This window comes from Dromaius novaehollandiae, chromosome 18, assembly GCF_036370855.1.
Source record: "Dromaius novaehollandiae isolate bDroNov1 chromosome 18, bDroNov1.hap1, whole genome shotgun sequence".
Lineage (NCBI taxonomy): Eukaryota > Metazoa > Chordata > Aves > Casuariiformes > Dromaiidae > Dromaius > Dromaius novaehollandiae.
In genome coordinates this window covers 15,922,803-16,767,706 of record NC_088115.1, presented here as the reverse complement: position 1 = coordinate 16,767,706, position 844,904 = coordinate 15,922,803, and the positions used below count along the sequence as shown (strand labels likewise).

The 844,904-nt window shown below is 57.7% G+C and overlaps 49 protein-coding genes and 2 long non-coding RNA genes across 131 annotated transcripts; 27 read left to right on the top strand and 24 right to left on the bottom strand.

The window, feature by feature from the left end:
- Positions 1-1,084: 1,084 nt before the first annotated feature.
- Positions 1,085-9,423, top strand: RFNG (RFNG O-fucosylpeptide 3-beta-N-acetylglucosaminyltransferase). The gene is made up of 8 exons (XM_026113106.2): positions 1,085-1,809; positions 2,646-2,694; positions 3,149-3,251; positions 3,644-3,797; positions 4,781-4,866; positions 4,953-5,118; positions 6,508-6,593; positions 6,819-9,423. The coding sequence occupies exons 1-8, from the start codon at positions 1,435-1,437 to the stop codon at positions 6,883-6,885; spliced, it is 1,086 nt and encodes a 361-aa protein (XP_025968891.2). The 5' UTR covers positions 1,085-1,434; the 3' UTR covers positions 6,886-9,423.
- An 855-nt stretch (positions 9,424-10,278) lies between these two features.
- DCXR (dicarbonyl and L-xylulose reductase) lies at positions 10,279-14,084 on the top strand. The gene is made up of 8 exons (XM_064522948.1): positions 10,279-10,429; positions 10,509-10,606; positions 11,004-11,158; positions 12,385-12,427; positions 12,714-12,813; positions 12,979-13,043; positions 13,150-13,267; positions 13,784-14,084. Exons 1-8 carry the CDS (start codon positions 10,372-10,374, stop codon positions 13,885-13,887), a joined length of 741 nt encoding a protein of 246 aa, XP_064379018.1. The 5' UTR covers positions 10,279-10,371; the 3' UTR covers positions 13,888-14,084.
- On the bottom strand, positions 14,077-19,325 carry RAC3 (Rac family small GTPase 3). Its single transcript, XM_064522950.1, has 6 exons — positions 19,183-19,325; positions 17,089-17,160; positions 16,696-16,813; positions 15,985-16,047; positions 15,330-15,489; positions 14,077-15,195 (listed from the first exon to the last, which is right to left on the bottom strand). The coding sequence occupies exons 1-6, from the start codon at positions 19,215-19,217 to the stop codon at positions 15,065-15,067; spliced, it is 579 nt and encodes a 192-aa protein (XP_064379020.1). The 5' UTR covers positions 19,218-19,325; the 3' UTR covers positions 14,077-15,064.
- A 1,282-nt stretch (positions 19,326-20,607) lies between these two features.
- Positions 20,608-35,195, bottom strand: LRRC45 (leucine rich repeat containing 45). Of its 3 annotated transcripts, none has more exons than XM_026113108.2 (17): positions 35,113-35,195; positions 31,372-31,433; positions 30,404-30,474; positions 29,894-30,072; positions 29,033-29,161; positions 28,317-28,465; positions 27,678-27,736; positions 27,476-27,553; positions 26,475-26,610; positions 26,086-26,163; positions 25,794-25,905; positions 25,546-25,616; positions 24,554-24,646; positions 23,862-23,954; positions 22,732-22,905; positions 22,493-22,640; positions 20,608-22,078 (listed from the first exon to the last, which is right to left on the bottom strand). In XM_026113108.2, exons 1-17 carry the CDS (start codon positions 35,117-35,119, stop codon positions 21,882-21,884), a joined length of 1,836 nt encoding a protein of 611 aa, XP_025968893.1. In that variant the 5' UTR covers positions 35,120-35,195; the 3' UTR covers positions 20,608-21,881. The 3 variants fall into 3 exon arrangements, with proteins under 3 accessions (XP_025968893.1, XP_064379011.1, XP_064379012.1); XM_064522941.1 differs by lacking the exon at positions 35,113-35,195 and adding an exon at positions 32,255-32,792; XM_064522942.1 differs by lacking the exon at positions 35,113-35,195 and adding an exon at positions 32,255-32,788 and having other exon boundaries at positions 28,317-28,429.
- On the bottom strand, positions 33,908-92,061 carry ASPSCR1 (ASPSCR1 tether for SLC2A4, UBX domain containing). 5 transcript variants are annotated; one of them, XM_064522943.1, is made up of 16 exons: positions 91,897-92,061; positions 91,770-91,825; positions 90,318-90,432; positions 84,189-84,289; positions 72,462-72,519; positions 71,528-71,601; positions 70,359-70,797; positions 61,798-61,937; positions 58,257-58,338; positions 57,291-57,357; positions 56,266-56,328; positions 55,896-55,948; positions 40,499-40,550; positions 39,701-39,770; positions 39,175-39,359; positions 33,908-37,907 (listed from the first exon to the last, which is right to left on the bottom strand). In XM_064522943.1, the coding sequence occupies exons 1-16, from the start codon at positions 91,993-91,995 to the stop codon at positions 37,894-37,896; spliced, it is 1,668 nt and encodes a 555-aa protein (XP_064379013.1). In that variant the 5' UTR covers positions 91,996-92,061; the 3' UTR covers positions 33,908-37,893. The 5 variants fall into 5 exon arrangements, with proteins under 5 accessions (XP_064379013.1, XP_064379015.1, XP_064379014.1 ...); XM_064522945.1 differs by lacking the exon at positions 91,770-91,825 and having other exon boundaries at positions 91,897-91,965; XM_064522944.1 differs by lacking the exons at positions 91,770-91,825; positions 91,897-92,061 and adding an exon at positions 91,067-91,263.
- A 111-nt stretch (positions 92,062-92,172) lies between these two features.
- Positions 92,173-96,459, top strand: LOC112990973 (uncharacterized). The gene is made up of 2 exons (XR_003261199.2): positions 92,173-93,054; positions 94,557-96,459. It is a non-coding gene; the product is annotated as an uncharacterized LOC112990973 (long non-coding RNA).
- Positions 96,460-98,845: 2,386 nt separating this feature from the next.
- Positions 98,846-108,258, top strand: NOTUM (notum, palmitoleoyl-protein carboxylesterase). The gene is made up of 11 exons (XM_064522940.1): positions 98,846-99,463; positions 99,918-99,970; positions 100,767-100,862; positions 102,009-102,069; positions 102,968-103,026; positions 104,572-104,674; positions 105,436-105,627; positions 105,976-106,076; positions 106,175-106,322; positions 106,946-106,993; positions 107,103-108,258. Exons 1-11 carry the CDS (start codon positions 98,952-98,954, stop codon positions 107,407-107,409), a joined length of 1,680 nt encoding a protein of 559 aa, XP_064379010.1. The 5' UTR covers positions 98,846-98,951; the 3' UTR covers positions 107,410-108,258.
- A 4,608-nt stretch (positions 108,259-112,866) lies between these two features.
- MYADML2 (myeloid associated differentiation marker like 2) lies at positions 112,867-116,611 on the top strand. Its single transcript, XM_026113107.2, has one exon. It carries the CDS (start codon positions 113,595-113,597, stop codon positions 114,501-114,503), a length of 909 nt encoding a protein of 302 aa, XP_025968892.2. The 5' UTR covers positions 112,867-113,594; the 3' UTR covers positions 114,504-116,611.
- A 2,923-nt stretch (positions 116,612-119,534) lies between these two features.
- Positions 119,535-124,860, top strand: PYCR1 (pyrroline-5-carboxylate reductase 1). 2 transcript variants are annotated; one of them, XM_026113125.2, is made up of 7 exons: positions 119,535-119,732; positions 119,805-119,875; positions 119,965-120,144; positions 120,843-121,064; positions 121,585-121,677; positions 122,084-122,247; positions 122,356-124,860. In XM_026113125.2, exons 1-7 carry the CDS (start codon positions 119,666-119,668, stop codon positions 122,513-122,515), a joined length of 957 nt encoding a protein of 318 aa, XP_025968910.2. In that variant the 5' UTR covers positions 119,535-119,665; the 3' UTR covers positions 122,516-124,860. The 2 variants fall into 2 exon arrangements, with proteins under 2 accessions (XP_025968910.2, XP_025968911.1); XM_026113126.2 differs by having other exon boundaries at positions 119,545-119,732; positions 119,791-119,875.
- A 1,987-nt stretch (positions 124,861-126,847) lies between these two features.
- On the top strand, positions 126,848-136,625 carry MAFG (MAF bZIP transcription factor G). Of its 4 annotated transcripts, none has more exons than XM_064522936.1 (4): positions 126,848-127,024; positions 131,861-131,922; positions 132,004-132,399; positions 133,013-136,625. In XM_064522936.1, the coding sequence occupies exons 2-4, from the start codon at positions 131,887-131,889 to the stop codon at positions 133,100-133,102; spliced, it is 522 nt and encodes a 173-aa protein (XP_064379006.1). In that variant the 5' UTR covers positions 126,848-127,024; positions 131,861-131,886; the 3' UTR covers positions 133,103-136,625. The 4 variants fall into 4 exon arrangements, with proteins under 4 accessions (XP_064379006.1, XP_064379009.1, XP_064379008.1 ...); XM_064522938.1 differs by lacking the exon at positions 126,848-127,024 and adding an exon at positions 127,643-131,727; XM_064522939.1 differs by having other exon boundaries at positions 126,860-127,024; positions 132,004-136,625.
- A 98-nt stretch (positions 136,626-136,723) lies between these two features.
- SIRT7 (sirtuin 7) lies at positions 136,724-140,905 on the top strand. The gene is made up of 10 exons (XM_064522935.1): positions 136,724-136,886; positions 136,965-137,102; positions 137,626-137,730; positions 138,715-138,785; positions 138,940-139,012; positions 139,495-139,593; positions 140,081-140,317; positions 140,403-140,476; positions 140,562-140,642; positions 140,887-140,905. Exons 1-9 carry the CDS (start codon positions 136,791-136,793, stop codon positions 140,566-140,568), a joined length of 900 nt encoding a protein of 299 aa, XP_064379005.1. The 5' UTR covers positions 136,724-136,790; the 3' UTR covers positions 140,569-140,642; positions 140,887-140,905.
- A 545-nt stretch (positions 140,906-141,450) lies between these two features.
- Positions 141,451-152,992, top strand: PCYT2 (phosphate cytidylyltransferase 2, ethanolamine). 2 transcript variants are annotated; one of them, XM_064522933.1, is made up of 13 exons: positions 141,451-141,623; positions 142,157-142,245; positions 142,939-143,100; positions 145,204-145,270; positions 145,774-145,858; positions 146,781-146,825; positions 148,225-148,363; positions 148,997-149,079; positions 149,296-149,373; positions 149,972-150,037; positions 150,302-150,367; positions 150,873-150,961; positions 151,683-152,992. In XM_064522933.1, the coding sequence occupies exons 1-13, from the start codon at positions 141,466-141,468 to the stop codon at positions 151,771-151,773; spliced, it is 1,218 nt and encodes a 405-aa protein (XP_064379003.1). In that variant the 5' UTR covers positions 141,451-141,465; the 3' UTR covers positions 151,774-152,992. The 2 variants fall into 2 exon arrangements, with proteins under 2 accessions (XP_064379003.1, XP_064379004.1); XM_064522934.1 differs by lacking the exons at positions 141,451-141,623; positions 142,157-142,245 and adding an exon at positions 142,265-142,396.
- A 3,353-nt stretch (positions 152,993-156,345) lies between these two features.
- On the bottom strand, positions 156,346-157,325 carry NPB (neuropeptide B). 2 transcript variants are annotated; one of them, XM_064522932.1, is made up of 2 exons: positions 156,897-157,325; positions 156,346-156,535 (listed from the first exon to the last, which is right to left on the bottom strand). In XM_064522932.1, exons 1-2 carry the CDS (start codon positions 157,194-157,196, stop codon positions 156,407-156,409), a joined length of 429 nt encoding a protein of 142 aa, XP_064379002.1. In that variant the 5' UTR covers positions 157,197-157,325; the 3' UTR covers positions 156,346-156,406. The 2 variants fall into 2 exon arrangements, with proteins under 2 accessions (XP_064379002.1, XP_025968908.2); XM_026113123.2 differs by having other exon boundaries at positions 156,984-157,325.
- Positions 157,326-157,920: 595 nt separating this feature from the next.
- Positions 157,921-163,363, top strand: ALYREF (Aly/REF export factor). Its single transcript, XM_064522929.1, has 6 exons — positions 157,921-158,451; positions 158,747-158,878; positions 161,388-161,535; positions 161,625-161,688; positions 161,861-162,041; positions 163,075-163,363. Exons 1-6 carry the CDS (start codon positions 157,948-157,950, stop codon positions 163,087-163,089), a joined length of 1,044 nt encoding a protein of 347 aa, XP_064378999.1. The 5' UTR covers positions 157,921-157,947; the 3' UTR covers positions 163,090-163,363.
- Positions 163,364-163,510: 147 nt separating this feature from the next.
- Positions 163,511-174,258, top strand: ARHGDIA (Rho GDP dissociation inhibitor alpha). 2 transcript variants are annotated; one of them, XM_064522930.1, is made up of 6 exons: positions 163,511-163,654; positions 170,389-170,598; positions 171,016-171,099; positions 171,685-171,761; positions 171,948-172,011; positions 172,503-174,258. In XM_064522930.1, exons 2-6 carry the CDS (start codon positions 170,409-170,411, stop codon positions 172,700-172,702), a joined length of 615 nt encoding a protein of 204 aa, XP_064379000.1. In that variant the 5' UTR covers positions 163,511-163,654; positions 170,389-170,408; the 3' UTR covers positions 172,703-174,258. The 2 variants fall into 2 exon arrangements, with proteins under 2 accessions (XP_064379000.1, XP_064379001.1); XM_064522931.1 differs by lacking the exon at positions 163,511-163,654 and adding an exon at positions 164,057-164,193.
- Positions 174,259-180,069: 5,811 nt separating this feature from the next.
- Positions 180,070-190,011, top strand: P4HB (prolyl 4-hydroxylase subunit beta). Its single transcript, XM_064522928.1, has 11 exons — positions 180,070-180,313; positions 180,621-180,827; positions 181,718-181,851; positions 182,071-182,208; positions 185,363-185,467; positions 185,788-185,913; positions 186,357-186,557; positions 187,249-187,369; positions 187,555-187,736; positions 188,184-188,270; positions 188,943-190,011. The coding sequence occupies exons 1-11, from the start codon at positions 180,160-180,162 to the stop codon at positions 189,027-189,029; spliced, it is 1,542 nt and encodes a 513-aa protein (XP_064378998.1). The 5' UTR covers positions 180,070-180,159; the 3' UTR covers positions 189,030-190,011.
- Positions 190,012-192,865: 2,854 nt separating this feature from the next.
- PPP1R27 (protein phosphatase 1 regulatory subunit 27) lies at positions 192,866-194,843 on the top strand. Its single transcript, XM_064522445.1, has 3 exons — positions 192,866-193,043; positions 194,160-194,310; positions 194,664-194,843. The coding sequence occupies exons 1-3, from the start codon at positions 192,866-192,868 to the stop codon at positions 194,785-194,787; spliced, it is 453 nt and encodes a 150-aa protein (XP_064378515.1). The 3' UTR covers positions 194,788-194,843.
- Positions 194,844-195,257: 414 nt separating this feature from the next.
- Positions 195,258-197,631, top strand: MCRIP1 (MAPK regulated corepressor interacting protein 1). The gene is made up of 5 exons (XM_064522926.1): positions 195,258-195,339; positions 195,426-195,468; positions 195,540-195,658; positions 195,795-195,893; positions 196,067-197,631. The coding sequence occupies exons 2-5, from the start codon at positions 195,461-195,463 to the stop codon at positions 196,129-196,131; spliced, it is 291 nt and encodes a 96-aa protein (XP_064378996.1). The 5' UTR covers positions 195,258-195,339; positions 195,426-195,460; the 3' UTR covers positions 196,132-197,631.
- A 6,146-nt stretch (positions 197,632-203,777) lies between these two features.
- GCGR (glucagon receptor) lies at positions 203,778-214,865 on the bottom strand. 3 transcript variants are annotated; one of them, XM_064522924.1, is made up of 14 exons: positions 214,711-214,865; positions 208,986-209,146; positions 208,034-208,130; positions 207,839-207,946; positions 207,363-207,484; positions 207,172-207,278; positions 206,765-206,918; positions 206,533-206,692; positions 206,400-206,460; positions 206,188-206,257; positions 206,028-206,116; positions 204,907-205,045; positions 204,771-204,812; positions 203,778-204,704 (listed from the first exon to the last, which is right to left on the bottom strand). In XM_064522924.1, exons 2-14 carry the CDS (start codon positions 209,034-209,036, stop codon positions 204,405-204,407), a joined length of 1,500 nt encoding a protein of 499 aa, XP_064378994.1. In that variant the 5' UTR covers positions 209,037-209,146; positions 214,711-214,865; the 3' UTR covers positions 203,778-204,404. The 3 variants fall into 3 exon arrangements, with proteins under 3 accessions (XP_064378994.1, XP_064378993.1, XP_064378995.1); XM_064522923.1 differs by lacking the exon at positions 214,711-214,865 and adding an exon at positions 213,958-214,106; XM_064522925.1 differs by lacking the exon at positions 214,711-214,865 and adding an exon at positions 213,958-214,106 and having other exon boundaries at positions 203,778-204,698.
- Positions 214,866-216,397: 1,532 nt separating this feature from the next.
- SLC25A10 (solute carrier family 25 member 10) lies at positions 216,398-224,563 on the bottom strand. Of its 5 annotated transcripts, none has more exons than XM_064522922.1 (11): positions 224,413-224,563; positions 221,322-221,441; positions 220,993-221,107; positions 220,862-220,910; positions 220,373-220,414; positions 219,980-220,023; positions 219,379-219,449; positions 219,189-219,281; positions 218,844-218,921; positions 218,684-218,740; positions 217,501-217,842 (listed from the first exon to the last, which is right to left on the bottom strand). In XM_064522922.1, exons 1-11 carry the CDS (start codon positions 224,500-224,502, stop codon positions 217,741-217,743), a joined length of 861 nt encoding a protein of 286 aa, XP_064378992.1. In that variant the 5' UTR covers positions 224,503-224,563; the 3' UTR covers positions 217,501-217,740. The 5 variants fall into 5 exon arrangements, with proteins under 5 accessions (XP_064378988.1, XP_064378992.1, XP_064378991.1 ...); XM_064522921.1 differs by lacking the exon at positions 224,413-224,563 and adding an exon at positions 222,547-222,979; XM_064522919.1 differs by lacking the exon at positions 217,501-217,842 and adding an exon at positions 218,048-218,191 and having other exon boundaries at positions 224,413-224,549.
- Positions 224,564-225,172: 609 nt separating this feature from the next.
- MRPL12 (mitochondrial ribosomal protein L12) lies at positions 225,173-228,998 on the bottom strand. The gene is made up of 4 exons (XM_064522917.1): positions 228,628-228,998; positions 228,482-228,562; positions 228,198-228,332; positions 225,173-225,532 (listed from the first exon to the last, which is right to left on the bottom strand). The coding sequence occupies exons 1-4, from the start codon at positions 228,895-228,897 to the stop codon at positions 225,416-225,418; spliced, it is 603 nt and encodes a 200-aa protein (XP_064378987.1). The 5' UTR covers positions 228,898-228,998; the 3' UTR covers positions 225,173-225,415.
- Positions 228,999-229,378: 380 nt separating this feature from the next.
- Positions 229,379-240,515, bottom strand: HGS (hepatocyte growth factor-regulated tyrosine kinase substrate). The gene is made up of 21 exons (XM_064522914.1): positions 240,385-240,515; positions 239,728-239,812; positions 239,242-239,317; positions 238,610-238,702; positions 236,517-236,640; positions 235,497-235,549; positions 234,814-234,882; positions 234,484-234,608; positions 234,149-234,227; positions 233,964-234,062; positions 233,436-233,531; positions 232,992-233,030; positions 232,760-232,903; positions 232,377-232,590; positions 231,987-232,159; positions 231,681-231,821; positions 231,430-231,607; positions 231,217-231,350; positions 230,729-230,845; positions 230,367-230,462; positions 229,379-230,288 (listed from the first exon to the last, which is right to left on the bottom strand). Exons 1-21 carry the CDS (start codon positions 240,419-240,421, stop codon positions 230,181-230,183), a joined length of 2,280 nt encoding a protein of 759 aa, XP_064378984.1. The 5' UTR covers positions 240,422-240,515; the 3' UTR covers positions 229,379-230,180.
- A 2-nt stretch (positions 240,516-240,517) lies between these two features.
- ARL16 (ADP ribosylation factor like GTPase 16) lies at positions 240,518-242,446 on the top strand. Its single transcript, XM_064522915.1, has 5 exons — positions 240,518-240,647; positions 241,143-241,200; positions 241,305-241,418; positions 241,693-241,808; positions 242,062-242,446. The coding sequence occupies exons 1-5, from the start codon at positions 240,568-240,570 to the stop codon at positions 242,237-242,239; spliced, it is 546 nt and encodes a 181-aa protein (XP_064378985.1). The 5' UTR covers positions 240,518-240,567; the 3' UTR covers positions 242,240-242,446.
- A 523-nt stretch (positions 242,447-242,969) lies between these two features.
- Positions 242,970-254,264, bottom strand: TMC6 (transmembrane channel like 6). Of its 8 annotated transcripts, XM_064522906.1 has the most exons (21): positions 253,315-253,850; positions 252,912-253,036; positions 252,610-252,723; positions 252,385-252,543; positions 252,172-252,277; positions 252,001-252,097; positions 251,231-251,485; positions 250,820-251,001; positions 250,604-250,748; positions 250,171-250,326; positions 249,817-249,992; positions 249,640-249,721; positions 249,443-249,540; positions 249,231-249,326; positions 248,593-248,668; positions 248,202-248,335; positions 247,567-247,743; positions 247,329-247,407; positions 246,820-246,898; positions 243,510-243,544; positions 243,101-243,200 (listed from the first exon to the last, which is right to left on the bottom strand). In XM_064522906.1, the coding sequence occupies exons 1-19, from the start codon at positions 253,368-253,370 to the stop codon at positions 246,827-246,829; spliced, it is 2,385 nt and encodes a 794-aa protein (XP_064378976.1). In that variant the 5' UTR covers positions 253,371-253,850; the 3' UTR covers positions 243,101-243,200; positions 243,510-243,544; positions 246,820-246,826. The 8 variants fall into 8 exon arrangements, with proteins under 8 accessions (XP_064378979.1, XP_064378976.1, XP_064378980.1 ...); XM_064522909.1 differs by lacking the exon at positions 243,510-243,544 and having other exon boundaries at positions 242,970-243,200; XM_064522910.1 differs by lacking the exons at positions 243,101-243,200; positions 243,510-243,544 and adding an exon at positions 243,818-243,940.
- A 2,191-nt stretch (positions 254,265-256,455) lies between these two features.
- On the top strand, positions 256,456-259,479 carry SYNGR2 (synaptogyrin 2). Its single transcript, XM_064522916.1, is given in 6 exon segments — positions 256,456-256,587; positions 256,589-256,631; positions 257,182-257,427; positions 257,782-257,921; positions 258,113-258,193; positions 258,196-259,479. Coding segments are annotated over 6 exon segments (684 nt in total). The 5' UTR covers positions 256,456-256,530; the 3' UTR covers positions 258,313-259,479.
- Positions 259,480-259,838: 359 nt separating this feature from the next.
- On the bottom strand, positions 259,839-263,239 carry TK1 (thymidine kinase 1). Its single transcript, XM_064522905.1, has 7 exons — positions 263,083-263,239; positions 262,540-262,571; positions 262,354-262,467; positions 262,180-262,273; positions 261,782-261,871; positions 261,584-261,703; positions 259,839-261,458 (listed from the first exon to the last, which is right to left on the bottom strand). The coding sequence occupies exons 1-7, from the start codon at positions 263,146-263,148 to the stop codon at positions 261,300-261,302; spliced, it is 675 nt and encodes a 224-aa protein (XP_064378975.1). The 5' UTR covers positions 263,149-263,239; the 3' UTR covers positions 259,839-261,299.
- Positions 263,240-263,386: 147 nt separating this feature from the next.
- Positions 263,387-267,701, top strand: AFMID (arylformamidase). 9 transcript variants are annotated; one of them, XM_064522900.1, is made up of 11 exons: positions 263,388-263,694; positions 263,900-263,990; positions 264,164-264,268; positions 264,349-264,397; positions 264,597-264,682; positions 264,756-264,828; positions 265,166-265,329; positions 265,933-266,011; positions 266,284-266,464; positions 266,983-267,122; positions 267,276-267,404. In XM_064522900.1, exons 1-11 carry the CDS (start codon positions 263,665-263,667, stop codon positions 267,277-267,279), a joined length of 1,002 nt encoding a protein of 333 aa, XP_064378970.1. In that variant the 5' UTR covers positions 263,388-263,664; the 3' UTR covers positions 267,280-267,404. The 9 variants fall into 9 exon arrangements, with proteins under 9 accessions (XP_064378974.1, XP_064378970.1, XP_064378966.1 ...); XM_064522896.1 differs by having other exon boundaries at positions 263,390-263,694; positions 266,983-267,028; positions 267,276-267,701; XM_064522901.1 differs by having other exon boundaries at positions 263,391-263,694; positions 266,983-267,087; positions 267,276-267,452.
- Positions 267,702-268,349: 648 nt separating this feature from the next.
- On the bottom strand, positions 268,350-273,048 carry LOC112991615 (uncharacterized). Its single transcript, XM_064522895.1, has 7 exons — positions 272,718-273,048; positions 272,327-272,410; positions 271,345-271,433; positions 270,717-270,902; positions 270,390-270,527; positions 270,022-270,214; positions 268,350-269,486 (listed from the first exon to the last, which is right to left on the bottom strand). Exons 1-7 carry the CDS (start codon positions 273,016-273,018, stop codon positions 269,149-269,151), a joined length of 1,329 nt encoding a protein of 442 aa, XP_064378965.1. The 5' UTR covers positions 273,019-273,048; the 3' UTR covers positions 268,350-269,148.
- A 16,386-nt stretch (positions 273,049-289,434) lies between these two features.
- SOCS3 (suppressor of cytokine signaling 3) lies at positions 289,435-292,531 on the bottom strand. Its single transcript, XM_064522894.1, has 2 exons — positions 292,282-292,531; positions 289,435-291,311 (listed from the first exon to the last, which is right to left on the bottom strand). The coding sequence occupies exons 1-2, from the start codon at positions 292,529-292,531 to the stop codon at positions 290,620-290,622; spliced, it is 942 nt and encodes a 313-aa protein (XP_064378964.1). The 3' UTR covers positions 289,435-290,619.
- On the top strand, positions 292,445-319,896 carry PGS1 (phosphatidylglycerophosphate synthase 1). Of its 9 annotated transcripts, none has more exons than XR_010392210.1 (12): positions 293,791-293,978; positions 298,749-298,938; positions 300,568-300,645; positions 301,755-301,854; positions 302,571-302,760; positions 303,049-303,227; positions 304,196-304,729; positions 309,163-309,311; positions 311,931-312,073; positions 314,158-318,166; positions 318,399-318,449; positions 318,569-319,896. XR_010392210.1 is itself a non-coding variant. In XM_064522893.1 (10 exons), the coding sequence occupies exons 1-9, from the start codon at positions 292,530-292,532 to the stop codon at positions 312,048-312,050; spliced, it is 1,563 nt and encodes a 520-aa protein (XP_064378963.1). In that variant the 5' UTR covers positions 292,445-292,529; the 3' UTR covers positions 312,051-312,073; positions 314,158-319,896. The 9 variants fall into 9 exon arrangements, 2 of the variants coding, with proteins under 2 accessions (XP_064378963.1, XP_064378962.1); XR_010392208.1 differs by having other exon boundaries at positions 318,538-319,896; XR_010392207.1 differs by having other exon boundaries at positions 318,524-319,896.
- Positions 314,035-352,463, bottom strand: DNAH17 (dynein axonemal heavy chain 17). Its single transcript, XM_064522891.1, has 80 exons — positions 352,122-352,463; positions 351,843-352,042; positions 351,581-351,767; positions 351,395-351,494; positions 351,235-351,320; positions 351,015-351,140; positions 350,567-350,722; positions 350,411-350,497; positions 350,112-350,279; positions 349,759-349,875; positions 348,723-348,982; positions 348,410-348,605; positions 347,977-348,123; positions 347,483-347,591; positions 347,164-347,267; positions 346,913-347,053; positions 346,358-346,501; positions 345,922-346,104; positions 345,525-345,779; positions 345,237-345,406; positions 344,712-344,934; positions 344,501-344,617; positions 344,277-344,363; positions 343,784-343,936; positions 342,713-342,961; positions 342,435-342,557; positions 341,833-342,180; positions 341,660-341,751; positions 341,346-341,472; positions 340,980-341,132; positions 340,428-340,553; positions 339,924-340,031; positions 339,650-339,781; positions 338,842-339,002; positions 338,599-338,755; positions 338,079-338,183; positions 337,642-337,799; positions 336,792-336,930; positions 336,060-336,287; positions 335,710-335,847; positions 335,243-335,375; positions 334,796-334,923; positions 334,533-334,681; positions 334,142-334,424; positions 333,875-334,048; positions 332,945-333,152; positions 332,702-332,867; positions 331,894-331,996; positions 331,652-331,799; positions 331,213-331,304; positions 330,895-331,056; positions 330,626-330,790; positions 330,304-330,495; positions 329,548-329,814; positions 328,900-329,061; positions 328,032-328,265; positions 327,724-327,888; positions 327,506-327,601; positions 327,198-327,415; positions 326,759-326,966; positions 326,332-326,447; positions 325,852-326,044; positions 325,535-325,770; positions 325,324-325,446; positions 324,394-324,598; positions 323,731-323,895; positions 323,444-323,584; positions 323,127-323,297; positions 322,808-322,930; positions 322,153-322,346; positions 321,793-321,941; positions 321,493-321,620; positions 320,351-320,578; positions 319,551-319,742; positions 318,589-318,768; positions 318,032-318,214; positions 316,680-316,862; positions 316,276-316,419; positions 315,513-315,738; positions 314,035-314,339 (listed from the first exon to the last, which is right to left on the bottom strand). Exons 1-80 carry the CDS (start codon positions 352,461-352,463, stop codon positions 314,092-314,094), a joined length of 13,383 nt encoding a protein of 4,460 aa, XP_064378961.1. The 3' UTR covers positions 314,035-314,091.
- Positions 352,464-353,653: 1,190 nt separating this feature from the next.
- CYTH1 (cytohesin 1) lies at positions 353,654-373,447 on the bottom strand. Of its 7 annotated transcripts, none has more exons than XM_064522888.1 (13): positions 373,326-373,447; positions 363,037-363,119; positions 361,449-361,513; positions 360,569-360,635; positions 360,230-360,348; positions 359,696-359,776; positions 359,128-359,240; positions 358,909-359,057; positions 358,699-358,811; positions 355,831-355,909; positions 355,542-355,613; positions 355,139-355,293; positions 353,654-354,928 (listed from the first exon to the last, which is right to left on the bottom strand). In XM_064522888.1, the coding sequence occupies exons 1-13, from the start codon at positions 373,345-373,347 to the stop codon at positions 354,850-354,852; spliced, it is 1,197 nt and encodes a 398-aa protein (XP_064378958.1). In that variant the 5' UTR covers positions 373,348-373,447; the 3' UTR covers positions 353,654-354,849. The 7 variants fall into 7 exon arrangements, with proteins under 7 accessions (XP_064378958.1, XP_064378954.1, XP_064378956.1 ...); XM_064522884.1 differs by lacking the exon at positions 373,326-373,447 and adding an exon at positions 372,096-372,399 and having other exon boundaries at positions 355,831-355,907; positions 358,700-358,811; XM_064522886.1 differs by lacking the exon at positions 373,326-373,447 and adding an exon at positions 369,649-369,736 and having other exon boundaries at positions 355,831-355,907; positions 358,700-358,811.
- Positions 373,448-374,745: 1,298 nt separating this feature from the next.
- On the bottom strand, positions 374,746-385,773 carry USP36 (ubiquitin specific peptidase 36). The gene is made up of 20 exons (XM_064522883.1): positions 385,667-385,773; positions 385,161-385,401; positions 384,878-385,081; positions 383,945-384,055; positions 383,530-383,632; positions 382,667-382,734; positions 382,107-382,177; positions 381,583-381,665; positions 381,132-381,243; positions 380,686-380,826; positions 380,265-380,365; positions 379,808-379,943; positions 378,865-379,560; positions 377,985-378,115; positions 376,687-377,205; positions 376,168-376,334; positions 375,528-375,680; positions 375,166-375,281; positions 374,939-375,072; positions 374,746-374,864 (listed from the first exon to the last, which is right to left on the bottom strand). The coding sequence occupies exons 1-19, from the start codon at positions 385,667-385,669 to the stop codon at positions 374,941-374,943; spliced, it is 3,288 nt and encodes a 1,095-aa protein (XP_064378953.1). The 5' UTR covers positions 385,670-385,773; the 3' UTR covers positions 374,746-374,864; positions 374,939-374,940.
- A 2,199-nt stretch (positions 385,774-387,972) lies between these two features.
- TIMP2 (TIMP metallopeptidase inhibitor 2) lies at positions 387,973-398,973 on the bottom strand. The gene is made up of 5 exons (XM_064522881.1): positions 398,559-398,973; positions 390,758-390,858; positions 390,543-390,651; positions 390,212-390,336; positions 387,973-390,045 (listed from the first exon to the last, which is right to left on the bottom strand). Exons 1-5 carry the CDS (start codon positions 398,683-398,685, stop codon positions 389,845-389,847), a joined length of 663 nt encoding a protein of 220 aa, XP_064378951.1. The 5' UTR covers positions 398,686-398,973; the 3' UTR covers positions 387,973-389,844.
- A 5,886-nt stretch (positions 398,974-404,859) lies between these two features.
- CANT1 (calcium activated nucleotidase 1) lies at positions 404,860-409,317 on the bottom strand. Of its 2 annotated transcripts, none has more exons than XM_026114259.2 (4): positions 409,161-409,317; positions 406,429-407,068; positions 405,928-406,131; positions 404,860-405,407 (listed from the first exon to the last, which is right to left on the bottom strand). In XM_026114259.2, the coding sequence occupies exons 2-4, from the start codon at positions 407,045-407,047 to the stop codon at positions 405,037-405,039; spliced, it is 1,194 nt and encodes a 397-aa protein (XP_025970044.2). In that variant the 5' UTR covers positions 407,048-407,068; positions 409,161-409,317; the 3' UTR covers positions 404,860-405,036. The 2 variants fall into 2 exon arrangements, with proteins under 2 accessions (XP_025970044.2, XP_025970045.2); XM_026114260.2 differs by lacking the exon at positions 409,161-409,317 and adding an exon at positions 407,574-407,709.
- A 634-nt stretch (positions 409,318-409,951) lies between these two features.
- Positions 409,952-417,156, top strand: C1QTNF1 (C1q and TNF related 1). The gene is made up of 5 exons (XM_026114258.2): positions 409,952-410,232; positions 410,951-411,111; positions 414,706-414,856; positions 414,974-415,116; positions 415,665-417,156. Exons 1-5 carry the CDS (start codon positions 409,967-409,969, stop codon positions 416,213-416,215), a joined length of 1,272 nt encoding a protein of 423 aa, XP_025970043.2. The 5' UTR covers positions 409,952-409,966; the 3' UTR covers positions 416,216-417,156.
- A 5,009-nt stretch (positions 417,157-422,165) lies between these two features.
- On the top strand, positions 422,166-426,389 carry ENGASE (endo-beta-N-acetylglucosaminidase). Its single transcript, XM_064522868.1, has 14 exons — positions 422,166-422,344; positions 422,485-422,561; positions 422,668-422,869; positions 423,164-423,312; positions 423,388-423,545; positions 423,651-423,799; positions 423,897-424,062; positions 424,158-424,261; positions 424,370-424,478; positions 424,567-424,739; positions 424,873-425,027; positions 425,112-425,214; positions 425,308-425,422; positions 425,502-426,389. The coding sequence occupies exons 1-14, from the start codon at positions 422,208-422,210 to the stop codon at positions 425,880-425,882; spliced, it is 2,178 nt and encodes a 725-aa protein (XP_064378938.1). The 5' UTR covers positions 422,166-422,207; the 3' UTR covers positions 425,883-426,389.
- On the bottom strand, positions 426,295-606,239 carry RBFOX3 (RNA binding fox-1 homolog 3). Of its 9 annotated transcripts, none has more exons than XM_064522871.1 (16): positions 605,709-606,220; positions 536,575-536,691; positions 514,817-514,940; positions 495,383-495,429; positions 456,544-456,588; positions 434,313-434,564; positions 433,697-433,834; positions 433,504-433,557; positions 432,360-432,452; positions 431,285-431,345; positions 430,901-430,954; positions 430,238-430,370; positions 429,688-429,727; positions 428,811-428,872; positions 428,561-428,639; positions 426,295-427,280 (listed from the first exon to the last, which is right to left on the bottom strand). In XM_064522871.1, the coding sequence occupies exons 1-16, from the start codon at positions 606,135-606,137 to the stop codon at positions 427,278-427,280; spliced, it is 1,731 nt and encodes a 576-aa protein (XP_064378941.1). In that variant the 5' UTR covers positions 606,138-606,220; the 3' UTR covers positions 426,295-427,277. The 9 variants fall into 9 exon arrangements, with proteins under 9 accessions (XP_064378941.1, XP_064378947.1, XP_064378940.1 ...); XM_064522870.1 differs by lacking the exon at positions 426,295-427,280 and adding an exon at positions 427,287-427,956 and having other exon boundaries at positions 433,697-433,831; positions 605,709-606,223; XM_064522869.1 differs by lacking the exon at positions 426,295-427,280 and adding an exon at positions 427,287-427,956 and having other exon boundaries at positions 605,709-606,221.
- ENPP7 (ectonucleotide pyrophosphatase/phosphodiesterase 7) lies at positions 589,872-595,873 on the top strand. Of its 2 annotated transcripts, none has more exons than XM_064522444.1 (6): positions 589,872-590,116; positions 591,348-591,493; positions 592,366-592,986; positions 593,608-593,821; positions 594,804-594,909; positions 595,508-595,873. In XM_064522444.1, exons 1-5 carry the CDS (start codon positions 589,876-589,878, stop codon positions 594,890-594,892), a joined length of 1,311 nt encoding a protein of 436 aa, XP_064378514.1. In that variant the 5' UTR covers positions 589,872-589,875; the 3' UTR covers positions 594,893-594,909; positions 595,508-595,873. The 2 variants fall into 2 exon arrangements, with proteins under 2 accessions (XP_064378514.1, XP_025970054.2); XM_026114269.2 differs by having other exon boundaries at positions 595,505-595,873.
- Positions 605,326-615,469, top strand: CBX2 (chromobox 2). 2 transcript variants are annotated; one of them, XM_064522879.1, is made up of 5 exons: positions 605,326-605,590; positions 605,694-605,737; positions 606,282-606,347; positions 608,678-608,747; positions 609,223-615,469. In XM_064522879.1, exons 1-5 carry the CDS (start codon positions 605,519-605,521, stop codon positions 610,570-610,572), a joined length of 1,602 nt encoding a protein of 533 aa, XP_064378949.1. In that variant the 5' UTR covers positions 605,326-605,518; the 3' UTR covers positions 610,573-615,469. The 2 variants fall into 2 exon arrangements, with proteins under 2 accessions (XP_064378949.1, XP_064378950.1); XM_064522880.1 differs by lacking the exons at positions 605,326-605,590; positions 605,694-605,737; positions 606,282-606,347; positions 608,678-608,747 and adding an exon at positions 609,032-609,112.
- Positions 615,470-617,110: 1,641 nt separating this feature from the next.
- CBX8 (chromobox 8) lies at positions 617,111-621,737 on the bottom strand. Of its 2 annotated transcripts, none has more exons than XM_064522866.1 (5): positions 621,570-621,737; positions 621,050-621,093; positions 620,799-620,864; positions 620,634-620,724; positions 617,111-620,415 (listed from the first exon to the last, which is right to left on the bottom strand). In XM_064522866.1, the coding sequence occupies exons 1-5, from the start codon at positions 621,636-621,638 to the stop codon at positions 619,576-619,578; spliced, it is 1,110 nt and encodes a 369-aa protein (XP_064378936.1). In that variant the 5' UTR covers positions 621,639-621,737; the 3' UTR covers positions 617,111-619,575. The 2 variants fall into 2 exon arrangements, with proteins under 2 accessions (XP_064378936.1, XP_064378937.1); XM_064522867.1 differs by having other exon boundaries at positions 620,634-620,700; positions 621,570-621,736.
- Positions 621,738-642,971: 21,234 nt separating this feature from the next.
- CBX4 (chromobox 4) lies at positions 642,972-647,843 on the bottom strand. The gene is made up of 5 exons (XM_064522865.1): positions 647,618-647,843; positions 647,454-647,497; positions 646,584-646,649; positions 645,715-645,781; positions 642,972-645,150 (listed from the first exon to the last, which is right to left on the bottom strand). The coding sequence occupies exons 1-5, from the start codon at positions 647,684-647,686 to the stop codon at positions 643,816-643,818; spliced, it is 1,581 nt and encodes a 526-aa protein (XP_064378935.1). The 5' UTR covers positions 647,687-647,843; the 3' UTR covers positions 642,972-643,815.
- Positions 647,844-662,763: 14,920 nt separating this feature from the next.
- TBC1D16 (TBC1 domain family member 16) lies at positions 662,764-709,542 on the bottom strand. Of its 8 annotated transcripts, XM_064522857.1 has the most exons (18): positions 709,420-709,541; positions 701,551-701,786; positions 699,888-700,518; positions 685,859-686,056; positions 684,863-685,010; positions 683,608-683,775; positions 682,761-682,909; positions 681,814-681,948; positions 680,426-680,612; positions 679,094-679,273; positions 677,926-678,072; positions 673,443-677,158; positions 671,567-671,686; positions 670,993-671,143; positions 668,070-668,211; positions 667,186-667,293; positions 665,187-665,454; positions 662,764-663,279 (listed from the first exon to the last, which is right to left on the bottom strand). In XM_064522857.1, exons 2-12 carry the CDS (start codon positions 701,726-701,728, stop codon positions 676,913-676,915), a joined length of 2,367 nt encoding a protein of 788 aa, XP_064378927.1. In that variant the 5' UTR covers positions 701,729-701,786; positions 709,420-709,541; the 3' UTR covers positions 662,764-663,279; positions 665,187-665,454; positions 667,186-667,293; positions 668,070-668,211; positions 670,993-671,143; positions 671,567-671,686; positions 673,443-676,912. The 8 variants fall into 8 exon arrangements, with proteins under 8 accessions (XP_064378927.1, XP_064378926.1, XP_064378925.1 ...); XM_064522856.1 differs by having other exon boundaries at positions 670,993-671,686; XM_064522855.1 differs by lacking the exons at positions 670,993-671,143; positions 671,567-671,686.
- On the top strand, positions 709,529-724,779 carry CCDC40 (coiled-coil domain 40 molecular ruler complex subunit). 2 transcript variants are annotated; one of them, XM_064522853.1, is made up of 19 exons: positions 709,529-709,755; positions 710,427-710,558; positions 710,961-711,132; positions 711,511-711,701; positions 712,220-712,303; positions 712,388-712,607; positions 713,479-713,636; positions 714,495-714,617; positions 715,641-715,762; positions 716,500-716,743; positions 716,852-717,034; positions 718,355-718,600; positions 719,380-719,593; positions 720,130-720,299; positions 720,681-720,772; positions 721,487-721,607; positions 722,289-722,477; positions 723,300-723,458; positions 724,406-724,779. In XM_064522853.1, the coding sequence occupies exons 1-19, from the start codon at positions 709,744-709,746 to the stop codon at positions 724,676-724,678; spliced, it is 3,105 nt and encodes a 1,034-aa protein (XP_064378923.1). In that variant the 5' UTR covers positions 709,529-709,743; the 3' UTR covers positions 724,679-724,779. The 2 variants fall into 2 exon arrangements, with proteins under 2 accessions (XP_064378923.1, XP_025968752.2); XM_026112967.2 differs by lacking the exon at positions 709,529-709,755 and adding an exon at positions 709,819-710,085.
- Positions 714,614-724,411, bottom strand: LOC135330276 (uncharacterized). Its single transcript, XR_010392202.1, has 2 exons — positions 724,316-724,411; positions 714,614-722,447 (listed from the first exon to the last, which is right to left on the bottom strand). It is a non-coding gene; the product is annotated as an uncharacterized LOC135330276 (long non-coding RNA).
- Positions 724,780-724,881: 102 nt separating the features above from the next.
- Positions 724,882-735,022, top strand: GAA (alpha glucosidase). Its single transcript, XM_064522854.1, has 19 exons — positions 724,882-725,373; positions 725,461-725,606; positions 726,109-726,274; positions 726,602-726,698; positions 726,783-726,902; positions 727,293-727,411; positions 727,614-727,745; positions 728,512-728,622; positions 729,576-729,689; positions 729,824-729,908; positions 730,406-730,523; positions 731,350-731,483; positions 731,925-732,076; positions 732,237-732,385; positions 732,504-732,645; positions 732,940-733,038; positions 733,295-733,459; positions 733,569-733,721; positions 734,282-735,022. Exons 1-19 carry the CDS (start codon positions 724,966-724,968, stop codon positions 734,339-734,341), a joined length of 2,670 nt encoding a protein of 889 aa, XP_064378924.1. The 5' UTR covers positions 724,882-724,965; the 3' UTR covers positions 734,342-735,022.
- Positions 735,023-735,920: 898 nt separating this feature from the next.
- Positions 735,921-740,157, bottom strand: SGSH (N-sulfoglucosamine sulfohydrolase). Its single transcript, XM_026112977.2, has 8 exons — positions 739,923-740,157; positions 739,420-739,580; positions 739,141-739,246; positions 738,442-738,592; positions 737,953-738,109; positions 737,684-737,765; positions 737,381-737,584; positions 735,921-736,906 (listed from the first exon to the last, which is right to left on the bottom strand). The coding sequence occupies exons 1-8, from the start codon at positions 740,017-740,019 to the stop codon at positions 736,347-736,349; spliced, it is 1,518 nt and encodes a 505-aa protein (XP_025968762.2). The 5' UTR covers positions 740,020-740,157; the 3' UTR covers positions 735,921-736,346.
- SLC26A11 (solute carrier family 26 member 11) lies at positions 740,133-749,000 on the top strand. 6 transcript variants are annotated; one of them, XM_026112970.2, is made up of 15 exons: positions 740,133-740,659; positions 741,007-741,199; positions 741,385-741,470; positions 742,385-742,464; positions 743,320-743,462; positions 743,785-743,960; positions 744,200-744,272; positions 744,664-744,714; positions 745,358-745,418; positions 745,747-745,802; positions 745,942-746,082; positions 746,630-746,757; positions 747,185-747,284; positions 747,880-748,013; positions 748,512-749,000. In XM_026112970.2, exons 1-15 carry the CDS (start codon positions 740,159-740,161, stop codon positions 748,635-748,637), a joined length of 2,049 nt encoding a protein of 682 aa, XP_025968755.2. In that variant the 5' UTR covers positions 740,133-740,158; the 3' UTR covers positions 748,638-749,000. The 6 variants fall into 6 exon arrangements, 4 of the variants coding, with proteins under 4 accessions (XP_025968755.2, XP_025968754.2, XP_064378934.1 ...); XM_026112969.2 differs by having other exon boundaries at positions 747,877-748,013; XM_064522864.1 differs by having other exon boundaries at positions 743,320-743,611; positions 745,658-745,802; positions 745,942-746,075.
- Positions 749,001-749,887: 887 nt separating this feature from the next.
- Positions 749,888-806,951, top strand: RNF213 (ring finger protein 213). Of its 3 annotated transcripts, none has more exons than XM_064522848.1 (67): positions 749,888-750,061; positions 751,476-751,612; positions 753,293-753,501; positions 754,697-755,368; positions 756,051-756,235; positions 756,865-757,023; positions 757,301-757,494; positions 757,750-758,027; positions 759,251-759,519; positions 761,022-761,210; positions 761,761-761,959; positions 762,621-762,676; positions 763,002-763,155; positions 763,666-763,821; positions 764,524-764,622; positions 765,450-765,572; positions 765,984-766,167; positions 766,818-766,991; positions 767,253-767,411; positions 767,713-768,299; positions 769,071-769,236; positions 769,833-770,050; positions 770,608-770,748; positions 771,003-771,164; positions 771,627-772,767; positions 774,600-774,793; positions 774,981-775,133; positions 775,695-779,288; positions 780,359-780,495; positions 780,830-780,925; positions 781,388-781,506; positions 781,825-781,947; positions 782,767-782,846; positions 783,682-783,829; positions 784,263-784,398; positions 784,844-785,032; positions 785,478-785,614; positions 786,052-786,206; positions 786,576-786,788; positions 787,204-787,382; positions 788,211-788,331; positions 788,443-788,543; positions 788,812-788,991; positions 789,537-789,700; positions 789,796-789,898; positions 790,649-790,763; positions 791,655-791,865; positions 793,053-793,243; positions 793,642-793,770; positions 794,447-794,557; positions 794,802-795,044; positions 795,694-795,775; positions 796,412-796,446; positions 796,979-797,073; positions 797,820-797,979; positions 798,444-798,624; positions 799,456-799,550; positions 800,212-800,463; positions 801,833-801,965; positions 802,569-802,652; positions 803,010-803,190; positions 803,319-803,520; positions 803,683-803,760; positions 804,082-804,279; positions 805,263-805,352; positions 805,449-805,627; positions 806,180-806,951. In XM_064522848.1, the coding sequence occupies exons 2-67, from the start codon at positions 751,504-751,506 to the stop codon at positions 806,331-806,333; spliced, it is 15,504 nt and encodes a 5,167-aa protein (XP_064378918.1). In that variant the 5' UTR covers positions 749,888-750,061; positions 751,476-751,503; the 3' UTR covers positions 806,334-806,951. The 3 variants fall into 3 exon arrangements, with proteins under 3 accessions (XP_064378918.1, XP_025968747.2, XP_064378919.1); XM_026112962.2 differs by lacking the exon at positions 749,888-750,061 and adding an exon at positions 750,906-751,083; XM_064522849.1 differs by lacking the exons at positions 749,888-750,061; positions 802,569-802,652; positions 803,010-803,190; ... (4 more) ...; positions 805,449-805,627; positions 806,180-806,951 and adding exons at positions 750,906-751,083; positions 802,127-802,552.
- A 21-nt stretch (positions 806,952-806,972) lies between these two features.
- Positions 806,973-820,416, top strand: ENDOV (endonuclease V). 5 transcript variants are annotated; one of them, XM_064522851.1, is made up of 10 exons: positions 806,973-807,112; positions 807,837-808,008; positions 809,189-809,323; positions 809,776-809,815; positions 810,166-810,278; positions 810,385-810,453; positions 811,107-811,235; positions 814,441-814,563; positions 818,399-818,475; positions 819,572-820,416. In XM_064522851.1, exons 1-10 carry the CDS (start codon positions 807,069-807,071, stop codon positions 819,600-819,602), a joined length of 933 nt encoding a protein of 310 aa, XP_064378921.1. In that variant the 5' UTR covers positions 806,973-807,068; the 3' UTR covers positions 819,603-820,416. The 5 variants fall into 5 exon arrangements, 4 of the variants coding, with proteins under 4 accessions (XP_064378921.1, XP_064378920.1, XP_025968745.2 ...); XM_064522850.1 differs by lacking the exon at positions 806,973-807,112 and adding an exon at positions 807,127-807,278; XR_010392199.1 differs by lacking the exons at positions 806,973-807,112; positions 814,441-814,563 and adding an exon at positions 807,127-807,278 and having other exon boundaries at positions 811,163-811,235.
- Positions 820,417-832,744: 12,328 nt separating this feature from the next.
- On the bottom strand, positions 832,745-836,266 carry NPTX1 (neuronal pentraxin 1). 2 transcript variants are annotated; one of them, XM_064522847.1, is made up of 5 exons: positions 835,696-836,266; positions 835,408-835,612; positions 834,853-835,097; positions 834,598-834,777; positions 832,745-834,517 (listed from the first exon to the last, which is right to left on the bottom strand). In XM_064522847.1, exons 1-5 carry the CDS (start codon positions 836,155-836,157, stop codon positions 834,296-834,298), a joined length of 1,314 nt encoding a protein of 437 aa, XP_064378917.1. In that variant the 5' UTR covers positions 836,158-836,266; the 3' UTR covers positions 832,745-834,295. The 2 variants fall into 2 exon arrangements, with proteins under 2 accessions (XP_064378917.1, XP_064378916.1); XM_064522846.1 differs by having other exon boundaries at positions 835,408-835,615; positions 835,696-836,265.
- Between the last annotated feature and the right edge of the window lie 8,638 nt (positions 836,267-844,904).

Below are 844,904 nucleotides of genomic sequence, written 5' to 3'. Positions count from 1 at the left end.
ATTTGCCTGCCACAGAAAAATCTGATCTATGAGTTAGACTCCTTAGGATCCAATGTTACAGAAACCAACAATAACTCCAGCTGGTGAAACAGAATGATTTGTGTCCTGCCATCCTGGTAGGCTGCACTGTGCATTTCTTCCTAAACTCCCAGATGAGGAAAAGCAGGAGTGGGTTGAAAGACTCACTAGGAGATACAAATTGAGACATTTTCAAGCTAGCTATTTGTTTTGGAAAGGAGGTAAAAGGTTTACTTAAAAACTACTCACAAAGCAAATAAAATAATGCTCACTCCCCAAGACTCTGAGTCCCGAGGAGTGCCCTGTTTGAAGGTACCTCATAAAGCATCGTACAAGCTGACAAGCTGGCACTCAAGCTGAAGTCTCCTGCTGTACTCGGGAGGAAGAGATCTGACCTACTGCTGCAGGGGGTGCAGCACAGATCTGCCACTGACGAAGAAGCTGAGGTGGGTGCTGAACTATCCCTCATCCTGTCCTGACTTTCTGCACCCCCTCGCCCTGATACCGAACTTGCTGGCTGCTAAAGGGAAGAAAGACAGTTAACTCGCAAAGGGGCCAGCTGCGTGGCTACGCAGGCTTCAGGCTCGGCAGAGCAACCGCCCTCGGGCTTCTGCCGCTGTACCTCTGCCGCGCCTCCTCTCCGCACCCGCTTCACTGCGCCCTCCTCTGCCACCCCGGCTCCCGCCACGGCGCACACAGAGCGGAAAACAGCCCGGCGGCCGCTGCGCGCGCTCGCCACAAACGGCGGCGGCGGCGCTACAGACGGGCCCCGGGACTACGCGGCCGCTGCGGGGGCAGCGGGGCCGGCGGCGGGCGGCTCACCACGCCGCGGCGCAGCGCAGCGCAGCGACGGCCGCGGGCCGCCGGGAAGGCCGCGCCGCGCGGAGGCCGGGCCGCCGCCGCCCCACGAGGGGACGCGGCGCGGGGACGCGGCGGGCGCGGCGGCGCGCGGGGGCGGCGGCCCCGTACCTGCAAGTTAAAGACCTGGACGGGCAGCGGCATCCTTCCCCTCGCACCGCCGCTTCCGGCCGACCTCCGAGCGTCGACCTCCGGCCCCACTTCCGCTTCCGGCCGCGCGCCGCCGCCAGACCGCATCCGACAGGTGAAGCCCTTAAAGGGCCCGCGGCCCGCTGCTGCCCCCCTGCGCCGGCGGGCCGGGCCGGGCCGGGGCCGCGCCGCATCGCCGCCCGCGGGGCCCGGCCGCGACCCGCCTTCGCCTTTCCCCCCGGCCCGGCCCCCGCGGGCAGCGCGGCCGGGCTCCCCTCCCCTCCCCTCCCCTCCCCTCCCCTCCGCCCGCCCCAGCGGCGGCGGGGCCCGGCGCGCCGCGACCGCTGCCGGGGGCCGCCCGCCGCCGCCGCCCGCCCGCGGAGCCATGTGGCGGCGGCGCCGCGCGGCGGGGGCCGGCGGGGCTGCAGCATGAGCGGCCCCTGCCTGGGGCTGCGCAGGGCCTGCGTGCTGCTCTCCGTGACCGCAGCCGCCCTGCTGCTGCTGCTGCTGCCGCGGGCGCGGCCCCCCGCGGCGCCCCGCCGCCGCCCGCCGCCCGCCGCCGCGCCCGGCCCGTCGCCGCCCGCCGCGGGGCCGCGGGGCGGCGGCAGCGGGGCGGCCGGGCGCCGCGGGGGTCAGTGGCGGGGGCGCCTGGCCCGCTCCCCGCCGGCGCCGCGGGGGGGCGGCCCCGCCGGAGAGGGCCTGGAGCTGGAGGACATCTTCATCGCGGTGAAGACGACGAGGAAGTACCACAGGTCGCGGCTGGACTTGCTGCTCCAGACGTGGATCTCCCGGGCCAGGGGGCAGGTGAGGCCCCGCGGAGCCGCGGCAGCGGCCGGGGCGCGTCCCCCCGCCCTCCCCCGCTGCCCCCGCTTCTGCACCCAGTGCTTCCCTGCGTGCGTTGAGGGCGTCTTTCCTTGCGCGGCTGAGGAAAACGAGCTCGTCTAAATAGTTCGTCTGAACGTGTATCTGGAAAAAAACTCTTGCTATTTGGGATCGCTGGTCCTGTCAGAAACTGTTTGCTGGATCTTGTATGAGAGGAAAACACTAAATGATAATGGGAGATCTCCAGCGCTGATAAGCCAAAGCCAGTATTTTGGGTGAAATAGTTTGGTGATCGAGTTTTCTGTAGGAAAAACACAAAATCGGTTCCCTTGTTTGGGATTTTCATTGCATTTAAGCATATTAACGCAATCCTGTCCAGCAGTTGGGGCAGGATGCTGTTACCACCTGACGCTTTCCACCCTGACTTTCTCTTCTTCTAACTCGCTTAATAGTTGTGGAATGACTCCTAGCCAGAGAATGGAGATGGAGCTGCAGAGGGAGATATTGCCAAAACCACTGTCTTTCCTAATTGGAAAATAGTTATCTGTACCCTGAGAGAAGGAGAGTAAAATCTTGGATGCTTTGCTGGAATGGCTTTGTTTGCTTTGGTTTGCAGGGCAGAATCTTGTCAAATAAGGCAAAAGCTTAAATTTCTGTCTGTGTCCCCCCCCCCCCCCCCCAGTTCCCCTCCGAAACAAATTAATGAGATTAAAATACTCATAATTCTGACTTGGAATGGAGCAAAGTTCAAAATAGCTTTTGAAATCCTCAGAAAGAGAAACACCTTTTCACTACTACCTTTTTTGTGTCTCCCACAGACATTTATATTCACCGACTGGGAGGATCGGGAACTACGCCTAAAAGCAGGTGAGCTTTGTCACTTAGATGCCTGCTGTTCCCCAGAAGGCCTTATTTCATGCTGTGCAAGCAATTGGGGAAGTGAAGGTGAAAGCTTTCAGAGGAGAAAATGCTGTTTTTATTTACCACCTGGACAGGAGCTTCCTGAATGCTGTTCACCAGGTTCACCTTTGCACCTGTTTCCTTTCTGTTAGTAAGCTTCAGTCTATGTAGTCAAGTTACATTAAGCATTTTCTTTGTGTGCTGTCTCACGGTACTAGTTATGTGCCCTGCAGTTTAAACATGTTTTCATGTACTTAGCAGTTGCATGTCATATGCACAGCCCCCGAGCCTTGCCTGACTCTTAGTTTACTCTGCATGTGACGTGCACTTCAACATAGACTTCTAGTGCCAAATGTGCACTTTGTCTTTTTTTGGACTACACATACATCCCAAACCTGAGAGGCTGACCTTTATTTCTTAGGAGATCACATGATCAACACCAACTGCTCTGCTGTCCACACCCGGCAAGCTCTCTGCTGCAAGATGTCTGTGGAATATGATAAATTCCTAGAATCTGGGCAAAAGTAGGTAAAACACATTGTTCTGTTTTTTCTGTTTTATTTCTTACAGTTCTGTCTTCACAGGAAACGTCAGGATTCTTCTCTGCTCCAGTAATGAAGGTAGCATTAGCTAAAATCTGGAGATAAGCATAGGGAACAAAGCACAGCAGGAAGCAGTGTTTATAAACAAGTGTCATCTGAAAGGCAACAAGGATGATAACCTAGAAGGGGTTATTTGTTTCAGCTTCTTTCCAGAATTAGGATCTGCCGGTGTTTTCAGTTTCCAGACTCTGTTATACAGGACAGTGGGAAATGCTTTCTGTTCCAAGCCTGAAAGACTAAGACTCAGCTCTAAACCTGTAACTCAGCTCTTTGACACTGCTCCATAGTAACTTTCTTCTTTGTTTTGTTTGAAGATGGTTTTGCCATGTGGACGATGATAACTATGTGAATCCACGGACTCTCCTGCGTCTCTTATCTGCCTTCTCGCACAGCCAGGATGTTTATGTTGGGCGACCAAGCCTGGATCACCCCATTGAAGCAGCTGACCATGTTCAAAGTGATGGATCAGTAAGCAAGCTTTGCAATTAGGCTGAGAGACATCCTGACCTTTCAAGCTTTTAAAAACCTTGACAGTTCATAGGATCCCCTATAAAAACAGCTGACTTAATCTGCAAGCAATTAATCTGTACTGGTCACTGTCAGAGACAGTGTACTGCGTTAAAGGGACCTTTGCTCTGATCTCATATGTGCTGCTTATGTACAATAGAGTTGTCTCCTGGGTGGATGTCTCTTTCTCTCTCTTTACTCATGTATGCTTGTGCTCTCCCTCACACTGATGTGAGGAGGCCCACTCTCCCTTGTTTCGACTCTTTCTTTTCCTTTAGCAGTGTGTTTTTAGGAGAGCAGTATCACCTTGGTATCATCTTGAACCAACCTCAGATGGGTGACAAAGGCATGCTGGTCATTTTAAGGCATTTCCAATACTGAGTGGTCACTGGGTTTCCAGGAAGTGGAAGCAAACATATCTCAGTCAGAAGCTAAAGGACAAGTTCTTACCAGGTCCCCTATACTGACAGGCCTAAAGATAAATCCAGTGTCCAAAAAGTCAGTTATAAAGCAGTTTGTTAGGGAAAGCTCTGCACAACAAAATAGTCTCCTTGGACTTGGAGCCAAGCAGCTAACAGAGTGCCTTTGATTTCCAAAGGAAGACTGAGCTGGCTGTGACCTTTGGCTAGAATAACCAGGGGCACAGCTGGAGTTGGGTAGGAGTGGGACTACAGTTTCCCATTTTCATGTCTGCTCCATCAGTTGTGCTAACTCGATAGTCACCTGGTGTCAGTTCCAGAATGGAGTTTCCTTTGAGAGAACAGCCAGCTGGGCTTCCAACAGCCTACAAAAATAGGGTTAATATGTAGTCTTGTTCTGATTCAAGTGCAGTACCTGATATCCTGCAGGGACTCAAGTTCCCCTCCCTGCCCAGCCAGATGGGGAAAAGCTGATGATCAGTAACTCGTTCGTACATGTTTGTTTTTCTTGCTGCTCTTCGGAAGACAACTGTGAAATTCTGGTTTGCCACCGGTGGAGCAGGGTTCTGTATCAGCAGAGGTCTTGCCCTGAAGATGAGTCCCTGGGCCAGGTAAACACTGCTCATAGCTGAGCTTCACTGATACATGTTTGGTACTATTTAAAGTGTATTTGATTATGTCTCCTATACTCTTACAGCCTAGGTAATTTCATCAGTACTGCAGAAAGAGTGCGTCTTCCCGATGACTGCACTATTGGCTACATCATCGAAGGGCTACTGGAGGTGAAGCTGCTGCACAGCCCGTTATTCCATTCACATCTGGAAAATCTGCAGAGACTACAAGGCGAGTCTGTGCTGCAACAGGTAGGGTTAAGCTTCATGTCCCGTCCTTATAATTATACCTCTCTCTGATTGGAAAGAATGCTCTCTATAGACATAGCACTTTCAGCAAAGAAGGATGTCTCCGTAGTTGCTCAGAGCTATGTCCTGTCTGACTCCTTTGTTCAGGTAACTAGCACACTCCTTCCCTAGCCAATTAGGTCACAGAGCTGTCCCTTCCTTTGGTCATTTCTGCTACATTTAGAAGGAGACAGGGAGAACTGTGTGTCAGCTATTCTTTACTTTTTGGGAGCTATAGCAGCAGCTGGTGTAGAAAGAGGCAACATTTACAGTTTGCCTGTTATGTGAGAAAGTACTTGCATCTTCACCTAACAAAGCCTCAGTCTTAATTCATGCCATTTAAGAGTATTTGTATTGCATCTGTAGCATGTACCACCTCAATAACTAGGATATAGTTCAATGTTTGATCATATTTAGAATGACTTGTCTAGATCTCAAGAAAAGCTTCTCAAGAAACTTAATCAGTGTTTTTTGGAGAAAAATCAGACTTTTAATTGCTCAGATACCTTTTCACTAACAGACAGTAGATGGAGCTATAAGGCTATCCAGAAGCTTTGTCTGATGGTCATTTATTGGCATCATGAACGAATGAGTGACGTCGTCCCTATGTACTTATGTTTTCCTGGCAATTTTATTATGCAGCAGAAATGTACGTTTGGGGCCAAATTCCTGCATGATGTAACCTCCCTCACGTTAGTGAAGTTACTGTAGGCCAAATACGACTTTTTGTTGATGATCGCTTTTTCTCTAAGACTGTAATAGCTAATCCAAAATCTGGGAGATCTACAATTCAACAGAAAACAGAAGTTTTATACCTTGCACCTGCAGACTTCTTAATACAGTGTTTCTTTGGAAGAATAGCACTGAATTGGAATTCCAGAGTTCTGAATTTTGTTGCCAGGTTTGTCATACGGTAGTCATTAGCATGCCATTTAACATCCCAGTGTTTCTGTTTTCCCTCAATGCTAAGACACTACTACTCGCAGACTTCAGAAAACATCTGGTGAGGATGAACATATGGATTTTTTTAGTTAAGGTATAGATACTTGCAGGATCAGTGCTACTGTGAAGCTTACAAATGTAGCTGCCGTTATCCTTCAGGGTAATGCAACTTTCAGCTCTTCTGTTTATTTTCCCAGATCTCCTTTGGATGAGCAGTGGTTTACTAGATAGATACCATTCAATGCCAATACGGCTTATGTCAAAACAACTCACTACCTTTCAAATGTAGCCTACCATTCAGATCAGGCAAGATCTCTGGAGTCTTTCTTCATACCTCAGTAATAATCCTACCTTCCCCCCTCAGTTATTCTGTTTGTGTTACAATTTCTCAATATTTATTTGCCTTTCCAGGTAACCCTAAGTTATGGGGACCCTGAGAACAAACACAATGTTGTGAGTGTGGGAGGAGTGTTTGGCCTGCAGCAAGATCCAACCCGGTGAGTGTCCACTTCCAGAACAAGATCTCCCTGCCCTGTTTATGTTTATCAACTGCAAGATGATCAAATCCACTGATGGGGTTATTTTCTCATGCTAGCTCTTATCAGTGTGCCAAAGACAGGTAGAGCCACTTCCTCAGCTCTATTACAGCTGCACGTTCAATGCTAATATGTTCCTAGTGTGGAGAATTGCAGTCTCATATTGTTTCTTTCTTTTGTTCACAGATTTAAATCTGTCCACTGTCTTCTCTATCCTGACACTATTTGGTGCCCCACTAAGAAGATATCTTAATCTTTGACCAATTGTTGGCACTTGTATCTTACCTACTTGCTTGAGACAGGAGTTGTGATGAATTTCTTTTTGTCCCCCTCTGGGGGGGGGGACGGGACAGACAGAAATACCTACAAAGGAGGGAGACGGACTGTATTTACAAAAGCAAGACTTTGATCAGAAAATGATGGCAAGAAGGTGTGGTTTGTTCACCTGCTGCCTGGGACATTTCAGAGAAAATCTTTTTTCTACTCCTTGCTCTTTGGTCCCTGTATCTATCGTGTGAATCTGTACACAGATACACATACTTAGAATGACAGCATTGTTACTACTGTTATGGGCTTTTAGAGGCAGTTGTCTTAAAGCTGGAGTGTTGTAGCAGACTGTAGTCCCCATGGTGACGAGAGGTGTAGGGGAAGAATTTTCACTCGTCTTTCTTGGGAACAGAATTATGTAAGAGCTTCTGTGGCCTGATGTATTAAATTGTCTCTGCCTGTGGGCCAGAACAGGGTCTGTTTGTAAACACCAGGAATCCTAGGATTGCTGGGGTAAACAAGGCTGAAAGCCTTTGCCATGGAGAAACCCTGTGTAAGAGTAAGCTGGCTCAGGACCACATAGGAATTGCTTACAGTGCGTGTTCCCCCCAGTCCGTGAATGTACCTCCCATGGAGGTGATGTCAGACTTGGCTCTCTTACCAGGTGAATCGTAGTGGCGGTTGATTATGATGGTGGTCTGCCGGGTCCAAAGGTGGCTTAGACTATTCCCTTGATATTTGACACTGAAGAAATATTTGTCAGACTAGATGTTAATCATTTCTTCTGCTTTGCCCACAGCAGGTTATCTGAGCTAGGGCATGCTCATTGGTTGATTTAAAAACTGTTTTTGAAGTCCTGCTGTATCCTTTGCTGTCTGTGAGGGAAGAGGAACGCTACATAGCTGTAATGCCCTGAGGAAATCTTTTAATGATGCATGATTTGAGGACCTCTAATTGTATGACTGTGGTTCCCCCACTTCAGCTTCTTAAGTAAATATTTTGAGGTCTAAGTCTGTGTTTACTTTTACTCTACATTTTAATGTTTCAATAAATAGTTCATGCAATCAATAAAAGGAGGCTGCACACTTGCACAAAAACAGAAGTTGAATGCTGCTGCTGCTTTTTAATTTAAGTTTTTTGTTTTGAAAGTGGAAGAAAGGGGGCTCCATATGTTTACTTTTCTATTAGCTTGAACTTGGCCATGTGCGCTCCCTACCTGACATGGTGAAGAAGTGCATTAAGTTACTTTGCTAAACCACCGTTTATTCTCACAGACTTTTCAGAAAATACTTGCTGGTTACTAGCCTTAAGGTCTGAGGCAAAATTAAGGGAAGAACAACAGAATTGTATTGTTAATCACAGTTCCAGGTTGTACAGCTAAAATGTCAACCTAGCAGGTTTCAGGTTTCTAAAGTGCTGTGCCCTACCTGTACTGTGGGCTTCAGATAGTCGCTTAACTTCCTGCCACTTGAAAAGTGAGATAATATAGGTCCTGCAGTGTATTCAAGTGTGAAGCTTAGCAGAAGTGTCAGCCTTGTAGAAGATACTGTTCCCTGCACTCAGTATTTATACCTTCATTAACATGAACCTTTTAGCATTTAACTGGGCACATTCTCCTCCCTGTGTGGTTTTAGTTAATTCCACTGAGGAGTAAACAAACTGACTCCTACTTGCTACAATCCTGCAGCCAACTCTTAAATTTCTTCTCTCCTTCATCCCTAGTAAGGCAGTGCAAACACCATTCTTTGACCATGAGAATGACTGGTTCACTGCAGCACTTTTATTCCCCTGTCAAAGTCCAGCTAGCACAGTGACTGTTTCATAACAGGTACATGTGCAACACTGACACCTGTTACAGAGGATAGAGTGCGACTTGTGGAATAGTTGGCTGTGGGATGTTCTACCTCTCCATTAGGTCTTCTTCTCACTAGAACTGAGGTGTCCTGTGGTTTTATAATTTGTTATTAATAGCCGTGGAGATTTCTGGTATCCATATAAATACCATTGCTTTTTAAAACATTTGTTAGGTTCTTGTTTTCAGCCTCCTACGACAGAAAGCTGTAAAGCTTCATGAGCTCTTAAGTTTATCCCCAGATGGATTTTGAACTCTTCTGTTGGAGCTTCTCTTCCACTGAGAGCAGCCTCTTGTCAGATCCTGCAGACAGTATGGAACAAGCAGTAATCATTGCTGCAAACTGCAGTTCAAAACCAATACCACTTCATGCTGATGGCAGCAAAATTGAATTGTAGACGTTTCACACACTGCGTATTCACTAATCATCCTAAATTGAGTATGCTGCCTATTTGGCATACCTACTGCTCACAGGGTGTTTATTAAGCTGAAAAAGGACCACATTCTTTGGCATGGCAATACAGAGCCGTTCAATGTGTTCAAGCTTCTTTTAAGACTTCTAAGTGTTGACAGTACAGTAGGCTTTATGGATATATCAAGATGGAGCTTTCAATTAAACTGATGTCTCATACAGAAATGATTCTATAAAATAAATATTTACATATGTGAAAAGCTGTGTTTTCTGTTGTGTTTCTTTACCATAAACAGACCATAAGACCTGTACTGCAGAAAACTGAAGCCTCTGTCAGACTTTGTGACAAGTATACTTGGGTGTGCATAAGAAGGAATATGGGTGAGAAGAAGCCTTGCAGCTGATTATGATACTAAAGTGGAATAAGGAATAAATTAACTGTTGTAAATCTATCTCAGCACGTATTAAACATGCCACAGCAGCTCTGAGAAGCCTCAGAAAGCAATAGCTGAATCGCACAGTATTACAAGCAGAGCTCTGCATCTATCACTGAAGTGTGTTAATAGGCTGCACAGTTGTCCTTGCTGCTCTGCTGCTGCACAATGCCAGCGCTGCAAAGCAGGAGAGAGCTGGAGCTGCCTCGCTGTCACCAGAACTAAGTTATGATGCAGTAGCTTATCACTTTTGACCTCTTAACTATTTCTAGTCTGTTTGCTTCTGTTGTATCTTGGAGCACGCTGCAGGGGTGCTGCATGAGAAATCCTGTGCCCCTAATGCCTCAGGCGTGTGGATCCTGCATTCACGCAGCTGATTTTCTAGGCATTGACAATTAGTCTAGGGCAGTTTGCAAGCTTCATCAGCAACTTCCAGTTACCAGAGGAGGCGGATCCTGGCACTGTCCCACAAAAGGCCTGTTTTCCTGGGGCCTCTCACTACGGTGCTTCACTGAGAACCAGAGCCGGAAAAAGTGAGCTCCGAGCGCCTGTCTGCTGCTGGGGGGGCCGGAGGCGGCCTCTGCTGCCCCTCTCTGGGGACGGGGCTGCAGCTCCGCCGGGCCCCGGTGCCGCAGGCTCGGCCGCTCCCGGGGCGCGGGCCGCGCTCTCACCCCCGGCCGGGGGCACCGGGGCGGGGGGCGGATCCCGCCGGGCTGCCCCGGACCCCGCCCCGGGCGCTGCCAGGCGCCGCCCCGGCCGCAGTCCGCGCGCAGCATGGAGCCGCAGCTCGGCTTCCGCGGCCGCCGGGCCCTGGTGACTGGGGCCGGCAAAGGTGACCGGGCCGGGGGTCGGGGTCCGGGTCCGGGTCCGGGCCGGGGGTCGGGTCCGGGGCTGACGCCGTCTCCCCGCAGGGATCGGGCGCGCCGTGGCCGTGGCGCTGAGCAGGGCTGGGGCCCGCGTGACCGCGCTGAGCCGCACCGCGGCCGACCTGGAGAGCCTCGCGCAGGAGGTACCGGCGGCGCCCGGGCCCCCGACACCCCCGGGCGGGACACCCTCTGCCCCCCCCCCAACACCCCCGGGGCGGGACACCCTCTGCCCCCCCCCCGACACCCCCGGGGCGGGACACCCTCGGCGCCCCCCCCCCCGACACCCCCGGGGCGGGACACCCTCTGCCTCCCCCCGACACCCCCGGGGCGGGACACCCTCTGCCTCCCCCCGACACCCCCGGGGCGGGACACCCTCTGCCCCCCCCCAGTCCCGGGGCGGGACACTCTCTGCCCCGCCCCCAGCCCCGGGGCGGGACACCCTCTGCGTGCCCCCGACACCCCCGGGGCGGGACACCCTCTGCCCCCCCCCCCCCGACACCCCCGGGGCGGGACACCCTCTGCCCACCCCCCCCGCTGCAGTGCCCCGGCATCGAGCCCCTGTGCCTGGACCTGGCCGACTGGGAGGCCACGGAGGCGGCGCTGGGCCCGGCGGGGCCCTTCGAGCTGCTGGTGAACAACGCGGCCGTGGCGCTGCTGCAGCCCTTCCTGGAGGTGACCCGCGAGGCCCTGGACCGGTGAGTGCGGCCGGAGCGGTGCCCGGCCCTCCGCCCTGCCTCGCACCAGTGGCGGAGACACGTTCTGTGCTGATCTTCAGCAAAACAGTGAACGTAAAATTTGTGGCAACACTTTCCAGAAACTGGTACCTGTTATGAGGGGAAAGTACTGCTGAGTAGGCACCAGTGCCTCACACACACTTTTGGAGTGCCTGTAATATTCCGTTTCCCAGTGGTTTATTGATTATTACTGGGTTTGACTGCTTTTCTTTTCTATACTTCAAGTAATTACCTTTCACCCTGTTTTTAAATATCAGAAAGCAGCTAAGTGAAGCACTGGGCCTATTTCATGCTGCCACTGAGCAGCCAGAACCTTGCAGCTACACCTCTGACAGGGCAGGGCCCCTCGAGCCAACCTGGGTGGAAGAGAAGAGTGCCTTTTGCTGTTAGCTCTTCCAGGCTAGCACTGACCCAGTCCCTCCTCTATTGAAACACAATTGTTGATAAAACAATTCAGCTAGAGAAGACAAAGATAGGTAAAGATACATAAAACAGTGTGGAAAACTAAAATCACTTATTTTCTTCAACAACAAAAGGTCATTTGTAAAAATATCCCCAGTTGGGTGTGAGCTTTATGTTACGGGATATGGTGAATCTGAGAAGATGGATCATGCTTTATCCCTTCATTAAAAATGGCAAATGTGTGGCTATATTAAAGAATTGCTTGATTTGTAGCTAGATTATAAAATCCACAGGTTCTGTTTAGATCATTGCGTAGAACAGGCTGGTGACGACCTGACTAAGGAAGAATTATATGGCAAATACATGAAATGCTGTTTCTACACATCGTATAGCAGATTTATTTGTTGCTTTAAAGACTGGCGAAGGCTTGGTTGGCCTAAGAGGAGGCACTGACTCAGGCCCAGGCCTCTCTGTTTAAATTTTAATGAGGGTACTAGATTAGTCTGCCAAAGAACAGAGTTCTGCTAGAAATAGTGTGAGGAAGCAGACTGCACCTCTCCCTCTGCACAGGGGAAGAGGCCACTAAATAGCTTACTTCTAATGATTGGTTATTGCTGAAAGTGCGTGTAATCGTTCTTACTTGCCAGTCGGCCTGGCATTTCTAGCTGTTTCACCCAGTGTTTCGAAGGTGCTAGCAGCACTTGTCCTCTCTTGCCTCCCAAAGCAATTCCTGTCTAGCCTGGGCTGCAACTGCTCTGTAACTTTCTGATTTGATTTATTTATAGGTCTCTTGATGTGAATCTTCGAGCTGTGCTTCATGTTTCCCAGGTGAGAAGGAATTATGACTGCAGTTATCTCAGTGAGCAGTAGCGACTAAGCTGTTCAGCAGAGTGGAGATAAGTCTGTAATTCAAAGTTAAACCTGACAATTTGTGCATATTGTCCCTTCTCCTCTCTCTCTCTGCCCTCTCCCCATTTTAGAAAGCGTAAGGCTGCTAGGACTATTTCTCCTTGATGTTTTTGGCTTTCTTGGCTGCTGTAATATCCCAGGAAGATTCCCACTGAACAGAATGGTGATTTCTCCCTCTCTGATTCTGGCATCCCTTTGCTTCCAGATTGTTGCTCGGCAGATGATTGCACAAGGGGTGCCAGGTGCAATTGTAAATGTCTCTAGCCAGGCATCTCAGCGTGCTTTGCGGGATCATGCCGTCTACTGTAAGTGTGTGTAGTTTTAACACTGCCTCTCTCATCTTTGACGAGCTGGAGACTCACAGCCACCCAGGTGCTGGCTGCCAGTTCTGGGCAGAGTGAAACACCTCTGTGTGATCCAGACTAAGTGCTATACACTTAAATGCCTCTTGTTTTTCCTTCCTACTGAAGGTTGTACAAAAAGTGCTTTGGATATGCTGAGCAAGGTAATGGCAATGGAGCTGGGACCCCACAAGGTAGGATTCTTTCTGAGAGAAAGAACAGCGTGGAAGCTGAACAAGCATGAGTAGTTCCTCTCAGAGCAGTCTGGTTACACGGTGTGTTTATTGTTCTTGGTCCCAGATTAGGGTGAACACTGTGAACCCCACAGTAGTTATGACTGACATGGGGAGAATTAACTGGAGTGACCCTCAGAAATCTGCTGCCATGATTAATCGGATTCCGCTGGGAAAGTTTGCAGGTCAGTGGTGTAGACTTGTTACCAGGCTAGGCTCTCTGTCATAGCCAGGCTTTCCCCCTAATTGACACCACAGCCATAGGTAGCTTGCTTATTATGTGGGCAAAGTCACAACTCTGCTGAGTGGCTGTAGCTGAATTCATGAATCACTTAATGAGGACAGGCAAGACTCAACCTTCTCTCTCCTATTCTAGAACCCTCTCAGTTTAGGACAAGTGGAATGTACTTACTCTACTATTCATATATATGATTGAGTGGCAGGGGGGAAGTGCATAGGTGCTTGCTGTGAACTAAGTATCTATCGTGTGATTGCAACAAGGACTTTTGGATGTCCAGCTCTTATTCAGCCTGCCCAGCTCTCATCCAGGCTGCCCTGTATCAAACCAAGTACAGCCAGGAGGCAGAGATTCTTCCTTGCTTCAAATACATTTAGAGGCCAAAACATACCTTTTGGGATGCTTTCTTTTTCTAGTACCATTTCAGGGGTGCATCAGATGTTCTCTGTGTGTTTGATTCCAGAGGTGGATGATGTCGTGAACAGCATTCTCTTCCTGCTCAGTGACAAGAGTGCTATGACAACTGGCAGCTCATTGATGGTTGATGGGGGATTTCTTGTCTCCTAAGATGACAAATGCATTTCACACCTGGCCTTAATTTTCATACTAATACTGCATAGATGTAAACTGGATGGAAAACAGTAAGTGGCACAGACCCCATGTTGCAGGAGAAGAGGGGCAGCAGGGCTGGAACCTGTATGAGAAGTGAGGCAGAAAATTACCCCTAGGAGGCTTCTATATAATAAAGCTCACATACGCTGTCATGGAGAATGTTTATTGCACCAAATAAGGTTTTATCTTTTCACTCTACATGATGATTAGAAACTGGACCTGTCTTTGTTCCAACCCTCTTCCCCCCCCACCCCACAACCCTTTGGAAGCTCTCCCTGTTCCATCCAAATCCATAGAGTCCACCTTCACTTTCAGTGGGAAGGGAAGGGAGAAGCTAGCAGACTCCTCATTGCTTCCTTCACTGTCTTTAGTAGAAAAAAACAAAACAGAGGCAACAACCTCAGCCCTGCTCTGCAGAGACTGGATTGTGGGGGGGAGGCCCTGCTAAAGACTGATGAGGAGGGAGCAGCACCATGCTGTCCTACGGTGTGCACACATTAAAGGCAAATACATCGACTGCACAGGGCTGTTTCACTCACTGAGTTTGGTTAGTACCCAGTAAAGCACCTAATGATTAGTTCTTCAGCCTTGCATCTCTCATTTATTTTTGACCCCTTCAAGAGCTGGTTTTGATTCCTGTAACAGTCTCAGGCACATATCTGCTAGAGCACCGATTTGTTAGCCACAGCAGGCCGGGCAAGGAGACCCTACTGCTCTCCTAGCTGCTCTTATCATTCAACACCATTTATGTCGGCTCCTTTCCCTCTCCCACAAGGATCTTCACCAGCTGTTTCACCCTGCAGGTATAAAACAGGTGTTTCCAACACAGGATGGATGTCTCAGCTCTTTCAGCTTGGAGTTCAGGAGAGTCACAACAGCCTATTGCCCCAAGGAGCTACCTTGCCTTCCCCACTGTACCTCCCCTGGGGGCTCCACAGCCCCCCAGCTAGTCTCCTGCCCCCACTGCCCCTTCACATCAACACTGACGTTAAATCAAAGAGACATTTAAAAAACACTGACTTCGTACATGATGAAGGGCCCTACACATCCCAGCCCCCTCCAGAAACACTCAGCTAATACGCAATCTGGTGGAGGACAACAACATGCTGAGCCAGCACCTAGGCCACAGCCCTCAGAACACGGTGCACTTTTTGCCAGGCTTCTTCACAGGTGGTGGGCAGAGCACAGCCCGGATGGCTTCATCAAACACCGTCTTCAAGCCCCGCTGCGTCAAGGCAGAGCACTCGAGGTACTTTACCGACCCTAGGGGAAAGAGAGCTCCAGCTCAACCACTCCAGTCCTACCAGGTAATAGTGTCCCTTACCCAGTCCAAAAAAAAGAAAAAAAAACACCCCACACCTCAACCCCGTGGGGATTTGCCAGCACATTCAACTCACCAATCTCCCGAGCCATGGCCAAGCCTTGGGGGTAGGTGATAGGGGCCAGTTTCTTATCACGTAGCCTTTCAATGGTGTCTTTATCATCCCTCAAGTCCAGCTTGGTACCCACCAGAATGATGGGTGTATTTGGGCAATGGTGTCGGACCTCAGGGTACCACTGAAACAGGGAGGCCAGATGAGAACAGTAGCTAAGGCAGCAGATGCAACTACACAGATGCTTTTACTATTAGGAGCAAGGTTTTTAGTAATATCTGACATGCTGGCAACACCTGAACAGGATACTTCTGCCTACGGTTCTGAATATGCTCTGCAGAAAGAGACCGGTGTAGATGTAATAATGAAGGCAGAGAGACAGGGAATCATGACAGACGGTATCAGTCAGCTCGGCACACACTGATTCCCTTAACTCCATTTTAGCTTCTAGGACATCCCATCCCTTATTTTCTTTAAGACTCAGATTCTAAAAGGCAAAGACTTAGCCAAAGAATTCATTAATACAAGTAGACCCCCTCTCAAACCCTACAGACTATGAACTTCACTCTCAAAAAATGAGTGCTAGAGATTATGGCATTGTAAGTGTGGTGCTGAGTGAGCCATGGGACTTCACCGGTTCCTCCCTTCCACTGCTTCCCCTGGCAGGAAAACACATTACCTTCGCTCTGACATTCTCAAAGGAGGCTGGACTCACAAGGGAGAAGCAGATCAAGAAAACATCCTGTGTGGAAACGAGAGTCAGTCATGTGGAAAGGAACAGCCAGAGATAATGGAGGGAGGGTAGAGAGGGTACCATACAGAGGACAACCTCCTCTCACCAGTGAAGACTGTGGCTGTCATAAAATGTTCCCCATTAAGGGGACGAAAGTAATTCACAGAGAGAAGAGATGGACTTTGGGTGCATGACTTCATCTTGATGCACAATACTGGGCTCTACCTGTTAAGAGCCTGTGGCCACAAATAGCTTAACTGTGGTATGCTCTTCACACCTGACGGTGAGCGTAGCAACCACCACAGGCAGGGAGACACTACCAGTGCAGCCCAATAGCGAGCTGTGCCTTTGAGAGAAAAATGGGAACACAGAGCGTTGTCTGGCTGCATAATAGCCCCACTACATTCCTTGCACCAGACCCTGCCAATGGCACGTGTCACTGTTCAAACACCATTACAATGCAGGGACTAGAATGGGATGACCTGTTGGGAGAATTTCAGCTGTGATCCTCCTTAAACAATCAGAATTTTGGCTGCAGCTGCAGGAACTTAGACTTTCCTTAAAGGAAAGAAGCCTGCTTTACAATCCGGCTGTCCTTGGGAGCTGCCCTGTCCCGAACAGGGAACAGTTACAAGTCAGTCCAAGCCCCGCACTCACCGTTTGTGGATAAGAAAGAGGCCGCAGTCGGTCATAGTCCTCTTGCCCCGCTGTATCCCAGAGGCCTAGGTTCACTGGCTTTCCATCTACCATGACATTGGCAGAATAGTTATCAAACCTGCCAACGAAGAATCCACATCAGTGACAATCTTGTTATGAGCCACATGTGACTTATGAAATCCATGGGGGTGGTGAATCAGGAGGGGACGCTGTGGAACACACTTCCAGTGTGTGTGCGGGGGTACTCTGCCCTCCACACACACAGCCATACCACTGGCATCGTCCCCACACATGCAGTTCACAGCCTGAGCGGGGACAGCCCTCTCTCCACCTACTTTTACACACATACACATACTGAGCAAAGAGTGACTCAAGCCCAGGGCCACTACTCACACAGTGGGGATGTATTCTCCAGGAAAGGCATTCGTGGTGTAACTGATCAGCAAGCAGGTCTTCCCTACAGCTCTGCAGAGAATGAGAGTGACAAGCATAAAGAAGGGTACAGCAGGAAGCAATGAGGCAGGAAAACTCACCCCTTCCCTTACCCCCAAAAGGGATTAGGCAAAAAGTTAACGTGTGAGGACACAGATCTGTAGCAGGCTGGAATTCTCTGTGTGTCAGGGACTGGGCCTGAACTCACCATGTGCACCTTGCCTGAGCACACACCTGACCCTGCTCTCTTCCACTCCTTTCCCCCCCCCCGCCTTCAGCCACCGCAAAGAACCAGGCAAAACATCTCTGTGCCAGTAACCAAAAGAGGGGGGATAAACTGGGGTTCTGTGCTGGGCTCGCTGTTGCTCGACACATCCAAAATAATCTAGCAAAATAGGTAAACAGTGACGTAAAAAAGTTAGTAATAACTCAGCATTATGCAAGTTCCTCAGATATAGGAATTCAATGACAATAAACATAAAGGGAAAAACAGGGACACATAAACAAAAATGAACTTAAATTGAGTACTATAACTTTGGAAAGAGATTTTTGGCATCAGTGTAGATCACTAAAAATATCATCCCAGGATTTGCTGAAGGTGGGTGGGATTGGCGGATCCAGTGGTGGCAGCTGGCATGGGTTGGACCTGGCTGACAATGGAGTTCACATATGAACTTCAGTTAACCCTATAGGATAAGGGAGCAGCTTAGTTATAAGAATAAAGGAGTAGCATGAGTATAAAAAAACCCTACTTATCACTGTGAAAGTTGTGAACTGTGGAGAAGTTTCCAGAGGAGCAGACTGTGAGCACCAGCAACAGGGACAGCTGGCTGTTAGGTGCCTGAGTGCATCTGAACGGGCCAGTTGAGAATCAGGTATTCTCTACCCAATTCTGTAACTGAAGTAACAAGGGGAGAAATGCCAGGGGACCCCACGGTCCTGCAGCAGGACTACACACAGCACAGCTGGAACCACTGCACTAATAATTCATCTATATTTTCCCCTGGATTGTGTACCCTCTCCTGCAGAAAAGGGCAGTTGTGTAAGGAACCACTGTGCTGATCTGCCCAGCTTTTCCCCTGGACCATGTCCTCTCTCCCACAGAACAGGGAAGTCACGTAATTCATAAGAGTTGCATGTATCTGTGATTAAAGCGTTTTGGTAGCCAAGTTCATTCAGTCTCCGCACTGCTAATTTGGTCTCTAACTCTGATACCAGTATGCAAACCTTTAGCTGAAGTCCTTGCTGCAGTGACTGGAAAAGCAAACAGAATATTAGGAAATACTAGGAAGCAGGTACAGGACAAGATGGAAAAAGTTACTAAGCACAGTAAGTGCACAGTGCATGCCCGCATCCTGAACACAGATGTGCTCCCAGAAAGAGTCATGAGAAAAAGCCTGCAGAAAACAGCGAGAAGGATGACAAGAGGCACATGGTCAGGTCAGAAACGGCAGCATACTTCACCTCGGGACAGACAACAAAAGGAGGTTCGAGAGAAGCCCGTGAACCTCCTGATTTTGGGGGAGGTCACTGTGACAAATCATCCTTGTACGATGAGAAATAAGGGAACAGATTCAAAGCCCCAGAAAAGAAGGTATTTGCTTTCCGTGCACTGCAGCATCTGACTTCGAAGCTCCCTCGCGTTAACGGCTGAGGACCGAGCTCATAAGCTAACGGGGGGCCGGGGCGCACTCAGGGGCACCTGATGCTCCCGCCGGCCGGGGGGGGCCCGGGGCCGGGGCCGCTTGGCCTGGCCTGGCCTGGCCGCCCTGCAGCCGGCGGCCCCGGAGCGCCGCGCCCGCCGCCGGGCCGCTCGCAGGAGGAGGAGGAGGAGGAGGAGGAAGGGGGGGCGGCCGCGGCCCCGGCGAGAGCCCGCCCCGCCGCCGCGCTCCGGCCAGGCCCGCCCGCCCGCCGCAGGCCGCGCCCGGGGCCGCGCCTCCCCGCCGCGGGGCCGCTCGGCCGGGCCGCGCCGCGCCGCCCTCAGCGCCGCTGCGAACGGGGCCGCGGCGGCAGGCGAGGCCGCGCCGCCTTTGTCCGCGCCGCCGCCGCACTCACCCGTCGCCCACCACCACACACTTGATCGCCTGCATCTGCCCGCGATGGCGGCGCCTCCGCGACTCCGCCGCAGTGACGGACCCGGCGCCGGGCGGGGCGGGGCGGGGCCGCGCCGAGACCAGCCGAGCCCTGCGGCGGGGGCGGGGCCCGTGCGTGCAGCCCCGCCCCCGCGGGGGCCCGCTCCGCCCGGGGGGGGGGGCGTTCCGTGGTGGGGGGCCGCTCTCTCCGGGGGGGGGGGGGGGGGCCGCTCCGTGGTGGGGGCCCGCTCCGCCCGGGGGGGGTGGGGGCCGCTCCGTGGGGGGGGGGCCGCTCTCTCCGGGGGGGGGGGGCCGCTCCGTGGGAGGGGGGGGGGCGTTCCGTGGGGGGGGGCCGCTCCGTGGTGGGGGCCCGCTCCGCCCGGGGGGGGGGGGGGGGCCGCTCCGTGGTGGGGGCCCGCTCCGCCCGGGGGGGGTGGGGGCCGCTCCGTGGGGGGGGGGCCGCTCTCTCCGGGGGGGGGGGGCCGCTCCGTGGGGGGGGGGGGGGCGTTCCGTGGGGGGGGGCCGCTCCGTGGGGGGGCCCCGCCCGGCCGGGCCCGGCTCGGCCGCCAGGGATGCCGCCGGGAGGCCTCTCCCCCGCCCCGGGCCACGCGGCCGGCCAGGCGCCCTCGGCGGGGCCCGCACGGGCACTCGAGGGCTCCCCCCTCCCCCCCGGGCCACCCGCAGCCCTCACGGCCGGTGCCACGGCCGGTGCCACGGCCGACAAGAAGCGCCGGACCAGCACAGAGCGGGCTCATCCTGCCCCCTTGCATCCTTCCCTCCAAATCCTCCATTGCTCCAGCCACTGCTTCCTCCCGCAGCAGCTGAGGAACAAACCCTCAGGGAAGGGCGAGTTACGTGTATGCTGCCTCTTCAAAGAGAGCCATAGGTGCTGCTTAGAAACTCGAAGAGGTGTCCACGCACCGTATGACCACTTCCCTCCAGGGTGAAGAAGATGTAAAATCGGGTTGCATTGTGGCTTGTATCATGCAGCCACACTGCACGTTTCACCATCCAGCTCCCTGCAGAAGTTTCATCCTATCCTGCTGAGGAGCAAAGATGCAGCAGTAGGAATCCTACATAAAGATAACATTTCGATTTTTCCATGTTACCAAATACTCTGCCAAGAACAGCGATACTCATGTGGAGGGACTGTCTCTGTGTAACAGGCTTTTCTTTTCCCTCCTCTGCTGGTCTACAGAGGTGCCTAGGATCCAAAGATTACCTGCCTATCAGCACAGGCTCCCACCTCTCCATCGGTAAAAAAGGAGAAGGCACTATTGCACTGGGTGACAGCGAAATACTGCAGAAAGTGTCACTGAGACACAACTCTTGGCTTTGCTTTTACATTGGTTCAGAGCCCAAGTCTGTATACTTACATAGCTAATTCACCTCACGTAGCTTTTCACTGTTCAGTTATGGCAAAATGCAAAAGTTTTTTATTAAAAAAGCAGTGCAAAACCCAGTATTTAAAACAGATCATGAACACAAAGCAGGCACCACACACAGAAAGAAAGGCTTCGTTTTTCAGTTGCCTTTTAAATTACGTATTAAAAGTTCATTTCCCCCCACAGACTCAGTGCAGAAAGGGAGAGAAGGCTCTCACATTGGACTCCTGACAGAGTTCTCCCCTTTCTCTGGTTCGGACCCCTCACATCTCCTCCCCCTTTTCCATGTTACTCGATGGACTTCTGTTGCCAGGAAAAGGAAGCAACATCCTTTCTTTTGCGCTGTGACGAGCATCTCCCCAGTGGTGGGTCAGAACTATCGTACCTCTCCAGCCCAAGGCCCAGAAAGTAGCGCTCAGTTCCAGGATCCTGAGAAGCCAGCAGGACAGTTTTACATTTGTCACAGTGGAATAAAATCCCGCTGTATTTTGACCATAAGGATTCCGGCCAAGGGCTGCAGTTCACAGTGATGAAGAACAGAAACTGACCCTGTTTTAATGTTGGTTGATGTTGTAAAAGCTTGAATCATGGCCAAAACTCAGCCGTCCCAAAGGATATGGATAGCCACTGCATGGTCCATCTCAGCATAGCTGTTTCTGTGTGTAATGAGTGCATCTCTGCTGCCATCACTACTGCCAGGCCCAAAAAGAGGCAGGGTAGAAGAGCCAAAGGGAGGCAAATCTGCCTGAGCCTTGTCAGCGGCTGCTTGCATCTGTAGCGCTGGGTATAAAAGCGCAGGTGGCTAAGACCCAGTGTTTCCAGCAGCTTCTGGACCCCATGTACATGGCTTAGGGCGAAGTAATAGGCTCCCATCTACAGGGAGCTATAAAAAGTGCTTCTGCCTGTCATTTACAAGATTTCATTGTGAACAGCCCTGGCATCCGAACAAGTGCTTCGGAATGACCACTTCCCAGGGAACACGCAGCACCACTAATAATGACTAGGTGCACTGACAGACTGGTACCACACAAAAGGACATTGAAACTGCTTCGAATGCTGTAGCAGTGCAGGGGAAGGGCTCCACACCATGAACTCAGACCCACCTGCCTCTACCCCAGTCTTGGATGGTTGCTTCCATCAGTCCTTTATGCTGTCAGTAGCAGGATTTCTCAAGAGCAAGAGAGGATTTTCTTATGTTTGCAATCCTTCATGCCACCCCACTTAGACAAAACTCTCCCACTTAAGAACGAGCTGTACCTGAGCTGCTTACCCTATGTGGATTCTTTAGGCCATACTCTCATTTCCTAGGACTGAGGGGTCCCAAGGGGGAGCCCTGCACATATGCCATGATGGCATTCTGCAAGAAGCTTGCTCGCTGGGCCTCTTCTTCCCTTATTCTGGAGATCTCAGCCTCTTTCATTCTCAGCTTCTCCAGCAGCATGGAGATTTCACCTTCTTTGTCCAGTAGTGCCTCTCGGTGATTACTTGACAGGGCTGGGAAAGAAGAACAGCATTACTACAGGAAATTAGGGTATTCCTGGAGCAAACAGGAACAATATGCTGTACAATTTGCAAGGAGCCTTTAGCTGCATGAGACAATGAGAGAGGTTTCGCACAGACACAATGTTACACTTCACTGTGCAGGAAATCTAGGTATTTTACTTGCTGTGCAGATTGAGGCAGTTAAATTCTGAATCTTGGTCTCCTCTGTAAAATGAAGATAAGAATTCCTGCAAGCTCAAATATCAGGATTAATTTATGGGTGTATGCACAGGAAGGAAGCACTGCTGTCACTACCTACAAGCATAAATCAGCCCCAGGCCTGAGTGCCTGGGGGCAGGAGTGCCCAGCACTACCATTTGATAAGCATGAAAGGATAACTATGCATAGTCCTGCCACATCCATCACCTTTCAGCTGTCTCTCCAGGGCTGCGATCTTCTCTTTAAGTCCTTCTTGTGCTGTGCGTTCAGCCTGCAGGTGTCCAATCTGCTCCTGTAACTCCACTTTTACTTTATTCACTTCTGTCACCTTCTCCTGTTCCTTACTGTTCAGGTCCTGGCACACAAGCACAAATCCATGAATAAGCAAACATCAACGATTTGCTCTGCTCCAGTGATAAGCATATCTCTGCTCCAGTCCAAATTACCTGCTGAAGTTCCTCTATCTGCCTTCTGAGTCTATCAACATGCAGGCTCAACTGACTAGCCTTGGCTTGGGCCTCACCAACCACTTGTTTTTGCTTAAGGCAACAGTTCTGAGCTTCATCCCGTGACTCGGTCATCAGCCGCAGCTTTTCTTCCAGGTGTTCTAGTCGTTGTTGCTGTAAGACACAAAGGAAAAAGAAGAGAGATCTGTTCCCTCCCATTCCTGCAAAAGGATTCTCTCCTCCTTGTCCGCAACAGCACAGTGCCCCGTTGTTGGAGGCAACTGGCAGCGAAGAACAAGCAAAGGCTTAGCCCTAAAAGATATGGCACATTCTCCCTTGAATTCAGGAGAGAATCTAAGCTGCTTTCTGTTGCCAGGGAAAACATTCTGATGGAGATGCTGCAAAGCCCAGCTCACTCACTGAAAAACAGAGGCACTTCCTCCAGTAGAACACCAATGCCACCTCTAGTGTTTATGCTTAATGCTACACCATCATTTCATCCCTATCCTGAAAGGCTATGAAACACTGTTGTACGCAGCTAAATAACTGCTGTGTCCCACCAAAGACACGTGCCAGCTTGTATGTATTTGTAACCCTGTATATCCTTTTTTTGTGATGTTATGTATGAGGAAAAATTCTAATAGAGCTCTTGATCTATTTTCTTCATCCCCTTTTCTCTTTCCCACGGTGCTGACTTTATTGCCATTCCCATGAACTTCAATTCTACAGTGACATTTCTTACCCAGCAGCAATAGCCATCTGGGGAAATTCTTCCAAGTCCAGAGAAACAGAAGCAGCACATGAAAGCTTCTGATAAACAGAAGGATCCACCCGACTGCTAGCTTCAAAAGTTGGCAGCTTAAATGAAACCTGCTACAACAATATCCGCATCAATTCTGTTATTACTGGAAAGCACTGAGCAAGTGAGGATAGTGCTTAGATTTTGGACACAATTCAGGCTTTTCAAAGCAGGCTTTTCAGAGCTTCTTCCTTCAGAAATGAGGCTATTTGCAGGACAGTGAAATCCAGAGGTGGGAGTTACACATCAGTTACCTGAGACAAATGTGTAAGCCAGACAGCCAAATCCACTCCTTCCTGTACAGGCAGGACCCACAGATGGGTATTCTTACCTCCTCCAGCCGTGCCTGATTCCGGACTTTTATTAACTCCTCCTCTGCCTGGCCTCGCTCGCTAAGTGCAGCTGCTTTGACTTGGCTCAGCTCCTGCCAAAAACATGTAAAAGATCATTTCAGATAGTGAAGCTGCATCACTGCAACACTGACCAGAAAACAGCAGCAGCTTCCAATTGCAGGCTACAAAGTGACACAGCTGTTTCTCACTCAGGGGCAGCGGTGAGGTGAGAAGCATCCCAAATTACATACCTTTTCTCTCCTTGAGACTGCCAATTAAACTCAATGAAAGTTTCATTTATAGGTAGGAAAGTAATGTGTGAAGCTTTCCAAAGACAGGGGAATGGAAAAGGGCAGCACTGGATCTAGCTGGGGGAACAGATAAGGAGAAACATGCTACACAACACACATGGGGGGACCACATAGGAAACCTGCAGAATCAAATCACGGTAAGAATTTAACTACGGTCAATGGAAACTTCATTTCTGCTCAAACAGAATCTACAAGTCCAACTTTTATCTGGGAAACTGAATGCTCCAGTTGCTATCTCTTGTTCTTCCCCACAGCACAGAGAAGTCTTTCCATAGGTCTGCATCAGAATAATCCATATAACTCTCCTGTTAAAATACTGACAGCCTGCTTCTGCCACTGCTACCTGAGCATTCCAGGGCACCTGGAGCATCCACTCTCACCTCCTCCAGAGCTATCCTGACGGCCTCCAGCCTCTGGATCCTCTCTTGCATAGAACGTTCACTGGCCTCAATGTGCTGTGTCATACAATCCACCTGCAGAACAGCAGAAACCATTTAAGCAAGTGCCAGAAAACCATGGATCTCTAGGCATAATATAACACGGTCATTCCGCATGAGAAAGAGCATTCTCTTGTTGACCCAGCTACCACCAAAAAAACTCGCTTACTTCTCCCACAGAGCTCCACTAGGAAGCTGTAATATAGGTAGAATCAGCCCTCTAGAAACTGGAACTTTAGACAGAAATCCCTTCCAGTCCAAGAGGAAAGAGACAAAGTTTGAGCCCTCACCTTCAAGCTGCACAAAACAGCAGGAAGAGATTCATTTCTATTTGTAATGGGGCAGAAATCTTCCTGGTGAATGTCTTTTCTTACAAGATTTCCAAACCTTTAGAGAAATCTATTGAGTTAATTTTATTTTTGAGAGATTCCATACCTCAATAAACACTCCGAAGTTGATCACAGCCTCTTACCCTATCCACATTCAGACAGAATCCCCCGATATACCACAGAGAAGGTACTAGCAAGTTGAGCCCCCTAACAGAGGGCATACACATCACGCATCATTCCATTTGCTCCAGCGATGCATCTTTTATTTCAGTGAGCATAACAAGACTGCATATTCATAGTTACCACTACGTGTAACAAGAGTGACATAAGGACAAGGCTCTTTTGTGGGATCATGTACCGCTCTGGCCCACGCGCTTGCAAGCTACAAAGTCTTGCTAGCTGGCAGAACATCTTGCAATCTTTTCAGCTAGGCTCTGCTTGTAAAAATGGACTTTTATTCCCACACTAAATCTAAGCCTACCAATTTTAAAACTTTTTAAGAGCATCTGGCAGCAAAGAATGGCCTCCAGAGAATAAACTGAGGTTTCCATATCTCAGGGCCAAAAAGAAGCTAATCTCAGGAGGCTGCGGAAACCCCGTTCTTACCTCTTTTAACCGAAGGGATTCCACGTCTTCAAGGCTTTGTTTAAATCTTCTCTTCTCCACTTCTAAGCGTTCTGCAGATTAAAGGCAGGCAGATCACAACTAGTCTTCCTAGTCATTTCTGTTACATAGACTATGTTGGATCACAAACCTTTCCACCCCTTCTCTTTGGCTGTCTCTCACCGTTGACTCCTGGACAGTAACCCCACCCCACAGGTGCGCCCAAGAGATGTCTCTGCTCCTCCACTCACCCTCAGCCTGCACAGCCCGAAGCTTCAACTCTGCTGTTGTGTTGGTCAAGTCTTGTTTTACCTGGAAGAGCTGATCCTGTTGGACTTTGCACTTCTTCTCCAACTCATCCACCTACAACGAGGTTACCAACATAGAAGAGAAAATCTGAGTTTTTCCTCCTATTAGCAGACCAAGTTGGCTGTACAGAACAATCAGCAGAGACACAAACAGGGGTCAAAGCGGAAGACATACAGAAAGCAGAGGTAATTAGTGCCCAAGTCCCACCTCTCAGCCTTGGGCTTGCTTTCCTACCTGGTTTCTTAGAAGCAGGTTCTTCTCACTGGCAGCAGACAACTCTCGGAAAAGTTTGCCTTCCCGATCAGCACCTTCCTGCAAACAGAACCAAAACTGAGAAGAACCTGTCACTCACTCACCGGAGTTCCTGTACTGCCAATCCACCCCATCCAACGCCACACCCAACTAAATCTGACCCAAGTCACAAACACCACGGCTTCTCTCTGTACCTAACGCTCACCTATCTAATTTACACAAGAATTTTTGTCGTGCCAGCCACAGTTAACCCACTAGTGGTAAAAATCATGCTTGCCTATCCCACCCTGCATCCTCCAAATCCACAAAAAACAGTTATGATGTGACTTGGAACTCAACTCTCAAACCTAACCAGGACTTATCCAGCCCACCTGTTTCTGCTGCTGGAGCTCCTTAAGGTGGTGCTCAGCCATGCTAGTTTGTTCCTGTTTCATAGCGCTGAGCAGCTCTCCCAAGCTGTGCACCTTCTGCTCAGACAGAGCCAGGGCGGCTTCAGTCATCTGCAGCCTACACAGAGAGACATTTTCCAAAGAGTTCTTTCCAGAGGGACACTTCCAATGAGCTCTCCACACCACATGGTACAAGACATTAACACACAGTTGGCAGTAGATTAAATCAGGATGGCTAAAAGATGTATTTTTTGCCTCTGGGAAAAGGAACTTGACAACCTTTGCACCCAGCAGCCTCTGCAAACAGTGACCTGGGACTTTTCAGAGCTTGGTGCCCTGCTGTCTCATCCCTGTGCTGTTTTCCCTGCCTGGACCCCTCTAGGATTTGCTCACTCTCGCAGGAGAACAAACCTGGTTATGTTATACCACTGCAAAGTTATTTAAAATTAGGGATAGAATTTTAAACACAGGTATCAGAAGTGACTTGCTTACTCTCTACATGAGGGATATATCCACGCTGAAGCACGGCACAAAGAAACTACTTTGAGTTGACAGAATTGAACTAACCGGGCTTGCCTGTGTTTGAAGTCCAGCCACAGCCACATGCACGTGGCTCAATGCAGTCTAACACTACTTTTGGGCAGTTCCAGCTCACTGGAGGTGACCACAATAGACTCCTTCCAGGCTGCAAATTGTGCAAGGAACGTGCCTGCAGTCCACCCCCCCAGTTCTTTTTCTCTCTTCACCCTTTATCATTCACATGCTCTTACACCGATGCACTCAATTTTTATTTAAGAACAAGCAAAATGTTTACTGTGGAAAAGCCAAAGGCCTGATCTGACCACAGTTTCTGGACATTACTACAGAACTAAGTGAAATACTAAGCCAGCCACTCTACAATATTATTCCCTTTCTTAACAGCTGAGCTCAGCACTGCCTATAGCACAGAACAGTGAGAAGGCTAGAGTTTTCCCCCTCCATACTTGGCTTTCAATGAATTCATAATAGAGTGCTGCTCATCCAGTGCTTCCTGCAGCTGGCTGACTCGTGCCGCAGACATCCTGCATTTGGGAAAGACAAAAGACAAAAAAAAAAGGGGGGGGGGAGGGTTAATATTCTGCTGGTAGATGGAGAGGGCCCAATCCTGCTACCGGAGAGCAGAAAGTGCCCAGAAATTCAACTCACCTGCTGCTTCTGGCTATTTCTTCTTTCTGTCTGTCTATAGTGTCCATCAAATCCAAGAACTGTGAACAGGACAAGCATCAGTGAGAAAATGAACAGCATCAGCTTGAAGCATTTACATTTCACATCTTTATCTTCCTAATGACAGCTGAAAATAAGTCAAGACACTCCTGTGAAAGAAACCAAACTGGAGGCTAAACAGGTCCACTACAGGTCTGATTAAGGTCATCAACCACAGGTTCACTACAGGTCTGAATAAGGTCATCAACCACAGAGACTCCACACCGTTACGTGTCAGAAGTAAAAAAGACTCATATTTATAACTTTATCACTTGGAAAAATATCAGAACAGTTGCAAAAGAAGTGGTGGAAGCATGAATGCGGGTGAAAAATCACCAAATTTGCGCAGAATCCAGAACAAATATGTTTGGCAGGACATGTCTCCACAACATGTGTCATGGATTTGATTCCTGGGCAACCTAGCTCAGAGGAAGGACCTAATATACTTAATAATGCTGAGTGCCTTCTAAAAGATGCGCATGCAAATTCAGGTGCACAACAGTCCTTCATGAGGACACCAGCAGATACCATAGGATTCCAGCTGTACCATTTGAACTGCCAACATATGAGGAAATTGCTGACCTGCTTGGCCTTCTCATTCTTCAGACTCAGAACCTCCTTGCTGAGCACTTGGGTTCGACTGCGGGTCTCACTGAGAATTGTCTGACGGTCTTGGTTGTGATCCAAAGCTTGCTCTGATGCAGAGAGAGCAGGACAGCATGCATATGTTTCTATAGCAACAGAATAGCAAGCATTGCTATAGGAGACAGAGCTTTAGGAGACAGAATGACACCTGGCTATCAGAAGCACCAGGATAGTAGCCTCTCTCAGACTGGCCTGTGTACAGAGACCACTCTCACCTTAAGGACATAATGGAGGGAACCAAAGAGAGCAGCATACACTGACTAATCAACACCCCAACTACATGAGAACGGTTCAGCTCCACTGCAAGTAGGACAACAACAAAGGACATGCTACATTAATCAATTCTAAACTGACCGTTGGCTACTCAGAGGCAAACTAGAGCCCCAAGTTTTCCCATGTTCACATGGCATAGCAGTCTTTAATTCAATCCAAATTATTCCTTCCTCTTGCTGGTAAAAGTGACATCTCCTACCTAACCAGCCCTCATTACAGGGCAGGAGGAAGCTATGCAGGGCAGCACTGTGTACATGCTGTTGAGATAGGGAGCGGAGGAGGGATGGCTCCCTTTTGGAGCAGTAAATGCCCAAGGTCCCTCAAGTGCCGGGGTGGGAGCGGAGTTACTGATTCTTTCCCATGCAACAAGTACTGCTTACCCACAGCCTTCAGGATGTCACTGGGAACATTGTTCCCAGCCAGCTCCAGCCTCTTCAGGGTCTTGTTGCTGTGCAGGCAGTTCAGCAAAGCTCGGCCACCCAAAAGCCCAATATTATTCCAGCGCAAATCTACACAGAAAGCAAACTTTCATCCTGGTAGTCATTCAACATCCCCTGAAAGATACACGGCTCAGGAGAAATCCTCCTCCTCACACATCCGCAGGCATGGCTAACTAATCCCAGAAGGGCTCAGCACAAACACAGGTGAATGCTATGTCCCCTTTCAAGATGAACGAGAGGGGGAAAAATGACTGACAAAGCCGGAATGGAGAGGATGAATCTTAAGCGCAGGTATGTGCAGGAAGCTGTCCCAGCTTGCCAGGCAAGCAAGTCACACCCCTCACATCTTCACCGTGTGAGCCCTCCTTCCACAAACCCATGCATGGCAAAGAACCAGCACCAAGAGCACCAGTTTTCCCACAGAAAATTCTGCCAAGATTCCTCACTAAGGACAAAGCAAGTGTAAAGTAAGTCTCAGAGCCTGGCATGAGGCATGCCAACAGGATTCATGAATGGGGATGAACCCATTCCCTCCTCCACTAAGAACTGTTCTGCTCCAAGCACATAATCTTCATCTGCAGGTTTGACCCCAGAGATGCCAGTTACAGTTCCCACCCGTCAAAGGCCATAGGGCTGTGACCTCTGTTCCGTGCACAAAGTCTGCAAAATGGGAAATGGGACTGGGAAACAGGAATGACAACACTGAGCTGTTTGCAGAGATCAAGGCAGGCTGCAATCAACCTGAACATATATGTACATTTTTGTATGTGTTTGCGGGTGGACAAAATTAGTCACTCTTACCTAGCTCCTGCAGGCTGGCATTTCGTTTCAGTGCCATGGCCAGCTCTCCTGCCCCTTGATGGTTGATCTGGTTATTGCGCAGGTCTAGCCGCTGGAGAAAGCTGTTTGCTCCCAGTCCCTGGCAGAAAAAGGAGAAGCCCTCCTCCCACAAGCCCAGGCTGTTCCATTCCAAGATTAAGCTAGGGAAAAATCAGAAAGGATTTGAGTTTGTTCTATAACCTGGCAGTTTTAAGAGCCTGAATAATATCTGGATGGGACACGGTACCTATTCAGATACCCAGCTGCCCCAGCAGAGACTCAGTTTCAGAGAGAAGGGTGCTGCTAAGGCCCTGCATCCTCAGAAAGGGCACCACCAGTTCTCACTCCTTCACTTGACCCATCTCTCACAAGAAAGGGCATCACCTGACATTCCTCCTGCCCAAGGAAAAACACCTTCACCCCTTAACCCTTTCCAATTTTGTGCTCCATCTAACAGGAAAAATAGAAAGAGACGTAGGTGCAATTTTTTACCTCCTGATGGATTTGTTCTGCCTAAGAAGTTTTCCCAAAGCCTCCGCTCCTATGATTCGCAGGTTATTTCCCTGAAACAAAAGTGCTGGGCGATCAGTGAGTTATGCCCTGTCCCAATCCAGCTAGCACATCAAACAGCACCAGGTATAGTTCAGCTGTAATGCTGATTTCTGCCTGTCAAAGATGGTCTGAACAGCATGTTTCACATGTCAATGAGCTTTCCGGGAAGCAAACCTCCCAAGAGGAATGGTGGATACATACACCATTAGTCTTACGAGACATCATGACTAAGAACATTTGACTGGGCTCACAAAAATCACAGAACAGCAAAGGATCAGTATGGCCCATGACAGGATAGAAAATGCTGATTCTAGATGAGCGGAACCATTTTAACATGCTTCATTAAGAGGGCCTTGGCTAACACCAATGCAGATGAGAAAGAAAGATCTGATGCAGTTTATTACTGTAGATACAAAGGAACAGCTACGGCCTACAGGAATACAGATTAGAAAGGCCCTCGAATAGCAAAGCGATGACCATGTATGGAAGTGCATGCCTAGTTGCAAGCCCCAGGCTAGCAGAAAGACACTAGAAAACGCAATGAACTCTACAGAAGAGCAAGTCAAGCAACTAGTAAGTCAGTGATTAATAGAGAAACTCAAAGAAAAGCCTACATATGCCTTATCTGACCAAGCAGCAACTGACAAAAAATATGCAGCAGTAACTCTCCAGCAAAACAAAAGAGCTGAAAAAACCCAGAGACAGATAAGGTGCCAAGTAATTTTTGGGCAGCTGTAACATGGTGGATAGGAGGAAAGGACCAAGTCACTCAAGAACTGGAAATTTACCGGACTACACATGCTGCAGAACAATCCTGCACCAGGATCTTCTACTTCTAACTCCCATTAAACTTGTGCTCCTACTCCCTTCCCTCCTTCTTTGTTCTGCTTAAGCTTACTCTAACTCACCTTCAAATCCAAAAATTTGACTGTGGTGTTGGAGCAAAGCCCATGCAACAGAAGTTTGACACCTGGATAGAAAAAAAAAAGAAGGCTGTTTACTTCACACACTATGACAAAGCATCTCAAGGAACAGCCAGTGCTGCTGCAAAGTGCAAGTCTGAAGCCTCAGGGGGGGAGATTACATATTCCTAGAAAAAGAGGAGCCTAGATAGAGAACTGCATCTTATCCTACATACTTTCTTAACACAACCATGAAAACAGCCCAGGCCCAGACAGACAACATAGACAAGATGCTCACTGGCTTACTTAATCTCCGTTCATACAGCAGGGACTGAACAGAGAATCACCCTGTTACGTCCTACAGAATCCTGATGCAATGTGGGCTGGAATTAATGATCTAGTGATCAGAATTAGCAGATCATCATTCTAATCCTCACAGCCTGTAACAGCAGCCACCACCAACCCCTTCTGGTCACGACTGCACAAACAGCCAACATGCCCTCGAAGGCAGAGGAAAAACACCCCCGGCAGCAAAAGGATTCACGACCAGCTCCGAACTGTGCTGTCGTCTCGCCGTCAAGATCACACAAACTCATGTGGCTGGAATGAGAAGCGGTTCCTCCCTATCTGTCGTCTCTGCTAGCAGGTGATTCCTGGATACCAGCAGTGACACTTTTTATTGCTATCGGCCCCCACGGGGCGCGAGGGGGACGCGCGGGGGTCAAGGTGAGGTGCCTGTGACGGGGCCTTGCAACGGGCCGGCGGGCGCGGGGCCCGGCTGCCGAGGGCGGCCCCGGCCAACGGGACGGGCGCGGCCCCGGCGGCCCGCCAGGCCCCGCCGCGGGGGAGGCCCCGGCGCCCACCGGGCCGCGCCGCGCCGCGCGCCCACCTTCCTCGCTGAGGCCGCAGTCGCCGAGCGCCACCTCGGCGAAGGGCGCGGCGCCGGGCAGCAGCCGCCCCAGCGCGCCGCACGTCTCCAGCGAGAGGCTCTGCGCCGCCAGGTCCAGGCGGCCGCGCCCCGGCGCCGCGCCGGGCTCCCGCAGCCGCCGCAGCACGGCCTCCTGCGGCGCCGCGCCGCCCGCCTCGCACAGCCGCGCGTAGGCCCGCCGGAACTCCTCCATGGCGGCCGCCGGCGGAAGGACGCGCCGCCGCCTCCAACTACAGCTCCCGGCGCGCCCCGCGGCGGAGCCCGCGCACTTCCGGGCAGGGGCGCGGCGGGAAGGCGCCATGGAGGAGCGGGACGGCGGCGCCGGCGGCTTCAGGAAGGTGCGGCCGGGCCGGGGCAGTGCGGCGCGGCGCGGCCCCGGCTCCCCCCCACCCACTCTTGTTCTCTCCCTGCAGGAGACCGTGGACCGGCTGCTCCGCCTCCACTTCCGGGACGGGCGGACGCGAGGTAGCGGGGCGGGCCGGGCCGGGCGGGCCGGGTCTGCCCCTCCGCGCCCGCCCTCCACGAGCGCTCTGTCGTTGCAGTGAACGGCGACGCGCTGCTGCTGACGGCGGAGCTGCTGAAGGTGTTCGTCCGCGGTGAGCCCGCGCCCCGCGGCGGCAGGAGGGGCCGCTCGCCGGGTTCCCCCCTCGGCCGAGCCGCGGCCGCGCTCCCCGGGTGCCGGCGCCGGGCGTAGCGCTGCGGCACCGCCGCCTCCAGGGAGCCGGACGCTTTTATCTCGTGGGGTCGCGTCTTCCCCCCAGGCGCTGACACCGCCGCACGGCCCCGCGTACCACTCTCCTCTCGCTTGCGTTCCAGAAGCAGCCGCGCGGGCAGCACGGCAGGCTCGGGCAGAGGACCTGGAGAGGGTGGATATCGAACATGTGGAGAAAGTGCTGCCACAGCTGGTATGTAAAACACAGTTCAGACTCTCCAGTCAACAGGATAAGGATGTGGACTGAAGCAGCTTAATCCCCTTCCTTTTGGGAGATGTTTGGCTAGTCAGTAATGTCCTTATGGGGCTGCTGGGGACCCAGCAGATGTGTTGACTGGCTTGCTCCATTTGGAAACTAAAGCAGCTGCTGCTCTCTTCTTACAGCTTCTAGATTTCTAGAGACTCAGTGAAGCAAATGTGACACACCAGCTGCTAGCAGAAGACCCTGATCTGACAGTGAACATCTGGATTGTTATCCTCGGAGTTTAGCTCTAGGAAGAACAGCATCACTTTCTTCCTTCTCTGCCATGTTGTTTCTGTTTCCTCTCTCCTTCACCAAGCATGACAAAGCCCTGGGCAACTACACTGTCAGATGCTATTTCTGAGAGGAAGCTGCCACATTTGTTTTGGTAGATTAAGTGGGTAACAGGTTTCCATCTTGCTGCCTTATTCCTCCAACAGTAGCTTGTACTCCACAGCATGGGTGAAGTGCTGTTGCTTTCTCAGCTTTTGTGAGAAACAGCTGCTGCTTCACTAAGATGCAAGGCAAGACTTAATGGCTGGAAGCGTCATTCTAACTGCAGGCTCTCACCACCTCAGCAGGCAACTGTGGCAGAAACTTTAGGTCCAGCTCCAAGCCTGTCTAATGAATGGTTTGTTAACAGAAGCTCAGTTACAGACTCTTGCCAAAAGCAGGTATCTGATCTTTATTTTATAAATAAACAGTGTCTGTTCATCAATACCTTCCAGTATTTCTTCAGGGCTGCGACATCAAAGAATGCTTGGAACCTTTTAACTATTTGATATTCTCCTCAGAAGCTGCTTCCCTCTGCTCTAAATTTGTTCTCACAAAGAAACATCAATAAATCAAAGCCAAGTCTCCTTCCCTTTTGCAGGCTCTTTGCTGCAATTAATCATCAAAAGTCAAGTTGCTTCAAAGACTTGCAGTTCCCCCCCCCCCCCCCCCCCCCACACACACCCTCTTTTCTAAATCTTTGTAGGACGAAAGGAAAAAGGACAGAATAACAAACAGCATGTGTGAGAATCCCACATCATGGGACAGGCTGGCCCCTCAGCCAGTGGGGTGGGGGAACTGTGAAACAAGAAACCTTACACATGTAGGCAGGAACCACACAACTGAACTGGCTTTGTTAGAAAATACACAGCTTGCTACAGGAAAAGCAGCTGACACCAGCGTGTCTTAAAGATTGCATGTTGTGTGTTGCTAGCTATTTGAAGTCTTTATGATTAGTAATAGTTTTGTTTTTTTCTTCTCCAATTGATAACTGTAGTAGGCAAAGGCTCAGTAGGTCACTGTACTCTTTCAGCCAAGAGCTATCAAAGTCCTTAGTCAGGGCACCAGCCCCTTGGAAACTTCAACTAAAACCACAATTTAATGTACATTCTGCTTGGTGACAGTACCAGCTTAAGCAGTCCCCCATCCCTCTACACTGCAGCATGTTTGTCAAGACAACTGTGCAGTTGTACAATGAAACCAATGAAAGAACAAACCAAGTTCAGCATTCAGCCCCACAACCATAGTGGTATAATTGGCAGTAGCAAAAAATACAGGTAGTACTATCTCTGAATGCCCAACTACAACCCAAGGGATGAGTTCAGCTACTGTAGCAGAAGTAAGATTGAAGCAAATCCAGCTTATCACATATCTGTGTATATAGTTCGGTGGCAGGGTAGTAATCCTTGTAGCAGCTTCCTTAGTGAGAAGCCTGCAGTTTTAAATATCAGGGCATCTTCCCTCTCTTTTCAAAGAATCCACTCCTTTCTCGCCTTATCCAGCTTTCAAATTCTCACCCTCCCCATCCCTTCTGTCTCCTAGTGACACAGCTCAGTCAATGCTGCTGCCCTAAAAAGGCATGAGTTCACTTACCTGACATACTTGGTCCACACACCAGCTTTCTTGCCTGAAGGTGACTGCAGATGTAAATGTTAGTGGTAGAGTGCTATTTTAACAGCAGCAGTTAAAACTAACTCTTCTTTGCATAGGGGAAGGGGAATAAGACCTCTGGTGTAGCTGTCAAAGGTACCAATTTTCCATCCTACTGAAACAGGAGTAGCTTACAGTGGGTTTGATGCTTTACTGTGTTACGCAAGGGACACGCCTGGGCAGAACTGACTTACGCAAAACACACAACAGTATGAAGTTGGCTGCAGAACTCAGAGGCAAGATGTTACCTCTTCACCAGAAACATCATCCCACCAGCCCAGCCCATTAGAGTATAATTGGAGAAACCGGTTGTATCTTGATTTTAAAATCGTTAGAAAGTTCAATCTGGGGATCCAATTAAACCCAACATTTTTCCTGCAGCTGCTGCTCATATCCAGCCACAGCTAAAAAGAAACTGTGCCAAAATTTATTAGTGTCTCTCTGCTGGGTGGAGTCACACCTAACTGCTTCTGTAAGCAGCAGTTAGGTCCTGAGGGACCAGACGTTAGTCTCCTCTCCTCAGCCCTGTACTTAACCAGTGAAATTGCTCCAGTAATAATGTTATTGTTATTTGTGTCCCTAAATTTTTCCTTCTGTTTGCTCATACCAGGTCTTTGCAGGTAGTTATGGCGCTAGTTCTCTATCACCACTGTTGGAATCAGAATAGCTAAGCCAATCAGTAGTATTTGATGTTGCCTGGGGTCTTCAAAGAACAAGACTAATACATCTGAAGGTGTAGAACAACTTCCTACCAACCAGACTACTACTTTTTATTCTAACCCAGTATATCAAGCAGCACTAGTGGGAGTATATAATCACTTATCATCAGCTCTGGCTATTTCTTGGCCACAAATACATCCTGCACAAATTCAGCAAAGCAGTCCTAACCACAGTCTACTTCTGGCTTCCCTGAGATAAATAAGCCTGACATAGCACCTGAACCAAGATGCAGATAGTACTCTGGAGGGTAGGCTTAGCCAACACTTAATCCACTGAGGTAATAAGCTTTAAGCATTCCTTTAATCTTCTTCATTTTGCTATAGTATGTCTTTCATAGACAGTCTGTCACGTTCCAGGAAGGCTTGATTTCCATAGAAAGGATTATTTAGAGCAGCAGCTGTACACAGTGCTCTTGCATTCTCCACTGCCAGTGCCTGCACACATTCCCTGTCTGTTCATGTTTGGGTGTCATGTAAGAAATCAATCATGTTTTTTTGCTACAGCATTCTGTTCCCTCCACTTTGAGTCTGAGTTTCCTTTTTCTTCTTCCACCTTTCTTTCATGCCTCCCCCTCCCTCTGAGTTTCTTCAAAGCATCTGGGAACATTTGGAAGTAATTAGACCTGAAGGGAAATGCTGGCCGGGCTGCGAGACAATGACAAGTGCCAGGAACCCTGAGTGCCCTTTCTAGCCACTTTGAAGTTCATTCAGATGGTACAAAGCTCTGTTTTACTTTGTTTAAAAAAAATGGGGGGAAGGAATGAGGCATGACAGGCCCAATGAACAGAGAGCAGGTTCCTGTGAACTGACACAAAAATAGCATTGGGGAAGGAAAGCATTATCAGAGACTGACAAAAAGGCCTCCTATGGCTGCTCTGCTTTATTACATCTACAAATTGTGCAGGTGCACACATAGTTTAGGGAAAAAGTGTCTACATGGGGAAAACAGAAAACAAATTCTAAGTCTTATTATCATAACATGGAACCCTAATTGTCCAATATGAATCACTGATTCATGGAGGAGACTTCAAATAAAATACAGCACCACAGCCACTGTGGCACTGTAGAGCTCATCTCTAGGGCAGACACAGTCCTAAACAATAACATTCATCTCCGTACATCTCAAGAGACAGAGATCTGGACTAGTGCTCCCCTCCCTACACTAATTGCACTGCAGAAAACCACTGCTCTGCTGTGGAAACACTCAGACCACAGAAGAAGTCAGTAAGATGGAAAGTCACACGAACAGACCCTTTCACTGGATGTTTTCTACTTATTAGAACAGTAATTAATAATGTTAATTATGTGTAATGAAAACAAAACACAGAGCTTGAGGCATAAAAAACTCCACGTGCATTCTGTTAACAGGTACCTGTGTTCTTTTTTAACAAGATTCTGTCAAATGAAAGTAGGTAAGTGCAGCAAACCAAGAGGTTCACAGGAAAAGCCTACTTAAACTGTTATGAATGACCTAAATGTGCCTTCTTCCCCCACTTTCCAGCAATCTATGCCCAGAATTACAGGAGCACTAACCCTAACCAGCAAAAATCAAAGAGAATTCTTGTTTTAGGCAGCACTTAACTTCAGGTAAAACTGAATCAAATTGTATCTTGTTGCTAGAATTCAGGCAGCTAGACTATCTCAAGTTATCTCTGAAGGTAGAACCAGGAAGATTTGAATTTCAAAATATGGAAAGAAGCAAAGTTCTTGACAGAGAGTAACTAGGAAATATTTCCCCTCAATTCTCTATTCATATTATCTGCATGCAAGAAATCTTAACTTTAACCTCTGACCCTGCTTCTGTAGTCAGGAGGACCACAAGGCAGGCCTCCCACTCTTCCAAAAGGTGAAATTGGCAGTTCAAATAACAATTTTCTATTTATAACTCATGTTCATATAGATTAGGTCTCTCCAGTGCCACCAACAGTTTCTTACAAATTCGGAAGTACTTCATCAGGAAAGAAGCACAGCTGACTGATACACTAATCCAGCAGCTGAGAATGTTTCATCTCTTCCCACCTACAACACAAACATAAGAACATTAAAACACTTAAAACAATCTGCACTGCACAGTTTCTAAACAACAGTCTCTTTGCTGAGGGTCCTATACACCACTGTGGTTAGACAAGAGTTAGGTAGCATCTAGGAGCAGTTCTTAGTGAGATGGAATGGTGAATGCAACACAAGTTTCAGAGCAGGGAACTTCATCATACAGAGGCATGCTATTAACCTTTCATATCAGCTATTCATGAGGAAGCCAACTAGGTAGGTAAGAATTTTTTTTATCCAAATACTCTTTACTGGAGAAAGAAAGTTGTCTATTCATAGGTGGAATGCTTCAAACGTACTGCCTTTACTGTTTCCCAAATGATCTGCATCAGTATCCCAGAGCTAGCCTAAAGCAGATCAGTCAGCAGGGAACCAGACCAACCCACTGACTGCAGCATTCCAGCAATCATTTCACACCTTATGCTACACTTGCTGGAGCTGATGGCCCTACAGTGTTCTCCAAGAATCTAGTATTACAATTCTCATTCAAGAAGTTAACATTTGCCATTGTTAGCCATGAAATTCCAGATAATACTTCCTACTTCCACTGCTGTTTAGGGGGTTGATTTGGCTTTTTTCTTCTTTACCACTGCATCAAAAATTGATTACTGACAATCATTTAATTTTGGAATCCTTTTTCTAGTTGCTTCTTATTTTGTGCAAGTTCTTATGTAAGAATATATATGAACTATGGGTTTTGAGACTGAAAACAAGGCTGCAGTTTTCTGATCAGGATAAACCAAGAACAAACTGCAACTTGGTTGCAATCTTAATTATGGAAAATTACTACTGTTTTGCAGTAAAGATTAAAAATAACAAGATCAACTCAAAAATCACGGGAAAGGAAAATACTAATATAGACTACACCAGCAAAACAAAACAGAACAAAAAAAATGATGAGGTTTAATAGATGACAAGGGCCCTTCATAGGTAGAGCATCAAGCCCGTTAGTATTCGAACTGCACTGGCATAATTGGGACTCCAGAACATTAAATGATTGCAAACATATGGATTAGATGTCAGACTCAACACTGCACAGAACCAGTATTCAGATACTTTTCCAATTAAGGATGAGTTTCAAGTCACAAACTGATTCGTGATTGACAAGCATTCAACTCCATGCCCTGCAAGCCTCTTGGTGACACCTAAGTCTCAACATCCAACATGTATGGCACAGGGGAGCCTGCCTTCCTGGGGAGTTCACTAGAAGGAGCTCTCCTCCGATCTCATACGATACCTGGCAGCTTCAGCCATTTGGGTATCTTCCCAGGGGCCCGAGTCATCAGCTGCGGAGCTTCACGTACTCTTGCTGGTTCTGGTTGCTCAGTCTTTTTGTCACTTCCCCTTTCAGGTTCAGCTAGGGATGGAACTGTTGATTCTAAAGATGATGAAGCAGAAGGAACTACTGATTTGCACAAACATCTGGGGAAAAAATAAGCAACAAGAATTAAACTTCATTTTTTCATAACAGGCCCCATATACCACCATCTCTGCACTTTCAAAGTCAGATTGAAAAGGCTCTTCCTTCTCATGATAAAGGCCCTAGGATTTACTTGATTTAGTCACTGAAATCCTACTCCACAAAGGACTCACAAAACTATAAAGCCAAGTACGTTTGTGAACCATGACTGTATGAAGGAGAAATTCAAGCCCTAGTACCTTCAGATCATGTTTCTTCTCATGAGCCTTCCTCACAGGCTCATTTCATGCTTTCCCTCCCTGAAATATTCACTTATTTGCAATTCTAGTCAGTCCCAACATACCTGGCTATTAATAAATCAGCTGCAGAAGGGGAAACTGCAGAGTGCAGCAGGTCCGACTTCAGGTAACAATCTGTTTAAAATGAAACTTAATGAAATCTGAAGACTTGTTTGGTAAGATAAAGACATCAGTCACCACAGAATCAGGTAGCTCTAGGCTTAGCAAATGCCTACGATATACTTTAGCAAATCTCCATCATCTTCCACCAACTGACAAACAGGATGCTTTTAAATTATGCCAGTTTCTTTAACAACTCAGGGTGCCTACTTCATCATTCGAAACTCAAGATCTTGACATTTTATTTCGGTGGTCACTGCATCTCAATCTATTCTATGAAGTTTTCTTTACTCTCTGAGAGAAATAGTGATTCTGAGCATAAACCAGAGGTGTTAGAGAATCAGAGATTCATATCTGTTCTCCCATCTCCAGCTAGTCCACTACAGCAGAAGGTCTGTAAAGACATTTCATAGTCACTTGTCTAGTTAACATTTTGAACAATGGCATTTCCTTCTAGCGAGTTGTTTCTCTACCATTCCCATAGTAGATACTGTCTATTTTGTAGCCTAACACATCTCACAAGAAAGGTACTAGCTTTATGTTTGAGATTGAGCTAACTAGTGTCAAATCCAGTTTCACCAGGACCAAGCTAGCTTTCAGCAATTCAGAACAGAAATACTTATCAGCATTCTCAGGGTCTGCTCTATCTTTTGTTAGAAGAAATCCGAGGGAAAGAATGCAATTCTTCTGGGTCTACTGTAGCAGCTGTGTAGCCAGCTGAAGAAGAGAGGAAGCTCACTCACCCCTGCACTCCTCAGATCCAAAATGAATGACAGCAGCTGGAAAGAGTTTAGCCTGCAGCAAAGGGAAAAAAGAAGAGATCATTGGTTGTAGATGCTTCCACAGTCAGCTGTGGACATCGGAGACAAATTAGACAGCTATGGACAAATTCACAGGGCTTAAGATCAGGTCACTGAACCATCTATAATTCAGAAAAGTCTAAACCTTTCCAGAGCACAGGGCTTGCCGATTAAGATGAGGCACAACAGTATGAAGAATTCCACTACGCAGATGATGAAACCTGCACAACAAGTGCTCGCTGTGCTGATGACCTGTCATTGCTTCTCCTCTGCCCCCTGTGTCTGAGGCCATTTTATTTCACCCACATTCTGCAGTGCTGAGCAAATAATGTGGGTATGTTTAAGCATCTTCCAAAACCACAGTGGATGATAGTAAGAGAAGAAAAATCCAGCTATGCCCTCAGGAGTCTATTCCAGATTTTCCTATTACATTTATATCCTGTTTCTATTTGGAATTTGTCTGGTTTCAACGGCTTTCCAGGATGCAGCTTATCCTTTTGAAAGTCCAGTCTGAATTCCTAGTTCCTATTTGTCTAAATAATTGCTGTATCCAAACATATTTTTCAGCACTTTAGCTCATCATGTGATCTAGATAACTGGAGGACTGCCTTTTTGATGCCAGTATTCATCATTCTGATGATCTTTATTTCATCTGCAAATGTTATCAATTATGACTTTATATATTTACCTTCAAATAAGATAAAAATAATGAACAGCATGTGCCCAGAATTAATCCCAGTAGAACACTAGCTGCTTGTGTTTTTTGATAATTCCCCATTGACTGTTATTTGCGATGTCAATTAGCTGAATCTTAATTCATTTAGTGTGTGCTTTAATTATATCGTGTAGCACACTCAAAAAAAAAATATATATATATACACACACACACACACATCTCATGAAGCACTGAATCAAATGAAAGCACATTACAGGCAACTAGATTTCTTGGTCGATTCCATGATCTTGTAAGTACTGACGCCATGTAGAAAGACCTATGATAAAAGGATAGTGCCCCAGTGACCACATCAGTGGAAAGGTGCAAGACACTGCCTATCTCACTGGGAATGGCTCCAGAAATAACGCACCACAGCACAGAGGTACAAGGTACCTCTTATCTTCTTCCCTACCTCCTCAGTGCTCCACAACAATAAGCAACTTCTGGTCAAATGTGCACACACAAAAAGTTGACTTGAAGTCACAGGAAATGAAGTAAAATCCTTATCTATTGAATAAATATTACTTAAGGAAAAATGGAGTCTCAGAAATGCTATGCAGCCCTAAATAAAAAAAGAAAGCAGGGAGGCAAGCATTAAAGGAAACTGGCAAATGTTGTAATTTAGCTGTAATTCAAATATAACAAAGATCTTTCAGACTTTGATAACTAATGCTTGTGAAGCCAATAATAAGAAAGAAAAGCCACAGCTGATGATGTGTAGGGAAGAAAATTCAGACAGCTAAAATACAATTCAAGGATTAAAACAGCAGAAAGTTGCAGTAACAAATTTAGATAAAGGAAGTCACTAAAATAACTGGTTGGTCCATTAGACAGAGATTAAGGAATCTAATTAAAAAAGAGAATTTAAATGACTTATTTGGATCAATTTTATCATTAGGGAAACTGGGAGAAGAGTAACTTTGCTCTCAAACTTTTCCTTCAAGAGAGATGCAGTAGTTTCAGGGCACAGTTTCTTGTCAAGTAGCCTTGTCAATAAAGACGGCTTAACAGGTTACCATACCCCACTCATTTCTATCCCACAATGCAAAGCCCACCGAGTTGTGCAGATGTATTTTTTTGTGGAGCTATTCACTAAACAGATCTGGTTTCCCTCCCCCCGCCTTTTTTTTTGATGGGAGACCTTTTTCTGTTAAGCATGGATTATTACATTTATTTATTTTATAATTTGGCCTGATAAGCAACTGTTTCATCTCAGCTGCAACAAACTACAGTGTGGGGTAAGACTGAGTGGCTAAAAAGGCCAAAAGATCTTATAACACTATTGCCACTACAGAACCACGGACAAGTTGAGGCTGGAAAGGTCCTCTGGAGGTTGCCTAGTCCAAACCCCATTCAGAGCAGGGTCAGCTAGAGCTAGTTGCTCAGGACTACATCCAGTTGAGTTTTGAATATCTCTAAGGATGGAGACTCCATAACCTGCCCATGCAACCTGTTCCATTGTTTGACCACCCTCACAAGAAAAAAAAGCTTTTCCTCACATTTAAATGGGATTTCCTGCATTTCAAGTTTGTGTCCATTTCCTCTCATCCTGTCACTGGGTACCACTGAGAAAAGAATAGGTCTGTCTTCCCTTCTCCCTCCCATCAGGTATTTATATACATTGATAAGATCCCCTCGAATCTTCTCTTCTCCAGGCTGAACAATCCCAGCTCTCTCAGCCTCTCCCCATATATCAGATGCACCAATCCCTTAAACATATTTGGCCCTTCACTGGACACCAGAGCAACCGTAAAGTAAAACTGCATGCACTCACAGCTGCAGTAGTTTAACTGAGGAGTGGCAAAAGCAACTGCAGATAAGCCAGGAGGGTAAGTACCTATAAAACTTGCTCTGCCACTACAGTGATCATAGTATGGCACCACACCCTCAAAGAAACTGAAGCAGCAGAAAAACTGGTGCTGGAGCTAAGTGATAAATTAAAAAGCACTAAATCACCAAGTCCAGATGGTACATCCAAGTGTTCTCAAGGAACTGCAGAGTAAGAGATTCAAAATTATTAAGCTTCTCATTAAAAATAGACACTGCTGCAAGCACAGGCTTGTATTTTAAAAACAGTTTGAAGGTGATATGCAGAAGATTAATATGATATGGTCTAACCAGCATGGATTCTGAAAGAAAAATATCAAACTTATTACTGGAATTCTTTTAACATGTCAATATAATACCACACAAAGCAGAACTAGCTGATTTTTTTTTTTTAAAGTTTTCAGAGGACCTTACGCAAAGAGACTAGTAAGGAAGCCAAATCATCATGGTGTTAAAGGTAAGTATTGTCACAGGTCAGAACTGTAAGGGAGACAGAAAATGTTGTTCAATGGTCTATATTTATCCTGGCAAAACAATAATACTAGATTTTTGTTCTTGAACAAACAAAAAGAACCCCACCCCTCTTCAGAACATCAATATATACGTGAGCATTTTGCAGGGCAGGCTGCCTGCTCTTGAGTTTTCTTAAACCTCTGTTGCCACCATCAGCACAGTCAAGATACTGGAGCAGATGGGCTTTGAACCTGATCCAGCAAAGCAATTACCAGAACAGTAGAGCACTACTAAACTCAAAGGAACCACTGGGGAGTCTGTGGATTGGTACCCAGTACAGAGACTAATAAAACCGTATTAACTGGTGGCAAAACAAAACAGTTTCACCTATCTTCCTAACTATACACTTCAAATGAGTATGTGATATTCCAACTTTTTGGACATTAATCCAAAGAGTGTAGGAGACTTTCACATACAGAATGGCCTGCATCATGCTACGGTGAAGCAGGAGAGAGAGCCATCAGTCTGCTCCAAGTCTCAGTTCCTGCCTAACTGGCCAGCAATTTTCACATCCTTGAACTGACATCTTAGCAGCAGAAATCATTATTTATTAAGTCTTTTAACATTTCCTTCCCCAAGCAACAGGGCCTAAGGTTGCCTGCTCTAGTCAAAGACAGCTCTACATAAACTTTTTTAATTAAAAAGTGCCAGACACGGTTTAGAAACCCCAGTGAAAACTCCTGCAAGACCTTTGATGTTTCCGCTGCATTCGTCTGAAGGGATCCCTCTATTTAGGAAATGGGTGGCTTAAAAAGGAGCCACTCCACGCCCCCTCCCCAAACACACATACACTCAGGCCCCTTTACACACAACATCCTTTTCATGCCAGCTGCAAGTTGGAAAATGAGGGTTTTGTAGGTGTTAGTGTTGGAATTTTTTAATAACCTCCCCTCTCTCTTTTTCCCCTCCCGCCCAATTATCTTGGTAAATAATTAACATTCTGAAGGAGATAACTAAGCACAGCATCTCGGAGCTCAAAGCCCTTTTAGTACAAAGCCCTGCCCTTTTCTCTTCATTTCCCTGTTGCCGCTGTTAAAACTTCCTTGTCAATCAAGGTCTGGGCACGCACATCAAAGCTTCATGTGGGAATGGCCCCAAGGGGTCAGAGAAAATTCATGGCAGGGCCTGTGTGAGGCACAAACAGAAAAAGAGGGAGAAACACACAGACCGAGAGCAAGACAGATACACTCAGCCACACAAACACATACGCAGAATGTGCCCCGATATAAAGCTCTACCCTATTTACTCACAAGTTGACAAATAACCATACTTCTACGTTTCAGACTCCACCTCCACAACCACTTCCCACTACTGGCAAAACATCAGTCCAAATACTTCAGTCCACAACCTTTTAATTGAAAGAAACTTAAAGGAACTAGAGAGCAGCTCACAAGTATACAGAATGTAACCTCCTTCCCATGGCTCATTCCCTCCATCCCTATCCTTTCCTAGGGCTCAGCCAAGGCATAGGCCCTTCCTTCAAAGTTTACATCCAGTAAGCTTTTCTTCAATTCGGATCAAATATTGGCTCATTTGTGCAATCTGTTGTCTCATTTCCTGTTTACAGAATTCTCAGGTTATCATTCCAATTTCAGCATTTATTGAGGGTTCAGGACAGAAGAGAGATACACCTCAGCTGATCCATCCCAGGAATTCTCCAGCCAACCACTGGCAGGACGCACACTGTCTGAGATCTTTTTGTAATATAAAAATATTTAAATCAACACGAACTTCACATGAAAAGGAAAACCAAGTGGAATAACCCCACTGGCCAAAGAATGTCTTGGCATAAAGATGAGAAGGCTTTAGTATCTGCACAGTCCAGGAAAACATACAACTCTGAAGTTGGAGCCTTTAGTATTCTCTAGTAGTGCTAAGTATGCAAGAATCAAATATTGGGAAGAATATTATCTGAAAACCGTATTTTCAAGTCAGCTGCTACTTCTTCATTTGCAGTCATTCTAATGCATGTACTGCTGTCCCTAGAAGAAGAATCATGAAGTTCTGAATACTTGCTGTAGAGGATTCTTAAAGGACAAGAGTATCTGTGAATCAAAAGATATTTAGAAACCTCTTACAGTCACACCGAGTCTGCCAGATTGGCCAGAGAACTGCAGCAAGCCATTTGAAACGTATGTTCAGAAAACTCCAATCAGTTACACGCAAAGAATTACTACAATATGAATGAGTTGACTGCTAGTTGCTATACTCAAACATTGAGCATCTCTCTTCCTTGCTGCTTTGATTTCCAGCCCTGAGTACAATGCCATTCTGACTGGGAAAATGGATACTATTAACTCATTGCACTGAAACATTCAAATCACACTGTGCAAGGTATATTTCCAAGATATAGTCAGATTATTATTTTTATTGCAACAGCACCTAGAAATCCAATTGAAAATGGTGTCCCATTGTGCAATTATGTGTATGTAATAAGGAGCAACCTGCAATATAAATAAAATCAATGACAAGTGTGAGAAAATACTATTTTGTTTTGTTTTACAGATGAAGAACTGAGACCTAAAGATATTAAATAACTTGCTCAAGGTCATACAGGAAGACAGTAGCAGAAATGAGAAATAAGTACAAGTTTCCAGAGTCCCGTCCCAGACCTTAATCACAGGATAGTTTTCTTCTGAGGAGATCAGAAAGTTGCTGATGAGGCAAGACGTGGAGGAAGCCAATGCCCTGCTTACTGTCTTCCCCATTCAAGGGATACCATTCCAAACAACCAATTCCACAGGTTTTAAAAAGATTTCCATAACAGAGCTTCATCACTTTGGTTACAGTTAAACCAGTTTAAATGAAAGCCTCCCATTTTGGGCCCCCAGTCTGAAGACCTGCCTGTTACTCATAAAGCCGCATTTAGTTTGAAACTGCATAGCTATGTAACTCAAGGTTTTATTTCAGACACTCAGAGTGAAGTTACTCAGACACCATCGTGGTGAGCGTGGTTTATGACAGCAGGGCATCCTGGTTGTAGAGTGGTATATTGGGTCTACTGGGTCTTGCATTCCATGATAAAAATATCTATATTAGAACAACATTTTCCTCTGAGTCCAGCTGTGACTCACAAAAGAAACATTTCTGCTTTGTTTTACTGCATGTTTTAGTAACTTGTTCTCCAGAGCACAGAAAAGATTTCAGGCAGTACGCTCCCCAGGTTAATGTCACGATACTTCCTCCTTCACTAGGCATCTCCAGACATACATATCAAAAAAAACCTAGAACAGAATATTGCAAAATATGTACATTATTACCATGCAGTTACTCTGTTCACTGACAGAATGATGCTTTTAGATCAGTCAGAGACTGCTGTCTAAGGGGGAACTTGCAGCTGCTGGAATGAGAAGCATTCTTTCCGTTACATGATCTGAAAAGATTAGTGCCACAGGTCTGCTGTTAGTTTGACGTTAAAAGATGAATAAGAAAATAAGCACTTCAAAGGAACATGCTCACGGATGGAGAAACTCAAGCTACCAACATGAAATACTGCATAGTACACACACTCCAAACACATAAACTAGCACTTGGAAAATTCAACCGGAAAGCCGGTGGATCAAAAGCTTCTGCAACAAGACTGCAAAGCATCTCTGAAACAGAAATAAACACTACAGTCATAGTGAAAGGGAACAAACTGACTAAGTGGCTCTTGTTTACAACCTGAGAACAAAGCTTCTCAATGTGGACTGCAAGGGCTGAAGAAGATGGATATTCTGCAGCTAATACAGAGGGAATCTGATCCAACTAGAACAGAGGACCTTTAAAGGATTCATAAGGTTAAAGGTAAGATTTGAAAGCACTATTTTGAGAAGGCTAGTTAAGAACGAATCTAGCTATGAAGAACATTCACCGACTCCGTGAGCTGAGGTCAGAAAGATTTGGCCCCCAAAATTAACAGCAGCAGAGAGAGAACATTTTTGGCAGAATTTCTACTCTAAATTCAGTCATACAAGGAAGGCCCTCACCCTGATCAAAATACCTAGCCTTACTCAAAAGTCGACATAAGCAGCAAGTACTTACAACTCTTAGGAGTACAGTCAACAGGACTGGCAAGACAAATAGGAGGTAAGACTGCTACCAAAACCCGGTCAGGTAAAAAAAATCCTGAACGGGTAAGTAAAGGACTAAGACTCAACACACAGGAAGCTGAATGACATGTTCTGGGCTGGATGAATGCGGACGAATTCCACTATTAACTGTAATTTTCTTTGTTAGTGAGTGGAATAATTGCAAGGCCTGCCACTAGAAATACCTCCAAAGGACTGACTCTGATGAAGTAATTTTTTCTGAAATTGGATTCTGACCCTTGCCAAGAGCAGAGATGGCTTCACACTGCCCAAGTCACAGTCTGCTTCACTGAACAAAAATGCCAGATGCGTGGCCCAAAATGGCATTAACAAAAAGGATATGGAAACAGAACACAAGGCAAAGAAAGGAACAAACAGCTCCTCTGGATTCCTGCCCCACAGTAGATGCCAGAGGAAACACTCAGTGCATTCTAAGATCTGATTAGAAAATCTAAATATTTATGTGGAAGTTTGTGGATTCCTTTAGCTCCTCTGAAGACAAACAACGGCCTCCTGCCCCCTTTGCTCCCTTGACTTTTCCAGTGGCTGGTATTCCTAGCCTCTACTAACTATTTCCTAGCATTAATTCAGCAATCAATGACTGTCTCCACTAAAGCCCCAGATCTGAACTACATGATCATGTACATGTTTCTGAGAGAAGAAAGAAGGGGAAAAGCAGCTCTAAGAAGCTCAGCTAACCTAGAAAAGCACAAACAAGTAACTAGAGCTATAAGGAACCCTAGGCCAACCGCTACAACAGGGAAGCCGGCATTTGATCGGTTCTGGAGAGCAGAACATTATAAAACAATTCAAGGGACATGAGGATAAGACAGCCAGCAAAAATAGCAATAACAAAATATCAAAGCAATGCCTTGAAGTCTCTATGGGTTCCAAAAACTCCATGTTGCTGCCAATCTGTGTGCTCACTATACTGTAAATACACACATATTTCAGGACAATTCACTTCAGACATAGTTCTTTCAGCCTCTGTTTCTTGGCAAACGCGTTGACAATATTTGTCTTTTTTCCTGGTTTTTCTTGCAGTGTAAAGGTTCCTCCTTCACTGTAAGCTATCAGATTTAACAAATGTGGTTCCAGCAATCTTATCAGCTTGGCTGAAGGGAGAGGGTGGAGAGAGAGCAGAAGTGTTGACAATATGGTACTCCACCATCTGCAATGACTCCCATTATTGGCTTCAGCACAAATTTCAGTCATTTATAAATATCCAAACACTGAAATATGCTCACATTGCTTCAGACACCATTTACTTCTTCTTATATACAGCACTAAGGCAGCCTGAGGAGTGGAAGGGTAACCTACTGCTAGCATAATACCTGGAAACCATCACAGACAGACACACGCCACAGAAACCTAAGTGCAACTCCACGATTCACGCTTGACCTTGGACAAGTGATTCCCACCACCCAGTTCCCAGTTAGGCAACAAAAGAGTAACTCTATCCTCTACCCTAGTAGAGGGTGAGGTTGTGATACGTTCATGTATCATGCAGTCTTCATGACAATAAGCTCCTAAAACATACAGGCTAGCAGGGGTCAATGTCCAGAACACGCTGTGTTTGGGATAAAGCGGGCTCTGCCTCTGACAGTCTCAACAACTAGCCTAAGTTTCTAGCAACCCATTCTAAAGTTCATCAAGATAATTCCCACATCCTCAGAGGACGCTGTTAGAGTTCCCTGTGTACCAATGCATTTCTCAAAGAAAAGGAGAAAACAGAAGGCAGTTAAGTAGTTCATAACTAAACTGAAGGGAATAAGTAGTTGGATGCTTATCTGCAGCAGTCCTACCTAAAAGTAGTAAAAATAATCCATTTATGCTTAGACATGATAGCATCACACATTTGGAAAAGACACAAGGCAACCTAGAAAACCAAGAATGGGCTATGGAGAAGCCATAAGCCACCCTCTACTCCTTCATTCTTTGGTCTTCTTAACTATTTCTTATTTTCTATTTCTCAAGAGTTTGAGCACCATGACTGGGAAACATTCATCTAAGAAGTCCCTGAGAACAAAAGGAGAATAAAGCACATAAAAAAATGCAAAAGTATTTATGGAATAGGCTAATTGGACAAAATCTCATGTTTGAAAATAAGGAACCCTAAGGCTGCGACAACTTCAATTGTAGCTCTCGGCTATCACTGAGATGACCAGATTTTGGTGCAGTTTTCCTCATGATTGCCTTTGCTTCCTCTGGAAGTCACATTACTCCTGATGTGAATATACACTCCGGAGGTGTTCTAAGAAAGGATTCTATTTTGGTATGTTATTGTCTGCTCAGATAAGACGTCTATGAAAGAGTGAACAGCCAGGTAATATGACAGTTAATTATTAAAAAAAATCCAGGGCAGTACACATGTTTTGGAAGATCCATTTTGAACAAAAACACAGATTTTGAAAGTCATCTAAAAAAACGCCTCATTAAAATGAAGTGTCAGATTACAGGCACGCACCTTTGCTAGGGAGTTGCATTAGGTGCAAAGCATCCTAAGAGGCTATTGCTAACATCACTGACACAGAACACCTGGAGAGAAAGCTGTGAAATTTGGAGGTTACACGATACAACCCAACAAATTTAAAGAGCAGTACTATTGATCAAGACAACCTCCCCTCATCATTCTTTCACAAAATCTCCAAGAAACAGATGCTATAAAACCTAAAAAATTAGCTGTCCAATTACTTTACCCAAGCCCCCTTTCCCTATAAAGTCTAGAAGAACCCCACACTACTTCATTAGTGTACACATTCCAGTGTAACAAAACACAGTATAATTCCAGAACGATCTCTCATACTAAGGAGATGCTAAGTAAAAATACTGCAGAGTCCCCTAAGCACAAAAGCTCCTCTTCTCCAGGCCCAAAAGCCACACATTTTGCAAGTTACCCTAACCTTCCATCTTCAGAAAGCAGCTCTGTCTTTTCATCTCTTCCCTTCCAAACACTGGAAATGGAAAAGTGGCTCTGACTCCAGCACAAAAGACGATACTAGAGAATGAGAGCTAGCGAGAAGTGGAGGCAAATCCTGCCCCCAGCGCTGCCTCACCTGGCCCAATACCAGAAATAACACCTCTGCTGCTCCTTTTCTGTGCCAGTTTCATTTTTACCAGGAGCACTGAGGCTTAGGCAAAGCAGCCTGATTAGTAACAGCCGCCTATAAAAAGGGCATCCAACAATAACAGAGTTGCCAGGGACATGAAAGCCAGAGCAACTTCCGCACCCGTTTCTTTCCAGAGAAGAAAGCCCCCTTCAGCCCCTGCCAAGCACTCTGATCTCCAGCAGCCGGGAAAGTCTATCCGAGCAGAAGACGTTACGGCATGGAGCCTTCGCTGACTCAAAGCAAGAGTTACAGATGAAAGAAGATTTATACTGGTAACAGGGAGCAAAGTGTTACCCAGAATCAGCCAATCTAAACTGGGACAAGGCACCAGCCTAGTCCGTTAGAGCACCGTAGTCTCCAGCAAGCAGCACGGGTAATTGGAATGGTATGACAAGTTCTCAGCAGGAATCGTTTTTTTCCCTGTTTGATGCTTCATCCAAATAAAATGTTTATAAACACACAGAATCATTCCTGCCACAACCAGACCGTGGCCTGAAAGGGCTGAAGAGCTCCAGGCATGGGACACAGGCGACACGGCCACTGGCATCAAAAATAGTTCTTCCAATCTGCAAATCCATTTTATATAAGGGCTACTTTACATACAGCTGCATTAAACAGCTTCAAGGCTTTAATGCACATGCCAGGATGCCCCTCCCCGACTCACATTCCTGGCAGCAGGGAAACTCTGTTGCCTCAAAATCACTTTAAAGACAGAGGAACCCAAATCCCATCCAAGCACACATCTCCTCATGCTCCCTCTTTTCGCTTCATTTTAATCCTTCCAAGTCACCTCAGCTCCTCACAGCCTTTTCCCTTCTCATACCTCACCACGAACATACATGAATTTCTTTCCCCTCAAACAAATCACTTCCACTGCTGCTTCGCACCAATCCAGTGCCACGTTGCTTTGCTTATTGCTAAACCTCTGCACCGCCCTCCCCTCATTTGAGTAGTGTTGCTAGCCCAAAGCATTCAGGTCAAATCATGCACTCACTTCCAGTTCCCTAGAGCGGCTGTAAGTGGAGGCTAAAGCCTCCCTTGAGTAGAAATTGATTAAAAACAAAACCAAACAAATTCTTTGTTTAAACAGGAAAAAAAAACTTCACTAGAAAAACATGCTGGCCTGCTCCTTTCACCATCAACTCATTTTTGCAAATAAGCTGTGACGAACTAGATGGGCTTTCCTAATTTGGGGGATAAGCTTTTGAAAACAAGAGCTAGAGGCATTCCGAAATGTCGCACTGAACATGCATGATAAATTCTAGAAAGTTAAATATCTATAGCTGCATACACATTTCCCACCACCTGAGGTTGCTGCACCAGCTGGTCTAACAGGACAAGCTACACTACAAACAAACTTGGCAAAATTTCTACATTCAACTGCTGAAGCAGAAAGATTACAAAACTTGCAGCAAGGTTCTGTCAGCCTCTGAACTCATTATAAACTTTAGCAACATCCAGCAGAAAAAGTTTCTCAGGTCTACTGGTATAACCATATCGGCAAAATCTCCTAGGGTGAGGGTGACAAAGTCATGAGCAAAAACATATTTTCATGATGTTGCTGATGCACATCCTCTTCCAGCTAAAACTGTACCGCCAAGAAACTTACTTTCTTCAGCCCATCACTACTGCCCTTTGCAAGATACTAACAAGCACTTGCATGCATCATCAGTACCTAATCTGCTTCAGTCAAGAGACCCAAGCCTGTAAATGTCTGCTATTTAAACTATTTATATTAATCTAACTCATTTAACCTGAAACAGACAGCAGTCCACACGACAGACGTGAGAACAGGAGGGACAGCAGCCTCTTCAGGTGACTCAGTTGTCAGTGGAAGACATGTAACCATTGCCGAAACTACTCAGGTGAAAGTTCCCTTAAAATGACATAAAAATGTCCACGTTAGGGCTCTCAGCAGAAACATCTCCAGATTAGAAAGATCATTCCTTAAAATAATCAATTTGTAGGAGAATTTTCAGCTTTAGACTGCCATATTTTTAATAGTCTCAGTTTTGTACTCTGTTATGGCTTTGCATCTTTGTCATGTTATGTAACAAGCAAATCTCCAGAAAGAACAAACATACTCCTTGACATTAGAAAAGACCAGGTTCTTCATTAAGTTGTGATTCATAAAGCAGTCTAAAAGAGACTGGGCTCTAAGGCACCTCAAAATCTTTAAGGAGAACTAAATTTAGTACAACAATGTCTCAAGAAGCTGCTGTAAGGGATGAATTCCAAATTAAATGTCACAACTGGGAAACTGGGAAATTGCTACCCATGTAACAAGCACTGGTAACATGCCTGGCACTGAACTAAATAAAACAAAATTTCTGCCACAAAGCTTCTGATCCAAAGACAGCGAAGAAATTATTATTTCTGTGGTGTTTCACTGAACGAGTAACGTTTCAGAAGAGATCCAGAGAAACAACTGAGGTGTGCTGGAAAAGAGAAAATAAAGGAACAGTATTGTTGGGGGGCCGGGGAGAGAAGACACACAAAGGATTTTGAAATTTATTCAGAAGATGGACCAAAGCTAACGTCAGAGACAGCAAAAGAAGCTGGATAAATAGGAGGCAGATATGGGCCAGATATTAGGATGCTGCAGCATTCAAGGTTGCTGAAAAGGCACAGGACCCTCCTTTTTTGTGGAATGAGTACGGTATGCAAAGGGTTTAGAAGCTAACTAAAAAAGAAGAGAATGGTCAAAGGAGATTTCAAGATGATAAGGAGAGAAAATATCCTGTCTGCTCAGGTGCCTAACAGTGACAGAAAATGATGGAAGAAACTAGCGTCAGAAAAGTAAGCACTTAGAGCTCAAAGGAGCAACAAAATATCCAAGAGAAAATGAACTGCAAATGAGAAAAAAAGTTAGTAGCAGAGAGAGATTTTGAGTCTTCAGCATCTAAGAAGTGCTTAACAAAACAAAATAAAAGCCCATCTTAAAAAAAAAAAAAAAAACAAACCCAAATTGTGCCAAAATTGGAAGTCCATTGGATACTAGAGGGAAATGTGGCATGGAAAAAAAAAAATCGCACAGAGACACTGAAAAAGAGCAGCATATTTTGTAAGGACACAAGAGAAGTCAGAAAGCTGGGACAGGAAATCTGGGAAAGCATCCCAGACGGATCTTAGAAAAAGACAGAAAAACACCCATCTTATCCAGGAAACAGCTGTTGGTGAGAACAGTAGAGAAACCGCACTTTGGAAAGGTGAAAAAGGTTTCCAATAAACATGTGAGGAAACACGCATCACGGAGCTGTAGGTGAGAGATGTGATCAGACATGACAGCTTAGGAAGAAGAGAAAAGCAGAGAGTAGAGTGCGTGTGTGCTAGTCGCAGCGACAAGGCTGCTCCCTGGCCTCAGAACAGCTAACAAGTGCAGAACACTTCTTATCACCCGGTGATCCTGCGAATGTTTTTCAAATGTATCAATAGCAATGCAATCATAGCCAGTTTCCTTTCCCTGGGATTTCTCAGAAATCTGAAGACAATTTTGTCTTTTGCAGTTCCCCTCACAGTAACCATGTGAGACAGTGTTTTGGGCGGTAGATGTGGGAGAGCTGGCACAAATCAGAGGAAGCTGGGAGGACCTGCCTTCATGCCTGAGTGGCAAAATCTCCTGATTCAAAGACACAAAGACACTGGTATTTTGGTTATCAATTAAAATATATAAAAAGGCTTTAAAGAGAAAAACCACTGGTCTGGCTCCTCTCCCCCACCCAGGATGGCATTAAGTCTTACCAACACACAGTGTCCCTTTCCCATCAGGTGGAAGAAAGGCTACCGTGCACGCTGCACGTGCAAACAGAAGTAACGCTCAAGCGGAGAGCAGGAAGGCTGATAGAAATAGCAGTCTGCAGGCTGTGCAGCTGGGTGGAGGCCAAAAGCTACTGCACAGCCATTCCTGAACCACAAATCCAAACAGGGCTGTGATCTCTGAGATGCTCAGGACTCTCTAGGAAGCCATACCTGTCACAGGCAGAGTGACAGTAAGAAGAGGAACTTGGACATCAATAAAACCAACCCCTAGACTTCACATTCTGTCAAAAAATTCTTAACAGGGTATTGGGAAGGGGAGAGACTTCCGAGTGTGAACATGAGGACCCAAATTATTTGACTCCCTGAACATGCAATGGCCTAAGAGCAGCTGCGCTTGTATCTCTTCTGCATGGCTTGGCCAGGAAGTTGTGGAATTTGGAAAGCTCCATTACAAAGAACTTCAGAGGCACTCTAATCCCTTCCTAATTCAGTATGCTGTCTGAAAGGTCCCTTTCTCTCTCTGTTTCTCCACTCTGCTCCTTCTCGTCCCTCAGAGGCACCAATCAAAAACTCTCACTACAACCTGCTTGACCCTTCGCTCTGCAAGTGATCTTCAGTGCATCACTCTACAAATGTTCATGACATTCTGAATGACTCCCCATATTAAATATGGTGAGTTTGGGGCAAAATCACTTGCAAAATCACTCAGCCAGTCTCTTCTTAGCACATGTGTGATTTCTGCAGCCAGCAGTCTCTGGTCAGAGACTTCAACACCATTTTATTTGACATTTGCAAATAACCTCGAAGAATTAAATTTCAGCCTTTGAGAAAAATTACAACACAGAAAATACATGTTCTACAATGTACGAGCTAGCTTAAAATAAACTCTCATACAATGATTACCAAAAAGGTCAGATTTTTGTCTAATATGGTATCTAGATGACTGCTTTTAACTTCTACAGCAGAAGCTATCCAAAATCAGTATCACGTCTCCTACTATACCGGGCCAACTACAAATACAGCAAACTCATTTACACAGGTCATTGTATGTAAGCTTAAAGGTTACATACAATGCAGGCTCCACAGGGCACAGAGTCTATGCACACAACAATACGAACCCCCCACCTCCACTGTCATGAAACTACATATTGCTGCACAAGGTGGACCTCTTCTGGTGAAGAGCTTGTGCTCTGAAACACCTGGTTTCATTAGTCTTGGCTAAGCAGAAATCTACAGGGATCATGACATTACACAGCTTCTTTTAAAAGCAACTAAGGCACGTTGGGGTGGGTGGAAGAAGCAACATGTCAGAGAGAGAATGACAGAGCACACGTGAAAGTCCTTACCTCAAAGAGCGTCAAACTTTCATCATTCAAGATGACTCTGGGAGGTGCAACAACTGAAGTTAAAAAACAAGTTACAAAACAGGACCACCCAGTAACCAAAACAATAAATACAGCAGGCATGGGAGGGATTGCTGCCCTTCAAAAGGGGGATACATTCTCACTGCCCACATGTGCTTCGTATTAGGCAGAAGCATAATGTGGCCGAGTGACCAGGGTTACCCCTTCTTTCCACTCTGAGGCTGTATTTGAAAAAGAAATCCCTCCCCAGGTCATATCTCATGGCATCACAAGATCCCATACGCATCAGAGCAATCACAGCTAGGAACAGGCTTTGTAAAGGAGGGCCAAATATTACCAACGGTGCACTCACACAAGTAGAATGGCAAATCTGCATCTGCGAGGTGGCTTCTTACAAAGTCTCTCAAAGTGCCAACTGTAAAAAAAGGAGGGGAGAAAGGTTTCCTGGATGACATTTGTTTCTTCAGATGCTGGGACAAAGGGCTAGCCCAAACCTGCAGAGCTGTCCTTTGCAATGTGTGCAGGTTGTCCTTTCCTTGAATGAACACTACAGCTATCACTATTACAACTATCTTGCAGAAAAGAAACCTACCTATTCTGGTCCCTTGGCAAAATATAAGGATCCCAGTGAAATTCTTCCTTGCAGATCTTGCAGCTGTTATTGGATTTGCTGAGACGAGCTAGCTGAGACTCTGGTCACTAGTTATTAGTTCTTGTTTTACATAAAAGTGTCAAAAAATGTGTGGGTAACCATCATTGCCAGCTCATAAGGAGAGGATCTAGATTAGCAACAGTGAGAGCTACTTGATATATGGTCTGACTCACTATCTTCTGTGAACTGATGGCTGAAGAACATTCAACCCCTGCTACTGTGATTATAGTAGGGAAGGCTGCCACCCTCCCCACGACCCCCTCTCCCCCCCTTTTTTTTATTTATTTTTTTTTATTTTTTTAATCTTTAAAATAAAGGAAGTGTTCAACCTCATCTCCTGCCCCACCAAGCCTCCTCTTACGGAGTCTGTCTGAAACAAGCTGTAATTCAGTGATGTACCGTTTGAACACAAATAATGGGATATCAAGTAGGACAGTTTCCTAAGCACAAATATTTTGCCATCATGCAGTCTGACATAGCCTCCCTCAAGTAGTCTTGGAAATAAATTCCCCTTAATCTTAAGGTATTACCTCAGACTCTTTTCTCATCTAGTTCAGGGGCCCTACAAGGATGGCATAGCTAGCTATTCCTGCTTCTTCAGGGTAGTATTACTCCCCTGGGCAGCAGAAAGATCTGTCCAGAGCCACTCTCTTTTGTCGTGCCAATAACCAGTGATGAGAGATGTTAGCTGCAGCCACAGAGACTAAAGTAGAAATTGGTCTTACCAGTTTCACCAGGACGGAAGAACCCTTGTAGAACATGACGGTCTGGGAAGTGTACTCTCAACACCACCTAGTCAGAAGCAAAGCACATTAGGTCAATTGCATACAGCTGTTCTGTGAGGCTTGCCCTTGTTTTAGAATTTATAGCAAGTTTCTTACAAATGGGGAGATCTGAGCTATTCTACTCTACAGGCTACAGGTTTCCATTACTGTGCAGCTCCTCAGAGAACATGGACTGCCTGACTTCCAAAGACAGTAAGAGAGCTGACCTACAAAAACAGTATCATGTACAATGCAGCAGCACATATTCAGAGAGTAGAAGTTCCCTGTGCTAAGTGACACTCAGATGAAGTAGAAAGTCACCCTAGGTTCCAAACATGGACAAGTAGAGACAACAAATCAGCATCTTGGAGTGTCCACAGTAGTATGAAGCCTCCCAGTCACACAGTCCCTATGCCATATATATGCTGAAATAGCTAGTACCATTCTATTTCCAGTGGCCATCAGTTAGCACCTAACTTGGAAACTTCATCTTTTATTTCTTTGCAGTAAAGCATCAAAGACAAGAACTGCATTAGGATCATATTTACAGAGTAAGATCTCTCCAGTCCGTAATATCTTATCATTTAACATGTAATGAGATACTATTAAAACTAAGAGTCCATACAGGAGAAGTAGATAGGAAAGCTCAATCATATAGACTGATGTGGGCATAACATAAGTGTTTTGAGTCATCTGGAAGGAAATAAAAGGAGCTTTTCTACCTGCTGCCCAACCACATCATTACAGGCCAGCTGATTTTATATGGTATAACTGTTATGTGGGTCCTACCAACTGTTAACAGGGACAGGAACATGAAAAGCCTTCCTATAAGCAGTTCAAGATCACGTTGGTCACATTTGGTTCCCAAAGCTACTTAAGCCACAAATTTGGACTAGACAGAGGGATTGGAGAAAGAGAAAAGGCTACCTTCGGGTAACGTTCTAACTTTTCCTTCAGCTGAGCCTCCCTCAAAGATTTTGTCATCAGTGGAGCTTCTTCCAGGCGTTTCCTAGATACATGGGAAGAAGACAAGCTGTCACTTCTGCCACTCTAAGATATACTTTTATTAAGAGAATGAAAGGCCCAAGCAGGACAGATGACAACTGCTCAACAGTTCCATATATCCCTCACTGCATGTTCCCTACCTGCTGTGCTTTCTACCCAAAATCTCAGAACTTCCACTACTCTCCTCCCAGGTCATGTTTTCCTTTAACAGCTAAGATTTGCAAACCTCCAGTCTGTATACAAGCAGTGTGTACGTATGCATATATGCATGCATGCATGCATACATGCAATTACCTGAAAGTTCAGACTCATGTTTTTTCAGATGCCTTCCTTGCCCCCAAATCCCACCCTCCCTCTGCAGTTTCCCCAGCCTGGTACCAGCACTATATACTCAAATTCTCTAAAGTATGCAGGCTTTGGAACAAATCTTATTTTAAAAGAAAAAGAAAACAGACAATGGATAAAATGCAACTGAGGAGTTACTGAAGGTATCCCACTAATCTGGTACGTTTCTTCATAAGGCAATTCATTTTCTAGGCAAAGGCAAAACAGCTCTAATCTATGTAAAATCAGAAAAGCATTTTTTTATCCACATGAAAAATCATCAATTTAGCTACAGAAGATAGGGATTGTTTAAAGACTTTTAAGGCAAGGAGGAAACACAATAAAGTGAAGAAAAAGCAATTGTGCTAAAAGCAGAGCCATGAGGACTGGAGCAAGGTTGCAAGTGCAGCTTCTTTAGAATCCCTGTTGGGGATTCTAAAATAAACTTTGTAGGAAAACTTACTGTGTCTAATGAACTTTGCTTATGATACAAATTTAAGAGGCACTTGCAAGATAGAAAAATATCAACATTTTACTTAGAAAGTGAATGATTCTGTAAACTGAAGTAACAACGCAGGATAGAACATATCACTGGGTGTGAAGTTTTGCATTTAAGTACAAACAGAGTTTCTACTATAAGGTAAAAGCTCATGAACTGGAAACCTGAGAAAAACCTAAGCATAGAAACTGATCATAAGGCAGCTTATGAAATGCCAGCATGATGAGATCTTGGAAAGAAGTATTTACAGTCCAGGCTGTATGAAGCAAAATACTTCATACAGATAGGGAATATTAGTGCCTTGTACATGGATTTAGTGAGCATCACCTACAATACTGTATAAAATTATTTTTACCCTGTACAAGAAAAGTACATCTACTACTGAAGTAGGTGCCAAGATTGCTACTAAGATGATCAGGGGAACGTTTTCCGAGATTATATGCGAAAAGCTGGATTTATGAATCTGATAAAACAGAGACTGAAGCGGGACACGATTACTCCAGGGAGGGAAAAGAGCTACTGAAGCTGAAAAACAATGTTGGCATAAGAACTAATGGGTATTAATTAGCACGAAGGAAACAAAACAGGAATGAGGCATTTCAGACAATGAATGAAGCAAGGTTGTGGACTGGTCTTTTTAAAAGGAGTAGCAAGCGCAAAAAAATCTAACTGTATTTAAGATGACACAGTAAATTCAGAAAAATAACTATCTGTTTTCCTGTAAGTAAAGAACTAAGCTTAGATCTAGCAGATACCTTTCAATTCCATGTTCGGTTTCAGTCCCTTTCCCTTATTTCAGCATTCTGAATAATTCTTAATTCCGAATAACCTATTTATCAAGCTAGATTTTGGCGAAACATCTGATCAAACCATTGCAATTTCATACTATTATTTACAAGTTAATCTTCTTGTGTCTGTGCAGTTTGAAGGAGGACCTCTTTCTATTTTTGAGAATCATCAAGGTATCTCAGGAACAGGTGCTGAACAAAACAACTCCAGGCTTCCTTCACCAGCGGTACCCAGAACACTCAGCTGGCACACCACATTTCAAAATGATCTGAAAGTGCCAATTAAAAATTTTAAAAGTGAACAGCAAACTAACCTGTTCCATTCCTTCTTTGTGAACCAAGTTTCTGATTCATATCAATTCTCTGCTCTTCATGAAACTGGAATTAAATTCTAACCACATTTAAAATACTGCATTGTGTGCAGCTAGTTCTTGGTAAGATTCACCAGCTGAGATCAGCAGCCAACTGATACCAGTCTCTTGTGGAACTTGCCTTTATTTTTATCCCTGACCATGGGAGGAAAAAGGGTTACAAGCATCAGCAAATTTGGAAATGAGGTCCTTTTTGAGGGGGGTATATTCCAGTAACCCCCGACCAAATGACCATACATTTGTACCACTAACTACTCCAGACCCACAAGTGGCAGAGCAATTTTCAAGCCAATCTGTGTACTCATGTGGATTTCAGAGGCTGGGGCGGGGGGGCGGGCAGGGGGAAGGGGGGAAAGTCGACTCTAAGTAGAAAGTTCTACTCAGACTTGGCTATAGTATAATACTGTCCCACAGTTTCACAGAATACTTGTAATGTTTAAAGGAATATTATTACCTACTCAAAACTAAATACATTCACAAAATTAATTCATTAAGGAACGTACAGATGGCAAAATGTTGTTGCGATGGGGAGGTTACCTTAACCTGAGTTTTTAGTTCAGAACAGGAATAAGAGTACAATAAAGCCATGAGTATTTGACTGCAAACTACTTGAACAGCAAAATGTGCAGTTAGCCCAGTTCCCTATACTTCCTTCTCCCCTTTGGGAGCACCCCAAACATCCTCATGTCTTGATTTCTGATTTAGATTTTGCATTATTTCCATTTCGATAATGTCTCAATGTTGGCCTTTTATGATTAGGTTAAATAAAAGGTAATTCCATTACTTAAAACACAAGGCTTTTCTTACTGCCTGAAAATGCTACTATTGAAGTCAGCAGGAATTATTCCTCTGGAACTGGATCGTTGTGTTCATATATTTGCCTATCACACGTTACAAATTCTAGACGTTTTGTTTCTAACAATCAACATTAAGTCAGACCAAAATGCAGAGAGTAGGAGCTCACCACCGCTTTGGGCCTCTAAGAAATAAAGGCACGTTAATTATAAAGTTAGTGGCTTCTCTTTCAGAGGAAGGGAGAAGGAAAGAAAGAAAGAGATAGGGTGTTAAGTGTCTACAAATAACTCCCTGAAATGCAGAAGACGGGCACGAACCTTTCTTTTATTCCTTCCTTAGTGAGGGCCCAACTAGTGTGAGCTTCTCAGGAAAACTTATCACCACGCAAGCATCACAAATAATTCATGATAAAATTTTCAACATCCAAGTGAGCCCATTATCCCATGACACAAATAAGTCAACTGATTCATACAAAAACATAGGTCCTGGTACAGAAGCATGACCTGGCCCTTGTGCTCAGTTGGCATAAAAGGTAGAGATTTCCAGTTCTGGTCATTAATCCCACACCCATTAACTCATCTACAGCCCTTCCCCCAGAAATCACAGTCACCTATAGGAGTATAGCATGACTCTCCTCAACAAAAGGATATGGAGCATTCTCAGTTGCTGTCAGAAAGGAAACTTGCCTCTCGCTCTGCAGCTGCGCCAAACGTTTCCGTACGTCATCCACTGTGACTTCAAAAAACTCATCAGGAAGGTCTTCTGGGCCAGCAGGAAGCGGTTCTAGTAGGTCTAGATGACATACAAGTGGCTCTCGTTCTAAAAACTACAGAATAAAAGTGAGCTCAGGTTAGTCTTAAATGCACTCTTTTGCTAATGCTAGAAGGTTCTGGACAAAAAGCAGGACAGCATTTGCAAACTGAAATGCAATCACGTGGTATGGAATTTATCTCATTAAGAACAGACATAGACTATATAGAAGTTGTCAACATGGAAACTAGTCACTCTTTATAGTTGATGGAGCTTGGGGTGCAATTCCTCCCAAAAAGCAGTAGGAGCCTATATTCTGACAGATGAATCACACAGCTAATGGAGTTAGCTACTCTGAACTGTCTATACAGGAAGCCCAGGATAAAAAGCTCAGCAGTCATCTAACGTAAGGAGAGACGACTCCTTTCCAGGGAGTACCTGTGGGATCTCTTCACTTATATCACAAAGACATTTTGCAGTTGAACCATAACTCTAGCTAGTTAGAAGCTTGTTACAAGCACTCAGAAGTGACTCCTATCCCAAAGTCATCATCTACTTCTCTCTACCCTACTCCAAAGCTCTCAGTATATAAGCGTTTCCTTATCCTACAGGCAGCACACAACTAATACAGGTACTACTATATGTACAATAGCCTATAAACTGCCCTTTCAAGTTGTTCATCTGCCACGTACCCCTGGCTCTCATCACACCCTCTGTTCTCTTTGCTTCACATTATCTTACCACAGAACCAGCTGCAGTAGTTCCCAGCCAGGGCTGATTCCGTATCTTCTTACTTGAGAGCATTCTTCTTACTCTAGAGAGTAATCCTTTGGTTTGCTAAATTAATTTTTGGCCTGCTGAGTGCTTGGAACTGCCTTACTGTGGAGTTTCATTGTACATGTTTAAATTTTTTAACATGGCTTCTGGTATGTATCATCTCTCATCCAGTAAAGAAAGCTCCCTTGGACAGTGAAAACCTTTTTGTTTTGCCCTTATAAGCTACTTAGCACTCAAGTCAGCCTTAGCTGCAGGCGGAGTTCAGGAACCTCCTTGGAAGAATCCCATGGAATCCAGCCCTGGAGGGAAGAGGGGTCCAAGAGAGCTCCTTGATATTCAAGGATCTGCTCCAAGCTCAATAATGGCCATCCCAACAAGCAGTAAATCCAGCAAAGGCAGCATACAACAGGCGGAAACAGGGACAGGTGACCCAGGAGGAATATACAGACACTGTCCAAAAGTGCAGGGTTGGGGTTAGGAAAGCTAAAGACCATCTGGAGTTGAATCTGGCAAGGGACACGAAGGACAACAAGAAAGGCTTCTACAGGTACATAAGCAGCAAAAGAAAGGCTACGGAAAATGTAGGCTGGCTGCTAAATGGGGCAGTGACAGAAGACACAGAAAAGGCAGAGGTATTGAATGCCTTCTTTGCTTCAGTCTTTACTGGTAAGACCGGCCTGCAGGAATCCCAAGCTCCTGAGACCAAAGGGGAAGTCTGGAGCAAGGAAGACTTTCCCTTGGTGGAGACTATGTTAGGGAACACTTAAACTGGACATACACAAGTCCATGGAACCTAAGGAGGTCCCGTCCCCCACCAAGTGCTGAGGGAGCTGAGATGGCCGATTTCATTACAGCGCCATTGTTGATTATCTTTGAAAGTTCACAGTGATCATGAGAGGTTTTGAGGACAGGAAGAAAGCAAATGTCACCCCTATCCTCAAGAAGGGCAAGAAGGAGGGTCTGGGGAACCACAGGCCAGCCAGCCTCATCTCAGTCCCTAGGAAGGTGATGGAGCAGCTAATCCGGGAAACCATTTCCAGACACATGAAGGACAAGAAGGTGATCAGGAGTAGCCAACAAAGGGGAAATCGCATTTAACCAACCTGACAGCCTTCTACAACGAGATGACTGGCTTAGTGGATGAGGGGAGAGCAATGGATGTTGTTTATCTCAACTTTAGTAAGGGTTTTGACACCATCTCCCAAAACATCCTCACAGACAAGGTGATAAAGTATGGGCTAGATGAGTGGACAATGAGGTAGACTGAGGACTGGCTGAACTGCCGGGCTCAGAGGGTTGTGACCTGTGGTGTGAAGTCCAGCTAGAGGTCAGTCACTAGTGGTATCCCCCAGTGCTTGATACTGGGTCCAATACTGTTTAATCTCTTCGTTAATGACCTGGATGATGGGACTGAACGCACCCTCAGCAAGTCTGCAGATGATACAAAACTGGGGGGAGTGGCTGATACACCAGATAGTGGTGCTGCCATTCAGAGGGACCTCAGCAGGCTGGAGAAACGGGCAGAGAGGAACCTCATGAAGTTAGACGAAGGGAAGAGCCTCCCCTGCACTTGGGGAGGAATAACCCCATGCACCACCACAGGCTGGGGGTCAAAGCTACAAAAGAGCTTTGCAGAAAAAGACCTGGGGGTCCTGGTGGACAACGAGCTGAACATGAGCAAAGAATGCTCCCTCATGGCAAAGGCAGCCAATGGCATCCTGGGCTGCATTAGGAAGAATGCTGCCAGCAAGTCGAGGAACGTGATCCTTCCCCCTCTACTCAGCACTGGTGAGGCCGCATCTGGAGTGCTGTGTCCAATTCTAGGCTCCCCAGTACAAGACAGACATGGATCTTCTGGAGTGAGTCCAGCAAAGGGCCACAAAGATGATTAAGGAACTGGACCACCTTTCATACGAGGAGAGGCTGAGAGAGCTGGGACTGTTCAGCCTGGGGAAGAGAAGGCTCAGGGGGAACCTTATCAATATGTATAAATATCTGATGGGAGGACATAAAGCAAACCGAGACAGCCTCTTCTCAGTGGTGCCCAGTGACAGTTTGAAAGGCAATGGACACAAACTGAAACACAGGAAATTCTATCTAAACAAAAGAAAACACTTCATTGTGAGGGTGGTTGAACAAGGGAACAAGTTGCCCAGAGAGGTTGTGGAGTCTCCATCCTTGGAGATACTCAAAACCTGACTGGATATGGTCCTGGGCAACCTGTTCTAGCTGACTCTGCTTTGAGCAGGAAGATTGGACCAGATGCTCTCCAGAGGTCCCTTCCAACCTCAACTGTTCTGTGATTCAAAAGGAGGCAGCTGCTAGAAGAGAAGTTCCCTGTATATGTTAGCTGAAATAAAGGTACTTATTACATTTACTGGCATTACCCATTTCTTCTCTCATTCCCTCATATACCCCTTCCAATCCAAAGGAATGCTTGAGTGTCCTTCTCTCTCCTTTACATCCATTCTCCCTTCCCCCAGGCACAGGCCCCTTGGGAACAGGAGTCTCCCTCAATTGTCAGAAGAGACAACACAAATTACAAGGCAATGTTCACTCTATTTGTGGGCACTAAAGGGTAATTTGAGAAATTAAAAGAGCGAGGTTGTGTGGGTGGGACCCTTGGCTACTTTTAGAAAGTTGAGTGGAGTCAACTCTAACTAGAGGGTGAAGGAGCCTGATTGCAGCTTTCCCTGGGCTCAGGGGGGAAGAATGTCCAGAGCTGCAGAACTCCCTGAGCTGTGTGTGCAAAGAAGCGATCCTGAGCATGCAGAGCTACCCTCTGGGAAAGAGCCTCTTGCACAACAGCCCTAACTGCTGTGGGCAGCTGGTCTGACAGAGCAATGTCAGAGGCCAGAGAATCAGTCGGTCCTCCCCAATAATGTACTTCAATCTCCTCAAAGAGATTTAAATTTCATTTCACTCTGAACACACCTTTGTTGAATACCAAGCTACTGAAGACAGACTTCTTCCAGAGAAAAAGACTGAGCAGACATGCCCTACGGCATGTTGTGAAAGGTGCTGGAATACAATGGAGAGAATTCCAATGCCTGCATTAGCAAATCCTAAATTTATCATTTAATTACTGGCTCCAGCAAGCACTTCAGCTAATCATAACAGTAGCAGGATTCCACAGGAAAACAGTCAGTCACTGGCCAAACCAGGGTAGTGGCTAAAGACTTTAGCCAAGACATCAGAAATCACAGGATACTGGAAGGCAGCCATATAACCCAGTCGTAAGCATTCACCTCTCCTCCCCGCTGCCTGTTGACTGTCTGGGCTATTATATGTTAGAACTATTATACAAGTGTTGCTGTCCAGATGTCTCCATTCAGACAAATGGGTCTTCACTGCAAACTGGCAATCAGGAACTGCCCCCTCTAAAGCCGTTCTCCAGCCTATCAGAACTACGTAAGTGCTGTGAAACAACGCCTACTGCTTCCCAGACATAAATGCCCTGTTCTTGACATCCATCTTACATCCAGCCAAGATGTCTCTGTTTAATTCTCTGGTACATACCTGTGCTGGCCCTTTACAGGCACACAGCTACCCTCTGGCTTCTAAGTCTATACCTTTATGTCTCTCTTTCCCCAGCCAGCACTGAATGCTGAATATCTTAACTTCCAAACATATAGAACTAAAACACATTACTTAGCTACTACTTAAAAATGAAAAGCCATACTTTTCTGTACATAGGAAAGAGCAGCGGATCTGAGTATGTCTAACGGGATCACAAAAAAAGAAAAGAAGAAAAAAAAAGAGTAAGAATTCCCTAACATTAAATTTTCAGCTAAACCCCCAATAAGGGATTCAGAGCTCTAGAGAGAGCTGTAATGAGTGAGTTTATGGAACATAATCCAGGGGGTTTAAGCTTGTTTTTCAGAGTTTCTGCAACTCAATTCCAGAACTGCACCACAGGTTCTGATCTGAGAAGAGCAGCACAAGTTGTCTATACAGGCACTGCTTAGCTATCAAAAAGATGCAGTCATTTTGCCTCAGAGAATACAAAGCCTGACACATCACTGTACCTCTTCAGGCACATATTTCACACCTGGTGGAATCAACTGTGCTGCTCACCTTCTTTCAGGCATAAGGAACACTCTTGAGACAGAAGGAGGTATCCATTTCTGTTGTTCCACCAATTCTCTATTTCCCCAAAGTCCAGCAATCATCCTCTTGCTGTTTCTTTATCCACTGCCATTTACTCACTGAGGTATTCTGATAGGGCTTCTCCCAGTCTGAGCACTGTCAACACGGCCTTATTTTAACGTGTCACCAATGATCTTAAAGCACAGACAGAGTCCGAAAACCACCTTCCCACAGCAATTCACAAAAAGGAATCTGCTAGATGTACCATCTCTTTCCCAGTCCACTTCACAGCTGGTATTTTCTGCAATTGTGCAAAGATAAGTATCGCTATTAACACTAAGTGGCCGCAATAAGGTAGTTCCTATCTTCCATTATATAACTCGGGAGAAAAGAAAGCTATACATCTTTCAGGAGCCAAAGACACTGCATTATGGTGTGTCACCTTCCCAAAATATCAATTCTTCAAAGTCTCTACTTCTACCAAAGTTGAGATGTTAAGCACTTCTCACCAGCAGGCTGAAGCCATCTATTCACAGCAATGTCTTCTAGGCAGTCTATGTAATTCCAGTCCAAACAATAAAGCCAGGTGTCAGGAAGAATGCAATTCACTCTAAGGTCACTACTGCCGCTCTCTGTAAGCAGGTAAGTTGAGAAAAACCTGTCTTTATCTTTTAGCAAAGTAGTGGCCCACTGTGCTTTCCACAGCAGTAAGCTCTCCCTGGAGACCCACCTCCTCCCCACCACCTCAGGGAGCTCTGATCTCCTGGGGAATCTGGTGTAAAGTTACCTTCTAATAATTAGTGTTCTGACATCAAAGTCAGCATGCAGCTGTCTGTAAACCATCTTCAGCCCAAGAAACGAACGGACGCCGGCACAGATTTTATCCAGTCTCTCTCTTCAATTCCAAAAACCACACACAGGCAAGGCATTAATGGGAAGATTCTTTTAGAAAAATGGACCTTTGATGTTTAAAAATAATTTGTTTTGTTTTGGGTTTTTTCCTCAGGACTGAAGAGGGACAAAAAGCAGATGCCATGTGGCTAGCCCTGCTCTTATGTTGCTGCTGAGAGTGAGAAGAGTGGAGGATGGCAGGAATGGAGGAGGGAACAAAATGTAATCAATCAGCAGCAAAAGCACCAGAGATCAAAGGGCTTGAAAGCAGCAGTCAAAAATCACATGCTGTTTAACACAAGGGCAAAACCCCCTCAACAGAATCTGCAGCTGCTTCCAAAGTTGCTCTCAAACTGGAAGGGGGGCTGGCTCCAGAAGTGCCTCTAGGTGGTCTGAACCGGACTGCAATCCTGAGAAAGACGCTGGATCCTAAGAGTCCCTAGGCCACCACTGTTCAGCTCTATGCTCATCAGCACAGCTTCGCATACAGCTATAGCCAGTAAAACGATGAAAGCAGTTCAGGAGAAGTGAAGACAACAGGACTGCTGAAGAGCAACACCAAGCCCTCTCACTCTTCTTTCCTTCCTCTTCAGACACAATTGAGCTCCCCCTTTCCAAATCCCTCATAGATGAGAACATGACTGAAGTGAGCAACACATTAGGCTGGACACATTGCCCAGTCTACTGCTTAGCTCACTCTATACTCAGAGTCTTTTCCCAAAGTTTAGAAAACATTGATTAGATGGACCCCAATGTGTCTCAAACATACTCAAATATTCACCACTGGGTTGGCAAGGCCTCTTTCTGCTATATTTGTAACTGCTCCAGAGTCCTTCCAAGGTCTGGCTTCTGTTCCTAAACAATTCAGAAATCCACCAAGAACCAACCGCAGCCACAGAGAAGTCAACCAAGGTAGAGTCGCTGCATCTGTGTGAGAGCATACACACATCCTTGTTAAGTTCCTACTGGATCAAGCTCCCTTTGAACCTCAGACATCCTCTCTTCCTACTTACGGCTCTCCATTGTTTAATCCCTTGGCTGGATCAGAACCAAAGTGAAGCAAAGAACTCCCAACTGTGGGAGGTATTAAACAGCGGGAAACAATGAAGGAGATCTCTCAGCATTAAAGCCAGCCCTAGTGATGATGTGTGCAGTGAGTGAGGGGGCAAGGAAAAAAGTTGATCCTGGAGAATCTGGGACATAAAATCTCTGACAAACAGTAATGTGTCTACATTAAGTTATGAATTCAATGTCTCTTGTACTTCATTTTAGGTTACTTGCCAGACATATCCCACCTTGCTCAAAGCACTGAATTTCATATAGCTGCCTTGCAGAAAGCATGCTTGGTAGCATTCAAAGACCATCCTCTGCTGGCATCACAGCACTATAGAGCCATCAGTTCTGTTATTTCTGTGTGGGCTAAACCATCTTTAATTCAGAGATATCAACAAAGCTGGTGAATGTAGAGCTTCTCTTTCTGGGAGCAGGATTAAAGGGAGGTAGACTTTATTTAAAGAGTAAGGTATTTAGAATAGGACAGAAAACACTTTTAGATGCAAGCCAAAATAGAGAGGGAAGAGACAGAAGATTTCTGCATAATCTGCAATGCTAAGAAAATTCAGACTCAGAGAGGGGACAGGATTAGACTGAAGGGAAGAGAAGAGGTTCAGACCTCTTTTTGCAAAGACCTAACTCTCTGGTACTTGGCAAGAGTGATGCAACTGTAGCTGAAAAATTCCTTTTCTATATCTGTACCCCTTGTATTCTACCACACTGTCTCCAAAAGAATTAAACTAGAAGTCAAAGCGAAGACAGCCAGAAGAAACTCTGAGGAAGTAAATGTTAACTAGTCATCAGCATGGGACACTGTTTTTAGGACAGCTCGAATATGGAGTTCTGTGTTCCATAGAAAGGCTCAGACAAGAAATCTGAGCACGCTCTGCAGCCTCAGAGTTAGAAACTGTGACCATCATCTGCTCAGATCCTGCTGTCTTAGAAGTATGTGGTAGGCATGAGATCAAGTTGCAACAAACCTGTTAAGACCACTTCTGCTCCTAGGACATAATCTTACATCCAGCTAGAAAGGCTTTCTCTTTCTGTACGTAGAACTCTACCAAGCCTTTATCTCCTAGATCATGCAGAAAGTCAGTCAGTCACAAAAAGCAGTAACCATGTTCAGAGTATTAGAAAACCCAAGTCTAGCCAAATTCTGTTCATCTTTAGCAAAACTACACAGTAAATAGCAGTTAGATAAAGCTAAGCACCCAGGTGACAAAGGGGGCATTTGGTAATGAAATTTAGCTCTGCATGGAATCTGAGGCACAGAAATTGAGGCTCTTCTGGATTGCACTTTTAAGGTAGTTGTGTTGCCTCCAGCTGAACCATTCAAAGATACCTCAAGTTTCAAAGCTTTGCTTGCCTCTGGACAGCATGCGAATTCTTAAATTTCCACCCCTCATCTTTTCTATAGTAAGCAGTCTAAAATGCAATACTTTCTTACTGAACTCATCAGAACTGTATGTACCTAACCCTACATCAGAAACCAAAGTTAAGCACAGAACTCCCCCAACTGTAGGAGGTATTAAACAGCGGGAAACAATGAAGGAAACTGTATGTACCTAACCCTAAATTACAGGGCGGGGGGAGATCTTAAATGCTGAAACATCTTTCTCTTCTTAGGCGCTCAGCCTAGGGCAAGGCAGGATGAAAAAACTCTCACTGCAAATAAATTTTCCCTTACCTGCTCTTGCTCCTTTAGCAGTTCTTGGCTGTTCTTAGACTTCTTTGGCTTAGAAGGGCCTCCAGGGCTGGAGGAAGATATTGGCAGCTTTGAAGATGGCATGTCTAATCCAGGAGATGCTGCAGCCACAGGAGAGTCCCCCAGACGCTGTCCGTCTCCAGAAAAAGGGACAAATGGGGCAGACTCGTGCTCTGAGGGAGCCCGCAGCTCCTCCAAGCTGGCATGGGATTCTCCAATGAAGTCTTGCTTGTTTGTGCAGCTGTGTACAGACAAGGCCACATCACTGCGGTCCAAGTCCTCTGGGAATGTGTGTGTTTGAGTAAGGGGCACATCTACTGCTTCTTCAGTGGAGCCTGCCCTCACTGTCAGCTCATTACATTGGGCCATGGCATCCACAGCCTTCTCCTGACCAGACGGACTGCATTTCTTCATGACAACCCTTAAAGCAGATACAAAAAGGAATAAAATCAAGATCATTTATCCTAAGAACACTGCCCTCCCCTTTCCCAACATGGCCATGAAACAAAGGAGACAGCTGGACTCAAATATACCCCTAAATTCAATCTGCTTCTTCCAGTCATTCACAAAGAACAAGTTCTAGTTGCTCTGAAGTTTCTGAAGGGGAGGAAAAGGACAGGAACTATCCTCTCCACAGGAGACAAATTGCCTTCCAAGAAGAAACAGCAGTCAGCTGTAAAGCACACATTCTAATCACCCTCACCTCCTGTATATATTGCAAAGAACTCACTAGAAGATCACAGAAAGGCTGTCATTGTCCCCCACCTCACCCTCCCAACCAGTCAGCAAGAGGCACTGCAGGGATTGAGAATTTAATGCCTGAAATTCAAAGCAGGCAAGAATGAAGTGGTAGATTCTGTTCTCTCAGTCAGAGAGACTAACTTTGAATTGTCTGTTTCACTCGCAGGAAAGAAAACAAACTAAACAAGCCCCTTTAATCTGCGTACGACTGGTCAGTGCCAGCATCTGCAGCTGTGGGAAGCACATCTGGGCAGCAGTCTCAGATAAACAGGCAAATACAATAATTACTGAATGTCGCGATGTTTGTCTTTTTGAACTTCAATGCATTTTTGGGTACTTCAAACAAAACATTCACCACTAGAGTAAAAAGTAAAAGAAAAATAAAGTGCCCAAACTTTGCTCCTCCCAACCTGATGATGGCACTGCCCCCAGTCAGGCCAAGTGACTTCAGTGTCGTCTTCCCTAGGGCATCTTTTCCTGGTATCTGCAACAAAAACAGAGGAAACACTTCATGACAACTGCCTACCTAAGAGAGCAGTTAAAGAGCTCTTTCTAGAAAGAAGCTTGCATCAAAACAAGCACCACGCAACATCAGAAAGAGCTCACAGGTACTCCTCCTGCACTTGGAAACGAGACTTGAATCCGTTTGTATCCACCTGTACTGCTTTACCATTTCACTACTTAGTAAAAGATTCTGATGGAAAACGACCCACACATATTTCCATTCCATATGTACATCCAAGTATGATCCAAGCTCAGCAAAAGATTATTTCTATATTAGAAGTTAAATTACAGGCAACATTTCTGAGCTGAAAGACAACTGATTTCATTATATACACCTCCCATCTGCTCGTCACGACCTGTTCCAGAATAAAGATGACCTGTCCGCAGAGGTCAGTGGGAAGTGAAAGGGACGCTAGGGAGAGCAAATTCCATAATATGCACATACAAAATATTAAAAACATTAATAGCAAAAGATCAAAACACAGAGAAAAGCAAATATTTATTAAAATGAAACCACTGTTTTGACTCTGGAGCTTTAAAAGAAGTTGGAAAGAAAAACACAAACAGGTCATTGAGCTCATTTTATGGGCCCAGAGGTCTAAACGGCCCAGGGTTGCGTTCCAAGAGAGCTTTTTTCCATACAGACATGTCAAGCTTTGAAAAGACCAAAGTTTTTCTATTTCCCCTCTCAAGAAAGTTCAGAAGAAACATTTTCCAGGTTGGAAAATGAAGCCGAATGCTGAGTGTTGGTGGTTTTTGTTGTTGGTTTTTTTTTTTCTTTTTTTTTGATGAGGGGGAACAGAAGGAGAAGAGACAGCTAAGAAGAGCTGGGTGACTTACCTCATCTCGCATGTAAATACAGACTGGGGAGAATTCACCATGCTGTTCCATAAACTCCCTGCAATAAAAAGCAAAATAACCTGCAGCATCTGTAGAGCAATCTATCCCCTCTAAAACCACTGTAAAGAAATAGTAAAAAGTGAAATTAGCTGGTTACACTCTCCGCCCTGTTTCTCCAGCAACAATCCTTAGACAGTTCACAAAATCAATATTGGACATTAGGTAGAGAATTTGCTCCAACACATCCAGTGTTCCTTAAACACAGCCTCTGAAAAAAGTCCAAAAACAAAGGAGAAAATTCTTCAAGTCAAATTCTGAAATAAGCTGATCTTACTAGATAAATTTGAGAACATCATTGTTACTGTGCCTCAGTACTCGATGTCTAACATGACATAATACTACTTGATTTTTTTAACCTTTTATCTAAGTTAATTAGGTTTATTACAGTTTAGACTATATTTTCTTTGGGCAAAGGCCAGTTTCTTTCTATGTATACAGAGCACCTAATAGAATGAAGTACTGCTCTAAAGCAGAAAATCTGAGGACAAGGAATTTGCCTGTTTTAGTAACAAACTGATTAAAGAAAGAAAGAAAGAAAACAGCAAATCCTTTTAGATTATGGAGACCAGGGACAAAACAAAGCCAAAGAAAAGGCTGCTGCAGGAGACAGTGAAGAAAAAGCTGCAGCTAAGAATTTCAGTGAGGTAGGACACATATCAGTAATGATGCGAGCTGATGACAGGCCATCTGCAGAGGAAGACTTAAAAAGTGAAGGATTCATAGCATAGGGAAGGGGGGAAAATGGCTTGGAACTACAAAGAAAAATCTTTAAAATATGCTACTCTTCCTATTTTTCTCAAGATACCCAATTCTGAAGCACTGAAGAAACTTTATCACATATTCACCTGATCAAACAGAGAAGATGGACAGGAAAAAGACAATCACTGTGTCACCGCAGGTCTCAGTTCTCATCTGTTCAAGATTATTCACTCGTTCAGTAGTGCCCACTCTACGCAGAGCCACATGTGTTCCCGCACCCCCCACACACACACTGTGAGGGCATATATGGGAAAGCAGTACAGGCTTATTTTCATTTTCCTCAATAATTCCTCAATATTTCCTCAATATTTCCTCAATATCAGAGAGCAGTTATTCTATATCAACTTGGAGTTAAAAAAGCTTCTCTAAATTCTAATCAGATAGCTGCCACACATTTTCTGCGTCTTTCATTACCAAAAAAGCCAGTACTGGTAACATTGGTAAGTCACAGACCAGAATTTTGGTCACAGAGCTAGTAATAGTCCCTTAGTACCTACCTCTGGACTTGGCACAAAGTCTAGTTCCAACAGTCTCAGTATTCAAGTTAAGAAAGAATCATCACAGATGCTAACCTTTAGCACTGCACTTGGCTTAGCCTCAGTATGCGCTTAAGAAGGTACAGTCTACCACTCTGATTTGGGCCGAGCGATCAGGTTTAGTTTATGAATCTTTCCTTCTACTCCAGGGAAGGATGGTTCGATGCTGTAATTCACTTCTGAGATGATGTTCCGATCTGCCCTACCCTGAGGTATCTCCCAGCTTCAGAGAAGGGGATTCAGTTTGTGCCGAGAATATTTACAGAACTGACAGATCAAAGAGACGCAAGTTCTTTTTCTCATTGCCAGTCAAGAAGCTGTGAAGCAGATTCTCCCACTTACTGGTTGGCATATAGGACTAGCAAAAAAAGTTTCCCTTTGGAATCAGCATTCTTCTGAATCTGATTGTCCCCTTCAAGAGCAAACAAACAATAACAAGTGTTGATGGTAGATTACTCTGTGGGGGAAAAATCTGCACACCAAGTAGCGATCCAGCACAGAATACTCATCCAGACAAATAAAGGTAACAATTATATACATTCATCTAAGGTTAAAAACATACACACACACACACACCACCACCACCACCAAGCCTGCATACGACTTGAACCCTGGAGATTTGATGCAATTGGCAATCAGAAAGGCAAAGAAGCATTACAGTAAACTCAAGTAATTAAAATTAAATGGGATAAAATAAGAAAATGCCAAGCGTTAAAAATAAATTCTTTATTATCTGCTTCTCTAAACAGTAGATTGTTATGGATGGAGACCACCAAACTCCACTCTGCTGCCAAAGACAGCAAGAGAAAACTGAACGCAAGCAGGATCATTCTGTCTTGAGTACCATCAGAAAGCAAAGTATGATAAAAAGGGCACAGACTTATCCCCACCAAATACTGCAAATCAACATATTCTGGACATGCACCATGTGCCTGTGTAACCAGAGTAGAGTTCTAAGGACAGACAAATAGTATAGTTAGAACTTCAGGGAGAATGAAAAGGAATATGATAAACATAATTTCAAAAAGGAGCAAATGTGGAAAACCCTCCAACACAATGTTCTTAATGAAAAAATGGAGCAACATTTTTAGCAATACACCTCAAATGTTTGTAGAAAGGTAAAAAGCCTTCAAGAAATAAGCAGTACTTTACACTGAACTACTGAAATCTGCGAGAGAAGTAGATTCAACAACAGGAGAAAGAATCTCTTTCATGTTGGTCTCCCTTTCAATGATCAGAGTGAAACTCAAATTGAAATCAGCTGAGAATGTGGTGAAACATGAGCAGATGAAGAATAGATTGCTTCTCCCCCTCAAGCACATGAATGCCAAAAGGTGACCAGGAGAACACTGTCCATCCTGGGGACAATTGCGGTTAGGAGAGATGGCTAGTTGAATTCTCAAAATCCTTTTTTCAAAAGCTTTAGATTCAGACTGTCAGCCTAACTCAGCAGGGGAAACTACAAAACAAAAGGTGAAACAGTTGCCCGAGGATATTCCCCATCAACACGGTGAGAACTCACGAGACTTATCCTTCTTCGTAACACTGCGGTGTTCAGCAGTTATTGTTAACACATTCTGTGCGGAGCTCTGTATCATTTCAGTTACGACCAGAACATCCCTTAGTAACGAGCTAGTATATACCATCTGCACTGCAACAGCTGTTCTATCATCAAAAGCAAAACAGCTGAAATTCTTCCTCACTGCAAAATCCCTTGATCTTAGTACTCTCTGTAGTCCAGCCTCTGAAAAGACTGGCTTTCCCCATGCCTCACACCAGCAGGAAACAATCACCCATCACCTGCTACTTTAACAGAAACTCTTTGCTGCAAATCAGCTAATGAAATCCACCTGATGGCCTAGTAAAGGGATACATCCTTACTCTGCTCCTGAGGCCTCTGACAAAAGAGGCAGAAGCCAGTTCCTGAAGGCAACTTGACATTTTATGCTCTATTACCCCTGTGTTGGCTACTAAATTCAAGCAGAGCTTTGCAAGGGGCTTACTTAGAGGGTTATGTAAACACTCACGCTTAACAGTCTCTTCAGTTATTCAATTCTAGTCCTTGCAGTGAACTTTACAGGAAAAAGCAAAGCCTTCAGGACCCTGGCAGCTTGAAAAAAACTGCAGTATTTTTCTCTGGAAACAAGTTTCTTTAAAAATCTGTTACAGAAAAATATTTCCACTTCAACAGTTTCTCTGCATTGTTCATAATTCTGCAGCAGCAGTCGTAGCCACACATTCCCCTAAACACATTTGTAAAACATTTCTCAACTTGGTGTCCAAGTGCCACAAAATTTAAGTATGAACTCAGACTGTTTACATCTAATATATTCCTTGTACCTCTAAACTGTACTTTCAGGGACTCACTCTCCATCTTTTCTTTTAATTTGTGGATGTCATACCTGGGGAGGGAACAGGAAAAGATTATAAGAAAAGGATTTAATGACAGTGATCAAGGCTAGGTTCATTCCAACTCTTACTGGAAAGGAGTTTAATGAACAGAGTTCCATTACTCAAAACACTCTCCCTTCAGTATCATGTGATTTAAACATAAGTGTTCTCAGGTACAACATTCCCAGACACAAAGCTACTTCTGGGGCTTATGGGAGTATCGCTTAAGTGGTAGCCAAAATCCATTCAGGCAAGTGAGTGTCCGATTCTGAAGTGACCACACACATCACATAGCATAGCTGTGCTGTGGCCACACTGACTACTGCTGTTAGTAAGGCTTCTATTTCATAGCAGGTAGTCACAAAAAGTCATGCAACAAACCCAACCCAGAGGTGATTATTGTAACAATCATTATGGAAAGACTACCTTAAGACAGGGAAAAAATTTCTGTCCAGGTAAGAATGAAAGAAAATAGTCCTCAGCACCATGGCAATCTGCTTGCACAGTAGTAGACAAAAGTCTGCATACCCAAACGCACCGTACTACTTTCCAGTGCAGTGGCTCCAGTAATCTTACATATCATCATAATGTCCAATCAAAGCTGCCTGACATCATATACATGTGTTAATATCATCTTATGTAGTCTTTCTATAATGTGATTTGGATCACATCACAGATTAGCAGTTTAGAAGACTATCTATCTACATATATATACACACACATTTATATACAATCAGTGTTTTACATCACATTTAACATAAGTCTATTTAGCCCAGTAGAAAGTGACAAAACAAACTGAGCAGGGAAGGAGTCAACCAGCCTACAGAGCAGAAACAGAAGGGAAATAGCCAGGAAGTTCCAGGAAGATTCATCAAGGATATTTACATTTAGACTCAAAACCCAGTTTCAAAGAAACGTGAGGTAGGTGGAACCAGAAGTCATTCAGAACTGAGGCAGACACCTGGAAAACTATGATACTCAAATCCTTGAGTAATACTTAAGAGCAAGAACACATCAAAGAGTTCCAGATGGAGGGATGTGGGGGAGCAAACCTGTTAAGCACAGACTAGAATTTAGATCCCTATTTGTTTTAATTGTAGCAGTCTATCTTCAATCCTGATCTCAAAGTTAAAACCTAAGCCTTTCTAAATAAAGCATGCAATAGCACAGTGATATGGGACAAGGCGAGTCAGAACAAAACTGACAAGCTCCAGTTGCTGTTCTTCCACAGAGATAACAAATCCAAACAGAGCAACATGTAAAACCAGTCTTGAGGGATGGGTCTGATTCGGCAAAGTCAGGGGCTGAGAACTACTTCCAGACTAGCTGCAACAGGTCACAATGGGATTACTCAGGTATACTCAGGTAGCAGTTTTTGGAACACACTTCTTTCAACTAACACACCAAATCCCCTCCTACAGAACGTAAATGGCAGACACACCCACAGCATCCTAATTCATACATTCAAGCTTCAGATTATGAAAAACAATTATCTTCCTAACTCAGTATCAACAACCAAAAAAAGAACTAGAGCGACTCTGCCGTGACTTGGGGTTCTGCAATCAGTTATTCACTGTCAAGGACAGAAAGCTGTATACGGCGCTCTGCGGGAATCAAGAGATCAAGTCCCTAGAACAGAATGGAGTTTGTTGAAAGACTGCTGGGCAAACGAAGGACAGATGGAAAGAAAATACTGGAAATGCAAATCTCATGGCCGAGATAGAGCAGCACAGATAACAACAGCTAAGCAAGAGAAGGTGAGGAATAAAAACTAAACAGGAATGGAAGAAGTGGGAGAGTTGTGTTAGTTACCATCAAAACTGAGATCCATGAAAGGATCTGACAGGTGGATATGAAGAACTGTCATTAGTATGACAATGTCTGCCAAAGGTATCATCTGCAAGATACTGGAGCAGATGAACAGCTATCTGCACCAGTGTGACTATTCTTACATGACCCCTTGTCTGCTGTTACTCAGACACTGAAGTAGCTGAAAGTGCTGCCAAAACCAGATGGAAAGCTGGTTCCATTATCCCAGGCATTCTCCCACACATCAAGAAGACCCTACTTGCAGTTGTGTTTATAAATCCTGCAGCTGCTAGCCTATTCAAAATAATGCCAGCAAAATATCAGCAAACAAGACAAATCTCTGGTTAACACAAACCTCTGAGTTACTTCGGTCTCAAGAAGCACTTAACAGCTGTCACTTAGCCTGTTTCTAATCCGGGGAGGTGAGGGGGGTCTTAAAAAGACTCCTAAAAGACTCACCTGCAGTACTACTCTCATATGCTTTCAGGAAGAGGTGATCAGGAGATCAAACAGAAAAGAAGCAAGAGTTCAATAACGAGTGGGCTTTGCTTACGTTCTAGCAAGAAAGGCAAACCTCTGCTCACATTCTGTAAAGGTCTAGATGTTTTCTACTCCAAGGGAAGGTCCAAAAACAAGATACATAACAGAATTCTTCGGTCAATTCTCACCACAGGTCCCCCTCCCTCTAAGCAGTTATCTTTGACTGTCTCTGAGCTTTCAAAGTCACTGGCCTTTCCTGATTTTCCTAATCTTGTTTACTTGGCCACTTTCAGGGAGTTGTCGTTCCCCTCTCTTCCACTCTCAGGAGCAAAATGTGCCCCCTCACACTCAGTCTTTGGCTCCTCACTTTATACTAAGATCTCAAAATGACAGCATCTCCTGGAGAAGTTGTAGCAATCAGCCTAATGCTAATGTGAACATTTTCTCTCTCAACCATTAAAACTGTCCCTTTCCACCTACTTTTGTATCTTGGCTGCTCTGACATCACCTCTTGGCTGTCTCTTCCTCATCTGAAACTAAGTATGAGTAAATTCGTGATATCTATCCTCACTCAAACCCTCTCCTCCTTTATCATTATTACATTCAAAGTTTCATTATTTATGAAAAATAATTAACTTTCTAATTCATTCTAAATGATCAACAACCAAAAAAATCTGTTTTACAAGGCCTGCAAATTTTTTATTTTTTACTCCCTTCCCCTTTACATTTCCAACTCACTCCTCAATTTTTCCAAAATTCATGCTTTTCCCTCTACATCTACAGGCCTATCACTTACTCATCCTCACTGCAGCTTGACTAGATAGTGTCTTCTCTAGATTCCCGCACAAATACATTCCACTCTCCTCAAAACATGATGTTCTTCTGCCTTGTCCACCCCATCTAGCATTTCATTACTAAACTTACTTTGCTTACGTGGTTCAATCACAGAACTTACTTTCAACTCCATTCACTGTCTTCAAGTTTAAGCTTATCATCATCTCGAAAACCCGTCTCTCCAAATTCGTCCTTAGTCAAATATGACACAGTTACTGCCCCTTCCACTCTGCTTATTCTTTTACTTTGTCCATCTACATGTTAAGATTCTCAATATCCTGTGTTCTCACGCAGTGTCCCAAGCACAGTACAGTCCCTCCTAGCCATCCCATTCGTGGCATACATTACAGTTCTTTGCCCTTTAAAAACAAGTATTCAAAACTTGCAGTCCCTTTGAAAAATCACATGATTGAACCAGAAACAGACCCCTGTAGAGCAGAAACAGGAGTCAAATCAGAAAACTGTTACATAAGTATATCAAAATATAAAGGAAGGAAATCAAGACACTTGCAGGTAGGAGAAAGCTTTCTATTTACAGGGTTCCAGCATTTTGTTGTGGTAAGCTGGAAAAGATCACTCAGAATTAGGGAGTTTCCTACTGGGCACAAGCTACTGCAAAGCACTTTGAAGAAAAAGCAAAGGAGGACTCAGAGACAAATAGCACAGAAAACAACCCCTTGAAAACCAAGCTATACAATGAATGCTCATTGTTTTAGAGTTTCTGGGTTAGGAACCCAGAACCAACAACCAACCAACCTTATACAAAAATGAAATGTCTGAAATGTTGTTTTATGCAAACTGTCATGGAGCATGGAACACGCTCCAGTGCTGGATTAGGCAAGCCCATGTGGATCTCGTGCCTCAGACCGAGGCTCCTGCCTCCCACAGTCATTTTGCAGCAGTAACTCAGTAAGTTCTAAAGGCCCACACTTGATGAGGAAAGGTAGAAAAAAAATCTTGTGTCCCGACTGGAAGCTTGGAACAAAACAGCACCTAAGACTACCATTAGCACACCATAGCAGCCTGTGTATGCTCGGACTTTTCCAGACAATTCAGGACAGCTAGTCATCCCTACCTTACTGCTAGCATTGATGCTTCCAAGCAGCACTGGCTATATCCTCACAGAAATCCTTCTGCATCTGGGGAAGTAACATCTGATACATTCTCAAAAGGAAAACTACATAAAAGTGCACAAAACAAAGGACTGCTGAGGCAAGGAAGAAATGGTACTGACTGTTTATAGCTTGCAGTTCTTCTCTGGAAACACAGAAAGGGGCAAAAACAGCAAGAGGAACAAAAGCTTAAACCTCAAGTTGCCTGTCTATCACAAAAGGTGAATGATCACCATTTAGGAAGACAGAAGCTGAAGCACAATGGAACACACATCCTCAAACAGACCCATAAGAGGGCAAACTAATTTGACTTACATAACCTCACTTCATTCACCTTTCCAAAACTTCTTTCTACTTCAATCCAAGGAACAATATGAAGAACCCTCTAAAAACATGTGGAAAAATACCTGAACATAGTGAACAATACCACAAAAATAGCAGAGAGTCATAGTCATTGCCAAAATTGTCTTCAGTTGTCCAGACTGCAATCACTGTCTATGTGAAACAGTCTCTAAAGTGACTGAAGCTGCAAGACAGGCAAGAGTGTGAAACAGAAAAGCAACAGTGCTCCCATGCCTGATGCTAAAAGGGTGTACATCGCTTGTGCCCTCAACCAGTCCCTGCAGAACAGACTCAAAGCAAAGATCCCCAAGAGACTTGTTTTATTTTTTCTCTTGGAAGCCAGCAGGCTCCTCCTCCAGCTGCTGCTAATCCATTACATGCATTCACTGAGGCAAGCACACACATCAAACACAATGTCATTTCTTTGATGTGCTGTTCTTCAGAAGGGGAACGGCAGGCAGATTAGATTCCTTCATGTAGTGATCTGACAGGGCCTGTAAACATCTTGTGCAAGGACTGCCGCACGCTGAGAGGAGGAGCAGCCTGGAATAGCTTCCAGACCTTCTTCAGACCCAATTAGCCAAGATGGACGCTGGAGACCCAGGGGAAATTCCAGTGGATTTAGCATACTTCCCCTCACGCACTTACAGCAGCTGAGCATTCCAGGAAAATGTCTCCGACTGGAAAGTCCAAGGAAGGATTCAGCAAAAGTCAACAACTAGTTGACTAGTTAGTCAGCTAAGTCAGTACACACCAGAAAGCAGCACAACTCATGAAATTTATATTGATGGCTATATAGATCCAGCTCACTATATGATTAAGTCACCCCCAGCATCTTTGCCACTTGTTGAATTTACTAAATCTGCAAATACCATCCAAATATCTGAACTCAGCTTCCAGAGGGCAGAAAAGAACAGCTGTATCTTATGAACTGAAGCTAATAATGCTTAGCACTCTGTGGCAGTTAAATTCTTCAAAGAGCGGTATGTACTTTAATTAGTAGTGTTACAATAACCTGTAACAAATAAAAACACTCCAAAGGAGCAAAATTATATAAGAAAGCTCAAATTTTCAACTAAGGAAATACTAACTAATGTGTGAGAAAGCCACATAAGGGCTATTTATCACTATCTGCAACTACCCCCCTACCAGTCTAGCAGTTCCCAAACTGCAACAGGCACTTCTCCCATAGGGCAAAGAATGTTGCAAGGTACAACAGGGGCCTTAAAAACATCCAGAAAAATTACACCTGGCTTTTATCTCCCCATTCCCCTCTTGCCTCCTCCTTTCCTCTTTCCCACCTCAAAAAAAAAAAAAAAAAAATCCTTACTCTCTAGTGTTTACATGAAGACTGTCCTTTTTGACTTAAGAGTAAATGCTATAGAATAGACCTGGTCCCCAACCATTAAGGAAATGAAGAAAAGAGGAGAATGAATAAGAAACACATTTATATAGTTCTAGGGTCACTAGACTACCTCAGGCATTTCCTCAGATTACGTTTTGATGGATGATACAAAACACTGAGTAGCAATACTGACATAAGCCATTTCTACCCATCATGCTGCTTCCCTCTTTTGTACCATCGTTTCAGATACACTGCACTTTTCACAACTGTCTATGAGAGACAAATGTGAACTGGATGAGGAAACTGATCTGCCTGAGAGATAGCACAGAGGAAAAATACTACTTTTCAGCTGAATCAGCTACTTGAGCCAATTCCCCCACAAAGCTACACAACTACTGCCACCAGCACAGAGAAGGGAGGCAAGGAGAGTTAGAAAGGAGGGCTAGAAGCAAGCAGTAACTGTTCAATCCACTGCTGCCACCTAAAGTTGCTTCTGACCTGCCTCCCACCCCTGTCTCCCTCCCTTGGGCCAGCACTCGAACCAGCCGGTGGGCTAAGCTGGCAGAAAACTAACGGCCCACCAGCGGAAGGCTGGAAGATTTAGCTCCTCTGTCCTGGAAACAGCTCCAGGCACACAACTCAACTCAGCTGTGCTACCCCGACTTAAGGAGGTACTTTTAGCCAGTTCAACCCCACCCAGCGCTTGGCCACCTATGCTTTTAGGCTACTTCAACTGCAGTGTAGAACAAGCAACTTTAAACTTCAGTGAAAGTAATTTATGCTAGTACGTATTAGTCTTCAGTGTGGGCTAAAACATACTTGTAACTGGTCAGTTACTCATGGCTCAGCTGCCAGGTGAGGACCCATCATTTTGCATCTTGTAACTGTATCCTAAAAGGTTGGGCTTATCTGAGGGCTATCACCAGGAAGATCACTCATTTCATAGTTTTTTTAATACCACAGCCTTGGAGACTTCAGAAGTTCTGACACAGAAGGCTACAGTCACTTCAGATGCGTATTTAAGTGTTTTCAGAAATTAACAAAAATAGTTCCTAGCTGCACAACACTGTGGCACAGTATCTGTACAGTGAAGTAAGAGCTTCAAATGCAAAAGAAGCAAAAAGTTCTTCTGTCAAATTAGAAATAGCCTGGAGCAACTGGCAGAAGGTGAGAAATGTAAGAGCTAGAAACACAAGCTAGAAAGACAGGATTGAAAAGACATTTTATCGTGAAATAGGTAAATGCAAACACAATAGAAAAAGTTGAAAATCTGTTCAGAATAGAATGGCTGTCACAGCTTAAAGACTCTGTCTTTCAAGCCACACAAAAAAAAAAAGTCTTTGGAGAAGAGTTTATTCGTTTGACACTTCAAAATACAGCATTTTTAAGTAAAAACAAAAGACAGAAGGAATCACTGAATGTGGACTGGACTCAAATAAGAAGACTTCTAACCCACGTACATATTTAATAAATGTAAACCCAGGTAGAACATGAGACCAAGAATAGACTAGAAGTTCTTCTATTTAAATAGGATCTAATCAGCCATTTGAATATACCACATTAACCTCCTGAGAGCTTCAGATTTCCTTGAAGAACCTACACAAATCCCAGCCGCAAAAGCCATAGTACCTCGATTAAAAAAGAACCCCCTCCACCACATGGAGCTGCCGAGCTGAAATGCAGAGCAGAGCAGGTGATCAAGTTGATCTAGACTAGTTTCTCATCTCTGGCAGTACAACGCACTTCAAAGAAGTTTGTGCAAAAGACAGGTGCAGTAATATATCTGGGTATAGTTTCTTCCTAGCCTCAGCAGTTTCTTAACAGTTTATGCCCTGAAGCAGGAGGGCTACTCCAGGATCTAAAAATAATAATGAAACTATGGAGTGTCAAATTTGAAAGAGCAAGGGAAGATAAGTGTGTGTGTTGTAAAGGGAAAAATACAGTCAAATAAAGGCCAATTCTACAAATCTGCAGGTTTTAACTGGATCACTCTAATGACAACTAGCTGCTGTCATGCAGGAATACATCCAAACAAGTATTTTTTCCTTGCATTGCTCACCTGGTCTCTGCAAAATGGTTGAGAAGCTCCCACAAAGTCTGTTGACAAAGAAAGGTGTCCTGTAAACGGGAGCCATCATCTAAATGTAATGCAATCCGAACCTATAGGGAAAATACACTGAATTAACCTGAAAATTGAAGGAAACTTTCTCACAACAGCCTTTTCTTCAAATATTTCAACTATCTCTAGAACCTGTTATCCATACAGATGAGACTTCCTCCTCAACACTTGCTGCAGATGATTACATTAGTTTAGAAATGCTGAAGGGTATTCAATATATGGTTTTAGAAATTGGTATTTACAATAATTCTATTCTAACATGAATGTAAATGCTAACATTTTTAATTCTATAGTGAAGAGCTTCATTTGGGCAGTTCGTTAGCATTTCAGTCTTCTCTCACATCACTGAAGATTTAATATGACTGTATGACTTCAGTTAATAAGACTTACAAAGTTGCTTTCTGAGTCTAAAACCCCTTTAGCACTGCAAAAAATTACCACTTCGGCAATCTCACATGAGACGTCTTCCTCTCATCTGGACAATCCATAATATATTCTCAGGCAGCAGGAATGCATTGCATGATACTGGGTAGAAATATTTATGGGCACATCAGACAACATTTTTAAAACTTCTATATTGCCAGACCTAAAGTTACATAGCTAAATAAATATAATATGAGGATAATATGAGGATTAGAACTCAAATCTCCTAACTCCAGACTCCTACTCATATTTGTACTGAACTACAATGCAGATTGCACCATAAAATACAGAGCTTAATCTCTAGATTAAATCAGCCCACAAGGGAGAAACAAAAAAATCACAGTTGGATTTTAGTTCTTGAAAATAAAGACTCTTCTTCATAGTTATCGATGAAGTAAAAATATACATACAATCCAATGAGCTGTTAATTCTGCTTTCACAACAGAGCATGTATTTGGGGAAACATCTAAGAGGTCAAACTAGGAAAATAGTCTATAGATTAAATCATGGTCACATCTGACCCAATTCTGAGCAATACTGCAGTTCAAAACTATTTACTCTGCAATGTTAGCGCTACTTTGTGTCAATCTAATGCCTCAGGATTTAACTCAGAACTCTGCTGTGCCTCATACCGTACAAACATACCATGTCTATTCTAAGAGCTTACAATTTGAGTAAACTAGACGTAGAAATTGAGACAAATTACTGGAAGAGCTCACTGTTGTTACTAACTCTGTCTATAGAAACAGCAGGACAAACAAGTCTCGCTGTAACTCAAACGTCCACCAGCCTGCCCAGTATAGCTATCCAAGGACATCTCCACACTCTAGACTCCATTTCTCTGTGAATTATCTCAAAGAATTCTGGAGGACATCCATTTGACTACAATTTTTTTTTTTTTTAAAGACAAAGTATATTCTTGGCTTCCATATAATCCTAAGTGAGAAGAAAAAAAGAGGCCCTTATAAAGAAATCTTCCCTTGATTCAGAAGACAGAGAAAAGAAGAATCACACTATGTTTTCCAAATAATACGATGCTGGTGGAGACCAAAAAGCATCTCTACAAGCACGATAAAGCTGATCTTCCTTTCCATAATCGTATAAATTCACAGTCAAAGAGAAATCACAAATTCATAGAAATTTTGAGCATGAGGTGTGGCTAGATATCCTCAAAGGGCCTGCAGAATTTAAAACTTTAGCTTCAAGAAAAAGAAGAGAGACGAGCATAGAAGAGCACATTTCTGAGTCTCTGGACAGACTGGAAGCAAGCATATCCACCAGTTATTGAGTCAGAAGATGCAGAGGAAGAAGAGAAAGGACTCAGGCCAAAGCCTATGGAGCTTCCAAAGAAAATAAGCAGGAATTCGGAGGATCTTTTGGACAAGCAATTGGAAAAAATCAAATGAGAACAGGAGAGGACACACTCTTTAAGTCAAAAGAGGACACGGTCACAGAAAGGCAGTCACAAGTATTAAAAGCAGCTGACAGACTGACAGGGGAATAAGGCTACAGTACTCATCCTGCATCTTGGCTTTAAAAAAGTCATTGGGAACTGTGAAGAGAACAGTTTCAGTGCAAGTGTCAGATTCATCCTGCAAAAAAAGTCCAAGGCAAAATTTGAAGACTACAGATAATGGGTGTAGGAAGCACATTTGGTAAACTTAAGATGAAAGAGCTGAAGGGGGCAAATGGCAACACAGGTAGATTTTCTAAGACTTCTGCGGGTTTTTTACCCCAATTTTCTGCTAGTTGCTCATTTGTCAACATAGCAAAACAAAGAAGCGGGGAGAAAACTTAATCGCCACAATAGTTTTGCGTTTAGTTCAGGATAAAATGAATGCTGGGATCATTAACTCCTCTCTAGGAGTCAGTTCCACAATGTGAGATCTGCTTTTCTGAACATTCACTCACTCTTTCAGCACTTTTCAGCTTATGCACTGTTCTAGCAGGATGTGCGAAAGGTGGTCACACTCTCTAAGGAAGAGAATAAAATCTCATGTAACATATCTCAGTTTCAGAGGACACTGATTAAAATGTCAGATCTTGACCTGAACTACATTCAGAGAAAGATCAATGCAGGAATCCCAAGTAACAGGTTCACACCTTGGGTCTTCACAAGCAATTGAGATGTTCTGTTTTACACTAGCTGAAACTTTATAGCAAGGGATTTCACAGCTATATAGAATGAATTTCAATAACCCAGACAGGAGGTCATGAACTCATTGATGCAGCTGCATAAACTAAAATACCAACACGGAGCTCTGCAGACTAAGCACTGATTTGGGAAAGAACTTCCCTGAGGCAGAACAAACAGCATACTTGCCCATCTACACAGAGAAACAATGAACATGGTTCAAATCTATCCTTTTTATTTAAGATTTTGAAGACCTAACTATTACTGAGTCCAAAACGACTACATGTGCAACTTGCAGCTCTCTAATACTTCCTAACTACCAAATTTTAACACGCAGTTTAAGAGTAAAACAAAATCTCAAAAATAATTCCTGGCTTTCAATTACCATGTTCTTAAACACCTGCAGACAGCATTAGAATAGAAGGCAAGGGACAGCTGCCTGTTCTAATAAGCTTTTCTCAATCTGGAGAGTTAAAATTCACATTCATGAGCAGGTGCTCATGCAGTTTCTACACATTCTTCTGAGAATTGAGGAAAAAATCCAAAAACAAACACACTGAGGACAGTCCTGAAGAACTTTAAACTCCTACTGACTCCAAAGGAAAAATCTAGCACCTGGCCAAGAAAGGGAGAATGGCAAAGCACTTCAAGCTGTAATCCTTACTTTTTAGAGAACATTCAGCCTTCTTTCTCAAAATGACTACTGCTTTAAGTATGCCAAATTAGCTCACCTGGCTAAAAAAAAGTAAACAAAAGTACCCATCACATAGTATCTAGTGTTTCTAGTCAACTGCGGTTTTCTGAAGTCCCCAAAATCAGCTTTATTCAGGAGTCTGGGAAGGACATAAGACTAGGACACCAACAGGAGTTTTCTTCCAATTTGAGTTTTCATATGACACTATCAACAACCTCAGGGCAAAATTTATGTTTTTGAAGAGAGATATATGAAAAAATAGACACCACACACTCCAGCAATCTACAGTGATTGCCTTGGTGGCCTGTGTTTGTCATCTACCTCAGCTCCTGCATTCACAGGACTGCAAACTGTGATCCGCTGGAGCCAGCAATTTTTTTGCGTGAAGGAAACAGTGGCACCACCAGCAACTAGCCAACAGAACTAAGTAGTTTCATCCCATCACTAACATGACCTCCTGTTTTTTCGATGCTGAAGACAAGCCTTAGATTATTCTCAGCTACAGCAGAGTGATGACAGCTGACATCACATTCTATAAGAATCCAGCCCAGAAATTCAGACTGCCAGTTGCATCAGTTTTTGGGCAACAGTTCAAAGCTAAGCTTGTCACGAAAATCATATTCAGTCAATTAGAAAATAAAAGTCTTTTTAAAAATCCCCGGCTCTATATAAAATATTACAGAGACCAGAGCCAATTATTTTCTAAGTTTACAAACATATAAGCAAAAGGCTAATGGCTTTATCACTAGAACTGTACTGATGGTGCCCCCAGATCACCTGCCATTGCAAGGGGAATTTGTTCAACTTTTCACTAAAGACATGTCTTACAGGAATCAAGGATTTTTACAGGCAGAGGCAAATCCAAAAACATTCTGTTTTAAAAATATCAGATCTGCTGAACAAATCAATGATTTATCAACATCTGTATTCTATCTCCTACTACCAAATGCTCCACAGGAAAGCACATCTATTTCCATGCACACTGTCTCAATAGAGGAGCTGATAACAAAAGGCACAGAAGCACATTCACCCCAACGCCACCACAACCAGCCTGTGTGATCGTGTCCACAGCTTGACTGCCCTTACATTACAGCATAACTCTAGTGTCAATTCTAGTAATGGAGTTATCCAGCTGTTTTAAACTTCCTGCAGTATTTGACATTAATTCCCTGTGGCAGGGAATTCTTTCAGTCAATTGTACCTTGTACAAAGGATTTTCTTGCATTGGCCATAAAATTCTTCCAAGTAAGATCTCTGTTCTGAGTTTATGGGGCAGCAACTCTGTTCAAACTGCACCCTTGACAAGCATATCTGCTTTTTTTTTTTTTTTACTCTTTACCCACAGTCCAAGGGAAGCCTCACTCCTGTAGTCTCTTCTGCTGAAACACAACGGAACAGTAACAACTTAAACTTTCATTAGCTCTTCTCTTCTGCAACCTAAGTAGTGACTCCAAGTTACGGCCTCTCTCATATACACAGTCCTTCTCACGCTTTCTGATATACTGGGTACATCATCTTTAAAAAAAAAAGTCGCTGTTTTCCTTCAGTATGACATCCCTCAAACTGGATGTAAATATCAGATAAAGTCATCACTGTATCATTCTGACAGAACTGCTTCCCTCTGGAACAGAAACTCAATGCCATCATAACCCTTTGTAACTAAAAATCATAGCAGATGCTACCAGCCTGTGGTATGTTTCTTCTTAATTAAATACATCATTCGGAGCTCAAACTTCCTTCTGCCACAAAGTCAAAAAGAAAACATTAGTGCGCAAAACAAAGCACAAGGAGGTTTTACAGAGAGAAACAGGGACAGCAAGGATCCTAAAAGCTGCACAGCACACCCACAATGAACGAGAGCAGAGGTTCCAAAACCTTCTTGCAGCATGAAGAAGTTCACATTTCAGCATCTGTATAAGTTAATGTTTGTGCTATAAGGTTAAGGCAACTGCCTGTAACAAAACAAGACTAACACAATTCAGAAGGCAGATGTATGGGATTAGCGTTAGCAGACCTGAAAACTTTCCCCAAATTTGAGAAACCCTGTATTAGGCAAGTCAGTAAGAAGAGCGATTGCTGTTAGTGACAGACAAATCTTCATTTGCAGACTGCTTAAACAAGATCATACATCATTATCATCACACAAAATGAAGTGTTTATGCTCATTAACAGCTATGCACTGTTTTAAAAGTTATGCCTCCAGCTACTATAATGACATGCACAAAAAGATTTTTAAATCTCATAAGAATAAACGTGACAAAAATTCTTACAGAACAAAGCATCCATAAGTACTTTCCAAATTGTACTGAAATGGCATATTCAACCACTGCTAAACACAGCATACCTCAGAAAAAAAAACTCTAAAGCTGTATGAACACATTGTGAACAGCAATGCTGGGAAAGAAGCAAAAGAGAAGCCTGTAACAGTTTGGTATTTGAGTTAAACCTTATAGAGGCAGACTATTATAACTGAAATAAAAATTAGGAAAGAGAACTAAATTAATAACTCAGCTGCTGAGCAAAGTCATCAGTGATCTTTAGGGTCTTACATACTTATGATTATTAGTTTCTCACCTGCCCAAAAGATCCCCCTATCCTCTAGCACAAAGCTGCAAAATCCCCCACTGTATGGCCTGTAAGCAAGGACTTCAGCTACTGAATTACTCCAAACTGTTTTCCACCCCCAACTATTCTTTGGGTGGTCTTCCACTCAAGCACTGGCCAAGAGTAATCACGCTCCGATCATTATACCTCACAAGATCATATGCAGCATGACTGAAAAGTGAATAAATGAGGTTTTGTTGTGGAATGGACATACCATGTTTCCCATTCCCACTCTGTTACAAGAGACTGGCACCATCTCCAGCTTGGCATTGTTGGGCAGCTTGGCAAATCTCCACTGCAGAGAGAGATCCAACATACTCCTCTGAAACCTGAAAGGAGAACAAACCCACTGAAGACACCAGGAACCATCGCATGCTCCGGAGCTAGCGAATCCTCCACGGGTGACTAGAAGCCACGGAGTAGGAGTCTGCAACGTACAACTGGTGATTCAGAAAACAGGCATCAAAAAAACTGATTCTGCATACCAAAACCCTACAGTTTATGGAGGTCGCAGATTTTATGAATGGCCACATATATGCCTCTCCTCAGACTTTAAGAGACAAACAACAACTCAATACACATTCATGTTTTGTGTTCAGTGCTAAAATAAAAGAAACTTTTTTACTTCAGTCAAATGAGTAACTTCTCGATTACTATGCTGTAATAGTCAAAACACCAGGTAAGAGAGGGAAAGGGTCTTATCAAACTGTGAACTAGAAGTGTGTGTGTACGGAGGGGCATCTTCATGGAAGTTACACGGGATCTCAGCATCCATCCCAAAAGTGAAGGGAATTTTGGGTGGGAAAATCTCCACAGAGTAATTTAAACAAAATTAATCTGAACCATATGGATACCTCTTCCTAGTGAGGACCATACAAATAATTTCCTCATGTACCACCACTTAATACCCACACGGCTACAAGTAAAGGTGCAAACAAAGACTAATCCCAGTCGGTAGCTTACGGACTGTTCAGGTTCCCCTAGGACCCTCCGCAGCCAAGGCGCACCGGTGCCAAGGGGCTCCCACCACCGGGTGCCCCCCCGCCAACGGTGTCGGGAGGGGGCTCCGGCAGCCGCGGCAGGGCGGGAGGAGGCGCGGAGCCGCGGGGGGACCAAAGAGAAAAGGCTGCGAGCGGCTCCCCGCCGGGAAGGGCCGCAGGCCGCGCCGCCCGCCCGCTGGGAGACTGCTCGGCGCCGGGGGGGGCCGCGGAGGGGGGGAGGGAGCCGGGCCCCCCCAGACGGTGGGGGAGGAGGGAGCCGGGCCCCCCCAGACGGTGGGGGGGGAGGGAGCCGGGCTCCCCCAGACGGTGGGGGGGGAGGGAGCCGGCCCCCCCCCGGAGGGAGCCGGGCCCCCCCAGACGGTGGGGGAGGAGGGAGCCGGGCCCCCCAGACGGTGGGGGAGAAGGGAGCCGCGGCCCCCTCCAGAGGGAGGGGGGAGCCGGGCCCCCCAGACGGTGGGGGGGGAGGGAGCCGGGCCACCCCCGGAGGGAGGGGACCGGGGGGGGGCAGGCCCTGGCGGGGGGAGTGACCAGGCCGCGGGCCCGGGGCGCGCGCTGCCCTGACGAGGCGGCCGGCGGCTCCGCAGCGCCGGGCCCGGCCGGGCAGGGCCTCTCGCACGCGGCGCGGCGGCAGCGCCCGCCAGAGCGACCCCAGCAGCGAGACTCACTTGAGGCCGTACTCGTCGGGGCTGGCGCCCTGCTTCCTGCAGACCTCCTCGAGGATCTGCCGAGAGAACCGAGCCATCAGCGGCCGCCGCGGGCCGCCCCTGCCGCCCGCCCCGGCCCCGCACCCACCTGCAGCAGCGCCGTGCCGGGCCCCACCCGCACCGTGACCCGCCGCCCGCTGGGGGCCAGCACCGACACCGCGGAGCCCCCCCCGCCCGCCGCCGCCATCTTCCCGCCCGCCCGCCGCAGCGCGGCCCTGCGCGGCCGGGGCGGAGCTGGGCCGCGGGCCGCCCCCTGCCGCCAGACCGCCCCGCCGCGCCGCGCCGCGCCGCCGCCCGGGCACCGGGGCCGTCGGCCCCCGCCCGCCCGCCACGGCCCGGCACGGCACGGCACGGCCCGGCACGGCACGGCACGGCCCGGCACGGCCGCCGCGGGGGGCTGCGGCTGAGGCGGGGTGCGGCGGCCGTTGCGGCACGCGGCCCCGCGAGACGGCTCCGGGGCGGCGGCGCTGCACGGGGAGCCGGAGCCCCCAAGCCGGGCCGGGCCGGGCCCGCGGCCCCCGGCGCCGAGCGTGGCCCCGCGCAGAACCGCGGAGAGGGGCAGCGCGCCAAGCGCCGGGCGGGCCCGGGCGTGCGGCCGCGGCTCGGTCTGGGTCTGGGTCTGGGGGCGGCGCGCTTTGCCGGCGGAGGCAGGGCGGGAGGGACCCTCCGGGCTCCCGGTGTCCTCGGGGAGACGCGGGCGCTGCGGCCCGGGCCGCCGGAGCGGCGGTGCCGCATCCCCTCGCTCTGCCGACGGGCTCCAAAGCGGAACCTGAAGTAATTATCCTTTCTCTGCCATTAACGTTTCCCGTAGCTACTGACAGTGCGTCGTATTTTCCTTTCCGGTGCTGGGATCAGTCGCCCAGCCTCCGCTAACATCACGGACCTCCTGCGGTGTTTGGCCTTCGCCCGGGGACGCGGGACGCGGTTCGGGCAGGCCCGGCCCGGCCCGGGAAGGCGCTGGCGCTGCTGCTGGCGCTGGCGCGCGGCCCCGGCGTCCTCCCGAGCCGGAGGGGCGCGTGTGGGGGCGGCACGGCCGCGTGCCGAGTGCGCGGCAGGAAAGCTGCGCGTTGGAGCTCTCGACCCTTTAGCAAGTGGCGATGGCAGAGCGACCAATGGCTGGAAACGCCTGTGCGTGCGATGAAGATACTGCTTGGCAAAACGCGTTTCAGGGAGAAGAGGAGAGCATCTGACTGCGCTGCCCTTGTCGGATGGGTCTCTGAACAGTGTCGCAACCAGGACACTGGTGGTAAGACACAGGGAGTGTGCCGCTGCCTATGAAAGAGGATTCTTGTGACCCCCCAAAAAAAGTTATTTCCTTTGGAGCCTTTCTCCTCACTCTCAGCACCACCTTTTTAGCGTTGAAGGCATTCTCAAGAGATTCAACTACAGTCTGTTTTGTTTGTGTTTTGTTTGCTCCTATCATAAAGAACTTTTAGTTCTGGTAACCACTGGAATTTATTTAGCTTAAGTTGTTACCACACTCCAAATATTTCCTCTACTTTTCCTATATTTATCATATATGTTAAGCTTAAGTCCCCACCACCACCCACCAGCTCCCACAAAAATGTCTGCTTTGCTTGGCTTATGAAGGAAAAAGATCCTTTTAAGGAAAGAGACTTTTGTTATAGATAACACTTTTTTTTTCACTGTATCAGCAGTATGAAAGAAGGGAGAATAAGAGAATGGGAAATTGGATGATGGAGGGACATCCCCTCGCTTATGCACGTAGCCTCCTAAGTCCACACCACATTATTACTACTCAGTAAGATGCACTAATGCTAATATAGGACATCCTAGTGTACAATATGTTGTTTAAAAGTAATGCTTAAAAATGTCTGTACAGACATGGTTTTGGATTTGCACTTTTCTATTCTGTTGGGAAGTATCATTGACATATTGCTTATACAGCTACAGTGTTCAGGGTACTGGAATCCTGGCCTGTGTCTGCGACTCCTAGATATATTAAAGAGGTTTAAGCTGATATATTTTACATCAGAGCTGGGATGGACAGGGAGTGTGCATGTGGCCAGTTATCACAGAAAAGCTGGCAACTGGTTAGTCCACATCAGCTGAATGACTTTCCGTAATATGTCAATATCCCGTAAGTTTTCTGTATGCTTTTTTTTTTAACTGTTTTAACTAAGCAACTACAGAACTTTCTGAGTATAATCATTATAGTTATATATGGAGGTATTACCACCATCCTTCTTTTACTTGTAATTTCTCAGCTTATACGCCAAAAAACTTTGCTCGTACTCTGAAATACAGCACTGCGTAACGCAGTTATGAACTGCAGTCCTTTCAAGGATCCCCCTTTCCAGGAGAGAGGACCACATCTTAGAACTGTGCCTAAACCATAGCAGGCTCGTAACAGTTCTGTCTGGTCAGGACACTCTGCCTGACTGGCTGGGAACAGCAGCAGAACAAGAGGATATGCAGTTACATTTCTCCCAGTATAAGGTTCCAGTTGTCAGCTCTCTGCACCCTCCGGGCTTCTGGAATCAGAGATTGCATCTTTACATCTAATAAAGCTGATGGATTTTTATTATATGAATTTACCCAGCTGTGTTTTGAACCCATCTAAGCTTTTGGCACACACAGGATGCCGGGCAATGGGTGCCACAGTTTGTGTTCTAAGACAGATGTACTTAAGTGTGTTTGTTTTGGAACATCCTCCTCAAATATCTTGGATAATTTATTTGGTATCACAGTTTTATTACAATTAATAATCATTCTCTGTTACCACAGGTCTATGGACATATTTCCTATAATTTCCGACCATTCAAATTGCCTTCTGCTGTAAAATCTGATCTGAAGAGGCATGAGGACTTAAGGGTAAGATTGTCCTGAAAGTTTCCACACGCCCACAAAAGGTGCAACAAATATCTGTGACTTGCAAATTCACTTCAGTCTTTAAAACAGGGCAAGAGACCAAAACTCTGCAGGTATCTAATGTGGAGTGAAGATCTCCCATCCTTCCACCAATTAATATCTTAATAGAAGGAAGCAAAAGAAGAAACAGTATTAGAAGGATTAAAATGTTAACATCAGTGATTACTTAGCTGCTGAGGTGGAGCAGTCATTCAATTTTAAAAGATACATTTTGGTTTAGATGGAACCCAGAAGTTTGGTCTCATTTCTGTATAGGAGGGTGGCCCTTATTTGATGTCAGAAGCATGCAGCTGTTTCTGTTTTGCATTTGAAAGTGACATATCCTTTAAAGAAATGTTGCTCCTGTTAAAAAGACACCAATGTAATTTGAGCTGAACATTTCTAAGTTGCAGGAGTAGAGAGATGAATCTAGTTTTTAATGGCATGTCATAATCAGAAAGTTGCATGGAGGTTAAGGGTCACATTTCATATCCAGAGCCACTTCTACTCTCAAATATTTATCTGAAATTAGAAGCATCAGGAAAGAAGGAAGGGGGAGGGAACTACAACCTGGAGCCCATTAAAATACTACAGAGAAAGAGGAACTCATTAGGGAATAGCTGAAAATTTCTTTAACAATTCAGATTTTTGCCACTGGCAGGATCAAGAGGATGCCTACAAATCTACTGGGTGAGTCTCAGCAAAACAGTGCCTCTATCATACTCTCAAAACTGTTTTTGAAAACACTAGGGACCCTTTGTGTTTTTTTTTTGTGATTACAGTGATGAAACTATAGAACAACCTTTCTCTTAAAACAGCTTTTAGGCAGCTAGTGGTGCTTTGCATTAGATAAATATTCTCAGCATTATGCATGTTTGCACTCAGTTACCTATCTACACAGAGAACAGTACATTCATTTGCTTCTTGATAAAGCATGGAAAAGCCCATCTTTTTTTCAAAAGGATAGGAAAGTGATTGTGAACATTTAGAAATATGCTGCAACCAATTTCAAAATATCACACAGGAAAATAATTATTTATCACAGTAATGACACTTCTGAAACGTATTTCCTCCTGTGTACTTGTACCAATGTTATGTGCTACTGATTATGCTGAGTCCCGGGAACATCCAGGAGGGAGGTTCCTAGTATAGCGTCACACAGCACTTCACATCCGTGACAAGAGTATAAATGGGCCATGTTGTCCTGTCTGTTGGGCTTCTCTTACCCCACCCCCTGCTGCACAAGGTCAGAAGAGACGGTGGGAAAGTAGTGTCACTATGCAAAAACAGGACTTTATCCGTTGGTGAATGGCCTTCTGTCAGGTAACTTACGCACACCCCAGCTTTTGGTTAATATAAAATCAACAGAAATGTGCCAGGGAACTTTGAGCCAGGGCTGCAGAGCTGCTTAAATCAGGTGCGAGAACCGGCTGCCAAGGGGAAACGTAGCTGTGACACGAGTCCATGCACAGGACTCCAGGTATCCTCGCCGTTTCTGACACCGAAACACTAAGGCAGCAAGTCTTGGAGCTACCTTGGTCTTGGCAGGGTACTCGGGAATTTCAAAACTGGCTTATTTGCTATTGTACAACATGCTCTAATATACTTTAACATACTGAATTACATTAGAACATACTGGAATATAATGTACAGCCTAATTCATTTTGATAGGTATTAAATTGAAACAGCATCTCCCTTTACACTACTCCCAAAAATTACAAATGTCTAGCTGGCCTCCTACATGCCTTACTTATACTGAAATAAAAATGCCGAATCTTCAGTTTCTGAAGCAGGAGTCCAGTTCTTTCACAGCTTTCTCTGAGCTTCCTTCCATACTGAGTCCAATCTATTCAGTGTAGGATGGCTCTTATGAAAACATTAAAACTTAGTGAAGCTTTCATGCTGACAGGCAATATTTCAAAATGCTCTGAAACAGCTGTGCACTCTGTTCTCTCAGAATTCAATAAATCAAAGAGTTAAACTGAAGCAAATTTAAACCTCTAGAAAAAAGCAGTCTCCCATGCCATACCCTTACACAGCCTTACACTTTTCTGCTAGCCCCCTAACTCCGTCATGATGGAGGTAATGTGAATGTTTTCCTGGGCTTTGGAAGGATGCCATCAGAAACCCTTCTGATGTATCTGAATTAAGAAAAATATGAAAGCTGAAGGGAGCTCAGCAAAGCCAAACTAGGTATAATTTAAGCTTCATTGCTTCACCTCTTTGGACAAAGGCTCAAAGATCTGCAACGTTAACATGCATTCCTTTTCATGCTAAGGTTCTTCTTCACATTCGGTTACCCCTTAATGCACTGGGTGGTACAGTGTAGTTACAGAGTGCGTAATGCCACACCTCCCCAAAGAGAAGGTGCGTGAAAACCAAGAAGAACACAAAACTATCAGTGTTAGGAATGGCAGTCTTTTCTCAAAAGAACTAGGATTAAGTTTAGCAGTCTCTTCGGACTAATTATCTGGAGGTATCTTGTGGTATATGACCGCTGGAGTTGTGAATGCCGGCTCCTCCAGTGATCTTAGAGTGTTCTTGGGGACCTACAGCTTCATCTGTTCAGACTTTGTACAAACTAACCAGCTTCCAGCCGCACCTCTGCTCAGGCAGCCGGGTGAGCTCTTCAATTGCTGTAACTAGTCCTAGTGATCAACTCCTTATACCTATCATGGCAGTGAGGAAGGGATGTTAAAGGCAGTGTAGGAAAAGATATGATGATACAGAACTGTGCTGCCCCCCCCCCCCCCAATATCAGTGGGTGGCTTTTGTATGTGTGTGGTATGTGTAGGCTTTTCCTACCTTAAAGATACTATTGGTACTATCAGCATTTAAATTAAAGGAAAACAAAACATTTGGAGGCAAAAATCTGACTGAGGACAGAGCTAAGACTGCGAGTACGTTAGAGTAACTGCAGGATTAAAACACATGACGAGCACATTGCAAAACCATGTGCTGTGTAAGTAGGAAATTCAGAGCTGAGGATACACTTAAAGTCCAAATGCACTAAGGTAGAAAATGTACTTACAGCAGCGGAACAGCCTTAATTCTTGCCCTACAGAAGAAACACTATTTTGAGATTATACTATTTTCACCTATTTGATCCCAGATGGATTAAATTGCCTGTCAAAGACATGGACTGTTTCCCTGTTCCTCTCGAGGGCTGTTTAGGTGCATTGGCTGTCCAATGGAAACAAAGTTGGGCAACGTTTTCTCCGAATTTCCTGGGTTTGTAATGCTGGGTTTTGAGATAACTGCAACATCCTGTGGTCTCACACATGACATGCATTCTAGTAACAGATCCTTAACGTAGCTTTTGTCCGGGATTCTTTGGTTACTGGTTGTCACTACTGGAAATGTCCTAACGCTAGAGAATAACCAGGGAAGCTACAGGAGGATAAGACTAACGGTTTGAGAACAGCCCCAAGGACTCCCCGGAAACACGAACTTCGGCTGGGTCTCGCAGGAGGGGGGGGGGGCGGCGGGCACAGAGCCGGGGTTGGCCCGGTCCGGCCGGGTCCCTGCTCCCCCCCCGCAGCGCCCCGGCTCCTCCACAAGTGCTGGTGAAGGAGCCTTTCCTCACCGCCACTGTAACTGCGGTCACGGCCGTGTAATTCCCCTGTGCTCCCCGGGCAGCAGTACGCGGCTCCCGGCCCGGAGCATCCCGCTGCCGCCCCCGGCTCTTCGCGGCCGGACGCAGCGGCACCACCGGGGAGAGCGGGGCGGCGCCAGCCGGGTGCCGGGGAGGAGCAGCGCGGGGGCAGCAGCGGGGTGCCGGGGAGGAGCACGGCCGGGGCGCGGGGGCAGCAGCGGGCACCGCCGGGGGGGGAGCACCGCAGGGAGGAGCCGCCGTCGGGGCCGGGGGGCCGCAGCGCCCGCGGGCCCAGAGGCGCCGCCGTCGGGGCCGGCACGTGCGGGGCCTCGCGCCCGGGCGGCGCCGTCGGGGCGGCGGCGGGGCCCGACCGCCGCGGCGCTGCCGGGGCCGGGGCCGTGGCCGCGCGGAGCGGAGCAGAGCGGCCGCCACGTGCCCCGCCGCCCCGCGGGCCGCCCCGGCGGGGCGCCGCCGCTGCTCGCCCCGGCGGCGGCGGCGGCGGCGGCGGTGCCCGGGCGCGGCGCGGCGCGGCGCGGCGCAGACCCCCCGCTCCCTCCGCCTCGCGCCGAGGGGGCGGAGGGCAGGGCAGGGCGGGGGCTGGCCGGCTGCTGCCCCACGCGGCGCCCGGGCTGGCGGCGCCCCCGGCGCGCTCCCCGCGCACTGCGTGCCCCTCTGTCATGCTCGCCGCCTGGGAGCGGGCGGCGGGCTGCTGCGCCGGGAGCCGCGCCGCCGAGCCGCCGCCCGCGGCACCGCCCGCGGCGCCCGCCGCCGACCCCCGGCCCGGGCGGCGCGGCGGGGCGCGGCGGGGCGCGGGCGGCGCTGCCTGCCGCCGGGGGCCGGCTGCCGCCGCGGCGAGCGGCGGGTGGCGGCGGGCGGCGATGGGCGCGGCGGCCGTGCAGCTGCTGCTGCTGCTGGGGCTGCTGCACGCCGGGCCGGGCGGCGAGGGCAGGAAGGGCTGGCGGCGGCGCGGCGCGGCGGCCCGCGAGCGCGGCGAGGCGGCGGCGGCGCCGGCCGAGAGCTTCCCGCTGGACTTCACGGCCGTGGAGGGCAACATGGACAGCTTCATGGCGCAGATCAAGAGCCTGGCGCAGTCGCTGTACCCCTGCTCGGCGCAGGCGCTGCCCCACGACCTGCGCCTCCACCTCCTGCACAACGCCTCGGTCACCTGCAACGACGGCAGCCCGGCCGGGTGAGTCCGCGCCGCGCCCCCGCCGCCTCGGTGCGCCGCGCCCCGGACCCGGCCCGGCGCGGCCCCGCGCCGCCGCCGCCGCCGGCGAGCCCAGCCCGGCCCGGCCCGGCCCGACCCAGCCCGACCCAGCCCGGCGCGGCGCGGCCCGGGCCGCCGTGCGCTCCCGCGGGCCCGGCGCGGCGGCGCCACCGCGCGGCGGCCCGCGGCGCAGCCGCGACAGGTGCAGCGAGCGCCTCCCGCGCGGCGCGGCCCCAGGCGCTGGCGCTGGTGCTGGCGACGGCGGGGCCGCCGCCCCCGCCCGCCTGCCTGCCTGCCCGCCTGCCTCGCTTCCGCCGGGCCCGGCGCTTTGACCAAATATTTCGCGGATGCCCCGACGCTGCGGCGAGGCGGCATCAAAGCGCTGCGGCCGGGCCCGGCGCCCCGCTCACGCCGCCTCCTGTTTGTTTGTCCTCAGCTACTACCTCAAGGAGTCCAAGGGCAGCCGGCGGTGGCTGCTCTTCCTGGAAGGTGAGCCGCAGGCGCCGCCGGCCCGCGCGGCGGGGGGAGGCCGCGGAGGGGGAAGGTGCCCCGGCGGCTCCCTTCAAAGGCGGCGGCGTGTGTGCGCTGGCTGCCTTCCCTCCACATCCCCTCTCCCGCCTCGCGCCCGGGGGACGGAGCCGTGCGCCCCGCTCCTGCGATGCCACCGCCGCCGCCTCGCCCCAGACACCGCCCTGGGCACCGTCCCCATCTTGTCCCGGCCACTGGCCCCACCGCCTCGCCCCAGACACTGTCCCCGCCTCGCCCCGGGCATCATCCTGTCTCACCCCAGGCATCATCCCCACCGCCTCGCCCCAGGCGCCATCCCCATCTTGCCCCGGGCGCCATCCCCACCGCCTCGCCCCAGACACTGCCCCAGGCGCCGTCCCCATCTTGTCCCAGGCATCATCCCCACTGCCTCGCCCCAGACACTGCCCCAGGCGCCATCCCCATCTTGTCCCGGGCACCATCCCCACTGCCTCGCCCCAGGCACTGCCCCAGGTGCCGTCCCCATCTTGTGCCGGGCGCCGTCCCCGCCATCTCACCCCAGACACTGTCCCCAACTCGCCCCGGGCATCATCCGGTCTCGCCCCAGGCATCATCCCCACTGCCTCGCCCCAGGCACCATCCCCGCCTCGCCCCGGGCACCGTCCCGTCCCCCCCAGGCGCCGTCCCCCCCACCTCGCCCCAGGCGCTGTCCCCGCGGCTGGGCCCTGCCCGCGGCGCCCGGCTGCCCGCTCTGGCCCAGGCGACGCAGAGCGGCAGCCGACAGGTCTCCTCCCGCCAGGAGGGTGGTACTGCTTCAACCGGGAGAACTGCGACACCCGCTTCGACACCATGCGGCGGCTCATGAGCTCCAAGGAGTGGCCGGTAACCAGAGTCGGTGAGTTCGGGCTCTGCCTGCCGGGCGCCAGCACGCCGGGGCCCCGCCGGAGGCATCTGTCATCGGCATCCTCGCGAGCGCGCGGTCGTGGCCATGTACCAGCCCCTGCTCAGACACTAGCACCGTGTCTAGGCACAGACAGACTGTCGTTCCTGCGTGAATAGGTGAAAACAGATATGTTTCTCCGCTGTCTTGGAAGGTCATAAAAGCACAGATGTACTCATGTGCTCGGATGTATGGTTTTGGCTGGTAAGATGATACTACTTTTCTGAACCATGGCCAATATACTTTCTTTATTTTAAATGTATGCACATACAGAAAAGTCTCTCGGGAGTTTTATGGAGTTGGGTTTTTGTTTTTTGTTTTTTTTAAAGAAAGTTTGTGGTTCTCAGTCCTGTGAGAAGTGTTCTTAGACCTCTTAGTCTGTTTGTAAGGACATATATACCTGCTTACACAACGCACTGGATTTCTTTCTTTGCCTACGGTAGGACTGGCCCTATAGACATCGAGAAAAATCAGATGAATTGTCTGGGCCTCTTACCTGGAGTTGCCTTGTTCCCTGTTCTTCCCGTTCACAGCTACATAATGTCGCTTAAGCGACTGCAGAGATTGCCTGTGTGAAAGCATACATTTGGTAGATATGTAAAAGTATTTTTAGCTTTTTTTAATGTAATGCATAAGGTGGAATTAACACCCTGGGTACCCACAGTCCAGACTACAAGGCTCCGGAGTCAGCACAGAAATGTGGAGCCTCTCTCTTCTCTCTTGCTGCTTATGCTCAGGGCTTGTCGTGTATCAAGACCTCTGTCATTCACACAAATCCTGTAATCGCATGTACTACAGCTCACCTGCTAGGATTTGCTGTTTGGGGAAGTGTGCGCTTCTCGACAGGTGTCACAGCTTCTTTTCTGTACTACAAGGGTCTTCTTGACAGCCTTCATCTCTAGCATGAATTAAAATCTGAAAGTCACATCTATCAAAGGGCAAATTTAGAAATGTTCCTTGCTCTTCCTCTTTCTTACCAATGGTTTTCATTATGAATGTTTATTTTCTGTATGGTCTGTATCCCGCATTGGGCTGACAGGGCTGCTTTCAAACCACAGACCGGCAGGTGTACATTTTTAATTTCTGTGTGTTCATCTGCAGGAACTGGGATCCTGTCATCACAACCAGAAGAAAATCCCCACTGGTGGAACGCAAACATGGTGTAAGAACAGACAAATAAGGGGAATAGCTTTATGTTCAAACAGCATGTCCTGCCTTTTAGGCCAGCAAGAATGCTACAGAGATGGATATGACTAATGCCTGCAAGGGGAAAGCATGCATTTCCTGATTTGTTCTAGTTTAGCTATGTAACAAGTTGTGATGGCAAGGTCTGGAGAAACTTAAGTCTAGTCTGCTTGGAGTGATGTGGTGATTTAATGAAAAACTGGGGACAGCTTAGAGAGTTTTCTCAAATAAGTGAAGTGGCAAATACTGTTGTGGGTGGTGGGTTGATAGTGTGTCTTACATTTGCCAATTTGAAAGGAACATGGAGCAGCTCTTCCAGTTCAGAGAAGAGAAATGGGAAAGATACCAGTTTATGTAAGTATCTGTATAGCAGGGAATAGCAGCAGACATGGATGTTAATTTGCATCCCACAAGCTGGAGACTAAAATGGGAAGATAACTGTATTCCTGCATAAACCTCCAGTGGCAGCACTCGACATTTACGCTGCATGGACGAGGTCTCCTCGTTTCACATGTGGAAAACCAAGGCGCAGAGAGTTGCCCTGTGGCAGGCCACCCACCATAGCAGTGGGACAGCCAAGACCAAAATTTGGACCCTCTGTTTTATCTACTGAGCTTGATACTTCAGTTAGATCAATAAAAGACACATTGTTTGTTGATTTAACTCACTAAGACTACTAGTGTTCAGAAGAAAACCCAAGACAGTTACAATCGTCACCTTGTTGCACAGGTAGGTATGCAGGTGTTTAACTGGAGAAGAAATTCTTTCCTTTTCCCCTCAGCCAGAGTTTAATTTTCTTCCAGTTACTTGACCCTGTCCTCACCCCTCTTTGGATGTCAAAGGAACATCAGTTCTCACACAATTCTCTTTTGCAGATTCATCCCTTATTGCTCAAGTGATGTTTGGAGCGGTGCCTCTTCCAAGTCTGAGAAAAGTGAGTGTTGCTGATGGGCTGTTGCTGCCACAGACATCACACATTAAAGGATATGGCCAGACTTCTGTGAAATTATGTGAATGAGGAATGGGCTTTTTCTTGCTAAAGGACAGGAAAGAATATCAAGCAACTTCCAGATAAAACATCCTGATCTCTTTAGCCCAGCCTGTTTTGACATAGTTCAGAGCCACTACTTGCAGAGATGTTACAGTGATGCAGTATGCAAGGATTAGAGGTACTGAATTCCTTTTAGATGAATCTCCAGGATCCAGCACACAGCAAATTAATTGTTGTAGCTGAGGAGCCATGGTTTGTTGCATGCGACTTTGGCTTTGCTGATCTGAGAGGCAAGTGAAGTGAATTTAGTTTCAAGCTTGTGTCAGGAAGATACTTGGTCTTTGAAGAGAGCCATTGTGCGTCGGGCTAAAGCTGTCTGCAGATTGCCCTGGAAGACAAAGAATAGTTCATCATAATACATGTTTGTTTCGCATAAGCTGTCGTTTTGACAATAACATATCTCTGAGAGTCTGCTTAAAGGAGTCCTCTCCTGGATTAAGCTAAATTTCATGCAGATGAGTTGTTCTACCTCATGTAGTTCATTGGGTTTCCCAGGTTAAGCAGGATTGGTATTTGGATGCAGTACTATCTAGAGAATCACCAGGGGCTTAGTTCTCCTCTCATTTGTTCATGACGAGTTTTCTTTGACCAGAGTGGAATTACTCCTGATGTACACTGGTGCGAATGGAAGAAGTAGGCCTAAGATGCTTTGTGATGTGGCACTGAAAAGTCAGAAGGTCGAATGCTTTTCTCTGAGTAGGTCTTTGAACCATGGCCTTAGAGCCAACCACTTTGTTACTCAATGTCTCTTTCCACTGAACTCTTAAACTGAGAAATTGATCGCTTGTGGATGCCAAAAATATACTTTCTGTCATAGTAAGAGTTAGCAAGAGGTCGGCAGCAGCACTGGGTCTTTTAATTTCATAGCCTCTTATGGTGGTTGCTGTGATGCAGTTACACTTCAGCAAAGATGGTTGCTTTTTGGTGGTGCGAAGGAAGTTGTGGTCTATATAAATGTAACATGTTTTGAAATATCGCATGACTGAATTGGCTTTATGGACTGGAATAAAAAGGGATGCAGTAAGTTGGAACTGAGGTTCCAATTTATAGGAAGGTATGAATATTCCTCATATATAGAGAAAGGTCCCAGCACCTTGTTAAGATAAATAAGAGCATATGCTCTTATTTTCCTTCTCTAAGTTTATCAGTTCTTAAGCACTGTTGTAGGAAGGTGTGCTTGTGTTACTGTATATTGGAGGGGGGTTTTTTTTCCACTACAAACAGTCCCTCTGTATTCAGGTTCTTTCAGGGAAGCAAGTTTTATGTTAGGGGGAGTATGTCTTATTAGAACTGATTGATATAGGTGGGGAAAATGGGCCTGCTTTTAGCCGTGTGATCCCTTCAAAAGGTTCTTAAGCATTTATGGAGAGGAGCAAAGACTTAGCCTGCACAGCAGACAGCTTGTTGACACTGAGCTCTCTTTTCCAGATGAATATGCCTTCATGGGAGCACTGATCATTCAGGAGGTTATAAAGGAGCTGGTGGGAAAAGGTCTTAACACTGCAAAAGTGTTGCTGCTAGCAGGAAGCAGGTAGGTATCTACAAGATTTCCTGTGACAAGAACAGGAGGCTTCCACAGTAGAAAGCAGTTCTTAGGGAAAAGGTCTCATCAAATCCTGAAAACTTTCTTCTAGAAGTGTAGTAACATTAACACAGCAAACCCTGTATCTGTTCTCAGTTTCCTCCTATGGGTGATACAACAGGGGTGACATAGGAGTAGTTCCTCAGCTTCTGGTCCAAGTACATTTGAGAGGCAATAATAATGGAGTAAAAGCTTCGCTGGAGACGGGGGTGTGTTCATTCTGCCCTGCATTAACAACACTGGCTCCTGTGGTTCCGCACTGTGAAACATGTGCCTCTTATGAATAGATTCAAGGTATTTGAATTGAAAGCTCAGACTTGCCTGACAGAGGTGCTCTGAATCATGTTATGTTGCACAGAGCTGTGGTACACTCAGCATGGGCTATGTAAGGGTGTAATACGGAAGTTGCAGAGGGTGAATTGGTCTCACTTCAGATTCTTCCAATTTTTGAGCACCCAGAATTCTTGCAAATACGTCAAAAAGAACAAGAACAGGATTTGGTCACTGAGGTATGAGATTGTTACTCAGCACTGACTTTATTTCTCAGTATTTTGCAAAGCAAGGAAATGACTTGGTGACCGCTGACTGTATTGTCCTGTGGACTGATGGAGTTGCTTAGAGTGCTGTTGCTGTGAGAGGGCCTGCACTCTAGCTAGCCACATAACAGCTGTGTCTGCTTCGTGACTGCAGTATTAACATTGCCGTTGCAGCGCTGGAGGGACAGGGGTGCTCCTGAATGTGGATCGAGTGGCAGAGCAGCTGGAGGAGATGGGTTATCATGGGATTCAGGTTCGAGGCTTGGCAGACTCTGGCTGGTTCCTGGATAATAAACAGTATCGCAGAACTGACTGTATAGATACCATAACGTGTGCGCCGACAGAAGCCATCAAGAGAGGAATAAGGTACAATCAGATACTCTAAACTACCCTTTTGTAAGACATTAGAGTGAGGAGGAGATGCCCTCCTTCTCTTTCTTCCTGCATCTTGGTATGTAAAAAGTACTTATCATCTATGTTAGTGACTTCTTGGATGATTTTATTGGAAAAGAAAATCATTTAAAATATAGACATGCAAAAGCATATGTGTAATTGCAGATACCCTAAAATGCATTGATAGGACATGGCAGCCAAAGAAAAGCTCTGCTATTAATAAGTTGGAACTATAACCAGAACAGAAATAGACTAGGATGTGGAAGGACAGTTGTTAGGATGAAGGTCATAACGCCATCTTATTACTGCTTTATCTTCTAGGTATTGGAATGGTATTGTTCCTGAGCGCTGTAAACTGCGGTTTAAAGAGGGAGAGGAATGGAATTGCTTTTTTGGATACAAGATTTACCCCACTCTTCGGTGTAAGTATGAGAGAAGAGTTTTAAAATGGATTCTAGGGTTTTCTCTCTATTTGCAACTAACTACAGGTATTTCTTTTCCGATTCTTTTGTCTTTCTAGGTCCAGTCTTCATTGTTCAATGGCTCTTTGATGAGGCCCAGCTTACTGTAGACAATGTACACCTAACTGGCCAGCCCGTTCAGGAGGGGCAGTGGCTCTACATCCAGAACCTGGGTAGGGAGCTGAGAAACACCTTGAAGGATGTAACGTAAGTCTTTCACTGAGAAAAGCTGGCGTCTTTACTTCCAAGAGAAGTCCTTTATCCAGTATTCTGGTAGCATTTCTCAGAGCTCTGCAGAAACCAGCGTCATAAATTTGGTAACCATATTTAGTCTGCATCAAGAATCTTGCCCTTTTCATTTTTGAATAAGTGCAAAATAAGTTCCCGGTTAGCAATTGTCAGGAATCCATTATTATCCATAAGAACGTGTTTTTTCCTTTCCAGCCTCCAAGGTGAGGTCTGAGACTCCTTGCCATTCGTTGCATGGCTATGAACCTGACAGGGTGCATTGAAAGGTGCTGATTGTAAAACAACCAGATAGTTGATGAGACAACAGAGGAGGAATCATTACTGTGTCTTACTTGCTTCATGCAAGAACAGCTATTCACAAGTCCCTGTTGCACAAGTGCACTGTTAGGCAGGGTGGAACCCCTTTGCCTTCGGGTACTTTCCAGTCCGGTTGCGTTTTGCACCATGACAGCCATTGCTGTTTCTAAATCTCTTGCCAGGGGCAGCAAAACTTCCACTTTCTAGCTAGTCAGGAAGGTTTTATTTAACAGAAGTTACTTTGTCCTTCCAAGAGCTGATCCATGTTTCTTTTTCCCCTTTAGCGCTAGCTTTGCTCCTGCTTGCTTGTCTCACGAGATCATTACACGCAAGTGAGTGCTTTTGCAGATTCTGTGAAAGGCCAACAGGGGAACAGCGGGGGAACTGGCCATTCTGACAACCTGACCTCTCTGATGCGATCTGTATGGTTTGTCTTTTCAGTCACTGGACAGACATCCAGGTGAAGGGGACTTCATTACCCCGTGCCCTGCACTGTTGGGATCGGAGCCTACATGAGAGCAACAAAAATGGGAAAACCCCTCTAAAAGGTTGCCCAATTCATCTGATTGACAGTTGTCCGTGGCCCCACTGCAACCCCTCGTGCCCAACCATCAGGGACCAATTCACAGGGCAAGAGATGAATGTGATCCAGTTCCTCATGCACATGGGTTTTGACGTTCAGAAGATGGCACAGCAACAGGGCCTGGAGCCCAGTAAACTTCTGGGAATGCTCAGCAGTGGTAACTAGGAAGGGATCTTCTGAGGGGCGGAGAGATTAGATCAGGCGGAGGAGACTAAGCCCTTCTCCCAGACTCTCTGATCTTCCTCACGTTCATGCAGGCAGGTGCGCGCCCACATCCATGCAGGCTCAAACCCGTACACACCCACATGCTCCCACAATCTTGCACACTTAGGATGTGTCAAGAAAAGAGCAATTTCTTGCTTACGCTGTTTGACTGGAACTCGTTACCTCCACACTCCAGGGCTCAGTTTTGACCATTCGCATCCTCTTCCTGCGTTACACAAAGCAGTCTGATGCAGGGAGTAGCAAAGCCATAAATAGCAGCAGTGGAACCTTCCCCAGATTCTTCCTTTGCCATCATTTTTTTTACATCATAGACTTGATACAAGTGGTGAAAAAAGCAAGCACTGGATTTCTTTCAACCAACTAGAAGTGAAGGAATGATTACATGACTTCCTGGAGGTCAGTGTCTCACGATGTGTCATAACGTACAAACCAAGGACACGTGCTAGGGGTGGACACTCTTGTACTCAATTTACTTTTGTATTATTTTATAAAATGACTTTTTATTACTTTTTTAAATAAGCAAGAAATATAAAATAAATGATATTGTTTTGTAACATATTTTTTTTTAAATAATGAAGAAACCTCTTGCTACTTTGGCAATATGGACATATTTATTTTAATATGTAAAATGCTATTTATAAGGGCTGACCAGAGAACCATTCATATGTCTTTGTAAAGTTGTATATGCTGCTCATTTGGAAGGGTTTCCTTATGATCACTTGTGTCTGGGAAAGGGCTGAGGGTGGTATTGACATTTTATAATAATTAGACTTCTGTGTTCCCCTTGCAGTTTGTTTTGTCATTGTTTCTCTAACGAAAAGGTTGTAATGTGAGGTCTAAGTACAGAGATTCTCACCCGACCAGCACCTTCGGCTTCGGGATCGTGATCTGTCAGGTATTCTGGGGCATTGCATTTTAAGATGCAGAGAGGTATCTATTTTTACAGCAAAGGCGATTATTCTAATGAGAGAAACGTTTGGTTTGACCAGACTGTCTGGCCTGTCTTAAAACGGGAAACATTTGGAACATAAAAGGTAGAGAACACAAGACAAGAACCAACATATTTCTTGTTTTGTAATCATTTGCAAACACACCCACCTCAGGGAACATACAGAATCCCCTTTGTTTTTAATGGGAGGAGAACAGGGGAGGAAACAGGAACGGGTGGCTGAGGCTGGAGAAAGTGAGAGACCATCGCTTTGGGTGAGAAAGCGCGAAGACAGTTGCACTAAAAGCCTTACGTGGTAATGCACTGCAGCCAGCGTGGTCAAACCTGTACAAGTAGCAGTAATTTATATCCACTCTGCAGAAGTTCTTAACACCTACTTTGCATTTACCTGCACTTGTGTAAATGGCTACACAACACGTAGGCAGCTGAAAATCAGGGCCTATTTTCTGAACAAATCCAAGCACTTCCAAGAGAGGTCTTGCCAGGTTAAAATGGTAATGCTATTTGTAAGATCCCTTGTCGTAAATGAATAAAAACAAAAACAAACACCCCCCCTACTATACAGTTACTTTTGATGGACTTCAGCAATCAGTAGTTACTTAGGCAGTACCACACAGGCAATTAGCATTTCAGCTGTGCAAGGTGGGGTTTAGGACCCGTTTAAGATAAAATGTAGCTAAAGAGAAAATGAATGGTGCTGCAAGCAGAATTGAGATGCGGGAGTTTCCCTCTGATTAATCTAGGGACTGCTAATATCCTTTCTATTTTAATGACCTTGGTATAAAAGTAAGATTGTTCTAACTGAATATTTCATGCCACAAAGTTGAGAGGCTTCCTCACTACTGAGAAGGTTTGGAAAAGCATACAGGAAAATTGGATTCCTTTGAGGGCTGGAGTCAATGGAGCGAATCAGTGCAAAGTGCTGGGACTTGAGTGGTAGCCAGAACTCCTGCTGTTCACTAGGAGTTTATCGGTGGGATGCATCAAGGGAAACTACTGTCCGTATCAGTTGTTCACAGGATGACTATACGCAATATCATGCATCTGCAGATAAGGCAAGTGCCCCACTCTGTGTCCGGTGATGTATTTCTACAGGGAAGCGGGAAAGTATAAATGCCACTGTAGACATTTGGAACGCTATCTGCAGGGGTGATTACCTGTATTTCTAAAAGGTTAATTCATCTTAGAACAGGTGAAGAATGTTGAGGGGGGATATGAGACATCCTATTTTCCTTGCTAACAGGGAAAAAAAATCCCTGGAGATCAGGAATCACACTTTTAGCTTAGTGTGGCTCTGCAAAAGGTGCAATAGGGAGCAAGGCTGTCTCAGAGATGTTTTTAAGGGGGGACCTTGATAAATTTATTAGAAAGATTATATAATGTGGCTGTGAGTAGTAGGTGGAAACTGGAATCTGTAACCGAGGAGGTAATTTCCAGTTCTGTATTTCTTCTTGTACTTGTGCAATAAATACAAATTTCCCAAGCCTTTGTAAATCTGGCACTTCTAAGTTCATCTGCTGTGACATTTGCTATATGGAAACTAATGGCAAAAAAAGGAAGACTGAAAGTACTGGGCACCGTGTGCGTGTGCTCTCAGATCTTATGACTAGACGACATGCTTTCCTTCATAAACTGCCATCATTGAAAAATTGTTTCTGAAAACATAATGTGATCGGGCCCAAATTAAAATGCAACTAAGAAGTCGAAAGTTGATAGCAGAATGTGTGTTCCTGCACGACGTGGCCACAGTTCCGGACACCGGCGTCTGGCACGTCAGCGGTTTCGGTCGTGAGCCGGCGGGTAGAGCCCGCACCTCCACTTGCTGCGGGAACGACTGCTCGTACGCAGGGCCCTGTTGGAGAAACTCGCCCTTATCTGGATGAGCAGTGACCACTTCCAAGCCCTCATGGAGAGGAAAAGCAGATCCCAGCCGGCCGTGTGCTCGGAGCCCAGCGGTGGCCCGGAGCGCGGCGCAGGCGATGACGCCTGCCAGCCACCCCGCAGAGCGCGGCACGGCCCCGCTGCCGTGGGGAAAGGCACCCCATTCCCGCGAACGGCGACGGGGTGGGGGGGCAGCACCACCGCTACGGGAATGCTGCAAGAGGGCGGCAGCAACGCGGGGCCAGCGCTGCCCTGCCTCGGTTTTGCAGCCCTGCTTCAGCCAGGGAGCAGCGGATCGAGCCCGGGCCCAGCGCTGGCCCTTGCAGCGCCTTCTGCGTGGCAACGCAGCTCGAGCGTGGAGCCCGGGCTAAAAATCGGGACAGTTTAGTGGCTGCGGTCTTCTCTGCGTCAACCAACGTCTCACTTCGTAAGACGCACCGACCGTTTTGGAGCCACTGGTCCGATGTACAGGTATGTGTGCCTCTTAGCAAGCATCTTAATTGCAAAGCTGCCGTGTCATTCCCCAGCAGAGGTCCGTGGCGCTGGGGCTCTTTTCAGAGCGAACCTGCAGTTGTGCAGGCAGCACCGTTCCCCGTCCGGTACAACAAACTCTCAAAGGAACAATGCAACAAACTGATGCGGTGGGGAGCGAGAAGCTGTGGGTTTCTAATGCAGGACCTTCTATCTCATATTTGCTTACAAATTTTTAAAGTGAAAAGAAAATTCAAGTGCTTCTGAAGTGCATTTGTGTGATGCTGGGAATCAGACTGCTGGCAGCATCCAGAGGCCCTGGGGCAGCGGGGGGGCAGAGACCCGCACATTCAAACCCAAATGCTGCCGCAGAAGGCAGCGGTCCGTATGGTGCGCGGGTCCTGTCTGCCGCTCGCAGCAGGACCATTGCCCTCTGCCGGCACCGTCCCGCGGAGCCGAGGCCTCTCCCGCGCGGCACCGGTTCTCGCGGGAGCCGGGCGGCAGGACCAGGTCAGGTCTGAGCACAGGCGTCAGTGACCGACCGCGGTCACCGCGCGCAGGCGTCCGGCGAGGCCCGCAGTCACCAGCCTGCGGCACCGGGGCCCGGCAAGCAGCTCTCCTCGGGGGTGCCTTGGCCTGGGCCATCTCCTGGCTCTGCACCCGCAGCTGCCTTGGTCCTTTTTCGAGACAAACGACGAGTCCGGAGGGTTCCTCCGGTCACAGGGAAGGCGATGCAGCGAGCTGCAGCATAGGCAGTAACACAGTGCGCTATAAACTGAAACGTGTTCTTTCCTGCGACGGGGGGGGGGGGGGTCAGTACAGTCACTTGACTGTCATATAATAAAGATTTGAGTAAACGGTTCTCACTGGCCCCACACAGCCGGCGTGGGACAGTTGCAGCCAAATGTTATGATATGGGGGGGGGGGGTGCAGTATAGAGGAGCTTTTGCTGGGGCTTAAAGAAGAAAAACGATGAGTGTGAGCTCAGCTGTGTTTAGGTGCAACAGAGCATCGCTGACGGCACGCACAGGAACAGCATACCAGTCCCCCAGAGAGGCTGATGAAGGGTCCACCGGCACCCTTCCTCTGCCTCCTGGCACGGCCTCTCCATTTTACAGGACATGTCACAATATGGACAGTAACACACACTGTAAGCCAAGTCTGGAAAATTTCTGCTAGAACTGAAGGATTAACATCACAGAGAGTCAGGAAGGGCGAGGGTTCAGGGTAGCAGCATGTGTCAGTCCATTGCTGGGTCTCATATTTGCACATTAACATATGAATAAGAAACAATGATACTGAGCAATTAATATTGCTACCAAGTATGAACTTGATTATAATTCCCATGGTAAATCTAGGGACTCCTGTAGCTCCTGCTTTGGGAAGTTACAGACTTTATCAGCACAGCTGATGGCTGTTTTGAACCATTCAGGACATTTTTATTGGTGAGGGCTGGGCTGGTTCCCTGCACCTGTGGGGAGCTCCTGGATGAGCCCCATTTCCTTGCACCGGGACTAGCGTGGTGAGAGCTTGTCTGCAGGTGGGGGGTTAGCAATGTGCGCTTATGCTTTGCTTTAAGAATAAGAAAAGAGAAATGACTAAAGAGGTAAGTGAGGAACTTTTTTTTTCTAAGTTGCATTTTTCATTTTTCCCAATCTGAAACTACAGTAGAAATTTTATTCAGGTCTTTTAAAGTTAAAATTAAGAGACTTTTGAGTAGAGACTGTGTTTGGGAAAAGTGTATACCAAAAATGACTATTTGAGAAAGCTTTGATCTAATGAGGAACAAGGGTTTGACCCTACATATTGAAATCTGTATTCTAAAGCAGAACTAAGAATATCAAAGCAATTCTTTGTGGGCGATTCCATTTATTTCTGGCATTCAAAGATACAAGAATAACTCCTTCATATACAAGCAAAACAGGGACAGGGAGGCGTGCAAGGAGACAGAGTGACAACTATTTCTCAAAAATCTTCACAGTCGCGTGCTTCACTAATGCCCAAAGCACAGCAGGGCTTTTAATAGCAGGTAAATATATTACTGCTCCCAATCAAATGGCGCAAAGTGTTGTGGCCTCTGGTTTAAATCCTTCCTAAGCGTCTGTGATGCTTCCAGGCTTGTGCAGCAGCTCGGGGCCGTGGGCTCTGCAGGACTGAGCCCCGCTTCTGCAGCGTGGCTGGATCAGAGCCCGCTTCTGCAAGCAGCCTCTGCGCTGTGCGTTGGCTGCAGGGAGAACAGCGGTGCTCAGGGGACCTGAGCGTTTGCAGGGGAACAGCAGCATGATAACCTGGAGCTGACGGAGCTGGCCAGTTCGGCGTAACTAACACCCGCGCCGGGGAGCTGCGGGGGGCAGGACTCGTTCCATTCCAGCACTATTAATATAACGCCTATTTATACGTCTAGGTTCCTGCAAACGCCAGAGCAGAGAGCTACAGCTGCAGAGCTAAAATGGAATAAATGTCAGCCTCCAGGCAGACGCTGCCCCTTTTAGCCACCATGTGGGAAAGGAGACAGTGAAAGGACGGAGAAAGGGGTGATTTTTCAGACCTCGGCAAGTGGAGCGAGCTGGTCATGGCGCCCTGAGAACGCAGCCGGCAGGCAGAGCCCGTCAGTAACCTCCCTGCAGCAGGCGAGCCCGTGCTGAGAGGCTGCCGGCAGCGCACATTCAGCGTCACACGCAGCACCGAGTGATACCAGCAGAGACGAGCACGGATTAAAGCTGCTGCTCTACCATCTGATATCAGGTGTGACTCAGGACAAAGCAGCAAAAGCCTGAAAGGAAGTTTTCAGAGTTGCAGGTGCGTTGTCTGCTGGACTGGAAAGATGATGGAGAGCGCAGGAGGACCGTATCTGAACACGGCTGCCGTGACATCCCCGGTGGGAATTGCTCGTTTACTGCAGATGACATTTGGATGCACCACGTTCAGCCTGGTAGCCCACCAAGGGGGATTCAGCGCGGCCTATGGCACTTTCTGCATGTTTGTCTGGACCTTCTGTTTCGCCATCACCGTCTTTATCATAGCCTGTGAGTTCACACACCTGCATAGCTGCCTGCGCATTTCCTGGGGGAACTTCACCGCTGCCTTCGCCATGCTGGCCACGCTCATGTCCGTCACAGCCGCAGTGATCTACCCGCTCTACTTCGTCCAGCTTGGCTGTTATCCCATCGGCTGTGAGGTGAGGGATTTTCGCATAGCAGCCAGCGTCTTTGCGGGCCTCCTGTTCGTCGCGTATGCCGTGGAGGTGTTCTTAACCCGGGCAAAGCCAGGACAAGTCACCAGCTACATGGCCACGGTCTCTGGCCTCCTGAAAATCGTGCAGGCCTTCGTGGCCTGCATCATCTTCGGGGCGCTGGTGAACGACAGCCAGTATGGCAAGTACGTGGCAACGCAGTGGTGCGTGGCCGTCTTCAGCTTCTGCTTCGTGATGACGGTGGTGGTGGTGGCCTTCAGCGTTACCGGTAAGACGGCCACGCTGTGGTTTCCCTTCGAGCGCTCCGTGGTGGTTTACACCTTCGTGGCCGTCCTGCTGTACGTGAGCGCGGCGGTCGTCTGGCCGGTGTTCTGCTTCGACAGCAAGTACGGCTCCCCGCGGCGCCCCGCGCTCTGCGCCAAGGGCAGGTGCCCCTGGGACAGCCAGCTGGTGATCGCCATCTTCACCTACGTGAACCTGCTGCTCTACGTCGTGGACCTGGCCTACTCGCAGCGCATCCGCTTCGTCTCCCACCTGTAAACCCAGTCTGCCGCCGCGGAGCCACCCGAGCTCCGTGAACAAAAGCAACCAGGGACGCAGCAAGAGTGGGGCTGTGGTGAAGGGGGACGTTGACCAGGCGCTCGAGTAAGAAACGCGAACCAAACTTGAAGGTTAAGACTGGACCAACAAACGAACAACCTGCAGTGTGGGGAGGCTGCAGACAATCCTGGAAAAATAACCCACCTCCCCGATCATTCAACATCTGCTTCAGCCACCCGGTGCCGAGCAAAGACATTACGCAGTTCAAAGTGCGCAAAATGGCCTTTTATCTCCAGAAGGCAGACAGGCTCGCCACAGTAGCGGGTCTGTAGGCTACTGGATTACTGAGCCAAATATTAAGGAAAGACATGAAGGATTTCGAAACTGTTACCAACACTGAACTATAATCAAGTGATTACCGAGGAAGTGGGAAAACTAAAAGCTGCATCAAGGAACATCGGTTCTAGGGATGAAAAATGATCCTTCACAGTTTGGGTTAGTTTGTACTATGTGGTGAGACATGACATGCTTGCAATGTGTGAATTTCTAGTCAGGATGTTTCTGAGAAGAACATCATAGCTGTAATATTATTTTGAAGATTAACAGTTCTTCTTCTTCCTCTCCTTCTCCTTCGTCGCTCAGCACAGAGAAAGAAAATCCTCAAGCATGTACCTTGGTGGGAAGTATGGGATATTCCTGTTCAGCAAACACTGAGTCGTTACAGAAATTAAATTTTGCAAAATCGGGCTTCTACTGCCAAGAAACAGGCCACAGAATGGAACCGAACTGCAAAATAATCACGTGTCATTTGAAATCTTCACTCAAGCAGGACCTGAAGGTAGCCTGGCACGTGCTCTTTCTCAGTTCATATGCCACTGTTTCTCTATACTGATGTCAAGATTTTTTTTTTTTTCTGGAAGTTTGAAGTGAATATGAGCTCTGGTGGGGAGGAGGGAAGGGGATGCAAAGATTAATTGATCTCACAGCTCTGTATAAAAGACCAAACTTGCCAGGAAAAAAGCTTGCATATAATGGTAACCAATTGAGAGCACCGCCTCAGACCAGATCAGGTTCTAGTTTTCCCGAGTATTTTGCGTCACCAACCAGCTGCATTTCTCTGACCCATCCCTGACAAAACACCCACTTTGAAGTCCTACATAGCATGGCTCAGATTTCAAGCTTAATAGGAAAAACTGCTCTTCATTTCTGATCCAGCAAGAAACCAAAGCAGTCTGAGTATTTGTGCAGAAAGCATGCAGACTGGATAGGTTTAATTAAAGTCTAGAAGTAGCTGATTGTCAGAAGCAAGATTTATTTTTTAACCAATCAAAAATAAAGCTGAATGGCAGACTTACTGCATCTCTAGAGACTTGTATACTTTCATCTCGTCCTCCACAGAGCTTGTATTTCAGCAGACATAGCCCTTCTGCCAGAAAGCACAGCTCCATTATTTTTCATTTCATGAAGCCTGAATGCAGCCCTAAAAAAGTATATAGCCAAGACCTCTGACTACCGTTCTTTGTAGCAGAGTCACTCAGGAAAAAGGAAGGAAATGTATCTCTCATCATGGCTTCCTGTGGGGTTTGAAAAGCAGCGGAAAAATATGTTGGGACAGATGGCTTTAGATAGTTCTGCTGCATCTCTAAAAGCTGCTTCTAACCCAGAGAGCGAATTGTTAGCCCATGAGACAGGGCAAGAATCACTATCTATAATAAAAGGAATGCACAAAACACCCTTCCAAGAGATCTTTCTCTTCCACAAGTTCCCATTAAGGGCAGGAAATTTGGAAGATAATGGTCCAGCAAGAGGCTGGCCAGCTTGTTCTAGGGTAGGTATAAAACTGGGTACTAGAGAGCTTTATTTCTCACACCCCCAAGCCCAAACATATTAAGGGACTGTATAAATAAAAAAATTCTAGGTTTGGAAGAGAAATTAATTTGTATTAGAGTAGGCATTGTACAAATAGAGTTGTTGCATACTAAAGAAACTTTGAACATTTATGATTTATCCTTTTTTAAACTTGTCAACCTGGATAAATTAAGCTGTGTAACACTTTGAAATTATTTATTTTTTTGTTGAGTGTTAAAAATAAAATAAGTGACTGTGAATCGTCATGGTTTGTGTTACAAAATTCAAATCTAAAAAAGGAATATTGCTTTAAGAAAGCATCTTCCTGGGGACTCCGCAGTGGCTATAAAGGGGCTGATGGAGTCCAGGGAGAGGGATGTCAGTGACAGGTGCCCAGCAGGCAGGGGCTGCTTGTCACCAGAGATGACACTGCCAAATCTTATGTGCAGTAAAGCCAGTTGGAAAGCTCCTCAGCTGGTTAACACTCTTTTTAGCTATGTATTTGCTTGCTTTTTGCTGTGATGCTTTTGCAGGGAACAGGAGTAATTAGCGGGAATATGACAATCTGCACCTGTTGATGCAAATTATACAGTACTAAGGACACAAAGAAAGACCCAACAGAAACAGGTAACTGGGAGACAATTACAGTAAGATTCAGTGCCTTAACAATAACAAGGAAATAGAAATTAACATGGAAATCATGATACTGCTGACTGGAGGAGTGGAAAGAAAAATCATTGCCAAGAACAGCGTGTTCAGATTTAGCTTTCTCATCTGCCAGCCAAAGACTGAGCAAAAAATGTTAGCATGGTCAAAATGGCAAAAGAAGATTGTGTGGACAACAATCCACTCTTTTGGAAAAAAAAAAAAAATCTAAACCTCATGCTTGAGTGGTTAAAACATTCTCTAACCATTGGAAACTATGAGATTACACAATCTAGGGCAGAGAACATCCGATATCTGCTTAATATGATTTTAAGAATCAATCCTGTTATGATCCAGTTAACTTAAAAAGCCCTTTATTTACAGAGCTCCTCTTTCCTCTGAATTAATAAATCAGGGTCAAGTAACTTTTCTGCCATAAACTAGGCTTCCTGAAACATGAATCATTCACAATTTTTTTGATATGCTAATGTCAGAATGTACCTAAATTCACTTAGAACCATGGGTTTGTATTTGCAGTCAGCCTATAAAGGTCCTACTGTATCCCAAACAAATGTAAAAAATTAAAAAAAAAAAACTTTTTTTTTTTTTTTTGGTCCTTTCTGAAGAACACTGGGATTCGGTATCCTGCAAAGACAATGTTTTGGAACATTCATCCTTGGGAGAAAGATGGAGATTTATTTCTATCAATAAAGGAACAAGAAAAAAATCCAAAGAGGAGGAGAAAAAGCAGTGTGGTAAGACTACATTATAAGGAGGAAAAACACTGTCTGGTTACGTATTTCAAAGTGTTTTGGTCTCTTACAGTCCATTACTGCGGAGCTTTCCTTTGAGTCAATCCGTAACAACAGGGGTGCATTTCCCTGAAGCCGGCATCATGGCTCTGGCCGCAGATGGGACTGAACACGTCTTCAAGTTCCTACATTTATATTTCTCCTTTATGATAGCTGGGGCACTTGTTGCAGGTGTCTGTTAATCCTGCTAATATAACTTTTCTGTTTATTGCATTATAAAATTTCCATCCTGGTTCAAGCGTAGGAAAATCTCTTCCTTCAGGAGTCTACAGGTAATTCCAAGAAAGTGAGAAAACCATCATTCCAGAATCAAAGACTGCATGAGTCATTCTCCATCAAAACAAGAATCTGTATGGGCAGGAAAACAGAGGTTTAGGTCTCCCTCTTTCTCAGAGGCAGAACCAGTTCATCAACCTGTTTCCTGGCCACCCACCTCCAACAGTAAGGCTGGGCAAAGAGAGAAGGAAGGAGAAAAGGGCAACAGTAACAGGATAAAAGGAACACTGAAAAGCAAATACAAAAGACAGAAAAAAGAAAAAAAAAACAAATGGGGATTAAGCGAGTCTTTTCTCACACCTGCTGTGCCCATTAAATCCTCACCGCTGTGTGAAAGATTCAGTCATTCCTGACATATACCACACACATTCCTCCTGGAGAAAAAACTCAGCAGTAGCGAAATTCCAGAGCTGAATCAGACAAAAGGAGGTAGAAACATCTGTGGAATGTCTGGAATCAGCAGCTGGAAAAGGCCCCTCTGGAACCAATTCTTCCCAGCAGTGACCCCGGGTCTGCCGGGAGGCGCAAGGACGCCTGCAGCCCCAGAGCCACCTTGTCTCAGGTCCCGCATCCGAAGGGCCGCGCTGGCTGAGGCTGTTGGCATGGACTTCTCTGCGCAAAATGTCTATTACACTGACAGAAAACAGAATTAGGTGCTGGAAAGCAGGGACACGTGCAGAGAGGTGCTGCATCCCTCCGCGTCTCCTCCTCTGCCCAGGTGCACCGTGCCGCGCGGCTGCACCGCGGGAGCAACTGCAGGAGCCAGGAACCGAAGCTGCTCGGCTGCTGCGGTGCTGGCGCTACCCCTTGGGCCGGGGCTGCCTTGGCAACGCCATCGCTACGCCTAAAGCTCAGTGCCCTGTGCCTGCACTTCGCAGCCTTCTGCCACAGCGGCTCCAGGCGAGGCCGTCACTTGTTCCGTCTGGGACGGCTCTGCCCCGAGGGGACACCCCAGGCAAGCAGGACCCACGCGCACGCGGGTGCCCTTAGACTGCAAAGAGCTACATAAACACCAGCACCCGTGTGCCTGCGCTGCGGGGAACGTGCCCTGCAGCGGTGGGACACGGGGGGGCTCGCAGGGGAGGGCGCCGGGCCCCACCGCCTTCGGCAGCCGCGGCGGCGCCGAACCTTCCAGAACGGCGCCCGCCGGACTACAGCTCCCGGCAGGCACCGCGGCGCCGCGCCGCCAGGCGTGCGGGGGAAGAGCGTCGCCTAGTGGAGCGACGGTTGCCTGGACAGGAGCGGGCCGCCAGCGGGCTGACCCCGGGCGGCCTCCGTAGGCAGCGAATGATGCAACACCAAACACAGGTTGCTCCAATAGGTAACGAGGGCTGGGTCGGGGCCCCCGCCCCTCTTCCCTGAGTGGTGGAGCGCCCAGCGCGGCCCCGCCCTGCCGCTCGCCGATTGGCTGGGCTCCGGCGGCCCGCCCCCTGCCACGCGTCGGCGCCGCCGCCTGCTCGGTGCGCGGCCACGTGGGCGGCGGCGCGGCTGCGGGCGGGCTCCGGGGGGCCGCGCCGCACCCGCACCCGGACCCGCATCCGGACCCGCACCCGCGCCGCATCGCCCCCGACCAGCGGCGCCATGAGCGTGGGGTTCATCGGGGCCGGGCAGCTCGCCTTCGCCCTGGCCCGGGGCTTCACGGCGGCAGGTGGGCGCGGGGCGCGGGGCGGCCGGGGGCTGAGCGGGGCTGAGCGGGGCTGAGCCAGGCTGTCGCCCGCAGGGGTCCTGGCGGCGCACAAGATCACCGCGAGCTCCCCGGACACCGAGCTGCCCACCGTGAGCGGGCTGCGGGTGAGTGCGGCAGTCGGGCGGGCGGACACCGCGGGCCGGGGCCGGGGGGCCGGGGCGGCACCGTTCCCGCTTCTCCCCGACCCTTGCAGAAGATGGGCGTGAACTTCACGGTGAGCAACAAGGACACGGTGAAGAGCAGCGACGTCCTCTTCCTGGCCGTGAAGCCCCCCATCATCCCCTTCATCCTGGACGAGGTCGGCCCCGACATCGAGGCCCGCCACATCGTGGTCTCCTGCGCGGCTGGCGTCACCATCAACTCCATCGAGAAGGTGAGGCGCGGCGCGGGCCACCACCAGCCGCCTCTCGCGACGGGGCCTCTGCCCTTGCAGAGCCAGGCCATAGCAGACAGCAGGCCTGGGGGATGTCCCCTGCAGCGCAGCACCGTGCTGGAGCCGGCCTTGTGCCCACCCGCCTCAGCCGCCGGGTGCTGGCGCAGCGTCCGCTTCTGGGGCAGACGTTCCTTGTGCTTCCCAGCAAGACTAAATCTGTGCTGCAGCCCGCTGGCTTCTTTGGGCCACCTTTCCCTGTCCTCATCAGAATAAGCTAAAATAGTCTTTTTGTCAACGCTCTTACTATGTGAAATGCTGTAGTATCTTTCTCTCAGCAGAGGTGGGTCATCTCCCCTGAGTTCCTGCACATTTTGTGCTAAGTGTCTGCAGGAGCTGTATGTGGAGACTTGCAAGCTGGGTGGGAGCTAGGTGTTGCAGGTTTCACTCCCAGTAGCAGCTCTTCCCAGCTCTCCGTTTGGTGGTACTTTTACAGACTTTATATTTAAAATTTGTCCACTTTGGCTCAAAGCAGGAAGGATACAGAAGTCTCTCTGTTGCCTCTGCTTGCATTACTCTTGTCCCTTGGGAGTTCCTTCCTAAGCAGCCTGTTTGGTATGCCACATATACGTTAAAGCTCTTTTTTCTTTTTTCCCTCTGTTCCTCCTTTCTTTCTATCTCTAATTATTTTCTACCCTAAGAAACTCTCTACCTTCTGCCCCACACCAAAAGTGATCAGGTGCATGACCAACACCCCTGTGATTGTCCGGGAAGGTGCGACAGTCTATGCCACTGGGACTCATGCAGATGTGGAGGATGGGAAGCTCTTGGAACAACTGATGGCCAGTGTAGGCTTCTGCACCGAAGTGGAAGAGGACCTGATAGATGCTGTAACGGGGCTCAGTGGCAGTGGCCCTGCGTATGTATGTGCTGCTTCCTCAACTTGGGACAATCATGGGGAGAGACGTAGGCTTTGCATGCAGTGAAAGTCTGTGCCACTTCAGCTTGTGATCTCTTGTTTTTCTTATCACTTATATTTGCAATGGGACACATAATCCAGGGATCCAGTTTATAACAGTTTGGGTCAACAATGAAAGTCCATTAACCATCACATGAGTCTGAAGTCCATAGCCAGTGTGCAGTGTCCACGTGTCTGTGTTGCAAAACCTGGACCTGTTGTTACTGTGACCCAGAAACTCAATTTCTCCCATTCCCCCCAGCTTATCTGGAACTGGTGGGAGGGAAGCCTGGTACGGTACTCATGCAGTGAAGGGGAGCAGTCTCATCTGAGAACTGGGTAGACTGGAGGTGACTTTTGTCAAGTTCTTGTAAGCAGTAGAAGTCATACTGTGATCCTAGAGCCTGGAGTCTCTCTTTCCTAAGAACATTAGCCCTGGAGTAGAGAATAACTTTCAGTCATTTTCTCTCTCTGTGTGGTCTCAGGCATTCACTGCCCTGGATGCTCTGGCAGATGGAGGAGTGAAAATGGGACTTCCCCGCAGGCTCGCGGTTCGGCTTGGAGCCCAGGCCTTGCTGGTCAGTATTTCCTCTTCCAAACCACACAGTCTGTGCATGCTCACTGCAGAGTATTCTGTATAGCATGGTTTAAAATGATCTCAGTCCTTGTACTGAATCTACTTAAAAAATGTGTTTCATTTGAATGGACACAAGTTCCTGGTGAGGGAATAGGGGAAGTGTTCGCAAATACCTGCTGGTGCTGATGGTGTTGTGGGAGCCTGGGCTGGGAGAACCATGACTCCCCTGCGGGCTTTTTCAGCTCGGGAGGGTGCTCTGGCAGCCTGCTAACGGCTGTGAGGCAGGAGACCAGTTTTGCCTGCTGTGAGTATTTAGGTGCTGCTCTACGCAGTGGAGAATGGGAGCATTTGGCAGTAGAGTGCCTCAGTCAGAGTTTTTGGCAGCTGTTTTCTCTTCCTCGCTACAGGGTGCTGCCAAAATGCTGTTGGAGTCTGAGCAGCACCCGGGTCAGCTGAAGGACAATGTCTGCTCGCCGGGGGGGGCCACCATCCATGCCCTGCACTTTCTGGAGAGCGGCGGCTTTCGCTCACTGCTCATCAATGCTGTGGAGGCTTCATGCATCCGGACAAGGTGGGCACCTAGGAAGTCCTGAGGAGGCTACAAAACTTGTGCCCCCCACCTTCTGCATCTCTTCCTTTTGCTGTGACTAACTCTCTGTTTCCCCCCACTGCCTTGCAGGGAGCTGCAGCATTTGGCAGACCAAGAGAAGATCTCCCCAGCAGCCATAAAGAAGACTTTGTTGGATAAGGTCAAGCTAGAGTCTCCTTCTCTGTCTCTGGCATCCACTAGCAAAGTCAGTCTGTTCACCAGTAAGAGCCCCAGCAGCAAGAAGAACTGACCGGACTACTGTAGTCTGCCTGTGCTGATCATCAGCCTCCTATATGCCCTTTCTTCTTTGTCTAAGGAAAAACTCTCGCTCTGAATGGTTGTGTCCCCCATACCTAGCTCTCAGCTTGCAGGAGCTGTGGGGCAGCATGAGGCTGTAGGAGAGGGTCTTTAACCTCTAGTGGGATTGGTGAAAATTGTCCCTAGTATTGCTGTTTTCTGTTGGGCAGGGGTGATATCATCACCAGAGCTTTATCTAGGGCATCATTTGGCCAGAGGCCCTGGGTAGCCCTAGAGCTCTGGCAGTGTTTTTTGTGTCCCTTGTGGATATGGCTTCTATTGGTATTTCTGATAGGTTTCAGAATGCTTTTTGGTCTCAATGGTTTGAACCAGGCTGGATCCCTCTTGCCTCAGCATGTGCTGTCAGAGCTTGTCTCCTGTCACTGTCTGTGTTAGCTAGAACAGATAATACTGCAGAAACGCAGTGCTCTGCACTCCATTAGAGGCTGGGCTCTAATGCACCTCTCAAAAGGGATTAAAGTGCCTCTGCTCTGTTTCCCATCTGCCTTGATTTGACAGCCCAGTGATGTGAACTCCTGGCCTTCAAGCACCCTGAGTACTTGAACCACACTCCATCTGTCTCTGCCAGCTACTCCTTCTCCCTGCTCCACATAGTTTGGGAACCGTGGCCTGCTCTCATTGTCCCTCCTTTGCTGCTGGCCTTCTTGGGTGTTTGGGCAGGTGGAGGGCTAGCAAGTTCTCCCTCTTCCTTCTGTTTCTGGCACCCTTGAGCTCTCCACAAGCAGAATCTGCTCCCACGCACCCATGGGTATGCTTCAGTGGTCGCTGTGCTCCCTGATGCTCTCCTTGCTCTTTGCACTACTCCTGGGGCAGCAAGGAGCAGAGCTGAGATCAGAGAAAGCCCTCTTCTGCACTGCTCCCTTAGGTTCAAGTGGGCTTTGTCTGGTTGGATTCGGTACCCAGGTGCTGGGCTACTGGGTGGCAGCAGAACTCTCCTTGTCTCCTTTCCTTGAATCAGGCTGTGTCTCCTTGGTCTGTGGTGTTGACATCCACTGCCAGGGGCTACTCTGCTTCAGCTCCTGCGGTTTATATATGCTGTGACGGGCTGGTTGTCCCTTCCAGACAGTACTCTTCCTCAACAGGGCCCTGGGCTGGGCTGATGACTTCCTGCACAACAGCCTCAGTATCCCTTTGTGTTGGCACAGTTAGGTTTCTTTGGTATTTTCTAGCCCACTTCTGATTGTTTTTTCTTTCTGTTCTTTTGAAGATATCACACCGCTAAGGCTGAAAACTAGTTGGGGATGCTTCATGCAGTTGCATTCCTAGTCCTTTAGTATACAAGACTGAAGGGAAACACTGAATCATCTGATCTGGCTTGTGGCTCAAATGTTGTCCCATCTCACCTAGCTTGTCTTGCATGAGATCCAGGAGGAAAATGGTTCAGTCCCTGCTTGATACAAAAGAGGTTAAGGGAGTACTCATGAGTGCCTGGTGCCTGTGTAACAACAGGGAATTGTTTGGTCAAACATGTCCAGATGACTATACCCTTGCAGAGGAGGAAGACCCTTGCTGCTCCCATCTGGAGAGCTTCTCAAGTCTGACTCAAATTTGTGAGCAAGAAACAGCAGAGAAAAATGGGGTCTGAAAACAGTGGTTTCTTCTGCCCATCAAACTCCAGTGTTTCTGAGGGGAGAAATCTGGCCAGGCTTGTGGTAGCAGCAGGCTGAGGGGGAAACCCTGCTTGACCCTTCCCAGCAACTGGATGGATTACAGCCCATCACTTAGAAACGCAGTTATTCAGGCATGGTCTTGGGAACCATCTCAAGAACAGCAGCAAAGACAAGGCTTCATCTGCTGCTTTATATGACTTTTTTTTATAGCAAATATCCTTGCTTGGCTTCCTTGCCTCTACTCTTCTCTCAGACCCTGAGTGCTATACTGAGCCAGAAAATGGTACAAAGCATGCAGGCCGACCCCACTGCTTTTAGCGGCAGCAGTGGAAGCAGCAGACTGGATGGGATGGAAGGGATTCGGGTGGATAAATGTATCATACTGTATTCTACCTGGGGATATACTGGGGGGGGGGGGGGGGGGGGGTTTGCTGGTAAAAGGAAGACATTTAAGCTGGGCTTATTGTCTGTCTCCTCAGGTATCCTGGGTAACTTGGTGATACAGGAAAAGCATTTAGGTAACAGTGCAGAGGCTGCCAAAGGTGCTAATAATGGAAGAGCTTTCTCGGTGTTAGGCTTTGGGCTGGTAGCAGGGCATGACCCTATAGGCATTAGAGATGGTTCCTCCTCTTCCCTCTTTCCATAATAAACTGCTTCTCTGACTGAGGCCTGTGGCTGGTCCCAGCTGTTTGGACTGGGGGGTCTCTTGGTTCTGGCTGGTGCCAGCGGATCCTCGCTGTCCCCAGTGAGTGTGTTCGGGGTGTGCTGCACTCCTGTCTCCGAGGCTCGTTTGGCCGCGGGACCGGAAGGTATCAGTTTTTCCTTGTCACCTATGGTTCCTGAGCAACAACATAGGAGTTATTTTAGGGCTCTATGCTACCAGTATTCAGGGGTTTAATGAGAATGGAAGGAAAAAAGCCTTCTGGCTGAAATCAGACTGAGGATTTTGTGTTAATTTCTGTCGTACCGTCCTGAACCTCTAGGCTTTCCAGCAGTTCTGCTACTGCATGCAAGAGTCAATGGGAAGCAAGTGGGTGCCACACGTTCCTCTCCTTCGCTGCTCGAGTGCTGCGAAAACCCTGCCAAGCTGTAAGTCAGATGGCTTAAATATTGCCTGATACAGAATGAAAGGGGCATTGCAGAAAGCACTTCCACACAGCTGGTACTGTGGAACACCGTAAAAGGAAGCACAGCTGAGCTTGTGCCGCTCTAGAGGGATGTGCGGGCTGCCCCAGTGCGGCCCAAGGGCACTGTTGTGCAGGAGCTAGAGCTGGACTTGCTAGACGCTTGCAGGCCTGTAGCTTAGCTGGTCACCACAGAAGGGAAAAAGGCCATCAAAGCCTATAAAAGGACTCTGCGCGGCTCAAGTTCATCGGCAGCTCCGCTGTCCTCTGCCATGCATGCAGGGGACATATGAATTTCCAGGGCCCAGATTTTTTCCTCCTAAGGATTATGCTTTCTCTGTAGTGTTGCCTTAATTCCTGTACGCCCAGTTTCACTGCTGCACCTTCCATTTGTCCCTTGTCCTTCCTCTGCTGCGCCCATCTGGTGCGCTCTGCTGGGCAGAGGCTCCGCTTTGCTTGTAGTGCAGCAGTAAATGCAGTAGGCACGGATATTGCTGTGTTACGGACAGAGTTACAGCAGGATAGACAGAGGCATGCCTGGATCAAGCCAGGCATGACCGGGGAGAGCACCATTTCACAGCCAGAGCCAGCCCCCTTTGTACACTTCTCAGCTGAGACTTGCTTCAGCCCTCGCTGATGCCTCGGAGAGCAGCTGCAAAGCCCTCTTCCTTAAGTCAGCATTTTCAGGGGAGACCTTGCTGCTCCCTGCAGTTTCAGCAGCTCTGAGAAACTCCAGATGCAGCAAAGATGAGCTGCTGAAACGGAGCTCGGCGGGCGGGAGCTCCCGGAGGGGAGCGTGCGGGAGCCGCCGGTGGAGCGGGAGCGGGAGCGGGGGGCGACGCTCTCCTCTCTGCGGAGAAGCAGAGTTAAAGCGCTGAACGTGGGGCGCGTGCCAGCCCCTGCAGAGGCCTTCACGTGCCCCAGGGGTCTGGCAGGTGCCACTGCGGCAGCGGCCCCAGACCCGCGGGCCAGAGGGGAGCCGAGCGTGCGGGGCTCCCCGCGGGGCTCCTTGTCAGCGGGAGCGGGACCCAGCGTCCGGGGGAGGCCGTAGCGCCCGCCGCCCCTGCCAGGCCGCAGCACCGGGCAGCCGCCCGCGGTGCGCCAGGCCGAGGAGCCGGGACAGCCCGCCTCTTGCTCTTCCCTCGGCTGATGTCGCCGGACAGATAGCTCCAGCGCCGCTCGGGCGTCCGGGGCTGCGGGGGGAGACGGGAGGCCGCGTGCACCGCACAGCCGCGAAGCCCGGGCGGCCCGGTCCGTTCCCGCGGCTCGGGCGCGGCGTCGGCTCCTTCCCCGGGGGGCGCGGGGAGAAGCGCGACCGGCGCCGGCGGGGCGGCCCCGGCGGGACTGCGGGTCGGGTCGGGTCGGGCCGGGTCACCTGGCGGAACCTGGAGCCGATCCCGGTCGGGCCGTCGCGGCCCGGGACGGCGCCATGGGGACGCCCCGCCCGCCCCGTCGCGCCTCGCCTCGCCTTTAAGGCGCGGCCCGTCCCCCGCCCCCTCGCGGTCGCCTCCGACACGAGCGCGCCTCCCCCTTAAGGCTCGGGCGGCCGCGCCGGGCGCTTCATGAATGGAGCCACGTGACCCAAACATCACGTGACGCGTCCGTGAGCGGCGGCGGCGGCGGCGGCTCGCGGCGTCCCGGTCCCTCCCAGCGCCACCTCCCGCCCGGCCCCGGCCCCGGCTCCGGCCCCGGCGGCACCGCGAGGAGGTGAGCGCGGCCGGGCGGCGGGCGGCGGGAGCGGCCCGGCACCGGGCGGGGCGGGGCGGCGGGCCGGTCCCCGGGGGCGGGCCGGGCCGGGGCCCCGCGCCGCGGGGCTGCCGCTGACTCATGGCGGGGGGCGCCGGGGCCGCGGCCGCCGCCGCCGCCCCGGGCTCGCGGCCCGCCCGGCCCGGCCCCGCCGCGAGGCCGCGCAACAGGTGCGCGGGGCCAGCGGGCCTGCGGGCCCGGCCCGCCCCGGCCTCGGCCCCGGCGCCCCCTCCCGCCCCGCCCCGGCGGCCGGGGGTGTCGCCGCTGCCCGCCGCGCGCGGCCTCGCCTCGCCTCGCCTCGCCTCGCCCCACGCGGCCCCCGGGCGGCGGCGGCGCCGCGCTCCCCCGCTCCCCCGCCCCTTCTCGGGCTCCCTCCGGGCGCTGCCCCGCGGCTCGGCCCGGCCCGGCCCAGGGAGGAGCCCGTGTCCCGCGGGCCGGGCCGGGCGGTCCCGTCGGTGCCGCGCTCGGGGCAGCTGCGCGGGCCCAGGCGGCCGGGCAGCCCGCGGCAGCGTGGCCCCGGGTTCCCGCCCGCGTGCCCCGGGCCCCCAGACCCCCCGCGGGCGCGAGGAGGGGGCCGGAGCTGGGGCCGGGGCCGGTGGCCTGGGCCAGGCTGCCCGCGCGGCGCCGGGGGCTGCTCCGGAGCTCGGGAGTCCCCCCGCTCGCGGGGGCAGAGCGCCTCGAGGCTGCGGGACCCGGGCGTCGGGGGGCTTCTTGCTGCCCTCTGACCCAGGCGTGCGCTGGCGGGGAAGGTTCCTGCTTCTTAGAGCCGGGGATGGCTCCTGCCTCTGACTGTCCGGAATTAGGGATGTTTGAGTGCACAGCAGCGTGGCTAGAGGAAGGCGCTGCCAGGACAGGGGAAGGGATCCCTGAGAACGGGCTGCTTCGTTATCCGTGTAACCGAAGTTAGAGCTGGACGTGTGGGCAGGTTCTTTGAATAATTACCGTGAAAGTGTTCAGGATGCAAGTTCACCCCGGACTCCCAAGGGAAAAACGGGGATGCCCTGGAGACAGACTGTCCTGACTCTGTGTGTAATCAGGGAAAATAACGGATTTGTTTGGATTTCCGGGACAACTGTGTCAACTCGCTCAAAACCTGCGCGGGCAGAGAGCGCTTTCCTGCCGCGCGCCCGGGAGCTGCCAGCAAGCCGTGCTCCGCTCCGCTTCGTGCCGCGGAGCCTCTCGTAGCGCGCGGCGCCTTCCCCCGCCTCCGCGTCCCGGCGGACGGGCCTCCTCCCCGGAGCCTCTCCGGGCTGCCCTGCGCCGGGGCGGTGACGTCACCGTGTTTACACGGGGCTCCGGCGGTTCTGCGAACCAGGAATGTGGGGAATGGGGCCTGCGCCGAATCGTGCGCGCTGCCGTCAGCTCTGCCGTGCTGCTCCTGGGCTGAGGAGGGAATTGGCTGTGCTTGTGCTGAGTTCAGGCCTTTCGAGCTCTGGGGAAATGTGTTGAGGCTGCATTTTCTTCATTGCAGTCGTCGCATTTGGCACTTTTCAGTGTGATCTTTCTTCGGGAAGCTATCGAAAGCTGAGAATCAGCAGTCTGGAGAGTTAGACCCAGCTTGGTCTCTGTCTTGACGCCAATTCTCTGGGTGTCCTCTGAGCGAGCTGCCAAATAGTTCAATCTCTGATCCTTTGAGCAAGGCCAGAAAATAGCCAGCAACTTGTGTCCAGGTCGTTCTTCCCATTCTACCGCTGGACTTGTGTGCTGGTTTGCCTCCATCCCTGATCCCTTTGGAAAGGGGGCTGGGGGCAAGGAGAGGTGAGATGCCCAGGTGCTGTCAGCCAGGGTCTTGCTGCAGCGTTGGAGGCTGTTCTGGGAGGCTTGCGCTGGACTGAGGACGGGGCTGGACGTTGGGCCAAAAGCTGGATTCTTCAGGCCGAAAAATGCCTGACTCTTAAAATACAAAAAAGGTTGAATTACTGTTGTCGGGGACTGGGACCAGTCTCTTCTCTCGTCCACTGGTCCGTTGTTGCCTCCGTCCCCGTTTGGCTTCTTGCAGTGCGTTGGATGTCTCCCAGCTACCGACTCCTCCTGGTTCCCGTCTGCCCCGGCTCTTCCAAAAGCAGCGGCTGGGTCTGGAAGCAGTTTGGGTGTGGGTTTGGGAAGTGCTTCGTTAGAAGGCCTCTTCCTGGCAGCCTCCTTCATTCAGACAACCCGGGGGTTTTGCTGAGCAGGTTTGGCCCAAAATTTGAACATCCAGTTTCCTTCCCCCACGTTAACCTGTTCCTGGGGATTTTCTTCCGCGGGTTTCTGTAGCTGTAGCAGCGGTGGTGGTGCCACGGCGCCTTTGTGAGGTCCCGGCTCTGCGAGCGCTGCTGCTGCTCGCGCGCCGTCCGCCCCGCGGAGATCCCCTCCCGGGGCTGCCTGGCGCTGCGGCCTTGTTTGTTTGTTCCCGGCTCCGCTGCGATGAGGGAAGTTTGGGTGCTTGCCAGGCAGCTGAGCGCTGGTTAAAGCCACAAGGCGAGCAAACTTCTCTGGTCCCCGACCGTTCCTGCCCTCTGCTCCCTGCGCTCAGCAGGGGACGGTGCGGAGAGGTGCTGCTGGGGTGACGTTGGTCTCCCCAGTTAATCCTTTTCTCCTACCCCTTTTCCAGCAGCCATGTTGTTTGCCAAGTAGGAACTGAGGAAAGAAATGCAAGGGTATGAGAAAAAGGGAAAAAATGGTTTTTATGAAGCAATGGCACGTGTGCCGCCCGTCCTGTGCTAGCCTGCTGTCTTGCAGCTAGCCTCCCTGGCCGGCAAAGTGACCTTTTTGCACCGGCACTGTCAGGTTGTAGCAGACACCTCACTGGAAGGAGCATCGTCCTCTGGGTATAAATAGCCTGCCTCCCAGCAGGCTCCGAGCTTCGGGAACGTCAGAATTTTACCTGTCTGCTAGGTGTCCTGGAGAACGCTAACCCCTTTCACCTCTAACAGACGGTGGTAGGTGCATTGCAGAGAGCCTGAGCCACAGCTGCCGGAAGAGCATAATTTCCTATTTGCTGACTTGCGTGTGTGGTCCTTGGCTATAGCCCTCTATCCGTGCCGCTTGCATTTAGCGAGCAAAGTAGTGGCTGCGTGGGTGTGACTGCAAGGTGGGCAAAAGAGGGCTGGATACTGGTGGAAAGAGAGACTCAAGGCTCGTAAGGGGTTAAACAGGACGGGTTTAATAAAGGACCTACGCTGCAGACTGCACGGGGAGCCCCGGGAAGCGCGCGGGGGGTCACCGATGGGAGGCTGCCGGAGGCACCGGTCGGACACACGGGTCGGACGCCCAGGCGGGACTCACGGGCAGGACTCGGCTCGTTGTCCCTAAGGACCCCTTAAATCTGCTAGCACTGTTTCCTTGTCTCAGCTGTGCTAACCTTGAGCAGCTCCTGCCGGGCAGCAGCTAGATGCTGTAGGCGAGGGAGTGTCCATGCCTGGCCCTGAGGGGCAGCTGGTCAGGGTGTGGTCTCACGCGCTGGGCCTGCTGCCCTGTGCTCTGCCAGTCACTGGCTCCGCGACAGTCTTCCGCGGGTGTTCCCGCTACGGCGGGAGAACTCATTTTTGTTGTTGACTGTTTGGCGCCGAGGAGACCGCAAGTGTGAAGGTGCTTGTGGGCTGGATGCGGACAGGAATCCTGGCATTGCCTAAGGAAGCCTGCAGTTCTGGTCGTTTGAGACACTGTTTTGTCTGTTGAATGACATTGGAGAGGATTCAATTCATTGGGCTGCAGAGTAACATCCTGACCTAAAGCCTGCAGGGAGGAGGCATCTGGAGACAGAGGCAGGGTTTGGGTGTGATTCACTGCAAAACAGGCCTGGGAATTGCTCTCCTCGGTTCTGAAATGCTGTCCTCCCTGGCAGCGAAGGGGTCTGCTCTCCTCTGCTTTGGCCTCCCTTAATCTTTGTTTTCTTAGGCGGCAAAGCTTGGCTCTGAAGATAAGGGAGGGGAAAAAGTGATTCTGTGCCCTGGTATTGCCAGAGACTGGTAGGGGCTTTCTCTTTTCAAGAGATCTGAGTGGGAGAGGCGAGGGCTGCCGAGGTGTCGGCCCGAATTTGTGACGGGAATGCAGCGTGCCTGATGCCTGTGCTGCGGGGTCAGGTCGTCCTTCTGCTCCTGCCGGGAGGGTTGGGTCAGAACTTCGACTTTACCCTGAGCGTGCTGGCGTTCTGGGCAGGCAGGAAGAGTCTGGACGGGAACGAGCCAGCAGCGGTGTCTGCTGTCCGCAGGGTGCTCAGCGCGGTGCGGTGCGGAGGCGGAGGCTTCCCCCGCGCAGCTCGCCCTGGGTCACGTCTTCTAAACCGCACCGGTTTGGGTCCCGGGGAGCGTCTGGGATCCGGTCGGACTTTCCCCGGGGTTCCCGGTCCCGGGCTATGCCCGGGCACTTCAGAGGGGGCGTGGGAGCGGCCGGGCTCGCTGCGCTTGGGAGCCGCGGGGATGAGGCCGGGAGCCGGAGGCCCCGAGGCCGCCGACCTGCTGAGTCAGCGTGACTGGCTCGGAGCAGCCGTGCGCTGGACCGAGCCTGCTGCCTGCCAGGCTATTTTTAAAAACGTGGCTTCCGTGTATTCTGACTCCTCCCAGTGTTTTAATTTCCCCCACCCCAAGCGAAAAGCAGCGTTGCCACAAGTCTCCGTGGGAATAGGGGTGTGGAAGGACGGATGAGCGGCAGCAGCTCCTGCTCAAGGACAGAGCCGGCTGCCCGTGCGTCTGCCTCGGCCGGGCGCTGCCTGGGGCGGCCGCGGGGATGTGCGCTGGCGAAGGGCACCGCTGCCGGGCTCGGCTCCACCTCGAGGAGCCGCTCTGACCTTCCTCCCTCTCCTTCCCTCCCCTCCAGGAGCTGACTGACGCGGCTGTCGTGTTATGACGACCCCCAACAAAGGAAACAAGGCCTTGAAGGTAAAGGGCGGAGGGAAGGGGCGCGGGCAGCGGAGCTGCGCCTGCTCCAGCCTTCAGGAATCCCTGTGTTCGTCCCTCCAGGTGAAGCGGGAGCCAGGCGAGAATGGGACCAGCTTGACAGACGAGGAGCTGGTGACCATGTCTGTGCGGGAGCTGAACCAGCATCTACGGGGCCTGTCGAAGGAGGAGATCATCCAGCTGAAGCAGCGTCGGCGCACGCTGAAGAACCGGGGCTACGCAGCCAGCTGCAGGGTCAAGCGCGTAACCCAGAAGGAGGAACTGGAGAAGCAGAAGGCAGAGCTGCAGCAGGAGGTGGAGAAGCTGGCCTCCGAGAACGCCAGCATGAAAATGGAACTCGATGCTCTCCGCTCCAAATACGAGGCGCTCCAGAACTTCGCCAGAACCGTGGCCCGGAGCCCCGTGACCCCCGTGCGGGGGCCGCTCACCTCCAGCATGGGGCCCCTCGTCCCTGGCAAGGTTGCTACTACTAGTGTCATCACAATAGTGAAATCCAAAACGGACGCCCGGTCTTAGTGAAGCGAGTGTTGCCTGAGCTTGTCTGTGCAGGGCAATTAGGCACAAAACCAGCCTGGAATCCCCAAAGCACAAACCCTCCCCACATGGGTCCGGGTTCCTTCCACTTGGCCCAGGACTGGCCTGCTGATCACTCCGGTTTTATTTTGTTGTGTTCAGATCGATGTGAGCAGTGGTGATGCGTCCCTTGTCCCGTGCAGACAGTACCTCCCGCCCAGGGGTCTGCAGCCCTCCAGTGCCCGTGGGACAGACCGCGAGACCTGGCGCTCCAGCCAAGGAGGGTCTGTGCAGCGTGGCCGAAGCCGTGGCGCGTGAGCCCGTCGCGCTTCTCGGTGGGGAAGGGCTCGGGGAGGCGGATCTAGAGGGAGGCTTTCTTCCTGGAGGTTGGGAACCCTAATTTCTAGTCACCTCCCAAAGGCTTTATTTCATTACACTTCCAGGTGGTGTATCTCGGTGCCTGCATGCCGGGTGCCTGAACCTGCTGCTTTTTGTCTCATTTGGTACCAGTAGTTGCAGTTGGGGTGTTCTGTGTAATCGATTTTGTATTCGTTTCTAGGTGTGCCTCTGTGCCCTAGCAGTGGGTTTCCTTCAGACTTCCTCGGCGTTAACCGTGCAAGCTAGCAGTGGTGGAAAGGAGATGCCGTAGTGCCCTGCTGCCTCTGCTCCAGCGGCGGGGAAGGAGCCAGGACAGGGCCCTTGCGTGGGGCCCGGCACCCCGGGGGAGGGAGGGAAGGTACCGTGTTGACTGCAGGCCGGTTTTGTGCCTAATGTGTTGCACTGAACAAGACCAAAATCACTAGTTGTTCCCGTGTTTGGAGGATATCAAGTGTCTCTAGTGTGATGGTTTACACAACCAGTTTATGTGGTTAAAGAGCCCTTTATTTAAAGAGAGAAACATCATTTTAAGAGTTATTAAATTATCTAAGTTTAAAAGTAAAATCAGACAGAAGAGAGAGCGTATTTATAGTCAGCTTTTTTTATCTGAGAGGGCGAGAATATTTGACCATATATATGGGGAAATATTCTCAGAGACTTTGCTAGTTAAAAGTTAATAAATAAATAATTTTAAAGTTTCTCATGAACCTCCCGCAAACTGTTTGTGGCTCTGAGGTTAGTTTTTATAAAGAGTTATCAGACTTTATTTATAAAACTTAGAAAAAGACAAAAAAAGAGGCAAGTCCTGTTTGATATCTTTTTGCAATTGTACCAAAAGTGACTTATTCTCGACCTTGCTGGCTTCCGTTGCATCCCCTTGTGTTGCGCTGTCTGTGCTCTCTGAGCTCTCGCGTGGCGCTGTAACGTGGTGGTGCCAGTGGCTGCCTTTGCCATGTGGTGTCGTTTTCATGCTTCCGTTGTTTTCCCTGGGTTCAATCAAGAGACGGACTTGGGAGCTCTCCTAAGTCTCCAGAGGGTTTCTGGCATTCAGGCAAAGTTGCTGTTTTCCATAAAGACCAAAATGAATGGCTAGTGCAACTGAGTAGTCAGGCCTGTCCAGAAAATGGTTTTTTTTCTGCACAGGCACGTTGCAGGAAGTCTGTTTCCCTGCCTGGATGTTGCAGCTATTCCTTTTGCACAAACAGCTTAAGCCTCTTGTAACCAGCCAACATTGGGTAACTCGGTTACCTGAAGGGGGAAGAATATTGCCAGCAGAACTGCTCTCTCACTCCTCCAACAAAGCTGGTAGAGTTGATGCAAGGGAGAATTTTCTGAGTTTAGGAGGAGACTGATGGGATTTAACTCTGGGTTCAGTTGTGGTCAGAACTTGTGTTGCTCCTGTGGCTCCTCTGACAAGAGAGGCAAGTCTGCCTGCCTATTTGGGCAGCTCTGGACCTGCACCAGTCCTGAAACTGGAGTCTCTTGTGCTGAGTGTCTGCATATTACTGAAAATTAAGCTGTGGCATGGTTGCTTTCTTTCCTGGTGCAGCTTCTGGCTGTGTGTGTTGGAGAGTGCTTAGACTACAGCTGTGTGACACAGCTGAGAAGCTATTAGTGGTCGGGCTCCATTTCCACAAACACTTTGAACCCCCTCCTCCTCCACCTCCCCAAAGGTTTGAGCTCATTACTGAGTTGTTTTAGAGAAGCAGGACATGGGGCTGAAGTCCATGTGATGATTTCTTGTCTGCTGAAGGTCTCGAGCACCGGGGACAGATAAGGATGGCACAAGTGAAGCTGCAGTCTTGTGGGGGAGGCATGGTTTGCCATGCTCGATGTTTTTTGGTGATGTGGTTGTTGCATAGCTGAACTTACACTGCTCTTCTCTGGGCAAAGGAGTTCACTAGTGGCTGAGAAGGTAAACCTGATGAAAGGCACAGCGTGGCAGGAGGAGGAGTAGGTGATCAGTGGGGATTTCCTGCTGGAAGGGGAGGTCTTCACTGATTGTGAGTGTTGGGAGAAGTGTTTGGGTTGCTTTTCCCAGTGGATTTCCTGAACGAGGAGAGCATCAGAGTGTCTCCTCCAGGCTTCCCCCTTCCAGCTTGTGGGTTCCCTCCTCTCTGAGCTGAGGCGTTCGACATGCTGCTTCCCAGCCATTCGCCAGACGGGCGAGGCACTGAGCAGCGCTCGGCACAGCTTTCTGGGCCCTGACACCTGGGAATTACGGATCTTTGTCTTCCAGCTGCTCACGTGGTGCCTGGAAGGGATGGGAAGTTCCAAAGCGCAGAATCCTCCGGTTGGCCGTGGGCGTAAATCCCAACGCTGTCCCTGCGGAGCTGGCCTGAATCGGTAACCCCTCGAGAGCGCCGTTCCGATTCCACCCAGTGCTCCGACCGCGGCGGGGGGGCCGCTGCCGAGGTTTGTGCGGGACAGGCTGGGGCTGAGCGGCAGGTGCTGGAGACTTGGGTGTGAGGAGGGCCCCGCAGCAGTGCGGGCTCTGGCGGGCAAGTCCGACAGCTGTGGTGAACTCGCTTCCGTTGTACCGTGCACCAAAGGGCCCGGTCCTTTTCTGCCTCCCGGACGACGACCGCTTTGCCGTAAGTGGCTGCGCCGCTCTAGAGCGAGGCCGTGAGCCGGGAGGACAGACGGAGCGGACGGTGGCACTGACCACCAGACGTCAGCTCGGCCGTTCTCCGTCCGTCTGCTGTGCCCGCTCGTTCGTGGTCCCAGCTTGCTTGGAGTGTGTTCAGTGAGGACGTCGTGTCCCGGAGGAGACGTGGTGCAAAGCCAGTGCCGCGGGTGCTTGTGTGAGGAACGGGCTCCGCTGGGTGCCGGGCTGCTTTTCGCTTGGGTTCAGGCTCTGTCTGGCCGCAGGTGAGATGTTTCCCTGCTCGTGAAGCGCTCTGTCTTGGGGATGCCGGGGGGGACCCAGTCCCCTGCAAGCTCTGCTCCCCCATGCTAGTGTGTAGTTCTTGGTTTTGTTCTCAGTGGAGTATTGGAATCCGACTAATGTATTTCTGCCGTGTCCAGGGACTCCCGTCGTGCTCAAGGGGACCCCGTCCCCGCGCCAGCCGGTCCGCGCGCCTGCGCGGGGCGATCCCTGCCCCAACCCGCCGCTCTGATCTCTCGTGTATAGCGTTCCGGAGTGTGACAGTTCTTGTTCCTAAGGTGCTGTTCGTTTGGTTTCCTGCTGTGAAGGGTGTTGTGTTTCCTTTCCCCTTTCCTGGTACCTTTCTGACGCAGCGGTTGGGGGGGGCTCTGCTCCCAGCCTGGCTGCAAAGCAAACCCACGGAGTGTGCCCCCCCGGCGCACGGGGGTTTGTGTATGTTGTGGTGAATTGTGTACAGTTATCTCCTGGATTATGCAACCTTGGTGGGCATCGCCCTCGGGCTGCAGCACGGGGGCTGCTGCGGGTGCCCGCGGCCGGGCCGGCGTCCCGCGGGGCCTGGCTCGGCCGCTGTCCCCCCGCGCAGGCGGCCTGCAGCCCCGCAGCCCCGGCGCAGCGGAGGGGGTGTTGGCGCCCGCGTCGCCCGCTCGGAGCAGCTCGGCCCGGGCGGCGGGGCGGGGAGGGAGGCCGGGGCGCCGGGCGACGCCGCCGGGCCGCGAGGGGAGCTGCCCCGCCCGCAGCAGCGGCGCCCCGCGGCCCGCCCCGGCCCCCCCCTATTTATTGCTAAGTTATTGTCGCTGCCGGGCGCCGGGGCGGCCCGCCGGGCGTTATTTATTTCTGTACATAGTGTATGTTTGTCGATATGAGCTTTCTTTATTTTGTATATGACCAATAAACATCTTTTAAAGAGGCCCGGCCTGGCGCTTCCTGGGGCGGGGCGGGGCGGGGGGGGGGGGGAGGCTCCCGCCGCGCCACGGAAGGGGCGGTGGCGCCGGAAGGCTTTGGGCCGCTCTCGCCGCAGGGCGGAAGTGCTGGCGGCCGGTGGCGGAAGCGGAAGCGGGGCACTTCCGGGGCGATGGCGGCCGGCGGCAGCCTGAGCCGCTCGGAGCGGAAGGCGGCGGCGCGCGCGGAGCTGCTTCAGCAGGAGGAGCAGCTGGACCGGCGGAGGCAGGTGCGCCGCGCCCCGCGCCGCCGGGCCGGGCCGCGCCGCCGCCGCCCGCGCCCCGTGACGGCCTGCGTGTGCCGGCAGGTGTCCCGCATCTGGCGGAAGCCGCCGGCGGAGCGGAGCCCCGAGGAGTGCCAGGTGCTGAGCGAGAGCGACGACGTCGTCCGCGAGCTGGAGCGGCGCCGCAAGCGGCGGGAGCGCCTGCGCCGGCGGCAGGAGGAGGTAGGCGGCGCGCGGCGGCGGCCCCGGCGGCGGCCTCGGCCCCCCCCTCCCCCCCGGCGGCTGCCGTGTCGCCCGCCGCGGCGCCGGGTCGCGGCCGGGGAGAGGCGCCGGGCGCGGGCCGGGGCCGCCAGGCGGCTGCCGCGGCGGCTCGGGGCCGGGGTGAGGCGCCACGTTACCCCGGCGGCAGCGAGGTCCCGGCCTCCTCCCTCTGCCCTTCTCGTGGCTGCCGCACTTGTACGTTTTCCAAAACGCGTTTACTTTCGAGCGTGTGCTGTGCGGCCGCGTCTCTTTGGGGATGGATCTGTGCGTGTTGCTATCCAGAAGACTTTCCCCTGATCTTTCGCAGATAACGTGGACAACACCCACGTTCCTTAATTTAGAAACAGCTTCAGACAACGTTTATGCGCAGCTTTTTCTGTAGGCTAGGCTAATACTGAAACTTCTAGGGAGCTATCTGTTTTTTCGGTTTCAGCGATACACGGTACCTCAGAATCACGTGAACTTGCTCAGTTGTGTTTTCTAGGTGTGCGACGAACCAGAGGAGTTAAAGAGAAAGGCTACTGAGCTGGCTGCCGCTGTCCGGAGTGCCAAGCACCTTGTTATCTACACAGGAGCAGGGATCAGTACGGTAGGATTCTTTGGGGGTGAGTGGCTGGAGCTTTGGGAGCTCCTTCAGGAGTATTGCAATGTTGAATGGATTTTTTTCCTAGTTCCTAAATGGTCATCTGATGTATGCTATGAGCCTGGGATGCTATATTCAAACTGTTAAACTGCAACCCATGGTTAAGACATTTGCTAGTTTGCGTCTTGGGGTTGTACCTGTTGCCCAGAAGATTTTAAGGCTGTATAAGCTGTATGATAGCGGGAAGAACGCACTTAAACAAGAGGATCGCTAGTCTTACTTCATTCCAATCTTTCTTCAACTACTTTTGGTGTGAAGCCTAAACCAAGTTAGCTAATTAATGCTATGTCAATGGACAAATAGAAATAGCTATTATTAATTAAAAATTATGAATGATGTTTAAAAAATGGCTGTTTTCTGTGGCGCCTGTTGTGAGACTGGAATTCTGGTGCTGCCTCTTGTAATGTGTCATATGCCATCTTTCCCTGAACTCTGAGACAGGAACATCATCTTTTTTTTTTCCTTAGTCTCTGCTGATTTGGAGCACGATTCTGGGCAGGGTGTATGAGTGCTAATGTCATAAACGTGTTTGCTAAAGAACATTGTGTACAAGCTACCAGAAGTCACCGAGTCTAGTGAAAATAAGGAAAGGTTCAAGAACTGAGTTTTGTATAGAGAAATTAAAAGCACTGAGGAAAAGAGAGAGAATTCTGGGGGGATTTCATAATGATAAAGTTGGATAAAATAAATACTGGAGGTGAAGATGCTAGGGCTGTAAGATAAGAAAAGAGGTAAAACATACAAAAAGATGGTTACCCTGCGATGAGGGAACCACTGCTCTGGAAAGCTTGGAGTGAACGAAAAAGTACCAGTGACTGAGGTACCCGGTTGTCCTCATTGAGACAAGGTTGATGTGTTTGTAAGACTGAGGTTGGACAAAAGGTATGAACCTTTGCGTCAGGCCTTGTTTCATCTCTCCTGATAACACAGGCAGCTTCAATCCCAGACTACAGAGGCCCTAATGGCATATGGACATTACTGCAGAAGGGCAGGAGCATCAGGTATGGAGGTGACTTTACCACACTTCTTTCCTCTTTCCTGGAGCGACAGTTCTGCAGCCTCTCAGGAGACAAATTCTGAGCTGTCAAGCACAAAGCTGAAACTGAAAGAGAGATTAATAACAGTTCCTACTCTTCCCCCCCGCTTTCTTGCCAGGACTACAGATCTGAGTGAGGCAGAGCCCACACTCACCCATATGAGCATTGCCTGCCTACACAAGCACAATCTGGTAAGATTTTTCAGTATCCCACTTGTGCTCCCCTGCCCTGGTCTGAATGAAATGAAACCCAACACAGAAAAAAGCTTTCCACGAGATTACCTAATCATTGTTCTTACTCAGGTGGCTACACGCCCATACAGGAAAAAGCACTTGTGCTCCTATACAACTGAGTCTTATTAGACTGGCTCCAGGCTGTAGCTCTGGCAGTTTTCCCCCTGGTGCCTTTTCTACAATACTTTGTATTTGCCTCCTAGTGAGGCTGGTTTGGGGGCACAGCCACAAGATCATCCAGACCTAGTAGAGCTATATTCAGTGGTAGGAGTCTTTTCACTTAGCTTTCATAAATCTCTTTTCTCTGTGCTGTTCTTCTGTTGGTTCTGCTCTGATGTACTGGGCTAAGTGCTGTATATTGAGATGTACCTGTCACCCTCATTTGAGTAGTACTTGCACAGTTCTGTTGTGTGTTAGCTCAGTGTTTTATTCTCTTCAAGGTGCAGCATGTGGTGTCTCAAAACTGTGATGGGCTGCACTTGCGGAGTGGGTTACCCCGAACAGCAATATCTGAGCTCCATGGAAACATGTATATAGAGGTGAGTAGCCAGAGCAGGATAAATTTATTGTTTAGTGGCCTCACAAGGAGATAAAGCAAGCTATTTATCTCTCTCCCTAGCTCAAGAAGAATTAGTAACATGGCTAGTCTCTGTTTAGTTCCCTTCTTCTTCAGATCATCTTTTTTTCCAGGTGAATTAGTTAGCAAGCTCCAAAACAGCACTCTGTACAATTCAGTAGCTTTTTCTCTGTATTTGCAAGAGGCTTCCGCTTCTGACAACTCTTGTTCAGACCTTTCCTGAAATCCCTCCTATAGTATAGCCAACCTGCTTCCTGTAACTTCACTTGATAGTTGAGCTTTTTAAAAACTTTTCCCAGTTAGCATCTGATCCATGATGATCCTTTCTACTGCTTTCAATTTATTGTCCTTAAAAAGTGTTTTTCCTCTGAGAGGAGTAACTAGCTCCTGGCCTTCAAATGGCTAGATGCTAAGGAAGTAACATTTTTTTTTCTTTTTTCCTGTACCAGGTCTGCACTTCCTGTACACCCAACAGAGAGTATGTGCGAGTATTTGATGTGACAGAACGCACAGCCCTGCACAGGCATCATACTGGCAGGATGTGCCACAAGTGTGGGGCACAGTTGAGAGACACAATCGTCCACTTTGGGGAGAAGGGGACGTTGAGACAGCCCCTGAACTGGGAAGCAGCAACAGAAGCTGCAAGCAAAGCAGATGTGATTCTTTGTCTGGGTTCCAGCTTAAAGGTAACTTTAGAGACTCGGTGAAGATTGTTAGCAGCATTCCCTCTTGGTGAGACACCTTGGTGCTGAGCAGTCTCCTCCCAAACAGACAACTATAAACTCTGGTGTCAGGATTCGCCCACCAACTGTGATAGTCTCTCTTCCTCCCTCTTTCCCCTCCTGGTAATACATTCCTTTTCCTCTCGCTGATAACGGTTCATAGTTACATTTGCCTTTGGCTATACTGATGATCTCTATTTTGTGGCAGGTTTTGAAAAAATATCCACGCCTTTGGTGCATGAGCAAGCCACCAACTCGTCGTCCAAAATTATATATTGTGAACCTCCAGGTGAGAGCCTTTTCTGAACTGGGTCTGAAGGTTTGGTCAAAAGCGGTTTTGGTGTGTGCTATACGGGCGACCGCTGAGGCTGCCTGCCCCGGAGAGCGTGGGGCCCAGGGTGTGGGCCAGAGGCCGGGCAGCAGCTCCCTGTCCAGGCCTGCGGGGACGGCCCAGCAGCAGCGCGGGGCGGCCAGGCCAGGCCGGGCCGCGCCTGGGGATCCCCGCAGCGGCGGGTTTCGTGTTGCCCCTCCAGTGGACCCCGAAGGACGACCTGGCCGCCCTGAAGCTGCACGGCAGGTGCGACGACGTCATGAGGCTGCTGATGGAGGAGCTCGGGCTGGAGATCCCGAGCTACGACCGGTGAGTGAGGGGGGCGGCCGGCCGTGGGGCGGCGGCCGTGCCGTGGGGTGGCCGTGGGGCGGCGGCCGTGCCGTGGGGTGGCCGTGGGGCGGCCGTGCCACGGTGCGGCCGGGCCGCGCTGTGCTGACCCCCCCGTCTCCGGCAGGGCGCGGGACCCCATCTTCGCGCTGGCGGAGCCGCTGCGCCCCGGCGAGGAAGGCACCCACTCGCGGAAGCCGGTGGCCCCCCCGCGCGGCGCGGATCCGCCGTCGGCCGCGGCGCCGCGGGAGGAGCCGCCGCCCGCCCGGCCCGGGGGCTGGCTGGGCCGCGGCTGCAGCAAGGGCGCCCGGCGCAGGAAGAGCAACTGACGGCGGCGGCGGGGCCCGGCGCGGGATGGCGGCGGGGCGCCCGGGGGCGGCGCCGCCGCGGTGACGCGGGGCCCGGGATGGCGGCGGGGCCCGGGGGCGGGGCCGCGGCGGTGACGCGCCCCGGGATGGCGGCGGGGCGGGGCGGGGCGCGGGCGGGGGCGGGGCGCGGCGGCACCGCCGCTGACAGCGGCGCGGCCATGCTGCGGAACGGCGCGGCGGCGGGCGGCGGGGCGGCGGCGGGCGGCGCGGGGCACCGGCCCGTGCGCGTCTGGTGCGACGGATGGTGAGTGGCGGCGCGGCCGGCAATAAACGGAGTTCGCTGAGCTGCCGCCTCCGGCTCGTCTGTGACCGCCGCGGCGGGGCGCGGGCCGGGCCGGGCCGGGGAGCCCCGGGGAGCCGCGGCCGTCCCGGGTGCCCTTCCCCGGCGGCGGCGGGGACCGGGATCCGCCCGGGGCTGAAACGGCCCCGCCGCTCTGCTGCTGCACCGCGGTGGGGGGAGACCGCCCAGCCCCTGCCGGTGGCGCTGGAGCCGGCAACGCTGGAGCCCCGTGCCGGTGCCGCCGGTGCCCTTTGGCTCCCGGAGCCGTGGTGCGACCGGGGCTGCGCTCGGGCGCTGGGTCCCCTTCCCGGAACAAGTTCATCGCGGCGTGACGGCGCGCGGCCCTGGTTCCCCCGATTAACTAGCCGTAAACACGTTAGTCACCGCTGGCAGTAACAGATAGCGGCGAGACCTTCGGCTCCGCGGGGACGTCGCCCGCGAGGCCGCGGCAGCCTGCTTCCCCGCGCCCCGGCTCACGCGGGCCTTTGCCTTTCCAGCTATGACATGGTGCACTATGGCCACTCAAACCAGCTGCGCCAGGCTCGGGCCATGGGAGATTATCTGATTGTTGGAGTCCACACGGACGGTAAGAGGTTTTCTCAGCTTTTCACCTCACGCTACCTCTAGAATCACCCAGCAACGTTAGCCCTGGGGCAGCGAAGATCCTGGTACAGAGCAGATTCCTTTCCACATCTCAAGGAGCAGCAACTGCCAAAAGAAAAGTGTATCTTCCCTGGGTAAGGGAGTGGAGTTATCCTTTTCGCTCTTTCCTCAGTGCTGCATAGATAGTGCAGAGTTTGCAAGGTTCTTTGCAGGGGTGATGTGTATTATGAAAAGAATTCAATCAGTTAAAAATCCATGCTGTTATCCTGGCGCAAACTGCAGAAGTGATATCCCAAATCACATTTCAGTGTGGAGAAAACGTGTTTCAAGCCCATGTGAAAGTACGCGTACTGGGAATTTGTTCTTGCATATGAAGATGGATTTCAGATTGATTTTATTTTTGGTGCATATTTGCTAACATGAACCAAGTGTAGCACGAAGATACTGATAAAAAGGGAATTTCCTCTTTGGGGACTGCCAGGAAGCCCAGGTGATCTCCTCCCTAAGACACATCTGGTTACAAGGAGTCACCATTTTCTTTTGTCTTCAAAGTTAATTCCAGGGCCGTCCTTCCAGTGAAGCTCACCTGCCTGTGAACCGAGTAAGGCTCCTGTGGGTGAAAGTGCCCATAGCTGTGGTGTGTATTTCTAATTGAGATTTTCTGTTTCTCACCCAGAGGAGATTGCCAAGCACAAGGGCCCCCCTGTCTTTACGCAGGAGGAGAGGTACAAAATGGTGCAAGCCATCAAGTGGGTGGATGAGATTGCACCAGGAGCTCCCTACGTCACCACACTGGAAACCTTGGACAAATATAACTGTGACTTCTGCGTGCACGGTGGTGAGTGGTGTTCTGAGGTGACACGTGTATTGCCGCAGCGCCTCTGGGCCTTGCGTGCGCTTGCTTCTCTTGCTGCGCGCCAAGGAGTGTTCTGGCTGGCGCTGACGATCAGCAGATGCCTCATTTGCACAGACTTCTGTCTTGCCAACACCTGCGCTGGTCAGGGCAGCTACTGCTGCTTGGTATTCTGGGGAAGTGTGTTTGCACGACAGGCACGGTAAGCGTGGTCAGCTCAGCTCCCCTGGTTTCAGGCATCCCTTTTGGTTACAAAGATGAGGTGTGTTGTCTGACAGCTATCCTGAGATTGCCACTGGCACAAGCAAGGATTTGTAAATAGTTATTTAACAGTGGAAAACAGCGTTATAAAGGCAAGAGTACAGAAATACAATCGTGTTTATATCTACTTATCCTGAGATGAGATCAGATATGAAGGGCTTCTTTCTCTTTCTCCAGCTGATAAGCTGGATAAGTGCTTAGCTGACTGTGTGGTCTGAGGCCTAGTTCTTATATGAACATCTTTCAGTTTACAGTCACTGAAGAGAAACTGTTCTGAGGAAACATTCTTGTTTTCCTACCCTGTCCCTTTCCCTGGGCTGCTTCTTGGGTTCATTCAGCTTCAGCCCCTTCTCTCTACCCCGCTGAAGGTACTTTGTTAATTTAATTAGGAGTAGTCTTTGTGCTCGTCTCACTTCTCTTCATTTGATCCCAGCTCCCTGCTAGCAATAGTTCAAGTATTTCATTAAATATTATATATTAATACACATTAAGTCATTACTCTTCCATAAGATAGAAGTGCTTTTTCACCTGACAGGATGGTTATCAAATTCCTTGTTAACTTTCAATGTGTTTTTTTAATGTATTGGAACATTATCCCTAAATATAATGCCTGTAACTTGCTATTACGCGTTTTGCTTTTTTATGGAATTAACACTTGGAGCCGCATTACCATTGCTTGTTTGAGACCAGACGTGATGGTAATTGCCTGCACTGAAAGTGTGTTTTTGGTACCTGACCCTGTACTAGTCTCAAAGAGATTATGACAACAGAGAAGCCCTGGTGGCCTTCGCTCCAGTTTTCCTGCACTTATCCCCTCTGCCAAAACATTCAGTACTTCTACGTGGATGATAATCCTAGATGCTGCAGCTTTGCCAGGCCATGTTTGTGCAAAAGAAAGGTTTTGAAATAGCTGAGCTTAACTGGGAAAAGATGACAGATAGCAAATCCAGTGTTTCTGCCTCTCTCTTGGCACATAGAGCAGTACTAGCAATATGTTCTCCCCACCTGCCTTCGCTGTGTACCCTGAGGTAAAGGTGTGGAATTTTAGAAGGACTTAACAGCTTTTTCTGAGCATGCCACAGCAATTATGTAAGAGTGAGTACTAGTGAGTTTCCAGTGCCTGCACTGTGTACTGGGTGTTTTGCCAGGTGGAAGCCTACTTAGGTTTTCACTTGTGAATATTTGAAACTATTGCTAAAGTCAGGTGAGAGGTGTTTTTGTAGGATGAGTTAGGAACCATGCCCAAGTAAGAACCAGAACTAACTTTGTAGTACGAGCATAGTCTTACGATGAAACAAAGCCCGCTCTGTTTAGCTTATTGGTAACTTCAAAAGGTCTACTGACGTCGTTACAGAAGTGCCATCGCTGAAGGAAAGCACTAGGTATTGAAGGATCGTTTAACTAATTGGGAAAGTTGTAGCATAAGCTAATGGCTGAAACCAGTGCTAGCGAAAATAAGGTTAAGTTACTTTTCAACACTGAGGTTAATGGTAGCTGTTTGTTGCCACTCAGACAATAATTCAGTCACGTCTGCCGTTGGACTCGCTGCAGAGGCAGCCAGATCAGATTTTCTGGACTATCTAAAAGATGGTGGACTAGATGGGCTAATGGTGTTTAGCATCCAGGAATATGCTTTTCTCCACAGTCAGGGAAGTTTTGCAAACCCCTGGCACTTCCATGGGATGCGAGATGTTGGCTGGGATTCAGATTGCGGGAGTTCTTGTCTGGCATGCTTGCTGGGCATACTCAGCTATCGCCGTACTTCCAAGGTAGCCTTTGTGCAGGACGGTGTGTGGATGTGATTCTGAGGCTTTTCCTTCTCTGCAGATGATATCACACTAACGATAGATGGCAAGGATACCTATGAAGAAGTGAAGACAGCTGGACGATACAGGTAACCCGTTTCCACTTTAATTTCTTGTCCTGTTTTGAGCAGAGTTTCTGGGAGTTCCTGCCCTGACAGGACCTCAGATGAAGCACAGCTGTCTTCAGGTCACACTTCCATTTGCTGTAATGTATTAGAGCTTTAGCTGCTCTCGCAGTTTTGGCTTCTGGGAAGCGTTGCAGGCTGGCAGTTGACCGGCAGGGCCTTCCTGTCCCTGGCATATGGCAGTTCTCATCTTGAAGCCTCATTGGGAGTTAGCTCTGTTGGGAAGGCTGCGCAAGGCAGGTTTTCCTCATATGACCTGCTCCTGCGGGGTGAAAAAGATGCAGAGGATCAGCAAACAAATATTATATTCTATATGGAGAGATGAGAGTGGGAAGATTTTTTTTCTCAGGCCATTCCCTGGGTTGGATTTATCAGATTTCTCAGACGTTCCTGTGGTAATGGGGGCAAGGAAAAGGCATACGCTCCTACCACAGCTTCTGCTTTATCCCTTGCTTATCTCCCTGCAGGGAATGCAAACGCACGCAGGGTGTGTCCACTACTGACCTGGTTGGCCGCATGCTGCTCATGACTAAGGCTCACCACAGCAACATAGTGAGTCAGAGGGCTGTGGGTGGTGGGAGTGTGGAGCCTAGGACATAATCCAGCTCTTCCCTTTTGCTGTCCCAAATGGCAGCGGTGCTTCTAGGTCTGGGTGTGTGGAGAACTGGCAAGCTGATTATGGGCAGTGGCAGCAGAATCCTCTGCTTACATTTGCTTAAGCCTGACCGAGATTACAGTGTAGATCCCATGCTGCTTTGGCAGGGAGTGGGGAAATAAAAGCTCTGATCTCTGATAATTGCTGTGGGCTTCAGGAATGTTATGGGAAAGCCTGTGGCTTCTCTGAGAGTGAAATTGCATAGTGCAGCCACATTGATCTAGTCCCTCACTTCTGTCAGAATAGAAAAGTCCCGTTCTTACCACTGAGATGCATTTTTTTGCTTACTACTGGCTCTGAGTCTCATCAGACCCTTCTTGAGTCTGCTCAGCTAACTACACAGTAGAAAGCTGATCTAACCAAAGAAAAAAGAAAGTCATTTTCTGCTGGATTAATGAGTTGAATTGACTCGGTATACAATCCAGTGAACTGCTTGTGTGAAGGAGTGGGTCTGCAGAGAGATCTGAGCCCGTCTCCAGTGGCGTGTCCTTGGAGGAGGGAGGGACATTGCCTTCTTAGTGGCCTGCCTCGTTGAGGAGGGACGTAGGTGCGCAACGCTATCAGCTCTGCAGGTTGGGCAAGAACCACTGTCCCTGTGCGGTGCCAGACTGGGATCAAATGAGGGCAGGTTCCATCTAACTAATGCTGAGACGTGACTGTGGTTTAGATATTAACTAGCTTATCAGCATTTAGTGTCAGGTATCAATGGTGTCCAGCCTGAGCAGGGACTTCCCAGCACTTCTGCCACACGCAAACATATTTTTGGCTGATTGAGCTATGCGTGTACTTAAACATTTTCATTCTTTGCTCTCCCTGCAGGATGAGGACCTAGACTATCGAAAACACACTGACAACTTTGGGAAGGTAATTTTGTGAGTTCCGGGTTTGAGTGTCTGGTTGTTCCACTCCTGGCGTGAGAAGGATTCCAGATGTGCTTTCTGGCCTGTATTGCAGGCTTGGCTTTTTCACACTTAGTAGTAACCTCAGTAAATCTCTGCCACCCCTGTAAAGTAGCTACTGCAGTCAGTGAAATAGGTGGGGCTGCACAGGGCCAGCACACTGGTGGAGTGAACTCTGTTTTAGTGGCACCACAGACCTGCTGCACCCATTGAGCCTTTGCAGTTTCTCTGGCTTGCCTATAAATTGTTTTTTTCGCCACTTTCCTTGGGATCCAGCTCCCTGCTCTTCCAGCCCAGGGACAGCCTCTGTGGATACTCCTTTTAGTGCTGTGCGTTGAGTCTGGGCGGTGTTTATGCAGCAGGCACGTGACTAGCATGCAGTTCTGCACAGAATTCACATGCCTGGTCTTCAAATAGCAGAGCACTCTTACTGGGGTTCTCTGCAGTTGTGTTCAGCCCACGTCTTGGGCTGCCTCTGAAGAGCTATTGGACTCTTTCTTTCCCTGGGCGTCCCTGTTTAACAAGACCCTGGACCTACAGCTTGAGCAAGTTCTTCACTCACTTGGGTTTTCCTGGTCTTGCAGACCAGGCTGAATCGTCCTCTTTGGTCTCTTACATGTTAGATTATTTTCAGCAGGCTCTAAGGGGTCTGTTGCACTAACGTGCCTGTTTTCTGGTTCTTGGATGTGAGGAAACATGTCTGGGCACCAAGTACTCTGGAAGACTCCTGTCAGCTGAGTCCCCCTTCTATATACTGCTATTTGTGTGGCATGTCCTGCTGTTAGCTGAATTGTCTTTAGTCTCTTAAGTCTTTTAGAGCTGCTAACGTCAGGAGGACAAAGCAGATGCCGGAGCAGGTGACTCAGTGGCTGTTTCCAAAATTGCCACGCGGCGGAGCTAAAACTCTGTCTGCTGTTGCACCCGTGCTGGGGCTGGGATCGGCTCACTCTTGAGCTCTGGGCGATCTCCTTCCAGTGATCAGCTTAGCGTGGATTTGTGCAGGTGAATGGGTAGGCAGCCCTACAGCTCAAAGAGCGCATATTCCTAGGAGGATGTGGGTAGGTTGTGCGTTGTCTACTGGTTCAGTTAGTAAGCCCTGCCTCTCCTGGAAGTCCTAGACTGTCCTGTAGCCTTCTCAGCATCTTCTTACCTGCCTGCTTAGCAGATGATTAGATTGTCTGACAAAGTGAAAAGGGGTGTTTGTGAGATTGCTCAAATATTTAGTGCCAGGAACGTAGGAAGTGCAAGCTGCTAAGAGTTGTGATTCTTTCTAGCAAGTTAAGGTATAGCCCTGCCTACAGGTTTATTCTGGGGGATGTGTGTGCGTTGTCCCAATTGCCTCCTGAAACCTGCTGTTTTCCTAGGGGCCAAAAGGTCGCAGTCCCTGGACTGGAGTCTCACAGTTCCTGCAGACATCTCAGAAGATAATCCAGTTTGCATCTGGGAAGGAACCACAGCCAGGAGACACTATAATCTACGTGGCTGGAGCCTTTGACCTGTTCCGTATCCTTGACTGTTTTGTCAAGAGAGTAGTGCTGGTCTGCTTGTCCGATATTCTCATGCTTTTAGGCACTGGATTAGGATATTTGCCTCTTCTTTTTTTTTTCTGTAGGTGTGTATGTGAGGGAGGAGGCAGGAGTTCTTACTGGCAGTTTCTTAGCCAGTAACAGGATGCTGAGAAAAGAGCTACAGGTCCTCCGTAGAGAGGATTTCTGGCTGTTGGAGGACTTCAGGAGAGAAAATGGTTGGATGCTCTAAGATCATACTCTAATCCCTCTTGAGGACTGGCTGTCACAGATCAAGTGACTGCTGTTTAGAAAGTGCAGGGCTTTCGGAGTAGACGCTTCCTCCCCAAGACAGTCTTTGAGGCATTGTGCCAGAGCGCCTGAAATGGGTAGAAATTTTGGACAAAGGCAGCACTGAAACTATGTAAGCTGAAGCTAAAAAGATGACTGACTTTTGCCCAGAACCTGTGGAACCAGAGGAGGAAGGAAGCAACCGTTTCTAGCACACAGGCAGCAAGAGATATAAAAATAAAACCTTGGGTTTCCTGTCTCCCACTGTGGTTTCCCAGTGCATTTGTTTCCTTCTCCCTCACTCTCCCTTTCAGCTTCAGTTCCTTAAACAGGTCTGCAGATATTGGGCATGTGGATTTCCTGGAGAAGGTTCACCAGCTGGCAGAAAGACCCTACATCATTGCTGGGCTGCACTTTGACCAGGTCTGAATGTGACATTGCCAAAGTGTTGGCTCCCGTGGCCACATTACCTCACTGACAGAGCAGTCTGGCATCTCCTCTTTCTGAAATAAGCATGCTGTGCTCTAGAAGCCAAGGAGAGGGATGTATTGGCCAACACAGGATTGCAGTGTTGGGAGAAAGGGAGGTGGAAGGGGTTGCTTTGTGTCCCTTCTAATGGTGGCTGGTGCTTTGCCGTAGGAAGTAAACCGTTACAAAGGGAAGAACTATCCCATCATGAACATCCACGAAAGAACACTCAGCGTCTTAGCCTGTAGGGTAAGTGTCTACAACTCTGTCACTCCTGCACTCTTCCGGAAATTGCCTGGGAGTTGGTGTTGTCCACTTAGTAGCCAACAGTCTTGCACGAGTTCTTTAATGTGCACTGAGAAGGCCAAGTCAGACTGATCACTTTGGCTACCAGAGGTCCTGGTTGCTCCTGTGAGGAGTCGCTGGGCTCATCCTGGCTAACCTGAGGTGTGGAACCCTTTCGCCTCTCTTCCACTGGCGACAAAAAGGCAGAATTCTTTGCAGAGTGCTGCTCTGCACTACGTTAAAGACAACTGTGTTCCTGCAGAAAGGTATCCACCTTTTTGCACCAGGGGAGAAAATTCCTGGCAAACAAATGTAGGGATCCCCAGAAATGATTGCCCTGAGCAATTAATCTTTGGATTTGCTGTGTACACATTACCAGAAGGTGTATTTTGTAGTGGAAGAAAAAGGTGCTGTGTGACAAGTACTGGAAGGTAAACTCGCTTTCCAGTTCCCTTATTTGAGTTCCTAAATCCATAACCAGATGAGCTGCTCAAGTATGTTTAGGAGACAGACTGGGTTCTGTTTTTGTGAATCTGGACACTTTACCTGGTTTCTCTTCTAGTACGTCTCAGAAGTGGTGATTGGAGCTCCCTATGCCGTCACTTCTGATCTGCTGGATCACTTCAAGGTGAGAGTCTCTGTATATAGATAGATGTTCATGAAGGTGTTGGTCATTGATGTGCTGAGGGAGCTGAGGTGGTGCAGGAAAACACAGGGGTGTAGAAGAGAGATTGTCCTGCTCGGCATGATTACAGGGAGCTTGGGTCGTGTCACCAAGCCTAGTACATGAGGGTTGGCTTTGCTGATCTCCAGTGAGGGCAGTGGTGGGGAAAGTTCCTTTCATCTTTCGAAGGGAACATGATAATGTCAGTGACTTTGTGCACCCTTCTAGGTAACGCTTGTGTGCCATGGGATGACTGAGGTGGTGCCAGACAAGGATGGTTCTGATCCGTATGAGGTAAGCTGCCAGCTGCTCTCATCTATGCTTCCTGCTCTCTGCCTTTGTCCCCGTCTGTGTTAGATACAGCATGTCTTTGGTCATGTTCCCGAGCTGAGAATCAGTACTGCAGTGGATGCTATCCAAGCAAGTCCTTGGCAGGTGATTCTGTTTTTCACCCTTCCCCGAGGTAGATACTTGGAGCAGAGCCTCTAAATTGTTCACAGCGGCTCCATTCTATTAGTCACTGTTTTGTTTTGCCTGTTTCTAATGCCTTCATGGCAGAGTGAGAAATCCTCTAATCTTTACTCTGTGCCAGCCCTAGGCAGCCTTGCTCAGTTTCCATATATGTGAAGCTCTGCTTTTGGCAGTGATTTATTCTGCTTCCTAGGAGATCACTTTGTGTCGTGCCTGGCTGGGTGCCCACAGGACCTGCCGTGACTTCTGCTCAGCTTTCTTTTACTGAGCTGTAAATCCAGAGGTCCTGCATGTTTTTCCCAGCTGAGCCCACTGTGTTTTTTCCCAGGAACCGAAGAGACGTGGTATTTTCCAGCTGGTGGACAGTGGCAGCAATCTCACCACAGACTTGATTGTGCAAAGAATCATCAAGAACAGGTTGGCTTTTTTCATCTCCCGGTTCTGTCACGTGCTGTTCAGTGTAGCTTGTCTGAGGACTAATTAACAGGATCGAACAGGAAGGAAAAGAGTTGCCTAAAGGCATAGAAGAGAGGGAATCGGGGGACAGGTCCTCCTTCTTCCACAGCTTTGTTTTGAAACTTTGGGCGGGCTGCTTAGATGTGGATTTACTGGCCTATACAGGAAAAGGAATAGCTATGCTGTACTGTGTCAGAATGTCCTTCACTGCATGTATTTTATTATTTTTCCTCCCTCTTTATTGACGATAAAATTTCCTTGCTATATTCTTGGGGATGCAGCATTCCGTTACACTCAGAGCTTTGCTCTTTTAGGCCTGAGACCTTCACCTTCAGTGACTTTGGCTCAGGCCAGTTGTAAAATTGAATTTGATATTGCAGCACTAAGTGGCCTGTCCCAAGATGGACTAAGCATAGTATAGCAACATCTTCTGCAGAGGGGGAAATAAGCAGTGTTTGTACAGTGTGGGAATCTCTGACTTCTGGAGTGATCATAGCAGTCATGGAATTGGGCTGAGTGCCGGCTCTAGAAGAGACGTGTGGGGGTTAATGGTGAGGTTTCTGAAATACTCTTGGAACAAAGCAGCATGGGAGAAGGCAGTTGCTCCCCTGTTCTGGGCTGGTTGTAGTCTCCTAGAGATATAGATGGATGAGAATCTCATGCAGTTTCCTGATTCTTGCAGGCTGGAGTTTGAAGCTAGGAACCAGAAGAAGGAAGCAAAAGAGCTGGCTGTGTTGGAGGCCATGAAGAAACTGGAAGAAGAGAAGCACTAGGCCAGCAGGGAACTGATGTATGGGTTGCAAAATGCTGCAGCCTCACCTCCTCTGGAGGAGCAAAGAGCTTTTCCAGAGAGGACCCCAGAACAAGGACACTGCTGCTGTCATGCACAGGATATTATCCCACCCTCGTCTGTCCTAGCTCTTGCACTGATTATACAGACGGAACGAGTTGGGATCCTGCTGCCTAGTTTTTCCTCCATTAATCAGCCCCTGTTCCCTTTCCCAAGAGGAGATTTGACAAAAGAGAAAATGGTTTTAATTCTAACTAATGTTTTAATATGTTGATGTGCTTTTACCTTCTGCCATTTCTGGCTTTTAGTAGATGGGAAGTGGAGCAGCTCCCCAGGCCCCCTCTGCCCCGTTCCAGGTTCTGCTGTCCTGGCTGGAGTCTGCGTTTCAGAACAGCCCTTCAGTTCGTGGCGTGGGCTGCTTTACAGACTGGAGAGAACCACCTTCCCGGGGAAAAGGACGCAGCACTCACGGTTCCCCTTGTGAGCTGTTGGTTAGGGATGTTAGGCTGTCAGTGTGACTGCCGCTGGAGATGCTGACTGTGTCCTGTGCTATAAGATTCCCTGTGCTGACTCTTCTCTGCTGCTGCATCTGCACAAATACCAGACACAAAGCTGCTTCTGGTTTAACTGGATAAAGCCTTTCTCCAGCTGTGACTGTGCATCATTTGTTTCCCCCAGTAACCGGCAGCAGCTCAGCATCTGCTGAGGGTGAGTGGCTAGCAGCAAGGGACCCGCAGTGCTCGTGCTTTCCCTGGTGAGTAGAGGAATTTCTCTGCGTGAGGAGTGGGAACGTTGCGGCGGGGAGTTGCCAAAGGCTCTGCCGGTCGCACGACACGCAGGAGACCCAGTTCTACATGTAGACCGTGCTCAGACCTCTGCTGGCTGTTGCTGCCGGAGTTCACGTTGTGTCTCGTAGGTGTCACCTAAGGGAGTTACCTTGTGAGCTGCAATTCCGTGTCTCTTTTCTTAAGGTTGAAATGCAGCGTGTTCACCTCCTCTGGGAAGCGACAGGGCCCGAGGAGGATGGGTCTGGGAGAAGTTAGGTGCTGGGCTGAGCCCTCTTCTGCCTCTTACATTCCAGGGTGCCGTGCGGGGTGTCTCGGGCCGCTCCCTGCACTGTGCTGTACAGTCCTTCCAAGCTGGTTCTTTTCTTTCCTCTCTGTTGTACACTTCTGTTGCTGATCACTAATAAAATGTTAGAGTCATGTGTCCGTCTCTCTGGGCCTTGAGTCCAGGCAGCAGAAAGCTGCCAGGCCTTTGGATGGAACCGTCTTCAAAAGAAGCTTTTCCCTAGGAGCGCTAGCTAGAATTCAGTGAGAGTTCACTGGAGGTATGAAAACAAAGTATTTGCCCTTGGGCAGACCAGCCTCAGCTCTGGGAGAATGTTAAATTTGTTCTGGCACAGGGGTTAGAGATCACTGTGGAGCCAGAAGCCATTTGTTTTTTTCCTGTGAGGAGGTTTTTGCTGAATTCAGTGAAGAGTTGAGCTAGACAGTGCGAGGGGACCTTTGCTAGGCCGTGTTTTGGGGTTTTATGCTTGCTGTGCTCTAAAGCTGCAGCAGAATTTGCATGGCAGTCACACGAACCAGGGCAGGGAGGGAGCTGGGAGGTGGTTGAACGCTTCTGCTGTGAAGTCCGTCTGCTGTGACGCCGGGAGGTGTGGGCAAGCGAACCTCGCGGGTCTGTTCTGCCCCGGGCGGCTCTGGCGTGGCGGTGGCCTGTGCCGATCTGTCGCGGAGCTCGGGCGGAGAGCTCACGTCTGTGTAGCTGCTCATCCCAGACCCGGTGCTCTCGTACTGGCATTTCGGTAACGAGTGACCAGGTGTTATCTGCAGCCAAGACACCCAGCTGTGCGGGAACAGTCCCAGCCCGGGCACAGGGCGGGGGGGGGCTGGAGAACTTGAAAAGCCTCCTTTCCACCCCGAAACGTAGCTGGAGCCCCCTCGGGTGCCTCTGAAGGACTGGCAGACCCGTCGCGGTGCTGAGCGTCGGTGACCAGGGGCGCGAGCTTGTCCCAGGCTGCCCCGAGCTGCGCCTGCAGCTTCAGGCGCCTCGCGGCCCCGCGGCTGCCGTGGGACAAGGGGGCCCGGGGAAAGGCCAGCGGTCCTCGCGCCAGGCGCCGGGCTCCCTCCCAGCAGCTGCGGGGCTCCGGGCTCCCCCCTCCCGGGGCGCCGACGGGCCGCGCGTGGCTCAGAGGAGCGGGGAGAGGGCTCGGGCCGCGCCCGGACGCCCAGCGCTGCTTTGCGGAGAGCCTCTCCCCGCGCCTCTGTGCCCGGAGCAGCGGAGGGGCAGCGCCAGGGAAGCGGGCGAGTGACCGGCTGCTGCTGCTGAGCTCGGGGAGAGGGGAGACGCGTCTACCGCCTGCCTTGCCCGGCCAGCTGGCCGCGGGCTCCTGGCTGCCCTGGGAAGCCTCTGGCCGGGCCTCCTGCCGCAGCGGTGATGCTCCCCGGTCCGGGGCAGCAAAGCCTCCCTGCCGGGGGGCCGCGCGTCCCTGCTCGGGCTGGTGCCCCCTCGGCTCCCGCAGCACCGTCCGTCCCCTGCCAGGCTTTGCCCCGGGGCTGGGGAAGTGGCTCCTCGCCCCCGAGAAGAGCAGCAGCTCCCCGCGCTGCCCGGCCCCAGCGGGAGTCTGGGGGCAGCGCAGGGCCCCTCTCCCATGGGAAAAAGGAGAGACGGCAAACGAGTTTGTAATTAAAAACAAACGACTCGTCTGCAGTGACAAATCCGCCCCGGGCTGAGCATTTCCATGCAAAGGAGCTGCCTCTGGGCCGCAAACAGGTACAGTTGTTATGAAAAAACTGACAAAACCGTTTAATTTTTGCTCTCACAGCACTCGGGTGCCTGCGCGCTGGTGTCACTTGTTTGCCTGGAAACTTCAGCCTCACTTGATCAGACGGAGCAGTTCTGCCTGGTGAAGCGGCTGTTCCTTGTGGCCTCATTGCGGTTTCTGAGCAGAAATCTTTTGCGTTTGACGTTGCTCGCTCCAAGTGCCTCTGGGCCCTTCTCCTTCCACACTTGCGTTCGCTGACATCCTGTGAGTCCCAAGGGGCAAAAATGAGCACAGTAAAGCAGGAGAAAAGCTCATGAATTTCAAGTTTGTGACTTTGTTTTCTGTGTTTGTGGTGGTTTTTTTTTTTTCTTCTCCCCAGCTGCAGAAGATCTGGTCTCTGGCTCCTGAGCTGATGCCTCAGCAGCCTCCCTTGCGCTGCGCCTTTCTCCGATGTGCTGGAAGCAACGGGCTCCTTGGCTCTTGCCAGAGCACCCGGGTGCTGGGGCAGCCGTAGCCCGTGCCGCTCGCCCCGGCTGCAGCCCCGCCGCCCCGGGGAGAGGGTGACGCAGGTGAGCAGCCCCAAACCCGGCTCCTCGCGGCGCGGCTCCCTGCACGCGGCCCCAAGGGACGCAGCAGCGGAGCCTCTCGCCCCGCGGGGCAGCTCCAGGAGGGACACGCGGGTGGAAAGGACCCCGGCGTGGAGCCGGTGCCTTGCGGCCGATGGCAGAAGGAGCTCGTGCAGCGCTCGGCCCTGGAGGCCGCTCCTGTCGCCGCGGCCGGGCGGGGACGAGCCAAGCGCTGCAGCGGTGTCGGAGGTACCCGGGACCAGGGAAACGGGGCTGTGCTCGGTGGCTGCCGGATTTGCATGGGAAGGTCACCTCAGAGGGAACGGGAACCGGGGCCAGCGGTTGGGGCTGCCGGCCAGGAAGGCACCGCTGCGGGGGCAGGAGGCGAGCCGTGGCAGCGACGTGCTGGTCATGGCCAGCATGTGATTTCTTTTCCGCAGGGGGCTTGGAGCAGCCGCGGGTACCCAGCAGGCACCGTCCGCTCACGCGGGTCCCCGGCCCTCCAGGGCTCCGCGCTGGGGCTGGCGTTAGGCAGGGCACCAGGCAGCCCCTGCGCCTGGGGACACGGGGGTGGCCGGGGCCACCACGGGCGACACGGCCTCCTCCAGCCGCCCTGTCGTGCTCCGTCGGCAGCCGAGCGCTGCCGCCTGCCCTCGCGTTCGGCTCCGGGGCCCTGGGCGAGACGCCTGGTGCCCGGCCCCGGGTCCGGCCCTGCCGCCGCTCTGGGGCCAGCCCCAGGCTCGCTCGGCCTGCCCAGGCAGCCGGCCTCCGCGCGCGACCAGCCACAGCGAGGGGACTCGGCAGCCACAGGGGCAACGTGCAGCCCCTGCAGCGGCTCTGCTTGCTGGTGCCTGCGGCAGCGGGTGCGAGCTGTGTTCGGTGCTGGGGCACGCCGGACTCGGCCCCCCAGGGCCAGGAGGGCCGTTTCCCAGGTGCTGCACCAGCCCCGCGTGTCCGTCTCACTGGGAGGCTCCTGGGCTGTGCCAGCGCCCTGGCCGGCGCAGTCCCGGGCTCCTCCCAGCACGGAGCCACGGCTCCTCCTGGCTCCATCCCTAAAGCTCCCGCCGCTCCAGAGGCGGCACAGCCGCAGGCTGGTGCTGCTCCACGTGGGTCCCGGTGCGGCGGGTCCCCCTGACCCCCAGGCGCTCCCCCTCCCCACGGCTGTCCCGGGGCGGCTCCCCCCACCCCATCCCAAACGCCACCACAAAGACACAGAGACGGATCCAGTCCAGGTGCGTTTATTGTCGGAGCTGCCGTCCTGGCGGGGTTGCGTTGGTGCCGGCTCACGTGTCCGGGCACTCCGTGGGGTCCAGGGACATGGTCACGTCCGCCTTGCACTGGAGGGCGCCCGGCACTCCAGGCAGCGCCTGGCAGCTCTGCAGCTCCGGGGACACATCTGTCACGCACGGCACCTGCGGGAGAGACCGTCAGCGGCAGGACCGGCACCCCCGGGGAGCATGGCGCTGCGGGGGCCAGGGCGCCCTCCGTGCCCCAGGGCCTTGCGGGCGGTGCCCCCACTCCTGGTGCTCGCCGGGGCTCGGAGCGCGGCGGGGGCACCCAGGGAGCCTGCGGTGCTCCCGGTCCCTGTACGTACCTGCGCCTCGGAGCCCTGTCGGAGGAGCCGGGGTGCCCCAGCCCCCGCCACGGCCCAGAGCCTCGCTGGGATGCGGGGAGCCCCGGGGCTCCCTGTGCTCCGCGGGCAGACGACTCGGCTCCTGCTGCTCGCTAAGGCGTGGAGCCCCCCGGGGCCCCGCTGCCGGTTCCAGTACTCACCGTGGCGCAGAGCCCTGGGGAGGGCCTGGGGAGCCGCCCTGCCGCGGCGCCGGCCGTGCCTGATCCCGGGGGCGGCCGGGTACTCACCGCAGCGCGTGGCCGCAGGCGGGGGCCGTGCTGGGCAGCGCCGTCAGCATCGTCGCGGTGGATGCCGGGCGAGCGGCGGAGGCCGGAGAGCAGCCCCGAGGCTCTGCCCACCGAGTAGTAGCTGGGTCCGGCCGCCTGCCGGTACCAGGCCGCCGCGGGGCGGCACAGCAGGGCCAGGGCCAGCGCCAGCTCCAGCCAGCGGGCAGCACGCATGGTGCCGGCGGGACCGCGCTGGTGCCGGGGCAGCCGCCGCTGCCGCCTTTATAGGCAGGTGGGGGGGCGCCAAGCCCACCTCGGCTGCGCCGCCCCGCCGCGCCGCGGAGCCCGCCCCCGGGCCGCATCACCCGGGGAAGGAGCTGCTCGCCCCGGCCCCGGCCCCGCTCGCTGCTGCGTCCTGGCACCTGCCCCAGCGACGGCCCCCGGCAGCCGGGGGCAAGCTCGGAGCGGGTCCCGGCCGTGGGGAACCGGGTCCGGCTGCCGCCCCGCGCCCCCTCCCTCCCCCGCCGCGGGGACCAGCGGCTCTGCCCACGGCCCGGGCAGCCCCGGGGCACGGAAGCAGACGGGACACCGGGACAAGCGGATCACGGCAACGAGTTTATTGACAGCGGTGCGGGCGGGGACGTCGCCGCCGGCGGACGAGCGGCCGGCGCCGGGCAGCGCCCTCCCCTCGGGGGACCGGGCCGGACTGGACCGGGCCCCCCGCGGCGGCGCCGTCACTCGCGGAACTTCCACTCCTGGCGGCACATGGGGCAGTGCTGCTGGACCTGCTGCGAGTTGAGCCACTTGAGGATGCAGTGCATGTGGAAGCAGTGCGAGCACTGTCCCCACACCAGCGGGCAGTCGTCGCCGGGCACCTTGCCTAGGAGCGGACACCGCGTCACGGCCCGGCCCGGCCCGGCCCGGCCCGCCGCGCCCCCCGCGCCCCGCCGCGCACTCACAGTCGGGGCAGCAGCCGTTGAAGGCCATGCGGCAGATGCCGCAGTTCTCGTCGTTGGCCACCCAGAGCCAGGAGGCGACGCCGTTCCAGCCCCGGATCCGCACCCGCATCGCCGCCCCGCCGCCCGCCCCGCTCGCCGGAAGTCCCGCCCCTGCCCCCACGGAGCCGCCGCCGCCCCATAAGGCCCCGCGCGCGAGCGCGCGCGCGGCTGCCGCGCCTTCGCCGCCAGTCCCGCCCCTTCCGCTTCCGGCGTCGGCGCAGCGCGGCCGGAAGTGCAGGCCCCGGAGTGGAGCCGCCATCATGGCCGACAAGATGGACATGTCCCTGGACGATATCATTAAGCTCAACCGGAGCCAGCGGGGTGCCGGCCGGGGCGGCCGGGGGGGCCGGGGCCGGGGAGGCGCCACCCGCGGTGGCGGGCCCGGCCGGGGCGCCGTGGGAGCCGGGCGAGCGGGCGGCGGCGGCCCCGTGCGGAACCGGCCGGTGATGGCCCGGGGCGGCGGCAGGAACCGGCCCGCGCCCTACAGCCGGGTACGGAGCGGGGCCGCGGCGGCGGCGCAGTCGCTCGCGGGGCCGGGGGCAGCGGGCGGAGGCGGCGAGCCGGGCCGGGCCGGGCCGGGCCGGGCTGGGGAGGCAACGGCGGAGGCGCGGCGGAGCGGTCGGCGCCGGGCCGAGCCGGGCCGGGCCGGGCCGGGCTGGGGGCGGTGGCGGGCAGCGGCCGTGGCGGGCCCGCTCCGCGGCCCTTTGTTCGCGCCGGCGGCAATGGGGCGCGTGGTGGGCGGAGGGAGCCCCGGGCTCGGTTAGCGAGGTGCTGGTCTCGTTGCAGCCGAAGCAGCTCCCCGAGAAGTGGCAGCACGATCTGTTCGACAGCGGCTTCGGGGCGGGTGCCGGCGTGGAGACTGGCGGGAAGCTCCTTGTCTCCAATCTCGACTTCGGTGTCTCGGATGCTGACATCCAGGTGAGCAGCCCCGACTGCCCCATTGTGCCCGGGGCCGCCGTTCACAGGGGGTTTCATTCATAGCATCTGCATCGGGTGCTTCATGTCAATGCTGTAGCCCTTGAGGCCCCCCTCTTCTCTGTGGTCTGGGGGGGTGCTCTCCAGATCCTCTAACTCTCGGTTTGTGATTGCCATATGTGTTTCTTGTGTAGCTGTTTCAATGTTGTGAAGAAGACTGCGATTCAGGAAAGCTGCTGGCTGCTTCTGAGTGCAGCTAATCGTGTTGTAAATGACTGCAAGAATGTTTGTGTGGGGAAAATGCTGTTGTTTGGCTGAATCCTTCTGTGACTTGAGAGCTTAGTATAAACTCTGTAAACATTTAAAATCTGCGTATGTCCTCATGAATTCACTAACTATACTATGGGTACATCAATTTGCTTTGTTTTTATAGGACTTGTTTACATAGTTTCTTTGTTCTAAAATCACGTTCTATTAAATGTAAATGTGTTCCTATAGGAGCATCAATCAGTGAAATTAGGAAGGCTTATTTGTGAGGGGGAACGTTCCCACTTATGCTGTAATATATACAGTTACCTTATTTCTTATGGTAGTTGAATTTTTTAGCTGAGTTACCATGTCATGGTTTTATCACCTGTTTCAGCTCTGCTTTGGTTAAAAATCTGCCAAATACTTCAGGTCAGGTGTATGGTATGATTTGTCTTTGTGGCTGAATTGATCACAACAGGGATTGAAATTGGTGCACCCACCTGGCTATAAGGGTACCATAATGTATGTGCAGTAAACCGTACAGCCACCAACACTTGCAAATGTGAGGTGCGTCCCCACTAGAGGGCTTTCCTAGCTTGGTTACATTGCAAAACACTTCAAGTTGGCTTTTGGTCCTAATGTCCCTCACCAGGAGATAAATGCTTTTTCCTCTGTTAATTCATTTCAGTTACCCTATATGTTAATGTCTGGAGAATGGAGAGTGAGTGTTTTTTTTCAGGTCACCTAGTTAACATTTGATTGGGTGATGCACTTAAAGCCACTTCTTTTTCCTATTTGAAGTTAGCTTTGGTTGAAGTAAGTTTCTTGTTTGCTGTAGTCAGGCCCTCGTGTATAAGATGTGAGTCTGTAAAGTCGCCTCAGTTCAACTAGTTCTTGTGCTGTGTGTGGTAGTTAAGGTGTGTCTTCCCACTGTTGGTTTGGACTGTAGGTGCTGATGAAGTTCCACGTGTGTTTTATTTAGCAGCAAAGCTGACATAATATGTTTGCACCTAATTGTTACTACCTATCTCATAATTTAGCACTTCCTAAATCGTGCTGGTTGGTTTCCGTGTTTCTATGCTGATCATGTCATTAATTAAGGTACAGCGCAGCCCCAAGTTGTATTGGCAGGAATGGGTGACTGGAAGGAACCTAAACAAGCTTTGCTCTTGGAGGAAACGTATATAGCGTTGTACCCTGACTTTTCACTGCTGCTCATGGAGAACCAGGGTTTTCTGTAGCACGGTGAGAGAGGCTGTTTCTGAAGACATCGTTGAGCAGCTCTTCGTGTGCGCTGTGCTGCTTTATATTCCAGACGGCTCACGTGGAGTGCTGTGTTAACATGCATGTCAGTTAAATGAATACAAGGTAGAAGCAGGCATGCAGTCTTGCCTGGAGTGCTGCTTGCTTTGGAAGTGAAAGAATATTTTTGGTGCTCTTTTCAAATACTTGGATAGTAGTAGTTCCTGGAGACAGTTGGAATAATCTTCAGGCTTTGCAGTGGATAATGTAAAAGGTGGCAGGCAGTCTCCCTTTGGACATCTGACAATTCTGGTGTAGATTTTGAGCTTTCAAGGCACTAGCTGTAGTGGAAACTCACAAAGCTGTGAGATGTCCCTAGCTGATTTACTTAAAGTAGCACCCACAAAACAAAATTAGTGGCTCTGTTGCTGCCTCTTCTCATTTCCACTCTTGAAGACAGTGACAAGAGGCGTACTTCAGTAGAGGAGGACTCCTAATCTCAGTTTTGGGGATATATTCTTAAGCTCCAAAATGACTGGATTGTTTTTTTAATTTGCAACTCGTCTAGCAAAGTTTTTTTTTAAAAGAAGCCCAGCACATAGAAACTATGATCACCTTGTGAATCACTGCGTTCATAGAAATAAAGATCATTCCTCCTCTGTGAAACGAATTATTTTTAAATAATGGCCCTGTACATTCAGTCTCGGCACAAAGACATGCAGCTTCCCTGGGAGAAGCAGCAGGTCAACATCCCCTGAGCTTGCTCCACCGGCTGTACACACACACCCTGTCAGTGCTGAATAAGTCTCGCTTGCTCTTGCTGCATGTAGCTGCTTCCTGAAGTTCTTCTAATGGACTTATGTTTCCCTCTTTCATAGATTCTTTTTCTGAATTGTGATTGATGTTTTAAAAGCACCTGTACTTGCTGAAAGCTGGTTTATATAGGAAATGGCCAGTGCTTTGTCTTGGCTGTTTAGCATTAGCAGCACGGATTGCTCACTCTTCTCCTTCTGTTTCTCAGGAACTCTTTGCAGAGTTTGGGACCTTGAAGAAGGCAGCAGTGCACTATGACAGATCTGGCCGCAGTCTAGGGACAGCAGACGTGCATTTTGAAAGAAAGGCAGACGCTCTGAAAGCTATGAAGCAGTACAATGGAGTCCCCTTGGACGGTGAGTCTGCTTGGCCGCTTCTTGTGGTGACTGGAGGATTCCAGTCCCCACGTCCCCCCACGTGGACTTACTGGCTTCTCTTCTTCTAGGGCGCCCCATGAACATTCAGCTGGTTACATCACAGATAGACACACAGAGGAGACCAGCACAGAGGTGAGATGCTGCACTGCCACATGAGTTGCTGTGCCCGGTCAGCATGGGCAGCGAATTTGCGTAGCCTCTCTCTGTATAGGAAGCATGGATCCATCTTCCATTCTGCAAACTTCTGAGTGGCTGTTTGGGTTAACCAGAATGCACTATAACAGTTGCTTTTTAAAAATCACAGTGTAAACAGAGGTGGCATGACCAGAAACCGTGGTGGTACAGGAGGATTTGGTGGTGGAGGTGGCAACAGGCGAGGTAGTCGTGGTGGGAGCAGAGGGAGAGGCAGAGGAGCTGGAAGAACTTCCAAACAGCAACTCTCTGCAGAAGAACTAGATGCACAGCTGGATGCTTACAATGCCAGGGTAAGTGCTGCTCACACTCGTGGAACGTGCACCCTGCTCAGCCTGGAGCTGGGGAATGTTAACAGGGATCACTTCTCAGATCATTGGACTGAAATGGCAGGAGAGGGATCACTTCTCAGATCATTGGACTGAAATAGCCTTGCTCTGAAGCTGAGCAATGCCTTGTTTCTGCAGTTAACTTTCCAAAACACTTTATCAACTGCTGTTCCTTGCTCATCATCGAGAAATAGCCACTTTTCCAGCTTCCCCAGACTGTCTAGGACCCATGTAGGTGGAGTCCTTTGTAGCTGAAATAGCTGTCTATGAACAATAGCTGCATAACAAAACAACAGTGATAATAGGCTGGATAAATGAAAAACAAAAATAAAAACCATATGCGAAATAATGACATTGGATGCTAATAGAGAAATGGTCAGTGATGTTGTTCATGGAATACAAGTCCATGAAGTGTAAGAGCTGAATGAACTGTAAGATGAATGAAATGTAAGAGCTTCATTCAAAACTGGCTCAGGTGTCTTTGTGCCACAGCAAGGTTAATTTGTTGACAGGGCATCAAGGTTATGTGTATCGTAATCTGAATCTTGCTCGTCTCTGTAGGTGTGGGGTAAAATTGAGGTAGCAGCATGGGAGAAGCCAGAAAAATTGGTATGGACCTGTGCTGTGTTTTAGAACAGTCTTTGGAATTAGTGATGTATAAATATTAAAAAAAACAACAGCAAAGACTTGGAGGAATAGGAAGTGTAGTGTAGGGGGCCCATAGTCTTTTCTAAGCATGTCAAAGTGCAGTAGTTTAGCTCTGATCAAAAAGTTTCACCTAGTAAGTCTTTTGGTGCTTTAAACAAATTTGAATTTTAATCTGTGCATCTCTGTTGAGTAAAGCCAGTGATCTGCAGTAGTCTGAGCAGAGCGCTCTCTAGAGTAGAAGCCAGCGGATCCTATGCCCAAGACGCGAAGCTCCGTGTCCGACGCGAGCGCGGTTCTCGCGGCTGTGCGCGACCGGCCGACGCCTGACGGCGCTGTTCTTGCCTTGCAGATGGACACCAGCTAAAGCAGCGAGAGGCGGCGCATGGAAACGGACTCCAGACATCTCATTCCATGCTCTCCGGAGGGAGGGGTGTGCGACTGTGGCTACTAATATCAAGGATGGAATTTGTTTTACTTTTATGTTTTGGAATAGGTTTTAAACTCATGTAAAGGTTTTTTTTAATTCTGAAGCAGACCTGTTTTGTACCGAGTTATTTTTGGGATAAATTTTACTGGTTGCCTGTTGGGCCGAGGTGGCTTTTTCACCTTTGCCATAATAAAATAGAAACGTGTCTAGAGCTGTGCGCGCCTGCTTCGTGTCGCGGCGGGGCCGGGCCGCGCCGGCCTCCGTCCATCCGCCCGCCGGGCCCGCGGCGCTCTGCCCCGCGCCCCGGCTCTATGGCCCGCTCCGCCATCGCGCGGCTCGCCCCGCGGCCAATCAGCGCGCCGGGCAGCGGCCGGAAGTGAGGCGCCGCGCTCGGTGGCTTATAGCGGGAAGTGACGGGCGTGTCCCGGAAGTGCGGGGGTGCGCGGGCGGCGGGGCGGATCCCGGCGGCGGTGTCAGCGCGGCGCGGAGAGGAGCAGGGCCGGTAGGGCGGGGCGGCGGCGGGCGCGGGCGGCGGGCCGCGGGCGGGGCGGGGAGAGCGCGGGCCGCGGCTCTGCGCCGCCGCGGGAGCCGGGCCCCGGCGCCCTTCGGCAGCCGCCCTCGGGGGCGGGAGCGCCGCTGTCCTCGCGGGCCGCGCTCCGGGCGCGGAGGGTTTCCAGGCTCCGGGAGCGCGGGCGCCTCCGCTCGGCCCGCGCTTCCCGCGGGGGCGGCGGGACGGCGGCCCTCGGCCCTGTCGCCGGTCTGCGCCGTGCCGGGGCCGCGGGCCGGCGGTGGGAATGGCCGGCGGGTCCCGCTGGCCCGGCAGGGAGGTGGGAGGTGCCCGCGCTCCCGTTTGTCCCCAGATGGATTCTCCCTAAATGGCTTCTAGTTTTGAAATGGGGAACCTGGACGTGACTTCCTCAGGGCGACCTCCTTCCTCGTAGAGCGACCGAAGAGCCCGTTTCCCCGTAGCGCTGCAGGCGGGGAGCGTCTTAGGGCAGCTGGGGAACGTGGATGAGGACTGCGGCTGGGTTCTTGTGCACGGTATCCGATCTCTTTGTTCCCTTCTCAATAAAAGCCCATGCTGGAAGGATGGTGATGTCCTCCCTCGCTCAGTAGGCTCTTCGCAACAAGTCCGAAAGTTGTAACTTCCTTTTCGTAAAATGAGAAGTAGTCTTGATTTCACTAAGCAACTGCATTGTTCTTGAGGGTTTCAGGTCTTGTCCCAAATGCTTTATTACTCTGTTTTCCCCAGGGCTCTTCCAGTGCAGCTATTCTTGTACCGGAATGGCTGAGCAGAGCCTGTTCCGTTGTAGTCTTCAAGCAAGGAAGCAAGTGGCAATTTTTACAACTTGATCACGCCGCTGACGGTGTCTGTGGCTATATTGCTGTTGCGTTGACAGATGGTTGCAGCCAGACTGCAGCATGCTTACCCGTGGTAACTTGTTTGCATTCTGCATGTAGGACTGCAAGAGTTTTTGGAAGTTTTTAAGTTATGAGGGTGTATGGAATCATCTGCTAGTTTCTTTGGTTTTGCTGTTGCAGGATAATATATTATCTGAACTGCAATCTAGTGCTAGGAGGTATGCAGAAAAAAAATGCATATCCAAACTGCAAAGTACCTGAAAGGCAGCAGGCTGTTGCAGAGTTCTTCATTCCAGAGCTTCGAGCTAATGGTGAGGGTTTGTCCCCAGATGAGATTAGAATTTGCTGGGATGCTCTTACAGAGTGACTTGGTGCAGCGGCATTATCTGAACTTCTCCCTACCTCCGAATTCCTGTGGGTATTGTTGTCAGAGGGCAGGACACAGCTTCTGGGAAGTGTTGGTGAGTCATTATTTCCTTTTTTGCCAGTTGATGTACCCTCCCTCCTGTACTGCTGCCATAGGAACAGAGCGGAGCCCAATTTATTTCTGATCCAGCCTCTCAAGCTGTCATTATGCATGTGGCGCAGCAGTGCCACTTGAACTGGTTTAAGCAGTTTTTGCTCCCTGTTTTTGCAGCATAACAGCTTTTGCAGCTGCATAGTGAACCGCATCAGTGAACTGATCTGTCGAGAAACTAACCTCGCAGAAATGGTTACGAACTGAATCAGTTGCCAGCTGAGTTCGCTGTGTGGCCGTACAAGCTTTCGCTTGCACAACAGGGAAGAAGGAAGGGTGGGGACTGCTTGAATTGGCACTGCTATGTGGCCATGGCTGCACTGTAGCCTGAGGGACATCCCAAACCTATCAGCTCATTTGAAGGACTCTGGCTAACTTTGATTTCATTAGTGCCTTGGGATCTTGACCCTGGGGTATGGAGAAGTCACTATTTACCATTGCCCACCTGAAAACAGACACAGGATTATATTTCTAGCAGTTTTTCCAGCTGGCAGAAGGTGGGGCTCTTGTATTCAGTGCTGCTAGCTCCTTGCTATTGCACTGTGCAAATACCAAGAGAATCCAGGAGAAACTGCTGACTTAAGGGAGCAGTGAAGGCTGCTGAGTAAGAATTCTGTGGTGGGAAGTGATTCAGTCTTCTGCTGTCTTCTGCAGGCTTGTGAGATCTCCAAAGATCCGAGAAGCATCTAGGGCTGTCCTGGAGCCTGTTCATTGTAATTTGCTTTCAGGCTGAGGGCAGGTTAGGCGTCCCCTTCCCCATCGGCGGCTAGCGCAGTTCCCAGCAGGTACGAGTTCGGAGTAGTGGGCCTCCCAGGAGCTGCAGAGGTGCCAGCTCTAACGTGCTATGAGTCAGTTGTGTTTTAAGAGTTAGAGAGCCATTGATATGGAAGGGAATGTGAACAGGGTACGTGAGCATCTCCTCAGTCTCAAAAGGGGCTGAAGAGGAATTCCCTCCTAAGGATCTCAGAGCGATGCCTTAGGTTTGAATTCTTGAATCAACAGAAGTTACCCACATCCAACTGCAGGTCAGCAGTGTATCAGAGTGGCTTTGGTTAAGAAGGAGCTGAGCCCTTTGAAGGAACTGAGATTGTGGGTGCCATCACCTTAGTTATTGCCTCTGCTGCAGCAAACTCTCTACGCGTCAGTGCTGCGTTCTTGCTGCAGGTCGCAGCAGTGTGCAGGTGGGATACACGAGTGCAGTTCTCTCCTGGGAGCCGAGATACAATTGAATCCTTTGAGTTTGTTTTGTCTGATGGCTGGTCTTTCATGCACCTGGAAAAGCTCTGTTTTACTAATTCTGAGCTGTAAGAAATGCTTTGTCTTAGAAGCCTGAAGGGGCGAGGTCGAGGAGCTTGGAAAAGTTTTATGCTATTGGGAGTCTCCTTCCTTTCTGGCTCAGTGTTTGGAGAAGTAGCCAAGGAACTGTGACCCGGGGTTATGAAACGCAGTACTCTGTGCTGGGAGGAGGCTGCCTGTTGGAGTCCGGCTCCCAGCTGGGTGTATTGCAGTACGTCTCTTGACCTTGCATCCGGCCAGGGTCACGCAAGCTGCTTCTCCTGAGCTTGGCAGCAGCGTGGTTTCAGCGCAACCTGAGAATGATGTTGCTCTCCTTACTGTTGCGCTTGGAAAAGCTTGTTGCAAGAGCTGAAGTAATATTTTTCCAGTGCTTCCTTAGAGACCCTGCCCTGGCCAGAGCTGCTGGTTGTAACATCTCTTGCCTTTTCAGGTGACTTTGGTTTAGTTTGAAGAGCTAGTTTCTGTCTTTTGTGGACTTCCATGGTTTTTAAGATCATGTGGGGACTGGGGTGGTTCTTAATTAATCTGTACAAGTCATGATGGTTTCTTTAGCTTTTGGTCATAGAATTAAGGTTAGAGGCAAAGGGAAACAACTGAGAAGCTGTTTTCTTCTGTGCCATCTAAGTCATGGTTGTTGCTAAAAATCCGTTTGCGGGGAGGGTTACTGTAATGGAGCTGATGAAGTTTGGGTGCTGGTGATGTGTGGGAGAAAACTGTTGCCCCATCTGTTACATCTCGAGGTAGGTATACAGCGAGTGGCAGCTCTGGGCTTGAGTGAGACAACTAATATGTTTCTTAACTCTGATCAGGGCAGGATACCTGAGCCTGGAAATCAGCTGCTGTTCTTCAGTAATGTTTAAAACCTAAGGCTGCTTCTGTGCAGAGCACAGCTGTCTTCCAGGCCTGACCCTGCTGTTGGGGCGAGCTGTACAGTGGTCTGGAGCTGCTCTGTTTAACTTGGAGTGTCAGTCATCAGCCGTTCGCACAGTAACGGCTCTGGCGACCTGTGGTTGTTACAGGAGAGGCCGTCTGGCCGACTCCTGTTGGTTATCACTCACAAGTGACACTCGGAGCAGGAAGGTTGTTAGTTGTCTCTGCTTAGTCTGAAAACTGAAGGACAATACAGAATAAGCAGCTGTGAACGCTAGTGTAGTGCTGCGGAGGGATTCCCAGCACTGTCTGTGTTGTGTAGATACTGGCGGATCATCCGCCATGTGTTCAGCTCTGGGGAGGTGAATTTGGAGCACTGCATCTGTTTTTTATATGCATCCTTTTTAAAAGGGCTCAGTCGTAGAGAGTTTGGGAGTCAACAGAAGTCAGTGACTTGAGCCTTCTATTCTTTCAGGCTCTCACTGAAAGTCAGTCGCTTCTGTTTCCTGAAAGCTACAGGTGTTGGAGGAGTTCTTCAGTGTATGGAGAGAGAACAAGCTGTAGCATTTGGCAGGTGAAATCTAGCTTGGATGCAAGGCAAAGGACTGTAACAGGAAGACGAAGTGTTAGAACGGATGCTTGAGCGAATGCGTGCCCTCCACCTCTGGGAGTCTTCAAGGCTGGAGGCTTTTCTAGAGACTAGTCCAAAGCAAGTGACTGGGTTTGATATGGGCATACCAACATGAATTCTAATCATCTGTTGCATATATGACATCACCTTAAGTGACCTTTTGAATATAAATTTCTATGTTACTCAGTGCAAGGGTTTGGAATTGGACAGTCCTGTGCAGAAAAGCCAGCTGCTTGCTGTAAAGTGTACAGGTCGATGCAGGTGGTTGTTGGGTGTTAAAAGTGCAGAGGGGTAATGGGAAGAGCTCCTCTGCACAGACATGTTTGCACCCCCCCAGGGCCAAAGTCCTTTTAAATAACCCCAAGTGTGCTGTATCTTTTTTCTTTTTTCCTTGTCTGGTGATACAGTCTTGGTCAAAGGGCACAAACTGAAACACAGGAAATTCCACCTGAGCACAAGAAAACACTTTACTGTGAGGGCGGTTGAACACTGGAACAGGTTGTGTGGGCAGGTTGTGGAGTCTCCGTCCTTAGAGATACTGAAAACCCGACGGGACGCGGTCCTGGGCACCCTGCTCCAGCTAACCCCGCTTGAGCAGGGGGTTCGACCAGATGATCTCCAGAGGTCTCTTCCAGCCACAACTGTTCTGTGATGCTGTCAAGCTTTAATACCCAGAAACACCAATTACATCCATTACGAGTGTCCTGCCCTCAGCACATTGGAAGAGGCATGTCACCGTCCCCAGGGAACGCAGGGCCAGCCCAGGACAAGTCAGAAAACCTGTGCTCCAGGTCTGGCGGTGGGTGAGAAGTGGGGCCCCCTTTGTGGGGCCTGACTGCACCGACACTTCAGCGCTGGCTCCCTGGGAGTTGACGCCAGTGCTTAACCCAAAAATCTTGGCAGATGGAGTGGTCAGGTTTTTTTTCCTTTTGAATATTTCCTGGTAGGTCTGCTGTAGTCTTCTCTTCTAGTGGAGATGTGCAAAGCTTCACTTTCCAGGGTAGAATTTGTCTCCTTTGTCTTGTTCACCAACAAAACGTTCATAAAACTTATGGCTAAAAATATTAGTGCAGTCCAGATGGCACCTCCACCCTTCTGCTATTACAACTGTTGCTGGGCTCAAACTGGAGATGGAGTCAGACTGGCTCCAGTGTCTGCATAACTTGCCTTGCGTCACTGTAAAATGTGCTCTATAAACTGTGTGTGATTAGTGTCAGCCCTAAGATTTTTCTTTCCTCCTCTGGGTGGCACATTGAACAGAAAAGGAATAATTGAACTGTGTTTTATTACGTCAGTTAGTTCAAAGGTGATGGTTAGCTGCTTTAGTGCGACCCGTGTGACAGGCTTTAGTTGTTGACCTGGCTTTTCTTTAACGTGTTGTCATTTCTAGATGTATCTTTGCATTTTGTGGAAGTGTGTCTAGATCATAAGCTTGTATTAAGTGTATTGCATGTGTGTTGTTTGTGTAGTGAATGTTGTAGTCTTTGCTTTATTTGGAAGCTGGATGCAAGAACAGAGAATGCAGTTTTGCAGTCTGCTCTGAGCTGTGTATGCTAGCGCAAAATTTGAGGTAGGAATATTGAACAGGATATGGGAATGCCAGGAAATGGTAGAAATATCTTTTGTGAAAGATGTTGCTTGTACAAAAAGCCTTTCAAAAGCTGTCATCATCAAAGGAGTTTTTGAAGTCTGCGGAGCAGTCCGAGTTAGTATTTGCCGTAGGATCACCCTTGGGACAGTGCGCCCAGTGGAACATGAAGAGTTATTCAGGAATAACCATTGGCTTTAACCGGGGTTTTTAATGGGGTGTTGGCATCACCTTTCACCAGCCCTTCGTATGCAGCTGCTTTTTTCTTTGTAAGAGTGCATCTGGGGACTTGAGCAGCTGAGCCAAACTACACAACCGTTTTTAATCCATTAGCTGTGTTTCAGTGGCCTTGTGTGACACAGATCTTTGGAAAGGTCTGAGCATGAGTTCAGCTGAGCCAGGTGCTTCATTCCACTCCTCAGGGGCATCCAGCCCAGAGAAGATTGATCTGACTGAATTACAAGCTATAAGCTGCCAGACTGTAGCAGAGGCTTCTGGGGTTTGGGCCAGTGGTGGGGCAGACGCCTATCCTTACCTGGAATCGTGTGTTGTAGAGAAGCAGAACTGAACCGGATTTATTCTGGGCTCAGGTCTGTTATGAGTGAAAGCTTCAACCCGTTGTCTTGGTGGAGGGGAGTGTTTCTCTCTGGCTCAGGATGTTTACCTGTTCTAGGTTATGAACAAAGCACGGGGGTTGAATTTTTCCTACCCTCTTGCATGGGCCTGGATGGGCTGAGTAGGAGACCTGATGTGCTGGACTTTGCATGGGCAGTGGGGTGGGGGCCCTTGGCAGGCACGTGCTCCTCGGGGCCCCTCGGGGACGGCCCATGAAGGCCCAAGTGTGAGAGGGAGCCTGTGGGGCTGGGGTGCAGCAGTCCTGGGGATGCCAGTTTGTGCAAGAGCCGTGCTGCTGGGAGGAGGCCCGCGCTTTGGAGTGGGTAGATGCAGTTACACTTCTCCTCCCCACTTCAGTGTAACTCGCGTGCGTGGAGATGGCAGAGCAGGAGCCGACAGCGGAGCAGCTGGCCCAGATTGCGGCTGAGAATGAGGAGGATGAACACTCAGTCAACTATAAGCCACCTGCCCAGAAGAGCATTCAGGAGATCCAGGAGCTGGACAAGGATGATGAGAGTCTGCGCAAGTACAAGGAGGCGCTGCTCGGCGCTGTCACTGTGACTGCAGGTGAGCCCTCGCACACGGCTGAGCCTCACGAGAGCCACAGCTCCAGCTGTGACCTCCAGCTTTATCGCTGCTCCTGTCAGGGAGCTGTTCTCTTCCCAGCTCTCTGCATGTGGGCATGAGCGCAGCCCGGAGCTTAAAGGCACATGTCTGTGCTCCCCCAGTGCTGAATCTGGCCCTAAGAATAAAGCGCTGGGATTTGGGCGGGGGGAGCTGCATCCTCTTTCTGTCTAGAGGGAGCTGTTCTGGGAGGGACTGTGCTGGACATAATGCAAGGGGGAGCCCAGACCTCTGCCGAGGTGAATGTTGTCCTCACTGGTTTCTTTGCTTTTTCAAAAACTGCCCTGGAAGGAAAAGTGAGGAGTTGCGTGGGTTGGCACTGGGGATGGGTGTTTAATAGCCTTTTTGTTTGTCTCCTAGATCCTAATGCTCCAAATGTGGTGGTGACCAAACTAACTTTGGTTTGTGCTACTGCTCCTGGCCCTCTGGAGCTGGACTTGACAGGTGAGCTAGGGAGCAACACCAGCCCTCCTTGCAGGTCAGAGCTGACTTGATGCAGAGTCCTTGGGAAGGTCCCGCGAGAGCACCGATGGGGGTGGCAGGCAAGCTCTCCTGTGTGTCAGAAGTACAGGGAAAGGTGCCCAGGCCACCAAAGGATTCCAGTACTGCGAGCCTCGTGGCTGGTGCGGTACCCTCCACCGCAGCAAAAAGGCCTTTCTGCTTCCACTGGGTCGCCTGGCCCTAGTTTTGCAGCTGCGTCAGCTGCCAGCTGGGGGAGCCAGCTGTCCTCCAGCGGCAGCTCGGAGATGGTGACAGCCTTGGAGCAAACGTTTACAAAGGGGCATCCTTGCGTTAACTGCGTTGCTGTGTGGTGGTGTAGTCCTTTCGTACAGTATCATCTGCCTCAGGTAGCTCGGGAAAGGTAGCGGGGGGAGTCCTGACTTGCAAAAATGGAAGGATGAACTTTGTGTGTGGCACTGGCAGTAAGGGTCCAGTCCGGTTCCCTGCTATTGCAGATGCCGTTGTAATGACCCCTTGCAAGTTGAATCCGACCACTGGACTCTGAGCAACCCTCTCCCTTCTTTTCAGGTGACCTGGAGAGCTACAAAAAGCAGGCGTTTGTGCTGAAGGAGGGTGTGGAATACCGGATAAAAATCTCCTTTAGGGTAAGAATTCAGATCTGAAAACTGAAGAACCAATGAACTTTGGAACACCAGATTGTTGCAATCCCAGCACAGGGAATGCCTGAGCCCCCCAAACTATGGTGTGAGGAAGGAAATTGTCTCCTACTGTGGGTGGGGCTGCGTATAGGATCCCTCTGTTTTCTACAGTCTTTGCTTGTCTCCCTGCAGGTGAACAGGGAGATTGTGTCAGGGTTGAAGTATATTCAGCACACGTTCCGAAAAGGAGTGAAAAGTAAGTGCTTCCACTATGACTCAAGTACTGCTTTGTGGGGGGGCTTTTTCCTATTCTGCTATGGGTACTTGCCCCTGGTGCCCCAGCAGTTCCTCATGGGAGGAGACAGTCTTTAGCTGGAAGCGTGCTGGTCATGCCTCTGCCTTGAGCCTGTGGAAATGTGAAGGCTCTTCTGGGTCTGCTGTGATGTGACAGCCTGCGGTCCTGGTTGCATCTGCACCTCTGGGCTTGGTGTGTAGTCACTGCTGGAGCTCAGGAGTGAACAGATCACTTCTGCGTGGACAGCAGTGCCAGTGTGGGAGCATTGCCTCCTGCCGAAGGAACGGTTTCTGGAATGAGTGAAGCTGTTAATGTAGGGAACATGGTGGTTCGCACAGCTTCTGTGTGTTTTTGTGGATTGTTGTAGCAGTAACAGACCTTTCATATTGTTTAGCCTTGCCTCAAATGCAGGGGAGGATCTTACACAGTTTCCATCCACCTCTTTCTTCTAGTTGACAAGACTGAATACATGGTTGGGAGCTACGGCCCCCGAGCAGAAGAGTACGAGTTTCTGACCCCCATGGAAGAAGCTCCTAAGGGCATGCTGGCCCGGGGCAGCTACAACATCAAATCCAAATTCACAGACGATGATAAGACTGACCACCTGTCCTGGGAGTGGAACCTGACCATTAAGAAGGATTGGAAGGACTAGCCCTTCCCAAGGCCAATCCCCAGAGAGCACGAATCAGACAGTGGCTACCGTAGAAACCCCTCCCTGTACCAAAGTGCTGACATTGGAACCCTCTTCCCTTTCACTGCCCCCCACCCCCCATTTTAAGTTGTCCAGAGAGCTCAGTTTTGTAATGTGCCCCCTCCCCAGAGAATCACTGAATAGAACTGACCAAACCATGCTGTCTGCATCTGACCTCCAGCTGCCCATCCCAGGGCCGTGATGTCCCAGCACAGAGGTGGGAGCGCTCGCTCCTTTGCCCAGCCCTTTGCTGCTTCTCACCTTCCTTTATTCTGGTAGGTGCTGAAGGGGAGAGACTCCTGTATTCTGTGTAGGAAGCAGAGCAGAGGATGTTCTTAACTTTCCTGTGCACAGCTCAGGGTAGCTATTGCCTCCAAGTGGCTGAGGAACTTTGATGCCAGGCAGCCGTTGAATCTGTTGGCTAAAATCATGTCTGGCCTGCCCCTTCCATCCAGTCAGTGTCCTGGGTACACTGGCAACTTCATTTGTGGATGTTCCCTGTAACCATGATGCCTTAATGTGTAACATGAATCCTCTAGGGAGGGGGCCCTGCCCTTGTTACACTTTTTAAATGCCCCTCACCTGCCCCGTGTCTGTTGGCATGGCACTCATCTCGGTCACGCCCCTCATGGGTTATTAGGAATGATTCACAGCTCCCCGCTTCGCTGCTGGTCCATTCTTCACCCAAGACTGGACATCTCCAACGGGGAGGGTGGTGTGCCATCCTGGGTGACACCCAGCCCCTTCCCCCAGCCATCCCTCCAGTGTCCAGAGAGCTGGCCTGGCAGAACCCCTGGCCCTGTTACGTGGAGCTCTGAACTCTCTGGGCAGCCCCAGCGCCTCCGAGGCACGGAGCGGGTTGCAAGGCAGGTAGGTGCAGGAGTCACCAGTGTTGCCATCACCTCAGACTTCTCGTTGCAGCCTAAGTAGCTGCAAAGCACTGAAATACCAGGGCAGCACTTGCCCTCCTCGCTCTTTTGGGCTGAGGATGGACTAGTTTGTTTCTGCAGCTGTTCTCTTGATGTGATCAACAAAGAGCTTGCAATGGACAAATATTCAAGAGCAGTTAATGCCTTATGTATCTGTTCTGCCTTTTAAAATCTGTGCCTGGCCTGTCAGTATTTATTGCCTTGACACTAGACTCCCTCCTCCCCTGTGCCCAGACTCCCGCAGCACTCCAGCCTGCCACCCCCAAGGCCGCACTGACATGGCAGTGAGGGGCGAAGCAGCCCTCTGGGGCCTGTGACCCCCTGGTGACTGGGCAAGTACGTTCCAGCTCCGCAGCCCCTTTATTCGGATCCTCCCACACTGAGGTTGTACTAGAACTGGGACCAAGTACATGTGGTTTTCTCGTAGCTACGTCTCTGCCTCTAACTCTTCCTTGCCCTGCCCCTAGAGAGATTTTTGTTAATTTGATTTGGTGCATATTGTCTGTAAATCCTAGACCCGGGTTAACAGGTTTGGAATCATCGTCTGCTTCTCCTTTTATGACAGTTAAATAAAAACTTTCAACTGACTGTCTGCTGTCCGTTCTGGTTCTGTTCTGGGTCTTCAGCAGGAGATGCCTGCACCGCTATCCAGCAAGTGATCTCTGCAAGCACCTGGGGTGGGGAGAGGACCAGAATCCCTGCGTTGCTGTGTAGTGCAATAGGACGTCTGGGAAAGTCATTGCCAGAGGGGAGAGGGGCGAGAGGCCTCTGCTGCCGCGTGCCCTTCGCTGCTCCTGAGGATTTGCATGCTAAGAGGTAGCCTTTGCTGTTCACTCCCTTCCGTAAGGCCTGCAGTGAAGTGCAGCAATGTGTGAGGGCTGAGAAGGGAATGGAGGAGAGAAAATGGTGGGTCTCTGAGAGAATACAGTTGGGGTGATCTGCCAGCTATATGCAGGTGGATTCTGAGCGTTAGCCCACTTATATCATGCCTGCTCTGGCATGCAAGCACAAAATGAGATTGCTCTGCAGTTGAGAGCAATAAGAAAGGCAATAGGAGGCAGGACGGAATTTAGGAGAGGTGATGTGTGATAAGAGCCCACGGATGTTTACAAAGCACGCGGCATATTTGTTTTAAGGATAAGAAACTTAACTGTAGCCGCGGAAATTCTTTAAAGAATCTGTGGATGTGGAGACGCTGTAGAGAGGAGATGGTTAAACCCTGCTCCCAGACTAAAAGACTTGCAACAGCCACTACCCTGCAAGGGCACTCCGAACCTTGAATACAAGAGGAAACCTAGTGCTAATAGCAAAGGCTCCCTTTCTCCTTCTCAGTCCCAGGAAAGCTGCTGCACTTACCAGATGCTGCAGCTAAAGGAAATGGTGTGACTTGCAGAAACCACAGGAAAGCACGAGGGCTTAAGTGAAATGTGGGAGCTGCCTCCACACACAGGTGAGGAGCAGTTGGAGAAGTGCCATCAGCCCCTATCTCGCCTACTCCCAGAAGGTGCATTTTCGCTTGTGTTGCTCCCTGTTCTAAGCTGTGCCGTGCTGGTATGTTCCTGTGTCCCTCCTGTGGTGTGGGGATGTGAAAGGCAGCGCGAGAGCACAGACTCTGAGCAGGAATCACCCTCTGTCCTGTCAGTTAGTGGCAAGCCCAGAGGTGCTGATAAAGGAACAAAAGCCCTCCTCGTTCTGGGTCCTAACAGTCAATCTGTGGGCAGTTGGCGTCAGGGTTAGATCCTGTCTGATGCAATCTTCAACTCTTTGGCAAGTCTTTCCAAATTCTGGACGTTGGTATTTCTGTTAGATCATTCCTGTGATGGCGGCAGTGACTGGGTGCAATGCCTGGGGAGGGGCATGGAGGAGGACTACTGTGACCTGCTGCAGCTCGAGCGACTTAGGAGCTACAGTGCTGATTTGCCCCACATGTTCTCTCCAGAACGTGGTACCAGCTCCAGGATAACTGGCTCGGCTCGTGTCCGATTCACCTTCTGCTTTTTTGCAGCGACTGCTGTCCTGCGAGTGGTTCTGCTGCTCCTCTGCTGGGCTGCAGGGAACAAATTCCCCGGTGAGGATGGCAGTAATGCCCCAAACATGCAGCTGTGGTGGAAGCTCTGCCTTGGCCAACAGACCCACAACTCTGCCCCCCCTTTGTCCTGCTGTTCCCGAGATGGCTGTGAGGGCATGGCTCTCCCTCCTAGCAGCCAAGCCAGCGGCTGCTCACAGGCACAAGCAGTCCAAGGTACGCACAGCTTCGTCCGTGGAATGAGCAGGACACTGGTTGGGTGGATCCATTTCTCACTACTTGTCATTTCCAAGCAGAAGCCTCATCCCTTTCCAGGAGATATGCTTCGTAAACCCAGGATTCGGATTTGCGTAACAGTGATCTGGGCTGCTTTTCTAGTTAGGTGGCTGTTTAGAGCAGCTGAATAATGGCTCGATCCCTTTGACACAGCAGCTGCCTCGAAAAGCAGAACTGCAGCTCAAGTGTGGCAGGGTTTCAGGACTGTCTGTTCAAAAGGCAGCTTGGAAGAGTCGAGGCTGAAAAAAAGGGGAGAGTTTGTTAGTGAACACGTCAGTAGTGCTTGAGAGCCCTCGTTATGGGCCTGGACCTACTGTGGAAGTGGCCCCTGAGCATGGAGTTCAAGTGATGCTCTGCTGCAGTTTATAGTCCCATCAGGGAGTGAGACATCTGAGGAAACACACTGTGTCCACACATGGAAGGCAGTGCCCTACTGCTCTTTTTTTTTTGTAGACATTGCAGCACAGCGCTATTTAAAGGGGTGTGAAGAAAGCAAAAGAATCATAGCTCTGTTCTTAGAGCACCAGAAGGGTGAAGGAGAGGAGAAAGTTTTGAGCTGAACCCTATTAAGTGCATGACAGTCTAGTAGCAAGAGCTAGCTGAAGATGGGAGCTGATGTCTTGATAGTGAACAAGGCATTGACATGCTGATGAGGCTTATTTGCTCTGACTGGGGAGGGGAGGATGACAGCTGTCAACTTAAAAAAGAAGTCGAAAAAAAAATCAGTGAGGGCAGGGAGAACAGGTATTTGTAGTAGCACCATGAAGTGAAATGAGCAAGACAGACTGCATTTGCCAGGGGCTGACAGTGCAGAAGAGGCAGGTACAAGGTGACAAATCTTGACTGTGGAAGACGTGAAGCTTGGATGCGAGGTGGGGAGAAAAGTGCACAGGTCAAAGCAACGCTCAGGATAAAGGTCTGAGAGGTGGGACATTCGGCTTGTGAAAGCCAGCGTGGCTGCTGCTGATGGTCCCAGAACCCTTGTCATTTTTTTCCCAGCTCTGTTACTCTTCTGCCCACCCTGACAGGGAGACTCATGCCTTTTCCCTGGCTTTGTCCGGACTGGGAACCTAAATTTACCAGTGTCGGTGAAGCATGGAGAGTTGGAGGTGGAGCTCTTGACTTCGAAGTGACCAGCTCTCGCTAAAGACCTGGTACCACAGGTCACAACAGGATGTCTGTGCCGCTCAGAAAACACTCTAAAGTGGGATGCTTCTTCCTTCTTCTCCTAACCTCAGGCCAACCCTTGGAAATGTGTGTGGAGAAACCAAACAAACGCTACTAGTTCTCCCTTACCCTCTTGCTATCCAGGCCTGGATTTCCAAGCCAGTTATGAAGTATCTATGTACTTGCCCCGCTCTAACTCTTCTCTAGGTTCTGCTTGTGGCACCTGTACCAGATGGATCCTTGGTGCAGCCCAGAATAGCGCTTTTTATGTTCACCATCTCTTTCTGCTTCAGATTATGGAGAAAATTGTGGCAAAGTTTACCTCAAACCACCTGAGAAGCTGTAATGACCCTGAACAGCTAAAAAACCTTGGCAGGCAAAAGGATGCTGCATTCAGCAGTGTAGATGCACCCTTGTGCAGAGATCCCTGGCTAGCACCAAAAAAAAAAAAAAAAAAAAGAGGGAGCGCCACATCGCCAGCAAGACCTTAGCCAGCACAGTCTGCCTTGCCTGAGCCCTTGAGCAAGTACAGCACGTAGCGCGGCACGGCAGACGGGCCCCAGCCACTCAGCTGACGTGTGGCAACTGAGCTGAGGCAGAAGGGCAGCTCACTGCCCGGAGCCCCACAAACCTGCTGGCAATGTTAAAGCCATTTCCCCTCGATGCTGGTTAGACCTGCCTCTGCCAAGATGTCAGATAAAGGTTTTCTGGCAAGAACTGCCTTGATTCAGAGTCTGGTCCTTTCAGCAAAGAGCATCGCTGCACTTGCAGAGCGCCCCAGCAGGGTAATGACCTGTTTTTACTCTGGGCGATGGCTCTCAAACACTCTCTTGCCTGTGGGGCATAGTCGGCCTTCAAGAGGCCCAAGCATTGAAGCAGGATCTCTTCTCCAGCAGCGACCGATTCCCCCTGCCAGCAGTCGGACGTGCCTGTGCGTGCACAGCCCTGTGCAGCTGTGTTCAGCACACGGCAGCTGCACAATTGCTGCTTTGCTCAGGGTGTCTCCTTCATCTCAAATCTCAGCCGGACTCGTTTCCCTACCGTCCGGCAGGTCTGAGAGAAGAATCCAGTTCTGTGCTCAGTGAACGCTTCTGAAGGGACAACTGCTCCTCACAAAACAAAGAAAAGGTCACGTTATCCACAGAGGCCTAGCGAGGCACCGTGTTCTGAATGCTGCTGGTGCCTTGTGACCCGGCCTCGGCAGGGGGGAAGCAGGAGGAGAGCGAAGAGCAGCAGATCTGTTTTGCCAGCAGTCGCTGTGCTGGCGAATTGGCAGGGTGCGGCAGGGGAGCCTGGAGACTCCTGTACAGCCTGTACAGCCTGCCCCAGCTCAGGCCCTTATCAGCCTGGCAGCCAGCGTGTACAGGAGATGCCCCTAGCAACCCCGCTGATAGCCTGGCCGCTGGCAGCGCAAACACCGTAGCTGAAAGCCAGCTGCTTTCTCCCCAGGGGACCAGAGCCTCCCCTAACCGCCGAGGCGGGAGCTCTTGGAGGAGCTGCAACCTGACCCCTGACTCCTGTTGCATCAGGGAGATGCGAGAGTGAACCAAAGCAAGATGCAGGACGGGATTTTGTGTTTTTTTTTTTCCCTTGCCACAGGACTCATTTTTCATGGGTGACCTAGCAGACATTTTACAGAGCAACTTGCTCTAACCAGAACCTTCTCACGCAGGCTTTCTCTTGAGGGCTAGCGGGAGCGGAGTGCTGCACCTGGCAAGGCTCCCCACACACTGCCCTCCGGTGCACTGCCGCGTGACCGTGTTCTCCGTAGTGGGGAGCTTGTGCTTGGGCCCTTCTGAGATTCACTGCAAGGCTTCACTGATCCCTGGTCGCTGCTTTTAGTTTTGCTCGTTGGCTGCAGCAAGATGAAGTAAGTCTCCTTTAGCTGCGCCCACGCTGCAAAACCGCTCTGCGGAGCTACGAGCACGGCTGACGCCAAATGGGACAACGGCCTTGCTCTAGAGCAGGGGGATGGGACACGGCTGTGCGGTGGCGGCGAGGGCAGACGACCGAGCAGCTCAACCGTGATGACACTGCAGTCGCTGAACACGACGACTCCTGCCACTGGCAGCTCGTGTCCTTTTTCCCTGCTGCCAAGCGTCGCCGAACCCTGCTGCTCCCAGCAACGGGCAGGGAGCCAACATCACCCTCGGGCCAGCGGCACCGGCCCCTGCCTCACACTGGCCGCCCCTCAGGAGCAACGTGGCGGGGGCCCGGGGCCCTGCCGCATCCTGGCAGAGCCCCGGGGGAGCTGCTGCGGGGGCCGGCCGCCGCCACGGCACCGGGTAGGGTCTCGGCGGTGCCGTGGCGGCGCCATGGCGGCGGGGGTGTCAGGGCGGTGTCACGGTGGCGGTGGTGTGACAGTGGTGGTGGCACGGTGGCATCACGGCGGTGCCGCGGTGGCGGCCGCCCCGGCCAGCGGGGCTGGACTTCGCCCCGGCCTTGGCCCGCGGCGCCGCGCGGTGACGCGCCCGCGGTCACGTGCCCCAGGACGGTGCCTCCAGCGGGGACGTGCTGCCCCGCGCGCCGCCGGAAGCCCGCCTCCCCTTCCGGGTCGGTCACGCGGCGCTCGACGCGGCCCAGTCAGAATCCACCACGCAGGACTGCCGGCGCGGGCCGGGCGCATGCGCGCTGCCGCCCCCGCGGGGCCGCCCCAGTGCCACGTTCGAGAGCCGGCGGCCGCCGAATGGGCCGAGCGGCGCCCGGAAGGCGGTGCCGGCCTATCGCAGGCGACGCGGCGGAGGAAGGGCCCAGTCCCGGGGCACAGGAAAGGAGCGAGGCCCTTAGCCAACCAGCAGCGGCGGAGAGGGGGCGTGCCTAACTCGCCAGCGAATAGGAACCAGGGAGCGGCCCGGGCGCTGGGCCGGGCCAATGGCAGGCGGCGGCGACGCCAGGGCGGCGCGGCCAATGGGGCGCGGCGGCGGCGGGGAGGAGGCGGGTTTATAAGGGGGAGGCGGGCGCGGCGCGGCCCCTAGGCCCGACCCGCCGCCGCCGCTGCCGCTCGTGCCGCCGCCGCCATCATGAGGGTGCTGCGCGCGCTCGTGCCGCTGCTCTGCCTGCTGCCGCTCGGCCGCGCGCAGGCCGAGCCCGAGGAGGAGGACGGCGTCCTCGTGCTGCGCGCCGCCTCCTTCGAGCAGGCGCTGGCGGCCCACCGCTACCTGCTGGTGGAGTTCTGTGAGTCCCGCAGGGCCCGCCGGCGTCCGGGGGGAGGCCGGGCCCTGGTGGGGCCGGGGCGGCCGTGGGGGGGTGGCCCTTGCCCGGGGGGGCGGGCGGTGGCCGCGTCCTGGGGCCCGGGCGCGGCTGGGGCCTGGGCTCAGCCGGGGACCGGGAGGGCGTCGCTGAGGGGCGAGGCCGCGCCTGGGGAGTCACGTCCCGGGAGGGGTGGGGGCCCCGCCGGAGCGGAGGGCCTCGGGGTGCTCGGTGAGCGCTGAGGGCCGCGGCGGGGGGGGCCCGGCCCGTGCTGACGGCCGCTGTCCCGCAGACGCCCCGTGGTGCGGGCACTGCAAAGCCCTGGCGCCCGAGTACGTGAAGGCGGCGGCAAAGCTGAAGGAGGAGGGCTCCGAGATCCGGCTGGCCAAGGTGGACGCCACGGAGGAGTCGGAGCTGGCGCAGCAGTTCGGCGTGCGCGGCTACCCCACCATCAAGTTCTTCAAGAACGGGGACAAGGCCGCTCCCAAGGAGTACACCGGTGAGCGTGGGTCGCGGCCGGTCCCGGCGCGGGGAGCAGCAGCGTGGTAGCCGCGTCCTTGCACCTAGCCCAGTGCTCCTACGTGGCTGCTGCCGCTCTGACTGCGCGGCTGGACAAGGTCCACCGCGAAAGCGAGGCTGCTGCTGGCGCCCTGGGAGGCAACTTCTGCCTTAGCCAGGAAACGTCAGGGGCAGCAGGATGTGCAGCACAGGTACTTTAACGTGGGGATTGTAGGTGTGCGTTTTTAACTCTATTTCCTTAGCGTGATGAGGAGCTCTGCTGCATGGTGCAGTGAGGAAAATGTTAAGGATCAAGTCTGAGCTGAACAGACTTCCTAACCTAAAGCTGGGGAAATTCATATTAGAGCTAAAGCAGATGAAATAGTATTTGTGTAGGAAAGCAACGCAGTTCAATTGCTTTGTTGCTGCTTGACTTTACTGAAGCAACGTAGCACCGAGAGTTGAGGAAGAGTGCTTGGGCAGTTGTGTATAGTAGCCAAAAGAAACCTTAAGACCAAGGTGGTCTTATCAAGACCAAAACTGAACACATAACAAAATCTTGCTGAACTGAGCCACAGTGTGCTGGACTCCTACAGACAAGATGCAGAGTACTGATTTTGAAAGGAGAAGGTGATGTATTTACATGAAAATTTTCAATATCTTGGAGGAGTGTTGCATTGTTGATAATGCCGATCAAAGTTTAAGAATGTTAATGTTTACGGGTCAGCGTAGGTACACTAGGAGTGAAAGGAAAAGAGTTGCACAAATGATGTCCTGATTCTTCCTGACCTCTAGGCTAGCTGCTGAACAGTCTCTCAAAATTCAAAATGTTTTTCCTGCTGAAGTTTAAGAACACAAAAGTGAATCAGTGTTCTTATCTTTCTGGTGTAGCTGGCAGAGAAGCAGATGATATTGTCAGCTGGCTGAAGAAACGCACTGGTCCAGCTGCAACTACTCTGACAGATGCTGCTGCTGCAGAGACATTAGTGGATTCCAGTGAAGTGGTTGTGATCGGCTTCTTTAAGGTAGAGTTTGCTTACATCTGATAGGCTATTGTATATGTTTTGTGTCTTTTCTGCTTTCTGCCCAATGGGAACCTGACAGCTGGGGAGGCCTCTTCATAAGTTGTGAAACACTTACTGTCCTGCCTTACTTGATCTTCAGGTTCTCTGGCTGGTAAACCCCGCAAACTTTTTGCTTCGGCTTGACGTATCCCAAGTGAAACACCTTTCTTTATTCTCCAGGATTTGGCAGCAGATGCTGCCAAGGAGTTTTTGCTGGCGGCAGAATCCATTGATGACATTCCTTTCGGGATCTCGTCCAGTGCTGATGTCTTCTCAAAGTACGAGCTTAGCAAAGATGGAGTTGTCCTCTTCAAGAAGGTATGGGTTGATGTGAAGTGTGAGCACCAGATTAAGCTTGTGTTTTCTGCCTGTTCTTACCTTTTCTCTAATCAGAGAGCTAGGTTTGAATGAGGTCAACGATCCGCTACTGTATGAAACTATAAAAGATTCTGTGCAGTCAAACTAGTAATTTCCACCCTCAGAGCCTGGGGGGAGGGAGAGGAGCGGAGCCCACGGTCTCTTTGCAGGGCGCGGCCCCGCTGCAGAGCCCGGTGTTCCTCTGCAGGGGCCCTCAGTCAGCAGAGGGCAGCATTGTTGGTCTCCTGGCCCATCTCTGCTCCCAGAGCCGCCTGGATTTTGGATCCAAAGTATTACTTCAGTCTTGCTTTCCTGTTTCTCAAATATCTGTCTGCGGTGCAGATGGTCAGTGTGATCTTTGAAATATTTATCACCATAACTAATGAGGTTTCCTTTGCCCCTTATCAAACTTTGAAGGTCTTAAACAGAACAGCAGCCAAGTTCTTGCTGGCTTCCCATGATGTTCTGTTTGCTTGTGACTTAGCAAAGTTGCTTTAAAAGTACCTGGTGTTAACCTCTGTTGCAGTCAGTTGGTGGCTGTGCCCGAGAGGCATGCGTGTTCGATGTCTCTTCAAATTGCTGTGAGTTCCACTGCATAGTGATTACAGCGAGGTTTATAAGAGGATTTGCAGTTTCAGCTGGGTAGGTTGGGGCAGTTGTGTTACATGTAAAGGGGTGCTGGTGATCCACAGAATCAAATAAATTTACTGATGCCTTTTACTTATTAAAATCCTCATTATCAGATGAAGTTCTAGGTTTGGGAAGATAAGCAGTAGCATCAAGTCTGAAGAACCTCTTATATGGGGAGCAGTAAGGCAGGACAGAAAGCTGCTTTGGGTTTGGACTGATTAAACTTGTAAGTACAAAGGTCAGTCTGACCTATCTGACCTAAGACAAGCTACAGGGTTTCATGATTTCTTACCTCATTCTCTTCATTCAGCTAAAATAGCTTATTTTATTCCACTACTCCTCTGAAATTGTAGCTTAGTTTTTATGATGTTAGGAGTTTGTATCCTGAAATTAATTCAGAGGTTCCTCAGACCAGATTAACTAAGGGTGCAAGTTAGATTCTCTGGCTAAGAACTTCCAAATGCTAGGATCTCCCAACTGGAATAGTGTGTGGGGGGAGACAGGCAGCAAGCTAAACAATATTTTGTTATTGAGTCACTTACTACCTGTACTTTGTTCTCCAGCATGTATAGCTGTGCTTATGTAATCTCTTCATATACTCTCCTCATGGTTAATGCTAAGTTGAAATAACTGTTTGCAGGGATTTTCTTGCCTTTTATTCTTGTCCTTTGACAAATGCTCAAGTCTAAAATGAAATGTTCCTCTAGAACTGGCATTCTCTTTGCTGGCAGCTGTGGGGAGTGCTACTGTCAGATTTGGAGTTGGGCACCATACTCAACTGCTTTGAAGTAGCTAGGTTACAGCTAGGACTTCCAGCACTGATAAATTGACCCTGTTTTTTATTTGTACATTATATGTATACTTTTATATGTTTAATTCTCTGCAGTGTGTTCCACAGTCTCAGATGCCTAAGGGACAAAAAAGGACTTTGATTTCATTTGATGTACTATCTTCTAACACAAGTTCTTTTGAGCTTTGTTGCTATTTTCTCCACTTATGAAGAACTGAGGCAATGGCATGACCATTCCGTAATAGTAAAGAAATTCTCAAACCATTTTCCATAATTTTAGTCAGCTTGAGCATATCTGGAATTAAAAGCAGTTCTGTTCCTGGCAACCTCTATGTTAAAAATGTATTGGGAGAGGAAGAACCTTGGCTGGAAAAGCAGTTCATGAGCTGAAGATGGGCCGTAAGGTGCTGTGGAAGTAACCTGCTCTATGGGAGAAAGACGACAGGATGCCTTCCAGCCTTTGAACATCACTCCTTGTTCTTGTCTCAATGCTATGTCGTGGTAGTGGCATGAGAGCTCTAAAAATATGTCCAGTCTCCCCCAAACCAAGGTGAAAATGGGCAGTAATGGTGATCAAATATGGGTGCATAAGAACCAGTCTGCTGTTTATTTTACCAGCAGTTATATGTCTCTGGAATTTGGCTCAGCTTCCTGCAGCTAGTCAGGCGTACATTGAGAATGTTTGTTGGCTAGTCATTCTTGCCTCATTCTTTGTGCGAGTTGTCCAGACTTGCACAGACCCTGAAACAACCATTTTGAAGGCATTAAGGAGGTGGTCAGCACTCTTTAAAGTATTTATAAAGTTCTTTTCCAAAGTTAAATGTTTTGCTCAGCTTTTCAGCTGAGATTGATATGCTTTTTCTAACTCAGGGTTATTTGAGCTCACTATCTTGCCTCTGCCAGTAACTCCAGCATTGCACTGCCATGGGACCGTGGTGGTATCCTGCACATCCTCTCTTTAACCTTGATGGTCCTCTGCTGCTTTTCCCTTTCCAGGCTACCAGAGATGGTTCTGAGAATTCTGGTCAGTGATACAGGTGTTGCCCTAATATGTTAAAAGGGATTTGGCATCTGTAACAAATGTGCGTGTTAAACATGTGCTGTTGCCTCTCTAACAATAGAGGCTGAAACAACCCCACAGAGCTGAGTAAATTGCTGTTTACTTTCGCTGCATGGTGTGGACTTTGCTGTCAGGCTTCTTTGGTAGTACTGTCTGGTTTATGCGTGTGCCTCTGTGCTGACACTGCTGATTCCTGCTAGGCAGAAAGCTGCCCATATTCTGGTACTAACTGGCACTTGTGGTAGCTTCTTGCTGGTCTACCTAATGCCATCTACGATTTTGTAAGGCAGCTATTAAATTAGCCCTCCTTGGTAAGCCAATTAGCAAATGGTTTCATGATCATGCAGATCAATGCAAAGATCTAGGTTGAATGTCTGTCTTGTTGCTGCTCACCTTTTGCTGTTCAGGGTGATTTAGGACCTTGCTTGCGTGGAAGATGAGTACGTTGATCCAGATTGTATGTGAAAATGTGCTGACCTTGTTGAGAGATGGAAGTCTGTTCTGAATACGTGCAGCTGGGATCCATCAAGGCAGTGATTCTAGTGCGAATGTATCTTGAAAGAAATTCTATGGAATATAGAAGGGTAACATGTTCTAATGCAAGAATATAATTTGAGATGACCTTGTTTTTGCAGTTTGATGAAGGCCGTAACAACTTTGAAGGGGATCTCACGAAAGAGAACTTACTGAACTTCATCAAGTCTAACCAATTGCCTCTGGTCATAGAGTTCACCGAACAGGTAGGTCTTTAGATATTTGGTCAGCTCTCTTTCTATAGCCATGGTATGATTACAGCTTAGTTTAAAAACGTAGTTTGTGTGGTCTCGTTTTGTCTTGGAGCAGTTTGGGGTTATGGAGGGGTCTAATAACTATGTAGGTTACATTAGAGCTATATTGCGTAAGGGAAGAACACCGGGAAAAAGGATGCATAAGTTTGGTGTTCAAAGCAGTCCTGTGCTGTTGGAGACTTCTGTGGTCTAGTCAAAATGGCGGAACCCTGCTGGCCTTGCCACTGCGATTACTTCTCTTCCAAAAATAAAGTTTATTTTCTATTCCTCAGACTGCTCCTAAAATCTTTGGAGGAGAGATTAAGACTCATATTCTGCTGTTCTTACCAAAAAGTGTGTCTGATTATCAAGAGAAACTGGACAACTTCAAGACTGCAGCTGGAAGCTTCAAAGGGAAGGTGAGATGGATTTCTTGGATTAAGAATTCAGTGACCACCTCCTGCAGACTGCCTGCCTTATAGCTACTTTACCGCTGTGGAGGAAGAGTGGAAGCTCCAGCTCTCTCTACTTGTGTTTCTTGATAATAGGTGGCTGCGTCACTTACTGGCTTGAACAGTTACGCAAGCCAGTATGTACGGAAAAGCAGTCAACTCTGACTTTCCTTCTTGTGAGTGTAAATCTGACTGTGCTGTAATCAGCATTAGTGCCAGGTCTGCTTGCATGCTGCTTCAACCATTGCGGTGCCAGCATTTGTACTCTGACAAGGTGCCCTTTTAGTGGGCTTGGAGAAGGAAGGGTCGGGGCAGTTTAGCTGCTATCTATGCAGGTGTTCTTGCAAAAGTATCATTAGCCCAAAGGTACTTGTCTTCACCATACTGCTTTTGATTTTTTTCCTCCAAAGATCCTGTTCATATTCATAGATAGCGATCACAGTGACAACCAGAGGATTTTGGAATTTTTTGGCCTAAAGAAGGAAGAATGTCCTGCTGTACGTTTGATCACACTGGAGGAAGAAATGACCAAATACAAACCTGAATCAGATGACCTCACAGCAGATAAGATCAAAGAGTTCTGTAATAAGTTCCTGGAGGGCAAGATAAAGGTAATGAAGATGAATGTTGGTGATATTCCTACTTCCTACTGGTTAAGCAAACATTTAATTCCTCACAGTTTTTTTGTTTTTTTGTGTGTAATATGCAAGTCATCTGGAGCAAATCCTTCCAGCTACCTTGCAGAATACCTGTTGGGCTTTGTGCTGAGAAACAAAGGGCAAAACCACTGGGGCATGAAGGCTGTAGGGAAGCAGTTATATACTGGTACCTGAGTATAGCCAGAGTGTGCACTTTCTGCTGCTTAGGGGAACTGTGCTGTTTATCCAGCTGTTCCTTCTGTTAGTAAGCTGTGGAAGGTGTTTAACTTTTGTGTGGCAGAGAGAGCTTAACAGCCTTCAGCTCTAACCTCCTGGAGGTAGCTGTGTGTAACTGTAGTCCAGTAGTGGCTGTTTAGCTAAACTCAGTCATGTGGGAATGACATAGTCAGCAATTAATGTTTCCTTCCTGCAGAGCTAAATTGCAGTTCTCTCCACAAGAGCATCTGTTGTTCAGGCTTGTTCAGGGTGGGGAATAGACTTTCTGTAAGAGAAAGAGGAGGCAACTGATTCATCTGATTGCTTATAGCCTATGATTGAGACGCTCAGATTGAATAAACTGGTGTTTTCTTGGATGTGTAACTGCTTGTATATTCCAAGCAGCTCTATAGCAAACTGGATCTTTAAATTTGACTTCTTATTCCAGCCCCACCTGATGAGCCAGGATCTTCCTGAAGACTGGGACAGCCAGCCTGTAAAAGTCCTAGTTGGGAAGAATTTTGAAGATGTTGTTTTTGATGAGAATAAGAATGTCTTTGTAGAGTTCTGTAAGTATCTTTCAACAGCTGGTTCCAAGTAACTGGCATGAAAGGGGTGCCAAGAAACTTGGAGGGCTACAGTTAGGGAGAAAGCATCTTCTGATGGAATCCAAGCCACCAAGGGAATGCATCAGTTGAAAAGATTAGCATGTGAACTAGATTGTTTGGTGCTAGCTCTGTTTTTTAATTAACAGATGCCCCCTGGTGTGGTCACTGTAAGCAGCTCGCTCCTATCTGGGACAAGCTTGGAGAGACCTACAAGGACCATGAGAACATTGTCATTGCCAAGATGGACTCAACAGCCAATGAAGTAGAGGCAGTGAAAATCCACAGCTTCCCCACACTCAAGTTCTTCCCTGCAGGCTCTGGCAGAAATGTAAGGCAGCTGGCCTCTATATAGTTCATATAACAAGGGAGCACTAGAAATGTTTAGTGGTCTGCTTTTGTTCTCTGTTTCGGAAAAAGGCTTGTGGGAGGGCTCTCCATTTTGTAGGGATGGAACACGTCAGAACAAGTCTACAGAACATCTGAGACCCTTTTGGGGGGCTGGGTTGTAGGAAAGTTTGGGGGGAAGTGGGAATGGGGGAAAAGAGGGAAGTATAGCAGAGGACAGTGTGCTCATCTGCAGGCTATTCTCTCCTCGCAGTGATCTCTGAAGTCTAGTGGCTGAGCTGTTTTCCTTCGTCTCATATGGGTGAAGGTGAATTTTTAAATTCCCTTTTGCTTGGCATGTTAACTGTTGCTCAGAAAGAGAATTCTCCTCTCCAGGGGTGTGGTTCCCTATGTGCCCATAACCATTATCTTGATGTTTTCTCCTGTGTAGGTAATTGACTATAACGGGGAGCGGACACTAGAAGGCTTCAAAAAATTCTTGGAGAGTGGAGGTCAGGATGGCGCGGCTGCTGATGATGTGAGTAATGTGAACTAATACAGCGCTTTGGGCAGGGAGAATGTGGAGCGTGGGCTGGATCTGCTGCAGCATATGAATTCTAAGTGCTAAATAAGATCCTGAGCTTTGTGGTGGGAAAGGATATTGGTGGCGAATAAAAGTGTAGTCACATCATAAACTGTGACCTGTCTGTTCAGTTGTGCCTTGCTAGCTGCTGGCCTGTAATGGACTCTATTTAGAACACTTGGGTTGGGTGTGAAATAATGGCCACTTGGGAGTCATAAACACAAGTGCATGGAAACCACTGGTACTGCAGCCTCTAAACCCTGCACAAGCTGTCTCTCTGGTTGTCATGCAAACTGCTGAAGCAGTTAGGGCTTGCTCTTTTTTTTTTGAGAACTCTTGCCCAACACCTGGAACTTCAGCAATATGATGAACATTACCATGCGGAACATTTAGTTGGAAGTTCCTCCCCTGTCTGGAGGGAGAGGGTGTTACAGGTGCAGGTATTGGCTTCAGGGGTTTCTGGTCTTCAATTTTTCTCAAATATGGAGCTCTTGATTGAAGCCTCTGGATTGTTTGCTAACATGGCAGCAGAGGACACAGTAGATGGATCAGAGAAACTGTTCTGTGCTTAGTTTTGGATCTGCTTAAGGTGACAGAAACCAGCAGTTATCTTTATATTCTATACAGGATCTGGAGGACCTGGAGACAGATGAAGAAACGGACCTTGAGGAAGCTGATGATGATGACCAGAAAATCCAGAAAGATGAATTGTAAAGAGAAGACTGATCTGCATCACCCAAAAATCAGACACTAAACTGGCTGCTGTTATGCAGTCCAGTGAGTCCAGAAACCCATTAAGATTTAAAGCAGAAGGCGAGTGACTGGAAATCCAGGGATTGGCTTTTAAAGTAACACTTCACCCTCACTTGTCTGTACGCTTGACTGTCTTTTCTTTCTTTTCAGTTTTGAGAAGGGATCTGTCACTAGGTAGCCATCCCAGCCAGCTGGGCTCATCTTTTTTTTATTGTGATGTACTTTTTTGTACATGGCTTTTGTTTCAAGTATTCTGTTCTTCTGGGTAGAAGCAGGTTGTGAAGTGGTAGCATGAGTTTAATTGCGCAGCGTTTTGGAGCCTTGCCACTAACATCTTCCATGAAAGCTTTTTCCTTTTTTCTTTTAAATCTAAAGATCGTAGTTTATTTCTCCACCTGGCAGAGTCCTCAGTTGTCTCAGCTGTTCTTCCCTGGAGTCAGCCTTCAGTGTATGTAGGGGAGAGAGGCAGTTGGCTGATTGCATCATTCTGGTGAAAGATGGATATGAAGATGCTTCTCTACATGCTGGCCAGATCGTTTTCCCTCTGCTTTAAGACATTTGGAGATGACTATTCCAAATACCTGGAAGGGCGGAATACTGTGCACTGGCTGTGGCAGGCTCTGGAGGGTGGAGATGATGGCTGGCTCACCAGCTTAGACAAGACCTAGCTGTGTTGCCACCCCTTTGATCAAATGCAAAACTGTTTTGCAATCACTTTCCATGCATTATTTTGAATGGGTTGACCAGGCCAGTCAGGGTGGTGCGGGAGGGCCTGATAAAACATGGCAAACAGGACACTTAAGATTACTGGGTTTTGGGGAGGAACTTGAACTTTGGGGAGTGCCTCAAAAGCCTGAGCAGAATCAGGCTGGTTCTTAGCATTCCGCTACAATAACATTGGAGCTGAATTTGTTGGCCAAATAAAGTTGAGATTTTAATACTATTATGTCTCTTTGCCTTTTTCAAAACAGAGCTAATATTATTTGGACTCGATCTTAAAGCGGATCAGGATTCTAGGATGATTCTCAGAGGATTCTGCCAAAATGTTGGAAGAGATCATCAGCTTTTCACTAAGCTTGCGCTAAATACCATGTTTTGAGAGAAACTAGAATTTCTAAACACTTCCAGTTCTGCAGATGGCTTTGTGATGCCTTTAATACAAATGTTTTTAGGTTGTCTCTCCAGTCTATAAAGGAAAACAATCTAATGTCCAGACTAAATCAGTTTGTGCAGGCAGACAACTAACAGCTCTGTTAGCAGCAAGACAACACAGGCTTGGGCTTTGAAAATAAGCAGCTCTGGTTGCCAGCTGGCTTAAGGTGATAGGACCTCATTGCTCTGAAGCAGTTAACCAAGGAATTGGCATTCAGGGAAACCTGGGACTGTCTGCAGCTCTGCTGTTCAGGCTCACATGATGCAGTGAGCTATACTGCTATTTCCAAACTGGTCACTTACTGTTGAAAATATTTTTGTAAGGAAATATGCTATAAATGTCACATGGGGAGGGGATAGTGAACCTGGAGGCCAGTTCAGGAGGCTACTGACTCCTGTCACCTGATGTGTGTGCACTGGAGTTGTAGAATAAAGGCTCATTCAACATTTGGCTGCAATGCCAGCTCCTACCTTCTGCTGTGGTTCTCCCTGGAAATAGAGGGGGAGAGTCCTAAGTTGGTGTGCACAAACATTCAGAATAGAAGTAGCGACCTGTACTGAACGGGATATCACTGAGCCATGGGATCAGTGAACAGTGTTAACTGCTGCCTGTTCTGTTAGTAATTAGTCATGTTCTCTACGCTGACTCTTACCTGTGGCTAGATGGAGAAGGATCTTTGAAGATAAATCCTTCCAGGGCTACAACTTCATGTCTAAAGGTGGGCGGTAGACTTGCTTCTAGTGCAGCCCAATTGTCAATGCCATACCTGAACAGAACAGGCAGTCCTAGCAGCATCTGCTCCTGAATTGGGGCTGATGACTGGTACCTGCTTCTGAGTAAGAAAAGCTGCTTTGGTTTTGGAGTGGAGAGGAGGGAGGGCTGTTCTTAAGAAATTCCACTGGAAGGCTCTTGGCTAGGAATCGACTCAAAAAGCTCCATTTTTGTGGAGCCAGTTAAAAAGTGTAAACCAGGCTAAGCTCTGTGATTGTCCTCTGGTAACAGTCTGGGACCTGGCATGCTCAGTTTGGGGGGGGGGGGGGGGGGGCTTTTCCTCATGTACGAAGGCTGCTCCAGCAGAGTAGGACTCTGTCAGAGTCATCCTCTGTATACAGCTAATTGCTGTTCCAGGGAAACTGTCCAAAGGAGTTCTCTCTCCATAACAGTGTTCAGCTTCCCATCGCATGGTATTCTGTATGTCTGAAGTATGGCTGAGTGAAGATGCTCAGCAAAACATCAAGCAATTTGCTAGAACATGAACAAATGCAGTTCTCAGGTGTTGTGAACTGATTCCTACCTGTCAGCCTTATCCCTGGCAGGAGTTCAGTAGGGTAAGTTGTAAAGTGGCAGAATGACTTTTCTGTGACTCTGTCTTTCCTCACAGGGTGGGGGGTCGTCGTCTTGGTTGAACGGGCTGCAATAGTATGAAGTAGAGCACGCTATGTTCACTTATCTGAAATGACCAAACCTATGATGGGGGAGAAAGGATGGAGGAGCAGTTGTTGCTTGAACCCTTGGCTGTTGGCTGGTGTGAAAGACTCCTCAGTGAGCAGACAGCCCATTTCAGCCCTTTGACAACTAGAGCTGGGCAGTAACGAATGGAGGACCTATCTGGTGGTGGTGCTGTCCCTTGGGTATTCTTCTGAAGCTGTTCTGCAGAAGCCTACCCTCATGCAGTAGTTGCACTTGGAGCCTTAGAGTTCAAAGTTTTAAGCAGGACTACAGCACTGAACCCCATAGCCTGGCGTTTTACTCTTCTGTCCGTCTGCATCGCTGATGATATCCGACAGGCTGGCGGTGTGCTCTGTGCTTCGCTGTACTCCTGTCTTGCAGTCGTGCTGGGCGGCATGGCTCATTCTGCTCCCTTTCAGGTCATCTGATGCAACTGCCGGAGAGTGACTTAGCTCTGAATGTATTTGGCACCATAGCTCTGACATGTTTGTTACTCTGGCTAATCAGCATGTGGTGGCTGGTTCCCCTCACTGGGCGATAAAGGGGTTGTGTCTTTTCCCGGTTTGGTGGGGGGAGACAGCACTTGCTGCTGGGAAGTCCTGTTTCCAGGCCCTTGGGCTCCTCTGAAGGGCTATCCATGCACAAGCAACATCAGATTTGACCCTTGGATGGGCACATCAACAGGTGGGTGGTAAGATGAGACACCAACTTCTGCCCAAAAGTGGGAGGCTGCAGGCCTGGGCGGCTCAATTACAAAGTATCATGGCAAATAGCATGAGCTGCATGTCCTCAAAATAGCCCGCAGGAGCCTATATAACGAGATGCCCCTGGAGAACCATCAGTCCTGGGCCAAGAGCCTGCGAGTGAACCGTGTGTGCCCAGCGCCATCTCCCGCGTGCCGCATGGGAGTGTGCTGAGAGCCTGGGGGACTCGGTGCTTCCCGTTTGCCTGAGGAGGGACAGGCAGCTGGCGGAAAGGACCCACGCTTCAGAACAGGCGGAGCAGCAGAGGCGCAGGTTCCATCGCACCTGACTTAATGAAGAGCTGACCTGAAAAGTTCAAGGGGAGAAAGCAGTGCTTCGAGGCCAGCAAGTGGAAGGGCTGAGGGTTGCCCAGCTCCGGCTGTTCTTGCAGCCTGCCCCCACATGCCCCTGCCCTTCCTCCTCTTTCCCAGTGACTCAATGCTGCTGTCAGCATGAAGGACTATTATCCAGTCTCAATGCCTCGGTACGCCAGGAGATGGAGAGCCTCTCGCACTGTCCACTTTCCCAATGATGTCGTCTTTCAGGACCACATCAGGCAGGGGGACCTGGAACAGGTGGGCAGATTTATACGCACCAGGAAGGTCACTTTGGACACCATCTACCCTTCCGGTGAGTGCTCTTGGGGTTGGCAGCGCTGAAATCCATGTGGCAGCGTGGCTTGGCTGGGCTGCAAGGGAGAAGATGGAGAATGGTGAGGCTGGGCACAGACCGTGGGCCGCCCCTGGCAGGGTGACAGGCTGAAATCAAGCTGTTTTCCTGCCTAGTGAGGTGTACCACCCCCAGGTATTGCCAGGTAGGGCCCGGAGAGCCCTGTGTCAGTGCCCCAGCATCTCCCCCTACCAACGTGGCCAGCGTTTGCTGCAGGAAAGGGGGAAGCTCACCATCTGGGTCCCCTCAAAGCATGACGTTGCACCTACAGTATGGTGTGACCTAGAAAAGCAGCAGGCAAAAAAGATAATGATAAAGAAAGCATAGGCTAATAGCTAGAGGACTGGACAACACAGGGGGACTCTGGTTTTCTGTCTTGGTTTGGAGAGGAGTGGGGAGAAGCCAAGTTCTGGGTTTCATGCCTGGCTCTGTCGGTTTCCCACAAACGCTGTTCTCCCTCTCGTGCACGCATGGATCTGCAGACTTGCAGAATAAATGCTGGAGAAGAAGGCGTTGCAGCATGTTTGCACCCAGCTTCACTAGAAACTGCTCAGGGAATGCCTCGATCCACACTGGCTGGTGCGAGCCCAGATCCGTCTCTTTCCTGTGCTGTGGCCTCAGCTTCTGCTGTCACGCGGCCGTGGAGATGTTGTCTCAGAGGACCGTGGGCTCCCTCCTGGCTGTACTGATTGCTTCATTGCTGGCTCTGTGGGGAACTTGCATAACTGGGACAGAGCAGGACCTGTGAGACACGTCGGGGGGTGCTCTGGGGGCCTGGCAGGGGCTCGGGGCAGGCTCCGGTGTGGCTCCCCCTCCCAACGGCTCTGCCTCACCGGGCAGGGGCGATGGGGCTGCTCCTTCTGAAATGGGGCATTTACACTGCAAAAGGGGCACCGAGTCCTGTGGTGGATCCTTTCACTTCCCCAAAGAGAGAGCCCTCGTCCCTTCCCCTAACCGTCTTCTCCCTCTAAGGGGGGTCTGCTGGCACCCCTCTCTGGGGCGCGGGCAAGGTGCAGGCAGGCTCGCGGCGCCAGGGGCTGCTGCCCAGTGCAGGGCTGACGAGCCCCCTCTCCCCAGGCATGGCCGCCCTCCACGAAGCCGTGCTCACGGGGAACCTCGACTGCGTCAAGCTCCTGGTGAAGTACGGCGCCGACATCCACCAGAGAGACGAGAACGGCTGGACGCCCCTGCACATGGCCTGCAGCGACGGCTACGCGGACATAGCCAGGTGAGGAGCCCCCCGCCGGGGCGGACGCCGGGGCGGCCGTGGAGCCGCGCCGTGGTGCCGGGTCGGCTGCGGGCCCTGCTCCATGGCGCCGGGGCGGCTGCGGGGCTGGCCAGGCCCTGCTCCACAGTGCCGGGTCGGCTGCGGGCCCTGCTCCATGGCACCGAGGCAGCTGCGGGGCTGGCCAGGCCCTGCTCCATGGCGCCGGGGCGGCTGCGGGCCCTGCTCCATGGCGCCGGGGCGGCTGCGGGCCCCGCTCCCGCACGGTGCCCGTGGGGCGTCCTGCCCGCGGGTCGGGGCGAGGCGGGGACGTGGAGGGGCCCCGGCGCCGGCCCTCACGGCCCCGCTCCTGGCAGGTACCTCATCTCCCTCGGGGCCAGCCCGGAGGCCACCAACGACGCCGGGGAGAAGCCCGCGGACCTCGTGGACCCCGAGTACAAGGAGCTGGTGCAGCTCTTCGAGGCCGCCACCATGGACTGAGGCCGGGCGGGGGGTCGCAGGGAGCAGCGGGCCTCGCTCCGGGCCTCCGAGCAGCGGCGGCGGGGCCACGCCACCCACCGCGGGGCGGCAGCGGCGGCGCCTGGGCTGGGCCCGGGCCGGCGGCACCCGGGGGAGAGGCGGGGGGCGGCTCCGCGGCGCCTCTCGGGGGCCGCTTTGTACTTTTCCAATAAAGCACCTTGGATTCGGCCTGTGCGGTCCCTGTGCGGCGGGGGGGGCCGGGCCGGGCCGGGGGAACGGGGCGAGACCGGGGCCGGGGCGGGGGAAACCGGGGCAGGGGCGGGGGGGGGACCGGGGCGGGGCGGGGCCGAGGTGAGAACTGGGGCGGGGCCAGAGGCCTCCGGGGGCGGGGCCAGAGGCCTCCGGGGGCGTGGCCAAGGCGGGCGTGGCCGGCGGCAGCGGAGCCGGAGCCAGCGGCGGCCGAGGCGACGCGGGGGGCGGGGCCAGGCCCGGCGCGGGGGCGGGGCGGCGCCTGCGCGCGGCGGCGCTTCCGTCGCGGCCTGGCGGCGAGCGGAGGCGGGAGCCGGGGCCCAGGTGAGGGGCGCGCGTTGCCATGGCGACGGGCGGGGGGCGGCCCGCGGCCTAGCCCCGGCCTCGCCGCTCCCTCTTCTCCCTTGCAGCCGCGCCGCGCCGCCGTCTCACGGACGACGCCATCATGGCCAGGTGAGCCCAGCCCCGGGCCCCCCGGCTCCCCCCGGGGGACCTGCCGGCTCAGCCCCGCGCTTCGCTTGCAGCTCCCCCGTGTCCCGCGTGGTCTACAACGGCAAGCGGAGCGGCGGCCCGCGCTCCCCGGGCACCGGCAGCGAGATCTTCACGCCGGCCCACGAGGAAAACGTGCGCTTCATCTACGAGGGTGAGTGCTGGGGGGGGGAGAGGCCGCGGGGCCGGGCCGCGACCGGCGAGGGGGCCCCCTCGCCGGTCGCGGCCCGGCCCCGCGGCCCAGGCGGCGTCCCGAGGCGAGCCCCCCCCCCTCACCGGTGTCCCCGCAGCCTGGCAGTGCGTGGAGCGCGACCTGCGCAGCCAGATGGGCTCGGAGCGCGGCCTGGTCGAGGAGTACGTGGAGAAGATGCCGAACCCCAGCCTCAAAGGTGAGTGTGGGCGTGAGGGGCGCCCCCCCATCTTCTTCCCCCCCCATCTATCTTCTTCCCCCCCCATCTATCTTCTTCCCATCCCCTGGCTGGAAGGGGACAGCAGGCAGCGTCCCCCGGGGCCCTGCGGCGCAGGTCTCTGCCAGCAAAACGTCTCCTTGTCTTCCCTGCAGCGTTTAAACCCGTCGACTTGGGGGATCTGAAGAGGAGGAACACACAGGATGCCAAGAAGTCCTAAGGCAGGTTGTCCCTGCGGATTTGGCTGGTCTCCTAAGGTCCTCAAGCAGATTTAATTTGAGATTTTTTTTGTGTTGATTTTTCCTCCTCTGGTCTGTACTCTGCCCGTGGGAGAGCTGGTCGGCTTTGGGGCTGGCTCTGAAGCTGCCCGAATTGAAAGATGCATAGAGGCTCACTGAGGATGCCCAGAGCCTGTTGTAATGGATTCCTGTCCCTCGCCCATAGCTTTCTCTGGCCTCAAGCTGTCCTTCCCCACTCCATGCTGGCCTCACAAATCACTCGCTCTCCTTCCATCTCTGTCCCTGGTGAGTCAAGTGCTGAGGCGTGCTGGGGCCTGGTGCATGGCAGGGAAAGCAGAGCAGCTGTGTCTGTCGGCAGAGACAGAACTAGTTTTCTGCTCCCTTCTGTGTACCAAGGATCCACAGTGGCTGGAGTGGGCCAAGGAGAGAAGGAAGGAGAGTGGGTTCCTTCTCTGTGCCTCGGGACGCAGAGGCAGCCCCAGGCCAACACCAGGTAGTACAGCAATCCTTTCTGCGGCTGACTGCTGGGCAGGTGACACTGCGCCTGTTCCTTGCTCCCTTGTGGGAGACTTAATTGGTACCTGGGCTGCTAATGCTTGGGACTAGTCAGTGCTGCCAAAGCTCTTGGGTCCATATCAGAGGCCAGATTTTCCTTGTGCTTAGATTGGGCCAGATCCCCGTGGTGCTGGAGACGGAGCTGCTCCTCTCTCCCTGCAGATGGAGAGAGATGGGGTGTCAGCACTGGCCCCAGCCCCAAGCATCTGAGAGATGCTCAGAGGTGGAGCACTGGGCTGTTTTTGGCTTCCCCCCTGGCCTGGGCGCTCTGGCAGCTCCACGAGAGATAGCAGCACTGGGTTGGTTAGTGCTGACTCTGTGAAAAGAAGCTTGTTTGCACCTTTGCCTGAGCAACGTCTTGGTGTTTTAGTGCTAACACCTTTTTCCAAATGTGCCCTCTTCTTGCTCCCCTGAAACACATTTGGAGTAGGAGGACGGGAAGGGATGATCCCTTTAAAGAGACCTGGCCTCCGCAGCTGGCAGAAACGTCGCTGCGTGGAGGCCGTGCCGATCCAGTCTAACTCATCCCGGGGTTGGCTTTCTTGGGACCCTCATTCCTGGCAAGGCTCAGGGGCCTTCTGCGTGATCGCTTCTGAGAAAGGGAGGGTGACGGTACCATCCTCCCGCCCTTGTGAACGGAACAGCCGGTGCCGGCCATGGGGCGGCTTTGTGGCCCCAGAAGACCGTGGGGGAGCTGGAGGAGCAGCCGCCTGCCTGCGTGTGCTCCAAGAGCTCGCAGGGAGCGAGGGGCTGCCAGGGCCTTGCCCAGCACCAAGGAGTGGGTTTGCGGTGTGTGCACGGTGCAGGGGGGAGTTGTGGTTGCTGTTACCTTTCCTTTGTTGAGTCATTGAGCTGTTATTGTTCCTTTTTTTTTCTGTTGTCTGTCACTTGAGGAGTGTTGTAAATAAAAGCTGGTGTCCTTTTGAGTTTGCCTCTATGTGAATCTGCCTGCTTCTAGGTTACCTGCCACAACGTGTGCTCTCTGGCTGCCTCTGCGGGATACGGGGCTGATTTGTCTGCTGTTCCCTCGCTGGGGTTGTATCCAGGGGAAGGAGCAACGTCCAGGGAACTGCCTGGCTCGCTCTTGACTCTGCGGGCGTGCTGATGCCTCTGTCGGGGTCTCTGAAGGCCCGGGTAGACGGTTATCTCGGCTGCGTCGCCGCTGCAGGCGCAGGGCCCTGCCCAGAGGGCAGGATTCTGCCGGATTTTCCCTTAGTTTCTGCACTGTCTATGCCTTGCACTTGTATGTGCACGCCGCTCTCTCGGGGTTGACCTGTGTGTGCCTACAGCCTCTTCAATTCAGTGCCCTTGTTCTTCCCTTTTTTAGAGTTCTAGATTCTCCTATTTTGTTGTTTAAATCATCTGCTTTCTATTTTAGACTTAAGTGCTGAGAATAAATGTCAGGGCTTTGTGGGTACCTTTTCAGGCCTGACCAAATCCCAAGAAGTAATGCAGAGAGCAAAGGCCACCTCTTTTTTTTTTTTTTTTTTTTTTCTTTTTCCCAGAAGGGATCTTGTCCTTGCACTTGCTCTGGGCTCTTAATTTCACTCCAGGCATCCACTGCCTGGCACTGACTGCCAGCAGCACAATGCCCTTGGCCTCTGGCCGCCCTCCTGCAAGCCAGCATCCTAGGAGCTGTCGCTGGACCAAAGATTTAAATGTTGAGGTTATTAATACACTCGTATCCTTTTCCCTCCCTTGCTTTAATGGCATTTAAACTATACTTAGCATTGGCAGAATACCTCCTCAAGTGCACCTCTTTACGCTTTGCCATGACCCTGTTTATCTCTTATCACCAAAATGTTCTGGGGGAGCACGTGCTGGGGCATGCGCTGCCCCCGTTGTGCCCCCAGCACAGGGGCACGTTGCCTCCACTGGGTCCCAGTTGACTGTCGGAGGAGGCCTGGGTCTGCTTTGCTACCCCTCACGTCGTGGCACGCGCTGCACCGCAGGCGCTCTGGGTAGTGCCCTCCTTGGGGAACAGGAGGAGAAGAATAACGCTTTTAGCTGTTACGGCCTACCTCCTTCAACATTTTCTGCAAGATGGGGCTTTTCTTGCAGCGTGTTGGGTTCGCTCGCTAACAGCAATGCTTTCAGGCTTTTCGCAGGCGCTGCACAGAGGGGCCGGGGACGAGGTCCGCGCGGTGCGTCCTGGAGCGCAGCACTGGAGCAGGGCTGTTCTCACGCTGGAAGCCCGGGACACGCAGAGCTCTGTTGTCCTCGGTCCCCGCGTCTTGGGTGGGTGGGAGAGGGCTCTCCCAGGGCTGCCCGTGCTGGGGAAGGCCGTCTGCCTCACAGGGCAGGCGAGAGCGTGCCGCTCCGAGGCGGCGCCTGCGCTGCTACTGTCGGGGCTTCGCTGCCCCGGCTGCGCTGGCCGTAGCACGGGGATAGGCTGCAGCTGCGTTTTTTTCCCGTTCTGGTGGCGTGGATTTGAGAGCCTGAGCCCGAGGCTTGCAGCCGGCAGCCGCTAGGTGTAGCGTTTGTGCGTGCTGGTGGCTGCTGCGTGGGTCTGCCCGCAGAAACCCGAGCGGCCGAGCGCCTCGGCCGTAGCCAGCCGGACCGCGGAAACCGAGGTGTCCAAGCGCCTCGGCTGTAGCCAGCCCGCTTCTGCCCCTGCGCCGAGCGCTGCTGCCCGACAGCGGGTCCGGCCGGGCTGGTGTCCCGGCCCGTGCCCTGTGCGTTCCCCGGCCCGACGGCGCTCCAGGGCCGGGCACCAGCCCCGGCAGCCCTCGCTGTCCTCCGGCCCCAGGCTCCGGCACGGCGTGGCCCCGTGTGCCGCGGGGCCGGGAGGCGGCACTGCGGGTCCCCAGGCATGCACATGTGCACGTGCATGCATGTTTGCACTCACACGTGCACGCACATGCACACACACGCACACGTGTGCGCCCGCGCAGAGCTGTGTGCCTGCTGCGGGAAGCCGCGGCCGTGCCGGCAGCTCCGTCTCAGGGCCGCGCTGGATGGAGGCTGCGACGGTCCCCGAACCGAGCCGGCTGCGGGGAGGGGAGCACCCACAGGTCACCCGCGCCTGACTCCTGCCTCGGTCTTGTTTTTGTGTTGGTTTGGGTGCTGCAAAGCTGGAGGCAATCCAGTAACTCACGTCCTAATGAAAGAGCATACAAAAATCATTTTATAAATTCAAGATTTTTATAAAGACAAATAGTGGACCACAGGGGTCAATGCAGTGAAAAAGCACAAAAGACGTGGAAATGCATCTGGTGGAGGGGTGGGGCGGGAAGCCCCCGCTGAAGGGGTGAAGCCGGAGGCCATTGAAATCAGACTGTTTACCTATAAAAAACAAACTTAGCAATGGTTTATTTTCACTATGAGTGGGATATGGTTTTTATCATTAGATTAAATTGTAGGAGGAAGAGAGGTATGTGTTGTATCATTGAATTAAGTAGTGGGAAGAGAGAACAGTAACGGACAGAATCTACTTAGGAGACCAATTTGCAGTCTACAATTACCTTGATAAAGTAGGAGTATTACTGCAAGACGGAGCGGGCGAGGCGGCCGCGTCTGCGGGGACCCGGGGGAGACGCCGGTCCTCACCCCCGAGGAGGAGGCCAGGCTTCAGGTATTGATCAGCTATTGATGGGTTATTATTTCTTCCTCACTTTCTAACTTCATTTCCAGTTCTATAATTAATTGCTTTGTCCTTTGCTACAGTAAACTCGACTTAAAGCAACAAAAAAAGAAGTTTCGAGGCCTGTTTATTTACGCGGGTCTGGGGGTGGCCTGACCAGCGCTGGCTGCTCCGTTCCTCACGGAGAGGAGAACAAAGGTGTCAGGAGAAGGGCGCGTCTCCCTGCCGCGGCCCGGCGTTCCCAGCAGCCTGGCGTCCGTGGGAGATGCGCGTCTCTGGCGTGACGCCGGCCCGGCCGAGCCCTTGGTAATCCCCAGCCGGGGTCTGTGGCCAAGCCCGGCCGAGGCTGCAGCAGCTCGCTGGGGTCAGGAGCGGCGGTGGGGATGAAGGCGGGTGGCCCTTCTGGGGCTGGGGCGGCCCTTGGCTGCGCGGGGCAGCCGGATCGCCGCGACCGGGGCTGGAGCCGCTCCTGACGGCCGGGCTGTTCTCTGGGGCTGCGCAGCCTGGCACTAAATGTCCCCGTCCGGTTTCTGTTGCCATGGGAACCTGTGGGCGATGCAGGACTAATCACAGTCCCTTTGTTCTGCGAATAAATGTTAATGGCTCGGTCTCATCCCTTTGTGGTCAGAGAGCACAGGAGCGAGCAGGCTGGGCTTGGCCCCGCTGCCTGGCGTGGGCGTGCGGCCTCTGCTGCCAGCGCCGGCGTCTGGGCTGGGGTGCCACCGGCCTCCTGTCCCGGGTGCCACCGGCCTCCTGTCCCGGGTGCCACTGGCCTCCTGTCCCGGGTGCCACCGGCCTCCTGTCCCGGGTGCCACCAGCCTCCTGTCCCGGGTGCCACCGGCCTCCTGTCCCGGGTGCCACCAGCCTCCTGTCCCGGGTGCCACCGGCCTCCTGTCCCGGGTGCCACCGGCCTCCTGTCCCGGGTGCCACCAGCCTCCTGTCCCGGGTGCCACCGGCCTCCTGTCCCGGGTGCCACCGGCCTCCCGGCTCAGGTGCCACCGGCCTCCCGGCTCGGGTACCACCGGCATCCCGGCTCGGGTACCACCAGTACCCCCAGCTCGGGTAGCACCAATGTCCCAGCCCAGGTACCACCAGCATCCCAGCTCGGGTACCACCAGCATCCCAGCTCAGGTGCCACCAGCATCCCGGCTCGGGTACCACCAGTACCCCCCTGCTCTGCTACCGCCTAGGTCCCAGCTTGGGTACCACCGGTGTCCAGGCTCAGGTGCCACCAATGTCCCGGCTTAGCTGCCACCAATGTCCTGGCACCGGTACCTCCAGCATCCCGGCTCGAGTACTGCCATCAGCCTCGCTCAGGCGCTGCCCGTGTCCCACCTTGGGTACATCAGCATCCCAGCTCGAGCACCTGCACTGTCCCAGCTCCGGCACCGCCAGTGACAGCGGGCGTCACTAGCATCCCGGCTCGGGCACTGCCAGCCTCCCGGCTCGGGTGCCACCCGCCCAGAGCCAGCGCCCCGAGTCGGGGTGGAGCAGGCTTTGCCAGCGCTGGCTCGGGGGTCCTGCCCCAGCCTGGGGCACGGTGGCACGGGGTGGGGGCTGCGCTGTGGGGCACGGGCTATGGGGCAGGGCTGCGCTGTGGGGCTGAACCATGTCTGGATCTGGCTGGAGGCTTTGTCCTGGTGGCCACTACGAGGTATATGTAAATATTTATAAATATAAATAAATAAATACATATAGTTAAAAAAAAGTGTGTAAAGTGAGTGAGTGTGTGTGTGTGCGCACATGTATATACATATACATATATATACACACACACATATATATATATAGATATATAAAAAAAGTGTGTTTGTGGTTTATATATATATATATATATATATATATATATAAAAGTGTGTGTGTGTGTGTGTGTGTGTGAGAGAGAGAGAGAGAGAGAGAGAGAGAGAGAGAGAGAGAGAGGGAGAGGGAGAGGGAGAGGGAGAGGGACAGGGAGAAAGTGAACGTGTATGGCCATCTGTATGTCTGTCTCCATGGCCATCCCCGTGTCTGTATAGACAGAGAGGCATGTGTATACACGTGTGCGTGCGTGCGTGCGTGTGTGTGTATATATGCACGTCCATCTCCATGTATGTGTCTGTCTGTGTATATACGTGTAGGGCTGTGTGTCTGTGCACACGTGTGTGTATCTATGTGTGCGTTTCCCTGTGTGTCCATCTCCACGTCTGTCCGTGCATGTGTGTGCATATATACATATATACATATATGCATGTGTGTGTATGTGCGTGTGCGCAAATACACGTGTGTGCATGGCCGTGTGTGTGCATACACGTGTGCGTAGGTCCATGCACATGTGTGTCCATGCACACGTGTGCATGTCTGCGTGCACACATACACGCGTGTGGCGGTGTCGGGCTGCGCCGAGCTGTTGCGTGGTGACGCTGGGACACGTGTGACCCCCCCCCCCCGGGCCGCGTGGCCCCTTGCAGCCCCGGTTGCCCGCGCCGGCCCCGTGCTGCAGCCGGGCTTTGCTCCAGTGCTGCTGGCACCACGGCCAGGGCAGGGCCACCCAGGCCATGTCACCCCCCCCCCCCCCCGCAGTGTCCCCAGCCCCGGGGCGACGGTGGCAGCTGTGCCCCCCTCCCGCGACGTCCCCGTGCAGCCCCGCGTGGGCGTGGGAATCAGTGGCCCCCGGGGAGCCCGCCAGCCCCACGGCTGGGCAGCGTCTGCTGCTGTGGGGTGTTTGGGGCTCGGGGGCTGCCGTGGGGCCTCCGTGGGGCTGAGTGCCCCAGCATGGGGGGGGGGGCACTGCCGTGGGGTGCACAGTGGGGCAGGCAGCAGGGCCATGGGGCACGCCCTGCGGTATGCCGTGGGGCACACAGAGGGGCAGCGGGACCTGCAGCAGGGCTGTGGGCTGTGCCGTGGGGCGTGCCGTGGGGGTGCACCGTGGGGCAGGCAGTGAAGCAGTGGGGTGCACCGTGGGGCAGGCAGCAGGGCGGTGGGGCACGCTGTGGGGCAGTGGGACATGCAGCAGGGCGGTGGGGCAGGCTGTGGGGCAGTGGGACATGCAGCAGGGCGGTGGGGCACGCTGTGGGGCAGTGGGACATGCAGCAGGGCGGTGGGGCAGGCTGTGGGGCAGTGGGACATGCAGCAGGGCGGTGGGGCACGCTGTGGGGCAGTGGGACATGCAGCAGGGCGGTGGGGCACGCTGTGGGGCAGTGGGACATGCAGCAGGGCGGTGGGGCAGGCTGTGGGGCAGTGGGACATGCAGCAGGGCGGTGGGGCAGGCTGTGGGGCAGTGGGACATGCAGCAGGGCGGTGGGGCACGCTGTGGGGCAGTGGGACATGCAGCAGGGCAGTGGGGCAGGCTGTGGGGTGCACTGTGGGGCGTAGTGTGGGGCTGGCTCCAGTGGGGCCCAAGCAGTTCAGCTGCTCCCCCCCAGCCCGGCCCCCTCCCGTGGGGCTCTGGCCCCAGGGCACCGTCTGGGCCCCACGGTCGCCCGTCCCCGAGAGAGAGGCGCACGCGGCCCGGCCCTGCAGCCCGGCACGGGCCCACACCTCTTCGCACGGTCACGACATAAATTACACCGCCGCGCAAAGGGGCTGCACCGCCCCAGGGCAGCACCGCGGCCCGGCCCCACACCGGCCCCACACCGGCCCCGGCCCCCTCCCCAGGCATGCCGCGCTCCCGCCACCCCACGCAGGTCCGGCGTCCCGTGCACGTGCACCATCCTGCAGCGCCGCCGTCCCGCGCACGTCCGTCGTCCTGTGCACAGCCATCGTCCCACACGTCCGTCATCCCGTGCACGTCCGTCATCCCACACGTCCACCATCTCGTGCACGTCCATCGTCCCGTGCACGTCCGTCATCCCGCATGTCCACCATGCCGTGCACGTCCATGGTCCCACACGTCCGTCGTCCCGTGCACGACCGTCATCCTGTGCACGTCCACCGCCCCGTGCACCTCCATCCGCGTGCCCCTCCTTGTCCCGTGCACGTCCACCGTCCCCCACCTCCGCCGTCCCGCGCGTGTCCCCACCGCGCAGCACCCCCGCCCGCACAGGGCCCCGCTGGGCACGGAGGAGGAGGAGGAGGAGGAGGAGGAGGAGGAGGAGGACGGGGAGGAAGCAGGCGCCGTCGCAGCCCGCCGGGTCGGGCTCAGAAGTTGCTCTCCGCCGTGGTCTCGGGGAAGTCGTAGCAGAGGTGCCGGCCGCCCGGGGCCAGGGGCTCGGCCGGGGCGCCGCGGCCGGGGCGCTGGGGGCGGGGGGCGGCGGGGCGGGGGGCGGGGGGGCTGCGCCCCAGCCCGTTGCCGCAGCCGCTCACCAGCTTGTGCTTCTCCCCGGCGGCGCCGGCGCCGTTGCGGGGGCCGGGCGCGAGGCTGCAGGTGTGCCGGCACTCCTCCGCCAGGTCCTTCCCCAGCTTCCAGCGCTGCCACCGCTTCAGCAGCTCCGCCTGCACCTGCGCACGGCCCCGGTGAGCCCCGGCGGCCCCGCGCCGCCGCCCCGCGCCCGCGCCCGCGCTCACCTCCTTGTTGACGAAGCAGTAGAGCACGGCCACCAGCATCCCCTGCGGAGAGCGGCCGTGAGGCGCCCGGCACCGGAGGCGCCGGCACGCGGAGGAGCCGGCACGGGGGCCGGCCCGGCGCTGGGGCCCCGCTCACCTGGAAGGAGCTGAGGAAGAGGTCGAAGAAGAGCTTGACGTAGCGCAGGGTGCCCTGGGCGTGCTCGTCCGTGACGAAGGCGAACACTACCTCGTGGATGCCCAGCAGCGGGATCAGCGTCAGCGTCGACTTGGCCAGGCTGCCGGGAGAGGGCCGTCAGCGCACGCCGTGTGCGCCGTGCACCACGCACACCCACGCACCGTGCACCACGCACACCCACGCACCGTGCACCACGCACACCCGAGCACCGTGCACCACGCACACCCACGCACACCCACGCACCACGCAAACCTGAGCACCATGCACCACGCACACCCACGCACCGTGCACCACACACACCTGAGCACCACGCACCACGCACACCCATGCACTGTGCACCACGCACACCCATGCACTGTGCACCACGCACACCCATGCACCACGCAAACCTGAGCACCATGCACCACGCACACCCACGCACCGTGCACCACGCACACCTGAGCACCACGCACCACGCACACCTGAGCACCATGCACCACGCACACCCACGCACCGTGCACCACGCACACCTGAGCACCACGCACACCCACGCACTGTGCACCACGCACACCTGAGCACCACGCACCACGCAAACCTGAGCACCATGCACCACGCACACCCACGCACCGTGCACCACACACACCCACGCACCGTGCACCACGCACACCTGAGCACCACGCACCACGCACACCTGAGCACCATGCACCACGCACACCCACGCACCGTGCACCATGCACACCTGAGCACCACGCACACCCACGCACCATGCACACCTGAGCACCATGCACACCATGCACCACGCACACCTGAGCACCGTGCACCATGCACACCCACACACCGTGCACACCATGCACCACGCACACCCATGCACCGTGCACCATGCACACCTGAGCACCACGCACATCCACGCACCATGCACAGCCGTGCATCATGCACATCCATGCACCCCACACACCCATGCGCTGTGCACCACGCACACCCATGCACCACGCACAGCTGTGCACCCCCACGCACCACACACACACGCACACACATGCACACACATGCACACACATGCATACGCACACGCACACGCACACACACCCCAGTGCACAGCCACGCACCGGAACTTGTAGTCGGTGTAGCGCATCTGGTGTGCCCGGAGCTTGGAGACGAGGATCTGGATGATGCGGATGAAGATGAAGAAGTTGATCTGGAAGGGAGCGGGGCGGTGAGCAGGCGGGCGGGGCGGGCCAGCCGTCTGCGCGGGGCGGCGGGACTCACCAGGATGGCCAGGAACACGGGGAAGCGGAGGATCCACCAGAAGCCCATGTTGTTGTTGGTGCTCCAGCACCTGCGGGGCAGAGGGGCTGGGACCGCCCGGCCGGGGCGGCACAGGGCTGCACAGCGCCGGGCCGGGCTGGCGCCGGTCGGGCTGGGGGTGCACGGCGCCCCTGCACCCCGCGCCCACCCCGGCCCCGCGGCCCCCTACTCACTGGATGTTCTCAAAGAGGAATTTGACGACGACCCAGGGGACGAGGAAGAGCACGGGGGCGCCTGGGGGGGCAGCGAGGGCGGTGAGGTGCCGGCGGCCCCCCCCCCCCCCCCGGCACCGGGCGCCGCACTCACCCCAGCCGATGCACAGGTAGAGGGTGAAGTAGCTGCGCTCGGAGAAGACGGCCACCACGAGGAGGTTGTGCAGGTAGATGCCCTCCACCAGCAGCCAGCAGTAGTTGGCCACGATGCCGTACTGCATGAAGACGGTGGCGGCCCGGCAGCCGGCCGCGGCCTGCGCGGGGCAGGGTCAGGCCCCGGCGGTGCCCGTCCCGTCCCGTCCCGTCCCGTCCCGTGCCCGGCTCACCTCGTCGCTCAGCCAGATGCCCACGTTGTAGTCGTCGACCTTGTCGCTGTAGTGCGTCTTGAGCAGGGCGTCGATGACCAGCACGGAGACGCCCTTCAGGATGAAGGAGGCGAAGAGGTTCATGTGGATGTAGTTCCTCATGCAGTGCAGCTTGCTGCGGGGAGGGACCGCCGTGAGCCCTGGCCGCCCCGTCCTGGCCGCCCCGTCCTGCCCAGCCCCGGCTGCCCCGTCCTGGCCACCCCGTCCTGCCCAGCCCTGGCCGCCCCGTCCGTCCTGGCCGCCCCGTCCTGCCCAGCCCTGGCCGCCCCGTCCTGGCCGCCCCAGCCCATCCACCCCACCCCGTCCGCCCCGTCCCGCCCGGCCCCATCCGCCCCGTCCCGGCCCCCCCGTCCCGGCCCCGTCGGCACCTGAAGCCCAGCAGCACGGCCAGGGCGAGGATCAGGGCGCACAGCGACACCGAGTAGCCCACCGTGTACATGACCTTGAAGCTGCCGTAGGTCCTGGCGAACCTCTCCTGGGGCGAGCGCGCGCGTGAGGGGCCGGGAGCCCGTCCGGACCCGCCCCAGGGGCCGCCGGGTCCCCCCTCGCCCCGGCCCACCTGCGCCGCCAGGTCCTCGGCGTCGATCTGGCACTGCGTGGCATTGCGCAGCGACTGCCCGCTGGGGCCCGTCACCCACTGCCCGTCCGGCCCGCAGGTCTTGAAGACGTGCCGGTGCTTCACTGCCGGCGGAGCGGAGCGGAGCGGCCCGGCCCCGGCGGTCACCACCCGGCCGTGGGCGCCGAGTGCCGCGCAGAGACGACCGCCTGAGCAGCACACACGCGCGTGCACCCCCCCCACACACACACACGCTTGTGCATGCACACGTGTGCACCAGCCATGCACACGCCTGTGCATAGGCACGTGTGCACCAGCCATGCACGTGCATGCACACCTCACACTTGTGCATGCACACGTGTACCCTTGCACACGCTTGTGCATGCACACACGTGCACCCCCCCCATGCTTGTACATGTGCACACACACCCCGTGCACACGCAGACGGGGACCCCGGTGCCCGGCCCAGCCTGCGTTACCTTTGCGGTACCAGGGCAGGAACCAGGGGCAGGAGACGTTGACCGTGGTGTTGGGCAGCGCGTCGGGCCAGCAGGAGAACTTGTCGAACGTCCGGTTACAGACGAGCTCTGCGGGGAGCGGCCCGGTGAGGCTGCGCGGTGGCACCGGCGCCGCACGTCTCCCCGCGTCCCGGGCAGCCCGGTCACCGAGCTCACCGGTGGGCGCCGGCAGCCGGCTCATGTTGCGGTGGCACTCCTCGCTGTAGGCCTTCCAGCTCTCGAAGAGGAAATCCGTGATCTGGGCGGCGGGGCCCTGGGGGCACCACGGAGCGTCACCCCGCGCCCGGCCCGCCGTGGGGACAGGGCTGGGCGGGGGCTGCACCGTGCCGCGCAGCGCTGTGCCATGCCGTGCCGTGCCGCACTGCACTGTGCTGTGCCACGCTGCACCGTGCCTTGCTGTGCAGCACTGTGCTCTGCCATGCTGCTCCACGCCACGCCATGCCGTGCTGCACCGTGCCATGCTGCACTGCACCATGCTGCACCGTGCCGTGTTGTGCCGTGCCATGCTGCACTGTGCCATGCTGCACTGTGCCATGCTGCACCGCACCATGCTGCACCGTGCCGTGTTGTGCCGCGCCATGCTACACCGTGCCGTGTTGTGCCATGCCATGCTGCACTGCACCATGCTGCACCGTGCCGTGTTGTGCCGCGCCATGCTACACCGTGCCGTGTTGTGCCATGCCATGCTGCACTGCACCATGCTGCACCGTGCCGTGTTGTGCCGCGCCATGCTGCACCGTGCCGTGTTGTGCCGCGCCATGCTGCACTGTGCCATGCTGCACTGTGCCGTGTTGTGCCGTGCCATGCTGCACTGTGCCATGCTGCACCGTGCCGTGTCACACCGTGCCATGCTGCACCGTGCCATGCTGCACTGCACCATGCTGCACCGTGCCGTGTTGTGCCGTGCCATGCTGCACCGTGCCGTGTTGCACTGCAGCACGCTGCACCGCGCCGTGGGGCTGGCAGGGCGCAGGCAGGGGAGCAGCCGCTGTGCAGCGCGGCGCAGCACGGCGAGGGGCTGCAGCGGGCAGGGGCGGCTCAGTGCCCGCCCGGCCCTGCGCCAGGCGATCCGGAGCAGGGCAGAGGGCCCGGGAGGGTCCGGCCTTACCTGGCAGCGGAGCAGCAGCAGCAGGAGGCCGAGGAGGCTCGGCAGGGACATCCCTCCGCAGGGCTGCGACCCGCATGGGGGGCGGCGCGGGGCGCTGGCTTCCTACGGGCCCGGGGCCGCTCCTCCGCCCCAGCAGCGCGGACACCGGCGTGCGGGTGACCCTGCGCGAGAGGCGGCTGCTGGGGACGCCGGCGGGTCTGTCCCAGCAGCCTCCCGCGGACGCGGCCCCAGGCGAAGCCCCGGCCTCCCCGCCGGGCCCGGCAGCGCGGTGACCCCCACGCGGGGCAGCCGGTGCTTCCCGCCGGGACCCGCTCGGCCCCGGACTGCCGCGGCCCCGGCGGCACTCGCTCCCGCGCAGACCCGGCTCACGCGGAGCCCTAATTCCCTGCATCCTGCCCTAAGCCGGTTACGGGGCTCCTGAGGGGGATTTGGGCTCTGCTGACAAGGGGGCCATTCTCCAGGCGCCCCACGGAGCGGCGCGGCACGGCACGCCCCCCCCGGCACGGCTGGCATTCCCCCCGGCCCGCCACGCTCCCAGGGCTCGCCGCGCTGCCCTGTGCCTATTTTTATCCCTGGGAAAGTCGTCTCCGCTCGGAGCCGCTCGCCGTGCCGCCAGCGGCTGCCAGGGAGACTCGTTAATCGGCGCGGGCTCTGCGGCTGCGGCTGGACCTGCCGGCTGCGCGCCTTGTGCGGACACGGGGAATCCTCTCCCAGGACGGACCTTGCTGGCCAGGCTCTGGGAGCCGGGGCCCGCGGCTCCGGTGGGCGTCTGCCCGGCCACCTGCCCGTGCCGGCATCCCTGGACCTGCCACCACACCAGCCCCACACCGGCATCCCCCTCTGCATCACCCCACCAGCCCCACATCAGCATCCCTGGACCCACAGCCGCGCCAGCCCCACACCAGCATCCCCATCTGCAGCATCACCCCACCAGCCCCACACCAGCATCCCTGGATCCACCATCACACCAGCCCCACGCCGGCATCCCCATCTGCATCACCCCGCCAGCCCCACGCCGGCATCCCCATCTGCAGCATCACCCCACCAGCCCCACACCAGCATCCCCATCTGCAGCATCACCCCACCAGCCCCACATCAGCATCCCTGGATCCACCATCACACCAGCCCCACGCCGGCATCCCCATCCGTGCCAGCCCCACTCCGGCATCCCCGTCGGCACTGGCGCAGCACCGCCAGCAGCACTGGCCCTGCCGGAAGCCCCCCGCGCCCGGCCCTGCCCCGAGCATCCTCTGCGCCGGGAGGAGCCACCGCTCGCTACCAGCCCCTCCGCGGCCAGAGGCAGCTCTGGGGCAGAGGTGTCGCTATTTTTAGCTGCCTGCAGTGGGATTTCGGGGCGGGGAGGCCTCTGCCCTAGACACCCCCCCCGGCTGGCAGCCGCCGCGGCCAAGCTGGGCAGACTGCACTGGGTGAGGGGTGCTGGCACCCGGGCAGTCACGCTCCTCGCCCCCCGGGACCCCGCCGGGCCCTTTGCCCCAGCTCGGCCATGGCCCCCTCCCCGCCGCGCGCCCGGAGCTCCCACGGCACCGCGGCACGGCCCGAGCTCTGTGTCCCCCGGCCGCGGGCTGGCTCCCGTGCACGGCCGCGGTGCCGAGACCCTGGCGCGCGTGCGTCTGCCGGGGACGAGGCACCTGGGGGGACTTTTGCCCCGCGCCGGCATTGGGCAACGTGGCACGTCCCCGCAGCGTGGCTCCGCGGCTGCTGACCCCGCGGGGGCCGGGCTGCACGCCGCCGGCACGGCGAGCGGGGCCGCGCTGCAGAGCGGGAGCCGGCGCCTGCGCGGGGGGACGGGGGGCCTCGCAGCCGTGCGCGCGGTGGCACCGGCGTTGCACCAAGCCACGGGAGCGGCTTTTCCCGGGCGCACGTCCCACCTCCCCGCACAGCCGAGGGAGCCCTGGCTCTGCCCCGGTGCAGCCCGGTGGCCGGCGGAGCCGCGTGCCCCGGCGGGGGGGAGCTGGCGGTCCCCCGCGGGGTTTCCGAGCGCGGCGGCCTGTCACCACCCCCGGCCCCTCCGGGCTCCCATCACATGCGCGAGACGACAGGCTCCGCGTCTGGGACCGTGGTGGCTCTTCGCTGCATGGATCAACGGCCTGGAGAAGCCTCTGTGGGGACGGTCGTGGGCATCTGCAACGTGACCTGGTGGCAGCCCTGCGTGAGCGGCCTGGGAGGCGGCGGTGCGGCCGCCCCGCGGTGCTGCCCCATGCCCGGCAGTGCCGCCCCACACCCGGCAGTGCTGCCCCACGCCCGGCAGTGCAGCCGCCCCACGGTGCTGCCCCACGCCCGGCAGTGCTGCCCCACACCCGGCAGTGCCACCCCACGTCCGGCAGTGCCGCCCCACGCCCGGCAGTGCAGCCGCCCCGCGGTGCTGCCCCATGCCCAGCAGCGCGGCCCCACGCCCGGCAGTGCCACCCCACGCCCGGCAGTGCAGCCGCCCCACGGTGCTGCCCCACGCCCAGCAGTGCTGCCCCACGCCCGGCAGTGCCGCCCCACGCCCGGCAGTGCAGCCGCCCCACGGTGCTGCCCCACGCCCAGCAGTGCTGTCCCATGTCCGGCAGTGCCGCCCCACGCCCGGCAGTGCAGCCGCCCCGCGGTGCTGCCCCACGCCCGGCAGTGCTGCCCCACGCCCGGCAGTGCCGCCGCCCCGGCAGCGCGGCCCCTTGCTCGGGAGGTGGCAGCGGGGGCTGCCGCTCCCCAGACGCCGGGACCGGCCCCCGGCGCGCTACCGCAGCGCTGTGCAGGGCTGGCTTGGCGCTGAGCTGGGAGCCGGGCGCCAGCACAGCAGGGGCCTCGGCGTTTGGCAGGGGAGGGGGCGGCGGAGGCTGGCGCTGGGGAGATGCCAGCACCGGCCCGGCGCTGCGGAGGCTTTGCGCTGCCCAGCTCAGACGGCGGCGAGGACGGGCCGCGGCCCGAGGGGGCCACGCGGGGCCGGCGGCTCTTCCCTGCGCCTGGCTGTGCCGGCCCCGGCCCCAGCTCCCTGCCTGGGAGCCTCCTGGAGCCGCAAAGTGCCGGTGGGGACCGCAGCACCGCGGCAGCCGAGCTGCACGGCGCGCCGTGTGCTATGAGACCGCAGCCGAGCTGCGCGGCTGGAGACGCTGAGCAGCGGCACACGAGCCAGCGGCACCGGCGGTGTCGGACCCGGTGTCGCTCCAGACCGAGAAATCCCGGAGCAGCGCTGACAGCGTTTTCATCAGCGGCGATGCGGGGTGCGGACAGACAGCAACAGCCCGGCGCCGGCGGGACAAACACCCTCCCCGTCACCCCCGGCCCGGGGCAGGTGTGCGGGCTGCAAGCGCAGCCGCGCGGCCCGGGAGCGGTGAACAACGCTGCTGCCCAGCAAGCCCCGGGGGAGGGACGCCGGGGCCCACAGCGGTCCGGACCTGCCGGGGGAAACGGGCTTTTCTCGTCCATCACGTCGCACGAGCCGGGAGGTGACAACCGGCGCAAGGCGGGAGGATGGCACGTTAGAGACACAGCGGGTGACACGTGTGGTCGGATGTCACCGGGGAGGCCCAGGACTGGGGACGCCTAGGGAAAGGTCGGCGCAGGCAGGCGGGCGAACACGTGCGCCTGCCCCGGGAGCGCGGTGCCTGCCGCCGCGGCCACCCCGGAGCTGGGGACCGAGCCCGCCGGGGCCGAGCCCCGAGCCCGTCCTGCCAGGCCGCCGCCGAGCTCCCCAGACCCCCGGGCGGCGCGGACGGGCCCCGGAGTGCTCGGCCCTCGGCGAGGCGCAGGAGCCCCGGCCGGGCGGGACGTGCTGGGGACACGGGGGGACGGAGCGGGGCCCCCGTCCCCCTCTCCCGCCCCGGCCGGGCTGGTCCCTGCTGCTGCGGCTGCCCGGCGTGGCGGGGCGCGCGGAGCAGTGCTGCAGGCGGTGCCTGCTCTCAGCCCTGCACTGCCGATCAGGGCTTGCGGTCGCATTTTTTCATTAACTATTTTTAATCCATATTTTGCCTCTTCTCTGCTCAGCCTTTTTTCTTTTTCCCTCTCCAGGCGACAGAACACAAAACCCCTGCGCCGCAGTGCGCGGCGGGGATTGGCGGGGAGGCGAGGAGCGCGCAGCTGGGGCGGCACTAATGCGGCGAGCAGGGGTACCGCAGGCCCCAGAGCTGCTCAGGCACACGTAAAGCCACAGCGCCCGCGGGGGCAGCCGCTCAGCTCAGCTCGGCGCCGGGCAAGGCAGACGCGCGGCACGGTGGGCCCGGCGCGGCATGGGGCGGCCGCGAACGCCCCGTCCTCTGCCCTGGGCGCCCCCGGGGCCGGAGGGGAGCCGGGCGCGAAGCCGGGATGCCACCGCCACCGCCGCCGCCGCCGCGTGCCCGGCCGGTCCCGGCCTCCCGCGAGGGGCAGCGGGGCCGGCGCGCGGTGCCAGGCAGCGGCGATCTCCCGGCAGCGCCCTGGGGATGCGCGTGCAGCGCGAGGGCGGCGAGGTCACATACCCGACATGTCCTGCTCAAACAGAGCCGTTTACCAACAGCGTGTTGACACAGCCGAGCTGGGGGCAGAGGCGCAAAGGGCACTGGCGGCGGCCGGGGGCCGGGAGGGCTGCGGAGGGCCCCCGCGGGCATCGCCCGCCCGCGCCGCGGGGAGCCGCTCGCGGGGCCCGAGCCCGCCGGTGCCGCCCGCCCGCGCCGCCACCGAGCCGCGGCCCCGGCAGCGGAGCCCTTCCCGGGGCCGGGGGGGCCGCGGGGGGCGGGGAGCGGGGCCGCGGGGAGCAGCCGAGCCCGGCGGCGGCCGCCCGGGACGGGGCGCGGGGCCGGGACGGGGGAGCGGCCGCGCCGGGGCGCCGAGCGGCGCCGCAGCCGCTGCCCCGGGACCCCCCGGCTCCCGCCGCCGTCCCGGCGGCTCCCAGCCGCGCCCGGCCCCGGCCCCCCGCCCCGGCCGCCCGCCCCTCGCGGGACGGGGAGCCCCGAGACCACGGGGACGGGCGCTGCGCCTCCCCCCCCCGCGCCGGTACCTGTCGGGGCTGGGCTGGCGGCGGCTCCCGGGCGCATCTCGGTGCAGGCGGGCGCGGGCACCGGCACCGGCACCGGCGCGCTCGGCCGCTCCGGCGAAAACTTTTGGCGGAGCCGCGGTAGCGGCGGCGGTGGCGGCTCGGGGGGAGGGACCGGCGCGGGGGGAGGGACCGCGGGCGAGGAGCCGCTGCCCCGGCCCCGCTCCGCCCGCCGGCACGGGGGGGCGCCGCGCCCGGCCGCAGCCGCTGCCCGCTCCGCCGGCCCCGGTGCTCGGCGCTGCGCGGGGCTCCGCGCTCCCGGGCGGCCGCGCATCACGGCCGAGCGCACCTGCAGGCGACGGCAGCGCCGGGGCAGGGACACGGAGAGGGACACGGGCAGGGACACGGGCAGGGACACGGGGACCGGCCCTGCTCGCCGGCGGCGAAGCCCCGGTGCCCCGAGGCAGAGGGGCGCGGGCTGCCTGCGCCTCCCGGGAAGCTGCCGGCGCAGCCCCTCGCTCGGCGCAGCGGGGCTCCGGGCACGGGCAGAGCGGGGGCCCCGCTCCAGCCGCGGACGCTGGGGCCTGCGGGGCCGCACGGCTCCGGTGCGCTTCCCGGGGGGCTTCTTGGCACCGTGCCCCGCAGCCCCGGCCGGTTCCCCAGCTCTCGCGGGATGCGAAGGCCCTGCCACCTCCGAGCTCTGGTCCTGCCCGTGCCGGGAACCAGCAGCTGCTGCCCAGGGGACCAGGGCTCAACCCCCCCGGCACCCGGACCAACCTCTGCAGTGCAGCCGGGAGCTGCCTGGACCCTCTCGTTCCGGCCTCTGCTGGCGGCGACGGCTGTTGGCCACGCGCTGTCCTGGTGGAGCGTGTTCATGTTCAGGTAAACACATCCTGCGGCAGCCGCAAACACCCTCCGCGTCCCCCGAGCCGCCGGATCTGGGGCTGGAGCTGGGCCTGGGCAGAGCCCCCGGCCGAGGGGGACGGACAGCGTCGACCCGCTGCCCTGCGCTGCCGGTGGGGCATAAACATGTTTACCTTGGACCGGCGGCCGCGGCAGCCGCGCAGGCGGCGGGAGCCCGGAGACGCGGAGCGTCCTCCCACCTGGAGCCCAGCCAGCCCCCAGGCCTCGCCGCCGGGCATCCCCCGGCCCCGGCCCCGGCCCCGCTGCCCTCGCCGGGAGCCCCTGCGGGTGCAGAGAGACCCAACCGGGCCCCCGCGGCGGCTCGCCGGTGCCTCAGCAGCGGCCGGGGGCGGCGTGGGGACAGGACCGGCGACGGGCCCCCGTGCCCCCCAGCGCCCAAGGGGGCTGCGGAGGAGGGAGGCCTGGCAGCCCCCAGCCCCGCTCGGGGCGGTGCAGGTGGGGGGTCTCGATCCGCACCGGGGCCGGGGCTCTGCAAGCTGCCCGGGGGGCAGGCGGAGGCCTGGCCCTGCCCTGGGGGCAGGAGGAGACCGGGGGGGAGGGGGGGGGCGGGGGGGGGGCTGGCTATGGCAAGCGCAAACACTCTGGTAACGGGCTGTTGACAGACCTAAGGCCTCTTATTTTCCGATGCTCAGAGATAAGCGCTCCCGCGCTCATACAGCCGCCGGACGCTCGGGGCTGCGTCTGGCACACGCTGTCCTGCCGGCCTGGCCGTGCCGCGGCTCAGCCTGCCGCGGGGGGACGTGGGACGAGGGTGCGGGAGTGCCGGGAGCGCGGGGCTGGCGCAGCCGGCGGGGCCCAGCCCTGGCCGGAGCATCCCCGCTGCGGCGGGGCGCTGAGGGTGGCACAGGCCCTAGCGGGGCTTCGTAGCCCTGGAGAGGTGCCGCTTGCCTGGGATCGGCCCCGCGGGGCTCTGTCACCCTCCTGCTCAGCGCAGCCCTTTGCGCCTGCTGCAGAGCAGCGCCGGGGCCGGGGGGGCCAGACACTGTGCCCGGCCAGAGCCTCGCAGCCCCCGCAGCTCACCAGGAACCAGGGCCAGGTTTGCCCCGCGCTCACCTGCCCCGCAGCACTCACGCAGGGCCAGGCACAGGAACAAAGCAGCGATGCCAGCCAGCATCATTAGACTTCGTTAAGGTGATGAGCTTTCACTTCTCTGCCTGTCCCAGGCTGGCTCCGTTCCACCTGCCGGAGCCCAATTAGCGTCACAGCCGGGACAGCGCTCCAGCAAAGAGGCAGAGGCGGGCAGACACCGCCGGCACGGCTCTGCCCAGGAACTCCTCCCGCGGCTGAGGCCGGGCACAGCCCAGGCAGGACCCCAGCCCACGGCTCCCCGCAGCGCGGGGCCAGGAGGTGCCGGGCGCCCGGGCTCTTGCGGCTGGGACGGGGGCACCGGCCGGGAGGAGGACGTCCCTGCCAGAGGCACTGGCCAAGCGGGAGGGAGCCTTGCCCTGACCCGCTGCTCCCGGCCTGGGGGAGCTCAGCCCCGAGCCCTCCTGCCGCGCGTCCCTCCCCTCCCGGCCCAGCAGCACGCCAGGCCCCGGGCTGGTTCCACTGTTGTTTATTATATATTAAGGTCACAGATATTCCAGTTCTTTGATCCCTCGGGGCTGCAATGCACAGGGTTGCACGTGGCAGAGGGGCTGGTGCCCGCAGCCCCGTGTGCAGGGCAGGGCAGTGTGGGGCGAGGGCGGCCGCGAGGCAGCGGCGGGGAGGAGGCACGGGAAGCGCTCGGGGCTGGCGAGGCCGCAGAGGGCAGAGGGCCGCCGGACGACACTTGCACCACGGCCGGGTCCGAGCACGGCTCAGCGCGCTGCACGGGGACCCCGGAGCGCGCCAACCCAGCCCTCCAGCCAGGGCCGGCCCCGCGCCGCAGCACCTTGCCTGCGCCGTCCGTCCCCGCGGCGAGCACAGGCGAGGCTGGGCCAAACCTCCCCGCTCTTTCGCAGCCGCCCAAGGTGCTTCTGAGCGACCTCGGCACTGCCTCAGCTCCGGCCGAGGCGCCCCGGATCTGCTACCTGCAGCCGGCTCGAGGCGGGGGCCGGGGGCAGCTGCTGGCCTTACCCCGGGCTAGGGCAGGCCACGCGAGGCAGCCCCGGCCCGCGCCCGCCAGCAGGGCAGGAGGGCCGAGCGGCAGCCCCCGCCCCTTGGGTCCGCTCCCGGAGGGTCATCACCGGCGTGAGGCACGATCCCTGCAGCGCCCAGCGGCCGCGGGCGCTGGCGAGTTTTGGCGAGCGAGGGGAGGGGCGAGGGGAGGCCGGGGAAGCAGAGCGGCGCATGAGGGGAGGCACCTGCCAAGCGGCGCCGGGGCCAGCGGAGGGGCGCAAGAAGCGGGGCCGGCGGTGCTGAAAGGGGGCAGCGCCTTGGTGCCCGGGACCTGCGTCTCCCTTTGCTGTTGGCAGGAGAGGCTGGGAGCAAGTGAGCCCTGCGCGCGCTGCAGGAGCCTGGCTGCGGCACGGTCACAAGTAAAACTGGCCCCCAACCAGCCCCCGTCGCCTCGAGACTCGGCGACCAGGCGGAGAGGCAGGAGGCCGATTCCTCCCTTCCCCGCAGGAGTCCTGCTCCGGGGGGGCCGTGAGGGGCAGAAACGGGGGCCCCTTGCTGCGTCAGCCTCTCCAAGCCTGCACAGGAACCACGCGGGGAAGAGAGCACACAACCGGGGTGCAGGACGAACAAGGGGCCTGAGAACAGCCCACCGGTAACCGATATGAGAACGGGGGAGAGAGAGGAAAGGGGACCCTGAGACCGGCTGGCCCCAGGCCCTGGCGAGGCGTGGGAGCGGGATGGAGGGGCGGGGGCAGCCCGGCCCCAGGCAACGGAGAGCTCTGGCATCTGCGTGCTCGTCCCCGGAGAGGCCCGCGGGGCGAGGCAGGGTCCCATCCCTCCCACTCAGGTGATCACTTTGATCCCAAAATATTTGCGCAGCTGTTCCAGGAAGACAAAGGTGAGGACGGTGTGAGGAATGAGCCGGATGGCCGCAGGAACGAAGCCCTGGAACGGGACAGCGAGAACGGAGGGAGAGTCAGCCCGCGCCCGGCCTCGGGCTTGGCGCCCGGCAGCCCAGCCCCTGGGAGCAGCAGGAGCTCGCATGCGCTGGGGGCAGCTGGCCGGACATGCAGCACAAGCTCCGAGGAGCCAGGGCCTCAGGGGCAGGCGGAGACTGCCCGAGTGGTGAGAGAGGCACCGCAGCCGCGGCTGTGCACACAGATCTCAGCATCATGCATTAACCCCGCTGCCCCCAAACACATCAGTGTTGCCGTCACCACTACGCAGGCCCAGAGTCTCAGTAGAAGCCTCTGTCAGGTCCCACAGCCCTGTTTCAGGAGGGGGATGGCGCTGCCTGGGGAAGATGAGCAGACAGGCTGTAACAGGGAAAATGCCTGACTGGCAGCATCAGGAAGAAACTCTGGATTTGAAACGCTATTTCAGGGGCCCTCCCGGCAGCGAGGCTGAACACACTGGGGCCCCGTATGCCGGCGCTTGGCACAGACCGGTGGCTGCAATAGTCAGTAAAATCCAACAAATGCTGGAGCACCACTGCAAATACCTGCATTCCCGTCGGGGAACCCAAAGAGCGCAACGCTGCAGCTGCTGTGAGCCTGGACCCAGGCCATGAGTCCGGGAGAGGCCAAGGCTTGCAGCACACCAGGGCCAAGCCAGGGACCAGCGGATGAAGGACTGACGCAGGAAGCCGCCAGACCCCAGGCAGCAGAGTCCAGGAGCAGAGCTCCTGCCCCAGAACTGCTCTGAATCCTAACCTCTGCCCCCAGGCTGGCCCGGCCTCCCCACACTCCCTCCTGCCACCTCAGCCTAGGCGTCCCCACCTAGGTACCTTGTAGAAGGCCAGAGGTCCAAGCTTGGCAGTTTCCATGGCACAGTGAGAAACGCCCTAGAATAAAAAGCACAGGGATGAGCGAGGTGCCAGGTGGCAGAGGCCAGCGCACGAAGGGGACAGGACCAGCAACGGTGACCTCGGCAGGACGGCAACTCACCCGATACTCGCCCTGGGAGTTCATGAGGCGGGTCTTGAGCACGTCCAAGGGCTGGCACAGGAACGTGGCACATCCGCCCTGGAGAGAGTCAACAGGAGGTCACCAGCTCCGGCCCACAGAGGAGACCCGGCGGCTGGTACTGGTATGACCCGCGTGACGAGGCAGAGGCCAGGTCCAGAGCCTAGCCTGAGACCAGTCCCACGCAGGGAGCCTCTGTGCCCTGCCCCGCTTCATCGGAGCCCGAGATGCAGCATGCAACTCCGGCAGCCCCAGTCTGGGGCCCTGAACCCAGCTGCGGACAAGCCCAGGCCCGGCTCTGCGCACCCTCCGCCCAGCCCTGCTCACAGCGATGAAGCTGGCCAGGAAGTGAGTGAAGATGTTGTCTGACAGCAACCCGGTGGCGAGAACCAGCTGCTTGGCCTGGTCATAGCAGGAGAGCTGCAGAGACACAGGGTGTTGGTGGCATACCCCTTCCCCTTCCTAAGCCAGGTACTCCCCCTCCCAGGGCACCTCCTGCCCAGCGGAGCTGCCCTACCTGTCCAACGGTGACTAGGGCCCCTCGACTGGATGCCATCGTAGCCCCTGAGAATAGCTTCTTCAAGCCCTCTGTGGACAGACAGGGATCAGCACAGTCCTGGGACATTAACCACGCTCCCCTCCAGCAAGGAGGCTCCTTCCCTGCATGGTCTGTGTCCCAGACTTCTCAGACAACCGTGCTCACAACGTACCAAAATAGCAAACATGCCGCACTTGCAGGAAAGGAGAATCCGTGAGGAAAGCCCTATCCCCTCCCTGCTGTCATTCATTCCCTTTGCCACCTGCTCCAGCCTCTTGCTCTTTTTAGTAGCTGCTCCTGGCAGGTACCCCCTTTCCACCAGAGGAGAGGGCGGGCTGCCGTGCCCTGCCTGGCCTGCCACTAGCCAGGCACTGCTGAGATGCTGGGCCCTGCTTCCTCTGTCCCCGCGGGCAGCGCGGCCATCCCCCGCCCCCTCGCCCCGCCTCGCTCCAGAGGACACCCACGACGGTCCCCAGCGGGAGCTCCCTCAGCCACTGCTGCGGTTTCCCGGCGTCAGCGAGGACACCACAGACCGCCCCCCCCCCCCAACCCCCCCCCCCCCCCGCTGGCACGGCCTCACCTTCCCGGAGCACGCGGTACATGCCATCCAGGGCATGGGAATAGCTGCGAGGAGCGAGAAGGGGCAAGATGTCAGTCAGGGTCTGAAACTCCGAAGCATCCCAGCCTGCCAGCCCCGCTGCTGAGCCCAGCGCGGAGCACCGCAGCCCGGGCAGCCGCGCAGCCAGGGCCCCGGCAGCTGCCCGCAGCAGCCTCCCGCGCACCCCACGGACACGGCCCCACGGCCCCACAGTGCCCCAGCCCCGGCGAGGGGCAGCCCCACGGCCCCAAAGGCTCCCGCACGCCGAGCACCCCTGGGGCCTGGGATCCGAGCCGTCCACCTACCCCGGGCCCTGCCGCCCCGGGCAGGCCCCGGCGCCCCACCAGGCACCCTGCTCACGGCCTCGCCACTCACTTCCGCCTCAGGTGCGCCGGCTGCTTCACGTCGTTCTGCATCCTGAAAGGCAGAGAGCCGCGGGGCGGTGAGGCGGGCAGGGAGACCGGGCGCACAGGCCTCTCCTCTGACCCCGCCACGAGACCCTGGGCAGGGCCCCGCTCCCGCGCTCAGAGCGGCACAGAACAGGCCCAGCGCAGAGACTGGGTTGACCGTTTCCAAGCGGCACAGCCCTGCGCCGGCACGGAAAGCCTGCCTCCCGCCCCACGTCCTTCGGGAGAGCAAGGCATGGGGCTGGGGCTGCGGCTCCGGGCCGCCCTAGGGAAAGGCAGCAGCAGTGCTGGTCCTCGCAGGTGCTGGGTTATGGGGCTCCCTGGGTTACGAGGCGCCATCGGCCCGGTCAGGCGAGAAGTCAGGAATACGAGGGACTTTCCCACCATCCCAGCTGCTGCCTTGCGACAGCCACAGACCTCCCTCGCCAGGAGCGCTGGGGACACGGGCGGAACTGACCTGACGTTCACCATGTCTGCTGGGGTCCCCACAAAGCCGCCAGTGCAACCTGCGACCAACAGAGAGCTGGGGTCAGGGGGCCGCTCCGGCCCGCAGGGGCTCAGGGTTGAGGGACCCTCTTCCTCGCTCACCTCCCACTGCACCCAGCAGCACTTTCTGGTAGAAGGGGGGAGGCCCCTGATTGCCCCGGCCCAAGTGGTCCCTCGCAGTCTCATAGATGGCAAAGCGGGTCAAGGAATACGTCATCTGGAGGACGGCAAATGAGCCACGGCGTCACGCTGGGGCGCCTGCGTCCCGAGGCCACCGCCTCTCAGGGCAGCCCGTCTGCTCCAGCCGAGCCTGCAGCTCAGCTGCTCCCGCCCGGGGCTCAGAAACGGGCAGAGGAGCCGCGGGGGGGGCAAGCGGCTGCGCAGGAGGCTCTTCGCTGGCCTCGGGGGGACCGGGGGTCGGCCGCGCTCACCTGCCGGCACAGCGAGGCGCTGAGCCCGTTGTAGAGGGCCAGGAAGCCGTCGGTGCGGATCACACGCAGCGCCATCCCCGTCATGCGCATCCTCACCTCCTGCTGCGTCTGCAGGTGGACCTGGGGCAGAGTCCCGCAGCGTCACCGCGCGAGCCCAGCACGCTCGAGCTCAGCCCGCGTCCGCAGCGCTGCGCGGGGACGGGAGCGCACGGGACGCAAGCCCTCCTCAACCGCAGCCCAGCACAGCAGGGATGGCAATTTTAAGTGCTTTTCGGGGGTAATTCATTAGCGCTCATGCAGAAGGTTCCCTGCAAACAGCAACAGCTCCAGGCTTCCTGCACCTAAGCAGCAGCTGGAGACCTGCCCAGCGCAGCCCAGCCTCAGAGACTTGGGGGCTGGCCAGGACGAGCGTCGAGGCTCCTGCGCAAGGTCCCCCCACGCTGCCTGCCCAGCTCCGGGGGTCTCGATGGCACATCCCGGGATGAAGCAGTGCCTCTTGCTCCAGAAAAAGCCCTGAACTATACCAGGGAGGGGGGGATCCAGGTGTCTGCGTGAGGGAGCAGCCAGGGCAGGCTTGATCAGAGGGAGCATAACAGGACTTTCAAATCTGCCACGTGAAACAGCAGCCTCTCCAGCCGGGCCTGCCCAGCCCACAGAGAGCAGAGGCAGAAAGAGGACCTCGCAGCCCTGCTGCCTAGCGCTGAACCGTTCCTTCCCACGGCTAGACACACAGGCCAGGAGTTCCCCGCCCCAGCCAGGGCCGCGCAGCGCGTTTCCCACCGCTAAAGGCGGAAGCGAGAGCAGGCCTGCCCCGGGGAGCCGCGCGGGGACGGAGCCCTGTCACACGGGAGCCCACGTCAGCCCGGGCCCGAGCACGGCCTGAGCACGTCCGCCCGGCTCCACGCTGCGAGGATCAAATGTGGGTCAAAGGAGATAGAATTAAAGTGAGTGCAGGGCCGCTGGCCGGGGACCAGGCTTGGCTCCTGTTACAGAGCAGGCACGGGGAAGCAGCGCTGGAGCAGCCGGGGCGTGGGACACGCAGCAGCGCAGCGGGGACACGGCCGCTGTCCCTCTGCAGGGCGCGCAGCAAGCGGCGGGCGGGCAGGGAAGGGGCCCTGGCCCCCGACCACGGCGGGTTTCCGGCGGCAGGGAGCAGAGCTCGCGGCACGCCGGGGAGCCGGGCCAGCGGAGCACGGGGAGCCGGGCAGGCGGCGTGGACCCACACCTGCAAACCTCTGCCGCGCTCGGCGCGGGGCTGCGAGACGGGCAGGCTGCGGCCTGGGGAGGGGCCGGCCCCGCGGTGCCAGCTCAGAGGTTCCCACAGGGGCGGGCGCACGGTCCGGCCCAGGCCTGCGCGGCCGTCCCCGCCAGGGACCAAAGTCCAGGAGCACGGCGGAGCACGGCGGAGTGCCCTTGGCCCCTGCCCTTGCCCCCGCAGCTCCCCTGGTGCTGCTCCGCGCTCGGGAAGCTGCGGTCCAAAGGGGCGCCCGGGCTCGCTATTCGGGCGCGAGCCCGTTGGCAGAACCCGCAGGCCGACCACGGCTGCTCACGGCCTCCGGGCCACGCAGGGGCTCCGTGTCTGCGGGGACGGAGCCCGAAAGCCAGGCTGGCCCAGGTGGAGGAAGGCCCGGGGACACGTGCCAGGCTCCTTCCCCCTCCGAGCTCCTCTCCAGGGCACCCTGCACGAGCTGCCATGGCCGCCGGCGGGCAGACCGGGCCCGGCACGGCCGCAGGGCGAGCGCCCGGCTGCCGGAGCCCGGCTCCGTCGCGCCCGGCACACCGCGGCCTCTCCGCGCCACGGGAAGGGGCCGCCGGGCCCCGGCGAGCCGGTCGCAGCCCCGGGGGGCAGGCGGTGGCCCGGGCTCTGCGCCCGCTCACGGGACCAGCGCGCTGGGCGGGCGGCCGCTTGGCCGGGCTGCGGCGGTGCCGGGCGGTGCTGGCACTCGCCCCGCGGCCGCGTGGGCTGCGCAGCGTCCTGCACGGTGGCGCCAGGCTGCTGCGGGCGCGTCCAGCACCCCAGGGCCCGCGCTGCCGCCGCGGACCCGGCCCGGCGCCGGGGTGAGGCTGGCTGGGGGCGCCCGGCCCGGCCCCCCGCTCCACCCCACACCGAGCTGCTCCCCCCACATCCCCCAGCCCCACACCGAGCTGCTCCCCACGTCCCCCAGCCCCACACCACGTCTCCCAGCCCCACACCGAGCTGCTCCCCACATCCCCCAGCCCCACACCACATCCCCCAGCCCCACACCGAGCTGCTCCCCACGTCCCCCACCCCCACACCGAGCTGCTCCCCACGTCCCCCAGCCCCACACCACATCCCCCAGCCCCACACAGAGCTGCTCCCCACGTCCCCAGCCCCACATCACGTCCCCCAGCCCCACACCGAGCTGCTCCCCACGTCCCCCAGCCCCACACCACATCCCCCAGCCCCACACCGAGCTGCTCCCCACGTCCCCCAGCCCCACACCACATCCCCCAGCCCCACACCGAGCTGCTCCCCACGTCCCCCAGCCCCACACCACGTCCCCCAGCCCCACACCGAGCTGCTCCCGTGTCCCCCAGCCCCACACCTAGCTGCTCCCCACGTCCCCCAGCCCCACACCACATCCCCCAGCCCCACACCGAGCTGCTCCCCACGTCCCCCAGCCCCACACTGAGTGCTCCCCACATCCCCCGGCCCCACACTGAGCTGCTCCCCACATCCCTCAGCCCCACACCGAGCTGCTCCCCACGTCCCCAGCCCCACATCACGTCCCCCAGCCCCACACCGAGCTGCTCCCCACGTCCCCCAGCCCCACACCACATCCCCCAGCCCCACACCGAGCTGCTCCCCACGTCCCCCAGCCCCACACCACGTCCCCCAGCCCCACACTGAGCTGCTCCCCACGTCCCCCAGCCCCACACCACGTCCCCCAGCCCCACACCTAGCTGCTCCCGTGTCCCCCAGCCCCACACCGAGCTGCTCCCCACACCACGCCCCCCAGCCCCACACCGAGCTGCTCCCCACACCACATCCCCCAGCCCCACACCGAGCTGCTCCCCACGTCCCCCAGCCCCACGCCCAGCTGCCCCCACGCCGCGGCCCCCGCCCCACCTTGAGCAGGTCCAGCGGGTGGGTGCAGCAGGCGGCGCCGCACGACGCCAGACCCCCGAAGTACCAGCGCGACACGCGCCGCTCCGCCATGGGCGCCGCTCTGTGCCGCGCCGCGCCGCGCTCGCCGGGCCCCGCCCGCCCGCCCGCCCGCTTAAACGGGCAACGCCCCCAAGCCGCGGCGGGGCCCACCGCCACCGGTCCCCGCCGGCCGCGCCCGGGGACACCGCGCTTCGTCCGAGCCGGCTAAAGGCAGCGCGGACCCGGGCACGGTGCTGCGGGCAGGGGCCGGCTCTGCGGGGCGGCGCGCCGGGACACGCAGCCCCGCCGCCTCCCCGGGCCTCGGCGGCTCGGCCTGCGCCCGCTCGGCTGTGAATCATTCACCACGGCCGGGCTCGAGGTCACCGCACCGGGCGGGAGGCCACGGCAGCCCGGCAAATCCGGCTGTGCTCAAGGCACCGACGCAGCGGCGCGGCCGGGGCCCGAGGGGCAGGAGGAGGAGGAGGAGGAGGGGGCTTCCCAGCCGCACGCGCTCCAGACGCGGGTTACGGACCGGGCTGCTGCGTGGCGCAGAGACGGGACACGGGGCGCAGAGACGGGACGCGGGCGGCGTGCAGCACGCACGGTTTGACCGAGTGACGCGCGCTGAGGCGGCCTCCTGCACCACCTCTCCGCCGGCTGCACCTGGGTACGCTGGCGCCCGCGAGCGGGATCTGGAGGAGGATTCGGGCAGGCTGATCCGTTACAGATTAGTGGCTCTACAGGCTTTTACCCACTTGACATTTATGAGCGTAGAGTTCATTGTGATGCTGGAACTAGACAGCAGCCCCTCCGAACCGCACATCATTCTTGCGCTGGACCGCTTGACGGGAGCGTTCCCGCCAGAGCCACAGGACGCTCTCACGCGCGGAAACGCCCAGAACCTCGGTACGGGCAGGGGCCGGTGCCCCGGGCAGGCAGCCGTGGGCTGCCGTTGCGCCAGTCCCTCTGCGACGAGACGGGGTGTCTACTCCAGAACCACAGTCCCTCCTGCTGCCTCCAGCGCCGCTTTGATCTTCTCCGCTTCCTCTTTGGACACATTAGCCTTGATCTCCTGCGGAAGGGACTCCACCAGCTTCTTTGCCTGCAGGAGGGACAAAGTATGAGAGCTGTAAGCTAGCTTTCACTAACCAGATTAACAGATTTGAAGCCATTATCCTGACCTCTGCACAAACAGACCAGAGACGGGCGTAATGCTCTAAAGCCCACGACTTCTCCTGGAACCGTGGCACATCCCGTTGGGACACGTCTAAACCTGACTCCAGTGACGGCTCATCCGCTACAGCTCTAGAAGACCTTCTGCAGTGAGTAGCTGCCTGTGAACGCCTCTTGCAGGGACACGACCGCACTGTGCTCCTGGAGGTACAACCCGAGCCTGACGAGGCGCAGGGGACGCGCACAGAGCTACCAGACAGCAGTCCGCTAATGCAGCCACGGGCCTGTGCTGGGTTGACTTTCTGCAGCGTGAATGTTCTGGTTCACATATTTCTGCCAGCAGGGAGTTGTCTCAAGTTTTGTACACAGCTATGCTAGGAAAGTGAGCGAATCTGCTACTCCAGGCAAAAAAAAGTTCCAGTGCAGGCTATGCTTGACAACACAACTTGTCAGGACTTTATACATAAAACATATTGATACCACAATGTAGTACAATATTTGACTCAGTCTGAGAAGTACTATAACTGGCTCAAAGGAACTTCCTATGCTACTACTGTTTAAAAAAAAAAAAGAAGGCATGAGGCATGGGAGGACAATCTCTTGCTGCAGAGTGCTTTGCTCTTACACCAAGCAGCAGCAGCAAAGCATGAAAAAACACATTTGTTCTGCTCCTTAAAAACAAAGCCCAGAGAAAGAGGTTTTTAAGTTGGAGAGCAGCTGTCAGCTATCTACCATGTGGCACTGTAGCTATTTAGGACAGTAGCATTAGTAACTACTAGATTGACCACTGCTGACAGAAAATGCTAGTACCAGGAAAAGCTACCCCGTTCCAACGTGCTGGGATGAGGACAGGCAACACGCACAAAGGGATCTGTCCCTAATGCTTAGCCCCTGTTCTAAAGCAACCTCAGTCAAAGGAAGCAGCTGGTAACAACTCCCCAAAGCATTAAGTTCAGGGACTCTGACCCAGCTGGACCTGCACCGTAACAGCCACTAGGAGAGATGGGAACTGGTTCCAAATCCCGGCCTGAGCATGAAAGAATCCCAGTCCGAGACAGGTGAGGAAATGAGATAAATGTGTGCTGAACAGGCTTTCAGAGGTGCAAACAGACTCGAGTCTAGCTCGTCAGTTCTGCAGAATCAACCTGTTAAAATCACATTAAGATTTCTATCAGCATGCAATATCTGCAGATTTTACCAGCGATACTTTTTTTCAGATCACTAATGACAACCTTACAACTGAAAGATTCTCCCTAAATCTCATTTAAAGACACCTCAATTGGATGATAACTAACTGCTATGGATAGAACTAACTTTTAGTAGCAGTTTGTTTTGTGTGTGTTTTTAAACAGCGCCACATGGGGTAAGTCACACTTTACAAAAGTTTGTTGGCAATAATATGCATCTACCAAACGTGTCACTACATCCAAGTCATAAACAGTTTGTTTGACAGGTTTCACCTAGTAAGTCATGTTGATCTAGCATTAGTTCTCCAGACAGCTTTTAATTATCCATTGATTGGCCCCCATTACATGATGTTGTTTTTTTAATATTTGCTTGGGACTGATAATAGATCAACAACTGACAGACCAACCACGTCAACAGTTAGTTCATTATCCCAGCTGCCCTTTAAGAATGACACTCATGCTTATGCCACCAGTTTCTCTGTTATTCAGTTCTTTCCTTTATAATGTTCCATTAAGAATGGTTCAGAGGATTTTCTGCAAATCCTTCTGACGTTCTGGGTTGTAAATTAAAGCAGATTTTACAATTCTTAACATTTCTTTCTTGAAGTTGTGTAAGTAGAAAATACTACTATTCTCCCTAAGGTATGAAAGTATAATCCAATCCAGAACTGAAGCACGTTAAATGCTTCCACAAGGACAGCTACATCACTTGTGCTTTACACTGAGCCTACGATATCGTTACCCAAGGGCACGAGCATAGACACTGCATCAAAGTGTAGAAGGCCTGTCTCTTCCGAGGAAAAAGAGAAAGCAACACCTACAAAAAGAAGAGCTGAGAAGGACTGGAAACATGATTCGGAAGATACGGGTGAATTAAGAGGAACGTATCTAAATTCAGAAAGGCATTGTCCTTGAATAAGCAAAAACTTCAGAGAAAAGGCAGGCCAAATCCAGCTGTAGCGAGGAATCTTGGGTACCCTTGAAGCCAGCAGAAAAGCTCAGAGCAGCTCTTTTCCTCGGGATCGCTGGACTGGCATGGAGGACTTGGCAGTCTTTGCTCTGAGCCTCCTTTTCCACCTCACCAGGTCTGCTGCGGCCCAGGAGTCAGTCAGAGCACAGCTGGGAAGAAACAGCCCTCTCGAAAGAAGGCCGAACAGACAGACGCGAGCGATGCCTGCCGCACGTCTCATCCTTATTTCTGAAGCACCGAGGCGTGCGCACAGCCCCAGGTGGACCGTAGCTCTCAAGACAGAGAAAACCAAGCTTTCTTTTGAACGTGCAAATGGGGAGAGTGGCCTGAAACGCACATCAGACCCCAGCTGGGGACGACGAGAGAGGCTGGGTGACTTGACGGCAGCCCCAGGGCGACGCAGCCGGACCCGCAGTCCCAGGCCGCCCGCTCCTCACCTGCACGAGGTTCACGCCTGGCACAAAGTTCTTCACCTCCTTGATCAGCTTCACCTTGTCAGCGGCTTTCAGCTCCGTCAGCCGGACGGTGAAATGCGTCTTCTCCTCCTTGACGGGCACCGGCTCCTCCTCCTCCTGGAAGCGGCCGGGGCTCAGCGAGGGCACCGGCCCTGCCCGGCCCCACCGCATCCCCCCGCCCCGCACGCGAGGCCCCGGGGGGAGGCCCCGGCGCCCCCCCCCCCCGCCCCGGAGGGCCCCGCCCCGCCCCGCGGCCGCCCCGGTACCTGCGGAGCCGCCTGGGCGGGCAGGAGGGCGCCGGCCGCCCCCGCCGGCATCACCGCCACGTCCGGGATCTTCAGCGTCTCCTGCGGGAAGAGCGACATCAGCGCCCCGCGGGCCGGGCCGGGCCGCGCCGCCCCCGCGCACCCACCTTGAGGAGCTCGTTGAGGTCGGAGACCTCCAGCAGCGTGAGCGCGGCGATGTCCCGCACCAGCTGCCGCACCTTGGGCGAGTACTGCTTGGCGGCCGTGTCCAGCGGCGCCCCGGCCAGCGCCTCCGAGCGCCGCGGGCGGCCCGTGCCCAGCGCCCGCAGCGCGCCCCGCCGGCAGCGGCAGGCCCCGACCCCGACCCCGGCCCCGGCCCCGGCCCAGGCCCAGGCCCAGGCGCGGGCGGGCGGCAGCGCGCGGGCGGCGGGCAGCATGGCGGCGCCGGCCGAGCACGCGGGCGGCGGCCGCAGAGGACACCGCGGCGCTCTGCCCTCCGCACTCTATGCTCCCGGCTGCGCTCAGGCGCCCCCCCCCCCCCGCCGCTCTAGGCGCCTCACCTCGATGGTACTGGCGGCGGACTGCCGCTCGGCCAGACGCCAGAAGGAAGGAAGGAAGGGAGGGAGGAGGCGGCGCTCTAACCGCCAGGTCCTCCAGGACTCGCTGGTCCGGGGGGACGCGGGGCCGGGCCGGGCCGGGCAGCCCGGGGGGCGCCGGCGCTGGGGACGGGGGTGGTGGGGGGCTCAGCCCGGGCAGGAGGCTGCTGCCGGCCCGGCCTCCCGGGGCCCAGCTCCCCCACGACCCGGCTCCCCCAGGACCCCCACCCAGGGGGTTCCCAGCCCACCCCACACCCAGGGCTGCAGCAGGATCCAGCCCCCCCCGACCCCCCCAGCTCCCGGCACACACCAAGGCCACAGCTCTATCCGTACACTTTATTATCACCATTTGCATTTGGTCTCCTCCAACACTACGATGAGAGCTGAGCGGTGAAAGCAGGGAGGGCCCAGGCTGCTGTGCGGGGTGGGGGGGAAGCAGCTGTGCCCCCATGCCCAGGCTCCGGCAGAGCGGGAGGGCCAGGGGGTCGTACACAGGGCCCGGGTTCCTAGGGGCAGGGAAGGGGCAGTGAGGGGGTGCAGAAGGGGGGCGCAGGCCGGGCTTCTGCAGAGTTCAGGGCTCAGCGTAGGGTACCGCAGGGCTGCTGCCACGAAGGCCGGGGCAAAGGCGGTGCTAGGACAAGCACGTGGTGCCCAACGCAGCACAAAGCGGGGTCAGGTGTCTTGCTAGTGTTACTCACCTTCCTCACGTCCTCCAGCTCCTGGCAGAGGACAGCCAGGCCAGGAAGGGGCTCAGCACATCCATGGCCACAGTCCTGCCTACACAAGCTTTGAGGGATCTGCATCCCCTCTCGCCCTAGGCTGTGTCCTGCGGGCCCAGCTCCCAGCCTGTTCCTGACCTGGCCCAGGGGCTGCACAGCTTCCAGGACATAGTGTTTTAGCCAGGGTGAGGCAGGAAAGCAGCCAGAGGGAGCTGGGGTGAAAGGCTGCTCTCCTGCTGGTGGGTCCCCAGAGCCCATGCTAGGACGCTGTTGTCCCTTGTCCCCTAGAGCAGGGGCATACCCGAGGAGGAGCTGAGGGGACAGAAATGACTAGTTGAAGTACAGAAGTGATTCCGGATGAACAATAGTGTTGCACTGGATCCCCCCCACTCCCTTCTGCAGAGATCAGTCGAACGAGATGAGCTGGGCTTCTCCGCTGCCCTGTGTCGGCTGCACTTGGGCCGGCGCCTGCTGGGGCTGTTGCTGCTGGGGGGGCCCCCCAGCAGGTGCCATCTGGAACAGACGGGACAGCTCTGGTAGCAGGCGTGCCCCTCCCGGGGGCCTGGCCTCCCCGGGGCAGGCAGCACTCACCTGCTGATACATGGGCTGCTGTCCAGGCAGGTAGGACTGCTGCGGCGGCAGGCTGCTCAGCGCTGCTTCCTGACCTGGCAGGGTGGACATGAGGCCCTGGCAGGGGGGAGACCATGGCAGTCAGACCAGCTAGCAGAGACTCGCAGCACTGCGGCAGAGAGGGCCCAGAGCAGGCAGTTCCCCCAGCCTCTTGCACGGGCAAACCTGCTGATGGCCCTTCCCATCCCTAAGTGCCAGCAGCAAAGGCCCAGCAAGGCTCTACTGGCTGGAGACCAGCCCCGACGGCAGCCAGTACCTCCCCCTCCCAGTGCCAAGACCCCGGGAGCAGCTGCCAAGTGGCCCGCGGGGCCGCGGGTGCTCACCTGCATGCTGTACGGCTGGTACCCCATGGAAACCGACTGGCTGCCCATGTAGCCCATGGTGCCCGACTGGGGTGTCTGGGAGATGGCGGGAATACTCTGCGACTGCGATGCTGCGTTCTGGGGAGGAGATGCTGGTGAAAGGCGGCACGGGGCAGCTACGGCTGCTCTCAAACACCCCAGGAGCACCAGGACCAGCAGGGTCTCCCACTCCCCAGAAGCCAGGACATATCTTCCCTCCACCCAGCGGGGAGCCCAAGTCTGGGACTGACCCCTTCCACTCCCACAGGGAAAGCAGCAGCAGCACATACAGCAATCTGGGACCAACTAGCATCTTTCCTCTTGTGCTCAGAGAACCCACGAACTTAAGTCACCGAGACAGGATCACCTGCGCCTGCCTTCCCTGCAGACCCTCCTCCCACCGCAGTCTGTCTCAGCTGGTTGCAAGAGGCTCTGCTGCAGCGGGGGGCACGGAGGCTGCATTCACTTGCCTGGTAGCCCTGCGTTGGAGTTGGCTGGTAGGACGAGTAGGCCGGGGTCGTGGTGGGCACCGCCTGCCCCTGCTGAGCCACCTGCCCACTGCCTGCCCCCGGTGGGTACATATAAGCATTCACCATGCTGGGATCTGGAGCAGAAAGGGCACAGAGTGACACAACCACACTGTGCTCAGCCTCCACCCGCATCAGATCAGCTTGTTCACTTACCTGTCCCTGCGACAGGCATTGCTGTGTAAGGCCCTGTGCCCCCCTGCGCTGCCTGGTTCATGTACACACTGTGCATGGGAGAGCCCTCCACTGAGCCGGCTGGGCTGAAGGTGCCAGGGAAGCTGCTGGGCCCAGAGGGTTGGTAGATCACCCCACTGGCTGCTGGCATCGCCTGGAGCTGTTAAGAGAAGCAAGCTTTAGGCCATGCTCCCAGGGAGCTGGCAGGAGGGTCTCCGGCACAGCAGCCATACTTGGGCATAAGGCAGCGAGAAGGCTGGCATCTGGGCTCTCATCTGGATGGTCTGCTTCTGCTGTTCCAGGCGCATCTGCCTCTCCTTCTCCTGCTCCTGCAGCCGCTGGATGGCCAACTGACGCTGCATCTCCAGGTACTCCTGCAAGGACAGTGCCGTCACAGTCAGAGCCCAGGACACAGCAGCATCCGCTCCGGCCAGGTCAGCCCATCCTTGCCAACACTGGGCTGGCCCAAGGTGCAGGCAGGGCCTGCTGCCTGCTGTGGCCCTGGCCCTGGATCCCCCAGAAACGCCTCGCTGCCTCACCTGCTTCTTCTGTCTCATGATCTCCAGCTTCTGGGCCAGCTGGATCTGGCGCTGGCGCTCTGCCTCTTCTGCTGCACGGCGCAGCTTCTCCCGGTGTTCCTCCCGCAGCGCGTTCAGAGCCCCACGCGCATCCCGTATTTGGGCCAGTTTGTCCTGCAGGCCTTCATAGTACACTGGGGAGGAAAATACAGTCTCAGGGACCCTTCCAGGGCAGGGCACATGGGCTGGGCACTGACCATCCCTGCGCACTGCACTGGCTTCTCCCCAGACAGGCTGTGTCATGGGAATGCCAAACACTGGCTCTGGGGGAAGCCCCAGCAGCCACCTGCTCCTCCCCAGGACGCTGTCCCCGAGCCCACGGCAGGGCAGCGTTTCCCAGCTCCCACGTACGCCTGCGCTCATCCAGCTGGTTGAGCAGCTCCAGCAGCTGCGGGTGCATGTTGTTAATGGACTGAAACAGGGAGAGTACTGCAGAGTCATTGGTGATGCTGCGACCACGCATATGGTTGCTCTTCATGCGGTTGACAAAGGTGGTGACTGCGTTCTGCAGGGCCTTCAGGAACTGCTCGTGGTTCTCTTCAGACTCGCCGTTCTGGTACTGCTGCTGGAGCAACAGGGCAGCCAGTCAGCCTCAGCTCTCCCATGCCAAGAGCCAGCAGCACGCCTGTGGAACTGCGTGACCGGGCTAAAGGAAGGAGTCAGGCACTTCGCAGGCCCCTCTCCCCAGGGCCCCAGCTGCCAGGGGCAAGACACGGGCCCAGGCTCCCTCTTACCTCAACAACGCCGAGCGGGGTGGGGTGGGCTTCCCCAGGCTGAGCCGGGGGCTCTGTAAGGGACAGAGGTGCCGATGGGGTGGGGCTCTTGCGAGCTTCCTCTTGTTTCTTCTCCCAGTAGTTGCGGTTCAGGTATCGAGCCAGCTGCCACAAAAGGAATCAGAGATAATGAGCACCACAGCCCAGCCGGGAGCAAGCCTGTGCCATGCACTAGCAGGGCCTGGGTCCTTACCTCAGGGTCAATGTCCTCAGCCAGCGGCGCAGATGAATTCTGGAAAGAGACAAATGGGGGAAAAAAACCCAAGTCCAAGCAAAACAGAGAATCAGAACTCCCACAGAGATCTGTTCAGACCTGGGCACGCACAATCACAAGGGCCGGGCAGCAACAGGAGAGAACGGAAGGGAATGGCCAACTCCTTCAGTCAGACACATGCTGCGGCTACTAGAAGCAGCAACCTGAGCCACGTAGCAGCAGGGGAGGCACCTAAATGCTGGCTGAATGTGCACCTTCTTGCTGAAAGCACTGTAGTGCTGAAGAAGAGCAATGGATTGAATGGGGCAAAGCTTTTCTCTTGGAAAAGGGATTAAATCCGACCTAAGCAGGGCTAACTTGGGCTAGGGAACTGGCCTGTTAAGTGTCCAGCCACTCCATGTGCAGGGGCTGCTGTGTACGTACCACAGGCGGGGAGTACAGCGTGCTGACGGGGGGGGCTGATGATGTCACAGGTGTGGGCTCAGCCTTCGGATACATGGAGTAGGTGGTTTTCTGCCTCTGCAGGAGAAGAAAAACAAAACCCCCAAACAGTTCAGGGACTGGCCAAACTCCTCCAGCTGAACCAGCCTACTATCACTTGGACACAGCAGGTGGGTGAAGCTCCTACCGCTGGCCAGGCACGGTCAGCAGAACCAGCCTCACGATGTGTCCAATTCGTGCAGGCTAACGGGTTACAGGGCTTGCAGCCTGTTCCCAGGATTTGGTCCTCACTGTTCTGAGGAAGGACACCGAGCTGCATCCCACACCCACAGACTCAACTAGACCTGCAACACGGCACGTGCCTGGCCCCACTTTCACATCATCCCACAGACCCCAAGACCTGCTCACACAAGGACATGCCTAGAGATTGTTATTGCACAGCTAGGAGACGCCCAGCACATCTGGGCTCTACAGCAACAACCATCCCCAGCTGCCAAGCAGGGCACGAACCATTCTCTCCTTCTCTTCGGCCTCTGACTGAGACAAGGCAATAGCTAGCTGGAGCTCTTCCTCCTCTTGCAGAGCTGTCTCATCACGCTTTGGAGGCAGCTGCAAGCAGAAAGAGGAGAAGGGGCCACTAAAGGAATCAATAAGCAGGACAGAATCACTGAGTCACCTACAGGGCAGCTACTCACCTGGGACTGCTGAGAAAGAGGGCTGGTCAGGTACTCAGGGGGCAGTTCAGAGGTGGCAGCGGCTTTGCCTTCGGCTTTCCTGTAGCCAGAAAGATGCAACAGTGCAGAATGAGGACTGTGCGAGCCTCACAGGCTCCTTCCATAGCACTGGAGCCCCAGCTCCACGCAGCCCTACAGCTGTAACCCCTGTTCCCAGGAAGGAAAGGAACCCAGTCCAGTGTGCACAGCTTCGGAAACCCTTGCTCTGTTCTTCGGAAAGGTGGCCCCACACCCAGTTTCTCCCCTCACAGTCCCAGCTGTTGCAGGCAAAGTAACGTGCCACAAAGGGTACTGACTTGTTGAGATGCTCATAACAGGGTTCACAGACTCTCACTTCCTTCTCAATCCCAAACTTGGGAATGGTGGAATACTTGGAGGAGCATTTGCCACAGAAGATCTGCCCACAGGCCCGGCAGTGATGCTGCAAAGGATGGGAGACATCAGTGTGGCAGTGAGACACTTCTTCACCGTTAGATGACATCACTCAAACACTCCTGGCACCTCCCCGCCAGAGCCCAGGGAACGTGGTCTAGCCCGGCCATGCTTCCACGCAGGCTCAGGGAGTTCTGCGGGTCCTGGGGAGCTGTGCAGGACAAGGGAACCCGGGGGGCAGGAGTGGCACCCACCTTCCGCGTCACAACACCAAACTGCACTCGACATCTGTGACACTCCTCAGCATCCACCCAGTCCGGAGCCTGCCAAGGTTAAGGAAACTTGAGTAAGGAAGGGTACAAGGCCTCAAGGACAGAGCCTTCAGAGAACCTTTCAGAAGCTCCTGTGGCTAACCAAGGCTCCTTCATGAATGGGGAGGCAGGAAGCATTTGCAGCTCACCAGCAAATGCTCTTCCTTGCAAATTTTCAGCTCTCATGTTACTAGAGACAGTGACGCTTTTCCAGTCAGCAAGAGATTTTCTAGGAACACGCCTGTACAGCCACCAGTTTAACAATACCCTGATATCATGTTCAGACTGCCACGCTGCTGGAAAGCCACTGAGCAGGCCCTTTCTACAGGGCACTTAGCAAGATGAGACTAACTCCCTTTCCTGATCAAATTCCACTCAGGAAAATGGGCTCTATTTCCATCAATTCTCCCTCCCTCTGGTACTTTTAGGCAGGAAGGAGAATCCTTCCTAAGTTGCTGTACGTCATCCCATAATTGACCACATGCTAGCTGGGAGATATGCACCCAGCAAGACCTCTAATCACAGTGAAATGGAGGAATGCAAGGACTGAAAGTTTAGTAGCAAAAGGGCCACAACAACAAGGTTTGTTCCACAGCGCCAGCACCTTCCCCATCAGCAGAGCTTACCCTTTCTGCAGCAAACATGGCATCGCTCTCTTTGAACTCTGGGAACACGTGACCTGTGAGAGAAGCGACAGTATTCCACTGTGAAGGTGCTCCGGGAGGTCGTGGTGCCGGGACTTAACCTAGTGTTGCAGCTCCCCACCCCACACATCAGATCCAGCTCAGCATTTCTACACCATGCCCATAAGCTTATTGTGATACAAGGGAACAGCAGCTTTCCTCCTGCAGGAAGCCAGGGCTTGCACAGCACTCTCTGCTGTCTCTGGAGCCCTGTGCTCTCAGACGTGCTCTTGAACACGCATTAGAACTCTGCTGGTTTCCCTCATCTACCTGTAACAGGCATCAGGCCCCTCTCAGTAAGGCGCATTTCCCCAGGCCTCAAGCTCAGCATGGGGAAGGCAGCACACTGCATGGCAAGGCATGTTGTTGCTACATGTGCTCGGGGTGGGACTGGGGACTCCAGGTTTTGCCACCCGCTGGGGAAGTTCCAAATGCTTCTAGCACAGAAAGACAGAGGCAGAAACACATCCCTTCCTTCACGGGAGAACACTGCCATCCCCGGGACAAGAAAGTGTGCAACTGACACTCCTCTGTCAGGAAGCAGGAACCACATGTTCCCCAACAACGAAGTAGTAACGGAAGCAGGGAGAAGAAGGGAATACCCCACTGTAAGCCCTTCCCAGAGGACAGGCTCTTTGTTGCCTCTTTCCAGTAGAACATTCCCAGCTCCTGCTGTCCAGGTTTGCTGCCAACCCTCAACCCCTAGCGGGGCTGGAGGCCCAGAGCAAGGTAGCCCCCTAATCCTGAAACAGAGACAAGAGGGTTGTCCTCTCTCAGCAGTGAGATTCAGTCACCCCAAGAGATTTATTTGGTATCAGGAACTAAGAAAAAGCCCAGTATTATATGCCCAGATTTCATGAACGCCTCTCTGGGTCCCAGCACCCATTCCTTCTCCTGTAAAGCTCCTCCTGAGCAGAGCTGCTTGGCCAACGCCCACCCTCGCTTCGTCCACAGAGTCCTCACCTTCAACCTTCATGATCTGATAGGTGTCCTGCACCACCTTGTACTTGGGCTCGTTGCGGAAGGCATGAGCCCAGGCCTGGATAAGGTACAGGATCTTACTGCGGACACTTGTCTCCACTTGCCTCTGCACAGAAGAGGGGAGGGAAAAAAAAAATCTGAGAAAAAGACCCTGAAACCCAAAGGATGATGCAGGTCACCCAGAAGATGAGCCAGAAATAGTGCTCATGGAAGGCGACTTCAGAGTACTCATACAAGGTAAGAGCTTTCAGAAAGCTGCAAGCAGGTCAGTTCAGCAAAAAAGACTACATACTCCTTCAGCTTCCCCACCTCCCCCTCCAGCACAAACAAGAGAACGTCCTTCAGAGCAGCACACACCAACTGAAAAGAGCTTTGGGGAAATGTCCCTAGAGACTTTAACAGTTGTTCCCCAAGGCAGGCATGACCACTAGCCCGGCCAGCATCTTTGTTCACCTCCTCACAAGAGGAAACTGCAAGAGCTACAGCTACCCAGCTGGGCAGAAAAGCACGATCTGCCTCACCCAGGTTCTGACAGGGCACCTCAGACTCACGGCTGGAGGGTGCTGGTGCCAAGCAGTCAGCAGCTCCAGCTCAAGCATGCCTGTCCAGGAACATCCAAAGCTACCTCAGGATATGATGCAATAAAAACAGCTGGGAAGTTTGCCCTTTGGAAGCAGGGATACCTGTATCACAGTTCAGGAAACAGGAGGAAACTTGGCAAGCCTGTTCCCATTCCAGCCAGCCTCCAAGAGCAGCCCTGTCATCAGCTGATCTAGTCATCATGTATTCACATGACCGGCTGCTCCAGAAACCCCAGGAAGTGGGGAAGCATTGTCAAGCTCCTATTTCAGCTCAGAGCTCAGCCCACACAAGTAGTACGACTTAGCGATGATTCCTGGAGCTCCAAGTTTCTAGAAGATTTGGCAAAATCCTGCTTTCCACAAATGTCACTGACCTGAATGCCATCAGAACTAAAATCATTTTACCAGCAGTTATGAGTTCAAAAGCAGTAAAGCTCCAACTGTAGGAGCAGAATGGATCTGGGACAGTTATGAGACTACTAAGGCAGATAAGGACTGGAGAGAATCACAGAATATCTTGATCTGTTACTATCTCATCTCCTCACTGCTTGGAGTGACTGCACCATTATACCTGGCCTTCACACCGCAGCACTACTCCTGTTCCAACAGGAGATACTCGGTGAGGGCTGAGTAAGCCCATGACAGAAGATGACAGAAGAGAGACACCCTGCTACAGTATGTGAGATGATAGGATTAGCAGAGCTCACTCAACAAATACCTGGGTCACCCGGTTGCCTGTTTCTGACAGAAGCCAGAGACGGCAAGAAAGGAACAGTACTACTCCAACATGCTCCTGTCAGTGCGTTACTGTTCTAGGTGCTGGGAACCAAAGACAGAATTTCTTACTCCCACTTCGCCGGTGAAAGTCTCGAGCCCTAGGACATAAGGGGCTCCTGCAGGCATGATGCTATACCAAACCGATCAGTGAAACCATGCAAGTGAAAACAGACAGGTCTACATCTTCCAAAGTTCCTCAAACAATTCCACAGGCCAGTGAAATGCGCATAATAAAGAGGAAGCTTCTATCAGTTTTCACTTTGTTGCTTACCTTTGCTGGGTTTCTCATACTGTACTATAGGGAGGGAATTCACCTCTTGCTGCTCAAACCCTTGGTCACACACATGCAAATGACATCTCTGTTTTCCTTTGCTGTCTCTGGTCAAGTAAAGCATCGTACCCAGAAGTGTTTGCCATGAAATGGCCTAGTCCTTTCCAGCATATCCCTGCCCCAGTTCATGGTATAGCCAAACATTATCTTTGCTTTCATGATAACCTCTCTGCCTATCATGCATTCTTCTCAGTTCCCTACATTTATCCCTTCACATTAAACAATATAGATTGCTCTTTCCTGAAAAGCATTATGAAACATGCAGTTCACACCTATCTGTTCCTTCTAGCACAGAGGGAATGAAATACAGGACATGTACGTTTACTCCTTTCATTACTTCTCTTAAAACCTCATTCAAAAAACAAAGGAAAATAAGATACTTTTACCTTGAGTATTTCTTTCAGTTCTTCCATAGTCTGTTTATTGGCTACCTCATCGTGGACCGTTTGGCCACAGTTTTTAACCACAGACTCCATGACCTGCAAGGGCAAAGGACAATATTAGCCTGCCACTTTCTTCCTTCTCCACGGCCTATGGTGCATAAACAAAAAGAGCGGAGTCTCAGCACACACTACAGCTTACTGCAGCCAGTACATTAACAAGGGGGCACTATTTAAGTGACAATTCAAATCCTTAAGGTAGTGGTAGTCAAGCCAGAGAAATCCACACCATCACTCTGGACAGTAATCTACACTCCAGTGTCACGGTGGCCTTTGTACCACGCAGGCAGACACCCCCTCCCGCCCCCCCAGGACAGCATCTCGAGTACTAACAGCTCTCTGTTACTAGCTTTGATACGGAGCTAAAGAACGAAGCAACTAATCTGCCAGTCAGGCACAAAACCTCTGAAGTCGAGGCAGGAGAAGGCAAACTCCGAGTCATGACGGACACTCCCAGGGCAGGGCAGAGAGAAGGCTGCGCAGACTGCACAACCCAGAAGGCAGGCTTATAAAAGATATGAAATTCTCTGGCCCATGAGCAGGGCCCCTACAGTGCTAGAGTTTTGAGCTGAAGTTACCTCCAACGCGTAGAGTGCCACGTGGGGATTCTTGTCATTGACTTTCTTCTTGATAGCATTGACTGCATATTTTGCTCTGGATAAAGGAAAAAGAGTAAAAGCTCTCATGCAAGCAAGAATCTGCAAGAAGATTCCAGCTGCTACTGATAAACCACTAACCAAAACTGACAACCCCCCAACTGATAACCCCCCAACCAAAGAAATGGTATAGTTAGTTCACAGTATGCACTGTTCCCCCAAGGTAATTTGGAAAGAGAAGGAACAGACACATTCAAGCTTGAGTTTCTCTCAGGATTTCAGGCCCAACATAACTTGCAGCTCCGAAGATTAGGAGGCGTACCTCAAAGCACCAAGGTACGTTGCCTTTCTATCACTTTTCTAAGACAGGACAACAAGCTGTGTTCTGCTGCACTTTGACGAGTCCAAGAAGGTGGCAGACGAGGAGACCAGTGCTTATAGCACAGCAAACAGCGAAAGAGCACTTACTGGGTGTCTCCTTGACGAATCATATCGCAGATCTGAAGGATGGATTCCCAGTCTGTCTCCAGCAGCAGCTGGCTAGTAGCTTTATCTGCAAAGAATTGCAATATCCATTAGGCTGCTGTAAGCTGTCACGCTCATCTCGGCCCTGCTCCACAGCGGCTGACGGATTTGCAGGAAAGCTGGATCAGAAACGGCTCCTGGGACGTTGGTTACGGTAACCCAGACTCGAGCCACGCTTCGTGCCCGGTGCATTCCCCGAGGTGCTGCCGCTCGATGCGGAGCTACCTGCTCGCCCAGACAGGCGCCCCGGCCGCGGCCTGCCGGCTTCCGCGCCAACCCGCGAGGGCCTCCAACGCGGGCAGCCGGCGCCGGCACCGGCACCGGCGCGGCGGACAGGGCTGCCGGGCCCCGCGGAGCAGCCGGCCCCAGCCCCGCGCCCCCCGGCTCGCACCGGGCCCGGCCCCCGGGGCTCTGAGCGCCGCGGCCCACGGCGGGGGAGCTGCTTCCCCGTTGGCGACCGCGGCCCAGACGGGCCGGGCCGGGGCTCCGGTCCCGGCGCGGCGGACAGGCCCGGGCGGGCGAGCGGCCGCCGAGCGCGGACGGGAGGCGAGGGGTGCCTGCCCGCCCCGCGCGGTGACGGCGGTGGCCCCGCGCCGCTACCTAGGAGCCGCTCGAAGGTGCCGCCGCCGCGCCCCATGGCGTCCCCCAGCCCGCCGGCCCGCTCCGCCTCCAGCCTCCGCGGCGCGCTTCCACTTCCTCTTCCGGCTTCCCGCTTCCGGCTTCCGGCTCCCGGCCCCCGTCGGCGGGGCGGGCCTTCCGGGGCGGGCGGGGCGGGGCGGGGGCATGGCGGGCGCGCGTCCCCCGTGCCTGCTGCTGGGAGCGGCGGGCGTCGGCAAGAGCCTGCTGGTGAAGCGGCTCCAGAATATCCCGGGGGCGGCCGGTGCATCTGGAGTGTCTAGAGCTTGGGGGCCCGGGGGGGCCCGGGCTGTGGGGTGCGGGGGCTGCGGGGTGTCCGGGGTGCCGGGGGTGTCCGGGGTGCCGGGGGTGTCCGGGCTGCGGGGGCTGCCGGGTGCCAGGGCTGCAGGGTGCGGGGACTGTGGGGTGTCCAGGGTGTCTGGGGTGCGGGGGCTGCGGGGTGCTCGGGGGTGTCTGGGCTGTGGGATGTCCAGGGTGCCAGGGCTGCAGGGTGCGGGGGCGACGGGGTGTCCGGGGTGCGGGGGCTGCCAGGTGGCCGGGAGTGTCCGGGGCGCAGGGGCTGCCGGGTGTCCAGGGTGCTGGGGGTGGCCGGGGTGCAGGGTGTGGGGTGTCCAGGATGCCTGGGGGGGAGGGGTGCAGGGTGCCCAGGGTGTCCCGCAGGTGCCATCGCTGTAGGCGCGCTGCCGCCTGCCCTTCCGGCTGGTCCTTAACCTGCCGGCACAGCTGAGCTCCAAGGAGGGGGCCAAGGGCCTGGGCGAGCCCCCGGCCACGCTGCCGACGGTACGGGTCAGCCGGCGGGGGCGGCTTGCCGGCCGGGGCTCGGCCGGGCCCGGAGCTGGCTGTCGGCAGGGAGGCAGCCGGCGCGGTGTCTCCTAACCCTGCAGGTGGGCACAAATCTGACGGACCTGCTGCTGCAGAGGAAGATCACGATCCGGGAGCTGGGGGGCTGCATGGGCCCCATCTGGCCCAGTTATTATGGAGACTGCAGTGCCGTCCTGGTGAGTGGGGCCCCCCCTGCACCGAGTCGCGACCCAGTGGGAAGGACCCATCCAAGGGGGGGGTGGGAGTGCTGGGGAAGGGGGACCTTGTGCCTGGGGGCTCCAGGCTGGGCCCTGCTTTGCTGTGGGGGTTCATACCCTTGGTTTTGCCCTGCGTTACGATTTGCTCCTCTCTATGCTCTGATTTGGCCCTGGCCTGGTGTGAGGGTCTTCCAGCCGCTGCAGCATCCTCAGCTGCCTCTCTCACGAGCACTTTTGCCTTTTGTTCCTCCAGTTCATGATTGATGCTGCCAATCCCACCCAGGTTGCCTCGTCCTGCATTCAGCTGCTGTCCCTCCTCTCTGCAGAGCAGCTCGCCTCCGTGTCTGTGCTGATCCTCTTCAACAAGATGTAAGGAGAGGCATCTGCCCGAAGGTGCTGGGTGGGGGGCAGCCACAGCCAGAGCATCGAGGGCCTGTCATGGCTCCTGTGTCATTTCCAGACAGGGGACGCCCAAGGAAACCCGGCATGCTCTGGAGGGTGGCAGCCTTGCTTTGCCGCACTCCCTTCAGGCCGGTTGGGCAGCAAAGGGGAATCACGAGCAGTGGGTTAACGCAGCCTCCCTTTTTTCCTCCCTCTCCCCTGCCCTCGTTCCTGGCTGCAGTGATCTGCCCTGCTACATGTCGCTGGTGGAGATGAAGTCGCTGTTCCGCATGCAGGACATTGTCTCCTGCGCAACGCAATCCATCACGATGGTGGAGACCAGCGCCCGCGACGGCACCGGCCTGCCTGACGTCCTGCAGTGGCTTCAGGCCACCCTCAGAGATCCCAGCTGCCCCTGAGCTGTGCCCGTCTCGGGGCGTCTGGGCCGGGGAAGGGATCTGTGGCAGGCCACGCTTAGCCAGCCACCCAGATGGGGCTCCAGGGACTGAAGGAGGTGGCGGGAACAGCTGCCCGCACGGAGCTGTGGGTTGGGCTGAGGGCAGTGACCTGGGCTGATGGTAGGAAGAAGCTCTTTGAGATGTCACAGTAAAACTATGGAGCCTCAAGACTTCCTTCTCATTGTCCAGACTGGCAGTTGTCCTGTGACTGGGTGGAAAGCCCTGCCTTTCGTGGGAAGGAACAAGCAGGAATCTTGGAGGCCAGTCTCTCCTTCCCACGACAGCCCAGCCTTAGCCCCCTCTAAGGCAGAGCTCTGCCTTCAAGCTCTTCTGCCAGGAGTGCGGCAGTGCTCCTGGACTCCCTTCTGCGGGGTTTGGGGGCAGGTGGAGCAGTCAGGCCCTGCCCTGTTCTTGTTTCAGGGCTGGAGTGGACTGTCCATTTCACCCGTCTGCCCCAGATTCTGGAGTCCATCTGCAAGCAAAACCCTGCTGAGGGTTTGCTGCCTGTGAGCAAAAGCCCATGGCCAGTCGTTTAAAGAAAAGAACACAGCTCTTGTCTCCAGATGTAGGGCTGTATCTTGCCTAATTTCCATAACACACGAGTAGGAAGACAGGTTTTGTATCTGTGTAAAAATGAAAGGTAAGGGCTTCACAGAGGCACAGGCTCTGCTGCAAATCAGTAGGTGCATGATGAAAAACTATGTAAGCATGTTTACACAGATTAAAAGCAGCAGGAGTCCCATGTACCGGAGTCCAACAAGTGCAAATGAGTGTCCCCAGCACTGCACTGCTTGCAGAGACGTGGGACGCAGGCTCCCTTGTGCTGGTGATGGTTTGACGGCGTACCCTCAGCTGCCCTCTCGTCGTCTGCTTCCCCGTCCGCAAGTGGCTCCTGGATCGCTCCTCCTGCTCCGCCATCACCCTGCGAGAGCCGGGAGAAGCGGGTGTCCGTGGTGCCGGGGGAGCCCCGTGCTCGGGCAGGTCTGGGCCGGGGTCTCCCTGCCGGCACGGACCCGTCCCGCCGCCCTCGCCGGCGCCGGGGCAGCGTCTTCCCGGCCTCCCGCGGGGCTCTCGGGGCAGGGACGGGAGACGGCGCGAGGAGGGGACGCGGCCCGTCCCGCAGGCACGGCGCCCTGCGGCTGCGCTCCCCACGTCGGGCTACGCCGGGAGCGGCTGGAGACCCCGCTCCGGGCAGGCGGGATTCCCCGCAGGAGGCGGTGGCCGTCCTTACCTCGGCGGGTCCCTGTGCGCGGCGTGGCCCGGGACCTGCGGGGAGCAGAGCAGGGACAGACGGTGCGGCGTGGAGCGCGGGAGGAGCGGCCCCCGGCCCGCAGCGCGGCTCCGTCCCGCGGGAGCTGGGGCGCGGAAGCACCGGTGCCGCCTGCCCGGAGGCTCCCGGCATCCCGCGCCCCGCGGCTGGCGTCCGGCAGCACCCGCAACCCCGGCACCGCCAGCAGCCGCTGGCCGGGATGGTCCGGAGCGGGAACATCCCCCCGTGCCCCGGAGAGGGGCCGGCCCCCCTCACCGGCTCTCGGGTCAGGGGGCCCATCGGGGACTCGGAGCGCGGTACCGCAGCGGCTGCGTCCCGGTCCGCACGGGCTCGAGGGAAACAGCCAGCAAATCCCCGCTGTGCCGGGAGGGCGGGAAGCCGGGGTCACCGCTCTGCAGGAGGAGCCCCGACATGCGGTGGAGGCGGCCGGCTGCGCATCCCCGTCCCGGGGACAGGACGCGCGGGACGGCCGCTTGCCCCGGGGCTCATCCACCTGCTCCGGCAGCCGGGGTCCGGGGACGTTTCCTGTCCCCAGGGCCCGTCCGCCCGCGGAGGCCGCCTTGGCACGGCCTTGGCACGGCCGGGGCGGGTGCCATGCAGCGAGGGTGGGATCGCCAAGGCCGGGGCCCCCGGGGAGGTGCACGGCCCTCGGGAGGGACCGTCCGGCCGCACCGCTCTCGCGGCACCCGCTGCCGCCCCCGCGGCTCGCCGGAGCCCCCGGTGCGGATGAAGATACCTCCAGTAACAGGACTCACCCGGCAGAGGTGAGGAAGCCTGAAGCCCGCCCCGCCTGCAGTTCTCCAGCCACCGCGTCCGAAGCCTACGGCATTTAACGAAGACGCCCGGTTCCCGGACTGCCGGCAGCGCGGCACCGCCGCAGCCCAGCCCCGGGGCTACCAGCCTCGCCCGGGCGAGCTCCCACCTCAAGGTGCCCCCGGGACGCGAAAGGCCCCCCGGCCCCGGCGCTCCTGCCCTCCCCTGCCCGAAGGGTCCCCGGGAAGCGCAGGAGACCTTCGCTGGCGGCCGGCGCCTTCCGCCCTCGGCTGGGGCCAGCGGCACCCGCGGGCGAGTGTCGGGGTGCGGGAGGCAGGAGCTGGGCCGGGCAGCCGCCGCGCTCCCTCCGTCACTTTGGTTTCTCCGTAAACGAAACTTGGCCCCGCGCCACCCGGGGAGGTGACTCCGCACCCCACTGCGCCACCCGGGGGGGGTGACTCCGCACCCCACCGCGCCATCCGGGGAGGGGTGACTCCGCGCCCCACCGCGCCACCCGGGGGGGGTGACTCCGCGCCCCACTGCGCCACCCGGGGAGGGTGACTCCGCGCCCCACCGCGCCACCCGGGGGGGGTGACTCCGCGCCCCACCGCGCCACCCGGGGGGGGTGACTCCGCGCCCCACTGCGCCACCCGGGCAGGTGACTCCGCACCCCACTGCGCCACCCGGGCAGGTGACTCCGCACCCCACCGCGCCATCCGGGGAGCGATGCCGAGCGGCCCCGCGGAGAGAGCGGCAGGTTTGCCAGGGCCCCCGAGGCCCCGCCGGCGCCCCAGACACGGGCGAGGGGCCAGGCTGCCCGCGCCCCCGACGGCGGGACGGCGCCGCCCCCGGACCGAGACCACGTCTGGGCGCTCCGACGGCTTCACGTGCCTGGAGCGAGGCGGGTTCAGCTCTGCTGCTTGTAAGGAACCTTATCGGTTTGCGTTAAGTCACTTCTGAAGCTCTTGTTCTGCAGCCGGAGTCCCGGGGGACGAGCGTCGCGCGCGGGACGTGGGCGGAACACAGCACGCGGGGAGCAGCGCGCCTGAGACACGGGCGGGGCGGGCTCGGCTGCCCCCCGGCCCGGCCCTGCCCGGCTCGTTCCCTTCCGGTCCCGGATCCCGGCCCTGGTCCCGGTCCGTACCTCCGCTCGCTGACCCAGCAGAGCACCGGCGACATCGCCACAGCCCCCAGCGCCGCCGTCCTGCAGCGCAGCGGAGCCCGGAGCAGCCCAGCCGCCCGCTCCCGGGCCGCCCCGTCCGCTCGTGTCGCAGCTGCGCCCGCCCCGCCCCACCCCGCCCCGACGGCCCCGCGATGGGCGGCGACCGGGCGCCGCAAAACACTGGCAAAACAGGAAGGCGGCCCCGATAACCGGCCCCGGCCCCGATAACCGGCCCCGGGGCGGTCGCGGCTCCCCGGCCCGGCTGCGGGAGCGCAGCCCCCCGCCGCCTGCCCCGACGGGGCGGCCCGCACCGCCCGCCCGCGCCGCAGCCCGGGGGCGCCGGCCCTGCCCGCCCCGCCGACCGGCCACGCTCTGCGGCAGAGGTGCACGTTTAATGGGCCCTTTCGGCCTGCAGCCAGGGGAGCGGGTGCTGGTCCCAAATCAAAGCCTTCCGCTTTCTCGACGGCGCGGGGGGGTTTCCAGCCTGTCCTGCAGTTTCGGCCGGAACGGCCCGCGTGCGGGGAAGGCGCCTGCCCCGGCCTCGCCCCGTGCGACGCAGAGCTGGTGCCAGGCAGGGGACAGAGCGGCGTCAGCGCCGGGGACGTCCCCGCACGGGGCCTCGCTGCTGCCGGGCGTCACGAATACCCCGCAAGCGCCCCGCAAACCTCCCGTCCCGGCTCCTGAAGGGCTCGAATGTCCCATCCCGGTTCCTGAAGGGCTCCTGAAGGCGGCCCGGAGGCCGTTCCCGGCTGGATGGGGGGTGGCAACTCTCTGCCGGCACCAACCGCGCGCAGAGCAAGGGCTGCCCGCGTGAGCCGGCCGTGCAGCGCTGCGCCCCAGCACCGGCGTAGCTGGGCCCGGCCCCAGTCCTGCCGTGCCGGCTGCGCCAGGCTCCATCCGTGCCAGGCTCCGTCCGTGCCGGAGTGCGGTGCGAGCTGTCCCTCCCTGCGCCGCAGCAGCTCCGCAGAGGTGGAAACGGTGCCTGCACCTGCCGGAGGGGCTCCCGGCCGCTGCGAGCCGGCGGAGGGGATGCTCCCCCGCGTCCCACAGCCCTGGGGCGCCCAGTGCCGTGCTGCAGTCCAGGGAGACCGGATCCAGCCCCTGGCTGTGAGCGGAGCCCTGTTCGACACCTTCCTGGGGACTCCGTGGCGTTAAGAGGAGAGGGGGGCCTGGAGCAGGGCCCTGCGTCCCCGGAGCTGCCGCCCGGCCCCGCGAGCAGAGCGAGGGGAAACGCCGCCTCGGCCCCGGCTTCCCCCGGACGAGCCCCCGCCACAGCCCCGGCTCCTGGCCGCCCCGGGGCCGGCACGGGCCGCCCGCGTCTCCCCAGCTCCGAGCCCGGGGCTCCCCGCGCCTCACCTGGCGCTCAGCTGCGTCTCTCTCTCTGCTCGTAAACGGAGTGAAGCTTCTGAATGAGAAACGCCTTGTCTTCTCCCTCCTGCAAGGGCAGAGACCTCGCGGTGAGCGGGCGCACGGCTGCGCTCCGGCAGCGCTCAGGCAGCAGCGCTGGCAGACGGGGCGCGAAGCCGAACCCGGCCGTGCCCTGGGCGCGGAGCCGAGGCGCGGAGCCGCAGGGACCGCAGGCGTGTGGCACCGGAGCAGCAGCAGGGACCGCGGGCGTGCGGGACCGGAGCAGCAGCAGGGACCGCGGGCACGAGGGACCGGAGCAGCAGCGGGGACCGCGGGCACGAGGGACCGGAGCAGCAGCAGGGACCATGGGCACGAGGGACCGGAGCAGCAGCAGGGACCATGGGCACGAGGGACCGGAGCAGCAGCAGGGACCGCGGGCACGAGGGACCGGAGCAGCAGCAGGGACCGCGGGCACGAGGGACCGGAGCCGCGCGGGGCGGCAGGCGGAGCTCACTCACGTTGGCGATCTGCTCCTTCAGCAGGCGGATGATCCTCCGCTGGCCCTTCACCACCTGGATGTTGAAGTAGATCACGGCTCTGCAAGGACGGGCTCGAGTGGGACGGGGGATCCCGCGCTCCTGGCCCCAGGCTGGGGCGACACCCCAGCTCCAGCCCCTGCTCAGGGCGGCGGCAGTGGCAGCGGGACCCCCCAAAACGTGGGCCCAGGCTTCGGCCTCGGCTCTGGTCCCTACTCACAGCAGGCCGCCAGACACGAGGAAGAGGAAGAAGGTGTTCTCCACCAGGTACTGGTGGATCCAGGTGAACCAGGTGATGTTCGGGTTGGACTTCTCCAGCAGGTTCACCCAGGTCTTCCCTGACTCGTAGATGGTTTCCATCCCCTGGAAGGGACCACAGCTCTCCGACGGCTTCACCCTGAGCGGACGGAGCGCAGGAGTCAGCGGGCGCCGCTCTGCACGGGCGACGGTCGGGCTCTGCGCGTCCCACGCAGCCGCCGCCCCTAACTCGGGCACGGCTCCGACCCACATTTCCAGGCCTGCGCGGTCCAAGCCCGGCTCTGCTCCAGGCCAGTCCCCAGCAGCTGGACCAAGGGGTCCCCACCCCCGAGCCCTGCAGGCGGGAACATCTGGACACGGCTCAGCAGCTGGGAGAAGCGGGCAGAGCCCAACTGCTGCTGCGCCTCGTGCAACGGCCAGCGTTTTGCTGCTGGGGAGAGCTTTTCTCCACCTGGGAGAGAGCTTCACGGCCGGGTGGTGGGTGCGATGCGCTCCGGAGCAGGCACTGTGTCCCCACGTCCCCTCTGCCCATGCCCAGCTGCCCCCGGCAGCGCTGCCGTGCCGTGCCGTGCCGTGCCGTGCCCCAGCGGTACTCACGACCAGACGGTGTAGGAGAGGAAGATGGCCGCGCCCAGGAAGGACGGGAAGCACAGCAGGGTGATGAAGACGGTGCTCATGTGAGACGCCTGCCAGGGCTTGCTGGGGGACTGGCAGTTCTGCATCAGGCTGGTCTGCAGACGAGGAGCAGCGTGTCGCTGCTGCCGCTGCCTGGAGGTGACCCCAGGCGTGGGGCAGGACGGCCGCCCCCCACGCCGCCTCCCGCCCCATCCGGAGGGAGCTGCGCCGGCTCGGGGCTGCCCCTTCCCCAGCAGCGCCCCTTCCCCCGGCGCAGAGGGGGCTGCTGGCCGCACGGTGCAGCGCTGCTGTGGCACGCTGTGCCGGGGGCCGGGGGGCCGCCGGGAGCCGCGGGGCGTGCGGGGCAGCACACCTTTTTGATGTAGAACAGCAGCAGCAGCTTCACGATCTGCACAGCCGGCAGGAGCGGCGAGAAGAGGACGCCCAGCCTGGGGGAGAGGGAGGAAGAGGCGTTTGCCCCGGGCCCTGAGCGAACGGCGGTCAAGGCGCCGGGGCGGCCGCACGGCAACGCGGCGCAGGCAGGGTTCGTGCGGCCGGGAGCGAGCGCAGGACGCCCGGCGCCCGGCCTGGCTGCGTGACCTGCGTTCGGTGGCTCATCCCGCTGAACGGGGCCCGGCGGCTGCCGAGATCTCCCCGACCCGGGGGGTCTCTAGCTCTGTGCCCCCGGAGGCCTGCGAGCACCGTGCTGCCGCGTGCATCGCAGCCGGCTCCCTCCTTCCCCCGGGCCCCGGGGGACCGGCTGGGCGGGTGGCATGGGGCGGCAGCGGGACGCTCTGCTGCCCGAGGCTTTGCCCCCCCGCGAAGCCAGGGCTCCCCGGTGCGTGGCGTCGGCTGAGCGCTGCGACCCAGCTCTGCCGAGCTGCCGGCGTCCCCTGTCCTTCCCCGCGGCACCGGGTGTCCCCAGGGTCCCGCTCGGGGTCCCGCGCCTCTGCGGCAGCCCCTTCGCCGGCGCGCGGAGCAGCGAGCCGCCCCGGGCCGGGGACATCGCACCAGGTCAGGGTCTGCCCGTAGATCAGCTCCAGCACGTTGCGGGCGATATCGAACTCGGGCCTCTGCCGCCTTTTCAGCCTCTTCTCCAAGACCAGCCTGGGAGAGGGAGGGAGCTCTGCTCCGGCGGGGCTGCCGGCGGGAGGATGCGCCCGGGGCAGAGCCGTCCCCGCCGGGAGAGCTGGGGGCCCTGCCGTGCGGGGGGGCCGCGTTACCTCCAGAGCAGCTCCCCAAAGACGGTGTCCAGCAGCGTGAATATGAAGTCCATCACCACGAAGCGGTACAGGTCCTGCCCCACGCAGGTCTCCCAGCACTGCGGGGCAAGCGGAGGTGTCGGGGGCGGGTGCCGAGGGCTCCCGCCGCCCCGCAGAGCCGGGTGCCCGCCGCCCCGCGCCCGCCGCCCCGCGCTGACCGCCTCCGACGAGCAGACGCCGCCGCGGCTGAGCCACTGGTAGCAGAGCAGCCCCAGCACCACCATCTTCAGCAGCAGGTTCCTGCGGAGCGGAGCGGAGCGGGAGCCCCGGGGCTGGGGCGGCCCCGCAGCCTCTCCCCGGGCAGGGCCCGCAGCGCGGGGGCCGGGGGCTCCTACCTGCAGACGGCCACGTAGACCTCCCGCACGGGCGAGTCCCACTCCTCCCAGGCGGCCAGCACGTTGTAGAGGTGGGGCACGGCCGCGTGCATGAGCGCCACGAGCAGCGGCAGCGCCAGCGGGACGGCTTCGCGCCGCCACGCGCTGCCCGCCCGGGCCTGGGCGCCCTGCTGCACCTGGGGAGCGGCGCCGGCTGAGCGCGAGGCTCCCGTGGGCGCCCGCGCCGAGGAAGGGGCTCAGCCCCGGCGCCCCGCGGGCGCAAATACCGCTGGCGCGGCGGTGCGGGGGCTGCCCGGAGGGACGTCCCTGCTCCCTCCCGCCCAGGCAAAGCCGGGGAGCCGGGGCGATGCTCACCGCGTGCAGGTGCCCCGAGAAGTAGTGTACGGCCACCACGCAGCCCAGCACGGTGCCCAGGGAGAGGCCCCAGGCCAGGAGGTGGACGGCGACGCGCTCCAGCTGCCGGCGGGGGCTCCGGGGGCGGCAGCGCGACCGCCGCTCCGCCAGCAGCTCCTGCGGGACACCGGCGTCAGCCCGGCAGCCTGGGGCGCTGCGGGGAGGCGCCCGGGCAGCACGTCCGGAGCAAGCTGCATCCCGCGGCACGGCGGTGAGACCCGGGGCTGACGGGCAAAGCGGTGGCGCAGGGCCGGGGCCGGGGCCGGGGCCGGGGTTGGGGTGCGCCCGCAGCTGCAGGGGTGGCCGGTGCGGTGTGCGGGCGCGGGGTGCTGAGCGGGGGCTGCAGAGGCGCCCGCGACGCCTTCGCCCCCCGCCGCAGGGCTGCAGCTCTCACCTTCAGCTGGGTGCGGATGTTCTCGGACTGCAGCTTCGCCCAGCGCCTCCGGACCACCTTGAAGTCCCAGGCGCAGAAGACCTTGATGGCCAGGTCCCCCGCGGGGCCGCCCACGCGGTAGCTCTCCCCGAAGGAGCGGGACATGCTGCGGCGAGGGGGCCGGTGTCAGGGGCCGGGCAGCGGAGGGGAAGGCGGGCGGCAGCGCTGCCAACTCACCTGTAGACCAGGAGGATGCAGGTGAGGAAGAAGGAGACGCCGACGGTGAACACGTAGGCCAGCGGCATGTTGTAGGGCAGCGGCGGGGCCGCGGCGCTGCAGTTGGGGCGGGCGGCACAGGGCTCGTTGAGGGTGCCGTTGCTGTAGTAGCCGTAGTACAGCAGCGAGTGCGTGAAGTAGCCCTGGGGAAAGCACAGGCTGGGGCTGTGCACCATCCCGTGGGAAAGCGCAGGCTGGGGCTGTGCACCATCCCGTGGGAGCTCGCAGCTCCCTGCCCGGCCGTGCCGCCCCGCGGGGGGAAGCCCGGACCTGCAGGGCCCCGGGTGCCTTGGCGAGTCCCGGGCAGGGCCGGGGGCACCGCTGCCAGCCCAGCGAGCCCACGGCAGGCACCGGCGGGCCGGCAGGGCTTACCGCTCCGGTGAGGAGCTCGAGGCCGGTGAAGGGCCTGCGGCTGGCCGGGGCGGGGGGATAGGCAGCCTGCAGGGCCACCACGAAGACCAGGAGGAGGAGGAACAAGACGACGTTGAACATGAGGAGCGTCTTGAGGAAGAGGAAGTAGGAGAGGACGCTGGAGCCGAAGCGGCTGCCGATCTGCTTCAGGGAGCGGTGCCAGGGCTGCGCGGCGGGGAGCAGGGAGAGCAGCCCGTACCACAGGCCCCGGCAGCCCTGCGGGAAGAGAGGCGGAGGGAGCACGCCGGGGCGGCGGGTGCCCACGGCCCCCCATCGCCTGCCTGCGCCCTATGTCCCCCCATGGCCTGCCCTGTCCTGCATCCCTGCATCGCCTGCCCGAGCCCCGTGTCCCCCCATGGCCTGCCCCATCCTGCGTCCCCCCATGGCCTGCCCTGTCCTGCGTCCCCGCATCGCCTGCCCGAGCCCCGTGTCCCCCCATGGCCTGCCCCATCCTGTGTCCCCCCATGGCCTGCCCCATCCTGTGTCCCCCCATGGCCTGCCCTGCCCTGCGTCCCCGCATTGCCTGCCCGAGCCCCGTGTCCCCCCATGGCCTGCCCCATCCTGTGTCCCCCCATGGCCTGCCGCGTTGCCCCATCGCCTGCCCACATCCCTCGGTGCCCCATCGCCTGCCCATGTCCCGAGACACCCCATCGCCTGCCCCCGCCCCCCAGTGCCCCCCCACCCCCCGCCCCAGCCCTGCCCGGGGCCGGCAGCCCCGCGCGCTGACTCACGAGCATGACGTGGTACTCGAGGCGGCTGCAGGGCGAGAAGGGGGCCCCGCGCCGGGCGCCTTCCCCCGGGGAGCCCCTCTGCCCCATCAGCTCCTGCCTGCCGGCAGAGACGGCGTCACGGGGGCCGGGCAGCGGGGACCGCGGCCGGGCGGGCAGCGGGGGGGGACCCACCTGAGGGTGCGCTTCTCCGCCAGGCAGAGGGGCACCGAGAGCAGCACGTGGCCGCGCTGGGCGGGCGAGAGGCTCAGCAGCTCCTTCACCAGCAGACTCCGCTTCTCTGGGGGCACAGGGTGGGCTGGGGCGGCCGGCGGGCCCTTCCCGAGCGAGCCCGGGCACGCGGCGGGGACACCGCCAGCACCGCGCGCCCCGGCCCCGGGCCCTCACCTTGCAGCGTGGCGGCGGCGGGGTCGGTGTCCGGGCGGTGCTGCCGCAGGCTGGGCCGTGCCGCGCGGCTGAGCTGCTGCAGGGGCGGGCGGCTGCCGCGGCGCCGCAGCCGGGCCGTGCGGTTGCAGTACTGGGAGATGATGGCCCCGCGGCTGCGCCCTGCGGCGGGAGCACGGGCTCAGCGGCCGCCCCGCTCCCGGCCGGGCCGGCGCGGGCTGCACTCACCGATGGTGCGGCTGGGCATGCTGGCGAGGACGCGCAGCGTGGCCGCGGAGTACCCGGCGCGCTCCTGGTCCTGCTCGGGCGCCGGCCAGCCCGCGGGCCAGGGCTCCGGGGGCTCTGCGGAGAGGGCAGGACGCGGAGCGGTGAGGGCCGGCGCTCCCGGCTCCAGGCACGCTCCTCCGCGTCCTGCGGGCTGGTCGCGCTGCCGGCAGCGGGGGCACGGCTCGGCCCCAAGGCGCCCCGCAGCCCCCCGCCCGCCCGCCCCCCCCGCGGGCTGCAGCCACGGCCGCGACAGCAGCGCTTACCTCTGCCCCCCGCCTGCACCTGCAGCTCCAGGGCTGCGGCCGCCTCCGCCAAGCTGCTCTGCTCCTGGATGAGCTGGCGGAAGGAGGTGTGCAGGGCTCCCTCGTTGCAGGGGCTCGGCTCCTGCCTGCGGGGACACGGCCCGGCGGCCGGCGGCCTGGCTCAGGCGCAGCTCAGCACCGCGGCCCTGGCAGGGCTCAGCTCCCGCGGCCTCCGTCCGGCTTCCATCCGCGGCCGGGGACAGAGCTGCGCAGAAGCCCCCGAGTCCGGCCCAGAGCCGAGCTGCGCTGCCCCACGGCTGCGGGGACGGTGCGCGGCCTCCCCCGGGCCGCAGGGCCGCGAGCTCGCGAGGGCAGGGCTGGGACGCGGCTCGGGCGCGGGGAGCGGGGCAGAGCGGGCGCTTACCCGTCGCTCTCGGCATCCTCGGAGACCTGGAGGGTGACGGCGGGCGGCCGGGACATCCTGCGGGCTCCGCGCAGCCGCCGGGCCCGGGCCGAGCGTGTCCGCGCCGCCTCCCACGCGCGCCCTGCGCAGCCGAGCAGACGGCCCTGAGCCCGGCCCCGCGCTGCCGGCGCTACCGGCGCCCCGACGCCCACGGCTCGGCTCGGCGCGCGGGGCCCCGCCTGCCCTCGGGGCCGGAGCCCGCCGGGTGCCCGGGGGAGCCGGGCAGGCGGGAGCGCGGGGGCCCGGAGCCCGGCCCGGGGGGCGTCGGGGCCCCCGGCGCGGCGCGGCGGAGCGCGCAGGCTGCGGCGGGCAGGCAGGAAGGGAGGAGGGGGAGGGAGGAGGGAGGAAGGCGGCTCGGCGAGGGCTCCGCAGCGAAGCGCTGCCAGCGCCGCGGGGGGACGCGCCTCGCCTCGCCGCGCCGGGTGCCGACGGGAGCGGAGTCCGGGCGCAGCGCGGTGCCGGGCGCCGAGCCGCCCGCCCGCCCCCGGCGCCTCCCCGCGCCTCCGGCCTCCTCGGCCCCGCGAGGGCAGCGGGAGGGCGGCGGAGGAAGCGTCGCACCGAGCCCTCCTGCCGCGCGATGCCGGGCGGCGGGAAGGGGTTAAGCGCGGGGGCCCGGCCCGGCCCGGCCCGACGGGACCCCCCACCCGATCCCGGGGCCCGGCCCGGGCTGCCCCCGCCGGCCCGGCAGCGCCCCCGCCCCGCGGCGCCGGGAGCGCGGACACGTCCGGGCCCGCAGCCGCCCCGTGCGGCGGCGGGGGGGAGCGCGGCCCCGGCCCGGCCCCCCGCCCCGGCGGTGGGAAAAGCCCCGCGCAGCGCCCGCGCCTCCCGCTCCCGCTCACCGGTCCGGTCGCGGCGGCGGCGCCCGGCCTCTCCCGCGGCACAAGGCACGTCGGGAGCGGCGGCGGCGGGCGTTCACCGGCCATCCCCGCCCCCGCCGGGCCCGCGGCGAGGCGCGCGGGGGAGGGGGCAGCCCCGACGGGGCGCCCGGCCCAGGGGCCCCGCCACGGCCTCCTGCCAGCCCCGCGGAGCAGCCGCCCCACGGGGACCCGCGCTGCCCCACGGCACGCAGGGCCGGCGGCGAAGCAGGGCGCAGGGCAGGGGGCTCGGGCAGCCCCAGGGGCCTCGGGGGCGCGAGCGGGGCCCCCTGCGCCCCGGTTGGGTGCCCAGGGCCCCGCGGCCACTGCTCGTGACCGCGGCTGCCTGTAGGGAGGCAGCAGCCCCTTGGTGTGGAGCGCTGCGGGGCCGGCACGTCCCCTGCGCGGGAGAGCGCAGCAGACCCTGCGCCCTGCATGGCCTGCACCCAGCATGGCCTGCACCCCCATGGCCTGCACCCCACAGCCTGCACCCCCATGGCCTGCACCTCGCATGGCCTGCACCTCGCATGGCCTGCACCCCCCATGGCCTGCACCTCGCATGGCCTGCACCCCCCACGGCCTGCACCTGCAAGCCTGGATTTGCCTGCACCTCACAGGGCCGTGCGGGGTGCAGGCCATGCGGGTGCAGGCCGTGGGGTGCAGGCCGTGGGGGTGAAGGCCATGTGGGGGGCAGGCCATGCGGGGGGCAGGCCGTGGGGGGCAGGCCGTGGGGGTGAAGGCCATGTGGGGGGCAGGCCATGGGGGGGCAGGCCGTGGGGGGGGCAGGCCGTGCAGTGCAGTGCAGGCCGTGGGGGGGCAGGCCATGGGGGGGGCAGGCCGTGGGGGGGCAGGCCATGGGGGGGCAGGCCGTGGGGGGCAGGCCGTGCAGTGCAGTGCAGGCCGTGGGGGGGCAGGCCGTGGGGTGCAGGCCATGTGGGGGGCAGGCCATGGGGGGGCAGGCCATGGGGGGGCAGGCCGTGGGGGGGGGCAGGCCGTGGGGGGGCAGGCCATGGGGGGGCAGGCCGTGGGGGGCGCAGGCCGTGGGGGGCAGGCCGTGGGGGGGCAGGCCGTGGGGGGGGCAGGCCGTGCAGTGCAGTGCAGGCCGTGGGGGGGCAGGCCGTGGGGTGCAGGCCATGTGGGGGGCAGGCCGTGGGGGGTGCAGGCCGTGGGGGGCAGGCCGTGGGGGGGGCAGGCCGTGGGGGGCAGGCCGTGCAGTGCAGTGCAGGCCGTGGGGGGGGCAGGCCATGTGGGGGGCAGGCCGTGCAGTGCAGTGCAGGCCGTGCAGTGCAGTGCAGGCCGTGGGGGGGCAGGCCGTGGGGGGGGCAGGCCGTGGGTGGGGCAGGCCATGTGGGGGGCAGGCCGTGGGGGGGCAGGCCGTGCAGTGCAGTGCAGGCCGTGGGGGGGCAGGCCATGTGGGGGGCAGGCCGTGGGGGGGGCAGGCCATGTGGGGGGCAGGCCGTGGGGGGGCAGGCCGTGGGGTGCAGTGCAGGCCATGGGGGGGCAGGCCGTGGGGGGGGCAGGCCGTGCAGTGCAGTGCAGGCCATGGGGGGGCAGGCCGTGGGGGGCAGGCCGTGGGGGGGGCAGGCCATGTGGGGGGCAGGCCGTGGGGGGGCAGGCCGTGGGGGGGCAGGCCATGTGGGGGGCAGGCCGTGGGGGGGCAGGCCGTGGGGTGCAGTGCAGGCCATGTGGGGGGCAGGCCGTGGGGTGGGCAAGCCATGGGGGGGCAGGCCGTGGGGGGGGCAGGCCGTGGGGGGCAGGCCATGTGGGGGGCAGGCCGTGGGGGGGCAGGCCATGGGGTGGGCAAGCCATGGGGGGGCAGGCCGTGGGGGGCAGGCCATGTGGGGGGCAGGCCATGTGGGGTGCAGGCCGTGGGGGGCAGGCCGTGGGGGGGGCAGGCCGTGGGGGGGGCAGGCCATGGGGGGCAGTGCAGGCCGTGGGGGGCAGGCCGTGGGGTGCAGTGCAGGCCGTGGGGGGCAGGTCATGTGGGGGGCAGGCCGTGGGGGGCAGGTCATGTGGGGGGCAGGCCGTGGGGGGCAGGCCGTGGGGGGGGCAGGCCATGTGGGGGGGGCAGGCCGTGGGGGGGCAGGCCGTGCAGTGCAGTGCAGGCCGTGGGCTGCCGTCGGCGGGCGGCTCCGGGGCCTGCCGGGCTGGGGAGGGGGCTCCCGCGGGCGGCGGGGCCGGTGGGGCCCGGCCGGGCTGGGGGCCGGGGCCGGGGGGGGGGTGGGGGGGGCGACCCGGGGGGGCGGGGCCCGGGCGGCGGCACCGCCCTCGCGGCTGGCGGGCGGGGCGGCGTCTCGCGCGCAGCGGCGGCACCGGCACCACCATGGAGGGCGGCGGCGGCGGCGCCTACGGGGCGGCCAAGGCCGGCGGCGCCTTCGACCTTGGGCCGCTTCGTGCAGCAGCCGCAGGTGGCGGCGCGGATCGCCCAGCGCGGTGAGTCCCGGCCCGGCCCGTCGTGCCCGGTGGCGGCGGCCGGGGCCGAGGCCTGCGCGGCGGCGGCGCGGGCCGTGCCGGGCCAGGCCGGCCCCCCCCCCCCCCCCCCCCCCCCGGCCCTGTGTGTCGTCGTCCCCCCTCCCCGGGGCCCCCGCTCCCCCGGGGCCATGTTCCCCCCCCCCCGGGACCGTGTGTCCCCCCCCCGGGGCCTTGTCCCCCCCCCGGGTCCCCACTCCACCGGGGCCATGTTCCCCCCCCCCCCCCAGTGCCCCGTGTCTCCCCCGGTTCGCCCCCTTTTCCGGGACCGTGTGTTTCCCCCTGGGGCCCTCTTTAACCCCCAGTGCCCCGTGTCCCCCCCCCCCCCCCCCCCCGGTTCGCCACCTCGGGGCCGTTTCCCCCCCCCCCCCCCCCCCGGTGCTGGGCCCTGGCTGCCGCCTGGCCCCAGGGCTCTCGGCCAAGCCCGCCTGGGCCCCGCGGCTGGGGCGGCCCCGGGAGGGGGTCAGTGGCCGCCGGTGCGGCCCGCCGCGACGCCCGTCCTGCCTCCCACAGCTCTTCTCGCTCATCGTGTTCTGCTGCCTCATCGGCGAGGGCTACACCAACGTGTCCACCTCGTCCGAGCTCTTCTGCATCTTCAACCGCAACGAGGACGCCTGCCGCTACGGCATCGGCGTCGGCATCCTCGCCTTCCTGGCCTGCATCTTCTTCTTCATGGTGGACGTCTACTTCCCCCAGATCAGCAACGCCACCGACCGCAAGTACCTGGTGGTGGCCGACCTCGGCTTCTCAGGTAGCGCAGCGCAGCAGGCGGCCCCGGGGCAGGGCCGGGCCGGCGGACAATGGCCGCCCTGTCCCCTCCCGGGTGACGGGTGACGTGGCCGCGGTGCCTGGTGAAGGGAGCCGCTCTGATCTGCTGGTGCGGTGCCCGCGAGCCACGTGCTGCCGGGCACCATGGCGCCTGCGAGCCACGTGCTGCCGGGCACCGTCCTGCCCGGAGAGAGTCCCGGTGGCCGTGGGAGGCTGATGAGCGGGGCCTGGCCTGCCGGGCCGCAGCAGCGATGCGGGGCCGTGCTGCGACGGGCGGGGGACCTGCCCGGGGCCCGCAAAGAGCAGACCCTGCCCCTCACGCGCGCTTCCTCCCCAGGGCTCTGGACCTTCCTCTGGTTCATTGGCTTCTGCTTCTTGACCAACCAGTGGGCCTGGACGCCAGCGACGGATGTGCACGTTGGGGCTGACTCTGCCCGAGCTGCCATCACCTTCAGCTTCTTCTCCATCTTCTCGTGGGTGAGCCGTGCTCCCGTGCAGCGTGGGCGCCCGGCCCTGCCCTGCTTGGGAGGGGACGCGGACGGGCTCTGCAGGCCTTGCAGCCCGGGCCGGGCCCTGTCGCCGCGACCGCGTGTGGCCCCGGTGTCCTGGGGGCTGGTGCTGGCCTCTGCCTGGGCGCCTGGCGCTGACGGCCCCTCTCCTCTCCCTAGGGGCTCCTGATCGCCTTTGCTTACAAGAGGTACAAGATGGGGGTAGAGGACTTTGCTCAGAGCTACGTCGACCCCACCCCGGGGGGGTGTCAGCTCCCTACTCCAGCTACCCGAACATCAGCCACGACAGCTACCAGCAGCCGCCCTTCACCCACGCGGCGGACGCCTCGGAGGGCTACCAGCCGCCGCCGGTGTACTGAGCCCCGTGCCGGGCAGTCCTGTGGGGACGGCTGTACAAGTGCAATTTTCTTTCGTGGGGTGGGAAGGGAGGGACCTGCAACTTGAATGGGGAAGGCGGGGAGCAGGAGGGTGGGTGGTGGCTGCTTTGTGTGAAGGCCACCAGGCCTTGGTGCTGGCATGTAGAAGGAGGGGCTGCCTGGTCCTCGTGGAGCTGTAGGCTTTCCGGCTGGGAATGGGAGCGTAGCGTGTAGCGGTGATGTGCGAGTGCTGAGTGCAGGCCTGCCGCGTGCAGTGACCCCTCCCTGGGAGGACAGCGCGTGCAGGCTCCGTGCTGCGCTGCCTTCCTGGCCCCACGGCGGCTGAGCTCCTTTCCTTTCCGTTGCGCCGCTGGGGAAGCGGTTGTGGGAGGAAGCAGTGGTGTGTGGTTTTCAATCCTCCCAGGCCTAGCCCCCGGTTCTGGCTTTGGCTCTGCCGTTGTGACTGCTGCCCTGACCTGTCCTAACACTGTTGCCTTTGCCAGTCCTGCTGGCTTTGATTCCCTAAAGTGCCACTTTTCACTTCTTCAGTGAGTGTCTTAATCCCCAGCACAGCTGGACAGTGCAGTCCAGCTCCTGCCTGCCTTTGAGCTCTCGTGCCTTCGTCCCTTCCCCTCAGCTGCTGCTGGGTGAGCTTGATGCCAAAGCCTTGTGTATATAAACTTCCTTGTGCCATGCCTCCCCCCGCAGCCTGCACTCGGACTGCTGGCGCTCACCTGAAGGGGTTTGGGATCTCTGGAAGCAGCGAGCTCTGGGCTCTTACAGCAGGGCCGTGGCCCCAGGCTTGCCCACAGCTCCGGCTGCTGCTGAGGAAGGTCCTCGCGGAGCACCTCCACTGCTGCCTCAGTCCGCAGCGGCGCCTGCCTTCCTCCCTTGCCTCCCGCTGGGCATGGCGTGTCCAGAGAAGCCCGGCTGTAGTCCTGAGCAAAACTGCTCAGCAGCTCGTTCTCTGCACAGGCTTTGAGAGCTTTGAGTTGTGCCTCTGCACTTGGGCTCTGCAGGCTGGCTTGTCTCAGGTTGTATTTTTCTGCTGCACCTGTTCTGAAGCTGTCCCCAGCAGCAGTGTGAGGTATGTGAACTGTAGCTGCTGGGGCTGACATTCAAGTATTCCTTTGTTTGTCACTGTAGAGATGAAATAAACTTTTTCACTTAGCCACCATGGGCCTTTCTTCACTGAGGAAGCAAAGCTGGGTTCCTCTCCTCTCTCCCCCCCGAGGGATGGGACAGGAATTTCCAGGGGGGAAGCTGCGCAGAGCACTGCTCTGATCAGCTCTGCTGCTCCACAAACAGCACACTCATGCTAGTGCCTATTTTTAGCAAGTGTTCCCTACTGCTCCTTATGGATACTGTTTAATAGAGGATTTGCGTAGCCAGCTCGCAAACACCACCCATGTGACCAGCCTTCCAGCACATGCTGCTGCTTGTGTGAAAGATCAGCCCGCGGTGTTTGCACAGCCTGTTAAGTGAGAGCAAGCCTTTGTCAGAGCAGTCGGATACAGAACACACACAGGTAATTTCATTAAGTTATTTATTAACCTAAAACACTAGCTGTACTACCTTCCCCCCCGTCCCCAAGGGAAAAGCCTAGGCCTGGCAGTGAAGTGCTTGTGAATACTACAGCTGTAATGACTTCAAGTAATGCAGGTGTAGGCAGTTTTCTTTCACGCAGCTCTTAAAACATTCTAGACAGGTGCACCTTCCTAGCTAGAGTATTTAGGTAAACAAAATACTTGTGATAGCACAATATTTGAGCATGGAGATTTGACCAAAGCAGCCTGAACAGAACCAGGAACTATTGTGTGAAGCCTGTGGACTCTGACCTACAGGAAAGGCACTTTTGCAAGGAGTAAAAGACTTCTAGAAGCTAAGTGAAGCAAAAGGGAAGAGGATGCTTCAGCCAAGATATAGTAGAGGAAGCAGCAGGTAGAGGAATTCTTTGAAGGCTCAGGAGGGAGCAAGAGACGTGACTATAATCAAGAACCATCCACTCGAAGTAGACACCCTTTCCCAAGTAGCTGGATTTTCATAGTAACAGTCGCCTAGTCTTATACGGGTCGAGTCCTGAGCCTCCAAGCCCTTCACAGGTAGCTAAGCGTTGTGAAGTGGCAGCACCAAGCTTGGACTTGAGCAAAAAATCGTGATGTTGGAGAGGTGACTTCCTGAAGTGAAGTTTTGCTCTTCCAACAGGAGTCTGTCTTTGTAGGTAGACTACTACTAGATGCAGAGGCATTTCTGAGTTCAAGCCTAAAAAGAGGTCAGAACTCAGGCTGTCAAGTTGAGCCTTTTCTTTCCTCCATTCTGTTTTAATAAAAACTTACAGCAAGTGAGTGTAATGGCAAGCTGACAGGCCATGCACAATTGCTAAGAGGCTGCTGTAAGTAGGGCCAGGGCACTGATACGTATTTCAGTTGAAAAGTTGTGCCACAGCTCTGTGTAAAGGAAAGGCGTATCTCCTCAAACTATGTTAAAAAGGAAGTGGGTTTCAGATACTAAATTACTGTACATTGTCTTAGGGAACCTGGACTTTAGCAACAATACACAAGAAATTAAGAAACAATCCTGCTCACATGCAAGTATAGGGACTTCTACCAGTCAGTGGCCAGTCTGAACACAGTCTAGGAGAACAGACTAGAAGTATTGCAAACGATTAATGCCCTGCAGCCTGGCTTGGTGTGATGGAGTTTTCCAGTACCTGCTTGTGTGGCTGTATCAACAATTGCACCTGTCTCTCTTCAGTGTTCTGAGAAAGGGACTCACTTTTAGTCAGGCTTCTGTTTCAGCTCCCCCCAGCATTAGATCCAGTTGATCATCCTCTTTCTTGGCACGTGGTGCAGAGAAGCGGCGGCTTGGTTTGGCAGGTAGAGCTGAGACACTTGACTTCTGCTAAAAGTAGGGGAAGACAGAGGTCAAGTCTGGAAGTTGCAGCCTTTAGTTTCCCCCATTCATTTTGTTCCTGTGTTGGAGTCCAGCAGTCAAGAAGCAAAGATCTTTCGGGAGGCAGCCACGTCCAGTTGCTTTGCTCCCATGGGCACGTTCTCTTTGTTTTCTGACCCAGGTTGGTGAGGCCTCTTCCGGAAGTAGCAGGAACGGCAGACGGAATGATACTTGTCTGCTCCTCCAATCACTTCAACCTGGCGAGAAAGATTGGGAGAGTCACCCTGCCGAGCTCAGTTCACCTAAGGAGGTTGCTTTTCCTAGAGGAGCAGGGCCAGCAAGATGAGGCTATTGAACTGCTTTGTGTTCTGGGGGAACTCACCTCCCGCTCTGCTCCCAGCCTTTTTGTGTAGGAGGCTTCGCGGTAACACTCCATGCACACAGCATTTAGCTTCACCACGCTCTCTGCCAGTGGGACCAGGTTCAGGATGCTTCCAAAAGCCTGTGCCAAGACAGGGGCAGTTCTGTTGGTTGGATTCTATGAGCTTCTTAATACAGCAGCTAAAGGAAAGTATTTTACCTTTCTCTGGAAGGTCCCATCAAGAGCAGCAACAATGACAGTCTTGCCAGCATTGGCCATCATCTCACAGAACTCCACGATGTCTGGGAACTAGAAGAGGTACAGAAATAGCTTCAGCGGGGAGAAGGGACAGCGCTTAGCTGAGGATCCAGCAGTGTATGCCCAGGCAGTAGCGCAGGGCACCGGAGAACTAGAACAACGTGTCCTACCCAGGAGATGGACTCCAGCCCCACTGTCCTCACTTGCAGGGACTAAGGGAAGGGTTTGACCTCGGGAACGCAGTCCAGCAGGACCAAGCTGTTCCAGGGATATTCCCCCCACCCAAGAGGGTTCAGACCTTTTTCGGCAGGGGGGTGCCCTGCAGAGCACCCCAGGACCTGCCCTGGCCCTGCACTTACAAACTGGCCCTCGTCAATGCCGATGACTGCCGAGTTGAGCGCCTCCTGGTACACGTCCTTGAGGAGACAGGCGGGGAGCGCCTCCATGGTGTTCCTGCCGAGGACAGGAGGTGAGCCGGGCAGGCTGGCCGCCCAGGCCCACGGGAGCCGGTTCTTCCCGCCCGGGGGCCTCACCTGTCGTGCGTGGAGACGCCGGAGGTGCAGTAGCGCGTGTCCTTGGCGTACTTCACCAGCAGGCACTGGTACTGAGCGAGCTGGAACCGCCGTACTCGCCGCATGAGCTCCGTGCTGCGAAAGACCGCTGTCAGCGGGTCCTGGGCACCCGCCGGCTCCCTGCCCTCCCACCCGACCTGGCCCTACCTCTTCCCAGAGAACATGGGTCCGAAGATCACCTGCGGGCAGAACCACCAGGGTCAGTGCGTGAGAGCGGCCCGGCACAGGCACCGCTGCCACCCGTCCGCTCCCGGCCCGGCAACCTGCCCGCGCAGTCCCCGTGTCCTGCCGGGTGCTGACCCCACCCTGCGGCCCCTGATACCCCGCCTGCTCCCGGCCCGGCCTCACCAGCGCCCCGCAGCCCCGGCATCCCACCCGCTCCCCTTCCAGCTCCACCGTCAACCTGCCCAGCCCCGGTGTCACCCCCGCAGCCCCGGCATCCTGTCCGGCACCGCCTGAGCCCCGTCCCCACGCCCTGAGCATCCCGCCGGCACCGGCACCGGCCTGGGCCTGCCATCCCCCCTCGGCCCGGTATCGCCTCACGCAGCCCCCGCAGCCCCCCCGCCGGCACCGGCACCGGCGCCGCCATCCCCCCTCGGCCCGGTATCGCCCCCCGCAGCCCCCCTGCCGGTCCCCATCGGCCCGGTACCGCCCCCCGCAGCCCCCCCCGCCGGCACCGGCGCGGCGCACCTGGATCTGCCCGCGCGGGCGGCTGGGCGAGCCGGGGTGGACGCCGGGCACCGTCAGGCAGTTCATGGCTCCGCTCCGCTGCCGGGCCGCCGCCGCGCGCGCCGCTCCGCCGGGCCGCCGCGCGCCCGCCAATCCGCGGAGCCGCCGCTCCCCCGCGCCGCGCGCCCGCCAATCCGCGGGGCCGCCGCTGCCCCGCCCCGCCGCACCCGCCAATCCGCGGAGAGGCGGGAAAATTCTTATTTCCCTCCGCCCGCAGCGCTCTGCCCTCCTGTGGCCGGCTCGGAGCCCGCCGTGTTCCCGGCGTGCCCCGCGCGCGCGCCCGCCCGCCCGCCCTGCGCGCTGGGGACTCCCTTGCGCCAGCGCCCTGCAGCCGCGCGCGCCTCCTGGCGGCGCGGCCCAGGCGGCGCGGCCCGGGTGGGCCCCCGCAGCGGGTCGCCCTGCCCCCGGTGCCCCGACACCGCCCCGCGCGGCGGCCCCTGCCCCGGTGCCCTCGGCCCGGCCCCCCGGGCGGCCAATGGGAGCGCGGCCGCCGCGGGCGCTGACCGGGGCCGCCGCGGGGCCGAGCGGGAGCAGGCCCGAAGCATGGGGAGGTGGCAGGACATGTCCAGGGAGGTACGGCGGCCGGGGAGGGGGGACCTACGGCGGCCGAGGAGGGGGCTACGGCGGCCGTAAGGGCGGGCAGGGTCTGCCTCGGCTGAGCCGGGCCGGTCCCATCGCCGCGGGGTGGACGCCACAGCCTTGCCCGGCCCCGGGCGCCCCGGGCTGCCGCAGGGCCGAGCCCCCGCCCCGCCCGCCCTCAGCGCCCGCGTGCCCGCAGGAGCTGGAGGAGCAGTACTCCCCCAGCCGCTGGTCCCCCCGCCTCGGCCCGGACGCCGTGGTCGAGGCCCACGTGGAGGCGGTGACGGCAGGTGAGGAGCGGAGCCGCCCGCCGAGGGGAGGGCTCCCGCCTGCCGGGCGCTGGCCGGTGGCAGCCCTCGGGTGCTGGTGGTGGCTCTCGTCGGAGTTGTGGAGCCCCCGGGCCCTGCGGGCAGAGCGCGAGGTGGCGTCTGGTGTGTGCTGACCCTCCCTGTGTCCCCCGCAGGAACCCAGAGGGCCCGGGCCTCCACGCAGACCCTGCTGCACGTCCCCTATGGGGATGGCAATGGGGAGAAGCTTGACATTTATCTGCCCGCGGACCGTTCTGGAGGTAGGTGATGGGCAGGGTGGCAGCAGGGAGGGGTGGGCAGGGGCTGGGCCAGCCTCCTAACCCTGTGTTGTGCCTTGCAGCTTTCCCAGTCCTTGTCTACATCCATGGGGGATACTGGCAGCACTTAAGGTGAGGCAGACCTTTTGTGGGGGGAACCCTTGGGAGGGGAGCTACCAGGCCTGCCTTCACCATCCCCTTTCTCAGGAGAGCAGCATTAATTGCCCTGGGTATTCTGGATCTGATCAAAGCTGCAGGGCCTGGCCAGGCCCACTCCAGCCAGCCCAAGGAGAACGCCTGCCCCGCAGCTGACCTGTGTTTCCTCCTCCAGTAAGGATGCATCGGGTTTTGCAGCCCCTGCGCTGGTGTCACAGGGCGTCGCAGTAGTGGCTGTGGGTTACAACATAGCTCCCAAAGGTAGGTGGTTTCCAGGGGCAGCTGTGACTCCCCTTGCAGACCCAGGGCCCCGCTGACTGTGCTCTCTGCCTAGGCCACATGGATGAAATGGTGGCCCAGGTGCGGCGCAGCCTCGCCTTCCTGGTGCAGCAGTACTCCCGGATCAGGTGGGCAGCGCACAGCTCTGCAGCGTGTCCGGTTTCCCCCCACTCCCTGCATCAGCAGCCTCCACGGCCGCTGCCTGGCCTTCAAGACAGACTGTGCCTGTGTCATTCCCTGGGGTGGTTTCGTGTACAGAGGTGTCTGTGGCAGCCGCAGGGTGGGGTGAACAAGCCTGGAGGTGTCATAAAGGTGTTAATGCCTGGGGCTGAGCAATGCACCAGGCCTGTTTCTGTGCTCCTCCCTTGTTGGGTGAGGGATCAGCCAACGGACCGGAAGGTGCGTCTGAGCTGCTGTGTTGGGCTGCAGCCCTTGGGAGTTTTCTGCCGCCTCTACTCTGAACAGGATGTCCCCAGGCAGGATGTGCTGCGCTGTCCCTTCCTACACTCGCTCATGGCTCCTTCTCCCTAGCGGTGTTTACCTGTGTGGACATTCAGCGGGGGCTCACCTCGCAGCCATGGTGTTGTCAACAGACTGGGCAGAGTACGGAGTGACACCTGACATCAGAGGTAGTGCCTGGCCCTGCAGAGACCCCCCCTGCTCCCCTGTGCTCCAGAAAGCTGGTGCTCGGGGTGAGGATGCTGCCCCGGGCATCGACTCCTTTCCCGATGCAGCTGCGTGACTCTGGGCTGCTGAGACACAAGGGCAGTGGGGCACTGCTCCATCAGCTCCTTCTCTGCAGCAGAGCTGTGCCTGGCCACGTGCATGCCCACTGGCACAGAGGGGTCTGTGGGAGTGACTCACCTTGCACAGGGGGCTGAAGGAGAGCTGGTGAATTGCTCCTCAAATGTGTCAGTCTTTCTGCTGACTATTCAGGGTGCCAAAGCTGGCCAGCTCTGCAGCGTGTAAAGCTGTGTGAGATGACTCGCCTCAGCTGACTGCAGCCCACAGATGCTGGGAATACAAGAATCTGGGCTCCTAGGACCGGGTGTCTGTGTGGGTGCAAGTGTCCGGTGTCCATCAGGCAGCTCAGCAGCGCCACCAAGGGCTGAGGCCTCCCTCTGCGCCTTGGGAGACGGGACGTGGGCGCGGAGAGGAGCGTTCCCGCAGGCAGAGCTGTTGGAGTGGCTGAACAGGGGGCTGCTCCCACCCGCAGGCGTCTCTGCTTCCAGGAGCTGTGCTGGTGAGTGGGGTGTATGACCTGGAGCCCGTTCTGCACACCTACGTGAACGACGCGCTGAACATGAGCCGGTGAGTCCGGACGCTCTAGTGACCGCGACGGGGAAAGGGCATGGGCAGCTGGCACGCGGGCGTGCCTTTGGCCAGCACAGCCTGCGGCACACGGCAGCCCGCCTGCACCCTGCTCTGCCTGCGTTCGCACAGCCTGCCTGCGCAGAAGTGACCACGCACCGCGCGCCTGCAGCCTCTGTTCCTGACCCGCGCAGGCCCTGCAGCCTCTGTCGTACTCGTGCACACAACCAGGGACATGAGCGCTCTGCAGATGAACACCCTCCTCTCAGCAGGTCTGAGAGGCGTGCTGGCTGTCACTGCGGTGTCTCCTTCCCCAGGGAAGTCGCCCAGAGGAACAGCCCCATGCTCTGCGTCACCGGAGCAGTGCCCGCAGCTGGGGCCTGCGAAGTGCTTGTGGCCGTGGCCCAGCACGACTCCCCGGAGTTCCGCCGGCAGTCCCGGGAATACTTCCAGGTGAGCTCCGGCAGCGCCTCTGCCTCCCCGCACCCGGCTCCGCGGGGGCAGCCGCGCAAACCTGCCCTGCTCTGCCCTGCCTTCGTCCCGCAGGCCTCTGTGAGCTGTACAAGATAAGCAGGCTCTGGCTTTGAGAGCTCTGGGCTGGCAACACAGCAGCAAAGGGCAGAGAGCTGGGCTGGCTACAGAGCAGCGACTCTCCTGCCTGTGGTGCGCAGCTGCCTTCTCTGGATGAGCAAGTACAGGCTCCCACTTTGGGAAGGAGTCCTGCTTGCTGCCGGGCCCAGCTCTGGTGAGGCTAAACTGGGATGAAGAGCTCGTATGTCATAACAGAGTAGTATTTCTCCTGCTGTGGTGATGGCTCTTGTCTCAAGATGACTGTGGGCGTCTCTCTGCTCGGGGAGGATGCTAGTCCCTGCTGAGCAGCTGCTCTTGCTGCACGCTGCCTGGGGCCTGGCGTACAGGAGGGGAGGGAACCTGATCAGTGTCCCCTCCTGCCAGCGCTGGTCTCTTTGCAGGCCCTGCGTTTGGCTGGCTGGACCGTCTCGCTGTTGGACCTTGCTGGTGTGGATCACTTTGACATCATCGAGAAGTTATCGCAGGACAGTTATGTCCTGACTCAGGTCTTGACCACAAGGCCGGGAGGAGGGCAGCGGTGGTGTGTGCCTCCCCTGCGCAGTGGGGGGGGGTGCGGGGCTGCTGCTTTGGGTCTGGTCATCATCTGTGGAGGGCTTGGAGAGAGGGGTGGTTCCCTCCGATGCGGAGGAGCAGGGGCCAGGCACTACTCACAGGGTTTGGTTCTTCATTCCAGGTGATTCTGAACATGATTTCAAGAGCTTGATTGCACGTTGGGAGCAAACCGGAGATGAGAGGCACCCTGCTCATGGCCTACGCAGCCTGCGGGGTCTCCTCCTGCAGCGCAGGGTGTGGTCGCTGTCTCTGAACACCTCTGCCTGTGCTGCCTGGGACGGACGTGCCTCTCCCACTCCTCCCAGTGTGCAGCCAGGCAGGGGGCTGCTTGCAGTGGGAAAGCCCCAGTTATGACCAGTACTCTCACGTGTGCTGACACTTGTTTTCTGCAGTGTTTCTGTGCTTTGGGAGTGTTGCCTGTCCTTGCAGCAGGGCTGGCAGGCAGGCCTGCAGTGGGTCTGTCTGGAAGACTAGATGATGAAATTGGTCCCCTCAGCTTCCTTTAAATGGCTTATTGCAAATGTAAAAATAAATAGGAATAACTGCTGCCTGCGTATAAATCATCTTCCTGGGGATACAGTGTTGTGCTAAGCCATTGAGTACAGACTTAAACTGATGCATAAATAATCCTCTCTCTCACCTTGGAGCTCTGGTGCCCTGCAGCTGGGCTCCTTGGGGCTGGCAGCAGCGAGCACGCCGTGCTCCGAGGAGGGCCCAGCTCTGTGCGCGCAGGCGCAGTACAGGGAGTCTCTGGCCCAGAAGTGACAGGCTCGGCCGTTGCAGGTGTGGAAGCCCGGAGAGGCGGCCTGAGGCTGCTGGAGAGGGACTGTGCTGGACTGGGGTAACAGGCCGCTGGGATGAGGGGTGAGGGGAGAGTGTTCAGGAGCTGCGGGAAGGCTGGTCGGCCAGCTGGAACGCTGGCCTGGACCGGGGCCGGGCAAAGCTGTGTGGCTGAGGGAACAGGCTTTGGGGGCAGCTGGGCCCCTCTGGAGAGGCCTGGCTGTGGCCAGGCTGGGCTCAGGCACCTGTGAGAGTCCCCGTCAGAGGTCGGTTTCGGTGCTGCTCTGCAGCGGCCCTGGTCCTGTGGCTGTGAGGCACTTGTATGTCCTCAGGAACGCCTGTCCCTTAACGGACTACTGGGCTGTGATGGTGTCCCTGCTGCATAGTCAGGGGAGAGGCACCCCTGGAGACAACGTCCTGCACAGCCGCAGCACTGCCACAACTTTATTTAGATCTCAAGTGTCTCATTACAACAGCAAGAGCTGAGCTGAGAGCGCTGGGCTGCAGAGACCACTTCCTGCCCTGCCATTTTTGCGTAGCACAACCCAAAGGCCCCTGATTTGGACTGTTTTCTCTCTGGCTTTGTGGTATGTGCTGCCCCACACTGCATGGCTGTGAGCAAGCTGCCCAGCTGGGCCCTGAGCATCGTCAGGATCTTTCTTCCTGCTGCAGCTTGTATAGACACGTCCAGGGCACGTGTGTTTGAGAAGTGTGTGGCCTTGGGAGTGGTGGCCCTGCTTTTGGGCAGCGTCTCCAGCGACTGGGTTACAGGAACAGCACAGAGCTGTGTGGGCTAACGGCTAGAGGATGCTCTGATCATGTGTTTGCTGGGCTGAGTAGTGAGGTAGGGAAGCTGCCTTGGAGTGGTCTGGTGGCGAGATGTGGACGCCCCTCTGTCCCTCAAGGCACATCTGCAATCGGCTCCCTCCCACAGAGATGCAGAGCTCCCATCTGGCAGGGTGAGCTGTGCTCTTGGCAGGGTTGGACTCTCGCGCTGGTTTGCAGGGCTGCGGGCGGGAGCGGTTACTGTGCTGCAGCCTGTCAGGGACACGCCTGGAGCGTGTTCTGGCTGGTCCCCGCCCCTCTGCTGCTGCCTGCCAGGAGGATGGGGATGGGACGGGACATTCGCCCCAGCCTGCAAACTTGCCTGCAGCGGCCGAGCAGGGTCAGCTGCGGGGCTGGGGCCAGGAAGACGCGTGTTCCCGCATCTCAGCTCAGTCCCCCCCTGTGCTCCAGGGACCAGTGCCCAGCCCTAGGGCCAGCTTCTCCTGGCACTTCCTGGCCACAAAGTCCAGCTTGTTCTTTGCGAGCTCAGTGTCACGGGCGGAGATGTTCCAGTGCCAGACTGCACGCAGAGAGCGTGCTGACCAGGGGAAGAGCAGCACGCTGACAGCATGGCCCGTCTCGGCCACCTCCTCCTCGCTGACTGCCTGCATGCGCTCGCACAGCTCTGCGGGAGATGGCCAGTCCCCCTTCACTCCCACCAGCACGATGTTCGTCTCCACAGCTGTGAGGTTGACGGAGCAGAGGGGCGAGTTCAGCTCCTGGATGCCTGGGGGAGGCACGGGCCGTCAGGCTGGGAGTCTGGCACCAGAATTCCCAGCACAGGAGGCTGCAGTGTTGCCCAGGCAGTGCCCCAGCTCCTGGGCTACCAGAGAGGCCGTTTGCCCTTCTCTGCTGAGCAGCACCAGGGTTATTGTCGGCACCATGCGGGGAAAGGCACTGCATTGCCCCTGGAGGTCATCCAGCCAGGCAGGAACCCCAGGTGGATTCTCATCTGGCTGGAGATCAGCACTACAGCTGAGGCAACGTGCTGTTATCCCCCAGCAGTCAAGATCCACATCAGCCCTCTGGGGCAGGACCGCACTGGAAGGTGTGGTGTGAGCCCAGCCCAGGGCTGGGAGAAGGGAGAGGGCTGGGCCTACCGCAGAGCAGAGCTGCTCGGGGCATGAAGCAGTCCTGCTCCCTGGGCGTCCGCCTAACAGGCAGGGCAGGGCCCAGCCCTGCGGCAGCGCGTGGAGACCTGCTTCGTGGAGTTCTGCAGGAGGCACCCGCACGTCCCAGGGCACCGAGGGGCCCTGAGATACCTTGCGCGAAGCGGCGGGCGTTGTCGTGGTCCCTGCGCAGCGTTGTCTCCGCGTGCTCCAGCCCGACGCGGGCAGCCGCTGCCAGCACGCCTGCCTGTCGCATCCCCCCTCCCAGCAGCTTCCGCACGCGCCAGGCCTCGGCCACGAAATCCCTGCGTCCGGCAAGCACCGCTCCAGCCGGGGCGCCCAGGCCCTGCGGAGCCAAGAAGAGGTGATCCTGAGCTGCCTCGGGGGGCTGCCTGCAGCCCCCCCAGGGACTCCGCCCGGTCTCGGCTGGCGAGCTGGGCGCGCACCCCCGTGCACCATGCCCCTGAGCAAGGGCAGCCCCCCAGCTTGCGCTGTGTCCAGGCTGCCCCGTGTCAGTACACCTTGGAGAAGCACAGGGACACGGAGTCACAGTGCTGGGTGATCTGTGCTGGCTCCACGCCCTGGGCCACCGCCGCGTTCATGAGTCGTGCTCCGTCCATGTGCACCCGCAGCCCGTAGCGGTCAGCAAGCAGGCGGACCTGGGAGGGGGCAGAGGGGCTGCTGGGGACGGCCGGACGGACAGAGCCTGCAGGAGCTGCCAGCGCCGGTGCCAGCTGCGCTCCGAGCTGCTCGGCAAGGGCTCGTGCGTCCTGCTGCGCCGTCCCGCAGAGCCGGCCTGCCTGCGCCGGGGCAGGGCCGGCCAAGAGCCGCCGGCACGCGGGTCCTACCTGCTGGAGGTAGGGGAGGGGCAGCGCCCGGCCCCCTGCGGAGCTGTGCGTGTTCTCCAGGCAGATGAGCTCGGGCCGGGGGTGGTAGCGGCTGCCGTGGGCCTCGCGGATGGTCAGCTCCAGCTGGCCCAGGTCGAAGGTGCCGTCCGGCAGGTCTGGCAGTGCCTGGAAATGGACCCCAGCGACCTGCGCCCAGGGCAGCGCAGGGAGCAGAGCGGATGAGGGACGACGGCAGTGCATGGGGGGCCCAGCCCCTCTCCCCCTCGTACCCCCGCTCTTCCCCTGTTCTGAGCATGATCAGACCCCGCTTCTGCCCCAGGCTGTGGCTCGGTGTTCTGCGGGGATCCAGGTGATCCCTCGTGCACCAGGGAGGGAGCTCCCCCCCGCCCCGTCCCCGCAGCCAGAGGAGGGCAGCAGCACGCTGCAGTCCTGTCCCTCCAGCCGGACCTGCGCAGCCCACGCCTGCCCCAGGGGCTCGGGGCCTGGGGCAGCGCGGGGCAGCCCGGCGCCGCCTTCTCCTCCCTCGGGCCCGGGCTGCGGGGTGGGCACCCCCCGCCTTGCTGCCCCCAAGGAGGAGGTCCGCGGCACCGGCCAGAGACCGGCGAGCCAGGCAGCACCCGGCGCCTACCTGAGCGACCGCGCCGTGCTCGTAGACGTGCAGGTGGGCCTCCCTCCCCAGCAGCAGCTGGGCCCCTCGGCGCTGGCAGTGGCACATCACTGGGACAGGGGAGGAGCAGTGAGGCTGGGGCGCGTGGGGCAGCACTGCCAGCGTGCAGCGGGGCCGTGCGGGGGGAGCAGGCGGGGACTCGGCCGCGGTGCCACCAACGTGCTGCGTGAGCGCCAGCAGCTCGCAGGGCTCCGCTGCGCGAAGGCTGAGCACTTGACATGTGCCACATCCTTCCTCCGCTGCGGTCCCTCTCCAGGGCAGGGCTGGCTCCTGCGTGACGCAGGGACGTCCGCTCCGTCCCCTGGAGCTGGTCCGAGCTGGACCACGTCTCCGTTTCGCCGCGGCCCGCCAACGGCGGCTGCAGCTAGGCGAGGTAACGGGCAGAGCGCGGCGATGGGGAGGGCACCGTCTCCTCCCTGCCTCGTGCCTGCACGTGGCCAGGGCTGGCGCCGAGCCCACCTTCCCGTGCAGCGCGGACCCTTGCTCACTGCGGAGGGCACAAAGGTGACCCGGGTAAAGGTCGGCGGAGCAGTTCTGCCCGAGGCTGAGCGCGGGGCTCCCTCCCATCCAACGGGAGGCACTTGCTCAGCAGCAGCATGAAGCAGGAGACCAGCTCCCGGGTCTGCATGTTGTGCTGCACTGCTAAAGACGGCGCCCAGGAAGGGGCGAGGAAATGCACCCGGGTCCGAAAAGAGAGGGCTGAGCTGCCTGTTTCTAACAGCTTTCCCCTGCAGCCATTTGGGCATGACAAACCTGCAGCTTTCTGAGCAGAAGTGGGGCTTCTACTCCGCATCCTGGAGAGGGGCGGGCAGCGAGGGGCTTCCCCTGCCCCCGGTACCCCCCGGGCCGGGGTGTAAACTGACCCGCGCAGCGTGCGGCTCGCTGCTCCTGGGTCGCTGGGGCAGGGGAGCCGGGCAGGGCCGCGCCGAGCCCCGGCACTCACCCGCGATGAGGTTCGCCATCGTGGCTGTCGGCACAAACAGAGCGTCCTCCATCCCCACGACCCTTGCGGCCAGACGCTGCAGCTCTGCGGGGAAGAACGGCGCAGGGGATGCCGCCCGGCTGGGAGGGACTCGGCCGGCCCTGGGGGGGCCGAGGGATGGCGGGGGGCAGCAGGGATCTGCGCCGTGGCCCGCAGCCCGCCCGCGCCCCGGGTCCCGCACGCCTGCCCCCTCCCCACCGCGGAGCAGGCTGCTCGGGCCGCTCTGTGCCCGCCGCCCTCGCCCGGAGCGCCGGCCGCCCCCGCGGGGCCGGGTCGGCCCGGTCGCCCCCCCGGGGGAGCGTGGCGGCGGCGGGGCAAGCGAGGGGCCGCGGGGGGCTCCCGCCGCGCTCACCGTTGACCGTGGGGTCCTCGCCGTAGTCGTCGTCCCCCACGGCGGCGCGGGCCATGGCCCGCCGCATCCCGGCGCTCGGCCGCGTCACCGTGTCGCTGCGCAGGTCCAGCACGCGCACCGGCACCGGCACCGGCACCGGGCCGGGGCGCGCAGGGCCGCCGGGGGGGCCCCGCCGCCCGCCGGCAGCGCCCGCGCCCGCCGGGTGCCGCTCGGCGCCGCGCCGCAGCCCCCGCCCCGGCCCCGGCCCCGCTCCGGGCCGCGCACCGCGCAGCGCAGCCCCCGCGCCGCGGGCCGCCAGCATCGCCGCCGCCGCCGCCGGGCCCCCGCCGCCCCGCCCGCCGCAAGGCCTCCCGGGGCGCGTAGTCCGCCGCCGGGCTCCGCCTGCCGCCGCCGCCGCCGGCCCCGCGCCTTCCCCGGCCGTGCGCGCCCGCGGTGCTCCCCCCCCCGAGAGCCCCCGCCCGGCTCCCCCCGCGGTGCCCCCTCCCCGGGATCTCCCGTCGGTGCGTCCCCGCGTGCCCCCCACCCGGCTCCCCCCCGGGAGCCCCCAGCCGTGCTGCCCTGCGCGGCTCCCCCCTCCCTGCCACCGCCCCCTGCCCACCCCCCGGCCCTGCCCCTGCTCGGCGGGAGGCCCCGCGCGTGGCTGTGGGGCTGCGGGCGCCCCGGGTCCCCCCAGCAGCCCTGGGTGCCTCGGCCAGGCGCCCGGGGGTGGGGGCGCGTGTGCCCGGGGGGCGCAGGACCTGCAGCGACAGCCCCCCGCGGCCCCCAGCCGCCCCCGCGAGCTGCTGGCTGGGAACCGGGTGCCCGGCACCGCAGGGGCCTCTCCAGACCCCCGTCCCGGGGCGCCGGGCCGCGAGCGTGACGCCTGCACGTGCAGCATCGTGCGCGTGGCGACGGCTCCCGCCCGCTGCTCCCGCTGCTGACGGAAAGCGGGGCCGACCCTCGCTGCTGGGAACCTGCTCCCGCTGCTGGCTGCCGCCGGCCCTGGGAACGGCTGACGGCAGAGCCGGGGCGCCGCGGGAAAGCGCCGCAGCAGCGCTGGGGGCAGCTCCGGGCAGCCCGCCGCTCCCAGCACTTTCTCCCGGCGCGAGGCCTCGGCACCTGCCCCTCGCAGGCCGGCAAACGCCCGCGGCGGGAGGCGGCGCATCCGAGCTGGACCCGGCGTGGCGCGGAGGGGTGGCTGGGCCGCGGGACCCCCTGGCCCGCCCCGGTTGCTGGCCCTGGTCCGCGGGACGCCTCTCCTCCCCACGCGCCATCCCGCCGCGGTGCCCGTGCATGCGGGCTCCCGCCGGCCTGGTCCAGCCGCCGGCCACGTGGCCCCCGTCGTGCTGCCGCCCTTCTCCCCCCCACTGCACGCGGCCACCGGCAACCTGCCCCACGGCGCAGCCCCCGTCCCCGGCGGCAGCTCTGCCCGGCCCCGGTGCCCGTCCGTGGCTGGGAGACGCCGGCAGGGTCCTGCTTGTGGCAGGCGCTGCCGTGGGGCCGTGCCGTCACAGGGCTCCCGTCCGCCTGCCGCTGCAGCCCCTCTGCCAGCGCCGCAGCCCTTCCCAGAGATGTTTCTCACACGTGGGGCCACATGTTAACAGTTTTTCTTTATTTACTGCCTCCATTTCCTCTTTGTTCCAGGAACTTGTCCTCCAACTTCAAGCTGCTCATGATTAGGCAAAAAGGCCTCTAATCTCCCCGATCTGATTTACCGTCACTGAGAGCAGACGCTTCCCGTTACTGGCCCTGGACCTGGGAGCGTGGCCGGCCGCGCTGCTGGCTCCCCGCGCTCTCCTCTCCTCTCCTCTCCTCTCCTCTCCTCTCCTCTCCTCTCCTCTCCTCTCCTCTCCTCTCCTCTCCTCTCCTCTCCTCTCCTCTCCTCCCGCCCCGGCGCCCGCGCTGCCTCCCTGGTGGCTCCCTCGGCCAGACAGCGCCGGGCACCGGCGGGCATGGGGCAGGTGAGGGGCTGGTGCTGCCCCGTCCCGTCCCATCCTGTCCCGCACCGGGGCCGGCTCCCGCGCACCCCGCGGAGGGGCCGCTTGGCCCGAGCACCCCACGGCCGCGACGTCCCGGCGGTGGCGTCGGGCCGGTCCGGGGTGCCGGTGCCCGGCGGTGCTGCACGTGCTACCGCGCTCGGGGCCCCGTCGCCGCCGGCCGAGACGGTGCCGCCGGCCGAGACGGTGCCGCCGAGGTGCCCGGCTCCCGCGGCTAAAATTAGCGGCTCAGCCCGGGCGCGCGGAGCGGAGCCGCGTCCCGCTGGGGAGATCGGGTTTCCCTCCGGCCCTCCCCGGCGCAGGAGCTGGCAGCGGCGCGGGGCGATTCCCGGAGCTGGGCCGGACCCCCCTGCCTCCGGCCCCCTCCAGCCGCGGCGCCTCGCGCCCGGGCATCGCCGCCTCCGCCGGGGCACGGCCTCGGCCGCCCGGGGCTCCGCTCCTGCCGGTGCTGGGGCCGGAGGCAGTGCCGGGAGAGGGGCTGAGCCGGCTGCCCGGGGCCATGGGGGACGCGTGGCCGGGGACATGGGGGAAGCGTGGCCAGGGGGGACGCGTGGCCGGGGTGCAGGCAGGGGGCTGGGGAGCAGCTCGGCCTCTGGAGCATCGGGAGCCGCTGCTGCTGGCCCGCTCCCCACAGAGCTGATGGGGACCGGGGCTCTCGGGGGGCTCGTGGCGACCCTGCTGCAAAGCCGGGGGGTCCCCGCTTGCTCCTCTCTTCCCTGTAAAGGCTCCGTACGGGGAAGGGCTGGACGAGGTGCGGGGCTGCTCCCGCCGGGCACTCGTGCAGCGAAGGGGCTTGAAGTGGGGCCAGCAGTGAGCCTGGGTGCAGCGAGGCTGGGGGTAATGCTGGGGGGGCCTGGCTGCGCTGGGGGGGGCCTGGCTGCGCTGGGGGTCTGCCTGCACTGGAGGTCCTGGCTGTGCTGGGGGGGCCTGGCTGCGCTGGGGGTCTGCCTGCACTGGAGGTCCTGGCTGCACTGGGGGGGTCTGGCTGCATTGGGGGGCCTGGCTGCATTGGGGGGCCTGGCTGTGCTGGGGGGAGCCTGGCTGCGTTGGGGGGGTCTGTCTGCATTGGGGGGCCTGGCTGTGCTGGAGGTCTGGCTGTGCTGGGGTCCTGGCTGCACCGGGGGTCCTGGCTGTGCTGGGGGTCTGCACCGTCGTCGCTGGGGCAGCGTAAGGGGCTCTGCTGGAGCGCGGACCAGCTGTGTGGGGGCCGTGGGCCTGGCCGTGGGGGGCCATGGGGCTGTGGCCGGCCGCGGTGCTGGGCAGTGACTCCGACGTGCTCGTCACGCGCTTGGCTCGGGGGTGTTTTCGCCCGGCTGCCTTGGCCCCGTGGCCTTGCTGTTTGCTCGGGGGGGGGGAGGGGGCGGGGGGGGGGCTCGTCCCGCGGGCTGGGGCCAGCCCGGAGGACCCCACTTGGCCCGGGCTGGGGCCGAGCAAACATCCATCATCCCGGCGCGGTAGGAGCCGTGGAGCCAAGCGATTTCCTACTCTGTCGGGAACCGTGGAGCGAAGCCTGGAAGCTCCGGGACGTGCCGGGCTCCTGGCTCGGGCCGCCCGGGGCACGGCCAGCCCTGCCGCGTGCCGGGGGCTGTACCGGGGGCTGTGCAGCTGCCCCGCCGGCCCCGCGAATCCCGGCGGCCGAGGGACGGTGCTGCCCGGCCGTGCCCATCGCCGCGTGCACGGGAGGTGTCCCCTGCGCCAGCCGGGCAGGGTGCCGGGGTGCCGCCCGCGCTGTGCCGCCGGGTCGCCCGGCCCGTGGGGGTGTGTGCCAGCAGCTCCGCACGCGCAGGTCCGGCGGTGCATCGGCCCGCAGCAAACGCGCCGGTCGCTGCCGGGACGCCGCGGAGCCCCTGGCCGCACCGCCGTGCCGGGTGCCGTGCCGGGGCTGCACGGGGCGGTGGGGGGACCGGGAGCGGGCTGCCAGCGGCCCTCCGCGCTTCGCCTTGGACCCGCCGTTCCCGCAGGCAGCGGGGCAGCTGGGATCGCGGCCAGAGGCCCGGGCAGCGCTGCAGCCGCAGGCCCCGTCCCCCCGGCTGGCCCGCGGGAAGGGGCGCGTGCCGGGCGGCGCGGTGCTGCATTGCTGCGTGGTGCCCCGCCTCGAGGGGCCGCGGCCCCGGGCGGCAGCGCGGCGGTCCCGCCTCGGGCGCCCACCCCAACCTGCCGCTGCCGGGGCTGCTCTGGTGACCCCTCCCTCCGCCGGCAACAACTTTTCCAGTAAAACCACTGCAGAAATCCCTGCTTCCCGACAGGCCCGCCCCTTGGCCGCCGTGGGGGGGTGGGGGCCAGCTGTGCGCGCTTAACCCTTCCCCGCCGGGCGCCGGGGCGCAGGTGGGAGCTGCGCAGCCCGCGGGGGCCGGCGCCCTGCAGCCGGCACGTGCGGCACGGTGCAGCACTGCGCTCCCCGGGCGAGGAGGAGCCGCCGCCGCGGGGGCCCTGTGCCAGCTGCCGGCACGGCGGTGACGGTGCCCTGTGTCCCCGGGGCGGTGGCCGTGCCCAGGGTGCCCGGCATCCCATGGCAGTGGCCGTGCCGTGGGCACGGGGACCCGCTGTGCACGGGGGATCTCGCGGACCCCGACTCCGGGACTGCCCGTGCGCGGCGGGTGCCCGGCAGCGGTCCGGCAGGGATGGAGCACGCCGGCGGTGGACGCGTGGCTGCGTCACGGGACGGGGTCACTGCACGCGGGGTCCCGGTCCGGTCCGGGAGTCCGCGGCCCGTGGGGAAAGGGGTTCCCGTGCCCGGGCGTAGCTGCGGCTGAGGTGGCAGGGCTGCGCCCCGCCGGAGTGCCGGACGCTATCCCGACGCCCAGGGAGCGGGCGGAGAGCCCGGGAGCGGGACGCCAGCCGGCCCGGGCTGCACGGTGCCCGGCGGGACGTCCCCGGCCGAGCGGGACGATGCGCTGGGCCGGGAGGCGGCGGGAGCCGGTGGCTGTGGCACCCCGCACCGGTGGCTGCGGCACCCCGAGCCGGTGGCTGCGGCACCCTGAGCCGTGCATGCTGCGGGTCCGAGCCGGGGCCTCAGCCGGCCCTGCCACCGCTGCGGGATCCCGGCGAGAGCAGCGGGCGCTGGCATGACCCGGCTCGCGGGGAGGCCGGGGAGGCTGAGCCATGCGGCTCGGGGAGGAAGAGGAGCGAGGAGGCCCCGCAGGCGGGCCGGGAGGAAGGAGGCAAACGCCGTGGCGTTGGCTGCGGCGAGGCGCGAAGGCCGGGCAGAGCCGGCGGCGGCCGAGCCGCGGGAGCGGGTGTCCGCCGGGAGCCGTGGGGTCCGGCCGGCCGAGCCCTGCCTGCCGCCAGCCCCGGCCCCGCGCTGGCTGCCGCGCCGGCCGAGCCGGGGCTGAGCTAAGTGCTGCAACTGTTTTCTCTGTGGCCCGAGATGAATAATTGAGAGGTCTTTGAGGAGAATTAATTAGCCCGTTTATTGGCAGTAAATGCTTTTCTCCAGATGATGAAGTAGATCCGGAGCCACACGCGGGGGCAGACGGATGCAGGGCGCGGAGGCTGCGCCGGGCTCGCTGGTGCCGGGGGCTGGCGGTGCCCATGGCCCGTCCCGGCGCGGGGCACCCGGCTCCCATGGCCCCTGCGCTGCCGGGGCTCGCGGCTCCCGCAGCCGGGGAATTCCTGCGTGGGAATCCGGCCATGGGCGGGAGGCGAGGGCACGCGGAGCAGGCAGGGCTGTGCGGGAGCAGGCAGGGCTGCATGGGAGCAGGCAGGGCTGCACAGGGAGCGGATAGGGCTGCACAGGAGCAGGCAGGGCTGTGCAGGAGCAGGCAGGGCTGCATGAGGAGCGGATAGGGCTGCACAGGAGCAGGCAGGGCTGTGCAGGAGCAGGCAGGGCTGCATGAGGAGCGGATAGGGCTGCACAGGAGCAGGCAGGGCTGCACAGGAGCAGGCAGGGCTCCTGCCCTCCAGCCCCGCACAAATCGCCTTTCCATCTGCTCCCCACAGGGCAGGCCGGCATGCCTGGCTCTGGCAGAGCGCTGCCCCATGGCACAGTGGGGCTCCAGAGCCTCTGTGGTGCCCAAAGCCCTTGGCCGAGCAGCGCTGCCCGTCTCAGCCAGCCCATCCATCACCCGTTCCTGGTGTCCCTGTGTCCCCAGTGGTCACTAGCGCAGCCACGGTGGTGCAAGGGGGGAAGACCCTGGTGCCGCAGCCTGGGGGCCGGCTGCTCTGTCCCCGCGGTCCTCTGCTCCCGCCTGGCTCGCAGCCTATCCCGGGGCTCCCTCCCTGTGCCAGCCCAGCTGTGTCCCCTTGCATTTGTTCGCTGTGGCTGTCACGGTGGTGCCAGCCCGGGGCTCGTGGCCTGCACCTCCTCCTCCTCCCCTGGGTGTGAGGGGAAGGGCCGTGCATGGCCAGAAATGCTTAAACAAGGATTTCCTTGTTGCTGCATGAGCTGTTTGCCTTGCTCCCAGGCCAGCCGTTAATGAGGTTTGGCAGGAGGTGCTGGCAGCCCCAGCCATTGGATTTCTATAAATCAACCTGGTGCTAATGCACGGGGCTTGCAGCCCGTGGGCCGCTCGGTGCTGGGGCGGAGCTGCTGGGCCGCTGCGCCTGGGAATTGCAGTGCACGGCGGGTCGGCTCTGGGATGGAGCTGCTGTGTGCTGGGAATTGCAGTGCACGGCGGGTCGGCGCTGGGACGGAGCTGCTGTGTGCTGGGAATTGCAGTGCACGGCGGGTCGGCTCTGGGATGGAGCTGCTGTGTGCTGGGAATTGCAGTGCATGGCGGGTCGGCTCTGGGATGGAGCTGCTGTGTGCTGGGAATTGCAGTGCACGGCGGGTCGGCTCTGGGATGGAGCTGCTGCGTGCTGGGAATTGCAGTGCATGGCGGGTCGGCTCTGGGATGGAGCTGCTGTGTGCTGGGAATTGCAGTGCACGGCGGGTCGGCTCTGGGACGGAGCTGCTGTGTGCTGGGAATTGCAGCGCACGGCGGGTCGGCTCTGGGACGGAGCTGCTGCGTGCTGGGAATTGCAGTGCATGGCGGGTCGGCTCTGGGATGGAGCTGCTGTGTGCTGGGAATTGCAGTGCATGGCGGGTCGGCTCTGGGATGGAGCTGCTGTGTGCTGGGAATTGCAGCGCACGGCGGGTCGGCTCTGGGACGGAGCTGCTGCGTGCTGGGAATTGCAGTGCACGGCGGGTCAGCTCTGGGACGGAGCTGCTGTGTGCTGGGAATTGCAGTGCACGGCGGGTCGGCTCTGGGATGGAGCTGCCGTGCCGCCGTGCACTGGGACCGCAGCCTGTGGGCTGGGGCTGCTCTGCGGCACGGAGGGCGGACGTGGCGTTGATGCTGTCTGCAGTCTTGGGGCGGCTGGAGGAGCTGCTCCCCGATGTTGGGTTTAGCAGCCGCAGCCCCCACGGCGCGGAGCATCCTGGAAAGGGAGAGGGGCGGGGGCAGCCGTGTGTTTCCAGGAATGGCAGAAAGTGTAAAGCAAAATAAAGCAGCTCCCACAGCCTGGCCAAGCCTGTCGCGCCCTGATCCACCCTGGCCTCCCACCTCCCTCCCCCAGGCCCCGGAGAGGCGGCGCGGTGCAGCACGGCCGGGGCAGCCCCGGCGCGGCGGGAGGCTGCTGTGCCCCGTGGGCAGCCTGGCCATGCCTGTGCCTGTGCCGGTGCCGGTGCCGGCGACGGTGCTGCAGCAGGGAGAGCCGTGGGCCCCCGCACCCTTCCCGTGCGTGCCGTGCCGTGCCGCGCTGTGTCCCCCTGCCCCCAGGGCCCTCTGCCCGCGTCGGGCATGCAAAGCAGGGCAGGCAAATGACCCAGCCCTCCGGGAAGCAGCAGCTCAGCTGCGGCTGGTGGCCCATGACAGCGGCAGCTGGCCGCTGCCGGGAAGCAGTGCCGTGGTCACAGGCGCCTGCACGTGGCCCCTCTGCACCCAAGCTGCTGCTGCAGCCGGCTGCACGGAGAGCGTGGCCGAGCAGCTGCAACGCCTGCAGCTGGGGCAGGGCGCCCTCCCGCCGGCTCTCGTCCCCGCAGCCGTCCCCAGCCCCGGGGCTCGTCCCCTCTGCGAGGGACCCCCTGCCCCATGCTCTCCGCCCCGCTCATCCGCCGGGCGGTGGGAGCCCAGGCCCCGGCTGCCTCGGGCATCCGCGCGGCGCAGGGCTGCACGGACGGTCCTTTCCCTGCCGGACGGGACTCCGTCCGCGTCGCGCCCTGCCGGGGTCCCGCTGGTGCTGCCGTGCCCGGCCGGAGCGCCGGAGCCACGGGCAGGCCTGGGGCACCCGGGGCCGAGCCGCAGGCAGGCTTTGCTGGAGCAATTTGCATCGAAAAGGGCCTTCTCGGAAGTCGGCTTTCGGCTCGTGTTTTGCTCTCCGCAGCCCTTTGTCCAGGAAAGGAGGCGCCAGGAAGCGGGACCTGTTATCTCTGGTTTCCCGCAGCGATGCGCTCGGCTCTCGCGCGCGGGGCTGCCGGGGGCCGAGGGCAGCTGCGGCTGTTTGCTCCCTTCGCCTGCGGTTTGTTTTGCTCGGGGAGCCGGAGCAGCCGCGGGGCCACGCGCTGTGCTCGCCGCGTGGTGCAGCTGCCGCAGCCGCAGCCCGGGCTGGGGCTCACTTTCACTCACGCAGGGCCGCGGCTGGGGTGCGTCTGAGCCGGCCGGCTGCGACCGGGGCCTCCCTTTCCCGGCACAGACCGAGGAGAGCCCCCGTGCCGGGCGGCTGCCGGGCCGGGCGCGGGGATGCTGCGAGCCGCCTCCTGCCCCGGCGCATCCCTGCTCGCCGGGTCCCTGCCTGGCGCCGGCCCTGGCTCCCGCCCGCGTCCCAGCCCGGCGAGGCGCGGAAGGGCGCTCTGCAGCTCCGGGCTCGGCAGCGCTTGCACGGGATCCTGCAGCCCCGGCAGCCAGCGCCGGGACGTCGGGCCGGGGCGGGGGCACGCATCGATGCGCCTGGGGGATGCATCCATCTGCCGCTGGCTCCTTCCCCACCGGCCGGCTGCCGGGAGCCGTGGCCCGGCCGGCACAGGCGCCTGGGCTGCGCTCGGTGGTTACGGGAAGGCGCAGGAGAAATGCACCGGTTCTGCAGAGGGCTGGTCGCCTGCCCCGCTAGAGGAAGAGCCGCCGGCCCAGAGGTGACGTTTCAGTTCCTGCTCCGAACATGCTCCCCCCCTTATCAATAAACCCCTCTGCTCTTGCTCTGAAACCACGCTGCTGCAGCGGGGGGCAAACAGAAACCCCAGCCCTGTCCCTGCCTGGGGGGCACATCGCGGGGGCTGCTCCCCTCCGCCGCGTGGGGCCAGCGCCAGCCCCGGGGGACGATGCCGGAGTGGGACGGTGCCGGGCGGCACCGGGGCTCCCCAGGGCGCTGGGACCGCGGGATGAGCCGGGCGAGGGCAGAGCTGGGCTCTGCTGCACGGGGGCACCTGCCCCACGCCAGGACGCCGGGCTCACCGTGGCCCCGGCCGACTGCGGCTGCCCCCGGGCCCCCTCCCCACGTGGGCAGGGGCGTCCCCGCCTCGCATCCCCGCACGGGGGACCTCGGGGGCTCCCTGCGTGCCGGCGCCTGGGCCTGGGAGCAGAAAGCTCCGGCACGGCGGTTGTGCAAGGCGGAGGGACGCGCTCCCGCCGCGGCTCCGCGTGCACCCGGGCAGGGCACGAGCAGCCTGACTTCTCTCCGGCCGTTTCGAAATTCCACCGCTCTTACAGAAAAGCCCCTGGGCAGAATTCCTGCAACGTGGTGATTCACCCGCCAAGCTGGAAGCAGTGACTTCGCCGTCTCCAGTAAACCCTCTGCAGCGGAGCAGAGGAAGGGGCAGCGAGCGCAGCTGCGCCCCGCTTACCGCCAGAAGCAGACCCGGGGCGAGGGGGCTGGCATTGCCCCGGGGTGCCCGGCTGCGGCAGCGTGCCCGCGGGTGCTGGGTGACCCCAGCCGAGCTCAAGGGCTGGGTCGGGTGAGGGGCCTCGCTGCCGGCGCTCGGACGGCGGGTGCAGGCTGCCGGGCAGAGCAGGCGTGGGAGCCGGGCAGAGCATCAGCCCCCGCGTGCTGGTCCCGCCTGGGAGCCGGGCAGAGCATCGGCCCCCGCGTGCTGGTCCCGCCTGGGAGCCGGGCAGAGCATCGGCCCCCGCGTGCTGGTCCCGCCTGGGCTGCACGTGCCGCCCGGGCTCCCTGCGCCCGGCTCCCGCCCAGAGCCCCCGCGCTGGCGCGCGCCCAGGCCAGGTGCCTTGGGGGACCCTTCCCCGCCGGGGAGGACGCGCGGGACGGCCCTTTCCAGGAAGCGTGCGCGAGGGCAGCCAGGCTGCGGAGTTCCCGACAGCAGCTCTGGTTTTAATAACAGCAAATCAATGGATGCCCGATTCCAGCCAGAGCAAAAACCCTCGCAGCTTTCCTCCCCGGGCTTCCCGGGCAGGCGGAGGGAGAGCGCGGACCCCGAACGTTGCATTTGTGATGGTCCGAGTGCCGGCACCACCCCGGCCGCGGCTCTGCCGGCTGCGGTGGCGCGGGGCGGCCGCGGGACTGCCGTGCCGCGGGGACCCGGCCGTGCCGCCGGCGGGCAGCCGTGCAGGTGCTGCCGCGGGGCGCTGCTCCGCCGCCGGGCATCCCCAGCTGCTCCCAGCTGCTGGCCTTCCTCCAGCCCGGGCTGTGATTCAGCCCCTCCTTCCCCGCGGGGCTTGCACAAACCTTGCTGCTCTCTTTGTGCTTGTTTTGAGAACAGATTAGTCATGGTTCTTAGCTGGCTTCCAGCAAACAGCACAACAGCACCATGGAAAAACGAGAACAGCGGAGTGATGACTCAGCAGGGCTCGCGCTGCCGTCCCGCGGTGCCGGCTGCCCCCCGCTCCCCCGCAGACCACCCCGCCGAGGGGCGCGGGCAGGCGGAGGCTGGGGGACGGCGGCTGGGCTGGGCGCCGGTGCCCGGGCTGCCCGGCATGGAGACCCCGCGGGCAGCCTCTTCCCTACCGCGGGGCGCGGAGGGGCCGCCGGGTCCCAGGGCAGCGGGAGAGCCCCGCTCCCGGGATGGCACGGAGCAGCGGGAGAGCCCTGATCCTGGGACGGGCTCCGCGGGGAGCTCCGGGCCGCTCGGTGCCGGCACCTGCACCGGGGCGGCGGCAGGAACTCCCGGGCGGGCCTTACCGTTCCTCCTACCTCGCCGCCCAGCCCTTTATTGCCCGGCCTTGGCCGGCTGCCCGGAGCCGGGCGCCCTGCCAGGCCGCTGTGCCAGGTGGCTTATCGCGATCCCACGGCGCTGGACACCAACTGGTGTCGGCTGCCAAGGATGAACAATGTAATTGCTGGAATTACAGTAAAGTGCTCCCATTCCCACTCGCGCAGGGCTGAGACGGGGCCCTCGGGTCCTTCCAGGGAACATCTGCTCCAGCTGTGCCCGCCGCGCTCTGCCCTCGCCCCGGCGGCAGCGCAGGGATGCTGCTGCCCACGCTGCTCCGTGCCGGGGCCGGCACCGCCGCCTGCCCGGGGCGCGGAGGCTTTGCACCTGCAGCCACCCAGCCTGCTGCCTCCCCTCCTCCCCGGTGCCGGGGAGCTGCAGCCTGGCTGTCTCCCAAGCCGGGGCGGCTGGGCTGAGCTGAGCCGCGCCGGGCGCAGCTTTGGCTGCTCGTCGGTCCCCTCCGGCCGGGGGGGCAGGGCGGCACCGGGAGCGAGGTCCCACGTCCGTCAGCGCCGGCGGCGGGAGCCCCGACCCGGCCGCGCGTGCGGCATCGCCGGAGCCTGCCCCCGCGCCGGGGAAGAGGCCAGGGCTGGCGCGAGGGCCCGGGGACGCTCCCGGCTGGGGTTTGGCACCTGCCCACGGCGCTGCTCTGCCAGGGTCGTCCGAGGACGCTGCGCCGAGCCGGCCGAGCACGCCGAGGCAGCCGGCAGCCCGCTGCCGGAGCGCTGGCAGGACCTCCCGCGCCGGGCTGCCCGCGCGCCTGTGCCGGGGCCCGGCAGTGACCGCGGCCGCCGGGGCCGGAGGCTCCCTGGGTGCGCGGGTGGGAGGCACGCGCCCGGGGCCGGGGAGCCAGAGCACGAGCGGGACACGCGGGGCCAAGGCGGCTGGCCGGGACGGGCCCGTCTCCCCGTGCCGCAGCCCCTCGCGCGGGGGCCGAGGAGGGACGTGCGGGCGGTGCACGGTGCGGGCGGCACGGCTCTGCGGCACTGCGCTGCTGCTCCTCGTCCTCGGCCTGGTCGGCCGGGCCGGGCCGGTGACGGGGAGCCTGCGGCTCCCATTGCCACAGCAACGCGGCTTTGTTTGAAACCTCCATCCGAAATGTCAAGACTCTCCTCAGGCTCCAGCGGCTGCTGCTGGGATGAAAACTTCCTCGGTTGCTGTGGAGACGGAGCAGGAGGGTTTTTTCCATTCCAAACATCTGCCTCTGCGAGCAGCTGCGAGCGCTCGGCCCGGGGCGGGCGGGGGGCAGCGGCCGCCGTGCCCTGGCCGCGCTGCCGGGATGCTCCGCTCCCCGCGCCGCAGGGCTGCCGCGGGCATCCGGGATGTGTGGGGCGCGTGGGGCGGCCGGGACGCGTGGGGCGCGTGGGGTGCATGGGGTGTGTGGGGCACATGGGTGGCCAGGGCGTGGGGTGCTCGGGCTGTGCAGGCTGCAGGGGTGCACGGGCAGCGCGGGGGGTTGCAGCACCGGGGCTTGTGCAAAGGCCGGAGCGGCCGTTTCGCCGGCCTGGCTGAGCCGGGAAAAGCATCCGCGTTTCCCCGCTGCCGCGGTGCCGGCCCTCCTGCCGGCCTCTCCCGCCGCCTCTCCGGTTTCAGGCCGGCTCCAGGATGCCGGGCGGGGGGCGGTGACCTCCTGGAAGCGCCTGGGCCGCGCGAGCCTGGGCTGATGGAAGGAGTGAGGAATCCGCAGCTGCCGGCTGCCCGCGCCAGCTCGCGCGGGTCCCGCCGGGACGGAGCAACACAGCGGTTCCTATGGAGACGCGCACGGGCCTCCCCGCTCGCTGCATCCCCGGAGACACCCGGCCCCGGCGCGCGGGGTCCCCGTGCACACGGGGGGCCGAGCCGGGGGGCGGGGGGGGCGCGGGGCAGCCCCGGCGGTGCTGGTACCGGCTCGCTCTCGCCGGCAGCCGGGCGCCCGCGGCCGTGCCACGGGGCCGAGCAGGCGCTTCCCGGCACCGCGTGCGCCGGGGAGCAGATGTCTCCGATCCCTGTTCCCAACCGTCGCCGCGGCCCCGGCCCCCGCGGAGGAATTGCCACGTAAGGAGCAGGTGGTGCCGTTTACAGTAACTCCCCGGCTGCCGCACGGCCCTTTCCTGCATCCTACTGGGAAGCGCCGCGGTGGACGTGGGAACGTCCTGCGCTGCGGAGCTGCGTGCGGCGCGGGAGGAAGCGCGCCGAGGGGGGGCCGGGGGCCGGGGGCTCGCCCCGGGGGGCTCCGCGTCCCGGCCGGTGCTCCCGGCGCTGCTGCTTCCCCGGCGGCTCCTGAACCGCCCGGCACCGGGGCGCGAGGAGAGGAGAGGGGCTGGCGGGCGCCCGGCCCGGGCGGGCGGCCCCATGGGGCAGGGGGCTCCGGCGGGGACAGTCCCCTCCGGCAAGGGGCCGGGGCGTCCGCTGCACGCCGGGGCGGAGGCAGGCACAGGTTGCGCTCAGCCGCCCACTCCCCGCAGCTCCACGGGCCTCGCCGGGGCCGGGGCGCCTGCACGGGGCCGGGGTGCCTGCACGGGGCCGGGGCGCCTGCACGGGGCCGGGGCGCCTGCACGGGGCCGGGGTGCCTGCACGGGGCCGGGGCGCCTGCACGGGGCCGCGGTGCCCGCCGGGGCCCTCCCCACTGCCCGCCGGGGCGGCCGCGCTGGAACAATCGCAGGCTGCAGTTGTTTCCTGTTTTCGGGTCTGCCGGTGCTGGTATCTACCGCAGCCCTCGCTTCCCGCCACCCCTGACCCGCGGGGTTGGGGTTCGCCGGCCCGGCGGACACTTCCTTCTGGTGCCAGGAACCGGCCGCTGCGGGAAGCGTCCACGGGCGGCCCACGTGGCCGGAGGCTGCCGCGCGGGCCGGGCTGGCGGGGGGGGTCCCCGGGACCCCAGGACCGTGGGACAGCGGCTCGTCCCCCTTGACAGCGGGTCTCACGCGGCTGCGTTGGCGTCGCCTGGCTCCGCATGGCCAACGTCTCGCCGTGCAGGCGCCGGGGGACGGGCTGAGCTTACAGCTGCAGTGAGTTCTGCCAGTTCTCAGCCTGCGGTTGCGGTCCGCAGCGCGTCGGCAGAGGTGAGCGGTGCCAGGAGGCCAGTTCTCCTTTCTCCTCCTGGATCTTGTCAGCAGAAGCAATAATGCCCAGCGCAACTTCCTGACATCGCGTACCCCCACGATCAGCCCCCGCGCTCGCCGCAGGAAGCGCATTGACTAAGAGCGAGGGCCGTCTGGGGCCGGTTCCCAGGCCCGGGCGGCCACGAGGGCCGTGCACCTCCCGCACGGCTCCGGCTCGTTCCCGGGGCGCTGGGCTGCGGGGAGGCTGCGGGGACAAGGACGCAGCCCCAGCAGTGGGGGAGTGCGGCGAAGGGGCCGTTCCCGGGGCGCTGGGCTGTGGGGACGAGGACGCAGGCGAGTGCAGCGCGGGTGCGGTGATGGTGACGGGGCTGCCAGCCCGGGGCAGAGCACAAACAAGGGCTGCAGCAGAGCCGGCAAACGAGAGCCAAAATCCTCCACACCCCAAAGCCCCCACACCTGGGGGAGCAGCCACGGACGGCCCCGGGGCAGCAGCTGGCTGCTGGGTCGCCTTAAAAAGCCCAGGGCAGGGCTGGAGCCTGGTTTGCCTGTCCCGGCTGTGCTGGGATCGGGGTCGTCGGTGCTCGGGAGCTCAGCGAGGTGCTGCTGGTGCCTGCCGGGCGCAGGAGGGAGAGCTCGCGCTGCGGGACCCCGGCACGGAGGGGAGCCGCGGGTCTGATCCCCCCCGCGCGGGTCTGATCCCCCGGCGCGAGCCTTCCCGTCCAGGAAATCACCGCGCCGGCGAGCTCGGCCCCGCTGCGGGAGCAGAAGTGAGGCGGAGGGGAACTGGCTGTCCGTGACACACTCGCTCAGCCGCTTACGTAACGCGGGGCCAAGTCCGCTCGGCTTTTCTGGGGAAGGCGAGAGGTTTGTGAAAGCTTCGGCAGGGATTTGCCCGCTGGCCGGCGCGTCACAGCTGCCGCGAGGTTGGGTGTATTCCAAGAAACTGGTGGCACTCGCAGAGCTTCCCGGACTCTCCGAGTCAGCAGCGGATTGCAGCACTGAGCCGCGGCCTGAAGCAAGAGGGAAGAGGCCCCTGCGCGGAGGCGAGGACGCGCTGGGGCCCGTTCTGGGAAGCCGCGAAGCCGGGGCAGTTCCCGGGGGGAGCGCGGGCCGCGGGGTCTGTCCGGGCACCGGGCGGGGATGGTGCCTCCCTCCCACAGAGCGGCCTCCCCGGGTGCCGTGAGCCCTCTCTCCCCGCCGAGGGGGTCCTGGCGCTGCTCAGCCCCCCGGATCCCGCTGTGCCCTTCCCGGGGGGCTGCCCTCCGCCCCAGGTGAACCCCCATCCTCCGGGGACCCCACGCACTTGTGTGCACCGCGGCGCTGCTGCTGCGTCCTCCACCTCCGGGGCCCGGGGAGGGCAGGGACCGAGGTGCAGCCGGTCCCCGCGAGCCGGGATGCGCCCGTCCCTCCCCGGGCCGGCTGCGGGGCCGGTGCCTCCCCGCCGGAGCAGCTCCGCGGCGCGGTGCCACGGGGGTGTGGCGGCCCGGGCGCCTTGCCGTGGGGCTGTGCCTCGGCCGGGCCTGGCGGGGGGCCACCCGCGCGCCTGGACATTCCTCGCATAGCTCCGGCGGGCGCCTGGGCAGGCCGCGCCGCGCTTCCTGGCAGCCCACGGGAGAGCACCGAAATAGCTGCCGGGGCCGGCGCCTTCGCCGTGCCCCCGCTCCGGGGCGATCCCCGGGGGAGGCCCTGGCACGGGGGGGGCGGCCGGGGGCACCGCCGCTGCCCGGGGCGCAGGCGCTTTCCCGCGGGAGCCGTTCCCTGTGCCTGCCCTCCGGGGAGCGCGGCTCTCCGGCCCGGAGCACGGCTCTACGGGTCCGTTCCCACGGGATGCCCGGGCCTCCGCCTCACCGCTCAGCCCCCTCCCGGGGGGGGGGAGCCCGCCGGCCCTCGCTGCTGCTCGGGTGTTTCCCGGCGCTTGGCACCGCTCGCTGCTGTGTTTTCGGAGCTGCTCACGCCATCGCACCCCTTCTCTGCCTGCCCCTCCCAAGCGCGGGGTGGGAGAGGCTCGGCAGCAGGACGGGCTCACTGCGGAGCACATGGCACCGCTGCATGGACGCGGCTCCCGGGGTGGGAAGGGCTCGGCAGCAGGACGGGCTCACTGCGGAGCACATGGCACCGCTGCATGGACGCGGCTCCCGGGGTGGGAGAGGCTCGGCAGCAGGACGGGCTCGCCCCGGAGCACATGGCACCGCTGCACGGACGCGGCTCCCGGGGTGGGAGAGGCTCGGCAGCAGGACGGGCTCACTGCGGAGCACATGGCACCGCTGCATGGACGCGGCTCCTGGGGTGGGAAGGGCTCGGCAGCAGGACGGGCTCGCCCCGGAGCACCCCGCACGGACGCGGCTCCCGCAGGCAGGAGCAGGCCTTGGCGCGGGGCTCTGCGTCCGGCCCGGAGCCGGCGGCGATCGACGTCCCGCGCTCAGACATACCCGAGCGATGGAGCGGCACGCACGGCCGGGCGGTGAGTCACCAGCCGGCAGGAATCACCGGCGCGACGAGCGGCTCCGGACGCCAGCGCTCGCGTGACGTGAGCGCGATCCCGCTCCGGCGGCGGGGGGAGCGACCGGGGGGGGGGAGCGCCGTCGTGCTGGGGGCGGGGGTGGAAACAAACCAGATGGGGGTTCATTAAAAAATAGTGCTCTTTATTATAAATTATGGAAACATTTCCTTTCTGAATATAAATATAAATATGTGCAAAGTTTCATCTGAGTTTCGTTTTGGTTGAACTTTTCAAGCATGGTTTTGCTCAGCCCTCGAGGCTGGAGGTGAAGATGGAATCTTTATAAAAGACAGTGATTCATGTAGGCCTGTAAACATCCCTTTTGGTTAAAAAAAGAAAAAAAAAGCAGAAAAACCCAACTGCTTCTCCAGGCGGGCAGAGGAGCGCTGGCGAGGCGGTGCGTCCCCGGGGATGCTCCCGTCGCTGCGTTCCCGCGGGCGGCCCGAAGCGCCAGGGTCCCGGCCGCCGGCAGGGACAGGGTCGGCGTCCGCTGGGAGAGGCGGGGGCGACGCTCGGGAATGACGGTCCAGCAGCGACGTCGCCCGCGTGGTCGCGCGGGACTCGCTGGCGTCGGGACTCGCTGTTTCCCCTCCGGATTCGCGGCTCGTTGCCGGGAGCGTTACCCGGCGTCACCGAGTGTGCAGTAACCCAGAGCGCGGGACAGGGAGAATTTTAAGGCTTAGTCCCCTGGAAAACGGCAGCGAGGGGGAGAAAGGCAGCGACCGCCGAGTCCGGGGCCTGGTGCGAAAGGAGCTTCCACCCACAAGGAGGCAGCAAGAGGTAAATTACGGTACAGGCAAAAAACACTTTCCCCTTAAAACGGAGGAAAAGCGGTCAGGCACTAGCTGGATTCCAGTGCTTTTTATTCTCTGGCGGCAGAAGAGGGCTGTCGCCAGCGCAACGCCGGGCTGGGGCGGGTGGGAGCACGCCTCGCCGTGCTGCTCCGCGGCCGCCCGGCCCCTGGGGTGCCGCTGCGGGTGCCCTGCCGTCCCCAGCCGCGGCGGGGCGGCCACCGGGCCGGGCGCGCTGTAACATCCACGGTCCGGCCCTAGCGGTCTCCTTCCCCCGCGCAGAGCGGGCGTCGCGCCTCCTCGGGGAGCCCCCCCGGCGCAGGCAGCGCCCCGGGGTCCCCGCGGCTCTCCGTCCCTCCGTCCGTCCGTCCCTCCGTCCGTCCATCCATCCGTCCATCCGCCTCCTCGCTCCTCCCGGAGGGAGAGGCTCCTGGCGCCCTGCGAGTTCCCGCTCCGGTGGGCGGTTGTGCCTGTCCCCCGCCCTTGTGCTTGTCGTGTGACCCCCCCGCGGCCCCTTAGAGGGGGGCGTCGTACTGGTCCAGGAACTCCTTGATGGGCGCCGGCAGCTGGGTCAGCTTCTCGTAGGAGTCCAGGTGCCCGTTGACGGTCTTGCGGCAGAGGTGCTGCAGGGAGGACACGCTGGAGGAGAGCGGGCGGCTGAGCACCAGCGGGATCTTCTCGCCGCCCGAGTAGATGTAGTAGGCGCGCCTGGGGTGCAGGGCGGCCCCCGGCTGCTCGGGCACGGCGCGGGGGGCGGGGGGCATGTAGTGGTGCACCAGCTTGAGCACGCAGTCGAAGCGGGGCACGGGCTGGCTGCTGCGCGGGTCGCTCTGCAGCGAGAAGCTGCCGCCCTCGCACTGGATGCGCAGGTTCTTGGTGCCCGACTCCGTCTTGACGCTGAGCGTGAAGAAGTGCCGCTGGTCGGAGCTGTCGCGGATGAGGAAGGTGCCGGCGGGCTCGGCGCTCAGCAGCAGGTTGGCCTCGCCGCCCGTCACCGTGCTCCAGTAGAAGCCGCTCTCCTGCAGCTTGCGCACGGTGTTCACCACCAGCTGGTACTCGCTCTTGGAGCTGAACGTCTTCAGGCGCAGGCTGGTGTCCAGGGGACGGCTCATCCCGGCGGGGAGCTTGCTGTGGGTGACCATGGCGCAGGGAGCCAGCTTCGCGCGCGGGCTGCTGCTGCCGGCGGCAGCGGCTGCTACACCATCACCTGCGGCAGAGACGGACGGCGCTGAGCACCGCGGGGCACCGGCGCCGCGACTCCGCGTCCCCCCCCGGGGGCACCCGGTACGTGGGACGCTGCCATCCCCGTGTCCTCCCCGGGGGCATCCGATACGCGGGGCACCGCCATCCCCGTATTCCCCCCCCGGGGCACTGCGGCCCCCCCGGGGGCACCCAGTACGTGGGACGCTGCCATCACCGTGTCCTCCCCGGGGGCAGCCGGTACTTGGGACGCTGCCATCCCCGTATTCCCCCCCCGGGGCACTGCGGCCCCCCTGGGGACACCCGGTACTTGGGACACTGCCATCACCGTGGCCCCCCCCCCCCGGGGGCACCCGGTACTTGGGACACTGCCATCACCGTGTCCTCCCCGGGGGCATCCGATACTCAGGGACACCGCGGCCCCGTGTCCCCCCCCGGGGGCACCGCGGCCCCCCCGGGGACACCCGGTACTTGGGGCACTGCGGCCCCGTGTCCCTCCGGAGACACCCGGTACTCAGGGACACCGCGGCCCCCTATCCCCCCCGGTCCCCGGGGCACCGCCATCCCCGTGTCCCCCCCCCGAGGGCCCCCGGTACTCAGGGCACCGCGGCCCCATGCCCCCCCCCGGGGGCCCCCGGTACTTGGGGCATTGCCATCTCCGTGTCCCCCCCCCGGGGACACCCGGTACTTGGGGCAGCGCCATCCCCGTGTCCCCCTCGGGGACACTGTGGCCCCGGGGCATCGCCATCTCCTTGCCCCCCCCGGGGACACCCGGTCCCCAGGGCACCGCCATCCCCGTGTCCCCCTCGGGGTCCCCCGGTACTCGGGGCACCGCCATCCCCGTGTCCCCCTCCCCCCCGGGGGCACCCGGTACTTGGGGCACCGCCATCCCCGTGTCCCCCCCGGGGCCCCACGTCCCCCCGTCCCGTCCCGCCCGTCCCGTCCGGCCGCCGGCGGCGCCGGGCCGTGCGCGGTACCTGGGGCGCGGAGCCGGGGCCGGCGGCGGGGCGCGGGCTCGGTGCGCGGCGGCGGAGCTGCCGGGGCGGCCCGGGGAGGCCTCTTATAGCGGGCGCAGAGCCCGCCCTCGGGTTCCTGGAACTGCGCGGCTTCTTGTAACGCTCCCGGCGCCCTCCCGCGCCCCGCCCGGCTCGGCCCGGCTCGGCTCGCCGCCAGGCACCGCCGGCCCATTCCGGGCAGCGCGGCCGCCCCCTCCCGCTCCTCATTCATGCGCTTTCCTTCTAAGAAGAGGTGAGTCCCCGGCCAGCCCGGGGGCCGCGGCCCCCGCCCGCCCCGCCCGGCCCCGCGACGGCGCGGCCCCGCCGCGGGCTGCTCCGAGCACCCGGGGGCTGCGGGGGGGCTGCGGGGGGGCGGCCGGCCCCGGGAGTCCGCGCCGCCCCGCAGCTTATTTCAAGTACGAACATCGCGGGCGGCTGCGGGGAGGAGAAGCGCCCTCGGCTCGGACGGCCGGGAGCAGCGGGGGCCGCTCCGCCCTCGCCTCCCGGGGCTCTGAGGACCACGGCGGGGCGCCCGCGGGCGAGGACCGGGCGCGCAGCCCGGCGCGGAGCGGAGCGAGGGGCCCCGGGGCCGCTGCGGTGCTCCGTGCGGTTGCCGCCCGTCCGCGGCGGAGCAGCCCGGGCCCCGCTGGCGCGGCGGCCGCGTCCCCGGGGGTTCCCGCCTCTGCCCGCTCCGCCCCGGGCCCGGCGGGGATGCGCTGCGGCGGCGGGGCCGCGGGGAGGGCCGGAGCCTCCGTCCCCGCCGGGTTCCTCCCCTGCCCGGGCTCGGGGGCAGCCTGCGCGTTCCCGCTTGGCAATTGTCGGTTTTGACCTCGAAAACAAACCAGGCTTTGTCAGGGGATTTTATTTTCAATAGTTTAATTTGCCCTGGAGGAGCCGCCGCCGCTGCCGGCCGGGAATAAACAGGAGCGGCGCGGTTCTGGGAAGTGAGGCCGCGGCGAGGCAGCTGCTCCGAAATGCAAACGAGCGCTGGAGCCCGGCCTGCGGCGGGAGGGGCGGGACGGAGCCGGCGGGGGGCGGGGGCGGCCGCCAGGGCCAGGGAAGCCGGCCCCAGCCCCGGGCGGCGGGGGCAGGGCTCTGCGGCCGCGGGGGGGGAACTCGGGGGGCGGCGACAGAAGGGCTCTGGGGCCGGGGGGGACCCGGGGAACCCGGGGGGGGGAGCGGCAGCAGGACTCTGGGGTCGGGGGGCTCCCGGGGGGCGGCAGCAGGGCTCTGCGGGTTGGGGGCCCCGGGTCCGGGCGCTCCCCGCTGTGGTCCCCGCGGGAGGGGGCTCCCCTCCCCCGCCAAGGCGAGCGGGGCCGGGCGGGTCCCGGCGGAGGGAGCGGGCACCGGGAGCGCGGGGGGCACCGGGGCCCGCGGGGGAGGACGGGGGGGCTCAGGGCGCCGGGGGGGGGACTCAGGGCGCCGGGCCCAGCCGACCCCGGAGCCGGCCCGGCAGCGGGGCCCGGGCGCGGGGCGGAAGCGGAAGCGGCGGCCGGGCGCGTCGCCATGGCAGCGGCCGGAAGCGGAAGGCGCGTGGGGCTGATGGCGGCGGCAGCGGGGGGCGCGGCGCTGTGGCGGCGGCTGGCGGCGCTGGTGCCGCCGGGGCGGCCGGGCCTGGCCGCGCTGCTCGGCCGCCTCTCGGACCGCCTGTCCTGCCGCCGCGACCGCCGCTCGCGCAGGTGAGGCGGGGCGGGGCGGGGCGCTGCGCGCGGCGGGGCGGGCTGGGGCGGGGCGGGGCGGGCTGGGCCGGGCGCCGCCCCCGAGCTCCGCGCCGCGGGTGCCCGCGTGGGACGGGCCCGGCCCTGCCCGGCGGTGCTGGGGGCAGCGGGAGGCTCTGCTGCCTGGCGGGGTCGCCTTGCGCTCTCGCGGCCCCGCCGCTTCGCTCGTGCGTGATAAAACTTATTAAAACGCTTCGCGCTGTGGTCGGTGGCTTCCCTCCGGGAACGCTGCCCTCTCGGCCCGTTTCGCGCTAGATGAGTTCCCAGATGTTGTTCCCGTTGCTGTTTTCCACAGTGAATCAGCTGCTGGAAGAACCGTTGCAGTCCTTAACCTTAATTTAGGCCGTAAGTCCGCTTTAGCTGCCCGCTTTGCCCTTAGGACAAGAGCGAGTGCTTTTTTCCTCCTGTTTTTGCTTTACTTTATTCCTGCTGTCTTTCACATGCTAAACTATATTAATTATTTTGTAAGGAGAGCTTCCCACCTCAGTTATTGTGTGTAACGATCAGTCTCTGGGCAGGTTTCGATGTTCCACCTGACCCGTTTGAGCTGTGGGGGAGATTCCTCTGCTCCCCACCCAAAACTAACGAGAACAGGTGTCGGTCTGGGCCTCTGCTATGGCTAGATCCTGCTGGAGACAGACGAACGAAGAGGAGGGCCACACACCTCAGCAGCAGCCACAGTTACGCTGGAGTCGCTGAACTATCACGCTGCATGCAGAGGGTGGGTTTCGCCATCGTTTTAAGTGAATCCGAGTGGGCTGCTCGGGGAAGGAGCGCTCCTTTGTTCTCCCTGCAGCTTGTTCCCGACATCTCCTTCGAGCGGCTGTGCAGTGAGCAGGATCCAGAAACCGACCTGTCTGAGAACTATCCAAACTCGCCCTTTCCTGCCACCCTCTTCCTCGGGGAGTGGGGGGAGTAATCCCCAGGGAAGGGGAGGAAGCCGTTAGCTCGGGGGAGGTAGATTTGCTCTTTTTGCTACCAGAGTGGTTTTATGCTATGTTGAAGGGAATGTACAACCGCAACCTCAGACTGTGGTTCCTCTAGTCTGTCTTTCCACAACCACTCTTCCTTAAGCAGCTTCTCCCCTCTCCTTATTTTTGCTGCTGTGCTGTTCCTTCAGTTCTGCTGATGCAGCTGCTTTTCAGGGGCTTTGCAGTCAGGAGTATAATCCATGCAAAAACCGAACCATTAAAAATAGAGGTGTTCACACATATCTGTAGAACTGTGACTAAACCAAATGCTTTGAAGAAGTCTAAATGGAAAAAGGTCTTTTCCTCCAGTCTTTGGGCATCACTGATGTTTTTATTGTTCTTAATAAGAGAGCACTGGAAGGATTCTGTGTTTTGTTTTGGATAGTGCGGTATCTAATGGAAGCATCTACATGAGTTGATGTTAGTTTTGCAATGGTGGCGTGTCTGGTATCCTGGCATGTCTTTACTCTCCTTTTCTTGTGGATAGCAGATGTGCAGTGGTCTTGCTAGGCGTTGTCCTAGAGCTTTTTGTTAGCCAGTGTTCTGCTATATTTTCTTGGTAAATCAAGGAAGTTGTTTTCGAACTTCTCCGTTTGCTTCGTCGCTGTTCTTTACCGTAGATGAATTACTAGACTGAGCCCTGGAAAGAATAAACTGAATTCAAAGACGAGCAGTTTGCAGATCCCCTGTGTGGTGACCGATGCGTGGGTGAAAGGACAGAGCTGGATCCTGCAGTTTCACTTCACCTCTCTTGCTGCAGATGAGGTTTTACAGTGAAGTGGAGTGTTTCGGCTCCCTCATGAGTATGTGTACCAAAACCACAATTCTTAAAAATAGAACACAAAAAAAATCCCTCGTTTATATTTAGGCTCAGATTTTTATTCAGAAAAGATTTGAGGTGGTTCCTCTTAGTTCTGTTTTCTCTTTCAGGTTAACTCGATGATGTGGAATATGTGGGAAGGGTTTCCCCTGCACCACCACTTTCTGGTTCTCTGAAAGCTGGTTTGCTGAAGTATGGAATTTTGATAATTTCTTCATAATGTTACTTGGTTTCTGATTACTGTGCGTGTGCAGTTGAAAGGATTGCAATATACCTAGGTAGTCGCTTGAGCTATTTTCAGTCACCTGTGGGTAGAAGTTGTTACTTCAGAAGATCATTACTGTGTCATCGTTACTGTTGGCTAGTGCAAAATATTGATATATTTGAAAAATATAAAGTTATTAGGCTTTCCATGCTTAATAAATTTTAAAATTTCAGTATTGGCTTAAAAGATGAAAGAGCATAGCTATACTCTGTATCTTGGAGGCAGTAAAAAAATCCAGAAAGCGTAATTAGTGCATAATAATACATGCATAGAATTAATACGAAGACTCTAACCAAACAGTGCTGGTAACACAGATCAGTTTTGCTCCTTTGGCAGCACTGGGAAAGGCCTCCCTGAAGAGTGTGTTGATCCATAAATCTAATGTTAGGTTGTGTAGAGTGAGAATGTAGTTCAACCTACTGCTTTCATACTCTTCACCAGAAAATGGCTTCTTGGAATCTTAAAAATGTTTTTGGGAAGTGGATTCTAGGCCACTGTATTGGCTTCCAGAAGTATAATTGGCCAGGTTTGACCGATGGAATAATAAGGAAAATGTTTATCCTCTCTTGCTGTTTGTTTATTGTCATATAATGCATAAAACTTGCTATTATTAACTCAGTGACAATAATTCCCGAGAACATAGTTTATAATCTGGTTTTGTTATAGTCCTGGCTTTGTAATTGCACTGCAAGCCATGTGGTTTTTTTGTTTTTTAAATAAGATATTTTTGAATGATAATCTGAAGTCATGTAGCTCTGTCTTCCTTGCTCTTTGTCTGCTGTGCTCACTTGAATGATAATAGGCAGTTTAATCTGATGGTGGGTCTCTGCTCCCAATATCTGGCTTGTGTCTTGAGATAGAAATTCAGCAAAGAAGTGTGAAGGTCCTGCTTGAGTTCTGATAAGAGGCACTTGAATGAGATCAAAAAAAATTTCTCTTAGGTGTCTGTTTTGAAAAAATGCTTAGGGAAGTACTTTATTTTTATTTATTTATTTATTATTTATTTATTTATTTTAACATCTTCTGTGAAATATTTCCCTTGTTTTTAACAACCTGTATTGGTAAGCTACCTAGCTTATGGTTGTCAAGTTAGAGCCTAGTCCACGTGATCTGTTGAAAAACCCCATCCTAGGAATTCTTGCACAAACTGACTCATTTTTTTGTTGCGATGAATAGGCTGTGACAAACTAGTGGATTTTCCGGGAAATGCAACTGCGAACTGTCTGGCTTCTGCGTAAGGGTATTCGGAAACCTTGTGAAGATCCAGTGTTTTATCATGAAGCAAATGAGTGAAATCATCTTCCTGGAATCTGTGGTCATTTGGGCTTTGGATTGTGGTAAAACCTAAAAGTTCCTCGTAACAAATTCTGGTAAAAGTCATAATCCAGTTCCTTCTTGGTATGTGGTCGTGGCAGAATACATCAGGATGGATCGCAAGATGGTTGCCTTCTGGCCCTGAGGGACCTGGCATTCCTCAGGGATGAGACCAGCTACCTTGGTTCTGTCCTGATAGAAGTCTGACTCCAGTGAGTAGGATTTGCCGACTAGAATGGTTTTTTTCTCAGGTTTGGGGGATATAGTTCAGTCACTCGCTCTTTGATTCCTGGATCTCATGGGACTTGCTGCTGCTAATTGTGCTGAAATGTGGTTTTGTCATGTGGACCAACTCCTACCAGTGGTTGTATGACTTGATGGTTTTACACTCATGCTAAGCCTCCAGAGAAGAAACGATGCCATTTATTTCTTGTCATCCCCCTAAGCATGACTCTTAGCAGAAAGTTGCTTTCTTCCCCAAATGACTTCAAAGCAGTTAAATTTGTTCTGAAATTTCCTTTTAAAGAATGAGCTTCCGGATGTTACACTTACAGTTACTTTGTAGTTTGTGAGAGAAATCTTGACCACCTTCTTTTGGTGCTTGTGCAGAAATGTGAGAGTGGCATAGTTGTAGAGCACTATCTGATGTTTCTAAGTCATGATTCTTGGCTCTTATACCTGTTGAAATGTGCTTTATCCTTTGGTATAATGACTTAATTGCTTTTGCTAGGACTTGCATTCAGGCACTTTTTACATTCTGGATTTTCTTCTGGATAAGTTTTAGAGGTTGAGTTTTTTGTTGTTGTTTCATTAAGGCACTTTTAGAGTTGCGTGATTTTCTTTTTTTTTTTTTTAATGTCTTACTTGAAATACAAACAACTATCTTTAGCCCAGCTGAAGGCTAAATTAGAAATGAAAGTGGCTGTTGGCCATGGCAAAGCTGATGCATGTGCGATAAAGACAGAATTAGGAAGTGAACGGTCACAGGAATAGCTGATACAACAGCAACATCATCAAACATCTGATTAGCGGTTGTTTGGAAGAGTTAACATTCTGTGTTTGTTCAACTTCTAGCTTGTTTCCTCTCCTTTTTTCCTGTTCTGTTGAAAGAATTGTCCCCCCAACCTGTAGGGGAAGAAGCTAATGATGTGAGATTGGTTCTCCCACCTTTTGCTTGTGGTTTCCTATTTCTAGGTTTGGCTTTGGAGATTCTGCAGGGAGTATTGAAGGGGAAAGGCATTCTTGCCATCGCAGATCCTTACAGTGTATCGGCGCTGGTTGGACTTGCTTTTTCACATACGCAGAGTTTGTGGGAAGCTAAGGCTCCGTCACATAGCGTTCCTCAATCTTTCTTTTCACAGATCACCATGGCTGCTTCTAGCCCCATTGCTCACCCCTCCTGTTCCTGTGATCACAGCCCCCCCTTGTTCCCTTTATCCAGAAGGAGCACACAGGTTCCAGTGGATCAGAAATCTGGTTCCAGAATTCGGGATCTCCAGCTCTCACGTGAAGGTCCTTTTGTCCCCAGCTGAATTCTACAAACTCTTGAAGGTGAGTTGTGTGTCTCAAGCGTGGATGCTTTCCAGGGGTTGGTGGTTGCAGTGGCTATGAAGAATCATAGACAAGTTGGTAGGAATGGATGCCTGGAGGTCACTAGTCCAACCTTCTGCTTCACGCAGGTTTGCTGTTGACAACAGAGCAAGTCAGCCAGGCTTTGCCTAGCTGAGTTTTGAAAACCTCTAAGAATGGGGATTCCACCTTTCTGGGCCACGTGTTCCAGTGCTGCTCCACCTTACTAGTTTAAAAATTCTTCCTGATGTCAAACCTGAATTTCCCAAAGCACAGTTTGTGGCTGCTGCTCAGCTGTAACTACCAAGAAGAGTTTGGCTCTGCCATCTCTGTAACTGCTCTTCAGGTAGTTGTAGGCTGCTATCAGATCACTTCTCAGCCTCCTCTGTGATAGGCTGAACAAGCACAGCTCCCTCAACCTGCCCAAAAGGTCTTCTAGGTCATTACAGTATGAATTCTGTAATATTGCATCTCTTACGTATGTAGCAGGCCTGAGGTAAGAATTTTTGTTTAGCTCAGTTGCTTGACTCTTTACATAATGTGTATTTAAAGAAAGTTCAAGTACTTCTGAAACATGATCTTAGATTGCTACAGTGAGCTGACAGAGAACAAGACTTGGGCGGGCCATGAAGGCAGCAGGAGTTTAATACTAGCTGCCACTCTGTGGTGTGTGTGCTGAGCAAAGGTGAAAGGAGGAGAGAACTCTGTTAACAAAGGTCTCCTTTCACCTGCAGGAGGAACAAGGGAGGAAGCAAATGCTTGGGTACAAAGCCTTGACTTCAAGGGGAGAAGGTTGGGATTTCACTTCGTTGTCAGCTAATGCATCGTTTGTTAAGCAGCAACAGATCTTGAGGAAGGCGTTAACTTCTTGTTCAGAATCAAAACTTTAGGATAGTGGAATCACAAAATGATTTTAGATTGGGAAGGACCTTTGGAGGTCACTTGGTCTAATCCCCCACTCAGAGCAGGGCCATCTTTGAATTTTGATCCATCTCGGTTCTGATTAGTTCACAGGATGAACTACAAAGGATTAAAGCAGTTACAGAATGAAAAATAGATCGTTGGGATTGCCGGTATGATATTGATACAATTCCAAAGCTGCAGTTAGTACTGTTAAACCCAAGAACAGTAACATTGTACTAGTTGCAAGGAATTCTTTTCTCAATTTTCCAGAAAGCTTTGATTTATTCCTTGATTCTAGACATAACAGTGGCGCTGATGTTGCTCTGTGAAGACCTATATGTATTATTATCTTTGCTATCGGAGTGTTAGCATTTCCTTGTGCCTTTCCTGGCACCTCCTACGTGGGTGCCTAGGGGCTGAAGGGGCAAAGTGGCTCTGCTGTTGCTGGACTGGCAGAGTCTGTATCCGGCACCTCCCTTGGTCTTCCCTCTGAATGGGGCTATATGGGTCGTGGGTGCACAGAAGCGTCAGTCTCTTGTCTTCTGCTCTTATGAACTGAATAAGGCTCAAGGCAAGGGAGACAGTTCTGATTTGGCTAAAGTGATTCTCTTCAGGGGAGCCTGCAAGGTTTTCTATGGATTGATTCATTAGCTCCTAGTGGTTGCAGAGACCAAGGCTGAACCTGAATTTGCTTTCTGCTGCTTCTAGGTGCAGATAAAAACAGCCAAACAGCGAGTAGTGATGGCCTCACTATACCTGGGAACAGGGTTCCTCGAACAGGAGCTGGTGAGTGTGGAAAGGGTTTGGGAAGACAAAAAAGTGAATACAGAAAATACCTACCTTTGCAAAAAACATCCCGTTCCTGCAGGTACAAGAGGTGAATGTGAGATGCAATTTGTGAGCTTGTAATGTCTTTAACACTTTCATATATGGATTCACTTGTTTTGACTTTCTTCTCTCCTTGAGAGTTTTTTTTGTGGTTCCTGGCTGCATTCATGCACTTGTACTTGGGGCTTGGTGTGAAGTAGGGGGAGGAATTTGAAAGGGAGGCGTATGGAATTTTTATTATAAGCTTAGTACGAAACTATGGAACTACTGAACGTTTTCACAGGAGAATGAGCCTCGGTCCTCCAGACTGTTAGAAGTTACTGGCATAGTGTTCAAAGAGTTTTTGCAGGACTGTGGCAACGCTGATAATTTTGTTTTATTCTGGAATTTTTCTTGAACATGATTAAAGTTGTAGTATGCAATGCTGTTGTTTGTCCTGCAAATACTGTATGCAGATGCAGTACTAGCTCTTTGCATTTAAGACAGAGGTCAGTTTTGCTTCATTTTGTTTACCTTTTTTGTTTCCTGTCTTTCCTTCTAGAAATAAAAGCGTAAGTCTGACCTTGGCCAAATTCTGATGTTAGAATGCAAATTCCACCGCAGGGTAAAGGTGGACAGAGTTCTGCACAGCGTTTTGTGCCTGGCTTTGCCTGGGCTTGTACACAAGATTTAAATTTGCATGTCGCAAACAGCCTTATAGTTCAGGAATAAAATTACCTCTGCATCATTTGTGAACTCCTACCAAGCTTTTTGTTTGGTAATGGAAATGTGTGATTTTGGGATGATGCTGGGATTTTTTTTCTGCTAAAATTAATTGCTGTTCAGAGGCTTGAAGATTGCTATGCACATATATAAAATTAATGCCCTTTTATTTATTGCTTTAGACTGATAGAATAGGATGCCAGTCCAAAAGATGCAAAGCCTAAACTAGCACCTTTCTGTGTGACTAGGAAAGATTTATGCTGGGGTATGGAAATATTCATGGCCACTGGCCATCTGTTTCTGAACACTTTCCTTGTAAGGCTTTATTTGCTTTTTCTTTAATGAATAGTACAATCTCTCTGCAGGTGGATTGCTTAGAGGAAGCACTGAAGAAATCACTGCAAGCAAAAGGATCTTCTGTCCTCAGAGTTTCCATTCTTCTTGACTTCACCAGAGGATCTCGGGGTAGATATTATAAGTAGTTTTGCTTACTTCAGAGGCTTGTTTTTACGGTCAGACTGGATATATTGTCTTTTTCGGGGAGAGGCCATCTTGGCTGATTGGATCTGCAGGTTTAAATCACATTCCTTTCAAAACCTGGCCCTTTTCATACCAGTGATTACATCTCCCTCCCCGCCCCCCCCCCCCCCCCCCCCCCCCAAAATCTTCAAGCTGAGCAGCATTTCTTCAGAAAATAGGTGGTTGCAGCCAGAAGATCACTGGGCCCAACTCTGCTGTTTTGCTTGTGCTTTCCTGCTTGCTCAGTTCTCTTGCCAGTGCATTTGCCCTTACCGGTCATTCACTTTTATGTTTTCTTTTTTTAAAGAAAGGTGGAAATTGGTGGAAGTAGCAGTACACTTAATCTGAAACTTTTGTGGTGACTCTTTGTAGCACATGTTACTAGTACTATGTGTGACCTGCTTAAGCAGCTTGAATGGTGTCAGTCCTGCCCAGTAATCATTTCTAAAGCCCATTCATCAGTGAACTTGGGGTTCTGGGTGTAGATTGTAATAGTGACATAAGTGCAAATGAAAACAATAAAAAAAAAAGTGTTAAGTACCAGCAAATGAGACAGGAGCTGATTCTGAAACCAGCTTCTAGCTGAGGAGCTGTTTTTCCATGTCGTAACATATCCCATGTCTAGTGTGATCCTGTGAATGAAACCCCACTCTGTCTCCCAGGCAGGAAGAATTCTCGAACAATGCTAATTCCACTGCTGCAGCGATTTCCCAACCAAGTCCGTGTATCCCTCTTCCACACTCCAAACCTGCGTGGACTACTCAGGCTTCTGATTCCAGAGCGTTTTAATGAGACCATTGGGCTGCAGCACATCAAGGTCTATCTGTTTGATGATAATGTGATCCTGAGTGGGTAAGTCTCGCCTCTTTAGGCTTTTCTGTGATTCATTTACCTGAGGTTTTGATGCAAGATATGCATGCTACTGATGTTGTCTGATCTTCATTGTTTGCATCTGGTCTTACCATAGCGATCCTATCAGTGATTCTGGTAAGTGTTCTGATGTCAGGATTCAAAAGGAAGTGGCCAGTTTGTACTTCAGTCTTGTGTGAGGAGTGATACCTGTAAAATAGGCTGGGGCTCTCAGGATCATGTGCCTACACTCTGTTCTGGAACTCAGCTCTCTTCTTCTCTCTCTCCTAGTGCAAACCTGAGTGACTTGTACTTCACCAATCGTCAGGACCGCTATGTTCTCCTGCGGGACTCTCCTGAGATTGCAGACTTCTTTGCGGAACTAGTGGATGCGATCGGAGATGTGTCTCTGCAATTACAGCAAGACGATACAGTCCAGATGATGGAGGGGATGGTGCATCCATACCAAGGTGGGAGGGAGTCTGCTTATCTGGTCGGGTGATACAATCCAGAGGAATACAGGAATGACAACAGGGGTGTTCTTCGGGATAACGTGAACTCCCTCCATTTTTGAGCTGCTGAGTGCTTGACTATTGTTTACAGACTGTGGTGAGATCCATTTCTGTGCCATCCACTATTAAAAACAAGATTACTTGAGTTTTGAGACTGAATCTGTCAGAATCTTCCTAGCACAGTGGCTGTCACCAGGTAATCTGGTGGAAAATGCAAAATGTAGAAGTTCCTCCATAACCATCTCATTGCTGCTTCTTATTTCTGCTACTTACAACCTTAAATGAGAACTTACATACTTTGCAAGGTTCTTATCTATTTTTTAGTTATTGAGGTCTATAATTCTAGATGTTCTGTGTGTACATGTTCTGAAAGTTTCATGAATATACTGGTATTTCTGGTAATTATTATTTTGTAGTTGAGTCTATTCTGGGAATTCAAATGAATATTGAATAAGGAAGACTGAGAACAGGTGTTAAGGCGAGCAGAGCAGGGGATCTCTTTGTCAAGTTGATTGCATCATAATAGGTTTTTGTCCTGGCCTTATGCACTGCTGTGTGATATAAGCTTACACGGAGGGCAATAGTTTATTTTGTACATTCCAGTTCATTCTTGAAATGTGAAGTTTTCAAGAGCTGCCGTTTCACCTTGGCCCTGGTCTTATCCTTTTCAGTGGATTTTTGAAGCTGCTACTAGTCAAGTTTCTTACCCCTCTCAAAGTTGGATGATGTTCCTCTGTCATGTAGCTTTGTTAACTTTTGAAACGTGACCTTTTGAGACTTAGGAAAGAAAGTGGTGTGATCTTTGTACTAGCTCCTTTTTATTCTGATATCGGTGTCCTGTTGGTAGTTTTTCCTGCTGTGTGATAAGTGATGCGTAGCTCTGTACTTCTAGGTCTTGAAAACAATCCCTTGTGATTCTCCTGCAGGAGACAAGATGGCTTACTGTGAGAGAGCAAATCAGAGAGTCATGGAAGTGATCAACTCTGCTAGGACACGTCAAGAACTCCTTCATTCAAAGACTTTCCACAGCAGCCAGGAAGGCAGCCCCTTGTTATCCCAGCAAGACTCTCAAGCATCCAGGGATCTAAAACCAGAACCTGACACCTGGATTTATCCCTTAATCCAAATGAAACCCTTTGGGATTCAAACAGATGAGATGATCACAGAGACACTGCTGACGGAGGCTGAACGGGGTGCCAGGATATATCTTACCACTGGCTACTTCAACCTGACACAAGCTTACATGGACCTCATTCTAGGCACTAGGGCTGAGTATCGGATTCTTCTGGCCTCACCAGAGGTGAATGGTTTTTTTGGTGCCAAAGGGATGGCAGGTTCCATTCCTGCTGCCTATGTTTACATTGAACATCAATTTTACAGTGAGGTCTGCTGCCTTCGCCAGCAGGAGCGGGTTCAGCTGCAGGAGTACTCCAGGACTGGGTGGACTTTCCATGCTAAAGGTAAGATGGCCATTTCCCAAGAGGGCTTGTTTGCAAAGTGTTTGAGGTTTACACGTATTTGGATTGTGAAACTCGTGAGGGGAGGGCTGGGTGCCGAGTCTAGACTTAACCTCCAAAATATTCATCCAAGATTCAAAGCACCTTGCTTGCATAGATTTGGAAGATTTGTATCACTCAGGGGACAACCATGCGAAGTGAGCTCTTGCCTCTGGATTCCTGATTGAAATATAATCCCAGGGATTATATGAAGATAGTCCCTATGGTGGCAGTAAGACACTGTCAACTAACAGTTCTGAAATACATCAGTTTGGAAAGCATCTGAGGAAAGGCTGATCTCCCTTCTGGCTTGAGATGGCCTCATCTTGTGCTATATTATGCAAGGTGTTTTAACCAAATTGCTTTATCCCTCTCCTCAATGCTGGGAAAAGGAAATGCCTCTTGATGTGAAAGAAAAGGTGGCATCTGGTTGGATTTATGACAGCAATAGCAGCTGTGATTCAGTTTCTCAGTTTCCGGTATTCCTCTTGCTAGTTTACTCAACAAGAAGTGACAACTATCTAAGAATACGAAAGAGACCCTAGTGCAGGATCTGCAGCAGAAGCACGAATCCAAAGGAGTTAGCTAGTATTGACTCCCCAGTGGTCCCGGACACCTGGTTCTCCTGTCAGTAGGCCTTAGTGTGGATGACCCAGGTGTTAAGGGATTTGTACCAGCTTCTGCTTACAGTATTCAGGAAAGGTCAGCATCGTGAATAAATGCACTCATGTGCCTTCTGAGAGGTGGAGACAGCTGGAGGGGAAATTGTCTTCTGTAGAAGACCCCAGACTCTTTCTTGCTTAACTTCCACAAACCCAACACTGCCTTGTCCTAGGCATGAGTCTGTTCCCCTGACTGGTCGTTGCTCGTTATGTGTCTCCTTTTTCCTTCCGTATAACTCAGTCCTCGCTCTTCCTACTTTATACCTAATAATAAACATTTGATTGCTTGATCATTGGCTTTAATAATGGGAATAGTTTAGGAAGTCAACTTTTTTTTTAAAGAAAAGAAAGTAAATAATGAAGTCTGATGCATGTGATGTTGAGCTCACAGCTTTATAAATATTCAGATTCTTATGGTCCTCACCATAACAGTGGAGCACCTCACAAAATGTGAGCATGGGCTGAGCAGAGACTTCTCTGCCCTGTTCCACAGCATCTTCTGTTATGCTGCTCTGCTGAAAGCAGAACTGTCCCCTGTGCAACTTCCTGTGATGGCTCACTGGTCCCCTAGGACAATGTGTCAACTCTGTCACTGTGTGCCATACCCCATCTGGCACTAATTAACATGCATATTTCTACAACTGGCTTTGCAATGTGCTGAGGGGCATTTTCATTGTTTGCAGCATGTGTCTGATTAGAACAGTGGAAGGATGCGACCCCTGAGCCAGCACAGGCCTGTTCCAGAGGCCACGGCCTGTAGTTCTTCTAAGTTTGTTTGTTTAAGGATATTAACTGTTAATGATTGTGGGAATGCCTCTATTTACCCTGCTTCCTGCAGGATTTTTCAGAAGAAGGTTCAGAGGTGATAAGGAGAGAAAGCTGCTGAGCAGGCCTTCCCTTGACTAAAGAAAATAAGTGTTATTAGCTTGCCTGTAACTACAGACCTTTCTAAGCAGCGCTGTGCCTCTACGGCAGTGATGTCGGTAACTCTGGTGCAGTAAATCCTTATCTCGGTGCAGAGGCACCTCTAAGGAGGAGCCTGCCTGGCTGGGAAGTGGTGTGTGATTTGTGTTCCAGGAAGTACGCGCTCAAGTGTTCTGCGGTTTGCAGGTTCCTCCTCTTGCTGGGCACTGGTGACTCGGAGCGGGAATTTGTGGTTTGGCATGGATTGGGCTAGGAAAGCACGGGCTCCTTTCCCAAGGTACCAAAGCTCACCTGGTAATCAGTCCCTTCTGGGCAGGCTGTGCCTTCTGGTGGAAAGGCTTTGGACTCTGTCCACTACGTGGTGGCCTCTCTTAGAGGAATACGGGACTCTCCCGGAGTTCAGCAGTTCCAGTGCTTGGTGGAGGGACAGCGTGTTAGATGTTCACTGTCCTGTTTCCATTTCCTCCTCCGAGTGCTGGGGGGATCAACTTCTGGCTCCCTTCTCTGGCATGTTCTGCCCTTTGGCAGATGTTTGATTCATCCGACTTCCTTTTACAGAAGTCTTGCAGTGTGTGAGACAGAGGATAGGGTAGAAGGGGAAAAAGGAGGAAACCTTGGAGACAGATGAAGGGTAATTGTACGTGGAGTCTGGCTCCTGGAAGAGGATGTGAGATCCTTAGCAGCAGATAGTGTATGTTACTACTTCCTTCTCAGGCTAAGACAGAAGACACCCTTTAGTCTCCTATACAGTCTAGCTGACTAATACTAAATGCTGAGGTGCTCTGACCGCTGTATCGTAACCCCTTTCAGCTCCTCTTTAAAAACATCTTGGGATCTCACGCGCAGCTTCCAGCAGCGTGTCTTCCTGCCAGGGCTGTGACTATTCCCAGCCTTGCCCGGTGCAGTTGTAGCAGTGCAGTTCAGAGCGCCGCAAGACCCGGGGCGAGTGCGGTAGGCGATGCAGACCTCTGTGAGGAGAGAGACTTTCCTAGGCTTGACGTTATGAAGCACACCCGCAGGAGCGCAGATCGGCCTGTCTGCTGCCGCGTGTCAGGGCGCGATGGTTGTGGGGGCCATAGGCATATCCTTTAGGATTAGGGACCCTTCCGTGCAAGTGTCAGGTGACAAAATGCCAGGCAGGTGTCTGTTTGCTCTGAGATAAACCTGCGTTATTGCTATTGAATGGTGACTGGGAAACTGCACTTCCCCTTTCTGGAAAGGTGAGTCACTGTTTGAGCAAATCCTTCCAGGTGGCCGGAAAGCTGAAAGCACCGTGAAGACTTTAGGGTGCCTCCTGGGTGCGCAGAAAGAGTGAGGAAGCATAGTCCCCTTCGTGGCTGCCCCGCGGAGCTCTGGCCAGCTTCGAGAGCCCAGTCGCGGTTGGGTTTGGCCGCCGGGCAGGCTGTCGTAGTTGGTCACGCTTGCTGGTAGGAACTGCTGAATCTCTGCAACACGCAGAGGCTTTTTTGTGGCTCTCGGAGCTCCCTGTGTTGGCATTCCTGCCCTTCTGTGGGTGGGGTGAGCCTGTGGGACAGCCTTTCATTTGGCTAATCTATGGGCAGTGCCAGCTGTGAGGCAGAAGGTGCAGCTGAACGTGGCCCCGAAGCTGCTGACTGCGGCGATGTGGGGGTGGGGAGGAGGTTACAGGAACAAGCGGTGAATCGGCAGCTTCTTACTCAAGGCATTCTTGGAACTGCTTTGGGGTTGAGTTAGGAAACCTGCTTCTATTTTAGGGACTAGGTGTTTTTTATGCTGCAGTTTCTTTGTTGTAGCCTGTGTGTGACTTGCAGCAGGGATCAGCCATCTGTTGGGGACCTGCCCAGCGCTGTTCTGAGCGCTCGTGTCGCGTTGAACATCGAGCAAACGATTCCTGGCGCCGCGCAGGGGCGGGAATGGCCGTGCAGGTTCTCCCCAGCTCTAGCTCTGGCTCTCCTGCGGCGTCCCGAGCTGTGCTTTCCTGCCCCGTTACAGCGATGTGCTCGCGAACAGTAGGATGTTTCCATCTCAGGCTTGAAAACCGGTCCTAGCTGTATCACACGTGCTCTTGCCTTGGTGCTGGCAGTTCTGGGACTTGTGAATTGCTGTGGTGAGTGGAGTTGGGAGTCTCATGTCCTACATCGTGCTACAATAATAAATAGCAGCAGTTTGAATTCATCTTCTGGAGGCTTCGCAGGAAGTGAGTGGGTGTAGTAATTTGTACTTCTCTTACTAGTGTGTGTTTCATGTCAATTCACCTGTCAGAGCAGGGAGATGCCTCCCCGTGTCACTGCTTTATGGCCTTTTGGGAAAGGGGTTAGTCACTGTGCCACTACATTGCTTCCAGTTCTGGAACTGGCTGGTTCAGTCCTCACTGCTCTGGTGCTCTGTTGCTTGGTGTCGGTTCTCCCTGACTGGCTGCAGAGTACCCCAAAACTATTTGTCTTATTTCAGTGTTTCTGAGATGTCCTGGTGCAAAATGACCTCTAACTTGATGATGATGACGACTCATTCTGAATTATTTTTGGGGACCTCTGTGCAGTGTACGTGCTTAAAAATGTGTCTCCTAGGGTGGTGCTGAGCACCCTGTTAAGAGCACAGAAGCTTGGACAGTGCCAGCTGTGCAAGTGTCCCCAAGGTTCATACCGCAAGACATGTGAGACTGTCCCCAAGGAAGTGTGTTGCTGACAGCTTGCTTTGTCTCATGATTGTTTACAGTTACTGTAAATCTAACATGTTTAATTCATTTCTTCTAACTTAAAGCAATTGTTTGAGGCTACCCCAGTCATTTCCTTTGTCTGCCACGCTTCCTTTCTTCTCCCATTTTTCCTGCAGGCCTCTGGCTGTACCTGGCAGGAAGCAATCTTCCCTGCCTAACTCTGATCGGCTCTCCTAATTTCGGATATCGATCCGTTCATCGTGACCTGGAAGCTCAGGTTGCAATAGTGACAGAAAATAAAGCTTTGCAGCAGCAACTCCATCAGGTAGGTGGCTGATAAGGTGGGGATAACATGAATGTTGTGCTTCGTGGTCACATAAGGAATGGTGATGATGCAGCTGCGATAAAAACCTACAGCTGCAATAATTCAAAACCTTCTTGAGCATAGGAAGTCTCAAGGAGCTGTCAGTTAAGTGACTATTGATGAGCTGCCTGCTGCAAGTGCCTGTTTCTGGGAAATGGAGGCCATAACGGGAAAGAACATGTGTCCCCAGTGAACTCAAGTATTGGGAGTACTCAGGCACTGGATGCTGAGAGAGACACAGCGTTCAGAAAGGATCTGCCGACTGTCCTCTGCTTTACCGATCACATAGCACGTTCTTAGCCTTATCCCCAGTATTTGGGCATTGCCAGGGTAGCACCAAGTTCTGGGATAATGAGATCAGGCTCTTTGAATTGCTGATCTTAGACTTCTGGGTCACTTTGTATCTCATGCATTTGGGAAATCTTTTGTAGGAACGTAAATGCCAATCGGTTAGCTTTTTGGTGACGTGCCCATAGGCTGTGGCAGCGAACAAGGGGCAGAGGATCTCAGTGTAGTTTCTACAGTCAGAGGATTTCTGGGCTGGTCAGATTCCTCATGAAGTTACATGCTGTAGCTGCTAATCTTGACTACACATATTTTTCAGTGGTTTAATGTTACAGCATTCCAGTTTATCTGTTTTTATTATTTATTATTTGGACTGTTCAGCACTTTTGCTGCTTCTCTAAATCCTGACTGGTTCTCTAGCTGTCTTAACTCTGAATCTTTGGCAATGGACGTTGTCCCAAGTAATTTCTGATATAGTACTCTGATACAAAGCAAATTGGTTTGATGTTTATGCCTGTGATTAAGAACCTGAAAAAATGTATTGTGTTAAACTGAGACCTGGCATAAGAAGGCACGGTTGTCTTCAGGATCAATGGGAATTGCCCTATTGCATCAGGGCTCTTCCACTGAATGAGTCAGACCATATCTTATCCAAAACAATTCTATTACTGGAAATGTTGCTTGAATATTTCAATTCATATCTTGCCTCTACTTGTTTCTAATGGAAGGGGAGAATCAATGAAAATATGACGAAGGAATTTTGTCAAACAGTACTGGAGTGATCTAAATGAAAGGACTTTAAACTATTGCCATTTGCTGGAAGCTGACTTTGAGATTGCCTATCTGTTTACTATTCTGTGATCTTTGTTTAGAAGACTTAATTTTATGCCAAGGTGATAAAGCCTCTAACAGAGTGGTATGTTTCCTTCTCAGTGCATGTTAGAACTCCATTCAGCAGTCTAGCTGAAATGTCTTTTTCAGCCATGTGAACAGATTAAATATTTAGTTTTTCCGGTGCTCAGTTTACAAAGCAACATGACATATAAGAGTATATTCTGAGCTTTTATTTTTCATTTCTTTTTTGAGCCTTTAAGCTTTTGGCCTTCTCAATAATAACTGAACTTTCAATTTTTCAGATAATGTGAAACAGCCATTTCTTCATACTAAACTTGTACACTGCCATGGAATCCCTTTGCCTACAAGATGTCCAGTTCCATTTTAAAAATGTTTGTAAGGTTTGGGGAAAGTTTTCAGTGGTCTGGATATGTTTGGCTGCTTAACTGAATGAACTGAATATTTTGTTAAAATCACTGAACTTCAGTCCAGATAACTTTCTGGAAGTTATTCACAGCAGTATTGATCATAGCTGTTGAAACATTTTGGATTTCTAAAATTAGACTGATTTGACACACAAATATCTTCCTTCTGGTCTTGGTTCATCTTTTTGGTGTTCCTTTCCAGTGCTTGGTTCCTGCTTCCCTCTTCCACCCTGAATTTTAAAAGTGCAGAGTTATGTTCTATTATTTTTGACAGCTTAGCTAAGGAAGGAAAGTTTAAGAACAGACTTACAGTAGATGGTCTGGTCCTTGTTTGCCTGTGTTGCTAGAAACCTGACTAGATTTGCTAAGGAAAACCACTTCTACCTTTGATCAAACAGCTGCTTTCACGTGCTGTGCGAACGCGTATTATCATTATGATGGTTCATTTCCTACTTCAGCAGTAATTGTATATATACTGAAGAAGCCTAAGTGTTTCTGGTAATTTAGTTGAAATCATGACTGCATATTCATTTGAAAACAGAGCGCTTGAGCTATGTCTAGAAAGAGCTGCGTAAACCAATCTCTTGAGATTAAGATAAGGTTTCCTTTGCTGGCAATTACAGCTAGGGATTTAGGATTTTTCTGAAACTGAAGTTTAGCTCTGTAATAGCTGGAGAGCAGAAAAAAGCAAAATCTTCCGCCTTCGCACTTTGTAGAGTTTAAATTGCTGGATTCTTGGGGTTCAGTTAGCGCAGTGAGAGTTATCAAAAGGTGTGGAGGTAGCCGTAGGCAGGTCTGAAGGACAGGTCCTGTACTAACGAACGCCTTGGTGGTTTGGTTGCTCTTCGAGTTGCACTGCATGGAATGAGACTCGTATGTTCAGAATTGTGGGAGAAATGATCCATCCTTCTGGCAGGACCTATGGCCAGTTTTATCTGAAAATTGCCTCTTCTTAAAGATTCTTAAAAATTATATTGGAAAAAAGGTGAATCTAGGTCTTAGGATTTACTGGGATAATATTTCTTTCCATGTGTAGGAGCAGGAGCAGCTTTACCTCTGCTCAGGTGTAGTCTCATCATCAACATTTGAGCAGCCAAATCGTTACGTGAAACTGTGGGTGAAGCTGGTAACACCTCTGATTAAGAATTTCTTTTGAAAGAAGAAACGCTGCTGATTTGGGTGAGTGTTTTTGTCACTTTGGGGGGAGTTTAAGTAGAGATGACTGCATTCTATTAGTGCAGTGCCCTTTTCTGTGATGTGGAATAAATAGATGATGGAAAAAGATGCTGAAAAAACAAGCATCGCTTTCTTTTCTCTACTGGGGAGCCTGTTACTTTAACTAGAATCATTGCTCGAGGGCTGTATTGGTCTTAGTCTACTAACGTTTCTGGAAAGGACAATGAAAGAGAACAGATATAAGGGTATTTCCCATGCATAGAAATAAAACTTCCACTTTTGAAATGTCCTTTTCAAAATGTTGTAGAAAGTGTCAGTGTATATTTTATCATGGAACAGCTGATGGAAAACATTGTGAAAGTATTTGAAATGCTTTGCTGTCTTCCACCTGATATGTGATGGGAAGTGAGCATGAGGGACACAAGAGGGAAATCTTAACAATATTTGCTATGCAAGAAGGATAGACCTCATCATTCGATAATGTATTTAGAAAAGTACTTTGCTTTGCCTTGTAAATGTTGGCTAATAGGGGCAGTTGTTCCTGCTTTTCTGCTTTGTATAGTGCCCTCAATTTGCCTGGCTGTTCAGCTGCCTAGGAACTGGAGTCCCTCTGAGCTTCATGGAATCGCTCTCACATTTTGTCTGTGCTGTGCAAATCGTGCATTCAGTTAGCACCGAAGTGTGTGCTCTTGGTGCTGAATGTTCACACGTCGGTTTTATTTACATAAGTATGACCTCCCTCTCTGGAGTCATATATCTGGCTACTTCATGCCGGGATGTGTTATGAGTGTCTCTTACCAGTCATGGGGAGGGCATTAGGGAACTCTCAGTGCTAATGTGATTTTTATATGCTACTAGCTGAAAGTGGGAAGTTCAAGCTATAATGCGTGTCCTGAGCTGTGCAAACAAGGTGGTTGGGAGGCTGAGTAGAAATGTGTTAGAGCACAAGTTTTGGCTACCTATGAGTTTTACTGTTGGAATATGTGTAATATGTTTTGATCTTTTATTGTCAGCAATTGGGATTTCTGGTACTTGAAAAGGCTAAAGGTAAGTGTAGGGCCTGATGGCAATTCATTCTAAATGTTACTACTTTAGAAAGAAACAAGCAGCTCTACTTGCTTCTGCTTGTGTGTTTTGGTTGTTTTTCTTTTTATTAGCAGAAGCTACCACTAGCAGTCAGGGCAGTTTTGTGCAATTGTCTGTTTTAGAACTGATTGTTCAGATGTTTTATGGTACGGGAGGATTTTTGAGAATTATTTTCTGCAAAAGGGGCAGGCATTGGCTTCCATATGGTGGCCAGAGCAGCTCTGATCTCCCTAGTAGATGGTACTGCTGATTTAAAAAGGAAAAAAAAAGTCCTGTGAATGAAAGGGTAGAGTAGATTTTAAACACAGAAGAAGAAAGAATCACACTTCAGAGATTTACCTGCTCACAGCTGACTTTCGTATGAAAACTGATGAGGAAAAAGCTTTGTCTCTGTGGGAGAAAGGTGGGGGCTGCAAGGTTCATAAAACTGACCTTGCATCCGTTTCCCTCAAATAGAGGTGCTGGTTATACAGGACTTCTCTGGGTTGTTCAGGTTGACCTGTGGGTGAACTGGACCAAATCTGTCCCCTTCCTTGTTCTGTCTGGTGTAAATGGATAAATGTTTCTGTGCAGGAATATTTAGTGCACACGCCTTGATGAATTTCTGCTCACAATTAGCACCGAGTGATCAAATAAGTAGCTGTGAAAAGACACAGAGCTCTGAGAAGGAAAGGAATCCAGATGGTTGCATACGAATGTTCCATTTGGCTTCCTTTAGCAGTCTGGCTCTTAACCAGCACTTTATCATAAACCACCAATTGAAAAACAGTATCCGTCATGAGAAACTCCATGTACTGTAAGAGTACTCCCCAACTGATCAGCAGTTCCAGCACTGTTTTTATTGATACTTCGCTAAAATAGTTCTGGGACAAACAAACTTGGTCCAAGTAACACAACTTTATTTTTTTGGCAAGTAAAAGCATAGTCATTAAAGTCTAGATCTGTAAGAGTAGAGCAACAGCAGCAAGAATCCACTTAGCTGGCTTTTCTTTTGTCTTCAGGTTAAAGGTCCAGACATAGGTGGGACCTCGCATCCTTGTCTTATAGACAGGACATTCATAGATGTTCTTGCTGTCCATGCGGTCAACAGGGATGGCTCTGATGAAGATGACTGGCATCATAGGCGTCAACTCCTTCAACCGAGCATCTGCGATAACACCAGAAGGGACGTCCCATCGAGCGCCTGCAATGTTATGAAATTGTCAGGGTACCAGTTACCCAACTGCTCTTTTACTCGGAGGGGGCTGTTTTCAGTAGCTGCTAAAGGGTGGGGAGGAGTTTTTCTGTAGCAGTTGAGGGATGAAATGTATAAGCTGGGTAGCCATGGCGACCCTTTAGGGTACTCTTTAGGGCTAACGTGTTATCATCTCACTGTGACTCATGAATGCATTTTGCCTTACTAAGTGTGGGATGTCTAAATAAATGCTGCTCCTGCTCCTCCCTCCAGCCCAGATATTCATGGAAGTTGCATAGCCGAAAGTAGAACTCGGCCACAGTGGGAAGTGCGGTAAGCTATCCTATGTGGTCTCTGCTCTTACTTACTTTAATTGGACCCTCCTGGTGCTCTATCTCATTCCCCCTCATTTTTTAGCAGCAATTATTTTGGGTTTTAAGTTTCCTGATTTATCTTATCCACACATCAAATAAAAGTGTTGTTCCATGTAGTTTCAGAGTTCATGTAGCTTCAAACAACCCAGTCCTCAGGTTCGTATTTTGCAGTCTGAATTTTGAAAAAACACTTTCTGGTTTGTGAAACTCTGCTTGTAAACTGGATGGGTGCTGCCCTCAGGTGGCGTGTCTGATGCTGGTACGGAATAAAGGCAGCTCCCACCTGACGGGGGATCTGAATGGTGCCCATAGTGGAATCTGGGCAGCAAGTAAGTAGTCTTTGTGCTACACAGTGCATGGTAGCAGTTTAAATGAAGGCACACCCAAACATCTGCACAGAAGAAATAGACTCTGAGCTGCAGGGGAAAGCCTGCCCTGTTGAAATATGCAGTATGTTGTCAGATTCAGACTTCCCAGTTCATTTAAATTGTAGCTGATGTAGAGTTTAGCGAAGAAGAAACTAGGGGAAAGGGAGATACCAAAGCAGACATGTTTTTGCATGAAAACAAGCCGATTCAGAAACAAGAGAAAAGCTTAAATCAGTGCTTTGCTAAGGATAAGAATTAATAAATTAGGAGTCTCATAGTTTGAAAACTGGTCTCACTGCTTGGAGCTTTTGCAAATTCTGTACAAATCCCAGTTTAAAAAGTTGGTGGGTATTAATGCTTGCTCCATTTGCAAGAATTTTTAAGGCTGAACTGGACTTTGTCTGTGCCTGAAACATCTCATGAAAGATTCAACCTTTTACCTTCCATGAATAATCCATGTACATATGAGCCTTCTCTGGGTGGAGCTGTCATATCCTCACGGTTTTTCTTGGTCACTTCCACAGAAAGACACATCTTGTCCAGTGGCCATTCATTTTTTCTAGCCATAGACTGCATGATAGCAGTGAGAAAAGACTGAGGATTAAAGAATCCTGCTAGCCACACCGTTGCAGGCAGCACAAAGTCCGTTGTCCAGACTTCTAGTTCCTGCAAAATAAAATGGCAAAGCGCTTTGGAGCAAAGCATGGTCTTTGGGCAATGGAACGTGGCTTTGAAATATGAAGTAACAAAGAGCTATTGTTTCACTGTGCCTAATATACAGGCTTTGGAAAAGCTTCCAGATGGGCAGACTAGGGTAGGTGTAGTTTGTGATGAGTATCAGGCTCCACTACAACAATGGAACTTCAACTGTTAATTTGGATTGCTGTAAATACTGCTATTTATTTTTTAACAAAGCCGTGCTTTAAATACATGGCTTTATTATGTCTTTTCTTCTGAGACATTTAAAGTTATGATTAGGTTATCTAATGTTCTTTTGAAATGGTGATTTACTCTAATGGTGAACCCTTCTTTTCAGACTTCTGCTTTCATTCTTGGGATAACAGGCCATTTCAGGTACTTCAACCTGCTTAAGTTAACGTTGAAAAATAAAACAGTTAACCCCTCTGTACACTGATGGGGTGATTCCTGGTCATCTGTGGCATCTCCTTGCTCCCTAAGCTTTAACTTAAAAAATCTGCTCACCCTAATCCGGAGCAGCAAGTCTGCATACCAGGCTCCTAAGCCAAGAAGAGATGGATAGGCAAAGTGTGTCCAGGATTCGGGTACGTTGTCGTAGAAGAGAGCATTCGCCAGCTCTTCCATATCTGATGTAATAGTTAGCTCTCCCTTTAAAAGAGAAAAGGCTGGGTGGTTTTATCTGAAGAAGGCAGGAGTGATGGAAGGACTCAGTCTCGCCTCCACTCTAAAGCACAGGACTTATGTTATCTGACTGTACCTAGCATGGTGGAAGTTGTGAGAGAGAGAGAGCAATGGTAACCAAGCAGTTTGTACAGCACGGGTTTGAAACTAAAGCAAAAGTCATTGGCAAATCATGAGAAATTACTTGGTAGGGAGAGGAGCTTTCTAACCAGCTACCTAACATGTACCTTTAGTCCCAAATGTAATTCTTTCAAAGAGCGCCTGATTTCATGGGTTAAGATGTTCATTCTTTCACATTCCTGGAAGGCAACCACGACATATGGTGTCTTATCCACTGCCTTTGCCATGATCTCTGCTATATTGAATGGCTCTGGTAGCTTCTCGATGATCTCGTCTAGGACTGACTTCACCTGGAAAAAACACCCCATAAAACTGCTCTTAGATAAGGAACAATACTGTGAGTTAACAGTTAAGTTGGTAAGATTTTTTTTTTCCCTGCCTTCTTTCTTTCCTGTGTTTCCTCCTTTGCTACTAATACTCTGTTCTTTTACTAAGTGCTCTTGGATCTTAAAAAGCTGTAGCTCTGTTGATAGCCAGGAGGATAGGGACTGAGGCCAAAGAGGATGTGGAATTCAAGTGTAAAATGCAAGGAGTCAGGAGGAAGATTTTTTTTTTTTTTAAACCATCTGTATTTTTAGTAGTTGTCATCATGAATGGAAATTACTAAGCCTGTGCCATCTGGCTGAAGATGCAGCATGTGAGCCACATTTTGCTACTGGCACATCTCTACCCCCTCCGAGAGTAATCATTTTGAACACTGCTGCTTTTGTGACTGTACTGTGTGTCCAGATCAAGTAAACACAGTGAAAGAGGTTGGGCAGCATTTCAGTCCCACTTTCTCTGTACGCTTATAGGTTTCTCTGAGATGCTGGAAGAGAGCAGCTGATGGTCTTATGATCTGCATGAGTAGCTGCCTGCCTGGTACCTAGGTTGATGCGAGACCAAGGAAGAGGGGAGACATTACAGACAGGGCAGGGAAAGGGAAAGAAATAAGCAGGCAAACGTCTGCATTACTTTCTCTACCCTCGTTATAGCCCTCTGGGATAAGGTAGTACTTCTGCCTTTTCGGCCTCTGTAGAACAGTGAAATGTTTGCTAGTGTTTGATTATATTAATGAAAACAGATTGGGAAAGTTACTAAAATGGAAAACAGAGCCTGGTGACAGAGACATCAAGTGCAAATATACTTAAATAAAAATTCCTTGACAGGAGTGTCCAGCTGAGCACCTGCCTGTTGGCAGCTGAGACTGCAGACATGATGCAGTGTTTCTCACAAGCTGTGAGCTAACAAATCCCCCCTTTCTCTAGGCTGACAACTTGTATCATGTACCATGCTAGAATTACAACTCTCTACTTTTCTGCGCTGAGAAGAAATCAAGTCAGGTCACAGAAATAAATCAATTCTCTGTCATATTCTCTTGTGCATTAGGTGTGGACCTGTGTCTTATCCTCCCCAGCTAGCCATCTCGAGGCTGCTGAAGTTTCATAGTTCACTGTGAAGAAGTAGAAACATTGCTTGCCTTTTCCTCTCGGGAGACGCCCGAGGCTCCTCCAGTATCTGATTCTTTGGGCTGCATTTCTAAAACTGTCCGAAAAAGCTTGTCTGAAGTGATGGTCAGGAAGCCAATTTCTGCATTGGGGTGAAGGCCATACAGGTACGGGCTCTCTGGTGGCAAGTTCTCATCAATGTATTCATGGTAACCCTAAGCACAGGACAGATATTGACAGTAATTTAGCAGATACTTACACAGGGTAGCTAGTTTTGCTTCTGCCTTGAAAATACTTCATAGCTTTTCTAGTGGTGGTGTTTCATAGCTAGCTGATCTTGTTTATTAAAGGTATTTTTACTCATGTCTTACCTCAGTTTTTTTTTCCTTACCATCCCAGCCACAGGAATTATTTTCCAGTGATTCTGCATGTTGCCACTGGACTGAAAAGGTACCACCTTTTTCCTGCACTCCCTCTCGGTTTGCATGAGGGAACTCTGACTAACATATACTAATCCAGAGTAGTGGTTTTTCCACAGCGAACTGTAATGTTAATTACCACATCCTCAGATGAGCGAGACCTTTCTTACCTTGTAATCCAAGTTGGGAGGGATCAAAAACCCTGGAGCTAAGTACGTTTCACCTTCCAGCATCTCTACGCGGATGTATTCGGTCAGGTAAGTCCGACATAACCGGCGATCCCAGTCGTCTGTGATATGTCCACCATACATGATTTCACCAAAGAGGTACCGGAGATCGTCCCATGGAACCTAGCAGGAGACAGACGCTCGCTATAAGGTCTCTGTAGACTGTGTGGCTCCCAAAAATGTGGCCCCGTGCAGCAAGTACCAGGCAGTTTCACGTGTTGCTGTAGAACTGTGGGGCCAGAAAACAATTTCTCCCAGGTTTTCCTGCCCAGTAGCCATCTGATTCAGGACCTGCTGAAGCATGGTGACAGAAGCAAGTGGTGTGTGTGGGTGTGTGCGTGCGTGCGTGCGTACGTATATATAGGGGGACGGGGAAAAGACAGAGGTCTTGTCTGTTACAGTTTCTCTTATGTTTGCCCGCAGATTTCACTTTGTCCCTCTATAAGCACAGCCATTCGTACTTCTGATCCCTTTTCATCCCATTTTTATTCAGGTCGCTGTTGAGCGTGTACGTAAGACCATGGGTAAGCAGCACCCTCCCCTGCGAGTAGAGCAGCCAGTCATAGTCATTGCACCTTCATTCTTGGTGCGGCTTTGCCTTTCAGGTGGACAGTCATGTTTAAAATGGAAAAGCACTGAGGAATGAGTCAGGCCTGAGCCAGAGCAGACAGTCCTGAGCCTCATGCTTTCCATGCAGCTCACATAGTGCTAAGGACTGTGTGCATCTCTTCACATGCTAAAGTTTGCAGTCAGCTCCCTGGGGAGATGGAGAGGAAGAATTTTGCTGGCAAAGCAATGTTTCCTTAAAAGGAGGAGTATGTGCGGTAAACTGATCAATTTTAAAAAATGTTGATTGTCATAATGGGGGTCATGCTGATGAATGGTTGTTTTGTAAGTATCCTTACCTTTGGGTTAGCCTCCAGGTAATTATACAGTACGTTAATTGATATGGTCAGGTCACCATTATTGAAGGGGTAAGATCTGTTCCATCCTTGTGCTCCAAATTTGCGCCGTTCAGCCACCACTGCGTGGAAGTAACAGAGTGCAAACAAGATGCATTTGAACTCGATTTCTCTGCTGCACATCTCCAAAGTGTCCTGTAGTGGAATAAAAACGAGAGTGGGTTTGCATGCAGGAGCGAATGTCACATTGTCCATCTGTCTATTAAAGAAAACTAACGGTAATGGGAAGGTAACATGTAATGCCAAAGCAGAACTGAACATCATTTATTAAAAAATGCATAAAATTCTATTTTTAAGGAGTTGGTGGTTAATTTCTGTGCTCCGTTGTTTATAGTAAAATAGGAATGCGCATGCACTTATAGCTCTGACCCTAGAGCCTGGTCGTTCAGGGCAGCAAGCGAGAGAGTCTTTAGCTTCAACCCTGTGACAGATACTAGCGATGCAGGAGGAGGTCCCCATTTTAGTAATCCTCAGAGTTCTGCTTATCCCTGAGAGCACGTCACGACAAATCGGAGTGCTTAGCCTGTCCGGGAGAATTACTGGCGCCGCATGCGCTGGCTTACGGCATAGCATCTGCCATCTGTAATAGCGGCCCAAGAGAAAGTCGGTCAGTCGGAACAGAACTCTACAGCAGGTGCGGATTAGAAGCACTGGTACAAAAATGCATGAAAAGAAACACATTCTGTAACACAACAAGTGCACCAGCTGATAAAAGCCAAAGCTGGCTGGTGCTGTCTGGATACCTGTGTAAAGAGGTCCAGTGCTTTGTGCAGGTTGGCGTACATGCCAGTTGGTGGCTCATTGGTGATTTTAATAGCATTTTCCAGCAATCCTTGAGGAATGATGTGTGTTTCTGGGCTGGGGGCTGGCTCAGCACTCATAAAGACCCTGTAATCTGCGTGACTGCCAGTGCTGTATCGCTCAACCTTTTTATCCAGTGTGCTCAGCCACCTTGCAACCAGATGGATATTCTGCAACAGAAAACTCCACTGTATTTTTTGCTTCTAAATTTTAATCTCAGTGCGGCATATTCCTCCTTAATTTTTGGTGTGGCCTGCTGTGATAGCAGATGCACTATTTTATATTGCTCAGGCTGGCAATTCCACATTAATCATTTTTGTTTCGTTAGCATGGTATGTGGTATACGGAAAAAAAAAATATGCTTTTGGTGAGCCATTCAAATAGAAAGGCTCAAGCTCAATTAAAGCTTATCAACCAAAAGCCTAGTCAGTCTCCACCTGCCTGGATTCTTTTGCATTGAGATTAATGGATGTTTAGGGCCACAAATAATTGTGCAGTCTAACCACAAGAACAGTATCAGCCGTAATTTCTGTTTGAATGGATTTTCTCTCTCTCCCTCCTCTCTCCTTCCCTTCCTTCCCTGCCCAAGGCTCCAAGTCCTGACTTAAAGGCGGAGGGACCCCCTATTCTCCGGGGCTGCCTTTACGGGTGTCAGCACGACAACCTGGGGGTGCAACCGCGCTTCTCCAGGCCATCCAGTCCTATACTAACAGAGATGCTGTGTGTTTTTAATGCCATTTCATGGCAGCTGAATCGTGCTGCTCTCCAGCAGGCCGTCTGGCCCCGAGGTCCCTTCCCAGGGCTCCCAGCTCCCCGGTAAGCGAGGGTCAGGCCAGATGCAGCGCACTCAGGCCGAGCACTAAGCAGAGCCCTGCGAGGCTCCGTGAGGGCCGGGCAGGGGGGATGCAGCAGCTGCTGATGCTCAGCACGTACCAGCCATCGCAAATAGCACGTTAATGGGATTTGGGATGGTTCGTGAATGCTGCAGGTCTGTGTGCAGCCAGGGAGCTGCACGATGGCAGCAGATGGAGCTGAAGCCCTGGGGTGCTCTGGGGACTGTCGTGATGCAGCAGCCCTCAGATACCTGCAGAATGACCCAGTGCCCTTGCGCAGAGGCCACATCCAGGGCGTTTTCTGCCACGATCTCTTGGCCTTGCCCCAGCGACACGTTGTGGATTTTCCCATTGTCGATGGTGAAGTTCAGCTTTCTTCCTGGGAAGGGGAGGGAAAAAGCGATGGTATAAGATGCCTTTTTTATTAGTAGTAATAGGAAAAACGGGGTTGTGCAGCTCCTGTTTTTACTGATGAAACAAACAGCAAAAAAAGGCTTTATGAAGTGAGATCTAACGATGCTGGTCTGAGAAAGGGGGGGGTATCACTTTACCTAGGGCTTCCACATCTTTCAGCGGGTCAACCCCAGGCGAGAGAATGAAGAATATTGCTGTGGATGGGCTGCTCTCTTCGTATGACTTAGAAAATTCAATGCTTCTTCCTTCCACAAACTTACTTCCCATCTTCTCTTCCACAAAGTTTCTAAGGAGAAATAACATTGCATGTGTTAGCTGGGAGCACATGGATCCAGCTGATCAGGGGACCCGGCGGGAATGCCGCTGCGAGCAGGGGTTTGTTAGGAAAGGTGCCGCTGCCTGCGGCGGGACAGGGGCCGGGATGGCTGGAGGGAGGTTTCCTCCCGCCGGCTGTGCTCGGCGCTGCCGGACGGTTCCCGCGGGAGGGCACGGGGCACCTGACGGCGTAGGTCATCCTGTCCGGCCGCATGCAGCGCAGCATGCACAGCTTCTGCAGGGCCGTTTTGTTCTTCCACTCCTTCGGGAACACTTCCTTCTCGGGCGCCTCGGACTCCACAAATCTTTTCCATCGCTTTGCTGAACCTTCGATGTCGCTGTCCAAGTTCTTGAACTCGTCCATTTCCGAGAGGACCTTCGGAGCCGGCACAAAGAGACTGCGTCACCCACCAGGCTCTGCCGGCTCTCGGCGGCCCCAGGACTGTTGGGGGCACTTCGCTGTCCCTGCAGCCGGGGACGTGCCACTGTGGTGCTTGCCACCGAACCAGAGCGAGCGGGGACCCCCCAGCCCGCCGGGTGCCGGGGACCGAGAAGGCACCTGCAGGGATGGTCTCAAACCACAAGAAAACAGACTTTGCCATTGGCATCGCTTTTTCTGGCTAGAAAAGCCCTTTTCCTGGTTTATCCCTTGCACCTGCGCCATGCACAAAACGCAGGGGACGGGGACGGTGCCGGTGCTGGGGCACGTCTAGGCGAGCGGCTGCCCCGACACCTCCGTCGCCGCGCGTTTCGCGCCGGGCGTCTGGGCAGGGACGGTCCCCTCCCGCTCTCGCCGTCCCTCCCGGCGGCACCGCGGGAAGCTCGACCCCGACGGACCTTGATGCCGCCCCAGCCCTGGGCCTGCAGGAAATCCACGGGGGACGCCAGGCCGGCCCGGAACGGGAAGCGCAGGAGGAAGTCCAGCTCCGCCGGGTTCAGCTCCTTCTTCACCGTCAGCACCTGCCGAGGCGGGAGCGCGGCGTCGCGGCTGCCCGGGGCGGGGGCAGCCCCGGTGACACCAGCCCACGTGCCCGTGCGAGCCACGTCCCCGGACGGGGAGCTACCACGCAGCCCTTAGTGCCACGGCAATACGAGACCCACGTGCATAAAATAGCAGCGCTTCGCAGCAGCAGCCCCAAACGTCCGTCCGCGTTACCTGGAAGGCAACCTGGGCCAGGAAGATGAGCTTGTCCCTCTCGAAGAGCCCCCGCGCCGTGTACGTGACGACCGAGTAGGTGATCTCGTCCGTCAGGTTGACGACCCGCTGCCGGACGTCGTCGGCGGGGCTCGCGCGCTGGATCGCCTTCTCGAAGACCGCGTTGAAGGCCTGCGGGACGAGCCGGCGGCGGCAGCTCAGCGCCTGCCTTTCCGAGCGCTCGACCAAAGCCGAAAGGCGGAAACGCCGCAGCGCCGAGCTCCCGCAAAGACCTGCCCTGCCCCGTAAACCCCATTAGCTCCTGGTTTCGTGTTTACCTTCAGGGAGAACTGGTAGATGGGGTTGATTTTGTTGAGGTCGCTCAGGATGAAGTAGAGCAGCGACGCTCTTTCTGCTGCTGGCCTGTAGTTTTCTCTTGCGACGTTTATCTGAACTTCGGTGACTTTGGCTTCTTTCACCTCAAGACACGCAAAGGGGGGGGGACACATTATCACAGCATCTTTGCAGGTGCTGGACCAGCCCCTAACCTTCCGTTACTGCCCTCGAAAGCCCCGGGCACCCCGGCGCGGTCCGGAGAGCTCAGCGCCGTGGGCAGCGTCCTTACTTTTTCCTCAATTTCCATGGCCGTGCGCTTCGTTGTTTCCAGGTTCTCCACCAGCGCCGTGTCTCCCAGAAAATCCCCCGACGCAGCAGACAGCCGGGCAAGCAGCGAGTCCTCCAGCTCCTTCAGATGGATCTTGAATTCATTCTGGCTTTTTGTGAGATTTGCCTGTAATGCACATGGGCGAGAGACGTGAGTCATTCGAGAGCCGGCGAGGTAAAACTTCTGGCGTCAGCGGCAGTGATTTATGCCGGGAGCTCCCTAATGAGCAGCAGGCAATAAACTGTGGCGCAGCAGCAGTCCTGCTGGCTTTATCTTCCTTGCTATTGATATAAATCCTGCCCTTATAAACACAGCACAATAATGCATTTGTTGGCTGAGCTATGGGTCACTGAAGAAACCCAACTGAAACGTTTCGTGATGTCGCGGAGGTGCTGGTGCTGGTGCAGGGAGGAGCTCGGCGCCCTGCCGGGGGTTGCCGCTGCCCCACGGGCTCCGCGGCAGGAGCGTCGCTTCGCTGCACGGCTGTAGAAGCGCCCGCTGCGGACGGCAGGGTCTCGTCGGGGCTCGCTCGGGTTTCCGCGGACAGATCCCCTCGCGGAGGCACCGCGGGGCGCCCGGCTGAAAGCCAGCCCGGGGCAGAGCCGCCGCGCGCCGGGTCGGTACCTTCAGGGTCTCCAGGTCCGGGCGCTCCTTGGCCACCACGGCCGCCAGCAGCTGCTCCTCCAGCCCGTCCCTGGTCACCAGGAAGTTGATCAAGGTGCACCGCGCCTGCACCTCGGGCTTGTAGTGCGGGTTGAAGCATTTGGTGTGCAGGATCAGGCGGAAGCGCGGGTGGTACTCCACTTCTTTGTCGCCTATCTTAATGTAGCTGCATAGTTAATCAGACAAATTGATTTCCCTAAGTGTCAAGTCGTTCGGCAGTAGCTCGTCACAGACAGCACCCCTCAACCCACGTGCTGTTTCTGGACGTTCAGGATTTGTTTCTCCGCTCAGCAAGCAAAAGGCATCGCAAGGGAGCAACGGCCGCGGCGGGGCCGAGAAGCGGGAGGCGTCTGCGATCGGCTGCCCCGGAGCTCCTGGGCTCAGGGCGCTCGTGGACACGGGGCGGCGGGACAAGGGGCACGGCCGCAGGAGCCGGGACGGCCGAGCAGCAGCTCCTCCGGTCTCATGGGCTGGCTCCCGGCCCCGTGGGGTCTCCGGACCCCGGGATGCGGCGGGAGAGGGGCCGGGAGCACCGGCACGGCAGCGGGAGCAGGGGATGGCCACGGCCCCGTGGCTGGAGGTGCTTCTGCTCTGCTAAGGAACATCCTCCCTGCTGACCGTGCTTTATCCTGCAGCTGCACCCGGGAGCGCGGGCATCTTCAATCGCTAAGGGAACCGGGCCAGAACGGTCCAAAAAGTCAGATCTAGACGTGTCCCCGTGCGGGAAACACCACAAGGAAAGTGAGGGGACGTGGCCGGGGCTCGTGTGAACGGGGTGGGGGGCAGCACCGGCCCGAGCTGCTGCCGCACCAAGGCAGAAGTTGGCGTCTGAGGGGCGCAGCGGGGGCTCAGGGCAGGACGTGCCCGGCGGCAGGGCACGCGCGCGCTCACCGTCCCTTCCTGACGGTGTTCCTGCCCAGCAGGTGATCCAGCACCGGCTCCACGGTCTCGCCCATGTTCTCGATGAGCAGCGTGTGCCCCTCGGAGACCGCCTGCTCGATGGTGTCCAGGTAGCTGCAGCGGGAGGGCAGGGGTGGGCATGGGGGCACGATGGGGCCCCGACGAGGGGCGCGGGCGGCGGGGGAAGGGGCGGCCGACCCACTTGCTCTGCCCCAGCCGGATGGCCGTCAGCTCCTCCCCGTATCTGTTCTTGATCCACTTGACGCCCTGGAGCTGGGCGTCCACGACGAGGGGCCAGCGCTCGGTGTTGCAGAGGATGGCGGCGTTCTCGGCGGACGTGCGGTCGCTGGGCAGCCCCTGGTTGCTCCAGGCGGCCGCCTCGGCGGCGTCGGTGAGCAGGCTCAGCGGGTCCAGCCCCGGGGCGATGGGGATGGGCACCTGCCGCGGAGGGGACGCCGCGGTGGAGGTGCCGTCGGGACGGTCCCCGCCGCCCCCGCCTCTCCGGCCGCCGCCGCTCACCTTCAGCCCGCCGAGGAAGGGGATCCAGCGCTTGTCCATCAGCTCGGCGCGGTACTTCTTGGTGAAGTAGCCCACGTAGGACACGAAGGCGGAGGTCAGCAGCACGTCCCCGCACAGCGTTTTCTCCTGCGCCTGGAAGGTCTCCACGGACTGGGCCCAGCGGACGTTCTCGGAGGCCAGTCCCCCGACGAGCCTGGGGGTTTGGGGGACACGGTGCTGCTGCCGGTCCAGGCATCCCGGCCGGCAGCTCGGCGCTGCACCGTCCCCCCGCCGGGGCCGCCTCTCGCGGGGTCGGGCCCAGTTCTACTTTGTGGATACTTTTGATTTGGAGGGTGGGGGGCGGTCTGGCTTTTCCATGGATCTGTGTGTCCTTTGAAGCACCTTCCCACCACGAGGCAATCCGAGGGAACAGCCGATGATCTCAGCTGGTTTCCGCCCCTGGCAGCCCTGGCGCTTTTGGAGCCAATGTTTGCACGATACCTGTTTGCTAACGTGATGACTCTGTTCGTGGCATCAGCCTCTTGCTGACATTTGATTTTTTCAGCTGTAGCTTTCTCAAATTCCGCAGTGAGAGTTGCCAAATTGGCATTCAGATCCTTTGAAAGACAACACATTTACGGTTACCTCCTACACATACAGAATGCGATTGCAGTAAGTTTGCAAGCCTGGAGAAAGCTTTGCAGACACTCATGAGTCTGCAGGCTCTGGTGTGAAGACGCAACTCTTCCACCTGGGCTCCAGGCTACACAGACGATAAGAACCTTCCTAATTCGTTTCTGGCTCCTTTCTGTGACCCAGGACCACATTGTCTGCTCTGCAGCCATGGCGGACGCCGGCCAATGCAAACAGCTGCTGGCTCCCGCGCAGGCTCTGCCTGGGGACGGCCCGGGAGGGAGCACACACTTACCGCGATTTTGTGCTTAATGCGACTGAGTTTGTCTTGCGCCTCCGCCAGCTCCGCGTTAGCCTCCTCCAGCGCCTGCCTCTTGGGCGCGACGTCGCAGTAGACCTCGTAGAAGCGAACGATGTTCAGACACCAGGAGCACAGACCTGCCGCAGCCGTCGACTTCGACAGTATCGACTCGGGATCAAAATTTGGGTCTGACTGGTAGGGTCTGGAGAGGGAGAACACGCCACTGCGTTACCCGGTGCCCGGCCCCGCTCCCCACGGGGCTTGGAGCACCCCTGGGCGATATACTTCGCACATGCAATATTCAACTCTTTCTGTAGCGACCTGGAGACTTAAAAGACAGCGTGGAGGCTCCTCCCGTGCTTTGGCCGATCCCTCCGTGGTGGCTCTGCGCTCGGGGGAAGACCCCGCCTGGGAGGAGCCGGCTGTTACTCACTTGAAGGCTTTGAGGCATGCTTCGGGGATGTGCTCCTTGTCGAACTTCTTTAAGGCATCCAGGAAGGCGTCTACTTTTCCCATCATGATTTTTGCTGCCTTCCAGCTTTTATCCTTCGGTATCTTGCCCCCCGGCGCTGTCAGGATCATCACGGCTGCCGTGACGTTCACCACCGCTTGCGGGGGGGACCCGAAGGACTTCAGCTCCGTCAGGTTGTTCTGGGACGGGACGAGACGGTCGGTGCACGTCGCCCGGCGCGGGGCTGGGCTGCTGCGACTGGGGACCCCCGAAGACCCCCCGCCTTCTACCTTGTTGAGGGTGTCGAGGGCCGCCCGGGCGGCGACGAGCGCGGGCTCCGCTTTGGCCAGGTCGGTCTCGCAGGCGCGCTGCTTCTCCGCCACGTTCTGGGGCGGCGAGGGGGAGGCCGGGGTGAGCGTCGGCGCGCGGCACGGCTCCCGCCCGGCAGAGCCGCCCTGGGAGGCAGCGCGGCCGGAGCAGCCGCCCGGGAGCGGCGGGCGCCGCGTACCGTGTTGATGACCTGGACCTTCAGCTCCTCCTCGTCGGCCGTGGCCTTCTCCTGGCTGACTTTCTCCGTTTCGACGCCCACCACGTGGATCAGTTTATCCGCGTCCTCGTTCTTCTGCTGCAGCTCTGCCTCCTGGGTTGCCAGTTTGGCCTTCAGGTCGTCCACCTGAGCGGCAGCAGGCGCGGGCGCAGGCGGGACGAGCAAAGTGAAATACCGGTGCGACCCGTCCCTGCCGGCCGCCGCCTGCCCACGCCGTCACGGAGCCGGAGGCCGGGCGCTGGCGAGCCCTCGGTGGGGAGAGCACGCACCTGGGACGCCGTGCTCTGCAGCTTCGCCAGGCCGTTCTCCAGCCGGTCGATCTTTGCAACGAGTTCTTGCCTTTTTTTGGACAGCAGATTTTGGTAAAGCTTTATCTGCTCCAGAAAGGTTTTTGGCGTGGTGTAATTGTAGCGTCGCTCCATGGCCAGGTAGGTCTTGGACATCTCGTTAACGCTCGTGTGGACGAAGGACATGAACTGGCTGATGGAGACCTTGACCTCCGGCTGCATTGGGAACACAAACCACCCTGTGACTGAAAACTGAGGCAGCGCAAATATTAAATGTAAAAACCGAGCTTTTGTGTAACGTTAGTTACACATTTAACTGTAGAAGCTGGAAGGCAAAGCACCGCTGTTATATTAAATAGCACAACTCATCACTGGGAAATGTAGGTCATCACAACACTAACAGCGTTAGTTCTCATGTCTTTCTTGGGTTTCCCGCAGACTTTAATCTTCCAGGCAAACCTGTGCTGCACCAGAGAGGAGCTTTTGTGTTTTAAGCACGTGATGTTTCTGGGCTGTTATTTGCATTGTTTTAAGGACGAAGGAGAATGTAGAGGACAGGTTTGTCCTGCGTGCACCGCGTGAGGCCCCAGTCTTTGTTTGCTTTGATCGGGAGGCAGCTGTGGCTCGCCCAGGTCCCTGTCCCCGTGCTCACAGCCCCGGCTCGCCCCGGCTCCCCGTCCCCACGCTCGCTGCAATGACACAGAAGTGCTGGACACGTCCCGGGGCGCTGGTTTCCCCGTCCCCTCCAGCCCCTCAGGGACCGGAGCGGTGCACGAGCCCCGCAGGCGCAGTGTGCCCAGCGTGCCCAGCTCACCAGCCCGCGCGTCCGCCCGTGCCCGCGGCCGCTCACCTCGATGCCCCCCGTCTCCTCCAGGAACCGGCTGCTGACGGAGACGAGCGCGTCCTCCGGCCACTCGTGGAACCAGTCGATGGCGGTGCAGCTCACCACGGCCGGGAACCGCCGGGCGCGCACCCGCAGCGTGCAGCCCACGGGCGAGAAGCAGAGGATCACCTGGGCCGGAGCGCGCCGGTGAGCACGGCGGGATGGACCCGGCGTGGTGCCCACCACGTCCCCGGCACCCGGGAGGGTCGCCGCGGGCTCTGCGTCCTCCCCTCCGTGAGGACCCAGGATGCACCTCCCGCCCGGCGCATCCCCTCCGCGGCGCGTGGGAGAGGCTCTGCAACCACACGCCCCCGCAGCACCCCACTTTCCCCAGCGGTCCCGGGCCCCCCCCGCCTTGGCGGCTGCAGCCGGAGCCGCGGTGCCGCGCCGGCGTCCTCGTGGCCGCGTTGCAGGCTGTTTGCCCGCCCGCCCTCCGCTTCGAGGGAGGCCAACGCGAGGGCGTCAACAGCCGCAGCCCTGAGCTGCCCGGCATCCTTCGAAAACGCTTTTCAGTCGGACTCATTAGCACAATGCTGCGCGCACTGTTTGCACACAGGTTTTGGGTTAAGCGAGCCAGAAGCACTCACAAGACACCCCTTTTGGGTGAGCCCCTACCTTTAACTGTCGCCTGACTTTTTCTATAAACAGTTTCCAGCAGTTTTCCCGCGAGTCTTGCAGCCCAAGGAACTTCACTTGTGGCCTCATGGAATTCATAATGTTTTCCAGGTCATCATCCTGAAAAAGCCCCGGTATCTCTCCAGACGCCAGGAAGTCGTTGATGAGGACGAGGAAGGGTTCTTCGGCAACCTGGGAGTCGGTCATCAGGAAGACGGTGGGGGTGTTCTTCACGGCGGCCTTGATGTACTGGGAGGCCAGGTCCAGCTGCACGGGAGAGACACCACCAACCCCCCTCAGCCCCTCAGGCCGAGCGGCTCTCCGGAGCGGCCGATCTGGCTCAGGCATCGGGGAATACAACGAGAGTGGCTGAGCGGGACGGGCAGGGCCGGGCTGGCGTCTGCCTTTTCTCTGCCGGGTGACGTTGCACATGAGACCGTGGCAACCCCCCCCCGGCAAAGGTGCTGGTGCTCCTGCACGGACCTGCCCTCGCGGAGGGGATGGACTGGGGACAGGCGGCTCCTGCCCGTCCCCGAGCTGGAGAAGCCCTGCTCGAGGGCGTTTGGGGACATGGCACGGTACGTGAACACGGAGGGACCGGAGGAGAGCGCAGAGCCTCCGCACCCGCCTCGGACCCGGGGCTCGCTGAGCAGAGCACGAGCAGGAGGCTTTTGGCTCCACTTACGCGGTTCGCCCAATCCCTCCGTGCGAGCAGGCTGAGCTGCCCCGGGAGACGGGGGGAAAAGCTGCTCTAACCTTAAGGTCGGGGATGCCATATCCCTTCTTCAGCGTGATCTGAAACACGTCCAGGGCGCTAATGTAAGCTGCCAGCCGTGAAAGGCTTTGCTTCCCGCTGCCTCCGACTCCCACCAGCAGCGCGTTCCCTCGGGGAGACTCTAAGATCCGACTAATTCTGCAAATATGGGACACGGCGTCTTCAAACAGCACCTAAAGAAAACGAGAGGGAAGGGTTTAGCATTTCACAGCAGGAAAAGCTGAGCGAGGGCGGCGTTGCAAAGCCCGTCCGTCCACGCGGTGCGAGTGCTGCCCGGCCGCGGACCGGCTCGCGGGGTCTCACCAGATTCATCGCCGCGTTGACCTCGTTGTAGCTGTCCAGGGCCTCCCCCAGCAGCTTGTGCAGAGATGGCCAGCTGGGCACCGGCAGGTACTTGGGCTCCCCGATGCCCTGGGCGAAGTGGCAGTAGATGTTGGGCTTGGCGAACATCTGGTCTTCCCTGAGATCCTGGGGAGAGGCGAAGCGAGCCGGTGCGGCAGTCCCCGGCCTCACGCGCCCCGAAACGCAGCCCTCCGGCCCGCAGCCCTCTGTCGTTTACCGGCACAACTTACATCGAAGAATTTTTTGCAGGTGGCGGCTAGAATGCGCCCGAAGCTCTCCTGGTCCTTGTCGTCGACCAGCTTGTCCCCGTACACCCGGCCGGCTTCGTGCAGCCAGAGGCGCACCAGGTCCAGGGGACCGCGGAGGCACTCGGGGGTGGAGAACAGCAGCCCCTGGCAAACACACGAGCCCGTCAGGCCGCCGACGTTTATTGCACCGCTGCTCAGAGCGGAGTTAAAGCGTTGGCTCTGGGAAAAGGTCATGGTGCATCTCAAGGACACGGTACACTGTGAGGACGTGGTGCAAAGGAAAGACAGGCACCCCGGTACCTGGAAAATGTTGGAGAGGTCGCGGAGGTTGAAGAGGTAGTGGAACTTGATGGCGGTGGGCAGGAAGGTGGAGGTGACCTTCTGGTGCAGGGCTGCTCGCGGGAGACGGGGGGTGAGCGGGGAGGCCGGGCGCAGAGACCGCCGCGCTCGGTGCGGGGTGCCTGCGCCTCGCTCTGCCCGTTCCCCTCTGCACTGCGGCAGACAGAACCGAGTCTGAAATTTTAGTTTGACCGTGCCCAGGTGCACCGTGCTGCAGTTTGTAAATCGGAGGAAATGAGGAATTGGGGGTTTATTTGTGCAGCGCAGTGACTTGAGCTGCTGCACGGAGCTTTCTGGGGCGGTGACGGTTGGGCACGGCTTCGGTTCGCACCGTGCTGGCCGTGTGCGGGTGCCGAAAGCCGGCGCTGGCTGCCTTCCACCCCCGCGCGCCGGGGCTCACCCAGGGCGGCCGCGACCAGCTGCGCCTGCAGCCTCTGGACGGCCGGCGGCATCTTGCGCTGCGCCAGGTGCTGGGCGAGGATGGTGCTGTAGATGGTCAGGAGCGCTTCGTGGCCGGGAAAGCTCACCGCGAAGACGCAGAAGTGACGCTGCGGCAAAGAGCCACGCTCAGCTGCCGGCTGCCGCTTGCCGGAGCCGACGGCGCGGTGCTGCCCGGCTCCCCCACGCCTCGTCCCCGCGTACCTGCAGCCTCGAGTCGATGGTGAAGGACCCGGCGGTGGGGTTCATGCAAGCCACGTACTGACAGTTGTGAACGTCCTTCAGGGTCAGCTTGTTCCTGTCGTACCTGCGCCGGGCAGAGGGACAGGCTGTGCACGGGGCCGCGTCCCCCCAGACAGGCTTTAACCTCAGTAAAGGGGGGACGTCCCGTGTCCCAGGTGCTTGAGGAGCCCGGTGCTGCTCCGGGCCACGCTCGCAGCACACGGACCATCCCGTCCCCACGGCCAGACCGGACCCACACTGCTCGCTGCGGCCGACGGGACTTGTGGGGCTCTTCCTCCCTCCAAGGAAAGCCCTGTGTCGTCCCCGCCGCGCTCCGTGGTGCCGCCTCTGCCCGGAGCAGAACCCCCTCGGCAGGGCTTCCCCGGCCAAGCCCCGGCGCCGGGGCCAGGGCTGTTTGCTTTGGACTGATCCGCGGGTTTGGGAACCGCGAGGAGAGTTTCCCCGTTTCTGTGCCAGAGCCTTTCCCAGCAGCTCCTGGAAGGAGTCAGCTGGAGCGAGAGGGGAGGATGGCTGCAGCCCAGACCCGCTGTTCCCGGCACTTTTCCGCCGGAGGCAGCAGGGGCAGGGACACGGCCCCGGTGCCGTGGGGACAGCAGAGGCACCAGTGTGTGTGCGCCGGGCCACGTCGCCTCTGCCGGAGCTCGCGGCCACGGACGGGCTCCGCGCTGATGCCCCCGGCCCGGGAACCGGCCCCACCGCGCGTGCCGAGCTGGGGCTCCGGGGACGCGGCCCCGCGCCGGGGACGGTGCTGCCGCTGCCGTGCACCTACCAGTGCCCGTGGTCCACGTGCTGCCGGATGAGCGTGTGCGGGGCCACGGTGCCGTACTTGTCCACCTCCGGCATGTTCATGTCGTCGATGAAGTAGATGAGCCGCCGGGTGCCGGGGGGGCCGTAGTTCCTCCCCGACTTCTTCTCCAGGGGCTTCTCGAGAATGGCTGCGGCGGAGGAGAGCGGGTGGAGCGGAGGGAAGCGCGGCGGCGGGGGCCGGCAGCAGAGCCCGGCCAGCCCTTACCCTGGAGCATGGCGGAGGTGGTGTAGAAGTTGAAGGGCACGGACTGCACCAGGTAGTCGTCCGTGCTGAGCTGCTCCAGCTTGTCCCCCATCATGACCGACTTCCCCGTCCCCGCGTTCCCCACCAGCATCACCGGCCACTGCTTCTCCATCAGCAGGTCCATGAAGTAGCGGATCCGGACGGTCTCGGTCGTGTGCACCATGGAAGCCTGGGGGGGATTTTGGTGTCAAACCTGAGAGGACGCGTCTCCTGCTGCAACGGGGGTGCGGCAGAGGCAGCGTCCGTCATTAGAGCAGCTGGTGACATGCCCGAGGCCTGGTCTCGTTTTGCAACTATAGCAGTTGGTTTAATGAAAGGTATCATCTCCACGTGCAAATCTGGTCCCTCTCTAACACAAACGGTCTCAGATGCCGGGATATTCGAAATGCTTTCCAACCAAAAATAAGAGCTGCCAGAGAACCATGTTATTAAAACAAAACAAAGCAACTCCTGAAACTTTCTTCCCATGTCTCTATTTAGCAAACACAGAGACAGGCACTTCCCCCTTCCCTTGACATCTTCACTAAAGCCCCCCCTTCCTAGAATGGCATTTGAAAAGACATATGCAAATAATATTCTAAAGTATGTCTTGCATCCAGGCAATAATTATAGTTAGCTCATGAGAATCTGTGAAGCCACATGTTCATCTGAAATTAAAAAGGAAGAGCTACGACTTGCAGCTCTCACTGAGTTTGTGTCAAATAAAGCAAAACCACAGGCAGCCGTGGGGTTTGCCTGACGCCATCGGCCCGCACGCTTCCCGGTGGCAGACGCGGCCCCAGTGCCTGCCCTGTTCTGGATACCTGTCCTTGCCCATAGCTGCTTGGGGGAAGACCATTCGTTAATGAATAAATTAAAAAAATGTAAATAAAGACAGCTTGCGGGAAATACCTGTAAAGGCACTTCTGGATCAAGTTCAAATTTTGGCACCTTTTCAGTCCAGGGCATGAATTTCTTAGTTTCTGGGTCGATGTAATAGTCAAAAATCGTCCCCTGAGAAGGGAACTTGATGGTTTTGAACTCGTTCACCCACCACTTGCTGAACTCCACGCGGTAATCCACGAGCTGGAGGGAGCGGAGGGGCAGAGCGTGGGTGCGCGGCCGTGGCCGTGGCCGTGGAGCATCCGCGGAGCCCCGGGCGGTGGGGACGGGACCCACCTGGTCGTGGAACAGGGCCCCCCCGAAGGCCCAGGCGCAGGCGAACGCGAAGTAGAGCTCGTAGAGCTCCCGCGGGGAGTCCGGCGGCGTGTGCTCGGGCGTCAGCAGGCACTCCAGCAGGTACAGCGTGGTCTGGACCACCGTGATCTCGGGCACCGGCGTGATTTTTTTGAACCCGCACTTGAGCTTGTCCAGGCACGTGGGCAGGTACTTGTCGAACAGAATCATTAAATTGGCCTTCTCGGACTGCACCGTCCTCTTCTCGATCCAGCTGGTGACGACGCTGCCAAGGGCATGGAGGGGGATGCAGGTCAGGGCGCTGGCGGATGCTCGCCCTGGTCCCGGTCCCGGTCCTGGTCCCGGTCCCGGTCCCGGCACGGCGCGGACTCACGGGTTCCAGCCCAGGTCGGCGGGGTTGATGTAGAGGATCCCCGCACGGGACACGGTTGCCGGCGTGGCGGTGCGCAGGTGGCTGATCTCGAAGAGCAGCCGCATGCTGGGGTTGAGGGGGATGCGCTCGTTGCTGGCCAAGGTGAGGACCTGGGCGGGGGGGGGATGCGGCACGTCGGGGCGCTGCGGCCTCGGGGACGTCTGCCGGGGCAGCCGACCACAGCGCGGGAGCCAGCCCAGCTCTGCGGGTGGGACGGCACTGACCTTATTGTCATCCATGACCGTGTTCAGGGACTCGATCCACATGGGGTCAATGTCTCCGTCGAGGATGATCCACTTGGGCCCCTTATGGGGGATGTTGGCCAGGTCGCGCATCGTGGAGGAGAACAGACCTGCCCCGGGCAGAGACACGTGTTTTTTTTCCTTTCCGACCCTTTCTGCCCACGGCGCGTTCGTCAGGAGGAACGCACGGCACTGGGGCTTCCCCAAGCGCATTTGTCCTCCCTTCTCTTCCCCTCCTCATGCTCTATTAAAAAGCCACAAGGAAAGGTCTTTTCTGCCATGGCATCAAAGACGCAGCATTTACAGAGAGGCATTTCACAAGAACATTAGCTTATGCGCCAGCCACTTGCTGAAGCTTTTCATGTGCCAGTTCCTACACGGTACGGCCGACCTTTCATGCGGCCGCGTGCCCAAGCCGGGGCATCTCACCGTCCTTCCACTCGCGAGTCGACGGGTGAATAATCCCAAACAGCTCGTCGCAGGTTACAGCTTTCGGGTCCAGATCCACAGCGACCGGCTTCCGCTTCATGGTCTGGTAAGTCCTGTTGAGGGATTTCAGCACCTGCAGGGAGGGCGGGACGGTGCTGCTGAGCCTCTGGTCCTGCAAGGGCGGTTGCAGCCAGCCAGCGCGGCCCCGCTCCCGCCACCCCCCGGCATCGGGGCCTGGAGAGCTGCCGGGGATGCTCCGGCTGCCCCCGTTCCCGGCCGGCTCGTGGGTGCGCGATGAGCCCGGGAGCCCCATGCCAGCGTCACCAGTGCCACCAGCTCCGTTCCTCAGGCACGGGGAGGTCGCCTGCCCCAGGTGCCGGCACGACCCGCAGAGCGGCACGGGGACGCCCCAGCCCTGCTGCCGCCCCGCCAACGCCGCCAGGTCTCGGGGCTCGACCCAGCCCTACCTGGGACTTGCCGCAGCCGGCGTTGCCGATGACGAACACCGAGTGCCTGACTTGCAGCAGCTCCTCCAGCTGCACCACCTTCAGCACGAAGCTCTCCTCCGCCTGCAGCTTCAGCTCCAGCACGGACTGCTTGATGACCTGCCGGGGAGAGCGGGCGCTGGGCGGGCGGGAGACGGCCGCCACGGCCTCGGCGAGCACCGCAGAGACGAGCGGGGCCGAACGGACCGGCCGCCGGGCAGCTGCCTCTGCCCCAGCCTGGTTCCTGGTCCAAGTATCTCCACCCCAGCCTCTCCCCGCTGCTCAGAGGTGCACGGCACGCGAAGACCCAAGAGTCCTCCCCGCGCTCGCACCTTCTCGAAGTTCAGGTCCCGCTGCCTGGGGACGTCCAGAGCCGGGAAAAGGTCCCCAATCAGCCCCATGAACACGGGCAAGTCGTCCGTCACGATCTTGGGGATGTTGAAGTCTCGTAAAGCTCTCATCAGGACTTGGTCCTCAGCGCGGCTGGGGTCCCCTCTCTTCAGGGAGCCTGCTACCACCAGCACGGACTTGATGGCCCGCAAACCCCAGTCGTAATGGTCCTGGCAAACAGGCAGCGAAATACTGGAGTTTCATTTTGGTGCAAGAGAACTGTTTTAAACAAAAGTACAGAAACAGACCCCCCACTATTGCCCCAAACCCAGGTTGTCAACACAGCCCCCAGCAGACTCATCTTAAAATGAGCTTATTTACAAGACAAACCCTATTCAGCCAAGAGATGAATGGCAGTCTGTCTTGTTTCCTGGGACGCACATTTTTGCTTGCTTGTAAATCACTTATGCTGAGATGAATAACATCTGGATGCTCTCATCTTAGTAGGCTATATTCTGTTCTATTTTTGAATGCCTTTATTTCTTCCAGAAGGCAGAAATATGCCATATGATGCACCAGCATGGGGGTGGAATTTGTCCAGCCATAGACCCTGAGCTACGCAGAACGCAAGCCAACATGTCACTACCAGCTGAGAGGTTTTCAAACTATCTATCAAGTTCTAAATTCAGATTAACTCTTTCATCTTCAAGAACCATGGAATAGTGTTAAGTTACCTGTTTGGACAGTAGCTCTTTGCACAGTGTATACAGAGTAATAAACTTTCTTGCTAGAAGCTTAGCGTCAATAAAACCTTCTGCAACGAGCATGATTTCGCAGATAAGTTCAAAATCTGGGACGACCATGGCGCAGGGTCTGGAGAGGAGCAGTGAAGGGTTAGCAGGGCCTGCACACACGCACCCATGTGCCCCCTCGCCCTCCCGCAGCCGGGTAAGAATCTGCATCTGGGTTTTCAATGCAAATCCTTCAGTACTCCTATTGCATCAGACAATATTTTAGGCTAAATGGGATCTCCGGAGGTGTCTTGCATGGAGCAACCTCCTGCTCCAAGTGGGGTGCATTTTGAAGGCAGATCAGGTCACCCTGAGCCTTTTCCAGTTGCGTGTTGAGCTCCTCCAAGGTCAGAGATCCCACAGCCTGTCTGGGCAACCCCTTCCAGTGCTTGACCACCTCAGTGGGGAATATTTTTTTTCCTTATTCTCAATTGGATTTTTCTTTTGCTGCAGCTTGTTCCAGGTGTCTCTGGTCCTTTCACAGGGCACCTCCAAGGAGAGCCTGGCTCTGGCCTCTCTGCAGACCCCCGTTAGGCAGCTGAGGATGGCGATGAGACGCCTGGAGCATCCTTGGCTGCAGGCGGAGCAGAGGCTCCCGCAGCCTCTGGCCATCCCGGCGCTTTGAGCACGACCGTCTCCGGGTGCCAAGGTCTTTCTTAGGCCAGCGCTGCCGGTGCATGCAAAGATCCTCATGTGCATGAGCGAAGGCTCAGGTCATGTTATGGGACAGAGCACATGAGCAAAATACTGCAAAGATTGCTAATTAAACTGCGACTCATCTGCCCACAGGTACCTGAACAGAGCTTTTAAATTCTCAGGCAGTTCTGTCCGTCCCGCGTAGCCAGGGTTCATCGTGATGAACAGCCCGACCGACGGTATCAGAGCTATCGTCTCTCCAAGAAAACTGAACTGCTTCTTTTTGGCACGAATTGCATCTTGAATGCATTTCACCTGGGCAGGCGAGCAGAGGCGTTAGCGCGGACGTTCCCGCAGCGCGCTGCTCCCGGCCCCTCGGCTCGACCGCCCGGACCGGCACCTCCCCGCCACTTCCCTCCTACCACCACAGAGGGGTAACAGCTGCAGACCGGCCCTCCGCGGGTCGGGTTTTAACCTGAAACAGCACCTGGCGATGGGTACGAGGACCAGGGCAGTCAGGGTGGGAGGGCTGACGGGCACGGCTGTATCCCCGGTTCCCACGCGCAGACTAGCTGCCTGCTGGCAAACGCCCACCTGCACAGCGATCACGGACAGCACCTCCACCGAAATGCGGTTGAATTCGTCGAAGCAGCCCCAGGCGCCGGTCTGGGAGAGCCCCTTGTAGATGTTGCCGCAGGACTGCGGAGCGAAGCGCGGGGACACGCTTTAGACACGCGAAACTTTGACACCGGGGCTGCGAGACGGGAGTTTGCTAGAAAAGCTCAATTGCTAGGAACGGCTCTTGCTTTTACGCTTTTCCCCGAGGGAAAGGCAGGGAGCGCCAGGGCCACCCCAGACGCACATGGGGACGGTGCCGGGAGCCGCAGCTGCACCCGGACGGAGCCAGCGCCGGTCCCTCGCCGGCGGGCGGACAGGCAGAGGCGACATCCCACCCGCCGGCGCGGTTAACGGCAGCAGCTTCCAGGCCCGATTTCGGTGCACGCAGCCTAACGTGGGAGCGGGGGCAAACGGCAGCGGTGCCTCCGCCGGGGGGTTTCCCCGGTCCTGGCAGCCCCCCCGTTTCTCCCCCCGGCGCCGCCGTCCCCGGCTCTACCTTGTAGTCCATCTGCTCGGAGCAGTTGAAGACGTACACCATCATGCCCACGGCGCGGCCCAGGTCCTTGGTGGTCTCCGTCTTCCCGGTGCCGGCGGGGCCGGCGGGGGCCCCCCCCATGACGAGGTGCAGGGACTGCGTCAGGGTGATGTAGCACCTGCGGCGCGGGGCCGGGATCAGCAGGTGCAGGGGGGGTCCGCGCCGGCCCCGGCGGGGGGAGCGGCAGCGGGAGCCGAGCCCTACCGGTCGGTCAGCGGGGTGATGACCAGCCGCGGGGAGTTGCCCAGGTACTCGTAGGAGTACTGCAGCTGCGCGTCGCAGATGTTGGCGTAGCAGTGCCGCCGCGCCTCGTCCCAGCGGTGCCGCAGCTGCGCCTGCCACGTGAACGCCTGCGCGCTCTCCACCTGCAGAGCCAGGCGCTGAGAGCCGGCGGGGACCCCGGCGGGCACCGCGCTCCCCAAAACGCCTGGGTGCTGTTTGCAGCTCCCCGTGTGCAGGAAGCGCGCAGACGGGTCAAAACGCAGCGCTCGCACGGGCCCAGCCCGCCGCTGCCTCCTGGTCGGCTCCCGCCAGCACGTCCACCCGCGCCAGCTCCCACCGAGCGGGGCAGGAACCGGGGAAGCTGCTCCTCCACCTGGCTTTGCCTCGATCTCAAAAACACATTTTTTTCCCCAAACCAAGGTGGTGCCTTGATCCACAATCCCACCATAGGCAGCATTAGGTAGCAAACCACTGCTGTGACTCCATCAGGACCTTTCTATGAATTATCTGTCCTAATGCAGTGAGCAACGGGGTCTCGGACAAAGGCCAGTTCATCCCCATCGCCTTCCCAGACCTTTGCATTTGTGGCGTGAACGAGGCACAGGGCAGTCTCACGTGAACCCCTGCCGCGTTACCTCCCTGGCTCCCGTTTATCCCTATTTCCACATTTCATTGCCTTGTTCACACTTCATAAGATTCAGATACTTTGAAAATAATAAAATAACAGGAAGAACTTTCCTCAGAAGTGCCAAGAAGCAAAGCAATGAAAATAAGATGTTGTAACTCCTACCTTTGCAAGGATCATTTTGGCCACGACGTCCCTGGCATGTACATCTATGGTGCAGATTGTCATGATCTTCATTCTGTCTCCTGCTGTTAAGTTTCCAAGGAGTAGTGAAATCAGTGCATTCAGCTGATTAATCTGAAGCAGGAAAGAAATGATTAACACAGAAAAATGACTTTACACTTTGCCTAGCTTTCTGTGAACCGCTCCCAGACCGAGTCTGATAAGAGCAGAGAGGGGCCTGCAGCATGGCTGCAAGGCAGAACCACGGGATGCAAACCTGCTTTTTGTTATAATCTTTAATTGCATTTTCATATCCTTCCTCCAGTCTTGAAAAGGCAATGCCAACTTCTGTAGTCCACCAGATCTGGGTGCATGTCAGAGCAATCTGCAAGGAATTGCATGGAGAAAATGTGGCTGAGGTCTGGTGCCTGCAGCTCCCCGTTCTCTGTGCTCCCCCAGCTCAGGCTGCAGCAGGTAACCTGAATTTCATGGTGCTTAATCACTAATGCTGCTCTGAGCCAGAATTTTAAAGGGACCAGACCTTAGCGGTTCAGCATTAATGTGCCGCATCTGGTTTCCCACGCACTGAGGCACGCTGCAGTCTGCACAGGGAGCACCCGGCACCCCCCGGTACGGGGTACCGATTTCCCCGTTATGGGGACATTTTCTCTGGGGTGACCACGATACGAGCAGCATCCCTGGGTTTCCGCGCCGCGTCCGCGTCTGCCTGGGCGCTGCCCCGTCCGGCTCGCCCGGCCCGCCGTCCCCGCCGTCCCCGCACCTGCGCCGGGTAGTCGAACACCCACTGCTCCCGCGGTTTCTCCTCGTAGGTCACCACGGCCTCGGGGATGAGGTGCCGCAGCGTGGAGCACATCCTCTCCAGCACGCGGTTTAGCCAGACCTCCACCTGGGGACAGCCACACCCAGAGACCTTGGTGTTTTACGGCAGTTTTCTGTCCCGGTTGCGGACGCGCCAGCTCTTCCCCGCGCTAAGTGAAATGCCGCGTGAAAGCCCTCGGCGCACAGCCCCACAGCACGCTTCAAACTGGGGTTTACAGCACGCGGCGTGCGGGCGAACAGCAGAGGGAGGCAGGCCGTGCTGCGGCCGCCTGGGTGCCCGTAAGGCTGCACAGCTTTCGTATTACCCCTATACCGCTGCGGCTGTGTTGCACAGCTGCAATGTGGATCCCATCCCTGGGTCTTTTTGGCTGAAAGGCCCCATGGTCACATTTTCAAGCTGCTGCCAGACTGTTATGACACAGCAAGCAAAAGACTCGTCTCCGGCCTTAAACCGCAACGCGCGCTGCTCCCCGCAAGCGCAAGCGCTGCTGACCTGGCCGGACAGGTCGCACTCTCCGTCCAGAGCCACGTGCTCCTCCTCCTTGCTGAACATCCCCCGGCCGATCCGCAGGGGCTTGCTGTCCGGACCCGTTTTGAACTCCAGTTTAGCAAGACTATCGAAGAGCTTCGAGAGATGCCGGGACACCTGAAAACGGGCGTGACAGCAGGGTCGGGAGCTGCTGGGTCAGGGTGAAGGGGTATTTTGCAGTTTTGATTACGCCCCTTTCACACTGTTGCACCCCTGATGACCAGTGTACAGAAATGCAAACATGAAACATGTTTTAAAACTGCCATAATGAAGTTAGTTAGCACATAAGAGACAAAGGACTTGCCTCCATGCTTCACGTCCAAACCCTACCTCGACGGGCTCGTTTCCATTAGATAAGATGTCAAGCAGGTCTGCGGAAGAGACAAAGTAGAATCTGGGAAAAGCCAAGCGTTTCGTCTCTAGGTATTCGGCCAAAGCCTTCTCGCAAAGCGCCAATCTAATAGAAAACAAGCAAGAAAAGCTGCCGTTAAAAAAAATCGTTATTGTTTTACTCCTTGCAGAGTAATTGTCACCTTGAGGAAGATGTCGCTTTGGCTGCTTGGGAAATTAAGCTCTTCTTTTGGCCTTCGAACAGGCAGTGGCAGTTTCCCCATGATGCTTCCTGGGGATGACTCAAACCTCACCTTTTCTGCAAGGCTTCTAACTTGTCATAGAGACCGGGTTTATTTGTTGCTTCAATTACATTGGGAGTTTTCACTGCATCTGCCATTAATTCCTGCAAGAGGAAAAATGTTTCAGTTAAATCAAAACCACCAGCGAGTTCTCGAGGGGGTCCAGGAAGGGGCAGGCTACTCACTTTGAAATCTTTATCTATAGAGTCGAAACGCTTGGAGTCTTCCGGCAGCTGACTGCGGATGTCCTCGGAGCCGATGAAGATGCTCTCGAGGTGACTCCATGTTCGCTGCACCTTGAACCAGATGCTTATGACGGAGTCAGTGGTAGACAGCTTCTGCTGCCAGCTTGACACCTCCTGAAGGAAGAAAGCCAGGTACTTGGAAGTCATCAGGTTCTGCAGCTGCACTTGGTTGTCTTCCAGCGTCTCGATGAGAGCTTCGTCTGACTTGAGAAGCACGGTGCCCGTCCTGGTGTGGGGCTCATGCTCGAACTGCATCGTCGACCAGGTAACGTCCAGGGCCTTCAGCACCTGCGGGCAGAGCACGAGCAGAAAGGAGCTGACCTTTGCGGCTATCGAGGGGGCACGATCTTGCAGAAGCCCCTCTGGAAAGGCAAGACGAGCAATACGAGCGGCTCTCCGGAGCACGTGCTCTGCAGGTGCCAGCCCGTGCACGGCCTTCAGCCCCCCGAGCAGAAGCACAAGAGCTGAGAGTCGCGGAGCAGTCCAGAGCACGGGCTCATCTGCAGCAATGGCGGGTGCAAACCGCGCCGCGTTTGCTGTACCTTCTCCATGCCCGACTCCTTCACGGCTTTGTCCACGATGCCGCGAACCTCATCCTCAAACCTGTGCAGGTTCAGCTGCAGCAGATCGGCGAGGGTCGTGTTCTCGGACATGACGAAGTTCACCTGGGGCAGAAGTGGCATGGTCGGGGGCACTGACCCCCCCACGGAGAGAGAGGCACCCGACGGCTCCCCAGACCAGCGCTCTCATCAGCAGCTACATTTAAAGAGCCTGGGGGCCGGGCGTGCGGTGGGGCGGGAGCAGTGCAGGGCCAGAGCACCTTGGCTGCCTGCATGAGCTCGTGCCAGTGCCGGTCCCTGATGGCCGGGTTCTGCAGCTCGTTCACCGCGCGCAGGGACGTGATCATGTTCTTCACGCTGTTGTCCAGTCCTGTGAACGCGTCCCAGCTTCTCATCTCCTTATCCAAGCTGCGAATGTCTTTAGCAAACTTCTTAGAATCGATATCCATCTGCTCAACATTAATATCCTTCCATCTGGTCGTCTTCCAGTCGTCAATGCTGGTGTTAACCTGCATTTGGGGGTACCTTTCCTCAGGCCGTAAAATCACCGGCAGCACTTATCAGCGCTCCTCCCCTGCACAAAGAGCTGCACAACTCCTGCCAGCGCTCCCGGTGCACCCGCCACGCCAGAAGCACCCGCGTTACCCAGCACCAGCACACCCGGTGCACCCACTGTGCCAAAAACACCCGCGCTACCCAGCACCAGCACACCCGGTGCACCCATCGTGCCAAAAACACCCGCGCTACCCAGCACCGGCACACCCGGTGCCCCCGCCACGCCAGAAACACCTGCGCTACCCAGCACCGGTGCACTCGGTGCACCCGCCACACCAAACGCCTACACGACGCAGTGCACCCGCCACGCCAAACACACCTACGCTGCCCAGCTCCGGTGCACCCGCTGCACCCGCCACGCCAAACACACCTACGCTGCCCAGCTCCGGTGCACCCGCTGCACCCGCCACGCCAAACACACGTGTGCTACCCAGCTGGCAACTTATTAAACGCTCATCTCTTAGGGCGAGGAGGCTCTCAGAGGAGCTATAACGCCTTTGCATCTCAGCTGACCCGCGGTGCCCACGCCTGCCGGCAGCGGCTTGCTTTCCAGCCGAGGCTTGGAGGCAGCGTGGGTTGCCCTGCCCCGGCCGGGAGCCCCGTGCAGCTGTGGCCTGCAGCAGACGGCTACCGGCAGTCACCAATCTGCCGGCACAGGGTTGTTTTCCGCAGTAACGGGGATTTCGAAGCCCTGAGGACCGGCACCGCATGCCACCTCCCCGTGCTCCTGCCTCCCGCTCTCCCCGCTGGGCTGGCTCGCCGACCCCGGCACGTACCAGGACGATCATGTCCCAGAGCTCCTTGAGCAAACGCACTTCCCTGTGGCAGGCTTTGAGCTGCTTGTAGTCGGGGACAGACACCTCGAACAGCCCCGCCGACGTGGACAGCGCTGCCATGTCGCTCTCCAGGGCGGCGATGCTCTTCTGTTGCTGGATAGGGAAAAAGAGGGAGCCTCAGCTGCGGCGAGCCGGGGCGGGAAGCGCATCCCAGGCGCACTGCCGGCAACCGTGTGCCGGGAACGTGCCTCCCACCCCGGGACGGCTCCGTCCTTTGGCGTTTGCTGCAGCGCAGCAGGGGACGGGGAAAGCCACCGCTGCGGGGCCAGGTCCCCACGGAGCGCTGGTCGCCCTTCTCAGCTGCCCCCCGTGCTGGGGGGACGGACCCCGCCGGGCGCAGACCCTCAGCCAGCAGCGCGGCACCGCGGCGGTGCTGCCCTCCCCGGGGGTCGGCCGGGCCCGGCCCTCTCCCAGGCGTCCCCGCCTCCGTCACCTTGTTCAAGGACTTGTAGGGGTCTGGGTCGGTGTAGGAGAAGGGCGCCTCTTCCCGGAACGTCTCCCTGAATCCCTGCTGCCGGACCTGCGAGGGAGGAGAGCGGCTGGTGGGGAGGCAGCCGCAAGGAGAGCGCGAGGCTCTGCTGAGGCCGAGGAGCCTCGGCGGAGAGCAGACGGGCTCCTCCTGCCACCCCGGCCCCTTCCCGGGCCCAAACGGGGCACCTCGAACTGCTGGCATTTCCTGCGGAGGATGTTGACCTCGTTGGCTTGCAGAGGCGCCACGTTCTGCTTCACCTGGAGGGAGAGCTTCTTGGTGGCGTTCCACCGCTCGGGGAGGTCCTGCGGCGGGGACAGCGGTCAGCACTGGGCACGTCACACGGCCGCCGGCCGCCGGGACCGCGCACGGCCCCAGCCCGCGCCCAGCACCACCCACGTGCAGCTGCTGGTGGGTTTCCTCGGGCATCTCCTCGCCATACGTCTTCAGCAGCGCGATTGTTTCCTTCAGGGGCTCAAACATGCTGTCGGTAGTCGCCTGCCTGTCTCGGACCCTCATCAAGTGCCCCATCACCTCCACCAGCCCGTCGTAATCTCCCTCTCTGAGAGGTTTAGTCAAGCCAGCATTTGCTTCTTTCATGAAATTTTCTAGCTCCTGGAGACTGCAAGACAGAGGAGCGGGGAGTTCATGTGAGCAGGCATCAGCGCGAAGGGAGGAGAGTCCAAGCCTGGTTGCTAACAGCAGCCCCTATGAACGCTAGAGAAACGGCCGGCAGAAGCTGGCGCGCGGGGGCTGGCTCTGCTGAGTACCTCTCTGCAGGGGTTGGAGAGGGCCCTCCTCCCAGACCCCCGCCCTGAAGATCTCAAGGCCCGAGACCACCTGCTCTGACCCGGTCCTTCGCTGCCCCGAGTGCAGAGCCGCCTTTACACTCCCAGCGCAACGCTGTGGCGGGAGCCGCTCTACCTGGTGGCGACGTGGCTGCCGAGGTGCCGCTTGAGCACGAGGCTCCAGCGCTTGACGATGTTGAGGAGCGCCTGCTTGAAGGGGCGGCAGTCGCCCTGCAGCCAGCCGTCAAAGACCTTGGTGTTCTCGAGTCTGGACACCTCCTCATACAGCTTCTCGTAGGAGTCGATCTGGGGACCGGAGCTGGTAACTGCCCCGGGCACCCCAGTGCTCCCTGCTTCCCTCCCGGGCTGCGTGTCCCCGTCCCCGTCCCCGGGGCCTGCCCCGCTCTGCCCAAGGGTCCCTCACCTGCTGCTGGAACTGCCCAAGAGTTGGGGGCACGTGGGGCAGGTACTCCTCCGCGTGCAACTCCAGCTCGTCGGGGGTGAGGGCACGGCCGAAGGTGAGGAACCGCTGCAGGAACTCCTGGGGGTCGTCCAGCCACAGGTGGGAATACGTCTCGAAGGAGGCCTCGTACTCGCTCGCTTGCTTCATGACGCTGACCACCAGCAACACCACCTCCTCCCGCATCTCGCTGAGGTCTGCCATGTCTTCCAGGTCGGTCTGCAGGGACGGGCAGAGGTCTTGGAGATCAGGTGCGAAGGGGACCCAGGGCATCCTCCACCTGCCAGCACACCCGCAGCATCCTCCACCCGGCGCTGGACCCGGGGCATCTGGGGAGAGGCCGACCCGTAGAGAGACGGACCTTGTAGTTCAGCTTTCCCTCCACCAGCCGAGGGATGAATTTCGCAGATGTGTAGATGTCCTTGAGGAGGTTTTCCACCAGCTCGAAGAAACCGTTGTCCTCTCCCATCTCCATCGGCGGGCGGTGCCTCACTCGGTCATCGTACAGCTCCAGGTGCGCCTCGAACAAGGGGGCCACGCTGACCTGAAACACAACCTGCGTGGCTGCCGTCCCCAGCCCGCCCCGGTCCCCTGTCCCACGCTCCAGCACAGCGGGGACCCCGGCATCGCGCCGGCGTTTTCTTCCCGGGGATTGTGCAGGGGCCACCGAGATGGGCAGGTTTAGCGACTCATTAAGTGTCAGCAGAAACCGGACGGTTTGTCCCCTGTGCAGCTAACAAATGTACTGGCCCATGCCTAAGCACAGGCAAATAGTCACAAGATAAACCTCAACGTACATCAGGGACCATGTTGCTGAGCAGGAACTGTAAAGATTTGTGAATAAGCTTGAAGAATCCATCTAATATTATTTCATCTATATATTCTACGTAGTTCAGCCATTGCTCTGATGACTTATCAGCCTTAAACAGCTCTGCATTTTCCTGCAAGCAGAAAAAAAAGTATGCTAACAGTTATTGATAATATCAAGCATATTACCCATTCCTGTCCAACACTCTGCAAATGAGTCCTCTCCCAGGGCAAGCCAGGGGTTTCTCCTGCGCGACCATTACACAGGCCCTTCTCTTCGTGTCAGCTGTGCGACAGCCCGTGGTCGCAGCCAAAGATCTCTGGGCAGCGAGGTCCTGCAATCCATGTACCGTATTCCACGACCTTTTACAGGAGTTTTGGCTCGGTAGAGACTAGCGGATTGTACCCCACACCTGAGCCCAGCACTCACCATTACAAACCACATGAAAACGCTGGTTTTCACAGTACTGCAGCGTGTAAGTGCTATGTACAATCTTCTCTTAAAACAGTTCTGATTGATTAAAGCATCATGGGATGTTTCTCACCATCACCATGTTCTGAATCTTTTCGCCTACATCCCTAATTGCAGCATAGCGCTTGTTTAGGTGATTCGTCTTCCCATCCAGGTCCAGGAGTGCGGTCTCCTTGTTGTCCTTCCTTTCGAACAAGGGGCTGGCTGAGCACTCCTGCAAGGAAAAGAAGACAATGCTTTTTTTCTGCACTTGGAAAAGAGCGATTCCCAGGAGGAAGCTCACCAAGAAGCGCATTTTTAGAGTGACTCGCAAATGTTTGTTACCTCCATAAGGTGGGTGATATTTTCCACGTTTAACTTTGCTTTCTGGATTCTGGTCTCTAAATTATACAAGATATCTCTCATCTCTTGAATGTACTCCATGACACCTGCGCAGAAAATTTACGTATAAGTTTCAGACAGATGACCTTCAAGCCAGGGAGCCTAAATCCCAGCAAGGAGAACGCAGAGACTTCAGGGCTATCTGCCACGGCAGGGACACGCTGCCGCCCCGAGACCCGGTCCACCTGCACACACCTGGGCAGCGGAAATCGGCATTCTGGGTGCAACCACTGCGCCAAGCGCAGGCGGGACCCTCGCGTACCTTCGTGGTGCCAGAACAAGGTCTGCTCTGCCTTCTGCAGCTGGCCGTCTACGGTGTCCAGCTCCCCGGCGACCAGCGGGAGCTCCACCGACAGCACCGTCAGCCGGATCTGGGGAGCAAAAGCCGCCCCGGTCGGTCCTGGGGGACAGGGAGGGCACCGCGCTCCGGCCTTTGAGACACGCGCTTTTGGTCGCTGGTTTTGCAGAGGAGTCGGGTCCCTGCTCCACCCCTGCAGCGCGAGGAGGGCGCGAGGATGCCGCTGTCGCAGCAGAAGTCGCATCTAGCAACGGGCGCTCGCACAGCCACCGCGACGGGCAGCGCCCTGGCGTGCCGGGGACGTGCCTGGGGCGTTCAAACCACCCCGGACCTGTTTTGCAATATCCCCTTTCTTCAAGGGGCTCCCCAGGGAGTCCGAGCCGGGCTTTCGGCAGGGCAAGCGCTCCGGGCGCTGGAGAGTTGCTGCTTTTCCAGGCTGCCCCCGCCGTGGAACCTGCCTTGTTGTACCAGCCGACGACGAGGTCCAGATTGTCCACGAACTTCCGGAACATCTCGTTCTGAGCAAAGAGGCTCATCGCACTGCCCGGAATATCCCTCCGATTCTGGAAGTTCAAGTACTTGACTTCCCGTAGAACTGCAACGAGCTGCGAGACACGACGACCGGAAATGACTTGTTAATAAAAATCGAAGCATTTCATAAAAGCCTTGTTAAAAAAGGCAGATTTACATTCCGGTGAATTATTGTCAGCCCTGCCCAAAGCACAGCTGCAAACCAGCATGCAAATGTATTTGGGTAATTGAAGGTTTTGCCTCAAGAAAAGCATCAAAAATAAAGGGGGAGCTGGGCTCAGGCAGCATCTGCTGCAGACGTGGACCTCCCATCCAGCAGCTCCTCTGCACAGGGCTGCGTGAAAGTGCCTGAGCACCAACCTCTCTGCTGAAGTTCACGCTGATGAGGGACGACTCAGGGTCTCTCAGTAGCAAGGGCTGCTCCAGGTTAAACCGGCAATCCTGGTCAGCTCTGCTTCTCCACTCCGCGTAGGTCTTCTCGCGGTACCCTTGCAGCAGCTCCAGCATCTCGTCGTACTTCCCGGACACCAGCTGAGCCTCAGCGCCGGCCATGACGCTGTCCGAGCCGTAATAAATACGTTAATAAACGAACGCGGCCGGGGCCGAGCCCCGCCGTGGGGCAGAGCCGCACAGGGCTGTCTGCCGCGGGCCGGCGCGGCTGAGCCTCGCTTACGGGTGGTCGATGGCGAACAGGTCCCTCCTGGGCCCCTCCAGCCGCTCCTGGAGCTCCAGGGCCCATTTCAGCCGCCCGGCCACAGGCGGCATGTTTTTGTGGAGGGGCGGGATCCCCCCCGCGGACGCGACCTGGGCGTCGAACATTATCTTTGCGTTGTCCAGCTCAGTGTTAAACATTCCCAGCAGGGCCGAGTAATAGGGGGAAACCTCTGCCTTTATCAGAGGTCGTTCCAGCAGCGAAGAAAACATGTGCACCAACTAAAGAAGAAAGAAATGTGTTAATTTTTTATACTTCAAAGTATAATAAGTACAATAAGTATAACAAAATGATATTGCTGATGGGCATTCCCAAACACAGGGGTACACTGTGCCTAGCTGCAGAAAGTACCCGTCTGTCTCCTCTGCTTAAGCAACGCAACCTTTCAGGAGTTTTAAATTCCAGAGGGGTTGGCTCAGGGAGTTGGTGAGTTTTCTTTTTTCTCCCAGAAGCTCATTTCTGCCTCGGCCGCTTTTGTTCGGTGGATCCTCCCGCGTGGTAGTGAATATAAAATTGATGAGAAACTCCAAAATTTTATTTTTTAATAATTTTTTTTAATTTTTTTTAATGGATTTATTTTTTAAATGGGAGAAAACACAAGATCTTCAGCATTTCCCATGGAAGAGCTTTCTTGGAATTTAAAAATCATTGAACCATTAGCCTTTAGGAAGTAAAAACATTTTGGGTTTTTTTTGTCAATTACTTTTGTTTCTGGCAGAAAACTTTTTCATGGACCCATCTGCAACAAGCTCCAGTATTTACATCCTCGGGCTGCATCTTTCTGGGACTCCCATCTCGTCCCTCTGCTTTAACCTGCTGGGTCTCAGACCAGGACTCGCACAGTGAGGCATTTGGCCTCTTTAGCAGCTTTTGGCCACCGTTCGTGTGTTTGACCTCTGTGCAAATCCGCCTGTTTCAGCCGGTTATCGCTGGCCTGACCTGACCTCACCGGCCGCCTGTGCCGGGAGGGGACGCGTGGAGCCGCGGGCGCGTGTACCTTGACAGCGGATGCCATGCTGTTGCAGTCGTTGAACCCTTGGCAAAAGATGGTCGTCAGGCGCCTATCCAAATCCTGAATTTTGGTCTGGAACTCTGCAAAATCTTTATTGAATTGCTGTCAACAAGAACAAACTGATTTGAGCAGTGGTAGCTTCTGCGTTTTATTCCCACATCCTTCCAGAAAGGCACTCATTTAATCTCAAAGACACTGAGATGCTGCGATTTTTTTTTCTAACGCGAGGGCACTTGTTGCCATGGTGACAATTCTGCATGCAGGTCTGCTGGCCTGGTCTGGCAAGCAATTTTTTTCATTTAGCAAATGAACACGTTTTCACACCAGCAGTGGCTCACCTCTTCTGCAGGATCTAGGGGATCGTATTTGCAATCGGCAAAGCCCCTGATGAGTTCGGAGACCTCCTCGTGGATCTGGAGGACCTGGCTGCCGAAGATGTTTCCCCTCACGCCTCCCAGCTCCACCTTCTCCAGCTTCAGGAACTCGATGGCCGTCTCGTACAGCTCCTGGCCAGCGGAAACCCCCGTCGCGTGCGGCTCCTCCAAGCCGCCGGCTCCCCGGTGCTCCGGGCTGCCGGCACCGCTCCCTCCCGCAGCCGGGGCCGCGGCGGGGCGCGGGCGAAGCGCTCCGCCGTCACCTCGATGGTCTTCAGCCGGCGCAGGAAGGTGTCCAGCCTCCGGAAGGCGAGCGACGGGGGGAACTGCCAGGGCTGCGGCTCCTCGCCCTCCTGCAGCGGGGGGGCCGTCAGGGAGCCGAGCAGCCCCCCCGGCCCCGCGGTCCCCCCGCAGCCTACCGCGAACAACGCGGGCATCGGCTCGGAGCAGCAAGCGCCGTAGGACCGCAGGAGGCTCTCGACGGTGGCGATGCTCAGTCTGATCCCTCCCAAGGTCTCCTCTGCGTCTCCCTGCAAGCCTTTCATCACCTCCTCGGGGCCCAGGAAGTTGCGGGTCTGGAAAAGACCGGTGGAGCCGCGGGGCCTCGGGCGGGCGGCCGCCGTCCCCACCTGCTCCCGGGCGGCTCCCCGCGACCCACCTCTGCCCCACGCCCTCTCCAGCCCCACGTGGTCCCGCGATTAAGGGGTGTCGCTCAGGCACCTCAGCTTCTCCCTCCCCGACCCGCGTCCTGCTCGGACGGCCGGAGGAGGTCGCGGGAAGGGGGGGAAGCTGAGGCTGAGGAGGCGGAGGCCGAGGAGCCGGCCCGTCCCCAGCCCCTCCGCGCCCCGCGCCCGGCCCGGGCGGTACCATCTCGATGAGGAGGTTGCAGATCTCCCGCAGGATGACGATGGCTCTGGCGGGCGTGTTGTAGTGCCGGGAGCGAGCCCCCGCCAGGCACAGCGCGCCGAGCACCCGGGCGATGCAGGGCTGCAGCTGGGGAGCGGCGCCCCGTCAGCACCCGCCCCGGGGGCTCCTGCTCGGCCCGGGAGGGCAGGCGGTGCCGGCCGCTTCGCCCCGCGCGGCTCACCTGGGCGTAGTCCGTTTGCTCCATCTCCTCCAGCAGGACCTGCAGCGGTCGCAGGTGGAGGCAGATGTCGCGGGCTTCCTCCAGACCTGGGGCAGAGCAGCAGCTCAGCGTCGGCTGCCGGGAGGCTGCCCACGCCGGGGAGGCAGGCACCGGGCCGTACCCGCAGCCACGTCGCTGAACACGGTCTCCAGAGCAGGCAGGTAGCAGCTGTCGGCTTTCCGCAGGATCTCGGCGATGGCGGAGACGCGGGGCGAGAGCAGCTGGGGGGACGGCGGCGGCTCAGCGCCGGGTCAGGGGGGTGGCGGGGCCCCGGGGGGGCCGGGGGGCCGGGGGCCGGGGCCGGTACCTGCTCGTTGATGCACTGCAGGTTGTCCAGCCGCACGCGCCAGAACTCGAACTCGGCCCGCGGCAGCGGGTGCAGCCCCTCCAGCAGCGGCTGCGCCGAGTCCTTGCTCAGCACGTCCCCGATCTGGTGGGACCAGTCGATGACGGTGGTCTCGATGGCGCGCAGCAGGGAGCTGTCGGCGGCCGGGCTGCAGGGCGGCGGGGTCACGCTGCGGCGCGGGGCCGGGCCTCGCGGCACCCCGGCACACGGCAGCACCCGCGGCACCCACCTGCGCAGCGCGGCGCTGGAGCCGGCCGGGCTGTCCAGGTGCTCGGGCAGCGGCAGCAGCGGCTGCCCCCTGACCTTCCCCCCCATCACGAACATCTCGTCCTTCAGCCGCTGGGCTCGCCGCGCCACGTCCTCGGCCACCACCCGCGGCCACCCCGCCGCGTTCCGCTCGCTCAGGAGCAGCGGGTGGACCACCTGCGGGAGGGGGTCCGTCGGGGCGCCCGCCCGGGCGGGGGGCACCGCGGGGCCAGGGGCACGCCGCCCCCCGACCCACCTCCTCCACCACGGCGATGAGCTGCTCCACCGGCGCGGGGCTGAGGTCGCCCACCAGCAGCGCGGCCGCGCAGTTCTCGCGGGTGATGTTCTCCCGCTTCCGCTTGACGAAGTAGACGCCTTTGCCCCTGAGGGCGGGCGGGAAGCGGGTGGCGGGCAGCAGCTGCCCGGCGGGGCTCGGCGCCAGCACCAGCTCCAGCGCGTCCGGCTGCTCGAAGAACTCGGTCAGGGCGGCCGCCGCCTCCTCGCTGCCCACGAACTTGGGCCACTTGTCCGGCTTCAGCCGCAGCAGCGCCGTGGCGAAGCTCTCCATGAAGTCGTGCCGCTTGTCCGGCGTCGCCATCCTGCCCGCGCCGCGCCGGGATGGGATGGGATGGGGCGGGATGGGATGGGGCGGCTGCGCTCCGGGGGCGCGCGCTGCCGGGTGGGAAGGGGCGGAGGCGTCGCTCAGCCAGGGACGACCGCTCCAGACCCCGGCGCCGGCTGCGCCCTCCTCGCTGCCCGGCCCCATCTCCACCCCTTCTGCACGCTGCAGCCTCGGAGGGAGCCGGCTGGAGCATCCCTGCCCAGCCCCATCGCCCCCCAGCCTGCCCCAGCCCTGCAGGCCCCATTGCCCCCAGCCCCATTGCCCCAGCCTGCCCCAGCTTCCCCTGCCCCATTGCCCCCAGCCCCATTGCCCCAGCCTGCCCCAGCTTCCCCTGCCCCATTGCCCCCAGTCTGCCCCAGCCCTGCAGGCCCCATTGCCCCCAGTCTGCCCCAGCTTCGCCTGCCCCATTGCCCCCAGCCCCACTGCCCCCAGCCTGCCCCATTGCCCCCAGCCCCATTGCCCCAGCCTGCCCCATTACCCCCCTGCCCCGTGGTCTCCAGTCCCATCACCCCCTGCCAGCCTGCTCCATCCCATCCTGCCCCATCGCCCCACCACACCTGCCCCATCACCCCCAACCCCGTTAACCCCAACCTCGTTAGCCCCAGGCCCTTGGCTCCCAGCCCCGACAGGCACCAACCACCGTCCGCAGCCCAACTGCAGCCAACTGCCGCAGAACCGCGGTGCAACTGCCGCAGAACCGCGGTGCAACTGCCGCAGAACTGCCGTGCAACTGCCGCGGCGGGGCCAGAGCTCCGGCCCCCGCCTCCCGCCCAGGCTCGGCGTCGCTGCGCCCCTCGTGCCGGGTGGGCGGCCGCGTCCCCTCCCCGCACCCCACCGCCCCGGCGCGACGCGGGATCGCCTCTGTGTTGATGCCCTAGGGCCCGGCCCATGCCAGGTCCGGTGCCCGCTCCCCGGGCACGGAGGGGCGAGGAAGGGCCCTTGGGGCGCGTGGGGCCGGCTCCCACATCCCTCCCTGGGGCACCCTGTGGTCCAGCACCCCTCAGACGAGGGCCGGGATGGGGATGGGGGCTGGCCGCGGCCCCTGCCCCCCAGGCGGGCGCCCCACTGCTCCCTCGCACCGGTGCAAGGGGCACCGCTGGGTGCTTCCAGCCCGCGCCGCCCTGCCCTGCCCGCACCCCACGCAGAGACCACACGAGCGCCAAGGCTGAGCGCAGGGTCGGTGTTTATTTGCTGCAGATCCTCAGTACTGGTTTACAAGGCCGTGGCAAAAAAAAAAAAAAAAAGTTAGAATCAGAATAAAAAATTCCTGCCACACCGCCGCCCTCCCGGAGAGAGGTCTCTGCACGGAGCAATGCCGACGTACAAAATAATCTAAAAGGAGAAAACTATACAGAAATATTTACACCTCTGATAAATAGACTAATACTGATCCAGGCGCCTCTCTCCGGGCCTGTGCGCGGCGGCGGGGGAGCAGGACGAGACGCGGGTGTTGGCACAGGCGGCGGCATCCCGCCGCCGGCCCCGGGGGCTCGTGCTGCAGGCGAGACGGCGGCCGCCCCGGCCCCGGGGATCCCCACCGTGGGAAGCGCGCCCAAGCCCGGCGGCAGCCGGCCAGGCCCTCACTGGGTGCTGCCCCTTGGACCCCGCGGCCGGGCCGGGACGCGGCGGTGCCCGGGGCCATGCCGGTGCCCGCCGTGGCGGTGACAAGCTCTGGTCCCGACCCCCGGGGCTGTGCCGCTCGGTGCGTCCCCCGGCGCGGGGAGGGAGCCCGGGACAGACCTGGCCCTCTACAACGAGGGCCGGGAGCGGTGCCTGCGCGGGGCTGTTTCCCAGCCACCCCCCGAAACCGCCGGGTGCCTGGAGCCGGGACGGGGTGCCCAAGTGCCCCAGGACCACGTGCTCCACGGGGCTCCCCGCACTGCCTCCGGCCCCCGGAGCGCGTCTGCCTCCCGCATGGCACCGCCCCGGGCATCCGGAGCGGGAAGGATGTCGACCGTGCCCCTGCCGGCTCCAGCATCGCCCGCGGGGCCGAGCGAGGCGGGGGGACAGCGCTCGCCCGCGGCCTCTCCCGTGCTGCAGCCAAACGCCGTGCAGAGCGGGCGAGCACCGGGGCTCCCTGCACGCCGGGACGGCCCGGCCCCAGCCCCGCTCGCACCCGCGGGGAGGCTGCTCTGCCCGCAGATGAGGTCCTGGGGACGAGGCAGTCCCGGCCCGGGGGCCAGACCCACCGAGACGCCCGTGCCCCCACCCGCCCCCATGGTAAAGAAACTGCGAAGCTGAAGCTAGGTCCTGGGCGAGGGGCCTGGCTGCAGAGCGGCCCCAGCCCCGCAGCGGGCTCGCTCCGTCTCCGGACGCCCGCGCTGCCCGGGACGCGCCGGTCTGGCAGGGCCAGCGAAGGCTGCTAGTGTCTCTTGGTGGAGGACACCTTCTTCTTCCGGGCAGCCAGCATCTCGTAGAAAGGGTCCCTGCTGATCGCTGCCCTGGCAGAGGGAACGAGGGCCGCCTTAGCCGCGCAGCCGGCAGGTCCTTCTGCCCCCCCGGGAACGGAGAGCCAGCTCCCCCCACCGCCCGCGGGGCACCCCGGCCCAGGGGAGCGCTGCCCTCCCCAGCGTGCGCGGGGCGGCAGCCAGGGCCCCTCCGCTCCCCGCCAGCCCCGTGCCCGGCCGTGGGCTCCCCGGGGCAGCACTCACTTGATGCACTTGATCCACTCCTCCTTCTCCTCGGGGGTGGGCGCGGAGATGCGGTACACCGTGTGGTTCCCTTCCACCACCCGCCCGTCCGCCTCCGTCTTGCAGGCCTTGATCACCTGGTCCTTGTTGTCGGGGATGTAGAGCTCGAAGCAGTTCTGCGGAGGGAGGAGACGGCTCAGAGACGGCCGCTGCCCTTCCCAAAGGGAGCCCGGGAGGGACGAGGCGCGAGCACGGGGGCTGCGGGTGCCCCCAACGCCTGGACGGGGATGGACCGTCGCCCGGAGCACCCCGGTACCCCGGCGGGATGCTGAGGCAGGCGGCCCTGGCCGGAGTCCTCCTCCCGGGCGCCGGGAGCTGCGGCACCCTCTTCTCCGCCACCCCCGGGGACCCCCCCAGGGCTCACCGGCTTCTTGGAGTCCTCCACCTCGCGGATGCTCAGGTTCTCCAGGGGGATGATGCCCCGCGGCTCTTTATCCTGAGGGGGCCGAGCAGAGAAGGGGTTCAGCGGCAGAAGCCCCCTCCCCGACCACCCCCGTGCACGGCCCCCCAGCGCTGCCCGGCCCCCGCGGTCCGCATCCCGCATCCCGCGTCCCTGCGGCCACCGGCACCCAGGGGGACCGCGGCCCACGCCGGTGCTCAGCACCCCAGGCGCGGGCAGGATGCGGCGTCCCTCCGGCCGCGGGGCCACTGACCGTGGTGTACTCGAAGTAGTAGAGGCAGTTGTCGGTCAGGATGAACCAGCGTCGCTTCCACGTCTTCACCCTGCCGCCTGGGAGCAAAGGGAGGCGGGTCGGCGCGGCCCCGGCGCCGGCGGGGGAACGCGGCACATGGAGGCTACGGCAGCGCTGGAGCCCGCGGCACGGACACACGGACACACAAGCACCCGGGCGGGCGCCGCGGCGGCAGCAGCAGCAGCAGGCAGCACAAACCACGGCGACAGGCCACGAGCGAGAGCGGAAAGCAGACGGATGAGGATGGAGGCGGAGGATGGCGAGGGCAGGGCCGGCCGGCGCCGAGCGGCTTCCGCGGAAAGCGCCGGGTCCCCGGGGGCCAGCGCGCCCCGAGCAAACGCGTCGGCGCGGTCACGGGGTTCGCGGCGAGGGAGCGCGGGGCTTTCCGGGGCGCAGCGCCTGCTCCGGCACCCCCGGCCCCGGGGCGTGCGGGTGCTCGGTTTGAGGAAGTTACGCAGCCTCCCCCCCCACCCAAAGGGAGAAGCCGGCTGCTCTCCAGGGCCGCGGCATCGCCGGACCCCGCTCCGGCATCCTGGGGCGCCGCGAGCACGGGAGAGCCCGGCTCCCCCCCGGCACGCTGCGGCTCGGCGTGGGAGCAGGCGGCAGCAGGGACACGCGGCGGCACCGCGGGTGCGCTGGGGGACGGGCTCATGTCCCCAGCCCAGCCTGGCTGCGGCAAAGGCAGACCCCCCCCCCCAAAGACCCCTGCCTGCTCCTCGCCCCCTTAACCCGGCTGGAGCTGGACCCCCAGCCCTCACCCCCGTGCCAGCGTTTCCCAGGAGAAAAAGGCCCTGTGCCCCCCCGGAGCCAAGCAGCCCTTCCCACCCAAACCCCGGTGTGACCCTCCCCAGCCCCGTGGTGCTGTCCCCCCACCCAGCTCGCGCCTGGCACCCCCGGGCCCCGGCCGGGAAGGGCCGTGGGGCGCCCGGCTGCACAGGCGGCTCAGGGCGGGGGGGCTCCAGGGGCTCTGGGGCCCCCTCTCCCACGGGCCGTGCTGGCCTGGCCCCGGGGGGGCGGGGGGAGCGCTGCCGAGCAGCTCCTCTGGCCCCTCCAGGCACGTGGCGCCCGGGCTGGGGGCCCTTCCCGAGGACACCCCAAACACCCCCCCGGGCGCCGTCCCCCCGCAGCGCCGGGGCGAAGGGCCGAGCCCCCGCGGGGCCAAGCACGGAGGCGGCTGCCCCGGACTCGTCCCCCCGGCCCGGGAGCGTTCTGGGGGCCGGGGCAGTGGAGGGGGCGGCGGAGGGGGGGCCCCGGGGAGCGCTCGGCGCCGATGAGGCCCCCGGCCAGCGTCCCTGTCCTGGGCGGCTGCGGGGAGCGGGTGCCCCCGGGGCAGGCGAGGTCCCGGGGCGGTGCGGGGCGGTGCGGTGGGTTAGCAGCAGCAGCAATGAGACTAATCACCAGCAATTAAAAACGAAAAGGAAAGAAATCAAGGAAGCCCCAGCGGCGTGAGCGGAGCGGGGAGAGGGGTACGTACCTCCTGGAGTTGGGGGAAGGAAAGGAAGAGCCAAAATCATGGAAACATACAAATGAGGGAGAAAAGAAAATTAAAAAAAAAGGAAAAAAAAAAAAAAGGAAACCCCAAAGAACTCGCCCCCCCTCGCCCCGCGCGGGCCAGCAGGGCGGGACGGCAGCGGGGAGCCGCGAGGGGCGGCCGGAGCAGGGGCACCGCCGCGGCCTGGCTCGCTGTGGCTCTGCGGGACCGGCCCCCCCGCCGGGGTGGGGGCCCTCCCCGGGGGGGCCGGAGGAGGGCAGGGAGGCCCGGGGCTCCCGACCGCGGAGCCCTTTGCGGGACGCGCGCCCCCCTGGCCGCCCCGTTAGCGGGGCTGGAGGCGAGGCAGCCGCGGGCGCAGGGATGCTCCGACGTCCCCTCCGACCTCCCAGCTGCAAGCGGCCCCGGCACGGGCGGGAGGTGACCTGCCCTCGCACCGGTCCCTTCTGCCACGTGCTGGGCAGCGGGGCAGGGCTCTGCTCCAGCCAGAGCACGCGGAGGCCTAAGGCCCCTCTCCCGCCCCGGGGGGGTGGCGATACAGCAGAAACACCCCCCAGTTAGCGGACGGCGGGCCAAGGCCGGCGAGAGCCCCGGGGAAAGGGGCTGCTGGAACTGGCTCCTGCCAGCACCCGCCTGCCTCCCCGTCCTCGCTCAACCCAGGCGGAAAGTTCCCTAACAGCTGCCGAGATGAGAAGCCGCAGGAGCCAAGGCGCGGGGCACGGCTCGTGGTCTGCGAGCGCCGGGGTCTGCGGTGGGGCCGCGGGGATGCCATGCACGCTGCCTGCACGTGGAGCCGGGATGCGGGGTGGTAATGCTGTGGGAAGGTGCGGCGGGGACCGGTCTGCGGCATGGAGGGGGACGCACGCAGCCTGGGCAGCTCGCCGTTCGCTCCCCGGGGCCCGCTCCGACAGGACGCGGCCTGGCCGTGACGTGGTGGCGCGAAGGGCCTCGCGGTCTCTGTGCTCGGACACCAGGCCCCGGTACCAGCTCTGCGCCCCAGCACTCGCCCGTCCTACGGCGGGCAGCGCAGGCAGAATCTCCCGGGAAGCCTGCCTGGCCCCACCGCGGGGCCCCGCCAGCCGCGGCTCCGGTCCTGCCGACGAGCCCGGGGAGACGGAGGGCTGCTGGGCGTACGGACACCTTCCCCGCGAGCTGAGCCCGTGTCTGCAGCCCCCGCCCCCCCGCAGAGCCGCACTCCGGAGCTGGGCCGGGCGGCGAGGTGCAGGCAGCCCGGCGCCGGGTCCTGCTTCCAGGCAGGTGGCTTGCGCCCACGGCCCAGCTCCATCCCCAGCGGAGAGCTTGTCCTCCCCGGGCCGCATCCTCTCCTCCGCCAGCACTCACCTAGCTTCAGGAGCCAGCCCTCCCGGTCGGGGTTGAAGAAGGTGTGGGTGAGGTCATTGCCGTCATCCTCGGGGATTTTGAAGGGTTCGTTCTTGATGCTTTCATAGAGATTCTGATAGAGACACATGGTGTCACCTCTGCCCCTCGGGAGCCCTGCGAAAGGCCGGCTCTGCACCCCAGTCCCTGGCCCCCTGCGCCCCATCCCTCACCCTGAGCAGCTCCTCAGGTAGGTCCCCCCCGTCGTTGATGCCTCGGTTCATGGCAATGAAGCGCTCCGCCGTGGGCTTGTCCTTGACGTTGGGGTTGTGCAGGCTGGTGTTCAGCATGATGATGGCGAAGGAGAGCACGTAGCAGGTGTCTGCAGGGACAGCGGGGAAGTCAGCGGCAGTGCCGGACCGCTGGGGGAGGGCGCCGGGGCAGCCTCTCACCTGTGGACTGGAAGACCCCGGGGTTGCACTGGCAGTACCGCTGGGCGAACGCCTCCATCATCCGGTCGATCTTCTGAGCCTCCCCAGGCAGCCGGAAGCTCCACAGGAACTGCCTGCGAACAGCGAGGTGTCCCCTGCTTTAGGGACTCCAGACCCACGCGCCCGCCGGCCCTGCGCACGCCGCTACGTCCCACCGCAAGCCCTTCGCCTGCCCCCCCAGCCGGGTGCGGGCAGCGCCCCGTGGGGCACGGCGCAGCCCCAGCCCCAGCCCCAGCCCCTGCCCCTGCCCCTGCCCCTGCCCCAGCCCCAGCCCCAGCCCCTGCCCCAGCCCCTGCCCCTGCCCCTGCCCCAGCCCCAGCCCCAGCCCCTGCCCCAGCCCCAGCCCCTGCCCCTGCCCCTGCCCCTGCCCCTGCCCCTGCCCCAGCCCCAGCCCCTGCCCCTGCCCCTGCCCCAGCCCCTGCCCCTGCCCCTGCCCCTGCCCCTGCCCCTGCCCCAGCCCCAGCCCCTGCCCCAGCCCCAGCCCCTGCCCCAGCCCCAGCCCCTGCCCCTGCCCCTGCCCCTCGCTCACCGCAGGGCCTGCACGAGGTTGAGGTCGGTGAACTCGTGCAGCTCCACGAAGGCATGCAGAACTTGGATGTTGAACTCATCCCTGCGGGAACAAAGCCAGGGCACGAGGGATGCCTCATCAGCCAGTCCTGTGACTGCCGAGCTGCACGAGGGCCCCATCTCCCCCTGCCCTGTCCCAGACTCTGCTTGTTCGCGGGTGGGAAACCTACAGCTTTGCCCCAGCCCTGGTCCTGGGCTGGTTTGCGTGCACATGCCTTCCGCAAGCGCCGGCTACAGACCAGAGAGCCCACCAGCCAGCCCTGGCACTCAGCAAGGGGCTGGCACGAAAGGCTTGTGCCACAGCAGGCCAGCGGCCCCGTGTCCTGCTCGGGACCTGCAGCCAGGCCCCACCGGCTCATAGGACGTGCCTGCGACCCTGTGCCTGCGCTCAGCCGGCAGGGCTGCCCAGGGAGCTCGAAAAGCTGCTGCGTCTCATCTGTCGCGTTGTGACCCTGACGCCGGGACACCCGGGAGACCCGTTCCCGGCCCAGCGTACCTCTCGCCCAGGTAGTCGCCGATGGCCGTCTTGTTGAGGCCCTCCCCCTTGTAGAGGAACTGAGCGATATCCTCGCACGTGTTCTTCAGCAGGTCGTTCTCGATCAGGAACTGGATGCCCTGGAGCAGTGCAAGAGGTGCTGCTCACCCACCAACCCACTCCCCGCTTCCCCAGGCGCTGGCTCTGCCCCCAGCTCAGGGAGACGGCTAGGCGCCCCGAGCACGAAGCAAGCGGAGCCCCAGCAGCGCCCCATCCCCAGACGGGCCGACGAACGCCTTTTCCACGTGGCCCTGTTTGCAGCCTGGTCCTCCACCGCTGCCCGGCACACCCCAGCAGTACCTTCTTGGGATCCATGTTGAACTTCTTCCTGCCCATCGCCACCTGCTTGTTCCTCTGCATGTTTTTCCTGCGAGGCACAAAACAGCTCTGGGTGCCGAGGAAAGACCTGGCTTCCAGCTGCTCCCGCACCCCTCGGGCAGAAGGTCAGTGTGGACGTGAGAGCGCACCGAGCTCCTCCAGCCGGCCCTGACCCCCAGCACCGAAGCCGGGCACAAGCTGCCGCACGGAGGGCAGCACACTCCCCCCACGTCAAGCTGCCGCGCGGAGGGCAGCACACTCCGCCCCACGTCAAGCTGCTGCGTGGAGGGCAGCACACTCCGCCCCACGTTTCTGTCCAGCTCCGCAGCAGCACGGCGCTGCCGCCAGCCTGCTGGGCCCCAGAGCAAAGCTGCCGCCGAGCCGAGCCCAGGCCAGGCCGGGGGTGACCACGTGCAGAGAGCATCCCCACGGGACCCTCTGCGTGGGGAGAGGCCGGGCAGGCCCCGGCAGCGCTCTGGGGAGAGCAGCCTTTATGCCCCAGTGGGGCCAGCGTGAGGGTGACTGGGAGAGACGCTGCGAGTCGGCTCCCATCGGCTGTCAGGGCCCCTAATCCCACGCCGGCACCAGCTCAGAATAACAAAGTCAGACAGTCTCTGTGGCCAGACAGGGGCTGAGGCTTGGAAAAACAGACCTAGAGCAGCCATTCAGGCTGGGATCCTGTTGCCGCACCAAGGAATTAAGAGTGCCTGGGAACGCCACCCGCACCGGCACGCGTGGGACGGGCTGCGCCGCGGGCAGGCCGGTGCCCAGGGCGGCCTCGCTGCAGGGGAAGGTGCTTGGCGGAGGCCCCGGTCTGCCAGGGACCGGTGCTGCGGCGGTCCTGTGACGGCAGAGGACTCACCTCTCCTCCGTGGACCCCAGGTTCTCGATCTCATTCGTCACTTCTGCTATCTCATCTTTCAGCCGCTGAGGGAAGAGACATGAGCTGAGACAAGAGGTGCCTCCCCTTGCAAACCCGCCCGGTTCTGGGCAGTGAGGGGCCCAGGAGCTCCCCTCCCTCCCACATCCAAGAGCAGGCAGGATATCCCCACGGATCGGGACTCGACGGAGGCAGGAATGAGCCCAAGGGCGCCCAGCAATGAGACCCGGGGATCTGAAGGTCAGGCATCCCAGCTCCGAGCCAGTATCCTGTGGCCATTCCCCATCCAGAGGCCCAGACGGACCCTCCTCCCCCTGCCCCGAGCACTGCCCTGCGGCTGAACCGGCTCCTGGGGCATTTGGCACGAGGGAGCTGGCTGCACCCATTGCTAATCCCCCCGCAGCACCACCGCGCAGGAAGGAAGGGATTCGGAGGTTAACAGAATTACCTCCTAATCCCTTTAGATCATGCCCAGCATATGGCAGTAATTAGCCTCTGCTGCCTTAATCACGGGCATGATGGACGAGTGTCCCAGATGAGCGCTGACCCCGCAGTCATTTGCCAGGGCAACGGCCTGGCCCAGAACCGCGGCCCCTGCCCGTGCCAGGGAGGGGACGGCCCGGGAGACGCCAACGCCTCGGGGCAAGGCGCGGGGAGGTGCCAAGCCCAGGGCTCCGCAGGGCACAGGGAAGAGCCGCTGCCCTCTCTGCCCTGCAGGACAGGCTGGGGCCTACGTCCCCCGCAGGGACCCTCTCCCCAGCCTGCCAGGGCCTTGCAGCAGAGAGCCACCGCCACGAGGAAGCAGGGGGACAGATCGCGGGCTCCCTGCAGCAGCTGCTGGAGTCCCCCCACGGGCCCAGCTCTCCCTGCCCCGCATTTCCAGCAGCTCCAATTTTCTGCCCCAGAAATTCCGGGAGAGCCTCCGTGGGCCGCGAGGAGCGGCAGCGCCGGCAGGGCAGGGGGACGGGAGCACAGGCGGGAGCGACAGCCGACCCGCGCCCCTGCTGCAGGCCCGCTCCCGCAAGGGCTCCGCGGGTCTCCGGCACCCCGTGCCAAGCGGGGCCGGACACTTCCAGCTGCTTCGGGCGGGAATGGGACCAGCGGCCCCATGCTCCCCCCGAGGCCCCGCTCCAGAGGCCGAGCACCAAAAGCCGGGCTGGGGTGGCCCCGCAGCAGCAAAGCAGGGGGGTCCCCGCAGCTCCGGTCCTCCGGGCCAGCACATCCTCGGTCTGGGCCGGGCAGGGAGGCCCCAAGGGTCCCACCGAGCAGCCAGCCCCACAACCACCCCTTCCCCATCGCTCCTGCGGAAGCGGCAACGCGGCCGGGACAGGCAGGACAGCCCCGAGCCAGGCAGCCTCTTCCCCCGGCAGGGCAGGGAACGGCTCGCGGGGCCCCTGAGCGGTTTCTCACCCTCCCCCTTCCCAAGAGCCACGTAAAAGACCCCGAACAGGGCTGCGCATGGTCCTGCGCGGCGACACGTGCTGCCTCCCACGGAGATAACCCCGCGCGGGAGGCTGCCGAGGCAGGGGCCACGTCCAAGGAGGCACCGCCCCGGCCCTCGGCGCCGTACCTGTATGTCAGCCAGCAGCTCCTGCTTGCGGCGACGGATGTTCTCCAGCTCCTGGCACTCCTCCGGGGTCAGGTCACTGGGCACTGGGAGGAGACAGGGCCAGGTTAGCACACGCGGCCTGGAGAAACCGTCCCCGGTCACGGCCGGGCCAGCGCCAGGCTCCCCGTCCGCGTCCACGCGCCGCCCTCTGCTCTCAGCAGAGCTGCTGGGTCGCCGGAGGACGGGGGCCGCCGGGGGCCCCTTCCAGCCCCGCACGGCAGCGCAGGGGGTGCCGATGCCCCCGCCGGCGCGCGAGGAATGCAACGGCCACACGCATTCCTACCGCCGAGCAGCGAGCGGCCGCGGCGGGGGAGCGGGCTCCGGCCTGGCGCTGCCGGAGCCCTGCTGATTCAGCCGGCCGCGACCGGGGCGCAGGGACGGGCGCGGGATCGGGCGAGCCCAGCCCCGCCGGCAGCTCTCCCCCACGCGCACCCCCCCCTCGGCAGGGCGGCGTGATGCAGCCCCCGGGGACCTGCTCCAGCCCTCCGGCAGCGCAGCGCTGCAGAAGGCAGCACCAGGGCGGGGGGGGCGGGGGGGCCCCGGCCCTGGCAGAGAGCAGCCGGCAGCCCCGAGGGGCAGCAGTGGGAGTCCGGCACGGGCGGTCTCGAGGAGGGCGGCGAGCTCCGCACACAACAAGGGCCCATTGTACCACGGCCGGACAGAAAAGCCAAACAACAGGGCTGCAGCTTCATGCTGTGCTGCGGCTTTCACACTGGGGCAGGAGCCTGAGCTGGGGCAGGACCCCGAGCTGGGGCTGGGTAGAAGCCCGGGGCAGGGGCAGGAGCCTGCAGCTGGGGCAGGAGCAGGACCCCAAGCTGGAGCTGGGCAAGAGCCTGGGCCCTGGGCTGGGGCTGGGCAGGAGCCAGAGGCAGAAGCAGGACCCTGAGCTGGGGCAGAAGCAGGAGCTCAGGGCAGGAGCCCGGGCTGGGGCCAGGCAGGAGCCAGGGCAGGAGCAGGACCCTGAGCTGGGGCTGGGGCAGAAGCCTGGGGATGGGGAAGGGGCTCAGTGCAGGACCCTGAGCTGGGGCTGGGGCAGAAGCCTGGGCTGGGCAGGAGCCAGGCCCAGCACTGGGGCTGGGCTGGAGCCTGGGCCCTGGGCTGGGGCCGGGCAGGAGCCAGGGCAGGAGCCAGAGGCAGAAGCAGGACCCCACGCTGGGGCTGGGCAGGAGCAGAAGCCCAGGGCAGGAGCAGGAGCCTGGGCTGGGGCTGGGCAGGGGCAGGGGCCTGCAGCTGGGGCAGGAGCCCGGGCCCTGGGCTGGGGCCGGGCAGGAGCCAGGGCAGGAGCAGGAACCCGAGCTGGGGCCGGGCAGGGGCAGGAGCCCGGGCTGGGGCGAGGCAGGCGCCGGGCCCCGGGGCTGCACCGCCCGCGCACGGAGGCGGCAGCGCCCGCAGCCACCGCCCCCGCGGCGGCTCCGCTCCCAGCCCAGGCCCGGGCCCGGCCCCCGGCGCCCGCCCCGTCGCAGGACCGCGCTCCGCCCCGGCCGCCCCCGCCGCGCCCCCCGCCCGCACTCACCGGCCCGGAGGGAGCCCCGCGCCCCGCAGAGCGGCGCTGCCCGGCGGCTGCGCCCCGCCCGCCCCGGCCCGGCCCGGCCCGCTCCGCCCCTCCCACCGCCCCGGCCCGGCCCGGCCCGGCCCTCCCCGGCCCGGCCACCGCGCCGCTGCAGCGAGCCTCGCCGGGCGGGGGGCGGCTCCGGGGCATCGCCCCTGCTAAGGCCGACGGCCCCCCGGGGGGAAGCGACCCCCGGGGGAAGGACCACGGCCCCCGGGCGCCGGGAGGTGGACGGAGGAGGCCGGCAGCCTCCCGCCACGCCGCGCACAGTCCTGCCTTTTCCCGTGTACTGCCTCACCGCGGCCCGGCGCACCGCGCAGTTAACCGCCCGGCAGCCCGGCTCCGGCAGCAGCCGCAGCCCGCGCAGTCGCGCCGCGCTGGGCCATCGCCCCTCCGCGCCGGGGCGAGCTCCGGAGGGGACCGGCTCCGCGCCGCCCGAGCAGCCCTCCTGCACAGCTGCCGCCCTCCGAATTCATCCTCCTCGACCGCAGGCGACGGAGCCGAACGCGCCCTTCCGGACAAAGCTCGCCCGCATCTGCGCGGCGACATTAATACCACCCTGCGGCTGTGCGCGCGGCGAGGCGCCTCTCTCCCCCGCCGACACGTCATCCTGGAGGGCCAGACCCGGGGCTGGCAGGCAGCACGCGCCGGCCGGCCTCCTCCGCTCCCAGCTCGCGAGCTCCGCAGCTCGCGGGAGAGATTCCTGGTGTTCTCCGGCACGTGACCCCTCACTCCGCGCCGTTAAATAGCATCCCATCGCCGTTAATTCCTGTCCCCAAGGTCACCCCGGTGCTCCTGCAGCTTTCCCAGCCTTGTCAACAGACTACGCCTCCCAGCTCTGTCATCGGGTTTCATGAGCTCACTCGCACCCCACACCAAGGTCGTTCGCCAAAACGCAAGGTCCCTCCAGGCAGCAACGTGAGAAGAACCCGGCGGAGGCTTCCCCACGGCCCGGCCCTTCCTGGCCCTCCCGCGACACGGGTGGGCACGTCTGCCCCTGCGTCCTCGCCACCCACCGGGGCCAAACACCCCGAGCTTCACCCGGTGCAGCGTGAGCCACCAACCTCCCTGCTCCGGGCTGTGGGACAGGGGTCGGGCAGGTCTCCGACGACCCACGGTCTCCTCCGTCCGAACGCTTTTTCTTTGCTCCGTCAAGGCCCCAGGTGCCGTCACAGCCCCAACAACAGGTCTCTAGGCCGCGGCTCCCCACCTCTGCCCGCTCTGCTCTCCCCACTCGCTGGCAGCGGGCGCGGACTCACCCGAAGCGCTTCCCCCGGGCGCCGATCCCGAGCCTCTCCCGAGCCTCTCCCGCCCGGGATGCAGAAGCCCTGTCCCCCTCCCAGATGTACTTGTATCCAGCTGACCCACGTCCTTTCGGACCAGCGCTGTCCCTAACCCAGCACCATTCCTCCCCGAGCTGCTTCCCTCCTCGTTCAGGGTCACATGCCTCCGGGGCAGTTTTGATCACAAACACCGAATCTCCGCACTCAGCACTGTTTCCTCGCTGTGCTCGGGGTTTCTGAGCAGCTTCCTCCTTCACAGCAGGCCCCCGCGCAAAGGTCATTGTCACCCTGGAGCTTGCGACACGATCCCTCCCGACTCGGCCGGAGCACTTCCCAATATCTCCGGCATCAGACGCTAGGAAGTATGAATCAGACCCCCAAGTCACGGGACCAGCTTAAAAGTTACTTAACCTTAAAATACCGGGGGCATTGTCCGACTTACTGACGCGCCCAAGTCGCTTCCCGGCGTTCCTTCCCGCCACCGGGAGCGGGACCGCTTCCCGGCCGAGCGCAGCCCCCTTCCCGGGTGCCGGCCCCGCGCACCGCTCCCCGCCGCGGCCGGGCCCGGCGGCACGACCAGGCTCGCTCCCGCACGGCTGGGCTTAACTACATGGGAGCTGCCAGACGCGAGAGACCCTACGCCCCGAGCCGCCGCGTGTCCCGGGTGGAAGGGAGCCGCCTCCCCTCGCGCGCCTCGAGACCCCGGGGCGGCCGGGGCCCCGCCGCCGCCCGAGCCGCGCTCGCAGAGCCCTGGTGACGCGGGCGCAGCCGTGTCGGCGCGGCGGAGAGGAAGAGAAACCCCCGACGCAGCGCTTTGCTCGGGGAGGGGAGGAGGGTGTCAGCCCTCCCCGGCAGCCGCAGGGCGCCTGCTCCCCGCGGTGCCGAGCCCAGCGGAGACGCGCCCGGGGCCGGCTCGCGGCAGAAGGGCAGGGGAGGGGGAGACAGGCTGCCCCGCTGCAGCCTGCCCCGAGGGCTGGGGCAGCGACCGGCTGGGCTGCGGGGAGGGGGCTGCTGCGCAGCGGCAACGGCTGCACCGAGCAGGGTGCCGGGCCCCAGCCCACGCGCCGGGCTGCACGCCGGCCGGAGGCTTCCCTGCACAAGCGCACGGGTTTTGGGCTGTGCACCGCCGCCCCGTCCTCCACTCGCTGGGGATGGGGAGTCGCTGCATCGGGCCCCAGGCCGAGCGCCTGCGCCTGCCCACGGGCACGCGGGGGGGGAGCCAGGGCCGCGCCGGCTCCCCGGGACGTCAGAGATGGCCAAAGCCCGGCCCCCCCCCGGCAAGTGCCGGGCGCTCCCCACCCCAAGCCACCAGAGCCACCCATGCCGGTGACACCCAGACCGCAGCACGCAAGGGGCCGGCCCTGCCCGCCTCCACCTCGCCCCGTCCCTCGGGGCCGGACTCACCGCTGCCCTCCACCCTGAGGACCATCCTGGCCACTCCGGCGGGCTGCGGCCCCGACGTCCGAATCCGCGGCACCCGCCTGCCCAGGGCTCCAGGACGGGCTGCTCTTGGGGCACCTGCCCTCCCCGGTGCTTCCCGGAGTGAGTCAGGGCCGCGCGGGGCCAATGAGCTCCGGGGCCGAGTCGGGCGTCACCCCGGCCTCGCCGGAGCCTGCAGCCGGCATCTCCGGCATCGGCACCACCCTGTTCCTGCCGCCGCCGCAAGCCGGGGCCCGCCAGCGCCTTAACTCCTCTGCTCCCGGCCGGCGCCCGCAGCCCCACGGCCGGGCTCCCCTCCCGGTCCTGCGCCCGGGGCTGCAGGGAGCAGAGGAGACGCGTCAGCTCCGACCCCTCCGGATGCAGCGGGGTCCCTGCCTCCCGCGGCCTCACCGAGCAGGCAGCCGGCGGGAGCCAGCGCGGCCCGGCCCTTCCTTCCTGCCGGGACACAGCCCACCCCGGCGCGTCCCCGACCCGCTGCGCCGATGCCGCGGCCCCCTCCCCTCTCCTCCCCTCCGCCGGCCCAGCGGACCCCCAGACCTGCCCGGCATCAGCCGGCGCGCGGGTCCCCTCCCGCCTCCCCGAGCATCCCGCTGCCGAGCTCGTGCCCTGTGCACGACGCCTGGCCCGCGGCAGTGCCGGTCCGCAAGGACCGAGCGGCATGGAGCGCCGCGCGGATGGGCCGCCGGCACCTGCTGCCCTCTGCACACTGCGGCAGCCCCGGAGCCGGGCTGACCAGAACCGGACCAGAACCACGGCTCGGTCCCGGACTCGGACGGCCCTGCACCGGGCTGCGGGAGCGGCGAGCTCCGGGGTCTGCCGTGCCCGCGGGAGGTCACTGCCCGGCGGCTCCCCCCTGCTCCGGGCAGCACCTCCGCACGGATACCACCGCTCGGGGCGGGACCGCTGGGCGCGGGGTGCCGGGAGCCAGCCGGCAGCGCCCGGACCGGGAGCGAACCCTTGGCACCTCCCCGTCCCACCGTCGGCTGGGGAGGCCGCGGGAATCTCGTCTGCGTTGACTCAGCTAAATCCTGCTCCACCGCATGCAAGATGGGAAAACAGCACCTGATAACGCCGAGCGCCCAAAGCGCTGCCCGCGGCCCCCTCGCCTCGAGACCCCCCAGGAACCGGGGAGAAGGGCTTGAAAAGAGCCTCAAAACGCTCCCCCAGCCCAAAGCCGCGCTCGCAGCCCACCCTCCCACGGGCCCTGGCTCACGCCGTGCCCAGCGGGGCCGGAGGGGCAGCGCGGGGGAGCCGGCACGGGGCAGCCACGCTCCCCCCGGGGTGCCCGCCCGCTCCCCCCGGGGCGCCCAGCCCCGACGAGGGGCACGTGGGGCCCCGGGCGCTTCCTGCCCCCGTCCCCGCGCCACCACATCCTGTTTGCACGGGCTCTGCACATCCTGGGTTGCGTCAGCGCCGTCCCTCCCCGCGACGGGTCGCGAGAAGACTTTGGGGACCCGAGCGCTGGCCAGGGCCCCCGGGCTGCTCCCAGCCGCAGGGGGCAGCCGGCCCCGACGCCTCTGCTCCTCCGTGGGGCACGCGGGCCTGGGGGCTCGGCCGTGCCCGTCTGCAGCCCCGCGGCCCCCCGGCCCGGGCCCGCGCGCCCCTCGCTGCCCCTCGGCTCCAGCCCCAGCGCTTCTGTCCTGCGCTCAGGCTGGAGAGGGAGCTGCAGCCTGCCGCGGGGCCGCATCCCCCGCACGGGCGCGGGGCTGGCAGGAGGTGGTCTCACACCCCCGGCTCCCGCCTTACCGCCGCCCTCCGCGGTCCCGCGCTCGAGGAGCGGGAACCTGGACATCGGCAGGTCCCACGAGCTGCCAGCCCCAGGAGGCAGCCCCGACGCGCAGCGCTGCCCTGCGCAGACCCCGGGTGGGAGCACAACATCCCCCGGGCTGTTCCCGCAGCCCCGTCGCGCCTGCCCCGGCCCTGGAGCGGGCCACAGCGAGGGCTGCTCAAGGCAGGGCTCGGGGAAGGGGGCGAGGAGCCGGGGCAGGACGCGCGGTGGCCACGCACGAGCTGCGCTGGGCCGTCCCTGCCCTGCCGGCGCTGCCGCAGCCTCCCCAGCACCCTTCGCCCTGGCCAGGCGCCCGGCACCGGCGTGGGGGCAGCGCCGAGCGAGGCAGCCCGGCACCCAGCCGTCCTCCGAGGGCTCAGGGCCCCGGCCCGGGGAGGAGGCGGCGAGGACGCGAGCACTCTCCGTGCCGCCGTCGGCGAGAGCCATATGGAGCCGGCGCCGTGGGCACCGCCGCGTCTCCCCGGGAGCCGGGGATCCTGCGCGGAGCGGAGCGGAGGGGGCGAAGCGCCTACCTGCCTTGGCGGCCGCGGAGGGGCACAGGAAGGCCTGGAAGCTGGAGGCGCAGAGCTCGCTGACCGTCCCCATGCTGCAGGGGTCCCGTGCGGGGGCCGCCGGCTCCAACTGCAGAGGACGGAGCGGCAGGCAGGAGCGGGCAGGGGCCCGGCAGCCCCCCGCCGCCGGCGCAGAGCCCGGGCAGCGGGACCCCTGTGCCGGGGGCTCCCGGGCGGCGGCAGCTGCCTCTTGGCGCTGGGCAGGGAGAGGCGGCGGATTCCCCGCTCCGGCTGGAGCAGCAGGAACGAGACTCTGGCAACCGGGAGCTCCCAGCTGGAGAAGCCCACGCGCCGCCGCAGCCAATCCCCGCCGCCCGCCCGCAAACGAAGCCGCCGGCGCTCCCGCGGCCCCCGGCCGCTCAGAGCTGCCCGGAGGACGATCCGCCGGGGAGCTTCCCTCCGTGCCCCACGGCTCGCCGGCGCGCTGCCCCCCGCCAGCCCCTTGCCCCCACGGGCGGCCGGCGGCGGGATATTTTTAGAGCGGTTTTATCCCTCCGTATTAGAGCTCTAAGCATCGAGCGAGCCGGCGGTTGCGTAGCAACCCTCGCTGCATAAAGGGAAGGTGCATAAAAAGACACGGCGCGGGCTAAGGCGATAAGTGGGGAGCAGGGGGATGGGGGCCGCGGCGGGGCCGGGCCGCGAGCCGCTCCCCGGGCACCGCCCCGACAGGCTGGGCCCGTCCGGGTGCCTCCTGCACGGGCAGGCCTTTCCCTCCGCCGCCGGCGCCCGGGGCCAGGGCGGGCGGGGGACGCGCCGCGGCTGGAGGCGCCTTCGGCTCCGCTCCCGCGCGGGGTCCGGGCGGCCGGGGGGCTCCCGCGGCGGGGATGCGGGCGGCTCGCCCCTGCGTCCCCAGCCTGCCGAGCCCCCGCGGGCGCCCAACGCGACCCGAACCGGACGGACGGCCTTGTCGCCCAAAGCAGGAGCGGTTCCCCGGTGCAGGGCACGGCCGTGAGGGGCAAACGCCAGAGCAGAGCCCTGTGGACACCCCGCCGCCGGCGCTTGGTGGCAGGGAGCCGGCGAACGCTGCCAGCCCCGCTCGACGATGGATGCACGGAGCCGGGCAGGCAGGAGCCCGGAGGGAGAGCCGGGGCGGCGCGGAGGGGCCGGCCGGGAAGCTCCGCAGGGAGCCGTCGGCACGCGGCGCCTGCGCTGACCCGGAGGAAGAGCCGAGGCCAACGGCTGCTCCCGGGAGGCCGGCGCGGGGCTCCCCGGCTTACGCGACTGACCTTCGGCTGCCACGCGGCTCCCCCTCCCCAGAGGCCCCCGCGGCCTCCAGCAGCGCCGGAGGCGAAAGGGCAGCGGGAGAGGAGCGGCGGCAAGCTGCTGACAGCAGCGCTGGCTCCAGGCCCCGATCCTCCAGCCCGCCGGAAAACCGTGCTCTGGATAACAACCCTCCCGGAGAACTTGGGAGCTCGGCTTAACACGACCCGGACGGCGACGCGCGCCTGAAGCCGCCGACGGCCCCAAACGGCGGCTCCGAGACACGTGTCCCCGCCGGCGCCCGTGACGTGCGACTGCAGCCGCCCTGCGCTCCCGAGCACCAACCCGAGCAGAGGAACCAGCTCGCGCCTCTCCCGCGGCACCGCGGCCCCGCTCACCCCGCGCCGGGCCAGGGCCTGCACGGATCCTCCCGTTTCCCCGGCGCCGGCACGAGAACCAGGCAGGGAGCGCAGACGGACGCTTTGCCGTCAGCTCGGCACGGCAGCGCACACGGGCCCGGCACCACACCGGGGCTCCCGTGGCGTCTCCCGCGGTCTCCTTGGTGCCGGGCCGCCTCCAAGGGACGTGCCGGGGCCTGCCCGGCCCGTGGGAAATGGCTCTGCGAGCCGGCAGGGGTGCGGGGAAGCCCCTGCCCTGCCGCCGGCCGGGATCCCGCCGTCCTGCCCTCCTTTCGGTGACCTCCGGCACCTCGTCCCCCTCCCGGCACCGGCCGCCCGCCCCAGACAGCGAGGCCCCCCGAGCCCAAGCCGCTTTGCAGGAGGCTGCATCAGCCCTGCTTAGAGAAATCCCTTAATCCCCAGCCCAGAGTGAACGGTAATCCCTGGGGTGCAGCGGGATTACTGCCGCTGCCTGATCCCCCTCGTCCCGAGGTCTGGGGAGGCCCGAGCCGAGGCGGGACCCAGCTCGGGACACGGGTGACCCCAGAGGCAGGTCGGGATTGGGCCGATCAGCAGGGGCCGGAGCAGCCACCGCGTCCTTGGCCCAGGCGATTCCCTGCCGAGATACCTCCTCCCGCCAGCGATCCTGCCGGCCGCCGCAGCATCTCTGGGGCCCCGCCGCGTTCGCCGCCCGCTATCACCCCACTCCGCCCCAGGGACGGCTCCCGCTCCCCACGGGGGGATGCCGAGACGGGGGTAGGAGCGGCGGGGAGAAGGCGGAGAGCCCGCAGCCGCGCCGTCACCGCTTACCCGGGACCTGTGCTCCACCGAGGCAGGCGGCGAGGCAGAAACCCGCGTCAGCACAATCCCTCCAGCGAGAGCCTTCCCCAAGGGCTCCCGCCGTGCCGGGAGGCCCCGGCGGCTCGTCTGCTGCAAAACCAACAGCGCCCGGGGCCTCGGGGACCGCGCCGGGACCTGCACGCCGCGACGCCCCTCCTGGCACGGCATTGCCGAGCGGCGTGGGCTTGGCGGCAGCCGCGCTGCCCGTCCCGTGCAGCACCCCGAGGCCGAGCAGCTCGGTCGGCAGGCGGTTTTCCATGCTGGAAAACCCGGGGCATCTCGCAGCCGGTTCCAGGGAGAACCGGGCGGCTGCTCCCGGGATCCGTCCCCGCGGCGCTCTCCGGCTAACGGGCCGCCTTCGCGCCGGTGCAGCCGGGCGCCCTGCGCTCGTGCCTTATCGCGGCGGCCGCTCCGAGGGCAGGACGCGGCAGCCTCCTAATCTGCGCGACGCAGCTGCGCGGGCAGAAGAGCGGCCGGGGCCGGGGGGGGCGACAGGCCCCGACCACCGCCGCCGAGCCCAAGCGGGGCCCAGGGTGGCCGCGGCCCCTGGAAGGACGACGGCGCCGGGCGGGAAGGGGCTGCGGGCGAGAGGGCGGAGGAGGGCCGGGGACGGCCGAGGCGCCGGGGGCTTCCCCGGGGCACCGGGCTGCGGGAAAACGCCGGGGAAGAGAGGCGGCCGCTCCCGCGGGGGCCCCGCTCCCCTCGCCGGCTGCGGCGCCCGCAGCTCTCGGTTCCGGCAGCCGCTTCCGCGCCGCTGCTTCCTCCGCCCGGCGCCGCCGGCTCCTCGCTCCGCTGCACCTGCACCTGCCAGCGGGGCCCGGCCCGGCGCCCCCCGGCCGGCACCGCCGAGCGGGAGCCGCCCCGACGCCGCGCACGCGGCCGCCGCAGCCCCGGAGCCTCCCGGGGAGGGAGGGAGGGAGGCGGCCCCGCCGCACCGACGGGCACGGCCGGGCAGGGCAGGCCCCGGCCCCGCCCAGGGGCCAAAGCTCCGGCTGGATGCGGCTCCGGCCCCGCTGCCGCACCCCGCCGCGGCCCGGCCCGACGCTTCCCCTCCCCGAGGCTCCTCCCGGCCCCGGCCCCGGCCCGCCCCACCGGGCTCCCCCCGGCCCCGGCCTCCCCTCCGCGGCTCGCGGCCGCCCCCCGCCCCGTCCCAGCCGCGTCCCGCCCGGTCCGGTCCCGTCCCGTCCCGTCCGCGCTGACCGTAGCCGCCCTCCTCGTCCATGCTGCCGCCGGCGCCGCTCCGGTGCCGCCCGCGTGACGGGGCGGCGCTGAGGCCGCCACGGGCGAGGCCATGGGGCGGCGGCACGTGACGCGGCGGCACGTGACCCAGGCGCGGGCGGCGCCACCTCCCGGCACCGCCCCGCGCTCCCGGCGCCCCCCCCCCCGCCCCGGTCCCCGACCCCCGGTGCCCCCCCCGGTGCCCCCAGGCCAGGCAGTTCACCACCTCCGTTGCTTTATTGCACCGCGATCTCGGCGGCAGGCGGGGGCGGTGCCCGCCGCAGCTCGGTGCCCCCCCCACGCGGGGCACCGCACCCCCCCCCACTGCCGCCACCGCGTGACACAGATGCCCCTTCCCCCCCCCGGTCCGGTAGGTGCCGTGGGCCCGTACGTAGCGGAGACGATGCAGCGGTGCCGGCTGCAGCCTGCGCCCCACGGCGCCGGGGGGGGGGGGGGCAGCATGGAGCAGGGGGGCACAGGGAGGGCAGGGCCCAGCCCACCCGTGCAAGACGAAGGGCTGCACTGCACCTCGGGGGGGGGGGGGGGCGGGCAGCGCTGGGCCTGTGCACGGTGCTGCACCAGGCCGTCAGCAAGGGGAGGGCAGAGCTTGGGGCACCAGCCCAGCAGCAGCAAACTGCCCCCATCCTGCTCCCAAATCCCAGGACGGTAGGGGCAAGCCCTGCCCCCCCCCCCTTGCCCCCCAGCCCCAGGAGGGCTAGGCAGGCTGGAGCATCCTGGTGCAGTGCACTGTGCCGGACAGAGCAGCACGGGGACACGCAGGGGCGGGTTTGGAGCATCCCTTGGCAAGAAGCAGCTCCAGCACCGGGGAATGGCCCGGGAGGGAGGAACAGCACCGGGGAAGGGCCCGGGAGGGAGGAACAGCAGCCCCCGTGCTGCAAGCCAGAGCCGGGGTCCCACTCCCCCCCCCCCCGGCAAGCAGCTGCCACCGCTCACCTGAGTGAGCAGGGACGAGGTGCAGGCACTTTCCCCTACAGCCCCCCGCCTCGAACCCCGGGATGAGCACAGCCGGAGAAGGGCTGCCGCAACAGCAGCAGGGGCAGGAGAGGGAGCGGCCCGTCCTACCCTCCCTCTGCCCGCACAAGGCTCCAGCACGGGCAGCTGGCAAGGACGGAGGAGCTCCGGCAGCTCCGAGCTGGGGCAGGCACACAGAGGAACTGCCGGGGCAGCCGGGCACAGCCGTACCCGGGGGAGAGCCCTGGCCCCAGGCAGGGAGGAGGGTGCCCCGCACCCCGGGAACGCCACAGGCTCTTCCCCAGCTACTGCCGAGGGTAAGAAGAGGCGGGGGGAGGCTCCCCCGTACCGCAGGAGCCCTGGGGGTCGGCGAGGATAGCGTTCCCAAAGAGGGGAACACAAAAGGCTTCAAACACTCCAACCACGCGGCTCAGGCCTGGCACAGTATATGGCTCCAAGGAACACCGCTCCAAGGAACACCGCTCCTCGCATGGTCCTCGACCCAGGACTGCTCCACTCGCTGCTGACCGCAGGATGCAGCCCTTTCCCCTGGGATGGAAGGAGCAGCATTAGCACCCAGAAAACATTCCTGCCCTCCTCCCAGCCCCTGTGGGGCCACTCACCCTCAGAGCCGGTAGCTCAGACTGGCCACCTTGGCAGGATGCGTCACAGACCAGAAGCTGCGCTTGCTCTGCAGCTGCTGGAAAGTGTTGAAATGTCTCCTCCGCTCCCGCTTCAGCTTTTTACACTTTTTCACCTGTGCGGAGGCAGGAGGACTCTCAGGGTCAGGAAACCAAGCACTCCCTGCCCTCCCCTGCCAGTCCGATCCCTGAACGCAGCCAGCACTCACCCTTCCCCTGTCAAACTCCTCGTCCCATTCATCAATGACCGTCTCATTGCGGGCCCAAGTTGCGTCCCGAACAGCGTCCTGGCTGACAGCCGAGATCTCACCGTCCCAGGTCAAAACTACAGAGCAGAGTCATCAGCAGAGACCACGGGGCAGTGCCCCTCCTCCATATTCCTGTTCCACCACCCCCCGGCTGAGCAGGACCCACAAACCCAGGCTAGAAAGGCTGCTGGAGTCTGCGATTCCACAGCACCTCCAAGAGCCCCTTGGCCGGTGCCTCTGGGGAGGCTCTGCCCCATGTCGGGGCTCAGGGCAGCGGGGAGCATCATCCCGCCAGCCTGCTCGCCCACCCCGGCGGGCGTTACCTTGTTTTCCGTAAGCCTTGTCCAAGGAGTTCCTGAGCAGTTCCTCCACCACGTTGGACTCTTCCTGGCTCCCGTGTCCGGGCTCTGGGCTCAGGGCAGTCGAGCAGTGCTTGTACCCGTCTTTGGCCTGGCTGTCCCAGCCACACGTTGCCACTGCAGAAACGGGAGCGGGTGAGGACAAGTTGGAGGGAGCAGAGGGATTTTCCCTGCTGTGCAATCCCCTAAAGGGATCTCATCCCGAGATACTGTCAGGCATCAAAAGAGATCTTTAAGCTCCAAGCCCAGACCAATGGCACAGGGCGTCTGGGCAAACTGGCCTGTGCTAGGCAGTGGGACTGGGGGTGGATCTTCCCCCCCAGAGAGGGGCCCATGGCCGTGAGCTCGGAGACGCAGACACCCTCACCCAGAGCTCAGCCCGGCAATGCTCCTGCGATGCCAGAAACACCACGCGGGGCTTGCAGAAGAGTGGCTGAGGGCAGGGGTCGAGGAGACAGGCACCGACAGGTAATTTGGGGGACTGGCAGCCGCAGGACCCGGACGCCGGTGCTCCGGCTGGCTCCGCAGGCAGACGAGCGGCCTGGCAGCAGCAGGGGCCGTGCGGCGGGGGGGAGCACCGGGGCAGGGAGGTGCCGCGCCGTACCTGGAGCGCCGTCTCCGGCATGGGAGCCGTTCGCAGCGGGCTGCTCCGCAGCTGGGCTGCTGAGGCTTTCCCTCCGCTTGCGCTTCCGGTGCTCGCTCTCTCCGGCCCCGGTGTCCGAGCTCGGCTGCTGCTTTGCCCTCCAGGGCTCCGTTTCAGCTCTCCTGAAGCTAGAGAAATCAGCAGGGGTTAACTTGGCCCAGGCAGACCAGAGGCAGGCTGGAGTCTGACCTCGTGACGGGGCAATGCAAGGCACCCGGTCTCTGTGGGAAGGGCCCAGGGAAAGCCACAGCCCAGCAGCATCCCTGCCGCGCTGCACACGGGGAGGGCAGCAGAGCCAAGGGGACGGGTGAGACCTCCAGCACGCCAGCGCTTCGGCCGGCATCGCTGCCTGCTGGAGCAAGGCCTGTCCCGCCAGAGACAGGAGCCAGCTGACCGCAGACCCAGCTCAGCACCCCGAGGGCAGCCCGACTTCACACAACCAAGCTGTTCAGGCACTCGAGTGCCCGCCTGGCCCCTCACCTGCCCGAGGGCAGCACCCCAAAGCTGCGCTCTTCTGTCTCCTGTGCTCTCCTCTTTTTCTTTCTCTTCTTGAGGGGGGAGATGGGCTCCGTGCTGGGGAAACGGCTGGGGTCCAGTGCTTGCTGCTTGGGCCTGCTCTCCGGATCCTGACTGCCCAGCCCCTCCCTGCCACCGCTGGGAGCTTTGACTGCTGTCCCCTTCCCTGCAGGGGACACCGAGCCCTCCTGAGCCAGATGCTTCCTCTTCCTTGGGGGGCTGGAGAGTTCATCCTTGCCATTCACAGCCAGAGCACGTGGGCTACCCTCGGCTTCACGATGTTGCTTTCGCTGCTTCTTTTTGGAGGAACCAGGGATGACCTGGCCGGGCCCCTTCTCCCGGCTGTAGGGAGAAAGGTGGTGCGAAGAGCAGGGAGTGGAGCCGTTGGTCAGGGGGGTGGCTGGGAGCCGAGGGGCTGAGTCGAGGATGAAGCTGAAGGCAGGCTTTTCGGGATTTGGCGGTTTGAGAGCAGATGAGGGCAGCCTGGAGGACAGGAAAAGAGGCTGACATGATCTGAAGGCCAGACGAGGGGTGGGAGTCCCTTCTCTTCCTCCCCATCCCGCAGGGCATGACCGCAGCACCCAGCTGGTACCATCTCAGCCAGGCAGCCAGGAAATCAGTGTCAGAGCCTGCTCTTAGGGCAGCGGCTGCAGGCACATGCAGTGGCCCCGCATCTGCCCCATGCCAGCGATGCAAAGCACCACACGCTCCCCACGCCAGATGGGGAAAGAACAAATGCTGCTGCTGCACAGCAAGAAGACCAGGAAGGGCAGGACAGAGAGGGGCTGCTCACAGAGCATGAAGCATTTCACAGAACAGAGCCCCAGGAGACCGGCCCAGACGCCGGGGTCCAGGTGCTGCCAGCAGAGCATGTTACCTCCTGGTGCGGTGCCAGCCCAGCCCAGCCGGTCATCCAGGAGACCTTGCCCAGCAGGCACTGAACTGCCCCCCCCGAATCCAGTCACCACCCTGCCAGAACGGCATCTGGACCAGGCTGGTGCCCCCTGATCCCATGGGACGTTAGAACAGGGTCAGACCCTGCACAGCATCCTCCCCACCCCCTGTCCACAGTCGGGGGGACTGCACTGCCTCTGGGATCCAGAGGAAGCCCTCCCTGCCAGCCCAGGGGAAAAGGAGAACCGGCTGATCAAGTCATCCCCCTGAGCCAGCTGCGATGCCGGACAGCTGCCTCATGGACTGCACCAGGGCTGCTACCAGCTTTGCTGCAGCGCGGGAGCCTCGGAGCTACTCGTGCCGCTTACCTGGGCTTGCCGAAAGGCCAGGGAGAGGTGGAGTCGGGGTGGGTGGTGGTCGTGGGGTAGGTGTGGTCGGCAGATTGTGGGTGAGGTTGTGCGCGGCGGTCACTTCCGCTCGCCTTCCGCGGGGTGCTGCCCTGCAGTTATCGACATAAATAAAAACTTGGTGGTCTAAAGAAAGAGGTTTCCGTGAGCCAAGAGGAGAAAATAAAAAGGGGAGCCCAGAGAATGGGGAGGGGAACAGACACAGAGGGGGAGAGGGAAGTGGGGATGGTAGAAGAAGAATCAGAAGTGTTTTCAGTTAGAAGCACAAAGGAAAAAAGGAAGGAAGGAAGTTTAAAGAACAGAAGTCCTAGAGCACAGTCCTGGGGCAGACCTGGCTCCGCAGCTGCGTGGCAGCGCCCGGAAGGCCAGTCCCACACCACGTGCGGGATTCCCACACCCCCCCGGCTGGGAAGAGCAGCAATGCCGCAATTTTCCTGCTACAGCTCACCCCCTCCCACTCACCCGAGGGGACACGCGCTGCATGGCTGTGGCCTGCGCTACACTGAAAAGGCTAGCGACCCCCCCCCCCCGCAGGGACTGGCACAGCAAACACTCAGAGTCCTGAGCGGGAAAGCAAGAGCCACGTGTCCTGCATCACTCAGGGATGCAAACAGCCCTGGGAGCAAGAGGGAGGGTGACCAGCAGCAGGGCTCTGACCCCACACCCCTGCCCAGAGGGAGGGCAGGACTCTGCCACAACCTCGCGGTCGAGGGGCCCTCGCAGCCCACCGCTGGCACAGGAAGATACCCGGCACTGTCACTGCACCTGCCCCGGAGCACGAGCACATCCTGAGAGGACACGAGGCACCCAGTGAAATCTCGGGGGAGAAGCCCAGACTTACCTTTTTGGCAGACAGTGCCGGTTTCTTGGCCGGTGGCGGTGACATGGTGCTGCTCAGTTCCAAAGCTGGGTTGCTCAATAAGGAAGATTTCGACTTTGCCAGCTTGGAGTCTTCAGGGCCAGCCGGACTGGTGTCGTGGTCAGCAGGGAGGTCTGCGCCATAGTCCGTTTCCTGAGAGATGCAGAGGCCGCTGGCTCCGTTCTTGGCCTTCTGAGACGCTTTGGCCGGCTCTCCCGCTCTGCCGTGCGCTGGGCTAGCAGAGCTGCTGCTGCAGGAGACCCTCTCCGGGGTCTCGGCGCTCCCCCCTCCGCCCCGGGGCTCCTGGCTGGGCGCGGGCCGTTGCAGCAGCCGGGGTGAGGTGGGCAGCTCCTTGCCCTCCCAGGAGCGCTGCCGGGGGAGCTCAGCTTTGGCCCCGCTTGCACTGTTGGCATCACAGAAGCCCTGAACTGCTCTGGGCGGAAGAGGCTGCTGAGGGGAGGAGAGCGGCTTCTTGGGCTTCCGGGCTACGTCATCTGGAAGCGCTGCCGCTGTGTGAATGGATTTGGTGGCCAGCTTGGGTGAAGGGGACCCAGCGGGCAGCTTTGGCTGAGCGGTTCCATTCTGCAGCTTCGGCGCAGTCCCGAACGCGCTCCGGGCCACGGGGACTCCTATCTCCTCCGGCCCCTGCAGCTTCTTCCCTTGCGGCGTGTCTGGTCGCTAGACAAAGGAAAGAGAAGTTCATCCAGGAGAGCAGTCAGCGAGCTGAGCGGGACAGAACACCAGCTCTCCTCCCCTTCCCCACGACCTGCATGGAATGCATGGCGCAGCAGGATCCTTCCAGCAGACCATTCTCCTTCCCACTGCACCCAACGGATCTCCCTTTATGAGGCTACAGCCCATCTCCCCTTGGCGAGCAGAGGGGCAGCAATCCAGACTTCTCAGAAGCATTGGCCAAGAGACTCACCCGACCCATCAGTGGCGAAGTCGTGGGCCCATTGGTCACAGTTTTCTTGCTGTGATCAGAGACACCAGCACGGCCAGGCAGGCTGGAGGCAGCTTTGGCAATGGGCCCTTCAGAGCTCTTCCTGGCGCTGGGGATCCTGGGGAAGGCAAAGAAATGCACGTATTAACTGGGAGAATTTGAGCAACTGGAAGGCCAGGTCTTGTCAGAGATACACAGAAGAAACAGGAGACAAACTCGGACAAGCTGCTGTCCCCCTGATCTACAGCAAAACCATGACAAGGGGCCAGACCTCTCCCCCAGCAACCCTCCTCCCAGCCAGGGCACGCAGACAAGCACTGGGGTTCCTTGGGCCAAGCTTCCTTCCCACCTCCAGGCACGTGCTACCAACCCTATCCCGAAACCCGACATGCTGAAGAGCAGCAGGCAGAGGGGGACAACGATGCAGGGCACCTCTCACCTCAAGTAGAACAGCACGTAGGCCTGCTGGTTGAGGACCACTTTGATGTTGCTGGAATGGACCAGGGAATCGTTCATTTGATACCACTGCCCGTTACTGGCCTGAGGAAGGAAAACAGTATGTGGTCAGGCTCTGTCCAGAAATCCTCCCGGTCTGAAGGACAGCTAGGGAGCTGCAGGAGCATCTGCTTTCAGCAGAGCTCCTCTCCCCAGAGCCCACAGGCAGCCAAGGGGAAGAAATGGGACTGTGCACCAGAAGACCACACTTCCTGCAGGGGCACAGGCTGTCATCCCCTGCCTACAGCTCCACAGCACCCGCATCTAAGCGCTTTCCTTTCCTTTCCGTGCACTGCAGGGACCCATGCGCGCCCATCGGCTCCCAGCCCAGAGAGGGCTGCGACCAGAGCACCCCGCGGCCTCACCTTCACGTAGCAGTAGTAGTGTCCCGCGTGGCAGCTGTAGCCCGAGTGCACCAGCACCGCATAGAGCCCGTACATGACAGGGTCCCCGTTATTCTGGGACATATAAGGACGGATGTTCAGGAACTCCGGGTACCCCACGTCCTGCAGAGACAGGATATCTCAAGCGCCTGCACAGAATCTGATTTACTTGCTAGAGCAGAGGCAGCTCCAGCTGTCCTACAAGTCCCATCTTCCCAGCAAGGGGCACGCAGCCTCTCCCCAGGCTGAAGAGATCAGTGAGAAAGATGCTGGGATGAGACACACTCCCACTGCAAGTCACTGCGGCCCCACAGCACAGCTGGTGAATGACTGCAGAGCTTGCGCAGGACCACTCCCCACCCTGCTCTGGACAGCAGTGTTTTGAGCAAGGGGCAGCCCCAGCTTTGGGCTGCTGAGCACTCACTCACCTTTGTGATCTTGCCTCCACTGAAGTTGGCGAAGCGCTTCAGCGAGAGCGTGAGGACGTTGGAGGCCCGGTGAATGGTGAAGCGTTTGCTAGCTGGCACCTTCTTCTTGCATCTGCATGGAAAGAGCTCATGCCACTACACCACCCAGATCACTGCCAGCCCTGGCCAAGGGGCGATCCCCGCGGAAGCGACTGTGCTGACACCAGGCACCACTCCAGGGCACCTGCTCACGCATGACCATGTTTGCTGGCCCTGACCCTCTCCACGAGTGGAGGAGTGAGCTGAAGAGCAAGAGGGGAAGGCTTCCGCGCAGGCTTCCCTAGCCCCACATCCCACGGTTCTGCTAGGGCAGCAGTGGACGGGCACAGCAGCCCCTCCACGTCACGGCAGGCTTTCCGCGTGCTTCCGCGCGCCCACGAGCCCCTTCCCACGTGCAGCCCCAGGCACTCACTTGGCACACATGTAGGCGTTCTCCCCGCTCAGCACATCCGACTTCACGAACAGCTCCAGCGCTCGCACTATGTTCGCGGCTTGCTGCAAAGACAGGAGAGGTCAGGGCACACGCGGGCTGCTCGCAGCACAGCCGGCTCCCTGCCCGGATGCTGGCCCCAAGAGACACGCTGCGGAGCAGGAGGACAGGGCCACAGGCCACATCAGACCCGTAAGCCCGATGCCAGCTGCGTGCTCGCCAGCATGCCGCAAGCTGGTGGAGAGGGACAGCTGGCCAAGGACAAGTGGCCCACTGACACCAAGGGCTTCGTTGGAGCAGTCATGGCCCACATGCAGGCAGCGGGCACTGCTCCGCCAGACAAAGAGGAGACAGCACGGCAACAGAAGCTGCTTCTCTCTTGCCTGCATTGTTCCTTGACACCGGCAGTTTACAAAGCCTTGAAACAGCAATAGCAGTGTTGCAGAAACATCCCCTGGCAAGAGCAGAGCTCTTGACCTCTCCCATCCCGAACCCTGCAGAAGTACCCTGATCTCCAGCGCCACGTCCAGGTAAGGGTCATAGGTGTCCGAGACACTCTTGCACACCGAACATTTCACTGCAACAGACACAGCAATGAGCACACCCTGGCACAGAGTATCCACTCCCACCATTTCCGCTGCTTTACTCCCATCCCATCACACCAGGAGGCAGCTGGAACGTTCCTCCTCTCCCCGGTTTGGGTCCCAGAGCATCGGCACCAAGATCTTGGCCGTGCATTCACAGCCTGACAAGGGGAAGAGCTAGCAATTCCCCTCTTTTACACTGGGAATGAAAGTGCTGCTAGATAGTTGCAAACATTGGTTTCTTCATGAGATGACAGTGAGCCCAGAACTCACAGCCAATAGCTTTTTGCACTGTCACAAGAGGGGTCAGACCCATAAGAGCTGCAACTGCGAAGAACTGCAGCTCCAGATAATTTACACATGCTTAGCAATTTTCCCAAAAGATTTTTTTAGTACAAGGCTCTCAGAGTACTACCAGCTGAGCTCCTGAAGTCAGAGACCCAGGAACCAGGAGCCAAAGAGAGTTTGCAGCCCACACTTACCTCGGGACCGCAGGTAGCCACCAAAGATCTGGTGAACCAGAGTCGTTGCCTGGGTCTGGCGATCCAACCTAGAGACAGAAGCACCGGATCTCACACTGTCCCTCTGCAACCTGCAGAGGACCAGGCCTTGGGCTGTGACACTAAGCAGGGGCCGCCACCACGCAGAGGAGGCCGATCGCCTGTCTCCCGGGTGCTCCGGGCTAGCTACCGAAGGAGGAACCACAGCAACCCAAAGGGACATGTGTAGGTTGAGATGGATCCAGGGACTGCAGCTCTCTGCCTATGCACTACAGTATTGCACCCTATGTGTTTTTCTTCCCAAGCACACCTGCTGCAGAGACGCTGGAAAGCTATAATTCATTTGCCACTCTGATTCTCCTGGCATCAGAGATCAAGAGGTGGCATCAGACTCCCTGACATGCACCTTTCATCTAGAAGGAGCAGCTACTCCTAGCTGGAGCTCACAGCTGAATGCTCAAGGCAGAGGAGAGGCAGGCTCCCAGGGACACCAGAGCTCACCCACAGCCACAAAACCAGGGTACAACTGCTAAAAACATGCCTGGATTGCTCAGCAATTGGGACAAGATCCAAATTCGTAATCGTCTCAGCATTTGGGGACAAGGCCGCAGCCATGCTGGAGCACAGCAGTCAAGGGAAGGCAGACACCAGCTCAGAGCTCCGTTACAGAGGAGCAGGCAGATGTTGGGTCCTGCACCCAAGGCCATGGAGCCGGTGCTTCCCTCAGGTCAGCCCGACGTGGCACACATTCGAACAGTCCCCTCCCGTGGACGCAGGGGGCTGGGGGGCCAGCAAGGGGACAAAAGGGGGAAGAGCAGAGAGAGCCTGGCAGGGGCCCCACATACTTGGTGCAGCCATTCAGGCAGGCCTTCTGCATGGCGTCAATGGTGTAGCGCAGGAACTCGTGCGCGTCCTCCTGGCTGCCAAAGCGGAAGTGTCGGGCAATCTCTGACGCGAGGAGAGAGGAGAGTCAGCCACGGCCTCAGCACTGGCTGCGGCAGGTGCAGACACCCCTCCCTCCCGCGGGCAGGAGCTCCAGGGCGCAGGCCCCGTCACCCCAAACCAGATGCCGGGCGGGTGCTGGCCGCGGGACAAGCCTCAGCACCGGCCGTGAAGTCACCAGCCCAGCCCCGAGCAGCACAGGGAATCCAGTGAGTCATCTCCCAAGGGCAGGACGTGCCCCAGCGTCAAAGGTTCAGCCCGGTGCGTTAGTCACGGCACCCAGGCGCTGCCTCGAGAGGAGAGGGGAGCCATCCTTACTCTTGAGGTCTCGGATGAAGGACACGGGCTTGATCGCATTGCCGCTGTTGGCAAAAGCCTGGATCATGTGATTCTGCATAACGCACATCATGCAAAAGCCTCCTTGGTGACCTGCAGCGGAGGGGAGAAGAGAGGACGTTGGGGACAAACCTAGGGGAGATGAAGGCAGCATGGGCAGAGGGAGCTCTTTGGCTAACCCAGCACAGCCATGCTTGGTTTTTCCAGGAACTCTGTGCTGCTGTACGGCACTGGGGACAAGAGCAGAGGATGCAGCGCAGAGGGGCAGCCCAGGTACCTACGGAGCAGCTCACGCTGCTCTGACTTGCACAGCCCAGGTCACAAGGCACAGAGTAAGTCCCCGCTATGGACAAGCCAGCGTCCACTTAGCTGGGGAACAGGCCACAGGTAACTCAGTGGAGGAGAGCACGGGCTGCGGCTGCAGGCCGACACTGCCAGAGCCCCACGGACGGGGCCACGAGCCCCCCGGGCTCGCAGCGCTGCCCGCCAGGACCCCGGCTCACCCCCCTTCACAGCACCCAGAGGCAGGACATCCCGCGCTGGGGCTCTGCCCGCTCCCCAGCCCTCTGCGCTGACCCTCGTGCACCGCCCCGGCAGCAAAGCGGGGATCTGCCGGCTCAGCCCCCGGGAGGCCGGAGAGCCCGCTGGGCTGCCGTCCCCGCTCCGAGCTGCTGCCACGGGAGACAAGGCTCTCCACAGGCGGGAGGCCTGCAAACGTCCCTACGGACGGGGAGAAGGAGCTACACACGGGGACGATCCATCGGGAGGGAAACGGGCAGGAAACGGTGCATCCGGACACCGGCGCGCTGGGTGCAACGGCCGCACGCGGCCGGAGATGCTCGGCGGCAGGGAAGGGGATGCCCGAGCGCTGCCCCCGCCCCGGCCCCTCCCGCCCGCGGGCAGAGCCCCACTCACAGGCGCGGCCGTGCTCCCGGGAGAGCAGGTAGTTGGCGAGCGGCGGCGTGTAGGTGAGGCACTGCAGCGTGGCGTTGAGGAAGCAGGTGTTGCCCAGGTTGTGGAGCCCGGCGCCGACGCGCTGCACCCGCTCCCACTTCACCGAGAGCCGCTCGCCGGGGAACAGCACCTTCTGCGGCGCCGGCACGCCGTCCCCCGCGCCGCCTGCGGGCGAGCCGCCGTGAGGGCCCCGCCCGGCCCCCGGCCCCCCGCCCCCCGCCCCGCCCGGCCCGGCCGCACCTACCCTGCCTGCCGGGGGGCCGCTCCTCGGGGCGCCCGGCGCCGTTCAGCAGCACGTACTTGTCGCGCAGCAGCTCGGGGCGGCCGCCGAGGCTCCTGGTGGCCGGCGCGAACTCGATGCGCTGCAGCAGCACCTTCCTGGCCGAGGCGGCCAGCAGCCGGCCCAGCTCCCCGTCCTCGGCGGGCTCGCGGCGCCCGGCCTTCAGCGCCTCCCGCAGCCGCTCCACCAGCGGCATGGCGCCGCGCTGCCGCCCCCCGCGCGCCGCGTGAGACCGGGGCCGCGCCGGGCGGGGGGGGCCAGCGGCTGCCCGGCCCCGGCCCCGGCCCCGCCGCCCGCCCCGGCCCGGCCCCGCCACGTGCGCCGCCGCCCCGCGACCTTGAGCGCCGCCGGGCCCAGCGCCGCCGCCCCGCTCCCCCCCGGCCCGGCCCGGTCCCCAGCCCGGTCCCGGCGGGCCCCCGCCGCCCCGCTCCCGCCCCCGCCCCCGCCCCCCCCGGCGCGGCCGCACTCACCATCCGGGGCTCCGCCGCCGCCGCGCACACGTGTCGCCGCCTTAAAGGGGAGGCGCGCGACCGGCTGCCGCCGACACAAAACCCTTCTGCGCCGGCGCGCTCCTCCCCTTTAAGGGGCGGGGCGAGTTATGGTCACGCCCCCTTCCGCTGACGCGCCACCTGTCCCCGTTACGTCACCTGGGCTCCGCCCACCTCCCCGCCCGCGCGCTCGGGGGCGGGGCTCGGGGCGCGTCCCGCGCCTGCGCGTGGCGGGTGGAGCCCCCTGCACCAGCCCTGACACCGCGCCCAGCGCGCGTCCCCGTGCGCGGCTCCCCCGGGACCCCCGTGCGCCGGCCCGCTGGGCCCTGCCGGGCCCGTGCACCAGCCCCTCTGCACAGCGCCCTTGGGACCCCTGTGCACCGTGCCACTAGGCCTGCCGGGACCCCCGTGCACCAGCCCCCTTGCACAGCCCCATGGGGACCCCCGTGTGCCGGCCCGCTAGGCCCTGCCGGGCCCGTGCACCAGCCCCTCTGCACAGCGCCCTTGGGACCCCTGTGCACCGTGCCACTAGGCCTGCCGGGACCCCCGCGCACCGGCCCCCTTGCACGGCCCCATGGGGACCCCCGTGCACTGGCCCCCTTGCACGGTTCCCTTGAGATGCTCGTGCACCAGCCCACTAGGCCCTGCCAGGACCCCTGTGCACCAGCCCCCTTGCACGGCCCCATGGGGACCCCCGTGCATCAGCCCCCTTGCACAGCCCCATGGGGACCCCCGTGCGCCGGCCCGCTAGGCCCTGCCAGGCCCGTGCACCAGCCCCTCTGCACAGCGCCCTTGGGACCCCTGTGCACTGTGCCACTAGGCCTGCCGGGACCCCCGTGCACCGGCCCCCTTGCACGGCCCCATGGGGACCCCTGTGCACCAGCCCCCTTGCACGGCCCCATGGGGACCCCCGTGCACTGGCCCCCTTGCACGGTTCCCTTGAGATGCTCGTGCACCAGCCCACTAGGCCCTGCCAGGACCCCTGTGCACCAGCCCCCTTGCACGGCCCCATGGGGACCCCCGTGCACTGGCCACCTTGCACGGCCCTGCCGGGACCCCTGTGCACCAGTCCTGCTGGGATCCCCGTGCACTGTCCTACTAGGCCCTGCCAGGACCCCCGTGCGCCAGCCCCCTGCACAGCCCCACGGGGACCCTTGTGCACCAGCCCCCGTGCACGGCCCTGCCAGGACCCCCGTGCACCAGCCGCCTTGCGCAGCCTCACCAGGACCGCACGGGACGGGCGCGATGCCGCACGGGGATGCGGAGGGACGGGCGCGATGCCGCACGGGGATGCGGAGGGACGGGCGCGATGGGGTGTGGACGCTGCCGACACCTCGGTTGGCCGCTTCCCCCGCTCCCTCTTAAGGGGCGGGACGAATTATGACCCCATCCCCTTCTGTGACGTATTCGCCCGCCCCCCCGTTGCGTCACCTGGGCTCCGCCCACCTTCCCGCCCGCGCGCTAGTCCCGCCGCCGCGCCCAGCGCGCGTCCCCGTGCGCGCGTCCCCCGGGACCCCCGTGCACCGGCCCCCTTGCACGGCCCCATGGGGACCCCCGTGCACACCAGCCCCCTTGCACGGCTCCCTCGGGACCCCCGTGCACACCGGCCCTGCTGGGACCCTCGTGCACCAGCCCACTAGGCCCTGCCGGGACCCCCGTGCACCGGCCCCCTTGCACGGCTCCCTCGGGACCCCCGTGCACACCGGCCCCCTTGCACGGCTCCCTCGGGACCCCCGTGCACCGGCCCTGCTGGGACCCCCGTGCACCAGCCCACTAGGCCCTGCCGGGACCCCCGTGCACCGGCCCCCTTGCACGGCTCCCTCGGGATCCCCGTGCACCGGCCCTGCTGGGATCCCCGTGCACCAGCCCCCTTGCACGGCCCTGCCGGGACCCCCGTGCACCGGCCCCCTTGCACGGCTCCCTCGGGATCCCCGTGCACCGGCCCTGCTGGGATCCCCGTGCACCAGCCCCCTTGCACGGCCCTGCCGGGACCCCCGTGCACCGGCCCCCTTGCACGGCTCCCTCGGGATCCCCGTGCACCGGCCCTGCTGGGATCCCTGTGCACCGGCCCCCTTGCACGGCCCTGCTGGGATCCCGGTCGGCCGCTTGCCGGAGGCTTCCCGCGGTGCCGTCCCCGGCCGGTGCCCGTGCCCCAGCCCGCCCCGGGGCTGCCTGCGGCCAGGCCGGCCACGCGCACCTCGCCGGCGCGGTGGAAGAGCCGCGGCGACCGCAGCCTCGCGCCGCGCTTGGGGCGATTTCCCCGCGGGGGTCACAGGCAACGGCTGGCGTTTGGTTCGATAATACAGTTTATTGTCCAAAGACTGAATGTCCACGTATGAATTATACAAAGCATCAGAGACATGCACAGTCTGCTTGTCATTATTCAACAACTTTCATGTGTTTCCAGCACAAGAAGGTCTCAGACTTCAGATTCCAGCAAAAACATATTGCTCAAAAACCCCAAACGACCCCCCCCCCAAAGCTTTAAATTATGGCAGCAAGTTAGATACTTCTTACTTTAATACTCATCAAGCAAAGATTTGAAAATAACTATAATGTAAACTTTTTTTCTTTTCTTTCTTTTTTTTTTTTTTTAACGTTTTAAGTTGCTTGCACGGAGAAGGGAACGGAGTCAGGAAGGAAGCGAGCGGAGCCAAGAACCAGAGATATATAAATTAAAAAAGCCAATCCAGAATCCTTCATATCCTTTCCAGAGAAAGAGCAACAGCTCCGCGGCGGCTCTGCGCGGGGCCGGGCCGGGCGGCGGCGGGGGAGGCGGACACCAACTAACCTGCTAGTAGGAAGCGCCGGAGGAGTCAACCCTCCGCGGATTCGCTCACAGTCTTCCCGCTTTGTGTTGGAAGCGCCCAACGCAGAAACCCTTTACAAAAATAAGTGCAATTCTAACACCTAACGAGGAAATAAAAAAAATTACAGCACGGGAATGATACAGCCGATGGCAAAACAAATGGAAATATTAAACTCAGAGAGAGGCTACCAGCAGAGACAGGAGTAAATGTCACATATGATATAACCATACAGGAAGCAAACAGGAGTCTTACATGGGATTGATTAGAGGTTGGGTTCTTTTTTCCTTTCTTTTTTATTTTTTCTTTAATATGTTGAAATTGCCCAGACTGGTCCAGTACGACATCTAGAAACCTCACAGGGATGCACAGCATGAAAACGCCCCTGAAGTGGGTCCGCAGGGATTATTCCCAACACGCTCCCAAATCTGCTTTACGAGACCGTGTGCGCGTGTGCCGGCGCCGTGTCGCCGACGGACAACAGCCGCGCGCACGAGTGCCACTGCGACGTGAAAATGGCTCAGAGAAAGGGGACGGGGCGCGCGGGAGGGCTCGCCGGGGACGCGGGAGGGCTCGCCGGGGACGCGGGCGCTGCCGGGGCCGCGGCTGATGGGCAAACGGCCGCGAGCACCTCGCGACTGGGCCGTGGGAACTCCCCCCCGCCGCTTCCCGCGCCCGCCGCGGTGCCGCCCGCGATGCCCCGCGGGGCGCCGAGTTCCCAGCCCGGCTCCGGAAATCGGAGCGCTGAGCGGGTCCGACCCCTTCCCGCAGCGAGGGGCTTCGGCACCCGCTCCCCGGACGGGCGCCCACCTCCCCGCGCCGCCGCGGCCGGGCACCGCGGGAGCCCACTGCCACCGCCGCCGCGGCCCGGAGGGGCGACGGGGCCGGCACCCGCGCGGGGACGGGGCGCTCCCGGCCGCGTCAGCCTGCTCCCCGGGCCAAGGCAGCTGCACGGGAGCCGTGTGGCCGCGCAACGCCCCGGCGCAGAGCTTGGGCACGTCTTGCTGCACGCGCAGGGCCCCCCGGCGCGGGCTGGGTGCCGGGGGGGGACGCCGCAGGGTGCCAGCGTGCGGGGGGGCTGCGTGCGGCGGCGAGGGGACTGGTAGACCTGCTACGCAGCCTGGGGCGCTGCGCGGGGCTGGACGCGGCCGGGCAGCGCCTCGGCCCCGGCCGGGAGCAACCGGAGCGCCGCGGACGCAGGCTGCGTCGTGGGGCCGAGCGGGTCCCCGTGCCGCCCCGGGACCCGCGCGGGCCGGCGCGTTTTCATGCTGTCCCCAGGTAGTGATGTCAGTGTGGACCAGTCTAACATCTCACAGGCTTTTTCTACCGGCTACTGGACTGCGCTCGCTCGGCTTAGGGGTCCTCGATGTCGAGAAACTCCTGCTTGGGGGGGGCCATGCCGCGGTACCAGGCGCAGGAGCCGTCGCTCCTCTTGATGCAGGCGTAGTGCTTGGCCTGCCGCCCGTCCACGTTGTTCTTCTCCATGGCCCAGTCCGTCCAGAGGCACTCGTCCGAGGAGGAGACGAAGCAGGGGATGGAGAGGCAGCGCGAGATCTGCACGCGGAGAGACCGTCACCAGCCGCCCCGGCGGAGGGGGAGCCGGGGGGGGGAGGGGGGACACCCGGCGGCTCCCGCACGCGGGACACGGTGAACCCCGTGCAGAGCCCGCTCCCAGCCCGGCCATGGACCCCGGCGCGGACCCCGGCCGCCAGCCGCTCACCTTGCACTCGCAGCCCATCTGGTACCGCTGGTTGAGGCTCTTCTTCTGCGTGGGGCTCAGCGAGTCCCAGGTGGAGACCAGGTCGCAGAGCGTGATGTGCATCTTGCCGTTGCCCTCCGACTTGCCTGGGGGGAGGCCGGACGCGGCCGCTCAGCGCGTGCCCAGCCCCGGGGGGCAGCAGCCCCAGAGGAGGCCAGAGCAGCCCTGGGGGCAGTGGGTGCCGAGCAGGAGGAAGAGGAGGGTCCCCGCCGCCCTGGGAGCTGCCGTGCCCCTCGCGGGCGCCTCCCCAGGCCACGCAGACCTCCCCCGGGGCCCCTCCGCGCCTGCCCACCTGCAATGAGATACTCCTTCTTCCCGCTGGTGTCCAGCGGCCGGCCGCACACCGCCGTGGACGGAGCCGTGTAAATGAACTCGATGTCCTTGTCAGGGCCTTTAAACATCTGCACGGAAGAGCACGAGTGAGCGACCGCTGCTGCTGCTGCTGCCCCGCAGCTCTGCCCTGCCCGACCCGCACCGCCGCCCCGGCCCCGCACCGCCGCCCCGTACCTTGATCTGCTTGATCTCGTACTGGATTCTCTTGATCGGGTTCCCATATATATCGTTCCCCGAATCCACCTCTTTCGCAGAGACGGCCTTTGCTCGGATCACTGCAAGGGGAGATGCGGGGGGTTAGCGGGGTGGCACAGGGAGGCGGGGAGCTCGCGGCGGTGCTGCGGGTGCTCGGGGGGTGCAGATCCCAGGGGGGGGCCGGCTGCTCGGACACTCACGTCTCCCGCGCGAGGGCGGCCGGGCTGGACCGCTGCAAATCCCCCCTCTCCTCCCGGCACGGGCCACCCGCTGCGGAGCTGGCTGTCACACGCTGTCCCCAAGCACAGGGCCTGGCATGCGTGGGAAGGTGGAGGGCAGCCCCGGAGCAGGGGGGGATAAGGAAGGGTCACCCCCGGGACGGCCTGGCTCTGGCTCACTTCCCCCCGTCCAGCCGGTTGCCCCCAAACAGCTCCGGGCCGGACCCTGCCTGGGCTCCCGGTGCCCATCGTCCAGGCGGCACCCGGGCTCGGCAGGTCAGCCAGACCCCCCCCCCCGCCGTGTCCTGGGAGCGCTGCGGTATTTGTCCTGCTGTCATTAATTAAACCGGCCCCCGAGGGCCGGGGCGACCTGCCCCGCTGGCGCAGAGCGGCGCGGAGGTTCACCGCCGGGGACGGGCACCCTGCGCCCGCGGGGACGGGGCCGCGGCCTCCGCAGGACCGCATCCCCCCGAGGGCAGCGGTGCCGAGCGAGCCCCACGGCGATGCTCCCACCCCGCCAACAGCGGAGGGACCCCGAAGGCCGGGGAAGGGGAGAAACACGCCGGGGAAGGGGATCCAGCGAGCTCGCCGGCCGGCAGCCCACAGCACCGCAGCTGAGGGCGACGGACCCCCGGGTCCCCGCTCGGGGGCTGTGCACCGCCGTCCCGGGCGCACATGGCTCCTCGCCCTGCCGAGCCGCCCGCCTGCGGCACCGGGGCCGTGGTGCTGGGCAGCAGCGCCGGACCCGCCGTTTGGGACCCGCCCCGAGCGCCGTGCAAACGGGCAGGCACGTGAGCGCTCGGCACACGGCAGCGACCCTCGGGCGCCGGCGAGGCCCGGCCAGGCAGCCGGCGGCAGCCAGCTCACCCTTACTCACCAGCTCGGGACGCGGCAGCTGCCTCGGGGCCACGTTGCACCGGCCGCAGCCACGTGCAGGGCGCGGAGGGGGGGTGCGGGGGGGCCCTATCGGCTCGCAGCACTGCAAAGCCGTCCCGTGCATGGCGCGGGGGGCACGGGGGCACGGCGCGGGCATGCCTCTCCGCTCCCGGCCCCGCTGGGCAGCCCCGAGGGGCACCCGCCACCCGCCAGCGCCCCGCGCGCCGGCCCCGGGGCAGAGGCGATGCCTCCTTTAGCCCGGCGCGACCGGGCAGGCAGCCCGATGCCCTCTGCAAACTGCAGGGGCGAGCGGCGGGCAGGCCGACGCGCTATCCGCGCTCAAGGTCAGCGCCGGCCCAACACCACGTGGGCGCCAGCAAGCGCTGGCCAAGTTTGCCCTGGAAAGGAGCAGGTGGCCCCCAGCACGGGCAGAGGCCGCGGAGGAGGCTTCCCCGAAAGAGCCGCCCGCGGCGGGGGACGGCGCTGGGCTCGCTGCAGAGCTCCGGCCGGGCGCCTCGGAGCGCCCCGGGGCCGGTCCCCGGCCGGAGGAGCCCTGCCCGGCGAGCGCGGCGACGCGGCCGTCCCTCGCCCACCCGGGACGCGGTGCCCACGCGGACGCAGCCCCCCCCGCGAGCCCCGCTCCCCGCGCGCATCCCGGCGAGCCGCCGCTGGCCCCGCGGCTCCAGGCGTGGGGAATGGCTGCTGGTTCAGTGGGCTCCAGCCTTTTCCATTCACGTGCTGATGAATCACTTGACAAAAATGCAGCCCAATTCTAGGCGGATTTGTTCTGAACAGTGCGGCTTTGTGGAGGGGACGGCTGCTCGGCGCTCTCCCCGCCAAGACCCCGGCGGCGCAGCCAAGCTGCTCGCGGCGAGCCAGGAAGCCGAGCGGAGAGCAGGGCGAGCGGCGGGAGCCGGCGGAGGGAAGCCCGGGTGGGAACGCGGAGGCTGAGATCACCCCGGGACGCGGAGGCAGGGCTGGGGGGGGGGAAACCCCTCCGGGGGCTCCGAAACCCTCCCTCGGACCTCCCCAAATCTCGGCAGAGCCTGGCTGGCCTGGAAGCTCCGGACTCCCGAGGCCGGCATCGGCCACGGGGCCCTTCCAGCCCGGGCCCTGCTGTTGGGCCACGAGACCGGCACAGACCCGGCTTCCCACCAAGCCGAGCCCAAGGCTCCCGGCAAAGCCCCGCGGCCAGGCGCCGCGTGCCGGCCAGGGCAGGGCTGGGAACTGCCTCCCCGGCGGGCGAGAGGCACCCTGGGGTCACCCCTCCCGGCGGGACAACCCTCCTCCGCCCCGGGGCTGCAAATTGCGGCCAGCCCCCGCCGGAGACGCCGCACCGCTCTGGTAGCGGCTCCCGGCAAAGCGGCAAGTCCCCTTGTCCCCGTCCGCCACCCGCGGGGGTCCCGCTGCCCGGGGGGTGCAGGGCTCGCCCCCGCGCCGGGGCTGCCGGCTGGGGGTTTCCTGCCTCTGCAAGGGGAGAAATTCCAGCGTTTGCCTGTAACTCGCCACTGCACAAAAGCTGCTGCCTAAGCACGTCTCCGCTCGCAACCCGTGCCTCCGAGCGCCCCGGCCCCCCCGCGCCCGCTGGCTCCGGGTCTCCGGCGTGGGGCCGGGTGCCAAGCGCCTTCGATAACAACCCTCCCGACCTCACTGCCGCTGACTCAGCACCGCTCCGCAGCAGCCGGCCGCGGCCCGGCACCGGCTCCTCGCCACCTCTTCTCCCCGGGGAAGCGGCCGCGGAGAGGGGCCGGCTCCCTCACTGCAGCGGGGGGTCCCGGGCTGGGGGCAGCCCCACGGCGAGACCCCGGGGCCGGCGCTGTGGCCTGCCCAGGCTCCCTCCTGCTTCCCTTGGCTCAAGCCTGGCTTCTCCCGGGAGCTGCCACTTCCCCAGGTCCTGGGAAAGCGGCCGCTGCCGCTTTGCATCCACTCCGGCAGCCCGGGAGCCCTTCCCGGCAGCCCGGCTGGTGCAGCCGTCCCCTGCATGGCTCTGCTGCCCCACGGCCCCGGGACGCGGCTGCGTCGCGACCGGGACGCCGGAGCTCTTGGCCCTCCAAGCCCGGCGCCCCGCAGCAGGGCCCTGGCAGCACGGTGGCCCCTCCGCCGGAGCAGCCCCCCCGGCCGGGCGACACACACCCTCTCCGCGGCGCGTCCAGCCCTCGGCCCTGCCGACCGCCCTGAAACGCGCCGGCGAGGAGCTCGGTGGGTGTTCGCTGGGAGCCGAGCGGGAGGAGGTGGAAACTTGCCATCGCCACCAACCCGGGCTGGCCACGGCCCACGGCCCGCAGTGGGGGGGCCGCAAAGTCCTGGGGGAGCCCGCGGCAGACCGGTCCCCAAGCAATGCCCGCGTGAGCCAGGCCTGCCCGGGGACGGGTGAGGAAGGGCCCCGCGCGCAGGCAGGTCCGTGCTGGGCACAAATGGGGGGCTGTGGTGCCGCTCCGGGGGTGAAGCTGGAGGCAAAGTCACCCCTTGCCACAAAAGCCACCGGCATCTCCCGGCTCCGCACCCTGCGGTCCTGCGCCGGGTCCCGGCCACGGGCAGGTGCTACGGCAGCGGGTGCCCCGCTGGGAGATGCTGCCGCGATGCCGCAGGGAGACGCGGCCGCCCCGGGCCCCCCCGGGGATGGAGGGAGGCGGGTTTGGGAGCAGCGAGCTGCCACGGCGAGGCTGCGACCTCGGCACAGCCGCGGGCTCCGCGCGGTTGGGGATGCGGCGAAGCAGCACCGGGACGCTGAGTGCCGCCCGCCCCAGCTCCGGGAGGCAAAGCGGCTGCGTCCCCCCGCTCTGCCCCAAGGGACAGCACGGGGGGCCTCCCCCGGGGGGGCGCCGACCGGCAGCCCTGCCCCCGGGCACCCTGTCCCTGAGCCCCCACGGCCCCCGCCAGCCCCCCCCCGGCTGCCTGGGACACACCAGTGCCCGCAGGCCGCGGGAAGCGCTCCCAGGCCGAGTGGCTGGGGAACAAAGCGCCCTTCTCCGCCGGGGCGCTGGCAGCGGGCTGGGCGCGGGGGCGGGCTGCCAGCACTGCTCGGCCCCCGCCGCGGGCCCGGACGGCCGTCCCGGGTCACCGCAGCCGGCGGAGCCAGCGAAGCTCCCCAGGGACCTGCCGGCGCGGGGCACCCGCCGCCCCACCAGCGCCTGCCTAACCCCAGTCCTGGGGCAGAGCAGGGTGCTGCAGCCCCGGGGAGCAAGATGCACGCGAAGGCTGGGAGGGGATGCTGCGGGGACCGCGCTGCGCCAGGCTCCGGGCGCTCACGGCCCCTCAGGGCTGCAGCTGCCCGCACCGAGCCGGCAGCTCCCACCCCGAGCGATGCGCGGGAGGAAGCGCCACGCGCCAGGCCCAGCCGCGCGCCGGCCCCGGCGGCCTGCACGGCTGCTGCCGCAGGTTCAGCGCTTCCCCGCGCCGCCTGCGTCACCCCGCCGCGCTGACGGCTGCAGCGCGGGGCCCAATCAGCGGCGGCCCCGAGCAGTCAGCCCACGGCCCCGCCGCGTCTGCCGCGCCGGGAGGCCTCCGGCCGGGCGAGCTAAGCTGAGCGGCACGGCATGGCATGGCACGGCACGGCACACCGGCAGAGCACGAGCCCCGGCGCGGGGAGCCCCTGCGGGTCCTCCCTGGCCCCCCGCACGCAGTCCGTGCCCAGCCGCCATTGCGGCCGTGCAGAGCCAAAGAGGCGGCCGTGCCCCGGAGAGGCTCAGCATCGCCTCCTCGCCCTCCGCATCCGCGCGGCGCTGGCGGACCGAGGGGAAACGGCGCGGAAGTCATGTCCGCTGCGGCCCCCGGCCCGGCCGTGCCTCCACCCGGCAGCTGAGCATCCCCGGGCAGGCGGCCCGAGCAGAGCCAACCCGGCGGTGAGCAGCTGCCCGCGCCGCGGCACCTGGGGCCAACGGCAGCCCCGCACACACGGAGCCCGCCGAGCCTCGGGAAACCACCGCCCCGTCTCCCGGCCCGGGAAGCACGGGCACGGAGGGGCCAGGTCACTCGTTCCTGGTCACCCGAGCGCCAGTGACCCGGCTCCCGGCTCTGCAGGCACCCCGCGGCAGAGGCCACGCCACATCCCGCCGTGCCCCTCTCTGTAGCTGCGCCTGGAAACGCGGCTCTGGGTTCAGCACCGCTTGCTGCGGTGACGCTGGCCGGCGGCCAGGCCGGATGGCTCCCGGATGGCTCCCTCCATCCCTGCTGGCAGCCGGCAGTGCTCGGGAGCACCCCAGCACCGTGTCCTGCCCAGCACCATGCAGCGATGCCAAGCGCTGCCCTCGTCGGCCGGCACAGGGCGCGAGCAAGGGCCGGCAGCGCACAGGGTAGACTGGCGCTGGGAGCAGACTGGCGCTGGGAGCACGGGCACAGCGCCGAGAGCCCAGCTCTGCGGAGCCGGGACCCTGCGCCGTGCTCCCAAAACCCCTGGTCACAGCAGGCTGAACGGGAGCCTCGGGGCTCATCCATCCGCCCCGGCTCTCCGGGCACACCCGGCACCGTGGGACATCCACCACCTCGATGCTACGACATCTCCAGCGAGGGCTCAGCCTGGATGCAGCAGCTCCAGCCACCCCAACACAGGGGGGTCCTGGCAGCATCCCAGGCCCCCCCCAGCCCCCCCAGGCCACTGTCTGCTCCAGCGCCCACCCAAGGGCAGCGCGGCAGAGCAGCAACCCAGCCGGCCAAACGCTCCATCTGCGCAGGTGCCACCAGCACCGCAGCTGGGAGGAGCGAGACCTGGCCGGAGAGGAGGGGCGGGCGGCGCCACGGCCCCGAAAGCAGGGTGCCTGCCCAGGGAGGGGGCTGCCGAGGAGCCCCCCTGCTCTGGAGAGGGTCCTGAGGGAAGGCAAGAAGCGAGCGGAAAAGGCCAAGGATTAGAGGCTGCGGGACCTGGGCTCATGCTGTGTGGAAGAGGAGGCTGCTGCTTTCCCCCCGGGAGGGTAAACCCTGCCCTGCCGAGGGTCCGGGGCTGCCGGGCTGGTTGGGGTCAGACAGGACAAATAAAACGATCCACGTTTGCTGCCAAGGGGATGCAGGCTGGGAGCGGGGAGGTGCTTTCCCGCCGAGGGCGGCGCAGCCCCAGACGGCGCTGCCGGGGCGGGACGGGCGCCGGAGCCGGCCGGAGAGGCACCTGCCGCGGGGCAGCCCTGGCCCTCGCTCCGGCCCTCGTGGGGACCGCGGCGGATGGGGACCGCCGAGACAGACAGTGACTAAGCAGCTGAGTCACGGCGTGAGCCAGCACCCTGCGACGGGGCAGGAGTGAGTCACGCGTGCCCGGGAAAGCGGATCCGGAGGATGAGTGTGACAGGAGGCCCCTGCCCTGCGTGGGGGGAGCCAGCTGTGCGGAGACGCGGGGTTAAAGGGGCACCTCCGAAAACGCAGCGCTCCCCCCGCCTGGAAACCCCCCCATCCCCAACAGGCCTCGCGACGCCGAGCGGCAAGGCCAGGGCATGCGAGGCTGCAGCCAGCCGCGGGATTTACCCGCGCGGAGGAGAAACTCCGCAAGGAGGAGGCAAGAGGGGGCCTGGAAGGGGCAAGGGGAGCCTGGGAATCCGCAAGGAGCATCCCGGCTCAGCAGCGGGGGACGGGGCAGGGCTGTCCGGAGATTTGGGCTGCCTAAGTGTTTGGGAATGCTACCTCTCCAGCTGAGCCTGGGAACGGCCCTGCGAAGGAGAGCGTCAGGAACTGGGGCTGGCCTGTTTGTTTAATATGTTAAAATTTAATAAGGGCATTATTCATAGAAAGAGGAATCCAGATCCCAGCGCTGCCAAGCCCTCCCTTTCAGCAGCATCCAAGCCGAACAAAGTGGGATGGGGGAAAGGAAATGCCTGGAAATAAGGAACAGACGGGAGGTGACCGAGCCCGGCGCTGCTGGCTCTCTCGGGCAGGGTGCTGGCTCTGCGCTCAAGGCCGCTGCCTATTGCAAAGTGGCGCTTTGTGAGAGGCGGCACAGGAACAGGAGAGCTCTCGCCTCCCCCGAGGCTGTCAGCTCGCCGCGCTGCCACGTACCATCTTGTTTTAATCAAAGTTGCAACAGGCCGGGCTAATTTTTGTCCTCAAGGACGCGGCAGCGGGGAGCCGAGCCCCGGGACGAGGCCCCGCTCCTCCCGCCGGCCGCGGCGCGCTCCGGGCCCGGTCCCGGGCGAAGCGCGGGGCACGAGTGAGCCGGGGCCGGGGGCGGCTCTCGCTGCGGCCCCCGCGATGCCGCCCGGGCGCGGACGCCCAGCAGGGCCGCGAGGTCCCTCCGCGACGGCGAGACGCGCCGGGGAGACGGACACGCCCCGGACGGACGGACGGACAGCGAGGGCAGGCAGCCTGCGGGCCGCTCCGGCCGACACACCCCCGGGCCGGGCCCGCGGCGGCCCCGAGCCGAGCCGAGCCCAACCGAACCGCGCCGCCGGGGCAGGTGCCGCGGGGCCCCGGGGGCGGCCGGCAGCTCCCGCGGCGGCTCCGGCCGCCGAGCTCGGCTCCAGTCCGCCGCCGCCGGGCGGGTCCCCGGGCGAGCCGCTGCCGCCGAGCCGAGCCGAGCCGAGCCGAGCGCAGCGCACGGGGCCCGGCCCGGCCCGCGGCTCCGCACCAACTTTCCGCCCCTTCCGCCGCCGGGAAGTTTGCGCGCCCGGGCCGGGGGCGAGCGGGGGCCGGGCCGCGGCCGCGGGCGGGGTGGAGCCGGGGCGCGGGGGGCCGGGGACAAAGCGGGGGCCGCGGGGCCGGGCTCTCACCTACGTCCGCGTTGCAGAAAGCCTGTTGCGGGTGGATGGGCGAGCAGCTGCAGGCGTCGGCCGGGCGGGCCCTGCCGAGCAGCAGCACCGCCAGCCAGGCCAGCAGGCTGGGCAGCGCGGCGGGCATCTTGCGGCGACTGCAGGCTCAGCGACCCGGCCGAGAAAGCCTCATCCACCGCCGGGCCCGGCCGAGCCGCCGCCCGCGATCCGCCGCCGCCGAGCCGCCCTGCCCCGAAAGTTTGGGTCCGGCCGCCCCGGCGCCGCGGCCCCTGCGCGGCGTTGCGGGCGCTGCTGCAGCCGCTCCTCTCCGCTGCCTTCTATGGAGGTGTTTTCTTCCCCTGGCTGCCGCGAAGCCTCGCTTTTTAATGTGCTCCGGGGATTTGCTGCTCCTCCTCTGCATGGCACGGGGCCAGCCCGGCCTGCGCTCTGCTCCCGCCCCTCCACAGGATTCGGCTCCGCGCCGAGCTCGCCGCCCCCGGCCCCGCCGCGGCCCGGCCCCCGCGCGGGAACCGGCCGCCCGGGCTCCCCGGCCGCGGCCCCGGCTGCCCCGGCTCCGGCTCCCCCAGCCCCAGCCCCGGCCCCGGCCCCCCCGGCCCCGGCTCCCCCGGCCGAGCATCCCGCGCTGCAGCCCCGCCGCGCCCGGCTGCCGGAGCCCAGGACGAGCAGCCCCCGCGCCGGGGCCGGGCCCGGCTGCCCCGGGCCCCCCGCAGCCTCCCGGCCCGGGACCGGCCGCCGCTTCTCCCGGGCGCTGCCCTGCGACCGGCCTTCGAGGGCCAGCGGGCAGGGCCGGAGGCCACGGTGGAGTTAGGATGCCCGGTGCCTCTGGCGGAGACGTGTGCTGGGAGGGGAAGGCTGCGCGGGCAGGCGCAGGAGCCCGGCCCCAGCACGCAGACCTGGCACCCGGCCTGTGCTGAGCAGAGCAGTAAATTGCATGGGAGGGCTGTGATTATGTCTGTGCCCAAGCATTTCCTCTCCTTCTGGCTTCTCCAGCTCATCTCGTCCCGTCACCCGTGCCCCTTTGCCTGCTCTCCGTCCTCCGCTCCCACCATTTTCCCTTGGCTGGGGCACTGCCGGCCCTTCCCCTCCTTCGGGGCTGGTGTTGGCTGCAGCTCACCCCTGGGGTCCCGCGCTGCTTTGATGCACCCGCAGAACTCAGGCCTTCTCCCTCCCGGCTGACAGCCCTCTGGCCTGCAGCGCATCTCCAAAAACCCACCACCTTGTCCCACCCCAGCTGCATCACTGCAGAAGGCGTCGGGATGCTGCCGGCCCCGCCGTGCCTGTGCTCCGGAGCCCAGCGCGGCTGCACGAGCGTGCCCCCTCGCTCCGGGGGTCCCTGCTCTTCGCCGAAGCGGGCAGGGAGCCCAGCTCTGCCCCTGCACGTGGGGAGGGGGCACGCGGCGTCTGGGCACAGCCGAGCCGGGCTCCGCAGGCGCACGTTGGCAGGGACGGCCGGCGCTGTGGCCGCACAACCTGTTACTGGATCAGCGTCTGGCCGCAGAGCTGCCCTGCTGCGGCTGCTCGCGTTTGAAGATGTCGGAGCCTCTTGCCCTTTAGGATGAGAAGAAGCAGCGGAAACGTGGGCAGCCGTACCCGGTCCAAGCCCTGCCGGAGCCTGTGGGGAGCCGCGGGAGGTGAGCTGTGCAGAGCCTTTGGCAGCACTCGGCAGAGGTCCTGCCGGCCCAGCTGCCCCAGGCACCGGATGGCGGCTGCACGCCCTGTTCTCGCTGGGTTCGCATTGCTCGGAGGGCACCGCATAGCTGAGGGCCGGGAAGCCAAGGGACAGCGCGAACTAGTCCAGTTCCCAAAGCGGCAGGGGCTCACGGTGCTGCTGCTGGCGCCGTGCTGCTGCCCAGGGCCCAGGCACCTTCCCAGTCCCCTGGATCCCGCTGGCACGAGAAGCGAGACGGGGTCCTGCCAGGTGCCTGGGAAAAGGGCCAGTAGAGAGGCTCCGGACAAGCCCGGGGAGGCTGGCAGGGGAGCCCGGGACAGCCTGGGCTGGGGGGGGCACGGTGCTGCCCAGCGGGGCACGGGGCTCCCGGCCTGGCTGAGCCCAGGGGACCAGGACAAGGACCGCGGCCGGGAGCCAGGCAGGTGCTGCGGAGCCACCGGTCCCTGGGCCGGGGGGCCGGGGGGCCAGGGGGGCACAGGCAAAGCCAGAGCAGCCAGTGCAGCCAGCTGGGCAGGCAGCGTGGGGCTGGGGGGCCGCGGCCCCGGGTGACGCCGAGCGCCCTGAGCCCCGCTGTGTGGGATGCGGCTGCCCGATGTGTCAGGGAGCAGGTCCGGCCCCCGGGGAGAGCGGCCCTGCGGAGGAGACAAGAGCGTCCTCGCAGCCCTGAGCCCTGCAGTGAGTCATTGTTGTCTGGGCTAAACGAAAACACATGTCCGGCCTCATACGTGCTCCTCACTCAGCTCTCCGGTGCTGGACACTGTAAACAGGGGCGGGGGGGGGGGGGGGCGGGGATGGGAAGGGGCCTGCCTGGCCGAGCTCTCGGGAGAGGGCCCCCTCGCCCCCCAGCTCCCGTGGTCCTCCCACCCAGCTGCAGCGAAGCCAGCGCAGGAGCAGGCCCCTCTGCCTCCCTTTAGCTCTGCTGGTCCTTGTGCTCGGGTTCGGGCTGGGGTCCCAAGGCCAAAGGGGCCCCCAAACTGCAGCAGCCAGTCCCTGAAGTCCCTGCCCACGGGGCAGGACCATAACAGGGAGCCACGGCCTCAGGGAGACCCAGGCAAACACTCTGGCGTTGCCAGCTTGGGGCTTGCACGCTGTTATGAGGCGATGTGCTTAACAGGATGCACTGGGCTGCAAGTAGCACCCTCCGCTTTGAGCTGGTGGATGAAGAGCAGGTCTGGGGGTTTAGGATCAGAGAGAAAGGCTCTGCCCCTGCCTGCTCCTAGCTGGCAGCAGGCGCAGGTGCTACCAGCCTCCCGCGAGCCGCTCGGCCAGCAGCATCGCTGGCAGATGTCCCGGCGTTCCCCGCGCAGGGCTCCGCAGCTCCTGCGGGTGAGCAGAGCATCACAGCAGACCCATCCCGGTTTGGACAGCACCGAGGGCAGTGAGATGCCGTTCGAAGGAGGGAGAAAGACTGAGCCCACCAAGGCTTTGGGACCCAGGGAGATGAACACAGCAAGACCTGGATGGGAACGCCCAGGTCTGACCCCATGGAGAGGCTTAAAGAAGGGAGGGATACTGCACCAGGAGCGAGGCCAGCCGGGGCCCTTCCCCACGCCCGGGGCTGGGGGAGCGGTGCCTGCATCCCCTCACTGCCTGCACACCCGGTTCACACGCAGCCTTGCTCCAGAGCCGCCGCCGCAGCCGGGAGGGCACGTCTCGCTGGAGGAGGTTCACCGCAAGGCCTCCCTCTGCCTCCGCCCCGCGGCAGAGCCCCAACTGCAGAGCAGCTGGTTCAGAACAGGGGCTTCTCCACCCGGCAGCCAGGCCGCGGGCTGCCCGGCATCGCGCTCCGGCCGCACGCCCGTCTCCGCAGCCGAGGAGCCTCCCGCCATCGGGAGCGCGTGCGGCAAGGGAGCCCACACGGCGCAAGCGCTCTCCTCGCAGCTCAGCCACGAGCTGCTGCAGGCCCCGGCCCAGCAGGCGGGAGACTCCGGTGTCCTGCACTCTCAGCCACCAAGATCTGTGTAAATTCCTCCCACGGGGGTTGCAGGATGCAGCCGCTATTTCACAACATCCCTGGCAAGTGCTGGAAGAGCTCCCCGGCCAGCCAAGTCTGGAGACCGCAGCGGGGCGTGCTGCAAACACTGCCCAGCTGCTGCTGATCCTGCGAAGCCAAGCAGATGTTTCTAGCTCGCCCTCCTGTGCTGCGCGCCCTCGGAGCAGGTACAGCCGTGCCACCGTCCCCGCTGCTGCCCAGCACTGCAGGCCACGGCTTGGTGGTTTCAGCCCAGGCCTCTGGCTGGACAACAGCTCTCTCCAGAGCTGACAGCTCTCGATTTAGAGGCTCTTCAGATGCCTGAGCACTGCACAGACAAGGCAGGGGAGGACATGCACGGTCAGGGAGCTGTGCACCTCCTCTAGGTCCAGGCTGGGAATGTGGCGGGGCTGAGAGCAGAAAAGTGCCCACGTCCCACCCTGCCATGTCTGGTGGCCTCATCAGACAGACCCTTGGGTGCATGCTCGCTTCTCCTGGTTCTGCAGGCCCAGACAGATGTTCTGGTACCGCTGTGAACAGCTGGACGTGCAGCAGAAGCAGCCTGCAGCCCCCAGCCACTGCTGCCGGAGCACACAGGCAGGAAGGGGAGAGGGCGGCCACGGGGTCCGAACCCAGGGCTGCTCTGTCCCAACGCAGCCGAGCAACCAACAGAGCTTAGCACAGCTCTTACCAAGCCCCAGCTCTTATCCGGCCTGTGAGGCTGTTGAAAGCCTCTGCCTCGGTATTACTGGTAGTGGAGAAACTGCTGCATCCCACCCAGACAGCAGTGACACCATTGCACTCTCCTCCCACGTGAGACTTTCCCCAGAAAGCAATGACCCAGGCAGCTTGTTACCCCAGAAGTTACCAAACTGCTTACGGGAAAAAGGGAAGAAAAACTATCTACTTGGGAAAAAAACAGCCTGATGAAATCCTCCACAGCCGAGAAGTCCTGGCCAGTCATCTCCTGCCCTGGCAGTGACACCCTGCTGCTGCCCATGTCCCCACGACCCTGCCTGGTCACCCTCCTGATGCCAGGCTTTCCTCTCTTAGCAGTGACACCCTGCTGCGGCCCATGTCCCCACGACCCTGCCTGGTCACCCTCCTGATGCCAGGCTTTCCTCTCTTAGCAGTGACACCCTGCTGCGGCCCATGTCCCCATGACCCTGCCTGGTCACCCTCCTGATGCCAGGCTTTCCTCTCTTAGCAGTGACACCCTGCTGCGGCCCATGTCCCCACGACCCTGCCTGGTCACCCTCCTGATGCCAGGCTTTCCTCCCCAGCAGTGACACCCTGCTGCGGCCCATGTCCCCACGACCCTGCCTGGTCACCCTCCTGATGCCAGGCTTTCCTCTCTTAGCAGTGACACCCTGCTGCGGCCCATGTCCCCACGACCCTGCCTGGTCACCCTCCTGATGCCAGGCTTTCCTCCCCAGCAGTGACACCCTGCTGTGACCCATGTCCCCATGACCCTGCCTGGTCACCCTCCCAACACCAGTCTTGCTGCAGGGAGGAATGAGGCAGGATCCAGCAAGGCAGGGCTCCCATTAAGGACATTCCTTCCCACAAGGATGTTTCTCCCCATGGCTCGAGCATGTCCTCTTCTTGGGTGCTTGGGACACAGATAGGAAGCTCCCCTGGACAGCAGCTCTGCCACTTGCTCCCCTGGGATGCAGCTGGCTGCCGGGAGGCCCACAGGGCCCCGGGCCACATTGCCAGCACGGCTCAGCTCCAGGGCCCAAGTCAACCCCGCTTCTCCAGGTGCCAGGACCGGCTCAGTGCTCCGGCTGGCCGTCACCCCGCTCTCCACCCCCATAGAGCAACACCGCATGATGGGAAGAGCCGAGGAACCAGTGGCAGAAGGAGGGAGCTCAGTGGGACATGAGGCAGTTGGTGCTCCCCCCAGAAAGCACCCAAAGCAGCGGGGCGGGTTATTGCAGGTAAATGGATGGGAGCTCAGCCGTCCCCTGCCGAGGCTGTGGGCTGCTCCGCGCCAGGGCTCAGTCCCGGCTCTCTGCTAGTCACACATGTGCCCAGGGACAAGTCCTCCCGCCTGCAGTGGCGATTACTTGTTCTCTCCCTAACCTCCTCCACAAGCCCAGCAAACATCTGAGGAGGCAGTAGGTGCTGCTCCCTCCCCAGGCGCACGGTCGGGGAAGGGTGCGCAGTGTGGGGACAGTTTAGGGAAAAGCCTAGGCACTGCTGTAAGGACAGGGAGGCTCCTGAGAGCACCCAAGTGAGCAGGGTCGAGTCTCCCCCGGGCACAGCGATGGCCCAGTGAAACAGCACAGGGATGCAAGGAAGATACCTTCATCGCAGGCACCATGGACTGGACAGGGGAGATCAGGCTCCAGATCATGGCAGCGTTCCTGGAACTCAGACTTCCCTTTGCCAGAAACCCAGAGCCCAGGCTGTCATCACAGAGCCACCAACTCACCGCAGAGGGTTTCTGTTGCAAGCAGGGGCTGGGCTGCGCGCTAACGGCTGCAGCACGGGCTACCCCGGGGGAAACCGTGCAAGGGAACTTCGCTATCTCATCTCCTCTGGCAGCGGGGGGCCCTGGGCTGGGGCCCTGCAGGCCGGCGGGAGGCTGTGAACACCGTGCGGTGACAGTCCTTTGCCACCAGGTGCCACTGCCGAAACACTCGCACCACGCGTGCTGCAGCGAAGCCAACGCTTTACAGGAGGTGCCAAGGCCAACTACAGAGCTGGGAGGGCTGCAAGGCGTCCCTCGGCTTGCTGGAGCCGGACGGGGAGCCCAGGGGCACGCGCGCCGGGCCCTGCTAGCGGCACCCTGCCAGGCCTCCCTCATCCCTCCAGTCCAGTGCAAAAGTCTCTTAAATAAATTCAATGCCCTCGTATTTCACGCTCCCAATTTTGGTCTCGGGCAGGAGGAAGCGCCCGTCCAGAGTAAAGGCCATGATGTAGCTGGCAATCTTGCCATTGTCCTCTTCCGATTTCAGCGCCACAATGATCTGGTCGTCTGTGTCCGGGATGAATTTGAAGGAGGAGAAGCCGTGGGTGGGGACCACATCACCCACGTGTCCTACCGTGACATCCCCAAAGTCCTGGGTGGAGCTCAGCAGCAGGTTGGTGCCCCGCCGCTCGTCCGCCTTCTCGTTGTAGCGCTCGTGGCTGGCGCGGCGCGGCAGGAAGAACCAGCGCTGCAGGGTGTCGCTCCAGGACGCCGACTCGTGGATCAGGTAACCTAGGGCAGGGGAGCAGCGTGTGACAGCGCAGGGCAAGCACAGCACCCCACGAGGCCGAGCAAGCACCCAGTGCCGGCGGCGCTGGGGCAGGACTCTCCCCACACCAAAAGCGCATGCGCGGCTAGGGAGCCAGAACCACGTACAGGCTCACCTGCCAATGCTTCCGCCGCCTCCCGCGCTGCCGCCCAGTGCTGATGTCCCAGCGCGGCGAGCCACATCCCACCCCTCCCAACGCCGGGCAGGGGGCACCCCCCGGCGCTGCCTCCTCCGCCCGGGGACCCAGGCAGCCAGACGCAGCGCTGGCTGAGCCATCCTGCGCTGCTCGCGGTACGGACAGAGCGGAGAGGCCTGCGGACAGGGCCGGTTCTCGCCTCCTCCGCCAGAACGTGGGAAGGCTCGCTCAGGCCTCTTATATCCTCTGGATCTCACACCAGTCCCCATATCCACGCGCAGATCCAGGCCATGGAGCCCACACAAGGTGTGGGGCACGCAGCAGCGGGAAAGAGCCTTGCTTAGTACCTGGGGGTCGGATCCCAGCTGCGGCCCTCAGCGCGTTGTAGTTCGCCACCCAGTTCTCGTGGCCCACGTCGCCTTTGTAGCCGATGACTTTCACCCACTCAGGGTTTTCGTTCACCACCTCCCCCGTGGTCGTGGTCCACTCCTTGCCCAGTCCTCCCACGTAGAGGTGTTCGTCTTTCACCGCCAGCCACTCTGCCTTGAAGCCTGCAGTGGGGAGAACAGCATGAGCCGGGGGGGCTCAGCAGCACACAGACGTTAGACTTCCCCACGGCTCCCCGCTCCCGGTTCCCTGACCACCGCGCAAGACGGCTCGGTGCTGGAGCCTCTCCAGCCAGGTGGTCCCTGGGCAGGCATCGCCCTCCTGACCAGGCCTGTGGTCACAGAAAAGGCGCATCCCACCTCGGCACGATACAGAGGGCCAGAGGTTTCACTGCTCGGGTCTGCGGGGTCTCCCCTGCCCAGGGGCAGCTGGCTGGGCAGGACAGGGCAGGGCAGGCTCACCTTTCCCCACAGTGCCGTCCCCGTCTGAGAGGATCACCCAGGGCACCACCTTGGTGCCCTCGATCTGGTAGACCACGCCTGTGCGGTCGTCCACGGAGTACAGCTTCCCGTTGAAGACGACCAGCTCCGAGAGCTCCATGCCCCTGCCCTTCTCAGCCAAGTGCGACTGCAGCACGCTTTCGTCTTCGTCCCATTCCACCGTCACGCTGTCCCCACTGTCTGACAGCACCAGGTAGCCCTTCTTCAGGTAACTGAACCAGGTGTGCTCCTCAGAGCCCCGCGACTGCGTGTCCAGGTCCGCAATGACCCCGATGCGGTAACGCACGCCCTCGGGGTTTCTCTGGGGTGGGGACAGTGGGTAGGTGTCATTGTAGCGGTCCCCTGCCTGCAGGCTGAGCCGCCAGTTGTGGGGATTGGGCGGGATGGGCCGTGCCGGCGAGGAGCGGTGCAGGCAGAGCAGCAGCAGCACGAACGCCACGCAGGCCGAGGACAGCACGATGGCCTTCCAGCGCAGTCGGAAACGGGGGTCGGCACCCTTGGTCATGGACGCAAGGACAGGAAGGCCACCCACGCTGATCCGGAGCGAGCTCATAGACTCATCGCAAGGCGGGACGGGCATCAGACTGGGGGCGAGGAGAACCTGGCAGCGGAGAGGAGAGGTGGCAGGTCAGAGCGCTAGAGCCCGGTGCTGCACCAGGCTGCAAGGCTTGGCCGTGCCCAAGGGAGAGGCGAGGGGCCCCGCCGCCTATTCTGCAGCAGGAGAAGGCACTGCCGCTGCACGCTGAGGAGCTGTGCTGGAAGGAGAGCCTAAGCACGGGTACTTTGCCCAGATCAGCATCCCGAGGGACGCGTCCTGCTGCAGCAGCCCTTAGCTGCTTTTAGTCCCTTCTCAGCCTCCCCCCCTGCACTCCCAGGTCAGGAGGAGCCCGCGCACGCTGCTGCACAGCCGTTCTGGCTGTCCTTGTGCACGGTGAGCTGCAGAGCATCCTCTGCCTGCCCAACGGCCTGCGGCGGGCCAAGGCACCCTGCTCTGGGGTGAGCCCCAGGGGTCCCAGCTGAGCCCTGCTGAGCAGAGGCCCTGCGCGGCCCGGAGGAGGAGGAGGTTCTTGTTTGTGGGAGCTCCTCTGCTAGGCAGCAAGAACAACCTTTGCCTCCGGAGCGGCTCACTCGCACAGATCCACGCCCTGGCCTGGTCCTGTGGCCGCGCTGGAGCCAGGCCTTGCCCACGAGTGTGTCCCCGGCGCCCGGCAGGGACAGCGAGGAGCAGACGTGGAGACGCGTGGCAGCTCCGCCCGAGCAGGATGCCTGCGCCTGAGCAGGAAGCACAGCGCACAGGTCCAAGGGACACACGCCCCAACCTGCCCGAGCCTTAAAGCTGCAGCAGCCCCCTCCCTGTCACCCCCTGCCCGGCCAGCCACGGTCACGCCGTCTCCTCTGGGCAGGAGAGACGCACGGGGACCTTCAGCCTGCCCTGGGCTGTGCCTGCCACCGGGCTGATGCACCCAGGCCGCGGAGCCAGCAGTGCCTCACCTGCCACGTCCCTCTGCATCACCCAAGCAGGGACGTGGCAGCTCCCGGGGCTCCTGCAGCTGGGGCTGCTCAAGGTGCGGGGAACAAGCAGCTTCCCTGGGACTGGAGGCTGCCCCTGCCCCAGTACCAGCCGCTCTCACTGTGTCACGCAGCGCGGGGAAGGGACGCCCTGCCGGGCCGCCATCCCTCAGTCCGGGGCTACCAGAGGGCCCCCACGGCCTGGGCATCGGGGGTCCCAGCACCCCCCTCCTCTGGCCCTGAAGGGCCAGTCCCCAGCTGCTGTGGGCCCTGAGCGTGGTGCTGGGCACGGCCGGGGCACGGTCCGGGCTCCCCGCAGGCGGCCGTGCCGTGGGGCTCTCAATGTGCCTTTCAGGCAGCCGAGGTGCAAACAGAGACTCCATTGAGTGTGGGGGGCCGAGCGCCGGGCAGACGCGTGCGCTGCCGGCCACGGCGGGGACACGGGCGCGGAGCCGGCAGAGCCCGTGTGGGATAGCTGCCTGCCGCAGGGCAGCGGGAATGCCGCGGTACAGCGAGGGGCAGAGCCCCAGGGGGAGGGGAGCACCCCCTCCGTCCTGCCTGGGACCCCGGGACGCCCGCCCTGAGCGGGGCCCTAGGGGCCCCCAGTGCACCGGCCCTCATGGGGGGCCATGGGGACCCCAACACACCTGCCCCAAGCACAGGAACCCCAATGCACCCACCACAAGCACAGCGATTGGGGTGCCCCAATGCACCTGCCCCGAGCGGTGGGACCTGCCCTGAGCAATGCATTTGGGGGGGCCTCACTGCACCAGCCCTCAGCCTGGCCATGGGGATCCCAGTGCACCCACCCCGAGCAAAGCGTTTGGAGGGGCCCCAATGCACCGGCCCTCAGCCTGGCCATGGGGACCCCAAGGCACCCACCATGAACAAGGAGTTTGGGGGGGGGTCCCAATGCACCCAGCTCAGCACAGCCGGGACCCCCCCTGCACCCGCCCCTGGGACCTCTGAGCACAGCCACGGGGACCCCCCCAACGCGCCCCCCCAGCAGGGCGCTGCGGCCCCCCAGGCACAGCCAGGCCCCCCCGGTGCCCCTGTCCGGGCCCCAACGCCCCCCCGGGGCCTCCCCACACTCCCACCCCGGGCCCGGCCGCGGCAGCCCCCACTCGGCCCAGCCGCGGCGGCCCCGCGGCCCCCCTCGGCCCCGGCCCGGGGTCCCCGCTCACCGCGGCGCCGACGAGCGCTCACGCCGGCCTCCCCCGCCGCCGCGCGCAGCCGCCAGCGCGGACTACCGCTCCCAGCGCGCCCCGCGCGCCCCCACGGCTCCCGGCACGGACCAAAACACCTCCGCGCGCGGCCGGGGGCTCGGAACTACAATTCCCAGCAGCCCCGCGCCGCCCCCTGCCTGCCCCGCCCGTGCCCGCCCAGCCGCGAGGCCTGCTGGGGGCTGCAGTCCGCCCGCGCTGCCACTGCCTGCTGGCTTGGGCCTGGTGGGGCCTGCTGTCCCCGCCGGGCCCCGGGGTCCCGCCGGCCGTGCTGGCCCTGAGCCGGCTGGCGGTGCCGGGCCCGCTGCAGAGGGGCACGCGTTGTGCCCTGATGGTTTCCACCCCGTCCTGCTCCCCCGTTGCCCGGGCCTGGCCCCATCGTGGGTGCCGCTGCTCCCCGAGCGGGCGCCTGGCCGCGGCTGGGGGAGCCGCTGTGCACCACCGGGCCCGCTTCGAGGGACCCCAGAGCCCGCGGTCGCTCCCGGCTCGCCCCGGGCAGGGGCCCCAGCCCCACACAGACCCCTTTTGCTCACGCCGCCCGTTGTCCAAGGGGCCGGTGGAGCCCGGCCAGGGGGTGCGTGGTCCCGGAGGGGTGCGGCAGACGGCCTTGGAGGAGGCCCAGGCTCCATGGAGCTGCTTGGACCCCCCCGCCGCCCTGCTAGAGCGGTGTTTCCCGAGGTGCCGGCACCCGGGGGGCTCAGCCCCCTTCCAAGCCCTGCCACAGGACGCCAAGGCACGCAGGGGTCTGTGCACCTTCCCGGGAGGGCATGCTCCCGGCTCCCCCCTGCAGTGGCCCGCGCGGCCCGGCGAGGACCGCGGCCCGCCCCGGCTCCCAGGCTCGTCTGCAGCGCCCCGGTGGGCAAGACGCCGCGTGTCGGGCCGGCTCCTCCCGCCGCCGCGGCTCCCCCACCCAGCCGCCTGCCTTGGCGCCCGCGGCGGGTGAAGGAATTTGCCGGGTGGGAGCAGGAGCGCAGCACCTCGGAGCCCACGTACAGCCCAGGCGCAGCTGGGATCCAGCGCGGAGCAGAGCCAGGTAGGGAGGCAGCGAGGACCCTGCTCTGGGGCCGGGAGTTGGAGCCAGGCGAGAGGGACTGCGGGTGATGAGCCCGCCGTGGCTCAGGCAGGCCTTGCTCTGCGTGAAGGGGACGTGCACTGCCCTGGGGACGGGGGCCGGTGACCGAGAGCACTGCAGGCTGTCCCGTGCCGTGCACAGGGCCGTGCTTTGGGCATCTCCCTGGCAGTCTCCCCCTGATCCCCAGGGCACAAATCACCCTTTTGGGGGAGGAGCAGGTTGCAGCTCCTGCTGCCACTCTGCACCGCTGGCTCAGATGTGCCCCGCTGACCCCACGTCACCTCGGGAGGGTCTGGAGGGAGCTGGGACAGATCCTGCCCCAGCGCTGCAGCGTGGGATGCGTTTCCACGGCCGGCAGGCACCAGCTCTGCGGGCATCTGTGAAAATCCCAGCCCTGGTGGGGGGCGGCCGGCTCCCACCTCGGAGCAGAGGCTGCAGCCTCGGGGGAGCCTCCCCTTGGCGCCCGTCTCCGACATCTGGAGCCACTTTCTGGCACCCGAAACCCGCCTTCCCTGATCTCAGGCCAGTAGCGACCGCGGCCGCAGGCCCGGAGCTGGCAGGCGCTGGGTGCACACATGGTTAACGCCGACCGACCGCGCTCCGCTGGGCTCACATCTGGCAGGGGGAGGGCGGCTCGCCGCGTTGTCCTGCTTCTTCCCTCTCCTCCTTTACTTTCTAGAAAGTGCATTTCCGCCCGGGCCAAAGGAGGAGAAGAGGCTGTCGGAGAGGCAGGGAGCAGGCCAGGCTCGGCGCCCGCGTCCGGAGGGGCCGGCAGTGCAGCACCAGGGAGATGCCCTAGAGAAGGAAAGGCAGCGAGGAGAGAGCGGCCCTGCCCCAGAGGTAGGTGGGGGGCAGGCAGGGCCCTGGGGTGTTTGCCCTGCAGGCCCGAGCGCCGTGCAGCTGCACCTCGCGTACACATCCGTGCATGCCGTCAGCGACGGGCGCTGCGGCGTCTGTCCATGCTCACCCAGGAGGTGCACGCAGCCTCGCTGGGCGCATGGGTGAACTGGGGCACAGCCAGCAAGGGGGACCGGCCCCTGTTCTAGTTAGCTGGGTAAAGACCTTGCCCTGCCTGCAAAGGGGGTTCGGGAACCGTGGGGCTGAGCCCCTTGGAGGGGCACTGCCCAACCCACAGCAGCTCTGGGAGGTCAGACCCTGGGAGAGGATTAACGCTGGAGTCAGCAGAGCAGGCTCAATGCTGCAGAGCCGCTGTGGCTCCCCCAGCCCTGCCCGAGCCACGCGGCCGAGATACCAGCACCCACCAAGCACGTGAAACTGGGGGCCAGGCCACCGCTGGGCATGTCCATGAGGGACAAGGGGGCCTCTGGAGTCCCCAGCACAACTTCTTGCTGGTTCTGCTGGGTGCCCCAGGAGCCGGAGGGCTGGGTCAAGACCTGTGATCCCCCCGCTAAGCCCTTGAGTGCAGCTGCCCCCAGGCAGCTCCCACCCTGCTTCCCACCAGGTCTGGGCTGCTCCTGGGGTATGAGCAGCTCCACAAATTTGCAGGCTGCTGCAGCAAAAGGCTGGGGAGTCTCAGTCCCACCAGCACATCCCTGGACACCAGCAACATCCTTGCTCTTGCTGCTGTGGCTCAGGGAGGGCTGTATCCAGTGACCGGTGAGCAGGGAGGGTGGGAGGGGCACGCAGGTCCTGCTGCTGCCACACCGCTCTGCAGCCCCCTCGTCCCTCTCCCTGGGGTGTGCTCTTGCTTCCTCCTGATCTTTAACACCGCCTGGAATGCGTTTCAGGATGTTTTGACTTGCAGTCCCAAGGCTTTAGCAGCCGCTGAATTTAAATCTCCAAACTGCTCCTGGAGAGCATCCAACCCTGACAGGAAAAAACAGAGTTCCTTCAGCAAGACTGCATATGCCCGTGCATATAGGTGCGCCTCCCACCCAGTACGTCTGCAGGGTGAGGAGGGAGACGGGCTCAGGGGCATCGCCAAGCCCTGTGCACTGCCCTTCAGTGCACCGCGCGCGCCGGCTCTCCTGCGCAGCGCTGGGAGCACCATGCACACAGCGCCTTCGCCTCCATTTGCAGCGCTGCAAAAGCCTGGGAAATGAGCTGCCTTTTCTCAGTGGGAATTTCCTGGTTAAGGATTTCTTAGCCCTGTTGAGCAGTCCCCTTCAAAGCTGCATTTTCCCAAGAGCTGAGCCTGCTGCAGGTCCCGGGGGAACGCCTGGCTTGACAGGAAGCCTCGGAGCTGCCATCCCAGAGCGGAGGGAAAGCCGCAGGCTTCCCAGCAGCACGAGCGCTGCGCGGCACAGGCTGCACGCCGCGCTTGCTAGCACATGGCTGGCACAGCTGGAGGCCAGGCAGGGTTAAGAGAGCCAGGACCGTTGCTCCCCTGGATTATATCTCCTCGCGGCACGGGGAGGGAGGCTGTGGCACCAGGCTCCCGCGCGGTGCCAACCGCTCTGCCTCTGTCGGTACCAGGCAGCACCGGCCAGGCGTGGGCTGAGACGCTGGGCCTGGTGCACGGGGCAGGACAGGCTGCCCGGGACCTCGCAGGCGACAGCCCCTCTCCAGGCCTCCCCCAGGGCAGGCAGGCACGTGGGGAAACGGGTGAGGGGACAACCCTTTGCAGAGGGTGCGCGGCTAAGGGAAAGCCCTTTGGAGCCTTTCCCTGGTCCCTCCTCCCCTTCCCGGCTGCAGTTACCATGACTCATAAGCCAGGCATCCCGGCCGGCCTCGAACGCCCTCCACACCCACGGCTGCCAGGAGCAGCTGCTCCGGCGCCAGGACCCGGCCAGTCCTGACGCACCGGGGACAACGCAGACAGCCTGGCATGAGGCTGTCCCTGCACTGGAGGAGTCATTTACCAGGGATCCCTGCTGCGTGGGCAGCAGGCATCCACCCAAGGAGCTGGATTCTGCCCCAAACTCCAGAGAGCTGTCCCCCCAGCCAGCCTGTCCCCACTGGGATGGCTCAGGAGGTGCTGGTCCATGGCATGCTCAGCCCCTCGCTGGCCTGGCTCCTCTCTCCTCCCCACTGGGGCAGCAGCCCCTTCTGCTCTCAAGACACAAGGCTGCAGTGCAAGGGGCTCTTTGGGCACGTACTCCTAGCTCCTCGCACACCCAGGCAGCTTGCTGGGCTCCTCAGAGCATTTATCCCTCGGAGCAATGCCATGCAATGAGCAGGGAGGCCATCTGGGAGAGGAGAGCCAGGCAGAGGCCATTCCCCTTGGGGGATGCACCTGATGGAGACGTGAACTTTGCATATGGGCTCCATTGTGGCTTTCTAGGCTGCGCTGGGCTCTCTGGACTTGCCCACGGGATCTGCAACGCCCCAGCGGTTCCCTGTGCCCACGGTCCTGCACTCGTGCTCTGCCAGGAGCCCTGCAGCATGGCACCACCTCAGACCCTGCTGCCCTGGCATGCCGGGCCGCTCCACGCTCCTGCTTGGCCCCAGGGCTGGCCCGGCCTCCCCAGGACCGCAGGGTGAGGTGTTGCTTGCTCGGCCCCACTTCCAGACATGGCCTCAAGCTAAAGAAAAATGAGCGCGATAAAGCAAGGAAGGGCAGCTGCCTCATTGGACCATGGTGCCACCAGCTATTGCAAATATTAGCTTTGGCCCCATGCAGGATGCAGGTTCCTGGCTGCCGGAAAGGTTTCTCCCGGTGGTGGCTGGCTCCCGGCTGGGCTGTGGATGCCAGGAGGCCTTTGCATCTCTGGAGAAGCCGGTTTTGTTTCCCTGCAAACCCTCAGGTGACGGGCCCAGACATGGGTGCAGATGAGGGCTGGCTGTTGCCTGGGGCAGGGGCAGCCCCTTTCGCAGGTTCCTGCACCTGCAGGCTGCCTGCCTGCTCGGGAACGGTCCCTGGGGCCAGGGCAGGAGTGCACCCGCCGGCTGGCATGAGCCTGACTGTGGACCCTGCACCCAAGGGCAGGGCTGGGGGCCCCCGGGAGGGGCAGGTCCCAGGCAGGAAGGTGGTTTGTGGGCAGCTCTGGCAGCCAGGAGCACCGTGCAGGCTTGGCACCCTCCTCCCTGCAGTGACCTCCAAGCACAATGGGCAACGCCTGGGCTGAGAGCGCAGCTGCATCCTGCCTGGTGCAGCCAGGCCCTGTGTGGGGACATCACAGGACACAACAGGACATTTTGCAGCTGCTGGGGACGGGATGCAGCACTGGGGGGAACCCACCTGTCCTGCCCCTTTGCAGGGAGGCCAGGAGCTCAGGACACTGCCGAGCACAGGCCTGGACTCAGTCCCTCTAGCAGGCCGGGGCCCACCCCTGCCCCGCACGCTCCCTCGCTGCCTCTTCCTTCCAGCGCATCCATCCCAGCCTGGCCGGCTGAGGCAAGGGCGCTGGAAGGATGTGTCCCCACGAGGTCCTATCCTGCTGCCGCAGCCCTCATCCCTGCCGGCACCCTGCCCACCTCCCCGGGCTCTGCTGGGCCTTGCTGTCCCCCTCAGTTGTCCCCGGTGTCTCGCAGGGCGCTGCTGCGGCATGGAGGGGCTTGGGGCAGCCGGTGCCTTGCTGCTCTGCTGCCTGCTGCTGCCCTCCGCTGCGGGGAGCCAGCCCAGCCCCAGCCCGCGCTTGCAGACGGACCCCGAGGAGGCACCGCCCCAGCACCACGCTGCCAGGTGAGGGACCTGGGCTGGGGCAGTTTGCTGTGGGTATCAGGGTGGTCGCGGTACCCACCGAGGGCCCCCGGCCCCCACCGCAGCTCCCCGTTGCGCTTTGCTTTCTGCCCCCCCCAGGGCCAGGTGGGAGCAGGACAGCAGTGCCCAGGAGGGGCTACCCCCGCGGCCCCGCTGCGTCCGCTGCTGCGAGCCGCCCGACCAGCGCTATTCCTACCCCCCGCGCCAGCCCCTGCCTCAGATCAACGTGACCATCCTGAAAGGTGAGGGCTGCCTGGGCACGGCCCCAACTGCCGCGGGCCGGGCGCTGGGCTGCCCCAGCCAAACCCGCAGCCGGGTCCCTGCACTGCAGGGTGGGAGCTGCTCACGCTGCCCGCTGGCATCTCCCCGGGACCACGGCAGAGCTGGGCTCTGCTCTGGGTGCCAGTCGGCACAAGCCGACTTCCCCGAGCAGCTGTGGGGGGAGTGAGGAGCTGGGGCTGGTGCCCACAGTCCGGGGCCCTGCATGGAGCAGGGGGGATGCAGAAGGCCCCCCCAAGAAATGAGCTGCTCATGCTGCCGACTGGGGCAGCAGCTTTGATGGGGGAACATCAGAGCCCAGGTTCTCCGACAGTCAGGGGAGCAGGGACAGCGGGTGGGCTGTGGGCAGGCAGAGCTGGAGCTGGTCAGAGCAGCATGGGGGTCCCTGCTCTGCCTCCGTCCCCTTTTGCTACCCAAAGGGGCTGTCTCAGCACCCCAACAGCTTCCTGGGCACCGGGGGTGGAGGTGGCACCCACCCCTGACAGCAAACTGTCCCTCCTGCTTTGCCCAGGTGAGAAGGGAGACCGAGGCGAGCGAGGCATGCAGGGCAAGTTCGGCAAGACGGGGGCGGCCGGCAGCAGGGGCCACACGGGGCCCAAGGGGCAGAAGGGCAGCGTGGGCGCCCCGGGGGAGCGCTGCAAGAGCCACTACGCAGCCTTCTCGGTGGGCCGCAAGAAACCCCTGCACAGCAACGACTACTACCAAACACTCATCTTCGACACGGAGTTTGTCAACCTCTACGACCACTTCAACATGTTCACGGGGAAGTTCTACTGCTACGTCCCTGGCATCTACTACTTCAGCCTCAATGTGCACACCTGGAACCAGAAGGAGACTTACCTGCACATCATGCACAACGGGGCGGAGGTGGTGATCCTCTACACCCAGGTGAGCGACCGCAGCATCATGCAGAGCCAGAGCGTCATGCTGGAGCTGCAGGAGAAGGACGAGGTCTGGGTGCGGCTCTACAAGGGCGAGCGCGAGAATGCCGTATTCAGTGATGAGTACGACACCTACGTGACCTTCAGCGGCCACCTCATCAAGTACAGCGGGGACCCCTGAGCGCCTGCTCCATCTCTGCTGCTCCTCCCTCGGGGCAGGCATCCGAGGAGCCCTTGCTACCCGCCTTGCCCTGGGCATGCCACCCTCCGTTAAGCCCTTAGCCCTTGTATGTGCCACCACACCCAGCAGCTGTAGGGACATGTGAGTACCACCTCTGTCCAGCTCCACCAGCTCCTTGAGAGGCCAAACAAATGCACCTGGAGGCCATGGGGCTGCTTCCAGCCTCTGCTGCCTTCCTGACCTGGGAAGCATCTGGGAAGCTCAGCTGGGACAGGCAGGGAACATGTCCCCACCTGCCTTTGGCTCGCAGCTGGGTTTGCCGGGGTGTGCAGAGATGTGCAGAGCACTGGCTGTGACCTGGCACCAGCTGAACAGTTTCGACTACCAACAGCCACCGTACGAAGCAGCGCAGACCCCCACGCTGTGTTCCTTCGCCCCCTCCTCAGCAGCCCTCCCTGTGATGTGCACTGCAGGCTTCTCCTGGAAAAGGGTGGAGGGTGCTCGGCACCCAGCAGGATAGGAGGAGAGGAGCAGCAACAGAGACGCTAAGGGCTCCTGTTTCCTTAGAGCTGGGTCACAAGGCCTGGGATACTGCCCCACGGCACTGGGGCTGCCCCTGGGCTGACACGTCCCTGCAAGAGCTGCCAGTGGGGGAGGAAACGGCAGCAGTTCCCCCTTCCCAGCAGCCACCCCAGTCCCCCGCGTGGCAGCCTCTGCTCTGTGCTGACGCCCATCGAGGAGGGGGCTAGGTCCCGGCTGGCGGCCCTGCGTGCAGGGACCTGTGGCTTCAGTCTCTCCCTCTTTGGTTAGATTTTCTGCTGGCCAGGCTTTTTATTTTTGTATATGCAATAGCAGCGCAGGGCCTGAGGCAGCATGCTGCCCGCCCTCTGCTCTCTGTGCAGCTTGTGATGACATTAAACAGCCCATGGTTTGGAGTCTTACTCACGCTTTCGGTGTGTCCTCCGAGCAGCTCAGGCGGGTCCCAGCTCCCAGGGTGCAAGTCCTTCCCCAAGAGCCGCAGGAGACGAGGGCTGAGCACAGCCTGGCCGAGCTGGTGGAAGAAAGGGGACACTGTCCCTGGAGACCCCGGGCTGCAGCCCAGCAGGAGCATCCCCAACCAGGGGACCTGAGCAGGGCACCCGTGCCAGGGAGCCACGAGGGCCAGCTGCTCCCTAAGGGACAGGGACGCGGGAGCAGGGCATAACCCAGCAGTGGGGCAGCAGCCTCACCAGGCAGGGCCTGTCCTGCAGCCCCCCAGCAAGGCAAGCAGGGCAGACCCAGGGAGAGCAGCCAGGTTTAACCAGGAGTCCAGATCATCAGGCAAGTTTGTGGTGGTGACGCAGGTCCAAGGTTAAGCCAGGAAGCCAGTCTGCACGCCAGGGTCCAGGTCTGGACCAGCAGGTTCCCCAGCCAGGCATAGCTGGGCTGAGCTGGAGACCACTGTGCCCACAACACAGCTTGGGAAGGGACTGAGGGCCCTGGGCTGAGCTTAAATACAGCTGTGGACCCATGGGCAGGGGGGTGGGAGCCCCAGGTGAGGCTGCTCAGGGCTGTTAGGCCCTTGCTGCGGTGCTGGAGAGGCCGCCCCTTGCGTGCCCACGCAGGCCGGGGCGGAGGGGATGGACGCAGGTGCTCGGGAGGCGGCAGCAGCCTTCTGATCTCTGCTGGCCCGGCGCCAGGCTGGGGCCATCCCATCGCAGAGCTCAGAGGCCGCAGCGCATACATCCCTGCGGGGATGCACACGCCAGGGCGGTGACAGGCTGGCACTGTCCCTGCGCCCGGGGGGCTGAAACACACAGCCCCTCTCAAAACGCACAGCCCATCTCAAAACACACAGCCCCTCTCAAAACACACAGCCTCTCTCAAAACACACAGCCCATCTCAGCACGGACATGTCAAGCAGCGAGCGCTGCCGGGATGGTGCACACCGACCCGCGGCCTGGGTGACCCGGCTCCGCCAGCACGGGTCCGGCGATGAGCGCCGGTCCTGGCTGCAAAGCGGCACGCCTGGGCCAGCCCTGCTGTCCCGCACAGGCCTCGGGTGGCTCCTGGGTGGCCCGGGGCTGGGTCAGCCCGGCAGCAGAGGTGCCTCTGCCCAAGAACAGCCCTGGGAGAGGCTCCCTGGCGCGGCGCGGGGATGAGCTCCGGTGCGGGAGCCACGCGGGGCCGAGGGAGGCGGTCCAGGAGCAGCAGCCCTGTCCTTCGCCTGCCCAGCGCCGCAGCCCTGCAGAGCCAGCGCTGGGAGAGCTCCTCCGGGCAGGAGCACGGCTCCACAGCCCGAATACTGGGCCCACGCAGGAGAGCAGGGCGGGGGCATGCCCGGCGTGGGGGGCAGCGTTCAGCAGAGCCGTGATTAAACACATGCAGGCAGAAGGGCTCGAGGAGGTGCTGCGGGATCTCACAGTATTTTTAGTGGGGAGATGCAAACACATCTGCTTTGATGCCTCCCCTGTGCAAGCAGCCAAGTCAGTTTGACCCAGCTGGCGCAGGTCTGGAGCCCTGGATGCATCTCTGATGCAGGATGTAGACCAAGGAGACAAGCCAGGCTTTCTTCTCCATCCTAACACGGGCTCTGGTCCGCACCACAGCCCTGGGCTGCCGGCCAGAGCCCTGCCCTCACCTTGCCCCAGGCCCTCGCGCTGGCCTGGCCGTGGGTTGGTGGAGCACAGAACAGATTTAGGCTTCTGAACAGCGGCTGCCACAAGGGGCCTAACGACCAAAAATGTTCTCAGAGCAAGAAAAAAATACACAAAGCCAAAAAGCAGTGCAAGGTTTCGGTGAAGAAAACACTGCTTTGTTTGGATTTAAAGGCACCAAACCTCCAGCTGCAGTTTGCAAAAACAAGCTCGCAGGGAGCAGCAGGCAGTTACGGCATTCCCAGGAAAACAGCTTTCAGACACAGCCCGTTCCCTGGTGGCTCCGGAGGCCTTGAGAACAGAGCGGATTTCAGGGCTGCTGTGGTCCCTCCCTCCTGCTCCCCCGCGCCGGGGCGGCAGAGCCGTGGGGCCGTGCTGCAGGAGCCCCCGTGGCCCCGGGTGCTGCAGGGGGCTGCAGAGGAGGGGGCGCAGGGCCCCTCCCGGGAAGCGCTCGTGAGCCGCCTCCCTCCCCTGCCCCTGGCCCCCCCAGCCCCTGCCCTGCACAGAGCAGCCCGGGATGGGGCCAGCGTGTGCCACGATGTGGGGCTTTGCACCCCAGGATGGGACCAACCGTGCGCCCTGCAATGGGGCTGTGCACCCCGGGATGGAGCTGTGCACCCCGGGATAGGACTGTGCGCCCCGGGATAGGACTGTGCACCCCGGGATGGAGCTGTGCTTCCCGGGATAGGACTGTGCACCCTGGGATAGGACTGTGCACCCCGGGATGGAGCTGTGCACCCTGGGATGGAGCTGTGCGCCCCGGGATAGGACTGTGCACCCCGGGATGGAGCTGTGCACCCCGGGATAGGACTGTGCACCCTGGGATAGGACTGTGCACCCCGGGATGGAGCTGTGCACCCCGGGATAGGACTGTGCACCCTGGGATAGGACTGTGCACCCCGGGATGGAGCTGTGCGCCCCGGGATAGGACTGTGCGCCCCGGGATAGGACTGTGCACCCCGGGATGGAGCTGTGCGCCCCGGGATAGGACTGTGCACCCTGGGATGGGGCTGTGCACCCTGGGATGGAGCTGTGCACCCCGGGATGGAGCTGTGCGCCCCGGGATAGGACTGTGCACCCTGGGATAGGACTGTGCACCCCGGGATGGAGCTGTGCACCCCGGGATAGGACTGTGCACCCTGGGATGGAGCTGTGCGCCCCGGGATAGGACTGTGCACCCTGGGATGGGGCTGTGCACCCCGGGATAGGGCTGTGCACCCCGGGATAGGACTGTGCACCCCGGGATGGAGCTGTGCACCCTGGGATGGAGCTGTGCTTCCCGGGATAGGACTGTGCACCCCGGGATAGGACTGTGCACCCTGGGATGGAGCTGTGCACCCCGGGATGGAGCTGTGCACCCCGGGATGGAGCTGTGCTTCCCGGGATAGGACTGTGCACCCCGGGATGGAGCTGTGCACCCCGGGATGGAGCTGTGCGCCCTGGGATAGGACTGTGCACCCCGGGATAGGACTGTGCACCCCGGGATGGAGCTGTGCACCCCGGGATGGAGCTGTGCTTCCCGGGATAGGACTGTGCACCCTGGGATGGAGCTGTGCACCCCGGGATGGAGCTGTGCGCCCCGGGATAGGACTGTGCACCCCGGGATAGGACTGTGCACCCCGGGATGGAGCTGTGCGCCCCGGGATGGAGCCGTGCACCCCGGGATGGAGCTGCGTGCCCCGGGATAGGACTGTGCGCCCCGGGATAGGACTGTGCACCCCGGGATGGAGCTGTGCGCCCCGGGATAGGACTGTGCACCCCGGGATAGGACTGTGCACCCCGGGATGGAGCTGTGCACCCCGGGATGGAGCTGTGCTTCCCGGGATAGGACTGTGCACCCCGGGATAGGACTGTGCACCCTGGGATGGAGCTGTGCACCCCGGGATGGAGCTGTGCGCCCCGGGATAGGACTGTGCACCCCGGGATGGAGCTGTGCTTCCCGGGATAGGACTGTGCACCCCGGGATGGAGCTGTGCACCCCGGGATAGAGCTGTGCACCCCGGGATAGGACTGTGCACCCTGGGATGGAGCTGTGCACCCCGGGATGGAGCTGTGCGCCCCGGGATAGGACTGTGCACCCCGGGATGGAGCTGTGAGCCCCGGGATGGAGCTGTGCGCCCCGGGATAGGACTGTGCACCCCGGGATGGAGCTGTGCACCCCGGGATAGGACTGTGCACCCCGGGATGGAGCTGTGCACCCCGGGATAGAGCTGTGCACCCCGGGATAGGACTGTGCACCCTGGGATGGAGCTGTGCACCCCGGGATGGAGCTGTGCACCCCGGGATAGGACTGTGCACCCCGGGATGGAGCTGTGCGCCCCGGGATAGGGCTGTGCGCCCCGGGATAGGGCTGTGCACCCCGGGATAGGACTGTGCACCCCGGGATGGAGCTGTGCACCCTGGGATGGAGCTGTGCTTCCCGGGATAGGACTGTGCACCCCGGGATAGGACTGTGCACCCTGGGATGGAGCTGTGCACCCCGGGATGGAGCTGTGCACCCCGGGATGGAGCTGTGCTTCCCGGGATAGGACTGTGCACCCCGGGATGGAGCTGTGCACCCCGGGATGGAGCTGTGCGCCCTGGGATAGGACTGTGCACCCCGGGATAGGACTGTGCACCCCGGGATGGAGCTGTGCACCCCGGGATAGAGCTGTGCACCCCGGGATAGGACTGTGCACCCTGGGATGGAGCTGTGCACCCCGGGATGGAGCTGTGCGCCCCGGGATAGGACTGTGCACCGCGGGATAGGACTGTGCACCCCGGGATGGAGCTGTGCGCCCCGGGATAGGACTGTGCACCCCGGGATGGAGCTGTGCGCCCCGGGATAGGACTGTGCGCCCCGGGATAGGACTGTGCACCCCGGGATGGAGCTGTGCGCCCCGGGATAGGACTGTGCACCCCGGGATGGAGCTGTGCGCCCCGGGATAGGACTGTGCGCCCCGGGATAGGACTGTGCACCCCGGGATGGAGCTGTGCGCCCCGGGATAGGACTGTGCACCCCGGGATGGAGCTGTGCGCCCCGGGATGGAGCTGTGCACCCCGGGATAGGACTGTGCACCCCGGGATAGGACTGTGCACCCTGGGATAGGGCTGTGCACCCCGGGATAGGACTGTGCACCCCGGGATGGAGCTGCGTGCCCCGGGATAGGACTGTGCACCCCGGGCTGGAGCCATGCAGCCCGTGCTGGGGCAGCGCGGCCACGGAGGCCCCGCCGTGCGCCCTGCGGAAGGCGGGCCGCGGGGGCCGGGCCGGGCCGGGCCGGGCGGAGCGTCCGGCGGTGCCACCGCCCCGGGGCGGGGTTGGCCGCGCCGCGGCGCCGCGAGTGACGAGAGGCGGCGGCGGCGGCGGCAGCGACATGGACGGGGAGCGGGACGCGGGCGGCCGGCGCGGCAAGAGGGCCGGGCCCGACGCGGAGCCCGACGCGGAGCCCACGGCGGCGGCGGCGGCGGCGGCGGAGACTGCGGCGGAGCGGCCCGGCCGGCGGCGGCGGAGGTGGGCGGCGGGGCGGGCGGGCGGGCGCGGGCGCTCGGGCCGCGCGGTGCCCCGGTGCCGCCGCCGCCGGGGCGCGGGCGCTGGCCGCGGTGCTGCTCCGGGCGGGCTCCGCGCCGGCCCCAGCGCGCCGCTCTCCGCAGCTCCGAGCCCGCGGCGGAGGCGCAGGGAACCACCGTCCTGCACGAAGTCATCGGCTTCAGCCCGCAGCCGCTGCCAGGTGAGGCCGCGCGGGGCGGCCCGGCCGGTGCGGGCAACCACGGCGCCGGTCCCGCCGGTGAGGGATGCCCCCGCCGCCCCCCGACCGCGGCCCCGGCCTCTTGCAGCGCGGCAGTTCGACACCAGCACCACGGAGCCGGTCAGCTTCTTCCTGTCGGGGCTGGAGGAGCTGCTGGCCTGGCAGCCCACCAGCGACGACGACTTCAACGTGGCCGCCACGCCGCTGGCCGAGCGCCAGCCGCCGCTGCGCGTCGCCAGGCCCCGCACGCTGGTGTGCCACGACATGCGGGGCGGGTACCTGGAGGACAGGTGAGCGCCGGGCGGACGCCCGCCGGCGGGGGCTCCGCGGCGGCTGCGGACGGCGGCTGCCCCGACCAGCGGTTCACCCAGTCTTCCAGCATGGCGCAAGCTCCAAACCTGTTTTTCCTCTGCTTGAGTCACCTTTTCCTCCTGGACTGGCCTCAGCCAGGCGGGGATGGAGGCCGGGAGCTGGTGCTTGGCCCCAGCTCGCCCTGATCTTGCTGGGACCAGCCCTAGCTGGGGGCTGCACGTGGTCACCCAGCGCCGCGGCCGCCAGCCCAGCCCTGCTCCCTCCCGCCGCAGGTTCATCCAGGGCTCGGCCACCCGCAACCCCTACGTCTTCTACCACTGGCGCTACGTCGACATCTTCGTCTACTTCAGCCACCACACGGTGACGGTGCCGCCCGTGTGCTGGACCAACGCGGCGCACAGGAACGGGGTCCCCGTGCTGGGTGAGGGCCGGGGCGGGCGGCGGGCGAGCCGGTGCCGGGGGGCCGGTGCCTGACGCGTCCCCGGCGCCTCCCCAGGCACGTTCATCGCGGAGTGGACGGACGGCGAGAAGCTGTGCGAGGCGTTCCTGGCCGGCGGGCCGGAGGCGTACGGTGCCGTGGCCGCACAGCTGGCCCGCGTCGCCCGGCACTACCGCTTCGACGGCTGGCTGGTCAACCTGGAGAGCAAGCTGAGCGTGAGCAGCGCCCGCGCCGGCCCCCCGCCGCCACGGACCCCCCGCCGGGTCCCGGGTGCGTCCCACCTCGCCGCCCCGCGCCGACCCTGCCCTCCGTGCCCGCAGGAGGCCGCGGTGAGGAACCTGCCCCCGTTCCTGCGGCAGCTGACGGCGGAGGTGCACGGGGCCGTGCCGGGGGGGCTGGTGCTCTGGTACGACAGCGTGGTGCGGGGCGGCGAGCTGCGCTGGCAGAACGAGCTCAACGAGCAGAACCGGTGAGGGCCGCGTGCGAGCACAGGCAGGCGGTGCAGGACAGCGTGCTGGGGTGGGGGGCAGCCCCACAGCCGCCTCCCGCGCCAACCCCGCCGCCAGGGAGTTCTTTGACGCCTGCGACGGGCTGTTCGTCAACTACAACTGGAAGGAGGAGCAGCTGGAGCGCTCGCGGAGCCTCGCCGGGCAGCGCCTCGCCGACGTCTACTTTGGCATCGACGTCTTCGCCCGCGGTGACGTGCTTGGCGGTGGCTTTGATTCGGACAAGGTGCGCGGCCCCAGTGCCCCCCCCGCGCCACGGCTCCTGCGGGCCGTGGGGACGTGCCCAGGGACCAGGCGGCTGCTCACGGCTCGTCCCCACAGCCCCTGAGCCTCATCCGCAAGCACGGCTTCTCCGCTGCCATCTTCGCCCCCGGCTGGGTCTACGAGCACCTGGGGGAGGAGAACTTCCTGCAGAACGAGAACAAGTGAGCACGGGGATGGCACCGGTGGGATGCCCAGCTCGGGGAGGGGCCCGGCTGCCCAGCACCCTGTCCCAGCCGGTGGCTCCGTGCCCACGCCTGCCCTTCCCACAGGTTTTGGGGCTTGCTGGCGGAGCACCTGCCCACGCACAGCATCTGCACGCTGCCCTTCGGAACCTCCTTCAGCCTGGGCATGGGCACCGGCCTCTTCGCCGCTGGGAAGGTGGGTGCGGGCGCTGGCACGGCACGGCACGGTGGGCACGGGGCCGGGCACGGCGGGCTCCCTGCTGCCCCGCTCTCCCGCCCCGCAGGAGGAAGAGGAGGGGCCCTGGTACGACCTGAGCGCGCAGGACATCCAGCCGCTCTACGCGGAGTGCGAGGGCCGGCTGAGCACCGGCTGCTGCCTGCGGGACGCCTGGAGCGGCGGCAGCTCCCTGCGGCTGCGGGGCACCATCGCCGCCGGCGAGCAGCGCCTGGCCGTCCGGTGAGTGGGCGCCGCAGCCCGGCGCCGTGTGCCGCGGGGCTCGTCCCGGCACGCAGCGCCCGCACACCTAACCGCCTCTCCTCTCTGTCTCCTCTCTGTCTCTGTCTCTGTCTGGGTGGATGGGGGTCACCAGCCTTTTCTCTTTCCAGGTGCCGGCCCCCCCCAAGCTCTTCCTGACCCTGCTGTACAAGCTGGAGGAGCCGCACCGCGACGAGCTGGAGGTTTCCCTGGAGCTCGGCACCCGGCCGTCGGGGAGCGGCCGCGTGGACGGCGTCACCCCCGTCCCCGGTGAGCACCCGGTGCCCGGCTCCCGCGGCCGGCGGGGCTCAGCGCCCGCCTGGCAGCCCCACGCTCCCCCCTTGCCTCCCGCAGAGCCCGACGCCCCGCACAGCCCCCGGCTGCTGCCGGCACCGCCGCCCGCCCTCGCCGAGCTGCTCCGCGGCTGCGACCGCGGCGACCACGGCTGGACCGGCCGGTGAGTGCCCGGGGGGGGCCGCGCTGCCTGGGGGGGGACACCGCGCTGTGCCATGCCGTGCCGCCCGCTCCAGCCCGGCCCCTCCGCGCACAGGTGCTACGAGCTGGAGGCGCAGGGCCGCAGCCTGGGCGACCTCTCCGTGCTGCTGTCGCGGCAGCAGCCCAGCCCGCGCGAGACACGCTTCAGCTGCCTCCTCGGCGAGGTCCGGGTGAGTGGGGCGCTGCGGGGGCCAGGAGCACCCCCGGGTCGCAGACCGGCTCCCGACGGCGCCCCTGCTCCCGCCGCAGGTGCTGGACGCCGCCGAAGCGGCCGGCTCGCCGCCGCCGGTGCTGCACGTCCGGGCCTCGCAGCTGCGGTGGCAGCAGGGCCCCGGCGCCGAGCTGCTCTCGCTCAGCCTCACGCTGCGCTGGTCCTACCCGCCGGGCCGGGCCCGCGGCTTCCGCGTGCGCTGCCGGGGCCCCGGGGGCCGCCCGCCGCCGCGGCTGCTGGGGCTGGCGCAGGGCTGCCTCTTCCGCGCCGCCGGCCTGGCCGTGCCGCGACCCGCCGCCCCGCAGCCCCGGCGCCTGGAGCTGCTGGTGGAGCCGCTGCCCTGCGACGGGCTGCCCGCGCCGCCCCGGGCCTGGGGACGCCTGCTGCTGCTCTACGCCGAGCCGGCAGCCGGGCGCTGAACGGGCGCGCGGCGCTGCCTGCGTCCGTGCCGGGTCCGGGGCACGGGGCCGCCCGGGCTGCAGCATCCCGGGAGCGCTGCCGCGGAGGTGGAGAGACAATTCACAGCAGCAGTTATTTTCCCACAGGCTGGGGAGCAAAAGCAGGGAGCAGGGGGGAGGCGGCCGAGCGTGCCGTGCGGCGGGTCGGGCAGCGCTGGGCCCCCCATCCCGCACCCATCGTCCACCCCGGGAGCGAGAACTAATACATCAGCATCCAAGCTGCTGCTCCTCGGGCGGGGGGTCACGCCGAAACGCATTATCCGATAGCCTGACCTCCCCCCTCGCAGGGTTCAGCCTTGCCGCACGGCTGCTCCCGTCCCTGCGGTCCCCCCCCGCCGCGCCAGCGCCCCCGCCAAGACCCGAGTCCTCCTGGTTGAAGAAAGAAATCTTTATTAATAATTTCAATAATAATAATAATAATCCTTGTAGTAATAATAATAATAATAATAATAATAATAATACTGTTTATTAGAATGGTCACACCTTTGAAGCATACAGCGCGGCCGGGGCCGGCTGCGCGGGCCGGCGGGGGCTGCCGCGGGGGAGAAGCCAGCAGAGCGACGAAGGAGCTTTGTACAGGGGCCGGGCCGCGCCGGGGCTATGTACACCGGGAATAGAAAAGGAGGCGCGCGCTGCCGCGGCGGCTGCCACCGCGGCAAGGTGCGAAGAGGCGGCGGGGGCCGGGGGGACGCTGGCGTCCCGGTCCCACCACGGCCGAGACCCGCAGGGCGACGCGGGGTGGCCCTGGCGAGTGGCATCTGTCGGGTTTGGCGAGGGGACGGGACGGGACGGGACCGGGGAGGGGGGACGGGACGGGAATGCAAGCGAGTTGCAGGCTCCTCTTAACAAAAATTCCCTTTAAAACGCAGAGGCTCTTCCCCCCGCAACACCCGGTGCCTCAGCAAAGCGGCCGCGCTGCCGCCCCGGCTCGGCGTGGGGAGCCGAGGCCTCGCACACTCGACACACTGATGACTGGCAAGCGCTAAACGCGCCGGCGCTCCGGGAAGGGGAAGCACGGCCCCCCCCCCCCACGCCAGGGCCCAGCCACCCCCGGCCGGGGCGCCGTGCGGAAGACGTGGTGCCCTGGGGCCGGCAGCGTCCGTGCGGCGGCGGCGGCTGCCTCCCGCCCTGGGGCTCCCGCCGCGGCTGCGGCCGGCCGGGCTCTCCGTGGCGCTCCGCCGCTCGCTCGCTCGCTCGGTGCATGTGTGTGGACGTATGGGACTGGTCACTTGGCTGTTGCCGCTTTGATTTTTTTTGTTGCTTTGCTTTTAATTTTTTAATTTTTTTGTGGTTTTTTTGTGTGTTTTTTTTTTTTGTTTTTGCCCTTCCTGGTCCCAGAAGGAAACGGCTGCGGTTTCACTACAACAGAAACAGAAAGGCAGATCTTTCACCGGGGCGAGCCCGGCGGCGGGCGCGGGGGCCGCGGAGGGGCACCGGCCCGGCCCCCCCGCCATGCCCAGCGCCCGACGGTGCAGCGCAGCGGCCCCCGCCGCGCCCGGAGCAGCACGGTGGTCCCCACGCCGGCTACCTGCCCGGGGGGGAGGGCGGTGCACGGCTGCCCCCGCTATTCCCATGCCATTCCCGCGCCATGGGGGCCCGTTCCCACGCCATTCCCGTGCCATTCCCGCACCGCGGGCGGCCCCGTGGGAAGCGGGAACGCTGGGACGCGCAGGGCCATCGCCGCCCGCCGCCGGCTCCTGCCTCTGCTAGGGGAGGGGAGGTGCTGCCGGGGCGGCGGGCGCATCCCCCGGAGCGAGGCCACGCCGGGAGGAGGAGGAGGAGGAGGAGGAGGAGGAGGAGGAAGGGGCCCCCGCGGCCCCGCGGTGCTGCTGCCGGGGCGGCTCGGGGCCGGCGCAGGGCGGGAGGAGCGCGGCCGGAGGGGAGCCTGGCGCCTCGGTCCTCGGCGGCTCGGCCTCCGCCGGGCGGGTGGGCTGGGTTTGGTGCTAGTGAGCAGTCAGTGTTAGTATTGTGGGGGGCTGGGTCTGTCTTGCTAGTAGGGAGTGAAGCGGCTGTACCCTCCTCGGTATAGACTAGCCTGCAACATCAAAGATGAAAAAAAAAAGCCAATCAGTATGCGAGAGCGAGGCAAAGCCCCTTTCCTCCCTTCTTTCCAAACGGTCGGTGCCCCGGGGAGCGAGAGGGGCTGCCCGGGCCCCGGCCGGCGCCTCCCAGGGCCGCGGCCGCATGGGGCCGGGGGGGGCGCGGAGCGGGGCTGGGCCCCGCTGGGGTCCGGGTTAAAAAAGAAGGAGAAAAGGAAGAAAAAGACGGGTCGGCTTTGAGATCCCGCCCACAAGTGGGGTTTTTCATCTTTGATGCTGGCTGCACGGCTACCTAGGACGGGCGGCGGCGGGCGGCAGGGTGCCGTGGGGCCGGCGCTCCCTCGGGCCGGCTCCGGCGTGCAGGCGCCGGGGCCCCAGCGCAGAGCCGGGGAGGAGAAGGGGCTCCTCGTCCCCGGGGCTGGGCAGGGCGCCGGGCTGCGCGGGGAGGCGCCGGGGTGCGTGGAGCTGCCGCGGGGACGGGGCCCCTCGGAGCAGGGCGGCGGGACGGGGCGGGGGGCCGGACGCCGCGCGGTGCCCCCCTCCCCGGGCGGGCGGCGGGGCCGTGGGAAGCGCGGGACCGCCGGCGGCGGCTGCTCTTACCATGGTGCCGATGCTGTACGTGGCGGCGGGGCCGATGGTGTGGTGGTAGGGGTCCGCGGCGGCGTACACTCGGCCGTAGCTAGGAGCGAGAACAGCGGCGGGCGTTAGCCGGGGGGACGGGGACGCCGGGGCCCCCGGACCGCGACCCCACGGAGGGGGCGGCCGCGGGAGCTCGGTCCCTGCGGCGCGGGGGCTCGTCTCGCCCGGCCCGGCCCCGTGCGGCGGGGGGGCGAGGGGGGCTCGCGCTTACCTGTCGCTGTAGGCAGCGGCGGCGGCGGCGGGCTGGGCGTATCTGTAGGCAGCGTAGCCCCCCTGCAGCAGCGGGAGAGAGGCCGTCAGCGCGGGCCCCCCTGGCCCCCCCATGGGGGGCAGCCGGGGACCCCCCATGCACCGCCCAGGGGCTGCACGGCAGCCGTGCCACCCCGCAGGGAGCCGGTGCCACCGGGCGCGCGCCGGCCTCATTACCATTCCCCAGGGGCTTTCGCAAACATTAACCTTAAAAAAAATTAAATTTCCAGAGGGGAGAGTGTCACCTCCCTCGTCGCGCTAATGAGGTGCCGCGTTAGATAAATCCTCTGCCGCCTGCCCGCAACGGCACCACTGGCCTTTTAATACGGAGGTTAAACGCTGGCGTAACGCGGCGCGCCGGCGCTCGCCGGGGCCGTGAATGCACCGTGGGGGCTGTGCTCGGCGCAGTGCCGTCCTGCCCCGGCCCCACGCGTTGCACCGCGCTGCGCCGTGCCGTGCATGCCGCCGTGCCACCCTGCACGGGCACCGGCGAGACGCAGGCCTGCGGAGCGAGCTCACGGCACGGCACCGCCTTTTCCCGTGCAGCCCCTCTAACTGCGCTCTGCAATTTGCCGGACAAATTAAGGAGGGATGCAAACGGCCACGCGAGCGGCGGTGCTCAGTGAGCGCCCGGGAGGCGGCTGCATGCCGTGCCGTGCTGCACCGTGCCGTGCCGCACCGTGCCGTGCCGCGTTGCACCATGCCGTGCTGCACGGTGCTGTACCGTGCCGTGCTGTGCCGCACCGCGCTGCACCGTGCAGACTGGCGGGGAGGGGGCAGACCCCCCCGGGCAGCCCTCGAGCGCTTCTCCCCCCCGGCACCCGGCGTGCAGCACTTACGTAGATCTCGGCTCCGTAGAACCCGTCCTGGTACACGACCCTGCGGGGGAGGCGGGAGGCGTCAGGAGCCGCGCGCGAGGGGAAACGCGTGTCCGAGCGCAGGCATCGCCCGGGGGCACCGCGCGCCTCCGGCACGGGCACCGGCACCCGAGCAGGCAGGACGCAGCCTCCCGGGGACGCAAAGCCTCAGCCTGGTGTCCCGAGCCTAGCAGGCTCCAGGGCGGGCGCGCGGCGGGGAGGCGATGCCAAGGGGACTTTGCAGGAAAGCCGAGTCGCGAGCGCTGCAGGCCGGCGGAGACGCAGCAACGGCGACGCTGCACGGAGGCCGATGCAGCTTACGTGGTTCTGCTTCCAGCCCCCGTGCTCGTTCCAGCCCGGCCCGAGGCGCCGATACAAGCGCCCTGCTCGGGCTCACGCCGCCAGCCCGCCTGCTCCGCGGAGCGCACGGCGCGGGGGACACGGGGCTCGCTGCTGGGAGCGGGGCGGGCGCGGAAACGCCGCGACCGCGGCGGAGGCGCTTGGGGCTGCCGGCCGAGCCGGCGGTACTCACGCGCCGTAGGTGGGGATGGGCGGCGGCGGCGGGGCGGCGCGGAAGGTGTTGTAGACGGCGCGTCCTCGGCCCCGCAAGTGGGCCCCTCGGTAGGCCACGGCCGTCCCCGTGGCGGGGTAGGGGAACCCCGTTACTGCAGGAGACAGGGAGCCCGCGTCAGCCTGCCTGGAGGTGCAGACCCCGCTCCTCCGCGGGCGTCCCGCGCCTGATCCGGCACGCGCAGCGCTGCAGGGAACGTGCCCGTCGGGGATTCGCCGGGACACCATGAATGCAGGGGGGTGTGGGGATGCGTTGGGGTGCCGTGCATACGGGGGGGTGCATGGGGACGTGCTGGGGCACCGTGCATGCGGGGGGGGGATGTGGGGACATGCTGGGGCACTGTGCATGCAGGTGGGCACATGGGGACGTGCTGGGGCGCCGTGCATGCGGGGGGGGGGGATGTGGGGACACGCTGGGGCACTGTGCATGCAGGGGGGGTGCGTGGGGACATGCTGGGGTGCCGTGCATGCAGTGGGGGGATGTGGGGACAGGCTGGGGCACCTTGCATGCGGGGGGGGTGTGTGGGGATGCGCCAGGGCACCGTGCACGCAGGGTGCAGCGGGCAGCGCGGCTGGCGGCCGTGCCGAGGGCGCCCGCAGGGACCCGGCCCGCCGGGGACGTTACCTGCATAGAACTCGGGGCCGTAGACGGCTCCCACCACCGGGTTCAGCTTCCAGCCTGCGGGGGGGAGAGCGGGTGAGGCCCCACGTCACGGCCGCGCCGGCACCTCGGATGCGCCCCGGCACCGGCACACCACGGCACGGCAGCCCCCAGCCTGGCCGCAGCGGCACGGGGCGCGTTCAGGTGCTGGGGACAAGCGGCACGTCGCGGAGAGCCGGGATGGCGGCGCCCCGCCGGGGTTTGGGTGCCCGGCGTTCGGGTACCGCTTGCGGGAAGCCCGGCAGCACCGCCAGCCCATGGCAGCAAGGCACCCCGGGATGCTCGGCCCCCTCCAGACCACACTGGGGCCCCCAGCAGCCCCCCAGCCTCGCCGCCGCTGGCCCTTACCGTTGGTGTAGGGGTTTGTCGCCTTCTTGTTCGTCATGACCCGGGCCGTGGCGTTGTTCACCTGCAGGACAGAGGGGCGGGGCAGCTCAGTGCTTGCACGCAGCCGGCCAGGCCACGGTCCAGGGACCCGCTCGGTGCACGTCGCTGCCGCTTCCAACGCCGGAGCCGGGCCAGCAGCGCGGGGAGACACGGGACGAGCTCCCTCCCGCAGCTGCGCGGTGGTGACACGGTCCTGCCCGTGCCCGTGCCACTGGCATCGTCATTCCCACCCCGGTGCCACGGTGAACGTCATCACCGGCAACTGAAACCCCGCGCGGGTCGGGAGGCCGGGTGCTGCGGTGCTGCGCCGTCGCCTGCTCCCAGGGTCCGATGGGGGCTGCAGCACCGATGCGTTGCAGCAAGAGCCCTGCCAGACCCCAGCGAGCAGGGGCGAGCGCTGGCCTCCGTGGCACCGCGCCGGCGGAAGGGGGTCACCGGGCCCTGCCAGGGACCTTCGCGTCCCACTGCTCGCTGGGATGCCTCCAGCCTGTCCCGCAGGCGGGCAAAGCGCGCCGGAGCCTGGCTCGGTGCCCCCGGCCTCTCCGGGCAGCTGAACGTGCCGCAGGGACGCCTGTGCGGATGCACCCGGCTCTGCCCTGCCGGCCCCTCCGCGGGCCTAATCCCAAACCCGGGCAGGGCGCCGGGGCCAGGGGGGTGACTCCCGCCTGCTCTCTGTCCTGCGCCCTGTGCGGGAGGCTGGTGTCCGCCGCCAGCGCGGCCGCTCCCCGCGGCCCCCACGCATGCCCCCCCCGTGCGGCGTGCTCGGCGCGCATGCACGGCGCCGCGGAAGCATGCTCCCGGGACCGTGCCGGAGCGACTCCCGCGGGCTGCGCCAGGCAGGGCTGCGCTGGGGCTGGGGCCGGAGCCGGAGCCGGAGCGTCCCGGCCCGGAGGAGCGGGAGGAGACCCCGGGCGGCGGGAGCGAGCCCGTGCCCCGGGCAGCCCTGCTCCGCCCACAGCCCCGGCGCCGCGGGAGGGGGATGCACGGCACGCAGGGGGATGCACGGCAGGCAGGGCACCAGCACTTATCTGAGCACCTCAATCTTCCGGCCCTCTACGATCGTGCCATTCAGCTTCTCTCGCGCCCGGTCGGCATCTGTGCTAGTTTCAAAAGTTACAAACCCAAAACCCTGTGAGCAGAGGAGAAAAGGAGAAAGAAAGACAGAGAGAGACAGAGAGAGAGGGTGCGGGGACAGAGAGAGAGAGGGGGTGAATCAGGAGAGCTGGCAGAAGAGAGAAGGCTGCCGCTGTGCAGAGACGGATGCCCGGGCGGCTCCCGCGCGGAGCCTCCGAGGGGTCCCGGCTCCGGGTCCCGGCGTCGCCCCGCCAGCTGGGAGAAGAGGCTGGGGAGAGGGGCACAGAAAGCAGGGAAGAGACAACAGAGACAGCCACACACAGAGGGACACAAGCGGCCCGGCGCGGGCGCGGGACAGAGAGCCAGCCCGCCCGCCCGCCCTCCCGCCGGGCTCGGGCCGGAGGCGCCCGGCGTCTCTCCCGGGCAGCGCAGGGCAGCGGGATGGTGCCGTCCCTCCTGCCGGCAGCACGCCGGGGATGGTGCACGCCCCGGGGACGGGGACGGTGCATGTCCCGGGGACGGGGACGGTGCATGCCCTGGGGACGGGGACGGTGCACGCCCTGGAGCTGGGAACAGTGCATGCCCCGGGGACGGGGCTGGGGCATGCCCTGCAAATGGTGCATGCCCTGGGGACAGGGATGGTGCACGCCCTGGGGCTGGGGACAGTGCACGCCCAAGAGACAGTGCACATCCCAGGGATGGGGCCAGTGCACGCCCTGGGGCTGGGGATGGCTCATGCCCTGGGGACGGGGACAGTGCACGCCCCAGGGACAGTGCACAGCCCGGGAACGGGGCTGGTGCACACCTTGGGGATGGTGCACACCCCAGGGCCAGCACATCCCCTGGGGCCGGGGCATGCCCGGGTAACCCGTGCCTCTGTCCCGCGGCCGTGCCGGGGTGCTCCCGCGCGGCAGGCGCCGGCCTCGGAGGCGGATGCGAGAGAGAGAGAGAAGCAGCAGCGCGGGGGCAGGAGAGGAGGGGGAGAGCGGGGAAGACAAGCTGCCAGGGCCCCGGGGGCCTTCCCAGGAGAAACGCACATGTCACGGGGCCGCCTGGCCCGCTCCCCGGGGCTCGCTGCAACGGCGCCGGCCTCGGGCAGCACCCACCTTGGAGCCCCGCTCGTTGAAAATTATCTCCACGTCGAGGATCTTCCCAAATTGCTGCAAGCGGAGAGAGCAGAGGGGTGAGTGCCCTCAGGGCCGCCCGCGGCGCAGGGCTGGGCGCCCGGGGCGGGACGGTGCCGCAGGGCAGGGCGGGTGGCGGGGAGGGGGCTGCCGCAGCCCGGGGGGCCGCACTCACCCCGAACATTTGCCGCAGGTCGGGGTCCCGGAACCGAAAGGGGATGTTGGAGACGTGTAACCGCTTGGGCTGCTGCTTGTCTGTGTTCTCTGAGGGGTGTAGCTGTTGGCTGTCTGTCTGTGCCGCTTCGTCTGTCTGCTGCGGAAGCAACGCCGTGCCGTCGGCCGGGCTCTCCGCAGGGACCCGGCTCGGCACGCCGCCCGTCTCCCCCCCCCGCCTCCCCCCCCGTGGCCCTGCCCGCTCCCCGGCCAGACCCCAGGCCCCCGCCGCGAGCCGACGGCTCCTCGGAGGGGAGGGGAGGGGGGGCTGGCGGCCCCCGGCACGGTGCCGGGCTGCGACCGCGGGCACGCGCCTGTGCTGGGGGCCGGGGGGGGGGCCGCCCCACGCTCACCCCCGCGTGCCGGGCGCGGGGCTGCGTGGCTGGGCTGGGAAGCGCTCGGCTCAGCACTTTCCCCCCGGAGCTGCATTACAGCCGCGTAATTGAAGCGATGGGATTGGGAAGCGGCCAAGCAGGTAGATTACGAGTGATTAGAAGTGACGGGGGGGCTGCGACAGAGCCAGCCGGCAGCCGAAGCGCCCGCTTCCTGGGCGGCCCCGTGCCGCCGCCCGCGCTTACCGGTGCCGTCTGCGTCCCTGCTATGGACTGTGTGCTGGCGTCGGTGCCCGGCTGCTCGGCGTGGCTCTGTGCTGGTGTGTAGAGGGTCATGGCGTGCTCCGGTACTGTGCTTTGCCCCGAGTAGTCCGGCGTGGGGTGGGGGTGCGGCGGCGCGTACTCTGCGGGGATCCCGTTCTGGGGAGGCGGGGGGTACTGGGCCGGGGGGTAGGGCTGGGCCATCGCGTCCGGCGGAGCCGTGGCGTCCTGGTTGCCCTGCCGGGAGACACGGCACCAGCCTCCTTACGGGCTGCACCCCTCGCCGCGCCGAGGCCCCGCGATGCCGGCACGGTCCCGGGGAACGGTCCCGGCCCGGGATTCGCTGACCCGCCGGCTGGCTTTTAGCCCTCCCGCCCCAAACTTGGCGCCTTCTCCATGCACCAGCTGCGCCTGCATCCCATCGCATTGCATCCCATCGCATTGCATCCCATCGCATTGCATCCCATCGCATTGCATCCCATCACATTGCACCCCACCACATCCCATCGCATTGCATCCCGTCGCATTGCATTGCATTGCATCCCACCCCATTGCATCCCATCCCATCCCATCACCCCACGTGGCACGAGGAACAGGGCAGCCCTCAGCTCGGAGCACGGCAGGGGGACACCGGCCGTGCCGCTCCCGGGGGGCTGTGCAGCATCGCCGCCCCTTTTTAGCCAACACCGCGTCCCCAGCACTCGGCCCCGGCGTGGGCAGCGCGGAGGAGCGGGAGCAGAGCCGGGGCCCCGGCAGGCGGGAGGGACCCGGGGGAGCAGCTCTTGGCAAACCCGAGACGGGCATCAATTAACTGCTAAATATTTGATTAGATGCTTTGCTCTAACGCAGCTGGCCTGGCCGCCCCGGTCAAACGGGGTGAGCTGCCGGGGCCGGCGTGGGGCAGTGGGGCTGGCGGGAGCGCGGCCGCCCCGGCGTCCTGCAGCACCCGGTGCCCGTTCCCGCGCACCCCCGTGCACCCATGCCTCGCCTGCGCACCCCGCGCTGCACGCACACGCACACGCACGCGCCCCCGGGCAGGGAGGCTATTGCCAAATAACGGCGTAGAGCCCCGTCTCGCATAGGCGCTACGGGCAGCCGGGGCGCCCACCCTGCCTCCCCCCGAAGCCGGCGGCGGGCGCGGGAGCCGGCACGGCCACAGCTCTCCCGTGCCCCGGCGGCGCTGGGCACTCGCCCTCCCGTGCGGACGAGGACTGCGGCCCCCCGGGGCGCGGCTGGGCCCCCTCTCCGGGGAGATTTTTACATCCCGATGGTGCCAAGAGCAGGACCGCGGCCCCCAGGGCTGCCCGGGTCGGGGGACGCGGCGGGCGCCCGGGCAGGGCCAGTCCCCACCTGCGCAGGTCCCCGGCACCGCTGGCTGCCCGCCAGCCCGTCCCGACAGCCACCTCCATATCCGTTATTAATTAGGGCTGTCGCAGCGCTTGTCAGCCCCGGTGTTATTTCATTCAGGGCCCATTAGGTTCCCCGGTCGCGCTGCTCGCCGTCACCGCCGGTGCTGCGGCGGCTCAGATCTACGGCTCCCCCGCGCCTCCCGCCGCCCATCAATCCCGGCGCCGCCGCCGGCCGCTCACCTCCGCACGGGCCCGGCCCCGGCGCAGCGGCATCCCGGCGTGGGCCCCGGTGCCCGGCGGCCCTGGCGGAGCGATGCCCGGCGGTGCAGGGAAGCGGCGGCCGCGGCCCTCCCGGGGGAGCTGCCGGGGGGGGGGGGCGGGGGGGGACACGCTCCTGCGCGGCAGTTTGAAGGGCGGTTTTCCGCACTTTCATTAAAAGATATTCCGGTTATTAATGGCCCACAGCCCTCGTTTAGCAAATGAGACGGGAGATGAGAGCAGCGCCCAAGACGGCGCGCGGAGCCAAGCTCGCGCCCGGCGGGACCTGGGGATGCCCGCGGCCCCGGGGGGGACAGGCAGCCGCGGAGGGGGCCGGGGGCTCCCCCGAGGGGGGAAAGCAGCCCTGGGGGCCCGGCTTTGCTGCCGGCTCCTGCAGCCCGGCCGGCTCCTGCTGCCTCATCGCTCCTTGGCAAAGCACCGCGCCGAGGCGCCCTGGGACGCCGGAGCCCCCCACGAGCGGCTCCGGGACGGGGACATCGCCGCCGGCGAGCGATGCACGGCGCTGGCAGCGGGGGGGCTGGGGGCCGGCGGGGCTGGGGGCCGCGCTGCTGCACCCCGGGCAGGCAGGGGGTGGATCTCATCATTAGCTGATTAAATGTCCCTCATTAACGAGTTTCTTTAATTAATGAAGTTTTTTTGTTTGCTCCACTTGCTCTCCGCGCCGCACTCTGCCTCCTCAGCACAATCCAGGCCATTTCCTTGCAAGTCATTTAGCGCGTGGGGCCGGTTCCTGCCGACGCCGCACTTTGGTGATTGCGCCTGTCAGCTCGCCGCTGACGACTCCATTTTTAACATTTTCTCCTTTTTAAGAAAATAACGCACCAAGCCCCAGCAAAGCAGAGCAAGCGCCCGAGCACCCAGCCGAGCGGAGGATGCCCGTGCCGATGAGCCGGGCGGCTCCGGCTCCCCCGCTCCGGGGGCTGCCACGACCTGGCCCCGGCTCCGTCCCTGCTTCCCGCCTGCCGCTGCCGGTCACGTGCCTTTCCCGAGGAGGAAAACACCGTAAATTTTTGATGACGGTGGCTGTGCCCAGTGCAGTGTGAGAGCTCGCTGAATTATTAAGCCGCTCATTACACTGCGTCACTCACCGGCCACCTACCTCCGGCCGGGGGGGACCGGCAGCAAATGTCAAGCGGCTGCAAAGCGGCCGCCGTGGGACTCGGACGCCCTCCACCCCGCGGCACCCGGCACCGGCCCCGTGGCGGTCCCGGGGGGCCAGACGTGCCCGTGTCCAGCCAAAGCCCGGTGGCACCCCCCGCGCTGCAAACACCAGCGCAGCTGCACCAGCCCCAGGGCAGGAACCCCCCCCCGCCCCGGCCGGGCAGGAGCGCGGGAGGCGTTGCAACGGGGCACGTTGCAATGGGCTGGAAACTGAATCATCGATGTCTAATCGAGTGCCCTCCGTGAGCAGCCCCCGCTGCCCGCTAACGGCATTTCCCCATTGCCCCCCTGCCTGGGCAGGGGGGGTCACCCCAGCCGGCATCGCCCCGTCCCGTCTGCCCTCACGGGCTGTCCCAGCCCCAGGCCCGCGCCCAGCCCCGGCACGCAGAGCTGCCCGTGCAGAGCCGCTCCCGGGATCACGGGCCGCCTGCGAGGGGGACGCCGGGGTCCCGGGGACCTACCGGGGACTCGAGCCCGGGCCGTTTTCCTGAGACGCCTGATGAACCGGCTGCCTCCCCAGCACAGCGCGGGGCCACGGGACGGCGCGGTGCTGCCCTAGGACGCAGGAGCGCTGCTCGAGCACGCCCGGTGCCGGGGTGAGCGGCTAGCAGTGTGCTGGCCCGCGCGGGCCGGCAGGGCATCCTCCCGCCTGCGGTCGGCATCCGCATCCCAACCCCGCCGGAGCATCCGAGGCAAAGAAGGACATCCGCGAGGCTGCAAGCAGAGGCGTTCCCGCGGCTTGGGGCAGCCCGTGCATCCCGCGGGCGCTGCACCGCGCAGGCGGCACCCACCGCCTCGGCCCGGGCTCGCTGCCATGCGGTCCTGGCAGCCCCTCGCAGCGCGGCGAGGCAGCCCGAGCCCGGAGCCGGGCAGGAAGGGCGCCGAGTGCTCCCCGGAGCCCGGCGTGTGCCGGCTGCACCAGGGCAGCCGCTCGCTGCCGCAACAGGTCTGCAGCGCGCTGAAAGGAGCCTGGGCCGCCCCGCTGCCTGCCGCGGCCCTGGGGATGCCAGGGCGATGCCGAGGAGCACCCATTGCCGCGGAGGAGCCGAGTGCAGGAGACACCCGCACCGGCCGCGTGAGCGTCCCCACAAGCTCCCTGCGCGGCGGCCGCGCTAATGACTGTCAACATGAAACAGAGGCCGCGAAGGGGAAGAAAATGACTCCCTGAAAAGGAATTGACTGATCCCCGTCATTTCTCAAGGAATCACTGACCTGTGAATATTTCATTACCCAAAATGCCGCGCCATCCATACAGAGCAGCGCGCCGGGGCCGGGCGCAGGCACGAGCTGTGGACTGGGCACCGTGGGGGGAGCGCAGCGGCGTGCACGGTGCACGGGGGGCCGGGGCCGGCCGGGACGGCGGGATGCAGGCGGGGAGCTGCGGAGGCTGGAGGCGGCCGCGTTTAGCGTCTCCGGAGGCCCGGGGAAGGGAGCTGGCTCCGGCGCCGGGACACGGTGACCCCCTCCCTGGCGGCAGCTGCCGGGGAAGGAGCACGGGACCCGCAGCCCTCGCCCGCTCCCGGCTCACCGTGCCTGGCGGAGCGGCTCTGCCGGCGGCGGCTTGCGGCAGGATGGCACCAGGACGCGCAAGCCGCCCCGCACCGCGCCGGCAGGTTGCACTGGCTGTGGCCAGCACGAGGGTCCCGGGGGGGCGGCTGGGGTGCGGGAGCGTGGCTCCGGGCGGGAAGGGCTGGGGGGTCCAGCCTGGGCTCCTGGCTCCATCAGCCGGAAACTTCGGAGCTGAGGCGGCATGAAATATTCATGAAGTAAATGGTGCAATTTCATCTGCATTCAGCCAACTCCATGGATATTTCAGCACGTTATGAAATGATAATGTTGTGTAACTGAGGCGAGACGGGGCGACCCCCCCCAGCCCCCCCGAGGGCGGCCGCCGGCGCAGGGGCCGCCGGGGCTCCCTGGAGCAGCCCCCCCCTGGCACGCGCGGCACCGGCAGGTCTCGCCGAAGGGAAGCAGCCAGACCGGCTCCCCCGAGCATCGTGCAGGAGCACAGCGGGGTGGGATGCACGCGTGCGGCAGCAGGACTTCCCGGAGCGCCAGTCTCCGGCAGCCGCCGAATGCAGCAGAAAGGAGCTGGGGAAAGCCGGGAACACGTGGCACAGGCTTGCCGGCAGAAACCTGGACCCGCAGGTGCGGGAAGCAGCCGGAAAAGGATGCGCATCCTTGGCAGGGGCTACCCAAGCTACCTGCTCCCCCGGGCATGCGGGCGCTGAGCAGCTCCATGCACCAAGGCCAGGTGACCCCGGGGGTAGCCGCGGCTCCCGGTGCCAGCAGGGAATACAGGGCCAGAGCCGAGCTCTCGGGAGCCACCGCTGCTGCAGGAAAGGCTGCAGGGTGCCGACCCGGAGCATCCCGATGGCGAGGCGCGCAGGGGCTCGTTGGGGGGGGGGATGCAGCCCTCCTCAGGGTGCCAGAGCCCCTCTGCCAGGTGCTGGTGGCCCGTCGCACCCCACGCACGGGCAGCAGGGCCTGGAGAGGCGTGAAGCCGAGCGTGCATCCTCCTCCGGCCGGGTGCTGCTCACCGGCAGCGCCAGGGGCCCTCCAAGGCCCGCGGCTGGTGCAAGGAGGCCGGAGTTGGGCTCCCCTGCGCCGGACCACACCGGCACCTGCCGGCGAGAGCAAGGGCTGGATCCCGGGAGTGCACAGCACGGCGCGGAGCAGGACGGAGCTCCCTGCGCATCCCCGGCCGGCGCCTTCCCGCGACTCCCTGCTCTCGCCGTGCCACCACCAGCGCCCCGCTCCCCGCATGCCCAGTGCTCCCACGTGCGTGCAGCGGGGCTGGCGCGGGCAAACACGCTCGCGTGTACACACGGAGCCGAGCTCCCTCACACAAACCCCTCTAATAGGCAGTCAGGAGCATAATTTTTCCTCTAATTACATATTCAGCACTTCTGAGAAAATGAGATTTTGGTAATTCAATTGGACTGAGAAGCAGGGCTATAATAAAATGAAATTTGTAACAATCGTGCAGTTAAATTAGTTAAATGGAGAGGAAGGAGCTGTGGAAAATTGACCCCTCGATCTCCTAAAGACTAATCAGACATTTGAACCGAGTTGTGCTAACAAAGCCCCCGGGGTGCTGCGGAGGCGGCGCGCGGGGGGGAAACGGGAGACGGCGCGGGGAAGAGCCGGGGAGCCGGGACGGGGGAGGCTCCGCACCGCCCGGCACCCCGCAGAGCTGCCCGGCCTCCCCGCGCCCCGGCAGCACACCCCGGCACGGGGCAGGGCCGGGGGCTGCGGGGACACAGCAGTGCCGGGCGTGCATGGGGATGGCTGCAGTGTGCAGCTGTGCCCCACATCTGGCGGGCGTTGCCGGGCGCCACATCTGGCTGGGTGCGGAGCAGGGCGAGGGGCGTCCCGCGAGCCGGAGGGGCTCCGGAGCGGGGACGAACTCATTAGCCTCAACATTTACCTTGTTGTTCGTCCTATTTTTTTTCTTTTTCTTCCTCGTGTAAAAGAAAGGGATAAAAAGACGCATTTCTCATTTGCAAGTTAATTAGTCTAATTAGCTCTAATTAAGAGCTCCCCACACAATGCGGATCACAAGCAAGCTGCCGCCCGCTCCCTCTCCGTGCCCCCTGGTTTCCACGCGGCACAGGAGGCTGGCGGGGCCGCACGGTCCTCGGCACCGCTGCCGGCACCCGCGGCACAGGGAGCAGAGCGTGCAGAGCCTGGGGGTCCCGCGGCTTTGCCACCTCCCCGCAGCAGGACTCGGGTTCGAGGGTCTCGTGCCGCCGTCCCGGCCGGGCACCTGGCCCCAAGAGCAGCCACGGTGCCGTCCCCTCGCCCCGGCGGCCCCGCCGCCTCCCCGCACGGCCCGGGAGCAGATGCCGCGCGGCGCTGCCGAGCAGCGGCAATCATGTCACTTTATGTGTCATTTTCTCCTCGGGTGACGCGAGCGGTGAAGGATCGCTGCTCGGAGACGAGAGGGAAATCATGACAAAGCGCCGCGAGCCCGGCGCGCGGGCAGGGGAGGGGGGATGCCGGCGTGCACCAGGACACGGCGGCAGAGCCCGGGGCTCCGCAGGCAGGGAAGGGGCGTCGCGGGCAGGACAGGTGCCAGGCCCGGACGAGACCCGCGGCTCTGCCACCCGCACCGGCGCGCTCAGCACTGCAGAGTGCCGCGGGGTGCCAAGCCGTCGCGGCTGTGCAGACACGTGCACTGCTCCCCAGCACCTGTGTGGAGCCGGCGAGGGCTGCGGGAGCCGGGCGCAGCAGCTCTGCGGCCCGCTGCCGGAGGGGGAACGGCTGCGCTTCCCCAGGGAGTGGGAGCGCGTGCTGCTGCGCCGGGACCCGCGGCCGCAGGGCGCTTTGCCGGGTGCTGGGACCCGCTTTGCAGGGTGCTTTGCAGGGCGGGTGCCCAGAGCACCTCCCCTCCCGCAGCCCCTGCAGCGAAGCCCCCACAGCGAAGCCCTTGCAGCATCCGTGCGGAGCGGCAGGGCCGTCCAAGCGCCGCTCGGCTCCCATCCCCGTCCCCGTGAGCTGCCGCCCCAGACTGGGGCTCCTTCCAGCGCTTGTCTCACTCTGTTTAATAAGTTCTCGGTGCCAGGGATCACATTTCAGCAGCGCTGCTTACACAGGGGCCTGGAGCAAATCCTGCTGATTCTGTGCAAACCCAATTTGTAATAGCTGCACAGCCCCGGCAAGACGCAAAGGCAGCGGGGGCCGGGGGCTGCCCGGGGGCCGCCGGGCTGGCAAACACCGGCGCCAGCCGCCGCGCGGGAGCCGCGAGCGCGACAAAGCGGGGAGGTGCCCGGGAGCGGCCCCAGCCCGGGCTCGCGGCAGCCGCTGGGAAACGCACCCGACCCTCCGCAGGTGACCGCTGCGACGCCTCCCCGATGGCCGCCACGACCCCCTCCCCACGGCCGGGACGCAGCCTTGCCCGCCTCCTCCCGCGACGCCCCGGCCGCGGGAACGCCTGCTCCACCGAGCTCCGGCTCTGCCGCCGGCACGGCCGCTCTCCTCCGTCTACGGTAAAATGCAGGTCGAGCCTGTGCAACAGGGCTCACACCAGCACTGCACACCCTGTGCTGAGGGCTCACACCGGCCCTGCACACCCCGCACCCAGGCTCACGCACACCCTGCACCAGGGGCTCATGCACACCCTGCACCGGGGGCTCATGCACACCCTGCACCAGGGGCTCATGCACACCCTGCACCGGGGGCTCACACCAGCACTGCACACCCTGTGCCGAGGGCTCACACCGGCCCTGCACACCCTGCGCCCAGGCTCACGCACACCCTGCACCGGGGGCTCACACCGGCCCTGCACACCCCGCACCCAGGCTCACGCACACCCTGCACCAGGGGCTCACGCACACCCTGCACCGGGGGCTCACACCAGCACTGCACACCCTGCAGCGGGGGCTCACACCGGCCCTGCACACCCCGCACCCAGGCTCACGCACACCCTGCAGCGGGGGCTCACACCAGCACTGCACACCCCGCACCCAGGCTCACGCACACCCTGCACCAGGGGCTCACGCACACCCTGCACCGGGGGCTCACACCGGCCCTGCACACCCCGCACCCAGGCTCACGCACACCCTGCACACCCCGCACCCAGGCTCACGCACACCCTGCACCCCGCTGCGCGTGCGGGCGGTCCCCCCTCCGCGGCACACTCTGCCCGGCCCCACGCTGAAAGCTCCCCAGCTCTTGCCATCATCACCCCGTGCTGCTGCGGGGCAGCAGGGGCTGCGGGGCCAGCACTGGCCCGGGGCCTCGCCGCGGCAGAAGCCGCAGTCCACGCGCAAACCCGCGCACCATTGCTCTGGGTGTGTTTGCGTTTCCCCTGCCCGACATCCCCCGCTTCTGCACCACAGCACTGGGAAAACAGAACTGCCTTCCTCAGACAGCTGCTTTTCTCTTTTGCAAAGTGAATATTCCCGCTCGCGGGTGCCCAGGGCAGTAATGCTGCTCTGGGCCAGGCGCTGCATCCTCCCGGTGCCCCAGTGGCTCAGGACCTGCTCCAGCCCCGCCGCTGCACGGCTGCAAACCCTGGGAACGGGGTGGCATCACCCTGCTGGGGCCCTGCCACTGCACAGATGCAAACCCCAGGAACGGGGTGGCATCGCCCTGCTCCAGCCCTGCCACTGCACGGCTGCAAACCCCAGGAAGGGGGTGGCATCGCCCTGCTCCAGCCCCGCCGCTGCACGGCTGCAAACCCCAGGAATGGGGTGGCATCGCCCTGCTCCAGCCCTGCCGCTGCACGGCTGCAAACCCCAGGAACGGGGTGGCATCACCCTGCTCCAGCCCTGCCACTGCACGGCTGCAAACCCCAGGAAGGGGGTGGCATCGCCCTGCTCCAGCCCTGCCGCTGCACAGATGCAAACCCCAGGAACGGGGTGGCATCGCCCTGCTCCAGCCCTGCCACTGCACGGCTGCAAACCCCAGGAAGGGGGTGGCATCGCCCTGCTCCAGCCCTGCCGCTGCACGGCTGCAAACCCCAGGAACGGGGTGGCATCACCCTGCTCCAGCCCCGCCGCTGCACGGCTGCAAACCCCAGGAATGGGGTGGCATCGCCCTGCTCCAGCCCTGCCGCTGCATGGCTGCAAACCCCGGGAAGGGGGTGGCATCACCCTGCTCCAGCCCCGCCGCTGCACGGCTGCAAACCCCGGGAAGGGGGTGGCATCGCCCTGCTCCAGCCCCGCCGCTGCACGGCTGCAAACCCCGGGAAGGGGGTGGCATCGCCCCGCTGGGGCCCCGCCGCGCTGTCGGCCAGCAGTCCCCTCCGCTCGATAGACGCAATGCGCCTCGCGCGCGAGAGCCCCGTTTCGAGCTGTCAGCAGGAACCGGGGGAAGAGCTGGCACTTAGCACTCAGCCTTCATGGCAAGAGCAACTGGGGAGCCAAGTTACCGCCGTGACTTTGCAGATCCCTGCGAGGAGCGCGAGGAGCAGGGCCTTCGTCCCCAGCACGCAAACCCGGACGCGCCGCCCGGCCCCCCAAGCAAAAGCTGCAAACGCCCCAAACTCGGGGCGATTCGACGACGCCGGGCTCACATGCACCTCATCTGCGCCCGGGGCTCTGAGCTGCCGCGTGCCGCTCCGAGGGCGCGCGCAGGACGTGCATACGGCACAGGTTTGCACGGGCAGGCCGAGCGTGCTACCCTAATTAGCTCTGCTTCTTCGTTAAGCCATATCCCTCCAACGACTGCCTGTAATGCTTTAAAGAATGATAGATACTAAATCTAATTTAATCTACTCATCCACCCATCACTATAGTACTAAAATAAGAATATACCTATAAAAAGAGCATCACCAGGCAGTGTAGGCCTAAATTATAGCTATTGTGGGAAAACCGGCTTTGCAAAAGCTAAAATTAATGCCGGTGTTTTTGATATATTGAAAAAAGTGAAAACACATTTTTTTGCGGCTTTAAAGCCTCTCCTCCACTGTGCATGAAAACCGAAAGCTGCAGTGCGGGACGAGCGCCCGCGAGCCAGAGCAGCCACCAAACAGCAGGATTTGGGCTCTCAAATCCGCGACGCGCACAGGGAGGGGGAAGGAACCGGTTTTTAAGAGAAGCCGCTGTTGCAGTACGCTGGAATACTGCTAGGAATAGACTTGCTCCCTAAAAATACGATATTCTAAACTTGGCAGCAGCCCTTTTGGAAAGGAATTTTCCAAGCAGCCTTTTGCAGAGCCGTTTCCTCGGGAGGCTGGTGCTGCTCAGAGGAGCTTCCCGCGCCACGGGCCGGGGTCCCGGGACCGGGGACACCCCCGACGCGGGGAGCAGGACCCGGGGTCGCTTCTGCGGGGGGCTTCAGCCCAGCTGCAAATCCACCTACACCAGTGCATGGCCCCGGCATGCAAATAGTTTGCTGCGCAGATGCCCAAGCCCAGGTCTCGCCGCTCTCCCTCGGCGACGCGGAGCCCCGGAGGTGAGGCCTGTTCCGGGTCAGCAGCGCGTCTCTTCCTGCAGCGATTAACTGCTCTTCTGCTAATGCAGCTGAGCCACTTCTTAAGCAGTCACTGGTTCCTGCTAACTGAATGCAACGACCAAAGCCTCCCTCTGCGCTCAGGTCTCCACCGAACGAGCAGCTCAACGTTACAACGAGACCCCGCGCAGTCGCAGTGCTCCCGTCTCCCGGCACTGCCCAGGCAGCGAGAGCCGCTGGGACGCGCAGCCAGCCCCTCCGCCGGCATTTGGCTAATTCAAGTTCTGCAGACAACGCCATTTCTTGGTCATCCCTTTGAATACTGCCGCTATCAGAAATGTTGGTGCTGGGAAGCTAGAGAAACACGAGCTGCCTCCTTCGGGAACGGGTACAGCAAAGCCAACAAGTTCCCTGCTGGGAGAGCACGTGCCCCGTGCGCGGGGCCGCGGGGCCGAAGCTGCACCGCCGCGGAGGGGCCGATGGACGGGGCTCGGCCGGGTGAGGAAGCCGCTGACGGCACCTGCACCCCTGCAGCAGCTCTGCGCTGCCGGTGCTCCCGGACCTGGGGCAGGGACACGCCATCCGCGCGGGGACCTCGTTTCCAGCACAGTTTCCAGCCACCAGCTCTCCCCGTGTATTTGCACAACCCGTACCTGATGCACACACTCCTGCCTCACTGCACGAGCGCAGGAACGCTTCAGTCACAGACATGTGGCCACTGAGGTCTGAACTATCCGAACTTTCCACAGCCAACCTCGGCTCAGGAAAACCTTTGGAAAAAGAAGTTTGTGCAACTTTTCCGAGCTGTTTCTAGGGGCGCAAGGGCGACGCGTGCCCAGGCCGGTTGGAGGCAAGCGCGGGGGCTGAGCACCCGCACACGCAGCGACGGCATCGTGGCTCCGTGCGCTCCCTTTGCCCGGGTGGGATAGAGCGGTGCACGGCCAACATCCCAAGGGAACTCCGGGGCCGAGCCCCGAGGCGCGGGCGATGGGCTGGCAGCCTGCTCCACGCCAGCCGCTGCGGGAGTGGGGACGGCGCAGCCCCGCTCGCCCCGCGCCCTTCTGCTCGCCAGCGCTGCTCGCGGGTCCCCGCGCCTGGCGCCTCGCTGCCGAGCGCAAACGCCGCCTCCGGACCCGGGTGCCGAACCTCGGCAGCAGACAAATCCCCTGGAAAGCAGGGAGAGTCTGGCCTTCATCTCACTCGTTAGCCGGGTAAAAATCCAACTCCAAATCTCTTAATAAAACCCTCCTTTCTGGCGCACTCGTCCAAAACTGCTGCCAAGGAGCAGGAGGCTTCTGGGAGAACAGGGAGGAAGAGACGCTAAACACCACGTCCAAATTAAAACAAATAGGGCGACGAAAGCAACCCGAAATTACCGGGGGCAAACTGCCGCGGGCGCGGAAGAGCTGCAAGGAGAGAAAAGCTTCTCCTTCCCGGAGACCTCCCGCCCCGCTTGTGGTCCCGGCTGGCGCTGGGCACGGGGGGCCTGCGGGAACCGCCGCCGTTCCCGGGGCCCGGCGAGAGCTGCAGCCGCAGCGGCCCTGGGCAGCGCGGCGCTCCGCTGCGGCTCCCTGCCCGGCAGGCGGAAAAACGGCAATTCCAGCTAGAAAATGAAATCACCCACGCCTCCACCTCCGCCTGTGCTGGGCCTGGCTGCCGCTCGCAGCATCGGCTGCCTCCCCTCCGAAACCTCCCCAGGGACCGGGGGAATCCGGGGCGATTCCTGCCCTCCGGGGCGCCCGGGCGGCAGCGGAGGAGCCGCCGAGCCCCCTGCGCAGCCCGGGGAAGCCGAGCTTTAAATCCAGCCCCCCCAGCACACCAGAGCCTCCGGCAGCTCTGCCTGCAGGGAGGGGACATAAATCAGGCGCCCGCTGCAGCCGGCCCATGCACCAGCCCGCGGCGCGGCCGGCACCGGCATGCACGCTGCGGCTCCCAGGCGCCGGGGACCGGGCTGGGCCTGGTGCCCCATCCCCGGCGGGCGCCCTGCGGGTTTCCAGCCCCGACGCGCTGCGAGTCCTGAGAAACCTCCAAGGGGACGAACGACCCGCTCTGCCCCGGCTCGCACCGCGCCGGAGCCCGTGTCCTCCAGGTGAGCTGCCCCGGCCGTGCGGCGGGCGCTTAGGATGCCATGAATTTTTAAACTGCTGAAAGCGCAAATGGAGCAGTTAGCCCGCCTGGGAGACGGGGATTTCCGATGCAGCAAAGAGGCTTTTGAAGGAAACACTTCCTCGCCGGAGCGGCGCGTCCCCGGGGACCACCAGCCTGGGAACCGCGGTGCTGGGTCCAGCGGAGCAGCCGCGCACCGAACCGCAGGACGGCAACAGCCCCGACGGGAAGTTAAGGAACCAAAGCGGCGGCGCAGGGGATGCTCCGGCTGCCAGCGCGGCACTGGGGCCGCACGCGCTCCCGGGCTCGGCCAGCCCTGCCGGGACCCGCGTGCCGCACGAGACGGCGGCTTCACGCCTGACGCCGGGTCTCGGCCACAGGCGTGCCTGGGCGCACACGCATGCACACGCGTGTGCATGCACCACCACGCGCGCCCTCGCCCTCTCCCCGGGGCTGCCCAGGCCGCAGACAAGCCCTCTGCCTTTTCCCTGAGCATCCATCATTTTCCCGGCTTTCTGCGGGCGGTAGCGGCCCCGGGGAAGGGAACGCGCCGGCCCCGGCTTTGCCCGCCGCGCTCTGCCGGCACCGCGGCCCCCTCGGGCCCCGGCCGCGCCGCCCGGGCAGACGCCTCGGCAGCAGAACCGGGGACCCCCCGGATGCACTCGCGGCCACGACGCGCGCGGCTCCCGCGGGGATGCTCGCCGGTGCCGGGGGGGCCGCGCGGGGCTGGGGAGGAAGCGGTTAAGCTCCGGCCCTCGGCTCGGAGCGAGCTGGCCAGGGAGCACGTGTGAGCTGCAAAGCAAAAAAATCCCCCGGAGAGGGGCACTTACCTGTTGGAGGTAGAGGAAGGCTGGAGGACAGGGGAGAGAGTGAGGAAGCATGCCTGAGTTGGAGACAAGGAGGCAGCCCGAGTTAGCCATGGAGCACAGCATGTGTTGACAGGTAGCCGTGAAGCTGCTCGCAGTTTCGTCCTCTTCTACACACTGCTTATCCTCCGTCTTCCTGGCTCTCCCCCGCGCTCGCCCCCTCCTCCGGCGTCCCCTCCCGTCCCCCGCGGGTGCTATTTAGGAGGGGCGCATGGGAGGCAGGCTGGCCGCGCTCCTCCGCTCCGCACCCGCCGCGCCGTGCCGTGCCGTGCCGCGCCGGAGGAACAATGCTCCGCTAGCTACTCCGGTGCCATTAGACACTGGCACCGAGCGAGCGGTCTGCAAAGGGTGTGCGTGAGCGGGAGAGAGGAGAGGGGGAGAGAGAGAAAGGAAGGGGAGGAGGAAGGCAGAGAGGGCGAGGGAGTGAAATAAAAGGGGTGGGAGTTGGAGGAGGAGGGGGAGTCCCCTGTGCATTCAGACATCAAACAGAGCTCTGTATAAAATGAAGAGAATCCGTAATGACATGAGAACAGCTGATCCCGCACTTAACCCCTCCGCTGCCGCGGCGCACGCGCTCGCTCGCTCGCGGCGGCTTCCCCGGCCGCCGGCGGCCCCCGCGGCCCCGACGCGCATGCTGCTGCGTCGGGCGCTGCGCGCGGCAGGGCCGGGCTCTGCGGGCAGGGCGGGCTCCCTCCCTCCCGCCGCCGGGGCACCGGCTCTTACCGGGAGTCTCGGTGATGCAACACGGGCACACGCGCCGGGGGAGCTGCGCCGCGCGGCCCCACGCACACACACGCAGACACGTGCACAAGCACCACGCTCGCGGCGGGAGACACGCATGCAGACACAGACCCCCCCGCTGCACGGGCGCGGGCACGTACCTGCCGGCCTCGGCCTCCCCGCGTGCACGCCGCGTGGAGAACCCGCCGGCCTCGCGGCTGGGGGGCTCGGAGGTGCCCGGCCACCCCCGCACGCCGTCCCCGGCAGCACCTGCAAGCTGGCGGGAGCCCGCTCCCCAGCTCGGCCCGGGGTCCCCTCCTGCAAGGGGCCTCGGGGAGCCGGGCGCACCGCGATGCAGCTGCCCCGGATGCCGGAGCGTGCAGAAGCCCCCCGACGCTGCCCCCAGCACCCGCGGCCACGACGGGCACCAATCCCCGGGCAGCAACCCGGGGAGGGGGCTTTTCAGACCTGCTCCTGCTCCTGGCAAATCACTAATCCTGCACCCTTATCCCGGTGGCCTGCGCAGCCCTGCCACTAGCCCAGCACCGGGGACGTCCCCGCATCCTCGCAGGGGTCTCGGCCGGCGCCAGCAGCGCTCGGCCCCGCGGTGCTGCCCGCACACGCCGGACCTGGCCCCGCTCCCGAGCTGCGGCCGGCCCCGGAGCCGCCTGGCTTGCTTTGTGCTCGAGTACGTGGGAAAGCGAAACCTGGGTTCAGTTCAGTTTCCATCTTGGCCAAATATGATGCACAAAGGCAGGGCTGTGCCAGCAGCTGCTGATGCTCCGTCTCCTCCGGAGCCTCCAGCACATGCACAGCCCTGTTCGGAGGCTGGGATTTTCCACAGTATCCCTAGACGTAGCGACATGCTGCAGTGTCCGGGTGCACTCGCAGCGCTTCCAGTTTATGCTGCAGATCCTCAACAGACAGCGCAGAGCGCAGGGCCAAGCCGGAGCCACGGAGCGGGGCGCGCGGAAGCACGGCTCCGGGAAAAGCCTTCCCGAGGGCCGGGAGCGAGGGGGCCGCCGGCGCCCCGCCGGGGTCCTGCCGCGGGACGCCAAATCCGGAGGGGACGGCAGGGCAGGGCGGAGGGTTTCCCATCGCCGCCGGCCCCCCGGCACCGGGAGAAGGAGCCGGGCAGCAGCCCCCGGCCCGGGCAGAGCCGGGAGCGGCACCGCCGGCACGAGGCGCAGCCCCCGCGGGGGCAGAGCCCGCTCGAGGCTCCCCGTCCCCCGCCCCGGCGCCCTGCCCAGCCGCGGCCTCTCCGAAAGCGAAGTCTCCTGGAAGGAAAGTTTATTTATCTGTTTAATTAAGATGTGTTCACCAGGCGCACAGACCCCGTTCCATCTGTCTCACTTACAGCCGCGTCCCAGTAAAATTAAACCTAATAAATATCAGACGGAGGAAAGCAAAGGGCACATGTGAGATATATGATCAAAGGCAGAAGTTGCACAGGGCTGCAGTTCTGAGCACATCTCCCTCTCTGCCCTTCGGGGATGGGTTGGCGACGCGCTCCCATGCACAGGATGGGGCTGGCTTTCCTTCAAATCAGCACTATTTTCATTTTTTATTTATTTTAAATGAACCCTTGAGGCCTCCTCGGTTTTGTTTTCTGGAAGAGGGAGAACAACGCGACGCCGGGACGGCAGCGGCCTCGGCTGCTGGTGCAGAGCCCGGCAAAGCGCCCGGGCGAGAGGCAGCACCGGCGTCGGGCGCGCTGCGACGGGGAGCAACGCCCAAGCGGGAGCGCGGAGGCGGCTCCCGGCCCGGCAGCACCCGGGGCGCACGTCGAGTCCGCCCATGCCCCGCAGCCAAGGCATGCATTAATTAAAAGCTCATTAGGAGTTAGTCATAAAGCGATTAAACAGCAACGCAAAGCAAAGCGCCGTCTCCCGCCCCGGCATCCCCGTTGCTCCCGGCCCTGCTCCAAGCCCTCCCGGCCCTGCTCCGGCTCCGGCGCAGCAGCCGTGTCCGCCGCGTGCTGCCCCTCGTCCCAGCACACCCTCCCACTTCTCTGAAATGGTCCCATTTACAGCTTTTCCATGCACCGCTCCGCCTCTGGAGGCGGGACGCGGGGTTAGAGCCAACGGCAGGTGGATCGGGACCCAAGCAGCGATGATGGACCGGTGCCGAGAGGATGCGGGAGGCTGCAGTGCGGGGAGGCAGCGCGGGGTGTCCGCCCGCACGTCCCAGCCCGGGGGACCGGTGCTCCCCGGCGAAACCAGCCTGGAGGCCCACGAGCGACTCAAGGCTCCGGTGCCGGGACCTTCCGGGCTGCTCCCACGGCCGGGGGCCACGTGCTTCGCCACGGCGGGGTGCACGGAGAGCGGCAGCGCTCCTAGTCCTCTCAATTTCGCAAAGTTTTGCAAAACCTGCTGGGCCTGGCCGGGTGCTGGGAAGGGGCTCGCGGGGGCTGGGATCCGCTGCTGGCGCTGGGGCTGGGGAGCCGGGAAGGGGGCTCCACTCCCCGGTCCCCGCGGCCTCCCAGGCAGCTCCCGCCCCAGAGCACCCCGAACCGTCTCCGAGCCAAATTGCACAGAGGAAGAGCGGCTGGAGGAGGAGGAGGAGGAGGAGGAGGAGCTCGGTCCCGCAAAGCGATGGGGAGGAGGAATCCCCGAGCGTGCACGGGGGAAACGCAAGCAGTGGGATCCCGCGCTCCCAGTGCACCAGACTGCTGCATCCCACGGGACTGGGGCCAGCACCGCTCCGCCGGGACACCCGGCCAGCTGCCTCCACCTCCAGCTAAACTTTCTCCTGCTCTTCCCCCCGCTCCGTCCTCCTCCTCCGATGCCTGCGGCTCTCGGGGGTGACGAAGCCCCGGCCTGCTCCAAACTCCAAAACACACCAGACCTCACCAGCTGGGGAGGGGACCGCGATCCGCCGCAAATATCTGGGACAGCGGCTGTGGCAGCAGGGAGGGGAGCAGGAATGCAGAGAAAGCACATGAAAGTTTAATGGGAACGAGGGAGAAATATCATCTCCTCTCAACTTCGGTTGCATGTTGCAAAGAGGAGCCGGAGGGGGGGGAAGGGGCTGGAGATGCTTCCCCAGCCGGAGCAGCCGGGACGCAGCAGCAGCGGGAACGCATCCTTCACCTATCCTCCGCTCCGGCCCGGAGAAAAGGCCCTGAAACCGTGGGGTTTTCCCCCAAACAGAGCCCTGTTGCTTGCAAGGTGCGAGGGCACCGGCTCCGGCTCCAGACCCAGCGATTCAGCCCTTTGTTCACGGAGGCCCCTGAGGGGGGGCACAGGCATGGGATGGGGCTCGCGGCCCCGGGGGGGGCACGGGCACAGGACGGGGCTCTCGCCCCAGCGAGTGCGCCTGGCTCTCCTGCTTCCCTCACCGCACCTTCCTAAAGCCCTCCGTTTGACAAAATATTTACACAAAATGGCAATTAGGCTCCCTGGATTTAACGAGGATTAACGCGCGGGCGGCAGAGCCGTGACCGAGCAGCTGCCGCGAGCACCTCGGGCTGCCGGGCAGGGGGGCAGCGCTGCCGGGGCCGCCGGCGGGCGAGGGCAGGCGGCGGGGGGAACCGCTCCTGGCGCGACGCGGGGGCTCCCATCCCGGGTCCTCCAGACTCACCGCTTCCCTCTGCACCCCCCAGATCCGGGCCGCCCCATCCATGCCGCACACGGGACGGAGGCAGCGTGGGGCAGCGGCGCGTCCCCACCCGAGGTGACAGGCACATGGCAGCATCAGGCGGGAGGTGCTGGGAAGCAGCCGCTCCATCCTCATTATAGGGCTTTTTAAATGCACAGGCAGGATATTAGCGTTTAAACAGGCTCCGGGACTCCAGGGCAAACTTTAAAAATCATAATATTTATAGAACCCTCCTTCCACGCGCCCCACACGCGCTCTACTTCTCCTGCAATTACTGCTGATTTGAAGACGTTTTGCTTTGGCGTCTCAGCCTGTTGCGGTGCCGACTGCCGAGCCGCCGCTGCCGAGCGCCGCTGCCGCGCTCCCGATGGGAACGCCGTCCCGCCGCGCAGGCGCCCGAGCCCCCCGCGTCCCCCCAAGCTCGCGCCAGCACCGAGACACGACGCTGGGCCGTCGGGCGGGGAACAGAACAGGGCAGAACCAGCTCCCAGACAGACTCCCTGGCACCCGGACAGACCCCCGGCACCTGGACAGACCCCCTGGAGCACCGGACGGCACCCGACGTGCCGGCCCTCGGCTGCCCGGAGGCACGGGCCCGGCAGCTGCCCGAGGGGGCTTATTGCACACCAAAAAAAGGGGGGAGGGAGGGACAAACCCAAATCTTCTCTGACGTCTTTAAGAGAGGAAAGAAGAGTGAGCGCACGAGGGAGGAGGCTGGAGCCGGCGCTCCGGTGCGGCAGGGCACGCGGGGGGCTGCGGGAGTGCCGGCCCGGCCGGAGGCGAAGGCATCAGGCCCAGGCGTCCGGGGGCCCAGGCGTCCGGGGGCACGTGGGAGAGGGAGCGTGGGCTCCCGCTGACACTCGGCAGAGAGTGTGTCCTGCCTCAGTGTTTTCCAGCTGCCCTGTCCATAAGGGCCGTGGCTGCTCCCGTGGTTAACCTACGCGGTGCCAGCGCTCCCTCCCCACGGGAGCCATCCTCCTCCTCCTCCTCCTCCTCCTCCTCCTCCCGCGGTCCCGTCCCCCCGACCCCTCCGCGCGCCTCTCCATCAGGGCAGCGCTGCTTGTCAGCCACTAAATCCGCCGTCCTCCCGGGGCAGCGCTCCGCGGCGCAGAGCAGGGCACCCCGCGCGCTGAACCGGACACCGGAGCGAGGGAATAAATAAGGGAAGGCGGAGGAGCGAGAGGGGCGGCAGATCGGTCTCGGGGGCCCAGCTGGCTCTGACATCTCCAGCCCCGTAATCGTATTCAGAGCTGAGCCAGGGTGAGGCATTTCTCCTCCAGCGCAGCAATAAAGGAAAGCAACACTCTCAATAATTCAGCACCGGGAGAGGGTGATAAAGCGGAGGAGCCTCCACTGCAGGCAGCCGGGGCGGGGGGCTTCCCGCTCCCTCCTATATCTCGGCCAGCAAAGCCCTCTCCTCCTCCGCGGAGCCGCAGGCTGCTGCGCCCCAGCTCCCAGCCCAGCTTCCCCCCGGCACTGCTGTGCTTCGGCCTCCTCGGCGCCTTCCCCAGCGCTGCCCGTGCTCCCGCGGAGGCAGGATCCCTGCGGGAAGCTCCGTGCCTGCAAGGCACGCTCCAACTTTCCTTTGCAAATGGGGCTCCGGGGGCTGCTCGGCAGCGGGGTGTCGATCTCGGGGCTGCAGAGAGCATCTCACCCCCCGGACACCTAACCACGCCGCCGCGGCCACGCGCAGCCCCCGCAGCCCCAGAAATCAAACCCGGGAGCTGCAGGCAGCCTCTCCGCGGACCCTGCGGGCAGGCGGCCCCGCACTGCTGCTCTGCAGCTACCAACCGTGCGGCGGTGGCTAGTGCCTTGCGCTCGCCGTGGCCGCGCATCTCACCCAGGGCCCACGCTCACACGTCAGCTCTGCGCAGGGTTCAGTCCCGCCTGCCCGCAAAGCCCGTCCGGGTGCCGCCGGGGCTCGCGGGGCCTCGGGGTAGAGGGCAGGGACCAGCGGCCACAGTGCGGGGGGATCCGCAGCACACGCCGATCGGGGTCCTTCCCACCCGCCCAGGTATCGCGTTCACGGCGGCCGCCTGCGCACGGCAAGGCACCGGCGCTGCCGAGGCAGAGGGCAGGCGGGCGGTTACGGAGAGCCAGGCGGTCTGCGGTGATGGCCCTCGGGCACGCTGGGGCGCGGGCACCGGCACCGGCACCGCAGCCAGCAGACCCGGCTGCAGAAGGGCTGGAGACGGCGCTCAACAGGTTTCAGGCGCGCAGCTACCACGGCGAGGAAGCCAAAACCGAGCCCGCGAGGCGGAAACGGGACCGACCGCCCTAACGGCTCGCTGCCGACCCGCACGCACGGCGCAGGCAGGAACGCGATGGCTCCCCGTGCCCCCGCGGACCCGGCGGGTGCAGAGCTCTCCGTGCCCTCCCGCTCCGCGTGGAAGCGCCGGCAGCCCGCGGTGAGCGACCTGCCCCCGCGCCCTGCCCGCTCCCAGCGCCAGCACCCGCGGCGTGACACGGCGAGCGATGGTGCCCGGCACCGCCGAGCCTGCTCTGCACCGGTGCCCGCCGCGCTGGGGAGGACGCGCGCCCTGCCTGGGCCCCGCGGCTGCCGGCTCCTGCTAACGACCCAGACCGGTGCCGGCTGCCGGCCCCAACTCCCTGACCTCTCTGACGCCCCGTCTTACCCTGCCCACTCCTCTACCCCCGGCCGCTCCTCCTGCCCCTCGCACCCGCCCCAGCTCCCCCGCTGCGCCCGGCTCTCGCCCGGCTGCGCTTGAGCTGCTCGCGGCCCCCGCTCCGTGGCACCCACCCAAGGCTCGGCACTCGGCTCCCTCCACATATCATCTCGAGGTGCCCTTTCCACAAGCACAGCTTTCGCTGCCAGCAGCGCAACAAATTTAGCCGGCTGCTGACAAGCTACCGGCTCCATCGCCAGCCCCGGCTCCTCACCTCCGGCTCCTGCCCCACCGCCAGCCCCAGCTCCCCGAGGCCGGAGCGAGGTCCTCGCCTTCCCTCCGCCCCTCTCCCTTTTCCCGAGCTCCTCCGACCGCTGAGGCTGCCGTGCCCCGGCACATCCCGCTCGGGCTCTCCGTCGTGCCCAGGCTGCCGGAGCTCCTCCGGGAGCCACTGCCGGCTCCGGACTTCTCCTCCGGGCTGGCACCCGCAGCCCAGCCTTCGCCCCGCTAGTGCAAGTCCTGCCTCTCGGCTCACGCCGCCTGCGATCTCAGCTCCCATCCCGGCCCTCGCATCCTTTCCCTCGCACCTCCTTTTCCACGTTTCCCGAGGAGTCCCAGGACCCCCCAGACCATGCCCGCTCCAGCACCACCAGGGCCTTCGTCCTCATCCTGCCAGCGATGGGTACAGGAGCGCTGCTCCCCAGAGCACCTCTCCTCCCTCCGCTGCCACTTCTACGTGACAACAGCTCCTCCGTGCCCGGCGAGCGGCTGCATCCGCCTCCTCCAGCCCCTCGGGAGACCCTGCTCGTGCCGCGGGACCTGCGGGGGTGCACTGGGTCCCCGCGGGGCGACCTCACCCCTCCGCCCCGCCGTTGCTTGCTCCTTTTCCCTGGTGGCTTCCACGCCGCTTGGGGGGACGCGGGGCCGTGGTGGACCCAGCAGGACGGACCGCGGTCCTGGGTGGGACCAGGCTCTGGTGCGACAGAGCTCGGGGCGATGGCGGGTCCCGTACAGGGGCCGTTACCTGTCTGCCGCCGCAGCGGGCTGCAGCGGGTCACCGGCCAGGCCACCCCACGCGCTCACCCTGCGGGTCTTAGCCAAGGGAGCAGGAGCCGGTGACGGTCACCTCCGCAGCGGGGACGGCAGGACCCAGGGACGAACATCCCGGGGGCGGCCGATTCGGGGCGAAACCCCGCGGGAGGCCCAGTGTCGCCCTGGCTAAGACCCGGGCGAGAAAACGCGGGTGCTGGTGAAGCGGGTTCCCTGGAGAGCCCCCCGCCCGGCCCGCTCGCGAGGCGCCAAGCACAGACAGACAGACACAGCGGCAGCACACGGACGAGCACAGACACTGCAGCCCGCGGCCCGCCTCGCCGGAGACCCGCGCCACTCACGTCACGCCCGCGCCGGGACTCAGCGGCAGCCTCCTGCTCCCTCCCGCGGCCGGGAGCCGCTCCGCTCCGCGGGAAGCACCGACGGCCCCTCTCCCGTGCACCGCCTGCCCTCCCTCCTGCCCCCCCGGGCGCGGGGGCACCGGCGGCAGCGGGGGACGGGGGGCCCGAGGGGCAGAGCACGACCTCGCGCCGGCGGGGGGAAACGAAGGCGTCGGTACCTTGTGTTCAGCCAAGCCTCTCCCGCGGTGCTGGCGCTGGACTCTCTGGGGAAAGACAAGAGAGAGGAGGGAGGATTAAAATCGATGATCGTTATCGCCAACTTGCTTACAGTCGAGGCTGTTTGTGCATCGGCTGGCGAAATTTTGGAATGTGAGCACGAACGCGGGCATCATCTCCCCGGGAACCAGCCCTGGGTAAACGCCTGCGGCTGCCCCGGCTCCGAGCCCGGCCACCGGCTCCTCCGGCTGCTGCGGGGCGCGCCGGCCCCGGGGAGAGCAGGCACGGCGCGGGCAAGCACGGGAGCCGGCCCACCCCCGCGGCCCCCGGCCCCTCCTCGGCGTCCCCGCAGCTCTGCACGCGACGCGGCCACGGCTCGGCTTTGGCAGGAGTTTCGCCGGCTTGGACAGGACGCAGCACCATCGACGCGCTCCAGCTCGCTGCCGGCCCGAGCGTGGGCGAGCTCTGGGGTGGGTCACACCTGAAGGGGCCCCGCGGTCCCCCCGCCCGCGTCCCCCCACCCCGCTGCTCCCCAGAACGAGCCTGGCTCCGCCGCGCTGCCCCGACCGGCCCAGCCCCGGGAGCTTCTTGGAGAACATCCCCGAGTTTCAAAGAAAACTTCCTGAAAGCTGCACTTCGACTAATTGGCTTTTGCAACATTGCCAACCCAAATGTTCATAAATCATGTCAGACCCTCAAAAATAATGAGAACAGCTTATACATCACGAGATTTTTTTAAAAAAGAATAAATGAGGGTTGTTTCTGTTTGCTAACTGCTTCCTCGGGGACCCGGAGGTGTCGAGTCCTGCCAGCGCGGGGAGCCGGGAGCACGGCTGTTCCCACGGGCGGGAGCTGCGGTTCTCCGCCAGCGCCCGGCCCCGCAGGACAGCGCTTCGAGCAAACCACCACCTCTTTCTGCAGCTGCAAGAGCCCCCCTCGCCGGGGCTGCATCCGCGGCATCTCTGGTCCGCGGTGGGCTCGGAGGTGCTGCGGCACGTGCTGCGCCGCGGCGGCTCCCGGGAAAAGTGCGCTGCTTCCCGGGCACTGCTGTTAGCAAACACGGCTCTCTGCCGCGCAGCGGGATAATCAATTATGGTAATTCCTGCCTCGATGCGTCGGATTCACGGAGGAGCGCAGCTCATTAGGCTGGTGCTGGCTCCCATTAGTGCTTTAGGATAAACCCTCCCGAAGGCTCCAGCGCGGAGAGGCGCTTCCCGGCGCCGCGGTCCCCGTCCCGCCCGGCGGCACTGCCGGCCCCGGCAGCAAGCGGACACCCCGGCGTCGCTGCAGCTTGGCGCCTTCCCGGGATGCCCCCAGGGTCTCCCAGCTCCACCGGGAGCCCCACCGGGATCGCGGGAGTGGATGGCTGGAGCCGCAGCGGGAAGCGAAGCCCTGGCTCGACCCAGTGTTCCGGGAGGGTGGTTTGGGAGCGCCGGGAGCGCGGCACCTGCCTGTGCGTGAATTCCCAAAGGATGCCAGCGCTCCCCGGGGAGGTGCGGCGATGGACAAGGTCTCGCTTCCCAAACGCGTTTCCCAGGGAAGGCGCTGCGCCGGGAGCCTCTGCTTGTCCCAAGCACCGCGAGGACCGGGAGCCCGAATCACAGCCTCTCTGTCCTGGAGACGGAGGCAGGCTCCAGGGCAGGCTCCGGGGATGAGGGTCCACGCTAACCGGGGTGGGTGTTGCAGCTGCCCCTGCTCTCGCGGAGATGCTCCTGCTGATCTGCTCTGATCAGCAGAACCAGACCCAGTGAAACCGCCCCGATTTTGCCGGAGGGCCCCGCTCCCAAGCCCCCGCGGCTTTGCATGAGTCTCCCCGGAGCCGTGGGGTGATGTGGCCTTGCACAGGGCCGGGCCCCGAGCCGCGAGGGGACCTGCCGCCGTGCCGCGGTGGCCTCCCCGTCCGGCTCTGCTGGGAAACTTCTCAGCAGAATTTTTTTTTTTTTAAGTACATTTTGACCCGCCTTTCCTCCACCAAAAAATCCTAAATTAATTTTGCTTTTAATTAAATTCATTAGCAAAGATTATCTGGCTGAGGAAAAATAATATCCTGCCCCTCCCTCAGCAGCCCTCTCTATTTATATCCCCTATATACATAAGCAGCAGCGAATATTTCTTTATGGGCCATTAAAGGTTTAATGTTTAATTTATAACCACGTTCTCTGGCGGGCGGGATGGCCAGGCACAATGTCAACACTTTTAATTAAATGAGAAGGATTTTTTTTTTTTTTAAACTAAGAAGGATAAAAAGCTCCGTTCCCGCAGCTGCTGCAGGTGCGGGGTGGGTGCGGGCGGGGGCTGCGCTCGGCAGCACCGGCCCGTCCCGGCCCCCGGGCTGGAAGGGTGCAAAGGCACCGGCAAGCGGGAGCCGGACCCCTGCGGCCAGGCTCGCGGCGGGGCGCCCAGCTCCGCCTGTGCCCAGGCATCGCCGGTGCCAACGCCGATTGCAAACCCCCAGCGCCAGCGATTGCCGTGGATGCTCCAGCCGAACCCCTCCTGCGGCGACGGCGGCTTTGCACCGCTGCCGCCGTTTCCCCGGGGGACGTTGTGCCGCGGAGCACCACGAACGCGTCCGCTGCGTGCACGGTGCGTGCCAGCGGCGAGGGAAGCGGCGCGGGGCCCGCGGCACTGCAGGCACCTGGAGCAGCCGGGCACGTGGCTCGTCCCGCCGGCAGCCCTCGCAGGCGTCCTCGTCCTCACACGTGACACGGGGGCACCCGAGCCCCCCGGAGCAAGCGGCCCAGCTCCCGGCCGCCGGCTCCCTCCGACGTGGCCCCGCTGCTGGGAGCCGAGCGACGGGGCGGCTGCGAGCAGCCGGGTTCCCATGAACGGAGTATTTCATCTTCGGGGAGAGATTAAACCTCGGCACAGAGCAGCGCGAAAGAGATGAGTCAGCAGCCGGCGGAGGGGCGGGCAAGTCCGGCCACCAGCGCTCGGCATCGCCGACACGTTTCGCCGCTTGGCCCTCCCGCAGCTGGGGTCTCCCAGCAGTGCCCGGTGCATGCACGGGGCTGCACCGCACTCCCTGCCCGGGGCGTGCATGGCGCTGCACCCCGCTCCCTGCCAGGGCCCCATGCCCCTGCCTGCCTGGCGTGCGCAGGGCTCGCCGGAGACGGTGCTCGCTCGCCACGTGGTCAGCGGATGGGGTGTGGACCGGGGCCGGGGGCCCTGCCAGGCAGCAAGGTGACCCGCGCACCTCGTGTCCCCCGGCCGGCGGCCGCCGCGTGCCACCCACGGCGCTCCGAGCATCGGCCGGCGTCACGGCGCTGCAGCCGTGCCCGCCCCAGCGCTCCAGGCAGAGCCGGGACTTTGCCCGGCCCCGCCGCTCCCTGCCGGGCTCTCCCGCCCCGCGGCTTTCCGCACGGGAACGGTGCCCCTTGCAAACGCACACCCGTGCTGGACGCGGCCACCGCGGCGCTGCTTTAGCTCCGAAGCCGAGGAGCGAGCAGGGGACGCCAGGAACGGCTCACGCACGCGGGCACGCAAGCACCACGCGCGCCGGGGCCGGCCGCTGCGCCGCGAGCCAAGCGGTGATGGCACCGTGCCGCTCACTAAAAGCATGAGTGTCACTAAATCAATAATTCATTTACTTTAATGAGATAAGTACTTTGAAAACTAATTGCAAACCTGCTCCATTTACTCCAACCCGTTATAGCCCTTAATGTAAATGGCAGCAACGCTGCCGGAGGAAGGGGAAAGGCTTTTGGGGCAAGATAGTGTGTCATCCTCTTCCCTTCTAAGAAAGCGCGATACCAGTTATAAAGAGGAACGGTGCAAACCTAAGCCAGCAGCTCGATGCCTCCGCGGCAGCGGTGGAAGGAGCAGAGCGGAGCAGAGCGCCCAGCCCGGTGTCCCCAGCCCGGGAGGCTCGGGGCAGCGCGGCACGGCCACGGAGGGTGGCACGGCCGCCCTGGCCGCGGGGCAGGACCGTGGTGCCGGCGGGCTCTGCAGCGGGGTCTGCGGCCGCACGAGCAACCGCGGGCTGGAAAATGCAGGGAGCACCGGGGAGGTGACGAGCTCCAGCGAGCTGCCGGGGGAGCGCACCACTGCTGGAAGCTCGTCAGCCTGGGGCTATGATTAGCCTGTGTATAATGAGCAGAGCTGATGGGACATCAGACAGAAGAGAAACCGGATTTGGAGGGGAGGCTTGCGGGGCGGTGGGGAGCTCCTCCGCAGCCCCGGGCTGCGCTCTCCTGGCAGCATCCCGTCTCACGCAGGCTCGGAGCTGGAAAAGCCCCGCGGGTGCTTCCCGGTGCCATCTGCCTCATCCCGGCGCCTCCCGGCAAGGCGCCGACTGCCCTTGGCCTCCGCGGGACGGCCGGGCTCCGGACCCGCGTTCCCGCACGGCAACCCGGAGCGGGCGCGCGACGCCGAGGGCTCCCTTCTTGCTTGCTGGAGCAAATGGCAGGTCATAAAAAGGAACCGTGACAGAAGAGAAAATGTTCCAGAGTCCACAAGGACCAGTCCAGGGTAAATCCATCTGCTCAGCAATTTAGCCAGAAAATCCTTTCCAATCATCCGCGCGGGAGGTCTCTCACCTCGCACTCCCGGTTCTGGGCAAAGCGTTCCTGACTCCGGCGGCTGCAGGCCTGCGCGTGGGGGCATCGCCGGCAGTGGGTGACCCCCCCTTCCTCCTCCTCCTCCTCGGGGTCTCCCCAGCCCCCCGCGAACGGCTCCGGCGGGGGCATCGCGCATTTACTGCTGCAATCTCAACCCGGGTTCGGCCCTCGCGCCCTTCTGCGAGCAGGGGAGCCTCAGAGCCGCGTTGGCGACCTCGAGCAACCGGCCCCACAAAAGGAGAGGCAGGATAATCCCTGCTCGGCAGAGGACTTGGCGTGGCTCAGCCTCCGGCCGCCGCGCGAGCCAACCCGGAGATCTCCCCGCAGGCATCGCTGCGAGTCCCACCTCGGCCGCTCCCGCCTCGCGGAAAATCAATGGCAAGCATCGCAATTAATCACGCAGGGGGCAAATTGATTAGGAGCCTAAATAAGGTCAACATGGTTGTCTGCTTATAGGGTAGGACCCCTTAATCATCACTTTATCTGCAAGCGGCTGCGGAACCTGCAATCACGCTGTCCTCGGGAGCACGGAGGGATTTTTCGCTTATCCCCTGCGATTGCGAGGGCGAGCAGAGCGGGAGCCGCGGCTCTGCCACGGGGAACGGCATTCCAGCACGCACAGCCGTCAGCCACGCGCAGCTGCGAGGCCGAGCATCGCCCCGCGGCCCAGCAAGCCCAGCTGTCTCCGTTGATTCAGAGGAAGACAAAAGCAATTAAGCGCTGCTGCTCTAGGTGCAGTGCATTCCCCCGTGACCCCCAAAGCAACAGCTTATGCTCGAGATTTGATTAGCCCTGTCATTATCTTAGATTGCCTACCTGAAAATATTGTTAGTGGTCACCACGGTATTGAACCTTTGCAGAAATCCAGCCACAGGTCTCATCTCGGTTGCCCCCAGCAGCTGGAAATCCCCCAGGCAGCTTCTCCGCTCCGTAAAGTGCCGGTGCATTTGTTGGAAATGCGCCGCTCCTGAATTTCGCGGGAGCTGACTGGTTTTATAGCCTGATTCTGTCCTTTCTACCACCGCGCTGGGCAGGATGTTTTATGCAGCCCTGCTTTCCCGTTCGGGGATGCGCCGCAAGGCGAGCAGCGCTGCGGGCACGGCGGAGTCGCACCGCGCACGAATCCCCCCGTTTAACCCCGAGACCGCCTGCACCCTTCCCGCGGTGCAGCCCGGTGCATCCAGCCGGCCGCTGCACGGGAGCCCCGGGAAGCTGCTCCTGCCCGGAGCGTGCGCCCTGCCTGCCCCCGGCCGGGGCCGTGCACAGCGGCCTCGCGGGTTATCGCCCGCAGCGCGGCCCCGGCACTGCTGCAGCGGCTCCGTGGCAGGCAGCGACGCAGCGCCCGCAGCGCCTCTCTTCCCGCAGGTCGCCAGGCAGCTGCACGCTGCAACCCCAAACACAGCAAATCGCTCCTCTTCCCTATTTTGCGAACAAAAAGCCCCCGCGGAGGCCGGGAGCGCCGGGAGGAGCTGGCTTGGCCCCCCGACGCGCTCTTCAGAGGAGTGCGGTGCGCAGCGTGTTGCAGGCTGATAGCACACTTTGCTTTGCCAATAGACTTTCCAATTGCAAGCGAAATCAAGTCAATGGGGTATTTTACTCAGCTGGGCCTCTGCTAACAGCAGCCGATTCCGCGGCCGGGCGAGGGGGCTCTGCGGGGGCCGGCGGAGGCTGCGGCCAGGCGGGAGGCGACGGCTAAGGCATCGCCCCCGCACGCAACCAGCCCCGCGGGCGTCCTGCGCCCGTGCAGTCCCCTGGCCAACGCACCGCCACCCCGCCCTCCGCCCCGCACCGCTCCCTGTCGTTGCAAATGCAGGTATAAATATTATAATTCGGTTTAATATTTAATATAGGCAGGTTAAATAAGCATCCCCGGCCCCATAAATAATCATTAACGGAGGGCTCTAATTGTGCTGCTGGGACCCTGCTCGTGACTTATTTAGAGGGCAGCGCTTCTCCCGTCCCCCGCTCCCACGCGCCGCGGCTTAACCTGCCGCCCAGCCTCTTCCACAACAGCCTGAGGGGACGTGGCAAAGCAGGTGACACCGCGCCAGGGCCACCCGCTGCCACCTGCACCCGCGACGCCGGGCCAGAGGGGACGTGGCAGCCAGCAGCACCCGGGGACGAGCAGGCTGCGAGCGGCCGCAGCATCCCGATACGGAGGCGCACCGCAGGAAAGTGGTGCGTGCAACTGGGGAAATGCAGGAAAATAGTGCATGCGACTGGGAAAAAGGTGTGTGCTACTGGGAAAAACGTGGGAAAGTGGCGCGTGCAACCGGGAAAACATGGGAAAACGGTGCGTGCAACCAGGAAAATGCAGGAAAACGGCGCGTGCAACCGGGAAAACATGGGAAAACGGCACGTGCAACCAGGAAAATGCAGGAAAATGGCGCGTGCAACCGGAGCCAGGCCAAGCCGGAGGGACAGAGAGGCGCTGGGGGGAGGCTGCGCGGGCCCCCCCTCCGCCGTGTGAGCTCGCTCCCGGAGCGGCGGTAGCCAGGGGCTGCCCGAGCAGCCGTGGCGCAAAACACGACAGGGCGGCGGAAGGGGAAGGCTTTTATCATAAATACGAAGCTACGGTAAAATTGATTGGAAACAATAGTTTAAAAAAATAAAAAACAGAGTGCCCAGGGAACTGGCCGGGGGCAAGTGCTCCGAAAGTGCAGGAGAGCCGAGACACAGAGGACAAGTAAAGCGCAGGAAAACCTCCGTGTAAGAAGGTTTTTCCCTTAAGGGATGCATTGATGCATTGCTTTAAAAAAAGGTTTGTTTTTTGCTCTCTGTAGCTTAATTTCATCTCGAAATGAAAAACTACAAAAGTAAATTGAAACAGCCCTCTGCAGCGAGCCTGGACCGCTGCCTCGCGACCGCTGGGCTGATTTAGCTGGAAATGCAGGCGCTGCCTTCGCTGTGCCGCGGACGAGATGTCACCGCGCGACCCGGGAGGAGGGAGCGGGCGGCCGCGCGGGCTCGGCTCCGGGCGGACACGGCACAGCACCGGCAGGAGCGGGAACGCCGGACCCAGCCGGTCCCGGCGCCGGCAGGTGCTCACAGTAAACCCAACATGAGCCTAAAATGAGAGCAACAGCTCTCTCCGGGCCAAGCAAAGGATTTCGTCCCTGGAAACGGCACGGAAAAGAAAAGGAAATAATGAAACGCGACTGTAGGAAACACCTTAACATGTCTTCTGCTAGTCTGGGAGATGCGACAAGCTCCCGCGCCCCTGCCCGGGGCTGCCCGTCGCGCTAGGCATGTCCTTGCTGCCCGTCGCGCTGCAGCGGGATACGCGCGATCCTCCAGCGCGGCGTTGGCACGCTGCACGTAACTGCAACGCCGGTGCTGCTCGGAGCGCATCCACGACGCACGCCAATGCACGTGACGGACTTGACACGTCCGCGGGGACGCAGCCCGCGCCGCGGCCAGCCCATCGCAGAGTCTGGGCTGCAGCGCTACGGAAAACGGCGTATTTTATCTTTATGTGTCAGGATTTATATAAAAAGGGGATAGTTCAGCTCTAAATGTAATGAGTTGGAAGAACAGCCCTCCAGTGGCTTCCTCCAGCTAGCGCGGCATCAATAACATCGATTGCTAAAAATAACTAATAACCCTGGCCCGGCGCGGCCGGGAGCGCTCGGCACGGCACCGTCCAGCCTCGCCGCTCCGCGCGGCTCGTGGGGAGCTCCCCGGGGAGGGCGGCCTGGCGCGGCCCCCTCGGAGCATCCCGCGCGGGGCCGCGGCTGGGGCACAAACATCCCTCCAGACCCAAAGCCCGGCAGGCGCCCGCGGGCTGCTCCGGCCCGGCACCACTGGTTATCCGCTCCTGCAGCCGGGGCCGGCCAGGCAAAGGCACGGACGCTCCTCGGGAGCAGGCGACCGATGCAAGTGAAAAAACAGCACGTTTGCATCTATCTGCAACCACATAATGCACAAATCCATCGGGCCAGGCCCCTCCGCCCGCACGGGAAGCTGTCGCTCAGGACTCGCCAGTCCCGGCAAAGGCGCTGCCGGACGCGACCCCTCTGCAAACAGATGAGAAGGGACCAGCAAAGCTCCCGTTCCCCATTTCTCCATCCCCTGACTTCTCCGACATTGCACGTTTCCAAAAAAGTAGAAGGATGCAGCTCTGCTTCCGCCCCCGCCGGCGCCCGGCTTCCCGCTGCCCGTCTGCCCGGCTTCCCGGGACGGGAGCAAACCCAAGGAGGGAGGAAACGATAAACCGCCAGCTGCAGTTCGGGAGAGAGAGTTATTTGGCCTGTTGAAAATGAGTCTAACTTAATAGAGAAGAAATAAAGTGTTTTAAAATTAACGACATAAATGTCTGCCCTGATCGCGGGGATATTAAACTATATGGTTATTTGACTGCCTTTCGCAAAGTTACCTCTCCGCGCACGCCGGGAGCGGAGCGAGGTGAGCGGGAGCAGGTGGGCAGCGGGACGGGCGCCCCGGCCCCAGCCCCTCCCGTGCCGAAACCCCTCCAAAAATCACCCCGGAGTGGCGACACGGGACCCCGCAGCTCCGCGAGCGACGCGGGAGCAGGGCACGGCCACACTGCAGTTATTTGTAAATAATCCTTAATTAACGAGCGCCGCGGTAACAGCCGGCTCGGTTCTGCTCCGGGCAGGGACGATGGCAATCTCCATTCCTCCGCTTTCCAATTACGTCTTCGGGGAGGGAGGCAGAAACTAGCCAGGGTGAATTAGAGAGACTTTTGTCGCGTTTAATATCAATTCATTTTGCAGACTGCTGACACAGCAGGATTTCACAGCTCGAAATTTATGCTTCTTTTGAGAGACATGCGCAAAAAAGGGGGGGAAAAAAATACCCTGCCATCAGCACAAAAGTACCAACTCTGCGGGCAGGCGCGGGGCCGGGGCGGCCCAGGAACGCCGGGGATGCCCAGGCACTGCCACCGCGGTGCTGCACCGCGCCGCTCGCCGGCAGAGGCACCGCTAACGACGGAGCCGTTATTGCGCCGTGTTCCTCGGCCCCAAGGGGGTTTTATGCAAAATGACACACAATATAAATGACTGTTGTAAACAGAGAGTTTAATAAAGGGCTGTGTGCGAATTTACAGCCTCCCCAAGGATAATTAAAATTATTTATCTACTTACCTAGCTAGCCGCCGGAGCAGTCTATTAATTATTATCTATTATACGCGGCCTGCTTTGCATGCTGCCGGTGCGGCGCCTGACGACCCCGTCCAGCACGGACGGGCGGCAGCACGGGGGGCCACGCGGGACGGCACCACCGCGGCGCTCAGCCACGCGTTCGTGCACCCGCCGCCGGCCCCGAGGCACCGACCCGCATTGCAACACGGAGCAGCGTCACGTCCCCGGCGATGCGGAGCTGCTCGCAGGCGGCGATGCCGGGAAATGGGAACCGGGCGCATCGGCACCCCGCCGCAGCGCTACCTGCTCCCGCTATTTATCACCCTGCCGGAACGACCCGTTCGGAGGCGCTGGGATCCCCCGGCTCCTCTCCGCACATCAAGAGACCTCAGGGGGCTCCAGCATGCCGGTACTTAACGTTGTTTTATTGGCTTAATAAACCCGGCTGACGCTGCCAGGTGCCCGCTGCGCTGCCGAGGGGCTGGAGCGGGCGAGCGCCGGCGAGCAGAGCCGCCCGGGCAGGGCACGGCCCCGGCCCCGGAGCCGCGGAGCAGCTTGTCGGGAGCGGCAGCTCCAGCTGCTCATCGCCGCCGCGGGCGAAGCGAGCTGTCAGCTCCCGCCAGCGCGCCCATTAATCACGGCGGCGATTGCTCTGCCTCCCTGCCCTGCCGGCTCCTCGCGGGGCCCCCGCAGCCCGACCGGGTGCCGCGCACAGGTGCCGGAGGTGGGACCCTGCGGTTCCCACGCTGCAGCGGCGCTCGCAGCCGCTGGCACCCAGCATCCCGCCCGGCAGCGGGACGGGACGGGGACCTCGGCGAGGAGCGATCCCCAGCGGCAGCCGCTGGGCTGTTAGGACAGCGCCGTCGTTGGGAGCGCGAAGCCTTGCACCGGGTGGAAGCCGCGCAGTCACACTCCCGGCCTCGCAACCTCGTGAAAGCCACGTGGTCGAATCCCAGGTCCCGCGGGCCTCTGCGCCCCCCCGCAGCAAGCAAGATGCAGAGACGTTGATGGACGGCTCAGGGGCCACGCGGGGCGGGGGGGTAAATGGGGCCACTCGGCGAGGCGCGGGCAGCCCCTGGGCTCACCCCGCGGCAGATGCATGTACTTCGGATGCTCAATGCCAAATAAAACCATCGCAACCAGGCTGCTGTCGACCCTGCTGGAGCCTCTGCGCTGGCCCAGAAGCCCCGTTTTACAGGGCACAAATCGCTGCTCGAGGGCACCACTGCCCCGGAGCCCGGGGGCACCTCGGGGCTGGCGCGGTGAGGCTGGGGCAGAGCAAAGGGCTGCCAGCAGGGCAAAACCGCCCTTCCCTTGCTTTTCCCGTCCTTGCTCTGAGCGTGTCTGGCACGCTGGCAGGATGCTGTGCAGGCCACACTTATCACACGGCTCCCGCTGCAAACCCTCGCACAGGTGCCGGGAGCAGCGTGGCGCAGCAGCAGCCTGTGCAAAGCCCCTTCCGAGCCTGCCGCCCATCGCACCGCGCTTGCCAGCGCCCGGCCCAGCGCTGCTCTAAGCACACCGCTGGCCCTGCTCCCTTCCTCTCCGCCGGCTGCCTCCAGCCCCGACCTCCAGGATATTTATTGCTCGCTCCCTCCTAAATCAGGGCGGGCGTTGGGGCTGCTCGCACAGCTCTACCGACCGCCGCGGTTCCGTTTAGCTTGCAGAAAACGCGGCGTCGGAGGAGCAACCCGCCCCGGCGCTGCCCGCGCTCGGCCCCGGCGTGATGGACGATTATGGACCATCTGCACTTCCAGGAGGGGAGAGATTTACGAGCAGCGCAGACAGCGAGAAGAGTGTCCATTACTATAACTCACCGGCCTCTTCAGAGATATTGCAATCAGGGCCCGCGGCCGCTGCGGCGGGAGGCTCCCGCTCCAGCGCTGGCAGGGAGGAAAATCAATTAGGTTTCTTTGATGCGCTGCTGGCAGCGGGGGGGAGGGCAGGCGCAGCCCGTGCCGGGGACCCCCGGCACTGCGCAGCAGGACACCGGCCCTCCCGCAGGTCCCGCTGGCCCGGCGAGGACGGTGGCATCACCCTGGCTTTGCGGGAAAGCACCACACGAGGCCGGCTCTGCCCGTCCGGCAACGCCGAGGCCGAGCCACCCTGCAGACGTGCTGGGGCTGGGAGCGCGCACGGCACGGGAGCAGCACGTCGGGCCGATGGGGCCGGGATGCGGCTGCTGCAGCGGCTCCGCCGTCGCAGGGGCCGGGGCGGCATGGCAGGAGGGCGGCGGGACTGGAAGAAGTCAGCGACGGGGGGGCGCATCTTTTCCAGGCCAGCGGTATTAAGTGCTCTCACGCTGAGCACCTGCCCCTCCTGGCTTCATTATTACCATCATCTTGATTAAGACTTGATAGAGTCCAGGATTCATTAAGAAAAAAAGTGCCCGAGGGCACCACAAAGCCTCGCTGGCTGGAGCCTGGCGCAGACCGAGCGGGGAGGCAGCAGAAGCAGCACCCGACTCTTCAGCCCCCCCCACGTGGAGAAACTACAGCTGAGGCTATTTATACGGCCACTCCATAAACTCAGCCTGTGTTCGTGGAGGCCTTCCTTCATTAAAGCCTTAATGCCGGAGTCCAGCAGCTACGATGCCGCCCTCCCTCCCCAGCGAGATGCCCCGCAGACCTTGGCCGGGGGGGGGGACAGCAGAGCCACCTCCCCTCAGCCCTGCAGCCCCTTGACCCCAGCGCGAGAATCAAAGATCCGCAGCTCCCGAGGAGAAACCCCTGCAAGCCCCGCATCCCGCAGCAAAGCTACTTCCCAAACTGTTGCTCGCGTCCGCAGAGCAGCTTTCCACCCGGATCTGCAGGCAGCCACGGGCTGGGAGAGAGCAGCGTGCGGCAGCTCGGCTCGCTTTCATCTCCCCTGCGAGCCGCGGCGAGGAACGGCTGCGCCCCCGAATCCGGAGGAGTCGGCGCGCGGAGTCAGTGCCGTCGCCAGGACCGACCGGGGCCGGCCCGCTTTTCACGGATGAGCGGAGCCACCCACAGCTGCGCTCTGCGGAAGAGCCGGGTTGGAAAGCAGCCTCCGCCCGCCCGTTCCCCGGCTCTGCAGCCCGGCGCAGGTGGACTCACACCTCCCGTGGCGCGGGGCTGACGAGACACGAGCAGAGAAGCGCGCGTGCACTCGTTTGCACGGAGACGGGCTCCAGCGAAGGTGGCACCAGACGGGGGAAACCCCTAACGTTGGCCTGTTTCAGCTACGAGCTAAGAGCTAAGACTTCCCCAGATTTCCATGCACAGACTCCATCACGCGTGTTCCCGGGAACCGCAGGGACAAGCCCTGCTCGCCCCGTGGGGCCACCAGCCTCCGTTAGGGGCAGCATTTGACAAGCGAACACAGATGTTTCCATATCGCTTACTCGGCCCGTAAGGACGGAGGCTGCAGCAGACCTGCAGAGCTCTGAGCCGATGGCCCAAGTCATCCCTCCCCACTGCTCTACGAGGCCTACAGCAGCTGCAAAGGGCGGTATTTCCGCTCCCTCCATGGCAGGGCTTCCCCTTGACCGAGGTCTTTAGCAGAAAGACCAAGCACACACCAGCCGCGCATGCACAGCGCCCGCCACCCGGGCAGGGTCTTCCCAGGGGACCGCGGCCCAGGAGCGACGCGGGGGACGGAGGGGAGCAGCGGCATTTCCGAGCGGCAGAGGCGAGGAGGAGAGAGATACATGTTGAATAACAAGGGTGAATTCCCCTGAGCTTCGGTGTTTTTAATGGTGGATTAGACTGTCAGGCAGCAATTAAATGGTGTAATAAAAAGCTAAGTGCTCATATTTCAAGGCTCCTGCCTCCTGCTCTGCAGGGCGGTGGAGGGCAGGAGGCCGCTCCGGCTCCCCGTGCGGTCCAGCCTTGGCTTTTGGAGGAAGAGCGGAGGAACTTTTCAAAGGAGATTTGCACACAGTTTACATAGAATATGCCAAAAGTGGGATTACAGAGCATAAATCTGTGCAAACTTCCTTCGGCAGCCTTTGAACGTGTGGCTTTTGAACGCGATGCTTCTCGCAGTCTTTGTGGCCTGCTGTTCGGAGACACGGAGGGACCGGCACGGAGATGCAGCCCCGCAGCCGCTTCCTGAGGAGCCTTGTTTTTGTTTTTCTTAAATTGGGGGGAGAGAAAGCAAGGCAAGTGTTTGGGAAAGTTGAAAGCAGATAAAACTGGCAGGAGCCGGGCACCGCGCTGCGTGCAAGCCTCGGCCACCACCGGCTCCCCGAGGGATGCCGGCAGCTCCGCTGCCCCCGTATCCCCCTTTGCAGGCAGCTGCCCCGACGCACTCGTGCCGCGGGCAGGAGCAAACCAGAGGCCTCCTGAAGACCAGGACTCCGGCACGGCACAGCATTATTCCAGCCGGGTTTGACCCCAGGCTGGGCTGCGCTCGCTCGGGGAGGACACGGTCCTGCCGCCTCTCGCCCTGCGTGGAAGGAAGGCAGCGATGGTCCTCGCGGGGCTGCAGACCACAGGGGAGCTGGGCAGAGCCCAAACATGCCGCTTCGCAAAGCTAAGCCTAACTCTGACTGCGCACAAGCTGCCGTCGCTTTCCACTCTGTACCCAGCGCTGGAACAACATGTCCAGAAACGACGGGCGCAGGGCAGCGTCCCCATCTCGCACGGATGACGGCCGAGCTGCGCCTTGCCTGGGCTTCCAGCATCCAGCGCGCGATTCCCGCAGGAATAGCATCCAGTCTCTGGAGCCTCAGGCAAACCATGCCCCAAAGGACAGCGCGGCTGGGGCGGGAGGGCAATAACCACGGTGGGGACAGGCAGCCCGCCCGCAGTGGGAGCTCACAGGGTCTCCGCTCCCTCCAGCACCCCCGGGAAATCCAGGAAATCCAGGCTGGGCTCTGCCGGTTCCCTGTGCAGCCTGGGCTCCCGGGACCGCGCAAGCCGGTTTCCTTCCTCTTCCTGCGACCTCCTGCTCCAGCTGCTGTTCCCACAGCCACTGAGCCCTCCTCCTCCTCCTCCTCCCAGCACCTCCCGCACCCGCCGGCGGGGAGCCGGTGCAGCGCAGGGCCCGTGGCACAGAGCTGTGCAGTGGCCATGCCGAGCTGCCAACGTTCATCAGGCCGGGAAAGCACCACGACACTTCCATTACCGGATGGTGGGGAATTTCAGACGGATTGTGGGGAAATGCAACAACATCTCTGCGAAGCAGCATCTCCAAGCTGCGTTAACATCTACCATAAGGCCTCTTCCTGCACCCACCGTAGTCCGGCAGAGCTCTGTCTATTAAACATTTACTCCCTCCTTGCACCGTTTCTGCAGCCCCTGCTCGGCCGCGGGTCGGAGCGCTCCGGGCACGGGCAACCGCCAGGCACCGCACGGCCCAGGCACAGAGACCCACGGGCAGCCGCGAGCAGGCAGCTGCATTTGGACCTGCTCTAGAGGGACCAGAGAACACGTCCCCCCCCGTCAACCCCTGCTGCCGTGTCGCTCGGCGGGACCTCGCTTCAGGCCCTGTGCACTGAATAACAACGCGCCGTGAAACACAGCTGTGTATCAGAGACCGTGAATTTACTCCCGAACCTCTGGGGCCCGGGGAAGCCTGACGCACATAACTTGCAGTATTTTATAACGGCCTCAACTCCTCAATGAACATCTGCAATAAACCTCTAAGTGCAGCCAACAATCACGCATGGCACCGGGCTGCAGAAAGCCCGGACGAGGAGGCTGCGGAAGGGAAGAAACCTTCAAATAACACTCCAGAAGACCGAAACTTAATACTTGAGGACACTCTCTACAATCACAGGCTCCATGTTTTGGTAGCTCTTCTCAAAACCAATACAGCTGAGAGGGATTTTGTGCAGAGAAATGCAAAAGCAGAGGACTCTCCCCGGTGCTCGGGGCACCCAGCTCCTCTCGCGAGCTGCCCGCGCACCTGCATCCCCGCTGCTCTCAGCAGGATCCCAGGGCTCCTCCAAGCCAACACAGCAGCACGGCCTCGGAAACCACGCACGCCTGGAAAGCGAAGGGAAGGGGCTCCAGGACGGGCCCGGGTTCCCGTCTGCAGCCTCCTCTCCCGCCGGCACAGCGTCGGGCACGAGCTGCTGCAGCATCCCGGAGCCGCAGCAAGGCGCGGGACCCGGGGACGAGGCAGCACTGGTCTGCGTAACTGGGGCCCCGGCCCCCAGCCGGGCAGGGAACAGGGGCCTCGGGAGCATTTTGTGCCTCCCCAGCCAAGCCCGGCTCCGCAGCCTGGGGAGGGGACGCGGTGGTGGGGAGGGACCGGCTCAGCCCTCTCCTGCCTCCCCATCCCACATCCCAGCAGTGGCTCCCGCCTCCCCGTCCCGCATCCCAGCGGCAGCTCCCCCGGCCACCCCGCCGCTCGTTTGCCGAGCCTGTCACGCAGGATTAGATGTAATGAAAACCATGTGCTTTTCTAACCTCATTGTGCATCTTGTGTTTAGGGCCCTTGCTTTATCAGTTTTTATCCCGTGTAATATTCATCACGCTGGTTTATTTATGGGCCCCCTCTTCGGGAAGGTATTTTTCAGGCCTGGTGAATAAAACATAAGCCGTTGCTGCTTGTCAGAGCGAATGCGGCTCCTCTGATGTCAGCCTGACTAACGGCCTTTAGTTTTCTCCAACGACTGCACTTTGAGAGAAATTTATTTGTATTTGGGTTCGCATTGGTTGGGGAGATGTGAATTCTTTTCCCTTCAGAATAAATGAAACTTTAGCTTTACGGGAACCGGCAAGAAGCGAGCAGGAAAGCCAGGCCCGGTGCCGCGGCAGCTCTTCCCGTGAAACTCCCGTTCCCTGGGAAGGAAACACCCCCCCGGGAGCTTTGCACTCGGAGCAGAGGGTTTTCCAAGTCTCTGAATGCAAAAATCAGAAGGTGAAATTAGGTCCTTCTCCGTGACGGCATCTCTGCCTTGGAGCTGGGAAAGGCACGTCCCTCCTGCTCGCAGGGATTCCCCCTGCCCCCTCCGGCCTCCTGCCAGCAATCGATGCCGCGCTCGCTGCCTGCCCGGGGCCTGTGCACGTCACCGGCGTCCGTCGGCACCGCAACGCCAGCGCCAGCCCTGCAGCGAGCGTCACTGCTCCGTGCGGGCGCGGGGCTGCGGAAAAGGCGCGGGCAGGAGCGCGCGGCCGGGAGGGCTCCTGCCTCGGCTGCTCGTCCGGCAGCACGTGCTCAGCGCTGGGAAAGGACGTTTCCCGGCGTGCAGCTGCCCCGCCGGCCCTTTGCAGGCTGCACGCAGGGACGCCCTGCGCACGCTTGCAAGTGGAGCAAGGAAAGAGGAGCCAAGCTGGCTGCCCGCTGCGATCCCCCCGTGCTTCAGCAGCACCCGAGTTCACCACCGAATGCGTTTACCGGCCCGTAGGTAGCCAGGCTCGGTCATCCCCAGCCACACGGCCGCACTTGTCCCGCGGTAGCAGCATTTCCCACCCCCACCCCCCCCGTGATCGGATAACGAGGCAGATCCTGCCCGGGAAGCCACCAGCTCGGACCCCAGCACATGCTCTGCTGCCAGCACAGGCCGCCGACCAGCTCCCTCCCGCTAGCCCGAACGGGCACCCCGCTCCCACTCCCCGCTCGGCTCCACGGCGAGACCGACGTCTCGTTATTGCTGCTTCCTTGTGGAAGAGGATGAGACCGGCGCTGGCTCCAGGAGGGATTGCTGCGGGGAGCTTATTCACACCAAGCAAAAGGAGACAGACTCTCCTTTACAGCAACAATCGCTGCACATAAACCCCAGCCGCCGCAAACGCCAGGCCACAACCCCGGGGGCTTCCGAGCTTCGCGCCACGCCACGACCCACCGCCCAGCCACGTCACCCGCCGAGGCTTCCCTGCTGCCGCGAGAGCCCTGCCACTTTCCGTGGCATCCCACCAGGGAGGTCTCGCGGCACGGCAGAAAGAGCTGCTTTTGCAGCATCCCACCAAGAACGGAGGACGAGCCCATCCTCCGAGAGCCGGACACACGCGGACCGGCTTCGCCTCGCACAGCTGCCCGTGCTCGCATGGACCTGCATCTGCATCCCCTGCAGAGCCGGTGCCCCCGCGCCGGGCTGGGGCTCCCGCGCTGCTGGGTGCTTGCCGCTGCGCCGTGGGGCAAACCCTTCCCTGCGCCAGCGCGGGAATTCCTGGCTGCGACCCAAAACTCCTATTAACAAATCAAACTGCAAAAACCAACAGAAGCAGCCAGGAGATTTCCCTCCATCGTCTGCTAATTTATAGGGTTACTGGTGTCAGCAGCTTAAAAGAAGCAAAATTCCATCAAAGAGCCACGGAAACTCTACGCCGTGCTTTAAAACAATCACAAATGTTCATCTGAAAAGACTGCTCGGGATATAATTCCTTGATGTTTAATTATTAATATTCCAGGCAAACTAGTCAAATTCTACCGAAGAGAAGGAGAAGCGATCAGAGTTAAAAATTAGCTGAAGTAGTGCCATAAATCATCCTGGGGAGCATTTTGCAGAGGTCTCGGCGGAGCTGCTTGTGCTGGGAAGGGAGAGGGGCACGTGCAGTCCGGGAACTCGGAAGCAGGGCAGGGAAACCGGCTGCACCTTCTCCCGAGATGTGAAAAGGCTACGGAGCGTTTTCCAAAGCGCAGTAGGTTTCGGCTCCCTGGACGGACAGGAGAGGGCACAGCGGCTCACCCAGCGCCTTAATCCATCACAGGACGCGGCTGCACCTCTGACCTCCTCCTCCTCAGCGGGACGGCAGCCCCGCTCGGTCCGCACGCCGGCTCCCCGTCGATACGAGCTCTCGCGCTGATCGATGCGCCTCGATGCCGGAGCGGCTCCTCGCACCGCGGGCGTTTCGACGGCCCGTAGCACCCGCGGCCCTTCCAGGCCCGAGGAGACCCGCGCACGCGACCAGCTCCCTGTGTCGCTCTGCACCGCGGTGCTGGGGACCGGCGACGCTGCACCCCGCGGCCTTGCGCCAATGCACACCGGATTGTCACGCTGCCAAACCCACCTTAGTCCCAACCCTCCCACGATCCGGACAAGGCTCCCGTCTTCCCTCCCTGCTTTAACCCCCGGTCCCGCGGCCACACGCCGCCCTAGCAGCAGGGAGGCCCAACGGAGGGAGGCTCTTGCACCCGTCCATTGCACCGTGTCTTGCATGTCCATTTTATCAAATCCATTTTATCAAAAACAGATATCTAACATTCCTGCTATCGCTGGTCAACCTGCCTTCTCCTGAGCCACCCTCTGCCCCACAGCAGCTCCTCTGCCACCAGGGGCCCCGCGGGCACCTCCGGGCAAACCGAGCATCCAGCCCTCGCGGCTGCAGCCGGCACGGCACGCCGGGCTGGGGCGACTTCTGGGTTAAAGTCCACGCATTTCTACTTTTTTCCAGCTTCCAATTTCCTTTCCAATGCGCTTTCCAAAATCCCTCCAAATCCTCTCAGCACAGCACTGAGGGAAAAACCAAAGCCATCTCTGTCGAGGCAACCTCCAGGCTCTCACCGGGTTCGTGGGCTCCGCAGACCGGGGCCTCCCAGCTCCCCCTCCCCGGACCACCCACCTCACCTGCTCTCCCTCCCCGCCTTTCCCCTCTCTGCTGCTCTACTTATCCATGAGAAAAGGAAGAAAAGCCAAGGTTTTTTGCTGCTTCATCTTGATTCAGTCGGTTTTATATCTCACAAATGCATATGCAGATTTCCCTGCTTCTTTATTTGTTCATTAAGACTTCAATAAAAATGTTATAAAAATGTCCTTTTTTTGTTGTTAATTGCAATTTCTGTTTTAATATGCGAGTTGCGCCGGCTCTCCTCGGAGACTCCCCGAGCCTCTCTGTAAATAATGCAGCCGCCTCCGCCCGCCGCGCGCTGCCTGCTGCGTATTTACACAGCTATCAAAGCGCAAACGAGGGTGGTAGCGGCGAGGCCTCCTCGAGACGGGCTCCCCCACCGCTGCCCCCAGCTCGGGCGCGGGAACACGACCACAGCCGAGACCGACGGGGGTCCGGCCCGGGAGAGCGGGGCAGGACCCCGAGCCCCGGCGTCGCAGCCAGCACCGGGACATCCCCGGAGGAACGAGTCCTCCCGCGGCAGCTTTGGGTTTCCAGCGCCAGGACAGCGAGCGCCCGCGCTGCTGGAAGATGCTCTGGGCACCAGGGCAGGGATCAGGCCAGGAGCAAACTCCGCCGCAGCGCTAACACCCAGCTAGCGAGGACCAAGGACGTTTCCCACGTCCCAGGGACGCCGCTTCCGGAGGTCTCTGTTGTGCTTCCAAGGGTCCAACCCGCCCGCGGTAACGCTGTTAGAGCCGCCGGGACCACAGCGGGGATGCAGGGGCCCATCCATCTCGCTATAGGCTTTAGGGGTCGCGGTGCCCCGTTAAGCGACTGCCCGACCCTGTAAAAGACCCTATTACCACTTAACTGCATCTTTGTGCAACGCAAGTCATCGCACTCTGATGCTTCCCACACCGAGTGCCTGCCTCGGGCGGAACTTTTGAGGGAAGTTTTAGTGAAAACGGTTCAAACGTTTCTGAGAACAAGGCTGTGGAAAAACACCGTTTTGACACATTCGAGCGCTCTACAACCACAACGCCGAGAAACCTTAACGCCTTCCTGCGGGGCCCGGCGCGGAGAGGGAGCGCTGGGGGCCGGGGTCTCCCCCCGTGCCGCGTCCCAGAGCCCCGTGCAGAGGGCTCGGACACGGCTGCCGCCAGCTGCACGCTCAAAATCCCCGAATGCACCAGGAAAAAAAACATTACAAACCCTAAACTGCTGAGAGAACCATGCTGCCTGGCAGGGCAAGTCCAGCCCTTGCACCTCTCACCCCTGCTCAGCCCCGTCCTCTCCTTTCCCTCCCTCTCGATGTATTTACGCGTGAGCCCGAGGCGGCAGAGCCCGCGGGGCCGGGGCCGGTGACACGCCATTTGCGCTTAGGTAACACAAGTGCCCCTTAATGGGAACCTGTGAAAACCCAGTGAAAGAAGAAGGGGCACAGCCATCAAACACAGCAAAACGAAGCTGTTAGAGAATCAAACTCATTAAATGGCTGTGATAACACTTTATTTTAATGGTACATTTAATTCATACTTGATTCCAGTGGAGTGCCGACAGAAGCCCCTGTGGCATCCGCGGGAGCGGCAGATAAATGGATCCTGCTTAGTGCTGAGACAACGAGCACCCGACAACTCCGGCACAATCGCACATGAAAAATGCGTGAACGGAAAATATATCCTGTGACGTGTATCGCTGGCATATTTGATAACACATCCTCGAGAAATAAAGTTGAAGGGACGGATAGATCTTCTCTGCCCTGACAGCGGGGACTCGCGGGTACGCTCAGGAGTCTGCCTACAACTTCCACCTGGTTTTGTGCCTGCAAAATCCACCGAGTGCGGGAAGAGCCGGATAATCAGTGACATGAAAAGACGACGAGCTGGAACTGACAATAGCGGCTCGGCAGCGCAGCGGCCTCGCTGCAGAGAGGAGCCGTCACCGGCAGTCAGCAGCAGTAACTAGCTGCGGTGGAAACTCCAACTTCTGAAGTAGGAAAAAAAAAAAAACCCCTCATGCCAGTGCTGCTGCAACAGCAAAAAAGAGCTCAGGAGCAAAATGAACCCAGAAATTACCTTGGCATAACTACCTTTTACAGTCTACCAGTCAGCAGTAAAATCAACTTTCTGGTTGCTAATTCTGGTTGATTGAACTCCATAAAGCTTAAGATTTCTTTATGCCATCATTTTTCACCCTAAAAAATTCAAGAAAACGTTGGGCTCTCGTGGCAAATGCCTGTTCTGGAAGCAAGCTGCTCTGGTTTATTATATTGTTCTGGTACCGCATCACAATCCATCAAAGTCGGAGTCCCCAGAGCAAGAGAAATCAAAACATCATGAATAAAGTGCAACTTTAAAACTCCGGTAGTCTGACAGCGTTAGACTAAGCCACCTAACGCGCAGCGCTGTATCGATGCTTTCCTCTAATAAAGTCGATGCTGGCCGAGCTTCACTGCCTACAGCGCATTTGCTCAATTAGAGGAGAACAAATAAGGCAACAAGCCAAGATGGTAGCGGTGAACACGGCGCAAAGCTCGCAGGGCTGCTGCGCCCAAGCCACGGGGAGCTGCGCTTCCCGCTTCGCACGTGCTCCCTCCCATCCCACCTCTCCCCGCTCTGCCCTCGACCCTCCTGCTCCCGGGTCCGCGAGATGGGGCGCAACGCGGGCGGGGGGGGGGGGGGGCACAAGGCAGCACTGCTCCCGCAGCCCCCGCCGGACATCCCGGCTCCTCGAACGGGGCCGCCGCTCCCCCTCGCGTGCCTCCGAGGGCCATCCCGCTCCGAGGGCCATCCCGCTCCGAGGGCTCGCTCGGCTCCCTCCGAGCGGACGGACCGCTGCGATCCCCCCAAACGCCTCCGGCGGGCGGAAGGCACCCTCGCTGCTGGAGGCAGCCGGGCTTCCTGCCCTCACGCGGTGCTCCTGCCTCTCGGCTGCCGCTTCCGAAGGCGGAACAGCCCTTGCCTGGGAATTTGCCGGCTATGGCTAAACGGCTCAGGGGCGCAAGAGGCTGATGCTTTTGCACCTCTTCTAGTGCACAGAAAGAGCCTGTCCAGAACCAGGTGCAGCGGGAAAGCCCTAGTGAACGCAGACGACAGGAAAGAGCAATTAGCAGATGAATATCTGATTGACCCACGAAGCCCTGGGGACACCGCCAGGCAGGACTCCCGCCTCGAGGGCGAGGAAAGGCTCTGCAGCCTCTCCGACAGCCCGGGAGCCCCAGGCTGCAGCGGGCCGAGCGCCTTGCCCGGATCTGCTGCTCGGAGGCGCAGGCCGCGCTCGAGGGGTGCTGCACCTAGGGAAAGGCAGGCGCGGGCACGACTGCATGTGCGACCTGCTCGTCCCTCCAGCACCCACCCGGGCCAGCCAGGCGCTGTGGGGCACCGAGCCCCCCCCAGCCCCGGCAAACCGGAGCCTCCCCGCGGCTCTGCCACTTCCCGCAGCGGACGGATGCGCCGTGCTCCCGGTGCTCCCATCCGCCCACCGCTGTCTGCCCGGGTCCGAGCCCTTCCCGACGGAGAGCTGCCCGTGCCGAGAGGGGAACGTGGAGCCGGGAGCTGCAGGAAGCCCGGGGGCAGGAGAGCTCAGCGCGGGCAGGGAAGGAGCCGGCTCGCGTCTGCACCCCATCCTGCGCTGCCCCTGCTCCGTGGCACCTTGGCACCGTCCGCGAACGTGCTGCAGCTCCTCCGGCCTGGGGCGACAGGGCAGAGCCGCTGCCCGGTGCCATCGAGGGCCCATCAGTGCAGAGGGAGCACCAGAACTAAAAAGCTCCCTGCACGGCCAAGCCCGGCGCCTTTCAGAGCGGCGCTGCTCTGGTCTGGCAGTAGGAGAGCTGGGCTGTAACAGAACATCTCCCCATGGCTCCATCTAGTCTGAGAAGAATTAGATCAGAGCAGCCGTAATCCCCCGATGCCAAGAGCTCCCGGCATCGGCACCGGGAGCGGGGAAGGGCAGGGGCGCAGCGAGCAGGCAGGGCACGCGGGCGGCTTCGCTCACGGCCAGGAGCCTGGAGACCTTTCCGCGCTGCCGGCACACGGGGCGCCGCGAGAGCTGGCTGGCTTTCCGTGGAGCTCCGAGCGTGCCCAGGCAGAGGGAAGGACTAGGCTCAGCTCCGCTGGCACCTCCACCCCGATCCGGCGTGCCCTGGCTGCAGCCCGGCTGCGCTGAGCGGGGCAGGACCGGCCCCGCTGCAGCCCCCGGACCGGCGGCAGCTCTGCAGCATCCTCAAGCCCAAACTCTTCCCCTGCGACTCTCCTCCGCCGGGCTCCCACCGCCGCACGCGGCTCGGGACGGCAGCGCCCAGACCTCCCGGATTTCCTCCTAACCCCCTTTCTCGCTGCTAGACCTTTCTCCGCTTCTCCCTGAAGAGGCGCATAGGCATTTTTTTTCCCTGCACATTTTAAAACTCTGTCACATCCCACTGAGCTCCTTCTCTCACCACCAGCTCTAAATCCATAACCCCGATGGTGGGATTTCTCTCCCGCCGCCTCCCCCCGCTGCGCGGCGGGGATGGATTACGGCACCTCGGCGCGGCAACGGCGATAATCCTCTGCTCTACCAACAGCAAGGCGCCAGGCCGGGAGCTCGCGGGGACCCTGACGGCCAGCGCTGCACGGCCCCGTCTCCCGGCACCGGGTGAGGCTCCGTCTAACCGGAGGGTGCCTGCACCCGGCGTGAGCTCGCTCGCGGCCACTGCACCAAAGCCACCCGTCCTTCCAGACGGCCGCACCAGAGGTTCGCTCCCCTGCTAGCAAACGGGCTCAGCTGAGCTGCGCGTGGCCTCCGCGTCCCGTCCCTGCCACCGCCTGCCGGGTTGCCCTGTCCCGGAGGAGCCTGCGAGGAGGCAGGATCGGGGGGGGGGGGGGGGGGGGGGGGGGGGGGACGCGCTGCTCCGGGGCCGGCTGAGCTGCGCTGCCGACAGCGAGGGGCAGCAAAGCGTCGTGCAGGCAGGTTTGGGCAGGGTTTTCCCTTAGAGCTGAGGCCCTGCAGCTCTTCTCTGCTGAGCGTTCGCACCCGGGATTGCCCCCAAGGTCTGGGCATCAGCGTCGGTTGGGGTTAATGCACCGAAGCAGCAGGTACTTCGGGCTGTTAACCCCCCCAGGAGACCCAGGCTGGTACGGCGAGGGGACAGTCCTGGGGCAAGGTGACCGAGTGCACGCAGGGCTCCTTCTGCTTCCCCAGTGCATTGCATTAATGCAATCGGCTAAAGCAGATAAAACATGAGTCAAACTCAGTGCTAAACCAGTAATGTTTGCTACGACAGAGAGGAGGTAGCAGCGATCTATGCAGGTCTCTTCCCGTGTCTTCTCAGCTCACGGCTCCCAGACCTTCCCCACAACCCCTTTGCGCTCCCGGGATCTCGCCCGCTCGTGCTCCCTCTATTCCTCTTCCCTTCTACCTCCCCTTCCCGACATCTCTCGGCTCCTCCGTCCTGTGAAGTCCCCCCCTGCCTAGCCAGACCCTATTGCTGGGAACAAGAAGGGCACCAGTACAGCAGAAGGATTTAATTGCATGTCAAAATTAAATCTCTTTTGATGAAGAACAATTCAACTACGGCTCTGCCTAATCAAATTAACAAAGTCTTTTTTGATTTTCAATTATCTTCTTCACTGGAACACTTTATCCGGCGCTCCTGCAATACAGCTGACAAGCCCCGACTGACAATGAAGGTGCACGCTGCACGTCAGCGAGGCACGGTGACCCCCAGCCTTCCTCCACCCGCCTCCCGTTTCGGGGACCAGGGAAACGGCCGGAGCAAACGTGCAAGGTTCAGTAACCACAGCAGCCCCTCTGCAGCGGCACAGCACCGGCCGGCCCTACGGAGCAAAGGGTGCCGGTGCCAGGCCCCCGCCGCCTCGGGAAGCGGCTGCACCCGCCACGGGGAGCTGGATGTGCTCCTCGCATCGGGGTGCCTCCGCAACGGGCCCGGTGGAAGGGCCGGGCCAGGCCAGGACCATCCCTGCCTGGGAGCTGCTCCCGCCCACGGCACCCGGACTAGCACTGGTTTTGCACCCTCCTGGGGGGTGGGAGGAGCTGGCAGCCCGCAACACCCTCGCCGCAGCCCCCAACCACGGCTGCCGCTCCGCAGCCCCAGCTGCACCGGACCCGCTGCAGCCCTGTGCTCGCGGCGCAGACGCCTCCCGCTCGGCGTTTCGGGAAGGACCCGGCCCCGGGCGGCAGCAGCCCCGAGCTGCCACGGATCTCACGGGAGCGCAGCAGCACCAGGCTGCCGAAGCCCGTATCCACTGCTGGCCAGTTATCCGTCAGGCATCACGCTTAAATCGCTTAAGGAAGAGAACTGACTGGTGTGAAAACGTTAATGGAGAGGCTGGTGCATCCGCTGCGGGGCACAGAGAGCCGGCCTGGCCCTGGCGGGGGATGCAGCAGGCCCCAGTCTCTAACAGAAATACCAGCTACCCGATGGAGACGGAGCTCCCTGCGCTCACGACAGGCTCGCGGGGACCTGCCGGGGATGAGGACCAGGGCACCCCCAGCCCAGGGACCCGGGGGACGCCCCTCGCTGCCGGCTCACCTGAGCATCCCACCCACGCCGCTGGCTCACCTGAGCATCCCACCCACGCCAGCCCAGCTCGCTGCCCACGCCATGGGCCCTGGAGGAGCTCAGAGCTCCCTGCAGCTGGAAAGAGACATTAAGCTCTGATGGCAGGACAAAACGCATTAAAAGATGCTAATTTAATTAAAAGAACACAACAATGGCTAAATTAGCAAGTGAAGGAGAACACCTATCCATAACAAGGGCAGGAATACAACAGCAGAGGGATGTAGCACATCCCCAGCAGCACGTCCCCAGGCTGCTGCGGCATTTTGGGAGGATGGCCGGGGGTGCAGAGGTCCTCCTCCCCTCCCGTCCAGCTGCAGATGCCCGGTGCAAGCAGGTGAGCGCACAACGTATTTCCCCTAGATCACCCTCCAGCCTTCACTCTGCCACCAGCATGCTGGGAAACCTGAAGCAATTCCTCCCCCTCTAGCACAGTTTCCCTCCCAAACACAGGCTACAGCATTTGATCCTACTGCAAATAAAAATCCACTCCCTGCCCCAGAGACCTTGCACTTTCCACCGCATTTAAACAGCAACTAACCACAGATCTGCCTTCTTCCAGCAATACCAGTATCTGCCTTCCCCCAGCGGCACTGGGAAGAACAGGGCACGCGTGCGTCTCCCTCCTGCTGCCGACAGCGCAGGGGAGGGAGGGAGGGAGGGAAGGAGGGATGGAGACCCTCCCGCGGTGGCTGCTGGCCAGCCCCTAACAAGTTTCACTTGCAGATTCCTAGACCCGAGCTCCATCCTGCAGTGGTTGCATATGTCTGAGGACAGCTTTATTGCCTTTTCGCTTTATTAAGCTGTTTTCAATGGAAACCATCTTAATTTGTATTGATCTCCAGTTTACCGCTGCCCCTTCCTGCAGGCTCGGAGTCAGCAGCTGCCCCAGCATCTCCTCTGCTGCCTCCAGCGCACCGCTATCCCACGCACCGAATAAAAATAGGCACAGGTGATTTAAGCTGTTTGGGAAGTTCTGTATGTGCCTGCTGCTCCCGCAGGGGATTTACTGCTGCGCTCCAGCACACGCTCGAGGAGGGGGGGCTTTGCCATGGGTTTATTTATTCCGGCGGCGTTCGGCGCCGAACCTCGGCTGCCTGTGCTGCAGCACGCTCTAGCGGCAAGAGCTCCTCGGCAGAGCCCCGCGAGCGCGGCAACGGGCCCCCTTCGCCACGAGGCTGGGTGCCACGCGGGGTGCGGGTGGTCCGTCCCAGAAAGCCCAACAGCAAGCACCGTCCCCAAAAGGGCTCCAAGCTCGCGGCTGCAGGCAACGCCGCAGAAAAGCAGCCCAGTTGCAGCGACTGCCGGCTGCAGAGGCCTGCACGAGGCCACGCACGGCATCGCGCTCCGACGACCCTTCGGATGCTCCTTACCATCGCTCTGGCTCTGCCCTGGCTGGGTGCAGGAGCCCGGGCACCCAGCAGACCCCGGGCCACGCACAGGGCCACACACGGGCTGCAGCTGCCGTCCGCTGGCAACCCGGCCCCACGGAGGGAGAGCCGCCACCGCCGCCTGCAAAGCCCCCGTGCCGCCGGTCCCCTCCCGGTCGCAGCCTCCGGGCCCTTCCTCCACACAAACCAGCCTCCCCATCCTCTTCCCGGTGCAAAGCGCTCTGCCTATCCCGGGGGGTCTCAGCACACAGAACTGAAGCCCGTCGCCATCCCCTGCCCAAGGCCCCAGCGCTTTGCGGGTACGGCGTTTGGCGATGGGATACTCCAACATGCGTGCAGCTCCCTGCGCCCCATGTCCTTCCCCTTTTATAGGAAAGCCATAATTCGGAAGAACATGCACACCATTGCATCCCAGCTCAACACGCACAGTGCCAGCTGCCTTCTGCAATAGGAGCACAGCGAGACTCGGCATGAGCACGCTTACAGGGCTCGTAGCGGGTTGTATTCATGGGCCCGGAGAGTGGACAGATTTGGAGCAAACACCTGCCAAATCCCCGAGCACAGCTGGTCCCAAGCAGCGCGCTCCGGCTGCCCTGGCACAGGGGAGCTGCAAGAAACCCCCTTGCAAACTCCCAGGGCGAAGGAGAAAGGGGCCGGGAAGCCCAGGGAAGGGGCCTGCGGACCACGCTCCCCTTTCGAGAGCAGCTGGACTCGCCTTCTGCATCCCTGGACTAAGCTCACCTCGGCTCTGCCTGAGCCAGGCCTGAGCGGGCTCCCTGCTGCCCTGGCTCACGCAGAGATCCCCAGGCTTCAGGAGAGGCTGGAGATGGCCAGGACCCTGCTGCTTACCCTTGGGCGACCTGCACGGCTGTGCCAGGCGTCACGGCCTCATCCCTCGTCCTCCTGCCGCTGCCAGGCACGGCAGCAAGCGCGCCGAGGGGCTGGAGAGGCGCGTGGAGGCTGCTCCTCCAGAACAGGGGTTGCTTCCAAAAAGAATATTTGATTCCTGATTTATGGATAAAGGGACCAGCTCCCATTCCCAGGTCTCTCCACTTCCACTCCCTTTTGTGCGTTTTCCAAAGAGGGGTTGATCACATCCTGGCAGATGCTGGGAGCAGACGCCTAATGGAGGCCATCTGCCACATTTCACAGGGAAAATTATTCAAACTCACTAGGACTTTAATTTAATCAGCTGGCACTGAAGTGGGCACTGGGCTTTCATGTGAGCAGGTGTGAGCACAAATCGGCAAAGGCAAAGGAAAGCATTTCATCTCCATTCACTGAACCCACAAAACAGGAGCTAATGTGCACTGTGCAACCAACACGCTCACCGACACTTCCCACCAGGGTAAAGGCAGAACTCCTGAAACGTCTCGAGCACTTTGCTACCGAGGAGCATTTCCACTGGAAGAGCTCGGGCACCAACCCCCCCAGCATTCAGGAACTGCAACACGTAGAGAAGATGCATTGCAGATGACATGGGACCAGATGGGGTGGTGGTTACAAGTGGAACGAGTCTGCTGGCCTCAGTTTTGTGCACATTCATCCACATCAGTGTCCCTGCAGACCTGGGAAGGCTCTGCCTTCGGTTAGCGGCAAACCGCTCAAAGCGCAAACAGCGGGAGGGACGAGTCCCCGGGGAACGGCCAGGATCGAGGGGGAGCCCAGCTCCGGGCAGCCCTGGGTGCTGTGCACAGAGTACAGCACACCTCCCCGGGCCTTTCCTGCCCCTGACAACTGTCACACCCTCATTCCCCCAAATACTTCCCATATGCGAAGTGACAGATCAATTTACTGCAAGGAAGAGGGGAACATGTCAGCCTGGCGCTTGCAAAATGGGACGGTGAGAAAGGTGCCGTCTGTGCAGCATGCTCAGAAATTTCTGCTTCATCTGAATGTAAGGAAACTTCCCCCAGCTCAATGGCTCTCAGCTCAGACACTCCTGGTGCACATGGTTACCCTCAAAAATAGATAAAAATGTGTCTGTCAGAGAAAGGAGGCTAATACAGCAAGAACTCTGCTCAAGGGAAGCTGCACAGAGCGATCTGGTACCCATCCGAGTGTGTGCGCGTCCCCCCACGACCTCCATCACAGGCCACGGCTCACGTGCAGCAGCTCCTATCGCTGCCGCTCCACGGGCTTCCCAGGGCCAAAACTCATGACGTGGATTAAGAGGTGAAAAGGCTCAGGTGCACCGTGGCACAGCAGGGGAGGCGGGAACTGAGGTATCACCACTGTCCTGGAAAGGGTTCGTTACAGTCCTCATTTGCCCACAGGAAGCAGAACCCACCTGCACTGCAGAGAAGGTCGAAATCCCCAGCAGCCCCTGCCGATCTGACCCAGAGGAAAACTTCCTCCTGACCCCAAAGCCAGGGGCTTGCTAAACCCGAGCTGGTGAATACGACGCGCCATGCGAATATAACACCGTTTACCGTATTCTCTCCCTAAACATAGCTCATCTTGTTTTCCCCTCAGCGTTAGAGCACGTCCAGCCTCAACAGCCAAAGCCGGCTTCATCCAGCGGCAGCAAATTGTGACCTTCCCAGCACAGACACTGAGCAAGCTCCGTGGCTAGGAAGTACCCGCGTCCCCGCCGTGCCGGGCTTTATAGCTCCGTCACTTAATATGCAGCTAACACTCCCAGGCACCGGCTTCTGTAATATCATCCCCCCCTTCCTTCTACTAACTTTCATTGCCACTACAACTGGTATATTATTATTGACATATGACATGAGTTAGTCTCCCTTGTCTGCATTTTAAATCAGTTACCCAGAAGCCTGGTACCAGACATATTTCAACCCTCCAAGCAACCTGAATCAGTGCAACTCAGGGGATCGGGCAGTCAGCTATGAAAGTGCCTCGCTCAGAGTTTTACACCCTCCAGAAAGCAGAGATTTTTCACTCCGACCATAAGTTCCCGCAACAGTCGGGGTGTGCTGATGAAGGACTCAGCCCAGCTTTCTGCACAGGAGCCAAGCAGTGCAGAGGCAACCCATACGGGAGGGATCAGAAGGAGCAGCGCTACCACATGCAGGGTTCCAGCTCTCCCGATGCACATGGCACTGCAGGCATTTCCTCCTGTTATGTGTAGGAAGTCGCACGCAGATCTAGCGGTTAAAACGCAAGCCAGAGACCCCCTGTCTCGGGCAATCCCACCTTTCCCTTGCAGCGCGTCACTGCATGCCCTTCGTCCTTTGCCACCACGGCTGCTGACAACACAAAACTGCTTGCTCTAGGACGTGGTGCCAGCACTGAGCTTACCCTGAGCTCCTGGCCCTGCAGGGGAGGTGCCATGCCTGGGGAGAGGCACGAGTGACCGGAGCCCATCTCATCTCTTCCGCACACCCAGCCCAGGGCAGCGGGAAGGAGCAAACACGTTTTCCTCATCCTTGGGGCCACCCAAGAGACCTCACTCACCTGCCTGCCTGGGGCCTTTCCCAAAGACCAGAGCCCAGCTCAGCTGGAAAACCCATGGAGCTGCAGTGAAATCGGGCAGCGAGGGAGACAGGGAGGGAACAGGGATAACTTGGCAGCTGCTCACATTTAGTTTGCACCTTCTTTGCCAGTGTGGAAGGAAACAAACGACCTGTGAAGGGAATGGAACGCAGTGATTCATTACCCCTGATGTGTGATGATGGCTTAATTATTTTTCTAACTGGGGAGAGACGCTTTCTGACAGCAGGTGCAAATTAATTCTCCACTGTTTTAAGGAGTGATCGGCCCAGGACAAGCAGAAAACTGGAAAACCTAATTAAATCGGGAGCTGGGTGGAATAAATGGAGTGGGGAGTTTGTTTGCACGGTGCTGATGGATATTAACGATCGCTGGTGAAGGCACCAGGGCTCCCAGCAGAAGAGTGGAGCTGTCTTTGGGTCTTCATGCATCCAGCCAGGCTCTGACAATTTGGGGCAGGAGGTGTTGTGATGGTTACAGTACGTGCTACTACTGTGCACAGACAGGAAGCCAGGGCTCTCCCTAGGGAAAAACATCTACAGCTCTGCGTGTGTTGAGCAGAGAAGGAAGGTGTTAACAGGCTGCCAGCCAGATGTGCAAGCTCCAGGAATCCCCCGAGCCGTTCCTGGGCTCTGCTGAGGGCTGAGGCCCCCGAAGGGCAACAGGAAAATGCCATCCAATTACGGGGAGCTCTCAGCAGATGCCCTGTGCCACAGGCAGCAGGATTGGGCAAAAAATCTGTCCCACTTTCATGCAACCAGAGCAGAGACAGATTAAACAGGGTGATCTCTGGAGAAGCCAGTGTCTGGCCTCCAAATCTCCAGCCCCAAGGCTTCTAGAAATAACAGAAGGGTTAATGAGGCTCTTCCCACCCTAGCCCCAGTGGTGCCTCGTTTCACCTCTGCAGAGCAGCACCCACGCACGCTCCGAATGCCTGTCCTGGTCCTCCTGCAAAGGAGCAGGAAAACAACCAACACCTGAAGGGTTTTGCCACGGGGGGGAGCAGCCCAAGACTGACTTGGAATATCGTTAGCTCAGTAATCAGGAAGGAAAGAGTTTATGTTGAACAGTTGCTATAGAAACAGTATTTATACTTTCCTGACGCTCCAGCTTTCCTGAAGCTCCAGCTCTTTCCGCCTGGATCCCGTGACCCCAGTGTGGCCACTTGTCCAGTCCTGCTGGCTCCTCTCATCACCTCCGACACGACACACTCGCTTTTCACTGCCCGGCTGGCTACAACCCCTTGCACCGGCCGGAGGGGTCCAGCACACCCCTTCCCTGCGCCCGCGCTCCCTCCAGCCCTCCTGGGAGCTTGCACAGTTCAGCACTTGCCCAGCGACCTCGCCGGTGGCCTTCCAGGGCCTCGGCAGAGCCCAGCTGGCAGCTGCACCTCAGCGCTGTACCAGCAGCATCCGGGAGCATCTCCGGGACTTTGCAGGGGAAAACACAAGCGGTACACGTTTCCAGTGTTTTTATCCAGCTCCCCAGAAGCAGACCTTCTGGAGAGCTGGGGCAGGATTTGGGGAGACGTGTCGCCTGCGCCTGGCACCCGAGGCATCGCACATGCTGGGCTGCCCGAGGCCTGGGCAGAGAGGCTGCAACACCTCGTCGCTAACATGGACAGAGAGCAACTCCTAAAGCACCGAGCTAGCGTTCAGCTTGGTCGCAGACACAACTGTGGGACAGCTCTGGAGGACACTTTCCCCTCTGTGGCTCTGGACCAGCGTTAGTCCTTGTTTTAGGTGGGCCACACCTCGGCCATCCCAGGGCTGGAAATGGTGACTGGCGCCTGCCTCGGCTAGCACAAGTGCTCAGCGGACCTTAAAGCCAGGGAGAAAACTCAGACCTCAACATTTGCAGAGTTGCTTCAAAGTCAGGCAAGCCGGCAGGAGAGGAGACCGCTATTCTCAGCGCAGGCACCGGTCTCTGCGGCAATGGGAGAGGAGACCGGTTATCCGGCAGGGAGAGCCGATGCCAGGCTCGGCTGATGCAAGGCTGGGAACGGGGGATCACGAGGAGGTTAAGCAGGTGCCCTGCTGCCCCGGCTCTTCCTCCCTCCCAGGGAGGCTTCTGCCAAACGCACTTGCTCCTGCACTCGGTGACACCAGTCCGGCAGAGGATGCTCAGCCAGCGGAGCCCGAGGGCGGACAGCCGGCCCGGCAGCTCCCTGCCCCACGCGGGGACTCCCGTTCCTCCCGGCACAGCCCTGCCGAGTTACCCTGGTCCTCCCCAGCTCCAGACCGCTGGCAACGCTGGGAAGAAGAGCCCTAATTACTTTTTGTTTTTCTGTTTCTCCCTTCATTAAATCCCTTCTTCATCCCTAATAGTTTGGGATTATATAAAGGTTAATATGTTTCAGGTTCCACACAAGTACAGCTAATTAACAAACAGTCCCCTCAATTCCCTTTAATGCCTACACATGTAATGTGATCGCTGCAATTACCTGCTTCCCAAAGCCATTACAAACCCCAGAAAATTAGCTGGAACAGGTGATAAAAACCTCCTTTTATTGGTTCATAAAAGGAGCTGATCTCAGGGCAGCAGCTCTTCACCCACCACCCTGGAGCGAGCCTTGCAGCTGGAAGGGCCACCACCCTTCCTCAGACAGCCCGGCCTTAATCACCAATTTGTTCCCTGCTCTGAAAGAGCAATCAGAAATGCCATTAACTGAAACTCTGAGCTTTACCTCCTCGTGTGTGGTTTAGGCCCAGACTCGCTGCTTGAGACCACTTCGCTTAGTAAGAGGCAATCCTGCCTTCTAACCGTAAAAATAAGCCTGCAATCAAAGCAGAACCAACACGGACGTTCGGGGTACCCCAGAGGAGCCAGCAAGGGATGTATGCTCGGTTCTCGGCTTCTCCCCCCATTAAATCCCTTCTTCATCCCTAATAAACCTCCCTGAACAAGGGCGTTCCTGACGGACATCCTCACGGACTTGGCTGCGCAGAGCAAAAGCAGAACCGATAACCAGCGCTGGCCCAGGTTCCCCGGGGCTGGCACGTCTGCCACGGCCTTGAAGAGCCGAGCTATCATTTCTAAGGACACAGATGTCAAAAGCACCTGGGGACAGGCACAGAAAAGGGTTAGAACCATTCAACGATTACCTCCTGCCAGAGAAAAAACAGGAGAGCCCTTATCTGCATCTCCATCCTTCCAGAGAAAGAGCATCCCCAGGCAGATTTCAAGAGGGGCTATAGAAAAACCTCATTCGACCTCATTTAACCCAGGCCAGAGCTCTTTGCCCGGGGAGCTGAGCTATTCCTGCAACAATTGAAACAGCTCGCGGTTAAACTACTTCGGTCTGTTGTAGGAAGCCACAGAGGGAGAGACCCAGTGCCAAGGAATGCGATGAGCTCTCAGAAAATTGCTCCGTTGGTCTATTAGCCCTTGTTAAAAACCTGTACCTATCAGGCAAGTTTCAATTTCCAGCTTCTGGATCTTGTTACGCCTGTGCCTGCCAGATTAAAGAGCTCTCTAATAATCAGTTTCTCCTCTGCTCCATTATTTATACTGCAACGATAACACACAGATCCTCTCAGAAGTAGGTGATGCTAAAGCGTCGGAGATCCGGATCAGGCACGGGATTTCTCCATCCGCGCGCGTGTCGCCCTGCCCGGAGCACGGCCCAGCCCCGGGGGAGTGGGGCAGCAGGGGACGAGGTCCCACCCCGCTGAGCACCGCGGCCGGGCGCACGCCCCAAAGCCGTTTGGTTTAAAGCGAATAAAAGCCGCCAGAAAACACGAGAGCTCCCTCTTGCACGGCACCGCGGGCCGGCAGGACGCAGCCCTCCTCCCTGCGCAGGGTCCGGATGCGACACCATCCTACCAGCGCAGAGCGGGCTGCCTCGCCCCGGGCACCCGGGGCTGCAAATCCAGCTGCGAGCCCCTTCGGAAGATCAGCACGCCCCCAGGCTTCTCCGGAGCGGGCGGCTCCCGCTGCTCCATCCCCGGGATTCGCACTCGGCAGCCTCCGCAAGCGAACCGCGCGGTGATCTGTGCTGCACGGCAGAGCCAAGCAGCTGCCCGCGCGGAGGCTCAGCGTCACCGGGCTCGCGCCAGCCTGCAGGGTCGCAGCTCAGCTCCCGAGGGCAGCTATAAACCTGGGAGTCTTGGGCTCGTCTTTAGCAGACGTTTATCTGCATCGCGCAGCCCCAGCGGGACCGTCGGAGCTGCGCATCAGCCCCGGCCGGGCCGGCACCGGGCACCGCGGCCTCATCCACCAGCCCTCAGCTCCTCGGCACCTTCCCCGCGTGCCCAGAGCACCCTCCAGCGAGGGACCTTCCCCGCAAGAGCGTCTCATAAATGTAAATTGGGAACAGCCTCACAGCACAGGAGGAAAATCACTGTAAACAAAATCGCTGTTGCTGTGGAAACCATTAAAAATAGATTCCCCACGCTCCCCCTTTTGTGCCGGGTATTATACAGCTGGGTTCCTTCATTCCACATTATTATTACTTTTTAATTATGAATAATTTCCTCCCTTCTATAGGAAGATGGAGTAAAAAACAGAACTTTCCAAACGAAGGGCCTTTAGGATATATTTCAATATGCAAATGAAGGCAAACACGCATTCTGTAGTGTTTATGCCACAGGGTAAAAGCTTTCTGCATTAACCCTTCCCGTGCCACATTTCCCATTTTCTCCCCTTTTCTGCAGCCGGGAAAGTCAGTGGTGGTTCCTGATCCCAGAAAGTTGTCTCAGGAATGACATTGAAGGGCAGCACGTGGCTGTTCACAGTAACGTCTCACTCCAGCAGAGAGGCCGAGACGAGATCGATCACGCATGCTCCCTCCAGCCCTCGCTCCTGCCTGCCCGGAGACCCCAGACACCAGGTGACAGCGACGCTCTTTGCGGCGGGGGCCAGGTTTGCCTTCACATCAATACTCCTTCATGCTCAGAGCGTTGAGAGCAGCACAGCTCTTGCGGCAGCTTCAGCGCCTCATCCCCTTGTGCTGGGCAACCCACAGACGCAGGACGAACATCGCAGATGAGAAAAGAGGGGCCACCCCGGGAAGGGGTGCAACTGGTCTCCACCTCACCAAGCAATAACAGAAATCCCATTTAATAGCAGGTCCAGAAGCATCAGCTTCAGCCCCGTGTTAATGCAGCCATTTGTAGCCATTTCCCATTTCCCCTCCTTTCCAACACAGGATTCGGACTCTGAGCAGAGATCAGGCAAATATTTGAGAGCATTTGGAGACCTGGGAACATGGTCCCGTTCCAGAGTCTGACTCATCCTCCGTTTGCAGCCCTGCTCGTCAGGAGAGGATGCTCCTCAATCAGGACCGGTGACCAAGGACGCCGTCGGCCGCCCGCGCGGTGCCAGATGCCAGCCGAGGTCCTGGCAGCGACGCGCGCGCGGGGCAGCTCCTGCCAGGAGCAGCGAGCTCCCGGCCCCGTCTCGCCTGGCGCGGGTGGAAGGTTCCCCGAGCAGCCTGGCCCCAGCCCACGGCCACCGCGCCGCTAGGTCGGCACGAGCTTCCCGCTGCCACCGAGGACCAGATGGACGGCACCGGGAACCGCGTCAACGCACGCTGGGCAAACGTCCGGCCCGCTCTGCCGGCAACGCGCTGCGGTGAGCTGGACGCGCAGGCGAGTCCTCGCGGCGCCCGGGCCCCCAACGGTGGGCTGCAGGACAGACACCTGTCCACGCGTCCACGGGGACCCGGGTCGGGATTAGCAACAGACCCTGCGAGGGGCCACCGAAGTCACAGCCGACGCACCAGTTTGTGCGGAGCAAGTCACATCGCCCCAATGCGGTTTCGCTCTCCCGGAGGAGAGCTGGGTCTGTTGATAGAGGAAACACAGCTTGTTTTGACTTTAGGAAAGCTTTTGCTGCTCCATCACATGACACTCATGAATAAAGCACAGAAGCATGGTCTAGCCAAAAGCATCACCGTGTGGGCACAAAGCTGGCTGGAAAACCATGATCAGATCTGTCTCCCAGGGTGCCAGAGACTCCGCTATATTCTCATAAGTGAGCACACAAAGTTTTCTTAAAATTTGCAGCTGACACCAAACCAGAACTGGGGAACGGCCCGGAGGGGAGAGGGAGAAGGCTGTTCTGCTCCAGACAGGGACAAGAGGCTGCACCGCCGAGGAGGGGGATGCCTGGTGAAGGGCAGCCTCCCCAGCAGACGAGGAGGAGGAGGAAGATGTACCGCGGAACCCCAGACGAAAAGGAGCAAGCACCGATATGCTGTTTTGGAAAACAGCAAGCACCATACCGAGAGGCCAGAAGAAAGCATCACCTGCGAGACCTGCAGAGCAGCTCTCCTGCCCATCACCGGCTGCCCTTTGGCTGCAGGGCCGAGTGCAGCTTTAGAGCTGCAGCTCAGGAGACCTGAGCCTCTCTCGAAGGAGACCAGCAAGAGCAAATGGGGGCACAGAAATCACAGCTTACCAGAAACACTGAACAGACAGGGACGGATTAGTCTAAATAAGAGAATTTGGGATGGAAAAAGAGAGCAAGAGGCCTAAGTAGGGTGCAGCAAGAGAGGCACGCGAGCCTGAAACCTCTCTGGGAACCAACTCTCAGCCAGAGTTAGTTTCCAACAGAGGCTTCTAGGGTGCCCCGAGAGCAAAATCCTCATGAGAGCCTGGGGTATCTCCCACCTCTTACCTGGTGTTTGAGGGAGATTGCAGCATGCCTCTCTCTCTTAGAAATCCCAAAGAAAACAAGATTCCTTCTCTATAACTGCAACCTCTGTTGATTCCCATTTCCAAGTTCTTTAGTGCTCCGTTTCTCCTACTGCAACCTAGATGTTAGCCAGCCCCAACCAAGCCAGTGTATAAACACTGAGCATTATTACTTATTACAGCTCAAAGCTAGACGGACCATTAAACCCGGTTAGCACAGCGCCCGAGCAACACAGGCCAGCGAGCACCATGCGACGATACCACGTTCATTCAAGCTACGGCGCCTCTGTTAGACAGATATCCGGGCTTGATCCAGAGATGTCAAGTGATGGAGAATCCCCACAGGCTTAGGCTGCTCCAGTGGTTAATTACCTTCCCTGTTAAAAATGTGCACTTCGTTTCTAGTCAGAATTTGTCTAGCTCGAGCTCTCTCTGCCGGGATCTTGTCATGCCTTTTCCCCTGCTAAATTAAAGAGCTCCGCGCTTGCAGAAGTCTCTTGATCACAGCCTTAAACTACCCATATTGCAAAGTCATCTCTCAAACTTCTCTTGGATAAAGAGTTCCTACTTAGGTTACGCCTCTCACCGTAAAGCAGATTTTCCAGCTCTTGAATCATTTTTGTAGCTCCTTCCCGAGCACTTTCCATTTCAACACTGTTTTTCAAGCAGGGATGACAAGACTGGTCCCAGCACCCAGACCACGCCACGCGCACAGGGAGCTACCTGCGCCTTGCGGATGCTCCTCACTCGCCCCGCGAGCTCGACGCGCGGCCGCGGGAAGCGTTTCGGCAGCGACCGGCGGGTTTCGACCCCGGCTATAACCGCAGCGACGCAGGTAACGGGTTTTCCGCGTCCCGCCCGGGCTGCTAGCGGGGAAGACACCGGCGAGGAGCATCCGCCGCCTCCCCAGCCCACGCGCCTGTCAGCGCCGCTTTCCAAGTGGGAAGCTCCCGAAACACCTCTTCCCAGCCAGCGCCTCGTGCGTGGGCCAGGGACAGATGAAGCAGTTGTCGCCCCAGCTATGGTTCCCCCGGGCTCGGCACGCCCGAACCGCAGGCTCGTTCCTGCCGCTGCAGGCGGGGAGGAGACAGCCCCCCCCCCCCCCCCCGAGGGGGCAGAGGCACGGGGCGGGCGGCGGGGGGAGAAAAGCTCCAAAAGCCTTAAAAACGCTGCTGGGAGCTTGCCTTAGGGAGGCCTCGGCAGCAGCGAGGGAGCGACCCGGGACGCTGGGAGGTTTCCGGCACGGCGCGCCAGGGGGTTCGGTGTTCGGATCCGCACGGGTGCCACGAGGGGAGGCAGCTCCCGCCAGCCCCCCGCGGGTCCTGCCCCGCTCCCGGGTGCCCCCCGCGATGCTGCACCCCTGCACCCAGCTCCGCGCCGCCCCCGAGCCCCCTCCGACCCGGGGCACCCCGCGTCACGAGCGCGGAGCCCCGCTGCAGAGCCGGCTGCACGTCTGCACGGCGAGAAGCAGCCCGCGAGCAGCTGATGCCCACCGACGGGAGGACGTTCGGTTCGAAAGCAGGCTGCTAAGGGAAAACTTCAGCACGCTGACCCGAACGGCGATCCCACAAACCGGCTGCACGCAGGGGCAGAGTCTCGGTAACACACTTGTAAAGCAAAATAACGCAAGGGGAGGCGAGAGAGCAGGGGGGAACAGCCGGCCACGGGGAATACTCACGGGTCGCCGGGCTCCGGTCAGCGAATCCACGCCGGTCAGACCTGCCGCTTGAAAGAGAGAGAGCAGAGGTTTGCGCTGGGAAGGCAGGGATGCAGGACGCCCAGAAATCCTCCCCGGCTCCAGGGCGCCGGGAACAAAGGCCGGCAGCTCCGGCACGGCAGGAGCAGCCGGGGAAGGCACAACTTTCCGCGCTCTCGGTCACAGGAGGTCCTGCTCCAGCCACAACCGCATCCTTATTTAATTCGCAGCAATTACACTCACATTCTGCTAGACAAATAGATTTTACAAGCCCTCAGTTAAATGTGGATAATTACGGCTGCCTGCATTGGGGACAGCCCTGCCCAGGCTCAGGAGGAAGAATCACATCCCGACTCCTCTAATGCTGTAAATTAGCAAGGAACGTCCCAACGGCAGCAGAGTAATTACCAGCATTTCCCCCCCTCCGTGGGCTGCTGCTCTCGCTCCCCCTCCGCCCGCATCTTCCTCCCTCTCAGTGTGTGTGTGTGTTTTCAGGCATATGCTGCTGTTAATGGGGCTTCTGTCACTTCATCTGCTGGCAGAGATTATTTTATCTTGGGAACCCTCTTTCAGTGTCAGAGCACAGACTTTCGACTCTAAATCATCAACAGGGGAACACAGGTGTGGGGGAACAAAAAATGGAAACGTCAGGTTTTTTGGAAGGTAGCTGTCGTGCTCGGCAGCGCCCGTGACGAGGGCTCCGGCAGCGACAGGCAGGACGAGCCCCGCGGACCCCCGCACACCCACGGCACACGCCGGGGCAGGACGAGCCCTGCGGACCCCCCGCACACGCCGGGGCAGCAGCCCTGCACGCGGGGAGGTGGCACGAGCGCTGCCCCGGGCACTCGATGAAAGCCGAGGAGGACATTTGCTCCCAGGCTGGCGCAGGGCAGCTGATGCAGAACAGGCTCAGGAGGAGCCTCCTGCCTCCCGGGGAGGAGGGGACGGGCTCCCACCTCACTGGGACACCGTGCACCATCTGTGCAAGGGGCCAAAGCCAAACTCCACTTAACAGGTTGGGAAACAGAGGCACAAAGCAGGAAAGCCAAAACAGACATTAAGCCGCCAAAACGAGCAAGAAAACCTCTCCGCAAGCCCACCAACCTTTTCCAGCTCCCCTCCATGCTGCTTCATCCCCAGCTGGGTCACAAACCAGCCCTGCAGACAACACTCACTGCTGCTGTGCTTGGAGGGAGGGTTATAGGGCGGGGGGGCAGCCCCAGCCCTCGTTCCTGCAACCGCGCACAGCTGTGCCCGGCGGAGGGGCAGCCCGGCTGCGGCGGGGGCTCTCCGGGCTGCCCCGGGAGCGCGAAGCCCCTTCCGAAGGCTGCCGGCAACGCGGTGCAGTCGCGAGACCCCGGAGCGCGTCGCGCCCCGCCTGCGGCTGCCGCAGCAGGATAAAGATAAATAAGAGAAACAGAATGAAATCGCCGCATTTTTCAAGATGATCTGTCAAAGTAAAACCATGCAATCTAGCTTCATTAGGCCCCGCTGTCCCGGCGATGACTCTGTTGTCAAATAGCAGGTAGAGCGATCCCTCACCAGCCCCCCATCCGTCTCCCCCCCCCCAGGCACCAGCTGCGCGGGAGCGACCGGAGGCAGCACCTGAGCCCCCACGGTGCCGGCACTGCACCGAGGTGCCAGCGGCACGGCACGGCACGGCACGGCACGGCACGGCACGGCACTGACGCACGGGGCCGCGCGGGGCCTGCAGTGATTCACTGGTGTCTCACCCAGGTGAAACCAGGACCTTTCCAACGCCCAGACGTTCCCCGCTGGAGCTGATGCCCGAGGCCGCACCACCGGCAGCCCCCGGCCCGCGGGGACGCCGACGAGCAGGGCTGCAGGGGACGGGGCCGCTGCCCCTCCACGGCTTGTCAGACCCCGCCAGGACTCGGGTGTTTGCTAAGATATGTGAGAGCCTCGGTGACTGCACGAGTGGGGTTTGGACCGGGGGGGGCCTGGGGGAGCACGTCGCACTTCATTAAAACAATTAGCTGAACAGATGCAGGCAGAGGACAGCAGAGGAGCGCAGCAGAGCAGCGCTGCCCTCGTTAAGCTCCAGCACGGGCTGCCTGAGCCCCGCGTGCGAGATTCGACCTGACGTCGTGACGACGGTCTGCTGTGCACACGCGTGTTCGCCGAGCCTGCACGGTGCGCGCCCTTAACGCACACAACGCGCGTCCTTGCAGGCGGTTTACACTCTGCTACTCATCCGCTCCATGAAGCCGGGAATACTTTAGGTTCTGCGGACAAAATGGACAAGAATCTGGCACAAAGTGTTCGCGGCAGCACGGCAAAGCCACAGACCACAGGGCGCAGCAAGCAGGCTCAGAGCCGTGCTGCAGCTCCCAGCCCGGCAGGTCCCTGCCCGCTGCGGGCACGAGGAGGCATCTCCTGCGCGGCCACCGCCTCCGTCGCTCAGCCACCGCGTGCGGCTGCTGCCTCCCGCGCCCGCGGCCAAGGCGGGATGCCGCGGCCCTGCCCGCGCTGCCGGTCCCAGCTGGCATACGGAGGCTCCGTCAGGCTCCTGCCAGGGAAAGCTCATGCTCTTCGCCGCCACTGAGAAACTTCTGTGTTCCTTAAATACCATCTTCCCCTGGGCGACTTTGCATGCAAGTCTTGGGAATTGCTGGAGCATTAAGCTGACATGTAGGTCAGAGCAAGAAATAGCTCGGTGCCTCCAGGAAAAAGGGTTTTCCTTTCTTATCCCACTGCCTCCTCCAGAAGCGAGACACCCAGTCTAGGAAGCAGCACTTAACGGGGTTGACCATTTCGAGCCTAGCATGAAGCACAGTGTGGGGTTGAGCGCTGGATTAAAACAATTTCTGAGATTTGACCTAGAGACAAATTACCGTTTCCAGGGTCCTCCTGGCTCTCTGTGTTCCCCAGAGCACCACATCTGCAGGAAAAAGCACTTGGAAGGTTAATGCAGCGGGGGAGCCAGGCGGGACACGGACTGCCTGGACATCACAACTGCACTGCCTGGGCCAGGGCAGGCACGGAGCGCCTCACCGTATTTTATACCGCAGAAGCTATGTCTGAGAACAGACGATGCCGCGTGGAAGACGTGGCCTGGCCGTAGGCGTCTGCGACCCAGGTAGCAAATAGCTTCCTCACCTCAGCATCTGCCGGCCTTCCTGGGCGAGCGCCCATCCCCACGGGCAGCCCCGATGCTGCGTTCGGGGGGTCCCGGCAGGGCACCGGGGAAGGACGCGTCGCGCTCCAGCAGCGCACGGCCACGCTGGGGGCACGGCACGCGCCCGGCAGCACTGCCCGGAGCCGCCACGGCCCTGCCCTCCCTCTCCAGGCGGAAACACCCAGCCCCGGCTCCATCCCAGGCCGCTCCGAAAACCCGCCACGTGCTTCCAAGAGTCCCGGTGGCCTGAGCCCAGACGGTGCCTGCCCTGCGTCGCCCCGGAGCAGCACGTCCCTGTTACCTGCAGGCCTCGTAGGCTCCGCCACGCGCAACTGACAGCTGTCCGTCTAAATACCTGTAACGCCAAGACTCGTGTGCGCGGCCCCCCCGTCCCTGTTCTTCCAGAAATACGAAGAGCCTATTAAATAAATAATGCGTGGTAGCAAGGACGGCTGAGGGACAGGGAAGCCGCGGGCTCCCGTGAGCAGCAGCTGCCAGTCAGTGTCACCCTTAATCACGCGCGTGCCGGACGTCCAGGCAGGCCCACGGCTCCCGGGGCGGTGGAGAAGGCGGCTCTCCAAAGCCACGCGCTGAGTCCAGGCAGCAGGCGAGCAGCGTTTGCCCGTTTCCCCCGCGCTGCGAGCTCGGTCTCTTGGCTCCCTGTGCCTCCGAGATGAACGAAAGAAGGAGCAATCAGCAAAAGGGGACGGACAGGCCTGGGCGACGGCGGGGGAAGGAACCCTTCTGCGGACGAGGGCAGCGCTGCCAGCACCGCTCAGACGATGCCTCCACCACGCAACACGCCGAGCTCCCGCCTGCAGCAGGAGTTTTCCCTTGGGGACAAGACGGCCAAGCCTGGGGACCAAAGGAGGGCACGGGAAAGAAAGGCCCTGTGGCAGGAAGCAACGCGGCAGAGAACTGGAGTCATTTATTGCAGGTGAGCAATGCACACAGGGGAGCTGGCCCTGGAAGGGGTCAGGAGGAAACCCTCTGCTCAAAACGGGGGCCGTGTGCCCCGGGGACCCCCAGACTGGGGATGTCCAGGCCGCCCCAAGACTCAAAACCACCGACGTTCCCAGGAAGACCAGCCCCACGGACGACAGGCATCTCCCTCCCGGCAGCCGGCGCGTAAGGACCGCTGCAGCAGCAAGGTCTGAACGCAGCTGGGAAAAACCTACTTGCTTAACGGTCCAAAACCTGTGTGCACCGCACACCATCAGCACAGGAATCTGCTCCGGCTGCAAAACCACCCACGAGGTCGGAGAGGCAGCGAACCAGCCCGGGTCACCTCCCTGGGCCCAGGGCCAAGCCCCAGCTCTGCCCCGGCTCCCCGGGGCGGGACAGGCCGGCACTGGCCGGGGAGGCAGACGGGCTGCCCCGTGGCAGGGCAAAGCAGCACTTCCCAGAGCTTCCTGAAGGACAGCAGGACACGCGGCAGAGGCTCGGGTGGGCTGGCCGGTGCCCGGAGTGCTCTCCGTGCCGTTTCACGCTGGGGGACGAGGCAGGAGCTGAGCCCGGGGGTGTGCAGACCCCCAAGGGGAGGTAGCAGAGCTCGACTTTGGGATGTTTGCCCCTCTACTACTTTAATATCATTGCTCACACTTCCATCTACAGAAACTGGGGACCACACAGCAGAACATTTGCCTGATGAAGTGTCCCCGCGGCTGTGCGGCAGGAGCTGGGCATGATAGATCATAGGAATAAAACCAGGAGAAGGGTGAGACAAGCAATCGGCAAGGGCCAGCTGTAAATCTCGGTTCTGATGGGGCTGGAGATGAGCTGGTTGGTTTATGAGAGTGGGTGAGCAGCAGAGAGGAGAGGCTGATAACAGGAACAGCATGCGGCGCCTGATCCCGCTTCCCGGCTGATGCAGAGGCCTTGCTGTCAGGGAGACAAAGTGGAAGCGCTCAAGTGCATCATTGATTTTTAATAAAAGCAGGTAACACTGAAAACCCAACACTTAGCCTGGTTTTCTCTCCCCTGTTTGCCCAGTCTTACCCCCATCCCCAGCCTGCTCCCCGCAGCAGCAGCATTGCCCCAGGGGCCAGGGCTTCGGCACCCAGAGGCTGCTCCTCCAGGACCCCCGGATGCAGGGGCTGCTCCCACCCGGGATCTTCTCTTCCAGCCCCCCCAGCCAGCGAGCACGTTCCTCAGCGGCACCAGGAGGAGCAAACACCGAGATCCGGCAACTCCACCGCGCTTGGGGCCAGCAGGAATGCTCTCCCGGACACCCGGACCAGCAGCAGCGCCCGGTGCCCATCGGGGAACGAGGGCTCTGCTCTTGCTCACACTCCTCCTCCCAGCAGAAATCCAGCAGTGCAAACCCTTCCTCCTGCACGGGCTGGCTCTGTTGCACGTGATTAGGCTCCAGGGCAACTTCGTCTTGCACTGCGCACACTGGATGAGAGTGGCATCGCTCCCTGGGAAACACGTACCCCTCAGCCCTGTCCAAAACGAGGTTCCCAAAGCAACTGTTCCACTCAAACTTGGTGGTAACGACACCCTGGTAGCACGTCCCAGGGAACCTCGCCTGGATTTCCACGGGGAGAGCATAGCCCGGCTACAAAACCTCGGTGGGAAACAGGCCCCGGGGCATCAGCGGGTCGGTGCCCTCCTCTTCTCCCCGCAGCTCAGCGCCTCCTTCGCGGGAGGCAGCTGGACGCGGCACCACACAGCCCAGCGCGTCCCAGCGTGTCTGCGCATTGCACGGCCGCGGAGCATCCTTCAGCCAGCTGCAAGCCTTCCCTCCTCCCTCCGCTCGCGGCCCCGGGGATCCTGAGGCTGGGATCAGAGCGGAGACGGGAGCACGGGCTGCAGCGGCTGCGGCACCCGCAGCGATAGCCGCGCGGCAGTGGCATTTGTCAGACACTTGTCCCCTGCTGTCACGCCGCCAGGGAAGGCGCCCCGCTCGCTCACAAAGACCCAACGCCAGCCAGCGGGGCCCATCCTCAAACGCGGCAGTCGCACCAGCGAGGAGAAGCAGGCGGGTCCGTGCGTGAGGCGGAACTCGGGCTCCCGAGACCGGCAGGGAGAGACCGGGCACACGCGGGGATCGGGAGCCGGGAGGGCCCTGGTGCGCCTCTCCCGCAGGAAACCTCCGCGCGCCGCGGCGGGCGCTCCTCTCCCCGCCGTGTCACTATGATGGAGTGCAGGATGCAAGCACCGTAATGGTTTCATCAACTTAGCTACTTTTTATGAGAAATTTGTTCCAATAGCTTCACTTTCCCAGGCTGCTGTCACTTTAACAGATGCCAGACCAGAAAGAATAATAATCATGATGAGAAAACTTTGAACCAGAGCTAGTGGCTTCCCAGAGGGGCGGGCAGGGGAAAACTTATTGTTGCAGGCGGCTCAGAACCAGCGAGGACTGTCCCAGCCCAACAGCGCCCGCGCTGCGAGATACGCTCGAGCCCTCCTCTTCCTCCACGGAGGAAAATAACAGCATGCAGAGAGGCTGCAGCGCTCGTGAAACACGCAGCTCCGGACAGGAGCCCTGCGGAGCCAGTCCCGCGCATCCCGCATCGCTGCCGGCCGCAGCAGCCCTCCGCCCCGGTAACCGCTTGCCCTGTGCTTCCCCCCTTGCGACACGGTTCCCAGGCCTATTTCTGTCACCTCTCGCCGCTGCCGCCTGCTCCTGCAGCCCTGGGCTCCCGCGCGCCGCTCTGCCAGGCAGCTCTGTCCCACTTGGCAGCACGGCTGACCTCCCGCTCCCCGACTCCCACGCTGCGCTGCGGAGCTCAGCCATGCCCTGCAGCTCCCTGTCACTTACTCCTTCCACCCACAGCTTTGCCAATTAACTTCAGTCCTCGCCGACTGCCTCCTCGACTCCTGCAGCCCGGCGGCAGCCCGAGCCCGCCGGCGGGTCTCAGACCGGGCGCACGGAGCCGGGAGGCAGCAACAAACCGCGTCACGGGTCGGCCACGGCCACAGACCCCCCCCAGGTTCACCCACTCCATCCGCAGCACGAGACCGGTGGGTCCCTCGGTTGCCCCTTTGCTGCACCCCGACCCCCGCCTGCGCCCCAGCGCCGCGCGCGCCGGCAGGATGGGAGCCACATCCGCCTGCCGAGGCCGCCGCGGAGGTCGGCACGAGCCCGCTAACAAGCCCGGCCGGTAATTGGGGCCAGGCCGAGCGGAGACGCAGACGCGGTGCAAGGGTAAAAGCCACAAATTAGCGTGCCCCTGCGTCTGGCTGGCAGATTCGCCCCACCACCGGCCAGCGAGGTCAGGCTGCCTGCTAATCTACGGCTCGTTAGGCTAATTGCAGCTATCACCCCACGTCCGGGGAGCGCCCTGCTCCCAGCCCTCTCACCCCTCCAGCCAGGGATGTCCCCCGCGGCGGAGCCCCGCATCGAGCCCCAGACCCCGCAGGACGCAACGCCCCGGGGCCAGCGCCCTGTGCAGGGTCCGGACCGCGCCGGCCGCCCCCGCGGCAGGGCCAGGACGGGGGCAGCTTCCCTGCCGCGGAGCAGCCCCGGGGCTCGCGCGGGGATTCCCACGGCTGCGAGCGCCAGACCTGCCCCACCGCCCGCCTCCTCCCGCGCCGAGCTGCCGCTCTGCTGTGAGTCATTGCTGGGAGACAGGATGCTATTTAAAGGACGTTATTCGTAGAAAATTGAGTTTTAATAACAGGGCATCAAACGAGGAGAAAATACCAAACTTCCAAAGGGAGTTCAGTTTCCTTATGTTAATTTATACAGCACATTTACTGCTCCAAGGAACGGAAATCACGGGGAGAGCTTCTCTCTCCGGCAGAAAAGCGGGAGGTGCCCTTTGCCGACCGCTGCCCCCGCCACGCGCGGGAGCGTCCCCAGCCAGGCAGCGGGGCAGGAGCCGGCCCGGCTGCCCCGGCACGGCCACCCGCCAGCGGCGAGGGCTCCGGGCTCGCGCGCTGCTGCCGCGCTGCTGCCGCGCTCCCGAGAGCCTCCAGGCTTAGTTTAGCCTGCTGGTGGGAGGGCGGTAAGAGACAGCACTGAGCTTGCTTTAAAAATAGATCAAACCCTCTGCTATGGAGCCATTTTATTAGAGCAGCACAAGCTGTTTGGCTGGTGACACCTATGCGAACACACGGCTAAGTTTTCCTTCATGCGTTTGAAAAGCAAGCGAGGGGAAGGACGACAAAGGCAGCAAAACAGACTTGTTCCCCCGACCCGCAGAAAGGTGGGAGAGAGAAGAGAAGAGCAAAGCAAAGCAGCTCCCTGTGCTCGCGGCCCTCTGCCCGTCCCCAGCCCGCGTCTCCCGCCCAGCGCGCTGCTCCGGGAAGCGGCTCTGCAGCCTGGCGCGCTGCAACCCGCCGCTCACGCAAGCCTGCGGCCTGGGCCCGCGAAGGGCACCCGGAGGGAGACGCCGTGGGAGGCCTGGCAGCAGGACACCGGATCTCTCCCAGGCTCCCGGCCTGTTCCAAGGTCCCTCTTGCTGCCCGAGCAGGAACCGTGAGCACGGCCAAGTCCCAGCCCAGACCGATGCCCCCACAAGCACCATCCCCCCGAGACCCCCAGCGCCCTCCCCGGCACACGCCGTCGAGCGGGGCCAGGCTCCGCAGGGCTCAGCAGGGCTGAGGAGCTCAGCTTTTGTTCCAGCAGCTCCTCCCGCCTGGACGCATCCTTGGGAAGTCCCAAGAAATGGAGCTGGAAGATGCCAGGCTGATTTGCTACCCGCGACCCAGCAAAGCCTTCCTGAGGCGGCTCAACCGAGCGCCAAACCCACGCAAGCATCGCAGAGAAGCGCTAAGCCTGGAGGTTGGTGGCGGGTGCTCGTCCAAGCCCAGCGTCCGCTCTTTGCAGGAGAACAGCCCCAAACGCTGAGGCTGCTCCCCGGGGCAGGGAGCACTGTCCTGCAACGCACGAGGAGACCCAGCGCGCTGCAAACGCTGCCGGGAGCCCGCGGCGGTGACGGGAAGATCCCGCGCCGTGCTGTGCCACGCAGGACGCTCTTCAACGCAGCATCCCGCCACGGCTCCGGCATCTCCCTTTTGTGCACGCTACAATTGACTCATGTTTTTAAAAGGAAAATCAGGAGCGGGGGGGAGACAAAACCCCAGAAATGCTTCAGAATCAAACCTCGGAGAAAGCGTGGGAGCTCTCCGGAGAGGAGGAAAGCACTTTCTATATAATTCACCTTTTGTCATTTAATCACCACCCCTCTGCTGCCAGCAGCCGGGACGCATTGCTGGGTGATGGCTGCGCGCTGGGAAACGCCCCGCGCGGCGCCGCGGGAGCGCTCGCTCCGGTGTGCGGGAAGGGCTCCCTCGCCCAGCGCCGAGCGGCACCAGACAACTTCCATTCCCCGGCCCGGTTTGCCACGGAGACAAGATTATTTCCTCTCCCACGAAGCAGCTTACAAAGCAGCTGGCAAAGCGCCAGGGTCTTTTTAGAGCAATGTTAACGATGCCCAGAGAAGAGCTAATCACGTGTCACGGAAAGGACCGCGGGCCAGCGGAGGTAGCGCCCGGCCGGAGCCCGTGGCCGGCAGCGGGGCATCGCGGTGGCCCCGGGCGCGGGTGGGCGACGGCGGCGGTCGGGCTCTGCAGGCAACGCGTGGGCATCGCCGGGACCGTGGCTCCCCCCATGCCGCAGGCCCTCCCGCGGGACCCGGCACCGGCACCTCCACCGCTCGGGGACCGCCCTGCCGCCCCCAAAATTCGAGGGGAAAAAGTTTGGACTCTTGCTTTCCTCAAGGCAAAGGGTTAAACGTTTCGTTACAGCTGCCAGCAGCAGCGTTAGGAAGAGCTGGAACAATAAAACAAGGCTGCGGCAGCCGCGGCAATCTGGGATCTCTTCCAGAGCCTTTTTTAGGCTCGGAAAGCAGGGCCTGGCTGCGCAGCGCCCGGCGCCGGAGCCGGTCCCCGCTGCCGGCCGCGCAGGCACGGCTCTCCCGGCAGTCCCAGCTTTGCGAGCCGACCCGTCCGCTAGGGAACAACACAAACTCCTACGTTGACCTGGGGACCTCTGCTGCGGTCCTGCTCCCGGCACCTCGCACCCAGCACCGTGCCTGTGCTCACGGGATGCCTCCGAGCCCGTGCGAGAAAACCGCTCCCGGACGGGGAAAGGGGCGGCTCACGCAGCCCCTTCTCTGCAGCCGGTTTTGCTGCCTCGGCTCCTCTGTCGTTTTGAAGGAATCACAAATGACACGGTAACATTTTGCAAGCCACATCTTGCGCCTTTCAGCATTTTGCACCCATTTGTCTCTCAGTTTCTCCCCTGATGGGTAGCACGACTCCCATCAGGAATCCTTTCATGCCTTCATAATAGTTTGCAACTTACTCACAATAAAGGGCATCATCTACACAACATTTCTTGCAGCCTGACATTTCCAGGCACGTTGTGGGGTTTCCAAACACAGTCCTTATGGCACGGCAAGGGCCTGGCACAAACACGGTGCAGGAGAAATGGGTGCAGAAAACAACCTTGGCTCAAACGCCACATGCTGATTCTGTTTAAACAACACACGGTAAACAAAAATATATCTGTACGTTAGGGCTAGCTTCAAGAGTAAAGACAAGAGGATCTAAGAGGCCACAGTCTCCAGCTGTAAGCAGAGTAGAGTTTTATTTAATGTAAGAAGAGTAAATAAAGTCCTTAAGCAAGAGGAAAAAAGCTCACACAGAACAGACCCAGCACTAAGCAGATAAATAACCAAGCCAACTAGATCTGAGCCGTACGAAGGGAGCCTGCAAGGAACCGGGGAGGAAAAGGAGAGACCGGCACAGAAAGCCTGGTACGTTAGAAAGCACGGGGCAGAGCAAGGACTGCCACGAGCAGGCTGCCTGAGACGCTGTGGCAAAATAGTAAAAGGTTCATTATTATGCAAATAAAAAGTAATACAGAAAAAGTGAGGCTGCTACGCGGCATGGACGAGGGGAGATAAAACTAACCGAGGTGTTGCCTGCAGACCGATTTCAGCGGGGATGGTGAGGAGCAGGCTGCAGCCTCAGCCCGGCTCACCGAATACAGGTGCAGAAATTAAAACGATGCCTCCAAAGCAGGAGCAAAACTCAAAAGGTCCAAAAGAGTTTAAATCAGAGGACCGAGGAGATCTGTCCCAGAAACGTAACAGCACTGGCCGAACTCACGGCCCAACAGCGGCATTTCATTAGCTACGTCAAGCTGCAGCGGCCACGTCCCTGGCAAGCGGCAAGCGCGGCACGGAGGGGGAAGGAGCAAGGGACAGGGAAAGACCACGCAGCCCTTTCGGACCTCAACGACACGCAGAACAGAAGCCAAATAAAAATGGAAATAAATGAAAAACAGGTAAGATTTAACATCGCCTTACCAAAGGCAGATCATGCCAGAACAAGCTGATATCTTCCTTCGGACAAGGGGAACGCGAGCGGCTCGGCCTCTGAGCCCGGCGGTGCAAGACCTAGCGAGCCCGGCTGGCGAGGAAAGCTGGCGGCATTCTCAGCGCAAGGAGGACAGAGGTATCGGCCTGGCAGTGCTGGCAGACCTCGAGGACTCGAGCGATTGAACAGCACAAAGTTCAAAACGCTGTACATAAGGACTACGCAAGAATTTCTGCTATAACCTGGAAAAACACACAGAGAAACATCTAGGTATATTACTCAGTTACAAGCTGACTATGAGTCACCATCTCCTGCATCTGTGAAAAAAGCAAGTGTGTTTCTAGGTTGCTCGGGAAAGACATTTCCAGGAGAGAGCGGCAGCGTTCGCGCGGCTGCGCGACGCTCGGCCGAGGCCGGACCGGCACCGCCGGACAGCCAGGGCTGCCCCGGCTCACGAGCGACGGGTCCGGGCGGAGCAGGAGCAGCGAGGGGCTGCCGGGAGCATCGGGAGCAAGGAGCTGCTCCTGGAAAAGCAGACAAAAAGCTCGTCCTGCTCAGCCTCGCCGAAGGAAGCCTGAATGAAAGCCTGTTCTCTATAAATACACCGGGAGTAGGCACTGGGGAGGGAGAGGAGCTATTTAAGCTAAAGGACAATGTTGGCACAAATATAAATGGGTATAAATGGCTGCAAGTAAATTTAGGCAGGAAATCAGAAGCAGGTTTCTAAGCACGGAGCGAGGCGCTGGAGCGGGCGCTGCGCCGGGACGGTCCCTCCGCGATGCAGGCGCGTGGTCCGTTGCGGAAAGGGACGTGGACGGGACTGCTCCGAAAGCAAGGACCAGCCTCCGGGGCCCTGTCCTGCTCCTAAACATGGCTTTAAACTGTTCTAAAACGTTGCTCTGGCGTTTCGACCACCTCCATCACCCGAGATGACAAGCAATAGCCCACAACTGACCAGCTCGTTCCTTGCTCTCATGCAACAGTCATCTGCTGTGCCCAGCTTAAAATAGAAGTGCTAATGCTTTCCTCAAAGCAAGGTCTTCTGGGCCTTCTGTCATGTTCCCTGCCTCTCTTGCGGCTGCGAGATATTTTTGAACAAAACCCAACGCGGAGCACAAGCCAGCAGCAGGAGCTGTGCCGCGGCGCGAGCCAGGCGTCCTCCGCGCGACGGTGGGTGGGCGCCGCGCCGGCCGGCCCCGGGGGGACGCACAGACACCCCGGGGGGACGCACGGACGCCCCGGGCCGGGGCAGCGACGGCGGCGAGCTGGGCACGGGGGCACCGGCTCCCTCCCCGCACGGAGATGGGCTCCATCCTTCCTCCCCGCTCCCCGCAGCGACCGGAGGCTGAGGAAACTTCCCAGATGGTGCCAAACTGCTGGAAGCGCGGGGCGGAGCGCGACGCACCCACCCACGGACGCCTCCCACCCTCCGCACGCCAGCGCCGCCGCACCGAAGCCCCCTCCCGCGCCTGCCCTTGAAAAGCCTGGGCCAGGCGCCCGTGCTCCACGTTCTGCTCCGATTGCTTCGTTAACTCGGTGCAGAAATCCGAGCTGCTAATCAGATGGAAAGTCTCCATCCCATAATAAACAGAATGAACTATTTATAAACCTGAAAACGTCTTTATTATTATTATTTTCCCCCAGAAAAAAAAATCTTGCACAATACTGTTAAATACACCCCACCAAGGACTCGCAGGTCTGCAGCGCTGGTATCGCTTCCCCAGGCAGTGCCCAGTGGAACAGATGGCAGTGTGGGCGTTAGGTACCAGCCTCCTGGCAATCTGAACATCTGTTACCGTTAGAAAATGCTAATTGCCATCAATCAGGACAGCACCTACCCACATTTACATGCAAGCACAAAAAAATTACGTCTAAATTTCTCCGAGTACAACACTTGCTGCATGTTAAGTAACTGGAGCTGCTCAGATGCTGCAGCCTGCCTGGCACAGGCGGCTGCTCGCGGTGCACCACAGCCGAGCGCCCGGCTCCTCTCCGGCCTTCCCGCCGCGCGCAGCGCGAGGGGCCGGGCGCAACGGGGCCCTTCCTCCCCCTCGCTCGCGCAGGAGAGCTCCGGGCTCCCTGCGGCCCGCGCCGGACGCGGGTCCGGCCCCGGGGCGACTGCAGCCGTCCCTGTGTCCGAGGCAGCTGCCTTGCTCTCCCGGGAGCATTGCGCAGCTACAGGGCACCCGCGAGGAAGGCAGTTCCCACCCCTCTGCTGCAGTGTTTGCACCCTTCTCTTCCTGAGCGCTTCTCCCAGCTCACCCCAGGCACCCCAGACACGCAGCAGTAGCGTTTTCACAATTCTGCTCTCTCTGACCACTTGCCCCGCGTGCCTGAGACACGCTCAGAGGCAGCAGTGCACCTTCCCCACCTCCTTTGCCAGCAGTCACATTTTTTCCAAAGCAGCTTTGCAGTGCCCAGGGCCGCTGCCGCGAGCGCTGCGCTGGCTGGACGCCGGCCGGCCGCTGACAGCGACGTCCCGTTCGCCTCGTGCCGGAGTGCAGGACCCTCGGGCAAGGGAGCCTCGCGCTGCGGGCTCCGCACGTCGCGCAGCACCTCATTACTTGCGAGCGAGCAACGACTCTAAGCAGTTTTAGGCCACCCAGTGCTGAGCAGCTGCTTCTGAAGATCTGCTAGATCCCTGCACACCTTCTGCTAAGCCTCTTCAGTCTCGACCTGCACTACTTCTTATTATTCCAGGTCTAAAATTTTGCATAACAGGAGCTGCCAACTGCACACAAGTCTCCTGGAAACAGGGGCCAGCTGCACCGGCCGCTCGCTTTTCGCTATACACGACACCACGACGAACGCCTTGAATTCATCCGAGTTACCTTGGCCCTGGCTGCTCCTCCTGGTCCACTTTGCAGGAACACGAGACGCTCTCCATCCCCAGAGAGCGCATGAACAGACGAGAACAAAAATAGCTCCAGCATGGTTTATCTGATGACGTTACAGGAATTATACAGAAAGGTTTGGAGAAGCCCATCCTGCCATAAAGCCGTGGGCAACCTCCTCCTTGCCTCCCTCTTTTAGCAGGCACAGAATAATACCTCTATCTCCTCCTTATAGCTCCTCTTATGCTGGTACTTAATATTCCCAGCTTCAAAACAGCCTCTTACAGCTTAGTGGGACACACTCCCCGGCTCCCGAGTCTCCCAAAACTGCGGGGGGTTGCACGCTCCAAAAGAGCATCGGAACCACTGCGTCACCTGGGCTTTATCTGGAGCACCTGGGCTCAGAGCGAACCTCGAGCACCGGCCACCGAAAGGGCAATTTCTGTGCCAGGCAGCAAAGGCACAAGGCTCGGACTGCAAACTCAGCAACGAAGCTGAAAAGCAGGAAAACCAGAAGCGGCGGCGTGAGGGGATCCCCGAGACAGAGCTCCCGGCCCAGCGGCCCCGCGGGAGGCTCCGACACCCGGTGCCGGCAGCGCGGCTCGGCCCCCGGCACCGCCCGGGGCACCGCCACCCCCTCGCCGCGGGGGCTGCCGCCGAACGCCAGCCGCGCTCCCCGGCGTGCTCCAAAGCTCCCTCTGCCTTTTTTAATTTAGGACACCTCGTTTGCATACTTAGGCTTATCCAGGAATGACTCTTCGCTGACATGCAAAAAGTGCTGTGTTTTACCCGCATTTAAGTCTTTTCTCTTAGACTTGAAGTTCTAGATCTTATCCGGGGACCACCAACCTCCCCGACGAACACAAAACCCCCTCCCTCCAAAACCCTCCAACGCCAGCAGGTCTTTTGCCCCAGCGACACCTCGACCAGGTCACACCTCCTCCAGAAGCCCCTTCCTTCGGCTTCTGGAGAAAGCCCAGGCCGACCCCGAGGCTCTCCCGCAGGGAGGAGGGCAGCGAGGAAGAGGGAATCTCACCGCTCAAGCAAAGGGGGCACAGGATTTCGGAGTTGCCGGGACCACCTCATCACACACGCACCATCTCGCTCTTCACACGACTCAGGGGCGCGGGGAGAGGTGGGTGACGGCTGCACACGTTTAGCTCCCTCCCAGCCGTTGCATCGCGGTGGCTGGTCCCCGGCTCCGTCCCCTGCTCGCCCCACGGCCCGCCCCGGCGCTGGCTTCCCGACAAGCTCCCGCTGGCGCGAGCAGGTTGCAACACCGCTGCTCGCTCCCGCGGCTCCGACCATTACTCAGCAGCCGGGGGAACCACTCGGAGCTGCAAGGTCACTCAAAAACACCATCTGTCCAAGCACCGCCTGCCGCGCCCCGAGAGCGGGAGCGGAATTATTCCGGGAGGCCACCGCTATAAACACGGATGCTCCAGGCAGGCAAACGCTGCCCGAGGGGGCCGGGATAAAACGCATCCGCAGGAGCCGGCGATCTGCTTGCAGACGCTGCTTCTCTGCTCCCAAGCGCCGCAGCGAGGAAGCTGTCTCTGCCGGGGCAGCTGCCCCCCCCAGGCGCCGTGCCCCCCCCAGGTGTCGTGCCCCCGCGCACGTCCCGGCTGCTCGCGGCCCCCCGCGCTCCCAGCAAGGCTCCGGGGTGCTGCGAGACCACTTCCATATGGGATCAGCCAGCGGAGCTGCCAGCTCCCGGCTCCAGCGCTTGCCGCTACATCTGGAAACTCTTCTCACCCTTAATTGTTCTTAATGCTTTAACACGCGCAGTGACTAATAAGACACTAATTGGGCGGCGTTAGCAGCGAGAGAGGCGCGGGGAGCACGGCTGGCAGTGCCCTCCGCGCCGAGCGGCTCCTCTCCCGCCCTCGGGCTGCGAGCAGAGAGAAATCCCTGGTCCCGCTGGCCTTTCCCGACGCAGTGGGCACAGCCCGCCTCGCAGAAGCACGGTGCAGTCGGCACCTTCCCCATCGCCGCCGCGCAGCCTCGTGCAGCGCAGCCGGGACCCGCGCCGCGCGGGACGTCCCCAGGCTCTCGGCGGGGCCGGCACGGGCTCCCCGGCTGAGGCCACGAAACAGCCAGCTTTGGGCCATCCCGAGCCGCAGCCTCTCACGCACGAAGCACCGCTGCAGACGGGCAACCCTCGCCCGCAGCACGGCCTCCCCACCGCTCCCCGCCGGCTCGCGGGAAGCCCGGGAAGTCCCGGGACTCCCGGCATCCCGGGAAGCGCCGGTCCCGACCGCGGCGGACGCGGGCATCGCTGCTGCTGTGCCACCACGGGCTCCCGTTTAACATCTTTCATGTCAAGCAGACACAAGAAGACAAGTGATGAACGGGCACGGGGAATGCAGTCCTTCCCGGATGATTTATGGGCAGCAGCTTGTTGCTGCTGGGGAGCCGGGGGAGAGGACATTTGTTGCAGTAAAGTGCTTCGGGGTGGGGGGAGCCTTCGTGCCGGCGTCACAAAGTCAGCACAACGACGGCGCTTGCAGCATCCGCCCCGGCGTCGGGCTCTTCCCGCGCTCGGCTGAGCCGCTCCCACGGAGCAGCCCCCAGCCCTGCAGCGGCGGCTCCGGCAGGACCGGGATGCTCCCGTCGCCGGCAACAGTGAGCTCCGGGCGCTCCCGACGGCTGCCGGCCCCGGGAAGAGGCGGCCGCTCCGGCTGCTGGTGCGCCGGACCCGGAGCGCGCCGCGCTTGCTGGAGCTGCTCTACAGCAGGAAATAGGCACAAATCTTGTTACACACCGGCTAAGCCTCCCTGGGCATGTTTTCTATAAATCTCCTGGAATTTATGATATGATAACTAGCCTGGAAAAGCCAAATTAAATCCACAGCCAAGAAACTGACTTTCAAGTATGACCCAATTTGCCTGCTCGGAGGGGAGGGAGGGAGAGGGGAGTCCCGGTGCCAGCTGCTCCCGCGCTGACCTCCCTCCGCAGCCGCGCGCCGCCGGCCTCCTCCTCGCCGGGGACTTGGGGACGGAGGCACGCAGCCTTTCATGTCTAAGCGGATCTCGCACTCCCACTCGCCGGAACAAAAGCGCCTCGGGGGCTCCCCTTTCAGATGTTCCTCCACTGCTCATCTTCAAGCCTTCCTTTAAGGAGCGCTTTCCTCCCGGGGAGGGCTCCGTCGGGTTTGAGGATGACAGGGAGCGCATTCGCAGGGCTAAGCAACCGTGCGCTCACTCCTTGATCCAGGCTTCTCCCCCCACCATTAAACCAAGCTCTGTGCAAAGCACTGGCACCTCTGTTTGAAGTTCACGGCTTGCAACCCAACGCCTTCTTGCGAGGCAACAGCAAGACAGACGGCCCTGGGTGAGGGAAGGTCTAAAGGCAGAGCGAAAAGCAGCGAGGAGGAAGCCTGGGCGGGGAGGAGGCTCGGTGGCCTGCGTACGCGCGAGCCCCACGTCTCTCCGAGGAGCCCAGAGCAGGGTCCCGGGCGGCCTCGGGCACTGGCTTCTCCCACACGGCAGCGAAGGCCGTATCCACACGCCAGGAAACTCGCACTTCCCTGAGCCGGGATCCTCCTGCAAACTCCCGGCAGAGCACAGGCGCGGATGGGCTTTACTGCCAGGCTGCTAAGCCAGACCAGCGGCACGTTCCCCCCTGAGCTTGATTTTGTTCAGCTACAAGCAGAGACTGAGCTAAGCCAGGCCTTGTTTCTGCTGGTTTGCCTCCTACATCCAAAAGAGACCAGTTCTTGCCGTGCGGATGCATCTGTGAGCGCCCTCGGACAACCCAAGCACTCACGAAGCGCCTTCCCGGGGGCTGCAGCTCCCCGTGGGCAAGGGCTGGAGACGCGGCAGGGACGTCCAGGGACGGGAAGGGGAGGGAAGCTGCTCATCACAGAACGGTCGGGGTCGGCAGGGACCCCTGGAGACCACCTAGTCCAGCCCCCTGCTCAGGCAGGGTCACCCGGAGCACGTTGCCCAGGATCGCGTCCACGTGGCTTCTGAGCATCTCCAAGGACGGAGACTCCACAGCCTCTCTGGCTAACCACGGGCACTGCCATAACCACGAGAGCGGCAACACCTGCGCATCGCCCCGGCTTGCCGGACCAGACAAACTTGATCTCTGAACTACTCAGGAATAAAATTAGCCGTTTCAGTTTGGCTTGGAGCTGCTTCCAACCCCCCAGCCACAGAGCAGCACGACCCCCCAGCCGAAAGCTGTCAGCGCACAGGACCGCAGGAGAAGCGCCTTCGGGTCCCGCTCCGGACCAGGGGGCAGCTGGGGGCCCGGCGCCGCCGGGGGCAGCCCTGGACGGCCCCCCCGGCACGGGGGGCTGCAGCCGGCCCCGCGGGGCTTTGCAGGGGGCCGGGCCGGCGGCGAGGGCGGCGAGGCTGAGCGGCCCGCGGCGCCGGCAGCCCCGGGTGCGGGCTGCTGCTCTGGAACGACGTGCACCGGCAGAGCGCGGCGTGGGAAGCTTGCATAATAGTGCCAGCCCACACGACGCCTGCTCCTACCCGGCATGATCAGACCCTCGCTTTCATGAGCAATAACATCCACCCAAAGTTTTCTAAAAGACAAAAAAAGCTTCAAGGTGATACGCAGAGCTCGGCTTCCTTTGCTGCCTTCAAGCTGATTAATGCAGCTGGGGAAATACATCTGCACTGCCTCTTCACAGAGGCAAGGCTTCTCTTTAATCCTTCTCTCCGGACGACCTCTGCCCCCAGCGGAGGGATGAGGATTCTCAAAATCTCCGTCCGTATTTTATGGTTTCAGAGCATGCACTCGGGACCGGCAGCAGAACAGAGAAACGCGCACGCAGCGAGCAGCCGCCGCCCGCAGAGCCGCGCGAGGAGGTGGCCGCGGGACGGAGGAGGTGGCCGTGGGATGGAGGAGACGGCCGCGGGACGGAGGAGACGGCTGCGGGATGAGTGGGGCCGGGCATTGCCCACGGGCACCGGGTGCTCCCCGGGGCCGCCCTGCCTGGCCCCGGGCAGAGGCATCTTGGTGCTGCTGCGAGCGCAGGTGGCTGCTCGGGCTGCAGCCGCTGCCGGTGCAAAGCACCCCAGGGAGCAGTGCGGAGCGCGGCCACTACGCCAGGCACGGCCCTTGCAAAGCAAAAGCTTGAATTTCTGCCCAAACACGGTCCCCACGCTCCCTCCCTCCCTCCCGCGCTGCGGAGCGGGGGGCACCTACCTGGGCGGCGGCGAGGGGGCTCCGGTGCCGCGGGGCGCTGCCCGTCGCGGAGGCTCACGCCCGTCGCTGACCCTTGGCGCCGGAGCCAGGAGCCGTCGGGGCCTCGCAGCAGCCGCTCCTCAACCTGCAAGAGAGAGGCAGAGTCCCCAGTCTCGCTCCGCGCGGGCACCGTCGCGAGCACCGGGGGAGCAAGCGGGGACGCTCGCGGCTTCCAGGCGGCAGGGCTCGGAGTCGCGCACCGCTTGGCCCGCTCTGGGTTTTAACAGCGCAGTCGGTCCACGGCGAGGAGACGGCTCGGGGCTCTGCCCACTGCCTGGCGAGCAGCCCCCCGGCCCCGCGCCCCGAGCAGAGCCCGCGGCCGAGAGCGCGATGCTGGGGCGGATCCTGCCCCGGGACGAGCACGAGCCCCGTCTGGGCAGAGCGCCCGCGGCGGCGATGCTCCTTCCGAGGAAAAACGCCCCTTCGGACGCACCGCTCTCCCTCCGCAGGCTCCCGGGAGGCGAACCGCAGCCCCGCATCGCTGCTTTGCTTCTCCACGACCCGGGTTGAACGGAGGATAATTTAACAGCTTGTCCCCTGTTGTAATGGGACTTTTTCCCTCACTCCACCCTGGGAAGACCATCAATCACGGGGCTGAATGGAAAACATCCCCCCGGCACCCTGGGCCCGGCGGCCCCCCCGCGCCCGTGAGTTATGGAGGCTGCACCGCGCCGCGGCCGGGCTTGGCGCTCCGGCTCCGCGCCGCGGGCGAGATTTATCCCCTCGGCGGAATAGGGGGCAGAGGCCGGGAGATAAGTCACAGCAGAGCTGCAGGAGCGTCTCTCAAGGTCCTCCAAGGTTGGCTCATTAAAAAGCAAGGAGAAGAGGGAAAAAAAATGCCCGCAGTGGTGTGGCTGGCAAATAACCCTCCTGCTTGCGAATCGGCCGAAAAACAGAAGGGAAGCGGAAGGGAGCCGGAGCGCCCGGGACGGGATCTGCAGGACCCCCGCTCGGCCCCTCCTCGGGCGCTGCCCCGTCCCGCCGCGCCGCCGGGAAGGGGCGAGGGAGCATCGCCGCAGCGCCCGGCCCCGGATGCCCCTCGGGGAACATGTCACGGAAAACTCACGAAGCAGAGGGACCCAACGGGTGCGGGAGCTCCCCAGCCCACCCCAGCTTGCTGGAATTCCCCCTGCACCTAATTACACCCGCTCGTTAGGCTCCGCTCCTGATTAGCACGCGCAGCGACAGCACAGCTCAACACAACTTTACGCTCCAGAGCCCCCCCCGGCCCCCTCCATCGGAGTCACCTCTAAAGTCAATCTGTCACAGCCCAATTTTCCAATCCGCCCAGCACAGAAACCCACTGGCTGTTCGCTCTCGAATTAAGCTGCCTCTGCAGCTCCTCTTCTCCTTCTTCGATTATTTTTATGTTACCAGAAACCGAAACGGAGCGCAGGGTTAAACGGGGATTCAGACGTTCAGGTTTCCAAGAGGACGGGGTTTTTTAATCACACACATCTCCTCTCCCCCCACATCTGACACAGCCGCTGTTAATCACCGTGAAAACCGCTCCACGGGCCGGGCCGGGAGCCGCGGGCGCTGTGCCGGGCAGGGCGGCAGCGGGAAGGAGACCCGGCGGAGCGAGTGCCGGCGAAGCCCCCGGGAGCGGCGAGGGGGGATTCCCGAGGCAGGAGCAACGCGGGACCGCGGCCGGGAGCCGGAGCTGGCGGAAACGCAGGGCCTCTGCTGGAGAGGGCAGCTGGCGGCCAGGACGATGCCCACGCGCTGCCGAAGCAAGCACCGGGCCCCTGGGAAAGCTGCAGCCAGAGAGCTGGGCAGCTCTCGGGGACGCGGCCCGGAGCGGGAGATGCTCCGAGCGAGGCGCTTTGCAAGGTGGGGGCTGCCCGGCCCCAGCGCTCGGAGCCCTGTGGCTTCGGCCCCTCCTGCACGGGGCTCTGCAAAGCAGCTCTGCGTCGCTGGGGCTGGATTTTGAAAGCCAGGAAAAAACATTACAGTCATCGCTTCTGATCTCCTGCATCGTATAGAGCAGAGAACTTCACCCGGGAGTCTCGGCGTGAGGCCACGACTCCTGCCCAAGCCACAGCATCGTGCTCAAAACGCTTCCCGCCGGGGCTGCAGCGATGGCGAAGCCGCTCCCTCCACATCCCAGCCCAGCCCGGGGCGGCACCAGAGGTGGTAACGCTGCGCACTTCCCCCCAGCACCTCATTTCTAAAGCGAATTGGTTTGGCTGCAGCTTCCATCCCTGCGCTGTCCTCTTGCCACGACCGAAAGCCCCAACGCGTGCCGTTAACTCGGGACACAGTAAACGGCAAACCCGCAGCATCCCTGAAACAAAACCAAACACGGTCACCGGCATCGCCCGTTTGGAAAGCAAACCCGCGCGTGCAGGGAGACAGCGCTGGCCCGGGGCACCCGGCACCCCGGGGCGGACGGGACCCAGCAAGCGAGCGTCTCCGTCCCGCAGCACGGCCCGTTTCCCCAAAACCTCCCCCGCGCCCCCAGAAACCAGTCCGGTCCCGGGAGGGGGGTGCAAATACGGCAGACTGCAAGCGCATTACTGGTCCCCGGGGTGCATCTCCCTCTACAAGCCACTGAGCTTTTACTACACAATAAAACACCGTGATTAGATCTACAAACCAGGCCCTGGAAGGCTGAGAGGTTTTATCAAAGCCAGCAGGACCCCAGGGAGGAGACGGGAGATAAGGGGAGCCGCCGGCAGCGCTCGCAGTCCCCAGCCCAGCCGCAGGCGCCGGTGGCCGCGGGGGCCCCCGCTCTTCTCCTCCCTCCTGCCGGTGCCCGAGCTCCGTTCAGGGCGTCCCGCGCGGCGCTGCCGCAGCTGCACCGTGCACGGTGCTCGGGAGAGGCAAACCGGGAGATTTGCAAACCGGGTTTCACTGCAGCGACGGCGTCGCTGAAACGAGTCTCCTTTCGGGCCGGGGAGGCAGCGGTGGGGATGGCGGTGAAGGCGCACACAGGCCGCGTTCCCCTTTGCACCGAGGCGAGCGGGGACCCTTCCAGCAGGAAACGCGCTCAAGCGGCAGCGCCAGCCTGGGCAGCCCAAGATACGGGCGCCGGCTCCAGCCAAGAGCAGGAGCTGTTTCCACTCATCTGCGCCGTGCCTGGTACCCGCGCGGCAGGACACAGCAGCGGTAACAGGACTTTGATGCTGAGCAGGAGATGTTTCTCCCCGAGCCTCTTACGTCACACCTGGAGGTATCCGTGACCGCAAAGGTGACACGGAGGAAGGCTGAAGAGTTTGAACTCTCACGCCGAGGGAGCAGCCGCTCGTTTAGCTGCAAAATAGCAGAAATAAAGCACTCTGATATGAGCTACGCACCTCGCGTCCCTGCTGTGCCCTGGCCCTGGGAAGAGGAGGGAGGAGAGCGCAGCCCCGCAGCCGTCCTCACCGCCCCAGGACCCGCTGCACCGCTGCACCAGTCCCTGCCCGGGGGGACCCCGAGGCCAGGGGGACCCCGAGGCCGGGGGCACCTGCTCGGGAGCGCGGGCAGCTTTCCCGGCTTCCCCGGGCTGCGCCGGAGGCCGGCAGCCAGCAGCACAGGGCTGTGGCACCTCCGCAGCGAAGCCCCCGGGCCGCGCTGCCAGCGGCATCCCAACGCCGGAGCTCGCCCACACGCAGCGGGAGCGTCGGCACGGCGCAGGGTTCGGGCGGCTGCGAGCGCTCGCGGCTGCCTCGGGGAAAGGGGAGGAACATCCGTCAACTCCACGCTCTGCCCCCCCGGAGCGAGCCGCGGGGTCCCACGCGTCCTCGCGGCCCCAGCTGGAAACGTCGCTGCCTGCACAGACAGCAGCGAAGTGCAGGGAAATGCGGGGGTGACGTGCTGGCCGCGCTCACAAAGTTTCTTTCCAGTTTTTGCAATTAAGAACTTCAACCTTTGTTTTATCATTTGTTCCCTCACGTGAGTGCTGTGACTGAAGCATTTGGGATGTTTCTCCACCTCCGGAGGTGACAAAAACGTGGGCGCAGCCAGAGCTTTGGGGTGCCTGCTCCCCACCAGGGAAAAGTCGGGGAAGCCCAAGGGCTGGGACACGTTTCCCCGCAAGCCTAAGAGCTGGTTTGGAGGCATCGCCCCAGCGGACATCGGCCACTGCTGGGCACCAGCGGCTGCAGCCGGCTGCGGATCTGCACCGCGGGAAAGGGGTCCGTGCTGCGGGAAAGAGGTCCGTGCTGCGGGAAAGGGATCCGCACACCGGGAAAGGGGTCCGCACACCGGTGCCCGCTGCAGCTCCCGCGCGGCTGCCCTGCAGCACCTGCACGCAGCAAAGCAGCGTCGCTCTGCGGGAGAGGAAAAGCAGCGGCACCTCGGAGGCGCCGCGGACGCCCTCGTGCACGCCGGCACGGCGGGACCTCGCGCGGGTGGCACAGCCGGAGGGTGCCCAGGACCGGGCCGTTGCGGGGAGGGAGCGAGCGCGGGCAGTGCCGGCCGCGGGGGGAGGTTATGGATGCCAAGACGACTCTTGCAGCCTATTTTTCTGCACAAATGCATTAAGTATTCTGCACAGCACTTTTGCTGTAAATCACTTCCTATTCAGGCTCACTGCTGAGGGTCTCTGAAGGTCGATTTTCCATGGTTATGACAACAAAAACTAAAATTGGGTCAAACCTGAAAGGTATTATCTTCCTCCAAGCTGCTAAATGCACAATAGTAATGAGGTTGGTTAAGCAATTCACCCACAGACTGCATTATTTGCTCTGAAGATGTATTAACCAGTTAAATGAGCGTGATAAGGCAGCTCTGCTGATTTCTCTCACCCGCCGCACCGAAGATCTGAGGGCCGGGGTCTCAGCATCCCGGCTAACAGCCGAGCCCGCAGCGGGCGACAGAGGCGAGCGGCACGCCGTGCCGGCCCGGCCCCGTCCCGCCTGACCCGCGCTGACCCGAGGGGAACTACAAAGGCAGCCGGCAGCTGAAAGCTATTGAAAAAATCATTATATCTCCTCCTCCCCTTTCCTTTTCTTATTCTCGAACGCTCTCCCCCGCCCCGGCCCCACTGGACCCCCCAGGCAGCAGCGAGGCAGGAGAAGCTTGTGCGGAGCTGCAGCCCGCAGCGCAGCGGGGTTTATCCGCAGGGAACGTGCTCCAGCCCCGTCGCCCCGACCGGCAGCATCACCACCAACCTGCCCGCTGCACGGCACCGCTCATCGCTCATCACCCGAGGAGCATCCCGGCTGGTATCCGACGGGTGCTGGAAGCAGCCTGTGCCTGTGCCAGAGCTATCTATAAACACCATAGCGGCCTCCTTCAGCTGGCGGATAAGGGGCGGCTTGGAAGGAAGCTCTTGGGAAAGGGCTGTCCGAGGGGACCATCCCGGGAAGCACCACCACGGGAGAGCCGTGACGGCTCTGGATGCAAGCAACATTTGTTTTTACAGGATTTCTGCTGTTTTCCCCAAAACAAACATCCATTAATGTAAATATAACTGATGTAAACAAGCATGACCCTAAAATCCATGTGCAGCTGTATGCGATGGGGGAGAAGGAGGGAGGGAGCAGAAACACTTTAATTAATCCCTAAAATGAATGACATGGAAAAACTCTAACTGTAACAGAAAGCGTCTGTCGCTGCTAGGGAAGGAGCTGCCCAGGCCGGAGGGATGCCTCCGCGTCCCGCCCCGGGTGCCGGGTAGGCACCCGCCGTCCCCAGGCGCGAGGCTGCAGGGAGCCGCGCCACATCCACGCCGCCCGCGCGGACCCGGCACCCGGGGATGGGTCTGAGCCTGGCTCCCGCGCACATCCCACGTGCGGGGCGGCTGCAGCCCCGAAGCGCGAAGCCGGGAGCGAGCCGGTGTTTCTGCCTGCCTTGCTGCCGGATCCCGACTCCTCTCGCTGTGCTCTGGCAGGAGGCTGATCAAATTACGCCTTGATTCGCGTATCGATCTCCAGCCAGACAGGAGAGGCAGCTCAGCTCTCCTGGAAGCTGGCTGCCCACAGCCCATTACCCCACCGTCCTGCTGGGGCAATTACCTGGTGCAATTTCAAGGCGTTTGCATCGAAAGGGGCCCAGCAGCGCAGAGGCTTTCAAGGACCGTGGAAGCCGAGTCCACCCACTCTCCGCCAGACAGGCACTTGAGCTAATTTTCACAGTACTCTCCTTGAACAGCTGCTGAAGAGCAAGGGGCTGGGGTAGACGCCAGGGCTAGGAGGACAGAGAAGGAAAAAGAGCCAGAAAAACAAAGAGTAAGAAAAGGCGACAGTGAGCCTGTTTGAGACAGAAATTCCTCCTCTTAATCAACCTTCCCCAGGAAGACGCTCCAGCCATGTTTCTTAACCCGGCAGAAGGAGGACAACGGAGCGGGAGCATCCAGCTGCTGACACCGTGACGTGAGGGATGCTGCAGGGATCAGGGCAGTGCCCATCCCGAGCTGCCCAAGCGCACCAGGCTCCTTCCCCAAACCAGAAAGCAGCAAGGGTTTTCGGGGGAGCCGAGGAGGCGCATCCGTCTAACCGCCACACGCAGCCCGAAACAGCGAGCTCAGCCTGCCACATCAGATGATCGAGAGACCGCTGGAGATGGCAGCAGGCTCCAACCACCCGCGAGAGGGACCTAGACAACAGCCAGGGAGCACAGCGAAAGCACGGAGAAAACCTTTATTTTTCTCTCCTGGTGATCCAGCTGGCGGTTTGCCAGGAGGAAGGAGCTGCATGGAGAAGTGCCAGCGCTTTCTAACACAGGAGGATGTAGGTATCCCTTCAAAGTGGGATGCTTGTCAACAGAAGCTCTGGGAACAATGCTGCGACCTCCAAGAACGACCCCTCAGGTGACGTTTTGAGCAACACTGCTGAAAGGTGGCCGAAAGGTACCTTAAGGGTGAAAAGGGCAAGAGACCACAGACCAGACCTGGGGAGCTCTAAGAAAGGAGGAAAAGGTGGATTGGGTCAATCAAAGAGGCATCAACAGATCTGCACAGCCTAAATGGACTGCAGTGGTCCAGGCAGTGGTTTCTTCTAGCCAGGCCTTCCTCACAAACATTCAACGCACCAGGCGGTTTGCTGGAGAGGAGATCTGAAGTCAACACGCAAAGAAAGGTGGATAAACATGGAAAGCTAACTTTGGTGCTCTTGCCCATTTAAGATGTCGGCTCAGGACATCCTCTTTGGAGAAGAGCAGAGAGGGCAAGACCAAGCGGGAACGTGGCCTGAAGAGAAGCAGCTAGGAGCAGGGGCAGCCGAGGAGGCCCTAGAGACACATGGTGAGACTGGGGCACGTGGTGCCCGGGACCACGCAAGACCACCCAGTCCGTCATGTCAGTGCCGGGGCCTTCTGGCAGAGGGGCAGAAGGCACCACAGGACCAGAGCACCACAGGACCAGAGCACCACTGCACAGAGGATTCAGAAAGCAAAAGTGTCAAGAAAAGATAAGGGAGACCTGTCTTTGCCTCTGCTGGGTTTTGGACGGACACGACTCCTGGGAGAGCTGCTCCCGGGATGAGCGCGGTGGGCAGCATTGGCCACCTTTGCTGCCCAGATGTGCCGACCGTCCCGGCCGGGGCGAGGAGGGAGAGGAGGGAGCAACCACACCTGAAGCTGAGGAGAAACCGCAGCAAGTCGCCCAGAGGATCTGACCGAGCCCCCTGCAAACCCGCCGCCGTGCCCTCCCTTGCCATCTCCACAGACCGATCCTCGTGCCCTTGGTCTCCACACCGAGGGACTCAGAGACCGCATTGCACCACTCTGTCCTTGCAAGAAGATGCGGGAGGACCGAAACTCTCCCAGCGTTGCCTTCTGCAGCGGGAAGGCAGCAGAGTGAGGAAGGCAGGTTAGTATTCAGGAGGGCACTGCTCTCCCGTTTAAATGCGCTGAGCCCAGGCAATCCTCTAAGAGGTCTCGCGTTCATTCCGGATTCAGGTGGCCTGCCTGCCCACCGAGGAACGGCCGCTGCCCGGCCCTCCCCTGCCCGCCGCGGCAGACACACCTGTCTCTCAAGGTGACACCTTGGATGCTCAGGGAGGTATTCATTAGATCCTCCCCGCTCCTCCTCCTCTTATTAGATCTTAAACTCTTTCCCTCACCACCTGCCACTCACCAGTCATATTTTAGAGAAGGAAGTGACAGCTTCCCTTTGATCAGCCCTTAGAAACCCCGTCGGTGTCAGGCACCAGGAAACGAGGGGAATTCATAATTCTGGCTCGAGGTGGACTCTTGACCCCCGCCACCCCACGGGACTGTCACTGAGCTCGGATCTGGCGAGGATGCGGCTCTGACTGCCAGTGACGTTCGTGCTCTGTCCTTCGCCTGCGCGGTGGCTCGGGGTGGGTTTAAGTCACGCCTGCTCCGGACCAGCAAGTTCCTAATGAATCGCCCTTGATCCCACATCCCGGAGAAGGAATCCAGGTGGGTCTCCGCAAGGCACCTCCTCGCAGAGCAACGCTGTGCAGCGTCGTCGCGGCGGGGAAAGGAAGGCGCTCGCCCTGCCCCGCCGGCTCCCTCGGCTTCCCCGGCTCTCCCGCCGGCTCCCTCGCCTGCTGCGCAGCCCCAACGCGACCCAGGCCGGCGGCATCGGCAAAAGGCAGCCCAGCGCCCAAACCGCGGGCGCGCTGCCGGGCTGGGGTCCCCGCTCTGCCTGCCCGGGAGGCCTCCAGGAGAGCCAGCTTGTCCCGGGCACGGTGCGCTGCGCTGGGAAGCACAACCGCCTTCCTCCTGCCCGCGCGAGGCATTCGTGCTTCGAGGCTCTCGGCATGGTGAACGCTGGAGGACGGCCAGGCAGGGCTGCTCTGCTCCCCAGGGCCTGGCTCAGACGCTGCTCCCCGTCGCCCCGCGTGCAGCCCCGCAGCCCTCGAGCCTTCCCCGCAGCCGTCCCCGTGCCGCGCTGCACCGGGGCTGCCGCAGCGCATCCCCTCCCGCCCGGTCCTCCCCTCTGCCCTGTGCGATGCCTCCGGCGATGGGAGGGAGTTAGAAATGCCACAAGAAGCATTTCTCATTTCGAGAAGTCAGATCATCTGAAGATTGGCAAAAATCCAGAGCTGGGAGAGACAAGCCCCAGATTTACGACCGGTGTGGACGAAGGGAAGGAAGAGCTTTAGCGAACCTATTTAAAAACTCGTGGGGAAGCCAACAATGAGAGATGTGAGCGACCAGGCAACACCACCTCTCTGGGTCAAAAACAAAAGCAAAAGGAGAAACAAGCCAAACACCAACTGCAGAGGAGGAGAGGGCTGCAGGGGGACAGCATGCCCAGGAGCCCGGGCAAACGGGACACGCCAGGACAGCGGCCCCCACGCAGAGAGCAGGGACACGGCAGTGCCAGGCATGAGCCGCGGAGCGCCTGCGGCACGCATCCAGCCTCCCTTCTCCTCCTCCTCCTCCAGGGCTCTCTCGCTCCCCCTCTTTGTCATTCCTCTCAGCTCCCGCCTCTGCTCTGTTCTCCTTCAGCTGCTCGCAGCAATAATCCCGGGCACTGACGCCCTGGCAGATTGCTCAGCACCGTCCCCCGCCAGCGCTGACCAGGGTTTTAATGACTCCCCTGCTCGTGGCAGGGGAACCATCCTCACCTCGGCGTGCAGAAAGCAACCCCCCCCCCCCCCCCCCCGCAAAACGTGTGCACCTGATGAGGCCTGGGCTCGCTGCAGGGACGGCGGAGCAGCAGCCACCAGCTCCACGTCGAGCGGGAGGGACGGGCCAGCGGGGACCTCGCCGAGTCCCGCGCCCCGGAGAGAGCAACGCGTGCGGCGGGCCGGGCGGGAGGAGCTGCCCGGGGAGCAGCTCTGCACGAAGGACCCTGGGGTACAAGAGAGACCGAGGTGCTGGAGCGAGTCCAACAACGATGGTCAGAGGCTGGAGCACGCGGCCGAGAGGCCGAGCGAGCTGGGCTCCTCAGCCTGCAGAAGAGGCGGCTCAGAGGCACCTAATTACCGTTTCCAGCAACCTAACGGGGGTGATGGAGAGGACAGAGCCAGGAGAAGCAGCAGGGCGGGAAGCGGAGCTCCATTTGCAGTATCTTATTTCCACACCATATCTTGCCACCCACATCAGCAAACAGATTTCAGAGGCAAGCAGCAATCCCAGAGCAGAAACCACAGCAGCCGCCCATCCAGGGATGAAAAAGCAAAGCCAACGCTAACTCCTAGCGAGTGCATCCAGCTAGCGAGCTCTGTGCCTCCCCCGTGGGATGGCTGCAGGGAGCAGCGAAGCTGCTTGGGGCGGAGGGGTTGATCCCCGCAGCCCTCCAGCCTGGCCTAGCCCTCGCCACGCGGCAGCTGCCGTGCTGCCAGGCTGCAGGGCCCTGCATCCCGTGCGTTAATTAACATTCCACATGTAAAGTTGGGATTGTAATTACTGCAACTGATTAACAGGCCGAAGGTAGCCCGTCTCCGAGGGAGCAGATTAACGGAGGCTCTCTCAAGCTCCCGCTCTCACCTCGGCACCGTCGATGCATTTTAAACAGGGGCCCGATGCCCCCACGGCCGGTGGTTAATGGGCGAGCTGGGCAAGACGGACGTGCCGGTGGCTCCTGCCCCCCGCTCGCCCTCCCCACGCTCATGCCGGCCAGGACGGGGCAGAGGGCCCGGGGCCGTCGGAGCAGAGGCGAGCGGCGGGGCAGGGAGCCAGGCGGCTGCACGGGGCGGCGGGGGCCGGGGGGCCTCTGCAGAGCAGCGCTGCCCCACGTCCTCCGCCCCACACCGCCGGCACAGCTTCGCCTTGCAGCGGGCCGGGGGGGCCGGTGGTCCGCTGTGCCCCAGCCCCGCAGCTGCAGCCGGCTGATAACGGCGCCCGGCTCAGCAGATGCTGCGCGGCTGGGGGAGGCCTGGGCATCGCTGGAGGGGGAGAGGCTTTGGCAAGCGCGAGCGCCGGTCCGAAGGGACGACGCGCTGAAGGACGAGCCTGGCGGGAGGCTGCCCGTCCCCCCGTCCCTCCCAGGCAAGGGAAAGTAGGGCACAATTCCCAGGAAGCCGCCAGCTCCAGGTAGGTATTCTGCACGGAGAGGAGAGCATCAACTCGAACCAGCAGACCTGCGACAGGGACCCTCCGGGAGCGGCTCCGCGGCGCGAGGGCGGGCTGGCAGCGCGGCCGCCCATCCCTGCCCGGCTCTGCGCCCACGGCACGCGGGGCGGCTTCCCCGGGGGCTGCCTCGACGGCAGATGCCTGGACGCGGCAGGACACGTGCGGCTCCGGCAAGCCGAGACGCTCCTCGCTCAGTGCTGCGGCATCGACCGGAGCCCCTGCAAAGCCCGGCGGGACACGGGCAGCCCCCGCCCCGCGGAGCTCACCCCTTTCCCAGGAAACATCCCCCAAAATGAGCTATTAAAAAAAATTAAGCAGGCTGAGCCAGCTCCCCTCCCCTCGGCTGCCTGCTCCCCCGGGACACGGTCACCGCCTCGGGCTCCGCAGGGCCCCGGTGCTGGGGGGAGCGCGCCCTCGCCTCCCGCCCCACGGGCTGCTCCCGCCCCACGGCAGCGGAGGAGCCCGCGCTGGGAGAGCCCGGCTCCTCGCCTGCTCCCGCTCTCTCCGCCAGCGCGGCTCTCGCGCTCCCAGCCCCGCGGGTGGATTCCTCCCCCGGGACTTCGCAGCCTTTCCCGCAGCAGCTCGGCGCCGGGTCTCTGCTGCGGGTTGCGGGGCCGAGCGGAGACGACAAGCAGGGACGGGCCAGGGCTCGGCGCCCGCTGCGACGCCCCAGCCGCGACGCCAGCACAGCCAAGCAGAGGCCTCGGGCTGCACCGCTGCACTTTCCAGATGCAAAAACGCATGGAAACTCCCTGCTCCCGAAGGCGCCCTTCCCTGGCGCGCTCCTTCCCGACATGCCCGGGGCCGTCCCCAGCTCCGGAGCCCCCCGGGCCGCTCGCCCGCGGCGCGGCCTCACCGCGTATCGATCCGCGAAGCGCAAGGGGAGCCGCCGGTCGCGAGAGCCCAGCGAGGCTCCAATAATTACGAGGAGATAAGGCTATCAGCTGTAATTAAACACTATCCACAGGCAGGCCGCGCGGCTGCGGAGACTTGCTTCCCTTCTTTTCCCCAAGACTGCAAAATAAATTATCCTGCAAAGTTAGCAGAGGCTGAGCTATGGAAACAATTAAACAAAAATTAAATCTAATTCATTTATACTCCGAGCACAAAGTGGATAATGTGGGGGTTTTCTTCACTCTCCTTCTTTGCCTTGGTGTTACAGAGGACTATTATGGGAAATTAATCACGGGGAAAAGCAATGAACGTGATCTATCGCTCTTTAGAAGTGCACTGTAGTGATTATATAAAAATCTATTAGAGAGGCCAGGAAATTTAAGAGCGACACCATTTAAAAGGAAAAAGGAGACAGAGCTAGAGGCGAAGGCGATCGATTTCTGAACGAATGGATCCTCGGGAGCGGGAGCGGGAGGAGGTCGGGACTCGGCCTCTGCAGGCGCAGGCGGGCCGTGCCCGGGGCCGGCTCCGGAGGTGCCAGGGGCACCATCCACGCGCTCCGTCCTCCGCTGCCCAGCGCCTGGCCCGTCTCCCCCGGACCGCAGCGACTGCGGGGAGCTGCTGCCGCGGGGCACGAGGATGCCCCAGGGCACGAGGATGCCCCGGGAGGAGGGATCGGCACCGGTGCACGGCACGGCGGTGCCGGCGGGGACAGAGCTGCCGGGGCGTCAGCATCGCCCGTGCTTGGCGCGGAGCAGAGCTCACACCCGCCTTCGGGGCCGGCACGCTGCAGGTGCCCGACGCCAGCCCTGGAGCACGCGCGTGGCCATTTAAAAGCCACCATAAAACCTTCGTCCAGGCAGATGCCACTGTAAATCCCGGCCCGCAACAGGTCCGGCCCCGGGCCAGCCCGGCGCTTTAACGGGGCCGTCGATCCGGGGAACCGCGGCGGCGCAGGGAGGACGCGAGCCGTGCTGCCCCCCCGTCCCACCCTCACCCCCGGCTCCCGCGCAGCCACAGCCGCTGTCTGCACGGACGCTAACGCCCGCAGCAGCCTCCGTGCAGGCGTCGGGTTTCCCCGCAGCCCTTTCCCCTTGGGCACCCCTTGCCCTCGGCACCGCGGAGCCGAAGCTCCGGTAAAGCGGAGTCGGCCGCTCGTCCGTAAGCGCCGGTCGGACACGACGCGCCCGCAGGTCTGGCCCCTCCGGGGCCGCTACCCTAGAGCCAATATTTACAAACACTCCGCTTTTGCATTAACATCCACAAATGCCTTTATGCAAATTTAATGGAGGCTTCTCCTCCCTACCAGGCTCATGGAAACAAAAAACAACACGCTCCCTCCAGTGCATCTTTCCAGTGATTTGAAGAAGAAAAAAAAAGTTAAAAAAAAACCTCTTTGATCTCAGCAGCCCGTTTGTTTAGTCCCACGCCGGGATTTAATTGAGAAGGGATGTCCTTGACTAAACGCGGAAACGTCCTCGCTCCCCGGGAAGTTGCTTCAAGTTGTAAAATCCACAGTACGAGGTTTCCACCCGTCCAGCGAGATTCTGGGACGACCCAGCCCGAGGTCCGCGGCTGCGAGGTGGCCACCCTGCCCGGGGGGGTCACAGCCCACCGCGATGCAAGCGGGGTCCCACGCCACGGAGCCGGGTGCGGAGGGCATCGAGTCCCGGGGGAGGTGCTCTCCCAGGGTGGCTGCTTCACTGCCGACCCCAGTTTGGGGCTGGTCCCCCCAGCCCCCAAGCCAGGACTTGCGCCATGCACCGAGTTTGCAACGCGCCAAGTTTGCAACATGCCGAGTTTGCAACGCGCCACGTCTCGGGCTGCTACAGCTGCGGCAGCGAACGCCGCGGCCCCGGCAGCACCACGCAGCAGCTACGTGCAGGTAACGCCAGCCACACCGACAGCCGAGCTGGGACAGACCAGGGGCAGCTTTTCAGTCAGTGGTCCCGGGGGAAAACGGCCCCTAATTGGGAGGGTTTTCTTACAGACAGCGAACGCACCGACCCGGAGGAGCCACGCTGCAAGGGGACGGAGGCGGAGGGGCAGCCCGTCCCCGAGAGCCGGGGCTCCGCCTGGGCTGCCCGCGGGGGCCCTGCCCCAGCGCCCGCCGCGCTTGGCGAGAGGCCGAGCCAAAGCCAGGAGCCTGCACGGAGCAGCCGGCATCCGCCGCCGCCGCGGGCTGCTGCCGGCTCGTTTCCCACGGGAGCGGCCGGCCCGGGCAGCCGAGCAGCCCCCGGCGCAGCACGAGGCTGCGAGCGCAAAGACGCAGCCGGGCTGGGACACGGCCCGGCTCCCCGTCTGCCGGGGGATGCCCCCATGGCCCCCCCGGCCAGGCCTCCAGCCCCCCCGCAGCAGGACGCGGCAGAGCCGGGGAGGGCTCGGCGGGTGCACGGGCGCGGCGGAGGGGTGGGCGCAGCTGCGCCTCGAGGGCCCGCGGGATCCGCGCCGCGTTAGCGCGGGGAGGGCGGGAAGGGAGCGGGAGAGCTCCCAGCTCGCCGGACTCCCTTGGCTGAGCCGCAGCGCCCGGGCCCAAAGGCGAGCTGATTAAAGCAATTAGGATTTTAAATAGCAACCTCGGAGTGGCTCATCAGCGCTGAAGAGGCAGTCAACTGCCGAGTCTGAGGATCCTATTTAGGGATCGCGCTTGGCTGACGATCCGAAGCCAGGCCCAAGGCTCCCGCGCGCGGTGCATCCTCGGCCGCGGCGCCCCGGGGGCAGAGCCAGGGCCGCCCCACACCACCCGCTTCCCTGAGCGCCTCGTTCACCTCCCCTAAAAAAGGCTCCAGGAGGAGAAACGTGGCAGGAATCCAGCGGCGCTTCGCGGGACGCAGCACTGCACGCCGGCAGCTGAACAGCACCTTTTGCTGCAGGTAAAGCACGAAGCGCTTTTTGTCTGCCCGGACTCCGAGTGCGACACGCCAGCGATTCGGGACAGGCTGGTGGGAAATCTATTTTAGTACATAAAAATCTGCAATTGCAAAGGAACCCAGACACAAATACAGATTCAAACAGCAGCACAAACAGCTTGGAAACGCTCTGAACGCTCCCACCTGGCATCCGATTTCTTGCACGTGAGTCTCCTGCTCCCTTGGCTACCTTTCGCACGGGGACAGACACAGCGCCCAGGACACACGGACCCGGGCGGAAGGGGACAGCCGCTCCGAGGGATGGCGGCGTGTCACCGCCCCGAGGGCTGCATCCCCGAGGGCTTCTCCCACCGCGTCTTCCCGGCGCAGGCAGGGCGACCAGCGCGGGGGCAAAAATAAAAACAATTAAAGAGAAGCGGCCAGGAGCGGGGAGAGCGGGTGCCTGCAGCCTGAGCACGAGCCACTTGCCTACTTTCTCGCGAGCTCTGGAGATGCTGTAGGAGGGCACTGGCATAGGCACATTACATTTATTTATAGGCATTTCTGTGGCACTCAATTAAACGCTGCGGTGGAGATATTGCAGCGTGAAGAGTATTTAGAGCCATTTAACACCCCTTAGTCGGCAAAAGCCCATCTGATTCCTGCAGTGAACTGGGAAAGTGCATGTAGCAAGGGCAAGAGCAGGGAAGCCCGCGCTTCCATAACCGAGCGTTGTCTGCGGAGAGCCGGGATCGCCCCGTGCCCCGCTCCCGCTCTGCTGCCGGCAGCCCCCCGGGCGAGGGGCGCGCGGCGGGACGCGGCTGCCCGCAGGAAAGGCCGTTCTGCAGCCGGAGCCAGGCTCCTGCTAGTAACCGCTTCCCAGCACCTCGCCACGGCTCAGCAGTGCGGAGGAAGCCCAAGCTGGCGAATCTCCCGACCTCGGGAGGGCCGTCAGGGGGGGCCAAGCTCGGAGCAGCAGCTGGCAAGCGCCCGTGAAGGGTAGCGCTAATCGCTAATTGCACCGCTGCAAATCTGCCGCCGGCGCTTTCGCCCGCCGAGCTGCCGGCAGCGCGTCCCCGCTCTCCGCTCTCGCCGGAGCGATTTGCCCCCCGTGCGCGGTGCGGAGCTCGACCACCCCCGCCGGCACCAGCGACGGAGGCTGCCGGGGCCGGACCACAGCCGCCGGGACACGCGTTCCCGCGGCCTCTTCCGCGTCGCTCCCGGAGGAGCCGGGAAGGAGCAGCCCGAGGCACCGAGGCCCCCGCAACACCGACCCGCGGCAGCCCGCTGGGACCACGTCCAGCACCGCCGGCTCCGCGGCCGCGAGGAGGGGCAGGAGGGGCGACCCAAAACGCAACGCAAAGACAAACGCATGGAAGAGCAGAGCCGGAGGGAAGGGCCAGCCTCGGCGGCCTCGCCTGCTCCCCGGGGCGCGGTCCCTCCCGCTGCGACCCGCCGCTCCCGCACGCACCGCGGCTCTGCTCGGGCGGGGGCAGCTGCTTTGCCGGGGCGCTGCGGGGGCGGATGCAGCTCGGACAGGGCAGCGCCGTGGGGCTGAGACCGGCCTCGCTCGGCTCCGCCGTGCTCCGGAGGGAGGATCCCACAGACGCCCCGGCACGAGGACTTCGCCGGGCCCAGCCGGGCGACGCACCCCCCGCATCCAACAGCCAACGCGCGCGGTCCCGGGCAGCAAACCCCGTCCCACCTCCACGCGCAGGACAGGACAGGGAGCCGACGGCTGCGCGGGCCGGAGGATGCACTCGTGCATCACGCTGAAGAAGAGCTTCAGCCCAGGAAAGCCTGAAACCCGAGACGAGAACGAGAACGGCCCGGCGGGGTGACAACGCAGGGACACCCGCCCCCGCCCCCTCGCCATCCACCGCCCCCCCGGCGCGGCATCCCCGGTGCTCGGCCCCACTCGGCTCCGCTTGGTCCCGGCTCCGCGGCTGCTCCCGAGGGGACGCGACGAAGCCGAGGCTGCAGCGGGGCCGCGGCTGCCGTTCCCTTCGCCCGGCACTGCGACCCCAGAAACCCCCATTACACTAATCACTGCCAAGCGAATACAATCGTAGCTCGCGTAAAACCTGCTGTGCTTCACGGTGAAATATAACACCGCAGAAGGCTGAACCGTCCCATAAATCTGCCCAGCACTTAACACTGCCGGCTAAATGGCCCCGCTTAATTATAGCTCTATAAACACGACTTTATAGCAATATCAATACAGTCAAAAAATCAATCCCAGTGATGGACAAATGGACGGGCGCGCACGGCGCTGACCTGCCGGCTCCGTCCCCAGCCGGGTCCCGCTCCGGGCGGCACGGCACGGCACGGCACGGCACGGCACAGCCGGAGCACCGCGGGGAGCCCCACCACCCCCACGGCCGCGCGCCGCCGCCGAAGCCGCAGCCGAGGCATCGGCATTACAACCCGCACTGATCTTTGTCAATTATGCTACAGTATTTGAGCTCTAACCAGCTTTAAATTGAATCAGGACGAAATCATCAGTATAAAAAGAGCCCGCACCAGCCTTTCAATTCCAGCGCTGGGAAAAAAAAAAGTTATACATCTCATAATGGCCTTCTACCCCATAATGAACAGGAAAAATAAATTAGATTCCCAGCTAAGGGTATATTTATACAATTTCATTATGTGTCCATGAGCAAGTCTGGTTTTCACCAAGATAAAAATGAGCTCTCAGCAATACTCGTGCTAAATAAATGGAGTGATTTAACAGCTTAACAAGGAGCACGAGAGAGGGGCTGAGGAACAATGTCAAAAATGGAAAATAAAAATTAAAAAAAATTAAAATGCTCGGGATTTCTTAACCGCACTGCTGCTGCACGGCCGGGCCGTGCCCGAGCTCCCGCTCCTCGGCGGCTCCGCAGCTCCCGGGGGCTGCAGGATGCCCCCAGCCCCGAAACCTCCAAGGACGCCAGCGCGGGGCCGAGCGGCAAAGCATCAGCCCACGAGCCGCCCGGCCACAGCCACGAGGCCGGGGGGATGGACGGGCGGGCGGGCGGACGTGTGCACGCAGCTCCTCCTGTTCGGTTAGCATTCAAACCCAGCTGCCTGCAACACGCAGACGGAGTGAGAGCCTCTTTCTGCTGGAATAAGAATAGGAATTACTTCTCCTCCTTTTCTGCGAGCTATTTAAATATTTTCTCCTGCTGATTAATTTGCCGCTCCCCGCGGCTCGGTGCTCTGCTCCCGAGTCAGAGCAGCTGCCCGCTCCGAGGAGCCCTCCGTGCCCGCCAGCCCCGCGGCTCTCCGGGGGACCAGCCCGCGCGAGCCCCCCGTTATCCCTTTGGGTCACGAGCCGAAACCCGGGCTCAGGTTTCACGTTATGTTTTCAGCCTTTCGGCTCGTTCGGAGCGGCAGCGCACGTCCTCGCCGCCCGCATCCCCCTCGGTCCCGGGAGGGACCCGGCCAACCGCCCGCGGTGCCGCGGCCGCAGCGGTCTTGCCGAGCTCCTCGGCCCTCCCAAGGTTATCGGCGGCCGGGGAAGGCTCTTCCCTTCCCACCTTCTGCCGGGGCCGAAACGAGCGCGGCAGCCCCCCCGGGGCCCCCCGTCCCGGACCGCACGTCCATCTGGGCTCAGCATCGTGTGTCTTCCCCAGCACGGTCAGACCGATCCCAGATCCATAACCCGCACTCGAACAGCTCATCCCTTTAACGGCAGATAGCTGCCAGCAGACAAATCTGTCCTCTCAGCAGCAGCAAAGCCAGAGCTAAGCAGTTGCCTTTTTTTTTTCTTTTTAAATCAATTGCGAGGCCACATGGTCCACGGGAGCGATCTGGAGACCAGGAGACCTCTCCAAGAAGGAGCTGACGGACTTGGCTGCGTATCACAGCTCTCCTGCCGCAAGGTGACATTTCCCCCTCTCCCTGCCCCAGGGAGCCGGGAGGATTAATAGTTCAACGGGGCTTTGGAAATGTGTGCGCTGAGAGTTATGAGCCTGATTCGTAACAGGAGTTCCCTCCCCTGCTACGAAGATTAATCGCTGGTACAAATGCAAACACCATTTGGGCTCAACTGTCCCAAAATGCAGCGCAGCTGGGGAGGAAGCCGACGCTTTTCCTGCTCGCCCCACGCAGCCCGAGTTTGATAGCGGAGTTTGCGCTACTCATAATGTTGTCGTAGCCTTTTGTCTACACCTTTACCTTGAAAATTATGGAAAAATAAATTTGCTGCGGAAAGCCTCAGCTCGAAAGCTGCTGAACGCCGCATGCAAACAAGCCACAAGCTCTGGAGCCTGACGGCGTTTCTCAGCACTGGAGGAATTATTGACCGGCCTCGGGGGGAGCTCCGCTCCGCTGCAGCCCTGCGCACGGGAGGCCCGAGGAATCCAGCCCGGAAAAGGGCACAGACCGGTTAACAGCTGATTTATCCGCAGAGACCACAACAAATGTGATGAGCGCTCGAAACCGCCCTTAGAAGACGCATGAAAACGCGACAACGCCGGCGATGGTGCTCTTGGCCGGGGCCTCGGACGAGGCTGCTGAGCCCCCAGACGCCTTCCCTGGGCTGTGCACCGGCCGGAGCAGGAGCCAAGACACAATATTTTAACACAATATTTTAAGCAGCCCCGGCTCAAGCTGTTTCCTAGGCTGCCAGAATCCTCCACAGCCCCGGAAGGATTAGCCAATGATTTTGCACTCTTTCCTTTCGATCTCGGAGAGGAGAGGTATGTCGGCTCAATAGCAATTAGAGCGAACTGCAGCTCTTAAGCAGTCAGAGCTCATGTTACCAGCGAGACGCAAGAATGATCTAATCAGACACCGGGGTCAGATAACCAAAAAAAATCTTTACGGGGATGGTAACAGCCTGCGTCTGCTCCACGACCAGGCTGCGGTACCTGCCTGCGCGGCGGCGGAGGAGCCCGCACGCGGCAGATGCCGGGGAGCGCGCCGGAGGAGCCGGGAGCTAGCGACCGCGGCAGAGACCTGCTGGCTACCTGCTCGCTGTCCTCGACCTTCCTCCGGAGGAGGAGGAGTATTCCCGCGCTCCCCACCGCTGCTGGCAGAGCGCGGCGCGCATCCCAGCCGCGATGCTCTTCCAGGCGAGCAGCTCCCCGCGAGCGGGGGGACAGGCAGGTCCGCGGGCCTCGGAGGGCATCGCGTCCCCGCTCCCCAGCGGCACGGGACACCCCGGCAAAAGGACGGGTGTCCGGAGCGCCGGGACCAGCAGGGCCGTGGGAGACCCCCAGCCGGCACCGGGGGCTGCGGAGGGGCTCCCGCTGCGGGGTCAGTGCCCGACGGCAGTGACAGCAGGGAAAACAAATTCGCTATCGCTCTCCTCCCCCCACGCTGCTCGATCTCTCCTTCGCCCCCCCGCTTTTACTTTTTTATGCATTTAATCTGCCTCCTCACCCCCAAATCAAGTAGGACGCAAGTTCACTTGGGCTGGATGCTACAGATTAGATTGCATCTGTCTGGGTATAAATAATTTACTGCTTGATGGTCAGAGTGAATTTAATTAGTTCTTGTTCTCCTGATAGAATCAGCCCACCGCTGCTAAAGCATTTCACTCCGAATTAGCCTGAAAAGGACTAACAAGGCAGTGCTAATTTTACACACACGACGTCCCCCGCAGTCTCTGAAAATACAGCTACAGCGAGCGCCCCGCACCTCCCGGGCCGCAGTCCCCGCCGGAGGCTGGCGATCCGGGCGGCGGGGGAGCGACCACGGGCCGAGGCTGCGACCGGCAGAGAGCCGGGGCGCGCGGACACAGCGCGGGTGGGTTCCCCCCGGCCCGGAGCCAGGCACCTCTCCGCCCTCCCACCGCGGCAGCTCGCTCGATCCCTTGGGGCCTGGCACGGCACCGCGGGGAGCTCTGCACCCACCGCCCGCGGGATGCAAACCCCAGCCGAGAGGAGCCGCGCCGTCGCGGCGGGTTTGGGTGCAACCGGAGAAAGCGAAGGCAGGAGAAATTCCTCCGTCTCAAACCAGTGGGCGCAACTGCTGCAGGCTCCAGAGCTGGCTGCGCCAGGCTCGTGCAAACGCACCAAAAAGTGGTTTTGACCCCCCAAAGCTTTCCGCGCAGAGGGCCGGGCAGCGAGGGGAGCAGGACAGCAGCGACACGAAACCCCGCGTGCCAGCGGCGCTCGGCAGGACGGGAGCGTTGCGGGGTCGTGCAGACACCCACAAAAGCGGCTCCCCGGCCCCGGCTCGCTCCTCGCGAGCATCTCGGCGCGCTCTCCCTCCGCTTCGCAGCGAGACCCTGCTCTCCCCTGCGAGGACGGCGTCTCGTTGACCGCAATGCTTTACTGATCCCGCCTCCCTCCTCTGACCTACCCTGTCTCCAGCACGATTTATGCTCCGCATTAGCAGTCTAGCAGAGCCGCCTCGCACGTCGCCGGTGCACGGCGGCACCTTGCCCTTCCCGCGGCCCCGGGGCTCGGCGGCACCGCACCAGCACGCGGTGCAAACCCCCGGCCAGCACCGACCCGGGGAATTTCTGCCTGAAGGTGAGCTTTGGGGCAGCCAGGCCCCCACCGACGACGAACGTTTTGGCAAACGCTCTGGCTCGACGGCTTCGCAAGCCGCTACCTCCGGGACCCGCAGGTTCCCGCGCATCTGCTGCCCAGACGGGGAGCGGCAGGGCACCGCCGCCCCGAAGGCATCGTGCCGTGACGGGCGGCTGCACCGGGCCCCCGGCGCGTTCCCCTCGCCGCCGGACGGCACCGCCGCCCCGGGCCGGCAGCACCTCGGCAGAATGAACCATCAGGCTAATTTTCTCCGCTCGGTTCCCAGTCGCAAGGCTCTGGCTCGAAGCCTGTAATCCCACGCGCAGCATCTCACTCCATAAATCACCCCGCAAAGGCGACCCGGCCAGCAGCCATGGGCAGCTGTCGAGAGCCTCGGGCAAAACCCCGGCTCCCTCCGCGCCCGGCGGTGGACCAGCAGCACCAGCACCAGCACGGACACGGACTGGGCCCTCGGCCTCGTCCCCGGGGCCGGCGCAGCCCCGCGTTCGCTCTCCCACACTTCGGGGCGGCAGCCGCTCTGCAGGACGGACACAAGAGGCCCCGGCCCCGGCTCGGCGCCCGTTTCTACCTCGGTACGGAAGCGAGCAGCATCCAGGAAAGGAGATGCTCCTGGAGAGCAGGTCTGATCCCGGGCAGGAGCCAGGCAGCCACGTGGTGAGGGAGGAGACCGTCGCTGGAAGCACTGCTGGAGAGGAGAGGAGAGGAGAGGAGAGGTGAGCGGAGGCCACCACCGCGCGCGAGCCGGAGGAGCGGAGCGGCTGCGAAGCGTCCGAGCCGGAGCCCCGTGGCATCCTTCAGCACGGAAAGCAGATCCCTCGCCCGAGTCCCAGCGGCTTTCCCGGATGTCGCTTGTGCTGGGGAATCTCGGTCTCAGCCAGGCCCAAGGCACGAGAGCCCCAGCAGAAGAGCGGCGGCCCTAGACCCCGCCAGCAGCATCTTCGGGAGCTGGGGCACGAGCCACCACGGCCACTTCTGCCCCAACGAGCGGAAACCTGGCGCCCAGCAGCACGAGATGTCCGGTCCTCGGCCTCCTCCTTCGCCCCAGCCCGCCGCAGCAAAAGGCACTGCTGTCTGCTTGTGGGTTTTTGCCCTCGCTGCTATTTACATGTAAGCTGGGCTGACAACTCCTCTTCATCACAGTGCCAGGGCCTTCCTCAGAGGCCATGCATCTCAAGCAGGACAGCACCATAAATATTGCATAGGAGGTGTTTCTAATCTAGTTATGGGTTCAGCCTCTCGCGCTCTTCCATCAGGGAGCCTTGGATTGAAATTGAAGTGTATTAGTATAATTTTATCAGGTTTTATTAAGCCTAGGGTCTTACGTTTTTGATATATAGTTTTAATTAAGTTTTAAGTCAAAGAATGCAGTTGCTCATATTTTATCTTGCCATGTCACATCAGAGGGAGGCAGTTAATCAGCATGTACAAAAACTTCCATCGCCAATGATGAACGTTCATGAACTTTGCCTGCAGAGACCATCTTCCTCCCATCACTCACAGCAGGAACCCACAGCCTCTCCAACCCGCTTCCCAGCGCCAATTTTTCCTTGTCCTCCTCTCTCCCACACACGCGCGCTCACGTCCCGTCCTGCCCTCCAAACACCGCTCCTCCCGCGAGGAATGCAGACGCGCAGGAAGGGAAAAGGAGGACTCCAAGGACGGAAAAGGCAGCTCGGAGGCGGCTGACGCCGGGGGCCATTGGTTAGCCCGGGTCTAAGAGCCGCGGCTGCCACTGCCGGCAGGGAGAGCGGACGTGCTAAGGAAGCGGCAGGTCCCGGGAATGCGAGCAAAGGTCCGGTCAGGGAAAGCCCAGCACGGAGGCAGCTCCCTGCCCGTCCCGCAGCGGGGTGGCACTGAGGGAGAGCCCCGGGCAAGCCCGTTCCCCAGAGCCCTCCAAAACGCAGACAGACGGATTGCAGCGCGCACGGACACGCGCAGATACCCACCTACTCCCGCAGCCTCAAAGCAGCCAGGCAGCGCGAGCAAACCGGCGGAGGGGACGGGGAGGATGGTCACGGCCGCGCGAAGGAGGCGGCAGCAGCGGCTGGGGCGGGCGCTGGGTGCGCGGTGCTCGGCCGACAGCCCCCTGCCCACCCGCAGCACCCACGGGCTGAGCTGGCCGAGGGGAAGCCGCCCTCCGGCACGGCCTCTGCCCAAAAAGGCCCAGCCTCAGGTCGCGCCGTATTTTGCACTCGGGTTCTTCCCGTTTAGCAGCCCCTCGGCGGGCGCTGCGCTAGCACGAGACCCCCAGCACCGCGCAAGCCAGCCGGTGCTCCGGGGGGTCTGTGCAGCCCAGGGGAACCAGAAACTCCCTCCCAGGAACTGCCCAGGAACGGCAGCAGGAACCTGCAAACGGAGGGGCCGCGTCCACCCACCCCCAGCGACTGCAGAGCCCAGCAACCGGCCAGACCAGCCTCCCTGCCCACAGCAGGCCGCTTGGCAGCCGGTTTTACAGCTCAGTCCTCCCAAACCATCAGTACGCAGGTTTGGGGTGATCCCAGCTGAATGCACATCCCAGCATCGGATAAACCATCCCCTCTCCCGAGTCAAACACAGGGCTGCAGGCTGGGCCATGCTCCAGCGCAAGGGCCAAACCCGGACGGTCTTTTTTTCTCCCCCACGCAGGAGAAGAAAATCCCATCCCTTACCTCGCGGGGACCATCCCGACCACCACGACGGGCACCGAGCGGGCGCGACGGCTCCCCGGGGACAGCACAGAGGCCACGGCGGCCGCGGGCTCAGCACGCCGGCGCTCCCCGAGCCGCCCCCGTCCGCGAAGCTCGCGGGTCGAGCGCGCTCCTCTCCCTCAACGCGAGCGGTTTGGGGGAGCCGAGGTCTGCGGATTCCTGCCAGCGAGGGCAGCAGACGGCAGGGCAGCTTGCACCGCCAAGGCGCTCGCCCTGCGCGGCTCTCCAGGGCGGCTGCTCCGCCGGGGACGCGAGGGTGAGGCGGTGGTAGAGCAGCTACTGCTGCTCCTGAAAGACGGACTGATTCATCCGGCTGGGAAGAGCTGCAACGCACGCTCTGCGGAGCGGGGGCCTCCCACGCGCCGTCCGCCCGGGCACCTCCACCCGCGCCCTCCCCGCTTGCACCCCGCGCTGCTCCCGGGCAGGTCAACCGCCCCAGACCACCGCCCAGAGTGACAGGGAAAAATGAAAAAAAAGAAAGAAAGATGATTCTTTTGCAACTACGGACATGCAGCCACACTTGGAGAACGGGCCGGAGCATCACCTCGTCTCCCCACGCAGCACGGCACGGCAGAGGCGGTGGGAGACGGGAGGTGCACGGAGGGATCCGCATGCGCCGTTCACGTGCCAACTTTTCCCTTAGCGAAGGGCAGCAGAGATCTCGGAGGCTTCCTAACCGAGGATAAAGACAGCGGCAGTCAAGAAACCTTTCAGGTCCCTGAGCTTCTCGGGGGCCTGCTTCCTTCTCAGCACGCCCAAAGCAAGATTTCCTGCGTTTTGCCAAAGAGAGGGAACAAAACGCTTCCCGGGCGCAGGCTGATTCAATTAGAGGCTCACACGAGGAGCAGAGCAGCTGAGTGCAAACCCGTCTCCAAGTTGAGGTGCTTAAAAATTTATCATCGAACTTGCAGAAATGAACTCAATTAAAAACCATCTTAATGATACTACATTAAAAAAAATAACTCTCGTATTTCCAGTGTCAAGGTTCCTCTCCGTAAGAGAGGCAGAGACCTCCGAGAGCAGCATTAAAAATGATGGGATACACTCTCTGCCAATAAAAGCCTCCGTCACCAGCCAGCGCGCTCCCCGCCACATGTTCCGCTGTTAAGGGGAAAGCGGTGAAGCTGGCAGCCAGCTCCTCGCTCTCAGCGCAGAGGGGGAAGCCTTCCCCTTCCCCAGCTCTCCATCCCCGCGACGCGCCAGAGCCCGGGTCCGAGGCCGGAGGCAGTGGAGCCCCAGGGGACCCTCCGGGGCACGCGCAGGGGCAGAGCGACCCGGGTGGCCCCGGGGACTCATCGGGACACCATGGCCCCGTGTCCCCCCTGTGACAGCGATGCCAAGATAAACCACGGACCTGGGGAACGCGCAGCCCCGGAATGGCCCTGCTCCACCATGGCCGGCACCGGCACCCCGAGGCCTCCCCGGGCGCTCGCACCCCATCGCCGGCGGAGCACGGCCTCGCTCGCGGCTCGGCCCAGGCTGCACACCGCGTCCACGCTGCCAGCAACCGCAGCAACCCCTTCCCGGGGAGCAGGAGGGGAATCGCAACAAGAGCATCCACTGAAAACTGAGAGACTTCAGCGGGACGGGGAAGCAGCTTCTGCGTGTCATCTCATTCCTTTTCTTTCTTTCTTTTTTTTTTTTTTTTTTGCAGCAAAGAAATAGAGATTTTGTTCCAGATTTGAATTTCATCCAAAAGAAAAGAACTTCAGAGAATACAGCTTGTTTGTTTTCCCCTCCCCCCCCTCCAATCTTCCCAAATTCAAATGGGATTTGGGGCAAAAAGTTTCAAGCCAAGCAGCCCCCCGCTGCTAAGCGAGCGCTAAGGGGGTTTTAACCCCAGGGCCCGAGGCAGCAGCCCGTGCCTGGGGTCCCCTCACTCGGGGACCTCGACGTCCACCCTGGGACAGCAAAACCGCCACTCACTTGAAAACTGAGGGGTTCAAAACAAGCAGAAAGCAGGCTGCGTGCCGCGGGGGGGGGGGGGGGGGGGGCACGCCATATCCCGCAGCAACGGCGTCTGCATTAATAAAGCGAGCCCATGGCAGAGCAAAGCTGGGACGCCGTCCAACCCGCACATGCTACAAGGCAGAAGGTGTGTGCAGAGCCGCATCCAGACTGGAAAAGGATTCCCTGGGAGCCCTGGGCCCGCAGCCGCGTGCGTGGCTCGCTCACGGGCATCACCTATCCCCGTCCAGCGACGGGAAGCGCCTTGTTAAGCCCAGGCCAGGGCCTGCCCCGCGCGCTGCCTCGGTGCCGCGCTGCCGTGGCGTTTCCCAGCTGCTACCGCATCCTCTGCCCTTGTTTGAGAAGGCAAACTCGGCCGTTTTGCTGGGATGGAGGAGCGGGACCGGCTGCCCCCGCCGCCCCCCGCACACGCACCCCCCGCCCTTGCAGGCAGGGACGTCCGTCGCACGCAGCCGGAGCAGGAGCTCAGCCTGCGCTGCCGGAGCCCCCGTCCCGCCGCGCTTCCAGGGACGGCCGCGGGCGCCCGGGCAGAGGCCGCGGATAAATTCTAACCGGGCAGCGAGAGAGCAGGGGAGCGGGCCGGGGAGAGCGCGCTGCGTGCCATCTCAGTGCGTGTATTTATATCCTCCACAGCCGCAGCATCCCTTTGTAAAGCCACGGAGCGTGTATAGTCAGGGCTGTCAGTTCAGCGGCATGTTACAAGTGTTTGATATGGAGATTTTGGCAGTGGGAATGGATGTACCTCGCTGAGAGGTTTATGTAAAATGACAGCTTCTGGAAAATGAAGCACTCAGATAAAAAAAAAAAAAAAAAAAAGTACAAACAAAAGGGAAGAGAGGCCTTCCGCTCGGCGAGCCCAAAATGGATTTCTCCTCCCTGCCTGCATCTCCCCAGCTCGGGCCTGCAGGCAGCGAGCAGGCAGCAGTCTCACCAGCTGCACCATCCCCGTGATCTCAGCTCCTCTGGTTTAAACTTCACACTCGCATCCCCCGCCTCAGACCGCTGCCCCATTTTCATCTAATCATTCTTCCTCTCCCCCCCTTGTTTACCGGGCTGAGCCTTTTATCGCTGGCTGCGCGTGGGCGTGCGTGGGCGGCAGGGAGGGGGATGCCTCCGAGAACGCTGCTGTCAAAAGGCCCAAGGAACACGTTCTGCAACTTTTGCCATTTCAGGGTTTCGAAGTGGGGGATGCTGCGACAACCGAGCGAGGCCGCGGGCGTGCCGGGCGGCAGCGTGGCCTCCCGCCGAGGCAGGGATCCCCCTCCGCGGCCTCCCGGGGGGGGGGGGGGGACACGCGCCAAGCGCCGCTCAACGCTCAGCGCAACCCGCAGCCGCCGACCGCGGGGTCCCTCGCGAGGACGCCGTCCCGCGCGCCTGCGGCCAGGGCGAAGCAGCGCCTGCTGCAGCTGTGCCGCTCCGTGAAGGAGCCGACTTGTTTCTTACCGCTCTGAAATGAAGGATGGTGATTACCCCGCATCCCAGTTCACAGAGCTAATCCAAACTGATGGCCTCCCAGAGATTGCTTCGCTTGCCTATCGCCCAGCCTAATACCCAACTCTCCCCTGCCCACGTCTGCCGAGTAGCAAAATGTCAGAGTAACTCATGCCGGCTCTAACGGAAAGGCCATTTATCCTGGAGTGAAAGGCTCCGAGACTAGACATTAAATTACCTGCGTGTTAGGGACCGGTGGCGGAGCAAGCCCTGCCTTCCTGCCGGACCCGAACGTCACGCAGCAGGCTAAAAGTCTTCCCCTTCGGGAAGAAGCTTCTTCCGCAGCTCCGAGGCTGCTCCGAAATGTCTTTGCAATGGATCCAGCAGACAGAAGATGACCAGGATGCCTGTGAAGCCCGTCTGCCCGAACCCCCTCCCCACTCTGAGCTAGATCTCAGGATAAATCTAACTCCAGACACGCAGGAGACCTTCGCCCGCTTTGCACAGGCATTAAAGCAAAAAGAAAAGCAGACTCAAGTCTTGACCTGGGTCGAGGTCTAGCGCATCCCAAACACCCCTCACCTCCCCAGCTGTCGAACGCAAGCTCAGAAGCACAAGAACAGCTACAGATCTCAACGTCTGGAATAAGAGAGTTTCCTTATCAACTTCTCCATCGGAGAAGACAGCTACGCAGAACAAAGCCATGGCCAAAGCCTAGCTCTGCAAAGGCCCCAGCTCTGCAGTCAGCAGCGGAACCCCCTGCACCCCGCGGTCGCACGGTGCCCACGAGGGTCTCCCGTTGCTGTCAGCCGTGCCACCGAGCGCTCAGCACCTCGGGTGCACCCCACCGCCCCACGGGGAGCGGGACCAACCCCCACGCTGGCACCGGCCACACGGGACGCGAGGACGGCTCTGGGGAGCAGCCCAGCCACGTCCCCACCCCGCCTCGGGCTCCAGCCCCAGGCCGCTCGCCCAGACGGCAACCGAGCAGCGGCCCGGCACAGCGACGGGGATCTCTGCACCGCGCTCCCCCCCGGCACGGAGACGCTGCGTAACTGCTCCAGCAGCAGCGTCCGGATGCCTCCCCGACCGAGACCGTCCCCCCCCCGTGCCGTGGAGCCAGCCTGAAAACCGGAGCTCCGGCTGCGCCGGCGTGCACCGTGCCTGGCCGCGAAGGCACGCGCCTGGCTGCCCGCGCGCAGGGCTGGCTGGCTATAAACAGCCGAGAGCAGGAGCGACGCCGAGGGCTACAGCTAACCTGTGCAGCACACGTCGCGTGAAGGTGGCACGGACTCCGAACTCAGCTGCCCTGCGTTTCATCCACACCTCAATTAAACCTGCAAGGTGAATCTCTGTGATGTCCCATCTGCTGATAAGACCCACGAGGAGACATGGAGCCGTCCCTCCAGCACAGCCCCCTCGGCCATCGCGGCAGCACGGGCTCCCCTGGGACAGTTTAAGGAGGACACAGGGAGCCTCGGACACGCAGCGGGACGCGAGGCAGCAAAGGCGGCAGCTGGTCTCTCCCGGCAGCACCAGGCTCCGGCCGCCCGGCTCCACGTCCGCCCTTCCCAGCCCCAAAGCCTCCGGCGTCCCCTTTCCCGCAGTGTCCCCCAGCGCCGTCCGGACGCCAAGCTCGCAGCGGGGCCGAGTACCCGGGTGCAAGCGGGGGCTTGCACGTGGCTTGCACCGCTCCGGCGGCCCCGCGGTGGGGGAGCGCAGCCCCCGCCGGCCCACCCCCGGGCCGGGAGCTGATGAACATCCATAAATCAGCTCTCTTGTGCTTGGTTAAGACATCCTCATCTCGACCGCACCGCAGGTGTGCGCGGCACTTAGCGCCGGCGCAGCCCTGCCAGCAGCGCTTACTTGCATTAGCCAGATAACAGCACGTCACGACAACAGCCCGCCGTGGGGGACGGCGGGGACCACGGCGCGGCGGAGGGCGGGGGGCGCGGGGGGCTCGCCGGCAGCACCACGCGCTTCGCATCCGTTTCCCACGCCTGATAATGGGAACGCAGCGGCAGCCGGCGCCGGGAACCGGGCCGGAGCCGGGAAAATTAGCAGGAGCAGCAGGAGAAGGAGCGGTGGAGGGGGAAGGTCGTTTTACCTGCTTCCCACCAAAGCCCTTCTGCCCGGGCACGCGAGCACGCTCAGCTGCTCTCGGGGCGAGGAAGAGGAGGGAAGTGTGGGAGAAACGCGCAACCAGAGCGGGCTGCAGCCACTGGCCTTGACCCGCTTCCCAGAGCCGGGCAACAGCTCACAGCGAAGCCTTGCCCCCGCCCCGGGACCCCCGCCAGCTTGGCACGGGGCGAGAAGGGGCGGCACCCCCCAAAAACCACCTGCAAACCCGAAAGATGCCTGCAGAGCCAAAGAGCGGCACTCCCGGGCACGCGGAGCCCCACGCAGCTCCAAAGGGACCGGCCAGCCGCTCCGCTCCCTCCGTCCCCCCAAATTTTCCCAAAAACCAAGCTTCCCCTCGCGTCGCGAGGGTTGGTGCGCGCGCACGCATGTGTTTTCATTCCAGTCTTTAAATGAGGTCTTTGCTGAGAATTTACAATTCCCCCATGGCCTCAATCTTGCAAAGATTGCTTTTTTAACACTGTTGGGCTTTAATTCTAATAAGCCTCCTCTTTATTACGGAACCAGGTCACATTGCCTTGACACTGCAAGAAAATCTTTCATCGGGAAGGAAAACAGAGGAGGGAAAAAAGGAATGGAGAAGGGGGAGAAGGAGGAAGAAACAAACAAACAAGAGGCAGAAACAAACAGCGGCGGTGCCCTCGGTCCGGGGCGCTGGCGGAGCCGGCGGAGCAGCGCGGCTCCGAGGGACGGGGCCTCCCGGCTGCGCGCCCAAACTGCGGGATCGCTCCCAGTGCCGAGCGAGGCAGCTCTCCAGGCTGCAGCCCCGGGGTCTTGGCGATTTCCCTGCCTGCAGCGAGACCCGCTCGCAGCGCCGTGCCGGCGACGCCGGGGAAGCGGAGGGGAAGCCGGCAGCCACCTGCGCTGGCTGGGCTGCTGCTGGCAGGGGCCGCGGCGCAGCTGCCTCGCACCCTCCTCGCGCCCCAGCACCTGCCTCCTGCGAAGCCTCTCCCGGGACGAGGGCCCGGAGCCGGCAGCTCCCAGGCGTCCCCGCGCCGCGGGCGGACCCAGCACCTCCCCGGGGACGATGCTGCCGCGAGCCCGGAGGGGAGCAGCGCCCCAGCCCGGATCTGGGGGTCGGACCCGCGGTCTGGAGGAAGCCCTCGTGCCGCTGAGCGTGCAAGGGGGAACGCGGAGCCACAGCCGCCCACGGCGCTGGCCTTGCCGCGCTTGCAAAGAGCAGGGCAGCACAACGGCTCAACCGAGAAGCAGAAGCGCCTCTCCTCCACGCTGCGGGGACCAAACTACCTCCCAGATTCCTCTTGCTCCCCTGTTCAGCGCGGGAGAGTTGGTGCGTTAACACCCCATCCAAGCCGGCCGAGCCCACGGCGTGGAAACACCCCTCCAGGGTCTGCAGCGAACAAGCTCCCGGCCCGCCGCCTTCCCCCGCGCGCGAGCACCGCCGAGATTTACAGCTGGGGAAGGCCGGGGCTGCTCCAAATGTAGATGTTTTAATTCTTAATGCTAGCAGCTGCACTTAAGGCAAGAGAGGCATGGAAGCCATGCACAGGAGTAACCATGGCAACTTCACGGAAGTTAAATAAAAACTTCTTTAAAAAAAGATAACGAGGTCCCTGAATCATGCTTTATCAGCTATGTTGCTATAAAGATCGAGATACAGCTAGCTCAGGATTCCTAATTACTTCTGCAATATACTGTAGATAGCTTTATTTAAAAAAATCTGGCTATGCGTATAATTATTTAGGCCCCTCTCTATACGCAGATTTGCATATTCCATGAAATGCATACGCACACGCACGCAGCTCTGTTTGCGAGCGCCTGCCCGGGTGATGCCTGCCCACCCCCTGCACCCGGGGCTCCCGCAGCCGAGCCCCAAACCCCCCTCGCCCACGGAGGGGCCCCGGGAGAGGCGGCCCCGAGGCACCGGGTTGCCGCCAGCGCGTCCTTGTGCTGGGTCTCGGGGAGCCCCTGGGCAGCACGGCGGAGGCCGTCCCGGGCGCTCGCTGCCGGTGACCGCAGGGGCGACGCGCTGACGTGCAGATCCCCCGGCTGCCTGCAGATCGCTCCGCGGCCCCGGAGCCCGCTCCAGCGGCAGCCACCGTCCATCCGTACGTGCCCAACATCTGCAGCTACGCCGTGTCCTCCGACACACACGGCACCGCAATCCCCATCGCCAGCCGGAGACGGGCTCCTGCCTTGGAGCTGCGACACCGCAGCCCCAAGCAGCCGCCTGCTCAGGGCCCAGAAAACGGCCAGAAGCAGCATTTATCCCCAATTCAGCTGTGCCCCGGCCTGATGCCTGCTAGCAGCGCTACGGCAGGAATCCCTCCACTGCCCAGAAATCAAACGCAAGTTGTTAGAGACCTCAAATCCCGTGTTCCTACAGAAAAGGGATCTCAAACAACCCTGGTAACTACCAGGAGGGAAACAGATCCTCCCTGTCTGCCAGCGGACAACGCTCGCTCTTCGTCATAAACAACCTGAAACTGCCATGCCCCACGACGGCAAGACCCGAACGCTGTTTGGGAAAGTTTCACGGAAATGCACCGTTTCCATCAGTCACGGGAACAACAAAGGCGGCCCACGCGGGAGCTGCCAGAAGCTGGAGCGGTTCGTCAGCGTTTCCCGCAGCTCGGCGCTCCCCGAGCCCGGCGCTGAGCACGCACACGCTCGCCGCTGCCCGTCGCCGCGGCCGGGGCTCCGTTTGGAGGATGCTCTGGAGACAGGAGGCACCAAGGTCTCAGCATCCCCGCACCTCTCCCCTCCTGCCGCTGCAGGGTTTGAGCCCACAAGAGAGGCACCAAGAGCCTCCTCAGCCCCGTTTGGGACCCAAACCCAAACCGCGCAGCGAGAGCCAGCGGGACGCAGCGGCTCCGCAAACCGCAATCGCCCTGTTTTCAAGGCACCGTGCGCTGCGCCTTTAAACCGCCCTGCTCAAACCTTTAACTGAAGGTGACTGATTTATTCCGACTATTGCTGCCTCTCGGAGACATTGCTCTCCTCCAACCGTGCAGCGCTTTAATTGTCCATCAAGCAGAGCAGGGAAGAGTCGTAAATCTCCCCCCCCCCCCCCGTCGTCCCCCCCGTCCCCTGGAGCTAACCACCGCTTGACCTCCGGCGCCGGCCCCAGCAGCCGAGCCCGCACCGGCCCCGCCGCAGAGCCGCGCCGCACGCGCGGATTCACCGGTGCAGCGGGAAGGGGCAGGGGAAGCCGCAGTGCCCCAGCAGCGGCTGTGGCGGGATCGCGCCCATCCCTGCATCCCGGCGCCCATCCCTGCATCCCGGTGCCCATCCCTGGCATCCCGGCGCCCATCCCCCTGGCATCCCAGGAATGGGGGGAGGCTGCGAAGCCTCCCCCCATGGAGGGGCTTAAACAACCGCACTTATCTCATCCTCATCCCTACTGCAGTTCCCATCTTACAATTAGTATTTCCTTCTTACTGGTTAATTTGCCAGGACATCAAATTCACCAAAAAGTGCCAGTTTGTTCACTAACCAGAAGGACGCAACTCATGTAAATCTAAACAGTTATTTGGATTCTTTATTTTCACAGCTTATGTTAAAACTAAGTGAATTATATTTCTTATTTACTATATTTTTAAACTCATTTAATTTAAGCTGATTCTGAATGGAAATTGGAATTCAATTAAAATGCGGGGGAAAAGTCGGCATTTTGAAGCAGATTATTAAGTAAAGCTACATTAAACATGTTGGAAGCATAAATATCTAGGAACAGGTTCTATATTTAAAAGTGGATTTACTCAGCAAAGGAAGTATCATCTGTGGTTCATGAATTTAAGAATTAGTTATCAAGGTCAAGGTTTTAGAACTAATAGATCTCGAATTCTCGCATCTATGTTTTATCCATGGCTTGATTAAGAGTTTAGAAATCGGGAAAACTCTTTTTCTCTGCTTCCCTGCTTTAGAATTAATTGTTTATTGATCTGACAAGAAGAAAATATTCTCTCTAGCTGCAGAGGAGGTGAACCTGTTGTCAAAAGTTGTTTTATCACTTCCATAAATTCTAGTTCTAATGACTTCCTCCAGCTCAATAATTCGAGTTTCTCTAAACATCAGCAATACATGTGACCTGCTCAAGCATTATTTGAAATTATTTTCACAAATTACAGTAAGCTCAGGCTATTACATAGATTCTCAATTTCAAGAAGTCTTAAATTCACTAGACTTTCAGAAGAAAAAAATATATATATTAAAAGTTCCATTTAAAGCCCCGTTCCTTCCCTTGCAGTGCCCTTTTCCCCCACCTCCGCGGGCTGAACGGCTCCCGGGGCTGCTCTCGGGGCCGCGCGTCCCCCCACGTCCCCCCCGGGGACCCGGGGCTGCAGCGCTAGCTTTGCCAGGGTGCAAAGGACCGATGCAGGAGGGGAAAACCCGGGAAACTCGACCGGCTCTGCATCCCCCTCGGGAGCTTCTGGCACCCTGCTCGGCGCAGCCCCCGCTCGCCCGCGCCGCGCAGGGGGGCTTTTGGCAATACCTCCACCACCACGCGATCCGAGCGCGCAAAAAAAGCCTCTCCTTCTGGCAGGAAAGCCTCCTCGCGACGGCGAGCAGTCTAGACGGGGCCCACACACGCGCGCGGGTCCTCTGGCGTCTCGGGGAGAGCAGGCAAAGCCCGCAAAAGAAAGCGGCTCTTCCCAGCAGCGAAGCCCCTCGGACGCCCCGGCGAGCCCCGCGCAGAGCCGCTGTCGGACCCGTCCATGCAGCCCTGAGACCTCCGGGAGCTCCGAGCGCGGTGGTGCCGCGCGGGCCGGTCCCCTGCGCAGCCACGGCTGGCCACCAGCAAGCTCGCGGGAGCAGGAACGGCTCCAGTTTCCAAGCGACAAAGCCAAAAAAACCCCAAAAGACAAAAAAAATAACACTAAGGAAGAAAAAGTCGATGGCAACACAACAAGCCGACACCTTGCTCGCTGCCGTTGCCGCTCCGGGGGCCGGAGAGCCGCCGGGTCCCTCCTTCCCGCAGCCCGCGGGTCCCCAGTGCCGCCCCGGGCAGGGACCGTGCCGGCACGCACGGCGTGGAGCGGTGCTAGTAACCCGGCTTTGCACCACAGCTATAAATAAATATAAAATTATTTTATAAATAAAACAGAAGGTCTCCTGCCCACAGCGGCTGGAGGGACACGGCGAGAGCCGCAGAGGGAAAACAGCTGGAAAGGGAGCGTTTGCCAGGGAGGCTCGCGGTACCGGGACACGGGGCTGCGAGGGGGGGCACGACGCGCAGAAAAGGCCAAGGTCTGGCAGATACAGCTGTGCCCCGGTGATGCCAGCGGCGTCGGGCCGAGACGAGCCCAGAGGCCACCAAGGAGGGAAGCGGCGTCGGGGCTGCCTGGCGAAGCCCGGCCCGGCAGAGCGGGGCCAACGCCGAGCAGCCCGAGGGAGCCGGGGCAGGGAGGACGCGTGCACGCAGGCCACGGAAAGCGCGGCCCAAGGAGGGGTCCCTCACTGCCGTGCTCGCTTCCACCCACCAGAAATTCAGTCCTGCCTGGTCTGGAAGCCATGATGATGCCTGGAGCATCACAGAGCGCAAACTGAGCAACGGAGAGAGGGAGTTTTAGAGGGGTTTATTAAAAACAAAGTTTCAAAAATATTTAATCTCAGCAACTAATGAAATTACAGAGAGTACAATTTTTCTTCCCAGTTCAGTGTATCAGCCCATCAATTAGTTTTCAAGAACACACATCCCGAAACACCTCAGAAGACCCCACCAGAAAGCACTGAAGCCGCACTGACAACAAACAGCCCTGCTAGGATGGGAGGTCAGGGAGGAAAACGAAGCTGCTCTCAGCAGCCCCGAGCAGCGCAGCCTCGGCGAGCGGAGGAGCCCGTCCCGCTGGGAAGAGGCAGCGGAGCCCCTGCATCCGCTCGCCGCAGGGTCGCTGGGAGAGAGGTGCTTCACCATCCGCTGTAAGGCAACACGCGGGAGGCTTGGCAGCTCACACTCTTAAAAATACATATCCTTACACCTCATCGTGTTCACCACCAAAAAGCAAAAGGCCCACAAACCCACTTAAATGAAAAATACCCCACAGGTCACCTTTAAGTCCCAGCCGGGACAATGACTCGCTCTGTAACCTCAGGAAAGGCCCCGACTCTTTCGTACTTAGTTATTCCAGGTGGGAAAAGAGGAGAGATGGCACCAACAAAACAGCCCACAGCATCTCTGCAAACACCGGAGCAGGGATCGCGTGAGGGTCTCGCCAGGGAGACAGCGCAACGCAACGTGGAGGAGAGCTGCAGGTACCTGCAGCAGTGAAGCTTCCCAATCACGGTTTTACCTTGGAACATTACAAACAGCTGCAAAAATCACATCCACACAACGTTTCCTGCAAAACGCGTTTCCCCCTATTCATCACTCCTGTCTTCCTTCGCACCAGTAACAACCCCAGTCTCTGCCGGAGCTGAACTGGTCTCTGCATTTTCAGCAGCCTGACTCCCCTCCGCGGGCTGCAGCACCCGCCCGGCACGAGGAGCGAGATGGAGATGCAGAGCCTCCTCCAACACCATCCCCGGAGCAGGACGGAGGGGAAGCGTGCGGAGGCTGCGCCACCTCCAGCTGTAAACCCCAGCGCGTTTGGCCTCAGTCATTAACCTGCTCTCGGTCTTTGCAAAGAACTTAGGGATATTCAAGCAAATAGCGCAAAGGAAAAACATTCTCACCACCACCATTTGGTGGAGAGACCGGGCTCTCCCGCACCTCGCTGCCCCAGCTGTGCCGCCCACAGCTGCAGCACATCTGCACCGCCTCCAGCAAAGCCCCTCGCCGCCTGGTTCAACGTCTCAGACCTCACCACCATTTCTCCTGTCTCTTCCATGGTCGTTTTAAAAGAGCAAATCATTCATAAGAACTAATTATTCAGTGTACTCTCACCCCATAATACTGTAAATTAAAAGAGAACTCAAATAAATTAAGGAACTTCCCTCATGCCTTTTATTATCTCAATAACCTTCAAAGGCATTTATCTACTGTCAGATGATCCATTTGAAAAATTGTGACGACAAACTAATTTAGTAAATGCACACACTTTAAAACCTTTATTTATTTATACACTGAATGAGCAAATACGACCCAAGCTGGAGGAGCTGCTCAAGAAGCAAGTCTTTAGCGGGGACGCTTACGCCTACCCCGAATGCCCCAGCGCGGCCGACGTGCGCGCGAGGCCTCGCTCGCTGCTCTCCTGTGAAACCGGGAAACATCCTGGGGGATCCACCCACGGCACCGCGGCAAACACGCTGAACTGCTCCACCTGGAAACGACGCCGAGGCAGGGAAGAGAAACCTTCTCGGCAGGATGAGGAGGCAGAGGATAAACCATCAGCAGCGATGGCAGCACGGCGAGACCCGCTCCGGGCACCTGCACGCGGCACGGGCTGCCCGGCCATCCCGCAGCCTCGCGTGTGAACGCAGTGATCGAGGATGACACGGGACAGGGACGGGGGATGGAGAAATAAGTGCAACAGAGAGGGTTGGGGTTTTTTAATTTGAAAAGGAAAAGAGGAGAAAAGAAAAAAGAAATCCATACCTTGTCAAAAAGATACCATCTAAACAGGGAACTCGAATTCGCACAGTTGGAAAGGTTTGGGAAAGGAAATATAGAGGAACTCTTTTTCCAAATGCAGCATCACACGGAGGAAACGTTAACCTAGAAACACCACCTAAAGGACCCGAGTCTGCCAGGGTCCTTCTCATATTTAAGAGAAGGAGAAGAGGAAGAAGGGACAGAGCACCAGCCCTGCAGCAAAGCACGGAGGTTACCCAGTGGAGACAGCCAGCCTCGCGTTTCACCAGCCGAGGCCCCTGGAGATGCCTCCATCGGCACTCAAATTCGATGAAGTTTGTCCCTGTTTCCTAAATTGCCATGAACAAGCAAAAGCCGGGAATGCCAGGCTGCGGGGTTTCCAAATCCTGCCCACCCTGTGCCCCTTCAAGTATCTGCTTTTTGGATCAGAGCCAGTTAGTTTCCCAGCTGGCAGCTTGTGAGCTCGGGAGCGCCAGTCTTCGGTGCTCCCAAACCACCGTCTCAGCTTGCTACGCACAATTTATGCCCCCCCTGTACCTTGCGAAAGGATCCTAAAGCCATGCCCCAAAAGCGACAGCCATAACCCTGGCAAGGATTTACCTAGTGCTGCAGCAAAGCGTTCGTGTGCCCTTGTGCCAAGGCTTTCTGTTGTGCTGAACAATCCTACAGCTCATCTTGGAGGAGGTGGGGGTGGGGGGGACTCGTGTATTTTCTCTGAAATAGCAAACGCAGAACCCTAATAGCTCCCCAGAGCCACGAACTAATTCCCAGCAACCGGCTGGATTTGGGCATCCCTGGCAGCCCCGACCCTCTGCAATCCTCCCTCTACCAAAATTATAAACTCCAGGCACTTTCTCCATCTATTATACAGAAAAAATAGCCTTTGTTTCTTGCTTTGTGAGGCTTTATCACGCCTCAACCATTTTAGCCTGAAACCAGGAAGCTCTTCAGGGAATGGACTGTCTTAATCTATGTTTGCACAGCACCCAACGTAACGAGGCCTCTAGCCTGACGGCAGCCTTTGGGCACGATTGTAACACAAATACGACGACGACAGCAGACTACACCTCCGAGCGCTGCAGGACCAACCACGAGCCTCAGGACATCCTCGAGATTGCCAGGCAGGACGAGCGGGGAGCCCGCAGACAGGGCAAGGTGTTCCCCGGCTCCGCAGCTTCCCAACCGCACAGCTACCCGCAGCCACGCGTGGGCTCGGGCGGCCACGCTGCTCGCCCCTTCGCCCCGAGCCTCCCCGTCCCCCCCTGCAGAAAGCCCACGAGCAGCCCGGCGCCACGGGCAGAAAACAAAGCAGCCAGAAACGCTGCTGCTCGCGGCCAGGTTTTCACGGAGGCAGCGAGCGAGTTCCAAACCTTCATGAAAGGCAACCAAAAATAGTCAGTGCTGTTAATGTCATGCTTACTGGAGTGAGAAGCCGAGAAAGCCCTGCTTCCCCGCTATCCCCCCTCGCCATCCGCCCGCGCACGCACGCACACACGCAGCCTCCCAGCTCTCCGCAGGCAGGAGCCGCTGCCTCTGCGGCTGCTCCAGCAGTGGGGCCGGAGCGGGGCCGTGCCCCTCGCTGCCACTGCCCAGCCCCGCTGCCCGGCCCCACGGCCGCTCCGGCATCCCCGAGCCACGTTTGTTTACTTCCAACGCCTGCGTTTAAACATCTGGACGAGATGCTGCACATTGTGCTGTTCCCTGGCGTAACTATCGACGGAGGGATCTCCAGACATATGGACGGCTGAATAACGGCGCTGTGCTTTTACACACGCAACACAAATAAAACAGGTGACTCTAAAAGGCCTTCTCACCCTGTCTCCCGCACGGCAAGCCCTCAACACCCGCCTGGACGGCGAGCCCAGCTCGCAAGGAGATTCCTGGAGACGGGCACCCTTCCGCAGCACGGGAAAAACCCAAAGCAGCTGCACGAGCTCGCGCTGACTTGCATCGCTCTGCCCCTCGCGGAGGGGCCACGGGCTGCCTGCACGTCTCTGCCCGCGCGCTGGGGCCGGCCAGCGCCTCGCTGCCGCTCTCACCCCCGTTCATCCAGACTCCACCTCGCACAACTTTTTCTTACAATTTACGTTCACCTGGAGGGCGTGATTTTAATTAGTGTAATATTCCTGTTAACAACAGCGCCTAATTAAGACATCCGTTAAGAATCCATAATGTAAACTTAATGAGAAGTTGTGCTAGAATATTTTTGCAGGCAAATAAAATGCTGCGGATTCTAACTTCAAGAGACCGCGTTATTAATAGACACATTCAATTACTCAAACCTGAACTCGGGCAGGGAGACTTCCAAGAAAGCGTCGCTGCTCCGCATCCTACCGAGGAGGAACTTCGCTCCCGAACGCACCTGGGCAGCTCCGGCGCATCGGGGAGGGTGACGCCGGCGCAGCCCGCTGCCTCCCCCGCCGGGCTCCTCTTCCTCGGCCCCGCCGGGGGCCGGAGCCGCCCGCCCCCGCCCCCGCCCGGGAGCTGCCGGAGCGGAGCCGAGCGGAGCCCCGGCCGGCTCGGCACAGAGGCGCCGGGGGAGGGGGTGGCACCGGGGGCCGGGGCACCGCCGGGGGATGGGGCACCGCCGGGCTGGCCGAGCTCCCCTCCCCCGAGCCGGGCGCCCCCCGCCCGCGCCGACCCCGAAGTTTCACGGGCGGCACCGGGAAGAGCTGCCCGCGGCGCCCCGGCGGCTGCCCCCGCGGCGCTCCCGGTGCCCCGCGCCGCAGCCTCCCGCGCCGGCTGCGCTGCGGCCGCCTGGCCGGGGCCGCCTGGCCGGGGCCGCCCCCCCCCCGCCGCCGCTTCTGCCGGTGACTCACGCGCTCAGAGGTCCCCGCCGCGGCGGCCGCGGAGGCGCAGGGCAGCCGCGGGTCCCCGCCCGCCGAGCGGCATCTCCCGAGCAGCGGCGACCGCGGCAGCCCGGCGGCGGCAGCGGGCTGGGCTCGGCTCTGCTCGCCTCGCCGGGCGCCACGCACGCGGCTGCGCCCGCGCCGCCGCCCCCGCAGCCGCCAGCCAGCGAGCGAGCGAGCGAGCGCGCCGCCCCCGGCCCCGGCCCCGCCGACGGGGCGCGCCGGGGGGCGGCGGCAGCGCAGCCCCCGCCCCGGGACCCCCGCGCCCGCCCCGAGACCCCCGCGGGTCCGGGCAGAGCGCGGCCGCCGCAGCCTCGCTGTGCTGCTGCGGGAGCCGCTGCTGCGGCGGAGACCCGCCAGCCCCGCGCGTCGCCCCCGCCCGCTGCCCCCCAAGCGGGGGCTGCTCAGGGCCCGCGCCCGCCGCGGCGACGCGCTCGGCCCAGGCACCTGCTGCAGCGACGCGCGCTGCACGAGCAATGTCCGCGGCAAGGTGCGCAAGGCCCGCTCCCACCTCGCACGCTCACCCCAGCAGCGCGTTGAGCTCAGGCCACCACGGTGGCAAGGCACAGAGGACGCGTCCCCCCCTCGGCACGGCACACGAGGTGCGCTCCCGCTGCGGCGGCATGCCCGGCACCCGCTCAGCATGTGCTCCCGCCTCCGGTCGGGAGCAAGGAGCCATTTTTCTCCTCGCTCTTTCTCCATTGCAAATGAACATATCAGGACTGTGACAAATAGGGAGTTTATTCCCGCAGTCAGGCTGGGCTCACTGCTGTCTGCAAGTGGGCAATGAACTGTCCCGAGGGGTTTCCTCCGTTTTACTGTGCATTCAGCAGTACAGCCACACGCTGACTTGCAAGCTAGCAAGGAACAAAGCTCCCCGCCATCCTCAGGGCAGGCCTCCCTCCGGCTCAGCGTGCAGCGCCGGTTCCTATCGCTTTGCCCATACTGCCGTAGGGCCGGACGCCTGGGCCCACCTCAGCCACCTGGCAGGTGCAAAACAAAAGGATGGTAGGGAGGAAGAAAGGGTTAGGTTCCCGGCTGCAAACACTGGGAGCAAGGAGGGAATGCATGAAACACACAGGATGCAAGTTCACAAGGTATGCAGGGTTAACTACAGCTTAGATTACGTCTCAGCCCCTTCCCCTTTCTCCTTTTTAAACCTAATTTAAGGACCTTTGGGCAGTGATCTTAGCCATGCAGTGAGTGAAAGCAACAGTCCTTCCTTGAGCTTCATGCGAGAGCAGGTCCTGACTTCCCAGGCTCTCTCCCGTTCAGCTCTCCTCTCGGGAAGCCGGCTGAACGCTGTTGTAGACCTGCCCTGTAATATTTTGCAAACCACCGGCTGTTAGAGGTCCTGTCGTACTGCCCTTTTCCGGGTTGTTATGCAATCTCTAAGATAGGCTGCTTTGGTGGTGCAGGCCCATTTATTCAGGTGTTGCTGGACAGCCTCAGACTTCCCCCTCCTGAGCTCTGGGCTGTTACGAAATGCAGCTAGAGCAAGTAGCTCTTCTTGCAGACTTGTCTGAGTTACTGTACTCCACTCAGCACCTTGCTTCTAGCTCAAATGACCCATTTGTGGTTTCCAATATTTAAGACAGTGGCTAACCTTCATAAAGCTACATTTCATGAGAAATATTTGGAATATATGCAGCCTGTTTAAGTCAATTTACTTCCTGTGAACTCTGCATAGCATCCATCCATGAGACATTACTAGTATCCTCTAGAGCCCACATGTGACACCCTGAAAACAGGTACCGCTTTCCCTCCTTCCCATCCAGATATATTTTTCCCTCTCTCTCAAAAGGGTTTTAAGGAACTCTTCAGAGAAGATCATGGTTATATAGAGTACTAACAAATGAGGACTACAAAATGCACCTGATAAATTTATCATGTGTAATGGATATTTAGATGCACGTTTTGGCCATCTAGGATGCAGTAACAGCCAAGCCTTGCTGCCACGTAGGAAAGAGGCAGCAGCACTTGGTCTCGTGACCTGCTAAACCAGGGAAGCACTTGGCCGGCGTGGCTCCTTGGTGTGCCCCACCGTGTTTCCTCCACACGGTTCACGGGACTGAAGATGCTTTAGGCGGCAGATTTGGAGGATGAAGAACCAGGAACATGGGAGAGAAGAGATCTGAAAATTTCTGGGTTTCAAGCCGCTGAGCTGGGTTCCTGTTGACATCTGTTCCTACAAATGCAAACTGGTATCCACTTCAGAGATGCAACTTCACAGATCAGGAGGTGTATGTGCACTAGCTGGAGTGGAGGAGAAGCAAACAGCTGCTGCAGCAAGATGGTGTGGGATTGCTAGGCAACCCCACGCTGCCGAGCAGGAAAAGGCCTGTGCTGAGCCAGTGCCACGTCGCTGGGGCTCGCATCCATTTTCTGGGCCTCCAAGACAGAGAAAAGCAGGCACCAAGAGAGGAACGCACTTCGGAAATCTTTGTGGATTTCCAGGAAGAGCAGCTGAAACCTGGCTGTGGGAGAGGAGGAGCAGAGAGGGCTAATAATAGAGAATAAGTGAGAGCGACAGTTGAAGGAAGAGAAGCAGTTAGAAAAACACAAGTCAACAAAACCCTGCCTTTTGGCAAGGTTGTTATATGAACCAGAAGGAACAAGTATTAATCTGGAAAAAATATTTGTTTTTCTTAGCTTATTTCACAGTCTATTTGCCATTTAGAGTCTTAGTTTGGAAGAAGTCATACTTGTTAAATTACTGTTGCTTTTTTATTTTTATCCTTAATGATGAGGAAGTCTTCCTAATCACAGCTGGAGCAGAGAGATGACAAAGCCTGTTGTGGCTCTGCCTTGCTTTTTTTGTGAGCACAGATGCTATCGACAGGAGTTGCAGCAAGACCGCTGCACGCAAGGATCCTCTTAGTCCCCAGGGTGGTCTTACCCCTGTTATTCCCTCTGCAGAGCCCAAGGAAGGGCAGTGCCAAACCACCAGTCCTAGATCTCTAGAAATACCAAGACACAACAGATTTCCAACACTGAGAAGAGACAAAACAAAGGCGTAGCCCCTCCAAGCTGTTCGCAATGGCACAAGCTCTTGGGGACCCTTGACTTCTAGCTGCCCAAAAGGGGTTCACCCCCACTCCACGCCTTTGCTCAGTCTCGCAGACTTTCATTCTGGTGCTGAATACACAGAGATGGAGCCATTCTGGCTCAAAGGGTCCATCTGGAGCACATTCAGCTCTGACCTAACAGGCAGCTCAGACTTGGCTGTGCTAAGAGGTGTGCCTGCACGCTAGCGCTGAAGTGCAGTCCGACCTGCCCACGGCGCAAGCAAGCGCAGAGCCCGCTGGCTGTTTCAGAGGGAGGGAGGGAGGCATCCTGCCAGCTGGAGATTTCCCCAAAGACCATCCAGAACACTGGGTACCTGCACAGTCCTTGGCTGTGATGAAGACGGTGGGATGACATGGCAGGACCCAGATTTTTTTGGCAGGTGTCAGAAGCCCTGCCAAAAGCCTAATGCAGAACGTGAATACGTGAACACAAGCTGAATGCATCCCTAATCATAAGCAAGTTCAGCCTACAAGGTACTCTCCAGCACTGGAGAGATGAGAAGAGAGCGCCATGCTAATGTACTCTGAAATAATGCTTTTTTAAATATAATTTATGATAGATTTCATAGCTAAGTTATGCAACATAATGAGCAAATCTAAAATGCAATTGTCACTGCACATTAACAGCAAAATCCTGAACCTCTATTATACTAACAAACTTATTAAATCAGTGAACATTGCATTGCATCAGTCAATTACTAAAACAATGCCAAGATCACTAGAATAATCTGATACCCATTAGAGAGAGAAATAGAGAGAGCGTGCAACTAGAGCTGCCCACAGTGTGACATGTTTTTAAACATTAACTGTATTTACATTTTTGATGTAATGCTGCACCTGCGGGATATTCTGCAGCTACTTCCCTTGTTCCAGGAGAGGAGCATCAAGAGCCTAAATGAGCTCTGTGTCCAGGGACACCAAGTCTGTCTGGGACAAGGAGGTCGAGGAGAGAAGCACAAACAGCCTCAGCTCTGAGATTTCCTGAATGCTGAGTGACTTTGCTGCATTAACATTGCTCCGTGTCAGAAAACACTATGCAAAAAAAAAAAAAAAAACACCTTAAGTCTTGGGCAAAGCAATTGAGACAACAAAAAGCGTGATGTGGGACATCTCTGACTCCCAGCTCCTGAGGGCACCATGGGTTAAAGCCGGTCTCTGCCTCTCCCACGTGTGCTGGCTCACGCACTAGAACCACGCTTGGCAGAGCTGGGAGCGCGTGGGAGACCTGGGGCAGAAAGCAGGTGTCACCAAGCACTGCCCCTTCGACCCAAATCCTTAGAGAGCAGAGGGCAGAAGGTTTAGTCTTGGCTGCCCACCCTACGCACTTTCCCAAAGCAGCCCTGAAGTGCAGCCACATTCCATATCAAATTGATGTAAAAAAGGTCTGAATTCAGTTTTCACAGAGCTGTTCTCTAAGGAGCATGAAGTTTGCCAGGGAGCCTGCAGGTCTGTGCCCCCACCCCCGTCCTGGTAGACCTAGATCTGAGATCATCCCTGGCTCCACCACAGAGCAGCTCACAGACACCCGCTGTGGGCACACATTTGCAGTGAAGGGCATTTGCTTCCATAGCAGGACAGCGAGCAGCATAGAGGATGGCATAAATCTTGCACCGTAACCCCCGAGGCGCTCACACTTTCCCTGCTGACTCTGAAATCCGGTCATCATTGATGCTACGTCATTACAAGATCATTAAACACATGAAATAAGGAGATCTTGAAGTAAACCTGGAAAGGCATCCATGTAAATATCTAAAGCAAAGTGTGCCTTGCACCTTGGTGTAGTGCTTTGACACAGCACTAATTATGGAAATTAATCATTGGTAAATCAGGTACATGTTTATTTATTTATTTAGTGTTTTTCACAGCAACCAGGCAGGAGGAATGTTGTGAAAGAAAAGCTGCTCTATTTATTCTGATAAGAAATGTTTGGTAACATGTTGCATGATCCAACCTCCCCACGTTCTTTTTCAGATTAAATTCTAAATTGATTTGCTGGTATCATACCGTTCATAGCTCTCAATATGTCATCGCAGCTAATGAACCATGCTAGGGACACATTTATAACCCTCTATTAGCCTCTTCCATCAGGAAGGGACTTTTTTCTTTTCCTATTTGCTCCAAGGTGCTAAAAGTTAAAAAACAAAACAAAAAGCCCCCAAAAGCAGAAGCAGCAAACATTTCTGCTGCAACTGCAGTACTCGCATGGTTTCTATCACTCCCACCATGGACATGGCACTCAAGTGGGACGCAGAAAAGGCCCTGAAGAGCATCTCTCAAGCCCCACTGATTTTCTTCAGGCCAGCACTCATCCAGGGTGGGTTCCAGCCCCTTTCCCCATAGCTTGGCCTATCCGGGCTCACACTTTTCAAGCAAAGCTTCTATTTGACTTCATTTAGAAAACCTGCCTCAAACAGCAGTTGAAAGCCAAGCCACAAAGTGAGCTGAGTTCATAGGAGAGAGGGAGCTTATATGTCCTGCCCTTTCCTCCCCGCTCCTGGGATGGTCTCTGCAGCTCAGAGCTGGGAATGCTGCTCTGAAGGAGCTCCAGCTGCTGAGCCCAGCACCAGGCAGGTGGTGTTTCCATTTGGAACCAGCCCGCGTTCACTTTCCCTGGTACGAAATGCTAACCGGTAGCAGAGGCACCGAAAAACTGCTCACAGGTCCATTGCTTGGGGGCACCGGGAACCTCGCAGCTCACCGCCAGCTCTGGAGCCTCAGGCTCTGGAAGCTTCGTCCCGGCCGGCATGCTGTTCTAGGCCTGATGCGTTTGGCTCAGCGGCACAAGGTGGTAGGTACGCACCAGTCCGCAGCACGGGGAACACGGGGATGCTTCTTGTGCACGCTCCCACCGGTGCTGTGGTGGCTTAAACGTGGCCTCGAGCACCCCGGCTCAGGGAGTAGCTGTACGGGACTCTCCATCTCTGAATTTTGTATTCTTTGTTTAATTTTCATCCTCACATCTCCCATGCAATTCTTTATGCTCAGCAACACCACTCACAGCCCAGGCTCCACAGTCAGACATCCTAGACGGGGCTTTGATTTGCCCCAGCCTCAGGGCCGTGACGGCTCGCAGCTCACGGCCAAGCTTGGAAGGAGTCCAGCTCCTTTCTGCCCGGGCTGGGCAGCCCCGGGGACCCACCAGATTTTCCCCCTCTCTCACACTCCACGAGAGCGCTACGCCGGCGTTTGGTTTAAGATGTCTGTGCATACCACTTTTCTGCAGCCCCTTCCAGACCGTTTGCGGGGGAGCTGCGCAGGTAGGATGCACTGCTGCTCCCCAGAACAAGGCTCAGGAGTGAATCTCCTATGTTTTGGATGCAGCTGGTTCCTAGCAGCTAATGGCTGAGGCTGGAAGATGATAGTGGGAAGAGAAATTCAGTAGCAATCAAGAGGCTGCTCTCATCATGTGGCAATTGCTGCGTACACATTGCAGGAAGACAGCACTTAAAATATGAGCTGAATTCCCCTTCATTCCAAACGCAGAGCTTCAGGAATGGAGAGACAACTCTATCGGGGGAACGAGAGCTAATTAAATTTACTGGGATCATTGAAGAGGAAATTATTTAATATTCTGCATGGAATTTAATATCTGAAAGCATGAATGGCCTTGTTTCATCAGAGATATGTTCTCTCCTAACATTTGAGTTTACATTTTGCGCGGAGCCCTGCCGCTGAGAGAGGGAGGAACGGGGGAGGCGGCTGCCTAGGAGAACAGCGCTCCCAGAACCGGGAGAAACAAACAGGAGAAGCTGAGCGTTGCTGGCACCTCGGCTGCCGCGAGCCCCACGGTCGCCTCGCGGGGATGTCCCCGGGGACTCCCGACGGACCGGCTGCTCAACGACCTGGAGGAAACCGGCTTCAGTGGACCCTGCCCCTTCTTCGGCGGGGGAGGAGAGGGGGGAACTCCGCTGCTCCCGGGTCAGTCGCTCACGCTGGGCACATGCAAGGACACCAGGCTGCCACTTCTCTGGAGAGCAAAATGTTGAATGTGCGTGGGGCCTTCAACATTTGACCTTGAGCACTCCATCACCCAGTCCCACTTTAACAGCCAAGATGCTGACAGCTCAGACCACTCAATTTGCTACTCAGGCCAAAGAGGAGCCTAGGCAAAGTATACCACATTTCAGGACCAGAAGGACCTTTACATATTTAACCTTCACCTTGTTTGTACAAGGAAGACTCCTCTCTGCCACAGCTCCCATCTATGACACCTTCTTCCAAGGCCAAAAATCAGCTGCAGAAAAGGCATCGCTCAGCAGCCCTGCTGCCGCGGTCTCTCATCTGACTTTTCCCCCCTTGCCACCCTCCGAGGTGGACTCGGACCTGCCTCTGGCAGCCCCAGCGGAGCCAGCACCTCTGCAGAGATGCTAGAGCAGAGGGCTGCTCCAGCCACGCTGGTGCCGCAAGTCCGGGGCAGAGCAGGAGGCGAGCCCAGGGCCTGCGCAGAGCCGGGCCAGCACACCGGCTCAGCACACCGGCTCCGTCCTGCAGCCCGCTGCCCGGCCGCACGCACAGCCTGCACGCAGCACGCGCGGGAGGGTGGGAGCACTCCCATTACGTCAATCTGCCGACCATCCTCCAGAGGAAAACCTGAAGGAATGCCAACCTCACACTGAAGATCTAAGAGTGCCTGCCCTTCTGGCTACCCATTTCTTTCTCCTCTTTTTGCCCTGATAATGTCTCTTTCTCTCTCTCTCATACATGAAAGTGATTATAAGTAGCAATAATTTTGCTCCTGTATTTATGTCACCAATACCTTCAGCTAATTCCTGTAACTGCCAGCATGGAAGCACTAATACCTCTGCAAAAGACAAAGCAATTATTTCTAAACATAGCTCCCTTTCCTTGCATTGTCACCACCTAGCTCATGAAACCCTGCTCTGTTGTCAGCATCTTTAACTAGCAAGGAAGAAAAAAATTCCCTGAAAATATATCCAGTGGCATCAAACAAGCAAGCAAGCAATGTACCCCTACCTTCCAAATCCTGTAGCACCACTCTGAATTTGGACAGGGATAAAGTAAATCATCTCTCATTCACCAGCAATGTCCCTGGAGTCCCGACCTACTCTGGACTCGCACAGGAGAATCCCTGGGTCTGCCTCCATCTTCCTCAGAGAGGGGGGGAAAATGGGGTGGAAAACAAAGGAGCTGTGCAGGCAAGAAGTCTGGGATGAGGAGGTCTCTGACGAAGGCAGAGACTCTCCAGTGCTCCAGGCAGGAGAGCTCTGGAGTCTCCCTTTGCCTTGCAGCACCTGTCTCCACAGCAGAGACAATTTGTGTGACAGAAATCCAGCTGGGACTAGTGACCCCTTAAAGCAGGTGCCCATTTTCACAGGAACCATAGTCAACAGAGGGACAAGGGAAATGCAGAGCACAGAGACAGGGCACTGGTTCTCCTACAGGCCACAGCATATCAGCTGCTGTTTAGTCTCCCGATTTAACTGCTTCAGCAGAGAAATTCCCCTGCATCTTATCCAGGTGACTGGAACATGCCACCCATTGGACCCAGACACGGGCGCATTAGCTGTGCTCCCAATGCCTGCGCCTAGGAGACCTGCCTCAGGACCCTCTGTATCCCGTGGGTCTGCTCCAAAGAAGTTAAAGTGAGCCATAAAATGACAACTAAAGAGAAATAAGGAACATAAAGAGCAAAGAGAATGTAAATTGTGTAATTAGCATATACACAGCACTTGCAAAGTGCCCATTCACTAGCTATCAGCAGCAGGGTCTCCAAAGGAGAGGGGTCTCCCAGGCAGCCCCAGGACGGGCAGGCAAAGTGCTTTCAGGCATGGAGGTACCCTCCCACCCAGACCCCTCCCAGGTGCCTGCTCTATGAATTCATAAGGGGTTTAGGGCACTGGGAACAAGATGTGCTAACCTGTGGTCCCTGCAGGTCCCTCCAAGTTTGCACAAAACCCCCAGACCCACTGAGGTCCAAGGAGCACCCCCATCTGCTCGAGAGCTTTACGCTTGGTCATCCGCTATGACCAAGTCCAAGTGCCAGACAAAAACACAGCACCTGAACCCTGCCTTCTGCACCCCAGGGCAACCAAACACCTGGTCACACCAACTCCACTTACCTTGGCTCTAGGACACTGGAGTGAGTGGGGAAGGAGAAGCAGTAGCAGAATTAATGAGCGAAAGTAGGCTCCCCAGTAAGGGCTGAAATGAGATGGTACCTGGAGGCAGCAGCACACCTGGGTGACCTACATATCCATCACTGATGGAATATTTAACCAGCCCTTTTCAATAGATTGTGTATGAAAAACCTCCAGGCTCTTGCACACAGTGAAAGGTACATAACAAATCCTCTGTCTCTGGAGACCGGCCCTGCTGGCTGGCCTCAGCTTTCAGAGAGATTTAAATGAACAAACCAAGGCTGAGCAGGGAGATGAAGCAAAGGTAGTAGTACAGAGCACTTTGCTTTTAGTTGGGTGCTTGTCTACAGCTTCCAAAGCCCTAGTCCAAAAAGCGATGGGCTCACACAGCTGGGCAGGGTGTTGGGACCTTGCTTTGATGCTTCGCATCCCAGCAGGGAACCCAGAAGGACCTTCCCCATGTAACAGGCTGCCTAGAGTTGCCAGGCTGCAGCCTTCCTGTGCTGCTGTTTGGGGCTTTCCCAAATCCCCCGCCAAAGATCTGGTCCCCAGCTATAAAGCATGCTCCAGACAACATCCAGAGGGCACTGCAGATGGTTTGTGGTGTCCTGACATATTGCACCCAGAGCCCAAGACCAAATTCATGGGCTGCTCCTCGCAGAGGCACCTCAGCAGAGCCCAGAGTAGGGATCACAACAGCTGGGGAGGCCGTAGGGCAGGACAGACACAATCGTTCTCTTGTGAAGTGATAACCAGAAAGGCCTTGGTTTAAGGCAAAGGTAAATGTCACAATTTCTCAACTTGGAGAAGAGTCCCACAAGGGAGGACCCTAATCAAGTAAAGTGCACAAAGTCAAGGGAGAGAGTCCAAGTTTTCAGTAACTGCCCTTAAAAATATTTTCATAACATTTTATATCCAAACTACACTAGCACCTCCAGTAATTAACAGCTAAGTTTTAATTAAACATTGATTAGCTACTAATTAGTCTAATGATTAGTCACCTGAAGGAGACAAAGCAAAATACTGGGGCTGCCAAGCTAGGAGAGGCAGAAGGCAAATGATGAAAGATTAGAGGCAGGCTTAAATTCTATATCTACTTCCCTCTGGGCCAAATGTTTTCCCTTATTTTGGTCCTTTATAAATGATGCCTTCAATGTGAATTTTTCTAATTGTGGCAAGTCTCAGAGCCTCGAGTGATGCAGAGAAGACTGATTTTATTTGTCTTTTCCATCAAATTTCAGCTTGTTAATGCAGCTAAAGAGCCTTTCCCCTGCTAGCAGAAGGATTAGTCTCTGTCGCCATAATGAAGTCAGTTGGGGGGATTTTTGTGCATTTTCTCCTGTAACAGCGCAATAAGAACACCGCAGAACATGCAGAAAGCGGGCAACATTTCATTTCTGGCTCTGCAATCTCATCCTCCCTAGGACACAGATGTGGACTTCACTTTTGATTTCTTACGTACAGTGGCCTGTTCATTACTTTCTACCCGGTAGACAGGTCTCCTTCATCACCCTACATGTCCCCTCCTGCCTGCAGCTGAGCCTGACTCGCTGAAGCCAGAGGTACTACGACCAGAACCTGAAGTCAGACCTAGCACTACAGATAAGAAGCAGTGGGAGACCCTGGGACAGAGGGCTACCAGAAGAAAGTACCCTGGAAGGTGAAGATGGAGACATCCACTGAGGCTAGCAAACATGGCTCACCTGTGGTTTGCTTGCTAGTCTCATCTCAGAGATGAGGAACGCTGCAGGACACAACTCAGCTCGGACATGCCAGGCCCAGGCAATCTGCTCAGGCTGCCAGCCCGCACCAAGCTCTGTGCCAGCTCAGCCCCACAGTTACTGGTACCCGAGCTAACTACTTTCCAGATAGCATAGATATCTCTGCAAAAGTTGCGGTCATGCCCCCAAGCTGCCAAGCAAACATAACACAGAGCACTTTAGGTAGGCTATCAAGTTCGTTTTACACCAAAAAATAAGCTCAAAACACTCAACCCTATGTGGCAATAGCTTTGTACTTACAAGGAACTGGAGAGTCAGGCCAGGTCCTGAAAAGCAGCTTCTCCGTGTGCCAAGGGGCCTCCCCGCAGAAAGCATTTAACCCAGTTCTCCTGAACAGGCTCTTTGGATGATGAATCTTCGCTGTGCTCTAACACGGACATAACTACAGTCTCCGTGCTGACTGTGTGGAAGGCTGCTTGCCCCTGCAACTCGTTGGCTCTAGTAATTTAGCAGGGCATTACTGTTATAAGGATGTTTATTATTTTACCATTCCCTCTTGTGAGATAATCCTATTTACCTACATTGCTTATACCTCAGAAAAATCACTTCTGGATGAAGGTTATGAAAGTGCTTACAGCAGAGCACTCCTCCATAGCAGCAGCTCAGGGCAGCCGCTCATTAGCCTGTGCTCCCCAGCAGCTCTTGAGCTCTCTTTTCCTCTCACTTCCCCCTCCCGGAGTGGCAGGCCCTGTGCTCCCAGCCTCTTCTTGTAGCCTGGCTATCAGCTTGCCTGAGCATCTCCAGGTGTGCCCAGCAGCTGCACCATCCCACAAGCAACCCCTGCCCCTTCCTCCTCCCACTGCAAGTTTCTTGACTCTTCTGCAAGTTTGGTCTTTTTGTCCCCCCATTACTTCCTTCCTCCCCACACTCCTTCTGTGCTCCTAGCTGCAGTTTTATGGCAAAGGAGCAGAGAAAGGTGAAAAAAATAATGCAGATATGTGTAAGAAGACTGCAAATGTCATGGGAATCAGAGCAGACCCTCTGGAAATCAGAGCATGCCATTTGCCTGTAACCCCAAGCAGAGCCTGTACTGGGTCAGACATGTCAGGAAAGGCTTGAGGGCGAGGCAGGGAGGCCGCTGGCTTGCGGCACCGCCTGAGGAGCACGAGGGCTTGGCCCCGTTGCACACACAGCTGCCCAAGTGCAATAAAATCCCTAGCAGAGGTAACTCAAAGTCTGAGACCAGGCAGGTTGGTGGTGCGCTCAAGTGGGACAGGCATAGCAGGGGATGTCATGGGATATATAGCCAGAAGTACAAGCATGATTCAATACCCACCTACCTGTTACAGGCAGCAATAGCATGCTCTGGGCACACGACATGATGTGAACAGCGGAACCTATGTGCTTGCTTTCCTGAAGGCGCTCTGGGACCTGCCGATGGGTAATGCGAAGGGTTAAACTCTACCCTCAGCCACCATCCGCCTGCATTCGCTTGCAGAACTGCAGGTGTATTGATTGTTTCACACATCTCATCAGACTCAGATTGGTACAAATCAATGGGGTTAGGTCAGCAAGAGAGGTAGCTGAGTAGATACCCTCCTCCTCCTCTCGCCGGGGATGGCATCCGTTGTAAAGCCCCTGTAGCTTTCCCCGGGCTCCCGTGCAGGTATATCCGACCTGCCTCCTCCTGTGGGCTCTCTGCAAAGAGTCCCTGGGGACTCCTGATCTAGAAGAGGTGGAGAAGGCAGAGGCACCGACCAGCAGCTCTGGGCTAGCACAACTGAGATGCTGCTGACTTCTGCGGGAGCGGCACCCGCAGCGACGCCTGCTCTAACGGCCCGGCCAGCCTGCGAACCGAAAGCCCTGGGAGCTCCCCGGTGCCGCTCAGCGACGACCAGGCGTGCAGGGAAGAGCACAAACCCACCCATCCACACACCCCTCCGGTCTCCCCGTCCTACGTGCATTCCCTGAGACTTTCCCAGATGTGCCGAGGGGATCCCAGTGCCTGCACTTCATCCAGCTGAAATGTGCAAGCTTTCCGAGCAGCAGGGAGAGACAGAAGCTCTGTCTATGGCTGTTTCGTGCTCCTCTACAGAGCAGTCTGCTGCTTCGGCTCCTCTGCTCTTCCCTCTTATGCAACTGCACAAAATGCAGAGAGAAAAAAAAAAAGATGCTAATTTATTTGAGGAGCTCAAGCAGGTTCGCACAAGAAGGCAGTTTCAGCAGATTAAAAAAAAAGGGAACAGCCATGTCTGAAATGCTGCTTCCGAAACCCTCCCTGCCGGGGACGGCGGCCCTTCCTCAGCCCCGGGCGCGGGTGCCTGCTGCTCCTCGCAGCTCCCGCTCTGCCCGGTGGCACGAGAACAGCTCGGAGCCGGCTGGGCCGCAGCGGCCACCGGCACCGTGGCTCTGGCACTCGGCTGGCACGGGCTCAGGCGCTGCCCACCCGCTCGGCGCTCGGAGAAGCGAACGGGCAGCGGAAGGTGCAGCAGGATCATTACAAGCACATCAAAACAACCCGCCCACGCCGAGGCTTTTGGGGAGCTTCCGAGGTGGGGATTTGCGGGAACAGAAAGGGTGCGGGAGACCCGGAGAGCCGCAAGCGGGGCTCTGCCCAGCCCTTGGCGTCACCGCCGCCCCCGCGGCAGCCCCGGACAGGGTCACAGCTGCCGCGGGAAGAGCGGGGCTCCCAGCCCGAGGACATCGTTTCCAGGTGCGTGATTCATTTCCCAGCACGGCCCATGCTGCTGGGGCTGGGGAGGGCTGGGGCATCGCGGGCGGCGGCACCCGGGCCCAGGGGCCACGCTCTTCCAGGGCTTGCGCAAAACCCCTGCTGCTGTGAACCCGTCATAAACACGCTCTCTCCCTTCCCTGTCTGCTCCTGGCATTAAAGATACACCTGCAGTCTGCCCGTACCTCAGGTACTTTGTCACGTTAGAGAAGGCACTAGAGGGAGCTTGCTGGAGAATTATCTTGTCTCTCTTCTCCCTCGAGCACGAATCAGAGGCCCCAGCGCTGCGGAATGGGCAGAAGAGCCCGGGGCTCGGTGCCCCCACGGGCACCGCTGTCTGCAGCCCTCCTCCACCATGGAGGGGCACAGGGAGCCCAGGCCGAATCCATTACCAGTGCCTCACAGCCAGCCAGCTCTTCTTTCATGGGGACCTCTGGCAATTATAGGTTTAGTGGTGCAAAACATAGTTTAATAGCAGCCAAGACTGGTGGGATTGATTTTTTGTTTTGTTTTAAGTGCAGTTAATCTAATAGTTAATTTATTTAAATTGATAGGGCAGAGAGAAATTACATTTCTATCTTCTCTGAATAGATTTTACAGTGTCTCGTGACCCAGGCAAGCTAAAGAGCTGGGTTAAAGGCCCTAATATGCCTTTGGAATAGCTGCCTTTATCAGCGTGTAATTTTTTCAATTCATTACTGCCATTTTAGCAAACAACTAGTATAGATTTTTCGTTACAACAGCTCTTAACGTGTTAGTCATGTGTATGCTGGTACCTGCCTTAACCACTTACAGTAAATCTTTCCCTCCAGAAAATGACGCCACCAAAACCAACCCACCAGAAACGGTTTAGAGCTTTTGGGAGGCATCGCACAGACCTGCCGTGAACCCCAGCAGCTGGGCCTGCAAGAGGACCACGGGGCCAGGAAGAAGTGAGACCAGCAGCCCTCGGTCCTTGCACCCCCAGCACCGTGGCCTTGTCCCATCCCAGAGAGCTTGTTTCTGGTAATAAGCTTTCATTAAAATGTTGATGGGGATTTGCTGTGTTTATACTTGAAGCCGATCTGCAGTTTAGATGCAAGAGCAGTGTTCTGCAGCTGAGTGTTTAAGGGAGGGAACATACTTGGGCTGCAAATTTTGCTCTTATGCCTCTGGGAATTGTCTTTAGTGCTCTCTAAAAGATCTCTAGCAGTGCTGTAATGCACAGGCTCTCCCACAACAAGCACCAGCAGAAGCCTCCGAGGGTTTTCCCCGTGCTCACGAGAAACACGTAGGACAACCAGGGAGAGGGCTTGTCCCTGCCCTGCTCGTGCTGCGGGTCTGCAGGCTCTAAGGGTAACTGTGGTGCAGGAATTTGGCCGGACTGTCCCGTTGAGTGCAGCAGTGCTGGTACAGGGGCACGTGGAGCTGCGTGCGGTCCCGAGCTGGGACTGATGCTCTGGGACACAGGGAAGCTCCCGGGATCAGCTCCATGCTTTGCTGTGCTCTGCAGCGCTTTACTGCATCTTCCGCCCGAGGCTCCCCAAGCGCGGCCAGTCCGGCTCCCCACGGGCTGGACGTGAGGACTGGGTCCCCTTTTCCTCCAGGGCAGGAGGTGAGACAACGAGGGGCCGGGTGACAGTCTCAGAGCAACAAAGCCAGGGAGTCCAGCTCGGTTTTCTTCCCAGCAGCCAGGCTGATTGCTGGTTTGTCGCAGCCAAAGGGAGCCGAGCCTGGCTCCAGCTGCTCTGGCCTGCGCAGCGGCAGCTGCTGGTCCCCACGGGAGGGGACGCATGGCGCGACCACCCTCTCCCCCGGGCTGCTGGGGCCAGAGCTGGCGCTGGCTTCTCTTGCACCGTCACCTCTGCGCTGCACCTATTCGGGGAGGCAGCTCGCACCCCCCTCGTCCCCAGGCTCCTTCCCTCGAGGCAGCGCTCTCCCTCCGCAGGCGGCTTCCAGCCTTGCTCATTTTCTCTTCCATTTCCTGGCGTTTCTAGCTGCCTCCCACAGTACAAGCCTGGGGAAGAGGAGGCAGATGCTTCGCTGAAACGCTCCGAGCGGTGCCTCAGGGGACAGTTGCTCTGCATGGGCCCGATAAAACCGACCCTGGCAGGAGGCAGAAGCGCCCCGGTCAGCGGCCAGGGACCCACAAAACCCCCATCGCCTGGAGCCTTCCCAGGCAGCAACGCTGCAGTGCCCGTCGGAGTCACCGCGGGTAGAAACAGGAAATCCCAGAGCACTCCGAAAAGAGCCTCGCTGAGGGGGCAGGCAGTGCAGGTGGGCAACAGTAATTAGCCATAATTTGTAGGCTATGGCATTCCTTCAGGAGAAGGGGAACCGCGAGCGAGAGGGAGCAGGTGACGGCTGGAGCAGGGCACGTTTGCTGCAGTGCCAGAGCCGCGCTCTGTCAGGGCATTAGCAGCACCGGGTCATTTTCTCTGCCGGTGCCAGGCGCCGCGATGAATGCAGATGGGCAGCAGGCGAGGGGGTAGAGGGCAAGCAGACGACAGCTCTGCGGCTCACCAGCGTGCCTTAGGATCTGCCTGTGTGTTTCAAGCAGGCTATTAAAAAAGTCACCCTATGAGACCGGAGCGAAGGAGAGCAACAGAAGGTGGGAACTGGCAAGGCACAGAGGCTCCCTGCAGCACCCGTCGTGCTGGGGGGGCCATCGCGGTGGGGAGAGGGGTGAGAGCGGTGAGCTGGGAGGGAGCGAGCCAGGTTGGGCTGGGCGAGGGATTGCACAGATAAACTGGGGCTGTGCCAGCGCCTGCTCTGCTGGCAGCTCTGCTTCATGGCAGAAGTGCAGGAGGCTCCATGGTGTCTCCAGGCACAAACCTGTCTTCTTTGTCCACAAAGGGAGGTGGGGGGCAAGGGGGGGGTTCCCATGCATGACAAGAGACTCAGCAACCTCCAGGCTTCCAGGTGATCACTGAGCATCACCAACCTCTCCGTGGAGAAGGGCAATTCCAGGGCCATCAGAAATATGACCTCCTGGCTCCTGTTGGTGCCGTGTCTCCCATCCACCCGTACTCCAGTGCTGGGTGTCTGCCAGCCTCTGCAGCCCAGCCTCCGGCCCCGCTCGCCCCTCCGCACCTTCCTTCCGCACGAGCGCAGGCTGGCCCTGGACACGCGGCAGCGGGTCCCCGGCAGGGCACCACCCCGGGCCGTGCGGCCGCAGCCCCCGTTCTTGCTGCTCGCCCTGGCGCTGCCCAGCGCCCACCGGGCCGGCACGGACCTGCAGGGCCAGCTCACTGCTCTTCCCTCCTGCTGCAGGAGCTGCTTTGATAGCTTTGCCTCTCACGTCCCAGCTCTCTCTCCCCGCGATAACTTTAATAAAAAGTAAATCGCTATTATTCTGTACCCAGAGGTAAGAGCTCCTGTTCTTCTGATCCATTCTGATGAGGACCTTCCCTCTCCTCCTCAAAGTCACGAGGGGGTGGGAGCACGAGCCAAGGGACACATCCTGCAATAGCAGTGCCAGAGCCCGTGGCCTTTTCCTCTACATTCGCCCCCCCCCTCCCCCCCAGGAAGCCCTGCAAGTTGTATTTGTTACCCCAAAAAGGGGAAATAAAAAAAAGGGAGGCTGGGGGCAGGGGCAGCTACAGGAGGGAGCAGCGGGGCTCCAGTAGGTGCTTAACCACCTCCATGGCTCTTCTCCATGGAAGAGCGGAGGTGAGCGCAGAGGCCTCCTGCCCCGAGCTCCCCGGGTGCCGCGTGCTGCCTCCCCACCAGCACTTCTGCAGAGACTCCCCAGCCCTCGCTCAGCCGTAGGTTTCCTGTAAGAGTCAGCTCCGTGCCAGATTTATAGAGGATGCTGTTCAGTATTTCATGACTGCTGCAGGCAATCCCATTGCTGCCACTGCGGCTGCACAGAAAGCACTTTGTAGATTTGATTATGTGATAAGGGGCATCAGAAATGCAACTTGTTGCCTATTTCCCAGAGTAATTAATTTCATCTATATTGAACAAATGACATAATTTGAGGATTTCTGGGTTATGGATTAAGTAAAGACCAGACAAGAGCATCCTCATTGGCTTGGAGATTAATTAACACCATGAGGTGAAGCGAGTTCTCTCCTCTGCAGGATTGCTTTGCTTGTACATTTTTAATCTACCTGCCGTGCACTCCAGCTGACCCTGGAGGATAGGCTGCTTCCCTGCCACGAGGCAGCCTGGGAAGTAATGTTCCCTACGGATTAGAGCCCTGGACAGGGCTTGTTCTCATACCAGGACATAAGGGGATGCTAGTGAATAAAGGCAAATTTTAAAGCTTCCTTGGGGCTTCCACCCCTCTACCCGCCCTAATCATCTGCTCTGGCCACCCGACAGGCATGGTGGACACGGAGGCCTTGCTGCAAGATGAAACCCGCAGGGATGTTAGCTACATCCCAGAGCCCGTTTACAAGTCAGATGAGGGAATGGGGTGCAGCCCACCCTCTCCCACAGGGATGCTTTTCCTTGCATACCTTTTACCCGAGTCTATTCACCCACCCAGCTTGACTGAATCTTTAGTCATTTCGTCTTACAAAGCACATTATTCAAAAAATACAAACTGCACATGAATTTCAAGCCCACTTTAAAAAAACACCTAGGGATTGATTGCAGCTGAGTATGGAGAATAGATTTAAGTGGAAGGGGGAAAGGAGGAGGGCTGGGGGCTGCTACAGGGACCCTGACACACTGCAGCATTTCCCGATTGCCACAGGCACGGCTTCTCTACTCAAAGCCTCGCTCAGCAGGGCAGGACTTTGGCCCTGGATGTGCCATGAAGGATCTCGGGGGGGGGGGATGGTGAGAGCAGGGGACCTCAGCAGAGCTCTAGGGGAAGCTGGGTGCAGCTTCATCCTGTCTCTATTCCCAACACCCAGCCAGTGCACGGCAACACCGCTTTACAGCCCTACTGCCCTCATCCCGGGGAAACACCCTGCCCTGCTCCATCTTCTCCTCTCATCTCTGCCCCCATTAAAAGCAATGTCACTCTGCCCTGCTCCTGCAGCCGCTAAGGCGCGAAGGGGCGCTGGCTCAGGACAGGGATTCCCCCGCTCACATCTGAGACTCAGAATTTTCTGAGCGGGGACGAAAAACCAAGGTGCTGTGCAGCGTTTATTCATGAGCCAGGCATTTTATTTAATGTGCCTTGCGATGCAGGATCAAAGATACAGAGCAGCACCTAATTAATTATTTTTCTCTTCTTCTGTAACATCCCCTAGTTGAGCATTGAGTCCCAGAATCTAAAAGCCTCCCTTTCAATGACTCCGCATAATGAGATGGATTTGGACTCCAGCAAATTTGTTCGGTTTTATGGAGTATTACATGAAAATGCTGTGAAATTAAGTTCTGTCTTTGCTATCACGCCATGGCCATCAGAGCGCTTTTATGTATGGCACTGAGACTAAAAGATGGGAAAGTGAGTCCTTGCTGCAGTAATGTGGCGAATGGGGAGAGGGAGGAGCCGTGCAATGAGGATGACATGGTGGAGGGTTAGACTCGGGGAAATAATGACGGAAACAAGAAAGCGATGCAGATAAAGAGAGTTGCAAGCTAAGAGCCTAGAACTGGGCTAGCAGACTTGAGTGGCAGCAGCCAGGAGGCTCCGGAGAGGGGGAGGGCTTCACTCTCCCAAATCGCCCCCGTGCCAAGTGCTCTGACAGCACTGCCTGCGGCACAGGAGAGGGGACTGCCACGGTCCTGGGGGACCCAGGCACCCGGCAGAGCGCGAGGAAGGGCTGACAGTTTGACTCCTGCCCCGACCCTCCTCCCTGGCACCCCCTGCCCTGTCCTTGCACTGTGACATCCCTGCTCCTGCTCCCCCAGGACACACACACACTCTCAAAGGGTGTCCCCATTCACCATGTCTCCTAAGTCCTGGGGACTGACGTGGCTCAGCTCAGGCCACGTGCTCCCCAGAGAGGAGGGCTCTCAGCACCAGAGCTGCTGCCTTTACTGCTGCCCCAGCCACAGGGTACCAGGAGCAGCGGAACGGCCAGGCCCAACACCAGCCCCAGCACTTCCTCCTCCATCCTGCCTGGAGAAATCCACCCGGTCCCTATGCAAGGAGAAGGGCTTCCCCAGCCACCAAGGGCTTCAGCCCAAAAGTACAGTCTCAGGGGAAGACAACATGTATCTGGAAAAGGCAGATTAGTAACACAATTGTGTTTCAGGGCAAAAGACAGCAACGTGCTGAGGAGCTGCCTCAGCCCCAGCATGTTTCTCAGCACAGTCCCTTCTCTTCTGGAAAGCGCTTTACCACTCAATGCCAAGAAAACTGCCCTACACAGAGGGTGCTGGCTTCAGCTTGGAGACAGGGAGAGGCCTCCCCACACCTCTTACTGAGCCTTTTCCAGTTCTCTTTCCTGCCTGCTGTTCCGTTTCTGTTCTTTCTCCTTCTTTCCCCCTTCAGCTCTTCTCTTCACCAGCCTTTCTCCCCTTTCTCTTCATATCTATCAGCCCTGATCCCCTCCATTTACCCCCAAATGATCTATTTTTTCCCTGGCAATTTTATAACCCATTTCCTTGCTTGATAGCAATTAAGCAAATGATTCAGCTCCAATCCCATGGTCCATAAACACTGGAAAAAGAAAATATTATAAAGAAAAAAAGTCAAACCTATCTGTACACACATGTACAGGCATGCACACATACATGCAGTCATAAAGACACACAAATACCTGTGCATGAACACACACAGGGACATTTGTGGAGGACAGAGGGTGACACAGAGCAGGGATCTGAACCTCTTCACTGGTGTCAAAGGCTGGAGACATCCTCACTCACACCTCTTAGTCTTCCAACCTCCAAAACATGTACAAAGGGCAGAGATTTCTAGACAATGCGCGAAAACACGAGTTGCATCCATCAATCACTGCGGCTCATCAGCCCCGAGATCTCCAGTGCACTGAGCTGGCTTCTGCGCCTGCTGCCCCTCTCCTGCTCCACCATGTGTTTGCCTCTCAAAGCTCCGACACTTACATAAAAATAAAATGTCCAAAAAAAAAAAAAAAAAAAAAGGAGGCAGAAGCACTCCCCCACTGTGATGTATGTGATTTTTTGGTGCCTGACAGGCCCAGAGCCTCTGGGGAGCTGCACTGATAAATCGCACCTTTCAGTTTGCCGTGAACATCTTCACTTTCTCAGGCTTAAAGAAGCCTGACACGTTAAATTGTGGCACTCAGCCCTCAGCACCAGCTTGTCTGGGGAAAGTGCCGGCTGCCCACAGAGAATCCCAGCCACCTAATGAGAGCTGCTCCCGCATTAGCACTGCGAGAGGCTTTCTGATGTACAAACCACTGGGAACACGGAGCCCTGTGCTGAGGAAACTCAAACAGACACACTTTCTAATTTCCATGACAACTGTAATAGGGTATTTGCTTGGTTTGGGAGCGCCTATGTGTGCAGGAATGTGCTCATTAGGCACGGAACGAGATGAGCTGCTTCTGCAAAGCCAGCCCAAGCAACTGCCAGCACCACTGAGCAGGTCTGCTGGGGCAGGGAGAGGGCAGGACCTACACCCGGGATGTTTCTGCTTGGCCTGTGCCCAGCACTAGCGCGGGAGGGCCTTGCTTCTCCCGCAAGTCACTGCACCGCGTGGAGCTCCAGCAAAGGACTTGCCCAGCTGGGAAGGCAGCAGAGGTATGTGACACAGGAGCGTGCAGTCTGCTTTTTACGCCTTGGTAGCCCAGGGAGCAAGAAGTCATTGCCCCTGTCGTTTCCCGCTGTGGGATGGGCTTTGCATGGCAAGCAGAGCCAAGGGAAGGGCTGGGGGAGACTGGGGTAACAGGAACCTGTGCCTAGCTGAGCAAAGGCGATGCTGCAGGAATCCTGTTCCTGGTGGGTAGCGCATCCTGCTCGGACAGTGCAGTAACCAGACAGCAAGCAGACTTGCTGAACAACTGCTCTTGGGATGCACAGATGTTTGTTCCAAAGGAGCCTTGCTGGCCATGCAGTCCTGCACCACTTTCCCAGGAGCGGGACTGAGGAATCACAGTGCAATGGCTAATACAGCTCAGCTAAAATGAGCTCCTTTCCAGTCCCTGGAGGAGCTTAAGCAAGAACTAAGAAGAAACCAGCAACCAGTTAGCAAGAGAGAGAAATCCAGGTGATTGCTGAAAAGCTTGGACATGGTTGCGAATCCCATGGCTGCCAACAGTATCCCCAAGCTATTAAGAGAAAAATCAAGATGTGGATAGAATGAGATTGGCCATAGGTGAAAAATGGCTCAATTATTTCTAGTGCCAGAACCACAGAAGGACATTTCCCTCTGTTCCTGATCCACAACCTCCCACTAATTAGCAGACCTAGCAGAGAGAAAAATGCTCCAAGCTCTAGACAGAGCAACAGCTAGAGACACAATACAGCCCATTGCCACACGCGCACACATTTGTATGCACTGCGCTAGTTGGGTACAAAGCAATGCACATGCAAAATTACATGCTGGTCTGAAAGGAACTTGCCATGAGAGATGTTTGATTTTTGTAACTACGGGAAGGGCAGGCTTCCAGCCAGTGTTGGCCCTTTGAGTGATCCAGACTCCTTTTGGTGAAAGAGGACTCTAACAAGAGCCTGAATAGGGAATGTCCTGCTCCCACTGCTGTGCCCAAGCTGGCTCTTTTACCTGTTCAGACCATGGCCCAGCATAGTGCGGTCCTTGCTGGTGTGCATACTATGCAGCAGAGTAATAGCCTGCCAGAGCAGAGGACGAAGGAGTGATACGGCATGACAGAATCAAAAAGTCATGAGCCTGGAGGGCCACTAAGCGGGAATGAAAAGCTGGGCTGACCCGTAAGGGGAGGAATGCAGGCCTGGATAAAGCTCAGAGGAGAATCAAGCCCAGCCCATTGCTCTTTGGGGGACAGGCTGGAGGACAGAGATAACTGCAGGCACTAACTCATGATCCTCTCCTCTATTCTCTCCTTTTATGCAGGGATCTTTTAAAAGAACTGATGCATAAAAAGGAAAAAAGTTACCAGGAGGCCCTGCCCCCTCCCTGACAAACTTCTGAACATGCTGTCATCAAGAAAAATGATGCTGGCAAGAGAGAAATCCGCTGGGGTTGCTAGCAATTTACAGGCTCCAGCCCCAATGAGTGTTTATCAATAATTTCAGGATCTGCCTGTCGTAGTCACTGACTCTGAGCTCAGGCAGAGAGATCTCTGGGCAGCTGGGGTGTCAGCACAACCACAGGGAGAAGAGGAACAATGAAAAGGGAAATCAATTAACTGCTCCTCAGGAATAGGGATTTGCCAGCATTACAGGGAAAGGTCTGTTCACTTTGCTGTAACAGGGAAACACTTAAGTGGCCTTCGATGACACAAAGGCACGTCCCAAGCTGAGGCTAGCTGACACTACGGCCGACTAAGCTCAGATTGGGAATGGGGACAGTTAGAGAACACAACATAGTTCCTCCAACTGCCAGAAGGGCAGGAGGTCCGAGACAAGCACGAAAGACAAAAATGGGGGTTCTTTGCTCTGGGGAAAAAGCGTGCATTGAGCTACCCATACTCTGGGCCCAGCTACACACTGGTCTGTCAGAGCAGCTTCAGGCTTTGTATGTCCCAGTTTGCCTCTGCTCCCTAGCTATTTCCTACTGCCTGAACACCCCCATAGAGCCATATCCAGTCCATGTTTACAACTCCTCCATCTGCCTTCTGTCTTTGGAGCTGAAGGGGGAAGCCAGGACATTAGCAGGTTAAGAGGGTCCTGGCAGTGGGGTGGGGAACCAGAGCAAAGCACTGAACCAGGCTCACAGCACTTTTTGCAAACTCTTTCAAGATGTGAACCACAGGCACCTGCCAGCCAGCTTATTCTCCCATACTAAAGACAGCCATTGTACCTGGTCTTTGAAAGCAGAGTACTTCCTGAGCTGGATGTTGCATCTGCATCATACTTAATAGCTAATAATGCATCTATCTTCCATGAACTCATCTAATTGCTTTCTGAACCTGGGGCTGTTGGTCCCTGAACCATCCTGTGGTGCTGAGCTCCAAAACATAATTAAGAACTGCATGGGAAGAAGAAAAAAAAATTTTGCACTTATCTTAAACCTTTTGCCTGATTGTTTCATTTCATGCACCTATTTATGAGAAATAGTGAATATTCATTCCCTATTGATCACCTTTATTTCACTCCTGAATTTCTAGAACTCTATCCATTTATCACCGTTATTGTCTCTTTTCTAACCAAGAGAGTCCTAATTTATTAGTCTCATATAGAAGCTGTTCTGTGCCTTTGATCAGCCTTGTCATCCTTTTCTTTACCTTTTCTAGTTCAACTATTTCCTTTTTGTGACTGAGCCACTGAAACTGCACACAGCATTTGCACTGCGACACAGTGTATTATTATACCTTGGCATAGTGATGCTGCCTGTTTTGTTTTCAGTCTCTTTCCTAATAACTACTAACAATCAGTTTGTTTTATTTGACTGACACTGGGCACTAAATGACATTTTTGTAGAACTATCCACAGTGGCTGCAAGAAATCTTTTCCTGTGTAGTAAATATTAAATTAAAGACCTGCTTTGTGTTTGTATAGTTAAGGATGTGTTTTCATCTGTATTACTTGGACTCAGCAACATCAAACTTCATCTTCCATTTTACTACCCAGCCACTTATATTGCAGGATTTTCCCACAGCTCTGCCCAATCAGCTTTAGATTTTACTATCCCAGATATTGCTAATAGCTGTAAGCAAAGGAGATTGTTCCAGGCAGATAATACATTAAATTCACAGGCCCATAGGCCAGGTTTCCTGGGTGGTGGACACAACTTCATGTGCATCCCCATGTCCTCCTCCCAAAGCATTTTATTTAAATACCTGTTTCTGTATAGGCAGCAAAATCCCAGGGGGTCAAATCACATGAGGGCAATGATAGTGACATGCATAAGAACAAGGTCTTTTTTTTTTTCTCTCTCCTTTTTTTTTTCCTTCTCTTTCTTAAGAGTGTTCTCTTTACGTGGCTATTCCATTCCATTTGCATTTCTTTCTCCCTCTGAGATAACTTTATGCCTTACCAGAGATCCCAGAGAGAAAAAAAGCCCAAATCTCCTGTGAAAATTTGGCAGGAACTGCAGAAATCAGTCAAGCCTTTACAAACAGCAATGGCTGTCTTGGGCCAGAGGGAGGCTACTACTTCTGCCCTGCAATGACCCTCTTCCCCTTCCAGAGGGGGGAATTAAGAGAGGATTATGCCTCTGGGCACATATTGATAGAAATGGACAGATCAATAGGGAGTAACAGCATATGCCATTAAAACACATTTAGACTTTATTGAAGGGTCGAAAGCGCCGAGGAGGAATTTCACAAGGGGAAGGAGCTCGTCTGGCTCGTAAAGGTCAGGCTGCCAGGCAGCAGCAGCGCGCGGGCGGCCCCGCGCCGCCGGGATCCCTGCGGGGGCCGGGCGGGCGTCAGCACCGCGGACAGCGCCGGCCGCCGCGCCGCGCCCACGCGGGAGCCAGACCCCCACGCGGGGCCCCGCGGGCGTCAGCACCGCGGACAGCGCCGGCCGCCGCGGGAGCCAGACCCTCACGGAGCACAGCGCTCCCCGCACAGGGTCCACTCATGTGCGGGACGCTGCTCCCCCACGCAGGGGATCCAGACCCCCCCGGGAGCCAGACCACACAGGGAACAGCACACACCTGCAAGCCAGACCCCCACCAGGCAGGACGCACGCCACACGTGGGAGCCAGACCCACACCCAGGTCCCGGTGTGCCCCACACCAAGGGGCCAGACTTCTCAGGCAGAGCACAGGATCCCACACCCAGGTGCCAACCTAGGTCCTTCCCACAGTCTGAAGAGCCACTCATTACACACACTGTCAGTTCACAGCAGGGAATGCTGTGGATGTACAGCCCGATAACTTCATTCACGGGAGGAACCGGCACACCATCTGACACACACACACTTTTCTAAAAGCCGCCCTTCAATTCTAGCTGCCTCAAGCTCCCCAGAATACTCTGGCCTATTATTTAAGAGATGTTGAGGACTTGCCCATTCTGCTGCCTTCAGTGGGAACAGTGGCCCCTCAGCACCTCTGGCCCTCAAGCTGGGCTCCCAGGGATGAGCCATTTAGCTGCCACAGGGGATTTTAATCCGAGCAGTTGTCCCAGCATCCTAGCTAGGACCAGGAGAGCTGAGTTCTGCATTCCCGCTGCTAAACTTCAGATGACCCTTTTGAAAGGAGTATTTCTTAATGAATATTAATACCCTTCATCATGTCAGATTTTCTCATTCATATATGCTCCCTTCCCAAACAAAGCCCTTCCGCTATCCCTATCTGTCCATCTTCCAAAGCAAGGTGATTGTGCAGGCTGGTCCTGTATTACTATGCCATGGTCCTGGTGTAGCTGTAATGGATTGGTGACACCATTATATTTATGGGTATTTCAAGAGAAAGAAAAAGGCTACTGGGTGTTCATATGTTCTTGTTGTATTATTTAAAGGAAGCCATTTGAGAGCACAGGAGAAGCAGTGTCGCTCCCAAAAGGAGGAAAAATAATGGAGGGGAATATTTGCAAAAAAGCTCAGTTAAGTAAATATTTTATGCCCAATAATGTTATGGCTTTTGAATGATGCATGCAAGGGAGTTGAAAGGAGGTGAGGCACAGAGTGAGGCAACATACGCTGCGTGTTGAGTGTGAAGGTGTTCATGTGGGGGGAGGTGAAAGAGAAACTGTGGTGCCCTGGATGGTGTGTTTCACGCCACTAAAAACAAAAGACAGCACAGCAGCATAGAGGTATTCCAGCTGCTGGACCGACAACTCCCTTTGCGACTGCTGCAAGACTTAGAGCTGCCCTTGTGGGGAAGTGCTTTTGCCTCGAGTGGGTGATGCTTGCTGATATGCCTGCCCATTTCCTCCCTTTGACACCAGCCCCCAGGAAGCCTTGCTGAGAGAACTGCACCCCACTAAGGAAGACTGCAGCAAGCAGGAGCCTTCCTGGCTCAAGAGGATCTCTGGAATCTGTAAGACATTCAGGAGAACGCTCCTAGTGAGAGCTGCACCCTGGACAGGCAGTCGAGATGCTCCAAAAAGGTTGCATGACCACTCCAGAAAGGCAGGGCAGCCTTGCCTGTGCTGGGGCTCTGCCCTCTGCAGAACAGGGGGATCCTGAAGCAGTCAGCAGGGAAGGAGGCACAGCCAGAATGGGAAGGGCAAGGGCCCTGGCAAGGAGCTTAGTGCAGCTATTGCCAAGATGTACTAGGAGCTGTGCAGAATGCAAGATGGGCTGTCCTAGAGGACTCCCAGTCCCCTAACTGCATTGGAAATAGTGTCTTCCTTGTCATTTATCCTCTTGCCGGGGGGGGGGGGGGTGTATATCCCATCTCCAAGCTGGAGATGGGAGCAGGGACCAAGGGGTAAAGAACTGGAAGATAGAAGGGAAAGGGACTGTCCTGGCCCAGGGAGAAAAGGCAAGCAGAGACAGGGAAAACAGGAGAAAGGCAGCTAGTCTGGCAGAAGGAGGAAGCAGGTGTGATGACAGAAGGGAGGAGAGCAGGGGCAGGCACAGGGGAGGGATGCTGTTCTGACCAGAGGAATTCTCCTACTCCTACTGGCAGGCAGAAGCACAGGGTGAGCATCTGCCTCGAGGTAAGCACAGAAAGGAGTAAAATACTATTAAGTATAATAAGAAATGTACTTAATCAATGAGCTCTGCAGCTGAGGATCAATGGGAGGCAGACACAGCCATTAGCTAAGAAAGCTGAGAAAGAGCCCCAGGCTCTGATGGAGTGATCGATACTGGGTTTAACTGAGCAGCAGAGGAAGGGTCCCAAGTGGAGAGCAGAGCCAGGCTGCAGCCATGAGAGACAGGGAGAGCCTGCCCCACTCCTCAGGGCACTGATTCCCCTATCAGGAAGCAGAAGCAAGAGCCCAGGAAACGGTCTGGTGGAAAGCTTAGTGCCAAGCCACAGACAGCACTCTGAACTCGTGAACTCTGGAGCAAGCAGAAGTAATTGGCAATAGCAGCAATATTGAGTGCATGAGAGGGACAGGACCACTGTTGACAGGCAGAAGGGAAGAGACCAGAGCCCCTTGTCATCATCCAGACACTTGCAAGGCTGACTGCTGTAGAGAGCAAAGGGTCATGGCTAAAACAGTGGCTCTTCCCTGTGGGCCAAAGGCTGCAGTGAATTTAGTGTTGATCCTTGCTGTGAGACAGCCTGAGGAGGGGAATAGCTCAGCTATTGTGGGGGGGGGGGAGGAACCAAGAAGGTGTCACATCAGGCCCAGGTAAGCAGAGCTCCTGCCGGGTCAGAGCTTGCCCAGGCCCTAACCTTGACAGAGATGCTCCACTGCCCCCCTTGACCTGGTGTGCTTGGAGCCCGTCTGGTTGGTGCCAGTGCTCAGCTGAGTCACCACACATGGGGCCTTCCTCAGGAGAGAGCCAGAGGAGTAAAAGTCTTGATTTTCAACCCATGAGCAATTCAGTATTCAGAAAAGCAGACAGTGCCAGGCGGAGTATGGGCACAGTCTTTTGGTCTTACTGGCAGCTTTTCAGCCAACTCAGCCCTGGCTCTGAGACCCGGCCTCTCTCCTGCCTTGGGTGCCATCAAGCACCCAGCTGTTCAAGCTATCCTGACTCCATCTGCTGAACTCCAGTGAGCCCAGCTCTGTGTTGCCTTCACAGATCCCCCAGTGCTGTCAGCCCCAGTCCAGGCCTCTGTTACTCCACTCCCAGGCTTCCCACACTGTGCTGGTGCCCCATAGCCAGAACCTGACCTGACCCAAGCTAGTGGAGAGAGAAGCAGCACTGATGTCTCTGCAGGTGAGTCTTTGGGGGCTAGGCACATCGCTAGTGATGTCTCAAGAGCATCAGAGCCTGGGGTTGTGCTTAAGGCAGACTTTCTGTATGTACATGTGAAGAGGACATGAGAAAAGCAGCTGTCGCGTGAGGTCCCTCCCAGAGGGTGGGCTCCTTTTTCCCACTGGACCTGAAATCATAGTCCCCAATCCCAGGAGGCTGCTCCTGGCCTTTCCACAGGACACAAGCTCCATCCTTACACACTACTTAATCCTGTCTGCTGCAGGCTCTAAGACAGACATTTGTTTCACTTCCCAAGTCCAACAGGCAAAACAGGGGCAGTCACCGTGTAATTCAGGTGTGGAGGGGGCTCTCAGGGTGCTGTATGACCAGCCCCTTTCCAGACTCCAGTACTGACCTTGGGTAGATCCAGCTGGCTCCCCCTGGCAGGACAGCTGAGCCCCCCTCACGTGTCCCCCCCTCCCACACATCCCTGTAGACCAAGTGCGGCTGCATTCAGCGGCTCTCCCAGCGGCAGGCACAGTATCTCCTAGAAGAGGCAGATGGCAAATTTCCCATCCCAGCTGATAACAGAAAATCAGGCAAACATCCAGACGGGGAAGGACTCTCCCGGCGGAGAGGTGGCTCCCAAGCACCTCCCTTCCTCCTCTCCCAGCACCGCCCTGGCCCTAGCAGCCACCCCTGAAAGCAGCCGCTCTTCACTGCCTGCCCTGCGCTGCTCCGGACCGAGCCCCCAGCAACCAGCCGGGCGCTTCCCCATCCAAGCCGAAACGCCCCGCGGAGGGGACGGAGCCTGGAGCAGGTGCTGCCGCGGCGCCGACCCCGCCAGGCCCCGGCCCCCCCGGGCCCCCCCCCGCCCCGGCGCCTCTCCCGAGCGCGGCGGAACAGCACCATCTGGCGGCCGCGCCGCAGCGCAGCACAGCGCAGCACAGCCCCGCCGCGGCCAGCGGCTCCCTCCGGCCCGGGCGCACGGCAGAGCCGCCCCGCGCCCCGCGCAAGGGAGCGGTGCGACCGGCAGCCTCGCAGGGCGAGGGGTTAGGCCGGTGCAAGAGCCTCTCTCCTTGCCGTGTCTCCGTCCATGCACGACACAAGTGTGCTCGTTACTGCGCCGGGCTCAGCGCTCTGCTGGGGAACACCGGCAGCCACAACGCTCCCCCACCACGCTGCCTTTCTCCTCTCTGCTAGGAAGAGGAGGTCTGACCATACGCGCACAGGTGACTGTGGTACAATTTTGAACAGAGGTGGAGCAGCATCACTAGTCATGATGCAAAGCAGCATGCCGCTTCCATGTGCGGAAAACCAGGTCATAACCTGCCTTTTGTTGCAGTGACTTGGAAAGGCAAGGGGATTCTGCAGGATGCACCATGCAAGGGGATTGTGGCTCTAACAGACCTGCCCACAGACACCACCACGTGCTTTCAGTCCACTGGCAAGTGGAACTAACTTTACAGGCAGGTCTGAGGTGATGCTGAAGGCCACAGCTCCTGTCTCTGCTCCCTCCTGACTCAAAGGCTCTCAAAGCACTCTTGTGAATGCCCAGGATACAATTCTGCAAGACTAAGGTGCAAACTCCTGCCTTCAGGGACTGACCGAGGAGCCTGACTGACTAGGCCCTGCCTGAGGAGCACTTCTGAACTCCTGCTGATGGAGGAGCTCCCCCTGCAGCAACCAATATTTTCCTTCTTGCCTCTTTTCCAAACTTTTCAAGCTGCTTGGCTTGAGTACCTTCCTCCCTCCATCTGCCTCAGGGACCAGGCCAAGCCTGGGGCTGCTGCTGGCTGTGATTACACACACCACACACTTTCACTCTGAAACAGAGCAGAGACACAAAGTCTGCTCCAGACTTTGAGGTCATTATCAGCACTTTCTTACCACCCTGCATCCCAATTCCTTGGCCATACCTGGCACAAAGCACCCTGAGCGTCCACAGAGGAGCAGCAACTCTCCCTGGGTGGCAGGGGGTGTGAGCAGAATAGGCAACTGCTATGCTTGAGAACAGCATCCTCCAGGAGTTTCCTTCAGTCACACTGGCTACACTCCATAGGGAGCTGATCCTAATCTGCTCAGCTCCCATCAGCTCTACCCAGCTTTCCCAGGTGCATGCAATCCCCAGCAGCTTCCACAAACTTTCAGCAGCTTCATCTAATTCTCAGTAGCTCCACAAACCTCCTCTTGCCATCAGCCCAGACTTGCTCAGCTTCGCAGAGTTTCTCCTGGCCTGGCTCACTGGAGCAGCATTATGACTTTAACCCCAAGGTCCCAGCACTGGCTATTTCCATGACATTCATGAGCTTATCAAGGCCCTTGGTACTGATGCAGTTATGTGGCAGGAGCCCAGAGGAGCATTGCAGATGTTTACCTCCTGTGTCTGAGCTGCAACAAACTGATAAAGGAGACAGGATTAATGCAAATGCACTTAGGAGTAAAACAGGGCATCTCCATCTCCTTTGTTCAATTCCTTTTTCACTCTCCTAGTCACTTTTTCTCTCCCCTTTTCCACTCCTTCCACCTCTTTTCCAATGGGCTGTGTAGTTTTGGTGTTTTGACCACTGGGACTGCTTAACTGATCTACAGAGCAGAATTATTCTGGGCTGGACAGCAAGGCAAGCAAAGGGAAGCACACACTTGTTTTCTATCAATCCATCCTCTGCATTAGTGTCCAAAATTGCTGTTTCTAGCCTGTAGTTATTCTGCCCTGAGCCAATACTCTGATAAACACCAGGGGAGGGGGAATATATCTTCATGAAGTTAAGACAACTGTAGCTAAGCCTTACTCTGGGGAAAGCAGCTACCTGCCCACCCAAAGGCCCAGGGCACCCATCTTACCTCCTCTGAAGCGGCTTAGACACACTGCTGGAGCTGGACCATTTTTCCAATTTCTGCAGCTTCCTCCCCTTGTGCTCAGGGCAGAACAGCCTCACAGGGACCTGCAGCATGAAGGGCATTTATACAATATCCCATAATCCCTCCCTTCCAGCTGTCAAGTTCTCACCTGTGGAGCTTTGCCCAGGCATCGCTCAGCTCATTAATCCCGTTACCAGGAAGTAGTTCAAGGTATGCTGGTAACGAATGCCTTCACACACATGTGCTGTGGAGCCAGGTGACCATTGGTGTGGGACAGTGTGTGAAGTTTCTGGCTTTTAAGTACTTCAAGTGGTGGCCTTCATATCGTATCCCTGAGAATTCTGCAATTTCTTTTCCATCTAAAAAAAAAGGAAATACACCCAATCTCTGCCTGCCTGACCAAACTGTCCTCACCCAGCACAGGCCCCTCTCCAGCTGCTCAGATGTGCCCATGTGCATTCAGAAAAGGTACTCAGCTTCCCCACTGCAGGAATTTAACAAGGACTGAACATTATAAATCAATGAGCCCCCGACTGAGTACAGGGAAGCTGCATTTTCACCCCAAGGGTGTTTGACATCTTTGTTTTTGCAAGGACTGGAAACAGGGGCTTGGCCTCTGAGTGGCATGTTTCAGATAAACAGGGTTGTGTCACCGGCAGATGACTGGTCTGTGCTCATGATTTTTATTTTATAGCACCTTAATCTGTCTTAACTGTGTTGATTGCCGCACAGATCTATGGGGGAGGACAGTCTCAGCCCGTAAGGCATTTATGGTCACAAGGCACAGAAGTGAAGAAAGTCCCAGCATGCGGCTGTGGTTAACGCAACTTGTCAGGGCAGAGCTGAGGGCAGAGCTGAGGGCAGAGCTAGCCTTCCAGGGCCATGCTCAAGGACAGCGCATGTCCCCTTCCTTCCCACATCCGTAGCCAGCCCAGGCTGCTCTTCTGCAGCTGCTGCAGCCTACGCTCTTGGTCAGGAGCAGCTGAGCACTCCCTTACCCCCAAAAGGCCTTTGCAGAGACCACCTTCCCCCTTAGGTGTTGGGATTAACTTGCCCTGTTGGAAGGAAGCTTATTGCATGCTTGCACGACTGCTTCCAAGGCCCCTGGCAGGAACAGTGGCATTAGCAAGAGGCCTGCGATCCAGAGCGGGCCAAGCAGGGAAACGGCGGCTCCAGAGAGACCACAGACCCTCAGATATATCTCAGATATAGAATAAGAGCCTGGAGTGTTGCTGGTGCAAGATCAGCTGCATCAGCATTGTTAACTGGAGATCAACAGTTTCTCCAGGTAGGGTGGCCAAAGGTAATGTTGTTTATCTGTGCCTGGTGCTCCTTAGATACCCAATATCTAAACGTGCTTTAAAACACTCCTGTTATTAGGTATTCCTCTGAGATTAGAGCAATGCTTCCTTCTCTCTATCCTCTTCTCTCCCCGATGGAGCAGATGGACACGATAAGTTATCAGGACCTTCCCATGTGCTGTTAGTCAGTAATGGCATGGGGACTTACTAACTCATCTGGGAACAACACACAGAATATATAGGACTTCTGAGCTGGATAAATGATAATATCTTTATGATGTGAGCCCTTTAAACCTCCAGTGCCTGGTAGGCCCCTCTGTCCTCACTGAAAAGGAAAGGACAATATTAGACCCTGGGGACAGCCAGCAAACCCTGATAACAAAATAGCTCCTTAAGCGAATGGGAAGCGGCAGGGTTAGCTCCCCTGCTAGCAGCTCCTCTCCTGGTGTCCAGAGCTGTCCAGACACATGGCAGCTACAGGAACGGACGGACGCATCCCCCCAGCACAACGACCGCTCTGCTCCATTCTGGCCAAAACCAGGGTACACCGGACACAGCAGTCACGAGCAGCCTCCTGCTTCCAGCCGCCCCGCAGAGAGCCCACGCAGCCCTGGCGCTCGCCCGACCACATGCCCGCTCCACCTGCAGACCATGGCCCCTGCTCCTAGCAAGGGAAGTTCAGCTCGGCCTGCCAGGAAGAACACTGCAATCAGAGCAAAACTGGCCTTATGCCCTCAATTAGCAGAAGGAATGGTTGAACCGGGGCCCAGAGCAGGCTCCATCACAGCACAGCTTAGGCTCATTTTCTCTGGCTGCAAACAAAGGGCCCAACTCTGCATTCCTGACCTGTGTCAGCCATGGGGGCCCCCGTAGGACTGCTCAAACCTCTTGCAATGTCCTTGCTCTGCTATCCCATAACCCATGTGGGAAACACAAGCGCAGAGGGAAGAGGTGACAGTGAAACATCACTGCATCCTGAGGAATCGGTCCAGGCCGGAGCACTTAGGGATGCCCAGGCCTACGAAGAGACTGTTGCAGGCCAGGAAGGATGAACTATGTTGTAAACTCCTCAGGCTTCACCTAGGCTTCAGGGGCAGCCTCCTCACCCAGGTCAGAGGAAGCCCAGCGTTAGAATGAGCCAGGGGCCGGGTTACAAGTCTGCTGAACACAGTGTGGAAGGAGGCAGCGAAGCAAGGGAGCCCACAGATCCAGCAGTCTCTGGCATGAACATGAGGCTCCTCTGCCTCATCCTTGGAGAAACAAGGCCAAAGGAATGACACCACACAGGGCTGGGGAAGCCAGTGGAGACTAGCGCTTGGCAAGCGAGAGGACTGGCTTGCGACTAGGAAGCAAGGCAACTAAGGAATAAATCAGGAATCTGAGTAGAGAGGAAGATGAGCAAAGACACAAAGTCTGAGAGTTCAGATTCTGGGGAACCGTGTCAACCTTTGTTATATAAGTCTACAAAAGCCTTAAACCCTGTTTTGCTGAGAAATGAGTCGTCAGCAATGATAAAACCCCAGAGAAGTCATAAAAATTGCAGACGTTGATAAAATGCAGCATTGATATAAGGAAGCTCAGCAGTCTGCAGAAGGAATGAGGGGTCACTGTGCCATGGCTGTACAACACAGCCGGCCTCAGAACCCGTGGACCTGCCTGCAGCACCGATGGAGGCAATGAGGGCTCCACAGCACTGGGAGATGGGCTGACAGGACACGGTGCCTTCAAAGCAAGGCTGAACACAGGTTCACTCCCTGGAGCTTGTCCGGGGGTCTCAGGCATGACCAGGATCCAAGGGAAGAGCCTCTTTTCCTCCCTGTGTAACTCCATGGAGCCACACTGAGGGACCTATGGCAAATCCAAACTCCTGTTTGAGCATTTGCGGGTCTGAGCACTTCTCCTGGGCTGAGGTGGGTAAATAGCCCTGGAAGAGAGGTCAATTGCCTTTTGAAGCCCTGTGGTCCCGCTACAATCTTGTTCCTCGTGAAAGCTGTGGCAAGTGCAGCCTGCCATTTCCAGACAGCTTTCTGCTTCCTTTACTACAGCTACTGGCGCTGATGGGACCCTCGGTTCCGTTACACTCCCTTTTTCTCAGCACACCTTTATCCAGGACTTCCTGTGTCCTTAGGAGCTTTCTCCCAGTTTGGACACCGGAGTGTAGCAGGAGACATCACTGAGCTTGTCTCCCCTTACAGTTTCCTCTTTCAGTGCTGCTCTGTCCCATCTTAGCACAGTCCATCACCCTTTTTCTGTCCATGGCAGTAAACTCATTCACCCCACAGCAGGAGGATGAGCCTTCGCTGATTTGTCTGGAACATCCTGCCAGCATTTACACCAACCATCGCAACTCTGCAGCACCTGAAGCTACCAAAGGCTTCTGCTAAACAAAGAGCAGGGCACCAAAAGCCAGGAATGGGGAAAGGATACAGCAGTGGGCTACAAGGGAACCAGCACGGGGAAAAGGATGGCTGCTGGCTGGGACAGCGTGATGTTGTGAATGAAACTTTCATATGGGCTGCCTACAGAAGGCACATTAACATTTCTTCACATTCATGGGTATTAAAATAATGCCAAATTCCACTGATGGAGGAGACAGATTTGGTGTTTGATCCTGAAGAGAATCAGAGCAAATCTACTTCAGTTAGACAAAAGCAGTGAGGCTCATTCCGACACGAAGTTCCAGCTGAAGCCATGCACCTGATCAGCAATTGCAAGATTAGATAAGAAATGAACTTAGTTCCTTCCTACATATATTAATGCGAGCGCTCTGGATGTCTGAACTTTCCCAGTTCAAGGGCAAGAAGATGTTCCCTTCTCTGGGGCTTATCTTTGCTGCCCTCTCTTTAGCAAGATGCGCCCCTGTGCATCAAGCACCCAGCCGCAGCAAACTCCTCCTGGTCTCCTTTGATGGCTTTCGGTGGAACTATGACCAGGATGTGGACACCCCCAACCTCGACACCATGGCTGCAGAGGGAGTAAAAGCGCGGTACATGACTCCTGCCTTTGTTACCATCACCAGCCCGTGCCACTTCACGCTGCTAACCGGTGAGTCCCCATCGACCACCCTGCAAGCAAAAGGAGCTGGGGAAGGGGCTTGCAGCATGGCTGGAGGAGAGCAGATTTAAGGCTTATATATAAAGTAAAGGAAAGAAAGTCATGCAGACAACCCTATGACTGCTGTCTGGCCTCAACAGCATGTAAAGCTTCAGAATCTATGTATCTTGGAAAAAAGAGTTAGCGACATGGCAACAGGTGCAGAAAGTGATAGAACTGAACCCGTATTTATCAAAGGTAAACAGCACCAGACTAACCTGACAGCCTCCTTTTATAAGATAAATGATTTTTTAGACAAGGGAGATGCAGTAAATCTAATCTTTCTGGACTTCAGTAATGTATCTGATACAGCGCCACATGGGAAATCATTAGTTAAGATGGAGAAGATTAAGATTAGTCCAAAATCTCTAATGTGGGTAAGTAACTGGCTACAGGGAAGACAACAGCAGGTCATACTAAAAGGATACTATCAGGCTAGAGGGAGGGTAACAGGGCAATTCCTGGAGAATCAATTTTGGAGGCCAATCTTATTTAAGATTTTCATTAATAACCTTGGCATAAAAGAGTGGAACATGCTAATGAAATCTGCTGATGAGACAAGATGGGGAGACATTGTCAATAGAAAGGAGGACTGGGATATCTTGCAGAAGTAACTGTGCAGTCTTGAGGACTAGAATAATAAAAATGACATGAAATGCACTAGTACAAAGTGCAAGTCTTTCATTTCTAACAAGAATTTCCGCTATATGCTGACCTCATCAGTTGTGAACAACAGAGGAAGAAAAATATTAGAGCAATTAGTTAACTGCAGCATCTGTGAACCCCAGCTGTGATGAGAAAGGCTGAAGTAACTGCAGATGCACCTCTATTTCCAGGAGACAGGGGGTGCCATTATTCAAGGTCACGGTGAGACCGTTCCCAGACTGTGGGCTGGGGGGATTCACCTACCAAGATGAGGAACAGGCATTCCCTGGGCAGCAGCTCAGTCTCTGCTGCCGGTGACCTCACTTTGCACCAGCACAAAGCCAGGTGAAGGAAAGAGGTGAAAACAAAGGCAAAGGCAGAGTGAAGAAAGGGGAAATGGGAGCCAGAGAAGCACTCCCCTGACTTGGAATTGACCCACTGCTCAGCACATGAGCAAGTAATTCGGGATTGGCACAGGAGACCTCCAGCCTCCGGTCGCAGCCTGTTTCACACTCACCTCGTCCATCTCTCCTGGCAGGGAAATACATCGAGAATCATGGGGTGATTCACAACATGTGGTTCAACACCAGCACGGGTCAGAAGCTGCCCTATTACAACACGCAGGGAGTGGTGAGCTGGTGGGACAACGGCAGCCTGCCCATCTGGATCACAGCTCAAAGACAGGTAAAGAGCGCAGCCTCCTCTCATGCACAAGCACCGAGACATGGACATTGCCCGCCTGCAATCGTGCAGCAAAAGCAACAGGCAAGCCACGATCTCTAGTGGCCATGAGTTAACATCCTCACTGCAAACGACAGACTAATTAGACCAGCAAAAAAATTAAATCCCCAGACACTGGCAGGAATAATTATGATCGTTCTATTAAAAACAGAAAAAAATAACAGATGTATTTCAGCTTTATTAAGATATTAATAAAATAAGTTATTAATTTCCTGCTTAAAGAAACCTCAACTGGTTCTTGAAGGAGTGTAATGAGCCTAAGCTTTTATACACTCCAAGGTACATAGCTCATTTCCTCAGTCTCCTCCAGGATCTTTTGGGTGGCAGTGCAAGGGGCTGCTCTCCTATTCATTGAGATTTGCAGAAAGGTTTCCTTAGATCTCAGTAGGCTTTGACTCTGGCTTTGAGGCAGGATCTGCCCAATAAGACACACACCTTTGTTTATCTTTACGTGCCAGATTGGACCCATTGACTTTAGGGTGACTGCTTATATGGTTAAAGTTAAGCCCACCTTAGTGCTTGGATGGTTAAGGGCCAGAGGATCCATGCAGTATACAAATGGGTCACTATTCTAAAGTTATATCTAGTGTTACTAACAGAAGGAGAATATCAATGTACAGGAATGTTGGGAAGGGCAGTGTTTTTGATTAATCATTTTTAATTGGCAATAAGCAGGAAAACCTCATTAGAGGCAGAAGTAGACACCTGGGGGTTGAACGAACTAACCACGTTAGTAGGTGGTTGCACTGAAAGATGGAGAGATACTGCAGAGTGAGTTCAGGTGAATTTATGCACTGCAGTGTCTTCACTAACAGGGCTTAAAGACAGGCTCCATCTATTTCCCTGGAGGAAAAGCAACATATCAAGGGGAAGAAGTGAATATGAAGATGGTAGAGCCCCTTCTGTTCAACTACAGCAATGAAAACAATTGGAGACAGAACATTGACACTGTCATGGAATGGTTCACCGTGAATAACCTAGACTTCATTGCCCTCTACTTTGGTGAGCCAGACTCAACAGGACACAAGTATGGCCCTGAATCCACAGAGAGAAAAAACATGGTCAGCCAGGTGGACAGAACTGTTGGTTACTTACGGAAACGCATAGCGGAAAGTGGTCTAGAATCAAACCTCAACCTAATCATCACATCTGACCATGGCATGGACACTGTCATAAAGAGCAATGAAATTCACATCCGGACAGTAGAAAATTTCACCTTCAGTGACATCCAATTTGAACTCTTAGACTACGGACCAAATGGACTACTGGTGCCAAAAGAAGGAAAATTAGAGCATGTATATACAGTCCTGAAAAATGCCCACCCAAAGTTACACGTGTACAAGAAAGAAGAGTTTCCAAAGAGATTCCACTACGCCAATAATTCCCGTATCACCCCGCTCTTGATGTACAGTGATCCAGGATACGTGATCCATGGGGTAAGATGCATGTGCAGACACATCTTACTGTCTCTTTTGGATCTGCCTTTTTCTCTCTCTCTCTCTCTCTTTTTGCGTATCATTCCAGTACCTACCAGGCTTTGTGCCTTCATTTTGATTAGTCTCCCTGAAAACAGAGAGAAATTCCAGCTCTTTGTGACTTTCTCTGCTGTTCAGAAAACAAGGTCTCACTTCCTTTTCATTCTAGAGGTCTTGGAGCAGGACTTGCATGAACACAGAATATCAGTTGCAGCATCCTATCCTAGCTTGGCATTAAAGGAAACAGCCCAAAGTCAAGAGCAGCAGGCAGCTGCCCATTTTGAAGTTCCTCAGTCCAACAAAACTTAGGTGCACTGATGTTTAGGGAGGAACCTTGCAAGGTGTACGCACTTGATAGCTGTGTCTAGGCAGCACCCTCCAGCTTTTGCAAAGTTTAACATTATTAGACTAACTACAAAAGCTAAAAGAAACCACTCAGACTGCCAAACACTGTGGCTGCAGAACATGCTATGTGAGAGCCACATGCAAGACAGGTGGAAGTATGCAGCAGCGTTTCTGTTTCGGTGCCTGCTGCCTCCAGGATGCCATGCTTTGGGCACTCATGTCCTCTCTTCCTTTCAGAGATTCAAGGTCCAGTTCAATAATGGGGAACACGGCTTTGACAACGAGGACATGAACATGAAAACCATCTTCCGCGCTGTGGGACCAGCCTTCAAGCAAGGGCTAGTGGTAGAGCCTTTTGAAAGCGTGAATGTCTACGCTCTCCTCTGCGAGCTGCTGGGCATCACCCCGGAGCCTCATGACGGGTCCCTGGAGATCATGAGGCCCATGCTGTGTGAGTCTGCGGGCACCCGCCCAGACTTTAGGCACCCCAGCCCTGCTTCAGCCCCACAGCGCAGGGCCCAGGGAGAGCTCTGCAGGGGCGGGGGCATGCTGGCTCTCTCCGGCCGCAGCTTTCCTTGGGGCAGGAGGCTGCTGGCTCTCTCTGGCCCCAGCTTTCCTTGGGGCAGGAGGCTGCTGGCTCTCTCTGGCCCCAGCTTTCCCTGGGGCAGGAGGCTGCTGGCTCTCTCTGGCCCCAGCTTTCCTTGGGGCAGGAGGCTGCTGGCTCTCTCCGGCCGCAGCGTTCCTGCGGCAGCTGCAGCGCGGGGCTGCGCCGGGATTCCTGCAGGAACATTGACATCTAGCGGCAGCCGCGCCGCCCCGCTCCAGCCCCCCTCCCCGCCACCCTTCCCAGCTCCCACGGCCCCCGAGCTGCTTCGGGGCAGCAGGCAGGGCCTGCAACGCCCGCCCGGGGGCCGAGCACGCCCCTCCGCGCCTCTCGCCCACAGGGAACAGGGCCCTGCCTGGCGCACGTGCCATCCCCATCCTGCACGCCCCTGGACTCGCTGTCCACACCACGTTCCCGTGCTGCTGCCCGGGGCTGCTTCTGCTGTAAGGGAAAGGCCAAACGTTGCGCACGTTGCTCCCTCACAGAGCACAGCTCGCAGCAGCCCAGCCACAAGCATGCCTTGCCTACCTCAGCGACCAGAAGGTTTGCTCTTCAAGCATGTATAAATGTCCCACACACCAAAAGCAAAGCCTTCTCTGGTGGCTGGAGGCTGGAAACAGGAGATGCACACCGAGTGCTGCGGCCAGCACAGCATTATTGTTGGGGGGTGCAGGGAGGACTAAGGGGGTGGCTGCTGCCTGTGCCCACTCCCCTCTCTGGCAGCCACCTGCCAGGGGGGTCCTGGCCGTGCCTGGTGCAAGGGGCTGCTGCTCACCGGGGCAGAGGCCGCGGGGCCAAGCTAACGCTGGGTTCCTTTTTGGTACTGCAGACTCAAGTGCCCCTTTCCTTCCTGCCAAGAAGCTGCCAGTGCTGCTGGGAATTGCCGTCATTCTGGGATGCTGGGGAGGAATATACTAACCCCCTGCTCAACAGAGGTAACTTATTGCAAGGACATGCAGAAAACTCTGCGGAAGGGCTGCCTTGTCTACAGGCAGGTGCCCTGTGTGTTGTTGGTCTCCGGGTTTTGTTGGTTTGAGAACACCGATGAGGAGCGCTGCCCACCAGCCACTCGCCTCAGGGCACAACAGACCCTGCTGACTGCATTTGAAGCAGAGGGACTCTGGATTTTTACTGCTCGGATTGGCATTAACACTACCACAGATGCTTGTTTGGCTCTCTCAGGTCATTCACTGGGCTAGAAGCAAGGGCTGAACATCCCTCTAGATTTCTGCCTGCCACTGTTTAGCTGTCCCTCTGCTCTCCAGCCACTGTGTGCAGATGAGGATAACTGCGAGCATCACCTAGGAGGGGTGAATTCCTCATTGCTCATGGCTCTGTGTGTGACTGCAAGGGAAAGAAGGATACAAGTTTGTTGCTTGCCTTCATTGTGCATGTGTCTGGAGATCCGTCAGGAGAAATTATTCCCAGTCTCATTTCCTGCCACTTCCAATGCTGTGCACACACAGCCTATATACAAAGTCTGCATATACGTGAAATAAGTAACAACACCATTATGCTTTCTTATCTCAGCAGCCTCCAAGTTCCAGGCGGCTCTACAAGAAATATGTGCAGAGATGAGGAAGGACACATCTCAAGACGACATCCTATCACAGTCTCAGAGAAGTGTGCAGAGACCCCACTCCAACGCATCACCAAATTACTGATCCACTTCCCTCCAGAATTACCAAGACGCCTCTCCCAAGCTTTGGTACGTACGCAGAGAGGCACCGCTGTGGAAGCTGACACCGATTTACAGTATGACCTTGACAAAGTCATCCCATATCTGCATTACCCCAAATTCCTCATCTGCGCAAGGTGTAAGTACTCCCGCTTGGCTTGGACCACGGAGAGTTAATACCTGTAGAGTATTTAAAGCAATTAAAAGCATACTCGAAGTTCTGAATGTGCCAGGGAGCCTCATCCAAATGGTACTGCAAACTAACGGAGTGGACAGCCTTGATAAACGGAGATGACAGTAAGGACCACCTCACTTCTACTGGCCACTGGGCCTGGTCTGGCTGCCCAAGGGACCCTCCCTGAGGCAGCAATGTTAGGGGAACTGATTCTGCTTTGGCAAATGCAGCTAGCAGGCCCAGGAGCCTCAGAGGGACGCAGAAGATAATCAGTGTTTCCAGCCTCTGCTCCTGGAGTCGTGGGTGCTGTGAGCATTGCTCTGCTTGTCAAATCGAAACGTTCTGTCCCTTGTGGTTGTGGACAAAAATTGGAAAATATCACATACATATCCCTGAGCTCAGAAACCACAGTACAGGCCAGCTGCATTACACCTTAACAGCACTCACGCGTTTTAATCCATCTTCTGATTTAGGGCTATAGATTCTCCTCCTGGTAGGTTTTTTTTTTTGGGGGGGGGGGGCATTAATCCTTGGCCTGTTCTGGGGAGACACAGCAATGTGGCAGGGACTCAGCGAGGACCCGCCATCTCAAAACAAGCATGCAGACAAGTGGTTCCCAAGCCCAGGACCATGCAGAGCCTGTACCTGCCTGAGCTCTCCCCAGCCTGTCTGGTACCAGCGGCGACTTCTTCCTGCAGAGGGGCTGATGTGCCTTGAATACGAAAGGCTCCTGTTTGAAGCCGAACTTCTGTAGGAAGCATCCCGGGATCCCTCTGCCTCACTGAGACTTAGGAGACAGTGAGCAGGACAGGCCCTCTGGATCCAGAGCCCTGGTCCCTGCCCCTCCAGCTGGGGCATTAGTGTGGCAGCTGCCCCAGACCCCATCCCAGATGCTGATGTGCCTCTCCCCAGCCCTGTGCCTCATCTCAGGGGCTTGATAAACATCTGTTGCCATAGTGACTAGCTCTAGCTGCTTTCCCTGCATTGGTTTCACCCACTAACAAGATGAAACGAGAGACGCACACTCCACTCGGAAAAACAGGAAGAAAGTGTTTGGCTTGAAACCATATTGGGGGTGGGGGTCAGGACTGCAGTGCTCAGAGTAAACAGTCCATTAAGCAAACAATGCGGAGGCTCCTAAAGGGGAGCAACATGGGCCAGAGCTCCAAATATTGTTGAAAATTATATTAATGATAATACAGCATAGCAGCTTTCCCAGTGATCCTTCTGTTGATCTTGGGACTTTCTGCACAGGTCCAGACAACCATGCCCATTTAATGGAGGGAGAAAATGAGGTCTGTTGTGAAGCTGGTGGCCCCAAGGCAGTCACATCCTTCAGATTTCACAACGAAACTGCAAACATTGCCAGGCTCCGCATGCCGCCGTGCTGGGTGACCTCAGTGTGTGTCAGGTAGTTGCAATGCTGCATATGCTCAATTGCACCGGTTAAAGACCGAGAAACTTGCAGTGGCTCTTCCTAGTCAAGTTCCCAGAACAACACAGGCAATACACATTTCATAGAACCGACTTCCTGATGCTAAATCTCTTTCTAACAATTGATTTTTGTCTCAGTTGTGAGTGGGAATTTAGCTTCTGACTGAACAGGCACTTTTTCAATGAGACAGGGGCTTTGTTGCGGAAATCTGCAGTGAAGGTAGGTATCATTCTGGCTGAAGAATGGACTCTGTGATATGTTCCAAAACCCAGGCAGAAACATTTCTAGTGCCCCTGGATTCATACAGTTGCCAATATACAGGCCCTCAAGGAGCTTTTTTTTTTTAAAAAAAAAAAAAAAAAAAAAAAAAAAAAACTTGGAGGAAGAATAAAGAAAAAAGAATGCATTGAACATTTCTTTGGTACAACCCTGTTTACAGCAAAGAAAATCCTTCAGACCTTCCATCTCTGAGCACAGCAGGAACAAGGAGGACTCATTTCCCCGGCCAGAAATCTGGCCGTGCTTCTCAGTCTTCATTCCTCTTGCACATCATCTCCTTTCTGACCCCCTTTCCCCCAACTCGCTGTTTTGCTGTAGAGAGACCCAGCTCTGACAAAAGCTGCCCCATCTCCTTAATCTGCAGTTGCTCTCCAAAACGTGCCATTGCTCCTGCCCGGCCTTTCCAGCCCAGCCCTGGGGCGGGGGCCTGGACCCTTGCAGCCCTCCTTACAGCGTCCCCCGGCTCTGCCGCTGCCCGGGCCGGGCGCAGGGCGCTCGCCTTTCGGTCACCTCCAGCAGCGGCCCTCGCTAAGCGCCTCTGCCTGACAAAGGGGGCGGCGGGCAGCTGGGGCCGGAGCTGTGCCCGCAGGACCCCGCGGGATCCCCGCTCCCCCGGGAGCGAGGCCCGGCACGGCTCCCCCGGGACGGTACCGAGCGCCGACGGGACCGGCCCGGCTGCCCCCGGTGCGACATCGAGCGCCGGCACCGGCGCGGCTCGAGCACCCGGACCGGACCGGCTCCCCCGGTGCAATACCGACGGCACCGGGACCGGACCGGCTCCCCCGATGCAATACCGAGCGCCGACGGGACCGGACCGGCTCCCCCGGTGCAATACCGAGGGCACCGGGACCGGCACGGCTGTCCCCGGTGCGACACCGAGCGCCGACGGGACCGGACCGGCCCTCCCGGTGCAATATCGAGCGCCGACGGGACCGGACCGGCTGCCCCCGGTGCGACACCGAGCGCCGACGGGACCGGACCGGCTCTCCCGGTGCAATATCGAGCGCCGACGGGACCGGACCGGCTGCCCCCGGTGCGACATCGAGCCCCGGCACCGGCGCGGCTCGAGCCCCGGCACCGACCGGCTCCCCGGTGCAATACCGAGCGCCGACGGGACCGGACCGGCTCCCCCGGTGCAATACCGAGCGCCGACGGGACCGGACCGGCTGCCCCCGGTGCGACATCGAGCCCCGGCACCGGCGCGGCTCGAGCCCCGGCACCGACCGGCTCCCCGGTGCAATACCGAGCGCCGACGGGCGGTGGCTCCCGAGCCGCGCTCAGCGCCACAGCGTCCCAAACGCGCCGGGAGAGCCCCGAGCGGCTGCAGGGCAGGGGGCGGGACCGCCTTATAATAAAACCGTGTCCAGGAACGTTTTGTTGAACGTTAAACTTGCCGGTACCGTTGCCATGGCACCCAAAGTTACCGGAGCCGCTCACCCTCCGAGTTACACCATCAGACCGTTTCCCCGGGGTAATAAACCCCTCCTCGGTTTCGGCTCTAAAGGCCTGCATGACTTGCACGGGAAGGAATTCCCTCTTCTAGTGCTGCTCAGTAATAAATAAAAAGCTGAAGCTTTAAATGGAACAAAATTGGGACACTGAAGCTCGCAGCTTGCAGCTCCTGAGTCCCAGGGGTGCTGACCAAGCAGGAATCCAAATCTTCAGCTTCGGCTGCACCAGAACATACAGGGCAGCTCCAAGTGATGCCCTGGAGACTTGTGTCACACACCTGCTTTAATCTTCCAGCCATCTCCACCCCTCTGACAACATGACCCCAGAACTGCAGATGCTTGGAAGCCACAGGGCAGATGGGAGAGGCAGACCCTCCGTGGGTATGACATGATTTGTCCCCCAGACGTGCAGACCTGTGACAGTCTAAGCTGACTGAAGATCTGCTGTGACAGTCTAAGCTGACTGGGGATCTTCCTGCCCCCGCTCCCTAGCTCAGGACCAGTTTTCCAGCCCATCCTATTCCTTATCACTCAGGCAGGGCTCCATAATCCAGAAGCTACTGTCAAATTTTGCATGTCCTTCCTCGAGAGACTTTTCCACTCCTTCCCTTTGCATCTCACACCTTTTACATTTTTATCACACGACATTTCAACCAAACATTTAACCAACAGACAGAACTCTGACTTGCCTTGCTAGCAAACCTGGCACTGACGTGTGCCGGCTGCCTGGCACGACACCAGGCTCAGCTGAGATTGCTGCTCTGCCTGGGAAGCTCTGCTGCACACTGCTTCTCCACCCGCCTTCCCGTCCCCGAGTAATTCATTCCCCACCAGCCCCCCTCCCCAGGGTTGGGGGTCACACAGCAGGGAGAGGCCTGTTGTGTATTGCATCCCAATTTGCTATGCATTTCCACACCATTTGCTTCCCTTTCTTTTTCCTGCACTAGAAAGATGCTTGCTACTCAGGGGTCCAAACTGCTCCAAGACGGTAATATAACAGCAAACACATACACACATGTATTTATGGCACATACACACTTGGTAGGAAACCTACTGCCCCCGAAATGCCCAGTCTGGGGATGGCACGGAGGGGATGCCGCACGTGCCCCGGCGGTTCCCTTGCACGGTGGCGGGGCTCTGGCTCTGCCGCACAACGTGCTCCCTGGCTGCCCCATCCCTGCAAGCCGCACGGCTTCACACCCAGCTGCGCTCGGCTGCAGTGCCCAAATGATATGCAGATACCTGCGTTTTGATTGGCTGATGCCTCGGGAAAATGACCACCGTTTGCCCACATCAAACATGGCTACCAGGGCACATCTGCTCGCCCTGAGCTAGCCCGGGCTTCATCCTTTGAAGTCAGGAATGCTATGAGTGCCTGGCACCCCTTAGAAACCCCCTCCCCATTCTTTTTTCCTTTAACTCTGTTACTAATCACAGTCACGGACCCCGGAGAGCAGGAGGGCCGGGGCAGGCTCCTTGCTGGAAGCACGGGGCATTCGCTGGCAGCTGCTCGCTTTTTCCCGGCGGGTCAAAGCACAAAGGCGGAGAGGCCACGTCCATTCCCAGAGCCTCTGACACCTTGCCTGGAAGCTCAAAACCAAAGCAGCCTCAGGGTACGGGCTGGCTGGCCACACGGCTGGGAAGGATCAGGTGGGGTCTGTGCCCCCCCTGCTCTCCTGAGGATGTTAGTGCCCCCGGGGAAATAGCCACTGACACCCCGCACGCGGGCTCCTTCCACCCCTTCACCTCCCCACTTCAGGCCTGGTTGGTTTGCCGGCTCCTGGGGAGGGACCGTGACTCGGTGCTGCTGCAAAGCCCGACAGCAGGGTCTCGTTCCCGGCTGAGGCACAGCCCCGCCGCGGCCACTACCGCAGTAACCTGGTTCCAGCACTTGCGCTTTGCACTTTGTTACTAACATTCAGTGATCCTGGGATATGCCCAGGTCTGGCTAGTTCATTATGCCACTTGCCTCATTTGCTAGATCTTTCCACGGTGTTAGTCCCAAGAAGCAGCACAGTGCTCTGCTTTCTGTGGCACAGAAGGGATATCATCCACAAGAAATCCCATTCCACACGGTATTAACATGTGCAAGAGGAAAGGCTCATTTCCTGGGCTATGAAACATCTTCCTCTCGGATCCCAGATGCCCGGGGGCTCTCAGCCCTAGCCCGTCTCGGGGCCGTGCGTGCTCCCAGGCTTCCCTCGCTCCCGAACCTGTGCCCGAGTCTCTTGTCCAAGTTTGGTAGTTTCCTGCCTCCATTCAGCACAAAACTATTTTGTCAGCATGATAAAGTCATAGGCTACAGTAAGAGGCAATTTTCACAGTGTTGGTGGAAGAAAAATAGCATAGAAAGCCAGGCTGGCTTGTTAACTATTTTACCAATGGGAATTTAACTGCGGCTTTAATTTCTGGATGCCACAACGGGCTCCAGCAGCAGGACTGGTTAGCGTGAAGACAGCAGTCCCACACTGTTTCACCACTCAGAATTCAACTACCCTGTGAAAAACACACTTTCCTGGCAAATGCCGCTCCACACGCTCTACCTAAGTCCTGCTCCGTGTGTCTATCGCAAATTCCTCTGACCTGCCAGAAATGTCATTAATTTCACCAGGGAGGTTCTGGTCCTCTGATGAACTGACTTCATGTGACACTACATGTTCACTGTCTTCACCTTCGGATGACAGGCCCCCTGCCACAGGCATAATGCACGGTACACAACATTCCTGGGATTTCTGACATACTTGGGAAGAGCTATAAAATTATGTTCCACCAGATTAGTTAAGGAGTCGGAATCTCATTTTTAAGATGCCAAAGGTTTTCTCAGCGACTGCTGAGTTTATTGGCTTCACTGTCACTTAGCTCTGCTGGAGCTGGGGAATGTGGCAGCCAAGATATTAACCGCATGTTCCCAAGTTTCTCAGGGAAGGTAAAGTCTCTATCAGGGATGGATAACGCAGAATTCATCCCAAAGGCATTCCCAGGTAAAGTCATGCCTAAGGTCAGCTTTGGTGGGAACATGTAGGCGTTTCTTCCTATAGCTCCTATACTTGCTCTGCTCCAGGCAGAAGTCACAGAGACAGAAAGTCGTTAGTGTCAGTGGCCTCCGCGGATGCATCTGGTGAGTTCTGCCCTCAAACGCTGTCACCGCGACCGGCCCCTTCTGGCAGGCTCGGCAGAAAGGGGAACATCCAGCCGTGAAGGACCCCAACTCCCTCGCATCTTTCCTCTTCGTCGTCGGAAGAAACCGCCCCCATCACCGCCGCCGCCCTGGGTCCCGGCGAGCCCCCCCCCCCCCCCCTCGCCTCTCAAGGGCAGCCGGAGGCGGTGGCAGAGCACGAACGGGCAGAGGTGAAGGGCACTCTCAGGCAATTTTATTTTTTCAGCACTAAAAACCCTGCAATGACACAGACGAACACGCACAATGCTGAATCAACAGCCCCAGCATCGAGAGAGGTCACCTGTAATTCCAGCAAGATAATTTTACTATCGCTGAGCCCAAAAGCAAAAAAACCTGAAATGCACTGTGAAAACTCACGAGATTTTAACATATGAACAAATGCAGGATCTTTTTTTACTCACTTCCTGTTTTTGTAACTCTTCAAAGCCACAAGTTCAAGCTTTTTTAGTGCTTATAGGGATTTGTTTTCTTTCTTTTTCCTTTCTTTCCTTTTTCTTTTCTGAGTAGAAGTGAGATTTTTCACTCGCTCACACGGCTCCAGGATCTGGGGCTTTATTAAAGACACCAAACAACGGGAGACCTGTGATCAAGCTGTGAAAGCTGCTACACCAGGACGGACTGTTACATGGCTCTAACCAGGGCTTGATGCACCTCTGTGCCCTGAGAAAATACCCGCTCTGCCCTCAGCCACGAAACACAGCAGCTTTCAAAGGCAGTTAAATAACCTGCAGCCACCAGCCGGGAAGGACTGGAAGGAACCGGGGAGCGCGCCATGCCCCTGGTCCGAACCAGGACAGCCGCTCTCGGATTCCCAGTAAGCGGTGGAGGAGGGGACACAGGAGGTTTCAAGCCCGGTTTCAGTTCACGTAAGAACTGAACAACGCAGAACTTTCTCCCACAAACAGGTGAAGGAAACTCAGTTCAAAGTCTAAACGGAGGGGTGGGCTGCTACGCGCACACAGCGCTCTGCGGCACAAGGCGTTAAAGAAATCCAGGTTCTTACTGGCCGAGGTCTGCTACTGCTGCCTAACCTCCGCTGCTCTTACTCTCCCTGAACCTACCAACAAACGACCTACGTTTAAACCGAGCTTTTCTTCTTCGCTCCGGGAATGAAGGGAGAAAAGACTGTTATTTTATTTTATACTCAAGAGGAGCTCAGGAACGACAAGGGTCACCCAAACACCCGTGCGGACGGCTGCGGAGGGAAAGAGCCCGCGGGCTGTTCCCAGAAGCGCTGCTCATTTCCTAGACGTAGCTTTTCATATTGCCTGCGAGGCAGATGGAGGCTGTTAGGGCTCGACGCATTCCTCGCTCCTGAGCCCTCAGAGTGCCCAGTCACTTGAGCTGACACATAAAATGTCATGAATACTGTATTGTATGTGCGCAGGGCTCATGCATGCGGGCATGTAACGTCTCACAGATTTTTTTTTGCTAAAATTTAAGACGTGCTGCACACAAAGAGCAGAGTTGACGAAAGCTGAATTAACTTTGAAGGAAGAAAAAGTATAGTGCTGGCTTACACTTCTATGTCATTTTTGGTTTAAAAAAAAGCTTCTAACTATTCTTCTGAGCAGGCAACAAACTTGCAGTAATTGTAAAAAGAAAACAATAAAATGTGATAGCACTCAAAGTAAGAGAATTACCTAAAAGACTCCAATACATCTACTGTCCTTTACACAGACTCAGCCAAATCCCGTTAATAAAACAGGTATTTTCCTCTTCCATCTTGCATCCAAAATTCTGTTGTTATCCTCAATGGCTGGGATAACCTGCCGTTCTAGAGCTCGTGGAAGCCTGCACAAAATGTTTTTCTCAATCCCTCGCTCAGCAGAGAGCACTCCTCTGGGTCTGAAATACAACACCGCGTGCGGGACACCCCCTCACCCCATCCTGCCCCTACAAATAAATCCCCCTCGGCCCGCGCACGCTGACGGCACTGAAGAATTTGGGCTGCAGAAATTAATTTCCCCGCGGCTCCTGCAGAGTTAATTGCGGGCTCGGGGCCCTTGGTTGTAAACTCTCGGAGGTGCTGACTCATCTTCTTGCATGCCTGTAAAGCACCATATTTCATTCCTCCACGCCCCCGACGCGCTACAGCGGTGTAGCAGCTCCTGGCTGCCTCGCACGCCCCGGCAGCACGCACCGCCGCGGCGCCTTCGTTAGCGCGGCGCGTTTGCTAACGCGCCGTGTTCGTTAGCGCGGCTTGGCAGCAGGGAAGTGACTCTGCGCTGGGCAATACGGGGCTCCAAGGCTGTAAGCCGATGCCACAAAATGGTTTGTAACACAATTGCCACCCTCTGATGAAATACGCTTTATTCCATTATATTAAGCTATTTCAGAACCAAAAGCGTGCAGCTGCCTTGTGTCCCAGTCCTGCGAGGCCGGGGGCCGTGGGGGGCTGCACCCCGGGCCGTCCCCAGCGCTCTGCCCCTGGCCGCGCCGTGGGCCGGCGCCGGTGGCCAAGCCCGGGGGACCCGGTGTGTCCGAGCGCGGCAGCGCAGGGAACCGGAGCGGCAGCTCTGCAGAGACGAGAGCCGCGCAGGGCCGGGCCGGTGCCGCCATCCCCGGGGGCTGGCAGGGGCCAAGCATCCGCACCCCAGCACCTGGGCTGGGCCGGACCGGGCCACGGCACGCTGGGCTGGGCTGAGCCGGACCGAACCGGGCCACGGCACGCTGGGCTGGGCTGGACTGAACCGGGCCATGGCACGCTGGGCTGGGCTGGACTGAACCGGACCGGGTCCACGGCAAGCTGGGCTGCGCTGGGCCGGACCGAACCGGACCGCATGCCGCCAGCCGGCCCCGCATCCAGAGGGGAACAACGCACCGCGCTGCGGCTTGCGGCACCGGGCCGGACCGGGCCAGGCTGAGCCGGGCAGAGCCGAGCCGAGCCGAGCCGAGCCGGACCGCACCGCACACGCCGCCCGCGGGGAACAATGCACCGCGCTGCGGCTCGGGCCGGGCAGAACCGAACCGAACCGAACCGCGCCGGGCCGGGCCCCCTCCCCATTGTCCCCGGCCGCCCCGCGCCGCGCCGCGCCGCGCCCCCCCGGGCGGCAGGAAGGGGAGGGGTCGCTCCCAGACAATGCCTCTCCGCCCCGACCCCCTCCCGGCCGGCCGGCAGGCTCCGCCCCCCCTCCCCATTGGCCGGCGGGGAATTTGGGGACCCCCCCGCCATCCCCCCCCGCCACCCCCCCCCGCCGGGAGCGCGCGCGCCGCATTGTGCCGGGGGCGCGCGGGGATGGGGGGGGCGGGGGCGCGCGCGGCCGCCGTCGGGGCCGCGCCTCGGGGGCTCCCCTTGTGTGTGTGCCTGCGCGGAGCCGCGGCCGCAGCGCAGCCCAGCCGGCCGCCATGGAGGAGCTGAGCAGCGTGGGAGAGCAGGTCTTCGCCGCCGAGTGCATCCTCAGCAAGCGGCTCCGCAAGGTGGGCCCCCCCGGCCCCCCCCGACCGACCGACCGCCCGCCCGCCCGCCGCCGCCCCCGGCCCGCCGCCGCCGCTAACCCGCCTCTCTGTCTCTCTCCCCCAGGGCAAGCTGGAGTACCTGGTGAAGTGGCGAGGCTGGTCCTCCAAGTGAGCGCGGGGGCCGGCGGGGCGCGGGGGGGGCGGGGGGGGGGGAGGCAGCCGCCCGGCGCCGCCTCGCCGCTTTTGTTCGGGCCGCGCCGCTCCTTTTGTTTACAAATAAGCGCGGCCGCGGGCCCGGCCCTCCCCGCGCCGCCGCGCGTGGCTCCGCTCCCCCCGCGGGCAGGCACCGGCTCCGCCGCCCCCCCTCCCCTCCTCCCGCCCGCTGAAACCGGAGCTCCCCCGGGATGCGCGGGGCTCGCCCCGACGGCGCGGCCCCCCGACGGCCGCCCCTACCTGCGCTCCTCGCGGCCGCCCTCCCTCTCCGCCCCGCCGTGCTCCTCCACCGGCGCCCGTGGCCGCTGGAGCTCCGGTCCCCCCGGGCGCCCTGGCTCGCCGCGTCCGTCCCCATCGCTGCCGCCCCCCCGGGCCGCGCCGCGCCGCGGAAACGGCCCGTTCGTCCTCGGATGAACCGCCCTGCCCGGTGCTGCGGCCGGCAGCGGAGGGGGGGCCGGGGAGCCGCCCGCGCCCCGCTAGTCCCCGTCCTCTGTTCCAGGCACAACAGCTGGGAACCTGAAGAGAACATCCTCGATCCAAGGCTCCTCCTCGCTTTCCAAAAGAAGTGAGCAAACTATAAATATTTCTAAACACATTACAAAGTCAATTAACTTCTAATTGGTCACTTGTGTAGTGGAAGTGCTGGAAACAACAGACCGAAGTGTGTCCTTTCTTCTGCGGCCGGTCTCTTTTGTTCACCTCTTGAAACTACAGTTCGGGTCCACCTAGGGCCATCTCCCCCAGGCTGTGTAAACACGAAGAATTTATGGTCCTGCACAATATGGTTTTGCACTCATTGTGCAGCGTGAGTGCACCAGCACTCAGCAGAAACTTTTAGCAGAAGTATCTCGTTCCCCATCGAGCAGTCGGCGCCTCGGCTGTACTTGGGGGTGACTGGGCCCGGGTGGGGAGACAGAGGCGGTGGGCTTGAAAAGGCACCAAAACATATTTATGGAGAACACAGTGATGAGGAAGTAACGGGTGGGAGAAAATGGTGTCCCCTGTAAGAGCTCGGGGTACTGTACGGAGCCGAGTTGAGAACTGCAATTGTTCCGCAGCTATTACAGATTAGGAATCGTGCATGGGGATAAAAAAAAGTAGCCAGCTGGCTACGTTAGGCACAGCTCTGCCAAATATTTTGGCTCCAGATTAATAAAATCATTAAAGTTTATGATAGGATTTAATTATAACTCGTTTGTGGATCCATTTTTTCAAGATTGGAATCTGGTGGTTATTGCAGACAGCACAATGTTTAATTAGCCATATGTATTCTAGCTTAACACTTTCCTTTTTAAATAGAGAAATGTGAAATAGTATAGTGACCTGAAAACATTTTCTGTACGATCACCTTGGGCTCTGCATGGCCGTCAGCCTGAGCTGCCACATCCAAATCGAGAGATGCACAAGAGCTAAAATGAACCCCGTGGAAAGAGAGAAGTTTTACAGAGAGCGCGTCTGCTTCTCCTCTGCGCAGAGGCTGTAAGACTTCTGACTCGGAGCAGAAGGGGAAGCGCAGCTCTAGAAGTGTACAAATAATGAATGGCTTACCGGGGACAATTCAGATGCTTCTGTTTTCCTGTTTCCGTTGTACGAGAAACGTTGCCATTTTCACTGTGAATTGGGAAAGCCACTGATTCAAGATGGGTAACTCGCTGTCTAGGGTATCGCTGACTGCTGGAAACTCCTTGCGGCAGCATGTTGTTGTAGCAAACAAGGATGCAAACAAACAACTCTCTCTTCACTGCCAGAACCATCTCAGTTTCCCTGACCGTCGCGGAGCGAAGGCTGGGAGGGAGCAGCTCAGGAAGTCGCTCTCAGTAGCAGGGTTACAAAAATCGATACCTCTCTTTCGCAGGCCTGTGACTGGCAGCCAGTGAAACAAAGGCACCAGGACTAGGATAACATTGGGAAGGTCTTGCCTGGCAAATGTTTTTTGCCTCTGCTAGCAGTTTGTAAATATATTTCGATCACCCACGCAGTTCAATCCCATGCTTTACGCGAAAGACTTTCCCGTTCCTCTCTCCTCCAGTGTATCAGGGCAAATGCTTGCTTGCTGAATCCTGATGTTCAGACCTTTGTTCTAGGGCCACAATTTTTATAATCCTTCCCTCAGTTTGTAGTTCTTTTCCTTACGTTGCATCACATTCAGGGCCTTTCCGAGTCTCCCAGCCTGCAGCAGGTCATCTAGCAGAGCAATGCTTCTCAAATCGCAGCGGCAGCTTTGCGGTATTTTCATTCAAAAGCCTCTGCTAAGGTGCACAGCAGTCTGAGAAACTTTAAGTACTGGCAGTGATGTGTGGCCCTGAAAGGTTGGAAGTGGTTGTGGGAGGGACGAACACTACCCCCACGCTTCCGTGCTTTCCCAGGAGCTCAGTCCTACTGCGAGGACGTCCCTTCTCTTCAGCTAATTCGGTTTCTTGTGCGGCACTGCAGAGGCTGACAGCTGCTGCTGCCGTGGCCAGATTGGCTGCTATAAAAGCTTCACACACCGTCTGTACCAGGAGTTTCTACACCAGTGACCTGCAGCTGCTCCTTCGGGATAGACGGTTCATGCATGGCGTGGGAGGGATTTCACCGTGCAAGTCCCCCGGTTCCAGGAGAGTTCTTGGGGCTCAGTTGCCCTTCTGCTGCGCTTAGATGCGGTACGTCCACAGCAAACAGCACGGGCTCAAGTAAGCGGTGTGCCTGAAGCCTGTAAGATTGTCATGTGTTGATAGAGGTGACGAGACACCTGCCCACACGTGCATATATGCTGCTGCTCAGACAGGAGCTGAACCTACAGCCCTCCCAGCAAGGTCTGCTCTCAGTGGCAGAAGAAAGAGAGGAACCAGGCTGGTTTTGTTGTTTTTAGGGTTTTTTCCCTGCAAGTATTGTCCTTAATCAGTGTTTTTCCAGGGAACACGAGAAAGAGGTGCAGAACCGGAAGAGAGGCAAGCGACCCAGGGGCAGGCCCAGGAAGCACGTGGTAAGTCCCAGTGGTAGTGGGAATCCGCAGCCGGGGCTGCTCCCCAGAGCTTCTTACCTTGACAGGCGCCAGCAGCTCCTGTCCCGCAACACAGTGTCGCGGATGCTAAACCTCCGGAGACCCCGGTTTAGAGGTTTTGAAGACCGACGCGACGGGTAGGTGGAGGAGGAGGCTAGCAAGGAGGACTTCTCTTCATTGTTGGTCTGGCAATGGTGTAAAAGGAAACAGAAGCGTTCCACGGCACCGCAGTTCCACGTGGTATTTAAGCCTTTTCTGTTTTGTAGTGCATGCTCGCTGAGTCGTTCCAAGGCAGAGGCCACGTATCATCTAGGACTGGCAGAGCAGAGAGTGCATGGAAATAGCCTGTGCGTTTGAGGCACCTGGCCTGGCAAAGCTGAAAAGTGTGCGGTACCCATGACTGTTCTTAGATAATTTCTGTTAACTCTTTCTCTGTCCCCTCTTTATTGCTTCACAGGAACCAGAGATGCCTCCAAAAACCAAGTCAAGTAGCTCCTCCTCCTCAACATCCTCCTCTTCTTCTTCCTCTGAAGAAGAGGATGAAAGTGACCTGGAAGCGAAGAGAGGTCCTCGAGGCAGAGAGACTCACCCAGTACCTCAGAAGAAAGCCCAGATCCTGGTTGCAAAGCCAGATACGAAAGACAGTTCCCGAAAGAAGCGTGGACGGAAACCTCTTCCCCCGGAGCAGAAAGCAGCTCGACGGACCGTGAACCTGACAAAAGTGCTAAAAACGTCGCGGAAGGAGGCGGGCGGCAGCGCCAAATTGATGGGGAAAGTGCAGCCCCAGCACAGCGCGCAGGGCGCGGGGATCGCCGTGCTGAAGGACGCCCCGGGCACGCTGGCCGGACTCAGCTCGGCGTCGTCCGCGGAAAACCTGCCCAGCATGATGAAGAGCGGTTCCACGAGCCCGAGCCGGGCCATCAGCTGGCAGAGCTCGATCGTGCACTACATGAACAGGATGTCCCAAAACCAGAACTCGGCGGAGACCTCACCCCTGGGCAGGCTGGCGCTGAAGTCACAGGCATCCAGTAAGAGCGGCTTAGGGTTGGACTTAAAAATGAGGAACCAGAAAGGGTCTGGGGAGCTCGGGCTGAACATACAGGGACCCAAAACTGCTAAGGGTCCTAGCGGCGGTGCTGGGGGGGACCAGAAATCAGGGTTTGCTGCAGGAGCCCAAATACTACACAACGGCAGCAAGGCGCCCGTGAGTTCATCTGTTCCTGGCAGCCAGTTGGCGTCCAGTCAGGAGCTGAACCTCCAAGCCTTAAACTTGCAGAGTGTCAAAAACGGGCAGAATCCAGCCGGCGGAAGCAGCCTCTCTCGTCACGTTTGCAACGCTCTCTCCAAAAGCTCCGGCAGCACGGCTGCGAGCATGGGTGCTGCCATCGGGAAGGGTGGCGGAGCGGGTGCCGGACTGAATGTTACGAGCAGCGGGGTGCTCTCGGGGGGGGACGGCTGCAAGGGCGACAAGCAAGCACACAGGGCAGTCGCTGGCGAGAGGGACTCGGCCAAAAGTGGTGCAGCTGGCATGCCAGAGGGGCACGCAGCCGCGGAGAACCGCAAGCCAGGAGCCCTTTCTGAAGTGAGCACGGGCGAAGAGACCAGCTCGGATTCCGATCGGGATTCTGCTTCCTTCCCTGGCGTGGGGCAGAACATGTCCGTTTCGATCCAGACCAGCCAGGACTGGAAGCCCACCCGCAGCCTCATCGAGCACGTCTTTGTCACAGATGTCACAGCTAACCTGATCACAGTGACAGTCAAGGAGTCCCCTACCAGCGTGGGTTTTTTCAACCTACGGCAGTACTGAGCCAGGGAGCGCGAGACGAGAGAGAAGGTTCCTTCAGCCTCTCCCTTAGCTTTGCCCAGCTCTCCCATCAGGTTTTTCTTTCTTTAAGTGAATGCCATGTGCGGAGGTGAAAATCCTGCCCTGCCCCTCTCGGCAGCCGGCCGGGAGCAGTGCCTTTGTATTCTGCAATGAGGCGTCCTGTGCTGCAGCCGGTGCTGTCTCGGACGCTGTCTGTAGCATCTTGGAGACCTCCTGAGACCTCCTGAGACTTGTGTTCAGGGGGGCTAAGAAGAAAGCTGCAGTGAAACCTGTTCAGAACTGCCAGGGAACAAGATGGATTCCGCCTTGCTTTTTCTTCCTCCTCCTTTACAGCAGGTGCCCCCAGATGGGGTGTAATTATTGCCATTCCCCAGACGCAGAGGTGCTCGTGCTGCTGGGAGGTGACAGGCTGGCACGTTTCGAGCCAGGTTTCACTGTACCTGGTTTCTTTGCTTTACAGCTTGAAATGGCAGAACACAAGGTTTGCAGCTCTCTGGCAGTAGCGAGGGGTGTGGAGATGCTGTGTAACAGGCTTATACTCGGAAGAGGAAAAGGAGTTCCTTTTCTTTCCTCTAGGCTCTCCGTGAAGCTGTCTGTGAGCCGTTAGGACAGTCGCAAGTCAATCCAAATGAGACAGCCAATGTCCCCCGCATGCAGAGGGCTGCTGGGGGGTAGCTGTAGTATGGGGGTTTTTCAGGGTACATTAAGCCCAGCCGCCCTCCTGGGCTAGGTCAGTTCCAATGATGGTGAAGTCCACAGCGTTTCTGTTGTGATTTCCAGCTGATATGGATCTATTGTTTACATTTTTTATTAAAAAAAAATCGTTTTTTTGGAGGGAGGGGAATAAACTCGGCCCTCACCGTCTCGGAAGGACGGAATCCTGGATGCCCCTGACGAGACACGGCGTCAAGGGCAGCTCTCGCAGAGCGGCGGGGGGCCGCAGGAGATGCCTCCTTGCTGCCCGGAGTGGGTCCTCGCTCGGAAGGGGGAGAGCCAGCGTGAGCTGCTCCTTTCTTTGCAGTGACTTGGCTTTCAGATGAAAGAGCAGCCCGAGTCCAGAAGATTAATTGTTGTACAGCCCAGTGAGCCTCAGAGCCACTCCTCTGCCTTGTCCCAGCATCGCTACCATTTTACCTCCACATTCAGCAGTTTCCAGGCACTTGCAGGGATCAAGTTGGGGATGGTTTTTTTTTTTTTTTTTTTTAAAGTCCTGCAGAACATGCAAACGCTCCTGACGGTGATCAGGCTGTTACTCGGACTTGCAGTTGTCTTTGAGGTTAGTGCTGAAGCTCAGCTAAAAACCAGAGCTTGCGAAGAGACGGGGGGGTCGCCGAGCTCCTGCTGCTGGCAGGCCGGGGCCCCCGCGGAGGCCAGCTGGGCTCGGCACTGCAGGCAGGTCGCGCGCCTCGGCCGCTTGCGGGGTTTCGGTTATGCTGATCGTTTACCTTTCTCTCCAACCGGAGGGCTCCGAAGCCGGCGGAGGACAACACGTGCCCAGGTTGTCTGGAGCAGCGGGACGGGACGGGGAGCAGAGGCTGAGCAGGAACAAAGGCCCCGGGAAGGGCAGCCGGAGTCGCCCGCGGCTCCCACCCTCGGCCGTTCCCCGAGGAGCAGCAGGGCCTTCTGCAGCCGTTCTCCTTTGTCTTTCCATCCTGTGCCAGCAGCAGGGTTGTTAATTTTGGCTTGTAATTGCAACCAATAATGGCTTTTTTACTGAGGTCTTTTTCCCTATTATAGATTACTCTTACAAGCCAAAATTAACAGCACTAGTTCAGACAAAGTTCAGTAGCATTTGAGGTCATTTTCTTTTATTTCTGTTAATGCTCAGCTCCTTTTTCAGAGAAGAGAAAATGCCTGCGATCTGTCAGGTCTCTCTGGATACGTAATTTGGAAGTGCCTCCCAAGGTCTCTGCTGTAAGTGTCTCCCGGGGGGGTGTCCAGTGCGTCTGCCTGTTTAGCTACTGCTTCCGTGTGGATCATTCGCTTTCTAGCTCACTGATCTGGCGCAAGGACATGCATCTTATTTTGCCACAGACTGGGGCACTTGTAGTATTGGTACAGAGCGATGCAGCGAGGTAAATGGACCAAACTAGGGGTACACGTATTTCTGAAACCCTTGCGTCCGTCAGACACTGCGGTCAGGTTGGAAATGCTGCCTCCCAGGCTGCTGGCTCGTGGCCGTGCAACTCTCAGGTGGAAGGAAAGCTCAGCAGTGGTTGCACTTGCTGCTTGGTTGTTAAAGGGATGGTTGTTCCCCGAGTGGTAGCTGCAGCCATTGCCAGGAAAGACTCCTGTGATCTAGAAACAGTTTCCTTTAGATTTTGTATTTATTTTGCAGCCCTCCTGTTGGTCACGGCTTTGGTTTTGTTGTCTTATGGAGCCTAAGTTTGGGGTCCTGCATGAGTTGACAGCATGCCTTCCATTCGGCGGCGGGGGTGTATTTTTGCCTTTGAACAGCGTCTGTGTAGACTGCTTGGGAGTCTTCAGTTCTTCTCTTGCGCAGCCTCCCAGCCTTGAATGTCACTTCGCCGCTGTGTCAGCCTGCTTGGGGCTAGAGGGCTTTGCATCCAGTTGCCTGCAAAAGGACTTGTGCAGCCTTGAGTCCGCAGCTGGCTGCACTTCCCCGAAACGTGCTGTGCTTGGCTTTGGGAGGCAAAGGGCCACGTGGAAAGAAATGAGCATTGTCCATGAAGGAGGTTCCCGAAGGACCAGGTCTCCTTGGAACTCCGTGATGCCAAAATGTCGCAGTCTGTTCTGTTTACCTTGTAGTTTTTAACGTTACCAAACAAACTACAGTTGCTTTGAGAAGTCCAAGGAAATGTTAGTCTGTGGTTGCAGAACTGAGCGCTCCAGGCACGGCCTTCGCTAGGTGTTCTCTCGTGCTGGGGACATGAGCGTCTGCAGGGAAGAACCAAGGGATTGCCGGGGTCTCGGAGGAAAGCCTGGCTCCCTTCCCCACTCACCAAATATTTGCTAGTTGGCCTTTCCTTTGCAAATCCAAACTGAATGACAATGTGCCTTTTGGAACTGTCCTTATTTCAGGCTTGTCTGTGGCGTTGGTCCCGTGACAGGTTTGTGCCTATGCAAAGCTGGGTGGCCATGGGGTCCCGCGGGCAGCTGCGACGCCGACGGGCAGAGGCGCTCCCGGTCCTCGGTGTGGCAGCCGGCAGTCCCGCGGGGCCCTCCAGCGCTGCAGGAGCCGGTCGAACGCTCCCGGAGAAGACGCGGGCTCGGCAGGGATGCTCTTGCTGAGAATAGGATGTGGGGGCTGGTGCGTCCAAGCAACCCGCCAAAGTGCTGGGGGGAGAAAAAAGCCTTTGAGGATGGTCTTGGAAAGGGTCAGGCCCTGAGAGTCCGTAACGAGGGACGGAAACGAGAGGCGGTGGCGGCGGGGCTCGCGGCTGAGCCGTGGCGGTGCGAGGGGGCTGGGCCGGCCCGCAGGGCCCCGGCGCTCCGCGGGAAGCCCCGAGCTCCCGGCGCTGCAGGTGCGCTGCGCTCGCCGCAGACCCGCCCGGAGCGGGCTGCTCCCTCCAGAGCACCCTGCAACAACTCAGACACGTTTTCCCATCCGCTGGCTCCTTCGGGGCCAAAGTGAAGTTTCCCAGGGCCCTGGGCTTGTGCCCGGGAGGCCGAACATCTCGGCAGCGAGTGGCTTTGTTCTTCGTCGCCCGCCGTCCACAGACGTTTCCTCTCTCGGTGGCGGAAGGGCTCTGCTGTTTCCCACTCTTGCTATTGTGCCTTTCTGTTAACCAGCAGGTTTGATTCCAAAGTTTTAAGGATGGTGAAAATGATAATCCAGAAATTTCGCTAAACTTCATCTCATCCTGTCCTTCCCCAACCCCCTTTCCGACCTCACGTTTCAGGATCTCGCCTCTCCCAGCACCGCTGGTGTGTGTTTGAGTGAGTTTCACGCTGAAGTTTGCCTCTCAAAGGCACATTATGTGAGTAACTTAATGTAATCTTTTGTGGACAGAGGTTGAAAGCTGGTGCAAAGTGTGTTTACCAGTCAATACCATTAGTATTCAAGGTCTACCGTTTTTATTTTTTATTCTTTTTTAAGTTTGCTGCTATGGGTTTGAGTGTTTAGCTGTATGTCAAACAGCCAATTAAAGGTTTGTCACTTGTCATTTTCTAAGGGGTTTCCGATGTGGAAAGTCCTGCAGTATTTGTATATTGAATGGATATTTTCTCCAGGCATAATCTGGTTAAGTATACTTGTTGTTTTCCATTGGACTGGAAGAGGTGGCCAATTCAGTCATCTTCCTTAGAAGTTTAGTATATTTTTATATATATATTTTGTACCAAAAAACTGGAGTTTGTGGAGGATTGGGGATGGTTTGGGGGGGTTGTTTTGCTTTGAGTTTCTGATCTGGGTGTGAAGGGCTCCGGAGCTGGAGAGAGAAGGTTTTTACTGAAAGAAATTGAGGGATGGATGAAAACAAACAATTGTTCTTGTAACTTGTGCCAGTCACTGGTCTGATTTGTATGTTTTAATTAAAGAGAGAGCCAAATCGTTCCTGTATGACACTTATAATTGCTTTAAACTACAGCTGTTTGTTTGCTTTTATTTTCAGAGAACAAAAGTTGGAGATGTTATTACCCTGGGAAAGCTTAAGTCCTTTGTTGGGGCAGGACAGCCGCCCAGCCCGCACCGTAACGAGGGGCTGCCCTGGCCCGAGCCTTGACTTGCTCGCGTTTTGTGATACGTGTTTTCTAGTACTTTGGGACGTTAACGCTAGTTTAGACTCGAGACCTCTAGGCTGCTCCTAATTTATTTCGCAGGAAAACACTAGAAGATGGTATGTCAGGCGTTTTCTTTTTGTATAACTTTTCCACTGCTGTTTTTTTAGTATATCAATAAATATTTTTTTAAACTTTCCAGCCTGCTGTGGTCACTGCTCCGAGCGCACCTGGCCGCTCGAGGGACGCGCCCCGACCCTGCCTCGCCCGGGGCGGCTGGCAGCAGAGCGGGAGCCGGCCGCGGCCCTGCCAGGCTGCCTCCTCCCGGGGCAGGGGACCCCCCCCCCCGCGGCCCCGGGACCCCCGCCCGGAGGCTCCGGGAGCCCCGGCCCGGTGCGCTGCCGACGGACCCGGGGGCCGGCGCTGGGGCTGCGCGGGGCGGCACCGTGGCTCCGGCGGCGCCGTGGGGGGAGCTCAGGACCCCCCGGACCCCCCCCCCCGAGGGACGCGGCCCCCCGCCCCTCCCCGGTCCCAGGCTCCTACCGGGCAGCGGGAGGCTCCGCGCGGGCCGCCGGGCTCTGCTGCGGGCTAGAGCCGGAGCCGGAGCCGGAGCTGCGCCCGCCCAGGTGTCTCCGCTCTGCCCCGCGCCCAGCGGCCGCCCCACACGTGCGGGCGGCGGTGCCGCCCCCGCGGCCGCGGAAGGAGCCGCGGAAGGAGCCGCGGCGGGCGGCCTGGGGAGGGCACCGGCAGCGGCACCTCCGCGGGACCCCGGCGGCGACGCGGCCCCCGAGGCAGGCGGAGGCCCCGGGCCCGCAGCGCCGCCGTCGGGGCTCCCGTCGGGGCGGCCGCCGTCGCGCGGGGCCTTCGGGCTGCGGCCGTGCCGGGGTGCAGCCTCCCGGGCCGCCGGGCGCCGGGGGGGGGGGGGGGGGAGGCGCGGGGCCGTCCCAGGCGCCCCGGCAAAGGGGGGCCCGGCGCTCGCGGGCCGGTCCCGGGGGGCCCCGCCGCCCTCCCCGCGCCGCCGCCGCCCCCTCCGCCGGCCCCGGCCTGGGGCCCCGCCGCGGCCTGTGTGAAAGGGTCCCCCCCGCTGGGACCGGGGGAGAAAGGCGCCATTGTGCGGCCCTTTCTCCTTCGCCTACTTGACACTCATTTTCCGCGCACAGACGCTGACAGCTCGGATAATAAGGGGGTCTGCTCCTTTCACCCAGCGGAGCAGAAAAAGGAGGTTAATGAGGACACAGCCTAGAAAAACCCAAAAAACAACACAAGCCCCTCGCCTCCCTCCGGCGGCGCGGCCGGCGGAGATTTGAATACAAAGGCCGGGCTCGCCGCGCAGGGGCGGCCGCCGCCGCGGCCCCGCGCCCCGGGGCGCCGACCCGCGCAGCCCCCCGCCCCGCCGGGGCCCGGCCCGCACCGGGCACCCCCGCCTCTCCGCGGCGGCCGGGCCGTCGGAGGCGTTTCTGCGGGCCCGGGCGCCCTTCCCGCCCGGCGCAAGGGCGGAGCAACGCGGCCCGGGGCAGCGCCCGTGCCCTGCCCGCTACCTGCGCGCCTTCTCCGGGGGCGGAGCGGCCGCCCGGCCCGGCCCGGCCCGGCCCGGCCCGGCCTTCCCCCGCGGAGCCGCACGCGGCCGCCGCCGCCCCGTCCCCGTCCCCGTCCCCGTCCCCGTCCCCGCCGCAGCCCCGCGGGCACCTGCGCGCCCCGGCCCCTTCCTCGCCGGCGGCTCCCGTGCGCCTGGGCCGCCCGCCCCGTCGGGTAACACCGCCCGCCCCGGGCCCGGCCCCGCCGGCCGCCCCCAGCCCCGCTCCCCTCCTCGCCCCGCGGCCACAAACGGAAGAAAGACACGTTTCTATTTACAAAGTATATATTTAAACTCACATAAAAAGCAGGTCTCATATGGACATTCACGGCTGGCAGAAGACACGTAGTTAAGCTTCACTTCTGAGACTGAGATTTAGCCAAATTTTTTTGTACAAGTCTTAGATTTAAATAATTCACACGCACACACACCCCCACACACTCGGCATATACGTCGCTATATACATACACACATATACACCCACATGTATGTCTTGCTTTATGTACGTGCGCGTCTCGACACACACACACGTACTGATACAGGGCGGGAGTGAAGCACACCAAATCCAAACCACACCCCGACGCGGGAGCCAGGCAGGAGCTCTGCTATGGTCTGTTTTGCAAAGGGAGGTATTTTTCAACCTTCGGTATCTCAGCAGGTGGAGGAAGGGCAGCTAAATCCCCATCATTGTCCGTCTGACAACATACATGTCCTGCGTCGGCTTCTCTAGAAACCAGCACTGACGCCGGCACGCTGCTTGCTTCAGTTCTTTGTACAAACCAAGTTAAAAATCTCAATTTTACAAAATATGCCTTAAAAAATAATAGCAACTTGCAGAACCAGCTCCCTTTGTACAGTCAATACAGCATCCTCTTGCTACGTCCTCTGACAAAGGCAAAAGTCCCCCAAGATGGAAGAGGAAGGGGACTAGGAAAGGTGGAGCCATAATTATCCAGATGGGCCTAACAGCAGCAAAGGCCGCTCCTTGCCTGAGCCCCTTTCTCTTCCCATTAGGCCCCATGTGCTTTCATCTTATGTGCAGTCCCCAAATTAGAAAGCATTTAAGAGCTTCACTGGGCCAATCGGGATGGAAAAGGCCAGTCTCTCCCAGCCCCGGCCCTTAGGGGCTGCTGGACAGATTTGTGCTTTTGAACCGACAGAGATGCTTAAATCAATATGTTAGGACATGAGGACACCTGCTATACTTCAACTAAAAACACACAACAAAATGCTTACGCTCTCTTCCCAGACCGGGCTAAAAGACCCCAACCTCTTCCTCAACTCGGTTCAGCTGTAACAGTCCGGAGAGAAAGAGCGAGCAAAGCGCAGGCGGGCACCGGGCTCCTGCATCTGCCGCGAGCCACCGCCACGAGCTTCCTGCAGGGCAGCAGCGGGTTGCTGGTCAATACCAGCCGAGGGAAACTGCTGCATTTCGTTCAGAGCCATTAAATCCTCACTGTTGTGCCCTGCCTGAGCCCTGGGAGAAGGAAACTGCACAGTCCTTCAAAACCCGAAGAAATATGCAGGCAAATAAAAACACGAAAAGCCACCAGAGTCAGCAGGAGCTGCTCTGCGCACAGGAATATTTAGCCTCTTGGCTATTGTTTAACTAGCATAAGAAAAGGGAAATATTTATTGTCTCTGAATGCATAAAGGTGGCTCTGGGATTTGTCAGAGATGTGGATATTACCAAACACATTATCTGGAGTCTTCCAGCAGTCCAAAGTGAACTGCGGATTAAAATAAAGAAATCCACTTTCTATAACAGTATAGAGCATCTAAATATGGGCAGTGACATGCTACCCTCCCAAACTTCTCTGGCATCTCAGGAATGTAAACAGATTTTTTTTTTTTTTTTGAAGTGGGTGGGGGAAAAGAATCAAGCAACCAGACAAAATGAAAACAGATTCTCAGCTCAGTTCTGTCTCCCATAACTGCTATGACAATTCTATTAAAGTGCATTTCAGTATCACCCCTTTTAGGAATCTTACACATACAAACCTCCTCTTCACTTGTAAGAAAAGGTAATTCAAGTTAATACTCCACTAGAACAGTTTTAGCCTTTTTATGGACTTCTGCTTTTCCCCACCCCAATTTTGTAGCAACTTTTTTTTTTTCTTTTAACTGGAAACACCCCCCTCCCCAACAATACTGTAAATTCAAGTGCTTACTTCAACTGCCAAGGGCGACAGTTCTGGATACAGCACACTTGATTGTACAAGCAACACCTTATATCACAATCAAGAAATCAGGGCACTTTGCCCACCGAGGGAATAACACTTCCCCCTTCACCATCCATAGCATCATATGAAAAATAATAGTTAAAAAAAACAACAACATAATTAGCTATGAACATCATTCATTATGTACACCGGCTCCTGCAACAGATGCATGAACTCCATTAGTTCTCAGTTTTATTGTCCTTTCTAAGAGCAACTGAGCAGTCACTGTTGTCTCCATTTAAATAAAACAACTTAGAGTTGAAATATATATATAGATATATATATATAAGCATTTTCTTCTTAAATAACATATTTACATCTAATAGAAAATATAACTCTAGAGATAATCTTTCCAACGAAATGTAAGACGGAAAAAAAACCAGAATGAGTTAATGAATTTAGGACAGTTTCTAAATCCTCTCCAGGAAAAAAAAAACCCACCAAGCTCTAACCAAGCTTTTGTCTGGATCTAGACTGAAAAAAACCCACCACCGACAACAACGAAAAGACTCATCGCTTTTCTTTAAAGAATCCTTGGTCCGTGCTGCTCTCTTTAATTGTGACGGTCAAAAAGTTAGATGTCACATCAGTTACCACCACCTTCTCCAGGTTGTTGAGCGACGGGCTCCAGGACTCCTCCTCCGGGTCGCCCAGAATCCGCGAGACGGGGATCCTGGCAATGAGAGAAGGCCTCCCCGCCGGGCTTCCCACACCGTCTCGGTAGAGGCTGCCCACGGAGCCGGGGCTCACCGCGCTGTGCAGGATCTTGGGCCCACCGGGGTCCAATCCTCCTTGCCCCTTGGGGTCCAGGAAGTCTGCCCTGTGCTTGGCGACCCTGGGAGCGTAAGTCTCGGCGGCTCCGAGCTTCATGCCGACCTCTACCCTGTTAGGGCTGGACATGGTGCCAGAGAGGTCGGGGTCCTGCCTCCTGGCTAGCTGGATTACACTGTGTCCCGAGCTGAACTTTGCCGCCCCCGGGGCCGACTCCTCTATCTTCCTGGCTTTGAGGTAGTCCCCCACCTTGTCCCCTGGCTCCCCCAGTTTCCTCTTGGAGGCATCCAGAGTCTCCGTCAGGTCCTTGTAAAGCTCTTTCCTAGGCTTCGGGCCTCTCTTTTTGGGGGTCTCCCCCGGTTTCTCTTCCACTCTTATAACCCGGTCCCGGATGCTGTCTCCCTTGGGGGTGCTGCTGCTGGTGCTGCTCTGGGGAGCCAGGGCTATGTTTCTCAGTCCTTCCCTAGCTCGGGATGTGGAGCCCAGCTCCTGGGGGGACCTGCCGGGGTACGGCACCCGGATCCCCCTGGAAGAGTCACTGCGGAATTCATAGGTTTTGGCTTTTGCTTTTGCCTGGGCCTGCAAAGTGCAAAGAAGATAAATCAACCGGTGACTTTATTATCCTGCCATCCGGCTGCATAATTACACGTTGCGAGACGAGAGGCTGCCTTTGCACGGAGCCGGAGAGGGACCCCTCCGGCCGCGCGCCGCCTTCCGCGCTCCCCGCCGCGGCACGCAGCCCCTCCGCTCACCGGCGAAGCCGCGCCGACACGCGCCCGGGGCTCCTCGCTCCTTACCTTCAACAGGAAGGTTTTGGGCTTGGGGCCTCGCTTTTTAGGCCCGTATAGCTCCATTTCTCGCTCCCTAGAGGTGTTAAAAAAACCAGAGCTTCAATTCAGCATAGCTACAAGACAGCAAAATATTTACAAGTGCAATGGCTGCGGCTAGCAAAGGCCTTGTACCTTTCCTCAAAGGCTGCAAGCAGCCGGGCATCCAGAATGTTTTCCTCGGGTTCCCAAGTGCTGTACCTGGCAGGGGAGGCACAGAGAGAGGGAAGGGCATCAGGACTAAGTAATAACAATAATTTAAAAAAATACATGGCCTAAAGAAATGGATCCAACTTTCCTTTCTACTACAATGGGAAATAATAGCTACAATGAACCATCTTCCGCACAGTTCCTAGGCTGCAAAATTGTACAAAGAGTGTACTTACTTCTGAGACCAGCCCTTCCATTTTACGAGATATTCCATGCGCCCCTGCAGATGCAAAGAGAAAAAATAAATATGCATGGAGGGAAATCGCGATAAACGCCTGCAACAAAGCTGCACATGCAATAACACGCATGCAACAAACACACGCCTGCACCGAAGGCGTGTGTCAGAAATATGCAAGGAGGAGGCCCGGGGGGCGGGGGGGGGGGGCGGGAGCCGCAACAAAAAAATAGGCGAGCAGCGGCCCCGCGCAGCCGAGCGAGCCCAGCCGAGCGCACCGCGGCGCCCGGCCCGCAGCACGGCAGCCCGCCCGCGCCGGCCCTGCGTGCGGCGGCCGAGAGCCGCCCCCAGCGGCCGCCCAGCCGCAGTCGGCGCCGCGCGGGCCGGGGCCGGGGCCGGGGCCGGGGCCGGGGCCGCCGCAGCGCCGCGCGGCCGGGGGAGGGCGCGGAGCTGCCCGCGCTGCCGCGGCCTGGCGCGGGGCGGGCGGCGGCGGCGGGGGGGGCCCGGGGGGGGGCACCTACTTTGCGGATGCGGCGCTTGAGCAGGGCCTCGGCCGCGAAGACGCGCTCCCCGACGGCCGAGAGCTCCATGTTTACGCGGCCGCTCGCAGCACACAGGCAGCCGCCAGCGCAGCCCAGACCATAATACTCCGCCCGCTGACGTCAGCCCGCCGCCCCCCCCCCCGGACCCCCCCGCACTTGTTGCTGGCGGAGCCGGGTGGAATATTCCGCCCGCGCCGCATTGGCCCGGGCCCGCGCCCGCCCCCGCCGCCGCGCCGCCCCGCGACGTGCGCCGCGTCCCAATGAGCGCGGCGGGGCGGGGCCGCCGCCGGGGCCCGCGGGGGGGCCGCGCCCGCCCCCCCGCCCGACCGCCTCCGCGCGGCCGCCCCCCCGGGGGCTGCGGGGGGGCGGGACCCCGCCGCCCGGCCCGGCCCGGCCCGGCCCGGCCCGGCGGCACCGAGCACAAAGGGCCGGGACCGGCGCGGCCGGGGGGGCGGAGCGGCCGGGGGGGGCGGCCCGGGCCCCCCCCCGGCGGCGCCGCCGCGAGCGCCTGGCCGCAAGCGGCTCCCCGAACTTCGGCTCCGCGCCCCCCCCCCCCCCCCCCCCCCCGCGGGGCGGCCCGCGGTACCGGCGGCGGGGCGGAGCGGCCCGGCCCGGCCCGGCCCCCCGTGCGCACCTGGACGGCGCAGCCCCGCGGGGGCGGCCCGGCCGCTCGTTCCCCCGCGGCTCTGCGCGGCTCGGCGCAACCGGCTGCGGGTTCGTATGACAAAGAAAATAGTATTTGTTAACGAAGCACTCGGAGATTACGTAAAAATCACCTCATTAGACCAGATCTGCCAAGAAAGCCGCCACTTTGGGAGCCAGCGAACCAGCAAAGTCCCTAATCATAAAAAGCCATTCACAGTAACAAATAGTTTCTCCGAGCCGTGCCAGCGATACAGCTGTTTCTGTTTAAGTTTAAATACTTTCCAACAGTTTGGGTAGTAAAAATAAAGTAGACCTCAACAGCCTATAACACGAGTTTCTGGTTTCCTTGCTCCGGGAGCCCACGGCTCTGCCCCCCGACCCGCTCCGGGCGTCGGGGGGCGTCGGGGCCGCCCGCACCGTCGCGTGGGGGATTTTGCCCCCCGAGTTATCTGTCAACAGAGAGCCGGGGGGAGGGCGGCGGTGCCGGGCGCCCGGGTGTTTATGGGGGGGCTGCGAGCCGGTGCGGCCCCCGGCGCCCCGGGCCCAGCCCGCCCCTCGCACCCCCCGGCCCTCCACGGGCTCCGGCGCTCGTCCTGCGGCAGCGTTTCCCTCGCCGCCCTCCTGCCCGGGATGGGCACGGCCACGGGAGACCGGGACCCGCGCGGAGAGGCGGGGAGCGCCGGGGGGGCAGGCTGCAGCCGCCGGGGGACAAGGGGCCCGGAGCGCTGCCGGGACGCCCGCAACCGGGGAGAGCTGCGGCGACGCTGCCCGTCCCTCCGGGCCGTCGGGGAGGCTCGGGAGCTGCCCCGGGGGCACTTCAGCCCCGTCCCGGCAGAGGAACAGCTCCCGAGGCGGGACGCAGCGCCGCCGGCGCGACTGTCCCGGGAGCCGGGGCTTCCCCCCGCCCCTCCCCCCGGTGCCACCCGCCCCTCCGCCGCCCCTGCAGGCCCGACGGCTGCCGCACCCCGTCCACGCGTGACGAGGCTCTGCGAGGCCTGTTTTGGCTCTCACCTCCACTTGCCTCCCCGGCGCCAAGGGGTGGCCGGAGCCCAGGGGGATCGGGCGGGGCGGCGGCCGCGCCCACGCGTGGCGAGACCCCACGGGGCTGGTCACGACCCCGAGGTTTCGGGTGCGCCTCCTCTCCCGTAAATAAGGTAGACGCTTCCGCGCACCGCGGCTCCCATCTGGCTGCAATTTGCCGTCGGGGCGGGGGGGGCCGGGGGGGGCCGGGGGGGCCGACGGGTCTCCCGTGGCGTGTCCCTGCTCCGCGCCCGGCACCTGCCGCCACCGCGGGCCCGAGCCGCCAGCGGGCCCGGCCTGGGAGGGCCCTGGGGGGGAGCGCGGCCCACGGAGCCCACGGAGCCCACGGACACGCCGGCTCCCCCCCTCGCGCCCCCCTCAGCCCGGGGCCACGGGAGCCCGCGGGGCGCCGGGACCGGCGCCGGGAAGACGAGGCCCGCGGCGTTCTTTCTGCCCCGGGTATCGTTTTCTCCCGGGAGCAGCAGAGGAGGCTCCTGCTTGACGGCGCGGAGCCGTGTCTGTGTCCCGCGTGGGCTCGGACCTCCGAAGGGAGGCGCGGGGCAGCGGTCCCTCCGCTGGAGGCGGAACCCGGGGCGCGAGGCCCTGGGCATCCGTGGACCGAGCCGTGGGCTGGAGCCCTGCAGTCCCACGGGGGACTCCTGGGGCACGAGTGCAGGGACCCACGGCGTCCCGGAGCCTGCGGCTTCCACCCATCCCCGCGGCTGCTCCAGGCGAGCTCGGAGGACGCAGCCCGCGGATGCTGGGGGGCCGGGTCCCCCCTCCGCCCGTGCCCGAGCGAAGGCGGCCGCGACCGGCCGGGGGGAGCCCGGCAGCGGCCGGTAGCCGCGGCGGCAGGTCCCGCCCTCGGCGGGCAGAGCTGGTTTCTCACGGCAGAGGTGAAACCTCTCCCCCGAGTGGGTGCGGGGGGTTTTCGCCCGCCTCTCCGCGCGTGCGGAGCCCCGGGGACCCCCCTCCGCCCCCCGCCGCCAGCCCCGGGGCGCGGGAGGGGTCCGCTCCTCGCAGGGTTTGCGCGGTGCCGCCGCTCCGGTGCGGAGCCCGGCGCTGGTGCGCAGGGAGAGGGGCCGGCGGGGGGGAGAGCACCCTCCGCGCCCGCCCCTGCCCTTAGCAAGCGGCGTCCCGGGGAGTTTTTCGTTAATGTCGAATTAATCGTTTTTAATTAAGGCAGGTCGCTGGCAGGGCGGATCGTTAATTTGCATGGCCAGATCCTGCTGCTGGGAAAATGCCGCGGAGGAAAAGCGGCCGCGGGGAGCGAGCGCCGGTTAGGGGGGGCCGGGGGGCGGCTCGTCCTCCCGAGCCGGCAGGTACCCGCGCCCCAGCCCTCGCTCTGCGGCTCCCGCTCCGCGGCCCCAAGGTGCTTTTCAGGACAGTGTCCCGCAGCTACGCGGCGGCGGAGCGGGGCCGGGCGGAGCCCCTTCCCCACGGGCCGCCGGGGTGCCGCAGCCGGGGGAACCGGCTTTTTTCTCCGCGCTTTGCTCCCGGTGTCCCGGGTGCGAGTGGGAAGTCCCCACGCGGGACCGCAGCGACGCTGCGCGTGAGCCCTGTCGGGGCTGCGGAGCTCCCGTCCGGGCAGCCCCTTGCGCCTGGTCGCCTGCGCACGGCCGCGCGGCTCCGCGGACACGCGTAGACACGGGGAGAGCGGAGCCGGGTCTCTCGCGCTCTGCTCCGTGGGTGGCTCCGTGGAAGAGCTCCAGCACCGCCGTGCCGTGCCGCGGCGGGCCGTACCGGGCCCCGGCTGCGGTGCGGGGTGGCAGGGAGCGGGCGAGACGCAAACGAGAACGGCGCGGAGGAAGCCGCGGGGAGCGGCGCCCGCCGGGGAAGGGCCCCCCGCAGCCCCCCGGGGCCGCGAGCGAGCCTTTGCCGCGGCTGCCGCGGCTCCCCGGGGTCTTTGCCGGGAAAGAGAAGCGGGGACGGAGCCGCCCGCGGCGCCTCGGGACGCAGGAGCGTCCCCAGCACTCCCGGGCAGGTCCCTCGTCCCGGGGGGGGGGGGGGGGGGGGGGGGGGCGGGACCCCATCGCGGGCTGCGGCGCTGCCGGGGCCGCCCGTGCCCGTCCGGGGCGCTCGGAGCACGGAGCCGAGCCCGGGGCCGGGCCGCCCTCCCCGCTCCTGGGGGCAGCGGCAGAAGCCCTCGGGGCGCAGCGCGCTCGCCGTCCTGCGGGGCGCCCCGCACCCGCGGCCCCTCCGCGCGCTCCGCCGCCGCCGGCCGCTCGGACCGGCCCCGGGACCCCGGCGCTGGGAGCCGGCACCGGGACTGCTCCTGCCCGGCCAGGGCGGGTGCGGCTGCCGGGGAAACGCGGCCCCACTTTCCGCCCGTTGGACCCTCAATCCGCCCCTGGGTTCCCGGCCCTCCCCTCCCCTAGCTCCGACTCGTGCGATGAGGTCTTCGAGTCTCAGCGAGCCCCTCGGCGGCTGAGTGTCCGGTCCCCCCCGGCTCCTCGCTGCGCGGGGGCTTCCACAGCTGCGAGCTTTGCAACGAAACCGGGGGGCTGCAGCCCCTTCCGGGGCCGCGCGTGGGGGCACCGGGCGAGCACGCGTGTCCGAGCGCGGCTGAGCCCCCGGCGGCGGCGGGGCGGGAGGGAGCTGGCTCCGACCCAGCGCCCGGCACCGCGGAGCCCCGCTCCGCAGCCGGGCTCTCCCCACCGCTTCCCCGCGCTCCGGCGACCGCGCTTCCGGGGCTGCTCCGCCTGCCAGACACCTGCGCCCGGTGCGGGGGGGATCCTGCCCGGCTCCCGGTGCGGCCCGGCTCCCCGGGCGGTCGAGTCCGTCGGTCCCAGGCGGAGCCCCCGTTGCCTCCTTTCGCAGAGCACCAGCGGCTGCGGAGCCCCGGGACCGACGCTGCGGCCGCTCCCGCCCCTGTCTCTCGGGAGAGGCAGCCTTCAGCCCGCCCGGGCCGCGGGCACGGCCGCGCAGGGCGAAACTCAGCCCCGGAGCCGCCGCCCGGGCGAGCCCCGGTGTTCACGGAGCGCGGCCGCCGCCGCCTCCCCCGGACCCGCGGGGCTGCCGGCCGGGGCTGCCCGTCCCTGGCTGCCCGGCCTCAGCCCGGTGCCCTGCGCCGCGCCGCCGGCCCGGTTCGGCTCTGGGCTGCCCGGTCCCAACCCGCTGCCCGGTCCCAACCCGGAGCCAAGCGGGAAAACGATTCCTTCCACCGGCGGCTGAGCGAAACCGCGACGAGCCTCGAGGCAAATTCAGGCCCCCCCGGGCCGGTGCCGGGCTGCCTCGGCGGGACCGGCTGGGCACCGGGGACCCCACGGGCGCCGTCGGACCCCGCCGGCCGCCGCAGCTCTGCCCCGGGGCCGGGAGGAGCGCGGCCGCCGGGACGCAGTGTTTTCGTTTCCGAGCAGCTCGGGGCGAAGAGGGGAGGCAGCGACGGGCCCCGGCCGCGGCACCTGCCGCCGTCCCGGCCCGCGGAGCGAGGGGGTGTCCGGGAGAGCCCCGCGGGACGGCGGCAGGACCGGCCCTCCCGGGAGAGCGGGCGGGGGCGGGCCCGGAGGCAGAGCCATAGACGGGGCTGCGCTCACACGTGGGCTCGCTGCAGGCGGGGCCGCTCCGGCCCGGGCCGCCCTCGTTTCCCACCTCCTTCTCCCGGGCCGCCCCGCTGCGCCCGATGCCCCGCTGCGCCGAGGCTGGAGCAAGGGGGGGGGGGGGGTGGAGCGGGGGGGGTTTCAGCCGGTGCCCAGGGTCGCTGTGTCTCCGCCGAGCAGCTCCTTCCCGCACTCCGCAGCCCAGAAGCTCCCGCGCAGGGAAGTTTTCGTGTGAAGTTTTGCCCGACATCGAATTCAGGCCCGGGCAGGGTTTTCCCGGGAGCTCCCGAGGCGAGCGGGGAGGGAGGCCGCGGGCCCCGCGGGCGCGGCTCGGGCCGGGTCCCCCCGCGAGGGCGCCGGGCGCAGCTCCTGCCCCTTCCCCCGGGACCGGCCGGGCGGGCGGAGGCCGGGGCCCGGCGCGGAAGGAGGGGGCGGGGGCGGGAGCGGGGCTGGCGAGGGCGGCGCGGCCCGGACGGCGGCTGGCCCCGGCTTTTGCAGCCCGGAGCGGTTCGCCAGAGCCACGGCGAGGACGGGCGCCGTGCCGCGGGGCAGCCCCGGCACCGCCCTGCGCGGAGACCCCGGCAGCGCTGCGGTCCGCTCCGTCCCGGCGCCTCTCCCTCCCGAAGCGGCCGGGGCAGCGCTTCCGCGCCTCCGGCACACGCGAGACCCCAGGGCAACGCCGAGCACCCCGTGTCCCGCCGGCGCGGCGGGGGCAGCGCCTGGCCCGGCTCCGCTCTCCCTGTCCCGTCGGTCGTTATCCCCTCGGGGCCCTCCCTGGGCGGGTGCACCCCTGGCCCCCCCGTCGGGCCGCGCCGCCCTCCCGGCCTCTCCTCCGCCGGGGCCGCTCGGGCCGGGGCAGCGGTGCTGAAGGACAGCGGCGGCCCCGCCGTCGGGGCGGGCAGCGGCGGCCGAGCCCCGCGCCGCCGTCCCGTCCCGGTCCAGCCCTGCCCCGGGGGCCGCTGCCGCGGGGGGCGGGGGGGCGGCGGGCGCGGGGCCACGCGCGGCCCGGGCTCGTCCCCCGGGGGCCATGAGGACAGGCGACACTTCGCGGGGCGGCGCCGCCTGCGCGACTAATTCCAGGTGCTTTCCATAGGTGGCACCGTCCTCCTGAAAATGGCAGCTGCCGCCGCCGCCGCGCAGCCGGCGACGCTCCCGCCGCCCCGGTGGGCACCCGCTGCCGGCCGCCTCCTCTCCGGGGAGGCCCGCTGCGGCTGCGGCGCTCCCCGCAGCCCGCCCCCCCCCTCGCTGCCCCGCCGGCTGGGCAGGGAGCACGCCGGGAGCAGCTCCACGCGTGTCCCGCAGCCACGCGGCGGCCAGGCGGTGGGCGCCACCGGGGCACCATCTCCCGCCAGGCGCAGGCGGCCCGCGGCGGCGGCGGGCGCCGAGCGCAGCCCCTGCCCCGGGCCCCGACGGCGTGGCCGGTGCCCGCCCCGGCCTCCCGCGCCGCTGCGCCCACGCGGAGCTGCGAGCGGCCGCTGCACAGCGCCGGCCCCGCGGCCCTCGCTCGCTCCCGGTCAGAGCGTGCCAAAATACAGCGGGAGCCTCCCGTTATCCCCGGCCCGGGGGCCGCGTCCCGCCGCCGCGTGGGAGCCGCGGCCGCTCCGGGGGGGCGGGGCGGGGCGGCGCGGGGGTCGGGGCGCCGCTTTATCGCGGCACTCCGGGCCGGGAACACTTCGCACAAAAGACCTTTTGTTTCCGGGGTTTCTGAATTTGCTGATTATTTGTAGAAACATAAATATGAGTTGTTTGCAAAGGCTGGCGGAGGAGGAAGCGACCCGAGCTCTGCGCCCGGCGAGGAGGCCCGAGCGCTTCGCGAGAGCCCCCGCTCCCCCCCCGTCCGGCCAGCCGGGCTCCGTCTCGCCCGCGTTACTGGCCACGTCAGTTCCAGGGCCGCTTGGCCTCCCCAGGGCTCCAGAAGGACGAGTGCGCTCCGCCGCGGCCCCAGCTGCGCGGGACCCCGCTCCCACGGCCGCGCCGCGAGTGGGCAGAGCCCCGGCGGCCGCGGGGGCCCGGGCGCCGCAGTGGCGGCATGTGAGCAATGCGGCCGGGGCGCCAGCTGACGTCACGCCGGGGGGAGAGATAAATTGGCATCTGACAGCTGTAATGAGGTGTGACGGGAACTCAGCAGCCCTCCGGGACCCCCGCCGCCCCGTCGAGCCCACCCGCCGCTCCGGGCCCCAGCGGCGGCTCCGCCCGCGCCAGGGCACTCGGGGGCCCCGCGGCTCTTCCCGGGGGGCAGAAACGAATCCCGCGCCCGGGGACGGCCCGGGCCCCGTCCGCGCTTTGCAAAGCCCCGCAGGTGACCTCGCCTGCGGCCGGGCCACGTCCAGCGCCGCCCCCCGGCCGCTGCCCCCGGCAGGGAAGGGCCGACAGCCCCGGGGCAGCTCCCCTCACCTGGCGGCTCGGGCCCCTCCTGCCCCGGCCCCGGCCCCGGCCCCTCCCTCCGCCCCGCAGCCGCGCGCAGACCTGCGACTGCGCTTTTAACAAAAGCAATTAGACGTGAATCACGGTTCATTTGCATTTCACCTAATAAGCAGCAGCGGCTTCATCAGGGCTGCGGAGCGGGGGGGTGGGGTGGGGTGGGGGGGGCACAACATCTGCGCCGGGCGCAGCGCAGCGCGGGCAGCGGCCCGGCCCCAGCCCGGCCCCGGCGCCGCCGCCCCCCCGGGGAAGGAACAAGGTAGATACTGTATTTAGGTTCATGCCCTTATATGGTGATGAGCGCGGCGCCCCGCAGACGGCGCGCACCATATAAGGAAGCGGTGCCAGAGCCCGGGGTGAGCTGGTGAGCGCTCATTGGTCCGCCCGTATCGCAGCAACGGGGCTCTCACGAGTGGAACGGGCCCGCGCCCCCCCCCCCGCTCCCCCCCCCCCCCGGCGGCGGCTCCGCGCGGGACCGAGACCGCGGCCGCGGCTCGACGGGGCGCGCCGATACCGGACCGCAGCCCTCCCCCCCCCCGGGGCCGCCCCCCGCCCCCGAGTGTCCCCGGCGGGGAAGGGCCCGCACCGACGGGGCCCCCGCGCCGCCGCACGCGGGGAGCCGGGGCGGGACCCCGCTGCCCTGCCCCGTCCGCCGCCCGGTCCCGGCGGGGACTTGCTCCTTCCCAACCGGGAAAGTGCCCGGGAGCCGCGCGGGGGCCCGGCGGGCCCGGCCGAGCTCTGCGGGTTTGGGCGGCGGGGAAGGGAGCGGCGACGGCGCGGGCAGCTCTCAGCGCCCCGCGCATCGCTCCGTGGGGCGGGGGGGGGGGGGGCGCGGAGCCGGGTGACCGCAGAGCGGGACACAGCGGCGGCCCCACGGCGCGGCGGTGCCCGCGGACGCGCGAGCGGACGGGGCCGGGACCCCGCCGCCCCTCGCCGTGGAGACGGGGCGGCCCCGGGCAGCGGCTTCCCGGGAGGGCACCAGCGCCGCGTCCTTCGCACCACCCAGCCTCGCCCCGCGTGTGCGCGGTGCCCCGCGGGGCGCGGAGCCCTCCGCAGCCGCTGCTGCGGGACCTGCCCGTGCCCCCCCCCCCGCGTTCCGGTCTCCCGTGGGGGCAGCAGCAGCGCCGCCGGGGCCGCCGGGCTTGCGTCTGGGGGAGGCTCCCACGCCCCGCGCGAAACGTGCGGAATCCCGCGAAAAATGCCCCGCGGGAGCGCAGGGAAGAAACCCGCGACTGCGGGAGGGAGCAGGACAGCGCGGGGCGGCCGCCCCCGGGCCCCGCTCCGTCCCCGCGGGCAGCGCCGGGGGGCGGGGGCGGCGGCTGGGCGCGGGGGCGAGTTTTCGTTGCGGCTTCGCCGCGGAGCCGGTGCACGGCCGGGCCACGGGCCCGCAGCGCCGCCGCAAATCTTTCGTTCTTCCCTCTCTTCGTTTTATTTTAAACCGTCCGGGACACGAGTCGAGGCGGACCCGCCGCCGCGGCCGCCCGGGGCCCCGGCACCCCCCGCGCAGACGGGGCTCCCGGGGGGCGTCGATCCCGCCGCGGCCGCCCAGGCCCCGGGGCTGGAGCCGCCGCTGCCCTCCGCCCCCGCGGCAGCAGCGCGGGGGATGCGGCCCCGGCGGGGCGCCGGGCACGTGCCCGCCGGCGCCGCGGAGCCGCGGCCGCCGCGGCGGGGCAGGGCGCGGCCGGGCCGGGGCCGGGGCCGGGGCCGGGGGCTGGGGCTGGGGCGGGTCGGCCCGCGCCCCCCAGGTGAGGCCCCGCCGGGGGGGTCCCCGCGGGCGGCCGGGCACTGCGGCAGCGCGGCCCCGCTCCGGCCGGCCCGGGCCCCGGCGCCGCCGCGGGGCACCGGCCGCCCCTGGACCGGGGCGCGCGGGGGGCGGCGGCCGGGGGGGCGGGCCGCGCCGCTCCTTGCCGTTCCCCCCCCACACGGCAGGATTCAGCGGGCTCCGCCGAGCAGCCATTTTCTGCAGCTGCGTCTGCACCGGGGCCCTGCCGGGCGGCGGGGCCGGGCGGCGGCGCAGCCCGGGGGGGCCGCCGCCCCGCTGCCTGCCGCCGGCCCGCCCGCCCCGGCCCAGCCTGCGCTGCCGGGGGCGGCCGGGCCGCGCCGCACGGCTCGCCGTGACAATCCCACCCTTTCCCCGCCATTTTGTTACCGTGCTGGCGTTTTCCCAAAGCAGAGACAGCGCTGGAGCCTTGGGAACGGGCCCCCGTTGCGCCGGGGCGGGCAGCCCCCCCGGCCGGGGACCGCGCCCCCCCCGCGCCCCGCGGCGCCGCACCCGCCGGCGGGGCAGGTCCCGGGCCGCCCGGCCGCCGCCGCGCTCCTTCCCCCGGCATCGCCCCGGTGCTGCCCGCTCCGCGCCGGGAGCGCGGGGCGCCGCGGGCAGCTCCGCAGCCGAGTCCCGCAGCGGCGGGCGCGGGGCGCTGCCCCCGGGAGGGAGCCCGCGCCGCCGTCCCCCGTCCCCCTGCAGAGGGGCCGGGGCCGCGGGGGCTGGTCGCGCCCCTCGCCCGTCCCACGGGCGCCGCAAGCGCCCCGGCGGCCCCGGGGACCCTCCTGCGCGGCAGCGGCCGGGGCCGCCTCGGGAGCCGGGACGCCCCGCGCCCTTCTCCCCGCCCGGTTCTCCCGCCGCGGTGTCGGTCCCCCCGCGGGAGCAGCGCGAACGCCCTCGCCGGCGCCGGGAAGCCCGGAGGGAGGGTGCCGGGGCAGGTGCGGAGCCCCTCCGCGGGACCCCGTGCAGCCGGGCGGCCCCGACGGGGCGGGCAGCACCGCCGGCCCGGCGGGGAGGGCGAGGAGGCGGCCGGGCCGCCGCTTTCTGGTGCCGAGACGAGTCGCGGGTGTCTCTCAGCCGTCCGCGCCGAGGGCTCGCGGGGAGCCGTGCGCCGGCGTCACGGGCAGGACGGCGGCTGCCCCGACGGGACGGGCGGCCACCTCCCCCCGCCCGGCCCCTCCCGGGCGGCGGTTATTCACCAGGCACCGGCCCGCGCCCTTCCCGCCGGCCGGCGCCGTGCAGGGGACACGGCGGAGGGCGGCCCGCGTCCCCCCGCCCCACGGCAGTCGCAGCCGGGGCGGGGGGCGGCTCAGCTCCGCACGGAGCGGGGCAGATCCCCGGGCGGGCGGGCGCGGGGCCGAGCGCCGGCGGAGGGAAGGGCGGCGCGGGGGGGGGGGGGGGGGGTTCCCGCAGTGCTGCAATGCAGCGCTGCGCGGAGCCGAGCGCGGAGGCCCGGAGCGCCCCGCCGCTCCGCCAGTGCTGCAATGCAGCTGCGAGCGCCGCGCAGCCCCCGCGCAGCCCCCGCGCCGGGCTCCGGCCCTGCCCCGCTCTCTCGCCCCCGTTTCGTTTCCGCCCGCTCCCGCCGTCCCCGCGGGACGTTTCCCCCCGCGGCGGGGCCGCGTCCCCAGGCCGAGGTGGGGCCTCGTCCTGCCCCGGCCCCGCGCTTCCCGCTGCGGCTGCCCCCGACGCCGGGACCGCTGCGAAGCCGCAGCGCTGCACAGACTCGGGGCAGCTCCGGGGGCTCTGCGCGGTTCCGCTCCAGCTTCTCCTCCGGGGCAGACTCTCCCCCCCGCCCGCCTCCTCCGGGCCGCCCCCGGCGCCCCCGCGGCCTCCTGCACCCGGCGCTTCGTGTGTCCGAGAAGCGCCCCCCCCCCCCCCCCCGGCTCCGCCTTCCCCGGTCCGCAACGGGCTGCTCGGACACGCAGCGCCGAGCACCGGCCGCGGCGACCGCGACGCCCCGGCAGAGCCCGAGCCCCGGCCCTGCCCGGCCGGTGCTGAGCCGCGCACGGCGAGAGGCACCGGCCACCCGGGGCGGGAGGGTCTGCCCCGCGGAGACGCTCCCGGGCGGCGTGGGGGGGGGGGGAGACCCGGGGGGGCCCCGGGGCGGGAGCGGCGGGAGGGGGGCACCTCGTCCGCGGGAAGGGGCGGCGGGGACATCCCCCCGCACCGACAGCGCCGCTGGCTCCCAGGGGCCCCCCCGCAGCCGGTCCCCGGAGCGGGGTGTTCCTGTCGTCAGAGGTTGAATCCTGCAAAAAGTCAAAGTTGCTGAAGATACAAAACCCAACGGCAACGCAACCGGCCGGCGGGGGGGGGGGGGGGGCGGGGGGGGGTCCGGGGTGCCTGCGCTTTGAGAGCAGAGGAGCCGGTGTCGAGTCTGACCTCCCCTGTAACGCGGGCTGTGGATTATCATCCACGGCGTTTTTAAATCCTGCCCGTGATTGAACGGCAGCAAATCCCTTCGCAAGATGCCAAGCAGTGTGGATTTTGCCCTCCCACCTGGAATTTTTTCTGGCGCTTCCTTTCATTCGCGTTAAAATGGCACCACGCTCCAGTTCCAAACTGCGCTGATACCGACTTCAGCCACTGGGTCCTGTTGTGTCTTCGTTTACTAGTGAAAGCCCATTTGAGTCCCCGCTTTTCCTCCCTGGGTAGAGGTTTACAGGCTGATCAAAACGTAGCTAACCTCCTCTTCGAGAAGCCAAACGGATCCACCGCCGCTGGCTTCTCGGGTTCTCCAAGACCCCGCGTCACCCTTGTGCCTCTTTTCTGATTTCTCTCCAATTTTTCAGGAGCCCTTTCGAAACACAGACGCTGGAGACAGTGTTAAATTCCAGAGCAGACTCATCGGTGCCGCTTACTGAGGCAACACCGCCAGCTTGCTCTGGCTTCAATTTCCCCTACAAACACTGAAAACCCTTGTCTACAGCACTGTGTGTGTCCCCCACGCACACCTTTAAACAAAAGAAAACAGCACAGTGTAGGGGACGGCTGGCAGCAGTGCCCTACCGCGTCCGTGGCTACCGAGCGGCGGTAAGAAATGGCCCTTGCCGCGAAGATTTGTGGTTGAAACCGCCGAGCCCGGCTGCTCCCGGAAGATGGATGGATGGACGGATGCAGGTGCCGAGCAATCCCGCGACGGCAGCGCCCCGCGGGCGGCCGAGAGCCGCTCCCGCCGGGCAGGGCTCGACGGGGGCTCCCGCCGCTGCCCCCGCCGCTGCCCCCGCCGCTGCCGCCGCTCCGGGCTGCCTCCCGCCCCTGCGCCCTTCCCGCGGGCGGAGCGGAGAGGGGAGGCGGACGGCGCCTTGGGAAGCAGCTGCCCCCCGAGGGGGAGGTCCTGTGCCACCCCGAGGAGCAGCCGAGCGGCCGGGGGGTGTCTGCAATAACCCCCCGCCCTGTGCGAGTCAGCGCTTCGCAGGACCCGTCGCAGTCCCTCTCGCAGGGCTTTGTGTTTTCTGTCCCTGCTAAACCACCTTGCGCCGCGCGGGACCGAGACGCCTCGGCTTTCGGCAGCCCGGTTCCTGGAGGCTGCCGTCGTCTGCCGCCCCTTCGTGCCGTTTCCCGACTTCGTGTCACGCCGCCCAAGCGAACGGGCTGCTGCCTTAGGCAGCAAACATGTAGTTAGGCGGAACAGAGGTGCATGTGGCGAAGGTAAAACTGTCTTTCCAGAAAAAGAAAAGGAAAAAAAAAGTTAAGCTTAAATGTTATTCAGAAACCAGGAAAGACTGTGCCACAGCCAGGACTTGTTTGTCACATACTCAGGCGAGAGATGGAAGCAATTCCTGTGATAATGCTTGTCTCTACTCAGCCGTTGCTGCTGAACCACAAATTGCTGCTTGCAGCATAAACTATGGAAATGTGATACATTAGATTAGATGTCTTCTTGTCGGGTCTCCATACTGCATTCGGCTAAGAGTTATTTCTGAGAACTGAGAGTTAAAGCATCTTCAAGAAATGGAGCATCAAACACTCTAAAAGTGGGTCTGTTTCAGGTTTCAGAGGTACAAAAGTAAAAAACAACAGGAAACCAGATACCATGGAATGAGTGAAGAATTTTTCAAAGTGGAAAAGGACGCCCGGGGAGGGTTCTTCCCACCTAAGGTTAAAAATGGCTCAGGGTCAGTTTGAGCCCTTAAAACTCAAGATAAGACATCTCTCCAGCAGCTAGTCAGGAAGATTCAGGGCACCTCTGGTGTTTAACCACCACATCTTCTTCTCTGCATAAGCCAAAATGAATCTTCCTATTTTATCTACAGCTAGTGATTTCATGTGGCAAAAGGAAACAGGCAGAAAAAGGAGAGTGTCACGTCTGGACCCAGCACACACAGAGGGCAGTGGCTATAAAATACATTCCTGATGTTAAAATGATTGCCTGGCTTGCACCACACTGCAAATGGATGGGTACATTCAAGGGCAATGTTTCATCCTTTATTTTTCAAGCCATGTGGAATTACTAACATATGTAAAAAATAACATTTATTCTGTGCTTTAAGCTGCTTTCTTGGCTCTCTGCTACCTAACGAAGCTTCCCTCTCCAAAATTTATCTTTGGCAATTAAAAGCACCTGACACTCCCATCTTTTTAACCAAGATATGTTTTTCTTTCCCCAAGTCACCATGACTGAGCTCTGAATAGCATGATGAGCAGTGACTTGTGAAGTTTATTCCCCTGTAATGCATCAGCAGTGGAAAACAGGCTTCTTCCCCTCAGAAAGCAGAAAATAGAGAAATATCTTTGCAGATAACCAAGAATTCATTGCCGAGCGAGAGAAAAGAAGCCCCAGCCTCTGAAATCACAGTGTTCAGACTTGCACAAAAGGTTATTTTCGAGATGTCTTTGTGGGCTGACCAGCCCTCGCCCACCCTCCCTACCACAGGACTCGGATGTGAGCGGTGCCCCGCGATGGGGGATATATCCTCCCGAAACGCAGCGCCCCGCCAAGCCTCACCCACCGCCACAGAACGAGGTAACTCTCGGTACAGTTTTGCCTTCCTCCTTCCCGGCATGCCCTTTGGGGGGGTTAACCCTTAGAGCATGGCAGAGCCCACAGCTGCAGCCGACCGTGGCCATCTTAGAGCTACGGGCTTCCCTTCCGCTCCCGCCGAGCCTTGTTCTTCTTTCTGCAAAACAGCGTATTTGCACCCGACTCCCGAGGCTGGTTTCTTCATCTCTAAAGCAGTTTTAAACAGCGCCTGTATCAAGCCTGGTGCCGTGCTGTTGGCGTGGGTCCGCGCTGGCGGGAGGCGGCGGCTGGCCCTGGTGCGACGCGGTACCCGGGAGCATCGTCCCGGCACAGGCGGCATCGGCCCGCGCCGGCCCGGGCTGCCTCCCCGGCCCGGGGCACACGCTGACGCCTGTGACGCCAGCCACCGCGAGCACCTGACAGGGAGGAAATGTTGAGTCCTAATTTCCATTCTGGCCTCTCTTGCTCACAACTTTCTCAGACCGGGTCGTGCTCTGCAATTTTCCATATTTAGCTCCAGCTAAGAGGTGACTTCTGAAGCTTGAGTCAGCGTGGTTTTCCTATTCTTGTGTTTCATAAAGGAAAGCTTTGCTCCCCACGCTGCGTTTCAGCTGCGAGGACAGCAGATGGGGAAAAGCAACGAACCGGGCTGACGCAGGGCCCTTTTCCTGAAAAAACTCCAGGCGAGGGCAGGTTGCTCCCCCTGGGAGATCTGGGCTGTTTGTGTCGTAAACCCCAGCCTCATCCCTACTGGAGATGAAGACAGAGCTTCCACCAGCTTCGCAGGAGAACACGAGATGCAGCTTTACATCGGCGCAATAAGAATTTCTGCTCTATATAGTCTTCACGTCCGACATGAAATACGTGTTTGTTAAAGCTCTGTCGGCTCAGCCCCTCCATTCGGGCAGCCGGGATTTGCTTAATGCATTTTATAGTAATAACTAAGTCTGCTTAATTTATTTTCTGTATCCGCAGCATTTTTCTGCTCTAGTTGCTACACACAACAACGACGCCTTCTAAAGATTTAGGTTATTCCCTTTCTTTGCTCAAACCAGGCACTTGCGACTGGGACCCGCCTATACCACAGAACCTGCATCCACACGAGGGCCATGGCCATGTTTTAAACCCCATGGAAAAGGCAAGTGGGGCAGTTTGCAGCCACACCTCCCTTCCCAGTGCCTTACTGGGTTACAGCCCCCATAACGCTGCCTGGGATGTACCACAACAGTTGGCCTGGGTCAGGGACCGTCATTCCATCTGGTGCCAAAACTGTCCCTTGCAAAGAGAGGTGCTGGTGCTTGACAGAGCTCCTGGAGGGGCTGGCAGTTAGTGATTAAGTCTCCTTCTCCCCCCGCCCCTTAAACCACATATGCCTGCTATTAGCAGGGCTGGCACGGGACGACACAGAGCCAAGCACGCCAAAGTCAAGACTCCTGAAACTCAGGGTGCTTCCTACCAGCCTGTGCTGCATTGCACGGCATGTTTTATACGCCTGTTAGTTCGATAAAAATAAATCTTCATGTTTGCAGTTTGCTTTAAACTACATCAAGGTGTCAGCTGAACGGATGGCTCACTCTGAGAAATGACTTCAGGAGGTGCCTGCGAATTGCTCCCGGAACGATACCGGGATCTTGACCTCTCGAAGGGAGGCTCCAACAGCTCCCAGCCCCAGCGGGAGGGGAGACTCCCCCTCTGCCGCCAGCCCCTGCCAGCCCCTGCCCCAAACTGCCACTATTACAGAGATGACAGTTTCTCTCCTGTTTGCACCCAAAGGTCCATCACGCAGAAATGCCACTACAGTGCACGAGACTGGCAGACGTGAGGATGGCTCCTACAAGGAGCTACACGACGGGACGGTGTCTCCTTCCACCGTCCCACCTGCCCGGCCGCACGATGTCCAGCTGCAGCAAACACGGACCCTCTCTCATGTCGCCCGACCTCGCAGCAGGAGTCAGGTCCCTCGCTGGGCGGGCGGAGCGGGCGGAGGCCATAGCACCCCTCTCCGCAACGGGGCAAAGCAGGTGGAAAGACACCTTGTCTTTGCTAAGGTCACCAGGAGCCAAGCCCACATCTCCTCGGTCCAGGCGAATACCTTGCTCACAAAACCATTCCTCCTCTCCGCACTAACTCTGCCAAAGTCAGGGTTCTGCTGCAAAAGCATATTTAGATCAGATATCGCTGGTGGCAGATACCTCATTAATGAGCGAGCGTGCCTGCACTGCTTCGTTTTTGACTGCATTCTCTCCCCATAATGGTGCAGAGAAGCATTCGGTGTGTGCAGGGTCCTTCAGAGCCGCTTGTTGCCTGCGGAGGTTCGGGGAGGGCTTGGAGGCAGTTTAGGCTGTGCTCGTCACTATGGAGCCTTTTTCCTCTTCTCGGGAAAACGTAAACAGAGCAATGTCCTTGTGGTCATCCCTTCCTGACACAGATCTTCTACGAATCTGGTCCGGATCCAAATGATCTTATCTGCGGAGGAGACTGAGGATTTCCTACCGCAAGGCATTTTCGACTGTTTAGATCAGAGACGGCCCCGTGGCGCGGACGAGGCGAGGGAGGCTCTGTGGGTCCAGGGCAGAGCCGAGGGAAGCCTTCCTCTCCGCACTGCTTCCACTCTTCCTCATGCTGCTGCTCCACGTCGGCACTCGAAGGCTGCTCCCAACTTCATCCTTCCTGCAGCAGCTCACCCGGCCGGGAGCCCTGCCTGTGGAAAAATCTCTGCAGCAGACGCAGTAACATGGGGCAAAACCCACCCGCTCCCCTCTCGGCACCCCCACGCTCCCGAGGACAGGCCACCGCTGCCGAACCCGGTCCAGCCGCGCTAAACCTGGGGTCCCCTCCCCGGCGAGGAGCTGACGCGCAGCTCTCCATCGGCAGCAGACTGCGCGGGACGGCTGCAGCTGCGGGGCAGGTTGCGGCCTCAGCCCGTTGCTGCCAGCACGCAGCGAGGGCTCCCGCAGACGGGCCTTCACCCTGGCTCGCAGAGCACCGTCTGCTTAGCTACCGTTCCAGTTTAAATAGTTTATTGCAGCCAGCACGCACCAGGCCAAACTGCGCAGCGAGGGGACAAGCCTGGGCCAGGTCTTCCCCACCACGTGGCCGGGGATGCTTTACCTTGTTTCTGGCTTTCCCAAACAGGACAGAGAGGGACCGAGGCCACGGCACGCAGCAGTGGAAGTCACGCAGTCAGCTCCCTATGGGCCACAGGGATGGGACGGAGAAGAACAGGAAAAATAAAAGATCCCCCTGCAAAATGCATGTGGTGACTGGCTAGAGGAGCTTCCTCCCCCTCCTGCACATGTTAATGAAAGCGCACAGTGCGCACTGCCTCGGGAAACCCTCCACTTCCCACCGCACAAGGCCATTTGTACCCCTTCTCCACCAGGGAGAAGTCTCTCCCTCATTCCTATTTTGGATCCTGGCATCTTCCCCCCAGTCCCCGCAAGGCTCTTTCTGATTCTGAGTAAAAAACAGAAGCTCCGTATCGCGTATTTATCCAACAGCCTTCTCCCTAAAGAGGATCCTCATCCCGTAGATGTAACCTCTCCTGCAAAGCCTCGGCCCATCCCGTGCCGGCACCCCGGGTGCTGCTTTCCCGTGGGATACCCCACCTCCCGCGCACCGCGGGGCGGCGAGCACACCGATGCTCCCCCGACTGCCGGCGGTGATCCAGCACGGGGCCACGGCAAGCGCTGGGACGGGGTTCGGCTAGGAAGGGCAGGCAGCGAGGATTCACACGCTGTTAATGGCCCAAACACGCAGCTATCACCGTGCCAGGGAGGGAAAACCCGCTTTACAGAACAAATGTGCAGTTCCTTCTCTCCCAGTACAGCGGTGGCCGTGCATAAATGGATGCAACAGACCCTTTTAGAGGAGCTAAAACACAAACATAAATTCTCCTTTTAAATCAGCAAATGTTTGTCTGGAATATATCCAAACCAAAGAGAGGTTAACGCATTCCTGGGAAATACATTAAATGCAGCGTACACCCGTTCTTCCTAATGGAGAGCGGTGACGGTACAGCTCATCCTGGACCACTTTGATAACCATTGGAGCCAGAGTGGACTTCGCATTAATTTTCTCTGAAACAGACATTTAGGTTTCATGCACTTAATAGAGCAAGAGCATGGTATAAATAAGTAATTTATATCCTAAACACTTCATTTTTCTCAGCCAATTGGCGTAAAGCAGATGGAGAGCGTATCTTTTAAACCAGTAACTACTTATCACACCTTTCACTGCACAGGAAGCTGCTGGAGTTGTGATAAACATGATCAAACTATTAAAGTAAGAAATATCTGGCTATGTGGTTTCCGGGAAATGGTGCCTCAAACAAACCACAGCTACTGCCAAAAGAGACAATATTTTAGGTGCTTCTGCAGCTAATGGAGCAGTGGTGAGTGCAGGGAGAGGAAGCTGCAGAAAGCACACACTTAGGGGAACACACTTAGGGGAACATTATTTCCTTAAAGACTGGCAACACAGTACAATCCATTTTTTTAAATGTTAATGAGTTAAGCTAATTGTAAACCTGCAAACAGCTAGTAATTGTTAAGAGTCTCACACACCCCTACAGATCAGAGGAGGCTGCTGACCCTGTTTGTGACAGCAGTGCTGCTCCAGCTCTGGCCAGGAGTCTGCAAGCCCGCGTTTAAAAGAGACATCCTATTATTTGTGGGAAACCCCTTTGGCTTCATCTACCTTTGTCTGGATACAGAGAAAGTTGTTATTTTGCACACAATCTGCCCCAGCAGAGAGCCCGCCTGCCCGGCCCCTTGCTTCTGGACTGGTTCCTGCTGCTGCCTGTCGAGCAGCACTTCCTCTTTCATAAATCACATTTTGCATTCTGAGCATGCGTCTCTTCTTCCATGCCATTTTTGTTTTCAGATAACCATTAGCTTAATTAATCAAGGGAAATGCATGGTTTCTGATTGTCTGCTCCGCCAGCCAAGCCTGGGACGGCAGGGAAACGCTGCTTACCAAAGCGTCCCGGGCACGGCGAGGGGCCGGGCTTCACCTGCGCGGCCGCAGATTTCTGCCCTGGCACCTGCGAAACCCACCCGCCGCCGGAGCTGCCGCTCACACAGTCCCGGTGACACGCAGAGCTGATTAAAACCCTCTCCAGACTCAGCACAGCTAACAGGCAAAATGTTGATTTTAATCACAGTTTACCTATTTCCACTTGCTCCCTGCATGTGGGATTAGATTATTAGATTTTGGGGTCCCCAGTCTCCTCCATACAGGTGGGAAAAATCACAGCCGCTAAACACACACGGCACGAGCTCCCGTTGCCTTCGGAGCACCAACTGAAACAACAGACGATCCCCGCTGCCAGTTTTACCTCATCCACACTAAGAAGTTGAACAAAATAACTGTGATGAACCGGTTTTATGGCGTAAGCCCCCACGAGCATTTCCACCACGGCACAAACCCCTCGAACAGCAGAGTTCAGCTGCATCAGCACAAAAACGATCGCTCTGCAACAACACTATCCACGTTCAAGACTGTTCCTTCTCGACACAGGTTCCCATGGCTGTCCAAACTGGAGAAAACAGCATCCACACACAGAACCATTGCTTTTCCTCCGGTTTGACCAAAGCTGCCTTGGAAAAGCATCCTGACCCAGGAATGGGACCATCTATACATACACTGAGGCTGACAAAGCTCAGGCAGTTATAAATGCAAATCAGTCCTCGCAGATGACACCTGGCTGGATGCTGCCCATCTTTCGGCGGATACTACGTAACCCTCAAGGTTTGAAATGAGACGGTTGCCAAAATGACACATATTTGTTTAATTACAATGAAGCCTGGGAAGACGAGGTAAACTCAAAAGGTGGGCAACACAAGCTGGAGGGGATTATTTTCGCTTTGAAGAGAAGAGCACTGCCACGCAGCTGCTTGGGGGCTCAGGCAAACGCCCATCGCGCCGCAGCGGGCGGGGGGACGAAGCCCGCAGGGCACGTCACCCACCCGCCTGGTCCCTCCGGGCAGAGGTTAAGGCACACGGACGGGGCAAGTCAGGTACGTCTCCAAGCAGCTCTAATACAATTGCGAGGTCCACTTCACACAAACCGGTTCTGCTGTTCACAAGCTTGAGCTCCTGCACATACACATTAAACTGCAGTGACAGTATTTCAGCTAAGATCTTCCCTGGAAAATGGAGAGATCTGCCTCAAGCAAGAGCCTGAAGACAAGCCAGGCTGCCAATGACGCCAGTTTTGCAAGCACTAGATTCAAAGGAAAGTCACTACATGAACACCCGACTCTGCCTGGAAGTGTTATAACGAATAACTGGTCAACTGGGAGCTTGACAGGCCGCAGACTGGGTCCTGCATCCCAGCTGCACGCGGCCAGGCACCAAGCGCCCAGGCCTGGCTTGCCACCTTCCTGTGAGCCATTTTGTAAGGAATTAGGCCTGCACAGTGTATGAAGTTAAATCTAGCGACTGTTAATCTAGCTCAGGGACGTCTGCGGCCTTATTTGTCAACTCTGGACCGTCTTGCTTTCTGAAGAAGTTCAATTCCTCTTCCAATCACGGTCCTCCCCAAAGCTGTGAATAATTACACCGGAGCGTCAGCTCGAGACCTCTGATAACTAGCAACTGCCCCTTCATCGCAGCCACCTGCATTTCCAGGAGCCTGGCAGACCGGCTGTCTCACACCTCACACAGCTCGTCCTGCTTTAGAAAAGCAGGAGCCTCCACCTCGGTGGCTCAGGGGAGCAGGGAAGCCCGCGACTACATCAGGTGCAGAAGCACGCGCTCTGCCGCCTTGTCGTCTTCTGGGGAGGGCGCCAGGAGAAAACGGGGTGGCCTTTACGCGCCGCAGACTGCAAAACGCCCATCTCTGCCCTTTGGGGGAAAAGTCAGAAATATTTTACGTGCTGCTTCTGTCCTGCGAGAGACAAAGTGAGCTCTGCATCTCAGGTTCGACTTAACCTGCAAGTACCTGCTCCAGGGCACCCCGGCCACTGCTCACCCGTGCAGAGGCTTCCTCCACGGTTCGTAGGCAGTAACAAATGCACTCCAAATCCTGGTAGTTTTTGTAAAGGTTTATAGTCCTTTGCAATGATTGCATGATACATTTCTTCCCCCGTGACACAGCCCTCGGACCAGGAAGCGCCGCTGGCAGCTCGCGCTCCACCTGCGAACAGCCGGGCTTTGCAATCCGATCTACACTAGCTGCAGAACATCAAATGCACTTTCAACATCTCCATTTAATATTTACATTCAAGCAATTAATAATTGGAAGCTTATAGTTTAGACATTTCTAATAGCAGCAATTTCTATAATAGCTTGTTTAGCTTTAGATAACGATTTTTTTTTTGCACATAGAAACACCACATGTGTACAGTATCAAAAAATATATACCGGGATGGTCCTGCAGGTTGTAAGGAGGGCAAGGGAACGAGACTAACAAATGCTCCATGGTTAAAAAGGAGAACAGAAAATATTCGTTTGATATAGTTTATAAGGTGATCTAGGGACTCCATAAATCTAGGCTTTATATTTCATTATATAAATACCTACAAATAAATATATTAGCATGGCCGGAGAGAGGCCAGCTTTCAGCTCAAACAATACATTTCAATAACACCACGTACAAACGGGAGCAAGAATCACTCGACAAGTTAGCACTGTTAAAATATAATACTATGCAACTCTGAGTAACTGGCAGGCCCCATCCCGGCGCGTCCCGGTGCCGGAGGTCCCGGGCAGCCGGCGGGAGCAGCGGCGGGACCCCCCGGCGGCCGCGCCGGCCCCCCCGGCCGGGTCGGGCTCTCCCGGCTCCGGGCGCGGGGCGTCAGTAGCGGGAGGGCGGCCGGGGGCTGCGCCGCGGCGGGGCCGGTGCCTCCCATGGGGAGCAGCCGCGGGCCCACCTCACACCGTCACGTACTCCTTGAAGGTCACGGTCAGGCAGTTTGCGGTCACGTCTGTGATAATTATATTCCCAAAGAAGGGCTTGAATTCCTGCAGGGACTCGGCCTCCTCCTCCTCCTCCTCCTCCTCCGCGGCCTCCCGGGGCTGCGGAGGCTCCGCGGGCGGCTTCTCCGCCGGCACCAGCGGCGCCTCCGGCTTCACCTGCGCGGCGGCCGGCTCGCCCTCCGCCCGAGGCTTCACGCAGCGCAAGTCTATGGGCTCGTCCAGGTCCGAATCCAGCAGGATGACCTCCGGCGGGGCGGGCGCCGCGGGCCGCTCCGGGGCGGCGGGGCCGAGGCAGGTCGGGGCACTGATGCTCCGGGCGGTGAGGCGCTTCTTGCCCGGCTCCCTGTCCCCGTGCGGCTCCGAAAGGCAGCGCTTGCGGGAGCTCGGGCTGGAGAGGTTCAGTCCCATGGAGGAAGGGCTGTGCTCGTGCGCAGGATTCAGGGACCAGGGCACGAGGTCTGGTTTGGTGGTGAGCTGCAGCGGCTGCTCTGCAGGAGGGAGAGGCAGCTCCTTGGCCAGGGGAGTCTTTCTGGGGTTCTCCTCGAGCTCCGCAGAGGGCTGCCTGCCCTCACCCTCCGCTTTGCTCAGAGAGTTGCTGCCCACCACCCTTTCCTCCCCTGGCTTCCTCCAAACCTCCAGCTTCTCTTCCCCACCCTTCTTAGGAGTCCTCTCCTCCGCAGCCCGCTTCCGCGGTGGCTCCCCAGACTTGATCTTCACAGCCTGCATCCCGTTCTCCATGTACTTGCTCATGACGATCACGATGCGCCCGTTCTTGTTTTTGTTCTTGACGATCTTCATCTTGCCCCCCAGACCATTGCTGGCCACCCTGTCCCGAGGGGGTGGCCCAGTAGCACTCGACAGGTTCTTCTCCGCCCCGTTCTTGCTCTCTGCAGACAGGTTCTTGACGGGGCCCAGCAAGCTTTTGGTGGGGCCGTGAGCCCACTTGTCTGCGTGGGAGACCATGGGGCTCTTGGTACTGTCTAAGCACGCCTGGCTCTGCGGCTCCTTGCTAGCGGGCTGGTAGTGGGGCTCGTACATCTTGGGGTCTGGCTGGTAGTGGTGGTGCTTCTTGCTGTTCAGCTGGTAGTAATACTTCCCCTTGCTGTGGGACTGGTGCTTCATACCGCTCTCCTTGCCGTTGGGCTGGTACTGGTGGTGCTTCTTGCTATTGAGTTCATACTGGTGCTGCTGGCTCTTGCCGGAGGAGCTGAGGTCCAGCTTCGGCCTGTTGTCCACAGCAGGGTCCTGCAGCCCCGTGAGGATGTTCGAGCGGCGGGCGAAGGAGGGAAGCTGCAAGGCAAAGCCAGGGGCTGAGGTTAGCCAGGGACCCCGGACAGGGCGCAGGTGCTAAACGCTGCCGCAGAAGAGCTGCCTGTCCGGGAGCTCTCTTTACGGGACGCTGCATTGCGGGACGCTGTGTGCTTTAGCAGACAGCCCTGGCCCACGACACTTACAGGCTGTGCATTGCTCCAGCTTAATGAAGCAATAAAAAGGAAAAAAGCACCCTGCAATCAGCTGTCTGGGGCCATGGAGCGAACACGGCACCGCAGCCGCAGAGCTGCTTGCAGGTGGCCTGTCAGTCCCGTGCGCAGCCCTGGCTGAGCGGGGACCCGGGTGCAGCGGGTCTGCACTGCAGCTGGGGGAGGGAGCGAAAAGACGCAGGCCGCTCCTGGGGCTGGGACCGATGATGAGCTCGGAGCGGGGAGCGGGGGTCCCCTGGGCCCTGGAAAGCCCAGGGCTCTGCGCGCAGCTCCTCGGCATGATGAAACCCACGGAAAGAGGCTCCCTGGGGACAAGGCTGCACCGCAAACAGGCCGCGCAGATGCGGGGCGCCGGGCTGCACCACGCGTTTACCTGCACGACGAGCGGCTTCGGCTTAGGCCCCCGCTTGCGGTATCCCATCAGCTGCTCCTGCCGCTCCCTGCGGAAACACGGCCGCGGTGAGGCCCACGGAGCAGCACGCAGCCCCACGCAGGGGCACGCAGCCCCACGCAGGGGCACGCAGCCCCAGGGACCCCGTGCCGAGCGGCGCACGGCACCCCAGGGCACGCGCCTCCGAGTGCCGCCGCGCTGCCAGCGACCCCGTATGGGTGCAGGGGGCTGGGTTTAACGGCCAGCGCGAAGGAGGCGGTGGCAGGGGAACCCCCGCAGCCAGGGCTGCCGCAGGTGCGGAGCCCGCGCCGGGGCGGCGGGTGCTGCGGAAGGGGCGCGGGACTCGGACGCGGCCGGCACGCGAAGGCGGCACGCGCCTCGCCAGGCGACTTCCCCGCTCTCGCCTCCCGCTGCTGCAGCGAGGGGCTAAAGTTTACAGTTTGCGCCAAAATACTACAGGAAATAAATGCACGGAAAGGAGAAAAAAAAAAAAAAGAGCCAGTTCGAGCGCAGCAGCAGCAGCAGCAGCAGCAGCGCCGCCTCCTTCACTCGCAGGCATCAAATCCGCGGCCAGGCAGGACGCGAGGCGAGGCGGCGTGGGGGGAGCGCGGCGCGGGGGACCTTGAACCGGAGGCGTCTCCCGGCAGCCCCGCGTCGCCCGCCCCGCCGGGGCCGCGCCCCCGGGCCGCCCCGGCCCCCGCCGCGGCCCCGGGCCTAACGTGCCGCTCCGTGACGCATCTGCAATTGCACAACCGGGCACGGGCGAGGGTGCCCCGCGCCCGGGGCTCTGCGCGGCTCTGCGCTCCTCCTGCGCGGCCCGGCGCGGCGCGGAGCCTCCCGCCGCCGCTCACCTGTTCTGGAAGGCGATGAGCAGCCTGGGGTCCAGGATGTTCTCCTCGGGCTCCCACGTGTTGTATCTTGCAGGGGGGAGAAGAGGAGCCGTCAGGCGCCGCGGCCCCCACGGGAGGGGCCCGGGTGCCCCGGCCGGCCGCTGCGCGGGGCCGCTCGCAGGGCCGGCACGTTGGGCCCGTCTCGGAGCGCGCATCCAGGGCTCGGGTCCCCGGGGGAGGGGGATGGGCAGGGGGGAGGGGGGGCACGGGGACGGAACTGTTTATTTAGCGCAGTTATTATTCCGGAGGAATTCTAAGCATGTCATGATGAAATTTTCCAAATCCCCTTTCCTGGACCCATTAAAGCGGCTCTAGCGCGGAGGAGGGACCCGACCGCGGAGTCCTCCAGCCCAGCGCGGCCCCCTCCCCCGCCGCCCCCCCAGCGGGCACTGTCATGCAGACCCCAAATACTCCGCAGCAGCCGCCCTCGGCTCGCGGCCGGTCCCTCCGCCGCGGCGGACGCTCCGCGGGGGCAGCCGCGACCCCCGCGCCGGGCTCCGGGCTGCAGGGGCTGCGCCTTTCATTTTTGCAATTATTCCCCCTTCCCCCCCGCCCCCCCCCCGCTCGGTTCTGCAATATGGAGCCTGGCTCCCGAGGAGGGAAAGGGGGAAGGAGCCATTTTCTGGTGCACATCAGCCGCCGCCTGCCTGCCTGGCTCCGCTCCCGCCGCCGCCGGGCTCCGCCGCCCCGGCCCCCCCCGCCCCGCCGCCCCCGCCGGGGCATTTCGCGGCGCGGGAGGCGGCGGGGAGGGCGGCGGGAGCGGCGGCGGGAGCGGCGCTGCCCGGGCCGGCCCGGCCGCCGCGCCTGCCCCGGCGCCCGCTGCGTACTCACTTGGGCGACCAGCCTCTCCATTTCACCAGGTACTCGACTCTGCCCTGCGCCGGGAGCAAAGAGACGGCGTCAGCGCGGCCCCGCCGCCCGCCCCGGCCCCGGCCCCGGCCCCGGCCCCGCCGCCCGCCCCGGCCCCGGCCCGGCCCCGCCGCCGCCCGCCTCACCTTGCGGATCCGCTTCTTCTCGATGCTCTCCACGGCGAAGACGTGCTCGCCCACCGCCGGCAGCTCCATGCCGCAGCCGGGCGTCCGCGCTGCCCGCGGCCGCCGCTGCAGCCGAGCGCGGCCCCGGCCGCTCCGCGCCGCCGACCCGACAGACACTGAGCGGCGGCGGCCGCGGCACCGCAACCCGTGCAAATCCCGGGGCGAGACGTCAGGGAGGCGGCGCCTCCCGGGCCCGGCTGCCCGTCAACGGCGGGGCCGGGGGATTGGCGCAGCCCTGCCGGGGAGCGAGGCGGGGAGGGGGCGGGCGGCGGCCGGGGAGGAGCGGCGCGGGGGGCGCGGGGAGCCCGGCCCCCGCCCCACGCGTGACTCAGCACGGCCCCACGGGCCCGCGGCCGGCGGGGGGTGGCAGAGCCCGCGGGGCAGGTGCGCCCCGCTCGCTGCCCCCGGGGGGGCTCCCGGGAGCGCTGGAGGGGCCCGAAATGCGGGCGCGCAGCCGGAGCCCCCCGCGCGGGATGCGCCAGCGGAGCGCGCAGCGGGGCGGGCAGCGGCGGGCCCGGGGTGGGGGCGAGCCCCGGGCTGCCGGGGGGGCCGCGCCGGGCTGCTCCTCCCCGGGGCCCGGGCGCGGGTGCGGAAGCGGGGCGGGTGCCCGGGCGCAGCCGCGGGGCCCCGCAGGACCCGCGCGAGCCCCGCCGGAGCGAGCCGCGGCCGCGCACCGCTGCTCCGCGGGACCCCGGCCCGGGGGCTCCAGCGGCGGCGATTCACCGCTCCGCAAAAAACCGGAGCGCCCCGAACGAGCGGGGCCCCGCGGGGCAGGTGGCGGCGGCGGCTGCCGAGGGCCCCGGCGAGCCGGGCCGTCGCCTCCCGGCGCGGGGGACCGCGGCGGCGAGCGCAGGGCAGCGGCGACGCTGCGCTCCCGCCTCTCGTGTGCGCGAATCCCGGGCAGTCGCGGAGCGGGGCCGGGCCCGAGGGAGCCGGCACAGCGGCCCCGCGGCTCCCCGGTGCCGGGGCTCCCGCTGCAGCCTCCCCGCGGGGCGGCCGAGGCCCACGCGTGTCCGCGGCGCCGCCCCCCCCCCCCCCCCCGCTTTCGCTGCTGGAAAGGCGCCGGGGCGAAGCGCTGCCCCGGGCAGGTGGAGCGGGGCTGGGGCCGGGGCCTCCGGGGCGGCGGAGCCGCTTCGACTCCCGCCAGCGGCCGGGCGCGTCGCCGGTGCAGCGCCGCGGCGGCTCCGGCCTCCCCCGCCGCGGATCGGGAGGCAGAAGCGGCCGCCCGGAGCCCCGAGGCACCGCCGCGGCAGGACGGCGGGGGCGGCCACGCGTGAGGCCCTTCCCGGGAAGGTGCTGCCCCGCGCGGCCCGGTCCGGTCCGGTTCGGCTGGGCGCGGGGGGCTCCCCCGGCCCGGGCCCGCCGGGGGCTCCGCTCCCCGGGACGCACCGAGCGTCGCCCCCGGGCAGGTGCCGGGCTGAGCCTCGGCGGAGCCGCGTCCCGCCGTCCCGGGTGCCGCGGAGGACAGGCCCGGCGCGGGCCGCGGCTGGGGCTGGTGCAGGCCGCGCGGAGCCCCGCGGCCGTCCCGGCTCCCGGCTCCCGGGCAGGGCAGCCGCCGCGGAGCCCGGCTGGGGAGGGGGCACCGGCCCCGCCGCGCCGGTGCGCAGCCCCTTCCCGCGCTGCCGCCTGGGCCGCGCCGCCCGCAAGGGCTGGGCAAGGGGCAGGTTTGTGCCTAGGCCGCTGCTTCCCCGGGGGACGGGGCGGCTGCTCGGCGCCCGGCGGCCTCCCGGGGCCGGGACCCCCCCGCGCCCGGCGCCGCCCGGGCTCCCCGCCGCGCCCCGGGGCCGGCGGAGCGCGGGGCTCCCGGCGCCTTTGGCCTTCGTGCGGGCGCGAAGGGGCCGAGCCCGCAGCGGCACCGGGGCCGGGAGCCGCTCGTTGCACCGGGCACCGCGCTCCCCGCAGGCCGAGGCGGCCGGAGCGGCTCCCCGGAGCGCGGCCCGCGGCCCCCGGCGCTCCCGGCCGCCGCCCGCCGCGCTCGGGGCTCGGGGCTCGGGGCTCGGGGCTCGGGGCTCGGCGCGGGCCGGGTCCGGCGGCCGCGGCCGGTACAGCCCGCCCCTTCGGGGGCCCCGAGCGGGCCCGGCGCTGCGCGGGCACCGGGGAGGCACCGCTGAATGTCACCGCGTCGCAGACCATAACAAAGACGCAGCCGCCGAGATCGCCGAGCCGAGCCAATAAAAAGCAAACTGATATTACAATTTTGATTTCCCTGGAGGGCCGAGGGGGCTTAATGTAAGAATTATTATCCATTGTGAACGGCAGCCGAAAGCAGGCACAGGCAGGAAGATTTTTTTAAAAAAAATTTTAACTTAGCGGTTTTCCTGAGAAACATATATTCATTGAAATTTATGCCAGCGGAGTTTGTTAACCCTCCCCTTTGACATTTCAAGCTTCTCCTGTTGCCAGAGGAGACAAGCCGAGCACAAACCACTAATGCTGGCAATAAAACTAAATGCCCAGGGACGAGCGCGATTCGGTGCAGCCCCCTCCAGCGCGGGCGAGCTGCGAAACGCGCCCGAGCCCGGGCTGCCGGGCCGAGCTGAGCCGAGGCGAGCCGAGCCGAGGCGAGCCCTGCCTGAGCCCGAGCCCCAGCCCTGCCCGAGCCCGAGCCCCAGCCCTGCCCGAGCCCGGCCCCGTGTCTGCCGGGGCGCGATGCGGAAAGCTCGGCATTGCCTAGGACACAGCCGAGAAGAGGAGATAAGGCGGGCCGGCTGCGCGCATTTTTTAACTTGACCAGGCGTCCTTTGTATTTCCCTAGGACCTGTCTCGGGAGGAGTATGGGAGACCGTTGGTGAAATACAATATAAAAAAATAAGGTGAAAGCAACCCTGAAAACCAGTATTAAAAGCATTTTAATCGTTGCCGGGTTGGTGGCTCCAGCAGCTCAGCACCAGCTCCCATCCTGTCGATTTCTGCAGGATGTTCATCTGCTTTCTGTTACTGGGCTGATTGCACATGATTCACAGTAATGATGGTAATGGTGGTGATTTTCTATCCCTCGCCTTGCTCGGATAGCGAGCAGTTCATGAACTGATGCATCTTTCCCTTTGTCAGTCCTAAAGAGGACACCTTATTTGAACCATATAAAATATCCCAAATAAAGAAATGAGGCAAACGTTTGCAACTGCTGCCTCTTCTTGGCTGGCCAGGGCACATCACAAAGACGGGAGAAGAAAAAGGGCTTCCAACCAAAAGAAAAGAGAGCCAACTGCTGCCCTTTAAAGCCTCCGATAGCAGTTGCTCAGTACCGCACATTTTGTTTATGACGAGCCTGTTTCTAAAGCAGGTCCGGGGTGCAGGTAGCATTCTGTAGGTATGTTTTCCTCCACCACACACCTGTGCAAAGGGCTGTTCAGCTCTGCCTTTCCCGGTCGAGCCCAGCCAGCGCAGACCTCGCTGCCTCGAGCGGGCAGGACGAGGGTGCGAGGAGCCGGCGGGTGCACCGAGCTGCCGGGGCTCGGGCCGCCTCTCGCCGGGCGCTTGTGCGGGACGCGGCGCTGCGAGGCCTGATCCCAGCTTGGGGGACTGCCCGGGTGCAGCTGTAAGACAAACGCTAACAGCCTGGGACAGATGGGTTTCCTGCAGGTGCCAGGAAGCATACCAAGGCAATTTTCCTCAAATGCTTGCTGGCCGTGTTCCCTCCTACCACCCAGAGCTGATGTCTGTCTAGGTTTATTCTTTTCATCATTATTTATAAACTTCTTACCCTGGAGACGGAGCCAGCTCTGTGGCAGTGCCTCGCTTGGGGTTGAGTTTTGCCTCTCCAAAATACAAGATGCTGCTTCCCCTCTCCTCGTGCACCAGCAGCTCCCGCAGACCTGCTGTATGTTTGCTATCAAGCAGCACTGATTACACATGCCATCGTTTCTGATGGTGCTCATTAGTCTGTATCATTATTAGCAATTCAAACCAGCAATTCTTTTCTCAACTGTAATCCTCTAATCCCGCCAAGAAGACTACAAGGCTGCGGTCGGGGTGTTCAGCCCTTCTCCCCGTCTGCCCCAGGAGGGCCAGCAACCTCTTCTGGAAGCCACACAGGCCCAAAAGACACCGGGTTAAGAACTAAATAATAACAGGAAGTTAATTCATAAATAGTTACCGCGTTTCCTTCAAGGCCGCGCTCCTCGGCAGCCAGGCATGGACTTTGCAACTCCCTTGCGTGGCTGTGGCCTTGGCGGCAGGGGGAGGGGGCCGGGCCCATTCATCCCCACCCGGGAGCCTTCGGCCTCGGCCGGCCGGGCGCGGATGTGCCCTTCGGCTTTTGTCAGGCCTGGCTTGCATCTGCTGGGGAGGCTGTGGCCAGCCTGAAAACCAGGCTGCAATATAGCCTTTGCTGAGGTCAACACCATGCTGGAGAGAGACAAGAAAAGGATGAGTAGGTATGCTTGGGGGGGGGGGGGGGGGGGGGAAAGCAATCAATAGGATGCCATGAGGTAAGATGCACACAATGCAACCCTGCTCCAGGTTGCCAAGGCAAATCTGTCAATAGCGTATTGAACAAGCAAATCTGACTTGCAATTATTGTCTCCTTCTAAATACAAGCTGCCCCTTTGCCTCACGGTTCAAACCCGACGTTAGTGCTGAGAAGCTCAGCTATTGCTGGCACGAGTTATTTCAAAATGGTGAGGGAAGAGTCAACTCTGCTGGAACCAGAGCTGGAATTTGCTGTAACGCACTGAAAACCCCTGGACCATCCCCACCACCTCCGCTCCTTCGGCTGAAGTGACATGTGCCCTGCCCCCAGTACAATGGGCTTTATAAGGCAGAAAAGAAAAAAAGAACAAAACCTTTTGCAACAAACTGCTCAGTTTTTGAAGCTTTCAGTGAAACGCAGAGGACATTGGAGCAGGCGAGTATTTTCAGACTCGCTGCTGCGGGAAGAAACCCACTGCACAGAGAGCCCAATACTTAACGTTCAGGGAAAGCACCGTAGAGAGACGCATCCTCACTTAGGAGGTCTCTTCCCGTCTGCCCAGACCTTCTGCCCGAAGGCGGGTTGGTGCCCGGCAGTTCTGATTTCGCCTCTTGCCAGGCTCTGCAGCTCTCACGTTGCACCGCTCCGGGGGGGCAGCATCCCTCGCCCCCCTCCAGCCACGCCAAAAGCCCCTTCCCCGCTCACGGCTCCGGCTACCAGTGTGGATCAGCCAGTGGCCTTAAAACCAAGCGCAGCGGCGAGGTGTCTCAGCCGGAGCTGCCATCGCCCACCCAGAGGGAGCAGCAACGGGAAAACCTGGAGGTGAAGCCACGGAGAAGCAGGACATGGTGCGGAAATCCAAGTGGCTTCACAAGCGTGGAGCTGCAGTTGCTTCTGGCGCAGGCAGGGCCAGGTTAGGCGCGTTCTTCCTTCTTGCGCTGCTCTCGGCCTGGACTGGGAGAGAGGCGGTGTGTGAAATCCCCAGGAACGAGACACGAGAACGGGGCTGCCGGAGGGGCTGCGACGCAGCGTGCACGCGGCACTGCTAGCGAGCGCGGTGCTTTGGGGCGTGCGTTTGGGAGGCACGAGGAGGCTTTTCCCTGCCGTCCCCAACTCGCTTCCCCAGGAGCCTCCCTACGGCAGAGGCAGCTCTGGAGGAAGGAAACAACAGCCCAGGTCTGCAGAGCTCCCGCCAGCGAGGTGGGGAGGCACCGCCAAACAGCAGATGCTCAGGAGACTCCATCCCTTGGCAACGCAGACGGGACTAACCCCCCTGCCCCACAGCCCTTGGCCTTTTCCTTTCGGCCTTCACCCTCAGCCTGGAGCATGGGTGTCGGTGAGGGAGCCTCTGAGACCATCTGTCTTTAATCTTCTTAGAAGCTCTGCAAAAAAAATCAGGGAAGTCGGGAAAAATTCAGAGCTGGGAGACAGGCGCTGACGTCCTGCTGTCCCCAAACCTGCCCCTCCCGCCCCTCCACCGGGCTCCACACCGAGCGGGTCCTGTCTGCGCCACGTCCCCGGAACCGGCCCGGAGGAGCAGTGCGGACCGCCCGGGACACCCGGCCCGGGGCAAACCGGCAGGTGCCTGCAGATGCTGGAGCAGGGTTCCCACCACGATGGCACCCGCTCGCACGGTGGGAGGCAGAGGAGGGGGCGGAGAGCCTGGGGCGGGACGGAGTCTGAAGTCTCTCTCCCCACGTGCCGCAGGCAGCCTGGGGCACCGTGACCCGAGCTGTCCTGCCCTGCACCTTCCGTGCGGTCCCTCTGACTCCTCGGGCAGCCGCGGAGGGGGCTGCGCTCCGAGCTCTCTCCTGCCTCTTATCGCTTAAGCTGGTGCTGTTCCTCGGCAGCTGAGTGTAATTATGAGATTTTCTCCATCAGAAATGGGTCTGCGCATGTGTCTCCCACAGCGGCTGCAACCCACTGGTGGCAGCAGCAAAGAGCCGTTCAGCTGCCCAGTGAGTTGTGAAAGGACTGAGATGTTTTGTGCAAGCTTTTCCAATCGTCTCCATCCATTGGAATCACAAAAACTTCCATCAAAAAATAAACAGTGCCAGCACGCCACGAGCCCCAGACAGCTCAACTTTCGAGCCACTCCACAAAATCAAACAAGAAGCGGCTGGAGTCAGATTTAATTTTGGACACAAAACCCCAAGTAAAACATATCGAACAAAGATCCCTCTGCAACAAAAGCCACACAGCGAGCACCGGCATCCCGCGCACAGGCCGAGGGCACGGGCGGCTCAGGCTGGCCCCTGCCCAGCCATAACAGCCCGGAGGTGATGCCGGGATTGCCTTTCCTTCCCAGCTGCCCTCTCCTCTGCGACGCCGTTTTCCGGGTGGCAGGAGCGATGCCACCACCGCGCTCTCCGGCTGTCCTGCGCCCTGGCTGTGGGGAGCGTGAGGAAGCAGGAGGCTCCGAGACTTCCTGCTAGGAGCAGGTTGGGGTGGCGACCTTGGCTATTTTGGCATCAGCTGAGGCACTGGGAATAAATTATACTTTGTGGCTTCGAGAGGGCTTTCTCCCTCATGTGACTGTCCAGATCCAGCCGAGAGGAGAGGAAGAAGTTCCCTCTTTCCTAGGAGCCAGGCTGAGAAGCCGCAGCTCATTTCGTAGTGGCGGTGCGAGGACAAAGGCCTCCAGGCAAATGCTTCACCACCCCAGCAAACAGAAGCCTGGCTTCTGATCACGCTCTTTAATGAAAGAAACCACCAGACCACTCCTAACGAAGTGAGTCAAAGCACATACCTCCGGGGTCCTTATCCTTTTTGAAGAAGACAACTTGAGATTTCCATCTACTACAAACAAGGTCTTGATCTTGCGAAGCATTCACCGGGCACAGGGGTTTGCCCCACGCGGTCTGATCACAGGATAAGGGGTGGAAGATCCCTCTGTGCTCCTGGACAGGCCATCACATGGTCCGAGTCAGCATTTTAACCGGAGCTTCACGGATCGTTCCAGCTCTGCACAAGCAGCAAGGGAGACAGCTTCTTTGGAAATGTTCTTATTTGGAAAAACAAATCCATTACTTTCACATTTCAGTAACCAGAACTCAAAAAAGACTGAACCAACCTTACCTGAGGTTTCTTTCAGAACCATCATCTTTATGTGAATGTTGCACACATGGAAAACCAGCCCCACGAACGTCCTCGGGAGATTAAAACACCGCCTCAGCCTCAACAATAATAGACATTGCTAGAACTGCCGTGTGCAGCCAAACCCGATTCCTGCACCGCAGAGGGCTGCAGAGCGAGCGCGTTCTGCCTCCCCTGCAGCGACGCCGGCCGCGGCCCCGCTCGCCTCGGCAGCCCGCAACGCTGCCCGCACGCGCCCTCGGCCCGGGTGCGTTTCCCGACGGGGCTCTCGTCCCCCGCGAGCAGCCAAGGCCCCGGGCCCGCTCCCCCGCCAGGCGCTCGGTACCGCTCCCTCCTTGACGGGCAGTGGGCAAACCCAGGGGCAAAGGGCTTTCTGCCGGGATTTTTGGTGTTCAGCCGGTGGAAACCCCAGGGCACCCAGAGGTGCAGCCCAGCCGCCTTATCCTGTGCTCCCGCCCACACAAGCAAATCTTCCCGAGTGGGATTAGGCTCTCCCAGGCCTTCCCAGGCTGCAGGGGAAGCCAAGCTGGTCATTCTAAGCTATTTAAGCACAGAGATTGATTGATTTATTTGCTTGCTAAGATTACGGCGGAGGAGAACGCGCCTGCACTTAGATATAGCCATGAGCCGCCCACTCCAACGTGGGCCGGGCAGGGCAGGGCGGCGAGGCGGGCACGGCCCCGGCGGCTGCTCCTGCAAGCTGCCCCCACCCACCGCGGCGCAGGGAGGAGGGAGGAGGGGATGGGGGACACGGCAGCCCCTCCGTACCTGGACCGGATCGGGACGGTGCCCTGCAGAGGGAGCAGAGCGCTTTCCCCCTCTCCCGCTCTCTGCAGCGGCAGCCCCGCAGCTCCAGGCGGGCACGCTCTCCCGTCAGCCGCCCGTGCAGCGCCTGGCACAGCGGTGCTGCGACTGCACCCGCTGGAGGCAGGGAGCAGCTCCTCCGGCAGAGCACGTCGGCATCATGCAAGCCGGGACCCGGGCCGTCCCTCCCAGGGCACCCCAGTGACGAGACAGATGTTGCCCCCAGACAAAAGCAGTAATTACTGGGTTGGGCTGGGACACCTTTGGGGGCTGCAGCAAGAGGTGCAGGCAGCAGCCTTGTCAGCGCATGTCCCGCTTCACTGCTAGGGAATTAGACGCAGCTGACGCTGCCCAGCGCTGGCCGGGGGCAGCCGGTGACGTGGTCTCTGAACCCTTACGCAGCTCCACTTCTTACGGCCTGGGCGCCTGCACCGTGCCCGGGGCCCCGCGGAGCGGCCGGGCAGCGGGAGGACGGGGCTGCTCTGCGGAGTCTGCGGAGGAGGCGGTGGAGGGAGCTGCGTTTGGGCCTGTGGTCTCAGTCTGCTGCTTGAGCTTGTCTCTATGTAAATAGTTGCAGCATCCTTGCTCCAGGCATACGCTTCCCTCCGGCACGAGTCGCTGAAACGGACCCGACACCATGACATGGACGGGGAGGGGGGCTGTGCAGCCACGGCCACGGCTCAGCCCAGCGAGGGGGCTGCGGCCTCTTCCCCTCCGGCAAATCCACCGCTGGAGTCCAGCGGCCACAGATCGCAGCAGCCGGCAGCGACGTCTCGGTTTCGGAGCGGCGCTGCTGGCTCTTGCCACCTGGCCGGGGCAGGGCGCGAGGGGCCCAGCCGTGCGCCCGGCGCTGCACGCGCCGAGCCCTGCGTGCACGCGGCTGCTCGTTGCAGGCGGAGGGAGGAAGCGAGCGCGCAGCTCTGCGGTCAGGCAGTTTCTATCCTCCTTGCACCTGAACCGGGGCGGCAGCCCCGCTCCCCAGCAGCCTTCCCTGCGGCATCCTGCCCGGGGCAGCCGGCCGGCTTCCTTCCGCCCGCGCCGCTCCGCCAAGCAGCGCGTTCGCAGGTTTGGTCAGAGCCGGCTCGTGGCTGATTGCAATGCGACTTCGCCAGCCCAGCAACTGCCCTGGCACTTTATCCTCTCAGAGGATTACACCAAGTATTTATGTTTTCAAAGGTTTCGGGAAGATTTACTGGGAACGCTGTCCGCCCTCCATGCATTACGCTGTCACTAGAGAGCTCTCGTCTATAAAGCTGCTTAGTCCAACCCAAGTTGAACCACATTAAACCAGTTGCAAGTACACACGTTTGAGTGGGGGGCGGGAGGCCGTTTGTGTTTTTGCAGCAGAAACCGCCGGAGCTGGTGGCCTCAGCACAGCTGTGCCGAGCCGGCGGCCGGCGGGGCGTCAGGCAGCGCCGAGGGTCACGGCTCGCTCCCCAGCCCCGGCGGCCACGCGGGGCTCGGCGTGCCGCTCCGACGCCGCGGAGCCCTGCCAGCCCCCGCCTCGAGCAGGTCGCCCTGTCGCCGCGGAAAGCTCGGCCCCGCGTCTGGCTGCGATTGCCACAGCATATAAAGTCCTTAAATGAAAACGTTAATAATCTCCAAGTCCGTTGCACGGGCATTAAAGAGGGCAAACCATCCGCGCCTGGCTCTGCCCCGCTGCGGCAGCGGGTGGACGACTCCCGCCCGGTTCAAGCTGCTGCCTGGACAGAGCCAGGCAGAAGCGGGGGGAGCGCTGCCGGGGGGAGCGTGCCGGCCTCGGGCTGGTCAGACTGGCTCCCCCAAGCCCTGCCCCTCCTTGCCCTGCCTGTAGTCGGTTGTGTGAAGCTGAGCGTTTGCTGAGGGACCCAAACTGGACTCCAGGGGAACCTGCAGGACACTGGCCCAGCTGGAGACCGGTCCTGTCCCCTATCGGGGCTGACACCGTCCTGGTGTCCTGGGCCCTAGATGTCTGCACGTGCCCCTCGGATGCTCCTTCCTGCCGAATGTTCAAGGGGAGGTTTTGCAGGAGAGAAAGAATTTGCAAGTTACACAAAAGCGAGCAGCGAAGCAGCACTGCAGAGCAGGGTGTTCCCTTCCAGAGGCATCCTGCAACCCGAGAAACCCACCGCACCAAGGACCTTGCCGAGCAGGGAAAACTCAGATGAGTCCTCACCTTTTGGTTTCCATCCATCGAGACATTTTAATGGGAACCATGTCTTCTCGCGAGAGGGATGGCAGCCTCTCGAAGGCTGGGCCCCTCTGCGCACGGTTTCACGGGGTGCCACACAGCTGCCAGTATGTCCCAAGCAGAGAGTCTCACAAATTGGATGCACCATTTTCACCGAAGAGTGACCCTGGCACGGGGAGAGGAGCCCAGCGCGGCCGGCAGAATGACGCGACGGTCGCCAGAAGCTGCCCGGGGCCGGGCGCTGCTGGGAGCGTCGGGGCAGAGGCAGCGCTGGTGCTGCCAAAGGGGCCCGTCACCGGCCGCCTTGCATTTGCTGGGAGCCATCCCAGGGAGGGTCCTTGGGAAAAGGGCAGCGGGTAATTTGGGTCTGGCAAAGGGAGGTGTCAGCATTCCCCCAGGAAAGCAGTGAGTCAGAGCTGCTCTCCCTCAAACTGGTGGAAAGCCGCTTGCTGTGCTGGGCAGACGGGGGCACGGCTGGGGCTGGGGGCCGTTCCACGGGAAGCTGCAGCCCCTCTCCCTTCTCCCTCCCCGCCGTGGCAGGCGGGCGTGCGTGTGCCCTGAGCAGCTATTTTTAGGCTGCTGCTCACTGTCTGGTTTCCCCTGGGGATGCTGAGCAGGTTCTGGGAACTGCAGCTGCCTCTCAGGCCGTGCGAGAGAGGCTTCGTTTCCTGGGCTCCCCCCTCTGCCGCTCCGACGTGCACCAGCACCCAGTCCGCAGGGCAGGATGCGGCCGCTCAGCCGGTCCCCAGCCGCTCCCTGCCCAGCGCTCTGCTCCCCACGGCCGGCAGCGCCAGCTCTCCCAGCACGAGGAGACGGCCTCATCCAGCCGCCCCAGGAAGGGGGGTGAAATGCCCCCTGGCTGCATTTCCCCAGCCCCAGGGACCGCAGAAGGATTCTGCACCGCACGGAGCTCTGTGGTGCAGGACGCGGGTCCCCTCGCCTCGCACGCTCGCTGCCTCCCGCGCCGTCCCCAGCCGGTCACCCCAGCGGCAGCCGGCCTCCGGGGGCGGCCGAGGAGCAGCTCCGCTGTGTCCCAGCCGCGTTTGGGCAGCCGGGTGCCAAAGACCCAAGGGGACCGTTGCGCTCACTTTCTTCTCGCCTCCGTCTGCTGCCTGCGCGGGCCATCGTCCAGCGGCTCCAACGCCCAACCCCAAACGTCCAGCTGAGCAGCAGAGCGGTTTTTAGGCTGACAACCAATCTCAGCAGAGGAGCTCCACGCAACGGGGAGCTCCACCCGGCCCACTGAACGAGGTCTAGTTATTGTGAAAAAAATGCCCTTTGTTTCTAGTCGCAACTGGAACAATTTCAGTCCCCCACAGTTGGATCTGGTTAGGTTTCCCTGTGATGGATTAGAGAGCAAGGAGAAAGGAGACACTTTCTCCCAGGCTGGTCGTGCAGGATGCGGTCAGGTCTTTTTGTAACTCTCTTGCCTGTTGTTATTCACATGGGTGAAGCTCCATGACACAGGAATATCTGGGAGCTGGAAAAGTCCATCAACCCCCCCAGTCCTTAGTGCTGCTCTGAGCCAAAGCAGAAGGGCTCCTTGCATTTTTGCCCAAAGTTTTGCCTTTCCCGTTGAGGTCTCTAGGCTCGGCTTTGGAAATCCCACTCCAAGATGTGACCAGTGATCAGTGCCTGAAGAGGGCTGGGACCATCTCACGGGACGTATGACAAACCCCGAGCAGCTCAGTCGTGCTACTGGCAGCCGCTCGCTGTGGCCGAGCTAACCCGGCCGCGGAGGCAGCAGCGCGGGCAAAACCTATCACAGCCTTCTGCTGAGGCGATGCATCCCTGAAACGCAGCTGTGCTAACGTCCCCTTCCACACTCCATTTTCCCTGAGAGATACGCTCCTCTTTGTGTTTTGCGTTTGGTCCTAGCTCAGTCCCCGATCCCAAGAGCTGAACGGACACTTGCCATGTTTCTGGCTCTGCTACTCTGATCGCTGCAAATGCTCCTGGCATCCAGGAGAATCTCAGGAAGGAATCAACCAAAGCAGTTTTTCCGCTTTGACCAGAAAAGAGCAGCAGGGCCATATGCAAGAGTACAGAGGACACGTGCGAGCGTTAGCGCTAGGAAGGTCTGCTCTGTTTCAGCCCTGCAAACAGTATGGGGACTTTAGGAAAGGATGATGACACTAGTGATGCACCCAGGCAGACGGGGAGGGCAGGGCACGCAGGTGCCTGCAACAGAGTCGCGGAGGTTTGTCGTTACCATCATCCTGGGCCCCGGGACTCGCTGCCTCAGCCAGGAAACGCGGTGCCCGCGCTGGAGGTGAGAGCTGCGAGCCCTCATGCAAATCTCGCCCCAGCGCTCAGTCCCGGATTTTCCCCTTGCAGCAGACAGAGCCAGCAGAGCTGCAGCCCGGCCCAGCTGCCCCGGCCCCTCTCCCCTTTCTGTCCCAACGTCTGCCCTGATTTTGGAAGGCCGAAACGCCAGCAGGAGAGGACAACTGTGCTGGTGCTGGCAGAAAGCGCCGCAGCATGTCCCCCCTCACGGGAGGTGCTGCACCAGGGACCTGCTGCTTGTCCCTGCTGCGCAGGGCGTGGGACACTGCTCGGTGACAGTGGCCAGCTTCACCGCATGAGGCGGGGGACACGGCCCAGGCTCCCTCGTTCCGTGGCACCGTCAGACGTGGACACCAGCTCTGCTGGATTTGGTGGTGCTCCTCAGCCCTGCTCCCCCCCCGTCACCCCAGAAACACTTACCGGGCTGCCTTCTCCCGTGGGGTGACAGGCAAGGGGATATCGCTGCCTGGGGGGACACTAGTGGCACAAGAGGACTCATCCCAGCAGATTTTTTGATTTATGGAGGTTGATCTCACTGCACAAGTGAGTGGCCCTGCAAACGGAGGGGAGCTGCAGGAAGAAGGGGAAGACTGAGGAGCTGCAAACGGTGAGAGGGTGTTCGGGCGCTGCAGCATGCAGAAAGCCGGACTTGCCCCGTGCACTGCCCAGCCTGGAGGACGCCCAGCTGGAGCAGCCCCGTTGGGACCCTCCTGGGCCCCCAGGCAACGGTGTTGGCCGTTGCAGCGAGGTCTGCGCTTGCTCCAGCCCACGATGACCCACGGTGGAGCCAGGTGTGGTTATACCCGGCCGGGTCAGCAACGGGGGTGAGGAGCTGCTGAAGCCCCGGGGTCACAGGGAACAACCGGGCGCGCAGAAGCCCTGCCGTGCCGCGGGTGACAGCGCGGGGACGGTCGCGGTTGTTTCATTTCTGACACACGCCCGCTGTTTTCACGGGCACACCCTTTCCTCACCGAGGCCGCACGCTTCTCACCAGCCCTGCCCAGGGTGCCAGGCAGGGCGGAGGGTCCCCAGCACTGGTGACCGTGACCGCTGTCCCCCTTCCTGCTCTGCCTCTCGGCCCCGGGGAGGAGGCAGGTGAAGCAACCAGCGGTGCTGCTCTGTGGTTATCCAGCACCTCCAGCCAGCAACCGTTACAGCTGCCTCGTCTGCAGCACGCAAGCAAAACGCTGACCGTGACCGTGCCCCGGCTGCGTGTGAGCCGAGCCGTGCTGCTCCGGACTCCGCGCGGCTGCAGGCTCTCCCAGATCCCTGCAGGTCGGGAGGGTGACAGGGACGCGCCAAGGCACGCTGCCCCTTTTGCTGCCCCTCTCGGCACGCTGAGCTGACCGGCAGGCGCTCCAGGCCTGAGCAAACTGGCAGACGGGCGCAGGATGAGAGCAGGGGGCGGGATGCGGAGCTGCGAGGGGCAGGGATGCGGAGCTGCATGGAGCAGGGATGCGGAGCTGCGAGGGGCAGGGATGCGGAGCTGCGAGGGGCAGGGTTACAGGCACTTGCTGCTCTCCCAGGTGAGCTGGGAGCTGCCGCTGCACGGCATTTGCCCATCAGCACCCAGCTCCTGCATCTGGCCTTGGCGGGGCTGGGCTGGGCTGGGCTGGGCTGGGCGGACGCTGCCGGGACAGCCCTCGGCGCTGCGCGCGGGGCCGGGCCGGGGGGGCCTCGCTGCTCTCCGCCGTTCCCCACAGCCCATGTTTGGGCTGCGGCTGCAGCAGGGCCATAAAAGGCGGCGGTGGGGAGGGCGCTGGCGGTGGGGAGGGCGCTGGCGGGGGGCCCGCTTCCCCGGGGTCACCGCGCTGGGGACGTCCCCGGGAGCTGCCACGCGGCGGGCACTGGGGCTGCGGGGTCATCGCTGGGGGCTGCCGGGACACGGCTGCTGTGGGGCCGCCCCACTGAGCCCCGACACCCGCGGGTGCCCGGCCCGCCGGGGAGCGCGTCCAGACCCGCAGCACCGTCCCTGCGCCGGGCAGGGCGGGAGCAGGGAGCGGGGACAAGGGGGACGCTCAGGAAGGACTTTGGTGCGCATGGCAGCGGGGTGTGCCTGGGTGTGTTCTCCATAGCCATCCGTGGCCTGGGGAAGGTCTGCGACCAAAACCCGCTGCTGGGGCTCTAAGGGAAACACACGCGGCTCAGCGAAGTGTCGGCCTGGGAAAGCGCCCGTTGCAAAGCCGTTACCTGCGGGGAAAGTCCTGAGCGACTTCCAGGGGAGGGCAGGGCTGCACGCAGGTTGGACATACTCCACGTGGCAGATTTACACCCTTCAAAGACACCACTGTAAAGTAGTTAATAAAGTGAAAAGGATCTCACTCACTGGAGAAGACCCCATGGCATTTCAAAATAAACCCGCCGATTTAATCTCAAGTACGTTTTACAGGACTCGTGAAGCCAGGCTTGGTCTTATTTTACATCTTCCTTAATGGAGTGGGAGTGGCAGTACATGGCACACGGAGCGTGTTTGCAGCTGACACTAAATCAGGAGGTGTTGCAAACCCCGCGACGGGAAGAATGGAGAGCAGGAGAGACTGGCAACATCAGCAGAAAAGAGGAGAATGAAACGTAGGCTGAAGACACGGCTAATCCCTCTCGGGGAACGCTTGGGCTCTGGGGCCGGCTCGCGGGGGAAACGGGGCAGGAACGGAGGGGAGGAAGGAGCAGTGAACTCGAGGCTCGCTAAGCATCAGAGTGGCGGATGTCGTGGTGGTGATGTCAGTACAAAAGTTCCAGCTGAACCCAGCTGATTTAGGAACTTCTGTAATACAAGTTGAGGACTGAAGCTGAGAGAGGTGTTCGGTGAGCTGGTTTCCAGCAGATGTGGAGGAAATACGGTGAAGCCAGCCAGCTCTGGAAGGCAAAATGGAGAAAAACATGAGTCAATGAGATATGGGGGTGATAGAGGAGGGCTCAGCCCTCTGGGATCTTGCTCTGACCGACTCAAGGACTTCCTTACCAGGGAGTGATTGAAACGCTGACCAACCCCCTGAGAGAATAGCAGAGATAAGTCGATAACAGACCGGTCACAGGAACAGTGACTAATTTATGAAGAAAGCCTGAATGTGCTACATACCTGCCGGTTTGCCGGGGTGGGGTATGAGCCAGCCCAAAAGAATGTGAAGAAGATAAACAGTGAGAAGGAAGGGCGAATCCCCAGGTATCGGGGTGGCCACCGCAGAGCAGCAGGAGAAAATATGAAGGCTAGAAAGAGTCAGGCTGTTCATCAAGAAGCACTGCCAGCTGGAAAGGTGGCCTGGATGGCGGGGCTCTCCCAAACGCCATTTAGGTTGGACTGGGCCAAGGCTGCAAAGCTCCCCTCAGATGCCGCCCTGCCCAGGGCACTCGCGGGAGGGTTGCTGGGGTCCCTGGTCTGCAGCTGAAAAGCAGCGACCTTCCCAAGCCGAGCCCTTGTGCGTTCGGCTCAGGCCTTCGTCCTCAGCAAGCCCTGCAGCTTCCTTACGCTTGGTCGGCTTGCACAGGGGTTTTGGCAATTCAGGCATTTAACACTAAGCCCAGCTGCAGCCATTTCAGACCTGGCACTAAAAAAGCAAACTGAATCCCCATTAACTGCACCCTCCTTGCATCCGACAGGCAGCTGCCTTGGGGGCCCTGGCCAGACCCCGGGGCTGGCAGGTTGCAGGTGAAAACATCTGCCTGGGTCTGCTCAGCGTCCTCTGCTTCCACAGAGGACTCGGGGCTGATTCATCTCTTTCCCTGGATTCTGCTTACGTACGTTCACACCGCTCAGTTCCCTGCCTGAATGGCTAAATTAAGCCCAGCAACAATAGCCCATCGATTATCCCATTATATTTCCACAGGGCCTGACTTCGTAACTGGCTCTTTGAGGGGCAGCACAAGTGGCCGTGGAAGCGACTCGGTGAAAACAGCCCCTTGCTCACATCTGTTCTGCAGAGCCCTGAGCCAGATGTGCCCGGCGCACTGACAGCACCGTGCTATCGCTGCCCGCCCGGCCGAGCCGCCAGCGCCGCACCGGCTGCAGCCCGGGCACAGGCAGGGCCGGCAGCCCCGTCCCATGGCAGCGTCCCGCGGGCCACCGGGACCACCTCTGCCCCGCGCCATCCCACGCAGGGCAACAGACCCCAGAGCACCATGTCACAGCCAAGAGCATCTTCCCGTGTCACAGATTTAAGCCTTATTCATTCTTATTGCCTGAGCTGCTGAAGGGCAGTTTTTCAAGAACAAAGAGGTCAGCACGCGCAGGCCCTGCTGCCGTCCTGCTGCCCCTGCTCCCGGCGGGGTGGCTCTGCACCAGGACACTTTCACACCTTTGTGAGGCCTGTCCTTAGCGGTGCCCTGGAGCATCCCCACAGCGTGGTTCAGAGGTGACGTGCAGAAGGACTGGGTCACACGATGGACAGGCTGTCCCGACCCCCTCCTATCGCGACAGCAAGGGTCGAGCTGCCCGACTACAGGCCAGGCCGGCTGCACCCAGGGAGCCCCAGAGCCGCGGGGACAGTGCTAGGACATCACGGAGTGAGAGACCTGGGGAGGGAACGCTGGAGCATCCCGCATTAGCTCTGACTCCCCCGGTCACGGCAGGGAATTTGAGGCCTGCTGAGTGGAGCAGCTGCCCAGGGAGAGCCCCCCTGGGTTGCTGCATCCGCACGGATAAGCCCCGTGCCCACAGCTGGCACTGCCCGGGGGAAGCTCGGAGGTGCAGGTCCCTGAAGCTGCTCAGCTCTGTTGTGACACCACGTTGCTATATAACAGGGATGCTTTGCCTGCAGATCTCCTACCTGCGTCAGCAGCTGAATTCCCTGGTCTCACTCCTCGGTCTTGTTGCTTCTTAACCCTTTTCTCCCGGCAGCGGCTGGTGGAAGGAGGGAAGGCTGAATGCACAGGCTCGGAGATGGCGTGATGCCGACAGTGTGCATCACCGTGACTGCGACCTCTCTCACTGCAGCAGCTGGGCCTGACCCTTTCCCACACACCCGCAGGAAGGGAAGGAGCGATCTTCCAGCTTGGGAAAGCTGTTCCTTTGCCTGCTTGGTACATCCAGCTCCCCTGCATGAAACAGTGCCATGGCTGCATGCTAATCTGCCACCAACGTCTGCTGGCTCCACATTCCCAGCAGCAGGGGATTCGGCCTTCACTCGGCACCTCATTCCCAGCAAATCCCAGCTGCACCACATCCCTGCACACCCCTTGCGAGGAGCTGGCAGCTCTGCTGTCCCGAGGCAGGGCTGAGCACCACCGTGGTGCCGGGGCTGCTCCGGGGAGCACAGCCCTGCTGCAAGGCCACCAAGGCTGGGGCTTGCTCTCCCCGCTGCCCCGAGCCCTCTGGAGAGACCCGTCACCACAAACGCTGCTGCTCAGCCAAGCACCCTCCACAGCACTAACGGCAGCGGCACAGGCTTCGGGGTAGATCTATTACCCTTGGCAGAAGGCCTAAAGGCCAGCTGGTGTTTGGGCTGTTTCCAAGGTTTCCAGTCACTGTTGGAAGTTTTTCAACATCCGTCCCCCCATGCGATATGTGGGAATTGGGTTCCTGGGGCTGGGACCCGGCTGGCAGGGCCGATGCGGGAGCTTCCAGCCCAGCCGAGGCAGCGCCTACTCGCAGAGCCCCAGGCTCCACGGCACCGGCGATACAAAAGGCTCCGTCCCCAAGGCAGGCTCTGCCTGGTGCCAGACACTCGGGGCTGGGACGGGTTGGGACAGCTCTGAGCAAGTGTTTGCAGTTTCCCCACAACCACCCCGGGCCCTGGCGGAGCAGGTCCCCGCGTGCCCAGGTGAAGGCTGGACGCGGGCAGGGCCCCCTCAGCAGCCCCCATCTGCGGAGAGCCAGGGGAGAAGGGCGGCCTGGAGCTCCCAAGAGGCTGGTGGGCTCTGGAGGTGGCAGCGGCTTTAGCACTTGCGGAGTGCTTTGAGATGCACCAGGAGGAACCACTGCTAAAACGTCTGTGGCCCCTCACTTGGAAAGCTGGTTGCTAGGGGTCTGTGATGGACGGGATGGGCCAATTTTCTAGAGCCCTTGAGAACAGCAGTGAAAGGACTGGTAACGCAGTCCTGAGCTATTTTTGCACTTTAGGACTGGTTAGAAGTTGCTCAGTTTTCAACTCTTTCTGCCTCATCCCCAACGGAAGCCTGCTGCACCTCATGCCACTCCGCCTGTGACACGCTGGTGTCTCACCCAACCCACAGCCCAGCCACTCCAGGGAGACGTTCAAGCGTTTGCTGGCTGGTTATGGGGCACATGAGCTGAGAGCTTGGAGACAGCTCTTTACCCTGCTGTTCAGCTCCAGGGTGGGGGACCGAGGGCTGGACATCGGGGCTGTGTTTACAGGAGGCACCAGGGCGAGGGCAGCAGAGCAGCTGCAGAGCAGTGCGCTGCATGAGTGCAGTGCAGAGCTGGCTGGCACAGGCTGGGACAGGGCTTGTGAAGAGCACGATGGCTGGCCGAGGGCAGGGGTTTGAGGGCAGTCTCCATGGTAGGTTGGAGTCCCGGAGCAAAGCGGGGTCCACAGGGCCTAGCGCCTGGCAGGGCCGAGCCTCAGGGAGGGATGCTCGTGTGCTTGGAGCCCGGCTACAGATACAGCCCTGGCTCCACACCGTGCAATGAGCCATTAGTCAGGTCTCCAAGTGTTTCGGCAATGCTACTCTGCCTCCCTCCAGGAGCCAAGAAGAGCTGGAAGATATTGCAACAGCAGAAGCCAAGGAGGCATGTTTACGTATAAACACACAAACTCAACACACGAAGAACCAGCAACCCCTCACAAAGCTCAGCCCAGGGCCTACCAGCATTTTCGTCTCCAGACGCTGCTTCCTCACCACTGCCAGCAAACACGAGCAAGCCTCGGACCCGGCGCGGCCAGCCGGGAAGGTGGGGGAGGAAATCGGCGGTCCCTGAAAGCAGGATGTCATTGCAATCAGCTTCTTTAGGACTGCAGCAGGTTTCAGGGGCTGCAGGGTTTTTCCATGGGCCTGCTCGCAGGACACTCAGTGCCCAGCAGAGCGGTTCCCGGGTTCTCCACTTTCCACGGAGCAGCAGCGTCAGGCGAGGGACAACCCCGCTGCCGAGGCAGCCCCAGCCCACGCACTGTGCAGCCCACAACCTGCACCGCTGTGCTTGACCCCGGACCGGGGGCATGGGGACATCTTTGAAAATACTCCATTATCCGAGTGATCCCTCCCACAGGATTTGGGTCAAGGTCTAATACGGAGATGTCATTTGTGGGTGATCTGGAAATCCAGCATGAAGGCTGCCACCCTGGTCCCTGGAGAGCGTGACTTAGGGCAGGGACAGGGAGAGGCACAGAGCCTGGACGGTTTGCTTTGCCCACGGTTTGGGTGAGCACTTGGGAGCTCGTCCCCCTGCTCGCCCCGGACCAGTGCTCAGCTGCAGGGTTGGCAACGAAGCAGACTTGCTGCAGGGTCACCTCTTCACAGTGAGATCCACAACAACCTTGCAATTGTTTGGCTTGACAACCACAGGACAGGGACTGGGGATTTATTTTAGATTATCTTCCTGTTTTGTATAAGCCTGTGAAAGGCAAGATACAACATGGTCCAGCTTAGGCAGGACATAGCAAAACCACTACTCTAACAGTGGATCCAGAAACACCTCCTTAGTCCTTTGTGTCTCTCGGCAGAGCACTGACCTCTCTAAGGCATGAAAATACCTGAAAAACCTTTGGAGAGAAGAGCACCTTGGAGGCTGCTTATTGCCCAGCTGCGCTGCAGGTGAACATCACCTGGCCACCTCTGTCACCATCAAGGTTAGCCAAGCATCATACGCAGACAGAAGCAGCTTGTCTGTGGTTCCTAAAAGAAAAACAAACAAACAAACAAACAAATGAAAACAAATCCTAGGCGTAGTTTTTAAGCTGCTCCTTTTCTAAGTCCCTGCTGCTGATCTGTCACACAAAGCAGGATCTTTCGCAAGGAAGATCCCATCTGGTCGAATCTGGTGGGACCTGGGAGGGATCAGGCGCTGACCGTGGTGGTGGAGGGTCAGGAGCACCTGGGGAATCTTTTTCATTCAGGAAAAATCACCAATAAAAAATGGCAATTCACACCACATTCTTTTTATTGGATTACCCAAACTAGCTTTGTCATTATGTTCATTAATATGTTTTGGAGTACACCTGACATTACTGGATTAGTCACAGGCCCCAGGAAACGCGGACAGCTCAACATTTTCGGTTTTACTGCAGACAGACTCCAAGTTCCTTAAAGGCAATTTTCTTTTGCCAAGGAGACCTCACACAAGGACAGTCACTTGGTTAATTCAGCTTGAAAACGCACCTTTATTAGAGGTGGGATCGTATTGTGGGGAGCAGCTCCAACCCTATGAGCACAGCAAAACATACAAAGACAGTCAGTGGCGCGCATCCAGAGCAACGACTGGGTGCGGCAAGTTCCAGTTTTAAAATATATCCTAACCCTGGGTGTTCACTGCTCACACATCATGGCCCCAGGGACGGCCTCAGGGATTTTAACAGGAGGAGGCATTTTTATTTTGCTTTGTTTTGTTTTTCTGCTTTTTGTACAGCTGCGCTGCAGAGTGGCTCTATTTATTTATTTATTTCCAGAGCTGCAAGCCAGCCGAACAAAACAGCGCTGGGCTTGCAAGGGGAAAGGAGGAAAAAAAACCCTCTTTGACATTCCCTTCCCATGAGACCAACCGGGGCTTTGTTTTAAAGGTGAGCTGCAAAACATCAGTTTAAATGACAGCAGCTTGCAGACAATGATAGGTTGGAAAATAACGCCAAAGCCACCGGGGTGGGCAGAGATGCCTGCGGCTTCCCCGGCGCGGGGCTCCGAGGCGCCAGGCCAGCAGCACCCCGGCTCGGCCGTGCCCGGGCTGGCGGGGAGAGGAGCGCGGCCGTGCCAGGCGCGCGGGCTGGCCGTCCCTCGCAGGAGGCGGCACCGAGGGCCGGCCAAGAGGCTGCGACACGGCTGGCAGCAGCCTCGGCGCAGTCTGCGCTCGGAACGGTTCCTCCTGACACCTGGGTTAGAGGCTGGCATAGACCTCGGTGTGCCTCTCCCCAAGCCCTGCTCTCCATGCCCAACCTGCCTGCTGAAGAGGTCAAGAGCTTGCAAGGCCAGCCCCTAGAAACCTGCTCTACGGGGCGCATCTCTAGCACTGAGTATTTCTAAAACCTGTATTTTCTTAACCAGTTTCAAGCACAGTATTTACTTCAACCATCCCCTGGTCGAAGCAGAAAGGCAGCGTTTGCCCCCCTAGACTGGAGCATGATGTTCCCTGAGGTTGGTTCACTGATCCTGCCCCCAGCCTGGAAACCCCACTCTGAAAGGAAAGGCTTTGTAGGTCACCTTTAACAAATAACCCAGGCGAAGTCTTAGTGCATTCAAGCATCCCACCCCAAAACCAAACCAGCCTGTTGGTTCATTAGCCAGCCTTGCTTCATGACAGCATTATCCAAATATTTCCTTATTAAAACTAGCAGGCATCTGAGCAAACCCTGTTCTCCACCTCGCAGGTGCCTCATGGACATGAGTGCTCGTGGAGCACCTGCTACATGCTTGGATCCTAGATTTTAGTAGTTAAAATACTATCCACACCACTGGCCAGCACAATTTCCAGACGGCAGCATCAAAATTGCCTAAAAATCATTTCTTGAAGGCAGAAACCCTATGAAATGCGGAGCAGAAAAGCTTGATTCCTTGGCTGAAAGGGGAATGCTTCGATCAATCATCCTTGCACACTATTGAGCTTATTTCTGTCTCAATTTTTGCTTAGCTGGGGCGGGGGCAGCCACAGGGTCAGAGTCCGCAGTGCAACAGCTCGGGGAGCAACGCGTCGGGAGCGGCGGCGGTGGCCAGCAGCCTCCCCGGCACGCGGGGGCTGCCAGGACTCTGACGCATGGGGTGAGGCACCAGAGAAGAGCAAAGACCCTCCTTTTATCTTAGAAAACTTAAATCTATGGAGGAGAAAAGTGAAATGCGACCTCATACACGCACCGTGAGGAATACGGTGCATTGTGAAAAGCCCAGCTCAGCAGCAGGCGCAAGCTGAAGAGAGGCCAGAGGCCAGATTTCGGCTCTGTGATCTGTAGAGATTTTGGAGCAGGGGAGCCTGGACCTCAACAGCAGCCACTGCTTTTCAAAGCCCTTTTAAAGCTCAAACTAAGAGAGAATTGCCTTTCATAACTAGAAAAAGAAATGAACTACAAGCACATTTGAGGAATGGCGATTTTTGGATACTTGGATGATGCTGAAACTGTTGGCTGAAGAGTAGATGGCAATAAAACTGGCTACAGAAATACTCAAGGACCTTCTCCCAAATTGCCAGCCTAGGAATTACAGCAACCTGGCTGTGCAGCAGTCTATGGGAAGGGGAATAGGGGGAACCCGGCACTTTGGGACACAACTCAGTTTGAGAAAGGACCGTACAATGCGGTACCCACGACGGCCGAGAACAGGGCTCAGCACCCGGGGGTCCTTCCCAGCCCCGTGGAAGGAAGGAGAAGGATTTTCTCCACCAGTGCTCAGACAATCCTGGAAAGGGGACGCAAAGCCACAGAAGGGCATGGGCAGCTTTAGTCGTGGACTACAAAGGCCTTTGAAACATGGCAGCACCTGCGCAGCTTTCCGCAAGGGAGCTCCTCACGGCCTGGAGTCGGTGGCAGCTCTGGACGGAGGCCACGGCAGCGTGGGCAGGCTCAGCGGCCCGGGGACGCCGGCGGGGTGGCTGCAGCCGCCTGGCCCTCGGTCGCGGTTGGAAGTTTCACTGGAAAGAGGCAATTCCTTGGCTAAGTATAACCAAGGAAAACATCCCATTGCACCTTATGAGGTGTAGCAGCTGCTGGAGTATAATTTATTGCATATTTGCTACATTGCAATAAAATAAAGTATATAAAGTAGCCAAAAAGCATAGCCAGTCGGCTTGTCTGTGATTACTAAGACAGAAAATGAGCGGTGCAGGCAGCGGCCATGCGGAGCAGAGAGCTGCCGCCTGCAAACCGGAGCGTCCCTTGGCTCAGGGACTCTGCGGGGTCCCACGGAGGGTCCTCAGCGCCCGGCTGCGGGACCTGATCTTTCCTGCCGGAGCCAGGCGGAATCTCAAACACATCTTGGACTCGGGAATATACTCCTGTCAGCGAGAGGCCTTACCCGTCCCGCTGGCGGGGCTCCGGCCGCCTTTGCAGCTCACCTCTTGGGCAACGGCCCATCACGGCGCGCTGGCTGCGGCCTCTGCTGGGGACTCCTCCCAAGTCTCTGCTTTTATTCCAAGGTGGTGTGAAACCTCATCACGCTTTTTGCTTCTAAATGTCTGAACGAGAAGGATAAACCACGTGTAGACCTTCCCCTGAAGCACTGAGCACAAACAGTGCAGGGCTGGGCCAGCGCCCTGGAGCAGGATGTGACCACGCACTACAGCCAGACGGACTGGTCTATTTTTATGACCCAAGCTGAAAGACCTGGAGATTAATCAGGCAGCCTACGGGGGGGAAGCTAACTTGGATTTTAAATTCTTTGGTGCTTGTAATAACTCAGGTGAGTCTCTTTGTTCTTCTGAGCTGTAATTTTTCATTTGACAGACAGCGTCCCTCGAACAAAACAGCCACGTCCAAACACACCACTTACCCCAGAAGCAAGATCAAACTAACCTGGCTGCCTTTTTGCTCCAGTTCACAAATGGAAATTTTTCTCCAACGCAAGAGATTCCAGTAGCAGCTTGGCTAAACGTTGCTTCGCTCTGCGCCCGGCGCCGTTCCAGGGGCCTCGGCCTCCTGCTTGGTTAATGCTTAATGCCGGGGACACACGGCGCCGTCTCTCCGATGCCTCGGCGCGGGCGCTGGCTGCCTCCCCGGCTCCTGCCCCGCTCGCCCCGCGCCCAGGGGTGACGCCGGCGCTCGCCGGGATGGGACGGGGCCAGCACGGCGCTCAGCGGCACCGGGAGGTGCGTGGCCGAGCCCAGCACACCCGTCTCCCCAGCCTTCCAGATGCAGGGAGATCGGGTTCCCCGCTGGGATTACAAAGCGTAACGTTACTGCGTCGGGAGCAGAGGACTCAATTTTCTTTTCTCCTGCTCACAACACTCCGCTTCCCCCCAGCGCCAAGAGGCAGAAGGATATGTCAGCTCAAGGCTGAGTCTAAAGAGGCTTATGCTGACTATTTACCTTTGCAAGGGTCTATTTTTGGCTGTTCAACTGCAGCTAATTCAATGAACAGGGAAGCGATTCAGGAGAGAAGCCACACGAGGGTCATTGTTTCTCAGATTCACCTTACTACTCTGCAAGGACCAGAAATTTGTCTGTTTTTTTTTTTTTTCCAGGTAGCAAAGAGTGTCGTAAAGGAAAAGGGCATCTTGGGTGCAGGTCAGAAGGACCTCAGAAAACTGATCCCTTGTCCTACACTGGACTTGTGGCCTTTCTTCCACTACAGAATAATCTCGGGATTTGCTCCTGACCCCGCCGCAGCCGCTCCAGGCCTGCTCCACGCGCCCTTCTGTCCCTGCACCTCCCACCCGAGGCCCCAGGTCCCTCCAGCTCAGCTGCCAGTCCCTCCTTGTCACACGCCAGCCCCGCAATGGGGGACATTTCCAGTAGGCAAGGCTGGATCGCACGCCTGGCTGATGCTAGGAGTCCCTCCCACCAATTCGAGAACGGGCTGCTACCATTTCGGTAATGCAAATAACTTCTCCTGTATAGCCTTTACCTGTAACTCTCCCCCCTTCGTGTACAGGCAGCACCAGCACGGCACAGCTCTGGGCAGCCTTGGCGAAAGCAGCTTTCCTGGCTTCACGAGCCTCTCCCCTACCCCCAAAACGACTGTTAGCAAAAGGAAGAGGAATAGTAACCGCTACTGAATGTGACCATGCTGTATCCCCAGACAGGCTACCTTCTTCCACACCCAGCTAAAACCTGAAGGTTGCCCTAGCACCAGCATGATTCACGACACCAGACTCCTCCACGTCACTCGGCCACCACCTCCCCATCCAGCAGCTGCTGCAGAGGTGCCTCAGCTCCCCGAGGAGCAGCAGGACTCGGCCATCCGCGGGAGCGGACGCACAGCGCCAGCCTTACCTGAGCTGGGAGGGCTCCTTCCCTTCCACCGTTGACGGGTGATGGGGCCGGAGGGGAGCGTGAAGTGCCGGCAAATCCGCTCACCCCATCCTTCACACAAGCGTTTGTCTCCTGCCGCTTGGTCTTGCTGCTCTTGTCATTATTCTCCCCAATTAGCAGGGACAGAGGCTCCCCAGATTGCATTAAGTTTTGTGAAACTTCATGCTGGAGGCATGAGCAGTGCGAGGAACACCACAGCACACGCAACCCCCAGGAGATCTTGGGGGAAGACATCTGCCTTTACGTGGTAACAAATGTTAGGTGAGACGCGAGTGTCCAGCTCTCCACGACGGACAGACCACGAGCCCAACCGGCCAGCTGCCCCCGTCTCCCCCCGCCACACTGCCGGGGACGCGGCCACCGGCGCTGCTCCAGCGGCTCAGCATTTCGATAAGCCCCGACGTCTGTGGATGTCCAGTGAGAATTTAATAATGGTATCAGGAGTTCACGAGCAGCCTGACACTGGAATCAAGTTATCCAGGACAAGGCTGTGCCCTGGCAAACAGGAAGCAGCCCGGGTTATTAGCTCTGTCTCTTTATTACTCTGACGATGGTAAAGTGGAATCCAGCGTATTAAAGACGCTCCAGAAGCTGTCAACAGCGAACAACAGGGCACCGGCCTGGAAAGACACCTGAAATCCCCTCTGGCAGCGGGATCCGCGGGTGACACCAGGCACGGGAGGGGTAGGCACTGGCTCGGTAGAGATGCTCCCACACCGCTGGGCTCTGTTTCTATGAGAAAAAGCCGGCTTTTTCCCAGGCTGGAGAATTCCAGTGCAGAGTCTTTAATTAAACAAATCCTGAGTGATTTCCACATTGCTGAATGGCATTTTAATAGTGGAAAAATAATGCTAAAAATTATCTGCTCCATCTCCTCCCATTGTCTTCTGTTGGCTGGGAACGGCCGTTGCAGCAGAACCAGCTCGGGATCCCCGGGTAGGTGTGGCTGCTGGTCCCTCCCAGCTCCGCCACGCTGGCCCGGGCCGTGCCGAGCGCGCAGCGTCTGCAGAGCTGCCCACGCGCCCGGGGAGGCACCGGCGCTGGCCCGGGCGGTGCGGAGGCCTCGCAGCGGTCCCCGTCACACGTGAGGACGCGGGGCTGCCGTGCCGGTCTGCAGGCGGATGGTTCAGGCGCTTTCTAACGCGCCGTTTTTGTGAAGCTAGTTCAGCCACTGCCACTGGGAGCTCGCGCCTGCGGGAGCGCGTGGAGTGTTTGCAGGCATCGCCCGGCTGAAGCCCGGGCCTGCCGCTCTGCCCCGTGCAGCCTGGCGAGAACCACACAGACCCGACACCCAGCAAGGCTCTTCTTCATGCGACTGCAAAAGAACTAGCTCAGGCTGAGGGGGGGGGGTCCAGCCGAGCCCAGCTCTGCAGGCCTGACTACACGGTACAGTGCCCAGCCTGTACAGCAACGTGCCACACCAAGGCCTCACGCAAACTTGCATTATTCACTGAAACGTCATAAATCTCAACGAACTCCCTGCTTCACGGCAAAGCAGCCACCAGCCTGTATACGAGGTGTCACCTCATACGATCCCAGCGCACAACTGCAGCCTTACAGCCCAGGTCACTCCCACAAGCTGGGCTGTTTCAGAGGGGTGCACGATGGTAACGGGCTTCACAGTTGCTCTCATCAAGGAGAAGGTTTTCATCCTTCGAATTAAAGGGAGAGACTTCACACAAGTCCGGAGCCAAACTGTCCTTCCACCACATAAGAGCACTTGTGGGTCAAGGCTTCCTCCCCTCAGATACAGCACGCATCTGGTGCCCGGTGCTTTCACACAGACATCCCCAGTGCCAGCCCCGCTTCCCCGTGGGTACACAGCACACGTGCTCCAGGACTGCAGCTGCAAACGGGCTAGGGATGAGACCTTGCGGCAAGGCTTTTCGAGAGGTCTGCCTGTCAGCTGGAGGTACCTGCTGCAGCAGCAAGCACGAGCATACAGGGTTTTCCACACATGCTACTAATAAAGCAAACATGCCTAGCAGACAAAGCTGAGAAGTTAGCATGGACTTCCCACCTCGCCAGACCAAGACACGGTTGTATAAAAGAAGTGGTGTGGTTCACACGAGAGGGAGCAAGACAACAGTAAAAAGACACCAAGACTTCACACGCCATGCAGAAGGAAGCAGCAAGGGCAGTGCAATCCACTTTCACCCCGTCTACTTTATCATTCTTACAAGGGAGCTATTCTCCAGGCTCTATTTGGCACAAACTTTGGCTCAGGACACACCTTTGGATGCCACTGAATTTGGTTACGACATTCTGTATTTGGCAACACAGCTGTGCTCAAGGTCCCAGCTCCACTTCCACTTGGCATATGTTTTAGAAGGTAACAGGAGAAACTTGCCGTCCTCTCAAAAATAATGCAAAGGAAACTGTTGTCAAAGACAGAGCTCAGCAGAAATGACTGCAACAAATTAAGTTTTGTTTCCATCTCGGGAAGGGTAGCAGGGCACATCGCTGATACCAGCTGAAGCATCTAAAGATGCTACAGCCTATGGTGAAGACAGATAAGGACAGAAAATAACCAGTAGTTGATGAGAGCCAAGGGAAACACATTGGGAAACACACTGGAAACAACAGCCTTCTATAAACAAGTGTCTAAAGTCTGTAGTTGCCAGCATAAAGAAGCAGCTTTGCTGCAATATAATGGGGAAGTAAACTTTGAAACATGTCTGTGAAATACCCTGAATACAGAAAAGCAGTGCTTGAAGACCCGTGGCTGCACACTTTCAGTACAAATAGGAAAAAATCATGCTAGCAAGTATACTGTATAAAAAAAGAAAAGGCGAGAGACAGACCTTTAGGTGACCAGTTCTACCTCGCCAACAAATGACATACCCTCCCTGCAATCCCAAAAGTTTGCAGTTTTATTTTTGGCAGATATAATCAAAATGATCATCATGGCTTTAGAGAGAAGCCACTAAGCTGCATGTTTTGGTTGAAGCAGAGAGCGCTTGCGTGCAGTTTGCTCTGGATGGAAGGACATCACAGAGAGAAGAGATCTTGCCACAGCTCTGCTCTCTCCACTTGACCCGCAAATGCTGCCAGTTGTACTTGGCTCTCTTGAATGTTCTCATTTCTCATCAGCAAGTAACGCAGTTTTGGTTGCTAACCAGTCCAATGCAAGAGGCAGAATAGCAGGTCCTCGTTAAGATCTAGAAATGCTTCATATTTCTAACCAAATCAAATTCAAAAATGTGCAAACACTGTTCCTGGTTTGATACGTTTCACTCTGGTTCCACTACTTAGTGGAATGGGATTTGCTTCCCCCTGTAAAGTAATTTCATTCCTCTTCCATTCTCCACCTTTCAGTCTTCTCAGGAGTCTCGACAAGCTATCCCTCCATTCTTGTCTTTAACGTTTTTCTCCTATACATATCCTTCCTGCCCTTCCTTCTGCTGCTGCTACGCCCTGTTCCTCTGCAGCTATTTTCGGAAAGCAAAGACGTCGCGTGTTTTCAAGCCTCTCTTGCCTTCACTTCCCGGTTTAGGAGAAGACACTTCCGCCAGTCCCCCGTACGGGCAGCTCTCAGACTCCGGGTGATGGCCGGAGCACTCCACGGCGGGGATGAAGCCGCTGTCCCACATCCCTGTCCCGCACAGCCTGCACAGGTCATGCAGGCTGCAGGGGATGCGGGGCAGCAGGTGGAACTGATAGAGCAGACTTCTCGCCTAGAGGGAGACAGAGACAAAGTCCTTCAACTATCACCAGAGGACAAATACGGGGAGCAGCGGTAGCCAGATGCCCCCCTGGCCTGTACTCCTGCTTCGCTCCATTAGAAGAGTCAACACTTCAGCAGAGAGCATCCCTCCTGAAGCCCAAATTGAAGGTTAAAGTGGAGACACTGCCAGCGGACGAATTTAGAGACGGTTGTTCTTAGCACTGAATTCCTGCATCTCGGCATCACAGTACTTTTATTAGCCACAGAGCTGTACAGCCCAGCAACAGCCTCATCCTGCTGCCTGCCAGTACGTTTCAGGCGGCCGGGCGGAGGGGGGGCTCCGCTGCACGGCTCTGCTGCACGCGCGGCCCTCAGCGGCTCTGAGACGCTAAGAGGAGCAGGTAGGAGAGGCTTTTTGATAGCAGGAACGGGCCGGGGGACTGCTGCATGCATCGCACCACGTGGCCTGCAGGCACTCCAGATGGAGATGGACTGGGGACCACGACATGAGGATGAAAAGCTCTGTCTGCCGTTTCCCCCAAGCATGCGCGAGTCCTGTTATCCCAACCACGCTGTTACCTCTAAGTCCTCTACAACTATCTCTTCTTTCTGCAGAACTGGTTCCAGGCAAACACCAGCGCCCTACTCTTCCAGGCTCCACACAAGCGGGGGGATACAGGAGAGGGGGGAGATTTAGCATCAGTCTCTTATTTTCTTGAGGATCTGCCTCATCTCTTGGGCCAGAAACTTGGCCCTCATCCGCACCCGGGCATTTACCTTCCTGAGTACAAGTTCTCCGTTCATGTGCATAGCCAGGTTGCCGAAATGCAGCAGCATCTGGTCAGTGGCCAGCTGTTGTTCAATGACGTCATCCCCATAAATCACCACTATGGCCACACAGATAAAGAGGTGGAAATAGTCAGTCTGCAACGAGAAAGCAGGGGCTGGATTACAGCAGGTGGATGCAGAGGTCTGACTTAACCTCCCCACCCTCCGCACACATCCTTAGCAGAGATTTTGCTTTAAGAGAGTAGTATCTCTTTCTAGTTCAGCCTAGTCACATTCAGAAAGTGAATTACGGGTGAATTCTGAATCACAGCTGAGTCAGTCTGTTGCCTTTAAAGCACAGGAGCAAGGTTTGGACCACAGGTTTCAAAGCTGACTAGTGATTTTGGGAAGACATCTTCCAGCTGTTTAAGAGAAGTCTGAATTTCAGAAGTGAACGTTCAGCACTTTCTGAAAAGCCTCTTTTTGAAGCCCAGACATCCCCAGATAGGAGAAATAGGCCTCCATCTTCCTGCTCCATAGATAAACCTCTTTGATAGTTACGTATCTGCTGTAATACTTCCAATCATGAACATACCTACTCCAAATCTCCCCTAGACATCTCACAGGGACGATTCTGCAGGAAAATGCCAAAAATGGCAGCTGCTGAACATGACTTTTCAGGTGTCAGTGCTGCGGTGCTCACCAAAGTAGGCGAGAAAGGAGCCCATTCATAGGCAGAACACTCTCCTTGTCACCCAGCCCTATCGCTGCCCTTGCAGGAGACCAGAAAGCCAGGTTCTGCAAATGCTCAGAATACTTGGGGAATTCAGCACTCAGGCAAACAAAGTGTTTTACATGAAGCAGGGACCTTTTGAGCTGATCGGTCTATGAGCTCCAGAATTCTGTAATGAGGCCACTCAAGGTGCAATTTGTATCAATTTTAGTTTCCTTCAGGGTAAGCAGCAGCAAATCAAACCAGAACACCACTGACAGTAAAGCATGCTGTCACAGTCTCGGCTAAGAAAGTACTGCAGGAAAGGGAATACCTGCAATGAAACTTATTCTGGATACATTGCTACTAAAAGCCTCTAAGGAAATGCTGCAACGCTTGCTGAGATGGTGAGGACTCAGCGAGGGGCACGCTGTTGCCCAGTGCGGTTGTCTCCAGCTGTCTAACCTGATAGTGAGCCCAGCATGCTTCCCACATGCGCAAAGCCTCAGCATCTGGAAATTCACGTTTAAAACAGAGGAGGATCCAACGGTGACAGAAAAGCATCTGCAGGCCATCCTCTCCCAAGGAAAGCAGGTGCTGGTAGAAGCGTGGGTGCATGAGCCGTAGCAGCTCTCGCAGGTACATCTGGAAAAGATGCTCTCAGCTGAGCCACTGCCTTGTGCACAAGGACTCACACCGCCATCACCCACCACACTCTCCGTCCCGGGGAGCCCCTGGCAGGGCATGCCCACTGCGGGCTCCCGCAGAACAGGCCACAGGTCTCTTCTTTCACAAAAAGCTTTACATTTTGGCCTATTCACAGCCTGGTTAACACAGCGCAACCAAGAGCACACTTGGGTCTATCATTAACAGGCAGAGCTCATAGGCCACTGTGGCTGTTTCACAAGAAGGAGGGAGAGTGAAAAGCAAATCCCACAACAGCTATGTTGTGAAAAGAAAGAAGAGAAGAGCTTCAGGCTGAGGAAGGCAGCGTAGAGCTATAGCCTTAAAAACTAAAAAAAAAAAAAAAAGAAAAGAAAAATAAAGAAAGTAAGTACATAGCTATCTCTGGCAATATTTCATTTCACTAGATGCTGAGCAATATGGAAGTGATTTTGGAAAGTCTGACCATAAAGGTATGCTTTATCTGTACATTAACAAACTGTACATCACCAGCAACATCCCATAAGGTCTCCACTACAAATTCACCACTTTAAATTGGTGGCATCATGACCAGGACAGGATTGTTCTAGCTTGTGTTTAGAATGGATTTTCCAGGACCTTAACTAGAAAAGAATGGACATTAATGTTGCAATCTGAAGTGCTCCTATTTTTTTGGACATCATAAAAATTCTATTAAAAATGTTAAGACCTTCAAAAAAGCCCACCAAGAAAGAGCGCTGCAGCCCAGTCACCTCCTCTGCCCCATTCACATTAAATGCGCCAGAATCAGGAAAAGAAACCAACCAGTGAGTCTTTGTTGTCTGAGAGAAGTGCAAAGAATAAGCAACCAACATCCTAAATGCATCTGATCATAAACAACTCCTTGCATCAGCATCCTTCAGTGTGGCCAAAGTAACTTTAATCTGACACCTTATTGGCTATAACTGCCTCTAGAGTGCCCCAGTCACCCAGGATTCACTTTATCCATCAGGCGTTTGCGACTTTGGGATGCGATTCTGTACGCTGCAGCCCACAGCAACAGCCTAGGTAACTGCTTCATGGCATTCTTCTGATCTGAGCAGGGAGAAGAGAAGTTGAAGACATGACAAAACCGAGCTCTGCGCTCAGCCTCACCAGCTGTTTCTCCATATCCTCATCCCGGGGTGAGCTGAAGAAGATCGTATTCTGCATCAATCCCACAAAGCACCAGAAAGTATCTGACTCATCTAGGACCTCTGCCAGGATCGGGGCAACCAGGTCAGACATCCCTTGGGAGTATCCGATTGTTGGGTTAAACACTGCATAGTTCAGCAAGATCCTCCTAGAGAAGACATTCAAGCGGAGAGGTGAGACGCAGAGAGGGCACATCACAGCTGAGCTCAGTGCTCTTCCCATCCTACCCCCTACTCCCACCACACAGGCTGGGTTAGACAAAGATCACTCCTGCCATCTAAAAGATTAACATGCAATTACAGCCACAGAGGCATGGGATTTATGAGACAGACACATGGGATCTTATGAGCACCTGTAGAGCACGTTGCATACCACAGAACTGCTTTCCCTAACTCACTCTAGAAGCATAATAGAGACACGCTAACAGTATATGGAACTGGAATCTGCCATATTCTGGCAGCACGGCCAAAGCCCAGACCTAGGATTACAACATTTTGCATCAGTCCAGAGAGGCTCCTGGACGAATGACAAGAATTCTGAATAGCGAACAGCAGTCTAAGACAATGGATTTGAGCAGAACTCCTTAGGCTGCTCTTTTCCAAACTGTGGGCCAGCCCGCTGGGAGCAGTGCAGTAGGCACAAGCAGCATGGTTCATCTCAGCTATGAAGGCACACTATCCTATTTTAAGCTGCTTTCACGCAGATGGATAATCTCTACTGCAAACATCAGTCCAATGAGATAAACTCCAGGAGAAGATTTTGCATACACAGACACCAAAATATAAAAAGAAAATAAGAATTTAGAAGGTTAAGGTGACAGAAAGCAGAAGGACCCAGGAGAAAGAGGAAATGATGCTTACCCATCAAATCCTGAGTCTCCAAGCCACATTGTTAGGCAAAATCCAACTATTTCCTAGGCATGCTCCAGTGTCCCAGTGCAGCATTTACAAGGTCACACACCCATGAAGCAGGCTCCGCAATGCTGGTCCTCGACCCCATCAGGGAGAACCACAGACCCAGGCAAGTTTCCACGGCCCTGCTACAGCACCCATTACTCTCCCACAGCCGCAGGAGGCTCACGCTTCTTATATGATTACACATACAGGGAAGCTAGGTGATGGGAGCAAGGTTATTATATCAAGAAGTAAACAGCTAAAGAAGCAGCAAAAACACTGGGGACAAAGTGCTCCTTTCTGCATCATTTGGTACTGGCCACCATACGCATGACGTTCTGCAGCGTTCCTAAGGCAGGGGCCTAGGCACCACGCTCCCGGGCCAGAGGGGCTTTCTGAGTTTTCTGTATATTCAGTAGGAAACTTTGTCTGGGAGACCAGAATCAGACACATCACCTCATAGTTTCCACATTTGGATTGCCCTCCCCTCGAAAGAACTGGTTGCTGCGGTCAGTCCTCACGACGTCTTTATCTACTGTGAACTGCACTTTACGCCAGAAATCCTTGTGTTCGTCTGGAGTCATTGACAGTCTGAAAATAGAGCAGCAACGTGAGTATGTTGCCACAATGCGAATATGATTGCCACAAGGAACAAATAGCCTTATTTCAGCTTTAGATCTGAGAGAGAAACTAATCTTTTTTCTGCAGAGATTTCCCATCACCAGAACACCAGAGAAGCAGGTCTGTCTAGAACAGCACATTTTGTGTCCAAATGGATTACTAGAAGGAACCTCCTCAGTTATAAGTGGGATGACAAGATGTGTTTCCTGTGATAAATTGGTCAGGCTCCACTTCAGGAGCAGCCAGACCCTCCAGTCTCCACTAGTCCTTGTGGGTGGCACTCCAGAACTCAGCACTCAGTGTTTAGAATATCTCCTATTAATAATAACAACTTTCTTCAGCTTAAATCTACCCACAACTAGTTTAAAACTCACAGTTCTGCAGCAATAATTTCCTTGAATTAGACCTCCCTTTTTCTTTCCTATTTTTACATCCAGATATATTTATAAAGATGTATAAGATCTCCTTTTCATCTTCAATGCACTAAACCAAACATGTTAAGCTGCTAGTCTTGCCTGTGAGGTAAGCTTTCCTATGTGGTACAGGCAAGCCTCTTTCAAGAACCCAAGTAACATAACATTTGAGTTATACAGTATTAGCTCCAGATCCTCAAAAAGCCAGCTATACCTGATAACACCTCCTTTATCCATCCCTCTCACTTCCATACTCTATCAGCTTCTCCTGAAAAGAGGGAGGCACAGACTCTGTAATTCACTAGTGGCATTAATGTCACTTAAGGCCTAAGGAGAGATGAGCGGCAGAGGATGAAGCTGGTCTGTTACCTTTTCTCCTGGATCTCAAAGTATTCTTTCCTCTTCTGCATCCTCAGTGCCTCCCTCTCTTCAGAGGTGGACTCATAGCTGTAGTAGTGCAGCAAAAAGGGCCACACTTCCCCACGGATGGAAATATCAATCCCACCAAAGAAAATGGCCTGGAAGAAGGAGCAAAAGTTATGACTGGTACAGATTTAACATTCCCAAACACAGCAACAAGAAACTGCCTGCTACTATGCTTTGGTGGCTTTGCAGTTCTTTCCTGACAAGTGACGCCTTGATTCAAGCTCCTGCAATTTGCACATGTTTAGAGGGAAAGTGCTGGCCTTCTATTCCCAGACGAGACACAAATCGGGCTCATTTCAATGTCAATAACCCCCCCTGGAGAGGCTCTATGATTAACGTGTCGTTCTCATGTCACGGCTTAATCCCCAATTCTTGGAGACACTGCATTTCACTGCAAACTCCTCTCTCAGGACTTGGACCCAGTGCTCCCCTGCAATTCCTGAATTATTTCCATACAGTAATCTCAATTTTCCTTTCTTTGATTTGTTTGTACTGCATTTTGCAAACGCGTCTAGCACTGGACACTTCGGTCTACTACCTCCCCAGGGCAGCAGAAGCAGGACAGCTCGCTCTCCCCAGCCAGAAAGGTGTTGCTCCATTATTCTGTCCGCAGCAGACTCATCTGCAGTCCCAGCAAGACCTCCAGCCCGGCACTATAAGCAAGTCTTTATACTCTCAAACACCCACTGCCTGCCCCAGCACGAAAGCAAACGATCGCAGCTTCCACCTGGGGACTTGCACTCTGCGGCAAGAGAGAACAGGTCGGAAGAGGCGCAGCCGCCCCGCTCACCTTCTGCAGCTTGTACTCTTCTTCCACCTGTCCGGATTCATTCAGGTGATGGAGCCAGGCAGAGACGTCGAGGCGCTTGTACGCGTTCTCCTCCGGATGGGTCTCTGAGGACGGCAACTTGGGACGACGGATGGAGAACTGCATACATGTCTTGTCATCCGTAAGCTGCTGAACGGGGGAAAACAAAAAAAACAGAACCAAAGCTGGAGGCAGCAGCCAGAGATAGCAGCAGAGTTCGAAACCAGCAGCTTTCAGAGCAGGAAAACCTTTTTGCGTGGTTCTCGTAGGATTAAGCACCAAGGCACAGTACTTGGGAAGGGTTTTTCTTCTTTTTCCTTTTTTGAATTATAACCATTACAATAGCAAGAGTGATTAGAATAATTAAAAATCTGAGTACACACAAAACAGCTTCATCTTACAAAAAGAAAAAAAATTATTTCCATTCCTCCCCCAATCTTATCCCTGACCTGAAACTGAATTAATGCTGCTTACAGCAAAACTTCACCCTGCCAGGAATGCCTGCAATAAATTACATATGATTGGCCATATACAAAGGGATTGCTGTTCGGCAGGCAGAGAACTGCACTGCCAGGCTCTCTAAGGGCACTCATGATCCCAGTGCAAGACTGCAGCTGACATTTAATTTAAAAATCAAAGGTTGCTCAATGCAAAAAGTGAGCCCATGCGACCGTAATAAGAAAAGCAGCAGGGAGCTCTGTGGGAAGGATGGAAATTTAAAAATCGCTGTTTCTAATAAGCACATACAGTATCTTAAACAGATAATTAAAGAGCTCTTATCACATTTGTATGTAGATTGAACAAAATATGGCAAGATGCCTTGTCAAAACACTTTTGAATGCAGTGTGCTACGCTTCACAAAATGGATGAAAGACTCGGACAGAATTTCAGACCCGGCACCGCAGATTTCCCGGGCACCTCACACGCCGAGAGCAGAGTGCTGACCTCTCTGGTTACCATACCTAGCAAAATAACCAGCTAAGCAAGTCTTCCGGATTATCTTCCCCCGTATTCCACAGGGAGAACAGGAATGGATGAGGATAAGCAAGTACAACAGAGATCTCACATCTGACTTGCGGTTGTGTCCTAAACAACATCCAGCACGCTGTAGCTTTCTGCCTGACTTGGTGACATGAGCTCCGAACTATTTCTCCAACGCACCGCCCTGGCTAAAAGCATAAGCGCGACACATGCACTGAAAAACCCTGTCTTCACCTCGTGAACCTTGCTCAGGTACCTGCTCTTTGAGGTGGGTCTCGGTGCAGTACTTCCATTGCTGAAACACCTCAGACAGTTTATCCAGGCCACCGTGGTGAAAATGGAAGATCTTGTATTGACTCTCCCTGCTCGCAACAACCAGCTGTCCGCAGGTGCAGGCCTCGTCGCTGCAGGACAAACCAAGGGCACGAGATCAACCCAAATTTATTGCCCAGGGCAACTAGAGGCACAGCCAGAAGGGGGTACATTAGATGAGAAAGGAATGCAAATTATCAAAAAGTGTAGCACTGAGTTGTCCCTTAAAACAGGGAGTGGAAATAATTTCATAGCTCAGGACATGGCCACAACGACCACAGGATCCTTCTGAGTTTGCTTCCCTCACACAGCTTCACTCGTGCCTGGTAACAGCACTCCCTTCCCCTTCCATGACGTGAAGGAATTAAATTTTGTCTTCCCTGGAGAACAAAAGGAGCAAGGAATCTATCCCAGAAACAGCGACACAGCACCCACAGTCAGCTCCTGGGGATGTGTGGACTTGGTTGCACACGGCATTCTCTAAAGAAGTAGGGAGTAAGAGTAAAAACTGAGAGTAAAAAGTGTTTTTAATATCTTTTTCAATAAATTGAAAGTTAATTTAAGAGGTTAAGAGCAGTAAGACCCTAGAGAAGCCCAGTGAGGGGCAGGCAATGGAGAAGGTAGTGTAGATAAAGAAATGTTTTCCACACCCTCACGTTATTTTAAATATTTTTTGCAAGACAACTAAGACCAATATCAGCATCTTCACCTTACTAGGGAAAAAAGTTCCTTCAGACCTCAAAACTGCAATTTATAGGCTCTCCTTGAGAAGGCTCATACCTGCATTCCTGGAGACAACCATCAGGGAATCACATCCAAACAGAACTGGGGAAGCCATCTGTCTCCGCAGGGCCCAGCTCACACTGACTCAGAGTATGTACAAACGTCACTGGGATAAACATCAGAAAACTCTAGAGAACAAAAGTCATCGATATCTTACCTAAAGAAAAGGCGAAGGGACCTCATCTGTCCCAGGTCCACTCTAAAGACACCACAGATCTGCTCTAGGGCAAATACTTTCTGCTGCTCGTCCCATCTGGTGTTCTGCGTTTGCCCGTTACTCTCCTGGAACTGGGCACTGGTGTCGAGGCTAGAAGCGGAGCTGGTGGAGCAGGTCATGCGGTTGTCACATGTGTCCCTGCAGACGAGAGCGCAGAGGGACGAAACCCGGCAAAACGTTAGCCAAAGACCGCGGTTACCTGCAGTAACTGCACATGCTGAAAGTTAAAAATCCTTCAACAGAGCTCCAAGATCACAATTCAGCGCAGTTTTAAAGAGTCAGTAACAAACAGACCAAACAAGAGAATAAATTATTTTATTTATTATCAGCTCCCTACTTTCTCAATAAACTATCTGATTTTCGGTCTCTTCTTAAAAGTGTGAACAGAATTGGGGAGAGTGAAAACCATCCCTCCAAACCCAGACTTTTGAGGAATTTCAGAGTTAGCCCGTGCAGATGGGAACAGCGCAGACCCCTCTGCGGAGGGCCGGACCCCCGCTCCCCCACCGAGGCACAACCAGCAGCGCGGCACGGGTCTGCCCTGCCCGCCCTGCTGCAGAGCCCTGGGCTGCAGGACGCCTTCAAGCCATCGTGCTTTTGAGATCGATGACCCCTTCGGATGGGAAAACCAGGGCCTTTCGAAAACCATGCTTGACAGGCTGCCTCAGCAGCTCCGGCAGCACTCAGTGAGCAACTTCCCAAGGAAAGGGCTTCTTGCCCCACAGCTCGAGCAGCCTCTCCAGCATGCAGCTCAGCTGCTCGGCCTGGCCGGGGACAGGAGGAGTGAACACGTTCAAATGGCAGCATTGCCCAGGGATCTCATCTGGCAAATTCCCTCTGTAACCAGAAAGATCCGAAGATATCTCCCCCGAACTCGAGTTTCTCATTATTCCTTTGCAAGTGGGCCTGACGAGCCCAGGTTCATGTGTGTAGACTTCAGACAAACGGTTTCTGCCTGCAAACGTGGAACTTTGCAGAGTTAAGGAGCAGGAAATTACACAGGAGCTCTTTAACCCACCACAAAGTAGAGAAAGTGAACCCAACTGCTTTCCAAGAAGCTAGGAGCTAACTGTGCCCCAGATACTCATCTCTAAGAGTAACTGAGTTTAGATTAAGAAAACCCATATGCCTGCAACCAGCCCTGATCCCCAAAGGAAAATATCACTGCTTTGAGAATTAAGTGAATCTGAAACTGTGACCCCTTGATTCTTAAAAAGGCCAATACATGTGAACACTCTTAGCGCAAGCTCTGAATGGGTTCCGCTGTGAAATCAGGGTTTGCAAAACAAGGCAAGTAGCAGGTATAAAGACAGCCCCCTGCAATGCCACTTTATGCAATGTTTTCTAATCCGCTTATCTAACAATGTAGGCACTGAACGCTGAAAATCACACACTCAGCATGCATCTCCAGCACACCACATCAGTATGCTTCCCGAGCCCGGCTGCAGCGCCTCTTCAACAGGGACCAGCCTTATTTGCAGCATCTACCAATGGTTCAGGTCACTGCATTCCAATGGACAGGTCTCCGGACATCCCAGTTAGTTGTGGGTTAAATTTTTAACTGAGCCCCTGCGAGCAGCCTAGTTCAAATGTATGACTCAAAACCCCAGCGCCCACACGCATGGGAAACAAATCCCCAAGCCCCCTTCTGCAGTCCTGCAGCATTATGTAGACGAGACAAAGTCTGCTATACATTCTGCTAAAAGAGCAGGCTTCACCAGCCCGTTCAAGAAGTGCTGCTGCTCCGTTTTTTCTGAAAGAAAGCATCAAAGCAAAAATTACATTCAAGCCATTCTGAGGTTGAGGTCTCAGAAGTGACGTGGCGATATCACCATGTGAGCAGGGATTGCGTCTCCCATGACACAGGCAAATTCATTCAAAGAATGATAGCAGCTTTCTAGGTTAGACACCGGGATGCTTCCAGCCTTATGAGTGCAGCTAGATATCATCACCTACACTTTGTGAATTTTTCTACAAAGATTGTTCTGGGTTTTGTGAAAAATCAAATGCTATTTTCTGATAAAGCTGCAAAGTGTAACACTTGCCTAAAACAATTGATATCTCATGTTAAGGCAAAAGTAACAGGAGTCCTGGTACAAGACACTTGCGCTGGACTGCCTGCAATCAGCAGCTAGCATTTATGAAGCAACATTTAGTAACAGCCACAGCTGGTTACGCAGGATTTTCCTGCAAGAGATGACTTGAGCCAGTTTAAAGACTAAGCAGAATCAACCAATTTTCTAAAACTTTTGCAAAGATGAACTGGTCAGTAAGACAAAAAGATGGAAAACTGGTTCACTGTGGGGCTTATTGTCACATGGCTCCTTTGTCACGGAGGCCAATGTGCCACTGTTCAGGCGCATCATATCAAAAGATCAGTGGCAAATACATGACTGCCAAGAAACGATATTTGCTATTAGTGCTGGGCATACTTGCTTCGATATTGAGGAACCGTGTACCTCCCAAATACAGAATGATCTTGCCAGCTGCACTTACCTACACCACACGACCAAAATCTGCTTCAGACACACAGTTAGGTACCACGAACTTAGACACCGGAGAACCTAGTCCCAAAGGCAGTGACAATACCGTATTTTCTGGAACTGTTTCTTCAAGACAAATGTTTGCAGTTCACATTTAGCCACCAGTTACCAGCTCACACATGCATCCAACACACACGGAAGCAATCTGACGCAAAATGTGCAAGTGGATTTACTCCTTCTGGACAGCAAAAACCTAGCAAGCACTAGCACAGCGTCTTGGCGTGCGTGAGTCGGGGAGACTCCGGTGTTTTTATCAACGTAGAACATGAAATCTGAGAGAGACATCCGTACACCCCGTCTCCTTTACGGAGGTCTATAAACACATTTCATACACAGTATAAACGCAGAGAGAATATCACTTTATATATTATGCATATTCAGTCACTGTGGTGATCAAGAAAAAAACTCACCATGTTTAAAGTTACCTTCTCCTGTATATATTTGTTGACAAAAGCACTTGAAATTATTCTAAACTATTGGATTACTTTTTAAAATAATTTTAATCTTCAGATCATTCTGCACTTAAGTAGTGACAGGTAGGACGCATGATCCGTGCTAATTTTGTGGGTTTTGAGGATTTCTCTAGGTCACAAAAGACACAGAAGGAAGGAATTCTTCAATTTACTGTTTATCAAAGTCAGATTATTACACGTGTTATAAGAGGAATTTATACCAAACTGTCCTGCAAAAGAAAAGAGATAAAGCACCATCAGAAAAATAGCTGCAGGACCATTTCAGAGAAATTTAGGTTGTGGGATCCAAGGAAAACAGAGTGCCCAGCAGTATGGACATATTCATAATTCCACTTAAGCCTTTTTTCCTTACTTAAGTCCCATTACTCTTTTGTCTCAAAATACATCTCATTCCTGCTGGTGAGCAAGGTCAGAGAGTGATGTATTTTCTCCACTCAACAATCAATTATAGCAATCAACTATATCTACATTCCACGAAGGTTTGTAGCCCCTAAGAAAGAAAATACTTATATAAGGCAACTCCCCCCTCCTCCCACAAGACTATGGATTTCTCATACTCCAAATCCGAGAACTTCAACCACACACTTTCTATATGCAGTAACGCTGCCCATACTTAGCGACTTACTGTTCAGTCAAAGCATTTGGGCACCGACAGCATAAAGAGATACAAAACCCGATTATTATTTGTGTTGCAGAACCAGGGCAGAGACCTGCACTGATTACACGGGAACACTATTTCAGCAACAAAGATCCAACAACTCATTTGTAACATGATGTGACAAATGTAATTATAAGAGGGAAAGGGGCTGAAGATTACAGCGATGATGTGGCAGTCACCTAAGCTGTCATTGTGCCACCCGATTCTCAGTCTCCTGCAAGAGCCAAGCCCTCACCAGCGGCTCTGCACCACCACTGCGCTAAGCACGCCTTCCGTAACGACAGCTTTCCTCATAGCCCAATCTGCTCCTGCACGACGGCTTGTGAAGCATCATTTACAGACAGCAAATATCATCATAATGTATGAGCATCCATGTAATGGGAATTACATGCCCCTTCTCCTCCCCAAGGGTTAGCAGCTCTCTATTTCTCCACTCTCCCCCACAGGCACCGACCTTGTAGGTTCTTCTTCTTTCCAGCAAGGTGAAAGAGCCCACGGCAGCATCAGCTGCCTGAAGTGCCTATGACAGCTGCAAATAAATATCCATCAATAAAAGTTCAAAGCTATCTTAAATTGCCTAAAAATTGAGTGTAGTAACTGTCTGGACAAAGGGAAATACTATCAGACAGCTGGAACCCAAACCGCTCATTCTCACAAAAGCCGTGTCTCTTACAAGATACACACGCAATGAATTCTGAAACAGGCTGATTTCAGCTGCATATGAACGAAATGCAAAAGAAAACAGCTTAGTAATTTGAGATGAAGTATTTTATCAAAACATTTCTGCCTGTTCCAAATAATGCTGCAGAGAAGGACTAGAAGGACGCACACAGCATGGCTGGCATCTCCAGAAGAGCGTGAGCATGCGGAGCCGCGAGTTGGTACTGAAATGCTGCAGTCGCACAAGCTACTCGCATCGGATTAGCACAGAAGAGTAACTAGGTTAAGAATTGTGTTAAATTCACCCTTTGGCTGAAAATATCTGGAATCTGAATTTCCTTTGCCTCAACGAACCCACGCAGAATCAATTTACACTGACCTCTGCGAACAGGGAAAAGAAGGATTTGGATACTCTCTCAACCTGGATGAAAGGCTAACCAGAATTTCTTGAATGTCAAAACATACTCATGCAGAAGTATGTCTGCACATCTGCAAACACACGTGGAAACAAATCCAGCAACTCTTCCTGTTTAAAAGGGGAATCTGTGAAAAACTGCATAGGACGTTGCAGTACAAAGTACGTGAATGTCAACATGGACTTTCCGAAAGCCTGTTCCACAGGCTTTCCATTGATCTGTTTGCTTTCAAAACATAAATTTCCCCACGTTGAACTGCACTAAATGCTATTTAGTAGCTAATTAACTTTCTGTGCTGAAAACCTCCTGTAATTGCACTTCTTTCACCTTTTTTAGCCTGTGTCCTCAAGGGAACTGAAGCTGTCCTACGGCATTTGTTCTGCTCATTTCTGTCTTACGGGCACAAGTTCCTTCCTGACAACAGGCTGCCAATCACAGCCGCAGAGGTCACCGGAGACCAAATTAGGAGCACTCTGCTTCTGACAAACTTGCTTTGCTTAGCTTGCCGTAAAGGGAAAATAAAAGGTTAGGAAAAATAATTGTATCCTTTCGTGCTCAGCACCAGGAAGCAGATTCAACAGCACTTCCAAAAGTCAATGCGTTATTGGTGGTTATTCTTACTGCTAATATTATTAGCAATGTCCGGAGAAGAAGCTGTTTATATCTAAGAGGCATCAGAATCTGTCCCTGACCCCATACAGGAAAAGCCCTGGGACAGGCTGGCGGTTACCGGCTGTGCGAACGCCGGGCACCCAACCGGCACGCGCTGTGGCAGAGCAGCAGCTCTCGGCCTGTCCCGCTGCCCCGGACGGTAACGGCGAGTCCACGACCACGGCCAGGGCTCTGCAGCAGCACCAGCCCCGCAAACACCAGCCTGACGAGCAGCATGTTTTAATGCATGGAAACGAGGGACTCGGGGAAACCTGATTAGGCGGCTTTGCCTCCTGATAGGCATAATTGGTTTGTCCTTGAGAAATAAAGACCGGGACGATTTGTCGTGCTTTACGAGGACGTCGCAGTCCCTTTCGCAGTGCCCGAACTTTGTCTGCTCCGAGCACGCAGAATTCCCCAGCTCGGGCGCGCAGGTAAAACACGCAGGGGTTACCCACGGCACCGCTTCATCCTCCCAAATCTCCTCGTGTAAACGCAAATCCGGGAGGCCGAGCACTGCGCGCGGCAGGACAACCCCTGCGCTCCTGCCCCGTCCCGGCGCGGCCGAGCGAGCAGCCTCCCTACACTGGGGGCTTTGTTGCCTCCTCGTTCCTTCCTCCCGGTCCTCGGTCCTCGCGGCCTGCAGGGAAGCAGAGCGATTTCAGCCAGCAATAGGGAGCATTATGAAAGCAGCCCCGCTCGCCTCCAAAGGGTCCCCCCGACTGCTATAAATTAAACTAAAAGGAAAACTAAATAAACGGAGAATTCTTGAGTTAATTATTTTGAATGTAAATGGGAAAGAAAAAAAAACGCAGTTCGTAGTGAATTAATGCGTGTTTCAGTATCCTTTATCCGATCGGAGTCCGGGATGCCATATGCACGTACGTTCCCTTGAAAGACAAGTAATCTTTTTTAACGGATCAGACTTCCAGACAGGTGCAGACTGTGTAGGTGAGACGGAGGCGAGGCTTCGCTCTGTGGGGTTTTGTTGCAGTTCGGGAGCAAGGGCAGAATTAGCAGTTTGATGCTTATGAATAAAATACACACAGCTCCCGAGAAGCCAAACACAACAAATCATTTGGAGCCGAGCGTATGCTGCTCAGTGATGCAAATTTTACCCTCGTTTTAAGGAAGGAAAATATTTCAAAAGCTGAATGGCAGATTTCTACAATCCATACAGAGCAGGGGCACCTCATGCCTAGGCTTTAGCTCATTAATAAATCAATCGAAATGCAACACTTAAAAAAATTCCTTAGATGGAAAAAGTGATTTCTCAGCAAAGCCCCCAAAAGAATGTTTGCTTTTCAGCCTAGTCCAGACGAGAAAAGGGGACCTTTCTTACCAGTGTTTATTTTATTTTTAAAATCAATGGATTATTTTGCTTTTTTCTTTCAGTTCTATCCATGCAAAAATAAAATTCTACACTAATTATGCTAATTACAATCAAGCCTTCAAAACGCCGGTCCCTTGAAAGCCCTGAAGATTACCTTTGTTCTTATATTCTTGGCTCCAAGCAATGAACTGGGAATTTCAGGGGGACTTCTTACCGCCTGACAAAGTTAACCAGCTCCCCGGCCCCCGCGCCGCTGCTGACCCAGTACGAGCCCGGCCAGCACCACCCAGAGAGATCTCGCTGTCTCCGCAGCACAATGAGGATTTCCCAAGGGGAACGCTTTCTCCAAGGAGCAGAAAAGGGAGAGCAAAAAGGAGAGCTGACTAACAGCATGTTCCAGAGTTATTGTAAATGCTTAATGCTGTTATAATTGCAAGGACTGAGCCAAGAAGACAGAGACTATGCAGATTTATTTGCATATACTGCCGCTGTACTTTTAGAGGGGACATGCTCTTTTATTTTGATCCAGTTAGAGCAATTCTTCCCTCACAAAGCTATGGACACCTGCCAGCATAATTTATCTCCAGTCTCAATTAGGGTTTCTGGTTGTGACGATAACACAAATAAGTAACAGAAATAATGCAAGAATATCCCGGGAAAAGGCACTTTATTGCCCTGCCTCCTGGAGAAAACGGTCACTGTTGTCTTTCGCTCTGCTCCTGCCTATCACATTTAACTGCTCCTGCAGTTCAACCACAGTCTTGCAGGACCCGAAACCCACGTGCACTAATGCCCATTTGGGAAGAGGAAAACCCATGTTTCCTTAGAAATTCTTTTTTTTTCCCCTAGGACAAACCCACTAGGTAAAGTAATTGTCTGTAAATAATTTTGTTTCATTATAATTACGGAAAATAGGGATTCTGTTACAGTGTTACCATCCCTTAGCCTGAACGCACTTACGCTGTTACAAAGACATATAAATTTGCACTTACACCGTCAATCAAAATGTTTTCTGAACTAGTTTTAGTAAGGTAGGACAGGAGCTGTGGGGAGACGGGCTCTAAGTTCTATCAACTAAGAGTAAATTATTAATCACACCACTGATACACTTAGTATAAAGTATTTCTTAGCAACAGACCTTATTATTAGACTGGCGTCGAAAAGAAAAGAGAAGAACCCCCCCCCCCCCCCAAGCCCCATCTCCCTCTGAATTCCCCCTGAATCCGTCCAGACGCCCCCCAGGAATCCAACAACTCTTTTGGTCCTGGGAAAAGGTTGCTTTGCCTAAACGGCTGGCACAGAGCAGGAGCAGAAGAGCTGCCTAATTTACTGTCGCTCCCAGGACACGCCGAACCCGCGGAGGAAGCGCTCCTAACACGGACACTACGGGTGGCCCGCGGAAGACGGACACCGCGAACCACCGCTTCCGACGCACCGCGGGGGGAGCAGTTAGCGGGCAAAAGCTGCTGGCCGCGCCGCGCTCCCCGCCCCAACCGGCGGCTTCCGCGCGGGGCCGCAGCGGGCACGGGGCACCCGGCAGCGCGCAGCGGCCCCGGCGCTGAGTCGAGCGCGCCCCCTGGCGGCCGCGGCGCCCCGCGCCGGCTGCAACGCGGAGCAGCGCGGCGACCCCCGGGGGCGAGTCCGGCCGCGCCGGTCGCTGCTTTCCCCTTCCCCGCCGCTCCCCTCGCCCGCTCGTGGGATCTCTCCGGAGTCGCCCGCGCTCACCAACCACTCCTCAATTAAACCCCCGAGGAAACAGCCCCACCACCCCTCTAGCTGTAACTCCTCATCTCCAGTTAGCTGCCACTATTTTCTTCCACCGAAATCTGGCAGCAAACCAAGGGGGGGAAAAAACAAACCTGCTCTAATTAATGTTCTCGCTGTTCAAATATTTATGTAAAGCAAGATAGAGCCTTATGCCTCTGCAAGCTCTTGGATCTGTCCAACCTTCTCGGTTTTGCTGCCTGCAACAACTTTAATTGATTAACAACTTTAATTGATTACGCAGCACACTAACAGCAACAGCTACGACACGTTCCTCTTCCCAGCACCCGGCTCAGCACAGACCACCTGAAAGCAGCCCTTGTATGAAGCTTACAACCTGCCCCTATACATCAAGGAAGGAAAAAAGTACCATCCTTTTAGCGGGGAATTTGGGGATGTTTCTGCTGGGCATTACTGTGGGTAAAAATGGACTTAGGTACTTCATTATTTTACATCACGAGTTACGCCAACTCAGGCGAGGTCCTGAGAAGTTAAAGCCTGAAGCAGAGAAGCGCAGCCCTGCACCGATCCCCATGGCTGGGTGACAGACAGCGAGGCAGCATGACCCAAGATGCTGCAAGAAGTTACAGGAGGGTTTGAACCTGCGACCAATTCCCCCGTCCAAGAATATAATCACTCGTGTGACAGCAGCGACGCCTTCCCAGCCTCCCGATGGTTCCAGAGCCCCTGCTCGTTCGCACTAATTTCAGCTCATTTTCCCGGTAATTTTGCCTCCTGTTTATTCTGCAGAGGGCTGAACAGCGACGAGCCGTTCAGGTGAGCTGCCAAAACAACATGATGCAACACCGCGCGCTGTTACCGCTCGCTCCTGCGGCTGCTGCCGCCCGCCGTGAGCCGGCACCTCCGCTCCCTCGCGGGAGGGTAATTTATTGATTAGCTCCCTGGGAAGAGGCTTAACAACAGGATGTGCAACAAATCTGCAAGAATTGCATCAAGCGAGACTCCGGAGTTTCTTCTCGCGCGGTGCGCTTCACCTAGACCGCCTAGGACGGCTGTTGCACGAACTCATGTCAGCTAAGGAGCGTGAGAACTGCGCTATAGTTTAGCTCTCTCATTATAAAAATGCTTCATTATTTTTATTATTGGCTGCTAAAATTATCACCTTCTTATGAAAGACATTTGCTTCAGGGACAGATCTACTGATATCGGTGACCACATTAATCACCCTGCTATTTATTTTCGCTCGCCCTTTGAAGCACATATCGTGGGAACACAACTGGAGCATGCTCCAGCGCATGCATCATCGGCGGACGGCTCGCAGAGCCCAACCGCAGGCCAGATGTTGCCCCGAGCTCCGCTTGCACGGCTCCGCCACAGCGGCTGCTCAGTCCAAAGCGTGACTGTACCAGCCAACATCCCAACCGCCAGCCAGCGAAGGAGCGATGCCAGCGTTTGTCCTCCCTCTTCAGCGCTTTTGTACGGCGCGAGGCAGGTAGCAGCAACCGCAGTTTGTCACTAAGGTGAAAAGCCTTTAGCAGCTCTGTCTATTGCCAGGGAAAACCAGGGATCACTGTGGCAGGGCACAAAAAAATAAAACCCTACATACAAAGCACTAAGTGCTTCAGCAACCCATTGGTATAGATCCGATGTCACGGTCAGTTAAAATAACCTTAGAAGCACTGGTTGAAAGACGTTATATAGATGTCAAATGCTATCGGGTCTCCAGCACGTATCAAAATGCTATTAGTTTCACTTTACTGATGGGGAAAACAGGAGCCGAGCAATTTAGCAAGGCCACAACATGCCAGAGCCGCATACAGAATACAGTTGTCCCGAATTAGTGCTCTTCAGCCCACAAGGCAAAGGCTCCCTGATGGACAGGCAACCCAGCAACAACCAACAGCGACAAGGGAAAGAAGAAGAGAATGAAACAACTTTATTTCCAGTACTACCACTTCCCTAAAGAAATGCAGCCAGTGATAAAACTGCTATTAATCAAATGCTTCCAAGCCTACCTCCCTTCTTCCTCCCTGTCCTCATTCTGCGCATACCAGCACGTTTTTGTGGGTCACCTCCTGCTCACCAGGCCACCTTCTCAGAGGGATGCTCCCGAGCGTGGCTGGCGACTCGCCCACGTGGATATTTGGGTGGGCCAGGTTGGCCACCCCGATCTCACCTGACCCGAGTCTGAAGGCGCTTCCCAATTCTTCCCCCTTAATTCTTCCACAATGTCACATTTTTTTCACTTCTGACAATATCTAATTGCAGGGAAAGGAGGACGACTGCAGTGAAACACCCTCGAAATGCATTGCTCCAGCTTTTGAAAGACTCGTGGGGAAAAGCAGAGCTGTCTTTCCACCAGCTCTGCGGTGCCGCGGGAGCTAAGCAGAAACACTCGTCCCTCTTCGAGGGAGGCGGCGGCGACCGGGGGGCAGGGAGGGAAGGGAGCCGCAACGATCTGCCAGCGGCACAAACTTTGTTCACGCTCCAGTTCTGGCTCAGACAGGGAGCAGCCAGCAAAACACACAAAACACCATAAACACAAAAGCAAAACAAAACTTAAGAAACAAGGAAGCTGCTTTCACGCCATGGTGACTCTGAGACGGTGCCCACCCCTCACAAAACCGGGGTGAAGGCAGGAAATCGGAGAACGCTTTCTGAGCGAGCTTCTGCCAGGTATCCTGCGCAGGGTCTCTCAAGGAGCTGGTAAGGAACGTGCGGTTCCTGCAGATACCGCGTTCTGCGGGGAAGAACAAACTGGCATAAAAAAAATGGACACACGGGACTTGAAAGGCTTTTGTGCAAAGTCCCAAACAATGAAAACTCTTTTTCACTAATCTGCTGCAAATTACGAGTGCCACATACACCGAAAGAGGCTTCCAGAACGGTGCCAAAGGAGTTAAAGAAAGGTCTACCATGACCATGGGCAGCGTGTTTTAGAAGCCGGCCACGCGTCGCTGCAACGGGTGCAGCTCCGAGCAGCGTCCGAGGGAAGCTGGCAGAGGGCCCGCCCGAGCCGGGCCAGGAAACGCTGCCTGAACTCCGAGGCAGGGTACGAACGATGCCGTACGCCGCGTTTGCTCCCTGACGTGACATCGCTGACAGCTCGCGCCATCCTGCCCATGTGCCGAGCCACCGTCGCTCCGCCAGCGCTGCTCCCCGCGAGCTCCCCTCCTCGCCGGGCGCCTCTAACCAGGCCACGCTGTCGGGTCCGAAAGCTCTGACACTGCTGCACCCGCCGGCAAACACGCGCACGTGGCCTCGTGGCTGAGGCCCAGGATTGGATTTCTGCAAGATGAGTTCAGTCTCCTGCTCTTCAGCAGTTAGGAAGTTATTCTGAACGTGTCCCTCACTGCTCCCGTTTCTAACCCCTAAAGCGGAGATAACGATCCCTTATTCAGCGTGTGGATGAACCAGGCCACAGACGAGGCCGCAAGTTCCCCCCTACGCTGAAACAGAGGAATATTTTTCCTTTAAAAAGCTTATTCTAGAAGTCTGGAATGTTCATAGAAACATTTTAATTGTACTTTATTCACACAGAGCAACTGTTCTTTATACTAGAGGTCAACTTTGATCGAAGATGCACTACGACAGCTCTGCAAGATACTTCTTTGCAACAGTTACCTGACTAAGAACAGAGATATCATCAATAAATATATAATGAAATAAATACAGGTTTCTCACAGTTTATTTAAAACATTACCTTGATTGGTGACCACTTATTAAAACTCAGATTGCAAATAAATTTACTTTAAAAAATAAAAATAACTTCCTTCAGAGTGACAGGGACAGGTCAAACACGCTCAGACTGTCAGTGCTGCTTCAGAGAAAAAGGGTTTTACACATCTTAAAACAAACTAAGGCTTTGGTGGCGGTAGGTCTTTTCTTCTTCCGTTTAAGTCAAGGCCAAGATATTTCTAAACCGACACGGCCTCCTCCGAAAGCACGGGCAACTAAAGGTTCAACCCCAAAACAGTAGCCTAATGCCAGAACGCAATCTGAACGGGAAAAAACTAGAAACCAACCAAAGTGAAATCACAGTGTGTTTCACTGATAGAGTTAACCAATATCCAAGAACGGAAGAACAAAATAAAGTCTGTGATTAGAACCGATACTTAATCATTCAAAGTCATTAAAAATACCTTGTGCAGAAAAGCCATTTACGTAGATTCAGAAGTCTTACACATTTCTCTCGGTTGTCAAAAAGAGAGTCAGGCATCATATTTAGAGAGTTAAAAGAAACACCTTCAAATTGATGTTGTTTAATGCAGTTTGGAAAACCAAGACCCAATTCTGGACTCTTTGCAATGCAATTCTCTAGCCAGAGGAGGGAGCTGCAGCGGGCTGGGACGCGCTGCGCTGCGCCAGCTCTGCCGAAACCGCTTCCCACTGAGCCGCCGCAATGCTCCATCCCAGAAAATTCTGGAGGCTTGCAGTTAATTATAAATTCACTGCTGGGACACGCATCAAATGCAAAGCGGATACAAATTTCTCAGATCACTGCGCTTCTTAAATGTTTTACCACATCCAGAAAGAGTTTAATCTATTACAATACTTCCTTTATAAACCTTGTCCTTATTGCCATTCTCTGGGTTTGAAATTAGCCCATAAAATAAAGCAACGACATATCTTCAAATGTCGCATCTTAATGTGGTCTGTATATTCTTGACACACACAAAGAACTTATTTTTCCTAATTTCAGGCAGAGTTTCACAGTTCAGCAATATCCTTAAAATCAGCCCCACGGTGCTCCAAGAACGCAGCACACTCATCCTCTCCCAAGATGGCAACGAGTGATACGCTGCACAGACCGCAGACCAGAAAGCCACAAACACTGCTTATTAATACAGTAAGTGATACAGGAATATTACTATTCATTATTCCTTTGCCAGGGTCCCCTCCTTCCTCCACACGGAGTTTACTGCAGGTGCCATGGAGAAGTGTTGACATTTAGATATACCCGTATTGACTAAAATATCCAGGTTAGACGTCCTAGAACTAAAGTTTAGATATCAGAGTGGGACCACGTGTAAACACCACCAAAATGAGCTCGTACACGCTGACTTGACATCAACACAGTGCTTTAGAGAGACACCCAAAGCTCAATGCCAGAGCCAGTACGGGAAGGCAGACACTGTAACGTGGCTCTCCATGAGAAGCAAGCAATACATCTCCCCAGCAGAATTAATTAGACTGACAAAGCACTTTCTAATTTAGCAATGCTGCTCTTCCAGGGCTCAAGACAGCTCAGCTGACAGACCCGTACATACCCGGCCCTGAACGATGGGCAGCACAAGGGTTCAGCAAGCAGAAGCAGGACTAGCTGACAAGCAGTTTCCTGGAAATTTTACAGGTGTTACAGTAGAGGAGGAATTAAAGTAAACCTGAAGGAAAACAGGATATTTAACTCAACACCACTGTGAAGCTTCTGAACTTCCTTCAGAGTCTCCAGGCTCAGCAACCTGCACCCCAGCCACTCACCCAGAAACTGGTAAAAAGGACAAACTCACCTGCTTTCATTATCCAGAAACACAGAACTACTGCTTTTCCCAAGGGCTTCACTAATGGGAGAGAGGCAGAAGGGGGAAGAGAAGGCATCAGAATCAGAGTCAAAAGTACTGTCCCTGCTCACATCATCGACAGACAGCTCCAAGGAGCCCTCGTCCTCCCCCTGCTCCGGCCTGCAGTCCAGACCTTCCTCCGGCCCCTCCACGGACAGCTCCGACCTGTTCTGCTCATCCTGAGAACTGATTGTCGATAAGGTTCCTGAGTCGCTGTGGGCAGGCTGGGGGGACTGGCGGGCACTGTCCGCTGCCGGGCAGCCCTGGGAGAGCTTTTCCCCTTCTGAAGAAGGAGAGCTGACATAAGCCGCGTCTTTCACAAGCTGTGCCACAGCCAAGATGTCTTCTTCCTTCAGGATCACTGCGTCTTTCTGCTCCGTGGGGGAAGCCTGCCGGACAATGCCGAAACCCTGAGTGTGCCGGCCACGTTTGCGGGGAGCTTTCCGGACGGGGGAGCTCTCAGGGGTAACATAGCGCAGGGCTTCTTCATCCTGCCTCTGGATGCGGGAGTTTGGGACCCAGGCAAGGATAAGCGTGGTACCAAGTAGCTCATCTTTCTCCATGTACAAGCACAGATAGCCTTCAAGAGAGCAAAGGATCAACCAGTTACGACATAGCTCTATTCTTAGGAAACTGCATTAGCCAGAAATTTGCTTTTCCTCATCTCCCCCCTTTTATCACCATTACTCATGGGAAAACAAACTTTTTATTTACCAGTAGAGAAATGTGCCAAATAAATTGTGGCGTTCTCAGCATTATTCAGTATTTAAAGATAATTTCAAGTCTGCATGTGTTTTTTGAATAGACTAATTTCCCCTCTGTCCGAAGTGGACACAGAAATCACACACAATTATTTCAACTTCCTGGATGGATTACTAATCAAGAGCAAATTACGAAATACGTTGCCACATGAAAAACTTTCACAGTTAGTTAAACAATTTCAAGTGCCAGCCAAACATTTGTTTCTCAAGAATATTTACCTTAGCGTAGCTAAGGGCTAGAATTCTCATAGAAACGCAAGAAAAAACAGTCACACATGAAAAGGGAAGTGCAGGTCAATGTTCACAGAAAATTAATTTTGTGAAGTTAAGCCAGTAGCCACTACTCTCTTTGATGACAACATGAAAGAATACAGTAACAAATGAGAATAAAGGGACAGGCCAGCATTTATCTTCATTTACTCCAGTGCACGCGGCCACAATCAGGTTTCCTTTGTTTCCCTTTACCAATGGTTGCTGAGGCCACTCTAAGCAGTGACAGTTACACGATGACACTTGGCTTCTCTGAAGAACACACATATTTGAAAAAGCAGAAGTTAGTATCCTCAAATGACAACTTTGTCCATCTTCTGCCAATATAAAAGGACTCATTAAAACAGGTAAACCCCTCCCAGGCCAGAAGAGAAAGGAGGTATCTCATCAGTTTTCCTGTTAAAAGAAGAGCTGATAGATCGGGTTGTGGATGGCTCTCCTCAGTTCCTCTTAGGACTGCCTTGCCCTGTCCCCCACTGGCACCTCTTCATTCTTTAGAGCCCAAGATGCAAAAAACATATACAAACTCCCCAAGAGACATAAAAAATTGTGAGTGAGCAGTATCTCCAACAGCCTATCACCTGGGTGATGCTCCCCGATGCCTTGCAGCAGCTCAGGAGGATGGACACAGACATTGTTCTTGGAGTAGATAATCTCCCCATCGAGCACGGAGGATGAACTGCTGCTGCCACCAGGATTTAAGGTCAGGAGGTCAGAGGCTTTTGAAGAGGCACGTCGGAGAAGCCGCCCCAGAGACATCGCCAAGGAAATGTTTCCATTATCTGTCAACTTTAATCAGGAGCCAAATTCAGAAGATCTGCCAAGGAGGAGATAAGAATAGCGTTAGAACAAATACGACGACTGCAAAGCACATGCCTGCCACTACCCGAGAAGGAAGAGGTCTCCCATCAACTGCAGCATCAATCCTACAGCTCAAGCAAGAACCGCCAGATGCTCTGGTTATGCATCATCACCATCCATGTTTTAAAGATACTGATTACAGAAGGAAAAGACTGGCCAAATAATACACCGAACAGAGTGTATCACCACGGGTCTCAGTGAATGGTGGCGTCAGCAGCTCAGGGGGTCACCGAAGCCTGGCTGCACTACGGAAATGTCACTGCTGTGAGCAACAGTGGGAAACTGAGCAGCAAGAGAGGGTCTAAGTGCTAGAGAACAAGTCTTCACCCTATGATCTTTTCCTATGCAATGAGGAAACAGGGAGGTAGCAAAAAACTACATTTTAATAATTACCACGAAGGAGAAACAGGAAAGTAATGTTTGTCACTCAAAATTGCCCAGTAAGAGAATACTCAGAGACGCAAAGCTGCCCAGCGTATCACCGTCCTGGGGACACCAAGCAAAGTCAGAGAGATCCTGGAAGACTCCCTCAGTTGTAGCACAGAAGAACTACTGGAAGGCCACGGTATTAAATGAGGGGCTGCTGTCCCATCCAAGGAACAGTAACCATTAATCTCCAAGAAAATGTAAGTTAAAACTTTCTCATCTTGCACTTACCAATTTTTGGCACAAACCTGCTGTGGTTTTTTTTTTCTTTTGAGAAGCGGCAGTTAAATAGGGCTTCTTCAGAGATGAGCAGTGAGAGAACTGTGCTCAAAAGAGTGGGCCAATCTAGTAACAGAGCGTGCACGCCAACTCAAGGCAAATATTTCAATATCAATAGCTAATTTTAGCTAACTGTGGAATACAATCTCCAACTAACCACCAAATGAGCCTTGCACTGAAGTGAGAAGTGTTCTGCAGTGAATCCAGAGCGGCTGCTTAAGCTACAAACTATTCAGCAGACAGATCAGGAAGAACACTTGATATGGCGAAACAGCAGGTGGGTCTCGCACGGAGCAACTCCACAGCGAGCCCAAAATAATCCAAGGCAGAGCAGGCTCTACCTGTGCTGCTTCCCCTAGCTGGGAGGCACGGTTTCTGTTCTGCCAGAAGTGCACGAGGTCAGGAAACATCTACTTTTGTTCCTTTTTATTTACCCAGCCTTACTTGCTAGCGAACAGGCCAGTCTGACCTAGCACGCACCACATGTTCCCACGGTGCCAGGTCCTGGTACAGCAGGCGGAGAAACCAATGCGGTGTGTTACTCACGACAACCGTCTCACACCACGGTCTGCACAGCACACAATAGGGGTGTCCAGGAAAAAAAGAAAAAAAGAAAGAAAGAAAAGCAAATAGGCCTTGACTTATACCATCAGAGGTACTATATGCAGGAAATATTTAGGGGCCTAAAGTACGCAAAAACAGATACTGAATAGCTCTGATTTCTTTAAACACAGTTTTCTCCAGATAAATGAGGAAATGAGAGAGCAGAGGTGGTAAAACAGAAACTAGCAGTTCCCAAACAGCAGAGTAAAAGCTGCGTGGAAGAAAAATAGTTGTCCTGATTCTGAGGGCTTTTTACATACAGAAGATGGCAAATAAGACTGCCAAGTAGTTGACAGAGCCTTCGTTAGAAGGACAAACTATTGGCTTAACTACTAATTGCTTGATTTGTCAGCATGATCAGTCACAACATGTACAGTTTTTGCACTTCAGTCTTCGCTGCAACTTGATGGAGAAGCCTCAACTCTGCTATGCACTATGTCCAGAAAGAGTTTAGGGTAAGAGAATTAGCAAGTCCTTCACTCCTACATCACTTTCTAGCACCAAGCGCGATGTGTATCTTCGTGTCTCAGCCCTACAACACAAACACCAACGGAGCGATTAGCAGCTATCCAACAACTAACAGCTAGGAACGCTCATTCTTTTACAGGTCTCCAAAGAACATGGTACTGCTACAGGTTCTGGTATACATCTTGGAGAAAATAATTTGCCTCGACCATATTTAAAGAGTAAGTCACCTTTCTTCTCATTCCACCCTGCAAGAAAAGAGAACAGTGAGTGCTCTCTGTTGCAATTCCTCCTTCCTACCAAGTTACAAAACACCATTTCAACACACAACATTGAGGATATCGAAGCAGTGATGTGGAGCAGCCTGCACGGCGTCAGAGGCTCTGGATCTCCAGCGTATCTGAAGCTGAGGATCTGAACCTGCTGTCACAACATTTTGCAGGCAGCACAGCCCACTGCTACCAAGGCAGCCTGAATACACACACCTTTAATTACACCAGCTGTCTCGTCAGAGCTCTAAATGCACAGAACCTGCATGAGCAGAGAGAAAATGCGAAGGTGATGGCAGCTGTTTGCCAGGGAATGTCTCCTTGGAGAAACACGGGAGTTGTTCCTAGCGAGGACAGCAGATGGGGATGCATGTACGAAACCAGAGCTTGTTTCTTGTCCTACTGCCGCTCTCCAGGGGCTTTGGGGAACGCAGGAAGAGGTGCAGTACTTCTCGGCCAACAGAAGCAACACTTAGTTTTTACCAAGCACAGAAAGAGCAAAGCAACAGGTGGAGATCAAAAGCTGCTCCCTGGAAAGCAAGACAAATTTAAAGGGAAGAATCATTTTGATCCTACCGAACGCCTGTTGCTGCAGCACTGCCTTGGTGTGCGGTGGAACGCGGTGCAAGTACACACATGCACGCACAGGTTGGGAAGACGAATCAAGAAAAAGACAGGAGGTCACGAACATGACGTTTTGCCTGTACGGAAATTTATTCTGTTATGTTTAACTTGCATACAGGATAGCTACGCCTCAGATGAAGCCAGGGAAGAGTCAGATAAAGCATGAAAATGGATCATTTCATTTTCAGGTTGCCAGCTTAACGTTAGCTCAGGGTGGCAGTGACTGTGGATTACCATCAAGCAGCTGTTCTGCATCCTCTGCAGAATAAATATTTAAACTATCTGAAGAAATGAGAAGAACAGCAGCCAGCTCCGATGCACTAAAACCAGGGCATGTCAAATCAATCTAACCTACTTCCAGGTTAGGGTAACAGGCTTTTTTGAAGGCAAGCGATAAGTAGCGCGTATTATGACTTTCGTAAGGTTTTGGATGCTGCCTCCCAGGACGTCTTTTTGAGGAACACAGTCTAGATGAGACCACTTCGGGGTGGTGCAAGGCAATAGCTGGGGTTGCTCTCAAGGCTCTCCATAAAATGGACTGACATACCAAACCGGGGTAAGGGGGTGTTCCCAGGAACCTCCCCTGGATCTGATTATTCAAGATTTTCATTAATGACATGAACATGGGTGAGGGGTGCCAGGGAATAAAAGTCTGCCCATTAATTTACAGATGACATTAAGCTGGGAGAGACAGCAGATAAAACAACAGAAATCAAAGCGGTCTCGAAAAAAATCAGCAAAAAATGGCCTATGGGGGAAAAAAAGATGGTATTTAATAGGGACAAATGCAAAATATACATAAACAGAAAATCAAGCTATGAAAATACATTGAAAATGACTAAGTATGCAACAGTCCCTCAAAATAGAATATTGGGATTATTTAACACCAAAATCTGAACAGAAGTCCACTGTCATGGTGGAAACAAATAAGCAAATATACTGGGATATGTAAATATCATCTTCCACTGTTGCCACAGGCTGGGGAATCCTATTTAGCTTTGGTCATAACATTGAAAAGAGCAGATAAGAGTCACTGGACAGTTTCAGGGAGAGTGACAAGAATGATTAGAAAGATTAAAAGAAAGGAAGGAAAACGCAGGTGAATCACTGCTGCCAAAAAGGGGAACAGCTGTCCATGTAGGACAGGAGAAGGACTAAGGCAATTAAACTGCAGCAAGGAATATTTAGTTTCATCATTCCAGCAGTAAGGATACTGATGCACCAGAACAGGACAACCTGAAGAAGGCATCTCCATCACTGGAGGGCTTCAAAGGCAGGCTAGACAGACAGATATCCACAGGGAATTAAGTATTTGGTCCTAGCTATGACCAGGTAATGGAATGGACGTCTGAAGGTCATCTAGCCTAATCCTGCAATCGCACAAGCCTCTGAAACACAGCTTGTGATTCTGCCTTTCCTTCCCAAAAGACAGGAGTTAATACAACACCAAGCATCAAAAACCAGATCTCCAGGGGTTGCTCCGTCCTGAGCCCCTTTCTACGCACAAGGCAGTCTCTGCCGGACAGTCCACGGGGCCTGGGCTGCGGAGAGAAGCAGATACTACAGCTGCCTGCCCTGCACTGCCTTGGGAAGGCTGGCAGAAACTCTGTCCTGCAGCTAAGCCAGCAATACATTCATACCATTAAAAAGGTATTTTATATCAATTTTGTATTTATCCTCTGATTTTAAGGTATTCTCTCCAGTGTGGCAGGAACAACCCTGCTCTCCAGAACCCAAAGCACTGAATTAGCTGGTAAGCCCTTGCTGAGTGCCAATATTTATTAAGCACACATACATTTTCTTCTCCCACACATCAACTGTCGCCACTAAAGATCTCTGCTGCAGCTCCTGAGACCGCTCTCGCAGCCCCTGGCTGCTCTCCAGCCCATGCCAGCACTTCTCAGCTACACGAGGCCTCGCCAAAGCGCTAGGGAGCCAAGTGAAGTCATCCCCGTACCCTCTTCGCAAGAGCCCGACCAGTCACAGCCAGCAGCATCTCAAATAGCACTGGCCGCTCGCCTCCCTCACAAGCGCCCTTCCCCTTCTCACAAACAACGAAATCCTGTTTGCCTTGGCAGATTACGCCCTCACCTTGGCAGACGCTGCTGGACCAAATGCTGCTGCCTCCGGTCGCACAGGCTTTCCGCGCTCTGGCGAAGAGGGGAAACGCAGGGCTCCCGCCCGGGCCCGACACGGGGTCCAGCACATCGCGCACGGCTTGTGCGGGCACGCGGTGACGCCAGGGCACTTCACGGACACACGGCAACGCGGTTTCCTTCACAAACACGTTTAGGCAATACAGGCGTACGACAGCCTCTGCCCAGCGGAGGGCTGCATCCGACAAGCCGCACTGCTGAGCCGTCGCGCGGCTGGCAATCCATCTTGTGGCTTCAAGGGCTAATTTTCTGTGCAAGAATTTAACAGCCTTACAAGTAAAATCAGCCAAACTACAGGGATCTTGAAGCAGAACACGAGACCTTGCGCGTGTCTGGGCACAAAGGCGATACAAGAGGTGATTTACAGATTAGCACCAAGCATGAAACACTTTAAGAAAGAAAATCCCAACTATTTTTCCCCTTTAATCAAGGAAACCTTTGCTAACTTGACTTTGATTTTTACATATTAAATGAGTACAGAGCCACTGCACAGGAGACACCTCAGAAATACTGCAGAAATTACTGTTTCCTCCTCCCCTTGGAAAAAACCAAATGCTAAGTTTGCACTTCTCGTAACTAAAGCACGCGTTACAGGACGCCGGCAGGCAGCGAGCAGAGACAGCGCACGGGAACCCAGGAGTCGGGACTCGCAGTTTCTTCCCAGTCCTCCGGCAGGATTTTCTGTGCAGCTCCCAACTAGCCACTCGCTCTGATCTGTACTTCTCTATGTGTACATGAGAGCACTCCTAACAACCTTCCCTTTGAATTGCAGTACCTCTACATTAAAAAAAAAAAAAGCTTTAAAAACTACTAGCTATTAGTGAGAGCTATTTAAGATGACCCAGCCAAAGCAAGGAAAAAAGTTTACCATAGGGAGCCATTCTGAAGTCATCCCATTTCACGGGGAGAATTATGTAGGTCACCAAAAAGTCTTTTATTTCTGACCTGCTGGTGCAGCAATGGCAGGCAGAGCACCGAGCTAAAGGAAAAAGTAACAGCAGTCACCAGCAAGGGCTGAAATCCTGACACTCAGACAACTCGAATCCCAGTCACTTCAGCGGACTAGATTTCACTCACATGCATCTCAGCTGAGAAGGGGGGGGGGGAAGGGACAGCAGCCCAAATACCTCGAGTGTGAGACTCAAAGATACAGAGGGAAAGGAAATGATGCCAGCAGAGCCTGCTGCTGGCTGCTCCCAGCCACACCTGCTCAGACCTAAAAAAAGCAAACAAAAAGCCTACCACTCCATCAGCACAAAGATTCGAACTACCACATATGCTTTAGCGATGACAAATTACTATTTGTGACGTATGTCCCTCTGTCCCAAGATTAAACATCATTTCAGGTGACCTAACTGTAGTGCTTGTGCAGTAGCTAACTTCTTTATGGCTTTTTATTTAAACTGTCTTCCAGCCACGGTCTGATAATTCTCCCAGTATCAGATCCCTAAATACCAGCAGCTGGAGAGTCTCCCGAGCCTGGCTCGAGCGCCGTGTTAATGAACTCACTGCAAAGTCTTTTCTTAACACAACTGACCTCGGAGCACATGGTGCTGCCATCCTACCACAGTCTGAAACAGTCTCATTTCCATCACGGCAAGGAAACAGCCCGTGCCCCATCCCCTGCCTGCCGGGCAGGGAAAGCAGTGCTCTGCCCTGACGTGGCTCTGCAGCTTGACGCCAGCCACACAGCGGGGCACAGAGAACAAAACTGGAGATATTCAGCAAATCCAATGCAGGGTCAGAAATGCAGCTTTCACAGACTCCTCCGGTTTTAGGCAAGTTACCATCAGGATGAGGATGAGCCACCAACCTCCGAGGAGGCTCCTAGGAAAGCAGCGGCAAGCCTCGGGTCCCGACACCGAGCAGGCCTGGCACAGCTGGTCTTAGCGTTGCTCTCTGCTCTTAAAAGATCTTTCATTTTTGTTACTTCCCATTCACACCGGCGACTGAGAACACAATACGGCTGCGAGAGAGGCCACAGCCTGAGAGCCGCCGAGGTGGGCAGACCTCAGACGGGGGGGAGAGTTATTCTGCCGGGTCTCAGCCGCACAGTGAGCAATACATCAACGCGCAACCCCTGCCCTGAGCGCCGAGGCCGCACATCAGACAGCTGCCGGGACCCGGACCTCCACCCTCACGTCCCGGCCGGCAGCAGGCCCCGGCGGCGCGGTGTTTCGGGAGGGGAGGGGAGGCCTCGCCCGAGCCCGCTGAGCGCCTTCCCTCAGGACGCCCGGACGCCCCGAGACGCCGCAGGACGAAGTTCGAGGGCTGCTTCGCACTTCGCTCTCCCCAGAGGGGAGGCGGCGGCGGACGCGCAGCCCCGGGGCTCCCAGAGGCCGCGGCAGCTCCTCGCCCGGCTCCTCGGGGCTGCTCCGAGCCGGGAGACAAAGAGCGGGGTGAAACATGGGAGCGCAGCGGGGCCCGGGGCAGCGCCGGAGACCCCGCGGGGCAGCTCAGAGCAGCCGCCAGCCCCGGCGCCGCGGGGCGCTCGGGAGGCACCGCGCCGGGGCGCGGCCCTGTCACCACCCCCGGGCCCGGCGGGGCGAGCAGAGCCGGCCGGGGCCGCTCGGAGCCCGGGCTGGCGCCCGCCGGGGACTCCCCGGGCCGCGGCCGGCGGGCAGGCCCGGCCGGCGGGGCGCGGAGCCGCCGGTCCGTCACACACCGGGGCCCCGAGGGGCAGCACCGACCCTCCCCCGGCACCGACCCGCCCCGCGGGGCCCCGCCGGCACCTTCCCCCTCCCCCCCCCCGTTGCCAGGCACCCACCGGGGCCGCCGCCGCCTCTTGCCGCCGCCGCCCCGCTCAGCCCCGTGCGGGGGGCGGGGCCGCCGCCAGCCCCGCCCACCGAGCCCCGGGGCGGCGGGGCGCCTCCATCCGGGCGTCACCGGGGACGCTACGGCGGCCGCGCCGCGCCCGCTTCCGGGTGGACGAGGGGCTCGCGCGGCTGGCAAAGAGGGGTTCCCCCCCCCCGCCGCGGGCCGCGGTGGTGCGGCCCGACCCCCGCCCCCCCCCTCCGCCGCGGGCCGCGGTGGTGCGGCCCGCAGCCCGCCACGTGACCGGGTGTTGACGGCGTTGCCCGGCAACGGGAAGATGGCGGAGCGGGTGAGTGCCGGCCGCCGCGGGCCCCGGGGCTCCCCCGCCGCCCCGCCCCGCCCCGCCCCTTCCCGCCGGGCCCCGGAGGGGGCCCCCGAGCAGCCGCGGGCCCGGCCTGCGCGCTCCCGCTCTGCGCCGCGCCCCGGGCCTCCTCCCCCGCGAGGCGCCGCTGCCGGGGCCGCACCGCTCCCCCCGGGCGGGCCTGATGCTCCGGCAGAGGGGCCCGGGTGCGATCCGGCTCGGGGGAGCGCGGTGTCCTCGAAGGCCCGTCGCGTTTTATCGCGGAGCTTACAGCTTCTCCTCCAAAGACACGCTGGCGCTGCACACTGCTTGGATTTGGTGGCTGATGATACGGGACAAAAGAGCGTGTCTTTAAAAAGAAAGACAGAAGAAAATAATTCAGCTGCACGTAGTGCAGGCTGTAAGACCTTCTATAAAAATCCCTAAGGGCATGTTTTTAATCTTAGAAACACGCTGTGTGTAGTATTCTTGCCCGGACCTCTACTATTGCAAACGCTAGCTGGAGCAGCTTTTTGCAAATGGGATGATAATAAATTTATTTTCTGTGTGTTGTGGCAAAAAACAATTGTTACAATCCTGTAGCAATAACATTAAACAGAGTACACAACCCATTCTAATGCTATCTATTTGCTCTGCTTTTTGCCTTTGTTGCATGCTAGACAGTACAGCCAGAGAACAAGAATGATAGTGAAGAAGAAGAGACTATTCCTCTGATGGACCAAGAAGAGACATTTCTCCCAGCAGAAGGAGTCACCTTTGGGGCTGCAGAGCTGTCCACTGGTTCTGCAGAAGTGAGATGCTATAATCATATATATATAATCTTATTCACAAAATCCATGACCAGTATTTACAACTTTAAATTCTCCTGTTGCAGAAACAGTTTTATTGCTGCAAACACAAAAATGACCTGAGTTGGAATAGAGAGAAGCTAATTGGTTAAGCAAGAAGTATACAAGAGCTCTGACAAAATTGGAGAGGTTCCTCTGTTAACCTATATCTTTCTAAAGTGTCTCTCATCAGGAATTACACAGCCTTGCTGGTATATCTGTGGGGTGATTTTAGAACATAGCCGACTCTTGTTGATTCTTTGTCTATATTGTTCATGTCTCATGGTGACAAAAATGAGCAGAGTTTTAGGGAGCAAATAAAGTCAGAGTGAAGACCTGCTTCATATGATGGATTTTGGGTTTCAGGAAAAATCTGCTGAGGCTTTCTCAGACAAAGTCAAAGTTGACAGTCGTCCTCCTGAATTGGGTGACATGGAACAGCCAATAATAGACAGAGGAAACCCTTCCCACACCTCTTCAGGAGCTCTTACGCGGACATCGGCATTGTCAGTGCAGGTGGACAGTCATGCAGAATCAGGTATCAATCAGTTCCTTATTAGTAGTACAATACTTGATACCACCTATCAGACACAGGATCTAGTTTTCTCCTAGATCATTGTGAATCCAACTGGAGGCATAATACTATAAAATCTAAGCCTTACCATTAACCTCTGGAAGTGCTCAGAGCCAACCTTTAAATTCCTTACATAATAACTTTCCTCCTTATTGTTATGGTAACCGTACTTTTATGATTTATATTCTGAATGCTAATAACATCGTGAGACAATCTAGGCTGCCAAGGAAAGGAGGCTTTGTTATGTATTTCCTTCCATCAGGACATCTGTTTATCTTGGCACATCCTCTAATACATAGAATTTCCTTTCTGTGACATCTCCCTTTTGGTTTTGGAGTGCAGGTGACATTGGAGAACCCATTTCTCTCTATTCGGAGGCTGCCTTTGAGGAATTCAGTCAGTATGCTAGTGAGCATGGTGGCCAAAGAAGGCAACAAGAATACCAACAGCATGGAGCTGAGGAAATTGAAAAAAGTGGAAGAAGCGAGGAAACAGCAGAAGAAACACAGCTGGTTGTCTTGGATCCAGAACATGTGAGAAAAGTCCCCAAATCTTGTCTGTCTTTTTTGCCAACTTGTCATTTTTATTGGTAGCCACATAAAACCTGGGAGATAAATTAGAAGCAGTGACTTACCCGTAAGTTAAAGATAGCTTTTACAAAAGTACTAACTCCTGAAGAATATGTCTGCTCCCTCAGTATTAACCTCAGAGTTGCAGGTTGAGAAATCAGCAACATAGCAGGCAAATCTGATAAGCTTTAGTACTCTTGAAAGAGAAGTACTTGCAACAACAGCAGGTGGATGGGTTCTCATATGTAGCTCTTCTGATACGTTTATGACTTGCAAACATTGTCAGTATTATTTTCTGCTGTAAACACATGCACACTGTGTAACTTTTCTCACTTGCTAGATTGATTATAGCTAGAATAGGAATCCAGGTCTTCATGGGAGAAAATACAATGTTTTATTTGACAGCAGGAGTAGCATTAAGGTTACTTCATAATTAATTTACATACATATGTTATAATTATCAACATCATACTTCTCTACAGCCTCTAATGAGAAGATTCCAGGCTGCCCTGAAGAATTACCTTACCAGGCAGATGGAAAAAGTGAATCTGGAGCTTCAGGAGCTGGTACAGCACCCTTTCTTTGACTTCCACAGCATCCATCCCTGTCCAAGCCGATGTGAGACAACTGATTTCCTCTTGTGTTTGCAGAGGACAGCCACAAAGAAGGGCAGAGTACAGAGAGAAGAGCTTGGAGTGATTCTTTATGGAGTCCAGCAGCAGCTGGCCCAGCTGCAGATGGAACTGGAGAAGAGCCGTGACCGCCATTCCCAAATAGCCACAGTGCGTCAGCAGCTAGAAGAGGAACTGGAGGGCCTCAGGCTTACTTACAAGAAAACATGTCAGAACACAGATGATGAACGCAAGAAAGGTGACTGAAGCAGTTCTGGTAATATTTCCTGATTTTAGTCCCCTGTGGATGAATGGATTTGAATAAAAGTCAGGCACTGGATTGAAGAATACAGTAAAATCCATCAGGAATGATGCACTGATTGAAAAGTTGCATGGATGTGCCTGGCTGCCATGTAATTTCTACTGTTTCTAAGACCACATTGCTGCTCTGTCCCTCTAAGAAGGTCTTTTGGACTAAGACTGTTCCTGGCAGGTAGTCTGTTCTGTGGCTTGGCAGTCAGCAGAGTTCACTTCCCATTACTCAGTTGTGTTTGCCTGTGGTCTCTGTAAGGGTATATTGAGGTTAGAAAGATTGTAGGTTGTTAACTACAGAGGATCCAGGAGTATCAGAGTACCAACCATGTGGCAGCCTGTTCCACTCAGAGAAATGAACTTAACTCAGTCTTCCTGTGGTGCAGGCATTTAGTTAGGCAACAGGAAAAGGGTTCTAATGGCGAGAATAGTTAAACATTAAAATAGATTGCCTAGAGACTTTTTATGAGTTATTTAAAAAAAAATAGAGAAGCCTTCATTATCTAATGGTCTGAGAAAGAGACAGTTCTGTTTTGGAGCAGAGGAAAGGGTTTGTGGCCTCTTGAAGTCCTTTGATTTTCTGGAATTCTGTGTAATGGGAATGAAGAAATCATTTACCATGATTTTTTAGCTTTGCTTGTGGAGCTGTACCCTAAAGCTGATGTCAATTCTCACTTAAGGGAGGCCCATCTGATTTACCTGGTGTTTGTGGGGATTTTACTTTGTGTACTTCTTTATTTCCTTCCCTTTCATCTCTGTTTAAAGTGTGTCCTACAAAAAACCTTTTCTGTAAATATCTTTTCCTCCTGCCTCTCTAGTTTCGGCAATGCAGACCCAGGTGGAAAAACTGGCCTTGCATCTCTTCTACATGCAGAATATGGACCAGGATATGCATCATAATATTTTACTGATGAAACAGTCAACAAAGAAGGCTGAAGCAGAGAAAGTCCAGGCTGAGGTGGAAAAGAAAAAACAGGTATCAAGTAAAAATGTGTTTGACCAAAAAAAGTTGTAGATGACAGTATTAGCGGTGAGGTCTGGAGGAGAAGCTGCTCTATCAGAAGGAGAGCCATAGTGACTGACTCAAGGAAGATGTGTGGGGATTTTTTCCCAAATAATTGAAACAACAGGGTTTTCTAAAATGAGAAGAATATCCACTAGCAAGATAGTTGCATATGCTGCACAAAGCTTTTGACAAACCTTTTAATAGTAAATCACTTTTCATGCAAGCAAAGCGTGGGTGGGTGGGGGATAGAAAGAGATTTAGCGAAGAAGTATCGTATCCTCAAGCCTCAGGAACTATTCTGACTCGCAGCGAGTTTCACAATGATGAACGAATCAAAAAATGAACTGCAGTCGATCGGTGTGTGCTGTAGCTCCCTCTGCTGGCTTCGTGGCTTGCTTTTGCAACAGAATAAATATTCTATGATTATTATTAATACAGAATCATTTGCAAACAATTGCAATAAACTGGATGTACATGTTTTTTAACAAAGCATTAAAAAACATTAATTATTACGATTCCCAGCTGCCAGAGAGGTGGCATAGTATAATCTATGCTGATAAAAATGAATGTTACTTCAGATCTAAAATATTAATTTACTACTGTAAACGGAATAATAAAAATCAGCAAAGAAGGTCACGTTCTCCTGAAAATTGTCACTACTGCTTTCAAGACAATCATTCACCTTTGAATGGAAAAGGTTTAGCAGGAACCAAATCTAATCTAGTTCTGATTTAATCTTGCTTCTAGCCTATATGATTCTTGTTGAGTATAGTTTTTTAAGACTAAGCTTGTAGTACTCACGCTGGACTGTTTGCTCTGACTTTTTAGGACCTTCTAGTGGACCGCTTAACAAGAAAAGCCTATGAACTACAGGAACAAGTTGCCCTGTTCGAAGCTCAGATTGTGGCCCAGGCAGAGGACACAAAAATAACTCGACAAGCAGTAAATGAGGTAGGAGGTGACTTTATTTTTCACTTCTAGTTAATATTGCACTCTGGAGGGACTGACCTCTTTGGTTTATGCTCATGTGATATTTACAGTGTAGACTAGAGTCCTATAGTTCATTCCTGTTTACAGGAACGGAGGATTTTTTTTCCCCCATTGTCTGTAAGAATTGTCTGTAAATCATTTCCCCCCTGACTTTTCAGCGTTTTGTCTTGGAGATCTATCACTTTTCTATGCTCTAGTGTGATAATAAGCCAGACACGCATGATAGGGCAGATATTGTGAGTTAGCAGAAGAGAACTCTGCCTCCTCTCCAGCTTCTAGCTAACATAATTTCTAACATATTATCAAATTTCTTTCTGTGCATGATTGGAACATTATAGCCAGTATCGCATTATAGCCAGTATCACAGAGAAATGATATTTAGCTTGACATAGAACTAGCACAGTATAAATAATATTGTCACAGCTCTATCATCACGCTGTCCCGGGTGCACTAAGCTAATCATGATTTAAATGTGCACAGTCTTCTGTGTTTTCATATTATGTCAGTAACTTGGTATTTTGGGTGATGCTTTTTGCCAAAAGATAGCAATATGAGTTGCTACGAAGGACCAGAGACAGGGTTTGGTTTGTTTGTTTTTCTTTCCTTCTTTCTCTCCTCCCTCCTCTCTAATTGTGACCAGAAATGTCATCTGAAAATACCCTGTTTACTGTTGTTTCTGGAACTTTCATTTGTAACCATAATGTGGCAAAAAAATGCAATGACATAAATTATGCTTTCAAACACACTGAAGTTGTTAGTGGGACTAGTAGGATGAATTATGCTAATGTACGTAGAAGAATAAGGATTTAAAAAAAAAACTAAAGAAAGAGCAGAAAAGCTTGAGAATGGAAAGCTAGTTCAGTTGAAACTATTCCTGCCCAGCATATTATGAACAGAAAAAAGAAGTATGGCATTGTTTCTCATTGTTTCTGGTTTCTTAGTCCGGTATAGATTCAGTCCATCTACAAATTCTGTCTTCCCCAGGCTAGTATGGAGGTACAGGCTATTAACATGGAGAAGAAGCGGTTGATGAACCACTGGAATAGTAGTTTGGCTGGAATGAGGCAAAGAGATGAGGCCTATGCTGCCATACAAGACTTGCTGAGGTACAGTGTCTGAGAGCAGTGCAAGGAGAGACCTCAAGTAATTTGGATGGGAGAGATTCTAAAAGGGACAGTATGTCTTCTATCAAATTTATTACTGTATGTGTAGAATATGTCAGACAGAATAAATCTGCTACACTGAAGCACACGGAAGATTAAAGGGAAAGGACCATGGTCCTTTGTTACTTTTTTTCTTCATCCACAACACAACCCTCCCTCAAAAATCTGATTTTTTTGAAAGCTGTTTAGGGTTATTCTGTGCACATTTTATTCTTTTGAAAAGTTCCTTCTACCTCTGCAACATCTCTCAGTCCAAAAAGCAAGCCACCAAGAAGGATTTATCTATCACTTTCAGTTAGGATTTTGTGATGCCTTCTGAAATCTTCAGGGAAACCTTATTATTGTTGCTAAAGGGAATGTTTATTTGGCCTGGAGTCTTAAAGCTTGACTGATTCTATAAGAACAAACTGTATGTTTTTATACAGTGGCATCCCAGTCAGAATGGGAAAGGGTAAGGAGAAAACCAAAGAAATTAATTTTCCTACATACATTTCCTTTTACATTTTAGCCTCTCCATCTATCTTCTGATAACTTTGTGCTGTCACAATAGACTGATCTTTATAAAGATCTTCCTCCTCATTCATTTATTTCTGCAATAGCATATTTGAAAAGAGGAATTTGTATGTGTTCAGTGCACAAATCAATCCCTGTGATGATTTCCATCCTCTTTGCCTCTTCAGCAAGTACAGACATGAGCTCAAGTCCCTAGAAATAGATATCTATGGCTGCAGAAAGTCAATCAGGAAGGAAGAGGAGAAGAATGAGATGCTCGTCACCATCCTGAGCCGTTCTCAGAATGATGCTAATATGACAAAGAAAATGATTGCCCAGTGTCTTTCAAGGCAGGAGGCCTTGAAGGTTGAATCTAACACCTATACCCGCATTCTCCAGGAGACAGAGCAGGCCCTCAGTAGAACAAAGATGGTAAGAAAAGCCATTTGGAAGAAGAATCCTTTTAAATAGGACATACCTGTTTAATCCCCGTCTCCAAACACTGTTAGTGATCCTGTCTCTGTCTTCTCTGCCTCTTAGGATCAAGCTGCTCGTGTGAACGAGTTGCTATCCATCAGTAAGGATATAGAGAAAGGAACTGATACCAAAGAGCAAATGGAGAATGAGATCATGGCAAAGCTTCAGGATCAGATGATGTCCAGCAAAGCAGCAAAATACTTCTCGCAGCTGGCTGAAAAACTTCGTAAGAGAAAAATGGATCTGGTATGGTATCTTTTCCATTTGGGAGGGCTGAGAAAGGAAACAGGCTACAATCACAGCCTAGAACAGTGTTTCTCAAATGTGTTTTGTCATTGTCGTGGTTCTGGTTTTCAGCCCTGTAACTGAAACCCCTTCTAGGTTTGTGACTCCTGTTAATTCTTCCAGTGATATTACTGCAGGAGGCGCATGCAAGAGACAGTTTGGCCAAAAAGTTGTGACAAATACATTATTCTTTCTTTACTTAAAAAATGGGTCAGAATGATGAATCCTGGGAGTGTTTACTGTAAAGCATTACAAGCTCTTACTTACTGGCGAAAGATGGTTGATGCGCGATACCTCTATACTCCACCTTAAACTAACTTACATCTCTATACTGCATCACAGAATGTGATGCGGGCATACTCTCAGTTTCTAAATAATGAATCCAATCCAAGGAACAGTCAAAACAAACCCACAGCTCTTTATGGCATGCTAAATTGCTCTCTTCAGGAGTGTATAACTGGTATAGATGAAAAAAATAGAAGATTCAGCATAGTATTTATCATATTGAGTTGTGTGGGCTGGTACTAACACATCATGCTCACAGCTCTCTGTGTTTAACTTCAGTCTGCACAGGGTTTTGTAAAATAGGTGCATATCTTAGGTGGCTGGAAGGCTGCCAGGGCTGGCTTTCACTATGAGGAAGGCCCTCCTTTCCATCAGATACACAAAAAAGTACATCAGCTTCTGCATTTATTTCTATTAGTATCTCTCTTGTACAGCAGAATATGGTGCAGAGACTACTGACTTGGGAACGATCAAATTATAACCTCTCGCAGTGTGGTACAGATTGTGTAGAAGTAGCAGGCAGGGTCTTGAAAGTTGTCTAATTGCAGCCATACTGCACTCGAACAAAAAGCATAGCAGCTCTTCATGGCTGGGGAGCTAGCACAGTTGTAATTTGGTCAGGGATGCTTTTGCCAGGTATGGCATAGAAGTTGAAATGTGGACATGTCCTACCACTCACTGTTAGCTAGGTAACTAGAGACAGCTGGGTAGGGAAGATAATTCCAGAAGTGATGAGCACAGTCTTCTATAGGATTTTGGGATGTTTAAGCTCCTTAATGCTTCTCAACAGCCTTGTAGGAGAGGTAAATGTTATCTACTGCTAATGGATGGAGAAACAAAGGTACGGAGATGGTATGTAGCTTGCTTATGGTTTGTAGCATGGACCTGTGAGTAGAATCTAAATCCTCTGATCCTGTCCTTTGAGAACTTGGCATTACAAATGAATAGGTTGCTGTTGGTGACAGTAATTTGTTTTCTATCTGGTGATATTACTAGGAGCTGCATTTTTCCAAAGTTGAGAATGATACAGCCCAAGTAATTCTGAATGCAACTCATACTAACTGCAGGCTGACCGTTCTCCAAAAAACACTTTCTGAGCTGGACAAGGAAATAAAAAATATCCACGACCTGATCAGCCGTAGTGAAACTGAGATCACAAAGCGCAGTCTCCTGATTGAGAACAAGCAAGGGGTCATCAACCTGTGCAACAAAAGGCTGGAGATGATTCTTTCCCAGCTTGGGGTATGTACTTTACACTTCAGTCCCAAATTTGACTTTATCCTTTGTGGCGACCATAGATGTCATTGATGAAGGTAACTGTGCAAGTTTTGGACAGTTAAAAACTTTTCCAGGCATCAGCATTGTGATTTTAAAACTGCACTAAGTAGTGTAAATGTTAAAAGTTGTCAATCAGTTCTTAATGCACGTAAAGAGAAGCTAGCAATGGGGAATCATTGTGAAATGAGGGTGTACGTAGCAGAGTTTTCTGCGAGGAATTGTCTACACCTGATGAAAATGTTGAATTACATCAATACTCTGGAAGTAAAAGGGTTGACATTATAAAATCTGCAAAGATTGACAAAGGGAGGATGGAAGGGGCGGGGAATGACTGAAGTCACTGGATAGTTGGCCCCATTCAGATGATACCTAGATCTATCCCTAGCACTATGAACAGGAAGAGCTTTATGGATACCAACTTGCAAATGAATACTACAGCATACACCTTGCAAATTTTCAGATGTCCAGGTGTATCTATTGTAAAAGCTTAGGTGGCCATCTCACCACAGAATCTGAGAACTTTACAGATTTATATTCCATTTACTTCTGTGAGGTCAGGTAGTTCTATTATTCCCATTCAACTCATGGCACACTGAGGCAGAAAGTAGCTAAATGACAAAAAAACAATATAGTCAAAGTATTTAGTGGATATCTTATTAGTTGGACTGGCCTTCTGCAATGATTCTATAAATAAGTGCTCCAGCAGCTTCTCTCTGATTAATTCCAAATTTAACCTCTTATAGGGGCAAGAGTTGGGACCACTGGAAATTGAGATCAACAGACTGACCAAGCAGATAGAAGAATGTAATTCTGAGGTGATGACACTACAGAAGTACTGGCTTAAGCTGCAGAAAGAGCTGGTCAAATTAACGCACGGACGGGAGGAGCAGCTAGCCTCCTTGGATATGTTAAAGAAGCAGATCACAATCATGCAGCAGAAGAAAGTACGCATTGAAAGTAAGTCATTCCCTAACTTTTTCTTATAATGTTCATCGATGGATGGAGAAAAAAGGCAGCAAAGGTTTACAGGCAGGTAATGTTAGACCCTTCACCAGAGAATGCCTTCAGTATTCCTATATATGTGTGAGCAATAATGCATATGGCCCCAGAAGTATGCTCTGGGGCTAAAAGCCAGGCACTTTCTGCCATTTTGCATGTCATTATTCCCTGTAATGATCCGATCTTGCTGTCTTTAACTCACACAGTCAAACCCTAAGTGATGATCTCATGTGTTACCCTTCCTAAATAAAGTCTGCAAGTAGTTGGTAGGTGACAGCACTTTCCTCAGCCAAAACCAACTCTCTTTCACAGTAGTCTATTTCCAAAATCTTTACTTGATTTTGGGGCTTATGGAGAGGTGTTTTGGCAGGGTACATAGGACACAGCTGGCTCTGCACGCAGTGTTGCCTGGTCTAATTGCAGTCTGTCACACCTTGGCTGTACTCAGTCCAGCGTTCAAGGGAATTTTAAATCTTTCTTCTGTTCACCTGTAGATGAAATTCAGCAGGAAACAAAAGAGCAGAAAGACATTGAACGTCACATGAGGAACATGTCGAATGACTTGATAAAGTTAAATATATTGATCAACAAGAACAGCAACAGCTTTGAGGAGTTGCAATATGGCAACATTATCACAGAGAATGAGTTTGTATGCTCTCTGAAGGTATGGAGGCTTGGCTTTTCATCTCCAGGGCACAGCCTACCATCCTGCAGTCTGACTGGGCTTTCAAGAGTTCTGTGCAGCAGGTGGCCCAGAAGAAAATAGTTTTTGTGGTACAAAATAATATGACCAGAGAGAGGTAGTTCTATTGTAGTTATATACAGTTATGCAATCTATATAGTTATGCACAGAAAAGGCATCCAAGTTTGTTTCTTGCTTAAGGATGATGACTTTAATTACACAGGAGAAACAAGTTAGGTATACCATTTGTGTGGGTATAAAGACTGGCAAACAAAAAGGGTATGAAGATAGGAGGCAAACAGCGATCCTGTAAATCTTTCTCAGTCTGACAATACTGTGTTGGTTTTTGCTTCCCAAATCTAGGCAGCAGAAAAAGAATCAATTGAGATGCAGGAGAAGCACAGTCAATTGAGTGAGGAGAAGGAAAGACTCCTAAACAGCTTGGTGGAAGCAGAGTAGGTACCAGAAAGATTCTTGCCTTATGCCACAGTATTTGAACTCTTGTGTATGGGTCCATATTACCTTCCTTCTCCAATCACAGCAGCAAATGTGCTTCTACCCTTCTTGGAGAAGTTGAAAGTAGTTTAACAAATTTTTGAAATGCAGAAACTGAAGGCTTCTTTAGCAGCATTCTAATTTTTTAGGCCACAGTAACTATATTTTGTGTGGTATTTTCCCTGTCCCTTCCCCTCCCCAGTTAAGCATCTAGAATTTTATGATTTCTTATGATTTCTTTTCAGAGCAGCTAGGGCCTTTAGCCATCTTTGGAACCAGCAAGAGCTGAGAGGATGTCGGCTTTAATGATTCCAGCATATTTATCTGTGCTGGATGTTGCCAAGATCAGTATGGGAAGCTGCACATGGCATCTCCTCTGCCAGTAACTCAGAGCAAATGTGCTGTCCTGGGCAATTAATTGGGGGCTATCAGCCCCCTGTCAGTCTGGGCTGGCTTGTTTTTACACTCACCATGTGCTTTCTAAATTGCAGAGCTTCCTGTCTGACTTCACACTGAGGGTGTTGCTGCCTTATGACATGTCTCATATGCAAACCTTAAGTTTCTGCTGAACCATTCAACTTTGTGTTCAGAATTGGCTTCTGGAGTGTGGCGCCACTGATGCACATCTTCCCTGTTGTTCACAAAGGCACTTCTTTCCCTTTCTGTCATTGAAGGCATCAAATCATGCTGTGGGAGAAAAAGATCCAGCTGGCCAAAGAGATGCGTTCAACAGTGGATTCTGAGACAGGACAAGGCGAAATCCGAGCCATGAGAACAGAGATTCATAGGATGCAAGTAAGCTATTGGGAAAGAGGACTGAAGAGGAGGAGTTGCATGCAACTTATTCAGCTTCAATGGAATTGCTCAAACATAAGGCAGGAAAAAAAAAGCTGGAGAAGTAGCGTCTCCAAGGCTGTAGCAGTATTGGGGAAATCTCATCACCCTGCAGCTAGACTGAATTAAATATGTTCAGCATGAATGCACTTTAGGCAATCCTTGCACTAACTGTGTGACTGCAGTAAAATATAGACATATCTGAGAAAGAATTTTCTTTGAAATATGTCTATTACCTGATTCTGTGACTCCAATTTATAAGCAAAGAAATATTATTAAACACTACATCATGTTAATCACTAGTTAGAAGCCATCTATCTTCTGGCAAAGAAACTCTTCCCTTTCATTCTCAAGATATTTGCAATAGCAAAAGCAGAAGTGAGTTCCAATGAAACTTTTTGAAGATTACTTTAGACAAGTTGTTGTAGAGTCAGTAACTAATTTAGCTCTCTGCCTTCCAGATCCACACTGTGCAAACTAGGTTTGGATTTAAAACAAATTTGGCTTGCCAAGGCTCATGTGTCACATATACCTGGTTTATGTTGATGAGATGTGCTATACGGAAGGATTTAATTAGGTGCCTTTTGTAACCATTTGGTATTTTCAGCCTTTTTTTTTTTAATATATCTTGACAAATGAAAGGTCCGTTATGGCCAGCTGATGAAGCAGCAGGAGAAGATGATTCGTGATATGGAGGCATCTGTCTCTCGTAGAGAGACCATAGCGATTCGTGGAGAAGGTCAGAGCAAAATGGATAAGAAGCACATCACCAAGAGCGACTTCCACCGCAAGAAACAGGAGCTGAGAAAGAAGATCAGTGAAACGCAGAAGGTGAGCAAGTAAAGCACGGCTGCAAGAATTCACTTAGCCTGCATTTGCCTTGTAATTAGGAAAACGGTGAGTATCTCCATTATCATCATTGCATCGTGATCTGCTGTTAGGGTATACAAGGAAGAGGTGGTGCTGTATTTACTTGAGCCAAGATTTCCCCCTGGTGGCATGGAAAGTACTAAGGACACAGTGACGTGGAGCTAATTCTTATCATGAGACTCATGTATGCCGCCAGGATCCTGTGATATCCCGGATGTAGCTTTGAAAATCCTTTGCTTTCTCTTAGGACTGAATTGCCAGTCATGTACCTGAATAAATAGCCTCTGTTTCAGGATTAAACGGGACTTTTTGAGCTCCCCCACACTACTTATTTTCTCAGTTATCTTTCTTAGTCTGAGTTCCTAAGGGAAGCAAGTCTATGCATGTGTGTGTTAGCAGGTGAACGTCCCTGGCAACTGAAACCCATTTCGATTGGGGCTGCTGTGCTTCTGCCAGGCATTTCCATCCATCCCCTTGTGATGGCACAGATATTTGTGTGACAGTGAGGTGAGCCAGATCAGGGAACTGATCCAGCAAAGGGAGTGATCAGCTACAAGATCAGCTCCTCTTCACCTCACTGTAAAGCCAAGTACAGCAATGTACGCTTAACACAGACACACTGGAGGTCAGTACACAGAACCTGCACCTTTGCAGGTATAGCCTTGCATGGTGAGCAAAGTCTTTAGAAACTCATTTAAAAAAAAAAACTTCTCAGAAGATAGCTGGGAATGCAGCTGAACTGAAGAACCAAAATCCGCCATTTCCTTCTCTTCCAATTCCTAGAATGCTCAAGACTGCAACAAAACTATCATGGAGCTGAAGAGCACCCAAGCATCCCTTAGTGCCGCCTGCTTGGAAAAGCAGCAGGAAGTTGGCGCCCTGCAGGCTGAGTCTGATGGCCTGGATTCAGACCTAGAATGTCTTCAGAAAAAAAAACGATGGGTGAGTATGCTGTTCCCTCGCAGCACACGAGCAGATAGTACCTGCTACTTTCTTCTGCTGCTGGCTCCCCTAATCTCCTTGTCTCGTTAGCCCAGAACTGGGCGTGCTTGGCATGTAATTTTAGCAACACATTAGTATTTTTCCAAGAACTGACAATGATTTGAGTATTCAGTCCAAACAGAAGTGCTGCATAGCTTAATAATAAAGAATATTAATAGATACTTAGATTAAATTTCGTTTATAAATAGTTCACAGGAGAACTTCAGGCAAGTTAACATCGCTTGTCTTTGCAGAGTTCATGCTTTTCAGCATGAATGATGAACTGACAGCAAATTTATCTGAACGTTTACTTTTTTCCCCCACTCACATTCCTCACATCTTTTTCTTGAGACTCCATGCTTAACATTCACGGCCCTTGTTCTCTGAAGGTCCCCAAAGCCTGAGCACTTGAACCATTTTGAGGGCTCATAATGGCCTTGAATTGATGCCAGGTTCACACTCTAAGCGAGGCAGCACTCAGCTGGAAACATCAGCCTGAAGGACGTCTTTTGTACCCTTGAAAATTTCAAGTAACAATTATCTTTTGTGAAGGCCAGCTGGCTACTGTGAAGACACTGCAAATTGGAGAGCCAGGTCAAGGTCTTGAATGACCTCCTGTGAAATTTTAAGTTGGTAAAACTCTGTCCTGGCAAGGTTTGCCTTGTATGCATGGTACTACTCTGATTTATGGAATTCTACGCGTGACTGTACATCTACAGCAGTCAAGCTGGGGCTGCTGTTTGGCTGTTACAATGGGATTTCATAAAACTATCCCTCTAAAGAACCCATTCCATTTCAAAATGTGATGGTTACAGTACCTCTACGACATGAATCATACGCAGTTTTCTCATAGTTCCTTTCTACATGCAGTCTGTTGCCAAAGCAGTTTCCGTTGTTGCTTCTTTTAGAATCTTTTGGAGATTGTGGCTTATCAAACACGCCAGAAGCACCTGCAGGCAGTGAAGGAAGGGAAATACACGCCCCTGTGCCGCACTGAAGAAGCCTGGAGAAACGAGCAGCAGAAATTGCAGGAGCGGCTTCGCACCGTTAATGTCATAGTCCACCAGATCCAGGAGGAGCGTCCTGAGCACCGGAGGGCTCTGCAGTGGCTCAGCGAGCGTTTGGAGGCCAGGCTGGGCTCGCGGGAAGCAGAGCAGACAGTGGGAGCCAGATCCGAATAAAATATCTGTTAGAGTTCTTCTAATAAGTGTAACCCAACCTCCGTAGCTGTTCTAGGTGTGGCAGGTTTTTTAAGTAAAAAATATATATATATTTGAATGTATAGCGTGCAAATCTTCCTTAAAGACCGCCGAGGGGAGGGACCTTTTCCCACCTCGCTGCCCTGCGCGGCTCCGCGCGGGGCCGGGGCCGGGGCCGGGACCGCCCCGACGGCGGCGGCGGCATCATCACGTGCGCGGCCGGGCCCGCCCGCCGCCGCCGCCGCGTCTGCCGGGAGCCGGCGCGGGCCATGGCGGGGCCTCGGGCCGTGGCGGGGCCTCGGGCCCCGGCGGCTGCGCTGCTGGCGCTGGTGGCCGCCGCCGCGGCGTCGCGCAGCCCCGGGGCCGCCCGCTGCGAGGTGCCCCCGGGCGACCGCTTCGACTGCGGCGCCGAGCGGCTGCTGGCGCGGGCGGGCTGCGAGGCGCGGGGCTGCTGCTACGCGCCCGCCGGCCCCGGGCGCCCCGACGGCACCGGCAGCGGCCCGCCCTGGTGCTTCTTCCCCCGCGGCTACCGCAGCTACCGCGCCGAGAACCTGACGGCCACGGCGGGCGGCTACACGGCCCTGCTGCGCCGCTGCGCCGCCGGCTTCCTGCCCGCGGACGTGGGCACGCTGCGGCTCGACGTGGCGCTGGAGACCCGCAGCCGCCTGCGCTTCACGGTGCGTCCCCGCCGCCCCGGCCCCGGCCCCGGCCCCGGCCCCGGCCCCGGCCGCCGCGCCCGGCTCACCGCGCTCTCCCCCCCGCAGCTCCGCGACGCGGCCGGCCAGCGCTACGAGGTGCCGCTGGACACGCCGCCGGCCGGCGCCCGCGCCGCCTCCCCGCTCTACGGGCTGCGGTTCAACGAGGATCCCTTCGGCCTCGTCGTCTACAGGGAGTCCACGGGGAGGGTGCTGTGAGTGCCCCGCTGCCCCCGCCCCGAGCCTCGGCCCTTGCCCAAAGCTCTCCCTGCTCCTCCGCTCCGCGCTGCGCCGTCCCGGCTCCTCGGGTCTGCCCCGGGCCGGCTGTGCCCCCCGCACTGGCCGCCCACCTCCTCTTGACTCCTGCGCCCTGCGGAAGCTGCTCCAAAGGGAGTTTGTCTGGAATCGGGGCCTGGCACGGTCGCAGCAGCGCCCGGGTCTCTCTGCTGGGAGCAGGGGCAGCAGTCGGCTGCTGTGAATTTGTGGCTTTGCTCTTACCTAAAGCTGCAATTCGGCGTTTCAGCGTCTCGCCGAGGAGGGAAGCCGGGCTCCCGGAGCTCAGCTGACACCCCTTGTTTGTGCTGCGCCTACGGCACCTGGTTCTGACCGTCCGCGTTGCCTCCCAGAGCCGTGGTTCTCCCGCTGGGCCGCTCCTCCCTGCCCGCGGTGCTCGGCGCTGCCCGGGCTGTTTGCTGGGAGTCTGTGTCTCTTTGGCAGGTTGAACACGACGGTGGCACCGCTGTTGTTTGCGGACCAGTTCCTGCAGATCTCCACGTCCTTGCCGTCTCGTTTCGTTGCCGGCCTGGGAGAGCACATGACGTCCCTCATCCTCGACACGGCCTGGACCAAGGTCACGCTGTGGAATCGGGACATGGCACCCGCGGTATGCAGCGGGGCCGAGGAAAAGGGAAATACTGTGCTTGGGGGAGGGGCCCCGAGTCCCTTTCTGTTTCTCTACTTCCTTCTTGTCCAAGGCTGAGAAGTATCTGTACATGTTTATTAAGCTTTGGGACCCGTCCTTGTGCAGAGCCAGTAGAGCATTCGGTCCAGCCCAGGGCAGGTCTCGGGGACCATCCCAAGGCTTGGGCTTGGCACCCTTGGGCTCCGCACCGTGCTGCTCAGCAGCTGCTCTCTCCCAGTGCGAGGCACCTGGGCCAGTAGTCCGGGGGCCACTTCTGCGGCGCGTTGCTGGCATTGCGCTGTGCTCCAGCCCCAGGTCAACCTCTACGGCTCCCACCCCTTCTACCTGGTGATGGAGGACGGAGGCTCGGCCCACGGAGTCTTTCTGCTGAACAGCAACGCCATGGGTGAGTCCTGCAAGAGCTCCGGTGCCCGGGTGGGAGGGTGGCCCGGGTCTCTTCTCACCCTTCTCGTGCTGGTGCTTCCCCCAGACGTGGTGCTGCAGCCCGGTCCAGCCTTGACTTGGCGGACGACGGGTGGGATTCTGGACTTCTACGTCTTCCTGGGCCCGGACCCCAAGAGCGTCGTGCGGCAGTACCTGGATGTCGTTGGTAGGGGCCTGAACTCCTGGGCCCCGTGGGCTGGGAGGGGGCACGGGCGTTCCCGTGTCGGCTTTGCCTCGGAGGCCAGACGTCGCTGGGAGCGGACCGACGGTACCTCTCTGTCCTGTGTGCGGTGCTTCGAGGGTGAAGGGCTCTGCAGGCCGCTCTTTTGCCTGTCAGCCGTACTGCCCACGTCGTAAGCGCAGCGCCCGGGGTGGCTAGGAAGAAAGCAAACGCTAGCCCTCTCCCAGAGACCCCCGTCCCCCTCCTCCTGCCGCAGCAGGGCAGGTGCCTGGGCCGCCGTGCCTCTGGGCCGCGGTGGCAGAGGGACTGCAGGGCAGGTCCGACGCTTTGCGGTGTCTCTGCCGGTTTTGCTAACCTCTCCCTCCTGCTTTGCAGGGTACCCCTTCATGCCCCCATACTGGGGCCTGGGATTCCACCTCTGCCGCTGGGGCTACTCCTCCACCGCTGTTACCCGGGAGGTTGTGACCAACATGACGGCAGCCCGCTTCCCCTTGGTAGGTCTCGGCTGCTGTCTGGGGAAGCGTCTGGAGTCGGGATGAGCAGTTACGGACGGACGGCGAAGCCTCTCCCCAAAATCGGCCACACAGAGGCTGGCCGGAGAGCGTCGGCGGGGCGGGGGTGCCTGCCGCGGTTGGGGGTATGGCTGCGTGCAGGCAAGGCCTGGTCCTCCGTAACGCGGCATCTTGGTCTCCGCAGGATGCGCAGTGGAATGACTTGGATTACATGGACGCCAAGAGGGACTTCACCTTCAACAAGAAAACTTTCAAGGACTATCCAGCCATGGTGCGGGACTTTCACCAGAGCGGCCTGAGGTACATCATGATTGTGGTGAGTGACGCCCCGGCCTCACCCTGCTTCTCCTGCCCCGATGGGCTCTGGCCCCTTGTGCAAAGGGCTGGGAAACCAGAGAGCTGCAGCGAGCCAGGATTCGGCTGCGGTCTCTTGATCTGGTTACCTGCCAGCCTGCCACATACATAAATGAGTAAATGCTGTCCAAGAACAACAACCGAGCTTCCTCAGCGGATCAAAGGTGTAGTTCCAGGTGTCCCTGCTGTCCCAGCCCCTTCCCTGCCTGCTGACCGGGCCTGAATGTCGGTGTCGCCGCTCGTTCAGCGGAAGCCGCTGCCTTCCTTGAGGTGTCTGGGGGAGTTTGGCAGTAGCTGCCTTTGGCCTGGTCAGATCCCAAGCCTAAGGGCAGGATCAGCAGTCACAGACTGGGGACAGGAGGCTGTGGGAAGCAATTCGTGTGTCTGAAGCATGTTCTCAGCCTGGAAAACCACTGGTACAGCATTTGCCTGTGAACTGTGCATCCCCCGGGTCCTCAGCTCCCCCCTCGGGCTCCAACAGGAGTAAAATCCTCGGAAACCCCTTCTTCGGCAGCCGCCTGGCAGTGCGTGCTGCTTCCTCAGGCTCCTTGTGCTTCGCTCGCCGAGAGCTTTGCAGAATTTCTTGCAGAAGTTATTGGCTGGATGCAGCCCTGCGTGCCGGTGCTGGCAGACTGGGCGGAGTGCGGATGAGAGCCTCGTACTTCTCTCGTGTGCTTGGAGTGCAAGAAGGTGTTCCCTGTGGGAGTCACTGCTTTGTGCCCTGTTAGGATCCCGGGATCAGCAGCTCCGGGCCTCCTGGCACCTACAGACCCTATGACGATGGACTGAAGCGAGGGGTGTTCATCCGAAATGCCACTGGACAGCCCCTGGTCGGGAAGGTATGTGCTGGGATTTAACACAGCTCGTGGGAATGAAGTGCCCCGTGTTCTCCTGGTGCTTCAGCAGCCGTGAGATGGAGCTGGGAGAGCTGCTGAGCCCAGCAGCCCTGAGTGAGGGGGGAAAGCACCCGTGAGACCACCGGGGTGAAAAAGCAGGCAGTTGAGACACGGGCACGCGGGATGCAGTGGGGATGGGGATGGCAGGTGTTAAAGAATAGCACAACTTCTATAAACCTTGCTTAGCATGAGGAGCTAAATTTGCTGGAGCCTTAGGCCGCACTTAGAGAAAATAATGAACTTTTCCTTAGTCCAGTAAGAAAAGGGCCTCAGAGCTGGTTCCAGCTGGGAAGAGAAGGGAGTTACAAGCAGTCTGCATTCCTGCGTCTCACACTCCCAAAGGGAGGGTGTCGAGGCTCTGAAATAAGACCAGTGCAGGGCATCAGGACCTTGAGGGACAAAGCCTTAGCTCACTGCCGGGGCAGTGTTAAATGTTATGGTTTGGAATCACCTCCTCCTCCTCAGGACCTTGAGAGACAACAGTAAGACCCAACAAGGAATGAAGGTACAACTGTCAGCACAAACCGCAACAGTAAAGATAAGGGAGAAACCAGCCTGCCTAGGAACAACGATGAGACCCAATAAGGAGCAGGAGACCCCAGACCTAAAAATTACTATTGGTCTGAACTAGTGCCTGAGGGGTGGGAAACTTAATTTGAAAAAGCTATAATTGCCCAGGGATTTCTTTGCTCGGGGTCCCTATTCGGGGGCACCCAGCTTGAGCTGCAATTACTGCACGCACGTCATTGAAATTGAATTGTTTAATTGGCTTTGATTTGGCTCTGAACTTTTCTGCGGGAACCTAGGGTCGGGCCCTGTCGTGGTGGCCGACAAGGCTAATTGCCATAACAGCCGGCTCTGCCCATTGCTGCGTCCTCCCTCCCTGCCTCCTCCAGGTGTGGCCAGGCCCAACAGCCTTCCCAGACTTTACCAACCCCGAGACGCGCGAGTGGTGGTACGACATGGTGAAGGACTTCCACGACCAAGTGCCCTTTGATGGCATGTGGCTTGTAAGTGGCTTTTCCCTCTCCTGAGGCCCAGTGCCTGCGCGAAGCCCTGGCAGAGCTGCTGGCTGCACTTCCCTGTCTCATTCCCTGTGCATCTGCTGTGTCCTGGTCCAGAAACCAAAAATCTCTCTCTCCAGGACATGAACGAGCCATCGAACTTTGTGGAGGGCTCTCAGGACGGCTGCCCAAGCAACAGCCTGGAGGACCCGCCCTACGTGCCGGGTGAGGGAAGCAGGTACCGGCCCTTGTCCGGGGAGGAGGGAGCACCGGGAGGAGCAGGGAGGTGAGGCTCGCTGGTGCCAGAACGTGCAGGGACCTGGGAGAGGTCAGGCACGTGTCTGCTGCAGGTGCAGGCTCTGAGCGTGGGAGAGCAGGCAGGGAACCAGGGCTGGGTGCGCTGAACGAACCAAAATGCTGATTCTGGTTCTCTGCGAGGTCTCGTTCCTGCATGAGCGCTCTGAGTGCTCGCTGCAGTTGGAGAGCAGACGCACTGGAGGCAGTGACTGCCAAGGCATTACTTTCCTTAAGGGTACTGTGCCCTTCCACAGGAGAGTGAAGCATCCTTTGCTTCTGGTACCCCGTGAGCCTGTGCCAGCCCTGCTGCTGAGGAAGGTGGCTGTGGGCACTGAACCCATCCCAGCAGAGCGTGGTCCTTGCAGGCCTGCTGCCGAGACGACTGCTGCCCTGAGCTTGCTCTCACCATCTTCTCTTCCATGCAGGTGTGTTCGGGGAACGCCTTCAAGCAGGAACCATTTGTGCCTCTAGCCAGCAGTACCTCTCATCTCACTACAACCTCCACAATCTGTATGGGCTGACAGAGGCCATTGCTTCCCATGAGTAAGTCTGACTCTTGTTGCAGCTCCTTCAGGGCAAGTGCCCCCTCCTACAGGACACTGGCTGCCCCCGTCCCAGGAGCCTCCGGGAGCAGACACCCAGCTGCTCATCCTGAACTCTTGGGAGAGGAGGGGATGCTGGAAATGTCCCGTCAGGAGAGACGTATCTCCCTGCACTACTGCGTGGGCAGTTTGGGCACAGGGAAAAAGATTCAAAGAATAGGCGAAGGTTTGATTTCTATAACATAGGCTTTTCCCTTCTGCCAAGTCCCTAGCTCTGAGGTGGCCAGAAGCATCCCCACTTGCCCTGGGACTGGTGCAGTCTGAACGGCCAGTGCTAGAAGGGGAACCTGGTGCCCTGGTGCCTCGCACTGCACATTCCCAGACACTTGCTCCCTCTTGACTGATGCTCCTTCAGGCCTGGAGGAAAACTCTCTCTGAAGTGTGGGATAAAAGCGCAGCTTTGGGCTTTCCCGTCAGGTGTGAGGCTGTGGCCAGGGCTGCTTGCGGGATCCACTGGCCCCGGGCTTCTCTCTGCCTTCCTGGAGCTGTGCTGACTCCAGAGATGGCCAGAAAGACATGGGGGGAGCTCAGCTCTCCGGGGTGAATGTCCAGCAGTGGTGGCTCCCATCTCCCATGGTGGGGGTTCATGTACGTGGCTCTCCTGGGCTCCATGCCCCAGCATCACCTGCCCCACATATGAGGTGTTAGTGGGTGGCCTTGGTATGAGCCAGCTTTGCACTGGAGTCACTGGTGCAGGGCAGCACACAGGGCTTTTGCTGCAGCCCAGGGACTTCTCTTGGCCAGACTGACCCGAATCGTCCCCGCAGTGCACTGGTGAGGATTCGGGGGAAGCGGCCCTTCGTGATCTCGCGATCCACGTTCGCTGGTCACGGGCGCTATGCTGGTCACTGGACGGGGGATGTTTGGAGCAACTGGGAACAGCTGTCCTACTCCATACCAGGTAGGCTCCTGGGGCTTCATCCCTCTGCTGTTTCTCCCCTGAAGGGAACTGCGCCTTTCTGGAAGCTGGGAGACTTCTCCACGGCTTCTTCACCTTCTCGCAGTCTCTCTGGGAGTCAGCTCTGAGTCCAGCAACCCTCACAGCCTGCAATGCCATGAGATGGGGTCTGTTCCCACCCGCTTTCCGTGGGCCTGACACCTGCAGGGACTTCTGCTGGGGGAGGTGCCCCTTCTGGTCTTTCAAATCTGTGCCAGCATTGCCAGCGTCCTTGCTGTGTCCCGGAGCTCAGTGCTGTGGTACCCGTCTACTCCAGCTTGCTGGAGAGGGAGCTCCTGCCAGACAGGGCCTGGCCCTGTGCTCCGATGGGCTCTGGGGCCCGGCAGCGTGTTTCCGTGCCCCAGACACCGCACAGCCCCGATCCCGTCCGCGTCTCCCCCGCAGAGGTGCTGCTCTTCAATCTCTTCGGGGTGCCGCTGGTTGGGGCGGACATCTGTGGTTTTGCAAGTGACACGACCGAGGAGCTGTGTGTGCGCTGGACCCAGCTGGGCGCCTTCTACCCCTTCATGAGGAATCACAATGATCACGGCAACCGGGTGAGCCCAGGCGGGCAGCAGCCGTGGGGCGGGGAGTGCTCACCGTGCCGAGGAGGGTCTCGGCCAAGTCCATCTCACGTCCCCGAAAGACACGTTCTACCATTCCTCCCGCGTGCTGCCCGCGCTGTCCCAGCGTCTCACTTCAGCTCCTTCCTCGCAGCCTCAGGAGCCGTATGCCTTCAGCCCGGCTGCCCAGAACGCCATGAGGAAGGCCCTCTCCCTCCGCTACTCCTTGCTGCCCTACCTCTACACCCTCTTCCACAAAGCCCATTCCGCTGGGGAGACGGTGGCGCGGCCCCTCTTCCTTGAGTGAGTGCCCGGCTGGGCCCCGGCCGGCAGCAGTGGCTGAGCAAGGGGAGCGTCTGGGGATGGCGGGATGGGGCCGCGTGGGGCGTCCACACGTGCGATCTTCTGCGGGCTTCTCCAGGTTCCCAAAAGACCCCAACACCTGGACTGTGGACCGCCAGCTCATGTGGGGCGCAGGGCTCCTCGTCACACCGGCGCTTGAGGCAGGAAAGACTAAAGTCAGCGGCTACTTCCCAGCAGGGACCTGGTACAGCTTAGCTGGGGTAGGTGCTTCCTCGCCCGTCTGCTCCCGGCAGCGCTGGGCTGCAGAGGTCTTGGGGAACAGCACTGATGCAGAAGCTCTGGGGCAGCAGTGCTTTCTCTTCTGGGCCATATGTGCATTCCTCTATCCCGTCTGCGCTATCGGACCCCGACTGAGTTTTCCCAAGGCTGTTAGTTATTTGGGGCTTTTGCCTCTTGTGGGGTTTCACCCATGGGAGCTGTGATGCCTGGCTGAGGTCTTTCTCGGACATACTGGCCTCTACAATATGTTCTTTCCCCTTTCTGTTGCTATTCAGGATGCAACCATCCACAGCAAAGGGCAGTGGATCCTCTTACCGGCTCCCCTGGACACGATTAACGTGCACGTCCGAGCGGGACACATCCTGCCTCTGCAGGTGAGTTCCCTCTGCTGAAGCGAAGCCCTGGTGACATTTTGTCATCACGGCTGTCAAAGCCATGTGTATGCAAGAGGGCAGGGCAGGGAGTGCGCGAAGTGGTTGCCTGCAAACTGGACACTGCAGAACAAGCCGTGAGCCTTCACTTCTCAACCAGGGTTGGGGGAAAGGTGTCCCAACGTGCACTGTCAGCTCTCGAAGCGATTATTGCTGCGTGGGTTGTATCTGACCCCCCCACCCTTGTCTGCAACCCCAGGAGCCTGCGTTTAGAACGGCCGAGTCCCGGAAGAAGGGAATGATGCTGATTGTGGCGCTGACGACAGATGGGTTTGCCAGGGGTGACCTGTTCTGGGATGACGGGGAGAGCTTGCAGACGTTCGAGAGCGGGGACTACACGCAGATCCTCTTCCTGGCGACGCACGTGAGTGCGGGGACGGGGCCCGGTGGCAGGAGGCCTCTGACGGTATCTGCCGCTCCGTGCGGGTCCCAGTCGCTGGGGGATTGGCAACGCGCTCCTCTTGCTGCTGCAGGGCGCCGTGCTCAGCGAGCTCCTGCGGGCGAACGGGGAGGTAGACGGGCTGCTGCTGAAGACTGTGACCGTGCTGGGCGTCACGAGTCCTCCCCGGCAAGTCCTGGCCAACGGTGCCCTCGTGGGTGACTTCTCCTACCGCAGCGACACCCAGGCAAGCGCGTTTGGCCTCGTAGCTTCTTCCGAGCCTGCGGGAAAGGGGCGGCTCGCTGGGCTGCCCGGCGAGGAGCGGTGCCGGGCAGCCGGCGGGGCAGGCAGCTGGGAAGGGACCCCCATGGCTCAGCCGCGGGGAGGAAGGGTTTTGCCCCGGCGACTGGCATGGAGCCGCTTTGTTCGTGTCAGGGAGTAAAGGGTTGATCGAGCCCAGCTTCGAGCTCTGCCCTGGGGCCGAGTCGCTTGCCCTGGGGCCGGGGCCGCGCTGGACGAGGCTGTGCAAGGGGGCGAGGGCTGGGGGATGAAGGACTGACGGGAGAGGGGCTGATGGGGCCAGAGCCCCCGAGCTCCGCGGAGGAGCAGTGACACGGCGGCCGTCTGCCGTAGGAAACCCTCTCGGAGGGTTCGCGTGACCAGCCCGGAGCTGCCACCGGTGGGAAGGGGCTCTGCAGGGGAGGCGCAGAGCTGGGCGGCTGCCCCAGGAAAGCCAGCGGCTGAGGGTGCAGGTCCCCCCGCAAGCTCAGTTTCTCGCTGACGCCGATCTTTCCTTCGCCCCCCCAGGTGCTGACTGTCCCTGTGTCGCTGCCGATGTGGGAGCAGTTCGCGATCACTTGGTCCTGAGGCTGCCTGCCTCCGGGTGCAGCACATACCACTGTGTGCCGTAGGGTGGAGCGTTGCCATATGGTTGGTGTCTTAGGCTGAATCTGGCCATTTCTTTTTAAAAGCAGAACTGGATCCCCTCTTGCCCACAAAGCCTGGCTCTTGTCTTCAAGTCTGGCTTGTTTCTTGCTAAAATGAGTTAGATTTGAAGTGCCTGGGCTCTTTGCCAGATGTGCATCTGAGGGCTCACTGAACCCCAGGGGATGGGGAACCCTGGTAACTTCCAAACAGGAAAAAAACCCAAGTGCCTGCGGAGACGAGAAACCTGTTAATGTGCTAAAGCTGTTAACCTGTCCAGGGACTACAGGGCATCTCCTGATTGTGTCTTTGGAACAGATACAGGCGAGAGGCGGAGCCCCTTTTGCACGCTGGGCTTACGCGTTTAGTGTCTGAGCCAAGCTCAAAGCATTCGCTGCGCAGGGGAGGTCAGTGCTGGGGAAACTGCGATTTGGGAGCCGTAGAGCCTTCTGCCCCCCGTGCTGTCGGGGCTCGTGATGCGCTGGGGCTCTGCGGCACTCCCCTTGCTGCTGTACCCGGGGGAAGCCTGCACCCGCATCTCCAGCGAGGACCGAGAAGGGAACATCTGTCTGCACAGGGGTGTTTGAGGGGGTGGAAGTACCGCGAATAAAGAGTTGGTCTGTCTGTCCTGGTGGGCTTCGTTCGCTCTGAGCGGCATCGGGCTTCCTGCGGAACTGCGATGTTTGTGCTGTTCTCCGGTGGAGAGACGTGTGGGCTCTCCCAGCCCCAAACCACCTAAAATTGGTGCTGCCTCTGGCCCGGCCCTCTTCTTGGTTGGGACACTACTGGCTCCAAGGGGTCAAAATCCTACAGGGCCATCGTGGCTGTGCCTTGTCCTGAGCCTGGTCCCCCGGCTGCATCCGAGCAGCCGCTGCTGATGAGCAGAGGAAGACGGTGCGGATAGCACAGGACCCGTGCTGAGCCCTGGAGCCGGGGAGAGGGCTTTGATTTCAGCCACGATCCTGGGCTGGGGACAGGGACTGGATGGGCCAAGAGGGTCTCTGCAGCCAGCTGTAAACGACCTGCTAACAACCACGCTAACGCTCAACCCTGCTGCAGCCTGGCCCCAGTAACAACAGACGACCCGTGATTATTAATTCGGGACACTTGCTGTCCCCTTCCCTGCGTGAGCGGCTGGTAGCTGCCGTGGGCCAGGGCAGCTGTAAGCTGGGGTGCCTGGTCTGATGCCCTGCTCCCTGCTCCCGCAGCCCTTCTGCCAGCGCTGGGCCAGGCCTTGCCTGGAGCTGGCCTGGCTCCGGCTTGTCCCAGGTGTCCCAGCCCGGCTCACAGTCCTCCGCAGTCCCCGGGCATGCACACTTCAGAGCCGCTGTACATTTTGTCTATTTTGCTAAATTAAACCGTACTGGCACTGAGTGTTGCTGCACGCGTGCTGGTGTTTGCTGGCCCCAGATTGCCCGCTTCCCCGAGGAGGAGCCGGCGCAAAGCTCCCCCCCGCAGAGAGGTCCACAGCGGGCAGTGCAACGCGGACTGCTGCGGCGGAGAAACGTGCTCCAACTCCAGGTAAAAGCTGAGACGTTCTCCTCCCGCGGCTTTATTGGAAAGTAGTTTAGCGTTACAGCTTTCCTGGCTGAAAATACAGCCGAGGCCCCGGGGCAGAGGATCCGTTAGGGCCGCAGGGACAGATGGTGGTTGTGATACAGCGAGCACAGCCCGGGGTGTGACACAGCAACGTGGGACCAGCCCGTCTGGGTTTCTGCCCCGTCCCCGCCTCGTGCAGGCAGCGCTCCGGCCGGGCTGCGAGGCCGTGCCAGCCCCAGGCCTTGGCGCTGAACCGACGGAAGCGAGCGCGGCTGCTCCCCCGGCTGCTCCCCCGGCTGCTCCCTTGTCCCCGGGATAAGGACAGGGCAGAGGGCACCAGGCCTGGCAGGCGCCCGGCATCCCCCTGCGGCAGCGGGTGCTGGAAGGGGTCAGCACGGCGAAGCAACGGTCACAGCTCGTTGTGCAGCGGCTGGCACTGGGGGTTCAGCTTCTGCTCCAGGACGGCATCCGGGGCGCACACCCACGGGTCGCTGGTGTCCCACTGCCACTTCAGGAGCCGCGTGTGAAGCAGCTCGAAGACCGCGGCATAGCGGGGGTCAGCGGCCAGGTTCTGGCTCTCGGCGGGGTCACGGCTGCAGTCGAAGAGCTCCCAGCGGTCCCTGTAGTAATACTCGTGCAAGGTCTTGTTCCAGCGGGTTGGCTGCCCGGCTCTGGTCCGGTTGAGCAGGTCTTGGAAAGTGGGCGAGACGTAGAAGTCCTGGTCGATGGGAAAGGGCATCCTGTAGTTGAGATTGTGAACGAGGCGGAACTGCTGATGCTGGATGGCCCGCATGGGATAGTACATGGTCACCTCGTGGTGGCTCTGGCTGCTGAAGGCTGTGGCCCAAGGCTGCTCCAGCTCCAGTGCTGGCAGCAGAGATTTTCCAGTAAGCTGCACTTTCTTTCCGCCAAAGATGCTGTAACTAGGGTAGGGGATGGAGAACCAGTCCAAAATGGTCGGCGTGAGATCTGTAGAGGAAGAGAGGGGTGAGAGGAGGGGCTGGCACTCGTGCACAGAAGCTCAACCCCAGAGAGGTGGAGAAAGGGCTCTGGGGTCTGCTGCTGCATGGGCTGCAGGTGGTCCACGCTCCTCTCCTCCCCCAGGGGCAATTTGGGCTGTTCAGCCAGCTTTGCTGCAGGAGAGGACCGTGACAGCCACGTGGGGCTGGAGCTGCTCCAGCTCTGGGGGATGTAGCCGGGTCTTGGGCTGATGTTCCTGCAGGGCTGGGACACGGCTCCTCCGTGGTCCTTTCCCACCTTTCCTGGGGACCAGGCATCCTGGCTCAGGGGGACGGGCATGCCAATGCCAAGGGCTGCAGGACTGACGCCCCAGTAGGGAGAGGACCCTGGGCTTCAGCGTGGGGAAGGCAGAGGACAGACTGTGACCCTCAGGCACAGCTCTGCGCACCTCTGCTCCCTCTCCCAGAGGGCACAAGCTCTTACCTAGGAGGCTGGCAAAGGCCTGGCTGACCTGCCCCCAGCGCCCGGCGTGCTCCGGGGAGGAGATCAGCAGGGGCTCGGCAGTGCCCGAACGGTACAGGTTGGTCCTGCCACTGGGGAAGGGGATGCCGTTGTCCGAGGTGTAGATCACCAGCGTGCTGTTGAGGAAGCCAGCACGCCGCAGCTCCTCCAGGACCAGCCCGATGCCTGCACAGAGAGCGGCAGAGCTGAGACGCTGCGGGAGGGACCTCAGCGCGCGCAGGCGTCAGCCTAGCCCCGGCGTCCCCCTTCCCCGCTGCTCCCCACCTTGGTCCATGCGTCCGATGGTTGTGTACTGGGCTGCCAAGTCTGCCCGGGCAGCTGGCGTGTCTGGAACGAAGTGAGGGACCTAAACAGTGAAAGAAAAGGGGCACGTGGCAGCCTTGGGGTGACCACGGGGAAGGGGGTCACAGACACTGGGCTGGGCTTCACCAGCCTCCACCCCGCAGCGCTTGCTGCGGTGACGAGGGCCAGCGCCAGCCGTGTCCTCCCCTGCTCCGACCGAGGCGGCTCGGCACGTCCTTACGGGGACCCACCTGCACCTCCTCCGGGCTGTAGAGCTGCGGCTTCCAGTCGGGGATCCAGCCCATGCCGCTCTCTCCATTGCCAAATTTCTCGCAAAAGGCCCCGTATTGGGGCTGGGAGTGCCCACAGCGGTGGGGGTCGTGGAAGGCGACGTAGAGGAAGAAAGGCCTGGAAATGGAAAGCGGGGAGGGTGACAGCACCCACTGACGGGTGGCTGCGGTGAAGGGAAGGGCTGCCCAAGCACCCGGACCTTTTCTGGGGTGTGCAGGGATTCGGTGTCTGTGCGGACACTACCCAAACCCGCGGCAGGACTCCCATCCAATCTGGGGTCCTGACTGTGGGGAGACCCAGAGATGTCCTCTCCTGTTCATGATCAGCTGGGACATGAAGAAGTGTCTTCAGCAAAGCTATTTTCCCTGGTCAGAGCCCTTCATCTCTCCCACACTTGCAGGGTTTCCAAGGGCGTGAGGCAATACGCGGGGAGGCACCGTCCGTCTCACCTCTCATCCTGGCTCTGGAGGAAATTTCGGACAAGCGCTTTGATTCGAGTGATGTTTCTCCCAACCTGCAAGACTGAACTGTTCTCCTCCGTGTACGCAAAGTCAAAGGGGTAGACGGCCTCTGGGCCAACGTGCTTCTTCCCAATTATCCCTGCAAAGAAGGCAGATGCGCGGTGTGTCAGGAGAAAAGAGGCGAGCAGGGGCTGGAGAGCTGGTTGCTGCTTTTATCTCCCTCCGTGCACTGGCTGCACAGAGGAAATGCTGGCGGGAGGGGAAGATGCTGTTGATTTCCCCAGTCATTTCACAGGATGCTGCTGGCTGCAGCAGCACTTCCGCATCTGAGCAGAAACTGGGACCCACGCTGGGACCACGGCCTCCAGTCACAGGCGGGGGTAAGTGCTCGAAGAGCTAAGCAGCCCGGGAGGAGGTTTGGGTCAAGCAGGAGCCCTGTGTAAACCTGGGAACGGGGAAGGAGAACGACTAGGAACAGAAGTGGAAATGGGCCATTCTCCCAGACGGAGGGCAGAGGCACGGAGGGAAGGGGAAGGGAAATGAAACTCGTGTCAGCACAGAATAGGGGCATGTGGCTAGTTAGTGGTGTCTGACTCACAGGTCAGGTAGTTGCCAAGCTCTCCTGCCTGCGGTTTGGCACACGGAGGAGGGTTTTCCTGCCCGTTTCCCTCACCCTGGCCTCTCTACCTGTCCGGATACGTGCTCGGCTGAGCAGCAGGGGCAGGCTCCGCACGCCGTCGAAGGAGTTGAAGTGGTGCACGTCCTGGTGCAGCCCGTACATCCCGTTCTGGTGCTGCAAACCGGGGAGACGGAAAGGTTGGCTGATGCCTGCCCGCCTGGCCCAAGCCCAGCCCAGCTCCGCCGGCGCGCGGGGAGGCAGGTCCCAGGGCAGAGGGCCGGTTGTGGACGAACAGGGGCCGTGCAGGGATGGCCGGCCTTGCGCCCCGCGCGCGCGGATGGCCCTACCTGGGGCAAGCCGGTCAGGATGCTGGCCCGGCTCGGGGAGCAGCTGCTGACGGAGGTGAAAGCGTTCTGGAAGACAACGCTGCGCCGGGCCAGCGTGTCCAGGTTGGGCGTCTGGATGGCCGAATTGTTGTACGCACCGCTCTCAAAGCCGCCGTCGTCTGCTGCAGAGGGGAAAAGGAGGCGCGCGGGGTTGGTCGTGCCAACGGGGTCTGACCCGCCAGGGCGTCTCTAGCCCTGCAAGGCGGGCAGCTCTGCGGGGCGCACGAATGCCGCTGCAGGCTGGGGAGCATCCTCGGGGCAGAGGGTTTTGCCCCCTCTTGCAAGGGGGGGGTTAAGCCCTGTTGCAGGCCACGGTGCCCCGAGCACCAGGCTCACGGCAGGGGCTGCAGCAGGACGCCGGGGTCCCGCTCCTGCCGCCCGCGCAGCGCCGGGGCCGCCCCGTCCCCCGGGCTCGGGGCAGGGGCTGGGACCCCCGGGCCGCCCGGGCCGGCGGCCGCACTCACCCAGGAGCAGCAGCACGTTGCGGGCCGGGGCCGGGGCCCCGCCGAGCTGCAGCACCAGCAGCACCAGGAGCGGCAGCGGCAGCGCCCGGGGCCTCATCGCGCGCCGCCGCCGAGCGCCCTCCGGGGCCGCCGCTGCCGGGAAGCGGCCGGGAAGAGACCGGGGCTCGACGGCTCCGGCTCCGGCTCCGGCTCCTCCTCTGCCCCGTCACATGAGCCGGCCCGGGCGGGGCTCCCGGATGCGCCCGGGGCCGCCGGGAAGGATCCCGGGACCGAGCCCGGGAGCGGCGGTTACCCGGGCTGCCCCCGCCCGCAGCCGGCTCCCGACCCCGGGCTCCGCGCTGCCCCCGCCCGGCTCCGCGACCTCCGTCGCTGCCTCCCCGGGCGCGCGGGGAGCCCCGGCCCCTGCCCGCCGGAGGTACCGGCCGGCCCGGAGCCGCCTTCGCGGAGCTGGGGCAGCCGGCGCGGTCCCGGGCAGGGAGCGGAGCCCCGCCGCGAAACCCCGCTGCCCCGGGCAGCCCCGCGCCCTGCCCCGGGGAGCCATGCCGGCGCCGGCCCCCCAGGACCGCGGGCGATGCTGCTCTTACCGCGCGGTCCAGAAGCGGCTGCCTATCCTCAGCTGGCTTCCGCGGTACTCGCTGGCCTGGCTGCAGCTCGACTTGATCGCCGGAGCGACCGTGGGGCTGACGGTGGTACCGCAGGCGCTGGCGTACGCCGAGGTGGCCGGCCTGCCCGTGCAGGTGGGTCGCGGTCCCCTGCGCCGCGCCTGGCACCGATTCAGCCGCTGCCTGTTGCGGGACTGCAGGACGGCTGCGTGCGGCCCGGGGCTGCTGCGGGCAGGGCAGGGGCGCCGGGCAGGAGCGCGAGGGGCGGCTGGACGGGCTGGGAGGCCAGCGGCTGGTCATGTGCCGTCATGCGTTTTCTGGGATAGGAAGCCGCAGATGCAGTGTGTTCGCGTAGGACTGACTTTGGACTCTGGAGGGATCGCGAAGTAGCGCAGTCCTCCCTTCCTGCAGCCTCCTGGAAGCGTCTGGCGTTTCCCAGCTCTGAGTGTCGTGGTGCTGAATGTCCTTTTGTCCCCGTGCAGTACGGCCTCTATTCTTCCTTCATGGGCTGCTTCGTCTACTGCTTCCTGGGAACTGCCAAGGACGTGACGCTGGGTCCCACTGCCATCATGTCGCTGCTTGTCTCCTCTTACGCGTTCCACGACCCCGTCTATGCCGTCCTGCTCGCCTTCCTGTCGGGCTGCATCCAGCTGGCCATGGGGCTTCTGCGTCTTGGTGAGATGCTCTCGCCTTGCGTGGTCACGTTTTAGGATGTTGCTTGTCCTGTAATTGCTCCCCCTCGTCCCCTGTGCTCTCTGGGACTCTGGGGACGCCCTGCTGCCGTTCGCCACAGCTCGGTGCGCGTGCAAACACCCCGCTTCAGCCTGCAGCTGATCCACTGGCACCGCTGTCCCACGCAGGTTTTCTCCTGGACTTTATATCCTGCCCGGTCATTAAAGGCTTCACCTCAGCTGCCTCAGTCACCATTGGCTTCAGCCAGGTCAAGGTAGGGTCTCTGGTCCGCTCTGCAGTTCCTGCTCGCAGGACGAGTGTTGCGGAGCCGGGACGCTCGGTGCTGGGCTGGGCGCGGGGCTCGGCGGCGGCGGAGGGAGGCCGCGAAGGGCCCGCGGGTCCCACTGCCAGGCCTTCTGGTGGGCCCCGTCCCCGAGCACCCCGGGTGAGGCACCCGCCCTCCGGAGCGCGCCCTCCTCCCTGGCGAGAGCCGCGACCAGGCCCCCGGGTGCGACCTCGAGGCGCGTGTGATTTGGCCGCTGGAGGGAGGTGGCGGTGGCCCCTTCCGTCCGGCCGAGATTGCCTGCGGGGCTCGGCGGGTTTGGGGCTGCACCAGCCCCTCGCTGGTGTCGCTGGGGTCTGAAGCATTCGGGCTCTTCTGGAGCAGCAACGCTTCCTTTGTGGTTAACCGAAATCACACAGGCTTTGGGGGGGGGGGGATGAGGCTTTGTGAGAAGCCCGAGGCCCGATATTGGCTAATGGCTGCGGTTGCAGCTCGTGTTTCTGCAAGGAAGCTGGGAGCTCATCACTGCTGCTTCCCCGCAGCGCACGAGCAGCGATCAGGGCTGGGGATGGGACGAAGATCCCGAACAGCTCCTTACCGGGGGCTGTGCGTAAGCAGGACGGGGTGGAGACACGCTCGGGGCTGGAGCCCCGCAAAAAAATCAGCGCTAGGGACCCTCTGCGGTCTCCCTGCACGGGGCTCCGCAGGGAGAGGTCCTCTCCTGAAGGCTGCCTGCGGGAGCACGATACAGTCCCCCGTGAACCTTCCCAGCTAGCAGACGGCAAAGCCCTCGCGTGCGCCAGGGCATCGCTGGACCCCCCCCCCCCCCGTGCTTCTGGCTGTGCCCGCAGGGCGCCGGGAGCCAGGCTCGGTGGGGTTTCACCAGGCTCTACCTTTCTGCGCAGAACTTCCTGGGCCTGCGGGGAATCCCTCGGCAGTTTTTCCTGCAGGTGTACGAGACGCTGAGGAGGATCGGAGAGACCAGGTCAGCGCCTGTCCCTGCACCTTCCCCGCTCCCTTCCCTTCCTGCAGTGCAGGGGCCGTTGCTGCTTTGCTACAACTGTCTCTTAGATCACGCCGGGCTCCTTGGACCAATTTCTCGGTCTCTGCTCAATGCTGTGGCACAAGAACACGTTCTCTGTCCTTTCTATCCGTGCTGGAAATTTGCACATGGGGAGTACCCGGGCTCCTGAGCTGCTGGAGGGGGAGAGAGGGGACATGCTTGTCCGATATTCTGCTCCCAGTTAGGCAGATCAGATTTTGCCCGTCCAAAAGCACATGAGACCATCTGCATGTAGCAACCCCTCCTCCAATTTTTGGCAGTCCGAGCGGGGAGCTCGAGGAGCCCTGAGCCCGTTAGCTGCGCTCCTGGCTCCGGGTCCGCGCCGCAGCCCCAGGTTCCTCGCACAGCCCAGTAACGCGCAGTTTTGGCTTCAGTGCGGGTGGAAAAACAGCTGCGAGGGGCTGCAATGGGGGGGGGAACATGTTTGTCCCACATAAGCTGAGCTGGAGGCAGCTCCTGCCGTGTGGATCCTGCCTGTCCCTGGGGTCCTTGCCCCTCTTCGTGAAGAGGCAGCCCACAAGTCATCAGCATCCTGCCGCTCGCTGGGGAGGACCCTCTTCTCCCTCTCCTGCTGCCTCCCGGGAAGGTGGTGTGTTTTGCCAGTGCTGTGCGGGGGCTGCCAGCGTCCCCGGGAGGCGGGTGTCCCCTCCGGAGCTGCGGCTGCTCCCTGCGCGGCAAGGGCGTACGTCCTTCCTTCCCTCCTCGCGGGAGCCGTTGCGGTAGCTCTCCCGCGCGCTGCAGCACGCTTGGGCTGGCATCGCTCTGACGTGTTTGCAGGGCTGGGGATGCCATCCTTGGGCTGGCCTGCCTGGTGGCACTCACGGGGCTCGGGGCAATGAAGAGGCGCCTCTCCGGAGCTCCCGGCGCGGAGCCGCTGTCCGCCAGGGTCAGTTACCTCATCGTCTGGATCTCCGCCACGGGTGCGTTGGCCTTTCTCTGCCCTTTCTCTTTCCCACGGCCGTCCTTCCTACGGGCTCAGCCTCTTCTGGAGCAGAGGAAGAGGGGAGACCTGCAAAGAGGAAGAGGGAGCCTGGACCTGACTGAGGTTGGCAGGAGCTGGATCCCAGAGGTGGGTCGGGGAGGATGGAGGCATCTGGATGGTCCTGCCGCTGCACCTGCCCTTTGCTAAGGGTAGAAAGGCTCCAGCACCCGCCCGCAGTCTGGGTACCTGCCTGCTCTGGTCCCTCCTGCCACCCTGGGGCTGGTGGCACTGTTTCACTGTAGGCATCTTCTCCGCTGCAGCCCGCAACGCCCTCGTGGTCCTGTCTGCTGGCCTGGTGGCTTACTCCTTCCAGGCGATGGGCTCCCGGCCGTTCACCCTCACCGGCGAGGTCCCGCAGGGGCTCCCCGCGTTGCGGCTGCCGCCGTTCGCCGAGGCCGCCGCCAACGGCACCGTTCCCTTCGGCAGGATGGTGCAGGTGGGTGCTGCCGCGCCGGCGGGGAAGGCTGCGCTCCCCCGGGCGATGCTTTCCTGCTGCTGAGCAAACCTGCGTGCGAGGGGATTCCTCCCGGGACGGGGCAGCTCCTTTCACCCCGATGCCTGGTCGGAGGGGAGAAAAGGCCGTGCGGTGCCTGGGAAGCGGTGCAGGGCGTCCCGCCGGAGCTCGCGTTCGCTGGCTTTTCTCGTCGCAACGTTCCCCTTGTCCTTCTCCCGCAGGACATGGGAGACGGACTGGCCGTGGTGCCGCTCATGGGCCTGCTGGAGACCGTTGCCATCGCCAAGGCTTTTGGTACGGCTGCGCCGGGTCCCAGCGCCTCCGCTCGCGGGGGGGGGGGTGCTCGGAAGGGGCCGGGGCTTTCGCTGCTCGAGGAGGCGGCGGAGGGGGGGCCTGGGGCTGCCCTTGCTGGGCAGGGGTCACAGCGGGGGGCGGCAGACGGGGTCCCTGGGGAGCGCTGCTGGGGGGTGCCCCGTGCCCCCCCCCGGCAAGGCAGCTCCCGTGTAGCTGAACGGGGAGCGGGCACGGCGTCCCCCTCGCTGTGCTGAGCTTCAGCGTTGCCTGGGGGCTGCTCCCAGGCCCGGGCGGGTGCTGGGCCGGGGGTGTCCCTCCGCGCTGCGGACCCCCGCGCTGGGCTGGCTTGGGCCGTGCGAAGCTCTGGGCCGTGCCGGTTGTCTCCTTCCAGCCTCGCAGAACGGCTACAGGATCGACCCCAACCAGGAGCTGCTGGCTATGGGTGAGGGGCCGCTCGGAGGGGGCCGGGGGGGCTCTCTGGGACAGCGCAGCGGGAATCCGGCCCGAGAGCGGCTCTGTCCTCGATAGGTCCCGCAAGGTCCCCTTTCCCAGCGGGAAGGGGACACCAGCCCCGGGTGCGGGGTGGAGGGGGCCCGTGCCTGTCCCCTCGGGTCCCTGAGCTCGGGGACCTTCTCTGCGCGCGGAGGACGAGCAGGACACGCACGGCTCAGACGTGCCAAGCAATTATGGGCGCACAAGGGACAGCGGGGATGTAACGGGCTCCCAGGCAGAGCCTCGGCTGCTCTGCCGCCTCGGTCAGGCGCCTGCGGAGCTTTCCCGGCCGGGCAGGAGGGCGGCTGGTCCCGCTCCCGGGAACGTGTCCTCCGGGGCGCCGAGTCGCTGGCCGCGGCTCCCTCTTCTTCTCTTTGGGGTTTTCTGTCTTTCCGCCGTGGCGTTTCTCCTTCCCAGCCCTTGAGTGCTCCGTGACCCCATCAGTCAGGAGCAGGATCAGGATCAGGATCAGGATCAGGGCCAGGCACAGCCCCGCGGTCCCCAACGCCGCAGGTTGGGGGGGTGACGGCAGGGGACAGGCTGCTCTCCCCCCCGGCCGCTGTGTCCCCAGCCCCGCTCCTTCCCCGCCGCAGGCTTCACCAACATCCTGGGCTCCTTCGTCTCCTCGTACCCCGTCACGGGCAGCTTTGGGCGGTGAGTGGCCGGCTGCGGCGGGGGCTCGGGCTGCGGGGCCCTTGTGGGGCGCGTGGCGAGGGGGCTCTGGAGCATCCCGGGAGCGGGGCGGCAGGGCCCCCCCCGCAGCTGTGCCCGGTCCCCCTCTGCCCCCCCGGCTCCTGAGCTGTGGGTCACCGGCTGCCTGCCCTCGTGTCCTGCGCCGGCCGGGAGCCTCGGCCGCCCTCGCGCTTCTCCCCACGGATTTTCCCGGTCCGCAGAGCCGCCCGTGCCGGGTGGGACGCGGGTCTGGGGCCGCCGGTCCCCGCTGTGCCGCAGCCTGGGACGGTGCCTCTGCTCCGCGTTTCAGGACGGCGGTGAACGCGCAGACGGGCGCCTGCACCCCCGCGGGGGGGCTCGTCACAGGTGGGGGCCCCGGCGCCCGCTCCGGGCCGCTCCGCACACCCCCGGGCCCGGCACCGGCGTCCCGCTCCGCCGCGGGCCCCGGGAGCGTGCGAGGACCGGCGGCGGCTGACGCGCTGCCCGTCTCCCCGTCTCCGCGCAGGGGCCCTGGTCCTGCTCTCGCTGGCCTACCTGACCTCCTGCTTCTCCTACGTCCCCAAAGCGGCGCTGGCCGCCGTCATCGTCTGCGCCGTGGCTCCCGTGTTCGACGCCGGGATCGTCAGGACGCTGTGGCGGGTGAAGAGTGAGGGCCGGCGCCGGGGCTGCGGGTCCCCGGGGCGCCTCGGCTCTCCGTGCGGAGCAGCCGCCCCGTGCAGGGCGGATGAGGGGTGTCGCGGCCTCTTGGGGCCCCCGGTGGGGACTCTCTGACCGCTGCTCCCCGGGGACACGTGTCCAGCCGGGTGCCAGGCAAGAGGGCAAGATTTGGCCAATGCCCCAGAAGTACCGCAGCCCCTTCCCTTTCCGGGGGCTGTGAGCAGCCAGCAGCTCCGGCCTGGGATTTCTCCCTTGCTGATCCAAGCACAGCGTAGGATGGCTCTGCCCTTCCTCCGGTGACTCTCCTGTCCTCAGCTGTGGTGGCCTTGGGTCCTACGGGCCCAGCTTTGAGGCCCGAAGCACCAGAAATTAGGATTTTGCATCCGCCCAGGCAGTTCCTCCCACACCGCCCTTTGCTCTTCCCTCTGCCGAGTTACAAACCGGGCGCCCGGGGATTTTCCAAGGCAGGCGCCATCGTGCAGGGCCCTGTGGCCCGAGGACAAGGTCCAGCCGGGACCGGGCTCTCTCTCTTGCAGGGCTGGACCTCGTGCCCCTGTGCGTGACGTTCCTGCTCTGCTTCTGGGAGGTGCAGTACGGCATCGTGGCCGGGGTGCTGGTCTCCGGGGTTCTCCTGCTCTACCCCATCGCCAGGCCCCCCATAAAGGTGGGCTTCGCCTTGCCTGGGATGCGCGGGGCCCGCTGGGCTCGCCAGGAGCGGGGAGCCGGGAGAGGGCTCCCTGCGAGCAGCGGGCGAGCTGGGCTGCGGGATGCTTTTCTGTCCTGCTTCTGCCCTGTCCCACCTGCCCAGGCTGCCATCGGTGCAGCGCGGGGACCCCTTTCAAGGAGCTTAAAGCAATGACGATGCGGGAAGCCTGGAGCTGGAGGGAGGCCTTGCTCTCCCTGCTTGTGCTGGGTGTTTGCAGGAAGGGCGTTTCCCTGGGGGATGTGGGCTCCAGCATGTCCCCCCCGCAAGAAGGACGATAGTTTGCTTTGTCACACGTGCAATTTCCCCTGCTTGGGGAAGCTCGCAGCCTGTGCGGTGTCCTTCCTGCCTCCATGACATGTCACCCTCGCTCTGGGGTCTCGCGCAGGTGTCTGACCGGGGAGGGCTCCTCGTGCAGCCCGGGAGCAGCCTGCACTTCCCAGCCGTCGAGTACCTGCGGGACACGCTGTGCAAGCGCGCGCTGGCAGGTACGGCGCCTGCCTCCCGGCCCGGCGGCCCCGCGGGGTGACCCGCAGCGCGGCGCCCGCCTGCATCCCTTCCGTAGGGCGTGAAACGCGCCCGCCTCGCTGCTCCACACGACGGCTATAAGCAGGGACAGAACGGCGTCTTGCGGCGGGGACCAGCCCCTGGTTCCCGCCGTGCTCCCGAGACCCCTGCCGTCCTCGCCCCTGCCGTCCTCGCCCCTGCCGTCCTCGCCCCTTGCAGCCACGGCTGCTCCCCAGCCGCCTCCCGGCAGCTCACCGGCTCGCTGGAGCTGCCGCTCTTTACAAGCAGAGGCTGAGGACAATTAGAGGGACTTTGGGTGGGATGTTTTGGGATTTATGTCAAGTTTATCTTGACGCGAGTTTGTCTCCCTCTAGCACGGTCTGGCTCGAAAGGAGCAGACTGCACGTGCGTGCTCCGGCTGCCTGGGGACAGGGTGCCCAACGGCCCGGCGGAGGCCACATGCAGCTTTGGAGCGGCCCGACCCCCCAGGACCGGGCCTGCTTTAAGAGCTGTGTCCCCTGGGCTGGTCAGTTCTGGGCTCATCAGGGACATGACCGCACGCTCTTCTTCCAGCAGCGTCTTCGCCGCGCTCCATCGTCCTGGACTGCCGCCACGTCAGCAGCATCGATTACACGGTGGTGGTGGGGCTGGCAGATCTGCTGCGCGAGCTGCGCAAGCAGGGCTTCGCCCTGGCCTTCCGCGGCCTGCAGGTACGTGGGCGGCAGAAAGCAGCCGCGGGGCTGACGAGGACCGTGCCCTCGTCCTGCTGCCTCCCGCCGCGCCAGGCGTCAGCCGCGCTCTCCGGAGGAGGGGCTCCTGCGGACGCGCCCGGCCGAACCGCCTTGCTCCGCGCTGGGGCTGCACCGCAGCGTGCGGGAGCCTTTGGGCTGCACCGGCCCCCGGGGCCCTGGTGCAACCTGCCCCCGTCTCACCCGCGCAGACGCGGTGCGGGGCCCGGCGTGGCTGTGGGCTGCCGCTCACGGCCTGCTCGTGGGGTAGAGCCGCCTCTTTGGGGACCCCCCCATCTCGGAGGGGAGGCTGCAGCACGCGAGTCCGTCATCCTGCAGCTGGGCGTTGGGAAGGGCTGCGTCGCTGCGGGCCGGGCGCGCGCCTCTGCCCTGGGCTGCTTGCGGGGCTTCCAGCCCCCGGAGAGGGGGGAACCGGCCGGGCCCGTGCTCAGCCCGGCCCCTTCGCTTCTCTGCCCTCAGGACAACGTTCTGCAGGTCCTGCTGGCTGCAGACTTAGACGAGTTCCAGCACTGCACCGGCTGGCAGGAGGCAGACGAGACTTTGTGCCTCTCCGGGGCGGAAGCGGCTGCCGCTTGGCAGCAGTGATCCCCGAGGCTGCCGCCGCCGAGGGCGGCTCTGGAGGACGAGCCTGGGAGCCCGGCCCTCGGCCCCAGAGGCTGCGGGACGGCCGGGAGCGGGTGGCCCGGGGCTCGGTCCCCACGCGGGTTCCTCCTCCCTCGGAGCTGGAACGGGGCCCCGGAGAGCGAGCGCGCCGGGTGCCGGCGGGGGGACGAGTGGCGGAGGGGTGCGGGCAGCAGTGCTGCTGCCGAACGGCAGGGCCCGGTGCCCGGGGGCACGAGAAGGAGGTTTTCCCGAATGAAGGGAAGGTGGCTGATGCCCCCCCGCCACGAGGAAGTTTCCTTTCCGGGCAGTTCTGCAGGGGCTGCAAAATAAAACAGCAAGCAGCAGTGTGTGAGCGTGCAGCGCTGTGTGCCGGGGGGGGGGAAGCTTTCCGCTCCGCGGGGGGAGGAGGGACCGGGCTCATTCCTGGGTACCGCTGAGCGAGGAAAAGAAACCGAAAGCGGGGCGCAGCGTGCGGGCCCGTGGCCGGTGCCAAGGCGGGCGGCCCTGCTCTCCGTCGCCGCTGGCCGGCCCCGCGCTTCACCCCGCTCCGTCGGGGGGGCGGCTGCGTTTGCGGGAGGGGCGGCACAGCCTCAGCCCCCAGCGCCGTGCAGGCCCGCGCCGCGGCCCCGGGGACCGGTGTCGCCCGTTCCCCGCTGGATCGCCAGCGCTCCACGACCCCGCGGGACCGCGACACGGCTGCCGGGAGGAAGGGCTCCGGGGGGGCGGGAGACCAGGGCAGGGCACCGGCAGCATCGCCCGGCTCCGGAGCCGGCACCCGCCTGCGGCTGGCCGGGCGCTGGCGGCGGGAGCCGGGCTCCTCCCTCGCGCGTGCCTTCGCCGGCCCCTCGCCACGAGGCCCGTGCCGCAAATGCAGCCTGAAGCGATTTTTTTCTTTTTCTTTTGCCCCCAGCGCACCCACGTACAGGGGCTTGTGTCCCCCGGACACCCCGGGCGCGGGGCGTCGGGGCGGCTGCGGAGATGCTCCGGGCGCTGGGGCGAGGCCCAGGCACCTCGGTGCCCGTTCTGCACCGGAGCCCAGAGCGGATTAGTGACAAGCCGCTCCGGAGCCCTGCGAAAGCCCCCCGCGCAGAAGCGCCGGGCAGCGGGGCCGCTCCCCCCCCGCCGCACCGGGCCACCCCGGTCCCCACCGACGGCCAGGCCCGGGGCTCCCGCCGCCCGCTCCTGCCGCGGGGCGGGGGGGGGTGGGGGGAGCGGGGGGGCGGCGCCCGTGACGTCCCCGAAGCGAAACTTCGCCGCTTCGCCTAAAAGCGAAACTTCGCCGGGGCGGGCGGCGCTGCCGGAGCGGCTCGGCTCGGCGGAGCGGGCGCGTTGCCGGCGCTCCCGGTCCCGGTCCCGGTCCCGGTCCCGGTCCCGGTCCCGGTCCCGGTCCCGTCCTCGGCCCGTCGGTGAGTGCAGCCGCGGCCGGGCCTCTGCGTGCCGGGGGGCTCCGGGGGCGGGCGGGGGGGTCCCCGAGCCAGGTTGCGCCGTGCGGGGCCGGGAGCCGCTGCGTGCGGCGATGGGGCAGGGCCCCGCCGCAGCCCCCCCCGGGGCACCACGACCTTCCGGGGCCCCGCGGCTCCCCCCGGGGCACCACGACCCCCCGGGGCACCGCGGCGCCTCGGACCCGCCGGGGTGTCCCCCCACCTCCCCGCGCCCGGGTGCAGCGCGGCGCCTGGGGCCGCCCGCGCCCCCCCGGTGCACGCTGACCACCCGGCGCAGCCGGCGCCCCCCCCCCCCCCGGGCACCCCGGCCCCCCCGGTGCACCCCACCCCCTCCCGGCACAGCCGGCGCCCCCCCCCGGGCACCCCGCCCCCCCCGGTGCACCCCACCCCCTCCCGGCACAGCCGGCGCCCCCCCCCCGGTGCACCCCACCCCCTCCCGGCACAGCCGGCGCCCCCCCCCGGGCACCCCGCCCCCCCCGGTGCACCCCACCCCCTCCCGGCACAGCCGGCGCCCCCCCGGTGCGCGCTGACCCGCCGGTGCACCCGCACCCCGCCCCCCCCGCGCCGCCGTGCATGCTGGGAGTTGTAGGCAGACCCGCCCCCTGCCCGCCGGCCCGCACCGAACGGGGCGCCTCATTTGCATTCTGCCGGCCCCCTGCCGCGCCATTGGCCCAGCTGCCCGGCTGTTTTGCATAGCCCCGCCCTCCCCGGCGCGGCCGGAGCCGCTGTCCATGGGCGGGGACAAGCGAGGAGTGATTTGCATGCGGGCCCCGCCCCCAGGGAGTGGGTTAGCCCCGCCCCCCCCCCCCGGGCGGCCCAGGTCGGCGCCGGGCCGCCCCATGGCTGCGGCCTGGGCCCGGCCCCGGGGCGGCCGCTGCCCTCGGGGCGCGGCCTGGGCGCCGCCCGCTCGGAGCAGCGTTCGGGGGGCGGCCCGGGGCCGGGCGGCGCGGAGCGGCCTCGCGGGGGCCCTCGCTCCCTGCGTGGAGGTAAAGGGGGGCCGCGGGGCGAAGGGGCGGCTCGGCAGGCCCGGTCGAGGGGGACGGAGGCCGAAACGCGCGTTCCCACACGCGTCATTTCCACGCAGAGTGGAATATGTTTAAAAAAGTATATATACGTATATGTATACACACACTTGCATATATGTATACGTATCTTTTCTCGGCTGTGGTACCCCAGCCTGCTGGTAGCGCCCAGCTGGGTACGGCCTGCCCTGCCTGCGCCCAGCAGCGCTCTGCGAAACCTCCGCGTCGCTGCCCTGCTTTTTCGGCTTGTTTCCCGAAAACGGAAAACGGGCGGGGGGAAGGTGGCTGGCAAAGGCTCGTTGTTCTGCGTTAATTGCTTGTGTTCCTCTGTTCTCTCCCCGCGTGGTTCCGAAAAGCTCGGCGCAGCGTTGGCGCCTGGGAAGCATGAAGTGCCCCAGGTGCGGCTTTGTCTCCCAAGACGGTTCTCCCAGGTTCTGCAGCAGCTGCGGGGTCCCGCTGCCTCCCAGGGCCGGCACGGGGCACGAGGAGCCAGGTAGGAGGGCACGACGTGGGCGACGCCACAGCACCGGGGGCTGGCTGCTGCGCGGCCACCGAAGGCTGAGGGCAGCGGCTGGTTCTCGTGCCAGTCCCGGTGCTCACGTGGCTTGTCTGGAGCTTTCCTTGCTTTGCAGTGACTGCAGGGGGGTGGAAAGAGGGGTTTCAGTCACTGATACCTCCCAGGCGTATGCTCCACACTCAGCTCTCTGATGCTGAACTGGTTCCTGTTTTGCCTGTGAACTGGTGCCGTTTCTGTGGAAAACTGCACTGCAAAGACCAGTTTAGTCCCTACTGAACCAGAATTTCCTATCCTCATAGTACTGTTAGGTTTACAACTTGCTGTCTGAACATACTAATTTTGCCTCCACCAGTAGTAAGAGATTTGAGTACACAGAATTAATGCAGTTACGCTGGAGGAAATATTGCCTGATCCCTTCCCTGCTTAAAGAGAGAGAGGCCCAAATCACCAGAACAGCTTTTGGTGTGTTGAAATGAAGAACTAGGGTCCTAAAAGAATCTGCTAAATCAGAATTGGCCTGTTGTAGTACTGGCAAGATATCTCAGCAGATCCTTATGCAATCCAGAACGGCAAGGTGACAAACCTGAGATCTTCAGGTTTTAAATGCTGTAGGAAAAATGTCCAAAGCGTCTGTTCTGGTGGTCCCGAAGCTTTGACCCTGCTCTGTCAGTAACTAATGGTGGTGAAAGGACTTCTGCTGTATCAGCAAGGTAAATATACTCTGAGGGACCAGAGAGTTCCCCCAAGTAAATGTGTGCAGGTCAATCCCTGTCGACAGAGGAGTTGCTGAGGAGCAGTGACTCATGCAAGAGTTTAAACTCTTTGGATAATGGCATGACATTAAATTGGATGCGAAACAATCGCAGACACAGAGCAGCCTGCTGTCGCGAAGCATGGTGCATGCTTCAGGCGGTAACGCTCAAAGGGGCCGTGAGCTGACCTTCACCTTGATTGTGTGTGTGCTCCTGCTTCCAAAAATACCCAAAAGAAATCAATGTCCTTTGGCATTAGTTGATCTCTTCTCAAAGAGGTTAAGTGCTTCTGCTCTCAAAAACAGGGCAGGGGCAGTGCTGAAAGGCCTGTGAAACGGATGTGTAGAAGATGGAGATGCGCTCTGATGCTTGGTTCAGATCTGAGCTGCCTTTCTACAGAAGGTTTTAAGGACTAGATGAAACTGTTGAAGATGAAAAGAGAATTTCCTATACCCTCCTGGACACAACATTCAGCTGTGTGGAAGAGGTCACACAGCCAGTTAGGAGAAGGTTAAGAAAGCTGAGAAATGCCAGTGTCCTGTCACTGCACATCTTGGGGATCCTTGAGAGTTTTAGCAGGCAGTTGTGGTGCTCTCAGCTGCTGCTTTGGCTAGTAGCATGTTAGCTGGAGGTGGAGTGAAGATAGATGGGTACCTGAACACAGTGGTTTCTTACCTTAATTATTCTGCTACTGACTGCAGGGACCTAGGAGAAGGAAAGAGGCTCTGCTAGGGTTGGAGATGGTGTTACTGGTAGTGGTGGCTATTGAAGAGGAAACAAAGCAGCTCTTGTGTGTTGAACTGATGCATTTAATGAGCAGCAGGCCCTGCTTGCTCACCAGCAGCTGAGAACAGTTTTCTGTCCTGAATCTCTAGTTTAACAATGAACTTTGCCTCCATTGCAGAAAGAGGAGAGGTGAAGCCAGCTCCAGTCCCAGATACAGATGTGGAGCCTGGAGGAGAGCTGAAGGGAGGAGGTGCTGATGGGCTGCCTTCCACCACTGAAACAGAGGAGGGAGCACTGGTGCTGGAGAGTGTCAGAGCTCTGAGCAATACCTCAGAGACCACACCTGAATGCATGACAGATGGTTCCTCTAGAAAGTCCCAGCAGAAGGTGAGGCTCTTTGTCAGTGCTGAGGAGCAGGAATGGCTGCTAACTTGTTCCTCTGTCTTCCCTAATGCAATGAGACAAGGTCACACCACCACTGATCCCTTTTGCCTGAATCTGGCAAATCTGACACTGCTGCCTTTGTTTCTAGGCAAGCTGCAGATAAATTTGTTTGCACTGTAAGTATTGTGTATGTGGACAGCTGACAGCTACCCCTAACAGTACCTTTGTTGCATTAAGGGAAATGTTACAGGATTCACTTAATATCCTGTTCTGCATTACTGGTGAGAAGGCCTTGAATATTAAAAACACATAATTCTCAAGAATTACTTGCATTTCACCTAATCTCCTTTAAGCAACTTTAATTAGAGAATTTAGAAAGTTTTTTTCCAAGCAGCCCTTTTTTGTTAACTTATGACTTAAAACAACTTTGTAATAAAATGTCAAAATTTCTGAGATTCCCAAGAGCTAAGAAAGAAGCGTCTCAGTCATTTTTATTTGAACAAGCTCAGCAAATCTCACTTATGTCGGACCTGTTAGACTACAAATCAAATGAGAACTTACTGATTTGATTTTTAATGGCTGCTGAGGTACAGTTCTTTGGACTATGGTTCATGATTCTTCCTGCATCAGCACTGACAGTCCATGGTTTTCCAAACGTGTCAAAGCTGGCATGCATCGGTATAGCCTTCAGATGCATCACTCTTCCTTGCTGCCCCCCCCTTCCCTCATCTGTGTTGGGCCATTGTATGGGGAGCCATTGGGGAGCCAGGTTATAACTGCAACCCAGTTATTTTTAAGACACATCAGGTCTCCAGTGTAGTTCATGACAAGACACCTGAACCTGCCAAAGGTAATAAGCGTGGCCTAATCTCAGCCATCTCAGTTTCTTTTGGCCTAATTGCTGCCTTTAGACCAACATTCAGGCCAAATACACTTATGTAGTTCAGAACTGAGTTAGAACTGACAGTTCTCACTTTCTCTTTGAACTGCAATGTGATGTTATTGTTTGGTTCCAGTTTTCATGGGTATTTATGATCAGATGGTAGCTGGTCTTGTCTCTTCTCTTTGTGATTATTCTCCCTTAACTCCACATAGCAAGATGATGTTTGTACTACCTGCACTGAGAGAGGTGGCAAAGAATTTCTCTTTTACTATGAGTAAACTGATATTTTGTTGTGTCGTTCCTTGTCTTTCATAGAAAAGGAGGAGGAATAAAGCAAAAAGGAATCCTTCTGACTCTGGGGAGCAGAACTCTTTGCCTCCTCTAAGCACAGCCCCAGCTCAAACACCAGAAGTGATTGATACACACATGGTTCCGCAAAGCAGTGAAGTAGCCCAACCTCATGCTGATTTACCTGGTGGTAACAGTGAAGGTGCATGTGAAAATGATAGTGTCTTGGGTCACTTGGAAAAGGAGGCTCAAAGTCTGGATAAGGTTGCAGAAGATGGTCACAGCAAGGTAGACGTGAGGACCCCATCAAAGCAGAGCAGCACTGGTAATGTGGATGCCCCATCTACAAGCTCTGCAGCCTCAGAGGAGAAGGTAGGAGGTGGAAGTACTGCAGAGCATGGAGAGACGGTCAGGAGTAATGTGGAAGGGGACAGTAGTGCGTCTGACGCTGGCCAGCCTCCAGAAACCAGACCGGATTCCCATTCCTTGGGCAGCAGAGACAAACTGGCCTCAAAAGGAGACAGAGCAAGCATCTCCTCTGGATTTTCCCCTGATATGGGAGCACCTGAAAGTAAGCCTGCAACATCTTGTGTTGCACATCAAAGTCAAGATGTGGAGGCTCCACCTGTGGTCAAAAACTCACAGGCCAAGAAGGGTAAACAGGAGAGCAGCCAGCAAATGAGCTCTTTGACTTCCAAGGTAAATGTGTGAATGAAGACTCTTGTGAGTGTTTGGTCATGTTGGAAAATGTTTCCCTTTCTTAACTTTGATTCCTTTTTTTGTAGTCATTGAAGCTGTAGTTCATGAGGTTGGGCATATGGAGAGAAAGCAGGCGGCACTATAAAGTGTCTCTTGTGACTCTTTGTTCTCCTGTGTGTTAGTTCTAGCACAGCTGCAGTGTTGAATGGTTGCTCAATTACTGCCAGGAGCTGTGAACTTGTCTGTTCTCCAGACAGCTCTTCAGGAGTGTTCTCCACTGAGATACATGTCCTCTAACCAAGAGATCTTCATGCTATATAGGAATCCTTGCTCCTGTCGTGGATAGACCTGTTAAGCTGTAAATTGCTCTTGGTTATCTTTCATTTCCTTTATGCTCCATCCTCTGGGGATCCATGGCTTATTGACCTGACTTCCTCCAGTGGTGTGTGTATTGGATTCCTCTTGCAATCCATCCACTATTCTCCTTAACAAGCAGTTTCCCCTTACTGCATTTGTCTTGATGAAAAATTGGTGTTTCAAGAGGACATAAGTATGAACTTAGCTGCTATGCTTTGTGTTCTGGATATCTCCTACTGTCTGAGGAGATGCAAAACAGTTCTGTTGATGTCGTACTTCCAGGGTCTTCTGCCTTAATTTCATAGTGTTTATGCTCCTATTACAGAAGGAAAAGGTAAAGGAGAAAACAAAGACCCCAAAAGAGAAAGTACCTGAAGGAAGTGAGAAAACCGTAAATCAGACCAAAGGGCCAGAGGTTGCTAGAAAGGGCAATGCTTCAGCTGTTGCCAGCAGTCACAAGGACACAGAGCAACAAAAGAACCAGAAACCTGTGGATAAGATTAAACAAAGGTGAGAAGATCCTTGCTGCTTCCCCGCATTCTCCACTTTCAGGATTTGATGCAGGGAGGACTCCAGACTGAGGTGGGGGATTGAAGTACTGAGATTAGGTCTTCATGTATCTTGGGTCTGTGGAAACAGAACTGGACTTAAAACTGAAGCAAACTGCTGCTCATGCAAAGGAGAGTTAGTGCTTAATCAGGAGTTGCAGCACAAGTCACATACTGACTAATGTGGTACACTTGGCAATTGAGTCCTTTAGAATATCTGAGGAGTTTAAAAAACCCCAAATCTTATATTTTTATTCCTGCTTCACGCATGTAATTTTGTGGGTTAAGTGTGCGAAGAGCTGTTTTGGTTGGTATGACTTGTTTTGCTCAGTGGGTGTGAGCTGGAAGAGGGGTAAAGTACAACCATTTCAGGTTACACAGATGTGATCAGAGCATTTTGTGCTTCCTTTAGGAACCCATCAGAGGGTTATGCGTGAGGCACGCTATGCAGCATTGGTTTTAGGGTGAAATGCTGACAGAGCTCGTGGCTCTTGCTTCCAGTAAACTAGTGGCTCAGAAATGCAATAAATGCAATTTGTTTTTTAAATCGCACAAATTATTTTAAACTTTTTTTTATTCTTTCTGTTGCAGTTCTGTGAGCCAAAGAGATGGTGTTACAGTGTATTTCCATGCAATATTGTCCAAAGACTTCAAGCTAAACCCTGAGATCCATAAAGTGTTCATCAGGGCTGGAGGCATTTCTGGCTATGAAGACTGGAAGGACAACATTTGTGAGCTGAACTGCACCAAGTAAGTATCCTTTTGAGTCACGTGGCAGGGGCGACAGGGTGTTGGCTCTGGAGAACAGGATGCAGCATGGTACTTCATTTAATACATAAGACTGTATGTCCATATTGTGTTTTGCTACAAAATGTTTTCATAGTGAAGATAAGTATTCCAGAATAGTCATCATGAGAGAATAATCATTGTTCCCATTAAAATTTGGAGTGACGCATGGAGAAGTACGTAGATCAGCTGGCATGTAACTTATGTTTTGCCCTCCTTTGCTGTGTTTTCTGTTATCTAGGCATCTAGCAGAACACGGATACCTCATTGACGGCTGTGTAACTCTTACAAAAGAAAATATGGATAAAAGCATTCCTTACAAGTACTGGCTTACGTGTGGTGAAGGGCAATATGAGTTTATTTACAAGCCTTCATTTGCTGATACTATTGTGAATCGCTGCTTATTCATAAGAAGCGACTTGATCAACGCTGGAGGTAAGCTTTTCTCACTTGATCTGCAAGTTACAGATCAGTCTTGGGAGCAATTATGCACAATCAGAGGTCTTCTAGTGGGATGGATTCTAACTTCATATGGACTAGCCTTATTAGAATCCACGGACTGAGGCTGGAAACTTAATGGGTCAGTGTGGGTATTTCTGTGAGCAACCAGAAGAGCAATGGCATGTGCAGATGGGTGTTTGTTTCTCAAATGATTTTCTTCTGTGTTCTGATCTCTGTTGCTTATTACAGAATGGCATCAATATGATGATATTGTGTGTGCAAAGCCTTCCAGGATGAAAAGTGTCTTGAGCAGAATTTACCGTGATAATGGCAAAGAGGTGGTGGAAGGGAAGATAATAGCAGCAAATATTATGCTAGAAAATATATTCAGTATTCTAGAAACCTGGAGTCCTGTCAACCTGCGCAGCTTCCTCTCCCAGTTGACACAATTTTATGTTGTAACGAGAGAGCCATGGGTATACGATGACAGGCCAATGCTATGGACGGAGTTAAACTTTGGAAAAGAGGTAATCTGTTGTCATTTAACAGATCCTAGAAGACAGAAATTCGGTTACTAAACATAGAGCTTTAATTTTGCTGTTGACCTTGCTTATCTAATTTGGTATTCCAGTCAAAAGGTTCATGTGTGACACAACAAATGTGGATCCTTTCATGGTGACTGCCACTTCCTACCTTGAGAACTTCCAGTCAAGCTGTTTTAACTAGTTGCAATTTTGGTCAGGAGCAGAGCTATGACATGGTGATTTTTGAGAGGTTTTTGCCTTGTTTTGGATATTAGTTTCCTATGCCTAGCCCTTTAGTTCTGCAGCCAGTCACTGTGTCACTGCCGCCTTTGCACTTGTCTTTGGCTGCAAACCTGCCATTTTTTGAGACAAGCTTCTCCTGACCCAGTTCTTGTGACTGGTGCAGACAGGGCTTCTGGAGCCCTGAATGTCTTACCTGGCCTAATCATGAAATATGGCAGAAATCTCACATCCTCTCTGGGAGCTTCACAAACACTGGCTGCTTATTTCTAACTTTCTGTGGCCTCATTCCTCCAGGATATGAGGGAGAGGCCGCAAGATCGCATCGTATGGCATAACCATACGTCTCGGCTACCCAAGCTCAGCAGAGTGTGTGAATGGTTCAAGCAACTGCCTGTTTTTAGATGAATGGTTTTTGCTATCGTGGGATCACCAAGCATCATAATACTGTGAAACCCCTGGGACACAGTTTCGGAGTAGCTTTGGGGGCTGTGGGTAGGGCAGAAATCTCTCTCCTTTCACTGACTCCCAAACAGCTTGAGTCCACTGAGAAGCTAAAGCCTGCTTGCTTGCTGATAAAGGCTGCAGCGTAAGATGATGATGTAAGCTGGCCCTCCTCTAGCATCGTAAGTGTAAGACTGCTCAGCCCACAGTTTCCTTCCTGAGATCTACTCTGCTCCTTGATGTTCCCCAGCTGTGCTAGGTGTGGGGAGGTGCAGCAGTAACTGAGCGGTGGGACCAGGCAACATGGAGCAGGGTGTGAAGCTGCCACAGGTAGTGGGGTACTACGCCTGATGCTTTTAGTGTTGTTCAGTACTGCGCACACTTAGACGCCATGGTGGTACCAGGGCCTGTATGGTGCATGTAGCTTTTGAGTATCTAGCTGTAATGGACATGGAGAAAAAAATGGCCTCAAAAGAAGACGACTTATAGGGGAACTAATGTTTTGGTGTGTGTGTGTTTGTTTCTTCCCTTCTTTGTCTTAGGTAAATGACTTGCTGCTGAAATATATGAAGAAAATAGCTCTTCCTTTCCTTGATCCAGAAGGTGCAAGTGCGTTACAGAAGGACATGGTAATAAAAAGTAAACTAGCTCTGGGGCTGATCATTCTGACAGTAGTTGAAGAACTTAACCTGCCAACATCTAAAGACAATCTGGCTAGCCTGTGTAGCCTCTTGTGTTTGGAGAAGATGTCACAAAATGCTGTATCGAATGAAATTCAGCACACCAAAAATGCTTTTACAGAGGCTACAAGGTGTGTATATGTTAACTCTGGGATGTGTAATAAGAAGGCGGTATTGATTGCATGCATGGAATGGTTTGACCTGTGAAAACACTTCTTAGCAGTGCCTGTTTTTAGCCAGCTGGCCTAGAAGGAATAAATTGCAGCAGCAATCAAAATGTGCAGAGCAGTTAAGATCTTGCATTTGAAGAAAAATGGGTTGCTGGTTCTGCTGCACTTCTTATGAACAGCTGAGCTGGGCCAAGAGGGTGTTGCCTGTGAGTGTCACAGTTTCCTTTGGAATCTGCTTTTCCTTCTGGATGCTGTTATTGACCTAGGGACTTTGGCTGTAGGGATTCTGCCCTGCTACTTGTATTGCAGAGCATGGCCATCCATCCACTAACACCAGTTAGCAGCTTCAGGGTCTTTATAATCCTACTCATTATAGAGCAGACTCATCCAGTCACATCACCTAACTGGCAGTAACTAACTGGACTGGTTTTGCTGTAATGTAGTAGATAGTAAGCATAGCACCTTGTAATCAAACAGTATGGGATCCAGCTCTTAGTGTCAGAGTATCATAGAAAAATTCAGGTTTGAAGGGTCCTCTGGAGGTCTCTGTTCGAACTTCCTGCTCAAAGCAAGGCAAGGTTGCAGGGTCTTGTCCAGTTGAGTTCAGAAAATATCCAGAGATGGAGCTTGCACAGCCTCTCTGGGGCTAGCTTCCAATGCCACACCTTTCCTAATGTGTAAAATGTTTCCTTTATGTCCAAACAGAATCTCCCTTATTGCAACTTGTCACCGTTGCCTCTTGAGTAGTAGCTGGAATTCAAGCTAAGGCTTTTCTTTATGTATAAGATTCTATTTGTTATTGTCTTCCACCAAGCAGTTTCTAGTTGCTTATCTTACCTGTTTGCTATTCATACTTAAACTCCAGCGATCAGTAACATCATGTGTTTAGTTTTGCTTGTATTAATTAAAATGCCATATTCAGATACTTGTCTGCATGTCCTCTCACGTGTATCACTGCACATCTTGTGTTGATTTTCCTTAGACTAAAGACTTCCTGCTCACTAGACTGTTACCTATCTGCTTACCTGGCACTCCTGACCTTCTAATTACTTCACTTACATGGCTGCAGCTATTAAACTTCATTTTGGGGGCCTTTGTAATATTACTTCAGCGCAGCCAAAGAGGTTGGCGAGAGCTGCCACTAGAATAACTGGATGCATTTATAACTCTGTACATCTATTTCACAAAATCTCTGACTGAGCTAGGGAGAGGTCGTATGAAAATTGTAGATAAAATTACTGGCACTTCTATTTGATGCTATATTCTTAGGATTTATGCAGCAAGATTCAAGTAAGATTACAGCTTTGAGTCTTAAACTTCAATTCTATATACTCTTCAAGGAAGGTAGGATTGAACTATAATTATAAAAAGTTATTTGAAGATACATAATGAAATGTAGCCTTTTTTTGACAAAGATTTTCTTTCGTCCTGTTTAAAGATATTCTTTTACCATTTTTTTTTAGTTTGACACTTTACCTGACAAACTTGTGCCAAAAATGCATTGATGCCCAAGTAGGCGAATGGGTATGGATTCTCCCTCTTCTGCATTTCTTTGCTGCTCCTTTGCACAATGAACACTCTTGGGTGGCAGAAGATACCTGGGCAGGGCTGGAAGGACTTCCATTTGCTGAAATAAGGAAGAAGGAACATATGTGAGTTTTCCAGAATGTCTGTGGCCTTTCCAGAATTACTAGTTTTAACCAGTGCCTTGGTGTTGTAGTTGGTGGTGATAACCTTACTTCATCTTCTAGCTTTTTTTTTTTTTTTTTTTCCTCCCCTCCTTGTTTTAAGAAATAAGACATGTAGGATGCTGATTGTGGATATCTGGGATGTATGAACACAGCTCATATTGGTGGCTCAGAGATTATGGTGTACAGCAAAGCTGCGCAGCATACTATCTTTCAGTCATAAACAAGCCTTAATTCTGCAAGCTGTGGAGCAGCTTGGAGGGTTGGTTAAGCTTGCTGTGAGTTAAAGCAGTTTGTGCAGAATCTGAGCAAGACTTGGGATTTGTTTTCACTGAATGCTTCAGCTCAGTAGTTTGACAATGATGCTATGATTACCAGGTGTTGGGGTCTTTTACCTGTCTTCGATGTAGATGAAAGAAGCATGCGAGTCAGAGTAAAAGTTCTCTGTGGGCTAAACCAACTTTAGCCTCTTGTACCTTGAAAACTTGAAGACTTTGTTTTGTTTTCCATCCAGGAGGATCCTACTGCAGCTAATGAAGGAAAAGAAATACCTGATGGAATTTGACAGGACTCTGGTCAAGTCCTGGATCTGTGTGCTGCCCCTGGAAAGTCTGGCTGAATTTATAACTGACTTATCCAGTGATTTGTTAGATTCTCTTCAAGGTGTTTCTTACAGATTAGAGGACATTCGCCTTTCACACACTAATTCTACGGTTCGTTTTCCAACAGCTTTACCTAAGTAAGGGCTAAAGGCTGAGACTGGGCTTTCATGCCCCCACTGAGGGGGAGCGTGGTTGATAACAGGTCAGAGCACAAAGAACTTAAAATCTAGATAAAAGTAAAAATAGTTGCTCTGAAGTAGAAGATTCCCAAGAGGAGATGAGAGGGTGCATCTTCAACAAAAAATAGTGTTGGCTTTGATAAGGGGAAGGGTCTACTCATCTGGGTTTGCTCTTAGTCACTGGCAGTAAATATTTTAATGCTAAGCTGCTCAGACTGCTGCCTGAAACTCTTATTTGCACAGTGCTTGGGGATGTGGGCAAGGTGCTGTTGATTTAAGATATTTTCCTGTGTTGGGAAAACACTTGTATCTGCAGGAGAACAACAGGAACTGGGTATTGCAAGTGATAATAACAAATTTTAAAACCTCAGACTGTAAGAAGTTTGGCTGTTGGGTGGTCACTAATTGTCAAAATATGTTGACTGTAGCACCCACTAAAGCATTTCTGCAATTTTATAACCTGTGTATAAAAATATTGGAGAGGACATGAGAGAATCCTGAATTTCCTCTTTCTTAGCATCCTACTCTAGTCATGAGAAACCAGTCTGTAAAATTAATTCCATGGTCTAATGCTTTTATCTTTCACTTCTTAGGTAGTAGAAAGTCTTTTAAAGAAACTGCTTTGTATCTTGGAAGAAAAACAGGCCAGGTAACTGAAATGCACTTTGTGAGAGCTTTAGCTTTTTTAAATACCATGCCTCTTATGAGGGGCTACGCTTGTAGCTGAAGTGTGTAAGAATATCAGGAGTCTATACAAATAATATCTGGATAAAAGGATCCTGTATTTCTCTTCCTCTGTCAGTTAAGTTTTTTTCCTAATCTCTCCAGGGGAGGGATGATTAGTTGCCATGCTATATTGAGTTTGTTCTTTGAGGGTTGTTGTTTTGTTTTGTTTTTTTGTTTGAGAAAGTAGGTGTCACTCATTCCAGAGTCAGGTGGCGAAAAGATTTTCCCTTTTTATTCCTGTCCTTCAGAGCTCTGGAAGTTCACTATTGGCAGTCCTGCTTGACTCTCTGCCTCAAGCTGCATAAGACTGTCTGCAAGTACGCAAAGTGGGGGTCATTGTTCAAGATTCCTGTCACTTCCACCAAGATAATTTCACAGACTGCCAGACTTCAGCCTACAGCAGTGAGTACTGAGTAACCATTCAAGAGTTTATCTGAATGGGATGTCCAGAACCATTACAAAAGTGGTACACCAGGCTTCTCTTAGATCATATATGTTCTTCCTTAGGAAAACTTAATACTCTAATAAAAATTGTGGTACTTCCAAAAAGTTGTGAAACCATTTAATGATTTTGATTCTTCTTACTTAAAACAAGCTCAGATGCCTAAGCTGGTTGTCATGGGTTTTGTTTTATGTCTTTTTCTTTTTTTTAAACCTCAAACATATATATTGTCTTTACTTCCTGGAATGAGGGTTCTTAAGCACAAACTACTTGTAAGCCTTGGACTTTTCCCACCCTTTCTCTCTCCTTTATTCACATAGTTGTGGGGCTCTGTTACTGGGCTAGTTTGTGCTTTGGAATCTCTGATGCATTTAGGCCTTCTGTTTCAGAAATATTTATTTTAAATCAGTTGCACAGTGCTCTCCTGCTTGTAACTGTTCTTATTTTTTCTTCTCTCTTCTGGGTCACAGGTTCCAAGAGGTGAAACCACACAGGAAGTTCTAGTGGTACAAATATTCCGTGAAGCTCTGACACACACTCGAACCTGGTTCAGAAATGCTTTAAGCATGACCTTATTGAAAGAACAGCAGGAATCTGTGGTGTTTTCTTTTTTCTGGGAACTTGAGGTTTGTCTTCTTTTAACAATCAGAATAAAAATGTGTTTTACTGTAGCTTAACCATATGGTTTGAATACAATGGCTCTTTCCTGAGGACTGTAGCTGCTGTGGCTGGGTGAAGAATGAGACAGGGACAGATAATACTAACTTACTACTCGCTACACTTACGCTAACTCAGAAGTTGGGCTGCTTTGAATGCTGTTAGGGAGGGAAGCAAAGGGCTGTAATTGGTTGGTACTTCTCAGCTCACCTTGTTCTCCTTTTGCTGGGCTGCCCCAAGAGGAGCTGCCCCTTGTTGGTGTTCAGCTGGAGCTGTTATTTTACTCGCCCTGTATGTCCTACCGGCTGTCCAGCAGGCAAAGCACAGAATGACTCATTACAGTCTGCCTCACTCTCGTGCTCCCAGCTCTCCTTGGGGTTGTTTCCAGCAACCAGGTGGAAAAAGTTCCTCCGATGTCTCCTTTGGCAACAGGGATATTTGGAAGTGTTTGGGCTTAAGCTGTCTGTTGTGGCTCTGAGAGTGTTCTTTAACTATATGTTGAACAGCAGTTTTCTCCTGGATGGAAATATCTGGAGGGGCTGCAGACTATCTGTCCTGGTTACAACAGACTTGGGGCCTCTCCTCAGTGTAGGAATGTTCTTTTTGTTTCCTTCATTTGTTTTTAAATTTCAAGGCTTAGTGTTTTAGGTTTGTTTGCTTCTTGCCTGCAGGCCTGGGATGAATTTGTGAAGATCAGCTTTCCAGATGAACACTTCACTGAGGGGTGGAAGAAGACTTTACTTGCAGACTTGGATGGAAGAATTCGTCAGGTGTGGGGATTTGTGGGAGATCACTGCATGTCTGTGGGCCAGGTTTAGAGGGAATGACCATTCTTGTGCTGTGCTTGCAGAGTACCTTCCAGAGCCTGAATGGGCATGTTAAAACTCTATGGCTTTGTTGTAAAGTTGCCATTGCTGTTATAAACAAGGTTCTGGAAGCTCAAAAATTGAACATTAAAATGTACCATGCTGTATTTCTGGTATCAGAAACTGCAGAGCCCAGGCTGCTGGCCTGGCTGGAATGCTCTTTTGTTTCTAGCAGTGAGATCTTGACACTTTAAAGGAAATTGCATGTTTTGAGTTATTACCATCCCTTTATTTTTAAGGAACTGTTGGTGTAAAATAAGCATCCAAGGATGTGAAGAAGGTGATTTGGCACATCTTTTTCCATTGATTGGGTAGAAGTTGAGTTGTCCAGGCTCTCAAATGTACACACTCTGTAGATCTCTTTAGTCTTGACCCTCTGTATTTCTTCATCCCCTTTCTACGTACACTCCAAATTTCTTTAAGCCATTGGGTTTCATGATGTAATTAGGAAACAAATATTTCCTGGTAGACGCCTGGCTTGGTTGGAGAGATGCATACTTAGTAATCACACACTTTAAAAGGAAGCAATGTAAAAGATTTTCCTAATGTTCGAGCTTCATCTCACTTCCAATCTCTGATGTATGGTGCAGGGTAGATGACTGACACCGCTAGGAAACTTAAATTTTCAGCTTACTTCCTTTTTTTTTGTCTTAATAGCAGCGCTCCTTCATGCTTTCAGTACACTTTGGAAATTTTGAATTAATGAGTCTCCCTTCTCTTTTGTCCTATAGGAGCTTCCAGTTAACCAGATTTTAGCTGCATGCTGTCAGCATGACAAACTTGAAAATCTGGACTGTTCCATTGGCCGGTGTTTCAAAAATTGTGCCATAGAGGCTGTCACTGCAGCCTGCCAGGTATTGTATTTTCCCTTAAGGTAGGAAAAGGAAGAGTTTTATTCCCCGTTGCACAGAAATCCTGTATAGAGATGCGCATTGTGATGGAGGAGTGTTGCACATTCAGTCTCCTTGTTTGAATTGCTGTGGGTGTTTTTTTTTGTTTGTTTGTTTTTTGTTTTTGTTTTTTGTTAAACCAACAAATAAAATACTGTAGTCAGGAGTCCAAGATCCACTTATAAAAAGTCCATGAAAAATACTTTCACCATCACAGCTTCTGGTGTCAGTCATGTCAGATGGCTTCTTGGAACATGCCTTAGCATGGGAGGTGTGACTTGCCTTGGGATCAGGCACCGATGTCAACAAAGACTGACCCAACATAATCCAAAACACTGATGCATTCCTCCCCTGTGTCTTGTATGCCTTGTGCAGACTCGGAGCAATCTCCTTGACTTGATACCTCCCTACAACATGGAGAAATTTGGCTGGCTTGTATCAACCATTATTATGAAGTCATGGCCAAGCAAAAAGAGTGGGCAGTCTGAGGATGATTTTGATGAGATTTTGCACCACTTGCTTACATGGCCTGACATAAAACATATCTTCAGCTTTAATGGTATGTCTGTATGTATGTCGATGTTTGCTAGTAATATTTGTTAAGAGTCTATGAAAAGCTGTTCTCTGCTTCTTCACTCTTAGTCCTTCTTTTGCAGAGCCGGAAATGAATATATAAAAATTTTCCTGCTCTTGCTCCATTCCCCATCTTAAGACTCAAAGTATTCAGGCTGTTGTTGAAGAGAAAAGCCTAAAGAAAGGGAGCCAATGTTCCTCCTGTGCTAATCCACTGCAGCCATTTCAAGATTTGTACTGAACTGCTGAATCTGTAGATCCAGTGGATTTGTAGAACATAACTATTAAAAATTCTAATATGTTATTGCTACATAAAAGTGCAAAATTTCTTGTCATTTGAATGGTTTGAAGTGGCTTGTGCTTTCTCCACAGGAGTTCCTCATCCTTGTTGGGGTTTGGGTAGGGACCTTCCATGGGAAGGTATCAGAGCTGCTCTCCTCAAATCCTGGAGCTGATTCTGCTCAGGAAAACATGAGGGGTTGGAGGATGGTGTGAAGAGTTCACAGGCTTTTGGAGTAGGAGTTCAGATGGGAAATGGAAGGTCTTCTTTGTTTTTAATTTGAATAATTGTTGCTTCTGATTAGCTTTTGTGATGCAGGAAAGATCTAGGCTTTATATGCTTTGTTTCTCAAACAGGAATGAACACAAAGCTCCTAGAACAACTTGCAGATGAAGCAAAAAGTGTAATGGCCGTAGCAGACTCTGTGTTTATGAGTGTCACTAATGATATCCAGGAAGGATGTATCCTCGTGAAACATTTGGAAGAGGTTCTTCAGCATGAGAAGCAATTCATCCTTATCTGGGAACTAAGTAAGAGCACTGTTCAAAGGTGGCTATGTTGGCTTATGGTGTCATTGTAGTGATCAATAGCCTACCTCAGTGATTAATAATACTAAATAGGTACTTCAGTAGTTAGAAGTATTGCCCTTGCAGCATGTATATGGAGCTCCCAGGTCTGTTGTCTTGTCTGCATTTCACTGTATCATTTTGGCTGTACTAACCCATACCTGGGTTGTGGGTGCAGGGGATGGGAAGTTTTTGCCTTGTGACCACAGACAAGTTTTCTTTCAGAGCACAAGCAGCTGTTGCATGAGGACAGAGAACCACTACAGAATGAGCTGAAAGAAGTGCTGCGGAGGAGGCGAGAAGAAGTAACACTTATCAGGAGAGAAAAAAAAGCAATAGGAACCTTTCTGGGCATGTGTAGGAAGGTGCAGGCATCTGTGAAAGGTAGTGCTTTGGGGGGTAATTTTTAAGTGACAACTCCAAAAAATATCATTTTCTTTGACAAGTATTAAACTTTTTTCTGAACTAGACCTTAGTCTACACTAGAGCAAGAATGGAGAGGGGTGGGGGAGCTAAACCTACAGCATTTGAGGGAACAAGTGAGTGCTCAAACATCAAATGGTGTTTCTAAGGATCCACAGGCTTAATAGCATCGTGTGACTCAGCGCCCACTCAGGGAATTAGATAAAGCAAGCTGGACACAGATTAGACATCTGATCTTTGACTTGACCTTTGTGTTTTAAAGTGGTTGTAGCTGAATTGGAGCTTCAACACTTGGAAGATCTTTCCTCGAAAAGACTAAACGCAGTTGTGAACGTGGGAGAGACACCTCTGCGGACCTACTACAGCCTGAGCCAAAAGCTAAAAGAATGTGCACAGAAAATGTACACTTTTAAAGACAGCCTGATCTTCCAGCAGTTCTGGGAGGAAGCAGCCCAGGATACAAGAGAGGAGGATGAGGATGAAATTTCAGAAGAGCAAGAGGTTCCTGCATTGGGCCTTGAGGATGTATTTGACAGTCTGATCTCCCCATGTTTTGAGAGCTATGAAAGGTTATATGATGACCTCAGATCTGGAAGTCTTACTCTTTCTGCAGTTGATAGGATTTTCCAGGAATTTACAGACCATTCTGAAGATATCAAAACTGAGCTAAATACCATATGTAAACTCAGACCTGGAGAAGAGAGAGACTGGGTAGATCAGCGACTTCAGCAGATCCAGCAATACCATGAACTGCATTTAACTTTGGATGCTGCAAAGATCATTGCCAATGTCAAAGAGAGTTTAAACCTCTCTGGTGACTTCAGTATCCTGGAAAACTTGCTGGACATAGTAAGTATCCACTTCTTGAGCTCTCTACTGTAAAGGTGTTTGCTGGAAAGCTTGGGTAGCTCTGAACCTCCCGGAAAGTCAACCCCAGCCTATCAAGAGCTATTCTCTGCCTGAGAATACTTATCTGAGGTAAAAGTTTAAGTGTTCAAACTACATGCTCAAGTGTGTAGTCTTCCTTAAAAAGGAGACGTGTGCCTCTGGATGAGGGAGGAACAGAGGGGCAGTGTCTCACTCAAGGTCATGCCCAGTGACAGAACTTGAGTCACAGAACCCAGGGATGTGGGGTCCCTGCATCATCAAGTTGGGATGTCCTCAGCCTTCTAGTTCAGTACACTTATGTCACCTGTGCAAGCTACCGAGTACTTTCAATACAGTTAAGACACAGTTTAAAAACAAAATGATCCCCCCTTTCCCCAAAGTCACAAGCTATAGTGTGTAGCAAGAGGGGAAGAAGATTGGCCTAGGCAGCATGTGAGAGATCCAAGGCTCTGTTTTAGGAGGGTATGATGTGTTAAGGGAAGTAACTGCATAGCCCTGAGCCCAGTGCACTTACCTCAGCAAGTTGATTGCGGGTGTCTGTTTTCTGTAGTTCTTTTTGAGACAGTGCAGTTAAGTTCTGCCTGTCTGGCCACTTTGTTCCTTAGCTAGTCTGTAGGTATGTTTTCTTGTTTGGCTTGTGGTTTTGCAGAGGGTTCCCTTTCCCCACTGGAGAATAGACTGTATTTCCCATTTCCAGATTGTAAATGCTTGTTTGCATCACTTGCTTTGTAGACAGAAAAGCTTGAATGTTACAAGACACAAAAGCTGGACTTTATCAGCACTGAGCTTATGCATGCCAAGAGATTGCTGCAGGGGATCACTGTGAAACATCGCACGTGTCTGAGCGAGCTGGCCAAGCAGAAGGAGTTTGTCTGCTGGGTCAGAGAAGCACTGAAAGGTGTGTGCTGCTCACCTGGGAATTGGGCAGATTAGGATGCCAGTTCAGGGAGAGAGGAGGAATGCCATGTCCCTGATCCATCTGCTTTCTGCCTTCTCAGCTTCTGATATTAATAGAGTTAATAGCATCTCTTATGGGTGTTGGTGTGGAGCCTGTAAGGAAGTAGCCCTCTAAAACCTGTACATGCCACCATAGTCCTGTGCAGCCCACTGCAGCTAACCTGCCTGATAGCTAGGCTTGGTGTAAGAGATTGTAATAGCTGCTGCCATTCTGTTCAGAGTGGTTATTTAAGAGAACAGAAGCCATCCATTTAATAGGATGTCTGTGCTCTGACTAGCTATGTGCCTGTCAGCTCAGCGCACACCCCTTGCACAGCTGCATATGTGCAGTGTCCAGCTTCCATCCTGGCTCTGACTCTGCTGTTCATAGCAATGCTGAGAACAGCCAGGTCCAATGTGGATGAATCAGTAAAGTTGCTGGCAGGATGGGTGGAAGGAAGTTGCAGGAGATGCTCCATCTTCTGCGAAAAGGGATGACATGGGATTGTAGTAAAATTGCCTCATTTGTTTTTTCTTTCTGTATTTATCTCATTTAAGATATAAATGAGCTGAAGGTATTTGTAGACTTGGCTTCCATTTCTGCTGGGGAGAATGACATGGACGTGGACCGTGTGGCCTGTTTCCATGATGCTGTGCATGGCTACTCCTCCGTGCTCTACGAGCTGAGGCAAGAGTCAGGGTTCAATGACTTCATGCACTGCTTGAGGAAGCTGTGGCGAGCGCTGGACAGCGATGAGAATCTTCCCAAGAAACTGGTGAGTTCTGCTGGAGCAGTTCCTCTCTGCACCTTACTGCACTTCTGCCTTCCAAGAGTGGCCAGAAGATTGACTGCAGAGGGCAAGTTGCCCTTGTGTGAGGGCATCACAGGAGTTCTTCCTTTTTAGGAAGGAAAATGTCATGCTTCTGTGGCACAAAGATTCAGTGCAGCAACAATTAGTGTTGTAGCAAAGATTTTGTCAGAGTTGCTGAGGCTTCAAAGTGTGACATGATGCGATTTCAGTCTTGCAAGAGTTTGTTGCAGAAGGGAAGGCAGATGACTGGGAACTGTCTTATTCCTTTGCGGCAGGGCATGTTTCTACAGCAAGAGGCTTTGAAGCGCTGCAAGCTTTACTTGTTCTGCAGCCCAAGGTGTTGATACAGGACAGCTCTGCTGAAAACTCAGGCTGTGGCCAGTAGTCATTCCCTTCTGCCTTCCCCATCCTGAGACTCTCCTATGCCAGTCTAAGCTGTTTGTCCTGAACAGGGACGTAATCTGGGAAAGAAGTGCCAAGTCAAAGTGATTAGGGCAATACCATGTGCTTTCTCCCTGCAGCATGCTTCAGCTCAGCACTTAGAATGGTTGAAAACAGTGAAAGAGAGCCATGGCTCTGTGGAATTGTCATCACTGTCACTGGCAGCTGCCATCAACAGCAGAGGAATATACACTGTCAGAGCACCGGCTGATGGCCAAAAGGTGAGGCTGCTTGGCTGTCCCTCCTCTTGAGCTGCTGCTATGTCAGGCTGCTTTCTTCTGAGAAATATCTCCTGCAGGTAACACTGCTGGCACATCAGTGATTGGCAGAAATGTGCCGTAGTTTTTCTGCCCCTTTGCACGGTTCCGTTGCGGAGGCTGCTGCCTTCTCAGCACTCTCCTTGCAAGGCTTAGCACTGCCTCAAGAGTGAAACCTCAATGCGCATCAGTGCTGCTGACGACTTATTCTCTGGCAGGTTTCTTTGGATAACGTCCTGCACTTCGCCCTCCCAGGAAGTTCTGCGGATAGTGAGGCATTGCGGAGATACTCTCTGGAGGAGCTCCGTGAACTGCAGAACAAACTGATGCTCATGTCAGTAAAGGGAGAGCAAGGCCTGGAGGTGGAGAAGTTCTCAGAGGTCAGACTTCAAACCCAGTGGGTTACTCATGTTCAGGCTGGGGTTGGACTTTGCCTTGAACATCAGTTTTTTAAGACTATGGTTTACAGCTGAGCTGCTGGGGATGGACTGCAGCAGACAGAGGTTCATACCTTTTTTGGTTCCCTGCTAGGGTGGAACTAGACTGGAGATGGGACAGGGGACTGGTACCCTCAGTTCTCTGGCTGCACTGGGGATGCTCCTGGCTGGGAGAGTTGCTGCGCTCTTGTAGCAATGTGCGGACTGAATTCCTTACTGGCTTCTAGGGGATACTTGCATTAAACAGCCACAGGGAGCCTTTTCTTACGCTGCAGGGCCTGATGCATCTGGCCCAGACCAAAGCTTTTATTTTAATTGAAAGTCTTCCCTGTAGTTTCATGACTGGGACTTGTCTTGGCAAAATCAGCTTAGGTTTTATTTTTCTTATTCTCTGTCCTCACACAGATATTTTCCAATGTCCAAAGACTTGCACAGTCCTTTATAGACCTTTATTCAGCTGGGAACATGCTCTTCCGTTTCTGGCTTGCCCGTGTATATTGCTCACCCAAAAGTGAGTCATGTGTTCTCATAGACTTTTCCTTGCCACTGATCCCAGTGCTAGAAGGGCAAAGAGAGGTGGCCACTGTGCTCCCAGGGCTCTGCAGAAAGATGGAGAGTTTCCTGGAGAGATGGAAAACCTTCATGTGTGAAAAGCGATCCCAGCACTTCTACTTGAACTACTACACTGCTGAGCAGCTGGTCTGTTTGTGCACAGAACTCAAGAAGGTGCAGCCCAGTCAGAATGCCCTGATGATGCTTTCGTTCCTAAAGCACAACTGTACCAAACAGGATGTCCTTAGAGCCTCCGGGAGCAGGGTGCCCACCAGCTCAAGGAAGGCTATTTCTGACTTACCAGCTTTGCTGGATGGGGAGAGGGACCTGACTGCGCATCTGGAGCGCATCTGGGAGTGCTACATGAGCAACATGAGTTCCTTCCTTCCAAAATTCCTGGATGTGGACACCCTTGGCAGGTGGTTGAAAAGTCTGGCCAGGTGGGAGAGACAGCATGTCACACGAGACTTTCCACAGGATCTTCTGCATGTTGGTCAGCCCAACCTCATCACGTGCCCTCGCTCTGAAGTGCTCACTTCTGCTCTGGCCATTTACATGAACAGCCCGTACCAGCCCCTGCCCACTTTTGATGAAGTTCTCCTGTGCACTCCTCAGACCACTTCTGAGCAAGTAGAGCTTTTCCTCAGGAGGTGCCTCTCTCCTATCAGCAGAGAAGAGAAAATTTACACCATGCTGTATGCGGATGAGCTAAGTTACGATGTCAGCTCCAGGGCAGAGGAGCTGTTCCAGTGCCTGCAGCACTACAACAACATGTATCGCCTAGTCATTCTGTGCAACTGCAACAGGGAACACAGCCACATCCCGTCTGTCTTCAGCCAGTACAAAGTGCACATGATCCCTCAGAGGCCCCTGGCTGAAATCCAGAGATACCTTCAGGACCACTACAGGGTCACTCAGCCTTTAAGCTCGGCTGCTTCTGTGTTCAAGGACAACATGTGTGTTGGGATTGTGTCTTCCAAGAGAGCTGGAGTGGGTAAGATGTCACATGCAAAGTGGGGTCTACTGAGTCTTGAAAACCGGGGGGAGAGGGGGTTCATCTTGCCAGGTTTTCTGCATTATTCATAAGCATCTAATCAAAAAGAGTGATTCAGATTCTTCATAGTCAGTGGGGTGAGATGATGGCTCTACAGACAGCTCATCTTATCCTGGGATAGGCATCTCCAGAGGCGATTCATCTTGTTAATCTGACAACTGTCTCTTCCTAGTGACTAGAGAAAGCTTTCATCATTAACATGAACTAGATGGCAAATGCTGGATAAGGTGAATCTGACCTTCTAAGGTTAAATATGCCTGTAGGAAAATGTGTGCGAGATGGGAATAGGGGTTGTAAGCCTGCATATTTTTCCCATATAGGGAATGATTGCTGACAGTCTCTTAATGCAAAAAGCTAGAGGGCATTAAGTGAAGCTACTGTGTGGCAGGCTCAAAAGCTAACAGAAGCAGATGGTTCTTCAAATAGCGCATAGTTAAACTGCAGAACTCACTCACAGGATATTGTGGAGGCTAAAGTTTTACACACGCTTAAAAAAATTATTAGATATGTTCATGAGAGAAATATCCCTTGAGGGCTATTAAACACAAATATATCTGGCATAGCAGTTCCTGAGAGGCAATTCACTGGAAAAATACTCTGAAAGTGTTGCTGTACCTCTGCAGTGTTCTCACCCTGTTCCTTAGTTGTTGACCTCTGTTAGAGATTGGTACTCCAGTAAGTGGTTTGGCTGTCCAGCTGTCTGCGTGTGCTGTGTGTTTCCTGTGTAAGCTTTGCATGCACTGGAAGCAGTTCAGACTTGCACAGGAGCAGCATCAGACCTTGCTACATCCTTACAGCTGCCACACTTGGGCTTTGGTAGAGCACAACCCCTGAAGAAAAAGGTCAGGTTCAAAGGGGAAGTGTCCTGCACTGTTTTCACAGGCTTAGTGGGAAAATCCAAAGCAGTTTTGGGAATAAACTGCGTCCTTTGTCTGAAGTTTGTTAAAACTTCAGAAACCCTGGGCAGCTCTTGGGCGTCATCTGTAAATGGCTGCTGCCACAGCTTTAGTCCAGAAAGCTATAAATCCATCATTTTCTGTTGTTGTTCTTGTTGTGTTACAGGCTTTTTATACTGCTGAGGGTGAGTTTGGAGCTTTCAAAAGGTTGGAAGATGCTTGGTGCTCCACCCAGGCATTTCCATAACTTGGAAGTGTTCATGGAATAGGCCTACTGTAGCGAGCTCCTGCACTAAAGACAGCATAAAGGGTGTGATGGGACCCCAAACCACCATGACTGTAGCCAGCAGACATGGATTAAAACAATTTCTCCGTTCTCCATGTTAACCTGGGCTGGGTCATCGTAATTGCCTGTAGCTTGTTGGCTCTGCAATTGTAAACAGCAAAGCTGAGTCCTTGGCTTTACCCTGATATTGCCTAAATTAATTTCTATAGGACAGGAAACTTGAGAGTGCTTTTCTCTTTGGCTGCTGCCACTTTTTCCCATGTTTTGACCTTAGAAACATAGCTGCATAACGGAAAATATTTAAGTGCTAATAAAGAGTAATGCCTTTCTTGGTGGGTCTGAGCAAAACAGGTCGTGTGGATGATGACTGCCTTCAGTAGCTAACAATAGCAATGGCTTTGAATCTAGGCTGCAGCCTGCAAGCACTCTAACCAAATTCAGACTTTTTCCCTCTAGAATATGTTTTAGGAAGCTTGAAAAGCCTTGGAAGGACATGTGACTTGTATTTGTTTTTGTTGTTGTTTTTTTTTCTTAATATGATCTATTCTGTATGAATTGCTTTAATTCTTTTGGTGTTTGCATGATAACAGGAAAATCTCTCTATGTGAAGAGACTACATGAGAGACTGAAAGCGCAGCAGCCTGACTGTACAGAACTTCTGAAAACCATCAGGCTAATTGAACCAGAGGTGGATGAAGATAAAGTGCTAAAATCTCTTCTGCCTTTTCTGAAGAGACAACGCCAGCTGAAGCCCATGATATTCCATTTTGATATCACCTCTTCAGTAAGTGCATCATGCCTCACATGCACCCTTCCCCAGAGGGCCTGTGTGGATCCTTGCGAAAGTTGTTTCTTTAAAGCCTTTATTTCTTAGTGAGCCTTTTTACTAGGACCTGTTCTCTAATCCCTGCATGAATAAGTAGCAGTGAGTAAATAAACAGGAAATGCCTTTCTCTCTTTTCTAATGATAGGTACAAAGTGGAATTCCAGAGTTTCTGTTCAAGCTATTGGTTTTGCAGTATCTGACAGATATGAATGGAAATATGTGGCTACGACAGAAATGCCATTTGTATATCATTGAAATCCTTGAGGTATTGCCAGTGCCAAAGAAAACAGCAAGACATGTATGTACACAGGAATACTTGATCTCTTTGAGCTTCTTGTCACTTTATGCACAGATGTTTGTATGTATTTGGATGTGAGTTGTAGAGGCTACAACCCTAAATAGAGTAGAGAGATTTTGTTTGACTGGGGTATACTGCGCATCTCCGTTATGAAGTGGTGTCAAAACCAGACAGTAAATTATGCCTGTTGTGGTTTTCTTGAGTAAGTTGTTGCTGAAGGCCTGTTAGACCCAGCTTCACTGGCGACACTTTTTTATTTTTCCTTTGAGGTAGCATTGAAAAAAGTGGTGGAGGAAACAAAGGAGTAATGTTGCAGGAAGGAAATTGTAGGAGGAAAAGGGATTGATTGTTGTGATACACTTCTCATGTATCACCAAAAAAACAGAGGAGGGGAAAAAGTGACACAGTTGTATAGGCTGGCTGTTGCTATGCAGGTATGTCTGTGATCTTAGGCAGGAATGCTGGAAGAACAGATTAAATAAACTGTAGAAAATTAGAGCTACAGTTTAGGGCTACAGCTCTGATGTTTTTTTTTTTTGTTTGTTTTTCTCTTTACTCCAGATGTCACAGAGCCAAAAGTATAATTTCCTTGATGTGTTCCCTAAAGTAACATGCAAGTCTCCCAAGGAGGTACTAGAGATGGAGACACTCGGGAACCGGTCTGGGGATGTTTCAGACCCAGGAATGGACGAGGAGGAATTTTGCAGTGAGGCTTTCCAGAGACCTTTCCAGTATTTGAAAAGATTTGACCTTGGGTACAATCTGGATACATTCTTTTATGAAGCAGACTCTGTGGAAGGGAGCCCAGCAGAGTGCTTACAACAGTTCCTCCTGCACTGCGGGATCATAGATCCCTCCTGGTCCGAGCTGCGAAACTTTGCGTGGTTTCTGAATGTTCAGCTGAGAGACTGTGAAGCTTCCATCTTCTGCAATCCTGACTTTGTCCAGGACACTCTGCAGGGTTTCAAAAACTTTGTTGTTACCTTCATGATCTTAATGGCAAGGGATTTTGCAACACCATCCCTAAACATTTCTGATCAAAGTTCAGGGAGCCTATCTTCCGACATGCAGGACATTGCAGAAGATGATCTTCTTCCTTTCCACATTCGGAAAAAGTGGGAGTCTGAGCCTCATCCGTATTTGTTTTTCAATGAAGATCGTGTGTCCATGACGTTCATTGGTTTCCACTTCCAGCCCAATGGCAGTGGTGGTGTTGATGCCGTTAATCCTTTGAACGGCAACATTATCAAGAGAAATGTTATGACTTTACAGTTGTACAATGGCTTGTTACTCCAAAGAGTTCCCTTCAATATTCAGTTTGATCAGTTGCCCCGATATGAGAAGCTAGAGAGGCTTTGCATGGTTTTGGGAGTCCCCTGGGTAACAGACCCCGATGAAACGTATGAACTCACAACAGACAATGTGCTAAAGATCCTGGCTATTGAGATGCGATTCAGATGCAACATCCCAGTCATTATCATGGGAGAAACAGGCTGTGGGAAAACTAGACTTGTAAAATTTCTGTGCGAGTTGCGCAGAAGGTATGCAGAGGCAGAGAACATAAAGCTTGTAAAAGTTCATGGAGGTACTACTGCAGAGATGATTTATGCAAGGATCAAAGAAGCAGAAGCCATTGCTAAAATGAATAAGGAGCAGCACAGGTTGGACACAGTCCTGTTTTTTGATGAAGCCAACACAACAGAGGCTGTGAGCAGCATCAAAGAAGTTCTGTGTGACCGCACAGTGCAGGGGCAGCCTTTGGCCTCTTGCTCAGGCTTGCAGATCATAGCAGCCTGCAACCCCTATCGTAAGCACACACCAAAGATGATTCAACGCTTGGAATCCGCTGGGTTGGGCTACCGTGTAAAAGCAGATGAGACGAAGGACAAGCTTGGCTCCATTCCCCTGAGACAGCTTGTGTACCGGGTCCATGCACTCCCACCCAGTATGATTCCATTAGTGTGGGACTTTGGGCAGCTGAACGACTTAACTGAAAAAATGTACATACAGCAGATTGTACAGAGACTTACTGAACATGTCCCAATGAGCCAGGCTGAAGCAGAGATAATCACAGAAGTGCTTTTTGCTTCTCAGCAATACATGAGGCAGAGGGATGATGAATGCAGCTTTGTAAGCCTGCGGGATGTGGAGCGCTGCATGGAAGTTTTGAAGTGGTTTCACAAGCGCAGTAAGCTACTGCTGAAAGAGCTGGAGAAGTACCTTGCAGAGAAGGAAGCTCCAAAGAGCAATGTTGAGAGAAACAACGTTATCTGGTCCTTAGTTCTGGCAGTTGGGGTCTGCTATCATGCATCCTTGGAAAAGAAGGAGGCATACAGAAGGGCCATCAGCCAGGTCCTTCCAGAACCTTATGATACACAGAAAAAGATCTTGGAGGAAATCTGCCTGATGCAGGATTTATTCCTGAGTGGTGTGCACCTCCAAGACACCATAGCAAGAAACTTGGCCCTGAAGGAAAATGTCTTTATGATGGTGATTTGTATTGAGCTGAGAATCCCTCTTTTTCTTGTTGGGAAGCCTGGGAGCTCCAAATCCCTTGCTAAAACCATTGTGGCTGATGCTATGCAGGGCCAAGCTGCTCATTCAGATATGTTCAAGGAGCTGAAGCAAATTCATTTGGTGTCCTTTCAGTGCAGCCCTCTCTCCACTCCAGAGGGAATCATAGGCACTTTCAAACACTGTGCTCGATTCCAGGAGGGAAAGAACCTGGAGGAGTATGTCTCTGTGGTGGTTCTGGATGAGATTGGGCTGGCAGAAGACTCTCCCAAAATGCCCTTGAAAACTTTGCATCCACTTCTAGAAGATGGCTGCATAGATGATGTCCCTCTTCCTCACAAAAAGGTTGGCTTCATTGGGATTTCCAACTGGGCTTTAGACCCTGCTAAGATGAATCGAGGCATCTTTGTCTCCCGTGGTGACCCCAGCAAAGCAGAGCTCATAGAAAGTGCAAAGGGGATTTGTTTTTCAGCACGTGGGGCTTTGCAGAAGGTTGAACAGTACTTTCATCACTTTGCAGATGCATATGAAAACATTTGCAAAGCCCAAGACAGGGAGTTCTTTGGTCTGCGTGACTACTACAGCCTCATAAAGATGGTTTTTGCCTTGACTAAGACCACCAAAAGGGAGCCGACACCTCAAAACATAGCTGAGATTGTTCTTCGCAACTTTAGTGGTAAAGATGATGTCAATCCCTTGAAAATATTCACCTCACAGTTACCAGAGAAAAGTGAAATACTTGCTCACGATGTCAATAGCATTGAGCTGGTGCAACAAAACATTTATAGCAGTGGTCAGGACTGTGAATGCAGGTACCTGCTGGTGTTGACTGAAAATTATGCAGCACTGCAGATTCTCCAGCAGACTATTTTTACTGCTCGGCAACAACCAGAAATTATCTTTGGCTCTAGCTTCCCCAAGGACCAAGAGTACACCCAGATATGCAGGAACATCAACCGTGTGAAGGTCTGCATGGAAACTGGCCAAATGGTGGTGCTCCTCAACTTGCAGAACCTTTATGAAAGCCTCTACGATGCCCTCAATCAATATTATGTGTACCTCGCTGGCCAGAAGTATGTTGATTTGGGGCTGGGCACCCACCGGGTGAAGTGCCGGGTGCACCCCAAGTTCCGTTTGATAGTCATTGAGGAGAAAGACGTGGTGTATAAGCACTTCCCCATCCCACTGATTAACAGGCTGGAAAAGCACTACCTGGATATCAACACTGTCTTGAGCAAGGAGCAAAGAGAGACTGTGAAAGAGCTGAAAAAGTGGGTGCATGACTTCACTGCTGTCAATACGGAAGAGCACTTCATGAGCAAGCAGAAATACAGCCCTTCTGACGTGTTCGTGGGCTACCATTCTGATACCTGTGCCTCCCTTGTCCTGCAGACAGTGGAGAGGCTGAAACCAGTGTGTCCTGCTAGCGAACTCATGCCACGCGTGAAGAGAGGAGCGCAGCTGGCGCTGCTGAACTGTGCCACTCCCGATTCCGTGATCCGTCTGTGCAACGCTGTGGGTTTGTTTATGGCAGATTCTCTGGCGAATATATATTTCAAGGAGCAGCAACACACATCTTTTGCAGATTTCCTCCGAGCTCACATCCACAGTGGGTCTGGGTATCAAACCGTCTTTACAGAGGTAAACATCCTGCAGAGTCCTCTCTCAAAACACGTGACTTGCACTATGTTAATTCATACTGCTAGAGCAGCACTGTGGCTGCACCGAGGAGACTTGGTAGCAGCCTTGCCTTTACTCGGTGCCCCCACACCCAGAGGTGGGTGTTTCAGCAGCCGCGTTGCTGCATCTTGAGATATCTAATACCTTTGCTGTGTGTCAAGCAGTGTTTGATGCTTCCTGGGAACAGGTGGAGTTTTAAATGAAGTCAGGCAGCTACTTGCATCTCTTTACGTTGAAAGTACTTCTGTCTCTGCTTACACAGACAGCAAAACAGGCTACTGGTTGCAGAAAAATTGAATCCATAAACAGGGAGTAGAGCAGCACTCCAAAGGACAAAGGGTAGCAATTCTTGCCCCCAGACATATGAAGGACAGCGTAGTTTTCTATACAGGATGCTGCTTCTAGATTCAGTTGGCAGGAGTTCTGAATGTGATTTTGTGTGTGTGGTGGTGGTTTTTGTGGGTTTTTTCCTTTTTTTTTTTTTTTTTTTTTTTTTTTTTCCCCCTTGGTCTGCCTCTGATCATAAAGATACAAAAGACTTTGGCCACAGGGGCCCAGAGATCTCATGGGCCTTTAATGGGACAGTTCTGGTTTGTTCTTGTCTAATGCCAAACAGAAGAGCTTCAGCTGAGATTGGGTGGAGAATTTCTCCCTCTCCTGTCTCATGTAGAGACAGATGTACTCTCTCTTGGTGCTGGACTTGCTGCTCCCCGCAAGAGTGCTGCGGCGAAGGCAGCCGCATGGGGAAGGTGTGCTGCAGGGGCTTGCAGCACAGAGCACTTCCATTTCTGAGTAAAGTCTTGGCTGCCCTGGCTCGCGTATCCCACAGCCTGGCTACCCAGCAGTGGCCCTGGGCTGGTATGACAGCCCATGTTGACTGTTTGCCTACTGAGAGGCCAAATAAATAGCTTTTTGGGCGCAGTCCAGCTCTGCAGCAGGTTAGCAGTGTGTGGGAGCACAGACCAGCAAGTGTCTCTTGCCTGCCTGCTCTGTTCCTGAGCTAAGAACAAACCTGCATCTTGCACTCCCAGGTCACCACCTTCTCGCGGCTTCTCACCAGCGCTGACTCTACTTGCCTGGAGAGAGAAGTGCAGGGCAAAGCTCAAAGGCCTCAAATCCTGTCCCTGCAGCAGTTTGACACGGAGTACTCCTTCCTGAAAGGGATCCGGTGAGTCTGTTTCTCCCTTACCCTGCTCTGAATAGGCTGTCACCTTGGTGGAGGATGCGTTGGCAGAACACTGAGTAACACACAATGAAAAGGGAGGCAGGAGAGGCCATGCTGTGATGAGCTGTGCACTGGCTCAGTGCACACAGTGTCAACTCCATCAGGTTGAGGCTTGAGATTTGTTTTTAAAATTAAACCATCCCTACAGGTTAGGTGTGTTAAATGTCTCTGTCTGCCTGCAGTAAGTCAAAGCCAATGTGGAGTGACTACCTCTGCCATCTCTTACGTCTTGTTTTTACACTTTGTGACTTCTTTTAAATCCCCTTTTACTCTTTAGAGATTTCCTCGATGCCACGTCAGGAAATAAAATCCTTATTATTCAGACAGACTTTGAAGATGGCTCTCAAAATGCCCAGCTCATCGCTTCAGCCAAGTAAGTCAAGTGAGAAGTTTTTCCAACTAGTTGTTCTGCATGGTGAGTCCCCACCCTCATTTTGTTACTAGCATCATTTTCAGGTTTTCAGAATCAGGAATGTGTACTCTGCTGATGCTGTAGTTGAATGAAACTAGAAGCACGAATTCTTCTTTGAATGATATTAAAAAAAAACCCACATCAGAGCTGCGTCAAATTAACAGATAATCTCCTTTGTCTGAAGCGTGAGCTCTTGCTATTAACTCGATAAGTGCTGAAGAACTGAATAACGGAGGTATCTTTCAAGGCATAGCTAGAGGTGATGGCATCAGAAGAGCTTGCTAGGAGAAAGGAGTAAGGGGAGTGGAGTGACTTATGTCTCCACAGGGCAAGAAGAGCGTATCCTCTCTCTTACCAAGGAAAGATTTGTGGCTTTGACTTTTGTCTCATGGTCTGCCAAAGAGCATTTCCTCTTTGTTGTAGATACACTGTTGTTAATGAAATCAACAAGGTGGACTTGGGAGAAGTCTCTGTCTTTGTTTACTTCATTATGAAGCTTTCCCGGATGGAAGGAGGAACGTCCTACGTGGGATTCCATGGAGGTAGGTCTGGCCATCTGTGGCTCATCATTGTTCGTTTGGCTTCAGGCAAGATCTGCTTTCACCAGCAAGTTTTCTGCTGTCTGCATTGGGTTCTAAGAGCCTCAAAGCCCCTGTGGCCTGCATGATCTGTCAGTTGAGATAACATACATTAGCACATCCAGAGCAAATGTCTGTTCTCCATTTCTACAGCAAGAAGTGAGAATAAGCAAACTCTGAATGTCAACTGCCAGTTCATAAGTACTGGGAGATAATTCTTGGGAAGCTCTTCTAGAAGGGCACGCTGTAGACATGAGATGACTTTTTGTCCCCTCTCTTCAGGACTGTGGCAATCAGTGCATATAGATGATCTCCGTAGATCCAAGGACATGACCTCCGATATGACTGCCCTGAAGAACCTCACCATCAGCCAGATGTTCTGTGAGGATTCAGATAAAACAAAAGGTGAGCTAAATGCAGGTTATTGCCAGCTGGTAGTGTTGATACACCAGTGGAGGAAAAGGGGAGATAAAGAGCTATTCCAAATTTAGTACTAATAGAGCCAGTGCCTGGTACAATGATTCTAATGATTTCCCCTGCTCAGCTTCTAATCCTTGTAGGGGATGCCGTGTGGCTACAGATTTACATTTGTATTTAGTCTGTTACCTCTACTGCAAGTTTTGGTTCATTAATTAAATTAATTTGGTAGATTTCTCTTTTTCTTTTGACACAACTGTAGCGTTTGTGCTGCTGAACACACAAAGCACTCTGTCGCAGCACGGGAGGCAGCAGATGCTGCATAGCACGGCCCAGAACACAGCCGGTGTGAATGTGGCAGCTCAGAGATGTGCTTACACTGCATGTAGGGAGACTACCAGCAAGGTGTTACTCCAGAGAGTCTCTCAACTTGCATGAATATAGATCTATTCACCTAAACCTGGAGGAAGATTATAAAAGACTTTTTCTTTCCCCCTCAGTTTTTCCTAGTCTCTCCTCTTCTACCATACTGCCTTACAGGAGGCAGAATACAGCTATGAGGACTCTGTTAGAGCCTAGCCCATAAGCTCTGAGTGTCTCATTTCTTCCAGTTCTTGCTGCATGAAGCTCGGCAGCCTTGGCAGTGGTAACTGTGTTTAGAGAGCTGCATCTCAGCTAGCTGTGCAGGTGATAATGGATCTCTGACAGATGTTCTGCTGCTCTAGGATGCAGTCCCTAAATAAACTTTCATCTGATCGCAGCAGTAAATTGCTTCTTTCTAAAAAGAATTCTACACCTTGGTTGCAGCTCTTCCTGTGAATGGAGAAGGGCAGGAGAAAACAGAGATGGAGGTTGAAACACTACTGCCAGAAACAGAGAACTATGAAGTAAGTTCAGAAAACATTTGCTTGCTTCTCAGCTGTCAATATGGCTCCCTGCCCTTTGTCATCCAAAGGTGCAGTGTACCTTTTACATCCACATTCACTTGAAATCATCAGGAATATTATGTTAATGATGTTAATGATTAGACAAAAATTCCTCCCCATTATTCAGTCATAATGAGATTCACTAAAGAAGCAAACCATTCTAAGGACTCTCCAATTCCTTAGCCATTTCATATCCCTAATTTTGAGTCACTGCCATTGGTTTTAGAAAGCTTCAGTTGTCTGTGCACCTTGAAGCTGAGAGCTGTGATTCTCAACCTGCCGCTGCAGCTACTTGTGCTTGTCAGTCGAGGGGTGCGTCAGAAGCTGGAGTTGGCTGTGGACTTTGCTGTGCTGCAGCCACGTTGAGGCTGGCTAGTGCTGCCTGGCAGTGTGATGCTGCAGAATGCTCAGTACCAGAATGACTGCATGTGGTTTTGCCCCCCTTGTGCTTAAATATCTCCCAGCAAGGGGGTATATCCCCCAAGTCAGGTTTATCATTTCCACTTCTGTTTGAACTGCTGGGTTTTCTTCCCTATAGGAATCTTATCTTGCCTGCATACAAATGCTGTGTTGCAAGCCAATTTTAAGGGCCAACAGAAGTCATATCATTTACTTGGTAACAAAAGGAGAACTTAGATTTGCAGCTTGGGATGAGAGGAAAACTGGGAGATGGAAGAGAAGTGGCACAGGCCTTTTCTAGGAGAGCACTGTAACCGTTTTAAGAGGGATATGTGTTGTGGGGCAAGGTTGTACAACTGAAGAATAGTGAACTTGTTTTCATGCTGTCCCTGGGAAGGGTGAAATCCTGGACACCACTGCACTCCTGAGGAGCTGTGTGCAAAGTGCTGTGGGGATGCTACGGGACCAAAATGAAGACCTTAGTCGTAGCAGAAGGCGAATTGAGATTCTTCTTGGCGTTCTGTCCAAAGAGGATGACTTGAAAGGTATGTGCTCCCAAGCTGCAGCAGGTAGAGTCCCTGAGCATCTGGGAGACCAGCAAAACATGTAAGTTAGTCCACTGGTGCCCCAGAATATAAAAGAAGTCTCTGCTTTGTAGCTTAAGAGAGATCAGTGGCCCTTGCTATAGTGTCAACAAGGTGGCTGGCCCAGGTGAACGAGCTCCCAAGAGTGTGTGCCTGCACTCCAGTGAGAACTCGCTGGAGTCTGTCTTGAACCTGCCATTCTTTTGGGGGCTGTAGGGCTTTTCCTGGAATTTCCTGACATTCTGGGTCTTGACTCTGGCTGTGCTCTATCTGGTGGCTGATTTTCCCCTTTGATTATTGAAACAACTGTAAAATGCTGTGCTTCCTGTGATATTTGGGTTTTGATCCAAAGGCAGTTAAAAAAAGAAAATGCAAGGTCTGTGGTGTTTTCTAGCCTCTTTCCTGAAGATAACAAAGAGTCGCCTTTCCACCCTTTTGAAGAAGCAAGAAGAAAATTCTTTTCACCTAAAAAACTGGTTGCTTCGGGAGGCTTCCAACCTCAGTGCTCTTCAGGAGGCAGGCACCTTCAGGTGAGGACAACAGCAGTATCTCGTAACCTGCAAGGTTCCAAGAAAAGTCTGCCAATGGCAACTGCTCAGCAGAGACAGCAGTTTTCTGTAAACTGAGTATTTGCAGTTTCAGTGTCAAATCTGTGCTGGAAACTCTCTGACGGGAGTTTTGTCCTCTCCTGGCTCCAGAGGGAGTGTGACTTAGAGCTGAATGGACCGTTCTGGGACAGGAATGCATTACAGCAAAGGCACAAGTGACAGAAGGGTTGTGGTAGTGGTTGTTGTGGTGGTGTTTCTCTCTTTCACGCGCTCTCTTTTGTGCACACATGCTCGCTCTCTGAAGACAAGATTAGGATTCTTTATCACACGTGCATGTCAGCAGTTTCTCAAGAAAATCACCTCCTGACTTGCAGATATCATTGCTCACCTTCCCTCTGAGTTTCTTTATCTCTTTCTGCCCACAAAGGCACACCTTGTGGAAGCGAGTCCAGAACGTGATCACTCCATTCCTGGCTCTCCTGATAGCAATTGTAGACAGAGATGGCAATCTGGAGCTGTTGGTGAGGCCAGCAGCAGAGTGGGTGACAAGGCTGTGGATGTTCATCTTCAGGGATGCAAAACTTCTGACCATCCCTTACAGCGTGGGTAAGAACAGGTGAGCCGCTGCAGAGAGCCGCGGGAGGGCTTGGCTGGCAGCGGAGTCCCGGCCAGCAGTGGCTTTAAATCCATATGGGAGACTAACATGTTGGTTGGTTCCCTGTGCAACAAACAAGTGGGGCAGTTCTTAGTGACTTCAGAAGCCTTCTCTTTTTCTACCCAATCCTGTGTACTCCTGGGCTTCGCTGTCTGGGTATTGGCATGCTCGCACTTTTTACCCATCCCTTTTTACCCACGTGCCCTTCTATCACAGCCCTTTTGCTGGGGAATGCTTACTGAGTAAGTCCTAATGTTACATAATTGTCAGGAAAGGCTGTGTCAGTGAGTCTCAGTTCTTCCCTCATCCCCTTCTACAGCTAAATTCTTGGTTTCTGGTGCTTCCTGCCTCTGAATGCATTTCCCAGGTAAATGCCCAGAGCATTAATGACCTTTTAATCTCCTAGCTCTGAGACAGAGATAATTCTGGTGCAGAGCAACATGGTGTTTGCTGATGCTGGGAATGTGGTGCCCTTCAGCTGGAGGATAAAGGAGTACTTGGATGACATGTGGTTGGAAGCTCAATACATTCAAAGCACTGAAGGTGAGATAGTGGCTTGAATCCGTAAGGCAGAGCAGCTCCATCCTTCTGCCCTGTGAACTCCAGCTTGTCACTACCATGCCTCTACCTTCCTGCAGCCCTGGAGTCGCTTTCAGTTCCTCTGTGCTTGTATGACCCAGCAGTTTTGTGCACCTAACTTTTCCTTGTGCTTCTGAATATTAGCACTTCTCTTATATTCTGTGCCCTTAGATTGAAAATACTGTGGAATTATCAAGAGTTAGCAAGAAGGTGAAATCCAGTAAATACTAGACTGGTTCCTAGGCTGAGAAGGCCTGGCCTCAAATCCCCTGTTAGTGCTCTGCATGAGGTAGTGTTACATGCATCAGTTATTAACTTGGTATGGTCTGTTTAGGATAGAAGCTGTGCTAAACCCATCATTCTCCTAATATTCAGCTTTTCTCTGTATCCTCGTTTTCCAGACAAAGGCGAGAAGTTTGTGAATATCTTCCAGAGAACTCCACTGGGAAAATTTATCTCTGGTCTGACTGAGGAAGAAAGGAACATGCTCTTCCAGTCCTATATCACAGACTTCATTGTCTTGACCGTTGGTGTGTCCTCTCCAGAAGAGCTACAGGTCAGTGTCTGGAACAAGAATCAAGAACCCTTTGGACAGGGAGAGCATGATGCCTGTGAACATGCACTTCTGTATCAATCTCACCATCTTGTCAGTTAAATTCTCCCTCTCAGAGACAGGCTAACAGCAAGCTAGCCGCAAAGCAAGTGCATTTGACATGGAATGGCTGCTGAAATTGCTGAGCTTACTCAAAAAAGCACTTCCACAGGAGCACCTATAAAAACTGCCACATTATTTAAGGCTATCTTCTTTGTAAAGTACTGATTCCCTTATTTCAGAGGCTTTTATCAGTCTTTTTGATACAAAATGACTTAAGTATTTTTTTTTTGTTCTGATTTTATTTAACTTTGTTTTCTTCTAAACTTTCAGTGTCTGCAAATTGCCTTCTTATCCTGCATAGAGGAGTGGAAGGCAACATCTTCCAGAAGAGAGGAGACAGTGCCATCCTTGCCCTGGGCTCACCTTGGATACAATCAGTTCAAGAGCCGTCTGCAGAACTTTTCTAGGATCCTGGCTGTACATCCCACTGTGGTGGACCACCTTGTTGACCAGGAAGGATATGGAATACCACATTCAGAGATGGTAGAGTAGCTATCAGACATTTTCTGATCCTCAATCCTAGTAGAGAAAGCGCTTTATCTTCCCTGATTTAGCTAGTGTTCAATCTCCTTCTGATTTCAGCAGCATTAAAGAGTGGGAAGCACAAGCCCAGTCAGGATCCCTAGTATTACGGATAGTCCGCCATATTATCACTCTTGGAAACCCGTCCAGCTGTACTAGCAGTATTATAATAGTTTGAACTGCTTTCACATGATTTAATAGAATGTGCTAATGATCTGAGTCATGAGCATGCAAATTCCAGAGCTTAAGAAAATCAAATAAAACATTATTCAGTACAACACCTGCTCTAGCAAACCAAACTAAGAGCCCAAGGTTCATAAATAATTCTAAAATGCAGCTGCAATGTTATACTCATACTCTGTGTATGCACGCCTAGGTTTTAGATGTGTTAGCTGCAATGGTGTGTGCTGAAAAGTTGGAGAATCAAGTACAGACATCCAACCTGGAGAAGTGGCTGCAGGAAGTGAAGAATCTTCATATGCCCATCGAATTTCTTTGTAAAGAGGATTTACAGAGGAGTGGAAGTCGGTGCCATCAGCTGCTAAAGGAGCTGAAGTATGTACCATGAATCTGCTAACAATCTTAATCTTATGCCTTGCTGTTAAGAAGAATATCAGTACAGACTGAAAGCTGCTCTGGTGCTGCTGTTCTCAGACTTAAGATTTCACAAACTCTTCCAGGTTACTGCTAGGCTGAATTACATATCAAACACCAAGAACCAGTTTTGGTTGGTTGGTTGTTTTTTTTTCTTCTCAGCTTATGTGGATTTTTCTCCCCCAAGTCTAGCTATGTTACCCAGTTTATTCCAGCTGGATTCAGGGCTTACTTAAAACTCCCATTAGGGTGTTGTTTATCAGCATGGTCTCCCCACTTCACCCCCTGTGCGTAAAGACTGACAGATGAAGACCTTTGCTGTATCGAAGATAGAGTCTTGTCTCTTGGATGGCAAGCCCAGGGAGCTACCTCAGTTTCTCACACACCCTGTTTAGTTTAACGTAATAGCAAAGAAAACTTTAGTTAATGGTGACTTTTATTTTGTTTTTAATTACTTCCTATGATACAAGAATTAGAGTTGTGAGAAGGTCTTTTCAGTGATCTTAATTCTGTTGTACCACTGTCTACAGACTAGACTCCTGTGCCATGAGCTAACTGTGTTAGGTACTGTATTAACACATGACAAAACACCAGGTTCTGCTTCAGGGCCTGATAACCAAAGGAAAAAAAAAAGAAATTATGTGAGAGGTGCAAGAAGGCTGTACTGGTGAGCCTGAAAGGCAGTGAGATCTTTAGACTGACCTGATACTGCACTTCCCTTCCCCCTCATGCATTATCAGCTCACAACTCATAGTTACACTTCTTGTCATTACGCTTTCCTTCCCACAGAGTCTGTTGGAACCGGGTGTTCTCTATGTCTCTGTTTGTGCAACATGTGCTGTTTGGTATCAACTCTCTGATGCCAGGATTTGAGAACCTACTGAAAAGATACACTTTGCTTCTTGCCAAGGTAAGCCAAGATGTTATTTCACCTCTTCCCCTGTTTCCTTTTGCTGATCGTGTGAATTTTTGTCTGGAGTAGCAGAGCTGAGTCATTTAACTTTGTCCTTTTTCTCTGCAGTGTTTTCAGCAGGATTCAGACATGAAGAATCATACAACTTTTATTGCAGTGATGAAAGTACTGTGCCAGTGTAAAGAGGAAGTCAGCAGCAGGCTCTGCAGGTACCTTCACCGAGACAAGTTGTAGGTTCTGATAGCAATATTGCCTATGTTGCCTCCATGTTTTTGGCATAGGGCAGTGTTGCATTCAGCATACTGAAAGCCAGATGAAGAGCAGTAACTTGCATTTTATTCCCTTCCCTGAAGCTGAGTAGTTAGCCAGCAAATCTGACGTTATCTCCTCTTAGTCTAGTTGCAGATGAACATGTTTAAAGGCTTTTAGTAAGACAATATTGAAACAATTGTGTTCATTGCTGTTCCTGAATTACAGATATGGTGTGAAGCCATGTCCAATCTGCCTGGGAGAGCCCAAGGATCCAGTATGCCTTCCGTGCTACCATGTGTTCTGTCTGAAGTGCATCCGAACATGGCTAATACCAGCACAGATGCATTGTCCAGTCTGTAAAGTTGCCATTGAGGATGCTGAGTTAACTGTCTCCGCGGAGCTCAGGTATTCCATCCCATCCAAGGGGGAAGTGTTGCACTGGTGGACAATGGGGCTGGTTGTGTTAGGAAATTCTGACTTGCTCCTCTGAAGTTGCCAACACAAGCAGAACAGGTGGAAGAAACTCTGCTGAGCTGTTTATGGGCCTGGAACAGGTCCTGTCCGTTTTCTGCTTATTGTTTCAAAAGAAGAGAGGAAGCTGCCTTGCCCCCTGTAAGACTGTATTCATATAAAACCCTGTAAAGCTGAAGCACTGTCAGTGGCTTAATCAGGCAATGGAACTGCTTATCACCTTAGATTGCTTTGTGATATTTTAGCAAGAAACTTGCCGTAAATGTATCTGGTGTCACTGATAACTAAGATCACAAATGGCAGTGTGATACAGCCTTCGCAGGCAATACTGTTGAAGCGTTGCATAAATCAGGGCTTGTGGCAAGCTGGAATGGAATCTCACTTTGCTGGTGATTTTGCCTGCATCTGCTTTGCTTCGCCTGTTACTTAACTGGTTCTGTGTTTGACTATCTTTGTGCTAATGCTTTTCACCCTTCTAGTACTGCCATAGCGAGAAATGCCCTGTTCCGGCAGAGATGCAATAATTTCTTCATAGATGTAGTCACTACCATGTGTTTCAAGGACAATGAACCCCCTGAGGCAGCAGTGATACAAGAGTTGCTTAATCTGCTGTTTGTTCACGAGGGCCTTTTGAAAGGTTCAGGTGAGCACCCTTCATCCTGACACTTAACCTCGTGGAATCAGTTCTCTTGCCAGTTTCTCTCATCTGCTAATCCTGTCTCCTCTTTAACTCTGCAGATCATCCTGCTGTCTACACAAAATTTCTGTCCCCGTTTAATGATGAGGTGGATAAAACTCCCATCATACGCTCAGTAATGCTGAAACTCCTCTTGAAGTACAGGTGAGCACAGACAGTTGACAGAGGACTGTATGGTATGTTGGGGGCTGCAGTTTGGTTTTATTTTTCATGACCATCCTGATTGTTCTCCTCACTTCCACGTTATTCACTAAAATTGAATCTTTACGGGTGAAATTCATCCTCTGCCTTTGTATTGGTCACGCAGCTTGGCTGGCTTGCGTGTAGCTTGTGTGAAGTATCTGATTAGTCTGTACCCAGATTTACCTAGGTATTCTTAACTTAAACCTGGGCTGGGAAACCTAAAGAACCTAAACATGGGTGGCTTGGGAAACCTCAAGAAGATAGCTGACTAGCTGACACATTCTAGAGCAGGAAAGCAATATTCATGATCCGCAGACATTTAATCAGGAGCAGGATCATCTGTATGTTTACCTAGACCTCTCCATTTGTGCAAGTTCCCCTAGCCTCCCTTCACAGTCAGTGCAGGAGAAGAGGCATTTCTGAAGTGTGATTATTTCCTAATTCAGATGCCTAAAATAGATCAGATGACTTATGTCCTAGAAATGCTCATTTCTCACTGTTGATGGTGAAAGCCTATCTTGGATGCGAGTACGAAGCTAGATGCCATCGGGCAAAAGCCTGCATAGTTGCTTTTCCATCTTCCGGATGGATCCGAAGTGACCCCTACCTGTCAGATGGGCATAACTCATGGTTAGATCATGATTTAGGACGCAAGTAGTAGCCACAGCATTGCAGCTGTGTTAAAGGGATGCTTCTCTCTCTCTCCTGTAGCTTCAATGAAGTGAAAAATGATGTGCAAGATTACCTATTGCGGGTAGAGCAGAGCCAAATCCTGGAGAAAGATGATAAAAAAGAACTCTACTTGCTTTTTGTCAACTGCTTGGAGGTAAGACTGCAGGGTGGGGAAGTCCTGGGCAATGAAACTGTTACAGAAGAGAGTCAGAAAGAGAAATTCTTCTGCAATTTTAGGTTAGTTTCTTGTGTACATAACTAGTTGTCCAACTAGAAAGCCCAAAAGTAACATTATATTGAATTATTTGTTCAGAACTGTTCTCCAGTAGCTAGTCTTACTTTCCCCAGGTAAGGCTTGTGTTTGCAGCATTACATAAATTCTTCTTTCTTGTTTCCTTTGTTTCAAGTTGTTGGGACAGGTGCCTAAGAATAATTAGGTGAGGCCAGACAAGACCCAAACTCCAGCAGTTAAGAGTGCAGCAAGCAGGGGGATTTCTAACTAGCCGTGGAAAACTGGCACTTTGTTCGCAAGACTTCAGATGACTGTGCAGAGTTGTCCCCTTCCCTCCCCTTGCATAATTTTTAACGCTTTGGACAATTTTGAACAAACTTGACAGCAGGGCAGAGGTTTCATTTTTTTCTAGTTTTCATTAAAATAGTGACTTTGTAGATGAAAAAGATTCAAATTTGTGTTCTTGCTAAGAGAAAGACAGGTAAAGCTTTGCATCTTGAAACATACTGTGTGTGTTTCAGCATCTGTTTGGCCCGTCAGCATGCTTGTAACTCTCTTGCTCAGCTATATGCTTAGGGAGTATGGGAGAGAGCTGGGGCACATTGCCAAGGGGGGATGTCATGGAGGTGAAGATAGGGACCTGGGTGATCACAGGTGGGAACTAATTGTATTGGAGTGGAGTGTGCGATGAGAGACATGAAAGTTTAATGCGCTTATTGCAGTGAGAATGCACTGGGGATATACAGTACAAATGCATAGGGTATCTGATTTAAGTAGTTCTGCCATTCATGCAGTATCCTCACCCATCTTTAGGATTCTATGTGTGAAAAGTCCGAAGGCAGCTTTGGATATGAGCATACAAACTATCTGCTGGGAGACAGAAGCTTTCCAGAGAACTACCTCCCAAAGAACAACCAAGAAACTCCTCAGGAATCATCTGTTGAATATCTGGAGGCAGTAGCCAAGGTTCGGCTGTACCTGGATATGGCCACAGAGCTGCTTTTTGACTTGCATGGGCCCACAGGTGAGTCTAATTATTGCACTATCAAATGCTGGAAATGCTGTTTACGGGATAAAGTCACCATGGGAGATGGGCTAGACACAGTCAGTGGATTTGTTGCTGTTCTAGAACTTGTGTTGATGCATGGCCAAGAAGGAGCTCCTCGGCTCTTTTCCTTTCGCTTTCTCTAGGAATGTCAGTCAGTATTTGTCCTCTTTACCTTGTATTAGTAGAAGTGCTCCGTATCTAGTAGCAAGGCTGTGCCAGTAGGCCCTGGGGTATAATTATGTAGCAGTCCTGCTTTTGGAAGGAGATTTATTTTATCCTCTAGGCACTAGTAATGAAATTCTCTTCACGACAGACTAAATTAACTGAAATGAATAAAGCGTAAGTGAAGCTTCAGATGCATGACTGCTGTAAGGCTCTTTGTTTTATATGTATGAGAGCTCTGGGCAGCTAAAAAGGAGTAAGATGCTTCCAGAAAATAAGTAAATGAAGTGCTGAGATGAATCGCTGACCCCATAAAGGGAGAACAATGTGTGGAGAAGAGCCTCAAAGATATTTACGCAGTCTGTGAAGCATCAAAGTGCAGTAATGTAATGAATTCCAAATGACTGCAATGTCCAGCACTTGCAGTGAGAATGTCGGGCTAGCTAAATGTCTCCGGGAAGGCTGTTCTTAGGGGGCTACATCACCCTGGCAGTTGAGGAGACAATGGAAAGCCAATATTGAGCAAGATGGAAGAGCTCAGAGAATGAACTACAGTAATGGGAAAACTTGTCCCTGAGAGGAAGAAATGGAAACAGATGATGTGCAGAGGCATGACTGCATTTTTCTAATGCTGGAGAGGAGCAGTAGGTACAGGAAAGCCTCTGAGCTTTTCCAACTTGGAATTTTTCTATTGTGGGTCACAGTAAAACTTTTTCAAAGTATTTAAGTCCTAATTTCAAATATGTCTTGGGAGCCCAAGTCCCATCAGAAGTCGATAGCAGATTTCCATGTAATCCAGGACATTCTGAAAATGTCATCCTCAGTCTCGGAAATGTGTCGTTGTCTAAAATTGGGCTGAGGGAAGATTCTAAATAAGCTCCTGAGAAGGGAGAGCTCTCAAGTTCTCCTGCATGTTCAGTCAGTACAAGAAAAAGGAGCTTGGTGCTCCAGCCAGTTCTGGCAGCAGAAGCTTAACACTTATTTTGCTCTTTTTCCTCCAGAGCCAGACCATGTAAAGGAGAAGCAGCGTTACCTGGCAAATGTGAGGACATTTTGTAGCCTCACCAAGAATGACTGGCATCGTGTTTATCTAGTACGGAAAATTGCTAATCAGTATGGGATGGAATTTGCTCAAAAGCTCGTCATGGAGGCACAGTTTAACTGGGTGTTTCCAGTGGAAATTCTGCAACAGGTAAAGAAAAGTGTGGGTGTTTTTTTGGTTTTTTGGGTTTTTTTCCCCCCCTTTCTCCCTCTCTCTTTCTTCCTCCCTCCCTCTTCCTTGGAGATGGCTTTGGTCTCCTATTAGTCTTCAGTTTGTGCTTCTTTTGAGTGTTTCTAATGTTGCATAGCCCTGGGGGACTCACTGTAGCGGGAGCGATTGTGATGATGACTTACCCTTGCTCTCTACTGAATGGAGTTTGTTGTGGCAGTGCGAAGCCATTTGGGCTGCCAGGCCTGCTTGCTGCCTTTTAGTGAAGGCTGAAATGGCACATCTCTTAGGAGAAATGTTTCTATTTGCAAAGAGCAGGTTCCTCCTCGTCTACTAGCTAATATCCACACAGTGCTCACCATGGGCTTTTCCCTTCGTAGATACGGCATAACCAGTCTAATCAGATCGATCGGTACCTGGCATGTGGCGAGAACTACAGAGTCCTGCGTGATGTGGTGGGGAAAGCAATGATTAAATTTAAGATTGAGGATCTTCTACAGGCAGAGAAGGTAGGGCACAGTCCTCTCTGACCAGCAGTTTCTCCTCACCAAAAGCCTTTTGAGGGTTCTGGAGCATCAGCATTTAAGCTTTGTATGTTCCTGTTGGCAGTGTTATCTTTCTAGTGGAGATGCCTGTGTTGCCGGTGCTTGAAAGGTACCGTGACTTATCTTGGCTGAGACACAAATGTTTGGTTTTGTCACCTGTGCTCCAGCATATGTAACACAGCTTATTTCTATCGGCTGCCTCATCCTTGCTTCTCTCCCCTTTTAATATATTGCAGCAGCAGTTGGTTTTACAGTAAGCATTACAGACACCTTGTAGCCAACTGACTGGAGAGAATGCAGATTTTCAGAGCAGGTTTATGCCCCCTCCCTGTCTGCCCATATCTGCCTACCCTTGCGCCTTACCATGCAAAATCAACCAGGTAATTTCTGTGCAATGATAACCATAAAATACTTCAGAGGTTTCTGACATAAAAAACACAATCAACTTTAGGACTGTCAGATAACCCATTTATTTATGGCTTGAACAGCCATTTTCGCACTGTTTCCTTCATGAGCAGGTATAGCTTTACTGTGGACCTGCTGAAGCATGCATGTCCAGTAACCAAGTGAAGCCTTGTGAAAGTTGAGCTATGCCAACTGTAGCCTCTCCTCCACTGCATCATCAGTTCTTCTTTTTCAGGCACATAGCAGCTCCCCACCTGTAAGGTCTGTCCATCTGCTCCTGGCTATTTTCAGAGAGGTCACTGCCCTGTATGGAGTCAGTGACCCAAATCTTCACCCCAGGCAGCAGGTAAGATACTTCACTATGGAGGCTTGTGATAAACATGCTTCATTTGTAAGGATGAGTGAGATTTAAATTATTGGTAGAAGAACCTTTTTGTTCTTTTGCATTAAATATAGTTCTGTCCTGATCTGGGCAGACTTGAAGATAGCTTTCAATGCAGGGGACAACACAGCATGGGAAGTAGCTGCTAGTCCCCTTTAGTTTGGGCAGTTTCATGCTGGTTTTATTTCTTTTAAATCTGTGCTTTCAGCAAAGTGATGCTATGACTGAGTTCATCCAGAACTCCCAAGTCCTGAATTCTCCAAACCTGAAGCAGTTTGCAACATCTCTTGTGAAGAACACATTGCCGTCTCTGCCAGTGAATCCTCAAAGCTTCAGCCACGATGGAGCATTGATTGAAATGGCTGTTCATACCGCAGCTGTCTTGCTGTGTGGGCAGAACCCCATCCTGCAGCCCCTGAGAAATCTGGCATTCTGTCCACACACCATGGAGGTAAGGAGACTTTAACTCCGATGGTAGTTCAGCATATTGTTTCTCTCATGCATCTGCTGGATCCTCTAGAACCTAACCTTTCTTAACACCAAAAGACACCAACTCATGATTTGGCTGTGAATTACTATTGGATGATTATTTCAGCATTGTCGGGATTAATCAGCACAGTGACAAGCTCTGGACTGGTACCTTTTTGAGATGTGAATTTTCCTTTTCATCTTGAGGAGTATCTGGCAAATACTGATACTGAAATTTGAATGAGCAAGTCTGAAAGCAGTTGGCAGGTCATACTGTGGAGACCTGCATGCTCTAGAGGATAATGCCTTATGGAGCCCTACAGTGAGGATGGAGGGATCTGCTGCTCTACTTTTTCTGGCTGTCAAGGTGCACACCATGGTATGTGAGGCCACTCCAAGAGGAATCCAGTTCAGGAAGTCCAGAGAGCGCCCATGCAAATGTTCACAATGTTGGCAGCTTTTTTAAGAGTAGCTTTTCACGAGTAGAACTTGAAAAAGTATGTCACATTCTTCCCTCTGTGCTACCTCTGCTTTCAGGTGTCCCTTACTCTTCATCGTGAAGAACAGTGAACAACTGCTACAATAAAGAACTGATTTATGTAATCATTTGTCACCATTTTTTTTCCCCGTAGCACTCTTTTCTGCCTACAATGCCTGAAGATGTGATGGCTCAGGCAAAGGCCTGGGAAGGAATGAACACTCTGCGCTGGTATAGTAAGTACTCCTGACTTTCTGTGGAAGAAATGGAAGTAAAATCCTTGTTTTTGAATGAAACTGTTCCAAATGTGAAGTCAGATACTCTCCTCCTCTTAGCATGAATTATGCTTCGTAATTAAGATCTGTAGCTACACTTTGTTATGTGGATACTGCACCAGAGTTCATCAAGCTCTGTTTACCCTTGAGCTTATAGCTGTTTACAAAGTTCAAGACTGCAAGGGACCTGTCCTGGTGCTTCTGGCTATGTTAGAGAGATGTGAGTAGAAGAGGAGTACTTTGCCACTTTCCTGGCTAGCTTTCAATTCTTTGCTTTCCTTATTAGGATTTTAGTGCAGACTAGGAGGCATTCTTGCTTACCAGCCCCATTTGGTACTTAGTAGCAAAATCTTCCAGGTTTCCATTCCTTGTTTCTCCAGAAGAGAAAATGAAAATGAAAATTCCCTGAAAACTGAACATTTCTTCTGGTTCCTGTATGGGCCAATGATTCCTCTGGGCTTTCAGAGCATCAGTGCTTTCCATTAGATCTTGAGGCATATTTCTTGCTCCAAGATGATGGTCCCTATAAAAGGAAGTAACGGGGACTTCATAAATGTCTGTCTTACAATACCATCCTATTTGTTTCTCTTTTGATAGCATGTCCGAATGGCCACCCCTGCACTGTAGGAGAGGTAAGAATTTGAGACTGGTGAAGTAGGTGTTTGCAACATTAAACTGTTTTACATTCTTCTTATTCTTCTTACGTTCTATTGCACAGTGATTCATTTTATAAACTATATTATTAATCATTTTACCATTGAAATGTAAAACTAAGAATAGCTCTAATGCAGTTTATACCATAAATCCAGGAAACAAGGCAGGCAGAGGCCCTCTGCCCAGTATATAGCAGTTTTTAATTAACCAGTTATAGCTTGGATTTATGTATTGGGAATTAGTAGAGAGAAACTATGGAAGGCTTTGCTGTTATAGACATGGCTAGCAGCTTTTATTTGGCTTTTTTAAAAAACAGAAATCCTCTACGTAGTTGTGACAATTTACTGTAGGAAAAGGGGAGTAGAAGAAAGGGTCTTGCATGAGTAAGGTACCTCCCTGTGACTGAAATGGAATATGCAGTTCCCCTGCCCCAGAATCTGGCTTTATTCTGTTTCTCTGCCAGAGAAGCTCTTAGTCTGGAATTCAGTGTTCTCATTTGTCTTTTGCCAGTGTGGCCGCCCCATGGAAACGAGCCGCTGTCTTGACTGTGGTGCCTTAGTTGGAGGGCAACAGCATAAAGCACTGCCTGGCTTTCAAGAATTCCGGTATGCTTTGCTTCATTAATCTTTTCAGCACTAAATGATGTAGTACTTATCTTTTGCCTTAGAAGTGTGATAAGTATTATAAGTATAATCATGCTGTTACCTGAAAGGCACAAGGGATTCCCCTAGAAACCTGAGACCTTGGCCGTTCCCTTGAGGGAGAAGAGGCCTGGCCATTAGGAGTGCTGGTATAACTGAATTTGCAGAAGCTGCCTTAAAGTAAGGGCTTGTCAAACTGTTGGTTTTAGGTTTCTCATCCCTCTGCTCATCCAGGTTGATGATGTGGATCTATACTGTCATAGAGTAATAGGCTACATTTTCTTAGACAGACCAGTATGACTGAAGACCTTCTACCAAAGCTCCAGTAACTATGATTTGTGTTCTCCCCTCCTTGATTCCCCAGATTAGTACTTCCATCCCTTGTGCACAAACATCAAGTTTACTAATTCTAACAGCAGTGGCTTCTCATCCCTCCAGCATGGTGGTGGATAATCTTGCCCCACAGGGCTGGACGCTGCCTCTTTCATAGAAAATGTTTGAGGAAGAGATGTCTAAGGAACAGTAATCAGCCAGCAAGAATAAGGGAATTGGCTTATTTATGTACAAAACTAACAGGAAGCCTTTGTTCCACAATTGGCAGCTTTTATGGCATTCAGAAAACTTATGGAACAAAAAGACATTATTGGGTATCAAAGGCTTCTTGTATTTTCTGTCAAGACAAAAAAATTATGATATGTACCTTACAACAGGAATAACAAAGACAGAACTCAAACTGGCCACATACTTGGAGATGCACAACGCAGAAAAACAATGGGAGTGTCTGATCGGGCCATGTCTCCAGTTGTCTTCCTTCTCATACGCTTGCTCACACATTTGACAATGTTGCTGGGAGCCACAAAAGATCCTCAGGTATCTTCCAATAATTGTTCTGAGCGGCCCCATGAAATGTAGTGAAACCTCTGTATGGTACGGGTCCTTTTGTGTTCCATTGCCTAGTGACTAGGGCAGTGATTTCCAAATTCATTTCTCGCCTTGCCCAGGAGGGATTTGGGTTCCTTCATAGCCTTTGAAAGAGGTTGGACAGTGCCCTAATTTCACTTTACTGAGGAAATTCATTGGCCATCTTAGCACACTATAGTGGAGGTAGGAGCTGAGATGCATCTATCGGAGCAGCACTGCTTTTTTCCAGACTTTTAGTGATAAATGACTGGTGCTTCGCTGCACACATTCCTGCCTTTTTTTATGTTCAAGTAGTGGGAATCCGGTAGAATAGAGTTGAGAATTTCTGATGAAGGACTGTAGCTCTGCATGCATTTGGCTAGAACTGGACATTATTGGCTATGCTCATTTTTTGCCTTCCGTTGTTCTTCAAGTCATTGGAAAGGATCATCAAGCCACCGGTGCAGAACTCAGTAAGCTTCCTGCAGCAGCATATTTGGGAGGACTTGGCCCAGCTGACAAAAGTTCTGGGGAAGAGTGTGGATGAGACTATCAACATCCTTCATCTTCTCCTAGCCAGCCTCCTCAAGGACCCCCATCAGCACCCAGGCCAGTGTAAGGAAAATTGCCAACCATCTACAAGCTACGATAGCATTTTAAGGGCAGCAGTTATCTGGCTTCTTTACTAATAAACCATTTCCTACAGGCAGTAGCTGAGCTAATAAGGAAGATCCAGAAATTCGCAGATTGTTTGTTGTAGGGAGTGAAAGATTTTTGGTGGTTTACTTCTCTTTTGCTCAAGTATGTGGGGTTTGCAGGATTCAGTATGTAATTCTGAAAAGGAATTATTGAAAAAATAACCTCATGACACTTTGACAGAGCTTTCAGCTCAGAAGCAGAGACACTGTTCAAAGCGCAATAGCTCATGCTGTGTACTAATCTACATGCTACTTTCTAAATGACTACCAAGATGCTATTTAGTAGAAGAGAGATGGCAGAGCATGGTTTACACTTTACATCTGGAGTTCAAGTTGATGAGCCATTGTGTCATGGGATGATTTATATGTAATGGCCGTATTTTTAGCATGTGACAACACAAGTCAATATTCCAAGCTCTGTTCTTTGGTCTGTCATTGATCATGATCTAACCTTGGACAAGTTGTTTAACTTTCCTGGGATTAGGAATGACTTGTATAAATGTCCATGTCATGCAAATGCATGACTGGACTGAAGCGTCTAAAAAAACGAGATCACTGTGTGCTGTTTTAGATGATGTTTACTCTCCAGATAGACTGAGATACTTATTTAGCCTCTAAGACCTGTGAATTTGCTATTGGCTCATCAGACTAACTTGCAAGAATGTCATGCCTGGAAGCTTAGAGAACTTGAGTTTTCTTTTAACTGAAGTATTGCAAATGTAACACTTCATAAATATTCCTGTTGCAGGGCCAGTTCAATTTGATGATGTGCTCTCCACCAAAGAGAAAAGAAACAAATGGGAAGAAATTGTTGCAAACACAGTTATTCTTCCTGAATTGGAGGTGAGAAGTCTGCTGTATAAAATTTTAGTATTTGAGCTGTTCAAAGACCACTTATCTGCAAATCTGTCCTGCTGTAATACCTATGCCAAACTGTTCACACCACTATTCCTAAATCCAATCCATCTATGACACAGTTGCAGGTTAGCTTTCATTTATTGTCAGCTGGTCACTTCCATCTGAAGGATATCAAATGTGGAAGCTGTATATAGGGCCATAATTTATTCTATCAGCTATTCAGTCAACTTTATTCTACCTGTGGCAATCAGTATCAGATATTTAGATTGTGGTATAATGGTTTTGTATAGCTGGAAAGCAGAAATAGCATAGCTCAGCTAAAACTGTTTGTCCAGTGAGCATGTTTGTGCCCCAGATGAATACTATCTGCCTTTTTTTCATATTTGTTATTTAGAGAATAGAATACCTGGGAGTTGGATGAGCTGGAGAACAAAGAATAACTTTATGGTATAAATAGCTGTCTTGTAGTATGTGTTTTACAAACCTTGCCTGGGAGTTCATCTTCTGCTTTGACACAGTTCTGTGTCAACTGGTCATTGAGCTGCCAGGGAAATATACTTCAGTGGAGGTTCAACATGGCAGGATGCTGCCAATTCTGATATGATTTCACCTTTTCTTTCTTTCTTCTTTTTCTTTTTTTATACAGGGTTTAGATAAAAAGCTTCTGGAGCTAAATAAACAAATTCAGGAGGATGAGAGAATTTCTTCCAATCCAATAGTGAAAATAGTATATGGTGACCCTACCACTTTCCTGTCCAAACTGCCAAAGGACAGTCACGTACACCACTCCAAGATGTGGAGCTGCCGAAAGAGGATTTCAGTGGAGAACCTGGGCCATGTAGTCCAGCAAAAGAATGCCAAAGACACTGTTCCTCTCCTGTGGAAGTTTCTGCAGAAGGTGAGTGTGACACAGGGTGAGAGACTGCAAATTTCAGAGATCAGTACCCTGGCAAATGCTTTGTCAATAAGGAAAGGAAAATGTCCAGTGACTGGCGTTACATCATCATCATTCTGAGTATTTTTATTCATGTGATGACTGATCTTGAGAAAGAAACTCCTGTCAGCTCCATGTCAAAAGATGAAGTGCATCAATATGCGTCAAGCCTTGTGAGCATTTTGAAATAGTAAAATCACAGTATAAGACAGTTTTTTGTCTGTGAGTTGAAGTTATCAAGGGACTGGAAGCTAATTTTCCTTCCATAACTTTCCTCCCTTTGGTTCCAGATTAAACTGTGATGTTAGCTCTCATGTCTCTCTTAGGAAAGCAGAGGAATAGAGAATAAGGAGTAAAGAGCAGCCTCATTCTTAATGATACTGTGAGATCAATAGACTTGTTTCTCACACTCAATCTTGGTTTCTGCCAGCTTTTATCTCCCTGTAGAATACTGCTCTGCAGAGCACATAAGCTGTCCATCAGCTTTGATTCAAGATCATGCCCAGTTTAGTATTTAGAGGTCCAAGGGCAGGATATAGACTGAAGGGTAAAATGCATCACCCAGGAGCATGGGTTATGCTGCATAAAGGAACTGAATTAGTTACTGCTTAGTCACCAGCTGACTAAGTTGCAAGGTGCCTCATTCCCTTTTCAAAAAATAATGGTGTCTTGATTTCACTCCCTGTTTCTGCAGACCATTGGTCACAACTCTGAGAACTGCTATTTAAGCAATAACAACCTAGAAAATGGTAGGAGATCCTCTTAACCTTTAGTGGTACCTTGGAGAGCAGACGTAACTAACTAGCAGTCTTGGATTCTCTCAAACAGAGCATAGGCCCATGAGAAGAAGCCCTTCTTCACAGATGAAGGGGCCGACTGTGTGTTCATATTCCTTAAGAATGGGGCAGACTGTTGCAGAAAGCCTCCATGCATCTAACTCTTCAAAGGAAATGAATATGTAATCTCACCAGTCTACCTCCAAGATATGTTGAAATCTGCTTGGTCACCCAGCTGGCCTGCAGTAACTCACCATAGGAGTATTTGCCCAGTGACAGTGTACCACATCCAGCACGAACTTGAAGATAAGCCAATAGCTGGCTACACTGGCACAAGCAGTGCCATCACACTGGCAAGGTTAGGGAGAAAGACAGTCAAACTTGAGAAATATTTGATTATATAGTGCCTTTTTCTCATAACTTTTTGTAATCTTGAGAGAATTGCACATGCAAAAGAATTCTTCTACTAGTAAATCATTGCATACTTTTATTGAATTAGTTTTTAATGCGGTTTGTCCAAGGACAGTCTCATTCATAGGTCCCCTTTCCCCTTCTAGGAAACAGAACTGAGGTTGGTTAAATCTTTACCAGACATTCTGGCTCTTCAGAGAGACTTGGTGAGGCGATTTCAGAACACCGCCCTTGTCAAGCATTACACGATCAGAGACTTCCTCAACGAACCCTGCTCAGGTGAGGCGACTCTGCCAAAATCGTAATTAGTGAAACAAAAAGTGCTTCAGATAGATTTCCTGGATAGTCCAGGAGTTCAAAGTAAAAGGGAAAATGTCTCTTAAACTTGCAAGCTTAAGCCCTCATATTTTGCTTTTAACTTCTACCCAAATGAACTGGAGACCCTAACCCCAGAGTCATGCTCGAAAAAGCCATCAACTGGTTTTAAGAGGATGTAAACACAGGAAGAATGGTCACAAGGGGTGTGGACCATGCTCAGAGGTAGGCAAGCTAAAACCAAGTGCAACAAACTGACATTTTGTGGCAACTCCTTCAATTGTTTAAGGAATAGTGCTTAAAGGACATGCAGATTCAGACCAAAAATCCATCTAGCCTTGTAGCCTGGGCCAATAGCAGATGATAATAGAAGAATATAAACAGAATAAATTACTCAATTTGGTAACATTAGAAAACTGTTCGGTGTACATTTAGATGCTTTCGATGTGTCTGAGCTGTTAGCTAGAGTTCAGTAGTGTGCTTTGAAAAATCCTCACATGCTATGGAGTTTCAGAGTGTTGCTGAAAAAAAGGTCTTCTAAGGATTCCTGTTTATGGTATTCCCCAGATGTGATGAGGGACCTCTTACAGAGGAGAACAAATGTGTTTCTGTCTGTTTGGAACAAGCTGAGAAGATCGCTGGATACCAACGGTGAGTACCCTTCTTTCCCAGCATTGTTCTGAGAGCGAGGCCAAGAGGTTGCCAGCTGTTAAGACAGTGGTTCTCTGCTACCCTTGACAATCCAAGTTCTTCCCATCAGTGACACTGAAACATATCAGCAAAACTGACCTTGGCCATTAAAGGTTAAGGAGATCTAGGTGGAAATGGAAGAATTTATTTCCCTCTTGTAGTTTTCTCACCTGAACCTTTTCCCTTTGGCACTTAAGTGACAGAAGGAGCTGCGCTCAGTTGTCTTTTCAGGTTACATACTTTCTCCAGATCTGTTTTAGGTCAGGAGAGCCTGCTCATCATGGGCTGAAGAGTAGTCTTCTCTGCTTTTTATTTCAGGGGAAATTAAGCTTCCTAAAGGCTACTGTGACGCTGATCTGACCCTGGACAGCAAGCTTGAGGTCCTTCTGCCGCGTCGACAGGGACTGGGCCTCTGCTCCACAGCCTTAGCCAGTTATCTCATTAGTCTGCACAATGACTTTATCTACTCAGTAAAGAAATACATCAAGGAAGACGATAGGTATGTTGCTATGCCAGCTAGACATTTTTTGGTTCTGTTGTATTACCTGCTACCACACAGTCCGCTTTCCCTGCTTCATAAAGGCTTCTCCCTCTAAAAGGAGAACTTTTTTTCCCCTACTTCTGTAGGTACTTCGTCAGTCCATCAGAGGTGGCTGACCTGCACTTGATTAGTTATGAGGTTGAGAGGGACCTGATTCCTCTGATCTTGTCCAACTGCCAGTACCACATGGAGAAGGGAGGGGAGACTCTGCAGGACTTTGATCTGGAGAGGATCCAGCAGCAAGTCATCAGCAAGTTCTTGCAGGGGAAGCCACTCATCACCCTAACGGTAGGACAATGCAGCTAGCTGTGTTTTCTGCAGTCAACTTCTTGGCTTGTGTTGGACCCCTGCATTGTTTGCTGCAGCCAGGCTTGCACTGTAGCAGGGTTAGCAATGTTACCAAGACTCTACAACCTGTGGATTTCATCCCAGCTTCCTCTCTCCTGACAGGGAATACCTACCCTCGTGTACAGATATGATCGGAATTATGAACAGCTGTTTAATGATGTCAAGAATAAGCTGGATCAGGTGAGTTTCTGCAATGGAAGAGACAGGACAAGCAAGTGACCCCTACATCTCCAGAAGTGTCGGGGTTGTCTTGCGTCTCTTGGCTTGTTCATCTGCTATAAAGGCTTGTCTGATAGTCTTTCTGCATGGCTTGAATACGTGCAAACTGGCCTTCTTTCCTCAGTCAGGATTTGCAAAGGAAAGGGGATATGGTTAAGCATTTACGGCTTCCTAAATTTGGGTCTCTGCCCTCTTCCAGGGCTTCACTGCTTACTGCTTGAGCAGCAGTAAGGAGTGGATCTAAACTAATACTGGCAACTGTTTTGACTTCATGGTTTTCAGAGCTCTCTTCCCAGTTCTGTGATAAACATGATCAGTGGGGAACTGCAGTCCTATAGCGATGTCTGTGATGCTCTGTCTATCACCGAAATTACGTTGGGATTTCTTGCCATGGCTGGAGAGAACCCTGAAATGCTTCTGACTGACTACATCACAGAAATTCTGCAGATGGGTGATCAGACAAATCCTCAAGTACTGCGGGTGAGTCCAGAAAGCAAAGCTCTTATTCTTACAAGATAAAATCTGTCCTGGTTTATACAAAGTCCAGCCAGCCTGATCTCCAAGCCCAGTAAAAGTTCAGCTTTAAAAAGTGTGTATTAGAATTTCTTCCCCACTCTACAGCAGAGGAGAAAACAATTTTCACTTTCACTGCAACAAGTGTTTGCAAGGTGGGAGCACCACAGAGCTCATGATGCTCAGTAGGTTCTTGCAAATTCCTACAAAAAGGTCAAGTGCAGGATTCTCAGGTTGAGTTCCCCTTTGCAGATCCTTCCTCTCCTGCCAGCACCGGGAAAGACAATCCTCAGTGAGGTGACAGCATAACTGGGTACAGTGCTAAAACTGAGAAAAGAGCAAAAGATGCCAGGAGGAAACTTCCAACAATGAGTCAGCTTTCAGGGGCACTGGCTGCCTGGTGACAAGCAGGAATGAAAATGTCCCTCTACCTCTCAAAGGTGGTGAAAGAGGGAGGTTTAATCTCCTAATGATGTGTGAAAAGAGGCTCTGTACATATGGGGGGGGGGGGCAAAGGCACTATCTGATGACAAGTACACATGACATAGCTCTATCACTTTCCCATTTCCTCTTGTGATGGCCAAAAAGATGGATTATTGAATGCAGAATGGGTGAGAGGGAGAAACAGGCCTGTTGCAGACAGGCTCCTACCCTCAGGTTGAAAGGGCTGGATGAATTCACTGCTGGTGGATGGGGCTTTTGTTTATAGTAATTCATCATAAGAAGATTGACTGCTGCTGCTGAGTGCCATCTTGCTTTGGCTATGTCACCCTGCCTGTTAACGTGGTTCCCACCTTAGTGGGTGCGTGCTGTCGCACAGTCTTTCACGTTCTCTTTGTGCTTGTGCTCTGCTGCAGTTTTGACCTGCATGGGCATGGTGGTGGAGAAAGAATAGGTTCCTAAATATATCCCTCACATCCAGTTTCTCTTCATGTGTATTTTTCTTTCAGGCCCTTAGCAGATGCCACCTAAAGCACAACATAGCCTTATGGCAACTTCTCTCTACCCGCAAGTCAGAGCAGCTTCTGCGCCTCAAAAGAGTAAGAACACTGGTAACCTCTGTGTCTGTGCAGGCCTTTCCTCTTTTCTAAATGAAGCTGCTTAGGGGTGCCTGTTTTTTCTCACTGAATCTTTAGGATCCTTTTGAAGACATCAGCACAGTCTACAAAGCTGAGCTTAGTCCAGAGCTTGCCAAGCTCCTCAACACGTTCCTTGTCCACTCAAGGCTGGAAACCTTCCTGCAGGAGCTCCATGAAATGATCATCCTGAAGCTGAGGCGTGTCCAAGCTGTGGATGAATTCAAACCCACGTGGAGGTAATAGAGTTGTACAGTCCAAACTTTCTAACAGTCATTAGCTCTTAAGCTTCTCTGCCTCTTTGAGAATGCGTGCAAAGGAAACAGTTCCCTTGGCAAACATCGGCCCTCTTGGACACAAAGCACAACCATCCACATTAAGAATTTGTACCTAGTACCTAAGCAGCACTGTCTGTTTCTAGCACATATGATGACTCTTCATCTTATACAAGCTATTTTGGCAACACTGCTGGAATATATCAGGGTTTGCTATTTCTGAGTGCTAAAGATGAACACAAGCACTTCTGCAGTCACTCAGATGAGTGCACACAGCTTTCTACACAGACAGCTTGGCCCCAACAATTTAATCCCGACTTCTGTGTTCTTCAAATCTCTATACAAATCTCACTTAGTGTGCTGTTTAATCCTTCTCATAAAAAATGTGCACATTAAAACACTGTATACTTAATGTTGGTGCATTTCTAGCATATAAAATATTGTGGCACTTGTAGTTTGCTGTATACAGTCTATTAATACTATTTTTGCTCTTTATTTTCCCTCTTTATTTTCCAGCTTGAAGGAATCACTCCTTCCTTACCTTGATGTAAAAGACACGGAGTTAGCTACAGAGTTCGAAGATATGTTCCCCGAAGAGATCCTCCTCTCTCACGCTGTTGCTACCTGGAAAGCAGCTGCTCTCTTCAAAAGAGAACACAGAGAAACTTAATGGCCCAAAGAAAGCCCAGGCCACTGCAGCAGCAGGGCTGGGTTTAGCTGTGACTGTTGTACTGATCTTCTCCCCTGTACCCAGGGCTTGTTCGTGGCACAAACACGGTGTCAGGGAGATTGTGGAAATTCGGGGATTGGGGGGGGTGTGTGTGGCTGGTTTGTTTTGCTGCAGCCCCAGAAGTGTGATGCATCGTCTCAGTGCTTTTGTGCATCAGGAGAGGGGAGGAGAACCAGAAGGCATTTTAAAAAAGCCGGTATCAAGGAAGATTTTTTTTTTTTAAGCATCCTTCCTTAGTGCACTGAAAGCTTCCTTGAACTCTGTTTTCATCGGTGTTTTGCAAGCTGGCTTTCTCTTATCTCCTGCCCTTTAACGGAGATGCGGCCCTGCCCGTCCCCTGCCTCGTTCCTCCGCCGCAGCAACCCAACCGGCGCCCTCCGGAAACCGCCTTGACTCGCCTTAACGCGGCGCCCGGCCCGCCCGGTGTTGCACGTTTCCTCTCAGGGCTGCGCGGCCCGGCCCGGCCCGGCCCGGCCGCCTTTCACGCTGCCTTGCGGAGCGACGCGGGGGCGGCCGGCCGCCCGGGAGGACTTCCCAATAAAGCCCGTTCTCGCTCCCGCTGCTCGTCTTTCCTTGCCGGGGCCGGGGCCGGGGCGGGGGCGGCGCGGAACGGCCTCCTGCCGCTCGCGTTCCCGGGGGGGCGGCGCGGCGGCGGCGGCTTCCGGCAGCGGCGCCATGTCGGGGCCGCCGGCGGGAGCCACCCTGCGCCGCTGGGCACGGTAACGGCGCCGCGGGGCGCGCATGCGCGCGGGGGAGGGGGGCGGTGGCCATGGCGGCGGCGCGGCCGCCGCTGCGGGCCCTGTGTGTCCGGCGGGACCCCTGCCCCATCCCACCCCCCGTCCTCGGCACCGGGCCGGGCCCAGCGGGATCCTCCTCCCTTCCTCGGTACCCGGCAAGACCCCCTCTTCTTTCCCTCCCCGGTACCGGGCCAGGCTGGCAGGACCCTCTTCCCTTCCTGCCTGGTACCGGGCCAGGCCCAAGGGGGACCCTCCTTCCTCGGTCCCCAGTCGGGCCTGGCAGGTCCCTCTGCATCCCGGGTCCCAGGCTGGGCCTGGCTGATCCCGCTCCCCCCCGCCCCGGTACCGGGCGGCCCGTGTTTGCCTGCAGCCCTCCCAAGCGGGTCCTGTTCATCCGCATCCTCCCACAAAGCCGGGGGAGTTGCGTCTCCCTGGCTCCCCTTCTCAGAGAAGGACGAGGGTCCCTGTGACTTATGGGGCCACCTGAGAAGAGGCACCTGGTGCTCTGTCCCTGCGGTTGGGGCCTGTGGGCTCTGCGGACGTGTCTTGTGCCCGCGGGGCACGGCCTGGCCCCGGGCTCACGCAGAAGCGGGGTCTTGGTCTTGCGAGAGCCTGGCAGGTGACGCCCTGCTTGCCCGCAGCGTGGGGCATTGGGCTGAGAAGGAAGGGGCCCTCTTCTAACTACAGTTGTATCGTCTTTCGCTAGAGAGCAGGCCCAGTTAAAGGCCAGCGTGATTGAGGAGGATACCGAAGAGTGGCAGAAAGATTCAAGTTTTGCAGGACTGGAGAGAGTAGGAGGCGTGGACTTGTCTTACGTCAAAGGAGACGACACGAATGCCTGCGCTTCCCTTGTGGTTCTCAGCTACCCAGATCTTGAGGTAATGGCAAGTGAACACTTTCACTCCTTAGGGTTGTGTGCGTTTTTTTATAGAAAACTTACTCAAGGGCTATTACCTACTTTATCTCTGCATCATAGGACATCAGTAAGTTACTGCCTGTACGTTCAACAAAGCTTTCAGCCATATGTTCTGCAGGGAAGATAAATAGAGGAAAGAACAAGTGTAAGGATCTAGACCTCAGTTTGGAAATACGTGATACGAACTGCTGCTAATTGCAGAGGTTCTTAGGAATTACAGGGAAGTTAGGAGGTATTGAAGGGTAGCTTTAGTATGCGTTAAAGTCAGTCAGAAGTAAATCACAAAATGCAATGGTGAGATGTTGCCTGTGGACAGGCACAGAAGACTTTAGTGATTAGATAAATATTGGAAATAATTAATTTCAAGCACTCCCCAGAAAGAGACACAAAGGATCATTGTTAGCACTTATCAAGAGAGGAAATTAAAGCATTCGTAGCACTCATAAACAGCTGATGTTGTAATTGTGAGATTTAGCTGGTAATCAACTAATAATGTATGATGTAATTTACCCCTTTTCAAATCTGCCACGAATACCACATCTCACAGTCATTTAACTTGAAATAATAAAGACACTTGACCCCTTTTCCAGTTTTCAAGCTGATACAAAAGTTGTCTGTAACTGTAAAACCACAAATCACAATCACAAACAGAGAAACAGTTTGATATCAACCACTGGAATTTTTAAGAACTGACTTTGAGATCCTGCCCTGATTCTTGATTTGTCCTACATGGACGTTTTTTGGCTAATATCCTGTCTCTCAGGCTTTCTTTTAGGATCCTCTCACCTGTTCTTACACAGAGGCAGATGTGCTTTGATAATGCTCTGACTGTGTGAACTTTGAGGTCCCCCACTGTGTATTTGAATAGCTGCCCTGACTTTTTTCAAGGACTTCACTCTTAAGCAGGGCATGGTAGCACATGTCCAGGCCTTTTCTGTCAACAGCCCAGTATTCACCCCTTTCTCTAACTTAGAGATAGACTGATGCAACCCATTGGCATTAGCTTTGTGGGAGAGATGCAAATGCAGTAAAGTACTTTTACAAAGATGAGAGCGTAAGGGACATAAATACCAGGGGAGATGCATCTGCAATTAAGAACTAAGCAAGTGCTGGAGATCATTTTCTTTGTACTGTGCTCCTAGGTGCTGTACGAGGACTGCCAGATGGTTGCTGTGACAGCCCCGTACGTAGCAGGATTCTTAGCCTTCCGAGAGGTCCCTTTCCTGGTGGAAGCAATTCAGAGACTTCAGCAGAAAGAGCCCAGGCTCAAACCTCAGGTGTGTCATGTTTCTTTGTCCCAAGCAGAGATGTCATGAAGGTTTAGAGTCCTGCTGAAAGATGACCCTCCCTCTGCTGAGGCTGCACCATCTAGCTGCTCTCCACTGGCAGGGCAGAAAGCTCAGTGTCAAAGCTGTACTGAAGCATCTATTGCACTATCTTTAGGGACTGGAAATGCTGAGCCGAGACCAGCCAAGCATCCCGTGGCCCTGAAAGTCCCACTCTGCATATAGCACCAATGACGAGCACTGCCAGTAACTAAGAGCTCATGCTACCGGGGCCCTGGTTATTTAAAGTCACACATAAAAGAGAGCACACTGGGTGGAGACCCTTATACGGAGAAGTCAAAGGACTGAAACATGGACCTCTCCTTCCTCATAGGGCCAGCATCACTGTTTGCTCATTGGAGTGTCTCTCAGCACAGAAAATAACTTTTTTTTGGCCTTTCCAGGTGCTGCTTGTAGATGGGAATGGCCTGCTCCATCACAGAGGTAGGACTTCACTCGAGAGCCCTGCTCTTCCGCGACCCCACGCTGTCACTAGAGATTCCTATTCTTGGGTGTCCCGCATCACAGTAGAGAGCTTCTTACCAAGTTCTAAAGATAAGGGATGGAGGAAGGAGGTTCAGTATTGATGGGTTAATAACCTGAATTTTTGCCTGTCCCTCAGAGGTATTCATCAGGTTTTCTTGCAAATTCCTGATTCCTCAAAGGTGGGCAATTTTTCTGTCCAGGAAACAGTTCCTCTTTGTGGCAGGGCTGACTCATATGGCCCTGGCATTGGTGTTGCAGCATTTTCAGAGGAATGTGCAAATACTGCTTTTGTGCCTCCCTGTTGGCAGGGTTTGGTGTGGCCTGCCACTTGGGGGTCCTGACAGACCTACCATGCATTGGAGTGGCCAAGAACCTCCTGCAAGTGGATGGCTTGGCCCGGGATGAGCTGCACAGAGAGCAGGTTAGGCTAGACTGAGAATTCTTTCCACTCTTTAATATCCAAAGAGAACTGGGACAGGCACATAGAAGTACTTTCTAACCAGCTAACCTGTGCTTTTATGCTCTAGATTCGTTCCCTGCAGATGGAAGGAGACGCATTCCCGCTGACTGGCACTTCAGGGAAAGTCCTGGGCATGGTAAGTTGGGGGAGTTGCCTGTCCACCTGACCATCAATGAGTCTTGCAGCTTCTTGTAACCGGAAGCATTGAAAAATGTTGTCTCTTGTAGGACTTTCTCAGTGACATCAGTTCAGAAAGACAAGGTCTGAGCAAGCTAACAGTGATTTTCTGTCAGCTCAGGCATTCTTAGAAATTCTTAGAAAGGGGTAGCGGTTCAGGTGTTGGGTATGTTCATGTACATGGCTGTGGCATGTGAGATGCCGTGCCCCAGTATCCCTGTTCATGAACCACAGCCAAGGAAAGGTGCCGATTCTGTAGCAGTTTCCCAGGATGCAAAATGAGAGCATATGTCTGAGAACAGTGCTGCACAAGAAGTGAGCAGATTTAAAAAATGTCCTTCCCTTGGTGATATTTCAGCAGTCTGCATTAGCAGATCTGCACACTGCTTCCCAGAGCGGTGTGAAGCATTTGGGGAAGAGTCACAGGGGTCCAAAAGGGCAGACAGTCCCTGTGAGGCGATACTGGGAAGCAGAGAATCAAGAAAGCTGGGACATATCAGATGCAGACCCATTCTGAAAGTAGGTTGGCTGGCTTATAATTCAGCTGTCACTTTGTATTTGTTCAAAATAAGCCCCTTAAGTATTTGATCTTTCTGGTTTGTGAATGCACAGGTCCTGCGTAGCTACAACAACAGCTCTAAGCCCCTTTATATCTCTGTGGGCCATAGGGTGTGCCTGGAGACAGCCGTGCATCTAGTCAAGTCCTGCTGCAGGTACCGGATCCCGGAGCCCATCCGACAGGTACAAAAGCAGGGGGAACTGAGGAAGGAAAATGCAGGCCTGAAACAGGGAAGCAGGCAAATAGGCAGTGGAGGGGGCATGACAGCTGTGGACACCAAGCCTGTGATGATGTGTCAGGGCATCAGTTGGCCATACTTCTGCAGTCCTAGCCGTCCAGCTTCCTGACCTGTTGTCTCCAGCCTGCTGTATTGTTATTTATGTGGTAAAGCTCAAACTGATCCTTCCTTCCTCTTTGCTTCTCCCTCTGACGCAGTGCCCAGAAGCATACACAGCCCTCACTGCAGCCCCAGCCTGACTGATTTCTTGGTTCCTCTCTGCGGGCAGCTGCTGTTATGCTGATGTTTATAATACCGAGGAGCTGGAAATGCAGTTTTCCTGGGCACTGCGAGCCTAGCACAGACTGCAGTGCTGCTCCTCTGGGCTTTTCCCTGCTACTGCACTCCGCAAGGAGCTGCAGGCTCTGGGGCGACAGGCAGCCGGCAGGTGACAGCACTGGATTGCGTTCAGCGAACTGCGGCTGCCGCCGGGGCTCTGCCTCAGACTAATTAAATCACAGCAGGGCTTGAGAAACGGATCTGGAGAGTGTAAAGCCTTCAGGACTTCTAGCCTGACAAGTGCTTCCCTTCTCTCAGGGTCACCCTGCCGTTATCGACTCAGGTGGGCCTGACCCACTGCGTGTTCAGACTGGGGCCTGCTCAGATGTCTCTGTTTGTAGCATTGCCCTGGAACATGGAGTTCGCATTGCTGCACCTCAGTGCTTGGCAGGTATCTGGCCACCTTTGCTCTGCGGCTCCTCAGAGCGGCACTAAAAAGATCCCGCTGAGGGCTGTTACACGGTCTCCACAAGCAGGAACTTCTCTTTGGTACTGCAGTGTTTTTTGAAAACAGAATATTGAGTCCGTAGTTATAAAAGAGACAAAAATCTAACATCTTAGAGAAAAACAATCCTTGGAGCATCCATACCAGAAAGTAGATTTTCTGATCTCCTAAACCACTACCTGCCAGACTTGAGCAGGCTGATAGATCTTCTTATGTAATCTCTTCCAGCAAGGGACGGATGCCTCAGCAGAGCTCTAAGCTAGCTCTGCAGTTTGGCATTTTCAGAGGAAAGGGGAAAAGCCTCCCTTTTGGAAACAAATAGGTGTCTTGCAGCTTTCCATTACCTTCATTTTATTTCCAGCTCGCTACAGCAGTTATCTATAATCTGAGATTCTTCCAATCCTCTAACTACAACCTTTATTTAAAGTGATGGAATGGATCATGGCCACTTTCCTTGGGTGCAACATAATGGGAGTGTGGCATTTTGCAAGTGGCCCTATAGAATGCGACACTGTTCCACAGACCGCAGTGTAGAATTTACTGACCTAAGGGAATCAAAGGAGGAATTGGATGAAAATGAACAAAAGGTGAGATCTGTCTGATCTCGACATGGGGCAGTGCTGAAAGCCTCAGATCTTGGGCACCTAAAGCTGGAATTAGGAAGTAGAAAGCTGCAGCAGGTCCTGTCCTAGGTGACTCCCTTGGCCTCTTTGCTATGGCCTGTCCCTGGGACAGGCTTGCAGACCTGATGGGTGATGTGCTTACGTTTTTTCCAGTGTCCAGTGAAAGATACACTACTCCAAAGAGAGCGCAGCTGCTGATACCTTCTTGAGGCTGTGATTATGGCTTATATAAAGGCAGTACTATGCTGCAGGATATGTAGTGCTGTGCAGCTGTTGTGGGAACTTAAACCTTCTACTTTCCTAGAGGAATGGCTGGCCAGTCTGTATAGGGCATGCTCTGCTTCCTGGGCATGAAACAGGGTCTGCGCAGTGGTCAGAAGTGATTTGATTTGACCTATGATGTATATGGTCATGCTGCCAAAGGAACTTTGGCTTGGAGGCAGGCGGGAGAAGTGATCTTTCAGAGAAAGCAGAGGGAAGTTCACTATTAGTTACAGTAAGTATTTACATCCTCTATAAGCCTTATTCTACGTGTAACTGCAAGGCTTAGGTAGGAGAATTTTGCTTGCAGAGGGGTGGTCTTCCCACTCAGGCAGCTTGTCAAATTTTGAGGATCCTCTGCAGAGATTTGGTCTTTTAGAACTACCCAGACAGAGGGACTGAGGTAGGCAAGAGCTGTCATTCCAGAATCATAAGCAAAACATTCAAACTGAGCAGCGTTGGAACAAAACCAAGCCCTTCTGAGAGCAGCTGCCCTTGCCTACTTCTGGCAGAAGTCAGAACCTGTCTCCATTGTTTGCCCATGCTCTAAGCCTGCTCAGACCCAGGATTCCCATGTACAGTGTGAGTAACAGGAGCTTTTAACACTCTCCAGCTGACAAGGATTGCGCTGGGACTGATTCTTCTACTTCTGCTGTTTCAACTTCCTGGCTGGCTGCACACCAGGCTCCTGCTCGCTTGATGATCCTTTTAGCTCCAGCTGGCATCTCGCCCAGCTGGTTCCTGCTGGCTCAGGATGTTGCTGATGGGGCAGTCTGATGTCGCTCTAGCCCACCAAGAAGGACAGAAGTAGGCCTGCCCAGAACTGTGAATTTCTGTAGGTCACTTTACATGAAGTATTAAACACTTATCCAACCAAGAACTGAGAAACAAGCCATCGTCTCTACCCTGTGTGTAAATAGCTCATGCTGCCAGCAGGGAAGTCAGTAGCTGATGTCCTGAAACTCTTAAGGCCTTGAGATGTAGCCCCCCACTACAAGCTTGCTATGTACATAGGGATGACCAGTGCCCCCTCATAAAATAGACAAAGTGACAATTCCAGACCCTAATGCCAGCACTAGTCCCCTCTGAAAATAGAAGCAATCTGTGAGGATTATTACAGGACAGTTATCCATCTTATTGATTAGCTTCTTGGTTAATACGCTGGGTTAAGCTGTCTCTCAGCGCTGTGTTAGGAGTGAGGACTGGCCAGTAACTTGCCACCTAATCAAGCATTAGCTTATGTTATCAGCAGAACTTGGATTGGGTTTTTTCTTCCCTAGAAAATTAGTTTGTAGATCTGACTCTTGCTACCATGGTCTCCCAGTAGGGACTTTATTGAGCAACCTCTTTCCCTTGTTATAAAATACATCACGTGTTCTCTTATCCTGAAGAGTGATCAAAGTTATTTGTCAGTTCAGTTATGAAACTGTCCAATTATAGAGAGAAGGGAAAAAAATCTCCCAAACAAACCACCCCTTATGTAAGTATTTTTCATTGTCTAGCTTGCAGAATTGTTAAGCAGTTGTGGAGCTGCATTTCCAGCAGTGAGCAGGCAGAGCCTCCACCTGAGAGGTCTGACTGGGAGCCGGCAGGGATGGGAAGAAGATCATGGGGAGCTTGTTGAGGTAGGGGAGAGACTCTTCAGAAGCAGAATAATGATGAGAGTTGCAAATGCTTCAAGGACAGCCACCAGGGATGTATTAACCTGCTTTACTAGCCTGATCATCATATGCTGTGATGAAGCTGGAAAGGTCACAAGCTGCTTTTTAAGGGGAGGGAGATACTGTTATCTTTGAGGTGGGGCACAGCAGCTTTTCTGAAATGTCACCTTGTAGCAGTGTTTTTGAGAAAGGAAGTTTCTGGGAAAGAATCTTTGAGAGAATGTAAAGAGCTGCCAGTGCTGGAAGTTAGCCTAGAGACCAAGATCTGTGTGTTTGTGAAAGCATCCAAGAGTCATAGGCTAATACGATACAGCACTGGAAAGCTGACCAATAACACTTCTGGGGAACAAGAATATCAAATAAACGTCCAGCAACACTTTCTATAGCTCTGGGGATTTCTGTTGGCGTTCTCCTAGTCCAGTTCTGGCCACATGCTATCCTATATTGCTGGAGACTGAACACTCAGGCCTGAGCTTAATTGGAGCTCCTGGGCCCATGGGCAGAGGGTGTGGGTGAGGCTGGTCAGGGCCATTAAGATCTGTTTCTGCCTTTAAGGCCCTGACAGGCCTTTTGGTAGGGGTGGGGGTAGCAATTCTCTACTCAGATAAAGTTAGGAACAAGACAGTAATTCCCTGTTTGTTTGCCCTGACTCACAAGGGCTCATGTCACAGGAGACCAAATCAGAAGAGGAAGGGAAGAACTGGACACTTGCATGAGGAGGGGTTTGATGAAGTCTAGCAATGGCTCTGAGCTCAATTTGAAGCAAGAGGAGGGCAGTAAACCATGAATGTGGTCGAATCTCAGCCTTAGTCTTTTTGATTTTTTGCCCTAGCACGGATTCCACTGGAAAGCAAAGCTCAGGGGCCTTAGCACTGATATGGCCTGGCATGTAAACATGCTCCTGTTGTCTTACTTGGCAGCCTTGCTATTGTACTCATACACAGGACGATGTGAAAGGTATGTCTTTCAGTCATTTGCCTTACAAGTGCTGCCAAGAAGGGATAGAGCCAAGGATGTGCTTGTGTCTTGTCTCTGCTTTTATTGGATGTTTTTACCTGCTTTAGCTGCATAATTACAATCACACAGCCAGCCTGCAAGGCACCTAGGCAGGATGAGCCAAGCTCTTGCCTAGGGGAGAGGATATGCAGCAGACTAGGGGTGTGCTTCTCCATCTGTTGCTGCATCATGCAACTGCTGGAACAGGAGAAGTAAAGGGATGGGTACAGGGATGAGTCCAAGAATGGGCAATACCAGCTTCTCTCTTTTCATCTCATGTCGTCTTGAGAACTATCCTGTTTGCTGGATCCCCATCTTCCTAAGCTCTTCACAGCCCTCTCCATAGCCTTGTTGCGCCTCCTAATTTACAGTCTTCAGTGGAGAGGAGAACCCTATTTCTCAGCTGAGTAGCCGCCACCAAAGCTAATCGTTTGGGAACATCAGTGTCATAGCTATAACAACCATGGATGATGTCAGAGTGCTCTGAGCATGGAGGCTGCAGCATGCACCTGACTGCAGCACCAGTGGGAGTCCCAGTTAGCCTAGTTCTTGAATACTGCTCCTATTTCACTGAATGTACATTGAAGGCTATCACAGCAGAGTCTGTGGGGCACTTTTTTCTCCTCAGTCATTTCTGTCACTCCACAGTCCTCCCTGAGTAAGGGCAGCTAAGCTTCGCTGTGCTCTGTAAATGCGATGAGTATTCCCTTGGTCTGCCAGAGCAGGTGAAGTTCTTGGGCTGGTAGCAACTTCACCTGCAAGTCCAGAGGTGGGCAGGGGCATCTCGTCCCTTGCCTCATCCTCTGGCTTTCTTTGCCATGTTGATGGGCCTCCCCAGGCACATCCCTCTCAAAGGAGTTGTTACTAATCCGGTAGGAATGAGATGCTGAGTCTCGGCACACTCCCTCATGCACAGGTGCCAGTGTCTGCAAACCAGAATTGCTTCTGGCACCAGTGAGCCCTTGTAGCACATTTTCAGGAAGAAGCCCACAATTAGCTGCCTTTCTCTTCAGTTTGGATGTACGTTGTTGATGGAGTCAGTCTGTGTGAAGCTTGCTCAAGTGCTGTCAAGGTCCAAACCCTCTTGGCCAGAACTGGACAAACATTTAAGAGTGGTTACAGCTGACTCATGCAGTGGAGCAACTAGGAACACCAAGATGCAGTGTCTGTGTAATGAGCTCTGTCACCCCTTTGAGAGGCTCCCAGCAGCAGATTGACTGTTACCAGGGTGACTGACTCACGTTGGAGCAGTCCTCCCACTGGGAATGGCAGGTAGGGAGCAAGCTCCAGCACAAGTAGGGTCCAGGGTCTAGAGACAGCAAATGCAGTGGCTCTGCAGCATTCTGCTGCCCTAGGACAAATCAATAAAATGCTCCAGTATTTTCCCACCTTTTGAGGAGGGATCTATGAGCCACTGCCTGGTGTTAAATTGCCTTGCAGCACTGCAGAGGTCTGCTCTCACATCCATATGGTTATGGCACTCCAACAACTTTCTGGGGGCTAGGGGACGTCCTTTTGTACACTGGTGTAAGCTGAAGGTCTTCGCTTTACCACTTCTAAAAGCTCTCTGGGACATCTCAGCAGAAACCTCCTCCACTCATCCCTGACTCCATGTGATCCATTTGTGGAGTGTCAAGGGTGGTTGAGCAGTTCCTGTTGGTTCAGTGGGAGGACTGATTTACTTTGGGGGATATTTCCTCTCCAGGGAAGGAGAACTTCTCTCCTGTCCTCAAAGTTCTGACAAGTCTGTTCCATCTCTCTTGTTAGTCATCAGACAATGGGCTTGGACTCCAGGTCCTGAGCTATTGCTGGAAGAGGCCCATGGAGGGGCCTGGCTACTCACTACGCTTTCCCAGATTGCACTTGGGGGTGCCTGCATGCAGACGAAGTCATCCGGGTCAGTTCAAAAGACAGAGGCACTAGACCTTTCTCAGACTTCCAGCTCTTCTACAGCCTGGCTCTATGGCCAGGCTTCATGAAATGGGGGGCCTGCAGCTCTGGCTGAGAAACAAAGCACAGTGGAAAAGCAGCCAGTCACCTCAGCAGTTCTTGCTTTGCCACTGGCCACCTCTTCTTGCTTAGCTTCTGGAAGTCCTTGCTGGCGTGTCACATCCCCGAACCATTTGGAGGTCATCTTAGGAACCGTTCAGTGTAGGTGCAAGGTAGGAGAGGCTGTTGCAGTTCTCAGCCTGGCAAGGATTCTAGCTGGGTCAGTGTTTGCTGTGAAAAGACTCGCCATATTGCAACGTGTGCTGGAAGTCTGTGTTAATTCATCCTTCAGGTCTTGTAGAGACCTTTGGAGAAGGCTGGCTGCACTCATCTGAGCTGCCGCAAGGATTTGCTGACTAAGCCCAGTCTGCTTCCTAGTCTGGCTGTTCATCCTGCAGTACCTGCCAAGCCAAGGCTGAGCGAGCCTGCAGCGCTGCTTGGCATGAACTGGCTGTGCCCGCTGTCTCCTCTGTGCTCAGCATCACCTCCTTGTTCCTATGAAGAGTGAAGGAGCAGACAGCCAGGATTCAGAGAACATCATTTCTGCTTCTGAAATGAATTGTACCTCACCAGGGCTGTTTAGTCCAGGACCCTCTGTTTCTTCATTTTAAGTCTTCAGTCTCCTGACCAGCTTGCAGTGGGGCACAGAGACCGAACAAGAAAAGCAGCACAGGTTTCTCTTTGCAAGGCAGTTGTGCTAGGGTTATTTGTGGTGTACTGACATGAGGGTGTGCAGGGGGCTGACTAAGATAACTAAGGGGACACCAAGCAGGCTGATCAGTCCCTTGTCATCCTTCTTCCTCCTTAATTCCAGGCTGATATTAGATCGAGGGAGTATATTCGGAAGCAGCTGTGTTCACCACTGGAGGTCATATCTTCTGGGCCAAAGAGGTAGGTGTGTGGGCAGCCCAAGCAACTGCCTGTCCACGGGGGATCTGCTCATGTAATGATCTTCAGTAATGGCATTAAAGGGACAGCCAGGGTAACAAGGTGAGCTCAAGTGACATCAGGGCACATGCTGCCTCCCTAAAGGGTGATTTTGGTGATTGTAGCCATGCTACTTTACACGTTTCTTCCAAAGAGCACGGTATCCTAGGCTGGGGAAGGTCATGGGGGATTTGGTCCGTTTCCGGTCCTGCGATAAGCAAAGCAACTAACGCCCACAGGTGTGACGTGAGGGTGAACAGAAATATCCTGCAAGGAGCTGTTTTCTGTCCACAGAAAACAAGGAGAGGGTCAAACTACCCCACTCTTACATAACGTAGGACAACGGCTGCTCTGTTACACCAGCGTAAATCCGTAACAAGTCCACGGCCACGTAGGCGTTACGTGTGTCATGGCTACGCTGCCTTTCCAGTGTAGTTCATGACAGTTCACTGTTGGGTGCTGTCAAACCTGCAAAGATACCGTGTTGTACAGAAACCAAATACAACTGCCTAAAGAGCTACTCGTGGACAAACAAAGTGTGTCAAGACTCAAAGCCCAGTCGGTTCTGAGGGTCATACTGGACCAGAAAGTGAAAAGTGAAGGTTGCTCATGGCAGCAATGAGGGATTACTTGTGCTGAGCGGAGGCAGCTCTTATGGATTCCTTAGGACACATGGACAGTGCAGCTTAACATGCTCTGCTCACCTCCTCTATTTGAATCATGCAGCCACAAGCAAAAGATCAGGCTTCTCCTACTCTTGGAAAGACTTGTATAGCTGCACAGTCCAGCGAGTCTGTGGGGAGCCCTGCGCAGTGCTGCTGCGTGCCCTTTGTGCTAGTGCTTCATCCGGACCTCTGACACCTGCTAGCTGTTGCAGCTCACACAAAGGCTGGCTGGTTTGGAGGCTGGGAACTGAGCAGAAACATGAAACTCATGCCATTGACAACTATATTTCCCAAAACCTATGTATCCTAGCCCCTTGTTCCCTGGGTGACAGTTATTTGGTCTTTTTGGCTTCTGCTTTTTTAAGTCTGTCATCTTTCCTTGTTCTTGTTCCTAGACAAGAAAAGGAGACTGAGCCTGATGATTAATCTGGTGCCAGAAGAAGCTGCGGGGCCTCTGTACACTGAATCCTCTCCTCCACCAAGAGCGTGGGTCTGTAAAGTGCAGCCAAGTGCCATGCCTGGGAAGCCCACTCCTGAGCCGTGCAGGGCTACATCAGTCCGGAGGATGCCAGCCGCTGTGTGGGGTTCTGGTGGGTAGGCAAACCAGCCTCTGTTCAAGGGTAGCGTCTAGAGCGTATTGGTATGGTTGATTTTTAAACAAGCACTGTAAAAACATGTCTTGTAAATTTGTAAATTTGCTACAATTTACTTAAGTATTTGGGCAATTGCAAATTATGAAAAGAGGCTGGGGCACTTAACATGGTTATAAACCTTTGGCTCCCACCCTCTGTGACACAGAGACTTCCCTTCGTGTCATTTTTGGAACTTCTTCCACCCAGTCCCTTCAGCCTGTGCTCTCACACTTGCTTTACACATCTCCGGGGAACAGAAGCCCAGTATGCAGCTCCGGCTGCTCCTGACAGACGGGCAGAGGACTCTGTGTTTCAGGTGGGCGTGTGATTCACGAGGGAGGGGATGGAGCCAACAGTCTGCTGCATATTTTGGAAGAGGCTTGGATGTCTGAGCTCCAGTACCTGAGTAGCTTTCTGTCTCTTTGGTGTCAATGGCTTCTGCCTGCCTGCTGCCTTTGTGCCATGCAGCAGCTACCAGACCTTAGTAGCTGTGTGTAAGTCATCATTTGTGCTGGGCACATGGTGCCCTGGTGTTGCTGGTCTTGGTGGGAACTTATTCTGGATTGCTGCTGAAGCAAAATTCACATACAAGGGCATTATGATGCATAGATTTGCTTGATGTGTTGTTATTGTGACCCTTTCCACCGTGACTGAGCTAGAGGGGTCACGATGCCGATCAGGTCTTCCTGAAGAAAAGAACATGTCAGGGCAAAGGAGAATTTCCCATCAAGGGGGACGGGGAGGGAGCGCCTCATTCGCACACACTCAGTCAAGACAGACAGATCCCCGGCCTGACGTTTTGCAGTCCGAATGGACTGAGCACTGGTGTCAGGTCAGGGAGGCTCTCTGGGACTAGCACGTTTGGATCAACATCCCTCCGTTAAGAAGTCTGTGAACCTTTGCATTAACAGTAGAGCACAGAACAAACAGTTCCTATCCCTGAATCAATACAGCCAGTATAGTTTCGTCTTTTTAGTCTGGTCTTTTTCCTCTCTGAAGAGGAAAAAGAATGTTTTCCTAGTGATTGCAGAAAGGTGTTCAGGACTCCTGTGGTCTATTTTAGATGCTGCCAGGCACTTCATCTTCGCATAAATTTTGTCTTATGGCTTTTGTTGCTCTCTTTGCACATAAGTCTCAGTAGTGCTTAGGACATAGAGGACATTCAGCCTTTTCTACCTGACTCTGCAACATCTGGTGGATCAGAGTCTGGGTTCGTTCGTTGTTGAAGCACTACACCCCTGAAACCCAGGTGAGAAGAAAGGAAGGAGTTTACTAACTCTTGGCTTCCCCCCAGGGCCCGCTTTGGGGAACTTTGTTGGTACAGTTCTCTGGAGTATTAAAAAGCAGGATTGGCAGCAGTCAGTCCCTGGCAGGGTTCTCTCCCTCCCCCCAAACTTGATGATTAATATGTTTTAAAAACAAAGCCACTAGTGGCTTTAGTTTTCAAATCCTCTGAGAAGGCATGTGCAGCCTCCTGGGAAGCCTCAAAGCCGTGTTCACATGGGGATTCGTTATGTGGGTGAACAGAGACCGGGAAGGAAAGAAAGTGGGAGTGAAGCTGTGCTCCTTTGATCCCTGTGATTTGTGCGAGCTCAGCGAGGGGCTGCCGAGCAGAGAAGGGCAAGAGGAAGCATTTGATTTTGCGTCTGACCCCTGCTTTTGGCAGGGGAGAAGGTGGGGGGGAAGCTGATGGGTAATCCTCCCAGGCCAAGGAGAAGCAGAGGGCATCGCTCTTGTTTCACTCCCAGCGCCACAGACACAGTGCCTCTTCTGACACTGCCACGTCCCCTGCCTCGAGGGAGCAGCGTGGAGACAGAGCCTCCTGAAAAGCAGCCCAGTGACAGCTCTGCTCGAACGCACACTCGGGGACTCGCCTCCCCCACTGCCTCCTCCTTGCTCATCCTCCACTGAACAAGCTGTGAAAACACCCAGAGCTGTCACGGAGCCAACAAGAGCTAAAAGCCGTGCAGCTGACCAAGGCCACCTGTGCTCTGCGAATGCTGGCCAAAACGTCATTCCCCAAGCTCCCAGGTGAGATGGGCACAGGAAGGAGCGGGGGAACCTGGCAATGATGACTCATAGCTGGTGTGCATAGGGAGGAGAGCAGCAGCAGCCTAACCCTTCTTCTGACCGAGGAGAATTAGCAGTGTAATTAGCAGCAGTGGACTGCTCTCCCTGCAACGGCAAAGTCTATCCGGCTTAACTAGGAAGCACTTGCTGTGCACAAATGTCTGCTGGAGGTGGGCACCCAACACACCCAAGCTAAAACCGCTTCCTCCCTTGGCACACTTCTGTGCGCCTCTCGGGTCTGTGGCAGTGCAAATACAGTCAATCTCCTTTCTGCAAAAAGAATTGGACTTGGGGTGAGTCCTGCAGGCCCTCCTCTAAGTAGCAGGTTTGGAGTTAATACAGAGAATGTTAACTACTAAGTTCTTACTAGAAGGAAGATCTAAGATCTTTCCCAAATCTTTACATAAGCCACTGGACTGCTGTCCATGGTTAACAGTTCATTCATTTCCCATTCACACTGCATGTGGAGCAGCAGCCTTGCTTGACCACAAAGACAGGGCCCTCTAAAGCTTATAATAGATTTAGGCAAGTATTGAGAGTCAGAGGACTGCTAGTTCCTAAATCTCATCAACAGAACTCCAAAGAGGTAAATATTTTGATCCTGCTTTTTTTGGCCTGTTCCTGAACTTGGCTGATGCAGGAAGCACTCAGCCTGTGCTGGGGTGCTGCAGAGCCTGGGATCACCCAAGGTTTCTCCCTGACTCTGTATTACACCCCTTCCATTGCACATTTATCTGTGATGCTGAAGCACCTCATTCAGATCAGCTGTGCCCGTGCCCATTAGAAGGGACCCACCAGGGAGCTGGAGGGTGATGCTGAGGGGGGAGCAGCTGGCTCTTGGTGCAAGAGCTGCTCCATTTGTGCCTGCCTTCAGCAAGGGGAGACTGCAGCTCTTACCAGCCTGGCAACGTAGCTGAAGGAGGTGAGTGTCTGCAGTTTTAAACTCTCCTGATGCTTCAGTGATTTCATGTGCGTTTCTGGTTGGTGTCCAGTGATGTGAGGGTTGATGGTTTGCCTGTTGGTAGTGGTTCTGCAGTGGAAGGTGTGAGTTGGGCTATGCTGAGCCCAGTCTCTCCAGAGGGATGTGAGGCACTTGCTGTTGAAGGCCTGGAACTGAAGGCTGTCTCTGGATGTGCTCCTGACTTTCTAGTATGCCTAACGCCTGTGTAGTCCCCCTGCCAGATAGCTAAGGCTGCTGCCACTGCTGTCCCAAGCCGATGTGTGCACTGTGCCCTGCCCTGCTGCGGGGAGATGGCTTTGCCTAGGGCGGGGAAGCTGGAGGGGGAGAAAAAAGCTGGAAGGAGTCGGCATGCTCTGCTCCCCTAGCCATCACCGCCTGCAGCTGAGCTTGCTCTGAGTTGACAGCCTTGCCTCTCTGCTCCTCTTACACAGGTGAATTCCCTGAAATCAGAGCACTTTGGATTAAAGTCACCTTTATGGGATTTGGGGGGAGGAGGCTGGTAGGGCAGCATTGCCCTGGTGGTAAGATGTTGCAGAGCTCTCTGAAGATGTGGTGATGTGAGGTCCCTGGAGCCGAGGGCTCTGTGCGTGTTTGTATTTGTTATTTACCTGCATCGTGCGATGTTGTCTTGGCTGCCAAAACCTGGGAAGACAGTTAAACAAATTGACTAATCTCTGTGTTTGGTGTCTACTTGTGGCTGTGTGAACACAATAAGGGATTAACTTGGTCTTTATCTAATTGGTTTATAAACCAGGGAAGGGAAAATCGCTTTGTAATGCATGAGACCTCCTCTTAATAGAAACACAGGGACTAGAGCTTGCATGTCCTTTCTGAGTAAACTCATACGCGTCTCTTCCCCTTTAACTCCCCGTTGGCTGGAAATCAGCTTTTCTGGGTGTGATACATTTATTCTCCTGTTCCTGATGATTTATTGCCAACTTGTTACAAAGCCTGGTCTTCTGTCATCACCAAGGATACTCTTCTTGTTAACATTTCCATCGGTAACTGCTGAGGAGTCTCTTAATGGGTCTCATTGCTTGGTAATTTCTCAGTGCTGTCGGGGAGCAGGACGTAGGGCCGGAGGCATCGGATGGCAGCGGCCGCCTGCGCCGGGTGCACACGCGTGTGCAGCAGAGCCCTGGCGTTCAGGACGTGGATGCGGCCACGGAGAGAGGCCTCTCGCGCAGCAAGCCAGGACTGTGAGCTGGGGCAGGACTGCTCAGCAGAGCTGTTAGCTCAATACAAGTCATGAAGGGTTGGCAAAAATCTGGGACTTGGGTTGGAAGAGGGAAGCAGAATGGAGCAAAACCAGAGGGGAGGAAGATGAGGGGCAGATAAGGGAAAGAGGAGATTGGGTCCTATTTTGTGCTGTTGGGGGGGAGGGTTTGGGTTGTTTGTGTGTGTTTAGGAGAGAGAAGGTTGTCGGGATAGTTCTTAACTTCTCAGTACAGTAAAATGCTGTAACCATAACACAGCCCTTGTCCCTCTGTTCTGTGCGCCTGGACTGTGGCTGAAGGTTGGCTACCTCTGATTAAACCAGTCGGTCACCTCTGCTGCCTCCGCGTCGAGCTGCTGCCGGGGGTCTGGGATGGGGCTGCCGTGCCGGCGTGACTCGCCTCTCCCAGTCCGGCGTTGCCGTCCCGGCGGTACGGTGCAGCGAACGTGCCACGCGGGGCTGGATTTCCTCGTCCCTGCCGCGCTCTCTGCGAGCACCGTGGCACCTAGGCAGCTCTGCAAAATGGTCGCTGTTGGGGGTGTGGAGCCTGCCTAATCCCTCCTCTGCGCGAGAACGTGCTGCTGCGAGGGGACGTGTGACTCGGGAAGCTTTAGGGAACTGCCTGTTCCTGGCTCTGCCCGGGCTGCGCAGCATCTGCGTGCAGGGCACGTGGCCGGGGGCTTCCAGAGCCACCGCGTGAAGGGGAGGCTGTGTCCTCCCCCAGGGCTCCCTACCCGCCACCCGGCAGCAGATTCCTTCAGCTGGAAAGCTGGTAATTAAAGCAGAGGCTGTTTCTCAGCTTCACTAGTGGGGAGGCTGCAGGGAGCCCGTTGCCCTGCTGGGATGCGCGTGTCGGAGCGCTCTTCCTGGCCGTTTAGTGCCTTAGGCTCATCAACCGGTTTAATTAAACCGGAGCAGCCTCCATGCAGAGCCTCTTCACTGCAAACTGGGCTTCTGCAGGTCAAGCTCAGCCCTGCATGCAGTTAGAAGCAGATCAAAATCTGTTTAAGAGCTTCTCTGCATAAAGTTGGGCTGGCATAACTAATCCAAGCCCATTTGCTGTGTGAAGAGACCCTGCTTGAGGTATCGGTGCCGCCTTCCAGATAGGAGCCTTCTCACCTGCCTCCCTCGAGCTTCTAAGGCTGCTGTCACTTCACAGCTTGCTTTGCTCTCCGAGGATATGAAGAGAGATGAAGACTTGTGCCAGTCAAATTCCAAATAGTTCGTTCTGCAGCAGACTCTCCGGACAGGTTTCCCCTTCCTTTCCTGATCTATAGATGGCCACAGAAAGTGTAGACCTCTGCACTGACACTGCTTACCTGGGTTCCCTTGATAAGGAAGAGAAGATACTTCAGGATGCCAGTCGCTATATTTCTGCTCTGATTGAGGGAGTCTAGATGAGTAATTCAGTCACAGATGTCTAAAGCTGGGTGAGAAGAATTCCCACCTCCGTGTCTGGAGCTTCTCGTAGGCTAGGTGCTGCCTGTGCAGTCTACATTGCAGGGACTGAGATCTGGTGACTCAAGCCTTGCACTTCAGGATGCTGTTGCTGAAGACAGGGAAACCGTTTCTGTAGGGATTCCCCCCACCCCACCCCTCGTTCCCCCTCCCTTTTGGCCAGGCAGGTAGATTGCGGGGGCTGCTCTCTCTCATACTTCCCAAACACCAGGCCCGTCTGTGGACTGGTAATGTCAAACCACAAATCTGGGCGTCACGTGCGCTGGCAGGCTGCAGCACTCCTCCGTTGTTCCATCTTACTCCTCGCAGCCTGCTTTCCTCCCCCACCGCTGCCCAAACGCCTCCCGCCTGCCCCTATAATCTCCCCACCCAGAGACCAGCCGACTCCAGCAGCTTATTTGGCTTTAATTAATGTGCTCATATAATGAACAATATCCTCTGGAAGCAGATTTGACATGCACATTAATAACAAATGAGGCATTTCTGATAGCTTGTGTTGCAGCGATGGAAGGGGCCGCACCACGTAGCGGGCGCCCACCACGGTGCGAAGGTCACGTAGCCGTTGCTCTTCGCGAGGCTCCGTTTGCCAGCGGCTCTCTCCAGTGAGACCCTGACCCCCGTAGAGGACAGGGGTGGAGTTGTGTCCCCTCGGTGGGTCTGGGGGTCCTTGCTCTGGCCAGCCCCTCCGCAGTGTCATGCAGATCCGTGCTGACTGCAGCACCAGGAGAAAGAGCACGGGGGACCGGGCTGCCGGCGTGTCCAGGGTCTGCTGGCCCGAAGCTCAGCATGGAGCGAGCAGCCCCGTTCCCACTCCCGGTGTCCAGGGTGCTGGGCTTGGAGCAGAGCTGGCTGCTGCAGCTGCACGTGCCACCGGCTCCATCCCCTCCGCTCCGCTAGGAGCGAGGTGGCCTGTCTCTCTCGCCACTTTGGGGTTTAGGTGGCTCCTTGCTGGGACAGCCGAGCCTTGTCGTGGCATCCAGAAGCCTCCTGTGCCTTGCAGCGATGGTCTGTGCTGCGGACTGTGCCTGTGCGCGTGCAGCACAGTGCCCCGACGGGGCGCGGAGCAGGTGGGGAGCACCGCAGCTCCCGTGCAGCCGTCTCCCTTCGCCTGAGCCCCTGTGAGCTGTTCTCCACCCGGCTGCTCTTCCCCTCGTTGGTCTCCGTCGGTTCTCTAATATTGATGCAGACGCACCTTCCCAAGCCCTGCCAGCCCCCAGGCTTTATTTTAAGGCCATATTAATTAAAAACAAATGAGTGGAATTTCTCTTGACATCCAAATTAATAGCAAATGAGGTAATTATGAGCCATGTCATTAAGGTGATGGAGCAGCTCATACAGGGCTCAGCCCAAAAGAAGCAGGAGAGCTGCAACGCACACATGTCTTTAAGGGCAGGGGCTGCGTCTGAGCAGAGCCGAGCTCCCGTGGGAGGCGTTTTGGGGGGAAAGGCAGGAGACGGGGTGCCGGCAGGCCGGCGAGGGCGAAGGCTTGTTTTTTCTGCCTGACCCTCGCTGCTCTCGCCGCAGAGCCGGCAGCCTGTGCGTGCGTGCGGGGAGGTGGTTAATGCCTGGCGGGGGCCGTAAGCCTCCCTGGGCAGACGCAAAGCCTCTTCCAGGCTGGCAGTTGACCCGAGCGGCCGCGCAGGCTGGGGCAGACGGGGTGTCGCAGGGTGGTCCCAGGGGACAGGGGAGCAGGCGGGGTGCTGGGGCGCGTAGCGGGGTGCCCACTTCCCCTCCCAGGTCACTGGCCGGGTTTATCACGGGCCAAAGAGCCCGGGACTGCTGCACGGCCGCGGCAGCGACCCTGCTCTCGTGGTGCCTGTGCTCCCGAGACAAGGCAGCGCTGAGTACCGGCAGGGACCGGGCAGGACGCTGCCCTGCGCGTTGCCAGCCCTGTGCTTCGCCACCGCGGCTGGTCCCGCTGATAAGGGTCATGTTGTGCCAGGGCCACCCGTGGCACTGCCACCCGCGTGCCCCCGCGCCTGTCCTGCTGCCCGGGCGCCGTCCCCCGGTGGGGCCGCGGGAGGTGGGTGCTGTGCTGGCAGCTGCTGCTACGGGGGACGATCCCCCGCCTGGAGCGGAGGGAGAGGCCGAGGGATGGGCTGGTGAAAGGGGATGCTGCAGCGGGGCTGGGCTGCTCTGCTGGGCGGCAGCGTGTGGCCCCCCCGCTCCCCGTGCGCAGACGCCTGGCAGGTCCCGGCGTGTGCTGGCCTCCCGTCCAGGAGGGCACGCCCCAGGCACGTGCGTCCCCTCTTCTGCACACCTGATCACCTCTAAAAGTACAGAATAGAGGCCATAAAATCAGTCTCTGATTAATTCTTGGGTTAGTTTCCAACTCGAGAGGTTGATGCAGAATGTTTCCTTAGGAACGTGCTTTTCCTTGGACTCGCTGCTCGGCTTGTTGTACCTCTGCCTGCAAATCCCCAGCTGTTCACGCTCCGCTGCTGCTGCTTACGAGCTAGTGCATTGATTTCTTTTTTTAATGTTATATTTATTGAGCACTCCTGAGAGCCTCGTGCATGGGAGGCCCCTGGCGAACGCAAGGACTTCTGCCTCCCTCCCTGCCTGACGTGGATGCTCTGCTGGGGGCACGTGCACCTCCGGGCTGGTGTTTTGGCTGGAGCAGCTCTTCTTGCGTGGAAATAGCTCCTTTTTGTGCTGATTCGGAGGCTGCGATTAACGGGGCCAGCGGCACGTCTGGAGGGAGGGCTGCGCGCCCGCGACGGCACAGGCGCGGGGAAGGGGCGCAGGGGAGGAGCGGCCGTGCTGTGCACCCGCTCTGCTCCCGTGTCACTGCCTGGAAGAAAAACGTCTGTCGTCCTCGTGAAGAGCGTTATTGCCAGCTAATAAAATATCAAACACGTTCTTGAGAGAGTGCTCAAGATCTGAAAGTCTGTGATAAATCTGGTAGCTTTAACTCGCTCACAATTGCGGTGGGTAGCAATGTGATTAAAGCTCTGATTAACACACAGCCTTGTTTGTGATGAGCAGGACTGGCAGGGCTTGGGGAATCCAGCTGGCGTATAACAAGGTTGCTACAGCAAATTGCTGGGATATCAGTTAGTTTGCTGGGTAAATGTCACCTGGTATCTCTCTGTCTGCAGTAACCGCGGTTATTGCCCGTGACCGACGGCACAGCGGTCGGTGGTGCCCCGGGGCAGGACGGTTGGATGAGAGCCGGGGTCGGGGCTCGGCGACGCAGTGACCCGGGAGGAGACCCAGGTGCCCAAGGATCCCGGCCCGAGGGAGCAGCGGGCGCCGGGTGTCCAGGCACCGCGGTCAGGGCAGCGTCAGGGCCTCCTCGCTCCTTCCCGCGGCTCCTCTTGGAGCGCGTTCCCCTTGGTTCCCCTTGCGTCCGGGTCGCCCCGGGGACTCGCGGGGCTTGGAGTGAGCAAACGCGGCTCTGCCTGGGAGACTGGCACCGCGCTTCGTCTCTCAGCCCGAGCCGCCTCGACGGAGCTCATGAATATTAACGGCACCAACATATGGCTGCTCCGAGGGAGGAGGAAGGAGCCGCCAGCGTTGCCGATGGTGGAGCACGGCTCGTGCCGAGCCCGACGGCGGTGCCGCACACAAACCCCGTCTCCATGGGGGGGGGCGGCAGGGCTCGCGCGAGCCGGGGCTGCACCGGGCTGAATCCCGCCCCGAAGCCGGAGGGATGCTCGGACCCCGGCTCCCTCCGAGCAGGGCGTCGGGGCTGCCCCGGGGCAGCTCCACCTTACATAAGCGCCTTGCAGCGGAGGAGCCGGGATGATAAATGTTAAAATCTGCTGCAGGCTATTGCTGACCTAATTTCCAGCATTGCCGTGGATGGTGTCATCTGTTGCTCGCGGCCGGGGTGCAGATGGGCTGGCGGCGGGTGCGCGAGGGGGAGCGCGGGCCGGAGCCCATGTGCTTGGGCCAGGGGTGCCGGCCGGGCTCCCCGGGGCGGCGAGGCCGCAGCAGGGCTGGCAGCCGGGCGAGCTGCCGGTGCATGGAGCAAACGCGGCCCGCGGGGTCCAGCTCCGCTCCCTGTGGGTTCCTGCTGAGCAAAGGACAAATGCTAATTACACAGCATAATTAGCGCGATGCCGCATCTATTTTTAATCGGCTTGGGAAGATGCATCCTCCCTTCCATCCCGCGCGGGAGCAGCGGGCGGCAGCGGCGCCGGGGAGGCTGGTGGAGAGCCGCCGCGCTCCGCTTCCGCGCAGCCGGAGCCTGCAGCCCCTCCGGCTGCAGCAGCAAATTCACGGCTCTAAAATCCCGCCGGGATGGGAGAGTCCGGAGGTGCTGGGTACCGGAGCACCTTGTCGCTGCCGCTCTGGAGATGCTCCCGCCACTGCTCTTCCCGGCGAAGCACCGCGCGGCTCCCGGGCCGCGGCTCAGCCCGCATCGGAGCCAGGATCCCCCCTTGCAGAGAGCACCTGTGCTCCCGCTTGGAAAGCCAAGATCCTGAGCTGCTCGGATGCCTCCAGAAGTGCTCCAAAGCCAGCTGCTGGGGCGGGAGGCAGCAGGGAGAGGCTCGGAGCGGGCGGGATGGGCGCTGCCATGCTGGCGCGGGGCCGCTCACCCGTCCTCCCTCTGAGGAGGTCTGATAGCAACGCGATGTCCCCTGCTTTGGGGCAGGTTTTGCGGCCCGGCAGAGCGGCGGCTGCCTGGCTGGGGGTGTTTTTCCCAGCGGCCGCCCTAGGGAGGCTTCCCGCGCTGCTCCTGCCGGGGGAACCGTCTCCGTGGGGTCCCGAAAGCACGGTGCCTGCCAGGGGCTGGTTCTGCTGGGCCGGGCTCTGCGGGGGTGCCTGGGGTCCTGCTCCCGGCCCCGGGGGTCCCGTGGGGCTGCTGCACTTGCCGCCACGTGCCAGCGTCTCCCCCTCCCCGGCCCTGCTGGGACCCGGCCACGTGCGGGTCCCCGCTCGCATCTCCTGCGTGTTTAATCCAGGTCTCGCGGAGCGGGTGCTCTCGGCCCCCCAGCGCGGGCCAGGCGCACGGTGCGACGCTCGCTGCTAATTAAGCTAACGGGGTGTTGTCAGGCGCCTGGCAGGCCCTGGCACCGCGTGGCGACGATGCTCGGGGGGGCTGTTCCCCGCCGGAGGCACCCGGCGAAGCGGGACGGGGCATCTCCGCACGCGCTGCCTCTCTCGACCTGTCGTGGGTGTTTTGGGAGGAACTTGTGCTACAACACGCGGTTGATCCGATCCAGCCCGTTGCCTCCTCTTGGTAGCACTAACCGGGCAGAGGATGGGTGGAGGGGGGTGAAGCGCCTGCGCCGCTCTTCCCTGTGAGCTGCCAGGGAGCAGGCGGATCAGAGCGGTAAATCCCGGCTGCATCCCGCCCTTAAGGACGCTCCCTCGGCCCCGCCGGTGTTGCTGAGCCACCTCCCGGGGTTGGGGCCCGTCCTCGCGCAGCCCACGGTCTCCAGCTGCTCCGTCGCGCTAGCAGCCTCCTGGATTTAATGCCCTCGGCGCTGGCGAGGGTAAAACGCTCCCGCATCCGCGCTGCCCTTGTGGGATGCCGGGCTGGTGGCCTCCAGCTCCGCGCGGCTCCCGGCAGCCTCGGGCGAGCAGAGACCGGCGGCGGGTCCGGGGGCTTCTCACCCCCATCGCAGCCCTCCTGGGCGCAGGGAGCGCAGCTCTAATCGCAGCAGCGTTTCCAGCTACCAGTAGAGAAAAAGATAGGCCTGTTGTTGTAGGGTTTTTTTGTTGGTTTTTTTGTTGTTGTTGTTGTTGTTTGCTGTTTAAATTGCGGTGCAGCACAAGCCTCCCGCCGCCGGCATCGCGTTGCTCCCGCAGCTGCGGTTCCTCCGGGCAGGGCCGAGCGTGTCTGCCTCGGCGGCTGCTGCCGAAGCGTCGGCGCTGGAGGCCCGGGGGGAGCCGGGGACCCCCCTTGGCGGGTGCCGGCTGCATCTCCGGTGCGTTTGTAAAGCTGCGGCGATGCTGATTTAAATTCCTCCCACCCCGGGGGGATCTGAGGACGGGGGGAGGGGGAAACGCCTGGTTGCACCGTTCTCTCCCCCGCGTCCCCTGGCATCGCTTCCCTGCTTCCGCCCGGAGCTGCTGCCCGTCCTGCCCCGCCGCGGGCCCTGGCTGAGCCCCCGGCCATCGCCCGGCGTGACGGCGGGTTGCACGCGCTGCCCGTCCCCGCGGGCTCAGCAGGCTGCCGGCACGTGGCCCCGTGTCCCTGCGGCTGCCGCAGGCCCTTCCCGGACTGATCCTCGGGCTGTAACAACCCCCTGCTCCCCAGAAGGGAAACCGAAGCCGCGGTTTGGTTCGGGGATCCGCTCCCTTCCCCTCCGCGTCGAGCTGTCGCCTGCGCTGCCGTTACTGTGACTTCTGGTCGTGACCGTTATGACTGTGGTTCTGACTGACAGGCGTAAGGGAAACCGCGAGTCCGGGGCCAAACCCAAACGCTCCTGGGAGCGGGCGCTGCGGCAGGGCGGCCCCGGGGGAGCCGACCCGGGCGCCCGTGTCCCGGCACCGTCCCCTTCCCGCTGGCACCGCGGTGGGACAGGGCGGAAAGCTTGGGGGGGGGGGGGGGCTGCTTCCAGCTAGCCGTGAAGAATAAACGGGGGTTTCTTTCCTGGGTTTGGGTGCTAAGAGCACTTTACCGGCAGGCCTGTTCCGCAGCAGATGCGGAGCAAGAGGGAAGCTGTAGCAATTCCTTAGCGCTAACGTGAGCTGCCCGGCGGTGCCGCGGCGATGGCTGGGCCGAGCCGAGCTGAGCCGAGCCGAGCATCCCGGCACTGCCCGGGTGCGGAGCGGCCCTGCGGCACGCCGCCTCCCAGGACCGGCCCTGCGGCTCCGAGCCGGCTCCTTCCCGAGGCCGCCCCGGCCCGGCCACCCCCAGCCCGGCCACCACCCACGGCACGGCAGCCTGGCACGGCAGCCCGGCGCGGTTCGGCGGAGGTGGCGGCAATGGGAACGCTGGCGGTTGCTGGGAGAGCTGACAGGCGTCAGGCGCGGTGGGATGCAGCGTGGCGCGGTGCTCGCGGTTGCCAGCAAACGCCAGAGAGCTTAACTTCCAGCCCAAATCATACGTTTGCTGATAGGAAGGAAAAAGGGGGAAGAAAAAAGGCGGTTTGTACGATGGTATTGCCTAAAACGGGGGAAGATGTGGCCGAAAGCTGCAGGCTGGGCAGAATGCTGCCCGGGGGCTGGGCAGAAATTCCTGCTTCGGACAAGCAAAATCTTTCCCAGTGAGGGTGCCGAGCACCCGAGCAGTGAGGCTGAGCACCGTAAAGCCACTTGAGAGAGACCCCAGTGTCTTTCTTCACTCTTTATTGTGTAAAAATAAAGTCAACAATTCATGTAGTCTCAGCAGTAACATGGAAAAAGCAGGAGTCTCGGTAGAAACGGTGCATTTCCCGAAGGGCTGCAGCGGGCTGGAGGCGCCGGACGTCTGTAACCCCTTCGAAACCCAGACAGACAGAGCAAGAGATAGGAAAAATGTACAGCTTTGGTTAGCAAAATAACGACAGATTAAGATACATTTATTCTCCCCCCTACTGTACAGTATATACATTGTGTTGCTATCACACCCTTTTTTGGCAAATCTGATGCAACTGGGACTGGAGGCTCAATTTTCTCGGTGGCTTGATCTTCTCAGCAGGTCGCGCTGGCGGGAGCAGGGTCTCGGGAGCAGCTCAACAAATTAACTCACGATGGTTTTAAAAAGAGCACGGTTAAAACACGCCGCCCGGAGCCGCGGCGTGCATCGCGGTCACGCGGCCGGTGCGAGCGCGGTCCCCGGCGCCCTCCCTGCCTCGGCCTCCCGCCCCGCCGGGGCGGCCCTGCCGGGGCGCAGGGGTGATTTCTGCAATCTGTAGTACAAACCAGGAGTTTAGAAAAGGAAACCATACAAAATGCAGTTATTATTCCAAAATACGCTTCTTTTATCGCTTTTCCAACAGAATCTCAAAGTACTTCTTTCTCAGGGAGCATTGCTTAATTCTATATTCTCTTCTTCATAAAAATACCTTTTTTTTATTGGTAATAAACTTCCTTTTACGGTTAGAGAAACAATACATTGTATTATCAAAAGCAGAAAGGCTTCGGGCTGTTCAGTGGTAGCCAGGCTTCCAGGGGCCGGGGCAGGCGAGGGCAGCGGCGGCGGCGCGGGGCGGCAGGACGTACCTGAGTGAGGCAGGTCGGAGCGGGGCGCCCGCCGCGGGGCCGGGACCCCCCCCCAGGGCAGTGGCGGGGGCAGCCTGGCTCCAGGGGGAGAGGGGGGGCTCTGCAATCCAGCTCCGGAGCAGAGCAGCACCCCGGGAGGGAGCTGGGGGGGCTCTGTCATCCCCCCCCCCCCCCCCCAGCTCCGGAGCACAGCGATGCTGCAGGAAGGAGCAGGGCTGGGGGGGCTCTGCCATCCCCCCCCCCAGCTCCAGGGCAGAGAGATGCTGCAGGAAGGAGCAGGGCCGGGGCTTCGCGGTCCCCCCGGCTCCAGGGCTGGAGGAAGAGGGGACCCGAGGGGGCTCCAGTGCAGCCCCCCCCGGGCACCCGGCCCCCACCGCTCCCGCAGACGGTGGTGCTGGGGGGGCGGCAGCGAAGCGAGGGGCCGGGCCGGGGAGGGGGCAGCGGGGGGGGCGCAGCCGCGCCGGGCCAAGGCACGCAGGCGTTGAAGGACGTTGGCAAGACAGAAACCGGACGGTGGAGGGGCTCTGGGGCGGGGGGGGGGGACAGCCACGCCGCGGGGCACCCCGGCTCCTCGGGACAAGACGGGCGTCGTCGTTCTCGGTTGTTTTTGCGCGGAAAAAAAGGAAAGAAAGAGGGCGATGAGGAGGTCTGTGCGGCGTGTCCGCGGCGCGGCGGGGCCCTAGTTGAGCTGGCGGCAGGCCTCGAAAGTCCACTTGGTGGCCCCGCCGTAGACGTCGATGGCGGCCTCGGCCCAGGCGATGACGTTGCCGGCGAGCGCCTTGCTGCTGCAGGTCGCCAGGCCGTACACCTCGCCGGGGCTCAGCTTGCGGTCCCACACGTTGAAGTGGGCCAGCTCGCCCACGAAGGCCTGCGTGGCGTCGAAGCCGCCGCCCAGCGTGTCCTGCGGGGAGGCGGCCGCCGTCAGCGGGGCACCGTGGGGCAGGGCCCGGCCCCCCCCGACCCCCCCTCCCCGGCCCTCACCTGCTCCTGGCCCAGCACCAGGACGCCCTGCGGCTTGATGGGGTGGTAGGGCGCCAGGTTCTCGCCGCTGCCGGCCTGCGTGCCGTCCTGGTAGGCTTCCCACACGCCGTCCCGCGTGGTCCAGGTGACGCAGATGTGGTGCCACTTGCCGTCGTTGATGGCGAAGGGCAGCTTGGCCACCTGCGGGCAGCGGGTCAGGCGGTGCCCCCCCCCCCCCCCCGGGCCACCCCCCGCCCGGGAGCCCCGCGCCGGTACCTTGTCGTTGATGAGGATCTCCATGGGGTTGTTGCCCCACTCGATCAGCACCAGCTCGTTGGCCTGCCCGGGCACGGCGTAGGAGAAGGGGGTGCCCATGCCGGGCGAGGCGCTGGACTTCATCCACATGCACACGCTGAAGGCGTACATCTCGGGCAGGCTCTTCTTCACCTTGGCGTACATGTAGTTGGTGCGCAGCGGGAAGGTGAGCTGGAACCGGTCCGTGGGCCGGTTGTCCTTCTGGCCTGCGGGGACCGAGGTGCCGCTGGGCTCCACCGCCCGGACCCCCCTGCCCGCCCGGGGCTCCGCCGCCTTGGGCCCCCCCGCCGCCCCCCCGTTATGTAACGGGCTGGAGGCGGCAGCGAGCAAATCCCCGCGGCGCAGCCCGGCCCCTGATCCCCGGCGCGGGGGCGGCGCCGGGCCCGGCCGCCGCCCCGGTTCCCCGCGTGGGGCCGCCGGGGCCGGGAGCGCCCGGAGCGGGGCGGCGGGGCCGGGGCAGACGCGGCCGGTGCCGGGACAGACGGGGCCGGGGCAGACGGGGCCGGGGGCTCCTACCTTTCTCCAGGTCGCTGATGCGCTGGTGCAGCGACGTGAGGGTGCTCTCGATCTTGCCGCGCTCCTCGGACTCGTTCTTGGGGTGGTACTTGCCCTCCTCCAGGCTGTTCACCCGCGACAGCACCTGCTTCTCCAGGTCGTCTATCTTGCTCTGCAGAATGTCCTTCAGGTTGTGCGTCTGGCTCGAGGAGTTCATCCTGCTGAACTGCTGCGGGGAGCAAAGGCGAGAGGCGGGCGGTGACGCCGGGCCGGGCCCCCGCGCCGCTCCCCCCGCGCCCGGCAGCGCACCTCCAGGTTCTCCAGGCGCGTTTTCAGCGACTGCAGCGTCTGCCCCAGCTGGCTGAGCGTCTCGGCGGCGGGGGCCCGGGACAGGTCCCCCATGGTGTTCTTGGAGACGCCGGGCTGCTTCCTGCCGCCGGGCCGCGGCTCGCCGGGCAGCGCGTCCAGCACGCTCTGGCTCTCGCAGCGGCCCAGCTTGGCCGTCAGCTCGCGGATCGTCTCCTTCTGGTTCATGATGGTCTCCTTCTGCTGCAGCACCGTCTCCCGCAGCTGCAGCACCGTGCTCCGCAGCTCCTCGGCGGCGCCGGCGCCCTGCGCGGGGGCGGTGCACATGTCCACGTCCAGCGGCACCGAGGTGCAGATGAAGCGCGTCTGCCCCAGGCCCTGGCCGCGACCCCGCAGCGGCAGCAGCAGCAGCGGCAGCAGCAGCAGGAGGAGGCGGCTGCCGGGCAGCTCCGCGGTCGTGGCCATGGCTGGGGCCGGCACGGCACGGCACGGCACGGCCCCCGCTCGCCGCCGGCTGCCGGGCCCACTGCGGCACGCGCCCCTCTTATAGCGCCCGGGCGGGGCCGCGCGCCCTGACGTCACGGCGCGTGGAATCCCGGCGCGCTACAATGTAGCGCTCGCGCGGGGGGGCCGCGCGTGGGACCGGGCGCCGCTGCCCGGGGGCTCCGGTGCGGGGGACGGTGCCGGCGGCGGCGCTGCCCGCGGCAGCCGCTCCCGGTGCTCCCGGAGCGGCAGCCGGGGGGGACCCGTCCGCCCCGCCCGCCTCCCGCTCGGCGCCGGCCGGGCACCGGGGGAGCCCCCGGGGTCGCCGGGACGAGGCTGCGGCCGCTGCGAGCCCCGGGCGCCCCCCGTTCCCCCCCCTGCCGCCCAGGCTCTCTCCCGGAGGCGCCTGCCCCCCCCCCCCGAGCCCGCCCCCTCGGGCCCCCCCCAGCTTGCACCTCCGCAGCCCCCCCGCTCCCCCGGGCTGGAGCCGGGGGGTGCCTCCCCCCCCGGCAGCACTGCCAGGCCCCCCCGCGGGCCGTGACGCAGGGGGCACCGGGGGCTTTGGGGGCCGCCAGGGGCACCTCGCAGGGGGGTGCTGGGGTGCTGGTGCCCAGCCCCGGCAGGGCCTGGGGGCTCTCTCAGGCCGGAAGCCCCCGGGCCGAGGCTGACCCGGCGGAAGGGTGAGGGGCTGCAGCCCGGAGCCGGTCCCGCTGGAGCGGGGGCCCAGCGACGTCCGCGGGAACAAGCTGCAGCGCGGTGACGCCGGTGCACGGCTCTGCTGTGGCTCTGGGAGAGCAGCGGCTGCTGCCTCCTCCCTCTTTACCCAGGGCGAAGTCCCTGGGTGACGCGCGGGCCTGTGCTCGGTGGGAGGCTGGGGGCCGCCAGAGCCGCTGCCTCGCTCGTCTTCGGTGCTTCGGCCAAGGCCGGTTCCTCCTCAGCCCTTGGGAAGGGAGCGCGCGGCCTCTCCCTGTGCCCGCTGCTCCCGGCTGTGCCCGCTCCCAAGGGACCTGGGTGCCGGCGGGGCCCGGACCCCGCTACTGCCCCTCCTCGAGGCTCTCCTGGAGACCCGCCCGCGGGCCGTGTCCTCGTCCCCTCGTCCCCTCGCCGCGGCACCGTGTCCTGCGGGCTCGACCTCTGCCACAGGGGATGCGCAAGCCGATGGCGCCGGCTTGCAAACGGCCGGGTAAATACGCTGCGATCGTAGCACAGGTGAATTCGGTCCTCCCGGCTCACTTCACTGCCTGCTCCGCTAAATCTGCACTGCAGCAGCCCATATGGCCGGAGTATTTACATAATGCCAAGTTATCCCTGGAATGGGAAGCAATTAATTTTGATTAGTGAAGTGGGTCAGTAAAATACAAGGGCTTTGTGTCCGCAGAGCAGCCTACGGCGGGGAGGAAACGCTGCTGCTCCGCGACGCTTCCCTCTCGCTCCCGGCTCCGCGCGGCCCCGAGGAGCCCTCGCAGCAGCCGTGGTGCGGAGGGGCTGCGCACGGCCGGGCTTTGCGTGTGCAGCTCTTTGACACCGGCTCTGTTGCAAGTGTTTATCAAACTCCGATGTGCCGCAAGCGTTTCCTCCCCGGAGGCATTTTCCCCGGCCTTTGGGAGGCCCTTGTCCCCATCCAGCAGTATTTAGTGGATTACAGCTAAAACAGCATGTAACACCCAAACCCAGAGGTTTGGCGTCGGCACGGGGCACGGCAGGAAGGGTACGACAGGTGTCGAAAAAAATAATTCCCCTCCGCGGCCAGGCGTGAGCGTTGGCCGGCAGCCTGGGAGCCGGGGCCTCGCTGCGGCGCGGCCGGGAGCGGGGCATGGAGGTGGCCACGGAGCCGGGAAGGGGCCGGGGCGACGCGTTCCCGGGGCGCCGCGCTGGCTCCCGCCGTGCTGGGCCCCCGCGTCCCTCCCCAGGCCCGTCCCAGGGCTCGCAGGGGCTGTGGGCCGTGGAGGCCGCTTACACGCAGCCCCCCTAAGACTGGGGGTGACCCCCCCCCGGCCGCCCGCGCCCCGCAGCTCTGGGCCCCCCGAGGCCGGCGAGGAGCTCGCCCCGCTGCCGTGTGCTTCGCTCTGGGACCTTTCGGGGGAAAACGCCTTGCGTTTCCCTCTAGCCTCTTCACTCCTGGCTCTGTTGCCCTGGTTGCTTTTCCTCTTCTTCGCTCTCCGTGCCGTACGGGATGCGACGGAGACGGAGCGGAGGGGAGTCGGGGAGGAGGAGGACAGGCAGGAAAGCTTCTCCCAGGCAGGCCGGGCTCACTCGTGCTGTTTTTTCAGAAAAGGGAAGCTGTGGAAAGGGCTGAAAAGACTGCAGGTCTAATTCTTCTGCCGCTGGCAGGAATGTAAGCCGAAAACAACGCTACTGCAGGCAGCGTAATTACACCAGCGTAAAAGTGCTCTGAGAGGCAGCCGCGTCGGCCCCCACTTCTGGTAACATCTGCATGGTATTGACAAAGCTGTTCATGTCACTGAACCAATTTAACTAGGAATCTTTTGTCATCCACGGTACATTTTGCTGAGATGAGACCAAGGTGACAGGTTCAATAAAATAAACACTCCGATACTATGGTGATGGAGACCGTATAAATACCTGGATAGGAAAAAACAACAAAGCTGCACTACAATAGATAAGCAAAATAACCCCTGTGTCGCCTAATGCAAAGAAAGAACCAGAAAATGGGATGGAGATTTCAGCTTTCCCAGAATCACTGAATCATGCAGCAGGATCCATTATTGCTTTTGTAGATTTAGGAGCTGTAGGGATATAATGGAATAATGGAGCCCCTATTATTTTTAACTCTTCTCCTACCCCCTCCAGCGAGCTCCCTGCATCTAGCTGATTTATCCCTCGGAGGCTGATAGGAGCTGAGCACAGCTATCGAGGCCCCTTGGAGATGATTTGGCTCTGAACAGGAGCCAGCAGGCACATTTGTATTCGTGGTGGATGGGCACAATTTCGGACAGCCCAGGGTGCTGCCTCGGGGAGCAGAAGCCCTGGCTCCGCGGTGCCCTTTGCCACGGCCGGTTGTCCAAGGCGGAGGTGACGTATGCAAATATTCAGTCTGCTCAAAGCTCACCTTTGTGTAAGAACAGCACAGTTACAAATTCATAAAGGACACGTTTTAAGTGGACAAATCTCTGTAATCCTGGAAGCTGGAGCCCTGGGGAGCCGGGAGCGGAAGGTCTCCCTCCGGTTTGTGCTGCCCATAAAGCTTCTCCTGCGGGTAATGCTGATTCCGCGTTTAAGTCTCCTCTGCGCAGTGGGAGCAATTTGATCCGTTATGGGATGGAGACAGCTTTGTGATGGGAAATAGTAATGGGCAGGCTTCACTTAGCGAGAAACCCGGCTCCTTCGGCGTGTGCGGCCGGGCTGCTGCTTGTGCCCGTGTCACCCCCAGGGTCCGGCGGGCTCGTCCGCCCCGGCCCCCGCTCCTGGCTCCGCACCCCGTCCCCAGCACGCCCAGAGCAGGGCGCGCCGATGGGATCCGGCGGGGCTCGTAGGACAGGGGCTGTTCTGGGAGGCGACACCAAGGGCAGGACCCCTGATCACCCTGCAACACCGCGGTCTGTTCGCTGCTACCTGGCTCCCAGCTGGGGAGGGAGCCGGGTCCCCGTCGTAGCCCCGCGCCCGCGTAGCCAGACGAGAAGCATGAAATGAGCACGCAGCCCCGCGCTGCTCCGTGGTTAAGTTTGCAAAATAGTGTATGTGCAAAATCTGTTTTACACCTTCCAAAATGTACAGATCCTATTAGAACAGCTTGAGCCTGGCATGCAGCTGGTACGAAGGCCCTGTTTGTGAGGCGGCGTCCCCCCTTCTGTAGAGACAAACATGTTGGACCGGAGTTCTGAAATTGCTGCATTTTGCTGCAGTCTTTCTTTGCAGATCTCTCCCTCTCTGTTTCTCTCCCTTTCTCTCTCATGCACACACACAGTCTCTCCCCTTTTTTTCCTTCCCTTTCTCTCATTGCTCCTATCTCAAAAGTCAGCTTCCCTCTAAACTGCCTGACATTTACATCCAGGGAGAATGAGAAGTGTGTTCTTTGTACTAGTGGGTCTCTGTGATGCTATAGGGACACGGATCCTTTCATTACAAATAATTAATTTAGCTATATATTGCATAACATCCTGAAAAGCTTTCTAGGGCAATCTCACGCTAGCTGGATGCACAGCTCCTATCAATATTACATTACATTTGGGTACAACAGTTATGAAGTTTCATTAAAAATTTAATTTGTGGTTTAAAACTGCAGCATTCCCTTAAAAGCGTAGCAGAGAAATCATTTCGGCTGCTCGAGGACTGCTCTTGCATTAGCCGAAATTGCAGGGAGCGCTGCAGCAGGGGCTCCGACCCCTCGGCGGTGCTCCCTGGACGAGAAGCCAGCGCGCTGGGGAAGGCGGGCAGCTCACGCTCGGCAGCTGTCAGTATCGTTGTGCTGTTCGGTTCCTGCCAGCTCGAAGATGCTTTCGTGACTACAGGGCACAAACCGGCGTGTCCCTGGTTGGCAGCCACAGACGAGCACCAAAAGGCCTTTCCGGGTCCCCGTCCCGCTGTCCCCCCCCAGCCGCGGGCGCCTCTGCGGCTCGGCCCGTGCAGGGGCACGACGGGACCCGGCGGTGCTCAGCGCGGGAAACGCGCGCTCTGCCCCGGGCACGGGACGGGAACCGCTCTGTGTCTTGCGCAGGCTGCCAGGGAATTGGCTGCCGAGCCCAAATCCCGAAGGAGAGGATGCTAATGCCTCGGCGGAGATCACGGGCAGCACTCTCCTCTCGCACGCTGGTGCAAATTCAAAGTCTCGTTGCCGTCGGTGGCATCGTCCTGCAGCAGGAACCGGGAGGCGGGAGGACGAACGGGCCGGGTGTCGTGTTTTGTTAATGAAGTTCTGTTGTGACCCTTGAGCGGCAGATGTGAATGGAGGCCGGTTTGAAACATCCCACATCCGCCTCTCAGTTCCCGAATTGATTTATACAGTAATTTCCTTATCTGCACAGACAGACGCCGAGAGAACCAGCAGCGTTGCCTTCCAGCTCGCCCCTCAGGTGCCTTTCGGCCCTCGGGGTTCCTCTGCCGTAGGAGAGGCCGGGCGGTGGTGGCCACGGACCCTCACCCGCGCGCGGGAATGTTTTTCCTGCCTGGCGAAGGAAGGGGAATTGCTCCGCAGGCAGAGCCGGGTGCTCAGAGCCGGCGCGGTCCCGCTGTTTGCGGTAGGTCTCTGCAGAAGATCCCTTCCCCCTCCATGGGGAGGGTATTGGCGGGGAGGGGGCTCCTCAATCCCTTAAGCTTCTTCCGCAGCCTCGGTGTCCGTCTGCGACCCCGCCGGCACCTCCGCGGGAGGCCTCCCGCCTGCCCGGGGCTCCGGGCCTCTCCCCGCCTCGCCGGGCTCCCCCGTCGCGGTGGAAAAGGCAGCGAGGATGAGAGGGAAACATCAAAAGCCAGTCGCACTGCTGATGCCCTAGTTTCTTCTGTGGTTATTTATTATTTTGCACAGTCTCTTGCTCTCTTTCTCCCCCGCTCCCTGCCCTGCTGCTGCCGTCCGCGAGGCTGGGCACGGCCTGGGGGCTCCCGCAGCGCGAGAGGTGCCCCGGCCCTCCCCGGCGGGGCAGGCCGGACCGCTGGGGCCAGCGTCATGCCGCTGTTGGGTTTGGGAGAACCTGGAGCATTGGGGTTAAAAATGCAACAAGGCTTAAAGATGCTGTAACGGAGCAGGAGCTCATTGCGCTCGACGGCTGCCGGGATGACCCTGGCCCGAGGTGCAGCTTCTCGGGGGTGAAGCAGCTCCTGGACACGGAGGATTCCCCGCTGCCAAGGCTGCCGCCGGCGCCGGGCGTGTTGTTGAGTCCCCTTTCAGGAACTGAGGCTGAAGAAGCTGCAGTGCAAAGCGCGGCCGGAGCCCGGGGAAGGCCGTGGGGCCGACTCTGCAGCCGCCATCCCGTCCGGCAGCGGCAGCCCTGGAACAGCCCTCAGGGGCAAGAGCTGCACTTGCAAACCTGGAGGCTCCTCCGCACCTGGGCTGGTGCACAGGTCGTTCACTATTTGTTACAGCATCTTGCACTTTACGTCTGGAATCACCGTGTCAGCCAGACCCGGGAACGTCCGCGCTGCCCTGCTCTGCCCTGTGCGTGATGTCGGTACCTGCTCCACGGGTCTGATTTTTTATGCTGTTACTCCTCAGTGCTTTGCTGTATGGGGAACACAAAGTTAAGTTAGGTTGTGCATGCAGAATACGCCAGCTACGCTGCCCTGCTTTCCGGGATGGAAACTCTTGGCATCGTCTTGGGGAGTGGGGGGAGCGTCTCACGCTTGCCACATCCGAACTGTTCAATCAGCGCTTTCATGGGCAGTCATTAGTGTGCTATAAATTCACACCTCAGATTTATGTAGTGCTTATTTTGCCACGTAGAAAAGCCTTTACTTTCCAGCTCTGTGGATGCTCCCTAGTGTGGACAGCAGAAAGGTAAGTTTGTGTGTATGTTCATCTCACTGCCGTTAATTATAATAAGACTACTCACATCATTTCTTAGAAACCTGCTGGAATTTCGGCAGCTAACTTCTCACCCATGAAACCCAACAAGACTTAGAAAACAGATGTTGAACACCGTGTCACTCTGTATCAGGAATCTGAGTTCGAAGTATGCTAGGCATAAGGAAAAGGTATCAACTGCTGTGTTTCACTGGAATAGTGAAAAGAGGACTCGCGACGCATGCTGATTCCATGGAAAAGTACATTTCTATATGTGGGAAGAGATTGTGGGATTTCTCCATCCGAAAGCATGTTAATGTTTAATATTACACGGCCCAGCCAAAGCTGTTTTTTTCACATTCAGGGTTTATCTTCTTTGGATGCAAGTCTGTGAGTTGTTGCCTCTTTACTGACCATCACAAAGCCGAATGCAGCGGTTCTGACTCAGAAATAACCTCGGCATCCTCGTGCTGGGCATTTCCAAAGGCTGCTCCATGAAACAGAGACCCCAGGCTCAGAAAGGGGACACAGCATGGGGGTCACTCACCCCCAGACTTTCAGTAAAATGCCGAATTACTTCTGGCCAGCTCCGTTCTGGTTGAAAGGAGTGTCGAGCCAGCCCACCTCGGTGGGAAGGAGCATTGACATGGTAACTGCAAAAAAATATACCAGAAAATAGGACAGCCGCTCTGACTGCTTTTGACAGGTTCGGAAGGAGCCATCAGAGTTCCCTGACTTCTATTTTTAGTGCATTAGGGGCTGTTTCATTGCTGAGTCAGGGCTGATACTGATCTATAATAGCTGCAAAGTGTTTAAGGAAACATTTCTGCCTTTAAAAATGAGAGAGCCAGCAAAAGTCTGCTGAGGTGACATCTATCGTGTATTTTTAAACACACATAGCCCGATAACCCAGCAAATTATTCAGATCGGGGAGAGACAAAGAGAGATAATGGTAACAAATGAGCTTACATTTGTATTACGCCGCTCATTGAGACAGATAGCAAAGAGGCTTGAGAACTCTATTAACGGATCCTACGAACTACCCAGTCTATCGTATCCCCAAATGTATTGAGTGCAGCTTCGCTCAAGCTTTATGAGAAAAACATCTCCATTAAGCATCCAATTTTTGTCAGTCTTCGGAGTGGTCATTTAAGTCTCCACAGTGCAAGTAGGAACACAGAAATCTGCACGTTTGTCAGTGAACTGAGGCCACCTTTGAGGTGAAATACAGCTGTTGTCTCACAGTTTAAATTAGTTCTATCTTCTATACCACCTTGCGCCGAGGACATCAAATGCGCTCGTTAACTAAACCCTGCAGCCACCGAACCATCCAGAAACTTGTCGTTTCATAGCTCGGTGGTGGCAAGGAGAAAAAGTAGAACCGCCCAGATTTTCTGCTCCTAGTTGCTGTGTCACCTCGTCTCCCTTCCTTTCCTGGGTGAAAAATTTCCCCGGATGGCCAAGGGTTTGTTCGAAAAGGGCAAGGAGAGATTTTTGACCTAATGTTTATTCTGGCCTTTCAACAGGAGAAGAGAAGCAGAATCCCGGTCACGTTCCCGCGGGAGCGCTCCCGGCCACGGACACAGCTTCGCGCCCACGCTGCCTCTCCGTCGTTCCCAGGCCGTTGGCACGGGCGCTTGGCCACAGCAGCACGCGGGATCAGGGTCAGCGACGCGGGCGCTGGGGCGGATCGGGGTGTCAAGTGCTCCTGGCCCTCGATGAGACCCGTCCCCGTTCCCAGATTGCACCGGCTGCCGGTTTCCTCCGCGCCGGCCGCGGGATGCTCGGTGGCGATGACAGGTTCTCAGAGGGCCAGTTTCGTCCTTCGTGGGGTCGTGGAGGCGGCTGCTCTGCAGCCCGCGGAGATGCCGCCCCGGCTGAGCACCTGCGTCGCGGCGCGTTCCCCTCCCTGCAAGCGAAGGGGGCTGGAGCGAGGCGCAGCAGCCCGGTGCCGCTTTAAACCGCGGTTTCTTCTGCTCCAGGTTTGAGCCACCTTCTGTCCCGGTCTTCTCGCGCTGCTCCCTGTCTCGGCAGGGGAAAGCTGCAGCTTTCCTGCTCTTCCTCGACACCGCCGGCGCTCCCCGTGCCGGAGGCGAACTGCTTGGAAAGCAGCAGCGCCGGCAGCGCTGACTCGCGAGGAGCCGGTTCGTGCCGCGACGCCTTGGGCAGCCGGGCTCGGTGCGACGGGCTGGTGCCGCGGCTGCCCCTTCCCTCCCTCCCTCCCCGCCGCCCCCCGGGCCATGTTTGACGGGAATGGGGGGGAGGGGGAGAGCGTGCC

Coding starts and splice junctions, on each gene's coding strand:
- RFNG (XM_026113106.2), top strand. CDS start 1,435: ATGAGCGGCCCCTGCCTGGGGCTGCGCAGGGCCTGCGTGCTGCTCTCC. Junction 4,867..4,952: donor AAGATGAGTCCCTGGGCCAG/GTAAACACTGCT, acceptor ATACTCTTACAG/CCTAGGTAATTTCATCAGTA. Junction 6,594..6,818: donor CTGCAGCAAGATCCAACCCG/GTGAGTGTCCAC, acceptor TTTTGTTCACAG/ATTTAAATCTGTCCACTGTC.
- DCXR (XM_064522948.1), top strand. CDS start 10,372: ATGGAGCCGCAGCTCGGCTTCCGCGGCCGCCGGGCCCTGGTGACTGGG. Junction 10,607..11,003: donor TGGAGAGCCTCGCGCAGGAG/GTACCGGCGGCG, acceptor CCCCCGCTGCAG/TGCCCCGGCATCGAGCCCCT. Junction 12,814..12,978: donor GCGGGATCATGCCGTCTACT/GTAAGTGTGTGT, acceptor TTCCTACTGAAG/GTTGTACAAAAAGTGCTTTG.
- RAC3 (XM_064522950.1), bottom strand. CDS start 19,217: ATGCAGGCGATCAAGTGTGTGGTGGTGGGCGACGG. Junction 16,048..16,695: donor CTCTTTCTTATCCACAAACG/GTGAGTGCGGGG, acceptor GTTTCCACACAG/GATGTTTTCTTGATCTGCTT. Junction 15,490..15,984: donor TTGAGAATGTCAGAGCGAAG/GTAATGTGTTTT, acceptor TCCCTGTTTCAG/TGGTACCCTGAGGTCCGACA.
- LRRC45 (XM_064522941.1), bottom strand. CDS start 32,594: ATGGCGCCTTCCCGCCGCGCCCCTGCCCGGAAGTGCGCGGGCTCCGCC. Junction 31,434..32,254: donor CTGCGGCCTCAGCGAGGAAG/GTGGGCGCGCGG, acceptor TTTTCTATCCAG/GTGTCAAACTTCTGTTGCAT. Junction 30,475..31,371: donor TCAAATTTTTGGATTTGAAG/GTGAGTTAGAGT, acceptor CTTTTGTTTCAG/GGAAATAACCTGCGAATCAT.
- ASPSCR1 (XM_064522943.1), bottom strand. CDS start 91,995: ATGGCGGCGGCGGGCGGGGGGGGCTCCGCGGTGTCGGTGCTGGCCCCC. Junction 70,798..71,527: donor GGGGGCAGTGCCATCATCAG/GTTGGGAGGAGC, acceptor ATCTGCTTTAAG/GGTTGTCATGAAGAAATGCA. Junction 61,938..70,358: donor TGCTAAAGGAGCAAGAGCAG/GTAAGGGAAAAT, acceptor TTTATTCTGTAG/TTTTTAGAACGAGAGCCACT.
- NOTUM (XM_064522940.1), top strand. CDS start 98,952: ATGCTCGCCGCCTGGGAGCGGGCGGCGGGCTGCTGCGCCGGGAGCCGC. Junction 99,464..99,917: donor AACGACGGCAGCCCGGCCGG/GTGAGTCCGCGC, acceptor GTTTGTCCTCAG/CTACTACCTCAAGGAGTCCA. Junction 104,675..105,435: donor TTGCTGCTAGCAGGAAGCAG/GTAGGTATCTAC, acceptor TTGCCGTTGCAG/CGCTGGAGGGACAGGGGTGC.
- MYADML2 (XM_026113107.2), top strand. CDS start 113,595: ATGATGGAGAGCGCAGGAGGACCGTATCTGAACACGGCTGCCGTGACA.
- PYCR1 (XM_026113125.2), top strand. CDS start 119,666: ATGAGCGTGGGGTTCATCGGGGCCGGGCAGCTCGCCTTCGCCCTGGCC. Junction 121,678..122,083: donor TTGGAGCCCAGGCCTTGCTG/GTCAGTATTTCC, acceptor TCCTCGCTACAG/GGTGCTGCCAAAATGCTGTT. Junction 122,248..122,355: donor GCTTCATGCATCCGGACAAG/GTGGGCACCTAG, acceptor ACTGCCTTGCAG/GGAGCTGCAGCATTTGGCAG.
- MAFG (XM_064522936.1), top strand. CDS start 131,887: ATGACGACCCCCAACAAAGGAAACAAGGCCTTGAAG. Junction 131,923..132,003: donor AAGGAAACAAGGCCTTGAAG/GTAAAGGGCGGA, acceptor TCGTCCCTCCAG/GTGAAGCGGGAGCCAGGCGA. Junction 132,400..133,012: donor GGCCCCTCGTCCCTGGCAAG/GTTGCTACTACT, acceptor ATTCGTTTCTAG/GTGTGCCTCTGTGCCCTAGC.
- SIRT7 (XM_064522935.1), top strand. CDS start 136,791: ATGGCGGCCGGCGGCAGCCTGAGCCGCTCGGAGCGGAAGGCGGCGGCG. Junction 138,786..138,939: donor CAGAAGGGCAGGAGCATCAG/GTATGGAGGTGA, acceptor CTTTCTTGCCAG/GACTACAGATCTGAGTGAGG. Junction 140,318..140,402: donor GTCTGGGTTCCAGCTTAAAG/GTAACTTTAGAG, acceptor CCTCCCAAACAG/ACAACTATAAACTCTGGTGT.
- PCYT2 (XM_064522933.1), top strand. CDS start 141,466: ATGGCGGCGGGGCGGGGCGGGGCGCGGGCGGGGGCGGGGCGCGGCGGC. Junction 146,826..148,224: donor ACACTGACAACTTTGGGAAG/GTAATTTTGTGA, acceptor CTGTTTTCCTAG/GGGCCAAAAGGTCGCAGTCC. Junction 150,368..150,872: donor ATGGTTCTGATCCGTATGAG/GTAAGCTGCCAG, acceptor GTTTTTTCCCAG/GAACCGAAGAGACGTGGTAT.
- NPB (XM_064522932.1), bottom strand. CDS start 157,196: ATGCGTGCTGCCCGCTGGCTGGAGCTGGCGCTGGCCCTGGCCCTGCTG. Junction 156,536..156,896: donor CCCCAGGGCTCTGCGCCACG/GTGAGTACTGGA, acceptor TCTCTCCCGCAG/GTGCCGTGCGTGACAGATGT.
- ALYREF (XM_064522929.1), top strand. CDS start 157,948: ATGCGGCAGATGCCGCAGTTCTCGTCGTTGGCCACCCAGAGCCAGGAG. Junction 158,879..161,387: donor TCTCGGATGCTGACATCCAG/GTGAGCAGCCCC, acceptor TCTGTTTCTCAG/GAACTCTTTGCAGAGTTTGG. Junction 161,689..161,860: donor CAGAGGAGACCAGCACAGAG/GTGAGATGCTGC, acceptor TAAAAATCACAG/TGTAAACAGAGGTGGCATGA.
- ARHGDIA (XM_064522930.1), top strand. CDS start 170,409: ATGGCAGAGCAGGAGCCGACAGCGGAGCAGCTGGCCCAGATTGCGGCT. Junction 171,100..171,684: donor TCTGGAGCTGGACTTGACAG/GTGAGCTAGGGA, acceptor CCTTCTTTTCAG/GTGACCTGGAGAGCTACAAA. Junction 172,012..172,502: donor GTTCCGAAAAGGAGTGAAAA/GTAAGTGCTTCC, acceptor TCTTTCTTCTAG/TTGACAAGACTGAATACATG.
- P4HB (XM_064522928.1), top strand. CDS start 180,160: ATGAGGGTGCTGCGCGCGCTCGTGCCGCTGCTCTGCCTGCTGCCGCTC. Junction 182,209..185,362: donor GAGTTGTCCTCTTCAAGAAG/GTATGGGTTGAT, acceptor TTGTTTTTGCAG/TTTGATGAAGGCCGTAACAA. Junction 187,737..188,183: donor CTGCAGGCTCTGGCAGAAAT/GTAAGGCAGCTG, acceptor TCTCCTGTGTAG/GTAATTGACTATAACGGGGA.
- PPP1R27 (XM_064522445.1), top strand. CDS start 192,866: ATGAAGGACTATTATCCAGTCTCAATGCCTCGGTACGCCAGGAGATGG. Junction 193,044..194,159: donor GGACACCATCTACCCTTCCG/GTGAGTGCTCTT, acceptor CCCTCTCCCCAG/GCATGGCCGCCCTCCACGAA. Junction 194,311..194,663: donor GGCTACGCGGACATAGCCAG/GTGAGGAGCCCC, acceptor CGCTCCTGGCAG/GTACCTCATCTCCCTCGGGG.
- MCRIP1 (XM_064522926.1), top strand. Junction 195,659..195,794: donor CGTGCGCTTCATCTACGAGG/GTGAGTGCTGGG, acceptor GTGTCCCCGCAG/CCTGGCAGTGCGTGGAGCGC. Junction 195,894..196,066: donor GCCGAACCCCAGCCTCAAAG/GTGAGTGTGGGC, acceptor TCTTCCCTGCAG/CGTTTAAACCCGTCGACTTG.
- GCGR (XM_064522924.1), bottom strand. CDS start 209,036: ATGTCCCTGCCGAGCCTCCTCGGCCTCCTGCTGCTGCTGCTCCGCTGC. Junction 206,461..206,532: donor CTACCTGTGCATCGGCTGGG/GTGAGTGCGGCG, acceptor CTGCCCCCCCAG/GCGCCCCCGTGCTCTTCCTC. Junction 204,705..204,770: donor ACTGCTTCGTCAACAAGGAG/GTGAGCGCGGGC, acceptor GGCCGTGCGCAG/GTGCAGGCGGAGCTGCTGAA.
- SLC25A10 (XM_064522918.1), bottom strand. CDS start 218,916: ATGTGCCACGTTCCTGTGCCAGCCCTTGGACGTGCTCAAGACCCGCCT. Junction 218,741..218,843: donor ACTCCCAGGGCGAGTATCGG/GTGAGTTGCCGT, acceptor TTTTTATTCTAG/GGCGTTTCTCACTGTGCCAT. Junction 217,843..218,683: donor GACCTCTGGCCTTCTACAAG/GTACCTAGGTGG, acceptor GTCCCGTTCCAG/GGCTTCGTTCCTGCGGCCAT.
- MRPL12 (XM_064522917.1), bottom strand. CDS start 228,897: ATGCTGCCCGCCGCCCGCGCGCTGCCGCCCGCCCGCGCCTGGGCCTGG. Junction 228,563..228,627: donor ACCTCAACGAGCTCCTCAAG/GTGGGTGCGCGG, acceptor CTCTTCCCGCAG/GAGACGCTGAAGATCCCGGA. Junction 228,333..228,481: donor CCGCCCAGGCGGCTCCGCAG/GTACCGGGGCGG, acceptor GGCCGCTTCCAG/GAGGAGGAGGAGCCGGTGCC.
- HGS (XM_064522914.1), bottom strand. CDS start 240,421: ATGGGGCGCGGCGGCGGCACCTTCGAGCGGCTCCTAG. Junction 239,813..240,384: donor CACCTTCGAGCGGCTCCTAG/GTAGCGGCGCGG, acceptor AATTCTTTGCAG/ATAAAGCTACTAGCCAGCTG. Junction 232,591..232,759: donor CCCCGCTCGGCGTTGTTGAG/GTAAGAGGGAGC, acceptor CTGTTGCTCCAG/CAGCAGTACCAGAACGGCGA.
- ARL16 (XM_064522915.1), top strand. CDS start 240,568: ATGGCGGGCGCGCGTCCCCCGTGCCTGCTGCTGGGAGCGGCGGGCGTC. Junction 240,648..241,142: donor CTGGTGAAGCGGCTCCAGAA/TATCCCGGGGGC, acceptor CCTGCCGGCACA/GCTGAGCTCCAAGGAGGGGG. Junction 241,419..241,692: donor GAGACTGCAGTGCCGTCCTG/GTGAGTGGGGCC, acceptor TTGTTCCTCCAG/TTCATGATTGATGCTGCCAA.
- TMC6 (XM_064522913.1), bottom strand. CDS start 253,370: ATGTCCCGGCCGCCCGCCGTCACCCTCCAGGTCTCCGAGGATGCCGAG. Junction 252,278..252,384: donor CGCCGCCGCCACGCTGCAAG/GTGAGGGCCCGG, acceptor CTGTGCCCCCAG/AGAAGCGGAGTCTGCTGGTG. Junction 249,722..249,816: donor GTCTACGTGGCCGTCTGCAG/GTAGGAGCCCCC, acceptor TCCGCTCCGCAG/GAACCTGCTGCTGAAGATGG.
- TK1 (XM_064522905.1), bottom strand. CDS start 263,148: ATGAACTGCCTGACGGTGCCCGGCGTCCACCCCGGCTCGCCCAGCCGC. Junction 262,468..262,539: donor CCCATGTTCTCTGGGAAGAG/GTAGGGCCAGGT, acceptor GGTCTTTCGCAG/CACGGAGCTCATGCGGCGAG. Junction 261,459..261,583: donor GGCTGGGAGCAGAGCGGGAG/GTGAGTTCCCCC, acceptor CTTTCTCGCCAG/GTTGAAGTGATTGGAGGAGC.
- AFMID (XM_064522896.1), top strand. CDS start 263,665: ATGGGGAGGTGGCAGGACATGTCCAGGGAG. Junction 263,695..263,899: donor GGCAGGACATGTCCAGGGAG/GTACGGCGGCCG, acceptor GCGTGCCCGCAG/GAGCTGGAGGAGCAGTACTC. Junction 263,991..264,163: donor CGTGGAGGCGGTGACGGCAG/GTGAGGAGCGGA, acceptor TGTCCCCCGCAG/GAACCCAGAGGGCCCGGGCC.
- LOC112991615 (XM_064522895.1), bottom strand. CDS start 273,018: ATGCTGGCGGCCCGCGGCGCGGGGGCTGCGCTGCGCGGTGCGCGGCCC. Junction 272,411..272,717: donor CGAGGACCCCACGGTCAACG/GTGAGCGCGGCG, acceptor TCTTCCCCGCAG/AGCTGCAGCGTCTGGCCGCA. Junction 270,903..271,344: donor AGCACGGCGCGGTCGCTCAG/GTAGGCGCCGGG, acceptor CCCTGGGCGCAG/GTCGCTGGGGTCCATTTCCA.
- SOCS3 (XM_064522894.1), bottom strand. CDS start 292,531: ATGAATGAGGAGCGGGAGGGGGCGGCCGCGCTGCCCGGAATGGGCCGG. Junction 291,312..292,281: donor GCCCCGGCTCCGCGCCCCAG/GTACCGCGCACG, acceptor TCTCTGCCGCAG/GTGATGGTGTAGCAGCCGCT.
- PGS1 (XM_064522892.1), top strand. CDS start 293,806: ATGGCAGCGGCCGGAAGCGGAAGGCGCGTGGGGCTGATGGCGGCGGCA. Junction 300,646..301,754: donor GGTTCCTCGAACAGGAGCTG/GTGAGTGTGGAA, acceptor ATCTCTCTGCAG/GTGGATTGCTTAGAGGAAGC. Junction 303,228..304,195: donor GATGGTGCATCCATACCAAG/GTGGGAGGGAGT, acceptor ATTCTCCTGCAG/GAGACAAGATGGCTTACTGT.
- DNAH17 (XM_064522891.1), bottom strand. CDS start 352,463: ATGGCGACGCCGGACAAGCGGCACGACTTCATGGAGAGCTTCGCCACG. Junction 348,606..348,722: donor CTGTTCGCCATCGACCACCC/GTAAGCGAGGCT, acceptor CGGCTCGGACAG/CGTCATGGCCGGCGCTGAGG. Junction 323,896..324,393: donor CGGACCTGGAGACCCTGAAG/GTACCGACCCGG, acceptor TGTGCATTACAG/GCAAATCTCACAAAAAGCCA.
- CYTH1 (XM_064522884.1), bottom strand. CDS start 372,384: ATGGAAAACCGCCTGCCGACCGAGCTGCTCGGCCTCGGGGTGCTGCAC. Junction 359,241..359,695: donor AACCTCGTGCAGGCCCTGCG/GTGAGCGAGGGG, acceptor CGCTGTTCGCAG/GCAGTTCCTGTGGAGCTTCC. Junction 354,929..355,138: donor GAGTGGATCAAGTGCATCAA/GTGAGTGCTGCC, acceptor TCCCTCTGCCAG/GGCAGCGATCAGCAGGGACC.
- USP36 (XM_064522883.1), bottom strand. Junction 379,944..380,264: donor TACGTGCTGTTCTACTTGAG/GTGAGAGGTGCC, acceptor TGCCTTCCCCAG/GATCCCCAGCGCCAGGAAGA. Junction 375,073..375,165: donor AGGAGTTTGACAGGGGAAGG/GTGAGTGCTGGC, acceptor GCCTCCGCACAG/GTGAAAAAGTGTAAAAAGCT.
- TIMP2 (XM_064522881.1), bottom strand. CDS start 398,685: ATGCCCGCCGCGCTGCCCAGCCTGCTGGCCTGGCTGGCGGTGCTGCTG. Junction 390,652..390,757: donor ACGAGATCAAGCAGATCAAG/GTACGGGGCGGC, acceptor TCTTCCGTGCAG/ATGTTTAAAGGCCCTGACAA. Junction 390,337..390,542: donor GAAGGAGTATCTCATTGCAG/GTGGGCAGGCGC, acceptor GCCTCCCCCCAG/GCAAGTCGGAGGGCAACGGC.
- CANT1 (XM_026114259.2), bottom strand. CDS start 407,047: ATGCCCGTCCCGCCTTGCGATGAGTCTATGAGCTCGCTCCGGATCAGC. Junction 406,132..406,428: donor GGACGGCACTGTGGGGAAAG/GTGAGCCTGCCC, acceptor TCCCCACTGCAG/GCTTCAAGGCAGAGTGGCTG. Junction 405,408..405,927: donor AGCTGGGATCCGACCCCCAG/GTACTAAGCAAG, acceptor CCCCTGCCCTAG/GTTACCTGATCCACGAGTCG.
- C1QTNF1 (XM_026114258.2), top strand. CDS start 409,967: ATGCTCCCGGCTCCCCCCTGCAGTGGCCCGCGCGGCCCGGCGAGGACC. Junction 411,112..414,705: donor AGAGCGGCCCTGCCCCAGAG/GTAGGTGGGGGG, acceptor GGTGTCTCGCAG/GGCGCTGCTGCGGCATGGAG. Junction 414,857..414,973: donor CCCCAGCACCACGCTGCCAG/GTGAGGGACCTG, acceptor TGCCCCCCCCAG/GGCCAGGTGGGAGCAGGACA.
- ENGASE (XM_064522868.1), top strand. CDS start 422,208: ATGGACGGGGAGCGGGACGCGGGCGGCCGGCGCGGCAAGAGGGCCGGG. Junction 423,313..423,387: donor GAACGGGGTCCCCGTGCTGG/GTGAGGGCCGGG, acceptor GCGCCTCCCCAG/GCACGTTCATCGCGGAGTGG. Junction 424,262..424,369: donor TTCCTGCAGAACGAGAACAA/GTGAGCACGGGG, acceptor CCCTTCCCACAG/GTTTTGGGGCTTGCTGGCGG.
- ENPP7 (XM_064522444.1), top strand. CDS start 589,876: ATGTTCCCTTCTCTGGGGCTTATCTTTGCTGCCCTCTCTTTAGCAAGA. Junction 590,117..591,347: donor CCACTTCACGCTGCTAACCG/GTGAGTCCCCAT, acceptor CTCTCCTGGCAG/GGAAATACATCGAGAATCAT. Junction 592,987..593,607: donor CAGGATACGTGATCCATGGG/GTAAGATGCATG, acceptor TCTTCCTTTCAG/AGATTCAAGGTCCAGTTCAA.
- CBX2 (XM_064522879.1), top strand. CDS start 605,519: ATGGAGGAGCTGAGCAGCGTGGGAGAGCAGGTCTTCGCCGCCGAGTGC. Junction 606,348..608,677: donor CTCCTCGCTTTCCAAAAGAA/GTGAGCAAACTA, acceptor GTGTTTTTCCAG/GGAACACGAGAAAGAGGTGC. Junction 608,748..609,222: donor GCAGGCCCAGGAAGCACGTG/GTAAGTCCCAGT, acceptor ATTGCTTCACAG/GAACCAGAGATGCCTCCAAA.
- RBFOX3 (XM_064522869.1), bottom strand. CDS start 606,137: ATGGGGACGGACGCGGCGAGCCAGGGCGCCCGGGGGGACCGGAGCTCC. Junction 536,692..605,708: donor CAGCCTCGCCACTTCACCAG/GTACTCCAGCTT, acceptor TCTCCTCTCCAG/CAGTGCTTCCAGCGACGGTC. Junction 432,453..433,503: donor TCAACGAGCGGGGCTCCAAG/GTGGGTGCTGCC, acceptor CTCTGCTCACAG/GGTTTTGGGTTTGTAACTTT.
- CBX8 (XM_064522866.1), bottom strand. CDS start 621,638: ATGGAGCTCTCGGCCGTCGGGGAGCGCGTCTTCGCGGCCGAGGCCCTG. Junction 620,865..621,049: donor TGGAAGGGCTGGTCTCAGAA/GTAAGTACACTC, acceptor CTCCCCTGCCAG/GTACAGCACTTGGGAACCCG. Junction 620,725..620,798: donor CTTGCAGCCTTTGAGGAAAG/GTACAAGGCCTT, acceptor GCTGAATTGAAG/CTCTGGTTTTTTTAACACCT.
- CBX4 (XM_064522865.1), bottom strand. CDS start 647,686: ATGGAGCTGCCGGCGGTGGGCGAGCACGTCTTCGCCGTGGAGAGCATC. Junction 646,650..647,453: donor TGGAGAGGCTGGTCGCCCAA/GTGAGTACGCAG, acceptor CCCCCCTGCAAG/ATACAACACGTGGGAGCCCG. Junction 645,782..646,583: donor CTCATCGCCTTCCAGAACAG/GTGAGCGGCGGC, acceptor GTGTTTCCGCAG/GGAGCGGCAGGAGCAGCTGA.
- TBC1D16 (XM_064522856.1), bottom strand. CDS start 701,728: ATGTCTCTGGGGCGGCTTCTCCGACGTGCCTCTTCAAAAGCCTCTGAC. Junction 685,011..685,858: donor TCCCTTCGCCTTTTCTTTAG/GTAAGATATCGA, acceptor TTTGTCCTGCAG/CGACGAGGCCTGCACCTGCG. Junction 677,159..677,925: donor GAGAACTTGTACTCAGGAAG/GTAAATGCCCGG, acceptor GTCTCCCTCTAG/GCGAGAAGTCTGCTCTATCA.
- CCDC40 (XM_064522853.1), top strand. Junction 711,133..711,510: donor GGACAGTCATGCAGAATCAG/GTATCAATCAGT, acceptor TTTGGAGTGCAG/GTGACATTGGAGAACCCATT. Junction 711,702..712,219: donor TTGTCTTGGATCCAGAACAT/GTGAGAAAAGTC, acceptor ACTTCTCTACAG/CCTCTAATGAGAAGATTCCA.
- GAA (XM_064522854.1), top strand. CDS start 724,966: ATGGCGGGGCCTCGGGCCGTGGCGGGGCCTCGGGCCCCGGCGGCTGCG. Junction 728,623..729,575: donor GACAGCCCCTGGTCGGGAAG/GTATGTGCTGGG, acceptor TGCCTCCTCCAG/GTGTGGCCAGGCCCAACAGC. Junction 729,909..730,405: donor GGACCCGCCCTACGTGCCGG/GTGAGGGAAGCA, acceptor TCTTCCATGCAG/GTGTGTTCGGGGAACGCCTT.
- SGSH (XM_026112977.2), bottom strand. CDS start 740,019: ATGAGGCCCCGGGCGCTGCCGCTGCCGCTCCTGGTGCTGCTGGTGCTG. Junction 739,247..739,419: donor TCCTGACCGGCTTGCCCCAG/GTAGGGCCATCC, acceptor CCCGGTTTGCAG/CACCAGAACGGGATGTACGG. Junction 737,766..737,952: donor ACAGCCCGGAGGAGGTGCAG/GTGGGTCCCCGT, acceptor TTCACTGTTTAG/GTCCCTCACTTCGTTCCAGA.
- SLC26A11 (XM_064522863.1), top strand. CDS start 740,159: ATGCGCCCGGGGCCGCCGGGAAGGATCCCGGGACCGAGCCCGGGAGCG. Junction 740,660..741,006: donor TGGCCGGCCTGCCCGTGCAG/GTGGGTCGCGGT, acceptor GTCCCCGTGCAG/TACGGCCTCTATTCTTCCTT. Junction 747,285..747,876: donor GTGCAAGCGCGCGCTGGCAG/GTACGGCGCCTG, acceptor CTCTTCTTCCAG/CAGCGTCTTCGCCGCGCTCC.
- RNF213 (XM_064522848.1), top strand. CDS start 751,504: ATGAAGTGCCCCAGGTGCGGCTTTGTCTCCCAAGACGGTTCTCCCAGG. Junction 751,613..753,292: donor CACGGGGCACGAGGAGCCAG/GTAGGAGGGCAC, acceptor CCTCCATTGCAG/AAAGAGGAGAGGTGAAGCCA. Junction 755,369..756,050: donor TGAGCTCTTTGACTTCCAAG/GTAAATGTGTGA, acceptor CTCCTATTACAG/AAGGAAAAGGTAAAGGAGAA.
- ENDOV (XM_064522850.1), top strand. CDS start 807,163: ATGGCGGCGGCGCGGCCGCCGCTGCGGGCCCTGTGTGTCCGGCGGGAC. Junction 809,324..809,775: donor AGCCCAGGCTCAAACCTCAG/GTGTGTCATGTT, acceptor TGGCCTTTCCAG/GTGCTGCTTGTAGATGGGAA. Junction 810,454..811,106: donor CAGGGAAAGTCCTGGGCATG/GTAAGTTGGGGG, acceptor GTGAATGCACAG/GTCCTGCGTAGCTACAACAA.
- NPTX1 (XM_064522846.1), bottom strand. CDS start 836,157: ATGGCCACGACCGCGGAGCTGCCCGGCAGCCGCCTCCTCCTGCTGCTG. Junction 835,616..835,695: donor CGCGCCTGGAGAACCTGGAG/GTGCGCTGCCGG, acceptor TGCTCCCCGCAG/CAGTTCAGCAGGATGAACTC. Junction 835,098..835,407: donor CATCAGCGACCTGGAGAAAG/GTAGGAGCCCCC, acceptor CGGTCCCCGCAG/GCCAGAAGGACAACCGGCCC.